The sequence below is a fragment of the Narcine bancroftii genome, chromosome 3 (assembly GCF_036971445.1).
Source record: "Narcine bancroftii isolate sNarBan1 chromosome 3, sNarBan1.hap1, whole genome shotgun sequence".
In the NCBI taxonomy this organism is placed as follows: domain Eukaryota; kingdom Metazoa; phylum Chordata; class Chondrichthyes; order Torpediniformes; family Narcinidae; genus Narcine; species Narcine bancroftii.
The window spans coordinates 341,646,936-342,800,368 of NC_091471.1; the positions used below are offsets into that span (position 1 = coordinate 341,646,936).

A 1,153,433-nucleotide genomic window follows, 5' to 3' on the forward strand; every position below is an offset into this window, starting at 1 on the left:
ATTTTTGATTTTCACAAACTCAACAAACTATAAACAAATCAACTTTATATATGTATTTGTGTGTATATGTGTATGTTGTATATATAATATACAACACACACATAAATACACATGATATCTGCAACATCTTTGCAAGTAGGGAGAATTAATCAAACTGTGTGCCAATATAATTCAAATGAGGATTTCATATTTTAACAATGTGCCATAATTCTTCCTTATATTGTAAGTGATCTTCTCTAGGGGAATGCAACTCTGCATTTCCATATTCCATTGTCAGATGGTTAACTGGGAGTTGGAATTCCATGAAACCACTATATACTTCCTGGCTACAGCTAAGGCAAAGGAGGAAAAACCCAACACCCAACCCCAACCAACCAATTTTCCCTTGCAACCGCTGCAATCGTGTCTGCCTGTCCCGCATCGGACTGGTCAGCCACAAACGAGCCTGCAGCTGACGTGGACTTTTTTTTACCCCCTCCATAAATCTTCGTCCGCGAAGCCAAGCCAAAGAGAACAGCTAAGGTGACCTTCACAAAAGAAATTTGGTGTTTTGATAACTTAAAACTCATGTTCCTAATGTCTCCCAAAAGATACACTTATGTTTCTTGTGGAAAATCCACTTTTGAAATTTTCTTAAGAATGTCCCCCAAATTCAACCCAAAAAGGCCTTCCCTTTGTACATAGCCAGGTGGAGTGGACGAAAGCTCCAACCTCCACACCACATCTAAAGCATATTTCTGAAAAATCAGATTTTGATTTATGTAATTTTTGTGGTGTGAGGTGTAGCTGATGTAAGAAATTATATTGCATCAATTTATATCTGGTATAATGATTCCAGTCATTCTGTTCATTACATAGGTCTTGCCACCACTCTTCGTTAATTTTTGTATTTAATTTTGACTCCCATCTCTCCCTAGATCTATGTAAGTTTGTTTTTGGACTTTGGAATAAGTAATACATTCTAGATATAAATTTATATACATTCCCCTGTCAAATAAGAATCTCCATGTTGTTGCATCTAGGTAAAATCATATCTGGTACTAATTTTCCCCTTAAGAAGATTTTAGTTGCAGACAGCAGAATAATGTTCTAGTAGACAAATCATATTTATTTCTTAATTGTTCAAATGTCATACACTACCTTTACGTATAACAATCTTTGATATATCTGATACATTTCTGGCACCAGATGTCCAGGATCTCATTACCCATAGTCAAACCTATTGAGTTATTTTGGGTCAAAGGCATTTTTGGAGATATCCCAATTTTTAATCCAATACATCAATTTATTTTTTCAAAATTTGTAGTTTATGTTTTAGTATAGGGTTATTTGATTTCTTTGAAATTAATTTAGTATTCCATTTGTAAATAAATTCTCCTGCTCTCTTTTTCATCTATCAACTATAACCCAAATTGTGCCCAAGGCGGGATAGTTGGTTCATCAAAAAATGATGCAATAAACTTGGCCTGTGCTGCCCGATAATATATATTTTTAAAATTGTGTTATTTTAGTCCTCCAAGTTATAATCCCACATTAATTTCTTCATGGAGAATCTCGCCACCTCATCATTCTATAGGAACTTCCTAACACCTTGGTTAATTACCTTAAAAAAAGTTCTGTGGTAATGAAATGGGCAATGATTGAAAAAGATACTAAAGTCTTGGCATCACCTTCATTTTGATGTAGTTAACCCTACCTATCAAAGTTTTAGGCAGAGCTCTCCATCTAGCTAGATCGTCTCCCAATCTCCAGAGCAAGGGGAGGTAATTAAGTTTGAACAAATTACATAAATGTTTATCTACTTTTAAACTATTTTATTCCTTCTTCTGGCCACCTGAATTGACAATCTTGTCTATAATCCCCATTTGTTAAAGGTATATTTTCACTTTTATCCAAATTCACTTTATAACCCAAAACATTCCCATAATATTCCAGTGTGGTCCTTAACATAGTCACAACTTTCCCGGTCTGTCAAATATATTAATACATCAGCAGCAAAAAGATTGCTTTTATGATCCATCTGGTCCACCTTGAACCTCTTTATGTCTGGATCCCATCAAATGGTTTCCACCAGTGGTTCTATTGCCAGTATGAACAGAGCTGGGGATAATGGGCAGCCCTGTCTACTGGACCCATTCAATGGAAAAATTGGAGACATCTGTCCACTTGTAAAAATGTTAGCTTGGGGTTTATGATAAAGTGTCTTCGCCCAATTAATGAATCTTTGGCCCAATCCAAATTTCTCTAGTACCTTGAAAAAATGTCCCATTTCAATCTGCTGAAGACCTTCTCCTCATCTAGAGCCATGGCCACTCCCAGATCCAGTCCCACTTGTGCTAAATGTATTAAAAAAAACAATCTAGTTATGTTGTTTGTTGATTGTCTTCTTTCAACAAATCCAGTTTGATCTGGATTTGTAAATTTTGCTAGATATTTTGCCAATCCATAGCTAATGTTTTAGCAATAATTTTATAATCCGTATTTATTAAAGAGATTGGTCTATAGGAGGCAAGATTTAAGGGATCCTTGTCTCTTTTTTTGGGATTACCATGATGGTAGGTTTTGTGAAAGATTCTGGGAGAATATGTGTCTCCGCCACTTGATCCACCGCCTTCATAAGAAGGGGCATTAGAATATCTTCTTCATAGAATTCAGCAGGGAAACCATCCTCCCCCAGTGATTTTCCAGCTTGTAAAAAGCTCAAAGTCCTGTAATCTCTTCATTTGAGAGAGATTTAAATTCGATAACTCTAATGAATGTAAGAGGTGGAAGTGGAAAGAATATTAAAACATTATGGAAATATGATCTCTAAACAGCATGGATTTTAGAAAATATTAAGTACAATGGAAAATGTTATAAATAGTCCTCAGTTCAGGCAGCGTCTGCGAAGTAAGAAAATAAATGTTAAATGATAATGACTGTGCATCAGAATTCACCAGTTCTGATAGAAACATAATTTGCTGGATATGTTAAACTATGGATGTAATATGAAAGACATTTGGACAATCATATCCAGGGGAAAGGTTTGACAAGTGTGACTAGCTTAGATGGACAACTTGGTCAGCATGAACAAGTTAGACTGAAGGGCCTGTTCCATACTGTACAGCTCTATGACTCTAAATTTAGCATCGAGTCCTGAGAGCGTTAAGATGACTCGTTTGAAGTTGAGATGCTGATCCTCAAATCTTTATTAAACTTTGTTGGACTGGTTTAAGGGCAGGAAGGTTGGGTTGGAATGTTAAGGAGAATTAAGTGTTGGGCAACTAAAAGATCAGTAAAAACACACAGAAATGCTGGAGGAGCTCAGTCGGTCTTGCAGCGCCCACAGGAAGTAAAGATAGATTACCAATATTTCAGTCCTGAGCCCTTTCCTTTGGGCGCTGCGAGACCGGCTGATCTCCTTCAGCATTTCTGTGTGTTTGTACTACAATCACAGTGTCTGCAGACTTCCAAGTTTCACTCAACTAAAATATCAGGGCAGCTCAGCAGACTAAATGGAGGTCTTCTGCAAATCTAATCTGCAACTGGCTTCTCCAAGTAGCAGATACCACATTGTGAGCACTAAATGTCCACTGCCAAATTGAAAAATAAAAACAGATGGGTCATCATTGTCACTTTGAATAAAAGTTTGGGCTCTTGGATGTTAGGAAAAGAAACTATTTTTTTTAAAAAGGCAAGCTTTACATCTCCTGTAGTTGAATGGAAATGCGCTGTGAGAATGGGAGCGGGTTTTGGTGGAGGTAAGGACCAAACCCGAGAACCTTTTTGGAATGCTGTGAGAGGTGAGAGAGGGAAATGCGGCCAGTTGGATATGGAAGAAATAATATCCCTTAAAATATGGAAACTGCATGGAAAATTCCAGCCTCGCACAGGGTAGGAGGAGAGGCAGATTGAGTGAAGTGGAACATCGACAATGATGCCTCCCTTCCTGACAGGTTGAATACATTCTACGCAGGGTCCAGTGAGAAAAATGAGGTGAAAGCCTTGTCTTCCCCAGGATGGTGATGGCAGCTGAAACATTAAAAGCATTTAAGAGATTCTTAGACAGGCACGTGCATGAAGGAAAAATAGAGGGTTACAGGGTAGGGTGGGTTTAATACTTTTTTAGGGATATATGGGTCAACATAACATCGAGGGCCAAAGGGCCTGTATTGTGTGGTTGCGTTCTATGTTCTAGTTCCCATGAAGAACAGGCATGCTTCATAGCTGTGGCTAAAGGAAGGAGGATTCTATCTGGAGTGAAGCCACACAAGGTAGCAGGACCAGATAACATACCTGGATACTGAAGGACATTTTCAACATTTCACTGTAGCACTCCACTGTTCCCACAGGTTTCAAGGCACCCATCATAATCCTGCTGCCCAAGGAAGTGACGGTGAAGCAACTGGTCTAAATGACCTCGGCTCAGTGGCACTGATTATGAAGCACTTTGAGCGGCAGGTGATGAAACGCATCAAAGCGCACCTCCCAGCAACACTGCCTGTTGTCCAAACTGGTCTATGGATGATACATAGCCATGACCCTCCACTCTGTCCTGACCCGTCCAAGAGAACAATGTCGACAAAACAAAGGAGATGAGCGTGGTTTTCAGAAGGATGAAGGTCAACCATTCTTCATTACACATCAATGGTCCTGTCATGGAGAGAGTGGAGAGCACATACTTCCTTGGCATGTTTAGAAAGGGTGACCTATCCTGGTCCAACAACATCTCCTCATTAGTCAGGAAGGTGCAGCAGTGCCTACACTTCCTAAGGAGATTGAAGATGGCAATGGTGCCGGCCCCCATCTAGACAGGAGAACAATTGTGAGTGTCATGTCTGGATGCATCATTACATGGTGTGACTGACAGCTGGAAAGCATCAGTGGTATAGCAGCATCAAGATCAGGTCTGCCAGGATGCTGACTAGCTTCCTCACTCAGGCAGTGAGATTGAGTATCTTGTAACTGAGCAAATTATCCCAAAAATATTTATTTTAAATTCTGTCTTCATGTATATTTCTAACTATTCTGTGCTGTGTATTGTATGTGAACTGTGGTCTGCAGAAGCACTGTTTCATCAGGTTGTATGTGTACAGTCCGTTGTTAATAGAGTTAAACTTGCATCTGAACTTGAAGTGTGTTGAGAGCTTTGTCAAATATGGTGAAGAGGAAACTGTGGTTGGGGTGGGGGGGTGGGGGGGGGGGGTTAAGAAGTGAGCAGGCAATTCTTCAGAAAAGGTAGAAACTGCTGGAGGTTTGATGATTCCATCAGAAAATTCTGCAATTAAACCTAAATATCATCTGAAAGGCTACCAAATCTATGAATGTTGGGTAGTGGGGGGGGGGGGGGAGGGGGGAGTTGCTTTGTTAGTCTACCAAGTGTTTCTGAATTTTCTGAATTATTACCCTGCTGTCCTTTTGGGGAGTTTGTCTGTGGGCAGATAAGCAGCTAATCCTTCGATCAACATTTTTGTTCTCATTTGTATTGAACCAGTCTGCTGCAGGTATGCAGAGTCTGAAACATTCACAAAGCCTATTTGCAAGAAGACAACCTGATGCAGAACAGCAACAATATTTTAAGAACAAACTTATCAGAGGTTTATGCTCATGCAACAAAACAGTGTGTGGTCTGTTTAGTTCTCATTTAATTTGCTTATTTGAATGACTTCATAGTCTATCAGGCTGCAATTCACAAACAATGTTACATTCTCCTTTCCCAGAAACATGAAATTCCAACAATCCTTTAGGAATGATAATGTTTAAGCAAATATTGCTTGTTATATTTTGAAATTGCCCAAGATAAATGAGATGTTTCTACAAAGGCTGTCCATTTTTCATTGAAGTTGAATTATTGTTTGGTTTGGGTGGAGATTAATAGTTACATTGGCTTTAGGAATCAGATAAAAACTATGAGTGCTCGTGTTACAGTGAGGAAACTTCATATAGTAGTGCCACTCACTGGTGATGATGGAGATTTATAACCAATGAAATTTTATACATTTAGATCCTAACTGGTTTCTAACTGAGTAGGCGCTTCGTTATCAGCGTCTGCCATTCAGACCTTCTTTCTGGAATTAGCTTCCCTTTCCTTGCTTAAATATCTTCCTTCAGCTACCTTTCAGTCCTCAATACTAGCTCACCAGTTCTTCTGTCCCTTTACCTTGCTGAATATTTTTTCATTTCCCTTTGCTGCTTATCATTGAATGCTTTGCATTATCCACCTGCACACTAATAAAAACATATTTAAACAAAAGCATTGAATTTGATAACTTAGCTGTCAAATATGGTAAATCTAAAATTGCGCCTAATTTTGAAATGCAACAATATTCCGACAGTAGGAATTATTTCTGTGGAAATAAGTCAACGATAATGCCACCAATATTCGAAGCCTTAAAAGTGATTAATTATGCTGGTTGTACTTTTGCCTAAAACTGTAAACTGGTCACATGTGTGTGGGACTGATTGTCAATTGTGTCTCAATACAACATCTGCAAGTTCGAAAATGCATTCACAAACTGATTAGTAAAATTGTCAATAGAGGGTGACAGTAACATGCCTTAATGATTACTGCCCTGTTACGCTAACCTCCAACATTATGAAACGTATCAAGCATCTGGTGATGGAACGCATCAAAGCACACCTCCAAGGGACACCAGACCCATTTCAATTCAACTATTCTACTGATTATACTGTAACATTGTCCCTTCACTCCGTCCTGACAGGCTTCTATTCATTGACTACAGCTTGCTGTTTAATACGATCATACCCCAGAGGCTGGTGGAGACATTGTCCTCTCCAGGACTCAACACCCTTCTCTGTAACTGGATCCTGGACTTCCGAATAGAAAGACCACAGTCTGTCCAAGTCGGCAGCAGAACGTAGAGCACCATCACACTGATCACATCAGGGTTGTGTGTTCAGCCCATTCCTGTTCACACTACTGATTCAGGACTGCAGTGTCAGATCCAAATCCAACAGAGTCATCAGGTTTGCAGGTGACACCACAGTAATTGGCCTCATGAGCAACAACGATGAGTTGCACTACAGAGAAGAGGTGAAAAATCTTATGATGTGGTGTGAGAATAACAACCTGAGTCTCAATGTAGACAAGACTAAGGAGATGATCGCAAACTTCAGAAGGATCAGGAATGAGCACCACACATTAATAATTCGGTAGAGGAGGGAGTAGAGAGCACCAATTCCTCAAAGTTCACTGACATCACCTATCCTGCACGCACTTCTCCTCACTTGGAAGGCTCAACAGTGACTGCACTTTCTGAAAAGTCTGAAGAGGGCAAGACTACTAGCCACCATCATGTCAATTTTCCATAGAAACTCTATTGAGAGCGTCCTGGCTGGCTACGTCACAGTATTGGCTTGGTTTCTCCAGAGCATTGGATTAGTGGCAGAGAGAATCACTGGGGTCTCTCTTTCCATCACATGATCTACCGGAATCATTGCCTGAAGAGGGCACACAAAATCATTGATGACCCTGCACACATCTTTCAGCTACCCCCCGTCGGAAAAGAGATACAGGATTATCAGATCCAGTACCACCAGACTGAGGAACAGCTTCTTTCCACAGGCCGTGAGACTGCTGAACTACTAAATTTAGCGGCTCACACTAATCCTCCAAGACTCTACTATTTATTAAACAAAGGAGGAAAAACCCAACACCCAACCCCAACCCTGCAACCGCTGCAACCGTGTCTGCCTGTCCCGCATCGGACTTGTCAGCCACAAACGAGCCTGCAGCTGACGTGGACTTTTACCCCCTCCATAAATCTTCGTCCGTGAAGCCAAGCCAGAGATTTATTTATTTAAATATGTGTCATTTGTCTGTATGCGTGATATGTCTGGTTACACGTTGGCATGTTTTGCACTGAGGACTGGAGAATGCTGTTTTATCAGCTTGTACTTGTGCAAATGGGTGATGAATGAACTTGAATATAATGCATTCAAGAATCAACTGTTTTTGTCATTCAGGAGAAATGGGACTTTTTTTAAATAGGGGATAGACGCATGGATGTTTAAGTAGATTTAAAAGTTTCCCCTCAAATTTCCCTGTGTTTCTGTGGTGCTGAACTGACCTTAAATGCAGTACTTGTTGAAGTTAGTTCGAATTTTGCAAATCTGATGAATTGGTCAGTGATGTATGGGGCTTAGGAGCTCAACATAATAGAAGAGAGAAGTTTCCCAGCACTTTTCCCTGTGCAGTCGCAGGAGATGCAACGCTTATTCTATCACTGATCTGTATTTGATTTATCCAATGTGGAGGAGACCACGCTGTGGATACCCCATGCAGAATACTACATTGGAAAGTGTGTAAATAACCACTGTTTTTGCTTTCATCTGGGAAGGTATTTGTGTCCCAAAATTGTGGGATGGGAAGAACTGAATGAATCGATGTTGCATCTCCTACAATTGCACGGGAAAAGTGTTGAGAGATGAGTAGGAATGGAAACGCATATGAAAGTCACAAAAGAGGCAATCCCAATAGAATCTTTATGGAGGTGGTGTCATGATAATGAATATGTATGAGATGTACCGGAAGTCACGTGGTATGAGAGAGAGATAAGAGCACAAGCAGGAGAACAAAGGAAACTGGAAAATAAAGACCCTGAGAAGTTTACCTGATAAAACTTGTGTTTAATGTTTTATTAACTTCTCATTTCGGGCCACAAATGTGACATTGGCGACGAGGATGAAAGAAGCTTGAAGAAAATTAAAGACTAAACAAGATTACAGAGTATTACAGAGAACTTCAAGGTGATAAGAATTTTCTCTTTGACTCAGTACTTTTGGGGCTGGAATATTTCCTCATGGCTGGGGCAGACGGTGACTTTCTAACACATAGTGGTATTGCTCATTTTGACCCAACGGGTGATGCAAGCACTGTAAGTGTGAAGTGGAACACATGGCTGGAAGAATTTGAACCCTACGCCGACAGTCGTGGCCTATTTCTAGATACCGGTACGGTTGAACAAAAAGCGCAGAGAAGGGCGTTACTTCTTTGCACTGCTGGACCTGCAGTTCGGGAAACATTTAAGACACTTTTGAATACTGGAAGAAAGGATGAGTACCGGAAAGCGGTAGATGCATTAAATGCACACTATGTAGTGACACCGAATGCTACATTTCAACGCCATTTGTTTCGGAGAACGAGACAAGAAGATGGCCAGACAGTTGCTCAGTACGTGACGAGACTACGCCAGCTAGCTGTTGGATGCAATTACATGCCAGCTGATTTGGACAGCCAATTATTGGATCAAGTCGTACAGCACTGCAGATCAGATAAACTCAGAAGACGTCTACTGGAAAGAGGGAGTGAGTTGGAACTCACCGATGCTTTAACCATTGCTGCTGCATTAGAGGCTGTTGAAGGGCAATTTCATACCATGACCCTGAAAGACAACTCAAGCCAGCAAAGTAAGAGGCTCTCACATCGCCATAACCAGCCAAGATATACGTCGACACAGGACGTGGAGTGTTATCGATGTGGAAACCGATGTCACTTTGGAAAAGACCCATATTGCCCGGCCAAAGGCAAAGTTTGCAGAAAGTGTGGAGGTAAGGACCACTTTGCAAAGAAGTGCAAAAGCAAGTCCAATGCAGACCAGAAGAGGAAGAGTACAACTTCCAAAGGCAAAGCCTGGGGGAAAGGAAAGTATCCTGGAAAGAAAGATACCATTCGCCAGATAGACAGTGACGATGATGATACCCAGGAGGAACAGAGTTGTTACCAATTTATGTTGAATGATATACATCATGAGAAGGTCCCAGTGATCATTGGTGGAGTGACAGTGCAGGTCATTGTAGACTCAGGCAGTGACAGTAATGTGATTGATCAACATTTATGGGAGAAGTTGAAAAGGAAAAAGATCATCTGTACCTCAAAGAAGTGTTCCAAGAAACTGTATCCATACAGAGCAACCAAGCCATTGCAGACCATTGGATGTTTTACTGCAACTGTTGAAGCTGGAGATAAGTACACCGAAGCAGAGTTTATGGTCATAGAAGAGAGGGGAGAACCATTGCTGAGTAGAAGCACAGTGCAAGACCTGGCAATACTTCATATTGGAGCTTGTGTCAATTCAATTCAGTCATACGAGGATATGAAGCAAGAATTCCCCGCAGTCTTCCAAGGAGTAGGAAAGCTGAAAGGTCGACAATTGAAGCTAGCGGTAGATGAAACGGTCAAACCCAAGGCACAACTAATGCGCCGAACTCCGTTTGGACTTCGTGGGAAAGTCGAAGCCAAAATTAAAGAATTGATCGAACAAGACATTATTGAACCGGTGGAACATTCGACACAATGGGTCAGTCCCGTAGTGATTGTGCCCAAACCAAAGGGTGACATAAGACTATGTGTTGACATGAGAATGGCCAATGAAGCTATAATTAGAGAACGACACCCTATACCAACAGTGGAGGAAGTACTTCAAGAAATAACTACCAGCAAGGTATTCTCAAAAATTGATCTGAAATGGGGCTATCATCAATTAGAGCTGGATCCAGGTTCCCGAGATGTAACGACATTTGTGACTCACTGTGGATTGTATCGTTACAAGAGACTATCATTTGGAATTAATGCAGCTTTGGAGATCTACCAGTATGAAATCCATCGAGTGATTCAAGGCATTCCTGGAGTTGCCAACATTTCTGACGACATCATAGTCCATGCACCAACGAAGGAAGAGCATGACAAACGGTTGAGGCGTGTACTATCTAGGTTACAGGAGGCAGGCCTTACCGTGAATGGAAACAAGTGCCAGTTCGGTGTGTCAGAAATGGACTTCATGGGACGCAGACTTACACGGGAAGGACTAAACCAAGCAGAGGCCAAGGTGAAAGCTATTGCAGAGGCACGTGCACCTCAGAACGCAACAGAGGTGAGGAGTTTCCTGGGATTGGTTAATTTTTGTGCAAAGTTCATTCCTAATTTCGCTACAGTGGCAGAACCACTAAGGAAACTAACCAGGAAAGGTGTACCATTTCATTTTGGATCTGAGCAGAAGAAAGCATTCACAGCGCTGAAGCAAAGCCTGACAGATGCAAAAACTCTTGGATATTACGATCCGGCGGCATCAACCAAAGTCATAGCGGATGCCAGCCCGGTTGGTTTAGGAGCTGTGTTGGTCCAGATGCAAGATGGAAGACCAAGAATCATTGCCTATGCCAGCAGATCGTTATCAGATGTGGAAAGAAGATACTCTCAGACAGAGAAAGAAGCACTCGGACTTGTATGGGCTTGTGAGAGGTTCCATGCATATTTATACGGCATTGAATTTGAACTCATCACAGATCATAAGCCATTAGAGGTGATCTATGCACCTAGATCCAAACCATGTGCCAGAATAGAGAGATGGGTACTCAGACTACAACCCTACAAATATAAAGTAATCCACATTGCAGGGAAAGCAAACATTGCAGATCCGCTGTCCAGATTGGTGAAGGATGGTGGTCCACAATCCAAGTCAGAATTGGGAACAGAAACAGAGAGCTTTGTACGCTTCGTAGCTATTCAGTCGACACCGAAAGCTGTGACTACGAAGGAGGTCGAGAGAGAATCCGAACGTGATCCAGAACTCATGGAAGTAAGAGAATGCATACAGAGTGGACAATGGGACAAGTGTACTCACAAGGCTTACATTCCCATTAGAGACGAACTTTGTTGCATCGGACAGTGTGTATTAAGAGGTTTCAGATTGGTGATACCGCAAAGATTGAGACCGAAGATCGTATCCTTAGCGCATGAAGGACACCTAGGCATTGTTGGTACCAAGCAAAACCTCAGAACCAAGGTATGGTGGCCAGGTTGTGATAAAGACGCAGAAATTTGTTAAAACTTGTCACGGATGTCAAATCACATGTAGGAGTAATCCGCCAGCACCGATCCGGAGTACGCAACTCCCGACAGGACCATGGATCAACGTAGCTGTTGATTTTCTTGGACCTTTACCGACGGGTGAATCAATTATGGTAGTGATAGATTACTACAACAGATACTATGAGTACGTGGTGTTGAAGTCCACAACCACTGAAAAAACAATACAAGCATTAGCAGAGATATTCGCAAGATATGGATTACCTGTTACATTATACTCTGACAATGGTCCACAATTCATTTCAGAGACATTTGCGGAATGCATGAGGACCACAGGTATCCACCATCATAAAGTAACTCTGAAATGGCCGCAAGCCAATGGAGAAATAGAGAGACAAAATCAGTCCATTGAAAAACGATTGAGGATTGCACACGCAGAAGGACAAAATTAGCGAGAAGCATTGCTATCTTATGTGGGTGTCTATCGAGCAACGCCTCATGCAACCACTGGAAAAAGTCCTGCAGAAGCATTTTTTGGGAGAAAAATCCGCACAAAAATGGCAGAAATAAAGAAAATCCGAGACGACCAGGAGATGAGGGACCACGATGCTGAAAAGAAAGGTGCAGCAAAGCGGTACACAGATTCGAAACGTGGAGCCAAGTACTCAGACATCATGCCAGGAGATAATGTTCTAGTGAGGCATGAAACTGGTGGTAAGCTAGACACACCTTATTACCATCAACCCTATACTGTCGTATCCAGAAGTGGCAGTATGGTGACAGTCAAGTCTCCGACTGGAGTCCTGTATAAGAGAAATGTATCAGGTGTAAAAAGGTACCAGTCCAGAGATACATTGAGCGAAGAGGTTGAAAGGCCAATATGAGATGCTGAAACTGAGAGACCTGATGATGTTCCAGAGGCAGTTACCAGCACTCCTGATGAAGTGACTAGAGCGACAGAAACACCCGAAGCCGTGGCGAGCAGTATTTCCGACGCCGAGAGTGAACAACCGAGAAGCGACGACAATATCGCAGGCAGGCCGAAACGAAACCGGAAAGCGCCCAAACGATACGAAGACTTTGTGCCATAGTTTTAATAAGAACTTTAGGACAGTATTTTAATCTTATATCGTAAAGTGCATGTATGAGTGCTGTAGGAAGTAAATTTTATGTAGTTGAGTTATAATATTACCATTAGTTACAATGCTTGTAGGTTTCCGAGGGATATTGATAAGTGAAGGTAAAGTTTATTTCTGATTAAAGGAGGGATGTCATGATAATGAATATGTATGAGATGTACCGGAAGTCACGTGGTATGAGAGAGAGATAAGAGCACAAGCAGGAGAACAAAGGAAACTGGAAAATAAAGCCACTGAGAAGTTTACCTGATAAAACTTGTGTTTAATGTTTTATTAACTTCACATTTCGGGCCACAAATGTGACAGGTGGTAGAAGTTGTGAAGGGTATAGTGGCAAGTGGCTTAGAAGGTGAAGTTGAGGGAAACTCTACTTTAACTGGCCTGAAGAAAAGGCGTGTGATTGCAGAAATGAAGAAAATGTGCTTCTATATGCCACATCAACTTGTTTGGTCTCACCTTTTTGCAGATATTCTCTTATTTCTGTACAACACTTCTTCACCTTCCCTTTTCCATGATTTTTTTTTCTCCTTTTCAATTTTGATAAAGCAATTTGGACCAGTAGCATTAATTCTGCTTTCTTTCCACAAATGCCGTCAAAACTACTGAGTACTTCCAGGACAATCAGTTTTTATTTCATACTTCCATCATCTGAAGTTCTTTTCTTATATTTTCCTTTAACAGGATGTGAATACTTGTTTAATATGGGTAGTGTATGTTGTTTATTGGAAGCATGACCACATCGTTTGATCAGGATTAAATGAAATGGATTCACAATATTAGATTGATATTCAGGATTTGAGAACATCACCATCACAGACCAGTGATACATTTCACAACTGCATCTTAGCATTTTATCTTGTTAATACCCTTTCCTTTTTTACCCCCTCCATAAATCTTCGTCCGCGAAGCCAAGCCAAAGAAAGACCCCTTCCTTAAAGATTAAACCCTTGATGATGAAAATTGTGTTTGAGCAGCTGAAAGTTGCAGCTGGACTCTGCACTTATATTTTATGACAATGGTTTGTACTGTATTTGTGAAAAGTCAGAGAATAAAAAGTTTGCAATTGTCTCCTTCCTTTCACTGCTGTCTTCAGGTGACAGTGACAGAGCTGCTTGATTCTGGTCTATCACTCTCCAAGCCAATACTGTTTCAAAATGGGTAAAAAATAAATAGCATTTAATGTATTACAATTATGTGACAACAAATCAATTTTATGTGCCCTTCGCATTGGAATTTTCTTGCCATAAAGAAAGAAACTAATTTGCTGTCTATCTTCATGTTCTTTTATTTGTTATATTTGGGTTGCGAGAATGATAGGAAAATAGATAGAAGAATGTTACTGAATAATTTTGAGCGCGAGTCGAAATGCCAATTGTGAAACTTGCTGAAGCCAGTCAACAAAACCCAGAAATGGGTCTTATCAGCTTTAAACTGAACGACTCCTGATGTCTGGTGCCTCTCCACAGCAAACTGGTCCATTCAAAAAATGGATTGATGAGCTACTGTCTCAATGTATCTCGAAGGATGGGAGTGCATTGAGAAAGTGGACAGGCAACAGTGAGAAGGTGAGAATAGAGTGTTGGATAAGATATGCATTGGAGCTACAGCTGTTTGGGAAAGCATTCAAGATCCAAGAACAATAATTTTCTTCTTTAAGCATTTGAAGTAGAATTTAAAACCAACTATACCTGAACTCTGAACCTTAATTCCAATCCACTCCATGCTCTGTGAGCTCCAAATTCAGCTTAAGATTTAGGTACCAATGTTTATGGGAGCCAGTGTGGTCTTAGGGTTGCATCAGATGTGGATAAAGTATTGGCTTGGCACAATAATGAACAAAACATCCTTAAGGCACCTTGGGTGACAATGGTATTAGCGTCCTTTTGTACAGGTAATTTATTGAAGTACAGTTATCATCTATCTTTCGCTGGCCAGTTGTGGAGCATAGAGAACAAGTTTGAGAAAATTTCTTCCCCTAGCGATCTCACTTTAGCACCCATTCCATGTTGAACGCTGAACAGCCTCAAATGCCCCATCAAGAGAATTGTATCATTTTCAATTCATGCCTCCTCTCTCATAATATTTGATAATGATTATTAGCAAGTCAAACATCCCATTTTTTTCTTCAAATGTTTGTATAAGATGATGTTCCTTGAATTAGCGTGGGATAGTTCTCTCAGGGTCTTGTGCACCACCAAAAACAGATTATCTGCTCACTTGTTTCTTTGCTGTTTGTGAGAGGTCACTCTTTGGAAAGTGGGTGTCTGGAGTTGCTGGACTCTGAAAGTCTTTTATTGGCTCTGAAATGTTTGGCAAATTATGAGTGCAGGAAGAAGCTCAATAAATGTAAACTGTCTTTCTTGAAATCTGAAGGCTTTCCGACTAACATCTCAGGTTCAAGTACAGAGGAACTGCGGCTGAGTTCCACAACAGGTTGAGGCATTGCGAGAGGTCTGCAGGCTTCTCTTTCCCAATTCTGCAACAAATGAACCACAGTCAATCTATTCGTGTGACCCTAAATGTGAGACTGGGACATGCCATACCTTGACAGCTAATGTCTGCAGCATTAAATGCTTCTGGCACAAAATATCACCCAAATCTGACTATAAAATATCACCCAAAACCTCACATGAAGTCAAAGCAGAACCTATTATAAACAACACAGATACAATTGGATCTGTTTCCCTCTTGGAGCTGTGATGTCATCCGTTCTCTTTATATTGGATTAACTGTCTGGCAATCTCTTCCAAGCCTCCATGTGTCCGTCCTGGCTATGAATAACTTGCATACTACGATTAAAGTTTAGGATTTAGTCTTGGCAGTCCAAAGCCCATATCTTTAAATTTAGGAATAAAATTTATTGTCTATTCCCATTAGGCACATTAATGTGAAACCAAAACTTTTTTACTTGGTTTAATTGGAGAATTTGTTGAAATGATTGTTGCTAACGAATTGCATGATGACTGACAAATGCAGTTATTTTAGTTAAAATTTCCAATTGGTTTATAGCACTTATTTAAGTTGTAACAGGGCCGAAGTAATCGCTCAAATGAGGAAATTGCAAAGAGCCTGAATACAACTTTATGCCAAGAAAGAGTTCTTTTTTTCTTAAGCACCAAAATAAAAGTTAGCTTGTATTTTATTAAAAGCTGTGTACGTTAAAGTGGTGCTGGATTGTCAAATGGATATTGAGAAGTATTATTGGGCAGAACTGGCTGAAGTGAGATTGGTAAATGGTGGGTGCTTGATGCAACAGTACTGAAACCCCTCTGGACAAGATATGGCTGTGTGGTGTCACTATTCACCCTTGAACTTCAGATTTCTGGACTTACTGCAGTCCACCCCCACCCTCACTCTGCTGTGATAACTCTTGGGAGAGTGGGGAATATGGGCATGTTTGGTTGCTTACCAGAGTGCCATTCGACATAGCAGGGAAATTATTTTGAAAATGGCACTGAAGTCTAAAAGATGAAGGAAACACAAAAGAAAAAATGCTGGAAATTCTTCTCATTCAGGGAAAGCAAAATACAAAAGCAGTGAGCAGTTTAGGCTGAAGACGTGTGAAAGTGAGAAAACTTTTTCATGCTCTAAAGGGGGTATCGAATATAGAGTGGGGGAGTCATAGAATGAAGAAACGATCTCTGATGGGGTGAGGCCTGAGGTGATGCCAAAGTTGTTGTGTAATTGTGATTAAAAATTTGTCTGATTGAGAGATTAATAAGGGATTTTAGAAAGAGAGAGAAGAAGAAAGGGAAATAAACGAATAAACAAAATCTGAGAATTGCAGGTCAGGGCAGTTGCTAAAATCCAAAACCAAAGGGAGAATGATCCAACAGATTGAGCATATCTGTCGAAAGGGATGAGCTGAGTTAAGGAAAACTCTGCAGCAGAACCTGTCTCCTAGAGACTAAACTATAAAATGTGGCAAATATTTCTTAATCATTAAAATTTTAATATGAACTTTGACTTCCCTTCAATATTTTAATTTTCACCAAGTCCCTTTCTAGTAGAAACCCTGGAAGTGACAAGGACAAATTAGAAAGCAATTCATCCTACAGAATTCTGAATATAATCCTGAGCCAAAATATTTGAATATTTGACAGATCATATTCTGTTGTCCCATATAAATTAACAAGGAAATAATGAAATCAGAAATCCAACAGTGTGCTTATAATCTAGTATAAACACAATTTTGCATCAATGATGTTGAGGGAATGTTGATGGCAATAATTTACCATTCTTTTCTTGTCATTGCTAATGAAGTAAAACAAATTTTTATGGTTGGTTTGGATATTACAAATTGACAAAAGTTGCATTCATGATTCCATTTGCTTTATTTGCTTTTTTTGCAGGACATTTTTTATTGCATAACAGGCCTTTACAAGACCATTCTAAGTAACAATACAGTCCTTCGTTGAATAGAATTATTGGCCCATTTCTGAATGACCCCAATAAGACCTGACGGTTTCTTGGAGAGGCCAACTTCATAATGATACATGCCTGGGTAGATTCAACTTCTGTCTTGATGATTCCCCTTATTCCCCTTCTCTGAAGTCACTCAGAGAAGCTTTGTAACTTGAGGAACCCTTGATTCCTGAGGGACACTGGTAAATACTCCCTCACAGAAACTGCTGCTAATACTAACCCTCCTCAAGAACTCCAGCTCAAACTGGAAACATTTGGCAGATCAGGTAGCATCAGTGGAAAGAGGAGCAGAGTTAGTATTTTCATTTGAAGACTCTTTATTAGAACTGATCACCAGAAGAAAATCACTACTAACAATGAGAAACTTTGAGGGAATTCTTGCCCATGGAAACTATTGGTAATACAGGTGTACATCTCAGGAAACCCTGCTGAGAACAACACACTCTGAATGGAACCCTGTTTGTTCTGCTAGCACTCCAAGGGAACTCCTGCTGTTACTGGCTCATTGCCCAAACACTCCTGCTAATATCAATACATTCCAAGTGAGCAGTGGCTAATGTCGATACGCTCCTGGAAAATTCCTGCTCAAAATAACTTATCCAAAGCAAATCTCTACCGCTAGTCACATATTCCAAGGAAATCTCTGCAAATTTCAATACATTTTATGGGAATTTATGCCCATACATACACTCTTCAAGGTACCTATGACGATATCAATCTGTTTGGACAGAATCCTTGCTAATTCTGATTCCTATCAAGGGATCCCCTGCTAAAACAGATACATTCCTAGACAATCCTTGCTGCTGTAATCAACAATTAACAGCAAATTTATTTTCTAATTTCTTAAGAATAAATATCAATTGCTCAAAATAGCCTGTGTTCGCAATGATCAGAGTACATTTTTTACATACATTGTTGCATGGCGCACTCAACTAATGAGTCTCCAAAACAGAGTAATGTGTTAAGACTATCAAGGAACTGTACTGCCTGCTCACAAGTAGGCAGAAATCCGATGATCTTATGACTGCTGCAATATCCCCTTGTCTCACTTGCATCTGCCTCTACCATCCAGTATCCCACTGCAGTCTCTCCAGGCCAGAGCTTAATTCTGCAAAAAGAGTATAGAACTGGCAGCACTCAGGAGAGAGAGAGAGAGAGAGAGAGAGAGAGAGAGAGAGAGAGAGAGAGAGAGAGAGAGAGACAGTTGAAATGCTAGTGACAGAAAATAACATTTTATAGAGTCAGGACTCATTTCCAAATTAAACACTCAAGTGACAAGAAGATGAATATGCGGTCATAAACACAGGCTCTAATTTTAGACAAAATTCTTCATAAACGATGTGGATTTACAAAAATGTGAAAATTCTTTTGTGATGCCTCATGAAATACTATTCATGTAATTCTTGGTTCTGTCAAACGACAGGGATTTTGTTTGTAAGCAAGTCTGATTTAATAAGGTCATGGACCATATGGTCCTGATTATCCTGCTTTTCAAATATAAAATAGAGAATCAAAAATTTTTCCAGCTTGAGCAACATTTTTCACAAAGGTATAAAAGCAGCAAAAAGCGTAAACTGAGATTCCACACAATATGAGAAGATAATGAAACTTGATCTTGAATGTCCAAAATGCATAAACGTAAACTTCCACATACCAAGGTTTCATTTAAATCAGAACAAAGGAAGAGTTGTAACAATTTATTCAAAACAATGAGAAGAGAATTTAATCACATCACAATTATCTCACTGTGCATTAAGAGCAGAATTACCGTACATTTATTAATTTAACCCATTTCTTTGTGTCAATGCATACTTGCTACGTTTTTCATTCATTTTGATCCAATTTCATGCAAATGGAACTATGACAAACTACAGGGCAGAACACAGACCTGAAAAAAACAAGAGCAGTCTAAAATTAAATCAAATCGAGGAGGTACAGGAGCCTGAAGACACATAGTCAATGTTACAAAAATGGCGTCTTTCCTCTCCTCAGATTTCTGGACAGACAATGAAACTCTGGACACTTTGTCACTTTTTCATTTTTTTTGAACTACTTGTTTATTTATGTCTTTATTTATTTTTAAATTGTATTTCCGCAATTGCCATTTTATAATAAAATTGGCACCTTGTTCTGCACCATACTGTTGCTGCAAAACAACAAATGTTTATGACAATAATTCGGATTCTAAAGGTATAAAAGTCTGAAGTCTGGCATGTCTTGGTTCAAGTACAGTTTTTTTTTCCAAACAGCTGCCAGGCTCCTAAACTTCTCTGAACTACCATAACCGTAAATTACTACAGGATCAGTCAAAGATCTGTCTGCATTATTGAAACATCACTTTTTTTTGGAAACTGTGAATATTTCTTTTCATATTGATTATCTTTTTGACTCATGGCATATTGTGAAAAATACTAATTTATAGTAAATTGTGGTTGGTGTATCTTATGTGTATCTTATGTGTGACATAAGATACATACATACATACATTAAATTCTTTAACTTTTGTCTACCGTATGGCAGACAGAGAGTTGCCACTTTGTCCAGCACCCCTCACAGAAACCTACAGCACCTGGCGTTCCAACTGGTCTCCCCTCCAAGTACTGACTAGTCCTGGGCCTGCTTAGCTTCCAAGATCAGACAGTCCCTGGTATATTCAGGCTATTAGGTACTTATGCATATAATAGTACCCTCTCATACTCATCATTTAGGTAGATTTGCACGCTACTCACGTGGTTTAAATTAATCAGGCAAGGTGTTGGGAAGTATAGAAACAGTACAACAGGTGGGGAAACAGTCTCAAATGTAGAGGATTCATGAGAAAATCCAGTGGGTAGAGTATATAGATGCAGGTTGGGGAGTATGGGAGGAATGGCAGTCTCATTCACATTGACTTTAGTGGAAGGAGCCTCACAGGCAAGACAGATGAGTTTAGAGCAGGAATCAGCACTTGGAATTATGACACCATCATGAAAAAGGGGTCGATGGAAGAGGAGGATTGGCATCTTAATGATCCTGGATATTTACATTTCAAAATTGACAGAGATGGATGCAAAAGAGGAGAATGAGTTGCACCTGTGGCAGGGAGAATGTAATGGGAGTTCTGAGAGATGATATCCTGGAGGGAACATCCAATGAGGCAATATGAGTAGAATTTAGGAATAAGAGAGGACCGTCACTTTGCTGACATTGTTCCATGGGCCTCGCACCATCAACAAGAATGAGAAGAACATACATGATAGGCAAGCAAATCACAAGAAGCTGTAAGATCAATAGGATTAAAGCTGTGGGATATTTTAACTTTCCCAATTATGGACTGGTTTTGCCTTTGTGCAAAGAGCTCAGATGGGGCAGAATTTGTTAAGTGTAAAGGAATGTTTTCTATTTCTTCATCAAGATCATTAATATAGATGTACTGGAATGGTCCTGGAGGCCATTCCACAAATAGCTTGAGGAATTTTGTTCTGCAAACCTGATATATATTGTGGCTGTTAGCTCAGTCTTTATAATATTTGTATAAACTAGGCCAATAGTTAAATCCTTGGGTCACTGACTTTACATTTACCACATCCAGGTGCTTTCACAGAGTTCTTCCATTATCTTACTCATTTTACAACTGAGTGTGACACTGTACACAATTTTAGTTGGTGAACAATTCACAGAGTTCAATGAAATGGCTTTATATTTTCATTCAGATACACATCTGTTCATGTATTCATACATTCACTTTAAAAGAGGTTCTTCCAGTACAGATCTAGCAATATCCATCAATGTGATGGGGAAGTCTCCTTTGACTATCTATAGAATAAATCATTTGTTTTTCTTAACCAGACATCAAGAGAACAGATTTTAGATGTATCATTTGTCAAATATCTTCTTAACTATCCAGCAGTTGGGCATTGTATTCTCTCCTCCGGCAATATAAGTGCTTCACTAAATTTTTAATTGTGCTGAGAGTTTGTGTTTCCCTCAGCCTCTCTGTTCTTCTGTACTCTCCTTTGTTTTCGGACTGGAGGTGCCCAGATTGGTGCTGTGTCTCATCAGAAGTCAAGCCACGTACCTTCTGGTTGCTCACTGTGCCATTGGGAGCTAGAGTATTGCAGTGTCTGACCCCAGCCATTCAGTAATCCAGCCCAAATGTTCTCAGAGTAGCTAGCCTATGGAGTGGCAAGAGTACTAAAGCTGAGAAAAATTAGAGTTCTTATTCAGGGATTCCAGGTGGGGCCATTCAGAGGTAGGCAGCAGTAAATTTGGTTACCATTACCTGTATAATTATTTACCCAAAATATCAGCCAATGAGGTGGAGGAATTGTGGGAAAACAACAAAATGAAGTCAGACAATTGGCCCAAATATTTAAAAAAATTGAAAAGTTTTTTTCAGTTTCCTGTTTGTTCCCGACTTGATTTAAAAACCCTGCAGATAGTTCTCAGGCCTGCCCTTTTTTGGGGATGGAGGATATTTATGAAGCTACTCTGCCCTCTCATTTCAAAAACAACACAGCTGAGAGGAAAAAACCAAGAGTTTCCACATCAATCATCTCTAAAGCAGTCGGCTCACGTGAGTGGTGGTCATGTGATTTTTTTTCTCTCCTGCAACCCTTCATTCCAACGATAGGCAAGCGATGTAAATTCTGTTGTGGGAATCCAGGCTGCTGAACTTAGGCACAACTTCAGCGAACTCACCAAGCAATGCCCAAGTGGGTGAGGAGTGGGAGGATAATGCCCTGCATAGATAGCAGATCCTGTGTATAGTTTATCATGAATATCTTGAAGCTCTTCCTCTCCATACTATTCACAGATTTTTTTCTTTCTAATATCATCAGTAATTCCAAATTTTGTCGTCGTCCCTTTTCCAAAGATGATGCAAAATGCACATCTGCTGACATGAAGTTTGATGTGGTTGTCACCATGTTAAAAGAATGCATAAACATTATAACTGCACTGCACATAATGAACATTACTATTTATTCCTAATTTTTTTTCATTATGGCTCAACTTCCACAGAATCTCATTAGTGAGATGTTAGAATGCACTGTCTCCTTGGCAGCGCAGAGTCAGCTGGCAAGCTAACTTGTTTACAGACACAACGTACCGGGGGACCCAAACAATGGACTACATGGCAAATGCAAAAATACATTCTGGCTAGTACTCAGTGGTGGATTAACCATTAGGCTGAATAAGCTTAAGCCTAGGGGCCCAGAAGGGAGGGGGGAAACCAAAAACAAAATAAAACGGTTTAATCGAGTGTACACATGAGTATTTTGGATGATATTTCAGTACTTTTGCATATTTTTTTGTCAAATCTCGAAAATTGCAAAAACTATTTTATTTTCTAAGTTAGGCTTCAAACATAGAAACATTTATAATTAATGCTTTTAGGACTTCATACTGCAGCCACAAGATCGTGTTTACCATGACGACATTTTATTACATCATGAGTTGACGTTAACCTGCGCTTATACTGGTTAAAGACAGGGAGTGAAGCCTATTGGAACATGAATGCCAGTATTGTGAAATCTATGAAATATGATGGCAAACAGAAACGTTACTTTAGTAAGTCCACGTTTTACCCGCTCCCTTAAAAATGGCGAGAAAATCAGAATTTGGCTGTGCACAGGTAAGGCATTCTGTTTTAAATGCAAACTGTTTTCAGGTGAAAACCATGCTTGATTACTCTTCAATACCAGTCAGAACATGATTACATGAATTCTGGAAAGGGTGGTTGTTAAAATTAAATTTTTTGCTTATACAAGTAGCACATTATACATAGTCGAATGATATTTTATTTAACATAACTTAACCCCACTTTATTCTATTCAACAAAGGGTGGGCGGGGGGGGGCAAGGTAAGGGGGATCCTTACTAAATCTTAGCCTAGGGGCCTGGGTGGTAATTAATCTGCCATTGCTGGTACTCACACAATTGCAGCAACTGTGCTTCCAGGTGGTTCACTCTTGTTGCCAGTATAAACTGTGGCCAGAAAGCCTTTGATGTATGTGATTTATAATTAGATAATTCTACACCAAGTGGAATACTCATTGTTTTGTTTCTTATTACATCCTACATAATGGAAGTGCTTAGAATTTTATGGAGTTTTCAAGAGGAATTTTATTTTTTTGTTGAATATTTTATTTATAGTCTTTCAAATTTGAACTCCAACAGTTTAAAACTTTATCATTTTCAGTAGTCACAAATCTATACTGATTGCAACTTATTTTTATCCAATCTCTGCAAGGTTTTTCTATCTAGTCCAAGTTTTCAAGAGGAAATTGATACTGAATTCCCTGAAAAGCACTCACATGTGAAAATAAAACAATGGCATGGCCATCGTTAGCAAATTATACCCTAAACCAAATTGATCCATTGTTGATGTTTTCCTTGCAGATTACACACCTTTTTGCTGATATTTCCCTCACCTCCACAGCTCATCTTTCTTTCGGAGATGAAGGGGTGACAGAACTGTGACAACTTCTGACACAAAACTGAGGCGATCCGCCTTTGTATTTTACATTTCATTCACCTTGCAACACTGCATGGTTTACCCCAGGTCCTCTGCTTGTGTGACTTGAATTCATTGTTGCCCATGCTGTCGCTGCACACCATTTCTTACGCTGATGTTCTGTGCTCACCAAAGTTCCTTCTCAAATAAATGGGTAATTTCCAAGGCCTGTAGAATGGTTTGGCTTGAGTGTTATGAACCTTCCTACTGTGCATTTCCATTTATTCCACATACAAAATCAGTGAGTGATCCATAAACTTACAAAAGTTGAAATGCACATGTCAGAGCAACTATATTTATCACAAGTTGGAACCACCCCCCTGTGGCCATGATTGTTCATCCTTATCTATGAGGTTGAAATGCTTTTAACTTCTCTTTTACTTGTTTAAAAGGAACAGAGATCTGACTATCTTCACTTCCCTTTCAATAATGTTAGTCATCCAAAAGAAACATTTCCATCCTTTCAAGTAGCCATTTAAAGGGCTACTGCACCTTTGTTCTAAATAGCTTTCTCTGGTAAACAATTAAAATGTAATCTGAGTCTGATTCACTCATGACCAGTCAAAAAAAAAGCAATGCTGGAGAAACTCAGCAGGTCAAAGCGGTGTACTATATATAGCAAAGGTAAAGATACAGAACCCAATCTCAAGCCCAAAGTATTGGAGATATAACACTTTGATGAAGGGCTCAAGCCCAAAGCATTAGTTCTGTGTCCACGCTGCTGAAGATCCAGCTGCGCTGGATGGGTCACGTCTCCAGAATGGAGGACCATCGCCTTCCCAAGATCGTATTATATGGCGAGCTCTCCACTGGCCACCGTGACAGAGGTGCACCAAAGAAAAGGTACAAGGACTGCCTAAAGAAATCTCTTGGTGCCTGCCACATTGACCACCGCCAGTGGGCTGATATCGCCTCAAACCGTGCATCTTGGCGCCTCACAGTTTGGCGGGCAGCAACCTCCTTTGAAGAAGACCGCAGAGCCCACCTCACTGACAAAAGGCAAAGGAGGAAAAACCCAACACCCAACCCCAACCAAGCAATTTTCCCCTGCAGCCGCTGCAACCGTGTCTGCCTGTCCCGCATCGGACTTGTCAGCCACAAACGAGCCTGCAGCTGACGTGGACTTTTACCCCCTCCATAAATCTTCGTCCGCGAAGCCAAGCCAAAGTAATAGAGTACACTGCTTTGACCTGCTGAGTTTCTCCAGCAATGTATTTTTGCATCAATCACGGTGTCTGCAGACTTTCGTGTTTTACTCATGACGAATTAAAACCCTCTCTGGGCCTAGGTTCATGTGCTGAACCCAGACTGACCTTTGGTGTAAATATTATCAAATCAGACTTACGCTTTTTTTTTAAACTTTATTTAAAATTTTATAACATATAGGATTACATTTTAAAAAAATAAGAATAAAATAATAAAATTACAATACAATATCAGTAATCTAAATAAACTATACCCTCCCCAATAATTATTACACATTAATAACCCAACTCAAATTAGTCCAACACCCCCTCCCCCCCCCCAGAATAAAGAGTGAAGAATTAATAAAGTTAATAATATATGTGAGGAAAAAAAACCCACTTACAAAAAAAAACAAAAACATAACCGATTAAAATATTAACAAAAAGAAAATTAATTAATACTAAGATATCAGACTTAAAAAACATATTTAAATCAAACTTAAATGAATATATTTAACAAACGGAGTTAAGATGAAACATATATTTAACTCAAACTTAATATAAAAAATTAGTAAATTTAGTAACATTATCTATCAAAAATTCTTAAACAATAATCAATTCTTAAAAAAAAATTGTAACATGAACAAAAAGATGAAAAAAACTTTCTCTATAGAGATAAACCTTCACCAAATATCAACTAACTTCACATCTATCATCATATTAGTCACATAAACCACCATCTTAAAACAAAATTCAAACCTCATTAAGCATTGTACAATTCAATTTTAGTACTCTTCCACCATTTTTCCCTTTTACTCTTGAATAGTTATCCAATAAAAGCTCCAATACCACATTTAAATATCCCCAATCATTACGTTAAAATTCAGATATCCAAATAATAAAAACACATCTACAACGAAATCTATATCTTCAACAAATGGAGCATAAACCACAAACAAAATTCAAGCCTCATTAAGAATTGTACAATTCAATTTATAACTTTCACCATTATTCCCTTCGTTCTATAACTAAAATAGCAAAATAATATACACCAGAATTACCACTCCTTTCACCTTAAAGTTAAAGAAAAAATATAAAAAAAACATCCATCCCATTCACATTTAAATTTCAGATATTCCTTATCTACTGAATAAACTTTACAAAAAAAAAACCACATAAATTTTTAGTTTTTTAAATAATCAAATACTTTCTTATGCTTTTTTTAATATATTTAAACAAAAATATTCCCTTCACTCTTTAATCTAATAATACAAAAAAAAGGAAAAAAAAACGGGTAGGAGGTTAAAAATACCCCCTCCCGTCTAAACCGCGCAATGCGATAACTCCGAAAAAAAATGGGTGTGAGATAACTCACACGTAGCAGATGACTTTCAGGAAATAGTGCCTATCCAGTTCTCTCCCCCAACTCTCACTTCATCTCAAACTAACATCATCATTATTTAATATCCCTTTTTAAAAAAAAACTAGAAAAAAAAGACAACTCTTCTTTTAATCAGCTCCAACTGCCGAGTCACCATTACAACCATTCCTTCTTGGAGCACGTTCTTTTCTTCCATCTCTTGTCTCCTTAGAGATCGTGGCGGACTATGTCTGTTGAAACTGAGTAATTGGCAGCTCTTGAGCAAATGCTATAGCTTCCTTTGGAGAATCAAAGAACTTTGGTTGGCAACCATCTTGAAAAACCAAAACAGCTGGATATCTAAAGGTTGCCTTGTAACCTTTCTTCCACAACAACTCTTTAGCAGGATTGAATTCCCGTCATTGGAACATAACTTCTTGACTCAAATCCGCATAGAAGAAAACTCAATTATTTTGAATCATCAAGGGTGATTTTCTCTGTTGTGCATTTCTAATAGCCACTCATAAAATTATTTCTCTGTCATAATAATTCAAGCAACGAACCAAAACAGGTCTTGGACTTTGACCTGAAATAGGTCTTCTACGCAAGGCTCTGTGAGCACGTTCCAGTATTATACCTTCTGGGAAATGTTCTTGACCCAACTCCTGCGGAATCCATTCAGTAAAAAATTTTCTTGGGTCTGGTCCCTCCATACCTTCCGGCAAACCAATAATCTTTATATTGTTCCATCTGGATTGGTTTTCCAAATAATCAATCTTTTTCACCAAATTTTTATTTTGAGTTTGTAAGTCTTCGACCATTTTGGTCACATCAAAAACTTAATCCCGTATTTCGTCTATATCTTCTTCACACAAATTAAATTTATCTCTCACTTCAAGCTTAAAAGCTCCAAACTCAGCCATCTGTTGAGAATGCATTTTCACCAAAGTATTAAACCTAATACCAAGTTCAGTCATAATCTTGAATAATCCCTGCATTGTATAAGATAATTTAGATTCAAGATTCACAAAAATCTTTTCAATTGGAAGAGATTTTGGCTCAACAGATTCCTGCTTCTTCTCCAAAGGATCTTCTATTCCTTCCTTCATTCTGGTTGCCTTCCTTGTAGTATGACTGCGTGTGGAAACCCCAGCCACAGCCTCTCCAGCAATGACTGGAGGACGCTGGCCGGGGTTTTCCCCAGTACATAATGTATTAAATTCTCCCAGTACATCAAGTTGTATAGGTTCTTGTATCTCAAGAGATGCAGTTTGCAGCGCCACCTCTACAGTTGACAAATGCCTTTGAGTAACTCTTTGTTCTAAAGGCTGTTTGGCGCCCTCTTTAGGGGGCTTTACCGATGTAACATAGAGCTCTACATCCGAACACTGTACCTTTCTCCTGGGATCCATTTCACGCTGAGTCCCGGTGTCTTTCCTGTAGATAGGCTCCAAAACTTGAACTTTTGGAAAATGTAGTTTTTTGATGATCTGTTGTCGTTTTTTTTGCTCTTTTCCACCAATTGTACCATCATAAGTTAAATTAACAGCACTGAAGTTATCTAAACTTTTAAAGAATTTTAACGGGCATTTCTAGACAAAACAATAAGATAGAGTCAGGAGAGGACTGGAAGTCACGTCTGATCCTTACGCCATCTTGCCACGCCCCCCCAAATCAGACTTACACTTGAACAGAATCCTGTATTAAGGCCACAGAACGCATCCAATTTATCCAGCATTGCACAAACCCTGAACATGGCAAAATCTTAAACCCTTGCCCTGTGCAAAACCCTTCAGCATGTTTCTTTCTTTTCCTCCTTTTCTTCCAACCAAGCTCTCCAGATCTGTCTCAGAAGCATCCTGAATCCAAATCACTCTTTGCAGTTCTTTCTGATCCATTCAGTTTTCCCTCATGTTGAAGGAAACTGCCCCCCTGTGCCTGAAGAGACATAAAATACCTAACTGGCTCAGCTTTACTCAACCTAACCTGATGCTGATACATAAAGTTGGCCTAGGGTCAGGTTCTAAACCATATTTAACGTGTCTGTGACTGGAATGTCATTTTGCATTGTTCACCACTTCAACAATTACTTGGCTGAAACATTTATTTACTGGTGCCACTATTTTCTTTTCGCTGTGAACCCAAATCTCCACTTCAGTCTTGCTGCAATTAATCATGAGATTCACAAATTCACCAGTGCAGTCAAGTAGCAACTCATTGCCTTTCAGGACATTGTCACTTTAATGATTGTTCATTAACATAATATCCATGTGCTCAGTTGTTTCTCTGACAAGGCTTATCATGGAAGGTACAGATTTATACACAGCAGACAAGGTGACATTGGCTGTCTTGTTCAAGATATTCAGCCTGACTCTCTCTGAAACCTAATAGTCGGCCAGAGAGCGGTTGACTTTATTACATAATCCTTAAAGAGGAAGCAGCCTTAAGATGACATTCATTATTTACAACTAATATTAGTTCATCTACATTATGCATCATGGGTTTCTGATGTTCTTTTACTCTCCCAGTGATGTACTCAAGGTTTAGCCTAGATTATTTGTGTTGGTCTTGATTCTTCTGATGGAAGTTGGTGCTTCAAAAAGCTACATTTTGTTTTTCTCCCTTTTAGTTCTTAAATATTATGCTATGAATGTAATTCTGCTGATATTTTCAATGATCATTACTCCATAATTTGACCAGATCTGCAGCTGGGATTTGAAATCTCTGTCTCTCCACCTTCCTCTCTGCATTGAAGACCCGCCTCTTCAAAATCCACCTCTTTGATTACACTTTTGATAACCAGTCCTAGCTTATCTTTATATGACTCTTAGGTAAAGCACATTAGAACTTGTTATCATGTTAAAGACAGAACTTAAATGCAAGCTGTAGTTATTGACGGGAATATTCATCTGGAGAAAATCAGTCCCTGGTTATATAGAACTTTAAATTTGCTTTTGATTATTGCATTTAAAAAAACTTTTAAAGCAAGTTGTTGATAGCAAAATTTAGAATTTTTGATGATTAATTTCATTCAGCCTATCCTGGCTATAGAGCAGAAATTGACCAGCAAACCAAGATGGCCCTGTGTTTAACTTTGTCAGCTTTGTTGAAATGCTGGAAGAATTTAAACCAAGTACAGTGTGTGGACAAGAAAGCATGTGTCTGGGAACTGGGTGACCTGGATTTATTTTGTTCAAAGTTCAAATGTATTGTCAGAACACCTACATGGCATCACATGAGATCCTTTTTTCCCCTACGGGCCAGGCAGAATTTTAAAGAAAGAAACATAAACAAATTGACAGTGAAATTACAGAAATATAAATATTTAGGCCCGAAACATCAGTTACATATCTTTACCTCCTATGGACACTTCAAGACCTGTTGAGTTCCTCCAGCATTTTGTGTTTTTACTATAATCACAACGTCTGCAGACTTTCGTGTTTCACTCTGTTTGAGTTTGTTGTTCAGGAGTCTGATGGTGGAGGGGTAGCAACTATTCCTGAACCTGGTGGTGTGAGTCTTGTAGCAGCTATACCTCCTTCAAAATGCCAGCAGCGAGAACAGAGCATGTCCTGCCTGTGTGATGTGGAGCCTTGATAATTGCTTCTGCTCTCCGAAGGCAGCATTCCCTGTATATGTTCACAATGATGGGGAGAGTTTTGCCTGTGATTATACTGAACCTTGTCCACTATCTTCTTCTAGGACTTTTTGCTCAGAGGTATTGGTGTCCCCATACCCAGGCGAAATTGGGTGCTGTAATTAAGAATTGTTATCCTGCTGGAGAATGTTGAATGTTGCAGTTCTGTTGAGATAATTTGGGGATTTCCACAATGGAAATTAAGTTTAGAACAAATGAAAATCCTACTGGAGTGACATGATGGATAAGTGTCCCAGAAATGGGAACAATGTTTTCTAGTTAAATAGATTTTCAGATGCTCACAGTCCTATTTTGTTTGAAGTAGAGTAAAGAAATTTCCAAGATGCTACAAAGTTCAATGACTACTTGTATGACATCTGTTAAAGTATGGTTTGTTCCAAATGGACAAGTGAGTTAAAGAATTGTTAGGGTCACTATCGTACATGTGGTAAAATCATAATCAAACCAAACATGCAAAGCATTTATTTTCAGTTACATTCATCTGGATGTCTCAAGCACCTCCCCTGAAACAAACATTGATAAAATGGTCCTGTAGCAGTGTTATTCTGAAAGATTGCCCTGGGCAGATTAACTCTGCTGTTCTCTTCAATTCCGGGCAAGAGCTTTATCTCTGCTCATCATCTTTCCTTATATTTATTTTAGCATTCCAACACAAAATGTTTGAACTTTGGCACATATTGGCATCAAGCATCTGAATTCTAGAACTCTGATACACCTTATCTGCATCAATCACTCCTCCTAAATTTAACCTGGGAGTACTTAACAAATTACTAATGTGCTCTGAGCATAATTAGTTATCTTCTTACAGAAACCAGAACCCAAATGAAGCCAAAACAGTATATAATGTCTCTAATAGTCAAAAAGAAATATTGCGTCTTGCATTCAACAGAGAAAATTAGGCAAACGCACAGAAGACCCACACAAACTGTTGCTTTTAGACATGTTAAGAATCAATCTTATTTAACTTCATGGTATTTGGAAACAAGATGCATCATTATTTTCTGTTTAAGACATAATTTTTCCAGACATTGCTGTTACAATTAAAAATACAAAATGCTTCAAAATAATGTATTAAGTTCCATTTTGTCATGAAGCAAACATTTAAAACATTCATGGATGAAAATTCTGGATTTATAATGTAAGCAAATTAATTGCAAAGGAATGGTTATAAACCATCCAAGTATCTATTAAAGAAAGAATAATGTTAAAGGTTTTCACCAGTATAACCAATCTAATAAATTTCTTACAGATCTAATGTAGCTTTCATTATTGCACTGTACATCTGATTTTGTTGGGATATTTGAGTCAATCCAGAACATATTAAAAACAACCAGCTGAAGGAGCTCACATTTCTTCTGGTAGAAATGAAACTCAACAGGCTAAGCTCAAGTTGTTGACCAGTTGTGCTGTCGATATGACCAGCCTATTACTGGGCATTGTGGAACTTGCGTCTGACCATGCAAATACATCCAATGTTACCTCACCTTCCCATCCGATGCAAAATTGTAAGCTCTGTGAATATGGGGGACTGCATCAAAATTTGAGTTCATATTGGCTAAATCTGAAAATATCAGTGTCTCAAGAGTGGAGCAGTTTGAAGGACATGATGAGCTCAGCAGAACCGAGATTCTGATGGAAACTGATTGAACTAAGGCGGGGGTTTCCAAATGTATTAGGTTCTGAGACATACAAAAAAAAATATAAGGAGTCACGGGTTAAACATTATTAAGGTCGGCTGTTTTCAACTAGTTATGCTGCAAGAAAAACTGTTTTTAGACCAGAAAACCCCTGTGCCATCTAAGATTAATTTTCTTGCAAAATTACTATGCAATCCTGCTGAACAGCTTAAATGTTGACATTACAGTTGTTTATTTTATTTTTTTTTTTATTTTTTATTTTTCACACCATAAATCACAATAGCCATGATATACACTTTTTCTTTTCCACACATTTACAGTGACTTTTTCTCCCTCCCCCTCCCTCCTCCCAAGCCACCCCCCCATCCCCCCCCCCTCATCCATTTTAGTTATACAATCTAGGTTGCATTAATTCAGTTAGACAATGTTGTCATTCAACAAAAATACACCAGAAATTCTACTGAGTCCATTCTTTTCTTTTCTTCTCCTTCCATCAACTTAGGTAATGTTTGTTCCCGGTAGGTTTTCGCTATTGTATTTAATGTAAGGCTCCCATACTTGTTCGAATATTTCAATATTATTTCTTAAACTATATGTTATTTTTTCTAATGGAATACATTTATTCATTTCTATATACCATTGTTGTATTTTCAAATTATCTTCCAATTTCCAGGTTGACATAATACATTTTTTTGCTACGGCTAGGGCTATCTTAACAAATCTTTTTTGTGCATCCTCCAAGTCAATTCCAAATTCTTTATTTTTTATGTTACTTAGGAGAAAGATCTCTGGATTCTTTGGTATATTGTTTTCTGTTATTTTATTTAATATCTGATTGAGATCATCCCAAAATTTTTCTACTCTCTCACATGTCCAGATTGCATGAATTGTTGTTCCCCTTTCTTTTTTACATCGAAAACATCTATCAGATACTGTTGGGTCCCATTTATTTAACTTTTGCGGTGTAATGTATAGTCTGTGTAACCAATTATATTGTATCATACGCAGCCTCGTATTTATTGTATTTCTCATCGTTCCAGAGCATAACTTCTCCCATGTTTCCTTTTTTATCTTTATATTTAAATCTTGTTCCCATTTTTGTTTAGTTTTACCATTTGTTTCCTCATTTTCCTTTTCTTGCAGTTTAATATACATATTTTTTATAAATCTTTTGATTAACATTGTATCTGTAATCACATATTCAAGGTTACTTCCCTCTGGTAAACTCAAGTTGCTTCCTAATTTATCTTTCAAGTAGGATCTCAGTTGGTAATATGCCAGCGCTGTATCTCCCATTATATTGTACTTATCTCTCATTTGTTCAAAGGATAAGAATCTACTTCCTGAAAAACAATTTTCTATTCTTTTAATCCCTTTTTTTTCCCATTTTCTAAAGGCAAGGTTGTCTATTGTAAAAGGGAGTAGCTTATTTTGCGTCAATATTAGTTTTGGTATTTGGTAATTTATTTTATTTCTTTCTACATGAATCTTCTTCCATATATTGAGGAGTCATTACAGTTGTTTATTGATGTGCTCTCATATTCCAGAGATATTTCTGTATCTGCTGCTCTTAAGTGAATAGAATAAAACTCTTTCAAACTCTCATTCAAAAAGCAGTGCAAAATAAAAAAAGCTGGGTGCAAAACAAGAACAAGAGAAAAGATCAAGGGATAAGACAGTTCCCACAACTTTCAGTGACTATAGCTCATGGCCCAAGTGTCTACTTAATGATTATGATGCAATGTGTAAATCTGCAGATACTATAGGTTGTTAAAGTGAACAGACTCATAGTAAATCAAATACACTACCCCTTGACGTCTGTGAAAAAAGTATTCATTTTCCCACCCTATTTAAAATTTTCAGGGCTCCCTTGCTATTTTCCATCTTTTCTGTTCCATATTTAATCAATTGAGTTAAACATTTTTTTTAACTGAGGTAAACATTTTCACAGATGGTCGAGTAGCTGTTCAGAATGACAGCAACATCTAACTAAGAAGTTCAATGTTAAAACAGTGTAATTTATTGTTTGAAACCATGTTCTAACAAGCCACTTAAAAATAGTTAACCGGCCAAGCTGGGCCGTAGTTTGGCCGCCGCTAAACTAAGGGATTCTGTGAAGAGGCAAAAAAAATTGCAACATGATGTGGTCCTTGCCACTGGGTAAATCTGAAGAGTTGCGCAACCTTAGACTCAGAAACATTAAAAATTAACAAATAAATTCAGTAGTGAATTCAGGCAAGAATTAAGATGTGGAACTTTCCATTGTATGGAGTAGTTGAATAGCACAGATAAATTTAGGAGGAAGGTGGATAAGAACAGGAGAGAGAAAGGGTTAGAAGTACAGGTAGTCCCCAACTTATGACCATAATGGGAACCGAATGATTGGTTATAACTCAGATTGGTCATAAGTCGGATTTGCTCCACCACGTATGCCTGAGAACATGCAACATTCAACAAATGAACCTTTAATGGAGGCCTTGGATGGCCGTGGGAGTGGGGAACAGGGACCTCGGGCTGCCAGGGGGAACAGGAACCTCGGGCGGCAGTGGGGAATGGGGACCTCAGGCTGCCACTGGTAAAAGTGAACTTCAGGCTGTCACAGGGAGCGGGAAGTTCGGGTTGCCGGCAAGAGCTGAGATCACTGTAGACAGCACTTTTAATACAAAATGTATACTTGTTCAGTAGTTGTGCAAGATGCAGGTGGACGTAATTCGTGTAGGTCAGAAATTGAGGACTGCCTGTTTATTGCGGTTGGGTGAGATGATGTTGGGAGGGAGGAGGTGTTATGCAGTGCAGACACCAAAATAGTCTCAAGGGCTGTGTAGAGCACGTCGAAAGAATCAAAGGCTGGTTGATCCAAACCAAAGCTTTTATTAACTAGAAGACTGGAGTGTATCACATGTAGGTTGACCAGTCCAGAATGACCTGATCTGGCTAGGAGCAACCCTTGAAGACCTGCCAGTAGGCGTGGCTATGCACTCAGCCGATCACAGTCATCTTAAACTGCGATCTGTACATATACACATCGGGTGATAGAATCCATACTATCACAGGCTGTTTTTGCGCTTTGTATCCTGAAGAGCAGAGGAGGTCTGTGCAAGAGTTAATGTTGTGCCCAATGGTCACAGAATCTGTACAGAGCTCTAAAGAAAATACTAAAGATTACCCATCCCAAAAACTGAGTCCCATACCAAGTCATTTGGCCAAACATGCCCTGTCACAAATTGTTTCTTCTCTCAATTGGATGTAATTGCACTTTCTGTGCCAAACAAAACACTTACTGTAACAGCGTCATTGATTGCTAATCATGGCTATGCACCAGCAGGGCATACTTCTCTGTCTGTTGGCACCTTTTTTTTGACAGGCTTTCTCATCAAGCATCCTTGCAATACAACGAACTGCATAATGTAAACTCATTGGCTCAGAGACACAAATGCAAACATTGAGACTTTAACATTAATGTTGCTGTTTACGTTAACACTATTCACATCGATACTATGTAAATCCCCAATTTTGTTTATGTCTAATTTGGGTCATTGCGGGGTTTACATGTTTTGGCAATTGCTTTATGCACTTGAGGGAAAATAATGTTAGCATAGCGGTCAGTGCAAGGCAATTACAGCGCCAGTGACCCGGGTTCAAATCTGGTGCTATTTTTAAGGAATATATAATGTTACAGGGCCAGAGGACCCCAAAGCCCAGCAGCAATATAAATTCACCAAAACAAATGGTTACTTAAACAAAAGTTACTTTTAATTTTCTTTAAACATAAAAACAGGATCAAACTTTAACTTATTACTATTAACTTAACCTTACTTAATCCCCTTCTAATTCTAAGCACACGTGTATGCAATGTGTATAAGTTCAGAAAAGTTCTTTGATTCACAGTCCAATTTCACTTCTCACTCCTCGAAGTTCACCGGTACCAGGCAATACTTATACTATGCTCAGAATTTAACATTTATGAACTTTCACCAAGCTCTGGTATTTAAATGGTTACCACACAGGAAGGTTCTTGCCAGTTTCAAAGAGAAATTTGTTGCTCGTTAGACACACACAAACTGATTCCCTCCGATTAGCCACTTCAGTGTCTTGCCGAAGAAACTTGCTCCATCAGAGTTTTTCAAATGATAACCTCTTCTTTCAGGCCACCACAAAGTTCCTCTTGTTTCCCTTATTTCAGAAGAAACCCTCTAGCCAGCAATTTCCTCTTGTAAGGACTGCAAGGGTTTTCAAGAGGCTGAACTCAGAACTCATAACCCATCTTCAAAATGGGGTTTACAACAAACCTGTCAGCCTCCAAAAGCGACCACAGAACTCTTCACTCTCTCTCCCTCTCTCTCTCTCCCTCTCTCTCTCTCTCTCTCTCTCTCTCTCTCTCTCTCTCTCTCTCTCTCTCTATTTCTCTCCCCCCCCCCCAAAGAATCACCTGTTTTTTTCTCTCTCTGTTTGCAAACCCACATGACTCCTCTTAGAACAGCAAAATGCAACCAGACAGATGGCTGGCACCGGAATCATGGCCATCTATTGCTTTTAAAGATAATAGTCCATTTATTCCTCAACATTAGTCCAATTAACACCTACTTGTGAAGCCTCATAGGCATTCTTCAAAGTTCCTATAAAGTCACTGTGGACATGAGGTCTTTGCTTATGCATAGCTCTTGCATTTCAAATGAGATGTCTTTTGTGAAATGTTACAGTGTGTTTGTGACCCCCCACAATCTATCTCTTTTAAAGACATAGAAGCCAAGCCAAAGAAAGAATATAACCCATAACACAGCCTTGAGGCAATCTGCCCTGGATACCACATCAGCAAGATTATCACGTCACCTGCTTTGCACCTCCTCAGTCCCATGGTCCCCACTGAAGGAAAAGTAGTTGAGAGATTAGAGAAGGACAAGGATAGATCCTTGGGGATGACCAGAATGATGTCGGAGGAGAAAGAAATCTCATTGATGGCTGCACTAGCTGTGTTTCAATGGTTGAGAATTAAGTGAGTTAAGTGATGTCCTGTCTAACTGGACAGTGGTGGAGAGGTTAAGGTAGTCAATCAGGTCACAGGCTGAACACAAGTTACCTTGGCTGTTATCCTGCAAGCTTTTTCACATGTCACAAATGACAATTTTGGTCTGGTGATAGGGTCAGAGGGAGTGAAACATTGATCTTTTGGATCAATATCAGGAAATGACAGTACAAATTCAAGGAATTTGGAGGAGAAAAAGCTTCTTGTAAAAATAAGTACAAAAGTGGAGTCTCTACAAGACCCAGATTTGTTCCTTCTGGGAGGTATTAGTGAAGTACAGTCCAGATTATCCAAATGCCAAATTCAATTTGTGAAGATCGCTTTGTCAGTATCCAGGAAATGTATAGTGGTTGCATGGAAGTCCAACACTCGACTTAGCATTACACAATGGAGTGCGGAAATGCAACGTTCTATTGCCCTGGAGAAAATTACTTATAGCCTGAGAAAGAAGTATGGCACATCCATTGAAGTGTGGCACCATACCTGAGGCACGTAGGCGCACAGATCTGATCTAAACACACCCCCCTCCCCATTAAGAAATAAGATACAAACCATCCTGATGAATAAATAAAGAGACTGAATTAAGGCAGTGGTACAGACGACATGTGCTTGAATTTTAAGTTTTTAGCTGTATTTTTTTCCCTTTGCCTTTTATGGTTTATTTGATCCATGAAAGGGATGAAAAATACTTGATTTATATAATATATGGATATTATACTGTGTGATAAGAAAATGTCTTACATTGTTTGTATATATTTTCTTGAGTCTTTGAAAATAAATTATTAAAAAAATAAAAGGAAGCTCAAAATGTAACATCAGTTTGCAAGGACAAAGAAATCAAAGGTTGGTTTGATAAGGAGATGACAGTGGGTATAAGGAAACATAGTAGTACTCCAGAGAGAACAGTTAACTATATAACCATATAACCATATAACCGTATAACCATTTACGGAGCAGAAACGGGCCATGTCGGCCTTTCGAGTATGCACCGGTTCACTAGAACAGCTCCACTAGTTCAAATCTCCCGCTCTCCGCCAATAAGCCTCCAACCCCCATCACCTCCATGTACACATCCAACCTTCTCTTAAACGACAGAAGGGACCCTGACACAACTATTTTATTCGGAAGTTTATTCCATTCTGCCACCACTCGCTGAGTGAAAAAGCCACCTCTAATATTTCTCCTAAAGTGTTGCCCCCCTTAACCTTAACTCATGGCAATTTTTGAAAGATCTCACATTTCCCTAGAGTACTTTGGATTAGTTGGTGCTCAGCCCTTTAATGCAAGCTGGGCTGAATTTTTAATAAGGAATCTTTTAAAGCAGTTTTTGTCAATCTTTTTCTTTCCACTTACCTACCACTTTAGGTAATCCCTATGCATAGGTGCTATGTGATAACAATTAAATTGGGACCCAGGTAATAGATTTGGGGAAGAAAAATTTGAATCTCAAGGTAAAACCCTGTAAAAAAATATGCAAAAAAAAAAGATTTTGGAGTTATGACTAGATATATGGTCAGGAGGGCAATAAAGCAAAGCAGTAAATTGGCCAATTACATGCTGTCAACTAGTCTAAAGTCTGAACTTTTTAGACTTGTGAGACTCAAGGTTGAAGGAGACAGTTGAAAGTGCTTAGGAAGTGTTTCAGCAGAAACGGGAAAATCAAACTGGAATAAAAGGATAAGAACATTAGATACAGGAGCAGGTGGAAGTCATGCACGGTCATGAGCCTGCTCCACTGTTCAATAAAATATTGCCGGTTTATCCATATTTTCCTTCTCTATCCCCACGGCCCTTCTCTTTTTTTCTATATCCATCAATTTGTCTCTGTTGTGGATACAATCAATGACTGAGTCTCCACAGGACACCAAGGGTGGGAACTTCAAAAATACACTATATTTTGTGAGAAGAAATTCCTCCCTATCTACGGGCTACTTCGGACTTAATTTGAGACTGTGATCTCTGATTCTTGTACGTTTCAACCAGACGTTTCACAGATTTTATTTCCAACTGTATTAAGCACTTGAACTTCTGCTTCTGACCATGAAAGATTCCGATTCCACAAAAAGACATGATTGCACAATTCCATTTACTGATTTTTTTTTGTATTAACTGTAACAGTGTATATTTGTTATCCATCTATCTTTTATATTTATTATCTCTCTCTACTGGGTAATTTACATCAAGTACTGGTTTGACTCGAGCAAGTAGGAATTTGATGCATATGGAGATTGTATTTATGTGTGCGACAATAAACTAATTAAAATTCTGGAGAATATAGGTCTGATCTATTCATTCTAAATGTAATAGATGGTTCAGAATGAATAATATCAGTAATAGCGGTTACTTCTCCTCATTTTGAAGGCAGTGTTTAAACAAGTCATGTCATTCTTGTTTAAACATGTTACAAGTATGGAGCTCTGCATAGACTCACTCTCTTTGTTGTAAAGCATGGTTTAGAGTTAAGCTAAAACAAGGTTGGGAGGTTAAAAGTTAAAGGTTCCATTATTGTCAGGTAGAATGTAACTTTTGTCAATCTTAAAACAGACAGAGAGTCACCATTTTGTCCAGCGCCCCTCACAGAAACCTGCAGTACCTGGTGTTTTCCCCTCCGAGTACTGACCAGGCCTGATCCTGCTTAGCTTAGGGAATATTTGTGAGGTTGTAGTCTTTCTGATTGGAGTTGGCAGGTGATCAGAAATGCACATGTCAAAATGATACCATGCTTAAAAGCAATTCCAGTCAATATTTCGGATTATAATTGAAATGAAAGTCAGTGGTTAAAAATTGAATTTTGATAAGGACGGAAGACAATATATTCCCAGTATTTTGTTGAAGAAATGTCTGCTAATCCAAAGTTGGACTTTGAATAAGTGTTGTTAAAAAAAACGTTGATATTGATAGAGTCCACAGAAGTGGAGATGATATTATAAAAGTACACTCTTTCAATAACACCAAAGACTGAGTGAAGTGATACACATTTAAATTGTAGCTGGCCTGACTCCATGTGCTCGACTGGAGGACAAGGGAAGGGAGGTCGACCTTTATGGCCAGGTCACAAGGGGAGGAGTCACTAGGGAGTGAGTCATCAGTGGGCGGGCCAGTACACAGGACAGTTTATACATATCACCACATACCTATGTAACCCCATGTCATATTTCCAGATGTCAGAATACGAATGGAAAACAGCAGTGAGTGGTTTTTTGGTTCTTCATGAGATAGTTATTCAAACAGAAAGAGAAACCACTCCACTTACTGAATAACAGTGAAGAACAAAGTGTAAATTGCATTAAAGGCCATTGTGAGAGTTTGTGATGTTTAGTCACAAAGAATGTCAGTGGATCTTGAATTAACATAAGAGTTGATGTTAGGCTTGATCCTTCCTACCAGCTTGTTACTCACATTCTTCTTTTTCTTTGTTCATTCTCTCCAGATACAGCAGTGGTAAACATTCCTGGCAAATACCTGAATCTCTTGAGAATAATCAAATAAAAGTAACATCTATATGTGCAGCGTCTTTACTGTGCATGAATGCAAAACTTGGTATCTACTCTGAGAAATCAAGTTCAGCTTATTTGGGTTGAAGCAAATTCAAATTCTCAAAGGGATTTAAAATATAGAAACAAGACTGAGACTCAGGTCTTGTAAACACTTGGCCCTGCTTATTTTGGCGTATATGAAAGTCCATTTCAAATCCAGCCACTGATAAAGATCTGCAACGCCCTGTTTACACGACATTCTCATCGTGGGACTGATGCTGGAAGAGATTGCAAACAAAGGAGGGCTATGATGTCATTAAACAATTCTCATTATGGTGAGGTGGCAAATTACATGAATCAGACATTTCTTTGGCGACTCACCACAAAACTACCGTAAATTCAGTTAATTTCAAGAATTGAGAGGAAATTGCTGCTTTGTTAACAGGGGAACAACATGCCTGTACTGCACAACTTTGATAAGGTCACCAAGACGTCAGTGTGATTTCTCTTGTCCAGGAACTGTTCAAAATTTGATTTGGCAGAGGAATTATTGTTTTGAATCTGATGGAATTGCATGCATTCCAAGTCCTAGAGCGACGCTTCGAACCACATTCACGCCCAGTGGTAACTTTTACTTCCAAGGCTTTCCTAATCATCTTCAAGGTACGCCAGCTTTGAAGAGGTTTTGCTCCTCTCTTCAACAGGAGTTCTGTGAGACCTTCTCTCACTCCTTCCCTCTGTGATTTCTACTGGTCTTGTGCTCTTTGACCAGCTCTTGTGTCTCAGCCTTCCCAATCTTTTTGCTTGCCTCAGGCATTTTAGTGCAGAAATTATGACATTCAAAGAGAGTTAAAAATAATAAATGAATATTGTGCTAAAATATTATTTAAACACATTTAGCTTACATAAATGAATACATTAAAATTAATTAAGGTCAGTAAAATGCAAAATGCATCACTTACCTTGACTGCCTTTCCTATGCTCGTGTCCCAGATATCCTAAAGTGGGAGGGACAGGAGCCAGAGGTCGTGGTACATGTAGGTACCAATGACATAGGGAGAATTAGAGAAGAGGTCCTAAAAAGTGAGTACAGGCAGTTAGGTAGGGAGTTAAAAAGAAGGACCGCAAAGGGGGTAATCTCTGGATTACTCCCTGTGCCACGTGACAGTGTGAATAGAAATAGGATGAGGTGAAGGATTAACACGTGGCTGAAGGGGTGGAGTAAGGGGCAGGGTTTTAAGTTTCTGGATAACTGGGACCTTTTTGGGGGGAGATGTGACCTGTACAGTAAGGATGGGTTACACTTAAATCCCAGGGGGACCAGAATCCTGGCAGAGGTATTTGCTAGGGCTACTCAGGATCCTTTAAACAAGAATGGTTGGGGGGAGGGAACAAAATAGTACAGAGCAGTAAGGAGAAGGTTAGAATGCAAACAAAGAAAGTTTGTAGTAAGTATTTGAATATGGATGGGCAGGTGATAGAGAAGGGAAATGCTCTGGAAGAAGATGAAGGGCAATTGGCAGGAAAAGTAAATAATGTTGTTCTTAAAGATGAGGGAAAACAGGGATTAAAAATTGGGAAATCTCTGAAATTCATATATTTTAATGCCAGGAGTATTGTAAAAAAGGTGGATGAGCTGAAGGTGTGGATTGATACTTGGAAGTATGATGTGGTAGCGATTAGTGAGACATGGTTGCAGGAGGGATGTGATTGGCAACTGAATATCCCTGGGTTTTGTTGTTTTAGGTGTGATAGAGTCGGAGGGGCAAGAGGAGGTGGGGTTGCATTGCTTGTCAGGGAAAATATTACAGCGGTGCCTAGGAAGGATAGATTAGAGGGCACATCCACGGAGGCTATTTGGGTGGAACTGAGGAGTAGGAAAGGAGAGGTTACACTTGTAGGGGTGTATTATAGACCACCCGGAGGGGACCGAGACCTAGAGGAGCAAATCTGTAGGGAGATAGGAGATATTTGTGATAAGCACAGGGTTGTAATTATGGGAGATTTTAATTTTCCACATATAGATTGGGAAACACATTCTGTGAAAGGACTGGATGGGTTAGAGTTTGTGAAATGTGTGCAAGATAGTTTTTTACAACAATATGTAGAGGTGCCGACCAGAGAAGGAGCAGTGTTAGATCTACTGTTGGCAAATGGGATGGGTCAAGTGACGGAGGTTAGTGTTGGCGAGCACTTCGGGTCCAGTGATCATAATGCCATCAGCTTCAATGTCATTATGGAAAGAGAGAAGTCAGGGCCAAGGGTTGAGGTTTTTGATTGGGGAAAAGCTAGATTTGAGGAGATGCGAAAGGACTTGCAGGGTGTGCATTGGGACAATTTGTTTTATGGGCAGGATGTAGTAGAGAGATGGAAGTCTTTTAAAGATCAGATTTTGAGAGTGCAAAAGCTTTATGTTCCTGTTAGGTTAAAAGGAGGGGCAAAAGGTTTGAGAGAGCCGTGGTTTTCAAGGAATATTGGAAACTTGGTTCAAAGAAAAAGGGAGGCGTACATTAGATATAAGAAGCATGGAGTTAAGGAGATGTTTGAAAGATACATTGAATGTAAGAGGAATCTTAAGAGAGGAATTAGGAAAGCTAAAAGAAGGTACGAGAAAACTATGGCAAGCAGGGTGAAAACTAATCCAAAAGAGTTCTACAAATATGTTAATGGTAAGAGGAAAGCTAGAGACAAAATTGGTTCCTTAGAAAATCAGAGCGGAAAACTGTGTGTGGAGCCTAGAGAAATGGGGGAGATATTGAACAGTTTCTTTTCTTCGGTATTCACTAAAGAGAAGGATATTGGGAGATGTGAGATAAAAAAAAGCAAATTGGGTAAATATGGGGAATATAGAGATTACAAAAGGTGTAGTTTTAAGGCTTTTGAAGAATATAAAGGTGGATAAGTCTCCGGGACCAGACGGGATCTTCCCCAGGACATTGAGAGAAGTGAGGGAGGAAATAGCAGAGGCTCTGGCGGTAATTTTCCAAATGTCATTAGATATGGGGATAGTGCCGGAGGATTGGCGCATTGCGCATGTGGTTCCGTTATTTAAAAAGGGTTCAAGGAGGAAGCCTGGCAACTATCGGCCTGTAAGTTTGACGTCTGTGGTAGGTAAATTAATGGAGAAAATTCTTAGAGATATTACTTATAAACATCTGGATAGACAGGGTCTGATCAGGAGCACTCAACATGGATTTGTGGGAGGAAGGTCATGTTTGACCAATCTGATTGAATTTTTTGAAGAGGTGACTAGGAATGTGGATGAGGGTAGCGCAGTGGATGTTGTCTATATGGACTTCAGTAAGGCCTTCGATAAGGTACCACATGGAAGGTTAGTTAAGAAGGTGCAGTCTTTAGGTATAAATTTTAAGATAGTCAAATGGATTGAACATTGGCTGAGAGGGAGAGGCCAGAGAGTGGTAGTGGATAATTGTCTGTCAGTTTGGAGGCCGGTGACCAGTGGTGTGCCTCAAGGATCTGTATTGGGCCCATTGTTGTTCGTTATATACATTAATGATCTAGATGATGGGGTGGTGAATTGGATTAGTAAATATGCAGACGATACTAAGATAGGTGGAATAGTGGATAATGAAGAAGGTTTTCAAGGATTGCAGAGGGATTTGGGCTGCTTAGAAAAGTGGGCTGAAAAATGGCAGATGGAATTTAATGCTGATAAGTGTGAGGTGCTTCATTTTGGTAAGAAGAATCAGAATAGGACATACGTGGTAAATGGGAGAGCATTGAGGAATACAGAAGAGCAGAAAGATTTAGGAGTAACGGTACATCGTTCCCTGAAGGTAGAAACTCACGTGAATAGGGTGGTGAAGAAGGCTTTTAGTATGCTGGCCTTTATCAATCATTGCATGGAATATAGGAGTTGGGAGGTGATGTTGAGATTGTATAAGACGTTGGTGCGGCCTAATTTGGAGTTCTGTGTGCAGTTCTGGTCGCCTAATTATAGGAAGGATATAAACAGAGTGGAGAGAGTGCAGAGAAGGTTTACCAGAATGTTACCTGGGTTTAAGCATCTAGAGTATAGGGAGAGATTGGACAGATTAGGTCTTTATTCTTTGGAGCGTAGAAGGTTGAGAGGGGATTTGATAGAAGTATTTAAGATTATGAAAGGGATAGACAGAGTGGATGTGGATAGATTATTTCCGTTAAGAGGAGGAAAGATTAAAACAAGAGGACATGAGTTAAGAATTAAGGGGCAGAGGTTTAGAGGTAACATGAGGGGGATCTTCTTTACTCAGAGAGTGGTAGCCGTGTGGAATGATCTTCCGGGAGAAATAGTGGCGGCGGAGTCAATTGTATTATTTAAGAAAAGGTTGGACAGGTATATGGATGAGAAGAAGATGGAGGGTTATGGGCATTGTGCAGGGAGGTGGGACTAGAAAGGGGTGTTTGGTTCGGTGCGGACTAGAAGGGCCTAATGGCCTGTTTCCGTGCTGTAATTGTTATGTTATGTTATGTTACAAGTCAGTAGCCCTTTTTACACAGAGATCCCTCAATATTGCTGTAAAGAAGACCCATCATTAAGCTAGCTCTGCTTTTTTAACACTGGCATAATGCAATTTTGTGCTGTGACTACCTTCACTGCCAGCTTAAAGGCTGCACTACAATGACCCCCTCAATTCTGTGTTCATACCTTTTACACAGAACAGTGTGGTGCAATAAAGGTGCAATATTCCTGCATTGAAGAGGCTGTGTGAAAGGGGCTTGTGACTACAATCAAATAGGATCATTCGGCAATAGGACAGGCACTTTCGTTCACGGTGTCTGTGCTCTCCATCAAATAACCATTTTTCTCCCACTTCACATCACCTTGCCCAAGAAGCTACCTTTCATCCACATATGAGAGGGAATTTACAGAGACCAACTAACCTTCAACCCACATGGCTTTGGGATGTAGGTGTAAATTGGAGCACTTAGAAGAAGCCATAGGGAGAATATCAAAACTGCCTACAGATGACATTGCTGGTCAGGATTGAACCTGGTCACTGTTTCTGTGAGGATAAAGTTGAGGGACCAGATGTGAAGTATGCCTATCCCCTCAGATCAACACAACTGAGTTCCACCCCAGACCTGCTACTAATTCTCTCACCTGAGCCCACTCATGCATTCTGGAACTCGGTGCTGCAATGAACAAGAGCAAAGGTTTGGAATCCTCTGACCGCTGTGATGCTGCTAGCCTGGGCTTCTCTGATGGCTGAAGAGAAATAACCACACCAAATGTTTGGAAAAGAGTATTGACATAACTTACCGAGGCACTCAATGAGGGGGGACGTTCCACGGTTGAGTCAATGGAGATACAAACCAACACGCTTCAGAGAGTTATATATAATAGCAAATAAATGATGCTCATTTCATTCACAGCTGAGGATCATTTTCATTATACTGCATTGACTATGGAAGACTCTGGCTCCAATCCAGGTGAGTTAGTTTAATTTCAGTAGTAGGTAAGAAGTTCTTCATGCCTTTGTGTTACAGACAGGAAGAAGAACTAATCATTTGCACTTCCTTTCTGGATGATAAGGCAGGTTCAAGTAGTCACCTCCCTCAGGGTCCGCAAAATTGCACCAAACATATCAATATTTTTAGAATTTTTTTAAATGAATGTTTTTGGCACAAGAGGATGTCATTTGTTCTTGATCCAAATCGGTGACCTGGCTTTTCAAAATAGGAGCTGTTCAATAATTCTTGGGAAACTCATGAGTAATTAGATTCCTCTGGAGAAGTTACTAGCTTATTTTAGATCTTATTCAATTTTTAATTCTATCAATATAGTGGCGTACAAGCTTGATAGATATTGGGTGTATTTCTTTAATTGCTAAATTATTGGCAGATTATTTTAACTTATGTGTATTATAGAACAACCCCCACATCGCTTGGTTCAATTGCTTGAGTGGTTCAGAACAGATGTTAGATTGGGTGTTAAATGTCAAAATGTTAATAAATGCAGTCATGTGTAGCTGTAAGGCTTGAAGAAATTTAATCCAAAGGACAGAAGAATTAGAAAAAAAATTAATATATATTTAAAACAACATCACCTCACTTGTCAGGAAGGCGTAACAGTGACTGGACTTCCATATAGACTGAGGTGGGCAAGGCTACTAGTCACTATCCTGTCAACTTTCTACAAAAGCACTATCAAGAACAACCTGTCCAGCTGTGTCACCATGTGGCACAGTTGCTGTGGAGCATCAAATCAGAGGTCAATCCACAGGACCATTAGAGAAGCAGAGAGAATCACTGGGATCTCCATCACCACACCCCCACCCCCTACCCCCCCAAAACCATCATTGTGATTTATTAGGATCGCTGTCTAAAGAGGGCTTGCTAAATCAGTGAGGACCCTGACCACCCCACACGTAGCATCCTCCAGATACAGTAGTATCAGAGCCGAACCCACCAGGCTGAGGAATAGCTTCTTCCCACGGGCAGTGAGACTGTTGAATGACTGATGAATTGCTCATACAAACCCTCTGTAACTCTACTTCGTATTTAAAATTCATATTTAATTATTTTAATACTTGTATATATGGATTGTGCATATGTATCATTTATCTATACATGTCTTATGTTTGTAGGCAGTATTTTACACAGAGGACTGGAGAACGCTGATTCATAGGGTTGCACTTGTACAATCGGATAATAAATAAACTTGAACTTGAACATAAAAATTTTTGGGCCCAGTGCAGCCCAGGTAAAGCATGAATTTCCAAATCAGTGCAATATTTTTTAACTAAGGATGAACTCAGTATCTCCATTCTGACAACAGATGGTCTCTTTTCGAGGGACATTGATTGGTGCTTGAACACAATATCTGTGGCATCAGTTCACTCTCTTGTATCCCCCTTGAATATATCCTCTGTATTGTTCATCCAGTGAAATGTTTTAATCCAGTATCACAAAGAATCATTCTGTTTGTCCGAAGGATTTTCTGCCAAAATCTTATTTCTTTTTTATCTATATTCATTAGGGAAGAAAATCTAGACTCTGTACAAAGTGATATGGTTGATTTCTAACTGTACTTTGAAATGAACTGCACAGCTGTTCCCATGTCCTGTGGATAAGAGCTGATTATGGTTCTCTTTTGTAGAGGACCATCAGTCATGTCCTGCATGCTGGTCAGCTCATTCTTGGCTTGTGTGTCTGGGCATTGAAATCCAAAATAAGCTATCAGCACATAGGACCTGTCTGTGGCTGTGAGGGCAAAGCATTGATCAGCTGAGGCAGAACGGGTGTTTATATTAACAGGGCAACCATTCAAATGAGATTGATGACCTTGAGTGAAAATACCAAATGCAAGTAAATAGTTTTTATTTATTTTTTTTCTTGAATGAAAGTTACTTTTTTAAAAAAATTAGTTGAACTACTTTTTAAATGCTACAGATTTTCAGAGATATTTTTTTAAAAAATGTTTCAAAAGGCATTCAGGGTGTGAAGTGGCAAAACCTATCCAATTCCTGAGGCTTCCAAACTGCTCTCCGTCAAATCTAATTCAAGGAAGGATTCACATTCAGTTCCATCTGTACCCAAAGGAGATTGTGTGGGTGGTGAGCTCAGACAGGAGACCATAAACATTGGAATCATCCTTCTCAGTCTTCCAATTGAAAGAGTTATTTGATTACTTATGCAGTACTGTGGGCATTTAAGCACATTTGGATCATGATGTAAACATAAATATAAATGTCTTTCTTTCAAATATAACAGTATTGATGTCACCTATTTGCAGTTCATTTGCATAAGACTCCAATATTTTTTAGCAGAACCAAATAATTATTCTTTAGTTTTCTTTGTATATTTTCTCATGTTTATGTATAAGGGTGATCTCACTGGACTAACTTCATAAACAGAGAGACATTTGGTGAAGTGGAGTGCTGGCTAATGTACATATTGATGATGCATTGTTTCCACGTAAGAGTCAGTCCAAACACGCAGGCGTACAAAAATATTTGCTCATCTATCAAACATGCCACAAACCATGATGACAGAACAACCTACCCCTCTTGATAACATCGTAGGAGAGACAAATAAAAATAACAACCCAGGCTCAAGAAGATACATTCCAGAAACTTCCTTTGTAATTCCCTGACTCAGTTGTTCTGGTCAATGACATAGACCAGGGGTGGTCAAACTTACTAAGTGTAAGAGCCACATATGGTAAACTTCAGATGTTTGAGACTTGTAAGACATGAAAATATATTACATACACATTTTTACACTTACATGCACATTTTGGTAAATAAATTTTACATAAATATTAAGAAATACATGTATGTATAACATTTATTCATATATGTAGTTTTTAAACTCCTAATTTGTATTAGTTTCAATAATCAAAAGGAATACCAATACATCCCAAACATTTTCAACATCCTGACTGATTTTCTGTGGAAATCTCTGCCCAAAGAGGCAGAAGGCTGCCTTATTAAATATGTTTTAGATAGATTTTTACATCACTGGGGAATTAAGGGTTATGGGGGAAAGGCAGAGCTGGGTCTGCAGCCAGATCAGGCTTGACAGAACTGATGGGCAACTCCTGCTCTGGATGAGTTGGTAACGCTGGCATCACTGGTCTCTGCAGATACCTGCACCATTGCAGCATCCGCAGCGAAGCGCATGAAGTGACCCGATGCAAAGCTGCCTCCTGCGACAGGGTGAGGACAGGGGTCCCTGGTCTAGTGTCCCGGAATGGCTTCAGGAGTGCTAGCATCTCCCCTCCAGCCAACATAATTACATGAGCCGCACATTACACGTCAAAGAGCTGCATGTGGCTTGTGAGCCATGATTTGCCACCCCCTGTCATAAACCAAGGATACTACATTGGTGCAGCGAGCAGTGCTGCTGGGTCAGCAACTTAGATTCAATAAACCAACATCAACTCCTGTCCATGTGGAGTTTGCATATTTTCCCTGTAACCACATGGGTTTTCCCCTGTGCTCCAATTTCCACCTATATCCCTAAGGTATGTTTAAATAGCTCCAAGTGTAGCTGAGCGATAGAATCTCCAGACTGTGCGTGCAGGAAAATTGGCTTGGCATAACAAGATAGAGTGCAGAGAAGATTTACAAAAATGTTGCCTGGGTTTCAGCGTCTGAAATACAAGGAAAGATTGAGCAAATTAGGTCTTTATTCCTTGGAACGTAGAAGGCTGAGAGGGGATTTGATAGAGGTGTTTAAGATAATGAGAGGGTTAGATATAGTTGATGTGGAAAGGTTTTTCCCATTGAGAGTAGGAGGAATGGATACAAGAGGTCATGGGTTGAGAGTTGACGGGCAAAGGTTTAGGAGTAACATGAGGGGGAACTTTACTCAGAGAGTGGTTACTGTGTGGAATGGGTTTCCAGGAAAGGTGGTGGAGGCAGCTTCAATTTTGTAATTTAAGAAAGAGTTGGATGTATATGAATGGGATAGGGATGAAGGGATATGGGCAGAGTGCTGGTAAGTGGGATTAAAGGAGGGTACTTGGATCAGTGCGGACTAGAAGGGCCAAATTGGCCTGTTTCCGTGCTGTAATTGTTATATGTTATATGGTTAAAGGGGATTTTGCTAATCAGTTTATATTTGGTGGACTGAAGGATCTGTTTTGACGTGTGACTGTGAATTTATATAAAATTAAAGAAATGGATTTCAAATAACTATTAAGGCAAATGGAAAATTAAAGATAGAAAGCTCCTATTGTAGGTGGAGAGTCAAGGAATTAAAGGGAGAATATAGGAAAGCATCAAAATCAAGCCAGAATAATTTAGTACATACATTGATGCAATCACAAAGAAGGCTCGCCAGTGGCTATATTTTGTGAGGTGTCTGACGAGATTCAGTATATCATCGAAGAGTGTCGTAAACTTTGACAGGTGTACCATGGAGAGCATTCTGGCTGGTTGCATCACTGCCTGGGATGGAGGCACCAACTCTCAGGACAAGGATAAACTCCAGAGGATTGTTAACTCAGCTTTCATTCCATTGAGGACATCAATATGAGGTGGTGTCTTAAAAAAGGCAGCCTCCACCACCCAGGTCACACCTTCTTCACTCTGCTACCATTTAGGAAAAGGTAAAAGAACCTCAAATCAAGCTCCCAGCAACATGAGGACAGCTTCTTCCCCGCTGCCATCAGATTCCTGAATAATCAGTGAACCAAAGACCCTGCCTTACTTTTCGTGCACTATACCTGTTAATTATTTTTTTTATAGTAATGCCGTAAAATGGTTATAATATGAATGTTTACACTATGCCGCAAAACACCAAATTTCATGACTTGTTCATGACAATAAATCCTGATTCTGATTCTGAATTTCCTTTTTCTCCACCGTTTTGCAGCCTTTGGCACAATAATCTTCACAACTCCGAGATCTGACATCTTTGGGTTTTTATAAATGTCTCTCACTGCGAAACAATCCAGTGAAATCATATAATATACTTTACTACACGAGCTATGAGCGAGGGTCTGTGCAGTGATCCTTCTGAGAAGTTTTCTTGGACACATTGTAAAGGGTGTTCATTTTACTATTGAAATCTAAAACCTTGAACACCATAAAGCAATTACTTTTCTCCATGTGTCCTTTCCCTCTCTGAGTGAAATTTGAATGCAATGATACTGTGTGGCTGAGCAATCTATGGCCAAGACATGAATGAACATAAAATGGGAACTGTTTAATGATCTCAACAACAGATACTAATATTAATTCTCATGCTATCTCCACAGAAAGTACCTTCTCTCTGAAAACTTATCAATCCAGTTTTGATTGTTTAATGTCCTTACCGATTTGTGATTTACTTTTGCTGTTGTAATAATGTTGAGAGTCACAGTGGTGAATAGCACATATAGAAAGGTGAACAAGCAGGCAATTATCTAAATGAGAAATGAAGTGGCGAAAGTGGGAAAGTGTGCCCGCCTGCAAGTCAGATATGAGAGAGATGGGGGGGGGGGGGGTGGGGGGGAGGTAGAGGCAGAGTGAGAAATGGAGAGCCAGAGAGAGAAAGAGCCTATTTGTGGTAAGAGCTATCATAAAGCAGAGTGGAGATTGATTGCAGACAGTTTACATTTTGTTACTAAATCAAGTCAACTTAAATGTCTTTAATTGTGTTTGAGTGTTTTCTAACTTCTTTTTCACTTTGAATTTTGTATTATTTAATAAATTCAGTATGCTTTAATAGTTTTTAAATATTTTCTCAATGTTTGTGAATATCAGAAACGTTCTTATTCAGAATACCCACCAAGATACATCAAGACACCACCTCACACACCATCTGTGTCCTCATCACTTCTGATCATCTCCCTCACACATCCTCCAACCTAATTGATTCTGAACCCTGTACTGCCTGGTTACATATCTTACCCAAGATCCACAAACCAAATAGTCCCAGTAGACACATTGCTCCTGCCTCACCAAATTGGTATCATCGTTCCTTGACTCCATTCTGTACCACTTGGTCCAGCCTCTCTCTATGATATCTCACGTGCCCTCCCTAACCAACAACATCTAGTTACCTGAACTCGACCATGGAACCCCCAATCTGTATACACTTCCTTCCCCCGTGAGGAAGATCTCAGAGGTCTTCCTTTCTTTTTCAACAACAGACCCAACCAGTACTCCTCCACCACCATTCCTCCTCAACCTCAATAATTTTTCCTTTGACTCATCCCACTTTCTCCATCAAATGGATATCAATGGGTACCATATAACAATTCTCCCCATTCTTGAGCCCTTTGTCTCCAACAAGAGAGACGAACTCTTTACAGACTTTTTCTACAAACGCACCAATTCCCACAGTAACCTCAAGAATTTCACACACTTAAGGATTCTATTCCTTTCTCTCAATTCCTCTGTTTCCATCACATCTACTCCCATGATGAGGTCTTCCTTCCAAGATGTACCCTTTCTTCAAAAAATATGGTTTCCCTACCGCTATCAACTCAGCCCTTACCTGCATCACCCAAACTACTGCTCTGATCTCCTCTGCCACTAGATACAACAGGGACAGGATTCCCCTTGTCCTCACCTACCACCCACCAGCCTCCACATCTAACATATTATCCTCAGCATTTTCTGCCATCTCCAAAGTGATCCCATCACCACCCTCTCCTCTCAGATTGTGGCTACAGCTACCTGTAGGACTCTCATTTTCAACAGATCCATTGTCCCTTTGCTTCCTATCCCTGAGACCACAAGAAATTCTGCACCCATACCCATTCTCTCACCACCATTCGGGGCGCAAAATAATCATTCCAAGTGAAGCAACATCACGTGAATCTGCATGAACTCATCTACTGCATCCGGAGCTCCCGCTGTGGCCTCCTCTATATCGGAGAGACTGGACACAGACCGAGAGATCATTTAATTGACTACCTTTGTTCTGTCCACTGCAAAAAATAGGGACCTCCCGATGGTCAACCATTTTTATTCCACGCACCATTTCCACACTGACATGTCTACCCATGGCCTCATGAACTGCCAAACCGAGACCACCCTCAAATTAGAGGAACAACACTTAATATTGTGTCTGGGCATATTCCAACCAGATGGAATTAACATTAACTTTTCCAGTTTCTGTGATTCCCTTTCTCTCTCTCTCTATCTCTCTCCCCCACTATTGCTCTGTCTCCTTTCCTTCATCTTCCCACCTGCTTCCCTCTCCATTCAGAGAGCCCCCCTGCCCCTATCCTTCAGCATTTTTCTCCTCTGCCCTCCCACCTATAACCTCCTATGACCTCTTGCCTGTTGGCCTGTGTTCCCCATTCTGCCCCATTCTTCCCTTGTCTCCTCTCCTCCCCACTCCCATTGTTTTTATTCGGGCATCTTTGTAATGTTGATTAGATCCCTTTGCTTCCTATAGACACTGTGTGTCCTGATGGGTTTCTTCAGCACTTGGATTTATTCATAATGTTTGACTGGTTTGACAGCTTGTTAAACCTGGGGGGGGGGTTCACTTAATTTACAGTCAGTTTTCTTTTGTTCAGTCCTCCCCCTCCTTCACCCCCCCCCCCCCCACCCCATATGGTATCAGTTGTGACCTGCTCTAGAGGATCTTGCCAAGCACCTTGGATCTGTGAAGGTTAAAGATATTTTGGCCAGTAGATCTGCTCCCAATAGGTACAGATCTCAAGGTTAGAGGAGCAATGGCTATGGACAGCTAGCCACTGAGAGGAAAGCCTACACTTAATGAACCAAAGATAAGGAGAGATGATCACCATTTGAAACAACAGTTTGAATAGAGAGAGACAGGATTTTTCTTTAGTTAAAAATAATAAGTGCTATTCACAAGAAAATTCTTCTACATTAGTTTACTTTGGCATTAAACAAAGCCAACAGAAAATAATCCATTTTATTATGTTCATGTTTAAAATGTTCCCATCAAATACCAATCATTCCCCTCCAAGCCCAGGTGACCCATTTTTACTCCAGACCTTCATTTTGGATATTACATACCAACCACTAATGTGCCACCTTTTATGAAGTGCCTGCGTCCCTGTTATCATTTTGCTTTCATTAATAATTTTATGACGGCTTACTGGCATCTGTGAAAGGATCCAACAGTCCTCTCTTCCCAATTCCAGATCGCTAAGGGAAGTGACATTCCTGTAGCTAAGAACACAGTTGTTAATCATTATATATTGGAATCTGAGTTTAGTAAGTGTTCAGTAAGTAATTTGGCAAAGGCCAAGTTATTCAAATAATGATTAGATCAGTAAGCCAACATCCAACTTTCTTTTAAATGTCTTAAGTCAGTGGAGTCAAGGAATGTCTAACACTTGAGTTATGATCTCTACATATGAGACCAGAGCTGACATGTTTGTATGTAGACTCTCTTCATTGCACAAGATACACTTAACAATTGATCAAGGTTGACGTAATGACTTACCATTCTGTTATAAATGAATAAGAACTTTTGAAAACATTACGAACCATTTAGTGCCCTTGTTAAAAGCTCACTTCCCAAAAAAATGCCAGGTGTTCATTATGGAGTGATTTTCTGTTAATGTGTCACCAAGTTCACAAGCACATGTAGTGCAGAGGTCTCAAACCTCCAAACAGATGGGTCTGGTTTTGCAGATTATGCTCTGCTGCAGGGCTGCTCATGAAGTTGTGGGGTAGAGTCGGAACTTCCAGTAATTCCCTAATTCTGTGTCAAATTAGGCCTTCAGTTGGAGCAACAACTCTTTTCACTTCTCAATGAGAGGAAAGTGTGCAAGTTAAAATAGAATATCTTTTAATGAGCCATTGAGCCGTTGAGCACTCCAGCCTCAATCGGGCCCTTTGGCCCATCTACTCCATGCTAAACTATTATTTTGCTAAGTCCCATTGAACTGTAATGAACATGTTTACAAATATCTTAATTGTTTTTGTGTTCTTAAACTACCTTAAGAAAGTTTTGATAGTTTATGAAATCTTTCAATTGTGTTATTAATTTTTAAGTGACTAAACTGTTCAACGAAATTCAGAAATATTCATAATTGATGACAGTTGGCTCTGTGGGGAATTTGGTAGTTAACCTATCTACTTTATTGAGTAGATCTTCCTGAGTCCATACAGAAATGTAACCAATATGATTAGTTACTCCAACACTCTGATTAACCCCTTCGCACAGCTCTTCTACAAACTCAACTCCTACAACTGTCTTGACTACACTTTTTCATGCCCTGCCCATTCCTTTCAATTCCTCTGTCTCTGTCGTGCCCGCTCTCAGGACAAGGTCTTCCATGAGAGATCATCCAAGATGTCCTCCTTCTTTAAAATAGGTTGCCCTCTCCCACCATCAACTCAGTCTTTATCTGCATATCATCCATTACCCGCAAACTTGCCCCCCAAATGCAACAAAGACAGGGTTTCCCTATCACCCCGCAACCAATATATCATCCTCTGCCATTTCAATCATCTACTACATGATCCCATCACCAGACTCACCTTCCCTTCTCCTCCTCTCTCCACCCTCTGCAGGAACTGCTCCCTCTATGACTCACTCGTCCACTCCTCTCTTCCCACCAATCATTCCCTTGGCACCTACACCTGTGACTGCAGGAGGTACTCCATTTGCAGCCAACGCCTCCTCCTCACCTCCATTCTGGGCCCAAAACAGTCCTTCCAAGTGAACACACTTACTTCACTTGTGAATCTGCATGAATCATCTACTGCATCGGGTGCTCCCGCTGTGGTCTCCTCTGCATTGGAGAGGTTGGATACAGATTGGGAGATCGCTTCATTGAGCACCTCAGCTCTGTCTGCCACAACAGCAGTGGCCACCCATTTCAGTTCCCCACCCCATTCCCTTGCCAACGTGTCTGTTCATGGTCTTATGCACTGCCAGTTGAGACCACCTGCAAATTAGAGCACAACCTTCAAGCGGATAACATTAACATCGACCTCTAGTTTCCGTTAGCCCTCCCCCACTCCATCTTTCCCTATGTCTCCTTTCCTCTAGTTCTGTCTCTTTCTCTCTCTTCTCCTCTGTCTCCTTTCACAGAGCCAAAAGCAACTACCCACAACTCCCCTCCCCAATCTATTTCACTTGCCTTCTCTCCTGCCATCATATCCAATTAATACTTTTGTCTGTTAGCCTGTACACTTCTCCTTCTCATTCTTCCTTTCTCCCCAACCTTTACATTCAGATTACTGGCTGCTTTTTGATCAAACTTTGGTGTGGCTCCAGCTTGAAATGTTGGATATATATCTTTACCACCTATCGATGCTCAAGACTTGCTGAGTTCCTCCAGTTTTTCTGTGTTTTAACTGTGATTCATAAAGGAGTATACTAATGAGTGTTGAAAGACTGGCTTAGTCAGCAACATCTCTATCTGGTGTATAAAAACAGTGCATTGACAGACCAGTGCAATTCCAATTAAAAATTAAACCTGGAATCCATCTACCCTTTCAAGACAATGATAAAAAACAGTGCACTTTGATGAACAGCAGGGATCTTTATAGCTATCTTGACCAACATATGTTTTTTTAGCCACTCATTAAAAATGAGATCAATTATGCATGTTATGCTTCTGTGGATCTTGACAGATGCAAATCATTTGTTTCCATTATTCTCACTTACACTTGCATCTTTATTTCTTTTGTTGGCACTTCTAATTTACAGAGGCCATTAGACATTTTCTGCGTTGGTCACTTTGTTGTTGTTCTGTGTGGTGAACCACTGTTGTATGTATTGGTCTGGTCGGGCACATCCATTGGCCAGCTGTACCTGTGGCCCCTCCCACAGGTGAATGTATAAAGGTGAATGTTCCACAGCCCCTCCACAGTGCAGTACAGTCGAGCAGTATGGATGTGCCTTTGTTTTTTTACTGAATAAAAGCCTATTGGTTTCTCAGCTTCAGTCTTTAAGGAATTGATGGTGCATCACACACATTCTTAAAGAAGACCATGACATCGGGTCTTTAGTATATCAATGTGTATGAATGTGGCTGATTAGACCAATCTCGGCTCGAAAGCTCTTTTCACATAATGATAAAGGTGGAGGGATGCTGTATCAATGGTACTCACTTCATGAGATTCTCTTTGCTTCCTCCATTCCAGCTTCCTTACATGAACAAGCATGGCTTTTAACAGGTGGTACTCCAAGCAGGATGATCCCATGCTTGTTGTTCCTGTGATATGTGCCAGTGTAGAATCTCTTCAGGATTTTTTTAAGAGATTCCTTGAAACTCTTTTTCAGCCCATCACACGACGATTTGCCATCGTTCCATTCTCCATCTAGCATCTACTTTGATATTCTATTATCACATATTCTTCAAACATGGCCTGCTCATCTGATCTGTGTGTAGATACTGGTGATGTTTGTCTGGGACATGACAGCTGGTATACCAATCACAACTGCCCAATCCAGGTTCTTATCAGTGTCACTTTCTTGCTATGTCCATTATTTTTCAATAGAAGAAGTGATTTTGAAACCAATTATAGCAAGCAATGATAGCAGGGGTCAGGTGTCTTGTTGTGGGCTGTTTGTTATTGAGTGTTTTGCAATCCTTGACAATGTAAGTGTTTGTCTGCAAGCTGGACCTCAGATTTTTGAGGTGAGCTTGACCATGTTGCCCACTGCAAACAATACCCCACTCATGCTGGAGCAAGGGATTTCTTCATCTTCTAATCAAGAGGTATGTCAGCATTAGAGGTTTTTGTTTTTTTTGGAAACCATTTTAGTCATTTGAACTTCCCATTTAAGACACTCCAAGTTGCTTCTAACCAGGGAAGTGTTTCAAAAGTGTAGCATAAATCTAAGAGAAACCAGGGTCATAAATCTAGGAGAAAACAGGGTCAAATGAGATCATCTACACTCGATCTGTAGAGAAGATTTCAGCAGGTCATTTTTCATGAGATACTTTGGTAGGTTAGTTGGCTCCTAAGAATGCATGTGAATGATGGAATCTGGAGGGAGTTGATGAACTTGTGAAGCAAATACGACATGGGATTATCATAGTTTGAGTGTCAGTGGGTGTTTGATAGTTGGTGTGGATTGTTGGCCAAGGACCTGTGCTGTATTACTTTAATAATCATCTGACCCCAAAATGAAATCAAGAAAAAGTACCAACTTTTTGTTTCCCATAAAGTAACTGAGCCGGTGCAATCTTCTCGACAAATAATGTGTGTTCTCATTTGACACTGGATTTCTCTCAATTTATGACCTTGTCTATACCTCTGAGTGAGTCCCACTGACAGTTCTGTTGATCATACCAGCTATCACTTTGCTAATATCTAGAGATGACTGATTGGATGGCAATTGATTATACACATTTTGAATCTCGTTTTTTATAAAATGTCAATTCTACTGCTTCTGATTAAACTTGCATGAAGGCAATAAAACTGTCTCGATGTCTGTCTCTAGGGACTTGTAGAAGCAGCTAAGAACACACAGAGACCAAACCAAGTATATTGGTTCCCCTCTTTGATCTACTGTATCTGTCAAGAACACAAAGAACAGCCAATAAGTTTCCATGTAATTCAGATGAGATTGAACAGAGGCAGTCTGGCACTGAATCAGAATAATGCACTGAAGAGATTATCCTTTACATGCGCTGAGATACACAGTGCTGAAGAGATGGGTCAGATTATTTTCCTGGTATTGCTGTAAATAGACTGTGCATGCCACCAAAAAAGGGATAGTGGAGTCTGGAGGTTGTTTTTTTTAAATGTAGAATGAACCCAATATGTTCATTCAGTTGTACGTGGTTCAAAACCTATGTTCTTTTCAAAACAAGACCTATAATGACGTGGACTTTTGATCCTTTATTGCTACAAAGTCTGAAAAGTGTCTCGTACACCGTGATCACTCTATTGAAATCATTACCTCTCAGTTGATAAGTGCATTTCACCTTTCAGTGCAACACCTATTACTTTCTAACAACTGCCCCCTCAGCCAAAAAGGAAGACCACAATGTTCACCAATATTTAATGTGTTCCAAATCTTTAGTTCCTTCTAAAAGTAAGTCAATACAATTGTGAGCAGTGATACCTTTCTTTCTCAACTCTGGCTGCCAAGTCAACACTTTGCAATTATTAACGACCGAGGTATATTTTTGTTCAATACATATTTCTGTATTTCTTGTAGGCAGGTTCATTCAGCTTCTTCTTGATGTCATATGGCATGAAACTACAGTAAGTGGGTGAAGACCACTTGGGTGAAGTTGGGGGGAGGTTGATATGGATACTGGCACATACGGTTGTATACATTAGCCTGGGGACCGTTGCACTCAAGGGTCAGCATTGGCCCTCATTTATCATGTGGATGCTCAAGGTACCTCATCTTTCCTTTTGTTCACTACTCACAGCTTAAATGTCTCACACTGTTTCTAGTGCTGTAGTGGCGGCGTGCACAGCAAGGAGAGCCGCTCGCTCACTCATGTGGGCTGTCAGTTAATTCACCATGTTGTGTCAGCGTGTGGAAGAATCTGGAAGGGATTATGTGTATCTGACGGATATAGAGCAGGATTATATAAATGGATGGCCAGTGGTCTCATTCAGACAGATGATTTTTATGACTGTAGATCTTTAACTTTCTTGTGCCAATCATTTGGCTCACCCTTCTGCACACCGGTTCCTATGACTTAGCATGTTCACCTGTTATCACCACGGAGTTTGTACCTTATTTTTAAATATATCTGATGATGTCCCGGCAGGGACGAGGGCTGGGATGATGGTGAAAGTGGGCCATGTAACTATGGTTGGTTTTCAGTTCTGGCTCATGATGCCTGAAATGTGTCAAGCTTTTGGCTGGCAGATTGGGTTTGAATTTATCCCAATAACTAACGGGGGCTGTGTCTTTACAGGACTGTGACCTCACAGTCACTTCAAACAATGTGCCATGGCTACATGCACCTGCAGCTGACAGAATAGGGAGGACAAGTTCAAGGATGTTATTCGTCTTGTTCACTCTAGCTCAGCTCACGCTGTTAACCTTTGTTGGTGATATCTATGCAGTGTTCATTCTACGCAGAATAGAGAAATGTTGGGTCATCAGCTGTAGGTGGGTGGGAAATGGTAAGCAGCAAGTTGTCTTTTTTGTCACAATGTCAACAAACTTCTTGAACCCAACAGCTGTAACATGTTTCGGGTTAGTTTCTCGAACTGTCAAGTACCTCAGCACAGTGCCCTGTGAAATCCTTCTTGGAACTCAGTGTTGGACTGTGAATTTCCTCTGCAGTTACTTCAGATTAATTATAATTATTGATAACAAAAAGTTTTTTTTAATACATTTTCCATATATTTTCTATCAAGGATTTTTTTTCAAAATCTTAAATCACTCTTGTTGGTGAGATGGTGCTCCCATTTTCAAACAATTATTAAAAGTTCTGAAAGTTAGCCAACATGTGTGACTTTTACTACCTGATTGTTCCTTCCCCTCTTACATGTTCTGACAGGCCCCTATGGAATTAGCTTGAATTGGTCAAGAGTATTCAACATTAATTAAAACATTAACGGTGTTTCTCTTTCCACAAGTACGGACTGGGCTGCTCACTTAAAGCATCTACAGATTACTTGACTTTCATCCTGTGAAGCAGGGATTAAGCCTAATTAATCATTGCACATCTCATGATTTAGAGCACCATTGCTAGTCAGATCCATCCTATCTCTTAACCAGTGTCATATGATTTTGGCCAGTGTGGTGAGAGGAATGGGAAGGAGTCTCCTCTACATAATCATGAAAGTTAGGTCACATCAGAATTGCAGAATGAGAATTATAGTCTTGGAGTCATAAAACACAGAAACAGGCCATCAAATCCACACCTATTTCAAGCACCTATTTCCATAAATCCTACACCAATCACATTTTATTCTTCCTACATTTCTGTCCACTCTCACCAGATTCTACTGCTAATCTACTTACTAGGAACAACTGACAGTGGCCAATTAATGCATCCGTTTGCATCTCTTTGGGTTTTAAGAGGAAACTAAAGAATCTAGAAGAAATATACACTGTCACAAAGGGAACTTGCAAACTCAACATGGGCAGCTCTGGAGTTCAGGATTGAACCTTGGTCTCTGGACTGCCACCTGCAGTTTTCCCAGTGTTTCCAGACAAATGAGGGAAAGCCTGAATATACCTGAGATTGTCTGATCTAGGAACACCAGGTGCTGTAGGTTTCTGTGAGGGGCACTGGACAAAGTGGCAACTCTCTGCCTGCCTTATGGTAGAGAAAAGTTAAAGAATTTCATGTATGTTACATTCTAAATGTTGTATTACATGACAGGGGGCAGTTGAGGGCTGGGCCTGCTGTCCTGCTCACCCAGGGAAAGTGCATGCATAATACATCACTTCTCCTTTCTCTGTGTAGTGATTGCCACGTGGCTTCAGTCTGGCTTGCCAGGCAGGAGGTCACTGCAAATGGCCTCTCCTACATTACTGCAACTGCAGCAACACCTCATCAGTGTCCCCGTTTTCACTGAGTTTGCTATGTCAGGGCGCAAATGAGTGTCTGGCGGTATAACTGGATGGGGAGGCTGAGCTCATTAGCCTTGGCTGGCAGCCAGCCTAAGAGGACAACTCTGATTTCAATCCGAGGCAGATGAGGCTCATTAGCCTTGCAGGTCATCTATCCAGGAGGACATTCCGACGTAACACCTATGACCCAAGAACCCGGCTGTCACCGTCCTAGCTTGCTAGGCCATGGCAAATAAACCCCGATGTCCGGCGCACACTGCACTCCACCTAAAAAATCCATTGTGCAGGCTCGAAGGACATCCTCCCTGACATTCATCTTGCAGCCGCTGCAACCAGGCCTGTCTGTCCCGCATTGGCCTCGTCAGCTTCCAGTGAGCCTGCAACAGACGTGGACAATCCCTTTGCTAAATCTTCATTCACTAAGCCAAGCCATGATTACGTGACAATAATGGAACATTTATCTTTACTGCAGGTTCATTTTTGTTCTATTTTAATAATTTGCAAATCTTTGTGAAGCTTTAAACAGCAAAAAATACAGATGCTGGAAATCTGAAAGGAGAGCAGAAAATTTTGGATGTATTTAGTAGGTCAGGCTGTGTCTGTTGGAAGATAAACCAGAATGAATATTTCAGACTGATGAGCTTTCATCTGAATTTTGTTGTTTCTCTCTCTATAATTGCTGCCTTACCTGCTGAATGTCTCCAAGCTACACATTACCTTTCCCTTCGTGGTCAAACAGTACACATGCAAGACTGGATTTGAACAATGCTTTGCAGGTTAAGGTTTAGCAAATGGCAACCTGTCAAAAAATAACAGTCAAAGCACCAGGTGCTATCATTTAACCCTTTTGAGAAGGCATATCGGAAACATCCATTAACAACAGAAATGTTGATTTAATTTAAGCTTCCCTAATTTTATAACAATGCCAATTAAAACAGCACAGCAAAGTGCTTGGACATATAAGGAAACGATTAAAAAAAAATGTTTTGCAGTCCTCATTTTTGCTGATTAACATTATGCCCCTGGTTATAGGAAAAATAAAAGATAACAAGAGACAAGAAAGCCAGTTGGCTCACATGGACCATTCCTTCAGTGGCTCACACACTACATGCCCTTTCATGGACTCTGATTTGATTTCCTGAGGGAATGAGGCAAACACAGCCCAAGCCTTACAGATTTTGAGTCTCACTTTCTGCTTAAACCCTGACATTCAATCAAGGCTACTTACTTTCAACTGGTGCCACCATTATGGTTTAAGAAGCGCAGGTCCGATTGTTTCTGCACTGCATTTGATTTATATTTCTTCAAATAACTTTCCATCCTATATTAACCAGATATTTATGCAGCTCTTTTGATTTTGAGCTTGGGTCTCCCAGTCCTGCGATCACAATCCAAGGTAAATAGCTCACTTTCATGTTCATCATCCATGCTAAGGAGCTGGATGACAGCCAATTCCAATCCCTTTTCCAATGAAAACACACCCAGCCAATGAAGTCTTGTTCCATTGCTTGTAATGTTAGGACTATCTGAGCTGTTCTTTCCAGACTCTTCTCTCAGCTTCAGTGCCCTCTGAAGGAGGATGTCTAAAAGTGTGGGCATTGCTCTTAACTGCATCCTGGCCAATAAACTATACCCAATTAGAATTAGCAAGTTCAATTTAATTCAGCTTCGATAGCATCCACTTTAATTCTCATGTCTTATTGAGGGCAGTTTGATATTGAATTATCATATTTTTTCAATTTTCTTAAAATCATGTGTTTCATTCATTCCTGGCAGATGGGAAACAATTGCAAGGTTGGCATGCTCTGTCCATTGATATTGATAAGGTGGTGACCTACCCAAACTGTTGTAGTCCTTCTGGTGAAGATTCTCATACATTCCTATGAAGCGAGGAAGTTTTTATTTTAAACTCAAAAGACCGTGCCGCTCAATTGACCTGCTACCTTTCCGGTATATTTTGAATGGTGGGATGAAACTGAAGCTCTCAGAGGGAACCCACGCAATATGGGGAGAACACACAAACTCCTCACAGACAGCCCGGGATTTGAATCCCAGTACCTGATTGCTGGCATGCCAATGAACAGGACAGGAAGAGAGTTGTGTACTCGGCCAGCACCATCACGGGCATCAGTCTTCACTCCATAGAGGACATCTACAAGAGGCAGTGTCTCAAGAAAGATGCCTCCATCCTCAAGGACCCATGCCCTCATCTCCCTGCTCCTGTCAGGAAGGAGGTACAGGGTGCTGAAGATGAACACCTAATGGCATAAAAGTACCTTCTTCTCCTCCACCATCAGATTTTTGAATGGACAATGAACCACAGATGCTACTTCAATGTCTCTTCTTTTTGAACTAATTTATTTATCTTTTTTACAATGTAATTTATTTCAGCATTTGCATCTGTGATGCTGCCGCAAAACAACAAAGTTCATGACCTGTTCATAACAATAAATTCTGATTCTGAACATTGGCATGTCTTTTGGGAAACAATGAAAATTGAAGGATGAAGATGTTGGTGGAAAAATATTTTTTCTTCCTCTAAAGCCAAAGTGTAATTCTAGTTGCTAAAGCACAATTTACTGCCGATTGAACATCCCCACAATGTATCATCCCAAGTCATACATATCACCCTTTTGTACCTGTAGAAGTATTTCCAGCACTCATACCGGAGTCCAAATTAAAATGAGTAGCCTGGTGCTAATTGTTCAAAGTGGCCAGTGAGGGTTCCTGGATCTGTTGTGTGTGGAGAAAATGTGGCATCACTGCTTGTCTGGAATGTGTGTGTTGTGGGTGGTGATGTGTCCTCTCCTTGTGAAACTTATTTGGAATCAATCAAGGTTGGACTCCAGCCACCCATTAGTACACACCTTGCCATTGGCTAATTTAAATCACCAGGGGTCATTATTGGTTCGAAGCACAGATTTAGCACTGTATATAACACTCAGCATACTTTTGCTCTCTGCCTTGTGGTCCAAGCCCTGGACATCACTCCATGCCAGGTCACTACTGTGGACATCACTGGAAGTGTCGCAGGTAAGTTGTGCACTGTACTGAAGCTGAGCTGTGGTATTGCAATAGATCAGTACTTTCAGAGAACTGCACCCCCATTGGTCATGGAACTGGGTGTGTTATTGGTTGTAGTGGGTGAGCAGGGTAAGTATAGGTTTACTGTTGTTGGAGTCCAACCGAAGTCCGAGGTGAATGTCTATTTCGTCACTAAAGTGAAAAATTTAACATTTCTCCCGTTTATTTCTTGTGTGTTAATTAAAGTTATGTGTGATTGTAATACTTGTGTCCAGACTCATCTCTCTGTGAACCCACTGAACCTGGTACTCTTCTCAACATGACAGGATGTACCCAGAATTATTTCATATTTTTGTACTGACAATAACCACACCAGCAGTGCGAGTATAAGACAGCTTCAATAAACTAATATGTACACTAAGAGGTCTTGTCTCTCTGCAAGATGAACCTGGAAGGCTAGATGTAGCTCTGGACTGCTTTATAGACAAGGTCACCAGGATGACCCCTGGTGACCTAGTGGTGTAATTACATATCACCACAATTTTAACTGTAAATGTTGATATTTTTATGGGCTATGATGTTTTGGTTCCTCATTCTTTAAAAATGGTTTAATTCATATTTGAAATTATTTACATTTGGGGAGATAAAAACAAAAAAAAAATCATTGCTGAAATTAAAGTAAAAATGAATATTGCAGAATTTCTGGAATGATTTTAAAGTCAGCCATCTCACAGTAGCCAAAGAGATTCTGTCACCGCAATTGTAAGACAGATTGTCCATGTGAAACAATGTCAACGTGTGATCCATTAGCAATCCCATTTTCTGTCTGTTTAGCAACATCTCCATTCTAACTTCTCTTTTATGAACTTTTATAAAGTTTGCAAGATGGAAAATCAAGTGAACTATAAATATCATCTCCAGAATGAAGCAGAATATTAATGAGTTCAGAGTGACATTCAGCTCAAAATGAAACCCGATCTGAGGCTTTACTTAATTTACTGTTCAAATGCCAGAGTTAATTTAACACAAAAATGAAAAGTTTTCTATTCTTCAAGTTGACCTCAAGCTTTCTTTGGGCTGCAGTTTCACAACCAAAGTTTTTAAAATAATTTTCACCTCCCAATTCTCAACAGACTTACTTGCCAGAAACCACATATGCAGCCTATAAAGTTTTATTCACTTGATACGAAGCCATGCAGATCAAGATTACATGTTTGGTTATTATCCTAAGTCAGCTGATCTCTTGTGGCAACAGACTTCCTCATTTCCCTCAGCGAGAACCTGTGTGCAAAACCTTTACTACTACGACAATGTAGATATTGATTAGATATACAAGTGGCCACCTGATCAGCTATTTAATATGATCATGGCAGATAAATATTGGCCTCAATTCCTTTCTGTGTCATTTCTCCAGACTCCCCATTCCTCAATCCATCAAATGTATATCCATGTTCAGTTTAAATGCTTCTAATGTTCCAGCTTCCACCACCTGGTGCAAGAAGAAATTTCTGTGTACCTCAGTTTTCATTGATTGAATCCTTATCTTGTCTCTTTGCTTTTTTACTCTCCCACTACAGGTAGTATGATTCAAATATTTACCCTGTCAATGTTTGAATGTGGCCATCTCATTCGACTGAACTCAAAGGTACACAGACCAAACTATTTAGCCTTTCTTGGGAGGACAACTCCTTCCTGCCAGGTATTACCTTTGACATCACTTGGGGACCAAAATTGTATGCAGTATCCTAGATTAGGCCTTACCAACACTCTTTACAATTGCAACAAGACCTCAAGGTTTTTCAACTGCAATGTTCTCACAATGAAAGACAACATTTTAGGCCCTCCTGAAGAAAGGCTCAGGCCCAAAATGTCAAATGCCTTTTGCTCTTCATGGATGCTTCATGCCTGTTGAGTTCCTCCAGCACTTCTATGTAGTCCATCATGTTAGAAATAGAAGTACCTTTAAAGAAATTGCTCGAGACAAAAATTGAGAACAAAGAACATTTATTACAGCAACAATGCAAAGTTGGGTGCTTCCCCTTACCCTGGGAATACACACTTACACTGGGGCTCACCCAACTTTTATACAGAAAATTTCAGTATCAGAATACCCTCCCCCTTACATTTTTCTGCCCCCTGGATGGGTTTGGCAGAGGCAATCCTTCCTGCCTACGTGCAGTTTCAGTACACTTGGAGGACCAGGGGGTATCCTGTCGGTGTCTTCTTATGTCATTATTCCCATTGTCCTTATTCACATCCTAGCCCTTGTCCCCATTCACACCTTCCCGACTCTCAGGGCTACAGTCCCTTCATCTGCAGGGTTCGTTAATCTTGTCTAGTTCAATATGCATACTGAAAAATCTGTTGTATGGCTTACTAATTATATATGTATAACTTGCTAATACTGTCTAAGGTCTTCTAATTATTTATGCAAGCCTTGCTATAATTCTATCTTGGGCTTGGCGACCCTTATCTCATTCAGACTAACTCTACTTCTATTCTCAATTGTCTGTCCTTCTCTCCTTCATTCAGTGAACTTGCTGGTGTAGGAGATTCTTATCTTACTCAGACAGTGTCAGCTTCCTGCCTTCTAATATCCATGTCTCATGTTGTTTGCACTGGCTTCATTCATTTACTTATGTATCAATTTTATTTTCTTCATTTCTTCGTGTTCATATTGCAATGTCAGTTTTTCTCATCTCTCACAATCCTCACTTTTCTTTTAGATCAGTAATACTGATCTCACGCAATGATCAGTGTTACTGATCTCAGTGTTACTGGTCTCTCACAATCCTCCGTTTTCTTTTAGATCAGTATCACTGATGCGGTAGAGTGGAACTTGTTGGTTTTCCCAGCTGGTCAATAAACGGATAGCAGTTTCCATGTCCTCAGAAAGATGTTGGGAATCGTACATCCTTTGGGTGTAAGTGTTCTGACGAAAGGGTTGATGAGTTAAACGATGTGTAACAGTCTGTATGTAGGGAAGCAGTAAGATGGTGAAAGTAATGAGTCCAGCTGTTAAAAGGGTTGCGAGTATCAGACTCCAATGACCGGTGAAAAGTTCAGTCCATCCCGCAGAGGACCGAGGTTGCAAAGTCTGTCCCTGGGCATGGGAAGTTTTTCGACGTCTTGAAGAAGTGTTCTTAACCGCCTGCCCGTTGTGAGTAGTGTCTTTAAGGAGTCTTTCACAAGTGCTGCGTTCAGCAGTGAAGCTGTAATCGAGAGGCAGGCGGTTTTGTTGGAGTGTGTCTGGTAAACGTTGTTTATCTTCAGCCCGTAACCTCAGGGCCATTGTGTTGTGTTGGATGATAATGCCCAAGCCTGCATGGAGTCTGATTAGATGTTTCAGATGGCAAGGAGCGTTAGCGATCTGTAGCCGCTGTTGCCGTTTATAACTGGAACTTCCCTTAATGATGCAGTAGTAAGGATTGTGAATGCCGGCGGAACCCAAAGGATGTTTGAGAAAAGACCAGTCTGGGGAGGATTGTGTATTACGATCAGAGATGTGTGTAACAGTCTGAGTAGAATTGAAGTTGTGAGTCGAAGCCTGTCTGTGTACATTAGCAAAAGTCTTCTCTCTCTCTCTCTGACAGGTGCATTGGTTACTAACATTCAGTGTGTCTGTGTCATATCGCTCTCTTTGTGCTACAGGTTTAGAACTCATACCTTTAATATCTATGTGGGAAGTTAAGTGATGGTCTCTACAGCTGTTCTGATCCCCTGGTCCGTATTGGAATCCCTTATTAAAACATATCTTACTATGGCTAAAAACTAAATCTACACCTTGTCTAAACTCTAAAGGAAAATAATTGTGACCTCTGCTGCCCCTATTCCAGGAGGACTTAATACATTGTGAGTAATTAAGTGATGTCTCAGAAATGGAGAAGCAACAATTAAACAATACAATAAGGAATAAAAACAACATTACGGCACTTTTTCACGGCGTAGTGTAAGTTTCAGGTCAGAAGGATGAGGCACTGCACACCAGGTGGAGGGTTGAGTTTGACTGTCGTGATCCTGTGGTTGGGTAGATGGTTTAATCCATTGGATGTGGGTCCAGCCTTTTTCTCTTGTTCGCACGGCAGCGTCTGAAATCAAAAGTACACAGTAGGGACCGTCCCAGGCTGGTTTCAGTTGGTTATCTTGCCATGCTTTGACATAAACCCAATCACCAGGTTTAATAGAATGGATAGGAAATTCCAGGGGTGGAGTTTGAGCTAATAATCCCTTCTGTTTCAGGTCGTGTATAGAAGTAGAAAGACCCTGTAGAAATTTTGAAATGTATTGATCATTAGCCTCAGGGATAGGGGTATCAGTGTGGAATCCCATAAATGGAAGTCCAAACATCATTTCGTATGGTGAGACTGCAAGGTCTTTACGAGGGGCTGTGCGAATTCTAAGCAGGGCTAATGGTAAAGATTTAATCCAGGAGAGGCCAGTCTCTTCATGAAGTCGAGTGAGTTGATTTTTCAAAGTTTGATTCATTCTTTCAACTTGACCTGAACTTTGGGGGTGCCATGGGGTATGTAGTTGCCAGTCTATTCCCAGTTTCTTGCAGACACCCTGGAGAACCTGAGAGGTAAAATGTGTTCCTCGGTCTGAATCAATGGTTTGAATCAGACCATATCTTGGAATCACAGATTCAATAAGTATTCTGATTACAGTGATAGCTCGATCATTCGGGGTGGGGAAAGCTTCAACCCATCGTGTAAAATGATCTACCATGACTAGAAGGTATTTGTAAATACCAATTTTAGGAAGTTCTGTAAAATCAACTTGTATGCGTTGAAACGGGCGAACTGCGATGTCGCGACTGCCAGGCAGTACAGGGCGCATAGATTTCTTATTGATTCTCTGACAGATTGGACAGCTGCAAGTGGTAAGTTTAGCAATTGTATATATACCGGAGTATATATATAGTGTACATATTATACCGGAGCAGTATAAAGATTGTTGAAAGGCATCAACAAGCGCCTGAGTTCCCCAATGTGTCTGTAGGTGTAGCTGATCTACCACTTGGCGGGCTAATGCTTTGTTAAGGACTTGACGTCCGTCTACTGTCCACCACAACCCGTCGGCAGTTTGGCGAAATCCCTGATCTTTCATTGAGACCTCCTCTTCCCGTGAAAAGATGGGGGTATTTTTAATCTCTAGTGGTGTGGGCAGTAATAGGTGGATGTGAATATTTTCCGTAAGTGCAGCCTGTTTGGCAGCTGCATCAGCCTGTCTGTTGCCGTTAGCTTCAGGACTGTCACCACTTTGATGTCCTCGGACATGTACTACGGCTATTTCAGTCGGGAGCGTCAGAGCATCTAGGGATTGGACAATTAAATGTTCATGGGCTAACTTCTGTCCTTTACCAGTTATCATTCCCCGTTCTTTCCAGATCTTCCCAAAGGTGTGGACTACACCAAAAGCGTACTTAGAGTCAGTGTAGATAGTGTCTATTTTGTTCTCTAAACTGTGGAGTGCTCTACATAGGGCGTATAATTCACAGGATTGTGCTGACCAATGACCAGGGAGGCGACCGGCTTCAATCACTAGTCCTTGCTTCCCATCCACTACACTGTACCCATTATAGCGAGTTCCTGCAATGCATCGTGAAGAGCCGTCAATAAACCATCTTTCATCTTCTTTTAAAGGGATATCAGTTAGATCTTCCCTAATCTTGGTTTGTAGGTCTATGACTTCTAAGCACTCATGTTCTAATTCATTTGTGGAATTGTCCAAATTTGGAGCAACGAGGAAGGCTGCTGGGTTAAGGGTTTTAGTCGTGAGCAAGGTCAAATCATCCCTATCCATTAGGATCGTTTCATATTTTAAAATTCTAGGGTCCGTGAGCCATCTCCCAGCACGTTGTAAGAGAATATTGAGGACTGTGTGAAGGGTGTGAACTATCATAGGGGCGCCGAAAGTAATTTTCCGTCCTTCCTCAACTAAAACAGCAGTGGCTGCGATGGCTTGTACACATTGTGGCCAGCCACGACAAACGGGGTCTAAAATCTTTGATAGAAAAGCCACTGGTTGTCTATAGCCTGCCCTGTCCTGGGTTAGTACTCCAGTGGCTACACCTCCTTTGGCATTAGTATATAAATCAAAAGGCTTATTTAAGTCGGGTAGTGCCAAGACTGGGGCACGCGTAAGGCTATGTTTAACGAAGTCAAAATCTTTAATCTCATCGTCTGTCCAGACTAGAGCTTCGGGCTCTATAGTCGTGAGTTTATCGTAAAGAAATTTGACAAGGCTAGAATAATTTTCCATCCAGATTCTACAGAATCCCACTAAGCCAAGGAATTTCCTAAGTTCCTTGGCATTTTTGGGAGGGGGAATCTGCAGAATACCACATATCCTCTCTGGACTTATTTTCCTAGTTCCCTGACTTACCAGATGACCTAAGCATTTAACTTCTGATTGAACAAATTGTAATTTGGATTCGCTCACTCTAAGACCTTTCTTTTCTAAAAAATTTAAAAGTGCAACAGTAAATTCTTTAGCCAATTCATATGTTCTTCCCGTAATTAACAAGTCGTCTACATATTGTATTAGCTGACAATTGTCTCTCCGTGGAGCCTCATCTAGTATCTGTTCCAGGACCTGACCGAATAAATTTGGAGATTCTGTAAAGCCCTGAGGAAGGACAGTCCACCGGTATTGATTTTTACGTCCAGTAAAAGGGTTTTCCCATTCAAAGGCAAACATGTCTCTGCTTTCTGTTGCTAACGGACAGGTCCAGAAAGCATCTTTGAGGTCAATCACACTAAACCATTTACTATGGGGATCGATTTTACTCATGATCGTATAGGGATTAGGTACAACAGGGTGACGGGTGAGAATGATTTTGTTAAACTCCCTTAAGTCCTGTACTAATCGATAGGTACCGTCTGGTTTCTGGACAGGTAAAATCGGGGTATTAAAGGGTGACATACAAGGTTCGAGTATACCATCCTTAAGCAGCTGGTCAATTACGGGCTGCAGACCTTTGCAGCCAGCCATAGGAATTGGGTACTGTTTTCTTCTAATTGTTTGTTGCGAGTCTTTTAAAGTAACTTGGAGGGGAGGAATGTCTAAAACTCCTCTATTGCCTTTTTCTGCCCATACTCTTGGATTGATAAGTTCTCAATCTTCCTCGCTTAAAATATAAAATTGAACCCCGATGCCTGATTCTAGTGGTCTGGTACCGATAGCCAATTGGTCCTGTAAGTCTCGTCTTAATAAACATACCCCAGCCTGGGGAAGTGGTAGAAGATCCTCTACTATTACCTTATTTCCCATTTGGATTCTGACCTCTCTTAATACAGGGACTGTGAAGTCTCTTCCTCCCACCCCCGAAACTATCATTGTCCCTTCTATTTTAACCCCCTTTGGTTGGTGTAAAATACTAGATCGGGCTGCTCTAGAATCAACTAAAAATATCATGTTGTCACTGTGGGGTCCTATGCATAAATTAACTAATGGTTCTCCGTGCAGCCCCACAGTATGTATTGACTGAGAACCGTGACCCCCCTATTCATAATCTGCTTCCATCAGGGCATAGGATCGTGTGTCCCTGGCTCGCAGTGGGCAATCCTTTTTAAAGTGTCCTTCCTTTTTACAATGGAAACAGACAAATTTTCCCATTTCCCAATCTCTACCTGGGTTTCTAAGGTGCCCCGGGAAGGGTCGTCGTCCCCGGAATCCTCCTCTACTCCTCCATCCACTGGGGTCCGCACTTCCCCACCCGTGGCTTCCCTCACCGCATACAGGAGCTGGCACACAGTCCCTATCCTTTTTAGGTCGCTCATCTACTACCTCTCTGACTGCTTGGATTAATGTTTTTGCCTTCCCTATTTGCTTATCTTCAGACCTCTGGACAAATGCTTTTTGTGTGATCTGTAGAAGCTGGGTTATTCCCTGCTCATGCCAATTTTCTGTCTTTTGTAATTTTCTTCTAATGTCTGGGGCTGAGTTGGTAACAAAACCAATTAGTACCAATTGCTGCCCTGCTGGGGATTCTATGTGGAGACTCCCATATTGCTGTATTGCCGTGCGCAATCTATTCAGAAATGCGGAAGGGGTCTCGTCGGGACCTTGGGGAACCTCAAAGGCTTTCTTGAAATTCTGTCCCTTTGGGACAGATTCCTTGATTCCTCTTATCAAATTAACCCTGTACTCTTCCATCAATACCCGACCGTCATTGGTATTTTTATCCCAATTAGGTCTTGCCAAGGGGAATTTAGTTTCTCCTGGTACCGCATCTAGTCCCCCTTGGTGATCCCTATCCCAGACTTTAATCCCTGCCTGGCGGATCATTCCACGCACATCCAAAGTAAACAGGGTCCTAAAGATAGATGTTAACTCCTCCCAAGTATATAGATTTGGTCCCAAAAATTGGTCTAACTGTTCAGCACATCCCTGGGGTTCTTCTATCAGGGAGGTGAGTTCTTTCTTAAAGTTACGCACTTCAGTACTGGTCAGGGGCACATTTACGAAGCCGAGACTCTCTCCTACAGGAACTTCCCGCAGGGGTCGCATCCAGTTGGTTTCTGGCTTATTAGGTCTGGGTTCCTGCTCCCTGGGAGATGGATTGGGGGGCTCTGCCCTTTCTTCCTGAAGAGTCTCACACTGTTCTGAATTAAAGTTTCCTCTTTCTCCTGTCAACAGGGGTGGTAATCGAGTGCTTTGTGAGCGAGTCATCATACCACTCCTGCTCTCTTCTCTAGTGGTGGGGGAGGTGGGGAAGGTGCAGAAGGGTAGGTTATAGGAGGGGGAGGAAAGATAGGAGCTGGCATAGGAGGAACATAAGGTGGAGGGAGGGAATGTAGCACATCCCACCCTTGTGGTTCAGGGACAAAAGGTTCCTCCTCTCTCTTGTCCCTGTACTCTTTTTCTTTCAAAACCAATTGATCACACGATCCCCTAAGCCAGCAGGCTGCATATTCTCTGCTCTCTAGGTTATCTCTCTGGTTTTGATAGAGCCAGATGTTCAATGCTTGACACATCCAGTCATCCTCGGATCCGAGCTTTGGCCAGTACACGGAGCTCCCTTTTATCAGGTATTTAACCCAGTCCCTACAACAATACCTGACCATGGTCAGTTTGTCCTTTCCACGGGTCCTTCCCGTGCCCCAGTCAGATAACATCAACCCAAGCGGGCTGTGCGTAGTTATCTGATCCTCACATCCTGAACCAGGACTCTCTTCCTTGCTACCCATATTTCCCATACTGAGAGGCAAGTAAAATTCCTCTTACTAGGTTCCAGTAGCAAGGTTCTAGCACGCTTCCTTAACATTTCTTCCGTCGTTTGTTCTCAATGCCTCTTCTCGGATATCACTCGCTTCTTCCACTGACCAGCCACCCGTCGTCCGTGAGTCCAGCTGAATCAGCTGGGGTGCACCTACTCTCGTCGTCGGGCACTCTGTCAGTGGAGGGAGTGTGATCCCGGACGAGTCCCCATTTGTTAGAAATAGAAGTACCTTTAAAGAAATTGCTCGAGACAAAAATTGAGAACAAAGAACATTTATTACAGCAACAATGCAAAGTTAGGTGCTTCCCCTTACCCTGGGAATACACACATACACTGGGGCTCACCCAACTTTTATACAGAAAATTTCAGTATCAGAATACCCTCCCCCTTACATTCTTCTGCCCCCTGGATGGGTTTGGCAGAGGCAATCCTTCCTGCCTACGTGCAGTTTCAGTATACTTGGAGGACCAGGGGGTATCCTGTCGGTGTCTTCTTATGCCATTATTCCCATTGTCCTTATTCACATCCTAGCCCTTGTCCCCATTCACACCTTCCCGACTCTCAGGGCTACAGTCCCTTCATCTGCAGGGTTCGTTAATCTTGTCTAGGGTTTACTAGTTAAATATGCATACTTGAAAAATCTGTTGTATGGCTTACTAATTATATATGTATAACTTGCTAATACTGTCTAAGGTCTTTTAATTATTTATGCAAGCCTTGCTAATTCTATCTGGGGCTTGGCGAGCCTTATCTCATTCAGACTAACTCTACTTCTATTCTCAATTGTCTGTCCTCCTCTCCTTCATTCAGTGAACTTGCTGGTGGAGGAGATTCTTATCTTACTCAGACAGTGTCAGCTTCCTGCTTTCTAATGTCCATGTCTCATGTTGTTTGCACTGGCTTCATTCATTTACTTATGTATCAATTTTATTTTCTTCATGTTCATATTGCAATGTCAGTTTTTCTCATCTCTCACAATCAGAACCCAGCATCTGCAGATTTCTACTTTACTGCTGTTTACTTGCTGTCGGTTGAAGGTGCTTCACTTCTATCAATAGATGGGGTGTCTTTAATGCAATACAAGTTGAAATCATTTGGTACAAGTCATCATCCTGCTGCCCACTGGAATAATACTCCATTTCTGAAGAATGTGGTGTGCTTTCTGCATTATTTGAAGTCATCCTGCCTTATTCACATGGAATTTAAACCCTCAGCCAATTGCTGCAAGAACTCTCTAATTTCTGGCTGGGAAATTGACACGAACTTCATATTCAAGTCCCTGGTCAGAAATTAAAACCGTTTATCCTGGAGGCAATGGGTGAGAGGTTGAAGAGTTCATTCAGTTTTGTTGACAGATCTTGAGGAAATATTATTTTATATCTTATGTGCAGAATAAGGATTCACGTTTGTGGTTTTCATTTCAAGCAGGGTAAGTGAGCAGAATGGCATTTTATTTGATGCGCATGTTGATCCAATCCTCTGCCTTTTAAAGTCTATCATAAATGAGACTTCTCAAACCTGGTAGACCGCCCCTTCATTTAAATTTAGACATACAGCACGGTAACATCCCCTTTCGGCCCATGAGTCCATGCTGCCCAATTAACCTACACCCCGGTATGTTTCGAATGGAGGGAGGAAACCAGAGCCCCCGGGAAAAACCCACTCAGTCATGGGGAGACCGTATAAACTCCTTACAGACAGTGCAGGATTCAAATCCCAGATCTGATCATTGGTGCTGTAAAGGCGTTGTGCTAACCGCTATGCCGACCAAGCCTGTAAAAGTTTTGGTTTCCACTGGAAAGCATACAACTCGAAAAAAGGTGAAGACATCGTAATTCCAATTAAGTTGCAAATTATGCCCCTGTTACTGATGTTCTGTAACTTGGGTTTTCTTTTAGCAACAACATGCTGCAAGTAACAAAGAGTTGCACCATTATTTAAATCCAATTGGTGGTGTTCAAGCGCTGCAAATAGCACTGCTTCTGGAAATCAGTAGAACTGCAGCGTTATGCAATTGAAAATACCCCTCAATTTCCCTTCAGTTGTGTTTGTCTTCAGGATAACTTTGTAATCAAAAAGTGCTACTCAAAATACCTGTATTTATTCACCGCTACTGTTCATGCTGCTTTGTGAAAAGAATTCTTCCCGTGTCACTTTTTGATTCATTTCCCCATCCTTAGAGACATGAGCCTTTTTGCTTGATCAGATGCTAAGGGAGAAATGTGAACATCAATGTGCTGCTGAACACACCATTGCAGGAATACCCCTGGGGCTCCTTTTAGAAGACATCAAGAAATAAAACACAGGAAGAGTCATCTCTGGGAAGCTGTGATGCTGTGTGCTCAATTTAACTCTTCACATTTATTGTCAGAGTACATAAATGACAACTGAGATTCTTTTTTTCTGTGGGTGAAGCAGAGCGATCACTCATTGGTAATGCAAAAAAAAACTACATAGCATATCCATCAGCAATAGAAATATAGCAAAGAAATGGCTCCTTAAACAAAATTAGTTTAATTCTCTGAGTCTAGAACAACAAGATCAATACTAAGTTATTTACACAATCCTTCCCCCCACCTAATCTTAGTGCAAGTGTGTGTAATGTATTTTCAAGAATATCTTTTTTACTGGCCAATCTTCCACTCTCCATGTTTCCAAGGCTAGTTTCCAGTAATCTTCAATCCTGAGTACAGAATCAGTCATTACATTTAAGCAAACTTCAGTGCTTTACTTAGAATTACCAGGCAGGAAAGTTGTGAATCGTTACAGAGAGGTGGTTGTTGCTTGTTAGACACCCCAAACAGGAGTATCTTCCAGAAGAAACTTGTCTTCTTTTCAGGTTCTTCTCAGTTATCCTCTTCGCCACACCAGGAAGATCAGCCGCCACTCCTGATTTCCAGAGTACACCCAGGCTACCATATTAGAACTCTGCCCAGTCTTGAAAAAGGAAGCCTTAAGAGCAGACTCCTCCTCTGTCCAGCCTTTTCTCAGACTGCCTCCTGCTGACTCCTTCTTGCTCATTCTCTGCCCCTCCCCTACTGATGTTCCAGGCACTTTTTTTTGTTTCAGTTTGCAAATGTTGCAATTTCCAGGCTTCACACAAAAAAACACATGGCCCCAACTCTCTGCAAATGTTTCAGTTTCTGGGGTGTGCTTGCACATGCTGCTAAAGCCCAGAACTTTGTTTGCACCTGCCCTCGGAACTTTGCAGGCATTGTTTTGTCTGTAAAATACATGCAACCTAACAGCTAACCTAATTCTGTTCCCTTCTATAAGCATATATTTAATTAACCCAATGTGTCACACCTGATAGCAGCAGATGATTGCTGCTGTTCTCCGACGGCAGCGTTCCCTGTAGATATTCTCGATATTGGTGAGAGTTTTGTCTGTGATGCCCTGGGCTGTGTCTACTACCTTTTGCAGGGCTTTACACTCAGGGGTATTGGTGTTCCCATACCAGACTGTGATGCAGCTGGTCAGCACACTTTCCACTAAATATCTGTAGAAATTTGCCAGGGTTTCAGAGGTGACATCCCAAACTTCTGAAAACTCCTGAGGAAGTAGAAGTGCTGTGTGCTTTCTTCATAATGCTATTAGTGGGTTGGGTCCAGGAATGATCCTTCAACATAGTGACTCCCATCTTCCCTTTCTCAAGTAAAGTTTGTCATCTAATTGCAGAGGTACAACCTGATGAAACAGCATTCTCCGGTCATCGGTGCAAAACACGCAACTAGACATAACACACATGCAGACAAACAATACATACGCTGGACAAGTATTTATTTCTACGAATAAATAAATAGTTTCAGGGATATTGGAGTTTTGGATGGTAATGCTCTTCACATCTCTTTCAGATCATCCTTGAGCTCTGTTAACCAATTAATAGAGTTCCTTTGGTCATTCAGCATTCTCACTGCCCTTGAGAAGAAGCAGTTCCTCAGCCTGGTGGTGCTGGCTCTGATCCTCCTGTATCTCTTTCCTGATAGGAGCATTATTTAATTGCAAACATATATTGGCAAAGGATTAAAGTCAAAAATTTAAGTTTATGCACAACATATGGCTATTCAGAAATTGTGCAAGATTGGAGAAACAAAAGATCAGATGTTACATCAAAAGCACTTTTGTGTATTGAATTACATCCACAGATTCTGCAGACTTCCCTGTTTATTTACCAGTTTATTCAGAGAAGACATTAAGCGAAGCCCCGTTTTCCTGACTCCCAGTTCTCACGACCCGCAGGTAATCGATCTATACAGGCCACAGAAATCCATGGGGCGAAGTTATGAAAAGAGCAGGAGGTGGAAATGGTAGGGAGAAAGTGGGCGGGGAAGGAGGCTGGAAGGGGAATCAGTCAACAACCTGGAAAAGGCAGATTACATTATGGCCAAGCATTTTCAGAAGAATTTGACATTAGCCAAACTAATCCTTTGCTAACAAGTAAACAAATTGCACAGAAAAATGAAATGAACAGAGTGTGAATCAGTTGAATATGTATAATCTCAATCCAATATATTTGTAAACAAATCTAACCATAAACTACCCGAACCATTAAACCACTCTGGGACCACCAAAAGATCTGTCTGCACTATTAAAATGCCACATTTTTTTTTACAGTGAATACTTATCTTTTTTTTCCCTCGCATTTGTTTGCCTTTTCAGCCTCATGGAATATAATGGTCATTTATAGCTTGTTCTCGGTGTATGGTTGCTGTTAGAATTTTGGTGCATCTGGACATTGCACTCTTGCAGATGAATTTGGAAGGATGTGATGGCGATCTTTGAGGGACAGAAAGGAATAAATGAGATGCAGGGTGTTCGCCTGCAATTAACAAGTTGCACTCCAGGACATTGGAAAGTTTAGTTCAGGGAATTTAAAAAAAAGCAGATTGCTCATACTTTCACAAGGTTTGTGGGGGGGGGGGGTTGACAATAATTGCTTGCATGTGTTATCTTTTTTGGGGTCTTTTTTTATGCTTGCTTTGAGACAATTTGTGTTTTAATTGCCTGTGTCTGGCAAGCGCTTTTAATCTCAAAAATATGCTTAATTCACAAAACGTAGACGACCGGAGCTCCTGACGCCACGGCCGCCTGCCTCCCGGAGCTCCGGACGCCCCGACCGCCTGCCTCCCGGAGCTCCGGACGCCCCGACCGCATCCTTACCATCTGGTTCCCACTGGGCCATCAGATTCATACATCCCATTTAGAGCATGAAAGCTTTCTCTTTCATCAACTGGAAAGTTTGGTGGGGAAAGGCTGCAGATGAAACCAAGACTTTCCATTTCAGAAAGATGAAACAGCGATCGCTGCTGCAAGGGAGGGAACCGAGAGCACAGACTCCGCGCTGCCGAGGTGGCCCGGACTGCGCTCACGGCCGGTTGCATGGACTCGAGGGGGCGGAGATTCACAGTTTGGGAACCAGAAGTTGTCAGAAGCAGCGACGGAAACTGGTGGGAAGGAGCGTCCAGGGTTTGTCAGGGTTACTTGCAGCCTGGATGTCTGGGGCAAGCGTGCGGAGGCTCGCAGGGTGGACGCGGCGCCTCTGTTCCCCCTTGGTTCACCCGCAGCGCCCGCCGTCCAGCATGTCGCTGAGCCCGGCCGGGCAGCTCAAGGCGACGGGCGGCAGGAGGGAGAAGCCCCCGAAGGATACCCTGCGCCACCTGAAGTCCAGGGAGAAGAGGAGACACGGGGACGTGCACGGACCCGCCACCGTCTACCTGCAGGTCGTGGGGACTGGGAGCCGGGAAAACGGGGCTTCGCTCTACGTCTTCTCCGAATACAACAGGTAAAGAAGCAGGGAAGCCTGCAGATGCTCTGGTCGTGATTCCAGGCGCTGGAGTGTTTCTCCAGTTAAAAAATTGCTGGAGAAGCTTAGCCGGTCAGTGATGTAGCAAAGGTAGAGATACCGAGCTGACGTTTCGCGCTGGAGCCCTTCATCAAGGTACTTTGGTGATGGATCTCTGCCTTTGCTACATCAAGGACAACGTGTCCTGCTGAGCTGGGATTGGCTGATCTCAGAAGCTAAGACTGCACAGTACTTGGAGGGGAGACCGCCTGCCAACACCAGGTGCTGTGGGTTTCTGTCAGGGGCGCTGGACCAAGTGGAGACACTCTGTCTGCCTTACGGTAGGTCAAAGTTAAAGAATTTCACCTAGGTTACGTGACTATAATGGAACCTTTGTCGACAGATTTTCATGATTTTCCTTTGTGCGTCTCATCTTGTTGGCGCAATTCCTTGGCAAATTTCTGAAGAATGCTTTGCCAATACATGTTTGCATTTAAATAATGCTCTTCACATCTTTAAGGTCCTCCTCGAGCTCTTACGAGCAATTAATATGAATATATATTTTTTTCTTGTGGTGTAGTCAGTTTTGCAGTGAGAGAGAGAGAGAAATAGAGAAATAACATGCAAATGACCATTGGCCCAAATTGTGCAAGCTGACCAAATTGTGTTTTTTTTTCTATTCCTATTTGCCTGCATTTAGACCACATCTGGATGTTTCCTACCTGTGTACTGGCCCATATAGCTTTTAAATGGAATTGTACCTGTCTCCCCTGCTTTTCATGTACCTTCTGGGCCCACTTCAATCTTTCCTGGCTTACTTCAAACCCTCACCCTTGAGTGTTGGACTTTTCTACCCGGGGAATATGATTGTGACAATCCAGGTGGTATATTTCAAAATGTACCTGGGGTGTAGGTTAATTGGGTGGCACGGACTCATGGGCCGAAATCGTGCTGTATGTCTAAATTTAAAAATTAAATGTGGCCCCAATGACTTTGTAAACTTCTTCCAGATCACTCCGTAGCCTCCTTTGCTCCAGTGAAAATGGTCCAAACGGTTGTAAGGGCAGGGTGCTGAGAGGCTTGAATTAATTTTAAAGAGCTTTAAATATACCGAATATACTCATGTCATCATCAATTTTTTTGGACCACTTTTTCAGGCCAAAATAAAGGGGGGGGGGGGGGTTCGACTTTTATATGCTTCATCCGAGGGATTGTAAGTTCAGGTGGCTGGAACCATATGGTAAGTATGCGGTCGGGGCTTCAGGAGCTCCAGTAGGCAGCCAGCCGTGGCGTCAGGAGCTCCGGTAGGCCGGGGCAAGGGTCTGCTGTCAGAGCACCAGGATGGGCAGGCAGTCAGAGCCAAAAATAGGAGGGGGTGGGTTGACATTTACACAATATCGACAATTACACGAGTCGTTGGTTGGTTAATTTGATGATTGATTCATGATTGTGTAGTTTTGGATCCAATTGTTTGAAAGAAATGTGAAACAAAACATCTCATAGCTTGTATGGATCAAAAATGCAAAATTTCGAAGAACTGGAGTCAATCTGCTCAAACCAGAAAATGTTGAGAATATTGAGGTCAGATATCATCAGTAGACAGCGGGAATCTGCTTAAGTTTGTTGGGTGTTAAGGAAGACGCATTGTCATGGACCTAAAATGCAGAATTGTAAGTAGTGGCTGGAAAGATACCATTTTCATGCTGATGGGTACTGTTCACTGCAGTACCCCTTGATATCTGCAAGAAAGTAGCTAATGAAAAAGACTAGTATGACTCCCAGTCATTTTGGATCATTAGCTAGTCAGTCCACTGGCAAGAAACAGCTGTATTGTTGACCACTTCCTGTTAGCAGAGAAACTATCCTCTGGCAGAAAGAATGAGAAAATGAGCAAGAAAACTCATGAGTGGAGTAAGGGAAGAGTTGGTTGTTTGCATGATCAACAGCTGAAATTGGCTTGTTTCATAGCATGCCCATCTAACTGAAGTCCTTTAAGATTCCTGGCAAGTCTTAACATCAAACCATAGAACACTACTCCTCTATTGGAAGTAATGAACCAGATTGAAGAAACACAAAACATGCCAGATTCATGCAAAATAGCAATAATTACAGTAATACCAAAGACGGGGAAAGATCCACTAACACCAGCATCGTATAGACCGACATCTCTACTCAACACAGATTATAAGATAATAGCTAAACTATTAGCAAACAGATTGGCCGACTGTGTACCAAAAATATTAAAACTAGATCAAACTGAATTTATTAAGAAAAGACGAACAACGGACAATATCTGTAAGTTCATTAACTTAATCCATGCAGTACAAGGAAACAAGATGCCAACAGTGGCGGTTGCCTTTGACAGAGTAGAATGGAATTATTTATTCAAAGTACTACAGAGGTTCAACCTACCAGGGAAATATATTAATTGGATTAAAACATTATATAAGGGACGATTGGCGAAGGTGACAGTAAATGGATATATATCAAACCATTTTAAATTAAGCACGTCAACTAGGCAGGGATGTCCACTATCTCCCTCACTGTTCGTGTTAGCTATAGAACCCTTGGAAGAACTGATAAGAACAGAAAATAAAATAAGAGGGATAAAAATAAAAAAATAAATATAAAATCAGTCTATTTGCAGATGACATCATAGTACACTTAACAGAACCAGAATTATCAATAAAAGAATTACATAAGAAATTGAAGGAATATGGAGAAGTATTGGGGTTCAAGATCAACGCAAATAAAAGTGAATTGATGCCAATGAATAATACAGATTTCACAAAGTTTAAGAAAGAATCAGAATTTAAATGGCAAACGCAAGGAATCCGATACCTAGGTATTCAACAAGATAATAATCTAGGCCATCTATACAAATTAAATTATCAACCATTAATGAAAAAATTACAAGATGACTTAGAACATTGGAAAGATTTACCACTAACACTGATAGGAAGGGTAAATTGCATTAAAATGAATATCTTCCCAAGGATACAATACCTATTTCAATCGTTACCAATTCACCTAACAGAGAAATTCTTCAAGGAGCTAAAGAAAATAATAAGGAAATTCTTATGGAAAGGGGGGAAACCGAGGATAGCGCTAGATAAATTAACAGAATGGTACAAACAAGGGGGCTTACAGCTACCAAACTTGAAGAATTATTATAGAGCAGCACAATTAAGATATCTATCAGATTTTTATCAAACAAGGGAAAAACCAGATTGGACCAGATTAGAGCTAAATAAAATAGAGGAGAAGGTACCTGAACATATACTATATAAGTGGAATGAAAAGCTGGTGCAACATGGGAATTCACCAGTACTGCACCATCTGCTCAACATTTGGAAGAAGATTCACGTAGAAAGAAAAAAAAACAAATGATCAACTACCAAAGTGAATATTGACGCAAAATCAACTAATCCCCTTCACAATAGATAACCTTTCCTTTAGAGAATGGGAGAGAAAAGTGATCAAAAGAATAGAAAAAGTTAAATAAATGGGACCCAACAGTATCAGATAGATGTTTTTGCTGTAAGAAGGAAACAGGAACAACAGTACATGCAATTTGGGCATGTGAGAAAGTGGAAAAGTTTTGGGAAGATCTAAATCAGGTATTAAATAAAATCACAAAAAGCAACAGACCAAAAAATCTAGAGATCTTTCTTCTAAGTAATATAAGAAGTAAAGAACTTGGCCTTGATTTGGATGGAGCACATAAAAGATTTATTATGATAGCCTTAGCTGTAGCAAAAAAATGTATTATGTCAACCTGGAAATCAGAAGATAGACTGAGAATACAGCAATGGTACATAGAAATGAATAAATGTATTCCATTGGAAAAAATAACATATAATTTAAGAAACAACATCACAGTATTCGAACAAATTTGGGAACCGTACATGGAACACAACAGAGAAGTCCTACCGCGGACCTCCACCGGCTAAAATGACAGATTGAGAAGAAGACTAAATGAACTGACCCAGTGTGTAAAAGTAGATGACACAACTTTCTTGTTTATTTTCATTGTTTGATGACATTGTTTAATGGGTTTAATGTATCATCTATGTTGAACATTGAGTGGGTGGGGAGGGGGTGGGAAGGAGGAAGGGAAGGGGGGGAAAGGGGAGAAAATGACACTGTGCATCTTCAAGAGGGAAATGTTTATGTGTATTTTGGTCAATATGATTCATAGTGTTAAAAATATAAAAAATAAAAAAAAAAACATAGAACATTACAGCTTAGAAACCAACCCTTCAAACTATTATTCTGTCCCACTGTCCTGGACCATATCCATCCATACCCCTCCCTGTCCAAATTTCTTTCAAAATTGAGTCTGCATGTACCAAAGTCAGCTGGCAGCTCATTCCACAAGCCCATCACTCTCTGTGTGAAGAATCACCCTTTAATATTCCTTTTAAGCCTTTTAATCCATGTTCTCTATCTTTTAATCTCTCCTAACCTCAGTCTAATATGTGATGTGATGCATTGGCCTCTGCAATAACTGAAACTTGCTGCCTTTGCATTCTTGCAAGTCGAGCTCTTTAGAGATTCTGTTGCAAGGATGAAGTTGGAAACCAGTTTTGATGTTATGAACTCTCAACATGTCAGTCTACTTCAGGTTACTATTACTATATTCTCTCTGCTACTCCAGCATTTCATTTATTAATGTCAAGTTGCATGCCGTGATCGTGTTTGGACTTCAGGACATCTTAAAAAAGCAGCACAAAATTTAAATTTAGACATACAGCATGGCAACAGGCCATATCAGCCACTAATTACACCCAATTGACTTTCAACCTCTGGTCCGTTTTGAATGGTGGGGGGAAACCGGCGCACCTGGCGGAAGCTCACGCAGACAGGGGGAGAATGTACAAACAGCGTGGGATTCTAACCCTGGTGCTAATCGCTGGCGCTGTAACAGCTTCGTTCTAACTGCCACTCTCAAAGACAAAAGAGGTTCTCCATTTTTATACATGCTATGTAAAGAATAACGACACTTAGAACAAAGTCTCCGCTGCCTTGCACTTTAAGTGCTTATTGTTTCAAAGACTGCCCAGAGTCCATGACTTGCTTTCAAAGTGCAGCGTACTTTAGCCGTATTTGCATTTGGGTGCCAATAAGACTGTTGTTTTTATTTCTTGCAGATATCTGTCCTTCTGTGCACATTTCACACTCTATATGTGCAAAGTTAGAATTGATTGAATTTTAATGCCTGAGAGTAGCCTGGTTTGCTCTTTCCGAGTGTGATCACCATATTTTCAACCTGTCTCAAAGAAGGAAAATTTGAAGTGAGGGTAGCAACTTTTACATTGGGAGGGTGTCACAAAATAATTTCCAGGCAATAAACCTACTTGCATCAATAGTTAGCTGATGAGAGTCAGATTTGAGAATCGCCAAAATATTTGCCTCACCAGAACCCTTGAGAAAATGTGTCGACTCTTCATGTGCAAATCCTTTTGTTTTGATTTGCCGTTTTTTATACTGGCGAGGCTGTAGCCAATCCTAAGTTTGTTACAAATTTACAGCGAGGTAAGCGACACAGTTGCTTTGCTAAAGAGTTGCTTTGGAGTCTTGGTGTCAGAAGCCACATTTTAAATATTGTGGAAAGATTATCCACTTTCTGGAAAAAATAAAGCTGGTTGGATGCTGCTGAACTTCCACTAGATGTCAGTAGTGTATTTCTCATGACTTGTTTTAAGTCTTCCATCCACTGTTGGCGTGATTCCTCTGTCTTCTCCTTCAAGATTGTTGAAGAAGGGACTGAGTACTCTGATGGCTAATGTACTCCAGCGTTATTTTATTTGGAGCAGTTGAAGAATCTTTGTGCAACAAATTTAAATTTGATGATGGAGGATTATGATCAGAAATAGCAGATTGTATTCACACTAGTTTGGCTCCAATAACCATTTTTTGAATACTTTATTTTAAAATTTCCATATATGCAATATGTATCCATCTTATACATTTACCATGTTTAAACAGATTATTTCTGACTATAATTATACTCTTCCCCTTAATCTTTCTTTCTTTGGCTTGGCTTCGCGGACGAAGATTTATGGAGGGGGTAAATGTCTACGTCAGCTGCAGGCTCGTTTGTGGCTGACAAGTCCGATGCGGGACAGGCAGACACGGTTGCAGCGGTTGCAGGGGAAAATTGGTTGGTTGGGTGTTGGGTTTTTCCTCCTTTGCCTTTTGTCAGTGAGGTGGGCTCTGCGGTCTTCTTCAAAGGAGGTTGCTGCCTGCCAAACTGTGAGGCGCCAAGATGCACGGTTTGAGGCGATATCAGCCCACTGGCGGTGGTCAATGTGGCAGGCACCAAGAGATTTCTTTAGGCAGTCCTTGTACCTTTTCTTTGGTGCACCTCTGTCACGGTGGCCAGTGGAGAGCTCGCCATATAACATGATCTTGGGAAGGCGATGGTCCTCCATTCTGGAGACGTGACCTACCCAGCGCAGTTGGATCTTCAGCAGCGTGGATTCGATGCTGTCGGCCTCTGCCATCTCGAGTACTTCGATGTTAGGGATGAAAGCGCTCCAATGAATGTTGAGGATGGAGCGGAGACAACGCTGGTGGAAGCGTTCTTCCCCTTAATAGTCCCTCCCTAAACCCCTAAAATAATAACAATAAAACAATGCTTGCATATCTTCATTATATAGTAACATAAAGAGAAAGAAAGGGGAATAAAAACTAAGGAAGATCTAATGGATTGTCCTAGGATGGGATGCAGGGCACTAAGGATTTTACTCGTCTTACGGAGGGCTATCCCAGGTTCCAGAGACGGGAAGAGATAGAATTAAACAATAATTCCTACCTTTTGCATGCAAGTCCAATGACCGTTTGCTCTGTTTGTTTGTGTGTATATTGCAGATATCTCTTCAACTGTGCTGAAGGAACACAGAGGCTAATGCAGGAGCACAAGTAAGGAACACTGCTTTCCTCTTGCTCAAATCAAATATTTGGGGACAGAATGGGTGATATATTTTTCATGCAATATTTTTGTTGTTACCTGCAGACTAAAGATTTCTCGTCTTGACAATGTTTTTGTGACCAGGATGAGTTGGTGTAATGTTGGAGGATTATCTGGTAAGAAAATTGACCTTGCGTTTATATATTTTTTTAAAAATTTGAAATTGAGTGATTCTTTTTTTGGAAATGAGGGGGATTTATTGAATTTACCAGTGGCTGTGTTTTAACTATTATGATATAATGATTTGGAAAGTCTTGCAAAAGGTTGCATTGTTTGAACAAAATCACCAAGTTTTGCGTTGTGAAACCTGAAGGATACAATGGTGTTATGCATGATGTTTTTGTGGCTGGGCAGAGAAATTGAGTTTGCGTTTTGACAGGTTTTTCTGTGAATTATGGTGTACATTTTTTTTTTTTTTTTTACTCAGTTTTAACCAAGCAAGTTTTCTGATTGCCCATTCTCTTGTTGTCCTGAGTGGGGATTAACTGCAGCTAAGTCATTTGCTTGGCTTCTTTAGAGTCAGTTGTGTTGATGCTTCAATTAACCTGAGATAAAGACTAATGTTGTCCTTTCAAAAATGTATTTTCTTCAGGTATGATTCTAACGTTGAAGGAAACAGGTGTTCCTAAATGTGTGTTTTCTGGACCGCCACAGTTTGTAAGTAGAAAGCGGATTGTTGGTTTGTGAGTAACGTAAATGGGGACTGCAGCCCTGAAAGGTACTTAATGTGCAAAGATGCATTTTCAGTTGCCAAGTGTTTGCAGAGGAAGATTCTAAACAAGGGTTGATGGACCATATCTGCTCTCATGCTGCATGTTAATCTGCTCAACATCTGATCAAACTGGTACTTGCCTACCTTGGTTTCTCTAGTCTCTTGTTGGTTGTTTCCGGTTCCGCATTTGTGTTATTTATCTGCCTTGTGAGCCCCTTCTGTTTCCTTCATTTATCCCATGCCTACACTGTTTTGTTTCGCTGCATGTTATTGCCTCTGTCTTTATTTTCCAGTTCATGGCAAGACCTCTTCCTGATGGCCACCTCATCCTTGCCATCAGAGCAACTTTACCCAAGGAGCGACGCTCTGGCCACCTTTATCTGAAGCACTCTCTTCCTGGTCTTCAATGTTATCTCCTGAATCAACTTCAATCTGGCTCTCCATTCCTCTATTCCGTGCTCCTTGGGTCTTCCCACAAAACGATTCTTTGCCAGCTAATGCTTCTGCACTGCTATTAGAGGCTGTTTACACAGACTATTTGTCTGCAATTACCCCCCCCCCCCCCCCCCCCCCAACCACCCTCTGCTTGCTTGGCTTGTGAAGGCCTCCTCTCACTCCTTGTCTGGTAATGCCCTTCCCTTTCTCCTCAATCTGAAAATGGAAATAATGAAGGATACCTGACAGCTGTGGCAGGGTCTAAATCACAAAACCTGCTGCAAACCCAAATCTGGTGCAGAAGGAGACGGTAAAGCTTCACTCCAAGATGAACTCAATGCCTCCTGCGCCCAAATTGACCATTTAAAATAAAAAACATGGAAGACCACTACTGTGTATTCCCATGTCCCCTGAAGATCCTTTCGGTAACCTGGTATGATGTGCGGGCTGCCTTTAGGAGAGTGAATCTGAGGAAAGCATCCGGTCCAGATGGAGTACCCGGCCAAGTATTAAAAATCTGTGCTGACCAATTTGCTGATACCTTCAATGTCTTCACTTTGGCAGGGCATGGTACCCACCTGTTTCAAACAGGTCTCGATCATATCGGTGCCCAAGACAAGTGTGGTAACCTGCCTAATGACTATTGACCAGTGACACTCACATCAACAGTGATTAAGTGTTTTTAAAGGCTGGTGTTGAAGCAAATCGGCTCCTGTTTTATCGGAGTCATGCATCTATTCCAATTTGCCTATTGCAGCAATAGGTCTAAGATGGATGCCATCTCACTGGCTCTAAACAAAGCGCTGGAGCACTTGGACAGCAAAGATGCATATATCAGATGCTTTTTATTGATTATAGTTCGGGATTTAATACCATCATCCCCTCAAAATTGATCAGCAAACTCCAAGACCTGGGACTCAACACCCCACTGTGTAATTGGATCCTGGATTTCCTCCCCTCCATTCCACAATCGGTGAGGATTGATAAGAACATCTCCATCAGTACCAGAGCACCACAGGGCTGCATTCCTAGCCCCCTGCTTTTCTCACTTTCCACTTAGACTGTGGCTCGGTTGGGCATGACACTGGAAACCCTGACAAATTTCTACAGATATGTGGTGGAAAGTGTACTGTCTGGCTGCATCCCGGACTGGTATGGGAACATCATTGCCCTGAGTGAAAATCCTTGCAAAAGGCAGTGACGCAGCCCAGGACATCATGGGCAAAACCTTCCTCACCATCGAGGGCATCTACAGGGAACGCTGCTGTCAGAGAACAGAGGCAATCATCAAGGATTCACGCCACCCAGCACATGCTCGGTTCTCGCTGCTACCATTAGGAAAGAGGTGTAGGTGTCACAAGACTCTCACCACCAGATTCAGAAACAGTTGCTACCCCTCCATCATCAGACTCCTCATCAACAAACTCAATCAGGGCTTTATTTAAAAACACTTACTTGTGCACTTTATTGTTTTTCTTACACTGTATTTCTACAGTCAGTTTGTTTGCATTTCTTTATTTCTTTACATTTTTGAGTCAGGCTTTTTTTTTGCACTGCCAATAAGTGGTAATTCTACCTCATTGACAGTAAAAAGAATCTCAAGTGTTGTATGTGATTTCATGTATGTACACTGACAATAAATCTGAATTCTGAGAGCTATTTGAATGTAGCGGGGCTGGGAAAATTGTTCTGCCTCCCCTTCTCTGTTGCAGTTTGTACAGCTACCCACCCCTCACCTTGTTAGTTGATCATCTCCAGACTGTTGTTTAGGTTATGAGCAGATCTGAGTAGTGGGCAAAACTGAGGTAAGATTATTGGAAGACGTGCAACCTTCTTTTTATAAAGTACCTTAAATAATTTCAAAATATCCCGAGTACTTCTCGTAATGCCAGGTTGGGGATGTCTTTCTCGTTTTTCAGTGAGGGAAACCCTTAAGATTGCTGGCAATTGTCTGAGAAGACTGACCTGAAAGAAGGCGCATGTTATCATGGAGCCTCCAGAAAAACTAAGAAAGTATGAAGCAAGTTTTAAGTTAAAAGTCAAGAAAGCTACCAGTTGTGCAGTTGCCAGGACATTTGACATAACTGAGAAGATGGTAAGAGAGTGGAGAACAAATGAAGATGTTTTAAGAAAGATACCAAGAAGCCGACTCATCAGATTTAGACTGGGACCTATATGACGACAGTGTAAACAGTGAGACTCCGGATGTTCTTGCTGAGCTCTTTGCCTCAGGTGATGATAGTCCAGGCTTCCTTCTTTTGTGTTCTGCTCTCCACAATAGAAGTTTGAGCTACAGTTGTCTGATTCAGTGGTGTGATTACTGCAAACTGAGCCAGACCTAATAACTGGCACAACTTGTTCCCTGAAGGCCCTCTGATGTTATAGGAAAGGGTAATTTTCTGTTTCACCATGAACTCCGAGCAAGAGATGAGCTTTCCTTACTGTTACACTCGCTGAAGTTGTGAATAGAAATCATTCCAAAAGAAAAATCCAATTTTACTCATGGGACTAATGCTGATGAGAGTGTTCTGTGTTAGGTAAAAGGGTTCCACTACTGATTGATTAAGCAGGTCCAGGAGAGGTAATGTTGCAGGCCTGCCTCAGTGTAAGTGGTGAAATGGAATCCTGGGCCTGGACTAACCATGTTAGTTTTTTTATCTGTTGTTTATTGGGATATGTTAAACTAGTTAATATCTAAAATAGAAGTCCTCCCATTAGACCAGTGGTTCTCAACATTTTTCTTTCCACTCACATACCACTTTAAGTATTTCCTATGCCATAGGTGCTGTGTGATTGCTTAAGGTGGTATGTGGGTGGAAAGAAAAAGTTTGAATGTTTTAATCATACATAATTGACTCATTATGTGCATGGTTTCAGAACTCCAAAGGAAATGGGACAATGACAATTTTTCTCAAGCAAAATATTTCAGTAACAATTGGTTCTCGAGCAATGATTCTCAACCTTCCCTTCCCATTCACTTACCACCTTAAGCAATCCCTTACTAATCACAGAGCACCGATGGCATAGGGATTACTTGAAGTGGTATGTGAGTGGAAAGAAAAATGTTGAAAACCACTACATTGGACAGTTCACAGTGGTAAATGGCCAAGTACGACAATGAAATAAAGTACTGTATATTTTGACGTACAAGACAACCCTTGAAGCACCCAAAAAAAAATGCTAAAAACAGGGGTTGTCTTGTAGGTTAGATACAAAAATGAGACCGCTTGATTGATTCTATAACCCACTCAGACCCTAGCCTAAAATATTTATTTAAGATATCGGTATATTAGAAAGAAATTTTTATTGTGGGGGGAAAAAAGCACATATAAAATCCTTCAAAATCACTATCATCGTCTGAGGCAAAGAGCTCAGCAAGAACATCTGGAGTCTCACTGTTTACACTGTCGTCATACAGGTCCCAGTCTGAATCTGATGAGCCGGGCTTCTTGTTATCTTTCTTAAAACATCTTCATTTGTTCTCCATTCTCTTACCATCTTCTCAGTTATGTCAAATGTCCTGGCAACAGCACAACTGGTAGCTTTCGTGACCACTTCAATGACTTTTAACTTAAAACTTGCTTCATACTTTCTTAGTTTTTCTGGAGGCTCCATGATTAACACACGCCTTCTGGCCACACCCAATGCAAGACAAACTCAGCCAACACATGTATTTTTGGTGGGGGTGGGGGTCATCTTATACACTTGATATATGATAAAACCATGAAATTCAGACTAAAATTGATGATTCGTCTTATCTGAAGGTCGCCTAGTACACCAAAATGTATGATACGTTAAGTTTTTAATGTCGTAGGTTTACCCTGGCTGAGCTGAAACTTTGTTATGAAACAATTAACATAATTTTTCCTTTTTTTTTCCGGAAAGGAGAAATACTTAGCTGCGATAAGAACATTTTCTGGCCCACTGCAGGGAATCGAATTGGGTAAGACTTATAAATTTAATGAGAGCAAGATTGATAAGTGCATGAGTCATCAATTAATTAAATTGTCTTCTGCCTTATTAGCTGTACGGCCTTATACAGAGCCACACTACGTCGATGATACCATGACTGTGCATCAGGTGCCCATATTTGGTATGTTACTTCTTCTTTTCCACTTCTAGCTATATTTTATGTTCTTTAGCTGGTTCTTTTCCAATCGAAAAGGTGGGAGTTTACAGGAAGTGCCCTCTATACTGTTGTCCTTTAGTTTCTCCCAGGCCAACCCTCGCAATTGTTGGCCTTGAAGTGAGAAGTAGAGGTAAGTGGAATTGCTTCCTCTGTGCAAGATTAGGGTTGAGCTTCTAAGAACTTTTCTTTTTGTGGGCTATGCTAATTCAAGACAGGCTTTAAAAAATATATAAAGGCGTCTGCACCTGGAATACAGGAAAAACCCTAATATCTGCCACTTATGGGGATTGGTAGATGCTGGATAAGTGAATTTGCTGTTGCTTGAGACTGTGTGATTGGCAAACTAAACATGAAGGGGCCCAAATTTTAAACTTTTGTATTTTTTTACCTATTTATTTTCTTCTTTCTTTTTTGCCGATTGCTTGAATTCTGGAAAACGGAGATTTTACTGTATTTTCCTCTCTTTAAATTTCATTTTTGAAGGATCACTCCTCTGAACTGCACTGAGAGAGGGAGTTGCATATTTATTTTAAAAACATATTTATTTTAAAATCTGATCAACATTTTTGAAGTTGGGTGAGGTATAGTTTAGTTATAGGAAGCATGCAGCAGATTGTATCTGACCTCTGGGAAATATGGAATTTTTACGCGCTTTGAGATAATAAATTACTGCCTGATAACAGATTTCCATGAAGATTATTGGAAAATGTGTCCTGGAAAATCCAGCTACTGGGTTTCTCACAAGCACTCCGCCAATGTCAAATGATCTGGTTTTAAAGTAAATGTTTGTAAAAGGGATTGAAGGGGAATTACTTGGGGAAGTGTGAGATCGGAGAAGTATAAGAATGAAGGAGAAATTAGATTGATCTGCTGGGACCTATGAGCACCGTGGCCTTCTGTACGTGTTTTTTTTTCGAGGCTGTTCCTTTATCAATATGTTTTGTTGAAATTGAAATTCATATAAAAATACAGAGTACATAAGAATACGTAATAAAAGTTTAAAAAATAGAAAAGTACTGAATACACTACACTCGAAATTTCATCCACGGTATCCCACATTCTTAATTAAACAATTTATATTAAGGTAATATTTTATTATAAAAAGAAAATCGAATTCCACTATCAAAACCGAAGCTGTTTGCAAAGAAAAGGGGGAAAAAATCCCTGCCACAGTAATAAATTACCTTCTTAGCCAATACCTCTGTATTAATTACCAAATCCAAGGTTTTGAAAGTAATTCCAAAAGGGTCCCCACGATGCATGAATATTTAAATTCAAATTGGATGTTGAGCCACAAATCTTTTCTAAATTATGACATAACATCACGTGACCATTGAGCATGAGTAGGTGGAGCAACGTCCTTCCATCTAAGCAACACTGCCCACCTAGCCATAAGAGAAATAAAAGCCAATACAGATGCATCAATACCCAACAAGGTAGTTTAAAGATTAAGCTTAAAATTTACTTTCAAGTACAGGAAATGTTTGAACTACTTCCATCCGGTATATCCCAAGACTTGGACATGTCAAAACATATGATAGAGACTGTTAACCATGGATACACATCCTGTGTGGGGTAGAGCAAACCCATATGGCCTTATTAATATTGTTGGAACTGTGGTATGTGAAGCTAAATGAGCAGGTCTTGTGTTGTTCATCTGCTCATTTTTATTCTTGAGGGTTACTGCAGCTTCAATTTGGTGTAAAATTCGTTTTTTTTTAAATCGCTGCATTACAATTAGATTTTCAATATGGTAGGAACACAACACTACACTTGAGCAAGGTGACAAATGCTTGCGACTTGGTGATAGTTCAATTTTATTGTTCCCTATATTCATGATTCCTTTATTGTTGTATAATAGTAATATAACACAAAATTGCCTTCTGCCTGCTGTAAGGCAGACAGAGTCGCTATTAGTACTGCCTGGTGCCACTTGAAGTAAGAGAGAAAGATAAGCAAAAGAGCATCCCTTCAGAGTTGCTGAGTGTCTGTGGATTCACCTCCAGTGCTCCTGTGGTCTCTGCAACTGCATTGGCAACCCAAGCTCCAGATGCAAACCTCTGATGTAATCAGGAAGCCTTTAGTGCCCGAGGCCCTTCAGTAGCCCTTCTTGTTCATGGCACTTTCTAGTATCCCATTTCTAAAACCTGGTTCCCATGAGCTAGTCTCCTGCAGCCCATGTGGGTGCCCCGACCACAAGTCGCTCACAGTCTGTATGGGCCCCTTAGCCAACGAGTCCCTCGCTAGTCTACTGCCACGGTCATTTTTCGTGCAGAGTTGTCTCTTGTGCTTCTTCTCAACGGTGGAGGGGGAGAGGTGGGAGTGGGGTGTTCTCCCAGTTTCTGGTGCCCTGCGACAATCCACTACGACCCCTCAAGATAACAGGCGCTGTTATCTTGGGCACGACCCCACAATTGGAAAATTAAAAAATAAAACATCATTGGATCCCTTTAACAGACCATTCTAAAGCCTGCACAGAGCCTTCAGTATTGGGACCAGGCGGTTGAACCATTCGGAGCAGCCCTGTGCCTCTGCTCTCGTGGGTCTGTACCAGCGGCATCGCTGCCGTTACAACAGATCTGACGGCAGCGCTGCCATTTAAGATCCACTGGCAGCGAATTGAAGTTGGAGAAGTCTTGACGTAGCTGGAAGGGAAGATTGGATTTCACTGTGGAAAGGTTTGTTGAAATGTTTGTTTTCAATGGTTTGTTCCTGAATTGCAGCTCAGTTGGACTCCAGAGAATCCCAAGCAAGTCCAAGTGGCCAATCCAATGTGCCAAAATCTGCAAAGCAGGAAGATTCTGAGGATCGCCAAGAAAGAAAACAAAATGGAAAGCCAGGTTTAAAAAAAGTATTTTTGCATGCATCAGACTCTCCCCGGAAATGTGCAGATTTTTGTTCATTTGAAACACCTTTGATAAAACTAGCAAATGAGAAAGTATTTGTGTGGGTGACTTAAGCTGAGCCGTTGTGTCCTAGGAATAACATGAAAATGGTCACCTTTGATAAAAGGGCTTTAGCGATAGATTCTGTTTTCCTCTTCTAATGAGCACTTTTAGCAGGTCCAGAATTTTGCTCTTGTGCGAGATGTTATTATTGTATTTTTTGTTATTAAAACCAGAGCTAATAAAGGAATCTATCCAGCAAATTAATACTTTTTAGAGACGGTTGCTAATGTGCTATGTCTTGTCGGATATTTTCCTTGTGGTCTAAGTTCCATTAGTGGTTCTGGCGATGTGAAACATTCAATATTCAGTAGTGGTTTTGGAATGGGAGTTGAAAGTGAGGCATTAGAGGGAAGATGATCCTTTTACAAGGTAATTGAAGGTGAGGCAGTAGAGGGGAGATGATCCTTTTACAAGGTGAACTTAGCAACAAAAATATTAGAGAAGAACACGAAAGTCCGCACACACAGTGATGAAATTAAAGCACCGTGCTGGAGAAACTGAGCAGGCCAAATGATGTATTTTATGTAGCAAAGATAGATACATAACCATTTCTGGCTTGAGCCCTTCATCAAGGTATGAGCCAAATGTAGGCACATGCCCAAATAAAATGGTGGGGATTAGGGGCAGAGGAAGGAGCACAGTCCCACAGGCAGGAAGTAGTTGGATAAGGGAAAGAGCCCACGCCAGCAAACAAAAATTTGGCTGGATTTGTCTTTTGGATCCCACCTAGGCTTCAAGAAGATATCAGGTGGGAAGGAGTTGTTATAGTCTACATTTCGGAATGTGATGTTTACTTTTCAATGATATGCTTTTCTTTATAGAAAGAAGACCAAAACCATCAACTCGAGATCTTTCCCTGGTGGTGGCTTTTGTTTGCAAGGTGGGTATTTTCTGCTAGATTTCCTTCCGTTATGTGATAGGAACGGAAAAGCTGCGATGGTCCACCTCAGAAAGGAGTATGTTAATAAAAATTGATGTAGCTGAGGAGTCTGAAGGTTTCAGACAGGCAAAATGTCCTAAGGCAGGGGGTGGGTGGGTGGGTGGGTGGGTATGTGTGTGTTTTTTCCAGCTTGTTGCTTTAAGCGGTATACCATCTGAAAGGATGGATGGAAGAACATTCAGTACCAGTTTCAGAAGAGATGGGGATTGAAACTAGCAAAGAAAAACATCCAGGTCTATGGGAAAGGAATGAGCAACGGCTCTTTCAAAGAACCAGCTGAGACATCATGTGCCAAATGCACTGAATCATTATTGATTCTAAGTGCACCGATTTTGGGCAATGATCAGAAGCAGCAGATAAGACCTTTACTCAGCTAATAAACTCTGTTTATTTGCAGCTTCATCCGAAGAAAGGAAATTTCCTTGTTCTCAAAGCAAAGGAGCTTGGTCTACCAGTGTAAGTAGGAAGGCCATTGGACAAATGTGCCACCAGAGTGACATTAAGACGACAAGATTATTTCAGTGAAAATACTTTTTCAAATAGTTGGGATATTTAGCAAATCAGTTTATATAGAACACCATAGCACAGAAAATAGGCCCTTCCAGTCTGTGACGAATTATTCTGCCTGGTACCACTGTCCTGCACCTATTCCATCTCCCTCCCATCCACGCACCTGTCCAAATTTTTCTTAAACGTTAAAATTGAGCCCGCATTCACCACGTCATCTGGCAGCTTGTTCCACACTCCCACCACTTGCTGAAGCAATTCCCCCATATGTTCCTCCTAAACATCTCCACTTTCACCCTTAACGCATGTCCTCTGGCTCGTATCTTACTCAACCTCAATGGAAAAAAATTTGTGTACCTCTGTCAAATCTCCCCTCATTCTTTTATGCTCCAGGAAATAAAATCCAATCCATTTTTAATCGTTCCCTGTAATTCAGTTTTTTAGTCCTGGCGGTGAGCGGGAGGTTTGAGCTAGTGGAATTGTTCTAGCGGGAGGTTTGAGCTAGTGGAGTTGTTCTAGTGAACCGGTGCGGACTTGAAAGGCTGACATGGCCTGTTTCCGCTCCGTAAATAGTTATATGGCCACATCCTGGTAAATCTCTGCATCTGGAACAGATGACATGACCACTTTTTTTTGCCCCTGCTGCTGTACTGCCAATAGCTCAAGCTTTTCCCAACCACTGGCGATTAAGGGCTTGTCTTAGGGCTGGTCTTTTAGTATGGAAACCATCAAGATTGCTTCACAGGGGATCATGATCAAAACAATAGCTGTATGAGCTATTGTCTTCGATTTATGCAAATTGGCTGTGCTGTCTACACTTGATCTCACTCTTCCCCTGGCCTCAATCACACCAGGGTGGATCCGTGTGGCTGATTTCCTGACCAAGTTGATCCCGGAGGAACTTGTGCGTGCTCGAGCCAGGTAATGTGAGGGGATCAGAGCAAACGGCAGTCACAAAGCTCCTCCGGAAACCTTGGACTGATGGCATTACCTAACCCTCAACATTGCCACTGTAATGTTTCTTCAGCTACAGAATATCCTTGATGTAATTATTTCAATTTTGATTGCTTTTAAAAAGTTTTTAATTGAAGCTCTTGACGCATTTAACAGTTTCTAGGGGAAAAAAAATCCTTGCTAAAGGGCTCAGGCATGAAGTGTTGATTACCCATTACTTCCGATGGATGGGTGTGACCTTCTTGCTTTCTCCAGCACGTTTTTGTACATTGCAGTACAGTCACAGCATCTTGTTTAAGTGTAGGAAAAGTAACTTGCCTTTATGGGCCTTCCTTTGTTGCCTTTGGATGGGATCTTGGATTTCAGATCAGGGTAGCTGGGTGCAGGATCAAAGCTGATCCCTGTGATGTGCTCAAGTACCTCCGCAGGCTGCTGTCCTTTTGTTAGATTCCAATGGTCAGGAAGCGTGTCCAGGGCACCTATGCTTGGGTGACCTGGTGAGCACTTGGATGGATCATTGCTGGAAATTCTGTGTGCCCAACTACCAATGGAATCCAGCATTATCTGAGCCAATAGTGAAGGTGAGCAAGCATTTAATCAAAGAGGAAGAATTTAAAGGAGCATTTATAATGGAGAAATGAAGCACAGGCACCTAAGGAGGGAATTGAAGAGCTTGGGCTTGGTAACTGAAGGCACTGCTGTTAAAAAGGAAATGAGTAGAGATATCAGTGTAACACACACACACACACACACACACACACACACACACACATGTGCACAGACACACACACACACACACACACACACACACGTGCACAGACACACACACACATGTGCACACACACACACATGTGCACAGACACACACACACACGTGCACCGACACACACACACACACACACTACGAGAGAACTCAGCAGTATCCATAGGAAGTAAAAGGTAACCAACACTACAGTCCTGGGCCCTTTGTTGGTAATTATGTGTAGGGATCTTCACAAATTTCAGCTCTGTGCAAGTGTAGATTGAATGCAAACTTGCAGCGTTCAATTAAGTGTCTGAGGCTGGGAGGGCTTGGGCAAAGAGAACTTTGAAAATGAGAGCAAGCACTTTAAAACTTCATGGCTGTTTAAACCAGAAATTCCAGGTGTGTCAATATTTGCACCAGGAAATTGTAGAAGGCCATGATATAGCTTGTAACATTTCTAACGTGACACTGTCTTTCATTGTATCTGAAAGGGAACAAAAGGTTTTTGTGATATTTTGCCTTTTACAATTCTGATTTAATTTCCTTGTTCATTCAATGTTTTTGTCGGTTCATTTAGTTGATAGCAATATTCTTGATTTTTGTATTTCAGGGGCACTTCAGCCATAGGACCAATGGTGGCCACCCTGAAAGCAGGGAAGAGTGTTGTGTTTGAGGGCAAGGAGGTTTGTCAGTCTGATCACTTCAGTCTTTAAAATCTTTAAAACTGGGGTTATGAACGTTACTTGCTTGAGTAGGGGACTGCACACGATTCAACATTTTAGGAAGTTTAAAGAAAGCAAGAAGTGTGCTGCTTTTCTGATATGTTTACATTTTCAATTCCAGCAAAACCACTTAAATTGCAAATGACTCGTTTTTTTTATGATGTTGAGTTTTGTGTTAAGGGAGAGTGGAGCAAATTGAATGTTTCAATTAGTTCATTGGAATTAGTTTGCTTAGGGACTGCAATATTGTCATTAATTTTCAATACAGAAGGAGATTTGTGTACGTTGTAGCAGTCCCCTGAAGCAGGCAATCAAGCTTGTGTGTCGTGGGCATGTTTTGGATGAATCTGTCTCTTGAACATCTTGGGGATGGTGGTGGAGGTTAGTGGAGTGAAAGCTGCCATATGTAGCAGTGTGATGGTGTAAAAATGGTTCATCAAATCTTGCATGTAGTAACATTTTATTAATTTTGCTTTGAAGAGATTTATTTGAGTAATATAACTTTGCCACATTACTTGGTCCACGCAGTTGTCCATTCATTCTTAATCACAGGATTATTATAGCAAAGGAGACCATTGGACCATGGAGCATTCAAGTTGGTCCTAAATCTTTTGCTCTTCCCCAGAGTAATGCAAATTGTTTTCTCTTGCATGTGTAATCAATTCCCTCTTGGCAGCCTTTATTGACTCCATGGTGTTCCAGGTTACCAGTTCTCTTTCATATTCATCTTTTTAAATTTGTGTCCAATCCTTGACGCACTTGCTAATGGAGCAACCTTAGCAAGTGCGTCCATTTAGCTTCTCTAAATCCACAATAATCCATACATGGCATTACTTGTACGGTAAATCATAGGGAACTGTGGAGAATAACAAAACAGAGGGATCTGAGAATACATGTACATAATTCCTTGAAAGTGCCGTCACAATTAGAGTTATAAAGAAAACTTTTGGCACATTGGCTTTAGTAAATCAAAATATTGAATGTGAGAGTTGGGATGTTTAAGTTGTACAAGACATTGGTGAGGCCAAATTTGGAGTCTTGTTTGCCATTTGGGTCACCTACGTACAAGAAAGATATTAACAAGATTGAAAGAGTGCAGAGAAAATTTTTAAGATGTTGCCAGGACTGAGTTATTGGGAAAGGTTGAATAGGTTGAGACTTTATTCCCTGGTGCATCAGATAATGAGGGAGATACAAAATTGAGGGGTATGCTGTCTATAGGGTTAATGCAAGCAGGCTTTTCCCATTGAGTTGGATGAGATAGGTATGTTAAGGGTGAAAAGGTCCCAGTGGAGATGATGTATGGGGGTTTGATTTCAATATTTAAGAGAAGATTGGATAGGTCCATGGATGGAAGGTGGATGGAGGGTTATGGGCCAGGTGCAGGTTGATGGGACTGGGCAGAATCAAGAGTTTGGCATGGACTAGGCAAGCCAAAGGGTATGTTTCAGTCCAGCAGGGTCCTATTGTATCTCCTTTTAAATCTCTCTGCTACAAAGAAGGTAAACCAACTTCATTCTAATCTTGCGGCTTCCTCATGTGCAAGATGTTCTCATAACTGTATGCTGCTTAATATCATTTCTAAAATTTTCTGGCCATTTTTAGACGTTTTGCTCCAGTTCTAACCAGTGTTTTTTAACGGTTTAACATAATCTCACTGGTTTTGTGTTTTATGCCTCTATGAAGGTGATCCCTCCAAATATTTCCTGCCTAATTTGAATATTAATGCACATGCACACACTTTTCCTGCATATCATTATAATGGACTTTTTTTTTCATGTCTCAAACTGTGAATATTTATATTCTACCTATTTTTATTATTTTATGAGCACGATTATAAGTCTTTTTCTTTATGAAGAGTACTTGTTTGGCTGTAGTGAGCAAGCAGTTTGATGTACATTGGACAATGTAGGTGACAATAACTCATTATCATTAATAAATGTCCCATTTAGTTTGTATCATCTCTCATTCTTTCTGCCAAAATGGTTTGGTCTTTTTTTGACGTGAGATCCTATTTTCCCCAAATCCTTTCTGCTCCCTTGACCTTCCTTTGTCTCTGCCCCTCACTTTGTCTCCAATAACACTTGTCTGTATTAAACTTCACACGTCACTTGCCAGCACTTTGTGCCACACCACGTGCTCCTCAGTTCTGTTATATTTCTCTCACTTGGTATCTCATGAATTTTTTTTCTTGCATAGTATATCCAACTTTTTGTAATGGATCAGAAAGGAGCTCTGCTGTCTTGCATCCTTTAGCCTGGAAACAATGTCCAGCATCTTGTCAATCCTGCCACTAACCACTTCATGGACATCAATTATTCTCGCAGGCCTATGGCAACACATAAAAGACGTACATAAGATAAGGATGCATATACTTGGGAGGAGACCTGTTTGCATGGACAGAGGATTGGTTAACCAATATAGAGAGTTTGGATGCAAGGCTCTTTTTCTGGATTGTGAGCAGTGTGCTGCAGGAGTCGGTGCTGGGCCCACAAGTATTCATGTCATTCATAAATATCTGGAAGAGGGGACAGAGTGCAGTGTTTCGAAGTTTGCTGATGAAGTTAATTTGAGAGAAAAAGCAAACTGCGGGGGATGCAAAGAAATAGATCAGTTAAGTGAGTAAGAAAGGGTGAGGCAGATGGAGTGCAATGTTGGTAAATGTGAGGTTGTCCACTTTGGAAGAAAAAAATGGAAGATCAAATTATTATTTAAATGTCAAGCGACTGCACAGCAGCATGCGACAGAAGGAATTGGGAAGGAGGCTGAGATTACCAGAAGGAAGCAGCTTTGAATAGGTGATTACAGACACAATGATAATTAAAAGATTTATAGCAAACATGGACGTCAAACTGCAAGAGAAAGAGAACGAGAAAATAAGCTGTTAATCCAAACAAAAGTGGGAACAAGATCTAAACAGAAAGATATGAAAAATAGGAAAAGCTATGCTCCGGAACTATGAGAAATACAATAAACACGAGGTTACGCATGATACAATATAATTGGTTACACAGGCTATACACCACGCCCCAAAAGTTAAATAAATGGGACCCAACAGCATCAGATAGATGTTTTTGCTGTAAGAAGGAAACGGGAACAACAGTACATGCAATTTGGGCATGTGAGAAAGTGGAAAAGTTTTGGGAAGATCTAAATCAGGTATTAAATAAAATCACAAAAAGCAACATACCAAAAAATCCAGAGATCTTCTAAGTAATATAAGAAGTAAAGAAGGCCTCGATTTGGATGGAGCGCAAAAAGGATTTATTATTATAGCCGTAGCTGTAGCAAAAAAATGTATAACGTCAACCTGGAAATCTGGAGCCTGAGAGTACCAGCAGTGGTTCATAGAAATGAATAAATGTATTCCACTAGAAAAAATAGCGTATAATTTAAGAAATAACGTCACAGTATTCGAACAAATTTGGGAACCGTACATGGAACACAACAGAGAGGGCCTACTGCGGACCTCCACCCCCCCCCCCCCCCTTAAATGACAGAATGAGAAGAAGATGAAATGAACTGACCCAGTGTGTAAAAGTAGATTATACAATTTTCTTGTTTATTTTCATTGTGTGAGGACATTGTTTAATGGGTTTATTGTATCATATAGGTTGAATGCTGAGTGAGTGGGGAGGGGGGGTGAAGGACGGAGGGAAGGGAGGGGGGGAAAAGGGGAGAAAATGACACTGTGTATATTCAAGAGGGAAATGTTTGTGTGTATTTTGGTTAATATGGTTCATAGTGTGTACAATTTAAAAAAAATTAAAAAAAAAGGCAAATGGAATGTTGGCCGTTGCCAAAGGGATTGAAATCATTAAGCAGGGATGTTTTGCTGCAACTGTACAAGATACTGGTGAGGCCTCATCTGGAGAACTGCGTACAGTTCTGGTCTCCTTACTTGATGGAGGATGTACTGGCTTTGGAGGTGGTGCAGAGATTTACCGGGTTGATTCCAGAGATGAGGGGGTTAGCCTAAGACGTTAAAATGACTGAGTCATCTGGGGCTGTACTCGCTGGAATTTGAAATGAGTAGGGATCTTGTTTAAAAAAAATTATATGAAAGGGATAACCAAGAAAGAGGTAGGTAAGTTGAGACTAGAACTAGGGGACATAGCCTCAAGATTCAGGGTAATATATTTAGGATGGAAACGAGGATGAACTGCTTTTCCCAGAGGGTGGTGAATGTATGGAATTTGCTGCCCATTGAAGCAGTGAAGGTGACCTCAGTAAATATATTTAAGACAAAGGTGGATATATTTTTTACATAGAAGGGGAAATAAGGAGGACAGGCAGGTAGATGAAGTTGAGCCTATCATCAGATCAGCTATGATGTCATTAAATGGCGGAGCAGGCTTGATGGGCCGGATCGCCTGCTCCTATTTCTTATGTTCTTGTGTTCTAATGTAGAGATTTTGTCACAGATTCTGAAAATCTTTACAGATGCAAGATCTACCTATTCCCTTCATCAACCTTATTTGTTTCCTCATGGAAACATTTGGTTTGTCAAGTACATTCTGCCTTTAACAACAAATGCACAAGAGCAGTCTTTTTTTAAAATTAAACTTCTATCGGAACCTTAATGCTTCCCAGATTATTTACGAATACACCTCGACCTCTGCAGTGCAGGTTCTCCAGTTAAAATATTTCTGGGCTTGAGTTCTATTGCATTTCATAGCTGGAGTCTCTGCTCATTAAATTCCCAATTGATCTTTACTTGACCCTTTTCCAATCTCACTCCTTTGGTGACTGTCGCTTGCCAAATAGACAGAAAGTAATGCCGCTGTGTGACCTTATCAGCTCTCTTCTCTGGTTTTTTTTTTTTGCAGATCCAACCTGAAGAAGTGTGCACACCTGCTGATCCGGGGCCCATTTTCATCGTGTTGGAATGTCCCAGCAAAGAGTTTATTCAGCCTGTGTGTGAGAATGAAGAGCTCCAAAAGTGAGTTGACCAATGTTGTCGAAACATTTGAAAAAGAAATGTAAATGGGTTGCTCAGTTTGGAGAAGGTTGAACAATTTACAGATCTTGGACTTTCTCTGGCCAAAGCGTGAGGGCAGTCAGGGAAACTCAGGATCTGCAGGAGACCATTCAACCTGTTGTCTTTTCTTGCCCTGAAAGAACAGTTGTGTCCAGTCTCCATTCTTGATTGTCAGGTTTTTTTCCCCCAGGGAATACGTTTCCACCATTATTTATTTTAAACACGGCGTGTTTCAGAACATGAGAACTGTCCTGGGATTTGCAGGCAGCCTCGTGATGGAACCAGTAGTGTTGTCGCCCCACTGCATTGGGTGACCCAGGTTCAATTTTGAACTCCAGTCCTGCCTGGAGTTTGCACATTCTCTCCAACTGCTACCAGTTTCCAGTGTGTGGTTAATCAGCTGCTGTGTTGTCCCACCGGTGGTAGAGTTATTTGTGGGAGTGTGGGGAGCATTAAATGGGATTGGCTTAAATGGATGCTTTATTCTCGCTGTAGACCCACATGGCAGTGTGACAGACCATGCTCGGGTGTTAAAGGTGAACTGACAGACCTTAGCAGTGGGATGGGTGGAGATCAGGGAGTGGGGGAAAATTGGCAGAACAAAAAAAGACATAGTGGAGAGATTATTGATTTGAGTGAAGCCATTACAGTATTATTGTAGAGTAAGTGAGAAATCAGTTGAACATCAATGAAGGTGTCTGTTGTTGATTATCTCGTGCCTTTGCAAGTGAAAAATTTTATCCATGTAATTTCCTCGTTAACTTTTCCCTTTTTCTTCATTGTGAATAAACATGATTAAATGTCCATTTCTTAAGCATGACTCCTGCACCCATTGAAAAATTGAAAGATTTCAATAAATCCTTTTTCTCCCTTTGCATCTAAACTGCTGAAACCCTGAAGCTAGCTTACCACCTTTTAATTTCTCTCTGCATTACTGTCAATTATTGTTTTGTAAAACGTACCTATCTTGAATAATTTTTTAAATCTAAATTTTATTTTTTTTTAAATTTAGACATAGTACAGTAGCAGGCCATTTTGGCCCATAAGTCCGTGCCGCCTAATTTACACCCCATTAACATACACCCCCCCCCCCCATTATGTTTTGAATGGTGGGAGGAAACTGAAACCCTTGGAGAAAACCCATGCAGACATGAGAAGAGTGTTCAAACTCCTTACAGAGAGTGCGAGACTCATCTGATCACTGGTGCTGTGCCACGTCAAACCAAACACCAGAGAGAATGAATGAATTACAGATACTCCTTGACGTATGTCCGTGTTCCGCTCTGGATGACCGGTCATATCTTGGAATGGATGTATATCGGGGAAATGGCCTACCCGTGATGCTGAAGAGTAAAATGATGGATTTCCTTCCGTTCTTCATCTCTGAATCCTTCTCATCCTTTCTGTTGCTGTGAACACTGAGCACTCTACCAACTCTACTGGCCTCTAAAATCTGTCTGACCATCAGAATATTGAGCAACAAAACTACTGGCTTCTAAAATCTGTCTGACCATCAGAATATTGAGCAACAAAATCAGAAAAACCGGGACACGGGAGTTAAAATATGATGAAATATCTCAAAATGGCGGCCACCAAGGTCCACTCTCGTGAGTTTGGCCACCAGCCAACATGGCTCCCCCCCATGGGTAGGTCTATTATTCACCATAATTGCATAAGTTTTATATTTTTTCTTAATTTAAAAAAATGTGGTCATATGTGCGGATGAATATAAAGTTGGACAGGTCGCAAGTCGGGGAGTACCTGTATTCTCTCTGGTGTTTGGTTGGAGATGCAAATTCTCCAATGTAAAATAAGAACCATGTACCAAGTCCTTTGCCAAAGAAGCTCTGTTACCTTGTAAGAAGCAGATTGTGTTTGGGATATCGCTCTTAAGGTATCTTTGATGTGGTACGCAGTTTTACTCCCAACGGTGTGGTTCCTGAATGAATGACACAAACATACTTGGAAGCACCAAACCTTCCTCTTGACCTTATTAAAATTGAATTTATTCCAGGTATCAGTCTGGAGGGAGTGAGGGCCCCACTGCATTAGTCGTCCACATGGTGCCTGAGTCGGTTTTGGCAGATGATGTTTATAAATCATGGATGGCAAGGTGATTGAATTCTAGGAAGCTTGCTGTATAAATATTACTGCAATGTATTAAATTGCTATATTGGTCATTACTCAACTGAGAAATAAATATCACAGTAAAAGTTGCCTTGGGGTAACTTACTGGATTGAATTTTATTTCTTTCCTCATTAAGTTCTTCCTATTGATAATTAGGCTTGTTTCGAAATCTAAAAATGCTACAAATTCAATATTTCTTGAATTTCACTGCCAATGTTGTGCTCTTTCCTATTGTTCTGGGTGCTGTCACAAAGCTCAGAACATATTTTGTGTTTGTGAAATGTTCTGTTCAGAGTGTTAACTATTAGATATTACAAGAAAATTCAATATACACGAGTACAAAGATCATTTGTTTCCAAAATGGTCATGTATGTCCACAAATTAGTCTTGTGGGCTTGGAGTTTTCCTTCAGAAATACTAGTCTATAAATGCTTGAAGGGTTTATTTGATTCATTGGTATAGTTCAGTTAATAGTGCACCTTTTGAACTCGGTATTTTACATTTTAAATTTGAACTTGTTTTAAAGATTGCAAATTTCATCTTAAATGTAATAATGGTCAAGCATGGTCAGCGAGGTTGCTGTATTTTATTGATTAAAAAAAAACGATTGTTTAAAGAAAAATCCATGGTCCAAATTAGAACAGAATTGTTTTTTTTTAATAAAAACAAATATTCACTGCAAAAAACATGAATCCGTTTTAGTATTTTATTTGTTTGACCTAGTTGTGCAGATGTTGGTTGGTATCTAATTCATTTAATGTAAAAATGTACGGAGATTTATGGAACATGAGTATTGTTTAAAGATCTGTAACACTGTGCAACTGGGTTTCTTGCACTTGACCCATTATATCATTGCATTATCCTGCATTACATTATCCTCTTTCATCTTTTCACTATCATTCTGCTTCGGTCATGGCAACCTCGTGTTCTTTCACCTCACCACAGGTTCGGGGCTAACACAGAGCACCTAATTCTCAATGAAAACAATCGAACAGTTCATAATCTGCGCAGCCACAAGATCCAGACGCAACTGAACCTTATTCATTCCGAGATCTTTCCCCAATTGAAGCCCTTTCAGACCAAGGTAGGGATATGACCAAAGGTCGTGGGTTTTGCGGTTGTGATAATGGCAGCTTCTAGCATTTGCCGTACTGATGTCAGCTTTTGAGATTTCCGTGCTTGCTCCCCCACTGAGCTGCTGTGATGGTTTCTCAAGGGAAACCCAACTTTAATGGGGAGATAAATTTGAAAATTACTCTTCATATCCATGAACCAAAGTGATGATACCAGCATAGTCCCATCTGCTCTTTTTTTGCCATTCAGTTCCATAAAATTCACTGGATCCAAATTTCAGAAGTGGGGTTCAATATCCAAATGCTATTGTATCAAAGTTCCAGCTCGTGCAACTGAGGGTGCATTTCTCTTTTATGGTTTTGCTAACAGGAAATACCCAAAAGGTTTTTGTTTTGCATGTAGACGAGTGAATTTTCAGTGCCATTCTGATTTGTACCTTATAGAAAACTGAAATGGAGTGAGGTTAACTTCCTTTTGGTTTCAGGACCAACTGACTGCACTCTCTACACCAATGGTCCGAGGTCAGTGCTTGCTGAAATATCAACTAAGGCCCAAATGCGAATGGCAAAGGTCAGTTCATGTAAGTTGTATATGTTTAATGCTGCCGATCTCCTGAATCTGGCATTATGTTATGTAATGTCTTCTTTGGCTTGGCTTCGCGGACGAAGATTTATGGAGGGGGTAAAAAGTCCACGTCAGCTGCAGGCTCGTTTGTGGCTGACAAGTCCGATGCGGGACAGGCAGACACGATTGCAGCGGTTGCAAGGGAAAATTGGTTGGTTGGGGTTGGGTGTTGGGTTTTTCCTCCTTTGCCTTTTGTCAGTGAGGTGTCAGTGTAATGTGCTGTCTGTTTAAACCCAGTGAGTTCAGTTATTCAAATTTGTACATCTATTTCGGAACTTTTCTCGCATCCATCAATGTTGTTTTCACTTCCCAAGTTTTGATCATTACCCTAACCAAACCCAGTGAGTAGGCGTTTACAAACTGTGACCCATGTATCCTACCCGTGTAGTGGGCCCCTGTAGCCCCTTACACGCTGGCCTCTAAATTGCCCGGTCGAACGGCAACTGGGCGATTTAAGGTGCTCCCACCCCTTCGGTGGCGTGATGAGTGATGTGTCACTCACTCACTGCGTCGCTGGAGGCCCTGCAGGGAATCCCCCCATTCCCTATGTTGCTGTCTGAAATGTAAGTGGCTGGAGAGGGTGAAGAATTGGGGTTGGGGGGGGGGCGCTGTTGGGGCCAGGGCGGGTGCAGAGTTGGAACGTGGAGTCAGGGCTGGCGGGGGTGGATGCAGAGTGGAGCGGCAAGGACCAGAGTGGGCTGGCGGGGAATGGAGTTGGGGGGCGGGATCAATAGCCATCTTTCTTAACCATAATCCCCACCCCCACCCCCCACGCTGCGTGGGTGATTATGGGTAAGGAAGACCGCTATTGCAAGCAAGTGCTGGTGTCATTTTCTACCCAGGCTGTCATGAACGCTTACAAACTGACCAACAGCAGCTACACGGTACGTTGTGCACAGGTTGGCAAACCACCTCGGAGGTGGTTTGCCAACCTGTGCTGTTTTTAAAAAAAAAAATTCTACCCACCAATTGGCTTATACATGGGTAGATAACCTGCCAAAATGGCAGGTTAAACTTATGTTACAATCCAATTTGTAAACCCCTACTATAATCCAAATAAATGAGCACCTGAAGGAGAATTCTGAGGAGGCAAGTTCATTAGTTGATAAGTATGGAACTCACTGCCACAAGTAACGAGGTGAGGACCCAGATGCAATTTAGCAGAGGCAGGGAAGGGCACGAAGGGATAAAGGAATAGAAAGTGGCAGTGAAGGGTCAGGGCAATGATAGAGTGTAACTACCATTAATGACAATGCTTTTGTGCTGTTCATTTTAACTCAGCCATTTTGGTGAATTCAAAAGCAGTTTGGTTCCTCATGCAGTGCTTGATGTTCTTTGATGGGGACAACCTAAAATTTAAATTCATGTCCTGTTTTCCTCCAACATCTTTTTATGTTCCTCTTTACAAAACAAAAATCAAATCGGGGCACAATTATTACTGAATTCATTGCTTCTCTGCGGACAAGTGAAATCACACTTTTTAGAGTAAATTGTGACCAGAGTTAGTCCGGGGTGAATGCTTTCGCGACTCCTGGTACGTTCAACAATGAGTCGAATTCAGTGAGGATAATTAATGCTGCTCCTATTGAAATCACTTTGTTGGTTTTACCATCGTAACTGTCATTCTCTGACCAATTTTCCATTATGATTCTGTAGAAATATTAGTCATGCCACTTTTAAGGAAAAAAAAATCTGTTTTCCCTGAAATACTGCAAATGGAAATCTGAGATAAAAGCAGAAAGCACCAGAAATACACAGCAGGCCAGTCAGCATCTGTGGAGAGAGAAACTGGGAATGTTTCATTTTGATGGTCATCGGTTCCAACAAAACCTGGACCTGAAGTGTTAGTAGTACCTGTCTCTCCATGTCGTCTTTTGTATTCTTTTCCTGAAGCTTGGCTTCCTCCGAGAAATTTTAGATTTGTTTGTGGACACCTTTGCCAGTTACTGATGTCTGCAAATTGACTGAATCTAGGCAGCACATATACTTTTCAAATATTGCAGATCATGAATTTGGATTGAGGGGAAAAGTGAGCTGTAAACTGGATAACTAAGGAGCAGTGAAGCCACTTTTAAATTTAGATTTTAATTTTTTTTAAATGTAAATTTTGATTTATACAGCACAGTAACAGGCCACTTCGGCCCACGAGTTCGCACTGCCCAATTAACCTACACCCCTGGTACATTTCGAACGGTGGGAGGAAACTGGAGCCTCCGGGGAAAGCCCAGAGAGACATGAGGAGGACGTACAAACTCCTCACAGGCAGTGCGGAATTTAAACCGCATTCCCAATTGCTGGCGTTGCACTAACTTCTACACCAACCATATTGCCAAAGGATGTGATCGGAGGTGGATAATGAGAAATAAGAAATATGTTGTGAAGTCCTTGCATCTGATCAGGCCTCAAATGTAGGAAGACTTTCTGCTGGGATTAAAGTGATTTCTGCCCTGAATAAGGCAACAACACTGATAAACCAAGGGATTGTTGCACGGAGAGATCTGGGGTCCAAGTCCATTGCGCCCTGAAAATGGCCATGCAGGGTGATAGAGATTGGTTGGGTCACTGAAGACAGGAGTGAGGAAGATGTGTGACTGCTAAATAAAGCATCACACTTGGAGTATTGTGTGCATTTCTGGTCATCTCATTTTACAGGACGGATGTGGAAGTTTTCAAGGGTGATGGCTGGATTAATCATCCTGCACTCTGCCATGAATTTATAGCAAATCGTAAGGCTGCAGATGGTTAAAGACTGATAGAGTAGGGTTATTGCAAATGGGTAGTTGATGGTGGACTCTGCTGGGTAAAGGGCCTGTTTCTGTGCTGTAGATCTATCTCAGTGCCACCAAAAACTGAAAAAAGATTTCCACCAATTTGTCAATGAAATATTTTTTCTCTCTTTAACATTGGGAATGTGGGAAGAATAACTCGGCATTACTCTAGGATGGTTCATAATCTGGACGGTGGGCCGAAGAGCCTTTCCGTGCTGTTTGACTGATTAAGTGCTTTGTCTGCACTTTGCTCAAACAGGGATGCTGTGATTGAAGGGGACACAGAGGAATTTATTAAAGAAGCGATGGAAATTCCAAGCTTCATGGAGCAGGTTGAAGAGTGTAAACAAGTATTAGCTGCAAACGCTGCTCTTACATCAGGTAAATTATTGCAAATGTTAGGCTGTTTTGAATTGGTAAAGGAAGCATCTGGTTAAAAAATGTTCCTCCTTGTTCTGTAAAACTGCAGTGCTGTCCTGCCCTGGGGTGTATTTAAACTCTTGAGACCATTAAATGAATGGTTACCTTCACTGTTCTAATAGTTTCCCCACCTCGTGTTTAATCACCTCGCTTTGCGGCTCGCCCATTTGTTTCTGATCTTCTGGGATTGTAATTGCAATTTAAACATGGGCGTGAAGTGGTACTTTCACAAGAGTAAGATTAGGTTTCCCTGATGCTTTGAGAAGTCCTTTCGGGAAAGTACAGCGGGCCCCTGTTGCTTCACCATTCCAGAACTTTCTCCTCTCGGAAAATTGTCTGTGAGAGGCCAACATGGCCTGTTTCCGCTCCGTAAATGGTTATGTGGTTATATGAGTTTGTAGCTGCGGAGAGTGTACTTTTAAACAAGAAGCAGTGATGCTCTAACACTGCAGTACGACTGGAGTTAATTAATGGGCCTGTAGTGCCCTTTTACAGATATCCACGATCGTACTGAACCAGCTCAATAATGTGCTGCTTCCATGCATTTCACCCTTTCTGTTTCAATCACCTTTCTACCATCTTATCATGGTTTTCTTCATCTTCGCACTTTTCCAGCCACTGTCCTTGTTAAAACCTGTCACCTTTGTCCCTTCCCAGCTTTGAGGAGATATCATGCAGCTGAAAGATTAACATTTTTCAAAGATGCTCCTTGAATCTAACCCCACCCCTGATGAAGGTGCATCAGCTGTCGAGCTCAGTCCTTTGTGGAGTTTGCACATTCTCCCTGTGGCTGTATTAGCTTCCTCCAGGTGCTCCTGTTTCCTCCCATACCCCAGAGATGTGCACGTTGGTACGTTAATTAGCGACAGTAAATTGCCCGAGCTGTAGCATCAGTGATAGAACTATTGGGAACGTGGGGAAATTAGAGTTGGAATGCTCTGAGCTGACACAGATTTCATGGACTGATTAGATTTCCTGACAGTGTGGAGGATATCAGAAATTGTAAGTGTTTGTCATTTACATTGGTAATATATTAAGATTTATGGTTTACGATGTGATCTCCATTTATGTGCAATTTATTTTTTAAAAAAGTACATTGTAATACTTCAGATATGCTCGTCATTCAACGATCTCTGACTTTTTTATGAACAGGAAATATGGAAAAATATCCCGAGGTGGTTTTCCTAGGAACAGGTTCTGCAATTCCAATGAAGATCCGAAATGTTAGCTCTATCATTCTACATATAGAGTGAGTCTCTTTTATTAAGCGTGACAGCTTTATTCAAAAGTAATGCTGGGAGTTGAAAAGGAAACATCCTGCATTAATTAATAAGAATCATATTTGTGCTTTGTAATTCATATTTTAATTTCTCAACTGGAAACAAACAAACTGATCTTCCTTGAGATCCGCTAATGCAGTTCGGTGCCCAAATTTGTTTGGTATTTCAGGTGGCGATGGATGTTTTGCTGTGTTAAAGGTGTTAATTAAATGCACTTGTGCATGTAGCTTTTTCAGTGCGCTTTTTTTCCATTGTAGAGTGAAAACTGAGTTAGAAATAGATTTTTGTTTTCATTTGCTGGTGATGTGTAAAAAGAATTAAACAAAGTTGGGAAATATCTCAGGAAGAGAACAACATGGGAAAAACAGCTGTGGTAACATCACAACAATTTCTGCTCTTAATGCAATTTCTGCTCTTAATGAAATTTCTGCTTAGCACCACACGATCAATATTACTGGACTGTGGTGAAGGCACCTATGGACAACTCTATCGCCACTATGGTAATGAAGTGGATAAGGTCCTCTGCAATTTGTCGACCATCTTTGTGTCCCACATGCATGCAGATCATCACACAGTGAGTATTATTATATCTGATTGTTTAATTTGCAAGCTCGTCAGATTGACCTTAAATCAATAAATAAAAAAAACATTTCTATTTAAAAAAAATTACAACATGATATTTGTTGCAGTCATTGACCACCCATTACTGGAGCGAAGAGGTTAAAAACAATCTTCTATTTGGGACTTGTGTGGTAAAAGCTGTAATTTAAAAAAAAAACTCAAGTTGATGATTGAGGGGAAAATGTCTGCTTACAAGTTATGTTGTCATGGAGAAATACAGCATGGATCTTTTCTCTTACCCCCCCCTACCATCCATGCTGACAGTCAACCATCCATTTAGAGCTAATCCTCCATTAATCCCATTGGTTATTCTCCCCGTATTCACACTTGAGAGGATACAGGAGCACTCATTTTCTGATTCTCTGCGCTTGGAGTAGGAAGTGTTTTTTTTTTGCCACTGACTAATTGCCTTTTTAAGGGAGCATTGATTAAAATGTGACATAAGGGTACGGGATAAAAAAAAATAATGATGGGTTTATTTTTGGAGTACTATGAATCATTGTGTGTGGTATAACTTGATATTTCAGTAGTTGGTCAATAAGAACATGATCAACAAGAGAAATTGGGATAAGGAGCTGACTTTAGATTTGAACATTACTGTATAAAAAGAAAAGTGTGGAGGGGATGGTTCAGATAGGCAGACTGTAATTAGTGGAACACCACAAGAATCAGTCCCAGATTTTCACAATCTCCATCAATGATATCTATGGGCAAGGGGGGGGCAATGCTACAATTGTAATTTTACATGGAACCATAGTACACTATAGCACAGAAGTAGGCCCATCAGCCATTCTCGTCTATTGACCTGCACCTGGACCATCGCTCTCCATGTCCCTCTCATCCTTGTACCTATGCAATCTTCTCTCAAATGTCCAAATTGAACCTGCTTCCAGCATCTCCTCAGGCAGCTCATTCCGTACTCTCACGACCATCTGAGTGCAGAGGTTCTTCTTAAAGATTTCACCTTTCACCCTTATCCAACTTCTTATTGTCTTATATCATCCACACTCAGTGGAAAAAGCCTGTTTGCAGGGTTAATGCAGTGGTTTTCAAACTTTTCTTTCCACTCACATACCACCTTTAGTAATCCCTATGCCATAGGTGCTCTGTGATTAGTAAGGGATCTGTGAATGGAAAGAAAAAGTTTGAAAGTCACTGTTTTAACCGTACCTAATTGACTTCTGTGCACAGTTTCGTAACTCCAATGGAAGTGGGCCAATGGCAATTTTTCTCAAGCAAAATCTTTCAGTAACAATTGGGTCTGGGGCAGTAATTATCAACCTTCCCTTCCCACTCACTTACCACCTTAAACAATCCCTTACTGATCGCAGAGCACATGCCATAGTTTGAAAATCACTGCATTAACCCTATCAATACCGTCATAATTTTGTGTACCTCTCTCAAATTTCCCCTCGATCTCTATTGCTCCAGGGAATGAAATCTTAATGGTTTCCTATAACTCCTCTCTTCAAATCCCAGAAACAAATCTAGGTATAATTGTAGGTGCTTGAAGGGTACAAGGACTAGTTAAGGGAGTGGCCAGAATATAGCAGAAGTATAATGTGGAAAACAGTGAAGTTATCCATTTTAACACACACACATGAAAACAAAGTATCTCTTGAATGGTAGAAGTTAGGTAGTACAGTGAGAATTTATCTTATCTGAGTAACTTGATTGAATTTTTAGGAGGTGAAAAAGGGTGCCAATAAGGGATAATGCAGTTGGTGTAATCTGTGGATTTCATTAGTATCTTTGACGAGGTCTGAGATGCCTGACTAATTTAGAAGGTTGGATTGGGGAGAATTTTGCAGACTGCATCTGAAATTGGCTTGCTGGTAGGAGGTGCAGGATAACGATACAATTGGAAGTTTGTGACTAGTGATGTGCTAGAGCCTTCTATGTGTGTATGTTATGCAGATTGAAGGAGCAAGTTTTGAGAACATTTGAGGTAGAATTTTTGTTCTGATGGGTGGTTAAAATTGGGCTGCAAGGCATGGAGGTTATGTACTCTCCAAATTCTTCAGAAATATTCAGATGAACAAATGCCATGCTGCGGAATTAGGTGTCTCGATTGCTGGATTAGTGCAGAGAGGCACTTTATGGCGATGTTACGAGCCCAGAGGACCCCAAAACCCAGCAGCAATAGATATTGACCAAGACAAATGGTTGTTTTTAATCATCTTTAAACATAAAAACAGATTCATACTTTAACTTATCACTATTGACTTAGCTAACCTAACTTAACCCCTTTCTATTTCTAAGCACACATGTGTGTAATGTGTGTGTAAGTTCAGAAAAGTCCTTTGGTTCACAGTCCAATCTCACTTCTCATTCCTGCAAGTTCACTAGTTGCAGGCAATTCATATACTGTGCACAGAATTTAACATTTATAAAGTTCACCAGGCTTTGGCGCTTGAAAGGTAAATGGTTACCGCTCAGGAAGGTTCTTGTTGGTTTTCAGAGAGAGATTTGTTGTTCCAGGACATCCACAACTGATGTACTTCCATCAGCCACTCCAGTGTCTTTCTGATGAAACTTGCCCCATCGGGGTTTTCTAGATGATAACCTCTTTCAGGTCTCCACAGAGTTCCTTTTTGTTTCACTTATTCCAAGTGAAACATTAGATAGCCAGTCCTCTCCTCTTGCATGAACTACAAAGGCTTTGACCAAGCTGTCTTCCAAATGGGCTTGCCAGCTTGTCCTGTTCCAGTCCCAGCTACTTCTGCTGGCTGTAACACTGTCTCTCTCTAAGCCTGTTTGACTCTCTCTGAACGGCGTTCCACTCCAGACAGTCTGCGGCTCCAACAAGTTCTTTTATCTGTTGCCTTTTTGTAAACAACAATCCATTAGTGAAGTCTCTTGGGCATTCTCCCAAAGCTTCTGGGGCTGACATGTCTAGCATGAGCAGAGCTTCAGTATTTTAAATAAGATCTGTTTTAGTGTTTGTATGTGACCAACACTTAAAAAAAAACCTACCCCCAATTTATCTCCCAAAATCACTTCTATATACAAAACAAACACAACATAATCTGTCACAGCGAGCAAGATCATGAAGGGGCCAAAGAGCCTCTCTCAATGCTGCATAATTCTGTCAGCCATGCACTTGATATACTGCAGAGTAATCTCAAAGGGCCAATGGATCTGTGGTAGCTCCTATTCATTGTTCACTCTTCAAGATTTAAATCTTAAAATATTTTACATAAAGATGTAAACGTAAACAGTTTTATGACATTGGAAGCAAAGTGAATGTACTGTTCGGACGGAAACCAATCCCTTTAACAACATGTAAGCTATTTCTCTGACCGTTAATTATTTTTGTAACCACTGCTGACGAGATGCAAGTAAATACTTCACCGAATTATGTGTTTCAGCACAGGGACAATTATGCATAAATTCCTCTGCTCTGCTGTGGATAGACTGCATTAAATAAGCATCTTATAAGATCCCTGCTGCCTGAAGAGATATTGAGGGGTGTCTATATTTTGAAACTGAGGGAGAATTCAAATTTTTAAACTATTTTTTAATGTTAATATGTTGCAGGGCTTGATGAATGTACTGTTGGAACGAGAAAAGGCTTTGGTAAGTTGAATCTATATATTTTGATGTTATAATTTTTAAACATCTAACAGTTTTCTATGCAATCATGAATTGGACAACGTTGGAAGTCCTCACAGCAGCGGTGAAGTGCGAAACAGTAAATGATTAACATTGATGACCTTTGAACAGAATTATGAAAAGTAAAACTGGCTTTAAGATTCAGATTGTATTTGGAGGGAGCTGGGGAGAGCAGTCACAGGAAAGGGCAATGGTAGGGAATAAGGAGAGATAAACAGGTAATGGGGTACAGGATAATGCAGGTGCTGATGGGTTGAATAAAGGTCAGTCTAGAGGTATGAATGGTAGAAGCAGAATAATTGTCTGACATTCTCAGATGAATATTTGTGAACACTGGATGTCTAGAATTTTTTTAAAAAGCCAGGAATATTGAATTTAGTTTTTTTTTCACTTTTTTTATTTTTCACACTATGAACCATAATGACCAAAATACACATGAACATTTCCCTCTTGAACATACACAGTGTAATTTTCTCCCCTTTTCCCCCCTCCCTTCCCTCCCTCCTTCCCACCCACCCTCCCCACCCACTAAACGTTCAACATATACAATACATTAAACCCATTAAAAAATGTCATCACACAATGAAAATAAACATCTACTTTTACACACGGGGTCAGTTCATTTCGTCGCCTTCTCATTCTGTCATTTTAGGTGGTGGAGGTCCGCGGTAGGCCCTCACTGTTGTGTTCCATGTACGGTTCCCAAATTTGTTTGTATACTGTGATGTTATTTCTTAAATTATATGTTATTTTTTCCAATGGAATACATTTATTCATTTCTATGTACCATTGCTGTATTCTGAGGCTATCTTCTGATTTCCAGGTTGACATAATACATTTTTTTACTACTGCTAAGGCTCTCATAATAAATCTTTTATGTGCTTCATCCAAATCAAGGCCAAGTTCTTTACTTCTTGTATTACTTAGAAGAAAGATCTCTGGATTTTTTGGTATGTTGCTTTTTGTGATTTTATTTAATACCTGATTTAGATTTTCCCAAAACTTTTCCACTTTCTCACATGCCCAAATTGTATGTACTGTTGTTCCTGTTTCCTTCTTACAACAAAAACATCTATCTGATACTGTTGGGTCCCATTTATTTAACTTTTGGGGCGTGGTGTATAGCCCGTGTAACCAATTATATTGTATCATGCGTAACCTCGTGTTTATTGTATTTCTCATAGTTCCGGAGCATAGCTTTTCCCATGTTTCATTCTTTATCTTTATATTTAGATCTTGTTCCCACTTTTGTTTGGGTTTACAGCTCATTTTATTGTTCTCTTTCTCTTGCAGTTTGATGTACATGTTTGTTATAAATCTTTTAATTATCATTGTGTCTGTAATCACATATTCAAAACTGCTTCCTTCTGGTAACCTCAGCCTGCTTCCCAATTTGTCCTTCTATTAGGTTTTCAGTTGGTGGTATGCAAACATTGTACTGTGAGTTATACCATATTTGTACTTCATTTGTTCAAAAGATAATAATTTATTTCCCAAAAAACAATTTTCTATTCTTTTGATTCCTTTTCTCTCCCATTCTATAAAAGAAAGGTTACCTATTGTGAAGGGGATTAGTTGATTTTGCGTCAATATTCATTTTGGTAGTTGATCATTTTTTTTTTTCCTTTCTACGTGAATCTTCTTCCAAATGTTGAGCAGATGGTGCAGTACTGGTGAATTCCTATGTTGCACCAGATTTTCATCCCACTTATATAGTATATGTTCAGGTACCTTCTCCCCTATTTTATCTAGCTCTAATCTGGTCCAATCTGGTTTTTCCCTTGTTTGATAAAAATCTTATAGGTATCTTAATTGTGCTGCTCTATAATAATTCTTCAAGTTTGGTAGCTGTAAGCCCCCTCATTTGTACCATTCTGTTAATTTATCTAGTGCTATCCTCGGTTTCCCCCCTTTCCATAAGAATTTCCTTATTATTTTCTTTAGCTCCTTGAAGAATTTCTGTTAGGTGAATTGGTAACGATTGGAATAGGTATTGTATCCTTGGGAAGATATTCATTTTAATGCAATTTACCTTCCTATCAGTGTTAGTGGTAAATCTTTCCAATGTTCTAAGTCATCTTGTAATTTTTTCATTAATGGCTGATCATTTAATTTGCATAGATGGCCTAGATTATTATCTAGTTGAATACCTAGGTATCGGATTCCTTGTGTTTGCCATTTAAATGCTGATTCTTTCCTAAACTTTGTGAAATCCGCATTATTCATTGACATCGCTTCACTTTTATTTGTGTTGATCTTGTAGCCCAATATTTCTCCATATTCCTTCAATTTCTTTTATTGATAATTCTGGTTCTGTTAAGTATACTATGACATAATCTGCAAATAGACTGATTTTATATTTATTTTTTTATTTTTATCCCTCTTATTTTCTGTTCTTATCAGTTCTTCCAAGGGTTCTATAGCTAATGCGAACAGTGAGGGAGATAGTGGACATCCCTGCCTAGTTGACCTGCTTAATTTAAATTGGTTTGATATATATCCATTTACTGTCACCTTCGCCAATGGTCCCTTATATAATGCTTTAATCCAATTAATATATTTCTCTGGTAGGTTGAACCTCTGTAGTACTTTGAATAAATAATTCCATTCTACTTTGTCAAAGGCTTTCTCTGCTTCTAAGTCAACCGCCACTCTTGGCATCGTATAGTATAAATTTATCTTTCACTGATTCCGTATTTATTTCAAAGTGCATTTTATTTGGCGCTCAATTAATTCTCTAAAATCCTGCATGGAGTTTAATCTCCATTTATACGTTCTTGGTGGGGTGTCCTGCAGCTCTATTGCTAATAAAAGGGATGAGTGATCCGATAACAATCTAGCTTTATATTCAATTTTTCTAACTCTCCCTTGGATGTGGGCTGACAACAGGAACAGGTCAATCCTTGAGTATGTTTTATGTCTACTCAAATAATATGAGTATTCCTTCTCCTTTGAATGTTGTCTCCTCTATAAATCCAAAAGTTGCATTTCCTGCATCGATTTAACCGTAAATTTGGTTACTTTGTTCTTTCTGCTAGTCTTTTTTCCAGTTTTATCCATCTATGAATCCAAATTAAGGTTAAAGTCCCCTCCTATCAGTATATTCCCCTGCGATTCTACAATCTTCAAAAATATCTTGCATAAATTTTTGATCCTCTTCATTAGGTGCATATACATTGAGCAAATTCCAAAATTCTGAATATATCTGACACTTTATCATTACATACCTCCCTGCTGGATCTATTATTTCCTCCTCTATTTTGATTGGTACATTTTTATTGATTAATATAGCTACTCCTCTGGCTTTTGAATTATATGATGCTGCCGTTTCGTGTCCTACCCAGTCTCTCCTTAATTTCTTGTGTTCCACTTCAGTTAGATGTGTTTCCTGCACGAATGCTATATCAATTTTTTCTTTCTTCTGTAAATTTAACAGCCTCTTCCTTTTGATTTGGTTATGTATTCCGTTAATATTTAGAGTCATATAGTTCAACATGGCCATTTCATACTTGGTTTACCTCTCATTTCTGCTTCCTCATCACCACCTTTTCCCCCATATCCATTTCTGTTTTATTTTTTTGAACGCACTGTAAGACAATACTTTTAAAACTTAAAATATTTCCACTATTCCCACATCTAAAATTCCCTTAACCCCAAATGTCCCCCCCCCCCTCTCTGAGTTTCCCCTTGTCCCTTGCCGGGCAACCACAACTCCCCTCTCCATTTGGATTGCGAACCTGCTCGCAAGCGTCAACTGATTTTGCAGTGACTGTTATTCCCAACCCCCTCCAGAAAAGACTTTTATCTTCACATATAACAAAGCTCACCCTCTTTATTCCCCCCTTACTTCTTTTCTTCCCCTCCTTAGTTCTTACTTTTACATTATTTTTCTTCTTTATATGAAGTTTGTCGTCATTCTTTGTTCTTGTTACATCTCTTCATCTTTCTTTCTGTCTTGCAGGCATTCTGCAAATTCTCATGCTTTCTCCAGATCCGAGAACAGTCTGTTTTGCTGCCCCGGGATAACTATTTTAAGCACCGCTGGATATCTTAACATAAATTTATAGCTTTTCTTCCATAGGATCGATTTCGGTGCGTTAAACTCCTTCCTCTTCTTCAGGAGCTCAAAACTTATGTCTGGGTAGAAAAAAATGTTTTGACCTTTGTATTCCAGTGGTTTATTGTCTTCTCTCATATTTTTTATTGCCTTCTCCAATATATTTTCTCTTGTCGTATATCTCAGGAATTCTACTAAAACAGATCTTGGTGTTTGTTGTGACTGTGGTTTCGGGGCTAGTGTTCTGTGTGCCCTTTCTATTTCCATTCCTTCCTGCATTTCTGGCATTCCCAGGACCTTGGGGATCCATTCTTTTAAATTATTTCATATCTTTGCCTTCTTCATCTTCCTTAAGGCCCACTGTCTTTATATTGTTTCTCCTATATAATTTTCCATTATATCCATCTTCTGAACTAACAACTCCTGTGTTTCTTTAACTTTTTTGTCACAGTCTTCCAATTTTCTTCTAAAGTCATTATACAGCCATTTCTCATTCTTCTACCTTTTCTACCCTTTTCCCTATTTCTGTTATGACCAGCTCTATTCTACTCAGTTTTTCTTCTGTACTTTTCATTTTTCTTTTTATTTCACTAAATTCTCATGTCAGCCATTCTTTTAATGCTTCCATATATTCTTGAAATTTTTTTAAATCTATGTACTGTCCGTTCACTTTACCTTCTATTTCTCTGTGCAGAGCTTGATGTTCTCCTTCTTCATCTGTATCTGCTCTAGCGTTTGTGTCATCTACTTCTCTTCCTTGTATCTATGTCTCTTCTGATTTTCTTGTTGGGCTGCTTGTCTCAGTTTGTTAAGTTTTTTTTAATGGTGTCTTGATGTTGGTCCTCTTCTGGGCTGGTTATCTGTTGTGTCTCTGGTTTCCTTCTCACCCCTCCCGTTCCCGTTATTTTCTGTATCTTACAGCTGGGAGCCCTGCTGTCGGGTCTCTCTCAGCTGTTCGTGCTGTGGAGTTTCACTCCACAGCTGGTCCCCCCTCCCGTCGGTGTTGTCTTTGTCGTGCGCATTGTGCATGCGCGATTCCTTGTGCATGCGCGGTTGTGCACCTCTGTTTTGCTCCGTGAGCCATCTTTGCAGTCCTGCGTTCGATGGGTCGCGACCCTGCAGGATCTCCACTGACCTCAGGGAGTGGGCTCCTCTTTCTACGGCGGTTCCCTGCTTCTTCGTACAGGTAAGGCCTTCACCTTTTTCTTTCGGCATCTTTCTTTCTTCTTTTCTTCCCGTTATTTTTGGCTTTTCTTTCTTTGGTGCCATTTACTCGACACCTTTATTTTTTATTTGTTGTGATTTGTGTGTCTGGGGCTTTGTTTTTTCCTCACTTTTTTTCTGGAGAGGGCTGGTATTCTCCTACCAGCCACTACTCCATCTTGTGACTCCTCTCAGGAATATTGCATCTCCATAATTGCTGGTCTTGATGTCGACTCCGGAAGGCTATAATGTGCCTTGTCAGAGGCATACTGGCCCTTGAGCTTGCACTGAACTTTTAAAGCGTGGGAAACTGAAGATAAAAGTTGAAGTGGAGATGGTTGTAGTCACATGAGACTGGAACACAGGGTCACATTGTCAGACTGAAAAAAGTGTACAGTCTCTCTCTTGTGCTTGAAATCACATTGTGAATAATGTATGCAAAACTGAAAGGCCTTTATTTAAATTCCTCCTTCAAGAGAGGTTAAGTACTTGGGCTTCTTTTGGGTGGAGAGCAAAGTAATAAAACAGCAGTTCATGTGCTGTGGGAAGGGGAGAATAAATTTGAGGTGATTGGGCGGTGGGTTAACAAAAAACCTGGGTGAAACTTAACCTTTGGAATGCTAAAGAGGGTGACATTGGATTTTTAGGGTAGGACATTAAGCTGGATGAGGTACAAGATGAGCAGAAGTGTATAAATTGGAATGAAAATAATAAGAGGATCTTGTTGACAGTAATGGAGGGATTCCTTGTTGAGGTAGCTCAGAAGGTGGGATTGTTAGAAGAGATGTTGCAGGGTAGATTGGAGTTCGTGTTGACTTGGCAGCACATTGGGAGAATGGATCGGAAAGTTCGCTACTTGGGAGTGTGTAGACTTGGGGATGCTGGTTGTTAGCCTATCCAATGAAATGGAGGTGGGGTTAAAAATCATTGAGTAGACCTCGAGCCTCAGTGACTGTTGGTCACATGCTTGTCCTTGGATCATCAGATGAGTGGGTGGACTTGCTCGCGGTCAGTGCTCAACTCATAGGGCACTGTGCTCATTGGAGCTGCTATACTTGGTGATTATTCAGAGCAGCTCGATGAAGCTCCATCCTTAAAATTGAATTCTACATTGATTGCCAAGCAGTCCAATTCTTCCCAACAGTGCCTGCTGTTCTCCTTAAACACTGCAAAGTTCATCTGTTGTTTTCTTATTTTTTCTCTATTTCCAAGTCTTTTTATTTATTGTTGTTAATACAGCTGTCCCTATCATTGTCCAAGTCTTTTATTTGAGGATGGCTCATCTATAAACTTGTACTCTTGTCAATCTCTTGGTAGGAATGGGAATTGTCAATATATTCATTTGGTAGAAAGATGAATCTAATTCATCTGTGCATTCCTCTTGTGCTCTGAGACCTGGACCCAGTTCAACATGTAGGTCTTCTGCAGATTCTTATTCTTTTGACTCCTATTCAGTAACACTCTTATCTTGAACTGCCATATTGACTCTGACCTTAACTGTTTTATGGTCACCAATATTCTCTGCCATCTGATTGGTCCTGAGCAAGTCTTTGCAACTCTGTTCACAGATTTCATAGACTCTCCAGTTTATAGGGATCAGTTGGGAGAGAAAAATTGGAATCATAAATGTGACTCAAAGGAGGACAGTCAACAGGTGTGCGTGTGTCAGTTCCACTTCACCAATCCCCTTTTCTCTCTGCACTTGGATTTATGATCTATTGTTGCTATCCTTTCAGGCTTGCATTCCACATGAAATGGCCTTGTATGACATCAGAATCCTTTATTAAAGTTGTGGCTTATGGTCGTCAATTTTCTAATCTATTTTTCCATCTGTGGGAGTTCTTGAAATGTTTCTGCCAAACCTCCTTTAAGATCAACCCCAGCCTCTTCACTGTTTCCAAGTGAACACCCTCCTCTTTAGCCCTGGTAAATCTCAGTATTCAGGCCTTGATGACCTTCATGGGGTGGAGTTCAGGAACTGAGTGCAGCACTCCAGTTGAGGTCTAATTGATTAGTTTGGAAAGTTTTGCAATGTCCATTCCTCAGGGATACAAGTTCCTTGTCAATAGCCATCTCAGCTTGTCCACCCAAGTTCAAAGACTTGTTGTTATACTCCAGGATTCTTTGTTCCTGCATCCCCTTGAAATGCAATCATTTCTTTTATAATTTGGCTTCAGATGAAATAAATCCTGTTGCACGAGGCAGTTCACTGTGAAATTTCATCCACACCTATGTCAGGGTTGTGACATTTTCTCTCTGACACCTGTTACTTGATCTCCTCATTAATTTCTCCAATGTTGTCCCAGTGGAGGTCTGTTACTTGATCTCCTCATTGATTTCTCCAATGTTGCCCCAGTGGAGGTCTGTGCAGATTAAAGGAGTACAAGTATTGGTAATTTATTTTCCTTCGCTGATCTGACTGTTGTGATTAAATAAGGCAAACGTTAACAAGGATGAAGCCCGAGGTATTGATAGAGGAACGGAGAATATGTTGCCGATCACATTGATCCGGGGAAGGATTCGGCTGACCCAAACTGAACCACAGAATAAGCACCCAACCCAAACGTAGCACATAGCTGGGGCCCCTTGGCTGTGCATTAGGTTCCTATGTTAGACATAAGTAAATTTGAAAGTATAAAGCTGGACTCCCGAGTACGTGTCACCATTTGACCTCAAAAAAGCGACGGCCCTACTGCCAAGCTCTGGGAAGACTCTGTGTACTCCGCTCGATCTGAGAATCGCTGCCGAGAATCATGCTGTTTCTTGATGCTCCTACAATTTGACATCATTGGCTTAAAATTCTGGTGTTTCACTTTGACTTGCGTTGCCATGAGTAAGTCTTTTCTATTTTCAGACTGCTGCAGGTGAGGACTTCAGCCCAGTTATACTTGTGGGCCCATCGCAGATCATGACCTGGTTGAAGCAGTACCACACTCATTGCCAGGAGATCCTGCACCACATCAAGTGAGTCTGGATTTGGAGGACAAGCCTTTCACTGGACTTTATTTTCTTTTGAAGAAGCTGGGACGAGATGGTGGTTTGTGCAATGGTGAGGGATTGGGGCCTGAGGAAAGTAATCAAATCGTGCCCCAAAGCTGAGTGGAGTAGTTAAATGTAAATCTTCCGAATCTTTGCTAAGGCCCTCATTCCTCGTGGAATCCCTGAATCGTCGCTGTTGCATGTGCGAATGGCTCCTCGTTATTAAAATGACGACAATTTGGAAAGTACCTTGGTGAAGGAAATGGACTTTAGACTGAAGAATGCCATTTCATCCCTTTCGATGAAACACCCTGTAGATGAGTGTTGAAGGACGTATCTCCTCCCGCGTCTGCTGCAGTGCCAGTACTGCTGTTATAACGGGTGCAGTAGTGCTGCTGTCTGTTCGATGTTGCCTCCAATCAGGCTGGTGGATCTTGCAGCAAAATAAATTCTCTCCACATTTCATGAACTTCAGTTTTGACCTGGGATACAGTTACCATATGATCCAGAATTAAAAATGGCACTTAATCATGCAATGCGATAATTGGGGAGGGCACCTTGCTTTCTGCATTCTTGGCTATCTATATATGTTCGTTTTCTCACTGGTGCCTCTGGAGTTGGAACTGAAACCACTACATCAGAAGTTGGGCATTGGCTGGTCAGGCAAACTTTAACATTGGAATCCCAACAGTTATGGGCTCCTTGCCGCAGGTTTCAGGCATAGGCAGGTGAAGGCTCTCTCACTTTGCCCAGACTGAGTGGCTTTCCTAAAATGAGTAATGGCTTGAGAACTTCTCAGACCAGTGGAGAGTGGAGCCCACAGAAAATAACCTCTAATCCTCTGTCATTCCATTTGAGAACACTGGCATGACTTCATTCCTAAAAGAGTAATGGAGATCTTCAGCTTGCTTCCCCAGAAGGCTGTGGATGCAGAGTCAATTTAAGTGTTCAAGGGTGAGGGGGCTTTAATTTTTGGAAAGAATATTGAGGATATGGAGCAAAGGTGGAAATTGGAAATGAGGTACAGGTGAGCTATGATTGAATAGATAAGCAGGCTCAGGACATATGGATGTCTGATTGTCATGGTTGAAGTTCGATTGAGGGCTGTTTTGTTGCCATTTTTAACTTGTCATTCAGGTAAACTTTGTGTTTTCAGTCTTATTCCTGTATGGCATCTTGTGGAAGGTGCTGATGTTACCAAGTTCAACACTCAAGACTTGATCCACTCTTTGCTGAAGAACCTTGATCTGGAAAAGGTAAAGTGTTCTTCATCTTGTCAGCTTGTGGTTGGGATTAGGTTTGCCTCTCCAAGGAGAATTGGAGTAAGCTGCAGGGTTCAAGTCCTTCATCCACTGAATGTGCTAAGGCAGCAGGTCTTCGTTAGCGCACAATAAACAACAGCGATTCAGCAACTTTTTTTGTAGACCTTGCATTTTTTCTTAATTCAAATTCACTAATTTGGAAGGGAATTGGCTGGAGTTTTGTGTTATTGCCGAGACTAATTTGATCCCAAATGCATGAGTGATCATTAGCTTCCCCAATGTGAAGCAACAAAATTCTCAAGTTCCCCCAAGTATCATCTTAGCCATGCTTGCAAAGAAGAAAGCTTCATTCAGCAAACAAATAAGTTCCAAATGTAAAATTAGAATGGAATTTTAATTTTGTTATAAAGCTGTGCCTTTTAGTGTCGGACTGGCAATATCTGCTGCTTCCAAACATTTCCAGACATGAGATAAGATTGCATATCTCATTTGTTTGCTGAATTTTGTAGAAATGGACTGAGGTGATAGGATAACAGGTACTGATGTGAGCATCAATTAAATGCCAGAAAGGTAAGAAATGACACGTGATGACAGCAATTGCAATAACTTTCAGTCAATTGATTTTTTTTTTTAAAAAGACTTTAAATTTTCAAGTTTATTGTCACACATATCAAGGTACAGTGAGAAAGTCCAGCTAGACATCTCATGTTTTGAGCATGAGTACAGGAGAAAGTCCAGCTAGACATCTCATGTTTTGAGCATGAGTGATATTCAGGAGTATGATAATAGCAGAAAAGAGACAGTGGTAGGATATTAATAGTTGTGAATAGCTCGAAGAAAGAAAAAGAGGAGCAAGTTCTATTTAAGCCAGCTGTCAAAACACTGAATCAATGCAAGGCTTTCAATCAAAGGAGGTAAACTTAATTCTGCCAGGATGGGCCAGCTGTTCACTGCTTCCCCAGGCTCCTCTCGCTCTTTTCCCTTCCTTCCCACTCCATCTCTCAAGTGCTCTTAGAGTTGGAGACGAGGCCTATTTTAAATTAAATTCCTGATGTTTCAGCGTCAACGTATTCAGCCTTTGCTCCTGCTTCCACATCGATGCATTCTGTAGAGATGGGGCTGCATGAAGGGTCCAATGGCCACACTTCAGGGTTAAAGCATTTCCATGCTGCTAAACAAAAGGGTGGACAATATGGTGAGACGAAGCAAATAATGGAATGTGAGAGAGAACCCAGCAATAAAGTTCATGAAAATCAACTAAGAACCAATCAGAGGGGAAGTAGGGAATTTGCAACTGATGTTTAACTGCAGATTAGATAAGAAAAGGAGTTGGCACAATGACACAAACAAAATACGGACCATTATATAAGCTGATATCGCACAAAAATTCCCAACACCAGAGATTTTTTTTTCCATTAGCTAATTCTGGGGTTATTAGTCTATTCCCTTTCTTTTCCTCCTTGTTCCTCACATGCACCATTGCCCTTGAGAGGTTCTCCCATATCATGCACTAGTGCCATCTAACTCGGGAGGGTATAGGTGAAGTGTTTAACGTTACTATAAAAGTTAAAGTCCCTATTTATGATGTTCTGCAGCCTTGGCATTGAAGCAATTAATTGTTAATACTGAACCTTGTATTCAGGTAAATTTAGAACAAGATACCAAACCTAATCAAAGGATGTTGGGTTGGGGAAAGTTATAGCTGAACAGTGGGAAGATCAGGATTGTGCTTGGAAACAACAAATGGGGCTGGTGAAATTGTTTCTTGTTTTTATTTTGGATTTGCATTGTCTGGTTTCTGGATGTTGCAATTGATTTGTGTATATATTATTTATACAAGTTAACCTTGTTTAGAGGGAGGGGTTTGATTATTTGGGTTTTTTCCCCTTTTTTCTTTATTTTTTTTTAGACATATTAGATATGAGTTTAATTGAAAATTGTATACATTAATTATATTACAGAAGACAAAGTTAATATCTGAGAAGAGTAAATTCCTTTTTTTCTAGAAGGAAATTCTATTTATAACTTTATTTTAAAAGAAAGTATATTTTGGTCTCAGGTTTTGTTATATTTAAAATCTCCCTACTTTTTTCCCCTTCCTTTCTTTCTCTTTTCAATATTGTCTTTGATATATTACAAAAAAATGTGTCAACTGTTGATTCAATCCAATCTTAGATTTAATGTTTTGGTTGAGGTTAAGTTAAGAAATGAATTATAGCTGTATTTTCGATTTCAAATTTTAATGTTATATTTATGATGTGGTTTCGGCCACTTGTTAGATTATTATGTATATCGTTTTTTATTCAACTCACTAAAAGAAATTTAAGAAAAGAAAGGATTTTCAGGATCTGCAGCTTTTTGCCTATAAATTTCAACAATGTCATGATGGACAATAACATCTTGCTATTTTCTTCTTTCCACATACTGCTGACAGTTTGAGACCTGCGCGGTGCGCCACTGCAGAAATGCCTTTGCCTGCGTCCTGCAGCACAAATCCGGCTGGAGAATTGTGTACTCGGGAGATACCATGCCTTGTCCAAAGCTCATTCATATAGGTCAGTGAATTTGGGATCACATTGTTTTGTTTAAAGTTACAGGAGGTGGTCACTCGCTTGTCCTGTCATTCCTAGCGTTCATCTCCCTTCACTCCACTCACCAAATTCGACACTATATTCATTTGTTCTTGCCTTTGACAAATCTTGCAAATTAAATGACTGGCCGTTATGGAGATGTGATTGCAGGCTGGTGAAACTCAATTTTCCATCATCTGGTTTTTTGAGAAGATAAGACAAGATGGAAAGGAAATAGGTCCCAAAATAATTAAATGATAGGGTTATAGTTATGGAAAATGCGTAGCCCATGCTAATTCTTAAAGAAAAGTAGCTTGCTTGTTTATAGTTTGTTTGTATTCTTTAGAGCATTGGTTTCAGGGGAGCTACGTGACCTTGAAAATGAGTCTAGTATTGGCCCTAAGATGAGAGAAATTTAGTTTTGTTGGATTACTTGGGTGAAACATTTGGTGAAAGTGGATTGATTCGTGAGGGGAAAAAAAAGTTAAAATCCACTTCTTTAGAGTATGTCGGAATTTGGAGACCAGAATAAATTGAGGACCATAGTCGATATAAAATCAATCAAGCAAATTTAGCCTGCAAGTTGCTTAATGGAATGCAGCAAAGAGCGCTTTCAGGAACCCAAGAGAGAATAGGCTTTTTTTTGGTCTTCTGTCTTGCACTGAACAGTGTAAGTCAGTGGTTTTCAAACAGCTGCCCCCCCCAACTCACATTCCACCTTAAGCAATCCCTATGCCATCGGTGCTCTGTGATTAATAAGGGATTACTTAAGGTGGTCTGTGAGTGGAGAGAATAAGTTTGAAAACTGCTGTTTTAATCGTACCTAAATGACTCGTTCTGTGCACGATTTGATAACTCCAAAGGAAATGGGCCAATGACAGTTTATCTCGGGCAAAATAGTTCAGTAACAATTGGGTCTGGAGCCAGTGAAATCATGGCTGATAAATATATATGTTTAATGATTATTTCTCATGGCTGGAACCTTGGCCAAAATACTGTCAAATATATACAGTACCATCAAACAATCAACTAGAATAGGTTTTCTGATTTGAAGATCAGGGCTCTCCACCCACCTGAATTATCTGTTTATTGAACAGGGCAGAATGCAAATCTACTGATTCATGAGGCCACACTGGAAGATGGACTTGAGGAAGAAGCTGTTGAGAAAACACACAGGTAAGGAAAGAACAAACCCTGATGCTCTGAATAATTTGGGAAAACCTTCACAAACCTTTCCCAAGATTTCCAAACCTCATGATCTTTTTCTGGAGGATCTATCACCACTTTAAAGGACCACAATGGTTTTTCTTTCTCATGATTGAGTGTCATTGATATAAAACAGTGGCAAGAATTTATTGACTTGAATTACATTATGTTAAGTAAGCACAATTCATTTTGCTGTATAACTTGTAACAAATCCATGGCGGTGCATATTAATGTGAGGTGCATCACTCTGCTTTAGCAGCGAGTCATTCTTTTGGTTCTTATAAATATCTGCAATGTAAAACGAGGTGTAAATGTGCATTTGGTCGGACAAGGTATCAAGCATTTTATCGACGTTTAAGTGTTACCTCTCTTTTCATATTTCCTCGGAGAAAAGCTGTAAGCTTGCGAATAATGGCATTAATGAATTGCTGTGGCTGTCAACGTAAATAAGGTAAAGCTTGGAAAGCTTGTAGATTTTGGCTGATATATTTGAATGGGAAATGTTGCTGCAATAATGGATCTTGACTGAAATGCAGGAAGATTTTTTTTAAATTAAACATATCGTGGATTTTTCAAAAAATTCAAAATGTGTGTCAGTTTAGAACAAGATTGAAACAATATACAATGGTATTTGTCCTGGTTCAGCTTTTATCATTATGTCGTGACTTTGCGAACTGTGCAAAATGCTTTTTGGAATTCATTAATTGGGGAGATGCTAACTTCTGTAATGCAGGAAACAACTGAGCACCAATACCAAAATAACAAAATGGCTTTGCTGTTGATCAGGGAATATTAACCAGTGCTTTCTCTACTCATCCTCTCCTCTTTAAAGTAAGTGCCACATGAAAGTTTCTTGACATTTTCAGATGAGAGTGGGAAATTAAAGAGGAAACAGCCAATTCACGGACAGCCAACTCTTACAATTGCAATAAAAACAAATAAGGCTGAAAACTGGAAAGAAAAATACTGTATATACGTGTGTAAAAGTCGAATTTTTAAACTATTTTTTAATGTTATATTTATGGGGTTGACTATTACATGGATACTACTTTAAAGGAGTTGAAATTCACACTAGAATCTGTACCATATCAGAAGTCCAAGTGATGTACTCTTTTATGGTTTTTGTACTTGACAAGACCATGTTTTTTGATGCACAGACTTTGTTATTACTTTAATTTATTGTGAATTGAAGTAATGAGAGTCTGTGCATAAAAAAGCTTGTCCTACCAAGTGAGAGTAAAATGTTAAAGTCTGCAGACACTGTGATTGAAGTAAAAACACAAAGGTGTTTTTTATTTTTTTTAGGAGGGGTGGGAAGATGGGGGGGATCTCAAAGGAGGAGATGGGGATTGAGCAGGGAGAAGTGCTGGGGAAGGTTAAGGAGTGGTGGTGGGAGAGGATGAGCCTAAAGGCCCTTTCATGTCAAGCCTCCGCCTGGAGGCCGGCTATAAGTGTGGATGGAAAAATATAAATTTGCCTTTATGGAGCAGCCTTCAAAGGCCCCCTGCCGAGTCGTTGTCCTTCATACGTGCTGAACTGTCAGCTTTTTAAAAATCCTGCCCCTGCTTCTCAGATTGACAACATTACCGTGATGTCATCAGGCCGTCCCCCCCTGCCAGCCAGCCGCTTGTAGTATCATTACATTCATGCTAGGTAGGGGAGCGTTGACCCTTTCCCCAAGAGGGATTGCAGTCGGCACCTTGGCACATTCATCGAGAATCTCCACCTTTACACTCGGGCTTTTTGACTGCATGAAAAGGCCTTCTGGGATACACCAGCAGTGTCAACCTTGCGGAGGTTGGGGTTGGTGTGGGAATTGGCGAGGCAGTCGGCGGTATGAAGGAGATTGGGGCAGCAATAAGTACTTGCGTCATTGGGTCAGTGGGTAGCCAGGACTGCGTGGAAAATCCATGTCGAAAGTGTCAGGAGCTCCGGCCTGCACTCAGCCAAGTTGAGAGATTACAGTCGTCTTTTACATGAGATGGATGGAATTTTGCAAAATTTTTAGCCAAAAATAGGGGGTCAGCTTTTATATGAAATCAACTTTTACACGAGTATTTATGGTAACTAATATTTCAGGTCCAAAACCCCTCATCAGAACTGGGAAGGAGACAAAAGAAATTTGTTAAGATGGGTGGGGGGGTGGTGGGGGGAATGTCTCTATCAGGGTAAAGGTGGAGTGATTGTAGTGATAGGTTACAAACAAGGTCACCTGGTTTAAGTTCAAGTTAATTGAGAATGAATGGACACCAAACATTGACAAAGAACTGTCCAGATTTTCCAAGTGCAGAAGCAGGAAAGGAAAATATTAAAAACCAAGAAGGTGGGGTTGGTGAAACAAAGCAGTTTGAGCCAAAATCAAACGATAGACAAAAATTGTGCAATGAGTCCAACTGAAGGATGAGGTACGGATTCTCAAACTTGCTTTGTGCCTTGTAACATTACAGAGGCCTGAATACCGATAGGTCAGAGAGGGAGCGGAATGGACAATTAAAGTGGTAATGGGAAGCTCAGGGTCAAATCTGCAGTTGTTGTGCCAAAGAATAACCCATTGGCACTTGGTGTCTCTAATGCAGAGGAAAACACACTGTGAAACACTGAATGTTGTACACTAAGTTGGCAGAGTAACTGCTTCACCTGGAAAGTCTTGGCGTTTCTGGTTGGTGGGAAGGCAAGAGGTGAAAGGCCAAGTGTAGCAGTGTCTGTAGTTGCAAGGATAAAGTCTGTGGGGGGGTGGGGTGGGGGTGGCTAATGGGAATGAAAGAGTGGACCAGGCCCTCTCTCCACCCTCCCTGCAATTCAACAAAACTCCCTGTAGCTTAACGAGCTTCTTTTCTCACTCTAGTTCTGATGAAGGGTCTTTGATGTGAGACTTCAGCTGTTTCTCTTCCCAAAAATGTTGCCTGACCCAGTATTTTCAGCATTTTCTGTTTTTATTTCAGCATCCACAGTTTTACTTGTGAAAAATTGTTGTGAAAATCACATTTTAAACCTCACATATATGAAAGTTAATTGGGTTCCCTTGTGAGATGTGAAGTCATAAATATACTTAATGAACTGCACCATTTTAAACAGCTCTCTCAGGCTCTCAACATTGGGCTGCACAGTTGGCGTAGTGGTTAGCGCATTAAGGAACACAGCGATCAGAACCGGATCTGGGTTCAAATCCCACGCTGTCTCAAAGGACTTGTACATTCTTCCTGTGTCTGCGTGGGTTTTCTCCGGGGGCTCCAGTTTCCTCTCACTTTTTAAAAACAAACAGGGGTGTAGGTTTATGGTGTGTAAATTGGGCGGCACGGGACCGAATTGGCCTGTTACGGTGCTGTATGTCTAAATTTAAATGGCTGATTTATTTTTTTCTTGAATGCTTCACCCACTTTAACACATTTCTAATAATTGTTTTGTTCATTTTGGCATAGCAATTGAAAACTATTTCAAATGATGGCCTTGTCTTCTTGATCAAGTTTCTGCGTTTTAAGTTGATTTAGTGGAGTTATGTAAACATAACAGTAAAGCCCCTGGTATCTGAGGCACTCTTTGGTAGATGCCAGATTTTCTGGTTGCTTGAGATCGGGTGTTGCTTGATTGGCGAACTAACCGCTGGGGGTGGGGGCGCCAATTTTAAACTTTGGTATTTTTTACCTATTTACCATGATTTTTGTTGCTGGTTGCTTGAATTTCTAATAATGGGGATTTTATTGTATTACTAATTAATGAAGCAAGGTGTTGAAGATGCAGGAAGTCCAAGAATGTTGGTAGTACTCAGCAGGCCAAACAATATCTGCTGGAGAAACAATTAGCAAAAGATCATCAACCTCAAAACATGAATCGTCTGCTTCTCCATAATTGGTGCCTGATCCAAGTTCTCTGATATTTTTGTGTTGATTTATATTTTCCATCTCAAAAATAGATGTCATGCTCTCCCTTGTGTAGTTTGTTTTAAGGAAGCAAGGTCTTGCATGAATAAGATGTCTTGATCTCCCTTTCATGGAGACGGTAAGCATATAGGAAAGGAAAATTAATTGGCTGTTGTCAATTTCTTCAGTGTAACTTGGCATGAGCAATGAGTTGCAGGGTACGTGGGAGAAAAGAGGAATAGGGTTTATGAAAATGTTCTCAGTCTGGCACAGACCAGATGGGATGATTGACCACCCTCTATGAAACAAAAATATAACCTGGGTAAAATAGTTCTTGATACATCAGAGCTTTGTCCAGATTACAAAAAACCATAACTGAGCTTTTGCAGGCGGATGCATTGGGTACAAGAGCTGGGATTTCATGCTCCAATATTACAAAATAATGCATTTGGAGAACTGTGTGCTGTTCTAGTTGCCACACAGTAGGAAGGATGTGGTTATGAATAGAGTTCAGAGGAGATTCAGCAGGATGTAATCTTGGAATGGAGGGCTGTAGTCAAGATTGGATAATTTTTGGTTTAATCTCTCTGGAACACGAGGTTGATGGGAGACTGCATAGAAAATTCTAAAATTGAAGGCTATAGATCATCAAAATCATTTCCCCAGAGCAGGGAAATCTGGAATTGGAGGGTGTGTTTAAGGAAGGGGCAGAGGGCTAATTTTTACACACAGATATTGGTGATTAACTGGAACATACTGCCAGAGGTGATGGAGGCAAATTCATGTACAACAATTAAAGATATTTGAACAGGTACCGTTGTAGGGCTGAGGCAGGCAAATGGCATTATTGCTATACTTGAACAGGTACCGTTATAGGGTACCGACAGGTACCATTACTGCTACATTTGGACAGGTACCGTTATAGGGTACCGACAGGTACCATTACTGCTACATTTGGACAGGTACCGATATAGGGCTGAGGCAGGCAAATGGCATTATTGCTACATTTGAACAGGTACCGTTATAGGGTACCGACAGGTACCATTACTGCTACATTTGGACAGGTACCGTTATAGGGTACCGACAGGTACCATTACTGCTACATTTGGACAGGTACCGTTATAGGGCTGAGGCAGGCAAATGGCATTATTGCTACATTTGAACAGGTACCATTATAGGGTACCGACAGGTACCATTACTGCTACATTTGGACAGGTACCATTACTGCTACATTTGAACAGGTACCGTTATAGGGTACCGACAGGTACCATTACTGCTACATTTGGACAGGTACCGTTATAGGGTACCAACAGGTACCATTACTGCTACATTTGGACAGGTACCGTTATAGGGTACCGACAGGTACCATTACTGCTACATTTGGACAGGTACCGTTATAGGGTACCGACAGGTACCATTACTGCTACATTTGGACAGGTATAGTTATAGGGTACCGACAGGTACCATTACTGCTACATTTGGACAGGTACCGTTATAGGGTACCGACAGGTACCATTACTGCTACATTTGGACAGGTACAGTTATAGGGTACTGACAGGTACCATTACTGCTACATTTGGACAGGTACCGTTATAGGGTACCGACAGGTACCATTACTGCTACATTTGGACAGGTACCATTATAGGGTACTGACAGGTACCGTTTAGGGTACCGACAGGTACCATTACTGCTACATTTGGACAGGTATAGTTATAGGGTACCGACAGGTACCATTACTGCTACATTTGGTTAGGTACCGTTATAGGGTACCGACAGGTACCATTACTGCTACATTTGGACAGGTACCGTTATAGGGCTGAGGCAGGCAAATGGCATTATTGTAAATTGTCATCACTGTTGGCTTGGATGAGGTAGGGTGAAAGAGTCTGTTGGTCAAGCCTGGTTAATGGTCAAATACTTAACAGTGTGGAAGAACAGAATGACCTTGGGGTCCAAATCCCTACATCCCTCAAGGTTGCTGTGCAGGTTGATAGGATAGTTAAGAAGGCCTTTGGGAAACTGGGCTTCATTAGTCAGGGGATTGAATTCAAGAGGTCCTATTGCAACTCAACATGTCTGGTGAGACCGCACTTGGAGTATTCAGTTCTGGTCACCTCAAGAAAGGTGCAAAGGAGAGGCTGCAAAGGTGATTTATCAGGATGTTGCCTGGATGAGAGAATAACTCTTATGAGACAAGGTTAGCAGAGCTAATACTTTTTCTTTGAAGCAAAGAGAGGTCACTTAATAGAGGTCCGCGTTTCTGAGAGGCATGGATAGGTAGACAATAAGGGCCTTTTTCAGAGGGCAGGAGTATCAAATACCAGAGAACATCTGTATAAAGTGAAGGGTGGGAAGTTTAGGGGAGACATCAGGGCTAAGTTTCTTACACAGAGAGCTATGGGTGCCTGGAATGCCTTGCCAGGGGTGATGGTGGAGGTTGAAACATTAGGGGCATTTAAGAAACTCTTAGGCAAATGGATGAAAGAAAAATAGAGGATTACGAGGTAGGAAGGGTCTTTTTTTGTATGCATATATAGATTGGAACAACATTAAGGGCCTATGCTGTGCTGTAGAGTTCTATGTTTCTGGAGTGTACGATACTGTGATTCTAAAACAGGAAATTTCAGTAATGGATCTTGATTTCACCCTGACTCGACTGGATCTTTTAAAGGCCAGCATAGACAAAGTATGTGCCTTGCTGTTTGAGGAGAAGAGTTCCACTGTAGAACTTTGAAGCCAGTTATCTTCATTAAAAATGAGTTGATGCACTGAAGGGAATATTGTGGGTCACTCCCATGGGAATCTGCATTTGTCCCAAAGGTCTCACAAATTGGGTCATCAGTCTATCCCATCGCTAGAGTATTGCAGAGAGTACTTCCAGTCACTTCCAGTGCAGCCAAATAGCACTGGGGACATTTTAAGAAAAAAACAAAATCATGAAATTTTGAAGCAGCTGTTGAGAGTTAATTGTTGAAATTCTATCATGTTTCTGTGCACCCAGTGGTTGAATTTTGCTTAATCCATCTGCTGGAGCTAATGGTTGTCTTGTGTGCACAAAGCATTATCTTTGTCTTTCATGCATATGGACACTGCCTTGCACAAGATTGCTGGGAGTATGCAGCTTGTCACATAATGTAATATTTATGCAAATAGTTTTCCCTTTTTATGAAAGGTGCTGGCATCAAAATGGAGCTAGCCTTCACTAGAGGGTCAGGCAACTCAAGGTTTTAACTCCCCTGTTGATTAGCAACTCAGTTTTAATTCCCCTGTTCATTAGCACCAGGAGATGACTGCAATGGAGAGGAGATGGTTGCCCACCTCTTTGCAGAATGCAGATTCACCAAGAGGATGTGGAAAAGCATGCAAGCCTCCTTGTCATGGTTCATACCCAGCAGCAGCAGCGAAGCAGAGGGCACTCTGATCAACGGGCTTTTCTTGGGGAACTGTTGGAAGACCCATCAACTCAGTTAAAGTCTCACTTTAGTCCGCCCAAAATCTGTTGGTTTCTCGGCACGTGTATGTGCAGGTCCGGGAATGCTGCTGACTGGCGCATTCCAGGCTGCAGGAGTACGTGCTGAGGGACACACTGAGGGTTGTTTCATCCAATGCGAGGGCCCTGTGGGGAAAGTCCGCAGTCTAGAGTTATTCCATTAATGGGCATTGAGGGGCTGAGACCACAGGGAAGCTCCTCAAACAACAGCGGAGAGCAGCGACAATGGTGGAAATAGAAATGAATGTAACAATACACAGCAGTGATGGGAAGGGATGGATACGAAATGTATGGATACAAAACTTAGGGTTGGAAGAGACTTTGAACGGTTTTACATTTGTAATAGTTTATTGTGAATAAAGTCTATTTTTGATAAAAATAAAAATCAGTTCGTAGTGACCTGAGAAATGATGCTTTCAATCAAGTTGATTTTTTTGCAAGGATTGTATTTGCTCGAGTTCAGAAGAATGAGAGGAGATCTTATAGAAACATATAGGATTATGAAGGGTATGGATAGGATAGATGTTGGAAGGTTTTTTGAGCTGGCCGGGGAAACTAAAACGAGAGGACACAGTCTCAAGATTCGGGGGAGTAGATTTAGGACAGAGATGAGGATAAATAGTTTTTCCTAGAGAGTAGTGAATGTTTGGAATTCACTAACCAGGGAAGTGGTTGAGGCTGCCTCATTAAACATATTTAAAATATTTACTTGATAGAGGAATTGGGGGATATGGGGAGAAGGCAGGTAGGTGGAGTTAGGTCATAAATTAGATCAGCCATGATCGTATTGAATGGCGGAGCAGGCTCGATGGGCCATTTTTGGCCTACTCCTGTTCCTACTTCCTATGTTCCTATGTTTGAAATGCACTGCAGGATGTAACTGGGTCAGTTGACATCGAAGCAGAGAGAGAGAGAGAGAGAGAGAGAGAGAGAGAGAGAGAGAGAGAGAGAGAGAGAGAGAGAGAGAGAGAGAGAGAGATCCTTTGTTGAACGGGTGTGATGAATGTCAACCTTGCACATGAAATGTCAACCTGATAAACTGAGCCTACCCACCATTGTCTGATTTAATTTGAGTGGTTAAACCCTGCTTGGGAATCCCTCCCCACCCACCACCACTTTCACTACTCCAGAATATTGAGAATTTGTGTGGCAGGAATTTTCTTCAGATTCACTGAGAATCTGGCACCTCTGACTTGGAAACCTCTTGTGTTGCATTGGCAGTATTTTTGTGCCATTCCTTACAGATTCCTTTTTGAAGCTAATTTTAAGCCATTCTGTTTATCTCTTGGTAACAGCACAACTTCTCAAGCCATTGATGTGGGAATGAAGATGAATGCAGAATTTATAATGTTAAATCATTTCAGCCAGAGATATGCCAAGATCCCCTTGTTCAGTACTGACTTCAATGAAAAAGTGGGAATAGCTTTCGACCATATGAGGGTATGTAATGTTTTGAAAGAATGTTTGAGATGAAATCACCTCACTAATGCTTAAGGTAAAATGCCTTGCCATGCAAGCCATGTGAAGATGAAGACTGGATGTTCTCAAGCTTGCATCCACTCAGTTGCCAGCCACTTCCGGCTCCTCCACAGCGACCAGATTTGTTGAGGAGGGAAGTTTCCTCAATTAACCTTATATTCACACCATCCTAGTTGGTGGGATTCGTGATGTTGCTATCTGGAGCTACTGATTGCTGCAGCATTGCGTTTTAATTTGTGTTTCATGGATTGTTTTGTAACTGATGCAGCAGATGTGATATCTGTGGTAACAGAAATCACTGATGGCTTTGTACTCGAGTTCATTCATATTGACGGTTGGACCAAGAAGAGGTAATGTAGAAATTTGGATGTCACTAGTGTTTTTTAGACAGCAATGTTTGAAAAAAAACTGAAAAATTTAGCATAAAGTGACATAATTATTTACCTTGTGGTCATTTGCACTGCACCCCTTAAGTTCCTGGGCGTGTTAGTCCCGGTGCTTTTACGTGGAGCAGTAAGGCCTTAGCCATCAGCTGGATGTTGAATTTATGAAGTGAGTTTTGTGGTGCGATTTAGACTGTAAAGTGGTACGGGTCCTGCGGGATAAGTCACGTGCAGGGATTGACTAAAAATTCCTGCACTTTTTAGACTGCCTGTGTAATGGCAAATTTCATTGATTGTGCCATTACATGCCTGCAGTCCAAAAACCCTAAATGTTAGCTGTGAATTGTCGCTGTAAAATTATTTTGCCATTGTGTTATCTTAGTCATTTGGTCTTCAGGTGAACCAAACAACCGAACAGAATTGGCAGTCACCACTTGTAAGAATAGTTGACCATCATAAGACTGTTCCAAATGCTGATATCTCCCATTTTTAATAATGAGACTTCAATGCTCACTGTAACTGAAATAAAATATTTCCACACAGATTCGATTCAGTGATTTTCAGGTGGTGCCTAAACTCATTCCATCCCTGAAAACCCTTTTTGCGGACGACATTGAAGAGATGGAGGAACGGCGTGAGAAACGGGAGCTTCGGCATTTGAAGGAAGGCCAGGGCTCTTTGAGTACAAATGGACCTGATGCCCAAAGACTGCCATCAGCTCCAAGGGTCAATGAGACCACTGACAAAATGAAACGGGAGCTGAAAGGGTCTGATCGAGATGTGGACAACAAAAGAATAAAAATGACTTGAAATCCTGCTGGTAGTGAAATCATTATGTGAAAGTCCTGCTTTATTATCTTGGAATGATAATATGTTGGGAAGCTGCATTTGAGAAAATATTGAACTGGTTTTGTTTTGCTGTATAGATGATACTGTTGTACAGAGATTTCGCCGATTAACTCACAATGTGTGATTTGGATTGAATGGAAATATATTTATTTTTTAAACTTGACCCAGAATTTCACCGATGCAGAACAATGCCACTTGTTCAAAGGATGATACCCTTACCTCTCCTCTTCCTTTTTGGAGAGTGGCACTTGTGCTAACTACAAATAAAGACAGGTAACAGATCCATTTTTTGGTTGCTCTCAGTGTAAAGGGCAAATATTACGACATAAATCATGTATTGGGTCATATTCTGAAGTCTGCTTCTTATTCAAGGTTTTACCTCATGAAAAAGGTTATCCACTATCTCTATCCTTCAATTTAATTCAGCCCCACAACTCTGCCCTTGCCATTCCAACCTATTGGATGTTGCATAGCAACAAATTAGTTTGCCACCTTACCAAATTACTTGACGTGTTTAATGATTCCAGTTAAGAATAGGAGCTCCCATGGCTTGGTGGGAGATAGAGTGACAAATCAATGAAGACAAAACTCAACTGCAGCAACTTCCCTGCTTTTAACCAACAGATCAGTCAATATTCTTCATTGTCTGAACATGATGCAGGTGACTGGCCCTTTCCGCGTTTAATGATTGTACTGAATACTTATCTGAATTTAGAATTGAATCTTTAAAATAATAAACCTGGGAGATTTTAATTCTGTGTTTAATGTTTATGTTAGTGAAAGTTTCTTGTGGGAATGTGAAAGGAATGGAATTCTGTGATTAATTTTTAGTGCTGAAGAGACATTTTAATTTGACTTGCCTTTGGATATAATCAGTTCTCACAGGGCACTGTTTCACCCTTGTGATGGGCAGCTATAGAGATTTAATGCAAATGATATTGATGTGATGTGCCTCAACCCCTAGTGCAATCCCTGGTGTCTGCAGATGCCGGCGTTGCAATCAGACAAGTGACAAGTGTGAAACAGGTAATTGCATTGTGGGATTGAAATAACCCAAGTTTTTGTGTGAGTGCAGGAAGAAAAGATTAAAATTAAGGTATAAACTTTGCCATGGGAAAGTTGCAGAGGGGGAGAGAGAGGAAATGAATAGCAATAAATTGGGTACCTTTAATAGAACTCGGCGTGAAATGCAATGAGGATCTGGAGAGTGAGGGAACTGAAGTAAAAACCTTTTTGTTTTATTGATATTACATCGTATGAAGGGTCAGCACGGTTGGCGTAGCGGTGAGCGCAGTGCCTTTACAGTGCCAGAGATCGGGACGGGGTTTCAAATCCTGCGCTGTCTGTAAGGAGTTGGTACGTTCTCCCCGTGTCTGCATGGGTTTTCCCCCGGGGGGGCTCTGGTGTCCTCCCACTGTTCGAGACTTACTGGGGGTGTAGGTTAATTGGGTATAAATTAGGTGGCACAGAACTGTGGGGCTAAATGGCCTGATGCTGTGCTGTATGTCTGAATTTCTTTTAAAATAGCCAAAAGTATAAATACTAATAATGGAAATTAAAGCCCTAGTTAGGATCTGTAGGGAAGGTTTTTTTTATTGTAAGTTGGCAGTCAAGAGGTCTGGATTTTTGTTGAATTTACAAGGTTCAGCAGGTTGGGTTCAAAAAGTACTGTTTCTGGATGTCTTCACATAGGCACAAACAATAGCTGGGAATGCAATAAAACTGGCTGGACGATTAAAATTGTCATGCCATTCCCAACAGTGGTTAAACTCCTTCATTAAACCTGTTGAAATTCTGTAGGTTAAAGGAATGGATTCTGATCCAAATTTCAGTGAATATCTGTATTAATTGAATTAAAAATGTAAAAGTAAACTTTTGTTTACTCTCTGAACTCTTGTTTTCCTTTGTTGTGCAGATCTCATCTGTGACTTTGGTAGATTTACTTTCCAAAATGAAGTAAAACTAATGAACGAAGTTGCTCCCATGAAGCAAGTTGCAGCAATGACGCCAAGATTTAATAAAAAAAAATTAGATCTGAAATTAAAACAGGATCTGTTTTATGTGCATGGATTGAACAGCAAACTCAATCTCCCTATTACTGAAGGCCAAAATCCCATCAGCTATCAGCCTTCTCAACTATCCTTTCAACCTGCATGGTGACCTTGAGGGATGCATTGATCTCTTCTTTGGCTTGGCTTCGCGAACGAAGATTTATGGAGGGGGGTAAATGTCCACGTCAGCTGCAGGCTCGTTTGTGGATCTGAGTGGAAAGTAAATGGTTGAGAACCTCTCATTTAGGACCTCCCCAATCCTCTCCCTCCTTTATCTTTTATCGGCCCCACCTTCATTCTCCTCATCTTTCTGTTCTTCACATACGCATAGAATGCCTAGGGGTTCTTTTTAATCCCATATGCCAAGGCCTTCTCATGCCCTCTACAAGCTCTTGTGTTCTTTCTGAAGTGCCTTCCTGTCTACCATATACTTCTCATGAGCCCTTCCTGTTTCCTGCTTCCTATATCTAATTTATGCTTCCTTCTTCTTTTATTTTTAAATTTTTTTATTGTTTAACATAGCAATCCATGTACAAGATATTAATAAAGCAAGTCAAAATTATAATGTATACTTAACAAAATTAAATGCACAATGTCAAATTTTAAAATCCATCCCTTATTGAAATGATTGTATATATATCAGTTAAATACTATTATAACAAATCTTATTACACCATAATAAAATCTTTTTTTTTAAAATATATTGTCCAGGATAAATCCCATAAATCCACTTAACTAAAAGAAAAAAAACCCCTAAAACGAATACTAATCTAACTCCTCCCTCTAATCAAGGTAACAAGAGAAATACAAAGATGGGTCAAGTCGCAACCTCCAGAAGACGGACGGATGAGCACTAATTTAAAACTGCCAATTCTGATAGTATTCTGTAAATGGGCCCCAATTTAAACTGTAACTTTTTATGTTCAATATTATGCCTGATTTTCTCTAAGCTGAGATACGACATTACGTCATGTAACCATTGTGCGTGAGTCAGTGAGAGTTTCCATTTCATTGAAACTGCTCGTCTGGCTATCAACCAGTTCAAAGCTAAAGTTTTTTTCTCTTGAGATGCTGATGCAAATGTATTTGGGTCACGCAAAAAAACCTAACAAGGCAGTTCAAGGGCTGGACCCTGATGGTTAATCACACTTCTCTGTTGCTTGTTCAACACATCCCTGGTCATTTATTACCAGATTAATTCCTGGGATGACGCGACTGATTCATGAAGAGCTATTGAGACAAATAGGCTTGTATTTATCGAGGTTATAAGATTGAAAGGCTATCTTTTATTAACTAGAATTCTAACAGGATGACTGGTCGGATGGAAGAAGGATGCTCCTAATGTCTTGGGACCCTGAGACTATGGGTTATGGTCTAAGGATAAGCCATTTAAGACTGATGAAGATAAACTTTTTTTTCCCCCCAGAGAATGACGAACTTGTGGAATTCTTTTCCAGAAGAAATGGGTGAAAAATAAGTAAACATTATTGAAATTGGATGATATTGATTGTATTGAACAGCAAAACATCCCACACGCTCTGAATTATTCTGCTCAACCTTTGCTGAAAAAAAATAATGAGCAATAATTCTGCTTTAATTAAATCAATCACAGTTGGAACTCTTAACGCTGTACGCTATTTATCCTTTCTGCCATTGAGATGAAAAAATGGTGAGTACTTGGTAACATTAAGTGTGTTTTTTAAAACAATTAATTGTTTCATTACTTTTTTAAAATTCTGTTTACAATAATGCCAGAGGGCCGTGTATGAAATGTGCATGTAATTTTATTTCATAACTCAGGTGTTACTAAAACCTCTGAAACTGCAAGAGGCAATCCTGTCTTGTTCTGCTTTGACACAATGGCTCCTTTCTTCAATAAGGTCAAGATGTATTTCAAAGATGACAATTAATTTCTGATTCAGAAAATATGTCCAATTAGGTAGTTTTAATATTGCACAAATTATATCTGTAAAATTATCTACCATATTTGAGTTCGTTCATAAATGTCAGACATTATTTTAAAATTGAATAGCAATTAAATAAAATTCTACTCAACATTAAAGAGGGGTTTGAATTTGTGAACCTAAGAAACTGTGCTTCATGCCTGCTTAATAATGCAAAATATCAGAGATGTTTTTAATTTAATTTAGACATTTTTACGTAACTTCCTTTCATTGGGCCTCGTCTATTAGTTCCCTTAAAATCTACATGCTTCCTGATCTATTTGAATGCAGCATGTGACTAAGCTCCACAACCCTTTTGTGCAATGCCATCCAAGGATTCCTACCTTTGGCTGAAGCAACTTTCATCATCTTTCCAGCCAGAATGGGACAGGGTCTATCTAGCACCACAAAAATGCATTTTTAATCATTTTTTTAATGCTTTTTTTAATGTTTTAGTGTAATCGTAATGAAGGTTGACGGTTCCTTGAAACTACCTGTACTAAATCCAAGCTCCACTCTTTCCCCCTTCTCAATATTGTAATAATAATGAAAATATCAATGCATAAGGGGATTTGTTGCAAATTATAACAGATTTTACGAATGAAACATTCATATTTCTGGGTGCAGTATCTAACTTGACAATAACACTTCCATTGCTTCTTGAAGGTGGTTGCTTATGTAAGATAACTAAGAGAGACACAACCCAAGAATAAAATCTAAATGTGGTGGAGGTGTGATACACCGATACGCAACTCATTAAGAATAGCACACAGATGAATTAAGTCATAACAAAGCAAATAAACTGCGGGCTTTATTTGTAGAGGAATAAAATTGAAAAAGCACAGAAGTAATGTTAATTGCAGATGGGAGTTTGGTTATCTTCTATTTCTCAGATAAATTTCATAGAACTGACAGTATACTGATTAGCAAAATCTGAACAATTCAAAACCCTGAAGTTAATTTTTAAAAAAAGGCTGGCCTGATGGACATTGTCAAGATACGACTGTAATTGTAAGTCAAATTGTTTTCTGTTGGGAGAAATCCCAAACTTGTGAACTATGAACAAAGCCAACAGCGCATCTAAGCAGTAGATCCTGATCATGAGAGATGGAATGCAGAACTTGCTATCACAGAGGGATTTAAGGTGAGTGAATGGGGGAAATTTGAGATTTGGGAAGAAAGTAGTTGATGGTGTGACAGATTATATATATATAGATATGTTTTAAAGGAGATACATTGTGGCAGGTTTTTTAGTGTAGGTCACATACAAACACTTCAAAACATCTCATTTAAAATGTCAGAGCTCTGCTTAAGCCAGACAGTCCAGGCTCCGAGTGACTTTGGAAAAACTGTGAAGAATACCTATAGGGATTTCACAAGTAGGTGTTAATTGGACATGCTGTGGAGTAATGGATTATTGTTTTGGAAAGCAACAGACGAACGAATTCAGAAGATTGTGTCCGCTGCCGCATTCTGAATGCAGTTTGCTGCTCTAAGAGGGTCATGTGGTTTTCTCTGTGTGAGAGAGAGAGAGGATTCAGTTCTACAGTTCAGCAGCAACAGCTGGGACTGGAACAGGACAAGCTGGCAAGCTTGTGGAAAAACCCCATTTGGAAGATGGTTTGTGAGTTCTTAGTTCAGCCTGGTCAAAGCCTTTGTGGTCCATGCAAGAGGAGATGGCTGGCTATATAATCTTTCAATTGAAATTAGGGAAACAGAAAAGGAACTCTGTGGTGACCTGAAAGAAAGAGGTTATCACCTGGAAAAACATGACAGGGCAAGTTTCTCTGCAAGATACTGAAGTGGCTGATTAGAAGGAATCAGTTGTGGGTGTCCAATGAGCGACGAGACTCTCTAAAAACCGACAAGAATCTTACTGAGTGGTAACCATTTATCTTTAAGGACCAAAGCCTGGTGAAATTCACAATTGTTAAATTCTGTGCACAGTATAAGAATTGCCTAATATCGGTGAGATAGCAGAAGTGAGATTGGACTGTCAATCAAGTAACTTTTTTTTAGAACTTGTATACCCATTACATACATGTGCACTTAGAAGGGGGTTAAATTAGGTCAAGTTAATAGTAATGTTAAAGTTTGATCCTATTCTTATGTTTAAATAAAATTAAAATAACTTGTTTAACGAACTATTTGTCTTGTTGAATTTTTATTGCTGCTGGGTTTTAGGGTCCTCTGGGCCCATCACATTGGCTTTGTTGATTGGTTTACTTGAGGAATAGGGAAGGTCTGTACCTGAGTTCCTGAGTGCTGTATATCATGGTTTTTTTTTTGGTCCCTTTTATTCAGCTTGTAACATTATATTTTGAACTGAAATTGTTTATGAAAGAGAAGGCTGCAAGGTAGCCTGATTTAAATTGTCAGGAAGATGACATTGAAGATGGTGGGCACATGTCGGCATAATCTCTAGAGAGTGGTCGAAGCCACTGTGATCTCAATCTTGCCTCTTACGAAAAACCCTGATTTTCTTTTTAAAAAGGAGTGATGAGAGGGTTGAATGTGGAACAAAACTTGTGCAGTAAGTTCTGTCGGCATTCTTAAGCCCTAAGATCAGTGACTTTTAAAACTATGTTTAATATTGCTCCTGCATTTTTCTCACAGTAACACTTCCTATTTTTTATTAGAAATATACTGAGATGAATTGAAGGTCAGAGAAAGGCAATGAAGCAGGGGCAAGTGGAGGGGAAGATGGAAGTATGAAGGGGGAATGGAATTGCTCTGGGAGCGGCCATGGAAAAAATGAGTCAAAGAGGGAAATGGATGAGATAAGGGTAGGAAAGATCAACAACTGAGCAATGTGAATGGAAGCAAATTATGGGCCCTCGCTGGTGGAGGGGAGGGAGTTCATCATAGTTGCTTGGCTTGTACAAGTTTTCTGTTGGTAGTTAACTGACCCACTGGTGGTTGGGGGAGGGGGGGTGGAGATGAAGCTGTTGAATGTTATTGATGGGGATGAGGAAGGATTAGCTAAGGTTCCTTTGGATAAAGTAAAGTGGAGTAAACTGGCCCCAGTGGCTTGGTTTGTGGGAGGGGGGTGCAGGGTAGAAGGACGTCAACTGTTAATGTTGAGGATGAGGAGGGATGAGCTAAGGTTCCTTGGGAGAAGGTGAGGTTGGGTGGAGAACTGGCCCTAATGCAGGGGGTAAGTGAGTGGGCAACTTGACTTAGCTTCAGTTTTAGGGAAATTGTTGGGGTGTGGTGTGGGAGATTGCTTGGCAGAGGAAGTCCTGGTTGTATTTTAGTGTTGAAAGGAGAGGAGAGGACAGGGGTGGTTCAAGGGAGTTACCTGGGGGTTGAAGTTTGCTGCAATTTTTTGGGTTTGTGTGGAGGAAAGAATGTCTGGGATTGAGGTGGGGGTGGTTGCAGATCATCATCAGTGGGGATGGGTGTAGTTTGCTCCAGTTGTTGGGATAGTGGGATATTTCTGATGGGGGTGGGTGGCTTGGAGAAGGGGGATAAAGTTTGCAGCAGTTGGGACAGAGGGAGTGTTTGGATTGGGGATCTTGTTGGGACAGAGGGAGTTTTTGGATTGGGGTGCAGTTTGCAGCGGTTGTTGGGACAGTGGGAGTTTTTGGATTGGGGGTGTAGTTTGCCGCAGTTTTTGGAATAGTGGGAGTTTTTGGATTTGGGGTGCAGTTTGCAGCAGTTGTTGGGACAGTGGGACCTTTTGGATTGGGGGTGTAGTTTGCAGCGGTTTTTGGAACAGTGGGAGTTTTTGAATGGGGGTGAAGTTTGCAGCGGTTTTTGGATTGGGGGTTTAGTTTGCAGCGGTTGTTGGGACAGTGGGAGTTATTGGATTGGGGGTGTAGTTTGCAGCGGTTGTTGGGACAGTGGGAGTTTTTGGATTGGGGGTGTAGTTTGCAGCGGTTTTTGGGACAGTGGGATTTTTTGGATTGGGGGTGCAGTTTGCAGCGGTTGTTGGGACAGTGGGAGTTTTTGGATTGGGTGCAGTTTGCAGTGGTTGTTGGGACAGTGGGAGTTTTTGGATGGGGGTGTAGATTGCAGGGGTTTTTGGATTGGGGTTTAGTTTGCAGCGGTTTTTGGAACAGTGGGAGTTTTTGGATGGGGGTGAAGTTTGCAGCGGTTTCTGGAACAGTGGGAGTTTTTGGATTGGGGGTTTAATTTGCAGCGGTTTCTGGAACAGTGGGAGTTTTTGGATTGGGGGTGTAGTTTGCAGCGGTTGTTGGAACAGTGGGAGTTTTTGGATTGGGGGTGTAGTTTGCAGCGGTTTTTGGGACAGTGGGAGTTTTTGTATTGGGGTGTAGTTTGCAGCGGTTTTTGGATTGGGGGTTTAGTTTGCAGCAGTTTCTGGAACAGTGGGAGTTTTTGGATTGGGGGTGCAGTTTGCAGCGGTTTTTGGATTGGGGGTTTAGTTTGCAGCGGTTTTTGGAACAGTGGGAGTTTTTGGATGGGGGTGAAGTTTGCAGCGGTTTTTGGAACAGTGGGAGTTTTTGGATGGGGGTGAAGTTTGCAGCGGTTTTTGGAACAGTGGGAGTTTTTGGATCGGGGTTGAAGTTTGCAGCGGTTTCTGGAACAGTGGGAGTTTTTGGATTGGGGGTTTAATTTGCAGCGGTTTCTGGAACAGTGGGAGTTTTTGGATTGGGGGTGTAGTTTGCAGCGGTTGTTGGAAGAGTGGGAGTTTTTGGATTGGGGGTGTAGTTTGCAGCGGTTTTTGGGACAGTGGGAGTTTTTGTATTGGGGTGTAGTTTGCAGCGGTTTTTGGATTGGGGGTTTAGTTTGCAGCAGTTTCTGGAACAGTGGGAGTTTTTGGATTGGGGGTGCAGTTTGCAGCGGTTTTTGGATTGGGGGTTTAGTTTGCAGCGGTTTTTGGAACAGTGGGAGTTTTTGGATGGGGGTGAAGTTTGCAGCGGTTTTTGGAACAGTGGGAGTTTTTGGATTGGGGGTGCAGTTTGCAGCGGTTTCTGGAAGAGTGGGAGTTTTTGGATCGGGGTTGAAGTTTGCAGCGGTTTCTGGAACAGTGGGAGTTTTTGGATTGGGGGTTTAATTTGCAGCGGTTTCTGGAACAGTGGGAGTTTTTGGATTGGGGGTGTAGTTTGCAGCGGTTGTTGGAACAGTGGGAGTTTTTGGATTGGGGGTGTAGTTTGCAGCGGTTTTTGGATTGGGGGTTAAGTTTGCAGCAGTTTCTGGAACAGTGGGAGTTTTTGGATGGGGGTGCAGTTTGCAGCGGTTTTTGGATTGGGGGTTTAGTTTGCAGCGGTTTTTGGAACAGTGGGAGTTTTTGGATTGGGGGTGTAGTTTGCAGCGGTTATTGGAACAGTGGGAGTTTTTGGATTGGGGGTGCAGTTTGCAGCGGTTTTTGGGACAGTGGGAGTTCTTGGATTGGGGGTTTAGTTTGCAGCGGTTTTTAGAACAGTGGGAGTTTTTGGATTGGGGGTTTAGTTTGCAGCGGTTTTTAGAACAGTGGGAGTTTTTGGATGGGGTGCAGTTTGCAGCGGTTGTTGGGACAGTGGGAGTTTTTGGATTGGGGGTGCAGTTTGCAGCGGTTGTTGGGACAGTGGGAGTTTTTGGATTGGGGGTGCAGTTTGCAGCGGTTGTTGGGACAGTCGGTGGGTGGGTCAGGGCTGCTTTGATGTTGGCTGCAATGGGCGGACACTCGCTGCGCTGAAGCTCCACGTGTTGAACACAAGCCGCAAACAAGCTGGTTGCTAAGGGGCGGGGCGCACCGGCTCTTGGACGGGGAGAGTGCTGGCGAGAGAGACGGGGCAGAAAGGCATGGAGGAGAGCGGCTCGGATCAGCGCTGGGCTTTCCTGCAGGAGTATGTGCTGAAGACCCTGAGACTGACCGCCGAGCGCTGGGACAAGTGCGTGGCCAGCGAGCAGCACCGGCCTCTGCTGCAGGAGTTCCTGGAGAGTAGCGAGCGCTCGGCGCTGGTGGTGTCGCTCAGCCCGGCCGGCCAGCTCCTCCCGACCCTGGGCTTCCCGACCCCGGGCAAGGACAAAGCCGTCTTCTTCGTCAAACGCCACCCAGGCAAACTCAGCGCCGACTCCGTGAAGTCGCAGCTGGTGTTCGGTGACCTGTCTCACTGCCCCCTCGAACAGTTCTCGACCCTGGTGGACGAGGTGAGGGTCCCGTTCCCCCGCGCCCCCCTCTCCTCTCCTCTGACTGGGACTGTGGGTCTTTCCAAGTCGGGGGACGCCAGATTAAAGCAGAGACGAGCCTTTGGGAAGTTTAGGAATTCTGAAGGGCGTCTCTCTCTCTCCACTCCCATCCCACTTGAAGTAATCCCTTTGCCAGAGGTGCTCTGTGATAAGTCTGGGATTGCTTCAGGGGGGATGGGGGTGGAAAGAAAGTTTTGACAACCATTGTTTGAATTGCATGGCATTGACTCGTCATGTGCACGGTTTCAGAACTCCAAAGGAAGTGACCCTTTTTCTCAGGCCACCTATTTCAGTCACAGTTGGGTCCAAGATCTTTCCTGGAACCAACACACCAATGGTATCATGAAGAAAGCCCCTACTTCCTCAGGAGTTTGCGGAGGAGCTAGTGGAGTTGTTCAAGTGAACCAGTACGGACTTGAAGGGCCGATGTGGCCTGTTTTCGTGCTGTAAACTGTTATATGGAGAGCAGTGATTCTCAACCTTCCCTTCACTCTCAAGTGCCACCTGACTGATCACAGAGCACCGATGGCATAGGGACTACTTCAAGTGGGATGTGGGCGGAAAGAAAAAGGTTGAGAACCACTGGTTTTGACCAAGGTTTAGAAATATCCGCTGTCAGGCTCTGGGGAAATCCCGAGGGTTTGGCATCTGGGCCACTTGGTGCTGATTGTCCCATGGCTTTGAGACCTGGAGGCCCCGATCATAGGTGACGAAGAAACTCAGTTCAGCCCTCCCTTTCGCACATTGCCTTGAAACCCACCTCCTTGGGGTTCCTTGACGTTAACTCATCTCCCCATACGCTTTCTTGAAACTCCCCTCCTCATGCTTCCTGCGCTCCCGTGAAACTTGCATGTTTAATTGGAATTAAACCGTGTGTGGGGGTGGGGGGGGGTGGGGGGGGGTGGGTGGCAATGTGAATTGTTGGAGTACTTTCCAATTTACTGGTACATTTACCTCCAAAGTTTCATTGGTGCCAGCTCAAGTTTTAATGCAAGGCAGCTGGAGAGAAATGTATCTCCAAGGCAGAAGCAGCATGGATTCAGCAAAGACAGGTTTTGTTTGACAAACTTGCTTGAGTTCTTTGAGGATACAGTGAGCGTTTAGATAGAGGGGAGCAGGTGGACATTGCATCGATTTCCCAATAAGGCAGAAAAGGTTTGTACGTGCTATAAAGATGCATAGAGTTGGGGGTGATGTATTAGCTTGGATAGAGGTTTGCGTAACTCATAGAAAGCAGGGGTAAGTGCTGGGCCCGCAACTGTTCATGATCCATTAGAGGACACATGGTAAATTTACTGATGACTCAAAATTGAGTGGGGAGGGGGGGAAACAGATGGTGCAAAGGATATTGATAGGTTAAGCGACTGCGCAAAGGTCTGGCAGATGGAGTACAATGTTGGTAAATGTAAGGTTATCCACTTTGGAAGAATAAATGGAAGATCAGATTATTATTGAAATGGCAAGAAATTTCAGCATGCTGCCACACAGAAGGTCTTGGGAGTGCTTGTGCATGAATCCACAAAAGGCTGGTTTGGAGGTGCAGCAGGTTATGAAGATGGCAAATGGAATGTCGCACTTCATTGCTAAAGGGAGTAAATGTAGGAGCAGGGTGAGGCTTGTTAGGTCTGCTTTGTTCGAGAATGAGTGAGTCAGACACCAGACTGAGTCGAAATCAAGGTTCTTTATTACCGGATTGTAACACTTGCAACTAACAGTGTTAGTTGGAGAAGGCGCATTCACCCGATATCAGCAAGTGGTGTTTTTTTTATACCTCATGACACGCACTTAGTAAATTATCATACCATTACATTGTCCAATGAATAAGCTGTTGCTACCCTTCTCTGTTAGTCTGCTGCACATCATCTTGTTATTGCCACACTTATCTTGAGCGTACAAGGTCACACCTGCATCCTGTTACTCCTTAGTACTGGGTGACTCCTTCTCCGGTCCCAACTCATGATGTTTTTACCTTACAGGCTGTATCTGGAGTATTGCGTGTAGTTTTGGTCTTCTTACTTGAAGGATGTATTGGCTTTGCAGGTGGTCCAGAGGAGGTTCACCAGGTTGATTCCAGAGATGAAGTGTTAGCCTATGAGGAGAGAATGAGTCGTCTGGGGCTGTACTCACTGGAATATAGAAGAATGAGGGGGGATCTTCTAGAAACGTATGAAATTATGAGAGGTATAGATAAGGTAGAGGTAGGTAAGTCGTTTCCATTGGCAGGGGAGATTAGAACTAGCCTTCAGTGTAGTAGATTAAGGATGGAGATGAGGAGTAACTGCTTTTTCCAGAGGGTGGTGAATCTATCTAATTTGTTGCCCATTGAAGCAGTGGAGGCTAACTCAGTAAATATACTTAAAACCAGGTTGGATAGATATTTACATTAAGAAATATGGGGATAAGGCAGATGGGTCGAGATGAGTCTATCATCAGATCAACCAGGCTTGACGGGCCATATGGCTTCCTCCTGCTCCTCTTTCTTATGTTCTGATGTTAATCTGTTGTTGAGAAGCAAGGGACTGAAAAGTGAGTGGATGAAGTGGGAAGAGAAACTGGGTTTTAAGGTGGAAACTTTGATGAGGGGAGCCTGGCCTGAAGGTGTTGACTCTTCCTCTTACCACAGATGACCTGTTGAATGTTTCCTACATTTTTCTATTTTATTTCAGATTTACAGCATCTGCAGTAGATTTAATTTTTAGTTGGATATCAGCGCTGATCCAAATTCAATGATGGAGCAGACTTGGGCTGTGTGACTTGCTTTTAGAACATTGCAACATAGAAACAGACCCTTTGATGTAATTTATACTGAACTGTTTTTCCCCCTAGACTGGATGACCTGCACCCAGACTGTAGCCTTCAATACCCCTCCTATCTATATATCGATTCAAATTTCACTCCACTTTTGAAATTGAACCAGCATCCAACACCTGCTGGCAGCTCATTCTCATCTCTCAATACCCACTAAGAGAAGTCCATCTTAATGGTGTCGTGCTGGGCAGAGGTCCATGAGGAATATATAAACCCACTTCCTGTAGCTGTTGTCTCACCCAACATCAGTGGAAGAAAAGTCCTCTCGCATTAACCCTATTTCTAGCCTTCCCCCTATTCTCTGACATTCCAATAAATAGTCCCACCCTTTCCTCATGAGGTTCAAGGTTCCATTTATTGTCACATAATAAAAATATAAAACATTCATAAACATGATATTCTTCAACTTTCATCTGCCATGAGGCAACAGAGTTCAACAGTAGGAGAAAGAGAGGCAAAAGAGAGTCCCTTTGAAAACACTGTGTCTGTGGATTCATCTCCAGAACTCCCACAGCCACTGTATCTGCACAGACCCCTGTTCAAACCATTGGCAAACTGAGCTCCAGTTCCAAGCCACCCGATACGATCAGGAAGCCTGAGGCCCTTTGAGAGCCATTCTTGCATTTAGCACCCTCTTGGATCTCGGTTTCAATACCTGCTCCCCAGAACCAGTCTCCAGTAGCCCACAGCCTTGTGTGGGTCCTTCAGCACCTCTCTGGTCTGCTGCTACATTTACTTTCCCTGTAGGGTCATCTTCCATGTTTTCCTTCTCAACAGGAGGTGTTCTCCCCCTTTCTGCTTCCCCAAAGACTGCAATTCCTCATGGACCGCTGCTCAGCACAGGCACCGCCATCTAGGGCACAGATCTCTGGCCGCAGGATTTTTTTTAAAAAGTCAGCCATTTTAACAGGCTGATTAAAACCTGTCTGGAGCAGTTGGAATCATGACTAGGCAGTAGGACCCTGTGGAGCAGTGTTATGTCTCCTTTGCCCACTTCTGGGTCCGCACCTGTGGTAACACTGTCGTTCCAGTTTTATGATAACTTGGCTCCTGACGTCCTGGCGACATTCTCTGCTCTCTTTCAAATTTATTTAGATCTTTCCTGTAGGTAGGTGAGCAAAACTGCACAGAATACTCCACATTTGGCCTCACCAATGTCCTGTACACTTCGGCGTAATCATCTAACTGCTGTACTCAATGCTTTGATTTATGAAGGCCAAAAGCTCTCTTCACAACTCAACCTACCCATGATGTAAATTTCAAGGAATTGGGTATCTGTACAGAAAGTCCCTGGGATTAAAATATAATCCAATTAACGAACATCTCGTACTTACGAACTGAAAGCCAGCCGGAAGTAGAATGCTGTCAACTTCCAGTTCGAGTGTGGTTGAGTCAGAATTGTCTGCTGGGAGCCCAAAGTCCCTGCTCCTGCTGGGTGCCCCACTTGTTTAAGATGTTGTAGTGTTTTACATGCTTAGAAAAGTAAAATATATATTATATATGCTCTATACTAAGATAAACATTTGACTGACACTAAATAAGGATCGTATGTACTTGTTCCAACTTCAATACAAATTCGAGTTAAAGACATACCAAGGTAACCAAACTCATTTTTAACCCGGGGACTGCCAGTATTCCCAGATCCCTCAGTTCCACTGCACTCCATTTACTGCCCTACCATTTACTGTACAAATCCCACCCTGGTTTGACCTCCCAAAGTGCAATACTTGCAGCTTCAGATCCACATTGCACTGCTTTCTTAAATATCTGACTGAGTTGACTGCTGTCTGATTAATTTAAAGAGCAAGTAATTAATATAACATTGGTTCTGAGCCTTGATATGTCTACAGTCGAGGTCAGATATTTAATGATTTCATATTTTGTAATGCTAATATGAATTCAGTTAATTGATAAGCAGGTATGAACATAATTACAAAAGAAGGCAAAGCTTTTAAGTGGTAAAGTTAATTACATTTACATAAACGTAGTGAAAAGTCATCTGGAATTGTGTTATTCTGTACAGACTCAAGTTCACTGCTTTGCTTCTAATTAAAGTTGAGACCCTCGAGAGCAGGGGTGTCAAACTCAAATTCACAGAGGGCCAAAATTAAAAACTTGGACTAAGTCGTGGGCCAAACTAAATATTTATTGAAAATCTTGAACAACATCTGCATGTTTTCTCTTCTTTCAACATATGTAATGTTAAACTTTTTCTTATTAAAATAAATGTTTAATAATAGTTTTGGTTAAACTCTTTCCAGAAGAAGCATTAACAAATGAGAAATAAAATATTCAATAAATAATATTTCTCTCTAGCCTTTACGCTCCTTTTAAATGTATTTTATTTTCACAAGCCAAGTCAAAAAAATAACAACTTGCTTCAATGAAAATCCAATCTTTTAACTATGAACAGTCCAAAGTTAAACCAAAGAAAATATGAATCCAAGCTTAGCTTGCTCCACTGTGATTTACTCTGATGCACCTGGGTCTAAACCAAATACTTGGCATCTCTTCTTAGATGCAAGTTCATCAAACTCTGGGGTCAGAGTTTGCCTCCCACCTGTCTTGAAAGGTCCTGTTTTCTGTCTTTCGTTTGGCCATTTTTCGTGAGGGGTTACATGTGAGTTAGGTAACAGGTCACAGATACTAATGAAAGTAAACAGAGGAGGTGGGGGCGATTAGCGGGCTGAGGGGCCGGCGCCATTGCATTTGCAAAGCATTCTGGGATTTGTAGTATTAGCTGTGCATGCGCTATACTGGCGCGGCGGCCAGCGGGCCAGCTCTAATACATATTTGATATGATCTTGCGGGCCAAATAATTATATCACAGGCCAAATTTGCCTGAGTTTGACATGTGTGTTCTAGACCGCTAAATTGCTTTCAATTTCCAGAATTATAACTAGTATTTTTTTTTTGACAAAAACAGTCAAATTCTGTGATTTTTTTTTCCCAACATTTAAGATTTCAATTAGATTTCTGGGAATGCCAGTCAGGAATTCTGTTTCTCACTCTACCCCCAGCCCTGCCCTCTTTCCCTCTGCATGTGAATATTTTGTGCCAGTGTAGCGACTGCTGCGGCACCGCTACGAAATGACGAGACGACTGGGCAGTATGCGGGTGAACCAGAAACGGACTTTATAATCTGAATTTGCTGTGTTGCCCCCATGGGGAATGCCCACTCCCAGAGACGTCTGGGCTGACTTCCGGAAGTGATGTCAGCGGGTCGTTGCGTCACTACCCGGCTGGCGGTGCGCCGCACGGAAGCGGGGTGGGGTGCTGCTCCCTTTAGCTCACCCATGGGCTTCTTCCCAGTAGTGAAGGATGGCCTGCGCCATCTTGGGATGCCGACTGTTGTGGCGATTTGGCCCGTCCACCCGCACATTTGCTTGGCCCGCTACACCTGTGTTGCTGTCATTTAATCTTCGTTCAATCTGTGACCTAAATGTATTATACAATTGACACGAGGCTTCAACTTAATGTTCATTTCAGCCAGATTTAAAGATCCAGAATTTTTAGTCTCTTGCATTTGATAAATACAAAAATTAATAGTGGCCCATTTAATATTGCATAACTGAAGAAATCTGCAATGGCCTGTAACTTTTTAAACAGTGTTCTGGGCCAAAGGAAGTGGGCAATTTAGTATTCATTTGAATTCTATGTAGTGGTTGAATTTGTCATGCGCAAGTCCTCAAGGCAAGTACAAACTTGCCTATCATACCCTCTCTGGTTGAAATTGCGCATGCTGATCTGCCATCCAGTTGTGGTTTAGAAGGAATGCTGGTGCCTAAAGGATGATTCTTAGTGCAGTAGCAAGGACACTTTGGGGATGAAGGCATTTTATAATTCAGATTTTTTAGGTTTAGATGTACAGCTTGGTAACAGGCCCTTTTGGCCCACGAGCACGTGTGGCCCAATTACTCTCCAATTGAAGGATGTTCTCAAAATCTCTTTGAAATGTACAACATCCCCGCAGATGTATGCAATCTCTGGCCCATGACTAGTGTAAATGGAGTGAGGAGCATTTGGGACATGATTGAGAACCTTGCATCCATGCATCTGGAGCACACAGAAGCTCTGCGTCAGATGGAAGGTGTACATCAGCTCCAAAACTACCTGCTCTCACAAGTCCTTCATCTGTGGCAGCCTTGCAGGTGCTGCATTGGCCTTGCTAGCCATCCCAAAATCCATTGAACTGAGTGAAAACAAGTTATTCTTGATCTAAAGGAACTAGATAGTATTCATACAGTATCTTCATATGTGAATGATTTGTTGCTATATGTTTCAGACCCTGAGAAATCTATATCTTTGCTGTCGCAATTTAGTCTTTTTTTTTAATGGCAATAAATTAGATCTTCACAAGAGTGACTTACTTTTCCTGAATATTCAGGTACCTGTTTATGAGCATATACCGTTTAGGGTTGTTGGGGATCATTTTACTTATCTAGGTATTAAAATTCCTTTAAAAAAAATTAAAGGTTGATATATAATTTTTTTTTCCTTTTGATTGATCATGTGAAACAATCCCTTTTTTATAATCGCCCCCCCACCAATTATTGTCATTTTTAGGTTGATTTAATGCAATCAAGATGATGATTTTACCTATTTTTTTGTATTTATTTCAAGCCTTTCCAATTTTATCCTGAAATCATATTTTGATATTGATTCCAAGATATCTTCCTATATTTGGCAGAATAAAAATGTAAGGCTAACTAAAGCTCGATTACCGAAGGTGAAAAAGGATGGGGGCTTGGCATTACCTAACCTTAGATTTTACTATTGGGCAATTGATCTTCGATACAGCATATTCTGGATTTATTATTCTGATAAACGAACTTCCGCCATGGTAAATCTGGGATTGAAATATTCAATAGCTTCCCTTCCTTTTGCACTTACCACATAACCACTTGTTCACTTTGTGAACTGATAACTGACCCTATACCCAAGCTCACGTTACAGATATGGTTTCAGTCCAGAGGTTTTTTTGATTTAAAAAAAAATGTTACTTTACCTGTTTTTATCTATTTTTTTTCAGCCATCTAAGGGTATCATATGTTTTTTGGGATTTGTTCACGGAAGGTTATCTTATGTCCTTTGAACAACTTTCAAGCAAATGTGGTCTGCCTCATTTGCATTTTTTTTAGATATTTTCAAATTAGACATGAATGCTATATTACCTAATTTTTCCCTGCTTTTTTATCGGATGGGGTTGATGCTCTTTTTTTTGTTTGAACCCCCTCTCAGAAGGGCTTAATAGCAGTCTGATAATTTAAAAGGGTGTGGGAGCAGGAGTTCCAAAGGTCTTTTCCTGCAGGAATGTGGGAAAAGATTCTTGAACTAATGTTAATACCTCATCAATGTGTGCTCGACACTCCCTTATTCAATTTAAGGTAGTAGATAGGGCAGTTTTAATCCAATCTGTGATGGGTGTAATCCGCATGTGGCTTCATTGACTCATCTGTTTCAGTTTTGGAAATATATATTTAGTATTCTTCCAGTAATTGTCGCAATTGATTTACAACCAAATCCCGTAACTGCTCTTTTTGGAGTTTTAGTAGCAGATGTTGGTCGTTGTCTGGCTTCTGCTCATTGAATGATAGCTTTTTACCGAGGAGAGCTATTCTCTTAAATGGAAAGACACCAGTCTGCCTTCTATCGTTCAATGGTTTTCTCAAAGCATGGCCTGTTTGAATCTAGAGAAAATTAGAAGTGCTACATTTGATTCCTCCATTACATTTGGAAAAAAAAATCTTGGCGCCCATTCAAACAATATTTTCATAAGATATGACTTCTAACGGTTTTTCTGATCTATTGTGCCTTCATGATACTATTAAGTTTCGCTTTTGGGTAAGGACCAGGCTTCTTATGTTTGATGAACACTTATCCAAAGCTTTCCAGTTTTTGGCTTTATTTCTTTTAGATTAGTATAGGGTTTTTTTTTACTATAGAGTAATTGTTTTCCCTTTTATTGAGTATGGGAAGATTAAAATACTATTATTATTTACTTATTGTTGAATATTGTAATCTCTTCAATCATGTATCCTATTCCATCTGTGCATTGATATTGTATGTTTTATATTAAAACCAATAAATAGATTGAAAAAGAAAGATCCAAGGGAACTGCCGAAAGGGACATGCGTATCAGAGAAGGAAGAGGAAGGAGTTGCACTTGATGCCAAATGGAGAACCAATTTGTTGTCCTCCAAGCTTGTCTTTGAACTTCACAAGCATTAGCAAGGATAGGATTTGCTCAGTGCATGAACTCATTTCCATTTGACACATGTTACTGCACCATATTTTATCAGCCTGTTGTCATTTATTCCAGATACATATCATACATATTTGAAATGCTGTGCGTTTATTTGTTCCACGAATTATAAATGTTGCTTTATTTGTGTCGTGTATACACCCCTTATAAAACACGTACTATGTAAAAAGCAAATAGAATGGGTTTCAAAGTGATCCATTGCACCATCAAAATATTAGTCCATCTTCTATTTCAGGCACAAAGCATTGAAAAGGGCAGGATTAAATGTTTACATAACCAGAGCTCTGCTCATTTCCCCCATTCTTATTCTAAGCATAACCACACTTTCTTGATAACTAAGGTTAGATCTTTAATTCATCAGCCAAGTAATCGAGATCAATTTAAGAACAAACTGGAAGCCATCACATAGAGCAGGATTTGCAGTGAACGCTTGATTAGTCAGGGGGAAAAGCTGCTCTTCCACCCTTCAGTAATAAAAGCAGAAAATGGTAGAGGGACAATGATTTAGGGCAATATTCAGGGAAACAGAAAGGGTTAATGCTCCCAGATTGAAAACCTGTCTTCAGAAAATAAATGTGTTCACCTTCTATCCTTCAACTTGGATACTGACCTTCATTGTCAAGTCCACCTCTTCATTTAGGATATGACTTCTTCACAGCAATGTACTGTGGTTTTTGACCGGACAGGCATCCCTCCTATGCCCCGAGTGAGCAGAACGAATGAATACTTTTAGTCCATTTTATTACTGGGGTTGTGGTATCGACTTCCAAATATCCCATAAACCTTCAAAGGAACAATACAAATATGGATAGGAAGTTGGCTTATTTTGTGGTGGTCACACAGTTGAATTGCATTGTGATATAACTCTCCAACTCTACAAGTAAAGAAAACACAATTGAGTAACTGGAGGGCTGCTTGAACATGTGTACCAGTTCCCTTTTTTCTGACCTACAAGAAAACATTGAGCAGAGGATAGAAATCAGTAAAATTAAACAACAGCAATAAAATTCTTCAAAATAGGCAGGGTACGGTTAGCATAACTGTTTGGGCAACGGTGTTACAGCACCAGTGATCAAGACCGGGGTTCAAATCTCACACTGTCTATGAGGAGTTTGTATTCCCTGTGTCCGCGTGGGTTTTCCCTGGAGGTTCCGGTTTCCTCCAACCATTCAAAACTTACCGGGGATTGCCAGTCAGTTGGGTGGCTTGGGCACAAGGGCCTGTCCCCGTGCAGTATGTCTCAATTTAAAGAAAAATTGGCCTCCAGATAGATGGATTTAAAATTGATAATTGTGTTGCGTTTGGAACCAACAAAAGAACTGCGGGGCTGCCAGTTTGTTTCGAGTTTTGTTGCCTGGTAAATTATGGACAACAATATTCCCAACCACATATGATCAGGAAGGAGATAAAATTACATAGCAAGTTCAATTATCCATTGTGTTTTGATTGAGGTGCTTAGTGACAGTTTAAGTGATAGTGTGTTTGTTGCCTTTGTTCTGTGTTGCTAAGCAAATGCATTGGAAAAGTCTTTTTTTCAACTACATAGTGATAATTGCCTTGAAAATTTTGGCTGGAATTGTATTGCTCGAAAGGTTCATGAGCGGTGGCCTAAAACCGTAAAATTCAAGTAGAAAGTCAAGAATAAGATTGCGGTTATGAATTACATCCTGCTTGTTAAGAGGAAGATTTATAACAATAATCTACCCATGCACATTTTCATTCTCTGTCGTAAAAACTGAGGAAAGACCACAGGTGTTAATATACTGCCTTAAAGTGAATTTTTACTGCTTCACTTGGCTGAACTGTTGGTATAACAATTACTTGTGCTTGCTGCTATATTTCACTGCTTAAATTATAATGGGAGTAAGATTGATACATTAACTATATAATTGAGATGGATTTGTGATATATTTAATTTTGGATCTTATTAGAGATAGCACCAATCTTTTTAATATATGACGTAGTTCACCCACTAATTTAATACTTGGAAAAAAAAAGAGCCACAAAGGGACCCATGATGGTCAATATTTCTCCCTCGGGAAAATCCACCGTAAATTGCTATTATTCTGTTATGCTGGTGGTAATGTGTTTGATTTTGATTGAGTTCACGTTTCGAACTACTCATTGGACTACCCCACTTTTTCCTATGTTGAGTTGGCCTTTTGTTTGAAATCATTCTTGGATGACTGGGTGTCATTACATGCTTTCATTTTGATTTTCACTGCCACTAAGAGACTGGTCTTGAGAAAGGTCAGAAATTTGAGTTGATAGTTCGGCGGCAGAGAAACTCAAAGTTAAAGCTTGAACAGATTGAAAGGAAATACAGAATCATGGGAAATTGAGGATGAGGAGTTTGTGTTGGGCTAGAGCCAGTGAAAATGTAGTTTGGATGAGAAAATATGGAAGAAATGTCTCCTTCATATTTATTGTCAGAGTACATACATGACCACATATAATCCTGAGATTCCTTTTCCTTTTTCCTGTGGGCTTGGCAGAATTACCGCTAATTGGTCATGCAAAAAAATAAACTGTACATGGCATAAAACATAGATGAACAAAGACTGTAAACAGATAATGAATGTAAACAAACTGACTGCAATACAAGAGAACAAAAAGAAAATCAATAAAATGCACAAGAATCCTTAAATGAGTCTCTGATTGAGCTTGTCGTTGAAGAGTGTGATGGTGGAGGGATAGCAGCCGAACCTGGTGGTATGAGTCTTGTGGCACCGATGCTTCTTTCCTGATGGCAGAGAACAGAGTGTGTGCTGGGTGGTGAGGGTCCTTGATGATTGCTGCTCCTCTCTGACGGCAGTATTCCCTAAAGATGTTTCTTGCAAGTGGAATGGTAATTACAGAGAAAGATAATAACTAGATTATTAAGCATGTATAGTGTAAAAGAATGCTGATCCTAAGTGATGTTTGGTAGTGTGGATGAAAATTTGCACAGCTCTTCATTGACCAATGACATCTCTTGTTCTTGCCAGGTGGTAGTGCCGATTTTGACCAACAGCAGGAATCACAACCATTGGCCACAGGTTGTGTCCCAAGATGTCATACGTCATGTCCACAGCCTAAGGAGTAGCGTCTTTGTGGTCGTGGGGCAAGTCCAGGGCAAGACTCTGCTGCCTTTGCCAGTAGGAGCAGAAAGAGCTGCTATTGATATGTATAAAAAGTAAGAACTGTTCCAGAAATATCTTTTTAAAAATAAACGCCTTGCTTTTTCAGATAATGTTCAACCTGCCCTTCCTTTGCTTTCAGTGGGTTCACTTTCTGGATGACTGCCAGAGCTCATCTGAAACTTGGGCAGGTTCATGCCAGGTATTCCTGCCTCTTGTATGATAAAGATCCTGACCAGAATCTGTTTATTCTGACCTGCCTATCAGTGTAATCTTTTGAGGTATTATATCAAAATATCCCTGGGCAATATAGCGAGGCATTCTTCTCTGCAGCCAACAACCTAAATTCACAGAGCTACTCCTTTTAATTGGCGTGATCTCTAGAAGATGTTCTGACTGCATTTAGTGCTTCTTGAGAAGGTCAATTTGAAGACTTTTAATTTCATTTAGATTGTATATTGTGACAGAGTATATAGATATGTTTTTGGGAGATAAATTGGGAAAGGTTTGTTAGAGTAGGTTATATACAAACACTTTAAAACAAATATTTGAAATACTGGAGCTCTGCTAATGCTAGACATGTCGGGGCCTTTGCAAAAGCTTTGGAGAGTGCCCAAGAGGCTTCACTAATGGATTGTTGTTTACAAAAGCAACAGATGAAAGAGTTTGGTGGAGCTGCATTCTGTCTGCAGTGGAACTTGCTCTTCTAAGAGGGTCATGTGATTTTGCAAGCAGAGAGAGTCAAATAGGCTTTTTCTGTGTGTGTGTGAGAGAGAGCGAGACACACATACACAGTGCTACAATCAGCAACAGCAGCTGGGACTGGAACAGGACAAGCTGGCAAGCTTGTGGAATACCCCATTTGGAAGATGAGTTGTGAGTTCTTATTTTAGCCTGGTCAAAGCCCTTGTGGTTCATGCAAGAGGAGAGGACTGGCTGTGTAATATTTCACTTGGAAGAGAAACAAAAAGGAACTCAGTGGTGACCTAAAAGAAAGAGGATATCATCTGGAGAACCCTGAGGGGGTCAAGTTTTGTCAGCAAGACACTGAAGTGGCTGATTAAAAAGGAATCAGTCTGGATGTCCTGGAACAACAAATCTCTCTCTGAAAACCGACAAATACCTTCCTGAGCGGTAACCATTTACCTTTCAAGCACCAAAGCCTGGTGAACTTTATAAATGTTAAATTCTGTACACAGTATAAGAATTGCCTGCAACCAGTGAACTTGGAGGAATGATGAGTGAAATTGGACTATGAATCAAAGAACTTTTCTGAACTTACACACACACACACATTACATACACATGTGCTTAGAATTAGAAGTGGGTTAATTTAGGTTAGTTAAGTCAATAGTGATACATTAAAGTGTGATTCTATTATCATGTTTAAAGATAATTAAATGCAACTTTTGTTTAAGTAACAAGTTTTCTTGGTGAATATCTATTGCTGCTGGGTTTTGTGGTCCTCTGGGCTCGTAATGATATCATGTTTCAAAATCACCTCGAAGGATCACAAAGCTAAGATTGTAATGCCATGTTGCTTGGACGTTATTGTTTCCTTGTCAAGTAATTAGACTTGATTGTTTCCTATCTTGGCACATGTGTTCAGACCCTAATAGAATTAGGTTGCATAGATTTTTAATTGTTCTCCACAGCATAGTTTATCTGGCTCTATTTGTTTGGGTTGACCTTTATTGAAGAAATATGAGTCAACTTTGCACTGGATTTTTGCAATTTCAGAAGTGCTAAAAAGAGCTCAGTTGTCTATTCTGTGGGTCACTGGGAATATGTGACACACTGAGACAAAGAAAATAAAAACAAATTAGAGTCAAAGTTGCCTGCCAGGTTTCAATGTACCGTCATGAATGACAACACTGATTGAAGCATCTGGAAGTGGATCAAAGACTGTTCTTTAGACTTCCTTTTGTAGTTTGCCAGACCCAAGGTTGTCCAAGAGGCATGAAGATCACAGATAGAAAACTGATTTGGATCCATCTCTTGAGTATTGACAGGAAGAAGTCACACAGTCAACTTATTAATAATGCAGAGCGCTTCTGCTTCAGTCTTTGGAATAAAGTTCAGTGGTTGGGTGGCAGTGGGGTGGGGTTGGGTTACATACCCATTTTAAAATTGCCTAAAAATGTCTATTCCAGGCATGGATAACTGAGCATTGTATTTGGAAGCCTGCAATAAATATTCATATAAGACGAATATTTCCAGGGGGATAGGAGAGGGGTAAGACCATCTCACTAGTAATCTGACAGGATGATACAATATGAGAGTTTATTGTCATAAGAACAATTCTCTCTTGCTGCAGCCACATGGGCACAAAAGATGCACCAACAACAATAGTATAAATGTTCACCATCTTTTAAAATAAACTCTAGTTTTAGCATAAGCGATGGGCACCAATAATATATTTAATAAATGTCTCTTATATTTTCTTGCAGTAGTGATGGCCCAGATAAAGGGATTGCACATGCTGTAGAATCAATTATAATCGATTGGAGCCATCAGATCAATGAGGTGCTCAAGAGGGACTCATCTGAACCTTTGCTTGCTGGCCACAATCCCAACCCGAATGTGGAACTGGAGTTCTGGAAAAACAGGTAATATTCTTTCAAACTAACGTGAATTTGGACACAAATGTGTATCTTTAGAATCTGATGAATATGTATTTAAGGAATTCTTTCTTTCCACGTGATATTTTAAAAATATTAACCCACATTATTTTTGTAGGTGAGTGTTCAGACATTATTTTTTCTGTTCACAAAGTCAGAATTTATTATTATGGCAAAACTGCTGTGTTTCTTTAGGTTTGCAAAGAGCACCAGTTTGCAATGTTTAATTTTCTCAATGCAGTGCTCAGTGAGTTTACCCAATGTTTTCTGAGCATCCTTGTGGAAAATGGTGAAGTATGCTTGTACGGAGTGTTTCAGTTATGAGGAGAAATTGAAAAGGCAAGGTATATTTTCCCTGAAATGGAGGCAGTTTAGTGGGGGCATGATTGAGGTATAAAAATCATGTTGGGTATAGGTGGAGTACAGGTAACTTGTCCCCATAAAATAAAACTAGAGCACATAGATTTGGGGTAAGGGTAGGAGATTTAGTGGGATCTGGGGAGGACTTCCTTCACCCAGAGAGAAGAAAGTATCTGGAATACTGCCTGAGAGAGTGGTGAAAGCATAATTTCAGTATCCAGCTGACCACTTGAATTGCTTGGTCAAAGGAGGCTTTGGGCCAAACACTAGAAAATGCAATTAATACAGACATTTATTTTGTGTCCATTGGTCAACGAGGCTTGATGGGTTGAATGGCCTACTTCCCTGCTGAGTAGCTCGACAATATTAAGTTGAGCTGTTACTTGGTTATGTTGGGGCAGGAGTAGAATGGGATCTGAAAATTTGTTTCTCAGTTATGCAATGGTTTACCTATTTCATCCTTCCACAATATTCATCAGAATATGTGGTTTCACATTCTTGGATTTATTTAGGCCCAATACTTATTTGTGAAATTCACTAAGTCAGAAGAAATTGAAAGGACCAACCTGATTTCTAATTGATGAAACTATTATTTTTCTTCTTTGAGAAGTTCTTTTGCTTCATTTGATTTTAACTCCTGACCTCTTGTTATTTAGTGTTGCATCTTGTGCAGGGGCTGAACCTTTTATCCAGAATTCCGAAAACAGGCAACCTCCAAAAACTGGAATTTTTATTGGTAGATGACATCTGCTCATCAAAGATAGAATATGGAGCGCCAAACATGACCTGATGTGACCCTTGCTCAACTCCCATGTATACTATCATGTTCTGCTACTTTATAAGTGCTTCCGAATCACATATACTGATGCCTGTCCAGTGTTGCGGTGCTTTTAGTTGGCCCAGTGGCAGCTCAATGGCCGTCGTCACTAGCCATAATCCCCCACGCAGCTGAAACTGCTGTACCAGTGCCAGGGCAGGGGAACTGAGAAATAAACCGTTCTCCTGGCACTGGTACACTGGGAAGCGGGGGAGAGCAGCATGATTCAGTCAGGCGAGGGGTGGAGAGCCGGCAGCACGACTTGGATGGGTGAGGGGGGAGAGAGATGACAGCCTGATTTGGTTGATCGGAGGGGGGGAAAGCGAAGAGATGGCAGGGCGACCTTGGCGGGGGGTGGGAGGTAGAGATGGCAGCACGACTCGTGTGAGGTTGGAGATGGCAGCGCAACTTGGGCGGGCTTAAAGGGACGGAAATCAAAATGATTTCGTAATCTGGAAGATTCTGTACAACGGAAGATGCCCGGATCCGACAATCCCACATAAAATGTTAGACACCTGATTCAGATTGTAGACCTGCCTTTGGTCATTCTTCAACAATTTGTCCTGATTTACTTTGAGTGTGTTAATTTTTCAGTGTGGAAGAGGCCCCTCCATCATGTCCCAAGGTAAAGCCTTTTTGGGTAGACATGGAATTTTTTAGGCATTTACAGGCATTGCATTTTCTCAAAACCCAGATTTATTTCTATTGGGAAATATAGAGGGAATAGGACTTATCAGTTGACCAAATGAAATTTGTAAAAATAGCATTAGTGTTGGCAAGGAAATGTATTGCAGTGACCTGGAAATCCAATTCACATTTGGGAATGGGAAAAAGGAATGCAGAAATTCAAAGCCTTGGAGAAAATTGTATTATTTGAGAAATAAATATGGTATAAATATGTAGTGGTGTTCTTCCATCCTCTTGAGACTTGTGTTAATTTTCTTCCTTAAATCGATCATATAAACCTTGCTGGAGTCCTGTGCGTTGGAAAACGATCCTCCGAGCAATCAATTTTTTCAATTTTTTTTCTTTATTCTATATTACTATCTATCCTAATTTGTTTGGGGATGGAGGGGGTTTAGGGAGGGAGGGAAGGGGAAGGGTTATAACCATCATGGAATGAAATTTTCTTAAATTTAAAATCTTATTGCATGTATGGAACGTTTTTAAATAAAATATTAAAAAAGAGTTCCCTCCAGAAACTGACAAAAGTGAACTTGAATGAAGTGATAAATATTCTCATTGCATCGATGTGGCCAATCAAATGAATTGCAAATGTTCCCAAGGGGAAGAGACTGGTCTATTCACATTCTATCTCAGGCAGGCAACCTTCTGCTGTCCCAGGTTAGTGAACATGAAGGCAAGGTTCCGCTCGCCATTGTCACCCCCTGAATGAATATTGCTGATGAAGGGAACTCAGCTAAAATCTGATTAGCAAACCGCTGGTGGAGGCTCAGATACCGGGTTCAAACATTAAAGAAAAAATCATTAAAAAATCACATTCAACCAATGTGTCAACGCTCAATGGGAAAGATGCATTGATAAAACTGAACCATGGTGGCATATTATGTTTTCAAAAAGTTTCTCCAAAAATCCTTGGAGGACATAAACCAACTGACAATCTAAAGTGAATCGTAGGTCTTTGCAACAGCTTTTGAAACTCCCTGTATTTGATTGGGTAAACAGTAAATGTCTGTGTTTCTTTATGCAAGCATCTGGTGATGGATTTACTAATTGTTACTCCTCAATGATTTCATTCGCCTTAGGTGCAGCAACCTGAAATGCATTTATGATCAACTGAAGTCGAGAAAAGTTAGGAAGATGGCGGAGTTGCTGGAGAGGATTGAAAGCAGCTACTTCCCAGTGTTTAAAACCATGTTCAGTGATGTTGTTGCAGGTATAACCCCAAATTGAGTTGATAAATTGCAAAATTTTCACTAAACTCTTTAATTTTCAATGTTGTGCATTCAGTATTATTGCTAACTGATTTCACTTTTGTGGGTCACGTTAGTGGAATTGTATGATGGATGGGTGTTTATTTACAGAACTGTTTTGGAGAGCTAAAAAAAAGGGTGATCACTCTCAGTCGGGACGGCAACATATGTGGAAAAAGAAATCTAATTAAATGACTGAGGGCGACGTCAGGACATCATTCAAGACGGTGAACCCTCACAAGGCGTCAGGCCCTGATGGTGTACCTGTCAGGGTACTGAAAATCTGCACCAACTAACTAGCTGGTGTTCATGGACATTTTTAACCTCTCATTGCTGCAGTCAGAAGTTCCCACCTGCTTCAAAATGGCATCGAGAAGAGTAGTGGGAGCTGCCTCAACGACCACTGCCCAGTAGCACTAACTTCTACTGTGATGAAATGCTATGAGAGGCTGGTCATGGCCAGAATTAACACGTACTTAATCAAAGATCTGGACCCACTGCAATTTGCAATTCGTCACAATCGTTCTACAGCAGATAAAATATCGCTGGTTCTCAATTCAGCTGTGGATCACCTCGAAAACAGCAATTCGTACAATCGGCTACTCTTCATCAACTACATTTCAGCCTTCAATACCACTTTTCCTTCAGTGTTGGTCAAGAAGTTACAAACTTTACGCCTCTGTACCACCCCCCCCCACTTCCCCGCAACTGGATCCTTGACTTTTTCATCGGAGGACCACAGTTAGTTTGAATTGGAAACAATGTCATCTCCTCACTGATTATCAACACAGGTACAACCCAAGGATGCGTGCTTAGCCCACTGCTCTACTTATTAAACACCTATGATTGTGTGGCTAGGCATAATTCCAATGCCACCTACAAGTTTGCCGATGACACCACAGTTGACAGCAGAGTCACAAATGTCAATGAAGAATCGACTGGAGGGAGAAAGATCAGCTCGTTGATTGGTGCAACAACAACAACTTTGCACTCAACGTCAGCAAAACCAAGTAGGAAGTCAGGGAACAGAACCCAATCCTCATCGAGGGCTCATCGTGGAGAGGGTCAAGAACTTAAAATTCCTGGATGTCAACATCTACGAGGATCTGTTCTGGAGTCTCCATGTTGATGTAATCATGAAAAAAGCTCGCCAGTGACTATACTTTGTGAGGTGCTTTAGGAGATTTTGTATGACACCAAAGACTCTCGAAAACTTCTGCACCATGGAGAGCATTCTGGCTGGTTGCATCACTCCCTGGTATAAAGGCGCCAACCCTCAGAATAAACTCCAGCTGGTTGTTAACTCGGGCAGGCACCAGACTTCATTCCATCGAGAACATCTATCAACATGAGGCGGTGTATTAAAAAAGCAGTCTCTATCCTCAAAGACCACCACCATCCAGGCCACACTCTCTTCACTCTGCTACCATCGGGAAAAAGGTACAGGAGCCTAAAGACGAGCACTTAACGGCACAAGGACAGCTTCTTCCCCCAGATTCCTGATTAATCGATGAACCAAAGACACTGCCTTACCTTTTGTGCATTATTATTTTTAATTTTTATACAGCAATGATGCAAAATGATTATAATATGTATGTTTACACTATGATACTGCCACAAAACACTTGTTCATGACAATAAATTCTGATTTTCATTTTGATGAATATTCATCAGTTCTGTCATTCCCCTGATGAAACTTTTTCTTTGCTCTCTAGTTACTTCAAGCATTCTACGGTATTTTGGTTTTCTTTGAGTATTTTTCTGTTGAATGGGCAGTGATTTTTAGTTAAATGACCAGTGTTTGGGTCAAAAATGTAAGCCAAGCTAAAAGCAGCAAGTTCGTGTGTGTCCACAATATGTCCCTTGCTCTTTCACTTTTCTACCTCTGAATATTTCTTCAATGACCATGCAGGATTTACAAATGTTTTTTCAGCATGTCGACTATAATGGGCTTTTAGATTTAAAATGAGTCTTCTCTTTAAATGGAATGATTTTTCATTTTTCACCTGGATACCTTTCTCCTGTTGTCCCACAGACAGGAAATTGCTGTTAAAAATGTGAATTCCTTGCAGGTCATGAGTTGAGGATTGGTAAACGGGATTAGACTATATAACTGAGAGTTGCTAAATTTTCACAGAAATAAATCGACCTCTGCTTGAAAAGGTTTTTTATTTTGTCTAATTTGGATTATTTTCTTCTGCCAGCTCTGACAGAGGCAAGGGATATTAATTTGCATTTGAAGCCTCTCCAGCGCCATTTTGAGGATATTGAGAATGCAGAATTCAATGAGCTGAAGCCCTTGCTTTGCTGCATCATGCATTTGGTGTGCCTGATCTGGACCCGATCAAAGTACTACAACACTCCAGCTCGTGTCATAGTCCTTTTGCAGGAGAGCTGCAACCTCCTTATTCAGCAGGTATGTGGCAGTGCTCCATGCAGTACTTGAACTCCCTGACTTACGACCGTAATTGGAACCGAAGGATCGGTCCCATCTCGAAATGAACCCGTCGGAATTTTGCCCGCGTGCATAGAGTACCAAAGTCTTAAAGCAAACTTTTTAATCAAAGGTTGTATTTGACAAACTATAACAGGGATACAGGGCAAGCAAGAGCCAAAATGTGCATAATTACTATGCTGGGCGCGGCTATCTTGATTCCTGTGTACCTGCGCGAGTCTTTGGTTGGCGTGTGCACAGTGGTTTGTATATTGAAGTCTGGTTGGCGCATGCGCAAGGGTTAAGGGTGCAAATTCAAAATGGTCAGGGCACTTAACTTTTCCACACTCACCAACCAAACTCCAATATCTGAACCCACCGTGCATGGGCCAACCAAAGACTCGCGCAGGCGCACTGGAACCAAGATGGCCACGATTAGCCTATGGACCCTGGGATGTCGACTAACAAAGTAAGTACACACATTTTGGCTCTTACATGCCCTGTATCCCTGTTATAGTTTGTCAAATACAACATAAACTGCGTAAATTTTATATTCTTCTCTTTATATTTGTCAAAGATATGGGCGTATTTGTGGATGGATGTAAGTCACATAGGTCACTATTCGGGGTGTACCTATAGAGCGAAATCTCCTCCAGAAACACTCTGATAATCCACCCTCTGACTCACTGGGTAATGTTTGCCAAACTCCTTTTCTACTCATTGGTGCTGCAGATTCTGCTCTCCCTTTCTCTCCTTGAGGCCTTGATCTCTGCTCTGCATTTCCTTCACTGGGGTCCTGGTTTTTGCTCTCTTTTTCTGTCCCTGGGGCCCCTCTTCTCATGTTCCCCACCCACTCACCAGAGTACTGGTTCCTATTCTCCCTCTCAACTCCCCAGGGTCCTGATTCCCAAACTCCCCATCCACTCACCAGGATCCCCAAACTCCCCATCCGCTCACCAGGATCCCAGTTCTCAAACTCCCGATTCACTCACTGGAGTCTTGCTTCCCATTCTCCCTCTCCATTTGCTGGGATTCTGGTTCCCACACGCTTTCTCTCCTCACACTTTGCCTTTACTGTGCCCTTCATTCCTTCTCTCCCTCTTCACTCACTACAGCTCTCTCTAACACAATCAAACCCCAGCATCTCTGATCCTTTTCCACTTTACAGAGCCCCAATTCCCAAGCTCCCTTTCAATTTACCTTGGTAACTGGAAAATGTATTATTCCACAATGTTACCTTCGAAGAGTCTGTAAAATCTCCCTGCCCACTACTGAAGTTCTTAGCATGCTGGATTATTGGAATTTTATTGCATTCTGAATTCATTTTGACTCTGTGCTTCCGAATCGAGCACTCACTCTGATTTTATTGATCCATGGTGACATCCCGTTCTACCTGTATGAATGCATTTGTAATTGAATGCAGGTGATGACGCATTTTCCTCTTTGTAAGAGATTTTCTTCTGTGCCCGTTACTAAAACCTGTAAATTGCAGTGTACCACTGATGTTCGTGGATTCTTTGCACAGCACAGTGCCACAGTTCCAGTACCCCAAGTTCCATCTTGATCTCTGGTGCTCTCTGTGTGGAGTTTGCAGGTTTCCACTTGCATCCTACAATGTTTGGATTGATGAATGAATTGATCATTGAAATTGTGCATGTCTGTGAGTGACTAATAGAATCAAGTGGGAGTGAATGAGGATGTAGCAGGATTGATGGAGGATTAATGCAAGTGGGTGCTTGATAGTTGACATGGATTCAAGGGGTCAAAAGACCTCTTTCTGTGCTGTGAGACTCCATGACCAAAAAAAAGGCTTTGAATAATGCAGTTTTGCTTTGTTTTATTCCATGTTATGTTGGTCCTCAAGTCAGGCCATCAACTGAGCCATAATTACAAGCAGCAATTTGTCAATACCACAACAGTTCAGCATCATTTGCTTGCTATATTCCTTTTGGTTAATCCTTCTTTGGTTTAAGAGAATGTCCGGCCTCCATTAACCTTTGCTGCTGAGTCGTTGAACTGAGTGAAGACTGAGCAGTGTGCGTGCTTGGAGCGTCATTGTAACATTTTGTAAATGGCCACAGTGGGTGGGGGCGATCTCCTCTGCTTCACCATTGCTTTTCCTGCCGTCTTCACGGTGTGCAGGCACATGCATTCATAAATCCGGAGGACATCCTGAAAGGCGAAGTGGATGAAAGCTTGAGCAAGGTGCACGAAGCCATTGGCACGCTATGCTTTTTCAAGCAAATTTTTGAAGAGAAGCGGGAAGATTTGCAGAACTACGGAAAGGAAGGCAAGAGCGCAAGGGAATGGAATTTTAATTCTCTGCTGATCTTTGCCCGAATGAACTGCTACCTCAAGAGACTTGAGCAGATTGAGGTAAGGGCGATTACTTTTGATAATGACACACATGCATTAGGAATTGAAATGTATTGCTCAGTTCTCCTTTCAGGAAACACCTTTGTATTGATGTAAAAAGCCTTTTGTTTTATGCGTATGTTTTTAATCTAATTTTGCCAGTGCATTTGGATTAATGCTTTGGGTTCCTGACGAAGACAGCTTCTTCAAAACACCACTGTCATATTTTCCCTCCTCCTTGTTAAGTGAGGTTTCTTCGGTAACCTTAACAGCTAATGGTTTAGTGGAAGTTAAAGAGTCAGTGAAGCTGCAAATCTGCTTCTCAAAACTTTCTAGGAAAAAGTGACAATGATGAGAAAGTGTTGAATGTTAAAACATACACAGAAATGCTGGAGGAACTCGGCTGGCCTTGCAGCATCCATGGGGGATAAAGATATTTACGACAACCTCAGCATCTGCGGGCTTTCGTGTTTCACTTCAAGTGCTGAATATTGTTGGTGGTTGGAGAAAAATGTTGGAATATATCGAAGTGCAGCCGAGACTCAGGGGCACCATTCGTCGTGTAGTTGAGGGGCAAACTACTTGAAATCATGGATGTTCTGGGAAATTCCCCACCTGTGTGGTGGGGAACAAGTTTGAAGGGTTCAAAGAGTGACAACTCTGGACACGTAGTATTAAACTGCCAACTTTGTTTAGAATAGGGAACAAATGTGCAATAGGAGACACACACCTGCATGCAAACAGATTTCACTCTCATGCATATGATCTTAAATACGAATAACTATAACTTCAGAGAGTTAAAACAAACAATACCTGCCACACTCTCTCTTGACAAGCAGGTGAGGCACTCAATTTAAAGAAGCTATTTACAAGCTGGATCACTGACCTACGATGGTTCCCTCTGAGGTGCACATGAAAGAGTGCCCCTACCCATCTAGGCACATCACAATTGGTTAGTTCTCCAGCTCTGTTTGCGACCCCCAGTCTAGTGTGGCTCGGATAGGTACCTCAGCAAGAGGAGAAGGAAGTGGCTGGACCACAAGGTCAGGTTTTGTATCTGGCACATGGGGCAGGACCCAAGTACTGGCCCTTGTGACTCCAGGTGACCAATTGTAAGGAGGTATCAGCTGCTGGCGGATTTGTCGTTCAATGACAAGTGGGGGGAGGGGGAGTGGGTTGTAGGAGGAAGTGACTTTTGATCTCTTCCTGACTGACCAGTAAGATGACGGTCCCTGTGACGTTGATTGACTTTTAGCTATCATTCAAACGTACAGTGCCAGCAGTCCCAAAAGCTGAGGAACCACTGTTTTCCATTTAGTACTTGGCTCATTTGTGCTTGTTTACTTATTGGAAGTCCGAGTTTCATTCTTAGGCGGTGGATGTTCTGTTGAAATATTTTGTAAATGTACAATGAGGAAATATAACAGTACAATTATTGGTGGGCATCAACTGCTCCTTCTGTGGAATTACCATGATGAACTGAATCTTGTGTCTAGATGCATTTATCTGCAGGTAAACCATAAGTTTGATCACTGAAGATTGCAGTTCCTACAATAAGGAATTATTGTAGGAAAATTTGAATAAAACTAATATTTGCTGTGTGTATTCTTATGCAATAATTCAGGTGTCATTTTGAGGCCCATTCATTGTTATTGATGCCCTTCGTAATCCATTTCTCCATTCTTAGTTTTATTTTTGAAGAAAGCAGTTGTGTCTTATTTCCATTTATTTAGTTGCGTGTCCGCATTATTTGGGTTAAATCTTGGAAAAACATTGCCCTCAAAATTCCAGTCAAATGAGAGGACGACGTTGGTTCGATGAATGAAACACGAAAGGGAGAAAAGATGGGGTAGAGTTGGATGAAACCATTTACATGTTGGAAACCCAACTCTAAATCAGCCAAGTTGAGTTTTCAATGGTTTCACTTTAGTACCTAGTAACCAACCTGTTTTCAGAAAATGAGTTGGTCCTCGAACTATTGGATCGACATTAGGATGGTTTTAAATTTAAACCCTGACTGAATGGGTTTCCTGGGCTTGGAGAAAGTCATTTGGCTAAAAAGAAGTGCTGATCCTGAAGGCAAATGGTAAATCCAGTCAATTTGGTCTATCTATATTCCCCATTTTGGACTGTCTCCCTATCTAACCCCCCCCCCCTCTTCACAACTCCTATTTTCTGATCTCTCGCACTCTGAAGAGATTTATTCCCCCTGAGGCCCCAATGATCTACAATTACCCCTCTGTCCACTAAATACGTCTTTATCATCCTGACTCTTTTGCTGTCCTTTGAAAATGAAATTGTTTGTGAACAAGGAAAACATTCCTTAGCACAGTGATAAAGTGGAATTTTTTCTTTTCTTTTCTTTGGCTTGGCTTCGCGGACGAAGATTTATGGAGGGGGTAAAAAAGTCCACGTCAGCTGCAGGCTCGTTTGTGGCTGACAAGTCCGATGCGGGACAGGCAGACACGGTTGCAGCGGTTGCAGGGGAAAATTGGTTGGTTGGGGTTGGGTGTTGGGTTTTTCCTCCTTTGCCTTTTGTCAGTGAGGTGGGCTCTGCGGTCTTCTTCAAAGGAGGTTGCTGCTCGCCAAACTGTGAGGCGCCAAGATGCACGGTTTGAGGTGATATCAGCCCACTGGCGGTGGTCAATGTGGCAGGCACCAAGAGATTTCTTTAGGCAGTCCTTGTACCTTTTCTTTGGTGCACCTCTGTCACGGTGGCCAGTGGAGAGCTCGCCATATAACACGATCTTGGGGAGGCGATGGTCCTCCATTCTGGATCTTCAGCAGCGTGGACTCGATGCTGTCGACCTCTGCCATCTCGAGTACTTCGACGTTAGGGATGAAAGCGCTCCAATGGATGTGGAGGATGGAGCAGAGACAACGCTGGTGGAAGCGTTCTAGGAGCTGTAGGTGGTGCCGGTAGAGGACCCATGATTCGGAGCCGAACAGGAGTGTGGGTATGACAACGGCTCTGTATACGCTTATCTTTGTGAGGTTTTTCAGTTGGTTGTTTTTCCAGACTCTTTTGTGTAGTCTTCTAAAGGCGCTATTTGCCTTGGCGAGTCTGTTGTCTATCTCGTTGTCGATCCTTGCATCTGATGAAATGGTGCAGCCGAGATAGGTAAACTGGTTGACCGTTTTGAGTTTTGTGTGACCGATAGAGATGTGGGGGGGCTGGTAGTCATGGTGGGGAGCTGGCTGATGGAGGACCTCAGTGGAATTGTAAGGCTTGGAGAAAGACATTTGAGGAAAGGGTGGTCTTTCAACCCTGTTCTAAAGATCTGCAGAGATGTGAAGAGGTGAATGGCCTCCTCTGTACTCTGTCAATTCATGATTCCATGTAACCAAATAAAGTTCAAAAGACTAGTTGCCCATCATTCATGAACTTTCAGCTAATTACCAGCTTATCCTTAATAATTAAATATGTTCAGGAAAGTTCTTGTTGAGTTGATGGGACTCGACTCCTTCAGATAACTTCACTATTTATTCTGAAGGGCAATATTTTTTTCAAAAAATACAGTCTTATTTTCTTCCCAGTTCTGAAGAGTCTTCGATTTTTTTTATTCTTCTTGATGTTAAGTTGAGGAGATGCACTTGCATGAAGTTGAAGTGTTTTTTAAATTTCCTCACTCCAAACGTGTGACTTAGCATTTATTCACTTAACATTCCCACTCCCTTAATCTCTCAAAATTAATTTCTAAAATCTTGGTCTGGCCCTCTTGACATTACATTTCCATTTTTTAAAGTATATTTTATTTATCATTTTGAATATATTTAACAATCAGCAATCATACCAAATACAAAACATCAAGAGAACCCCTCCCCTCTATACACCTCCCATTAAACAGAGAATGAACGAAGAAAAAGAAACACAAAAATGCACATCTGATTGTCAGTGTGAAAGTAAAACATATGGAGTCACGATAATATCACAGTTAAAATCTTTACAGAGATCTACTGGCCAGCCAATATTGACACCAATGAAGTACCTACATGCACTAAATAAGGATGCCAGGTTTTTAGGAAGGTGTTATATCCCTTCCTGAGATTGTATGTGAGCTTTTCAAGTGGGATGCAGCTACTTATTTCCAAAGACCACCTATCCATGAGGAGATGGGAGTCAGACTTCTTGGCCACACAAAAGGCAATTTCTGTGAATTTAATTTGAGATTTAGTTAGTGATTACCAACCATGGTAAAGTTCCCCAGAAGACAAAGCTCTGTGTCTACTGGGAAGGTGATTCCCCTGATCTTGGTTAGGGTGTCACAGAGGTCATACCGAAGGGCCTCACCTTCATGCAAAGCAAGGTAGAATGTAAAAAGGAACCAACCTCTACACCACACCTAAAACAAATCTCTGATAATTCAGGTTTATTCTGGTGTAATTTCTGTGGGGTGAGGTACAGTTGATGGAGAAAATTATAATGGACAAATCTATACCTGGCATTGATAGTAGCCAACAAATGTTCCTGACCTAGATCTGACCAGAGTTGTTTGTCAATTTTTGTGTCTAAGTCTGACTCCCATCTCGCTCTAGACTAATGCAATAAAAAATACATTGTAGAAATAGACATATATAAATTTCCTTTATGGAGTAGTTTCTCCTTTTCATTGAGTCATGATGCAGTAATTTCAGGGGCCAAATTGGTAAATTTCCATTTCATCTGTGAAATTACAAACATCTTCCCTACCATTTCATTTTGCCTTGTCATGCAGCATAGATAATTAAACCTTCATCCAGTTTTTAACAAGGAAAGAAATAAAACAAAATTCTTCATGTTAATGAGTAGACCAGCGGTTCTCAACTTTTTTCTTTCCACTCCTATACCATTTTAAGTATTTCCTATGCCACAGGTGCTCTGTAATTAGTAAAGGTGGGAAGAAAAAGTTTGAAAACCACTGTTTTAATCATACCTAATTGACTTGTTATGTGCACGGTTTCATAACTCCAAAGGAAATGGACCAATGACAATTTTTCTCAAGCAAAACCTTTCAGTAACAATTGGGTCTAGAGCAGTGATTTTCAACCTTCCCTTCCCACTCACATGCCACCTTACTAATCACAGATGGCATAGGGATTACTTAAAGTAGTATGTGAGTGGAAAGCAAAAGGTCGAGTACCATGAGGAAATGGGAGTCAGACCAAGAAAGTCGTGGAACAAACGTGCCAGTTTTGTGTATTTGGGAAGAATACAACATCTATTAAAAGTTAGCAGTTTATGTGTATTTCATTGGGAAGACCATCTCAAACCTATGGGGTTGGTAGGTTAATTGGGTGGTATAGGTTTCATGGGCCTGAAGGGCCTTCCGTGCTATATTATTAAAATTATAAAAAAAACATTCTCATGTATTTACACTGGAGGCACAAACCATGATGATGAGTATAAATTTGTTCTAATGTTGTGCTTTTGCAATGAATTGCAACACTGAAGTGGCAATTAATCATTAAATGACTTGATGTCTTGTGTTTTTTTTAGGATTTCTTGGTGACAGCACAAGATATATTTAAGCTGGAAAAAATTGAATTTGGAGGGATTCGGGGCAAGTCCTTAAGCCACCAGGTGGCGCAAATGTATGAGGAATTCCAAGAGCTGTACAAAGTGTTTACAGACAATACCTATGACTGTTTAGATCCTGCAAACCAGGTAGGAAGTTATCTGGTGTCATATTGTATCATCAGATTTAAAACAAAACAAATTTACGTGTGTCCCAAAATGTACGTTGGGAAATGGAAAATGGTATGACTTGTAACAATTTAAAATGGATGGTTTGACTTGTAACGGTTTAAAATGAAAGCTCAGAATTTTAACCTTTTAAGGAGATATAACTAACTAAAATTTAATTCGCAATGCTAAATGCACCATATGTTTGTGAGAGGGTATTGTATTCTGCCACTGGTCACTTCAGTACAGATTGCACTGATGGTTTGTGTTTACCTCGAACTACTAGGAATGTATTTAACTAACTGAATATGAAACTCAAAACCATTAAAACAAAGTTCTATTTAAAAGGAAAGATTGAGGGACTGCCATACACAAAGCTCAAGAGTGGTGTTGCGGCAGCTGTCAATTTGCAAACTTTTCAATGGTCATTGTGGAAAGGTTTTCAATTCAGATAATCACCCTCTACTCAACGTAAATAAAACAACCAATGGTGGAATACTGAAATGAAAACACAAAATGCTGGATAAACAGAGCTGGTCAGGTAGTATCTATGGGAAGAGAAACAGATAATGCAATGATCTGGATGTGGAAAGTTAACTCTTTCCTCACCTGAAATGCGTGAACTTATAAGTTTCCAACAATTTAAAAAAATATTTCAACCACCTGTGGACTTGCACTTGGATTAAAGAGACGATCAGAATTTATTGTCATGAATTTGATGTATATTATAACCATCTTATAATTTTACTATATTAAAAAAAGTGCACGATAAAATAAGGCAGTGCCTTTTGTTCATTGATTATTCAGGAATCTGATGTAGCGGGGAAGAAGCTGTCCTTGTGCCTTTCCCCCCCCCCATGGTAGCAGAGTGAAGAGGTCATGGCCTGGATGGTTGAGGTCTTTGAGGATAGAGACTGCTTTTTTTAAGACCCCACCTCATGTAAATGTCATGTCGCAGCCCGAGTTAACAACCCTCTGGAGATTATTCTTGTCCTGAGAGTTGGTGCCTCCACACTAGACAGTGATGCAAACAGCCAGAATGCTCTCCACCGTTCACCTGTGGAAGTTTACGAGTCTTTGGTGACGTGCCAAATCTTCTTAGATCACTGGTGAGCTGCCTTTGTGGTTGTATCAATGTGGAGGCTGTAGGACAGATCCTTGGAGATGTTGACACCCAGGAATTTTAAGTTCTTGACCGTCTCCACTACTGATCTTTTGATGAGGACTTCCTCTTGAAATCCACGATCATTTCCTTGGTTTTGCTGATGTTGAGTGGAAGGTTGTTGTTGTCACACCATTCAATGAGCTGATCGATTTCCTCATATTCAGTCCATGGTGCATATCAGTTCTCATTCTCGTCCATTGCTTGTTTTCTAAGTGGCTCACATTCAGTTTCAATTCTCTGATCTACAATATTCTTGTTGATTAATAGATAGTTGTAGCAAGATCTTGTGTCATGATGTAAGTGTCAGAAATGAATGGAGTCTAAATGCAAGACAAAATTCTACAAAGCTATTAGTGTTGATTGTAGTTGATCATGTGAACATCATTACTCATTGTGTCATAACCATCTACATCAGGATTGGCCAATTTTTAAATTTAGAGATAAAGCACGGTAACAGACCATTTTGGCCCACGAGTACGTACCGGAGGTGTAGATTAATTGGTTGGCCGAAATGGCCTGTTACTGTGCTGTATCTCAAAATTAAATGGTTGGCCACCCTGATCTAACCAGTGGTTCTCAACCTTTTTCTTTCCGCTCACATACCACTTGAAGTAATCCCTATGCCATCGGTGCTCTATGATTAGTAAGGGATTGCTGAAGGTGGCATGTGAGTGGGAAGGGAAGGTTGAGAATCACTGCTCTAGTCCCAATTGTTACTGAAATATTTTGCTTGAGAAAAATTGTCACTGGCCCATTTCCTTTGGAGTTCTGAAACTGTGCATATAACGAGTCAATTAGGTACATTGAATGATATCACCACTTCACTAAACAACAATTCAAATTTTAAAGTGATCATCTTTGATTCAAACCTCTTCAGTTCTTCATCCTTTTCTCATTTCTTCTAGCCCTATTATTCTCTAAGATCAATGAGTTCTGGCTCATTGGATTTCCGGCAATTTTTAATTGGTCCACGACTGGCAAGTGCGGTTTTATTTGCCAAGGACCTGTTATCACCTTGAATCTCTTCCCCCTCAGTATCTCTGCTCTTCCCTTAAGACAAGACATAACACAAACTACTTTGGCCAAACCTTGAGCCATCCAAACTATCCTTCAATGGCTTGGTGTGAGATCGTGTTGATATTGGTCATGAAAAGTTTTGCTTGGGATTGTCCATTTCCGTTGAAAGTATTATTCAATTGCAAGTTGTTAAAGGGAGAAATCTTAACCAACAAAAATACTCTTCATCATTTAAATAATTGACAGGATTTTTATTTCCTGTTCATATCATTGTCTTCTACTAACAGACCTGGTGTGGACCACAGCTGACTTGCAGTGTTAAATATTTTAACAAGTAGACTGTGAAAATTTGATTTTTTTTCTCTCTAATACAGGACTTTGAAGCAGATTTTTTGAGCTACAAGCAGAAAATCGGCGACATTGATCGACGATTGGCCACCATTTTCTGCCAGGCTTTTGATGATGCCTTTGGTTTGGAGCATGCATTCAAGGTGTGTTTGGTTTGATCCACAGAGGTGAATCATTTGGTGGTGTGACATCTTAAAGTCTAAATTCCTTTTGGACAGTTGCACAAAACAGACATCATTGTTAGAGCATTAGCTGGTTGCTCTTTCCCATTGTCCAGGCCGGAGCCAAATAAATTTGTACCCCTGTGAACCTACTTGAAGTACATGCGGTCTGATCACTTGATCGGATTCTGGACAATCAATTGACATAAAAGACTTGAGGGCTTTTTTGCCATCTGAAGGCTGTCAGTGTCAATTATACACATGTGACAGGGCTCCATATTTTATGACATCCATGGCAATGTCGGTGTTCCTGCCTGATTACCAGCGATAATGACCTACTAACCCCATCCATCTTTGCAAAGTGGGAGGAAACTGAACCACCCTGAGGAACCCATGCAGGACATAAGCACCTTACAGGCAGCGTTGGATTTGAACCCAGGTCACTGGCACTGCAATAGCGTTGTGCTAACCACTGCTCCTGCTCCAACTGTACTTCCCTTCTAATGCTGAATCTGGAGTTTCAGCTTGACATTGTCCCCTTTGCAGATCAAAGTTAACCCCAAGAATTCTTCCAATTTCATTACTAAGCATTCAATTTCAATACAGCTGTATCAGTGGAAATTATAGAAATTCAAGGAAAATACCAAAATAGTATAATATTTCAATAAGACATCTCGTGCCTTAATTCTTTTCATTGCCATAAATGCATAAGTCCCAAGATCAAAATTTTGTATGCAGCTGTTAGTGGGGACTCTCTATTCACTCACAACGTCTTGAGTAACTTGGATTACGTGTATACATTAAACCTGCACACAAGAATTTGCAGTGGAGGAGGAATATTATTTAGTTTCAACTATCCAGACGTGATTGTTTTGAAACCATTTCAAAATATATGCCAACACAGCCACAAGGAATATTTAACATGGGATCAGAAATTTCCGTGTTTAGAAGAACCTTGTGGCTGATACAAATTGTGTAATGAAATTAATTGTTCAGACAGAATCGACTTAATTTTAAAATGTTTCCTCTTTCTCTCCAGTTGCTGGACATGTTTGGCAGCCTCCTTGAGCGGCCTCTACTAGCAGCCAGTGCTTGTGACAAATACCCTCGCCTCATTATGATGCTTACAAAGGACCTGGATGATGCTAAATACATTTACAACAGGTTCATGCAGAAAGCAGAATTAGGTAGAAGTTCATTTTAATAAAATCATGACTATAAAAGTTGGTCTTGGTGATGAACAGGAAATTGCAGAAGAATTTAGGAGAGAGAAGAAAGAATGTTTGTACTTTTTGCAAGTCTAAAATGACTTCTTTTTTCTATCTTTTGTCCTAGCCAATGCTCATTAATTTGTTTGTTCTGTCAGGTAAATTATCTCAACTTATCCCATCGCTGAGTCTGCACACCACTTTCCAGCTAGGCTGGTTTTGCTTCCTGTACCCGTCTTCTCCCGTTGTAATTGTGGATCAGGAATCTTCATTGCTGTATAATGGTGACTTGCCTTGCATTTTTTTTCCCCTTGCCTGCAGTAGCTTCCAAGTCCACTTTTGTATTTCCCAATGGAGTTGACGAGCAAGTGTGCAAATATTGAGAGTCGTGGGCTGAAGCAGCCTTCACCATAAATCTCTGTTTGTCCCAATTTAACTCAACAGCTGTGTGTGTTATTTTGCTGTGCCGCAAAGCACTTCGGAGAGTGCTTGGTGCATAATTTCTCCGAGTAATCTCAATCAATGTGCAGAAATGTTGTCTGCAAAATTATAGTGAATTGTGTAGCAAGCTGTGGTTGAGAAGAATGCGGGTCAGTCTCTTGGACTGGAGAAGATCATGTGGGAAAAATAACACAGTATTAGCTTTTATCTCAGTAAATTGATGCATGGTGATGTCTTTCCATATTAAATCTTTCGGGGCCTTTCTCTAAATTATGCCATGTAGATGAGTCTTGAGCTAAATCTGAGTGGACTGGACATCCACAATGTCTTAATAATCGCTGGGATATTGTGGAAGGCTAGGTTCATTTTGTCAGTTGAAATAAACAGTTGCAAAACTCATAACTGGTTGGTGCTTTGTAATCTAATTTTATTTTCATGTGATGAGGCATAATGTGGTAATAAGATAGATTAGTGCCAGATCTATTTTGATTCTGTAAACACTGTGCTCAATTATCATGCATTCTCAGATCTGTGCTGTCGGCCATTTCATATTTAACTGCTTTGACTCGTGTAACTCACCTGCTCATTTAACAATTTACTGCAAGGCCCTTGCATAACAGCAAAGAGAGTGGTTTTTGTTTAAACTAACCGTTGTGGCAGACTTTGCCCTCCCCAAATTCCCAGTGACTTGATGGATTGGGATGGTCTGCAAGGGTTGGTGGTTCCTGCCAGCATTTTTTTGCTGCCATCCAGCAACCGATCAGGCTGATTACTTGGCTGGCTGCAGGATGGGAATGAATGAAAACTGATCAAAATGTGATCATTTCGTTAGCTTGGATTGGAGCTTCTCTTTGCTGGCTCAATAGTTATTTCATAGAAACACAGAAAATTCACAGCACAAGACAGGCCTTTCGACCCACAAAGTTGTGCTGAACATGCCCCTACCTCAGAAATTACACAGCTTTCCCATAACCCTCTATTTTTCTAACCTCCAAGTACGTATCCCAAAAGTATTTTAAAAGACCCTAACGTATCCGTCTCCACTAACGTTTCTGGCAGCCCATTCCACATACCCACTGCTCTCTGTGTAAAGAAAAACTTACCCCTGACATCTTTGTACCTGCTTCCCAGCCCCTTAAACCTATGTCCTCTTGTGGCAACTATTTCAGCCCTGGGAAAATCTGCTTGCTTTAACTATAACTGTTGGAGACGTTTATGGTTTTGAGGGTGGGATCCCTGGTTTGAAAACCTCCTCTCAACACAAATCCTGGTCATGGAGAAAGTGGCAATTCCTCAAATGAATGATTAATAAATAGAGAACAATTAAATCACAATTCATTTATTTATTAAGGCTGGAAGTATGAATCTCAGTTTTATTGTGAAAGTACAGATAATACTTAATGCCTTCATATGGCATTTTTCTGAGTGTCATGCCCTACATTGAAATTTATACCAAAATGTAAGCATTTGAACTTTGCTAGAATTGACATGTTGAATCTTTTCAGCTATTTAGTAAAGCAAATTACCAAGGGTGAGGTGCAGTGGACAACTCCCTTCACATTGAGCAACTTGCTTTGGTCCATTAATAATAATTGCAATAACACTTGCCTTTGTTCCTTATTGTTGCACTTTGAACTTTCACTGAACACTCTCAGTCACATGGGGAATACTTCCCAATCAAAATGAATGGTTCAGCTTCTCTCGAGAAGCAGGATCCTGCAAGTATTCTTAGAAACGTGTGGTGCAGCACTGTCCTGCCTGAGGGTGGGGATGCTGTGGCGCATTCTGCTGGTGGTGCCGGAGGAGATGGGGAAAAAGGGGGCCATTGAGAGTCCAAGCAAAAGACTGTAAAATCTCCATAAACTTTTGGAAGGAACCCAAAATCTGAGTTAATGTCATGTGACACATTGAATGACCTCATTATTCATCATAAGGCAATTTAAGATGTAACATGACACATGATATCCTCATTTTTCCATTTTTTATATTTATATAGATCTCAAATATAAATTTTAGTTACCATTTCTGATCCAGTGCTGTAATTGATTTTATTATGGATAGCTTGATTGACCTTTCTCTGTCTTTTTCTTTTCCTTCCTGACTAATACTGATCTCTTTAAGGTTTTGATATTCTCTTAACACTTTGAGCTTTGTTCCATAACCTGATTCTGTATTTGTATTTTCAGATCCCTTCTATCTTGGGAGGGCTAATATATTGCACTTATGTTTTTTCCTCAACCATCTCATTGAAGTAGTTTTTCCAATTTGACAATAATGAGTTTTGTTCACATTTTCGACTTGTTTGCTAAAATTAATTAAGGGTGCAGTAACTTTTTTTTTAAAAACTTTGTGGAAGACAACGTGATTTTGATATGATGCATTCAATTACTCTGACAGGTTATTAGTCAAGAAATTAGCTTAAATGTTTGATTTAGTTCCTTCAAAGAATATTAATCAAGAAATTTTAAGTTATAAAATGCAAATTGTGAAACTATTTTGTTATTAATGCCACCTGCTTTAGAAGGGTACTCTTCCTCATCCTGGTAAGTGCCTGCCTTTTAAATTAATTGAGCATGTTGATCCTTTTTAATTAACTATTCTTTTTTAAAGTTACTGTAACCTTTGGCACAAAGCTTGCCTATAAAGCAAAAGCAAGAGGAATAGAATTCAAGAGCAGGGATGTGATGTTGAAGCTTTAGAAGGGACTGGTAAGACCTCACTTGGAGTATTGTGTCCTGACATTAGGCTCTTTCAGGTGGCCAGAATACCCCGATGTAAAGCTGTATATTCTACCCCTATGTGGCTCTCGGGGTACCCACCTGAAAGAGCAGGAGACGCTGCCGAGGCGCACTTTCTAACCCTCCTCCGGGAGGGATAATCGCCAGAGCCCTGAAGTCTCCCTAGGCACCTGAATGCAGCTGCTAAGGAGTGGGCTGCTAAGGAGTGGGCTGCTAAGGGGTGGGCTGCTAAGGGGTGGGCTGCTAAGGGGTGGGCTGCTAAGGGGTGGGCTGCTAAGGGGTGGGCTGCTAAGGGGTGGGCTGCTAAGGGGTGGGCTGCTAAGGGGTGGGCTGCTAAGGGGTGGGCTGCTAAGGGGTGGGCTGCTAAGGGGTGGGCTGCTAAGGGGTGGGCTGCTAAGGGGTGGGCTGCTAAGGGGTGGGCTGCTAAGGGGTGGGCTGCTAAGGGGTGGGCTGCTAAGGGGTGGGCTGCTAAGGGGTGGGCTGCTAAGGGGTGGGCTGCTAAGGGGTGGGCTGCTAAGGGGTGGGCTGCTAAGGGGTGGGCTGCTAAGGGGTGGGCTGATAACGTCGCAGTGACGTTGTCAGCCCGAGACGCTTGGAGTGAATTTGGAAGCACAGTGTGCAGGCAGGGGGTGGCCAAGGATTTGACGTATCTCGTTCTGAACACTAAGAAAGGCTGAAACCATCATCAGTGTTTCTCTTCCCTGCTCCGGGTCCGCCATAATCCTGTGTTCCTTCGTCGTGCTTTAAATGATGTCACATCAGTAGGCGGGAGTACAGCTACAGTGGACAGGAGCCAGAGTGCGTTCCGAGGCACCTCCTGTGCAGCTGTTGCTTTCAGGTGGACAGCGCAGCGCTTTCAGGGCTGCCACCTGAACGACGTTTCCAAAGCTCTGCATCCGCATTCTTGGTGGAGAATGCACCTGAAAGAGGCTATTGGAGAGGGTTAAGAGGAGGTTCACGCTGTTGATTCCGGGAATGAAAGGGTTATCACATGAGGAACATTTGAAAGCTCTTGACTTGCACTCATTGGAATCAAGGAGAATGTGGGGAAACTCATTGAAATATTTTGAATGTTGAAATGAATGAACTAGAAAGGTGGTTTCCCATGGTGGGAGAGTCCAGGACAAGAGGACACAACTTCAGGATTAAAGGATGTTTGCTTAGAACAGGGATATGGAGGAATTTCTTTAGTAAGTGGGTGGTAAATCTGTGGAATTTGTTGTGGAGGCCAAGTCATTGAGTGTATTTAAAGGAGAGATTGATAGATTCTGGATTAGCCTATGGGGAGAAGGCAGGGCAGGGGGGCTGAGTGGGAAAATAGATCAGCTCATGATTAAATTGCAGGGCAGTCTTGATGGGCTGAATAGCTTATTTCTGCTCCTTTGTCTTGCGGCCTTGTACCCTTGATACCCAATATTAATATTTTCAAATTATATGCCTTTGGGAAACTAAGCATATTGCATCATGTAAGTGAATCGTGATACTTTCTCCATCTGTCCAACATGGAGAGTAGGTTCAGAGATTGGGGGAGGGAATCCCTTTTACTGCCTTTTTTTTAAGATGTGCTTAAGCTTTCCATTATTGTCTGCTGCCGAGAGATGGATGCTTCTGTGAATATTAATTTTAAATTATTTCAAATCTGATGATGAGTCATCCTAAAATCCAGGAGATCTCATTTATTTCTGACAAACGCAGTCTTTACATCACCCTATGTGGGTGCCTTGGAGTGAATCATGTTATTAAATTCTGTAATAAAGGTTGTATTTGGCAATTTAAAAAAAAGATAAATTAAGGCATGTCCTCATGTTAATCTCCTCCAGGAAGGGGTCGGAAGGAAGAATTACATTAAAAATTAGATTGAGTATGTAGCTACTGGATTCTTGTCTATTGTGTTGAGATATTTCAAACTGGAGTGGTTAGAATGCCTCATTGATTTATGCGGCCTGCTTATCCTTTTTAATTCGTGTTTACAAAAAGATAGGGAGAGAACATCCTGGCAATTCACTGTGCAAGATATGTTTCTTGTAACCTTTCTTTTAGCCTAACCCGACGAGACTGGCTCAGTATACCCCCAGAAACATTTCCAGAAAGTTAATGAATGTTTTTTTACTCCCAACAACAAGAAAAAAAAATGCTGTTATTTTTGAGAGCTATTGCCCTTTATCCAAATTAAAGAGAATATTGTATCATCTGCTAATGGCAGCGCTACCAAAGTGAGAGACGTCCACACAGCGCGAGGGTGAACCAGTAACTGAACCTTATTTTGAATTCCTCGCGCTGCTCGAGGGGAACGCCTACTTCCTGCGAGGGATGCGCTGGCCTCAGTGCGTCACGGAGTCACTGCCTGTCCAGTGGCGCCCAAGCAGGAAGCAGTGCCAACCGCCAGGCAACGCGTGCCATCAACTGCGGGATTCTCCTCGGAAGGGAAGGGGGGGGGTCCGTGCCATCTGGGGCAGCGATTCGGCCCATCTAAATGCATGGTTGCTCAGCCTATTACAATATCCTATTTCGATACAAAAGTACGAGGTGAAGAATAGTGCCCAGCAAACTTCAATATTACATTGGAATTGAATCATAAAAGTTCTACAATATGGAGAAGTTTTTTGAGCAATTGCGTCTCTTTCAAAGTACAAATCATTTCGACTCCTCGCTTTTTCAGAGGTGCAGCTACTCCCTCTGAAAGAGTTTACATTATTCTTTCCAGAAGGACATCATTTACTCTGTATCCACAATCTCATCTGGTTGTGCGTTCTGGGTTATGATCATTTGAGACATATAAATGCTTCATCTCACATTGCTTTTAGTTCTTTTGCAACTCCTGTTGATATCGTGTGATGGAAGCGATCACATTGGTTGTTTAAAATCTACCGTCTGTGACATTTAAATTTATTGCCAATATCTTCTCTGAGGCCTGATGGCCTTTTTCCACTGGCATCCCAGTTAATTGGCCGTGCAGTGTCCTGGGGTAGGAAGCCGTTTCTGCTGTTTCCACTGGCCCACCTTTAACCAGGACACTGACTGCTTTTCCCCTGAACACGCTCATCCACGGGGATTGAATGGAATGGATGGAAGTTGTCCTTTGTCAGCACGCCGGTGTCGGCCGGCGCAAGGGATTTGAGTAAGGGTAGAGGTCGTCAATCCCAGCATGATTTGACACCAGCGTGCTGATTGATTTCTTTTTCCATTGGACCCTTCACTGGTTAATTCCTGGGACAAGGTGCCAGATGAAAAAGGGCTATGTGTTGGAGCTACAGATCCTTTCAACAGAATAATGTGCCAATACTTCAGCTTTGAAATCTGATTGTGGCCATATTGTTGAACCATCTCTTTTACTGATTACATTTGGCAGCTGAAGTGATTTTCTTTTTTTTCTGCTATGTTTATGTGACATAAAACCTTAGAATTCTGCAACTGCCCATAAAAGGCTGTACAACAAACATCATACTCATGAATTACGCTGCTTTATTTTAAGGATTTGTTTTTCATATTTGCAGGAAATATTGTTGGATTATTCACCAGTGAATAAGAACCTGTTTTTTTGATTTGTAGGGAGTCCACCATTGAACAAGAACATGCCAACAGTAGGCGGTGGATTACGCTGGGCTCATGAGTTGAGGGAACGCATTCGAGTTCCATTTAACAACGTCAAACAAGTCACACAGCTGTATGTATCTTGCACAATAGGCATTGTTTGGGAAAGAATTGTCTTTTACCCAAAACATTGTGTCTTTTTCTTCCTCTGGAGCACACATGTCAAACTCTGGCCCGTGGCCCGCGATATAATTATATTTGGCCCGCAAGATCATATCAAAAATGTATTAGAGTGGCCGCTGGCCGCCGCGCCAGTATAGCGCATGCACAGTAACCGCTGTGTCCCAGGGTGAGAGAGAAAGAGAGAGAAAAATCCTGGTCCTAAAAAAGTAGTGGTGGGTGGTTTTATAAACACGCTGTCATGTCCCCCCGCCCACCCCCCCCACCGCAGCGCGGCCTGGCCGGTGTCAGGGGAAGCCAAGGCTGCTTCCCAGCGCCCGGAACCCCAGTGGCACAGCGTTTCTTGGAGCTGCAGATGGAGTCGGGACGCTGGAAGGAAGATTGGGGCTCCACGCCGGGCGATGGGGGCGCCGGCCGCCCTGCGCCTTCCCACCGGACCAGCGGCAGGTGCCCAGAGCACATGTGGAGAGCGAGGCTGGTCGGGCAGGTAGGGTGGAACCCCCCGCCAATTTTGGGAGTGGCGTGGGCTGGATCGAGATTAGCCGCGCTCACCTGCTCCTCCACCACTGACCGGGATCCCAGCGCGGTCCTGAGCGCGGAGACTGCCCTGGAAAGGTCCTGGGACACCGGCATGGAAAGAAGAGCAGGGTCCGTAAACATTACAGATCAGAAACAGGCCCTTCGGCCCTTTGACTCTACCTCGTGAAAACCCAACACTGCAGAAACTCAGCGGGTTAAACCGTATCATTTATCCAGCAGAGAGGTACCTGACAATGTTTGGCCCTTGATCCCCCTCATCAATGTTTGAGCGAAAGTCTGTGGTTCTCGTAAAAACACCAGAAGGGAGAAACTCAGCAGGTCAAAGGGGGTCCGGGAGAAACTCAGCAGGTCAAAGGGGGATCCGGGAGAAACTCAGCAGGTCAAGGGGGAGGGGTCCGGGAGAAACTCAGAAGGTCAAGGGGGATCCGGGAGAAACTCAGCAGGTCAAAGGGGGGTCCGAGAGAAACTCAGCAGGTCAAGGGGGAGGGGTCCGGGAGAAACTCAGAAGGTCAAGGGGAGGGGGTCCGGGAGAAACTCAGCAGGTCAAGGGAGGTCTGGGAGAAACTCAGCAGGTCAAGGGGGGTCCGGGAGAAACTCAGCAGGTCAATGGGGGTCCGGCAGAAACTCAGCAGGTTAAGGGGGGTCCGGGAGAAACTCAGCAGGTCAAAGGGGGTCTGGCAGAAACTCAGGGGGGCCTGACTTCGCCAGGACTGTTGCCCACTCCCCCTCCCTGCCGCAGGCCGAACCGCGACTCACGGTGACGGGGCCGCTGATCCGCCGAGATGCCGCCCTGCAGCGAGAGCCGATGCCCCCGCACTGTCGTTGTCCAACCCGTTCTCCCGCAAACCCCGCCCTCCCACACACAGGCCTGAGTAAAGCTTATGAACTTTAATCTCAGGATAAAACGATCTTCCAATAGTTTCATGTCACAGTGATGAATATATTCCTGGTTAAACATGGTCCTGCACCTGGATACAAGCTCATTAGGCATAAAGCTTGAAAAGTGTGTAAATCAAAGGATATCTGTACCAATAGAAAAAGGGCATGGCAAATAACCCTGCTAGAGTTCATGCCCACAATCAGTCACCCATTTGATTGTTTCAGGAATCATGTTATTCTCCCACATTCTCAATAGCCCTCAGATTTTACTATTCGACAGCACACTAGCAACATTTGACAAATGCTCTATAGAGAAATATTATTTATTGAATATTTTATTTCTCATTTGTTAATGCTTCTGGAAAGAGTTTATCCAAAACTATTATTAAACATTTATTTTAATAAGAAAAAGTTTAACATTACATATGTTGAAAGAAGAGAAAACATGCAGATGTTGTTGAAAATTTTCAATAAATATTTAGTTCAGCCCTCGGCTTAGTCCAAGTTTTTAATTTTGGCCCTCTGTGAATTTGAGTTTGACACCCCTGCTCTAGAGTGTTAGCATGAAAAAGTGACTAGGATCTGAAAAACCAGAAGAGAGGGGGTCTGATTTTTATATATATATATGGGGGGGGGGGGGTTTGGTTTGCATTTCGAATCATTGAAGCCAATCATTTGGGCTTGATATTACGTGGTTTCCTGGTCTGAAGTTTCAGCAAGGTCTATATGGCTGAGATTGCAGTTTTGCTTTGGGGGCGTGGGTCCAAGCTGAACAGAAGTAGGATGCGTTTCCTCAGGGAATTCATGTTGAATAATGAATCATCCTTGACCTGCTCATACACAAGTAGGTATTATTTCAGTCGACACCTGGCAGGTTACCCAGAATCTCTCTCGTTGTGGCTGATCATTATTCCAAACTTCCAGCTCTATCAAACTCTATAGTGTGTTGAATTATCCAAGAAGAGCTGTACAGTTGGTGTAACAGTTAGAGCAATGTCTTTACAGCACCAGCGATTGGGACTGGACTGGGATTCAAATCCCGTGCTCTCTGTGTCTGTTTGGGTTATCTCCGGGGGCTCCTGTTTCCTCCCACCATTCAAAACGTACCAGGGGTGTAGCTTAATGGGGTGCAAACTGGGAGGCAAGGACTTGTGGGCTGAAATGGTCTGTTACCATGTTGTATGTCTAAATTTAAAAATTTAAAAAAAAAACCTAATATGTTTCCATCTCTTCAGATGGCCATTAAAATATGGCTTCTCAGTTTTAAAACCAGTATATCTATTTTGATCAGCCCCTTCAGATACCGTAACTTGAGCCCATTATGTGTTTTTGATAGTTGAAGAGGAATTCATTCTCAAAGGGAACAAATTAATATTTTAAGAAGAATAAAAAAAGACATTTTAATAGGAACCAAATGTCTTGCTAGTTTCAAAAGCCAGGATGAGCAGTTATCCTGAACTCTTGTCATGAATTCAACGTTCTTTTCTACATGTGTGCGCAAAAGGTCTGTAACATTTGCCTTTGAGTTGGCCGTTGGACTCGTGGTCCTTTTGGATGTGAAGCACTTTGAGAAGTTTCTGAGCAATGTGATTGTAGAATTTAAATGTAATATTCTTCCCTTTCCCCCCTCCACCCCCCTCCCACCACCACATGGGAACTAAAATCATCCGTTATGCCAATTGAGGGTTTTATCCATTGCCACGAAATGTGGTAAATCCCTTCAAATAAGGTGCAAGGCATTTGTCTCCAATCACCGCTGTTGGTGATTACAAAACTGAATGAAAGAAGATTGGCTGGCACAAATCTGTCGATGTTGATCAATCTTAAAATCTTTTAAGGTTCCTTTGCATGTTATCATTTGAAGTATTCTGAGTCTAAAGATGCAGGACAACATTCTCTACAGTCTGAAAGCACCCAACTAATGTGTGAATGTTAGTCACCAATAAAATAAACTTAAATTTCCACAGGCGACTGGACTCCTCAGAAGGTAAAAGAATGATTCAGATATATGAAGAGATGATGGGCCTTTTGGATCAGTGAGTAATGATGCTCATTATCAAACCTGTTTTGAAGAATTTTCATAGTTTGCAGATATCTGATGTACAGAATTGAACCTAATTCGCACCCATCCCATCAACTATCTCCTCATACTGTACACCTCACTACCACTCACCCTCAGACCAAAGGCAATTCATGTGGATCATACTGTAACTGGCAGAAAAGTTGCCAGAAAAATAAAACCATTTGTATGAATATGTGCAAATCTTTGTCTGTAGTTATAGTGGACAAAATCAATAGGTTTCGTTGTCAAGTGGTGCAGGAATACAATGTTTGGGGAAAAAAATACAAGTGGACTCCATAATGGCAGAACTTTAATTTGAATATGGATGAACTGAATTAGGTTTTGCACATCTCTTCATTTGTTCATAAAGAAACATTGATGTGAAAGCATTAGGGCGAAAGGGAAGATTGCATCTTGAAAGTATTTGGCCAAGTCATTCCATGAAGTCAATCGATCTGTGCCTTGTTTGCACTTAAGAGCTGAGTTATAATTTTGGTTTTTCTGTGACTTTTGTGAAAGCTTGATGGATCTTTGAAGCCAGCATGCATTCTCTGTTCCCTCTCGTTTAATGACCCTTTCAAAGCATTGTATTGATCATATTTTGATTTGGTCATCAGTCGTTTTCGACTGTTGTTCAGGTCTGATGAGGTGAAAGACATGGTGACCATTGAACGTTTTGATGCAGTGTGATAATTTGAGAGCTCCTGCTGTAATATAGCCATATGTTATCCTTACAAAATGCTGTAACTGCATTTTATAACAATTCACTCTGTGTGCACTAAGAAAATGTAATGTTTTGCATTTTAAATGGCGAATGTCTGCTATAAATCACACAGATGAACCAAATTTAAAATCTAATCCTTGTTAATTAATTGCAATGTCCGTAGCAAGCATTCAGCACGTAATCCACAATTTACTTGATATTTCATTTGCTTTAATCAAACTTCTGCAAATGTATTCCCCAATGGTTTAATTCCTTCATTCACCAAAGTACCATAGAATTGGCTTGGTTTCTTCCAATGCAATCTTGATTGACAATCAGGAGTGAACATGGATGGCTCAAACTTTATAAAAAAAAAACATATTTTCTTTTCATTTTTAAATCATAATTGGATTGGATCGGCATACCCAGATTGGAAATCTCTTTTAAATGGTGCAAAAACAGTGTTGTGGATCAGCCAATTCCTGTCTGTGAAAGGTCGAGATCTTCGAGTGTCAGGCCATTGTAAAATCTTGACGAATCTTCCTGTGTGAAATGGTGCTGAAAATGATGTTCGTCGTTTTGGTGCAGCAGTCCAATTGATCTATTTGTTGCTGTTATTTAACTTCTTTGGTGTGATGGCTGCAGCCTTCTCTTTAAGTAATGTACAGCAAAACAAGTAGCTTGTCTAGCTACAAATGAACATTGGTACTAAATGAAAGGATGTTGTGGAAGAAGATTGGTAGAGTGCTTCCATCGACTGAGAGGTTGGAGCCTGGACAAGCAGGTGAATAATAGCGTCCGCAGGAGGTGTGCACGGGGCCTTCAGACTCCTGGAGCAATAGCCAAATGGTCCTGGCAAGAAGTTATCAGGAATATTTTTAAGGTGCAATCTATGAATGTCTCAAAGGAGATAAATGTTGTTGCTGCCCTGCATGCTCCTTGAATACTGTATGGATTTTGGGTGACCTCTCTGATGTAACAGCCAACAACAAAGTATGGGATGTTTCAGAAAGTGGCATCCTGGAATGCTCCAAGGTCTGGAAATGGAGAGGGACTGTGATTTTTATGGTAGCATGAGGCTTGTCAACATTCACCATCAATTTAGCAATTTGTCCCCAAAACTGACCTCAGTGAGTTAAGCATGATCTGCATTTCCAATAGATTACTCTTTCTCCACTTGCTTTTGCCTTTTTGTTCATTTTCTCGTGTTTGCTTGCCATACACTTGCAGTTGCAATCCAGATTCCACGTTAGTAGAATGTGAATCCATGTGTCAATGCCCTGATATTGCTCAATGTTCCAGTAGCATATTGCAGAGGTGGTTTCAGATACAAACTTCAGGAATGAGCATTGAAATTCAGGTTGTGATTGAGAGATCTTATTTTGGTGCTAATGTTGGTGCAATATTCAGAGTCCACTGAAAGAACTGCAAACAGCTGCAGGTGTTTGAATATCTACTCATCTCCCACTGCAGCCACATTTTTTTTCTTGGATAGAAATTAATGGGCCTGAATTTCCAGTTTTCCAAGGGGGAAAATAGATGGTCTTTTTTGTACAGAATGAAGTAGATGGATCATGTATGTTGAGATGCAATGAGGCAAATAATGCAGGAAGATTTCTGGTAGAACTGCAGACGTGCTTAGTTTTGCTGGGAGTGAAACATTAAAGTCTGCAGATGCTGTGATGGTAGTAAAACACACACTGAAATGCTGGAGGAGCTCTGACGGTCTCACAGCATCTACAGAAAGAAAATGTACATTGCTGATGTTTTGGGCCTGAGCCCTTCTTCAAGGAATAAGCAAAGAACAGGAAGGTGTAAGAATTAAGAGACTGAAGGCCGGCTGGGGGAGGAGTCCAGAACAATGAAAGGTGTTAATTGGATATGATAAGAGGAGGGGTGAGAATTGATTTTGGCTCTGTGAAAGGAGACAAAGGGAAAAGGGAGACAGAGCTGGGAGAAAGGCAACAGAGCAAAGAACACTCCGAGATTTCTGAGAAGTATGCCTCAAAAGAATCCTACCGCCAGCATGTGGCAATCTTGGAGCTGACTGCTAATTGGTACAACAAGGTCCTGAATTCTCTCCTTGGGGTGCAATTTCCACTCAGAGAAGAGCAAGTACAACAGATAGACTCCAAGATGATAGAGGGAAGAATTATTGCACTGGAAGAATAAAGGTACTAAGTTAATTTTCACTTAACTTGCACTACTTATGATACATGACATGAAGGACTTAATGCTGTGTATATTCTTCCTTTGTCTTCCCCCTGTGGTCTTTCCCCCAGCTCTGTCTGCCTTCCCCCCCCCCCCTCTCTCCTTTCACAGAGCCAAAATCAATTTTCACCCCTCCTCTTGTCATATCCATTTAATACTGTTTGTTGGTCTGGACTCTTCCCCAACCAGCCATCAGTCTCTTTATTCTTGCCTGTTCCTTTTCTTTGCTTATTGCTTGAAGGGCTTGGGCTCGAAATGTTGGTAACATACCTTTACCTGCTGAAGATGTTACGAGTCCGGCTGAGTTCTTCCAACATTTCTGTGTGCTTTTAGTTGCACTGGGTATCAGAGTAAAATATATATAATTGCATTTGTGATGTCACCACACTGTAATTAGAACACATCATATGTCCATCCAAGTTACAATAAAGGAAAGAAAGTAGTTGTAATAGATGCTTCAGCTGATTGGATTATCAGAAGAATTGTGAAGTGCTTTATTTTTAAAATTTAGACCAGAAGATTTCGGAGCAGAATTAGGCTATTCAGCCCATTGAGTCTGTCCTCTGTTCAAATCATGGATGATCCATTTTTCTTTTTAACCCCTTTTTCCTGCATACTCCTCATAATCTTTGAGCCCATCAACCTCTCAATGATTTGGTCTTCACAGCTGTCTGTGGCAACACATTCCTCAGATTTCTCTAAACCTCAGGCTGAAGTAATTTCTCTTTTTATTTTCAAAAGGGATGCTGTGCCCTCTGGTCTTGGAGTCTCGCATTTTATTTATAGATAACATTGGGAATAGAAGCTATTCATTTGTGCTGGTGACCGTTATTTAACACATGTCCACTAGCTTTTCTTTTGTTTGGGAAATTAAAAGATCATTTGATACATTGATCATTACATGTGAGCTTGGTTACAGTTTAGTTTTCCCATTTTTCAGTGCTGTTCGAAAAATTGGATGTACAAAATCTATTGTATATTCAGGTACTCCCTGACATACATCCGTGTTCCGTTCTGGATGACCGGTTGTATCTCGGAATTGACACATGTCAGAATTCCACACTTGTAAGTCGGCTTTCTGGGGTCTGTAGGCTTGGCACAGCCATCGTGATTCCTGTGCACATGCAGGCTATGGACCCCAGGACACCAACTAATAAGGTAAATACGCACATTTTGGCTCTTACATGCACTGTATCCCTGTTAAAGTTTGTCAAATACAATATAAAATGCATAAATGTGATATTTTAAAAAAAAATTGGTCATGTGTGCAAATGGTCATAGGTCACAAGTCAGCAAGTGCCTGTAGTACTTCAGAGAAGTCTTCAACCCACATTTACTTGCTCTTATTCTTGAACTCCTTCAATCATACCAGGTATGAAGCAAAACTGTATTTAGAATGGACCAAGACTGTATCAGAAAAATCTCAATTTAACCTCACTCAACCTCTCCTCAAACGAGACCCAGAAACTCAACTAATATCAGTGAATTTTGAGCCACAGGTAAGTTATTCCATGAAAATTAGGTGTTGCTGCTACAGTGTATGAGTGTTTGCGTGCCAATTACTTTACCATGTTTGATTGAATACTGTATCTGATGCTTTGCATTATTGTTCCTTGTGCTTTGCATCTAGTAAAAGGCAAATGACTGGCATTTGCCCTAAGGAATTGCAGCCCATGAAAGATGATGATTTGACTTCCTGCATTTTGAGTTTGCATTTGAATTAAGGATCCAATGTGGCTTTTTGCAATAATTTTGGATATTATTGTGAGAATCTAAATCAATAAGGCAGAATAGTTTATTAGATAATTTGCCTGCCTGGCCTTGTTCAATCTATGAAACTTCTGGGCTGCACACAGTACTACAAGTGTAATCTCACCAAAGTTTTATAATGTCACCCTGTCAACTGCATGCTCAATGTCCCTACCAATGGAAGCAAACATGTCAAAAACCTTTTCGACCACCTTCGCTACTTACAATGTCATTTTCAGGAAACCATGGACCTGCATCCTTGGCCCTCTTCTTGGCTCTCTCGGGCCCCACCATTTGCTGTGCAAATCCTGTTCTGATTTAATTCATCCAAGTGCCTTGCCTCATTTATCTGTTAAAATTTCTTTGCTTTGTCCCACTTTCCCAGTGCACTCAGATCCTCTAATATTAAACAACTTTCTACATTGTCCGCTATATCACTGATTTTCATGACAGGTGCAAACTTGCCAACTATGTTAACTGCATTTTCTTCCAAGTTGTTAATACAGATGCCAAATAATCCATGTGGCACAGCATTAATCACAAACTTTCAATCCGATAAACAGCCCTCCACTACCACTGTCACCTTTCTTTCTCCTCCTCCTCTCCTCTTTCTTCCCCTCCCCCTGGAGATGGGCACATGAGCACTAATAATTTATGGTTCATCTACTGACAAGTGCGACCAGGTTTAAGTTAGAGTCTGAAACTATTGCACCCTACTGTTTAAAAATAATGTGGTTATTGATGAATTGATGTGATACAACCCTCTTTCAGACGTGTTCTAAACTGAATTATCCATGAACAAAAACTCAAGAGGGATGCTTTATTTGCCTCATATTGATTGTTCTGTGTAATTTGCAGCTTGTCTCCGTATTACGAGAGGTTAAATACTTAAAGTCACAGCACACTGAGATTCCTGAAACTGCAGCGGAAATATATGCCTCGAAAGAATCTTACCGCCAGTATGTGGCAACCTTGGAGCTGACTGCTAATTGGTACAACAAAGTCCTGAAGTCTGTCCTTGGGGTGGAATTTCCTCTCATCGAGGAGCAGGTACAACAGATAGACTCCAAGATGAAGGAGGCAGAAGAATTATTGCACTGGAAGAATGAAGGTAATAAATGAATTTGCTCTTAATTTGCAGGACTAGTGATATGGAAACACGACATGAAGGACGTAATGCTTTGCTGCATCAAATTTGTAGTTGATAATGGAAACAACTTTTTACATATATAAGTTTTTTAAAGTTTTTAAAAATTGAAGTAATTTATCACAATTGGATAAACAAGGACTGGGCATAGAAACATAGCGAAATAGATGCAGGAGTAGGTCATTCAAGCCTACACTGCCTTTCAATATGATCATGGCTGATCAGTACCCGGTTCCTGCCTTCTCCCCATACCCCCTGATCCCCTTAGCCACAAGGGCCAAATCTAACCTACTCTTAAATATTGACAAGGAACCGGCCTCAACTACTTCCTGTGGAAAATAATTCCACAGATCCACCACCCTCTGAGAGAAGAAATTTTTCCTCATCTCACTCCTAAAAAACTTTCCCCATATCCTTAAACGGTGATCCCTGGTTCTGGTTTTTCCCAGCATTGGAAACAACCTTCCTGTGTCTAGTCTGTCTAATCCCTTAAGAATTTTATATGTTCCTATAAGATCTCCCCTCAATCTTCTAAATTCCAGAGAATACAAGTCTAGTCTATCCAACCTTTCATATATGTGAGTCCTTCCATCCCCGGAATCAGCCTAGTGAACCTTCTCTGCACCCCCTCCAAGGCAAGGATGTCCTTCCTCAGATAAGGCAACAAAAACTGCACGCAGTACCCCAGGTGTGGTCTCACCAAGGCCCTGTACAGCTGCAGCAGGATCTCCCTACTCCTGGACTCAAATCCTCTCGCTATGAACGCCAACATACCATTCACCCTCCTCACCGCCTGCTGCACCTGCGCGCCCACTTTCAATGACTGATGCACAGCAACACCCAAGTCTCGCTGCATCTCCCCTTTTCCTAAACTGATACCATTTAGATAATAGTCCTCTTTCCTGTCCTGACCTCCAAAGTGGACAGCCTCGCATTTATCCACATTATATTGCATCTGTCACATCTTGGCCGACTCGCCTATCTTGTCCAAATCACCCTGCACCCTCCTAGCGTCCTCAACACAGTCAACCCCGTGACCCGACTCCGTGTTGTCAGCAAATAGGAATTGTGTAACTTTATTGAGATCGTTTTGCTTTAAATTGAAAATGATAATTACTTATCATTTAATTATGGAGAGTTCCCATGAAAATTGTTTAATTATTTGAATTATTTTCTTTGTTAGATTTAATGAGCAGTTTCTTATATCCCTTCAGAACCTTGTCATCATATTCTTTTGCTCTGTTTAAAAGCATGTTCATGTTCATTCCCTTTACCAACCTCCAATAAGATTAACAACTATTCATTGAAATCAGTCAAGAACTTGCCAGAGCTTGACCATGGCATGCTAAGAGATTAATGTTAAATTCTAAAACAGGTGAAAAAAAACCATGTTATGTGAAATGGTAATTAATTACTTAATAGAAGGCAATCAAGATAAATGGAAAGTCTTTGCTCAAGACACCTGTTAAATAATGTTGTGTTAGAATCTCCTTGTGCTTCATATAGGTATCTGGGATTATATTCAAACGCTTCGGGATATGGTCCAAGATTTGGAGGGGCGAATGCAGAAAACAAAAGACAACGTGGGTGCCATGCAGGATATAATGAAGATGTGGGTATCTCCTGTCTTTGAAAGAAAAGAAGGGAAAAAGGATGCACTCCTCAGTCTGGATGACAAGATTGAAAGGCTTGAGAAACGCTACAATTTTATTGGGCAAACTGGTGAACAAATACACTTGTTACTGAAGGTATGGTCATTGGAATTCTAACCTTGAAGGTTCAATAGAATGCACAGCTTTCTAGCCCAGGTACAGGACTGTTTAGCCTTGTGAAAATTATTAAGGATGCAGATTAGCGTATTGGTTAGCTCAATGTTTTTATAGCCACGTGGGTTTGAACCTTGTGCTGTCTGTAACGAGTTTGTACATTATCCCCCCTTCTGGTGCTTTCCCTCTGGGTGTTTTGATTTCTTCCCACGTTCCAAAGACAAACATGGTTAGGAAGTTAATTGGTTAAATGGATGTATTTGGACAGCATAGGCTTTTGGCCCAGAAGGGCCTGTTAGTGTGCTATATGTATAAATTAAGTATATTGTGGCAATGCTATTTGAAGACAAATTGGATGTGATTTGGCAATATCAAGATCAGCCAAGCCCGCTGATAGCGTAGCTTTGGATAGCTAAAACCGATATGAAGTCTGTAATTCATATTTAACTATTCTCCATTCTTTGAATTGGAAGAATTTGTATGGAAAATAATAGCAATTAAAGTGAAACACAACTTTCAAATAGGTTTTAGGTTTGCTCATGACGTCCATGTCCCAAGAATGCATGTTGAAAGGTGAGTACACAACCTTTAAATGATGCATTCACTATTAATATTTCATGAACGAGACTGATGTTCTCACCAATCATTCAAGCGACCTTGATTACTCATGACCTATATTCAAAAATCATTAAATTACTGTCAATTAGAAATGTAAATATACAATGAGATCAAAAGAAAACCTGGGTAAAATTGAATTTTTATTGGAGATTGGTAACTCCTTTCAAATGTTCGGATCCACATTAGATTACTTAACAAGATGAAAGTCCCTCACCACAGGATATTATGGAATAGCCTGAACTCAGTGACAGGGCAAGGATGGAAACAAGGGGTCAGATGCATTTTCATCCACATTCCAGCGTGATCCATTCAGTATGTTTGGGACAGTCTGTACTGCATCAAAACAATGGCTCTTGGCAGAATCATCATCTAACAATCAGCTCGATCTGGCCCAATGAACGAGTTTTTCTGATAGATAATGTTCGTCATGTCCATGTAAAATCTGGTGTCTGTGTTAAATGTGAAGGGAGCAGCTTTCTTGATGGAGAATTGGATCCATTTTTATTTAAAGGTCAGCTCAGTTCTAACCTATGTGTTATCTGGGAGAGCTTCCTCCAGGTACTGCATTCCTACGACATACCAGAAGTGCTGGTAGATTTAATGAGGGGATGCTGTAAATTTGACATAATGAAAGGAAGTGATAGAAGAATCTGAGGAGTTGTTGGGCCTATGAGGGAGAATAACTTGCAAGGAAAGAGAGGACTGATTGGATTACTATTTTGTGTGCCAGCATGATAATGATGGGCTGAATGGCTTCATAAATAATGGAAACCGAAAATGTTGGAAACACTCAGCAGGTCAGACAGCTTCTGTGGAAGAGATTTCATACCTGAGACTTTTTGTCAAAACTGGGAAAGAGTAAAGCAAGTATATAATAAAGTTGAACCTTTAGAAATTGTAAAATTTAACAGCTTATTATGAAGTGTGACCTTTAAAGCTATTGACTGAGCAGTTGAAAAATAGGATCAAATAACTTTTATTCAGGCAGGCAAGTGATGGATTTTGCAATTTTCCACTTGTCCCAACAGCATTACTTCTTTTAATTCCTGGTTATCAAGATTCAAGATTCCTTTATCGTCATGTAGTAGTATAGAACAAGTAATATTGCACAAAGTTGTCTTCTGCCTGCAGTAAGGCAGACAAAGAATTGCCATTAGAGTCACCCAGCTTCCCTTATGTTACAAGGCAAAGAGAAACAGAGTAGAGCCACTTCAGAGTTGTTAGGTGTCGATGGATTTACCTCCAGTGCTTCTGCAGACACACACACTCCTTTTTATTTATTGCCAACCTGAGTTTCAAATCCAAACCTCTGACCTGATCAGGAGGTCTTCAGCACCTGAGGCCCTTCAGATGTCCTTGCCCTCATAACCCTCCGAAACTGGTTGCCATGAGCCAGTTTGTTTTGGATTCCCAACCATGCCATGTCTCTCTGTAACAAGGTGATGTTGTATTTGGAAGAATATCGGGTTCAGTGGGTTCACAAATCACAGGTAACTTTAATGAACACACTGGAGACAAATGGGAGTACGTCAAACGATACTCAATTACTATATTACTAAACAACTATATAGACATTCACATCAGATCCAGGTTGGACTCCAAAACCTAAATGCTCACACATATATACACATTCAACAGACAGAGACTTTCATACACTTCCAGTTCCCTGTACCAATGGGGGTGCAGCTCTCTGTCAGCACTGATCTATTGCAGTACTGTGGCTCTGTTTTAGTGTAGTGCACTTCTTGCGCGTGACAGTACTTCCAGTGACGTGGCATAGAGAGATGTCCTCGTCTTGGACTACAAGGCAGAGAGAGAGAATGTGCTATGCATTGATGTTGTATACAGTTCTGATCGACTGCCTACAACTTCTAAATAAGTTTCAGATAGGGAGGACACATGACCACCTACAATCCACAATATCCATACAGGCAGGGAGGCCACGTGTTTCTCCGTGATCCACATATAATAGCAGTCCTGTGTCTCCGCACTCCCAGGTCCTCACCAGTGGCAGCGCTGACATGTTTTTAATTTTTGGCTCGTGTGTCTTATTTGTGTAACTAACGTTTTTATAAATCATCAGGAAAATCTGAATCTTTTCCAAGCTGATGCAACCTCAAGTGTTTGGAGGATGTATGTGGACTATATTGATGAAATGGTCGTCGATGGGTTTTTCAAGGCAATTGAAGCTTCTTTGAACTATCTCATAGACAATACTGGTAAGAATCATGTATGATAACATCCTTAATTTTCTGTGTCACAAGAGAGGAAATGTTTATTGTTTTGGTTGAGTAGCTTTCATTATTGTCATCATGTTTTAGTCTTGCATCATGGAAACAGGCTATTTGATCCATGGGGTGGACACTAATTATCAAGCATTCAATTATGTGAATCCTACACCAATACTATTTTAGATTCAACCCCTACATACCTTTAAACACTTAGCAATTTCCAACACTCAGAGCAATTTACAGTGGATGACAGAGTTACGATCTGGTGGGACCATCAGATAGCAGGGACCTTGGGAGGATTTATATTCAGACGTAAAGTGCGAGTCCCATTTTAGGGTTATAACATTTAGTTTCCTTTATTATCATCTGACAACCAAAATGTTGGGTGATCAAAAGTGGCAGGAAGGTCTAGATCTTCCAAAAGCACTTGGATACTCTTGAAATATTGGAAGAAAAAAAATGAGTGGTTCCATAATGTGGGTGTCCTTTCTTATTCACCAGTGGAAATATTATGGAAATCTTTTTAAGCTCTCATTTTTCATGGAGATCACAGAGGTTGCCTCTCTTGTTTTTTCAACAGAACCTAAAGCCGGATTTGCACCACTGTTCGAAGCCCAGTTAGATCTAGTCTCTCCAGATTTGGTCTTCCACCCATCGTTGGAGATGGGCACGAATGACAGTTTCTATGACCTGGTCAACGAATTGATTGACGACGTTTTCAAGATTTCATCTTTGGTACCCAGGTTGGCAGAACATGCCAGCTTTCCTCACTATCAGGTAAGCTTCTCTGCCAACTGGGTGATTAATAACTGAAGAGCTGACAGTAAATCGCCAACTTTATCCTAACTCCCCAGATAGGAAATTCAACATTTTAGGACTCATGCCAGATGTGCAGGCCAACTTCAATAGAGAGTCCTCATTGGGCCAGATTAAAGTTTCTCTCTTGAATTGTGTTTTTTTTTTCAAATTCTTCGTTCTACTTTGTCTAAAACAGTGGTTCTCAAACTTTTTCTTTCCACTCACATACTACCTTCAGTAATCCCTATGCCATCAGTGCTCTATGACTAGTAAGGGATTGCTTAAGGTGGTCTGTGGGTGGGAAGGGAAGGTTGAGAATCACTGCTTTAGACCCAATTGTTAATGAAATATTTTGCTTGAGAAAAATTGTCATTGGCCCATTTCCTTTGGCGTTCTGAAATGGTGCACATAACGAGTCAATGAGGTACGATTAAAACAATGGTTCTCAAACTTTTTCTTTCCACCCACAGACCACCTTAAGCAATCCCTTACTAATCACAGAGCATGTATGGGATAGGAATTACTTAAGGTGGTCTGTGAGTGGAAAGAAAAACATTGAGAACCACTGATCTAAAAACAATACATTCAAGAGATGGAAAATATAATTTTCATTTCCATCATGATTTCCATCATGAAAACATGATATGAAATTCCTTATGAATTTGAAGTCAAAATGGAGAAAAATTGGTAACTTCCAAGACTTTGTGGGTCTTTTTGAATTAATTGGTACATTTTAATCTGATAATTGCAGAACAACAAAACTGTGTCAGAAGGAGAAAGTATTTCTAATCGACCTTAATTTGATTTAGGTGAAGTTCAGCTCTTGTCCCCATTGTTGTGCGAAGATTTCAGTGAAAACTATCATTGGAGAGGATATGTCTCCAAGGTGCTTTAATTGTCAAGGAGATGTGCACAATATTCCCTCTAATGTTTAGTAGTCAGCGTGTGCCAAAATCTTAAATTGTGCACATTTTTTTCCTGTGAAAAAAGTATATCACTGAAGGCTTGTGCAAGTGTAAACTTGAAATTGTTTCAAGATAATTTTGGCACCGCCTATCCCTCATGGCGAATAAAACTGCATGGGCATGTTTTAATATAACACAGGTATGATTGTATTCTACGAAGTAACATTTTTAGATAAGATTTTATTCAATATTTTGAACTCCATAGCTAACCTTTTGTCCGCATATTAATTTCCTTTGTGCGCTGGTTGCAAGGCGTGTGTGCACATGGGCACAGCTCGGAGGGAACGGGGGTTGCACATGATGGAGAAGGGCCCTTCAGCCCAGCACATCCATCCTGACATTTTTGGGTAATTTACACAAATTGGATTTGCTTGAATTAGGACCATCGCCTTCTCTGCCTGCTTTAAGTTCTGTCTAAATGCCTCTTGATGGTATCTGATTCCACCACCTCCTCTGGTGGAGCGTTCCAGATAATCAACCCTGATCTGTGTTTCAAAAAAAAACCCCTTCAATTTCCATTTAATTCTTCTATTTGGCACATCAAAACCATCCCTCTTATTTTAAATACCCTCATCATGAAACTCTGGCTGCCTTGTTCTAACTGCTGCATTTTCTATGTATCTTGTTTCTCGTATCTTATTTGCTGCTATTTTCTCATGATCTTGTTTCAGGCTGATATGGAAGACATGGCTGACCTGGCAGATATGCGACAGCATCTGATAGATAATGTTCAGAACATAATGGCAAAATGCTGCCAGTATCGAAACTCTTTTGACCAGTATGCTTTCCTTTGGGTTGACGACCGAAAGGAATTTATGCGCCAGTTCCTTCTGTATGGGCACATTCTCACTGCTGAGGAAATTGAGGCTCATACAGAAGATGGTGTTCCAGAGAGCCCCCCATCACTCCAGCAGTACAAGGAACAGATGGACTCCTATGAAAAGATCTACGATGAGGTGAACTCTCTGGAGCCGATCGTCATTTTTGACAGCTGGATGCAAATTGATGGCAGGCCTTTCAAGTCTGCCTTGTTGAATACCATCAAGAAGTGGAGCCTCGTATTCAAACAGCACTTGAATGACCATGTTACACACAGGTAAGATGCTGTTTGATTGGAGAGGGTGCAGAGGAGTTTCACCAGGATGTTTCCTGGGATGCAGCATTTCAATTATGAGGAGAGTTTTGGTCTGTTTTCTTCCCTTGAGTGGCAGAGGTTAAAAAGGAAATGAGGGTATAATACAGTAGACTGAAAGAACTGGGATACAGCAGAGAAATAAACCTTTGATTTGGCATATCCATGGCAACCAGCAAGGGCTCTCTGGCTTCTTATCCTGAACCTTTTCAGCCTCTTACTGTGGGGGTGGGGGGGGGGAGTTTTCTGTCATCCATTCTTTCCATCCTCCTCATAATTCTGTAAATCAATTCAAGATCCACCATTAGTCAGCTCCCAGAAAATCAAACCCAGTCTGTTACCTGGGAATATCCTGGTAAACTCATCTGACCTCTCTCTCTCTAGTCACATCCTTGTAGTCACATCATGGCATCCAGCTGCAGTCAAACTGATGCTTTATCAATGTGCACTGCAATCTCTTGTATTCATTGCCACGGCTAATTAAGGCTGGAATCTCCTATGACTTTTTCACTACCTAATCTACCGCATCCAGGGGTTCTTGGACAAATATGATTAGAGTCTCTCAGAACTCTCAAGAGCCCCAATATTCATTGAGTACATCCTTCCCCAGAGTACGTTTACTCACACTTGGGAGGATTAACTTTCTTTTGCAGTTGCATTGCCCGCCCATCTTGTGAATTGATCAATTTCATCCTTGATTGATAACGTCTTCCTCACCAGTTTCCACATTATCTGCAAGTTAATTAATTGTTGATAAATATCCAAATTGTAAATATAACAATGCAGATCTCCTCACCAATCCTGTGTGACAGCCCTCTACCATCCGCTTCGGACTCCTATTCCAAAGTCAACTTTGCCAATTTGCCTTTGATATTTTTATGATTTCTAACTATAACAGGCATTGGACAAGCCTTATTGAAATCCTTGGAGACTACAACAATCACACAACTCTCATTAATAGTGTTTTTTTAAAATCTATTTAAAAAAAAATCAGTCTAATTGATCAGACAGGATCTTCCCTTAACAAAGCCACAATGAATCTGTTGGATTCATCCTTGCTTTTCCTCCAAGAACTTCCCTAGATTTAGTTTCAACCCACAGACTTGCAATTGCTGTCCTCTTTGGAGTCAAGATACCACTCCAATTACCTGATTTCTTACCAGTGGCTTATAAAGATTGGAAAACCATGTCAGGTCTCCATTGATCACTGCTCCTATCTGCTGAAGCAGCCTTGGATGCATCTTGTCTGGTTCACAAAGTGATGGCTCACCAAATAACTGTGAAAGAGAGGCAGGCTTCAATGAAGGCAATGTTTGGGCCCCTTAATCAAACAATAGAACATCTGAAGACACGAGTAGGCATTACCCAGAGAACTGCACAAGAGCTGGGAGCCAATGGTTTATTCCAACTCTGCAGATGGAATGTTCCAACTTTCAAATGAATTCTGACTAGGACCTTGTACATTTTAGATGAACGGGAACAAAAACTGAAAACAATCTGGAGCTGCTGAGTTCCTCCTGCAGATTTATTTCTTGCTTCATGTTCCATTGTTTGTGGTCCCTAATGGGTCACTAGCAAAACATCTCATACACGCATGAGGTAAGGGGGGGGGATTCGCTGTTGAAAAATGTAAAATTAGGGACCACGCTGGAAAAATTGAAGAGAATATTTCAAGTGAGCATCCATTTGAGAGTACTTTGCAAAACTCTACTCCCTGTATTCTAAAAATAGAAGTAAGTGCTAGATAAAGTGCAAGAATGTTTGCACCTGGACAGGATTGCAACTATTAGATAAGGCACGAATGGATTTGCATTTATTCTTTAAGATATCAGGATAATCTGGTTATGAAGACCTTAAAATCTTCAAAATGAAAGCAGATGATGCACAAGAGAAAGGGAATGGAAATATCATGAGATGGTTTCTTGTGGTTTATGAATACCACCGTAGATTAGTTAACTGCAAGGTTCAGGAACAGCTGCAACCACTCCACTGTCAGACTCCTTAACGACAAACTCAATCGGGGACTGTTGCTTTTTCCCTTGACTTTTTTTTTCTCTTTATCGTGCACTCAGTTTGTTTACATTTCCTTATTTGTTCACATCTGTACATTGAACACAGCTTTTTTTGCACAACCAATAAGTGGTAATTCTGCCTTGGCTGAAGGACAAAAAGAATCTCTGGGTTGGATGGTGATGTCACTGACAATACATTTGAAATTTGAATCTAACCCATATGACCTTTTACAGAAGGTTATGTAAAAAGTGACCCATCCAGCGCAACGCTGCGCTGGATGGGTCACGTCTCCAGAATGGAGGACCATCGCCTTCCCAAGATCGTGTTATATGGCGAGCTCTCCACTGGCCACCGTGACAGAGGTGCACCAAAGAAAAGGTACAAGGACTGCCTAAAGAAATCTCTTGGTGCCTGCCACATTGACCACCGCCAGTGGGCTGATATCGCCTCAAACCGTGCATCTTGATGCCTCACAGTTTGGCGGGCAGCAACCTCCTTTGAAGAAGACCGCAGAGCCTACCTCACTGACAAAAGGCAAAGGAGGAAAAACCCAACACCCATCCCCAACCAACCAATTTTCCCCTGCAACCGCTGCAATCGTGTCTGCCTGTCCCGCATCGGACTTGTCAGCCACAAACGAGTCTGCAGCTGACGTGGACTTTTTACCCCCTCCATAAATCTTCGTCCGCGAAGCCAAGCCAAAGAAAGATGTAAAAAGTATGATGGTAAATCAGTTGTGTAAATTACATTTTGCTTGCATGAATGGAATAAACTGACTATTTTGTGAGCTGCATGTTGAATTTTTACATTTTTATCCCCCAGTTTGGCTGAACTCAATGAGTTTATTAAAAACGCAGAAGCAGGTTTATGTCAGAAGGTTGAAGGAGGAGACTTTGATGGCCTGGTTGGTGTAATGGGTCACCTCGTGGCTGTAAAAGAGAGGCAGGCTTCAACTGATGCAATGTTTGAGCCCCTTAAACAGACGATTGAACTTCTGAACACCTATGAACAGGAGTTAGCTGAAGAAGTGCACAAGCAGTTGGAGGTCAGTGGATCAGTGGTGTATTCTTCTCACGATTCCAGCCTTCAGGGAGTTAATTTGTTGCATGCTTGATGAGTCAAAATGATCACTTGGCTGGAACCGACTTTTAATTTTTTTTTTAAAAACCCCGCTGTCTTCAATTTCTTGCATGTCTGCTTGAAATCTTTTGAAAATGTTTCCAGAGTACTTACTAATCTTAGACTTTTTTGATCAAAAAATCTCTTTTGGTTATTTTGGTTATGGTTTTAACAGTGAGTTCCCCTTATCTGCTCATAAAAACTTTTGCTCGTGTTCCAATCACACTTGTGTTCCATCCACGGTAAATTCAAGATTGTAATAAAACAGGAGAGATATTGCACAAAATTTGATTTCGTTTGCTGTAAGGCGGCGGACAGATTCACCAACAGCAGAACCCCCAGAGTTACCAAGTGTCCATGAAATCACCTCCCACAGCCACTAGGCTTGAGTCCAAACTATCAGAAACCCAAGCTCCTGATCCAGACCTCTGGCATGATCAGGAACCTTTAGCATCCTCAGCACCCTCTCGCACCCTGGTTCTGATTGTAGGTGCCCCTTCAGCCAGTCCCCGGCAACCCAGCATGAGTCCTTTGCAAGTCACCAGCAGCCCGCAAACTGCGTCAGTTCTTTGTCTCAAGTCCCCAATGGCCCGCTGTCTGTGTGCTCTTCGGTCATAGAGCCCCTCGCTGGTTTGCTGCTGTGGTCACCATCCTGTGGTGCTGTCTTCTCTACTTCTCCTTCTCCCCTCTGTTTCCCTGGGGTCTGTAACCCCCCCCCCCCCCCACCTCCCGAGGCTGCTGCTAAATACAGCCATCTTGGGCCTAGGCCCTGTAGTCGCCAGATTTTAAAATAAGCTACCAGTGGCTCCTTTAACAGGCCGTTTAAAACCTATATGGAGCTATTGCTAATTGGACTGGGTGGTAGAACCCTGTGGAGGAGCACTGTCTCACACACCTCCCTCTTCATGGGTCTACACCAGCCACTATATTTTTCTTTTTGGTGCACACCATACCATTGCTTCAGTTGTAATGCAAGGTTTACTTGAAGCTGAGGGCCTGGCCAGCTTTCTCATCAACATCTGACAGTAAACAATCTGCATCCCTCGATCTCAGTCGCAGTCCGAGTGGGTTTCTTGCTTCAAGTCGCCTGTGTGTTCCTCAGCTTTAGCCCCTCACTGGTCTCACTCAGGCATATAAAGTTGGCTTTAGTATCTAAAACATCCACTGAGCCAAGGGTGTCCCTGAAAGTAAATAGCTTGTTTTTGTTGAGAGACTTGGATCAAATCATTGCTTTTTCCTTTGGCGAATAGGTTATCTAATATGTCACATCTCCAGAGTCAACAGCAATCTCTGAATCATAAGCAAGAGACCAAGCTCCAAGGCTGTCACTTGCATCTGATTCAGAAGATAATGCCAAAAATTCAGGCAGTTTTCTGTTAAGTTTTTAAAAACATCATTGGACATTTAAGTAGCCAAATATTTTGATCCTAATGAATGTGAAGGTCACTTGATCACAAATGAACATTGTTGGAGTAGAGCTTTTGTGAAGTGGTACAAAAATGTAGTTTTGCAAGAGAGGGTTTTCTCGCACCTCTTTAGTTCTAGAGCCGATATTGAAAGAAATGAACCATAAGTGCAACATGGCTTGAAGTATCTATCTTGGTGCTTTTGTTTACAGGAGCTACCAGAGAAGTGGAACAATATGAAGAAACTAGCTGTGACAACAAAGCAGCATGTGGCTCCCCTACAGGCCAATGAAGTTGCAATTCTTCGCAAGAAATGTGCCAGCTTTGACGTAGAGCAACACAAATTCAGAGAGCAATTTCGCAAAGATGCACCATTCAGGTGAGGGGCGACGTCTCCTTGTGTGCCAATAATTACTGATCTGATTCCATCTTGCATCTCTGGTCTGATTGTTCATAGAACCACAGAACATTGCAGCACAGAAACGGACCCTTCGGCTCTTCTAGTCTGTGCTGGACTTTTATTTTGCCTTGTCTCACTGATCTGCACCCAGTCCATATACATCCTTGTACTTGTCCAAATTTTTCTCAAATTGAACCCACGTTCACCACTTCAGCTGGCAGCTCGTTTACCACTTTCTAAAGAAATTTCCCTCTAATGTTCTCCCTAAACTTCTCCCCTTAACACGTCCTCTGGTTTGTATCTCACCTAATTATTTGGCTTCTGCTTGTCTTGAACAATCATCATCTTGTCCTGAGGTGAACTCTATGAATGCCTGCAAAGTACATGCATGGAGTTATGAACCCACATGTTCAGAATTGCAAGCCAGAGTTTGCGCCACTCTGAGCGTTTCAGCTAAGGTATGTTAGGTTTGAAAAGTGCACAGAATGTCCAAGGAGCACTTTGAATGCCAGATTTCACATCATGCTTGAATTATATTTCAACACTCTCAAAGCCGAAATGGTGCAAGATTGTCTTCCTGATGTGAGTCTCGCTCCACTTCACTACAATGAGAGATTAATGATGGACTGAATATAGTTTTGATATTAAGGTGAAATTACATCATACGCTGGTATGAATGCATTCTAGGCTACCCTGGTGCACCATAAAAAGGAAGGAGATAAAGTTTCTAATGAGAATTGCGCAGTTTGATGGAGCAAGTGAAAATACTCCCATCTCTTCCAAAACAAACCTGCTAATAGAGCAGTCCATACAGATTCTCTTGGTGCCTGCCACATTGACCACCGCCAGTGGGCTGATCTCGCCTCAAACCGTGCATCTTGGCGCCTCACAGTTCGGCGGGCAGCAACCTCCTTTGAAGAAGACCGCAGAGCCCACCTCACGGACAAAAGACAAAGGAGGAAAAACCCAACCCCAACCCACCAATTTTCCCCTGCAACCGTGTCTGCCTGTCCCGCCTCGGACTTGTCAGCCACAAACGAGCCTGCAGCTGACGTGGACATTACCCCTCCATTAATCTTCGACAAAGAAAGAAAGAAGAAGAAAGATTCTTTCCATCATATTGTTTACTTCAAAGACCTATTTTAAGTTGTCCTGTAATCTAGCTAAATGCAGGGCATGTTGGGCTCTATTTCATGCTCTGTAACACTTTGATCTCCTGTTTGCAGAAACATTTGTATGAATGGATTACTTTGGGCAACATCAGTTCAATTGCATTTTATCCATCTCTTGATATCTGTCTCTGGACAGTTGCTCAACAGCTGTTCCATCTACTCTGTGACTCAGAATTTTTGAGGACAGATGAATCCATGAAAGTTTAAACCACTGGTGTACATATGAATTGAGACCCATTTGTGAATCTTTCCTATCCTCTGAAATACTTCAGCTAGGCCCTTAATTGTACCATTACTGCTGTATTCAGGGAAATAATAAAAATAGCAAACGACCTGATGACCACTCAGGCACTGGATCAGTTAATCAAATTTATTCCCGGCCCAGTTGACCTTGTGAAATCCATTCATTAACACTTGGGGAGTGTAGTCTACATCTGCAAAACTGTTCTGTATTGAGCAAGATCCTGACATTAAATCCTATCTTAATGGCAACCCAGCGGACTTCTCCATCGCAATCCCTAGATACATTGTGTCCTAATGGTGGGATAGACGCAGAGATGGTGGGCAGCTGGGCAGGAATAGCCCTGCAGCCCTCAACAGCGATTTTGTTGCGGTCGCGTACTTTGTTGGGAGTGGTGCCAGACGCCGCTGATGATGTAAGCGATGCGACGCGTGGGAGTAATAGCGCGCCTGCGCGGTTATGTTAAGCGTCAGTATATGGGTGATGACTCTCAGATGCAGGGGGGAGAGGAGAGAGAGAAAGTATGTCAGGATCACCCATGTGGAAGCGAACCGACGAGAAGGTCGGAGGAGTTTAGCTGGGTGGTGTTTGGGGAATGAAGAATGCAGTGGTGTGTCCAGTGAATAATAAAATAACGTCGACTTCATGGTGTGCTGAAAGAAATGAGTGAGGGTATTCTTTATTTGTTTGTAAGCTGTGGTAAATCTGTGCTTGTGATAGATTCCAGGACACTTGTGTCATCAGCTCAAGCACAAGCTTCTCTCACATCAAGGTCTACGTCAGCCTTCCTCCGCATTGAACGATGTGTGAAAGAGCATAATGTAACTTCTCTGGGGTCGAAGCCTGCTGTGCCCTCAAGGAAATAGCCAGGAGATCAATCCTAATTCATTAGGAGTGCAGGGAGTATATACTGGGACCTGCACTTGACGGACCTAAATTGAACTGCCAACCAAGTGAGGCTATAATCCAGGACTACGTCTATACTGCACAGCCAGAGCAGTATGCAGTGAACAGAAAGAAACAATCTGACTTCCAACGGGATCGTATCAAAGATCTGCAGTCCTTCCATGTTTATTCATGAATGCTGGATGGAAAATAAACAGCTGACAGGAGAAGGCAGCTTGAAGAGCAATTTCGTCCTCCATGATGGCACGATCGAACTTGCAAGTGTGCAAGGTAATATTCACACAATGGATGATCCATCTGTTTCCTTGACATCCCAATCACAGAAGCGAGCTTTCAGCCAATTTGATCTATCTATGTGACATCAAGAAAAACCTGAGAATAGAAGGAAGAGCAAAGGCTCTGGCACCAGCAATATTTCTGAAGAGCGATGCTCCAGAATTAACTGTGCCTATGGCCAAGCATCTTTTGGGTCACATTATAACATGGCATCTACCTGACAACAGAAGAAAATGATCCCACAGTGTCCTTCTCTCAAAAAGTGTAAAAAAAAAACCTCTCCAGCTACTCTCAATCGTCAATGTAGTTGGTGCCTTCAATACTGCTCCCAAGTGGCTCCAACTCGTCCATCAGATAGTCATTGACACCATTTGGATCCAGGGCTTATATACCTGGTCCAAATATAAACCGGAGGGCTGGACTCTGGAGGTGGATGAGAGTGGCTGCCACGAACATCAAAGTATCAAGGGCTACAGGTAAAATTAAAGTTGGTGGAGTCTGAAGGAAAAACCTCTGTGGTGTTTTTGAGTCTTATTACACTCAACAGAAAATGGTTGATCTTTGTTGGTATGGAATCGTTCCTGCCCCAGAATATGGTTGCTGAGGTTGGGTATGCTGCAGTGCCTGAATCCTCTCCAGGCACACAGCACCCGTCCACCATCTTAAGGCACCACCGAGGAAATTGATAAAATGCTCTCCACTTGACTAGATGATTGTAGCTTCAACAACTTTCAGGAAGTTAAAAATATTCATTCTTTTCATTACTGGCACGTGTACAAAATGTACAGCAGTTTGGAGTTGAACTGCAGCGTCTTGCTGAGGCTATTCCGTAGGCACCACAAGTTTTACCCCAAGAAAAATAAGGACTTCTGGTACATGGGAACACCACCACTTGCAGCTTTCTCTCCAAGTCGCATCCCATTGTGATACAGATCTAAATCTTGGAATTCCCTCCCCAACAATATTGTTGTAGTCTCTTCGCCAAAAAGAATGTAGTAATTCAAGATGGTAGCTCACCACAGAGAATAATGGCAATAAATTCTGGCTTTGCCCATCAATGCCCAATTCCTGAAAAATTAACGAATAAAAATAAACCATCCGAACCATCTCACACTTACTCTTTTGGTCTAAAGGTGCAGAAGTGGATACAACTGGTGGCTGATGCTTTAGTTCCAGTGACTGGAGATTAACCTGCAAGGATTGTTGACAATTTAACTGGTGGCTCTTCAATCAAGATTTGAGAGGGTTGCAAATCAATTTGTTCTCAAGGTCCTTCTAGTATTTTATGGCTATTGTTTGTACAAAATACGAGGCGAGTTTTTGAGTGGGTGGATGGGGTGAGGTATTGAAAACTTATTTGGAATTTTTGTTTTAAATTGCGGATTTGAGTTAATTGGCAAATGTAAGAATGAAGGTGATTATTTTTTTAATAAAAGATAATGATAAAGTAGGTGTAGTTTTTTTCCACTTATGAAGTAATGAGACGATAAACATTTTAAAAAAAACACAAGTCACGAATAAATCCAGTACAGATATTGGAAGATTCTGGAATTCAACGCCGCAAGGAGTCATTGAATTTAGTGGCTTCAAAATATTTAAGGTGGATCTTGAAGAACACGCGAGAGAAGAAAAGAAGACTTGATAAAGAGAATTGTGAGGTAGTCTGTATTTATGCTGCCCTAGACTAGTTGGATGAAAATGGCTTTGTTAAAGACTTAATGAATTCAATGTGTTTTTTGGAAAGTAATCCAGCATTGTGAGTGCCTTCAACGTCAGTACTGAATCATATTTATTGGTTGCAAAAATGGAGCCACGTTTTGATGAATCCATAGCTTCCAATATTTTTTTCTTGATTATCAAATCTATAATTATTAAGCACATCAAAGTTAGGGTGTATTATATTTTTTCTCATTACATGGATTCATTTCCTTTTCTTTTCATTAGGTTTGATAGTGAACAGCCATACCAGATATTGGATATCGTCCACGCTCAGATCAGCCAAATGGAAACTACTATGGGCACTATTAATGAGTCTGCCAGTTTATTTGAGGTCAATATACCAGACTACAAACAATTGAAACAATGCAGAAAAGAAGTACATCTTCTGAAAGAGCTATGGGATATGATTTTTCTGGTAGATTCCAGCATGGATGATTGGAAGACAACAAAGTGGAGGGAAATCAATGTTGAAAACATGGATTTGGAATGTAAAAAGTTTGCAAAAGATATTCGTGCCTTAGATAAAGAGGTACGGGCATGGGATGCTTTCAGTGGGTTGGACAAGAAAGTAAAGAATATTTTGACCTCCTTACGGGCTGTTGCTGAACTTCAGAATCCAGCCATCCGAGATAGACATTGGTATCAACTAATGCAAGCTACAAATGTCACATTTACAATGGACGATAGCACCACCCTTGCTGACCTCTTGAGACTGAACCTGCACAACTTTGAAGAAGAGGTTTGTGGAATTGTTGACAAAGCTGTGAAAGAAATGGGGATGGAAAAGGTACTGAAGGAGCTGAACTCCACCTGGAGCACCATGGAATTCCAGTACGAACAACATTCACGCACCGCTCTCCCATTGCTCAAGTCAGATGAGGAGGTTATTGAGACGCTGGAGGACAACCAGGTCCAGCTGCAGAACCTGATGACTTCCAAGTATATAGCCTTTTTTTTGGAAGAAGTGTCCAGCTGGCAGAAGAAATTGTCCATTACTGACTCTGTAATATCGGTGTGGTTCGAGGTGCAACGGACGTGGTCGCATCTCGAAAGCATCTTCATTGGGTCAGAGGACATACGATCTCAGTTGCCTGAGGTATCATAAATATTGCCTTTATAATTTTAGGTGTGAAATTGAAATAGTAATGGAAGATTGAAAGTCAAGTGCAATTTCTGAGCTGATATAAAAGTGAAGAATGATGGAGAAAATTCGGATTTGGGTTTTCAGACACACAAATCACAAGACTGTACACAGGGACGAGGAGTGTGGGGAGCGTCGTAGAGTTTTGATTTAAAAGGGGTGAAATACAAAGATGTGGTTGCTTTGTTGTCCAGGACATGAGACTGTGGGTGGGATCAATGCAGTTATTTAGGAAGTGCAGTACACAAAAGGGCTGGAGAAACTCAGCAGGTTACCCAGCATCTATTAGAAGTAAACGTTTCGTCAAGCTATGAGTAAAAAGCATGTAGGCACCTGAATCAAAAGCTGATGCGAGGAGAGGAGGGAGGAAATGGCATGGGTAGGAATACAGGCTAGCAGGTCATAGATGGGTATGGGTGGGTGTAAGAGAAAAAAAGTTGAGAAGTGAGGGGAGGGGGTGTCCCTCTCCAAATGGATAGGGAAGTGGGTGGGGAAAAGAAAGAAGTTACTCTCAGAACTACCAAGGTTACTGATTAAAGAAGTGAATATAAACGTCGACCATCAAGATTCAGTGAACCACGAGACTGGCACCACCAAAATGTTTCACCCTTGTTAAATCAAGACCAATCAGCCAATGCTTTAAATGAATGGAGCTTGGTTAAAGCTCAATGGAACTGTGTATGCAGTTTTTCTCCATGGGATTTCAAACAGGATATATTGACCATGGACACAGTAGAACTGGGATTCACCAGAATGGCATGAAGAGTTCAAGGGCAAAATTTAACTCTTTAAATGGGGTTAAATTTAACACAATTCAAAATTTGGAATGTTTTCCAAATAGCTACCTTGGATTCCCATGTACTTTGGAAATGAAGTGACAATATAAGTGATAAGTAGTTCAGATAGATATTATAAAACTTTGGTCTGGGTTGGGGTTGAAATGCAGATAAATGCATCAGATTTTGTATTCATGTGACAAAACTGGTGAAATTGTTCACATAAAATTTAGAGCAATCTTGACTTCCATGCCCCATTGATGTGGATGCTGGCTTTAATTGAAATACTGTACTCAAGACTGAAAAGGACAGATGTTAATTAGGTTAAGATGCAGAGGAACCCAAATTGAAGGGCAAGGTTGCATACTTATCAGCCATAGTTCAATTGAATTGCAGAATATAAGCTCCAAGGATTTTATGGCTTATTCCTTTTCCTCTATTTCTAAATCTTTGAAGACTACTTTACATTTTGATTTGTTGATATTAATTTGGTTGTATTTTAAGATGGACTAGGAAATGCAGGTAAGTCAGGAAAACAAATACTGTCATCCTGTGTATCATGTAGGATTCCAAGCGTTTTGATGGAATTGATACAGATTTTAAGGAACTGGCGAGGGATGCAGAGAGAACTCCGAATGTAGTGGAAGCCACTAACAAACTGGGTTTGTGTGAAAAACTTGAAAACATCCAGGTCAGGTAAGTTATAACTTTCATTTGAACTAAATGGAACATTGAAAGCTATAATAAGGAAGTGAAGTAAAGCGACTGATTTATCAGGGAAGTCTTGACTTTGTCTTCCTGTGAAGGTTCTTGTTCAAAACTTACCGTGGCTATATTCTGCCTTCATCTCCTGTGCTCCCTCAGGTTAGAAAGGAGTTGAACTATCAGACAATACTGTTGCAAGGGCAGATTTGGGAATTTTAGTAAAGTAAGTCCTGCAAAATGCGCCTAGTTATGTTTCAAAAAGCTCAGTGACGTACATATAGAGGCTTGAGTAAATCCTGCCATAACCAATTTTACAATCAGTCAAGTAAATCTATAGCATAATGCTTCCACCAGAAATGAAGGCCATCTTTTAAAAGAAAAACTACTGGGATTCAAAAATTCTCTTTAGAAGAGGAAATCTGTTGTCTTTACATCATTGCCTTGCAAGTCACGGCATTCTCAAGAGAATGAGCAGTCAGATGTCATGGTCCATGCTGGGACCAATGACGAGGGTAGGAAGGGTGATGAGATCCTGGAATGAGAGTTCAGGAGATTGGGTCCCAAGTTGAAAGACAGGACACCAGGGTTATGATCTCAGGATGGTTACCTGTGTCACATGCTTGTGAGGTTAGAAATGGGAGGATATTGCATTGTGGCTAAAAGGATGATGAAAGAGGGAGGGCTTCAGATTTCTAGATCATTAGGCATTCTTCCAGGGAAGGTGGAACCTGGACTGGCAGAATGGTTTGGATATGAGCTGGAGGAGAACTAATATTCTTGCAGGAAGGTATGCTTGTGCTGTTCTGGGGGTAGGGTTGGGGGGGGTGGGGCTTAAGCTAGTTTTTCAGTGGAATGAAAACTAATTATCGGGCAGAGAATGGTGGAAAGGTTGATGCAATGCATAATGAGTTTGTGAGGATGGACAGGTGGTGGAGGGAGCATAAATGCAGGCAGTTGGAGGGTTTAAAATGGGCAAGAAAAATGAGGAATATGTAGCTTAAATTGTGGATCATCCACAGTGGCAGAGTCTTTGCTAATGCAAAGATAGGATTGGCTGATGCAGGTACTGAGGTTGAAATGTTGTTCAAAGGGAAACAAAGATTGGAGAGAGGGGAGTAGTGTTACTAATCAGGGGTAGTATCACAGCTGCAGAAAAGGAGGACATGGTGGAGAGATTGCTTACTGAGTCAGTGGGGATGGAAGTCAGATCACTGTACGTGAAGTAGTCTATAGGCCCCCAATGAGCCCTTTGGACGCTGAGGAGGAGATAAGAAGGCAGATTTTGGAATAGTGCAGAAATAACGGGGTTATTGTCATGGGGGACTTCATTTTCCCAAATATTGACTGGTACCCCCAAAATGCAAAAGGGATAGATGAGACACAATTTGTCAGATGTGTCAAAGAAGGATTCCCGACACAGTACATGGACTAGCTGGCCAGAGGAGAGGGCGTATTGGACATTGTACTGGGTAATGAACCTGATTTGGTGACAAAACTCTCAGAAGGGGAGCATTTTGGTGAAAGTGACCACAGCTCCCTGACCTTTAGCATAACTATGTACCAAAATCCTTACTATTTTAGACCAAATAGGAAATTGTTTAATTGGGGAAGGGCTAAATATAATAGTATTAGGCAAGAATGGGAAGAGTAACCGGGAAAGGCACGGAAGTCTTGTGGTGGATGTTTAGGAACCACATGCATGGAGTTGAGACAGGGAAAAGCTGATTGGATAACAGAACCATGGATGACAAAAGAGATACAATAGCTAGCTAAGAGGAAGAAGGAAGCATACAGAAGGCTTAGGAAGCCAAAGACGGGAAGGTCTCATGAGAATTGTTTGGTAACCAAGAATTTAAGGAAGGATTTGAGAAAGCTAGAAAAGGACAAAAGAAGGCCTTAGCAAATAGGATTAAGGAAAACCCTAAGGCTTTCTATGCATACATGAAAAGTAGAAGGATGACTAAAGTGAAGTTGAGGCCACTTAAGGATAAAGGAGGCAATACGTGCCTGGAGACTTGGGAGGTAGGGGAGGTCCGAACTGAATACTTTGCTTCAATGTTCACTGGAGAAAGAGACATTGGTCAATCTGAGGTCAGTATAGAACCTTATGTGCTAGAGTAAAACACAAAAGTCTGAAGACACCGTGATTGAAGTAGAACAAAATGGTGAAGAGACGTGAGCGGAAGCATGTTGAGGCTAAGAAGGAGAAAGTGCTTGGTTATGTGGATTCTTGACGATTGTTGCTGCCCTCCGACAGCAGAGTTCCCTCCAGATGTTCTCAGTGGTGGGGAGGGTTTTGCATACACTGATGGATATGATTGAAACCAACAGAATTTGCTTTGGCATAATTGTCCTGCTTTCAACTGCATTCAGCTCATGAAAATAAAATGAGATTGTGGAATCTCGGTAAATAATCCACCCAGAACTGCAGAAGTGAGGCGTTAAAATCTACGGAGATTGCCGGCTTTTTGACGCGTTGGTACATTTTGCAAAACAAACTACTGTAATTTTGCACTGAGAATGACCAAAGATGTCAACTTCCATGGAAGGTTTTACATTTCTGTACACAGTTGGGAAGTATGTTATTTTATTTTGTTTGAGCATTTGCAAATAAATTATTATGCGCTTGGGTGAATATTCATAAATGTAGAACAGGCCGACAAATGTAAAAAAAAATCATTATATTTCCTGCTTATTGCAGTAAAACTCTAATCTTCTATTCTATTCTTCAGAAATCCCAATGTTTCAGCCTCTGGCTTGTGCTCAGTTACCCATAGTCCAGTTAAGCACATCAGGACCCCATTTCCCACATTCCCTGTAAACTCACTTGGTTCATTGGAAAACTTGTACTGCTGCATGACATTTATTTAAAAAAAAGAGCAAATTAGAATATTACTGGGAGTATTGTTCAACAGTCCAGAACAGCTGCCAGTCTGGCACCACCAAAAGTTACCAAAATTTTATGAGAACTTTAATGATGCATTCGTTTACGTAACCCTTATGATTTACTTATCTTTCTGCACAGACTATCTCTGTGTGAAAAAGCACTGGCTGAATATCTTGACACCAAAAGATTGGCATTCCCGAGGTTCTATTTTATTTCCTCAGCGGATTTGCTGGATATTCTGTCCAATGGAACTAGCCCTCATCAGGTGAGCATCTTACTACGCTGGCCAAAGTGTTAAAAGATTGGTCTTGCACACACTGCTCAAATTCTTCTCTCGACTTTATAAAGGATGCATGAACTTATTTAAGAGTTGACAGAGCTTAATTGATTTGTGTAAAATGCTGCTATTGTGTCAGTTGACTTTAATTTCAACTCATGAGAAACAAAAATTATAACCAGATCTTATTTTGAGTAACTGCTTTTTATTGATTTAAGAATGAGTAGATCATTTGGTGGAATCGGATTGTTAAAGATGTTGTGATATATTATTTTTTGCATTTCTGATATGTCCTCGAGGGAAATGGTTAACATACAATATTGAGGCAGGTGATACAAGGCAACTGCAGATGCTGGAGTCTGCAGTTCAAAATAAATTGCCGTGGAGGCAAAATGATGGTTGAGGTTTTCAATCGAGATCGGTATTCGGATTGATCACAGCCTGGTGCAAGGTCTCAACCTGAAATTGGACCATCCCTCTGCCTTTTCAGATACTACTTGGCAAGCGGAGTTCTTCCAGGTTTTTTTTTTGTTGCTAATGCTGAGACAGCATTGGGCAGTTTGGATGACCTGTAAAGATGACATTGCACTATTTAGTGCAGATGGCCTAATATTGTGGTCATTGTTCCTCCTTGAACATCAGCAGTTAAATATTGATTAGTTTGCAATGCAACTGATTTTAAATAACTATGCAAAGCATTTTGGAGCCAGTTTCCTTTTTAAAAAATGGTGCTTTAATGTATAATCTGCAACAAAAGGCCAACAATCAGTTGGAAAACTGATTAACCATGCTTCCTTTTGATATACATGCAATTTTCTGTTTCTTTAGACCTTTGCTTTGCTACTAGATGTTCTGGAATATTGACTTGAGGGAGCCAGAGAAGGAATGGACTGATTTGCTGTGCAGTTATTTCGATGATGTAATACTCAGCATTTAATTGTTTTTAACCTTTTTCCAAAACTTGGCTTCTAACTTTATCACAAGTTTGTCCCAATCATTATTTTACTTACTGTAAGGTGAGTAAAATAGTGTATTAGATTGTGATGAAATGCTTTGAGAGGATGGTCAAGACCAGGATTAACTTGCACCTAAATAAATATCTGGATCCACTACAAATCACTGTAATATCACTGGGTCTCATCTCTGCCTGTATCACCTAGACGACAACTTTTCAGAGACTACAGCTCAGCTTTCGACACCATCGTAACCTCCGTATTGGCCAACAAGCATGAAAACCTGGGTCTCTGCAACTGGATTCTTGACTTCCTCAATGGAAGACTGCAGTCAATACGATTGGGAAACACTGTCAAACAACACAGGTGCACCTGAAGGATGCATGCTTGGCCTACCGTTCTATTCACTCTGCACCCATGACTGTGTGGTGAGGCACAATTCAAATGTCTTCTATAAATTTGCTGATGACACTATGCTCCTCGGCAGAATCACAGACAGTAATGAGGAAGCCTACAGGTGGGAGGTAGATCAGCTGCTGGTTGAGTAGTGTCACAACAACAACTTTGCCCTCAATGTTAGCAAAACTAAGAAACTGATTGTGGACTTCCAGAGGAGGAAATCAGAAGAACACAAACCAGTCCTCATCGAGGGGTCAGCAATGGAAAATTTTAAGAACTTCAAATTCCTGTGTGTCACCATTTATGAACATCTGTCCTGGGCCCTCCATGTCAGTGTAATCATGAAGAAGGCTTGCCAGTGGAGGAGGTTTGGTATGTCACCAAAGGCTCTTGCAAATTTGTCTAGGTGTACCATAGAGAGCATTCTCACTGGTTGCATCACTGTCTGGAATGGAGGCACCAATGCACGGGACAGGAAAAGGCAACAGAGCTTTGTGAACTCAGTGACATCAGTCTTTCACTCCATCCACAGGAGGTGGTGTCTTAAAGTAGTTTGCATCCACAAGGATCTCCACCACCGAGGTTTCCTGAGCTTTAGAGAACATCAGAAAACAAAATGGCGAATTCTCATCATGTGCTTTGAGATGGATGAAATGGAGTGCGGGTACAATAAGATTGCACCTTAATGAGGACGTTTGCCTCATTCATCCACTGTGAGAGCATAGAATCATTGTTATACCACCAAAGAATGTTCATATCTATTGATGGAGCAGCTGACTTGAATTGCCATCATGGATATATGAAGGACATAGTGTGTTATTCCAATTCTCTATTCAGTTTTAGCACTGGTCAAGCTGAAAGTCAGGAAGCTTCCCTCCTTTTACTCTAATGTAATTTTTCATGAGACATTTAATGTATCAGTCATTTATAGTCCATTATGTGTAAACTGGGGATCACGGATGTTAGATGCATAACATCATGGTGGTTGGTTGTGCTATGAGCCCAAAGGACCCCAAAACCCAGCAGCAATAGATATTCACCACGACAAATGGTTACTTAGATAAAAGTTGTTTTTAATTATCTTTAAACATGAAAACAGAATCAAACTTTAACTTTATCACTATTAACTTAACTAACTCATCTTAACCCCCCTCTAATTCTAAGCGCACGTGAATGCGATGTGTGTATTAAATTTAAAAGTTATTTGGTTCACAGTTTAATCTCCCTTCTCATTCTTCCAAGGTCTCAGGTTGCAGGGAATTCTTATACTGTGCACAGAACCTAACATGTATAAAGTTTACCAGGCTTTGGTGCTCGCAAGGTAAATGGTTACCGCTCAGGAAGGTTCTTGTAGGTTTGCAGAGAGATGTGTTGTTCCAGGATTTCCACAACTGAGGTATCACCAATTTCTTGCTGATTGAACTTTCCCCAGATGATAACCTTTTTTCTTTCACAGTTCCTTTCTGTTCCTCTTATTCCAAGAGAAACATCAGACAGACAGCACTTCCAGCCATCCGCCACTCTGGAGCTTCTGTTTCAGTTCCAACAAGCTTCTGACTTGTTACCACTTTCTGTGTCACACACAGTCAAAGACTCCCTTCTCTTTTTCTCTCTCTCTCTCTCTCTCTCTGAGATTCAAACTTCCAGCAGCACCTCCTTCTTTCTCACTTGCAAAACCCCCAATCTACTCCAGCAAACAATAGGAGTTAGTCTTCTGCTCCCATCTGTTGTTTTAGGTAAACAAAAACCTCTTAATGATCTCTGAGTGAGCACTTTGCAGAGAGGTCAAAAGGCTTGCAAAAAGGTCCAACACAGACAACCTGGCTCTTCCAAGACAATAGCCTATTCATTTTGTGACCTCATTTCAATTAGCATATACTTGTGAAATGTGCATAGCATTCTCCATAGTTTCTGTAAAGTCACTGAATAGAAATTCTTCAGTATTTCAAATGAGATCTGTTTTAAAGTGTGTGTAATCTACTCTAATTTTACCAATTTATCTCCCAAAAATATTCCCAAATATTCCATCAGTTGCTTGTAAAGCAAGTCTGTTATTGAATTAAGAGAACCATTCCAAGGTCATAAAGTTGTGGGCTGCAGAGGGATTTATTTCAGAATCGCTGAATGGACCATCAACCTTGGCTTCCTCCTGGGATACTCACCATCGCCAAATCCAATCCACAGCTAATTCAATTCAGCCACAACGAGATCAATGGATACGATAAAGTCTTTGTAATTGGCACCATCCCAAAGGCAGAATTGAAGATGTGCTCCAGCCCAGCAGTTTCAGTTGCGACAATGTCAAAAATTGTCCAGGTGTTTCCTGTTAACAGAAAAAAAAAGGAGAACTTTAATTATTATTACTTGACATTGCTATTGCGTGGCACTTACCAGTAACTTACTCACTGTTTCTGGGTTTTGGTTTTCAAAAATTGTTCCCCTCCAAGCATCAAAATAGAGTTGTTCCAAATGTGGGTCAAAACTAAATTCCAGAGATTAGATGAGTGTGAAATCAGTGCATCATTTGACAGAAGATGTCATAAAGGAGCTCTGGTAAAATTGTAGTAATTTAGCATTAAGGAAAATATACTAATGGTCTGATTGTGATTGCTGGAGGTCATGACTTTACCTGAATGATTTCTTCAGGACTGTGGCCTCAGCCCCACAATCTTCAGCTGCTTCACCTTTGATCTTCTAAATAATGTAAGAAGTGCAGATGTTTGCTGCTAATTGTACAATTTTCCATTTGCTTCTCCTCAGCAATTGGAACAGCTCATTCATGAATGGAGCAAGAAGGCACACGGACATTGAATTTTTTTGGCAAGTCACAGACATGCCAGGCATTGGTAGAGTTGACTCCCTCCAGTAAAATATGAAACATGATCATTTATTGTGGATTTTTCAATACAATTATAATTGACGATCCTCCACCATCACCACTTGATTAGTCAGAAACTAAGATGGATCAGCTTTGTGACGACAGCCATTAAAACAGCGAAGACAAGATATATCGTCATGAGTAACTCGCCACCTGACACTGCAAAGTTCTTTTATCGTCAACCAGGCACAAGACAGGAGTGTAATGGAATGATTTCCACTTGCCTGGGTGAACAGCAGCTCTCAAGAAAATTAATTTCACCCAGGACAAAGCAACCAACGTGATTGGCATCTAATTCATCATCCCAAGCGTCCATTTTGTCATCCAATGTCTCGCCATGGTTGCAGTTAAATTCATTGCAGTTAATCAGCTAATTACTCCAACATAATTTCCTCAATACAGCCCTGATTTCAAGCACGACAAAGAACAACAGGCAGCAAACAAAGCGAAGCTGACGGGACTCAGCACGTCAGGCAGAATCCACGTCTATAGAAAACGCTGCGGGTCGGGACCCCTTTTCAAGATGAGAATGGGAAGGGAGCAAAAGGAACATCAACTAACAGCTATTCCCCTTCAAGTTGCACACAATCTTGGCTTGGAAAAATATTGTTTGTCCATAATCATCACTGGTTGAAATCCTGGAGCCTCCTGCCCAGTAATGCTGAGGGGATACATTCACTTTTAGGATTGCATTGATTCAAGAAAGTGGTTCACCACCATCTTCTCAAACCAAATTCTGGTTAGGCAATAAATGTGAGCTTTCCTGCAAATCCTACGTCCTTTATATAAAAAAAATAGTAAATAGCATGTCTATAAACTTAAGCCTCACAGTTTGGCCTCACAGTTTGGCAGGCAGCAACCTCCTTTGAAGAAGACCGCAGAGCCCACCTCACTGACAAAAGGCAAAGGAGGAAAAGCCCAACACCCAACCCCAACCAACCAATTTTCCCCTGTAGCCGCTGCAACCGTGTCTGCCTGTCCCGCATCGGACTTGTCAGCCACAAACGAGCCTGCAGCTGACGTGGACTTTTACCCCCTCCATAAATCTTCGTCCGCGAAGCCAAGCCAAAGAAACTTAAGCTGAATGAGGCGCAACTGTGTTGAGATTTTTGTTGTTTCTTGCATTATCCCGAACATGATCAATAACATGTTGGCAAGAAACAGCTTTTAGTTTATGTGCCTTTCACAAGACTAAAAATCGTTAAGAATTTGTCCTCATTTTGTATAGTAATAGGCATGTATTGTGCTCTTCTCCGATTGAATTGCTTATCAATGGAACTGAATGTTGGAGCCAGGGTATCATAATTAATTACGCATTTAGCACATATGACTCAGGATAATTTTTGAGATTTGTTATCTTTCTCCATAAATATGCAGTGGCTGTAGAAATTTTTTTTTAAATCGACATGGAAAGCTGAAATGATGTGTCAAGTTAGGATTAGTTTCAGGATATTTGCGGAAGAAAGGTGAACCATGTTTTGAATTGTATCTCTGCAAACATTTCAAATTATAGGTTCAACGTCATTTGTCTAAACTGTTTGACAACGTGGCCAGCATGAAGTTCCAGACGGGGGATGATAATAAACCAACTAAAATAGCCTTGGGGATGTACAGCAAGGAGGATGAATATGTGAACTTCAGAGAACCATGTGACTGCAATGGACAGGTAGGGAAAAACACATCTTCTGTGCCTGTTGAATGTTTTTATGGATAGGAATGATCCAATCTAGTGTTCCAGAGAATTAAAAAGCGGGTGTGGAGCTAGAAACTTTTGTGATTCATTTTTGTGTCCCTTATTAGATTATTCTTCTTTTCTGCTCTACCTTTCATCATTTTCTCTGTCCCTGGAGATTTGCGTTGTCATGGAGCACAGAAACAGGCCTCATTGTCCATTATGCACCCATCCACGTTCACCCCATTTTTCAGCACTTGGTCCATTTCCTTCTGTACCTTAGTGATTCAAGTGCTTTTCCCAGATGCTTCCTAATTGTTGGAAACTTCACAAGCCTCCATTTTATTTTTCAGAATATTGGTGCCAGATTCCAACCACCCTCTGGTAGGTGGGAGGGAGGGAGGGGGAATCGTCCTCAGATACCCTCAAAACCTCTTATCTCACTCTGTAAACCGAGACCCTCTAGTTTTGGACGCCTTTGCTTTGGGGAAAAGTTTCCTGTTATGAACCCTATCTGTGCCCCTCATAATTTTTAGTCCTCTATCTGTTCCCTCTCAGCCCTCTCCATTTGAAGGAGAATAAGTGAAGCTTCTGCTATCTCTCATCTTTACTGAAAGTTCCATTCCAGGCGACATCCTGATGAATCTCCTCTCAATATTTTCCAGCGTAATTAGTGTCGTGGTGTGATCCTCCGTTTTGAAGCGTTCTCATTCCATGGATCTTTTACTTTTGACAAGCTCTTTTATTGGAACATAAGAAATTAGAAGCAAGAGAGACCTTTTGGGCCCATTGATTCATTCCCCCATCTCTTGATTCCTCTAATGCCTTTTCACCTCCGTTCTGAATGAAGTCAGTGAATGAGTCTCCACTGTAGATAATTTTAAAGATCCATCCTCCTTTGAGAGAAAAAAAAATGCTTACTTCAGTCCTGTGTTTTTTTTTAATTTGCTTTGAAATTTCTCCTTCAATCTGTACTTCAGTCCAACTCCGATTATCCAAAATCAGATTATCCAAAAAATTTCAAAGCGGAAATGATGCCATCATACCTCCGGGAAAAAAAAAAAATGTGTAAATGAGGATCAGAAAGCAATCAGAAATCCAAATGTTTTTTTTTTGGGAGATGAAGTGACGTCACAGGTTGGAACAAAAATTGTAAATTTTGGGAAAAAACCTTTTGCGTAGAATTTTGAGTATTTGCTGTTGGATTTACCTTACTTTGTTCAGATTTTTTTTTGGTGAGAATGAAACATTATTTCATGCTTAAAAAGCCTTCCCTTGTTTAAACACTGACAAGTGATTTGCTGTTGCTACTGGGTTCTTTTTTAAACAAAAATGACCAGTTATCCAAAAAAATCATTTATCCGAAATAGACCCACTCCCAAACATTTCGGATAATCGGAGTTGTACTGTACATCATCTAGATTTTTTAACTAATACTATTCTAATTATTATTTGATACTCATTCTATAACTTGTAGTGTCAACATTGTCACTTTTATGTTGTGTTTTTTAAGATGGGCAAATTTGTTGTATATATTGATTTGTCTTGAATACATCTTTACTGCCACAGCACAGTAACAGGTCCTTTGGCCCATCTAGACCATCGCAAAGCATTATCCACCTTGTTCCATTGATCTGCAGCCAGATCATAGCCCTCCATATCTCTTCCACCCACGTACCCATAATCATCACTGGTTGAAATCCTGGAGCCTCCTGCCCAGTAATGCTGAGGGGATACATTCACTTTTAGGATTGCATTGATTCAAGAAAGTGGTTCACCAATTCTGGTTAGGCAGAATTGCTTTTAAATATTGTAATTTAACCCATATCCACTTTGACTGGCAGCTTGTTCCACATTCTCAAGCCCACTGTGATGAATTTCCCTGAAAGTTCCCCTTAAACATTTTAATGCAATTAAAATTTAATGCAATCTTCCAATTTCAGATTCAATTAAGTTGCTCACAATCATTGTGCGAAGTCCATCACTTCATGACCATATTCTGCTGAAGAACCCCTAATTGCCCGATTATTAATGAACTCTCCTCATTGCACAACAGGGGATCTAAAATGGCACCGTGGTGGTGGGGAGAGTGGGAAATGATATCATGAACTGGTGCAGGGTAATCCAAGAAAGAACCGTTGCAAGGATCCAGCAGTTCATGCCTGGGAGCATCAAACATTGTTGACCTTCTGAACCTGAAATAGATGTGTTCTGTGAAGGGTGCAGGCCATGTGTGCCTGAACAAAATCAAGTTGTCAAGGTGTGCTTTCAACATGTTAGTGCATCAGATAGGTGGAGGACTGAAAGGAAAATGGCAGACTTTGAGAAACTCTTGACTTCTCCTTGGAGCACTTTTTAATTAAAAAGTGTGTTTATGTGGCATATGTTAACTTTAGACATTTTATTTTAGCCTGAATCACCATACTCTTTCAACATTACTAAAACTGTGCTTGATGCTCGTACATGCTTGGGAGTTGCTGTAATCAATTTGTGTTATGTTTTGTTTAAGTTGGTGTGGTAAAGGCTTTCATCCTTTATCAACAATCCAGTTTTCCAGTTTCACTTGTAAGTTATTGGCTGCCTCGGACTTCTCATCCATTCTGGTGCGTGCCTCTTGTGTGTAGTTATGCAGTTTGTGCAAGAGGAGACATAGATTATTCCCAATGACGGGGAAGCTAATATGATTTGTTTGCTTCCATGGTTGAAATAACTACATTGGTGAAACTGTGAAGTTCTAGGGAATTATTCACTACATTTGTCATAATTTTCACCAGACATTTCTCTTAAGTTTCAAATTTGCCAAAGGCCATTTACTTGCTGGTCTTGTTTGCCTCATAATGATGAAGACTTGATTTACCTTCCATCCTAGGTTGAAGCTTGGTTGAATCGTGTGCTAGACACCATGAGGGATACAGTGAGGTATGAAATGACAGAAGGTGTTGTGGCCTATGAAGAGAAGCCGAGAGATCAGTGGCTTTTTGATTATCCAGCTCAGGTAACAACAAAACAAAAACCTTTATGACTGGCCCTTGCTTGTATTTTAATCACTTGAAATGTTACCAGTCAGCCAGCAATAGTTCTCTGGCACTAATAAGCAGGCATAGATTTCATCCTGATTCCCCCGAAACAAGAAAATAATTTGGAGCTGACGAGCAGACCAATTAATTAACATTTAATGGCATTAGATTGACAATAAATCAGACTTATTGTCAATTAATGAATTGGATAAAATTTACATTGTTAATTTTAATCTGACCACTCTATTCTGCAAGACGATCATTGGTTCCTGTTTAAAGTTGCACACTGTGTTGTTCTTTGATAGGTTCGTGATCTGAAATGTTAATTCTATTTTTCTGTCCATCCATCCAATCTGGCCTGCTGAGTGTTTCCACCATTTTCTGTTATTGCTTCGGATTTCCAACATCTGGATTTTTCTCCATTTTAATAATTATACCACTTGATGCATTTATTTTCAGAAAGCAAAATAATTAGCATATTAATATTGCTGGACTTTGCTGACCCGGTTTTTTTTTTTGTTTGAAACAGGTTGTACTTACTTGCACTCAGATTTGGTGGACTACAGAGGTTGGGATTTCCTTTGCCAGATTGGAAGAAGGGTATGAAAATGCTATGAAGGACTATTACAAAAAACAAGTTAACCAGTTAAATACACTAATTACCATGCTAATTGGCCAGCTCTCGAAGGGGGATCGGCAGAAGATCATGACCATCTGCACCATTGATGTCCATGCACGTGATGTTGTTGCAAAGATAATTACTCAGAAGGTTAGTGAAAGCAAGTATGATGTGATATTGACCCACCAATCAAATTTCATTACTTGTTTTACTTGTGATTCACTTCAAATTTCATACCACATTTTGTTGTAGCTTCTCTCCACACCTTGGCTGCCTATCATTTTCCAATAATTTTGCAACTTAAAGGGCACTTATTTATCATTTAACTATATCAGTTGATCATCGTTGTATGCCTTTTGGGTGGCACGAATAGTGTAGCGTTTAGTTCGAATCCGGCACTTTCAGGAGGCATGTACGTTCTCCGTGTGTGGATTTTCTCCAGGAGCTCTGGTTTCCTCCCACCCTCCAAACTTAATTAGTGTATCTGAAAGGCACAGGCTTGTGGGCCAGGAAGGCCTGTATGTCTAAAAAATTTTTTTTTAATTATGATTTTCATTTCCAGTGACTGCTATAGAAACAAAAAAAAACGTTTTACATAATAGGTGGTAAATTTGCCATTCCTTTTTAATGTTCTTGACCAGTATTCAAGATTGAATTTATTGTCTTTGTAATAGAACAGTGTCATATTACATGAAATTGCTTTTGCCTGCTGTAAGGCAGACAGATTCACCATCGGCAAAAATTGCCTGAAGTGCCTCTTCCAGTCGTGCTTGCTGGAAGGCAGACAGATTCACCATCGGCAAAAATTGCCTGAAGTGCCTCTTCCAGTCGTGCCTGCTGGAAGGCAGACAGATTCACCATCGGCAAAATTTGCCTGAAGTGCCTCTTCCAGTCGGAGAAAGAGAAGCAAAGGAGAGTCCCTCCCAGAGTCACCGAGTGATATCAACATCATTTCCAATGATCTCAGAAGAGAAAATTGTAGCATAAATTGTCAAAAACCTCATTCAGAGATTCCTAGCATAAATAAATCATTTGTAGTTTCTTGCATCTTATGATCTCACGATCCTTGCGGTTTGCAGCTTATATTAATGGTTTGGACTTGAGAATCAAAAGTACAACTTGGAGGGGAGTGGAAAAACTAAACCTCAGGAAGAAGGCAGCAAATATTTGGGGGACATGTGCAAAGACCCTGATGGGCAAATAAACCTTCAGTAAGGATGAGGGAATGCAGAAATGATCATGACAGGCTGTGGTTGAAGTGAATGATATTGATACCTACTGGGGGAGATTGGACAAGCAGGGAGGCAGGGAACGGTTATGCAATAGGTATGGACGAGGTAAGATGGGATGAGACTAGAACAGTGCGTGAAGTGTAGTGTTTGGGCTGCATGACTCGTTTGTGCCTTTTGTCCTGTACAGTTGGTACGAACTACCTAATTCAGTGGTTCTCAACCTTTTTTCTTTCCGCTCACATCCCACTTTAAGTAATCCCTATGTCATCGGTGCTCTGTGAGTAGTAAGGGGCTGCTTAAGGTGGTAGGTGAGTGGGAAGGGAAGGTTGAGAATCGCTGCTTTTGACCCAATTGTTACTGAACGATTTTGCTTGAGAAAAATTGTCATTGGCCCATTTCCTTTGGAGTTCTGAAACCCTGCACATAACGAGTCAATGAGGGACGATTGAAACAGTGGTTTTCAAACTTTTTCTTTCCACCCACATACCTCCTTAAGCAATCTCTCAGTAATCCCAGAGCACCTCTGGCATAGGGATTACTTAAAGTGGTATGTGAGTGGACAGGAAAAGATTGAGAACGTCTGACCTAATTGGATGCATCGCCATTTCAGAAGGCATGAAATGGACTGTTCCAGCGGCTCTTGGGTCTTGATGCACGTGATTATTCCTGACATTAAGGTGGGAGATGCCACAATGTGCTGAGGAAACGCGATTGCTGACAGCTGATTGATTTTAGCACAGGAAATTTATTTTCAATGTTTGCAAGGCTAGTAGTGCGCGTAGTTACTTTAATATCTGGATATTTCTTGTAGTTCAGCACGTTTTCTGGTTAATTAACCACGTATGCTTTCTTTCGCAGGTTGAAAACTCTCAAGCTTTTGTCTGGCTCTCTCAGCTTCGACATTGCTGGGATGATGAAAAGAAACACTGCTTTGCCAACATTTGTGATGCCCAATTTTTGTATTCATATGAATATTTGGGCAACACACCTCGACTGGTAATCACGCCTTTGACAGACAGGTATGTGAAAAGGCTTATAGATTTAATGATGTTTCCTTGATTTATTAATACCTTATTAAATATGACACCCAAGGCTTGTCTCCATATTATTGCCAGGAATAGTTCATAGAATGAAGAATAGGTGTTCAGAATCTTTTTTTGAAATTGTTGGGACCTTCGGAGAGACGCACAGGGACCTAATGCATCCATAGTTATCCTAAGGATCGTTGCCATTTGTCCTTCATCTCCAACAAATTGATCTTCCCCATGCTGATCAACCAGCCCAATTCTTGATTTGCAATGCTACCTGACTCCCCACCTGCCAATTCCTGAATGCTTTTTTGCCAAGATCAGTCTGAGAAAGACTTGGATAATGGTGTGGCTTGAACTTTCCAGAGACTGGGGACTTGCAGCAAGATTTTGAAAATTGACCGTCTGTAGAGCTCGTCGAAAGAATCAAAGACTTGTTGATCCAAATCAAGGCTTTTATTAGCAAAAGACAGGAGCTCTTCACAGGTGGCCGACCAGTCCGGAATGATCTGACCTGGCTAGGGACACAACCCTTTAAGGCCCAAACAGTAGGCGTGGCTAAGCTCTCAGCCAATCGCTGTAAGCACAGTCTAGATACTGTAACTATATACATTGGTGATAGATCTGTACTATCACATTCACCCCTTCTTGGAGAACTGACCCTGGAAAAAAAAACTAGGGAGAGAATGAAAGAAGGGGTAGGTTAAGGACTGTAGCGGACAGGGGGTCTGACCATCCGGCGTGACCGCCGTGGTGCCGGGATTGGGGTCGCTAGAGTGGTGTCGCCAGCGGGCTCGTTGGGTGCGACCGCTCCTTTGCTCAATTCCCCAGTCGTGTTGTCGGCAGGGTGGCCTGGGTCGTTGGGGTGCTGTTGGTCCTTCTGTTGCAGCACGGGGACTGGGGAATAAAGAGTTGGGGAAGGTTGGGTTGGGGGGTTTGCTGGGTCTACCGCGTCCTGAGCTAGGTCCCGCACCGAAACAGTGTCCTCCCGCCCATCTGGGAACTCAACGTAGGTGTAATGCGGGTTCGCGTGGAGTAGAGTCACTCGGTTGACCAAGGGGTCGTTCTTTGAGTGCCGGACATGGCGTTGCAAAAGGACGGGGCCAGGGATGGTGAGCCATGCCGGTACAGTGGTTCCTGATTCGCATTTCCCTGGGAAAAGGAACATCCTTTCGTGGGGGGTGGCATTTGTTGCGGTACATAGGAGGGAGCGGATGGAGTGTAAAGCACTAGTGAGAACCTCCTGCCAGTGAGAGGTGGGGAGACCTTTAGACTGGAGAGACAGTGTAACTGCTCTCCATATGGTTGCATTCTCCCTCTCGACCTGGCCGTTACCACGTAGGTTATAGCTGGTGGTCCTGCTTGAAGCGATACCACACTCAGAAGGTACTGTTGCAGCTCTGCGCTCATGAATGAGGACCCCCTATCACTGTGGATGGAATTGGGGTACCCGAAAATAGCGAAAATACTGTGAAGGGCCTGTATCACTGAGGTGGCAGTGGTGTCTGGGCAGGGCACAGCGAACGGGAAGCGGGAGTACTCGTCGATGGCCGTAAGGATGTAGCTATTACGGTTGGTCGACGGTAGGGGCCCCTTAAAGTCTACGCTAAGGCGCTTGAAGGGGCGGGTGGCTTTGATAACGTGGGAGTTATCCGGACAGAAGAAGTGGGGCTTGCATTCAGCGGACACCGAACAGGCTCGAGTCATGGAGCGGATCTCCTCGACTATGTAGGGTAGGTTGCGCGCCTTCACAAAGTGGGCAAACCTAGTGACCCCTGGATGACAGAGCGCCTCATGGAGTTTCTGTAGTCTGTCCATCTGTACGCTGGCACACGTCCCCCTGGAGAGCGCGTCAGGCGGGTCGTTGAGCTTACCAGGCCGGTACAAGATGTCATAGTTAAAGGTGGAGAGTTCGATTCTCCATCTGGCGATTTTGTTTTTTTTTATTTTACCACGCTGGGTGTTGCTGAACATGAAGGAGACCACGCATTGATCAGTCAACAGTGTAAAGCGCCTCCCAGTGAGGTAATGTCTCCAACGACACACCGCTTCAACTATGGCCTGGGCCTCCTTCTCGATCAAGGAGTGTCTACTCTCTGGACCCTGGAAGGTTCTGGAGAAGAAGGCTACAGGCCGACCGGCCTGGTTCAAGGTGGCTGCCAGGGCGAAGTCTGATGCATCGCTCTCGACTTGAAACGGGACAGACTCATCGATCGCGTGCAGCGTCGCAGCGGCGATGTCGGATTTGATTCAATCGAAAGTCGCTCTGGCTTCGGTTGAGAGGGGAAAGGAGGTGGTCTTGATAAGAGGACGTGCCTTGTAGGCGTAGTGTGGAACCCATTGGACATAATATGAGAAAAGGCCCAGGCAGCGTTTGAGTGCTTTCTGGGTATGGGGGTGGGGGGGGGTAAGTCCATTAGGGGACGCATGCGGTCAGGATCTGGCATGACTATCCAGTTCTCCACCACGCAACCTAGAATCGCGAGTCATGTGGTCCGGAAGACACACTTGTCCAAATTGTAAGTCAGGTTCAGCCGACGGGCAGTTTGAAGAAATTTGTCTAGGTTGGTGTCGTGGTCCTGCGTGTCGTGGCCGCGGATGGTGATATTGTCCAGATACGGGAAGGTAGTGGTTAGCCCGTTCTGGTCCACCATCCGTTCCATTTCCCGCTGGAAGACCGCGACACCATTCGTGACCCCGAATGGTACCCTGAGAAATTGATACAGCCGCCCATTCGCTTCGAAGGCCATGAATGGTTGGTCCTTACAGCGGATTGGGAGTTGGTGGTAGGCTGAACGTAGGTCAATGGTGGAGAATATGCGGTTTTGGGCGATCTGGTTCACCACATCCGTGATGCGTGGCAGGGGGTATGCATCCAGGAGCGTGAAGCGGTTAATGGTCTGGCTATAGTCGACCACATCCGTAGCTTTTCCCCGTTCTTGACAACCACCACCTGGGCTCTCCAGGGCCTTGAACTCGGTTCGATGATGCCCTAATCCAGCAATCTACGCACCTCACTCCTAATGAATTGCCTGTTTTCATAACTATATTGCCGACTTTTGGTGGCCACAGGCTTCTAGCCAGGGGTGAGGTTTGCGAAGAGTGCTGGCGGGGCAATCCGGAGTGTGGAAAGGCCTCAGGATTGGCCCCGGGTCACGGGGGCGGGTTGCTCGGGTGCTTCGGGGGTGGGGCGATGGCAGACCGAGAGGGGGGCGTGGGGTCCCCCAAAGTGTAGGGACACAGTTCGGAACTGACACTGAAAGTCTAATCCCAGCAACACTGGGGCGCACAATTGGGGAAGGACGAATAATTTGAAGTGGGTGACCGTTACGCCCTGTACTTCCAGCGTGGCGATGCAATACCCCTTTATCCCGGTCGAGTGCGACCTCGTCGCTAATGAGATCCTCTGGGTAGTGGAGATAATGTCAAGTCCCCAACGGCGGGCCAGATCTGGCCGGATAAAACTGTCAGTTGACCCAGAGTCAAATAAGCAATTGGTGTAGTGTCCATGCACTTTAATCAGTTCCATTGCTTTAGTGAGGGAATGAGAACATTGCTGGTTTAGTGTTATAGAAGCAGCCACTGATCCAGTTGACAGGGGAGTTCCGTGTGATGATGTCGCGGAACGGGATGACGTCATAGACATAGTCAGCGCTGGAGGAGCAGGTTGGAGGACCTCCCGGAAATGCTGTTGTGGCGGCGTCGGCGGATGAAAGGTAAGTAGTGGGGTTTGTAGTTGCTCGCGGTTGGCGGTGGGTAGGTAGTCGGTCGCGGCGGTCGGGCCCCGGCGGTCGTCAGCGATGGATGCTAGGGTGATTACCTGGTTGGCCGCGGCAGGACCCCAGTCGGTTGTGGTGGCCGCATCGGCGGCGGCGTAGGCAGCGGCAGATGGGGAGCGGGCAGCAGCAGTGGAAGCGTCAACCCCGGGGGTGGCGGTGGCAGCCGCAGCTGTTGCCACAGTCGGGACCGAGGCCGGGTCGAGTGTTCCGCACGGAGGCGAGAGGCGGGCCAACACCATGGTTGAGAGGGTGGGCTGCCCCTTCTGGGTTCGGCATTTCCGTGACGTCAGGCGTTGCCGTGCAGGGGAGCCCTCACTCTCATTGGACGAGAGCTCTGGGAAAGAAGAGTTTGAATGGGATAGTGGCGGTTGGGCTTCACATGAGGCACTGTGTTTGCCGGCGGCCATTTTAGACCTACAGACTGCAGCAAAGTGGCCGTTTTTAAGGCACTTCTGGCACCTGGCTTTTCTTGCTGGGCACTGGGACCTGCTGTGCTTGTCCCTCCCGCAGAAATAACATTTTAGGTTCGCAGGGGGCAGTGTCGCAGCAGCCGACAGGCCGTCAGTTTCTCGGGGGGTGGTAGGGTAGAAGGGCACTCTACTCACATGAGAACGTGGGGTCCAGTCCCTAGAGAGCTAATTTGACTTTTAAGGCTGCATCCTCCATTGTGATCGCAATCCGGGCCACGTCCTCTAGTTTTTCTACCCCTTGTTCGAGCAAGCGCAGCCTCACTTCGTTCGATCGGAGCCCGGCCACAAAGGGATCCTGTACAAGGTCGCTAGTGATCTCGGCAGCAGTTTTGTCTACACAGTTACAGTCCTTTCCCAACGCCTTTAATACTTGTAAATATGCCCTGCTGGACTCGCTGGGCTGTTGCTTCCTCGACGTAAGCACGAGCCGGGCATGAACTCTGTTCATTGGTTGATCGTACAGTTCTTTCAGTACCTTTATGGCTGCGGTGTAAGTGGTCTCATCCTGGATGTTCTCGTAGACTCTCAAGGACACCATAGACAGCAATGCTGTTAGACGCTGGTTATCCTCCTCCACCTCAATAAATCTCAGGAAGTTTTCAAAGTTCAGCAGCCAGAAGTTAAAGGCTTTGAAGGCTGTAGCTGACTGTGGGTCGATATCAAGTTTTTCTGGCCGAGTTAAACACTCCATCCCTTTTTAAAAAAAATTCTTTTTGCTAATAAAATTGTAGAGTTCGTCGAAAGAACCAAGGCCCAGACAGTAGACGTGGTTAAGCTCTCAGCCAATCGGTGTAAGCACAGTCTAGATACTGTAACTATATACACTATATACATTGGTGATAGATCTGTACTATCACACTGTCCAACATAAATGAGATCAAAGATTCAAAAAAGAAGGCGCAGGCCACCCTGCCTAAGTGCTCGTCTTCAATTCACCAAGTTGTCATTTCAGAAACTCCAAAATGTATTAGTAACTGAAGTCAATAATTATTTTGCAGTTTTCCTTGAAAGGCAGCAAAGCCACATTTGATGCAAAAACACACAAATGCTGGAGAAACTCAGCAGGTCAAACAGTGCCTTTATGTAGCAAATGTAAGGGTTCATCACCAACGTTTCGGGCTTGAGCCCTTCATCAAGGTGTGAGGGATCATGAGAGATGTCTGAACAAAAGGGGGAAGGTTTTGCTTTCTGTGAACGTAGCCAGCTATGTTTCTTCCAGCATTATTCTTGTTTGAAGATGAGGAAATCTATAAGTGGCATTATACTTAATTTTACTTAAAATTAATTGTACTTAAAATATACTATATCCCTACAGGGATATAGTTACACAACATACCTGAAAAATTTAGATCTATATATGTGCTGCTCTGCTTTATTATTACTGCTCTACTCTTATCTTATTATCAGATATAAATGATTACATTCATTTGTAACTAAATCAAATGATGCTTGATATGTCTTGAAACGCATTTAAGTGAAGAATTTTAAATTGTTTCAAGTTGTGATTTATTCCCTCACTATGTTACATTGCATGGCTTAAAGCTTATCCCATGTGAATACAGATTTGTTTTAATCTTTGAGGTTTTTTTTGCCTCTAGGAAAATATCCACTGGTTTTGTGTGATGATCCGCCACAGCTATTTATGTGAAATGGAAATCAGTGTCTCAAAATTACTTGCTCTTTCTTTCATTTAATGTAAAATCCATGTGGTTTTATTTAATAGATAAGATGGTCTGAGATTTGCAGTCGAAATTACTTTTGGCATGTTGTTGGCTTAGTTACTGGTTAACAGGCCGTACAATGGATACTGCCCCACTTCATGACTTAGGTTATCCAGGTGCACAGCGAACTTTGCCTCAGTGAACTTTACTGAGCAGTGAGTGACTTGCAATGTGAGCACTGCCCCAGTTAGAATGCAAGGGTTAAAAATGTTTTCACGACATCGAAGGGCTGAGTAGAGAAATTGATATGTTGCAGTGGATCAAGATTGTATCATTTGTTAGAAGTTTTTTAATTTTTAATTGGGAATAAGTTCATTTGATTCAGCAGTAATTCAACAGATGAGGTATGCCTCAAGCTCTCATTGACATTAATTCATCCATATTGAGTTATTTTTCTGGGGGGGTGATCAATGGGAGGCAAGAGGTCAGGTTCAGGCCTGATGCTGTTTGGCCTGCTGAGTGTTTTGAACTACATTCACAGCATCTGCAGACTTGCCTGTTTGTCTGCGAATGAATCTTGGTGTTTGGGAAGATCCTGCTGTCCTTGGGTAAGGAACACAAAGCTGGCCTGTGGTGACAGCAAGCTGTCAAGAGAGAAATGGGATACAGTGTATTTAAGTTTGTGGATGACACTAAATTGAGTAGAAAAGCAAATTGCGCAAAGGATACGGACAGTCTGCAAAGAGCTATAAATAGGAGTGGGCAAGGGACTGGCAGATGGATAGAATAGTGGTACTTATGAGGAAGGAAAAATGAAATATCAGAATATTATTTAAATGGCAAGCGATTGTAGCATGCTGCCATGCAGAAGGACATGGGAGTGCTTTTGCATGGATTGCGAAAGGTTGGTCTGCAGGTGTATTTGAAGGCAAATGGAATATTGGCCTTCATTGCTAGAAGGATGGCATTTAAGACCAGGGAAGTTATGCTGCAATAGTAGAATGTAATGGTGAAGCCACATCTGCAGTTCTGATCTCTTTAACTGAGGAAGGATATATTGGCTTTGGAAATGGTGCAGAGGAGGTTCACCAGGTTGTTTCCAGAAAAGAATGGGTTGGCCTATGAGATGCGATTAAGTTGTCTGGGACTATATTCACAGGAATTTAGAAGGAGAGGGGATCTTGTAGAAATATATAAAATTGTGAAATGCATAGATAAGATAGATGTAGGTAAGCTGTTCCCTTTGGTAGGCGAGACCAGAACTAGGGGACATAGCCTCAAAATTTTGTGTAGTAGATTTAGGATTGGGATGAGAGGAACTGCTTTTAAATAAGGCAAGATTGGATACATTTTGAGATAGTAGTGGATGAGGCAGATGGTTGTAGATGAGCCTTTCCTGAGATCAGCCTTGATCACATTGAATGGCAGAGTAGGCTTAATGACTGGATGGCCGACTCCTGCTCCTATTTCTTACATTGGTGATCTTTGAGAGAGGCATCCGGCAAAAACAAATAGAAACGTTTTGGTCTAAATGTGCAAGAGTTCAGTTCAGCCACAGCTGGAGCACTCCAAACATTTCTGATTTTATTACTTGGGATGGATATATTTGCTTTGGGGGTAGCTCAAAGGTGGTTTACTTGATTGATTTTTAAAAGCAAAAGGATTATCTGATGAAGAAGGGTTTAACAGATTCTCTGCACTTGAAATGTGTGATATTTGAGAGGCTTGACAGGCTAAAAGTCTAAAAGTAATGTGATGAGTGGAAATCTCAAAAGGAAAAGGGTTGTGAATGTTAGGAATTTTCCACTCCACAGAACTGCGAAGGCTGACTTTTCAAGAATGCTTAATGCTCAAAGAGACAGAATTTTAGATTTTAGTATTCAATTTTAGGGCAACACTGTTAGCGTAGCAGTTAGCGCAATGCCTTTACAGCGCCAGCGATGGGGTCCAGGGTTCGAATCCCACGTTGTCTGGAAGGAGTTTTTGCGTTCTCCCCGTGCCTGCGTGGATTTTCCCCGGGGCTCCAGTTTCCTCCCACCCTTCAAAACTACACGGGTTAACTGGGTGTAAATTGGGGCAGCACAGACTCGTTAACTGGGTGTAAATTGGGGCAGCACAGATTCGTTAACTGGGTGTAAATTGGGTGGCATGTACTTTGTGGGCTGAAATGGACAGTCACCATGCTGTGTATTTAAATTTAAAATGCATGAGAATTGAGGGTAATGAGGAAACGGAGCTGAAGCCAAGGTCTGATTGGACGCGATCTTACTGATTGGCAGAGCAGGCTCGTAATTGCTGAATGACCTGCTCCTGTTTTTTGTATTCATGGCAAGCAACTCCCAAAAAGATTCTGAATATTTTCTCTTCCACATTAACTTGCCTTTAAGAACATTCTGATTGTTCATTATACATGGTGTAACTTGGTCCAACACCAATTTCGACATGTCAACCATGCTGAATCCTGTGCTCACGATCTGGCTACATCGAGATAGCAATTGAAGAAGATGTCTTGTGATCAGTGGCATAATTTTCATTCTCAAAAGTTTATTCATGTTTTCAGATGTTACATCACGTTGACTCAATCGTTGCATCTGACAATGAGTGGGGCTCCTGCTGGCCCTGCAGGAACAGGGAAGACTGAGACCACAAAAGATTTAGGCCGAGCACTCGGCATTATGGTCTATGTGTTCAACTGTTCTGAGCAGATGGATTACAAGGTATGGACACCAAACATTCACACACTTCTTGATTATTCATCTGAACTATTACAGCCTTTAGTGATATTTTCTTTGTTGCAGACTGTAACTGTTGCTTAAATTTTATTAAAATACCCTGTGTTAACTTTAGACACTGAGCGTCAGTTCACCAGATTAAGCAGGTTGCACAACTTTGAGCGGCTCTTGACATTGGTTTTGAACCTGCTTCTCTCAGCATTGAAACTTGCTGATGGATGCAGCAGTTACGGTTTGTAGAAAATTTAAAAAATCTGTTCCAATCGAACTATGTGCCATTCTTGCACTCCATAAAACAAATATTGTAGTCATTGATGAGTACATCATATCAAGGAGATAAGCCTGTAAATTCATTTCACATTCAAATGCTGAAACTCCTTTGAAGGTGAGACGTGCTCAGGGTTTACAAAGTTAAAATAGGAAGCAACAGAATTATGAAGTTACTGTACTTTCAAAACCAGGTTACTTCGCTCCACACTATATCAGGTTGGTAAAATCCACATTAAGCAGACATTCTTAACAAACAAAATTTTGCAGAGACGATACCTTCCTTACAAACAATTTAATGTTGTTTAAATCTCACAAGGAAGTGAATTAGTGTTGTACAGGTTGAAGAGTTTCTACTACCAGTCACCCCATGCCTAAAACTCGTCCATTTTTTATCGTGCATCTCCTGGAATTGTGAAATTCTGATTACTTTCATGTTTCACGTGCAGCAGATCTTTTTTGAGTAGCACCAAATGAGGCAAGGAGCAGCTCCCGATGACTAGCCAAGGCCTGAAACACGAGTTACCCTTCATTTCCTATGATATAGTGTGATCTGCTGAGTTTCACCAGCATGTTCCTGTTGTCACAGCCTGTGTTGAGAGCGGTGTTGGTCACCGCTGAGGTAACGCGCGGGTTAGTTAAGCAGCTGCATTCGTGGGTTGGATCTCGGACGCGTGGGGGTGAAAGCCTGAAGATCACCCGTGTGGTGGGTGAGCCACTTAAAAGGTCAGAGGGGTTTGGTTCGGTGGTGGTGGGGGGGAGATGGAGTTGGGTCAGAAGGGAATAAAGAGAGCCAACTCCATTTTGTGGTGAAAAATAACGAGTGAGTGTATAATTGTGTGTGAACTGGGTAAATGCACAGCACCAAAGGTTAAAGTGGATAGTAATGAGGATGAAACCCTGACAGGAGCAGCCGAAGAGATCAAGTCCCCCTATTTTTTTATTAATAATGCACCAGCGTGGTTCACGATCTTCGAGACCGCCCTCGGTGTGACATCAGAAGGTAAAATTTTGTTTACTTGTTGTTCATCTTGTGAAGTAGAGGGATGTTTTCATTGATCCGGATGGTGATCTCCCATACGACATCCTTAAGGCTGCGATCTTGTGGCGTACCTCAGCCTTCTGGGGAGGCTCACATTGCTGAGTACCAACCGACGGCAGCACTGTCACAGATGCTGAAGAGATGGCGTAGGCTAGCTAGGAGACTACTTTTGGAAGTGGAGGTGCCTCCAATGTTTACCTCATCGCGTTTAAGGACATTTGGTGAGTGTCTTTCAGACCATGCCACGACCTCTGCAAACTGAGCCGGAACAACTGCCTACTGCACCTTGTGAAGCACCAGCACCTTATCAATTGAAGGTAACTGAGTTTGAGCAGCAAATGGCAGCACTGACTACGAATATCCAGGCTTTGGGCATGCAATGGAATGCCTTCCTTCGACCTGGTTGGATCAAGGACATGGTAGAGGCAATGGGCAGCGTATTTGTTGGCAAAACCAGAAATTTGGTTCTTCCGCCTGGTCCTTGTGACTTCTAACAATGGTAGGCGGGAAACAGCCAGGCCCAGCACAGAAGCAACTGCTGCCAGGGGCACATCGGCCACCGTCTGTTCCTCAAAGACTGTTTCTTGGGCTTGTTCAATTTCTTGTCGATTCCAGTGCAGAAATTTCTATGGCCCTCCAACCCCTGAGGAACGCAGACACCCTAATATGTCATGTTCTTTCAGCCATGAGTGATTCTCATATTCAAACATATAACTAGAGGTTAGTCATGTTAGATTTCAGTCTCAACAAAACTTTTTGATGGTTTTCAATGGTTGCAAATGTGGCAAATTCCATTTTGGGAGCGGATTTTCTGTCACATTTTTCATTGCTGGTGGATTTGAAAAATTGCTGTGTTGTGACCGGCAGCACTTCTATGCAAGTGAACTGCATTTATCGTCCCTCCAATGCCATCACCTGCCTGACGAGTCTTCAGCCTTGCTTGTACCCTTTCCAAGCCTTGCTTGAGTGCTTCCCTTGCCTAGTGACCCCATTGTATTACCTTGCAGACATTAAACATGCAGTAGCCCACCACGTAGAGACTCGGGTCCTCCGGTTGCAGCGCAGTCTTGTCGATTGCCCCCGAACCATCTTAAAATCACAGAAGTGAAATTTGACCACATGCGAGAACTGGACAGAGTCCGCAAATCTGACAGCAGCTGGACGTCACTGTTGAATGTAGTTACAAAAAAAATATGCTGGATTTTGCTGGCCTTGTGGTGATTATCATACCCTGAACTGTTCCACCGTGCCTGAGCGATACAACATTCCTAATTTATAAGACTTCTCAGCAAACCTCTGCGGCATTCAGTCTATGGAATACAGCTCGGAAATTCCAGTGGTTTATGGACCACGTACTCTTCAGTTTCGATTTTATATTTGTTTTCATCGACGATATTTGCTCCTACGGCGTGTGGCACTTGACCTGAGCATATTCAGACCTCTATTGTATGCCTCTGTTAAAATTGAACCATGTTTGTGGTCTTGTAAATTAAAATAAAACCACTACCATCCATGATACTTCTACTAAAATTACTATCTCCTGTACAGCAATAACTTTTGGATTGGGTTGACTAGTATTGTATCCCATTTCCTACTGTAATACATATACACGAGTAAAAGTTGAATTTTCTAGATAATTTTTTAATGTTAAATTCATGGGATCGATTATTACATGGATATGATTACATGGACATGGATTTGAGAGGCTCCAATTCACACTAGAATAGAAGATGGGAGCAGGAGTAGGTCATTCGACCCTTCGATCCTGCTCCGCCATTCAGCGAGATCATGGCTGATCTTAAAGTTCAGGACCCCGTCCCCGCCTTCTCTCCGTAACCTTTAATACCCTTATACTGAAGAAATATATCTAATTCCCTCTTAAATATATTTAATGAACCTGCCTCTACTGCCCTCCGTGGCAATGAATTCCACAGATTCACCACCCTCTGGGTAAAGAAATTCCTCCTAATCTTGGTCCTAAATGGTTTGCCTATTATCCTCAAACCGTGGCCCCGGGTTCTGGATTTTCCCACCATCGGAAACATAATACAAAATACCATCTCAGGAGCAGGTCCAAATGATGTTGAAGAGAATAAAGAACAAAAACATAATGAATTAAAGTAATGATCTGATGTCTGTGCATCAAAACAGATGTCCTACCAAGTAGCAAAAATCGTAAGTGTAAAACACAAAAGTCTGCAGAGACTGTTCTTGAGGTAAAAACAAAAAGGCTTGGGGTGAGGTGGGAAGAAAGGGAGATGGAGGTTGAGTTGGGAGAAGTGTGAGGCAAGAGGGAAAGGTAAGGAGTGGTTTGGGGGGGGGCGGGGGAAGGCGGGGGTGGAGGTGGGGGTTGGCGAACCTGTGGGATCCAGCAGCGGCGTCAGCTTTGCAGGTGCTGAGGTTGGTATGTGAACTGGTGAGAGAATTGGTGTGGGTGGCGTGTGGTTGAACCACTGTGTAACACGACTGATTGCACTCGGAGACTAGGAGTTTGAACACGCTCTTAATAGCTTACAATCAGTGGCTTGTAGACACAGTAGTCCTCAGGTGAATCTAAGGTAAGGTGGGAAAACCAGGGTTTATATTGGGGTAGGTGAGGGTGGAGCCAGTCATCAGAATAATACATAGACAGTGAATTCCTGTTCACTGCAGGCTTTAAGTATATATTGGTCTGTTCGGGCATACCCATTAGCCGACTATGCCTGTGGCTTCTCCCACGAGCTCCAGAATGTTCCGCAGCCCCCCTTCCCAGTCGAGTAGCATGGGTGTGCTTTTATTCTAAAGTTGATAAAAGCCTATCAATTTGTTCAACTTCAATCTTTTGAAGTTATTGATGGTGAGGGTTGGGGCAGTGATAACTGTCTGCGTTGTCGGAGGCATTGGGAGCTCTGGCCTGCGGATGGCCAGGGCCGAGGCGAGAATTCGCGACCAAGGCGACGGGAGCTCTGGTGTGCGGGAGGCCAGGGCTGACTTGGGAGTTGATGACCAAAGGCTGGAGCTCTCGACCGTGCAAGCAGCCGGGGCTGGGGTGAGAGATTCGGGTCAACTTTTACGTGAGATTTCAGATTTTTTGGCCTAGTGTAGGGGGTAGATATTTACATGAGATCGACTTTTACTGCAGCATATATAGCGTTGATACCGTTCCAGTGGAGAGGATGGGCTTCCCCATCATTGTTTTGGGGCATGAAACCTAAACCGAGACATTGCTTTAAGTAGTCAGCAAGTTTGACAGCTTGCAAAGAGAGTGGAAAAAAAAAGACTTGCCGCTAGAAACCATTGACCTTTACATCAGATAGAAAATTAGATTGAAGATGCAATGAAAGGGAAGGAATATTTGATCATACGGAGGGCACACGATCAGCCAATTGATTGAAAGATAGAATCAGCGAAGTGTGATGGCGTGGCATTAGTGAATAATTAGAGGAAGTGAAACAGGAGCAGTTGAATAGATCGGCGAACAAATATGTCAGCTGAAAAGAGGAGAAATAAAAGCCTATGGGCAGAGTCGAGATGAGTCACGAGCCTGTCCAGAATTGTTGAATTCTATGTCAAAGTTGGAAGATTCTAACTTGTCTTGACAGAAGTTTGTACTGACCTTTGTTGCAACAAAGCAGGAGATTGAATGTGGATTGTTTGGAGTGCAGAAAGTTAAGGTGATAGGCAACAAGGATCCTGAATGGTGCAAGTCATGCTTACCAACTGAAAGGAGGTGTCTTGCAAAGCCGTCTGCACTTGATATTGGCAATGTGGAAGAGATCATCTTGTGACCGGTGACTGCAGTGAAATAAATGGAATAAGTTCCGGTAAATTGCTGCTTCACTTGGGCTGACGCAGCAGGTCAGACCCAAGTTGTCATCAGTATGCAAGTCGGTTCTTCCATTCCCCAATGAATCACCTGATGTTTATTTAACAACAAACTGATGAAAGGGGAAATTGTGGCATTTCCTGCAGTCACACGGGGAAGTATGTTGATTGTTAGTGATGTTCAAAGAGTATTTACGCAGACAAATGAAAATGCAACAAATACATGGTGAGCTAAAGGGCTTGTTTCTGTGCCTTACCATTGTATGTTCTCCAATCGGAGAACGGGACGCAGCGGACGTAACTGGATAATATGGTGTGAACGCCAACGTCCAAATCGCTTAATGTCCTATTTCACAGAACATATGATAACGAATGACTGTATTTTGACAACTTTTCAGCCATTTACATTATTATCTATTGACATAATATTTCAGCTCTGTACAGTGAACAGACTGGCATAAATAATGAACAAAGTGTGGTGACACACGTAGTTGTAGTGGCAAACCGGTCCCGCTTGTCACACGTGGTCAGCGGGGCAGCCGCGGCCAAGATGGCATCACGGGACCTTCTGATGTGGTCCAGATCAGAAGAGCGGAACAAAAGGGGGCAGGCCAGACACAGCCTTAAAGGCTGCAACGTTGTTGTCTGTCTTTTCGCTGCGCTCCCGCTCAATCCGCTACAAAAGCACAATTAAGGAAGCAGTGTTTTCCTCACGTCAAGAACCTTACAATATTCCAGAATTTAGAAACAAAACTCCATTACCAGAACATGATGCAGCTGGCCAGCACACTTTTCACCATACCTCTGTAGAAATTTGCCAGGGTTTCTGAAGTCATACTAAACTTCCACTAGCTCCTGAGGAAGTAGAGGCACTGACGTGCTTTCTTCACGATTTGACTACCGGGGTCAACCATGTGGGTTTGTATTGGATCCAGTGAATATTCTTCCAGATGTCCAGTTCAGATCAGATGTCTAAGAAACAAACAAAATAGCTAAACCAACCAAGAGATTAAATAAGAAACATGTGCAGATATGGTGAATTACATCTTTGTGACATCTCAAAACAATGAGATTCATGTTCCCTTCTTCTGCATGGGTTATATTTGTTATGGAATTCAGTTTGACCTAGGTACCAGTCAACATTTTGCATGGCTTCTGCTGGAGTTATGAAATCTTTTATGTTCATCTATAAGGGAGAAAAAAAATAGCATGAAATTAATTCTTCTGTTTTCTTTCATATTGCAGTCCTGTGGAAATATCTACAAGGGCCTGGCACAGACAGGTGCCTGGGGTTGTTTTGATGAGTTCAACAGGATTTCTGTTGAGGTTCTCTCTGTTGTAGCTGTGCAGGTAAGATTCCTTTTAAAAACTGTTCTTCACTAATCTCTCACCATTTAAAATGATGGATTTTCTGTTTTGTCCATGCAACATGATCTTCCCCATTTCGTTCAGCTTGTTTTTATCCTCTTGGAGCATCTTTACATCCCCTCGAAGGATCTTTACATCCTTCTCCATAAACTCAATCTCAGCTCTTCAGCAAATTGGTTACATAACACTTAGTTCCTTCAGCCATATCATTGATTTTACAACTGAAATCTGTACCTCGTTTGTTGCAGTCTGCCAACTTGAGAAAGATCTGATCTTTTTCTTTGTTCGCTATCCAATTGTTAATCCATGTATGTACATGAACCCCAATTTCTAATGGTAGATTAACTACCACCCAGGCCCTAGGCCGAGCTTTAGTAAGACCCCTCTGACCTTCCCCCCCGCCCCATGGCCTCCACCCTTCGTTGAATAGAATAAAATGGTTCCATTTATTAGCCTTTGGGTGTGATGCCTTCACATATTCTAAATTTCTCCGCTGGGTCTTTACTGAGAATACACCAGTTGGTGTTTGATTGGAGGAGGGGAGGAAAAACTTCATTAAAAATCAAATAAAACTTTACCTTACAAAAGCCGTCTGCTAGCCCCGAATAATTTGAAAGGTCTTTTAAAGTTACAAAAGTATAAATAAAATCAGATCTTTTAAAAAAAAAAGTCTCAATACGAAATAACACAGGAGAAGGGAGAGACTTTTTAAAATAAAGGAAGCCTCCTGTGAGCAGCATAGCATGAGCCGAGCTCTTCTGCGTGAGGCAGACCTCAGACTCACCCGTGTGCACAAACACGAGCATTGATTGACAGGTGGCGTTGGGATTGATGGAGCCCAAATTGATGGATGGACCGAGGTCATGCTGCTGATTAACAGGCGAACGTGGTACTTCTGCAAGCATTGATTGATGGGTGAACCCAGGACTAATGGGAGCCCATATTGACAAGTGGTTACATTGGTGACGGGCCCCCTTACCTTCTGGGCCCCTAAGCTTAAGCCTACTCGGCCTAATGGTTAATCTGCCACAGCCAATTTCAAATGTTCTAACCCTGTTGACCAACTTCCTGTGGGGGGGACTATTGAAAGCCTTTAGAAGATGCCACTCATTCCTCCCATCTATTCGATTAGCCACATCGTCGGAGATTAAATCATTCATTAATCCAGTTATTTTTAGATGTTCTGTTATTGCGTCTTTCACTCTAGCTTGCAGCATTTTATCTAGCACAGATATTAGGCTAACAATTCCCTGCTTCTTTCTTCCCTTCCAACTTAAATATTGATGTCCTGTTATCCACCCCCTCTTCTGCAGGAATCTTTTCCAGAATCTAGATCAGTGGCTCCCACTTTTTTCTTTCCACTCACATACCGCTTTAAGTATTCCCTGTGCCATCGGTGCTCTGCTATTAGTAAGGTGGTATGTGGGTGGAAAGAAAAAGTTTTAAAAACCACTTTTAATCGTACCTAATTGATTCATTATGTGCATGCTTTCATAACTCCAAAGGAAATTGGCCAGTGACAATTTGCCTCAAGCAAAATATTTCAGGAACAATTGGGACCAGAGCAGTGATTCTCAATCTTCCCTTCCCACTCACCTACCACCTTAAGCAATCCCTTACTAATTACAGAGCACCGGTGACATTGGGATTACTTAAAGTGGGATGTGAGTGGAAAGTAAAAGGTTGAGAATCATTGATCTAGATGCACTGCAATGAGAATTTGGTTCTTGAGTTGCAATCATACCATATTGTACCTGAGGTCTCTATTTCACCCATATTGTTGATTGGCATTTCTTTTGGGGCTGCGGAGTCATGGCCTGTTGAAATAATCAGAAGAAATCTTTAATTAGATTCCTTAAGGTCAAAGTCTTGTTTCACAAGACAAAATTAGTCCTTAAAGGATTAAAATTAAATTGTAAAAGTGGAAGTCTTGATTTAATATTTGGAAAGGTCACCTCTCTCCAAAAAAATGTTCAAAGTTCATGTCTGCAGATGCTAAAAGTCAGTTTGGATGAGTCATAACTTTTCAAACAGCCCCTTCATTGTTGCTGTTGGGAAAGGACTCCTGATGAAGCATTGATTGCTTTTGAATGTTGCATGACCGGAGTTTCTCCAGCACTTGTGTGTATTGTAATCGACCCCATTATCAGCAGATTTACTTATTTTGAACCAGCAGGAAGGAGACCTTGAAGCAGAATGAATGATAATGCAGTTACTGCCTCATGGAGTTTTCTGTTGATTTATGATCACCATTTTGCACTGGAGGTTCATCACTTGTCAAATCAAGTCTTGCTTTTTCAGAAGAAAACATCATTGTTGTTTTGGTAACCTGCATTTTTATTTTTATTTAAAGAAAAATTTGTGTCCCTCTTCTTGCAAGAGTAGGTGTGTATTTCCATCCTTGTTACGAACCAAACACTTCTCTAATATGCATTGAAGCACGAAAGTTTGCAGATGCTGGGATGGTCTTAAGAATGTGCAGAAATGCTGGAGGAGCTCTGCCGGTCTTGGCTGTCCAGAGGAAGTAAAGATATTTTATTAATGCTTTGGCCCTGAGCTCTTCTTGCAGGTATAAGCAAAGAGCAGGCAGGCATCTTAATTAAAGACTAAGCAAAGGGGAAGAGCGAGAGGTCCAGGAGCCCAGATCGAACAGCCAAAAGCTGTTAATTCGATCTTAAAGGAGGAAAGGCGAGAATTGATTTTTGGCTCTGTGAAAGAAATCAGAAGGAAAAGGGGAAGAGCTGGAGGAACAGTGATTGGGGATGAAGGTGATGGTGGTGGTGGGAGGAGGGGGGGGGGTTAACAGAAACCAGAGAAGTCGATGTTAATGCCATCCGGTTTAAGAGTGCCCAGATGGAATATGAGGTATTGGTCCTCCAATTTACTGGTGGTCTCAGTCTGGCAGTGCTTGAGACCATAGGCAGGCATGGCAGTAAAGGAATGGGATGGGGAATTGAAATGGGTGGCCACTGGAAGATCCACGCTATTCTGGTGGACACATTCGAGGGGCTCAATGAAGTGATCTCCTAGTCTGTTCCCAGACTTTCTCTGTCCTTTTGTCACCTCCCCCTTTGACTGCAGGAGATGCTCCAGTTGTGCCCACACCTTCTCCCTCATCACCATTTGGGGCCCAAAAACAGTTCATCCAAATGGGACCGCTCCCTCCATGGCCCACTTGTCCACTCCTCCCTCCCCGCTAATCGTCCCCTTGGAACCTACCCTGGCGACCACATGAGATGCTCCACTTGTATCCACACCTCCTCCCTCACCACCATTCAGGGTCCCACATGGTGCTTCCAAATGAAGCAACATTTTGCTTGTGAATCTGCAGGGGTTATCTACTGCATCCAGGTCTCCTCTACATTGGAGACACTGGGCGTAGACAGGGGGATTGCTTTCTGTAGCACTCCGGTGCTGCTGCAATAGTGTGGATCTCCCAGTGAGCACCCATTTCAATTCCCCATTCCATTCCCTTGCGGACTTGTCTGTCCATGGTCTCAAGCATTGCCAGACTGAGACCACCCGTAAATTGGAGGAGCAACACCTCATCTTCCATCTGGGCACCATCCAACTGGATGTCATTAACATCGACTTCACTGATTTCTGTTAACGCCCCCCACAATATCTTCTTCCCCCTGTATCGTTTCCCCCCAGTTCTGTATCTCTCTCTATTCTCTTTTCCCCTCAGTCTCTCTTTTTACAGAACCAAACTCAATTCTCACTTCTCCTTTTATCTTAATCGATTAACACCTCTTAGCTGTTAGGTCTGGACTCCTCTATTTCTTTCCCCTTAATCTCTGGTCTTTAATTAAGATGCCTGCCTGATTTTTGCTTATACCTTGAAGCAGGGCTCATGCTCCAAAACTCAGTAACATATCTTTACCTCCTATGGATGTTGCAGGACCGACTGAGTTCTTCCAACATTTACTGTTTGTTTTTACTTTAATATGCCCTGTACACTCATATAGAAAGATTAAACTCCTGTCTGTGATAGTACAGATTCTATCACCAATGTGTATATGTACAGATTGTAGTATAGGATGACTGATATTGGCTGAGAGCGTAGCCACACCTACTGGCAGGTCTTAAAGGATTGCTCTTAGTCAGACCAGGTCATTCTGGACTGGTCGACCTACTTGTGATATGCTCCAGTTTTTCAAATTTTTAGTTAATAAAATTGTAGAGCGCATCGAAAGAACCAAAGACTTGTTGATCCAAACCAAGGCTTTTATTAACTAAAAGACTGGAGCATATCACATGTAGGTCGACCAGTCCAGAATGATCTGGTCTGGCTTGGAGCAACCCTTTAAGACCTGCCAGTAGGTGTGGCTACACTCTCAGCCAATCACAGTCATCCTACACTACAATCTGTACATATACACATTGGTGATAGAATCTGTACTATCACACTGTTGAAATATAGTCCTGTTTAATTTGCACAATAATGATGGAAAACTCTTTTTTTCCATGACATTCTCAATTTTTGGAATCTGGATTTGCACTTGAAATCATATCAGAGGATCTCCAGTCTAAGTCAGTCTTTCCTGCAACTTGATGCCTTCGAAATCTCTTCTCACTTCAGTTTCAGCACTGATACAGCCTTTAACCAAAAACTTGCAACCTCGGTGCTTGCAACACCTGTTGTTTTCAATTCCCCTGCTCGCCATCCAGACACCCAAGTCCTTCCAAGTCGCACACTTGCACTTCCTTTCATCAACATTCGGTATTCCCAGAGCTGGCAAATCTTGTGAAGAATGTCAATAAAATAACATGATTGCAAGGAAGCTATTGCTAAAATATGTTTACAATCTTGGTGTCATCAGGGCTTTCCCTCTGTTGCAAGTTCCCTCATTCCTTGTGTGGTGACTGTCTCAAGACATTGTAACCTTTCATCCATTCGTAAGCCTTGGTGGCCAGTTCTGGCACACTGTGCTGAGGTGTCACACAATCACTTTACAGAAGTGATCAGTGGTCAATGTAACTCATTTCCTTGCCTGCTGAACTCTAGGTCAGTGTTGCAGAGACGTGGTTCAGTTGACACAGCTGTTGGAGTGAGCATGGGGTTTCCACGTTCTCCTGTGACCACGTGTTTTTTTTTCTCCTTTGTGCTCCAGTTTCTGCTAATCTCTTTAAATTGTGTGGATTGGTTGATTAATTAGCCACTGTTAATTGTCCCAAATTTTGACGAGTGTAGGAATCTCAGCAGTTGATGGAAATGTGGAAAGAATTAAACAAAAAGGGTGCATTGACTTGCAAAGCAGGGTGTAGATAACTCTGGCATGGTACTTGCTTTAATGCATCTTCAACGGAGAGCCTGATGGGCTTAAAGTAAGAAAATGATTGCTGATCTGCATGGAATGCATACTTTCTGAGTGAGTGGTGGTGCAGATAGAAATTGCTGAAGGACTTGCCGTGACTTCCTACTCGAATACAGGGATGCTGTTGGAAAAATAGAAAATGGCACATTATTCAAAAATGATGTTGAGATGTATCTTCCAACAGGCCGTTAGCACAATGCCTTGACAGCGCCAGCAATTGGGACTGGGATTCGAATCCTGCACTTTCTGTAGGGAGCTTGTACGTTCTCCCCACGTCTGGATGGTTTTTCCCTGGAGGCGCTGGTTTCCTCCCACCGTAGTAGTTTAATTGGGTGTAAATTTGGCGGCTTGGACTCTTGGGTGTAAATTGGACAGCATGGACTGGTGGGTCAAAATGGCCTGTTACTGTCCTGTATGTCTAAATTTTTTTTAAAAATAGTTGGGTTACTTGAACCTTGGTGATGGGAAAGCTTCTTAGGAACAATTATTCAGGGAAAATGTAATGAACACATGCAGAAACTTGAGTTAATTAGGTAGGGAGGCTAATGAAGAAAATATTATTGTTGTCATGGATTTTCAGATAAATTTGATAATGTTCCATAAAAATGAAGACTTCTGGAATTAAAGGATCAGTGTCAAAAAATGTAGAAAGGAAATAGGCAGGGAAAATAGGCATGGAGAGATGGGTAAATATTTGTTCTTCTGATTGGATGTGAGTTGTCAGTGGTGTTGCCGAGGATGTCAGTTCCAGGGTCATTTTTCTTAAATAAAAGTGACTTGGATGTGCAAAGGAAAAAAAGAGACTTTCCAGATGTAACTTGAAGATGAAGTCAACAATCAGCAAGGTAGTTGCGGACCGAGAAAGAATGGATATTGCCTGGCAGAATAGTCAGACAAGTGGCAGTGAAAATTTAAATAGAGAAAAGTGAAATGACATTATTTGGTAGAAGGGATAAGATGAAACTACTAAATGACACAATTGCAAAGGATGTACAAGGACACAGGTCCAGATGTGTACCAGTGGTTCTCAAACCTTTTTCCACTCGCATACCACTTTAAGTATTCCCTATGCCGTAGGTGCTCTGTGATTAGTGAAGGATTGCATAAGGTGGTATGTGGGTGGAAAGAAAAAAGTTTGAAAACCACTATTTTAATCATCCCTAATTGTCTCGTTATGTGCACGGTTTCATAACTCGAAAAGAAATGGGCCAATGACCATTTTTCTCAAGCAAAATATTTCAGTAACAACTGGCCCTAGAGCAGTGATTCTCAACCTTCCCTTCCCACTCACATACCACCTTAAGCAATCCCTTACCAATCACAGAGCATCGATGGCATAGGGAATTACTTAAAGTGATATGTGAGTGGGGAAAAAAAAAGGTGGAGAACCACTGGTTTGCACACAAAAAGTGTTTCAAATAGTAGGTAATGGTGAGTGAAGCAAATGGGATCATTAGGGTTCAAATAAGAGTCCAAAACTAGGGAAGTTGCATTAAAACCTTATGGTGGTTTAATTGTTTGTGAATGTGTCAAATTTTTGTTTTAAAAAAAATACTTTCAGAAGGTTGTGATGGGTCTTTGAACGTGTGCAATTGATTCACTAGCATAGTTCCAGAGATGAATCAAGTCAGCTCGATTCATTTTTTTTGTGAGAAGATTGAGAGGAGATCCAATGAAAGTGCAATCTGTTTTGATAGGATCTGTTTCAAGGTTCAAGTGTCAGAGGTTGCAAATGTTCGTCAAAAAGTAAAGGAGAGATTGAACTGCATATTAAAGTGTTGGAAGCAGATTTAATTGGAGCTTTCAGAAGTTTGGGTGTGAACGTGAGAGAAACTAATTTGCAGAACTAAAGAGGACAGGAATGAAGCAATGGGATTGATTGGGTGATGGCAATGAATGACCTCCTTCTGTGTCCTAATGAATTTATGGCATCAGGACTTTAGGAGGGTGATACCAAGACTGCATTCTCTTCCATCTCTCCTTCACCCAGGGTTCTTGAAAGCTCCACATTATCCATTTATCACCTTCACCATCCCCAAAGTATTCAGGAAGGAATCACTGAACCAAAGAGTGAGCTTTACCCAATTTGGATTCAATTCCCTTTCTCTTTTTTTTTCCCCAACATTAATCTTCAAATTGCACCTTTGATGTGTCTCTTTAAACGCTGCATTTGACATTCTCTGGCAAAATGGAACACCCAGATGTAATCCAAAATGAAAGACTGAGGCCAAATTTAAAAGTCACTGACAGACCTGTTGTATGGCATGGCCCAGCAGATAGTATTACTGCCTCACAGCTCCGGTGACTTACCGGTAGTTTTGATACAAACCTCCAAAGCTCTATTTGTCGAGCTTTTTTTTGTTCCTCATGGGTTTCCACTTGGTGCCTTGATTTCCTCTTGTATCTCAAAAATTAGCTTGTTGGCAGGTTAATTAACTCCTCTAAATCACCCTGTGTATGTGGGTGGTTGGAAAAAATCAGGGGAATTAGTGAGAATAGGTTACAGGGAAATAATTGGTGGAATTGGATGAGATCCAGCACAGTGGAATTTTTCTAAAATGACAAAACAATGTGTGCTATTGGTCTCTCTTCTACCTTCCTTTAAGGTTGGGGATGGGATTTTAGTAGAGTGTGAGCGCTGTGCACGAATGATTCTGCCAGCTCTAAGATCCTGGCAAGGGAAGCATTATTCTCCTCCAACAGTCTCTGTCGAGTCACCCTCGATGGCAGCCCTCGCACGCACACATGTTGGATGAGTTGCTCTACTTGGCCAGCAGTCACTTGAGTTTCAATCATGCACGGGCGTGCTAGCTCTTGCAGTGTCCCCAGGTAAGCATCTGCCATCTCACCTGGTTGCTATACCCTGATGCTGAGCAGATACCGGGCGTGGACTGTGTTTGTTGGGGACCGGAACGTGCCTTCTCGGATGGCCATTGCTGGTTCGAATTTCGTGCAGTGTCGGATAGCCTGGAGAGCGCATGGGTCCACCTTGGTGCACAGTACCATGTGTTTCTTCTGGTTTGTATTGATGACCTCCGTTTGTGTGTGGATGATTGGCTCGTTCACTTGCTTCCAGATCTCGAAGTATGCTGGAGCGTCCAAGTGCTGAGGGTCGATATCCAGTCTCTCGATCGTGAGGAACTTCTCCATGCTCCTTTCAATTTAGTCTAATTAAATTGTGAGTGCTACTGAACGAATAATTCTGACGCAAAGTCCACTGATTGTACAACAGGCTTTAATTAGCTTAAACTTGTACACACCATGTCTCAGTACACTTCTGCCTCCATGTGTCTAACTGCTCCCAAAGGGACCAGCTCGAGTCTTTATACAGGCCAGTGATTGACAGCTGGCAGGTGGGGCCTCCCTCCCAGGTTGCCTCCCTGCAGGTACAATGGTTACCCCCTGCAATAGGCTGGTGGTAGGAGTGTAAGCCAGTGTAGTGGTTGTATCACCACATAGAGAAAGTGTTAGAATCTGTGCAATGGGAAAGATTCTCTCTGTTCTCTCTTTTAAATATCTGTTCTTGCAACTATTATAAACTTCAGCTCCCACTTCTCTTGTGATCTTGCGTTCTGTTCCACTTCCAAGCTGATGGCAATAGTGATTTGGCCTTCCAAGTGTGAGGGAGATATATTCAGTCATTTAATATTTTGCACATTAACAAATGCAGCTTTTGAGCTTAAACGGGAGTCCAGTTCCTATATCAGGGAACAAAGGCATATCAATTCCCTCATTGGCCAGTGACCTAATTTGATGAAGGGATATTTGGAGACGTGCATTTAAATCATTCTTCCAAATTCTTTAGTTATCCTGGAGCAATACTTTTGATGCTAATTTAACCTAGTAAAATGTGAAAAGAGAGGGTAACTGACAATAATGCTGGTGTTATCATTCTTTTATCCAAGGATATTATTTTAGTCACTGATAAATGATTCAGTTCATACTCATTTGCTTGCTGACCCCATAATTTTAACAATCAGTCCTTAAAAAAAAATATGAGCCAAATTAGAAAGAAAGCACAGGAACATTTGGAATACTTTAGTCGAAGGGAACTAATTCTGAATTTAATCGGTGGCACATTTGGTTAGCGCAACACCTTTACAACGCCAGCCATTGGAACCGGACCAGGATTCAAATCCCGTGTTGTCTGTAAGGAGTTTTCACCTTTTCGCCATGTCTTTGTGGGTTTCTCCGGGGGCTCTGCTTTCCTCCCACCCTTCATAAATGTACCAGGGTGTAGGTTAATGGGTGTCAATTGGGTGGCATGGACTCGTAGGGCCAAATTGGCCTGTAACAGTGCTGTATGTCTAAATTTTTTTTAAAAATTAACGTAGGTGACAGTGGGTTGCACTGAAATAGAGAAAATTGAAACCACGCGTCTGTAAATTGTACATCTCGTGTAGTATTGAGGGCAGGGAATTATCTCAGAGAATGTGACAACTGCAGGAAGCTTTTGTGCTCACAGTAGGAATAGTCGTGGGGTAAAACTGCAAAGGGGTGGCGATAGCGAGGGAGGAAAACAATGGAGCAATCAACATTCTGGTAAGATCAGTGATTTTGATTATTGTAGAGACGAGGCAATAACTGTCCAAAGAAAGCGTGGGTAACGAGGGATCCGAGGAGACAAGGTGAAGCAGCGTTTGAACAACTAAATGGTCAGGAAATTGGTGTTTGAGCAGTTGGGGATTGTTTTGGGCATTCTAAGCAATGTAAATTTGGAATTCGAGGCCTGATTGCCCACATGATGGTTACAGCCCACTGTTACGTTCTAAATGCGGGACAGTATGTGCATGATTGTTGCTGATGGAGCTTTACCAAATTTGCAGACCTAGTTCTGCTATAGATGACAGACTGGGATGTAAATTTATTATCACCAGTGATGTTCAGGATTGATATCTTCGACCCTTTATTTGACACTGAATTGAGTACTGTCTAATAAATCATAGCTATATGTAGCAGCACAGCTGACTATGCATTAGAGCATTGGCAGCAGATTTGTTATCATATAAATTACTGTAAAGTTACATTGAGGGGATTCCGCTGCAGAAAATAAAGCCTCCATGATCAAAATCAAACAACACTATGAAGGAAATTAGAGGTTTTTAGCTCTGCCGAGAAAATGGTTTCTTGCACAGCATTGCTAAAAGATTGAATTAAATCATTTATTGTTGCATGCACTGAGATACAATGGAAAACCTGCAGGCAAATTAACCCAACCCTTGAGTGCAAAAATAGAGTGAAACCCGAAAGTCTGCAGATGCTGTGATTACAGTAATGACACACCGAAATGCCAGTCTTTCAGCATCCGTAAAAGACAAAGATATGTTGCCGATGTTTCGGGCCTGAGACCTTTTTCAAGGAATAAGCAGAATGAACCAAAAGCGGGAAATCTCAGAAAATCAGACAAGCTAACATTAGGCGAGCTAATAAAACAAATCTTCGGAGTATTGTGCATGTGGATAAGAACTGTTAAAATAGTGCAAAGGTGTGATGTGCTGCAGAGCTAATAAACCGGCTCAAACTATGAAGGCTTTAATTAGCTTAAAACTTGCACACGAGGTGCAGTATCTCTTCTGGCTCCATGTTCTCTACTGCCTGCACAAGGGCCGGCGTGGGCGCCACCATCTTGGGCCCAGACCCCGTAGGCTATTTAAAGCCTGTACAGAGCCAACAGCAGTGGGACTGGGTGGTCGCATCGCACGGGGATCGCTGTATCTCCACTCTGCATGTTCAGCAGCTCTGGCAGCAGGTGGACTGGGTGGTTGGATCACACGGGGATCGCTGTATCTCCACTCTATTTGGTGGGGGGGAATCTCTTGATCTCACAGACCTGCCCTTATTATGACCTTTTGTGGTGATGCAACCACCGGACTGCCTGCGCCGGTGATTGGCAGGGAGTAGGTGGAGCCAGCCTGACAGGTTACCTCCCCGCAGATACAGTGGGTTGCCCCCTGCAATAGGCTGACAGGCGCAGGCAGTCCAGTGGTTGTATCCCCACAAAAGGTCATAATAAGGGCAGGTCTGTGAGATCGAGTTTTTTTTAAATAGAGGTCTATTCAAGAGTTTGATAACAGCTGGAATGAAACTGTCCTTGAATCTGTGGAGTGTTATTACAATCAACTGGCAAAACTTTGATGCAGACCACATAGAGCCACCTATTTCATGAACCCATATGGAGTCCAATTGGAATCCATATGGAGCCACCTATTACATGAACCCATTTGAATGCTGAGAGTGACAAATCTGAAGCTGGGAATTTGGATCATGCAAAGTGATCAACACAATTATCTTGCGTGTGAACACGAACACGACAGCAGCATTATGTTCTTGAACATTGGAGTTTCAATGGAGTGTTTCTTGGACCGGTTACTCTGTTGTTGATCATCGGCTTAAGTGTTGGAATGCGAAGACAGGCAGGCTTCTTGATCGTGTCGGAGGTTTGGACCTGGAGCTCGGGTTGGTTTGGACTGCAGGCTGTGTAGCTGCGGAGAAGCTAGTGACTCTGAGGGACACTTTTGCTTCTCTTTCACTGATTTTAAGGGGCGCTGGGCAATTTCTGCTGATGGCGAATCTTTGTCTGCCTTACGGTAGGGTTAAAAAAAATTTGTGTTATACATGTTTTGTTTTATTTCCTGAAGAATCTTGAATCTAATGGAGATGAGCGAGAATGGACATATTTAATGGGATTTAAGGGAGAAGCAGGATGATTATTTTTTGAACGGAGCGGGAGTAAATGGGTTCAGTTATAAGGATCAGAAAAGATGGGTGCTTTTCAAATAGATGGGGGGGGGGCAGAAATATCCCCCCCCCCCCCCCTTTGAATGAAGGGACTGAGCAGGAAAGAGCTGCTATTGTTGAGCACAGTGCACTTCAAACCCCACCAACAACTTGCTGATGAATTGTTTTAAACTGTTCCTTTTTGATTCAATTTGATGGCAAAGGCAAGTTATGATTATTTTGCAATGTATATGCATCTCATGTGACATGCCAGTATGCTGATCATCAATCTTGAAGACTGATGTCTTGCTATGATAGAAGCGACCCACAGGTGGACGGCTTCTGTCTGTAACATCTGGGAACCACTTCCAAATGCATCCTTCAAATCTTCAGGTATGCAATGCAATTTCTTTTGTCAAGTTTAAATTTACACAAGGAACACAGTAACAGGCCCTTTCGGCCCATGAGCCTGTGCACCCCCCACCAATTGTACCCACAACCCTGATAAGTTTTGAATGGTGGGAGGAAACCGGAGTCCCCAGGGAGAATGTACAAACTTCTTCCAGTCTGCGTGGGAATCGAACCCTGGTCCCGGTTGCTGGCGCTCTAACCGACCAGCAAAATTGAAATTGGTGAAGATAATTGCCAACTCATTCAAACTGTATCTCCTTTCTTTGAGAATATATTTAATTGCAAAACAACTTTCATTCCCTTCATTTTCCCCGACTTCTCTCCCCCCAGCTTTTTCTGCTATCAATGAACTCATGAATCTCACAGATTGATGGGTTCCGTCCCAGGTCTGTAGGCACATTTTTAAAACTGCAATCAATAGAGAGCAAAATGAATGAAAATGTGAATTTTATACAGTTGACTTATCGTGTTGCCATCAAATTTAATCAAGTTGTTGGTTTAAAAAAAAAAGCTGTTTTCAAAAAGGGTTTTAGCGCATTTTTTTTCCTGTCTTCTGTTATCAGTCAAAAACAAAAAAAACCCCTATTATTCCCTGATGAAAATTATTAATTTCTCAGCGCTTTATTTTCTAGTTTGTAAACGACACTTTCTCTGACCTTCAGCCACAGAATCCATGTTCCTGTAGTTATTTTTTAACACTGAGGCGAAGCAGCAGAGAAAAGATGATCAAGGGTAGGTCATTCAGCTCTCTGAGCTTGCTTATCTATTTCGTCCAATCATGGCTAATCCTCTATCTCTTACTCCTTAGTCTTTTGCATCTGTTACATCTTCAGTGACAGCCCCCAGTTCCTTCTGTGGTAGAAAATTCCTCAGGCTTGCCGTGTCCTGCATGAAGAATTTTCTCTAATCCAAGGCTGATATATCTCACGCCATATCTTGTTCAAGAGACACTCTAGCCTCATCCAACATGTTGAACGTTATCAGAATTTTGTACGTTGAATGTCTTCTCTTTCTTCTAATTTCTGGTAGGTAAGGGCCTGGTTGACGCCATGTCTCATTATACATCATCTCAGCATATAGCCATTGGTTCAATGAATCATCATCTCATTTATTTGACTGAAATATAATACAGTTTCAAACTCATCTTCTCTGTCCTGCATCCAATTATTGCTCTGATTTCTTGCTCAACGCCCTTTTATTGTGGGAGGTGTATGGATTTTAATTTTGACATTTGTGGTGCATTGGATTTGCCAACATTAATCTACTATGGTTTGGCCATTTTTTTTTTGCATCTCTTGCTCACCACATTCTGTAATTTCATGGCTGCTTCCTTTGCATTTTGCTGCCCATCTCATTTGTTTTCATTGCCCCACTTGGCCAGTTTCTTTACCTGTCTGAGTTCAGAAGGCTGGAAGTCGGATAGGAAGGGTCGTAAGCTGAATACTGAAGCACATTACCCATTCAGAGTCCCTCGGTGATCCCAATTGTTTTCTATTTTCATCAATTTAATCTTCATCCCCAACCTTATTGCTGACCGTTTTGAACACAGTTGATGCCTTTTGGCTTTTTTAATGTTCCACATCGTTTGGATGTCGTAGGATATTATAATCCTCTTGGGCTGTGGAATCACTGAAGCATAGAAGATTGTCACAGTGACATAGCTGAGAGAACCAATATCTCACAGCTCCAGAAACCTGTGTGCATTGCTGACTTTGACTGCTGTTTTGTGCCGATTGCACGATCTCTCAATGACTGCCTGGGTTTCCATGGGGTGCACTCGTTTCCTCTTGAATCCCAAAAGGATGCAGGTTTGTCGGTTCATTAGCTTCTGTAAATTTTCCAAAATATGCAGGTGAGAGGCAGAAACCAAAGGAGTTGATGAGATCATGGGAGAATGATCAGTACAGACTTGATGGGCCAAAGGGCCTGATTCTTTGCATGTTTCTGGAACTCTAACTTTACATGTTCATGTAACTAACATGAACTCCTATTGTCTCCTATTGAGAATTTCAATTATATTTTGAATGTAATAATCAAATCTATTTCCACCACCTTTCCAAACAGTGCATCCCATTCCATGATAATTTGTCTGAGTGCCCAGGAAGTTGGTCTTAATTTGTAGAAGCTGCCTTCAGCCAAATTGTTATCGTGTGTGGTGATGCTGAGTATTATCGCTGAACATCATTTTAAATGAAATGGCAGTATGATGCTGGACAATGTGAGCAATTAATAAAACCTGCATATTTTCTAAATGCTGTAAAACTGAGATAATTAGACTTCTGAAATTGTGAGGCTATTGCTGGTTCTGGTAGCCGAGCTCTGTACAGTTAGTTGTGATCTGTCTGTCTCCTTCATTTTGGTAAGGCTGTCACGAGAGGGAGCCATCTACTGATGCTCAGCAACATGCTTAAATAAGGCATTAAAAAAAAATACCCTGCAGTTGCTTAAAAAATAAGATTCTCCTCCCCCCCCTCCCATAAGCAAAGATGATGTGCAAAATAGAAAGCCTTCCGAAGCCCATATATTACCATCATACATTTCCATCAATGTACCTTGTGTCATTTGTTCTCTATTGAGCCCCATTGCCACTCGTTACTCTGTAGTTGGAGGTTCTTCCCCTCGGTCCCAGCCCCTCAATCCCTGGACATGGAAGGGTTCTAGACTCCAGTCTTTCCCCACAGCCAGGACTCAGTGCATCCTTCATCATGTACGCAAACAGAAAACACTCAGCGGGCCAGGCAGCCTCAAGGGAGAGAGAAATTTTAGGTGTTACCATTTCATGACTTTTTAAAAAAAAGTTCAATTGAATTCTGATGGAATTTTAACATTTTCTGATTTTGCTTAGTAACTATTCCCAGCTTGTATTCTTTTGGCACAGAAGTTGTATACAGTAGCAAACTCTCATCCTGTTTAAATTCAATTCTAATTCCCTAATCCCACAAGCCTCTGGGCTTATAGGCACTCATCCATTACAATAAGGCAAGCTAAAAACTTCATCCCCACCTTCTGAAAGCAGCCCAAGATAAGGAAGGTGCATCCCTGTCAACGAAAAAGGATTATTTTTAACAAAAGCATTTCCTATTTGTTTTTCTGGTTCCTCATATATGTGTCTTCTGTCCTCACTGGCAACATTCTTGTCCTTGGGTTATTGACATTTGGCTGGAGTTTTACATCAGGGCATTTATAACAGATTCCTATTTTTGATTTCAACTATTTAAGGCCATGGAGTCAGTAAGAAGTGAAATTGCATTGGATTGATGAGCATGCCGACTATCATGGAAGTATCTCCAGTTTTTTACTGCCCAGAATAACTGGATAATAATTCACCTGCCCCCTTGTGAAAAGATGTACCCCAGCCTCTAACTTCAACCCTCATCTCTTTCTGTGCTATGAGGTTTTTTTTTAAAAAAAAAATCAGACATTAGCTATTCTCTCCTTGCTGGACCTGATTTTGGGAGTTAATTCTTCCTTCACGGAAATAGTTAAGTAATAGGTCCCAAAATCTGTGTCCTTTCATGGAACACTTGCTTCAGTGTAAAAGGTTCCGTGCTCAAGTTCTGCTTCTAAGATCACAGCAGAAGTCTCTAGTGTCGACATTGAGCAGTCCTGATGGTGGGATGCTTTGTTGAAGCTGCTGGGTGAGACATTGAATCATGGCCCATATTACTCTCTCAGTTAAGGATTTTCTCATGGTATGGCGATGTTCATGATTGGGAGTGATTTTTCACATCACTGCGTTGATGTTCCCACAGGTGAAATCAATTCAGGATGCAATCCGAGACAGAAAATCCCACTTCAGCTTCATGGGTGAGGAGATCAATCTGACTCTGTCTGTTGGGATCTTTATCACAATGAATCCTGGATATGCAGGGCGTACAGAACTGCCTGAGAATCTGAAAGCTCTGTTCCGGTGAGTGCAAACCCACTGGGATTGATGGAAGTCCCAGGTCTCCGACTGTTGCCTTGCAAATTATCCCCCAAGTGTAGAGCTACTGCTCGACGTCTGTTGCAGAGTGTCATGGAATATACACAAGAACCTGCTGCTAACCATCCTTCCGCTTCATGAGCGCACACTGTCTGAGGTGAAATACATTTTATGGTTGTCATAGGATTCTACAGAACAGGCATGCTTACTTGCCCACGCAATATGGGACATGCATTTTGTGAACAACATTGATGCTGAGTAGAGTTGGTCAATCCCCAGACGCTGTAAACCAGATTCTCCAGAAAGCATGAGGTCATTCCATTTTGAATCACCTCCTACTTGAAACAGTGCTGACTACATTCTCAGCTGAAGTTAATGTCACAGCATGTTATGTTTTATGAACTCAGTATATACCTCTGGTTACCAAGGTGAGCAGTTAATAAAATTGGTTGCTGGACTGAGTGGTGCAGGGGATGTGGAATCTATGGCAGTTTTGTATAAGGACGCCTGCCAATTATTTTTTTTCCCTTTGTCAAGAATAAAGCCAAATGTATTGCAGAAATGTGCATAAAGATCTTTTCATTCGTGAACTTCTGATATTGTAGAGAATTGAGAGAAGGGTGGGATCATGGGAAGAATGCTTGTGGAAGGCAACTGGCAAATAAGTGATTGTACTTGTGGGATTGTTTAGGTCAGCCATTTTTTTTTTGGCTATGACCCCCTGAGGACTCTACTCAAAGTTTATGGACTCCCTTCCCTGTGAGAAAGTCGAGGGTTTTTTTTTCTGTTCTTTCCTCCATATTAGAGGAAGGATGTACTGGCTTTGGAGACGGTCCAGAGGAGGTTTACTAGGTGATCCCTGGGATGAAGGGGTTGACATGATGAAAGATTAAATCATCTAGGATTGTATTCGCTTGAGTTCAGAAGAATGAGAGGAGATCTTATAGAAACATATAGGATTATGAAGGGTATGGATAGGATAGATGTAAGAAGGTTTTTTGAGCTGACCGGGGAAACTAAAATGAGAGGACATAGTCTCAAGATTCGGGGGAGTAGATTTAGGACAGAGATGAGGAAAAATAGTTTTTCCCAGAGAGTAGTGAATGTTTGGAATTCTCTCTCCAGGGAAGTGGTTGAGGCTGCTTCATTAAACATATTTAAAATTCAGTTAGATAAATTTTTACATGATAGAGGAATTAGGGGATATGGGGAGAAGGCAGGTAGGTAGAGTTAGGTCATAAATTAGATCAGCCACGATCTTATTGAATGGCGCAGCAAGCTCGATGGGTCATTTTTGGCCTACTCCTGTTCCTACTTCCTATGTACAAAAAAAATCATTAAAAATATTTGTGTTACTTGAGGTGAAACGAAAGCAAGGCTTTTACTTCAAACTGCTGTGGCCCCCAAGGGAAGCTTTTGGGCCCCCTTGTTGAGAATGGTAAATTTAGGTCAAGGATGGAGATGACAGGCTGGAGAAATTAGCTGGGGTGGAGAGATTGAGGGGAGGATCAAAGTAAAGAAAATTGGGAGCAGGTTTGGTGTAGATGGGAGGAGTGAGGGAATCCCTGGTCTAGGTTGAATTCTGCTCCATTTATACAGTTTCATTTGTGCACTCAACCTTCCTGTTAGGATTTACGTAGTCTGATCCTCATCTCTGCAAAATAATTTTGTGCATTATCTTAAAAGAAATGTTGCATGCTATTTGACATCACTATCCGTCCAGTGCCCATTATGAAGATATGTGCTGAATAAATGATGAATCATCTAATTTGAGGAAGTGTCAGCCTAATACACCGTCTACCTGATTGTGTTTGACACACCACTAAAAATATTTAATAATGAGATCCCATTTTTAAATGATGAGCTTTATAATGCTAGTCAGGAAATTTATCAATGCAATTTTGTGATACAAGGGATGAAATGTGAATGCTTTCAGTTAATTGGTATTTTTCCATCGGTCCACTATTTTTCATGCATTTCCTGTCTATTTCAGCACATGTCAAGTCGTGAAACCCATAAGAATCTCTCAAAAAATGGGGGTCGCCTTGCACACCAGATATACTTATGAGACCTTAAATTCAGCTCAAAATCCAATCTGTGCTGATCTCTGTACGTCAACCGTCGAGAAACCGATTTTCATTGAAAACAACACATTTTGAACCCTTCAAAATCACTGGCTATCGTCACCTGAAGCAAAGATGGTGGCAAGCACATGCATACTCTCACTGATTATAAACAGTCATCATATAGGTCGCAGTCTGTTTCTGATGAATGTGGCTTCAGCTTCGTCATCAGTGTTCCACAATAAATCATATTCCATGCCATCAATTGCACAAGAGTTACCACACTTATCACAAAGTCTTTATTTTAACTTTTTCCCATGGCTTAAGCACGAAGTTCCTCAGCACATCAAGTGATACAGCACGCATTTCCCCACCTTTTGTAAATGATTTCTGCACTAAGCATCCATGTATTCTATTCCTTGCACACATGGCTTGTTCAAGCAGACAGTGAGAGGTTGCAATATAGACATTGAACCACCCGGGATAACTGCCATGTAAATATTATTTTGTAGCACTGTACAAGGCAGAGTTGCTGAAATAAATGCTGTCCACCCCAAGCAAGTAAACCAGTAACTGCAGTTTATTCAAACCATGCGTGTTCCTTTTTAGGGGAGGCGATAGGCTCATGGGAGTGATGTCATGATGCTGCTGTGAGTCTTGGCTGTTCCCCTGGCAACAAGTTCCTGCAGCGGAACTTCTGCCTGTGTGCCCTGCCACGCTGGCTGCTAGCTACGGCGATTTGGCCCATCATGTGCAGGGTTGACCTGGCCCGCTACAATGCAGTGCTAATCTACTTTTAGTGTTCTCAGTTAAGTGGCTACGAAACATATCCCAGACGAGAAATCTCTTTACTTAAACCGCCTGGCTGCCTGTTCCACACATTGTCTATCTATAGTTTTACACCATTTTCATCCATCCATCTTTTTTCATGAAAACCTGCAGGAAACTTCACTTTCCATTTAATTTTGTGTTTGAAGATTACCATGGGTCGTAACGTTGTCCTGCCGCCATGCATCATGACACCACGATGAACCTGGTCCTTTCGTGGCATGTACATCTGGTTTTCACAGTTTTAACATCTTTCCATTCCACTGTTTTATTGCCTAATGGGGGTTTTGTCCATGTTTCTAATATTTGCCAATGCAAACTGGAGTTTCTGCTGGTTTGTATAATGAACTGATTTTTTTTTGCATAGTTCCATAATTTTCCTGTTCATGAAATGATTGCACCAGCCTACTGTAGCCTCAAAATCATATCTGAGGTCTGGGTGTGACTTGGCCCACTGCAGTGAAAATGTTCTTTTATTTTGGGTGACTATGTAGTAATCTTGCCTCTATTCATGTACCCATTCATGATTTTCCAACTCAATGATTCCTTTTCTCAAAGAACATTGCCTTTTTGGTATTTTCCTTAAACTCTTCTTTCTTTCTCCAATCTCTTACCATCTTCTCGTGCATGTCAAATTTTCTTGGAGCAGTGCAGTTGTTGGTTTTCTTGGAAATTTCTATCACTTACAACTTAAAGCTCACTTCATATTTTTGCTGTGTGTTGCATTGTGTTGATGGACCCTCCATGATAGCAATCACCTCCAGTGCCCAGCAGATCAATCTGCGCGATCTAGGGGTGGGGGGTGGGGGTGGGGGCTATATATATATAGGCAGCGGGAAAATTTGGGTAAACTTATATGCCGGATACAACATAAAACTCTTAAAATGAGGCTGAGAAAGGGGGGTCAGCTTGTACGCCAAAATATACAGTAATCGGAAAATTCTTCACATTGGTCTCATCGTGTATTAACAATACCCAATCATATGACAACTTCCCCACTTAAATTTCCTCTCTGCTTTCCTACCCTACCCGTGTACCAAGATAATTATTTGATTCACCATCCTGCAATATAGAAGGAAAGTCAATTCAGTTCAGTATACAGAGCAGAATTGTAGTTCATAGCTTTATTTAATGGGGAATGTCTGAGGCTACAAGGTACTATGGACGTGTTGGTGAAATGGTGGGTGGAGTCTAATCCTAATAAATGTGAGGTGATAACTTTGAGAATAGTATTGAGGCTGGGATGGTAAGGCCGTTGGAACTATTGAGAAACCGGGACTATTGAATGCAAGGTCAAAAATCCATGAAGGTGGCAGTGTAGGTAGGTTAAATGGTTACGATGACATATAGCATACTGGCCTTCATTAGTTAAGTCAATGAATACAATGGATCAGAGCAAAAATTACAAGTGTAAAACCTTGATCAGAACTCAGTTCTGGTCAGCACAGTATCAGAAGGATGTAATTGTGGATGCAGTGGAACCTCATCAAGATGTTGCATGGAATGGAATATTTTAATAATGAGGAGAAATTGTGGAAGCCATGTCTTTCTTTTTGCCTGGAGCACAAGTGGTTAAGAGGATACATGATTGGGACATATAAAATTGAAAATTGCAAAGGATGGATAGGATAGAAAAGGAATTTTTTTTTGTTTTTATCATAAATTAAACCAGAAAAGGATAAAACAATTTTTTAGAGGAGATTGAGGGGATCCTTCACACCTGGAGAGCAGTGCATTCCTGGTTTGCACTGTCAGAGAGACTAATGGGTTAAATGCTGGAATATTGGATTATACCAGTCAGTGCCCACAAATCAGTATGGTCACAGGCATATAAATGTGATTGAGTTATATTAGTAGGGGATCACAATTTCCTTTATTAACTGGAATGACCATAGAGTGGGGTTTAGGTTTTGAAATGCATGCAGCAGAGCTTTTTTGGAACAACGATGTGAAAAGGACTTAATCAAAACTGGATCTTATCTCAGGAATATAATCATCTGAAGTGTCTGTTTCAAAATGTTGTAGACACCATGAGCATAACTGCTTCAGGTTGGTAATGGAATGGATAAGAATGGTTTGAAAATTGAGGTCCAAAATTGGTAAAGTTCCAGAAGTTGGGATTTGGCAAAATCAGAAAAGGTGCATTTACTTTAAGACTGGCATCAAGCTGACAAGTGCAAGTCATTCAGAAGACCATCTCGTATCACATTAGTCAACTCTTCCCTTGTAGCTGACCATCTCCTATTGAACCTTTCATCCATGACCTTCTACTTGTTTATTTAGCTCCTCCGATACTCTTGGCTGGTTCCATAAATTCGATCATCCCACATTCTGCTGCCCCAGTCAAAACCCACAGCGAATCTCATTCACAAGATCACATGATAGAGAAGTAGTAGATCAGGAGTAGGCCTATGAAACTAGTCCGCTATTCCAGTCAAGAGTTGATCCCTCAACCCCACTCTCCGACTTTCTCCCCGTAACCCTTGATGCCCTGAGTAATCAAATACCTATCAATCTCTGCCTTAAATGCACCCAACGACTTGGTCTCCACAGCCACTGTGGTAACAAATTCCAGAGGTTTGTCACTCTGGCTAAAGAAATTCCTCAACATCCCAGTTTGAAATTGAAGGCCTTTTATCCTGAATTATAACATCTTGTCCTAGACTCCCTTGCCATGGGAAACATCCTTGCTACATCTACACTGTCCAGGCCTGTCAGCATTCAAAATGACTCTTTGAGGTCTCCCTCATCCTTTTGTACCTACAACAACCCCTGGCCAAACAGTAATTTGTTGATGAGGTTCTAATCCATGTTTACAAATTTCACCAAGGCCTTAGCCTTTTTTTCTTCCTCTCTAAGAACGATGTCCATCCGAGTTTTCTGCATGTTTCCAGCTCTGGTCTCATGAGCCCCCTTGATGTAACAATTCCACTCTTGTTGGTTGCCTCTTCAAGTTCTAAGCTCTGGAATTTTCCCTGTTCCACTCTTCCCCCTCTTCCCTCCTTTCAGCCTTCCATGAACTGAGGTTTTGCTCATCCTTCCTAAAACCCTTTTGAAGTTTAGGATGTTTTAATGTATTCAGGGTGCCATACGTTGTTATGTTCTGAAAACAGCAAGGTTGTATGCTGTCGAGATCTTTTTCCAGCCCCCATGTAACATTTCTATTTGAAATACAAATGATGAAGATGATTTATCTCATTACAACACTGTTTCAGCAAGCTGCACTATGTATTTTTAGCAAATTGCCAACAGTCGCATCTCTTGTATCATATTTTATAAAAGACTATTTTGATAATTCAAATTTACCAACATGTCTTGATTCTCCTTGAGGCATACTTTCAAGAACTGATTTTGAATAAATTATAACTGCTTGGAAATGTGTTGAATATAAAAGACCAGCAAAGTAACTTTTTTTTTCTTTAATGATTCTAAGCTACATCTTTGAAATGATCAGTTGCTGTACTCTATCTATTCCTTTGTTCTCGAGTTTCAAGGAACCTAAATTAATTTAACAGCAGGATTCAGAAGGCAGTATATCATTCTGAACAACACTCTTGGGTATCAGTGCTCATAAACTTCGTAAAGGGAAAGTAACCGGTACATGTCAAATTTATTTTTGGAGAGGACTAAATTGACACCAGATGATCCCCGCAAGACTGCAAGTTTTCAGTCCCTGTAAATTTCTCTCCAGGGAGGCTGAGAACTGTGGTGACACACAGACCTCCAACTCTGGGATCTGAAGGTCAGCACAATCTGCTGGAGGAACCCAGCAGGTCAAATAACGACCATGGGAGAAAAAGAATGGAAACTTTTTTTAAATCACGTCTCGCTAAAGAGTTTTGCCTCGAAATATCGACCGTTCTTTTTCTCCCTCTGATCCAGCTTGACCTGCTGAGTTCCTCCAGCTGTGTGTTTAGGATGAGAATCAGGGTTTACAAGAATGGAGAAAAGAGTTTGACATGGGAATCATCTTGAAATATGAAGAATTTATTAATATTTCCATTGTTATCGATGCTGACCAAGAATATTCTAATGATGTGCATTTTACTGTTGATCACTGACTGATTTGTTTTCCAGACCCTGTGCTATGGTGGTCCCAGACTTTGAATTGATTTGTGAAATAATGCTGGTTGCTGAAGGTTTCATTGAAGCTCGGCTATTAGCCCGGAAGTTCCTTACCCTGTATCAGCTTTGTAAAGAACTGCTTTCCAAACAGGTGTGGCAGAATGGTTTATCGTGTTGAAAGAGTTTTAAAAAATTTTATCTGATTTTGTGAACACTGCTGATCTTGCTGTCTGCCTCTTAACTTACAAAATGTAAATGCGAATTATATTATGGAAATCATTACTCCTTCTCCAATACTTCACACTGAACAGTCCTAATCACAGTGAGAGCAGTTCAAGCATACAAATCAGATCCAGTCTTACTGTCTTTCACACTTAAGTAGTTTAGTTTTTCTTTACTTGATGTCTACCTCCCTGTGGCGCTGTGACATTATCATGGTTTGAGATGTTGTAATTTAAGTTTTATTTGGTCTGGTTCCTTTATACTAAACTTTATCTTCTTCAGAAACCTTGATCACATTTTCCTTTGATGCAGTTCATTTGGATGCAAATTCTGTCGCCTCTCCCAATCCCTGTCCTCTTGACGGTCTTCATTATCTCACAACTAAATAATGCAAGCTGCAATATAAATGAATTCATGAAATAGCCATTTAATGATTTTTTTTTTTTAAAAGTATCTTGCCGCCATAACTTTTGGAGGTTAGGGGAGTCTCTTAATTGGAACATCACAATTAGAAGCTTTATTTTAAATTTAAATGTTAGACATACAGCATGGTAATCGGCGATTTCGTTCCATGAGTCCGTGCCATCCAATTTGCACCCCATTAACCTACACCGCCGATATGTTTCAAATGGTGGGAGGACACTGGAGTCCCCGGGGAAGACCCATGCAGACCTGGGGAGAACGTACAACCCCTTATAGACAGCCCGGTCCCGATCGCTGGCTCTGTTTTTTAAAAAAAAGAGCCTTGCGCTTACCACCACGCCAACTGTGTTTTAAAGGGCTCTCCTTGAATATCCTTCCATGTTCCTTCAAAGCAAATGTATTTTGTGCCAGTTTTACAGGTGGGGTTTCGCCTGTCTCTATAGTTCTCGATTCTGCTTGAGTTGCACAAATGTAATTGACACTTCACTGATTCTATTGCAAGGTAATATGGTGTGGGACCAATAGAGACTTAGCCTAATAAAAGCAGGTATTGATTACACTGCCTCCTGCACACCTGAGAGTTCAGTGATTCATCATTATTGATTTTGGTTCCACTGAAGCTGTACCTCTGACAGAAATCCGAAAAGCAAATGCAATCAATTATTGATAAAAATCAACAATTCAGAAGACAAGTTCAGTATTAACTCCAATAAAATTACAATGTAAAAATGATTTTCATGATTAAAAGGGGCCCTGAGGCAAAGAAATTGTGATGAAAGCTGATAAGGTTCTCACTAGATCTGTTTCACCATTGGGATGAAATGGTTTTGTGATATTCAGAGCGAGCCCATAAGTGACTTGGCATAAAGTTAATTTACTGCATTCAAAAGGCATTATCCCCTTCTAACTAAACATTTTACAAATATTGGAAATTGCCATTATAAAAATAATGAACAAACACTTCATATAACTATTGAGGTTGTTACATATTGTAACATAAACCACTTAACAATTTTTCTGAAATGTTTTCTGATTTGTCTTGGCTTCCTTGAGAACTCTAGATTATGTGTATACCTGTAGTTCCAAAGGATCTTTTCAGCAGTTGTGACTTGGTTTTCGTTCTCGATGATGGTGTTTTGGGATATTCCAAACACTGCCAGTGGACAGTAGTTCTCTCTCTCTTTTATTTTGGATCCTGTGTTGTTTTTCTTGATCAGTTACGTGTTTTGTTTAGCTCAGCCATTGTCCTTTTCTAGGATCATTATGACTGGGGGCTTCGTGCTATCAAATCTGTGCTGGTTGTGGCTGGCTCGCTGAAGAGGGGTGACCCAGATCGCCCTGAAGACCAGGTCCTCATGAGAGCTCTTCGGGACTTTAACGTACCAAAGATAGTAACAGATGATGTGCCTGTATTCATGGGTCTGATTAGCGATCTCTTCCCTGCACTGGACGTTCCCAGGAAGAGAAATCATCAGTTTGAAGGGCACGTGAAGCAGTCCACTGTGGACCTTAAATTGCAGCCTGAGGACAACTTTATTTTAAAAGTAAGTACTAGGTTCTTGGATTAATTCTGTTTATTCTTTTGATCACCTTTTATAGTTTCAGCTGAAATTAATGGTTGAAAGTTCATTGATCAAAAGAAATGAGTGCACAAAAGATGCTGTAATCTGGAGAAAACCAAACTGCTGTGGCAACTGAACCGGTCAGGCAGCATCTGTGGAGGTAGCGGGATGGTCAACATTAGAGGTTGAGATCCTGCATTTGGATAGTGTTGAGTTGAAATAAATTGGCTTGAACGCACTCCACCTTGGCTAGGAGTTCTCCAAAAGACCACCAGTGATGATCTCCTCCAGCCTCAGCTGGTCTTTGACTTCTGTATCTGTGCAGGGATATAACCATATAACCGTTTACAGCACGAAAACAGGCCATGTCGACCCTTCAAGTCTGCACCGGTTCACTTGAACAACTCCACTAGCTCAACCCTCCCGCTCTCTGCCCATAACCCTCCAACCCCCTCATCTCCATGTACTGAGCTGGAGAATGGAGGCTTGTGCACCTGCTTTCCTGCCCACCTTGCCACTGAGTACAGATTGACTGAATGGAGCCAAGTGATGAATGCGCTGAGCAGTTAACCCTTTATGTGACCTCCCAGCCCCCTCCCCCATCCTTCCACCCACCCCCCCCCTCACAAATCGTTTTATTCTCTTTGTACTGTTTTCTGATTGGTACCTCAGGATCTGTTGTTTGAGCCCTTGCTGTGGTCTGTAGTCGACTTCCATCTTGTTCAATGCGGCCAGATTGAAGACAGTCTATGCAATTTTCTTTGCATCTCTTTTTGATTTGGCTTTTGAGAACAAGATGGGCTGATGGAATGAGGATCTCTGTGCTGAACTGTCATGTTCCTTTTCTTGTGTACTCATCGACAAAATAAAAAGCATTTATAAAATAGTTGCATTCTAGAGATTTTATACAAATGGTCATAGAGACTCAGGTGGACAGAGAAAAGACTCATAATTTTCCTTGGTTTGGGGGGGGTGTGGTGGAGGGGAGAGAAATAAAACACCCCCACCGATTCCTGAGATTCTCTGGTCTTTCTCACTGTTGGTCATTTGGAATGACTGAGAATTTCAGTCATTGGAGACACAGGAGTGTGTCACCTCACCAACTATGCAGTTGTTGCCTCAGTTTAGGACCACAGTGGGCAGCCATTCTGTTATCCCGCAAGCTGCAATAGCTGAGAGTCGCTGGAGATCTAACCTGGAGGGAAACAGATTTTTAAATAGGAGTGAGATTAATGATTATAGGTGTGAAGCAGGAAAGAAGAGTTGAGTCTGAAATCGAGCAGGCTTAAAGTTCCCTTGCTATGTCTGTAGTCCAATGCGCCCGTTGGCTCAAATGCCGTGTCAGGTCTTGGCAACTTCCTTGGTGATCTGCTGCCAGTAGATTTGCCGGATACACTTGATCACTGGTTCTCAAAGCCACCATCACTGTAAACATTCTCTGCCTGCAGAAACTTTTGGACCTTTGTGTGTCATTTGCAAATGTCTGCCAGGTTTTTCACAAAAGCATCAGAGAGACAACTAATGTACGTCTGCAATACGAGTGATTATTCTGCATGCCAATGGAGGATGATGGTCAGGCTGTTCAGCCAGCTGCGTTTGCCATTCTGACTGTCTTCCTTGCAGATGCAAGGTACTGGGCACTGCATGCATGTGACAAATAGGTCGCCATTAGATTGTCCAAGTGTGTCCACCAACCTTAAGTGTACCAATTCACCAATGCACAATTTGTACATAATCACAAGATAATTAATCCTTTCTTGTGTTGATTCTGGCATTAGAAGCAAGCATCTTTCCTCATGTTGTGTCAAGAGATGAAAGGCATTCCATGAGAGAAGTGTACAGTGGGAAGAACTGAAAAAGTCCTCGAAAAATTGGCGGGGGTGTAAAACAAATATTTTGGTGTTTTTAAAAAGTTGCATCTGATATTCAAATGTAAGAATTTTCACGACTTCCAGTTGACTCTCATTCACGTAGATTGACTCCTGGCTTTAGTTTTGCTTGAGAGCCTCTTCAAAAAAAAATATACACAGATTGTTTGCACGATAGATTCTGAAATGACACTGGTGACTTGCTCATCAATGCAAATGTCTCACTTTTCACTGAAGCGTGAATGGCAGGGTAACTTTATTGTAAATAATAATCATCTTTTTTTTAAAAACTATGGTTGCGACATTAAGTTTAGGTTTCAATGGAGGGGAAAGATTTGATTACTAACTTTGTGAACAATGAATCGCTACTAAATTCTAAGCAACATCCTTCAGTTATTTTTTGGTATGTCATCAATTTATTAAAGGCTTTATAAAATTGCATGCTGGGAATACACCATTCTAGCTATTCAGTGCTGTTGGAGGTGTTGGATTTGTCAAGAGGTGCACATTTGATCATTCATTCCCTTTATGCCTGTTCTGGGATCTTGTGTATAAATTGGCTGCTCCAGTGTCACAAACATCTTCGGGCTGTAATACCTATCGATTGAATGTAAAGCTCTTTTGAGATATCAGTGATAACGTTTTATTGTATGAACAATCTTTGTTTCTTGGCTCATTATTGCTAAATCCATTTTTTGTAGGTTGTTCAATTGGAAGAGATGCTTGAAGTGAGGCATTCCGTATTTGTTGTGGGAAATGCTGGAACCGGCAAGACTCAGGTCCTGAAATCTTTGTACAAGACTTATCAGAACATGAAACGACGACCAGTCTGGGCTGATCTTAATCCCAAGGCAGTTACAAATGATGAGCTCTTTGGGATCATCAACCCAGCCACCAGAGAATGGAAAGATGGTGTGTAACAGCTATATAAATTGGTTCCATCCCATATGACCCACTATAAATTAGTAAGCAGAGCTAATCCATCTATTTGTTTTATTTATGGAATGAATGAACATGAACTATAGTAAAGGCCCTCGTATCTGACATTCAGGCAACCACAAGCAACCGGCAAAAAAAATTGAGGAAAATAAATAAAATAAATAAGAAAATAATAGATTTTAAAATTCCCAAGTTTAAAATTGTAAAAGTCAATAAATATTCTCTGAAGTAACACATAAACCTTTGGTGAAGCTGGGAGCAAATATTCAGCCAGCGGAGGGAGGGCCTTGGTCGTGCTTTGCTCATATCAGCTGTTTGAATAAAGTTGTGTGAAACATCAATGGTGTCGACCAGGATGAAGAGCTGGTTGATGTTACTCACCAATGGGGGGGGTGTGGGGGGTGAACTCTCTCTTAAAGTGTCTCCTTGTTCCTGCTTAGAAAGAGTTGCCTCGGTCAGAGTCTTTATCTGTAATCTTTCGGGTAGCTCTGTGGAGGGGGAGGAACCTGTAGATGCAGCAATGGTTAAATGTTTCCAAAGAATGAGTGAATATAAAGTAAAATGCTTTCAGGATTTTTTTCATATATGCGCGTGAAATTTGTTCAGTGTAAGTAAAGTATATATATATATATATATATATATGTTTTATTTTAAACTGTTTATAATTAATGCAGATGTATTAGTTAGGTATTGTGAGAGTAAGACTCATGCAACCAGAAAATACACTTGCCCAGTATCTACCAATCACCATAGGTGCTGGATACCAGGGGTTTTACTGTATTTGGGCATTTAACATTGAATGTAGGCCAGTGTCCCTGCATTTTGTTTAAGCCTTTGTATGACAACTCATTTAATAACCTAATGAGCTTTCAGTCGATATCACTGCAATTGTATAGCATCTTCAGCGTCAGTATCAGATATTTGTGCAGTCGAATGGAAACGTGGACTGGGAGTGCTACCATTATTTAGAACTATAGAACACAGCACAGAAAGCAGGTCATTTGGCCCTTCTAGTCTTTGCCAAAAACATAATACTGCTTGTCCCACTGACCTTCATTAATTCCTTAACCTTCCAGACCTCTCCTATCCATGTATCCATCCAGTTTATTTTAAAACTTAAGAGTGAGCCTGCATTTACCAAGTCAGATGGCAACTTGTTCCACACTCCCACCACTCTGAGTGAAAAGGTTCCCCCTAATGTTGCCCCCAAACCTTTTCCCTTTCACCCTAAGTGCACGTCCTCTTGTATTTATCTCTCCTGATCTAAGTGGAAAGAGCCTACTCATATTTACTCAGTCTATACCTCTCATAATTTTGTAAACCTCTGTCAAATCTCCCTTCATTCTTCTACCCTCCAAGGAATAGAGTCCTAATCTGTTTAATCTTTCCCTGTAACTCAACTCCTGAAGACCCGGCTAGTAAATCTTCTTTGCACTCTCTCAATTTTACTGAAATCCTCCCTTTAGTTGGGCGACGAGAACTGCACACAATACACTAAATGTGATCTCACCAATCTCTTGTACAGCCTCACCATAAAATCCCAGCTCCTGTACCTTTTTCCTTAAGAAAAGGAGATTATGAGTAAAATTACAGCAAGAAGAAGCTCTAATTGTACTCAGCACGGGCTGGTGATGTTTTCTTCGCCCCAGGTATCTCTCTGAATTGTTTGTTTATCAAAAGTAAGTGGTTTCATTTTCTGTTAAATTTTTAGGATTGTTTTCAAATATTATGCGTGAACTAGCAAACATAACCCACGATGGTCCCAAGTGGATTGTGCTAGATGGTGACATAGATCCTATGTGGATCGAATCTCTCAACACCGTCATGGATGATAATAAGGTAAGTTGATATCGACATCCTGAACAGAACTAGTGTTTGAAGAACAAATATCTGGAAGAAGACAGGATTAACAATTGGTTAACCTTAATAAAAAAAGGTTGCTACATCAATAATTTAAATCATCCTGCTAGATTAATTGAAGTAATGATCAATCATAAAAAGGTTCTGTGCTGGTGTTTACTGAGAGAGGCACAGGCATAACATATGGAGTATGCGGAAGGAGAATTTAATCTTTCTTTATTTAATCAATATCCTTTACCAGACCATTTATGTGAGTGTACACTCTTCTAAGAATACTGAAGCACTCAGGTAAAAATTCTCTTTGGCATTATGCATTGTTCATTCAATATACTAATGCTCTTACAATTTTGAATTTCTGCACAAAATGGCACACTATTAGTTTTCAGTATTTATTTCACCTTTTAAAATCTTTTGATATTTCAGACGTACTCCTAGCATCTACTTTTCTTTAAAGCTCTATTGGAATGAAAGTTTTATCTCATAAGATGTAGAATTATTCCATAAAGTGACATTACTATGACTATTTGTTAGATTTTCTCCAAATAGAAGCACCCTAAATTTAACAAGGTTGAGATGAAGCCTTGCCTATGCATGAACAGAAAGCACTGCCAATAATGCTGACAAATTCCATTGGTCCCCAGTTTATAATGACCATTGTTTTCCTCATTATTACTCCTGCTATGAACAGTCTGTCCATCTTTTAAGTTTTCCAAGAGCCAGTTTTAAGCTGCAAAGTACCATAAACAATTTTGCTTGAAGTATTGTTTGACTCTTTATCCCTTGCATTTCATTGTTGCAAAAGGGAATCATTTTTTCAATGCACCTTCCCCCCCCCAAAACTCTAATTTCTTGAATATTTTGTCTGAATTTAATTATAAATGATGCATTTAGACGTCATCACTATTTATGTAAAACAATTCTCAGTGCCAGTTGCCTTGAATTGAGGCCTTGTACACAGTGATCATTCTACACTGGAAGCCAGTTTCTATTTGTTTTATTAAAATGCCTCACTGCTCTTAAATCTTGTATTTCTGCTTTCTGAGGGAAATCAAGCACTTCCCTGATATTTGCATATAAGTAGAATCCCAGTTTATTGGTGGCAGTTCATTAAATCCCCTTTGTCTTCTTTGTCATTTTTTTCTTAAATTAAGTTTCCTCTAATCAGTGTTGTGAAATGATGCCATGCTCTTTCCCCACATTTAGTATAAGGTTCTATGCAATGCCATCTGATGAGTTCTCTATTGGAGAAAATGGAATCAATTTTAGTGACGGGACTGATGGTGACATTTTCAATCTAAGGAGACTCGACCAAAATTAAAATGTGAGAAATCACGTTTAAGTGTCGATGACTCTTTCCTGATGACTGTGCAAGTGCAGAAGGAACTCTTGGATGAATTTGCCCATGGCTGTGGTAACTTGGGTCTCACAATTAGCACAAAGAAAACAGAAATTAATGCACCAACCTCGGGTCGAGGCAGAGTTTATTGTCATCTGATTGCACAAATACAACACAATGAAACAGCATCCTGCGGCCCTCAGTACAAAACACGCAGCCACACAACCAAACATAACACACATACAGACAAACAATACAGATGCGGGACAAGTATTCATACATAAAAATAAATGTTTCAAGATTAAGAGAATCTCAGGTGGTTCATGTGAGCAGTTCTTTTGGTCCTCTCACTGCCTATGGGAAGAAGCTGTTCCTTGACCTACTGGTGCTGGATCTGATACTCCTATATCTTCCCTCTGGCAGCAACTGATAGATGTGTGCAAGGTGGAAGGGGTCCTCAATGATTTTGCGTGCCCTGTTCAGACAATGATCCTGATGGATCACGTCGATGGAGAGGAGGAAAACTCCAGTGATCCTCTCAGCCGCTCTTATGGTCCTGTGGATTGACCTCTGATCCATTTCTCTGCAGCAGCCATAACACATTTGGGATGCAGCCGGCCAGGACGCTCTCAAGAGAGCTCCTGTCGAAGTTTGACATCATGGTGATTGGTAACCTTGCCCATTTTAGTCTTCTAAGGAAATTCAGTCACTGATGTGTCTTCCTGACAAGTGAAGAGATGCTGGCTGCCCACAAAAGGTCACTAGTTAAGTGAACTCCAAGGTACTTGGTGCTTGGTACTTGGTGTTGTTGATGTGTAGTGCACCAACTTGCACAAGTGCCCCAAACATCCTTGTGATTGATGTTAGGTTTTCAGTAGTGAACACATTCACATTCCTTAGTAGTGCTATCTCAAGGGCAGTCAACATTGAAGATGAAGTCAACAACAGGAAAGCAAAATCCAGCTCTGCTTTTGGAAGACTGAGAAGTAAGGGAATGAAGAGGACTGAGCCTGGAGATCAAGGTGCCTGAAACTGAAAACACAATGCTGGAGAAACTCAGCAGGTCATATCAATGTTTCGGGCTTGAGCCCTTTGTCAAGGTCAAAGCTGCTTGCAAGTTGTGGATGGTGTCCAGCAGGCATGCCAGACAGCTTAACCACTTCCACATGATCCATCTGTGCCAAATACTTCACGTTAAGTGCTGAGACGATGTCAGATACTGACCCATGCAAACCTGCCCAGCATCTACGCTATTGAAAGGATCATAGATCAGAAGGGCAAAACGTGAGAAGGTCTTAAAATGGAATACAAAAGCAACTACTTTATGGAGCATTGACTGCAGGGAAACAATCGTATGATGGACGGGGAAAAAAAGTGATTCAGTGATTCTTGGAACATCCCTGAGAGTCTCAAATTTGGCAATCACTTGTGGAATACAAGCAATGGTGTACCCTTATAAAAAGCAACACTTGCTCATCGGAAGGAGAGAGCATCTCGAATCAAGAACCATTGATGTGACAGCATTCTTACACCTCTATGACCTGTGTGAAAGGAATTTTTTGTCCTGATTGGTCTAATCTAATCAGTTACCTTTTGTACACATTGCAATACTGATAGACTGGATGTCATGGTCTTACTCAAGAATGAGTGACAAAAATTGTGGTGCTTGGAGACATGTCATCAGCTGAAAATAGAGCAATGACTTTTCAAGCATTATTGTCACTTCCTTTAGCACTTGCCTGCTATTTATAAAGGCAAAAGCCCACCTGGTTTTTAAGGAACCATCTGAACCAGACTGCCTTGAGATGTTTTTTGCATCATGTGGTTTGTTTTTTTTTACGCGCTGGCATTTAACCATTTAACTGTTTACAGCACGGAAACAGGCCATGTCGGCCCTTCAATTCTGTACCGGTTCACTTGAACAACTCCACTAGCTCCTCCGCAAACTAATGCATATTATTTCTCCTTGTTCTTGCCATCATGCTGATTTTACATTTATCTGCATCAAGTTGGCTCTCTGTAAATGTAATATTAAATAAACTATTAGGAGGGAAAGGGTAGCTTGGTTAGTGCAGCGGATAGCAACACTTTTACAGCACAAACGACCGGGGTTTGACCAGGGTTTGAATCCGGTGCTGTCTGTAAGGAGTTTTTAACATTCTCCCTGTATCTGCATGGGTTTCATCCAGTTACTCTGGTTTACTCCCACCTTTCTAAACGTACCAGGGTTGTAGGTAGGGAGGCTTGGGCTCATAGGCCGAAAGGACCTACTACTGTGTTGCATGTCTAAATTTAAAATGAAGCAAGCCATGAGACCCAACCAGTCTATGCTGTTGTATCTGGTCCAGTGACGTTTATCCAGTCCTTGCCCCCAACATTGTATTCCCCTCTCCCCCCTGAAACTTGCAAACTTCAGCACCACTGCTTTTAGCAAGCTTAACATCCTCACCACCCCCTTACCTATTTCTGAATTCTCTCATTGGTTTGGAGATGATGCCAATTTTGTCCTTCATCATAAACATTCTACCCTTTCTGCCTTGCTTGTTTAAAATGCATCCATTCTTAATTTTGCTTCATTTATTGGGCCTTCACTGTTGATCAATGTATTTTGCCAGCTGGAGGTGCCTTCTCTTCTGACATGTATCCAATCTTCAGTTTACTTCTCTCCCTGCAATTAGTATGACCTTGGAAACCTTAGATCACCTCTTTGCTTTTGCAACCCCCTCCCTTCAAAAAAAAAATTGGATATATCCTAGCTTTTCCATTCTACAATCATTCTTGTCATAATTTTCCACTTGGCCATTGCCTTTCCATAAGAAAAGCAAATTGGAATTAATTGTCTGAGTATTAACAGCCTGAGGACATTGGACATCTGGGGAGAAAATGGTATTTTCCTTGCTGATATTGGTTGTGTTTCATTGAAGGTTTTGACTCTGGCAAGCAATGAAAGGATCCCTCTAAACCCCACCATGAGGCTTCTATTTGAAATTAGTCACTTACGGACTGCTACACCAGCCACTGTGTCCAGAGCAGGTGAGCACGGAATTGACCCCGTTTCCCCCCCCCCCCCCCAGAATATTTGATCGCAGACTTTTTTCAGTGAAAACTGGGTTGTCTCTTGAATCATGTATCCACCATTTAAAGTTTTCTTTGCCATGGAGTAGAAAAGACGTCATAGGTTTGCACAGCAATGCAATAAGCCCTTTGGCCTTACTTGTCTTTGCCAAAAATGTGATTGAATGGGGAAGGTCCCAGGCAGATTCACACCAGTGGTGGCTGGAATTGAGTATTTAATCTATGGGTTTGTTTTCTTCAGAATGTTGAGGGATCCATGTCGAGAAGTGCATTTCTTATGAGGGCTCATAGATTCAGAGAAACTTTTCCCCTTCACAGCAGTGTTGAAAACCCAGAGGGCACAGGTTGAACCTTTGGACTCTAGCCATTTTTAACCTTTCATAATATATACCCTTTACACTGGACTGGGTCCATGGGTAAACCTTTACAGTATGAACCAGCTGGTGGTTGGGTATAAAACCAGTCCTGGAAAACCGGGACATGGAGTATCTGCGCTTATTGGTGGTCCCTGAAAACTGGGACATGGGACTCCAAAGAGTAAGGGGAGAAGATTTAAAGTAATCTTGAAGAAAACCTTTTTCTACCCAGTGGATGGTGAGCCTAAAATGTACTGAGGTGATGCTTCAAAGTTCCTTTATGGTCACTAGCATAAATACAAAAAGTGTTGACTTTCATCTGCCCAAAAATGCAGACAAAGAGGTGTCACTCATCGAGCATCATGGCCAAAAAGAGAAAGAAGGGAAGTCCCTTTGTAGACAGCGACGATTCCTGCCACCTTCTCCAATGCTGCTTCCTGCACTCCACGAACCTCTTGTCATATGACCATTTATCCATTCCAGTGGTTAACCCAAGCTCCGGGCTTCCAAATACCCCTCCTCTGCTCCTGACTATGAACCCTAATAGATTTATGAAGCCTTTGGGACTCCAACTCACCATCAGTGCCCTCACAACTCCCAATACCTAGTTTCAACAAGCCAATCTCCAGCAACTCGTAGCCTGGTGCGAGACTATAGCTGCCAAGCCTTATGCTGGTCCACTGTTGTGGTCCCCTACTCTGTCAGGTCTCTTCCCTGTAAGGAGGCTCACAATAATTTGGTAGTGTTCATATGAACACTTGCAGCACCATGGGATAGTTGGCTAAAGGCCGAGTGCTGGAAAATGGGCTTGGTAAAGTGAGGTACTTGATGGCCAATGCAGACAAGGTGGGCCAAAGGTCTGTCTCTCTGCTGGCTTGCTCAAAGATTCCATGACTCAAGGGAATACTGTTGTATTTAGCTGGAAGTCAATTATCCAAATCCCAGGAAGTTTCACATGCTGCATTTTAGGCCCAGCCACCTTCAGTTATTTAATCAGAGGATTACCTTGATCAGAAGGGCAGAAGTGGGGTTGTTTGCTGATGGTTACACAAAGTTCAATCTGATTTGTAGCTCCTCGGTAAAAGAAGTTTGCAGCAAGAACCAGAAACTAACTCAAAACAGTGACTCTTCCTTTCACCCCATTGATGCTGCTCTGCCTACCGAGTTCGTCTGGGGTTTTTTTTAAATTCAGGCATAATTTAATATGTGGCAATAATGTGCACAACATGGGGGTATCAGGCAAGGACTACTGCAGAAGGTCCAACTATCTACTCTTGCATTACCATTGCCAGGTCCTCCACTGGGATCGTCTTTGTAGAAACTTAGTTGACTAACCATAGAAATACTGTGGCATAAGAGTAAATCAGGCTGGGCAGCCTACATTGAGTGTAGAGTATTCCATTACATTTCCGACTTGTGCCTTTGTCAGAAGTGTGATAGGTTATCGATACTTGACTGGGTCAGTGCATCTCCAATCATTCTCAAGCATCTAATCCCTACTTGGGCGAGACAGTCCATTTTAATGAGTGCTCCTTCCACTCTTAACATTTATGTCTAATATTAATATTTATTCCTCATGCTAATATTGCACAGTGCCTGCATAGAGTGCAAAATTCTCTGTGGTTATTTGCCAAGGCGACTGTGATGTCACCTCTGAAACCTTTTGCTCTTCAGGCAATTGGAACACCAACTGTGCAATCCTCTCCAATTGTTCGCTGTCCTGATTTTGAACTATATCATTGCTCCTTCATTACCACAGCATTTAAATCTAGGAACTCTATCCTGCAGTCTGATGCAAGCACCCTTATCCAAAGGACAGCAGCAATTGCAAGAGAGCTGTTTACTACCTTGCACTTTTCTCTGTGATTCCTCAGTACTGCAGAGAGAGTGTATTCGGCAGTAACTTGGGGCAGGAGGGAGAGATGATCAGGGAGATGAGACAATGAATGAAGGTGGATAACCAAGGCCACTGTTGTGGAGGAGGTGTTGATTGGTGGGACTGAAGACAATATGGGGATGGTTAGTGGGGAGAGATCTGAGGGACCATGCGTCTGTTGCCAACCTTGTGGCATTGGGAATGATGACTTCTAGTAGATCAAACTTTCAAATGCCTAGCTTGGGAGGAAAGTATGAATAGACATTTAAGTTAACCTTGGATTAAGGCTCATCCATTTGATTAAGAGCTGCTCCAATGCTTTTGTTCAAATTGCATCAGTTGCATGGGACATACCCACAAACGTACCTAGTGGTCATGTACATGGAGGCCTGGGTCAGATTTCTCAAATTGCATAATGCACCTGATTGCATGTAATGTGCAGTAGAAAATTGTAATTGGTAATTGCACGAGGTGTGCAGGGAATGGTAGAACCTTTGTACAAATGGTTCATTGTACTGTGCTCCAGCAGAGTTTTGCTGAAGCAGTCACAGAAATTACTGACAAAAGACAATTATTAAATCTATTTGGACAGCTGAAATAAAAACCATGTGAGGAATAGGTTGGGCAATATTTGTGAAGAGGTAAATGGGCTTAATATTTCAGATCAACGTCCTCTTGTCTGGTTAATAATTCACAAAAAACTTTTTGTCCAAAAGCTTATTGATCAGTTGGTCATTGAGCATGAAATGAAAACTAACAACCTAATTTCTTAAAGTAACTGGGATAACAACAGAGTCATTATCTAGCTAAAGGGTCCAATCGGAATTAGAGTGTGAAAAATGTGTCCATTTGTTTTTTTTTCCTTAATTGGTAACTAACCCAAGAAAGGGAAGTCATCCAATCCAAATCAAGAAACAATGTATTATGAAACCGATCTGTGGAGAGAAGCTGAGCTTCTCGTGTTTTTCTTCCATTTTCTTCTTTTCAATTTCTATTTTAAATTGTTAAGTAAGTGTTCACAATATTATTCTGCATGTGACACAAGTGAACTTGGGAGTTGCAGTGAAGTTCCTAGTGCCTCCTGGAGATTATTACAGATAATACTTAATGCTCCCAGGTCACGTCCCAAAAAAAACCCAGTAACCATTGCAAAGCCATTTCGAAAATCTGCAGGTAAAGTTGTACCTTTCCGAAGTGGATTTTTAAAAATAATAGTCATATGATCTATGCAAACTGGAAATCTCATAGGTAGTTGTAGATTTTATTGACTGCTTTCTCCAATGTTGGTACGGTATTCCGTGAGATAATGTCAGGAAATAAGGAATAATGCAGTTCTTATCTGATTGCTAGGGATCTTGTATATTAATCCTGCTGACCTTGGATGGAATCCTCCAGTTAATAGCTGGATTGACAAGCGAGAGATCCAGTCGGAGAAAGCAAACCTAACCATCTTGTTTGATAAATATCTACCTTTGTGTCTGGACACCCTGAGGACAAGGTAAGGAAAGCACAAGGGAAGAGGTTTGGGTGCCATCCATGACAATTTAGAGCACTCTTGTTTGACCTGGAAAATGGATGATGAAGAAGAGCTAAAATTGTGAACTACTCCATATGCGAATGCAGATCCAACCTGTTTAGATTAGATTCAACTTCATTGTCATGGTGCCAAGTGAAATTCAAAAACAATGAAATACAATTAACATTGAACCAAAAGTTTAAAAAAACCCACTATATATGTTAATAACTGAGTGCAAATAAAAACAAGTGCATTCAGCAAGCAAACAATTATAAAAGTATTGACAGTCCAATGTGAGTGCAGTACCACTCAGTGCTGTGATTTAAGGTTCAGCAGGGTCACAGCCTCGGTGGGGGGGAGGGGAGCTCTTCTTGGGCTTGCTAATTCGAGAGTGAAGGCTAAACATGCTAAAGTGGCAGTGTATTGAGGACAATCAATAAAAGCCTCTTGACTATTACATTATGGTTTTGTAAAAGGAACCGAGATATTGTTCACACACCATCTGATTGAATTTTTTTTTGGAAAATATTATTTAAAAGTTTTCCACGCATGTAATAGTATCCAAGTAAAAAATATAACAATCTATTACGTGATGATATAAACCCAAATCCCCTCACCCCACTAAACTAACCCCAAAAGAAAAAGAGGAAGGAAAAGATAGAGAAAAAAAGAAAAGTGAAATAGTAAGAAACTAGGATAGAAACCTGGTTGCCACAAGTTCCCCCTTTACCACACAGAATTAATCATTTATAGCATAATATTTCTAGGAGGTTAACGAATGTTCGAGGCTCAAGGTCTGTATATTAATTCCCTTAATTCTTAAGTAGGTGCACCAAATTTTCAAAAGTACATTGTATTATTTGTCCGATTATAAGTTATCATAAAAAGGAACTCAACTATGCATTTCTACATTCCACCTGGTTGGATTTTTGAATGAATTATGGAAACTCGTTGATGCCCTGTTGAATGTAACTGTTACTTATAAAGGTGTATTTTGGATTAATATCAGAAATCCATGTGGCATTTCAATAATGCTCTGTTATTGAGAAAATTGCAGTATTCATGGATTAAGTTGAAATGATGGACTGACTTTGTTCTTCAGGCTCCCAATCTTAAGCATTTGATATTTCGAGCAAATTGAGAGGCTGTAAAGGACAGCAGCATTTGAGATACAATTGACAGACACAGAAACAAGCAGGGAATGGGGAGGGTGGGGGGGGGGGGTTTGTTGGTGGAATTTAACCACGTACAGGAGAATAATGTGGTTTAAATCACAATCATGGTTGGCATGCACATCATGGGCTGAAGGGCTTAGTGTAATTTCATCCAACTTCTAAATCCATGCTTGTAGCTTCTCTGTAGCTTGTTCACATCTTACAGAGGAGAAGACTTTTCTAAATATTATTCACCCCTGATATCTGTAGGTTTAAGAAGATCATCCCAGTCCCAGAGCAGAGCATGGTCCAAATGCTTTGCTATTTGCTGGAGTGTCTGCTGACAAAAGAAAATACCCCTGCAGATTCACCCAAGGAACTCTATGAACTCTATTTCATTTTTGCCATGATCTGGGCTTTTGGCGGTGCATTATTTCAGGACCAGGTGAGAGCATGATTATGGATCTGAAATCCATTAAAGTTTATTTACTTAGATATTATCCTTCAAGCTATTACTCAGGTGAACAAATAAAATCAAATCAACAGCAATATAACAGTTACTGAAATACCACAGCTGGTTTGCAAGAGATTCTGTATTTCTTTGTTTTGTTTGTTAATTCTCCTTCTCTGCGAGGGGCCGATAAAGGCTTTAAACCTGCAACAAAATGTGTAAAGGTGATTAGTTCCAGAAAGGATTTTTCCAACTATAAAGGGTCAGTGCCTCAGCCTTGACTTCAAGAATTCAAAAATTATTTTTGTGTTTGGTTGCAGTCAGAGAGCAAATGATGTCTGGAACTTTGATGAAAGAGCTCCTTGAAGATTTGTGGATATAGATCATAAATCCAGGCACTAATATTAAATGAAAAAAAAAATCAGCTTTATTTCTTGAGCTTTGAGGTGTTTGGTTTTGTGGAGTTCCATCAGAGCACTGTCCTTTTTGAGGTTTTTTTGGTAAATCAATGTTGATACTGGATTTGGGCAGAAAGAAAAGTGTTAACATTGCAAGAAAATGATTTTTCTTTACGTCTTGGGAAAGTTAGAAAACAAGTATTTGCAAAGGATGGAGGGGGCTGGTGAAAGCAAAGGAAACTGCAAACGAAGAGACTGAATCACACAAGTGGGGATGGTGCCGATAAAGAAAATAAACAGTGGTAGAGCTGTGAGTTATGGACCACGGCAGGTCGCCAAAATGTGAAATGAGAGGAAATAGCAACAGATCAGGCAGCATCCGGGGCTGTGGCATTAACTTGGTTGCCCTCTCTTCACAGATGCTGTCTGACCTGCTGGGCTTTTCCAACATACTCCTTAATCTTAATTTTTTAAAAATGTAGACATCCAGCATGGTAACAGGCCATTTTTCGCCCACGAGCCCATACCACCCAGTTACACCCAATTGACTACAATCCCCAGTACGCTTGGAATGGTGGGAGGAAACCGTAACCCTGGGGAAGTCACCGGGAGAACGCACAAACTCCTTACAGACTTAGCAGTGTTTGGAATTCAAAATTCTATGTTCTGTATCCTGAATTTCCAGCATTGATTTCTGTGATGGTCCTGTCCTCCTTCATCTCCTTCTATTTGCATCATTTGCAGACATTATCTGCAGTTAGCAAGTCTGCATGGGTGCTCTCTGCGTCAAGGCTATGCTCGTTATTCAATCTCCCTAACTGCTGTGAATAGAAACTGTCAGGCAAACAGAGTCATTAGGCTTTTTGGAGAGGTCTTGGACAAGGCTACTGATACCTCCAGGCTATTTATGATTATTGCATGGAATTTTAATTTCCTGATACCTTTTAATAATACATGCAATGTTGAGAACTAAGATTTATTCCAGAAGACAAGGGAACAGATTTCTCGGCCACTGGCTGAGTTTTAAATCTCTAGCCACAAGTGAGATACTAGATGACTGTAGGATGTTAAATACCCTCACCCACTCACCCTACTGCCCCCCTTTTCAAGATGACTAGCAAGGAAATGCCTGCCCCCCCCCCCGACTCACATTCCACCTGAAGTAATCCCTATGTCATGTGCATTGTGTTTAAGAAGGGTTAGTGGGTGGGGGGGGGGGGGGAAGTAAAAAGTTTGAAAACCTCTGTTTTAATCGTACCTAATTGTTATGTGTATGGTTTCATAACTCCAAAGGAAATGGGCCAATTACAATTTTTCTCAAGCAAATTATTTCAGTAACAATTGGGTCTAGAGCAGTGATTCTCAACCTTCCCTTCACAGTCACATACCACCTCAAGCAATCTCTTACTAATCACAGAGCACAAGGCATAGGGAATACTTAAGGTAGAATGTGAGTCTAGGGGAGCAGTTTGAAAACCACTGATTTAAAGGTACAAGAAAGGCAGGGACCAATCAGAGAAAATGAGAGTCGTTTGTTTCAAGTGCAGATCCTGTTTGATCAATTACAATAGATTAAATGTTTTGAGGAGGTAATTAAATGATTTGAAGAGGGCACTGCTGTAGATGTGAATAACGTGGACTTCAGTAAGGGTATTGACAAAGTCCCACAAGGGGTGGGCCCATGTGATCCTGGGCAAGTTAGCAAATTGGATCCAAAGTTGGCTTGGCGAAGGGTGATGGTGGAGAGTTTCTTTTGTGATTGGATGCCCGTGACTGGTAGCGATCCAGAGGGATTGGTGCTGGGTCCCTACTGTGAATGATTTGGCTGTGGATGTAGATGGCATGTCAGTAAGTTGCACATGGCCATGTGATTGGTTTAACAGCAGATAGTTGTAGTGGCAGAGTGCCGTTGACGTGATGGTGAAATAGGCCCTGGGTGAAATGGACATGTTATTCAGGTGTTTTGAGGGATTGAGATATGGTAAACTGCAGGTATAATTTCTCTCTATTTGGAGATGGATAAAACTATTGGTTATACATTTAAGCTAAGATGTAAAGACTGAGGATCTGAGAGGTCCTTTTACACCAGATAATTCCTGGAATACTCTGCTGAGAGGGTGGTGAAAGCAGAGTCACTGTTGTTACAGAGTTCTATGTTGTGTTTTGGCCTATGGTTGTGTGGTTTTGTGTTAGAAAGTGACAGTTTGCCTTAGAGAGCCAAGGTGAAGGTGGACTGCTGAGAGAGTGGGAGATGGACTGCTGAGAGAGTGGGAGATGGACTGCTGAGAGAGTGGGAGATGGACTGCTGAGAGAGTGGGAGATGGACTGCTGAGAGAGTGGGAGATGGACTGCTGAGAGAGTGGGAGATGGACTGCTGAGAGAGTGGGAGATGGACTGCTGAGAGAGTGGGAGATGGACTGCTGAGAGAGTGGGAGATGGACTGCTGAGAGAGTGGGAGATGGACTGCTGAGAGAGTGGGAGATGGACTGCTGAGAGAGTGGGAGATGGACTGCTGAGAGAGTGGGAGATGGACTGGGCATGTGCAGATGATCTAGAAATTTCTGGACTTGGAAGACAAACCACCACTGGGTGAGGCTGTGAAGTGGAAGGAGGCCCAAGCAGAGTCATTGTCTGGGAGGCAGTTTAGAATGTTGGGCATTTTAAAAATGATGAACATTCCGAAGGCAGCCAGAAGGAACTGGACTAAGCCATTGTTCCTCTCTCTGCAAGCAACACAAGAAGACGACTTCGAATTTTGTGCTCACTCTCTCCCAAAGATCTTCTGGCTTAGTTTACCAAACAAACTGAATTTTGTTTATGATCTTTGCTTCGGTTGAGATCTAAGTTTTATGAGTCTTGTGTGTTTTGTGTCTATGTTTTTCTGTGGGCTGGTTGGAAATATAACTTAGACTTTAATTACATATGTTATTTTTAGGCTGGGGAATTTATTAGTTTTACACTGTTATAGGAATTTGCATAGTAACCAGTGGGCATTGTTATAAAAGGGGGATTTTGAATTAAAGTTTGAATTTTTGTTCATAAAGTAATTGTTCATCTTTATCCCTGTGTGATATCCCTTCTTTATGGTTGCTGGTTTGATCTTGTAACACTGGCAACAACAAAGAATGCCTAGACAAGCCCTTGAATCATGTCAGCAGAGAGAATCAGTGTGGATGTAATGGGCTGCATAGCCCATTTCGCTGCTGCTTGACCTTGTGTCATTAAAATTGCACACTCCTGTCTGTCTCAAAGGCATTTACTCTCAACCATTATTACTGACTTACAGAAGAGGTCAGTTGTTTTAGCCAAAACTGTCCTGCAACTATGCTTAACAGAGGCCCGGGCCCTTATTTCTAAAGTCAAATACTGAAGATTCTGAAAATCTGAATTTAAAAAAAGAAAATGATGGGAATACTTTGTAAGTCAGGCAACATCTATGAGGAAAGGAATGAGGCCAATGTTTTGGGTTAATAACCACTCAAAGCACAAGAGGGGCTCATTCTTTAAGGAACAACCTTGAACCAAAGCAACAAAACTGATTTAGTCACTGAAATTCATCCACATTCATAAGAGAGAAATGTGCTCTGTAGTCACTCCAGCCAGCGCATTGCACTCTATTCATATTTCAGAGACAGTCAAACATGCTGACATCCCAGAATATCATTTCCAAACATAGGATGAATTTCTCGGCATATTTGTTGTTGTAAGAAAGAACAAAATTTAAGGCTTGTGATTGAAGTTTACTGGATGAATTTGGATACGAGTCAGTCTACTCACAGAACTAAATATGGGCGGTTGACCTTCTGTTTGCAAGCAAGTGTAATGTTGCAAAAAGCTTCTGAGGGAGAACCATTGATTTGGTTGTATAATGTGCCATTGACCTTCCATGATGGCAATCAGTGGTCCTCAAGATGGGCAAGAGTAATGCATTTATGAAAGAATGAACATAATTTGAACTAGTAAATATCCAACACCTTCCTTGTTGACTGTCAGCACGGGCAGAGTTGGACAATCTTGGTTTTCATTGTTGCACACACTGGTTGACAGTAATGTGCTAACTAAAGTAAAACCCCAGGTATTCAGCACCTTTGAGGACCAGTAGATGTTGGATAAGTGAATGTGTCAGTTGCTTGAGATAGTGTGTTGCTTGATTAGTGAACTGCCTGCTTGGGACACCAATTTTACATTTTCTTTTTTTTTTTGCTTGTTGTTTGAGGCTGCCAGTTGCTTGAATTCTGGATAACAGGGTGTTCTACTGTATTATTCTTGCAACCACCAAATGTTTTTCCATTGTGTGAACATTTTTATTTTCACTAAGCTATCCTATCCATTATAATTGTTGGATCAGCTATTTCTTTAGGTTATTCAGAAAGCTCTAATGGGCACATGGAGCAATCCTTGGACATGTGAACCGAGTGGACTCTCTGACATTCAAGGGCCCAAATTTGAAAGTCCTTCAGTTGTAGGAAATTGGCCCTTGTACCTCATCCAAGGTATTTCAGAGCATTTGTACTTTTGCCCTTTCTTTAACAGTCGACCATACTAATACATCAACCAGGTGACCCTGACAACTTACTCCCATTGTAACCTTGTCTGCCCCCTGTTGGAGCTGTTTCCTATCTATCCTGACCCTGCTCGTACTCCAATTTAAAGCTAACTTGTTTAATTTCTTTTCCAGTTGCGATCAAGTGTTTTCGAGAAGAAACACTATCTCCTTTTCTTTCCACAACTGCTGTCTAATGCGCATCTTTCCTCGCACTCCCAACTCCTGGAGTAGCCTTGATGTTCATGTGGCTACAAATCCTCTGCAGCCTACTTCAACCGGCCAGACCCTTGCCTTCCAGCCACGTTGCTGCACACTTAGCATACCTCGGTTTCTTGCGCTCATAGGCCTCCTCTACTGCATCCTCCCAGGGCAAAGCGAGAAGAGCCGTTGACTTGCTGTGACAGTCCGGTTTTTGTATGCCATCTGCATACAGTTTACATGTTCTCCTTTTGACTGCATGAGTTTCCCAAGGTTTCCAAAAAATGTGGGTTAATGGACAAGTGGGTCATGTTAAATTGCCCCTCATTGCAAGTGAGTAGTAAAATCTGGGGAGAGTTGATGAGAATATGGAAGGAATAAAAACTGAGATTAATAATCTGCATAGATCTGCATAGACTCTTTGACCTAGAAACCTAGAAACCTTCTTCTGTGTTTTTCCCCTCCAATAGTCCAAACCCTTGGGTGGGGTCTCTTTAAATAGAGCCTTGCCTGGCCATCAATTAGCATAAATGTCTGTCCCTGAGGCATTGTCTACTCTGTCGAATGAAACGGCTTGTTCCAGTTCGCTGTTTCTAGACCTGTCATAATTTTAAGTAGTTCAGGCAAATCTCCCAGGTTGACCTCTTGGATCGGTGAAAACAACCTAAAAAATTTCATCATTACCAGAACCAGTTAAAAAAAATAGTTTTTTTTTTAGTTCTGTGGAAGCATGATATGGAGTTAAATTCGAGGTAATTGGTATTTTGCACATAATCGGGAATTTGTGAATTCCGATAGAAAAATGAAATTCTAGTGTTTGCTTTTATTCAGATGTAAGTAATCATAAAAATGTCTATTAACTGAATTCTGTGTCTTTCACCTCAATATCCCTGGTGCTCTGCTTTCACTCAAGCCTAAACAGTCAGTACGATTGGAACGAATGTCTCCTCAATGATTATTAACACAAGTGCACCCCAAGGATACGTGCTTAGCCCACTGCTCTATTCGTTATATGCCCATGACTGTGGGGCCAGGCAAAATTCCATTGCTATCTACTACATTTGCTGATGACACCACAGTTTCTGGCAGAATCACAAACGGCAATGAGGAAGCGTACAGGAGGGAAATCGAGCAGTTTTTTGAGTGATGGCCAACAACAACCTTGCGCTCAACTTTAGCAAAGCCAAAGAGATGATTGTGGACCAGGAGGAAACTGGATAACATGAACCAGTCCTCATTGAAGGATCAGCAGTGGAGAGGGGTCAAAATGTCAAATTCCTGGGTGCCAACATCTTTGAGAATCTGTCCTGGAGCCTCCATATTAATGCGATCATGAAGAAGGCCTGCAGCAGCCATACTTTGTGAGGTGTTTGAGGAGATTTGGTAGGTCACCAAAGACCTCTCTACAGGTGTACCGAGGAGAGCATTCTGGATGGTTGCATCACTGCCTGGTATGGAGGCACCAAATCTCAGGACAAGGAAAAACTCCAGACGGTTGTTCACTAGGCCTGCGATATCATAGGCACCAGACTTTACTCCATGGAGGACATCGACATGAGGTGGAGTCTTTAAGAAAAAAAGCAGCCTCTATCCTCAAAGACCCCCACCACCTTGGCCATGCCCTCTTCACCACTGGGAAAACCGTACAGGAGCCTAAAGCCAAGCACAAGGTCAGCTCTTCCCCGCTGCCATCAGATTCCTGAATAATCAATGAACCAAAGACACCGCCTTCCTTTTCGTGCACTGTTATTTTTTATATTATTGTTGTAAGATGGTTCATAATATGAACGCTTGTACTGTGATGCTGCAGTAGAACACTGAATTTTGTGACTTGTTCATGACACTAGATTCTGAGCATGAAAGTTTTAATTTTGGAAGGGGAAAACTGGTAAATGAATTGCATATTCAGTAATTGAAATGAATGTTTTGGGCTTTGACTGAAAGTGTTCAGGATGAAGCTGAAACAAATGTTATCAATGTCTGAAAGAAAACTTCCACAAGGGCTGCATCATCTGTCATTACTAATTCTGAAATGTTGGCCTGCTTATTTTCATTTAATCATATTTCTCATTTATTTATGTTTTTATGAAGCTCCCAACCATTGCAGCATTTTTTTCTCTCTCTATTCACATAAAATCTTTTTATTCATATTCCCCTTCTGTCAGTTGTACAGTGATTGTTAGTATTGTTGAATGTATTTAGTGAAACCTTTTCTCATCAAATTCTGGCTCCAGCACTAACAATCCATGGTTGTGGTCTATGTGAGTGTGCAGGTGATGGCCTATCTTAATGCTGATGGATTTTTTCCAAAGTAGCTTATCCTTGACAGCTCTGGCTCTTTTAAAATGTCTGAACAGATTAAGACTGAACCAAATAAGAAAGATTTGTTGAAAGCTGATGCACCTGCTTAAATTCATGGCATCACCAAATTATTAAACAACCTTGTGAATTTTAGTAGCAAATTTCAGGAATGGTTTTGCTATTCCCAATTTTCAGCGTTGGTCTCTCCCAAAATTTGTTTCCTGACTTGTTGACTCACAATCTTTTTTGCCTTACACCTTCATCCTTTTTGACATTTAATCTCTTCAGTCGTTCCCTGTCGCAAACCTCCCCTTTTTGTTCTCGCCCTCACTCAAACTCTGCGTCTTGAAATTTATTATCTTTCTCTGAACTTGTTGTAAGGCAATTGCATCGAAATATTAAGCCTGTTTCTCCCCCTGTAGGCACTGCCTGTCCGGTTGAATGCTTGGCCCCGCTTCTACCCAACAAAATGTCAATTTTCCTTAGAGTGTTTTTTAAATTATGCTTGGAAGATTAAGCTAACTTTTTCAATTGTTACCAACCCCAGGTAATGAGCAGCAATTGACAATGAAACACAATGTTTAATGTGAAAACACTCATATTATTTCTAACACTTAAGCTATCGTCTTAACTTTTAAACTATCCTCAACACTAAATCTATCCCCAGCGCCAAGTGTCTAGTGTGTGTGAGTGTGTGTGTGATATACCAGCCAAAATCTAGCAAGTTACTTCAAAGTTCAAATTTAGTGTTGAAGTGTCAACCTTTGAAAATTGATGCCCAAAATTAATGATGAACTGATGGGAAGACTGGAGTTGAGGCTGCTACAAATTCTCCTTACGTTGCCTTTGAAGAAATTTCCATCCACACGAGATGTGGTCATAACACTTTTGTAGGCGAGACTCAAACTGAGCGGCCTCCACGAAGCTTCCAAGACCCTGGCACCGGTCTCTCCAAGTAATTTCACTGCTAGACACCCTTAAAATGAAGCAGTCTCTCCAAGTGACCTCCACTATTAGTCACAATCAAAATGAAGCACTTTGCTCTCCCCAAAAGACCTTCCTGGCACAGGTCAATTCGCCGAAAAGGCCCAGTTATTCACAGAGTCTGCTTTGCTCTAAATTCCACAAAAATGGCTGACCACAAGAGCTGCTTTCTCTCCAGCTGTCGGAATGGTTCTGCATGGCAAAATCACAATGTCTTTCTAAATGTATTGCGTGGTGCTTGTGAGAAGTGTTAAATGTTAACAGTGACCATTCAGTCCCTCCTGTCCATACTATCCCTCTCAGTGGAAATCTCATTTTACTAAAATGGGAGATTGTAATACAGTGAAGTAATAAAAGAGTTCAGGAAATCTTTCTCACTTGTTAATTTATCTTGTGTGTTGTTGATGCAATATTACCTGCTTCTGGTGATGGCAACTTGCTAATAACAGGCAGAAAATAACACATTTTTGCCTATGTGGCCTGAAGTGAATAAAATAAGTGTTCTCTGAAGAGAAATCTATTGATTTATTTTGCTTTCAACACTGCTTTATTCTGTGTTTTATATAGTGTCTTATTTGAAAATTTAAATTTTTACATTTCAAATTTAAATGTTAAATTTAGACAGGGTTTTAGCACTGTAGGAGGCCCTTTCAGCCCGCGCTGCCCAATTAATTCCAATTGATCTTCACCCTGATATATTCTTTTGAACAGTGGGAGGAAGCTGGAGCACCCATTGGAAACCCACTCAGCCATGGGGCGAATGTCTAAACTCCTTACAGACAGCGTGGGATTTGAATTCTACCCTGGTCATTGGTGCTGTTGCAGCCTTCTGCTAACCATTAGGCTGCCCAAAAGTGGAAATAGTTTTAAAGTTTCTGCCAACAAGCTCAATCTACACATTCTAACCAGTTGTATGTACCACCCCCTTCACATTAAATAGCAATGCATGACACCTATGCTTGTTGTATTGTTTTGCCAGCTGCCCAGACCATTAACTCATATCTTATGTCACCAATTAATCTACTCTCATTTCTACACACTCTTGCTACATGTCTCACCATCATACATTCCTTTTTTTTAAACTTTATTTATTCATTCAAAAAACAAATAATATATGACATATGCAACAATTAACCATAAACATGATTTCTTTTATAACCCCCCCCCCCCCCTTCAGCCATCTCTCCTCAGGAGAGCCATAAAGAAAGAAAAAAAAAGAATATTAAAGAAAAATTAAATATACATATTAAGATCTAATCAATATAAATTGAAATGTAAATATTATTAATAAAAAAATTATAATTATCATGCGAAACATACATAATACCATCCTACATTCCTTAGCCATTGGATATTGTTTCCCTGTATCATGTCCTGATAACCTGGAGGACTTTATCAGTTAATGTCTATGAAATCTGATGGCACTTACTGCAAGCTGAACAATTGCCAGTTGAGCAGTCCTGACAACAGCTTTTGTGTTGTGCCTTGCAGTATTTAATATCTGATTGGTTTAATTTAAATGATTTCCTAATCTTCCTCATGAGATCAAAAATAATAAAGTTTAGGTGAAGGACTTGCTCCAAGATAATTGAGCTTTTTCTCGTGGCAGTTGCTACTGTGCAGAGTAAAATCCCTGTTATCCAGAATTCAGGCAACTTGCAGCCTCAAGCAACTGGCAAAAAAAAATCACCGTGGAATGTAAATAGGTGAAAAATATGAAAGTTGGTCAGTTTACCAATCATACAATCTCAAGCAACCAGACAATTCATTAACTGGCAACTACAGATGTTGGATAAAGGTGTGGGATACCAAGGTTTTACTTTAAATACATGGTAGATTTTAGGACTACTTCATCCAAAATTATACCTCCATATACATTCCAAGTTTGGAAGAAGAAATCTGTTATCCTTTCGCCAATGTTGGTGGTGTTTCGTAGATATCGTATGCAAAAAATTACTATTAATTTCTGTGTTCTACAGGCAGCCATTTAACTGTAATAATGTGACAGCATGGGTGCTGACATTTGGATGTTGCTTTTTTTTTTGCATCTTCGTACACTTCCCAGAGTGGAAAATGATAAGCTTGTTTCTGCGTTGATTTGTGTTGCTGGTGTCGATCATGTGTTGGATATGTGCCGCCTTCATGTAGCACTCATTTAAAGCCGAGATGGGAGAAAGTAGATCACTCCTGACTAAATCTTAGTGCTGCTGTGTATCTCTGATATTTGTTTTTGAGGACATCCATCAAATTGGTTCTTATGTTTATGGAGAATTCTCAGGAACGGAATCCATGGTAGCCTGAGAACTTCCTATACTGTTCAATAGGCACTAGCAGGAGGTGCATCAAAGCAACTTGGGAGGGGGGGGGAATCTGAGTTACAACCAATAGAATCATGTTTGCAGATCCCTTCTATCATTTAAGAGAAGGTTGGATGTGTACATGGAGGTGAGGGGATTGGAGGGTTATTGGCGGTGAGCGGGAGGTTTGAGCTCGTAGAGCTGTTCTAGTGAACTGGTGTGGACTCGAAAGGCCGACATGGCCTGTTTCCGCTCCGTAAATGGTTATACGGTTATATGGTGTGAACCTTGAGTGCTGCTGAATTTCCACACGTCAGGTGTTTGCACGAAGAAATTGTTCGTGCCTCACAATAATGAACAAACATGCCTTGAGAGGAATCTTTTTTGTATCCAAACAATGCTGTTCTAAGGTGGTTATTGGTGGTGTCAACTCTGGTCATATGTAATAATCCCATTATAATTTCTATTTTAACACTGCAAATTCAGTCATAACTATAAAGTTGCTCTACCACCAATTATTTGTCTTGTGTGTCTAAGCTATAATTAAATATTGATAAAGCTGGAGACATTTAATGGCTAAAGCAACACTTAAACTAGACTAAATTCTCTTTGCCCTTTATTTGCAATAACAGGCCACTTAGGTCACGATACCATCTTTGGATTAAATTAAATATTGGTTTAAAAAAATCTTTTTGGTGAACATTTTAGTTGCATTATTTGGTTATTTTCCTCCCTATTTTTGTTTTACTGTTTGAGGTGATTGAATGCCATGCTGTGGCCTTGCCAGTGTATTGTAAAGCATGCAGTTATGAAAATGGGTGCAGCTGGAGAATAATTATAGATAAAATGCATTGAGAAATTGGGGCTGTTGCATATGGTGGTCCCTAAGAATTTTGTCCTCTGCTTCTACCTTGCTTTATGTTTCGACATTGAGATTTGTAACCGTCAAAGTCTGCAGATGACAGTAAGTTTGAGTGCATGGCAAGTTGAGCGAACAAGAACCAATAGTGCACAATCAGATTAAATGATGGCAATAATGAAGGCAAAGGATGTTCATTGTCAGGAAATGTGAAGGATCCAAGATTAATAACCATAGTGTTTACTTTAAATGAGAAAACTGGAAGATTGGAGGAGCAAAGATTGGAGGAGCATGTGCAGAAACCTACAGGTGGAAATAAAAAAAAGATTAGTAGATTGCACAACAGGTAAATCACGAAAATCTGTAGACACTGCGGTTGAAATAAAAACACAAAATGCTGGAGAAGCTCAGAAGGTCAAATAGTGTCCTTTATGTGTAAAAAGGAAAAATACGTCACCGACATTTTGGGCTTGAGCCCTTCATCAGTATGAAAAATGCCAGCAGGTGTCTGAAGAAAAAGGTGGGGGGAGTGTGTGTGGCAGAGGAGGGATGGGGCAGCAGCAATGAGGGGGAGGAGGGATAGCTGGACAGATAAGGGGGGGAAGGGAGAGGAGAACTAGAAAATTTGGAAAGGGGTTTCTGTGGGTGGTCTGCTTTATCTCAGACGGGTGGAACAACATTAAATTACAATAATTCATTTCAAGAATGAAATTAGGAAGCACTCTTTGTGCATGAGGTAGTCAAAATCCTCGCACTTTTCTGAACAGGCTGAAAATGCTTGGACAATTTAAATTGATAGATAGAAAGATTTTTGGGGAATTGGAACAAGAATAAGCATAAAGGATTCCTGTTGCACCTTTAAAACACAGTGAACCCAATGATCCTGTTCATTAATAGTCAAATGGAAACTTTGCTCAATGCCATTTCTGTTCTCTCTCAGCTTATTGACTACAGAGTGGAGTTCAGTAAGTGGTGGACATCAGAGTTCAAGGCCATCAAATTCCCCTCACAAGGTACAATTTTCGATTACTATATCGATACGGAGACAAAGAAGTTCGAGCCCTGGTCGAAACTTATTCCCAAATTTGATCTTGACCCTGACATCCCTCTGCAGGTAACTAACCAAATGTAGATGAGTTGCATCTTAATATGGAAAGTATGTCTTGTTCTACTTGCATTGTATTTTCACTTGCATGCTACTTCGTAAATGGAAATTAAATTGCAGTTTGTTCTGACGTGCATGTTGATAGGAATCTTGATAATTATAAAATCATAGAAATTTCCAGAGACCAATGCATGTAACCAGCAATGTATGAGCTGTATTAATCAATTCCACTTCAAAGCTCTTTGTTTATACACATATGCAAGTGCCTCTTCAGAGAATTTTTTACTACTGATGAGGGCTTCTTTATCCCTCACCTTTAAAACATCAGGTTCCAGTCTGGATGAAAACAAATTTCCTCAATCCTCTCTAATCTTTCTACCGATCAATTTAAATCAATGCTTTTATTTAAAATCACCAACTCTGGCTAGAAAAATTCTTCCCTCTCATCCTCCTAATTCTCTGATAATTTGAATGCATCGTATAAATCTCACTTCTGTCTTTTGTTCCCTCGGGAAAAAAACCTGAGCTTCTGCAGTTTCTTTGAAGTCTCTTGTTCCAGCTCCCCAGTAAATATTATGTGCGCCCTCACTGGTATCACCTCATGCATTGTGTTAAGTGGAGACCAGAATTTCATAGAGTACTCTTGTCTAGTTCTCACACAGACTCCCGTCATTTATAATCTATGCCTATGCTGACTGAAGGCACTCGTCCTCTGTGCTGACTGAAGGCACTCGTCCTCTGTGCTGACTGAAGGCACTCGTCCTCTGTGCTGACTGAAGGCACTCGTCCTATGTGCCTTTTCAACCCCCTTTTAATGTCTTCAATAATCTTTGAATGTTTACTCCAATATCTCTCAGCTCCTTTAAAATTTTAAATGTGGACATACAACACCTTAACAGGCCCTTCTGGCCCACAGGCCCATGCCACCCAAATACACCAAATAACCCACAAACCCTGTACTTTTTTTTGAAGGGTGGGAGGAAGCTGGAGCACTCGGAGAAAACCCATGCAGACATGAGGAGAAAGTAGAAACGCTTACAGACAGCACCAGATTCGAACCCGGATCGCTGGTGCTGTAATAACGTTGCACTAACTATGCCGCCCAAGTTCTGCTGCTCTATCGAACCCCACCCTCATCAGGCCACTAAAACGCACGTTAGCCATAATTATTTGCTTTCTCCATTGATCCAATTCGAAGTCCAAATTCCTATTCTTCTATGGTTGCCGTTGGCTTTTTATTTCCTCATCAACCTTCCAGTTTTTTTGCCAGTTGCCTTGACAAAATCCATGCAGGCTACAACAAATGCTCAGTCTTCGTCACTCATCCGTAAATTCAACAGCATTATTTACGTGGATAGTCAAGTTGTTGGAGTCAAGGATCCAGAGATCTGTGCAAGCGTTGTAGCAGAATTTCATTTTCGTTAATGTGGATGATATTTTATGGTGATTGGAAAGTTTGTGATTTTCTTTCTGGGTTCTCGATGTTGCTGATGGAGGTAACTGTAAACACACATTGGCTTTCAATATCTTGCATAAGGTCGAGCTATCACTTCCACAGAATTCATTGTTGGGAACATGATCCTTAGATGCAGGACACATGTGCAGGTAATGAAATCTTAAGAAGTAGTGCCTGGGCAGTACCTATGTAAGCATGAGGTTTGATGGTCTAGTAGTAAAAACACATGCTCTGCAACAGTTCTCCCACTGGCGCCAATTTCACATCAGCCCCGATCCAGATTTTGAAACTCCTGACTACCACTTCATCTGCCCAAATCGTCTCGTGTCCATGAAGCCTCCACAGCAATGAACTCTACTCCACCCCACTCAGTAATATGATTAGATCCATAAGGTTATGATGTCCAACCTCCTGACTTGTAAACAGAATACCATCTTATGGTCCATGATCTTCTGCCTCTTCCTAGTGTGAACTAGTGTTGTGCTTCCAGAATTCAAGATTCAATGTACTGCCATTGTAATAAAAACCGCATCATATTACATAAAATTGCTTTTACCTGCTGTACAGCAGACAGATTCGCCATTGGCAGAAATTCCTTGAAGTGCTTCTTGCAGTCAGAGCAAGAGAAGCAAATAGAGTCTCCCCCCCCCCCCCCAGAGTCACTGAGTGTTTGTAGATTCACCTCCAGCATTTCTGCAGCTTCTGCAGTCACACAGAGTCCAGTCCAAACCATTGGCAACCTGTGCTCCAGATCCAAACCTCCGACGTGGTCAGGAACCCTTCAGCGCCTTCGCCACCTCCTCGCATCCCGGAATAGAAATAGATGGTCTTCAACATGAATACAGGATCAATTTTACCACTTTAAAATTGGAAATTTTATTCTGCAGGCATGAAAATCCATCCTGACAAAAAAAAATTATACTTGGCTACTTTTGATGAAGACGTAATTTTTTTTCCCCCCAGGCTTGTCTGGTGCAGACCATAGAAACTATTCGCATCCGCTACTTCATGGACAGGCTTCTGGAAAGGCGCAGGCCTGTCATGCTTGTTGGGAATGCTGGGACAGGTAAATCTGTGCTGGTGGGTGAGAAATTAGGGTCACTGGATGCTGACCAGCACATGGTGAAGAATGTGCCATTTAACTACTACACTACATCTGCGATGCTGCAAGGTGAGATGATGTCTTCTATTCTGGGAATGGGATATTGAACGGATGTGTGGTTTGCAACTCAAACATTAGAGACTACCTTGGCATTGCCAAGGTCAAGTTTATTGTCATCTGATTACACATGTATAACCTGATAAAACAGCGTTCACCAGTTCTTGTGGGCACAGGACAGATATAACCACGTTCAAGCTATACATATGCAGAGCAAGTATTTATTTGTATAAATAAATATTGTTTCATAAATATGAGAGTTTCAGAAGGTCAGTGTGGGCAGTTCCTTTGGTTGTTCAGCATTCTCACTGCCTGTGGGCAGAAGCTGTTTCTCAGCCTGGTGGTGCTGGCTCTGATCCTCCTGCATCTTTTCCCCGATGGGAGCAGCTGTGTGGTGGGAGGGGTGGATGCTCAAAGATTTTGCGCGCCCTCTTTGGTCAATGATCTTGGTAGATCATGTTGATTGGGGGTGGTGTGGAGGTGGGAGGGGGGGGAGAGAGAGAGAGAGAGAGAGAGACTCCATTTGTCCTTTCTGCAACTCTGATCCATTTCTCTGCAGTAACCGTACCACACTGTGATGCAGCCGGGCAGGATGCTCTTGCTAAAGCTCCTGTAGAAGGTTGACATAATGGTGGCTGGTGGCCTTGCCTGCTTCAGTCTTCTCAGGAAGCACAGTCACTGTTTCACCTTCATTACATGTGAGAAGATATTGACTGCCCATGATAGGTTGCTAGTTAAATGAACTCCAAGGAACTTGGTGCTCTCCACTCTCTCCACTACAGAGTTATTGATGTCTAGTGAAAGGCGATCATTTCTGGTCGTCCTGAAGTCCATGATCCTCTGTCTTGAGACCAATCATTTAATTGGTTTTTAAAAAAACCTTGAAATGTAATTGAGTATTTGGAGATGGAACAGAATCCATCACTGAATACCTGAACATGGAGCAAAAGCTTTTTAAATATCTGAACTAGAAAAGAAATGAAATGGCAATACTTCAATTGTAAATATTTACACAATAAGGTGTGCAAAATTCTGACAGTGGAAAGTAAGAGGAAGTGCCCGCTGATGTCTGCAAATAGGTCTGGAGGGGCCGTGGACACTATCTATCACTGCACAACAAAATCACTTATTGCAATCTCAAGATGAAATCCTCACACACCTGCTTGTGTTTCCTGGCTCAGAACTAGTACCTTTCCCGAGTTTGAATGCTCAGGGTCATTTTTGTTCTGTGTTGTTGTTTGAGATGTGTATTGAGGACATCGTTCAGATTCTCTAAGAACTGCAGCAAGATGTAATTAAAGCACAGGTCACATAGTATGCAACCCTCTTGATTTGCACACCAGTGGGAACTAGTCAGAGACGTCATGACCTTGGAGTATCATCACTGACTAACAGACATATCACCATTGATAGTTCCCAATATCTTGACAGTATACCTTGGTTAGGTCATTCATGCCTTGTGTATCATGTACTGAATCTCATGTTTACTTTTCAATTGAAATCTGACTGTGGTGAATAAAATATGAGAGGCAAGCCTGTCGATGGGAGTGTGTTGTGACTTCCCTGATGCATTTAAGTAAGAACCCATGTAACAGGTGAAGGATGGAAATGGATTCATTTATGCCAGATGAGAGTCGTATCAAAGTGTTAACAGCAGTACGGCTTGGTGAGGCCTTATAGTTTGCATTTATGCCATAACCTCAAAATTATAATAGATAGTATTATGACAAATAAAATGTGACATTTATTTTAGATCTCAGATAGGTCACTCCATAGCTGAGCTATTAGTTGTGCTGTTGGGTTTTATTTTGTTGCAGTATAGATTCTTGCCAGTTTGTGATCTTTGTCAAAAGATCAGTTGCAGCCAAACGCCTCTCAATTAACGAGGGGGAAAAGATGGAATAAATTTAAATTTCAAAACTGAACTTTAATCCTAAAAATATTTGCATATAAACAAGAACATGGTCTTCACATCATTCAACGTTATTGTTCTCTACACGGTAAAGTTGGACCATTTTGTTTGTGCATCATACCCTTTCCACTCGTGCAGCTCCCAAGGGCAATGCTTGAGGTTTCCAATCGTGGAACGACCCCAGGTTGTTGTCCTTCCACACAATGCCTTGGCATTTGCTGCACCAAACTTGGGAGCATTCCTCCCTCCCCATTCCACTACGGACGTGTCACTGTGCTGGAAGGCCATCAAGTTGCAGTCAGACCAAAGGAATTCTTTCATCGGGCTGATGATTTTCCACCAGCCCTCTGTGTGTCGCTGAGAACAGCCCAAAAATCAGAGCATCAGCCGGATAAGTTCTCATTGGACAGCCCCTTGCTTGTTGAGGACCCTTGTATTCCTTCCATCAGTGGTGAGGCGGTGGAGATCCACCACAAATCAGTCCACAGAGACACTGCACTTGATCTGCGCAAAAGAATGATATGATTAAGTGTTCCCTTTCTTGTGGAGGCCCAGAATGTCTTTGATGTACATTTATTAACTGTTTATTTTCCTGATTGTGCTCAACGTTGGGATGTTCGCTTGTTTGATTTTAGATGTGGATGCTTGATTGCAATAATTTAAAATCATGGAGTAAACAAAGTGGGGTTAAAACAGTTCTAAAATGTCATTCTGATTTTGAAGTTCCTGGGAGCCACTATCTCAGAGGATCTTTCTTGGACCCAGCACACTAATGGCGTCATGAAGAGAGCACGGCAGCACCTCTGCTTTCTCAGGAGTTTGTGGTGGTTTGGTATGACATTGGAAACCTCAAGAAGCTTCTAGATGCATGTAGTGGAAACTCTGCTGACCGGCTGCATGACAAGGAGCACCAATACCACTGAGCATAAAGTCAGGACATCACAGGCAGAATCCTTGAGATCCTTTTCAGGGAACACTGCTAGTGGAAAGTAGCAGTAATTCTCAAGGATCCACATTATTCAACACATGCTCTGTTCTCAGGAATAGTGGCTACTCCTCCACCATCAAAATCCTCAACACCAAACTCGATCAGGGACTCTTATTTAAGGACTCTTACTTTTGGACTTCAATGAATTATTTTTTTCTCTCTATTGAAGTTAGTTTGTTTACATTTCTTTATTTATTTTCATGTGTTTGTTGAGTACAGTTTCTTTTTGCATTACCACTAAGTGGTAATTCTGCTTCACCCACCGAAAAAAAGAGCCTTAAGGTTGAATGTGATATCATGTATGTACTCTGACAATAAATCTGAAATTTAAATCTGAAAGACTAATGGTGAGGTTTTCTCATAGTTTCTTCCCTCAATCTCTCTGTTGCACAGTACAAGTCAGGATGGCTGTAAGACAGTGCACCAGCTCAAATATACCTGTTGTCAGAACATTTATGACTTGATGGGTTGCAGGGAAAGTCTGGGAAAGTCAGTAAGCAAGATATCCTTATCCACAGATGGAGATAATTTTTGAATTAAGGGCTTCATTCTTTCTGTGCAACGTTGGAATTGTGTGACTGTGAGCAACAGATTCTCAGCATTGTGGCTTATAATGTTTCTGGGATACTTTTGGCTGAGCAGTGCAGATTTCTGGATAGAACAGCAGGCATGACATAATCTATGCACCATAATTTCCTCTGAATCTTGTGGTTTCATAAGGCAGGCCTTAAGCAAGGATTGAGATTTCGGGAGAATCTGTCTATAATAGGTGCTTCCCAGCATTTCCTAATACATGTTAACTCGGTGCGCGCACTTGCTTTGGGACTGCTCTGAAATGAAACATTATTTGGCTGTACAAAAAATGAGTTCACTGATTCTTTTTTATTCTAACATACTTTACACTTTTGAAGAAGGATTAAGCAAGCTTGAGTCAATAAAAGTGTCCATGTTAAGAAAACAGGTCTTCGGCTTCTCTCTCAGGTGAAACCTTTTGTATAATATTATGAGCCCAGAGGACTCCAAAACCCAGCAGCAATAGAAATTCACCAAGACAAATGGTTACTTAAACAAAAGTTACTTTTAATTATCTTTAAACATAAAAACCGGATCAGACTTTAACTTACTACAATTAACTTAACCACCTTCTAATTCTAAGCACATGTGTGTAATGTGTATGCAAGTTCGGAAAATTCTTTGGTTCACAGTCCAATCTCACTTCTCACTCCTCCAAGTTCACCGATATCGGGCAATTCTTATACTGTGCACAGAATTTAACATTTATGAATTTCACCAAGCTTTGGCACTTGAATTGTAAATGGTTATTGCTCAGGAAGATTCTTGTTGGTTTTCAGAGAGAGATTTGTTGCTTGTTGGACACCCACAACTGATTCTTTCTGATCAGCCACTTCAGTGTCTTGCCGAAGAAACTTGCCATCAGGGTTTTCGGGATGATAACATCTTTCTTTTAGGTCATCACAGAGTTCCTTTTTGTTTTCTTTATTTCAAGTGAAACATTATACAGCTAGCCATGTCCTCTTGTATGGACCACAAGGGTTTAGACCCAGCTGAACTAAGAAACTCACAACCTGTCTTCAAAATGGGTTTTTTTCCACAAGCTTGTCATGTTCCATTCGCACCAGCTGAACTGTAGAACTGAATTCTCTCTCTCTCTCTCTGAGAAAACCACATGACCCTCTTAGAACAGCCAACTGCACTCAGACAGACTATGGCTCCCGTTCATCTGTTGCTTTCCAAAACAATAATCCATTACACCACAGCATGTCCAATTAACAACTACTTGTGAAGTCCTTATAGGGATTCTTCAAAGTTTGTGCAAAGGCACTTGGAGACTGAACTGTCTGACTTGAACAGAGCTCCAGCAGTTTAAAAGAGATCTGTGTTTTGAAGTGTTTGTATGTGACCTACACGAAAAAAAAGCCTGCCACAATTCATCTCCTTTAAAACATATCTACATACAATATAAAATATAACAATCTGTCATAATGTGTAAAAGGAATACATGCTAATGTACTGAATTTGCATCGTTTTATGGTGTGGACTAAATTCATTCCCTGAAATGCATCTGAAATCCACTGCTCTTTATTAAAATAATTCACTTGTGATTTTGGAAAATAATTGATTCAGCATTCAGTGGATTAAAAAAAAATGCTCTTTGCAGTTAGTAACTTATCACTGAACCTCATTAAGTGGTGAATCATTCACTTGGTATTTCTGCGGGAATTGTTCAATTTTAAACTGGCTGAACGGCAGTTTGATAACCATTTAAAACCAATGTGCCCTTCTTTGACAGAACATACCTGATGACCCTAAATCCAGGGAATGTACTCTCTGTGTAATAACAGCACAATATTTGTTTACAAATCCAGGGTAGGATAGAATAAAAGTAAGAAACTGGAAAGAGCATTTTTTTTTATGCCCCTTGAATGCTGAATCAATTATTTCCCAAAACCACAAGTGAATTAATTTAATCAAGAACATTGGATTTCAAATGCACTTCAGGGAATGAAGTCCACCATAAAGACCATGCAAGTTCAATACATTAACATATAATCCTTTTACACATTAAAAAAAAGGTTTCACCTGAGATAAACTGAAGACCTGTTTTCTTACACATGGATCCTTTTTCTTTCTTGATCCTTATTCCAAAGTTGAAGTACCTTAGAACAAAAAATTCAGTGAATTCATTTTTTGTACAGCCAAATGATGTTTAATTCCAGAGCAGTCCCACCGCAAGAGCATGCGCTGAGTTAACATCATTTGGGAACTACTGGGAAGCACCGATTATAGATTCTCCTGATCTCGTGCCTTGCTTCAGGCCCACCTTACGAAGCCACAAGATTCAGAGGAAATTATGGCGCATGGGTGATGCCATGATTTTGCCTCAACCTGTTTTATGTCCAAAAGTCTGCATTGCTCTGCCAAGAATATCCCAGAAACATTTACAGCTACAATGTATATAAATAAATACCTGAGATCTGTTGCTTGCAGTTACACAATTACAAAGTTGTACAGAGCCATTGAGGCCTTCAATCAGAAAATGACTTCCTCCTGTGGATGAGAATATCCTGTTTACTGACTTTCCCTGCAACCCATTAATTAAGTCATAATGTTCTGACAACAGGCAGATTCGAGCTGATGTATTGTCTTACAGTCATCCTGCTTTGTACTGTGCAAGAGAGAGACTGAGGCAGGGAAGAAATGTAATAACAGCAAAGTATTTGTTTACCAATCCAGGGTAAGATAGAATAAAAGTTAGTGGTTACTACATAAAGCAGAAATTTGTTTTTTTTTCCTGAAGCATTGAGTTCTATACCACAGTGTTGGTGATAGGAACACACATTTTGAATACTTTCCCTTTCCCCTGTGACTGAAAACAATGATGTGTGTTGAGCTTGATTTCAGTTATGTCCATCTTGGTTCTTCATGGTCAAGCTTGTATCAGTATAACTTCCTTCATGGATTGTCACCTTGTCGGGGTGGAGGAACTTGTGTGGTCCTGAGATCCCAAGAGTGATGCTGTCTGGAGCTATGCTCCTGGTAGGGTCATCCATGGAGCTAAATTCAAGGGTGAGATCCCTGACAAAGAACAATCCAACCAAGACCTCAAAGGGGAACAGGCGGATGAAGTTACTTTGAACTCAGTGGCTGTGAAGGTGGTTGAAAGCTGCAACAAATCCAACAACTAGTTGGTTGATTTTGAAGTATTGTGTGCTTCTTGGAGTGCAGTATTAAGTAAATGTTAAACAAATACATGCACAGGAGTCTTCACTCTGTGGGATCAATGGAACGAAGACCACCACCCGCAACTTCGAGGGATAGATAAGACGAAGATGACAACAGCTTCCTTCTCTCTCTTTGGGGAAAACAGGTCTTCATTTCTATGTCCAGTGCTCACCAGTTCAATGCAAACAAAAAGAGCCAGCTGTGGAAGGAAACACCACTTGGCTGTGCAGAAAAGAAAGGGATTCCATACAGAGCTAACAAATGGAGATGAAAATTCAGCTGATTGATCATGTATTTGTATGATGAGATGTCTGAATTACAAAAAAAAAACACCTCAGGATTAATGTAAGTCTCTGATAATTGAACCAAGCAGAGGATTGCAGAGATGCTTGTCAGTCAGATGTCCATCCATAGAGATGAATGTTAGATGTTCTTTCAGTCCAGGTTAATTTTGGACTTTTACACATTTTCCCTACAGATTTCTTTACAGACAACCTTTCCTTGATCATTTCAGTGTAGTTTTATTTCAAAATAAAGAAAAACGAGTGATCTGAAAATCATTATGAGGAGCCCATCTGAAAACTAAAACACTGAAGCAATTCTGACCTGTATGCAGAAAGGATGAACACCCAATGGCTGAAAATGCACAGAAACAATGAACGAATCAATAGGAAATAAAAATTAAGATATTAAAGAACTAAGGTGAAATTTGAAAGTCCTCGCTTTTGGTACTTGTTGTGGTGTCAACACTTAAAGCACTGAGATATAATACAATTATAGCCAAGAACAAAAAAAAAACATTTTAAAAGTACGTTGCACTCTGTTGTGTATAATAACACCATAAGTGATGGTTGGGACCCTTCAAAAGTAATTTTCAGTGTTATGAAAATGTAATATTATACTCTCTATGGATACACTGGGCTGTAGACGCTGGAGACTGGAACAAAATCAATCTGCTGGAGGCTGAGCGCCATGAGTGGGAGAAAAAGAATTGTCAACATTTCTGGTCAAAACCCTTCATCACAAGCCTGCCAAGTTCTCCCAGCAGTTAATTTTTTTGCTCACACTGTATGTTGTTGAGTTATTTTTATTTCACTCAACATATCATTAGTTCTGTTGAAATGTATGGGACCTTCTGAACTCCCAGTTGTTACCTGAATGCTATATTTGGGAAGACATTTTTTTTTTAAAGAGTTCACATGTTAATTGGGTTGTGACATGAGAATTAATCCCAGTTGCCCCCCCCCCCCCCCCTGTTATCCACCAACCTTCTCTTTCACAGTGAAAGGAAAGATCAGATGCAGTTCCTGCTCACAGTCGAGTGACCCTCATTGATCCTCAGCTAATGATGGGTCGGAACACACTGTGATGCCTATTATGGTTTAGGAGCTGCTGACAAGTCATCCAAGCCTGTGTGTGAATAAATGACTAAAGTGAGATTTCGGAGATCAACCAGCATCAACATAAGTTGGCAACTGTAAGAAAGGAAAGAATACTTTTGATGGCTGCTACAATTCACATAACATGCTTGATAATCGAATCGAACATTTTGGCAGGGAAATCACTCGGGTGTCTTGGGCAGTGACAAGGAACATGTTGTCAAATAGAAGCTATTTATGAATTCACTGCACAGTGCAAATAGTAAAACAGATTTGTATAGATGTTTATTTCTCTTTCCTGCAGCAAAGGGGCTGCCCTGAGTTCTTCGTTTGCTTCAAAGGCAGTGATGGAAACAATAGCTGACCAGTGGAAAATACTAAGCATTACTTGGCACCTCAGAACATTTACTTTTGAAAGAAGGCTTCAGAGTTTGATTCTGGTTTCTTGGAAACAAAATAAGGAGCCCTACGATTGAAATTATTCTGTATTAAAAATCAATGGTCAGAAACTTCACTGTAATCATGAAGGAACCTGTGGGAAACAGAACAAGCGACTGAATATATCATTTCATTGGCTTACCTTTTGTTTTAATGGACAGGAAAGCAATTGGATCAAGTTCACCAAATCAAAGCTCAGATTTGTTGTCAAACTACATACATGACATTGCGTACAACCCTGAGATTAATTTACCTGCAGGCGAGGCAAAATTTCCACTTATCAGCAACGCAAGAAAATATATGAATGCCAAATAAAGAAAGGTTAACAGAAAAAGATAAATATTCAGCAATAAATAATATGCAAAATAAGAATCCTTAAATCAGTTCCTAATTGAGTTCGTTCTTGAGGAGTCTGATGGTGGAGGGGTAACAACTGTTCCTGAACCTGGTGGCACAAGTCCTGTGGCACCTATACCTCTTCCCTGATGGCAGCTGTGAGAACAGAGCATGTACTTGTTGGTGTGGCTGCGTGATGGTTGCTGCTGCTCTCTGTCGGCAGTGGTCCATGAAGATTTTCCCGACGGTGGGGAGAGCTTTGCCTATGAGCTACTGGGCTGTGGACTACCGTTTACAGAGCTTTTGGTGCCTCCTAGCCAGGTTGTGATGAGCCGGTCAGCACACTTTCCACTAGACACCTGTAGGCATTTGCCAAGGTTTTTGACGTCATACAAAACCTCTGCAAACTCTTGAGAAATTGGAGGCCCTGATATATTTTCTTCACGACGCCATTAGTGTGTTGTGTCCTGGAAGAGTCCTCTGAGATGGTGACTCCCAGGAATTTAAATTTGCTCACCCTCTCGCCCTCTGATCCAATGATCTCTGGATTGTATGCCTCTGGTTTTCCCTTCCTGAAGTCAACAATCAGCTCCTTGGTTGGTGATATTGAGTGTAAGTACATCATTCAGCAAAGTTTTCAATCTCCATCCTGTATGCTGACTTATCACCCCTTTTTATACACCCACTACCATGGTATTGCCAGCAAATTTGAAGATGGTGCTGTTGTCAAACTAAGCCATACAATCAAAGGTGTAAAGTGAGTAGAACAGGGGGCTAAGAGTGAGGTATTCTTACCGGTTCTCACTGATTATAGTCTGGAGGTGAGGAAATCCAGAATTCAATTGTAGTAATGAAGACTAGTTTGAATGCAATACCGAGAAATCTGAGGACATTTCAAGAATGCCATCTCTTGAAGACTAGTTTGCTGATCAGTTTTGAGGGGATGATGGTGTCGAATACCAAAATGTACTAAGAGCATCCTGATGTACGTGTCTTTGCTGTCCAGGTGTGTAGAGCCAGTGAGATGGACCTGTTGCTGCGATAGGCAAAATGGAACAGATCCACATAGGATCCAAAAATTGAACAAAGAAACTGAAGTGAAGTGTGTGAGAGCAAGGGTCAGATAGTCCTGCTCTCCATTCTCAGGCTTGCTTTCAAAGTCACCTGATCACCATAAATGCAGAGAGATTTATTGATTATTCAGCTGTGTGGCTGCACCTATGTTCACCTGATTTCAAATTTCATACTTTTTTCAGTGTAACATTAGCTTTTTTTTATATTTTGCAGCCATACTGGAAAAACCTCTTGAGAAGAAGGCTGGCAGGAACTATGGGCCACCAGGCACCAAGCGGCTGGTCTATTTTATCGATGACATGAACATGCCTGAAGTTGACACTTATGGCACTGTTCAGCCACACACACTTATCAGGCAACATTTAGACTACTGTCACTGGTAGGTGGTGCAAAGCTACTTAATCCAGCTTGTTTTTTGTAAAGCATGAAAATTGAAGTACTGGATGAGTGGAGCATGGATTTGTTTTAGGGGTGAGAGCAGAAGTGTGTTTGTGTGAATTAATGGAATTTTGTAAACTTTGCTCAATGTTTTGCCAAAAACCATTTCAGCTGCCAATTTGTCTCACCTGTGTTCATTTTACATCCGATAGAAAATATTGTCAAAGACTTTTTTTAAATTAAGGTGATGATTACCAGGAATTGTTCATCAGAGCATTTTAATGGTTTTTTAAAAAAATCTTGTGAAGTCTCTTTGTCGTGACTTTATTGTCTGAAAACTTGCTTGATATTTGAGAGAATTGTTGCTTCTGGGTTCAAGCCAGATTTTGTAATTTGAGCACACAATTCAGATTGAAGTTTGAATGCAATACCGAGGAATCTGAGGACATTTCAAGAATGCCATCTCTTGAACAAGATACTAGATTTGACATGAGTAGGGTGAACAGTGGCACAGTGACCCAGCCAGTAGAGCTCTCTCACAGCTCCAGTTCCCCAAGTCCAATCCTCTCTGTGCAGAGTTCTTTCTTGTCTTTGTACCAGAGGGTCCTCTATCTTCTCCTTGTATCGCAGGGTCTCTCTGTTTTCTCTTAAGTTCTCCTCATTCACTATTTTAAAATAATTCCAAAATATCATTTCACTTATACCTCCTGGTATATTTTACAGCCCAGCAAGTTTCACCACACATCCCAAAATATAATTGTTTGTGCAACAGTTAATTTTTCCAGTGTCGGTGCTGTGCAATTGCTCAGCGAAAGGAGGTGTAAGGCGCTCCTTCCATCCGATAGCCTACAGGTCACCCTTGGGCAAGGTGTCATATCTGTTTAGCCTCCCAATTAGGGTCACGTGAAGCCATGGATTGCAGATGTGGATGGTTTTTACAAGCAGATTTTACAAATTAGAATTTATGGTTGTAAGGCTAAAAACGTTGGGCAAATTAATCTGCTGATCAATGGCCAGGATTACCCGTCCAGTAAGGACGCTGCAACTGAAGAAGGGAGCAGGAAACCACTTCAGTATTTTTCCCTTGTGCAATCATGAACTCAGCATCGACTGGTCTCAGCTCAAGGATGGAGCCTTTACCGAAGGAAAACGGGGGAGGCAACAAATACAATTCAGAGCGTCAGAGATAGTGACGGTTGGAGATGCTGTTCGGCTTGGGCGATCATGTCAGGCACCTGAAGGATGCAGCAATTTGGAGTGGGGGATGCCACAAAGCGCAAGCTTGAATTCTTTCCAAAAGATTAATTTTTATCCCAATAAAAAGTATACCTTCCTGTTTTACTGGAAACTTTCACAACGTATTTTATATTGTGGATTTTGGAACAAACTGACTTTAGGCAAAGAAATGCCGTGGGTGCAGCAGTGTTAGAATGATGTACCCTGCATTTAAGCTTTATTAAACCATCTGTAACAGGAGCAGAAGCCAAATTCTGGGATTTTTTTAATACAAACAAAAAAAAAATGCTGAAATCCTCAGTCGGGTCAGGCTGCATTTGCAGTGACTGAAAGTGGAGCTAATATTTCAAATGAGGTGGTGAAAGTTGCTCAAAGTGTGCTTTAACTGTGTCTCTGCATTACTTTGATCGCCATCTGGTTATCAACCTAAACAACCAGTCACCAATCATTTTAATCTTTTGCCAGGTATGACCGAACTAAGCTTACACTCAAAGAGATTCATAACGTTCAGTATGTGTCCTGCATGAATCCCACATCTGGCAGTTTTACGATCAACCCTCGGCTGCAGGTACATAAAAGGAGTTTACTTTGGTTGCTGTGTACAAAGTTGTTGCAATGAAGGCACAGGGAGGGTGATGGTCAGATGGGTGAAGCAGCAATAAAGCCCTTTGTATCAAGCTTGTGGAGTGCAAAACATCCTCAGAATCACAAGGGAGACATGGGGGAGAGAAGTGCTGTAGATGCTGAACATCTGAAATATGGACAGAAATTGCTGGAGATTCTCACCAGGTTTGACAGCATGTGGAAAGTGAAAGACCTGGGGAGTGGTCTCCTTAAACATTCTGCTTTTATTTCACATCACCAGGCCACCTTGTCGTGAATTTTATTATTTTTTTTACAATTGGGTTATTATTAAGCAAAAGGAAATGCTAAGCTCAGTTGCAGTGCATGATATTTACCACAAGGAGATTTCAACCCTTGAATTTGGCAGAAGAACCTTTTGGCGTGTTCTCATTTCCAGAAGCTGAGTTATGGGCAGCTTGGCTGCATAACCTTCTTGGGCAAGTCGAGATGTCTAGCTCAAAGAGAGATGAGGAGCTGCAAATAGCTTTGTTTTGAAAGTTCAAAGCAATCAATAAAGCATATCATTCTTATAATCTGCTAATCTGTCTTGCCTGTTTATCAATCTGTTTGGCTGCTGCACAGGATGACCACAGTAATCATCAGGACACAGTTGCTGCTTCTAGATTTACAATATGTAAATCACTTACTGACAGAGATCTATAAAGCCATAGTCATTTTCTATAATTTATAGGGTGGGCACAAAATTAATTGCTGCATGAAACTTGCTGAGTGCAGTAATCAATCGCCCATTCTTGACTCCAAGTCAAGGTAATGTCAGCTCTTAACAGATTTTAATCATTGCTATTGGATCTCTCTCAACTTCCCTGACGTGCCAAAGCTATGATCCATAGTGTCAACTCCACGAAGATTGAAAGGATCAAAAAGGAGTCGATCAAGTACTGGTAACAAATTTTGTTTCCAGGACCTTGAGGTTACTGAAAAGTTTTGAGGTTCTTGGAGAGGAAAACTGTTTTAGCTATGAAATTAACAGTTTCTGAAACTGAACCTCCAACAGCTGCAGATTGAGGTCAACAGCCTTCTTAGTTTCGCAGCAGGACACAAGCCATCTCTGGTTGGAGACACATTGCAGTTACTTCATGAGCAGCACAGGTGGTGTAGCGGTTAATGCGGCATTATTCCAGTTTCCTCCCACCCTCCAAAATATGCAGGGATGTAGGTTAATTTGGGTGTAATTGAGTGGCATGGGTTTAAATGATTGGCTTTGACGACTTTCTTTTAAAATATTTTTATTGAGTTTAACAAAAACCCTTTACACAAGGTTTAGTAAAATGATAACCTAAATAATATCATGTGCATATCACATATCAATTGTGAAACAGAAATGTAACAATAATTATTACCTAACTTTTCAGGACATCAATTTTATAATTATAATAATTAAACAATTAAATCATAACTCGTACAAAAATAATATTGAATACAAAATAACACGTAAAATTCCCAAATATAGCACTTCTCTGATGTGATCATGTTGTTCTGTGAGATGATCTGTGATCTGCATTAATATAGCACCAAAATGTAGCCCAGTATTAGTCCGACAGCAAAAACTGTTGTTCCATCTCACTGACATACTGTCACAGTCAGGCCTCTTTATTTTGATGTATTACCATAAATTTCTGATGTTTTGCTTATTTAAACAGTGAAACTAATTGGATAAAATTAAAGAAAGGATGTTGTACAGTTTTGAAAAAGAATCTGCAGATGCTGTAATCAAGTGAATAAGCAGAAACAAGCAGACTGCATGTCGGGCAGCAGGCATGGGTAGGAATGTCAGTCACCTTTAGGGTTGGGATCTACATTTGGCGGAAGCAATCAGAATTCAGCTGTATTGCAGAGCACCTTTTTGGATTCTCCTCACTGTTTTAGGATTCAGTCCTTGGGTTTACTCGTACACTGGTTATCTTTCGTTGCAAGCAAGCAGAGCACGGTCATCAGTCCAGTGTCAGTAAATACTGTGAATGAGGGCAAAATTGCATGTTTCACCAATAGTCGGAGTAAAGGTTTAAACCATATTTAATTGGTTCTTCGTTGATTGGGTTCTTCTCATGTAATTTGCACTTTAAAAACAAAAAGTACATGGAAATACTAGATGAGATAGCTAGAGCTAAGGGGCTTGAGAGAATTACCCTTCAGAGTACTCCAATTTTGACCTTTGCATCTGAAGAAGGGGCCAGAGCCAAAGCTTAACTTTCTAGGAATGCTGCCAAACATGCTGAGCTTCTCCAGCACATTTGTGTATTGCAGCATCCAGATTAATTTTGCCTCCAGATAACTGGGAAGAATTTTTGTTTCTGATACTTTAACTGGAAAATAATGAAACAAGTCTCTAATAACCTGTGGGTTAAATTCTAGAGATCCTGCATTGTACAGGAACAGAGTGCAAATGTTCATCAGTACTTCAGTCCCTGTTACCATTGGCTTCCTCTAAATGCTATCACCCTGCTTCCTAAATTCATAAATGTCTCAATACATTTATTTTCTGAAAATGAGATTGATTTTGCAGATTAATTGCAGGTAGATTTTTTTTTCTTTTCCAGATTAGCAGTACAGATATTTGTGATCCTATCTCTGTAGCTCTTTGTGAATTTAGGTCCTTTGGAGGTGATGGCCTTTATGCTTCCTTTTCACCATGAAACTCACAGGCACTCTTGTTTTTAATTGACGCCTGAACCACTGTTCACTAGTTGATGATTAGGAGCAGGGCACTAAATGGAGAATCCTTTATTTTCTAATCACGCATCGGACATGTCAGCCACAAACGAGCCTGCAGCTGACGTGGACTTTTTACCCCCTCCATAAATCTTCGTCCGCGAAGCCAAGCCAAAGAAGAAAGAATGGGATCAGTCCTTGCAACTCATTATACAAAATGGTGGCCTTGGATTTCAGCGGAGGGGTTACACCTCCATACACTGTGACATTCATAAATCCTAATACAATGGAGGTTTTGAGGAATAGTAGATGTTGATTATTGTTCCATTTACAAAGAGTAATAATTGTACATTGCCAACCTTTAAAACCTTTTTTAAAGCCTTAAAATGGCACGAATTGACAGTCAGCACTGATGTCCCATAGTTTTCCTTATAACAAACCTTGTCCACAAGGAGAAATGTGTCCTTTATATTTTGAAGTGTAGCTACTTATTGTATCGAAGTATTCTCTTGCATGTAAGACTAAAGATTCCATTTTTTTTTAATTGCAGCGCCACTTCTGTGTGTTTGCTCTATCATTTCCTGGCCCTGATGCCCTTGCTACAATCTACAGCACTATTCTGGCCCAGCATCTCAAGCTGAATAATTTTTCTGGGGCATTGCAAAAATCAACACAGCAGCTGATCAACCTGGCACTCGCTCTGCACAGTAAGGTGGCTTCAACATTCTTGCCCACAGCAATCAAATTCCATTACATCTTTAACTTGCGAGATCTATCCAATATCTTTCAGGTGAGTTCACTGGTATCATACTGTAAACCAGTGGTTTCCCAAACCTTTTCTTTCCACTCACATACCACTTTAAAGTAATCTCTTTGCTATCGGTGCTCCGTGATCAGTAAGGGATTACTGAAGATGGTATGTGAGTGGGGAAAAAGGTTGAAAACCACTGCTCTAAACCCAATTGTTACTGAAATATTCTGCTTGAGAAAAATTGTCATTGGCCCATTTCTTTTGGCGTTATGAAACCATGCACATAGTGAGTAAATAAGGTACGATTAAAACAGTGTTCTTCAAACTTTCCTCTCGCATACCACCTTAAGTAATCCCTTACAAACCACGGAGCACCTATGGCATAGGGATTACTTAAGGTAGTATGTGAATGGAAAGAAAATGTTTGAAAACCACCTCTGTAAACCTTCCTCTCTATTCTGGTAGGCCTTTTTTCCCAACCATTTCAGTGTTTTATAATCAGAATCAGTATTTATTGTCATGAACATTCACAAAAATTATTGTTTTATGGCAGGATTACAGTGCAAATGTGGCTATAAATTCCATTTCAAAAATAAATAAATTGTGCAAGAAAATAGGAGAAAGTGAGGTATTGTGTGTGGTTAATTGTCCATTCAGAAATCTGAGAGCAAAGGGCAAGAAGCTGTCCTTGAGCCACTGGATGCTCGTCTTCAGGTTCCTGCACCTCTTTCCTGTTGGAAGCAGTGTGAAGAATGCATGGCCTGGGTAGGGGTCCTTGAGGATAGGGGCTGATTTCAGAGGTACTGCCTCTTGTGGATGTCCTCTTGTGATGTCGCAGGCTGAGTTTAAAAACTCTGGAGCTTTTTTTCCCCTCTCCTGTGCATTGGTGCCTCCAAACCAGACAGTGATGCAACCAGGCAGAAAGCTCTCCACAGTACACCTGAGAGACTTGGCAAAATAATTGGATAGGCCCCCTTACTAAATCTGCTCAAAATGTACGATTTGGGGCTGGTGAGATGGATCAAAGTAATTTAGCTGATTACAGTCACTGGATGCCAAGTTGTCCCACCATATTCAATCCGGTACTTGCGTCGAGATACAAAAGTTTATGATGGGAGCATACACACAGTTTTTGAACTCACAGTATGATCCACACAAGATCAGCCCAATAAGTTCACTTCCGCAATCAAGCTGTTAATACATTCTGAAGGATCTGTATTTGGGCTTCAAGAGATTAAAAATTTTTGAGCAACTAGTTCACTACTACATTGGGAATGAAACCGCAGTAATGCTTAAAAAGGGAAAGAAAAACAGTTTTAAATGAAATGTATTTCTTTTTAATAACATTAAAGAAGTATAATGAAAGATATGATTCCTGTAGATGTAGAAGGAAGAGTGGACTTTTGCAAGATAGGCAGATTGGGGTAAGTGTACTGGGTTGCAGCAGATATTGATGAGGAGTGATGTTGAAAGAGATTATTTCTTATGCTAAATCCAATTAAAAATTCTGTGCAGATTTACTTCAATGCATTGGCACACTATTGTCTCATCCCAGCAGATGATGTGGGCAGAATGTGTTCATTAATAGATTTATAAATCAAAATATGTTCCCCAGTTAGAGCATGGAAATAATTTGTGAGGAGGAATGTCTGGTAGTTATTTTTTTTTTAAATATATTTTCTTGCTTGTAAAATCAGACAACTTCCTGGTGTAGAAACATTAATGTTTTGCATTTGAACCATTGAAGACTAAAAAAAAAATGTGGTACAAATTCATCCTTGCTTGCTTGTTAAAAATGTATGTGAAGGTTCAGTTCTGCTTAGTTTGGCATAAGAATGCTACTGTTTAAACATGCATGATTCAGAACAAAATTCAACTTGATTTTGAATTGTAAGAATGATCATTAGTATGTAGTTTCATACATCAATGGCTTATAGATTCTTTAAACTGCATCCATGCGATTGTGCACTTCAACATGATGAAGGGCTCAGGCCCGAAACGTTAGTTAGATATCTTTACCTCCTATGGATGCTGCAAAATCTGCTTAGTTTCTCCAGCATTTTTGTGCTTTTACCAATTTGGTTGTACTTGTGATGTCAGAGGAAACTGGAGGGCACTGAGGGAATCCAGACACTCACGGGGAGAAGATGGAAATTCCATACAGATTGAATCCGGGCCTCTAGCTCTGTGAGCTAATTTACTGTGCCAGTAGAGCCACTATGGAAATGGCAATCACGAGCCATGACATCCGCGAGCCACACGTCATAATATGCTGTTGGTCTCTGCGTATCATTTGTATGAGCAGAAAAGCTGAATATATAAATACAAACTGAAACCATAGCTCTCTGTTTAAACATCTGTACAAATGGTGAGTGTGTTAAAAGATGAACCCTTGCTTTGTAAATCCATTTACGTTGCTCCATACCAATGTAATGTTTTTAAGCAGCAAACAAAAGCAGCAAGCATTTTTCCAAAGGCAGTAAAGCTGTATTTTATGAATGGCTTCAGGATGTTCCAGCCTGTTACTAGTTAGTTTTAAAATGGTAGTCCTCTGGAAGTGCTATTGTTCCAGATCTGGGTGAGAGAGGTTGCAGGAAATGCAAGATTTACTTCAATATTATTTCAACTCTGGAGTACCTGCACCACAAATTGAATTTATCTGATATTGATAAAGTAACCATTTCAATCATGGAGAACCATGATACACACTATTTCCACTGGGTGATATGAATTTACCCAGAAATCAAACTAGTCTGAGATTGGCTTAAATATGAATTTAAACGTTTCTGAACTGGCTTCATATTGTGGGAAGAAAATGTCCCATTTACTATGGAAAAGAAATTTGTTAAATTTTTGGAAAATGTGTATTTTATTCCAGTAATTGTAATGGGGAGAAGCGCTCCACTATCTCTTCAGCCTTCAGTTATTCCACTCTAAATAAGCATTCAAATTAATAGTTGATGCAATCTATTCAGACTACAAACTAACTGAAATGATAAAATGGATTGTAAATTCTGTCAGTAGTTTATGTTCTGTTTTGCCTCTCGTCAATCCAATGGAAAACCTCATTACAGATTTTATTTAGTATTGAATCAGAAGACACTTTAAAATGAATTCTAGCCTGCTATGGACAAACCCAAAGACATTGCATTTATTATTTCATCAGTTACGTGTGAAGGTCTCTTGGTTGTAATTATAAAGAGGTTAACTTCTGTCCAAGTATCTTCATAATGTAGATCAGTGGTTCCCAACCTTTTACTTTCCACTCACATACCACTTTAAGTATTCCCTATGCCATAAGTGTTCTGTGATTAATAAGGGATTTCTTAAGGTGGTATGTGGGTGGAAAGAAAAAGTTTGAAAAACACTGTTTTAATCTTTCCAAATTGATTCGTTAAGTGCACAATTTCATAACTCCAAAGGAAATGGGCCAATTACAATTTTTCTCAAGCAAAATATTTCAATAACAATTGGGTCTAGAGCAGTGATTCTCAACCTTCCCTTCGCACTCACATACCACCTTAAGCAGCCCCTTACAAATCACAGAACACTTATGGCATAGGGAATACTTAAAGTGGAAAGTCAAAGGTTGGGAACCACTGATGTCGATAATAGGAGGTTTGTCTGCATCAAAATGACAAAAAATGCCTCTAAATTATTTCTGTTTTGTTTGACAGTAAATTAGAAGCAAAGATGAAGCATACCTTTGGCACTTTAAAATACAATTTAATTGATTGTTCTTTTGAATGTGGTAATCAAGTTGCCAGGTGTGTTAATTGATGGATTATGGAAATTAGTCTCAGTGCCTAGTCCTAACCAACAGGCACTCGGCCTGGAGGAAAGTCTGCATTGTATCATGATGTGAAGCAGCTATTCAAGGGAGTGAACTTTCCTCAATGAAGCACGGAATCTAAGTACAGTAAAAAAAAATTAGTCCATAAATTGAGCTGAGGGAAGGATAATTTGGTGATTTCTTTTATCAGGGCTTGTCAGGTTTGTCAAAGGCAGCATTCACAATTGGATCAAAGGATTATTGTCATCTGGGAAAAATGTTTTAGGTTCTAATTTATATGTAGTCATGTTTAATTAAGCAAATGACAAGAGTTTAAATTAAACTGGAAATATAAAATTGTTCAGTGAATATCACTAAAGACAAATGGATGAGACATGGTTGGTGTAAATGAGTAAAGGGGGAAGGGGGTGCACAGGAACGATCACATTTTTAAAAGCAAAAATAGACTTTCAAATTTCAGATTTATTATCAGACCCACATACATGACATCACATAGAAGGCTGAGGTTTTTTTTTCTCCTGCGGGCACGCAAGAATTAATAGCGCAAAGATGAACTGTACGCAGCGTAAACATGTAAACAAAAGACCTGTAAACAGATAACGAATGTAAACAAACTGACACTGCCAATTGCTTGGATACAGAGAGAACAAAAGAAAATCTATAACGTGCACAAATAAGAGTCCTTAAATGAGCCTCTGTTTGAGTTTGTCATTCACGAGTCTGGTCGTGGAGGCGTATCACTGTTGCTGAACCTGGTGGTGTGAGTTTTATGGCACTTTTCATGATGGCAACAGAGAGAACAGAGTGTGTGTTGGGTGGTGTGGGTTTTTGATGCTGCTCTCCGATGGGATGTACTCAATAATGGGAAGGGTTTTGCTTGTGATGTCCTGGGCTGCCTCTACTAACTTTTAGAGGGCTTTCTGTCCCCATACCAGTCAGTCAGTACATTTTCCATCACACCTCTGTAGATATTTGCCATACCAAACCTCTGCAAGCTCCTGCAAAAGTAGAGACGCTGACCATAGTATTGATGTGTTGGTTCTCAGAAAGATCCTCTGAGATGGTGACTCCCAAGATCTTAAATTTGCTCATCCTCTTCACATCTGAGCTCCCAATGACCCTCTGAAGTCAACAATCAGCTTCTTAATTTTGGTGACATTGAGTGCACATTTTCATTCTCCTTCCTGTAGGTTGACTCCTCCCCTTCCTTTATACAACCCACTACCGTAGTACCATTGGCCAATTTATAGAGGGTGTAGTTGTCATATTCAGAGTCTATTCCTACCCTTACTTTCATATACATACATTCCTGACATTATGCATTGCTACATTCAATTCTGTTTCCACCATTGCCACCAGTGTGACACCTTGTTGCTTCTTCCCCCCTCTGTTTTTTGAGGGACTTTCCCTCAGTGTCAGACCCTCAATACCAATAGCCAGTAATGGAAGCACCTGGACTGTGGTCCTTCCACAAAGTGCCCTTGCTTTGGCTGCCCCAAGTCTTAGTGCATTCCTAATCACACACACCTGCGGTCTGGAATGTGGCCATCGACTGCATTCCCTCACCCACAACTCCATGCACTGAAAGACCAACACGATTTGGGCAGTGTGTCTTTCATAGAGTTGATGGTCTTCCAGCAGTTCTGGATGTCTGACTGTGTGTGTGTGTGTGTGTGTGACGTAGATAACATGGACAAGCTAGAACAGCTGCAGTAGCATTGAGGATGCAGACCTTGTTGCAAGCAAAGTGACCTGAGATGTTTGTCTCTCTTTTACATCCGTGGAAATGCATATTACTGGCACTCTTATCAGAGACAAAAGGGTGGTGTTGATACAGAATGGAGCTGAACTTACTAGGAAGACGAGAGATTGTTTTTCAAGATTTTTAAAGCGTGGAATGACATTCAATCTCGGTAGCATAAGAAACGTGATGAATTCATTGTTCATTCTTTATTGCCCTTGAGAAGGTGGTGGTGAACTGCCATCCTCAACAGCTGCAGTCCTGCTGTTGAAAGGGCTCTTATCATGTTGGCTGGGAGACAGCTTCTAGATTTGGACCCTGTGTCTGGGAAGGAATGTCATATATTTGCAAGAGTTGGAGCATAATCAGCGGCTGTTATTGCTTCTCCTCTGCCTGAATATCCTTTTTTCCTGAGTAGAAGAGGTTGTGAGTTTGAGGGTTATTGTGAGAATACGCTGAGCGAGTACATTACTCATTGCAATCCCTGTGCTCTGGCATTGGAGGGAATATATGTTTAAGGTGCCAGTCCACTGGGCATCCTTTTTGTGGAGAGTGCAGAGCTTCTTGGGAGCCATTGGAATTGCACTCATCCAGGCAATTGGAGAGCATTACATCACAGCCTTGACGTTCTTTGAGGGTGGCCAAATAGGCTTTGAAATCTCAGGAGCTGAATGAGCCTCTGGAGGACAGCTGGCCTTTTACCTCCTCTTGTGGTCATTATATTTGTGGCTCATCCAGAAGAAAATTTGATCTGTAATGTTAACCCCCTCCCCCGTATTGATGATGGAATTGCTTTTGAATGCCAGGGGTGGGTGTTTTGACTTTCATTTGAGACGGTTGCCATGTTACTTCTCACTGATCAGACAATGACAGGACATTGTGTTTGAAGCCTTGCTTGCTGAGGAGTTGGGAATGGAAGTGAACTTTCAACTTCAGCTGCCTCTCAACATTTCTTAAAGTGGTATCAAAATGTTAATTTGAAGGAAAATCTTCCAGGGCCAACAAACCGTGAGCAAATTCATAAAAATCCTCTTCATGGCACGTCTGCTTCTCAATGTCCTGTTGCTAAGTATTAGACTAGTGTCTGATGTGCACTGAGATTCACATTCATATCGGCAATAAACCCACCCACTGTCTGAAACAAGTGAGAACCATTGAACTTTCTGTACCATCTTTCCCAGAGAGTCCTTGGATCAATTATCACTTCCTATTCTATGGTTTCTGAGTTGATGGATGATTTTGCCATCGGTGGGGAAGGGGACGTTTGGCAGTCTGACTCAGTGGGTAAATAGTTTACAAGATAAAGTACTCCTATTATTTACACTGGGGTTACGTGTTGCCCCTCTGCATGGACTTGGGGTTCTTTCTGCCATCCCAAATGTGCCTTTTCAAAATTGAACATGGTTCCTGGCTGTCACTGCCTTCAGTTTGAGAGAACAACCCTCTTAGTTCTCAGCACCGACCTGGAGATAAAATAACCCACAAGCTTGTTTCTCAAGATTGAGTGGTACACGATCTCATCCAAAAGAGACACAACATAATCGAAATAAAGATGCAGCATCTTGCTTTTTCAAGGGAAAGCTGATTCTGGTTATTTATTCAAAAATATCTCTCTGATGTCCCACTCAATGGTTAATATCACCATTTGAATATCACTCTTTCCACATAGATATCTTGACAGATTTAAAAAGAAAGCTAACTTAGAACTTTGGTGTATCTCGAGCATTTCATTATATCATTTTCAAAAGGATTCTTCAGTTTTCAAAAAATATGTCTTGATAGGCATTCAAATGCGGTTTCCAAATAAGATACAGCTTTTCATGCCCCCATTATAACTGGAGCACCCAGAGGTAATCCACACAGTTTGGCACCGTGTGTAAGGAGTTTCTACAAAGGTTTCCACTGGGTGCTCCTGTTTCCTCCCACCCTTCAAAGCGTAAGGGTTAATTAGGGTATTTGGGCAGTACAGGCTTGTGGGCTGGAAGTGTCTGCTTCCACGCTGTATGTCTAAATTTTAAAAACACGTGCAAACTACTTCGACAGCGCCGGAGTCGAAACTGTGTCACTGACGCTGCAATAGTGTGTGCTAACCGTGAATTTAACATCTTAAAACTGTTTGTACTCTAGCCTAGAGTAATTGACATGGAATGAACAATGTTAGTTGGACAATCTATATTGTTAGCTTGTGTAAGTAGTACATCAAATAGTATTGACACAGAATGGAGTCCATCTTGGCCGATGTGCATTCTCAACACACCGTGTTGGTGGAAGAGGGTAACAGATTTCCTTAAGGGCAAATGGTTTGAGTCGGGGTGCCCACTGAGAAGCTTGTGTCTGCGGAAACCAGAATATATTTGCCTGAAAAGCCTGTCGTGTCAAATAGCTTTCCAGGCAAGTTGCCACCTGTGCAACATTATTCTAGGTTGAGTAAATGGTGACATTAGAGGGAAAATAGGAGGACATTTTTGCTGAGTATTGGGGCTGCAGAAAATGATATGTGCTGATAAAAGTTCTGTACTTAATGGTTATAAAACATACCCAGCATTAAATATGCACAGTGAGAAAATGTAGTTTGAAGATAATGGGCACTTTTACTCAGCCACTGAACAGCAGAAAATTTCTGCTCCGGTCCCAGTATTAAAATAACGGGACGGAAGTTTTTATCAAACTCCATTCTGTAATTTCTGCATCTCATACCCCTACACATTTTTACGGCACGGCTGCAGTGCAAATTGATCGCCACCACTGCATAACGAATACAACGTTTTCCCCCTCCAACAAACTCCACAACACAGGAAGGCTGTGTAAAAGTGCCTCCGTGTAAATGACCACATCGGGACACACCAGAGGTAAGTATCCTTTTTGTTTTATTTTGGAATAATTCCAAAGTTTCTGTGTTATTTAAAAAAAATGCCCAATGAAGAACTTGGGTAAATCATAAATTACAATTATATATATCTGCTTTGAATTATGAGCATAACGTTTTATTTTCAATCTATTCAGTTTAAGAAAAATGTTAAGATAATGCAAAATATTTTTACATGGTGTGTATATAAGAGAGAAGGAAAGGTTGCAAATTCAGTCTGGTTTGTTTTTTAGTATGGAACTGAAAACTTACGAAATGGTATACTTCAAAGATAATCAAAGAGTCAGCATTAACATTGCCCGGCATCCCCAATAATAAGAGAAAGAGAAGCGAAAGAGAGTTCCTTCACAGACATTGAATGTCTGTGGATTCACTCCAGCAATCCCACAGACCCCTGTTCAAGCCATTGGCAGCCCGAGGTCCAGGTCCAAACCTGCGATACCAGAGGAAGCTTGCCATCCAATCTTCTATTTCCCCTCATTAAACAACAGCTAAAATCTAACTCAGTTCAACTGATAATTAATTACCAAGGCCGACCTTGTGAGCTTCAAGACTATTTGAAGCCAGCTCCTCTTTCACAACAAAACGAAATCGACATAAATCAACATATCATTTTTTTATTTTTTTTTAAATTTTTCACACTATGAACCATATTGACCAAACTACACATAAACATTTCCCTCTTGAATATACACAGTGTCATTTTCTCCCCATTTGAGGTATTAGTGCAACAACACTGGAGACCAACTTAAATGAGGATGGAGGGATCAACCTGACAGATTTGGCTTGGTGACAGTTTCTTCTGAAATTGGGGTTTGCAAGAAGAATCGTACTCTTTCATTAGCTGTAGGGATTCTCTGGCTTGACGCTCTTGAAAGGAGTGAGAAAAGAAAATTACCAATGATCAAAGTCAAGTGGGGAAAATGCCTTTCTGTGGCCAGTAGAATTGGGTCACACTTTATTCAGCAAAATTTGAATGAATCGTTAATTGTCCTTGGGCTAACGCATCACAAAACATGTAGAGAAAATGCTTGCAAGTTTAGAGGCTTTTGCCAGTTACATTTTATGATTTATTTTGATAACATTAAAGTTGGATTACCATCACAATGGTACTTCCACTTAACTCAAATACCTGACTTATTGCATTTTTATTACTTATTTTGTTGTTGAAGACTATCGATAAGTGATGAACAATTTCGTGTTCTCAAACATAAAGTATTATCCTTCAGTGGCATCAGAGAGGTTCAGATTTATTGTCAGAAATACATATGTGACAACATGCCACCAAGATTCCTTCTGCCTGCGGGCGTGGCAGAACCACCAAAAAAAAACACAACTGCGCACAACGTAACCGTGCAAACAATCAACAGAACTAAACAGAAAACGAATGTAAGCAAGACAGGGAGAGCGAAAAAAATCAATAAAATCCCCAGATAAGAATCCTGAAATTACACCCTGATTGAGTTTGTTGTTGTTGAGTCTGATGGTGGCAACTGTTCCTGCACCTCATGGTGCAAGTCTTGTGGCACCTATTCCTCTTTCCTGAAGGCATCAGCAAGAACAGAGCGTGTGCTGGGTGGTGGGGGTCTTTGATGATCACTGCAGAGTAGTTGTGATGTGCAATTTGTACAGTGATGTGTCGTTTGCGATGCTTTGGCATATTTTGTAATTCCATGTTGCATTTTTCAAAAACGAGGTAGGGCATATAAATACAGCACCAGCTGGTGAAGCGAAATTCACCAAGGTGCCTTAAATGAAATAAAGTGCTTTGAGAAAAAAACAGTGCATGTCCAATAATTCACTTAGGGTGTTCATTGACAGAACTGCCCAGCTGTTGTTTGTTAAGATATTACTGCAGATATTGTTCTCTGCTGGAAACAGGAGTGTAAAAATCATATAAACGAACAATATGTTCTATCCTTTTTCAAAATGAGAAGAATGGAATTTAAAATTAACCAATCCAAGTTGTATGCTACTCTGGCATGGCAACGCACTGCAGATGACAGGGCAGTACAGAAAGGCAGCAGTCTGATTTTTTTTTTCATTTCACAGCATTGATTTCCACTTTCTAACAGTTTAAAAAAAAATGCAGAATAACTTTGAATTCAGGTGGGGCTGACTGGGGTGTGTCTTCCAGGGTTCAAAAATTAAACATTAATCTCTGACATACATCTGAGGAAGTGGAAAGAAAAACCCAGGGACATTCTTATTTTGTCTCCATTTGCCTCAACCTGCTCAGGACACAAGGCAGGTTTATTGGTGATGTATTAACTCACGTCTGTTGTGTTCTGTATTGTGGGTATTGTCACGACCGTATTTGAATAAATGAGCTATCTCACAGGTGAACATGGAAAATGACACAAAGTAACATTCAACCCGAGTGGGATCTGTAGATGCGAACTAATTCAGGAATGAGGTTGTATGGAATGTTCCCCTGCAACATCACCTCCCCTCCCTCTCACTCAGTAAAATACAGTCTCTTAACTCTGGGTGTTAGCATCATGTTTTGAGGAGAATCTTTGTAAGAGTTCATCAATGTGTACCACGACCACTCGCAGACACGAAGCAGGTAGTCAAAGGCTGTATTGATCGGAAGACCCAGACGTGCCCCAATATGCTGCTCAATCGCGCCCAAGGCAGGTATGAGGGATGAGACTTGGGCTCTCAGCCTTTATTAGGGGCTCTTTTGGGAAGGAGCTACAGGTACAGAATGCAGGACAGCCTGCTCAGCCCAGTGAGGACATGCCCGCAGTACACAGTGTTAACGCAATGTGCCACTTGCTGGAAGTTGATCCTTGTCTCCAGTTGCAGAGTCAATATGAGATTTGATTGCTTTCCAAAGTGGAGAGAAACAGGCAATGCTTTGAACTTTCAGAATTATCCCACATGTTTGGAATTTTATAGCTTTATTTGTTAACCTCTCACATGTTCACCACCATAATTAAACCCAAGCAAAGCAATCGTCACTGTCATTTTGTACAAAAGCTATAAAATGTACCATTTTAGGTACTGGGTTATTATCAGGCTCCATTTCTTATTAGTCTACATTGTATAGCGATGTTCTATTTTTCATTCTTTAATAGAGATGGAAATGTTGCAATTCTCTTTTCCATTTATTTCATTATCTCTGCGTAACTTTTACCATTCCTCCATACAGTACCACAAATTTGAATTACCTTCTTGGCGATTTGTTCTATAAATTGGGATGTCAACTTGTATATTAAACCTTCAGCTCCCAATCTGGTTGCAGGGTCTTTGTAATCATTTCTGGACAAATTTGGAGCAAAAAAAAGTCAAACAGTGCTCAGTTTGGAGGCTAGTGGCTGTTTGAGGTGATCATTAAAAGATTGGTTTGTCACAAGTCATCCACTATTGATGATTGCAGCACTCAATACAATCAAGCTTCAAATTGCTTGCTGACAGAAACTGACTGAACTGAATGTGGAAGTAGCACGTGAAACATTGATCAATCCAGCTCCATATTTAAGGAATGTGGAGCACAGCTACCGCTCTGTTAGTTTCGCATCTCACCAAGCTTTTAAAGGGCTTCACTTCAGGTGCCCACCCCACCCTCTCTCTCACACACATCCATCGATAAACCTCCTCTTCATTCCATCCTACACAAATCCAAGAGTCCCCTCTGCCCCAGCTAAAATTCTGCAGCTCCACACCTAGCTGTTTTATATTTTATCAGCTATTTGAGATTGGTTTGAATGGCACAATTTCAGCTGATTTACAGGGAAAGTGGATTTAGTTTTTTTTAAAAATTCTGTTAATTTCCAGCTGATATTCAGAACACATTCATTGACTTTTGCAAATGCCTGAACTACAATAAAATGGTGCACTCTTTTCAAAGGTCAGATTGGATGAGCTCGCTGCTATAAAGTTTTGGTTAGAACGTCAAGTTTATTGTCCTCTTGTTGCACAAGTACAACCCAATAAAACAGTGTTCTCCTGTCCTCAGTGCAAAGCACAAAGACACACAACTAGACATAAGGCATATCTTGACAAATAATACATATGTAGAACAAGTATTCATATACAGAAATAAATAAATTAGTTAAGGTTGCTTTGCAAACCTGGGAGTCTCAGGTGGTTCGTGTGAGCAGTTCCTTTGGTCGTTCGGCATTCTCACTGCCCGTGGGGAGAAGCTATTCCACAGTCTGCTGGTGATATTCCTGTATATCTTTCGTGACAGGAGCAGCTGAAAAAAGTGGTGACGTGATGCAAGGGGGTGTTTGATAATTTTGCGCATCCTCTTCATATAACAATGAGGTCGATAAGGCCAAGGAGGCTTCAGTGATCCTCTCTGCCACCCTTGTGATCCTGTGAATTAACCTCTGATCCATTTCTCTCCAGCACCCGAACCATACTGTGATGCAGCCAGCCAGGAAACTCTCGATAGAGCTCTTGTAGAAGGTTGACATAATGATGGCCAGTAGCCTTGCCCGCTTCAGTCTTCTAAGGAAATGCAGTCACTATTGTGCCTTCCTGACAAGTGAGGAAATGTGTGTCCACAGTAGGTCACTAGCTAAGTGAACTCAAAGAACTTGGTGCTCTCCATTACAGAGTTGTGGAGGGTGGTCTTCCTGAGGCAGTCCACGATCGTCTCATTTGTCTTGTCCACATTGAGAGTCTGCCATCTTTAGTGTTTTATTTTCCTTATGGCAGCAGTGAGAACAGAGCGTGTGCTGGTGTTGTGGATGTTTGATAATTGCTGCTGCTCTCTGACAGCAATATTCAATAGTGGGGAGGGTTTGGCTTCCGATGTCCTGGGCTGTGTCTACTACCTTTTGGAGGACTCTATGCTAGGGGGTGTTGGTGTCCTCATACCGGACTGTGATGCAGCCAGTCAGCACACTTTCCACCACGCCTCTGTAGAAATTTGCCAGGATTTCTGGCGTCATACCAAACCTCCGCAAACTCCTGAGGAAATAGAGGCGCTGATGTGCTTTCTTCATGATGCCATTGGTGTATTGGTTCCAGGAAATATCTTTTTAGATAGTGACTCCAAAGAACTTAAGTTTGCTCACCCTCTCCACCTCTGATTTCCTCAAAGATCACTGGATTGTATTCCTCTGGCTTTCCTGTCCCAAAGTCAACAATCAGCTCCTTAGTTTGGGTGACCTTGAGTGCAAGTTGTTGTTGGTGCACCATTCAGCCAAGTTTTAATTCTCCATCTGTCTGTCCATCCCCTTTCTTTATACAACCCACTACTGTGGGATCATTGGCGAATTTGTAGATGGTCTTATTGTCGTACCGAGTGGCACAGTTGTAGGTATAAAGTGAGTAGAGCAGGGGGCTAAGAACACAGCCCTGTGGCGCGCCTGTACTGGTGGAGATTGTGGAGGAGAAGTTGTTACCTGTTTTCACTGATTGTGGGTTGAAGGTGAAGAAATCCATGATTCAATTACACAGCGAGTAATCAGATATATTCTCCACACGCAGTAACAGTGATAGGGTACAACGATTAACAACTCTCAGAGAATGACACAGGCTTCAAATTATTAGACTGCATGCATAAAATTCATTTCTGATGTTATTAATATACAAGGTATTACACAAGCTTTCAGAATCACTACCTTGAAAGCATCTTGTGTCCTGATCTGAAATTATTTAATGTTTAATTTCATCCTCCTTTATTTGTACATGCTCTTCTACACATACACCACCCCTCCCCCTCCCAAAATAAAACCCCCTTGTAACCCTATTCCTAGAAAACTAGTTGATTATTTAATTTATTCAATCACTGCCTGGCACTGGGCTGATTTAAGTTGGATGTAGGATGATGAGATGTAAGTCATGCAATATCGGCTAATCCCTGGGTGCCTAATTTGTTGTCGTTGTGGTCCTGACTGTTTTCCTATCACTTTCTACCCTTGCATGCAGAGCCTGTCTCTTACAACAACATGTTTTAATCAACTAATAGGATTGGAGAGGTTTTTTTTTCGCTGAACTAAGACAGCCTGTCATTTCAATAGAGTCATCATTTATTGGCTTCTATCTCACCTTAGTAATGTTGGTTGCGTGACCCTCCTTCCAGTCCTTGGAGCAAAAATCAGTCTTTTAACTGTAAATGCCAGGGGCTCATGGATCAGAAGATGAGAAAGAGAAGCTGGCTGTTGGTCCATCATGCCTACTCACACAAAAGCAGAGAAGCAACAGGCCACCAACACACAATCAACAGTCATTATCAAGACTGCCCAGCATGGAATTTGATCTTCTTTGTGCTAAGTCCCCAGAGTCCTCTTTCTACTGATCTTTAAAAAAACACATTAATACCTACATTTTTTTGAAAATTTGATTTAATTTTTTTTCCCATACATGTAATCACAGCCAAATACAAAATACAATAATCAAATATTAATATAGAGTCCCTTATACATGATGGTATAAAACCCCAACTCTCTCCCCCTAAGCAAAACCCCAAGAAAAAAAAAGCAGAGGAAAAAAAGGAAAAGGTGGAAAAACAAGAATCAAAACCTGGTTGCCAGAGGACACCCCTCGCTACATGGCTCTGACCGTTTATTACTTTTTAAATACTTCAAGGAAGTTAACGAGGTTTCGAAGTTTAGGGAAAACATTGGTAATTAATTTCCACAATTTGTAAATACTGGCGCTAATTTTTTATTCCTCAAAAGGAACGCAGCTATGCATTTCTGCGTTCCATCACCCCAAACCTAAGTGGGTTTCCATGTTACTGCTCTACATTTTCTTGCTACTGCCAAGGCAATCTTTACAAATTCTTTTTGATATATTAGTTATTTCAATTTTGGTCTTATCCATATAACCTAATAAAGATAGCTTTCATTTCCTCTCAAAAAATAAATTTATTATTAACTGAATTAGAATTCGTCTCAAGAAAAAAATTGAATTTGCCTTCTAATAAAATCACAAAAATTGGTCCTTTTTAATAGCATGGTGTTAAACCCATCTATAAATTGATTCTTTATTGAACATTAATCAAGGTGAATGATCCAATAAAATTCTTGCTTTGTAATCAACTTGATTAATTCTACCTTGGAGATGTCACGATATTAAAAATAAATCTATTCTTGAATAAAAATCATGTCATTTTAAATAAAAAGAATAACCTCTCTCTCTTTCCATATGTCTATTAAATTTAAGTCCTTCATTAATGTCAAGGTGGCTTTTGCTGCCTTTGCCCTTGTTACTGTTCTAGTTGATCTATCTAAAGCCAGATCTAAACAAAAATTGAAATCTCCTGCTATTAAAATATTCTGATGTTCTCCTGGCAAATTAAGAAATTTTGCTTGTATAAATATTTGTCATCCACATTTAAAAGCGAACAGAATTCTGAAAAGAATTAACAATGTACTATAACATATCTTCCTGTAGGGTCAATCACTACATTTTGTATCATAACTGGAAGTCTTCTTTATCAAAATTGCCACTCCCCTTGCTTATGAATTAAATGAATAACTGTGACATATGCCTCCCAGTCTCTTGTTAATTTCTGATGTTCTGTTTCAATTAAATGAGTCTCTTATAAAAATGCTACATCTGCTTTAATTTTTTTCATATGTCAGTATTCTTTTTCCTCTTCATAGGTCTCTTAAGCCCATTAACATTAGAACTTCAAAAAGCTCAATATATTTCTCATTGATATTTAATTTTGTCCTAATCCAGTGACACTTCCCCTTTTCCTCTCTCCTTGCACTTGGCCGACAGTTCAGGTATTTATTGTCTACCGAATTAAGGGATGTCCTCTTCACCAATCCAGGTAAGAAAAAGAGAGAAGAATTTAACTATATAACAATTATAATATTTGAAAAATAAGAAGAAACTAACAACCCCCTCCCCATTAATGTTGTTTAAATAATGCACAACATTACCCCCTCCATTTTACAGGTTGAGGCATCTGCCATGACATGAGTCGATAGTAGTCAGTCCATGACTCCTGTAACCTGCCCCCCCGATGCTTATCATGTATCAATCTTGCATATACAGAAAATTAAAATATCGCTTTATATTAATGCATTTTCAAACTCCCTCTTGCTAATCAGCAGTGTTTTAACAAATTATTCTTCACAGACGTGATCTGTAAATAACTTGTTCTGTCCTCCTTGCAAGAAAATCTTCAGATTGGCAGTATGATGCAAAAAAATCTGTCACCTTTTTGCCATAAAGCGATTTCACCATATGAAATTCTTTCCTTCTCTTCAACAATTCCAGACATATCAGGGATAGAAAAATACCTTGGTTCTATGAAAGTCCAATGCACCTTGTCTCCTTTTGGCTCCTTGTGCTGAGCCAATATTTTTTCTCTGTCTTGATTACAAAGTCATTTTATCTGTATAGACCTTGGCGTCTGATCTGATGGAGGCCTGGGGTCTCAAAGGTCTATGTGCCCTTAGAATTTCAATAATACTTTCAAATTTATCTGGTCCTAAGACCTCTGGAATCCATCATTGGGAAAAAAAAATATCAGATCATAACCTTCTTCAAGACCAACAATTTTACTACTTCTCCTAAAGTTCTCTTGTAAATCAATTTTTCCCCAAAGTTGTTTCTTTTCAATGGCCCTTGCATCAGTCTCATTTTTCATTTTCACCATTCTGCCCTGTACCTCCTCCATACCAACCTCTACAGTTTTAACTTTATCTATATTGTCCAATTTATGTACAATAGCAAAGTACTTTTTCATCCATTTATCTGAATTTTTCATGTCTGCTCTCATCTCTCTCAGTTATTTTAATAGCTCAGAATTTGTGCAATCTTCTTCCTGTAGAATTTTAAGTTTCCTTCCTTTATCTTTGGAATCTTTTATCTACTTTGTTTTTTCCTCTTCTTGATCATCATCGCTGGCCTGTGAGTCGGATAAAGAAATTTCTTCTTCTTCTTGTAGTAACAATTGGTATGTATTGGAGCCAGCAAAAGCACTGCTGGCTCCAGCGACATTTTGGAGCTCTTCTGGTCTGCGTGCACGCGCAGTTTGGCATCTTCCTCTTAGATGCCATCATCCTGAGGAAGTGGCAGCGATGGCATTGTGGATCATCGGAGAGCCCCCGTAGGGGCCTGACTTGTCCGGGGATGAACTCTCACCCCAACTCCTGGATCCATCGAGATGTCAGGCCTTATTTCTTTGTCTTGTCGTTGATCTGTCTGTGTTCCCGACAGGTCAGTGATGGTCTTTCCTCTTTTAGGCGACCTGTTTAGATCATTATAAGGTAATCCTTAAGCAGTTTTTAACAGTTTTTGTTAAAAGTACTTTGCTTATGGCATAGCACTTTTTAAACTAATTCTTGGGAGCGTCACACTTCCTAACTCTACCACACCAAGTGACGTCCCCTACCTCTCCTTGAAATATCCCACAAGTTGACAATTCTAGTGAGTGACCACGCTCTAGGTAAAGGCATTTCTGAATGGCTGACTCTATGTTTTGACTCTACTTCTAACCAGCTGAATCAGTGAAAGCAGCGACAACACAGCCATCCTTTCAAACTCGAGAAATTTGTAAATTTCAATGAGATCACCCCTTATTCTTGTAAATCCAAGAGTATGCAACTAGCTGCTTAATATCTCGGTATTCTCATTAAATCTCCCTACATCCTCCTGGCAACTTGTATTGTCACCTAATTTTATACCATTGCAGTTTCCATTACTATTTTTGAGTAGTTCCAAGGATATGCCAACAGGATGAGTTTAGAGATGTGCCATTCCACGATTCAGTACGAGATGGGTGGAAAGCTGCTCTGCAATGAAGACTTGTGCAAAGGAATAAGTGATCTCTGAAAATTGTGGGTGTCTTCCTGAATCTGCCTTTGGCGGGTTTTTCATCTTTTTACTCTTGGATAGTCTCACACAATTCGACAATGACTTGTTTTCACTCTGATGTTTCTGTTCTGAAATCGCTCATTCAGTGAATATGGAAAGTGCACATTCTGCAAATGGGACAATGAAATGCGTGGAGGCCAAGCACGTAGTCGGATAGATGGTTCTCTCTTCTTTACACAGGGTTTCTGTGTGGTTTTGATGAAAGGCCAGGCTCTCATTGGTATCACAAATGTCATTCTGTGCTTAGAATTTTTCTTTTTTAAGGACACAATTTCTCTGCTTTCAGGAGTCTTCAGAACTGTTTTTCCCTGAAATAATTTTTTTTTCAAGTCTATTGCCTGCATTTTACTTTGGTGGCCTTTTGGCAGCTATAAGAGCATTGCTTGTCATTTCTAATTGTACTATTAATAATTGGATCATTCTGTTGTCCTCAAAGATATTCTGTTGGAGTTGTGAAGGTAATCCTTCTCGATTCTGTATTACTTTCACGCATGGCCCAATGCTCAGTATAACTTCCTTTGTCATTGTTCCTTCTGTTCACGTAAGAAATAACTGTTTCTTCTTCCAAGAGTTGTTTAAAGCAGTGGTTCTGAACCTTCTTCTTTCCACTTACATCTCACTTTAAGTAATCCCTCTGCCATCGGTGCTCTGTGATTAGTAAGGGATTGCTTAAGGTGGGATGTGAGTGGGAAGGGAAGGTTGAGTATCGCTACTCTAGACTCAATTGTTACTGAAATATCTTGCTTGAGAAAAATTGTCATTGACCCATTTCCTTTGGAGTTTTGAAGCCGTGCACATAACGAATGAGTCAATTATGTATGAATAAAACAATGGTTTCCAAACTTTTTCTTTCCATCCACATACAGAAAATGGTTGAGAACCACTGGTTTAAAGACTTACTGTTAGCCCCTTTAAGTTGGGTACCTCTCCTGGGGCCTTTAAGCATCTGTGTCGAACATCATGGGGAAATTCTCAATTGTCGGAAATTTGAACAAAACCGGTGTGATCATCTTTTGGGAGTTTTTGGCTCACTCTACCTCGCCATTTTCCTTTCCTAATAGTGCATTATGATATTGCTCCAAGATATTAATTAATGGAATAATTTTAATAGAAATGCTGAATGAGAATCAAACCTATTAGGTACTTTATATTTGAGCATTTGTGATTATGAAAGATTCTGCATAATTGTACACCTTTTTTTCATTTTAACCAATTACTCGTATTATTCATGCAATGTTAATTTGTGTCTTTCCCAGGGTGTTCTCTTCAGTACCCCTGACTGTCTGAAGACTCCTCAAGATCTAGTCAAGCTCTACCAGCACGAGTCTAATCGTGTCTATAGGGATAAGATGATGGATGAAAAAGACTTCAGCATCTTTGATAATATCCAGACAGAATTGGTGAAGAAGTTCTTTGATGTATGTGCCATAGCTTAAGGGTCCCAAAGAGATCATAATCAGCCATTCGAGAAAATCCCTTTAAATTATTCGGCAAACATCATTGAAGAGTCGTGCAAAATTGATTTGTTGAAATTTCTCAGATTTTGCTTTTCCTGTCAGACGCCGATGGAACGGCTATCATCCCTCCCCCTTCCACAATTCGCCTTCTCTGTTCTGCAAAGCGCCAGTGGACTGCAGGTCAACTATTCTGCAGTTTGCTGAACAGTTGATGAATCCATTATGTCAGTGAGCAAACAAGCCGAGATAAAACAAGATTTTTTTTGTAACAAAATGCAAAAATTTATGTTTCTGCTGACTTGAGGTTCATTTTGTTATTTTTCCACATAGAATTATTGCACATTGACTATTTTTAATTTCTATCACAAAGCAAAAATCTGTATCGGAAATTTGGACGCGAATAGAATGGAAAAAAGAAACCGCAGACAAAGTGTGGGGTAGATATTATGCAGTGATTAAAATGAATGGTGCCATGTGTGATGAACGGTGCAGGCTTGATGATATTACCATGCTCAATTCCAAATACACTAAACCCCCTGGTATCCAGATTGGTAGATGGTGGATAAGTGAATTTTCTGGTTGCTTGAGTTTGCATGTTGTATGGTTGGCGAACTGACCACTAGAGGGGTGCCAGTTTTGAATGTTCCTATTTTCTACCTATTTATTTTCCATGATTTTAATTTTTTTAAATGGTTGCTTGAATTCTGGATTACAGGGATTTTTATTGTATTACACACATCAATTTAGCTGTGCTTTAAAAAGACTAAACTAGTTACTTTGAGGGGGAAAAAAAATGACTTGTGCCTTTTGTTCCCCAGGACATGGAGGAGACCATGCAGCAGGCTAAAATTATGAACATCTACTGCCACTTTTCTGGTGGGATTGGGGAGCCCAAGTACCTGCCAGTGCAGAACTGGGATTCCTTAAACAAAATCTTGATGGAAACGCTTGTTAGTTACAATGAAGTAAATGCTGCAATGAACTTGGTTCTTTTCGAGGATGCAATGAGTCACATGTAAGAAGGCGTACATTTTCCTCTCTGCTCTTTGTGCTGCAAAATAAATGTGCATGAAGAATGCTTATCTTACTGTTTTATTATCCCAGCTGTCGCATTAACCGGATTTTGGAATTTCCAAGAGGAAATGCACTGCTTGTTGGAGTTGGAGGGAGCGGTAAGCAGAGTCTTACGAGGCTTGCGGCCTATATCAGTTCATTAGAAGTCTTCCAGATTACTTTGAGAAAAGGTTACAGCATTCCTGATTTGAAGGTAAGAGGGAACTGGTTCTTGCATCACTGGTCTCAATAAGAGAGTTCAGACTAAAGGAGGGCAAAGAGGGCATCTGACAATTCCATATATATTGCCTCCATTCAGGACAATTCAGCCACTTAAATAAAATCCCCTACCTTCCAGGAAATTTATTTGGTGTGGATAACAGATTGAGAAACATGAGTTAAGGATCTTTTCAGTCCTAATATTTCTGCCCCCCTATTTTGATTCAAGTCCTGCCCCGATGTTGCAACAGTGCGGCTTGAATTGGACAAGACTTGAAAGGTGGCATGAAAGGGAAGAAGCCAAGCTTGCCGTCACAGGCCTCACTGCAATGTTTCTTCTCCTCCGAAGCCCCCAACTGGATTATAGCAATCTGCCCACACGTGGGATCTGTGTTGCAGTCTTCTTCTCGTGTCCCTTGTTTTGGATGGTGAAGCAATGATGTGAAGTTTCCTGTTTTGGTAGCCAGGGATAGAGCACATAAAACTGCAAGTGTTCATTTCAGTGCAGTTGTTTGGATATCAGATTGGTGGAGTAATGATAGGGAAGGGTTGGGTTCAAGAAATGGCGGAGAGTGATTTAGCTATGCTTCTAATTTTTCCAGAAACTGTTAGAAGGCACTTGAATCATTCTTGATGATTTGACGAGCATAATTATTACTCTTTTGCATCATTTTACGTTCAGTACAATCTACAATGATTGAGCTAAATCTGAGTCATTCAGACCAGTTTATCCTGTACACCCTGAAAGAAACGTCACCAAGTAATTGCAGAAAAGTTCTCTTAATGTCTCACAGTACCTTGGTAACAGAGCAGTGGAAATCCTGAGATGTGTCAATAGCAATTAATGGCTCCTTTGGAGAACTTCTTTGACTTTTCAAGCAAATTTCCTTCAAATTTATTTGGATTGATTGGAAAAGACTGAGTTTGTAAAATGTGTTCAGGGAAGTTTAACTAGAGAGGGTACAATACTGGATCTGTTGGGGAATGAGTCTGGACAGGTGACAGAACTTGACACAAGATGGCTGGAGAAACTCAGCAGGTCGCACAAGGTTCTTTATATAGCAAAGATCAAGATGATTTGGGTTTTAGCCCTTCAAGAATGTGACTCGGGGAACACTTTGGCTCCAGTGATCATAATGCCATTAGTTTCAAGATAATTATGGATAAGGATAGGTCTGGTTATGGTGTTGAATTTCTAAATTGGAGAAAAGATCTATAAAGTGTGGTTTGATATAGGTTGTTTACTGGCGAGGATGTACTCGGTAAGTGGGAGGCCTTCAAAGGTAAAATTTCAAGAGTATGTTACTGTAAGGACTAAAGGCAAAGTTTTCAGGCAGAGGGAACCTTGTCTTTTGAGGGATATTGGGGATCTGGTTCAGAAGAAGAGAGCTGTGTGTAGAAGGGATAGGCAACAAGGACCAAATGAGGAATTTGATGGGGATAAAAATTGCAGGAAAAAGAAGACATGAGGTTGCTTTGGCAGACCAATCCAAAAGACTTCTACAGGTATATTGAGACCAAAATAGGTCCACTTGAAGATCAGCGTGGTAGTCTCTCTATGGAGCCAGAACAATGGGAGAGATCTTAAATGATCTATTATTCTCTGGCCTCCCATAACACCTGGCATTTATATTTAAATGCATATGTACTCCTTATTTTCTGGAAAGTTCATGATGGAAATAAATAATGTTCAAAATGCAGAGTTGGGGATGTAATGACCTTGAACTTCACTGACACATGAACCCTGCAGCTTCAGCCAGATATCACCTTCCCATTTCCTCCAGCAATCTATGCGTGTCAGTTAGTGGAAAATAACATACAAGTACCTCACTGGTGGTCAGCTGCCACATATGAACAGAAAATTCGGCATTCCCATAGTTTTAGAGGGAGAACTGGTTGTTGAAGTTGACCAGGTAGCAAAGATGTTATTCAGATAAATAAACATAACAGAAGGAAAAACACATTTTTTTTGGATATCCAGAGCATTCACTGAACATGGACTTCAATGTCACCCACCCAGAGTTTAATGCACTTGAATCTGCTCAGCTCTTGGCTTCCAGAGGTGCATCGGTTTCTGACTGAGCCAGTTGAATGAGAAGTCCCACCACTGGGGCTTCTAACAATAACTATATTGGGGAGATTTTTTATGATTTTACTTGCATTAACTGATTGGAAGTGACAGATTGACCCAAGTTCATGTTGAATAGTGGGACCCAAAACCATCCAGAAGTCTGTCTGGTTGAATGACTTAAGACAACCTTGTAAGTCAATAAATCAGAGGTAATGATATCTTTCCTTTTCCTTCTTGAGAGATGATCCATTGCCATGAGTCTCCGTTATTTAGGTAGACAGCGATCAGTTCCGTGGCTAATTTCAAATGATATTGAGTGTGAAATGTCAGTTATCTTTGCAAGAAAGTCACTGTACTGGGCTATTGTACGGGTTAAAGCCCATTTAAATTTTTATGTGAACAATGCCTATGAAGTATGATACCATCTCTTTGGTCTTACGCCCAGGAAGATTGTTCAGCTGCTGACCACAAATAATTATATTGTTGCCGATCAACAAGAGTGGCAAATGTCAGCTGAAGGTGCAATGAGATCGACACCCACGGAATGTTCACACTTGAAAAGTTTTCAATTTCAATGGAATTTAGGTATTCAAACTACACATGATATACAGGGGAAGTTTATTGGTAAGAAAACGATAGCTTTCCCAAAAGATTAATGAGGCTGAATAGATTCTCCTCATTATCTCAGGTCTACTATCTCAATGCAATCTTTTGATCTTGTTTTGAGTGTCCTAATATAAATGCAGTTGTTAGTCAGCCATCTAAATGCATCAACTTAATGAAAATTTTTTTTTAAATGAATGAATATTTATTACTCTTGATATTCAAAGATAAAATGAGCTGATCAGCGTAAATCTTCCCTGTAAAGAAAGAATTGAATTTTTTGGGAACATAATTTGCTCTCAGAAAAAAAGAATTCCTGAAGTTTCAAATTCACTCACTGTGAAATCAAGTGCACAATCCACCGGGTGTCCAGGATCTGTGTAAGGAAAATTCAATGCAGGAGGTTTTGAGTACAGGATGTCTTGCCACATTTTGGTGAAACCTGGAATGTACATGTTTGGTCTCATTCAAGAAGAGACATTTTGGTTACATTGGCAATGCAGTAAAGATGCACCACCTCCATTCTTGGAATAGCAGGACTGTCACACAAGAAGAGACTGGGTTGACTGTGCCTGTATTTACCAGGGTTTATGAGAATTGAGAGGAGATCACATTTAAGTGTAGACTATTCTGATAGGACTTGATAGGTTAGGTACAGGGAGGATGACTTTCTGGCTGGGAAATGTGTAACCAGGAGTTACTGGGCTAAGGCTTTTTTGGACTGTGATGAGGGGATCTTTCTTCATTCAGAGGGTGGTAAACCAGTTGAATTTGTTACCATAGAAAATGGTGAGGTCTCTGAATATATTTAAGAAGGAGGTAGATAAGGTTTTTGTGTCAAAAAGGCATCAAATGGTTTGGAAGAGAGGGGGAAGATGGTTCTGGGAGTCAGGATCAGCCATGATTGCATTGAATGTCAGAGCAGGCTCTAAGAGCTGGATAGTTTATTGCTATTTTCCATGTATCCAAGGCGGTGTGTATCTCCTGAGTTATCCTGGAGAATTGTTACTGAATAGTGGGTTGTCTGAATGGGAGAAAATCAGAATGTCCTTTTGAATTCATTGTCAAATCATTTGTTGAAAGACCAGCAAGAAGGATTGAAAAATAAGGGATGGAAAATGAAGTGCAAGAGGCTATTTTAAGTTACACATGTGATGTTACAACTTTACCAGCCTACAACTTCACTGGCTCTTCTTTCATCACGTCTTTTTGCACTGTTGCTGGTAACTACAGTAGCAAGGTTTTGAAGTGATCCTCACTCCTTTCTCAGTTTGAATGACCTTGCCCACTTTTCCAGAGTTTCACTTGAAATTATATATTTTTTTTTAAATTTAGAAATTACTGGCCCACAGCCCACGCCACCCAGTTGTACCCATGTGACCAATTAATCTGCTGATCTGCATGTTTTATGGAATGTGGGAGGAAACCGGAGCACCCAGAGGAAACCCATACAGACTTGACAGCCTCCGGATTTGCAGCTTGTTCGCTGACGTTGTAGTGGTGCTGTACAGCCATGCGACGCAACTGAATGTAGCTACGAGTGAAGTCGATAGATTCTTAAAGACATTCACAATAAGTTTTCAGAGCTTAAGTAATTTAAGCAGGACCAACAGTTTTGCTCGTTGCTGCAATAACATTTTTCTCACCATTACATGCCCCAAATCTCCTTCCCTATATCGCACATCATCTGAAGCAGAACGGGGAACTCCTTTATACTTGTACTCTGTGTCATTTCATTTTAATAAAATGTTTCACTCTTTTGATAATATTTTTTATCCCATATCATTAAAGTGCAAGATTTTAGTTTAGCCACAGTCAAACAATCTACTACCATTAGGAAAATTGACAGGCATTTGATTGATATGCCAGCTCTGTGCATCTGTTCTCCATGATGCCAGCTCTTGGTGCATCTGTTCTCCATGATGCCAGCTCTTGGTGCATCTGTTCTCCATGATGCCAGCTCGGTGCATCTGGTCTCTATGATGCCACCTCTTGGTGCATCTGGTCTCTAAGATGCCAGCTCTTGGTGCATCTGATCTCCATCATGCCAGCTCTTGGTGCATCTGGTCTCTACGATGCCAGCTCTTAGAGCATCTGGTCTCTATGATGCCAGCTCTTAGTGCATCTGGTCTCTTTGATGCCAGCCCTTGGTGCGTCTGTTCTCCATGATGCCAGCTCTTGGTGCATCTGGTCTCTTTGATGCCAGCTCTTGGTGCGTCTGTTCTCCATGATGCCAGCTCTTGGTGCATCTGGTCTCTTTGATGCCAGCTCTTGGTGCGTCTGTTCTCCATGATGCCAGCTCTTGGTGCGTCTGTTCTCCATGATGCCAGCTCTTGGTGCATCTGGTCTCTTTGATGCCAGCTCTTGGTGCGTCTGTTCTCCATGATGCCAGCTCTTGGTGCGTCTGTTCTCCATGATGCCAGCTCTTGGTGCATCTGGGCTCTATGATGCCAGCTCTTGGTGCATCTGGTCTCTATGATGCCAGCTCGGTGCGTCTGGTCTCTTTGATGCCAGCTGTTAGTGCATCTGGTCTCTATGATGCCGGCTCTTAGTGCATCTGGTTTCTTTGATGCCAGCTCTTGGTGCGTCTGGTCTCTTCAATGCCAGCTCCTGGTGCGTCTGGTCTCTTTGATGCCAGCTCTTGGTGCGTCTGTTCTCCATGATGCCAGCTCTTGGTGCATCTGGTCTCTATGATGCCAGCTCTTGGTGCATTTGGTCTCGTTGATGCCAGCTCTTGGTGCGTCTGTTCTCCATGATGCCAGCTCTTGGTGCATCTGGGCTCTATGATGCCAGCTCGGTGCATCTGGTCTCTTTGATGCCAGCTCTTGGTGCGTCTGGTCTCTATGATTAAATGAATGTTCAAGCTCATTGGGTTTGCAAAGATAGTTTAACTAATTAATAAGCGGCTCCTGTCAACTAGGGAGCCGACTCACAAATTTATATTATCAGGAAACCAGGGAGATCACCAGAGAGCAAATGAAAGTGAATACTTTGTAAAGGAGTTTTGAATTGTTTTACTTCAATTGAAACATGTTGAGATTCTGAATTATAGAACATATTTGTTCTGCAGAATGTGTTGTTTAACTCATTACATTCAGCTGTGTGTACTATTAATCAAGTCACTGAATAGACTGCTTCTTCCTCCTTTGGATCATGTAAACAGTGAATGTTCCCTGATTGTTCTCAATAAACCTCCTGCATTGGTGTTGCCATGTTTAAAAAAAAAACCCTCAAAAATATTCAAAACTCCGTTGAAGTAACTTTGCATCTATTTATTGAAAGAGTAGTGTAATTAGGTTTTGAGGGGAATATGGGAAAACCCACCAGTTTTTTTTTAAACTAATTTATCATATTTCTAAAATACATCCTTTACAAGAATAAAATGCTATTTACAACATCAATGATTAATCATCAAATCTAATGTGCTCGGTGATAACATGTCTATTAAAGAAATAGAAGCAGAAGTAGGCTATTGGGCTCTTGGTGACTTCTCAACCATTCAATTATATCACGTCTTGATCTTTTACACTCAGTGTGTCTTTCCTGCACTTGTTCCATCTCACTTGATTCCCTTAAACCCCCCCCCAACATTGTTGTCGTCTGTCATGAATACTCAGCAACTGAACCTCCAGGCAAAGGTTGGGGAGAGAATGGCAAAGGTTCCTTATAAGCTAAACCTTATTTTGCAACTGATACCCTTGATTCAAGAGACCCCAGCAAGGGAAAACATCCCATTCCTCATGCTGTACTAATTTTGTGTTTCAATGAGGTCACAATTCATTCCTCCCTATCATCTTATTGAATTGCACCCTTTTTTGTTTCTATGTTATTTAGTAAAATTGATTAAAAATTTTGATAATCTCCTCTCATATCACAATACCTTGCAAATATATGCTGGATGTGAATTAAGACATGGATGGAAAATTATTAGATAAATACAAAGCAAGAGGAGCAATAAATGCTATGAAGATTGCAAATTGTAGCTTTGTCAATTTGTGTTTCACTGGTAATGTATAGTTCTCCCATGTTAACTACACCTGTAGATATTGAAACAATGAGGTTAAATAGCACTGAAACATTTATATTCTCTACAAGTGGAATGTAATTATAGCAATTTCTAAGTCATCAATAACCTGCTGTCGTTTTTCAGAAGTGTGACCAATTCTAGCCCTGCACTGCACATCCGTCTGAATTACAGCAGGCATTAGTAAAATTACAGAGCTTAGTTCTTTCACTTTCACGAGATTCCTTTTCTGGAATTAAATTGTAGCATTCACGTGTGTCTTGCTGCCACTGTTAGCTTGATAATGAACAATGTATTTTGCGAGCAAGGACCATGTGCAAATTGAAGAGCAGTCCTGCAGATGTTGGTGTTCCCATGCACCTCTACCTTTTGTGATACAGGTTGTAGGTTTAGAAGCTGCTGCCAAAGTAGGCAAGCCCTGCAACTGCAGTGCATTTTGTGTCAGACACTGCAGCCTCCTCAACGTCGGAGAGACCAAGTGCAGACATTGCAGTTGTTTTGCAGAAAACTTGCACTCTGTTCATAGTGGCCATCCGAATCTCCTGCTTGCATCTTGCATGCCATTTCAGTTCCTTTTCAGATTTTCACACATATGGCCTGAAAAATGTCACCTCTATTTCCACATGATAGTCTACAACCGAATAGAATGAACATTGAACTTCCCGATTTCTGGTCACCCACACTCTCTGTGCTCCTTTCTCCCTCCTTTTGTTCTCCATACCTTTACCACCCTGTTCACCCAGTTTAGTTCTCCTCCATCATCTGATTCCATCTGCCCATCATCCCTCCTTTATTTAGTTCCACTTAAAATCTTCCTTACCAATCAGATTCCAGCCTGCTGAGTTGCCACTTACCACCTTCCATTCTCTGTCTGCACCTCCAACCTTCCTCCCCCTAACCTGGCTCAAACGACCCTCTTTTTCAATTTCCCTCATCTCTCTCACCCACCAGCCAATGTGTTCCAGTTTCAAAATCTTGCCCCATGCTCCCACTTGGTGACTCCATCATTGCCCTTTTCACCTGATTCCACTTGGCTTCACCTGTATCACCCCCTCTGCCCTACCACCTCTTTGTACAGGCTATCTCCCTTCTCTCTTAGTACAGGGCTTCAACAGATGTATGGTTGGGTAGCGGTCAGCACAACACCTTTACAGCACCAGCCATTGCGACTGGACCTGGGTTCAAGTCCTGCACTGCCCGCAAGGAGTTTGTACACTGCAGTTTTCCACAGGTGCTTCAGTTTCTCCCCACCTTTCAAAAACATACCGGGGTGTAAATTGGCAGGCACAGACTCATGGGCCGAAATGGCCTGTTACCGTGCTGTACGTCTAAATTAAAAATAAAACAAAATTTGAGTTCTTTTGCCAGTTTGTTTTTTGCAGTGAACATGCTGGAGGTAGAGAGGCGATGGATAGATTATCAGTCAGGTAGGCATTGCACTCCTGACCTGTGCTCCACAGAAGGGGGGGATAACCTCGATATGTCATTCCCCTGCAGGAGTACCTGCCTCTGATCTGCTCATGTAGTTACAGTATTTGACTGTCCGGCCAAGTTTCTCATTCATGATGACCTCCGGGATATTGAGGAGTTCAGGGTTCTATTAAACACTGTAGTTAGGTGGTTGGACTTTAATGTAATTCTTTTTTAATTTTAACAACACGGTACGGTTGAAGGCCCTTCCGACCCATGAAACCCATGCCACCCAATTACATCCAATTAACACCCCAACTCAGTATGTTTTGGAGAGTGGGAGGAAATCAGAGCTTCCAAAAAAAACCCACACAGATCGTAGGAAGAACGTAGAAATTCTTGCAGACAGTGCCAGATTCAAATCCATGGTGCTGGAGTACACTAACTGCCTTGCCTTTATCTTGCTGAAAATTATATTGTTGTTTCATCTACATATGATGTGTGAGTGAAATTGAACACTGTGCCATAATCAGCATATATCAACATTTCAACGGAAGGAATGCAATTGATGAAGTAGCTGAAGATGGTTGAGGTTTGGACAATGCCCATAAGAACTTGTGCTGTGATATCATGGGACAGATTTTTTTTTCCCAAGTCTGACAACCACATGCGACTACTTTTGTGTTTGAGATAAGACTCCAGCCAGCTGAGTGATTTCTCTTTGAAGCCCGTTGACTTCGGTTTTTACCAGGGCACCGTGAAGTATTAGCTTTTGTCACATTCATTTCTTGAGAGCACAGTGAATAAATCTCTCATAAATATAAGTAAAAAGGTTAATTGGGTAAAAAGCATTTCATTCCTGAGATCGTAGCCTCACATATAAACCATCTCCTTTTCAGAATCTTGTCAGCTCTCACAGCGGTAGCCAGATGAAACACTTAATGGTAATGAAACTCTAGCTTTAAGGAGGAAAGAATGGAAAGTTGTCGAGTCAGACAGCCAGAAGTCAGATGACAAATGAAGCAGCTGTGAGAAAATCCATTTCCCAAACCTTGCAAGGAGAAATGTGGGTGGATTGGAGGAAGGATCAAATAAAAGAGCAGTTAAAAAAAAACCCTTAAACTTCCATTAACAGTTAACATGGCTGAGGCTTGGAAACCTAACCTCATTTATTTCTGCACTTACATACTGCCTATTTGGCAGAATGACAAAAAAAAACCCCTCTGGTGCCCAATGGAATTGTAATTACTCTAATTTTTTTCATGAATATAAATCCCATTCCTAGCAATGATCTTATTATGAAAAAAGATGTGAAACATAATAGAAAATTCAATAGAATTCCACTGTTACACAATGATGTATGGTAATTGTGACAGTGGATTGAGTATTATAATTTTATACAGTATATCATTCACTTGATTGATGATAAAAGTTATTCAGCTGAACTCAAGTTCTGAATGGCATCATATCTGCCCTTGATTCATCTTGATACTGTCAAAATTTCTGTATGTATGATGCCAAATAACTTGAGTGTGGGTGTACCTAGCACATTTTCAAATGGGTGTCATTATTTTCAGCTGAAAATTTATACAGGCCATTTTCAGTGGCAGATGAATCCTTCAATTTGTAATTGTCAGTAAAACATTCTTCACTGATGTTTATTCTTTGTAATCCTCTGCAATATGTACAGGGGTATTATCATTCATACATAAAAGAATAAAAATAGAGTTTGGAAATCTGAAATTATGGACATAAAATGCTGGACCTTTTCAGTGAGTCTGAGAGCATTTGTGGGGAGAGAAGTTCAGTTTTGCTGAACTTTGAGTATTTCAAACATTTTAATGTTTTATTTAATCCATTCCTAATTTTATTTTCTACATTGGCCCGCAATATCTATTTTATTGTATCACAATATGGAGAGTTTAAGGATTGCTCGATGCTCGGGCCTATAATTGAGGAAGATATTTCATCAATGTTGCAGACTTTTAGATTAAGTGTAGTGCCAAAGCCATGAACAGTATTTTCCAGGTGAATGCAAAAAATCTTAAGTTACCCATTGAAAAAAATGCATGGGAATTCTCCTTGCACCTCAACTCTCCATGATTACCTGTTGCCAACAATATTTTGGTCTTTTATGTGAATATTTTGACTGGCATATTTCCAATAAATAAGAGGGTTGCTTTCAGGTTTCTTTCCTGAAGTTGTGAGTTGGCAAAAAGACCAGAAGTTGTAAATGCATGCAGATTTTTCCTTAAGGTAGTCCAGTAACCTAAATTGAAACCACTGTAACAGAATCGGTTCTTCTTTTCCAGACTGATCTCGCTAACTTGTACTTAAAGGCTGGAGTCAAAAATGTGGGCACTGTCTTCTTAATGACGGATGCTCAAGTTGCCGATGAAAAGTTTCTGGTGCTTGTGAACGATCTTCTGGCATCAGGTGAGACGATTTGTTATAAACCAAGAAAATGCATAAATCTCTGAATTATTTTTGTCTGATATCTTAGCAATAATTGAAGCAGTTCATGTGAAACCATCAGGCATTTATACAGTTTTATTTGGAGAAGGGTCCATTAAGGTCAGTTGAGAGAAGGTCATTGCAACTTTAGTGTTATCAAGGTGAACAATTATGGAGGATATCTAATGAAAACAAGTGAAGAATGGTTGTGGGTGATGGGTTACCTGAAGCAGAAGAGCCTTGGTTTCTCAAACATAATTAACGTGAAGATGAGTGATAGGAGATAGCAATAGAAGCAGGACTGTGGAGTGTGATTTTTTTAAAAAAATGTCTACTGTTATATTTTCAAAAAGAGAAGTAATCACAACAGCATAAAAACCGTGGGGTCAGTTACTCCTCAAAGGGAAAAGATTGACAACACAGATGTGGAGCAGATTTGGCAGTACAAATATTATGGAGCTTAATAGATCCAGTGAAAACATTCCAATATCTTGGTTTGCAAAGAACTACCATGGAAGCATTACACTCTCAGGAATTCAGATCTTCTTGCCCTGCTGTCAGTTGCTCAGTTTTGCTGATGTCAGGAAAATCCAACTCCTAATTTTCAACGCTGTCATCACTGAAGGCAATCGGTCTCTTTTCATTCTGGAAAGGGCCTGTTTATTTCCTGTGCTAGAGTTTCTGCAGTTTAATGCGTTATTCCATCCCACCTGTGGATGGAAGGTGAGCTTCGGGCTTGTGTAATATCTTAAAGAATCCTCTATCTTATTGTTTGCACAGCATTTTCTGCGGCTATTTAATACACCAGAGATTTCTTCGTGGAGGAGTAGATGTAAGATCAGAACAAGTCAACTTGATGAAGTCTGCAAAAATTTGCTAGGCAACTGTCAATGAGGTTCTGTATCTTCCCATTGGCTGCAAAAATAATCAGGGTGTTATTGGTACTGTTCCTTTGGGTAGCAATAATTGTCTTTACTATTTCAGGGTACTTTTGAATTAAGCTCCATGACCATCTCATGATATTATTTCCCAAGGTGGAACTGTGATACAGCAGAGAAGGCTGCAGTCTCATAGCTTCAAACACCCAGGCTCAATTCTGACTCATTCTCCTTGGGTTCTCATGGGTTTCCACTACTACTCTGGTTCCTCCCCCAATTTAATTAACAGTTGAATGCGCAATGTATGAAGTGGTTGTTTCAAATTACTGCTGCGTAGATGAGAGTCTAGGAGTAGGTGTTAGAATCCGGGAGAATAAAAAGGGTTAGGATAGGATTACTGTAAAAAAAAATTGTACTTGGTATGTGGCATGCACTGGATGGGCTGAAGGGCCTGTTTCAGGGCAGTACATCTCCATCTTTGACAATTGAAAGGCCTGTTTCCCTCCTCTGTATCACCATCTCTGTTATAACTGAAAGTCCTGTTTCTATGTTGTAGTTGTGGTGATCCTCCTGAGAATTAGAGGATGTTGGGGATGGAATGACCCATCTCGGGTTAGATGCACAAGGTCCCACGAGGTCATGAGTTGATTAATAATATGTAAGTAATACAAAAGAACCCAAGTTTCTTATCATGAGAGAAGAAGCATCACATGGTACCAGGAGTAGGTATCAGCAGGAGACATGGAAAGTGTGAAGCCACCTGATGCTGTGAATTGGACTGGGAATGTCAACCACACGTGGCAGTTGTTCAAACAATAATGCATGCTGTACCTGCAAGCCATTGGACTTGATGGCGAACTGGATGCACAGAAGATTGCACTGGGACCTCAAGCAATGGAGGGTTTCAACACATTTGTTTTTGCAGAGGCAGATGACCAGGGTAAGTTTGACAAGGTTATTGACATATTTGATGAACACTGCTCACCAAAGCAAAATGAAATGTTTGAGAGGTGCATGTTTCGCTCGTTTACACAGCTGAAGGCAAAGAGCTTTGATACTTTTTTTTATGGACTTGAAATTTAAAGCAAGATCATGTAATTATGGACTGGTATAAGATTCAATGATCCCTGATCAAACTGTGTTCAGAATTATTGGCAAGGAAGTGAGAGAGGGGTTGCTATGAGAGACTGAGCTTACCTTAGCTGGAGGTGTGAAGATGTGCCTTGCCAATGAATTAGCTCTGCAGCACATGAAAAAGTTCAATGAGGGTGCAAGGGCTAGCGAAAACAAAAGCCGAGCAGTAGCCAGTATCTGGATGCACCACATAAACAGAGAACAAGACATAGGAAACAACAAAAAGATGGAGAGATATTCAATTATAAATGATGTTGCACTCAACATGCACCAAAAGAATGCCCAGTCTTTAAAAAAGTCTGCAACAAGTGCAAAGGACAGAATCACGTGCAAAGTAATATTTTTTCCAAATGGAAACAAAACACGTGAAAGTGAGCACATTATACAAGACACTGCCCTCAGTGATATGTTCTTCGTGGGCATGGTAGCGCAGGAAGGTTTCAAGCCAACAGACACTGAACAGCCAAGCATGAACAGAGTTGAGCAGGACAAGTGGATGCTATTATTACATGCAAATGGAGTAGATATTCCTTTCAAGCTGGACACGGCAAAGGCCATTTTGATTTGTGAGCACGACATCCGGGCAATGAAGATAAAGCCACACATCCATCCAAATTCTGTTCCGCTCAAGGCTACAATGGACAGCACATTGATATGAAAGGCACATGTAGACTCAAGTTGAAAGTTAAAGGTAAAGAGCACCACCTCATGTTTGCAATAGTTCCTGATGGACATGACTCACTGCTTGATGATAAAGCATATGTAAACTTAGGCCTTGTCAAGAGTTAACAGCGCCAATGCACAGAGGAAATACTGGATCAATTTCCAGATATCTTCAAGGGGTTTGGAGTTCTACCATTACCTAAAATTTAAAATTAAAGTGGGATGCACAGCCAGTAGTGGATGCCCCAAGGCAGGTTCCAGCGCTACTAAAATAAAAACTCAAACAGGAACTCGACTGAATTCTATCACTAGGGGTCATTAAGAAAGTAGAGGTCTACTTTTTGACACAGTGGTCTGTGTCAAAAAGAAGAATGGTGACTTATGCATGTGCATGGACCCAAAACATTTGAATCTCAGTATAAAGAGGGAACATTATCAGATTCCAACCAGGAAGAAAATTACGTGAGATGGATGGTACAACATTTTTCTCCAAATTGGATGCATCCCAGGGCTTCTGGCAAATGAAACTGCGTGAAGATAGCACAAAATACTGTACATTTAATACACTGTTTGGCTGACGCTCCTTTTTATGGATGCCTTTTGGAATTTCCTGAGCTCCTGAAGTGTTCCATAGGAAAATGGAACACATAATAGAAGCCGTAAATGGGGTACACGTGGACATGGATGACATGATCCTATAGGGTTAGGGTTAAGCTCATCAAAGGGCTACAACACATCCAGAAATATGAATTAAAACTGAAGAGTGAAAAAATGTCAGTTTGGTGTGAAGGAAATCATCTTTTTGGGATATAAGCTGTCAGAGGCAAGTGTGGAACCAGACAAGAGTGAGGTGAAGGCAATTCTTGAGATGCTCAAACCCACAGACAAAAGGGGTATATTGAGAGTGCTGGGAATGATCAATTTCATTGGTAAATTCATACCAAACCTGTCTTCCAAAATAATGTACCTGAGGGAGTTGCTACATGACAAATGTGAATTCAAGTGGGTGGCCAAACACGAGGAAGAATGGGGACAAATGAAGACTGTCTTGACGACAGAACCAGTGCTTTAGACATTCTTTGACACATCCAGAAGACGAAAAAATCTACAGACGCTTCAAAAGATGGAATAGGTACTGTGCTACTTCAGGCTGTGGGAGAAGATTAGAGGCTAGTTGCATTCGCATCAAGGATGATGACAACATTTAAGAGGGGAGAAAATGACACTATGTATATTCAAGAGGGAAATGCTTGTGTGTATTTTGGTTAATATGGTTCATAGTATGAAAATTTTTAAAAATTAAAAAAAAAAGGATGATGAAAACATTTGAATGTTGATATGCTTAGATAAAGAAAGAGTGTCTAGGTCTGGTCTATAGACTTGAGAAATTCCACAGCTATGTGATTGATCTACCAACATTCATGGCTGAGACAGACCACAAGCCATTAATAGTCATAATCAAGAAAAAGCTCAGTGAGATGTTGCCGCAAATCCAAAAGCTGATGATGAAGCTATAACGTTATGACCTTGAATTGGTAAAACACCAGAGAAATTTATTGTGCTGGCTGATGCGCTGTCCAAGGCACTGATGCACAGTGAGGGTTCCACAGAGGCAGATGTGAACTTCCATGTGAACCTGATCACTGAATCTCTTCCTGTATCTGACACAAAATCCAAGCAGCTCACAGCTGAAACAGAAAAGGACATGGCTCTACAGAAGGTGATCAAGAATCCGAATGAAGGATGGCCTAGAGGTGAATTTCAGCAATAATACAACATCAGAGCAGAGCTGAGAGCTGCCAGTGGGCTCCTACTCGGACAGAGCAGAATTATCACTCCTCCATCACTGTGACAAGAGGTGCTGGAAAAGGTATACAAGAGTGGAAAAATGCAGGAGGAGGGCCAGAACTGCTGTTTATTGGCCAGGAATAAATGTTGACATCTACAGAATGGTCTCAAGCTGTGAGACCTTCTGAAACATCACATAAAGCAGATAGAGGAACCCATGGCCATAATTAACTTACCAGAGGATTAACGGCAGAAAAATTGGGACTGATCCGTTCCACCTAGATGGAAAGAATTGCCTGCTCATTATTGATTATCTATTGTACTATCCTGAGATGGTGTTGCTTCCCAACATGTCTGATGCCTGTGTGTCAGATACATGAATTCAGTCTTTGCGAGACATGGAATTCCTCAAATCATCTACAGTGACGAGGGTCCATGCTACAGTTGGAGAGAATTCCAGAACTTTGCAGAAGAGTATGAATTTCGACATGTGACTTCGTCCACTGCATCCCCAGTCCAACAGTAAAGCAGAGAAAGGAGTTCACAGAGTTAAACAGCTCCTCAAGAAAGCACAAGATCGTGGCTCGGATCCTTATCTGTTGTTACCCAGCTTCAGCACTTGAACGTGGCACGTCACCTGCTGAGCTCCTAATGGGAAGTAGACTACACACCACACTTCCCTACTCTGCAGACCCCAACAAGAACAGAGATGTCAAATAGAAACAAAAGCGTCTGCGAAGGAGACAAAAGGAAAGAAGCTTAGGGCCGCTGGGCACAACACGACACAGTAAGATTTGGAAATTCCAACACCTGGGGCAAGAATGAAGTGAATCCAAGATCCTACACTGTCTGAACAGGGGATGTTCAAATACTGAGAGGAATAAAGAGAGTCTGCTGAAAATGCAAGTACAGACAAATGCAGAAGATCCAGCTTGTACAGCAAAATAGGAAGCACCACCAGTGGAAGAAAGTAGTGGACCAGCAGAGCTGACACATGCACCTGTGCTGAGATGATCAACACATCATCAAAGCATCCGACAGACTAAATCTCTAAAAGAGAAAAGAACTGCACACTTAAGAAGTTTATGCTGTTGATGTTTGTATTTATGTTTTAAATTGAAATGAATATGGTATTACTGTGTAATGTTGCGAGATTAAAGATCTCAAGGGGGATGTGGTGATTGGGAGTTGGTGATCCTTCTGACCACAAGAGGGCATTGGAGATCAAATGTCCTACCTTGGGTTAGAGGCACAAAATGGATGTTTCCCATTAAGTTGAGTTAATACTAAATTATAAGTAATACAAAAGAACCCAAGTCTCTTTATCACAATAGAATAAACGTCACATATGTCTCCTTCCTCAAGAATACTAAGTGTCCAGTTCCCACGCTCTAAATTTCCTGTCTAATACTTGGGCAGCTACCTTTTCTCAAAATATCTAAAAGAACAGTCATTTGAAATGAAGAACCAAATAAAAAACAGTTCAAAACTCCTTATCAAATAAATGCTAGTGATACATTCAAATCGACCTCATTTGCTCACCAGTAATTGGAAGTATATTCTAAGGGATACATATAAATCACCCTCAACCTGAGCCAATGCTCTAATCTTGTACCTCTACCTTGTTCTATATACTGCGACCATTTTCCTTCAAACTTGTTTGGAGTTGTAATTCATTGGCCACATGTTCAACTCAGATGCAGAAATGAATTGCATGTTCAAAATGGTGCACAGATCGAAAAGAATTGCTTTATTTTGCAGTGCATTGTATTAAATTGTCATGAAGGAATAAAAGCTATTGGTCCATCGAGCCCAACACTCGCACAAAATCGTCAGAGCATCACGAATAAACACTCCCCAGATCTTGACCTCAACTTGATTGTTTCACTCAGAGAGAGAACATTTCTGAACTCCCGCAGAGTATAAAAATGTGAAGATTTTTTTTGACAGCCACAGTCATAACCAGATTCAGATATGATGATAATGTGCAATCTGTTAATCCACGTATCTTTCATATCACGCAGCATCTGCCCAGCAAAGAACCTCTTTCCCGAAGGAGTAAATTTGCAGAAATTTACATAGCTTCATGTATGGCTATTAAAGTTTTTATTTAAGTAATGAAAGTGACTCATTATAATTGCCATAAGTTCAGGAAAACCTCAAATCTTGGCTCGTTTATCCTTAACTAATGAAATGATATGAGCAGAGATTAGATGAAATGAGATATTTAAGTCAATCACAGCTGCAATGAGGAAGGCATTTCAAAATATGAACACATATGAACATGATTTGTGTATCTTTCATTCTGTCTCCTACCTTGTGTTAGAAAGCCATTGTAAATTAACTTGCCATCTTATAACTGTATAAACTGGAAAGATATATTTTTAGTAAATATATAAATACAAAACCTGACTCCACCCATAAATATCTTTGTGTTGATTGAGAAACAGACATTGCAATATTTATATGTGTTTATTTAAAATTGATTTTCAATGTTAATTTTTTTATTCAGCTCTGCTTTTCAAATTGGCAATATCAGCAATTTCTCTTCTCCCTGTTGCCCCCACCATCCCCAACTTCCTCCCTACTCAACTAATCCCAATCCCCCATCTCTCCTCATCCAGGTGAAATTCCTGACCTCTTCCCTGATGATGAACTGGAAAATATTATTAGCAATGTGCGGAATGAAGTCAAAGGGCAGGGACTGATGGACACTAGAGAGAATTGCTGGAAATTCTTCATCGATCGTGTCAGGAAGCAACTAAAGGTAATGCTGATCCATTCCCAAGATCGACTGGATGGTTGAGAATGATGTTCGGAGATGATGTAGCCGTATTTGTGAAAGATTGATTTGGCAGTTCTTGCTATTAGATGTCAAAACATGTCTCTGTAAGTATTGGAGTGACCACTGGTGGGGAGGAGTTCAAATTAAATGGAAAATTGGTTGAGGCAACTGACAAAAAGTAAACTTCATCAGTGCAAATAAAACAGTGAGTCCTATAATGTGCAACAGTGTAATTTTTACTAAATGAAAGATGAATGGATCTTTTCTAATAAAATGTTGAAAAATTGCGTGAGGAAGGCCCACTCTCTGTCCTGACACTTCTCCTCGTTAAAGTGTCGATTTAGGGGCAATTTGGCTCAGCTGTCCAACCTAATTTTTCACTGGACTCTTAACAGCGGACAGAAAGAGAAGGGTTTCTCAACTGTTTGTTTAAGCTGTATTTGAACAATTTCACAGATATGAAAATAATTTGTTTTCCCACATCCATTAATAGTTTAATCTGCAGACTGAGCCTAACACTGAATAACACACAGGTTGATGCAGATTTTTTCTGTGTATGTAAATAGACTAAGCGAGAGTTGACTCTTTCTTCCTAGTGTTTACAGATTTACATTGCATAGGTAAAATTGTAAATCAAAATAACGTCACAAAAGTGATTGGGAGTTCGGTTTCGATTGTCAATTTATGGTTGATGCAACATTGATATTTGGCAGAGACGTGCCATTAGGTTCGATCAGGACACTTATGTATCGTTAATATGGATAATATCTTGTTCATTGGCAACAAATCGAATGTCCTGCTGAGAATGTAGAACTGATGCCATTGAACTCACTAAGTGCTGTAAAAGTTATAACTCTCAAGCACACTTGGGCATGGAAATCATGTTTTCTCAGAGTACATCAGGGTTCCTCGGTGCAAATTAGCGGCTGAATGCAAACCATCTGCAATTGTGGAGGAAATACTCCTGCTGAACTAATGGCAGGTCTAACAATAAGTCCAATAGCATTAACAGGGCTGGGCCATCAGTGTTTTGTGCTCCATAATTTCAGAAATTGGCCAAAGGTCCAATATCCCATTATGCATTGAGGGAAGCTAGACTTTAAATGTTATAGTTGTGAAAATATGTGATAGTAACCGAGGAAGAGAGTCTGCCTTCATGGGGCTCTTGATGTCCACATCATCTTGAACTCGAGACCTCAGTGTTTCAGTTGTATTTCAGCAAGCTTCTCATGATGCGAACGTGTAGCAGTTGACATGCTGCTTTACGTCAGTATAGGACTCATATAATTCATATAATTAGTGGATTTGAATTTAATCACGGGGAATGCAATTCAAATTGCTGACTTGGTAATCTCAAAAAAAGATGCAGAAGAAAGGAGGGCTTTTTGTTCAGGGCAGGGGAATGTGAAACCTAGACTTAGCTTATAGAAGAAGCTGCAGTTTCTGACAAGAAAGTGTTGGCTCAAACATATAGATATCTACATGTATAAATACATGCAACCATTCAGAAAGTTAAATTCCTAGCATTGAGTGGAGAAAAAGGAAAGGGTATTCTAAGACTGTTTTCAGATTTCAGATTTATTGTCCGAGGACATACATGACATCACATACAACCCTGAGATTCCTCTTTCCTGCGGGCGCAGCAAAATTACCACTAATTGATAGTGCAAAAAATAAACTGTACACAGCGTAAGCATGTAAACAAATAAAAGAACTGTAAACAGATAACAAATGTAAACAAACTGACTGCAAAACAGAGAGAGCAAAAGAAAATCGATAAAGAGCACATTTAAGAGTCCCTAAATGAGTCTCTGAGTTTGCCGCTGGAGAGTCTGATGGTGGAGGGGTAGCAGCTGTTCCTGAACCTGGTGGTGCGAGTCTCGTGGCACCTCTACCTCTTTCCTGATGGCAGCAGCAAGAACAGAGCACATGCCGGGTGGTGAGGGGCTGCTCTCTGACGGCAGCATTCCCTGTATATGGACTCAATAGTGGGGAAGATTTTGCCTGTGATGTCCTGGGCTGAGTCCACTACCTTTTGGAGGGCTTTAAAATTGTTGTAACTCGGAACCTCAAATCAAGATATTTTATCATAAAATAAGCAATTCTGCATTTTTTCATCATTTACCAAACTTCCTCGACGGTACCTCTGTTCTGCTGGCTGTGATTCTATTTCTAATGCCTGAGAACAGGTAGGCAGTGGATAAATAGCTCGAAGCTGGAACAGGTTAGTGTCTCCAATCACTGAGAGAGATACAGCTTAAGTTTCAGGTATTCCACATATTTTTCAATTAAGGTGAGTTTTGTTTTAGTTTTGTATATCTTTTGTGATTTTTAATTTTCTTCATTAATGATATTAAAATAAACATACAACATTTGATAGTAGATCTAATTTTGAATAGATGTGAATATCAAACTTAAAAGCTAGTTTTGAAACTTGACCACAAGCTCAGTGTGGAGAGGAGGCTTAAACTAGTGTCAACGCTCATCTGAGATATTTGATCTTTACTCGAGGAAAATTCAGCAAATTCTCTCCTCTTGACTCTGCTCAAATTCAAATTAACACTCTGCTTCCCTGTTCTTGGGAGATTCTGAGCTATTAAGAATCCACAAAGGTTTTCCCAGGCAACAAATTCCAAAACCCAGTGGTGGTGATTGATAATGCATTAGTGCAGAAACTCATTTTCACCAAATAAAACTTCAGGACATTTCCTGTGCAATTAAATGCCTGCAAAGCAATTTTACTGTTGTTTCCACGCAGGTTGCTTTGTGCTTCTCACCCGTGGGTAACAAGCTGCGCGTTCGAGGGAGAAAGTTTCCTGCTGTTGTCAACTGCACTGCAATCGATTGGTTTCATGAGTGGCCTCAAGAAGCCTTGGAGTCTGTCAGCCTACGATTTCTACAGGAGACTGACTGTGTTAATGTAAGATTATTTTATGTGGTTGTGGTGCCATGTGGTCAGCAGCTTCCCTATTGGGTGATGTGTTTCCACAACCACATCAGGTTTTATCCTATGAACAAGAAGCTGCATTTCTATTAACCAGCATAGATTAGTCTTTGGTTAACGTTTGTTGACCGATTTGATCTGGAGCTGCCAATCTACATGTTCTCATGTAACCTCTCAAGGTGAATCAAAATTTATTTGTCACGAACAAGTCACAAAATTTGTTGTTTCGCGGCAGCATCACATTGCAAACATCTACATAAACCTCCTTCGAAAAATAAATAAAAGTGCATGAAAAGTCAAAGTAAGGCATCTCATTGAATATTCAGGAATCTGGTGGCAGCGGGAAGACACTGTCCCTGTGCAGCCGAGTGCTCGTCTTCAGGCTCCTGTAGCTTTTTCTCGATGGTGGGGGGTCCTTGAGGACAGAGGCTGCTTTCTCAAGGCTCCGCCTCTTGCCCTCAGTGGAGTGAAATGCAGTGTGCCTGATGTTGCAGGCCGAGTTAACCACCCTCTGGATTTTTTTTCTCATCCTGAGCCTTGGCACCTACATACCAGTGGATTTGCACTGAGACTAAAATGGATACCTGAGGCCCCATATAATTTCTGGATTTTCTTTAAATGATTAAACCATAGTTTGCAGAATTCAGCTGTCAAAAAAGTAAGGTGACAATTTAAAGAAGATTTGAAAATGGGACAGGTATAGTGTATCCTGAAGCATTTTTTTTCCTTTATAGCTGAACTGCTTTTTATGCCATGGTGATTGAGGAAATTGTGTGTTTGGGTATGTGGAATCCACATGGTTGCAGTGAACGAAGCCAAAGAGTGGCAAAAGACATCAACAGTACATTGAAATTAAATGTTTGCATTGAATTTAATTATCACTTGTAACAGTGTGCACAGTTCTGGGCACCAGGGTGAAAAATGCATATTACTGCAATTGAAAGGATGGAAAAGAAAGGAAACAAAGTGATTGAAGGGATGAAAGAACAAGATTCTGAGGAGCAATGGCATGCCCTCCCTGGAGAAATTGACCTGAGATCATTGTTATGTCGCTTCAAAATTAAATGAATAATGAAGGTATCATTGGTTACTTCACCTTTTTGTCAATGAGAACAAAAACAGAGGATGTGACTTGAGAAGAGTAAACTCAAATCCGAAGAGCTGGCACATTATTTCAGTGGGACGACGAGCAATTGTGCAAGAGATCAGAAGAGATAGTGTCAGAGATCTGAAGAGATTGTACTATTTCTTGATTCATTCATATTATTAGAGAAAATAATATTTTAGATAGAATAAATTTGCAGTTTAAAATAAACAATGTGGACATAATCTATTGGGCAGAAATAGGCAGAGAAGAAATTATGATTGAGAATGAAGGAAAACAGAGGTAATCACACGATCTGTTTTTACTCTCATGGGTCTAAGCATTATCCACGATAGATGTCGCTCTCTACTCCCTGTGTTTGTTTTGAATCTGCTTCCATAGTCATGTTTCTTCCCAAATATAATGTTAATTATAAGGGTCCAGTTGATATACCGTACGTGTACAATTGAATAAAAATTAGCATTCTTCGATATCTCGATAATGATTTGATTTTTAGAAGATACGGTCTCAGTGAAATTTATTCTTCAAAGTAAGACTTGTCTCATTTGAAATAATTTCCCATTTTCTGTCTTCAAATAAATCAGTAAAGATGTAACATTATGGGTATTTCATTTATCTTGGCAATTGAAATTATGGACCATTTAGGATGAAATGCTGATAAATTTGAAAAGCAAATTCTAATTATTGCTCATTTTCTGGAATTGTTGAAAAGTTCATAGCATGCCAAGCTCCTTGGTTGGAAATGGTGCTGTTTTGATTTGCAAAATACCCCCCTTCTTGGAAAAATGTATATTTTTAATTTATTGTTGGCGATACACCACGGTAACATGCCCACGAGCCCGCGCTGCCCAAATGCAGGCATGTGACCAATTAACCTACTAACCCTGCAGTCTTTGGAAACCGGTGAACCTGGAGGAAGTCCACGCAGACACGGGGAGAATATACAAACTCCATTCAGACAGGAGCAGATTTGAACCCCAGTTGCTGAATCTGTGATTGCATTGTGACAACCACGACACAAACTCTACTGCCCCATTTTTTATATTCATCATAATTATGTGTAGATTACATATGGAGGAGTGAATGCCTCATGGGTTTTTCCCCGTATGAAGGTATTTCAGCTAATAATACAAAGACCTAATTTCCTGTCATTCAAAGGCATTGTCATAATGTGTTTCTCTCAAACTCTGCCTTTCCATTTAGCCTTTGATCAAAGAATCTGTCAGCAAGTTTATGGCATACGTGCACACCAGCGTCAATGATGTATCCAAGTCCTATTTAATTAATGATCGGCGATACAATTATACTACACCCAAGTCATTCCTGGAACAAATCAAGCTTTATCAAAACCTGCTAGCGAAGAAGAGTAAAGAGCTTACAGCTAAGATGGAACGTTTGGAGAATGGACTAGAGAAGTTGAACAGCACCTCGTCACAGGTAAAGCATGGTTCCTGTATGTCTTAAGTAATGTATCTAAAGGGAAAAAGGGTAACTAATTTTTTTTTTAAATGGGAGTTTCAGGATTCAATGCAATCAATTCTCTGCAGAACCACAGCAAATGGGCAGGATTCGCAATGAGTACGTCCCTTCTGTTTTTAGAAAGTCATGAGGACTGGGGAACTTGGGACAGCCAATGGCAATGTCTTGAGAATCATCAGTATTGCAGTTGAGGAGGTGCTTATGAAGATGAGCAAATCCCCATGAATCTGATCAGATGTCTCCAAAGGCACTGTGGGAAGCTGGAGAGGAAATTGCAGGTGGCCTAGTTGAGATTTTTAAGTCATTATTAAGCACAGGTGAGGTGCCAGAAGATTGGAAGGTGGCAAATGTTGTGCCTCTGGTCAAGAAGAGCTTCAGGCCAGTGAGTCTCACACCTGTGGTTGGTAAATTACTGGAGACTATTCTGAGAGAGAAGATGTGCATGTACTTGGATGGGCAAGACTGATTAGGGATAGTTGGCATGGGTGTCGTGTCTCACGAATCTGATTAATTTGTTGAAGATGAGACCAAGAGTGTTGAGGGAGGCAGTGCTGTCGATGTATGTATGGATTTCAGCAGGGCATTTGATTAGATTCCACTCAGTGGGCTACTCAGGAAGGTTAGATCACATAGGATCCAAGGTGAGAGAGCAGATTGGATAGAAAATTTGTTCCATATACGAAAGCAGAGAGTGATGGCAGAAGGTTGTTTTCCAGACAAGGTTCATTGCTGTTTGTCAACTGTATCAATGATTTAGATAACCATGACATCGCATGATTTGCAAGTTTGTGGATGACACTGAAGTGTCTGGTATTATAGATAGTGAAGATGGTTGACAACGATTGCAGCAGGATTTTGATGAGTTGAGTAAAGAATGGTTGATGGATTTAATACAGATGAATGTTGTATTTGGGAGGTCTAAAATGGGTAGGACCTACATGGTAAATGAAGGGAATCTGGGGAGTGTTGTAGAACAGGGATCCAGGAGTACAGGTGCATAGTATCTTGAAAGTGGAGTTACAGATAGATAGGGTGGTTTGAGTACGGAGGTTGGCTGTCATTAATTGTACAAGATGTTGATGCATTTAGCATACTGTGGTCACCGTGCTGGTCACCGTGCTGCAGGAAAGATGAGAAGAAGATTGACAAGGATGTTGCCAGGACTTGTGGGCCTGAACCACAGGAAGGTATCGAACAGGGTGGAACTTTATTCTTGGGAGCGCTGAAGGATGAGGAATGATTTCATAGAGGCAAACAAATCATGAGATGAATTGATCAGGTGAACGCAGAGGTTGTTTTTTTTTGCCCAAAAGTGGCGGAATTGTAAACCAGAGGACAGAGGTTTATTGTGAATTGTAAGAGATTTAATAGGAATCTGAAAGTTTTTTTTTGAAACACAGAGTGGTGAGTGTATGGACTGCAGGAGGAGGAGGACAAGGCAGATACTATTGCAACATTTAAAAAAGAGTTTGATCGATGCTTGATAGGATAGATATAAAGGAATATAGACCAAAAGTGGGCAGGTGGGACAAATGTGGGTTGCACATTTTGGTCAGCATGGGCATGTTGGGATGCAAGGCCTGTTTCCATGCTGTTTGACTATCTTACTGGCAAAATTGTTTTCTCTTTAAATTGTAAATAGATTTTTCTTTCCTGGCCCTGTACTACTTGAAATCTACATGAGATAAAACTTAGATCTCTGTTGTACAACACTCCCCAGATTCCCTCCATGTAGGTCCTACCCATTTTAGACCTCCTAAATACAACATTCATCTGTATTAAATCCACCAACCATTTTTTACTCAACTCATTAAAATCCTGCTCCAATTATTGTCAACCATCTTCACCATCTATAATACCAGGCAATCGAAAAATTATACAAATTCTGACATGGTCTAGCCTGCTCTTGTCCATGTCCAAAAAGATTGCAAGTGGGATTTCATTTCAATAAGAACTTCATTTCTCACACTGTGATATGTGATGTTTCTTGTTGCCACTGTTATAACCGTGTTTCTGTTCTTTATTGTATGAAATTAATTATCTTTTTTTAAAGTTTGCATTGGATTTGGAGACCCTCAACTTGCAGTGTCTACAAGCAATCAAACCAACTGTAAAGTTGGGGCAAAAATATTTTGTACAGTCTATGATATATGCATTGTGCCATTACAATAATGATACTTTACAGAAATGTCAAAAACATTTTTTTCTTGGGAAAACATTCCATGGGATGGGATAAATGGGATGTAATAATTCTCATTTGGTTTGAACTGGAGGCTTGTAAGCTTTGATAGTTTCTTTCTAACGCATCCCCATAATTGAAGGTTGAAGTTCAACATTGCAACATTTCAGCTTCCAGTAGCTCCCCTTCATATACAATTGCATGAGAAAGGAAGCCTTTAGCTTCAAGCTTTCGGATTTGACCTGAGACTGTCAATAGGCCGCAACTCTTTAGCAATTGCCGTCCAGTTCTGCAGTTAATGAGTGACCATTCATACAGCATCTGTCAAGTGTGCTCTGTTGTTTAATTAAAAAAAAATAAAATGTAATTTTTTTTTAATTTTAAAAAATTGGCAAAAGGCCAATTCGGCCCTCACATCCATGCTACCCAATTTACACCCCATTAACCTACACCCTGCTAAGTTTTTGAAGGGTGGGAGGAAACTGGAGCTCCTGGAGGAAACTCACTGGGATGACAGCAAATTCTTTACAGTCAGCGCGGAATTCGAACCCAGGCCCGGTTCCAATTTTTGGCGCTGTAAATGTGTTGCGCTAACCTCTACGTCAACCGTGCTGTCTATTCCACAAGTTCTTAACAGGCATTCAGTGGATTCAGTGACCTTGAACTCTCAGTGCAGTTGTTTCAATCTTTGGTCTGCAGATATCTGATGTTGTGTGTGTTTGTAATTGTAGCAATGCAGCAAAGACCAACTGATGTAATAAGCTTATTTTTTTAAGCAAGTTTATTTTTCTCAAATTATAAGGCTGTAAAATTGACAGCATAAAAAATTCTCAAATAATGTTCCTGGCAGAACAAAACAAAAATTGGTTGATTGGGAAGGTACTAGAGCTCATTACATCCCCTAGCCACTCATGGTGTGTGGGCTTGTTCTAAGTTGTTTGCACTCAGTAAAGGAATAATTCTGTCCCAGTGAAAGTATAAATAATAGACTAAAACTGGGTCCAAAATAATTTAGCCAGTTTACTTACTCATTTTTTATGGCATGCTGAGATTGTTCAAGATCTGAGTGGTGGATACGACGGATAGCAGTGGGAATAAGGGACTGGGAGTTTGTGAGATGGCATTGGAATCGAGAACATGTTGAGGACCAGCATTTTCAGTGAGAAATGTTTTTGAGGGTGAGGATGGAGATCAGACGGGAGTGTGGGTGGTGAAGAGCTGTCACTGTCCTCTCTGTCCAATGTGTTAGGGAAAAGTCCTTGCGCGGACGGAGAATTCACATTTTCAAACATCTGTGGCAATTAAACCTCCAAATGCAATGCCGTGCTGGAACTATCATGGAATCTCAGGAGGCCCTCCGAAAGAAATGTGCTGCAACTTCTCTACAATGCCCAGAATGAGTATCCCACTGTGGAATCACCTCAATCTCTGCACCCTGATGTGGATATTCCAAGGGTGATTGATGCTGGCTGGTGTTTGTCACATTTCCAATGTGAGAATGAACAGATCTAAATATGGTTGTGGCATTATTTCACACTGGGGAAAAGTTTTTCAGTCACACAGCACTGGAAAAAAAAAATAGAATTTCTCTAACTATTCACTGGGGTAAATATATTCAAAACCAAACTCGGGTAACATTTCTCTTTAGGTCAGACTTTTAAAGGATGTTCAATTTATTTTCGAGGAATGCTTTTTTTTTGCTTTGAACTATGATTTTTTGCATTGTCAGTTACTTTTGAGCAAGAAGGGCAGTATATATTTATGAATACACTGCAGACATAATACACTCATGCATTCCCACTCAAACCAAGTAATTATTGACTCCATCATCACTTGTCACTTCCTTGCTTGCCGAGGTGGAGAGAATTTTGCAAATGAAGCTTGCGTTCTGTATTAATTTACAAGATCTGCCTGTAGGCAGAGATGATCTGTGACACAAGCACATCGGATTTCAAGATCTGACTTTTTATATGGTTGTCTATCGAAGTATATGCTCTGTATGAACATTGAACAGTGCAGCTCAGGGACAGGACCTTTGTCCCACAAGTTGGCGCTGAACATGATGTCCAAATCAAACTAAAATTCTGTGGTTACACCTCATTCACGCCCCTTCATGTTTGTCTCTCTGGTAACCTCTGAAACACAACTTCTGCTTGCAGCACCTCACCTGTTCCAGACACTTACCACTCACTATATAAAATTTTAGCCCTGCCCCTCACCATAAATGCATGTCCTCTAGTGTGTGATGCTTTTCCCCTGGGGAAAAGAATCTGAGTCTCCACCCTACCAATGCTTCTCGTGATTTTATAAACCTATAAAAGGTTGCCTCTCAGCCTCCGATGCTCTGGGGAAAAAAAATATAACCTAAATTTGATGTTTTCTCCCCATAACTCGTATCCTATAAACCAGACAACATCCTGGTAAACCTTTCTGTACCCTTTCCAAAGCTTCTGTATCCTTTCTATAATGGGGCAAGCAAAACTACGTACAGCATTCCAAGTGTTCCAAGCCTGACCATAGTTGCAATCTGACTTCCTTATTGACCCACTCAATGAATCCACTTACTCCGACTGCCTTTCCTCTTCCCATTATCTGTAACTAAGCTATATCCTGTTGTATTCTTTGATAGCCCTGTATTCTTTCCAGAATCTTTGTATGATCTGCAAACTTAGTAACACCCCCCACCACCCCCCATCCAAGTCATTTATCTACATCATAAACAAGAGGCCCTACACCATCACATTAACCATCTGAGACTCTGATATTCATGAAACAATATTTATCTGTCTATATGAATACTTGTCCTGCATATGTATTGTTTGTCAGTATGTGTGTTATGTCTGGTTGTGTGTCAGTGTGTTTTGGACCAAGTGCTGGAGAATGCTGTTTGGCCCAGTTGTATTTGTGCAATCAGATGAGAATAAACTTGAACAGTCTCTCCAGATCGCTACTGGTTACAGGCCTCCAGCCAGAACAATAGCCATCCCACTGTTCTCTGTTTTCTGTTCACCATGGATCCCATGCATCTCCATCATCCATCACCTTTGTCACCTCCACGAAAAAGAAATCACATTGGTCAGATGTGACCTGCCACTCAGAGAGCCTTGTTGACTGACCCATTTTGCGATGCAGCTGACACAGGATACTGTGCCCTTGATTGTGAGCTGGATTCTGACTGATCCCAGATGATACTGCAGAATGTTAATTCTGCAATCGTATTCAAAAATATAATTTCAATTGAGTTCTGATAATAAGAATCCAAAAGGATTCAGAATAATTCTGAAAGTAAGAGGACACTTATTTGTGAATCAGTTTTTTTTTTGTCCTTAATGTGTCACAAAATGTGTTGTTTTGCAGCGTCAGTATTGTGCAGTACCGATGCAAAAATTGCTATAACTTATAGTTACATAAATACAATATTTAAAAATAATTAGAGCAAAATGGAGAAAAAAAAGTGAGGTAGTGTCTGTGAGTTCATTGCTGTGGATCCCTGTTCTAATTTCTGGAAGCTGTCCGGAAATGAATCTTGGAAAACTTGTTATTTCTTTTGCTGCTTACGGGTTTCTATCAGTAACTTAACAAATATAATAATATTCCCTGGCAAATGGATAGAAAACTGTTGATCTTCCTTTGGGTCTCCTTACAGACTGCTTTACAAAAAAATCCATTTGTGAAGTAAATCATGGTGCAAACTCGATCATCTTTATTGGCCTCCTTATCCATTACATTTTAAGCATTTAAATCACTTTTTTTTCCTGTTGATCTCAGTAGCTGTGAAGAAGTATTGATAGCTTTTGTTTATATCAGTTGTGCTGCTCTTCATCCTAATGTCATAAAGGGTACAAATACATTGTAAATAGTCTCAATGAATATGACAGAATGCTAAATACCCTTACTAGTTTTTCATTCTCCTTGTTCTTACAGATGTGAACAATCTCATTTTCAGTCCATTAATACTTCCATTCCAGGAGAATGTATGTACATTAAATATTCATACACTAATATCTGGAGAGTCTAAATCTGAGGTTTTGAACTCCACCTGCAATGCTTTTAAATAAATTAAATTAGAAGTCTGTCATTTCTGAAATCAGTTTGTTAAATCCTTTTCAAATTCTACGGAACCATATTTGAAAATGTTGAAATAACACCTGGAGGCACTAGTGATTGACTAGATAAAGTAAATCAATATTTCCCATTCCAACTTCTTATCTGATCTTAACTTGAAGATGTATAGAGATGCACATGACTACCTTAACTCAGTCATCCATAGTTTCAGCATCCATCCGTTCCAGCAACTATTCCACAATCACCCATCCAAGAAGCTGAATACTTTTTCTCTTTATAAAAAAATGGCTTCATGGCATTAGTTCTGAAGAAACTTCACGTTCTTGAACCTTGCCCACTTAATAAAGTGCTGTCATGTGTTCACTTTGTAGTAATGAGTTCTCTCTTTCTATATAACAAGGTTGCCTCGTTACTGAGGTTTTCTGATGTTAAAGATCAACCTTTTCCCTGAGGGACAGGGGCCTTGGCTATGATGGTACATACATATTTATTCAGGAATACCCATGGCGCACTTTTCATGGTTTTGGATATTGTTTTTTTGTATATTGGCATTTGTTTATTTGTTTGCCTTTCCAATTAAGAGGCATATTTTTTTATATAAAGGTGATGATTCCCTCTGTTACCACCTTTGAGGGCAATAGTTTACACGTTTACTCTCGCTCTCTTGATTGAGCCATGTTTTGGGATTAAGTTTCACTTTAGTAATATTTATACTGGGCTTCCTATATACTTTAGATCGAGCTCCTTGTTGGAAGAGACTTCAAATAAAGAAAACTTAACTTCTCAATTTGATGTCAAACTCCATAATATTATTTTGAAATGGAGCATGAGAGTTATCTCCAATTCACAGGCCAGAAATTACTTCTCTATCTGTAAGAGTTAAAATGTATTTCTTGCAAGCAAATTCTATTTTGTGGCTTTCAAGCAATTGTTTAATATTTTTCATCCTAGCAACAGCCATTTTGAAGGTCAAAGCTTGACTTTGTTTCTTCTATGAAATGGTAAGGGACTTAGAAATTTCCAACAACTTTTATTGACTGTAAAACCATCATTTAATCATCGTTTAACATCATCTAACAAAGTTTTTAGGGATTATAACAATGTATAGCTACTGATAATGATGGAAAACTCAACTCAAGTACAGATTTGTTTGAACGAGTCATTGGCAAAAACATTCTAATTCCTGCAAGTGATTATAAAGGAAAATAGTCACTATGCTATCTTCTCTCTTTGGCTTGGCTTTACAGACGAAGATTTATGGAGGGGTAATGTCCACGTCAGCTGCAGGCTCGTTTGTGGCTGACAAGTCCGATGCAGGACAGGCAGGCATGGTTGCAGCGGTTGCAAGGGAAAATTGGTTGGTTAGTGTTGGGTGTTGGGGTTTTCCTCCTTTGTCTTTTGTCAGTGAGGTGGGCTCTGCGGTCTTCTTCAAAGGAGGTTGCTGCCCACCGAACTGTGAGGCGCCAAGATGCAAGGTTTGAGGTGATATCAGCCCACTGGTGGTGGTCAGTGTGGCAGGCACCAAGAGATTTCTTTAGGCAGTCCTTGTACCTCTTCTTTGGTGCACCTCTGTCACGGTGGCCAGTGGAGAGCTCGCCATATTACACGATCTTGGGAAGGCGATGGTCCTCCATTCTGGAGATGTGAGCTACCCAGCGCAGTTGGATCTTCAGCAGCGTGGATTCGATGCTGTCGGCCTCTGCCATCTCGAGTACTTCGATGTTAGGGATGAAGTCGCTCCAATGAATGTTGAGGATGGAGCGGAGACAACGCTGGTGGAAGCATTCTAGGAGCGGTAGGTGATGCCGATAGAGGACCCATGATTCGGAGCCGAACAGGAGTGTGGGTATGACAACGGCTCTGTATACGCTAATCTTTGTGAGGTTTTTCAGTTGGTTGTTTTTCCAGACTCTTTTGTGTAGTCTTCCAAAGGCGCTATTTGCCTTGGCGAGTCTGTTGTCTATCTCGTTGTCGATCCTTGCATCTGATGAAATGGTGCAGCCGAGATAGGTAAACTGGTTGACCATTTTGAGTTTTGTGTGCCCGATGGAGATGTAGGGGGGCTGATGGTCATGGTGGGGAGCTGGCTGATGGAGGACCTCAGTTTTCTTCAGGCTGACTTCCAGGCCAAACATTTTGGCAGTTTCCACAAAACAGAGCTGGCTCTGAATGGGCAACTAAAGCGGCATCGTCTGCAAAGAGTGGTTCACAGACAAGTTGCTCTTGTGTCTTGGAGTGAGCTTGCAGGTGTCTCAGATTGAAGAGACTGCCATCCGTGCGGTACCGGATGTAAACAGCGTCTTCATTGTTGAGGTCTTTCATGGCTTGTTTCAGCATCATGCTGAAGAAGATTGAAAAGAGGGTTGGTGCAAGAACGCAGCCTTGCTTCACGCCATTGTTAATGGAGAAGGGTTCAGAGAGCTCATTGCTGTATCTGACCCGACCTTGTTGGTTTTCGTGCAGTTGGATAACCATGTTGAGGAACTTAGGGGGGCATCCGAGGCGCTCTAGTATTTGTTTGGCGAGGCTAGTCCACCACTACTATGCTATCTATCATCAAATAAACATATGATCCCACTATTATAATACTATTTGTGGGAGCTTTCTGTGTGCACATCAACTTTGTTACAAACTAATCAACCCCCCCATTAGTATTAACACAGGAACAACAATGGAATATCCTGTAGACAGTGATAAATCCAAAATAATAGTTTTTTATTAAACTATTAACCACATAACAACTCCCTCTTAACTCTAAACTTATTTAAATCTAAGCTTGAACCCCCTACTATCTGTAAATGTAATTGTATAAGTGTGTCTGTCCGTGTGTATTAAAGTCCCAACTATTTCAGTTTAAACGAGTCTGAAAAGTTAGTTTTAAGGACCAGTATTTTAAAGTGTGATTGAACTTGAAGATCTATTAAATTGTAGTTAAAAGTGATTATGAAACATTAAGCTCCTTTAAATTGTCGCTTAAAGCAGTAATGGAGAGTTTGTTAACACTAATTCAGTGATCTGTTTCGCTGATCTATTTTCCGAGGAAGAGATTTCTTCTTTAACTCTCACACTGGTGATCTTCAACTCCCTCTTCTTAAGAGTTCTGGAGCTTCCTTCTACGATGAGGCTGGCTTCTAATAACAAAAAGAAACAGTCAGATTTAAAGCCACTTAGAACAGCATCTCCTCCTTCTCCAGAGAATACTGTCAATCTTCTTTTCCTTCTGGTTTCTTCCTCTTCTGGCCTGAAGATGCCCTCTGCCTTTGGATACATATACCTTTTGGCTCGTATCGAATTACATCACCAATGAGGTTGATCTTAATTTTTTTTTGAAATCTTGTGACCATTTACTGTAATCTTTAATAGCTATTAGCAACAGTTTCTTGGAAATCATGTGATCTTCATATCTCTGGCTTGTCGACATCGTGACTATGAACGATCCCTTCTGTTTCAGGAGGTTCAATTATATCATTCAAATGGCTTGAAGTTTCATTTCTGTGCTCGAGGCCTTAATTGCTTTGAAGAACCACACCTGGTATTTGAGTTTCAATTAAGAAGACTTCTGTCCCATTAGACACTGTGACTCCAAACTGGCACTGTCTTTGCAAACATGTTATAAGAAATATAACTTAACATTAACCTAAATATTACTATTAACACAGATCCATTACAACTTCCATTACAACAATAACTGACCTTCAGAATTTTATTGATTGTAAAAGACCAGAATGTTATTAGATCATGGGAAACAAAAAGGCAAATGCTAGTCTTGCTTTTCTTGGATCTTAATATCCACATGTGAGACTTTAGATTTTAGATTTATTGTCAGAGTACATACATGATACCACATAAAACTCTCAGATTCTTTTTCCTGAAGGTGATGCAGAATAACCTCTTATTGGTAGTGCAAAAAAAACACAACATAGACATGTGAAAAAAAATAAAGAAATGTGAAGAAACTGCAATACAGAGAGAAAAAAAAATTAAGTGCAAAAGAGTTTTTAAATGAGTTTCCTGATTGAGTTTGTTGTTAAGAGTCTGATGGGGAAGCAACTGTTCCTGAACCTGATGGTGTGAGTCTTTCCTGGTAGCCGTGAGAACAGAGTGTGTTCTGGGTGGTGTGCATCCTTGACGGTTGCTACTGCTCTCCTACACCAGAGTTCCCTGTGGATGTTCTCGGTGGTGAGGAGGGTTTTGCCTGTGATGTTATGGTCTGTGTCCACTACCTTTTGCAGGGCTTTATGCTCAGTGATAGGGGTGTCCTCAGACCAGATCATGATGCAACCAGTATATCCTGAATTCTCGGCTCATTTGGTTAACCATCCTATTTACCTCATAGCCCAAGGTTGCTTGGTTGACTTCCCTAATTCTTAGTCAGCTGGAGAGGAGAGATATTTGTACCATCAAGAGCAGAGTGAATTATAATGTATGTCCTAAAGGGAAAGGAGACATTGACACTCAGTCCCCTTAAGTATTTATTGTTAAAGCCTGAATTTTGCTTTTGAACTTTCTAAGCTTTCACAGGTTGTACACTTTATACTAGAATGATGACAATATTTTTTTTTGTTGCCCCGTTCAAATGCTAAAATGTTTCATGGCTCCTTTTAAAACCAAAAGAAGTCCTTGAATATAATAATTACTGCTTGCATATGATTGCGCTAATAAGTGTGCACAGAATTAATCTAGTACATTATCATTAACATGTGACTTAAAATTCTGTTGTATCTAATTATAACATGAGCTTCAGACAAGATACCACAACAAATTTTGAAGCAGAAATGATGTGTTGAGAGACTTCAAAGTGATCTGGATAAAACAGGTTAGAATGAAGTCAGACAGAATGAGGTCATTCAATTAATTTCTGTCTCCTGCTTTCCTTCACAATCCTGTAAAAAAAAATTCCCCCCCCCCACCCCTTCAAGATCTGATTCAACTTATCCATTTCATTCCATAAAGCGCTTCAACTAGTTCAGCACAGGCTACATTAACTTGCTGTGTAAACATCATTTTTAAAAAAATCCTGATGCTTCTAATATTATTTATTTGGAATCTTCATCCTCTGTGTATTGACCAGCCGCAGTTGCAAATAACTCTTCTTTAACTGCCCATTGAAGCACCTCATAGTTCTGAACGTACTGTCGCATCTCTCCTGAATCTGCGCTACTCATGTCAGCACAATCCCATTTTCTCCAACTAACTACATTTCCAGGTTTCATTCAAGCACCCTGTCTTGGATAACCTCCTTAGAATACAGTGGAAACTCTTGTTTATTTATGAAACAAAGCTCTTTTTTTAGCAGCTTCCTCAACTGATTCCAAAATCTTCAAAGGCTTCTCCATGTAATTCCTCTGGTCTCTGCTTCTACACCCAATCGTTCTTCTGTTCTTCATACTTCACACCAAAACGAACTGCTTCCCACTCCTCTGTGTTAAATTTCACCCGCTAATTTACCAGCCTGAAGTCTGATGCTGTTGTCCTCACCGATGATGACATTTCTGAGCCTGAAGCCGGGGCAGGGGTGCAGTGCCGCTGGAGTGCACAGGAGCTCAGCTCCGGCACCTCAGGGGGTGCCTCCTTGTCACTGTTATTTGGTGGGCTCCAGCATCTAAAAACTTAGCACTGCATCCCTGAGTCAGGACTTTAGTGTAGAACTAAAGGGGGCAAAAATTCTGATGGTGATGTGTGGAGCACTTGACTGAACACTTTCAATTTGTAAAGCAAAGCTTTACCTTTACTCTCTTCAGTTCTTTAGAAAGTTTTGGATGCCTCTTGTCCCCTTGGCACAGGACCTGTGAGTGAATTTTTCAATCCAGATACTGGGATTTCTCACCAGGATTCAATGATCAAATACGTTGATGTGTTTGCTGGGTGTCAGCCAGTAAAGGGCTTCTGTTGAAAAGTCATTGACTGGGACAGATGCTATCTGACATACTGAGTAATTTCATCACTTTTTGGTTTTATTTTGGATTTTCACCGCATGCAGAACTTAAATCTGTGTTACTTTCAAATTGATGTCCAATAAACTACTCACTTGATTTCCTTTTTATTGTTCCTAATGCAGACAAGCAGAATGTAAAAAAAAAAGTCAATCTTTTATTGGTGTAGCTGCATTTTCTTGCATGTTGTTAGCTTTTTAATTTTCTGTGGAAGTTTTAGGATGAATATGTATTTCTGTAGTCAGGCCTTGGAACTTTTTAGACATTCCATTATTTTAATGTTTTCAGCCCGTTCTTATTATCATTCATCGAATGTCCTCAAAAGAAATGTTTGATTCTATTTCTGCTCTCTGTTCAACAAACCTTTGGGCATCCTATGATTAGTAATTAACGTTGAAATGGATCTTGCCTGCAGCAATGTTTGAAATGTTGATTCGGTTTTTTTTTAACCACAAATAGAAGGATATTCATTGTAAAGAAAGGCAGTGGTCAGACTTATTAACATTTCATATTTTTTTTAAAGTCACTTTTAATTTAATAGACACTTGAATCTTTTAACACAGTTTATTGCACAGCTGAACTATGAATATCTGCTGTCCAATTGTTTTGAAATCCCATTGGTTCCGCGCATCTGGTTCCACCTTGTGCTGATTCTACATACATGAGGATCTTGGCTTTTACATTTCCTGAGCCGGCCAGGCTTCTGGTTCTCACTAGGATCTTTGGATCTCACTAGGGCTCCTGTCCCCAGACTCCTTGGAAATTAATCGGGACTCCATTTCCCATGCTCCCTTGAAATTCAGTGGAGTCCTACCTGGAAACTCACCATCTTGAGACTCCCTATGGACCTCGTTTTCATCGATCCATTGAATCTCACTAATTTTTATGTAAAGTTCTTCTGCGCAACATTTTTTAAAAAATAGAAAGTGAATTAGGAATATATGAGAGAAATAACATCCAATTGTCTGGAAAATCTGTCAATCCCCTCCACCAAAAACTCAAGTATACAGGATAGAGAGAAATTGATAGAATTGTTGTCTCCTGCTGCTGCTAAACCAAGATTTATACTGTCATGACAAGGCAACACATCATTGATCTATCCTTGTCACTGGAGTCCCATAGTGAAAGAAGCACCATAGTGATTCAAGGAGGTGATTGCCAACACCTTCTGAAGGGTAATTATGGGTGGGCGTTAATTGTTGGCCTCGAGCCATGTATGATTAAAACGGAGGTCAAAGATGGTTAAATTAGAGCGTACAGCTCTAACGGAAGAACAGGAACTGGCAGCAATGCAAATTCCAGTGGACTCCAGTATGGTAATTAGTATCATTCCACATTTAGAGTGAAAATGATGGAGAGTATTAGATGCATGCATTTGCCAAAATAATTGAACATGTTGGTGTGATAGGGATGATGTGAGGCAGTTAATTATTGGCTGTGGGTGTTCTTATTAAAAAGATGTTTTCTTAAAATTGGTGTCTCAAAGAAAGACGTTGGTTGTTTCCATAGTAACTATGCATCGCTAGGAATGGAGAGCAAGGGTAAAAGAAAATGATTGAAGTGTGAAAATGAAAGGAGAAAAAGAACAGCGTAGAGGTGATCTGGAGAACAAAAACAGTTAACATTTTTAATCATTCAAGTGTATGTCTAAATCACTGAATTTGATTCATGCCTTTTGAAGTTGAACTTTTGTTGCACAAGTCATTTTTAAAGTGACATCACAAAATGATGTTGGATAAATCTTGGTGGAAATGAATGAGGCAACACAAATTATGTTAAACATTTTTGTTTGTTTGTAGAGTGCCTGTCCTCCATGTGTGTAATAAATTAATAAATGCTTTCATGTCAGGAACACTTGCATTTGCCTTGTTCAACATTCACATGATTTTTCTCGCTTCATGCATGCAGCAATTGTTTAAGTGACTCGATATATGATTGCTCCCAGCTCTTAATTTTCACTAAAGGTGGGCTTGGTGAACCTGTGGAATTACAACTTGGTGCTGAGAATGCAAGACCGCGATATTGCAATATGGAGTAGAAGCCAGTATAAGGTGATAACTTGCAAGTTCATGTCACTAAATAATTCATCATCTGCATGACCTTGAGCTTTGCAGCTCTTTGATTTATGGGAAAATGCTTGTCAGTTTGTTGACATTGCCTTAGGAATTCAATCGCACACTGCATGTTTTTTAAGTGCTGTGAGAATGAATTGTGGCATCAAATCGATTATTAAATGTGATCTGTATCTTGCAATGTGAATGGTATTTAATGAAACCATTAGCTCCATGGTTCTCTAAATATCCCTGTCCATAGTCGCATGGACTGCCAGACTGAGGCCACCCACAAATTGGTTCTGTCTAGGCATCTTCCAACTGGATGGCGTTACCATTTACTTCTCCAGTTTCCATTGGCCACCCCTTCCTTCCCCATGCCGACATTCCTGTAGCTCTGTCCTTCTATCTTCCCTTTTCCCTATGTCTCGTTTATCTCAGCTCTGCATTCACAGAGCCAAACACTGCCCCTCACCCCCCCAAAACCATCAGTTCTAATATTTTCCTTCTCCTGGTCTCTTCTCCATATCCAATGATCACCTTTTGTCTGTTGGTCTGTACTTCTCCCCCTGGCATTTCTTTTTTTCAGACACTGCCTGCTTTTCCCATACCTTGAAGAAGGCCTCAGGCCTGAAATATTAGTAATATATCTTTACATCCTATGGATGCTGGGAGTCCGGCTGAGTTCCTTTTATTACAATCACAGTCACTGTACACTTTTGTGTATCGCCTGATACATATTTTCTCCATGCACCCAGACCTCGCTTGATACACAGCAGAGATATTATTCACGCTTAACATCTGTGCCATCAAATTGATCCCTGCATACTTCCCCCATTGTTTGAATTCTGAGACTTTCTGATGTATCCTGTTTCTGCCTTTTCTGAGGGAGAAGATGCCCCAAAGCCCTTGCCCAAAGACTGGTGCAGGAGGGTAGAGGTGGAACAATGGAGATCTGAGCTTGGAAAGAGGGATAATTGACGATTGGGTACATAATTAGAAAGATTGCGATGTTTAGACTGGCGGGGGTGGGGGGGGGGAGTGGAATGAGGAGAGGTTAATGGTGATTGTAGGGAGCTGTTGAGGCGGGGATGTTGTTGGAGTGGGTCTAGACCTCAGAGCCTTATAATGTATATGCCTGGTAATCAGTTTTGGAATGTGGGATAAGCAAGGATTTAAGACTAGGAAGTGGAATGGAATGTCAGGTGATGGGAGTCTCAGTTGTCTAACTACATTGTCTCAGGGAGATCCGAACCTAGTCCGTAACAATAGGCACAGGAATGGGTGAGTTGGACTGCATTACATCTATAGCATCCATCTTTTATTATATTGCCCTGCCTTGCATTCCCAGCACTGGATTAGGTAGGGCATGTTGTGGAGACCCCAGTTTCTCCCCTCCCCCCCCAACCCTCACCCCATCTACTGCACTGCCGCACAGGCAGCAGTATGTTGAGAAGAGAGCATCGTTCATCCTAAAGTTCCCAATGAAAGACAATTTTCAGAATTATGTCACCTGTCATCCTGTGCCACACTTCAAAAGGGTGTAACATTTAGAATAATGTTATTCAGTGTGTGACTGCTGTGAAAGTCGTCATCAGTGAATCTCAATTAAAGGTGGACAAAAGAATCACTGAACTATATCAAACTAAAATAAGTACAGTGTTTGAACTTCAAAGCCATTTCACACATTGGTATCATTAACCCCATGGTAGTTAATATTTCTGAGGCTTCTATCATATTGCACTTCCTTACAATTAACATGAAATGTATTTGTTTTGATCACTACATGTTTTGGGATGGTTGTGGATGAACAGTGCAACTGAATTCGAGCAAAAGCTGTGTATCAGTATTACACATCTTGAATTATCATTTGAATTAAACAGTGTTAATAAAATCATAAAGTAAAACTCTGACACAAGATAATTGAATTGCAAGAAAATTAAATGAAACCTCTTTGAATTCAGAATTTGTTGTTCCGGTGATTAGAGCATTTTGGCAGAAAAATAAATTTTTGAAAGCTTAATCTGTGTTTTGTGGGAAACAGGATTTAGTACTTGGTTAGCAGTTTGTGTTGCTTCTTTGTTCAGAATAAGAATTGACATAAATAAGGTTTCCTTGCCTAAGTGATGTTAGGATTCAGTTGATAATTAAAGAAAAAAAAATGGGAGGTGCAACTGAATGGGGCCAAACTTCTGCCTTGGTGCCAGTGCTTCTGTTGGATTTTTTCAAGTTTCCTTGGGGAAGTCTGGGAGGACCATTGTTGATGCTGCTTAAGGCAGTACCTCCTGGCTATCCCAGTGCTGTGTCCGTAGACTCCCCCGTGGAGAGCCTTGGCCTCGTCAGATTTTAACAAGTTTCTCAGCTCTCAAGGTGGGAAATCTGATACCAAATCAGTGAAATCAATGAGACAAAACAGTTGCTGAGAGAATGTAAGTGGAGCTTTTTGAAATTGCTTTCATTGAACGCAGGTCATCAAAATGTATTCAGTTGATGTAAATGAATATCAGTATTTTAGTGATTATAAAAGTCAACTGATGGATTTGCATTTTAGCTGTTTTTGAATGCTTGTATGTTGCATCCAATTTCATTGCAACCTGGTGGCCTTTGTGGACTTGAGAATGCATGCTGAGTTGAGAGCAAGTATATATACTCATAAAACAGTCAGGTTGGATTATGGTTTGGTGGGACCAGGTCAGTTCAGCTCTGTGGCTTTAATTAGTCTAGATCATTTGTTTTGTAATCACCTTGTGTATCCTCTGTTCTTGATGCTTGATATTTCATCCTTAAGAGTGGCACATTGGGATTGTTGCACTTCACTTGTGAATCTGTAGGGGTCATTTAATACATCCAGTGCTCCCAAGGAGGCCTCCTCTACATCGGTAAAATTGGCTGCAGACTAGTTTAGCACTTTCACTCTGCTTCAAGAGTTAGGACCTCTCAGTGGTCAATCATTTCAATTTTACTCACTATTGCCACACTGGCATGTCTGCCCATGGCCTTGTGCACTGTCAAACCAAGGCCACTTGCAAAATGGAGAAACAATCCCTTATATTCTACCTTGCACTCTCCAATCTGACAGCATCAACATTGACCTCCCAGTCTCTCTCCTTCCCCCTCTCTCTATCTCCTTTTCTCCAGCTCACCACACCTTCCCCTCTTTCTCCTATCAGAGCTTCCCTCTCACCCTATCTGTTCTCAGCTTTTTTCTCTTCTACTCTCCTACATGCACCCACCTACGATCTCTTACCTGTAAGCCTATTCACGTCCCCTGCCTTGCCTCCTCACCTCTCCCCCATCATTTTATTCACATGCCTGTCTGTGTTTGCTTATGCCTGACAAAGGGCCAAGTTTTAAATGATTAATAACCCTTCACTTCATATGGACGCTGTGTGACCTGCTGAGTTTATTCTAGCATGTTTGTGTATTGCATGGTGGCTATTGTGTAGGCTATGGGTGGGTTTAAGGTTTACAATAGTCACATGGTGTCGGAGTTGAATTTTTATACCTGAGCAGATGTTTATCTACAAAAAACAGTGTAGGCCAAGGGCAAGTGGCCAGTTATCCCTTGGTCAGCAATAGATTTGCCCCATCGTGAACCATTCAGGTACTAAGTACTGGATCCTGTTGGATGGATTAACAATGGTCCTCACAAATGGAATTGTGTTAGCGTTTTGGTGTTGTTCAGAAAAAGTTGAGATCTCCTGATGTCATCCTCCAAAGCATTGGTTAAAGTCTCATATACAGCTTTAGTTGCCACAGGAAGGAAGTAGTAATAGGGTTCCAAGACCATAAGACATAGTGATAGAAATAGTCTATTCAGCGCATCAAGACTGCCCTACCATTTAGTCATGAGCTGATCCATTTTCCCCCTTTAAGACCAGGATGTTGCCTTGAATGAACAACAGTAATTATAAAGCGAGATTTATTCTTACATAAACATAGGGGGCTGAGGGATGGCCTTTATTGAGGTTTACAAAATTATGAGATAGACAATCAGTATCTTCCCCCCTGGGCAGGGGAGTTGAGATGAGTGGAAAGAAATTTAAAGGAAATATGTTTTCTACCTGAGATTTGGTATGAACTGCTGAGGCAGATATCATTACAATATTTAAAACATGGAAGGGAAAGAATCAGGGATGTTGGCCTAACATGGGAGATTAAGATTAGGGTAGGTAGACATGGATGATGCATAGCTCTACTGCATAATTGTATAATTCTGAAGTTGTTAGATAAATGAACAAAAATCTAGTGACAGATTGATTGAATCTGAACAAGAACAGGCACTCATTCAGCAATCCTGATTTGGAAAGCAATCGATTACATATTGACTGGTGGAACAGATAGCAGGAGGAAACAAAATGTTTTATGGCTTGATGGATTCAATCTAATTTGGATCAAGTGGAATTATTAGTGGAACATTTTAGCAGATGCAATGAATCAGAATTTATTGTCATGAACATGTCACAAAATTAATTGTTTTGCAGCCCCGTTACAAATATTGCTCTAAATCGCATTGTAAAATTAATTAATTTGTGCAAAAGGAAAGAAAGTGAGGTTTGTGTGTGTGGTTCATTCTCCATTCAGAAATCTGATGGGAGAGGGAAAAAAGCTGCTTTTGGACCACTAGGTGTACGTATTCAATCTCCTGTATCTCCTTCATCTTGGTAGCAGTGTGAAAAGGGCATAGCCTGGGTGGTCCTTAAGGATAGAGGTTATTTGTTATTTTATTTATAATTTTTACAAATGCAGACAATTCCAATAATTTGCGATACAACAATCACATTCATCAAGTCAATAAACTTTTCTTCTGCTGAGCCTTGTTTTTATCCCCCCTCCCCACCTCAACAGAAAACAATAAAAAAAAAATAAATTGACCATTTAAATAAAGAAATTTAAATGAAAAGGCAAAAATGCTTATTTAAAATTTTTAAAAACCAAAGACAAGTAACAAATTAAAAAGGACCTCTTTTAGATGTCCTCAATGGAGTGAAGACCGATGTGCCCCATGATGGCACTAGCCAAGTTCACAACTCTCTGTAGCCTTTTCCTGTCCTGAATGTTGGCATCTCCAGACCAGGCAGTGATGCAAATGGTCAGAATGCTCTCCACGATACATCTGTAGAAATTTGAAAGAGTATTTGGTGACTCGCCATAACTCCTCATAATCATGTATATTCAAAGGCCTGAAAATCATCCAACAACCATTTGAGAGGATGTTAGCTGTGGTAACGGCGGAATTGGTGCTCGAGTAGTTTGCTGTGAATGAATTCCAAATTATTTTAGCCACAAAAATACATTTGCTACTTTTATAAATATTGATAAATGTTAAAAAAAAATGTTAAAACTTTACATACTATAGGGGCACATTACAGGATAAAATGGCATTGCCACAGTAATGCCAGTGCTACCCACTGGTGGAAGAGCAAAGACACTGTGCTCCTCCAGGGGGTCGCTACTGGCCAGTGGTAAAGGGGCCAAATTTGTTCCAAACTATGAAGGCCCGTGCCCTTGATGGCGTCACAGTTGGCAGTGGACCACTAGAATCATGGGGTCGGAGCACTGGAATGGGAGAACACCGCACTCCCAGACCACCACCACTAGGCTGCTTGAGACTGGTGGCCAAAGGACACGCACCCGGTTGCGGGCTGCTGGAGTTCTCAGGATTTGAAGAAGGAGCTATTGAAGGGCCTCATGGACTGGCAGCTTCATGATTGCACTGGAAGTTTGGACGGAGCTCAGGATAGCCAATAGAGTGGACGGAAGACGATGCAGCTGCAGAGGTTGCAGGACCACTGGAGTCGAATCCACAGACACTCAGTGTCTCTGAAGTAATTCTCTTTCTCATATTATTGAGGGTGGTGTGACTTTACGACAAGCAAAGTTGACATATTTTGTGTACCATAAAGGGATCTTGAATGAGTGTAAATGGGTGTTTTATGGGCCTGTTTCCAATCTCTGTGATTGTGTTTATTCCCTCACGTTCATTTCCAACAAACAGGTGGATGATCTCAAAGCTAAACTGGCTGCTCAGGAAGTTGAGCTAAAGCAAAAGAATGAAGATGCTGACAAGCTGATTGAAGTCGTTGGAGTTGAAACGGAGAAAGTAAGCAAAGAAAAAGCCACTGCCGACGAGGAAGAATGCAAGGTGGCTCTCATTGCTCAGGAAGTCACCCGAACACAGAAGGACTGCGAAGACGATTTAGCAAAAGCTGAACCTGCTCTTACCGCAGCTCAGGAAGCCCTTAATACTCTGAATAAGGTAAGAGATTAAAATCATTTAAAAGAAAGGTGACTTGAAATGACTTGTATGTAGGAAATGCATACAAGAGTCATAAGCAGGAAAAGGGGCAGGAATCCACGAAAGAAGGACAAGTCGGATGGCCAGATGACTTTGCAAGCAATGGCCAGTTATTGGAGATTGACTGCGTGAATATGGAAACATTATTCAGGACAATCTAAATTCTTCTTTTTCTGAGGTCCATATCATTGCTTAAGCAGAACGCTGAAAGAGATTATGTGTTTCCTGCATACACAACGGCAAGAAATTTTATTACTTTCCAAAAGTAAGATAAACTTCAGACATTGTTCAGTACTATGTAATGCAATTTCATTTCTATCAGGTACAGGTTGGAATTTTATACTAGACTGCAATATAAGTATTTGTGTTACTGCTCAAAGATTACCAAGTTCACTCGACACACAAGGTATAACATACCTTGTATTGCATTTCCATATATCCAGCAATCGGGAAGTAGTTTCAAAACATTCGTGCAGGTGAGGGGAATATTACAGTATTGTTTTCCAATTGACCTTTCCCATTTTATTTAAAATTTTCCTTCAAACAGAATAAAAGCTACTTTCATAAAGTTAAATACTGTAACTGTAAACTGTTCAAAAATTTGATTTCTTCTTTTGGAAAATGAAAAAAAACCTTTTTGGCAAGGTAATAAATAGCTGTTGTTTTCTTGCTGAATTTTGCTGAAAGGATATTAACCTGAAACTTGTTTTTTTTCCCCATCTTTCCAGAGATGTTGCCTGACCTGCTGGGTGTTTCCAGCATTTTCTGTTATTTCAGGTTTTCCTCATCTGTGGCATTTTGCTTAACCAAATGAATTTTGCTTTGCGACTCTGACTGACTTCATTGACAGTTAATGTAAAGGAAGAAAAGACAGATGTTTTAACCTTAAATAGACATGATAAAAGATGTGCTCTCTTCTTAAACTATATAGAATGGTTTAGAATCAAATTAAATCAAATCATCCCTGTCGAAAAAGGGTTCAAAACTGGCCAACCTCAAAAGAAGTTGAAACCTCTTGTTAACCAAACTTCATGCACTTAATTTAAAGGTATAATTTGCAATTCATCATTTTTTCTTATTTTCCACCACTTTTTCATGTTTTCATCCCAATACTGTAAATTTTGCTTGTAAAAGATTTCAGTCAGTTATACAGGGTTTGTCACATGCTTGCAAGCCTTTGATTTGTTTCAAATTTCCTTCTCTTGATGCATTCTTCTGTCAAATACACTTTAACAGTTTACGAGCCGTGAAAAGTTTGGGTTACCACTGGAGGGTTTCATTACACTACCTTCATGTGACTCATGCAAAATTCAGATTTTAATTCTGGACTTCAAAGCAACCCATTAAGACTGATAATAACCAGACTATTATGTGCTTCGTAACAAAGTAAAATCCATTTTTGTTTTATCTGTAACCTCGTTTTCTTCCAGAATAACCTGACAGAATTGAAGTCCTTTGGATCACCCCCCTCAGCAGTGACAAATGTCACAGCTGCTGTGCTGGTTCTCACAGCAGTCAGAGGGAAAATACCCAAAGACCGGAGCTGGAAGGCGGCAAAGATTATGATGGCAAAGGTCGATGCTTTCCTCGAGTCCCTGATCAACTTCAATAAGGAGAACATCCACGAGAGCTGCCTAAAAGCGATACGACCATACTTGAATGATCCTGAATTCAACCCAGAGTTTATCTCATCCAAGTCTCTAGCCGCTGCCGGTCTTTGCTCCTGGGTTGTCAACATTGTGAAGTTTTATGAAGTCTATTGTGACGTTGAGCCAAAGCGACAAGCCTTAAACAAGGCCAATGCAGAATTAGCTGCCGCCCAGGAGAAGCTGACCATGATAAAAGCCAAGATAAATGTAAGCAAGTTCATCACAGTTCCTTCTGCAGTTTCCTTGATAAGCGTAGACTTCAGGACTGCATTCCTCGACAGAAGTACCTAATTAAGCAAAGGTTTAAAGGATTCTTTTATCATCATACAATAATTACAAAATGTGTAATATACATGACATAGAAAACGAAGAGTCACCACGAACGTTGCCCAGCACCCCTGATAATAAGAGGAATAGAAAAAAAGAGAGTCCCTTCAGAATCACTGAGTGTCTGGATTTGCCTCCATCATTCCCACAACCTCTGCAGCCTTCACAGTCCACTGGCAAACCGAGCTCCAGATCCTTCGTATGCTCCAGAAGCTTCATATGAATGCTTTATAAAATGGGTGGTTGACCACTAGGCCATAATAGCATGTTTCAGTAGAAAATTAACATGTAAATTGGCTGATAGTTTCCCTTGCCACTAATTCCATCGATTGAAACAAAAGTACAAACTGTTGCCATGTCAGATTTAACATGACAGGTTGAGGTCGCAGATGGTGAATGATGGGAAATTGTCGCAAGTTTGGAATCCAACGTCAGAAGGTAGGTAGGAAATTGCCAGCTGTGACCATCCAACAAGTTTAGGACATGTGCATTTCAGTAAGAATAGCAAAACTGTTGGTAGGTGGAGTTGTTTTTTTATATATGACTGTCAGCCCTTGGCAGCAAATTCAGGCCCAATAGTGAAGGCCGTCATGGTGATCTTCTGTCAAACATAAATGCTACGAAAAATAAATGCATGAAAAATGTTAACTGAAGTACAGTACTACAGCTCCAAGGGAAGCCATTCTGCCCATTGTGTCTGTGGTGCCATTAATTCTTCCTGTAATGTGTGGAAAGGGATAAGGAAACTTGGATCTTTGATGCAGGGCAAGGTAAAGAGCTAGAAATCATATTACGACACATTCAGTCGTTCAATTTAAAGTGTAATTGATTTAAAATAATTTTAGAAAAGGATATTTGAGAAGATATGGGTGAGTTTCTCTGAAATGCAACAGAAGATTGAGGAAAATGATATTGGGCAGCCTTTGTTTCTAATGTTGAATTGCTGTGTTGCAGTGATATGATATTGATTGGCATTTTTTTTAAAAATAGCAACTGAATGAAAATCTGCAGAAACTAACAGCAAAATTTGAACAGGCCACTGCAGATAAACTGAAATGTCAACAAGAAGCTGAATCAACTGCACGGACCATCAGCCTTGCAAATCGACTGGTGAGGTTACTTACTTGCAACCATATCTCTACTTTTGGGATGTATTTAGCTAAGTATTAACCACAGCAGGTGCTGGGTGACATTTTCTAAGAGGGATTATGTTGAGCACTGTGTGTTTACCCTAATACCCCACACAACGAGTTAACACAGTGTTACGAGCCCAGAGGACCCCAAAACCCAGCAGCAATAGATATTCACTAAGATAAATGGTTACGTAAACAAAAGTTGATTTTAATTATCTTTAAACATGAAAACAGAATTACACTTTAACTTATCACTGTTAACTTTAAGCGCACATGTGTGTAAGTTCAGAAAAGTTCTTTGGTTCACAGTCCAATCTCTCTTTTCATTCCTCCAAGTTCACTGGTTGCAGGCAATTCTTATACTGTGTACAGAATTTAACATTTATAAAGTTCACCAGGCTTTGGTGCTTGAAAGGTAAATGGTTACCACTTAAGAAAATTCTTGTTGGTTTTCAGAGAGAGATGTGTTGTTCTAGGACATCCACAACTGATGTACCTCAGTGTCTTGCTGACGAAACCTGCCCCCTCAGTCTTCTCCAGATGATAACCAATTTCTTTCAGCTCACCACAGAGTTCCTTTTGTTTCTCATATTCTAAGTGAAACATTAGACAGCCAGTCCTGTCCTCTTGCATGAACCACAAGGGCCACGACTAGGCCATCTTCCAAATGGGGCTTCTTGCCAGCTTTTCCTGTGCAAGTTCCAGCTGCTCTTGTTGGCTGACACACAGCCAAGTGATCTCTGCTTCTCTTTTTCTCACACACACTCTGAGACTGGGAGAAAGCCTGTTTGACTCTCTCTGCTTGCAAATCACATGACCTTCTTACAACAGCAAACTCTCCTGCAGACAATAGCGGCTCCAGTCTGCTCTTTCATCTGTTGCCTTGATAAACAATAATCCATTAGTGACGTCTCTGGAGAACTCTTCAAAGCTCTTGCTAAAAGGTGTGAGAAGCCACTATGTCATCAGTATTGCAAATAAGATCTGTTTTAAAGTGTTTGCATGTGACCTACTCTAACAAACCTTTCCCAATTTATCTCCCAAAGACATTTCTGTATACTCTGTCACAACAGGTTTCTGCCCTTTCCGTGCCTCAACCATAAATCTATTCGCGGAATTACCAAGTCAGTGCAGAGCTCTGTGAAAGTAAATTGAAGCATCAGAATTCTGCTAACTGATGAAGATAAATATTGAAAACTTGCATGTGAGGAAGAAATTGAGACCATTTACACATGAATGGCATTTTAAACAACAGCCAGTTTGTAGAGCTAATTTAACATTCAAAAATTCATTTTGTCAAATAAGTACCGGTAATGCTTAGTGATGTGTGACAGTCATCTTACAAAATTTTTGGAGTGTAGCAGGTCCACAGTAAGTTCAAGTTTATTGTCATCTGATTGTACATTTACAACCTGCTGAAACAGCATATCTCGGGACCATAGTGAACACCCACAGGCACCCTGCATACAAATGGCATATATACATAGCAATCCAAAGTAAATATAAATAAAAATAATTTATGGGTTCATAGGATTGTTCGACTGTCTCTCCACCTGTGGGGAGAAGCTGTTTCCCAGCCTTGCATCCTGGTTTGTATTCTCCTATACCTCTTCCATGAAGGTAGTGTCTTACTGTGGGCTGGATGTTTAGGGACTCACTGAACCCTCTTTAAGCACCGCTCCTGGTAGATATCATTGTTACAGGGTAAGGTGATCTTCTCAGCAGTTTTAATCACTCTCCAAACTGACCTCTAATCTGATGCTTTGCAGCTACCGTACCACACAATGATACAGCCAGCCAGGACACTCTTTAACGTACTACTGTAGAACATTGTTAGAATGATGGTTGGTAGCCTTCCCCTCCTCAACCTCCTTGGAAGTGTCGGCACCGTTGTGCCTTCAGTTTGGGGTTAGGGAAGGTCAGATAGGTTCAGACTGGCCAGTCCATACATATATACAAATGCCTTTCACCACAGCCATGGAATGCAGTGCTTCTCACTCTCTCTACCCTGAAACCATTGATATGTAGTGGGGAGTGGTCCTTCATCCTCCTGTCCTCAATCATCTACCTTGTCATATTTGTCTTGTAACTCATCCATATTACATTTTTATGATTTAATGTTGTAGGCTTCATGAAATATCCACACGGAAAGAAGTCAGAAATAAACTGATCAAGATATTTAATAGAATGTTCCGTTATCACCTTGAAAGAGTTTTCGGGATCAGTTAATTTAAAATTCTTTCAATATTGGAACTTTATTTTACATCTCAACAGTTTCATTACAATCCCTATCAATTAATAATTGTGAGAAAAATTTCTGCTTTGAACAATGTATTGGCACTAGTTTGCAGAGTGAATGGAAAAGGTATGCTGTGATATTAGGCATGCATGTTCAAATTACAGTGAATATTAGGATCTAGCAGAAAATGTAACTTCAATCACGGAGACAATAAATATTGATGAAACATCACCAATTGACTTGAAATTAATAGACGCAAATACTTTACTGGCAATTTCTAAGTATGATTTATCTAAACGGATCTCACTTTGGTGATAGGACCTAGAAGTACAGAATCTGGAAGTAAAATGTAATTATTGGTAGAAACACTCAGCTGCATACTGCATAATTTTTTTTTGTATAACTGCATAATGAGAATATTCCATCAACTATTACTTTATGCACTTGATCTGCAGTTTTTGTCTATTCCTGTTTGAAAAGCATCCATAGAACATGGACACTACAAATAGTGCAGGAGTTAGGAAATAGAAATGAAATAAAACATAAGATTTGTGGAGGCTCTTTCAGAAGGGAGATCTCTGGGAGGATCAAAGTGAGGGTTGGAGTAAGTGAGTTTGTTGCAGGGTCTTGCAGGTGACATGAGGACATGCAGGCTAATGTGTAGGATTGGAGGAGAATTGGTTTATAGATCATCGATCCTATTGAGTCGAGGAAAGTTTGGTGGGAAATTCGGCAACTTTGGAATGATTTCTGGATGAAAGTGGCAGAACATTTTGGTTGTTTTTCTGGTTCACCTCAGGATCAAGAAGTTATGATCTGGTTAAATTTGAGAAAATGACTGCATGGCAGTTAAATAGGTTGGGAAATGTTAAGAGTATGAGGAAGATGATCACTTGAGTGTTCAGTGGAGCAAATAATTTAATGTTACGTCGGCAATGATCCTGTGGGAGACTGGTTGGCGGTGGGAAGGGTGGCTGTAGCAGCACCCTGAAGACTGGATTCATTTCTTTGTGTAATATCTGGAGCCTAATTTATAGAAAGGTAAAATAGGGCGTGGGAATAGAAAACCAGCATGCACAACCTTGGCAGCATTTACAAGATCCACTGAAATATTTCTCAAAAATATTTGAGAATTCCCAACCCTGTGACCACTGGCTGACTTGGAATTGTTGCTACCACTTCATTGGGTTAGCACATTAGAACTACCAACACTGTGACATATAGAAAGTGCCTTTACCGTATGGGTTATGTTGAAAATGTATCATGATCATGTAAGATTTGGGGGATGGGAAATATATATATGTTGTTTTGCGGTGATTCCTACTTCGTATTAAGTAATGTTTGTTTAAAAAGTGAAAAATTCAATTTGTGTTAAGTCCCTTTTTTCAAAAAAATGAAAAATAATAATGACTTTGCTCCTTCTGAGATTGGTCATAGGATGCCTTGATTGGAATACTGAACAGGTCAATTGAATTACATGTACATTTGTAGACATTGATTTTAGTCTCTCACAACATTCTTTGTAATGACCATCCAGCTTTCCTTCATTGCAAACATTTTAATTTCTCCATCATCAAAAACCTTGAGCAATATATTTTCACAGCAAACTCTTCCACGAGAGGGGCTGGCTAGTTAGTGATCAGTGCAAGCTGAATTGATCCTGACCTCAAGCTAAAGCACATCTTTTTTTCCTCAAAGACAATGGGGTATCTCCTCTTATTTGTGGAGGAGTCAAAGCTCCATTTCTAGAACCCTTCTCAGAGCATGGGTTGAACACCGTCTTCAAACATGTTGTGCATCTATATACTTGTGTAATTTTGAGTCAATCTTCTTGTGCTGCTTGGTTTTTCAAAAAAAAAACTCATGGATTGTAGGTGGATAGCTCAGATTCATGCTGACATTTGTCGATAAAGCACTAACATTGGTGGTCATTTCCCTCCCAAAGGTAGCTTTGTTTTGGAGACATCATGATTTTTCCCCCTCCCCCCTTTCCTCTTGCACAGGTTTGGTCTTACTTCTGTGTAATGTTGTGCATTCCAGGCTCTCAATTGTTGTCACAAGTGAACGTCTCAAGGTCCCCCTCTTGAGCAAGCCTGTCCAAGATACTTGGCACTTGCACACCGAATGTAGCAATTTAAAATAATTGACAGTAGTTTCACAAAATCAGCAATGAAATCTGAGCAGTTGCTACTTTGGTTCAAATTGGACAATTTCTTCAACATGATGGACTTTTCTGCAATGTGGGTGAACTTTGATTCCTTTTATGCATTCCTCCCTGTTCTCAATTATTTACATTGCCATGCTGTCAATGAGAACATGGATCTCCCTTGCAGCTCTACAATATATAAACTGAGAATTTTAGCTTGTGTGACTATGTTGAGGTTGGTGGTCATTCAACACAGCTATGACGAAGCTTTTCCCTTTACCACTTGGCTGTGAAGTAACATGGCAGACTTCAGAGATTAATGATCGTCCGTTGCGTAAAAACGTGTGCCCCTGTAGGCCTATGAATTAAAGAATTAAAGAATCAGATTTCTTTGATATCTGATTTTGTAGATAGGTTCTGAAAAAGTATTCTGCTGGAATTTAAAAGTTGGAGAAATTAAGTGCATGTCAGTTCAATTAGACTCATACACATCGCCAAATGCATGCAGGTAATTTAGTGGGTGCATACCCAGTAATCGTGCAGTGGGAAATGCCCCAACAAGTTAAAATCAACTGGTCTCAGACTCTTGGTGGGGGCCAGAGTCAGAGCCCGGCTGAGTTAAACTCGTTAATCGCTCTGTTGAACTTTGTAATGGACGATGACATAGTTTGGTCTGGCTGACTCTTCCTCCTGGTCTCCAGCCATTGTTTCTTTGCAGATCCTGCCTAGACTGCATCATTGCTCATGGTAGGCTGCTGTGGGAAGGCTAACTTCTTGCTATTCTCCTCAGTCATTTCATAAATCAGTCAGGTAGAGATGGCCTTCGCAAGTGTTAAGTCACTGTCGCGCAGAAGCACCCTCCTTATGCTGTCATTATAAATGCCACAGACCAGCCTGTCTCTCATTAGTTCCTCACAGAGCGTTCCAAAGTTGCAGGTCTTTGCTCTTACCATTAAATTGCTGACGTATGAATTTATCGATTCACTAGGCTTTTGATCTCTGGTATAAAATTTGTGCCACTCCATCGTGATTCGTCTGTCGATTGCAAATTTCTCTAAATTTCTTTTTCAAGCCTTCAGGGTCCTCTTTTGATCCCGCTGGACTGAGAATCAGCTGCCCTTTACGCAATTCACTTGTATAAATGAATGGCCTCTCCCTCTCTATGGCTTCCAGACCCATCAAATTTAATAAAATGTACGATCTGGTGCGGGAAGGCTTGTCAATATATCGTACTCTCGTTCGAAAATACGCCAGTTCTTGGCAACATTATGCTCGAAGATGAGTGGGTTGGGTAGTCTGGTTCCATCTGCCATGACAGCTACTGCAATGTGCTGGTTCCTCACTTGCAAGTCAACCGGGAAGCCTCAAGTTCGGGATGCTCGCCGTCCCACTTCTGAAACCATGCTTGTTGATGTGGTAATTACAGCATGACTCAAGAGGCGAGGTTATAACAATAACAATTTACCATTATTCACTAGTAAGAGGGAGCTCTGTAGGTGATTGCTGTCCTGCGCCTGGACTCTATTGAACTCCAGCCTGCCAGTCCAGAGGTGGCACATACGCAGACCGCTACTGCAATTGCAGCGGATGCCGAGCAACTAGGCAACAGACATCTTTAAGAAGCAGCACCTCAAGGATGTAGCATCTATCATCAAGCGTCCTCATCACCCAGGCCATGCCCAAACCTCACTGCGACCATCAGGAGAGGGCAGGAGGCTGAAAATGCATGCTCAACGTTACAAAATCAGCTTCATCCCCCACCCCTGCCTTCAGATTTTGAACAGAGTGACATTACCTCACTTTTCCCTTTTTTTGCACTAATTATCAATATTTTTAAATATTTACGGAGTAGTAATTTATAGAAACTTTGCACCCTGTTCTGCACCATACTACTGCTGTAAAGCAACAAATTTTGTGGCACATGTTCATGATAATAAACCTGATTCTTCTTCTATGACAATAAACCTGATTCATCACAATGGCTCCACAGCAGATGCAATATGGCTGGCTCTCCACTCAACTCTGAATCACCTCAAACAGCAGTTTAAACATACGGCTGCTCTTCATCGACTACAGCTCAGCCTTCAATACCATTATTCCCTCAGTTCTGTTCAAGAAGCTACAAACTCTGGGCCTGGACCATCGACTTTCTAATCAGAAGCCCAGTCAGAACGAATTGGAAACAACGTCTCCTCCTCACTGATCATCAACACAGACACATGCCAAGCCCACTATTCTACTCGTTATACACTCATGACTGTGTGGCCAGGCACAATTCCAATGCCATCTACAAGTTTGCCGATGACACCATAGTTGTCGGCAGAATCACAAAGAGCAATGAGGAAGTGTATAGGAGGGAGATAGATCAGCTCGTTGAATGGTGTAACGACAACAATCTTGCTCTCAACATTAACAAATACAAGGAAATCATTGTGGACATTAGGAGGAAGTCAGGGGAATATGGCCTAATCCTCATTGAGGGGTCAGTAGTGGAGAGGGTCAAGAACTTCAAATTCCTGGGTGTCAACATCTCTGAGGATCTGCCCTGGAGCCTCCACATTGATGCAATCACAAAGAAGGCTCACCAGTGGCTATACTTTGTGAGGTGTCTGAGGAGATTTGGTATGTCACTGTAGACTCCCATAAACTTCTACAGATGTGCCTTGGAGAGCATTCTGGCTGGTTGGATCACTGCCTGGTATGGAGGTGCCAACTCTCAGGGCAAGAATAAACTTCAGAGGGTTGTTAACTCGGCCTGTGATGTTGCAGCTACCAGGTTTCACTCCATTGAGGACATCTACATGAGGCGGTGTCTCAAAGACCCTCACCAACCAGGCCATGCCCTCCCATTGGGGAAAAAAAGATGCAGGAGCCTAAAGACCAGCATGCAATGTCACAAGGACAGCTTCTTCCTGGTGCCATCAGATCCCTGAATGATCAATGAACCACAGACACTGCCTTACTTTTCATGCACTATTATTTTTATTTTTCAATAATAATGTTGAAAGATGGTTTATAAAATGAATGTTTGCTCTACAATCCTGTCACAAAACACTGACTTTCATGATAATAGTTTCTGATTCTTCTTCTTCATTTGTCCAAACCCTTCCTGTCCATAAATCTTTGAATGTTGCTATTGGGCTTACTTTGAAACTTCAATTTGGTAGTTCATTCCAGATAAGGACCACACTCTGAATAAAAAGAAAAGTTGCCTCCATTGTCCCTCTTATCTCAAACCAATACCATCTAATTCTGGAATCATCTACCCTGAGAAAAAGACGGTGAGCATTCATTGTGTCTATGGCCTCAGAATTTTATAAAGTTGCCTCTACTTTCCTATATCTAGGGAATAAAAATCCAACCTCTCCTATTACTACAGCCCTCCAGTCCTAGCAACATCCTGATGAATCTCCTCTGCACCTTTTCCAATTTATTGATGACCTTTATCAAGAAGCTGGGCTTCCCCCCCCTCATGTTTCCTCTAAACTTTTGCCCCCAACTCGCAACTAATTTCCTCTTGTTTGTATCTCCCCTTTTCTTAAAGGAAAAATCCTCTCCACGTCAACTCTATCTATATCCTTAATAATTTTAAATACTTCAATCAAATCCCCTCTCAACCTTTTATGCTCCAAAGAATAAAGTCCTAACTTATTCAACCTTTCTCTATAACTTAGACCCTGTAACCCTGGCAACATTCTAGTAAATCTTCTCTGCACTCTCTCCAATTTGTTGATATCTTTCCTATACTTTGGTGACCAAAAAAAAACATGCTCAGTGGCCTAAGGTTTCGTTTAGTTTTACATCAGAATATGGGGATGAAGGCAAGTACTCTCTCCGAAGATGTTAGCTAAGGATTGCAAGAAATATGGCTTCAAACTTCCTCAAATGATCTGTGATCAACTTCTGCACAATATATCAAAACTCCTTAGAAATTTAGAAATAATTCGATCATGAGTACGATGCCACGTTAAAATAAATTTCTTGGCCACTGCCAAGAGGTGGTGAATCCAGGTAAAACCTTACTGAAATCTAGCAGGCTGTTATATTTTTCTACGTAACTTTTAACTAGGTTCCAATGCATAAACATAGCACACATGATTAAAAAGACAGAATTTTGTAACCTTTTAATTCTGTGAGGCAATAGGCTTTGTAAATTCCCATACTCAAATGACTGTGCATGTTGTTCCATGCTGGGATTGTAACCACAGCTTAAAAGCCCTGAGTGTGATGAATGAACCCAGTGAGAACTTTTGTCCCAAAAGAATAATGTTGATCATGAACTTGTTTTACGAACATCTGCAGCAAAAAGCTGTTTCTCCTTTCCAAAATGTCAAATTACCGAAATTATGATTCAAACCCTTAGTACAGCTGCAAACACTTGGATGAGATTGATGCTGTTGAGTGAGACGCATGTTGCAAAAGCTTATGAATTGCATTGACTTGATCAAAGGTTCACTAGAATTCTCAAGGGCTCTTTTAATAAATGGTAAAATTTGTATTGATAAATCAATAAGCACTGTATAGTACTCTCATTTTGTTATCATTGGTGAGCTCAAAAATGACCAGGATAATTTATTTAAAGTTTATTTAAAGTTTAGAAGAATTTTGGGTATTAGCTTATTAACACAGCAATGAACTGGCCAAGAGACTCGATTTAGGTGAAGCTCATTTGCCATTATAAAATTCTGTAGTTTTATTTATAGAATTATGAATATATTTGCTTTCATATTTCTCACAAACATGACTACATTAATACGGAATTTCAAGATTTATATTCAATTAATTATCTTCCTTTAATAAAAAGGATTAAATTAGATTTGATTAGGTGGAAGGATTTGCCTTTGAGTTTATTAGGGAGGATTAATACTATAAAAATGAATATTTTTCCTCGAATACAATATTTGTTTCAATCAATTCCTTATTTTTTAAATAAAAGTTTTTTTAAGGATCTATATAAAGCAATTAGAGACTTTTTATGGAAGGGAAAATTTCCGAGGGTAGCGATGAGAAAGCTGATGTGGGATTTTCAATTTGGAGGCTTAAGATTACCGAATTTTCAACATTATTATGAAGCAGCTCAATTTAAATTTCTTAGTGCATTAATGAATATGGATGATCTGCCCAGTTGGGCAAAGATAGAAATGGCGGTTATTTCAGAAAAATTTTCTCATGAGTTTTTGTTTCGATGGAATAAAAATTTATTACGAACTTATGATGTCCCAATATTGAAGCATTTATTAAATTTATGGACAAGTAAACTTAATAAATTGCGGCTCAAAAATAAATGTTCTGGACGATTGCCATTATATAACAATCAACTTGTTCCTTTTACAGTCTCCAATATCACTTTGAAACAGTGGGAAAGGAAGGGAATAAAAAATTTATCTGATTGCTTTTCTGAGGGATGTTTTTGTTCTTTTGATGAATTACAAAGGAAATTCAGTATTAGTGGAAACTCTGTATTTGTGTATTATCAATTAAGATCTTTTGTAAAACAGATATGTGGTCGACATATGATTTTATTGCCTGATTCTAATTTTGAGGAATACGTACTTTCAATACCACAAAAGGGATATATATCTGATTTGTATTGTATTTTACAAGAAATTCATAGTAAAAAAGATTGGGATAAAGATAAGTTGAAATGGGAAAAAGATTTAGGTTTTACAATAGCTGAAGAAGCCTGGATGGAAATTTGTCAGAATAGTATTCGGAAATTGGTTAATGCTAGATTAGCGATGATTAATTATAATTTCATACATCAGTTATATTTAACACCGGAGAAACTAAAAAAGTTTGGCCTTAGTAAGTTGGATTGCTGTTTTCGCTGTGACCAGACGGCTAATACTTTTTTGCATACTGTCGATTGCAACAGTTTTGGAAGGGTATTCAATCTATGTTTATATAATATTTGTCTTGTATTAGATCCTGGTATATTTTTATTTGGGAATATGCAATCATTAATTGAGTTAGGCCTACAAGATTATCAGATTTCCTTTATCTATTTAGCTTTAGCTGTGGCCAAGAAATGTATAGCTCTTACTTGGAAAGATAGAAATATATTAACTTTAGATAGGTGATATTTGGAGATGAAGTCCTGTTTGACTATGGAAAGGATATCTTTTTCAATTCAGGATTGGATGTCTTTTTATAGGTTGAAATGGACTCCGTTTGCTAAATATATGCATTTAAGTTTGATTTAAATATGTTTTTAAGTTTGATATTTTAGTATTGATAACTTTTTTGTTGTTAGTATCTTTATTATGTTTTACCGTTTTTTGTGTAAGTGGGCTTTTTTTATATAATATTGTTCATTTTATTAACTCTTCACTCTTTCACTCTTTATCTTGGGGGGCGGGTTAGACTAACTTTAAGCTAGGTCGTTAATGTTGTGTACTAATTATTGGGGGGGTTTAGTTTATTTAGTCTGCCGATGTAGTACTGTAATTTTTTATTATCTTACGTTTAATCTTTTTACTGTAACTTTCTATTTTATTCATGTTATAAAATTTTAAATAAAGTTTATATAAAAAAAGACATGACTACATAATTCCTTTTTCTGCATATTTTTTTCACTGCAAGATAAAACCAATCCAGGACAGAGACAAATTACTGATGATAGTAGGGTACTATTTGACAAAGAAAATAATTGGTTCACTTTTTGCCTGAAGAGATCTCAAATAGAATGAATCTCTCTTTTGTGAAAAAGTCTTTCTCCCATCAGTGGCTGAAAGTAGTAAAGTAAGAATAATGACTGGTATTGTTTCATGAAGAAGCCTTTGCTTCAAATGAAGGTGGAACTGATTAGTTTCTGTTATTCCTTGCATTAGTATTTTTACTCCTTCACTAATACTCTCTTTTCTGTTGTCTGTTGTGCCTGTTCATACATGTTGAATGCCTTTCAAGTTTAGTTTTGTGCTAAATTTCTTTATAGCAACAAGAAATAAATGGAGACAAAATCCTCCCATTTATTATGACCAATACCATAAACTGTTATCTAACACAAATACAGTGAAAACTCATTAGAAAGCGATTCATTAATCCGCGGAATCGCTTATAGCACGGGTGCCTGTGGACCCCAAACATTGATTTTAGGATGCCAGGCTAACAGCCACAAACTCAAAAATTGACTCTTATGATGGGCGAGGGGGAGACCTGAAGCATGAGTCGGGCAGGCGAGAGTCCGGAATGGCTAGTTGGGTGGGCGAGGGTGGGGGGAGAATGGCACCGTGAGTCAGACAGACGGGGGCGGGGGGAAGAACAGCAGCGTGAGTCAGAGGAAGAATCGCGGAGCTTTGCCTGCGTAGGCTTGCAGCATGGATTGCTCCACGTAGCCAACAAAAAGGGAGGCAGAGCTGGGAACCATATCTTCATATTATTTTATGATTTCCAGCCTGCTTTTGAAATGCTGTATTGTTGCTTCTGTTACATGATCTGCATGTAGTTTTGTCAAGTTCAATGACATAAGTGATTTGTTTAGAAATGTGCTCCTCTAATTCTGTATATTTTTCATAGGTTGGTGGTCTGGCATCAGAAAATGTGCGTTGGGCTGAAGCTGTATGTAACTTCAAGCAGCAAGAGAGCATGCTCTGTGGGGATGTGCTCCTCATCACTGCCTTTGTCTCCTATCTTGGCTATTTCACCAAGAAGTATAGGCAAGATCTAATGGACGGAATGTGGAAACCGTACCTTGGCCAACTCAAAGTAAGGACCATATTTGAATGATTCTCAGTTCTGATAAGTTGACTGGTTTTGCAACTTCTCACCGTTTTTTGGTTGTCTGACAGGAGGCAGAGAGTCGGGATAAATGGGAGTTTTTCAGGTGGGCAGAGAGTGGTAAGTGGGGTGCCGCAGGGGTCGGTGCTAGGCCCACAACTGTTCATCATTTACATTGATGACTTGGAGGAGGGGACAAAATGTGGTGTTGCCAAGTTTGCGGATGACACCAAAATGAGTGGAAGAGCAAATTGTAATAAGGATGTGGAGAGTCTGCAGAGGGATATAGTTAAGCTGGTTGAGTGGGGAAAGGTCTGGCAGATGGAGTACAATGTTAGTAAGTGTGAGGTTATCCACTTTGGCAAGAAAAATAAAAGAGCTGAATATTATTTAAAGGGTGAAAAACTACAACACGCTGTTGTGCAGAGGGACTTGGGAGTGCTTGTGCATGAATCGCAAAAAGTTAGGTGGCAGGTGCAGCAGGTTATTAAGAAGGCAAATGGAACGTTGACCTTCATCGTTAGAGGAATTGAATTCAGGAGTAGGGAGGTAATGTTGCAACTGTATAAGGTACTGGTGAGACCGCACCTGGAGTACTGTGTCCAGTTCTGGTCTCCATATTTGAGGAAGGATATACTGGCTTTGGAGACGGTCCAGAGGAGGTTTACTAGGTTGATCCCTGGGATGAAGGGGTTGACTTATGATGAAAGATTAAATCGTCTAGGATTGTATTCGCTCGAGTTCAGAAGAATGAGAGGAGATCTTATAGAAACATATAGGATTATGAAGGGTATGGATAGGATAGATGTAGGAAGGTTTTTTGAGCTGGCCGGGGAAACTAAAACGAGAGGACACAGTCTCAAGATTCGGAGGAGTAGATTTAGGACAGAGATGAGGAAAAATAGTTTTTCCCAGAGAGTAGTGAATGTTTGGAATTCTCTAACCAGGGAAGTGGTTGAGGCTGCCTCATTAAGCATATTTAAAATTCGGTTAGATAAATTTTTACATGATAGAGGAATTAGGGGATATGGGGAGAAGGCAGGTAGGTGGAGTTAGGTCATAAATTAGATCAGCCATGATCGTATTGAATGGCGGAGCAGGCTCGATGGGCCAATTTTGACCTACTCCTGTTCCTACTTCCTATGTTTCCTTGTCATATGAATGTAAATGATCCAAGTTTCATGCTGAATCTTCACTTTTGATCATCCGTTGTACATACTCTATCAAGTAAATGTGGTTTTATTAAAAGAACTTGTAAGCACTCACTATTTATCTTTGCAGCATCCCATTGCCTTGATCTTCTTTCACTTACTCTTGGTTTTGAATTGAAGACTGCTTCACTAATTTAATTGCACTTTCCCATGTTTTTTTGATAATGTGAAGTTAAATTCAGGCAAATATCTTTGATTTCTATTTTCTTTGCAACTTATTTATTGATGTTGTGTAATTTCTACTCTAAGAGAATTCCATTTGTGGGATGTTGCCTGTGCCCGCACTGGGAAATTTATCCCAATCAGAGGGTCATGGAATCTGACAGCGAATGCCTGCCAGCATTTACAGGATTCAAACTGAAATTGGGTAAATGGGGAAAAAACAAATAACTAGAGGTTTCAGTTTGATTTGAATGTTCCTTCACAATTATTTGATGTCTTTTTGTTTTGGTAATTCAGGTGTAGAAGCAATAAAAGACCGTTAGTTAAACTCAGCACCCTTTTTCACATTTCAGATTTATTGTCAGAGCACATACAATGCATAACATATAACCTTTTTCCTGCGGGTGTGGCGGAATTACTACTAATTGGTAGTACAAAAAAATAAACTGTACACAGCATAAAATGTAAACAAATAAAAGAACTGTAAACAGATAACAAATGTATACAAACTGACTGTATAAAACAGAGAGAACAAAAAAGAATCAATAAAGTACACAAATAAGAGTCCTCAAATGAGTCTCTGATTGAGTTTGTGGTTGAAGAATCTGATGGTGGAGGGGTAGCAGCTGTTCCTGAACCTGGTGGTGTGAGTCTTGTGACACCTGGACCTCTTTCCTGATGGCAGCAGCGAGAGCAGAGCACGTGCTGGGTGGTGTGGGTCTTTGATGATAGCTGCTGCCCTCTGACTGCAGCGTCCCCTGTAGATATACTCATTAGTGGGGAGGGTTTTGCCTGCGATGTCCTGGGCTGTATGCAATACCTTTTGGAGGGCTTTATGAAGGCCTTATTTCAGATGGTAAATCTGTCGAGCCAAAGGTAACCCTAAAAAATGGATATATCTTTGTACTTATTAATGGAGCAAGAGAGCTTCCCATTGAAATTGCAGAGAGTTGATTTATTCCAAATATCAGCAAAATCTATATTTGGCTTCTGGACATCTTTGCTTAAAGGTCTTCATGTGATTAGAGCCTTTTGGGGTAATGCCAGTATGACCTACCTATCGGCCCCAGAGAGAGATCACTAACCATCAGCAGTTAGTTGCTTCCTGTTCACAACCATCTGAGTATTCTGCCATGTTTCTAAATAGTATCCAATGGGCTAAAGTAGGTTTATGGCTGGTTTTTTTTTAAACTTATCAATTACATTGTACTCAAGATATTTCTATCCCATGGAAGTCTGTTTACTAAGATGTAGACTGAGACTTTCCAGATGGAATTGCTCTTCATGAGCAGAACATAGAAACTTTAACTGAGTTAGTTTGTGGGGAAATGGTGCAGTGATCGTATGGCCATTGAGGAACAGAACTTAAAGTGGGTTTGCTTTAATCTCTTGCATAATGGCATAATTTAAACCATTGACATCAATGGTGTATTCAATATTAAGAAATTATTTATAAAGCCAGTTCCATTTTTATACTGTACATCGGTGACTTTTGCTCAGTCTGATTAAATCCACAATCAAGAGAAAAAGCCATTCATCGTTTTAAGTGCATCTGTTACTCTCTTGTGATGAATCTTTCACCAAACTGTATCATTCAGTAACATGGAAATGAAGTTTCATGGACTGTACATTGCCTCTTTAATAATTCAAAGATCTCATTTATTCTGTTCCACCACTGTCGTTCTTTTGTTTCTCTAGAAAATGTATTCTCTATTAACTCCTCTTTTTGTCTGGCACGTTACTTTAAATGACTGCTGTGTTTTATTATTCATGTCAGTAGGAGCGTTCTAGCAAAGAAAAATAAACGTTCTGATAAATAGTCAGTTGACAGTTAAACCAACTAGTTGGATGAATCGTCATAAGGCTTGCAAATCCTTCACACTTGTTATAATTAAAGATGGAAAATGTTGGAACCACCCAGCAGATGAGAAGAGAGAAGTATTTTCTCATGAAAGATAGCTGACCTGGAATGCTAATTTCTTTTTCTACAATATTCCATAATTTAAAATTATGTGATAGTGTAGTGTGGATGCTACGCGAAGTGTGAAGTATGAAGGACGCACACGCACACTCAAGTCGAGGTCGAAGACTGATTTATTGCTCCGCCAGTTCTGTTTATATTCTCTCCCTGCCTCTGATGGAAGGTGTGACGTCATTGCAGGGGCAGCCTCAGATTGGCTGGCATTCCTGCTGTTGCCCGCCATGCGGGAGGTCATGTCGGACAATGGCCATTGGTCCCTGCGGGACTCTCATGATCGCCACATTCGCCAGCCATTTTGTGAACTGGGTCACGACTCAGTTCATGGGCTGCTATATGACGCACGTCCCCTCCCCAAGAACTGGCGGTCAGAGTGTCCTTTGTCGCTTTGGGCAGTCTTGCCTACTTCAGCGTCATGGGGGCTGAGTCTCAACTCGCTGGCTAATGTCTACATGGGCCGGTTTCAGGCAGTTGAGGGTGAATGTATCCTCTTTGCCGGCAATGTCCAATACACATCATGTCGACCCATCATGCCTGACGACCCTGTACGGTCGGTGCGCTCTCCTTCACACAAAAACCTATTCACAGATGTACAAGTGTTTGGGGATGAAGGATTTGAGCTGGCCGTGTGGCAGGGACTATGGAGGGGCTAGGATACCCAGTCTTTCCCTCAGCTGTTTCAGTTTGTGCGCTACGCGAAGTGTGGAGTAAGGATGACAAACAGTCAAGTTGAGGTCGAAGACTGATTTATTGCTCTGCCAGCTCTGTTTATGTTCATTCCCTACCTCTGACAACAGGAGTGATATCATCACAGCGCCAGCCTCCGAATGGCTGGTGCTCACGCCGTTGTCAGTTGATTTTTCCCTATGAGAGAGGTCACTCCTTGTGGGACCCCTCACGATAACCACATTCACCAGCCATTTTGTGACCGGGTCGTGACTCGGTTTGCTACAATAAAAAGGTTCAATCTACAATGATGCAGACATTACATTACAGTGAACATAATATCACTGTGTAGTTTTTTTTGTGGTACCACTGATGTGCCTCTTGCAACTCCTGATATCCAGGGCTTAAGATTTACCTGTTCTCTATCCTCACTGGCCCTCAATAGACAGAGCTTCATTTTCACCAGTGAAAATGTGCAAATTCCCTTCTACAGTAGCTGAGGCTGTGATTGTCAGGCATTGGAAAACTTGCAGACAACACACCAGAATTTATAGCCATTTCATGTTCTGAGATTTCCAACATCCAGAATACTTGAGTTTGGTACGCTTGTCACGAATGCAACTCTTTGAGTTCATATAATATGAAAGTTGTAAGCAAAACCAGAAACTCAGATTTGAATTTGTACTTAAGCCTACTGTTTATCTTTGAATTTTCTGTTCAATGAGATGGACGGACTGAATGTAGCATCAAGTAATGGTCCATTTAGCCATTCTTAATTTGTCCATTCATCCATCCAGGAAGACCCTTCTGCATTGCCTGAATAATTCTTGAATACATTTGGATTATTGTCTCCATTGGTCTATTTGAAATTTTGTTCTGTGCTAGAGAACTTACTGCTATGTTAACAATTTAACTTTTCATAGCTTGAATGTGCATTTCTATGTAATTTGGCATGAACACATAAAATGACTGGCAAAGGAAGACCAGTTGGTCAGTCATACTTTTTCAGTCCCCTCATCATATGTGAAGCAACCCACCCATCACCATCATCCCAGCACTTCACTGTCCCTTGATAAGGTTAAATGATTCTCTTCTTTCATAGAAACATAGAAGATAGGAGCAGGAGTAGGTCATTCGACCCTTCGAGCCTGCTCCGCCATTCAATGAGATCATGGCTGATCTTAAAGTTCAGGACCCCGTCCCCGCCTTCTCTCCGTAACCCCTAATTCCCTTATACTGAAGAAATATATCTAATTCCCTCTTAAATATATTCAATGAACCTGCCTCTACTGCTCTCTGTGGCAATGAATTCCACAGATTCACCACCCTCTGGGTCAAGAAATTCCTCCTCATCTCAGACTGTAAGTCATCTCACTGCAGTGCAAGAGAGGAACATAATCTCAGAAGCAGACATGGGTAACTGACACGATTTCCATCACATGTTCCATTTCCACTAATGTTATGTTGACGGAATATTGAAGTGTTCAATTGATAAATAGTATTCCAGAAAGGGGAATGGATTTTAATCCTCACAAACAGCTGTTTTTGGGTTGTGTTTGATGACAAACTGTTTAAAAATCTCAACTTTGATGTCTGATATAGGCCCTACAGGCTTCAGCTAATCAAGAAACAAAGCTCATAATTAAATGTAGATGTGAGAACTCTTGCATTGCAAAGGAACATTACATTCTGCCTCCAAGAGAGAGAAGTGCAGAGCAAACAGGATGCTCAAGAAATTAGACAAACAGAAGAAGAAGAAAAAAATGCACGATGACAAACTTTGGGTATGTTTCTTAAAGCCCCAGCTAATCAAGAAATTTGAGCAGCGACAGCTCCAACACCAGCAACACCACGGCCATCAATACTACCCCAACCTGAAGCAGCACCAGGTCCCTCAGCAATTCCTTGCAACTCTCCCACCCTCACCTTCTTCGATGATGATGCTTCATTCTGTCCTTCGGTGAGGAGGATGATCACTGTGGGATCCCAGTAGCCTCCCTCCCCACACCAGGCACTACCACTGCGACCGCCATCACACACTGATTAAATAAATTTTATTTGTTTTTATTAATCTTTCTTAGAGGTCTGTATAACGCATATTCATTTCAATGTTTAATATACAAAGTGCCTTGGGTTATTATTTAGAGGTTTCGTGAGGTTTCCATGACCATAGGGATTTAATTCTTGTCTTTATCATGGAGTCTATGGTAAAATTGATTTGGTTTGATGTCATTTCACTTAAAATAGCACTTTCCAAGAAAGTTAATTGAGAACCTGCTGTGTATCTTGTGTCATCACCAGGCGTTTTCATGGTTCTCGTTACAATCAGGTTAGCGAAGTTCCCATGAGCCATCATCATTGCTGAATATTGGAACTAGGCTTGTTTTCTTTTGAATATCAGTTAGTGAACTTTTGGTTGCAGTTGAAACTGATGGCACTGTTGGGCTCCAGCGGAGCTTATTAATTGACAAATTTCTATTTAGTTCATTGGCTATTGATGCCATAGTTACCAGACATGTCAGACCTCTGTGATCAAGCACCATTCTTTGAATAATGGAGTATGATGGGTTTTTTTTTTAAAAAAAACAAAGCTGAATAATGTAGTTGCTTCAAAATCTTGCTGTGAAGCATTTAACCTGACTTCTGCATGTAGCACTAAATGGATAAGTAATAACAAGTTGGAAGGCCTTTATCAAATCAAGTTTTACAGATGATGTCAGAAATTGTTTAGAACTGTCAATAAAAGCTATGATTAGATTTCGTGTTTGAGCTCAACCTCCTAAATTAAAAAAAAAATAACTGCAGTTTGGCTTGTGTGACGTTTTATCTCCTTTCAATTGCCTTACTGCTGAACGGAGGTTGTGGTGCCCAGAACCATAATCCATAGTGATGTTCACAAAAAAGTATTAATATTTTGAAACAAATGAGCTATTCTACATGGTATTTTCTCAGGATTTAAACTGCAGAGTATGTGTTAGCGAGAATTATTAAACTCGTATGACATTTAAACATTGTGAAAGCCTAGTTGATTTAGTTGTGCAATGTGCTCAGTGTTTAAAATTTTCTCAGTATTTGAGGTGGAACTACCATCGACTTTGGTGATCAGTGGAGATTTATATATATAATAAGACTGTGGGTTTTTTTTTCGATAAACTGCTTCAGAAACCATTACAGGATAGTGGTTTCCATGGGGACACCACATGATTTTTTGCTTTGTGTTAAGATGTACAATTATTAGCGAACAACTAATGGGGCAAAAATGTTTGCCCAGTAAAATGTATAAACACATTTCTATAACTTATTGTGATAATATATTTTAACCTAACGTTCTCAAAAAGGACATTTCATACTTGGAAATAAATCACAACTCTATCATATTATTAAGTAGAGTAATGAAAAAAGTAATATGGTAGAAAATAACATAGCCCAGGGCTGCGGCTCAAAACAAGTAACGGCTAACGACTAACTAGCAGACATATTGAAATGATTAATTGTCACGTTGCTTATGAACTTCGTGCGCCTAATTTTTTAAAGTTCTGTAAAAGAATGTACTCTGCCCTGATGTTGCGCAAGGTTGCATTCCTACCAACTCCTTCCAACACTGATTGAAGCTATTCTCACTATCCAGATCAATGGTAAATAAATGTTGCACCAGAGTCTTGGATACACTTATTTGTTATTTGTGATGCAACTGATGATTGATAACAGGAGAGAATGACCACTTTGACATTAATTCTGCCCTCATAAAAGCTTCAATACATGATCTTTGTGTTATCTTGACTTTCTATTATTCAAGGATGTCTACAGAGATTTTAATATTTATTGCATGGGTGGCCAAACCTCGGCGAGCAAGCCACATGCGGGTCTTTGACATGTCAAGTACTGCTCGCGGAAATACATTGGCTGAGATGGGAATTGTACGAGCTGGTGCTCACAATGGAAGTGTTAGTGACGTGCCTTGTGATTGTGCAATTGTGGTGCATGTGGCTGTGTTGCAGACAGTGAAATTAGTCGAGTGTAAGTGTGATCCAGGCTGCCCGCCCTCCGGATCTCCTGATGTCTTGAACGTGGACTCGCGCCCCAGCCACCTGCCTAGCCGAGCTCCTGACAACTCGACTGCAGACTCTCGCGTAGGTCCAGGATGGCCACCTACCCATCCAAGCTCCCGGAGCCCTGACCACGGACGCGCCAAGGCACCAGCTGCCCGTCCACCAGAGGACCTGATGCCATGGCCGCGGACTCTCGCCTAGGCCCTGGCCTAGTTCTCAATGCCTTGAACTTGGACTTACCACCCAGCCCTGGCTCATCCGAGCCTCCAGCTCCCTGGCCGCCCTCGCACTGTACTCTGCAATGAAGTTTGTGAAGTCGAAGAATCGTGCAATCCTTCCAAATGAAAGAGCTAATTCATGCAGCTTTGACAGCATTGCAGCAGGATTTTCAACAACCCAAACCCATCATAATCAGTCAAGATATTGAAAATACTTGCTATGTATATGTGTACATTTTGATTATTTAAACTAATACAAATCTTCGGCTTGGCTTCACGGACGAAGATTTATGGAGGGGGTAAATGTCCACGTCAGCTGCAGGCTCGTTTGTGGTTGACAAGTCCGATGCGGGACAGGCAGACACGGTTGCAGCGGTTGCAGGGGAAAATTGGTGGGTTGGGGTTGGGTTTTTCCTCCTTTGCCTTTTGTCAGTGAGGTGGGCTCTGCGGTCTTCTTCAAAGGAGGTTGCTGCCCACCGAACTGTGAGGCGCCAAGATGCACGGTTTGAGGCGAGATCAGCCCACTGGCGGTGGTCAATGTGGCAGGCACCAAGAGATTTCTTTAGGCAGTCCTTGTACCTCTTCTTTGGTGCACCTCTATCACGGTGGCCAGTGGAGAGCTCGCCATAGGACACGATCTTGGGAAGGCGATGGTCCTCCATTCTAGAGACGTGACCCACCCAGCGCAGCTGGATCTTCAGCAGCGTGGACTCGATGCTGTCGGCCTCTGCCATCTCGAGTACTACGACGTTAGGGATGAAAGCGCTCCAGTGAATGTTGAGGATGGAGCGGAGACAATGCTGGTGGAAGCGTTCTAGGAGCCTAAGCAGTTTTAAAAACTACATACATAAATAAATGTTACTATGTACATGTATTTCTTAATTTTTTTTTGTAAAAATGTGCATTGAAGAGCAAATCCATGTATGTAATAATTTTTCATGACTTGTGGCTCTCAAACACCTGAAGTTTAACATATTCTTGATTCATTATGATCATTAAAATGACACAATGACTTGGGGGAATATTAAGGAATCAGAATTAGTGTTTGGTGAAATGAACTCTGTAATTTGAAGCAACGAATCTTTAATGAGCTACCCACATACAATGTTTATTCCTCAAAACAAAATAGTTACCGTCTCCCTTTATTTTTTTGTGGCCTTAGTAACTGATCCCTTGGGAGCTTGCTCTAGATTGAAAGAGAATTGCTTCATTGTTTGTGTTTTTTTTAACCTGTATTTTCTTATCCCAATTGCTGTTGATTCTTTAGTTATGCCATTGGACAATTTTGTGCGACTTTGTCAAAGGAATTTCACAATTGAATTCATATAATATTGACGGTGTGATACAAATGCTCTACCAACATGCTGTAGATGTCGGCCATCTGATGCAAAGTTAACAACCTGAAACGTTCACTCTGTTACTCTCACCATTATATGCTGCCTGGTTTATTCAGGGTCATTAACTACATTATCCTCGCTTTCTTTAATTGGGACCTGTAACATTTCAAACACAAATTAATTTTTGCCCAGGTTATTTTTTGCATATCTTTCTCCTCTGCTCTCATTGAGCTTGCCCATTTATAAGTGCTGGATTTATCTTTCTTCACTTTTCAAGCATCAGCGTAAGATTTCCATCATATGAATCTATATTCTTATGAGTTATTTTTAGTTTCCCCAGTATTAACTCTTGAATTGACCCGTCATCTTGTGCACATTTTGTATCTTGACCAAATCTTATTTCTATGACATTTTTGTGGTACTTTCTGTGGATGTCCAACTGTAGGGGTCATTTTCTGCCTTTGCCACATTAAGGAGACCGAATGCAGACTGGGGCATCGTTTTTTCGAGCACCTTCTCTGTGTCCACTAATAATAGTGATGACTTCTTCATAGCCATACACTGTCTCTGTTTGTGATCTCAAGAGCTGTCAAGTCGAGGCCTCCTGCAAATTGGAGGAACAACACCTTGCATTCTGCCTTGGCAGTTTCCCACCAGACGTCATTAACATCAGCTTCTCTAATATGAACCCCTCTCTGTCTCCTTTTTTTCCAAGTACCCAACCCCTTCCCTTCCTACTCCTATGAGAGAGTTACCCTTTTTAAAGTCCTCTTCACATGTCAATTCTCAACATTTTTCTCTTCTGCCTTCCCACATGTATATACCTATTATCCATTAGGTTGTTCTCCTTTCACCTGCCCCTTCCTCCACTCTGCCTCCCCACTATCCCCACCTTTTCATTTGGGCATCTGTTTGTTTTTCCAGGTTCCTGATGAAGGGTCCAGGCCCAAAACATTGGCTCTCTTTTACTTCCTCTCAATGCTGTGTGACTTGCTGAAGTTTCTCCATCACTTTTGTCTCTTGTATTTGACCCCAGCATCTGCAGATTTTCTTTTTCATGTCCTTTGGTTGTTTGTGTTTATAGTTTTTTCTATTTTTGGTCGGTTGGAAGGGGATAATGGGAACGTTAAAGATGAAATGGAAGGCAGATGCGGAAGGAGAATACAGTAGGTGAATGATCGCAAGTATGAGTAGTAAGGTTTCGGGGACAAAAGTGATAGATGGGACGTTAAAGGATGACTATGGCAAGGGTAATCAAAATAGGAGATTTGGAGGTGGACCAAAAGGTAAGAAAGAGGAGGAGGGTATTTCAATGTTCATCCCTCTGGGTTGCAGACTATGAGATGTTGTTCTTCTAGTTTGCAATGGACCTTGTCCTGGCAGAGGAGAAGTCTGAGGACAGGCAGGTCAGTGTGGGAATGGGAAGTGGAGTTGAAATGTCACACCACCAGGAGCTTGGGATAGCCACTACAGAGAGAGTGCAGATACTCTCCAACCCAGTTGCCTCACCTGTTCCTCATGTCACTGATGCAGAGGGGGCTACACAGTCTAGGAAACAAGACTGTCAACCTCTGAAAATCAGCTTCTTTATCTCTACTGCTCCACTCAATACCTGATGCAAATCTCACCACAGCACAAAATAAGGCACGTTTGCTGCCAAATTGAAAAGAAAAATTCCATAGAACTGATTCAAAAGACTGTTGTCCACATAAAGAAGTTGCGCCAACACCTGGTTAAGCAATAACTTGGCAAAATCATACCTGACAGACAATATGCTGGAGTAAAACATGAAAGTCTGCAGTCGCTGTGATTGAAGTAGAAACACAATGCCGGAGAAACTCAATGTTCAAACATCATAATCCATGCAGAGCAAATCCACCAGAGATGCTGGAAAAATGGTATCCCGACAGATTGGAGTCATTCCAGGGTACGCTCAGCGTTGACTCTAGACAGCATGAAGTCTCATGGAATCAGGTCAAATGTAGGTTAAGGAACCTCTTTCTACAGGCCACCTATGTACTCATCTCTATCAAAATTTTGTAGTGTGAAGGAGACGAGGTACTTTGGATGGAGGGATATCAGATTCCATCTCCAAGAGTGACTGAGTAATTGCCATCACTGAGTCATGATAGAGAAACATTTGGTGATAGACTTTTTACTGAAGAAAATATTGCCCACCTGACGCATACTTATCTGTGCGTGATAAGATTTTAATGAATGACCACCACACAATCCTGTGGAGAAATGATCCCGTTGATCCACTTGTCTGCGACACTACAGACGAGCTAAATGATGTAAACTCGGAACAGATACATCACCTCAAAACTAGCATCCATAAAACACTGGAGTATCAATAGCAGGAGAAATCGACGTGACCACAAATTTGTAACCTTGCACCCTGCTATTTTACTCACTCTCTCAAATATTTAGGTCAGATTGAATGGGAGACACCGAGGGAAGCATCATTCTTACCTAAAAATGAGATGCCAACTTGTCATAGTCGCAGTACAGAGCTGCATACTTGCCAAAAAAAAAAATAGCATGCAAGACAGCGCTACAAGGCCCAACAACCCACATCAGATCAAAGGTCTGCAGTGCCGTTACCTTGAGTTGTAAATTATGGGAAACAGTGGGTAGAGGACGCTTCATGACAGCTCCATCCTCACCAATGACCAGTCTTCATTAAAGGTAATACTGCAGCATTCACAACAATGATTACCAATAAGATCCTGGTGGATGATCTGTAGAGGCCTTCTCCATCTTTGCCTCTCCACATTGACATAAAGGAATGGGTGAAAGGACTGGATACATCAACGACAATAGGAATAGACAAAGTTCTGCAGATTAATGATGGGCCAGGTGCTTTTTTTCTTATGTTTTTGTATTCTGATCATTACAAGCTAATTACTAATCCTGCTAATTACTACCAAATCAATCTACACCAGTAGTTGTCAAACTGACCCCATAGACTCACATTCCACTTTAAGCAATCCCTATGCCATAGGTGCTCTGTGATTAGTAAGGGATTACTTAAGGTGGTGTGTGAGCGGAAAGAAAAAGGTTTGAAAACTATTGTTTTAATTGTACTTAATTGACTCGTTATGTGCACAATTTCATAGCTCCAAAGGAAATGGGCCAATGACAATTTTTCTCAAGCAAAATATTTCAGTTATAATTGGGTCTAGAGCAGTGGTTCTCAACCTTCCCTTCCCGCTCACATCCCACCTTAAGCAATCCTTTACTAATCACAGAGCACTTATGGCATAGGAATTTCTTAAGGTGGAACGTGAGTCTGGGGGGCAGTTTTAAAACCACTGATTTGCACTCCGTTGAGTGACAAATTCATTGCCAACAACTCTTTCAGTTCCCAGATTCACAAATAACTTGCCCCGTTTGGATTTATCCAGAACTACTCGACTCCAGACCTCAGTTCAAATTTGGACCATCGAGGCAAATTCCAGGGACAAGATAGGAGTGACTGCTCTGACATCAGGAGAAGTTTTTGACTGCGTGTCATCAGTGGACATCATAGGGAAAGCTTTCCAATGGGAAGTCTTGCCTCACACAAAATACAATGGTTGCAGTTGTTGGAGTCGATAATTTGTGCCCCAGGATATTTTTGCAGAAGTTCCACAATCGTTATAGTCAGCTGCTTCATTGAAGACCATTTGTTTGTGTAAAATGATCAGTGTAAAATGAATTCTGAGTATCTGCACATTGTATTTCTACAAATATGACAATAAACTCACATTGACATTGAGGAATTTTGATACTGTTTCAGATTGTTTAATTCTATTTGCATTTCCTCAGTAAATGAATCAATCAATGTCTGCATCTAATTATCTAGATAATATTCTGTTATGGGCTGAGAAGCAAATGATATTCATGCCATAGAATTAGTGATCACGTGCAACAACAGTGTATGACTGCTCAATCTCCTTCCTCAGCAGCATTGTGAAGAATGAAAACGCAAAAAAAAAATGACCAGCAGAAACCTGCGACAAACCAAAGCTATCAGAAACACTCAGCAGGTCGAGCAGTATCTGGAAAAAGAAACTGTTAACATTTCAGATCAAAAAAACCTTCATTGCAGGAAAACATCAGTTCAAAATACAACCATCTCAAGAATGATTAATTATGGGCCACAAAGGCATGACCATGTTAGCCATCCTTGTATCCCAAAAACGCATCTGATTAAAATCCCTTGAGTTCGGTGATGTGAATCATGGAGCAAAACTGCCCTTGAGCTTCCATTGTAGCACAAAATACTCAACGCTAATATTCAACCCACTATCCAAGTGAGCTGCGTTGAGCAAATCTGCACAGCAGTATTCACTGTATTTCATCGGATACAAGACCTGCAAATGGGTGGAATTCATAGGTTTAATTTTACAGTTTATTTTATGACGCAGGATTTTTTTTTGGAAACCTTATTAAATTAGTACGTACACAAGAGCAATGCATTGATTGAAAGTAACCAGTAGCTTAGCAGGTGAAATTCCTGAACCATGCAGATTAATTTGGTTTGCTCTTTCATCTCCTATTCTGTATTGAGTTGGCTGATCTCATTAGTGACAACAGAAGATTGAACACTAAAGCACGTATTTTGCTTGCCAGATCTGTGGTGGCTTTCTCCTTCAAGCAATATTAATTTATTCCCACTCTCCGCCTGTTGGTCGCCCTTTTTAGTTATGTATAACCCTGATTTAAATCCATTCCTTTTTTTAAAAAAAATACTGTTTTCTGTAGTTCCAGTGCTCTCTTGGGAGAAGCTCCAATAATTTTTTTTTCCAAAATGAAATATCTCCTGACCTGTCTCTTCAATATCCTGATGGTAATATTGAAATTCTCAGCACTGAAATCCCACCTGCAGGAAATATGCTCTCCTTACGTTGTCAGAATGTTTGTTGACTTGAATTTGCCTCTGTACGATCTTTTCTTCATCTTTGCTTCACTCCACTGATCATGGAATTCATCTTAGCTTTTATTTCAGAATCATTGTTATGCACAAGTCGCAAAATTTGCTGCTTTGCAGCAACTTCATAGAGCAAACAACGTTCATATTATGAACCATCTTACAACAATTATTAAAAAAAATGAAAATAATAGTGCACGAAAAGTAAAGCAGTATCTTTGGTTCATTGGTCATTCAAGAATCTGATGGCAGCAGGGAGGAAGCTGTCCTTGTGTTGCCGAGGGCTCGTCTTTAGGCTCCTGTACCACCTTCCCGATGGTAGCAGAGTGAAGAGGGCCTGGCCCGGGTGGTGGGGGTCTTTGAGGATAGAGGCTTTTTTTTTTAAGACACCGCCTCATGTGATGTCCTTGGTAGAGTGGAGTCTGATGCCTCTGTGGTTGCAGGCCGAGCTAACAACAGGACAAATCTTTGTCCTGAGATTTGGCGCCTCCACACCAGACTGTGATGCAACCAGCCAGTATGCTCTTCATGGTACACCTGTAGAAGTTTTCAAGAGTCTTCGGTGATGTACCAAATCTCCACGAGCTCCTCACAAAGTATAGCAGCTGACAGGCCTTCTTCGTGATTGCATCAATATGGAGGCTCCAGGACAGATCCTGTCTCTTGTACCATTTTTATGAACTTGTGTGTAAATGTCTTGAAACTGTATACTCTTGCAGTACGCTTGGAGGGACTGGGCAAAACCAGTGCTAACAGCTCACATCTTGTGATGGCTAGACACAACAGATTCCTATCTACTTCAACTAGCCACCACAGCCACGAAGCATAGTGACTCAGCAGCACCTGTAGGTCGACTGAGAAGCCCTGACCTACTTAATGTAGCTATGTCATGAGGTCATTAGAACTTCAGATGTCATGATGCCAGGTCACATGTTGTGTGCCTATATTAAGCCTGTTAACACTAATAAATACTCTTCTCTTTGCTGGCTGACAACTTCAGGTGTGGTGTCGTTATTTCAACATGATGGCGTATGAGCACAAAAAATATCTGCCACATTGGTGACCCCGATGGGTCTAGCCAGTAGCTAGACCCTACAACGAACATGTGCCAATGAGCCAGCCATAAATAATGGACACGCTCAATGGCTAAGCTCAAATTAAGCAACATGCCAAAGAGCCAGCAATAAATAATGGACACACTCAACGGACACTCTGCAAGGCCAAGCTCAAATCATTTGCATAACAAGCAGCTTGCTTGCAGTAATCCTCCAATGAGACAGGAACGAATAATGGACCGCCTGACCAAGATGAACCTACTTTGTACTGCTCCAGTCGACCGTAGCTACAAATAACTGCAAGTCAATCAATGTCACATCACGCATCAGCAAATAAATAACCAGGAGGCCAGTCACTTTTCCATTCATGGTCAACCGAACGAACAGCAAGGAGCGTTGTAGAAAGTAACTGTTTGGACATTGAAAGACTGTTTTACAACCTACTCACTCATTTTGGCCAAACTGTTGTCTAGTGTGTCTTGAGAACCGTGCAACAAGTCTGGACAACAAGTTGCAAGATCAGGGGAACGCTTATCAGCAACATTTTAAACTGTCTGCAGACATCAAAAGGATGCATGTTTTTGCTCAATATATCATAGCATTAGCGCATCAGTTTCTCCAGAATGTTACCGCATCCCATACTCTATTACGCTGAAGTGGTCGTTTATCAGCAAGTTGTCTGCAGCCGAAAGCACAGACATTCAAAACTTGCCTGTTCAAATTTCAGGAGGTTTGCATCTCAGCAGCTGTGACTGGAGGGAACAACACCCTTGTTAGACCACTCGATTCAGGAATGAGAGAAGAAACCTGTGATCCGGGGGACAACCACTTACTCCCCCCACGTGACCCAGGTGGTAGCCAGCCACCCCCCCCCCCCCCGATGGAAGATTCTGTGACCCGGGTATTAACCTGCGAATTAAAGGATTTTTTTTAAAAAGCCGCCCATCGATGATGCCACTGAGACCTTTTCCTGCTGACAAGGCAGATTGTAATGAGTTTTCAGTTACTCGCTCAGTACAACATTGCCTGTTGTTGATGCTACTGTGACCTTTTCCTGCTGACCAGACAGACGGTACAGGTTTTTCAGTCCCAGCATAGCACTGCTCAGCATAGCACAGCTTACCAGCCTGGCAGTCAACCAGCAGACTTCCAGCAGCAATGGAGAGTTGCTCAGCACAGCGCCACCTGTCGACTCCTGTATGACACTACAGATATTAAGCAGCAATGGACAGTCATTCCGCAAGAGCACCACCTATCAGCTCCTGTGTGTCATTGCAGACTTTAGCTGCTAATTGACTTTCTACAGTTAAGTCTTTCCTACCAGACTTTGAGATTACCATTTTCGACTCTCACAATTACCAGCAACCTGCTTACAGTTTGGACTTTCAGTTTTGGTAATACATCTGAAATGTTTGATATTGTTCTGGACTTCTCATGTGCCTTCACTGTAATTATCTGTAATCAACTGACTTTTTGCAACTGTCTGTGATTATCTTTTGCACATGTTAAGTGTTTCACATGATTTCTACTGTATTTATTCGTGTTGTCAATAATTGTTTGCGGCTTTCTACTAGATTGAGCCCTGTTAGGATGTACGGTACATACCACTTCCTCCCCCAGCAGCCTTCATACGCGATGCACAGGCACAGCACCACAAATGGCAAGTCGGTTTCGCTCTCCCTGCTCGGCTCGATGGCGGAATGTCCGCACTAATTCAGAACCGCTGAATCAGTTGGTCACTTACCGCTGGTTCTGGGGGGGGGCTGTGTAGCGGTACGCTTGGAGGGGGGAGTGGGCAGAACCAGCGCTAACAGCTCCTGCCTTATAACGGCTAGACGCAACAGCTTCCTATCTACTGGCAGCTAGCCACTACAGCCACGAGGCCTAGTGACTCAGCAGCACCCATAGGTCTATTGAGAAGCCCTGGCCTACTCAACATAGCTACGTCATGAGGTCGTTAGCACTTCAGATCACATGTTGTCTGTCTATATTAAACCTGATAGCACTTTAATAAACACTCTTCGCTGGCTGACAACTTCAGGTGTGGTCTCGTTATTTCAAAATGATGGCGTCTGAGCACAAACAAGATCTGCCTCAATTCAATTTTTAACCTCCTTTGAAGAAGACCGCAGAGCCCACCTCACTGACAAAAGGCAAAGGAGGAAAAACCCAACACCCAACCCCAACCAACCAATTTTCCGCTGCAACCGTGTCTGCCTGTCCCGCATCGGACTTGTCAGCCACAAACGAGCCTGCAGCTGACGTGGACATTTACCCCCACCATAAATCTTCGTCCGCGAAGCCAAGCCAAAGAAGAAAAGAAGTAATGGGACAGTATCATTCTTTTTATAATTTAAAAGAAAAATACTGTTCTTTGTCTTACCTCATTCATATTTTAAACACTTAACTCTCTGGTTATCATTCTTAATCACTGAGTAATGATCCCATTCCTTACTTACAGTTTTAAATTGTATCACTGATATTTATCCTCACTAAATGATACCCCCACCAGCTGGACCATTCACCTATTTTATTTTTTAGTTCCTTGTTTGCTAAATGTCTCAGTGCCCAACATGAAGAAAATCAAACTCGACCGTGGCCCGCTCTCCTTGAATCAGTGTTGCAACAGCTACCCCACGTTTTGATGTACTTGGCCGGTTTCCTGACTCTACTTCCTCGCTTTCCTATGAAGCTGCATTTCTGTCTCAACACTGTCTTAATCACTGCCAATATGGTCTCCTAAACTGATCTCAAACATCTTGGGAAAATCACGGTATAATTTTGCAAATTTTCTCATAAACTCCAGTTGATGAGGATTTTCATCTCCTGTCGTTTCTTTACATCTCTTGGGGACTCGTACAACTCTGCATGGCATTTGGAGTTTATGGTCTGATGCACAAACTATCACAGCTTTTCAGGACTGGATTCCCTGATTTGTTATTAACAAACCCTTTGTGAGCCTTTTTTTCTCCCAAACATTTTCTGAAAACCCATTTCCATTACACCATCTTAAACACCTTCACTTGATAACTTGAACTATTTTCAATTTGTGGAGTTCATTAAGTAGAATTCCAAGGTCGTGATCTTCGCTGGAACATGTTCTGACTAGAATTCTCATTAAATAGATTAAAATAGACTAAAGATCATTGAAGAAGATGAAATAAATGTTATACACGTACTGTGCATCATTCTAATTCCTTGATTCTAATCACTATTTCCCTTCATTAAGGTGCCAATCCCTGTGACCGCTGGTTTGGATCCCTTGGTGATGCTAACAGACGATGCAGACATTGCAACCTGGCAGAATGAGAGCCTTCCTGCAGACAGAATGTCTACAGAGAACGCTACAATCCTGACCAGTTGTGAACGCTGGCCACTGATCATCGACCCCCAATTGCAGGGTATTAAATGGATCAAAACTCGGTATGGGGAAGACCTCAGAGTTGTGAGGATTGGCCAGAAAGGGTAAGCCAATTCGCACCTTACTGCTTTTGTTTTTAATAAATCACTTGCTTCCAACTGATAGTCATCATTAACATTTTCAGCTTTGAGGCTGGAACACTCCAATCGCTGTTACTGTTGCCCCAAGTTAATGTTGTTTAATATTTGGCTGTCTTAATTGCTTCAGCCTTTTTTTTAACATTATTGAAATTATTTGACCTTGAGCCGAAGACGCTTGTGACCTTTTGGATTGAATTCATTATTTTTATTACTTAATTGCCCAGTGCATTTGTAAATTTTTTTTGTCTGATTCTGATCTGGAAGTTTTTGCCACATTTTCCTTCTCTTTGGAATGCCCTTCAGTTTAATTTTCATTTTAATATTCATACCCTATGAAAAAGCCGTTGAAGTTAAAACTGTCCACATGCATTGGGCAATTGCGGTGCAGGAAAATAAATATTTGGCTGTAAGGATGAGGCCAGTTTTCTTCTTGTGTTTTTCTGTTTTGCCTAAGAATTGGCTTTCGATCACATTCATTGTCAACCTGTTGTTGGTTGTCTGTTTAATTAAAGGAATAATCTATCATGAGGCCAATAAATGTAAACAAAATTAATTTTCACTTTATTTGTGCCACTTTGAGTGTTCATTCTGAGATCACACAGACTGTAATTATTTAAAACAACAAATGCATGGACGAAGATTACCCCTGCATCAGTCCTAAGGTGTAGCAAGATATAAAACAATTACAGTATATACAGGAGACAAGCCAGCCTATCATGACCATCCCTTGGTCTGTTGTGTTTTTAGCTACAACTCTTCAAGTTGTAGCTAATGCACAAGCTATCACAGCTGTTCAGGACTGCTAAGTGTCCAACATGAAGAAAATCAAACTCGATCGTGGCCCGCTTTCCTTGAATCAGTATTGCAACAGCTACCCCACATTTTGATGTACTTGGCCAGTTTTCTGACTCTGCTTCGTCGCTTTCCTATGAAGCTGCATTTCTGTCTCAATGTGGTTTATGGTGTGAAAAATAAAAAAATTTAAAAAAAAACAGTCTTAATCACTGCCAATGGAGTGGTGCAACTTGGAACACAAAATACCCCAGAATCGTGGAAAATAGTGATTTTTTTTTCAGTGGTTCTGAAAATCTTAGTGACACAAGGCCCACATTCCAGGCATCAGTATTGATTTGCGCAGCAAACCTTTGATAGCCAGAGCCAAGATTAAAGTAAGATTAGTTCACAAGTGTACTTTCTGCTGGCAGAGAAGGTGGGGACTGGATCCTAAGATTAGTCACAGGTGGAATGAGGTTTAACAGATGCAAACTTAGCCACAAAGCCATTTATTCCACGATCGAATTCATAAAAGTAACGTCGAAAGAAGTGGCTCCAGCACTGCTCCCTGCAGAACACTACTAGTAACCGGTAGCCTATGAGAATAAGATCCTTTTATTCCCACTTTCTGTTTTTTGCCCATCAGCCAATGCTCTACCCATGCAAGTATCTTTCCTGTAATTCCAAGGGCTTTCATCTTGTGAAGCAGCCTCATGTGCGGCACTTTGTCAAAAAGCCCTTTGTCTCACCTGCCTGTGGATTGCTCACAAAATTGCAGTAGGGTTGTCAGGCAAAATTTTTGCTTCAGGAAACCATATTGACTTTGACCTATCTTGTCATGCATCTCCAGTTACTCCGTAATCTCATCCTTGGCAATTAACTCAAACAACTACCCAACCACCGTTGTTAGGCTACAAGGTCTATAATTTCCCTTTCTGCTGTCTCCCTCCCTTTTTAAAGAGTGGAGTGACCTTTTGCAGTTTTCCACTGGAACCATGCCAGAATCTATTGATTCTCAGGAGATCATTACTAGTGCCTCCACAATTTCTCTTTAGCTACTTCTTTCAAAATCCAAGCATGCATTCCATCTAATATGGGAGGCCTATCTACCCTTAGACCTTTCAGCTTCCCAAGTACCTTCTCTCTGCTGATCCTGACTACACTAGCCTCTTATTCCTGACACCCTTGAAAGTCAGATCTTGCACAGAGAGGACTGATACAAAATACTCATTCAGTTCCTCTGCAATCTCCTTGTCTCCCATTATAATTTCTCCAGCATCATTTTTTATCCCTTCTCAATCTACTCTTGGCTCAACTTAATATTACTTTAAAAAAAAGCTTTTACTTTCCCTTTTGATATTATTTTCTAGCCTCCTTTCAAAGTTTATCTTTTCCTTCCTAATGACCTTCTCAGTTGCCTTCTGCATGGTTTTAAAAGCTTCCCAGTCCTCCATCTTCCCACTAATATTTGCATCCTTTTTATGGCCTTTCTTTTGCTCTGACTTTGTCTTTGATTCCTCTTGTCAGGCGAAGTTGTCATTTTTCCATTCAAACATTTCTTCCTTTTTGGAGTATACCTGTCCTGCATTTTACTTATTTCTCGCAGAAAGTCCAGCCATTGCTGCTGTGCCATCGTCCCTGCTGGTTGGCCTTTCCAGTGGACTCTTTCTACTTCCTTTCTCATTTCTCAGTCATCTCCTTTATTCTATTGGTATACCGACTCCTCTGATTTTAGTTTTACTCTCTCTCAAACTGCAGGCCTAGTTCTACAATATTATGATCACTGCTTCCTAAGGGTTCCCTTACCCTCAGCTCCTTTATCAAATCTGGTTCATTTACACACTGGTTCATTACTCCCTGGACCTGGGCACCCGGAAGGCAACACAATATCCTGGAATCTCCTTTGCGGCTACAGAGTCTGAGATTCTGGGGAGAAAAAAGGAAAAAGAATCTCAGGGTTATATGTAATGCCATGTATGTTCTCTGACAATAAATTTGAAATCTGAGAATCTCCTGTCTGTGGAGTCCCTGCGACAATCACTCTGCCTGACTTCACCCACCCCTTCGGAGGCTCAGAGCCGATTACAGTGCTTTTAATCTTGGCTGCCTCTTTGCCCAGATAGATCATCCCCCTCAGCAGTATCCAAAGGAGGGGAACGTCACTGCGCTGATTGTATATTCCCCTTTCCTCTCATAACAGTCACCCAGTTACCTGCCTCTTAGGTGTGGCTGTCTGCGCATGGCTTGTATGTTGCTTGAAAGCAGCCGAGGTATATTTTGTTCAAATTTGGACAGATACAATTTCCTTCTTTGTAGATTCTGAGTTCGGCCTTCAGCACAAACTGTGGGAGTTTGGGCAGATACATGCTTCACCATTATTAGCCACCAGGAGGAGTGCCTGTTACATGCCAAGACAGACATGTGGTTCATATCTTATTTGTTGATGTCCTTTTATTAGTCTCTGCGTGTTCATTTTATGATTGCTGTTACTGCGTTGAGATGGATGAGGAGGGATCTAATCAGTCTTTAAAATGATAAATGTACCTGATACGATGGGAACTGTTTCCACTGGGAGGAATCCAGAACAAAGGGTTACACTGGTAGAAAATAGAAAAGCTGCAGAAGCTGAAATCGGAAATAAAGACAGAAAATTCTGACCAGGTTCGGCAATATCTGTGGAGAGAGAAGCAGCGTTAATGTTTCAGACTGATGCATTTCCACCAAGATTTGAAATTAAGAACCAGCTATTTACACTGGGTTGGGGAAATCAGGAATTGTCTCTCCAAAACATTGCAGTTGGTGAGTAAAATAACCGGAACAACACCAAAATTGAATAATGAATTAATAAGTATATCAGTAAATATTGATAAATATATTTCATCTTTTTAAGTGATATTAATATTAATGATGAGTAAGATTCAAATCCACTTTAAAAATTTTTACATTTTTAAATTTTAAATTTAAATGTAGACATACAGCATGGTTACAGGCCATTTTGGCCCATGGGTCTGTGCTGCCCAATTTACACCCCATTAAGTTATCGGGTCAAGAGTTTTACAGCATGGGAGCAGGTTCTTCAGTCCATCTTACCAACCAAGTTTTCCTTAAGCTAGACCTTTGGTCCACTTCCCTCAAAACCTTTCACACAATTCTACTCAATTCTATCATTTCCTCTAGCAGCTCTTTCCATGTACCCACTACCCTCTGTATGTGTGGGGGGTGGGAATGTACCTCTCAGGTCCCTTTTAAATCTTTCCCTTTTCACTTTAAACTTATGTAAAAATGCACTGAAATGCTAGAGGAACTCGGCTGGCATTTTGAATGTCTGTTGGAGACAGATATATATTGCCAACGTCTCGGGCTTGAGCCCTTCTTCAAGGAATAAACCAGAAACAGGAAATCTCAGAATGTCTTAGATTTCAGACAATGCTGGCTGGGGGAAGGAATCCAGACCAGCAAAAGGTGTTAATTGGATGTGATAAGGGATGAGCCAAAGGAAATGGAATGGAGAGACGGAGATGGGGAAAGGTGACGGGGGAAGAGGAAAGCGGGGGTAGGGGTTTAATGAAGGAAAGCCAGAGGAATTGATATTAATGCCATCCAGTTGGAGGGTGCCCAGGTGGAAGATGAGGTGGTGTTCCTCCAATTTGTGGGTCATCTCATTCTGGCAGTGCATGAGACCATGGACAAACATGTAAGCAAGGGAATGGGATCATTTAAATTTATGTCCTCTAGTTTTTGATCTTCCATCCCCATGAAAAAGACAATGACAGTTTTCCTTGTCTATGTCTCTCATGATCACACTCGATAATTCTCCTGGCAAAAGTAGGTTGATGTGGTATGCAAATTGCAAATACAACACACTGGCAGCCTTTATAACCACAGTTTGGCACTTATTTGTGTCTTCATCCATATTATTCTCCTATATTACTGCACACTAGAGGCAATTTGTACTGGTTAATTAACCCACTGACAGTAAGAATATGCAAACTCCACATGGACACCACAAAGCCGGAGATAGAACCTGCATCTCTGGAGCAGTTGTGAAATGGGGGATCTGATAGGAGAGCTACTGTTCTGCAAACAATTGGAAGATCCAGAGCACCTATTTTATTCTCCCCACATTTCCTTTGTCTGTCTGCCACCTGCCAACAATCTAGGGACAACTTGTAGCAGCCAATTAACCTTCCACCTGCACATCTTAACCATGTGTGAGAAAGCTGGAGCACTTCAAGGAAAATAGTGTGAAACAGATACCCAGGCAACCTCAAACCAATTGCTAAACACTACCTGCTGGAGGAACGCAGTGGGTCAAGCCGCATCAGTGGGAGAAAAAGAATGGTTGGCTTTTTGTAATGGAGCCCTTCATCTCGACAGGGAACCCAGAGGAGGGAAGCCAGTGCAAAGATGACAGGGTGAGAGGGGCACAACGGGGGCCCCATGTAGGATTGGTGGACCCGGGAGAGGTGAAACATGACAGACAGAGATGCCAAACAAAGGGAGAGAGAGAGAGAGAGGCAAAAACAAATAAATGGGTCAGGCGGAGGAAGAAGAGTCATTCGGGGTGGAGGAGATGATAAGAAGACCAAGCCTGCCAAGGGCTGAGTTACTGAGAGTTCCTCTGACAGATTGTTGATTTGCTTTAGTTCCAGCAGCCTGCTGACTCCTGTGTGTTTCCAGTTGCACTTATGGTCAGTGAAATCAGGGAACAACATGCAAGTCCAGTACGGATTTTCTACCACGTTGATATGGTTTTAAACATAAGGCTTTAAACCACTTGTTCTGAACTAATACAAGAAAACTCACTGAGGAATGCTTGAGATGATGAAAAACTGATTTGAGTTTTGGCCTCCAGGCAAAAAAGATTTATCTCTTTAAAACCAAAATGAACATGCATGTCAGACAGATCTTTTTAAAAAATATTTTACCTAAGAAAATAACAAATATCGGAGTCAATATAATAACTATAATATATTGAATATAAAACCATAGAAAAAACATTCATGAGTCCCTCTTCTCCCAGTGCCCCCTCTCCAGATTTGAAAGACAAGGGGACAGACAGCAAGGAATAGAGGGAGATAAAAGGAAAGTACATAGAAAAGAAAAAGTTAACAGGAGCAAGGTTCGACATCTTAGAGTCGCATCATTTTAAAGGTATTAAATTTCTAATAAGGATTATACTACTGACAAATTTCAAAATAAATTATTTAGTCTGGACATTGAAGTAATCTAAGGTTCCCAAATTTCAACAAACATACTACATCTATTCCTAAGGGTATAAGTAATCTTCTCAAGGGGAATACAACTTTGGATTTCCATGTTCCAATAATCAATGTGAAGGAGGGATTCGGATTTCCATATTATCGCGATACATTTCCTGGCTATTGACAACGCATTTTTAATAAATTTCAATTCACTTCTGGGGAAGCTAACTTTTATAACTGCCAAATTCCCCAGAAGAAACAATTCCAGGTCTAGGGTGAAATTCAGCTCCACAATTTTTGTCAACACTTTCCCCAATTCTATCCAAAATTATCTTAATTTTGTGCATAACCAGGTAAATGGTACCAACATCTATACCACACCTATCAGAAAATGCTGGTTTTATTTTTTGATTATCTTTTGAGGTGTGAGATATAATTAGTGCAGAAAATTATAATGAATCTGTCTAGAATTGACTAAGGTAGTCATACTATCTCCACATACATCTGACCAGCATTGTGGATCGATTACAATGCCCAAATCCGATTCCCATCTCTCAATTCAGCCAAACCTAATGAATGATTGCACATGACCACCATGATAAATGAAGAATAATGTGGAACTGCTTTTGTTCTTTCATTTTAAGTTACCTTGACGTCATGGAGCATGCCCTTGGTGCAGGTGAAGTGGTCCTGATTGAAAACCTTGAAGAAACAGTAGATCATGTGCTGGGACCTTTATTGGGTCGAGAAACAATAAAAAAGGGGAGGTGAGTGTTCAAGAAAAAATGTATTTAAAACTCTCGATAATTTTTAAACTGCTGTGGGACATTTGAACTGTGAATCCCCAGATTTTTTGTTTCTTTCAAGAGTCCATCAAAATCCATTTCAAAAGATAGCCAGCACAGGATAGAAGTGGGGGATAAATTTTGCTCCCAGTCATAGCATTAAGACCTCTGACCCTTTGTGTTAGCTGTTTATAGAACAGACACCAAAAAATTTGTTCCTTTGAGTCTGATTAGTGGGGGAGTCATGTAAAAAACTGAATTTATCTGCTTCTGAATTGGTTTCAATATGGAACTCACAAAGGTTATCAGATATGTACCTGTCAGCAAGTCCTTGTTTAGTGTATGGTCAAATTAGGGTGCATCAGTGGAACAAAGGATATTGAGTTTGATTCTGGAAAGAAAGAAACCATAAATCAAATACAGGAAGTTAGTATCAAATGAGTCTTTTGAAATTGATAGGGGATAAAGATTTTTTTGGGGAAAAAAAAGGGCCAAGAATACTTTGGCAATAGAATTAAGGAGAATCCTAGATCCTTTTGTGAGTACGTTAGAAGTGAGAGAGTGGCTAAGGAATGAGGAGCTCCCCTCAAGGTCTGAAAGGGTTACCCACTGCGAAGCTATTGGCTATGGAGAAAGTCCAAAATGAATGCATCTCGTCGGTATTTTACCAGGGTGAAGGACATGGATGTGAGAGAGTTAAGAGAATTAAGTTAAGAAGTTAAGCTGTCAGATGGAGGGGCTGTTGATATTCTGGATCATGTTTCTATCAAGAAGGAGGAAAAATTTAAAAGATTGGAGGACATTAGGGTGGATAAATTCGCAGAGCCGGTTGGGATCTATCACAGACCATGAAAGGAAGCAAAGAGGGAGATTTCCAGGTCTACGACACAAGATTTTTTGATCTTTGTTGGTTATTGGTGAGGTGCCAGAAAATTGAAGGATAGCTCATGAAGGAAAAAGGACAATAAGGGCATTAGGGAAAAGCCAGGAAGCTACAGACCAATTAGCCATGCATCAGTGGCCAGATTGGAGCTAAATTGTTGGAGCAGATTCTGAGGGACAGAATTGATATTCACGTGAAAAGGCAAGGAGTCGGTATGGTTTTCTGCAGAGCAGAACATGTCTCACAAAACTGATAAAGATTGTTGAGGATTAACTAAATCATGAAGGTGTGGTTTAAATAAATTTCAGGAAGGCTTTTTAGCAAGGTTTCTCATTGTAGGCTGATCCAGAAGGTAAAGGTACAAGGATCTGAGGCTTTGGCAAAGTGAATCACTGCACTAGTTTGGTGATACGAAGCAGAAAGTAGTGGCAGATGACTAAGTGTCTGACTGGAAATCTTTAGTAAGTGGTGTAACACCGGGATAGTGCTGGGAATTTTGCTGTGTGTAATATAGATAAATGACTTGGATGAGCATAGAAAATAGAATTCTACAGCACAGTACAGGCCCTTCAGCCTTCGCTGTTGTGCCAACCCATATATTCCTTGGAAAAAAAGTACTAAACCCTCCCTACCCTGTAGCCCTCTATTTATATTCCATTCATATGCCAATCTAAGAGTCTCTTAAGTGGCCCTCATGCTTCAGCCTCCATCACCATCCCTGGCAAGGCATTACAGGCACCCATGACTGTCAACTTATCCTTGATATCTCTCCTGAACCTCCCTTCACTTTGGACACATGTCCTCTGGTGTTTGCTATTCCTGCCCTGGGAAAAGGTGCTGGCTGTCCAGCTTACCTATGGCTTTCATAATATTTAGACCTCTATTAAGTCTCCTCTCATCCTTCTACGCTCCAAAGAGAAATCCCAGCTCTGTTGACCTTCCCTCATAAGACTTATTTTTCCAATCCAGGTAACATTCTGGTAAATCTCCTTTGCAGCCTCTCGATAGCTTCCACATCCTTCCTATAATAAGGCGACCAGAACTAAACTCAATACTCTAAGTACAGTCTCACCAGAGATAGGTTGCAACATGACCTCTCTACCCTTGAACTCAATCCCCCTATTAATGAAGAACAGCATCCTATAGGCCTTCTTATCTAACCTATCAACCTGTGCAGGGATGAATGGATTTGGACCCCAGGTCCCTCTGTTCATCCACACATTTAAGTAACCAACCATTAACCCTGTACTCAGCTTTCTGGTTTGTCCTACAAAAATACATCTGGATTGAACCCCATCTGCCACTTGTCCTCCCATCTCTGCATCCTGTCTATATCCTCTTGTAACCTTCAACAACCTTCAGGTCCATCCACAACTCCTCCAACCTTCATACCATCCGCAAACTTACTGACCCATCCTTCATACCATCTGTAAACTTACTGACCCATCCTTCCACCTCTTCATCCAGGTCATTTATAAAAATGACAAAGACCAGGAGTCGCAGAAAGATCCTTGCAGTACCTCACTAGTCACTGACTTCCAGGCAGAATATTTTATACGCTCTACCTCACCTGAAAATTGATTTTTTTTTTAATCCACACAGCCAAGGTTCCATGAATCCCATGTCTCATGACTTTCTGAACGAGTCTGTCATGGGGGACCTTGTTAAATGCCTTACTAAAATCCACATAGACCACATCCACACTCATCAATTTCTTTTGTTACCTCCTCAAAAAACTTAATTAGGCTCGTGAGGCATGACCTTCACATCACAAAGCTATGCTGACTGTCTTTGAGTAGACTATTTCATAGATCTTATCCTTAAGAATCCTCTCCAATAGTTTGCACACACTGACACAAGACTCACCAGTCTGTAATTCCCAGGATTCACCCTATTACCTTTTTTAAACAAGGGGATTACATTTTCCATTCTTCAATCCTCTGGCACCTCCCCTATGGCCAAAGAGGCCTCAAAGATCATAGCTACTTGCTCCTGCTATCTCTTCCGTCATTTCCCATAACAACCAGGGGTATAACACGCTCGGCTCCGGGGACATCAAACTTGATATTTGTTAAGAAGATCAAACACTCCCTCTTCCTTAATCTCCACATTGTCCAGGGCACAAGTCTCATCTTGATTAAGGTCCTTTTCTCTTGTGAATACTGAAGCAAAGTATTCATTTAGGACCTCCCCAGCTTCCTCTACCTCCAGGCACACATTGCTTCTTTTATCCTTTAGCAGCCCCACCTTCATTCTTGACATCCTCCTGTTCTTCACATGCACATAGAATGCGTTGGGGTTCTCTTTAATCCTACATGCCAAGGCCTTCTCATGGCCCCTTCAAGTACTCCAAATCCTTTCTTAAGATGCCTCCTGGCTAACATATATTTCTCATGAACCCTTCCTGTTTCCTGCTTCCTATATCTAATGTATGCTTCCTTCCTCTCCTTGACTAAGCTACTTCACCTAGTTCCTCAACAATGGATACCTTTTCCTGTCATCTTTTCTCTGTCCCAGTGGGACAAACCTATGCTGAAGCCATAACAAGTGGTCCCGAAACTTCCTCCACATTAGCTCCGTGCTTTCACCCTTGAACATCTGTTTTCAATTTATTCTCGCTAGTTCCTGCTTCATCCTGTTGTAATTAGCCCTTCCCCAATTAAACACTTTCCCATTTTGTCTGCTTTAATCCTTATCCATATTTCAGTGAAAGCTCATGGAACCGTGGTTACTCTCACCATAATGTTCCCCCACCAAGAGGTCCACCACCTGCAGATTCACAAGTGAAGTATTGCTTCTCTTGGAAGGAATATTTGGGGCCCTGAATGGTAGGGAGGGGGGGAGGTGTGAGCACGTGGAGCACCTCCTGCAGTCACAGGGGTAGGTACCAAGGGGGTCATTAGTGGGAAGGGAGCAGTGGAAGTGGGAATCACAGAGACAGGTCCCTGTGGAAGGCAGAGAGGGGAAAAGGGAAGATGTGTCTCGGGTGGGATTATGTTTTTGATGCAGAAATGGGAGAGGATCATGTGTTGGATGTGGAGACCGACGGTGGTAGGTGAGGATAATGAGAATTCTGTCATTGTTTTGTGTGGTGGTGAAGGGGGTTAGAGCAGAAGTGTGGGTAACGGAGGATATCTGGGTGAGGATTGAGTTGATGGTGATAGAGGGGAAGTCACATTGTTTGAAGAAGCAGGATATCTCTGATGATCTGGTGTGGAAGACCTTGACCAGGGAGCAGATGGAATGGAGACAGAGGAATTGAGAAAAATGAATAGAATCCTCACAGGGGAAAGGGTGTGGAGGTGTGGTCGAGGTAGCGATGGAAGTTGATGGGTTTGTAGAAGATGTCTATCAGGAGTTTGTCTCTCGAGATGGAGAATGAGGGATCAAGAGAAAAGGGAGACAGTTGCTGGAGATGGACCAAGTAAATTTGAGGTCAGGGTGGAAGTTGGGCTTTGAGGCCTTCATTATGGGGAATGGATTTATATAATGATTGAATGTCCATAGTAAAGATGAGGTGGTTAAGTTCAGGAAACTTGAAGACTTTGATGTGATGGAGGGCATGTTAAGTATTGTAACTAGGTAGGGACAGACTGGACTGGTGGGAGGATAAATCGGAGTTGAAGTAAGCAGATACCAGTTCGGTGGGGCAGGAGCGCACATACATTTTGCATCTGCTGGGACAATTGTGTGTGGTTTGTCGATCTTGGGTAAGAGATAGAGGCAGGCCATGCAGGGTGGTGAAAGAATGAAGTTGGAGGCTGTGCAAAGGAGATGACGGAAAATGATGAGTTCAGAGATAGTGTGTGATACAGCAGTTTTATGAGTTTTGGCGAGGTCCTGTTGAAGGGGTGGATAAGAGATGTCTGAGAATTGTTAAATGGCTACTTGCCAAATAGAGGTCAGTGCGCAAGACCTCAACAGTGCCAACCTCGTCTGCTTGTTTGATGGTGTGGTTGGGATTAGTGTGCAGGGAGTGGAGGGCCATGTGTTCTGAGGAGGTGAGATTGGAATGAGTGAGGTGAGTGGAGAATGTCTCAGCAGCAGTTGGAAATATAAAGGTCCAGAATAGGCAGAAAGCCAGAGGAGGAAGAAGGTTTAAAGTGGGAGAAGGTGTCTTTAGTGAAGGGTGGAGAATCCTGGTTGTAGAAGTGGGCATGGAGACGGAGCTGATGAAAGAAGAGTTCGGCATCATAGTGTGTGCAGAACCCATTTACATGTGGGCAAAGGGGGACGAAGATGAGGCCTCTACATAAGGCAGAGCATTCCATCTCTGAGTGGGGAAGGTTGGAGGGGATGGTAAAGACCAGGGAGGGGTTGGAGGGTGATTGTGGGTCAATGGAGTGGTGGGGGAGCAAGGAGGAGGATGGGGTGGATCAGGAAGTGGAGAATACGAAGGCTCTGAGGTAAGAAGGGGAGGATTGTGGAAGTCTGAGGGGGAGGTGGGTGAGAGGAGCCAGAGAGGGAGTTTGCGACAGAGGCACAAGTCTGTGTGTATAGTTCTGCTTACAGGAGAGATTCACCAGAATGTTGACTGGAATAGAAGTGTTACGGAGTCCAAAGGACCCCCCAAAACCAATAGCAATAGATATGCACCACAATACAGGGTTACAAACAAAAATAGTTTTTAATTATATTTAAACAAGAAAACTTTAACTTATTACTTAACCTACTTACTTAGCCTAACTACTTAATACCCCTCTAATACTAAGCACAGGTATATGTAATTTATATTTAAGATTAGAAAAGTTCTTTGGATCACAGTCCAATCTCACTGGTTGCAGGCAATTCTTGTACTGTGCACAGAAGTTAGCATTAACAAAGTTCACCAGTCTTTGGTGCTTACCAGGCAAATGGTTACCACTCAGGAGGGTTCTTGCTGGTTTTCAGAGAGAGATTCTTTTTCCAGGACATACACAACTGATTCCTTCTCAATCAGTCTTGATGACGAAACTTGCCTCCTTCAGGGTTCTCCAGATGATCCTCTTTCTTTCAGGTCACCTTTCAGATCACCAGTCTTCTCCTTTGACCAGATAGCCTTGCAAAGTTTGCCAGCTTTATCCTTCTGGAAGTAATTTCTGTGACTCCTCTCTCAATTTCATACCCTCCGTCTCAATTCTCCTCTGCCTGCAAAGATCACATGTTCTCCCAGGCAAGCTACTGTCGATAACTTTGTTGCCTCCTGCAAAAAGCATTCTGCAGAAGTCCTGCAAATATTCTGTTTTAAAATGTGTTTGTGCAAACTGCTCTAACAATTCCTCCTAAACCACCTCTTAATACTCAGTCACAGAAGCGTGCAGTTGTAAGGAGAGATTGGAGAGTCTGGGTTTATTCTCACACGATTCTGAAAGGTTACCTTATGAAGGTTTAGGATTTATTGTGAAAGGCTTTTTTGTCTGCCGTGCAGTCTGGAGGTCGCAGGTTTAACAAGAGGGTGGAGAAATTTTAAAGGAGATCTGAGGGATAGGTTTCTCTCTCAGAAAGATGATAGTTATCTGCAATGGGTTGCGAGAGGATAAATGCACTGTTAAAAAGCATTTGAACTAGTACTTATGAAGGGACATGAAGGATCTTGGCCTAGAGCAGGTAAATGGGAAGGCATCGTGGTCTGCATTGGTGCTGTGCGATTCTAGGAGTCTGTGTCCCAACTGCCTGCAACTGGTTGAAAAGTTCTTTCAGTGTCCTTAAAACATGAAGGTGTTTCTTACCTGGTACGAGCTCCAACGTGGTCATTTACAAGTTGTTTTCACTCTTACATATTATATAAGCCACTTCTTCAGTAAGGATCCTAATGAAGTCATCTGACATTTTCTCATCCTATTATATTTAAAGCATTACATAATGTTTGTTTGTGACTGTAACATGAGATGCAATTTAAAGGTAACCCTTTTCTGGCTAGGTGCATCAAAATTGGAGACAAGGAATGTGAATATAATTCCAACTTCCGTCTTATTCTTCACACGAAGCTGGCAAACCCCCATTATCAGCCTGAGATGCAGGCCCAGTGTACCCTCATTAACTTCACTGTTACCAGAGATGGCTTAGAAGATCAACTTTTGGCTGCGGTGGTCAGTATGGAGAGACCAGACCTGGAAGAGTTGAAGGTAGAGTAATATAACCATGCCCTTTGAAAACCCTATTCGTGCCAGTCAGAATGAATATTGCTGGAATACTCAGTAAATCAGGAATATCGGTGAAACGATCCACCGCATCAGGTTGATGATCTCTCATCGAATTGAGAACACGTCAAAATCATGCTTTTATTTTAGTTGCAAAGGAGAGAGGGAGAAGAGTACAAAGGGAACAAATGAGATAGAAAGAGACCAGTAATGAATTGCACAAATGGTTCTGCTGAAGCAGTGATGATTGTATATGATATAGCTTGAGGACATTTGTAGGGAAAACTGAAGGAAAGAAAAAATAAGGAAAATGCAGGTAAATGAAAAATACTGAAAATCTGAATCCTATAAAAGAAAGACTGCATTTCTTCCTATTTTCACCATAATTTTAGGACAGACATTTTTCAATGTTGTCAATTTTTTCTATCCATTTCACCCTTTCATGATCACCATGGGGACAAAGCAGGCTTGATAATGTGCAAGGAGTGTAACCATATAACCATATACAGCACAGAACAGGCCAGTTTGGCCCTACTAGTCCATGCTGGAACAAATCCCCACCCTCCTAGTCCCACTGACCAGCACCTGGTTCATACCTCTCCAATTCTCTCCCCTCCATGTAATTATCCAGTCTTTCCTTAAATGTAAATAACGTCCTTGCTTTAACCACCTCTGCCGGAAGCTATTCCACATCCCAACCACCCTTTGCGTGAAGTAATTTCCCCTCATGTTCCCCTTATAATTTTCCCCCTGCAACAGCTGGCTAACGGCAGCTCCTTCTGGGATAGGAGTCTTAGCAAAGTTAGGATTCATCTTAACAAAGCATTATATTGGACATATATGAAAGATTATCTGTATTTAGTGAATATGGTATCTGACACAGTTTGAACTAAGTGTCAGGCACTTAACTCCTTATGTAATATAACCATATTTTAAAAATAATTAAATTTAAGTCTCATGGAAATTCACTTTCTTTCTTAATGAAGACAGGGGACACAAGAAAAATAAGTTTTGAATGACAGGGAACAAACATGTTTTTAATAACAAATCTAATTTGATAAATCCTAGTGATGTTCTACAGATTAAAATGTTTCACACACTTGCATAGCCTGCTGTTTTTGAATTAGCGAACGTCTGGTTCAGAATCAGAATTTATTGTCGTGAACAAGTCATGAAATTTAGCGATTCGCGACAACATCATAGAGCAAACATTCGTATTATAACCATCTTAAAACGTTACTATAAACAAAAATAAAAATAATAGTGCACAAAAAGTAAGACAGTGTCTATTGGTTCATTGATCATTCAAGAATCTGATGGCAACGGGGAAGAAGCTGTCCTTGTGCCGTTGAGTGCTCACCCCCGTACCTTTTTCCCCGATGGCAGCAGAGTAAAGAGGGGATGGCCTGGGTGGTGTGATCTTTGAGGATAGAGGTTGCTTTTTTAAGACACCGTCTCATGTCGATGTCCTCGATGGAGTGAAGTCTGGTGCCTGTGATGTCACAGACCAAGTTAAGAATACTCTGGCGTTTATTCTTGTCCTGAGCATTGGTGTCTCCAGACCAGGCAGTGATGCAACCAGCCAGAATGTTCTCCATGGTACATCTGTCAAGAGTCTTCAGTGACATACCGAATCTCCTCAGGCACCTCACAAAGTATAGCTGCTGTTGAGTCCTCTTTTTAATTACATCAATATGGAGACATCAGGACAGATCCATGGAGATGTTAACACCCAGGAATTTGAAGTTCTTGGCCCTCTCCACTACCCAGCCCTCAATGAGGACTGGGACGTGTTCCCCTGACCTCTTTCTGAAGTCCACAAGCATCTCCTTGGTTTTGCCGATGTTGAGCGCAAGGTTGTTGTCGTTACACCGTTCAACGAGCTGATCTATCTGTACACTTCCTCAATGGCATTTGGAAATCTGCCAACAACTGTGGTGACATCAGCAAACTTGTAGATGACCTTGGAATTATGCCTGGCCGCACATTCATAGGAGTATAAGGAGCACACATTCCTGGGGTGCGCCTGTCTTGATAATCAATAAGGAGACGATATTGTTTTCCAATTCATACTGACTGTGGTCTCTTGATGAGTCAAAGATCCAGTTGCAAAGTGGATACAGAGACCTTGAGTTTGTAGCTTCTTGATCAGCACTGAGGTAATAATGGTATTGAAGGCCGAGCTGTGGTCGATGAAGAGCAGCCGTATGTATGAATTGCTAATTTTGAAGTGATCCAGAGCTGAGTGGAAAGCCAGCAATGTTGCATTTGGAGTTAATTCTGGCCATGACGATCTCTCAAAGCATTTCATCACAGTAGGCGTTAGTGCTACTGGGTGGTCGTCATTGAAGCAGCTCACTCCGCTCTTCTTGGGCACTGGGATGATTGATGCCTTTTTAAAGCAGGTGGGAACCTCTGACTGCAGCAATGAGAGGTTGAATGTGTCAAGGCCTGACGCCTTGCGAGGGTTCACCCTCTTGAATGATGTTCTGATGTTGCCCTCAGAGACAGATATCACGGCCTTTTCAGGGATTCTTCTGAAAGGTTCTTAATTTATTCAAATATGATTAGAATATGATAAATGACCACATGACATAAATACATTTTCCTTCCTATCTTCATGACTTACATCTTTGACAAATGTACGGCTTGTAGGTTGAGCTGATAAGTATAAATGTATTCAGTAAAATTAACATATGATGCTCAAGCTCTTAATTTACAGTACTAGCAAAGCTAGGAATCTTGTAGCTAATGTTGTAATAAGCTGCACACATAGATCTTACAATCTTCAGCAAGAACATCCTCATTTGGATGCTTGCTGCTTTCAGGCATGTGGAGGATATCCCTGACACTGGGCAGCCATGATGTCAAATCGGGTACTCATTAATCAATCATAATAATGATCTTTAAAAGCTGGAATGTAGGAACCAAAAGGCAGTTGAAAAGGGAAGTCTGTCGATACTTTGTCGTGCAATACACAAATATGCTAGAGAAACTCAGCAGATCACGTAGCATCCTTAAGATGCCAAGGGAAATAACCAACTTTTCAGGCCTAAGCGCTTTGTCAAGATGTGAGCAAAAAGCAGGCAGGCACCTAAATAAAAGGTCGAGGGAGGAGGGAAGAAGAGGGAGGGGGACGAGTTCAGATGAACAGACAGGAAGAGGTCATCGGTGGATATGGAGGGGTAGGCAGGTGTCTGGTGGAAGAGTAGGTCTCTGAATGGAGAGGCAAGTGGGTAGGAGGAGTTAAGGAGATGGAGGAATGCGGAAAGAGAGAGACGGGAGGGACAGGGAACGAGAGAGAGATAGACAGGGGAGGAGCCTAACATAAACTGGAGAAGTCATTTAAATGCCATTTGCTTGGTCAGCGCCAAAATGGAGTAACAAGTGTGCAAAAGGCAACCATTTTGAAATATCCATTTGAAGAATTATTGTTTTTATGCAACACACTCACACACTCAAGCTCATCCTAACATGCTTACTCTCACCTCCACCAGACTCCTCATCGACAAACTCAATCAGGGACTCACTTAAGGACTCTTACTTGTGCACTTTATTGATTTTCTTTTTTTAATTCTCTCTGTGTTTCACAGTTAAGTTTGGTTGTATTCGTTATCTATATGCAGTTCTTTGTTGACATGTTTACATTGTGTATAGTTTTTGTTCCACTACCCATTAGTGGTAATTCTCGAGAACCCAGAGGAAAAAGGAATCTCAGGATGATGTCATGTATTGGGCAATCAATCTGGAATCAATCTCATGCTCACTCACACCACATGCACCGCACGCTCAAGCTCATCGCACGCTCTCGTGCTCACTCACTCTCCCCACATGTGAGCACCCACACCCCTTTCCAGAACCAGTTTGCTATCAGTAATAACGACTAACTCACAAATAAAATGGCCTCATATGAAAATTTAAACATTTCCTGTCATTTTATTGTGGCACTGTTTTATAAACAGCTTAAATTCATATCTAATGAAGAGAATTATCTTAATTATATTGGAAAAGGCTGTAAATTAGTACACTTTATATAATTGCACTGAATTACTCAAATAAATATGAGATTTTCTAATACATGACACATTTGTGGATCTCTCACAGTTGGTGTGGTAACATTATGGAAATAATGAGCATTTTCTTCACACCCCAAGCCTGTGTGATGGTAAGCATGGAGCTTAAGCTAAAAGACTCTCATAAGGAGGTCAAAAGCAAAAGTCCACAGCTTGAGACTTATTTTTCCTGTGCAAGTTCCTAACTTAAAATGCTTTGAATGGGGTAGAGATAAGGAGGGCAAGAACATGTCAAATCCAAAAAAAAAATGTGGATGAAGTTAAATTTATCCACTTTGTACAAACCTAAAACAAACATTTTTTTAAAAAAATCTAAGGATTGGGTACAGGAATAAAAATATATTGCTGCAATTCTGGAACATTCTGTGAAGTTTGAACTTTTCTGCACCTGGAGTATTGTGCCACATTTTGGTGGTCCTTGCTGAAGATGAATGTACTCGGCATGGAGGTCATGAAGCTAACTTGAGCCGCTTTTACACTTGCGTCCCACTAAATTGGCTGTTTAGTGTCCCAGGATAGGAATACTGTTCACACTGGACCACTCTTAACTGGTCACACTTGCAAGGAGCCCTCCCCAGGGTTCTGCTTCTACCAGTAATGTCATAATGCATCAGGTGGTGGTGAACCTGCCGTAAATCTGATCAATGTATTATGATCTTATATTTGAACGAAATTAATTATAACATAATTATGTACAGCACAGTATGAGCCCTTCAGCCCCTGTTGTTGTTGTACAAACCTATATAAACCTTTATAAGGAACCGTGGGAAAGTGCTCGCAATATAGAGCAATAGCGGACAATTTTTAAACAGCGTGGGAAAGTTGGTAGTGCTATCGGGTACAATTTATACAGTGTGGGAAGCTGGTAGAGCTATCGGGTACAATTTATAAGTACTGTGGGAAAAGCGATGGCCGACCTGTCCTCTCAGAATTCTGTGCGGCAGAGAAAGGACTGTATGCACGGCCACATGAATGGAGCACTCACGGAGGGTTTGTTAAGGGGAAGGGGTATAATTTTTTTTTTGGTAGTAAGGATCAATTTGATGGATTTATACAAATGAGTATATACTACATGTATGAAAACTTAAAAGTTTTTTTAAAAATCTGAAAAGTTTCCTAGTCCTAATGCAGAATCTCAGCCAGAAACTAACATTTCCTTTCCCTCCAAAGATGCTGCACAGTTCTCCCAGTGTTTTGGATTTTGCTCCAGGTTCCAGAATCAGCAATGTGTTTCTATTTCCTTTGGTCCCTCAAAGGAATGGAGACCTTTGTCCTGCACCAGCCTGTCATTGGTGCTGGTTCTTCAGATAGATTCCCTAAAATAAGTGCTGATCATTGCCATAACTTCCCCATGCAATGCTTGGACTTTGAATCCAATTTGAACTGTAGTTCGGGAAAGATTAGGAAAAGCAGACGGCAGATTGTGGACACCCATACTCAAATGTGTAGAAAAGGAAAACCCAGAAGATGCCAACTCCTAACACACGAAACAACCCGCCATCATTTGTTGGGCCAATATTTTACCCAATGTTCATATTTTTAAACTTCAGTAAAGTTACCAGCAATACTTTGACTCCAAACAATACCAAAGTAGAAAAATAGTATAAATTAAGGGTTTCGTATAAATAATTCAAGGGCATATTTATGTAATGAGTTTGCATCTAAATTATTTTACAAGGATATCAATTACAAAATTCAAGAATAGAAAACAAATCTCCAAGTGAAGAAGACAATTAAAGAGTGTAATCAAAAGGGCATTTTTTTTCCTGCATAATTTAATATATAAACATAGATAATGTTAAATTTTACATGCAATACAGAATCCTGGTCTCTGTATAAAAAGAAAAGATGCATGATGACATTAGCAGAATTAAGGGATTGCAGCAAGCTTGGACTCTTTTTTTGCTAGGAAACTAAAGACTAATAAGCCATAAAAGAAGCCTTTAACATCGTGCATAAATGCACCATGGAACTGAGCAAACTTTCACCACATGTGATGTTAGTTGCCATTAATGCAAGATGATCAGTGATGGATCAAATTAAAATACAGGTGAAATTCTTTACCATTTCATCCATTTTTTTATGTGTTTTGCAATATTTGCCTTTAATGTCTGTTTGACATTTAAAAGTTCAAAATTCTTTACACGGGAATAAAGTGTACTGCCACATGGATTGACTGCAGCAGATATCACAAATACATTTAAGAGGAATCTTGATATATGAGGGGGAGTGTAATGGACGGTTACAGATGTAGTGTATGAAAATGCAATTAGAGTGGAAACAAGCTATGTGCAGAATAAATCCCAACATAGGCCATTTGAAGGAAATTGTTCATGTCTGTGTTGTGGATTCTATGAAGGTCCCTTGACTTCTTTCTTCACCCCAAGAGGTAATAATTCAAATATACTGTTCTGGTCTGTCATTTGTAACTCATTCAATATTTTTAATATTGCAACAGATGTTAAGTAATGGATGTATTTTCTCCCTAAAGTGTTGTTGCACTCCAGTGAGGATGTGAATAATATATTTTTGACCCCATTCTAATTAGCAAAGTAATAAAAATTCTGCACTCCGTAATTGCAGTGATCTAATTAGGGCACAGGAGTGATGTAAGAATGAAAGTACCAAACATGCATTCTATTGTACAGACAGTAACCTCGTTTTTGTAGTCATTTGTAATTTTAATTGACTGAGGCTTTCATAAAAGTCCCTTCTCCTCACAACATTTGTTCTTGCAGTAGAGGTGACAGTCTTAAAATATGACTGAGCTCCCTGTGCTATTCTTCCCTCCGCAGTCCAACCTGACAAAGCAGCAGAATGGCTTTAAAATCACCTTGAAGACCTTGGAAGATAACTTACTTTCCCGGCTTTCCTCTGCTTCGGGAAACTTCCTCGGAGACACAGCCCTGGTGGAAAACCTGGAGACCACCAAAAGAACTGCTGCCGATATTGAAGAGAAGGTCAGACCACATCAAGCCAGAAAGAGATTATTTGAATCTTGATAATCTGTGATTTCGGATGAAAAAATAGAATGGATGAAATCTCAGTCTGTTTTGGGGGCGGGGAAAGTTGAATTTGAGAGCCAGTCTACAAGGAATGAAAATACCATGTTTTTTCTCTCTTGACAATACTGTTACATTCCTTAATTCAGTCAGTTTATGTACCCAGATTAATACATGGATTTAGAATGCTTAGAGATAGGCTTTTTTCCCCCAAACATTTATCAGAATTCCACCTCCATTTTGCAATATTACACAAAAAGACAGATCACATCTTAGCCTATCAAACATAAATAATTGAATTTAAATGATTTCATCCATTTTTTTATGTGTTTTGCAATATTTGCCTTTAATGTCTGTTTGACATTTAAAAGTTCAAAATCATTTTTTTTCCTCAGCAAGACAATTGCAAGTAGATTTATTCACATACCATTTTTCAAATGGGTTTGTGTGAATGGGATTGTCATGAGTGTTAAGCACTCACATGTGGAATGGTTGCAACAAAAGAGCAATCTCTGAATGACTTCTGAAGTTATAAATATAACAAGGACCCCATTGTTAAATTTTCCTCATTTTGTTTGGCTTGGGAATTCCAGAACTGAAAGATGCATGCATTTTTGTAGAAGTGCACAGTCTAGAAGTGCTTGTTCAAAAGCAGTGACAGCAAGTTAGTGCAGTGGTTAGCACCAGTGACCGGGGTATGATTCCAGGGTTTCTACGTTCTTCCCATGTCAACAAGGGTTTCCTCTGCAGGATCCAGTTTCCTTCCTCATTCCAAAGACGTGCGGGGTTAGTTGGCTCATTAATTACATGGGTGTACTTGGGTGGCGCGGATTCATGGCTGGAGTGGCCTAGTAATTACATGGGTGTACTTGGGTGGGGCGGACTCATGGCTGGAGTGGCCTTGTTACCATGTTGTAACTCTTCAGAAAAAAACCTAGTAGACTTGGTGGTGGAGGATGACCGATGTAACTGACAGGCATTCCAGCTCTCCTTTCCAGATACAATACAGCATACAGGATCAACCTCTTTTGACGGAGGTTCATAAAAATAATATCTTGAAGTGCAGTTGATGAGTAGCTTTTTTTCCGCTGTTTTTCTTGTTCATGCTGGTAATTTCTTGATCAGAGTATGTCAGCGGCCATTTTAAATTTGTGAGAATGATTTGATGGAGGACAAAGCTTAAGGGATAAAGTCTTTAAGCAAGATAAAGTTCTGTTTCAAACAAGCATGGATTAAAATAATAGAACAGTCCACATTGACAAAAGGTGAAAAGATTATATTTTCTTGTATCAGCCCCTCCGATCTGAAAGTCTTCCTCTGTGAATGTGTTAGGTAGTATCTTGCTGAGCTCCTCCAATGTAAATTCTGCCAAAATGTTGTTTGACTGACCATTGGCATTGGGAGAAACTGTTCACATCAAAGAACTTCTTAAAAACTAGGCACTTCTCCATCCCCTGCTCCTTCTGCATGCTTGGAGAAATTTAATTCAAGAGTTAACGTCGACAGGCAAGGCAAATCTGAGACCTTTGGGAAGGCAAAGAGTTAGAGGAAATCAGTGCCACAAACATTACGCAAGGAAATGCAAATACGTTGTGTTTGTGACTGTGTGAGTACAGTACGTTTCTGATTGTCCGAAATGCTTGGGACCGGACATTCATCGGTTAACCAGATTTTTTGGATAACTGAGAAATTGCTTTAAGCTGCCCAGTTGCATCAGCAGAAAACTCATATTAGCAGTTAAACAACAGAAGGTTTTACAAGCATGAAATAATGTTTAATTCTGACCAAAAAGCAACGGGATCTCCTTACAAAATAAGATAAATGCAGAAATTTGAAGATTTTTTTTTCCACTTGTGAAGTCAAGTTGCCACCAAAAGCTTTTTTGGTTAACTGAGAATTTTGGTTAAGAGGTTTTCGGCTAATCCGAAATGTACTGTCCATGGATTTGTTTGTGTGCGTATGCGCATGCCGATGAGCTTTTCTATGTGCACCATAGATGTGTGTTTTGCACGTGCTCTCATTAACGCTGAGGACACTTGTTTCCCAGCCTCCCTAAAAGCCCACAGAATTAATTTCTTGAAGCCCCTCATGTGGTAGTTTTGTTTTCTGCAATGTTGGAAGACTCCATTAAATTGTCTGGACTGGTTGCAAGATATGATGATAAGGAATGGATGTGGAAAGAGACTGTACCTTAGAATTGATATGGCGCACTAACTGCCCCTCGGTCTGTAATCCTGAATCTATGCATCATGGGATTTGGAAAGTGTGCAGAGCTGCGCTGCTTTGAAAATTTTTCCTCTTTTTTTTAAAGCTATGCTCTCTTGGATAGATATGATCTATCAGTGCTTTTAACGGGAGACTGCTTTTGCCAACTGGTCCTACATTACATCATAAAATGTTTTTAAGCACATGTTTTGCACCTTCAGATGGAAACAAGATTCATCCCCAAATGGCACTTTCCAGGTTCCATCAACTTGGAAATGGTTTGTTAATTAAAACCACATCCTTACCATTTGTCGTCTTATTTAATATAGGTAAAAGAGGCCAAGGTAACAGAGCTTAAGATCAATGAGGCACGTGAGCATTACCGACTTGCTGCAGGACGGGCTTCTCTCCTGTACTTTATAATGAATGACCTCAATAAAATCCATCCCATGTACCAGTTCTCTTTGAAGGTATGTCAATATGAACCCACCAGATGTTTTCCTTGCTCCCTGAAGATCTATTTCAGTTCAGTAAACAATCTTGATTTTTGAACATGATTTTTCTCCTTGTCGAAATCTTTTCACCATATTGTATTGAAAATAAAGGATTGTATGTTGAAATATTAGTGCAAGAAAACCACAAGTGCAAACTTCACAGCAATTGAAGGGTAAAGAATTGATTTCAAGAGAATTCATTTTTCTGTCAAAAAAAAAATAATGAGATTAAACACCAAAGAATATTAGGGCAAATATATTCTGGTATTTGACATGTTGATGTGAAAGATGACAGTATAATGTTCAATTGCATATGTGTTTAATAAACTGCTGTTTTTGTTAGGCTTTTAATGTTGTGTTCCAAATGGCTGTGAAAAAGGCAGCCACTGATGAAGTCCTCAAGCAGAGAGTTGGCCACTTGATTGACAGCATCACATTTTCTGTGTTCCAATATACAACAAGAGGCTTATTTGAATGTGATAAGCTGATCTATATAGCCCAGATAACCTTCCAGGTATGTAAGAATTATTACTCAACCCTTCTTTCAATTCATTTTAACACTTTTCTTCAGAAGACATATTTTTTTATGTTGGAAGGATAAAAAGCTGCATATGCTGGAAGCCTGGAATAAAAGGAAGAAGTTGCTAGAATTGCCCAGCACGTTTGGCAGCATTTTTTAGGGAAAGAAATTGAGTTAACACAATCAGTATCAGAATTTGTCATGAACATGTGACGAAATTCATTGTTTTTGTGGCAGCATCACACAGTGCAAGTATTCGTATAAACCACCTCACAAAATAAATAAAATTAGTGCAAAAAAAAAGCAAATGGCAAAGTAAGGCAGTGTCTGTGGTTCATGGTAAGAAACTGTCCTTGTGCCGCTGAGTGCTCATCTTCACGCTCCTGTACCTCTTCCCCGATGGTAGCAGAGTGAAGAGCGCGTGGCCTGAGTGATAGAGGAGGCTTTCTTTAGACACCGCCTCTTGTAGTGAAGACTGTTGCCCATGATGTTGCAGGCCCAGTTAACAACCTGTGAAGTTTTGTCTTATCCTGAGCATTGGCACCTCCGTACCAGACATTTCAGACAGAATCAGATGTTTCAATGTAACAATTTTTCATCAGAATCGTGCTGTATGATGGGTTAATGCCCTGCCAATATTACCAGGGATTATTTCCTCTCTATGCTAAATCAGCCAGTTTCAGTAAAGGTGCCACCAGTAATGTAAAAGGATATTTAGCCAATATTCACTTTCCCTACTGTTTATCAACAATTAAAATTGGCTACAGAGAGAAAAAAAAACTAGGGGTGAATTTCTAGTACATGAAATACTTTTAACTTTTAGTCATATAAAGTACAAAACTTTGGGCAAGGTAGTTGGAAGAGAAAGAGAGAGAAATGCGACAGGGAAGAAGAGGGGTGTGGGCATTAATGGGAATGGAGGTCAATATTAATGTCATCCAGTTGGAGGGGGCCCATTTGGACGATGAGGTGTTGATCCTCCAATTTGCAGGTGGTCTTTGACTGGCTGTGCATGAGACCACACTCCATCAAGGACATCTCCAACAGCCAATGTTTGAAAAAAGCAGCCTCTGTCCACAAAGACCCCCACCACCCATGCCCTCCTCATACTGCTACCATCAGGATAAAAATGTATTGGAGCCTGAAGACAAGACACTCAGTGGCACAAGGACAGCTCCTTCCCCTCTGCCATCAGATTTCTGAATAGACAATGAACCACAAACACTGCCTCACTTTCTCCTATTTTCTTTCACTGTTTATTTCTTTTTGAAATGTAATTTATAGCAACATTTGTCGCAAATCATCAAATTTCGTGACAAGTTCATGACAATAAATTCTGATTCTGCGGAGTCCCTCCAGCACTTTGGTGAACTGCAAAACTTTGAACAGACTTCTTGTTTACTTGCATTAGTTACGAGCACTCCATGTCTTGAAGACTGCCCTCCAATTATGCAGTCAATGTGATCCAAAACATCTCTGTTATTTAATAAAGATTACCCTCAAAGAAACTTTGAACAGACTTCTTGTTTACTTGCATTAATTATGAGCACTCCATGTCTAGACTAAGACAGAGATATGGAACCTATTGTCTCTGATCATTATCATGGATGCCAGCACCTTCTTGGTAAATTCAAGTGAAAGAGAAAAATTCACCTGCAATTCAATGGTAATTGAACTGTCTTGTTTTGAGAGACTATTTTCACAGCAGAAATAGAAACCAGAAAGGTTGAGTGGATAGAACCACTTGTACTCTTTAAACTGAAGGACAAGTCAAAAGGAAATGTAATGTTAACTGCTGCGGTACACCAATGAGGAAGGCTTAAAACAGTGGAACATATTTTGTACATCAGGAACATGTAAAGTATTCACAAAAAATTGCTGGCCTTGAAATCAGTGCTCTCCTGGAAGTGTGGTCTTCTAAATGTATGGGGGTTGTTGGGGGTTGCAGGTTAATTGGTGTGTTGGAAGGGGCACAGGCCTGTGGGCCAGGAGGGTCTGTAACTGTGCTGAATGTCTAAACTTAAATTTAAAAATCGCTTCTTTGAATTAACAGAATTTTCTCTGCTACAACGTTCTCTTCCTTTATTTCCCCCAATATGCTTTTCTATTCACAGGAGTAATGTTTAAAGACATTAATGAAAATTGATTCCCAATTTCCCAAAGCAGAGTTCCCTTTTTAAATGACCCATATTCATGTTCCCTGTACACATCTCCATTTAATATCAATACTTAAATTATGACAAACCTAAACTACTTTTTTTTAGGTTTGACTAATAAGTCTCCCTAAGCAACATCAACCTCTATCTTTTCTCAGTCATACTCTATTAACCTGGATTTTCAAATCTTGCACCCTTTAAAGAGAAAACTCCTCATTTTTTTTGGCTCCACTACTGTCCTAATTTAATGTTGATGGAATAACAAGGGAATTACTGGATCCAAATTAGTCAAGTGTAGGAGACAATCATTAACCTTAGGAGTTTCAGGGGATTTATTATTGTCTGTTCTGCCCTTTCCCCTATTATTTTTCTTAATAACTCCAATGGCACTGCTCGTACTTGCTGCTTAATTTGGGGTATTTACATCACACCCAGATGAGCATTGTAAATAGCAAATTAAAGTGGTGGGGTGGGGGGGGTTAACTAAAACATGTTTAGTGCATGCCATGAGATAACATAAAATTTCACAGGAATCAAATTTACTAATATGTTGCTTCAATTCAATTTATTCTCAATTGTAATATAAGTTAGCATCAATGACAGTTCCGTAAATTTATTATTCAGTGTACAATCGTTCAACAGGACTCAAAACAGGAAAATGTGTTGTTACTATCTGTCAGTTCCCGTTGCAAATTTGGGCAGAACGGTGCTGAATCCTGGAAAGGTGGGGGGGGTGGGGGGAAGAAATGAGAAAGGTGAAAATCTGAAATAATAAGAGAATGGTTAATGATGGAAATTTGATGCGGTTATGTCATTGGCCTCATTATCTCAGGCTGAAGGCTATTGAACACATGTCAAGAATGCTGCTCCTTGTCACTATCCATCAGGTGTTTCCGACGATTCAGGTGAGGGTAAGATCATCTCGGCTGTGAACTCACGGTCAGGTGCCTTTCTGATAGATAAGTTCCATCTCCATAAAACAGAACATGGGCAGAGAAAACAGAGCAGATGGGGTGTGAAAGAAGAGTGAGTTGTCTTGAGAAAATCACCCACTTCAAAATTTAATTGTTAACCAATTTGTATTTGCAACCAAAACAGGACCCTTGATTCGAGGGCTGCCTAGATGAGTCCACATTCAGACCCGTATCTCTCCCAGCAGCCTTAATTTTTTTTTCATAATTAAACTTTATTCACAATAAATTATTTACAAAAGAAAACTCATTCAAAGTCTAGTCATATCCATGCATTCCCATCCGATTTCGGATTTAAGAGTACACACAGACAGTCCTGAAGTTCATTTTGTCTGTGGAAGGATTATTTTTTCTGCGGGAGAATTACCACTTAGTAATAGTGCAAAAAAAAACTGTACACAGCGTATGCATGTAAAAAAAAAAGTACCGTAAGCAGGTAACAAATGTAAACAAAGATATGCTCTATCTTATCATTCCCACCACTGTAGCCCATTGTGTTAAATTGTACTGGAGGTCTTATTTTTCAAATGATTAGTTCCATGAAATTTTAATTTTTTAAATTTAATTTAGAGATGTAGGAGAGTAACAGGCCCTTCCATCCCAAGAGCCTGTGCCACCCAATAATACCCAATCAACCTACGAATCTTGTGGAATGTGGGAGGAAAATGATGTCCCCGGAAAAAATCCACACGGACGCTGGGAGTGGGGGGGGGGGTTACACGCAAACTCCTTACGGACAGCAGTGGCTTCAAACCCGGGACACCGGCACTGTAATATTGTGGCGCGAGCTGTACCACCCCACTTCTTGCCTTTTAGTTTATTAGAGGCATGTTCACTCTGTTACTGCTGCTAACCTTCTTCGTTCATGAGCTGTGGATACTGAAGGAATATAATACAATAGAGTGTGAAAAGGATATGCCCAAGAGTAAAAGTAAAAATATTAGAAATTTATGACCATTAGCCATTATGGAAATTTAAACCATTGACACTATGGAAACAAGACTTCTTCAAAGCTGACTGGAGCTGAGATTTACCTAATGAGGTGTAAGTTTGCATGAATTGTGAGTTGGTCACGCTGATGGGTTATTTTATGCGATAGAATCCTGCATTGGGATGAAATGGTATCATTAATTCATAAGCTTGTCTTTTTTTCTGTTCCCTCAAATTGACAGATACTTCTGACTAACAAAGAGATTAACCCAAAGGAGCTGGACTTCCTGCTTCGTTATCCGGCCCAGCCAGGAGTATCTACACCCGTAGATTTCCTTTCCAACCAGTCATGGGGTGGCATTAAGGTATGAATTTCTTACATTAGTGTTATCTTCAGTAAATAATTGAACACAGTCCGATTTATCACGACATTTCCTTTGTGAACAAAAAAGGAATTGAGTTCTGAAGTGGAGAGTGATTTCCTGAAACAGAGGCAAATCGGTTTTCATCTTCACAACCAAGATTCTTTTTATTGTCGTGTAATAAAACAGATGTAATATTAGACAAAATTGCATTTGATCAGCCTTATCGCAGACAAAGTTTTACCAGCAGGAGAAATTGCCTGGCGTCCCTTATGGTCAGAGAAAGAAGCAAAAGAGAGTCCCTTCAGTCACTGAGTGTCCATGGATTCTCTTCCAGCGTTCCATCAGCCTCTGCGGCCGCACAGGCTTCAGTCCAAACCATCAGCAATCCGAGCTCCACGTCTAAACCTCTGATAAAATAAGGAAGCCCTCAGAGCCTGAGGCCCTTCAAGAGCCCTCCTACCCTCGGTGCCCTGTAGCATCCCAGTTCCACTACCTGATACCTCTTCAGCTAGTCTTGAACCAGTCTCCAGCAGTCCGCAGCCTGTTGTGAGTCCTTTGACCTCAAGTCGGCAGCAGCCCACCACCTGTGTGTTCCTCAGACGAAGAGCCCCTCACTGGTCCAGCGCCACGGTCATTATCCCATTGGTCCATCATCTCTGCTTCTCCTCAAATGGGGAGGGGGGGGGTTAATTCTCCCCATTTTATGTTGCCCTGGAGTCTGCAACATTTCGAGGCCGCTGCCAGCACAGGTGCTACCATCTTGGGCCCAGACCCCACAGTTGTTGGATTTTAAAATAAAACACCATCATCTCCTTTAACAGGCCATTTCAAGCCTGTAAGGAGCCAAAGGTAGTTGAACGGTGGTAAAATCCTACGGAGCAGTGCTGTGTCTCCTCTCCCCACTCTACGGATTCACACCAACGGCAGGGCTGCTGTTTGCAGCAGTTCTGTCAGCGCTGCCATTTTTTTTGTGGCGTGGAAATAATTCCCATCCTACTGCAGGACGTGCCTGACTTCACAACCTGAACAGAATATGGTCCATGGAGCCCTCTTGTTGTAGATCTAATCCCCACTGATATCCATTGTTAGGTCTGCTTTGTTCATGAATGAGTGAGACAAACACCAGGCTGAGTCGAAATCAGGGTTCTTTGTTCTTTATTACCGGATTGTAACACTTGCAACTAACCAGGTTAGTCGGAGAATGCATTCTGCCGTTATCAGCAAAATGGTGATTTTTTATACCCTTGGATACGTGCTTAGAACATCATCATATCATTACTTGTCCAATGACTAAAACTGTTGCTATCCTTTCCCTGCTAGCTTCCTGCCTCTCAATCCATCAATGTCTCTCTTATCTTGTAAGTACAAGGATGCATTTACATCTTGTTACAGCCCTGTACAGGGCAGGGTAACTCCTTACACATTCCCATCTCATGATGTTTTACCTTACACCATTCAAAAAAAGATGATATTGCTATTATTCATCCCTTCCAATCTGAGAGGAGTTTCAGGGTTGCAAATAATTCCAAATTATTTTGATTATTTCAGAATCCAAATGTATTGTCAGAAAATTTGGTGTTTATGTGGCAGCATATCATAGGGAAAACATTCGTGTTGTTACCATCTTACAACATAACTATAAATAAAAATAGTCGTGCAAGAAAATGAGGACAGTGTCTTTGGTTCATTGATTATTCAGGAATCTGATGGCAGCAGGGAAGAACCTGTGCTTGTGCCATTGAATGCTCGTCTATAGGTTCCTGTACCACCTTCCCGATGGTAGCAGAGTGAAGAGGCTGCTTTTTTAAGACACCGCCTCATGCAGATGTCCCCGATGGAGTGTAGTCTGATGCCTGTGATGTCGCAGGCCGAGTTAACAGACCACTGGAGTTTATTCTTGTCCTGAGAGTTAGTGCCTGCATACCAGGCAGTGATGCAACCAGCCAGAATGCTCCCCACGGTACACCTGTAGACGTTTACAAGAGTTTTCGGTGACCTACCAAATTTCCTCAGAAACCTCACATAAAATCCCTAGCTACCATGCTGAAATTCAAAATCTCACCTCAAGATGATCAATCCAAGCCTCAGATTGCAAATCCACTAATATGTTTCTGTGCTATCATTTACCGTACCCATTTAAAGACTTGGAGAATCAGTCATTGATCATTTGCTCAATTGCTCAATATCAATCCTTCTGGCTGCCTTCATTATTGACCAGTCTCAACACAACATGATTTGTGTAGCGCATGGTTACTAAATATATCAGTCTTAGAAGAGAGGAAAACCCAAGGTTCAGCGTGTTGAATTGGACAGTATTCAACCGGGTCATGTGTAACAGAGCTACATTTGGTGCCAGTATACTTAGACAATAGAAGGAACAAATTTACCAGTGATCAAGACCAGATCATTAACCATTGGGATCGCCGGCTGCAAATGATGGCTGTGCAGATGTTGGTTGACCACAGAAACAGGAATTGTCCCTCACATTCATATAGATTATTAATGTCTACCGTGAGGGTCATGGCAGAATTCCTGTGGAACCTAAGATCAGCAGAATTATGCACTCCCTTAAAAATATACATGGGATTTCTTTCTAATTTAAATATTTATCCAACTGCTGTATAATTTGCTTTTACAGCAGCTTTCATCGATCTGAAAAGTCTGTGAATGTCTTGTACATTTGCTGTTGAAAGTGGACTGGCTTACTGCGTGTGCTTTGTACACTCTTTATGTTGAACCAGTTTTCCTTTCCCAATGAATTCGCTTCTTGATGCTTGATTCACCTTGGTGTATCTAATGTCTGGCCATTAATAAATCTACCTTAAATAACTTCATCAAGTTCACAGCATTTATTAACATAAATGAACAAAGATGTCATATTCAAAAGTGCTAGAGAAACTCGTAGGTCGCATAATGTATGTGGGGACCAAAGGTATATTGCCAGTGTTTCGGGCCTGAGCCCTTCATCAAGGTATGAGCAAAAAGCAGGCAGGTGTCTGAATAAAAATGTGGGAGGAGTAGAGAAGAGGACATCCTTGTTTTTCAGGCAAGTGTTCAGGCCTTTTGCTTCCTCATGACCCATTCTGTGTCCTGCTGAGTTTCTCCAGCAGTCTGTGTAGTGCAAGTCAGTGACACTGTCTGCAGTTTTTCCTGTCTAACCATGAGAGATGTGAGCTATGACTTCCTTTTTCAACAAATTTTTAAAAAAGAGCAAATCCCACAGTGAGTCGACTGTATAGTCTTAAGAAATTCCTCATTGGGATGTCAATTATGTTTTTTTTAGACTGCAGGCTCGTAACAGCACAATAAATGAAATTTGCAGTTACATCGGCAGTCTAAAAAGGAAATTTTAGTCAATTCCTGCACTGTGATTTATCCTGCAGGACCCCCTAATACTTTTTGGGGGAAGCCTGCAGCCTAAATTGCTCAGCAAAACTCATCTTGTGAATTCGATGTGCAGCCGATGGCTCAGGCCGCGTTGCTCCACCTAAAAGCACTGGGACTAACACACATGAACTTGAGGGGTGCGGTATAAATGACCACAAGTGAGTAATTATGTTAATTTACGTTAAATTTTTCCTGACATTGCTGTCGAAAAAACACTACTGACAATAATTGTAGTAACAACTCTCTGTTCAGCTGCACATTATTAGCGGTTGCAATCATGAACTCATCCCTGCAGTGACGGGGGAGCTCCAAAGGCATGGAGGTCAACTGGTCTTGTCCATCACTTGATGGTGCTATGCCATGGTCTTTTATGTCCCAACACTCCCACCCCCCCCAGCTCCCCCCTGATTTTCCCTTGTCTCCAGGACTGCCTTTTATGCTGCTGTACAGAGGCTTCCAGAGGGAACATTCTTTCGTGCCTGACAGTCATCTGGCTAGTCAGTGCAGAAATAACGAGGCATCTGCATGTGGTGGACAGGAGGAAAATGCAAAGAAACTTTGTACATTTGGTTCAAAGTAAAAACATCCTTACATTTTTGACAAAAAAAAAATGGTTGGCAGAGCAATGCTGTTAGATTGCCAACGGTCAGGATAGGGGTTCGAATCCCACGCTGTCTGTAAAGATTTTGTGTCTGTATCTGCATGGGTTTTCCCTGGGGGCTCCAGTTTCCTCCCACCCTTCAAAGCGTACAGGGAGTTGTAGATCAATTGTGTGCAATTGGACAGCGTGGGCTGAAAAGGCCTATGACCGTGCTGTATGTCTAAATAAATTACTTTCCAGTAGTTTGTGGGTAAGTCTGGGTGTTGGCGCCACAAACAGCATTTATTAATAGAGAAAACATAGGTGAATTTCAATAAGTAGGCAATGCATTTCCTTTTGATATGATTACTGGATAGGGATGAATGACCCTCTTCTCCACTGTCATTTGATGGGGTTCTTATTTTTGTGCTTCTTGCTAATGTTTTGAGGGCACTTTCCAGCCAGCCTGATCTTTTCCTTACCTTGTGTTCCAATATGTGCAGTGCACATTTCTGATGTTAGACTGATGAGAATGTGGACTGGAGAAGGGAATCATGAGAGACGTAACTCAAAAGATTTATTTTAAAAAATGGTTTTTGCCAAATCAGTTTTAGAGTAATATTTGTGCAACCAACTTTGAGGTTTTGGAGTTGAGTTCTTTAAGGGCGAAGTTTGTGCAGATGTGCAGCCTTGACACTAATCTGTATGAACATCTAGGGTCCTAGGAGATGTAGGGTTAGAGTTGAACATCTGCTCATTGACAGTATTTTTATTGCACAGAATATGCCAACAGCCGCAATCAACTTTATTGACTTGCTAAGCAGTTATAAATTGGAAAAATTGGTAGTCAATACAAGAATTGGAGAGGGAGATGTATTATTTTGGAATGTGTACCTTCTGTGAAAAAAGTGAGACCACTGTTTTCTGTTATCCTTGCATTTCGTGCATTTTAAAAGCTATGAATTATTTTGAATTGTAGACTGATCACTTTTCACACATCTTGTTCACAACTACTCAAATAATGAAGCCGCTTAATTTATGATGCAGGAAGGCCATGTTGTCAGTCAAGGGTGGGCTATTAAATGACAAATTACATTTGTGTCATGCAATCCCATCCACAAAATGGTGTTTTCTTACTCACTCTTCAACAATGCAGGTGATCCTCGGCTTCCAACCTACGCGAGTTACGTCCACCCACACATACAACCTAATTTTTTTTCAAGGATCTTTATTAAACTACTGTGTAAGTTCATATTTTGTATTAAAAGTACTGTGTACAGTGGTCCCTGTTTCTCCCCCCCCCCTCCCCAACCAGCAGCCCTAGGTCCCCATTCCCTGACTTATGACCAAACCCAGTTACAACCATAATGGGGACGGAAGAATTGGTTGTAAGTCAGGGACTACCTATTGACAAAAAGCCCAGCATCAAGATCTGAAGTCCAAAAATGAACAACAAACATTAAAACATTGTCATTACAAGAATCAGTCAGAATGAATCCCCACTAATTTCCCACCTTCTGCAAAGCACGTCTGGAAGAACCTGCTGCGCTTTTCACTTATTTGGGTAAATGAAGATGGAACTCCAGTCAAGAATCTGGTTACCACTCAGCAGAAAGTATCCTCCTTGATTTGTTTCACCATCCACTACCATAAAAATTGGCTGAACTGCTCCCGCCAGATAACAACAGTGGTTCTTACCATCTCCAAAAAAAAATCACTACGTCAACTCCAAAACTTCTCAGCTTCTTCCAATTTCACAAAAGGGTTCCTTTCCCAGTGGCGACAAAATGTAACATTTTAAGCACAAATTTGTACCACAGTTTGCAATGGCATGAGTATTCAATTAATCTGCTTTTGCTGGCATTCGTCAAGGCTCTGACTTGGGCCAAGATGCTGTTTCAACACATTCTGTTGGAATCAATGTCAACCAGAGTATCAGCTAGATAGGGCCTCATTGCTAATGTCTCATCCAAATTTGCCATCGCTGTCAGAGCTTTCCCCTGGGTCTTGACTGTCGGGATGCAGAAAATTCATTCTAAGGTGCAGGGCCAATGCTTGTGTATAAACAGTTGCAGGAGGAAGGGTATCATTGTTACATATTAAAAGTTAGTTTTTTTCTCTCTCTTTAGAGTTGATCAACAAAATAATAGAATGGGAAAAGAATTGTGTGATTTGTTATTTGAAAAGAGACATAGAAATAAGAAAACGAAGAGAATTTGGAGGGGTTCAGTGGGTCAGTCAGGATGAATGAAGAGGAATGGCCAGTCAGTGGTTTTGGTTGGGCCTCTTTGCTGAGACTCGACCCAAAACATTGACCCATTTCTCTTCATGGATGCTGCCTGACCTGGAGAGTTCCTCCAGCTTCTCTCTGATTTGCCATGACTCAGTCCTTGCTCGGCAACAATAACTAAAAGACCCAGAAATATATCATGAGTCCCCTGTTGTCGTTGACTGTACGAGAGCTACATTATCAACATCAAGAAGGACTGCAGCTGTTCAAGATGTCAACATCTCAAGAGAAGTTAGGAATGTTGATCATGCCTGCCATGAATCATAAAAAGGCAAGTTCTTCTGTACTATCAACAAAGTTCTGTTGTTGTATCAGGAAATTATATAGGGCGCATATTAAGTACAGGTGGACCCATACTTATGATAGAGTTCTGTTCTGGGATTTCCATTGTAAGTTGAAATGATCATAAGTTGAAACAGTAGTGCCCTCTACTTTTTAAATTTAATATCTTTTATACATTACAAATTAAACTGAAATAAAAATTACAAAGCTATGCCACGTATCGCAAGTGCGGGAAAACGTCGTAACTTGAAACCAAAAGTACCTGATTCTGACTATCGTCTCTGAAATATCGCAAGTTGGGACGACACAAGTTGAGGTCTATCTGCAATATCTTTTAAATGGAAATTGGATCTATAATTGAAGAAAGATTATTTGCAGGAACTTGGGAGGAGGAAGGGAGTAAGATTTATAAGCACAACGTGATGAATCGCATTTTTTGTGCTGTATGAGATTATTTTGTTTAATGGAGTTTTGAATTTTCAAGCAAATGTGATACAAATATAACAGTGAATATAAACTAAGGCTTTATTATCTTAATATTAAAGATAACTATCTTGAATCTTAAATTATTATGAAGTTCATTTATTATAATTTCATTATGTGTGTATGTAACAATGACCTCCCTTTTCATTTAGTGTGAGTATCACTTTAAGGGTTAGTACCTGTTGCAACCATTCACAGCTGTGCAGAGACTGGGTGGCGCTATCTAATACAGACTATACCCAAAGTTGATACTCTGGAGGAAGAGAAAAGGATATTTGTTGCTTTATCCAGAGACACTGGTGGTGAGAGAGTCATGTGAGTGGGACACTGAAGGAAACAGTGACCACCAGCCACCTCGTGGAACACTGAGGTGGAGTGACTCTGTGTGAAATGGACAATTCGGTCAACTCTCCCTGTCAGGAGAATTATTGAACCACACCAAGATCAAAGGAAAGGTCACTGACTGACCTGTTCCTGAGTTGTGGAAGCATCATGGAGTCACCCCTACGTAAGGAAGACTGAAGTTGTGGCAATAGTTTGTCTGAAAGGATATTTCTCTGGAAGGATTTGTGAGTTTTCAGAAGTCTGGTCGCTCAGCCTCTCCACCTCCTTCGTGATTACTTCTGGGCCTCTGTTTAGGAGTCTGCGTTTTGACACACGATTTCTAAGACTGAACTTTGGAATGACTTTCCATTACCATGCCTAAGATGTAATGGTTTGGATAACAAGCATACACATGCACACCCATAGATACACCTCCAGCACTTTTACAACCCCTACAGCCTCACACAGAGTCCAGTCCAAATCTTTGGCAACCTGAGCTCCAGATCTGAATGTCCAACATGGTCAGGGACCCTCCAGCACCCTTGGCATCTCCTCGCATCCTGGTTCCAGTACTTGGTACCCCTCCAGCCAGTTCGAGACAGTCTTCAGCATTCCACAACCCGGAATGAGTCCCCCAACTGCAGTCTCCCGCAATCCTCAGCATCCATGGGTCCCTCACTTTATGCCACATGGACTGGACCCTCAGATGCGGAGCCTCCTCACTGATCCGCCACCCTGGTCACTGTCCCCGCGGATCATCTCCTCCACTTCCCCCTTTCCAACTGCATGATCTTCCCATTCTCTGGGCCCCTGCTCTCCTGTCCTCCACGTCCCTCATGGCTGCGCAGACCCATGGTCGTGGGACTTCAACCAAAACCACCATCGACTCCCTCAATGAGCCATTCAAAGCCGGTGCGGAGCCAATGGCAGTTGCCTGGGTGACTGGACCCCATACGAGTGCTGCATCTCCTCTCCCTAGCTCAATTGTACTCCTGTAAATGGTGACCAAGATGGGAGCTGGTAGCGTTGTTCTTCTTTGGAGGTACAGGCACTGGCGCGCATTCCTGATTAATGAGGAGGTGTGAATACCGTATAGACTGCCAAGGAACTTTGTGCTGTCCAAGAAGGAACCATTGATGTTAGGTGGAGAATTGTCAGTCTTCATCCCTTCTTTTATCTCGTCTACAATGAGTCTCAGGTTGTTGTTCTAGCACCATTTTACAAGCCTTTCAAGCTCCTCTCTTTAATGCAATTCATCTTTGTTGCTGATGAGGCCAAATTATATGTAAATACGATGACTCTGTTGGAACTGAATCTCGCAATGCAGTCATGAGCTGAGCATACAGCCCTCAGGTTCACCAATGGTCACCATGATAGAACTTGAGATTTTGCAGCCAACTCAGACAGACTGTGGTCTTTGCACCAAGAAGTCCAGAATCCAGATGCAGAGAGAGGTACGAGTACAGTTTATCCACCATCCCCTGTGGTATGATCATGTTGAAAGCCAAGCTGAAGTCAATGTCCATTTCCCTGGCATATGAGGCATCATTCTCCAGGTGGGTCAGGACAAAGTGGACAGTCAAGGCTATAGCATCATCTGTAGACTGGTTTGGATGGTAGGCAAATCAGAATGGGTCCAATGTTGCTGGGAGGTGCACATTGATGGGTGTTATCACTAGCCGCTCAAAGCACTTCATGATGGTAGATGTCAGTGCCATTGAGCAGTAATCTTTTAGTTCAGTTAGCATAGCTTTCTTGGACACCAGAATGATAATGGCTGCCTTGAATTCTTCATGGACCATGGACTGCAGCAGTGAGTTGTAGTAGATGTCTGTTACGATCTCCGTCAGTTGGACCATACAGACCTTCAGCACTTCATCAGGTATGTTACCTGGGCCTGATGCTTTGTGTGGGTTCACTCTGGATAGGTTCTTTCTCACCTGAACTGCAGCTATGCAGGATGCCTGTTCTTCAGTTGGGGGGGGGGGGGAGAGGGGGCTGGAGGGAATGAGGCTTTCTTTGATGTCACCTTGTGTTTCTCATCAGTCTGTGCTTAAAAGGTTTTGAACCTGTTAGGAAGGGATAGATCATTTTTGCTGACCCGTAAGGTTGACTTATAGTCAGTTATGGTTTTAATATACTGTCACACACACCACGTATTGCTGGTATCACACTGTGCATTCTTTTTGCGTACCCACACTTTGCCTGCTTGTTTGCACGTGCGAGTTTAGCCCTTGCTAATCTAAATGCCATCTTGTCTTCCACATGGAGTGTCACAAGGTGAATGATCCACGATCATGCACATCTCACCATGGTGTTTGATTTGGCTGAACTGAGCACCGGTTGATCACTGTGACATCCTCAATGAACATGCTTCTGTCACAAGTCATTGTGCCTGTATGCTCATCAGTTGATGTGGTGTTTGTCGGTGGATGCATCTGTGGATGTATTCTGGTCTGAGGTTTCAAAGCAGTCCTGCAATGCTGCTGTGGCTTCCTCTGGCCAGGTCCTGTGAGCTGGTTTGATTTACTTTACCAGTCTGTATGCAGGGATTAGCAGAATGGATGAGTATCAAAAGTGGGGGTGGGGGACATACGAGTCAACCAGATAGAATATATTCTCTCCCCTGGTTGCAAAGTTGACAGGTTGTTGGAACTTACGGCAGGACTGGTTTTCAGTTGACATGATTGAAACAATCATACAGCCATCAGGATGAGTGTCCTGGGCTTCGGAGATTGTCCTGTCAAGCTCTTTGAATGGTCCCCCATCAATTGCAGGTGGAGGAACACAAAGCGCTATGTAAGAAATGCCAAATGAGCGAACAATATAATTCTGAGATACCAGAGCAAAGCACAGAACAATGACATCATTCTTAAACATTCAAGGTTAGAAGTAATGTACTGTAACTGAATTAGCTGCAATCTAATTGGGGGCAAGTTATTGTGTATGTACAATAAGTCCAAGTGAACTTTTTGGCACCACCATAAATAATAAAAGTCCCGTCCTTTTCCTGCGGCCTCCTGCTACAATAAGGTCAATGTAATCAATTTATTAACCACACAGTGATTATTGCTATTCGCTCTGGGATAACACAGTGCATTAATTATTTATATATAACAACAACAAAAAACTAAGATTTTAACATGACCACAAATACACTTTATTAAATATTAATGTGTTATTATTTCTGGGTGTTTGGTAATTTTTTTTATGTTTGTGAAGATTTTATAATAATAAAATGCCCATTTATGAACACCATCGCTGTAACGGCAATAATTAATTACTCTTCTGCATGTCACAGATTATATCAAGATTGTTTCTTCCAAAGAATGTAAAACATGTTCTTACTTTGTTCCTTAAACCATTACATGACCATATCTTTAATGAATTAAATTTTACAGCCTGCTTTTAATTGACATTTAATCAAATCATACTATTTATTTTACATATACTGCCAACAAATAAACTTTGTAATGCAGATGTAAAAATTAAAAATACCCTCAACTTTCCATTGATCTCCATTAACTGCATTAAATAAGTAGAAAATCAGTTATATAGCATCCAATAACTTGATCTCACCATGTCTCGTTGCAATTTCTCCAATGTAATTGTCATATCCACCATAGCAAAGTATTTGTAAGAAAGTGCAAATAGGAAATAGGGGAAAAAAAATTTGGAAATGATATGAAAGCTCAAAGCAATTTTTTTTTCAATAAATATATAATGAGGGAAAGATAGGAAAGGGGAAGGTGGATCCATTAAAAACCAATTTAGGCAAAATTACAATGGATGGTTAAGAATGGTGGTACAAATCAGTACTTTATGTATCTTTTTCACCCTGAAGGGTGAAGAGAAAATAGATTCACTGCAATTTCATCTCAGAATAGCTGTAGCTCACATTTATAGAGCACCTTTAATATTGTAAACCTTCCTCACCTCTTCGCAGGAGCTTCAAACTGAGTTGATCCTTTGCTGCGGAGAGACAGTACAGCAAATAATCACAATTTCATCAAAAATATGGTCTTCAGAAATGCCTTGAAAAGGAAAGAGAGCTTGAGAACCCTAGTCACGTCGAGGGGGAGTATGTTTCTGAGTCAGATGAATGGTGAAAATATTAAATCTGGGGATGGTGAAGAAGCCGCCATCAGTGTGTCTATTTCTCATTGCATGGCACCATTAAGGGTTTTTTTAGTCATCCAGAGATGGATGGTGGTGAGCTCAAAGATCAATAAAGTAGGACTTCCAGCTTTTCACTTCACTGTGAAAATTTCAACAAGAGCTTTGACATTGTATGTTGTATAATTTATTTAAGATATTAAACTCTTAACCATTCTGCTAGTGCATGTTATATTTTAGAATTCCCTTTAACTCACACCATCAGTATTGGAAATTACATTCCCCAAAAAGCTACACTAATATCTTGCTTTTGGCATCTGGGAAATGGTTCTGCAACAATGTAAACCACGTTAAATTATATAAATTAAAGTGCGCTTGATAGTCATTAATAGGATTTATCGCACCCAGAAGATATTACCAACTTGGCAGGTGATATGTGCTTTGAGAATATTTTTGCTTCATGATCACTCCCAAGGAAATCGGCGTTGGTATTGAGAACCATAAAAAAGAAATATGCTGAGAAGGTAGGAACTGAGCTTTCGGAAGGGATTTGTATTCCAAAGATATTCTTTAAAATGTATATGAAACTAAATTAAATTTGATTGTGGAACAATAGAAGAAAAATACACAAAATATCCAAGATTCAGGATTCCTTTTATTGTCATGTAAGAATACAACAAATTTAACTTACACAAAATTCATCAACTTATGCTTGCCATAAGAAAATTTGCCATTAGTGTCGCCCAACAGCCAAAGCAATAGAGGAAGAGAAGCAAAAGGGTCTTGATAAAATTGCACAAAGGAAGCTAATGACCAAACTTACTGCAAATAAAATTGGAGGTAACCTACTTGCAAGGATTGATTTGGTTAACAGAAGAAGAACGAAGAGTAGGATATTTAAAAATAAAGTCCTTTTTAACTGCAGACTGTGACTAATGGGCTACTGCAGGGACAGTTTCTAGTGTCTCAACTATTCATAGTTGACATTGATAAGTTGGCTGCACAGACTACCGGTAAATGTTTTCATTTCCATGCTTGCTCATGACATAAAACCAAATGGAAATCTGAATAGCAATGAGAACACAAGGATGTTTCAAAGGGATACAGGCAAAATAAATAGGCAACAACTTGACACAGGGAGTACAAGGTAGAAGAATTTTGTTCACTTCAGTGGAAGGAATGGAAATGCTGAGTTTCTTTCCCCCAAATGATGGGAGATTGAGAAACATTGATGTTCAAAGAGAACTCGTACATGAATGATGGAAAGATAACATGTAGATGCAAAAGGCAGTTAGGAAGAAATATGGTACATTGATCTTTATCATTGGAGAATTAGAGTATATGAGAAAAAAGATTTCTCATTCGAATTTATTGTAAAATAAACACCGTGATTATTATGTACTATCTTGGTCTTTCGTAAGAAAGAATATATTTGATATATAAAGAATGCTGCTAAGTTTCACCAGACTGGTTCCTAAGCTGGCAGATCTGTTACATCATGAATGACTGAATCAACTCAATTTCTATTTGCTGGAATTTGGAAGAATGACAGATGACCGTGTTGAAGCACAGAAAATGCTTGGAGCAAAAATAAAAGAAAAAAGAAATGGAAATTAAAATATCAACGAACCAGTGCTGGAAGTGGTCAACTCAGGCTCCATCTGTGGGAAGAGAAACAGAGTTAGCCTTTCATGTTGAAGATCTTGTATTGGAATTCAGCATGAGGTGAAGCTCTGATGACCTGAAATTTAACTCTGTTTCTCTTCCAACAGATGCAGCCTGAACTGCTGAGTATTTCCAGCATTTTGTGGGTTTTTAAAAATAATTATTAGAGGACTTGACAGGGTTAATTCGGAGAGGATATTTTTTCCAGGTAAGGATCTAGAACAGAAGGGTCACAGTTTCAAAATAAAGGATAGTCCTTCAGCACTGAAATGAGTAGAAATTTGAGTGGTGAATCTTGCATTTCTTTACCCTTGATGGATGTGGTAGCTGACTTATTGGTGGTACTGAAAATTGAGATGGATAGATACCTAAATAGTGAGAGTCAAGAAATAGGGGTGTAGAGCAGGAAAATTGTGTTTGAGGTTGAAGATCAGATTTGATCATGTTGTATGGTGTGTTTTGAGCCCAGAGGATCCCAAACCCCAGCAGCAATAGATATTCACCACAACAAATGGTTACTTGAACAAAAGTTGCTTTTAATTATCTTTAAATATGAAAAGAGATCAAATTTTAATATCACTATTGACTTAATTAACCTAACTTAACCCCCTTCTAATTCTAAGCGCATGTGTATATAATGTGTGTGTAAGTTCAGAAAAGTTCTTTGGTTCACAGTCCAATCTCACTTCTCATTCCTCCAAGTTCACTGGTTGCAGGCAATTCTTATACTGTACACAGAATTTAACATTTATAAAGTTCACCAGGCTTTGGTGTTTGAAAGGTAAATGGTTACCACTCAGGAAGGTTCTTGTTGTTTTTCAGAGAGAGATTTGTTGTTCCAGGACATCCACAACTGATGGACTTCCATCAGCGACTTCAGTGTCTTGCTGATGAAACTTGCCCACTTCAGGGTTCTCCAGATGATAACCTCTTTCTTTCAGGTCACCGCAGAGTTCCTTTTTGTTTCCCTTATTCCAATTGAAATATTAGACAGCCAGTCCTCTCCTCTTGTATAAACCACAAGGGCTTTGACCAGGCCCTGAAATGGGGCTTTCCACAAGCTTTCCACCTTGTCCTGTTCCAGTCCCAGCTGCTATTGCTGGCTGTAACAATGTAGAAGTGATCTCTCTCTCTCTCTCACACACACACACACACACCTTGATTGACACTCTGCTTGCAAAACCACATGACCATCCAGACACAAGGTGACTCCGACACACTGCTTCATCTGTTGCTTTTTTTTTGTTAACAACAATCTATTAGTGAAGTCTCTTGGGCACTCTCCAAAGCTCTTGCAAAGAATGCTGGCCCCAACATGTCTAGCATGGGGCAGAGCTCCAGTATTTTTAATAAGATGTGTTTTAAAGTGTTTGTATGTGATCTACTGTAACAAACCTTTCCCAATTTATCTCCCAAAAACCTGTCTATATACTCTGTCCCAGGTGTGACTGGCTTGAGGGGGTAAATGGCCTCCTCCTGCTCTGAGCTAATGTGCCTTAATGAAGGTGTTTGAGAAACCTTGCTGAGTTATTGTGGTCTGAAACATATTGTGAGAGGTAGAGGCAGATTTAACTGGAGCTTTCAGGAGGTGAAAAGAAAAAAAAATCATCACTGATGATGGGAGAGGTCAGTGGCGCGAGACTGATAAATAAGGCCAATACTATTTTAATGGGCCAAATTGTCCCCTCTGTGTTGTAATCATTCAGTAATCCCTGAATAATGCAAACAACATTATAATTAAGGCATTTATGAGTTTGAGAAGAATCTCAGACTGTGTGCTTTGGATTCTACTCATGCATTTGAAAGTAGCCGTATTGTTTAATAATTGATGCTTATTAAATCCCCTTGTGGCAGTAACATTTACCATTTTATCCTGACTTGAACAGAAAGCCCTGTTAGTTATGTGAATATCCTAATTAAAAAATCATTTGAAATGTTGACCATCCATTCAATTTAGGTTAAAAATAAATCCATGTTCTGAATGGCAGAGAGGTTTGGAGTTGTATGGATTTTGCTTGCGTGGACTACTTTTTTAAATACCTGTTGTGGTCAGGGATTCCTCCATGCTTTTTTTGATCCTTTGTATCAAAAAGAAATTTAGATGTACTTCTATTTTGGTGCAGGTTGTGTTCAACACTAAAATAGCCATCAACTTTTAATATTGCTGAAGAATTAAAATGGAGTTAATAAACCAGTTTCTCATCAAAACATATTAAGAGTAACTACTCATTTTTCCTCTATTTTATTTACTTGTGGATTCCATAATTCAGGAGAATTATCTCCAGTATCTCAGGTTTATCCATATTACTGGTCTGTCATTTTAAATTTTAATTTAAAAAAATTTAGTCAAACATCACAGTAAGAGGCCATTTCAGCCCACGACTCCATGCCGCCCACGACTCCATGCCGCCCAATTTACATTTCAAACAGTGGAATCTGGAGCCCCCAGGGAAAATCCGTGCAGCTACGGGGAGAATGTACAAACTCCTTACGTACAGCACGGGATTCGAGCCCTGGTCCTAATCGCTGGCGCAGTAAAGACGTTGTGCCACCCCAACAATGTTATGCATTTTGCTCAATGTCATTTTAGGAAGCTCTTCCATTGGTGAAAAAAGGTTAACTGCCAATTCAATCTCTCCCCTGGAGCTGAGTAGGCTCTGAGTTGCTGGTTAGGAGCCAAGGTTTTAAAAATAGAGAAAACCTGTCTCTGTACTTGTTACGAGGCCCAGAGGATCCATAAACTATTACCAACAGAAATTCACCAAGACAATGGTTATTTAAACAAAAATGATTTTAATTCTCTTCATACATAAGATTATAACTATTAACTTAACCCCCTTCTAATTTTAAGCGCACATGTATGTAATGTTTACGTGTTCAGGTAAGTTCTTTGTTTCATTGTCCAATCGTTCATTTTTCACTTCTCCAAGTGCACTGGCATTAGTGAATTTCCCAGACTGTGCACAGAATTGAACTTTTATGATCTTCACCATGCTCTGGTGCTTTAACTTAAATTGTTACCACAATTTGGTTGGTTTCAGAGAGAGATTCATTGTTTGTTGGACACACACAAACTGATCTCTTTCAATCAGCCACTTCAGTGTCTTGCCAAAGAAATTTACCCCCTCATGGGTTTTCCAAATGATAACCATTTCTTCCGGGTTACCCTAGAGAGTTCTTCATTTTCCCCTATTTTGTGAGAAACACATTAACCAGCCACGTCCTCATGTAATTGACTACAAGGGTTTAGAATAGACTGAGCTCAGAACTCAAAACCCGTCTTCAAATGGGGTCTTATAGCAGGTCTGCAAAGCTTGCAGTTTCCAACACCTCTTTCTGCTAGAAACTGGAACTCTCTCCCTCTCTCTCCAATGAGAATAGCATGTTTTTTTTTCCTCTCTGTTTACAAAACTACATGATCCCTCATAGAACAGCAAGCTTCAACCAAACTTGGATTGCTGGCACCAGCAAAAAATTAATCAGTTTCTGAGCCTGGACATCTGTTCCTTTAGAGATGATAGTCCATTTCGATTCCACAACATCAGTCCAATTAACACCTAATTGTGAAGTCTTCATTGGCATTCTTCAAAGTTACTGTAGTCTCTGCTTAGGCATAGCTCTTGCATTTCAAATAAGATGTCTTTTGTGAAATGTTACTGTAAACTAATACCTAAACTAAACCCCCACAATCTATGCCATTTAAAGAAATATTTTATGATAATTGTATTAACTTATTCTGTAACAACTGGTTTTACACCAAGGCAGAACACCAATGTGGTGAAACATGAAAGTCTGCAGACACTGTGATTTTAGTTCAAAAAACATAGAAATACAGGAGGATCTTGTAGTGTCCATAGGAGGTAAAGATGTATTACTGACATTTCAGACTTGAGTCCTTCTTCAAGGTGCAGGTAAATAACAGGAAGGCATCTGATGGAGAGAGAAAGGAGGAAGAATGGGAGGGGGTGGAGTCCAGACCAAAAGCCAAATGGTGTTAATTGGATATGATGAGAGAAAGGTAAGAATAGATTTTGGCTCTCTGAAAGGAGACAGAAGGAAAAGGGAAGAGAGACAGTTGGGAGAAAGGTGACAAGAGGAAGATGAAGGGGGGTAGTTTTAACAGAAATTGGAAAGTCGATGTTAATGCCATTCAATTTGAGGGTACCCAGATGGAATATGAGGTGTTGTTCCTCCAATTTGTGTGTGGTCTTAGTCTGGCAGAACATGAAACCATTGACAGACGTGTCAACAAGGAAATGGGATGGGGAATTGAAATGGGTGGTCACTGGGAGATCCACGCTATTGCAGCAGACAGGACCAAGGTGCTCACTGAAGCGATCTCCCAGTCTGTGCCCAGTCTCTCTGATGTACAGGAGCTCTGCATTCAGAAGATGACCCCTGCAGATTCACAAATGAAATGTTCCTTCTCTTGGAAGGACTGTTTGGGGCCCTGAATATTGGTGAGGGAGGAGATGTGGACACAAGCGGAGCATCTCCAGCATTCACGGGTACATGCCAAGGGAATGATTGATGGGGAGGGAGGAGTGGACAAGGGAGTCATGGAGGGAGGGGTTTCTGTGGAAGGCAGTAAGGGGAATGTGTCTCAAGGCGGGATCACCTAGTTGTGGTGGAACACTGCAATACATGCATTGTACTGGTTGGCCCGCCCCTAACACTGTAACTCCTCCCCTTCAGGGTTCCTAATAAAGGTGGTACCACCCAAGCTCCTCCCTCAGTACTTGCCCTGGAATCGGCCCAACAGCATGTAGTGATTAAAACCTATTAATCTTGACCTGGTCTGTCAGGTCTAAGTGATAGCGCTACAGTAGCAGGTGGTGGAAATTGCGGAGGAGGATAGCAATGAGTAAGAAATTTCAAACATCTCTTGCCAATCCAGTCCTACTCATTATAGATTGCCAGATATTTAGGGAATTCTTAATTCCTTTAAAGTGCAGGGGCAAAAGTCTGTTAAATGTTTTTATTCATATTTGGCTTACTGCCACTTACTTTCAGTAAAAAGGTTAAAGATTTGGATGATGTTATCCCAATTAGATTTTGATATTTTCAATATCCATTGATTACCAGTTCTTATTTCTTCAGTCAAGCACAAAATGATAACGAGGTTTCTGCAACTTTGCCAAATTTCGCTGGCGATAAGAGGTCACACCAAGGTAAATTGGCCTGGGAATGCACATGCAATAAACTGAATATTATCAGCTATTGTCAATAGACATATACTACTGATTTAATTAATTGATTTTGAAACAATTAAATTCATTTCCCCCATTTCCACAACCATTAGCATCTCCTTCGTCCTTTTCTACATGTTGTTGCGTAACTCCTTGGAAGAGCATTGGGTCTAGAATCATCTATTTCTTTAAATAACTTGCTCCTTATTCATTAAACTTTGTATAAACCAAGCTGGTCATCTGAGATGTCGGGAAGCTAACTTTGAGGTTAACCAGGAAAACTTGGTGGATTGTGAGGCTATTGGAAGAACTAACATCCATCTTTCCAGTTGTGCATGGAGCAGACAGACAGTGAGCCTAGTTATTCGGCATTATGGAGTGACAGTGTGTGAAAACAGGTTGTATTAGTGGAGGAGAGCTGTGCCCCTTGAAATAGATCAAATTTTGCATTTCAGATTTTTCTTTTACTTGACAACAATTCAATTATTACTGTACTAATATCCAAGATCAACAGTTTTTAAACCAGTTTGCATTCACACCCATCTTAAACTATTGGATCGTGTAATCATTAATTCTTTAATTCTTGCCAGATCCAAAATCCACAAATCATTTCGTGATTTTTTTTTGTTCCCCAATAAATCTGGGTTAGCCAGGTCTTCGCATAAATCTAACCAAAGGAAATGAGGTTCCAGGAATGAGGGGCATCCAATAATTCTACATGACTCAAAGTGCAAGCTGATAAGGGTGCATAACAGTGCAATTGGCAGATCGTCCAAACCAAAATGCTTTAAGGATTGAGGTAACTTGAAGTACTGAGGAGGCGGGAGATGGAGGAAGATGTTGACTTTACATACAAACGCCAAAAGAAAAACAAAGCAAAGGGAGATCGTTGATCAAGTTTGGAGAAAGAACAGATAGACAGAGCAGAGCGAAGAAAAATGGCAATTTTAAACCTTTTCGAGCAATTCACTAATTGAAGCAATGAGCATATTGATTATTTTGCAGTGCCGGTGAGTTTCATTGTCAACTATTTATATTTAATCACGTTGTTAATATTGTCCTGAAGCTTCAAGGTATTGGACCACAGTATATACAATAATTTTAGTGATTGATCAGGCAGACACTAAGCCAGCAAATTAATGTCATCATATTCAAAAATATCTCTTGGTTGTTCGCAATTAAAGCTACTTCTTTCCATTGCTTGATCTTGTTGAACTACTGCAAAGTACAAACAAATGGCTACTTTAGGTCTGCCTTTATCCTGATCTTTACCATGCATTACTGCAGATCTGGATAGAGATGATCTGATATTTCCCAAACTATGTTTGGTGCTGGGGAGTACGGGAGTGAACATTATACCATGTTTGTCATTTTCCCCAAAGTAAATTCCTGTTTTCATTTTATTCAGTGGGTCTTGGGGTCTGTCTGCCACCATTCTTGCCCTGGTTGCCCAATGCTTTTTTTTTCTGGTGGTATGGTACAAATCCCCATTTTTGATGACCCCCCTTATCCCCCCATTGCCATCCTGATTCCCAGTGAAGGGCATATTTATTGCTGCAGCTCTCCCTCTTCTAAGGAAATGATGAAGACATGACCCCTCTTTACTTGCAACTTTGGATACACCCCACAGTTTTTCCACAGACTGCCAATTCGAATGTGTATAGCTTCGTCCAATGTCCTCTGAGCCCTGCGCCAAACTGGGATGGGTAGTCATGCAAGGGGGAGCACTTCATGTACTCAAAGTTCAGGACGGTTAGGGTTTGTTTTTTCCAATGAATTTGAAGAACACAGGAAGGATGAAGGATAGACCTGAGCATAATATTAAACCCAAAGTTCTTTCAAAGGAGTTGTGCCATCACAATCTCCATATTTATTCCCTATTCTTATTACAGTACGAGTCCTAAAATCTGGACTGCTCAGGGATAGACTCGGTCTGGATTTTCTGAAATCACCGGGCAGTACTTTTAAAATTTAAATTTCAGGAAGAATAAAGGAGATGAACAGGCAAAATTTAATCGTTTGTTCATTTATAAAAACAAACAGTTTTAAAGAAAAATAAAGTCAACACTTGGCAAAAATGTTAGCAGAAATATTTTCACTACAAAAAAGAACACGGAATGCTTACAATTATGTTTAAAAACAAACATTGTAAAAAAAAATACACTAGACAAATAAATTTATTACAGATACTATTACCTGTATTAAGCATGATCACTTGTTCCTGCTGTCATCCGTGGCAATTATGCATGCACACATGCACACAAGAGCCCGCTAAATTTTAAAAAGTTTGAGAGTCTGGATTCTCAGGTCCTCCAGATTTATAGCATCCGGATTTTTGGACTTTTGCTATATTTTGGAGATCGTGGTGGTGATCCTTCTGCCTCTGTTACAAAGCTGCATTCTGCTTTTAAGGAGGGGAAGCGACAGGGAGGAGGGTTTGGACGTTAGGTTTTTGACTCAGTGATTACGATAGAACAGAGGTTTATCTACAGGTGTTTGTCTTGAATGGAAATGTGCAGGTCCAGTTACCCACTTCACCTGCTGTCTTTGTTCTGTTGGGTGGCAGAGATCATAGCTGCAGGAGGTCTAAAACAACATGCACCATTTAATGCCTTACAACCGTCTGAATAATTGCTATGCACAAACAAATCAAAGAGAATTGTGTTAAGTGGAAAAGTTTTGGAACGATTTGATTGTTTTTCTAGGACAAATTATGAAGATGAAGATACCAAAGGATCCAAGGATATTTTTAATTGGGAATATATATATATGAGAAGGTTGTAAAGTTGAAATTAGATATATGTCGAGAATTTTTTAGGAATAGTGACTGCAAAGAAATGTATAGCAATAACATGGAAAATTGAAAATGTAGTATTATTAAGTAGATGGCATAATGAAATGCAATATTGTATACCTTTAGAAAAAATAACATAATTTAAGGAATTGATTTGAATTTTTTTATAATATTTGGAAACCATATATGGGTTTTATGAATAAATTTCCATCCACCTCTTCTACCTTACCCACCCCTCTCAAATAGAGATTATAGTAATAATCAATGAATATGTATATACTGACAATATTATATATGTACCAATAGGTGTTCTTTCCTTTTCTTTCTTTTAGGAGGGAGGGGGTTGGGGAGAAAAAAAATTGTGTTTTTTTTTATCATTATCCATGACCAAATGGTTGATGTTATATTATTGATTTTTTTGTATTGAGATACAATGATCAATATTTTTTTTTAAAAAAAGAAAATTGTGTTGTGGAGATAGGTGTGGTATACAAAACATAGTCACCCAACTACATTACAGGCCCTTCGGCCCACAGTGTTGTGATGACCTAATAGCCTTTTTGAACAACTGCTGAGATTTTCCTTCTCCTTATCCCTCCATTTTTTCTCAATTCCATGTATTCAACTGATCATCTCTTAAAAGATCTGATTGTATCTTCCTCTAGCACCATTGCTGGCACCACTCTATGTGTGAAAAATGTACCTCTCATATTCTCTCTCCCCCCCTCCCCCCCCAGTACTTACTCCCAAGCCCCCTCGTGTTAGCCTGGGTAAAACCTCTGGCCATCCACGCAATCCATACCCCACTTCGGTCAGGTCATCCCTCATTCTCCATCACTCCGAGGAGAAAAGACCAACTTCAGGCATCCTTGTAAATCTCATCTGAACTCTCTCTATAGCTTGAACATGTTCAGAATAGGGTTTCACTTTTACTTCCTTTCTTAGCATTGTGGATGTGTTGTGACAGATTATGTTGTATTTTAGATTGTATCTAGATATGTTTTAAAGAGATAGATTGTGGCAGGATTTCTTAGTGTAGGTCACTTACAAACAGATCTCATTTAAAATACTGGAGCTCTGCTCAAGCCAGACAGGCTGGGCCTGTGACTTTGCAAAAGCTTTAGGGTGTGTCTAAGGGACTTCACTAATAGATTGTTGTTTTGAAAGAAACATGTGAAAGAACTCGAAGGATTAGGCTCAGAGCCATAGGCTGTCTGAGTGCAGTTTGCTGTTCTAAGAGGGTCATGTGGTTTTGCAAGCAGTGAGAGTCAAATAGGCTTTTCTCTGAGAGAGAGAGTTTTAGAGTTCAGCAGCTGGGACTGGAACATGACAAGCTGGCAAACTTGTGGAAAAACCCCATTTTGAAGACAGGTTGTGAGTTCTTAGTTCAGCCTGGTCAAAGCCCTTGTGGTCCATGCAAGAGGAGAGGACTGGCTGCCTAATGTTTCACTTGAAATAAGGGAAACAAAAAGGAACTCTGTGGTGACCTGAAAGAAAGAAGTTATCATCTGGAAAGCCCTGATGGGGCAAGTTTCTTCAGCAAGACACTGACATGACTGATCAGAAGGAATCAGCTTGTGTCCAGCGAACAACGCATCTCTTTCTGAAAACCAACAAGAACCTTCTTGAGCAGTAACTATTTACCTTTCAAGCACCAAAGCCTGGTGAACTTCATAAATGTCATATTCTGTGCACAGTATAAGAATTGCCTGCAACCAGTGAACTTGGAGGAGTGAGAAGTGAGATTGGACTGTGAATCAAAGGACTTGTCTAAACTTGCATACACATTATATACATGTGCGCTTCGAAATAGAAGGGGGTTAGTTAAGTCAATAGTAATAAGTTAAAGTTTGATCCTGTTTTCATGTTTAAATATAATTAAAGGCAACTTTTGTTTAAGTCACCATTTGTCTTGGTGAATTTCTGTTGCTGCTGGGTTTTGGGGTCCTCTGGGCTCGTAACAGTGTTCAGCAATCTTTCCCATACAATTTCTCGTTAATGGTACACCAACTGCACATTATTTGCCAGGATTTAACATGGTGAAGTAAAACACAAAAGTCTGCAGACACCTAGATGAAGGGCTCACGCCCGAAACATTGGTTATGTATATTTATCTTTGCTGGAAGTACTCGAGATGGCAGAGGTCGACAGCATCGAGTCCACGCTGCTGAAGATCCAGCTGCGCTGGATGGGTCACGTCTCCAGAATGGAGGACCATCGCCTTCCCAAGATCGTGTTATATGGCGAGCTCTCCACTGGCCACCGTGACAGAGGTGCACCAAAGAAAAGGTACAAGGACTGCCTAAAGAAATCTCTTGGTGCCTGCCGCCAGTGGGCTGATAATGCCTCAAACCGTGCATCTTGGCGCCTCACAGTTTGGTGGGCAGCAACCTCCTTTGAAGAAGACCGCAGAGCCCACCTCACTGACAAAAGGCAAAGGAGGAAACACCCAACCCCAACCCACCAATTTTCCCCTGCAACCGTGTCTGCCTGTCCCGCATCGGACTTGTCAGCCACAAACGAGCCTGCAGCTGACGTGGACATTACCCCTCCATAAATCTTCGTCCGCGAAGCCAAGCCAAAGAAGATAAAGGATACTGTTTGACCTGCTGAGTTTCGCCAGCATTGTGTTTTTACTGAGCAGTATTTGTTGCAAGGGTGTATATTGTGGCAAATGGACCCTGACAACTTTGAGGAAACAGAGTTTTAATATAATGTTTTTTTTTTAATTTAGAGATGCAGCACATGAATCCTCACCACCCAAATTCACCCAATTAATCTATCCTCTGTACGTCTTTGGCTCTGTCTGAGCACATTCAGAGTTGGAGTTGATTTAAGATTGAAGGAAATATCTCTGTGCTTCTTTATGTTCTCAGGCTCTAGCATCCATGGAGGAGTTTCGAAACCTGGACCGTGATATTGAAGGCTCTGCCAAACGATGGAAGAAGTTTGTGGAGTGTGAATGTCCAGAGAAAGAGAAATTTCCACAAGAATGGAAAAACAAGACCACGTTGCAGCAGCTGTGCATGTTGAGAGCTCTGCGTCCCGACCGCATGAGCTATGCAGTCCGGTGAGAACAAATACCCAAAAGGCTCTATCATGATCAATTAACTTGTTTTAAAGAATTCATGATGTTGAAGATTTGAAAATCTTTATTCTTGATCTGATGATTATGCATTATATGCCAGGTCTTAAGCTGTATTATAAAATTTTGAAATGATAATACCTGGTGCAATTGGTCTATTTTCTCCCTGTACTTAATTTAACCTACAAAAACTTCATAAAGGAGTCAATAGTCCTAATAATAACAGGAAGATTTAGCAGCAGTGTGGGTGACAATTCTGGGAAAGCATGGAATGTTATTGTATATGTTTAAAGCTCATTTCCTAGCCATGCCCAGCCAATCTGAGGCTGACCTACTGACCAGTAGGGTGGTCTCAGACATTGGGCCACAGCCGAGGAATCACACTGAGAGGGTGCCGGATGGATTTTATGAATCAGATTTTGTGGAGTAAGTTAGTCTGACAAGGAGGCCAGAGTGAGGGAGGTTGGGGGGGGGGGGGGGAATGGGGGACATGTATGATGAGTTGAACGCTGGGGTGATGAACTGGACGCAGGGGGCTAAGTCGGATGTTGAGGTGATCCAGTTGTCTCACCCTGAGACATTTTCAGGGAAGGCCATTGTCAGTTATGGTTTGAGAAAGCATGGAAAGAAAATGTTTGAAAACCACTGTTTTAATCGTACCTAATTGACTCATTATGTGCATGGTTTCATAACTCCAAAGGAAATGGACCAATGACAATTTTTCTCAAGCAAAATATTTCAGTAACAATTGGGTCTAGAGCAGTGATTCTCAACTTCCCTTCCCACTCACCTACCACCTGACACATCACAGAGCATTTATGGCATAGGGATTACTTAAAGTGATAGGTGAGTGGAAAGAAAAAGGTTGAGAACCACTGATCTACTGCATTTTTATATCCTCAAAGAACTCCAATAAGTTGTTAAAATGTTACCTGACCTTCCTCAAAACACGCTGCATCTGCCTCATGAGAAAAAAAATTCTATCTAAACATCTTGCTATTTCTTCCTCATTGAGAATTTTCAACATTCTCCCAATTATGGTTATTAAGCTAACCTGCCTGTAGTTACCTGCCTTTTGTTACCTTTCTTTTAAGTGCAGTAGAGCTACATTTGATGTCTTCCAATCTGCCACGACCTGCAGATTTGATCACAAATGCATCTGCTATAACTACTGCCATTTCTTTTGGTAGAATCCTGGTATGCATTCATTCAAGACGAGCGAGCTTATCTACTTTTTGGACCACTAATTTACTCAGTGCTACTGTTTTCGTGACCAGCAATTGAATTAAAATCCTCCCCTCCCCTCATCCCCTCAACCTCAATCTATGGCACAGTGATGACTGACACAAAATGATTGTTCAGGGCCTCTTTACTGACTGACAGACACAATTGTGCATGCTTCATGGAATACATGGTGATTACATAACATTACTCCAACTCCTGCAAATACTGGACTACACTGCTGACTCCGCATGTATTTTGCATTACTGGGTAACTGTGAATGTGTATTCGTTTACTTCCTTTTATATTCATTATCTTTTTTTGCTCATTGTGGATGAGGGAGATTGAAAAATTGGCTAAATGGTGTAACAACTTTGCAATCAATGTTACCAAAGCCAAGGAGCTGATTGTTCAACTTCAAGAAGGAAAAACTAGAGATATATGATCCAGTGATTATTGGGGCATCAGAGGTGGAGAAGGTGAGCAAATGTAAGTTCTTGGGAGTCACAATCTCGGACCCAACATCATGAAGAAAACACGTCATTCCTCTAATTCCTGGTATGGCATCAGAACCCCCGGCAAATGTGCAGTGGAAAGAGTGCTGATCGGCAACATCAGAGTCTGGTACAGGGTCACCAATATCCCTGAGCAAGAAGCCCTGCAAAAGGTAGTGGGCAATAGCCCAGGGCATCACAGGGAAAACCCTCCCCACCATCAAGAACGTGTACAGGGAACACTGCTGTTGGGAGAGCAGCCGTCATCGTCAAGGACGCCTATCACCCAGCACACGGTCTGTTCTCATGGCTACCATTAGGAAAGAGGAATAGGTGCCACAAAACTCATGGCACCAGATCAGGAACAGCTGCTACTCTTCTACCATCAGAGTCCTCAAGAAGAAACTTAGTCAAGGACACTGACTTTAGTGATTTTTATTTCTCTCTGTATTGCAGTCAGTTTACTTACATTTCTTTATTTGTTTGCGTGTGCACGTTGCATCAGGTTTATAAGTTATAATCCTGCTTTACCTGCAGGAAAAAAGAGAATCTCAGGGTTGTATGTGATGTCATGAGCATTCTCTGACAATAAATCTGAAATGTACTGTTCTAAAATTATCCTTGGTGTGTTTCATGTTACTGGGAAGCTGCAGGAAGTAAGACTTTCATTGCATCTGCACGTTATAATTGTGAAATGATAGTGAACTTCCAATTTTAAAACAATAATCGGATGAGAAGTCAAGAGAACGTACCTAGACTTCCCTTCGGTCAGTACTGGTGCATCCTCTTCATGCAATTCTTGCTCCTTATTGTAATCGTTATCCATAAAGGGCAGCCCTCAAAAACCAGGAAAGGTAGCACTTTCTATCATTCAGCACCGTTCCTTCATGTCAAAGTACACAGTACTTTTGTACACAAATGAAATGGGTTTTGAATGTAGGTTTCCTCCACGCTCATGGATCAACAGTTTTAGTGAATGATTTCCAGAACTGAATTAATTTTTGATTGTCACCTAACATCAAAGAAGGTGCCTGTTGTGGTGTTTTAAAAAAAAACCTGTGCTCATCTCCTCAGTGATTTTGTGGAAGAAAAATTGGGCAGCAAATATGTTGTGGGGAGGCCACTGGATTTTGCATCATCGTTTGACGAATCTGGACCAGCCATACCGATGTTTTTCATCCTTTCTCCTGGTGTCGATCCACTCAAGGACGTAGAAAGACATGGTAATATTTCCTGTTTATTTGCTGCCAGTTCCTCAAGAGATTGAACTAACATGAAGCTAAACTGAAAAAAAAAATTTATATTACTGTAAAAAAAAATTAAGCACAGTGAAACCCCTGGTACCCGGCACTATAGGGATTGGTAGATGCTGGATAAGTGAATTTTCCAGTTGCTTGATACTACATGTTGCATGATGGGCAAATGAACGACAAGGCTTACCAATTTTAAACATAAGCATTTTTTACCTATTTATTTTCAGTGATTATTTTGCTGGTTGCTTGAGGCTGCCAGTTGCTTGAATTTTGCATAATGGGTTTGACTGTATTATTTTGCAATAGAATTTACAAGGTCAGGAGTTAATGATAGTATAAACTGAACATAATGTGCCTACTTTCCAGCTTGTGGTCAATCATCAATAAATATCACATTATGTTCTCTTGAAACAGTGCAAGTAAGGTGACAGCAGTCCTGGCTGTTGTGGAGCTCAGTCCTCCACCTTTCTTACGAAAGTGAAAATGTCAAGGTACCCAGCAGGTTAGGCATAATCAATTAATGTTTCAGGTGTGATCACTTCATCTGAACTGCAGAGAGAGAAAATATGTCAATTTTCAGATACCCGCAAGGTCATGGAGGGATGGGTTCAAGAAAAGGAATCTCGCTGATAGGATGAGACCAGATGACTTAAATTAGCAGTAGGTGTACCACTAAGGATCGGGCAATTTTTTTTTTACATTGGCATTGCTTCCTAATTGCAAGATTGTGGACGTGCCCCAGCGAAACAGATGATGTAAATAGAAAAAGAAAAACTGAGCCAAAATGATGGTCGGCAGAAATGGCTAATTCTAGTGCAGTCAAAAGGAAAGAGTGAATTACCCAGAAGACTTGATGCGCCCAGCTGAGAGAAGACGCGCTGTACCTTGGCTCATGTTGGGCTGCTTTATTGTAAGTCTTCAGGTCGCCACAGTAAGGAAGTTCAGGGTGGAAATAGATGGTGAAATAAATCGCAGGCATTGGGAATCTCTGAAAGCAGGCCTCTGCAAAATGATCAACCAATCTGTATTCTTTGGTTCCTCCAGCATTGAGGAGCCCTCACTTTGTACACGGAATGAATGCCATACCTGGATTGGAGGAACTGCGAGCTTCACTGTTAGACTCACTGGATGGTGGAAAGGGAAGAGATGAAGGGACAAGTGTGGCATTTCCTGGAGTGGCGATGATTTGGGACTGATTGAAAGTACTCTGATTTAAATCCACTTCAAGATTTTGAACATATTTTGGTTGCTCACAGTATGTTTTAGAAGCAGATGTCAGCTGCACAGTTGGTCTAATTGAGGAGCTATCATTCTGTATTTTTCCTTCAGAAAACACAGTCAGCATACTATTTAAAGCACAGAATCCATTATTAAATTGAGAGAATGTCAGAAAGTTCATTCAGTTAAGTACATAAATATTGACTTCTTGATGTGTTTCTGATTTACTTGGAGGAAGTAAAGGAAATGAGCATTCAATTTCTACAAAACTGAGTTTTATCAATTTGTGATTGAACTCATGGAAAGTGTATAGAAAGTCAGGGATAAAAGTTGATAACATCTCAAAATGTAATAAAATATATTTCATTATTTTGCATGTGATTTTTGCATATAAATGTCGAAGCACAATACACTTGCTGATTCATCATTTCAGTATGAGAGAACTCGATCATAGCAACAAAGGAGGAAGTTCTCTGATCTCATTATTTGTTTTTCAACTGCAGGCAAAAAGCTGGGTTTTACATTTGATAATGGAAACTTCCACAATGTCTCACTTGGACAAGGCCAGGAGGTAGTAGCCGAGCAGGCACTTGACTTGGCAGCCAAAGAGGGCCACTGGGTTATTTTACAGGTATGTAACACTACTTTTGGGTATGTTTTGAAAGACCAATTCTCTGGGCTTGATCTAATTAAGTGCATTGTTTTCTTTCGAATACAATTCTGATACCTGCTGTACAACATCTAAAAACAAAAAGGACAATCTTTATTTAACTTGAATCAATTATGTTAACAGAAAATCTGTGAAACCAGGTTGATATTGTAATCTGAAGCATCTACACTCTCAGTTATTGATCATTTTCCAAACAGATCGTAAATCATCTGCACAATTTTTGGAAAGTGAATTGAGGACTTCAGGTGGACCAGGTCTCTGTCACATTAAGAGCTCTGGAGTGGACAGCACCAAGTTCCTATTCTGGACCCTGGTCATTTCTGTGCATCCAGCAAAGTTTCCAGTTTTCAAACCATTTGTGTTATGAAAAGAAAATAATGTATACCATTACATACAAAGCTGCAGAAATGCTGAGACTACTCAGTCATTATTAGAGAAGTGAACTTTTTTTTCCATTTATTCTATTCTGATTTTTGTCCAAGGTACTTTATACAAATAAAAACAAATTCCATGTGTGGGCCTTTGGTTTCAAGCCTACAAAATAATTTCAAAAACATTTTCATTTTAATTTTTTTTTAAATTTAAACATACAGCACGGTAACAGGCCATTTTGGCCCATGAGTCCGTGCTGCTCACTTTACACCCCATCAAACTTACACTCCTGGTACGTTTTGAACAGCGGGAGGAAATTGGAGCCCCCAGAGAAAACACACGCAGACACGGGGAGAATGGTCAAACTCCTTACAAACAGCGCGGGATTTGAACCCTGGCCTGGTCCCAATCGCTGGCACGGTAGAGGCATTGCACTAACTGCTTCACCAACCGTGCCGCCCCTTCCTTGTGTCATTTGTATTGTTCTCCAGATACTTTACGTTCAGTTATGGAGAGAAAATAGAATGCATTTAAATATCTTCTGAATACTAGCATTATCATGTTTGATAATGAAATGTTTATCCTCAACTTTGTTGCTGTTGTCTTTTCTATTTATTGTTTATTCATGACTAATGCTCATTTAAATCAATAATATTGGTTTAGTTCAACTGCACAATTTCCAGCCGATACAATCAGGTTACCTTTTCCTTCTCAGGATCGTTTAGTTGATAATTGTGACTGGCAGATGAGCATTTGTTTTCGGGAGCCACACGGGAGACTGCAAATGTAGGAATCTGGAGCATCACACAATTTGCTGGAAGAGCTCAGCCAGGTTAAACAGCATCAGTGGCATAAATAAGAACCGTCAACATTTCAGGCCAGAACCCTTCACAGAGGGGAGAGAGCTAATGGATAATGACAACAAAGTGGGAGGGGTTGGACAGGGGCCATTTTGGGATTGGTGAACCAGGGATGGAATGAAATATGATGGACAGAGACCATTGATTGACAGGTGTTGGACAAAGGGAGAGAGATGGAAAAAAAAAAGGTCACATGGAAGATGGGTCAAAGAGTGTAGAGAAGGGTGATAAATGGAGATGAAAGACTGCTGGTGCAGGAATCTGATGAGAAGAGAATGTGGCGATGGTGGTATAACAAGAGCTGTTGGATGAACTGTGAAGGAAGGACATATGAGACCTGATGATCCCAAGGGGAAGAATCCAGGGGATATGGGAGTGGATGGAACCAGAGAGAGAGGATTGAGAATGGTTGGGGAAAAGGACAAATTGGGGTGGGGGCAAAGGTAAAAAGTAGCTCAGAAGAAGAGAGCAGCAAATTCAGCATTCATACCTTTGGGCTATAGACTGCCCAGATAGAAATGAGAGCACTATTTCCTTGTCAGTTTCCTTGAAGTATTTGAACCGTGTACAGAGATTATTGTGGATTCCTTTCTCACTGATCTTGACTCATCACCGCACCACCTCGTTTTGTGAAGTTACAACACTGTGAACTTGGCGGCGGGGGTAAAGGTCACTCTGGTGACAACCTCTCTTTCACTAGTCATACTTCCTGTGGTGAAATGGGTGTAACTTGCCGTTTTCTACCCAATTACTTGCCTGTTATCTGGCTGGGAGTAATTGTCCGTTTTTCAAATTGCTTGGGTTATTTTCAACTGCACAAGCCTGTTTCATGGCTGAATGTTTTATCTCTATTTGATTGCTGTAGGCACTTCCAAATAAACATATCAGCATAACTTTTATTGTATTAACACAAGCTTTTAGTTAGAGGGACAGAACTGAAATCTTCTATCTCAAGAAAATAAAGAAATTTTTATAAATCTTCATAAATATCTTTAATCCTGAGAGTGTAGCCACACCTACTGGCAGGACTTAAAGGATTGCTCCTAGCCAGACCAGGTCATTCTGGACTGGTCAACCTACTTGTGATATGCTCCAGTCTTTTAGTTAATGAAAGCCTTGGTTTGGATCAACAAATCTTTGGTTCTTTCGACGCGCACCACACATGCTTACTCTTGAACAATGCGTGTTGCTGAATTTGCAGCAAGACGACAAACAAAATGTTTGTAATAGAGTCATCCAGCATGGAACACAGGCTTTACCCCAACTCGTCCATGCCAACCCAAGTTGGAATTCTGAGCAAGTTTGCCTCCAATACTTCAAAGCTCTTTCTAACCATATATCTGTCCATAAGTCTTTTGAATAGTTTCCTTTGGCAGCTCCTTCCAGATACGGACCACCGTTTGAGTGGAAAAAGTCAAGTCCCTCTTAAACCTTTCCCCTCTCGCCTTAAACATATGCCCTCTAGCTCTGGAATTGTCTCCACGGGACAAAAAAAAAATTGTGAGCATTTATTTTATCCATGCATCTCATGATTCTATCACCACTCAGCTTCTTATGCTCTCTTTATTAACTAAAAGACTGGAGCATATCACAAGTAGGTTGACCAGTCCAGAATGACCTGGTCTGGCTAGGAGCAACCCTTTAAGTCCTGCCAGTAGATGTGGCTACACTCTCAGGATTAAAGATCTTTATGAAGATTTATAAAAATTTCTTTATTTTCTTGAGATAGAAGATTTCAGTTCTGTCCCTCTAACTAAAAGCTTGTGTTAATACAATAAAAGTTATGCTGATATGTTTATTTGGCAGTAGGTGTGGCTACACTCTCAGCCAATCACAGTCATCCTACACTACAATCTGTACATATACACATTGGTGATAGAATCTGTACTATCACAGCATGCCAAGGACATCTGTATTCAGCAGCTATCGCTGAGGGCACGAAGTGGCATCAGGACGGGAGCTGCCTTACTGGGCGAGACTAATAGTACATTAATAATTGTTTGAGATGGGGGTGGGTGCAGATTGGTATCAATTCGCCTAATCAGTGAGTGCTGTTAGAAGATATGGGTCTCAAGCTTGTGATGTGGTGTCAGCCACTCTGTGGGTTAGTGAATGGGGGTTGATGGTGGTCGTGGAGGTTAGGCGAGGAGAAAAAAGGAAACACTTGGACTACTTTCCCAACACCAGACTGGAACCTCTTGAAGCAAGTCACTCATCTGTACGAAAGTATATGTGGAAGTGGCCTCTCTGCTTGTAATGATCACCTTGGGGTGCTGCATTACTGGGTCCATGCATGAGACCAGAGGCACGAGGAAGCTGGAAAGAACCCACTCAGCTCACACAATCTACAGAACATCCCTTACCTCCCTTTATTTTCATTGAACTTGAATCACTTAGTGCACAAAAAGATGGTGCTCTGTGGTTTAATTTATTGATCAAAATTGCTATTAAATAATTATTTTAGTGTGGGGTAAAGAATCCTCTTTTTTCTCCATTGCTGTGTCAGAAATGATTGTAAAGAGCAAACTTGGAAATTTTACAAGCACTGCCACTAGAAATAGGACAAGTTTACATATCGAAGAAAAACCAAACCAGGGTCTCTTCACAGCAACATGGGAAAGTTGCATACATAATCAGGAAAAAACCCTTTCAATTATTTCACAGTCAACTCAGTTCATTTAACTTCCATGTAATATTACTTACTTACCTTCAGTACACTATAGTATATTAACGGAGAACAAGCTTTCAGTTGGATGATGGATGTTAATCAAAGTTGTTTTTCCAGCAGAAGCAATAGAATATGTAAAAGCTCGATTTGTTAAAAAGGGGGAGTTTGCATCCATTCTTAAACTCCCATCGCAATTATCCGTGCTAATTATTTGTTGTTGTTTTTTAAGACCGTGAAGGTCATTGAGGCTGAGTGTTTTACTCTGTTGCTTTGAGAGGAGAATTTCTTGTTAAATTGCTATTTAAGACTGCAATTGATATTTCGTTTTGTCTTGCACTTGGGTGTCATACTTGCAATATTGTTCAAAATGGGGGCTGAGTTGAGTCACTGTTCCATAATTTGTGCGGTGATTTTCTGCTCATCCAGGCATCTAATTCAGTTCTGTGAGGTCCCTTTCCTTAAAATAATGAATCGGATACATATAAATGAAAAAAAAACACAATTCTATGAATAGATAAGCAGCTTGGAAATTGTTCCAAGAAATTGACCCAGAACCAATCATCTATTGAGTGTTGGTGAAGGGTTTAATAATATGCTATGACACTAAACTATCGTCCTACCCTGCCAACCTTCATGGCATTAAGTATTTAATAGGTTAAAACATGAACTTAAATGTCAGATGAACAATATGCATTGCTCTATAATAAAAATCTCATCGATTTGCTTTGGTATGGAGCCCTTAACATCACAATCACAATATATTATCATGAAATTTGATTTTTTTTGTGGCAGTATCACAATGCAAACATTTATATAAACCATCTTACACAATAAATAGAAGTAGTGCAAGGAAAAGGCAAATGAGGCAGTGTCTGAGGTTCATTGTTCATTCAGGAATCTGATGGCAGTGGGGAAGAGGCGGCCCTTGTGCTGTTGAGGGCTCATCTTTAAGCTTCTGTACCTTTTTTCCCCCAACGGTTGCCTGGGTGGTGGGGGTCCTCGAGGATAGAGGTTTCTTTCTTAAGACACCACCTCATGTGAATAGAAACCTTACAGCACAATACAGGCCTTTCGGCCCACAAAGTTGTGCCAAGCATGTCCCTAGCTTTAGAAATTACTCGGCTTTTTCATAGTCCTCTATTTTTCTCAGCTCCATTGTCCTTGATGGAGAGAAGACTGGTGCCCATGATGTCGCAGGCCACGTTAGCAATCCTGGGGAATTTTTTTTTTTAACTTGTCCCGAGCGTACCAAAGAATGATGCAACCACGGAACACTTGTAGAAGTTTCCAGAACTCTTGGGAAACATAGGAAATAAATCAAGGCCATCCTAAGATAGAGTCCTTGATATATGGGGAAAAATGGACCCCCCTGCTAATTAAGGTTGTGTGGTCAAGATCTTAAACAAACACAGAGGAAAGTCTTCAAGGCTCTGCAAGAATTTATGGAATGGATTTCCAAGTGTCGTCTTTTGTAGTCTAAGAAACAGGATTGCAGAGGCAAGAACCGAGGTGGGTGAAATTTCATTGAAGTTACAAAGATAAGAAGATGTATGAAATTGGATTTAAACATTTTTTTTTGCATGTGATTCAAAAGTATCATTTCAAATGGGAGCATGATAACTATTTGAAAAGAAATAATTGCAAAGCTATCAGAACAGGGGATAGGACAAGTTGGATTTCCTTTTACATTGAACAGATTCAGTTGTGACAGACCAAATGGCTTACCTTCTGTTCCTTTGATTCACTGCTGTCTTTGCTCTGGAATTTTTCAAGAAAAGTGATTTTAATTCAACAACTTAATTGGTTCCAATCATTTTATTTTTAAAGCTACTTAAATTCTTGTCTGCCATTGCAGATGTCGGGGAGAAAATATTCTTTCCAAGGTTTCTCCTTTGCTCTTTAATGCTAACTCTGCAGGGTTTTATTCTGGTAATGATAGGACACATGCATTTCAGTCTCCTGGTTCTTTGGTTACATTGACCATTTCATTCATATTGCAATTTATACCTAACGCTTGCAACTAACATTTAGGTCATCTGCTATGATTTCTCGCGGAAGTGGCTCTTTCGGAAGCAATCTGTATTGTCACGTAATCCTACTCCAAATTCTCCTTTGGGAAATAAAACTTCTAATAAAGCATGGAAAGCCAAGAAATTTTATTTCTGAGCCCAACTCCTCAAAAGTAGTCTTCCACTTGTTTCCAGTTAGTTTTCCCATGGTTATCCAACTGCACGAAAACCAACAAGGTCGGGTCAGATACAGCAATGAGCTCTCTGAACCCTTCTCCATTAACAATGGCGTGAAGCAAGGCTGCGTTCTCGCACCAACCCTCCTTTCAATCTTCTTCAGCGTGATGCTGAAACAAGCCATGAAAGACCTCAACGATGAAGACGCTGTTTACATCCGGTACCGCACGGATGGCAGTCTCTTCAATCTGAGGCGCCTGCAAGCTCACACCAAGACACAAGAGCAACTTGTCCGTGAACTACTCTTTGCAGACGATGCCGCTTTAGTTGCCCATTCAGAGCCAGCTCTTCAGCGCTTGACGTCCTGTTTTGCGGAAACTGCCAAAATGTTTGGCCTGGAAGTCAGCCTGAAGAAAACTGAGGTCCTCCATCAGCCAGCTCCCCACCATGACTACCAGCCCCCCCACATCTCCATCGGGCACACAAAACTCAAAACGGTCAACCAGTTTACCTATCTCGGCTGCACCATTTCATCAGATGCAAGGATCGACAACGAGATAGACAACAGACTCGCCAAGGCAAATAGCGCCTTTGGAAGACTACACAAAAGAGTCTGGAAAAAAAACCAACTGAAAAACCTCACAAAGATAAGCATATACAGAGCCGTTGTCATACCCACACTCCTGTTCGGCTCTGAATCATGGGTCCTCTACCGGCATCACCTACGGCTCCACCAGCGTTGTCTCCGCTCCATCCTCAACATTCATTGGAGCGCCTTCATCCCTAACATCGAAGTACTCGAGATGGCAGAGGCCGACAGCATCGAGTCCACGCTGCTGAAGATCCAGCTGCGCTGGGTGGGTCACGTCTCCAGAATGGAGGACCATCGCCTTCCCAAGATCGTGTTATATAGCGAGCTCTCCACTGGCCACCGTGACAGAGGTGCATCAAAGAAGAGGCACAAGGACTGCCTAAAGAAATCTCTTGGTGCCTGCCCCATTGACCACCACCAGTGGGCTGATATTGCCTCAAACCGTGCATCTTGGCGCCTCACAGTTCTGCGGGTAGCAACCTCCTTTGAAGAAGACCGCAGAGCCCACCTCACTGACAAAAGACAAAGGAGGAAAAACCCAACACCCAACCCCAACCAACCAATTTTCCCCTGCAACCGTGTCTGCCTGTCCCGCATCGGACTTGACAGCCACAATCGAGCCTGCAGCTGACGTGGACATTTACCCTCTCCATAAATCTTCGTCCGCGAAGCCAAGCCAAAGAAAGAAAGTCTCCTCATAGAGTCTGCATTGGTTTATGTTATTTTGGGTTAAGTGACAAGTTTATCCAGGTCAGTGATGAGATTTCAGGTGACTTTGCTGCTGTTGACGAGCTTGGTAGCTTCAAAGTAGTTTCCATTTCACTGATGAAGTCATTAACAAGACCAAATGGTCTCATCACCAAAACCCAATCATCTCCTGACTCCGACACCAATATTGTTCATGCACAACACGAGTTAAAGCTTCAGATGGAAACTATTTCTGAGAGACTCAGTAAGGACAACCTCAATACCAAAGAAACTATTGAAGTTAACACCATAGATGGCTCTTTTCACAGAGGAATTACTTTTACAGCCACAAATCAATATCAAGGATTGCTTGACAAAGGACTGCACCCTAGGCAATGGTTGTGTTCTCTGAAAGGGTAAATGGATCACTTCTTATCTGAAAGGAAAGTTGAGATAAAGGAGACAGAGGATATTTGTAATAAGAGATCTGATGGGGGACAGTGAGTTCACATAAAATGGGAGCCAATGGGGAAAAGTAAATGATGAGCAAGGCTACGTTCAGGCCTACTGAAACTCACTTCCTCGCTGTATGAAAGTCAATTCAGCAGATTGCAACCTCCAACCTGTCAACTCACAAAAGCAATCCTTGATGTAGTAGATTAACTTTTAATTCTTGGCAATTCCCCTGTGACCCGTAGCTTAACGAAATAAAAATAAGAGCCGATTTATTATGGTTGTGGATACTCTTTTATTGTCTTGCATGTTAAATGCTCTCAGATCCAATCATCAAATAGGAGGGAGATAAATCAGCTCATTGAATGGTGTAATGACAACAACCTTAGCAAAAACAAAGAGATGATTGTGGACTTCGGAAGGACATCAGGGGAACACAACCCAGTCCTCATCAAGGGCTCAGTAGAGGAGAGGGTCAAGAACTTCAAATTCCTGGGTGTCAACATCTCCGAGGTTCAGCCTCCATGCTGAACCAATCACAAAGAAGGGTCACCAGTGGCTATACTGTGTGAGGTGTCAGAGGAGATTTGATATGTCACCAAAAACTCTTGAAAACATCTACAGGTATAACATGGCAAGCGTTCTGGCTGGTTGCATCACTGCCTGGTATGGAGGCACCAACTCTCAGGACAAGAATAAACTCCAGATGGTTGTTAACTCGGTCTGTGACATCACAGGCACCAGACTTCACTCCACTGAGGAAACCTACATGAGACGGTGTCTTAAAAAAATCAGCTTCTATCCTCAAAGACCCTACCCTCCAGGCCATGCCCTCATCACTCAGCTACCATCGGGAAAAAGGTACAGGAGCCTAAAAACGAGCAATCAGCGGCACAAGGACAGCTTCTTCCCCGCTGCCATCAGATTCCTAAATAATCAATCAACCATAGACACTGCCTTACTTTTCGTGCACTTTTTAAAAATTTTTTAGTAATGTAAGATGGTTATAATATGAATGTTTGCACGATGGCACTGCCGCAAAACATCAAATTTCATGACTTGTTCATGACAATAAATTCTGAATAGTTTGGAGTAAGAGATAAATTACTGAAATGTCTCCACAGCTAGCATATGTTATGAACGCAGTTTGAGACTCTGGAATAGGAGAGCACAAGGTTAAGTATCTTATAATTAGCTTGTAAATGAAAACCTCTCACAGAGTTAATTCTAAATTGGCAATCTGGCAATGTAATTGAAAATCAGATGTTGAAACTTCTTTGGTCTGCCCAATCTTAATCCAGGGAAATGGGATGATTAAAAAAAAAATGATTGAAAGGAGGGGAAAGAAAGCTTTTGATAAAGTGTGGCATAACGGGCATGTCATCCAAGTTAAATGGTGTGGTGAGTAAGAGACGTTGGGAGCACTGATATGAAGTTGGCTCTGGAACAGGCAACAGAGGTTGATGTTCAATCTGGAAGAAGATGAATACTGGTGTACTCCAGATATCAGTATTAGGGCCATTGTTCCTGTTTTTTAATCGATATTAATCACCTAGATTTGGGAAGGAGGAGCCACAATTTCTAAATTTGTGAATGACACAATACTTTATTGTGAACTGGAAAGAGGGGAGCGACAAATTGCAGCAAACTCCTGGAATAGGCAAATGTGTGGCAATGTGGAGAAATCTGGAATGGTCCATTTTCGTGGGAAGAATGAGGAGAGTTGACGTAAACTGAAGGATGCTGTTCTAAAAGAGGTGCAGCAAAAACACACCAAAATACTGGAGGAGCTCAGTCGGTCTTCCAGCATTCATAGGACACTGAAAGACTGGTTGAGTTCCTTCAGCATGTCGGTGAGTCTACTACAATCTCATCGACTGCAGACTTTCATGTTTCACTCAAAGGGGTGTAGAACAAGGGACTTGGAGTATGGATTCATGTGCAATTAAAAGTGCAGAGGAGGCTGAGGAAGCAATTGATAAGACTATCACAATCCTGGCCTGTGTCAATGGAGGCACAGAAAATAAAATTAGGAGTGTCGAGGTAAAACCTTTTTGAAACACTGATCTAAACTCAAATTAAATAAGGTATTCAATTCTAATCATTATTGGAACGGTGTTCTACCACTATATCAGAGGAGATGTAATGTTATGTTATTTTGGGTGAGGAATGACAACTACAAAGGTGGATTGGAAAGGTTGTCATTTCTTTCTTTAAAGATAAGATTGAGGGTAGATTTGATATAAGAATGTAAAATGACAAGGGATCTGGACAGAGTGGATGAGGGGGGAACGCTCCCTCTGGTGAGAGACCACAAAATAACGAGGAAAGGATTTAGTGTCATAAGGAGAAACTTTTACAGTGTGTGGTTGGAATCAAGAATGCATTGCTTGTAGATGTCAAGGAGGCAGTTCCATTGTGACCATCAAGATGAAATTACATCAGCGTATGGAAAGAAAAAAAAATGTAAGGAATCAGAAATGGGACTTGGGTGTTGCTAGTTAGCAAACCTAATGCCCTCCTCCTTTGCTGTCACTATTCCCTGATAACCGGAATGGTTAGTGCAGTGGTTAGTTCAAAGCTGTTACACCACCAGCGACTGGGACCAGGGTTCCAATCCGGCGCTATCTGTAAGAAGTTTGTTGTTCTCCCTGTGTCTGCATGCGTTTCCTCTGGGTGCTCCGTTTTCCTCCCACTGTTCACAAAATGGTCAATTGGTGTAATTGGGGCAGTGCAGGCTCATGTTGAACATCTATATTTACATTTTTAAAAAGATGAAAACAGGAAATGCTCAATTAATTCTAACTCAGACATCCATTAATAAATTCTGTGTCCACTGGTGTGAATCTACACTAGTTTAATGACCATTCAGTGCAAAAAAATAGTGCAATGCTGACCCATTAAATGTTTACAACATGTTTAATGGAAGCATCTAAGCAGTACTATTGGGTTTCTGAACTAACAAAAGTACAACATGTTGGATGGTGTAAACATGGAAAGGAAATATTGAGTTCAATTAAACTACCATGTGATGGCAATGCCTTGGAGCCCATTCTTAACCGGGGCCATATGGCCGCCCCGAAGGTCACAGCACATTTCAGAGACTGAAATAATATATTTTTTAATGTAGTCAGTAGGAGAGGAAACAAACTAAACTTGCTTCACAGGGAAGGGGGCCCATAAACTTTGAGCAGACTCCAAAGGAAAACCTAGCCAAATAAAATTTGCAAACAACTGCCTTAGAGAATCGCTGCATGCAGACTGTCGTAGGTTCAGTACATCTTCAGTTTTCATGTCTGGGGAAGTGGAAATATTCTGGAGGTAAGGTGAGCTCACAATCCTCTGCTGGTTTCAGCACTGAGTGCACTGGCAGATCTGAGCTGAGAGATGGACCTCCACATCTGGACCCTCAATTTCTCACAGCAAGACAAGCAATGACTTCATTCATTTGAATGGGATGCTTGGTTTTCATTTAAAAAGTTTTAGATATTTTTAAAAATTTATATTTAAGCTTCAATTTGAATATCGTCATGTATTTTTGATTACATTTATTATTTCTATTTTAATTTTCAATATATTTTTACTGTTCAAACTGATACAATTTTCAAATGTCTCTGCAATATGTTGCTTTGACAGTGTTAGTCTTGGAGGCATCAGACCTCATCATCTGGCCTGGGGGCCAATCATCCACAATGGCCTTTTGCACCTCACAGAAGGATCAAGGAATGGAGGTCTCTAGTGCAGTAAATCTTCATAAAGGTGCTGCAAATAAATGCTTTCATTAGATCAGTTCAGGCAGAACATGACTGCAGGCTCGGTAGAAAATGATTCAGCTTAGTGAAAGCATTATCATACAGTATTCGAAAATTATCGTCAAATACAGCTATACCCCACTTACAAAACTCGACCATTCCTATGAAACCTTTATCTTTGGCTTGGCTTCGCGGACGAAGATTTATGGAGGGGGTAAAAAGTCCACGTCAGCTGCAGGCTCGTTTGTGGCTGACAAGTCCGATGCGGGACAGGCAGACACGGTTGCAGCGGTTGCAGGGGAAAATTGGTTGGTTGGGGTTGGGTGTTGGGTTTTTCCTCCTTTGCCTTTTGTCAGTGAGGTGGGCTCTGCGGTCTTCTTCAAAGGAGGTTGCTGCCCGCCAAACTGTGAGGCGCCAAGATGCACGATTTGAGGCGTTATCAGCCCACTGGCGGTGGTCAATGTGGCAGGCACCAAGAGATTTCTTTAGGCAGTCCTTGTACCTTTTCTTTGGTGCACCTCTGTCACGGTGGCCAGTGGAGAGCTCGCCATATAACACGATCTTGGGAAGGCGATGGTCCTCCATTCTGGAGACGTGACCCATCCAGCGTAGCTGGATCTTCAGCAGCGTGGACTCGATGCTGTCGACCTTTGCCATCTCGAGTACCTATCGTAAGCCAAAATGGCTTAAAGTGAAGGCCCATTCACTACTAATGAAGGCCATTTTCGTAAAAGCGAAAACCTATTCAAATCCTTTAATAAAAGCAAAGACAGGTTTCTTTGTAAAAGCAAATTTTCATAAACGGAGTATACCTGTATACATGAAATGTTTTCTTGTCTCAGACATGAGGAGTTTTCAACCAACAATTTTAATTTTCTCTGGTTATTGTGTCAGGACATTTATAACACCACCCCATTGTTTAAAAATAGGGAAAACTCGAGAGCAAGTAATTACAGTCACTGAGTCTAGGCAGGTGTCGGGATGTAATTCCGAGCAGAGGTACAAGTTATCATTTAGAAAGGTGCTATTTGAAGGCAACCAGCAGTTAACTTGATTTAAACTTCATTCACGAAGCAACAAGGATCTATAGAAGTAGCGTATTTTATAAAGTTAGCATAGATTTTTGAGGGCTTTGATAATATAGAGGTTGTATATGTGTATTTAGAAATGGGAAAGAAAGCTGGCAAGTTAGGAAGATATTGTTTAGTGCCATATGCAGCAAGTGTCAAATGGAATGGATTCTAGAGAAGCATTGTGGGACAAAACAAATACAGAGTGAATAGTCATACAAAGAAAATGAAGAGAACAGAAGCCCCTTCTGCAATCCATAAGGGCAGCAGGACATTTGGCTAAGAAAGCCCATGAGATGCTGTCTTCCTTTAGCTAAGGATCAAAATATTAGAGCAGGGAAAAAAGGAAGTCAAGCTGAAACTGTACAAAATACTAATTAGTTTCTCCTGCGTTGAGTTTATACTAATTAGACTAAATTATATACTGTTCCAGATACTGGGAGGATTTGAAGGGACAAGATAAGGCTACAGGAAGGATTTTCCGGTATCTTATCGGACTACAGAACTTTAGTTATGAGCATAGATTTACGACTTAGGGGTTGTCTGCTTTTGAACAGAGAAACGTGGGTGAGATTTAATTGAGGTGGATAAAATGAAAATGGCCTTAGTGTGTTGGAAGGATCAATTTCCCTCAATAGAAAGGTCAGCAACTAGGGGGGCATAGGCTTCAGTTAATTTCTCAGTGGGAAGCTGGGGAAGATATCTTTGCATCTGTGGTGAGAAACCACTGCTCGGGACCCTGCTTCGGCAGAAGCAGTCATAATATTTGACAAGTATTTGGATGAACGTGTGGTATTACCTCAACTTCTATGAAACTGCTTCATTGTAATTTACTTCAAGGAAGGTCAGCGTGGTTTAGCAATGCTGTTGCAGCGGCAGCAATTGGGACCAAGGTTCGAATCCCGCGCTGACTATAAGGAGCTTGTACGTTCTCCCCGTGTCTGCGGGGTTTTACTCTGGGTGTTCCGGGTTCCTATCACGGTTCAAAATGTACTGGGCGTATTGGGTGTAGTTGGGCAGCAGGGGATCATGGGCCGAAAGGGTCTGTACCATGCTATATGTATGTATGTCTAAACTAGGTAAACTTGAGCTCAAATTGATATTGTCTGACTCTGTTTCCCTGCACAGAATATCCATTTAGTTGCAAAGTGGCTCAGTAGCTTGGAGAAGAAGATAGAGCAACACGGTGAGGGCAGCCATGAGAACTTCCGTGTCTTCATCAGTGCAGAGCCCGCCCCTTCACCTGATGGCCACCTTATCCCTCAAGGTATCTTGGAGAACTCCATCAAAATCACCAATGAGCCCCCGACAGGAATGCACGCTAACTTGCACAAGGCCTTGGACAACTTCAATCAGGTAACTCATGGCATGGACTCTGTAGATCCTCTTCTCCTTCATATAAGAAAACCGAAATTTATTTTTAAGTATCTTTATTCTGTTTAATTTTTTAAAAACTACACACATATAAATCCAATGCAAAAGCTGGAATATAAGAAAGAGCAAATAATTTGTGCATTCCAAATAAAACAGTGATCATACATGGCACAAATTGTGTGCACCTCCCAAATCAAAGCCATTATATTAAGAAGTAAAAGATTTTTTTTAAAAAGGACCCCCTCCCAATTAATCAAACCCCTCCTTCTAAACAAGGCAAATTTGCATATCTAATATACGTAGGAAACGAAGGACATCATTTGGAGACCAGACAGCGGTGTTCAGGAGCATCAAAGCATCCTAATTCGTTAAATGATGGTAAATACTCCATGAATGGGCCCCATGTCTTATAAAAGTTCACTTTTACATCTTTGTCTGATTTTTTTTTTTGAAACTTAGGAAGGACATAAACCTCCTGTAACCATTGAGTATGAGTAGATGGAGCACTGTCTTTCCATTTCATCAGAATTGCCCATCTAGCTATCAAGGAGGTAAATGCTAAAATTTACTTCCTGAGATGAAGTCAGTCATATTTCCTCTTCATGGGTAAAACCAAATAGAGCAATTATGGGACAAGACCACAACATCTGCATCAATTAAGCCTCAAAACAGTCACAATTATCGCATAATGGATTAATATCAGAATAGAAGCGAGATAATTTAACTTTTGAACTATGTCCTCTATGCACCACCTTTAATTGCCACAAACGATGTTGCACACAAAGTGAGGATTCATTATTCAGATCCCAGTCCTCGTCTGACAAGTGACAAATCCCAATCACTCTAGATCTTATCTATGGAGACTGTTCTTTAATTGATCACATTATTATAAATAATTGATATTGCGCCTCTGTGGGAAAATTGAAAGTAAATCAAGGATGTTGGAAAGCCCGTTTGAAATTTCAAAAGCTTTATCGTTTGGTGCTGCTTGAACTATTTTTTGTATGTCCCAAAGCTGATACAAATGGGTAATGCTGTTGCTTCAGCCTCACCTGCCACCCTCCACAGGAGAGTAATCTACTCAACAGACGTGATCGTATTCCAGTGTGTAAGTCCTTTGAGCCTCAAGAACATACTGCTGTGTTATTACATTATGCCTGTGTGAACATGTTTTACCATCTGAGTACATTGTGCTTGTTTGCACTCATTCCAGCGTGTCAATACACTGCATTGGGTCACACACATTCCTCTGGGCCATCACATTAAGTGTTTTGCTGTTGTAAGAATTCATCATTTGCTTCAACACTTTAAACATTCAGTTCTTCATTTCAAAGAATTAAGGTATTTTTTTCCCTTGAATTCTGGAAGTAATATTCATGGGAAAGTCTTATTCTAGAGTTTTTCAGGACCCAATTAATCTTAGCCTATGAAATTTCAACTCTAGCATCCCTGAGTCGATGATTTTTAAAAAAAAACTATTACTTGCTTTCTGGTGTGTCTTGCCTGATTGTCACATTTCTAAGCCTGAACCTAACTTGGATTCTGGTAATATTTGAGTTTCTGGCAATGTTTGACCAATGAGAAGAATCAGAAACAAATGTGAGGAGCCGTACACTTGTGTATTTCTGATGTGGGATACTGGATAAGCGAGTAAGAGAAACATTTTCATTGGATGTTACTGCAAGCTTGTAAGGGAAAAGGCCTGCCGGAGCTGCTGTAAAGACAACGCTGCCAGTGGTGCGGACCTGGTGACAGCGGAGGGTGCTCCCGTCCAGGGTCCAACCACCTGACTCTACTGCTAGTGGCTCCTTACAGGTTTACACAGCCTGTTAAAGGAGCCACAGGTGTTTTACTTACAATCCTGCAACTGTGGGGTCTGGGGGCCGAAGATGGTGGCGCCTGTATTGGGCAGCGACCTCAAGAATCAGTGCTTCATAGAGCCCGCGGACTAGAACAGAGAGCCAATAGTGGTGAGAACTCCCCTTATTGAGAAGGAGAAGTAGAGGAGATAGCCCGAAGGATGGTGACCATGGTGGCGGACCAGCAAGGGGCTCTGCAGCTGAAGGATACACACAGACAAAAGAGATGTTGCCGTCTTGCGAGCAAGGAATCCACACAGGCTGCAGGTTGCTCGTGTCTTGAGGTCAAAAGGCCTCACACTAGGCTGCGTGCTGCTGGAGATTGGCTTATAAGAGCCAGGTATCAGAATCTGGATTTGAGAGGAAGCTGAGGGCAAAGAGAGCTCCTGAAGGGTCCTGGGCACTGAATGCTCCCTCATCATATCAGAGGTTTATTTCTGGGCAAAGGTTGCTGATAGTTTGAACAGAACTGGAGTCTTGCACAGCTATGGGAGCACTGGAGGCAAATCCACGGACGCTCCATTGCACTGGGGGAGCTCTACTTTGCTTTTCTTGTTCTGACTGTCAGGGGCACCGGGCAATGCTCGTGAACCTTTGACTGCCTTATGGTATACTAAAAGGCAATTTTGTGTAATATAACATTCCTGTTTTATTACATGACAATAAATTATATCTGATCTGATGTTTACCCTTGGCCAAATGAGTATTGAATTTGGTATATTTTTGCTCTGTTCAAATTGTAAAGTGCATTCAACTCAGCCACTGTGAACCTTCAGATTACATCATTGTTTTCTTGGCAATTGTGTCTGATAAATTGGTCAATCCATCCATGTGAATCAATCTTCATCAGATAAACAAGATTCTTTCTTCTTTGAACACATGCCTGCACCAGGAAAAAAGGAATGTGAGTGAATTTTTAATAATTCCAGCAAGTACATAAAAAAATCACCAGTTTTAATTTATTTCTGATTATGATAGATTTGAAAGGTAGAAGTTTAATATTGAAATCTGATAACTTGGTTTTTGGTGACTATCAGTGAACAAGGTTTAAATCCTGGGGATGTTTGAAGAGCTGGAAGCTTTGCAGATTTGCTTGATTACCCATATGGATAATTTAAAAAAAAAGTATTACAGCAGGTTTCTTCAAATTTTAAATAAGAAATAGATTTGGTCTGTGTAAGAAACATCTTAATAAGCTGCATGATATTTTAATTTAATTTTTAATTTAGCAGGCCATTTCAGCCCACGAGTTCATGCCACCCAGCTTACACCTAACTGACCTACAACCCCTGGTACGCAGACATGGGGAGAAAGCACAAACTCCTTTCATCAGTCAGGATTCGAACCTCGGTCCCAATCGCTGGCACTATAAAGGCGTTGCACTAACCGCTACGCCAACCATGTCGAGCGTATTTTCTTACACTCTATTCCATGTCAAAAGTTTTATATTTGGTATACACTTTGGGTATAGAGGAGATTTATCAGGGTGTGTCTAGATTTGATGCTATGATCTACAAGGAGAGGTTTTCCCTGGAATGAAGGAGACCTGATTGAAGTTTAAAAGTTTATGAAAAGCATTGATATAGTAGGCAGTCAGAATCTTTATCCCAGGGTAAAATACCAGAGGATATCCCTTTAAGATGAGTTTAAAAGACAAGTACCTTTTTTACTCAAATAGTAGGTGTGCTGCCAAGAGTAGTGGTGGAAGTAGAAATAACCATAGCATTTAGGAGGCTTTTAGATAGTCACATCAACATGCAGGGAATGTGTGTGTGTGTGTGTGTGTGTGTGTGGGGGGGGGGGGGGGTTATAGGAATAAATCATGTGCAAGTAGAAGCGATTTAGTTTAAGTTGACACCATGGGCCAAGGGAACTTTTTCTGTGCTGTTCTATGTTCCATGCTCTATATAGCCAAGAGTAGATGAATAATTCTGCTAAACTATTCATTCCTTGAAAGTTAAACATGAAAGTCTGCAGACACAGTGGTTGAAGTAAAAACACAGTGTTGGAGAAACTCATCAGGTCAAACAGTGTACTTTATATAGCAAAGATAAAGATACATAAGCAATGTTTTCGGGCTTGAGTCCTGTTTGACTTACTGAGTTTCTCCAGCATTGTGTTTTTACCCATTCCTCACTCTTATCTAACAAGATTGATTATTACTAAGTGTAAATATATTTGGAAAATCTGTATATAGCAGGTTGCATTTTTCAGAGAATTGTAGCAAAGGTTCTTGTCTATAGTAATGTGGTCATGTATTTGTTGAAGCAGCTTGCACTGATTCTGTGGGTTCTGTCAGAAAAGACTCCTTGGAAAAGCATAATTATTTGTGAATAATGCACACCTTCTGTTTCTACTCTTTATCCTAGGACACATTGGAAATGTGTGCACGAGAGAATGAATTCAAGAGCATTCTCTTTGCTCTTTGCTACTTTCATGCAGTTGTGGCAGAGAGACGGAAATTCGGACCACAGGGTTGGAACCGATCTTATCCTTTCAACACTGGTGACCTCACCATCTCAGTCAATGTACTATACAACTACCTGGAGGCAAATGCCAAGGTAAAACATGAATGCATGATATGAGAGAAATGGGTACGTTGTGGAGTTGTCACCTTTTCATTTCAAATATCATTGAATAGGATGAAATTCTTTTTCTGCTGACTGTCGTGTAACTTTAGCTGCCACAATGTGGACATTAACCTATTGATGGCATAGGTGGAATTGCTAATGTTGGACTTTGGTTCAGAAGATGGAGATGGTGCATCATGTGACACTGTGGAGCCTGCAGTTCTATGCCTAATTTTAGTTGATTCCATGTCACAGTAAAATAACTAAATGCCTCCCTAAGTATTCAAAACTTGTTGGCATAATTTTGAGAAAATATATATGAAAAAGAGTCTCGTCAGCTTTCTAGGACTTAAGTTTGCTCAACTACCACCCTTGTCAATCTGGACCAAATTTTCACCCAGATATTTCTGCAAAACATTGGTACAGAAAACTGGCTAAAAGAATTCCGAAAATGAACTCTTTTACTCGACTTTTTGCACCAACAGAAATAAAATGAAACAGAAAGCACTCAACAGCTAAGGAAGCAACTGGAAAATAAATGAAGTCATGGGTGACATAACCTGGATGCAGGGCATTTGGCCTTCCAAGTCCACACCAAACAATGATCACCAATCTGTATTAAGTACAACACAAAAGCCTGCAGATGCTGTGATTGTAGTTAAAAATAGAGAAATGCTGGAGGAACTCAGCAGATCGTGTAGCATCCATAGGAGGTAAAGATATATAACCAAGATTTGGGTCTAAACTCTTCGGTTGGTGAAACATGAAAGACTATAGACACTGTGTAGTAAAAACACAGAAATTCAGAAGAAACTTGCTGCGTCCTTTGGAGATAAAGATGTATAACTGACCTTTTAGGACTGAACACTTCTTCAAGATGTGAGTAAAAAGCTGGAGAGAAGGAAAGTAAGGGCAAGTGGAGAAGCACAGACCAACAGACAAAAGGTGACAATTGGACGTGGATAGGAGGACAGGAATTGAAAGCTGAGAATTGATCAGGAGAGGGTGTGACTGTGATTTCATAGCTGAAGGAAAGGAGAAATAGAGGCATATAGAGTGAGAGGAAAAGTGAAATATGGGTAGATGGGGCAAGGGATGGGGTGCTATGGAAACGGGAGGTCGATTTTTGAAGAACTGGGACATTAAGGGTTAACAGAGGAGTCTTAAGGGTTTTGGTGAGCAGGTGGGTAAGTGGAGCTGAGTCCATGGCCAGATCAGCCAGGATCGTACTTCATGGCAGAGCAGGTTTAATGGGCCAGATGGCATAATCTTGTCCTATTTCTTTTGTTCCTACCTTAACATTGGCATGAATCCTCCAAAAATAAATCAATACCCTTCACATGTTCAAGCTTGCATCTGCTTGTGTGTTTGTTTTAATAGGCGTCCAACATTGCTGCAAGAGATCTCTGCTCAGTTAATTCAGTAAAAATTAAAATCAAAGGAACTTTGAAAATTGTGACAATAAACTGATGTGGAATCTTTAAGGTCAAGTGCACAAATGAACATGTCAACAGTTGTCTTGTGTTAGTCACTTTCTTTTCTTTGGCTTGGCTTCGCGGACAAAGATTTATGGAGGGGTAATGTCCACGTCAGTTGCAGACTTGTTTGTGGCTGACAAGTCCGATGCGGGACAGGCAGACACGGTTGCAAGAGAAAATTGGTTTGTTGGGGTTGGGTGTTGGGTTTTTCCTCCTTTGCCTTTTGACAGTGAGGTGCGCTCTGCGGTCTTCTTCAAAGGTGGTTGCTGCCCGCCAAACTGTGAGGCGCCAAGATGCATGGTTTGAGGCGATATCAGCCCACTGGCGATGGTCAATGTGGCAGGCATCAAGAGCTTTCTTTAGGCAGTCCTTGCACCTCTTCTTTGGTGCACCTCTGTATCGATGGCCAGTGGAGAGCTCGTCATATAATACGATCTTGGGAAGGCGATGGTCCTCCATTCTGGAGACGTGACCCACCCAGCGCAGTTGGATCTTCAACAGCGTGGATTCGATGCTGTCGGCGTCTGCCATCTCGAGTACTTCGCTGTTAGGGATGAAGTCGCTCCAATGAATGTTGAGGATGGAGCGGAGACAATGCTGGTGGAAGCGTTCTAGGAGCCGTAGGTGATGCCGGTAGAGGACCCATGATTCGGAGTGTGGATATGACAACGGCTCTGTATATGCTAATCTTTGTGAGGTTTTTCCGTTGGTTGTTTTTCCAGACTCTTTTGTGTAGTCTTCCAAAGGCGCTATTTGCCTTGGCAAGTCTGTTGTCTATCTCGTTGTCTATCCTTGCATCCGATGAAATGGTGCAGCCGAGATAGGTAAACTGGTTGACCGTTTTGAGTTTTGTTTGCCCGATGGAGATGTGGGGGGGGCTGGTAGTCATGGTGGGGAGCTGGCTGATGGAGGACCTCAGTTTTCTTCAGGCTGACTTCCAGGCCAAACATTTTGGCAGTTTCCACAAAACAGGACGTCAAGCGCTGAAGAGCTGGCTCTGGATGGGCGACTAAAGCGGCATCGTCTGCAAAGAGTAGTTCACGGACAAGTTTCTCTTGTGTCTTGGTGTGAGCTTGCAGGCGCCTCAGATTGAAGAGACTGCCATCCGTGCGGTACTTGAGGTCTTTCATGGCTTGTTTCAGCACCATGCTGAAGGAGAATAATACCTAGTGTCGCAGAAAATGTTTTCCCAGAATCACAGTGTGGCTTTCGCGCAAACAGAGGAACTACTAACATGGTCTTTGCCCTCAGACAGCTCCATGAAAAGTGCAGAGAACAAAACAAAGGACTCTACATCACCTTTGTTGACCTCACCAAAGCCTTCGACACCGTGAGCAGGAAAGGGCTTTGGCAAATGCTAGAGCGCCTCGGATGCCCCCAAAGTTCCTCAACATGGTTATCCAACTGCACGAAAACCAACAAGGTCGGGTCAGATACAGCAATGAGTTCTCTGAACCCTTCTTCATTAACAATGGCGTGAAGCAAGGCTGCGTTCTCGCACCAACCTTCTTTTCAATCTTGTTAGTCACTAGTATGTTGTAATTATCAGTTTTAGAAAGACACCCTGCATAGCTCTACTACAACGTATGTTGGAGCAATTACCCAAGATAAATATTCAGCTATAATTGCATTGAGGATTTATTTAAAAAAATGTCATTGTCCATATCTTAACCCTGAAATTACAGTGTTGGAAATGCTGCTGTGAACTTGCTACTTAAAAAGTCTTTCTCTCTCCATTGGAAGTCCTTTGTGCACAAAATTCAAGGTAAACCAAATGCTAAATCTGTTTTATAATTACAGAAGAATTATACCTTGCAATGTGGCATGGATTATTGTGCTACTCAGGTGAAACGATGTTTAATCGAGCTTGGCCTTGAAAGGTACAAGTCTAACTGCTACAAATGACATAGCCCAAGGACATTCAGAATTTAATTATCTGGTCAGGGAACATCGCTGATTAAATTGTGCTTTTCAGGTCTGGATTCCAGCTCAAAGGCACCAATATGTTAAGATGCTTTTGCATCTGTAAGATATGTTAAGAGCATGCAATATGCTATTAATATTTTACTACTTGAACTCCTGTTGTCGGCAGAATCAAAAGTAGTCACATTTTTGTCAAAAGTATGAAAAACTATCAGTGATTCAGAATGTGTTTGAACATGATGATACTTGTGAGGAGAATACTGACCATTCCAGAGAGAACTGTGGCTGGCATAAATTTTGCAGATGAACAATCTGTTTTAAGGATGTTAATCAAAATAAAATATTGGTGAAACCACTGAACGAAGGGACATAAAGAAGATTAAATAGTCGTCCAAATGGCCTATCGAGCCCGTTTCCCCTGATTTCACTAATCTATTAAAGATCTACCATGGTCATTATTATATTGCATAATGTGGTTTCCACTGCCTTTGGAGAAGAGCATTCTAAAGATTCATGACTCCCAGGTGGGAGAAATTCCTCTGCACCACCATGTTAAATCGGCTCTGCCTATGTGGGGAAACTCACCTGTTCCTGTTCACATTGACGTTCTGAGATCTTTTGCAACCATGTGAGAGAGCAAACAAATTCTTGTTTTAGCATCTTATCCAAAAGACAGGAGCTGAAGTGTCAGTCTAGATTTCCATCTCAAATCTTGCAGTGTGATTTGAACCCCTGTCTCTCTAGAATCAGAAGAAAACGCCATCAACCAAGCCACAGCTGACAGCATTTTTTTTGCCATTGACAAAAAATTAGTAAAAAGGACGATGATTTTGACATCTGGTGTAAATCATGATGTCTTGCAAAACAAAAAATGTCTGTATGTTTATACATTTGGTGTCACCTCTTTTCATTCTGGTCTTTTGTTATCTACAATGTCCATAATAGGGGCAGCACAGTTAGTGCAGCACTGTTACCGTACCAGCAACTGGGGTTCAATCTGCCATTGGCTGTTAGGAGTTTGTTTGTTCTCCCCATGTCTGGATGAGTTCCCTCTGGTTTCCTCCCACTGTTCAAAAATATACCAGGGGTGTAGGTCAATTGGGAGACACGGGCTCGTGGGCCGAAAGGGCCTTTAGCCGTGTTATATGCCTAATTTTAAAAATTCATTACTCTTTCCATTGATATTTTATTAATAAAACATGGTCTTATTTATTCCATGTATCTTAATTTCCTGAAGAGGATACAAGATATGATTTCAATCAGGCAGTTTCTTTCCACGTTGTGCTATTCTCCCTTGGACTAGATTCCATGTACAGTCTATTGCTTCCTTTCTGTCTCCCTCAATACTGCAGTCTTTGCCTTATACCATCGCTTCACAATCTATGTTAACAGAGAATACCACAGTTGTGAACTTCAAGCTGTTATCCAAGGAATGTTGTACTTTTTTTATATATATTAGCATTTAAACTCTTTAGCGATGGCTTTCGAAGCAGATTGTTCAGCCTTTTCCTTCCTTCGTTGTTAACTTTTTACTTTCCATTGAAAGATGCTTCCATTATTCGTTTTATTGCTAACCTTATTTAACCTGAGCCAAGTTCACCATTGCTCTGATTTGATTGGAATATTTTGTTTGTTCATCTCTAATTGGCCTTTAAATATATGTTAAATGAAATACCACATTCTCCTCAGGTACACAGTTTTTTTGGAAATCTTCCATTCATGATCCGCACAACAAACCAGACTAGATCTGAATAACTAGAAGCAGGGAATATTAAAAAAAAATATATTTTATATATCTAAAAATATTTGAGCATTCTGTATGCCCTATCATTTCATACAAAGATGCCAAACAACCTGAACATTCAAGTTTATTTTTCCTTTAATTTTCTATCATTTGGAATACTTGTGACTCATGTCTTCAATTTCCAAGTCCTATTCCTTAATCTCATCTCCAATGAACTGTTGAATGTTTAGGACTTTTGGGACATTGTCTTCTGAGTTTTAATTTTCCAGAACTCCTTAAGTACAAGACCTTGTTACAAAATTATGCTTGTCAGAATTTGTACAAGTGCTGTAATTCAACACTCTAGTCACTTAATAATAGTTGTAAAATGGGGATTTGGGTCCTCAGGTCTGTAACGAGTTACAGGACAAGGCTGTCATCTCTCCTTTTGTAGCTTGAGGAAATTTTAAATCAATTCCTGATCCCGTCTCTTGATTCTTAAACATCATAATATAAAAACAGGTGCTGAAATGCCAACTTTTCAAATTGAAGTAACAAAAAGACAATTAATGTATGTCTCCAAAGGGGCAATTGAAATTTATTTTCTGATGACATGTACCATAGTTGTATAAATGATGTATATTCATGTTTAGCTCTTACTAATACATTCAAGTTTAGTTTCAATAAATCTTTGTGTTGATAATGGAGAAATGTTGACAGTGCATGCTAAACAATTTTTACTGAGTAATCAATCCTTTAAATCATTCCTTGCCCTTAAATGAGACAGGATGAGTTTAATTATGAATAGTATAGCCAATTTATGCATTCATTATAATGGAAATGCATAAATTCCTCAAGACATTGTGTGCGGTAACACTTGTGTAATGAGTTCAACACATTAAAATATAGTTATTCAGCAGATCAAAAATTTTGATGGGCATTGCTGAATAGAATATATTTTTATTATGAATTAATTCCCAGTCCAATATCTTTAATTTTTTTCCCTGATGGTGTATTACTCTAGGCATCTTAAAATGGAATATTGAATAATTTTGTTTCACTGTTGAGGCAGACTTGAAGTCATCCTATGAATGTAATCAGCAACAAACAAAAGGGAGCTTTTTCCTCCTTTTAGTAAGATGATTGACAACAGAAATAATGTGTGACTAATAATAATGTAAAAGTCCAATTACACTGGCAACGTCAGCTGAGGCTTCACTATCTTTGGTCAGGTTGCCTCGTGGTGAAATTTTCTCTGACAGCCATGAAATGCAGCTGCTTTTGAAGTCAGTAATAATTGAAATTGAACCCAAATGAAGAGTTACCTTCATTGGTAATTTGACAGGACTGGATCTAAATCATAACCATTGATGTCTAGAAATATGCTACTTATCATTTGACAACTGTCCTTTAAGCTGATCAGGATCATCTCCTTTCACAAACTTATTTTGGACAGAGTGTGGGTCCCAATTTTTAATGATGGCTAAATGTTATTACAAAGAATCCAAGTGCATGACTTTGGATTGAAGGTGCAAGAGATACTTATTTCTTTATTCTGCAGCCTGTTGACAGAACAAATGAAAGAGGAGCAGAGAAGGCTATGTACAATCTTTCAAGTATGGCCTCCCATTTAACAGGAAGATGTCTAAAGTTCTGTACTTTCCTCTATATCCTCTGATTGTCTTAATGACCACAAATCTATAAATCTCTGCCTTGTATTTAGATTGAACATCCACATTCTTTTGGATTGGAGAATTCCAAAGGGGGCCATGGTTAGCACCACGCTGTTACAGCACCAGCGATTGGGGGTCGGGTTCGAATCGTTCGCTGTCTGTTAGGAATTTGTATCTTCTTCCTGTGTCTGCGTGGGTTTTCCAGGGGCCTCCAATTTCCTCCCACCATTCAAAACGTACCGGGGGTTGTAGGTTAATTGGTTGTAATTGGGCGCCACGACCTTGTGGGTCAACGTGGCCTGTTATCGTGCTGGATGCCTGAATTAAATTAAAGTTTCATAACTCATGGAATGAACCAAGTTTTCTGCATTTAAACCCCCAAAACAGTTAATCCTTAATCCTGATTGTATCTTTGCGTAGTTCTACACAATCTATCAAGGGGAAATATTGCAGCAATTCATCTCAGAATGTTTTACATTTAACAAGTATAATTTTATTCTACCTAATCTCTTGAGAAAGGAGAGCCCAGTAGTACTGAATTCACTGAAGCTGATCAGGGCAAGTGTTTCTAGATATTATCTCAACAAATCCCTGGATCTTTGTTGAAAGACTGTATTCTGACAATGAATCCATTTTGCATTTAGGGCTAAAATATCACGGAGCTTAGAAATTCATATGTGCTGTTTTTTTTTAAGGCTTTAAGGTTGAAAATAAACATTTCTTGTCAATCCAGAAATTCAAATGAGTACTTGCAAATAGGTCAGCAATGCTTGCAAATTTGTTGTGATTTCCATATCAGATGTACATCAAATTAAGTCAATTCCCAGACAATACTGCCTGAGGAATTCAACCACATTATTTCTGAGAAGCAACATCTGTGTATGCTTTCTGGTTAAATCATGCTTTGATTAGCTGCACCAAGCACCCAGCCCTCCTTTCCTAACTCACCAGTTCCAATTCCACCTTCCCACCAAACCATCATTGATAAATTAGATCAGCCATGATCGTATTGAATGGTGGAGCAGGCTCGATGGGCCATTTTTGGCCTACTCTGTTCCTACTTCCTATGTTCCTATCTCAGGGCCCTATCTGCCCTGTCCCCTGCCTTATTAACTCCCTCTTTCCTAACCATTCAGCACCTCCCTGAAGTATCCAATGGAATCCATGATCACTAACTACTCCCCTGCCCAGTAGGTGCTGACCAACTGCCAAACACCAAATATATTGTTAGTGTCAATAACCCATTTGCCACATACCCAGGTCTCAACCAGCCTTGACTTCCGACCCTTCTCTCTTGACCACCCAAATGCTCTGATTCTTTAAAGCTTGCCTATGTCCTGGACAAAGCTTTTTTTTTCAATACACTTGATGACTCAATGTGATAATGTTACTTTCAGCACAACGTTGGCTATTTGTCTTGTAGTCTTTCCGGAATTGATACTTGCTGTAGGTATGATCCTGCATTAATCTGTAGCTACTTTCCTGGTTTGCTATGGTAGTGACCAGCTAGAGAGAAAATTACTGGATTTTACAGGAATATCCACAAGAGCTCCTGGACTGGTAGTCACCTGAGCTCAAATGACACCTCCTGCATTTCTAGAGCAGCAATAACTGTGTGACTCCAGAGTGAGTTTCTTTCGCAACACCTTCACCTTCACACTGGAAATGATGGATCAGCTCCAAGCTTGTGGCCAGCTGGTCCTCAACTTTTCCTTGTTCCTTGACACTAAACAGAAGCTTTATGTCTTTTTTGTTGTTCAGGTGTCTGCCTACGTTTTGCTCATACCTTGATGAATGCCTCAAGCCTGAAATGTTAGTTCGCTTTGATGCATAAAATATTCTGACCTGCTGAGTTTCTCCAACACTGTTTTTACTTGATTCACACGACATCTATTCTCTAGTAGTGCTTTACTACAAATTTTATAGCATTCTTTCTGTACTTGGTCTGTCTAAATTTAGACATCCATCAAAGTAACAGGCCCTTCCAGCCCACGAGCCTGTGCCCCCCAAATATACCAATTAACTGACAACCCCCCCCCCCTATATTTTTGAAAGGTGGGAAAAAAGTGGAACATCTGGAAGAAACCTGTGCAGTCACGTGGAAATTGAACAGACTGCTTACAGATGGTGCCAGATTCGAACTCTTGTCGTTGACACCGTGATAGCATTGCACTAACCGTGCTGCTCAGTCACTGGAACTTTTGCAATCTTGGTCTCTAACAAGCTGGTACTGATCCTCATTCCCTCTGCTGATTGCAGTGCGTGCACATCCCAGCCCAAGTGCATCCTCCAGGATGACGGAACTCAAACTGCTGTTGTGAGCTTGAAATGAAATGTGGTTGTACATTCATTATTACTATGTGATTAGTCTTGTTTGGGAAGCTGAATGGTAAATGACATAAGGTTAGCCCATGAGGAGAGATTGAGTCAACTGGGGCTGTATTTGTTTGAATTTAGAAGAATGAGAGGAGATCTTATAGAAACATATGAAAGGCATAGATGATAGAGGTAGGTAAATTGTTCCCTTTGGTGGGGGAGGCCAGAACTAGGGGGCATAGTCTCAAGATCCAGGGTAGTAGATTTAGGATGGAGATGAGGAGGAACTGCTTTTCATAGAGGGTGGTGAATCTATGGAATTTACTTGCTATACCCTTTGAGGCTACTTCAGTGAATATATTTAAGACAAGTTTGGATTGATTTTTACAAAGTAGGGGAATTGAGGGATATGGGGAAAATGCAAGTTGATGGAGATGAGCCCGTCATCAGATCAGTCATGATTTCACTGGATGGCGGAGCAGGCTCGACGGGCTGGACTGCCTACACCTGTTCCTATTTATTATGTTCTTTGGTTACGATGAAAAGGATGGATTGGAGTGAACTCTGACATCATCTTGAGCTTGTGGTGGATAAGAGGTCTTGGGTGGAAGAGAAAGAAAATCCCAGCAGTGAATTAGAAATATTAACAATATTTATTAGAAACATTTTTTTTTAGAAATTGTGAGATGAAATCAGGTCCTTTATCTTTAACCTGAAAAATCAGATTGGCAATTAAAGTATGCAGATGTGTTTATTTTACCCAAGTTCAGATTTATTGTCATTTATTTTTAATGACCTCATACAAACCTGAGATTCTTTTTCCTGCAGGCCCAGCAGAATTTCTGCTTATCGTTATTCTACTTACGATTGTTTTATGAGCTGTTTCACCGCTGATGGTGTTTGAGTGTTAAAGAAATATTCAGTTTGTGAAATGTATGCAGTGAGGGATGTTGGACTCATTTGCAAAGTCATATTTTGGTAAATCTACAGTCTTGCTTTTGTCATACTAGTACTGTAGTTCAATTATTTTTTTCTTAACTTCATTACCTGATGACTGCTTCATATTTTCAGAAGTCTTTTGCATCAGTGAGAAATACAATAACAGTAATTATTGTATCCAAGCACACTGGGAATGCTGATCATTATGGACTTAAGGAGCAAAAGTGCTGTGAAATAACATTCCAAAGCAGTATCCTAATGCATCCTAATCAGTCCAGCATGGCAAATGCCATTTGCTGTTGGGGCATTCAACTGAGCAGACAGCATGCATTATTAACGCAACAAGCTAACATGCTGTGTGCTGCAGAACCATATTTGTATCTATATTCCAAGTGTGACAATTATAAAAACTATACCGAGTTGTAATGCAATGCATTTGCCCATCTCCATGGTGAATATCCAACTCTGGTTTACAGGAATGAGTTTTATGAGGTTTCTGCATGTAGGCATTTCCTGTGGGTTGCAAATGTACTTCCTTATTGTCCTTGACTGCTTTTGAAGGTCAGATAACTTTGGCTGTGTCAAATACCAAAAGCATTTCCAGCAAGCACTCTTCCAATTAGTTTTAAGTGAAGTTTGTGTTATGTCTTGTGTGATGCGAACCCCAAGGAAGGGTCGATGGGAAGTATATTTCTAAACTTTACGTAATCGCATTTCTAGAAATAAAAATTATCACAATATTCCCCTGACTCTTATTTTGTCTTTCTTGATGCATCTTTAAGCCTATTGTTGCCCAGAGTAAATGTCACCATCAGAATGTTAAGTTGATTGTGTATGAAATGCCGAAATGGGTCAGTTTTGTGTTCTGGACTTCAGGAGTCTCTGTTCTTTTTTTTTGGAGAACCTATCGACCTTTGTGGTTACAAAGAATAGCAAAAGAGCTTTCTCCTATGTCATAGACAATTATTATTTCTGTTTTCTAAAAACAGACACTGGATTATCTGATCTTTGTCATGTGATTGTAGAAAAAAAATAATCATAACTATGTTTCCTGGAATGTAGCACTTGGATTGGCAGTGGAGAGTATTAGGATCTCCAGAGGGTTTGAATGGTGGAATATGAAAGCATTTTTTATTTTTGCAGCATTTAAATATCCTTAATGAAACTGGTGATTACAGAAAGAAGCTGGTCAGATTAGTGCAAGGACAGCCAGACATCAATTGTAAATGCAAAATATGGACTGGTTCAGTATAATCTTTTTTAACACCAATTATTATCTTGTCCCACAAAAGTTACACAGATCCAAAGCTGAAATTTTGGAGATGTATTTCAGATGTGGGGCTGAGACAGGAACTTTTCTACACACCACTGTCACATTTGTGGCCCGAAATGTGAAGTTAATAAAACATTAAACATAAGTTTTATCAGGTAAACTTCTCAGTGGCTTTATTTTCCCGTTTCCTTTGTTCTCCTGCTTGTGTTCTTATCTCTCTCTCATACCACGTGACTTCCGGTACATCTCATACATATTCATTATCATGACATCCCTCCTTTAATCAGAAATAAACTTTACCTTCACCTACCAATATCCCTAGGAAACCTACAAACATCGTAACTAATGGTAATACTATAACAACTACATAAAATTTACTTCCTACAGCACTCATACATGCACTTTATGATATAAGATTAAAATACTGTCCCAAAGTTCTTATTAAAACTATGGCACAAAGTCTTCGTATCGTTTGGGCACTTTCCGGTTTCGTTTCGGCCTGCCTGCGATATTGTCGTCGCTTCTCGGTTGTTCACTCTCGGCGTCGGAAATACTGCTCGCCACGGCTTCGGGTGTTTCTGGCGCTCTAGTCACTTCATCAGGAGTGCTGGTAACTGCCTCTGGAACATCATCAGGTCTCTCAGTTTCAGCATCTCGTATTGGCCTTTCAACCTCTTCGCTCAATGTATCTCTGGACTGGTACCATTTTACACCTGATACATTTCTCTTATACAGGACTCCAGTCGGAGACTTGACTGTCACCATACTGCCACTTCCGGATACGACAGTATAGGGTTGATGGTAATAAGGTGTGTCTAGCTTACCACCAGTTTCATGCCTCACTAGAACATTATCTCCTGGCATGATGTCTGAGTACTTGGCTCCACGTTTCGAATCTGTGTACAGCTTTGCTGCACCTTTCTTTTCAGCATCGTGGTCCCTCATCTTCTGGTCGTCTCGGATTTCCTTTATTTCTGGCATTTTTGTGCGGATTTTTCTCCCAAAAAATACTTCTGCAGGACTTTTTCCAGTGGTTGCATGAGGCGTTGCTCGATAGACAGCCACATAAGATAGCAATGCTTCTCGTTAATTTTGTCCTTCTGCGTGTGCAATCCTCAATCGTTTTTCAATGGACTGATTTTGTCTCTCTACTTCTCCGTTGGCTTGCGGCCATTTCGGAGTTACTTTATGATGGTGGATACCTGTGGTCCTCATGCATTCCGCAAATGTCTCTGAAATGAATTGTGGACCATTGTCACAGTATAATGTAACAGGTAATCCATATCTTGCGAATATCTCTGCTAATGCTTGTATTGTTTTTTCAGTGGTTGTGGACTTCAACACCACGTACTCATAGTATCTGCTGTAGTAATCCATCACTACCATAATTGATTCACCCGTCGGTAAAGGTCTAAGAAAATCAACAGCTACGTCGATCCATGGTCCTGTCGGGAGTTGCGTACTCCAGATCGGTTCTGGCGGATTACTCCTACTTGTGATTTGACATCCGTGACAAGTTTTTACAAATTTCTCTGCGTCTTTATCACAACCTGGCCACCATACCTTGGTCTTGAGGTTTTGTTTGGTACCAACAATACCTAGGTGTCCTTCATGCGCTAAGGATACGATCTTCGGTCTCAATCCTTGCGGAATCACCAATCTGCAACCTCTCAATACACACTGTCCGATGCAACAAAGTTCGTCTCTAATGGGAATGTAAGCCTTGTGAGTACACTTGTCCCATTGTCCACTCTGTATGCATTCTCTTACTTCCATGAGTTCTGGATCACGTTCGGATTCTCTCTCGACTTCCTTCGTAGTCACAGCTTTCGGTGTCGACTGAATAGCTACTAAGCGTACAAAGCTCTCTGTTTCTGTTCCCAATTCTGACTTGGAATGTGGACCTCCATCCTTCACCCATCTGGACAGCGGATCTGCAATGTTTGTTTTCCCTGCAATGTGGATTACTTTATATTTGTAGGGTTGTAGTCTGAGTACCCATCTCTCTATTCTGGCACATGGTTTGGATCTAGGTGCATAGATCACCTCTAATGGCTTATGATCTGTGATGAGTTCAAATTCAATGCCGTATAAATATGCATGGAACCTCTCACAGGCCCATACAAGTCCGAGTGCTTCTTTCTCTGTCTGAGAGTATCTTCTTTCCACATCTGATAACGATCTGCTGGCATAGGCAATGATTCTTGGTCCTCCATCCTGCATCTGGACCAACACTGCTCCTAAACCAACCGGGCTGGCATCCGCTATGACTTTGGTTGATGCCGCCGTATCGTAATATCCAAGAGTTTTTGCATCAGTCAGGCTTTGCTTCAGCGCTGTGAACGCTTTCTTCTGCTCAGATCCAAAATGAAATGGTACACCTTTCCTGGTTAGTTTCCTTAGTGGTTCTGCCACTGTAGCGAAATTAGGAATGAACTTTGCACAAAAATTGACCAATCCCAGGAAACTCCTCACCTCTGTTGCGTTCTGAGGTGCACGTGCCTCTGCAATAGCTTTCACCTTGGCTTCTGCATGGTTTAGTCCTTCCCCTGTAAGTCTGTGTCCCATGAAGTCCATTTCTGACACACCGAACTGGCACTTGTTTCCATTCACGGTAAGGCCTGCCTCCTGTAGTCTAGATAGTACACGCCTCAACCATTTGTCATGCTCTTCCTTCGTTGGTGCATGGACTATGATGTCGTCAGAAATGTTAGCAACTCCAGGAATGCCTTGAATCACTCGATGGATTTCATACTGGTAGATCTCCGAAGCTGCATTAATTCCAAATGATAGTCTCTTGTAACGATACAATCCATAGTGAGTCACAAATGTTCGTTACATCTCGGGAACCTGGATCCAGCTCTAATTGATGATAGCCCCATTTCAGATCAATTTTTGAGAATACCTTGCTGGTAGTTAGTTCTTGAAGTATTTCCTCCATTGTTGGTTTAGGGTGTTTTTCTCTAATTATAGTTTCATTGGCCATTCTCATGTCAAATCATAGTCTTATGTCACCCTTTGGTTTGGGCACAATCACTACGGGACTGACCCATTGTGTCGAATGTTCCACCGGTTCAATAATGTCTTGTTCGATCAATTCTTTAATTTTGGCTTCGACTTTCCCACGAAGTCCAAACGGAGTTCGGCGCATTGGTTGTGCCTTGGGTTTGACCGTTTCATCTACCGCTAGCTTCAATTGTCGACCTTTCAGCTTTCCTACTCCTTGGAAGTCTGCGGGGAATTCTTGCTTCATATCCTCGTATGACTGAATTGAATTGACACAAACTCCAATATGAAGTATTGCCAGGTCTTGCGCTGTGCTTCTACTCAGCAATGGTTCTCCCCTCTCTTCTATGACCATAAACTCTGCTTCGGTGTACTTATCTCCAGCTTCAACAGTTGCAGTAAAACATCCAATTGTCTGCAATGGCTTGGTTGCTGTGTATGGATACAGTTTCTTGGAACACTTCTTTGAGGTACAGATGATCTTTTTCCTTTTCAACTTCTCCCATAAATGTTGATCAATCACATTACTGTCATTGCCTGAGTCTACAATGACCTGCACTGTCACTCCACCAATGATCACTGGGACCTTCTCATGATGTACTTCATTCAACGTAAATTGGTAACAACTCTGTTCCTCCTGGGTATCATCATCGTCACCGTCTATCTGGCGAATGGTATCTTTCTTTCCAGGATACTTTCCTTTCCCCCAGGCTTTGCCTTTGGAAGTTGTACTCTTCCCCTTCTGGTCTGCTTTGGACTTGCTTTTGCACTTCTTTGCAAAGTGGTCCTTACCTCCACACTTTCTGCAAACTGCCTTTGGCCGGGCAATATGGGTCTTTTCCAAAGTGACCTCGGTTTCCACATCGATAACACTCCACGTCCTGTGTCGACGTATATCTTGGCTGGTTATGGCGATGCGAGAGCCTCTTAATTTGCTGGCTTGAGTTGTCTTTCAGGGTCATGGTATGAAATTGCCCTTCAACAGCCTCTAATGCAGCAGCAATGGTTAAAGCATCGGTGAGTTCCAACTCACTCCCTCTTTCCAGTAGACGTCTTCTGAGTTTATCTGATCTGCAGTGCTGTATGACTTGATCCAATAATTGGTTGTCCAAATCAGCTGGCATGTAATTGCATCCAACAGCTAGCTGGCGTAGTCTCGTTGCGTACTGAGCAATTGTCTGGCCATCTTCTTGTCTCGTTCTCCAAAACAAATGGCGTTGAAATGTAGCATTCGGTGTCACTACATAGTGTGCATTTAATGCATCTATCGCTTTCCGGTACTCATCCTTTCTTCCAGTATTCAAAAGTGTCTTAAATGTTTCCCGAACTGCAGGTCCAGCAGTGAAAAGAAGTAACGCCCTCCTCTGCGCTTTTTGTTCAACTGTACCGGTATCTAGAAATAGGCCACGACTGTCGGAGTAGGATTCAAATTCTTCCAGCCATGCTTTCCACTTCACACTTACAGTGCTTGCATCACCCATTGGGTCAAAATGAGCAATTCCACTATGTGTTAGAAAGTCACTGTCTGCACCAGCCATGAGGAAATATTCCAGCCCCAAAAGTACTGAGACAAAGAGAAAATTCTTATCACCTTGAAGTTCTCTGTAATCCTCTGTAATCTTGTTTAGTCTTTAATTTTCTTCAAGCTTCTTTCATCCTCGTCGCCAATGTCACATTTGTGGCCCGAAATGTGAAGTTAATAAAACATTAAACACAAGTTTTATCAGGTAAACTTCTCAGTGGCTTTATTTTCCCGTTTCCTTTGTTCTCCTGCTGTGTTCTTATCTCTCTCTCATACCACGTGGCTTCCGGTACATCTCATACATATTCATTATCATGACAACCACGTGTTCTTGTGTGAAAGTGAGGCCACGTTGGCAAGAAATGGCAAGAAATTTAACCAGGATAACAGACGTGGCCTTCACGGGAAACCCGGAGCTATATCTTTTGGGTAATTTCTTGGAAATAAGCAACAAATTGATCAAAACTCATTTATAAAATAAAATAGCAGGAGCAAAAGAATGTAGCGCAATCACTTGGAAGTCCGACTCACCTCTACCTTTAGCACGATGGACTGCAGAAATGAACAGTTGTAAACCAATGGAAAAAAAAACATATAACTTAAAGAATAAATATGATACTTTTGTAGAGGTCTGGCAGCCAGACCTGAACCACAGAGGGTAATAAAAAGGAACAAAACAGGGACTAAAAGAATGATTATATATACAAAAACGTAGTTTCCCCAACTGTGCTCTATATACTTAAAATATATGCAAGCTCTGACAGTTTGTATAGAGGCGTGGGAACTTTTTTGTGTTTGTGAGAAAAAATTTAATACATACTTAAAATGTTACTATGTATATTTTTGAAATAAAATTAAAAAAAACATTCTTGATATTCTCTCAACAATATCCAATTATATTCTAGTTCTGGCTTAAAAGATCCCAGTAGGTAACAGTGAAGTCCACAGCGCAGAAGACATTATAATTTATGTTAATGATGAGAATGTTTATTTTCTTAATGCATTTTATCTCCCTCGAATTGGACATTAATGGCACATGATACAAAATACGTTATGAATTGCCAGCAGAAAGTTGTCCTGATCCATTCTTAGGAAGCTCAGAAATTTAAAAGTTAATGCAAGAAATAGAATATCAATATGTAAGAGTGAACAAATAGATTTGTTTTTGTTTCCCCTGTGAAAAATAATTACAATTAAAAATAAATGAGGATTAAAGAGGTGCTCACAGAGTTAACACATCTTAACTCTTGGGGAAAAAAAGGATCTTGCTTTGTGTTTTTTTATATAATTTTGTCAATGAACTGAACTAGTATAAAATTGATTTAAAGCAGTTCCTTTTGGATTTTTTTTGCAGTAAACTATGTTATATTTAATGGTTCGTTCTATTCCTGGGCCCCATTATGATGATTAAATTCATTGTGATTTGTGTCATGTGGCACTGTAGAAATTTGCTTTGATTGTGTTGGGAAATCAAATTCCACATTCCATCCTCTATTTTCTCTCTGGAAACTTGAAATGTGGACTTTTACTCAATGTCCAATGTCGGAGTTCAAACGTGAATGAATGAACAAAGGTGTGCCCATCTTGTTTATAGTTTTTAAGCTGGTAAAAAAAATTGCAGGCAGTCTGTTACTTTCTGTAATCAAATATGGATGACCCATTGATTGTGAAATAAATGTCTTTCTCATCTTCAGTAACTGGTTTCATTACCTCTTTTTAAAATGCGTCTTCCATAGCTCTGGCTGGAGAGGAAAGTCAAATGTTTGATTGAGTTATACTTTTTGGATCATGTTCAGAAGAACTTATCAACACTGTATGACTTGGTTGGTGTGGTTGCTGTGAGGAAGAATAATAAAAAGAATAGAGATAGTAAAGAACTTTTTTTGTTCTGAATAGTAAATTAATTAAACGCTCTCGTCTTAAGAGGCAAGTCAGTGATGCTTGGTTAATTTTACAAAGCAGCATTAATTCATCTTTTATTTCTCCAGCTGCCATTGTGTTTGCTGAGCATTTCCAGCAATTTTCATTCTGGATAAATATTTGCTTCTTTTACAGGTTCCCTATGATGATTTGCGCTATCTGTTTGGTGAAATTATGTATGGAGGGCATATCACCGATGATTGGGATCGGCGGCTGTGCAGAACCTACCTGGAAGAGTTTATTAAGCCGGAGATGATGGAAGGAGAAGTGTTGTTAGCAGCTGGATTTCCACTCCCTCCAAACTTGGACTACAATGGCTATCATCAGGTTCACAGTTATTTTCCTTGTCTTAGTACATTGATACCCTGACTGATTTCCCTTGGCAAGTTCTTAGTTATGGTGGCAATACTGTTTTGTGTAATATCAAAAGCTGCAACTTGTTCAGTCGTGCTCAGATTTGCTCCTTTACTCACCATTGCATTGATAACTTGCCCATAATGCAAAAATCAATCCCATCAGAAACTAAAACTCACATTAGAAAAACCTAAGTACTCACGTACTTGCATTACTATTGTCTGCCCTAATACAAATAGAGGTGGATCCATAGAGATACCGCCAAAACCCAGGTCAGTGATTCAATAGTTGTAATAATCTGCCAGTCTTCTGGGACATGTTGTAAGTTCACCTGCTTACTACTTGTAGTAACATGATTTCACTTGACAGCAGTGAGAGCTTTCACTGCTGCAGTCAGGCATTTTGTGACTCTCTTTTGGCTTGCCTCATGATCAAATCCACAAGTGTCTGAGAAGTTGATCATATTGGAAATGATGGTTCCAACTTCCAACCAACTCAGTGCTGACCCACTCCAGGCTTTCCAAAGCACTGACAACATATGCACACATCAGACTCCTTTAATAGGTTGTCCTTTTGAGATTCTCTTCAAGACCTGGGCAACAGTGGGAAAGGTAAGAGCAAGAATCCTGGGAATTGTAAACCAATGAGTTTTGCATCAGTGGTGGGCAGACAATCAGGCAGAATTCTTAGCGCCAGGATTTACAAGCATTTGGAGAAGCATAGCCTTTAGCACCTAATAACCTTAATATGCCTGAGATTGTCTGATCTCAGAAGCTAAGCAGGCTCAGGCCTGGTCAGTACTTGGAGGGAGACGACCTAGGAATGCCAGGTGCAGTAGGTTTCTGTGAGGAGCACTGAACAAAGTGGTAACTCTCTGTCTGCCTTACAGTAGACAAAAGTTAAAGAATTTCATGTATGTTTCATTCTAAATGTAGTATTACATGACAATAATGGAGCCTTTACCTTTACCTCAGGATAGTCAGCATGGTTTTGTTAGATGCAGTTTATACCTCGTGAGCCTAACTGAATTATACAAGGAGGTGACATAAAAAATTGATTAAGGTAGAGCTGTGGGATTTTGGATTTAATAAGGCATTTGACAAGGCCCACTGGTAGACTCATTCCAAAAGCCATGAATATGGGATCCATGGAATCATGTGTGGATTCAGAATTGGCTTGCCAGCAGAAGCCAGAGTATGATAGGAGATGGAACATATTCTGACTGGAGGTCAGCGATGAGTGGTGTTTTACAGAAAAAGTCTATCTAGGTCCTCAGGTCAATCTGATTGTTTTCAATTACTTGGTCAAGAAGTGGGGTGGGGCTAGGTCAGTAAGTCTGCAGATGGCATGTAGGGTTGAAAGTGCTATGGATAATGTAGAAAGCTGTTGAAGTTTACAAAGGGATATAGACAGAAGATAATGTTGAGCATAGAAATGGCAGATGGAGTTAAATCTGAATGTGTGAAGTTATTCACTTTGGAAGGTCAAACTTGAAAGAGAAGTATGTGGTTAATGGCAGTGTTTTTAACAGTATAGAGGAACAGCAGGATTACAGATGATAGGGTGGTTAAGAGATATGGTGTGTTTGCCTTCATTAGTCAGGGGATTGAGTTCAAGAGCTGTGAGGTAATGTTGCAGCTTGATAAAGCTCTGGTTAGACCAAACTTGGAGTATTGCATTTAGTTCTGGATGCCTCATTGCAGGGATGATGTAGAAGGTTTAGAAGAGATTTACCAGGAATGGAGAACATGTCTTTCTGAAGCAGGGTTGACAGAGCTCGGGCTTTTCTCTTTGGAGCGATGAAGGGTGAGAGACGATTTAATAGAGGTATCTAAAATGTTGGTTATACATCTTTCTCTCTGCTATATAAAGTACACAATGTGACCTGCTGAGTTTCTCCAGCAGCATGCTTTAACTTCAATCACGGTATCTGCAGGCTTTAGTGGTTTACTCTTTAAGTGCCAGGTCAGGCTGGCACTCAACAAGGCACCAATGGTCTCTGATACATTACGATAACTCCATAGACTAGAAGTTACCTGACTGATAGGCTTTTATTACAATAAATTGAAGGCATGTCTCATGTTGCTGACCAGATCTTGTTCTGGGAGAGGAGTTATGGATTGCCGGCTTTATTAGGGGAATCAAGGAAGAGTACTGTGCTCAGTTCTGGTCTCCAAATTATAGAAAGGCTATAGATAAGGTGGAGAGGATGCAGAGAAGGTTGACAAGGATGTTGTCTGGCTTACAGCATCTGGATTACAGGGAGAGATTAAGGAGACTGGGACTTTATTCATTGGAATGTAGATGACTGAGAGGGGACTTGATAGAGATATTTAAAATTATGAAACGAATAGATAGACTAGACATCGACAGACTATTTCCCCTGAGGGCAGGGGAGGTTGGAACAAGAGGGCATGAGTTAAGGGTAAGGGGGAAAAACTTTAAGAGAAATATTAGAGAATGCTTTTTCACTTAACGAGAGGTGGCAGAATGGATCTTCCAAAAGAGATAGTTGTGGCAGGGTCCCTTCTGTCATTTAAGAGAAGATTGGATGTGTACATGGAGATGAGGGGGTTGGAGGGTTATGGGCAGGGAGCGGGACGGTTGAGCTAGTGGAGTTGTTCAAGTGAACTGGTGCAGACTCAAAGGGTCGACATGGCCTGTTTCCATGCTGTAAATGGTTATAAGATTTTGAACAGCACCTTTTTTCTGTGATGACAAAAGCAAATACCAGAGGACATCCACTTAAGGTGAGTAGAGGAAATTTAGGGGCGATGTCTGTAACCAGATAAAATAAGTAGTTTTTCAAGAATTCAGATTAATGAGGGAGAAAGACCATTTCAAGGATACAACAGTGCATTTTATTAAAGTGTCGTAAGTAATAAGAAAGATTAACAAAACAACAGGTTTAAGATGTAGCATAACAATCAATAAACAGCAAGTCTTGTGTCCTTCTGCTTGTCGGAGATCCTGGTTGCGGCCACTGGATTAGAGACTCTGAGGTTGTGGCATTGATTGCAGTTCGAGGAGAAGTCAAAAGAACTTGCTCACAACTTGGATTATAAAATCAAAGACCCTCCACTTCTTTCCTAATCTACACATTCTAATTGGCTATAACTCTTAAAGCTAACAAATTCTTAGTGAAAGTTTTACATTATTAACAGAACTAATCTCACTTGTTCCCATAAACAAATTCACCTTAGCATATCACATTCTTCTACGTTCTGTCGATTTCAAGGTCCACTGAATCAGGGCCATGACTTGCTTGTCTTCTCAGTTAACATGCCTGTTCATTTTCAAGGCTGTGTGCTGACAACAGCATTTTAAATAAAAAATACCTGTTTTTAATGCTCTCATTATGATTTTTTACACAGTTCTGTGTGCCTGGAATGCATTGCTGGGGATAGTGGTGGAGGATGGTACAATAGGGTCATACTAATGTCTCTTAGATAGGCACATGGATGAAAAAGATTGGTTATGGGTGTGAGATAGGGAAGAATTAGATAGTTATGGAGTAAGTTTACATAGGTCGGCACAACACTGCGGGCACGTGCTGTAATGTTCTATGTTTCACTACTCATATGTCACCTTGTACTCTTGTAAGGAGACACTTTCAAGATTTCTTTTTGTCATGTCATAAAAGCAGTATAATGCACAAAATTCCATTAGTCTGCCAATCAGCAGAAATTACTGGGCGCCTCTTACAGTCAGAGAAAGAGAAGCAAAAGAGAGACCACCCCCTCCCCCAGAGTCACCGAGTGTCCATGAATTCGCCTCCAGTGTTCTCGCAGCCTCCACGGTCACATAGTCTCCAGTCCAAACCATCAGCGATCTGAGCTCCAGATATCCAATGTGTTTAGGAGACCTTCAGTGCCTTCTGCACTCTCTCATATCCCGGTTCCAATACCTGGTACCCCTTCAGCCAGTCTCCAGCAGTCCGCAGCCTCATGTGAATCCTTTGGCTGCAATCACTAACAGTCTGCAGCCTGTGTGGGTTCCTTGTCTCAAGTTGCCAACAGTCCTGTGTTGCGTGTTCCTCAGCCACAGAGCCCCTTTACTGGTCTGCCACCGTGGTCACTGTCCTGCAGGTCATCTTCTTCTCAAATGGGGAGTGGTTTCCCTGTTTTCTGGTACCCTGCGCCTGTCCTCTGCTTCTCCGGATTCTGCAAACCCTCATGGGTGCTGCTGATCATAGGTCCAGACACCAGCAGCCTGTATAGACTGACTGCTGTGGTCTCCAGTCCCCGGTCTCAATGAGTCTGCACCAACATTCATCTTAGCCTCCTGATCTGGCTGCCGGCCAGTTGCACCCACAATTCACCACTTGCAGTTCCTCCATCCACGCAGCCCTCCAAATTCCAAGCAGTTTTAATACTGGGTCAAATCAAGATGAAGGACTCCAGCCAAAAACATCGACCATTCTTCCACTGATGCTGTTTGACTCATTGATTTCCTCCTGCAGTTTGTTTAGCCATTTATTTCTATTCTCCGCCTCCTGTCTGACAACCAGTTCTCTATCGCCCTACATTATAGTCAAAATGTAAAACATCTACTGGTTCTTCCCCCATTCCTTCTACCAGTTACACCCTCAAAGATTCCAGTAACTTTGTTAAGCATGATCTCCCTTAAGTTATTCCATGTTGACTTTAACTGTAAGTCTTGCCATTTTTCAGACTCCCTGTTGTTATCTCTTTAATTATGGACTCTCATAATTCCCTCCCCCCCCCCCCAACCACTGAATTTAGAACATTACAGTACAGCCCCTTCAGCCCAAGATGTTGTGCCCACCTATGGAAACCCACTCCACAATAATCTTAATTTCTCCCAGCGCCCTCTATTTTTCTTACATCCCTGTGCCTATCTAAGAGTCATGCAAATGTCCCTATTGTATGGCCTCCACAACCACTCCAGACAGAGCATCCAGACATCCTCCATGCTCTTGGTCAAAAAAAACCTCCCACATCTCCCTTGAAGTTTCCACCACTCACCTTAATCCAATGCCCTCTGATATTTGCTACTGTCGTCCCAAGAGAAAGGTCCCCATCTTTCATCCTTTGTTGCTCCGAAGAGAAAAGCCATAGCTCTGACAACCTTGCTCATATGACATGTTCTCCAATAAGACAACATCCTGGTAAATCTATGCTGCACCCTCTCCAAAGCACCTACATTCTTCCAGGAGTGAGTTGGCCAGAACTGAACACAATACTCCACGTATGGTCTAACCAGAGTTTTATGGAGCTGGAAGTCAACCAGAGAAGTAGAATGAGGTACAGACAAGGCAGAAATGCAAAAGACGCACCTTTCCATCATCTGCCATTTGAGCTCAGTGGAGAGAATGGGTTGAAGGATAGGTGATGCCCTCTTTATTGGGTTTCAACTTCTATGAACATAACCTTAGCACTACTATCTCAGTACTGGCCACACAACCTTCTTCAAGGATGTTAGAACACAGGCAGTTAATTCCTGCTGCTTGTGTTTTGTGCTGTAATTTCTTGCAAGAGAAGAATCCTATTTGCTTGATCTGTCTGCCATAGATACCTTTGGGATTTAACGTGAAATTTGCAAATGTTCTCATGTGAGAGGGTGAGGTGAAACATATGAATGTCGTGTTCTGTGTGAGATCTCATTTCTAAAGCTTTGCTGGGTACATAAAATGCAAGGTTCCTGAGGCCTATTGTGTAGACAGGATGTAACATTTAAACCTGAATGGTGACCTTGAATATTCAAGTGTGAACAATGAAGTTCCTGTATGTGCTCCATATGCTCAGCTTGACTTTTGCATTAACCTTCAGATCACATAACTACAGGACTTCATATGGACATCTCCCCGAATGTTTGGTTCCTCCATTGTCCACCAACAGAGCCTGCTCCATCTCATGTCATACAGTTCCTCAGATTTGCTTTTTGATCAGCATCCATTCTGGATACAATGCAGCTCTTCCTCAAAAGGTTCAGGCCAGCTTTAAGCTGTGCCAATTTATTCAGTCAGCCACTCATAATATTGGCCCTCATCATTACCGTGCCCTGAAAAGGCCAGCTGATTGCCACTGAAATCATGTATGAGCAAAGCAGCACACCGTGAGTGCAGGTTAATTGCACGTCACAAAGCTTCCCTTTGGATCTGAGTAAATTTAGCCCCCAATGTTTCTCATTATCTAATTTTTTTTTCATGTTTTCTGGCTCAAAGCCAAGGAACAGCAGTGCAAAAGCTTGATAATGGGCCAATTAATGGACTATAGCCATGGTACACATCCGCCTGCATCATTTGCGCAGTTGGATATCATTCCAACAGCTTGTATCCAAACAAATATAATGATACACAGTCCTTTTATCCTTGCTATGAGGTCAGCTCCAGGACAGGATGATGGGGCTGAACTGCTCTCTTATTAGGTAAGGACTTTTGCAAAGATAAATTGCATAACTTTAGTTCATTTGTTATGGATTTGTTCCAACGACTGCAAATTGATTTTTAAAAACTGCATGATTTGCTTCATCAATATGGGTCATGTCATCTCAGAATGTAACTTGTCTGTAAATTTATAAATAAGGAGTACAAATAAGTATGACTAATACATGGGCAAGCTGGACAACCATCATTCCAGCTCAACCATGTTCCTCACTCTCCTGGGTAACACCATGGGAAATCAGCTTAAATGTTTTATGAAATTTTTAAAAAGTGCTGGAAACTCAGCATGGCAAGTAACATCTGTGGAAAGAAAATAAAAAGTTAATGTTTCACATCGGAGACCCAGCTTTGGAACTATTTATGGGTTTTGAATAAGGGTCTCGGACCTGTTTATCTCTGCGTAAATGCTGTCCGACATTCTGCGCGTTTCCGGTATCTTCTGCTTTTTTGCTAGATTTCCAGCTTTTCTGATTTTTTTTGTACGTTTAACAATTTCTTTTTCAAAATTTATATTATTATGAGTCAAGCTGGGCCTATTACATTTTTTTTTTAAAAAACATGCTCCCTTTCCTCATCAGTACATCGATGACATGCTTCCGCCTGAGTCTCCCTACTTGTATGGTCTCCATCCAAATGCAGAGATTGGGTTCCTCACACTAACCTCAGAAAAGCTTTTCCGCACAGTGCTGGAAATGCAGCCCAGAGACAGCACCGGTGGAGAGGGTGGAGGTATCACACGAGAAGAAAAGGTAAACAGCATATTGTTTCCGGAAACTCATTGTTCGTCATGTCAGATGTAAACTAAATGTGTTATTTACTTGATCCTGGTTATAAAAAGCAATGGACAGAACTGGAGATGATGACTGTCATTTACTGATAAACTAACTTTCTAGTTCCTGTGGATGTAGAGCAGATCAATGTTGCCAACCACTATTATACTGATAAACTGGCTCTCAAGGGAAGAAATGCAAACTCAGTGTTCTGCTCCACCAATTCCCTTCCTGCCTCACTAACCCAAGATCACAGGGGTTTTTCATTGTTTGTTCTTGCATTCAATCTTCAATGATTTTTAATCTTTACATTGAGAAGGCTGGTTTAATTCCTTAGAATTAGATTTAGAAATAGACCAGTAGCACTTACATCAACAGCAGATGAAGTGTTTTGAAAGGCTGGTAATGAAGCATATCAGTTCCTGTCTGAGAAGTGACATAGATGCATTCCAGTTCACCTCTCGTCGTAGCAGGCCTACTCCGGATGCCATCTCACTGGTTCTACACAAAGCCCTAGAACACTTGGACAGCAAAGATGCAAACATCAGGATGCTCTTTATCGACTACAGTTTGGCATTTAACATCATCATCCCCTAAAAACTGATCAGCAAACTCCATGACCTGGGACTCAACATCCCACTGTGTAATTGGATCCTGGATTTCCTCACCTCCAGACCACAATCAGTGAGGATTGATAAGAACTTCTCCTCCAGAATCTCCATCAGTACCAGAGCATCACAGGGCTCTACTCACCTTACACCTACGACTGTGAGGCTTGGTTCGCCAATAACACCATCCACAAATATGTTGATACCACAGTATTGGGTTGTATAAAGGAAGGGGATGAATCAGCATACAAAATGGAGATTGAAAACTGGGCTGAATGGTGCACCAACAACAACCTTTCTCTCAATGTCACCAAAACTAAGGAGTTGAATTTTTGACTTCAGGAAAGGAAAGCCAGAGGTTTACAATCCAGTGATTATTGGGGAATCAGAGGTGGAGAGGATGATCAAATTTAATTTCTTGGGAATCACTATCTCGGAGGATCTTTCCTGGACCAAGGGCCAAGGGTATCGTGAAGAAAGCACGTCAGCACCTCTACTTCCTCAGGAGTTTTTGGAGGTTTGGTCTGACACCAGAAACCCTGACAAATTTTTACAGATATGTGGTGGAAGGTCTGCTGACCAGCTGCATCATGGTCTGGTATGACACCAATACCCCTGAGTGTAAAGCCCTGAAAAAGGTAGTGGACACAGCCCAGGACGTCACAGGCAAAAACCCTCCCCATCAATGAGAACATCTGCAGGGAGTGCTGTCGTCAGAGAGCAACAGCAATCATCAAAGACCCACCCCACCCGGGACACGCTCTGTTCTCGCTGCTGCCATCAGGAAAGAGGTATTGGTGCCACAAGACTCGCACCACCAAGTTTAGGAACAGCTGCTACCCCTCCACCATCAGACTCCTCAATGACAAACTCAATCAGGGACTCATTTGTGCATTTTATTGATTTTCATTTTGTTCTCCCACTATTGCCCAGTCAGTTTGTTCGCATTCATTATCTGTTTACAGTTCTTTGTTTGTTTACATGTTTACCCTGTGTAGAGTTTATTTTCTGCACCACCAATTAGTGGTAATTCTGGCTCTCCTACCGGAAAAAGAAATCTCAGGGTTGTATGTGATATCTTGTATGTACTCTGATAATAAATCAGAAATCTAGAATTTGGGTGATTTAGTGCTTAATTTCGTCCATCATCAACTCCAACTCAATAACTCTGATCTCCTGTTGGATCTCCACCTTCCATATATTTCAGCAGGCTGAAAGTTTCTGGTAATTTGTTCATATTTATTTAAATAGCATGTAGAAAAGGCTGAACTAATGGCTTAATGTACATGGATTTCAAGGAGGCATTTAATAAGATGCTACTCAAAGGTTATTGCAGAAATACATAGGAAAATGGATAGATTTACATTATTTAGAATGATGACAACAAATTGCAGGTATAGCTAGTATTTAAGAGCGGTAGCAATGTTGCTGCTGTCTATTAGGGGAGCTGAGTACAAAAAAAATTGAAAGGTTTTGCTTCAGTTCTAAAAGGCAACAATGAGATCTCATCTACTTATTCAAGGAAGGATTTTAATGCATTGACAACACATCAGAGAATGTTTCTGAAACTAAGGTGTAGAATGGCAGATTTCCTTTGTAAGGTAAAAACATCATGAGATGGGACCGGAGAAGGAGTCACCCAGTACTAAGGAGTAACAGAATGCAGATGTACACTCAAGATAAGCTTGGCACTAACAAGAATGATGTGTAGCAGACTAACAGAGAAGGATAGCAACAGTTTATTCATTGGACAATGTCATGGTATGATAATTTACTAAGTGCGTGTCCTGAGGTATAAAAAAAACACCACTTGCTGATAACGGCAGAATGCGCCTTCTCCAACTAACACTGTTAGTTGCAAGTGTTACAATCCGGCAATAAAGAACAAAGAACCTTGATTTCGACTCAGTCTGGTGTTTGACTCACTCATTCATGAACAAAGCAGACCTAACACCTTCAAAGGAGATGTTGGCCATACTAGGCTTATTTTCACTGGTTTAGAAAACTGATTTGATTAAACCAAATAAGATCTTAAGATTCTGGAGCAGAAGTGATGGAGGATTCGACAATCAGACAGATGAAGCGTCCTCTACCGGATCTGATTCATTCCCTCAGTGGGTGGAATTGATGAGCTACAATGGAGTACAGACATCGTATGCACCCTTCTCTGCTGTGCCCCAGCCGTGCCGTAATTATGGGAGAACACAGAGCAAATGATCTTCCTCAACTACAGCAGCGTAATTGCTGCAGAGGATTGCTGATATAATTACTGTGGCTGAGAAAAGGGGCAATAGAGAATGTGTCTTTGACATACACCTTGAAAATTCTGTGAAACTTTTGTGTATGGTCATATTACACCTAAATCTGAACCATTCACTGTGTGACAAATCAGTAAGTTAATGCAATTTATTCAGATAGAAAATGTATGATGGAAAAAGTCTGAACTTAGTGCACTCATTCAAATGATTGATGTATATTTTAAATAGATGGACCCCAAGCACTGATCTCTGTGTCACTGTCTGCCATCCAGAGTAAGACCCATTTATTCCTACTCTATTTCCATGCCAGCATATTTTTCCCAATCCCACACACTTTAATTTTTCACTAATCTCTTATGTGGAATCTTTTTAAAAGCCTTTTGAAAGTCCAAATTAAAATATATGCATTGCTTGCCACTTATCTATTCTATTAGTTACAGCCTCTAAAATCTCCATCAAGCATTGTTTTCCTTTCAGAATACTATGATAACTTTGGAAAAGCATTAATGGGCCTGGACAATGGTCCATATATAATTATATTATTTTTAAATTCTAGCGTTTTCCCAACATCTGATGTTTGGCTCAGAGATTTATAATTCCCCATTTTTTCCACAATTCCCACTCTTTTTGGATAGCTGGGTTGCATGAGCCAGTCTTCAATCTGCAGGATTCATTCCAGAGACCTGGAGGGAGCTGATGGCCAGCCCTCTACATCCAGAAAATATAGTTGGAGTTGGCCAGGCAGAGTGGTGAGAGAATCTGAGCGGTAGGTTCCAGATCCTGGAGAATTTAGCCCATGGGCTCATAAATTGCACCTAGAATAGGCAAGAATCCCACTGTTTTAGGTCAATATCAAATGAAGAGGAGAAGGTAGATTACAGTTGAACAGTAAATGTGATGCCACGTACATACCCTGACAATAAATCTGAAATCTAAATCCCAGTGGTGTCAGCACAGCCGAAGTCTGGCCCTGTAATTTTCTCCCATCCTTTCGCCTAACAGGTGAAGGCGACTTTGGACGAGATCATGGAAAAGTTACCAGATGAGTTTAATGTCCCAGAGCTGATGACCAAAGCAGAGGAGCGGACACCTTACATCCTGGTGGCTTTTCAGGAATGTGAACGAATGAACATTCTCACATCAGAAATCAAACGGTCGCTGAAGGAGCTGGACTTGGGACAGAAGGTATGATTTGAGACAACCCAACATTAAATCAGTCCATTTGGTATGATGATTAGGTGGAAGGACTTATGAAACTTAACAATTTATTCAGTCTTAATAAGAAAACTGAATAATGCCTTGCTTCTTCCACATCAGTTTGAACACAGAGAAAGTCTTGGGGTAGTTGACATTGGTTTATGAAGTTTCCATTCTGGTGGTGAGGTATTTATTGTCTTCTACTAAAATGCTAAATAACTGGAATGTAGGGATATTGAGTTGAAGCTCATTTTTAAATAGCTGACCCCCATATTATGAGAGGCGATGGGCCTAATCGTGATATTCCATCGCACGAAGCCACATCATTTGCACAGGCGACAAGAAATGTGAGTGGGGGAAAAAAATACATTTTGTTTATTTATTTGGTCTGTGAGGGCAGGTTTTATTCCTTGGCTCAAAATTTTGGGGATTGATTTATGAATTCTGTCAGGGTACACTTCTGTCACTCCAACATGTGGAACATGGGAGCCACCTGAAATTTTATCTGGATTTTAAAAAATTTGTTTCCTGTAACACAGTCGGACAAATCTCACTTAGATGTGGACACCAACCACGGTTGGTCAAACTGGCTTGATGCAGAGGGTCCATTTTGGTGGCCCAGTGACTCAAATTCTATTTGTACAACCTGAGCAACAAAAGAATCAGCAAAGATGTAGTGAAGAAAGCCTACCCCTCAAGTTTTGCTGACTAGTCGGATGACATCTCCAACGCTGCACGCTATCAAAATTGAGAGGGGCTTTAAAAGATTCTGATGTTCAGATACGTAAAAATGATTTAGAATGCAGTTAATAAATAAAGACTAAAACTACAGAGCATGGATAATTGCAAGCAGAAAACTTAATTAAAATTAATAAAAATGGAAACTTTCCTTCCATTACGTGTTGCTGCAGTAGAGAAAACTCTAAATTGGCATCAACAGTTACAGACCCTGCACAAGTTCTAAGATCTGCTGGATGACTGCCCCGCACCCCCCCCCCCCCACCCCAGCCTAAATTCTGTGTCTGAGATCTGCTGGATGTCTGCCTCCTCCCCCAGCCTAAATTCTGGGGGAATTTCAGTGGGTGAAGCTCTATTATTGGAATCCGTGTAGAATCCAGCAGCTGTAAATGCTCACATTTTTTTTCCATTACAGTTTGAACTTGCATTTCGTGATATATGCAAAGAGTTTCAGAATTTGATTTCACTTAGATGTGTAAAGGCTGACGATTCAGTTAGTCACCACCTTTTATGAACATTGTCTTGTTCTGCCAGGCTGTTTACGAGACAATTCCACATTTGTCCAAATGCTTAGAGCCTTCAGGTCTAATTTACTCAACCTCTCCTATGGCAAACCTGGAACCAATTTGGTGAATCTTGATTGCACCCTCAATTGGCAAGTGTAGACTTCTCAGTTCATACCAAACCCACTTTCAACACTCCAGGTGTGGTCTGATAATGGTCCCATATAATACAGCAATGCCAAAGTATAAGAATATACTGATGGATTGCCAAAGTCTCCACAATGTATAAATTTATAAAAGTATTACTTTTTAAATCATAGCACCCAAGTAGAAGTGAAGTTATGGACTTCAGGCTCATGGAACCAATGTGTTTATTTAGACATATGCTGGCCAATTAACCTGTAACCCTGGTACATTTTGAAGGGTGAAACGAAACCGGAGCACCCAGAGGAAATCCACGCAGACACGGGGAGAATGGACCAACTCCTTACAGTCAGTGCTGGATTTGAACCCTGGTCGCTGGGGCGAACCACTACACTTAACAGTGCTGCCCAATTATTGAAGCTGAATCTCACAACACACAATTGATTTAAGAAAATAAGAACCACAGAGAGGTTGGTTTATCCACAATGCAATAAAAAGTTTACATTACACAAAGAAGCCTACTCCATTTTGTTCTATCCTTTTCCATAACATGATGGGAGAACATGATGGCCTTCTGTGCAGCACATTATATAAAGCAGTATTAAATCTATTTAATCAAAATCCATTTCCTAATTCTTAATGAAACATAAAAAAGCCAATATCAAACATCATTGATCAAAAACAGTGCAAAAAAATGTGAACCTGCTGTAACCTTTTGAGTCGATTACTACCATTTCATTTCTCCTTAACTTTGCTTATCTTACCTAGGGAGAACTGACAATGACCAGTGACATGGAGAACTTGCAAAATGCTATCTTCTTCGATCAAGTACCAGATTCTTGGAATAAACGAGCCTACCCATCAATGGCTGGGCTAGCCAACTGGTTTGTTGACCTCCTTAACCGCATTAAGGAACTGGAAACCTGGACTTCTGATTTTGCTCTTCCTTCTGCGATTTGGCTTGCTGGCTTTTTCAATCCCCAGTCTTTCCTCACAGCCATCATGCAGTCCATGGCACGGAAGAACGAATGGCCTCTGGACAAGATGTGCCTCCAGTGTGACGTTACCAAGAAAAACCGTGAGGATTGCAGCAGTCCTCCTCGTGAAGGTGCCTACGTACATGGCCTGTTTATGGAGGGTGCCCGTTGGGATTCACAGGTACTCGAGAAAATGTCTCTCTCTGCTTCTAATTAAATTCAAAAGTCTTCACTTTATGGATACCCATGCCTACTGTTCCCTCGAAGTTGTGTGCATGTGCACGCACACACTGTTTGCAACCAGCGCTCAAAGAAAATGAATGTGCCCACAAAAGTTTAGTTAGTTAAATAATATAGTAATTAATAATTGTACTTTTTGAAAATAATCTCTTAGCTAACCATTTCTGTTAACTAGTTATTTTTATGCATCACGTAAAGATAAGAAATAACCATTGATGTTTTATTTAATGGAACAACAAACTGAGCATAGTTTGAGTTATAAAATAAAAACTTACCTAAATAAATTACTTCACAATCCTTTATCCGGAACCCTTGGGGGACAGGGTGTTGCAAATTTTGGATTTTTCCGGATTTCAGAAAGCCAGATTTAAACACATCCGAATTGTGCCGCTGCCCCACCACCCGCCTGATTCTCGCTACCGGTCCTCTCATCCACCCAACTCCCGCTGCCGGTAACTCCCCCTCGCCTGCCTGACCCATGCTGCCGGTCTCTCTCTCCCCACTTGCTGATTTTTGGAACTTTCCGGAATTTAGATGTCCAGATAATGGATTGTGTACTTGTATTAAAATATGCCATACAGATTTAATGGGCATGAGAGATAAGATAAAATTATCTTGAAACAATTTCAAGTTGACATTTGCACAAGCATTCAGTGCTTTACCTTGCCATTCCTACCCTTTATTCTACTGGGAACATGTCCTGAGCCTTTCTGATCACACTCTTAAAACATCTCGTATTTGGCAGTCATGTTCTTACTTTCTAATATTTGTGTCTTCAACTGTGACTAGCTCCTGCCTAATCATGTCAAAACTGTCTTACCCTAATTTAGGATTCCAATGAGGATCAGTGTTATCCTTTCCCATAACTATCTTAAAGCTAATAGAATTCTCGTCACTGGTCCCAGAGTGCTCACCTGACCAGCTTCATTCCACAGTACAAAGTACAATATTACCTTTCACTGTAGAAAGTTCTCTTGGACACATGTAACAAGCTTCACCCATCTAATCCCGAAGATTTTGGCATTCCAAGTCATTCTGCAGTAACCAATGAAAAGGAATTGTAAGCCTTACCCTTGTCTTACCTCCAGTAGCCCCACTACCTCTGCTCACCAAAACCTAAATGTCTTATTCTGGCCATTCCGCTTAACCTTACATTCTTGTTATTGGTAGTTGTTAATTAGCAAGGTAGCTAAGCAACAAGACTTGCCTTTTTAACCTGATCCCATGCTCTCTCCAGCTCCTGGGAACTGAAAAACACAACCAAAGACTCTTGCATTTCAAATTGCTCCTGTGCTTTTTCTGACTCTTTCGAACTGAATCCTATTATAGAGAGTTTACAATAATGTAAATTTTATTTCTGCCTAGTTCTCATTTTGCCACATAAAGAGATTGAAAAATTAGAGCAATCTTTTAGGGGGATTGTTTTCTTCACTAATCGGCATTATTGTCCTGTGTATCACAAGGTTCCATCTAAAATGCTCAGTCCCATTCAAACTGTAATAATACAACATGATAAAGCCATTTCTTGAGACACTGACTCAATATTTATCTTAGTTTATACCTTGAAGTAATTTACTGCTGGATATAAATAAAATAAGGAATGAAGATCTTGTAAAGACAGCAAACAAAATTGATTCTCTAGCAATCTATTGTGTGTTCAAATCAGCCTCCACTCTTAAGAGTCTTACTCTGTAAGAGAAAGAGATGTAGAAAATTAGTTGTAAATTGCTGGAATTCATAATTAATGATGAGATCACAGGGCAATTGTGACACTTAACAGTTTGACGAAAGGGAATTAATTTTGACAGATATAATAATATTTTTTGAATGTAGCCTGCAGAGTGTGTGCAGGAGAATCATTGCATTTTCAAAAGGCATGTGATAAGACAAATGTGGGTACACAAGATAGGGCTCATGGCATGAGTTAACACATTCACAATGAAAGAGGATTGATCGGAAGACAGAAAATGGAATAGATAGCTTCGCATCACTAGCAGTTCTGCATTAATGCCAAACTATAATATATTCCAAGATGGACACTTTTCTTACTCGATCCCTTCATGTGAGGTTACTGCCTTTTTCTCAGCACAAATTGTTACCTGACCTACTAAATCCTTTCAAGATATTTGATTTTATTAAGAAATGTTGGGTCATTTTTCAGTTTAGCAGATTATTACTAGTGGAGTACTACAAAGATGAGCTACGTACAGTCCGTGTAATGACCGAGATGTAATAACTGCTGACAGTAAAAATGCAGAAGAGAAAATGAGTGGTCGGGAGAATACAAAGAGGCTGCAAAGAGCTAATAGATTGGTTAAATGGGCTGGGCAAGAATGTGAAGTATGCTAAAGGCTGTGATTATTCATTTTGATTTTAAGATCAGTAAACATTTAGTTGTAATTGTCGGGATCTAGTTAATGAGGTTGTGTAAATTATCTGAAAATGCTGATTTATAGAAAGCAGACTGTGAAAAAGGAGCAAATCTAAGGCATATTGTTTGTGGCTGTTATTAGAAAACCTTGCAAGAGTACAACGATTTTGGAAAAACCATACCTGGCATTCTGTGTGCTGTTTTTGTCTCCAAGTCCAAGCGATGCAATTATTCCATGAAGAGCAATTGAGTTGAATTATCCAAACTTACTGGAGTTTCGACAAATAAATAAGATTCTAAGGGGAGTTGACAGAATAAATCCTAGTTCTTCTGTCAGAAAACTTTAGTGAGAGGACCTAACTGTGAATGTTTAGCATTTATTTCCATTGAGGGTTGTGGATGCTTAGTCTTAAAGCTGATAAGGCAAAGATCAATAACATTTGGACATCAGGGAGCTGAGGGACATAAAAGCAGGGTAACCAGATGCAAGGTGAAGAATTAGACTTGATCTTACTGAATAGACAGGTCAATTTGAGGAACTATAAGGCTTTTACCTACAATACATTCTTCATATAAGCCAAAGCCACCGTCTGAAATCTTAAATAAAATAATAGAATTTTGAACATAAAGAACTGGAAAGAGGGCAAGGGCAGTGAGGTGATGGTAAATATTTTTCTAAGTAATATAGAACACAGAAATACAGATCAGAATCTCAGGTAATATCATAACAAATTAAACTGATAGCAAATAGATAAGGGAGAGCTTGAGACACAGCTGATCTTTTGAGGGTATGTGTTAATCAAAGATCCATTCAAGGCCAATTTTAGGTTGGGTAACATTAAGTTGGATTTGGCTCCAGAGCATAAAATCTGCAGAACTTTAAACCATTTTGTTGTCTTTGAAGTTAGCAAATCCATAGAAAAGACAGAAAACAGAATGAATCCCTTTGCCACGTGAAAGTCCAGTAATGCATAGGACAGAACATGTAGTTGTAGAGTAACATCGCATGGAAATATACCCTCTAATCCCATTTGTCCATGCCAACCATAGTGTCTTCCTTTTCCCATACCATTTTCCTTCATTTGGCCCAAATCCTTCTAAACCTTTTCCATCTATGAATCCATCCAAATGCCTTCTAAAACATTGCAATTGTACCCACCTCTTCCAATGTGTTGGGAAAATTTACCTCTCAAGTCCCCTTTAAATCTTTCCCCTCTTTAAACCTTTTTCATTCATGATTTTATAAACCTTTATTCTCCTCTGACCCAGAGAAAAAAGCTTCAGTCTATCCAGTCTCTCTTCATAACTCAAGCTGTTGAGTGTTGCAACATTCTTGTGAATATTTTCTGCAACCTTCTAGCCTAATCACATCCTTCCTATTGCATGGCCACAAGATTTGGTGAGACTTCACTTGGAGTACTGTGTACAGTTTTGGGTGCCTTATTTTAGAAAAGATGTGCTGATGTTGGAGAGGATTCAGAGAAGATTTTCTAGAATGATACCAGGAATGAAAAGATTAGCATATGAGAAATGCTGAAAGGCCTGCAAAGAGTAGATGTGGCAAGGATGTTTCCCATGGTAGGGGATTCTTGGACAAGGGGGAATAACTTGAGGATAAAAAGGACGATTTAAAATAGAGATGTGGAGTCAGATGTGTTTAAGGTAGAGATTGATAGGTATTTGTTTAGTCAGGGCATCAAGGGTTATGGGGAGATGCCGAGGAGTGGGAAGATGGATCAGCCCATGATTAGAATGGTGGACCAGACGGTGGGCCAGTGGACCTACTTCTGCTCCTATATCTTGTGAGTTGCACACACTATTCCAGATGTGGTCTTAGCAACTCCTTGTATAGCAGTAAAATGACAAGCCAACTCTTGTACTCTGGGCTCAGTCTGATGAAGGCAAGTATGCCACATACATTCTACCCCACCTTGTCTATCTGTGTCACCACTATGTAGTCATACTCCTAGGCCCTCTGTTCTACAACACTCCCCAGGGTCTTGTCATTTACCAGGTTTATCCTACAATTATGTTTGAAGAATTTCAAAAATCCGAATTTATGTATCACAGAATTCTAGCCAAGTTTCCGTATATTTCAGCGTATGTCGAGTCAAGGTTTCTCAAAAAGGTGGGGGAGGGGTGGGGTTGACTGATATGCCAGACGTACTTTTGAGACCTTAAATTCACTGGAAAGACCAGATTGATGGCAATTTGGTATATAAGTCAATGCTGGAAGCACCGCCGCTCCCCAACACCTCCCCACCATAACCGCTCCTACCTGGGACCCTGAGGTAGATGTTGCCGCTCCTGCCTGTTGGGCCGAGGCTCCCACCAGGAGCACAATGTCAGCGCTCCAGCTCCGTGGGCCATCGCCGTTGCTGTCTGGAAGGCTGAGGGTTTTTTTTTAACTTGCTTAATTCACAGCTTTGAAACTTGGGAGGCCCAGACAGCCCAAGAAATGTGAGTCGACTTGTACACCGGATGTACCATAACACCATTAAAATTAGGCTGAAAAATGTGGGTCAACATACGCCGAAATATACGGAATGTATCATCAGGTCATCCTGAAATCAATGTACAGACGTGAGGTTGCTCTCCACCTAACAGGGCACATGAGTTCTATTGCCACTACTTCTGCCTGTAAGCAATGCGTCCCCTCCAGCCCTCCCCTTGTCCAACCATTTCAATCATTATTTTCACGGGGCAAAGAGTAGTAGTTGTCTTGGTGCAGACAAGAGTAGGTATGTATGACTTGATCATTGTAACTGGCCTTAAACATTGGGCTTTGTGAACCAGTTGTACTCCATACTGAATCTAATCTGATACCTGCACTTAGAATGATCCATTATGGGTCACTTCAGAATTTTATTTCACTCAAATAACCATTTCAGACTTTGATAGTCTAAAGCAGATTACAGTTTCCTCAGATTGTATCTGTTCAAATTTATTATCATTCGATTCTATAACTGGACATAACAGGTCCTTGGTGCAAAAACATGTACAAATATAACACACCTACAGATGAACAATTCATATGCAGTATGTATATATGTATATAAAAATAAATAAATATTGTTAAATACATAGTAGAGTCTCAGGGTTTGTATAGTCAGTTCACCAGTCGTTCAGCAGTCTCACTGCCCGTGGGAAGAAACTATTTCTTAGGCTGGTGGTTCTTGCTCTGATATTCCTGTATCTCTTTCCCGACGGGAGTAGCTGTAAGATGCTGCGTGCAGGGTGATGAGGGTCCTTAATGATTTTCTGAGCCCTCTGCAGATAACGATCCAGGAAGATCACGTTGCTGGGGAAGGGGGAGGAAGACCCACGTGATCCTCTCTGACACTCTTATGGTCCTGTGGATTGACCCGATCCAGCGGTTCTCAACCGTTTTCTTTCCACTCACGTATCTATGCTACCAGTGCTCTGTGATTAGTAAGGGATTGTTTAAGGTGCTATGTGAGTGGGAAGGGAAGGTTGAGAATCACTGCTCTGGACCCAATTGTTACTGAAATATTTTTTCTTGAGAAAAATTGTCATTTCCTTTGGAGTTATGAAACCGTGCACCTAACGAGTCCATTGGGTACGATTAAAACAGTGCTTTTCAAACTTTTTTTTTCCACCCACATACCACCTTAAGCAATCCTTTACTAATCACAGAGCACCTATGGCATAGGGAATACTTAAAATGTTATGTTAGTGGAACGAGAAAGGTTGAGAACCACTACTCTACAGTAACCATACCACACTGTGATTCGGTCAGCCTGGACATTCTTGAGAGTGCTCCTGTGGAAAGTTGACAGGATGGAGGCTGGTAGCCTTGTCCACCTCAGCCTTCTCAGGAAGTGTAATCACTGTTGTGCCTTCCTGATAAGTGAGGAGATGTTTGTGTCCAGGAACAGACACTGAGTAATTTGGTGTTTTCCATTCTTCCCACTACCGATATATTAATGTGTAGTTTGATGTCTTCCATCACCAGACGCTCAAAGTGTTTGATTATGATGGCGGTCAGTGCCACTAGGTGGTAGTCATCGAGGCCTTTTCATATTTCCCTCTTTGGTACGGGAATGATGGTGGCTGTCTTGAAACCCATAGGGACGATGGACTGCTGCAGTGACATGTTGATGATGTCTGAGAGGACCTCTGGTAGTTAGTCCGCGCAGTCCTTCAGTACCTGACCAGGCATGTTGTCTGGTTCCACAGCCTTGTGTAGGTTCACATTGGATAGGGTTCTCCTCACCTCAGCCGCAGTTTTGCAGGGTGCCCAGGCAGACGCAGACCTTTCTTAGCTTTCTTTTTTGCAGTTTAAGAGAGAACATTGGAAGGTATTGGAGCAAATTGGATTTTCAGAAGAGTGTTGGTGTCATTTTGTTTTCCTTACTCGATCATTGTTAAGCTTGAAGTGGAATAGTTCCTTCTCTGCGACTGAATACATTGATAAAATTTATTTTTCGCATCTTAATGTAACCCTGAGCATTTATTTCATGTTTAAACAATGCACATTAAAAGTGCACGTCTGCATATCCATAAAAAAGTAAGTATATGTTACTTGATATTCCATTTTCATTTTCTCTACAATGCATTCAACGGCCAACATTTTTTATTTATTCATTCCCCAGGCAAACAGATTAACTCTATTCCTCTGAGGGATGTGCTGAGAAATGTGATATTTGGTACCACTTAGCACAGCAATAGCAGCATTTCATATATGGTATCGAGTTAAATATTCATGAACATGATGTAGACTTGAATTGGAGCTTTTTATGAAAAAAAAATCACAGCTTAATGAGAAAGAACACCTTATTATGCAAAGTAATGCCTGGTTCCTGCTCAGGGAATGAATATTCCCAATTCCAAGTGCTACAGAGTTTACCTCTCCAAATAAAATCCTGACCTACAATTAACCAGAAAGCATTTCTATTAAGATGTGGAGTGATTCAGCATACAGCCGGTAGCAAATGAAGCAGCTTGGTGTTCAGTAGAAGCAGCATTCCTGTCACCATTCTTTCTCTGGTCCAATTTATCCCAACATTCAATTTATTTAAACACAAGAATATTTCAAAATGAGTCCTCTTGATTAATGACCTGTAATGCTTAAAACATATGGAAGTCATTTCACGAGACCGCAGTAGATATCAGAGGGTTCTATTGTGAAAAATCATTTAAAATCATTATTAGCTTTGTGGCATTGCCTGTGAAGCCAAAATATTTTATGTAAATCAACCCTCAGGTATTACTTTATTACATTTATCATTTAGTCTTCTAGCCAGGCATGGGGATTTGAAATGCATTTTCATTAATCACTGTCTAATATCTGTAACCCAGGACAGATAACGCTTAGTCAAATGTAATGAACGATGCTTCTCTTTCTCCTGTAACCCCAAGCTCGGCAAGGACACATTTTTACATAAATGTGGACAAGGGGTCGGGTGCTGCTGGAGCTCACCAGCACGCGCCTCATGGTGTCTACGTTGCAACCTCTCGATGTCAAAGACCACGTGCGCAAGGAATGGAATACATGGAGGTCGAGTGCAGAAAAGTCGTTTACAAAAGGCGGGGCAATTCGCGCTGCTTGACGTGCCGTGTAACTTCGCGCTCAGGGCAAAGGACAGAGATGAAATAGAGACTGATAAAATCATTCAAAAAGTGCGGTATCTCTTTTGCAATTGATGGCACAGAAGATGATTTGTTATGGGACACTGACGAAGCAGAAACCACCTCATCAGATACAGACTGGGACCCATATGATAACTGTTTAAAGAGTGAGAGTATGGATGTGCTTGCCACCATCTTTGCTGCAGGGTGATTTTTGGAGGGTTCTAATTGTGTTGTTGTTTTCGATTAAAAAAAAATCTCAATGAAAATCTGTCACAGTTGGGGTCTTTTTTTGGTTTTTCAAGGGCCGACTTATACGCCGAATCATTTTTGTCATGGGTTGACTTATACACCAAATCGGCATGGATTGGAATTTGAGCTGAATTTATGATCTCAAAAGTATACCCTGCATATAAGTCGACCCCCCCCCCCACCTTATTTTTGAGAGATTTTTTGGCTTTCACGACTCAGAAGTGTACTCGCCCCAACCAACTAGACCTGCAGTAGGTACATGCAGCTACTGCTCTTTACAAACTGAATTAAGGAATTGGAGTTGGATGAACTGTGGATCTTGAGGGAGGCAATGATAGTTGCAGACAAGAGTGTCAGGGAGGCAGTCACCCCTAAAATTCAGGAAGCAGGTAACTGGGTGACTGTCAAAAGAGTGAAGGGGAAGATGCAAACAGTGCAGAGTACCCCTGTGGCCTTTCCAATCAAAAACAGGTATACCGTTTGGATACTGTTTGTGGAGTCAACCAACCAGAGACATGTCAAGGTGGGCATGTCTTCGGCGCAGAGGCTGGCACCCTCACTCAGAAGGGATGGGGGGGAAGAAGAGGAGAGTAAGGGTGATTGGGGACTCGTTAGTTAGACAAGTGGATAGGGTGTTCTGTAAACGAGATTGACCCTCCTGGATGGTATGTTGACTCCCAGGCGCCTGGATCAGGGATGACTCTGATAGAGTTCATAGCATTCTGGAAGGGGAGGGGGAGCAGCCAGATGTTGTGGCCCACGATGGGGCCAATGACATAGCTAGGAGTAAGGATGAGGTCTCAAAGAGGGAATATGGGGAGTTAGGAAAGAAGTTAAAAAGCTGGACCTCAAGGGTGGTAATCTCAGAATTGCTGCCTGTCCCACAAGCCAGAGATGATAGGAACAGGAAGTTGGGGCAGATGAATGCGTGGCTGAAGAGTTGGTGCATGGGGCAGGGATTCAGATTTGTGGATCATTGGGATTTCTTCTGGGGAAGGTCTGACCTCTAAAAATGGGTGGGCTGCACCTGAAAGTGGAGGGGGACCCATATCCAGGCAGGCAGGTTTACTAAAGCAGTTGGGGAGCAGGGTATTAGGGTCAAGAAATAGGAAATTAGAAAAAAAATCAAAAATAACGTGCAGCAAAGAAGACAAAAAGGACAGGCAGGTGAAAAGACAGGATAATTTGCTGTACAATAGGAAAAAAGCAAAATCACTGGTCGAAAGGTACTGAACAAATGCAAGGACCATTAGGAATAAAGTAGATGACCTTGTTGTACAGCTACAGTTTGAAAGATATGACATTGTGCCCATCACCGAGACATGGTTTAATGATGGATGTGATTGGAAGCTGAATGTCCAAGGGTACACAGTGTTTAGGGAAGATAGGCAGATGAGGGTGGCGAGGCCCTGATGATAAGCAATGATATTAAATCACTAGAAAGAGGGGGAATAGGGTCAGAAGAGGTGAAATCTTTATGGGTCGAGTTAAGAAATGGCAAGGGTAAAAGGACCCTAATAGCAGTTATATACAGGCCCCCAAACAGCAGCCAGGAAGTGGACTACGAGTTATAGTTGGGAGTGGAACAAGTTACAGAGCTACGAGAGAGGAACTGGCCCAAGTTGACTGGTAAAGTAAGCTGGATGGAGGGATGGCAGAGCAGAATTGGATGATATTTCTACAAGAAATAAAGTGCAGGATAGATATATTCCAAGAAAAAATAAAATTATGAATGGAAAAATGGCACCAATGTGGCTAACGAGAGGTTAAGGCTAAAATAAAAGCAAAAGGAGGGGCATCCAAGGGAGCAAAAATTCGTGGAAAAACAGGACTGGTAAACTTTCAAAAACTTACAGAAAGAAACTAAGAAAGTCATTTTGAAAGAAGAAATGAATTATGAAAGGAAGTTGGCAAATAACATACAAAGTAAATTAAGAATTTAAAAAAATATATAGAGTAAAAGAGTCACGGGTAGATATAAGGCTGGTTGAAAATGATGCTGGAGAAATTATAATGGGTAACAAAGGGACTTAAAAGGTTAACCAACAAGTTGGATCGGCAGCAAAGAAAGCAAATGCTATGTTGGCATCCATTTCAAGAGGAATAGTGTACAAGAGTAAAGAGATGTTGATGAGGCTCTATGGGGCACTGGTGAGACCTCATTTGGAGCACTGTGTGCAGTTTTGGGCCCCTTATCTGAGAAGAGATGCAATAAATAATGTTGGAGAGAGTACAGAGACGACTTACCAGGATGATTCCTAAATGCAAGGGCTAACATATGAGGAACATTTAGCGACTCTTGCACTGTGTTCATTGGAGTACAGAAGAATGAGAGGGGATTTCATAGAATCAATTCAAATGCTGAAAACTCTGGACGGAGTAGATGTGAATAAGATGTTTCCCTTGGTGGGTGAATCCAGGACAAGAGGGCACAGTCTTAGAATGAGAAGGCACCCATTTAAAACAGAGATGAGGAGAAATTTCTCTAGCCAGAGGGTCGTAGATTTGTGGAATTCGTTGCCACATCCAGCTGTGGAGGCCCGATCATTGGGGGAGTTTAAGGGGGAGATTGATAGGTATCTAATTAGTCAAGATATCAAGGGATATGGGGAAAAGGCCAGAACTTGGAATGAGATGTGAGAACAGTTTAGCTCCGGGTTGATTTGCGGAGCAGACTCGAGCCAAATGGCCGATTCCTCTTCCTTTATCTTGTGACTTATACGCCAAAATATACGGTATGTATTTTTGAGTGTCTCAGGGAGGTGTTTATTAAAGCACCAGGCAGCTCAGTATCAGTAAAATAAATACCATCTGATCTAGTATCTCTTCTTTTCACCTCATATTCTCCTCCCTTGTTTCCACTTGTGTCATTTGGTGTTTGTAAGTGGCTATGTTTCTCAAAGGTCTTTCATGCTAATATTAGCTGATGATAGTTTTCCCCAATGACTTAACTACTTTTATGTCCATGTTATGTCTTAACGTATTTATCATTTGGTGATGAGACAAAGCATAATATCCAACCTTTTCTTGTACCTTCTTTGCTGTCAAATGTTGCATGTTTAAAATACAAAGAGAATAACAGAAAGCAATATTTGTGCTCCATACCAGTATAACTAAATTCAATTCGTTCCTTACATATGGATATTTTTCTAGATATATTTTCTTCTTGCTATTGTTCAAGCAAGAGCTGTTCTGTCCTATCTTCCTCATCAGTGAGTCAAAGGGAGAGAGGAACAAAACCATTTCCTGTGCTCAGATTCTCTGCTGTTATTCTTTCTGAAAATTCAGTACTAACTGAATACAGTACTTCCTGTATTCACTAGTGCTGCAGTTACGGGGTCAGGCTGTAATTCTAGCGGTTCCTGCTAAGCTATCGCCATAATTGTGATTGCTCGAAGTTTGCAAGTTTCAGCAACATTTTGATGTACCTGCTGTTAAATATGCATGGCACCAACCCGTCCCAATGAACACTGCCTGCAATCTTGAAAATGTACTCTTCCAAAAGCTGTTCTTTAGCCATGCTCCTAACTTCCATCTCCACTCAATGAGGTACCTGAAATTGTTCCAACTATTGACAGGATTGGTTGAAGCTTTAATAAATTGTTCCTTCTGGCCCACATATGCCTTTGATCTCTGAACATGCATTTTTTTTTCATATTACACCATGCACAAAGTCCAGATCCAAATTGAATTGTCAGTTTCTAAACAACTTAAATATAATTTGGCAGGTGAAAGACATTTTATGTATTTTGTAAATGTGCAAGTTTATAATTAAGTATATGGAGCTTTGGGCTATTTTATTGGAAACTACATGATTCCCTGCACTATATACACATTCTTTGTGTCACAGGTTTCAGTGATGTTTGGTCCCTGGATAACACACTAATGCAATTTGTAATCCTTTGCTTTAATACAACAATGACAGATTGTCTGCTGACCTGCATCAAAAGCACAATGTGGAGCAGTAGAACTGGTTGATCCTATACTGTGAAATAGCAAAATTCTACAGTGCTGAATGAAGGTCACTTTGACCCCGATTTCATTTCTTCAAATTAGTTGCTGCTTTAGGCTAAAGGGAGACTATCTTTTTTTGCGCACATCCATCATGACAGGAGCAAAGGCAAAATAACGACTATACAGGTACACAAAAGCAGGAATGCAATTGGCAAATCAAAGTAAAGAGGAGTGAACAGTGAAGCTAAATTTAATAAAAGTAAAACGTTGCCAAATAGGAACATTCTAAATTGCAGATAACATTGCGTTTAAATTTTTTTCCACCCAGTTGATTAGCCAATTGCAATTGTTGTGTTGTATCGGAATTAAACATCCCTGAGAGGCTATTCCATGTCATTTTGAATTTTTTTTTATCCCAGTAGGTCACCTTTAACATTAAAAAAAAATGCAAAGATTACATCAAGGAAAGAATGTCTGACATTTATTGGACAGTTACTCATCAGGGATTGGTTGAAAGCTCTGCAGTTTGAATAATGAAGGCAATTTGAATGCAGTCTACGTTGTATTAACATGACACCCATGTGCACATCACCAGATTTTTCTGCAGTGCATTATTGATTAGCTCTTTAATCCTTCTTCTACACAAATGTGGTGGTATCAGTAATGATTGTGAGTGGCAACCACAGCCATTATGGCTGTTGCTAAAATTTGTGGCCAATTTAATACCACATTTCAATTTTCTTTCTGCTGCTTTGCTCTAGGATAAAGTTGTTTCGACTGTGTACAACTCATGTGGTTGGGCTGGAGGACGTTTTGCAGACTTAATGATGTCTGTGCAAACCCAGAGATAGAGATTTTCCACATGGAAACAAGTCCTTCACTCCAACTTGACGACACAGACCAAGCTAGTCTTTTTGCATGCATTCATGCAGCTGTTTTTGTACCATTGGGCGCTCATCTTCAAGTTCCTGTACCTCCTTCCCGATGGTGGCAGCGAGAAGAGTGGGTAGTGAGGGTCCTTGATGATAGACGCTGTATTCACTGGCTCTTAAAGGTGTCCTTAATGGAGTGAAGAGTAATGCCCATGATGGCGCTGGCTGAGTTCACAATTCTCTGTGATCTTTTCCTGTCCTGGGCATTGGCACTTCCATACCAGACAATAATGCAACTAGTCAGAATGCTCTCCACGATACACCTGGAAAGATTTGCAAGAATCCTTGGTGACAAACCATATCTCCAAATGAAGTATAGCCACTGGCGAGCCGCCTTCATGATTGCATCAACATGAAGGACCCAGAATGGATCTTCAGAGAAGCAAACAGCCAGGAATTTTAAGTTTTATACCTTTTCCACTGCTGACCCCTCAATGAGGACTGGTTTGTATTTGCCTGGTTTCCCTTTCCTGAAGTCCACAGTCAGTGACTTAATTTGATTTAATTAATGTTGAATACAAGGTTGGTGTTGTGATGCCACTTAACTAGCTGATCTATCTCACTCCTGTATGCTCCCTCATTCAGTTAATTACCCTGGCATTTGAAGTATGCCTAAAAAGTGTGCCTGTGTTGATTGTCAGTGAGGAAACATTGTTCCAAATTTTGGTGGTCTGATGAGAAAGTCAAGGATCCAGTTACAGAGGCCCAGGTTTTGAAGCTTGCTGACCAGTACTGAGGGGATAATGATATTGAAAGCTGAGCTGTAATTGATGAAAAGCAACCTGATAGACATCTTTTTTTTTTCTAGTTCAGTGGTTTTCATACTGTTCCCCTAAACTCGCATTCCACCTTAAGCAATCCCTATGCCATCAATTCTCTGTGATTAGTAAGGGATTGCTTAAGGTGGTATGTGTGTGGGAAGGGAAGGTTGAGAAACACTGCTCTAGACTCAACTGTTAGTGAAATATTTTGCTTGAGAAAAATTGTCATTGGCCCATTTCCTTTCAAGTTATGAAACCGTGCACATAACGAGTCAATTGGGTACGATTAAAACTGGTTTTTAACTTTTTTCTTTCCACTCACATACCACCTGAAGCAATCTCTCACTAATCACAGAGCACCTATGGCATAGGGATTGCATCAGGTGGAATGCGAGTTTGGGGGGGGGGGGGTGGGGGCAGTTTGAAAACCACTGGACTAGGGTTGATCCAGGTTGAATGGAATGCTAGTGAGATTGCATCGGCTGTGGAGAGATTGTGACAGTAGGCGAATTGCAATGGGTGTATGTCTTTAATGGGCATTGAGTTAATTCTGGTCATAACCAAACTTTCAAAGCATTTCGTCACAGTAGATGCAAGTGCTACTGGGTAATGATCCTTAAGGCAGCTCACACTGCCCTTCTTGGGCACCGGTACGATTGATGCCCTTTTGAAGCAGGTGGGAACCTTTGACTGCAGCCATGAGAGATTGAAAATGTCCATGAGCACTCCAACTAGTTGGTTGGCACAGATTTTCATTACCCTGCCTGATGCCTTGTGAACATTTACCCACTTGAAAAAATGTTCTAATGTTGATCTTAGGGACAGATACAGTAAAGTTTAAAACCTTATGGTTTGATTTAATTAATTTTGTGCCTGTCTCTTTAAGATAACTATTGTTTCTAGTGTTACCATGGTGACTATGATGTAATATGTCATAATATCCACCCTGGCTAACTGCTTGCTGCTTCTTCTACAAGAGATGAAGGAAGCGTGAGCATGGGAAATTTTTCTTTGGATTTTTCTATCTCTTTAAGCTTTTGTATCTCTTTAAGTACCATTTGTATCTCTATCATCCAGTAAATGCTTTGTATTTCATCATTATGAAAGTCTTGTGGCGAAGTTATACAAAATGTTTATCCGTCCTATCAGCAAATTAAAACTACACAAAGTAGCAACCACAGATTTTAATTTGTTGGATTAAGGAGATCGAAATTTGGGATATCGCAGCTCACGCTTTGGAAGATGATACTCTAAAATTAGGATATATTAGAATAAGGAAAGTGTAATCTATAGTTATAGCCACTAGAAGCCCCCATGGGTGCAAGTTCTTATTGTTGGAACGGATGCTGTGTGCATGTGAAATGTGGATCTAAAGCTTGCATAATGTTAAATGTGAAAGGATGACTGAAAAAATATGAATGACTGCTTGGAGTCCTAATTAACGGATTCTCGTGGGAAAACAAGTTGTGTATTCAAGTTGTGCTAGATCGAAAGGTATTTTGAGGCTGTTAGAGCCTTTGGTGGAATATGGAGATTAGTCCCTCATTTTGATTAGTTTCTTGAGATCATGGACTTTCTCTCAATTATATTAATTTCCTCAGGGCTTGACCCTGAGCTTACCCCTGATATATCCCCTAAACTTCCCTCCCTCTACTTCATTGAGATGTCCGCTGGTGTTTGCTATTCCTGCCCTGGGGAAAAAAAGACACTGGGTGTTCACCCCATCTGTGCGTCTCATAATCTTGTAGACCCCTTTCAAGTCTCCTTTCATCCTTCTTAGCTCCAAAGAGAAAAGACCCAGCTCTGATAACCTTGTCTCAGAGACTTATTTTCCAATCCAGGCCTCATTCTGGTAAATCTCTGCACCTTCTCCATGGCTTCCACGTCCTTTCTATAATGAGGTGACCAGAACTGAACACAATACTCTTAAGTGTGGTCTTACTAGAGATTTGTAGAGTTGCAACATGACTTCTCAACTCTTGACTCAATCCCCCTATTAATGAAGTTCAACATCCCATAGGTCTTTTTAACTATGCTATCAACCTACATAACAGCCTTGGGAGATGCATTGATTTGGACCCCAAGGTCTCTCTGTTCATCCACACTCTAAAGTAACCGACCAGCCTGTGCTTAACCGTCCAAAATGCTTCACCTTCACTTATCTGGATTGAACTCCATCTGCCACTTTTCTTCCCAACACTGAATCCTGTCTATATCGTTTTATAAACGACGACAACCTTTTTTAAACCAGAGCTCCTGGGGAAAACCCACGCTGACACAGGGAGAAAGTGACAACTCCTTACAGACGACGCAGAATTTCAGAACCTTTAGCACCATCCACAATCCAACTTTTGTATCATCTGCAAACTTACTGACCCATCCTTCCTCCTCTTCATCTTGGTCATTTATTAAAAACTCACGAAAAGCATGATTCCAGAACAGATCCATGCAGAACTCCACTAATGACTGACATCCGGGCAGAATACTTTCTGTCCACTACTGTTCTTTGCTTTCTACATGCAAGACATTTTTTCTTTCATGGGGAACCTTGTCAAATGTGGCCTTCACTTAACAAAGTCATGCTGACCATCCTTAAGTTGATTGTACTTCTCCAAATGCTCATCGATCCCATCCTTAAGAATCTTCGTCAGTAGTTTGTACACCACTGACGCAAGATTCAACAATGTATAATTTCTAGGATTCTCCCTATTACCTTTTTTTAAACAAGAGGACCACATTTCCCATTCTCCATCCTCTGGCACCTCCCTTGTGGCTGAAGAGGACTCAAAGATCATAGCTACTGCTTAAGCCCTTTTCCCTCATTTCCCAGAGCAATCTGGAGTATATTATGCCCAGTACCAGGGACTTAATATTCTCAATGTTTTTAAGAAGATCTAACACTTCCTCTTCCGTATTCTCAACATCATCCAGCACACAAGCCTGTTCCATTCCGACCTCACCCTGATCAAGGTTCTTTTCTCTTATGAATACTGAAACAATCATTTAGGACCTCTTCCTTCACTTACTTTACTTTATTTTGGCTTGGATTTATGGAGGGGCAATGTCCACGTCAGCTGCAGGCTCGTTTGTGGCTGACAAGTCCGATGCGGGACAGGCAGACACGGTTGCAAGGGAAAATTGGTGGGTTGGGGTTGGGTGTTGGGTTTTTCCTCCTTTGTCTTTTGTCAGTGAGGTGGGCTCTGCGGCCTTCTTCAAAGGAGGTTGCTGCCTGCCGAACTGTGAGGCGCCAAGATGCACGGTTTGAGGCGATATCAGCCCACTGGCGGTGGTCAATGTGGCAGTCACCAAGAGATTTCTTCACTACACTGTTGAAAATTCTTCAAACTTTAGTTTCCACACTATCCCATGTTGTTCAGTGTTTCCAGCTTGTTGGATGACTCCTAGTATCTTCTATAGGCAAAATGCTCTTATGAGAAGTGGATGTTTGCTTCATTGTCTTCTGTTAGAGTCATTGAGTTGTACAACATGGAAACCACATTACTGCCCAAATTGCGATTTCTGAGCTAAGCCCATTTGCCTACATCCCTCTAAATCAGGTTTTCAAACATTTTCTTTCCACTCACATACCACCTTAAGAATCCCTATGCCATAGGTGCTCTGTGTAAGTGATTACTTAAGGTGGTGTTTGAGTGGGGGAAAAAAAGGTTTGAGAACCACTGCTCTAGACCCAATTGTTACAGAAATAATTTGCTTGAGAAAAATTGTCCTTTGCCCATTTCCTTTGGAGCGATGAAACCATACACATAACGAGTCAATTAGATATGATTAAAACAGTGGTTTTCAAACGTTTTCTTTCCACTCATACCATCTTAAGTTATCCCTTACTAATGACAGAGCACCTATGGTGGTATGTGAGAGGAAAGAAAACATTTGAAAACCGCTGCTCTAAACCTATCCTATACACACACCCGTCCAAATGCCTTTGAAATGTCATCATTGTAGCTATCAATGAGCAGCACGGCCAAAATTAACTGGCCACCCAAGTTCTTGGAGTGATGAGGGGCACAGAGAGGGTGATCCACCAGCATTCCAGCCATCAGGCACAGGTTAAATAATGTGTGCCACTTTTCAGGGGCTGCCTGAGACATCTATAGCATGAGAATTTCCAGAAAGGGTCAAATGATTTCTCTGTTCACTGTCTCTACCTAATCCCAAGAGGAAAATGGAGAGCTGTGCTCCTGCGGGCTGACTTAAATGGTGTGGAAAGACCTAGGTCAGTTCACTAAAATTAAACTGTATAGACCATGAAACTAAGTGAAAAATTATGACTTTTTAAACCTTACCTGCCATTTGATTTAATTGATTTTGCAGATAATTAGATTATGAAACTAATTCAGCATGTTGAAGTGACATGTTAAATATTAATTGATTTGGGGGTTGGGGGGGGGAAGCAGAAACTATACGTCGGAATTGGCTGATTAAAATTGCCAATTCCTTGGTTGTTAGGGCCATTAACATTCTTAGAATGGCGCATATCATCTAATCCGCATAGTCGATGAACCGTAGAACAGGTCTAACAGAGGTGCTGCTAACCATCCCAATGAATCCCAACTTCGTTCCATCTTGTATTCTCTCCACATTCTGCCTCTCACTTATACTAGGGAATATTGACAGCAGCCAATTATCATAAACAACCTGCAGGGCTTTGGAGGAAACCATAGAGCACCCACGGTCACAGGGAGAGCATACAAAGTGCACACAGATCTGGAACCAAGCAGGGTCACTGGTGCTGCAAGGCAGTGATTCTGTTATGTGTGTCTGCACCATGTTGAAATACTATATAAATCTGAATCCAGATGCCTCACCAAATATAAAGAAATACATTTTCAATATGTAACATTATTTGAAGAGGATTAGACAGCCCTTAAAGCTCCAAGTTTAGAAGACTGGTAAATAGGATCAGAATAGATAGTAGGTCAACTTGAAGATTGTGTTTCTGTGCTGAATGTCTCTGGCACAAAATGTTTCTTTTCAACATTTTATCTGCATTAGAAATTGCTTACAATGTCTCAAATGCTGAGATCCTTTTCAAACTGGCCAACTAAACATGTAGTTTAGTTAAAAAAAAAAGACAGCCCTGTTGAACCTGTACTAATGGCGCGGATCCAGGGAGAGTGGGGAATGGAGGCACAGCACTCCCCCCGAAGGGTCTTACTGCTCACTACTACTGCTGATGGCACTGTTCAGGCTTTAAACAACCTGTTAAAGGAGCCGTCAGTGTTTTATTTAAGACTGCGGGGTCTAAGCCCAAGATGGCGGCACCTGTGTTGGGCAGCAGCCACGAGGGGTTGCAGACTCTGGGAGAACAGCGGACTGGTGCAAGGCACCAGAAGGGGGGAGAACACCCCTCGTTGAGAAGGAGAAGGAGAGGAGAGTATCCTAAGGATGATCACCAAGGTTGGTGGGCCAGCAAGGGGCTCTGCAGCTGAAGGACCCACACAGGCGGCGAGCAGTTAGTGACTTGCGGGCGAGGAACCCACACAGACCGCAGGTTGCTGGCAACTTCAGGTCAGAGGACTCACACCAGGCTGTGGAGACTGGCTCGTGAGAACCAGGTATTGGACTCGGGATTCAAGAGGGTGTTGAAGGGAAGAAGACCTCCTGAACTGCCCTGGGTGCTGAAGGCTTCCTTATTATGTCATAGGTTTGGATCTGGGCTTGGATTGCTGATGGCTTGTACTGAACTGGAGTCTTCTGCGGCTGCAGGAGGGCTGGAGGAAAATCCACAGACACTCAGTAACTGACGAGACTTTTTCTTGTTTTCATTGTTTGACTGTAAGAGGGACAAAGTGAGCCTAATACACTAATCATAGACGAAAGGCAACTTTGTGTCGTCTGACATTTCTGTTTCATGACATGGCAGTAAATAGCATCTGATCTGAAAATCAGTGAGGTACAGTTGAAAATTGACTTAATCCAAGAGAATAATGTCACGTATTTCAGGCAAGGCTGGATTAACGTAGTAGCAAGAGTAGAAAATGCTACTGGCCCCGTAATTTCTAGGCCCCTGTGTTTATGTACAATGAATTATGAGAAACGCTTTTGTTTTCAATTTTGTGTAGCAGTTATCAGATTCCACTGATAGTCTGTGTTCATAACCCCGTATAATTGGCTAAAATCACTAACCTTAAATTTAATCGGGGTTATTAACACAGTCTATGGGTATGTTATAATTTGTGCAGCACCTGTGGCTATGAAAAACCACACAGATAGTCTGTGTAGACGACCCTAATTAAATGTGATAATTGGCTAAAATCACTAACCTTAAATTTAATCAGGGTTATTAACACAGACTATCCCCAGCAGCTTGCGCGATGGCTCACTGAGGGAGCGATGACCATCTTGGGTACCCACAGCTGGAAGCGCTCTGCCAGTGTCAGCGCCAGGGAAATGCATAATGGTTCTACCTGCATGGGAAATTATGGGTAACGAGGAGGGTCATTGATCCCGCATGATGCTGCCATCATCACCATAAGTTTTGGATTAACAGGGAGAGGTTGCGTTCCCCCATCCCACGGGGCAGGGAGAGGTCCCATGCCCCCCCCCCGTGGAGGGGAGTAATTTCAGTGTAGGTGCTTCCCCCCCACTGCACATGCTCCATCCGGCACTATTCAGGAACATGCGTGCGTCTGCTGACAAATTTGGGACCCCTTTAAAATATTTGCTACAGGCCTCGCAATACATTAATCTGGCACTGATTTCAGGATGTCTCAGCACAAGCCAAGATATCAATTCCCTGAATATTTGGCAGACTTTTCATTTGCCTCAACACATTTCCCCAAGGCAAAAGACCCACAGTGACACCAACAGTCATACAAAATTAGTTTACAGTAAGGCCTCACTGCTCTGAAAAATTACATATACTTAAGAATATGAGAAATAAGAAATGAAATGGACATTCAGGCCTAGTTTTCTGTTTAGTAAGAGTACATTTGTCTTTTTAATCATATTTCACAGTTCATTTTGCTCAACACTGCCTTCATATCTTCACAATTCCCTTTAAGATTAAAATACTAGTTTCTAATTTGTTTATCACTCAAATTGAATTTGAAGTTCTATCATTTTAGAATCCTTATTGGAGGATCATTTAAGAGATCATTAATTAATCCTGTTTGGTTGTCTGTAACCAAATGAAACAACACATTCCCTGGCTTGATCCTTAGGAATGGTCCCAAATGCACACTGAGATTATCCTCAAGGCTACCTCATTTACTGAAGACACCTCTGTGAAGCTACTTCTGCAATAAAATAATTAGTATTATTTTGATATTTGTGTATTGTGTATATAATGAAAGAAAGGGGATATTTACAAATTGAAAACACCATTGAAAAATTGTAATGTGCCAGCACAGAAGATTTTCAGAAGTAATGTTAGATTTGATGTCACATCAGCACTGATCAAAGCTGAGTTCTGCTTAGCAACAGTGTTTTATTCACTATCCTTGACCTCACTGCAGATTTAGTGATATTAAATTCATAACATTTATTGAGTACTTCAATAACTTATTTTCCATGTTATGCTTATTTTTAAATATGAAATTAAATTATCCTAAGGAATATTATTGCAGTGTAGCGTAGATAAAAGCTCCATTCATCTGAAGGAAAAACTAACGCTTTTATTAGTTTACAACACAGGTAGGGTTCATGAACAGGCTTTGGAAGGGTTCTGGGTTTAGGCAGGAAACCAGGGTTATATGGGAGGCGGGACCAGTCATCAGTGCAGGACACTTCCAATGAATCCCAGTTCACTGCATTTACCCCTTCCTTCTGTATTAAGGGTCTGTGGATGAAGAGAATGAGGATCAGAAGCTGGTAATTGAAACAGAAGAGAAATATTTACAAAACTATTTACAGATTGAGGTTGTCTGGGGATCTGGAGATCCTGGTGGAGCGTCTTAGCGCCGGTGTGGTGGGAGGGGGGGTCCTTGGGCTCCTTGAGTCTCTTCGTCGACCTGTGATGGAAGGGTAGAGGGCTGGGGCTCCGGTTTGACCATAGAGTGAGGTTCACTCTCCTGTACCGGGTGCCCTGAGGCCCAGGGCGGGGTGGGGAAAAAGAGTTTGGTAGCTCATGGGGCACCTGAGGCAACGGATCCTCGGTTCCGGCAAGTGCCAAATCCCTGATGGAGAGAGTGTCCTCCCTGCCATCCGGGTACTCCACGTAGGCGTACGTGGGATTGGTATGGAGCAATTTCACCCTTTCTACCAGGCGTTGGTCTTGCTTCTCCTCACGTCCTTCTTGAGAAGGACTGGACCAGGGCTAGTGAGCCAGGCTGGGAGTGTAGTCCCTGATGCTGACCTTCTGTCAAATGTAAACATGAGGTCATGAGGAGTATCATTGGTTACAGTGCAGAGTAGCGAGCAAATTGAGTGGAGCGCAATGGGGAGGACATCCTGCCAGTGTGAATCTGAAAGGCATTTTTGCTTCAGGGCAAGTTTGACAGCCTTTCAGATCCAGATCGTGGTGTTCACTTTTTCAACCTGTCCATTCCCCTGGGAGTTGTAACTGCTGGTTACGATGCTGGATGACGCAGCTCATCACTCATGAAGGCTGAGACCCGGTCGCTATGAATATAGCCAGGAAACTCAAACAGGGTGAAAATAGAGTCTAGGGCCTTCATAACAGATGATGCAGACATATCTGGGCATAGGATGGTGAATGGGAAGTGGGAGTACTTATCGATGACCAAGAGAAAGTAGGTGTTCCCGTTCGAGGAGGGGAGAGGTCCGTTAAAATCGATGCTGAGTCATTCGAAGGGCCTGGATGATTTAAAAAGGTGCACTTTCGAGGGTGAAAAAAGTGCAGATTGCACTTAGCTCAGACCTGGCAATGAACTGGTCATTTCCCTGACATCTTCTATTGAATAGGGGAAATTGTGGGACTTGGCAAAATGAGCCATGCGGGTGACCCCTGGATGGCAGAGCTCGTTGTGTATGGTCCACAGTTGACTGGTGTGTGCAGAGGCACAGCCTCCCCTGGACAAGGCATCTGGAGGGTCGCTAAGGACCCTTGACCAGTAGGTAATGTCAAAACTGTAGGTGGAGAGTTCGATCCTCCACCTAGCAATTATGTCATTCTTGATTTTTCCCCTCTTAGTGTTGCTGAACATGAATGCAACAGAGCGCTGGTCTGTGAGGAGCAAAAATCTTCTACCAGCCAGGTAGTGCTTCCAGTGCCTTATGGCTTCTCCAATGGCCTGAGCCTCCTTTTCCACGAAGGAGCTCGTGAACTTGAAGCATTTGTGAGAAAAAAGGCAACTGGCCTGCCCACCTAATTGATGGTAATGGCCAGGGCTATGACTGAAACGTCACTTTCCACTTGGAAAGGCACATTCTTGTCTACCACGTGCATGGCTGCTTTCGCAATGTAATGTCAGAGGTAATTAAAAGCTGTCTGGGCTTCAGCTGAAAGGGAGAAAGTGGTGGTTTTTAAGAGGGGACAAACCTTGTTGGCGTATTGAGGGGCCCACTGGGCATAATATGAGAAAAACCCCAGGCATCTCCTCAAAGCCTTTGTGGTTCCAGGGAGGGCAAGCTCTATCGGGGTTGGGGCCAATAATGCCATTCTCTACCATGTAGCCAAGGATAGCCAGTCGTGTAGTCCTGAATGCACATTTGTCAGAATTGTAGGTGAGATTCATGGCTCACGCAGCATGGAGAAAACTGGAAATTGGCATCATCTTTTTCCACGGTGTGGCCACAGATGGTGACATTGTTGAGGTAGGGGAAGGTAGCTTTCAACCCATACTCGTCCACCATCCTGTCCATCAGCCGCTGGAAAATAGACAGCCCATCGGTAATACCGAAAGGGACCCTCCAGAACTGATAAGTCGACCATTAACCTCAAATGCCATGTACGGACAGTCCTCAGAATGGACTGGCAGCTGTCGATTGGCAGCTTTCAGGTTGATGGTCGAATAGACCTGATACTGCGCGACATCGTTCACCATATCCAAAATGTGAGGGAGGGGGTATGCGTCCAGGAGTGTGTATCTGTTAATTGTTTTGCTATAGTCAATCACTAACCTGGACTTGTTTTCCCCCTTTACTACCACCACTTACCTCTCCACGGGCTGATGCTGGGTTCAATGATCCCCTCCTCCAGAAGGCGCTGGGTCTCCATCTCCCTGTCTGCTGTGCTGTGCCTCCTGCTCATGGTGGCAATGGGCTTATAGTCGGCAGACAAGTTTGGGAACTGAGACAAGGGGGTCGATGTTCAGCGTGGAGAGGCTGGTTTTGGTTTTGAGGGTCCTCCATTCCGAACAGTTACTGGGGGAAGGGGACCAGAAAACTTCCAAGATCACGCTTTTAAGGTGACACAGGAAGTCCACAATTCATCTAAAATGTACATGCAAAATTTACAAAATTCCCTCCCCTTCAAACAACAGATGAACTATACAATGTTTCTGTACCCGCGCCGAATAGGACTGGGAATGCAAGCAATATTCAGTAATTATAGGGGTACATTTTTAAGTTGTATTTTTGCACAGTCTGCGAGTCTATGAAACTTTCCATGGAGTCTGTATCAATCAGGCACTTAGTTGAATATCCATTTACCTTCACAATCACCATCAACCTGCTGAGCTCGTGAGGTCTATTCTGGTCGAGGACCAGCGAAGCCAGTCACTGGAGACGCCGTGTTCTTCCCTCAAGTAGCCCCCTCTATCCTGAGTTGACCTGTGCAGGTATGATGATCCTGACCTCGTGGTGCAGCAAGATGGCCGCCCTCCTTCCTCCTCTGACGATGAGGTTGGCACTGAATTTAAAATAAGGCTGCTGCAAGATGGCTGCTGAGCCTTTTCACGCTGTTTCCGTAAGCGGTGGGTTGCACAGCAGGCAATCTCGGGCGAGTCCGGCGCAGATGGCTTAGGGCCATCAGGTAGGCGTGGAAGAAGTCTCGCCAATATGCGAACTCCTCAGCCACGTCGGGGGACTGGGGGTCTATCGACGGCCTACTGGGCTTGAGCAGTGCCTCCATCCTTGTTTGTAAGCTAATAAAATTGTATTGTAGATAAATGTTCACATTCAACTAGAGGGGGAAACTAACGCTTTTATTAGCTTACAACACAGGTAGGCTTCATGAACAGGCTTCAGAGGGGTTCAGGGTTTAGGCAGGAAACCAGGGTTATATACGAGCTCCCAGAGAAGGAGGCAGGACCAGTCATCAGTACACGACACTTCTAGTGAATCCCAGTTCACTACATGCACCTTGGTGTGACCCTGCAAAAGCTCAGCATCACCTTTCTTGTTAGTTGATGTCATGTACTGTATATCCTTGTGATCTGCCACTGCACTTCCATAATGTGTGTCTAACTTGAAACGTTAATTTGAATTGCTTCCAACATCTCTGTACATTCAATTGGCAATCTCAGGAAAAATTTTTTCCCACCTACGGGAAAGCTGACCCTCAAAATCTTCACAATATCACACAAGTTGTCCCCTTGTAAGTGGCAAAATTGAATATCGGTTTCAAGGCATCCAAATTAACTCAAGCCCCTTTCACACTTGCATCCCTCTAAATTGGCTGTTCAGTGTCCTGGGTTAGGAATGGGGGTTTGGCTTTTCACACTTGCAAGGAGCCATCGCCAGGGTTAGGACTGTTCTGCCTTCTACTGGTGACATTATGATACACCTGCGCTAAATCCTGACCAATGTATTATGAACTTGTATTTGAACAAAATTAATCATGCATAATTAAGCTTTATATACAGCAGTGTATGAGCCCTTCAGCTCCTCGTTGTTGTGCTGACCTCTGTTAACCTTTATAAGGGAACTTGGGAAAGTGCGAGCAATAAATAGTAACAGCAGACAATTTTTAAACAGGGTGGGAAAGTTGGTAGCGCTATAGCGTACAATTTATAAATACTGTGGGGGGAAAAGCGATGGCGGACCTGCCCTCCCAGAATGCCATGCGGCAGAGAAAGGGTTGTATGCCCGGCTGCATACATGGAGCATTCATAGAGGGGTGTCTCTGCCACATGGCATTCTGTGAAGTCAGATCCACCATTGCTTTTTTCCCTCTGTCTTTATAAATAGTTCGCTATAGCTGTTCAAAAATTGTCCGCTCTCTCGTGGCATAGTTTATACCTTTATTTTAATCTTTTCTTCCTGCACTCACGAAAAACTTGCATCATTTCAATCCCATGATGCAATTACCCCTTTTGCATTTGCCTAATTGCAACGCCAGAGTCTGCAGATGCCTGGGATTTTTGTACTAGGGGTCGAAGCCGTCAATCCTCCGTGTCAGATGATGTCATCTGACACCGATGTTGAGCTGCTTTTGCTTTCACACTTGCCACTTTAAAGGCCGATTGGCATTTCATTTCTGGGATCACTTGCAAGTGTGAAAGGGGCTTCAGTGGATCATCTTCAGACAGTTTCATTGAGCCAAAGAGTACACATTTGAATGAAAAATACTTTCAATCATCCTTGGTCTTCATTTACTTCCCAGTGCCTACATCTGACACTACAGTGTCAGTATCAGTGGTGCCCAATTGCTCAGCAAAAGGAAGTGTAAGGTGCTCCTCCCACCCGATAGACTACGGATCATCCATGGATAAGATGTAGTACCTGTTTAACCTCCCAATCGGGGTCACGTGAAGCCATGGTTTGCAGATTTCTTTTTACAAGCCGATTTTATAGTTGTAAAACTGAAGACACTGGGCAGATTTACCCATCCAGCGAGGATACTACAATTGAAGAAGGTAATTATTTTTTTCCCCATGTATAAATCACGAACGCAGCATCAAGTATTAGTCTCAGCTCAATGTTGAAGCCTTCACTGAAGGAGAAGAGGGGAGGCAACAACTACAATTCAGAGGGTCAGAGATAATGATGGATGGAGAGACATGAACGGGAAGGCACCTGAATAATATGCCTACATCATAAGGAGGGAAAACTTGAGTAATGAGCTATCTTTAATGGCCTCAGGTTTGTATTTATCTGTTGATAAATGACAGTGCAAATATTGCTATAAAATTACATTAAAAAGAGAATATGAGGTAGTGGTTCATTGTTCATTCATAAATCTGATGGCAGAGGGGAAGTAGTTGACCTTATGCCTCAAGGTGTTCATCTTCAACCTCCTGTATCTCCTTCCCAATGGTAGTTGCTTGAAGAGGGCCTTGGTGGTGAGGGGCCTTGAGGATAGAAGCTGCTTTCTTAAATACTGGCTCAATGGTGTGGAGACTGCAAATTCACAATGCTCTGTAGTTTTTTCTTGTTCTGTGTATTGGCACCTTCATACCAGTGATGGAATCAGTCAGAATCCTCTTCAGGGTACACTGGTAAGAGTCTTTGGTGACATTCCAAATCTCCTCAAACTCTTCATGAAGTATACCAGCTGGTGAGCCTTCTTTGTGATTGCATCAAAATGGAGGACCCAGGAAATTATTCTTATCCCTTACCCCTGCTGACCCCTCTATGGGGATTGGTTCATGTTCTCCTGATGTCCACAATCTGTTCCTCAGTTTTGCTAACTTAGATTGTTATTGTGGGACCACTCAACCAGCTGATATATCTCACTCCTGTTCTCTTCCTCATTGCCATCTGTGATTCTGCCATTGACCTTGGTGTCATTGCCAAATTTGCAGACGTTATTTGAATTATTCTAGCCATGCAGTCATGGTGTGTATATCATGTAGAGCAGTGGACTAAGCACGCATCCTCGTTTTGCACCTGTGCTGATCGTCAGTGAGGAGGAGATGTTTCTGATTCATACTAACTGTGATCTTCTGGTGAAGAAGTCAAGGATCCAGCTGCAGGAGGAGGTTCAGAGGCCTAAGTTTGGTGTTGAAAGTTGAGCTGTGGTCAATGAAGAGTTGCCTGATGTATTTTTTTGCTGAGCGAAGAGCCAGTGATATTGAGTCGTCTGTGGACCGAGTTTGACGGGTAAGTGCATTGCAGTGGGTCCAGATCTTTACTTGGGTAGGACCATGACCAACCTCTCAAAGCATTTCATCACATTCGATGTGAGTGCTACTGGGTAATAGTCCAAAACAAAAAAAACCTTCAGATTGTATAAAGTGCTAGATTTTTGAGGTCTCGATCATGGAATTTAGTCCAAAATGAATGCACTTTATTTTCACAGCACAGACCGATTTTATTCATCCTCTGAATTGGTATCACTTGGCTTCTGCAGTTTGTTGTCATGTTATTCTAGTTTCAAAGTCTGCAGTGGTGTTTTCAGCATTAACATTACAATTATGTGGATAATTCAGATAATGTGCAGAAATAAAAGTGTGCTTTCAGTATTGTTGAATTACACTGCCATTTCTGCACTAAGGATCTGAAAGCGTGTTAATGTCTATTAAACAAAGCTTGTACTGTTTAACAGAGAGAATTGATGAACTACAAGTGAGACTGCAGTGACAATTATGCAGATACAACACATTGTAGAAAATGCCCTATGAGATATTGGTAACCAATCGGGATTTACAAGCAATAATTTAGACCAGAACTGTTGGTGTAGCAGTTAGTGCAACACCTGCGATCAGAACTGGCTCGGGTTTTGAATCCCGTGCCGTCTGTAAGGAGTTTGTGCGTTCTCCCCGTCTGCTTGGATTTTCTCCAGGGATTCTGGTTTCCTCCCACCATTCAAAACACATCAGGAGTGTAGGTTAATGGAGTGTAAATTGGGTGGCACTGGCTCGTGGGCCAAAATGACCTTTTACTGTGCTGTATGTCTGAAAAAGAATCTTAGGAGCAGAATTAGGCCAGAGACTTTGACCCCTATTTAAATTGCTATCCTTTTCCTGCAGATTTTTAATTTTGGTGGAGTTGTATTCAGAGGGACTAATGAATTACAAACTTAAAAGGTAGTTGTCAAGGTAATGGTTGCTTTGATTCAGTTTTGACCTTGAAAATGGTATAGCTTTTTGTGCACTTAACATTTCATTCAGCATTATCCAAATGCATAACCAAAATTCAGCAGATCATGGATGTCCAAACTAACAGTTTAGATCAGTGGTTCGCTTAAAGTAATCCCCATGCCATCGGTGCTCTGTGATTAGTAAGGGATTGCTTAAGGTGGTATGTGTGTGGGAAGGGAAGGTTGAGAACCACTGCTCTAGACCCAATTACTACTGAACTATTTTGCTTGAGAAAAATTGTCATTGGCCCATTTTCTTCGGAATCATGAAACTGTGCACATAACGAGTCAATTAGATAGGATTAAAACAATGGTTTTCAAACCTTTTTCTTTCCACTCACATATCACCTTTAGCACTCTCTTACTAATCACAGAGCACCTCTGGTATAGGGAATACGTAAAGTGGAATGTGAGTGAGTGGAATAAAAAGGTTAAGAAACCTTGGTTTAGATGAAACATTGACTCTGTAGTTGCTTTTGAGTTTTGTAAATGCTGGCCAAGTTGAGATATTTTGTATTACTTGTCCAGTTCTCCAGGTTAAAGTTCCGAGAATCTGAATCAAAAAATATGTACCTGTCCAGCTTAGCACTTGAACAGTTGTTTTTCCACATACTTGTACGAGCAACGCAGTGATCTTACTGTGAGTGATATTCACAGCAAACTAATTTCCTAAAACTGTATCATAATGGAAAATTATATTTTTGGCGGGAAATAGGAGACTTCAGTTGACCTGTATTGTTCTCAGATGATGGGAGGGGAATGACCAGGGTTCGATAGTACAGATTCTATCACCAATGTGTATATGTACAGATTGTAGTGTAGGATGACTGTGATTGGCTGAGAGCTTAACCACACCTACTGGTAGGTCTTAAAGGATTGCTCCTAGCCAGACCAGGTCATTCTGGATTGGTCGACCTACATGTGATGTGATCCAGTCTTTTAGTTAATAAAAGCCTTGGTTTGGATCAACAAGCCTTTGGTCCTTTTGACGCGCTGGCAGAGGTCGACAGCATCAAGTCCACGCTGCTGAAGATCCAGCTGCGCTGGATGGGTCATGTCTCCAGAATGGAGGACCATCGCCTTCCCAAGATCGTATTATATGGCGAGCTCTCCACTGGCCACCGTGACAGAGGTGCACCAAAGAAAAGGTACAAGGACTGCCTAAAGAAATCTCTTGGTGCCTGCCACATTGACCACCGCCAGTGGGCTGATAACGCCTCAAACCGTGCATCTTGGCGCCACACAGTTTGGCGGGCAGCAGCCTCCTTTGAAGAAGACCGCAGAGCCCACCTCACTGACAAAAGGCAAAGGAGGAAAAACCCAACACCCAACCCCAACCAACCAATTTTCCCTTGCAACCGCTGCAATCGTGTCTGCCTGTCCCGCATCGGACTGGTCAGCCACAAACGAGCCTGCAGCTGACGTGGACTTTTTACCCCCTCCATAAATCTTCGTCCGCGAAGCCAAGCCAAAGAAGACACAGGGTAAAACCAGTAATGTGTCTTGTGTAAATTTTTATTAATTAATTCTAGTCTAGATCATGTCGTTGGGATCTGCTGCAAAAACACCATGAGATTTGTTCACCTCAAGAAAAAATCCTCTGCGCACTTACCTGAAGTATTGATGTCAGTGTCTCATTTTTTGACAGTAAAAGTCTAGAACGGAGAAAGTCCAGTGGTATTCCTTTAGCTCGGAGGAGATGTATGTACTTTTATTTCTTAAAAAGTAGGACCATTGACCAGTTGATTCTATAGGCCCATCAACTCAAAAACTTTCACAATCTTTTGGCAAGTGTAATTTCATTCTGGTCTGGAAAAGTCAATTATTAGTATGTGAACATATTTTTAAGGTGGCAACAATGGGTAAACAGGGGGAACAGTTATTTCGTTACTATAACTGTGCTTGTGTGAGAATGAAAGAGAAAGAACATTGGATAAAATACCCATAATTTTCCAAATAGCCACATTTTGTCAATCTGCCCTGATGGCTGGCAAGGGCAAGAACTGATAAAATGGGTTCTGACTGGTTTGCATACCTTTGCCAATTTTCATTCTCCACTTTAAGATATATAAATTGTTTGGATTTTGATGCGCTCATCATCCTGTGAAGTATCAGCCACACTGATCCCTTTATAGCTGCATCTGCTCCTTTTTACGGTCTTTGTCTCTCAACAATGACTCACCTTCCTCTGTCTCCAACCTTTATCCCCCACCTGGCACTTTAATCTTTGTCCAACAATTGCTTACGCCACCCTCTTTTTTTTTAAAATCCAGCCATCTTTCCTCTCCACGTTCAATCTTCCTGACAGCTATTTGTGGGGAGGGACTGATACAGCTGAACTTTTTCTACTCTTAGCTGCTGTTCACACGTGTACATCTTTAGTAGGGTTCACTGAACAGTGATTTCTTGCTGAATGTAGTGTTTCTAAAGACATTTTAGCTGGGGTTTGCAACTTAACTCCAAGCTGGTGGAACTAAGCTGGCATTTCCTTTTTTATAATAATATAGCTACACGTAAAATATCAACTTTCTGATGATTCAGTGTCAAAGCAAGAGTTGTAGATTATGTGCTAGTGTGAACAATCTTGGCTATACAGAAACCCAAAAGGTAATTTAATATGGACTTCAAACCATTAACAAGACTTTCCAAAAAGTATTGTTTTCAACACTCCAGCTGGCACCTAACCATTATTTTAGAAAGTTTTAACCGAGAAGACAAAAGGAATTAAAGCAGGCACTAAATTTATATATTGGTTTTAAAGCAACAATTAACCTGTGAAGCATAGTTGCAACATTTGAGCAAGAAACAAGTTGCCGCACGAATTCAGCCCATCAGTCAGCATCTTTGGGGGGAAAGATTTTGGGTAAGATTGGTCATCGTTCAAATTTATTTATCATCCGATCTGATATCATTCTGTATATACATATATACAGAACCTTTATACACATCTTGTGTATATATATCCCTTGTATAATCATGAACTCACCATCTACTATGGTCTCAGCTCAAAGAAAAGGAGAATAGTGGAGGCAACAACTACAATTTGGAGGGTCAGCGATTGTGACAGAGAGATAGACATGATCGCCCACACCAAATGGGAAGGCACCTGAATGAATGATGTATACATATATTAAAAATAAATGTTAATAAATAATAGAATCACGGGGAATTGTTTTTAACAGTTCAGCAGTCTCATTGCCCATGGGAAGAAGCTGTCCCTCAGCCTGGCTGTAATACTTCTGTCTTTCTTTTCCAATGGGAGTAGCTGGAAGATGCTGCATGCGGGGTGAGAAGGGTTACAGATTTTGCGCTCTCTTGAACAACATTCCCGGAGGAGGGAGAACTCACTGATCCTCTCTGTTGCTTTTATGATACTATGGATTGACCTACAGCAATCGTACCACACTGTGGTCAGCCAGCTGGGACGCTCTTGCTGAGATCCTGTAGAAAGTTGACAGAATGGTGGCCGGTTACTGTGCCTACCTGACAAGTGAGGAGAGCTTATGTGTCCAGGATAGGTCATTCTTCAGTGGACTTCAAGGAACTTGGTGCTCTCTCCCTCTCCACTAATGAGCTATTATTTTCTAGTGAGAGGTGAAGTCCCCAATCATCCCTTTGTCTTCTCCACTTTGAGACTCAGGTTGCTATTCTCACACCATTTTGCGTGATTTTCCACCTCTTAAAACCACAAGATGTAGAAGCAGATATAGGCCATCGAGTCCACCATTCCCTGATGAGTTGATCCTTCTCCCCTTGATGACACTGTTGTAGCTGGGCTTGAGACATCACACATAGCAGTTATATGTCATCAACATGAGTTGGGCTGATCACACATCCCTGAGGTATACCAGTGCTCTGTGTTTAGTTGTCAACCTGGACAAATTGTGGTCTTTCTTTACAAAGTCCAGAATCCAGTTACAGAGAAAGGTGTCAAATTCCAGCGAGAACAGCTTCTCCACCAGCTTCTGGAGGATAATTTTATTAAACACCAAGTTGAAGTCAATGAACAGCAGCCTAGCATATGAGGCTTTGCTCTTCAGATGGTTAGGACAGAGAGGAGGAACAAGGCTATTTACATAGTCAGTGGAAAAGTTCTACCTCTAGGCAAATTGAAATGGGCCAGTGTCTCTGGGAGGTGTGCTTTTATACGTTCCATCACCAGATGCTCAAATCATTTGATAATGGTGGAGATCATTGTCACTGGGTGGTAGTCATTGGGGCCTGTCACTATTAGACTTTTTGGTACCAGGATGATTGTAGTTACCTTAAAACCTGTGGGGACAATGGACTACTGCAATGGTATGTTCAAGATCTCCATAAGGACCTCCGTCAGTTGGTCTGCCCCGTCCTTCAGTACCTGACCAGGTACGTTATCTAGTCCTACTCGCTTGTTTGAGTTCACCCTGGATAGAATTCTCCTTACCTTGACCATGGCTATGCAAAGAGCCTGTTCTTCAGGGAGAGATGGAGCTTTCTTTTGCATCAGAATTCTTTCTTCTCATCAAACTGTGTGTAGAAGATGTTAGGTCTGTCCAGAAGGCAGGCGTTGTTGACTCGCAAGGTTGTCTTGTGATCTGATATGTATTGATCCCTTGCCATATGTGCCCCATGTCTCCAGTGTCACACAGCTACACTTTCCTTCCGAATTTCATGGGAAAGTTCATCCCTGGCTAATCTTAGTGCCATCTTGTCTCCTGTACTGAAGGCAGCATCACAGGCTCTAAAAAGTGCAAGGACTGCTGGGTTCAACCATGTTTTCTGGTTAGCTCTGCAAATCTAGAATATACAAAGACAAAACGTAAAAGGAGTGAGTCAGGGGTGGAAGGTGATTGGTGACTGAGGGTGGGGGGGGGGGGGAGGGGTGGGTGAGGATTGGTAGCAGAGAGTCAACAAAGGAAAAGATAAGAGGGGCCAAAGGAGGGTGAAGGTATTGACAGTTGCTGAAGGGTGATGAGTGGGAACACAAAGGCTATCAGTGCTTGAGTAGGACTGATAGTACCAGAGAGGGGAGTGGGTAGTAGGAGATGAAAACAGACAAGGAGGGGTTTAGTGGAAAGGGAACACAGGAAGCAAAGGGTTCCAAAAAATAGAAAGTTCAGTGTTCATACCATTGGGCCTGAGTAGAGAAAGCCAAGGATGAACGGGTGGGTATGAGGAAATAGCTTGCAGCCTATAGCTCAGGATCACCATTGCAGACAGAGCACAAATCATGGAGGTACTACGAGAACTCTTCATTTGGTTTGAATATTTATGTATGAAATAGTTTGTATTTGAAAGCATTCCAACAGTTCAGATAACAATTTTTTTTTTAAATCAACTTGATTCATAATGGCTACAGCACAAAAGAGGTCATTCATCCCATTGTGTCCATGTCAGTTTGCTCAGAGCAGCTCTCTAATCCCAACCCCTGATCAACATCTCTGTAGCTTTTTCAACTTTTCCCTCACCGTAATTTACCAAATTCCCTCTTGAAGGCCGCAATGGAATTCTAAGCAACTCCAGGCTGTTCATTCCAGATTCCAGACACATGCTTTGTTAAAAAAAAACACTTTCTTCATGTCACTATTGAATTGGCTTCCCCTTTCTTTAATACCAGTGTCCCCTTCTTTTGATACTTGGAGCACCTTTTTTTGGCATCCAAATTGACTAATAACTTTGCTGTGAGACGTGCATTGAGAATCTGGTTTCAATTTAGGAAATATTTTGGGTACCATAGATTAGTCCCATTTTGGGTAATTCCTTTTTTCAAAACCGTCAGTTCACGATAGCAGTCATCATCAATGGTTAAATTTAGGTATCCAATCTTTTTTCGATATTCTTACTGACCAAAATCTTGCTTCTTTTGATCAATTATCTACCTAGACTTTTTTTTTCACTACTTACAGGTTGGATTCTTAGTTCAGGTTAAATTCTTTAGTTTTGAAGCTCCCCGAAGACCTGGACCCTAATATGATAGGGATCCTTTATAAATTACTTTTAAATTCTAGGGATAGTTCCCTGGATAGAATTTAAAAAAAAATATGGGAACAAGATTTTCAGCAGCCATTTTCTGAAAATCCATGGAATTCTATTCTGAAACGAGTCCATTCATCCTTACTTTGTGCTGGACACTCATTATTACAATTTAAGGGAGTACACCCGGCCCACTATTCCAAAGTTCAATTTGGTTAAATTCTATCCTAGTCTCTTCTAAATGTGATCAATGTATAACTGAAGAAGGTATCATATGATCTGTGATGTCCTTCTCTTTCCAATTTTTGGGAAGGGGTACTTCATACCTTGTCTTTAGTTCTTAATATTAATTTGATTCCAATCCTTTCATTGCTCTCTTTGGAATAAGTGAGCCAACAGGTTTAATTCTGACTGCTTCACAATCCCCTTGCCTCCCTTATCGCTAGAAGGGCCATATTAATGAGACGGAAAGATGCTGTCCCTCCCACTCATACTCAGGGGTTGCCCGACATGATGGGACGTCTGCCTGACTTTGGAAAAAAGTATTAGATGAACCACTACTGAAATGAGTCTTAACTTGGTTTCTTTATGGGGTTTTTTTTTTTCTTAATTATTTTCAAAATTTGTAAGATTAACTAATTTTTGGTTTTTGAATCCAATGTTTACCTTCTTTTTTATTATTAGTAGCAGTGGACTCTGTGTTTAGTCAGTAGCCTCCGAAGGGAAGGGATGAATTAGATTATTAGTATAGTGTTTTTCTTTCTTTTTAATGTAACATAGCTCTCAGTACTATTTGAGTTGATATACGAGATTTGTTAATAATTTAATTTATTGTTATGTACCTATGGAACATTGATAAAACCAATAAAAATATTGAAAAAGAAAAATACGTGCATCCTCTAGGTTTCACCATCCACTCTGTCCAGGCACATCACTTTAATCAAACACTAATCCTTGGGAAAATCCCACTATTCACCTTCCTACAATTTGAAAAGCAGCCATTAACCATGAACCTCCAACACCCGTTAATTAGCCAAACACATCCATGTTATCAATGCCTTGTGTCTTGATAATAAGCCTGTTAGGTGGCACTGTATCAGTAGCTCAGCACTGCGCAATTCATTTATTAGAAGGAGGATAGTTTTGATGGAACCATGTTTGGTCCGAATCCTGTCTGCAGGAGTGGAAGATCACATGTTCTTTAAAAAGATTATCACACAAAAAATAAATTACATTTGAAGAGTGCATTTTATGACCTCAGAATGCCTCAAAGCTAGTTTAGTATATTGGAAGTATAGAATATTTTTTTTTTAAAAAGAAAATACCCAAGGGAATGATTTCTTTCTTGAAAGGACTGAGATTGCTGAACAAGAAAATGTGCTCAGAAAATCCAATTTACCTTGTACCAGATTCAACGTGATGTATTTGAGCTGCATATTTTTTTAAAAATCTATCACATTAACTTTTTTTTTGTCTGCCACAGACTGGAATCATTACTGATGCTCGTTTGAAGGAACTGACCCCAACAATGCCAGTTATTTTCATCAAAGCTATTCCAGTGGACAAGCAGGATACTCGGAACATGTATCCATGTCCAGTTTACAAAACACGACTCCGAGGCCCAACCTTCGTCTGGACCTTTAATTTAAAAACCAAGGAAAAGCCTTCCAAATGGGTGCTGGCTGGAGTTTCACTCTTACTACAAATTTAAGCAGAAGAGCTTGCATAGTTATCGATACAACAACTGGAAAAGAACTACTTATACAATCCAATATTCTTTTGGTAGGAAGATTAACAGATTTCTTTCAGCACAAAATCCACTAAAAATAATAATGTTGCTTTGTTAAGGGGGTGCAAAATGTTGCACCTTATTTGTCATTTCTCAGCTTGGCGTATCGATTAGCACAATGCCTTTACAGCGACTGGGACCAGATCAGGGTTCGAATCCCACACTGTCTGTAAGGAGTTTGTTCGTTCTCCCGACGTCTGCGTGCGCTTTCTCTTCCCTTTCAAAACATACCCCGGATATAGGTTAATGGGTAGTAAATTAAGCGGCACGGACTCGTGGGCCGAAATGGCCTGTTACCGTGCTATAATTAATAACTTGATGCTACAGAAGTATATTTGGTAACATGTCAGCAGAAATACTTGAAGGAACCATTTCCAATTCTCGTTTTAATGTGGTACTTTTGCAAGATGCATATTTGAATCATGCTCCCAGCTGATTTTACACTGTGAAATTAATGAGTAAAATACAACAGTATGTTGACACCAGCTTATGTAAAGTGTGAAGATGATGTTTCTTCAATGGTATAAACCTTGGTGATGGAACAGTTAACTATTTCACCTTCACAATTACACAAATTAAGAAAGTTTAATAACACACAGAATATATGGCTAAAATAAAAGCTTTGCCATAAATGCTAAGGGCTGAACAAGGGTTTATAAGGTTTATATTTGGAATAAACTGCTGATTTCTTTCATTAGGTTTACTCAGAAGCTAAATGAACCTCCTTGTATCTGCCTATTCACTTACCAACTGAGGACTCTGGTTTACAAATATCTGTCCATTAAAGTCATGCCAAAATATTTCACTCATGTACAGCAGCCAAATTACATATTGTGAAAGTTAAATTGGATAAGAATTTGAGTTTATTGCCATACACACAAGGACAAGGTACAAATGCACCAAAATTGTAACTTCTTGTGCCCACACAGGTGTGTAAGATACAATAATGTTATAGCAAGTTAATGTTGGTGGACAGTTAACTAGGGGCCAGGAGAACCTCACGGCTCTTTGATTAATGTCATGGGCTCTTGCATGTTTTTCTGAAGGTGGACATGATCTCAGCTGTTGTATATCACTCTCAACCCTGGGTGTTACTGCATGTCTGAAATGAGTAGAAAAAGTCTACAAATGAGGTAGGTGAGATTGAGGAATATGATGTCCTTTCTGCTGTTTGTTGAGAATGGCAGACAGAATCCAGTTTTCAATACAAAGATTTGATCAAATAATACTGTACAACTATACAAGAGAATGCATGGAACAGGACAGGCACTGTAGCCCACCATGTCTATGCCAGTCTAAACTAATCTCACCGACCTGCACATGGTCTGAATCCCTGTGTTCACTGCCTGTTCAATGGTCTCTCTAAATGTTGTTTAAACATAGCAAACTTACCTGCTTTTACCAGGTCCCTGGCAAGTGCACTGGGCATGTTTTTTTTTAATTTCTCGCAAATCTTTAAACTTTCCTCCACTCACCTTACTCGACAATTTGATATTTCTACTTGATGAAAAGGACTATGGTCATTCTACATCCTGCACTAGGTGCTCGATGGTCCACTGAGTCTGCGATGACCGTCGAGCTAAACCCATTTATTTTTCTCCATATTGCCCAAACCTCCAACAGCCAATTCCCTTAACCACAAAGGGAAGATTACCCTGGCCAATTAACCTATCAACTACACATCTTTGAGATATGGTAGGAAATCCATGGAGTCACAGGGAGAACATGTGAATTCCACACAGACAGCACTGGAACTGTGAGGAAGTAGCTTACTAGATGTGCCAGTATGCTGCCTCTAAGTTTCAAAAGTTAACATATTTACCAGACCTTTACAATCCTCAATCAGGACTCTTCCTCATCGCAAGACCATTCCATTACCTCCACTTTAATTGTGTAAGCGTGTCTGACGGTCAAACTTAAAACATTCATCCATTTCTTCAAAATTATTTTTAAGAGAGAAACCATGCAGAACATTTGATCAGACTGCTTGATTGCATTGCTCACAGTTCATTTCCAAGTGGTGTGTTGTTTAGAGGAAGTGATGCAATATAAATTATGCAGTGTCGTTGCCTCCCGAAGCTGTGAAATGCAACAAAGTGGACTTTTTGGAAGAACGAAAACAAGTGGCTGCTTCTTGCACTGTCCATCTCCCAATATGTTCAAGAGTACCGGCAGGAATGCTACGTGTATACTATGGTTATTTTTTTCCTAGGAATAAGTGATCTGAAATTAACCTGAATTGTAAACTACTTCTCCACCCAAAGATGCTTCATGACCTGCTGAGTGTTTCCAACATTTTACTTCCCCCCCCCCCCCCCCACACTGATTTCTATAATCTATTTTTTTTTACATTTTCTTCTAACCTCTGAAAAGCCAGGTGCAACTGTTGAAGCACATCATTAAGCATGAAACGATAAACCGAGTGGTAAAAAGGGCACCCATTCCCACCCCCTGCTCTACAAAATTTGTTATTTTCTCTTCACCAGTAATATTGAAGCAAGCTATTTGAGGGTAGAACTCGGAGTCCTCCATTCCTTGAATTTGAAACAGTCTCAGGACTTTCGAAACACAGACTAAAGAGGAGATGGGACTTTTACCCGATTTGGCAGGTACTCTCGTCACAGATGTTTGCTCTCATTTTGATGTGATGAGAGTTTATAGTTTTCTCAGTCAGGGAAAAACATTTGAAAGAAGAAAATAATGAACATGCAATGGCAGCCAAATCCTGATTGCTTAAAAAAAAGTATAATTTCAGGCATGAATGATTAAAATATTCACCATGTTGTACTGAACAAATGAAACCAATAAAAAAGCCACAGTACACTTTAAGAAATGCTACTCACATTCTGGGAGCACATCTTCCTTGAGCAGGATTTACAACCCACACCTACATTTAATCAGTGCATTTCACAAGAATGGCAATGAGGAGAGATGTTTGGTGCAATCTGCTAGCAATCAATCTTTCTCCATCTCAACTCATTTATATTTACCCATGCATCAGTATTTTCGGTCATCAAGTTTTCTTGCGCCATTCCAGCCAGGTTAAATCTGCTGCAACAGAATAATGCTCTTCGATTGGTAAATGACGGAGACTGAACCCCAGCCTGAGAACAACGCATCTCCTGCAACACCCAGTACTGGCGATTGAGCCTCACTGCTTCCATTATAAATGTGAGCACATTTCAAAGTATTCAGTGTAAAATTGAGGGAGCGCGTCAAAAGAATGGGAGAAGAAGAGGAAAAAGATTGTGGTAATTTCATTGACATTTACAATAATTCTCTAATTGTCCACTAATTTGGTGGGTCTGTTGAGACCAGTGTTATCTCAGGGAAGGGGTCTTTCTGGAACAAACTACACACAGTTTTATCTGAGCAAACATCTACAAGTGTGAAAGTGCCAACATGGCTGCTCTTAAAATGTTATTTTCAATAAGAGCTTTCTTTCATTTGTCTACATTGGAACATGACTCCTTTGCTGTCAGACACAGATATAAAGCATCAGTTGGTCGTGAAATTAGTTTTACAGCGGGTTCCTGTAATTATTTTAAAAAAATGATGAATTTACAGCTAAGTAGATCTATTCATCAATTTGTTCCGACCAAATAATAATGAGGCCTGCTTAACCAATTGACATTTTTAATTGGTTGTTGTCCAGTGGTTACTTGATGCAAAACAGATTGCAATACAAAAGGAAACATTAACAGCGAATGCCGAGATGTGCTTGGGATGAAACAGCCCGGCTTGTTTCCCTCAGCAGCTGGTTGAGAATGATTACAGTTATCAGTGAATTTCACCAGTTCTGTAAATTGCAACACTCACAGATTCGTGGGCACCGGTACACATATATGCCAGGTTATCTCCTACTGCTTCTGTTGCATAGCAGTGCTTTTGACAGCTTGAAGTTCCACACCAAAAGACAGCCTTCTTTGTAATGCTTGTGGAAATGACACCAACAGCAACGAATGGGATATTAGCAGGATCCTGCACTTCTTGGTCACACCTCAACTGTGCACTTGTGCCATCAAAATAAAGGTTCCATTATTGTCACATAATACTACTTTTAGGATACAACATACATGAAATTTTTAACTTCTGTCTACCGTAAGGCAGACAGAGGCGACACTTTGTGCGGCGCCCCTCACAGAAACCTGTAACACCTGGTGTTCCCCTCCAAGTACTGACCAGTCCTGTGCCAGCTTAGCTTCTGAAATCGAGACAATCCCAGGCGTATTCAGGCTATAAGGTGCTGAATACAGAAAGAAAGCATTTCTGATGGCTCTTGCCCAACCCACTTACTTCATAGAGAAGGGGAAAGCTGTACTGACAATAACCACACCAACAGTGTGAGTAGAATTTAATAAACTAATATGGACACTAAGAGGTCTTGACTCTCTGCAAGATGAACCTGGAAGGAGGACCCCTGGTGACCCTGTGGTGTAATTACATATGACAGGGTCATGGATGCAAGAAAAATAGGGTCTTGGGCGTGAAGTTGGGAACAATTAGATTGTTGTGGAGTAGGTTGACATAGGAGAGCACAAAATCATGGTATTGTGCTACACTTTCATCCACGCCTCCTTCCTGGCCTCTAATTAGGGCCTCAAACAGTCCTTCTAAGTGAAGCAACTCTTGGGTATCTGCACGGGTCATCTCCAGCATTCGGTGCTGACATTGAGGCCTCCTCTACACCAGAGAGACAGGCGCAGACGAGGAGAGCGTCTCATTTGAGGCAAATTTAAGGGACAAACCTAATATTCTGTCTGGGTATTCTTCAACCCGACGGCAGTAACATCGACTTTGTGTCTGTTAGGCCCTCCCTCAAGTCTCTCTCTCTCTCTCTTCCCCCCATCCCTCTGTCTCCTTTCCTCCAGCTCCTCACCCCCTTCACATTCAGAGAGCCAACCCTTCCCATGCATATCCACCAACAGGCCTCTGGCCTGTTAGATTGTACACGTTCCCTTGCCCCTTCCTCCCCCCACTCCCCAACTTTTTATTCAGGTGCTGTTTCTTCGTCGCTTGATGAAGGGCTCAGGCTGCTTTTAACTTCTGATAAATTCTGCACTGCCTGCATGTTTTTCTCCAGCACATCTTTGCATTTCACCCCAGCACTTTCAGACATTCCTGTTCAACTCCAAGGAGATCTCAACTTCTTGGAATAGGTTATAACCAGTCATGTTCTAGTAGGATGTGGATACATACGTGGAAATTAATTTAAAAATAAAAGTGCAGGGCTATGAGTGCAGTTTAATGGACAGCTCTTTCAAAAGGCCTGCATAGGTACAACAGACTAACCCTCTACTTCCTGCGAAGGCTGAGGAAAGCCCATCTCCCACCCTCCATCCTCATTACATTCTACAGAGGGTGTATCGAGAGCATCCTGCGCAACTGCATCTCCACCTGCTTTGGAAGCTGTGCCACCTCAGACCCTGCAAGGATAGTGAAGTCAACAGAAAAGACCATTGAGGGACCTCTTCCTGGCATGAAGGACATCTACTGCACTCGATACAGGTGAAAAGCAATAAGCATTGTAAAAAGACTCCACACATCCCGCACGTAAACTGTTCTCCCTTCTGCCATCTGGTACCATAGCCCTCGGGCCCTTATGTCCAGGGTGGGAAACAGCTCCCACCAACTCATCAGGCTCCTGAACTTCCAGTACAGATGTGAATAGTGCACCATGGAGTTTCTGTCTATACGTCTTAATACCTTAATATTTTTGTGTGTTAACTGCTTTCCTAACTTAAACCTATGCAACTATGCTCTGTAGTCCTGGAGAAACACCATCTCCTCCTACAAAACGAGCGATAAATAAAGTCGACTTGACATGATAGCTTTCTGCTCTCCTGTACAGTCCTGTTCTCTGACAAAATTATATTTTTTTAATTAGACTTATCTGTCAATTGGTTATTAATTTAATCAATTTCACTCATTGGGCTGGCCTATCTTATGGCTCACTAAAGTGTTAAATAATATTTACTACCAAACTAAATTAAAGTTGATGTAGCAACTTTGCAAAGAGAATACAGTTCTGCCCTTTTAAAGTCAGCGGGTACCGAAATACAATTACAGAGCTCATTCAGCTTTAGTGAGGTATGTACCACTGCTCCATTCACCCAGCCATTCAAGTGCAGATAGGGAGCTTCACTCATGAATACAAATCCAGCTATTATACACATGAATTATCTCGATCGAGCAGACTTTATCTTCCCAGTTTCATACATTTTGCTTCCTTTCCCCACAATGTATTGGATAAGGAATAGGAACTGGGGTAAAATTACCAGACAAACCACAATTTCTGGTCAGTAAAATTCAGCCAGAATATGTATTCTAGATTAGAATGTTCTGAAGAATAATTGTCTATTATTTTCATCTCTGTCTGGTTAATATTAACATCATTTCAATTTCTAACAGAGTTGTTTCTATCATTACCTCAGCAAAAATCAGCCTTAATAGTCTAGGATCTCATGACTAAGCACTGGAGGATGAAATAGCCTTTGATCCTTATCCTAGTTCCAGTCAAATCTTGAGACCAGTTTTCATTTTAATGATATCACAATTCTTCTGATGTTTGCTCTCTGCAAAGAATCAACTTTTTACTGTGGATGCCAATTGGAAATTAACAAAATGCTGCAAAAGGTTCACTATGATTCATGCAAAAGTTCACAGATTATTAAACAAAGATTTCTTCACCTAAAAGCCTGAACATAATGTCCTACATATTTAAATGAAGAACAAATTATTTTAAACTCTTTACATAGAAAGTTTATCTTGGCTATTTCCTCACAGACGTAATGTTGTATTCTCACTTTTTTTTCTTCCCTTGAAAGACAAGTATTGATTCCATGCCGCGAGCAATTCCATCCTTAATTATCAATCCCAAAAATGTCGTATTTACCTGTTCTTGTTAATACGTGATAAGCTTTGATCCATTTAAGCTGATTTGAATCTCCCGGAGCTATCAGGTGAACAGTTTACTAGTTTTTTTCTTTAAGTTTATACGAGATCTCAAATAAAATCTGCGGCTCATTATAAAACATTACTAGCTATAAGATTTCAGGACAGCTTATGAAAATTGAAAAGTGTTAGTACACTATATTGTACTGTGCTCATTTGACTCCCAGAGTAAAAAAAATATCAATTATAATAAGGGTATGGATTCGAGAATGAAATATAGAACTCGTTGCAACCCCATCCACAACAATTGGGATTTCACAGACAATCAAGTTTATCACTGGAAAATCTGGAGTGTCGATTTCCATTCTTAGCTTCTGATTTGAAATACTATGAAGAATGTTTCCAATTCATTTTCAATGTTTGTTCTAGATTCCCCTCCTCCCCCCCCCCCCCAATCATGAAGTAAAACATCTCAACATGTCAAATCCTCAGTTTTATGCATTTTAATGGGATCATTGCACATTTTAATGGGATCTCTTCAAGACGGGTATAACTTTGTCATTGCTGCATTCTTCAAGTGCCTCGGGAAATTTCAGTTTGGAAAAATGTCATATCCTTTACTCGCACAATTTAGCACAGATATGAAAGTGAACTCAACATACTTTATTGCTTTTGAACATTAGAGATTGTACCATTGCTGCCTTTTCCAATCATAGATGCGCCTGACATCCAATTAATGTTCCTCCTGAACTCGGTGGCTCCCACCTGTCACCTGCCCACCATTCACAGAGAGGTTGCACTCTGCTGCCTCTTTGCCTGGTGCCAGACTTGCTCTTCCAAATCTAGTTTTGATGTTTTTCAAAACCATTAATTGCTTACAAGTGGTACAAGTGTCAGAAGCGGAGTTGTCTCCCAATGATTCTATGGTCCAAAGCTTACGTGTTTAAGAATCTGTAATGGTGTGATGCAGTTATTGATGTAGATAGCAAACAACTAATGCTAACTTTTCTCTGTGTTCAGAAATTGGTATTGACATTTATCAAGCCATCTATAAAAGGTTAACTGTAGTCATACAAGAGACTACAGCTGTTGCAATCCAAAGCAAAAAAAAAACAAGCCGCTGGAGGAACTCAACAGCTTGAGCAGTATCAAGACTAATGAAGTGTTCTAACTTGGTGTCAACAATTCTTCATTGGCCATTTATTTTCTCCCACTGATGCTGCTCGACCTGCTCAGTTCCTCCAGCAGATGGTTTAATTTTGCTAAAGCAGGTTAAAGCAGATGTAATTGGCATCAAGATTCATACAGTTGGGGAACAAAGGCCCTTCAGCCCATTGAGATTATATCAAACATCAAGAACATCTTTAAACTTGAACTATTCTCCCCAACTTTCCCCATTGTTTCTAAAATTCATCCAAGCATGGAGGGGAATTTACACTACCCAATAAACTTATCAACCTATACGTCTTTTGGTTGTAGGGGGAAACCAGAGTAACTGGGGGAAAATGGAGTCACAGATAGCATGTGCAAACTCCACACTAATGGCACCAGAAGTGAAACCATGCAACTGGCATCGTGAGGAGTCACCTGTGTTAACAGTGCCAGTGACTGGTCCTTGGAGAACCCACGCATGAGAAATTTAAAAGAGAAGTAGGACAAATTATTAAAACTGATGAGAATCATGAGATCAGTTATAGTCGATCTCCTGAGCAGGAGTTTGGTACAGGTCTTATATTGATACAGAAATGAGAGCAATTTAGTTGTACAGTTTTGGTTACAAAATGAGAGTCACCAAAATCTAGTTACTGGCAAGATAAAGGTTGAATGCTCTAAGGCAGCGGACCACCGAGGGGCTCAGTGTCAGTTGAAGACCCGCACAAGCTGCAGGAAACTGGCTCATGGGAGCCAGGTATTGGAACCTGGAATCAAGAGCGTGCTGAGGGAAAAGGAAGACTCCCGAAGGGTTTCTGGTGCTGAAAGCTTCCTGATCTGATCACGTCGGAGGTTTGGATCTGGAGCTCGAGAGGCCAATGGATTGTGAGACTGAGGGATCACTGGAGGCGAATCCATGGACACTCAACATCTCTGAAAGAACTCTCTTTTGCTTCTCTTGTTATTATTAGACACTGGGCAATGCTAATGGTGACTCTGTTTGCCTTACTGCAGATAAAAGTGAATTTCATACATCTTACATTTTTTTGTATTATATGACAATAAAAAGGAATCTAATCTAATCTTAATTAACCATGTATATCTTGATTAACAATGAGTCTAAGCTTCTGTTTCCAACATTGGGCACATGATTGTAACTTGCTTCTTAATAAATCCAATTTTGTATTTTCAGCTATAATTTACCATAATTAATGATGTTCCTGAAACTTGGGTGTATTCCATGGCTCTATTCTTGGCCTGTCTTTGGTTCCCTGTCAACATTAGCACAATCCACAACCCTCTTTACTAGCTCTAGCCCTCACTACTCTTTCCCCGACAACACACGTAAAATGTTCTGCAGTGCTTTTATTGGAGAGAAGAGGTTTCCACTGACTGAAGGTCAATAACTGGGTGACAGATTTAATGATCAATTAACAAAAAACTGAAGAGAAATGAAAAGCAGATCTCATTCTACTTGGTGGGTTGTGAATTGAAATGCATACCATCGTGGTAAAAAAAATAGATTAAATAGATGAAATTATGTACATAAATATTTTCATATATATAAAAATAAATAAATATTGCAGTAAAGCACAGTTAATCATGTGGCACTTTCCAAGAGCTGCCACAGACACGATGGGCCAAATATCTACCTGGAAGGTTGTATCCACTTTACCAGCATACAAATTACGAAGGGAGTTTCAATAATAGGGGTGCAGACTGTGAAGAAAGCAATTGCTATTGATTTTCTTTTGCTGTGTACCAATTCAGAATAACATTCAACTGTGCTTTAAGCCAAATGTCATTTTATCCTTATTCAGGTTGCATGTACCTTCAGACAAGATTACAAAAAAGCTGCCATCTTTATTTGATTCCTGACATTCTATCATTGATTGGACTTCCAGCCAGTTGATTTACCAAAATTACAACTTGAATCATGTATTTGGATGAAATCAGTCATAACTGTGTAAGTGTAATGGATGTTCATAAATAATATACATATTATCTTTTTAAATTTTGTTACATACTAATACTTTAATTATTCTTCAACTGATTTGTATTATGATCCCAACTGCCCTTATGTCACCTGGGGATACATTTTGTTGGGAATAGTAAGTAGCAATATAAACCAAAAGGCACAATTTTAAGTGAGGTACAAAGCAGGTACGTCATGACTGCGTGTAGTTCGTTGAAAGTGGCAGAGCAGGTTGAGAATGTGGTTTAAAAAAAAAAGTAAATCAAGCTTACTTTTCTAAAGTTCAATTGTCCAAATTTTACTCTAACATTCCCTCAAAATGTGACAGGTGTAAGACTGAGGAAGGTACTTGGTTACATATGTTTTGGTCTTGTTCCTTTCTTTCCATTTTTTGGGAGGATATCTTTCGTACCTTTTATCTTTAGTTCTCAATGTGAATCTGATACCTAATCTTATCATTGTTTTTTGGTTCAATTAAGACAACTGATTTGAATTTAACTATGTCTCAATCCCATGTAGTCTCCTTTGCCTCCCTTATTGCTAAACCAGTAGTTCTCAACCTTTTTCTTTCCACTCACATACCACTTTAAGTATTCCCTATGCCATACATGCTTTGTGATCAGTAAGGGATTGCTTAAAATGGTTTGTGGGTGGAAAGAAAAAATTTGAAAACTACGGTTTTAATTGTACCTCATTGACTCGTTATGTGCACGGTTTCAGAACTCCAAAGGAAATGGGCCAATGACAATTTTTCTCAAGCAAAATATTTCAGTAACAATTGGGTCTTGAGCAGTGATTCTCAGCCTTCCCTTCCCACTCACATCCCACCTTAAGCAATCCCTTACTAATCACAGAGCTCCAATGGCATGGGGATTACTTAAAGTGGTATGTGAGTGGAAAGAAAAAGGTTGAGAACCACTAAGCTAGACCTTCAATACTGATGGGATGGAAAAATCCTGTACCGCCCCCCCCCCCCCGCCCCAACTTATGATCAATGGCTTTCTGATAACTTTAGAGAAAAAAAAGTATGTTCTTCAACTGAAATTTTCTAAGTTTATGGGATCTTTTTATTGACTATTTTCTTAATTTAGTTCTTACTTTGTGAGTTTGTGATTTCTTTTTATGTTAGTGAAATTATATGTACTTACCAGATAACCAGAAGGGAAGGAGGTGGAATTTGTAGTTTAATAATAGATACTTTTTAAAAAAAATATTTTTCTGTTAGCCATATGTTGTAACTGTTTAAGTGTTTGCCACTTTCCTTTGTTTGACTGTTACTGAATTTATATAATAGTTTTATTTTTCCTATACAACAATCTTTTTCTGTAAATTCCTTTTTATATATTACTTTTGATTAATGGCTTTTACTTGTGTATGGTTTCTGTAAAATCCAATGAAGATATTGAAAAAGAAAAACAAAGGGATTTTGTTGGGTTTAAAACAAATGCACTCCTTTGCGGAAAGATGTGAAAGCATCAGAGAGGATGCAGGAAAGATTTTGCTAAAAGGATTCTAGGGATGAGAGAGGTTTGTGAATACCTGGAGCTGTTCTCCCTGCAACAATGTAGCCCAGAGGGTCTTTAATGCCCATCACTCCCCTCCCACATCCTTTTGATTCTCTTGGTCATGAAATTACGGAAGTAAATGAGCTTATTGGCATGCATTTGAGATGAGTTAGGAACATAGAGAAACTGAAGGGAATCCATGCAGTGGGAGAAAACATGAAAACTTTGCACAGGCAGCATCCAAGATCAAACCACAGTCATAAGACCCTGATGCTATCTGGCAACAGCAGTGACTCCCACGGCACGATGTTGTTCTCCTCGGAACTAGAAAGAGGATGTGTTTGAACCAATCCGTGGCTGAGTAACTGTTCCTAATGGAAAGATGAAGAATCCAGAGACGAGGAACCAAAATGAGCTTGAGGAAGAGCTATGGTCAAAGGTGCATGGAGTCAGAGAAACATTGCCATATTGTTGAAGGCTGAGTTCTGATGACTGCTGAACAGGCATTTCAAAACAAACAATTTGCAGTGCTCTGGATCTAGCTCAATGCTCTTGAATAGATCCATGACTCTGACTGAATGGTTATAATGCAGAGGGTAACCATTCAGTGACCGCTCTTCCACATGCACCAGTAACAGATTCATGAAGCATCTTCACTATATAAAAAAAAATCCGACTGCATCATGGGAGAATTATTAAACAAAATTTGATTCTGAGCCACAAAAAAAAGTAAATGGAGATTGTAAATGAAAAACTTCCTCGAAGAGAAATGGGGAAAAAGTAAATAGTTTGGGGAAGGAACTGTACTTGGGATCCAAAGCCATGATCTTTTTAATGAAGAAAAATTACTATGGAGATAAATAAGAGACTAGACTTGGAAGAGAATGGTTGAAGAGGTGGCGAAGATTTCAGGGAGAAGGACAGCACGCAGCTGTTGGAACCGCTGCCTTGCAGCTCAACTGAGATAGGTTGCATTCTGTTGCCTTTCTCCCTGCAGCTCTGTGGGTTGGTCCGAAATAGATCCACTAATCTCCCTGGAACCCAATCTGGAGTGGCTACCCCAAGTACAAAGAATTGAACTAATAATATTGTTTAATTGTAAGTGAATCTTTCTGCAACATTGTTTGTTTTTTATCTCGTCACCCCCAAGAAAGTCAATCAGTTTGTTGACCAGCACTCTACCAAAGTTTGGCTGTGTGCTTCATACACGAGAAGGAATCTCCAAGATCTTTAATAATCTTTTGTGGAACACCACTCTCTCCGATCAACCGTCTGCACCACAGCTCCATCCCCACTTTACAGAACCTCATTACAACTTGCCCTGCATGTGTCTTTAAAATCTTCAAAGTCCAAAATTTTCAGGCCAAGGACACAAACTTAATTTTCAGCTTTTTTCCTTGTATGATATTTCAGAAAATTCAAAAGTTCCTGATAATGAAGTATGAACTGTGCACGAATTGTGTTTATTATTTACAGTGTTCAAGAAATCTTCCAATTCTGATTTTCACTCAGTTACCATATACATGGATTCTAATGTGGTCTGAGAGAAATACAAATTGAATACCATAAATAGAATAATGTATACATAGGGATTGAAGCTAAACAACATTTAAAAGTGAGTATTAGACAAACATTTGAAGGAAATCCTCAACACAAAATATCAATCGGAGGCTTCTCACCCATTCCCATCTCATTCTTCCAAACAAAATCTGCCACATAGAAAGGGACTGATAAACTGAGACAGGAATTTTTGAACAAAATGCAATACTGAAAATAAAACATAGTATTATCTATACAATTCAGCTGGAGATCAAATAATGATGAAAAAAGCCACGAGTATTTATTAACCTCAAAATCCACTTTAAAATTATAGAAAAAAAAAATCACAGAATGGCATGACCTCCACAACCTGGCATATGATCTTGATAAATTGTATCGCAAACACACACTAATTTTTCCCAGGCAGTTTAAATCTTCTGAGTCTAATTGATTTGGCACATCATCCTTCTCAGTTAACTGTACCTCACTAAATATATCAGAGCACTGCATGCTTTACCTGGCCTCTGATCTGGACTGGACCCTGATGACGAGACTTGGACTTCGTTGCATCCTACTCAGTCGCTGGATAATTCAATGCAGCTTTGCAATTATGTAATATTTCACCTTCACTGCCATTATATACATTTTTTTATTTTTTTTATTTATTTTTCACACTATGAACCATACTGACCAAAATAGACACAAACATTTCCCTCTTGAATATACACAGTGTCATTTCCCCCCCTCCCTTCCCTCCCTCCTTCACCCCCCCCCTCCCCGCTCACTCAACGTTCAACCTATATGATACATTAAACCCATTAAACAATGTCCTCACACAATGAAAATGAACAAGAAAATTGTGTCATCTACTTCTACACACTGGGTCAGTTCATTTCGTCTTCTTCTCCTTCTGTCATTTTAGGGGGTGGAGGTCCACGGTAGGACCTCTCTGTTGTGTTCCATGTACGGTTCCCAAATTTGTTCGAATATTGTGATGTTATTTCTTAAATTATATGTTTTATTTTCCAATGGAATACATTTATTCATTTCTATGTACCATTGTTGTATTCTCAGGCTATCTTCTAATTTCCAGGTTGACATAATACATTTTTTTGCTACTGCTAAGGCTATCATAATAAATATTTTTTGTGCTCCATCCAAATCGAGTCCAAGTTATTTACTTCTTATGTTACTTAGAAGAAAGAACTCTGGATTTTTTGGTATGTTGCTTTTTGTGATTTTATTTAATACCTGGTTTAGATCTTCCCAAAACTTTTCCACTTTCTCACATGCCCAAATTGCATGTACTGTTGTTCCCGTTTCCTTCTTACAGCGAAAACATCTATCTGATACTGTTGGGTCCCATCTATTTAATTTTTGGGGCGTGGTGTATAGCCTATGTAACCAATTCTATTTTATCATGTGTAACCTCGTGTTTATTGTATTTCTCATAGTTCCGGAGCATAGCTTTTCCCATGTTTCATTGTTTATCTTTATGTTTAGATCTTGTTAGTAGAATGGAATTATTTATTCAAAGTACTACAGAGATTCAACCTACCAGAGAAATATATTAATTGGATTAAAGCAGTATATAAGGGACCATTGGTGAAGGTGACAGTCAATGGATGGATATCAAACCAATTTAAATTAAGCAGATCAATTAGGCAAGGATGTCCACTATCTCCCTCACTGTTCGCGTTAGCTATAGAACAACTGGCAGAACAGATAAGAACAGAAAATAAAATAAGAGGGATAAAAATAAAAGAGAAGGAATATAAAATCAGTCTAATTGCAGATGATGTCATAGTATACTTAACAGAACCAGAAATATCAATAAAAGAATTACATAAGAAATTGAGGGAATATGGAGAAGTATCGGGGTAGAAAATCAACGCAAATAAAAGTGAAGCAATGCCAATGAATAATGTGGATTTCACAAACATTATATACATTTTTTGAAGCATCTTTTATGCAGCATTAATCCTCCATGTGGTCTCACTGTAACCATAGCAACTTCTGCTAAACATCTGCTGTTTTTCATGGCATCAGTATCACCAACAAAGTACACCAACATTAAATAGGAGATAAATTAAAAACAAGACCTTTTCAAGTTCCTTTAAACACCCAGGAACATACCACTGGTCACTATGGAAACCAATGGATTACTTCTGAGGCAATATGATAAAAATGTTCAACAAATAATCTATAATTTTAATTTAAACATATGAATACCATTTTGGTTTATCCATGACTTCATGGCTGTAAAAGTCATCACTGAAACATGCTAGTAGCCAAGCAGAGTCCTCCTCAGTTATGACATGTCCCAGAGAATCCCATTTTTCAGGTACTGGAACTGACATACAGATGCTACAAAACTCAAGAGACTTAGCTCTTCTGAGTGAGAAATGGCATTACCAATGTCATTGTGTCCCACTGCTGGAATTTAAATCAAATCCAGCATTGGGGCCCTGTCATGCAGTGAGGTACTGCGCCAAATCTAGTTCAGCAGGAGACAGCAAAGGACTCCCAGAGGAACTCCAAGGCTTCTATGCCTGACTGGACCTCCAGAACAAGGAAGAGCTACTGCCACCCTGATATCTCCTGATGATCATTTACTGTTAGTATCCAAGGATGACATGCAGGCTGCCTTCCGGAGAGTGAATCCAAGGCATGTATCAGTCTGGACGGAGTGCCCGATTGTGTTAACCAACTGGCCAATGTAGTCACAGATATCTTCAACATCTTACTCTGGCAGGGCATGTTACCTTCTTGTCTCAAATAGGCCTCGATCATACATGTCCAAAAAGTGTGTGGGAACCTGCCAAAAATGGCCATCAAACAGTGGCACTCACATTTACAGTGATGAAGTGTTTTGAGAGGCTGAAGTTGAACCATAACAGTAAATAGCAACAGATCTACAGCAGATGCCATCTCACTGTCCCTACAAAAAGCCCTGGGATGTCTGAAAAGATGTATATATCTGGTTGCTCTTTGTCAACTACAGTTCAGCATTCAACACAATCATCCCCTCAAAACTGATAAGCAAACTCCAAGACCTAGGCCTCAATACTCCACTGTGGATACTCTATTCCCTCATCTCAAGACCACAATCAGTGAGGATTTGAAAGATAATTTGCTCCACAATTTCCAGCAGTTCTGGAGCACCACAGCATTCCTAGCCCCCTGGTCTACTCACTTCAAAACTTAACAGTGTGGATCAGTACGACAATAACACCGTCGACAGATTTGCTGACAATACCATAGTAGTGGGTTGTATAAAATGGGATGATGAGTTGGCATACAGGAGGGAGATTAAAAACTAGACTAAATCGTATACTAACAACAACCTTGCATTCAGCATTCAATGTCACCAAAACCAAGGAGTTCATTGTGGACTTTAGGAAGTGAAAACTGGAGGGGTATGATCCAGTGATCATTGGGGGATCACAAGTGGAGAGGGAAGAGCAAATTTTAATTCCTGGGAGTCTTTAGTTCAGAAGTCCTTCCCTGGACCCAATGTACAAATATCACGGTGAAGAAAGCATGACAGCACATCTACTTCCTCAGGAGTTTGCGGAGGTTTGATCAGTCTTAAAAACTTGGAAAACTTCTACAGATGTCTAGTCGAAAGTGTGATGACCATAGTGCGTCATGGCCTGGTACACCAATTTGGCACCAATACCTGAGTGGAAAGCCCAGCAAAAGGTAGTGGATGAAACCCATTACATGCTAAACTCTCCCCACCATCAAGAAAATCTACATAAAACACTGCTGTCGGAGAGCAGCAGCGAACATCAAAGATCCACACCACCCAGATCATGCTCTGTTCTCACAGGTCTGGGTGCCACAAGACTCGCACCACCAGGCTCAGGAATAGTCTCCGCCATCTGACTGCTAAACAACAAACTCAGACTCATTTAAGAATTCTGAACTTTGCACTTTATTTATTATTTAATATTTATCTTCTGTATTGCACAGTTTGTTTGCATGTCCTTCTTGTTCACATTTCTCTTTTTATATATGTATTCTTATGATGTATTTTTTTTTGAGTTACATTACCAATAAATAGAAATTCTGCCTCGCCTGCAGGAAAAGAATCTCAGGGCTGTACGTGATGTCATGTATGTAATCTGACAATAAATCTGAATCGTCTTGCCAAGAGTTCCTAGCATTACTGTAAGCAATCATCTCAATCCTACACTAATCCAGGCACAGAAATCAAAGCAAATTTTAGATATGTGTAGACAATGGGGAAGGGAAACAGTATTTGAACATGATTATTTTTAATTATTAATGTTTGCCTTTATTAAAAAATTTCTGATATTAAAATAGTCATAATTTTTACTTTTTTAAAAATCACTCTTCAATTTAAATCATTTCTTTTTTTTTCTGAATGAAAATATTAATGGAAGACAACCCTCCCTTCCCAACCTTTGCAAAACCTGTCAGATGCAGCATGCTTGCCTTCATTGGTCAGGGCACTGAGTACAACAGCAAGGAAGTCATGTTGCAGCACTTAGAGCATTGTGAACAATTCTGGTCACCCCCATTACAGGAAGGATGTGGAATGTTTGGGGGAAAAAAAAGTATAAAAGAAATTTATTGGAATTTTGCCTGGAAGAAGAGAGGCAAACCTGGGTTATGTTCTATGGAGCATCAGATGCTGGGGGAAACCCAAAGAAATTTAAAATAAAACTTATGAGTGGCATTAATATGGTGGACAATCAGAATAATTTTCCCAGTATAAAAATCTCAAGTACTAGAGCATTTAAAGTGTGAGGGGAAAATGGAAAAGAGATTTAAACTGTGAGGGGGAAATAGAAAAGAGATGTATGGGGCTTTTTATAAATATATATTAAAAACTCATATAGAGAGTGATGGGTACCTGGAATTGGTTCTAGAGGTAGTGGTGGATTATGATGGTATTGTTTAAAAGGCTTAATGAATATGCAGGAAATTGAATGATATATATCATGTTTGCGGAGGAGCTAGTGGAGTTGTTCAAGTGAACCGGTACGGACTTGAAGGGCCGACATGGCCTGTTTCCGTGGTGTATATAGTGAAATGGTTATATGTTCAGGCAGAAGCGATTGAATCGAATTTGGCATTGGATTCATCACAGACACCATTGACTGAGAAGCCTGTTCCTGTCTTTACTATAGGCTGGACAAGGAGGTGACCTTGTTACATGCAGCGTTGGAATGAGTAAGGAAGTACAAGGAGATGATCTTTACTGGTAATGTGAGGGAGAAGCCAACAATCACAGCAAGTGTCCAGAGGAAGCTGCTGAAGACTACAGCAGCAGAGATGTGATTCTCTGGCTCTAAATTCAGGGTCACAAATGGGTTTTAACCTCGTTAAGTTCATCTATACCCTGATCTACATATTATCCAACCAAGTGTCTCATCAGTTTTCCTCTTTCTAATTTTGATTTATTCTTAGATTTCAATTTTATCTCATTCTTTTTCATTTCCTTTATTATCACTTGAGATGTTATCCATATTTGGCTTTCTTTTCTCACCATTTTGTCCCCATTTTATTTTTTGCATCATGTACAGTCTGGCAGTGAATATAAACCTTTTTTTTCCCATTTCTGTTATGTCCTTATTTTCAACTTTTGTCATGTCCCATATTGAGTTTTTTTTTCCCCAAATCGAAAATTACAACTTGCTGACTAGAAGGTCCATTTCATATACTCAAGGCAATCACCAGTACAAAATCTGGGTATGAGCCAATTCAATTTGTTATGGTATATCAATAAATTGCCCCTGAACTTCATCCCAGCTGTAAATTTGGAGAACAAGAACAGTCACTCTCAATGGGAGCCCTGCGGACCACAACACATTTAAAGGGGGAGAGGAGGGGGAGGAATGGACTGAAACCAATTCTTAATATTTTTTTGTGTAGTTAAGAGAAGTACAGAAGAAACCAATTAAACTTGACTGGTTCACAGGGAAGAGGGCCCATAATCATTGAGCAGAGTGTTAAAAGGTTGTGAATGGCCGCTCTGGAACCAGTTGTCTTCCTACACCCTTTTCAAGGAACAAAAGGGATTCGGCAGGAAGGCACAGTTAAGGGCAGGTTTAGGATATCATGTCTTTTGTTCCACTTGCAGAATGTGGGTCACTGGGGGAAGCCAGAAGTATCCCTGCGAGAAGCTGCACTCCTGATATGCCAAGTTAAGGAATTGAGCTTGAGTTGGATGAACTTCAGATCATTCAGGAGGAAGAAGAGCAATAAACAGGAGTTATAGGGACACTATCACATCTTGGAGGCAGGAGGGTGACAGGCAGGAGATGGAAAGGGAACAGACAGCAGTATTTTGGATACTGTGTGGAGGGGGCGAAACGACCTACTAGAGACAAGCCATGGCAATCAGGTCTCTGGCACAGAATCTGTAGCTAAGGGCAGGAGGAGACGAGATGAAATGTAGTGATAGGGGATTCCATAGTTAGGGAGACAGATAAGAGGTTCTATGGAAGAGATCAAGTATCCCGGATGTAGGTTGCCTCCCTGATGCCACGGTCTGAGCTATCTCAGATCAAGTTCACGGCATTCTCAGGAGGGAGGGTGAGCAGCCAGATGTCATGGTCCATTCAGGCACTAATGATGTGGGTAGGAAAGGTGAGGAGGTCCTGCAGGGAGGGTTCAGGGAATTAAGCACTAGGTTGAAGGATAGGACCTCCAGGGTTAGTGATCTCCAGATTGCTACCCATGCCATGTGCTTGTGGAGTTAAAAATAGGAGAATAATGCAGCTTAACATGTGGCTAAAGATGTGGTCCAGGAGGGATTGCATCAGATTTCTGGATCATTGGGCTCTCTTCCAGGGTAGCTGGGTCCTGCACTGATGGTTCAGTTTGCATCTGAACTGGAGGGGAACTAATATCCATGTGGGAAGGTTTGCTAGATTTGCAGGGGGATGGGAACCAGAGTGCCAGAACAGATAGAGGAGTGGAGGAGGGAAAAGATGATGTGAAAATTGCAAGCACTGTTCGAAATCAACTGGTTGTATGTGGTGGAAATGTTCTAGGCACATCTATTTTAATGCAGGGGGATATTGTAGGAAAGGCAGACAAGCTTAGAGCATCGACTGTCATGTGAAATTATGACATTGTGGCTATTAGTGAAACTTGGTTGCAGGAGGGGCAAGACTGGCAGCTCAATGTTCCAGGGTTCTGTTTCATTAGAAAAGGGGGAGGGGATAAAAGGATGATTAAAGGGCTTGTCATGGAAAACATCATAGCTGTGGTTCAGCAGAATAGACCAGAAAGTTTATCTACTGAGGCTATATGGATGGAGTTGAGGAACACGAATGTTATGACAACACTCATGGGGTTGTATTATAGACCACCCAATAATCAACGAGAATTGGAGGAGCAAATCTGTAAAGAGATAGCAGACTGATGTAGGAAACACAAGGTTGACAGAAGTATGTGGAGAGGAATGTTTTGAGTCCAGTGATCAGAATGTCATTAGTTTCAAGTTAATTATGGAGAAGGATAGGTCTAGGCTGAGATTCTAAATTGGAGAAAGGCTAATTTTGAGGAAACAAGAAAGGATCTAGAATGTTTGAATTGGGTTAAGTGGTTTATCAGGCAAGGATGTGCGAGATAAGTGGAGGACCAGCAAAGGTGAAATTTTGAGAGAACAGAGTTTGTATGTTACTGTTGGGATTAAAGGTGAGATTCGCAGGCATGTGGGAATCTTGGTTTCTGAGGGATATTGGGGAACCTGGCGTGTAACAGGTATAGGCAACGTGGAGGAAATGAGGACGTTGAAGTATATAAAAATGGAAGAAGTCAGAAAGGCTAAAAGAAGACGCGAGGTTGCTTTGACAGACGATGTGAAGGAAATTCCTAAGGGTTTCTACAGGTCTATTAAGAGCAAAAGAATAGTAAGGGAGAAAACTGATCCACTTGAAGATAAGAGTGGTCGGCTTTGCACGGGGGCCAAAAGAGATGAGGGAGATCTTAAGATTTTTTTCCATCAATATTCACTCAGGGATCAGGCACAGAGCCGTGGGAAATAAGGACAACAAACAGTGAGGTCATGAAACCTATACGGAATAAAGAGGAGGACATGTTTGCTATCTTACAGCAAATAAGGGTGGATAAATGACCAGAGACTGACAAGATATTCCTTCAGACTGAGGGCACTGATAGAAATATTTAAAATATCCTTAGTCACGGAAGATTGGAGGGAAGCTCACATTGTTCCGTTGTTTGGTAACCCTAGAAATTATAGGCCAATGATCCTGATGTCAGTGGTAGGTTTTCTAAGAGATTGGTATATATAATTATTAGTTAGGAACTGATTAGGGATAGTCAACATGGGTTTGTGCGAGGTAGGTCATGTTTAACCAATCTTGTAGAGTTTTTCGAGGAGGTTACCAGGAAAGTTGATGAAAGAAAGGCTATGGATGTTGTCTACATAGGCTTTGGTCTTTGACGAGATCCCACATGGGAGGTTAGTCAGGAAGGTTCAGATGCTAGGTAATGAACTGAATTCAACAATGGCTGGATGGGAAGCCAAAGAGTAATGGTGGATGATTGCTTCTCAGACTGGGGCCTGTGACTAGTGGCGTGTCTCAGGAATCGGTGCTGGACCATTGTTGTTTGTCAACTATATCAATGATCTGAATGATAATGTGGTAAATTGGATCAACAAGTTTGCAGATGACACTAAGATTGGGGGCATTCTGGACAGCGAAGAAGAGGGATCTGGACCAGCTGGAAAAATGGGGTGAAAAATTTAATGCAGACAAGTGTGAGGTGTTGCATTTAGGAAGGACATACATGGTGAATGGTAGGGCAGTGAGGAGCAGTAGAACAGAAGAATCAGGGAATACATATACATAATTCCCTGAAAGTGGTGTTACAGGTGGATAGGGTTGTAGAGAGAGCTTTTGGCACATTGGCCTTCATCAATCAAAGTACTGAGTATAGGAGTTGGAATGTTATGGTACAGTTGTACAAGACATTAGTGATGCTAAATTTGGAGTATTGTGTGCAATTTTAGTCACCTAACTACAGGAAAGATATCAATAAGATCGAAAGAATCCAAAGAAGATTTACCCAGACTTCAGGAACTGAGTTACAGGGAAAGGTTAGGACTTTATTCCCTGGAGCATAGAAGAATGAGGGGGGGGGGGGGGGGGGGGGATTTGACGGAGTAAATGTAGGTAGGTTTTTTTTCCACTGAGTGTAGGTGAGATACAAACTAGAGGACATGGGTTAAGAGTGAAAAGCGAAAAGAGAGAAGTGGGAGCATGGAACGAGCTGCCAGCAGAGGTGGTGAATACAGGCTCAATTTTAAAATTTGAGAAGAATTTGGACAGGTTCATGGATGGGAGAGGTATGGAGTGCTATGGACTGAGAGCAGGTCACTGGCACTAGGCAAAAAAAAAAATTGTTCGGCACACACTAGTAGGGCTAATGGGGCCAGTTCCTGTGCTGTAGTGTCCAATGTTTCTTCTCAAGATATTTATACACAGCTACAACATTGCATTTTTTTCCCCAATTATGTTATACTTTCTATTTTTGTCCTCTTCACAGATAAGAACTTGCCAAAAATCAACAGCAATACATTGGAAAGTATCAGCAACAATGTTTTCACAGCATGTACTCGTTCCAGATGCATATTATGGAATATATACGGACCACTCTGATCCAGATGTCATTGCAACTTTGGTTTAAACATGTGCAAGAGCTGAAATCCAGGGAAAAGATGAGATTTGACTACCCTGAACATCATATAGTATACAATAAACATATCCCACTAAATTATGTTACTAGGTATCATAGATAAAACTCCACTGGCCAGAAACAAAAAATGTGCTGGTAGTTTTAGGGGGAACTATTCACAGCATAATTTCTTCAGGGTATTATCCTAGGCAGAACCATCCTCACTTCTACATCGGAGAGACCGGTCACAAATTGGGAGTTTGCTTCACTCAGCTACACTAACAGAGACCTCCCAGTAGCCAATCTCTTCAATTCTGAGTCGCACTCCCATGCTCACATGCCTGTCCATGCCCACCCTGACAACCCAAAGATTGGAGGAATAGCACCTTATTTCCCGCCTGGGCACTCCAACCAGATGGCATTAACATAGACTTCTCTGGTTTCTGCTAACCTCCACCTTTTTTTTTTTAAATACCTCCCTACCCTTTCCAGTTTTTCCAGTTCTCCCTCCCTTCCCCCTCCACTCACCCAGCCATCCCTCCTCCGCCGATCACTGCTGTCCCCTCCCTCTCTTCTCCAACTAGCACTTCCTGCCTTTGCTCCCCTCCCTTTTTTTCTGATGCCTGCCAACATTCTTCCATACCTTAATGAAGGGCTCAAGCCCAAAACTTCAGTGATGCATTTTTACCTTTGCTACATAAAGAACACTGTTTTGTCCAGTTGATTTTCTTCAGCATTTTATGTTTTTATTCAACCACAGTGTCTACAGATTTTTGTGATTTACTTCATTAAAGGCCTTCCTTCCACCATCATTGCAGATGATATAACAATATTTAATTCTGTTCACAATTCCTCAGGTAATGAAACAGATGTCCCCACTTGCCATGAGATCTAGGATTGGATGTTAAAAACTCAACAATATTGACACACAAGTACCTGGCAATAATTATCTGCTCCAATAAATAGCTAAACTAAACCCCCGAGCCATTTATTTACATTTCTATTGTTAAGTAACATTACATAAACAACATATGATCACAACTAATCTTAAACTTTCACAAAATACTGCTTCTAAAATTGTTCATATTCCCTTGATTCCATAAACCACAGGGCATGTGAAGAGAGCTGCTCGCCCTTTCTGTTAATCAAAACAAAGCCCTGTATTCTGGCTGCATCAACACAAATGCTCTACAACACTAACACGGAGGAGGCTTCATGATCAAAGCCATTCTCAATGATCATAGACCCAAGTAATTCTTTCCAAAAGTGATCACAGCCTTCTTTTTTCAGGTGTGCAGTCCGGATCATCCATTTGGGTCAACTGTAAAACAAGAACCAGCTGGAGGAACTCAATGGGTCAAGCTGTATTTGGGATGAGGGTGGGGGGGAGAAGGGAATGGAGAAGGGAAATAACCAAGTATGAGGAGAGAGTGGGAGAGCTGAGACAGGAGCCAGTAAAAATGGTACACCAGGGAGGGGTTAAAGATGACAGACAGATGGGAAGGGTAAAGTTGGCAGATAGAGACAGGTGATTGGTAGGTGCAATAGCGAAAAAGAGACAAGAAAGTATTGGTGGAGCAATAAGAGTTGGGGAGGATAAAGGTGGAGATGGTTGGTGGAGGGAGACAAATGGCTACAGGGGCAATGAGTGCTGGAATCGGATGCAAGGAAGATGATGGTGGGAATCATGGAGAGGTGAAGGAATGAAGGACCTGGTGGAACAAGATGGAAAGGGAATTAGTAGGTAAAATGTATGAGTAGTGATGGATGAAAATAGAAGGGGCGAGACCATGGATGAGTGTTGGGAAAAGAGACCAAAAATAGGGGACAGCGAGGAGAGAGGAAACTTGATTCATTAATCACCTACTGGCCTCTGTCCCACCACTTGCACCCTCTCTGCCTTATATCGCCACTGTCTCTATATGATCAGTATCAATGAAGGGATTTGATTAAAATTGTTGGCAGTTGCTTGCACACACACTGATGCTCAATCTGCTGAGTTTCTCCAGCAGATTGTCTTCTACTCCAGATCCTAGCATCTGCAGGCACCTTGAGCCTTTGATCTACTGAAGTTGTCTTCACCATCTCAGGTGTTTGCCTTCAGCCAATTTTATTCAAACCATGTGCTATCAAGCAATGGCTCAGCACTTTTGTGGATGGAAAAGTTAAAGGACCCAACTTCACCCTAGACAACAACACAGACCTATATCTGTCAAAATATAACATTGGTGAATAATGTTATCCAACATTATAAGAGACAGGCATAGGGTAGACAGTTTGGTAGAGGCATCAAAAACATAAGGCTTATGGAAGGTGTTTTAAGAGGATTTGTGGGGAAAGTTGACGGTTTTTTTGAAAAAAAAACACACACACAGGGAGTGTTTGATATTTGAAAGATATTACCAGAGGAGATTGTAGAGTCAGATACAATCATTACTTCTGAGAATGGGATTTAAATGGGTGAGGCATGGGACACAGACCAAGCTTGGGGAAATGGAATGTAGTTGGGCTAAAAGGTGACATGGGTGTGGAAAGCCAAAGGGCTAGGTTCTGCACTTTTTGAATCCATGAATAATTATTCAATCCCTCACACTCAACAGACTAGAAACTTAAATCAATACTATTAGGGCATAAATTGTGTTGCTGCAATGGTTGGAACTTATGTCTGTGACTTACCTGTAATGAGTAATTCACCTCCTAACCTTTTCACCAACAGGGCACAGTTCAGGAGTAAGTTGCATGGCAATTTTCTGCACCACTTGTTTGGATGATTAAAATACTAATGCTACCTATGTGTGGCAACAACACCAAGGAGAAAGCAGTCTGCTAACATCATGATTAACCGACATATTTGTTCAGACCTGGAATGCTAAGAAAGGAAGCAGAAAGGTGGAAAAAGCAGCAACATACACCGTGCAGTGAAATCAACAGAGAGCAATGAGATCCCAAATATAATGGATCAAATCAACGTTTTGCCACACTCGCACCGCAGGTACTGTTCAACAACTAAAAACTAAGGGGAGCAAATCAATCCAAGACCTTCATGAATAATGGAAAAGCCTAGTAGAGTAGCACAATTGGAAAGATTGCATCATTTCCTGCCATCCTTCGTCAGGAGTGGGTAATCAGTCTCACAGCTTCTTCATCATAAGGATACAAGCTTTCAGTCTAGCTTAATTCACAATAAATGGATGCCACAAAAGCTGTGATGCCTGACAACATCCCAGCTGTAATACTGAAGACTTAAATAATATGAGTGCAAGTAGAACATACTGCACTTCAACGTGGAAAAGTTATTGACAAAAAAAACTGAATAAATCCAAGCTTCCCAATTATTGGCCCATCAATGTATTTTCCATTCACCAAAATGATAGATTGGTGCTGACAACAATGATAAGCTTCCTCAGTTTCTGTTCAGGTGGGAGAATTCAGCTCCAGGCATCACTACAACCTTGGTTCAGCTTTGAGCAAAATGCCGAATTCTGAAGCACGTTGAAACTATCCTCAAAACCAAAGAGCTAGTTGTCTAAACGTGGCCCAAGGACACCGAAGTAAAATTAGATTGGGGGGAGGGGGTACATGCCCAACACAAACAAATTGATTTCTTGGGAACCAATTATCTAGACCCAAGTTTGTTATTGTAAATGTTCTTCAGGACAATGTCCTTATTTTATCCATTATTGTCATCTTGCCATTGCCATATGGTCAGAAGCATTCATTTGGATTAAATTCCAACCTCTCATTATCAAGGCTGTTTTTGATAAGTAGCAAAACCATCTACATCTCCCTATTGTCAAATAAGAAATATCGTTAATGCAACATTTATTGTCTTCAGCTCATTGCATGTGGTTTACTAGCGAAGAATTGGATTGAATTGTTTGACATGAGTACCGAGATACAGCAAATTACTTAAGAACAGCAGGTAGTGTAATAATTTTTTTAAAAGAACATGGTAGAGTGTTCCAGAAAGTCAAAGAGTGCAGGGCATATTTCCCACCTGTGGTGAACAAAATGACCGAGGTCAACTTCCAGACATAGTAATAAAACCCTTTGACCATTTTGATGGATGGTAAAACTGGACTTATCTTTCTGTTATTAGTTTTGTCAGAATTGTTAATAATCAAGTTAAACCCGGTGCTTCAGGATCCAACTCGTCGAGTATTAAATGCAACACGAAAATGCTTCTGGCACATTTTAAAGGGTGCACCCCTGCTCAATTCCAGATGAGAATGAAAATCAAGTAAATCTCTCCACAGGGCGGTACAGTTAGCGCAACACTGTTACAGCGGCAGTGATCAGGACCGGATTTCCTGCCACAGTTCAAAACATACCGGGGGGGGGGGATTGTAGGTTAATTGGGTGGAATTGAGCAGCATGGACGTGTGAACCGAAATAATTGTCTAAATTTTAAAAAATACATTTAAATTTACATGTCTCAAGTGCACCCACAAATACCCCTAAGGAGCTGTTGAAGATATTCGCGGCAGTTACTTGTACTCCAGCAAAACAAATCCTGGATTGGGCTGACAACCACAACAAAAATTCTCACTTCTGCAGTCACTAAAGCATGCAATTGTATCTCGTCTTCTACACTGATGGTTTTATTCAAAGTGATGTGCTCTGTGAATCTGCAGGACTTTTCCCTCTGATGTTTTAACCTTCCCGAAACCAGGGTTGTTTAGATGAAACCAAAAGTGATGGGTTTAGCAGAAGTTTGAGCAATTAAGTTATTCGAAAATTAATGGGAGTATTTGAGCTTCTTCTATTCTGTCTTGGCAAACTCCCAAGTCAAGGTTTGATAAAGGCCAAAGGATCCTCACATCTATCCTGTCATTCACACATAAAACAGGGTCAGCAAAAATAGTAAGAGGGCAAAACTCATTCCAAACAATTTAATCCCACATCGCCACCTTATTTCCACAAGTGCTGCAAAGAACACTTCCCTGAAACAACTAACATAAACACAGAACACATCTTTAATTAGTACATATTTCTGTTTTGTTTCATGTGCACAATACTTCACTTTGTTAGCATTCCTTTATCGATACTTATCCATAAAGACCAAATCAATTACTCCATCAGCAGCTAAGCCCAGCTTCACCAATATTACCGCCATTGTGCATGGGGAAACAGGGCTTAAATCTATTTTTTAGCAAACACTGAAGAGGACCCATGGACCAATATCACAGCAGTCCAGGACAATGGCATGCCAAACAAGTCTTCTTCTTTGGCTTGGCTTCGCGGACGAAGATTTAGGGAGGGGTAAATGTCCACGTCAGCTGCAGGCTTGTTTGTGGCTGACAAGTCCGAAGCGGGACAGGCAGACACGGTTGCAGCGGTTGCAGGGGAAAATTGGTGGGTTGGGGTTGGGTGTTGGGTTTTTCCTCCTTTGTCTTTTGTCAGTGAGGTGGGCTCTGCTTCTTCAAAGGAGGTTGCTGCCCGCCGAACTGTGTGGCGCCAAGATGCACGGTTTGAGGCGTTATCAGCCCACTGGCGGTGGTCAATGTGGCAGGCACCAAGTGATTTCTTTAGGCAGTCCTTGTACCTTTTCTTTGGTGCACCTCTGTCACAGTGGCCAGTGGAGAGCTCGCCATATAACACGATCTTGGGAAGGCGATGGTCCTCCATTCTGGAGACGTGACCCATCCAGCGCAGCTGGATCTTCAGCAGCGTGGACTCGATGCTGTCGACCTTTGCCATCTCGAGTACTTCGACGTTAGGGATGAAAGCGCTCCAATGGATGTTGAGGATGGAGCGGAGACAACGCTGGTGGAAGCGTTCTAGGAGCCGTAGGTGATGCCGGTAGAGGACCCATGATTCGGAGCCGAACAGGAGTGTGGGTATGACAACGGCTTTGTATACGCTTATCTTTGTGAGGTTTTTCAGTTGGTTGTTTTTCCAGACTCTTTTGTGTAGTCTTCCAAAGGCGCTATTTGCCTTGGCGAGTCTGTTGTCTATCTCATTGTCAATCCTTGCATCTGATGAAATGGTGCAGCCGAGATAGGTAAACTGGTTGACCGTTTTGAGTTTTGTGTGCCCGATGGAGATGTGGGGGGGCTGGTAGTCATGGTGGGGAGCTGGCTGATGGAGGACCTCAGTTTTCTTCAGGCTGACTTCCAGGCCAAACATTTTGGCAGTTTCCGCAAAGCAGGACGTCAAGCGCTGAAGAGCTGGCTCTGAATGGGCAACTAAAGCAGCATCGTCTGCAAAGAGTAGTTCACGGACAAGTTTCTCTTGTGTCTTGGTGTGAGCTTGCAGGCGCCTCAGATTGAAGAGACTGCCATCCGTGCGGTACCGGATGTAAACAGCGTCTTCATTGTTGGGGTCTTTCATGGTTTGGTTCAGCATCATGCTGAAGAAGATTGAAAAGAGGGTTGGTGCGAGAACACAGCCTTGCTTCACGCCATTGTTAATGGAGAAGGGTTCAGAGAGCTCATTGCTGTATCTGACCCGACCTTGTTGGTTTTCGTGCAGTTGGATAATCATGTTGAGGAACTTTGGGGGACATCCGATGCGCTCTAGTATTTGCCAAAGCCCTTTCCTGCTCACGGTGTCGAAGGCTTTGGTGAGGTCAACAAAGGTGATGTAGAGTCCTTTGTTTTGTTCTCTGCACTTTTCTGGGAGCTGTCTGAGGGCAAAGACCATGTCAGTAGTTCCTCTGTTTGCGCGAAAGCCGCACTGTGGTTCTGGGAGAATATTCTCGGCGACACTAGGTATTATTCTATTTAGTAGAATCCTAGCGAAGATTTTGCCTGCAATGGAGAGCAACGTGATTCCCCTGTAGTTTGAGCAGTCTGATTTCTCGCCTTTGTTTTTGTAAAGGGTGATGATGGTGGCATCACAAAGATCCTGAGGCAGTTTTCCTTGGTCCCAACAAAGCTTGAAAAACTCATGCAGTTTGGCATGCAGGGTTTTGCCGCCAGCCTTCCAGACCTCTGGGGGGATTCCATCCATACCTGCTGCTTTGCCACTTTTCAGTTGTTCGATTGCCTTATATGTCTCATCCAGGGTGAGAACCTCATCCAGCTCTAGCCTTAGGGGCTGTTGAGGGAGCTGGAGCAGGGCGGAATCTTGGACTGAGCGGTTGGCACTGAAAAGAGATTGGAAATGTTCTGACCATCGGTTGAGGATGGAGATCTTGTCGCTGAGGAGGACTTTGCCGTCTGAGCTGTGCAGCGGGCTTTGGACTTGGGGTGAGGGGCCGTACACAGCTTTTAGAGCCTCGTAGAAACCCCTGAAGTCGCCAATGTCCGCGCTGAGCTGGGTTCGTTTGGCGAGGCTAGTCCACCACTCATTTTGGATCTCCCGGAGTTTGCGCTGAAGATGGCTGCATGCGCGACGGAAGGCTTGTTTCTTCTCTGGACAGGACGGCTTTGTAAGGTGAGCCTGGTGGGCAGCTCGCTTCTTTGCCAGCAGCTCCTGGATTTCCTGGCTGTTTTCGTCAAACCAGTCCTTGTTTTTCCTGGAGGAGAAGCCCAGTACCTCTTCAGTGGATTGCAGTATGGTAGTCTTCAACTGATCCCAGAGGGTTTCAGGGGACGGGTCCGTGAGGCGGGTTGCATCGTCGAGCTTTGCTTTGAGGTTTGCCTGGAAGTTTCCTCTCGCTTCGTCTGACTGCAGGTTTCCAACATTGAACCTCTTTCTGGGGGCTTTATTGGTCCTGGGCTTTGGCTTGAAGTGAAGGTTGAGCTTGCAGCGAACCAGCCGGTGGTCAGTGTGGAGCTCCTGCTGTGGAGCACATCTCGTTTGTCACTTTCTCGCACCACATACATAAACACCTATATACACATACCTAAACACCTATATACACATACCTAAACACCTATATACACATATCTTACACACACATAGATATTCACACACACAAATATACACACTCACATAGATATACAGACACACATAGATATGCAGACATTCATAGTTATATATACATTGAAATATATACATAAATAGATATACATACATAGATATATATACATATATACACATATATACACATATACATACATATATACACATATACATATACATATACACATACATACATACACACATATATACAAATGCATACATAAATATCTATGTATACACATACATACATGCATACAGATATATATGCATACATATATATACATACACATATACATGCATATAATACATACATGTATAGACACACACATATATATATAGACACACACATATATATATAGACACACACATATATATATAGACACACATATATATACATATATACACACATATATAAAACACATACATGCGCATATATATACTCGCGCATATATATACTCGCGCATATATATACTCGCGCATATATATACTCGCGCATATATATACTCGCGCATATATATACTCGCGCATATATATACTCGCGCATATATATACTCGCGCATATATATACTCGCGCATATATATACTCGCGCATATATATACTCGCGCATATATATGCATACATACATACACATACATACATACATATATATTTCTTTGGCTGTTGGCTTCGCGGACGAAGATTTATGGAGGGGTAAAGTCCACGTTAGCTGCAGGTTCATTTGTGGCTGACGTCCGATACGGGACAGGCAGGCACGGTTGCAGCGGTTGCAGGGGAAAATTGGTGGGTTGGGGTTGGGTGTTGGGTTTTTCCTCCTTTGTCTTTTGTCAATGGGATGGGCTCTGCGGTCTTCTTCAAAGGAGGTTGCTGTCCGCCGAACTGTGAGGTGCCAAGATGCACTGTTGGAGGCGATATCAACCCACTGACAGTGGTCAATGTGGCAGGCACCAAGAGATTTCTTTAAGCAGTCCTTGTTCCTCTTCTTTGGTGCACCTCTGTCTCAGTGGCCAGTGGAGAGCTCGCCATATAACACGATCTTGGGAAGGCGATGGTCCTCCATTCTGGAGACGTGACCCACCCAACACAGTTGGGTCTTCAGCAGCGTGGACTCGATGCTGTCGACCTCTGCCATCTCGAGTACTTCGACGTTAGGGGTGTAAGCGCTCCAATGGATGTTGAGGATGGAGCGGAGACAACGCTGGTGGAAGCGTTCTAGGAGCCGTAGGTGGTGCCGGTAGAGGACCCATGATTCGGAGCCGAACAGGAGTGTGGGTATGACAACGGCTCTGTATACGCTTATCTTTGTGAGGTTTTTCAGTTGGTTGTTTTTCCAGACTCTTTTGTGTAGTCTTCCAAAGGCGCTATTTGCCTTGGCGAGTCTGTTGTCTATCTCATTGTCGATCCTTGCATCTGATGAAATGGTGCAGCCGAGATAGGTAAACTGGTTGACCGTTTTGAGTTTTGTGTGCCCGATGGAGATGTGGGGGGGCTGGTAGTCATGGTGGGGAGCTGGCTGATGGAGGACATACATATATACATATATACATACATATATACATGTGTATGTATATACATACATATATACATACATATATACATGTGTATGTATATACATACATATATACATGTGTATAAATACATATATACATACATATATACATGTATATAAATACATATATACATACATATATACATGTATATAAATACATATATACATACATATATACATACATATATACATGTATATAAATACATATATACATACATATATACATACATGCATACTAACATATATACACACACACACACACACACACACAGTAACTATCGTTCTCCACCTACCAAACCTTAAAGAAAAAAATAAGGAGAATTTCAAACAAAAAATTCTCGTAACACATAATATTGGAGCTAATGGATAACAGTGTGACGAGCTTTCTGAGAGTCCTTCAAATTTTCAAACCAACACACTGAAAGTATGGGCTCCATATTTTAAAAAAGAAATGGTATTTATTATGTAAATTACAAGTTATTTTCTCGTGGAATGAACTTTCAAGAGTGTTGGAACAACCGCTATTGGTTCTGAAGCTCATCAGTGCCCTAATCTCACAAGACACTTGAGGCAATGAGTAAAGAAACAATAAGCACAATTACTTTAATGGAGTCAAGTTGTGAGCAATCATTTGTGTCAGTGCAGGTGCATGAGTAATGTCACATCTGAGCCCGGATAAAGGCCAGATGCACAAATATCACTACCGAAAATCATGTGCCCAATTTTACAAGTGTAATTTCACTGATTTTCCATTTGGAGGCAAAACAAAGTTTAACCTCATTAGCAGCTAGAAAACAGGCTATTGCATTCAGTTCAATGGAGAAACTGAAACCCAGAACATGAGCTGATGCTGAGCCTATCGACATTGTCCTTGGTCAAATACAGAGTTATGAGGTCTGCTCCAATCCATTCATAATGTTACCTTCTAGCAACCAAAGAAAATATTCACCTCCTTTCCACCACCAGCAACTTTTTTTTGTCGAATATTTGTCTATGCCTCCTTTTATATAGCAGTACCCAACATATCATTACCCACTCACTTCCAGCCTCTACAGGAAACGATATATTCTACTGTATAACTTTTGGAAATATAATTTCTGAGCTATCTCCCTGCTTGCTTATAATGAAGTAGAAATAAGGAAGTTTTAAATATACTCAACCAGGGTTAAGGTGGGGTCAGAAATGACAACAACATTGATGAGAGTCGTGCAAATATATATATATATATATATATCTAGATCTCTATGTATATATGAGCATCATCAAGGAAGATAGCACTGCCAAAACCTTGAGCTATTCAGGTTGAACAGATAGATATATGATTATTTTAATTTTTTATCCAATTATATTTGGAAATCTGGAATTTTCTGTGGAAATTCCATTAAGGTTAGATTGATGTGACAGAGTCTTTGATACAGGAGATTATGTAAGGTTTGTGAAAGGATAATATATCAATGGGAAATGGGGAATAATATAACAAAAGATAAAACCAATATTATAGGTAGATAATGGACTCGTAACCATAGACTTGGGTTATTTGGATTCAGGGATACTAGTTCAAGCAGCTGGAGAATTCAAATGCATCTAGTTTTAAAAAAGCTCACATCAATGTTAAAACTAACAGTTCATCATAAAAATTAATCTGATTCGTAAAAATCCTTAGAGTAAAATATCTATTGTCCGCTCCTGGTTTGACCAATATGCAACTCAAGACTCACCAACGTGGTCGACTTTTGCGGCCATCCAAAATGACACAGCGAGCCTCCAGTTTGGACGTTTATTAGGAATGGATGATAAATGATGGCTTTCCAAGTGATGCTTGCTTGCAGTCTCTGAATAAATGAAGAAAGGAGGAATCAGAACAAGATGGCAGAATCTCAGTGGAGATTTCTTCAATCTAAACTTTGTTGGGCATATTACTGTCATCAAGAGGAAACATTAGGACCAAAATAGCAGGTGAGAAACCTGACAAGATGGAAACATTGCCAATACTACTCATTTTTTTTGTTCTGAGATGAACAATTTATTTCCCAATTAATTCTGATTGCTCTAATATTGCCAATAAAATCAACAGTGGACGTTTTAGGAAGGGACTCTTCCATGGACATTAAAATTCTATAAAAAGAACTCAGGCACAACTTATTTCACCACAACATGTTGAATTTTATAAAGAAATACATGATATCCAAAATTGCTGTTAAACTAACTGCCTGATCATTTTCTCCGCTATATATAAACTGCATTGAATAACAATCTACACTGTTTATTTAATTAACACCTTCTTGGGAAATTAGAAATCTAGATCAATTGTAGTCAAAAAGGAACTCTTTTGTTTATCCGTCACCTTTCACTGCAGATTAGCATAAATATTTTTACAGCCAGTTAACTATGTTTGGAAGTCTAGTCACCACTGTATAGGAAGCATATCAAGAAATTTGTGTACAATGAGTCCCTCACTCACATTGTGATAATGATCCAACCATCTGTTTTGATGATATTGTTTGAGGCATAAATATTAGCAAGGACACTAGGGAATCTAAAGGGACCTGCTTTGCTGTCAACTGCCGTTTATTTCTGATTACAAAAACTTTTAAGTTTTGTCTCTTAATTTACTGATCTAACATTAGTTCAGAACAGTTAGTTGGAACCCAAAGTAATGAGGTTTTGAACAGGATCCAACTAGTTCTTTGTGAGCATCTCCACAGAACAGATTATTACATTTTATTTAAAACAAAATTGCAAATGCTGGAAATTTGATTTAATTTTTTTTTTAATGGGCAGAGTATGGAGGGATATGGGTGGGGTGTTGTCAGTGGGACTAGAACAGCAGAATATTAGTTTACCATAGACAAGAAAGACTGAGGAGCCCATTTTCTGTGCTGTAATGATCTATGGTTTTAAGATTAAATATTGAAAATAACACTTGAAAACATTTTTTTCCCCTCAAAGAGGTTTGCTTCTGAAAATAAAATTGGGAATTATGATAGATAACTTCAAGCTGAAAACAAAGATAACTTCAAATATGGTGAATCATGCAGGAAGTTGAATAAACATTAAATCAACTTTTATTGAATTTTCCATGTTTATTTTCATATTGATGCTGAGACATTGCATTCATTAAACTGACCCAAAAATGTTTTGCCTCCGATTTTCATTTGAACACAGCATGTCAGTGGCCAGAAATTGTTGGCTGGCATTGATGGATTCCAGTTTCTATGATACCGCTTTTACATTGTCTCAATGTCCTAGTGAAATCTTTCACCATGTTCGTCACTGACTGCACCAACATCAGCAGGGAAGAAGTAATCTTCCTGAAGTCAATAAATGCTACTGTTAAGTATACTCATTATCCTATTGCCTGAAGACCTTTGATATAGATTGAATACATGTTGATGCAATGTAATGCACAACATATGTATATGTGAGCTGCATTTATAATCAGTCTGCATCTATCCTGACTAAACATGCCCAAGTCAAAAACAATATTTACATAACACCTGCATCGAGTGCATGCCCAGACATGTTTGGACTGACTAAAACAGTTTGTTTTGTGGGAAATATATTATTAGATTTAAATGATAGGAAATCACAAGAAAAGGTTATATCTAAAAATCGGTACCTGATAGGAAAATTCTAAGATGATCAGCAGCCACAATGCATAATTATACCCAAAAGTGGCCAGGAAGCAAAATCTTCATTGTTTGGTGTAATAGCACAGATAGAATCTAGAGAACGAGACAAACAATTAGGTTAGTGATCTCACTGAATTGATCGCCCACAAAACATGCTATAAAAATCAAGCCTGTTGATAGTGAAAGCAAGTTCTAGGAATTAGTGGTACATTTATCATATTACTCTCAGATAATTTTGAGGTCTGAAACAGTGATATTCAAGCCAAAAGATTTCCAAATCAATGCATGCTGCTTTTTTTCCCCTCTCTCAACTGAATGCTTAGAATGTCCACAGTAACTTTCAGTGAGAATTTATTTCATGAACGTCATCAAATCAATGCTTTAATGTTAAGCATAGCTTAAAGATTTAATTAAAATTCCAGATGCTATTGCAGTGGATAGAGCAAAGGTGCTGTCATTCCACACACTAACATTTCTGTGCACTGTCAAACTGAAGCTACCCTCAAATTGGAGGAAGAACAACTAATATTCTATCAGGGAAGTCTCCAACCAGACAGCCTGACCATAGATTTTCAGTTTCTGTTCAACCCCTCCCTGAGCCTCTCTTTTCTCCAGATCCCCACCCTGTTCCCTTTCCATTCAGAGAGCTGTCACCTTCCCCTATCACTTCTCAGGTTTTTAAAAAAATTTTCTACCCTCCCACCCATATCCACTTATGAGCTCTTATCTGTTAGTCTACACCCCTTCTCTTGCCACTTCCTTCCTCCTCTTTTCCCCATCTTTTTCATTCAGGCACCTGCTTGCTTTTTGCTCCAACTTTGACAAAGGCCTCAAGCCCTAAATGTTGGCCACTCTTTGTTTTCTGCAGATGCTTCATCTCCTGCCAAGTTTCTTCAGAAATTTTGTGCATTGTCCATTTTCAATGAATGCTGCCTCTCACATGTGGAAAGCATTTTAATTGTTAGAAAAGCCCCATCGATTCAAATCTCCCATTTTGATGGTTATCTGATACAAGGGTAATGGAGTTCTTGACTAAGCGCAACATCAGTCATTGTCCATTGGTCAACCTTACAGACTTACAAGGTGGAACAATGTTTATAAGAAGCTTTAATAACTATAAGTCAACTTCCAGTTACCCTGTTACCACATTTTCATGGTATTAATGTCCTGGTGAAACCTTTCACTATGTTCGTCACTGACTGCACTAACATCAGCAGGAAATAAGTCATCTTCCTGAACTCAAAAAATGCTACTGTTAAGAACTTTGATATAGATTGAATACATGCTGATATCTTGACTAAGTTGTATTTACCATGCCATAGGACAAATTTCCAGACCTCTGATTGATAATGCCAAATAGGTTTGCATGAGATTCTTTTATTTGCTCTGAAACACTTTGGACTCTCCCATTTTTAAACCTTTCATAATACATACTCTGAACTTGGTCCATGGATAAACTACAGTATGAACCAACTGGTGGTTGGGTATAAAACCAGTCCTGGAAAACTTGGACATGAATATACGCGCTTCTTGGTAGCCCCTGAAAATAGGGACCAGAGTATATGTGCTTGTTGGTAGTTCTTGAAAACAGGGACACAGCATCCAAAGTGTTCAAAGGAAGGATTTTATGGCTTAAAATAAAGTACAGAGTTTATTAAATCTGCAATGAAGGAATTTTAAACTGGACACATTACTATGTGCAGTTCAACAAGTCTAAATGTTAATGGCATCCAAGAATGAAGCATTTAACATTTGTTTGAGAATCCATTCCAAAGAGTCCAATGAAGAGATCAGGGGAGAGTGAGTGCAATTTATTGCAACAGACAAGAACAGCAATCTCTTATCATTTCCCTGAAGATTTTGGGGTGAAAAATCATTCCTGTTATAGCATTAACATTAAACTTTCTAGCTGAAAATTATAACAAAAATAAGAATATTTCCCATAATAATTCAATACATCCTGAGGAAGTTTGATTGGTGATCCATGAAATGTCAACAATTTACCATAAAGCATCACAGACCAAAGACTACAGACTTTTTACGTTGCACAGAAAACTTTTGTGACTTTTGAAGGTCGATGTTCCATTTCAGAGTTCACCAATAAATTAGGAGTTCAGTTCTTTCAGTCTAAAACCTGCCTTCACAAAATCAAAAGCACTGAAGCATAGCACTTTGTTGTTTGAATTATATTGCCAACAGTTTGATAGCTTTATATTACATCAGTTTTCAAATTGGGGAGAAATGTATTGGTATTCACCAGGGATTGTTCTTTTGATTTCTGATCTGTATTAATGAGCCCAACTTTGGTCACCAGGATATGATATCAAAGTTGAATAGCAACTCCAGAGGTGGATTAAATTGTGAGGAGAATCAAAGCAGCATGTAGGGTGTCATAAAATGGCAAGTAACATGGGAAGAGATGGGTATAAAAGCATGGAAACCCCACTAAGCTTTCATAAAATATTGACTGAGTTTCAGAAGTCTAAACTCTTTCCTATTTGTCAGAACTTCTGTGACTCTTACCTCACTGCTCTTTAACTAGGCCTTTTCTGGATTATTGCATTTTTCTGAGGTTGATGCATTGGGAAATATATGTAGGAATTAGACCGTAAAGAGGAGGCACGAACTGAAATGGTTCCAGGACTGAAGGATTGTAATCGCATTGGAGGGACTGTAGAAATTAAGGCAGGTTGCTCTAGACCAGAAAAGGCAAAGAAGACAGGATTGATTCTGATTTAAGAAAGTATCATAGAGATGTTTAGAATAATTAACAGTAAATAAGTAACCAGGTATTAGCACAGGCTGAAAGAGGAATCAAAGAGCCTATTATTTGAGCTGTAATGTTCTATAGTTTCTGGTGGAAACCCTCTCAAGGACTCAACAAATTGAAAATGCTTGGCTCTACATTGCTGATTTAATGGACTACATTGGTTTCAGTTTCAATTTGCTTTGGGGGATTTCAGAATGAACCTTTAAGGTCCTGTACAGACAAAAATCATGGCTGTTTATGAAGAGAAAAGAATATTTAACTTTCAAGAATTATTAAATATTGAGGACTCTTAATAAAGTAAGAATGCACAAAGAAATGTTAATGGCATGAGACAACACCCCGAGTGTTTGGATATAGTCACTGAGAAAAGATGAAAGCGGAGAATGAAATTCTTTTAAAAAGCCGATTGCAAAAATCCAGAATTGGAGAAACCTATATTCACTGAGGATGAAAATGCACTCAAATCCAACCCAAGCACATCTTTGAAAAAGTCAAATGTTTTGCAAAGAAAATGATCAACAATTTTAGCCCCAGCAATGGTTCATCACTATTTAAATTGTAACAAAACCTTATCTGCATACAACCTCATGGGGGTGGTCTATCCAGTGATACTTCAAATCCAGATCACCTGGCATGTGATTTTCTTCTGGACAAGCATTGTGGATGAGAACATTTTAAGTCTGATTCCAGGACAAGTGGGCATGGTTTTAGAATTAGAGGGTACACTCTTTTCCAATCTTTTTATTAAGTGTAAGTACACCAAAAAAAAAACAAAAATGCATAATGTTTAGAATGTGAGGTTACAGATTATAAATCAAATGGATATACATCAAGAACAAACAGTAATTAATATTTAATCTTTCCATTCAGGAAGAAACACTGAATGATAGTTTATGACCTGAAGACGTACATATAGTTGCTTTGTTTGCTCTCTACAATGCACCGTTGCTTATTAGAAATATCTTTATCTTCTTTGGAACAGGGAGCTTATGCATTAATGTATGATCCTGTCAGCAAAAGATTAAATAATTGGGCAAAACTACATGATCTGAAGTTGAAGAAATGGACCTAAATGGAGTGCTTAACTTCAAAACATCCCAACTTTTTCTGATAAGATGTGCTGAGTCATTCTACACTTTTGTAGAAAGTAAAATGGAGAGGTCTTGAAATATCAGACAAGGTATTAAATCAAAAAACATACAATGCACGAGATAAACAAATTAATTACATGCATCGTGGATGACAGCACAGATTTTCTAAATATTTATCTTTCTTACTGCTCACCATTTATCCCAGAAAGATATGCTCATTAAGATATAGCTGACACTTTGCTTCACTCCCCCTTTCATTTCTTTCTCTCTCAATTTGTTGGCTTCCTTCACGTTGATTATTAATAGCAAACTCAAGCCATTTGAACGTTTGCAAATTAGACTAAAGTCATGACCAATGGACAAATGTCTCCAGCTTTCCCTTTATCTAGATCTAGTAGGCAAGGGTGTCCACTATCAGCATCTCTAGTCATTTTAGCCATTGAACTGTTGGCTAAGGCCATTCGGCGGGATGCAGACATTAAAGGATTTGGGGTGGGCCAGGAAGAGCACAAAATCAATTTATATGCTGGATATCTGACAGACCCAGTAAACTTGCTGGCTAAACTATACTCTATTCTGGAAGATTATGGGGGAGGTTTCTGGATACAAAATCATTTGGGATAAAAGTGAGATTATGCCACTTACTAAAGGGGATTACAGTCAGTACCAACAAAATAGAGAACTGAAGTGGCCGCAAGACGGGATCAGATACCTAGGAGTTAGAGTAGACAACAATTTGAATAATTTATATCAATTGAATTACACCCCCTTGCCTAGAAAGTTTGAGGAAGACAGGCATAGATGGATGGCCTTGCCTATTACACTGTTAGGCAGGGTCAATTGTGTTCAAATGAACATGTTGCTGAGACTTCAATACCTCTTCCAGACTTTGCCTGTGGTATTGCCCCGAGGATTCTTTCAAAACCTACACTCACATATTAGAAGATTTCTTTGGAATGGTAAGGTAGTAAGGGTCTCCATGGAGTAATTAGCCTGGGACTACAGCCTGGGTGGTTTAAAATGACTAGACTTTAAAATAAATACTATTGGGCAGCCCATTTGAGGAATATTGCCTCTCTATTTGAGGTGAAGGTGTACCATCCTGGGCGCAAATTGGTCTGCACACGGTGGGCAAGAAAGTAGCAGGAAATTTTATTTATAAATGGAATACTAAATTGTTATCAGGCAAAAATAAAGACAGCCCCATACTAAGACATGACATTATTACTTGGAATAAAATTATAGGAGTAAAAGTGAGAACTGTCTCCAAAAAAATGGTCCTGACTCTGAATAGGTTAATCACGTTGACAGTATAACAAGATCTTGGACAACTGGTGCCGGAAGGGGATCAGGTGTATTGAGGACTGTTATGAGAAGGGGAAACCAATGTCATGTAAATAGCTTAGGAAATAAATATGAATTATCAACTAAGACATTCCTCTGCCAACTTCAGATCTTTCTTGAGGGATAAATAAGTCCAGAGATGACCTTACTGTGCAGTGGCACAGAGACCCTGATTCGCAAGGGGAACACACAAAAATTTATTTCAGTAATGTATTTCCTGCTCCAAATGGAAAATCCAAACCCAGGCTTCCATAAATCGAGGCCAAGGTGGGAGTCAGATTTAGGAAGAACATTAATGAGCAATGCTGATCCGACCTGTGTTGGATCAGCATGACAGCAATTATCAATGTAAGATAATAGGCTGGTACAGTACAATATCCTTCACCGGTTATATTTGATGCTGCAGAAATTGAACAAGGCTAAGCCAGAAATTTCAGACCAATGCTTTAGGTCTGGCATAATTACAGGAACCTTTATGCACAAGACCTGGATATGTACCAAGGGGAGGCCCTTTTGGGTAGATCTAGGCTAAGTCCTGGAAAGAATTATAGGTAAAGAGTTCCCACAGGATCCCCCAGAGTTGTTCCTGCCGGGGAACATGCTGGACATAAGACTTAAGATGAAGCTGTCCCAATTTCAAATACAATTCGTAATGATCACATTGGCAGTGGCCAGGAAGTTTTAAATTACATTGGAGCACAGGTATAGTATGGGCCCTCGTGCTTCCACCACCAACTCCACCTATCTACCCTTCCATTAGAGTTGGTTCCATCATACCTCAATCGACAGCCCAGGCGCCGGCTGCTGAGATTTGGCGAATCTTCGAACCTTATTTATTGGCTAATATTTTTTTCCATTTTCTCCTTTGTTCCTGTTAATCTGGGTGTGGTGTATGAATGTGGATGTCCAATAGTGTCTTGATATGTGTCTGCCCCTAAATGGATTAGTTAAGTACAGAAAGAGCCCCAGAGCCAAGAAGCTACTTGAAAGGTACAAGAGGCAAGGACGATTCCGATGCTGATTCCCTTACCTATGTTGAAGATGTCCTGTATGCGAGGTATGAGTGTGAGTGGGAGGTGTGGAGCATTGGAGGGAGGGGAAGGAAAAATGACTTGAACTTGGTGGTTGATTTTGTACATGGCTATAGTTATTTTTGTAAATATTTTAATTTGGAAACTCTGAACTTAAGTTTGAAAATTTATAAATAAAATATTTTTAAAAATGAAAGTCATAGGCAGTGGGGGACAAATTTAATTCCCAATTCCTTGGGATTGCAAGTTTAACTTCCCTCTGTAACGATAACAGAAATGGAAGTGAAACTTAGATTTCGTAAATTTGTTGCTGCTTTTCAGTGGTTGTCTGCTATTGCATTGGAGAAGAAATGCCTAGTATGCCTTGCTGTTGGAAAAATGATCCAAATGTTGGGGGAAGTCAAGGGAGGCTGTGAACTGAGGGAGTGAAGAAAAAACAATATGAACCTATGCTTTACACCAGAAAATCTGCCAACATCACAATTGTAGTGAAAATACACAAAAGTGCTGGAAGAAAACCCAGCAGGTCACTCAGCATCTATAGGAAGTAAAGGGTAACCAATATTTCGGCCCTGAGCTCAGTTAGTGTATGTGTAAAAAGCAGACAGGTGCCAGAATTTTTTTTTTTAATGGCTGAGTTGAAGGGGGGGATTTGGAAGAGGGGAAAGGAGAGGAGGGAGGAAGGGGAACATGCTAACAGGTCATAGGAGGTTATGCGATGGTAGAAGAGGAAAAGCTGGTAAGTGATGGGGAGAAACCAGCTCTCTAATGGAGGAGTAAGGGGATGGGAAGCTGGAAGAAAGGAGACAGAGGGTGAGGGAAAGAGAGAAAGCTTGAGGAGGAGTTTATCAAACTTCCTTGAAACACAACATTAAACACAAGATTTAAAAAAAAATTCCTCATGGCCATCCACAAGTTTAGGTATGAAAGCCCTTGCAAATGTTGTAGAATTCGGAGCTCTGAAAGGAACCAAATCTCTCAGAGTCAGACCTTTCGGAAGTCTGAAACGTCTGTTTACTCTCCTGGCTTATTTCAAGGAGAAGATATGGTCCACTTTCCTTAAGAGCACGAGAGATCCTCACAGCACTTTGTACATAGCACCACAATGAATGTTTTAGATCAGCCAGATGCTCAGAGATTCAGATGACCTTGACCACATAGGGGGAGAAATCCAAGCATGAATGAACAGCAGGAACCCTGCATCGGTCACCTGAGACTTGGAGAACCTTAAGCTTGAGCTCCGTTGTTCGCCATTGCCCAAAGATATGAAGTAGGGTGCTCTGCATTCTCAAATGACAGAATCTGCCAGAAAGGAACTTGCTCTATTTCTGACAGCTGTCATAGTTCCACCCTTTGCACCACATCCAATCGGGGGCTGCCATAGAAATACCATGACAAAAGCCAAATAACTGGTCACCTCACCGAGAGTCACCCACTGTGGTGGTACACCACTGGCCTACTGCAGGGAGCAACCTCTGTACCTGCAGAAGTGTAAGGGGTCAGGACATAACCTGGCCGGCTGTCAATCAGTCGGCCTGAATGGATCAAGCCCCACCCAGTCGGGTGTCAATCAACCTCTGGGATATAAGCCTGCGCCGGCCTCCTGAGGCCTCACTCAGAGTTGCTGCAGCCACAGCCAGCCTGGCTCTGTGGAAGTCTTTGTGGATTAAAGCCTTTTGTACAGTCTTACCTTGTGTGGGTCTGATTCTGGCTAACAGCGCACCACACCCACTCAAATTTCAGTGGCTTTAATTCCCCTGACAACCTCCAAAATGCATTCTAGATGATTGCAGAGTTCAGTGCAACAGCAAAATTGTTTTACTAGGAACTTGGGTGGCACAGTTAGTGTAGATGTCAGCTCTGGTTTCCTCCCACCATTCAAAACTTCCTGAGTTTGTAGGTTAATTGGGTGCAATTGGGCTGCATGGGCTGGAGAGCTGAACGGTGATATCATTATGTATGCATTCATATATATTTGTATGTATGTATGTCTCTCTCTTGGCTTGGCTTCGCGGACGAAGATTTATGGAGGGGTAAATGTCCTCGTCAGCTGCAGGCTCGTTTGTGGCTGACAAGTCCGATGCGGGACAGGCAGACACGGTTGCAGCTGAAAATTGGTTGGTTGGGGTTGGGTGTTGGGTTTTTCCTCCTTTGTCTTTTGTCAGTGAGGTGGGCTCTGCGGTCTTCTTCAAAGGAGGTTGCTGCCCGCCGAACTGTGAGGCGCCAAGATGCACGGTTTGAGGCGATATCAGCGCACTGGTGGTGGTCAATGTGGCATGGCTCCCCCCCACTAGAAAAATGTGATCCAACTTCAGCTAAAAATCCTTCAAATAAGTATCACATGGTGGAAAATGTCAATGTGCAAAATATTTTGTATGCAATAGCAAGTACCTCATTGAGATTTGTTGGTTTGAATTTCATGAACAGAGGGATTATTTTGTAATTCTGAAAACACTGAAATTCAATCATACAGCTTTGCATTGGCACATCTCTCCCATCCAGCGTTAAACCAAGGATTATGTCAGCTAAAGAATAGTGATCTTGGCACTCCAGATCTTTTCCATCAACGCATCAGTATATCTTTGTAAACCATGTGTTTGGGTTTCTTTTGTGAAGTTCAACTCTGCAGTCTTCTAACCAACAGAACAAGCCAACCTGATTGGATACAGAAATACTTGTTCTCTCTATTTCAAAGAGATCAACTTCATTTCATGACAGGCTGGAAATTTGGTAAAATAGATGGGCAGTTTGTAAATGAAGATACTAAAGCATCTGATGAAGGAATTAAAAAATTAATCCTCTGCTTCGAATTGTTTGAGCTAAAACAATGGTGTAATTGTCAATCTGCTGCCTCTCCATTTCAGTGCCCTGGGTTCAATCTCAACCTCACTGTTGTTTGTGACCATCCACCAGGTGCTCTAGCTTCCTCCCGTATCTCAAAGATTTCCTGGTAAGTTAATTGCCTCCTGTAAATTACCCCTTATTTTAGATGTCAATCAAAGGGGTGTTGCTGAACATGTGAACAGGAACAAGTTGCTGGGATACAGGAAAACGCGGAGGGGAAAATATGCTAATGAGGTGGGGAGTTTTCCCGAGAACAACATGCGTTCAAAGGACAGAATGACCTCCTTCTGCATCAGTAATACCATGAGTTTTTACAAAAGCCATGCAGTACTATGCAAAATTACTTTCCACGATAATACTTTTCTCGGCTCGCTGGAGGAGAGATAGTGGAAGAGATATCTGTAGGAAAAGAGAGTTCTTTTAGACCATTCAGGTCTGAAAAAAAAAAATGACTTTTCTGCCAGTCAGTAATTAGTTTTCAGTTGAGATTTACAATCAATGGAGTCAACACAGCACTGCTTTATCTTCAGTAGGAGAATTTTAAAGTTGCCATATCCTTTATCGTGCTTTTGCAGTAAACATTTCCTTCAGCAAATTCTTCATTGTGAACAATGAGGTGCACAAATTACAACATGAGCATTTGCAAGCCTAATTTTTTTTAATGAGATGAAGTTTATTGCTCTTGAGAAGAGAGTTATTGAAATCTTTAATGAAGGTGTTGAAGAATGGGATGGAACCAAGGCAGTGCTGGAAGCGGATACAGGAATTATGCCTTGGATCAATTATAAATGGTGAACAATGCATTGGACGTCTTGGCATCACAGGTACTTGAGATTGAAAATCTTGGGCTCAGGGGTTCATTTCTCTGTTAAATCTCTGCAATCTCTATTGTTGCTGGTTTCTATATATTTCAATCTTTGATCTATAGGATATACGCTCTGAAAAACACAGCCCCGAAAAGCGTTTTGTGCAGTCTTGTTCTCTGTTCGGAAGCAAGTGCAAGACACTGCACAGAACAAGACCCTGCCAACATTGGATATGAACATCCAAACTAGAAAATGTAGCTCAGGAGATCAGGCAGCATCCTGTAGAAGGCAAAGGAGTGAAAGTTCCAGATTGAAGACCTTCTATCAAAATTGGGGAAGAAGAAAAATAAGTTGTAGAGACAATACAAGGGATGGGGACAGGTTGCAAAGATCTCAGTTAAGATTTCCATAGGATAGCTGCAGTTGGAGTCACATGTTTTATTGGTTAATGAGAGCAAAGGGTTGTAAAAGAATGCAGATTGATAAGAAATATCCTGCAGGTCAGGCAGTGAAAATGGAGAGTGAAAGACTGCAAACGAATGACCAACAGAAAAAAAATTGGCTAGTTCTGATGCAGAGAAAGCAAATTATCTGAAGCTAAAGAGTTCAATAGTCTGAAATGCAAAACTTGTCAAGATGGAAAATGAGGTGTGTTTCTCAAGGTCATACTGGGCTTTGTGTGGAAGAAGCCACAAACAGATAGATCAGAATGTGAGTGGAACAGAATTAAACAAGAGGAAACTCAGAATCAAACATTGACTAAAAATTGGTGTTCTGCAAAGCAGTCATCACCTGAGTTTGGTTTCTCCAGTTTAAAAAAAAGACCATTAATGAGCATCAAATGCAGTAAACTAAATTGGAAGCACTGTACATGTTACAGGTTCATTTTCAATTGAGTGGGACTGTCAATCAAGAGAACGAATCAAGCTGCAAGTTTGGGAGTTTGACTGTGAGCTGGCAGGCTGAGGACAGTGTGCACTAAATTGGACACTTCCAAAAAGAGAGGAAGTGTGCCAGGAACACAGGTGCAGAGACTATGTGATCAACTTATTAAAGAAACAATACACTGTTTGATCAGGGGCCATTTTAAGGAAGCAAGAGAGGAGCACCAAGCTTTTGGAGGAATACTGTGGTGAATTACTTTTGTGTGGCCAAAGGAAAGGTCATTTCTGAAGGGAATTGTTGAACCCCACTGTGGCTAGAAGAAAATGACATTTCTCTGGAAGCACTTGACAAGGATTTTGAGAGTTATAAACAGTTGGTCACCCCAGTCTCTCCCACCTACTTCATGAACAACTCTGCATCAATTACAAGTCTGCATGTCAACAATGAATTTCTGAGACTGAAGTTTGAATTGCCTTGTAAGAATAGTGCCTTAGCTGTAGTGGCTTGGGGTGTTCCACACACACATATACAAGAATATTCATGCATAGTTGGAGGTTAAATAGAAAAGTTTTGCTAAATTAGATGTGTTATATTATTGTTAATTAATAAGTAAAAATATTATTTTAAATACAACTCTGTTTGGGCTAATTTCTATTGCTGCTGTCTGGTACATAACAAAATGAACTGCTGTTTCACCAGGAAGAATTCAAAGAAAATGCATGGCATTTGCTTCAGCTGTACGAGTAAGCTTCAATAAAAGAAGACTGGGTGGTAGAAGAGTTGACAAAGGGAATATTGAAGATGGTGTTGAGTTCTGAAGTAGGTCATTCTCTGGGCAGCCGCCAAGTTTTCTTTCACTCTCCGCTTGTAAAAGGCGATATACTTTTCAATAATTCCAGCACAAAACAATGATCTCCAAGCTGGAAATGTTCAGAAAAACCCTTCACTCATACTCTGGAATAAGCATTTACAGACCCATTTCAAAGGCTTTCAATTAATTCATGTCTCTCTCATACTGCATTTCCATTGTCTGGACCAAACATTCTTGTAACACAATAATTTTTCTGCAAACTAAACTTGAAAGGAACATTTTAGACACTTAGACCTTGTTAAAACAAATATTTTCTATTGCAAGAGAAGAGCTTTAGAAAGGCACATCTGAATCAATTAGAGCAAAAAAAAATAAAGGCAGGAAAAATTGGCTTCAGTATTCCCTTTACTGTTGGGTGTAACAAGAATCTCAACTTGTACGTTGAGATGGTGTTATGAACTAACAACCCTTCTAAATTTTGTTTGGGACTAAAGGGACTTTGTTAGTACTGACAAAGGAACAGCAATGGAAAATTCACCAAATTTAAAATGATAGCTTTTATTAAACTATTAATAACATAAACATTTCTTACATATCTCTAAATTTAACCCCACTATGCACAAATGTAATGTGTATAATAATGTCTCACTCTGAAAAGTCGATCTTTAAAACTTCAGCATCATTTTAGTCTCGCTTGAAGGTCTTAAATTCTCAGTTCAAAAATTATAAAGCGCTTTTAAACATCACATCTTCAGGCCTCTAAACTCACAATTCTTTTAATGAGCTCCTTGAGATATTCTTTAAATAGGAGTGACCATCTTCTGAGCCACAAATTTGTCTCCTATGAAAAGGATGATAAACTTCTTGACTTTCCAGGAGGTAAAATGAATAATACCAGTTTTTCCAGGATGTCTATTTTTCTTCTCTTGAATAAAGACTTTGGAATCAGTTTTCCAAACGATGAGACTGCCCTCTATCTTAAAGAGATGGCCAGAAGTAGCTTCTCTTTTGAAATCTACTTATTCTGTATCCCCCTATTCTTAGAAGCAACATGTAACATCATCTATTCTGGTTCCTGTAATTCAAACCTGTCTTCCACAAGGTTCCAACTCCTGTGTGACACACTTCTGTACTCTGATCCAAAAATGTCTCGATTTCTCCAAATCTTGTGACAGTTACCTCAGAGGTCAGTCCCAATTCTTAGAAACCACATTCCTGTCAATTTCCTTTCTACCAAACCTCCAGCTTTTTCAAAACCACTCCATATCCATAACAATCTCTGACCTCACCTCTCATCAAGAGGCTCGTGTTTTAAAAATAGTTTCCTTCAGCAGTTTTGCTCTAGTACTTGAATACTTCAGTTTTTACAAAGCAAACACTTTGTTCTTAAATCAATTAAAATCAACTTCACTTCCATTACACCTGTCTTTTTGGATGCTGTGACTCTGAGAATGAACTCTCTTCTGAGTACAATGGTTCTCTGTAAATTTACCTCCATATACATCTGGCAGAAAAACTAGCAAGTGCAATTGGATGCTCAGCCATCTGAATTGGTCATTATAGAGCACATACACAAGGAAAAAGCATACTGTTTGTTTTTTGTAGCCATCACACATTCACCTCCTGACACATACAGGAGCCCCAATCAATGTGAGAGATTCAAGTTCCAGTGAAATACTGAGGTGATGGTGTGATCCTATCTCTGGGCATAATCAAGGGGGAATAGTCCCAGATTATTGGTTTCAATACCTCTATTGATATTCCAGCATTACCAGGGCAAAGTTGTGTATGGGCTAAACCATATTAATTTTACACATTTACAGAGCATTTAACAAGACTAGATAAATTCATCTTCAGGCTGTAGTAATACACTGACTTTTGAATAATAGCTGTAAAACAAATTAGAATTTAGAGATGCCTTAGACTCACTTGTGAGGCAATCCATATGGACTTGGTGCAGAGGTTACCTTCATGTGTAGAACTGTCAATTGCTTTTGGTTCCAGAATCCCGACACCAAGCAAGTAACATTTAGCTCAAATTGAAAAAGAAACACTGAGGATAACCTTTGCATCACGAAATTTGACACGTTTGTATGATTGAAAATTCAACTTTGCATTGTCTCATGTACAGTTAAGAGTAATTGCCAAGATATCAACGTTTATATAGTATGAAGAATGCAACGCACATCTCAACCTGTGACTAGCAGGTCAAGTTATGTTCTTGGGTCATGCAAGTGTTGAAGTGTTGTTTTTACACTGCAGTGCAGAAAGTTATTCTGTTGGGACAATAGTTTTAAGTTTTGTAATATTGGGGAAAAGTAAAATATGGCATTCTTTCAACCCTTTGAGGCTTGTAAGCTTTCTGAAAGATACAGTAGAGTGCTGTGTGGTTTTTTGATGCAAGGAGCAGCTAACCATGGTTCAAATCTGTATTCCAAGGACTTTATACCAATGTTCAGGAAATGGAAACAAATGGACCTGCAGGAACGAAACCCTGGCATTTCTCAAATGAATGGTGAAGCTTAATATCACTTCTGGTGGCCAGATCTGGATCATTTCATACAGATTTTAAAGAAGCTATTTAGAAAAAAAAAATCAATGTCTATTGTGCATCCATGCACCTGGAGCATGGTACCAAGAGACTGCATTTGTGTGAAATATGGCAAATTAAATGGATAGCATTTATTGGTAATGACTGAAATCATCTCAATGGCTGGAAATGCTTCCCACACAACTGACCCCTACCTTGAGGGCTGTGTCACTCAGTGGATTGCAAAAAAAGATTGCTTCAGACAATTATTTCCTCCAATTGTTCAACAGGATGTGACCTCTTCCTGCAACAAAATGTGACCCACCATATTTTTCTTCAGCCATACTATTCTGAAATCAATGGTGGATCTAAGCTGAGGACCAGGTGGACAGAGGATTCTCTGTCTATCCCTCTTCTGAAATGTTGGATCAGTTTGTGTTTACACAAACCCCAGAAGATGACAGACCGATACCTTGCAAGTTGTTAAAATCTCAGTCTCACACTCGGGTGTATTTGTTCAATCCCAACCCGAGTTCCACTCTTTCAACAGTAATGATTGAGAGTTTACAACAGTGGTTGTCAACCTTTTTCTTTCCACTCAAAGTGGTATTCCCTACACCATAGGTACCCTATGATCAGTAAGGGATTGCTTAAGGTGGTATGTGGGAGGAAAGAAAAAATTTGAAAACCACTCTTTTAACCATACCTAATTGACTTGTCATGTGCATGGTTTCATAACTCCAAAGGAAATGGGCCAATGACAATTTTCTCAAGCAAAATATTTCATTAACAATTGGGTCTAGAGCAGTGATCCTCAACCTTCCCTTCCCATCTACATCCCACCTTAAGCAATCCCTTACTAATCAGAGCACCGATGGCATGGGGAATATTTAAAGTGGTATGCAGCTGACGTGGACTTTTACCCCCTCCATAAATCTTCGTCCGCGAAGCCAAGCCAAAGAGAGAAGAGAAGATGTGAGTGGAAAGAAACCCACTGGTGCATGCAGTAGCATTAGAGTGCAAGGAACAGAGAAAGAAAAATATTTCTTACAGTGCCCTACCTAATGTTTTGGATAAAGAGACATTTTTCATTTATTTGCCTCTGTCCTTCTGCTTTAAATTTGTAATCAAGCAATTAACATGAAATTGAAGCGCAGATTCCAGATTATATTCAAGGTTAAAGACTACGAGTAAAAAGTGCTACGTGGTCAAAACACTAAGTAATCCCTTACTAATCACAGAGCCCCTATGCCATAGAGATTACTTAGAGTTTTCCACTTAGTTTGGAGGAGATAAATATGAGGGGGGTCATATTTTTAAGCTGAAAAGGGAAAGGATTAGGGGGAACATTAGGGGAATGTTCTTCTCTCAGAGAGTGGAGCGAGTGTGGAATGGGTTGCCATCTGATGTGGTCAATCTTGAGTTTAAAAAAAATTTGGATAGATGGATGGGAGAGAACTAGAGGGCTATGGAATAGGAGCAGGTCAGTGGGAATAGTGAAATATGGTTGGCATAGACCTAAAGGGCCAAATTGCCTGTTTTCTGTGCTGCAGCTATGGTCCCTCAGCTCCACATCTTTCTCTACAGTAAATACAGATGAGAAACTATCATTGCCTTGTTAAAATGGACCAGAGGTTGCTCCAAAGCAAACTCAAATACAGCTGCAAAAAAAACAAACACAATCAATTTGCAAAGTGTGGGAACTCCGTTAGAGCTACAAGCTGGCTAACATACTACCTCATGGCTGACTACATCACCTGATTTATAGTTTCTAATCTCTCGTTTCTGGAATGTTTGAATAAACTGTTCCATACAAGTACATTTTCCTTAAAATTCTCTCAGGATTTGCCAGTTAGTCTCATACCATTACCAAAATAAGGAGCTTCTTATAAGCTCCCGCTAATAACAGGAAAGGAATGCATCCTTACCTCTTTCCTTTTCAGTCAGCATTTGAAAAATTACACTTTTATTACATTCTAAAAATCTACTTTCTCTCTGGACTAGCAGAGTCATTTTCAACTTGCCAAGTTATGTTTGCAATGTGCTTGATTATGCGATGAGATACTGTTCCTTGTTAATCATTATTGGTAGAGTGCAGAAGGTCAACAAGTAGGATTGAAATGGAGAACTAAAATGACAGGGGAAATCACAAGAAGAAGGTAGAAAGAAAGTATCCACATTCTCATTGTAACAAGAAGCATTGTTAACACTAGTCACAATCTACAAAAATGAACAAAAGAGGTTCATGCAATGAAATTCACTTTTGTTATACACATTTCAACCATGTATTTATTTATGGTAGGAGTACATTAGTTTAAATTTTGATGGGAACAATCGGCATAGAAAAATCTTTGCAACAATATTGAACAAAAGGATAGCATAGTGTGCCTCGCAGCCAGAAATTCAGCTACAAGGAGGGAATAGGAATTCACAATGAAAAGATACTATTCAGAATGGAACCACAGGAAAAGAGGAATTGTAGATACTTGGAAAAAGTAGATACCAGATCTATGAATTCTGATGAAAGATAGAACAAATCTTGGAGGTTTATGATACAGGTGTAGAAAGATATTTTGAATTTTTAATCAGAATTAGGTTGGCTTTTATCCAAATCAGGAGAACATATTTGGCTTACTACTAAAACATTCCTGAACTGATCCAATTTACAAATCCTGGTTAAAAAAAATGGCATACTGCAAAACTGGTGTGAATTAGTGAAACAATTGTTTAACAAACAAGTAGGATATTTCAGAAGGAACCAATCATGTACAACTGTAGCAATTTAGGGATATTCCATTTGAAGGCAAAGTAACCCAGATAACAATGTTGAACCGAATAAGACAATTTTCTTATCGGAAATACGAGCTACAAATCTAACAAACTGGTTGACTATAAAGTCTATTTTAATTCAGTGACTTATCTGATACTAGTATCGGGGTGAGTGTTTTACAGACAGTTACCCAGAGCTACTGCATCCTTAAAATTTTACCATAACTCACTTTCCAGTTCACTGACCTGCCCATTCCAACTCTGAATTAGCTATACAATATATACCGACAAGCTATTTTCTGGTAAAATTGATAGCCACTGTGGAAGCAAAGGGCATCGTGCCAGGCTCAACACTGACTCCAGCAGATAATGAAAGGTAGCGAGATGAAGGAAATGTTGATTGGGGTAATAAAAGGATGTGTGATAAGGATCAAAGATCAATTGTAGTACTATGTTTCTCATTGGACAGCTAAAGATGACCACTTTAAAACACTTCAACTCTAATTGGGTTGCAGCAAATCCAAAGAGACTGGTTTAATTTTCTTTCATTTAGATTATTTGTATCAGATCTAAGCTTGCTCTAAATTTATAGGCTCATTTAGCAGTCCTTCCATGAGGAGAGAAGTGATGAAGTCAAAAGTTGATTATAAAATATTGTAAAAGTTGATTGAAACACCTGATAAAATGATTCCTGTCAGTGATCTGACTATTAGCCAACAATTATCAAGTTATAAGCAATGAGAATTTCCAGCAAGGGAGTATTGAATGCATTCAGTAGCATCAATCAGACCCCTAACCAAAAGCTCAATTGAACTAGAGACCGAAATGTTGTGACCACAAATACAAGGATTCCTGTTGGAAGCGATTCACCACGATTGTAATTTTTACAATAGGCCTGATAATGGTGGTGTTGCTATTAGCCACAGATATGTCTTCTCGTGCTCCTCTACAGGATCCTACTGCGTGGTTGTAATGCTGATAGCCATGTGCATATTTTACCAACTAGTGATTTTTTTTTTTAAATGCAACATTGGTGAACCTATGGTAGTCTGTGACCAAAAGAGGAGCACCCACATTTGGCTGCCCAGGGTTGCGGGGTTCAGTGGAAGTCAGCAGACTGGAAGAATCACCCCTGCAAAGAAAGAATAAGCCTGCGAGAATTCCCCACAGAGAAGAACACAGCAGGGGATCAGTGAAGAGCTTGGCTGGAAAGGATTCAAACCAGGCTATGGCCTCAAGAAATGGACTTGTGAGGATCAAGTATTGGGACTAAGGATGTCAAAGGCAAACGGGGCTCCCGAAAGGTGTTAACAGCTTCATTTCAGAACCAGGGGTCAAGGAAGGTAATAAAGGTGAAAGGGCTTAACTGCTGGAACAGAAAATACAACTATGGGGGCCTGCAGGAAGCAGTGGCATCAGAGAAGGTGGTGAGATCCACAGACATTCTATCTCTGAAAGGAGTCTCTTTTGTTTCTCTCTCTGTTATTGATAGGGGTTCAAGTGGTGTTTCTTTTCACTTTAAGGGAAAATTAAAGTATACATATTTTGTATGTTATATACATGAACCTGAAGTTCAACACTATCCAGGATAAAGCAACTCCCTTCTTTGGCTAATCCACTTCCTTAAATATTCATTCACTCCACTACCATCACACATCGATTCCAGTGTATGCTATTCACAAAGTTATTTGCCAACACAATTCCAATAGTGACTTCCAATCCTTTGACATTTCTTGTCAAGATGGACAAAGACAGGTGGTGCATGGATGTACCATCCCTTAGAGATACCTCCTCCAAGTATCTCACTATCCTGGGCCCAAATCAAAATTCCTGAACAATGCTGTGGATCATCCGAAGGTAACTCCCCACCATTTTTTCAAGGACAATTAGAGGCAATCTATAAATACTACTCATGAATTATATGCATAAGCTGAAAAATGAATATATAGAAAAGTATTACACTGAGCTTTCTGAACATTGGTGGTTCCAATATGGCTTTGATTGAATGAACAATTGCTTACCTGGAATGCTAAATTCTAGAAACAGGTGGAAGTCATGAATCATCAAGGGAGAAGGGAAGGTAAAGTGGATATTGGAAACCAAAGGTATCCACTTAAGCACGTCACAATTGCCTGATAACATGGGAATTGGGAGCAGTTTATCTGTGAGAATAGGATTAATCATCAGAATTGCCAATTGATAGGTTTGCAAAAGGATCTGAATTTGGCTGTTAGAGGGGCATAGTTCATGAATGGGAATATAATTGTGATTGGGAACGATATCAGTTTTTGGGTTTGGCCTTGAGATGCATTCATGGATCAGAGGAGTTTCAACATTTAATATTTAACAAGATCAAGGAAATCCATCTTCTTTAATTTTTATTTTACCTTTACTTCCTATAGATTCTGTGAGACCTGTTGAGTTTCTCCAGTGCTTTTGTGTATTGTACTAGACCCCAGTATCTGCAGAAATCTTGCTTAACAGTCAAAAGGACTGAATGCACCATTATAATGCTACTTTTTAGCCCTATGGTATCTGAACATTCAATTTTTTTTGCATTTATTATCTTTCTAATTTAATTTAATATGTGTAGAGATAAAAATCCATAACCAAGGTTTTGGGACCTGAGTCCTTGGTCAAGGTATGAGCAAAATGCAGACAGGCACCAGATTAGATGTTGGGGGGTGGGGCATAGAAAGGAGCATGGGCTCACAGGCAAAGGGGCATAGGTGGATATGGGTGGGAGGGCCATATCCATCCCTATTCACCTATGAACTCTTGCCTATGGGCCCATGTGCCACCCCAACATTTTATTCTGGATTCTGCCTGCTTTTCGCTCATACCTTGACCAAGTGCTCAGGTTCCAAAGGGTGATCATACATCTGTATCTTTGCAAAGATGTAGCCGCAGGACTTGCTGGGTTTCTCCAGCATTTTTGTGCAAAGGACATGTTGGATTATCCTTTTTACTCGATCTGGGTTTTGTGCTTAAGCCAGAACCAGGAAGTGAATCCATAAGCATCTTTTCTTTATTAACATTTTTTTGAACATAGTTAATATCATCTGATTATTTGCTTTTGTTGCTGTACAATTAATCTCCACTAACCCACGAAAAGTTTACGTTGCGTAAGCTGATCCTCAATGTACTTCATTGATTACCTTAAATAATGGATTTCATCAGGTATTTAGGTCTGTTCCATGAAGTTAATATGGTCAAGAGATAATTTTACTACACATGAACTGAAAAATAACTGTTTTATTCAGTGAAAGAGCGATAATATGGCTTAAATTTAAATATTTTTATTCAGGCTCAAGGCACTATGATTGATTGCAATAGTTCTTGCTTCTTGAGTGACAATTGGAAGCTAATGGATCAATATATTGTGTGTCAGGATGTTGTACAGTTATTTTGTGAATTTCAATGTGGTGGCCCTAGTAGGGTAACATGCATGTTGGCATAATTCACTGCTAAATTGACAATATTTTCTCTTAGATCTAAAGATTGCAACATTATGCCATTTCTACAGAAAAGATTTAATCTCCATGTCACAAGATCTTACCAGCTGGCATCATTGGGTCCAAAAAGTGTTCCATTAACACATCGACATCTCATATACAGACGCACAACGTGTCGACCTTTTCATCTCATCGCACTCTGCCGCCAGATGTGATGTGAACTAATTAACAACTAAAATGTTCTGGTTATGTCAGTAACATGAATCAATGTATGTACAGTGTTCGCTGCATTTGCAAGCGCAAATTTTCTCAACATTTAAAGGTCACAATTTACTAATGATTATAAACACGGCTCTGAGCAGTCTATATGGTGAGGTTGGATATGGGAAAGCTTCACTATTGTGGTGTAAAACTGTTTACAACCAAGAGGTAGCGTAATTATAGATGGATTTTTTTTTAATTGCAGATGCTGGAAATCTGAAACAAAAGGAAAACGTTACTCTTGCTCATTCCATAGATTATACCTGACCCACTGAGCTTTTTCAGCATTTTCTGTTTTTGTTTGTAATTTTAGAGCAATTCAGAACACTGAAGTGAACATTGATCTAAGTATATTCATTAATGTAAGAGAGCAAATATATCAATAGTGTGATACTTCAGTAATAGTTTAGATGAAACCTTTTGACCAGAATGTTGACCAATGCCTGAAGAGGGCGCACAAAATCAGTGAACCGGTGCGGACTCGAAAGGCCAACATGGCCTGTTCCCGCTCTGTAAATGGTTATATGGTTGGTGGACTAACTGTATTTTGGGTGCCAATTATTTTCCCCCCACCCCCCATTATACATCCTCTTTCCATTGAAGTTAACAGAAAAGAAACTGGGCAGATGTACAATGAGCAATCGATGATGGCTCGAGCATTAAGTGAGGGGAAAGGTGTAAGCAAACTTGATATCTACTCTAAAGTTTAAAAGAGCAGGAGATTATTTCTTTGAAATGCACAAAACTCTAAAAGGGATGTATATAGAATTGATGAAAACACAGAATTGCTGGAGGAAACTCAGCTAGTCTTGCAGCATCCAGAGGAGATAAAAATTATTTTCCTGATGTTTCGAGCCTGAGTCCTTCTTCAAGCCCTTCGTTGGCAAAATATCTTTATCTCCTTTGGATGCTGTTCCTCCAGTATTTCTGTGTGTTTTTAATACAATCACACCCTCTGCAGACTTTTGTGTTTCACTCTATCTGTAGAATTACTGTTTCCCTAGGCTTCGGTGGCCATCCTGAACAGAGGTTAATAAAAATTCCTTCATCCAGAGGGCATGGAATTTTACATCTACGAGGGATTTCAAACCACAGTCTCCAAGTATTGTCAAGACAGAGATCAAAAATGTTTCTATATTCAAGGCATCAAAAGGTATGGGTTCAGTACAGGAAAATGGTGCTGAAGGAAAGGATCATCAAGATCTTATGAAATGGTACAACAGCTAAGAGAGGATGGATGGGTTACTCCTGTAAAGTCAAACATCCTGCTCATAGCTTTTTTAGAGTGGAAAAATATTTACATCTTTGTGAACTAAACAGCGACCTAAATAGCTCTTCAGACGAAGTACCTCCTCCAATATCACTGAATGCATTGGCGCTCTCAATGCATCATCTTCTACATTGGTGAGAACAAGTAAGGACTAAGCGACTGGTTTGGAGAGCAACCATCCTTGGTAGACAATAGCCATCTTGAGCTCCTGAATGCATGCCAATTTGACACTCCTTCACATTCTCACATTGATCTGTCTGTCCTCCACCGTTCAGGGCGAGGCCTAATGCAAACCGGAAGACCAACACACCATTTTTTTTCCACAACTCAATGGTTTGAACATTGAATTTTTCATTTTTAGGTAACCTTGCCTTTCTGTCTCACCCCTCCTGCTCTACTCTTCATACTTCCCTGAACACTCTTAGTCCCGATGACCCAAAACACTGAGAATTTCTTTCCACCACAGATGCTGTTTGACTTGCTGAATACCTGCACCAGATTCTAGCATCCACTGTCCCTTGTGTCTACATCCTTTCATATCTTGCACAAATTCCCAGTGGATCTCAACCTTGTTCTTTCCACTCACATCCCCCTTTAAGTAACCCCTCTGCCATCGGTGCTCTGAGAGTAGTAAGAGATTGTTCAAGGTGGTCTGTGGGTGGGAAGGGAAGGTTGAGAACCACTAATCTAGACTCGAGCGTTTACTGAAATATTTTGCTCGAGACAAATTGTCATTGGTCTATTTCTTTGGAGTTATGAAACCATGCACATAACGAGTTGATCAGGAATGATTAAAATAGTAGTTTTCAAACTTTTTCTTTCCACCCACATACCACCTTAAGCAATCCCTTACTCATCTCAGCACCGATGGCAAAGGGACTACTTAAAGTGGGATGTGAGTGGAAAGAAAAAGGTTAACCACTGGTTTATCATAACCAATAAATACCAATGGAAAAGCATGCAATATAAACTTGCAACATAAGCAAGTGCACTAAACTATCAAAAAAAAGCCCATCAAATATTAAAAAACATTTAATGATTTTGATTTGAGGTTAGCCAGGCCACCTTTTTCTAAAAAGAAAATGCTTTGAATTTCAGATTTGCACACTTGTTTCCAAATTTTTCCTTGAATTTTCATCCTCACTCTCCATCGTCATGTCCGTGATGTACTACCACCCCAAGTTTTTAAATCTAATTGTTCCACAACTGATAATCATTCTCTCGGCAGGCAGCCCCTGAATCCACACATCTCCATCCTTCTTTCAGAGGTTCCTTAAAGCTTGTGCATATATTTCCTAATGTCCCTTTATGTGTCAAATTTAATACAGAGGTAATCTTATGAAGTGCATTCAAATGTATGGCATTTAAAAACTACAGCATAAAGATAATTTGTTGTTATTGTTGATGTTTTACTGATTTGTTATTTAAATAGCTCACTTGGGGTATGACAAGTCCAATGATGTGGTGCTCCCTGGAGTGCATGCCTAGATTGTCGGCTTACGCCTACAATATTTTTGAAGCTAAGACTTAAATGAGGTTTTGCTGAAACTGTCATTAGAAATACTTGATTCCATTCCTTTTGGGTAATGCAATCAAAATTTTCATTCAGGAATAAAATGCTAATCCAAATTTACAAAAACAATGTGATTTTATTTGTTGTAAGTACTACCGTAATTTTCGTGAACTTCAAATGATATTCCTGAACTTGAAAAAAATGGAACATTTTGCCTTTCAAGGTTTAGTTGCAGGCTTGGTCCAATTCTGTTGGAGCTTGCTTTATTTTAAGCTCTACCCTGATTCACAATCAAATATTTTTGTACATAAATTTACTGTTCCTGTCATTAAATGTAAAACGTCCTCCAAACATGAAATCAATTCCGTGACACATTCAACATACAAAAGCACTGCAATGTTGCATATCTGTTCCAAGTATTATCAGCTCACTTCCTGCAGGGCAAACTTGCTGTTCCCTTGGGAGCTGCACCATGTATTTACATTGCTGCTGTGACATATCAAAACTAAAATGACAACAATAACAGCACTCGTAAGCTGTTATTAGAAGAGTCATGTTATTAAAACGATTTGCATCACGCTCACTCTTCACTCATTGAATGCAATCCCTGACTCAAACCCAACTCTAATCCACAGACAAGGATGGTTTAACATTGAGGCCTCAGTGGACACTTGGGTGAATATGAAAGGGAAAAAAGAATCTGACAGCAGGGGGAAACAATCCTCAATGTATTGAACATAGGAGAGGTTAATGAAAATAGAAACACTCTAACGTCAGAAGCAGTTGTTTTGTTTAAATTAGTTTAATTTTTTTTTACTGAATCCATAAATAGTTTTGACTGACAAAGTGAAAAAATGTCCTTAAGACTATATAAGTTTTACTAAACCCATTACAGTTTGTGTACAGTACATACAGAATGTGCTTTTACAGGTAATTTGAACAACAATTAAGTTACAGAGAAACAGTCAAGTACTGCTCATCCTGAAGCTTACTGAATTTTCAACCAATAGTTTGTGCGAAGTAACAGTTACAAAGGTACATTGTCATGTATACTACCATAAACAATCCATAAAATGACCAAAAACACAAAAGTCACCATTTCTCTCTTAGCAAATCAATTGTCTCCTACTAAAGTAAAAATGTTACAGTAACAATAGTCTGTCTTACAGCTAGTTAAATACCAGCTGAAAAATTCTAATCTGTATTATTTCTTATTAGTGAAGATAATTAGCTATTACACCGCAATTGGTTCTGAAGCGAGTTCAGAACTGTGGATGTCAAACTTCGCCAAAGTTTATATATAGTGAGAAGGCGGAACGTTTGCTACAAATCCTAAGATGAGGAGGTATGTGGAAAAAAAAACACCATTGAAGCAGACCTCACAGGTCATCTGGATTGATTATTAAATAGAGTGAACATATTTCCCAAGGTGGAGGTGCATCCACTATGCAGTAAATATAACAGTTTCCATCAAACAAAGCCAAAAATCTATTGCAGAACTTGAAAGAAAATGTATTGCCCGGGTTTGAACTCTATCCAATTAGAGCAGCAACTCTAATTGCTCCCCAGGACGTCCAATGAAACTGCATAATCACAGCATCTCTCAAGATAAAATTTAAAGCTTCAGTAGCTCACCCTTCGCCACTACACCCAGGGTTTTGTTTCTGTGATGTACCTATTTAAATTTTTAATCAAACTATCTTGCTAATCTACGAGAGTACATGGTTACCTAATATAAAATTCACAAAAAGATGAACCTTTGACTATCTGAATATAAAGTTGCACAATCGCTATTTAACACCTTCTGAAATATTGATCGGTATTTATTCCCTGCTGACTTACCTTTCTTTACTTTCCTCCTTGTTTGTGGTGGTCATCCACTACTTTACTTCCATGTTCCTGGTTTGCCAGTAGATTTCTTTAGATGGCAATGCAAGTGGAAGGATCTTGCCACCTGATGCAGGCACGCCTCCCCTGTCTGACACCACCAATGCCCCACTGCCCACTACCCCAAAAAACTTGGGTTTGAGAAACAAGCTGATTCACTTTTTTGCTTTCACTGTAAATCCTGTTCAGAAAATGATCATTATAGTGTGAGTGGTGGACATATTGCTTGAGTTAGTGTTCCAGAGTTAAATTGCTTTATCTTTCATGATCCCTGTGTGCTATTTGCTGGTTGGTAACATTTAGATGTAAAATGTTAACTGCTTGGATTGTCCTACTATAGTCATAATGCATTATTTGTCTCAATGTACCTCTTCCTACAGGTTCTCCCTTTAGACTGTACTGCCACTTACAATGGTCAATGCTTTGATTTTAAAATTCATTCTCTGATTGATTGTGCAAGCCCACTGTATTATGGTAGATTGTGGTTTCCACATGTTGCACTGTGCCTTGGAAGTTCACTCCACAGTGCATCTTTTTCTCAGATCATTGATATCACTGGTGCTTGGATCATTCCAGTTCTTTTTTGTCTGTTCTGGTCTGTTGGTGAATGGAGTCTGTCTGCTTTGTGAACTTATGGGGACTAGATTTGTCAGTTTAAAAAGATATGTATTCACTTACTTTGGACACATTCCAATGCCACCACCTAAACTGGTCCTCACAGAGCTTCCCAGCAATCTTGGCCAGGATGTCAAGTATACAACTGAGCTGAAATTGGAAAGAAAACAAACAGATTGGAGCTGCAGTAACACAAGGTTCAGGGAAGGTGCATTCCCACATGGAAACTTGATGAGGTGAGGAGCATTTAAGATGGGAATAAACAATTATTACAATAGCGACCATGGAAGCACAGGTTAATTTTCACAGTGACAAAATAACTGGGAATTTAATGTAAACGTCTTAATAAAGAGAACAATAAAATAATAAATGAAGGCCTCTGATGCGGAGTTAGTTTTGTAGCCAAATTGGAGGTATTCCAAATTCTATGCTTTGTAACTGTCAGGAGCTCAGATTAAATTCATGATCAATGCTGCAATTATCTCCCCAAGACGGGACAGATAATCATTTAAAAAGTGGTTGTCATCCAAAAGGCGCAATAACATTGAAAGGTGGGTGTTATTTACATCGCAGACTGTTGGAACCTTTTGCAACTGTCAAGAATAGCTATTCGTGGGCTGAAACATGCAATGAGAGCCAGGTTCTTTTTATTCATTAGTCTTGGGAGAAGCAACTTCGCTCTTGTGACACAACAAAGGGTCACTTTTACTAAATCTAGAAGCCTCACTGGCAGAAGGTATCACACATTCTTATTTATAATTGTGAGTGATCTCAACTAATTAGAAACAATTATTCAATTTTCAAATGAACTACTGGTTGGATTACACTATTATTTGAGAATTAGTCTATTCCATCTCATACTAAATGTATCATAGTTTATTCTCTGGAATACAATTTCTCTAGGGCATGTGCCTACAATATCCTATTTGTAAATTTCATTCTTTACTCTGTAACAAACCAAGTAACCCTTTTAACAATTTTAATTAAGACTTGCAACACCACTTTAACATTGTCAATAGACTATAACACCATCTTCTAGGTAGATTTAATCAATAAAATGAGCATTAGCTTGAATGTATCACTTTTATTTAGTTGGTGTCACTGTGTTATTTACAGATAATATACAAAGTATAACAGTGGTGCACTAGATCTTTAACAACAAACCCTCTTCCATCTTTATATATTTCTCCCATTTTGACCTCTACTTTGTACATTGCAATTTTTATCATACTAATACACTGGATCAGCCAGCCACTGATTAATGGATTGTCCCTGATTTCCTAGTCTCTGTGACTGATGTAATCATTGCTGAGAGAAAAAAAAACCCTCAATCACTATAATACAGGTATCGATGTTTGTGTGTAAACTGATCACACTGTAACTTTTTCTTCTGGGCTCATTTTATGCAATGACTAGAACATGGAAGTTGACTGATATCTTGAAACTATAAACAATTTACACTCACTCTATCAGCCCCTCACAAGAATTAATAATTGTCTCCTGACCCATGGAGCAGCATCAACTGAAGAGGAAAATAAATCTGAGGTCCCATCCTTTTACAAAAGAAACAACTCTTTCTTTCATTGCCCTCACCACCTTATTGGCATCAGAACAAAGTCCTTATTGAGTCAGCAAGTGGAGACAGTTGATGTCCGCATCTCTGCCATCAACTTGGCTCTGCATTAGGTGATAAGAATGTTGACCTTGCTTAATGACAGAATTTGCCTCCTTGTTCTTCCAGATTCATTCATCACATGTGCCAACGAATTTCTCTACCAATTTGTTGAAATCTTGTCACGTTTATTAAAGGGTGATCATACTTTACTGATTACGGTACGAGCTATTCCTCCATTAGGTCTTAAATGTTGATCCTGCTTCACACTCTGTATTTGATTGTAAGACTGTGAGGTGGGTGGAATTTCATAACTCCAGTGAATAAAGCATTGCTGATATTCTATGACTTCATACATATTCCAAAGCAGTCATGACAGGAGATATGTGTGAGCCTAAAGTGATTTGAAAGTATCCAGATCATTAACATAACATTTTGTTTCAAATAATCTAATAATGTTTTTACTTGTAAGGTGTTAACTTTTTAAGAACTTGCTAATTAAGAAAAAAAAATCCATGTCTATCTAGTTAATTACTACACAATGCACAAAATTTCCCCAAGTACATTTCCAGGACACCTCTAAAAGATCACACCACTGCTACATTATAGGATCTCTTTCACTTGTGTGCAAGGTCACCACAAGCCATCCAATGACTTAAAAATCATTCAACACTATACGATACATGTCTCAACAGGCCAGCACTTGTTCAATATGTGTGTGTGTATATATATATATATATATATATATATATATATAGGTTCAAGCTTGCAAATCACAATTTTCACACACTATGATGTACAAATCCAGAGGCTCCACCATTTTTGTGAGCAGCAGATCTTATACTTAACATGCTAATCTGTGGGGATGTTGATTTTCAGATCCACCCTAAAAGTCCTATGTACTCTATTGTTAAAATATGCTGACTTCCATTGCCTAATTGTGTTGGTGCACAGCTCCCCCACACTATTTTGCTGCATGTCCCACCCGAACTGCTGGAAATATCATTAGTGGAAAGGGGGGAAATAACAGAGAACAGGAGGTAACAAAGGGGAATGCATTGGAAAAGCAGAACAATATCAAATATAAGTAATTTTTTTTCTTGAAATTACTAATCAACGCAGAATAAAAGAAGAAACATAGAATAAAAAGTTACACAAAGAAGCAGCTTTAGAAACAAAAGAGTAACTGGAAAGAAGCAAACAAATGCCACATGGCATTTATGACATTACAAATGGATAAAATCAGTTTCCTCCAACATTTTACGGTCTGCTGAAACATTAACTTGTTTGCTTGCCTGCATGTTTTTGGGTACCACCTTGAGGTGATGGACGTAAACAAATGATTCGTTTTCAAGAAGTTCATTTCAAACCATCACTAAATTTAACACTTTGGCATGCTTAGTGATTTCAATGCCTCCCTAAGTGGCAGTTTATATGTCAGAAGCAAGCTTGCTAATAATGTATATGAAGTTTAAAAACAAGGATTGGTTGGTAACATGCTCGCAGGTTCAAAAATCCATTTACAGAGTTCCATGTCCATGAAATCCATGAAATGGACTTATTATCTTGTAATTGCTACAGATTTCTCAGGAATTCTTCCACTCAGTTAACCTCATACCATTGAGAGAAAAACCAAAATCACATAACTCATCACCACTTCGAGGAAGTCGTAGAGGTATGTGCAATAATGCAATCTATATTTATTAATGGAACAATTGGACCACCTCTCGGCCTGGAATTCTTAGCAGCCATTCAAAGGAGCAAAACAATAGGAAGAAAAGCCAGCTGTGCCCCAAACTCATATATGGAAATGGTTGTCTGTGAGTTGGTCTAAATTCAATTTTACTGTACATGCTTTTTTGGGATGGATACGGTACAAGATTCTTTGCTTTTAAGCAAAGAATAAACTCAAAAATTCTAATTTCCAAATTAATAAATCAGCATCTTCCAAGCAAATGATTTATATCTCCAAAAGTACCAAATTCAACCATTAATTGCATTGCTCTGTTTGTTCAATTGATCACCATACCACTTGACTTCCTTTGATAGAAACTGCCAGGTGACCTGCATGGTTCATCACCCTCTGTTATGCTAATGTACCTACTAAAATGAAAACCTTGAATAAAACAAGGAATTGATGTCAAGTATCTCTGAAAAGACTGAAGCCTTGTATAATATGCCATTTTGTTTAGATAAACAAATACATTTGCCTAAATAACATATCAGAAATTAGAGTGAGAGTTATTAGTATAGTCTGACAGTGCCATTGTTCTTTGAGTCACTGGCAAACCCTCCACACTTTTGTTATTGTGGAATCGGCAATGGGATTTTTAATGATCAAACAGTTACTTCTGTTTTGCTGGCTGTATGGTAATTACGGTGATGTCCTGGGATATAGTGGAGCTGTTCCACTGTGTTGTGCCGACGAGAAGCAAAGGCATGTCGCTTAGCAGCAGTGTGATTCGTCTGATTTGTACTTAAGGTATTAGAGGAAGAGTTTGAGGCACTGGGATGCGAGTGCATTTTTGTCATCTTATAACGATCTAAGACGGGTGTAGATACAAAGACATCTGTGTGAGATTGAGACAAGACCCTGGACATGGCCTTCTCATGGAATGCAGAGCGTTTGAGGGACATAACTTTGTCCGGAGAGAGCAGTGGATCCTGGGACTGTAGGCGTTCAGCTGACAATAGTTGTTCATCGGATAGAATGCGCTCATAAGACATGATACATTCTTGAGGCACATCTCTCTCCGGAGACAGGACCCTGTCCTGTGACATGGCCCGCATTGGCCTTCTAGGCCTCTCTCTGTGGTTGCTGTGTTCCTGATTCATTTTGATAACGTGGAGAGGCAGAGTTCCTCTTGCTGCCAAGTCTGGAAGATGCCTTCTTTTCATGTAGTACTCATCCATTTCCTTCTCACCTGCAGGGATGATTTAGAAACACCCTTTAGATTGCCATCTAGAAAATATTTTATTTTTGAAAGATAGTATTAATCAAAATTAAGGTGCGATATTTCCAACTTTCAATTGGCCAATTCAATTTTTTAAATCTTCAGATTCCAGTTATATAAACTGAAGGTGAATAGTCAGAGACAGATATTTATTTAATCATCTCTTGATGTACAAGAGAAAGTAAAGTTATTAAGTTGTAGCATTTTCAATAGCAGTGAAAAATGCATAAAATCTCTTGACATAGTCCTAGTTTTTGGCAAATCCACCAACGATCCAGTTCTGAATTTGGTTAAATAAAGCAGCAGCCTTAATTGCAAATTTACGTTGAACTTTCAAATGGCAGGAGACAGAATGCTGCATGAAGCAATATCTATGGCATATATGACTCTATTCCTTTGTTCTAATGCAGCAATCATTTATGATTTCATTACTAGAAATGTGCAGAGATATTCATGCAGAGATATGTGCAACATGGAATGCATTCAATCATGGGAATGCATGAGGGGTAAATATTGACGTGAATATTTCCCACGAGCATAGGTGCAAATGAAGAAAAAAAACATAGCTGAAGCAGACAGGCATCAGTAGCATAATTGCAGCTCTTGAGGTTAGTACATTTCCCTCGACTCAGTTGTCAAACTTAAATGATGATTGGCTTTTTTTTTCCAGCAAAGCACCATTTCGATTCCCAGGATGATTGGTGTCAATCTTCCATGTTAAAACCCCATTTGTAATGCAAGGTGAACCAGACTTGCATTGCATGTGCCTGTTTATCCCCTCTGAGTAACGGAGCAGACTGAAATGCCATTTATTACAGATTGTAACTCATGCGAACGTGTCTTTATTTTAAGTCCTTCTGGCTCTCTTGGTGAATTTAAAACTTTACAATTAAGCCTCAGTTTGGAAAGTGGCACTGAATTTCCTTGTGGTTGCATAAGACTGGAAATTATAAAGTTACTTACATTATGCTAGTGTGCTCTCTCTCTTTGTATTTATTCTAAATTGAAGGCATCTTTCTTCTCATTTCGATTCATTTTAGTTCAATTTTGATTTAAGCTCACTGAAAAACAAACTTCTATTTGTTTTCTGAATATATTTTAAGATGTCCTTTTAACATGCCTTAATAGTTCACACTTTTAAGGTTCAGTTAAATTTCCATCATCAGTTTTTATGACTATTTTATTTAAACCTAAATAGTTGATGACTTCAGTAATCTTTATCTAGGTGATCTGTAATCATTCCTCTTTATTTTCTATTTATCTTCATATTATTCAAATTCTCCATGGCAATTATCTTTGTTTTATGTTGCATCTCATTTCCACTATGTTACATTTCTTTCTACTGCTTTTAAAATATTCCTCTTATTTTTAGATTGTTTATTGTTGATGTTACTGCAGTGGAATTTTTCTCCACAGCTTGGCTCGCACACTTGTTATTAGACTCCAAAGGTCTTATATTTCCAAATAGGCCGACTTTCATAAAAATCATTTTCGTAAAATCCTGAAATACCCAATTCTGTGAAATGGGCTTCGGGTGGCAGAGTGGACTCCATTCCGCCATAGTAAGAGATCCATATCTTGACTCGTCTTTCCCCAAGGGCCAGAAATCAGGGAACCATATCCTTTATCCCTTTAAATTTATAGGAAGGTTAGTTTATCCGAACCCTGAACAGCAGCAACCTCTGCTTCAGGAAGTAATATTGTGCGCTATTAACGAGCGGTCCAGCGGTCTGCTCCAAGTGGTCATGCTAAATTTGCCTTGCCACATCGGCAAGAATACTTAGCAGATCAGGCAACGTCTGTAGATAGAAAAATAGAGTTAACATACAAGATATAAAAATTTTGTGTGAGAACATAGCGTTTTCAACCCAAAATATTCATTCTGTTTCTCTTTCCATAGAAGCTGCCTGACCTGCTGTTTCTAGTATACCCTCCTTTTTTTATTTCTTATCTCCAGCATCTGCACTCTTTTTAAATTTCATAAGACATTTAATTTTATCTTCCACACTCAATCTACATTGTCTGCAGAACTTTACAATGGATGATAAAGCCTTAATCATCCATGAAGAGTGGATTGCTATGAAGTTGATAATGAGTGACAACTAGGACACTGAAAGACCAAAACACCAAGGAGTTGGTGGCATTTATAAATAAATTACCAGATCCTAGATCCTAGGTATGATGCAAAATAAAGTTGATGGAAAATTATGGGACACCTACTTAATCGTTTTAGTGAAGAATACTTGCTTATGTCAGATTTGACTGCAGATTCATAGGATGGCGGAAGGTGTGACAGACTCTGGTAGGACCTTGAGAAAGACAAGTCATATGGCTCGGTCGCAGAGGTAAGAATACTGTTCATCCGAGGTTTTTCTGTGAAGAGAGATTAGAAACCTTTTTAACATCTGTCATATGTTACTCAGTATTTTGTAAATCTATATCTAAATCTGTTTAAAGAACAATTTAAAATTCTTATTGTGACCTCTGTATAATTAAGATGGGTGCCACTTTTTGAAGACAATGACAAATACCAACCCTCACAAACCCAGATGGAATTCCCCTTCAGGATGAAGAATTGGAAATTGTTGAACAGGATTGTTATAGCATAACTTGAAATGCTAAGTAGAAAAAGACCTTATTCATTATGGTTGCAGTATTACAACAAAATGCTTCTACCACCAAGCCTGCCAACTAATAATTTATAATTTCTCATGAAAAGCATCCTGTTGTGTGGCAGGGTAACAGAGTTTGTAGCTCCAGGCAGCTGGGTCCAATCCTGACTTTGGGTCCTGACTGTGTGGAGTTTGCATGTTCTCCCTCTGAATGTATAGGTTTCCTCTGGATATTCTGGGTTACTCCCAAATCCCAAAGACATGCCGGATGGCAAGCTAATTGACCACTGAACATTTGGAGGTGAATGGCAGAGTTGATGTGAAGGTGGGGAGAAAATGTAGAAGGGAAAACTAATGGGAGAATGGAATCACTCAGACTGCCTGCTACTAGTGACTCAATGGACTGAATGGACTCCTTCTAATGTCATATGGAAATATGGAAAACAAAATCATGGAAAACCCCAGGAAATAGAAGGGGAAAATTTCCCTGGAAAATTCCTCCCTCCCACCCCCCAAAAGGTGATCAATAAGTAGTTTAGAAGTTCACTTGGAAAAGAAAAGAAAATAGGGTAGAAAGTCATCCTGGATTGAATGTCCAAGAAACACATTATAACCATAGAGACATACAGCATGGAAACAGGCCATTCAGAAACCACAGCTACTGAACTACACCTCATCACACCCTGTCACATGTCAGGATTACATTCCTTTCTCTCAATTCCTTCGACTCTGTTGCATCTGCACCCAGGATGAGGTCTTCTATGCCAGATCATCTGAGATGTCCTCCTTCTTCAAAAAACATGGTTTCTCCTCTACCACCATTAACTTGGCCCTCAACCACATATCCTCCTTACCTGCACATCTGCCCTGCCCTCTCCAACCCCAAACACAAGGGCAGGATTTCTCTTGTCCTTATCTACCATCCCACCAACCTCTGCATCCAACATATCATCCTCTGCCATTTCTGCCACTTACCATGTGACCCCACCACCAGATACATCTTCCCCTCTCCTCCACTCGCTGCCTTCTGCAGGGTTTGTGCCCTCCTCCCTTCCTACCAATCGCCCCTTGACACCTACTCCTATGACTGCAGGGGTGCTCCATTTGCACCCACCCCTCCTCTCTCACCATAATTCTGGGCCCCAAACAGTCCTTCAAGATGAAGCAAAACTTCACTTGTAAATCTGCAGGAATCATCAACTGAATCTGGTGGTCTTCTCTGCATCGGAGAAACTGGATGCTGACTGGGAGATCACTTCATCAAGCAACTCGGCTCTGTCCACTGCAATAGTGGGGATTTCACAGTGGCCATCCATTTCAATTCCCTGGCCCACATCTCTGTCCATGGTGTCATACACTGCCAGATTGAGACCACCCGCATATTCCATCTGGGTGCCTTCCAACTGGATTGGATGATTTCTCTGGTTTCCTTCAACATCCCCCCCACCACCACCACCATCTATTCCTATATCTCCTTTCCCATAGCTCTGTCTTTTTTCCCCTCTATCTCCTTTCCCACAGCTCTGATTTCACAGGCCAAAAACACAACCCCTCCCACATTTAAATCTCACTTTTTCTCTCTCCTGTCTTCCTATCCATACCCAATTAATACCTTTTGTCTGTTTCTCCTCCCCCACCCATTGTCCCCTTCTCCCCAGCCTTTTAATTTAGGTGCCTGTCTGCTTTTTACTCATGCCTTAGGCTCAAACCATCGGCTATATATCTCTACATCCTTAGAAAGCTGAGAGACCTGCTCAGCACCTCCAGCAGTTTTGTGACTTTCTTACCATGTTCAAACTGACCAGTTAGCTCCCATCTATTTTAATCCCATCTTCCAGCATTTGACCCTTCTAGGCCTATGTAGTTCAAATGCTCATCTAATCCCATTAAAAGATTAGGAGCTCTGCACTTCACTACTGTCTCAGGCAGTGGATCTCAGGTACCAACCACTCTTTGGGTGAACAAAGGTCTGCCTCTAAATCTCTTATCCTTCGCCCTAAATCTATGCTTCAGATTTATCTGCGACTCAGACGGAGACAATTTTCCTGCTGTCTCCACCATCTCTATCCCACATAATTTAATATTACCACAATCAAATTACTTCCTAACCTTCCCTGTTGCAGGGAAAATAGATATCAACTCTTCAGTCTTTCCTCATAACAGAAACACTCTGTGACAGGCTTCATCCTCGTGAATCTTCTCTGCTCTCTCCTGTGCTATCACAAATTTTCTGCAGTGTAGTGTGGCTATCTGATCAATGTTTTATGAAGTTGGAGTATAGCCTCTTTTATTCATTGGGCTGACTAATGAAGGCCAGCAGCCGTTATGCCTTTTTAACCATGTTATCTACCCGCACCACCACCTATAAAGATTTTTGAACATGTACGTGCGTCACAATCCACATTTCCATTGTGCTAATGGAACTTAATTTTGTAAGAGGAGTTAAATTGACATACAAACCCATGAAATACATCAGATTCAGAATCAGGTTTATTGTCATAAACGTGCATCATGAATTGTGTTATTTTGTGGCAACAGTATGGTACAGAACAAGATGGAAAATTATTATAAATTAAATTCTTAATTTTAATTATGATTAAAATAAAGTAGTGCAGAAAAGAGAAAAAAGTAAGGTAGTGTCTATAGACTGTCCATTCAGAAGTCTGATGGCAGAGAAGAAGCTGCTTTTGTATCACTGAGTGTGTGTTTTCAGGCTCCCGTACTTCCTCCCTGACTCTGGTGGTGATAAAAAAGGCATGACCTGGGTGGTGGTGATCCTTGATACTTTTTTGAGGCACTGACTCTTAAAGATGTCATCAATGGAGTGAAGACCAATGCCCACTGGCTGAGTTTACAACCCTCTGTAGTCGTTTCCTGTCCTATATATTGGCTGCTCCACAGCAGACAGTGATGCAACAAATGAGAATGCTCTCCACTGTACACCTGTAGAAATTTGCAAGTCTTTGGTGACATACCAAATCTCCTCAAATTCCTAAAGAAATATAGTCGCTGGTGTGCCTTTGGAATCAGAATCAGAATTTATTGTCATGAACAAGTCATGAAATTCAGTGTTTCACAGAAGCGTCAGAGAACAAACATTCATATTATAACAAAGTATAAATTTTTTTAAAAGCAGAGTATGAAAAGTGAGGCAGTGTCTTTGGTTCATTGATTATTGAGGAATCTGACAGCAGCGGACCTTGTGCCGCGAGTGCTCATCTTTAGGCTCCTGTACCTTTTTCCCTGATGGTAGCAGAGTGAAGAGGGTGTTGGTGGATAGAGGCTTGTTTTTTAAGACACCACGTCACGTAGACGTCCTCAATGGAGTGACGTCTGGTGCCTGTGATGTTGCAGGCCGAGTTAACAACCCTTTGGAGTTTATTCTTGTCCTGAGAGTTGGCTTCTCCATACCAGGCAGTGAGGCAACCAGCCAGATAAATTTCCAAGCGTTTTCAATGACATACCACCTTAAGTAATCCCTTATAATCATAGAGCACCTATAGCCTAGGGATTACTTAAGGTGGTATGTAAGTGGAAATAAAAAGTTTTTAAAAAACCACTGATTTAGACAGACCCATGAACAGGCAAGAAATGGATGGATATAGGTGTGTGCACGCACATAGGATTAGACCAGATTGGCCCACGTTATCTCCTCTGACCATGCTTCTGAAGGACCTGTTCCTGTGCTGCACTGCGCAATGATCAATGTTCTATGTACTTGTACATTTATAGCTTTGATTGACATATTTTTTTCCTTCAAGCAAAATATTCAATATAAATACCAACTGCAAGTTGAACTGTGAGCAACTAGTGCACTATCCATGTGTGAAGAATGCAGGGGATAATTTACATGAAGGAGTTGGTACAGCAGGTGCTTAATTGTGAAGCAATTCTAAGGACCTCTTCAATTACTAGATTAGATTGGATTAGCAAATTTCAAATCACCAAATGAACAAGAAAGGGGGCGTTGGAGCCTTGTGGACACTTCCTTCAAACAGATTGTTTAATCATTCGGTAACATAAAGCCAGTTTTGACATATAGCAAAATGTAAAGGTTCCATTATTGTCACATAATACTACATTTAGAATGTACTGTGCATGAAATTCTTTAACTTTGTCTACAGAGAGTTGCTACTTTGTCCAAAGCGCTTCAAAGAAATGCAGCCCCAGTGAGGGACGAACTCGTTTACATAACCGGTGCTCTAACCACTGAGCTATTGCAGCCTAATCTGTCCATTTTTATACTCTTTGTTTTACTTCAATACAGTGTAAATAATTAATGGACTGAAATCATTAATTAGTTATCTGGTCATAGATTCCTAATGCTAAGGCTTGCTTTACTTATACACAATAAACAAATTTAGCTTTCATGAATCTGTAAAGGAGATTTGTATTTTCAGGTAGAGAAGATCATGCCCCTCATCATCTTAATTTGATAATAATCTGCATATCATCTAGGAAGCTGACAAGCTGAGGAGAGAAATAAAGGAATGATTTCCCACACTGACAAATGAATGAGGTAGTCTATGATACAACAAAGCTCTAGACATACACATAAATTATAAATATTGCAAGTTCAGATATGGCAGTGTGCGAGTTCATGGTTTGTGAAGATCTCAAGATTGAGCGCATCTACAGCAGTTATCTCCAGTTTATATCTCTACTATATATATCCAATCCTGACCATTCAATTCCAAAGATCTTATCACTTCTTAATCAATTTGGTCAACTCTCAGGTTACAAATTGAATTTGTAGAAGAGTGAATTATTCCCTTTGGATCCTTCCCACTCTTTTGAGCCCTCTATCCCTTTAAAAAATATTAAAAAACAATTTAATTATCTAGGTACTACTATTACTAGAAAGATAACTAATATGGTTAAGGAAAATTTTCTTGCTCTATTGAATCATGTTAAGATCTTTATCTCAATGGTCTCCACTTTCAATGATATCAATAGGAAGGGTTAATATTATTAAGGTGAATATCCTGCCTAAGTTTTTGTATGTTTTTCAAGTTGTTCCAGTATTTTCTCCTAAATCTTTTTTTGATTCATTAAACTCACTTATCTCCTCTTTTATATGGAAAAATAAGCATCCCTGTTTGAAAAAAAATATTCCTTCAAAGTACTAAAAGAAATGGTGGGGGGTAGCATTACCTAATTTGAGACTTTATTACTGGTCAGTGAACATTAGATACAATCATTATTTGGATACATCATAATGGATATTCAGGTGGCCTAAAATGGATTGATTTAGAGATTAAATCCATTAAAACCACTCTCTTTTCTTAATAAGGAGTACATTTCTCTTTTTGGCTCCAAACTAACTGATAATTTGGTACTTAGACTTTTTTGTGTATTTGGTTCCAATTTAGAACTCTTTGGTCATTATAGATTTCTATTAATTAGTCCAATTTTACATACTTCCTTTTTTTAACCCTTTGTTTCAAGATATTGGATATACTCAATGGTCCAGGTTGAATATTCAATCCTTCTTGGACTTGTATATAGACCAAAATTTTGCCTCTTTTGAGCAACCATCTACCAAATTTAAATTACCTAATCAACATTTTTTCACAATTTACAAATTCTTAAGCTCTGTAAATATGAGGCTTCACCAAGACTTAGATTTTAATCCAATCTAGAAAGTATATAATTTTAGAACTAATCAGAAATGACTGCTTTTAGCCCTTTTAAAATATAGCAATAGTTTTTCATCTAACGTTAAGAAAGTTTGGGAACATGACTTTCAACAACTGTTTGCTGAAGATACATGAGAGTCTATTTTGGTAAAAATGTACATTCATCCTCTTTCTGTGCTAGACATTCCTTATTGCAATTTAAAGTAGTTCATAGGATCCACTATTCCAAAGTTCAATTAGCTAAATTTTACCCCAATATATCCTCTAAATGTTATAAATGTACAACTCAGGAAGGTATTTTGTATCTATGTCTTGGTAATGTCCCTCCCTTTGTAACTACTGGAAAGAGGTATTGTGATGGATTATATTTTATATTGTATATAGATATGTTTTTGGAGGAGATAGATTGTGGGGGTAGTGTAGGTTACAAACAAACACAAACACTTCACAAAATAGATCACATTTAAAATGCCGGAGCTCTGCTCAAGCCAGACAGTCCAGGCTCTGAGTGCCTTTGCAAAAACTTTGAAGAATACCTATAGAGAATTCACAAGTAGGTGTTAATTGTACATGCTGTGGAGTAATGGATTATTGTTTTGAAAGCAACAGATGAACAGTCAGTTTGTGGGGTTTGATATGAGGATACCCCACTCCTCAGAAAGGATTTAAGTGAGTATGGGGTTGCACAGGACCGACCCACCCTCTCAACATCTTCTCCCAGATCCAGTGACATGGTGAGGACCAAGATGGCTGGGGGAAGTTCTGTTGCAGTGAATGACCAGACCAAGCTTCAATGCAAGGGATGCCCTTTCTACGCTTCACGGCATGTGTTTGCTAGATGGCCGTTGACCCTATGAAAGGGTTTGTCCGCTCCTTTGACAGGTCTTGTTTTTCATCCTGGAGGATGTCTGGCCACCCTCCGCATCAAGCAAACCTGGTGGGGGAGCTGGGTTTAGTCAATGACCACCCAAACATGTGACAGGTAGTACTAGGTTACATGGTACCAGTAGCACTCAGACGAGTACTAGAGAGCAAAGCATGAAATGCCTCAGAACCAACAAAGGAGCAGGATATATTAAATATAGAATGCCCTCCATAATGTTTGGGACAAAGACACATTTTTCCCCCTTATTTCCCCCGATGCTCCACAATTTTAAATTTGTAATGAAACAATTTGCCTGTGGTTCAAGTGCACATTCCAGATTATTTCTATACATTTTGGTTTGACCATGTAGAAATGACACTCCATTTCAGGGTCATTTTGGGTCATTTGGCTTCACAGGTGTTTGTGATTACTCAGGTTCTGTTTAATTGCTTTATTGGTGCAGGAATAAGAGAACTAGGCTTGTTTCTCAGCCTTTGGAGTCTGCCGTTGCCAGTTTTCAAGATGATGACCAGTCGTGCCAATGAGTCAAAGAAGCCATTATGAGGCTGAAAAACAAGAATAAAACAGTAAGACTCATCACCTAAGGATTGCCAAAATCAACTGTTTGGAACATCATTATGAAGAAAGAGTGTACTGCTGAGCTCAGTAATCACAAAGGGTCTGGTAGGCCCAGGAAAACTTCTACTGTTAATGACAGAAGAATCCTCATCAAAATGAAGAGAAATCCACAAACACCAGTCCAACAGATCAGAAATACTCTTCAGGAGGCAGATGTGTCAATGACACAGAGAATTTCATGAACAGAAATGCAGAGGCTACACTACAAGATGCAAATCACAAGTTAGCCAGAGAAACAGGATGGGCAAGTTACAGTTTGTCAAGAGCTATTTAAAAGAATTGGAGAATTCTGGAAAATGGTCTTGTAGCAAGTTCAGAGTGATGGCCAGAACAAAGTATGGAGGCATAAAGGCCCAAGATCCAACGCATGCTACCTCATCCGTGAGACATGGTGTCAGGGGTGTTGTGGCCTGGACTGCCACAGGTACTGGAGCACTTATCTTTGTTGATGATAAAACTGCTGATAGCAGTAGCAAAGTGAATTCTGAGGAGTGTCAAAACATCTTATCTGCTCAAGTGTGAGCAAATGCCACCAAACTCATCAGACTATGCTTCATTCTACAGCAAGATAATGATATCAAACTTACTGCTAAAGCCACTGAGGAGTTTTTCAAAGCTAAAAATTGGAAAATTCGTGAATGGCCAAGCCAGTCTCCTGATCCAATTCCAATTAAGCATGCCTTCCATATGCTGAAGAGAAAACTTAAAGGGGACAATCTCCCAAAAGAAGCAGGAGATGAAAATGGCTGCAGTGGAGGCCTGACAGAGCATTACCAGAGAAGATATTCAGCACCTGGTGATGTGCATGAATCACAGACTTCAAGCTGTCATTGGATGCAAAGGAGATGCAACAAAGTACTAATCATGACTAATTTTATATACATACCATTGCTCAGTCCCAAATATTATGATGCCCTGAAATGGGGGAACTATGCATAAAAAAGTGCTGTAATTTCTACATGGTCAAACTAAAATGTACACAAATAACTTTTAATAAAATCTGGAATGTGCACTTGAATCACATGAAATGCTGAATTACAAATCTAAAACTGTTGAGCACAGGGGCAAATAAAGGAAAAAAAAGTGTCTGTCGCAAACATTATGGAAGGCACTGTATGATAAGATTTGGTGAGCTAATCTGACCTGATAATAATCAAGTTCAACCTAGTGTTCAAAGGAAGAAATGAGAAATAGCTGCAATTCCAAGGTACTAAATTCAGTTAAGGTTTTTTTTTAATTCAGTAGGACCAAGAGTGTCCACAGTAAACTGGAAAATCTGTTAAAACAATAAGATCGGTGAACAATGTTCAAGATAATTTAATGTGCTATAGAACCAGTTTAAAAGAGATGTGGTCAAAATGAAAACAAAACAGCCAAAAGCAACAAAATTATGTTGGTAATGTTTCAGCTCAGTAAGATTAAATATTAATTCTGTTTTTCCTACCTGAGATCTGTTAAATATTCTCTTTTTAATCCAGCAATAATTAGCTAACTCCAATGTAGCTTGAGATATTTAAGGATCAGTGAGGCATTAAATTTTAAAATTTTGAACTAGATCTATAGCACAGTAATAGGCTCTTTTGGTTCATGACGCCGTGGCCCCCAAATACATCAATTAATCTCCAAACCCCACATGGTTTTGAAAAGTGAGAGGAAAGGTACGCAGATACGGGGAGAACATACAAACTCCTTACCTTGAAGAAGGGCTCAGGCCCGAAATGTCGGTAATATATCTTTACCTCCTATGAATGCAGAGAGACTGGCTGAGATCCTCCAGCATTTCTGTGTTTTGACTACAATCACAGCATTAGCAGACTTCCGTGTTTCAATCCTTATGGACAACACCGGATTCATAATGGCACTGTAACAGCATTGCACTAACCATTATGCTATCGGTGCCTCGCAATATATAATTTGAAAGTCCTCTGTTAAAATAGTGAATAGGATAATACGTTTCTCATCCGATTTCTTGAAATCTCTTAAAATTTAGAAGAATTTGAAAAAAAATGCTTGTCTTGTATAATATAGATTCTCCATTTTCAAATGATATTCGGCCCTACATTCAATTTTTTTTTTAAAATGGGTATCAGCTATTTAAATTCAGTATCATTCACACTGTGAAAATCTCAGAAAATAACTGTTTTATGAGACAAATTCTGCTTCCAGATAATATTGACTCATTCAATCACAAATGAATCATTAAAAAATACAATTGGAATTCACTTAAATTGTAAGCAGACACCAGAGCAGTAGAACAACCCACTCATCTGTACCCACCTATGCAACTGGATCCTTGACTTTCTCATCAGAAAAGCACTACAAATTGGAAACAACGTCTCCTCCTCACTGATTGTCAACACAGGCGCCACCCCAAGGATGCGAGCTTAGCCCACTGCCCTACTCGTTATACACCCATGAATGTGTGGCCAGGCACAATTCCAATGCCATCTACAAGTTTGCCGATGACACCATAGTTGTCAACAATGAGGAAGCATACAGGAGGGAGTTAGATCAGCTCGTTGAATGGGGTAACGAAACCAACCTTTCACTCAATATCAGCAAAACCAAGGAGATGATTGTGGACTTCAGGAGGACATTAGAGGATCATGACCCAGTCCTCATTGAGGACTCAGTAGTGGAGAGGGTCAAGAACTTCAAATTTCTGGGTGTCAACATCTCTGAGGATCTGTCCTGGAGACTCCATGTTGATGCAATCACCAAGAAGGCTCCCCAGTGGCTATATTTTGTGAGGTGTCTGAGGACAATATCCAAGTCCTAGACTGATAGGTAAAATGCCACACAAGTACCAAACAATGGCGATATCTAACAAAAAAAACTCCTGCTGTCACCCCTTGACATTCAATGGCATTACCTTCACTGAATCCATTGCTATCAGTATTATGGGGGTTACCACATACCAGAAACTGAACTGGCAGGCGCTGTCAAGAGCGGGTCAAAGGCTAAAAATCCTAAGGCATCCTCCTAAATCCCCAATGTCAATCTATATCTACGTGGCTTTGGAAAGTTGTTGGCAATGCTGGAGCCACTATAGATAGGGAGCAGAGATGCAACACTCCTGGGGAGGGGGGTCCAGCTGCCTAGTCAACTGCCGTTGGCTCCGCATGGCTTTGAATGCCCCATTGAGGGAGCCGATGGTGGTTTTAGTTGATATCCTGTGACCGTGGGTCTGCGCCCAAGATGATGGCGCCTATTACTCGGCAGCAGTCAACAGAGGCTGCGGACTTCCGTGAAGCGGAGGACACCAGACGATCATGCCCCTTTCTGAGAAGGAGAAACAGAGGAGACGTCCCGTGGGGCCGGAGACCACGGCGGCGGACCAGTGAGGGGGCTCTGTGGCTAAGGGATCAGTGCACGAGGCGGGTTGCTTGCGACTCGAGGCGAAGAACCCGTGGAAGCTGTTGGCTGCTGGAGACCACTGTTGGGAGACTCGCGCCAGGCTGGAGTCTGGCTCAGACTGGCTGGAGGGGTACCAGGACAGCACCTTCCAAACTCAACACCCCCACCAGCGAGAAGAACAAGGGTGGCCAACGAATGAGATCACCACTACTGTATTTGGAAGCCACACGCCACAATATATCAGCCTCTCTTCACCAACACTGGGTCAAAATCCTGGAACTCCTTCCTGAACAGCATTGTGGGCATACCCATAGCTCAAGACTGTGGTGCTGTAGTTCAAGAAGGTAGTAGATCAATACCTGCTCATGGCAATTAGAGATAGGAAATTAAATGCTGGGTGAGCCTGTGAAGCCCACATCCTTTGAAAGAATTTTTAAAATGTCAGAACATATGCTGATTCAGATAAAAAGTCTTCACAAATAAAATCCCATCGATAAGTGCACTGCACCAAAGAAAAACATATTTAAAAGTAATTTTGAAGCTTCAGATTCATACCTCATATTTCTTTATAACATAGTTGGAGGGCATTTGGCCCATCATGTCTACGGTAGTTCTCAGGGCATTCCCATCATTCCTATGCCCCTCCTTAAGTCACTGTAAACCATTCTCGTTCACATGTCCACCAATTCTCCCCGATTCCCACACCACCCACTTGCACTGTGAGTAACTTTACAATAATCAATTCACTTACCAACCAGCATGAATTTGAGATGCAGGGCAAATCGTCATGATTACAGGGTGATCGCACAAGGCACTTTCAAGCAGGGAAGACACCCATCTGTAAAGGCAGAGGTTTTTTGCCCTTATGCCTGAAGACGTAACTTTCTGAATGCACCATGGCCAGCTTCGAGGCGCTGATTACAACCCTTCTCGGGGAATGATTATCAACGGAGCGCTGAACTCCACCACCTACCTGAATGTACAGCCGCTGCAAGCAGATGGTTAGGGGCAGGCTGATGATGCCGTCAGCCTGTAACCCATCTCTCCACTCACTCTTCTACCCCCCATGACCCCCTCAAGGCAGGGGCAGTGAGTGGGAGCTTTCAGCGGAGGATGTCAGGGCAGCAGGAGCTGTTGGGGTCAGCAGGGCAGCAGGGGCCAGCTGTGCAGCGTGAGCCATCGGGGGGTGGCCAGTGCAGGCTGAGACAGCCACACCAGGCCGCTTCAGTCTTCGTGGCCACTCTCTGCGGCTCAAAATGTGGCAGAGCAATAGCCGTCTTCCCTACTCATAATCCCCCACGCAGCTTGAACTGTTCTGGGAACCACAGAGCAGTTCCAGTGAGGGATTATGGCTAAGGAAGAAGGCCATTGCTCTGCCACGATTTTATGACAAGTGGCGCTATGGCACCAGTTGCCCCGCCTCCATCGGCTCCGGAGGGCACTACGAGGCACCTCTCGATATGAATGGGATGCTGGAGCAGCCTTTTACGCCTGCTGTCCGAAAGGTAAGTTTTAAGTTTTAGATCCACTCTTGTAGCCAGCCTCCAGGCAGAGGCCTGACATGAAATGGTCCACAGACACTACAGAGTTCAGGATTGAACTGGGATTGTTAGAGCAGTGAGGCAAAGAACACGACCTTCAGCACCTACTGTGCTGTTTGCCACCATTAATGAAGATCCCAAATGTCAGTCTGCCGTGTCCCAGACATGCTGACTGACTGGAGAGTAAAATTTGATGGAATATTTGGAGATGGTCCAAACCACAACAGCTGAATTGTTTTTCCTCATGATAAGAGTGGTCCCCAATAATATTTTCTGTGGTTTGCCTTCGACCCATGTGAAAGTCTCAGCATCACTCTCGATGAAACTAGAGGAAAAGCAGGAATTCAAACTAACAACCACGATACAAAGTTAGACACGTATAAAGTTTACATCGTCAGATCACCAGGTCTCACTCTGTCTCTGAAAGAGTCTAGAGAAGTTGCAACAACACACTGGGCAGTTAAATCATATGATATGGTTCTTAAAATGATACAGCCTTTAAACAGCTCTTATGGCAAGGGCAGATACATTGGATTTCTTCTTTAATAAAATGAAAAATAAAATCCAAACTATTTTTTTTCTGTCTCTTTGGTCTAGCACTAAAACTTACGGATTCATGGGTCTTAAGCCTGAACCTGCATATCTGGTCTCAATAGGTTATAGTTCTTTCGGGATGTGCTGATGAACTGTTAATAGTGGCTTGCAGGATGAATGATTCCTTCATTTCTGTGAGGCAAGCCTCTTGCATGGTCTTCTGAGTCGAAGCCAGTTGCTTCCATATGGGAAATGCCTCCACCTTTACAAGACTTTGATCTGAATATTGACCTAGGCTTTCTCCCCACTGTCATTAACCAGAGAGTTGTGAACCTTTGGAATTTGCTGCCACGGTGATTGTGGAGGGCAGGTCGTTGGATGTATTTAAAGCAGAGATTGATATCAATAGACCACAAGACCATGAGACGTACGAGCTATTCTCCGCATCTATGTTCTAAGCGAATGCCCTGCGATCATGGTGCTCTGTTCTAGACTCTCCCACCATGGGAAACAAGCGTTCTACATCTACATGGTCCATGCCTTTCAACATTCAAAATGTTTCAATGAGATCCCCCCTCATCTTCCTTAAATTCCAAGGAGTACAGGGCCAAGAGTGGTCAAATCCTCCTCATATGAATACTCTTGCATTCCCAGAATCATCCCAGTGAACCTCCTCTGAATTCTCTCCAACGCATCCTTTCTTAAATGAGGAGCCCAAAACTTACACAATACACTAAGTGAAGCCTAAATGTCTGAAATTTAGAGAGAAGTCCTGATTTTTCATCCAGTGATCTTTTACATTAATGTGGAGATGGAGAAGCAGGGGTGCAGTGCTACTGGAGCATTGCTCCGGCACCTCATGGAGTGGCTCTGGCACCTCAGGGGGGCAACTCCAAAAGCACCTCATGGGGTGGCTCCAGCACCACGTTGTGGCCATTTTTTGACCTAAAAAAATAGCGCTGCACCCCTATGGATCGGGCACAGGGATAGGCTAATGACTACTAAGCCAGTCGGGCATGGACATTAATAATGTGGAAACTAGCCAATAGTAAAAGTGGTCTATTGGATGAGTGTAATAATCCTTTATTCAATAATGCATCTAACTGCTCAGGTTGTGTTTAATAATACATAACAAGATGAATATAAATGGGATAAATAGGATTATGGAACAAAAAAGTAAGGTGTAAAAAAAAAGAAAAAATATCAATAGAAGGATGTGTAGTCTGAAAGATGTTAACCATGTGTTTAGCAAGCAGATGAAATGCAATTTGTCACATTGATGGAATTATCAATTAAATTATTTTTTTTTAACTGGAAATATTTTGCCATAACTTAAAAGCATCTTTGCTGTATGAAATTCAATGCATAGTAGTGAAAGTGTATATGCTCTCAACATATTGTATATCCAATTCTTGTCTGCAGGAAGCAAAACTTTGGAAAAAAATGTGTTATCCCGTGCAATTGAGCCTTCCTCAGATTGTCCAACTTCACAGCACTCTCTGCCATTCTATTTCTCTGTGGGAGTGAGGGGGATGGGGTCCAGAGATCAAACTGTCATTCCTTTAAGGAACTTAAAAAGTTGTTTGCAGTGAACTGTATCCCATTACCCACAACCATACCTTGCAAACTAACTTCTGAGCATGTTAATGAGGTCATTCTAAGTCATCTGTCTCCCAAAAATCTGAAAAGTAATCAAAATATACTTTACTTCCACCTGGTGTAAACAGATCTAACTTGACTTTAGCCCTGCCACAGATTAAACTGAAAGTTACCAGTGAGGCTAATAAACTTGGGTGATGAAATAAACTGACACAAGAGGGAAAGCCCACAGATAGGTGCCCTAATCCTCTATGCAATAAAGCCAACAGTTTAGTTATTTTCTTTCTAGATATCTGCATTTTTGTACAAGAACCCTTCTCTCTATCCGTCGCTGACTGGTTGTAGAGCTCGTCGAAAGAACCAAAGACTTGTTGATCCAAACCAAGGCTTTTATTAGCAAAAGACAGGAGCTCTTCACAGGTGGCCGACCAGTCCGGAATGATCCGACCTGGCTAGGGACACAACCATTTAAGGCCCAGACAGTAGGCATGGCTAAGCTCTCAGCCAATCGCTGTAAGCACAGTCATTACATACTCTAGATACTGTAACTATATACATTAGTGATAGGTCTGTACTATCACATTCACCCATTCTTGGAGAACTGACCCTGGGGTAGAAGGGCTGAAGAGAGAGAAGGGAAGGAAAAAAAAATGAGGGAGAGAATGAAAGGAAGGGGTAGGTTAAGGACTGTAGCGGTCAGGGGGTCTGACCATCCGGTGTGACCGCCGGAGTGGTGTCGTCACGGGCTCGTCGGGTGCAACTGCTCCTTCGCTCAATTCCCCAGCCGTGTTGTCAGCAGGGTGGCCCGGGTTGTTGGGGTGCAGTTGGTCCTTCTGTTCCGGCATGAGGCCTGGGGAATAAAGAGTTTGGGGAAGGTTGGGTTGGGGGGGTTGCTGGGCCTACCGCGTCCTGAGCTAGGTCCGGCACCGAAACAGTGTCCTCCCGCCCGTCTGGGAACTCAATTTAGGCATAATGCGGGTTCGCATGGAGTAGAGTCACTCGATCGACCAAGGGGTCGTTCTTCGAGTGCCGGACGTGGCGTCGCAGAAGGACGGGGCCAGGGACGGTGAGCCATGCCGGTACAGTGGTTCCTGACTCGGATTTCATCGGGAAAAGGAACATCCTTTCGTGGGGGGTGGCATTTGTTGCGGAACATAGGAGGGAGCGGATGGAGTGTAAGGCACTAGTGAGAACCTCCTGCCAGTGAGAGATGGGGAGACCTTTAGAGAGCCAGTGTAACCGCTCTCCAGATGGTGGCATTCTTCCTCTCGACCTGGCCGTTACCACGTGGGTTATAGCTGGTGGTCCTGCTTGAAGCGATACCACACTCCAGAAGGTACTGTTGCAGCTCTGCGCTCAAGAATGAGGACCCCCTATCACTGTGGATGGAATTGGGGTACCCGAAAATGGCAAAGATACTGTGAAGGGCCTATATCACTGAGGTGGCGGTGGTGTCTGGGCAGGGCACAGCGAACGGGAAGCGGGAGTACTCATCGATGGCCGTAAGAATGTAGTTATTATGGTTGGTCGACGGTAGGGGCCCCTTAAAGTCTACACTAAGATGCTCGAAGGGGCGGGTGGATTTGATAACGTGGGAGTTCCCCGGACGGAAGAAGTGGGGCTTGCATTCAGCGCACACCGAACAGGCTCGGGTCATGGAGCGAATCTCCTCGACTGTGTAGGGTAGGTTGCGCACCTTCATAAAGTGGGCAAAGCTTATGACCCCTGGATGACAGAGCGCCTCATGGAGTTTCTGTAGTCTGTCCATCTGTACGCTGGCGCATGTCCCACTGGAGAGCGCGTCAGGCGGGTCGTTGAGCTTACCAGGCCGGTACAGGATGTCATAGTTAAAGGTGGAGAGTTCGATTCTCCATCTGGCGATTTTGTTTTTTTTATCTTACCACACTGGGTGTTGCTGAACATGAAGGAGACCACGTGTTGATCAGTCAACAGTGTAAAGCGCCTCCCAGCGAGGTAATGTCTCCAACGATGCACCGCTTCAACTATGGCCTGGACCTCCTTCTCGACTGAGGAGTGTCTACTCTCTGGACCCTGGAGGGTTCTGGAGAAGAAGGCTACAGGCCGACCGGCCTGGTTCAAGGTGGCTGCCAGGGCGAAGTTGGATGCATCGCTCTCGACTTGAAACGGGACAGACTCATCGATTGCGTGCAGCATTGCAGCAGTGATGTCGGATTTGATTCGATCGAAAGCCGCTCTGGCTTCAGTCGAGAGGGGAAAGGAGGTGGTCTTGATAAAGAGGGCGCGCCTTGTCGGCATAGTGTGGAACCCATTGGGCGTAATATGAGAAAAAGCCCAGGCAGCGTTTGAGCGCTTTCTGGGTATGGGGGTGGGGGTAAGTCCATTAGGGGACGCATGCGGTCAGGTCTGGCATCACTACCCGTTCTCCACCACGCAACCTAGAATCACGAGTCGTGTGGTCCGGAAGACACACTTGTCAAAATTGTAGGTCAGGTTCAGCCGACTGGCAGTTTGAAGAAATTTGTCTAGGTTGGCGTCGCGGTCCTGCGTGTCATGGCCACAGATGGTGACATTGTCCAGATACAGGAAGGTAGCAGTTAGCCCGTTCTGGTCCACCATCCGGTCCATTTTCCGCTGGAAGACCGCGACACCATTCGTGACACTAAATGATACCCTGAGAAATTGATACAGCCGCCCATTCGCTTCAAAGGCCTTGAATGGTCGGTCCTCACAGCGGATCAGGAGCTGGTGATAGGCTGAACGTAGGTCAATGGAGGGGAATATGCGGTATTGGGCGATCTGGTTTACCACATCCGTTATGCGTGGCAGGGGATACGCATCCAGGGGTGTGAAGCGGTTAATGGTCAGGCTATAGTCGACCACCATCCGTAGCTTTTTCCTGTTCTTGACAACCACTACCTGGCCTCTCCAGGAACTTGAACTGGGTTTAATGATGCCCTCATCCAGCAATCTATGCACCTCACTCCTAATGAATTGCTTGTTTTCGTAACTATTTTGCCGACTTTTGGTGGCCACAGGCTTCCAGCCAGGGGTGAGGTTTGCGAAGAGTGCTGGCGGGGCAATCCAGAGTGTGGAAAGGCTGCAGGAGTGGGCCCGGGGCATGGGGGCGGGTTACTCAGGTGCTTTGGGGGTGGGGAGATGGCAGACCGAGAGGGGGGCGTGGGGTTCCACAAAGTGTAGGGACACCGTTCGAAACTGACACTGAAAGTCTAATCCCAGCAACACTGGGGCGCACAATTGGGGAATTATGAATAATTTGAAGTGGCTGACCTTTATGCCCTGTACTTCCAGCGTGGTGATGCAATACGCCTTTATCCCGGTCGAGTGCAACCTAGTCGCTAATGAGATCCTCTGGGTCGTGGGGATAATGTCAAGTCCGCAACGGAGGGCCAGATCTGGCCGGATAAAACTGTCAGTTGACCCAGAGTCAAATAAGCAATTGGTGTAGTGTCCATGCACTTTAATCGATCCATTACTTTAGTGAGGGGATGAGAACATTGCTGATTTAGTGTTATAGAAGCAGCCACTGATCCTGTTGACAGGGGAGTTCCGCATGATGACGTCACACAATGGGATGATGTCATAGACGCAGTCAGCGCTGGAGGAGCAGGTTGGAGGTACTCCCGGAGGTGCTGTTGTGGCGGCGTCGGCGGACGAACGGTAAGTAGTGGGAGTTGTTGCTCGCGGTTGACAGTGGGTAGGTCATCGGTCGCAGCGGTTGGGCCCCGGCGGTCATCAGCGAGTACCTGGTTAGCCGCGGCGGGATCCCCAGTCAGTCACAGTGGCCGCACTGGCGGTGGCAGCAGGGGAGCAGGCAGCGGTAGCGGTAGCGTCGTCTCCCGGGGTGGCTGTGGCGGTGGCAGCGGCAGCAGCACCGGTAGCTTTGGCCCCGGGGGTGGTCGTGGCCATGGCAATAGTGGGCTCAACAGTCGGGTGTTCCGCACGGGGGCGAGAGGCGGGCCAACATCATGGTTGCGAGGGTGGGCTGACCCTTCCGGGATCGGCGTCTCTGTGACATTAGGCGTTGCCGTGCAGGGGAGCCCTCGCTCTCATTGGATGAGAGCTCTGGGGAAGAAGAGTTTGAATGGGATAGTGACGGTTGGGCTTCACACGAGGCACTGTGTTTGCTGGCGGCCATTTTAGACTTACAGACTGCAGCAAAGTGGCCATTTTTAAGGCACTTCTGGCACCTGGCTTTTCTTGCTGGGCACTGGGACCTGCTGTGCTTGTCCCTCCCGCAGAAATAACATTTTGGGTTTGCAGGGGGCAGTGTAGCAGCAGCCGACAGGCCGTCAGTATATCGGGGGGTGGTAGGGTGGAAGGGCACTCTACTCACATCAGAACGTGGGGTCCAGTCCCTAGAGAACTCGTTTGACTTTAAGGCTGCATCCTCCATTGTGACTGCAATCCGGGCCACGTCCTCTAGTTTTTCTACCCCTTGTTCGAGCAAGCGCAGCCTCACTTCTTTCCATCGAAGCCCGGCCACATAGGCATCCTGGACGAGATCATTTGTGATCTTGGCAGCAGTTTTGTCCACTCAGTTACAGTTCTTGCCCAACGCCTTTACTACTTGTAAATATGCCCTGCTGGACTCGCCGAGCTGTTGCTTCCTCGACGCAAGCATGAGCCAGGCATGAACTCTGTTCATTGGTTGATAGTACAGTTCTTTCAGTACCTTTATGGCTGCAGTGTAAGTGGTCTCATCCTGGATGTTCTTGTAGACTCTCAAGGACACCATAGACAGCATTGCTGTTAGACGCTGGTTATCCTCCTCCACCTCAATGAGCCTTAGGAAGTTTTCAAAGTTCAACAGCCAGAACATAAAGGATTTGAAGGCTGTAGCTGACTGTGGGTCGATATCAAGTTTTTCTGGCCGAGTCAGACGCTCCATCCCTTTGTAAAAAAAATTATTTTTGCTAATAAAATTGTAGAGCTCGTCGAAAGAACCAAAGACTTGTTGATCCAAACCAAGGCTTTTATTAGCAAAAGACAGGAGCTCTTCACAGGTGGCCAACCAGTCCAGAATGATCTGACCTGGCTAGGGACACAACCCTTTAAGGCCCAGACAGTAGGCGAGGCTAAGCTCTCAGCCAATCTCTGTAAGCACAGTCATTACATACTCTAGATACTGTAACTATATACATTGGTGATAGGTCTGTACTATCAGACTGGTACAGATTGTTCTCAATACACAGAAATGCTGGAGAAACTCAGCAGATCACGCAGCATCCATCGGAAGTAAAAGGCAATCAACATTTCAGGCCTTTAAGTCCTTCGTCAAGATTCCCACATGCTGTGTTCTGCTCATATTCCTTTGAAACTTTGCTATCGGTCAAAATGTTCTTTAAACTTTACAATTTGTTCATCCTCCACAACTTCTTCTGGCAGCTCATTCTAGATAGCCACACTCTCTATGCAATAGATATGCTCTTCCATTACCTTCAAGATGTTTCCTTTCTCACTTTAAATCTAGGCCCTCAAAATTGCAATTATCTGCCAGCTCCATTAAATATAAAAAGGATTCTCTCTACTCCAAATTGCTTAAAAAGAACTATTAATAATCAACTGTATCATTTCTAAAGAGATGAATGAGAGAATTTATGGTTGTATCCATTAGTACAATTGATTTATTTATTTTTAATCAAACAATCTTTAATAATAAACACAAAAGGGCTAATGTAGTAGAATACCGATTGATCTTAACAAGTAACTTTCCATTATATCATCCCTATAACGTTCTTATTTGATGGTCCATGTACAGTAACTTGCTATTTAACGTTACATAGCGAAGCGGTCGACAGAAATTATCGCCGCCTAGCTCGTCCTCCTCAGATCTCTAACTGACGACTCACGCGGGGAAACCTAAATTGGAATGCGCACCAAATACACACCCACGCATGCTCCTCTGTGTGCGCGCTGGCCCCGGCTCCAACCATTGGCTGCTGGGGGCAAGCCAAGTGCACAGGCGTCGACCCAATCCATGGCGCATGCGCCCTGGTGGAATTGCCAGCCCCGGTACGTCAAGCCACCGCATTTGCGCCTGAATGTATAATTTTCAAATGTATCAAAATTCTTACTTGGTGCAACCACCATCGACAACATTAAATCATCACACTATAATAATGAGACATAAAAAGAGATAATATAAATAAAAGAATAGATAAATAAATAGAGCAAAAAATAATTTTTTGTAAGTTTAATGGTCCCACTGTAGTTTATAGTTGACGAGTACAGTATGGAGTGGAGAGGAAATAAATCTGTCCTTGAACCTGGAACTGCTGACTCTCAGGCTTCAATACTTCTGTCAGTGTGATGAGAGGATGGCCATGGCAATGAAGATCCATTATGATGTGGGGTGCCTTCTTAAGGCAGCTCTTCACATTGAGATCTTCACTGAACGGAAAGTGGGTGCTCATGATGAATTTGACTAGGCTTGCCATTTTCTGCAGCGTTCTTCATTTCTGGGCTCTTGAATTTCCAAACCAAGCCATGATGCAACTAGTCGATACATTTACCACAGTTCAAACCTGTAGAAGTTTGATGGAGAATTTGACAATATGAAATATTTTCTCAGACCTCTTAGAAAGCAGAGGTCTAGGCGTGCCTTCTTCACAAGTTGCCTTGATTCGTTGGCCCCAGGAGAGGACCTCTGAGATGTAGACCACCAAGCATTTGAAGGCACATCCTCTACTCCACTCTCCCACTATTGAACAGAGGAGCATGGTTCCTTTCACCCCTCCTCCCCCCCAACAAAGTTCCTGCAATGCATTTGATCTCCTGGGTTTCATTTGATGGGATTATGGTTTGATATAATTCCCTCCCTATGTGGCCAGTGAAATGAAATAACACCATCATTGCTATCTGTTCTGAGCCTGTATAGTAAAGCCATGCTGCAGAAACAAAAACTCTTCAATGCTTTAACCATGTTGCTTGCTTGCAAATCCAGCAACTTGGGTACTTTTATTTGTTTTACAGTGTATTTTCTCAAATGACTTACAAATGAATTATCTGAATTGGAAGACTTTATTGCCAGTGTTCAATGTTCAGAATTCCAATTTAGGCACATCATCTACATTTCAAAATTTCATCAACAAGCAGTTCTGTTGCAATGACTCAATCTTTTGATATTGCAGAATATTTACTAATTCAAAGAAGAGGAATGGTATTTTGGGAAGATTTAGCTTGCAGGACGAACATTGCTTAAGGTGGCTCTCAAACTGTGCTCACTGAGAGCTGTAAATCACACAAAACAGCAATTAAAATGGTGAAAAGTTACACGATGACCAATATTACACATATTTTGTTTCCTTTCCAATATAATCAGTTTTTCTCTGAGAGTTTGTTGATATTTTATGGTTCTTCCGTACACCAGTCCATGCTTGGGAACATGTTTGTGATTTTAAGTCACAGCCTTAATTTTTCTCTTTTCCCTCTGCTTGGGTACATCAGGAGGACTTTTGCCTGACATCTTCTTGGTGTTTGTTTTGCTGCAATGTCACTAAGTTGAAAATACAGAATGCTTTGGTAACTACCCAAGTGCTAACTAAGCCTAAGACAATTTAAGGCAGTGATTCCAAACCTTTGATTTTGCCCACTAACATGCCACATTAAGAAACAGAAACATAACGCTTAGGATGCCATAGGTGCACTGTGGTTAGAAAGGGATTACTTAAGGTTGTCTCTGCTCCATCCTCAACATTCATTGGAGCGACTTCATCACCAACATCGAAATACTCGAGATGGCAGAGGCCGACAGCATCGAATCCATGCTGCTGAAGACCCAACTGCGCTGGGTGGGTCACATCTCCAGAATGGAGGACCATCGCCTTCCCAAGATCGTGTTCTATGGCGAGCTCTCCACTGGCTACCAAGACAGAGGTGCACCAAAGAAGAGGTACAAGGACTGCCTAAAGAAATCTCTTGGTGCCTGCCACATTGACCACCACCAGTGGGCTGATCTCGCCTCCAACCGTGCATCTTGGCGCCTCACAGTTCGGCAGGCAGCAACCTCCTTTAAAGAAAACCGTAGAGCCCACCTCACTGACAAAAGACAAAGAAGGAAAAACCCAACACCCAACCCCAACCAACCAATTTTCCCTTGCAACCGCTGCAACCGTGTCTGCCTGTCCCACATCGTACTTGTCAGCCACAAACGAGCCTGCAGCTGACATGGACATTACCCCTCCATAAATCTTCATCCGCGAAGCCAAGCCAAAGTTAAGTAAGGTGGGATGAGAGTATAAAAAAAAGGTTTGAGAATCACTGATTTAAGGGGTCATGTGGTCAGAATGAGAGGTGGCTATGCACTGTCTAAGCATTTTCTTCCAGGGAAAACAAAAGAAATCGCTGCTTAATTGAATTGGTGTATTTTTCCTCACCTTTGTGCCTTGAAACAGATTTTCCCACAGGCTTTTAGGAGAAATATATCAGTTGTCATTCCAAGCAATACCAATTTGTGGTAAGTTGAGACTTCAAATAATGACACATCCTTTTAATTAGTACCTCTTCTTTGAAATCACTGCATCCATTGTCTATCTTAACACACATTCTCAGAACATTATGGTGACAAAATTATTTGCCTCCTCCTTATGGATAAACAGATTTATATATAAATATATATATATATCTATATCTATCTCTATTTATCTATTTATTTATATATATATAGATATATATCTATATCTATATCTATATCTATATCTACATATATATATATATATATATATATATATATGTGTGTATGTGTAGAATACAGGCAAGGCCAGGAGGAGGACCCCTGACGAGAATGGAGAAGCTGGATTTGTTTTTCCTCAGGCAGTGAAGGTTGCATGGAGGTAGGTCAGAGATGTTCAGAGTAATAAAGGGGTGTGAAAGAGTAGGTATAAGAAAATGTTTCTATTGCTAGAGGGTCAGTAACTTAAGCACAGATTTCGAGCGAAAGTAGCAAAAGAATTGTGGAACACTGTGGATTTTTTTTTCTTGCAAGGAGACATTATAATCTGAAATGAAACACAGAAGAATAAATAGATTTATTAGTATTTTCAAAAGAGAATTGTAAAAATGGAAGAGGTAACGTCCAGTGCAGAAATTGGAGAAGCTGAGCCTTGGAGGATTGCTCTATCAATGCCCATTTCATAATGATTTCCTTGAAAAAAGCATTACTCAGCAACCACTATATGGCGTCTTCTACCCTGATCTGTATCCAAAGTTATGATGTTCCCTGAAATTCCTCACTCGGAACACGAACAATCGTGCTATTACAAGGGCATTCATCTCGCACATTGCACTTGTTAATCACCAGTGTTACAGTTCTATTTCACTCTACTCCATCACCACTTTTGATACTCAAATTCTGACTGATGGTTATTCTACTCAAATTCTTTCCACATCTACAACCTTTCTCTGCAAGTTCACACTTATTTTGTTTCCTAAATCTCAAAATGCAACTTAAAGAAAATCTGGAGATGCTGGGGTCGAGGACAGCACAGAAATGTGCCATCGATAGGAAGTAAGAGGCAATCAATACTTTGGGCCTGAGCTGTTCGTCCGTAATCTGGAAACTAGGTAGATGCCTGAATAAAAAGGTGGGAGGAGGGGAGAGGAAGAGAGGGCAGGAAGGGAAAAAGGGGGAGCACTGGCAAACAGGTAAGACGGAAACAGGTGGATGGGTAGAAGACAAAGAAGCTGGGAGGTGATAAGGAAGAGGACAGAAGGCCAAGGTAGGAAGCTGATAAGAGAAGGAATAGAAGGAGATGGGGTGCCGGAGGAAAAGAGACAGAGTGGAAGGAAAGAGAGAGGCCAGAGGTGGTTGGTAATGGGAATCAGAGCTCAATATTGAGGCCATTGAAATGGACACTGCTGAGACAAATTGCTGGTGGCCTCGATCTGGCAGTACATGAGGTCATGGACAGATACGTTGTTGTGTCCATGCCTGTGGAAGTAAAATGGTTAGCCACTGGGAGGTCCCTTGCTATTGAATGAAACAGAGCGAAGGTGCTCAACGAAATGTTCACCCAGTCTGTGTCCGGTCTCTCCAGTGTTAAGAAGCACCAGATGCAGAAAATGACCCTTACAAATTCACAAATGAAATGTTGCGGCCCTTGGAAGGTCTCTTTATGGCCCTGAATAGAGGTGAGTGAGGAGGTGCAAGTGCTGCACTCCTGATAATTCTTATAATCTTGCGATAGATGTGGCCTGACTAGTTGAGTGTTTCCACCATTTTCCGCAGTATTTTCATGCTAATTTCACACCAATGGCTCATCATTGATATTTTAAATGCAAATAAAATACTTTACGCAATCGACAATGTACATGCCGTTTAAGAAAAAAGAATGCAGTGCTTTTCTTTGTGCTTGATGAATTACAATAGGTGGAGTTGGTACAACAAAGATATGAAATGCTTTAAAACCTCACATAAAGCTGAAGTGAAATTTGTGTTGTGAACTTAATGCCAAAGTATTAATGACCTGACTTGGTAAAAAAAAATTATACCCTGCTTGCTTTTTATGAGTGCTTTAGTTTTAATCAAACTGTCTGATGGACATTTAATTAGTCTTTACAACTTACTGCCACATTAATCGAGCACAAACTTTCCACATTATGAATGGAAGAGAAACATTCTGGGGGCGTGGCAAGATGGCGTAAGGATCAGACGTGCCTTCCAGTCCTCTCCTGACTCTATCTTATTGTTTTGTCTAGAAATGCCCGTTAAAATTCTTTAAAAGTTTAGATAATTTCAGTGCTGTTCGGATGTAGAGCTCTATGTTACATCGGTAGAGCCCCCTAAAGAGGGTGCCAAACAGCCTTTAGAACAAAGAGTTACTCAAAGGCATTTGTCAACTGTAGAGATGGCGCTGCAAACTGCATCTCTTGAGATACAAGAACCTATACAACTTGATGTACTGGGAGAACTTAATACATTATGGACTGGGGAAAACCCCGGCCAGTGTCCTCCAGTCATTGCTGGAGAGGCTGTGGCTGGGGTTTCCACACGCAGTCATACTACAAGGAAGGCAACCAGAATGAAGGAAGGAATAGAAGATCCTTTGGTTATGCAGAAGAAGCAGGAATCTGTTGAGCCAAAATCTCTTCCAATTGAAAAGATTTTTGTGAATCTTGAATCTAAATTATCTTATACAATGCAGGGATTATCCAAGATTATGACTGAACTTGGTACTAGGTTTAATACTCTGGTGAAAATACATTCTCAACAGATGGCTGAGTTTGGAGCTTTTAAGCTTGAACTGAGAGATAAATTTAATTCGTGGGAAGAAGATATAGACGAAATACGGGATCAAGTTTTTGATGTGACCAAAATGGTCGAAGACTTACAAACTCAAAATAAAAATTTGGTGAAAAAGATTGATTATTTGGAAAACCAATCCAGACGGAACAATATAAAGATTATTGGTTTGCCGGAAGGTATGGAGGGACCAGACCCAAGAAAATTTTTTACTGAATGGATTCCGCAGGTGCTGGGTCAAGAACATTTCCCAGAAGGTATAATTCTGGAACGTGCTCACAGAGCCTTGCGTAGAAGACCTATTTCAGGTCAAAGTCCAAGACCTGTTTTGGTTCGTTGCTTGAATTATTACGACAGAGAAATAATTTTACGAGTGGCTATTAGAAATGCACAACAGAGAAAATCACCCTTGATGATTCAAAATAATCGAGTTTTCTTCTATGCGGATTTGAGTCAAGAAGTTATGTTCCAACGACGGGAATTCAATCCTGCTAAAGAGTTGTTGTGGAAGAAAGGTTACAAAGCAACCTTTAGATATCCAGCTGTTTTGAAGGTTTTTCAAGATGGTTGCCAACCAAAGTTCTTTGATTCTCCAAAGGAAGCTATAGCATTTGCTCAAGAGCTGCCAATTACTCAGTTTCACCAGAGACATAGTCCGCCGCGATCTCTAAGGAGACAAGAGATGGAAGAAAAGAGCCGTGCTCCAAGAAGGAATGGTTGTAATGGTGACTCGGCAGTTGGAGCTGATTAAAAGAAGAGTTGTCCTTTTTTTTTCTAATTTTTTTTAAAAAAGGGATATTAAATAATGACGATGTTAGTTTAAGATGAAGTGAGAGTTGGGGGAGAGAACTGGATAGGCACTATTTCCTGAAAGTCATCTGCTACGTGTGAGTTATCTCACACCCATTTTTTTTTGGGAGTTACTGCATTGAGCGGTTTAGACGGGAGGGGGTATTTTTAACCTCGTACCCGTTTTTTTCCTTTTTTTTGTATTATTAGATTAAAGAGTGAAGGGTTTTTTTTGTTTAAATATTTAAAAAAGCATAAGAAAGTATTTGATTGTTTAAAAAACTAAAAATTGATGTGTTTTTTTTGTAAAGTTTATTCAGTAGATAAGGAATACTTGAAATTTAAATGTGAATGGAATGGATACGTTTTTTTAAATATTTTTTCTTTAACTTTAAGGTGAAAGGAGTGGTAATTCTGGTGTATATTATTTTGCTATTTTAGTTATAGAACGAAGGGAATAATGGTGAAAGTTATAAATTGAATTGTACAATTCTTAATGAGGCTTGAATTTTGTTTGTGGTTTATGCTCCATTTGTTGAAGATATAGATTTCGTTGTAGATGTGTTTTTATTATTTGGATATCTGAATTTTAACGGAATGATTGGGGATATTTAAATGTGGTATTGGAGCTTTTATTGGATAACTATTCAAGAGTAAAAGGGAAAAATGGTGGAAGAGTACTAAAATTGAATTGTACAATGCTTAATGAGGTTTGAATTTTGTTTTAAGATGGTGGTTTATGTGACTAATATGATGATAGATGTGAAGTTAGTTGATATTTGGTGAAGGTTTATCTCTATAGAGAAAGTTTTTTTTTCATCTTTTTTTCATGCTACAATTTTTTTTTAAGAATTGATTATTGCTTAAGAATTTTTGATAGATAATTCTACTAACTTTACTAATTTTTTATATTAAGTTTGAGTTAAATATATGTTTCATCTTAACTCCGTTTGTTAAATATATGCATTTAAGTTTGATTTAAGCATGTTTTTTAAGTCTGATATCTTAGTATTAATTACTTTTCTTTTTGTTAGTATTTTAATCGGTTATGTTTTTGTTTTTTTTGTAAGTGGGTTTTTTTTTCTCACATATATTATTAACTTTATTAATTCTTCACTCTTTATTTTGGGGGGAAAGGGGGGGTTGGACTAATTTGAGTTGGGTTATTAATGTGTAATAATTATTGGGGAGGGTATAGTTTATTTAGATTACTGATACTGTATTGTAATTTTATTATTTTATTCTTAATTTTTTTAATGTAATCCTATATGTTATTCATGTTATAAAATCTTAAATAAAGTTTAAAACAAAAAGGAAGAGAAATATTCTCACGTGGAGTCTTCTAATAACTTTAAACCATAAAAGAAACTGGTTTATTGGACATTCATTTTACCCCAGGCCAAATTCATCTCAAAAACAAATAATGTCACCAAACCAATTACATATGTAGTGGTATAAATGTACTTCTTTTTAATCATATTTTCTGTATTCTGTTTTCCGTGATTAGAAAGCTATCAGGAGTGCTGATAAACCTTTGTCAATGTGGTTGTACTAGGTACATGGTGTTCCTATTATTCTTCATGGTGCCTTTGACATTCAAACTACTGGACTCAACAAAATATTCCAAAATTCTGGAAAATCTTTCTACTTGGTGTTTTCAGAATGTCCGCCCACTAATATAGAAACCCAACTTGAATGGGAAGCCTCCTTAAAACCCTCTAATTTGCCCAAATTCTTGGTCAACCTAACTAACATCTTTGCTAGCTCAGTGTCTGTTATTGTCTGAAGAGTTCCAGAACAATTCTGGGTTAAAAGCAAAATGAAAACTGACCTTGAATCAATTAGGTATTCTGGCTTTCAGTGAATGAAATGCTTCAATTCATTAACCAGATCATTTAAAAAAAAATTTAATGGTGGATTTCAAATCCAGGCAGTTCCTTTGTCCACATGATACTTGGTGGTTTTAATCAGAACTGAATTGAAAACTCAATTTTTGTTAATTTCAAGTTGGAATATGATTACAAAATGAAATCAGATGTCACAGAAACACAGATAAATGGATTTTAACTCAACATCTTGTTAATTTCTGGTGTAACATAAGTTTCTAGCCGACTAAACAGAGTGTCTACTTGACAAAGAACAGATAGTAAGTAGGGAGTGTCCAATATGGAGACTCCAAAATACAGTGTTGGGTTTTGATACATTTGAACCCCAGACAATAATGAAAATGCACCTACCAATATATCTACAGATGGAGAACAACAAAGTTCAATTTAAATAGATTATTTTTATGTGTAATTTGGTTTTTTTGTGCACCCACTGAAAACAATAGTTCATTATTATTTTTAATGATAAATATTCCCACATAATGAGCTGGAAATAAATACACTTCAGTCCTACTGATGCTGCCATATTAATTTGAATAAAACTCTCCAATGCTCTGTTCCTGGGGCTTATTATTGAATAGAAAGAAACTGGAATACGCGGCACAGTTCCCTGAAAGAGCAACATAGACGAGGAAGCAGAGGACATGGTTGGGTTAATCCTTTGAGGCATGTGACAATTGGGATTTGACAGCATAAGGACTATTGTGTGCAATTCTCATCACCAGGCTATAGGAAGGATGTAGTTAAACTGGAGGGATGCAGCAAGAAAATTACAGGCATGTTGCCTGGACTGGATAAATTGAGTTGTGAGGAGAGAGTGGATAGACTGGGCTGTTTTCCCTCGACCAAAGGAGTCTGAGGGGTGATCTTCTGGACCTTTATGAAACTGTGAGCCGCAAGACAGTCGCAGTATATTTTTCCTGGTCAGAAGAATCTAAAAACTAGAGCACAAGGGTTTAACAAGAGAGAGGAAGATTTAATGGGAATCTGAGGGTCCAGATTTTCACACAGAGTATAATTATATGGAATGAGCTGACTGAGGAGATGGTATGATCACAATGTTCAAAAAATGTTTGGACAGAAACCTGGATATGAAAAGTTAAACAGGATTAATGTACAGACAAATGGGATTAGTTAGATAGGTATCTTGATGAGCATAGACTAAAAGGCCCATTTCCATGCTATGGAATCAGAATCCAAAAAGTCTAATGATAAAAATTAAATCCTGTTGTAAATGAAACTACTTAGTGACTTAGTTATTCACCTCCTGCTTGAAATACTTTCGGAGTAAGTTAACTTGTACAGAATGCATGTAGTTGCTAACTGCAATAGGATAGTCATTACTCTGGTTAATGTGTGAGGATTGTTATTATGAACTTATTTAATATTTCTAGCTAAATAATAAATCCAATTATTAGAATATCCAAGGAATATATTAAAATATAACTATTGCTTACACTTCCTGTTTACAAAGTGATATCCCTAAAACTTTGATATTTCTTCTCAGGCTTCTGTATCAACCAGTTCCCACCATTTATTATGAAGAACAGTGAATTACTGAAGTCTTTCCAACTTAGTTACTCAGGAAAGTTTGCAGACGCTGTGATTGTAGTGCAATACACAAACATGCTGGAGAAACACAGCAGGTCAGGCATCGTCGATAGGAAGCAAAGGGATAGAACTACTGAGCATTACAGCACACGAAACAGTCCTTCCACCATTCTAGTCTGTGCCAAACTATTAATCTGCCTAGTCCCATTGATCTGCACCCATTCCATGTCCCTCCATACTCCTCCCATCCATGCACTGTCCAAATTTTTCTTTAATGTTACAATTGAGCCAGAATCCACTACTTATGCAGACAGCTCACTCAATACTCCCACCTCTCTCTGTGTGGGGGAAAAAATCTCCTAATGTTCTCCCTAAACTTCTCCCCTATCACCCTTAACCCATGTCCTCTGCTTTGTATCTCACCTAACCTCAATGGAAAAAAGCAGACTTGGAAGGAGTCACGTGATGGAGTAGTGGCCGGACGGTGAACTCCAGCCCTCTCCAGAAAAGTCGGGAAAAACAAGAGAAAATACAAAGGCACAGAAATACAAGTTAAAGAAAAGTGAATATAAAGGTGGAAAGAAGATGGAGACAAAAGGAGAAAAATCAAAATCAACGGAAAGAAGAGAGGAAGAGAAGACAACGGAGGAAAAAGGTGAAGGCCTTACCTGTCCGAAGAGGCCCGCTGTGGAGAGAAGACCCCACTACCTCAGGTCGGTAGAAAGAGAACTACAACAATGGCTCACAGAGCCGAGTAAAAGTGCGCAACCGCGCATGCGCGACTCCTCGCGCATGCGCGATGCGCATACAAAAAAACACACCGACGGGAGGGGGGACCAGCTGGGGAGTCGATCTCCACAGCCGGCAACGACAGCTGCAGAACACCTGCAGCAAGAAGAGACCACAGAAGACAATAGAAACAAGAAAGAAGAGGAGGAAAGGGCAGCAAAGAAACAACAGATTGTCAACCTAGAGGAAGAAGAAGAGGAAGAGGAAGAGTACAGGGAAATAGAAGAAGAAAAGATAGGCAAGGTAAAGGAGGTACTTGCTCTTGTTAGAGGATACATGGAGTCATTTAAAGAATGGCAAACACAGGAATTCAATGATTTAAGAAGAAGAATAAACAACACAGAAAAGAAAATAAATAAAATGGATATGACCTTAACAGAAATGGGGAAAAAAATGGACAAGATGGAAGAACGGGCAATAGCAGCAGAAATGGAGGTAGAAGACTTAAAAAAGAAATTGGAGGAATCTAATAAAAAAACTAAAGAGACACAAGAATTACTAGCCCAAAAAATAGATATAATGGAAAATTATAACAGAAGAAATAACATAAAGATAGTGGGCCTTAAGGAAGATGTAGAAGGCAAGAATATGAGGGAGTTTATAAAAGAATGGATCCCTAAGGCCCTAGGATGTCCAGAACTACAGCAAGAAATGGAAATAGAAAGGGCACATAGAGCATTGGCCCCTAAACCACAACCACAACAAAAACCAAGATCTATTGTAGTAAAATTCCTAAGATATACTACAAGAGAAAAGGTACTGGAGAAGACAATGGAAAAAGTAAGAGAGGGCAACAAACCACTGGAGTATAAAGGGCAAAAAATCTTCATTTATCCAGATATAAGCTTTGAACTCCTAAAGAAGAGAAAAGAGTTCAATGCAGCAAAAGCGATTTTATGGAAGAAAGGATATAAATTTACACTGAAACATCCTGCGGTATTGAAAATATTTATTCCAGGACAACAAAACAGACTATTCTCGGATCCAGAAGAAGCACGAAAATTTGCAGAACAATTACAAAAATAGACTGAGGGATGAAGACGGGTAATGAGAGCAAAAATTATCACGATTGATATGTATGTGGGTAAAGACAAAAATAGACTGAGGGATGAAGACGGGTAAGGAGGGTAAAAATGACCACGATTGATATGTATGCGGGTAAAGAGGTATAAGAGTGAATAGAGACAATGGGCAGATGTGAAAGTATCTGTAATTAGAGGAAAACATAGAAAGTATAGACAAGAATTAATAAGGGAAGGTAATGGAATAGAGAGAATAAGGAGGGAACTAAAAGAGTGACCTTTGTGACATATAAAAAACGAAATCTTTTCTGGGGGGGGCTGGGTGGGGGGAAAAGAGCGGTCACTGCAAAATCAGTTGACGCTTGCGAGTGGATTCGCAAATCCAAATGGAGAGGGGAGATGTGGTTGTCCGACAAGGGATAAAGGGCAACTCAGGAGGGGAAGGGGAGATTGGGGATAAAGAAGATAGAAATAGGAGAATAAGGAAAATGTTGGATGTTGTAGGAATGTTGTCTGGTAAAGAGTTGAAAATAAGAAAACAGAAATGGAAAAGGAGGAAAGGTAATGATGGAAAAACGGAAAGAGAAGATAAACAAAATATAAAATGGCTACGCTGAACTATATGACTCTAAATATTAATGGAATACATAACCAAATTAAAAGGAAGAAACTACTAAATTTACTGAAAAAGGAAAAAATAGATATAGCATTTGTCCAAGAAACACATTTAACTGAATTGGAGCACAAGAAATTAAAGAGAGATTGGGTAGGACATGTAACAGCAGCATCGTATAATTCAAAAGCAAGAGGAGTGGCTATATTAATTAGCAAAAATGTGCCATTTAAAATAGAAGAGGAAATAATAGATCCAGCAGGGAGATATGTTATGATAAAATGTCAGATATATTCAGAGCTTTGGAATCTACTTAATATATATTCACCTAACGAAGAAGATCAAAAGTTTATGCAAGATATCTTTTTGAAGGTAGCTAATACGCAAGGGAACATACTAATAGGAGGGGATTTCAATCTGAATTTGGATCCAAATATGGATAAAACGGGGAAAAAAATTAACAGGAAGAACAAAGTAACCAAATTTATAATTAAATCAATGCAAGAAATGAAACTTGTGGACATATGGAGGAAACAAAACCCAAAAGAAAAGGAATACTCATACTACTCGACTAGACATAAAACATACTCAAGGATAGACCTATTCCTGTTATCAGCCCACATACAAGGGAGAGTTAGGAAAACGGAATATAAAGCTAGACTATTATCGGACCACTCACCCCTGTTATTGGCAATAGAACTAGAAGACATCCCTCCAAGAATGTATAGATGGAGATTAAACCCCATGCTACTTAAAAGACAGGATTTTAGAGAATTTATTGAAAAACAATTAAAAATGTACTTTGAAGTAAATACGGAATCAGTGGAAGATAAGTTTATACTATGGGACGCAATGAAAGCATTCATTAGAGGGCAAATAATAAGTTATGCAACCAAGATGAAGAAGGACTATAATCAGGAAACAGAGCAGTTGGAAAGGGAAATAATAAACATAGAAAAAAAATTAGCAATAAAGGAAGATACAACCAAAAGAAGAGAATTGGCGGATAAAAAAATAAAATATGAAACATTACAAACATATAAGGTGGAGAAGAATATAATGAAGACAAAACAGAAATATTATGAACTAGGGGAAAAAACACACAAAATCCTAGCATGGCAGCTTAAGACAGAGCAAACTAAGAAAATGGTATTGGCAACAAGGAAAAAAGACAAACAAATTACATATAATCCAAAAGAAATTAAGGAAAACTTCAGAGAATTCTATGAACAATTATACCGAACCGAAAACGAAGGGAAAGAAGGGAAAATAGATGAATTTTTGACTAAAATTGAACTACCAAAACTACAAATAGAGGAACAAAATAAATTAACAGAACCATTTGGAACAGTAGAAATACAAGAGATAATAAAAAATTTACCAAATAATAAGACACCAGGAGAGGATGGACTCCCAATAGAATTCTACAAAACATTTAAAGACCTAATAATACCGCCCCTCCTGGATGTAATCAACCAGATTGATGAGACACAAAACTTACCAGATTCATGTAAAACAGCAATAATTACAGTGATACTAAAACAAGGGAAAGATCCACTCTCACCAGCGTCATATAGACCAATATCTTTGCTAAACACAGATTATAAGATAATAGCTAAACTATTAGCGAACAGATTAGCAGAACAGGTACCGAAAATGGTAAATTTAGACCAAACTGGATTTATCAAAAAAAGACGCACAACAGACAATATTTGTAAATTTATTAGCTTAATTCATGCAGTAGAAGGAAATAAAGCACCGGCAGTAGCAGTTGCTTTAGACGCAGAGAAGGCCTTCGACAGAGTAGAATGGAATTACTTGTTCAAAGTATTGCAAAAATTCAGTTTACCGGAGAAGTATATTAATTGGATTAAAGCATTATATAAGGGACCGTTAGCGAAAGTGACAGTAAATGGACATGTATCAAAGCAATTTAACTTAAGCAGGTCAACGCGGCAGGGATGCCCACTATCACCATTATTGTTTGCGCTAGCTATAGAACCACTAGCAGAATCGATAAGAAGAGATAATAATATAAAAGGAATAAAAATAAAAGACAGGGAATATAAAATCAGTCTGTTTGCGGATGATGTGATAGTGTACTTAACAGAACCAGAACTATCAATAAAAGAACTATATAAGAAATTGAAGGAATATGGAGAAGTGTCGGGATACAAGATAAACGTAAATAAAAGTGAAGCAATGCCTATGAATAACGCGGATTTCTCAAAATTTAAGGAGGAATCCCCATTCAGATGGCAAACGCAGGCAATAAGATACCTAGGTGTGCAAATAAACAAAAATCTAGGCCAATTATATAAACTCAATTACAATCCACTAATGAAAAAATTACAGGACGATTTAGAGCATTGGAAAGAGCTACCACTAACACTGATAGGAAGGATAAACTGTATTAAAATGAACATTTTTCCAAGGATACTATACTTATTTCAGGCATTGCCAATACAACTGACAGAAAAATTCTTCAAAGAGTTAAAGAAAATAATAAGGAGATTTTTATGGAGAGGGGGGAAACCGAGGATAGCACTAGAGAAATTAACAGAATGGTATAAACAAGGAGGCTTACAATTGCCAAACTTCAAAAATTATTATAGAGCCGCACAATTAAGGTACCTATCAGATTTTTATCAAACAAGGGAAAAACCAGACTGGACGAGACTAGAATTAGATAAAATAGGGGAAAAGATACCTGAACACATATTATATAAATGGGACGAAAAATTGGTACAACATAGAACTTCTCCAGTATTACACCATCTCCTCAATATATGGAAGAAGATTCATGTAGAAAGAAATAAAATAAATTACCAAATACCAAAACTAATATTGACGCAAAATAAGCTACTCCCTTTTACAATAGACAACCTTGCCTTTAGAAAATGGGAAAAAAAAGGGATTAAAAGAATAGAAAATTGTTTTTCAGGAAGTAGATTCTTATCCTTTGAACAAATGAGAGATAAGTACAATATAACGGGAGATACAGCGCTGGCATATTACCAACTGAGATCCTACTTGAAAGATAAATTAGGAAGCAACTTGAGTTTACCAGAGGGAAGTAACCTTGAATATGTGATTACAGATACAATGTTAATCAAAAGATTTATAAAAAATATGTATATTAAACTGCAAGAAAAGGAAAATGAGGAAACAAATGGTAAAACTAAACAAAAATGGGAACAAGATTTAAATATAAAGATAAAAAAGGAAACATGGGAGAAGTTATGCTCTGGAACGATGAGAAATACAATAAATACGAGGCTGCGTATGATACAATATAATTGGTTACACAGACTATACATTACACCGCAAAAGTTAAATAAATGGGACCCAACAGTATCTGATAGATGTTTTCGATGTAAAAAAGAAAGGGGAACAACAATTCATGCAATCTGGACATGTGAGAGAGTAGAAAAATTTTGGGATGATCTCAATCAGATATTAAATAAAATAACAGAAAACAATATACCAAAGAATCCAGAGATCTTTCTCCTAAGTAACATAAAAAATAAAGAATTTGGAATTGACTTGGAGGATGCACAAAAAAGATTTGTTAAGATAGCCCTAGCTGTAGCAAAAAAATGTATTATGTCAACCTGGAAATTGGAAGATAATTTGAAAATACAACAATGGTATATAGAAATGAATAAATGTATTCCATTAGAAAAAATAACATATAGTTTAAGAAATAATATTGAAATATTCGAACAAGTATGGGAGCCTTACATTAAATACAATAGCGAAAACCTACCGGGAACAAACATTACCTAAGTTGATGGAAGGAGAAGAAAAGAAAAGAATGGACTCAGTAGAATTTCTGGTGTATTTTTGTTGAATGACAACATTGTCTAACTGAATTAATGCAACCTAGATTGTATAACTAAAATGGATGAGAGGGGGGGGGATGGGGGGGTGGCTTGGGAGGAGGGAGGGGGGAGGGAGAAAAAGTCACTGTAAATGTGTGGAAAAGAAAAAGTGTATATCATGGCTATTGTGATTTATGGTGTGAAAAATAAAAAAAAAAAAAAAAAAAAAAAAAAAAAAAAAAAAAAAAAAAAAGCAGACTTGCATTTCTTTATTTATACCCATCATAATTTTGTATACTTTATCAAATCTCCCCTCATTCTTCTACACTCCCCCCGGGAATAAAGCCTAATCTGTTTAACTTTTCCCTGTAACTCAGTTCCTCATGTCCTGGCAACATCCTAGTAAATCTTCTCTCCACTCTTTCAATTTTATTAATGTTGTCCCTGTAGTCAGGTGACCAAAACTATCTCAGAACTCCAAATTTGGCCTCATCAATTCTTTAACAACTTACCCATAATATTTGAACTCCTATACTCAAATACTTTGATTTATGAAGATCAATGTACCAAAAGATCTCGTTATGACCCTATCTATCTTTGACACCACTTTCAGAGAGTTATGTATCTTTATTTCCACATCTCTCTGTTCTTTTGCACTTCTCAGTGCCCTACCATTTACCGATTATATCCTACCTTGGTGTGTCCTTCCAAAATGCAACACGTCACACTAGTCTGCATTATATTCCATCTGCCATTTTTCAGCCAAGTTTTCTAGCTGGTCCAGATCCCTCTATAATTCCTGAACTCCTTCCTCACTGTCCACTACACTTCCAATTTTTGTGTCATCTGCAAACTTGCTGATACAATTTAACACATTATCTTCAAGATCATTGATATAGACCATTGACTCCTTCAGGACTATATGGTTCCTCATTTACACAGGCATGGAATTCTGGTGTTGGACTGGGGAGGGGGTGGGGGGCTGGGTTGGGAGGAGGGCTGGATGGAGTGGCATTTGGTATGGTGGCCAGTTTTAGGCCATATATCCCCAAATGGAGAGCAAATTAAAGGAGAGAAAGGGCACTTACCTGCTGAATGCAGAATCCCAGGGTCCGCAGGCCGTACACAGCAGGCTGATACATGTGTGATAAGGGGGAAGCGTGACGGTGGTGCATGAAGCTTCATGACAGGTAAGCCTCCCCACCCCCTGCTTGCTGGATGGGAGGGTGGGGGTGGGGTGGGTGGTGTGGAGGCACTATTTTAAATCGACCCCCCCTTGTGTTATCAACCCCCCCACCCCCCAATGTTATTGACACCCTTTTGACCCTCTGGTATTTATCAACCCGCTGGGGGTCAATATTGACCACTTTGGAGACCCACAATATAGATGAAAAACAATAATGGACCCAGCACCAATATCCCTAGTCATAAACCTCCAGTCAGTGAGGCAATCATCCATGACCACTCTCTTACTTCTCCCATAAAGCCAATGTCAAATCCAGTTTACTACCTCAACATGAATACTGAGTGACTGAACATTTCTGACTAACCTCTCATGTGGGACCTTGCCAAAGGTTTCACTAAAGTCCAGGTAGATAACATCTACAGTCTTTCCTTCATCAACTCTCCTGGTAACCTTCTTGAAAAACTATAAGATTTGATAAACATGACCTACCTCGCACAAAGCCATGTTGACTATCCTTAATCAGTCTCTGACTATCCAAATACTTGTATATCCAATCTCTTAGAACATCTACAGTTGTCAGGCTCACCACCGTTCTTTTATAAACCACAGAACAATATGAGTGACCCTCCAATCCTCCCGCACCTCACCTTTGGGTAAGGATATTTTAAATATATTTGCCAGGGCCCCTGAAATTTCTGCACTGGCCTCCCTCAAGGTCTAAGGAAATACCTTATCTGGCCCTGGGGATTTAGGGCAGCACAGTTGGCATAGCAGTTGGCACAATGCCATTACAGCACCAGCGATCGGGACTGGGGTTCAAATCCCCTACTACCTGTAAGGAGTTTGTATGTTCTCCCTGTGTCTGCGTTTTCCCCAAGAGGTTTTCCCATGGGCTCCAGTTTCCTCCCACCATTTGAAACACACTAGGGTGTAGGTTAATTGGGTGTAAATTGGGTGCCACGGACTCATGGGCCGTAATGGCCTGTTACCATGCTGAATGTCTAAATTAAATTATTTGGTTTAACTCATGAAGTACCTCCTCTTTCATCTGTATAAGTTCCATAACCTTATTGCTTGTTTGTCTCAGTTCCCTGGACTCTGTGCCAATTTTCTGAGTAAATACAGATGCCAAAAAAAAATCACATTTAAGATCTTCTGACTCCATACATAGATAATCACTCTGATCTTCAAGAGGACAAAATTTGTCCCCTATTTTCCTTTTGCTCTTAATATACCTTTAGAAACCCTTAGGATTTCCCTTCAATATGTCTGCCAAAGACATACTCCTCAAGTACCTCATTTGCTCTTTGTCACCCATATCCACTATATACCTTCTTAACCAGATCCCCAATATTCCTCAAAAACCAAGGTTCCTTACACATGTTAACGTTGCTTTTCATCCTTACAGCAACATACAAGCTCTGTACTCTCAGCATTTCAATAACTACATTAGTGCAATACACAAAAGTGCTGGAGAAACTCAGCAGATTTCACAGCATCAAGGAGTTATAACCTACATTCTGGTCCTGAGCCTTTGTTCAAAGTATGAACCAAAAGCAGGCAAGTGTCTGAATAAAAACATGGGACGAGGAGAGCTGAGTAATGATCAGCTGGGTTTCTCCAGTGCTTTTGTGTATTGCACTAATGGAGTTACAGCTCATCGCTGGTGGCATTGCAGTGCCCAGGTTTGTGTCTCCGAGCATTTCAGACTGCAGAGAAATTCCAAGGCTCTTGCATGCATTTCTACTTTCTGGATGATTAGCTGTTTGAGAATACATGATGACAAAAAAAGTAAAGAACTGCATGAAATTAAATTCCTAATATTGGCCCTAATATTTCAATGATTTCCCTCTTTTCTATTATTTTACATCAAAGCTTCACACTAAGAAGACAAAATGTACATTTCAAGAGACAAAGACAATGACTAGTTTTCTAAGGATGCTGATATATACCAACCTGCAAAAAAAAACAGAAAATATCAAGTGTAAAGCAATTTTTACACCAGATTAGTACCTTGAAACTAAATAAGGTAATGAAGTAGCTGGCAATCATTATTTTTCAAGTGACGTTGGAATTTATCTATAACACTAGAAATATGTGGCTTGGTAAGTATACAAATCCATTGGTGCAGGAAGCTGTTAAGTGACAGCGAACCGGGTTTGAATCTGGTACTGTTTGTACATTCACCCCATGATTTTTTTCCCAGGGCCTCCGATTTCCTCCCACCCTCCAGAACGTACAGAGCTATAGGTTAATTGAATGCAATTGTGCAGCATGAGTTTAAATGACTGGAATCTGCTTCTATTGTTCTGTAAATAAAATGTAAACTTCTAAAATTTGCAATGTAGAAATATTATACCTAATGTGGCTTTGTATTCATTTCACTGTGGTCAGAACTTGTTGTGTGCTGCTAGGTTTTCCTAGAGGTCAAGAGTAAATCCACTTCAAACTATAATTTTTTGGCTTCAAAACAAATTGGGAGCACAGTGAAGACAGGCAGCTGTATTAGAGCTGTTCATTCTTCATCTAAAGTTTGAGGATATTTTTATCCTCATTCTAACACAAAGAAATGATGTAGCAAAAATTGTCAGAGTTGGAAAAAGAGAATGATTAGTAACATATCGATTCCAAACCAGTTTCAATTTAAAATTAGATGAGCTCAATGTTAATCCATATTTTTACACATGAACATTTGCCCCTGCCAACAGAAAGAACAAGGAATGGGGGAAAGCCCTGTGGAGTTGGTTCCCTCCCCTTCAGCTGTCTAAAGACTTTTTACTCACCATTTGTTGGAGTTTGAGTGGGACTGATCAACCCCAGGTGATTGTAATTATGGTGATGGTTACCTGTGAAACAAAGAAAAATGGGAAAAGCAAAAATAAATTCTGGCAAATTACATCTCAATGAACATTTTTTTATTGATTAAAAATTCAACTTTATTCAGTGCCTTGAAAAGTACAAATTATCATTACTGAATATAATCAACATTTACCATGGAACCAATTTACTGGTGTTGACTATTGTTGTCATATTGGCAAATCACTGCAAAAGTAGATAAAAAATAGTTTTTTCCCCCTTCCTGGAGAATCTTGGGTTAGAATATGAATTCTTTGAGGTTGCTTCCTGTAAATTTGGTGTTATTCCGCATTATTCTGTTAACAATCCTGTATGCAGTTCAGTTTCCACACCTGGATAAAGAACTGGGGTGAATCGCTATATCTGCTCCAAGGTCTTATGGCCTTATGGTGTTAATAAATAGATGAGAGGATTGAGTAGATTTACAATTAAAAACAATAATCTGAATTACATTGGAGAACTAAATGAATAACTGAGTATCACAAAATGCAGATACACCATAAACATTGCAAAATCACAAGTACAGTTGCAATGATGTTACAACAGTTGACACATCAACTTTCATTCATAATTTTTAATTCACTCCATAAAAGCCATTCAAAAGGTTTAAGGTTAGGGTTACAACACATCATTCAGGCAATAGATTATTGTGCCTGACCATTTCCGTCCTTTATATTCACTATTATTATGAGAGTTCTGCCTCCGCTGTTCTCTTAAATATTTCGTGTTAGCAATCAAGTTTGTTTCCTTGCAATCTTACAGAAAATTGCAATTCCTTTTTGTTAATATTTTATTTAATCAACATATATAAGACCAAATAATTGACAATAATATAATAGAATGTTAACAAATATATGTCGAAACTATATATAAGAAAAATCTAAAATTTAAAAACTAAAAAAAACTACTTACTACAAATAAAAATTAAAACCCCTATTGATTCACCCTCCACCCCCCCCCCCAAAACTAATCTAATCCCAAAACTAAAATACATACTATTTCATTATAAAACGATTGAAACTAATTAATTTGGGTTGCATCAGTTGACACTCGAAGACATCATAAAATTATTATACCTTCAGGGAAAACTTCACTGATCAGGAAAAATATAAAGAAAAATTTTATAATTTTAATTTCATTATTCTAGCTTTCAGACCCTAAATTTGCAAAAATAAGGAATATTTATCTCTTAAATTATACATTTTTTTTCTAATGGAATACAACTGAATCTCAGCCTGTCATCTATCTAATGTTAAAGAAGTATCAGATTTCCATGTTACAGCAACACATTTCCTTGCTATTACTAAGACCAACTTAACAAATTTTAATTGAGAATCTGACAGCATCAATTTAGGAGTGGCATTTCCAAAATTTCCTAAAAGTAATTCGGAGTTTCAAGGAAAATTCACCCCCGTTATCTGTTGCAAAAAAAAAATTACTAATAGAAACCCAGAAAGAATTGACTTTTGAACAAGACCACGTAGAATGAAAAAAAGTTCCAATTTCTATTCCACATCTAAAACATTGATCCAATAAATTTGATCTCCATCTACTCAATTTTTATGGAATAATATATAATTGATGTAGAAAGTTATAATCTACTTCATTATAATTTTCTACATCAATTATATATTACTCGTCGAAAATTGCCATTCCATATCTCAATAGTGTTTAAAGGTGTAGTCTGATTCCCAATACCAATTTGTTTTTCTTTCAGGGCCATAAAAAACCCTCCATGAAAATATGAATGTCAGCAAGGCCCATGAGCCTGTACCCCCCCTCCCACCCCCAACCCCCTCCAATACACCATCAACCTGTAGGTTTTTAAAAGATGGAAATAAACTGGAGAACCTGGATGAAATCCTCACACACATGGGGAGAGAACGCACTAACTCTTTACGGACAGCGCCGGGTAGGGAAAATACAGGCCCTGATGCATATGTAATAACCTTTGGACCCTGCAGTTTTATTACAATAGGAATGATCACACAATGTAATTGTGATTAGGTTAAGTCAACTAGGGGTTACTTGTCAAATTATACCTTGCAGAGTGAGAAAGGCTCTTCTGTGAGTTCAACGGGTTATCTCCAACAAATCTATCAAAGTTTGAAACACCATGTAACAGTTAAAAGTATAGAGTCCAAATGAAAAGGAAGATCAGTTAGTACCAGACAAGGGCAGAATGATCATATTGTTCTGGGGTTCATTGAGTAGACTGATGACTGCAGGGAAGAAACTGTGTTTAAACCTGTTAGTGCACACTCTTACACCCTGATGAGAAGAGGAAGTGGCTGGAGTATGATGGGTGCCTTTCCCAGGCAGCCAGAGATGTAGATGGTCAATGGAGGAGATGGAAGTTTGCATTATGTTCTGAGTTGCATTCACTACCTTGTGTAGCATCTTTCAGTGTTGAGTCCATCCATCAAGTATCCTTTTGGTGGTACATCTGAAGAAGTTGTTGCCTGACAAGAGGGATGTAGTGAACTTTTTTAGTCTTCTGAGAAAGTAGAAGCATTGGCATCTTTCTTGACTGTCGTGTCACTGTGGTTGTCTTGGGTCAGATCATTGGAGATATTTATTCCTAAGGTTTTGAAGCTATCTACTTTTTACATTTCATAGCCATTGATGTGGCTAGGGGTATGGTCTCTTCCATCTCTCCTGGTCAATTACCATCTCCTTTGTATTATTAACATTGAGAAGGAGGTTATCATCTTGGCACCAGGCCACTAGACTTTCATTCTCTTTCCTGTACTTAGTCTTGTTGAAATTTGATAATGTAATAGGAGTCAATGGACAATGTTAAGAAATGCTATAAGGGATGCCTAAAGCATCAGCCAATGGTTAGGCAATGGCATTCTCAATGCTGATCTTAAGGTTGGTCATTCATCCCATCTAGTGTTAATAATTGTTCGCTGAATAGGAGATGATGTCCAATTGATGAGTATGATGCCCACACTTGTTCAAAGAATAGAATTGCTAGGCGAATGATCTGATTCTACTCTGCAACCAAAGTTAGGGAAGTGGATTAATTGTTTAATGGATTAATTAATTTATAATTAATCTCTTTGCTATAAAAGAAATGATAGTATGAACAACTTGATTGCTCCATTTCTTCCATGACATAATAAGCAATAATAGTCAAAATACATTTGTTGGCTGAAAAGTGCTTTTGGATACTGTAAGATTATAAAACACTATGTCTTGAACCTTTCACAGAAACTCTAGCAGTTCAATGTAAAATTGTTGGCATTTATCTCTGTACAAACACAGAAGTTTATAGATGCGAAGCACTTTTTTTCTGATTTAGCAAGAGCGAACTTCTGATCTTCCAGTAGTTATGCCACATACATATCTGCTGAATCTTGGCCAAGTTAGAATTAGTGCAAGAACAGAGCATGTTCAACTCAGAGGAGAGGATTGGCTGCAATTCACTATTTTAATCAAACATAATTGGATGATTGCAAATATTAATTGATTTCACAGATTTCAATTTTTAAAAAATATTCAAGAATTAACTTTATTTTTGAATTTTAATATTTGTGATTTCACACACATTCAGATTCTTTTACAGTTGGTAGACTTGATTGTGTGACATAATTTGCTATCAACACAATTACATGGGCAAAGATTGTTATTAACAATTGATAAGGCACTGAGTCCCACTGAAGAGCTCAAACCTAGCTGCACTGAGCACGATCATCCAAGGGCTGTGCCAAGATAAATTTTGGTTTCATGGCCAGGTGAATGTTGAATCTGAGCTTGGAATGAACTAGTGGAGTTTATGGGACAATATGAATGCTACTTTGTTATTTATAACATTGCACATTTGCTTTTTTTTGATATAAAACCATTAAAATGAAATTATTTGTACATTTGGGGTAAGTCATCATCAGCTTAGGTAATGCAAAAGTATAAAGGTTTACTGTCATTCCTGCTGGGTTTTGGTTCACATTTGTGCAAAATGTAAATCGGTGGAGAATGTTTGAAATGTCTAGTGAATTTTTTTTTTAATTAGATACATAATTGGAGACATGATACTTCAAGTCACTGCATGAGTACTTGCACAAGCATTCATTCATGAACACAATAAACCATTTGTGATAACTTGAGTTAGGGCTAGAATAAACCAGGCAATTATTATAATAATAACAAATTAATGCACAGTAAAATTTTAACCAGGTGGTTTGGACAATACCTTCAATAACTTCTCCTAGGACAGGTATAGTCACTTGCCTGTAACCCCAGATCCTGAACCATCCGAACTATTGAACACGCTATGCCCACCATGCACTCAGTTTGTACCTCTCCCCACCATTCCCACAATGTATGATCTCAGCCCTCCACACACAGGGGGAAGAGAAGTGAGGAGAGGGTGAAGGGGAGAAGGAGGTGCTTCAAAGAAGGCAAAAGAAAGTAGGAGTGAGGGAAGAGAGAAAGGTGGAGAGATTGACAGGAAGAATAAGAGCGAAGGCAAAGAGAAAGGGGAGGTGGGGTGTGATTGGGTCATGTGAAAAAGGTGACAGAAAAGGTAAAGACCTTGAGGAGAAGACCTAATTGATAAACTTGCAATTTATTTTTTAATTGTCTGGTTAATTGCCAACCAGGTGATAACATTTGACAACAAGGTATTTTCAGGGATAAACCATATTTCAGTGAGTCCTCCAAAGGACATTTTGGATAATATCCATCAAGAACAATTCAGTAGATGATTTCTGCTTTCTTGCATCTCGTTCATTGTGGCAGTGACAACAGCCAAACTAGCACCCTTGTTCTTCTTGGTTAAAAGAAGCACCAGATAGGAAGAAAAGTTGGCACTGTGGACAAAATAGAGGGTGAGAAGGATGGGAATTGTGAGGAACGAGACTGAAATTTGAACATTTAAGAAGCACTGAAGGATAAAATGGGTGGAATAAAGGCATAGTGAAATGACAGGAGAGAAAGGGTATAACTGAAGTATCTGCCTTCAATTTTAAAACAAATAGGGATAGCAGTATTGCAAATAGAGGAGCCACAGCATATGTGAGGATGTAGGATTAGAAAAAAGGCATTTATATTGCAGGAGGGTATTTGGCCCCCTGAATCTGCTGATAATGAAGATCAATTTTTCACAATATTCTCCCAATGTTCCCATCAGTTCTGCACATATTCTACCATCTATGTTAACAGCAATTTACAGTCCATTTAATCTCCTATCTTTGGATTGTGGGAGTAAACTAGAGCCCCCAGAAGGAACCAGATAGTTACAGGGAGAATTTGAAAACTCCACACAGTACAGATGGCACTGTACGTGGGTCGCTAAAGCTGTTAGATAATAGCTCCATTAACTTTATCTGTATACCAACCAATTAATACATTTTGAGTTTTCATCAAATAATTTGAGTCTTTCCAAAATAGTTACTGTACTTCAAATTATTAAAGTGACTTACATCTCATATTAAGTCCACGCTGAAATCAAATCAAACTTCAGAAGATGAGAGCCAATCTTAAAATGTTTGTGTAACATTCTAATTCAGTGATTCTCAACCTTTTTCTTTCCATTCACACCCCACTTTAAGTAATCCCTCTGCCATCGGTGCTCTGTGATTGGTAAGGGATTGCCAAAGGTGGGATGTGAGTGGGAAGGGAAGGTTGAGAAGCACTGCTCTAGACCCAATTGTTACTGAAATATTTTGCTTGAGAAAAATTGTCATTGGCCCACTTTCTTTGGAGTAATGAAACCATGCACATAACGAGTCAATTAGGGATGATTAAAACAGTGGTTTTCAAACTTTTTTCTTTTCACCCACATACCACCTTAAGCACTCCCTTACTAATCACAGAGCACCGATGGCATAGGGAATACTTAAAGTGGTACGTGAGTGGAAAGAAAAAGGTCGAGAACCACTGGTCTAATTGCTTCTGCCGATTTATCACCCATTGTTAACAAGTTTCTGATATTATTTAAGTTTTACCTGGACTATGCTTCAGGACAGAAGAATGAAGAAACTGTCACTATTTTATTATGCACTATTGGTGATGAGGTGCTGCAATTATGCAGAGAAAATAAAGATATATTTATTGCAATAATGTAACAGAACCTGCAATCCTTATGAACAACTTGAGCCATGAATAATGACAAATATTAACTCAAGTACATTTCTGATTCTAATCCTGGGTGATAATTTTTTTTAAAAAATGGAACATAAACTGAGGTAATGATTGAATCGCATCAATCGTAATCAGCTCTGGTTATAAATGCATTACATTTCCCTTGTGTCATTTGGATTTTAATCCATTAAAAAAATTATTACACTGTTAGTGAAAATTCCTTGATATTGCTCTGAGTAGCAGACTTATTTCTGATATGGACTGATGATTTAAGCTTTATGCAGACCTCAGTGCTAAATGGTTGGGGACCCTTTTGCAGATGTTCACCAAACACAGGATGAAATCGGTCCAAATCCAGCTTACCTTCCCCTAGAGGGTATCATGGGAAATATTGTGTGCAACCATTGCCGTTCTGTTCAGATTGTTCATGGTACTAAAGCTACAAAGCGTATGTCCCTTCAAGTTTGGATGGTAGTCAAGGAAATGGTGACAGGCAGGGCCTTTCTCTGCTGCTGGAAAGTTTCCGGGACTATTGTTAACAGAGTTTGCTTGGTTCTGCAAGAGGGACTAATTGGAAATGCAGCCTGCTGTTTTGATCTGCTCACGTCAATGAAATTGACCTTTGATACAATATTATACCCCTACTCTGCATGTATTTACTGCAAAATTGATTGAGGATTAATTTCTGAAACAATAACAGCAATAACTGGAAAATTTAACAGCTCTGGGAAGAGAAACAACCAACTTTTGGTGTCTACAACTGGTGAAGGCTCACAGATCTAAAATGTTGACTTTCAAGTTTATTATCTTTCGACTGTACATACAGAACCCAATGAAACAGTGTTTCTCTGGACTATGGTGCACACATAGTACATACAGTGCCCTCCATAATGTTTGGGACAAAGTCATTTTTTTTCCTTTATTTGCCCCTGTGCTCCATAGTTTTGAATTTGTAATCAAACAATTCACATGTAATTAAAGTTCATATTCCAGATTTTATTCAGGTTATTTTATATGTTTTAGTTTGACCATCTAAAAATTACAGCGTTTTTTATACAAAGTCACCTCATTTCAAAGGACCATAATGTTTGGGACATACCAATTGTATGTATATTAAAGTAGACATGTTTAGTAATTTGTGGCATATCCCTTGCATCCAATGACTGCATGAAGTCTGTGATTCATAGACATCACCAGCTGCTGAGTATCTTCTCAGGTGATGCTCTGCCAGGTCTCTAGTGCAGCCACCTTCCTGCTTGTTTCGGGGGCTTATCCCCTTAAGTTTTCTCTTCAGCATATGGAAGGCATGCTCATTTGAATTTAGAACAGGTGACTGAATTGGTCATTGAAGAATTTTCCATTAAGCTTTAGAGGCCTGAATTAAAAGGCTGGGGGAGAAAGGAAAAATGGGCAGGGGAAGGAGTGTGCACCAACAGACAAGAGGTGTTAAATGGGTGACCACTGGAGGTGATTCACTTGCATCCACACCTCCTCCATTACTACCATTCGGGGCTCCAAACAGTCCTTCCAAGGAAACCAACACTTCATTTGTGAATCTGCAGGGGCCATCTACTCCATTTGGTGCTCCCACTCTGATCTCCCATTGGGCGCAGTAATAATCACACACACATACGCACAAATGTATCAAACCACACCCAGAAACGCAGACCAGCCTGCAAAATGGCTGACAAAGCACAGACCTAAGGGGAGTGACACCGGCCGTCATCCCAGGTGACTTCCCGCGCGGTGGGAAGATGGGGAACTCTGGCGGGAATGCCAGCCAATCCCAGGCCGGCACTCCGATGAGGCGGGGTCCTGACATCAGCACCTGGGGCCCATGTAAGAGTGACAGCCAGAGCAATAAACCCGCCTCATTTTCCAAGGCTTTTGTGTGTGTGTGTGTGTGTGTGTGTGTGTGTGTGTGTGTGGGTGTGTGTGTGTGTGAGTGTGTGTGTGTGTGTGTGTGTGTGTGTGTGTGTGTGTGTGGGGGTGTGTGTGTGTGTGTGTGTGTGTGTGTGTGTGTGTGTGTGTGTGTGTGTGTGTGTGTGTGTGTGTGTGGTTCTTCTCCACACTTGCATGGCGTGAATGCTACAATATAAATATTTTGGGATGATTTACTGGGTTACAGGATACTGCTTAGCAATCCCACAGCCTGCGGGAGGAAGTTATTTCCCAGCATGGCATCTTGATTTTGCTGATCCTGCACCTCCTTCCTGCTGCCTGGCCTGCTGCATTTTTCCAGCTGTTCTGTTTGGTTTTACTTTGCTTAATGCAGATATTGTGCTATGTCACACATTATGGATGTCAGGATACTTTTTGGGTAACCAGTGTTGATGCACATAATGAGCTCTCAGTAATTAATGATGGGAGTGCTGTGATTTTAGTGAAAACACAGAAAGGCTGGAGGAACTCAGCAGGTTTCACAGTGTTGAGGCAGTCGGCTTAAAAGTGAATACAAGTTCTTTGCTTTTGAGTAAACTATGCACACCTATGTCATAAGCCCTCATATCCAGAGATGTATTAACTCAATCCCATGTAATGAAATGAGCTCTGATTTGGTTGAAAGCTCTGTAATCTGCAAATACTTGACTTTCTATGGATTTTTGGCTCTTTCAAATTTAAGTTGGGAATTTCCTTGGAACATTATGATCATCTAATGTTGTGTTTCATAGTTACAGATAATATATAGGCAATGGTAAAAGGCAATAATTTGATCTATCTCATATTGGTGCCCAATCTTCGAGAGTTAGGTGGGATCTCCAACCCACCACTTCAATCATCAACAGAACTATTCCAAAGCTTTCAACTTCAAATAGCAAGTAAGAGTTATGCCATCCAAATGTAGAACAATGGATTATCTACATACAAAATTAATCCCAAATCCCTCTCCCTAGATATGAGCTGTACGAATTTCACAGTGCAAAACACGGAAGTCTACAGACACTGTGACTGTAGAAAACACAAAAATATTGGAGGAACCCATCAATTGGCACAGCGTTCAAAGGAGGTAATGATATATAACCGATGATTCGGGCCTGAGGTCTTCTTCAAGGTATGAATAAAATGCAAGCAGGCACCTGAATCAGAAGGCTGGGGAAAAGGGCAGTGGAGGAGTACAGACCAACAGACAAAAGGTGTTAATTGGATATGGAAGGGGCATAGGAGAGAGAAAAAAAGGTGAGAATTGACTGGGGTGGAGGGGGAGGGTTGTTTTTGCTCTGTGAAAGCAGAACTGGGGGAAAGATAGAGGAAAATATAGACAGAGCTAGAGGAAAAGAGACAGGGAACAATGGGGGGGAGGGGGAGGGGGAGGGGCAGGTTGACATGCTAACGGAAACCGGAGAAGTCCATGTTAATGCCATCCGGTTCAAGGGTGCCCAGATGGTATTTGAGTTGTTGTTCTTCCAATTTGTGGGTGGTCTTAGTCTGAGACCGTGGACAGACATGTCAGCAAGGAAATGGAGTGGATAAATGCAATGGTGGCCACTGGGAGGTCCCTGCTATTGTGGCGGACAGAACTGAGGTGCTCAATGATGCAATTTCCAAGTCAAATGAAAGAATTTCATTCCTTTCTCTCAATTTCTCTGACTCTGTCACATCTGCTGCCAGATCCTACTTCAACAAAAGTGGCTTCCCTCTAACACCATCAACTCAGCCCTCACCCACATATCTGCCATTACCCATTCATCTGCATTGGCCTCTCCGCCCCCATGCACAGCAAGGACAGGATTCCCCTTGTACTCAACTACCACCCCACTAGCCTCTATACCCAACATATCATCCTCCACTATTTCTGAAACTTTCCACATGATGCCACCACTAGACACACCTTCCCTTCTCCTTCCTCAATGCCTTAGGCAGGGACTGCTCTCTCTGTGACTCCCTCATCCCTTCCCACCAATCGCCCCCTTGGCACTTACTCTTATGTCGACAGGAGGTGCTTCACCTCTGCCAACACCTCCAGCCCACCACCATTTGGAGCCACACACACTACTTCCAAGTGAATCAACACTACACTTGTGCACTACAGCAAGGGTTGTCTACTCCCACTGTGATCTCCTGGTGGCCGCACATTTTAATTCCTTCCCCCATTCCCTTGCCAACATACCTGTCCATGGTGTCATGCACTGCCAGACTGAGACCACCTGCCAATTGGAGGAACATATTCTGTCTGGGCACCCTCCAACTATAGTTGTCATTAACACAGACTTTTAATGTTTCCATTAATGCCTCCCCACATCACTTCCTATGTCTCCTTTCCTCCAGCTCTGTTTCTCTCTCTTTCTTCCCTTTTACTCCTGTCTTTTTTCCCCCAGCTCTGCTTCTACAGAGCCAAAAACAACCCTGTCCCTCCCCACAGTCAATTACTACCTTTCCTCTCTCCTGTGTCCCATCCATATCCAATTAACAACTTTGTCCCTTGGTCTGTACTCCTCCCCTTGGCCATTCTTCCCTTCCCCCAACCCCAGGCTTTTCATTCGGATACCTGCCTGCTATTTTCCTCATCCCTTGAAGAAGAACGGGCCTGAAACATTGATTATATAGGTTTATTTACAACACTGTGAGACCTGCTGAGTTCCTCGTCTTTCTGTGTTTTTACTAAAATCACAGCACTCCCATCATTAACAAAAGTAGTCATATCATTCAGAAATTGAAACGGCTAGTCACTGTACCTATTTTGGATCAAGTGTCTCACTTCCTGACTTTTAAAGTCTCTCCACCATCCGCACAGTGCAACTCGGAAGTGTGGTGGAATGGATTCCATCTGTCTGTCAGAGGGCTGCTCCAATATTCAGGAAATATTTGCTGTCCAGGTTAGAACAACTTCTGTGATCCTGCAATATTCCAAAGCACCAACTCTGTTTCTCTATCTGCAGATGCTGCCTGACCTACTGAGTATTTCCAGCATTTGTTTAATTTTCATTTCACTCTCTCAGCGCATGCAGTTTTTTGCTTTCCAGATTAATATTAGGCTTCTTCAGATGTATCTTATGGGATCTCCACTCTTCTGAGGAATTTTAATTATAGGGTGTAATGTGTAGCTTATGAATCTTGGTTCATCATTCAGGGTAGCATAATAACTAGCCCCTCATACAGTAAAACTCTTTCCCCTTGTTCTTGTACATATTTTTCTTGAATGCTATATGATTCTGCAATTTTTTTACCTGACAATGCTTGCATCTATGATCAAAGTGTGCCACCTACTCTTGCAACCAATAAAGCTCAGTCTGATCTACAACACAATGTAATCCAGATATTTGAAGAATTGCACTGCAAATATTTGCTTGGACGGGAGTATTTGTCTCTGACAGTTGTCTGCTGAAGAGCAGGGCTATTCATCGATACTGTTGACCACTGCTGCCAATGTTCCCAAGACCCATTGCAAAAAAAAACCTAGACACCATTTATCACGTATATTTGTGCAAAATCCCTGGGAAGTTGGCATTTTCTGTTAATGGTCTCTTTTTTTTTAAAACCTTTTAATGGCCTGTGACTTTCTGGTTAAGCCCGGTGATTGTGCATCAATTACAATGGGGGCAAAAGTCCAGATGTGATACTGTAACAATGGAGGAGGTCTCTGCTACCAGTCCTTGCTGATTGCATGGCATGGCTGAAGAGGGCATCTAAGAATTTTTATGTAATAGTGAGCACTTAAACTGACTGATTGCGGTTAGATTATCTGGGACAAGCAGACAGCTCTACTGTGTAAACATTGAGAGTCATGGGCATTTTTGCAGCTCATGTCATGCTGAGCTAATGGATCAATGTGTTTGTAAATCCATTTCAAGCTGATAGTACACATTCATTATTGCCTCCCTGTACAGAATCAACTCACTGAAACACTGTGCTGGATGAAAGCCAGTCCCTGGCACACAGGATAGTTCATGTACCATCTGGGTAATGTTGGAACTCAGACATCCTCTCTTGATGCTCTAGTCTACACATGCCTAAGTTGCCATCTTCTGTTCCTCCTCCAACAACTAACTCCATCTTGATGTGCAAGCAGCAACGAAGACAAGAATATTCAGAGTTTCTGTAAAATTGAAATAATTTATGCAATTATTTGAGCTGGTAATGTGGACAATATCCCATATTAAAATATGGTCTTTATGGAATTAATTGCAGTGTTTTGATTGATAACCCTTACACCAGGAGGCGCAATTTACGTGTATTGTAGACCTTTATTTATTAAAATCCTTTCACCTATTCCTCACTTTGGCTGTGAGTTAAAATTATTAACAAAGGAATATTTAATCACATTAACAGGCTGAAAAATGGGTCAAACTCTTCCTTGAGCTCCATCTGTAACTTCAGATGTTGAAACAATCTAATGTCATTATAATTTCAAAGAAGACATAGAAAACCTACAGCACATACAAGCCCTTTGGCCCACAAAGTTATGCCGAAACATGACCCTACTATAGAAATTATTAGGCTTACCCATAACCCTCTATTTTTCTAAGCTCCATGTACCTATCCAAAATTCTCTTAAAAGACCCTATCGTATCCACCTCCACCACTGTTGCTGGGAGCCCATTCCACCCACCCACCTCTCTGCGTAAAAAAAACCTTACCCCTGACATCTCCTCTGTACCTACTCCCCAGCAACTTAAACTCATGTCCTCTTGCGGCCACCATTTCAGCCCTGGGAAAAATCCTCTGACTATCTGTTCTGGGATCCCTGCTCTTTGTGGTTTTTATAAATGACCTGGATGAAGAGGCGGAAAGATGGGTCAGTAAGTTTGTGGATGACACAAAGGTTGGAGGAGTTGTGGATGGAGCTGAAGGGTGTTTGAAGGTTACAAGAGAGTATAGACAGGACGCAGAATTGAGCAGAAGGATGGCAGATTGATTTCAATCCGGATAAGTGTGAGGTGATGCATTTTGGAAGGACAAACCAGAAGTCTGAGTACAGGATTGATGGTTAGTTACTTAAGAGTGTGGATGAGGAACCTTGGATTTCAGATCCATACATCCTTCAAGGACGCCGCACAGGTTGACAGGAGAATTAAGAAGGTCTGTGAGATGCTGGGATTCATTACTAGGGAGTTTGAGTTCAGGAGTAGAGAGGTCATGTGGCAACTCTACCACACTCTTAAAGTATTGTATTCAGTTCTGGTCTTCTCATTATAGGAAGGATGTGGAAGCTATGGAAAGGGTGCAGAGGAGAGTTACCAAGGTGTTGCCTGGATTGTAAAACTAGTCTTAAATTTATTGACCCCCCTTCCTGTTCCTAACCTCCACTCATGGAGATTCCATGGACAATCCCTCCATGATGTCCACCTTTTCTGCAGACATGACACTACCTCTGATCAACAGTGCCCCCACCTTTTTTGTCTCCTTCTGTGTCTTTTCTGAAACATCTAAAACCCAGCACTTGAAGTAACTGATCCTTTCTCTGAGCCACCCAAGCCTCTGTAAAATAGATACATCTCAAACCATCTATCTGAGTGCATCCCTTCTCTATTATCTGCCTATGCTCTCTCATACACCGTCTCCAAGCTTGCTCTATTTGTGAGCCAATGGCCTCTTCCCCAGTCTCTTCAGTTTGGTTCCAATCCCCCCAACAATTCTAGTTTAAACTCTCTCCAGTAGCCTTAGCAAACCTCCCCACCTGGATATCGGTCTCCCCAGGATTCAAGTGCAACCCATCCTTTTTGTACAGGGCATACCTCCCAAAAGAGGTCCAGCTGATTCAGAAATCTGAATCCCTGGTCCCTACTCCAATCCCTCAGCTTTTATCCTCCACTTCATTCTATTCCTATACTCACTGTCATTTGGCACAAGCCATAATCCCGAGATTACTACCTTTGCGGTACTGCTTCTCAACTTACTTCCTAATTCTCTGTACCCTTTTTTTCAGGACCTTTTCCCTTTTCCTACCTATGTCATTGATACCAATATGTACCATGACCTCTGGCTGTTCTTCCTCCCACTGCAGGATATCGTGAATGCGATCTGAAACATCACGGACATTGGCACCTGGGAGGCAAACTACCATTCTAGTTTATTTTCTGTGTCCACAGAAGCGTCTGTTTGGCCCCCTAACTATAAAGTCTCCAATCACTATTGCCTTCCTCTTCCTTTCTCTGCACTTTTGAGCCATGCCAGAGGCATGGCCACTGTTGCTTCCCCCAGTTAGGCTGTCTCCACCTCAACATTACTCAAACAGGACTACTTATTGTCAAGGGGTACAGCCACAATACTCCTAGTACCTGACTCTTTCCCTCCCCCCCTCCCCCCCAACTGTAACCCACTTGACTGTCTCCTGTGTGGCCACCTGCCTATAAACTCCTTTCTATAACCTCCTCGCTCTCCCTGACCAGACAAAGAAAATTGAGCTGCCACTCCAGTACCCAAACATGGCCCCTTAGGAGCTGTAGCTCAATGCACTGGGTACAGATATCTATGCACCAGATGCAGATATGGCCGTCCGTGAGGCTGGGAAACACCTCCCACATCTGACACCGAGCACAGAACACAGGTAAACCTATCTTACCTCGTTACTACCTAAGCCCGTTCAGCCAAAGCCCTACCACTCTGCTACCCTCTCACTCTGCTACTCCATGGATATGGTGGTCTTCTTTTTAAACTTTTCTCACTCTACTGGCTGATGTCATGTGCCTGCGCAGTCCTTTATCCCAAGTAGAAAAATGCTTTTGCTCAGGAAATCCTTAGCCATTCCACTCGCAGCCTTCTTGCTCCGAATCCAAATATCATATTATAAAAGATTCTAATGCATTCACGATCCAGAAGATATGAATCTAATTTATGCTTTTATTTTTTGAACTTCATAGACATCTAGGAATTCTAACCAAATGAAAACTCTTCAGTCTTGCCTCAATCTCTGATATAAAATGGTGATGAGAAAAATTCTATTGTTGAAACCCAGGGTAATAAGGGAAGAATAAAAACTTTAGTTTAATATGTATGTTATTCTTCTGACGCCTCCCTTCAACAAGTAACTTGGCAGTAAAATTCTCAAAATCTTGTGCCCTATCAACAGAATTAAATCTAATCATAACCAAATTTTCTAATTTATTGTCCCAATATGTTTTAAGATTCTAGATTCAACGTGTACTGTAATAAGACAGATATAATATTACATGAAACTGTATTTAGTCTGCCATAAGGTAGACAAAGATTTGTTGTAATCAGAAATTGCCCAGCAGCCCTTATAGTCAAAGAAAGAGAAGCAAAAGTGAATCCCTTCAGGATCACAGAGCGTCCATGGATTTGCCTCTAGTGCTCCCGTACCCTCTGCAGCCCTGCAGACTTCAGACCCAACCGTCGGCAACCTGAGCTCCAGATCCAAACCTTCGACACGATTAGGAAGCCTTCAATGCCCACGGCAGGTCCAGAGCTCCTCCCACCTTCGGCATCTTCTCGCATCCTGGTCCTGATACCGTTTCAGCCAATTTCAAGCTAGTCCTTTGACGGCAAGTCGCCAGTAGCTCGGAGCCTACTTGGGCTCCTCGCCTTGAGTCGCCAATAGCCCGCTGCCTGTGCACTCTTCAGCTGCAGAGCCCTTCACTGGTCTGCCGTCAGAGGCGGGCTGTGTCCTCGCTCCCCTGCTCTTCCCGGGTCAACAACAGCGGCATTGTTGCTTTTGCTCCAGCTCTGTCATTTTATTTTGTTATTATTTGGCACACTCTCAAGAGTGATGATGACTTGATTCCAATCCATTTGGTGGGCTCTGAAGCTACTGTTGGGAACCACATACTTGTCCAAAGGCAGAGCAGCTGAAGGGAGCTGGTTTGCGAAGTGGTGCACTCCTTTCACTGTTTCTGTGTGTGTTTTCAATGCCTGGCATTTAAGTCCCTAATGCAGTGCACCCTCTACATTATGTAAATTCGCCCTTTCAGACCTCACAAATCCAAACAAAATATCTGTGATAGAGAATATAAATGACTGATATAGAATAAAAATTATGATACAGAACAAAAATTACTGACATGGATTCAAAATGGCAGATACGGTATACATGATGTGGAGTAAAAAAATTGCCCTGACAGAATTTATATGGAGAAGACATAACTAAAGAAACACCAGATCTCAGAGAAACAGGCAACTTTCTCAATTTTTGTCAAGGGGTTTGCATTTCAGAAATTTGTGATACAGATGATTTTCCAGGAATGCAATCCCTCTGTAATACACAAGTGTTCAGCACTATCCTGAATGCTCCTTTTCTAGTCTGAATTTCGAGGCCTGTGTGGGCTTGGTGTTCGTCCAGGGCCACCCCATGCAGGAAAATTCCTTATTTCACCATCTCACTGTGCACTCTGCAATAGGCAGGTTCTAATTCACTGTCTTATTGTGCACTCTGCTGTGGACAGCTCTCTAATTCATTGTCATACTGTGTACTGTGCTCTGGGCTAACTCTCTAATTCTCTGTCCCACTGTGTATTCTGCCATTGGTGCACTCTAATGTACTGTCACTCTGTGCGCTTCTGAACAGTTCCCTAAAGCAATATTCCATGATGCTGGAGATTGGTTCTCTCCCTCATTTACATGCTTGAAAGCATTCAACGTAAATACAGATTCAAGGACAGTTTATTATCAGATTCTTGAAAAGACCTCTCATCAGTAAAAGATTATCCCACTGATTTTACATGTATTCTGAATTTATTTTAGTTTTTGCTCTATTTGCTGTGCTTAAACATGGGTGTTGACCTGCCCGGATAGCATACAGAGCAAAGATATTCAAGTGTCTCAGGGCGGCTCAGTTGGCATAATGGTTGGGGCAATGCCTTTACAGTGTTGGCGATTGGGACCCGAGATTCTAATCCCACGCTATCTGTAAGGAGTTTGGACGTTTTTCCTGTGTCTGCGTGGGTTTTCCCCAGGAGCTCCGGTTACTTCCCACTGTTCAAAACATGCCGGGGGTGTAAATTGAGTGGCACAGACTTGTGGGCCGAAATGGCCTTTTACCATGCTGTATGTCTAAATTAAAAAAAAATGATTAATTCACATGTCAATGATCGATTCAATAGAGATATATATAATTTAAATTATAAGGAGGTAATGATATGAGTTTATTGTCATATACATTGTACATTGCTCAGGTTCATTGAAATTCTTACTTCCTGCAGTCGAACAGGTACTTGTGAAACAAAATCATAGTCGACTTCATTGAATTAAACAAGAAATACAGATAGATAATATATAATAAGTAGATGTCCTCACTGGAAGAAGACCAATTTAAAATAAACATCGGGGGAGGGGGAAAAATCACAATTGCTGCTGTCAGAGAGTGTGACCCATCATGGCATGTGTAGCTGGGCCAAGGCAGCACTATTAAGGCTTTCTGCAAGCAGTGCTTGCTGAGAATACCTGCCTTAAGGTTTTGTCAACTTCAGATTGTAGAAATGATTATGACAAATGACAGCTCATTACTACCCTAATCATAAACTGCTCCGACACCTGTCGACACTATTTGAAATGCCATTTTCCTTGCATTACTGTAATTTTGAATATTTATTATCTGTCTTTGACATTTAGTATCTTTCTATACAGAAATACACTATTGTTTTTTTACAAAGTACCTGTTTGGTTACAGCAGGTAAAAATTTTTGGCAAACAGTATGTGTATGACAATAAGCTCATTTTTAAATAATTATTTTGTGTACGCGGTCCACTCCACTACTTACCCTAGACCCATGATTGTGTGGTTAGACACAATTCCAATGCTATATACATATTTGTCAGCACAATTACGCAACAATGAGGAAGCGGACAGGAGGGAGATAGATCAGCTCGTTGAATGGCGTCACAACAACAATCTTGCACTCAACATTAGCAAAACTAAGGAGAAGATTGTGGACTTCATGAGGAAACCAGGAGAACATGAACCAGTCCTCACTGGGGTATCAGCATTGGACACACGACCAGACATAATACACATACAGAAAAATAATACATATGTAGGACCAGTATTCACGGGTACAAATAAATATTGTTTCAATTACATGAGAGTCTCGGATGGTTAGTGTGAGCAGTTCCTTTGGTCGTTCAGCATTCTCAATGCCTGTGGGAAGAAGCTGTTCCTCATCCTGGTGGTGCTGGCTCTGATCCTCCTGCATCTCTTCCCCTGACGGGAGCAGTTGAAGGATGCTGCGTGCAGGATGGAAAGGGTCCTCAATGATTTTGCATGCTGTCTTCAGACTACAATCCTGATAGATCACACCAATAGAGAGCAAGAGAGGCTCCAGATATCCTCTCTGCTACACTTATGGTCATGTAGATTGACCTCTGATCCATTTCTCTGCCACAATTGTACCACCACATTATGATGCAGCCAGCCAGCCTGAATAGAGATCCTGTAGAAAGTTGCCTTGTCCACTTCAGTCTTCCCTGGAAGTGCAGTCACTATTGCGCCTTCCTGACAAGTGACGAGATGTTGTGTGTCCACAATAGGTCACTAGTTAAGTGAACACCAAGGAACGTGGTGCTTTCCACTCTCTCCACTACAGAGTTGTTGATGTGCAGTGGAGGGTGGTCATTCTTGGTTAGAGCAATGCTTGAAATGCTTCTAAAGGATGGTTTGCACCCTAGTTAAGGGGTGCAGAGCAAGTTCTCTTACTCTACATTACAGATGTCAGGAATGCACTCGAAGCACCAAATGACCAATGAAATCACCCCCAAGAGCGAACCACCATGGACTAGAAACAATATTATCCTGCAATTGAAACTTAAGCAAACAATGAGCTGCTGGAGGAGCACAGCAGGTCAGGCAGCTCCCAGGGTAGAAATGGTCAGTCAAAGGTTTGTGTTGTTATGGAGAGCAATTATTGTGTTTCACTGCAATTAAATCTTATTGTCCCCATCAAGGTGAGTGTTCTGACTCTTCTTACTGCAGCTGGTACAGGTAGGATTACAGCTGATACAGTCCCATCGGAGCAATACTCTAGGCTCCCTCCTCTCAGACAAAAAACACACTTGGCTGCTCTCACAGAAATGATTATCTCAGCCATAAATATTTACCAGGCTGGAGGAGAGGATTTTTGGACTCTGAAGTACTCAAATGATCATACGTGGCACAGCTGAGGGTGCAGTCAGTAAACATGGGTTTTTTTAATGGCCTTCATGTGTCTCCTCCATTCCAAGCCATGAATAGTTTGTCACTGTATGTCTACATATCTTGCACAGTCAAAGCCATTAGGACTGTAAGGTTACCAAATGTGGCAAATTATTTTACTGGAATACATTTGCCCATTATAGTTAGCTTTTACTAGAAACGTGGCTTGCAAAAGTGAATGTGGGTGAGGTCAACTACAAATTGGCAGGTTCAGTTACAAAGGGAGTTCTGGCCATGAGCACTGGTCATGAAATGATGCCGAGCTGAGCTATTGTTGACTCAATTATTGCCTCCTTGCCTGACTGTGCAACTAGTGGAGTGGAGTCATGGAGAATTGTTGGTTAACAATAATTCCTGACAATAATTCCAGAGAGAACTTCTCTTTGCCACAACCTATTGCCATCCTCTTGCTTTGTAATTGTTCTACTTCATCTCCTGCACTGACTCCACTGACTTCACTTCCTGCTGATGACTTCTGGGTAAAGCTTTCCCTTCTGAAGGATGTGAAAGATGAGCTTCTCCGAAGAGAACTACAAAGTATCAGAGCAATGCAAACAATAGAATCTGCAAAAGGCATTCATGATGGGCCCATCATCATAAAGGACAGGGGTTGGGAATCTCTGATCCACAAGACCTTTGCCTCAATGCAGAATGGCAACTGAAATTAAGGAATCAACATGAAATACACAAAACAAAGGAGATACACCCGTTCCTTGAGGATGTGATAGTAACCAGTGAAATTCTTTCTCATGCATAGCAGTTAGTGCAATGCTGTTACGGCGCCAGCGATCAGGACTGGAGTTCGAATCCCGCGCTGTCTGTAAGGAGTTTGTACATTCTCCCCGTGTCTGCATGGGTTTTTCTTGCAGGCTCCGGTTTCCTCCCACCGTTGAAAAAACATACCGGTGGTTGTAGGTCAAATGGGTGTAATTGGCCTGCAGGGGCTCAAGGGCCGAAATGGCCTGTTATGTACTGCAAGTTCAAAACTCTTCTTGAGTCCTCAGGTATTCTCCAAAGCTGTAGAAACCCATCAGGTGCATTGACATGGAGTGGTATGAAAACACAAGGCCCTCTGAGTACCACAAGCTGCATCTAAAAAGGGAAAAGTTACCATTTTAAATGGTAACGATTAAAACGAATGTTGCACGACCAATGCCATTTTTTTTAGTGGTGATCCTGTGTATCTCGTGTTTTATGAACACTGGCAAGTGCCAGGCAACGGAATGCTAGAATCAGCTTCGTGAACTGCATGAATTATGCGTAGCAGGTGCGTTTCCACCCCCAAGGAAGAAAAATGTTAGTATTTGAACAGTTAATTCTGAGAAAAGCACCACCACATGAATAGGTGTCCAGACCAGAGTTCTTTTTACATAGCTAATTATCTATTTTTGCCAATTTGAGGCTTAGAATTTATTTCTCTCAAATATCAAGCTGATTGCAGAAAATTATACCAATCATGTATAATGATTAGATGTTTTAGAATAGGTTATAATCCATTAAACACATATGGCTTTTAAGAATTTGTAAATAACTTCCCTGTGTCTGTCTGAGTGAAGAATGGGATTGTTGCCACAATATGGGATCCCATTTGGCAGCATTCTATGCACATGTAAATATGCCCATCAAATCAATACATTATTTTGCCACCAATGTCTTACCAATAGCAATTCAGAATGTAATTCCCACACACAAATTCAGCTCTGCTCTTTGCAAGTACAAAAAAAGTGACTGAGATCACTGACTACATTTTCTTTTATGGCAATCTATCACAATGGCATAGCTGAAGAAGTTTATTTTGGGTTGAGGAGCCCTATCATTAAGTTTGAAAGGCAATAAATGTTTTAGGGCAGTCTTTCGCAGAGACAAACAATATACTTACAGTTTGGTAACAATTTCCACCAGCCTGAACAATGTTCCACCACCTGCAATGTATTCCCCTCCCCGTCACCTTTCATCAATTCAAATCAAATTGTTTCCTTAATGTTTCTTTGATCTGCTTTTCCATTCTCGCCTGCCAATCTGGTGCATTGGTGGTGTCCTTTTACCTTCTCCACCATTCAGGGACCCAAATGGTCTTTCTAGATGAATCAGCAACTTCCTTGCACTTCCCATCTAGTGGACTGTGCTCAGTGTTCACAATGTAGACTCCTCTATACTGGAGAAATGCATTATTGGGTGATCACCTTGTGGAGCACTTCCATTCAGTCCACAGAGATGACCCTATACTTTTGGTTGCCTGCCACTTTATTCTTCCATCCGCTCCCTTTCATTAAGCAGTGTGACAACTTGAAGAACATCTCATCTTCCATATGGCCACGTTGCAGTCTTCTGGAATCAGTATTCAATTCTCCAACTTAATTTGACTCGCTTATTCTTTTCAACTGAATTAGAACTGGCCACTTTTTCCCATTGTCATTACTCAGTTATCTCTTTATTATTATTTGACCTGCTGGGCATGTCCCAGAACCTCACTGTTAACAACACATAATGTAGACTTCATTTCACTGGTACTCTGAATGCCTCACCCCCTCCCCCACCCCCCACCCCGCACCTCGAACCTGTTCTGTCTCACGCTATCAGAGATATTACTTTTGTTCCATTCACCCCTTCCCTACCATCTCTGCTACTGCAAATTGATGTTCTTTTCTGAGTTCTACTGAGCGGTACTGAACCTCAAATGTCTTTTTAGCATTAATTTTGCCTGACCGCCATTTTTCAGTTTTGTTTCATATTTACATCATTTACATGTGATTTTAACATACCTGGAAGGTTTCTGTATTTGGTTTTAAACTGTAGAATAATTGCATAAAAAATATTTAAACATGCTTACATGATTTCATAAAAATATTTAAACACACTTGCCTGAAGTTCCTGTTACCTATTTTAATCATGGTGTTAAATGATTTACTTATCATGTACAAATGGCAGAGAGAAGAATTATGTTAAACATTCCCATTCATTGCATTCATAAAATTTATTTAAATCTTATTTTTATACTGCTGTAGTTTCATTTATTTTATGGAATTGTTTAAATGCATTAATGACAGTTAAAAAGTTGAGCTTGTATATTGCTGAAGGGGGAAAGAACTCATTAGCACCTTTTGCATTCTGAACATTGCCTTTTGAGAGGTTGGGGAGAGGAAGGAAGGACAGGCATGGAAGTTGAGACATTTAACATACCAAGGGATCCAAGTTCTCTGTATCTTTGGGGAAACCTCTGAACGTTTTTGGCTTCCCAGTCCAGATATGCAATTTTTTCCTTATGGCTTGTTGGTTTGGAATATTGGAAAGGATCTCGGAAACAGTCTAGAAAAGAGGAAAAGGATTGGAGTCAATTCTGCCGTCAAGAAAGACTGGCGCATGTCATCAGAAAATGGATCTGGTGTAAGAATCAAACCTTTGGTTTGAAAATACGTCACTTGGACACACATTTCTTTTCCCTTACCAAATACAGGTTCACACAGTGCCCTCCATAGTGTTTGGGACAGAGACACATTTTTTTCCTTTATTTTTCCCCTGTACAATTTGTAATCATGTACAAAAAATTTGCATAAAAAGTGCTGTAATTTCTACATGGTCAAACCAAAATGTACACAAATAACTTTGAATAAAAAAATCTGGAATGTTCACTCTAATCACATGCGAATTGTTTGATTGCAAATTTAAAACTGTGGGGCAAATAAAGGAGGGCCCTGTAGGTTACTGAGAGGTGGATCAGCTTTAAATGAGCATCTACCAGTTTTGCCAATTTTCATTTTGCCTTTCCAGGATTACCATGCAGTTAATTTATGCTTACCAAGGGAACATTTGCTGGTTCCATCATTAATCACCTCAGAAGTCAAATCATATAGTTGTTGCAATAATTTGTTGCAGGTTTGTGATTCTGAGGGCTTCATGTTATATTTGTGGATTTTAGCAACCAAAAAAAACTTCAATTTATAAATGATCACAGAAAACACCAAAATGAAATAATATTCAATATTATTCATTCCATAAATAATGATCACCTTTCTATTATTGTTCAATTTGCATCTGCCATCATGGATTCCCATTATGAGACTGAGTTGTGACTTCTGCAAAGTTGGAGACTCCAATTTTTGTATCTGAGAACAGTTTATGTGAGTCAAGACCACAGCTTCAGGTTCATGATCAGATTCAAAGCCAATAGTGACGTCCGCATACCAGGCTAGATTTTCCATTCAACTTGGCAGGTTGCTCGTGCAGGATGGGTTTTAAAAATGACGGACGCAAAGATTCACCCATGGTACTACTGAACAGTGGTGGTAGCTTAAGGTAAATGACATCGACCTCTGCTCCTATTTCTTACTTTCACATGATGTTGTCTGTATGATACTAACCCTACATACAAGGAATGTTGTATGTGTAAAAGGAATTAAAGGGGAAAATGCCTTGGACTCCCTTTTAGTACACAATTTGCAGACTTTTAATTTTGCAGCAGACATTTTAACAATTTTGGATTTTTTTTATTCACAATCTACATTTATGGGCTATATCACTAACTGCAGTTTCATGCCTTTGTTTTAAAGACCATTGGCTCTCTAGATTTGTAGGGAACCAGTGACAAAGCATTGTCATTTTCTGTCAATGAATGATGCAACATGTCATGGGGAGTCAAGCTCATTACCATCATGATCTCTTCTTATGACAGGCTGCCAACTAACATGCTGCCCACACACATTGCTAATGGGCGACCCCATAACGCAAGGGGCTTCTCTCCCACTGATGAGTAATGAAGACTTTACAGTCCTGTTTCACATGCTTCTGCTTGTGAGAAACTCCATAGGTTGGCCAATTGTGACCAGGTTAGCATCTGATGAATAGATTCTAGTTCTTCTTCCATTTTAATTTTGTCCTAACCATTTCTTGTTCAACAAGTCCTACCAAGCTCACTAAGATGTGTGGCCTCCTTTATGTGTGTGGCTGTGTGTATGCTTGCCAACCAAGGCAATGTGTGCCACTGCCACAGGGCAGCCTACTGACAGACGTTCAGAGTCCAAGCTGACAACGACACAAAGATAAACATGTTAGAAGCTTGCCATCTGTCAGGGATTCATTGAGAGACCATAGTACAATATATGATGGACTTTGCACAGAAGTCTATTTTGGAGGTGGTGAAAATTGAGGCAAAGTTTAAGAAAAGGATAGCCCGACTCCCTCAACTTGAAATGACACAGTGTTTTAATCTGTTCTGCTCTTGTACAATGTCATCATGTGAAAGATGGCTTATTGCAAAGTTTCCCAGGCCTGGGTCTAGTTGCTTTTTTGCAACAAGGAGAATATAGTCTTTACATATTGTATGATGAAGAGACCTAAGTAATATATTGGTATATGTTTCACATAAGCTACACCAATCTTGATGAGGGAATTTGTGGTACACTTAAAAGTCTTGGACTGTTTCCAGCTTTGTTATAAATTCAGCATGTTCCTTTTACCAGCCATCAGATGCCATGTAGCTCCATCATTCACTTACAAAATGCATAAAACCATAGAGCCGTAGAACCCTGCTGCAGCAGAGGAGCAGGCCATTTGGCCCCTCTAGACTGTGCCAAACTTATTCTCCCTACTCCCATTGATGTGCTGTAGACCATAGCCCTCCATATCTCTCCCATCCATGTACCTATCTAAATATCAAAATTAAGCCTGCATTAACCACTTCAGGTGGCAGCTCTTTCCACACTCTTAGCACTCTCTGTGTGAAGAAGTTCCCTCTAATTTTCCCTTTAAACATTTCCCCATTCACCCTTAACCAATGTCCTCTAGTTCTTGTCTCACCTAACCTCAGTGGAAAAAAAACCTGTTTGCATTTATTCTATCTATACCCCCCATAATTTTGTCTGCCTCTATCAAATTTCCCTTCATTATTCCACGTTTCAGGGATTAAAGTCCTAACCTGTTCAACCTTTCCTACACATAGAATAAAACTTGTAGGGAAATCCAAGCACTTCCTCTCCAAACTACTGGCAAATATTCTCGTAAGGGTCTGCAAGCCTTTCATGAACATGCAAGTTTCAAACTTAACGCTCGAAATTCATTGACAATTTCCCACCAGCTCCTTTCCATTCCAAATGGAGTCCAGTGATAAACACGAATTTCCTGTGCTGTTCAGTATATCCACGGGAGAATCTACATGATCAATCTCATTTGATTAGTCTTCAGAGGGGCTGTGAAGGAAAATTGGAAGCTAATTTACACTTCTTTGAAATATGAGTTTACTTTAATGATTTAATCATTTTAAACATTTCATCTGGTTGAATTACTTCAATTTTATTTATTTCATTTTATAAATTTTAAATTAAATTAGACACACAGCACTGTTACAGGCCAATTCAGGCCTATGGGTCCGTGCCGCCCAAATTACACCTCACTGATCTACACCTCAGTATGTTCTTGAAGGGTGGGAGGAAACCGGAGCCTATGGAAAAAAAACCCACGCAGACATGGGGAGAACATACAAACTCACTACAGGCAGCGAGGATTCGAACCCAAATCCGGTCACAATCACTGGCACTCTAAAGGCATTGTACTAAGTGCCAATCGTGCATTATACTTTATGTTTACACATTCAGCTTTTAAAATAGATTTTAATTCACCATGGCAGATAAATCCCCGGTGTAAAGGGTGGGCCAGTACTGTGCACTCTGCACTCCGCCTATAATCTCCATTGCACAGGCTCGAAGGACATGCCCATTGGCACTTTTTTCACAGAAACAGCTGAATTATTCCCCAAAAAATTAGCATACTTACCTCTGGTGTGTTCCAACGGGGTTGTTTGCACAGGGGCACTTTTACACAGCCTTGCTGTGTTGCAGGGTGAACGTGGGTGGACCCTCCAACAAACATGGATGGACATTGACGCAGATGTGCAACGTAAGTGACCTTCAGAATCCTGCGACCAAAAAATCCTCAGGAAAGAAGAGGAAATGCCTCCTGATTTTCAGACCGTTGTGAAGGTGGTAGCTATTATGCTTAACTTTACGCGAATGAACCATAACGTCCTGTGTCTCCTGTAGGCCTTCATGGTGTGGAGATGTGGGTATGCAGCAGGTTTAAAAGTCCTGCATTCCCATTGCGAGCTGAAAGCATCATTGTGTGTAACCAGGGAAGTTGTATTCATTAGGCCTGCTTCTTACGGAATGGCTCCATAAAAATAGGTGGGCGAGCCAGTGGAAAAATTACGGGATGGAATTTGCATCATTTTCTGCCACCGGAACAGAAAATATCCTAAAAGTTTCTGCTCTTCAGCGGTTGTGTAAAAATGCCTCATCAAAAGTGTCTACGATCCTTCCTAAATCTTCGTTCGCGAAGACAAGGCATGACATATCAGTGAACAGAGTGTTGAATGCAGGGGAAATCAGATTCCCCTGTTCTTTTCTCTTTTTCACATTCTGTTTTATCTCCTGATTTATACTCCATGCTTTGTTGTCTGGGAAGGAGAATGAAATAGCAGACACAGCTATCTTGCTTCAAGCTATAGTACGGACACTCCATGTTGCTATTTACCTTCGGTGTCTAAAATTCTTTGTGCCTGCACTGACATAGATGTTATCTCTGCAACAAAAAAAATAGACATGTAGGCAGATAGAATGTGAAATTTGATACTGGTAATGTCACATGCTGGGCACACAGCTTGCAACAAGGAATAACAGGGATTGATTTTATTATATGTATTAGTAACCGAGGACCTGTTGTTTGTAGCAACATGCTATCTTCCTTTATTTCAAAACCTGCTCCAGGAGAGGGAGGTGGAAGGATTTGAAAGAGAGTTGCACCAATATTTTTGGTATTGAACACATTTTTTTTTAAATGATAAATACAGCCCAAAAAGGAAGAAATGTTCAAACAAAATGGGAAATCAAAGCCAACATAAAAGAAAGTATGTTTTCCTTAAAGGAAAATCGTGCATGACAAATCTATTACAAATTTTTTAAGAGATCACAAGCAAGTTAGACAGGAAAGATGCAGTGGACGTTATGGACTTGGACTTTCAATAGGCCTTCGACAAGGCTGCTAAACAAGATGAGAGCCCATGGAATTACGGGAAGGATGCTAGTATAAGTAGAGCATTGGCTGATCACATTGAAACGGAGTAAAAATAAAGGAATCCTATTCTGGTTGGCTACCGGTTACTAGTGGTGTCCCGCAGGTGTCAGTGTTGGGGCAGTTTATTTTTACATTGTATATAAATGATCTGGATTATTGAATTGATGGTTTTGAGGCTAAATTTGCAGATAATACTAAAATAGGTGATAGGGCAGGTGGTGCTGGGGATACTGAAAAGCTGCAGAGAGACCAGGATAGATTAGGGGAATGGTAAAAGAGGTGGCAGTTGTAATGGATTGTTGGAAAGTGTATGGTCATGCACTTCGTTGGAAGAAATAGGTTAGTATTTAGAAGGGGAGAAATTCAAAATGTCAAGGTGCAAAGGGACTTGGGAGTCCTCATGCAGGATATCCTAAAGGTTAACCTCCAGGTTGAATTGATGGTAAAGAAGGAAAATGCAATTTTGGCATTAATTTCTAGAGGATTAGCTTACAAGAGCAGGAATGCAGTTGGAACTCTATAAAGTACTGGTGAGACCTTACTTGGAGTACTATGTACTGTTTTGCACACCTTATTTGAGAAAAGAGTAAAGGGTTCAGAGAAAATTTATTAGAATGATACCAGGAATGAAAGGGTCAGTGATTGAGGAATGAGTGTTGGCTCTTGAACTGTACTCATTGGAGTAGAGAAGGATGAGGGGGACCACATAGAGGCATTTTGAATGCTGAAAGGAGTCATGAACATCGGCCATGAAATTTTTTTTTTGCATTGGCAAAACTTGGTATAAATTACATTAAAACAAAATTAGAGCAAAGTAAGAGAGAAAGTGAGGTAGTGTTTATGGTTCATTGTCCATTCAGAAATCTGATGGCAGAGGGGAAGAAGATGTTTTTGTACTGTTGAATGTTTGTCTTCAGGCTCCTGCAACCCCCTTCCTTTTGGTAAAAGTGAGAAGAGGGCATGGCCTGGGTAGTGAGGGTTCTTGATGATAGTGGCTGCTTTCTTCAGACCCTATCTCTTGTAGATGTCCTTAATGGACTGGAGATAAATGCCCATGATAGTCAAGTTCATGACTCTCTGTAGTCTTATCCTGACTTATTAATTGGCACCTCAATACCAGACAGTGATGAAACTAATCAGAATGCTCTCCAATGGTACACCTGCAGATTTTCGCAAGGGTGATTTGGTGATATACCAAATTTCTTCAAACTTCTAATGAGGTATAACCACTGGTGATTTCATTGACATTAAGGCCTCAGAGAAGGCCTCAGAAGATAAGATCTTCAGAGATGTTGACACCCAGAAATTTAAAGTTATTTTCCCTTTCTACTTCTGAACCATCAATGAGAACTGGTTTGTGTTCTCCTAGATTTCCCTTCCTGAAGCCCACAATCAGTTCCTTAGTCTTGCTAATGTTGAGTGCAAGGTTGTTGTTGTGGCATCACTCAACTAGCTGATCTATTTTACTCGTATGCAATTCTGCCAATTCTGCCAATGTCACTGGCAAATTTGTATATGGCCACCCATTCATGGATGTAGAGATAGAATCCTTGGGATGCACTGATTGTCGGTGAGGAGGAGAAGATGTAACTGATCTGCAACAACTGTGGTCTTCCGATGAGGAAGTCAAGAATCCAGTTGCGGAGGGAGGTGCAGAGACCCAAGTTTTGAAGTTTGCTGACCAGAACTGACCGTATATTAACCTCCAGTTTCCCAATTTGGATAGAATAATTTACAGCATTGAGATAATCTCTCTTTTGGTTTTTAAAATTAAGTGGATATGCTCAAGTTTACCTACTTCAATTTGCGTCCTCCTTGCAGCTCACATTGCCCTATAGCTTTGTATTGACTGCAAATGTGGACATGTTACATTTAATTCTCTCATTCAAATGTCTATGGAGAAAGCACTCTTTATTTCGATTTCTCTCTCCATCTCAATATATTATTTCCAATCCTCTGTGCTTTAATTTTGCAGCTCTTATGTGGGATCTATCAAAAGCCTTCTGAAAGCCACTCATTCTACCTTTTCTATTCTGCTAGCTATATCCACAAAGATCTCCAGTAGATTTTCTATGCATGATTTCCCTTTTGCTGATTTTGTTCCATCCCATTACCCATGGAGATTTTGTTCAGCCCATTAATGTTCTCTGTTACTACATTTTCTATATTAGATTCTATTATTTTCCCTATTACTGATGTTGAACTTACTTGCCTGTACTTCCTTATTTCTTATCGTCCTCCTTTTGTAAATAGTGAGGCTACAATGGTTATGAGGCCAATCTGTGGAAACGACTCCGATTCTAAAGAATTTTGGAATATGATCACCAATGCTACAAATAGCATTTCTTTTAGTGTTTTGGGGTCTGGATGATTTTGTTCAGGCGATTGGTTAGCCTCTAGCCCTGTTAATTTGCCTAGGAATTTTTTTTAATAGCAATGATTTTATTTAGTGCCTCCCTCTCTCCAGATACGTGTTTAATTGTTCTGCCATTTCTTTGCCCCCAGTGTTACCTTCTTTATTGAATATTTTATTTAAAATGTTTCCCTACATGTATCTAAACAATTATATAAAACAATAAGAATTAAATTTTGAGAGTTTTGATCATTACACGATAGTTATAATCCATCCCCTCCATATCTATCATGTAGGTATATGTATTCTTTCTTTGGCTTGGCTTCGCGGAAGAAGTTTTATGGAGGGGGTAAAAAGTCCACGTCAGCTGCAGGCTCGTTTGTGGCTGACAAGTCCAATGCGGGACAGGCAGACACGATTGCAGCGGTTGCAGGGGAAAATTGGTTGGTTGGGGTTGGGTGTTGGGTTTTTCCTCCTTTGCCTTTTGTCAGTGAGGTGGGCTCTGCGGTCTTCTTCAAAGGAGGTTGCTGCCCGCCAAACTGTGAGGCGCCAAGATGCACGGTTTGAGGCGTTATCAGCCCACTGGCGGTGGTCAATGTGGCAGGCACCAAGAGATTTCTTTAGGCAGTCCTTGTACCTTTTCTTTGGTGCACCTCTGTCACGGTGGCCAGTGGAGAGCTCGCCATATAACACGATCTTGGGAAGGCGATGGTTCTCCATTCTGGAGACGTGACCCATCCAGCGCAGCTGGATCTTCAGCAGCATGGACTCGATGCTGTCGACCTCTGCCATCTCGAGTACTTCGACGTTAGGGATGTAAGCGCTCCAATGGATGTTGAGGATGCACACACACACACACTATATACATATATATATATATATATATATATATATATACGTGTGTGTGTGTGTGTGTGTGTGTGTATGTGTGTGTGTGTGTGTGTGTGTGTGTGTGTGTGTCTGTGTGTGTGTGTGTGTGTATATATAATACACACAGAGTAATATATATATAGTAAGATAAAGAAAAGAAAAAATAGCTTCATGGATTGCTCAGAAGATCAATTTCCAACACACAGGACACCAGCAAGATTTATATGATCAATTTAAGGAAGAAGATTAACACAGGTCTCAAGAGGATAGAAGAAATCCATTACATATTTATACCTAAAACTTGTATATACAAGCCCCAAATTTGCAAAAATATTCCTTATGTATTTCTCAAATTATATGTAATTTTCTCCAAGGGGATACAGCTTTGAATTTCTGCATTCCTTGTTCCCATTCCCAAATGTGAATCTGACTTTCAGGTAACCGCTAGTGCTATTTTAACAAATTCATTTGGTCTATTGATAATTTGAATTTGGGTCTTGTTCCTTCTATATTCACCAATAGAAATAAATATCAAGAGTTTCTATAGAAAGATTAACTTGGAAATATGAATTGGGAGGCCTGCAGCTTCCTGACCGAGAACTATTATCAAGCGGCTCAAATGAGATTTCCCACTTTTGTTTTGAAGGAGCAAAAAAACCAAATAGAATATGATAAAATAGGAGAGAGATTGGCAGAGGAATTTATATACAAATGGGATTCAAAATTAATGACTGGTGTTAAAGAAACACCATTGTTGATTACCGTTTGGAACAAGTTAAATGACAAACTTGGAATAAAAGGAATATCTTGTACCTTTTTCAAAGGATAATCAATTTTCAACTATTTGGTTTCATAAAGGTATTAAAAATATTGAAGATCGTTATGAACAAGCCCAACTGATGTCATTCGAACAACTAAGGAATAAATATGGAATACCTAATAATACTTTAAAGTTATTTTGAGCCCTCTACATACGATATTCCTGAGAATGAAAACTAGCAAAGTGAGAAATACCCATAGGCTGTATATGAATAATGGGTAGTTAATCTATCTTGAAAACATTTCACTGAAAGGACATGGTTCACCAACATATTAGGAGAAATACAACATGGAAAAAGCACCATTTTGTCGTAGACAAGATGTTAACATGCTTTGATGGAACTCATTCAAAGGAAATATTTTGTGTATAATTTCTGCCTGACCTTATTTCTGTAATGAAAATTCCTCTCACATATCAATTTATATAAGTTGCATCTTGTGATACCACAATTCCTGGAGATGATTGGGACACTTCAGGACCAGTGATGGTTCTACTGTAAGTGACTGAGATTGATTTTGCACGTGTCATTTTTGCAACGTGCCTGCTATTCACTTGCTGAAGAAGAATTACATGCAGGACACCACTTGCCGATTCTCAATCCAGCACTCAAAGACTCTTAAATCAAAATAATGCTTTCTGATATTACAGTCAATCAATCACTGACATGATTCTGTTGAAATTCACTTTTGTTTTACGTATAACAATTTTTTTTCTTTTCTGCTCCGATACTGGTTTAGTGCAACTCAGTTCATTTTAGCTTTTGCGCTGTGCCTTGATGATTGTCAGTTCAAATCCAACATCAGGGATTTTGGAACACAATAATATTTGGCACTCTAATGTATTGACGTGAGAATTCTGACTTATCAGTAAAATACTTCTTCAAATGAAATTACAAACAAGATTCATTCTGACTGCTCTGATAATTTGAATGAATATTAAATGTCCAATCAAACTCTGCAAACAATAAAAAGGATTTCTCCTAATATGTTGGTGAACCGTGTCCTTTCAGTGATATGTTTTCAAGGTAGATTATTCATATAGAGCCTATGTGATCTCAGTTATAGAATAACTGCCAAGAAAGCCTACATAATAATAGTTACTAAATTTTTAAATAATTAATTGGGAGAAAGAGCTTAATCTACAAGTAATGATTAAGAATGACCCAAGTACCCCAGAATTCAAAAAAAAATTATAGACCTCACCTGGAATATTGCATCCAGTTCTGGTCCCCAAATTTGAGGAAGGACATACTCGCTATAGAAGGAGTGCAGCGCAGATTTATAAGGTTAGTTCCCAGGATGGTAGGATTGACATATGCTGAAACATTAGAAAGACTGGGCTTATATATGATGGAGTTTAGAAAGATAAGGGGAGATACGATTGAGGAATATAAGATTATCAAGGAACTAGACAGGGTGAAATCAGATTTCATGTTCCCAATGTTGGGAGAATCTAGGACTAGAGGGCATAGTTTAAGAATATAGGGAAGGCCTTTGAGGAAAGAGCTGAGGAGAATTTTTTTTTACCCAGAGAAATGTGGATCTGTGGAATGTTTTGCTGTAGAGGGTGGTAGGGGCAGTTTCACTGGATATGTTCAAAAGGGAGTTAGATAAGGATCTTGTGGGCAGGGGAGTTAAGAATTATGGGGATAAGGCTGGGAATGGGTACTTATAGTGATTGATCAGCCATATCTGAAAAATGGCGGTGCTGGCTTGATAGGCCAATTGGCCGATTCCAGCACCTACTGTCTATTGCCCATCTCATTGAGATGTAGGAATTCCAGGCACAGATTGATAAGACAGGTTATAAAAAAAATCTGTTCCATTCAGCTGGAAGACCGAGCATAAAGGGCTGACACATTAAAAATAGGATGAGTGGAAATTTCTTACACAAGAAGGTTGCATATTTTTGGTATTTATTCCAGTGACTTGTGAATACAAAAATCATGTCTATTTGAGGCTGGCATGGAAAACATTCTGAACACAAAAGAATACAGAAATATACAGGGATCTGGTGGGTAGTTGGATTTGGGGCATGGAATGAGCCATGATCTTACTAGGTGGTAAAGCAAATTTGATAAGCTGTGTGCTCAATATCAGCTTCTATTTCTTATGTTCTTATTGCTTGTGAATTGGTTGGAAATGTTATAGACCTAAGCACAAGTCAGTCATTCTTCCATGAACCCATTAGGATTTTTAGATAATGAAACTTTACTGTAATATTCTACTCACAATAATTTGTTCCATTTCCAACCTTTCCCTGATATAGGTGGGATCTTGATGAGGATATTGCATTGATATATTGACATAGAACGTTTAACAGGAATAAAAATTGATTTTTTTCTTCTTTTTAATGTTTCTTTTTACAAACTGGTGGGATAAAAACTTAAATGCCAACACAATTCACATGTATAAAAATGTAATTATTTAGAAGACTATATAAACAGCAGAAGTCAGATATTTGTAATTCATTACAAACAGTACTCGAAGTGACTATTTAATATGTAATGTTTTAAGAGTCCACGATTCAACTCTATTTCTTCAATCACTCTCAAGGAGAAAATATATGTAGATAACGGCAATGCTCAAAGAAAATTATATTTAAAATGTCTCCGCATGTACAGATAAAAGGAAACTATTGGTTAAATGGAAAGGCAACACAACACAAAGATTCAGAAAGGTTCACAAAGAGCATTAAAAACTGGACAATGTGGAGAAGATGATGGTGTAGAACCATTAAAGTCTGTCATGGATATTATAAATAGCTGGTTTAAAAGTTGAATAGACCTTTGCATCTGTTTTTATTACAACGCAGATTGCCTGTGCCCCTTATGCAATGGATCAAAATCTTAATTAGTTTCTTGCAGGTAAGAAGGGGCACGAGGATAGCATTAAATACATTCAAGAGGTCAAGGAAGAAAAGGTGTGAATTAATTCATTCTCGGCTGCTGAAGAGATGGCAGATGTAATGGCATGCAATAAATAATTTCTTATTGGCTTACTGACAAGTGCTGTAGCATCAGCATTTTGTTAGATGGTATATATAATCTTCCTTTACAAGAGGGGGATTAATGAAAAATGGTGGGAATTGTGCATCACTGATCTGTGTGGCATTGTTGGGGAAGTTGATGGAAGGTTCTGTGAAAAACAAATATTTAAAACAAATAGAAATTATAGAGAGCACTGAACATTACTTCAAAAATCAAAGGATGAGTTTTACAAACCTCATCCAGTATATTGCAAAGGAATTAGAATCTCTCATCAAACAGACATAGTTGGAATCTGCCACTTTACTTAACCCAAAGGCTTTGAGCAAAATGTTGGATAGTGATTTGTTCAACGAATGCAAGCGTCACAAAAGGAAGAGAATGGTCTAAAAATTCGGCCTAAGCAAACGAAAGTAAATAAGCCACCCAATGAACGCTGGCAAAGAATAAGGCACATTTTAGATCTCTCTTTTCACTGTGGTCACAGACAGCCAGGAGGAGATAGAAAGTACTTACGTTAAAGGTTGACTGAAAGCAATAGAGTTGGAATAAATCCAATTTAGACATTGGATCCACTCTACATGTACACCCACGTGCAATTACACCCAGAATTTAAGCTAGTGCTCCTGTTTTTCTACCATTCTTTTAGTGAAAGTGCTATTTTTAAAATTAGATCTTGCTGCATTCTTACAGCACCTTGAAAGGAAATGCAAGATTTAATTTCCAGTCTGCTTCTCTGTCAGAGAATCAGTGAAATACTAATGGTGGAGGTTATTCAGCCCATCATTTCAAGATTCCCAAAAATAACTGAAATTTATCCCATATCCAGCCATTCGTTCATAGAATATTCTGCTGGCTTGTTTAAAATGATATGGTTTTTGGTCAATATTACCATGACATGCAATGAATTACAGGCATTTTGGGTACAGAGATTTTCCCTCTGCTCCCTTGATGTACCATTAATAATCCCAAAAGACTGAAGTTGAGAAACTGATAGGCTTTTATTAACTATAGACTAGAACAGCCATCAACTGATCAAGGCCAACTGGAATGGGGAGCATGCAAAGGACTAAGGGTAGGATTGGTCTCAGGAGACGTGTCCAGCCGGCAGCAGCCATTCGTAGCGTAACAGTGGTTTACCACATCCCTTTGATTGTGTCTGCATATTATTAGCATAAATTTTGTTCTTGACCTCTGCTAAAGGAAGTAGGCCTTTTTTTACTTGCCCTATACAGGCCTCTCATTATTTTATACTTCTTTATAAGAACATAAATAGGAACAAGAGGCCTGTTGAGCATGCTCCACCCTTTGATAAGCTGTGGAAAGCTCCACTTACTTAACTTTTCCCAATAACCTTTAATTACCCTACCTATCAATCTGTTTTAATTATATTCAATAATGGCAGCCTCCACTGCTTCCCAAGGCAGATAATTCCACAGATTCACCACTCTCAAGGAAAAGCAGCTGCTCGTCATCTCTGTCCTGAACCTACTCTCTCGAATTTGAGGCAGTCTTCCCTCACTAATCCAAAATAAGTATCCATTTTGACTTCTCCAATCTAAAGGAAACCATTGTATCATGTGGATTGCTTTCTATTGCTGAATTCGTCATAGAGTTGATCAATGGATCCCATTAATTTTGGGATTAAACAGCCTTAAAATGGGGAAATTTGCCTTTGCCACCCAATGCCAATTGTGTTATCAGAGTCCCATTCATTTGATTAGCAATTTCCAGATCTGTTTATTATGTGGGAAACAGTTAATTATATAATTTATTCTTTTTTAAAATATTCTGAATTATTTCTTATATTTGAAAGTGCTTTTTTTTAGTCTTAAGGCAACTTTTTGTCATTAGGCCTTTTTAACAAACATTTACTTTAACAATTCATTTTTTGGGGGGGAAATCTACATGTTATTGGATGTATTGTCCATTCCTAATTGCCCTTGAGAAGATGGTAATGAGCCACTCCCTAGCACCATTACAGTCCTTCTGGCACAGGTACTCTTATGGCGTTGTTGGGTAAGGAATTCACTAATTTTGATCCAGCAACAATAAAGAACGGTGATATACTTTCAACCCAGGATGATGTGCAACTTGGAAGGGCATGTGTGGTGAGGTGGTCCCATTCATTTTCTGCTATTCATGGTTCAGGCTGTGCTGGTGAAGTAACTGCAGTGCTTTTAGTAAATGGTGATGGAAGGAATGCATGCTTGGTTGAGAGACTTTTCTCCAGAAGACAGGTATCTAAACTAAAGGGCATGCATTTACAGTAACAGATCTGGCAGGGTGTTGTCAAAAATAAAAGGCTTTGCGCTATGTCAGTGACTCGACAGTTGTTGGAGCTGTGCCTCCAGTCTTGTGTCTTGATAGGAAGCAAGCCTCTGCCCCCAAATTTGCCTCTTGTTAAAAGTTGTTAGGATTTTCCATGGATGGGGTGGGGTGCGGTGGGGGGGGGGGGGGAAGGAGAGGAGTGGGTGGGTTGGGTGCCTCAGCTCTGTACTGCCTGAGATTTTCTACCTGCTGTAGCTTCAGTGTGCATATCAGGAGACCTTCTGGCTGATGAAGGGTGAGGAGGGCCAGTCATCCTCAATTGCCCAGGGTAAGTGATGCCAATAGTGAGGTGAAAGAAATAAAGGATGAAGCTGGAGGTGCAAAAGGGAATTGGAAATGTAGAGAGAAGCATGCCCACAGTGGGATTTGAACACATTGAGAATTTTTTTTATCATACACTTAATGTTTATAACAAATTTTCCAATCTTTCAAAATAAGATTATAATTTAACCTTGAAACTGTAGAACTGAGTAATGGGAGGTAGGAAAGAGTACTTTTGGCAGAATAGTATAGGATGAGAGAACAGTATCGGAACAGATTTCAGACAACAAGCACTGTGAAAAATATACCCCTTAGTTCCTCCTTCTCACCTGAAGTATATGGTCTCTAGTTTTAGACATCTTGACCACAGTTTCTGGCTTTATATTCTAAGTATGCTTCTCATATTTTTATCAATGTCTGTCATGTCATCTCTCAGCCTCATTTGCTGAAGGTAAAACAGAGCCTATCCAAGCTAGCCCACTAACCCAGGAAACACACTTGTGACTCTTTCCTACAGCTCTCCAGCTGAATGAAATATTTCCTGTTGTTTGGCAGCCAGAACTCTACACGATTCTCCAAATACAGCGTCACTGACATTTTGCAAAATTCTGACGTCTCAAATCTTTTACTCAATGGCTCAAAAAATGAAGACTAGCATGCCTTAGACCTTCCTCACCACCTGCCACCTTCTGGAAACTATGTAATTGTACCCTTGGGTCTCTGTTCAACAACAGTCACTTGGCTCTGACATGCACTATATATGTTGCCCTGGCTTTACTTCCTAAAATGCATTACTTCACACATAATTGAGTTAAATTCCATTTGGCATTCCTTGGTCCATTCTCCCAATTGATCAATATCCTGAGGGAACCTTCATTCTCCTGCATACAATCAATTTTGATGTCGGCTCTAATTTTACCAATGATGCTGTAGTGCGCGTCAAAAGAATCAAAGGCTTGTTGATCCAAACCAAGGCTTTTATTAACTAGAAGACTGGAGCGTATCACATGTAGGTCGACCAGTCCAGAATGACCTGGTCTGGCTAGGAGCAACCCTTTAAGACCTGCTAGTAGGCGTGGCTATGCTCTAAGCCAATCACAGCCATTCTGCACTACAATCTGTACATGTACACATTGGGGATAGAGTCTGTCCTATCACAGAAGCCAAATACATCCTCATCCAAATCGTCAATGTAAATAAGATCATAGGCTATTCAGCCCATTATGGTTTCCCTGCAATTTAATCAGCCCGACTACCTGGCCTTCTCCCCATAATTTTTGATGCACTGGCTAACCAAGAACCTATCAATCTCTGTCAAAAATACACCCAATCACCTGGCCACCACACCAGCTGTGGCAACAAATTCCTTAGATTTACCACCATCGGGCTGAAGATATTCCAATGCATTTCTGTTCTAAGCAGAAGATCTTCAATCCTCAACTGGCGCCCTCTTATCCTAGACTCTTCAACCAAGGGAAACCAGCTCTCTACATCTACTCTACCCATGACTTTCAACATTCAAAATGTTTCAATGAGATTCCCCCCTCCCCCATGCTCTTGAATTAAAAAAAATACAGGGCAAGATCTGTTAAATGCTCCTCATATGATAACCTTTTAATTTCTCGAATCATCCTAGTGCAACATCTTTGAACCCTCTCTAACGTCAGCACATCTTTTCTTAAATGGAGAGCCCAAAACTACTCACAATACTCAAAGAGAGGTCTCACCAGTGCCTTATAAAGCCTCAACATCACATCCCTGTTCTTGTATTCTATTCCTCTTGAAATTAATGCCAGCATGGCATGTGCCATTTTAACACTATCTCAAGATTCAAGTTTACCTTCAGCCTATCCTGCATGAGGTCTCCCAGGACCCTTTGCATCTCGGCATTATCAATTCTCCCCCCCCCAGCATTTAAATATTTGTCTGCCCGTTCATTTTTTTCTACCAAGTCCACTTTCCAACATGTTATTTCATTTGTCGCTTCTCTGCCCATCCTCCTAATCTAAGAGCTTCTCCAGCCTCGATGTTTTGTCGACACTACCTGCTCCTCTGCCTACCTTCATGTATCATATGTAAATGGCCACATAGCTATTCATTTCATAATCTAAATCACTAATATACAACTTAAAAAGCAGTCCCAACACTAACCCCTGCCAGCAACTGGCAGCCAATCAGAATATGATCCTTGCATTACAAATCTCTCCTTTCTGCCAATCAGCCAATACTCTACCCATGTTCATTCATTTCCTGTAACACCATGGACTCTTGTTAAGTAGCCTCATGTGCTGCACCTGGTCAAATGCCTTCTGAAAATCCAAATACACAGTATCCACTACATAGCCCTTATCCAGCCTGTTGGTCATTACATTCAACAGAGGCCCTGATCCCTGAGTATAATCCTTGATCACCACACTCTGCCTTCTATCATCAAGCCAGCTTCATATTCAATTCGTCGCTTTCACCAGGCTACCATGTGGAACTTTGTCAAAGGCCTTTGCTAAAGTTTGTGTAGACAATATCTACCACACTGTTTTCTTTGTTGGGACACTTGATGAGGATGGTTCCAAATGGGGAATCCAACTTTATGTTTAATTCTGAGCAGTGAATGTCAACAACAAATTCTAAACTCAGAACTCATGAGTAGACAATTTAGTTCTAAAGGTGGATGTAAAAAAGATTGTGTGCCGTCAGGAAGTAATTCAGATATGTTGGTCTTGCACTAAAGATATATTTTTTTGACTTATATCCACGCTGTTGAAGATCCAACTGCGCTGGGTAGGTCACGTCTCCAGAATGGAGGACCATCGCCTTCCCAAGATCGTGTTCTATGGCGAGCTCTCCACTGGCCACCGTGTCAGAGGTGCACCAAAGAAGAGGTACAAGGACTGCCTAAAGAAATCTCTTGGTGCCTGCCACATTGACCACCGCCAGTGGGCTGATCTCGCCTCAAATCGTGCATCTTGGCGCCTCACAGTTCGGCGGGCAGCAACCTCCTTTGAAGAAGACCGCAGAGCCCACCTCACTGACAAAAGACAAAGGAGGAAAAACCCAACACCCAACCCCAACCAACAAATTTTCCCCTGCAACCGTGCCTGCCTGTCCCGCATCGGACTTGTCAGCCACAAACGAGTCTGCAGCTGACGTGGACATTTACCCCCTCCAAAAATCTTCGTCCGCGAAGCCAAGCCAAAGAGAGAAAGAGAAGAGGATTAAGAATGAAGGTATTCATGTGCATTATGTTTTAGATGAATGTACTAGCTTCCAGTTTATTTTCCTGTATAAAACGTAACTCATTTGTGGTTACAAAAACATAGAATTACGTTATTGATTCTGGTTTTTTTACTCATCTATGCAGCATGAACTTGGACCCAGCAATTCAGCCATTCATTTTCTTTAATGTTAAACAATCTACTATGATCCCAGTACATAGGGGATATGCCATCTGCCACGCTAGATAAGGAACATGTGTAGGCGGCAGGATCCTAAAAATTTTGTGGAAAAAAATTACAACTGTCCTGCTAATCTGGCATGACAATTTTTCCATGGATCTAGTATTTTCTCACTGTGTAGTGAACTGACACAACTCAACATGTCTTAAAGAGGAAGAGAACCTGTCCCTCCAATTCTGACCAAACAGGAAAATGAGGGGGTGAGGTGGTAAGATTTGTACAACAATAATGCCACTATGCCAACTGCTATTTGAGCTGTACCTAAATTTGTGCCATCCCTAAATTTTCCAGGTCCTCCAGCAGTCCTGGTGTCTGCCACAGGAGGTGACTTCAATAGAAGTACAAGAACACAACTGCAATAAAGAAGTCATAATTGCTCTTTGAGCAAGGAAAACGGAGGGAATTTTTTTTTTAAATGGAGATGTACGTTCCGATGATTGGTGTTGCAACAGCAATTAGCTTTTCTCATTAGGAGGTAGTTCGTAGACAAGGAGAGATGCATAGTTATTGGATAAAGGGCACAAGGTGGATATGAAGCAAATACATTTATGATTTGGAATTCACACCCTGTTAGAAAGGTGAAAACAGAGTTAATCACTGATTTAGAAAGAAAATTACAATGGCACTTGAAGGGGGAAATGCAATGCTAAGGGGAATGAGAAGGGCAATGGGATTATCCTCCTAGGAGCAGACACAGATTTAATGAGCGCAACCTTTCTATGCCACAATAATTCTCCGATTCTGTTCTATATTTAAGGACCCAGAGGAGAAATTCATAAGCATTAAACAGAACAGGCCCTGGCACAAGTGATTTCCGTAGTTTTGGTGGGAAGCTGCAAGGTTCATTTATGTACTTAAAAGATAATACTGTAATAAAGGTGATTTCCTGCTGAGTCTTGCTCCATGACCAGAGACAATTATTGCAAATTGCTTAAACATTCTTCTGTATTCATCAGTGTGAAAATTTTGAAGTCAGAAAGGTTGCTTCATTAAATGGTTTCCTGGTACTGGGAAAGTCAGTGTAAATTTAAAAGTGTCAATAAAGTAAGAAATTTATTTCTTTTGTTGTTGTTAAGTACCAGATTAATACTATTAAGGAACAAAATGCAATGGCTGTTATAGAACAAAAATCTTTGGCAGATTTTATAAAGTGAGTGGAAACTTCTTAGAGGTCGTGGCCAGAGGGCTCTTTGCTGCTCATCTCAATGTGGAAAATGGTAAACATTTTTAGGAAGGGTGGATGAAATAGATGATTGGATGTTTTGCTGTTCAAAATAATACAGGGGCAGTGTGATGACTATTGAAGAATTCCGTGGACCCTCTCAGTTACACTGTTCCCTGTTGGTTTTGATTTGCCCTGTAAATTACCAGAAGAATAAATAATCAGCAGGTGTAGATATGGTCTCTGTGGCCTGTATATTATGAACTAATGTGATCTAAAGACATAAATTTGGATTATGGAGCATCATGGGAATCAAAGGTAAGGCAGAGTAAAATACTAGGGACATTGAGAGTGCGTAAAGACAGCAATTTCCCTGTGCATATGATGCGCTGATGAATGAAGGACCATGAATACTGGTCTATTCAGGCATAGCCTGCGGACTACATAGTCAGCTCTGTGATTGTGAATGCAGATTCATTAATATTCAATGACGAAAGATACTTTTCACTGCATTAATCTATCATACTTGCACAGTCAACATACACCACTGGCCACAACTGAATACTGCCAAACCAAGTAGTAACCTCTCTCCAATCTCAGTTCAGGCAACCCTCCTTCCAACTCCCAATCTGAAGAACATTCCCAGTTGCCAAGCACAAATCCACCAACCTGGCCACTGCCAACTCCAACCATTGTAAATTATATTTATAAATGCAAATCAAATTAAATTTTTAATTAAATTAGGAATACAGGTCCTTCCAGCTCATGAACCTATGTATGTTTTTTGGAGGATGGGAGGAAATGGGAGCATCTGAAGGAAACCCACATGATCAAGGGAGAATGTGCAAACTCTTACAGTCAGCGCAGGATTCAAACTTGGCTAATAATGCTAATCACCATGTTAAGTGTGTGCTGCCTGGTTAATCCCCAAATGATGTCCTTCATCACTCTTTGTCCAGTAACATCAACCCAATATCCACCTCAGATTCTTGATCATTATTTCCAGTGGTCCAAGTCTTCTGGCGAATAGAACTCTAAACTTATAATTATGAGATCCAGTACAGACTGGGCAGGTTAAATGATCCCTCTGACGCATTGTCACGATCTGCTGCTGGTGCTCAGCTGGAGGGGCTAAAAGAGATCCGTAGCAGACTGTGCCACCCAGGAGTCACGAGATTCTTCCACGACATAAGGGCTAACAACCTTCCTTACTCTCTGGAAGAAGTCAGGAAACTGACTAAAAGCAGGAGGTGTTGCTGCCTGAGATGCTACATTCTATTCGGTCATTATTGTGTACTGCAACAAATCAAACACCTCATGAATGTATGTTTGCCTTTCCTAGGAAATCAGGAACTATGATGGACTGGCCAGACTGTTTATCTGAGCCTGGAACCATGCTGCTGAAGAGCCATGCTCGGGCGCGTAAAACAGACCCTCTAGTCCAACCAGTTCAGCTACTACCAACCCCAACTACGCTCATGTTAAATTCCCAGACAGGAGTACTGACACTGTACCCCTAAGAGATCTGGCCTCGCATGGTTTGCTCCTTCCTCACACCGCTTCTCAGAGTGAGCCTGAGAGATTGGGCTCACCCCCCAAGCCTGTTATCCTAGTAAGCTTTCAGATGGCTATGCTGAGGCTCTCCTGCCTCACGCTGGAGATTCTGGAGCCGGTCCAGAAGTCAGTCCTTCCCACATTACAGACTCAGGAACTGTACCAGTTCCCAAGGTTGCAAGGAGCCACCTGTTTTGAGAAGAAGCACCAGAATTCGTAAACAACCTGATAGGCTAACATATTCATAAAACATCTCATTATATTTCGATTGCTTGCTAGATACCAGTGCCAAACATGGTATCTATGCATTGCTTGCTTCAGTCTTTCCTAGGAGCTGTCCTTTTGATTTTAACCTTTCTTCTGCTGGGGGGAGACTGTGGTGAATGTCTGCCAAGCTGCCTGTCTCCTCTCTGGCAAGCCTTGCTGTCCTAACATTGGCTGTGCATTATCTCTACTGTTAAGGACACTCCCCTTGGGCATAACTGTATATGCACCTATTGTCTTTCATTATTGTACCATGCGTTTCTGTTTATAAAAGCCATGATTATTGTTTGACCACATCGTCTTTGTCTACTTCATCAACTGGCACTTCAGTAATGGGCTTTGAACAAATGCATAACTGTTCCATATGACTTGAATTTTAATTGTTAATTTTAGGAGCCAGAATGGATAACTGACACTTATTCATAATGGTCGTGTTGCGAAAAGATTATTTCAGCTTTTAAATAGCTCCTTTCACCAGAAAGGAAATTATAGACCCATTAGCCTGATGTCTGTGGTTGGTAAGCCGTTGGAGTCAATTGTCAAGGATGAGGTTACAAATTAGACCCAAGTCAGCACGGTTTCCTTAAAGGAAAAATCGTGCCTGAAGAGGGAGATGTTGTGTATTTGAACTTTCAAAAGGGCTTCAACAAGTTGCCACACCTGAGTCTGCTTAACAAGATGACAGCCCATAAAATTACAAGAAGGATACTAACATGGGTAGATCACTGGCAGGAAAAGGGGAGGAAATAAAGGTATCCAATTCTGGTTGGCTGGCGATTACCAGTGATGTTCCGCACGGGGCAAGTTTTGGGACTGACTTCTTTTAATTTTGTATGTAAATGATTTTGATTATGAAATAGATGGATTTGTAATTGGATTTGTGACTAAACTTGCAGATGATACCAAAATAGATGGTAGGGTGGGTGGTGCTGAGGATATGGAAAGGCTCCAGGGAGACTTGGGTAGATTAGGAGAATGGGCAAAGAGATGAAACACAATGTTGGAAAGTATACGGTCATGCACTTTGATAGAAGAAATAGACGGACAAACTATTATTTAGATGGGAAGAAAATTCAAAATACCAAGAAGGAAAGGGACTTGGGAGTCCTCATGTAGAATATCCTACAGGATAACCTCCAGGTGGTGAAGAAGGTGAATGCAATGTTGGCATTCATTTCTAGAGAAGTAGCATCTAAGGGCAGGGATGTAATTTGAGACTCTATAGGGCACTCGTAATACCTCACGGAGTACTGTGTACAGTTTTGTTTGCCTTGTTTAAGAAAGGATGTGCTGGCATTGTAGAGAGTTCAGATAAGATCTACTAGAATTATACCAGGAATGAAAGGATTAGCATATGAGGAGAGTTTTTCAGGTCTTGGACTGCACTCTTTGGAGTACAGGAGGATGAGGGGGGACCTCAGAGACATTTTGAATGCGAAAAGAGCTGAACAGAGAAGATGTGGCAAGATTATTTCCCACAGTAGAAGGGTCTAGGACAAGAGGACACAACTTCAGGATAAAAAGGGTGTCAATTTAAAACAAAGATGTGGAGAAACTTCTTTAGCCAGAGGGTTGGGAGTTTGGGAAAATTGTTGCTTATTGAAGCAAGGTGGTTGGGTGTATTTGTGGTAGAGATTGACAGCATTTGATTATTAGGGCATCAAGGGTTACAGGGAGACGACCGGAGAGCGGGGCTGGGTGGGAGGATGGATCAGCTCATGATAGAATGGTGGAGCAGACTGGCCTACTTCTGCTCCTATATCTCGTGGTCTTGTGATCTTAATTATAGGTTTTTTTTTCCTGCTAAGTTTCATGGGAATTGAATGTTTAATGCAACATGAAAATCACATGATAGTTAACTGGAAGGCACCATTTTTTTGTGAAGTTGGTAGCAACTGGCACAACTTATTCAGTCATTTTTGGCTGCTCTTATTTCTTCAGAATATTTCATTTGTTGTAAGCTGGCAAGCTGCTGTTGATAGACACAGTAGTAATGTAATGGAGCCAGAGTTTTCCAGCACTGAAACAAGCCCTTCAACACAACTTTATAATGCCTACCATGACTACCCAAGCTAATCCCACTTCTCTATATTCAGCCCATATTCCTCTAAATCTTTCCCATCTTTCCAAATGTCCTTTAAATGTTACAACTATGCCCACTTATACCATTTCCTTCTACCCAGCATATACCCATCATCCTCTGTACGAAAAAGATGCCTCTTGGATCCATTTGAAATCTTTCCCCTTGTGTATTGTTCAAAGGTCACTATTTTACTCAGCATTTTGCTCGATCATTGGAATTCTATCTTTGTGAACAAACTTTGGATGTTCTAGTGTACTACAATCATGAAATACTCTTTGAAAAGAGAGCCAGTTTCTCTGGGGGTGTGTGTAGTGGGGGGGGGGGGGTGGTTCTGATTTGTATAACCAGCTGTTAATCCATTGAATTCCCTCATCTGGCTTTTAGTATTTGCTCCTGCAGGTCTTCAATCGGCACAACTTGATTTTGCAGCAGGATTATAGTTTTTGATTCACAACACAAAAAGCTCCCGTTGTCTGCAAAACAAAATGCTTCCCCCATGATGAGAGGGCACTACGAACCGTAGCTCAGAGCAATACAGCTTGAAAACTTGGAGGCTCAATGGCTAAGTTGATTGGAAGCAGTGGCATGACGGAAGACATCAATCTAACCTGACTTCAATTGGCTATTATTTTCCACTACATGAGCCAGGAACTCTATATGGCATTCTCTTTTTCTTTAAACAAAAATATGTATTACAACAAAAATTGCAATAGCGAAGCTTGTGCTACAATATTCACTGATAAAAGGATCGCATTAAAATATAGCTTCATTGGAATGTCTCACAACAAAGGACTCATTGTGTTGATTTTTTAAAAAATGTGTATTAAATAAATCCCTATATTGCTCTAAAGCTAGGAACAATAGACAGCTTTTTGTAAATCCACTAATCCTGTTACCCTCAGAGATCCTTTTCGGTCAAATAGGGTTTATTTTTGGCATTACAACATCCTGGGTTTTGAGAACAGTATGTATTTTATTGATCTGCAAATAATTAATTAGCTTTCCTTTTCGATGTTAATCAAGGTGAAGGATGACTCAGTATCCTAATCCAAATCAGTGGAACCCTGGCCCTTATTTACCAACGTCGTCCTGTACATCAAATCCATTTCTCAGCAAAAATTGAAACACATTTGTCAACATTACACAGGCATTTTGCAATGCATCATTAAAAGAAAATGGGCTTCTGGGGACAATTGAAAGATGGACATCTGACTGATGTCATAAACCATAGAAACATCACGAGTTGCCTTCAAATCATTGCCATCAGGCTGGAGATTAGATTTGTTCCTTAATATCCCTTCATGTGCACAAAGGGTCACTCTACAGTACAGGTTGCCTTGGAAAGTGTATGCATGAAGCCAGTGCCACATGTTTCTTTTATCCAGTTAGTCTAAGTTATTATTGGCATGGAATATTTTTTTTTAAATCCATTTCTTCACAAAGGATAGTGACCACAACTTCCTCTGTCAAAATTGCAAAACTGACCTCACCCCTCTCCATGAGCAGCCCACAGCAACAGAGGGCAGGCAGCGGGCTGCTGGGACAGAGGAGGACAGTGGGCTGCCAGAAGCGAGCAGGATGGTGGTATTAACATTAAAAAGATTTTTTCTGTTGCCCTACTTGCATGTTTTGTCCAAGTTTCAAATGCTTACCCATAAAGACACTAAAAGGATTATGGTACACATACACATCCTTACCCAAATTGGTCCTGGAATGCCAGATTCATCTTTTACACAGCCGGAGTTCCGGGGCTATTACTAGGTCTGATTCCGGAAAAAGGCTGGGACTGGAATGCACCCCCCCCCCCAATTCCGTCTGTGTACTTTTCAGACAGTAGGTGTTCCGTTAAAAAGCAGCAAATGTCCCGAGCGAAAGGGCCGTGTAAAAAGCATGATTGATTGATTTTTGTCCACTGAATCTGATGGGTGACAGGGAAATAGTACTGAGTCACAGATAATGGAAGATCTAAGCTGGACAGTGGCACAGGCAGGAGAGCTGTTGCCTACCAGAGACTCGTGTTCAGTCCTGCGCTTCGGCTCTGGGTGGAAGCTCTCCTTGTGACAGTTTCAGTACCTTACACATTAGAATGCCCATCAGTGTTTCTCAATCTCAAACCATTTGAAATATTTCTGTTTTTTTTTTTGGTTAACTTCTTACTTTTCTGCACCATGCTCCATCTGCCACTTGGTTGCCCATTTACACAGTTGGTCAATGTCCTCAAGCCCCATAGTATCCTTATCAATTCCCCATTCCTAATTAGTTGGCCTCCTCAGCCAGATCGTTGATATAAATAGAAAATGTTTGAAGGCCAAGAACCAATCCCTGCAGTGTTCCACTAGTTAGTTTATCAACAAGAAATATCCACTTAGTTTTACTCTCTGTCATTTGGTTAACCAATTCACAATTTCCCAATATAGTTTGAAAACTGAAAATGCTGGGAAAACTCAGCAAATTAGATAAACCTGTGGTAATGGAAATAAGAGTTAATATTTCAGATTGAACAACCTTCATCGGGATGTTTTAATGAAGGGTCTTCAACCTCATTTTAATTTAGAGATACGGCAAGCTGACAGGCACTTCCGGCCCACGGGCCATACTGCCCAAGTACACCCATGTAACCAATTAACTAACTCATCCCATTGGTCTTCAAAAGGTGGGAGGAAACCAAGCACCCAGTGGAGGAGACCCACGCAGACACGGTGAGAATGTGCAAACTCCTGACACACAGCGCCGGATTCAAAACCACGTCGCTGGCATTGTAATTGTGTTGTGCCAACCACCAAGCTGACCAAGTTGTAGACTTGAAACTTTAATTCTGCTTCTCTTCCCTTACTTTTGACTTGACATTTTCCAACATTTTCCATTTTTATTTCAGGTTTCCAACAGCTGTAGTACTTTTGATTCTCACAGTTCCCCAATTCCAACTCACTTTGTTCAGGAAATCAGTTTTATATTTTTAAACTGTAGAATGTATGTAATCTACATTTTAAATTTAGACATACAGCATGGCAACAGGCACTTTCGGATCATGAGCCCATGCCATCTAATTGACCTACAAGCCCCAGTAGATTTTTGAATGATGGAAGACAGCAGTCAGAGGACACGGGAAGAAGCTACAAACTTCTTACAAACTGCTCAGGATTCAAACCCAAGTCCTGAATGCTGGCACTGTAACTGTGTTGCGCTAACTGATACATTTGCTATGCCGCCCCAAGGTCTCAGGTCCAAATTATTGGTCATATCACTTTGCTTCATAGATGCTGCCTGACCTGCTGAGTTTCTCCAGCACTTTGTGTATTGCACTACATCACAACATCTAAAATCTTTACTGTTTATCTCTAGTAGCTGGTGGTTTGCTTTACTTGGATAACTCTGGCTAAACTGGGATGGTAAATGGGAATCAATGTGTTGGTTTTACTGTGAGGATCTGACTTGTATATTTACCTTATCTGCCACAGATTGATGATGTCTAAAAACAGTGAAAAATGACCCATTACACATTGACATATTTCGTGTTAATTATTGTAATTCCTTCCAAACAGCACATCTGAAATGCAGTGGACACAAGATCAATTTAATGCATGGAAACAGCACGTCCGTTGCTGTTGGCAACATGACATCAATCTTCCAATTTTTGATAATTCACACTAACAACAAGAGAATGATTTTTTTTTCAGAAATAAATGAGACGGTTATTTTATGGGGCCATTAAAAAACACCGATAACACTGGACAACCAAGATTTTGCTTCCTGAACACATTAAAATTTTCCCATCATGTACCATTTTTTAGATATAACCCATTTTTCAACTACATGTAAATTACATTCAGCTGATAGTCAACTTGCAGCAACATGTCATTTAAAATTCATTTTCTGCTTTTGCACTTGCACGTCTTCCCTGCTGATCTTGGTGCAGTCAGTGACGAACAAGGTGAAAGATTTCACCAGGACCTTGCGACCATGAGAAAACAGCATCAGGGGAACTGGAATCCATCAATGCTGGCCGACTATTGTTGGACACTGACGTGAGAGGCATCAGATGCTGAGTACAAACAAAAAATCACCAGCAAAAACATTTTTAGATCAGTTGAACTTACGCCATGTGTCAACATCATTATGTGATTAAACAGGGTAAATTCAATAAAAGTTTATTTACTATTTCTCCAACTTCCTAATGTGATACAGCAAATCTGAAATTATATTTGTGCTCAGCTTGAATATGTACATCATAATCCTCAATTGCTTTTCCGGAAGCAACCATTTTGAAGCATTTTGTTGTCCAGTGTAATCAGTATTTGCAATTTTAAAAGCATGTATTCTCCATTTGATTTTCAGGAGAAATTTGTCTTGGACAGGATCATCAAATTGGAGTGAATAATAGGTTTGATGATTATCTGATATTTTGTGCTTTCAGAATATAATTCCAATGTATACTGTATTCCCATTTTCAGAATGCTCCATGTTATTCGAAACTTGCAGCATGGATAAATTTCACCACATAAAAGGTTGTCCTGAAACATCCGTGCCTTTTTTCTTCAATCACCAATTTTTGAACCACAATTTCAGGCCACGCTATATGTAATTCAATAACACTCACAAGGCTCCATATGCTTAGAGTATCCAATAACATTTGACAGTCAGGCTTTGGATAAAATCCTACCTCATAGAACACAAATGTATTATATTACACAATATAACTTCTAGTCTGATATCTACTTAATCAATAGCCTTCAAGTAATTGCTACTTGTGGCATCGACAAATCCAAGAAGATTTTGGTGACCGTTTCTGGGAAATCCGAATAACTGGTAAGTGGTATGTTGATTACAGAAAAAAATTGTAGTTATATTTGTCTATCCAAGATGCCAAAATAATTTTGAATGGATTTTATCTACAACTATATTGTGGGTGAAAAATAAAGTCCCAACCTTGTTTTCTGCTTAAACTGCTGTGGAATTCAAAGAGAATGGATAAATACTTCAGGACAAATGGGTCATGCTGTTCTGTGTTTGGGAATGGTGCTAAATGCCTTGTGTGTTTTCTCTGGGTCTTCAACATCAGTGTTTTCTATGATGTGTTATTGTCAACAGTGGCTATGACTATTGATTTGATATTGTTCTATGCTTCTGCCCTCTCAAAGGCTTCAATAGTAAATAGTAATGAAGCCATGTGTACCATTATAATGTACATAGATGTCCTGTGTAATATCAGGATAATCTTGCACAGTGTACACAATAAAGCATTACTGTATTAATAATGTCTTCAATATATTTCTGGGGATTACCTCAACCTAAAGCTTACCATGAGTGCAATGGGAAAATAACATTTGCTTCTGTGTGATCATTTTGGTCATTCGTGCACTAAGATTGATAGGTTCAAGCCCACTATCCATTAACTGCATTGTTGGGTATGAAATTCCATCTGTCTCTCCATTCTCAGTTATACTTTGAAAGCCCTGGAGATCAAGATATATAGTTAGACTAGTATGGTCTCTGGTAAGCTTTGTAGTAAGCACACACAAAGAGATGAGGTAAATAAAAAAGATCTATGTAAAAATACAAGTTCCATTGGAAACAAAACTCACACAAAACTCTTCCAATGGAAGTCATAGCTACCTTATGCTGTGGCTGCCATTTTAAATAAGAGTTTTCCAATGCTCTATTCAGAACTTTACTTCCATAATTGCATTAATTTTATTCGACATCTGGTCATTTATTTTATTAAGTTGTCCTGAAGCCTAAAGTAAAACTATTTGGAATTATAGACTGTAAGGACAAGATCAACAGACAAATCATGTGCTCTATCCAAATAATGAAGACTAGGCTTCATTTTTGCCATCACAACAATACCCATGGGAAATGTCAGCGGAATGATATTTCCTGAGTCTTGTCAATTCATTTTTATCAATCAGTTATTAAAAACTCTACTTGATAGGAATGAATGGATAGAAAAGGTTGGTTGTTATGACAACCCAAAGGGGATGCATGGAATTCGAAGTAGGAGTCAAGCTGGCCACAACATTTGGCTTGCAGCAGCCTATTTTCCTGTCCTCCAGTAGTCAAGCAACCGTTATAGCCAGGAGGCCACATCGAAGGCATCACAGGCATCTTTTTGATGAACTTTTTAAAAATTACACTGGGCTTGAATTTTGAGTAAAACATGCAACACAAACGCATGCTCTGTTCTGCTTATGCAATTTGATTCCACTGAAGACAACAGAACTGAATTTTGTAAACCAAATAGTGGGTTAATTTTATTTTCCCCACAGTGGGCATTCAGCACAAGGGCCGGTTTAATTATTATTCATAGCTATTCCTCTTCCATGGTGCCACAATCCCATAATGCCATGAGCTTTCATCTTACCCATAGTAAGCATCACCTTTCCCTATCCACTTTCTATGCTTTAAAAACCTCTCTTGTTGCCAATTATCACAATCCTCCATTATCACACTCTTTGGCCATTCTGCATTCAGTCGATGGCATGGAGGTATCAGAGCTGAACCCGTTAGTTCCCATCCCATCTGTGTGCATTCTGGCATGGAGACATAAGTGACTGCAGATGCTGGAATCTGGAGTTTTAAAAAACTGCTGGAAGAACTCAACAAGTTCATCGGCATCTGTGGAGGCAAAGAAATTCTTGATGTTTTGGATTGAGACTATGATGTTGTGTAGTTCTGACACAAAAGACCAAAAGTCCCTTTGCCTCCTCCTCCTCCAGTAGTTCACAATTATTTTGTGGAAGTGTGTGTGTGTCTTGCTGGTTTTCAAAACACTGCAGTGGGTTGTAATTATTCAGAGAACTGAGGGGCCTCCATGACCTGTGTTGCCCATAAACCCTAACGAGCCAGTAAATCTCCATCAGCCTGGAGTTTCCCCAGATCAGGTGATGTGCAAAGCATGAGGAAAGGGGTACCTGCTTACATGATTGGTTCACATAATGATGCAATTTGCAGATAAATAGTTTGTAGCTTAATGTTGAGAGGGTAATACTTGTCACATGTGAGAAAACCGTTTTTGGAGTGGTTAAGTCAGATTGCAGCAAAGTATACAAACCCATGCATTGGTATGTTTGGGGAACTCCTTGATCCATTCATGAGGTGATGGACCTCCAACAGGCTTGTGTAATGAATAAAGGGAACTGGCCAAGAAGTCTGAGTCCTTTATTCCTCAAGGAGAATAAAATGCTGATTGGGTCCTCACCCCAGAACTTAGATAGATTCGACACCAATCCTCATTCCACACTCTCCAGCATGCATCATTTCTGTGATCTTGCCCAGGAATTTCAGTTTATTTCTTTCTTTTCCATCTTCGATCTGCGTCTTGGCTTGATTTGCCTGAGTACTTGTGCCACCCATTTTTTACTTTCTTTATCAAGGTATTTCAAGATTAAAGGCTAAATTTGGGGGGGGGGGGGTGAAATCGCTATGTTAAGTATTGCTTCCAGATCAGAAGAAATGCTACGGAACTACATTAGGTCACCAACCTGAGTCTGTATACAATGGACGAAGGATATTAACTGTGCCTCACATCTGTTGCTTTAAAACTGAAGTCATCCATGGTTTCATTCTGAAATTCAAAGGCGTTCATCTGAAGCACTGCCCTGTTTCACCTCAAGCAGTATTAATGGATTTCATGATTGCAACTGTCACAGAACCCATCAATGATTTATATGAATATTTTGGAGTGAATTATTTTGCCACTCAACATTGATACAAATCTAGCAATACAGCAGGATATGCAAGTGAAAATTAACTAGCCCTGCACCATCATTCAGGGATTCCTCAATGCTCAAAATAAATCACAGAAATATAGAATGATACACAGCACAAGAAGAAGCCAATCGGCCCTATTTTTTAAACCCCATGAGGGCTGTTTGAAAAGCTATCCAGTCAGTCATATTTTGTTAGTCATTCCCCACAGCTCTGCAATTTTTCTCCTTCAAATACTTATCCAATCCCCTTGTAATGATACACTGCGGTGCATCACTCGGCCAACTGGTGGCCTAGAAACACGGCACCCGGCCTAATGACATCCGACCACCAGGTGGGCCCAGAGGGCCCATGGCATAAAGCCGAGGTCCCAACCATGTGCCCTTTCTCTCTCCCACCCCCCCCCCACCCCCCAACCCCGAGATCACATTGTAGGCACAGCTAGTAGCCAACTAGATATTTATGTGAGTGGAATAAAGCTGTGTTGCCCCAAACAGTATTGTGCCTGTGTTTTCCTTTGGTGCAGCCTGCCACACCCCTGTATGAACTTCTTTTTCTTTAATACATTGTTTACTCCATTACAGACTGTGCTTCTCATAACTTAAACTTGCTATGAATTTTATTTTATTCCCACGTCATTCTGGTTCACTGAATTTTGTTCATGGCTTTCAGAATGTCCACCATTTCTGTCAAGTAACAGTGGAGAAATGTGTTTCCAATTGGCATGGCACAGTTGGCATAGCTGTTAGTGCAATGCCTTTACATTGCCAGTGATGAGAACCGGGATTTGAATCCCGCGCTGTCTGTAACAAGTATGTATGTTCTCCCTGTGTCTGAGTGGGTTGACCCCAGGGGCTCTGGTTTCCTTTGAAACTTACCAGTGTGTAGGTTAATTGGGTGCAAATTGGACAGCATGCACCTGTGGGCCAAAATGGCCTGTAATGGTGCTGTATGTCTAAATTTAAATTTAAATCACAAATTCACCTTTAGTGTACTGCAGAATAAATTTCACATGTAGATAAGGGACAGAGAGCTGATTGATGTACTCAGCAGGCAGCACCTGCTGTAATCATCTCAGAATCTTTTATCCATGCAATTTTGTTTTGTAGGTGCTGCATTTCTGAATTATTCTATTTTACATGTTAAGTGAGATCTATTGGGAGCATGGAATGAGGTGAACTGTGATTTTCATATAGTCCATATTCTCTATGAGGATTTGATAGATAAATAGAATGTTTCAGTTTGGAACCAAACTAGACAGGGTGGTCCTGGATTTTGCTTCTGGATTTTTTTTTTCAATTAATCGACGCTGAGTGGTATTGAATTAATGGTGCAACAATCTTCTCGAAGACTCAGAGACAGTGTCCCATTGTTTTATCTGGAACCCTCTACAATTGTCTTTGTTTCATCTGTGAGAAGATGGAAATAATACTTCCAGCCATTCAATGGGCAGCATGGCTGGCGAAGCGGTTACAGGGCCAGCGATTGGGACCAGGGTTCAAATCCCAAACTGTCCATAACACATTTATACATTCTCCCCGTGTCTGCGTGGGTTTTCCCCGGGGGCTTCGCTTTCTTCCCATCATTCAAAATGTACCGGGGGTGTAGGTTAATGTGATGTAAATTGAGTGGAACAGACTAGTGGGCTGAAATGGCCTGCTAATAAATTTAAATTTAAAAATTTACAATTGATCTGCATCTTATAACCCCGTTCTGGAATGCTTAATACCCTTACCTATCAAAAATATATCAAGCTTAGTTTTTAAATTTGATTACTTGGAAGCAGGAAGTTCCAGATTTTTGATACTATTCTTTTTGAAATATTTCTGAACCTGTTCACTGAACTGGCTGGCTTTAATATTATCCTTTTTCTGGACTCATTCATCTGAAAAAATGTTTTATTTCCCTCCATCTATCATTTCAGATCTTTCAGCCATCATGATCAACTCAGGAAATCAAAGAATATTCTGTCCATTAAATATAAAACAGACTGAAATAGCAGGTCCATTGAGATAGAAATAATAAAATGACCTTTCATCAAAATTGCTTTTGGATTACTAGTCTACTTCCTCATGAGTTAATGCCTTTAGTCGCAAGATCATTCTGTAGAACAATTTCATGCAATAGGGTAGCACAGTGGTTAATGCAATGCCTACACAGTGCCAGCAATCAGGACCGAGGCTCAAATCCTGCGCTGTAAGGAGTTTGCACATCCTCCCTGTGTCTGCGTGAATTTTCCCAGGGGGCTATGGTTTCCTCCCACCCTTCAAAATGTACCGGGGGTGTAGGTTTATTGGGTGTAACTGGGCAGCACTGGGTTGTGGGCTGAAAAGGCCTGTTACTGTGCTGTATGTCTACATTTTTAAAATAAAAAATAAAATGAGAGTCTAATCATGGTTTTATTAAAAAAAACAGAACAACTTCTCATAAAATAATGAAGATTTTTTTTGAAAATTTAATCTCACATTCAAAATATGAGATTCAGGACAGGAAAACTAATTAATCACCATCAGTGGTAAAACATTCAGCTTTGAATATAAAACTTGGGGATTTCAATCTTAAGAGAATATTAAGCACAAGGCCAATGGGATGCTGAACTATCAGCGTTACTGACTTTAAAGATTCAATACCATATTTTTTTTGGGCTCTTAGATTAATATAAAAACTCACAATCATTGCTTAAAGAGCAGAGATATTGTCCTCTGCCAGCCTGACCTATATTTTTCCACCAATGAATATAATTACAATAGATCACCATTTCATGGGCTATAAAGTTTAAATGTTCTAGAGCACACATGTCAAACTCAGGCTCGCGGGCCAAATTTGGCCCGTGATATAATTATATTTGGCCCGCAAGATCATATCAAATATGTATTAGAGCTGGCCCGCTGGCCACCACGCCAGTATAGCGCATGCACAGCTAATACTACAAATCCCAGAATGCTTTGCAAATGCGTTGGCGCCGGCCCCTCAGCCCGCTAATCGCCCCCACCTCCTCTCTTTACTTTCATTAGTATCTGTGACCTGTCGCCCAACTCACATGTAATAAACCCCTTACGAAAAATGGCCAAACGAAAGACAGAAAACAGGACCTTTCAAGACAGGTGGGAGGCAGACTATATGTTCATCATTTTAAAAGACAATCCTGTTTGTCATTGAAGCAAGTTGTTATTTTCTTGACTTGTTGGCTTGTGAAAAAAAATACATTTAAAAGGAGCTTAAAGGCTAGAGAGAAATATTATTTATTGAATATTTTATTTATCATTTGTTAATGCTTCTTCTGGAAAGAGTTTAACAACAACTATTATTAAACATTTATTTCAATAAGAAAAAGTTTAACATTACATATGTTGAAAGAAGGGAAAACATGCAGATGTTGTTCAAAATTTTCAATAAATATTTAGTTCGGCCCACGACTTAGTCCAAGTTTTTAATTTTGGCCCTATGTGAATTTGAGTTTGACACCCCTGTTCTAGATGAAGTGACAGTTGATGCACCCTAATGCACATGCATATTGCAACAAATTCAAGTGAGCAAAGAAATAAAGTAAATGAGATAAATAATATTTATATTCTGATCATGGCTTTTTCTCTTGCAAATTTAAAAAAATGTTGCAGCACGGTTACTGACCTTCTAGCCAATGAGGCTGTGATGACCAAATACGCCAATTAACTTGCATTTTTGAAATGCGAAAGGAAACCAGAGCACCTGGAGGAAACCCACTCAGTCGTGGGGACAGTGTAGAAACTCCTTACTGACAACGCTGGATTCAAACCCAGGCTGCATGTGCTGTAATAGTGTTACGCTAACTGCTACGGAGAATATTTGGTTGGAAAGGAATGGCAATCACATTTCATGAAGTAACAAATAACAAGTTCAGGTGAGAGAAGTAAAACGAATGAAATAAATAAAGGGAATAATTATATTCTGATGATTGGTTTTGCTCTTCCAAATTGGAAAACAGTTGGTTTGAAAAGAATGACTGTCACATTTCATCATCCTGAAGATGGGAGCAGCTCATCCAGAACATTTGTAAGCTCTATACTGTCAAGGGAGGCCTCCAGTTAATTAAAGCACTCCAGCACAGTCCTTCATTCAATTAGTCCTCCGGTTCCTATCACGGCAAAAATGAGCCTGCTTGATCAAACAGTCCGGAAAACCAGAGGGGGGGGGTTGACTCCCGTTGTTAACATTGCAGCTGAAATATTTCATTTGAATCCCTGGCTAATCGTCAGCCTTATAATTCACCTCTACCTGCTGTATGAGCAGTGGCTGACCGGAGTAATCACTGATTACTGAATCACAACGGTATGATTAAAACCAAGTTGCTAATTATGTAAACCCCATTGTAGCGCGCGTCGAAAGAACCAAAGACTTGTTGATCCAAACCAAGGCTTTTTATTAACTAAAAGACTGGAGCGTATCACAAGTAGGTCGACCAGTCCAGAATGACCTGGTCTGGCTAGGAGCAATCCTTTAAGACCTGCCAGTAGGTGTGGCTACACTCTCAGCCAATCACAGTCATCCTACACTACCATCTGTACATATTGGTGATAGAATCTGTACGATCACACCCATGCTCACTTTGATTGCCTCTACAGAGGAACTTGGGTAACGAAGAATATTTCAGGTCATTTGACATGAGCTTTTCTTTCTTTGGCTTGGCTTCGCGGACGAAGATTTATGGAGGGGGTAAAAAGTCCACGTCAGCTGCAGGCTCGTTTGTGGCTGACCAGTCCGATGCGGGACAGGCAGACACGATTGCAGCGGTTGCAAGGGAAAATTGGTTGGTTGGGGTTGGGTGTTGGGTTTTTCCTCCTTTGCCTTTTGTCAGTGAGGTGGGCTCTGCGGTCTTCTTCAAAGGAGGCTGCTGCCCGCCAAACTGTGAGGCGCCAAGATGCACGGTTTGAGGCGTTATCAGCCCACTGGCGGTGGTCAATGTGGCAGGCACCAAGAGATTTCTTTAGGCAGTCCTTGTACCTTTTCTTTGGTGCACCTCTGTCACGGTGGCCAGTGGAGAGCTCGCCATATAATACGATCTTGGGAAGGCGATGGTCCTCCATTCTGGAGACGTGACCCATCCAGCGCAGCTGGATCTTCAGCAGCGTGGACTCGATGCTGTCGACCTCTGCCATCTCGAGTACCTCGACGTTAGGGGTGTGAGCGCTCCAATGGATGTTGAGGATGGAGCGGAGACAACGCTGGTGGAAGCGTTCTAGGAGCCGTAGGTGGTGCCGGTAGAGGACCCATGATTCGGAGCCGAACAGGAGTGTGGGTATGACAACGGCTCTGTATACGCTTATCTTTGTGAGGTTTTTCAGTTGGTTGTTTTTCCAGACTCTTTTGTGTAGTCTTCCAAAGGCGCTATTTGCCTTGGCGAGTCTGTTGTCTATCTCATTGTCGATCCTTGCATCTGATGAAATGGTGCAGCCGAGATCGGTAAACTGGTTGACCGTTTTGAGTTTTGTGTGCCCGATGGAGATGTGGGGGGGCTGGTAGTCATGGTGGGGAGCTGGCTGATGGAGGACCTCAGTTTTCTTCAGGCTGACTTCCAGGCCAAACATTTTGGCAGTTTCCGCAAAGCAGGACGTCAAGCGCTGAAGAGCTGGCTCTGAATGGGCAACTAAAGCGGCATCATCTGCAAAGAGTAGTTCACGGACAAGTGTCTTGGTGTGAGCTTGCAGGCGCCTCAGATTGAAGAGACTGCCATCCGTGCGGTACCGGATGTAAACAGCGTCTTCATTGTTGGGGTCTTTCATGGCTTGGTTCAGCATCATGCTGAAGAAGATTGAAAAGAGGGTTGGTGCGAGAACACAGCCTTGCTTCACGCCATTGTTAATGGAGAAGGGTTCAGAGAGCTCATTGCTGTATCTGACCCGACCTTGTTGGTTTTCGTGCAGTTGGATAATCATGTTGAGGAACTTTGGGGGACATCCGATGCGCTCTAGTATTTGCCAAAGCCCTTTCCTGCTCACGGTGTCGAAGGCTTTGGTGAGGTCAACAAAGGTGATGTAGAGTCCTTTGTTTTGTTCTCTGCACTTTTCTTGGAGCTGTCTGAGGGCAAAGACCATGTCAGTGGTTCCTCTGTTTGCGCGAAAGCCGCACTGTGATTCTGGGAGAATATTCTCAGCGACACTAGGTATTATTCTATTTAGTAGAATCCTAGCGAAGATTTTGCCTGCAATGGAGAGCAACGTGATTCCCCTGTAGTTTGAGCAGTCTGATTTCTCGCCTTTGTTTTTGTACACGGTGATGATGGTGGCATCACGAAGATCCTGAGGCAGTTTACCTTGGTCCCAACAAAGCTTGAAAAACTCATGCAGTTTGGCATGCAGAGTTTTGCCGCCAGCCTTCCAGACTTCTGGGGGGATTCCATCCATACCTGCTGCTTTGCCACTTTTCAGTTGTTCGATTGCCTTATATGTCTCATCCAGGGTGGGAACCTCATCCAGCTCTAGCCTTAGGGGCTGTTGAGGGAGCTGGAGCAGGGCGGAATCTTGGACTGAGCGGTTGGTACTGAAAAGAGATTGGAAGTGTTCTGACCATCGGTTGAGGATGGAGATCTTGTCGCTGAGGAGGACTTTGCTGTCTGAGCTGCGCAGCGGGCTTTGGACTTGGGGTGAGGGGCCGTACACAGCCTTTAGAGCCTCGTAGAAACCCCTGAAGTCGCCAATGTCCGCGCTGAGCTGTGTTCGTTTGGCGAGGCTAGTCCACCACTCATTTTGGATCTCCCGGAGTTTGCGCTGAAGATGGCTGCATGCGCGACGGAAGGCTTGTTTCTTCTCTGGACAGGACGGCTTTGTAAGGTGAGCCTGGTGGGCAGCTCGCTTCTTTGCCAGCAGCTCCTGGATTTCCTGGCTGTTTTCGTCAAACCAGTCCTTGTTTTTCCTGGAGGAGAAGCCCAGTACCTCTTCAGTGGATTGCAGTATGGTAGTCTTCAACTGATCCCAGAGGGTTTCAGGGGACGGGTCCGTGAGGCGGATTGCATCGTCGAGCTTTGCTTTGAGGTTTGCCTGGAAGTTTCTTCTCGCTTCGTCTGACTGCAGGTTTCCAACATTGAACCTCTTTCTGGGGGCTTTATTGTTCCTGGGCTTTGGTTTGAAGTGAAGGTTGAGCTTGCAGCGAACCAGCCGGTGGTCAGTGTGGCATTCCGCGCTAGGCATGACCCTGGTGTGGAGCACATCTTGTTTGTCACTTTCTCGCACCAGGATGTAGTCCAGGAGGTGCCAGTGTTTGGATCGGGGATGCATCCAGGTGGTCTTAAGGCTGTCCCTCTGCTGAAAATGGGTGTTTGTAATGACAAGCCGCTGTTCTGCGCAGAGCTCCAACAGGAGGCGCCCATTGTCGTTGCACTTGCCGACGCCATGCTTGCCCAGGATTCCTGGCCAGGTTTCTGAGTCTTTGCCGACACGAGCGTTGAAGTCGCCCAGGATGACAACCTTGTCGGCTGTAGGGGTACGTTGGATGAGGTTGCGCAGGTCGGTGTAGAACTTGTTCTTTTCTGCTGGTTCCGCCTGGAGGGTTGGAGCATAGACACTGATGAGGGTGATGTGACGCTTGTTTTGAAGTGGGAGTCGCATGGACATGATTCGGTCCGAGAGGCCTGTCGGAAGGTTTTCGAGTTTGGAGGCAATGAAGCTCTTGACAATGAAGCCTACACCAGATAGGCGTCGTTCATCCGAAGGCTTGCCAGACCAGTAGAGTGTGTAGCCCGCGCCGCGTTCTTGGAGGCTGCCTACATCTGCCAGGCGGACTTCACTGAGAGCGGCTATGTCGATGTCAAGACATGAGCTACATTATCATGAATTCCATAGGGAGGAGAAATATGGCAAAATAGTGCAATGCACAAAGGTGCTGGAACAACTCAGCAGGTCACATAGAATCTATCGGAAGTAAAGGGTAACCAATGTTTCGGGCCTGAGCCCCTTATCAGGGCATGAGCCAAAAGTAGGTAGGCACCGGAATGAAATAAGGAGGGATGAAGAGAGGAGAGCAGAAGGAGTACAGGCTAACAGGTGTAGAGCTCGTCGAAAGAATCAAAGACTTGTTGATCCAAACCAAGGCTTTTATTAGCAAAAGACAGGAGCTCTTCACAGGTGGCCGACCAGTCCGGAATGATCTGACCTGGCTAGGGACACAACCCTTTAAGGCCCAGACAGTAGGCGTGACTAAGCTCTCAGCCAATCGCTGTAAGCACAGTCTAGATACTGTAACTATATACACTATATACATTGGTGATAGATCTGTACTATCACAACAGGTAAGAGGTCATAAGTGGACACGGGGGGAGGTTAGAAGAGAAAAAAAAGCTGTGTTGATAAGGGAATAGCTTTCCAAATGGAGAGAGAAGGGTGGGCGTGGGGAGCTGGAGGAAAGGAAACAGGGAGCTAAGGCAAGTGAGAGACTTGGGAGAGGAGTTTAATTGAAACTGGAGAACTTGATGTTAATGCCACCTGGTTGGAGAGTGCCCAGACGAAATATTTGGCGTTGTTCCTCCAATTTGTGGGTTCCCTCGGTTTGGCAGTGCACAATGTCATGGACAGGGCAGTTGGAGTGGAATGGTGTGTGAATTAAAATGGTTGGCCTCTGGGATGTCCCTAATACTGCAGCAAACAGAGCCACAGGGCTCAATAAAGCGATCTCCCAGTCAGCATCCAATCTCTCCGATGTATTGGAGGCCATAATGGGAGCGTTGGATGCTGTAGATGAGCCCTGCAGATTCACGTGTTGCTTCACTTGGATGGACTCTCTGGGGCCCTGAAACCTGGTGAGGAAGGCAAAAGTATAGCATTTCTTGCAATCACAGGCAGAGGTATCGAGAAGCAATTAGTGGGAAGGGAGGCGTGGTTAAGGGAGTTCCAGATGGAACAGTCCCTGTGGAAAGTGGGGGAGGGGGGAGGGGGGAAGGTGATGTCTGGTGGTAGGATCACATTATAGATAGTGGAAATTGCAAGAGGATAATATGTTAGGTGTGGGGTGGTAGGTGAGGACAAGGGGAATCCTGTCCATGTTGCATCTCAGGGTATAGGCAGAGCAGATGCGGGCAAGGACGGAGTTGATAGCAGTAGAGGGGATGCCACATGTTTGAAGGTGGACATCTGTTACAAAAGTTATTGTAAAAAAAAACCCTTCAAAATTCCTTGTATGTCTCAATAATTAAATATGTGTACTCATTTATCACCTTTTCTCCTCAATCCCTTTATATTAAATGTGCCAGGGACAAAAGCATCAAATGTAGCACAAAAGCACAGAAACAAGAGATTAGAAATAGAGGATAAGCTACTTTCCAAACCTAAAAGTCACATCAACGATTTCCACACTCACTTGGTAAAAAGCAGAATTTCTGTAAGGAAAAACAGCATGTTATTGTTATTTTGTTAAGCACATTCACTGGATCCACTGCAATAACAGGAACCTTTTTAATTCCATGCACGATTCCCACACTGAAATGTCTATCCATGCCCTCATGCACTGCCAAACTAAGTCTACATGAAGATTGGAGGAATGACACCTAATATTCCATCTGGACACTCTTCAACTGGACAGCATTAATATCAACCTCCAACTTTGATTAGGCCCCTCCCCATCTCTCCCTATTACTCTGTCACCTGTCCTCCTGCTCCCCACACCTTCCCTCTCCATTCAGGACTACCCGTCTCCCTATCACTTCTCAGCTTTCTTTTTCCTCTTCTGCCCTTCCACCTATAACACCTTGCCCCTTTGCCTGTGCATTTTCCCCTGCCCTGTCTTCCCTCTCTGTCTCTCCTTCCCCCCATCTTTTTTTATTTAGATGACTGCCTGTTGTTTGGTCATACCTTTACAAAGGGCTCAAGCCTGAAACATTGATTGCTTCCTATCAGTGCTGCGTGACCTGCTGAGTTTCTCCAGCATCTTTGTGTATTGCACTACAATCACAGCTTCTACTAACTTTCCTGTTTTACATCGACTTCTGTTTCCATTAAATCCCTCCTTGGTCTCTTTCTCTAACCCTGTCTCCTTACCTCCAGCTCCTCACCCCTTCCATTCAGAAAGCTATCTTCTCCACATTTTTTCCTCTTCTGCTCTTCCACCCATGCATGACCTGTTAACCTATACTCCTCCTCCTGACCATTCCTCCCTCCCCATTTCTCCCCTCCTTTTAATTCAGCCACCTGCCTGGATTTTTTTTGTGTGGCTCGTACACTTCCTATACATGCTGCATAATTGAAGTTTCTCCAGCACCTTTGTGCATTGCACTCCAGTCACAGCATCTGCAGACATTCCTGTTTAACTAGCAAGTTAATACTTCCCTCAATTTATACTTCCACCAATCACCTCCTTAAAAATCCATTGTTGAACATTAACATTTGGGTTAACACTGGCTTTGCCTTCACAGACATCCTCACCAATATATTGGAGGGTGGTCCATTCCTGACAATTGCACAAAAACAGAGAAATGTTTATTCTTATTAAAAGGCACTAAAGCCTAATAGTGAGGAATTAATATGAGTAAGGGATTTCTTGGATCTTTCTTTCCCTTTAATTTTGGTTTATTCTACTCTTTATTGAGAAAATTGTTGTTTTCATGTCTTCTTTTTCTTTGGCTTGGCTTCGCGGACGAAGATTTATGGAGGGGTATGTCCACATCTGCTGCAGGCTCGTTGGTGACTGACAAGTCCGATGCGGGCCAGGCAGGCACGGTTGCAGCGGTTGCAAGGGAAAATTGGTGGGTTGGGGTTGGGTTTTTCCTCCTTTGTCTTTTGTCGGTGAGGTGGGCTCTGCGGTCTTCTTCAAAGGAGGTTGCTGCCCGCCGAACTGTGAGGCGCCAAGATGCACGGTTGGAGGTGAGATCAGCGGTGGTCAATGGGGCAGGCACCAAGAGATTTCTTTAAGCAGTCCTTGTATCTCTTCTTTGGTGCATGTACAGAGTATCAATCTATTCATTCAAGTTAGCTTGCAAAGATAAATGCTGTATCAAAGGAGAGCGGAGGTTCTGATGCTGAGAACAAGGCAATGAAAGAATTTGCAAGACAGGAGCCTGATCAACATGAATGGTTGCACAGTAGTATATCTATTGTTTTACTCCTTGTACAATGAAATCAGCCAATAATTAGTGCATTCTTATCACCATTACATTGTGATTTTCCATTCCTTCTCATGAAAAAACAGAGGGTAAATCAATGAGAAGCAGATGCTGGGCAACAACACCAAAAGAAAAGTGCAGCAGCATTATGCCCTAGGGTGCTAAAAGATTAGCTATTATCATTGAAAGGATTACCAAGCCTCAAGGTCTTCCTGCTGTCTTCAGGAATTAAAGACTGATTTACTTGTTTCGGCTGGAGGCAACTCAAAGGCACATTTCTTGAGGTTTTCAAATAAATTCCCTTTTTACGTAAACCACGTTTTCCCTCACTATTATTCTTTAGTCATAAAATGATGAAAACAGGCTCAGGTGTTTGGAGGAGGAAAATAAAGTGTACCGTAACCATCAAAACATTATGACTGAAAATATAATTTTTTTTGCCAAATACAAAAATTGGTATGAAGTAGAGAGAAAAAATTGAATAATTACACATTTGGTATAAAAAAATATCAACAATATGATGGAAGGCTTGTAGCATACTTTGACAATGTAGAAAAAACTAGTTGCAAATTTCCTACTCACTGCTGCATGTACTGTGTGGGATTCCAGTCAATAGTACAATTTCTCTCAACTGCTGACTTGAAGTGAATTAACACCACCCTGTATCACAAGTTTATTTGATCTGAGCTATTCAAATCCAACTGTCTGAGTCACCTGACTCCAAGTGCCAGGTGCAGCCTTCAGATAAAATCCCTGTTGAAATCTGCTACAACACTACCTGTTAATCAAGAGAAATACAATAGGCCACAGATTCTGTGATTATAGTCAAAACACTGAAGTGTTGGAGGTACTCAGTTGGTCTATTCAGCATCTCTAGGAGACAAAGATATATTTCCCTGAGAGGGGCTCAGGGCCAAAATATCAGCAATGTATCTTTGTCTCCTAGAGATTCTGTGTAGACCAGCTGAGTTCCTCCAGTATTTCAATATTTTTACTAAATGTTAATAATTTGTTACATCCAGTAAGAAATTGTGTGTAAAGCATAAAGCAGTCAGTGCTAGCTACAGAGCTAATGGGGAGGAGTGAAAATTGTTGCTGATCTAAGTGATTGGTAATGGTGAAAGTCCTGATCTTTCTCATTTATATTGATCAATAAATTATATTTTTTAGCGTTCATAGCTACGACCATGCACACTGCAAAACAAAGAGTGCCTTAATTTGAGGAAGTAGTTCGTGAACTACAAAATAAATTAGAACTTATTGTAATCGCTTTGAGATGTAGTTGAAGAGGAATTATTGAACTGAATTGAAGAGTTTGATGTTTCTTTGGGAATGTGTGTCAAAGTTGGCTCTTGATTTTTGATTATCTGTGGCTCAATGAATGTTTCTTTTGAAATCCAAGGACCAGTGTTTCAGTTCCCAGTCAAATGGCTACATTGGATAACAGAAAAGGGAGCAAAGGGATCGGATCCAAGGAGTTCTTGTATCTCCTTGTTCATTGCGAATGTTGATTAGACTCGAGATCCAAATCTCAATTAGAGCACAGAGGATTGCCACTAAGGTTGACTTGGATATAGAGAAAATAAAATGGTTATGTCTTCCCTAAAGATTGTGTCTGATCTGTTCTTTGTCCTCAATACTTTCCTGTTTGTTCTCCAATAAGCTTGACTTCCCTATTGGGCAAAAATCTACATCAGCCCTTGATCAATGACTCAACCTCCATTCCTCAATGGGGGTACAGAGTCCCTAAGGATCATGACTTTCTGAAAGAAGACATCTCTCCCATTCTCTTGTTTTGATAGGAATCCTTTTATTCTGAAGCCATGATCCCTGGTTTTGGATTCCCACACAAGGGGTACCTAACCTGTCAAGCTTCCTCAGAATGTTATACCATTCATTAAGATCGCTTCGTAAGGCAACCTGTTCAACCTGCAAATATACCATGAAACATCTTTTAAACACAGGCATATCCCTCCTGAAGTAAGAAGACCAAAATTGTACATAATACCACAGGAATGGTCTCGCCACTGTCCGATACATTTGCAACAAGACATTTTAAATATTTATACTCTCTTGAATATTGATTTTGGAATGTTGGCCAAATAGAGTTGTATCACATTTAACAAAAAAAGGGCTAAAATTACTCAAAAAATGACAATTAGCAAAACTCCCTTTGTCATTTAATTATTTTTTGCCAGTAGAAAATTTTTTTAAATTATGATTAACGTTTGAAGTTTCCTAAGTTAACCTATGATTTATGAGTTGAGCAACTTACACAAATAAAACCAATGGCAATTTGTAAAACTTAATTAACCAATATAAATACAACAGCAAGAAGAAAACATAATTCATGGAATAAAGACCAAAATATTGGAACATGCTCAACAGGGAATTGTTACGAATCTAATAGATGACTAAGCAAGTAGAGAATGAAGAGAGTGAGGAGGGGAGGTAAGATTGTGAATTAAGGTCAGTAATTGGATGAAGAGCAGGATTATTTAAAAGATGAAAAGAGATGGTGTGGAGCAGAAATGAGATGTCAGAGGAAATATTCAGAATTTTTTAAAAAACAAATTTAAAGGAGGTGTAATGGGAGCTGTTAGTTTGAATGAAAACTGAACATAGGTTATGACCTGAAATAGTTGAGTATGAAAGACCATAATTACAAGATTACAAGATTTCACGGCTGCTTTTCTTAAAAAAAAGGACGTCAACAACTGTTAGCTTTTCTCTTCTCTCAACACGTGAAGATGGATCTTAAAGTTTTCTGTTTCTCTGCCAAATTCCCTGCATTTGTAACATGTTTTTTTTCTCTTTGTTCTGTTTAATGTGATAAAAAAAAATAAAAATGGGATGAAACTTGAAATTACTCAAATAATAACAATTGGGCAAAATTGCTTTTGTCACCCATGTTATACTTTGTTCATTTAAGAAAAAAATTCATATTCAACTATAGCTCAGATACCTATGTGGGAATCATTTCTGCTACCTTACCCAATTTAGTGCATGTGTGAAAGCAGACCCCTATTGACATGACCCTAATCTCTAAAAAAATCCCCTGACTCATTCACAAAACACTCAATACTATGGAGACAATTTAGATTAGGCAATGGGCATTTATATTTTTCTTAATCACATAATTTCTAGGTGAATATATTAATTAAAATGCTGCTGAGGAAATGAGAGATGCTGTAATTGAGCGCAGAACAGGAATAGTTATGGGAGATTCAACAGGCATTAGAATCAGTAACCAAAATTCAAAGACTTAAATTGAATCTAATTGGGTGGGAGAGAATTTTATTTTGCAGGGACATCTGAATTCCATTGGAAAATATAATTGGAAGCAGATTCAGGATTAACTTTAATACGGGACTAAAACAGATTACTCAAGGAAATAAAATAGCAAGGCAAGAGGAAAAGACAAAGAACATGGGACCAAATGAATAGCTTTTACACAGTGCTTGCATTGACTTGACGGGCCACAATATTCTTTATGTGCTGTGAGACTCCATGAGATTAGGATATTTTTGATCCCACATTGAGATCAGAAGGTTGTGGCCAGTTTTAATTTTGAAATTAGGAATGATTAAAATTTTGATGATCTCTTTATGTTGCAAAGTAAGAAGTTTGCACAATTATAGCAATAATGATCTTGGTCTAGAAAAACTTCTATACTGTTTTTGTTGGCTTTAAACATCATTGAGGGTCATTGTAATGTTGTCTGTGAAGGTCAGGGGATGAAGTTTAAATTAAGGTTTAGTGAATAGCCCTTGTCAGATTTCCCTCTTTAATCCCACTGTACTTTCTGTTGATGTATTGCAAGTTCTTCCAGTTGTCAGCAGATAGCCTCACGCACGATTTCTTTACAGACAGCTCTCTGAGAGAAATAACCACAATATAACAACACTCTTCCAGTTCCAGAGGAATGCTACAAATGGGGAAAAAAAAAATCAGATGCTACATTACTAAGAATCCTAGATGGGGGTCAGAAGAACTTATGAAAACCAGTACCCTCAGAAGGTATTCTCTTTATGCAAAGGGATCTCAAATATCTTCCAGGGCCACAGGCAGATTTTCTTTGCAAGAAGTTGCCAGAAGGTCTCTGCAAGGGCGCAAGCATATACTACAGTAAAGGAGAGCACAGGTTAATGCTCCCATGGTGGTCAGTGCTGAACATGGGTGTTGTCGACTCAAAAGCCTGTCATGACTCTTCACTTCCTGGCATGTTAACGTGCTGCAGCATAGCTCTTCAAAACGGGAATTTTAATTTTTTGCAATTTACAATGGAAGGAAATAAACTTTTTGCAGTTACAAGACAATTGCATTTTGCCTTTATTATCATTCTGGGATGCTCCAAAAATTGCACAATTGGCAATTGCAGCACTTTGTAGATAGACTCCCATCCACCCCTCCCACCCTGTTCTCTTCTCTCCAGAACATGTTGTGTGATCTGGAACTACAACTTTGTGTATATCATCAAGGACAGGCCCAACATAATATTGCTCTATTTAAGCAAATTATTCTGCACACAAAAAAATCTCACTGTTCAAGACACTAACGCTGCAGCAATCTCAGGCACAAACCTTGGTTATTTGAAATAGGGCCAACTATTTTTTGGCATGCAAAGTTTACTGATTATTTTAAATATAACTTAGTAATTATATCAACTAATTAAATCATCAAAACACTGCACAAATCTTCATGCTACGATGGAGTTCTATGTTCCTGAATCTTGGTTATGCTTGCTTTTCTAGAATAAATAAATATTTTATTTCTATTAGCTACATGGTATAGATAGCAACGTCAATATATTCACATACATTAAAAAAGATCATAAAAGACAGAACTTCATAAGTATTTGGTACAGTAAAAAAAATGGAGGAGTTTTGAAATGCAATTGGATCCCTCAGTGAGTCACCAGCCCCGGAGGAAGAACATTTACTTGGCAGAAGTTCAGCCCTCTAATCACCCTTATTAGCCACTGTACAGCATTTTATTGGTGGAACATAACTTTCAGGAAAAAACCTATGTTACGATAGCAGACAGAGTGTTCCTTTTGTCCCACATTTTCTTTTTGTTTGAAGGGTTTCTCCACACTTTCACAAACTGATGGCAGTAATGAAACAGCATTCAACTCATTAGCTTGTGAAACAGATAATCCATAAACGATGATTTGATCAGATTATTCAATCTCTTAATCCATCGATAAAACTATTTGAAAGATATTTCCAAGTTTATCCCTGAGGCATTGTCAAAAATGTGATATTTTGTTGTGTTTTTTTTTGAGATCTTGGTATTGTCTTCTATCAAAATCAGAAAAGTTTGAGTCGGCACTAACCTCTCAGCGGTCTACCTGTATCTTTTGTTTCATATCAGCAGAGATTTGAGATTCTTTGTATGTAATCTGCCTTTATAAAAGTTATACTGGAATCTTTGGCCACATGAATGCACAGCATTGTTCTGCAAATCCATTTGAACCTTGTTCCCAACAAAAAGGAGTGATCAATGTTGAAATAAAGTGTTAAGATCAGAATGGATGGATGTCAGATACTGGCAAGTGCAGCAATTTTTTTTTAAACTTGGACCATTTCTCAACGAAGCCAACGTTGAACTCCATCTGACAATTTTTCTGAATAGAAAGTTTTTTCTGCTGATCAGTACAAACTTTGTACTCCAAACCTATAAATGTGACACTAAACAAAACTGCAAAGTAACCGGCCTTTCTATTTCCTCTACATTTCTCTGTTGTGCATTTTCAGTTTGAATGCATGAATTGTACACAACAAACCAATGATTTTCTGCAATTTGTAAGAATCCTCTGAAGCATTTACCTAGCATTATACTGCATCAGGAGACAATTTCTTCCAGACTACATTAGTTACTCACTTGGTTTTTCAAAAACAACATCAAACTCAATTTGGTCCCGCTGCTATTCTGTGTAACAACAATGAGCCTTTGCTAGGTGGTTTCTTAAGCAGGAATTAATCCCTGCCACAGTAATTAATATTCAAAGTCATTTGTTCTGGTAACTCCACCGTTAAGAGCTTGATGATACCAAGCGACGTGTGAACACAATTGCCCAGGTGTCCTCCTTTTTAGTTGCCTTCTGAGTTTGGTGGAGGCTTTTGTTGCCCTGTTTCTAGGCAAGGCTTCTCCCATTCGTAACCATGCGACGCGATGACGTAATTCGCGTCGTGATGATGTAACTTGTGTCGAAAAACGTCATCGCGTCGCAAAAACGTCATCATGCCGCCTATGTGTGATGTCATGGTGGAGACAAATGCCACAGTGCACTCTTCCAGGCTCTCTGCTCCATGTCGTTGATATTTCAGATCCAAGTACGATTCTTTGCCCAGCTAGTAGGCGGAACTTAATTGATTTTGAATATTCATCTCCAATATATGTTGCTCATTAGACTGTAATCCTTACCATTTTCTAATGTAATACAAGTATTTCCTTAAAGCTCTCAATTTTACAATTCAGAGAAAATAATTCTAGGCATCTGCCAAAAAAAAGAATCCTTTGCTCTGTGAAACTTTGTCAATTGTAACCATACATTTTGCACAAATACTAAAAAAAGTTTGCTTCGATAGATACAGGACAAAATTACATTTGGCCCCCACAGGCCTGAACATTCTGCATCATATAAAACAAAATTCTGCAAATTTAGCAAGAATCTTAGTGGGTAATCTTTGTAATCAGATTTGCTATTGTAAAGCTAATGCAATTTAGAATTAGATATAAAATACGTTCAAAACAAGAATTTTCTCCCACAGATCAGATATCAAGGATTATTGAGGTAACACTTTTAATTAAACAAGTCAATCAGGAAATTATGATTTTGTACATCAATAGAAATAGCATAATTTGCAAAACTGGTTTTATGCCTCTTTGGAGTTTATTCTGCATGAGAATGATCCGCTATAACTTTTTTTCTGTTAAATTGGGTGATTGTAATTTTAAAGTCTGATAAGAATTTGACATTAGTCTATAGTATTTCCACCCACAGGTACATTATAATGAACTTTCTATATGATTTGCAAAATTAACTTGCAGTGTAAGGAATTACAAAAGGCCCTTTCCACAAGTATGTGTACGATATGACAGTTCCGAATAAATTCTCCTTTATCACCTTTCTGGAAATATCATTCAACAAACCAAATGAAATACAACACCATGCACAAAGAATATCTGTGAAATATACATATTACATTGAATATTATCCCACCTGCTTCTAGCCCTCATTCTCATATACACCATTTTTGGATTAAAATTAAAAGTGCGATCTGACATACAGATGTTAAATTCAATAATTCCAAGCATAAACATTATGTGCTGATACATTTATCTTTGGGCTTTCAAGCTTTACATAGAATTCTTGTGTGATTTCCTAACCATTTAGGGTCAACTGATCAGCTCTAATTGATCTGTAGTAAATGTGCCCTATTGCTTTTTTTGTCCATATTACATATTGTGTTTGACTTTCAAAACACACTGTAGCATTTAGCCAATGGAAATATTGAACAATTGCATTCTTCCCTTATTCCAATCTCCATATGAAACAATTATGATTTTCAGTTCATACACTTTGTAGTAGTGACATTCAAGATTTTTTTTTGTAGTTATAGCATTGAAGTTCTTAATGGATGCCAATCACTGTGAGATATACAATACCTACACCAGGGTCAAAAGAACACAATGCTTTTATTGGAGTGCATGGAGTTAGCACAATGAGTTTCAGTAGTTCTTCATTATCCATTCTTCACAAAATTTACCACTTAATTGAATCCTGGAATAGTTTCAGCATCCAAAACTTTCAGAATTATTGAAGACATCTTGCATGCTTGCAAAAGGTATCACATTTATTTATACGTAGAACAATTTTGAAGTAAAAAAAAATCTGGTTATGTAATGGATATAGCTCTTCTATTCTTTCCAGATCATAAATTAAGCAATGTCTACACAAAACAGCACTGAAGATTAGGATGGAACCTGGATTACTATGAGGTAGGAGCTCGACTAGTTGCACACCAATGCCAACCGACAATATTTTGCAACATACCAAATCTTTTCTGGTAACATCTATCCAGCATGCAATCTCCACATTTGGAAGAACATGAGAAATCGGAGGAAAAGAATAACATCACCTCCAAGTTCCCTATCAATTTACGGTGCATCTGACTTGAATAGAGAGCAATACTCCTTCATTGTTACTGGCTCAGTCATCAGAAATGCTTTAACTACTAGACAAAGACTCCATCAGGAACATTATAAAATATATTTATATAATAAATAGAGTTTACCAGTGATAAGTGGATTCTGATTCTGAATTTGTGAATATAGTTGTTAATTTAGCTCTACTATTAATTGGATATATTCCCACACCAATCTTCACCTGTGCACAGGCATCCAGCAACTCAAATGGAACTTGCTATGAAACAATTCTATTCAAATATGATCAAACACAGCCACAAAGTTAACAAATCTATGTTAGTGCAGGTATGTTAACCAAGAATTTTTTATCAACATGGCAGAAATTATTTTAATTCTCACTTCAATTCAAGATCTATTGCAAATCGTTGACCTTCTTTAACAATATAAATTCAACACATCTGATTCAAGGAAAAATAATTGACAAAATAAAATAGGAAAAAGTGGTAAATTCTTTAAGATACAGGTTTCTTTGATTTTCCATGTCTGGTCATAGAGTACTCAGGGGAACTTGTATCATTACATGCTATAGATAAATTGCAAAGAAATAGAATATAAACACTTTATTGATGTGGCAAACCTTCACAAAAAGAAATCTGACTCATTTCCGAAACATGTGCCCTCCAAATCTTGACATCAATAAATAAGGGAGGTTTTCACTTTCCAATACTAAATGCTGCCACTTGTATTGAAATAACGGCAAAGGTAATACATTCAAAATCTAGATCCTCTAAAGTTTTATTCATTGGGGGATTAAAGAGTTGGCTTTTCTCTTCCCTGACATCGGTTGTGAGCAAGCAAAAACACAATGCTGTAGAAACTCAGCAGGTCAAACAGTGGACTCTATGTAGCAAAAGAAAAGATACGTAACTAATGTTTCGGGTTTGAGCCCTTCATCAATTTGAAAAGTTCATTCGGAGCAGCCTATTATTGGACAAAGTGGAGCTACAGCTGAAAAGGATAAGGCCTTTTGTGAGGACAATTTAAAATCTTAGGATGATCAAAGGTATTCTAGGGACAAAGAGATGCAGTGATTGTTTTACTGAAGGATATAGCGCAGTGGTTCTCAACCTTTTTCTTTCCACTCACATACCACTTTAAGTATTCCATGTGTGATTAGTAAGGGATTGCTTAAGGTGGTATGTGGGTGGAAAGAAAAAGCTTGGTAAACACTGTTTTAATCGTACCTAATTGACTCATTATGTGCATGGTTTCATACCTCCAAAGGAAATGGGCCAATGACAATTTTTCTCAAGCAAAATATTTCAGTAACAATTGGGTCCAAGAACTGATTTTCAACCTGCCTTTCCCACTCACAGACCACCTTAAATATAGGGATTACTTAAAGTGGTCTGTGAGTGGAAAGAAAAAGGTTGAGAACCATTGATATAGAGCAACTCATTTGGCACATCAAGCTATCACAGACTTCAATGTGATAATGATCAATTAATTGATGTTATTTAAGTGACAAATCTTTCTCATGCCATCAGAGGAATGCCTTTACTCTTCTTCAAGATGGTGCCAGAGGATCGATTACATTCACCTGACTATACAGACTATTCTTCACTTTAATCTGTCATCCAAAAGACAGATATAGTGGAAATTTTTACAGTGAAAACATTTCTGGTATTGAGTAGAGCTCTAAAACTCCAAAGATGCCGTAACACATGGCTTCAGAAACACTTGGAAAATAAAGTCCTTGGACCATTAGCTGTTCCCAAAGAGGCAACTTCTTTCGACACCCCATACCCACCGCCCCTCCCCCCCCCCCCACCCCCAGCCACTTTCCTTGTCCACGGCTCTCCTCCTTTTGAAAAGACCACATAAAGACAAATCTCTTGAACAAACACATTTACTAAAATATCTGTGGTGACATTAAAAAAAATACTGACGGACAAAATAACCCAGATAAACAACCTGTTTGCAAAAGTCAATATTTCAAATGCTGTAATCTTTTAATGCCACTGTAAAGTAATTGAATCGAGCTCCATCTCTCTCTATTGCCTTAGGAAGTAGACCGATGCTATGTCGAAACTTCCACAGAAGATGGCACACAAAACTCCAATCCAACTCTGCAACATGGCAAAGAGATCAATACTCTATGGCATTGTTTCCAGTTCCTCGCTGCAATCTCAAAACAATTACCATTTAAATTGATCAGGAAACCTATTAAATGATGGTTTGTATACTCAGGGATGAAAGCCATTGTATTTCTCCAAATTAATTTTGCTCCCTTTCTTGTACAGATCGCACACTGATGAAGTTACATGCCTCTCACCAAATTAGACAGTTTCAAGAATACAAAAGAAACTGTTTTGAGATATCAGAGTGAACTGACTTTCCTTGCACTCTTTGGGGAGGCTACACATCAAAAGGCATTATTTCCCAGTGACATGTGTCAAATTCAAGTCATGCAACAGAAAAGGGAATCAAAATTGGCAGCCTTTTTTTTAGTCCCGTGATACTTTCATGATGTAGAATTCCTGAATAATTAATAGATTTATGATTTACTTCAAGGCTTAAGATCATACACCAATGGAAGACGGTGAGAAAAGAGAAAGTGCTGCCTTCAAGTATAAAGTCAACTCTAATTACTGGATCAATGGAAATGAAGGGGGCTAATATTCCTGACTAAACCCATAAAATGGAAAGTTATATCTGCCATCCAAAAAGTGTTTCTGATAACCTTTTTTAGTATCTTGAATTTACACACCTCCGAATTGCAATTTTCATTCTTAGTAGGATATGATCTGCTCATTTACATACCAAGAAATCCTTTCTTCTATGAACATTTTATTGAATTTTGAATGATTTAATATTAACTCTTTGGTAGATTTTGCTGAATGGCTTCTTTCATTTTCCATGTTAAAATGTGAACTGAGTGGTTTAAACATACTTAAACCTGGGCCCACCCTCTGCAGCGAGATCCTTGGCTTCTTCATTGAAGACCACAGTCAGTGCAAATTGGTGACAACATCTCCTACTCACTGACAACCAACTCAGGTGCACCTCAAGGATGTGTGCTTAGCCCATTGCTCTAAACTCTCTACACCCATGGCTGTGTGGCCAGGCACAACTCAAATGCCATCTACAAATTTGACGAGAACACCATGGTTGTTGGCATAATCACTGAAGGCAATGAGGAAGCGTACAGGAGTGAGATAGATCAGCTGGTTGAGTGGGGTCACAACAACAACAACCTTGCACTCAGCAAGAGCACAGTTAAGGAACTGGTTGAGGACCTCAGGAAAGGGAAACCAAGGGAACACAAACCAGCCCTCATCGAAGGGTCAGCAATGGAAACGGTAAAGAACTTTAAATTCCTGGGTGTCAACATCTCTGAAGATCCATCCTGTAGCCTTCACGTTAATGCAATAATGAAGGCTCGCCAGCGGCTATACAAGTTTCTTCAGGTGTACTGTGGAGAGCATTCTGGCTGGTTGCCTCACTGTCAGGTACGGAGGTTCCAATGCACAGGCCAGGAAGAGGGTACAGAGAGTTGTGAGCTCAGTCAGCCCTATCATGGACATTTTCATCTCCACTTTATTGAGGACATCTATGAGAGGTGGTGTCTCAAGAAAGCAGCATCCATCATCAAGGAGCCTCACCTCCCAGGCCATTTCCTCTTCTCACTGCTTCCATCAGGAAGGAGGTACAGGAGCCTGAAGACAAATACCTAATAGTACAAAAACAGTTTCTTCACCTCCACCAGTGGATTTCTGAATGGACATTGAACCATGCACTCTACCTCTTTTTTTTCCTCTTCTTTTTGCACATATTTATTTACTTTAAAAAAATATAATTTATAGCAATTATTGCACCTGTAAAACAACAAATTTTGTAACACTTATTCATGACCATAAATTCTGATTCTTTCAGCCTCAATACCATTTGCTGTGTTTCTCTTGACCATATAGAGGTGACTTGTATGTGAGCTTTACATGACCAGATGGAGACAAGGGCCTTCCTAGAGAGATGGGGATCATCACAGAGCGATGAATACTGCTATGCACTTGTCTGTCTTTGAGGAATCAGAGCATCATTTTGCTGAACAGCAATTATTCTAAGAAATGGATAAATGGAAGGAAAGAAATTAGAGATTTAAGAAAACTTTGGGATCAAAGAAGAAAACATTAATTGATTCTAGGAGGGTAATTTTAGATGGTGTTGGCAAAGTGATTGATTTTCCTTCAGCCTTGAAGAAGTCATAACAAGAAATAACTAGGAAAGCTAAAGCAGGCAGATTCACTTTATATATGGTATAGAATGAGACACGGTGTCACCTTCCCTTGACTACTGGTCAATATAAATCTAATAGTTTGAGTGTTAAGAACAAAGTTTTCTCTTAAAGTCATGCATTGCTGGACTGAGAAAACAGATGACATCTTAAGCGTCTGCTTTGATTCAGTAGGCTGGACCTCAGCAACCAATCTCAATGAACACACTGCCGCTATTGTTAATTTAATCAGCAAATGTGTCGAAGAGTGCATGCCAAAGAGAACAATCTGCGTGTCCCAATCAGAAACCATAGCTGAACTGCAAGGTACACTCATTACTGAAGGCTAGAGAGGTAACCAGCCCCATACAAGAAAACCAGGTGTGACCTGCGCAATGCCAGCAGATGGCACATGGCAGTATTGAACCATATACGAGTCCCAGATGAACCTCATGGACACCAGATATTTATGGCAGTCCTTGGAGAGTGAAAAATGACAAGACCAGACAGAGTCCCCAGGCATGTCCTCTGTTCCTGGGTAGAGCAACTGGCAGCTGTATTTATAACCATCTTCAACCTCTCTCTCCATCAATCTGAGGTACTCAACTGCTTCAAGAAAGCCATTATCATCCTGGTTACAAAGAAGAATGTGCTGATGGGCTTCGATGACCATCTGCTGGTGACTCTAACACCCAGCATCCTGAAGTGCATCGAGAAAGTGGTCATGGCTCATATTAACTCCAGCCTACCACTCCCACTTGCTTACCTCTGGAATAGGTTCACAGCAGAGGCCATCTCCTTAATGCTACACTCAGTCATAGAACTCCTGGCCAACAAGGACACCTAGGTCAGACTACTCTTTATTGGCTGCAGCTTCGCTTTTAACACAATAGTACAAAATATCAAAATCTACAACACAGTACAGACCCTTCAGTCCACACTGTTGTGTGTGCCGACTTAATAACCTACTCTAACAACTGCCTAGAATTTCCATGCTGCATAACCCTGATAATAAGCTCTCAGTGTTGTCATTCTGGCAGCTACTTTGCCAATGGAATCACAAGTGTTTTGCTGCTGCCGTTGGAATTTAAATACATTCTCCAGAAAATGGTAGGACAAATACAACCCTGTCAGAAAAAGGCCACGTTAATTATATTCATTGCTGGGATCTGCACGATGTTAACCTTAGATATTGAAAATATAGACTCATTGGGAAGTATTTAAGAGTCGATCAGTTGTTTAGGGGCTCAAGAGACATATAAAGCAAAATTATATACCTTTTATTCCCCAATTGCGTTTTAGTTTGCTTTTTAAGGCAATGCTACAGCCCACCTCACTGACAAAAGGCAAAGGAGGAAAAACCCAACACCCAACCCCAACCAACCAATTTTCCCCTGCAACCGCTGCAACCGTGTCTGCCTGTCCCGCATCGGACTTGTCAGCCACAAACGAGCCTGCAGCTGACGTGGACTTTTACCCCCTCCATAAATCTTCGTCTGCGAAGCCAAGCCAAAGAAGACAGGTTCAGACAAAATTTGGTGATACAATTTTTACTTGATGTTATAATATCATCATATCCAGTCTTGGAAATATCTTTTTATCATTTGTTGGGTCTAAATTCTGGAAATCACTACTAACAGCATCTTCACCAGATTAATTGCAGAGGTTCATAGAGGCCTGTTCACCATTATTTCTCAAGGGCAGTTTAGGATGGGCAATGTAGAGCAGTTTTTCCACCCACCCCCACACACATGCATTAAAGCAGAATGGAACTTGGCAAATCTCTAGAATCAGATTCAAAATATTTCTACAGGGAAGGATTCATGGGTTAAATGAGGAACATCTGTCAAGAGGATTGGGGGAGCTCTTAAAAAAATTGCAGATTATTATTCACGCGGTTGGGGTGGCTCAGTTAGCATAGCGCAACAATGTTACAGGGCCGGCGACCAGGTTTCGAATCTGGCGCTGACTGTGAGGAATTTGTACATTCTCCCTATGCTGGCGTGGATTTCCTCTGGGTGATTCGGTTTCCTCCCTCCATTCAAACAGGGGGTGTAAGTCGTTTAGGTGACTCATGGACGCAAATGGCCTGTTACCGGGCCGTATGCCTAAATTCAAGTTATTATTATGATCGTAGCTTATAGAAATTTCAGCAGGCAACATTTTGTAATGTTTTTGTCCTTCTATTTATACCATTTGATGAATGATTCTGGATCTGAAATATGAATGGCTTCCCACTCAATAGGTGATGTCTGACCCGCTGAATGTTTCCTGCTTTTGGTGTTTTTATTATATCTGAACAAATGAAGCAAATGCAGATTTAAGTGACACGAGAAATAATAAGCTGTGCAACTTAGATCCAGCTCTAGCAGAGTCCCAGTTCACGAATGACTGATGAATAAAACATTACAATCCTGCCTGATGCTAGCCTGAGGTCATACATTGTTCCCTCCAGTTTAGATATTTAAATTTCATCTTTCATGTGGCAAATTATGACTGTTTACAGTATTTCAGTGAAGTTGCCTCTTCCCCTCAGCAAAATGTGGCAAATAACATGCCAGTCTAGGATAGGCCACTTAAGATCATTTAAAATAATCCAACCTTGCTGCAAAGAACATGTTCCCACTTTTAACTCCCAGTTGTCGACCTGTCACATTGATTTCTACTACAGGCAATGGGTAGCAGGCACAGATTCTGCTCTCTGACCTGGTAAGTTTTGAAAAGTACACAAATTGCATTTTCAGAAATTTGCCTTGAAGCAAATGAAACAGAATAATTCCAGTTAATCTTGAGCTGTATATTTTATCAATTTTAGGCTGCTGATCATGAAAATCACCTTAAAACTTTTGTATCATGTTCTGTATTTTAGATACAACCTTTTTTTTGTTATTTCCTGACATAATTTAAGTCTGTTGGTATATTGCCTGGGCATGCACTGAGTGCAAGTGCAAGTGCAATGCATATGTTCTACTTGACTTCTTCGAGCCCTCCTCCATTTGTTTGTTTAAGGAGTGGACGCTTATCTACTGTAGCTGTTCCATATTTTGTTTTTGTGAATGCATATGTTCAGGATGGATGAAAGTATTTGTGTTAAAATCACTTTGTCGTTTCTTCTCCCTCTCCCAAATCCAAAGATTTTGATTTTGATTCTCAGGTACCCTTTCTTTACTGATATATTTCTTTCATGAAACCACTTCTATTGCACATTTCTGTAAAGATCAACATAAAGTCTGATTGAGGTTCTGGAGGTCGCAGGTTAGATTTTGGACAGGAAGTGTTTTCTGTGGTTCAGTTGTTAAATTTGAAAGTTTGTCATAAGTCCAGGAAAAATCGTAAGTACAATTCCTTCTGTGTTGAGTTAATTTTCCAATTAACTACTGCCTGAAGTACGTGTTTGAATTTTGGGTAAGAGAACTTAGAGTTCCAAAACATATCTCAATAACTTCAATGAAATGTACAGCTAATTAAGTATTTTTGACAGGTCAGAATAGAGGGAAACAGTCACATTTGAAACAATAAGAACAGGCAGATTGAAAAGAGTTCTTGAGAGTTAATGATCAGATGAAGATTTTGCTTCCGAACACTTTAGGGTATATTTTATCAATTTTAGGCTGCTGATCATGAAAATCACCTTAAAACTTTTGTATCATGTTCTGTATTTTAGATACAACCTTTTTTTTGTTATTTCCTGACATAATTTAAGTCTGTTGGTATATTGCCTGGGCATGCACTGAGTGCAAGTGCAATGCATATGTTGTCTTAGGCCTGCTCATGCATTGAATGCATTTAAAGATGTTGTTGACAAATTTCTTGCAACTACAGAGCACCAAAGTACATCCAGCTGATTGACAACATGCCTCAAGCATTCAAAACCATGAAGTGCTACATGTCATTGAGAATTCATTTTCTGCATTTGCACATGGACTTCTTCCCCGCTGATCTTGGTGCAGTCATTGACAAACATGGTGAAAGGTTTCACCAGGACATTGTGACCATGGAAAAGCATTATTAGGGCAACTGGAATCCATCAATGCTGGCCGACTATTGTTGGTCACCGACAGGAGAGGCATCAGATGCTGAGTACAAATGAAAAGCAGCAGGAAAACATGTTTAGGTCAGTTGAACCAGTGGGAGGAAACTGCAGCCCTCGGAGGAAACCCACAAGGGGAGAACGTACAAACTCCTTACAGAGAGTGTGAGGTTCAAACCCCAGTCTCGCTCGCTGGCATTGTAATAGCATTGTGTTAACTGCTATACCAACCAAGCCATCCTGATACAGCAAATCTGAAATTATCTTTCTGTTCAGCCTGAAGTCACCTATCATAATCCCCAAATCGTTTGAAACCGTTTGAAAAAAAATTGTTGTCCGGTAAAATCAATAGTTCAGTCATAAAAAAGTACAGGATGTATAATGTCCTTAAGTGAAGAAACCACAAATGTCAAATCTTTTGAAATGTTCATGCTGGAACCATTCTGCCTATATTACATTACTGAAATCTGAACCGGGGAACCAAAAGAACTGATTAATTCAGAGAGTGGTGTCATTCTGATGAAATCATATATTAATGCTTGTGTTCTAGGTTTGCTTATATAGAGCGACTATCTTAGAAACGGGAACATTCAGTGCCCGATGATCAGTAAATGTTCAAGTCCCACTTCAGAGATTCAAGCAAAACCAATCTAGGCTGGCATTCTAGTGCCGTACTGAGGTAGAGTTACACTGTACTTAGCTTGAGACATGCAACCAAGGTGCTTATCTGCAACCACAGATATTCAAGGCCACTAATTTGTAGAAGAGTAGGAAAGCTATCTCTTCTGAAATTCAAAAGAACTGCAAAACCGAAAATTATGAAAAAACTCAGCAGGTTACCAAATGTCTTGCTCTTTCCATGATGGTGCCTGACTTGCTGTGATATTCCAGCATTTTCCGTTTAATCTAATCAACATCATTAAAACAGATTATCTGCTTAATATCACATTGCTGTTTTTCAAAGCTTGCTGCATTACAACAGTGACTGAACCTCAAGATTACATCATGGGCTGTGAAACATGTTTGGAGACCTTGAGTCCATGAAATGCAAGGTTTCATTTTTCACAGCAACATCTGAAAATAAAGAGGAATAGAAAATAATTTCCCGTTATTACACAATTCATAAATCAGAATTTGAATACATTGAGATTAGTGGTGGAAAACTTTCCTTTTTCAGATTATTGTAATACTTGTGTCAAGTGTGCATTGGATTTTAATGTTCATTAACGACAGTAAATTTATAAGGTTGAAGACTAAAATAACTTCTGTTGCTTTTAGATGAAAAGGCTGCTAGGAATTCATATCATTGGAAATTGGATCAAACTGGCAATCATATTGACAACTGGGTTTTTGGAATAGCTGTTATGTGAAATTAAATCAAAAAGGGAAGGAAGCAAAGACATTGTAATCTTTTAATCATGTTTGAATGGGTTTTAATTATATAAGCTATGTCAGAAGAAGGGGAATTCAAATAGATTGCTAGATTAAAGTTCATGTTGATAGGAGACCTGATCAAACATATTTGATCCATTTCATTTCTGCCTTCTTTCATCCATGGGAATTTTAATTATTATGTCACACAGGATAAGCCCTGTAGAGGTTCGACAAAGTAACATAGGGACAGCATAGAATGTAACATAATTTGTTCCATGAATTAAAACATTTACAGTCCACGGGATGTTATAGTGAAATCTTACAGATAAAAGCAAAGGTTTCTCAGGAATTTGTTTTCAGAAAAAGGTAGGAAGTAGTAATGAACATCCAACACAAGTTCTACCACTTTGCAGTCGTGAAGGTATAACATTTTTTTCATGGTATTTTGCATTTCACTGTTGTTTGGGTTCAAGAGTTTTAAAGGATCTTATTCAGTAATGAAAAGAAAGATCATGGAAGTAATTTATTTCTTTAAAAAAGTGCCCAAGATGCTGAAATCATGTTTATTTACTTAAATAGTAAAAGGAAAACAACTGAAATATCAATGGAAGGTTGATTGACAAGTTACACAGAACATTAAGTGAAGAATGAAAAACTGAAGCCAGGCAGGAGTGAAGTTGAGCAGATCTGTTTCCCATTAATAAACTAAATGATGGAGAGTGGTGCACATTATTCTGTGAAGTAGGTCAGGGTCTATCGCCCATCAATATAATTATAACCATATAACCATATAACCGTTTACAGCACGGAAACAGGCCATGTCGTACCTTCAAGTCCGTACCGGTTCACTTGAACAACTCCACTAGCTCCTCCGCAAACTCCTGAGGAAGTAGAGGCTTTCTTCCATGTCTCATATCACAGATAATGATCAAAGAACAGATCTATGCAGATGGCATTATTTTTGTTAACAATGCACAGAAAAGTAAATGTTTTCTTATATTTCTGCTAAATGCGTCAATGCCTTGCATGCAATAAAATTGCTTGGTGTAATCCAGCAAAGTAGCAATTTTATGCATAAGACTTTTGCTTAATGGCAATCAGATCTGCTTTTACAAGAACTAGAGGACATGGGTTAAGGTGAAAGGGTTAAGAGAATATGAGGGGGAACTTCTGAACTCAAGAGAGGGGTAAGAGTGTGGAACGAGTTGGCAGATGAAATGGTGAATGGATAGGATAAGAAGGATAGGGAGATGCAGGTTATGGAGTCGGAGTAGAATAATAGTTCGACTCAGACTAGATGGGCTGAAGGACCTGTTCCTATGGTTTCTGGTTCCATTGAGAAACAGGCAGAACTCACTGCTCTTCTCTGAATACTTCGATCTGTAAGGATAATCTGCTTACATAAAAAATGACATAAAATGATATAAAGTTGCTTCTCTGTGGATTTTTATTCTTATTTGCTTTCAAAATTTTTGAATGTTAAAAATAAATGTTTTTTCCCACTCCTCCCCCACAAGGACACAATGAAGAGACATATATTGCAAGTCCACAAAGCTTAAATATTTCATCAGAATTAGGAATGTTTACATGACTTCCAAGAATCAATTGTAAAAAAGGAGCACTAAGGACTCCATGAAATTTTGAGGGATTTCTTTCCTCAGCCAATAATTAACTGTTTGTTCCTCATACCTATGCATGAGCGAGGTGTCCATCAAAGCATGGATACCATGAAAACATGCTTGTTAATGTTTATTTCAAGAGAGTTCATTGCATGTGGCACATTCTCACTATCTCAGAGGACATTGGTCAGTTATTTGCAGTAATTACACTTCTGACATCAAGGATGAACAGATTTGACTTTGCACGTGATGCAAATAAAATGTAGCCATTCAGAGCAGATACTATTTATTGTCATGTAATAAATCAGTAATATTACAGAAAATTACCTTTTGTCTGCCGTAAGGTGGACAAATATTAACCATTCGCAATGCCCGGAGCCCCCTTATAGCTTGAGAAAGAGAACCCCCCCCAGAGTCACCGAGTGTCCCATGGATTCACGTCCACCGCTCACCAAACACAAGACTCCAGTTGAGTTCAAATCATCGGCAACCGGAGCCCACATCCAAACTCCAACATGATGAGGAAGCCTTCAGTGCCCAGGGGACTTTGGGAGCCCTACTTGCCCTCAGCATCCTATCGAATCCCAGTCCCATTACCTGGTTCTCATGAGCCAGTCTCCAGCAGCCTGCAACCTGGTGTGAGTCCTTAGATGTTGTCGTCAGCAGCCTGTAGCCTGGGTCAGTTCCTCGACCTCAAGTTGCCAACTGCTCGGTGCATGTCTGTGTCCTTCAGCACAGAGCCCCTCACTGTTCTGCCATCATGGTCACCATTCTTAGGGTCGTCTCCTCTACTTTTTTCCTCAGCAGAGGGTGTTCTCCCCATTACTGGTGCCCTGCACCAGTCCACTGCTTCCCTGGAGTCTGCAACCCCTCGAGGCCCAGAATTTTAAATAAAACACCTTTAGCTCTTTTAACAGGGTGTTTAAAGCCTGTACGGAGCCGTCAGCAATTTGGATGGGTGGTAGGACCCCGTGAGGGAATGCTATGTCTCGGCTCCCTGTACTTCCCGGGTCTGTACCAGCAGCAGCACTGCCTCAGCTCAACAAGTTAAACATACATCAGCCAGGCCTAAAGGTCTCTTCAGGCAAAAGGGAAATAGAGAATTAATTGAATCATTGGGACCTTTTATTCCCCTCTGTGAATGGTTGATAATTATTTTATAATTTTACTCTAATTCCTGTTGAGATGCATCTGGTTAATTTCTATCTTATTTGCAGAGTGTCCCGCAGGTGCAAACTAAATAAACAAAATGAGCTGTGCAGGAGAGAAATGTAGGTTAATTCCATCTGCAGCAGTTTGTTCTGATGTCATTGCAGGTTTCATGAAAGACTTAATGAGCACATACACAATACGGAGGCCCTCCATCCATTGTGCAGTGAAGCATGCTCTATGTGGTGTGCTGTCAGTTTACTATTGCTCAAGAGACACAATAAAATCTTATTTAAATAGTGAATACAGGTCCATATACACATGCATGTCATGTTTGTAATCGTTCAGATGAGACTGAAAGGAAGCTTTCATTGTGAAATTGGTTAATGAGCTAACTTTTGAAAGAAATTCAAAAGAATTTTAGTTCACCCAACAGAAGAGAAAGAACAGATGAAATCACTTTTGATTACAAACAATTTTGGATTTAGTGCAACCTTGAAGCATGCACTTTGACAATAGACCTGATGCACTCCAACAACCTACACGGCATTTGTAAGCAGAGCTTACCGGCACTAACTGTGATACCAAAGGTACTATATTGGGGAAAGAGGGGGAACACATTCATTCTTCATTTTGATATTGCAATGAGCCCAAATTATACCCAAAACATAAGAAGAATTATAGCACATTAAAAGGTCCAAAATATCAGGACTATCCAATTATCAGCTTATCCATCAAGTAGCCTTTGAAATGCATGGGAGAAACAAAGGGGCAGCATGAAACGCATGGAACTGATAAGGAAAACGTCATCTGGAATTTTTTTTTTTGCAATTTGTGCCAGTGGACCCTTGTATATGTTTTGCATAAAAGGAGTGAAGGCTGTATAGAAGACCATAAGATATAGGAGCAGAAATAGGCTATTCAGCCCATTGAGTTTCCCCCCACCATTCAATCACGTGTTGATCCACTGAGTCCCACTGCCAGGCTAAACCAGAACCTGTCAATCTCTGCCTTAAATACACCCAATAACCAGGCCTCCACAACTGCCTGTACCAACAAATTCCACAGATAGACCACCCTCTAGCTGAAGAAATTCCTTCTCATCTTCATTCTAAGTGGCACCTTTGTACCTTCTTGTCCTAGGCTCTTGCACCATGGGGGTAAAAAAAAGCTTTCTACATCTACTCTGTCCACGCCATTCAACATTCAAAATGTTTCAATGAGATTCCTCCTCATTCACCTAAATTCCAGAGAATACAGACTAAGAGCTGTCAAAAGATTCTCATATAACATAACATAACATAGCATAACAATTACAGCACGGAAACAGGCCATTAGGCCCTTCTAGTCCGCACCGAACCAAACACCCCTTTCTAGTCCCACCTCCCTGCACAATGCCCATAACCCTCCATCTTCTTCTCATCCATATACCTGTCCAACCTTTTCTTAAATAATACAATTGACTCCGCCGCCACTATTTCTCCCGGAAGATCATTCCACGGCTACCACTCTCTGAGTAAAGAAGTTCCCCCTCATGTTACCTCTAAACCTCTGCCCCTTAATTCTTAACTCATGTCCTCTTGTTTTAATCTTTCCTCCTCTTAACGGAAATAGTCTATCCACATCCATTCTGTCTATCCCTTTCATAATCTTAAATACTTGTATCAAATCCCCTCTCAACCTTCTACGCTCAAAAGAATAAAGACCTAATCTGTCCAATCTCTCCCTATACTCTAGATGCTTAAATCCAGGTAACATTCTGGTAAACCTTCTCTGCACTCTCTCCACTCTGTTTATATCCTTCCTATAATTAGGCGACCAGAACTGCACACCGAACTCCAAATTAGGCCGCACCAACGTCTTATACAATCTCAACATCACCTCCCAAATCCTATATTCCATGCAATGATTGATAAAGGCCAGCATACTAAAAGCCTTCTTCACCACCCTATTCACGTGAGTTTCTACCTTCAGGGAACGATGTACCGTCACTCCTAAATCTTTCTGCTCTTCTGTATTCCTCAATGCTCTCCCATTTACTACGTATGTCCTGTTCTGATTCTTCTTACCAAAATGAAGCACCTCACACTTATCAGCATTAAATTCCATCTGCCATTTTTCAGCCCACTTTTCTAAGCAGCCCAAATCCCTCTGCAATCCTTGAAAACCTTCTTCATTATCCACTATTCCACCTATCTTAGTATCATCTGCATATTTACTAATCCAATTCACCACCCCATCATCTAGATGGGCCGAGAATAACCTTTTCATTCTCGGCACCATCTTTAGTGAACCTCCTCTGAACTTCCTCCAACGTCAGCACATACTTTCTTAAATGAGGAGCCCAAAACTGCTCAGAATACTCCAAGTGAGGTCTCACTAGTGTCTGAAAGAGACTCAACATCACACCTCTGCTCTTATATTCTATTCCTCTTGAAATAAACACCATCATTGCATTTGCCATATGCACCACTGTCTCAACTGCAACTTTACTGCACGAGGACTCCAAGGTCCTTTTGCTTCTGGGTATTTTCAATTTTCTCCCCATTTTAAAAAAAATCTGCTTTTAATTTTTTTTTCTACCAGCGTGCATGGCCATACTTCCCGACATTATATTTCATTTGCCACTTCTCTGTCCATTCTCCCAATCTGTCTACATCCTTCAGCAGCCCCCATGTTTCCTCTACACTACCTGCTCATCCACCTACTTTCTTATTGTCTGCAAACTTGGCCAGAAAGCCATTCATTCCATAATCCAAATCATTAATATACAGCATAAAAAGACACAGCCCCAACACCAACCCCTGTGGAATACTGCTAGCATCTGGCAGTCAATCGGATGATGATCCCTGTATTCCAACTCTCTGCTTCCTGCCAATCAGCCAATGCTCTACCATGCTAGTATGTTTCCTGCTAAACCATGGGCTCTTGTTAAGTATCCTCTTGTGCAGTAGCTTGTCAAATGCTTTTGGAAATCTGAATAACGTTATGGGCCCAGAGGACCCCAAAACCCAACAGTAATAGAAATTCACCAAGACAAATGGCCACTTAAACAAAAGTTACTTTTAATTTTCTTTTAGCATAAAACAAAATCAAATTACTATTAATTTAACCCCTTCTAATTCTTAGCACACGTGTATGCAATGTGTATATAAGTTGCAAAAAAAAGTACTTTGATTCACAGTCCAATCTCACCACACACCTCCAAGTTCACTGGTATCAGGCAATTCTTATATTGGGCCCAGAATTTAACATTTATGAATTTCACCAGGCTTTGGTGCCTGAAAAGTAAATGGTTACCCCTCAGGAAGGTTCTTGTCAGTTTTCAGAGAGAGATTTGTTGCTCATTGGACACAAACTGATTCCTTCCGATCAGCCACATCAGTGTCTTGCTGAAGAAATTTGCCTCATCAGGGTTTTCCAGATGGCCCTTATTTCAAGTGAAACATTATACAGCCAGCCATCTCCTCTTGTATGGACTACAAGGGCTTTGACCAGCCTAGGACCAACTCACAAACCATCTTAAAAATGGGGTTTTTCCACAAGCTTGCCAGCTTGTCATGTTCTAGTCCCAGCTTCTGCTGCTGAACTGAATTTTCTCTCGCTCTCAGAGAAAACCATATGACCCTCTTAGAACAGCACACTGCACTCAGACTGTGACACTGGACCCAATCTTCTGAGTTCTTTCATCTGTTGCTTTCCAAAACAATAATCTATTACTCCACAGCATGTCCAATTAACACCTACTCGTGAAGTCTCTAGAGGCATTCTTCAAAGTTTTTGCCAAGGCACTTGGAGCCTGGACTATCTGGCTTAAACAGAGTTCCGGAATTTTAAATGAGATCTGCTCTGAAGTGTTTGTACCTGTGGGTGACCTAACTAAAAACCCTACATGATTTATCACCTTTAAAACAATATAAAATATAGCATAATCTGTCACAATACACTAATCCACTTCATCTCCCTATCCAGCCTGCTTGTCACCTCAAGAAATTCCAATAGGTTTGTCCCTGAAGGAAACAATGCTGGCTTTGGCCTAATCCTGTCAAGTGTCCTCAAGTACTCCTTAACCTCATCCTTTACAATCGACTCCAACATCTTCCCAACTGATCTATAATTTCCTTTATGCTGCCTTAATTGAGGCAACTAGGCTAACTGACAGGCTCTGTTCTCCATGCTGGAAGAAGACTTCCAACTTTTCAGTCTTCATTCCTACAATTCCTCTTTCATATTGAAGGAAAAGAAGAATGCTGGAACTTAACAGAAGAACTCCGAATTAGAGAAATGACTCAGGAACCATCCAAATTAGGAGCAGGAGTAAGTCAATCATTCCTCAAGTCTGTTCTGCATTCCAGTAGGATCTTCTTAATTCTGATTGTACATCATATGTCTGCTCTTAGGGCAGCACAGTTAGTGTAACGGTTAGCGCGACACTTTTACAATGCCAGCAATCAAGACTGGGGATAAAATCCTCTGCTGTCTATAAGGAGTGTACGTTCTCCCCGTGTCTGCATGGATTTTTCCCTGGGGCTTTGGTTGTAGGTTAATTGGAATATAAATTTAAATTTATATTCTGCATTTCTGTCTACCTCAGTAACCCTTAAGCAACAAGCTTGACGATGCTGAGACTTTTCAAAAAGAGATAAATAGATTTATCTCTTTTTGAAAGATACTTCTTTCACCAATCTTTGACGAATAGAATTTCAAAGCCCATGATCTTCAGAAAGAAAATATGTGCCTTGTCTGCCTTAAGTAAGTGGTCACTTGTTTCTAAACATTAACCTCTAGTTGTATACTCTTCCACAAATGGAAACATTCTCTGCACATCTACATGGTCGCTTCTTACCCTTTATCACTGTATACAATCCTAGTCTACACAATCTTTCCTTAAAATATAATCTGCCAGTTTAGGTGTCAGTTCAATAAGTCTTCTTGAAGATGCTTCCAATGCATTCACCTTCAAGATTCCTTTATTCTCTCATGTCCCACTCAGCCTAAAGACAAGCACAAGGACGGCTTCTTCCTGTCGGACTCTGGCTTTACCCTACCCTCAATTTAGTTTTATGTGTCGTCTGAGTCCAGCGTGCTCGTTGAATGAAGTGATAGGAGAAGGTATTCGGTTCAACAATCAGTTTATTATACAGCACAAGAATAAAACTTAACAGAGCTCTGGGTCAGTCGTTAGTTCATAGGTCACCTACACAGTGAGCTATTCCCCAAGACTGACCCCTATTGTCCAGTTGGCTCAGTTTATATAGATCAACCTTATCATACAGAACAAAAGTTGGCTTCCTTTGCTAGATCTTTTTGCATAAGGGTTATCACAAGTCATCTCCTGTTTTGCAGATATCTGGGATGTAGCGCTCCCATCTTAATCCTCCAGGGCAGACTATCCTGTTGTTTTGATCAGAAATTAATTCATCCCCAGATATTTCTAATCACCATTCTGTTCCTGTCTGGTCATTTTCTGCTGTTCTCTTTAACACCTCCTCATGCCTTAATCTTCCTCCGAGACTGGTTTTCCATTCCCTTTGTTTCTTACAGGCCATTCTTTGTTCTGGTCTGGCCTGTGTCTCCTGTGCTACTCACCACCTCCTCCAGTTTGAGCATTCCTCCTAAATCGTTTTATGCATTTCCTCTCCCTGTATTTGGGAGCAGACCATTTTGCTCAGCCAACTTTGCTCCATGCTGTGATTGCCACTTAATCACATTCCTCTTTTTTCCTGAACCATGCAGTACATATAAACTTATTAATTAATCATTTCTTTCATAATGTTTTAACCCCTAGATTCCAACATTCCCCACTGCCATCAGATTCCTGAATAATCAATGAACCAAAGACATTGCCTTACTTTTTGTGCACTAGTATTTTCTTTTCAATTTATAGTAATGTTGTAAGATGGTTATAATACGATGCTGCCACAAAACACGGAAATTCATAACTTGTTCATGCCAATAAATTCTGCTTCTAATTCTGATTGTGGTGTAATAATCCAGGTGTAATATTACACAAAATTTGCTTTCATCTGCTGCAAGGCTGACAGTTTCAGCAGAAATTGCCAGGTGTCTCTTATAGTAAGAAAAAGAAAAGAGAGCCCCGACCCCCAGAGTCACTGTGATCCACGGATTTGTCTCCAGAGATCCTGCAGCTTCTGAAGCCACACAGAGTTCAGTCCAGGCAATCGGCAACCTGGGCTCCGGATCCGAACTCCAACACAATCAGGTAGCCTTCAGCGCCTTTAGCCCCTTCTCGCATCCTGGTTCCGATTCCTAGTACCCTTTCTGCCAGTCTCGAGCTAGTTTCCAGCAATCCGCAACCTGCTAGGAGTTCCTTGACCTCAGTTGCCAGCAGCCCAGAGTCTACCTTGGTTCCTCGACTTGAGTCGCCATCAGCCTGGTGCCTATGTGTTCATCAGCCACCACTATGGTTACCATCTCGTGGATGACCTCCTCTGCTTCTTCTTCTCAAACTGAGGAGTGGTCTTCCCTTTTTATGGTGCCCTATGCCAGTCCACTGCTTTCCTGGAGTCTTCAAACCCCTCAAAGTTGCTGATGCATATTGCTCTTGAGCCAACGTGAAATTTCAGGTCCAATACAAAGCAGACAATGTATCCAACTGAAGACAAGAAGGCTGCAATAATTCTTCAACCTGAAGCATTCATTCTGTTCCTCTTTCCACAGCTGGTGCCTGATCTGCTGAGTGTTTCCAGCATTTTCTGTTTTTATTTCACATTTCCAGCAACTACAGCTTTTAAAATAAATGTCATACATATCATTTTCTGATTAGAATTTTCATTTTCCCATCTTCTAATCAGTTTTGCCATTGGAAGGCAGTAGATCACAAAATGAACAAAAGCAGAAAATACTGAAAATACTCAGTAGGTCTGATCACACCTGTGGAAAGAGGGACACAATTGAAATATCTGGTGGGAGATTCTGTATCAGAATTCTTGATTATCACATCGCGAAGGACCATTTCAGGTAGTTCATCACTCATGTTTGTAAATCGAGTTCAAGAGCTTAGAACCACAGTAATTTTTATTCAAAGTTACAAGATCATAATAATCCCAACTTTAATCAACTTCGAAGTGTTAATGTCATCTATATCACAGAAAGGGAAGGAATATATCTGATGTGACCAATATGGGCCATTTGCCTCCTTAGTTGCTGGAGAGTCCCAGTTCTCTGTAATTTACACTGCAGAACCTCAGGTGATTTACTGCCTTTAGATCTAAAAGTTATTTGGAGCTGTGCAGTTCCTTTGAAATTATTTGTCTATTAGCTAATTGAAATGAAACTCATTCAGCATAAGATCCTCACAATGGAAAAAAAAATCCATTATTACCTGCATTTAAATTTAAATTTAAATTTAGACACACAGCATGATAACATGCCGTTTTGGCCCTTGAGACCATGCTGCCCAATTACACCTGTGACAGAGTATATAGATAGGTTTTTGGGAAATAAATTGGGAAAGGTTTGTTGAGTAGGTTACATACAAACACTTTAAAGCTGATCTTATTTGAAATACTGGAGCTCTGCTAACGCTAGACATATCGGCTCCACAGATTTGCAAAAGCTTTGGAGAATGCCCAAGAGACTTCACTAATGGACTGTTGTTTACAAAAGGCAACAGAGGAAAGATCTTGCCAGTGCCGCCTTCTGTAGAGCTTGCTGTTCTAAGAGGGTCATGTGGTTTTGCAAGAAGAGAGAGTCAGTCTTTCTCTCTAGGGGAGGGAGGGGGAGGGGGAGAGAAAGACACACACACACACACATACACACACACACACACACACACACACACACACAGATCACTTCTACAGTGTTACAGCCAGCAGAAGTAGCTGGGGCTAGAAGCTGGCAAACTTGTGGAAAGCCCCATTTAAAATATGGCCTGGTCAAAACCCTTGTGGTTCATGAAAGTCGAGAGGTCTAGCTGTCTAATTTTTCACTTGGAATAAGTGAAACAAAAAGGAACTCTGTGGTGACCTGAAAGAAAGAGGATATCATCTGGAGAACCCTGAAGGAGGCAAGTTTCATCAGCAAGACACTGGAGTGGCTGATGGAAGTCCATCAGTTGTGGATGTCCTGGAACAACAAATCTCTCTCTGAAAACCAACAAGAACCTTCCTGAGCGGTAACCATTTACTTTTCAAACACCAAAGCCTGGTGAACTTTATAAATGTTAAATTCTGTGCACAGTATAAGAATTGCCTGCAACCAGTGAACTTGGAGGAATGAGAAGTGAGATTGGACTGTGAACCAAATAACTTTTCTGAACTTACACACACATTAAAAACACATGCGCTTAGAATTAGAAGGGGGTTAAGTTAGGTTAGTTAAGTTAAAGTGTGATTCTGTTTTCATATTTAAAGATAACTAAAAGCAACTTTTGTTTAAGTAACCATTTGTCTTGGTGAATATCTATTTCTGCTGGGTTTACGGGTCCTCTGGGCTCGTAGCACACCCAATTGACCTGCAACCCGGTATTTTTTTATTTGAAGAATGGGAGGAAACCTGAACACCTGGAGTAAATTCATACAGACACAGGAAGAATGTACAAACTCTTTACAGACAGCACTGGATTTGAATCCTGGTCACTGACCCTGTAACAGCGTTGCACTGTACTAACCATGCCAGACATACATTTGATTGCATATCTGAACATTAAAAAATGCGTGCCAATCCATGAGTCTATTCCATCATGAATTTCAATAGTTTACATATATGACTTCAATATGCTTAACAGAACATTCACGCTTGTCTGGATACTGAAGAAATTAGATCAACCTCATCAAGTCTATGTTCATTCAATAGTAATACTAAAATGATTGTGTAGTGATACTTTGGTTTCACAGATTGTTGCCTGCATTGAGTTTTGTTGTCATGTCAACACAAGTTGGAAAGTGCACTAAACAAATGATGCCTGTAGAATTAGTTTGCTGAGAGTAATTGAGAAAATCAACCACAACGCATGGGCAAGCCCGACTTTGTCTGGCGTATAAACTGATAAGAATTAATCAGAGAGCAGTGCGATGCCCTGATTACAGTCTGGTGAATGGCTTCAAAGAAGAGCAGTGGAGACTCAGCAATCAAATGATATGGCCTGCTATTTCTTCTTAAGTGTTCAGTTGCAAACTGCTTTTGTCTAGAAACCAGGTGGTTTGTCAGCAGTTTCTCTTGTTGCGATGACCTCAGAAGTTACCATCTACTGGTTCTGTTATGAATCCCATCTTATCCGCCACTGGAAGATACTCAGAAATAAGAAACTGGAACTCAATTGGATGTGACTAATTACAAATGTACTGAATTTGAATTTGGCTCCATTACTGACGTAACACAGCTCTTCAAAGTAGTAACTATGTTTTAATTTTATGAATTTGATTGTTTCTTGCTAGCTAGGCTCACTCTTGGAGATGATTACATACATTTTGTGATTCTAAAGGGTTACATATTATGTTTACTTATGGAAGACTAGACTATATGGTCTTCTGTTGGGAGTAAGCATATAAAATCAATTACATTCTATTCTCTCCCTTGTGTGTTTTTTTTTAATTTTTATCTTTCACACTATGAACCATATTGACCAAAATACACATAAACATTTCCCTCTTGAATATACACAGTCATTTTCTCCCCTTTATCCCCCTTCCCTTCCCTCCCTCCTTCCCACCCCCTCCCCACCCACTAAACGTTCAACATATACGATACATTAAACCCATTAAACAATGTCAACACACAATGAAAATAAACAAGAAAATTGTGTCATCTACTTTTACATACTGGGTCAGTTCATTTCGTCTTCTTCTCATTCTGTCATTTTAGGTGGCGGAGGTCTGCAGTAGGACTTCTCTGTTGTGTTCCATGTACGGTTCCCAAATTTATTCAAATACTGTGATGTTATTTCTTAAATTATATGTTTTTTTTCCAATGGAATACATTTATTCATTTCTATGTACCATTGCTGTATTCTCAGGCTATCTTCTAATTTCCAGGTTGACACAATACATTTTTTTGCTACAGCTAAGGCTCTCATAATAAATCTTTTTTGTGCTCCATCCAAATCGAGGCCAAGTTCTTTACTTCTTATATTACTTAGAAGAAAGATCTGTGGATTTTTTGGTATGTTGCTTTTTGTGATTTTATTTAACACCTGATTTAGATCTTCCCAAAACTTTTCCACTTTCTCACATGCCCAAATTGCATGTACTGTTGTTCCCGTTTCCTTCTTACGGTGAAAACATCGATCTGAAACTTGAAGCAAGCATTTTTGGGAGCAAGCAGAAACCTGCTGCCACATTAATTTGTTTATTTGGATATAACTCTGCCCTCGCCATCACTAGTTTATTTTTCTCTATTCCATGGAGGGGGAATCTTGCCTTTAATGCATTTTCCTTCAATGGTGTTGAGACCAACTATCTTGGGCTGGGTCAAAAAAATATATAGCTGGAAGGATCAGTTTCATTTCATAAGAGTGCAGGAGCTAAAAAAAAGGAACGAACTGGCTGGTCCTGGTGTGTCAGTAGCTTCACATCCAATGATGTTGTTGCTTTCCTTCTAGCAAATCTGAGTTTTAGGCTGCACCCTGTCGCTTGGCAGTCCAATCCACACTATCTAAGTGGTCTTTTCACACTCTCCCTCTCTCTCCCTGTTTGATTCAGATTCAAATAAGACCTTGCAAAATATTTGGCCACCATTTACAGAGTGGTACAGTAAAATCCCTGTTATCTGGAATTCAAGCAACCGCCAGCCTCAAACAACTGGTTTTAAAAAAAACTTGCAGAAAATAAATGGGCAAAAAATATGGAAGTTTAAAATTGGCGTGTTAGTTTTCCATTCACGCAACTGGGAAATTCACTTATCCGGCATCTACCAATCCCCAAAGGTGCTGGATACCAGGGATTTTACTATATATATATATATATTTACACATATTCATGGACTTTATGATCAAAAATAATTCCATAAGAATGTATCTTTGAGATATTTTATTTTCAGTGTAAATAATGTCAGCTTTCACCATATCCCGCAGCAGATGCATTGCCACAATTCAACTCCCTCAACCCGGTGCAGTGGTGTTTTTGCTGGAAAGTTCTGTTCCAAGGTATCGTTAATGAGAGACAAGCTGAAATCATATCACTTTAACTGAAAAGATAATGGAAGCAGATTCAGCAATGGCTTTCAGAAAGGATTTGAATGACTACCTATACTCAGAAAGAGGAATGGGTGTTGGACAAGGGGGAGAACAGCAAGAAAGAGGGGCTGTTTTCCAAAGTGTGGCATGAGCTGAATGATCTGTCATGGAATTGTGATGGCTCCGGAGGAAAATCAAAAACTTCCCAAAGCCTTGAAGCACAATTCCTGGAGGGAATCTCCAACCTATGTAGTCTCCACTCTTGATGCTCCAGACTCACTTGCTGTGATAGATAATCTGAATAACTGGTGGTGTGTGGCACTGAGACGGTAACATACAGCTTTAATTACAGCAGAAAATTGATGAAAGCTTCCTATAGCAAAAGCTGGAAAGATAAACAGCTTTTCTTTTTGCAGTCACTTGGGGACCAAAGTCAATTCCAAAGACAAAATTATTGCGGTCTTGCTGTGATTTGCCAACCACCGATGGGAGTGGTGCTGGGAGGAACAGTATAATTGACAAGGAAACAGTGCTGAATGCTAATAAGCCTGATAATGAGAATTGTAAATGAAACCTGAACAAGAAGACACAAGTTGCAAGTTATTCGTGCTTCCATTAACACCTTTCTCTGGTAACAACAGGGATTTTGAGCATGGTTGAATACTTTGGAACAATTTCCCACGGAGTGAGTAAAGTCAATGTTATAATATTGACATCTTACTCATGCCATGGTAATATACGAAAATGATGAGTTAGAATACAGGATGGAGATCAAGAATATGGTCGGGTGGTGCAAGAACAGTAATCTTGCTCTCAATGTCAACGAGGCCAAAGACCTTATTGTGGATCTTAGGAAGGAGATGCAGAGGGACCACACACCAGTCCACATTGATGGGGCAGGGGTGAAGAAGTTTAATATCTCTAAGTTACTGAGAGTCCACCTATCAGAGGACCACTCTTGGAACCAGCGCATCGAGGCAACGATGAATAAGGCACACCAATGCCTCTGCCTTCCAATAAGTCTGAGGAGATATAGGATGTTGACCAATACTCTGTAAAACATTTCCAGGTGTAATGTGGAATCTGTTCTGACTGATGTTTTGGTTTGGTAATTCAAGTATCCAGGAACACAGAAGGGTGCAGAAAATAGTGAATATATCCAAATCCAACACAAATCCATCTAAATTTTTTTTTTAGGACATACAGCACGGTAACAGGCCATTTCGGCCTATGAGTCCATGCTGCCCAATTTAGCCCCCCCCCTCCATTAACCTCCATCTTCAGTACGTTTTGAATGGTGGGAGGAAACCGGATGGCGAAACTCACGCAGACACAGGGAGAACGTACAAACTCCTTACAGAGAGCTTGGGATTTGAACCCAGATCCCATTCTGATCGCTGGCACTATAAAGGCATGGTGCTAACTGCTACTCCAATCGTTGCACCCCTTAAAGATAGTGAACTTTATAAAGGATCCTCTTCATTCTGGTCATCAAATCTTCTCACTTCTATATTCAGGAGCCTCAAGTCCAGGTTCAAGGTTTTATACCAAAGGCTATCAGGCTTTTGAGTTTCCACTTCCACTTTCTATGCTAATCATGTACTCATGTAGTATGATTCCCTCTAGAAACCTTTCTGGAAACTCTTGTCAGGTTGTAGAGGGTTGTCAAAAGCCTTTTGCACAAAGAATATGTCCTTTGTTGGCACTTTATTCATCAGTCTAATCCCCCTGGAAGATTCTCCCACCTTCCTCCAACCATTATAACATTCATTCAATAACCATGCTCCCCAGTAGATAGATTTCACTGTAATTGAATATTTACAAGGTCCTAATTCCGGGATGCAGAAGGGGCAGACTTTTGTTATTCACTGCACAATCACTTGAGCTTTTGAAGAGGATATGTTGTGAGATTAAGAAAGGACCTAATACATTGACCCTTTAAGTGGCAGTGAGAAAATATTATTCTTGAAGAAGGATTTTTGACCTAAAATGTTAACTCATCCTGAGGTGCATTTCTTCCAACATTTTCTCTATTACTTCATAGATTACATCTGCTTAGATGGATAGTGGCAACTGTGAGAACTTTCACAGCACCAATAGGAAATGATGCACCAAAATAAACATTGTAAGTTTCAGTGTGCTGTTTAGTGAACTTCATGATCGAGGATCTTTTTTTTTAATGTACCTTTCGGCCTGATGCACAATTCTATTCTGGCTTATTTATAAGATAAACCATAGAACATTACAACACAGAAACAGGCCCCTTCTAGTCTGTGCCGAACGCAATTTCGAATGCGAGTCAAGCTATTTCCAGGTCAATGGCGTGAAGCAAGGCTGCGTTCTCGCACCAACCCTCTTTTCAATCTTCTTCAGCATGATGCTGAACCAAGCCATGAAAGACCTCAACAATGAAGACGCTGTTTACATCCGGTACCGCACGGATGGCAGTCTCTTCAATCTGAGGCGCCTGCAAGCTCACACCAAGACACAAGAGAAACTTGTCCGTGAACTACTCTTTGCAGACGATGCCGCTTTAGTTGCCCATTCAGAGCCAGCTCTTCAGCGCTTGACGTCCTGTTTTGCGGAAACTGCCAAAATGTTTGGCCTGGACGTCAGCCTGAAGCCTCCATCAGCCAGCTCCCCACCATGACTACCAGCCCCCCCCCCCACCCCCCACATCTCCATCGGGCACACAAAACTCAAAACGGTCAACCAGTTTACCTATCTCGGCTGCACCATTTCATCAGATGCAAGGATCGACAATGAGATAGATAACAGACTCGCCAAGGCAAATAGTGCCTTTGGAAGACTACACAAAAGAGTCTGGAAAAACAACCAACTGAAAAACCTCACAAAGATTAGCGTATACAGAGCCGTTGTCATACCCACACTCCTGTTTGGCTCCGAATCATGGGTCCTCTACAGGCATCACCTATGGCTCCTAGAACGCTTCCACCAGCGTTATCTCCGTTCCATCCTCAACATTCATTGGAGCAACTTCATCACCAACATCGAAGTACTCAAGATGGCAGAGGCCGACAGCATCGAATCCACGCTGCTGAAGATCCAACTGTGCTGGGTAGGTCATGTTTCCAGAATGGAGGATCATCGCCTTCCCAAGATCGTGTTATATGGCGAGCTCTCCACTGGCCCCCGAGACAGAGGTGCACCAAAGAAGAGGTACAAGGACTGCCTAAATAAAAATCTTGGTGCCTGCCCCATTGACCACCACCAGTGGGCTGATATCGCCTCCAACCGTGCATCTTGGCGCCTCACAATTCGGCGGGCAGCAACCTCCTTTGAAGAAGACCGCAGAGCCCACCTCACTGACAAAAGACAAAGGAGGAAAAACCCAACACCCAACCCCAACCAACCAATTTTCCCTTGCAACCGTTGCAACCGTGTCTGCCTGTCCCGCATCGGACTTGTCAGCCACAAACGAGCCTGCAGCTGACGTGGACATTACCCCTCCATAAATCTTCATCCGCGAAGCCAAGCCAAAGGAGCATTCATTTAAAGTAACATTAATCAGACAAATTATAAATATAAGAACACTGGTCTCAGACAGCTTTCGAAACTAATTCATTTCACCTTGCTCTGATGTTGTTGGAGGACTGAGGATCATGTAAGTCCATGATGTTTCATATGGTCTAGAAATTTACTCGCAGAGTTCCTACATCACAAAGGGATTATATCTTTCCTGTTCATTTCTTCAGCTTGTCCAATTATTTGCATCAAAGCAAGGCAAACCATGAGCCATATTTACATTAAGAGTAGTATCAATGGAAATACATCCTTTGTCCAAAGCTTTTGACATTACTTTTCAATCTCAAAAAATCTTGTTATTTGGTGAATACATTTACTTGGAATTAGAGTTTTGTATCTGGGCTTCACACTCAATCATTACTGGCATGGAAACTGATCCAGGCAGAACCTTCAGATAATGATTCAAGTGCAAAGTTTTCCCCAGTCAATTCTGCTTTTTGACACTTTCACACTAAATGCGTCAGTTTATCCTGTTAGAAATGTTGCTCATGGGCATTTTGCACAAAGAGGTCATTGGATTCACTTGACATTTGAAGCTTTGTGAATAGGTCCTCTGGTATTTTCACTGTAATTGAATATTTACAAGGCCCTAATTCCGGGATGCAGAAGGGGCAGACTTTTGTTATTCACTGCACAGTCACTTGAGCTTTGAAGAGGGATATGTTGTGAGATTAAGAAGGGATGGTCCAGCATCGGACTTGTCAGCCACAAACGAGCCTGCAGCTGACGTGGACTTTTACCCCCTCCATAAATCTTCGTCCGCGAAGCCAAGGCAAAGAAGAAGAAGGGACCTAATACAAGTCAAGTACCCCTTATCCAAAATACATGAGGCCAGAAGTGTTTCATATTTTGGATTTTTTTGGATTTTGGAATAATGTGTTGAGGATAATTAAGCAGCACCGTAGCTTCATCAGAATTCCCGTATAGCAACAAACAACGGCAGGCTTTCAGTCTTCACCTATGAAGCTGTGTTTTGATCAAAAGGTTACAGTACACCAGATTTTACTTTTTCAGGGCAATAATGTTGTTGGTCACATTACACTCAAACATGGCATTTTAGGTGGAGATGAATTTCAGATTTCACATGAAAATTATATTTTGTACTTTCCAAAAAAAAACTTGATCTCTTCTTATAAAAGAAGATAAATGCAGCACCAAAGACTAGAAATTCTGCTGGTCGGGTTTTTAAAATGTTTCCTCCAGAGTCATCACCATGAGTGATGCACATAGGTCTGGTGGTGTCGATGGTTGGCAACAAATTGGCGCCGACCGACCGTCAGAGCCCCCGTATGGGCGAGCGAGGTTAGTGTGGAGCTTTCCACTTGCAGCTCAAAGTTTCAGATTTTGGAGCATTTCAGATTTTGGGATAAGGGGTACTCGACCTGTATAAATGCATCTATGAACTGCCCAGCATTGGGTGGAGGGATGGCTGATTACGATGTTCAATCCATTATAGTAGTGGCCAGGAAGTGTATCGTGGTTACCTGGAAGTCTGATTCCCTGATAGACATAGCCCAATAGAATGCGGATATGCACGGCTGTGTTCCCCTAGAGAAAATTACTTATAATTTAAGGAAGAATTATAATATGTTTTGGCAGCCATATGTGCACACTGCAGGGTTGAATACATAAGACATTTATTGAATTTTCTATTTTTGAACTCCATATTTGAGATCCAGGTAATAAAAAGAGTTGGATTTCCGGAATTGGATTCCAGATCCCGACAGTTCCTCTTTCTTTCTATCTTTCTTTTTCTTCTTCTTCATTCTATTTTCTTATTCTCTTTCTATATTTTCCTTTCTAATTTCTATTTTTTTTTCTTATTAAGGGGTTTTTGTTTGGGGGGTAGGAGGGATGGGATTTGTTTTGAAATTTGGGAAATAAATGATTCCTTTCATTTATTTAATTTATTTGAGATGGTTAATTGTTTGACCACAGAATTATTTTTTTTTAAAAATCCATCATAGTAGAGGAAAAGCAGCTCCCATGGAGAGTATGAACCGTCACCATATCAACTTGAAACCCTACTTCAGGATTGAGAAAGGCGAGGAAAAACTGGCAGTATTAAAGAGAGAGTGAAGTAGGTGATTGGTGGGACAAAGGAGGAGTGAAGAATGATGGTCAGATGCAACTAAGTGGGGTGGAGTTAGGAGACGGTGATTGGTGGAAGAAGACAAAGGAACAAAAAGCGTGGGATGGAAGAAACCCAGAAGTGGGGTGGGAGGGTAAACGTAGAGACAGGTGCTGAAGGGAGTAGGTCAGTGGAAACACATAAGGGAGGGGTGATGCCTTGATGAGAACACTGGAAGGATAGGTACAGAGGAAAGGGTGTGGGGCTGGTGGGTGCATGGAGAAGGCGGGGAAAGCAAATGTGTAATAGAGGGATTGGGGGTGGTGTGGAAGGATGAGTGAACGAGAGAATGTGGATGGATGAGAAGGAGGGAGAAAAGGGCCAAGATGGAGCAGGCTAATTAAAATGGGAGAATTCAATGTTCGACGAGGGAAATTAAAATCACTGGCAAATGTTAGAACAAGAGCTCATCAAAAATGGTTGCCTGTCCATCTCCCTTTCCTCATTATCATCCTTATCATCAATCATCTCCTGACATCTACCCCTCCCTTTATTATTGCCTCTCTCCCTTCTTAGTCGTAAAGCAGGATTTTGACCCAAAATATCCAATGTTCATTTCCCTCCATTGATGCTGATTGATCCGCTGTTCCTCCAGCAGTTTGATCTTTTCCTCTGGATTCCAGCATCTGCAATCTTTTCTGCCTTCATCATACCAGAGGCACTGGCTGGCTGGAACAGTCAGGCAGATTTTTGAGGAATCGAACAGGAAAGGAAAAGCAGAGGGGGAGAGATGGATACCACAAGCGTGCACTAATGCTAATTCACCATATTGAATTCTTGAGGTGATGCATGGTTCCTACTGATTTTACTCTTTCAGTTTTGTGCCTTCATTTTTGGTGTGGTTCACAAAAGGCAGGCTTCACGGACGGGATATGTCCTATGTCAGCAGCCATGTAAAGCATCTACTTTGCATGCCAGTTTGGAGACATGAATAGCTGTATTTTGAATGAAATTCTGCACATTGATCATTCAGAAAGTTTCTGCAAATGTACTGATCTAAAAACATAGGCTTGGCTGTCAGCAATGATCCTTCTAATGTTTAGTAGTCCATGTGCGCAAAGATCTTATGGTGTGCAAGTTTTTTTTTCCTGGGACCAAAGTATGTGCGCACTGAATGCTTGTGCAAATGTAAACTTGAAATTGTTTTAAAATAATTCTAGCACAGCCTGTCTCTCATGGCTAAAAAAACTGTATTGATATGTTTTAATATGATACAAGTATGATTGCTTTCTACGAGGTAATGGATTTAGTTCAAATTTTAGACGACTTTGTGTGCACATTAATTTCCTTTGTGCGCTGGTTGCAAAATGTGTACATGCACACAGGCTGTCATGCTCCTGGCTGGCTTATAGTCTCAACCACAAGCTGGCTAGCAAGCAGACATGCTTATTTTCATTTTATCTGTGCACCCCGAGTTTGCAAAGGACTTTACCCAGGGACAGACCTTGCTTGCCATGAACGAGGTGGTCTGTGGGAATACAATGAGCAGCATACAAGGACATGTATAGTTGCTCAGTTTGGCTGCAGTCAGACCATTTACCATCCATTAGTCTTGTTGTCATTGACTTTAGAAAAGAAACATAAAACTGCTTTACTTTCATCAATCAGTCGGGAGCGTACATGTGGAAGAATGAACTCTGTAATTTTATTGCAGTTGAAGAGGGTCATTTTCTACTAAAATATTTACAGACAAGCCCCAGATATATATATTTATATATATATATAGATATCTATATAGATATATATAGATATCTATATAGATATCTATAGATATCTATAATCTAAGCAATAGTCTGCTACCACTGAAACCATGGTTACAATTCTAGTTTCGTACAAAGTGTCAGTCACATCCCTCATTAAATGAACATATGTAATGTGCCAAACTGCATGGTACTGATGCATTGACTGTTTTGAATACTCATTAAAACAAATCATGACACAAAATCCAGCAGAGGTGATAAATCAGAGCAAAACTCTAATGGTATAAAGTCATATTCGGCTTTACTTTATGTAGCAGAAAAATGTGAACACCTCCCTTCCCCATTCTTCCCCTACTCTCAACTCCTCCAACAAGAAGGTAGGGTTCAAGACGACCTCTTAAAGTAACAGTAGGGCAGAGGTGGCCAACCTTTTAATTTTTAATTTAGACCTACAGCACGGTAACATTTCAGTCCATGAGTATGAACTGGGGTTGTAGGTTAATTGGGCAGCACGGACTCGTGGGCTGAAATGGCCTCTTAATGTGCTGTAGGTCTAAATTAAAAATTAACAGGTTGGCCACCCCTGCAGTGGGGCCAACTCAACCAGCTTTGCTGTTGAATGAAGGAGATCTCTAGTGCACGTAAAGCAGAATTAAATCCCATGAATGGTCCTAGTTTTTGACTGTCTCCCACCGAACTGTTTAATATTTCAGACCCCTGATCATTTCCGTGCAATGCATTACTATCAGTGGGCCTTGGTGTTTGGTCTGATGCTGGTTGGTAGCACTAAATGTATTGCATTTTGCCATTGGTACATTTAATTCACAGTCAAATCATTCTTTCGCTGTTAATACTACTCCTAAAGGGGGATGAATACCTGGGCACTAATAAAAGAGTGCAATAAATTATTTCAGAAAATCTTGAAGGACAGTGTTGCTATCCCAATCATAAGATAAAAAATTATGGAAGGGACAGTCAGGGTATATGTCCAGTATCTAAAGGTGTCCAAAACTAAGCATAGATTTAATGTGAGAGGGACAAATTTTAAAGGTGATCTGAAAGATAATTTTTTAACACACATGGTAGTTTTTAACTGGAATGAACAGGCAGAGGAAATGGTGGAAACGGCAATATTTGAGATGCATCTCGGCAGGTACTTGAATGAGTAAGGTACAGAGGGATGTGGCATTAATGCAGGGAAGTTGGATTATTCTAGACAGATATGATGATTGGCCAACTGGTCTATTTCTATGCTGTACAAACTCTGTAACAAAGACTCTAGATTGTTGCAGAAATATTTAAACGTCAGTAGATCTTGGACTTCTGACCAAGCACTGCTGAACACAGCATTTAAATTTAGATACACAGCATGGTAACAGGCCCTTCCAGCCCATGAGCCCATACTGTCCAAATATATCAATTGACCTACAAACCCTGTACATTTTGGAGGGGGTAGGAAATGGGAGAACTCACAGGAAACCCATGCAGGAAATGGGGAGAATGTACAAAGACCTTACTAACAGCACTGGATTCGAACCCCAGTTACAGGAGATGTAACAATGTTGTGCGAACTGCCACATGTATCATGAAGCCCAAGACTTACTCCAAATAGAGTCCAGCAAAGATATCTTATCCTGCTGGGATCCCCCAGCAATACATCCACCCTACTCCAGGCTAGCCCTGCTATAGGACTGGAGACCCTATTGATGCAACTGTGCTTTGAGACCGGAAGGCTAGAAGACAAAGGTGAGTTATTAGTTTTAATTTTACTTCAATTGTTTTAATGATTTTGAAATATTTATTACTTTTTAAAAAATTTTTGCAAATTGTACTTCAATTTAAATCTTTTTTAATGTCATATTTTAAAATTCCAGAACAGGCTTTGTGGGGAAGAAAAGTCCCATCGCCACCTTTACTTTCGGTGAAAGCTTGCCCATTTTTTGGCAAGAGGATCACTTACTGCACTATCTTACCAGAGGCCTAGACGACACCTCACCACCCAACAACATGAGAAATGCCCCTCCAGTGACATCCAGTATGTGTGCACATGTTAGTGCGATGATTGTCAGAAGAGATCCTGCATAATGCAGCTTATTGGAATAAATGAGGCTGGAAGATCCTTCGCCCAATTCCAAAATAAATGGGCAGCTGAAGTTTGGAATAATCAGAAATGGAGCAATATTGGATCTATTCCTGGACCACTTTGTTTAATTCAGGAAATTCAATCCCCGATTTTTTGGCAGGATTTGCATTTGCCTCAAGAAACATAGATTCCCCCCAAATGGTGGTAACATGAAAGCTTCAAATCCAGAGGGATGGTCATCTCACTCTCCTGAAAAACAACAATTCTTATTTCTTCAGAGAATCCCCAGCTTTTATGCACATATTTCCCCAATAAAAAGGCTGTCACTCAACCGCCTTTCTTTGTCTGCACCAATGCTCACACATAACCACACATTTGCTTTGACAGCTTTGTTCTTGCAGATCAGGCTCACAGTTATGCAGATGCCGCGCCTCGGGATCATTCCAGGCTGTTGGCACAGATCTTTCCATATCTTACTGTTTGGTGCTTTTAGTAGGAATTTCCTGAACTCCATATTCAAGCTGGAAGAGCATTGCTTTGCATTATGATATAAAGTTTTAAACCAAATTCACAACAGCTAAGCTAAATGATGGCAACTGTACGAACTAGCAATAAACCAATAAACAAGAGTGCTGAAACTGGTGCGACATAAAGTTTTACAATGAAATCTAACAATTCTGTGCTATGGACCTTAATGTCTCCTTTTAGTGGAACATTCATAAAAAGTATTAGGGTGACCCAAAATGCAGACTAATTTAATGGAATTTATGATATTGTCTGCCACAAATATTCTTACAGAATAAAAATATCAAGATGAATGCAGATGGAGGTGTATGTCAATTTCTATTGCAACATGTTCAGTTGTATAGAAGAGGCAAGAACGGACTGCAATAAGTGTGCAGTGGTCCAGTATTGTATAAGGGTTCATCTGTTAGCTAGTTCATGACTGAAATTACTTCATATTCATCCTATATAGCTTTGATGAAATTAACCTCCACTCTGCAACTCCTTGCAAAAATTTAAAATAGGCTAAATATATGATCAGTTATTACTGCCACGATGTTAAAAATTCAATAGCAGGATTAGAGGTAAAATTAGCAGGCATCGGGTACATTTGCTTTCAAGGGATTTTTGCAAAAATCTGCTTTGGCAGAAAATGTGAAGGTAAATCCGAAGGGTTTCTACAAGTATGTTAAGAGAAAAAGGATAATAAAAGGACAAAATTGGTCTCCAAGAAGATCAAAGTGGTCATCTTTGTGTGGAGCCTAACAGCATGGGGGAGATCTTAAACAGATTTTTTGCATCAGTATTTACTCAGGAAACTGGTATAGTGTAATAAGGAAGGAAAGGAAACAAGCAGTAGTGGCATGGAACATATCGAGATTAAAGAGGAGGAGGTGCTTGCTACTTTACAGTGAGCAAAGGTAGATAAATCCCCCTGGCCTGACATGATATTCCCTTGAATCTTGAGAGAGACTAGTGTAGAAATTGAAGGGGCCCTGGCAGAAATATTTAAAATGTCCTTAGCCACGGGAGGATTGGAGGGTGGCATTGTTTAAAAAAGGCTCAGAAAGTAAACCAGGAAATTACAGGCTGGTGAGTAGTGGAGGGTGTTCTGAGAGATTGGATATACAAGTATTTGGACAGCCAAGGGCTGATTAGGCTTAGTTAGCATGGCTTTGTGCATGGTAACTTGTGCCAAGAAGGTAGATGAATGAAAGGCTGTGGATGTTGTCTATGTGGACTTTAGTAAGGACTCTGACAAGGTCCCACATGGGACTTTAGTTCAGAATTTTCAGACACTATGTATCCATGGAGATGTTGTAAAATTGGCTGAATGGGAAAAGACAGAGAGTGGTAGTGGATGATTGCTTCTTAGACTGGAGGCCTGTGATTAGTGGTGTGCCTCAGGGATCGGTGCTGATTCCATTGCCATTTGTTGTCTATATCAATGATCTGGATGATAATGTGGGATATTCGATCAGTAAGTTTGTGGACAGTGAGGAAGGCTTTCAAAGATTGCAGAGGGATCTGGACCAACCAGAAAAATGGACCAGAAAATGGTAGATGGAATTTAATGCAGACAAGTATGAGGTGTTGCATTTTGGAAGGACAATCCAAGGTAGGACATACATAGTAAATTGTAGGGCACTGAGGAGTGCAGAGGAATAAAGGGATCTGAGAATACAGGTACATAATTCCCTGAAAGTGGTGTCACAGGTAGTCATAGTTGTAGAGAAAGCTTTCATAAATCAAAGTATTGAGTACAGGAGTTGGGATCTTATGGTAAATTTGCATAAGACACTGGTGAGGCTAAATTTGGAGTATTGTGTGCAGTTCTGGTCACCAAACTACAGGAAGGATATCAGTAAGGTTGAAATAGTGCAGAGAGATTTATTAGGATGTTACTGGGTCTTCAGGAGTTGAGTTACAGCGAAAGATTAAACAGTTTGGGACTTTATTCATTAGAACATACAAAATTATGAGGGGTATAGACAGAGTAAATGCGAGAAGGCTCCTTCCACAGATTTGGAACAATATATGCAAGAGGACATGGCTTTAGGGTAAAGGTGACAGGATTAGAGGGAACATTAGGGGGAACATCTTCACTCAAAGAGTGGTGGGAGTTTGGAATGAGCTTCCATCTCATGTGGTAAATGTGGGATCACTCTTAAGATGCCTGGAGGATTCATGGGTTCAGATCAGTGGGACTAGAGGAATGATGTTTGGCACAGACTAGAAGGGCTGAATGGCATGTTTTCTGAGCTGTAGTTTTCTATGGTTCCATCAAACAATGTTACTCTTTTCTCACTCCAAAATAGATTTCATTTTCATACTTATCCCTATTCATATGATATGGAGTGAAGCCATTTGGCCCATGCTACCTCTCAGAGTGACGCATTGATGGGGTCAAAGGCATTTTTTTTATCTTGCCTGATTTGCCATTCCTATTTCTGAAACTATTGGCAAGAAACATTTTTAACAGAACTGACCTACTTCAAGTAAGACTTAGTTGATCATGTGTTATTTCCTCTGTCCTGACTGCATTATGATGATATTACTAACGAGCATAATATGCTTTTCTCAATGAGCAATGAAATTCAATGGTGTTTTGGGGAAGTGGATATAGCCACTCACACACCGAATAACGTGTTGCCTTCCTCTACCTCATTAACTTCTTCTCCATGACAACCTTATATTATTGAACTATGGCTGCCTTTCAAAATGTATTTTAAAGGATTCCCAATATTAAAGCTGTAGTTAGGAACACCATGTCAATATATCTACAGCCTGAGGCTCTCAAATTACATGCTTTATTCTCAGCTTTGTCATAGGAAGAGACAAACAGGCTGACAGAGCAAAAGATTTAAGAATGTGCTCAAAGCCTCCTTGAAAAAAAATCCACTGTCTCCTGGGAATCCCTGATGCATAGCTCCTCCCAGAGGAGAAGCAATATTTGAGAGGGTACCAATAACTTTGAGGTTATATATCAGGAGCATGTATGAGCTGAGCCTTAAGTGGTGGACTGAGCAGATCACTTCACAAGCAACCAACCTACTCACCTGCCCTATCTGTGATTCTCGCATTGCCCTCATGAGTCACCTCGGAATCCCCAACACCAGTGTGGAAGTCGATCATTCTCATTCTGAGAGACTGCCTACAGGCATCTGTGAACAATTCTCATGGAACCCGCAAACTCTGCTGTTATTGGGAAGCAGTTTTAATGGACGTAAAATGGTGTTGACAACCCTCATCATTTTTAAAAGATAACTTCCACCGATGTTTGTTCTGCGAGTCCTCCAGTTGAGTATTTGGGTAAACAAAGTACATCAAAATTGAATCCAAATTCCAATTTCTTGACCCATATTTTAGTATCAATTTTAGTAACAGATCTTTCTATGCTGCTATGCATTATCTATCTCCGGAATCTCATCCCAACAGTTGTTCTTCAATGGTGAAGAATGTTAGCAGACCAACGTGTCAATAATTTCGAGGTTGCTCTAGTCTGCAAGATCAAGAGGCAGTCTTGTTTATATTTAACAGAAATGCATACTTACATCAAATGCATCACAATCAAAGCCCTGCAGCCATTGAGCATTATTTTCATGATAAAACCAAATTAGATTTATCAAGACCCCATGTTAATTCAACCTTTTAGCTACCAATTAACCACACTTGAGTGTTGTCCTGCCTCGCTCACATATAAATTGATATGTTGCCCATTTGTTAAAGCTTACAATTCGAAAATTATCCTGAATGTAAACTTATGTAAATATAAAGAGAGACCAGCAGTGTACCAATACTAAAGCTGCAGCAGTCCATTGTTTGTATAAGTGGAAATTAATGCAAAAGATTGAAGCAAATATCTTAATTTCTCATATTTCTATTTGTAATCACTGATCAGTTCCCTTAAAATGGTTTATAAATTTGATTCTGACAGACAAGGTGACTTTAGTGTGGATGTATGGTCTCTTCCATGTTGTCTGCAGAGACAAGTTCATTCTTAACCAAATAAGTTCCTGTAGCTACCTTCCTCTCCTCAAAACTCTTCAATCTTTTGGTAGGAGGCATCAAGGAATGTATACACTGAATGTGAAATGTCCTTGGAGGCAAGAAAACAAGAAATAGGTCAAAACTCAGTACCTGGAAGTTGCAAAGACCAAAATTACTTTCTGATTCATTCGCATGAACCATTCTGTGAGTTTTTCAAAGTATTGTTCTGCATTTTGAAAATGTTTTCACACTAAGTTATGCAAAATTTTTTAAAAATCCAATTTTGATAGGGCAACTATCAACCGATTTTCTGTTCAATCTAGAGCTGGCATTTTTATTGAATTACGAGCGTGCAAATTTTTGGACCTTTTCAACAGTACCTCCTTGAATATTGACTGTTTTCAAAATTGCTAATTAATTAGCAACTTTTTTTCGATGCAGTTGCAGACTAAATTATAGTTTGATCTTGATAAAATTGAATTTCAATTCACAAATGTCAGGGTTCTGCCAAACTATTGATAAAGGACCTCCTTACATGTGTGTGTTTGTTTTAGAATATGCATGGAGTGGTAAGACCCATTTTGAACTCAACATTTTATTTGCAACTAAGAACACTTCATGAGAAAATAGTGCAAATTATTTGTTAACATAATTAATTTCTGCATTTTGTTCGCTTTCCTTCTATGAACACGGCTTTTAAACTAGAATGTTCATTTACTGACTGAATAATATTAGCTAACAGCGCAATCAAGATACTAAATATTTCCATTCAGAATGTAGAGAAAATGCCTTTCTCCACCTTCAAAATAATCCAAACACTCCCTGCCTGAGTGCTGAACGGGCATGGAATCATACATCTTGTCTGGTGACAAAGTGTTACCAAATGTTAAAAAGACCTGCTTATCAAGATTGATATCTAAAGTTTGCACCTCCTGCTCTGCAAATGAAATTATGGCATGCATATGGTATGAATAACAACATTATCTGACTCTCGTAATCAATCCTTTACAAACTGATGTCATCTGAATTCCCTAGTCAATCCTTAATTTCAATATAACTACTAAGATAGGTATATGGAAATTATTAGAATGAACGCCCATCATAGTTATCGGTGAGTTCAATTTGGTCAAAGACACTTTTTTAAAACTTTAATATCTAGCGCCATCTTGATTCCCTACCACCCCTTTCTCTTTCACCAGCACTCCTCTCCTCCTCATACACCATCTCCTTTCTTCCACCATCACCTATCCTCCTCTCCTTTGCCATGCCTTCCTTCCTTCAGCACTCTCCACAGCTCCTACCCCTCCTCCACCACACCCGTCTCCTCCTAGATCCCTTTCCCCTCCACCCTTCCTACACCCTGATGCACCCAGTCCTCCACCAACTCCAACTCTTCCCTTCCTTCACCACCATCTTCTCCCTTCACTACGCTGACCCCTCCTCCACATGCTCCCCCTCCTCCACCATTTGCAAGGTAATTTCCAGGTATATCACAAGGTGTTTCTGGAATAACCCTCAAATTACAGGCACAAATTTTCAATTCGGCCTCATATTTTTCATATACCAAGCCAATTCAAATGAAGGCCTCAAATAAAAAAGAGAATATAATTAATCGCTAAGCACTATGAGAAAAGCCACAAAATGATTTGGTTCAAATATCTCATTGCTAGAGTTTCTTGAATTAGCATTAGTCATATGTTATCGAGATGCAATCCATCAGTTTTCCATATTGTTTATAAGTGAGGAAGATTTAATAAATGCATGCCCCTGGCAGATGCAGGCTCCCTGTTGAGGATGCATTTTTGTAAAATTGGCTCAAAGGCCTTCTTCATTTAAAGGCTGACAGAAATTTATTTGAAATAGCTTGTGCTTGCGTCAGTCAGAAAAAAAAGTTTGCTGCCTTCCTTTCTGATGTTTTGAAACCATTCCAGGTGACCTAAAAAAAAATGTGCAGTGACTTTGAAATGATTTATTGTATTGAATCATTTGCAGAGAATTTATCTCATTTATGTGCAAGCATATCTATTACAAAATAAATCTTGCAGAGAAGGGTCTGATCTACTTGGTTGCTGTGCTTAGATGCCTCAGCATTAAGACTGTAGTTATATTTTTGGATCCATTTGTTGAAAAATGTCAGTCTCCCGGGAAAACGTGAGTAATTCTTGGTTTAATTTACAAAACATTTCGTGGACGATTTATTTAGCTGAAGGTTGGAGATGGAGAGGAATGCAAAGGGGTGACTCAGGACATGATTATGAATGGGCAGTTTAAAACATTTATGGTTGAATTAGGTTGTCATTTTAATTCTCTGAAAAAGGTCCCAGATAAACATTAAATTTCCAAGTGACTTTAAGAAAAAAAAGCAAGAAATGCAAGTTAACAATTACCTTTCAGTTTAATTCATCAAAGATATGTCATGAGTAGACATCTACTTTACATGTGATGTCTAAGACTCAAATTGCTTACCACTGCTACTTATAAATCCCTACTCCTCTGGTATATCCACACTAAACTAAATTTGTAAAGATGTGGGTCCCATTCATAGAATATTATAATGATTGGAAAAATTAAGAGCTTTGAATGTTCCGGAGGTTCTCTGCCTGCCGACTGGAGGTCCCTATCAGTTCCATAAGTTCCCTTTCGTTTACAAGGTTACCTTGATTAGAGGGAGGGGGTAGATTAGATTTAGTTTGAAGCTCTTTTTTTGTGTTTGTTTAATATTTTTTCTTTTCATAATTTTTAAAATTTAGAATAACTTGGTAAATATGAGTTTAAAGTGGTTATCATAGATTAATTTATAATTAGTTTCACATGGGAATTAAGGGCCTGTTTAATGTAGTTCCATCCATTTTTGTGTACTTGTATCGATATGAGATCACTTGTTATGTGTTTTTCTTAAAATTTATATGCAAGTCTATGTTAAACTCGATAACAATATTTTAAAAAAGAAAGTAATCTAAATTTCTTTGTGAAAAGCAAACAATACCTACACCTGCCTGTCATATCAACTCGATTTAGGATGCTGAGATTACTTGTTAGAACATACCTTCAAGCTCTTCACTTACTTCATTGCCTGTTGGGAGATATAGAGCAGTGGTTCTCAACCTTTTTCTTTCCACTCACATACCACTAAGTATTCCCTGTGCCATAGGTGCTCTGTGTTTAATAAAGGATTGCTTAAGGTGATATGTGGGTGGAAAAGAAAATGTTTATAAAACCACTGTTTTAATCGTACCTAATTGAATCGTTTGGTGCACGGTTTCAGAACTCAAAGGAAATGGGTCAATGACCATTTTTCTTCAGCACAATATTTCAGTAACAATTGGGTCCAGAGCACTGATTCTCAACCTTTCCTTCCCATTCCCATTAAGCAATCCCTTACTAATCACAGAGCACCAATGACCTAGGGAATACTTAAAGTGGGATGTGAGTGGAAAGAAAAAGGCTGAGAGGCCACTGATCTAGAGGTTTCTCAATCTACTCAACAATGTCCTGCTTGCAAAATTGTGTACTTGCACTATTTTCTCATTGAATTATTTCATAACTAAATTAGATAAATGCAGATGTAAAATCTGAGCACAATGTGAAAATACTGGATTTAATTAGGAGGTAGAGCATCATTAACAAGTTTGTGACAAATTCTTTGGATAGGTAACATTTTAAAGTATTTTTGTTTTGAAATTATGGACCTATTCTAGACAATTTATTCAACTAATACTTTTGTAGTCTATAAAAATATGGTATAAAAATTTGAATCAAGATTCTAAATGTTGAAATCTGTATGGACATTGATTTGAACTGCAATCCTAATATTATCCCCAAAACTGTTAAGAACCGTTGAGTCATTGATCATAAAAATAGACCTTTCAGTCCATCATGTCCAAGATGACCATCAAATACTATCAATATTTTGCACTTGGTGTGTAGCCTACTGTGCCTTGGCAATTTAATTGTATGCCTGGAAATTTCTTAAGAAGAGATTTGTTGGTTTATTGTAGAAAATGCAGTGATCAATATTACTTTAGAATGATTCATCTGAACGTTAGCAATCAATGAGTTTCAACTTCAGACAGGAACCATGTTACGGTTCAAGGCATAATTTCCAGAATCGTGGAATCACATAGCAGAGAAAGAGGCTGCTGGGGCCATCATACCTGTGCTGGTCCTTTGAAGGTACCCCCTGGTATCTGGCAAAATGGCGATTGGTAGATGCCGGATGAGCAAGTTATCGGTTGCGTGAGGGGGCATGTTGTGTGAATGAAGAACTAACAGTGAGGCAATTTTAAATCTCCGTATTTTTATTCCTATTTATTTTCCACAATTTTTTTTATTTGCCAGTTGCTTGAAGTTGTTGTTGCTTCAATACCAAATAACGTGGATTTTACTACACTATGCTGGATGGGTCACGTCTCCAGAATGGAGGACCATCGCCTTCCCAAGATCGTGTTATATGGCGAGCTCTCCACTGGCCACCGTGACAGAGGTGCACCAAAGGAGAGGTACAAGGACTGCCTAAAGAAATCTCTTGGTGCCTGCCACATTGACCACCGCCAGTGGGCTGATAACGCCTCAAACCGTGCATCTTGGCGCCTCACAGTTCGGCGGGCAGCAACCTCCTTTGAAGAAGACTGCAGAGCCCACCTCACGGACAAAAGGCAAAGGAGGAAAAACCCAACACCCAACCCCAACCAACCATTTTTTCCTCTGCAGCCGCTGCAACCGTGTCTGCCTGTCCCGCATCGGACTTGTCAGCCACAAACGAGCCTGCAGCTGACGTGGACATTTACCCCCTCCATAAATCTTCGTCCGCGAAGCCAAGCCAAAGAAAGAAAAAAAAATTAGTCAATCATCATAACCTTTTCCCCACAACTCTGGAAACCTTTCCTTTACAGCCAATTCATTCTCAAATTTAAGAAATAAGTTTGTTTTATTCTTCTTTTGAGTAATACCTGTACTTTCCAAATCAGAAGGAGAAAAGGATTCTTATCCAATGTATTATGTTTTGTGAAATGATCATATTGACACAGAGGCAAATGACTGTACTTACACACTGTCAGTAGAGACGGTCGTTTAAACAGACTGGACCTCATTATTTTTCACTGACTGGCAAGTTGCCTGAGCTAACTATAACTAGTTGCTTGCTGCTGGAGCTTGCATATACCTGAAGTGTGTCCCAATGTACACTCCTCCTCTAAGAAGCCAGTGTAGTGTGGGCGTTTTCCGATTGCGAATGGCATGCTTTGCTCTGGGGACGCTTTGGGAGCTGGTTAAGCATCCAGCCCAGGGCTGCTTTCATTGCTAGTTCTCTGACAGAGGAATCCACTGGTTCCAGAATTGGATGTCAGAGATGTTGAAAAAAACACATTATTAATTTATTAATGAATTAAAGTAAGTCAGTAAAGCAGCAGGAAATCATTGAAACAATTAAATCAACATATGTTAATAAAAATTTTAAAAAACTGAAAAAATCCGTAGAAAATTTGTACCCTTCCCTACAACATCTGACACACATTGGTCTAGATCAGGGGTGGCCAGACCACAGCTCACAAGCCACGTGCGGCTCTTTGACACGCAATGTGCAGCTCATGAAAGGAATCGTACGAGCTGCTGCTCACAATGGAAGTTTTACTGGGCATAGCTTGTGTATATTACGGCTCTCATATATCTGAAGTTTATCAAACATGGCTCTTGCATTGAGCAAGTTTGGCAACCCCTGGTGCAGATCAATGGGTGCTATCAGCACCTGACTTATTAATAGCAGTTTCCAGTGCCACACACTCTCAGCTAAATGTGAAAATCAGAAGTGTTATCAGATTTGTCTTGAACTCCTGTTGTCCTATTTGTTCCATTCAAACACATGGAAAAGTAAGGTATTATACTTCAATGAACAATAGTCTTTATTTGCCTTAGGACCTTTCTTTGAGATAGATCTAAATAACCTCACTGCTAGTGAAAATTAATATTTCTAAATATAGAGAACCATTGATTAGTTGAAAAGTTTTGAAAAATATTAATCTTAAAAGTATTTTGATTTTCTGTTTATTGGGCATCATTATTTTCCTTTGTCTCCCTCCATGACTTAGCACTAAATTCAGTAACCTGACGTGATTAAAGCTCCATCTCAGTCAGTAATGATTTTTATGCCTTCTTGTGGATATGTCTTTGTTTGCTTTGTTCAGACAGGTCCCTTTATAATATATTAAGTGCGGTATTTCTTTTGGATTTGAAACTACTACACGTTCCACAATGTGTAATTTTGGTCTTTTAAACTTTATTCTTAATGCAGGTATATTATTTAGGCATTGTAAAAGTGAGTCTCAAGCAACTGGAGAACGTGTTTATCCAGCATCGACCAATCCCCGTGGGTGCCGGATACCAGGAGTTTTACTGTATATTCCTTTTAACTACTGTTTTGCCTTATGTGAGAGATAATGGAATATGGGAAGTCAAGCAAATGCTAAATAGGAATTGAAATAGGATGGGGTGAAATGGAATATGGGAAGTCAAGCAAATGCTAAATAGGAATTGAAATAGGATGGGGTGAAATGGAATATGGGAAGTCAAGCAAATGCTAAATAGGAATGAATTATGATGGGTTGAATAAGGGTGGAGTAAGAATGGAATGTGAGGAAGGGTTAAGCAAGTATAATAGAATAGAGGTCTTATAGCAAGTAGATAGATTTAGCAAGTCCTGGGGGTTGAGATTTATGAATAAGAACAAAGACATGACACTTCCTGGTAAACAAGTTTACAGAAAGGCACATAAACTGCACGTAGGCAGAATTATGTAATGCTAAACCAATCCAGGAGGCAGAAGAATGTTAAGGGGGGAGGTACCTCTGTATAAAAAGTTGGGTATTCCCAGGGTAAGGGGAAGCACCCAAATTTGCACTGCTGTAAAATAAATTGTTCTTTGTTCTCAATTTTTGTCTTGAGTGAAATCTGTGAAGACACCTCTGCTTCTCACACCTTATATCTGCTTCAAGGTTTCAGTTATACTTTTCAACAGGCTCTGGACATTTTTCCAGATCCACAACCCTGGAGAAATATAACATTCAGCCCCACAGATATATTGTCATTGTTTGAAAGGCATCAAGGAAACAAACTCAGGAGCCCTCAGTGGGGGAGCACCATGCATAATTAGAAGTTGAAATAAGATGGATGATGATTTGTGACCACCCCCCCCCCCCTCCCCTCCCAGGATCACTAAGAGACAGGAACTTCTCCTCATAAAACATTGAACCATCCTGGAGCATTTGCACTGAGACCCCTACTATTCAGGAATTTGACTGTTACTCTTCAGAGCCATGCTTGTTAATAATGGGCCAGCATGTGTGAGGTGCCTCTGGCTGCTAAAGCTGCGAGTGGGAATGTACTCTGCTGTGGCATCTCAACCTCCCACTCTGCTTCGGTTGCTCTTAAGCAAGCTCTTAGGTGTAAAAAGGAGAAAGGAAGAGCTTTGCAGCATTGTTTAGGAGATATGCTGCATGTTTCACCACAGGGGAGAAGATGGACACATCTACACTGATCAATGGTTGTTTGAGCATTATTGGTTCAACCTTTTTGTACACCTACTGCACAATCGATAGCTGTACTCTTGTATTTGTAGTTGACATTGAGTAGCATGGATATCACAAATTAAAAAGGTAGATAACTATATGTAAAGAAAGGAATGAACAGAAAAGCAAAGAGAGGAGGATATGGTAAGAGAATGAGGGAGGGAGCTTATATGGAATGTTTGAAATTTAGCTCCATACAAGTCCCCTTCTCTTCCCATATCACATCCAGCCCTCTGAGCATTTCTTAGCATTACCATTTGTAATTTTTTTTCCCCTGTGGTTTAGATTTTAGGGATTTTTACATGCTATATCAGTAGAGCTGATCAGGACAAGGCATATTGATGATAAAAATAATCTATTTATTTGGACATTATTACAGATAGAGGTAGTGTGATCAAAATGTTCATCCCTCTTGTACAAATGTCATGCTCATATCTGATTTCATACACTGTACATTGTAACTCAGATACCGCAGTGCACCAAGAGGAACCAGACATAAACGTGTAGAAATTTCAAAGCACCTGCCATATCAAAATTAATTTTATGAATATAAATGTGAATTATACATGCAAGTGAAGGCTTTGACAGCTTCAACACACAGAGTTCTAGTTTGTTTAGGAGGGAAGGGCTTTCAGTAACAGAAAGTCTTGAAAGGTGAGGCCCCAACAGAAAATGTACTTAAAATTCAAACAGTGTGCATTCTATTCTATTAATGATATTGAATCTCAGTGGAGCAGTACATTGGCAGGAGGGTGTTTGCAGTGCATACCTAATAGTGGTGCAGGATCAGGAAAACTCCTTTCTCTCCGCTAGCCATAGATTTTGAAAGAAGGAATGGGGAAAATCAATCCCAACCTTAACAGCCTCCTCGGACTCTGCTGGTAAATGAACTACCTTTCGTGCAACTGATCAAAACCAATAAGGACACCAGGTTTGATTTTTGATGAGTCACTTTCTCTTTTCTATTTCAAGAGGCGTCATCAACAAGGCCACCATTTACTGCCCATTCTTAATTTTATTTACTGTTTTATTTCAATACAGCAATTTTAATACAACATGCTAGACCATCTAAGAGGTCAGTTAAGAGTCAAACACATTGATGGATCTGAAGTCACATTTAGGCCAAATCAGGTCAGGAGAGCAAATTTTCTTCTCTGTGAACCAAATGAACTTTTACAAGCATTCTGGCAGTCTTACGGTTACTAGAAGTGACTCAAGCTTAGTTTTAAAATTAATTAATCATTTAATCATTTTCAAAGTTCGCAGCTAATGTGACATAGTTGGAACCCTCACCACTGAGACTTCCTGATGATTAATGTGGCAACTTCTTGTCTCAGCATCCCATCCCATTGATTTTACCAATGGTAGCTTACACCATGTTATTGCAGCAAGCAAAATGTCCCAGGGTATTTCACAGGGTGCTATCAGACATATCCTGATACCAACCTACTTGAGAATAGGTGGCCAAAAGCCTAAACACAAAATATAACTTGAAGAGCAACCTCGGTAGAGAAATTTAAAGAAGGAATTGTAGAGAGCAAGATTAACAAAATCAGGAATGCTCAGGAAGTTAGAACTAAAGAGAGAGGCAGAGACCATAATGGCTTCTTGCGCTGGGGGTGAGAGTGGGGTGGGGGAGGGGAATGTGGGGAATTTGTAAACAATAATGTGAACTTTAAAATCTAGATTTCTGCCACACCAGTAATGTGAATTACTGTGTTCAGGAGTTTGGCAAAAAGGTCTTGACAGTTGGATGACAGGTAACAATTTAAGACTGGGTGACATTTACAGTGAATGCAAGGTTGCAGGTTGACCAAGAAAGCATAAGCCTTATTATTTATGATGAAGAAATAGTTAAAGGTTTCAGTAGCTGTTGAAGGGAGGCAGGCGCACAGATGTTGTGTAACGGACTAGATTTTGACAATGGATGGAAGAGCAGGGCTATGAGCAGTCTGGGTTAGTCTCTGCAGAGAAGAATGAAGGCAATGGTCAGGTACTGACTTGAGATGGTAACTAGGGGCAATGACTTTGGTCTTTCCAATATTTGACCAGAATCAGTCTCAGCAATGAGAGAGTATGCGGTCAATGCGCATGTGGCCCCTGGTGGCACGTGTTTCCGTGGACCTCGGAGGAGCAAAGGAAAAATAAATTGTATATTAGATTTTAGCTCTGTTTAGCTGGACATGAATTAATTCTATGGAATATCTTACTACTGAAAACCTCTGCACTGAAACACAAGAAATAGTGAGAATTGGCTCTGTTCATGAGGTTGCCAATAAAAAGTCAGGCTTTATCCGTATGTGCAAGTCAAAAATATGATAATTGATGACACAAAAAGCTCTCCGGCACAGAAGGTTAAAATTGTAAATTCAAATTCTGTTTTAGAGTTTAATTACTGTCTTCAGCTCAATAAAACGTGAGTATGGCTTTTCTGGGTTTTTTCCCCCTATTATTTCCCATTTTAATCCTCTTTATATTTAGTTAAATAACAAACAGACCTACATCACCTCCTCTTCTTTTTTTAAATTGTTTCCCCTATTGAAATACACCCTGTTCAGCTGAGAGAACCCTGCTGCAATTTCTAGCAAGCTGAATGGTGGATATGGGAGTGTAATGATTAAGTTACTGAACTAATTTACAGAGACCTAGATTACTGATGTGGAGACATAAGTTTGAATCATACCATAACAGCTGGAGAATTAAAATTCAAGTAATTAAATCTGAAATGAATGGCAATCTTGAATCTACTGAAGGATCATTAAAAAAAAACCCATATGGTTCTCTAATGCCCTTGCAGGAAAGACATCTCTCATGCTTAACATGCTGTTGTCTATACATGATCAATGCATTCATCAGTGCCCTTTGAATGGCAATTAGAAAGGGGCACAAGCCAGAATAATAAAACCCATCTTAGTAAAAGCACAAAGCTGGAGAAACTCAGCAGGTCAAGTAGTGTCTTTTATATAGCCAAGTTAAAAATACATAACTGATGTTTCGTGCTTAAGCCCTTAATTAAATACGGAAAAATATCAGCGGGCGTCCGATCAAAAGAGTAAGGGGGAGGGGTGGTCATAAAGGCAGGAGGTGATAGGTGAAGGGAGGGAGTGGACAGCAGTGATCAAGGGGAGGAGGGATGGCTAGATGAAGGGAGGGAGGAGAACTGGAAAGGGGAAGGGAGAGGGTAAGGGGAGAAGAGATTAGCAGAAATCGGAAAAGTCGATGTTAATGCCATCTGGCTGGAGAGTGCCCAGACGGAAAATCAGGTGTTATTCTTTGGCTTGGCTTCGCGGACGAAGATTTATAGAGGGGGTAAATGTCCACGTCAGCTGCAGGCTCGTTTGTGGCTAACAAGTCCGATGCGGGATAGGCAGACACGGTTGCAGCGGTTGCAGGGGAAAATTGGTTGGTTGGGGTTGGGTGTTGGGTTTTTCCTCCTTTGTCTTTTGTCAGTGAGGTGGGCTCTGCGGTCTTCTTCAAAGGAGGTTGTTATGATGCACGATCAATTACATAGAATGGAAGTTGCCAGAACTGAAGGCTTTTATTTGCAAGAGATGGACATCTGTGTTGGTCGCTCACACTGACCTGGACTACAACTAGGGGCAGGCTTGTGGCATGACAGCCTTTATGGAGAAGAAATTAGTCGGACAGTGAGACTAGGGTCAACCAGGAAAGGTCATGTTATTTACATATGACAAATATGTACAATAATGGTTTCACCACCTGTTGTTCCTCCAATTTATGGGTGATCTTTTTGGGAGTGTGACACAGAACTGAAATGGTTGGCTGCTGGGAGGTCTCTGTCACTGGAGTGGATGGAGCAAAGGTACTCAGTAAAGTGATCTCCCACTGTAGAGAAGGCCACAAAGGGAATACCGGATGTAGTAAATCAGTCTTGTGGATACACAGGTGAAGTGTTGTTTCACTTGAAAGGCCTGTTTGGGGCTCTGTACCATGGAGTGAGAGGAGGTGTGGGTGCAGATGTTCAGCAGGGGAAGTTGGAGGGGGGTGGGGTGGGGTGGGAGGAATGTGTGCACGAGGAAATCACGGAAGGAGTGGTCCTTTTGGATGAAAGAGAGGGGAGTAGAGGGGAAGATGTGTTTGGTAGTGGAATCCTATTGAATGTGCCGGAAATTCCAGAGGATAATCTGTTGGACGCGAGGGCTGGTGGGGTGGTAAGTGAATATATGTTTGTTGTGTCTGTGGGCAGAGGGGGCCAGGGCAGATTAGTGGGAAATAGAGATGTGGGTGAGGGCTGAATTGATGGTGGTGAAGGGGAAGCCATGTTTGTGGAAGAAGGCAGACATTTCAGAAGATCTGGATTGAAAGACCTCATCTTGGTAACAAATGCGGCAGAGATGGAGAAAATGAGAGAAGGTGATAGAATCTTTGCAGGTGACAGGATGTGAGGAAGTCTAGTCAAGGTAATTATGGGAATTAGTAATAAATGTCAGTGGAAAGCTTGTCTCCCGAAATGAAGAGAGAGAGAGAGAGAGAGAGAGAGAGATGCAGGAAGGGAAGAGTGCTATTGGAGATGGACCAGGTGAGTTTGAGATATTTTTAAAAACTTTTACTTCCAAGACATATTAGTAGTGGATTAAATGTCAGACAGCATTTGTTTTGCTGTTAATTGTATGTCAGTTGAGTTCACCATTTAGCAGTATGCTAGAAGGATTAAAATCTGAATTATGCCTCTATTTTAGCAATCCCTAATGTGTCACTAAGCCTCAAAACACATTCCAGAAAATCCTAATGAATGACTGGACATGAATTGTAGGTTGTTAATCATATAAAAAAATAGAGATGGAGAAGATAGGTCATCAAGGTTAATTGGCAAGGAATATAAAATTAACATGTACATCAAATATATAAAATCATTAAACTATACTCAAGACGTAAAAATATAAAGACTTAAATAAGACATGGTCATCTTTTCCCCCATAATATGAACCAGTTGCATCAATAAGGGCTCTTGGTGCATTGTGCCCTGATGAGGCAAATTCTGGATGTTTAACCATATTTCTTAAAAACCTGCTACATAGTTGCATTAAATAGTTCGTACCTTAATCCCTCTAGTTTATTACTTCAAATATTTGCACTACGTCAAAGTGACTTGATTTGCCAGATTTGAATGTAATATTGAATTTGAGTCAAAAAAAAATTCAAAACCAGCTCTAAACTTGGTAAAGCTGTAGAACTTTGTAGGGATGGATAGGTTGATCATCCAAATGCTTTTGAGGGTCACTCACATTAACAGGATGATTTTAAGATTTCTAGTAGGTCCCTTTGCATGCTGGTCTCAGTAATATTCTGAATTCCTGTTATAATATTTTGAATATTGCGCTGAATACCTTATTATTATACAAGAATATCTGGATGCTAAACACGTACTAGATAAGGTTTGGCAATTGCTTTTATTTCAATGGACAACAACTTATGATAAAGGCAAGTTTCAGATTATTTACTTTTCCTGAATTGAATTAGCCAGTGTATTTAAAGGCATTTAATAGTTGTTGCGTTTTCCTGTACTTTGTTTTAAATTTATAAATTAAATTTATCTCTTGGTGCCACATTGACCACCGCCAGTGGGCTGATATTGCCTCAAACCGTGCATCTTGGCGCCTCACAGTTCGGCGGGCAGCAACCTCCTTTGAAGAAGACCGCAGAGCCCACCTCACCGACAAAAGACAAAGGAGGAAAAACCCAACACCCAACCCCAACCCACCAATTTTCCCTTGCAACCGCTGCAACCGTGTCTGCCTGTCCCACCTCGGACTTGTCAGCCACAAACGAGCCTGCAGCTGACGTGGACATTACCCCTCCATAAATCTTCGTCTGCGAAGCCAAGCCAAAGAAAAAGAATTATTTTAAATCTAATTAAATCTAATTTGAAAATGTTCATATTTTGTTTGTAAAATTAAATTTTAATAGCTTTAAGTTTGTTTTGAATATCTATGTAGTCCAATTTTTCATTCAAGTATTGAGGGGGGAACTAAGTCACAATGGTGCAATGATGTTAAAAATTTCTAGCACACAGAGCTTTCTTGGATAACCTTTAGCTCAATTGAAAAATTATTGTATGCTTTTACCTAATTGTTTTAATTGTTTGACAATGTTTAAGTTGAGTTGGCTCTCATCAGTTGACTATCTCCAATTCATTGATTTGCTGGAGTGCATTGTGCAAAGTTGCAATACAAATATACCATGTCACGTGTCAATCTTGATTTATACCACAAGTAGATCAAATTCTTTAAGTTTACCTGGTTAAATCTACTTATGTTTAATATTTGTACGTCTGCATGAAACTGCAAAATCTGATTTGGTTTCATGTCAGAGTTTTAAATTCTTTCTCAATTGATCAAATTAAATGCCTGTCACTGTTGGGGATTAATGCCCTTCTGTTTCATCATTTAGTTATCAAGCACCACCTTGATCAAATCTGCTGAGAGTTAAAAACAGTGGGGACGTTAGAGGTGAGATTTTAACTGCAGATGAGCGGGGTGGATACTGGGGAGAAGAAAAGAACTTAAAATCACAAATCTAACACCACTTTCAACGTCCGTACATGGGGTCATAAAATGATGGGCGGGGGGAAAAGGCTGTAGGTTAGGGATATGGAGTAAGTGATGTATCCATACCCAGGAAGTTGATCACAAGGAAGAGAACAAATAATCAACCCAGTGAACTCAATTTACTTAGGACATGAATTCAGAGCGTCTGATCAATTCACCCTCATGGGGTGGATACATAACTTGTTGGTGGCCAACCAAGCAAGAGGCAATCCTGTTCAGTCTTACCTTTAAAGGAGATTGCACACATATATTTAAACATCGCTTTTGCTTTTTAACTCTTGGAAGACATGCTACCTGCAGCAGGTAAAAAGAAGTTGTAAAGCCAAGATCCATGCCTATATAGCAAAGGTGGTCAGGTAAAGTACTTTTCTCCACACCTCTTCCCATAGTCCTATTCCAGGTTTTGTGCTCAAATTTCAAAAGGAACAAACTAAGTACAAGCCACCCCACCCCCACTCCTTCCACCCAATCACCCACTGCTCCGACATGGTCTTTGTCTAGCCATTCTTAAGCAGGACAAATACAAATCTCTTTAACATATGTGTGTGGCCTAGAAGAGTGCAGAAGAGGCCTTAATAACTATTGACCATTAGCACTTGAAGCATATCAGCTTCTGTCTGAGCGGTGATATGGATACATTCCAGTTTGCCTATCGTAGTAACAGGTCTATGGTGGATGCCATCTCACTGGCTCTACACAAATACCTGGAACACCTGGACAGCAAAGATACATGCATCAGATTACTCTTTATCAACTCCAGTTCCACATTTGACTCCATCAGTCCCTCAAAATTGATCAGCAAGATCCAAGCCCTGGGAGTTAACACTCCACTGTGTAATTGGATCATGGATTTCCTCACCTCCAGACCACAATCAGTGAAGATTGGTAGGAAGTTATCCTCCACAATCTCTATCTACACAGGGACTGTGTTCTTAGTCCCCTGCTATACTTTGCACCTATGACTGTGTAGCTTGTATGACAATAACATCATCTATAAATTTACCGACGATACCACAGTAGTGGGTTGTATAAAGGAAGGGGATGAGACAGCATACAGGACGGAGGTTGAAAACCTGGCTGAATGGTGAACCAACAACAACCTTGCACTCAATATCTCCAAAACTAAGGAGATGATTGTTGACTTCTGGAAAGGAAAACTAGAGGTATATAATCCAGCGATCATGGGGGAATCAGGTGGAGAGGGTGAGCAAATCTAAATTCTTCAGAGTCACTATCTCAGAGGATCTTTCCTGGACCCAACACATCAATGGTATTGTGAAGAACACACATCAGTGCCTCTACTTCCTCAGGAGTATGCGGAGGGTTGGTATGACAACATAAACCTTGGCACATTTCTACAGAGGTCTTGTGGAAAGTGTGCTAACTGGCTACATTACAATCTGCTATTGGAACACCAATACCCTTGAGCATAAAGCCCAGCCAGAGACATCACAGGCAAAACCCTCCCCACTACTGAGCACATCTACAGGGAACGCTGCCGTGGGAACGCAGCAGCAATCATCGAAGACCCTCACCACCCAGCACGCGCCCTGTTCTTGCTGCTGCCATCAGGAAAGAGGTATAGGTGCCACAAGAGTCACAACACCAGATCAGGAACAGTTGCTACACCTCCACCATCAGACTCCCCAATGACAAACTCAGAGACTTATTTAAGGACTCTTACTTGTGCACTTTATTGATTTTCTTTTTGTTCTCTCTGTATTGCTCAATTATCTTGCTTACATTTGTTATCTATTAACAGTTCTTTGTTTGTTTACTTGTGTACATTGTGTACAATTTATTTTTTGTACTACCAATCAGTGGTAATTCTGCCGCACCCACAGGATAAAGGAATCTTAATGTTGTATGTGATGTCATATATGTACTCCAACAATAAATCTGAAATTCCAGACTCACAAAGATGTGGTTCTCTTCATAAAAGAGTTTTGAGCCCATTTTTTATAGTGCCATTGCAATACATTGAAGAGTGATGTGAATTAAGTATAGAATCCCTATCTTGCAATAAGATGGTGATCTTCCAAATCAGAGCAGCTCTAATAACTTTTATGGTTTTCTGATTCATCTTTCCTTGCTTTTCCTCTTGAATCACAACGTAAGCCTTAATTGCACATTCTGAATCGAGTTGCTGTATTTTATTTACCAATGAATATTTTTAGTTTGCCCTGTTGAAATGCACCTCTTAAAACTGATCAGCAAACTCCAAGACCTGGGCCTGAATAAGCCACTTGCAGTTGGATCCTAGATTTCCTTATCTCCAGACCATAATCAGTGATGATTGTAAGAACATCTCCTCCACAATTTCCATCAGAACTGGAACACTATAGGGATGCGTACTTAGCCCCCTGCTCTACTCACTTTACAGTCATGGCTACGTTGGTCAGTATGACAATCACTGAAATTTTTAATTTAGGCATGCAGCATGGTAAAAGACCATTTCGGGCCACAAGCCCCATGCCGTCCAATTATACTTAATTGACACAACTCCCGTACATTTTGAACGGTGGGAGGAAACCAGAGCCACTGGAGAAAACCCACAGAGACATGGGGAGAACATATAAACTCCTTAAAGACAGTGCAGGATTTGAACCCCAGTTCACTGGCACTGCAACAGCATTGCACTAACCGCTCTGCTACCGTGCCGCCCCAATAATACCAACCAAAAATTTGCAGATGATACCGCAGTAGTGGTCTATGCATCAGCAGACAGAAGAGAAATAGAAAACTTGGCTGAATGGTGTGTGAACAACAACCTTGCACTCAAAATCACCAAAACCAAGGAGGTGATTATGCACTTCATGGGTGGAAAACGAGAGGTGTAAGATCCATTGATCATCGGGGAATCAGATGCGGAGAGGGTGAGCAAATTTATATTCCCAGGAGTCACTATCTTGGAGGGTCTATCCTGGAGCCAACACATGAATGTCATCATGAAGAAAGAAGGTCAGCACCTCTTCTTCCTCAGGAGTTTGCGAAGGCTTAGTGTGACATCGAAAACCTTGGAAAACTTCCACAAATAGGTAGTGGAAAGTATTCTGACCAGTTGCATCATGGTCTGGCATGGGGGGGGGGGCGGGGGGCACCAATACTTCTGAGGGGAAAGCCCTGCAAAAGTTAATTGACACAGCCCAGCACATCTGAGGCAAAAATCTCCCCACCATTGAGAAAATTTGCATGGTAGAGTAGCAGCAATCATCAAGGATCCACACCACCCTGGACATGCTCTGTTCTCGCTGCTGCCATGAGGAAAGAGGTGTTGGTGCCACAAAACTTATAACACCAGGTTTAGGAACAGTTGCTACCCCTCCATCATCAGACTGCTAAATAAAAGTCAATCAGAGACTCCTGTAAGTGCTCTTGCCTTGTAGATTATTTTATTATTTAATATTTATTTTCTGTATTTCAGTTTGTTTGCATTGCTTTCTTGATTACATTCTCTTTTTTTTTGTACATGTTTCTTTTCTTGAGTACAATTTTTTTTTTTGCACTGCCTCTAAGTAGAAATTCTGCCTGGCCCGCAGGAAAAAGAATCTCAAGATTTTATGTGATGTCATGTATGTACTCTGACAATAAATCTGAACTTTGATCTGTAGAGAGCACCCTACTGCAGTTTATGGCAAGCCAACTGTAGATATAAGAATATAATGATTAAATTGCTGAACTCATTTACGGAGAGCTAGATTACCGATGCGGAGACAGCATTTTTAGACCAGAGGCCGGAGAATAAATGTCGCACATTGCACAAAATAATTTAAAATTGCAGGTGTTAGTCTAGAATTCAGACTACTCAAACCTTAAGTGAGCATTCTCCTATGCAGGTGTTTATTTCTCAGCTTGCTTTGCAGCTACAATTCACATACTCTATTCATAGATTCAAACATTTCTGAGGTGACCAGTCAAAACAGTGGTTGCCCATGCAAAAGATGCCAAATTGTTTCTTTCTATATACTTTCATTCTCCTACTTGCTAAGAAAGCAACATCTCTCCTATCAGGACCCTCTTGCTTTCATCACATTTGGTGTAAGGACAAGAACCTTGGTCAATCCCTATTTGCAATTCCTCTTTAGACTGGGCGGTTGAAACAAATTCTAGCAATCTCACATTTCTCCACTGTTCTCAGATGGGGTAACTCAAGAAGGGCCAGAGATTAAACCTGCATCCACTGGGCTCGGCATGCCTTCCTTAACCAGCGAATCGGGTAGTTTCTGGATAGTTTAAGTAGATAGATTAGAGGGCACATCCACGGAGGCTATTTGGGTGGAACTGAGGAGTAGGAAAGGAGAGGTTACACTTGTAGGGGTGTATTATAGACCACCCGGAGGGGACCGAGACCTAGAGGAGAAAATCTGTAGGGAGATAGTAGATATTTGTGATAAGCACAGGGTTGTAATTATGGGAGATTTTAATTTTCCACATATAGATTGGGAAACACATTCTGGTAAAGGAATGGATGGGTTAGAGTTTGTGAAATGTGTGCAAGATAGTTTTTTACAACAATATGTAGAGGTGCCGACCAGAGAAGGAGCAATGTTAGATCTACTGTTGGCAAATGGGATGGGTCAAGTGACGGAGGTTAGTGTTGGTGAGCACTTCGGGTCCAGTGATCATAATGCCATCAGCTTCAATGTCATTATGGAAAGAGAGAAATCAGGGCCAAGGATTGAGGTTTTTGATTGGGGAAAAGCTAGATTTGAGGAGATGCGAAAGGACTTGCAGGGTGTGCATTGGGACAATTTGTTTTATGGGCAGGATGTAGTAGAGAGATGGAAGTCTTTTAAAGATCAGATTTTGAGAGTGCAAAAGCTTTATGTTCCTATAGGTTAAAAGGAGGGGCAAAAGGTTTGAGAGAGCCGTGGTTTTCAAGGAATATTGGAAACTTGGTTCGAAGAAAAAGGGAGGCGTACATTAGATATAAGAAGCATGGAGTTAAGGAGATGTTTGAAAGATACATTGAATGTAAGAGGAATCTTAAGAGAGGAATTAGGAAAGCTAAAAGAAGGTACGAGAAAACTATGGCAAGCAGGGTGAAAACTAATCCAAAAGAGTTCTACAAATATGTTAATGGTAAGAGGAAAGCTAGAGACAAAATTGGTCCCTTAGAAAATCAGAGTGGAAAACTGTGTGTGGAACCTAGAGAAATGGGGGAAATATTGAACAGTTTCTTTTCTTCGGTATTCACTAAGGAGAAGGATATTGGGAGATGTGGGATTAAAAAAAGCAAATTGGGTAAATATGGGGAATATAGAGATTACAAAAGGTGTAGTTTTAAGGCTTTTGAAGAATATAAAGGTGGATAAGTCTCTGGGACCAGACGGGATCTTCCCCAGGACATTGAGAGAAGTGAAGGAGGAAATAGCAGAGGCTCTGGCGGTAATTTTTCAAATGTCATTAGATATGGGGATAGTGCCGGAGGATTGGCGCATTGCGCATGTGGTTCCGTTATTTAAAAAGGGTTCAAGGAGGAAGCCTGGCAACTATCGGCCTGTAAGTTTGACGTCTGTGGTAGGTAAATTAATGGAGAAAATTCTTAGAGATAGTACTTATAAACATCTGGATAGACAGGGTCTGATCAGGAGCACTCAACATGGATTTGTGGGAGGAAGGTCATGTTTGACCAATCTGATTGAATTTTTTGAAGAGGTGACTAGGAATGTGGATGAGGGTAGCGCAGTGGATGTTGTCTATATGGACTTCAGTAAGGCCTTCGATAAGGTACCACATGGAAGGTTAGTTAGGAAGGTGCAGTCTTTAGGTATAAATTTTGAGATAGTCAAATGGATTGAACATTGGCTGAAAGGGAGAGGCCAGAGAGTGGTAGTGGATAATTGTCTGTCAGGTTGGAGGCCGGTGACCAGTGGTGTGCCTCAAGGATCTGTATTGGGCCCATTGTTGTTCGTTATATACATTAATGATCTAGATGATGGGGTGGTGAATTGGATTAGTAAATATGCAGACGATACTAAGATAGGTGGAATAGTGGATAATGAAGAAGGTTTTCAAGGATTGCAGAGTGATTTGGGCTGCTTAGAAAAGTGGGCTGAAAAATGGCAGATGGAATTTAATGCTGATAAGTGTGAGGTGCTTCATTTTGGTAAGAAGAATCAGAATAGGACATATGTGGTAAATGGGAGAGCATTGAGGAATACAGAAGAGCAGAAAGATTTAGGAGTAACGGTACATCGTTCCCTGAAGGTAGAAACTAACGTGAATAGGGTGGTGAAGAAGGCTTTTAGTATGCTGGCCTTTATCAATCATTGCATGGAATATAGGAGTTGGGAGGTGATGTTGAGATTGTATAAGACGTTGGTGCGGCCTAATTTGGAGTTCTGTGTGCAGTTCTGGTCGCCTAATTATAGGAAGGATATAAACAGAGTGGAGAGAGTGCAGAGAAGGTTTACCAGAATGTTGCCTGGGTTTAAGCATCTGGAGTATGGGGAGAGATTGGACAGATTGGGTCTTTATTCTTTGGAGCATAGAAGGTTGAGAGGGGATTTGATAGAAGTATTTAAGATTATGAAAGGGATAGACAGAATGGATGTGGATAGACTATTTCCGTTAAGAGGAGGAAAGTTTAAAACAAGAGGACATGAGTTAAGAATTAAGGGGCAGAGGTTTAGAGGTAACATGAGGGGGAACTTCTTTACTCAGAGAGTGGTAGCTGTGTGGAATGATCTTCCGGGAGAAATAGTGGCGGCGGAGTCAATTGTATTATTTAAGAAAAGGTTGGACAGGTATATGGATGAGAAGAAGATGGAGGGTTATGGGCATTGTGCAGGGAGGTGGGACTAGAAAGGGGTGTTTGGTTCGGTGCGGACTAGAAGGGCCTAATGGCCTGTTTCCATGCTGTAATTGTTATGTTATATGTTATGTTATAATAGGATGTTGCGAATGAGCAACGCTGACTCTGGTCTCACAGATGGCTCACAGCAAACATCTGATTCCTCAGGCAACAGTACACGACAGGGCTCTGTTGCTTAGTAATTTAGCAAGCGTGGTATCTGGTGCCCTTGGGCTTGTCACATTTCCATCAGACCTAGCTGGAGGTGGGGAGGAAGCTGATAAATGTGCGGTGGTGATGTTTTAATTGAGCACATGCATTAATGTTGAAATTTGTTGTGACTTCAAATAACTTTCACCGTCATTGGCTAAGAATGGTTGTGATCTATGATTTAGTCACCAAGACAAATGTAAAAAGTGATATGCTGTATAATCAGAATACAAAATTGAAATTCAACCTAATTGTATTTCTGCCCTTAGCTTTAACATGCACGGACATTTTATTGTTTAGCAACTCTAAAGCGATGCATTATGTTGAAAGTATAAATTTTGTCTTTGGCAATTAATAATATTTTCATTTCAAAAAGCTATGTTGTATCCATACTTGTATCATCCGACTACACGTCACTTCAGAAATTATTGGCATCCAGGCAGATGGAGTGAAGTGGGTCAGAGAAACCACGATGCAGGTGTTCAGTTTTAGTCAGTTTTATCCACTGGCAGATTGACCAATATCATCAAATATTTTGACTTTAGGGAAAAGTGCCACAGCATGGTTCAGAGACTAATTTCAATCTCTGCAATCTGGGCAAACAGCTTCTTAGGCAAAGATAAATTAAGATTGTCTTCTGTCACAGACAGCTGTCACGTCAACTTATTTGAGAATTTTAGCATTATTCTGAAGTAATAATACGGGCAACAACAACCACAACAACAACAAAAAAAGACCACCCATTGATAACATTTAATTTTGACTGAGTTGCCCAGGAGAATAATAGTTGCAACTCAAATGAAGGCCCTTATCTCTGTTGCCATAAATGTAAGAGGAATCCAGGCTTTTACCCTGACTATCGCCCAGTTCACTTTTGAATTTGCCTCTCTGCACTATTCCTGGCAGTGCATTATAGAATATAATCATTTACACTGGAAAAACAAATTCTCATGCTTCTTGATGCCATCATTGCAAACATTCTCTTTTTCTCTCCCTGCTCTTTCTTCACCTGTCATGAATTTAAACACCTCTATTAAATATCGCTTGCACCTCAGTTTGTTTCAAATCAATTCACTCCACTTGATATGTAGAAACATTTGAGAACCCTGGATACAGCATAAGCTGTCGTACTACGCAACATCCCAATTGTAGTACTATAGTCCTGTTCCCCAGATCTAACAACATCTCTAGCTGATACACTCCACTACAATTGCATCTTTGGCATGACCATGACATTGTGGAGAGTTATCTCAGAATGAGCTTTTGCCGGACTGCCTCTTCTCAGACTTAATCTAAACGTGGACCAAAGTTCTGAATTCCACAAATGATTTGTGTGATTGCTTTGGCATAAAGGTAGGATTCAACTAAATGTGGCTTCAATAAGATGAGATGGAATGAAAGTACATGGGAGGAAGAGGTGATATGTGGCACAGGGGAAAATGACTATGGTTCTTGGTCAATCATCCCAGCCCCAAGACTCACTACAGGCGTTACCAAAGCCACAACAAGTACTTCTTCAATGCTTCGTTTTTATTGTAAGGCCAGATGTCTGCTGTGATTGCATCACAAGGCACCATGCACATAGCAAGATCAAGACAACATCCAGTCCGGGGTCAATAAGTGCCAAGTCATATAGTCTTGCCACAAACCTACGTGGAAATGACAATTTCCAGCAAACAAGAGGATAATCACTTATCCTTGAGATTCAATTGTTTTACCATCACTGAATCCCTAAACATTAACATCCTGGGGTAGGTGCGGGTGGGGTGAAGGTTGGTCACCAATGACCTGGAGTTCATCTGGATATCCTGTGGCAAATAATTCACCTTCTGACAGCCCAATGCCTTTCCGCTATCTGCTTGGTGGAAGTCAGGAGTGAAATGGAATTCTCTCCATATCTATATATACAATAGCTCCCTAGAAACTAAAGCAGTCAATTGCATCATCATTATGGCATCATATCAGCTAACCTAAATATTTATTTCCTTCACTGCTAATGCATAGTGGCTGCAGCATGTAACATTTGTAAAATACACTGTATTTATTCACCAAGGTTACCCTGACTGCATTTTGTCAGCTCTAACCAAAGTAGAAGACATGCAGGAGCATCATTACCTAAAGATTCCTCAAGAGGCACAACATTGCAAATATATCACCATTCCTTATTCAAGATCTCAACCTTTTTCTCTCCACTCACATACCACTTTAAGTAATGCCATAGGTGCTCTGTGATTAGTAAGGGATTGCTTAAGGAGGTATGTAGGTGAAAAGATAAAGTTTGAAAACTGCGGTTTTATTCGTACCTAATTGACTCGTTATGTGCACGGTTTCATAACTCTAAAGGAAATGGGCCAATGACAATTTTTCTCAAGCAAAATATTTCAGTAACAATTGGGTCCAGAGCAATGATTCTCAACCTTCCCTTCCCAATCACATCCCACCTTACTATCAGAGAGCACCGATGGCGTAGGGAATACTTAAAGTGCTATGTGAGTGGGAAAAAAAAGGTTGAGAACCACTGGCCTAAATCATGGAACTCTCCCTCCAACACACTGTAGGACTGACTTTCATCAGAAGGACGGCAGCAGTTCAAGAATCTGGCTTTCCGCAACATTCTCAAAGGCAATTTTGACTGAGGAATAAATATTTTCTTTGCCAGTAATGCCTAGTGTGCACAGTCCAAATTCAGAAATCCAAATCACCCTAGACTCAATAACTTTCTGTCTGGAAAGCACACACAACAAGTAAAGCACATTTTACATTGAGGCAGCTGATTAAAACATGTACTTCATCCTATCTAGATCAAACTATTAAAAAAAAACCTGCAATAACTTCTGGCACATGAATCACTTCATTTGTGACCAGACATGGTAAATTACTAGGCAGGATATTATTGCTCGTGAAACAAAGTCGAACTTTGTGACATAGAGTCATGTTTTTATTCTCTCTTTTATTCTCTCAGGGGTATCGCTCCTTTTGGCCATGGAAAGGTGGGGGTAAGCCACTTTATTCAAGCTGTTGCAGTCCTTGGGGGCAAAAATACTATTAGATAAGAGTGAAAAAGATTTTAACCCAGGAGCAGTAAAGGAATGGTACCATGTTTCTAAGGTGGTAGGATGATGTGCATGTGTGTGCTTGAATCAAATCCCTTGTCCTTTGGATTATCGTGATTGATACTTTATTATCTGGTGCCAGGCACATGAATCTTAATGCAAGAAAAATATTAATGTTCCCAAGTGTATTAAGTATGATTGTTGGCTTAGCAGTCCGTGAGTATACCCAATCAATTTCAACCAAGCGCATTTAGGAATAGATGAGTCTGGAAAATTTGACAAAGTTTTGCTAATTATCTTAACAAATCCATCGACTAATTATTCAAACTTGCCAGCAAGCAGTTGTTGCTGTTAATACTGTCAATTATCTTGGAAAGTTGGCTACTTTGCTAATTCTCTAAGGCTGGAAGAAGGATTCTTAAACTGAACAGGTACTGGTTGCCATCTTGTGATCTGCTGACATACTGTAATGAGATTTTAAAACATAGCCACAACTATCCAGTGGGGTGGATTCGTTGTCTTATCGTCAGTGACTGAATCGATCCTATTCCTTTAAATGTATCTTAAATACTTGACAAGTTTCCTACAATAAAGTGCTTACTGTTTAAATGTATAACATGCTTTCTGAAAATTTATGTGGACATAAAAGGATTAAAAGGGGTCAATAGGAAGTCAGCTATTGTACAGAAAGCAATTTACACACAGGTATTAGATTTACAGTCACATGATAGTTTACGAGTGTTTAAGTAGCTGAGAGTATATCCATACAGTAAGTCTTTGGGAATGCAAGAAAATCAGTATATAAAATGGTTAGACTAGCATTTGGGTTGTTCTGTTTATTGCATAAAAGTATCTTCAGTTGCACTTAATGTTTAAGTTCAATATCATCCAATTATACAAACGCAAGCCGTCAAAGCAGAATTCTCTGGTCCACAGTCAAGATCATGCAAACACACATACAGACATAACACACATATAGGATACATATGCAGTACATATATACATACATAAAAATAAATAAATATTGTTAAATAAATAGTAGTCTCTGAGGAGTTTGTCAGTCATTCAGCAGTTTCACTGCTGTTGGGAAGAAGCTGTTTCTCAGCCTGGTGGTTCTGGCTGTGATACCCCTCTGTTGGACCTGGATCTAGTGTTACAGTTGTGGGCTAGTAGCATGAACAGGAGTGGGCTGAGCACACAGGCTTGAGGTACGCCAGTGTTCAGCGTAACGGTGTTTGACGATCTGCTGCTGACCTGGGCAGACTGGTCTTTCCATTAGAAAGTTCAGAGAGGTATGTTGAGTCCCAGAAAGGAAAGCTCCTCCACTAGACTCTGGCAAATATTAAACTCTGAGTTGATGAACAGCAGCCTGGCAAATGAGGTATCGATTTCCAGGTAGGTCAAGATGGAGTGGAGGGACAAAGCTATTGCTTCATCAGTGGAACGGTTTTTATCTGTAGGTGAATTGAAATGGGTCCAGTGTCTCTGGGAGGTGCATTTTGATGTGTTCCATCACCAGATACTCAAAGCATCATGTAATAACCTCCCAAATGAATTTGTGGCAAATATTGTGCCTGAGCGCTTTACTTGGGCTTAAATATTGAGTTAAATAGTGTTGATGCTTTTGGAATACCTAATTATTTCACAGAATATTTCACATACAATAATCTGTCATTGCAAATTCAATGGACTATCGTGCTATGGATTTTCTCTGGAACGATACCATTTAAGCTCATTGTTATCCAGTGGGCAGAAACGCGTCATTAGATGTAAGACTTTAAAAGTACACTGTACTCATCTTTTGTTGCTTCTCCTTATATTTGTGCAACACATGACAAATATACTCTTATGCATCACATGGCAAAGATTGTTTTGTATTGCTAAAATGACTAATCTCAGACCAGGCCTGGAATGTTTTATGAATGCATAAAATATTTTATGGTATTTGGGTGGGACTTGAAATCGTTAAATTATAAGTATTCTCTTTGTTTATTTCCTGGGTTGAAGTCCCTGTTTGTCTTTCTTATAATGGTAATCTTGTATCTGTGGCCAGAGAAGAACATGAGTACAGACTAAAAAGTTGAATATTTAACAATAGAATATTTTGCTGAGATTATAAGTGAAGAATCAAGTCTCATAAATATAATTTTTTTTTAAAACCTTAAGATCCAAAAATCAATATGAATAGTGTTTGGGGAAATTAAGTCTGGGGTAACAATCTCTGCCACTTTGAGATTTTGGAAAATAATCAATTCAGGGCTCAATAAAATTTCTGAAATATCAGGGGAAAGTTGATACAATCTGGCCCCAAAATTCAAGCAAATTTTGGACCTGCTAATTGCTTCATATGTATGTTTGTAAAATGCAGAATCATTTAGCTCCGACCTGGAGGTTATTCTAACTGTCAGAACAGAGGAAGCAACAAATAACTACTTTTAAAAATTCTCTCATTATCATGCTACTGGTATCACAGTGGAACCCAGGAAAAACATGAACATGGTACAGAAACACATTTCAGATATATTGTGCAAACAGGACACCATATACAACCGTCCCGGAGATTCTTTTCCCTACAGACAAGGAAGAATTACCACTTATTGGTAATGCAAAATAAAATGTACACAGTTTATTGTTATGGGTTATATTATATATTATATTATATGTAAATATATTTTTAAAAGAGATAGATTGTGGGGGTTTAGTGTAGGTCACTTCACAAACAGATACTTACACTTCACACCTCATTTAAAATGCAAGAGCTTTGCTGAAGCCAGACATTCATGCACCAGTGGCTTTGCAAAAGACAATGGAACTGCTTTGGAAGGAACTTCAGAAGTAGGTTCAAATGGAACAAAGTTCGGGCTCAAGTGCTGATAAAGATCTTTCAAGGATTGGATTTGGAGCCTTGGGAGGGGTTCTGTTTTTTGTACAAAGGGAGAGAGAGAGAGGAAAGAGAGCAGGATTCATCTCAGAGAGAGAGAGAGAGAGAGAGAGAGAGAGAGAGAGAGAGAGAGAGAGAGAGAGAGAGAGAGAGAGAAGTCAGTTCTGCAATTGAGGCTGCAACATGGCAAGCTGGCAGCTTGTTGAAAACCCCATTTTGAAGATGGGTGGTGAATTCTGAGTTCAGCCTGTTGAAAACCCTTGAGGTTGTTACAAGAGGAAATGGCTGGTTAGAGTGTTTCTCCTGAATTAAGGGAAACAAGAGAAACTCGGTGGTGACCTGGAAGAAGAGGTTCTCATTTGGAAAACGCATGATAGGGCAAGTTTCTTCAGCAAGACACTGAAATGACTAATTGGAGGAAATTAGTTTGTGTATGTCTAATGAGCAACAAATCTCTCTCTGAAACCAACAAGAACCTTCCTGAGCAGTAACAATTTAACTTTAAGCACCAGAGCCTGGATGAAAATTCATAAATGTTAAATTCTGTGCACAGCATAAGAATTGCCTGATACCAGTGAACTTGGAGAAGTGAGAAGTGAATAATTGAACTATTAAAGCAAAAAACTTTCCTGAAAATATACACATTACACACGTGTGCTTAGAATTAGAAGCGGATTAAGTTAGGTTAGTTAATAGTAATAAGTTAAAGTTTGATTCTGTTTTTATGTTTTAAGAAAATTAAAAGCAACTTTTATTTAAGTAACCATTTGTTTTGGTGAATTTCTATTGCTGCTGGGTTTTGGGGTCCTCTGAGCTCATAACAGTATACAAATTAAGAAATATAAACAGATAAAGAAATGTAAACAAACTAACTGTGCAATACAGAAAGAATAAAGTGCAAAGGTAAGAGTCCCTGATGAGTTTATTGTTAAGAAGTCTGATGGTGGAGGAGGGGTAGCAGCTGTTCCTGAACCTGGGGTAGTGCGAGTCTTATGGCACCTATACCTCCTTCCTGACGGTAGCAGTGAGAACAGAGTGTATGCTGGGTGGTGTGGATCTTTGATGATTGCTGCTGCTCTCCAACGACAGTGTTCTGTGGTTTGCAGAACCCCTGTTAAACTTTACTGGGAGTTTAGAAGCATAATCATTCCTGATGAACAAGAGGTTATTTCTACTTGTTACCATTAGCACCAAAAATCATGACTCCACTACTGGGCAACATTACAACTTCGCTGCCCACAACGTTAGAGTGCCTCCTCGTTGATCATTCGCAAACCCTACAAATGCCAGATGTTGGAGCTGATAATAATGTCTCTGTACACCCTTGTAATAATGCTCACACTTTTTTTCCAAAATTAAATGAACCATACACTTGAAAGAGTTTCTTTTGTAAGTTGTTGCTGACTGCCAGTTTATAGAGGTTGTTACTGAACCAGTCACACTCTGGCTGAGAATACATTTTCAACAGATAGCACTTAATATGTATTAAATTTAATTTTAAAATATTACAGCACAGTAGAAGCCAATTACGGCCATTTCAAAATAAGAATCAGAATTTATGCCATGAAAAAGTCACGAAATTCGATGTTTTGCAGTTGCGTCACACAGTGCAAACGTTTATATTATAGACCATCTTACAACAATGAATATTAAAAAAATTAAAATAATAGAGCACGAAAATGAAGACAGTGTATTTGGTTCATTGATTTTTCAGGAATCCCTTGATTTAAACCCGTGTTGCCCAATTACATCTAAATTAACCATGACCCTGTACATTTTGGAGGGTGGGAGTAAACTGGACAACTCAGGGAAAACGCACATAGACAAGGGGAGAACATCTAAACTCCTTAAAGGCAGCACTGGATTTGAACAGGGGTCGGTGATGCTGTAATAGAGACGTGCTCACTGCCTCACTAACCCTATCGCTTTATCAGAATTATCTTTCTCATGAGCTGGCCAACAGACCTCTGATGCAAGGCTCACTGGTCTATAATTCCCAGGATTCTCCCTATTACCTTTTTTCAAAGGGGACTACATTTGCTTTTCTCCAATCCTCCGGCACCTCTCCTGTGGCCAAAGAGGATTTAAAGATCATAGCTATTTCCCCAGCTATCTCTTCTTTCACTTTCCACTGCAGTGATATACACTACGTGGGTATATTGTATTCAGCCCCAGTGATTTATCAATCTTGATGCTTTTAAGAAGATCCAACATTTCTGCTTCCTTAATCTCCACATTATCCAGCACACAGGCCTGTTCAATTTCAATCCTCACTGTGATCAAGGTCCTTTTCTCTTGTGAATACTAACTCAAGGTATAGGTACACAGTCCTTTATCCGGAACCCTTGGGGGACGGTGTGTTCCGAATTTTGGATTTTTCTGGATTTCAGAACAAAATCCAGCTGCCCCAGATTTAAGCCCACCCGAATTGTGCTGCCGTATCCACCCCCTTCCAGTTGCGCTGGCGTCTCTCTCCCCCTCGCCCACCCGAGTCACGCTGCCGTCTCTCCCCCCCTGCCCACCCGAGTCGCACTGCCATTTCTCTCCCCCCCCCCCACCTGCCTGAGTGGCACTGCCGTCACTCTCCCCTCCGCCCACCCGAGTCACGCTCCCGTCTTTCTCTCCCGCCGCCCAACCTAGTCGCACTGCTGTCTCTCTCTCTCTCCGCTATACCAGCACCAGGAAAATAGTGTCGGTTTTTGGAGCCTTCCGGATTTTAGATGTCTGGATAAAGGATTGTGTACCTGTATTCATTTATGACCTCCCCAACCTCCTCTGCCTCCAGGCACCTGTTGCCTCCTTTATCCTTTAGTGGCCCCACCTTCATTCTCATCATCCTTCTGTTCTTCACATAAACATAGAACGCCTTTGGAAAGATATTTTTAAAATTGTCAATGATCCTGGTTATTCAGTTACAACCTAAACCCCTTAACTGCTCTCTTCAGAATTACAGATGTAGGTTGTTTACTGACTTCTGCAGATCGGGTTGTAGCTTTTTCTACGCTATTAGCTCGAAGAGCCATTTGATTTAAATGGAAAGACTCTGATTCTCTTACATAATTTCAATGGCTTTCTCACGTTATGTCTTTCTTAAATCTAGAAAAATATCAAAGTTGTACTTTGGACACAATGACAAAATTTGAAGAAATGTGGAAAAGATTTATTGATTACTTTCATGGGATATAACTGGCATTATTCTGTGAATTAACTCTTCCTTTCCATACATAATATAATTCTTGCCAATTTTGTTATGTGTAGGTCTCGGCTACACCATCTCATCAGATGCAAGGATCGACAACGAGATAGACAACAGACTCGCCAAGGCAAAAAGCGCCTTTGGAAGACTACACAGGAGTCTGGAAAAACAACCAACTGAAAAACCTTAGCATATACAGAGCTGTTGTCATACCCACACTCCTGTTCGGCTCCGAATCAGGGGTCCTCTACCGGCATCACCTACGGCTCCTAGAACGCTTCCACCAGCGTTGTCTCCGCTCCATCCTCAACATTGATTGGAGCGACTTCATCACCAACATCGAAGTACTCGAGATGGCAGAGGCCGCCAGCATCGAATCCACGCTGTTGAAGATCCAACTGCGCTGGGTAGGTCACATCTCCAGAATGGAGGACCATCGCCTTCCCAAGATCGTGTTCTATGGCGAGCTCTCCACTGGCCACCGAGACAGAGGTGCACCAAAGAAGAGGTACAAGGACTGCCTAAAGAACTCTCTTGGTGCCTGCCACGTTGACCACTGCCAGTGGGCTGATATCACCTCAAACCATGCATCTTGGCGCCTCATAGTTCGGCAGGCAGCAACCTCCTTTGAAGAAGATCGCAGAGCCCACCTCACTGACAAAAGACAAAGGAAGAAAAACTCAACACCCAACCCCAACCAACCAATTTTCCCTTGCAACCGTGTCTGCCTGTCCCGTATCGGACTTATCAGCCACAAACGAGCCTGCAGCTGACGTGGACATTACCCCTCCATTAATCTTCACCCGCAAAGCCAAGCCAAAGAAAGAAAGAGAAAGACAAAGAAAGAAAGGTGTGGACCAGAGCTATGTTTTTTAACTATTCGACAGATCCTTGGGATAGGTCGCTCAATTGTTTTTTTTTAAATTATAAGCTTTTTTTTCAATAGATTAGTTGGGTATTTTTTCTATCCAATATTATAATTATTTCTTTATATCTGGTTTATTTGTTAGGACAATTATATCTAATATGGAATTTATTTATGATACTTATACGATGTAGACTTGGACATACCATTTTAATTGTGCTATTTCTATTCTCCTGATACTGTGTATATTAGGAAATGTTAATTTAAAAAATTTAAAACGAAAGAACGTCTTGGAATTCTCTTTAATTTTACATGCTGAGGCCTTATCATGTCCCCTTTAAACTCCCCTCAGTCCTTTCTTAAACTCCTTCTTGGCTACCATATATTTCTCATGAGCCCTTCCTGTTTCCTGCTTTCTATATCTAATGTATGCTTCCTTCTTCCTCTTGACAAGTTGCCTGACTGTTTCATCAGCCATGGTTCCTTTACCTACCATCTTTTCCTTGTCCCAGTGGAACAAATCTATCTTGAACTCTGCACAAGTGGTCCCTCAACTTTCTCCACATTACTTCTGTGCTTTCACCCTTAAACATCTGTTTCCAATTTATTCTCGCTTGTTCCTGCCTCATCCCTTCATAAATATTCCAGTTAAGCACTTTCCCAGTTTGACTGTCTTTATCCTTTTCCATAGCTAAGGGAGTTATGGTCACTCTCACCAAAATTCTCCCCCACCGAGAGGTCCGCCACCTAACCATTTTCATTCACCAGAACCAGATCCAGTGTGGCATCTCCTCTTGACAGCCCACACACTGACAAGAATCCTGACAAATTCAGCCCCATCTATCCCTCGCAGTCAGTAGGTGCCAGTCTATATCAGGGAAGTTGAAATGACCCATAGCTGCAACCTTGCACCTTTCAAAATCTGCCTGTTTATCTGCTCCTCAGTGTCCCGAGAGCTATTTGGGGGCCTATAGATGATTCCCAGCACAGTGATAGCTCCCTTCCTGTTTCTGACTTCCACCCACACTGACTCAGTGAACACTCCCTCTGCAGCATCCTCCCTTTCTATAGTTGTAATACTGTTCCTGACCAGTAAGGCTTCCCTCCCTCCCCCCACCCCTTTTCTGCCTCCCACCCTATTCTTTTTAAAACATCTAAACACCTTTGATATTTGGATAGGAAAGGTTTAGATAGGAAAGTTTTAGAGAAGTGGTTTTCAAACATTTTCTTTCCACTCATCTTCTTTGGCTTGGCTTCACGGATGGTGACAGACAAGTCCGACGCGGGACAGGCAGCACGGTTGCAGCGGTTGCAAGGGAAAATTGGTTGGTTGGGGTTGGGTGTTGGGTTTTTCCTCCTTTGTCTTTTGTCAGTGAGGTGGGCTCTGCGGTCTTCTTCAAAGGAGGTTGCTGCCCGTCGAACTGTGAGGCGCCAAGATGCACGGTTGGAGGCGATATCAGCCTACTGGCGGTGGTCAATGTGACAGGCACCAAGAGATTTCTTTAAGCAGTCCTTGTACCTCTTCTTTGGTGCACCTCTGTCTCGGTGGCCAGTGGAGAGCTCGCCATAGAATACGATCTTGGGAAGGCGATGGTCCTCCATTCTGGAGACGTGACCTACCCAGCGCAGTTGGATCTTCAGCAGCATGGATTCGATGCTTGCGGACTCTGCCAGCTCGAGTACTTCGATGTTGGTGATGAAGTCGCTTCAATGAATGTTGAAGATGGAGCGGAGACAGCGCTGATGGAAGAGTTCTAGGAACCGTAGGTGATGCTGGTAGAGGACCCATGATTCGGAGCCGAACAGGAGCGTGGGTGTTTCTTTGTGTGTTTCTTCAGGTGGTTGTTTTTCCAGACTCTTTTGTGTAGTCTTCCAAAGGCGCTATTTGCCTTGGCGAGTCTGTTGTCTATCTCGTTGTCGATCCTTGAATCTGATGAAATGGTGCAGCCGAGATAGGTAAACTGGTTGACCGTTTTGAGTTTTGTGTTCCCGATGGAGATGTGGGGGGGGGGGGGGGGGCTGGTAGTCATGGTGGGGAGCTGGCTGATGGAGGACCTCAGTTTTCTTCAGGCTGACTTCCAGGCCAAACATTTTGGCAGTTTCCGCAAAACAGGACGTCAAGCGCTGAAGAGCTGGCTCTGAATGGGCAACTAAAGCGGCATCGTCTGCAAAGAGTAGTTCACGGACATGTTGCTCTTGTGTCTTGGTGTGAGCTTGCAGGCGCCTCAGATTGAAGAGACTGCCATCCGTGCGGTACCGGATGTAAACAGCGTCTTCATTGTTGAGGTCTTTCATAGCTTGTTTCAGCACTCACCTACCACCTTACTAATCACAGAGCACCTATGGCATATAGGGAATACTTAAGGTGGTAGGTGAGAGGAAAGAAAAAGTTTGAAAACCACTGTTCTAAACCTTTCCTATCCAAATCTCTTTCAACATGTAATTGTACCTGCCTCTCACACTTCGACATCAAACATGGACAACACAAACATGGGTGAGCAACAATCACAAGTTATTGATATGCAACTTACTGGTTACAAAATAATGGAGAAGGATGCATTCTGCATGCAAGGTTGGGATGGTGAGGAGGGAAGCAGCATTGTCCCACTATTTAGCATCTTGAGGTCCACACTGAAAGCAGTAAGCAGCTAAGTAGCCTGCTCACAATACGCTAAAAACCACCTCAATACACAGCCTGGTGCTTTTCATCAGCTTCCCGAGAGAGAGAGAGAGATAGAGAGAGCTTGCCTTTCATGTCTCTTATTTACAACACAGTATAAATTTTAACGTGAGTTGTTGGACTCCAATTGAAATAATTCCATGAAATTTCTGTCTCTTTGTCGCAAGCATCGAGATGTCTGATCAATCAAAAATTCAATAGTAATCCTTAGATCTGGTTGTTCTAAAAATAACCAGGAATCCTGGCTATTGTTGGCCTGGGTGCAGAGAAGTGTTCACATTCAAAAGGGCGAAGAACACACAAGTGCTGGAGAAACTCAGCAGGTCAAACAGCGCCTTTGTGTAGCAAAGCTGAAGATACATCACCAACGTTTTGGGTTTGAGCCAAGTGATTGTTTGTTGAATTAGTTTTTAACTTCACAGTATATTGCATTGAAGCCCAGAGTGTGGCTCACTTACAAATTTGTTCTACAAGTATTAGTTTTGAATGATATCATCATTATTTGCATGAGTGAAAAAAATAGATCTTTAATGCTTTTGCCTAATCCCCACAGTGAAATATTGGTGTAGACAGGATTAATGGTTACTACTGTGTAGGAAGCACTTTGTATATGTAGATGATTAACAGTGAAGGGGCAGGGGGTGGTGTTGGTGGGGGGAATAGAGATATGGATAGTGATATGGATAGATATGGAATAGAGATATGAATAGAGACATGGATAGTGATGGCATCTGAGTTCAAATGCTGTATTAATTTATGCATATTACAAAATTCTAGTCTTTCAACTTATTCATGATGAGAACCTGGAATTATGAAGATAATTGTATGTGTGTTTCCATTTATTGGAATAACAAGTCTTCATAACTATATCGGAGTACCTAACAGAATTTCTTGTATTAATATTGATATGAAGACAGGAATGCGTCAATGGATGACAGTGGTAATTACATTCAAGACTTTGAGGATTATACTCTATTCATGTTATAATAGATGCTGAGTCTGTGATGCTATTGACATGTCTTGCTCATAGTGGGACAATCTTACGTTCACTCTTCTATTTGGCACAAAAGCTTTTAAATAAATATTAATCTATTTAAAAGCTTCATGCAAATTTGTCACTGTAAGGATTCAAGACAAATGCAATCTTTTTTTTTAATCTTTCTATTTCTTCGGTTTAATTGCAATAATTGAAAAATGCCTATCAACAGCAGTTTGCAATCTTGTATGGTGACGTTAGTGCACAAGGCATTTAACACAAATGCATAATATTGATGTGACCTTAAGGACTTGGATTGCTTTTAACGAGAATATTGAATTCTTTGCAGTCTATATTTAATTACTATGAAGACTAAGTAATGGAATGGCATCTGCAATTGGAAATATCCTCAGGAGGTGGTGCCCAACCCCACCCCCAACTGATGCCAGCAGAGAGCACGGCTTCTTTTGATCATTGGTTTTTCAAAGCTGCACATGTCCTGACAAATAAGGTAATGCCTCAAGTACTGACAGAAGCTGCACGTGGCCCCTAAATAACAGCCTCTGTGCTGTACCAGAGAGGTCATAATAGATGGCCATTAAGAAATTATTGTGCGGTGGCTTCTTTTTGACTTCTATTTTCATTTACGGAATGAGGCCATCACAGGCACAGCCAACACCTATCACCAATTGCCCGTGCACCAAGTGATCATTTCATCGAGACAATCATCTACATTGTAATGGATTTGGAGTCACTTACAGCCCAAATCAGGTAAGAAGGACTGATTTCCTCCTGTTGGGGATCTTAGTGAACCAGATTGATTGACTTCAATAGAAAGAATTGCAGAAGTTGATCACAATGCACACGTTACAAAATATTATGTATAGAGCATCCAATAAAGGATGTAATTATGTCTTATGGTTTGCATTCATTCTGCTTCACTCTAGCTTGCAGAAACAGACTCTTGAGGAAACCATGTCATTGAAATGTGCCTTAAAGATAAATCATGCAAATATCTATTGATTCAAACTTACTAGTTGCTAGTTGAAACTAAGTATCATCACATCGTTTGCTACCTCATCTCATTCATTCCTGAGAGACACCGCATAATAAACAGGAGTAAGAGCTTGCAAGATGGTCCCTACTGAAAACAATCATGGCTGATCTGTCCCATCCTATCATGCTCTCACTTTAAAGGTTCATCACTCTGATGTCAACTATGGAAGATAGAAATGCATAAGAACAATAATGAAGAGAGACTTAGAGCAAAGGAGAATAATGCTTTGAAATTGGCCAAGCTTCACTCTCATTGTTAATAAAGCTGTCACAATAGTAGTAATTCTGCTATGGCAAAGGATATTTGAAGATATTTTATCAGTGAGGTATGGTTGAAATAATGTTCTTTGAGCCTTAGCACAGAACTTCAGCAGCAGGACCCAGACAACAGAAGGCTTTGCTGTGGCTACTGGGGGACCTGAAGAGTCCTCAATAGAAGGTGGAAACAAGTTTGCAAATGATCTGTTCAAAGTAAGATGTACCAATGAAGATAATGATTTTAAAAATGAGAGACGGTGGGGGAAGGGGGCTGTGTTATTCATTAATCACATGGATAAAACAAGGTGGATGTTTGAAATATTATTGTGCATGTTAAAAGTTTACAAAGGATTGGGAATATGAGATCAGCAGGGAGGTCAAATCTGGAGATAAAGACAGCTTGTTAGTTCCGTAGGTTAGCATCAAGACCTGTGGGCATTTCACCTTTGCGGTCTTACTTTTAGCAGTGTGAGAGGAAGCTGTTTAATTAGATCACTCTTCTGTCTTCATTCCATTGTACAGTTGGATTCAATTTATGGTTTGTTTTAAACTCTACCATGGCACTGAGACCTTGCCTATCTCAAGTTATTTCCAAATTTTAAGAAATTACTGTAAAACTACAATGGGGGCATCTCTCTCTAAAGGCAATGCTACTGCTATAAAAGAAAGGATTTTGAGTGAAATTACAATGTTGTTGGTTATGAATTGCCCAGAATTAATACAATACCATCTAGTGCTGGGAGCATTTTCATACCCATTGGGATGAGATGCTAAAGCCCCACCCTGCTTCCTTCGTTGAATATAAAATAGAAGAGAGGAGATTTCCACCCAGGGCTTATACATAACCAGCCCCCTCCCCATCCAGTAGCAGTATAAGAAATCATCTCTAGTGTCTATGGGATATGGTAAGTGCAAATTGATGCATTGCAACCATGACTACGCCTCAAAATTACTGATTGCAAAACAATTAAGGATACTCCAATAATATGAAAGGCACTACATAAATTACAGATTTATATTTTCAAATTTAAGAGGCTAATTTTAACTCCAAAAAAAACATTGGAATTTCAGCATGGTGGAGCTGCAGGTAAGGGTCAAGATTGCCTAATAACATGACATTTCCCTCACTAACATCCAGGATTGATGCAGAAGCATGAGGGAGAGCAGTTCAAAGGTTGGGAAGAGTCTTGATGGTGGGTTAGATGGATTAGGAAAGTCTGAACTTTGTTGTCTGGAGAAGGGCACCTGCATAAGATGCTGGGGCTTATGATCACTGGGATTCACTTTGGAAGGTGGAAGGTCAATGAATTGGAGGATGGGAAAAGAAGGCCAAATGGTCAGAGTCGTTGGGCAGAAACAGGTGAAAGGTTGGAGGAAGAGGACTTACAGCGGCTAATACTGTAATTACCCAATACCAGTGTTAGTCTGAGCAGATTTCATTGGTAAGGTTCTGAGGGGGCAGTCTGCTTCAAAGGGATTTTACAATGTCTATGAAAGTGGCATGGACTTCTTTAGATCAAGCAAAAACAATTCTCTTCCCACATGTAAACTACCTCTCAAGTTTGATGAATCACATCATTTATTGAAAAATGATAGAAATGTAATCTGTGGTGAATCCTACACCATAGAGGCTTCAACTGCTATGCAATTTGAAAACAACTTATGCTTACATAGCCTTGGGCAATTAAAACCATGGGACCCATGTTTGTCAGACCTCTTTTTTTCTTAATTACTAGGATTCTGTGTTGTTAAACATCCGAGAAATGGTTCCACTGGAAGAAAAACTGTTGACTAATTTCAGCCAGCTCCAGTCAATAGCAAATGGCAATGCTTATAAAGGTATGCTAAATTCCAATGTATAATTCTTAAATTGGAAGAGCAAGGCAACTTCTCAGGATTTGGTTTTTTTTGGGGGGTGGGGACATGGTGCATTTTGGTGAAAAAAAACAAGAAAGGTTTGGGTGATGATACAGCTTTGACTTGGTTTGGTTCTATGGCAGATTCCTTGCTTAAGGTGACAGTTTGTGTCTTGTCATATTGCAGATACAAAATGAAGATGAATTTCCAAATGTTTTACCCTCTTTGAGCCAGTTATTTCCCCCTGAATATGTTTCAATAATATGAATATTATTGACTAAGTTTCTGGGTTCACAGCTATATTGGTGAGGTAATGTTTAACATAGCGGATAATGCAATGCTGCAACAGTGCCAACGAGCGGGGTTCAAATCCAGCGCTGTCTGTAAGGAGTTTGTACGTTCTCCGTGAGTCTTGTGGGTTTCCTCCGGGCGCTCCAGTTTCCTCCCACCCTTCAAAAAGGGTGTAGGTGTAATTGTGCGGCACGGGCTCATGAACCCAAAGGGCCTGTACTGTAGGTATTAAAAAATGTTGCTGCAAAGGTTTCCCATGAGGGACACTGATGTTTCAGGTCTCAGAGACAATAATGATGAAAGGAAGTTGCCTGGGAGTGGCTTCTTTTAATGTTGGGTAGCAAGTGCCAGACCTGAGAGTGAAGCTTTGATCCTCTGGCAGATGGACAATAGGTGAGTAGAGACCACAAACCTCTACAGATAGAAACCATTGCAAGCATGTAAATAAACTAGGGCTGGCCACAGCGCCATGTGGAAATCAGCACAAAGGCTTTATTTTTCCCAAATAATTTTCACAACATGGAGACCTTATCTCCCAAGAATAAATCCAAAGAGAGTCCCAAACTAAATGCTAAAGGGCCATTATTAGTTCCAGAGCCATCCAGCAAATATAATGATCAGGAAGATGATTAGTATTATTTCTATATCTATATAGAAGAGGGAATTTTACAACAATATGATGCAATGAACTAAATGAACACTGAATAATTGAAAGGATTCAACATTTCTCTATACAGTCATGTTGCTGTCCTTATTGTCAGGAATACAGTGCACTCCCATGATACGGGGTGGGGGGTTTGCCATCTTGATATGATTTTCTTTAACATAAACCCTTGACAAAAATTAATAAACTTTGTTGCTTCCTTCGCATCTTGTGTTCATCTGGTTAACTTTCTCGCATAAATTCTGAAAGAATGAATTTTTATTCTCTATCTAAAACTTTTCAGTTGTGATTTTCAAAGGGCCTAATTTCCATTTCCGAAACTATCATTATGCGGGATACACAGTGATTAATTTTTCTTTGTTCTGATTCTCAATTTGCAGGTCTACGTAATTACCCATAGATAATTTCTTCTCATATTCAGCTGTGAGGAAGGAAACTCTGGGCATTTGGTTACACATGTAAAGAAATTAACAAAAAAAAAAGCATGGAAACAAGTTCCTATTTACTTTTGTAGCAGTAGTTTCATTGGGGCAAGTTAGTCAAAGCAAGAACTTTTGCAGTGTAAAGTAGGTATGTGTTCATGCCCCTAGGTATAACTAATGGCTAGGAGCAAGCTGAGTCGACCAGCTGGTCTTTCAGTGCCCAGACATTTTGTAAATTCAGATGTAAAAACATCCATGTACTGAGCCAGATATCAAAAGATAATTCAATTAGTCTGCTTGTAAAATATAATGAGACGTTAAGTACAGATACAATATCAATGTTTTAAAAGCATTGAGACAGGCACATGAATTGGAGGAATAGAGATCACGCGCAGTAAAATGAGATCAATTAGATTACATCATGGTTGGTGCAGACATTATGGGGAAAATGGCTTGTTCCTGTTTTATACTGTTCTATGTTTGATCCATGTAGATTTGCAAACATGAGCTGCAGAATCTGTCAACAACTCCTGCTCCTATCATTGCATTCTTCAATATGGTGTGTTTTCTTACATCAGTGCTTTTTATACCAATGACACAAAGTGTTTGTAACTGACGTAACAGCATAACCCTTACACTGTGTCTGATCTGAGGTTGCATGCACAGTTACTGTACAAGACGTGTTTCGTTACTTCCAGGGAATGTGCTGATATAACATCAGAGAATGGAGGACCATCGCCTTCCCAAGATCGTGTTATATGGCGAGCTCTCCACTGGCCACCGTGACAGTGGTGCACCAAAGAAAAGGTACAAGGACTGCCTAAAGAAATCTCTTGGTGCCTGCCACATTGACCACCACCAGTGGGCTGATATCGCCTCAATCCGTGCATCTTGGCGCCTCACAGTTTGGCGGGCAGCAACCTCCTTTGAAGAAGACAGCAGAGTCCACCTCACTGACAAAAGGCAAAGGAGGAAAAACCCAACACCCAACCCCAACCAACCAATTTTCCCCTGCAGCCGCTGCAACCGTGTCTGCCTGTCCCGCATCGGACTTGTCAGCCACAAACGAGCTTGCAGCTGACGTGGACTTTTACCCCCTCCATAAATCTTCGTCCGCGAAGCCAAGCCAAAGACCCTGCCACAGGATGATTTATTTTCTACTTTATTATCTGGTATTAGCTCTCAAGACCTGCATCGTCCATTTGTTACATCTGAAATAAATTTATTGTAGCGTATGAGGCCAATTGACACAAAAAAATGCGACGTGTCCTAAAATTAATGCACATGAAGCCAATTAAACCTGATCACTGTCTTGGAGAGTTCAAATAATGAAGCACCATTGTCCTTCAAACCACTGGTATCTAATCCCTTCCTTGTTCTCTATTAACATTCTTTAACATTCTTTGCTTCACGCTGCTGTCAGCCAGTGTAATTCGTTGCATGGATTTATTCTGCAAGATTCCTGTGCCTTGCATTTAAATTTACACTCATGATTTGACAGTCCCTAAAGTGATTTGGTTTCTGGCTAATCTGTCATCCCTCTGAGCTGGAGTGGTTGAAAAGCATATTGAGAAGTTTCTTATCAAGGATCAGCTTTGTTTCTAATTACATTGGCTAATGGTACCCATGCCGCATTGCTGACTAATATGGGCTCGAGTTGTTACCTGTGTTCATTTCTGGTTAAGCTCTTATGTAACATTTGATGCACCCTTTATTTCTTTGTTCCACTGAACCTCCAGTATGTTTCCAGTAAAGGTAATGGGGAATTAGCCAACTGCCACCCTGGCTGTTGAGAACTGAGCAAAAGAAGCCTGATGTAATTAGATCAGTTCATATATTATTTATTGTCAAATAATAAAATAGAAATGTAATATTACATGAAATTCCCCATTGTCCAGTACCCCTTACAGTCAGAGAACAAGAAGCAAAAGAGAATCCCCCAAATCACTGAGTGTCAGTGCTCCCACAGCCTTTGCAGCCGCACAAGCCATCGGCCACCTGAGCCCAGATGCAAATCTCAGGATCAGAATTTATTGCATTGAGCAAGTTGTGAAATTCAGTGTTTTGCGGCTGCAAACATTCATATTATAACCATCTTACATTACTATAAATTAAAAAAAAGTGCACAAAAAGTAAGGAAAGGTCTTTGGTTCATTGATTATTCAGGAACCTGATGGCAGCGGGGAAGAAGCTGTCCTTGTGCCGCTGAGTGCTCGTCTTTAGGCTCCTGTACCTTTTTCCCAATGGTAGCAGAGTGAAGAGGGTATGGCCTGAATGGTGGTAGTCTTTGAAGACACCGCCTTGTGTTGATGTCCTCTGTGGAGTGAGGTCTGGTGCCTGTGATGTCAGTGGCCTCTGGAGTTTATTCTTGTCCTGAGAGTTGGTGCCTCCATACCAGCCAGTGATGCAACTAGCTGGAATGCACTCCACGATGCTCCTATAGAAGTTTTCCAGAGTTTTCGGTGACATACCGAATCTCCTCAGACACCTCACAAAGGCTCCATCAACATGGAGGTTTCAGGACAGATCCTCGGAGATGTTGACACCCAGCAATTTTTGGGTCTTGACCTTCTCCACTACTGAGCCCTCGATGAGGACTGGGACCCCCTGACCTCTTTCTGAAGTCCACAATGTTCTCCTTTGTTGCTAAAGTTTAGCGCAAGGTTGTTGTCGTTACACCATTCAATGAGCCTATCTGTCTCCCTCCTGAATGCTTCCTCATTGCCATTTGTGATTCTGCTGAGACGTTGAGAAAGTCGTCAGCACCTAAGGCCCTTTGGAAGTTCTTTTTGCCCTCAACAGCTTTAGAATCCTGATTCCAATATCTGGTTCCCAACATCCAGTCGTTCGCAACCCACAGACTGGTGTGAGTCCTATGATCTCAAGTCAAGTCGGCAGCATCCCACAACCTGTGTGGGTTCCTCAAATGCAAGATGGCAGCAGCACGTTGCCTGTGTGGTTCCTGCAGCTGCTGAACCCCTTGTCGATCTGCTGTCATGTTCACTGTCCGGTAGGGGCATCTGCTTTGCTACCCCTTCTCAAGGGGGGAGGGGGTGTTCTCCCTGCTACAGGTGCCCTGCGCCAGTCCACTGATCCCCAGGAATCTGAAACACCTAGTGTCCACTGCCAAACATAGGCATCGCCATCCTGGTCCTCGACCCTGCAGTTGCAGGATCTTAAATAAAACATCGTCGGCTCCTTTAACAGGACATTTTCAAGTCTAGGTGGAGCCACCAGAAGTAGGACTGGGCCTTTCGGGGGAGAGCTGTGTCTCTGCTCCCCGCTCTCCAGGGGTCTGCACTGATTACACTTTTGCCATTACAGCAGGCTCTGGCAGCACCACCATTTCTCATTCTCTGCATTTTCTGCAGAATTGTCCTTCATAAAAAAAAAATCCTGAGACATTTTTTTTTATTCTTGCATGTTCTCCAAACCATAATTTTTGACTTGAGATAAGCGTATGCAGTATAGCAGCTGCTACAACATAGAAAACACACCACTGAACTCGGTGGGGTTGCCAGTAGAACTGTTTGTTTGAATTTCTGCATGCGCCCCTTTAAGGCCAATGGGAGTTTCGCCCCGCACAGCAGTGATGCCATCATGTGGCCCGGGGCGCGAGCTGTGGCCTAAGCCACGAGGCAATGAGCAAGCCCCGACGGCGCCATCTTCTGCAGCTGTTCCGCCAGCACGGTGTTACAAACGAGGCCATTCACTTACAGAGATGTGCGCCGCCATGGCGATCTATTTTCATGCATCTTCTAAATCTGATATCCCTTAGACCTTTAGATTAGCAGCAAATAGCTGTCAGATTTAAGTTAATAATTTAATTCTCCTATGTTCTCAATTAATGTGTGCACCAGTCAATGTGCAGACAGGACATGGTGGATTGATTGTTTAACTACTCCACTGGAAGGCAAGCTTACTGGAAATGGAGAAATGGTTGCCTCACAATTTTTAAGATTTTCTTCTTTCCTCAAATCCATATAGAATAGAAATGTGTTTGGTAAAATGCCAGTGTCCACCCCATCCCACTCTATCAGGTAAGTAAGGTTAAAAATATCCTGGATATGTTCTCGTATCAGTTAATTATATCCCCTGGGGCAGGAAGATGGCTTCAGTTGATACTTAGGCCTGAATTCCTGATACCAAACTCATTAATACATAATCCCACTCAGCAGAGAGGGGAACCTTTGGATTTTAACATCACCTCAAATTTAAGGAAATTGCTACAAGTCAGATCAATGGCACTTCATTATTGGACCTCTCTATCCCATTTAACAGCGTCAAAACTTCTTGGAAGAAAACTTCTTGAATCTAACTCAGCAACTGGATTTGTAACCTTCCAAGAAACACACATGGGCAACGCAAAATAGGAAAGGGACCAGTCATGGCTAATGTGACATGAGTAGTGCCTTGAATCTAAGCTGCAGTTTGGAAGCTTTGATGAAACCATGGGTGACATTATAACACCACACATTTCACAGTGGTGCCATGAAGTTACACTTGCACTTCCATAGTGTCCTGGTGAAGTTAGGGGACTTAACATTAAAACCATTTCACACAAAAGATATTATCCTCAGAACCATTCCTGAAGGTAGGATCAAAGGTGGCTGATTTGATCTGAACATGAACTGGAAAGTGCCCATTTAAATGCATATTGTAGGGGTTAGTAAGAGGCTTGCCAATCTTGTCATTACATATTGTTGGTTTTAGCTGGCTTTTCAGTACCTAATAAACCTTTAAATGAAACAGTTCTTTCAATGAATTTCACAGCCCTGTCAAACTCACATCAAAACATAACTGTATTTAAAGGTTTCACATTAATATGCAAATATTTGACAATTACTCATCAATTAATTAACTCCATTTACTTGAATAATGCTAGTTGATATATAATACACAGTATTATGTTATGACTCAGTGTCGATGCTGTGCAATTACTCCACAAAAGGAGATGTAAGGCGCTCCTTCCATCGGATAGCCAACAGGTCACCCTTGGGCAAGGTGTAGTACTTGTTTAGCCTCCCAATCAGGGTCATGTGAAGCCATGGAGTGTAGATGGTGCAAATTCTACAAATTGGAATTTATGAATGTAAAACTAAACATGCTGAGCAAATGAATCTGCTGATCAATGGCCAGGACATCTGGAAGAGGGCAATGGGAAATCACACCAGTATTTTCTCCCTTGTATAATCACGAACTCACATTGACTACAGTCTCAGCTCGAAGAAGGAGGCTTCACCGAAGGAGAACAGGGGAGGCAATAACTACAATTCGGAGGGTCAGAAATTGTGACGGATGGACAGACAAGATTGCCCATGCCGAACGGCAAGGGAACTGAAGGGTGATGATTGTTGTGACTTCTGCCTGTCAAGAACAAATACATATGAAAGAGATTTCCATAATGACATGTTCCATTAACCATGGTGGTTGAATAAACAATGGCATCATCATCTCTTCATGTGAACGTGCAAGATCTCCTAGTATTTCTAATAATCCATACCCCTTCTGCCCTTATAGGTTACATTAAATGACACTGTGCTGAAGATTCTGATTAACCAGTGCTGATTAGCTCTCCACTTACTGTATTCTATCATGTTTTTGAGGCATTTTCCCTTGCTAGAATATTTCATTGAATTCTACCTTTATACCATCAGCCCTTCAATCTTTCCTGCCTGTTCATTTAAGCAATATTTGATAAATGATGACTATTAGTTGATATTTTAATCTCTGTGTGATCATTAGTAGATAATGTGCGATCTGGATTAACTTTGATATTTTCTGTTAGGTTCAAATACATAAAATAATTACTACTTTTTCCTTCTTTGTATCAAAAATTTTTGAAATGTTATTTCTGGCACCACTTTGAAGAAACAATGACTTGAACTCTTTGATATGAAGATTCGTTAAGATTTAGTAATATGCTTGAATATATATCCCACATCTGTCCCTTTTTATGTGCTCTGCCTTGCCATCTGCAATCTGGATTTTTGTTTTATTCTGTTTTTGTGTTGTCTGGGGATTGGATACTTAATCGTTGGCTCCCATTTTGGCCAGATGGGATTTGGAGATGTCAGTATTTTCACAAATTAAACTAAATGAAAAGCACACAGGGAGACCACACATCAAACAAGCAGCCTGCTTGTAACTGCCAACTCCTTCTCCATGACTAGTTCAGAAAGTTGTGGCTAAAACTCTGCAAGGGGAGAAGTGAACTCACATAAGAAGAGGGTGCTGTAGAAGAATCTTTAACTCAACTTCTATTAAATCATTGGAATTGGCATTGATTAATGTGAAGATTAATGTGAGGAAATTATTGCAAAATAAGTGGTACAGAAAGCGATCATAGAGGAAAAGTTGAGGCAGTTCTTCAATATCATGGCCAACTCCAAATAGCCAATTGATGGTGGAGCTGGAAAAAAGTGGCCCATAAGCAAACCCTTGAATGGGGAAAAAAAAACATAAAACAAGACCGGGCCCAAAGAATTCTTGTTTTAAGCCTTCGTTAAAGCAGTGTAATTGTATTGGATTAGTTCTCCAGGTCCACAATTTATGGGCTTTGAAGGTACTCATGGGATTTGTGGGCTTTCAATAGCAGATGCTTGAGATAGTTCATTGGACATAATGTATATCTGAAGAACAAAACAACATGTGGTTAGCTGCTTGATCAGATGGTTGTGGGGCAATAAACCCAAGTGCTGGAGAAACTCATCAGGTCATGCAGCATCTAAGGAAAGCAAAGGGTTACCAATGTTTCGGGCCTGAACTCTTTTATCAAAATATGAGCAAAAAGCAGATAGATACCTCAATAAAAAGGGGGAGAGTGGAGAGGAGGAAGTGGCAGAGGTGCGAGATGTCATGGGTGGATATGAGAGGGAGGGCAGAAGACAAAAAGCTGAGAAGTGATGGGGGGAGGGGAGAACTCCTCCCCGCTCCTTCCTCCTCTTATACTCCCAACCCTTTTTCTTAAGGTGCCTACCTGCTATTTGCTCATGCCTTTACGCAGGACTCAGGCCTGAAACCTTTTACTTCCTACAGATGCTGCGTGGCCTGCTGAGGTTCTCTAGTACTTTAGCATATTCCCCTACAATGTCAGCACACTTTCCTGTTTAACGTGAGGCTCGGGTCGTTTGTCCCTTGGATGAAGCATGCAGGTGGGTGAAAATTAAAGGGTGAAATTAGTAGAGGGAAATGAAAACGACAGACGAAAGAAGGTAACAGATTTAGAGAATCTGAATTTGGATGTTGGGAGTAACTCTGAAGAGTTTCTTCTAAAAATGTAGTTTTAATATTTGCTATTAGAAATAGCATTGAAATAATGGACCTGGCTCAGAATCACAAAATAGCTTCAATGGATGCTCTGTGGCCTTAAAATATACTTAATATTTATTCCAGTTCTAGCATGTTTTGGAGTTTTATTGTAATTAACATAGAAACATAGAAGATAAGAGCAGGAGTGGGTCATTAGACCCTTCGAGCCTGCTCCGCAGAGCATGGCTGATCTTAAAGTTCAGTACCCCATCCCCGCCCTCTCTCTGAAATCTTTAATACCTTATACTGAAGAAATAGATCTAATTCCCTCTTAAATATATTTAATGAACCTGCCTCCACTGCCCTCTGTGGCAATGAATTCCACAGATTCACCACCCTCTGGGTATAGAAAATCCTCCTCATCTCGGTCCTAAATGGTTTGCCTATTATCCTCAAACCATGGCCCCGGGTTCTGGATTTTCCCATCCTTGGAAACATCCCATCTGCATCCATTCTGTCCAGTCCTGCCAGAATTTTATAGGTCTCTATGAGATCCCCTCTCAATCTTCTAAACTCCAGCGAGTACAATCCCCATGACAACAGTGCATTCAAAAGGTCAACATACTTGTTACTCATGATTCATGACAAGGTTCATCTGGGGAGGATTATTCACAGACATTGTGATAGCTACTTTCTAAGAATTAAACGTAGTTATACAAGTTGTTTTTATTAATATAGAATGATAGGGAGGAGAGGTGAGAGAGATCTGTAGGGCAGTAATAACATCATGGATGTAGATGAAGTCAGTGGAGCAGCTTGATGATTCTGTGTTCCTTCTGGGTGTAGGTGGATCATGGTGCAGTTTGTTGGCTCCAGGTTTGTCAGTGGGAGTGGCTGTGTGAGATAGCTCAGTGGGGAAGCTGAACAGCTAAGTGTTTCTTATTGGGAACAGGTGTGATGCTTTTGGCTGTTTCTCAGAGAGATCAGTGTGGCAGATTGAAGGCTGCGTAACCTGGGTAGAAGTGCTGCTGATGCCCGCCAGTGAGACAGATCAGATCCACGCTGGCTTAATTCCAATAAGTTTTCAGTTGCCTTACAAGGATGTTACCAGCATTAAAAAGTTATCATCTCTGAGGAGAGATTGCAGAAATAAACATGAAATGAAAGAGGTTATTTACCACAAAAGGGATATATATCTGATTTGTATTGTATTTTACAAGAAATTGATAGTAAAAAAGATTGGGATAAGGATAAGTTGAAATGGGAAAAAGATTTAGGTTTTATAATAGCTGAAGAAGCCTGGATGGAAATTTGTCAGAATAGTATTAGGAAATTGGTTAATGCTAGATTAGCGATGATTAATTACAATTTTATACATCAGTTATATTTAACACCGGAGAAACTAAAAAAGTTTGGTCTTAGTAAGTCGGATTGCTGTTTTCGTTGTGACCAGATGGCTAATACTTTTTTGCATACTGTTTGGCTTTGTGATCGATTGCAACAGTTTTGGAAGGGTATTCAATCCATACTTAATAGTTTATATAATATTTGTCTTGTATTAGATCCTGGTATATTTTTATTAGGGAATATCCAATCACTAATTGATTTGGGCCTACAAGATTATCAGATTTATTTTATCTATTTAGCTTTAGCTGTGGCCAAGAAATGTATAGCTCTTACTTGGAAAGATAGAAATATATTAACTTTAGATAGGTGGTATTTGGAGATGAAGTTCTGTTTGACTATGGAAAGGATATCTTTTTCAATTCAGGATTGGATGTCTTTTTATAGGTTGAAGTGGACTCCGTTTGCTAAATATATGCATTTAAGTTTGATTTAAATATGTTTTTAAGTTTGATATTTTAGTATTGATAATTTTTTTTGATGTTAGTATCTTTATTTGTTATGTTTTATCTTTTTTTGTGTAAGGGGGTTTCTTTTTATATAATTATTGTTCATTTTATTAACTCTTCACTCTTTCACTCTTTATTTGGGGGGGGGTTAGACTAATTTTAAGCTAGGTCATTAATGTTGTGTACTAATTTGGGGGGGGGGTTTAGTTTATTTAGTCTGCCGATGTAGTATTGTAATTTTTATTATCTTATGTTTAATCTTTTTACTGTAACTTTCTATTTTATTCATGTTATAAAATCTTAAATAAAGTTTAAAAAAAAAGAGGTTATTTACAAAAATAGCCATTAGCTAATCCTCCTGTCCCTTCCATGTATCTAGTTTCCCCTTAAATGCTTTTTAGGTAGCTGGATCAGCTACTATTTGAGGCAACAAATTCTAACCACAGTCCAGACAAGATTGTGAAGTTACTTGGTCTTTAATATTATGAAGGTGTTTGATAGATAAAGTGTTTCCACTCAGGGATTGTTCAGGACTTGAGGTCATAAGTCGATCACTAATCAAGTATAGAATTTAGAAGAAACATCTTCAGCTTGAGAGTGATAAGAAGCTGGAACATTTTTACAGCACATGGGTCAGACGAATAACACGAATGGGTGGATAAATGCACAAGATAGGGAGAAATGGATTATGGAGATAAGTCAGAGAGAGAGAATGGGAGACATAAACACTGATATGGTCCATTGGACTGAATGACCTATTTATGCATTCTGTGGCAAAATATGGTATGAGTGAAAGTGGGAACAGCATGTCAATGAAATGCATCAGGCTGAAGGCAAAGGAAAGAGACCAGGAGGTCTCAAAATATGTGCCAGATGCTTAAACTTGCTTAAACCTCCCTCTCCACCCCCACAAAAAAAAAGTCCCATAAGATTCAATCATGCATCCTATAAAAAGAGGTAACCAAACAATGGATACAAACGTGATCTCGTCCTCAGCTGCCATATACTTACTAATAGATTTCATGAAGTGTTTGTAAAACAGCAACAACACTAATGCGGTAAATTCATAAAATATCAGTGCAGCCCTGATGATTTATTTCTGTTATTTCAAGCCTGACACCACATCCCTGTCTCATTAATTATTGCCTATCTGCTAGTTATACCATTGGATTCACATTTCACTTGTGTCATTGGAAAAGACTTTTAACTAAATTCTTTGGCCAACGACTGTGACGACTCCCAACATTAAAAGGGCATTTGGAGAAGATGATGGAGATGAGGAGGGGTGGGGGAAGGGGAGGAAACAAAGGGAAGCCCTCCAGATGCTGAAGGCATTCCTTTTCAAGGGTAATGTCAGTGGTTTGAAAGAGTCACACTGTCCAGCAGGAGGTCTGCAGAGACCTCGTCAACTACTGTCAGATGAAGCACGAGTTCCTCATGATATATGATCAAAATTCTGCCTTTGTACAGTGGTGACCTTATCATGTTTCTTTTATTGATGGAATTTAAGAAGAGTGAAAAAGCTGAGCAGGAAATCTGCCAATTATACTAGTGAGAACCTGGCAGGGACTCAATAGCTGCAGCTGATGGACCAATAACAACAATTGGGCAGGAAATAATAGACACCTGGGAGGAATCATTATTGGGTAATGTTTGTGCCATAGTGCTTTTTTATTTCATTTTGTTCTGATCTATAGATCGACCCTTGCAAGGAACATTAAAAAAATATAAGAACATAGGAAATAGGAGCCTAACTCTTCAGCTCCATCTTACCCTGAAGCTTGAGCCCATGTTCCCTAGTTCTAGTCTCCACACCAAAGGAAACAGCTTACCTATCTCTATCTTGTCTATGCCTTTCATAATTTTTATACGCTTCTATAAGATCTCCTCTCATTCTTCTAAAGTCCAAGGAGTACAGTCCCAGATGACTCAATCTTTCCCTAAACAATGAGTACATTAAGAATCCTTAAATGAGACACTTATTTAGTCTGTTGTTTAGGAGTCTGATAGTGGAGGGGTAGCAACTGTTCCTGAACTTGGTGGTACAAGTCCTGTGGCATCTATACCTCTTTTCTGATAACAGTAGTAAGAGAGCATGGGTGGTGTGGATCCTTGATGATTGCTGCTGCTCTCTGACGGCAGCATTCCACGTAGCTTTTCCGATGGTGGGGAGAGTTTTTCCTGTGATGCACTGGACTGCGTACAGTACCTTTCGAAAGGCTTTCTGCTTGGAGGTATTGGTGTCCTCATACCAAGCTATGATGCAGCCAGTCAGCACACTTCCAACTGCACATCTACAGAAATTTGCCAGGGTTTCTGATGTCATACCAAACCTCTGCAAACTCCTGAGGAAGTTGAGGCACTGACATGTTTTCTTCACAATGACTTTAGTATGTTAGGTCCAGGAAATGTTCTCTGAGATAACAACTCCACCTCTGATCCCCCAAATTATCACTGGATCATACACATCTGCTTTTGCCTTTCTAAAATCCACAATCAGCTCCATGGCTTTGGTGACATTGAGTGCAAGGTTGTTGTTAGTACACAATTCAGCCAAGTTTTCTCCATCCTGTATGCTGAATTGTTACCCCTTTTTATACAGCCATCTACTACTGTGGTATAATCAGCAAATGCGTACATTCTGTTGTTGTCATACCGAGCCAAGCAGTCATGGATGGAAAGTGAATAAGGCAGGAAGCAAGTACTGCCCTGCAGTCCTCTGGTGTTGATGGAAATTCTGGAGGAGATGTTCTTACTAATCCTCATTGATTGAGATCCGGTGGGGAGGAAATCCAGGGTCCAGTTATCTTCTTCTCCTTCTTCTTTGGCTTGGCTTCGCGGACGAAGATTTATGGAGGGGGTAAAAAGTCCACGTCAGCTGCAGGCTCGTTTGTGGCTGACAAGTCCGATGCGGGACAGGCAGACACGGTTGCAGCGGTTGCAAGGGGAAAAATGGTTGGTTGGGGTTGGGTGTTGGGTTTTTCCTCCTTTGCCTTTTGTCAGTGAGGTGGGCCAGTTATACAGTGAGGTATTCTAACCCAGGTGTTGGAGTTTGCTGATCAGTTTTGAGGGGATGATGGTGTTGAATGTGAAACCATAGCCAATAAAGTGCATCCTAATGTATGCATCTTTGCTCTCCAGGTTCTTTTTTCCAGGGTTTTCTGTAGAGCCAGTGAGGTGGTATCTGCAATAGATCTGTTGTTGAGTTAGGTAAATTTAAATGGATCTGTGTTACTGTGCACATAGGATCAGGTAAATGCATGAATGCTTTTTCCACTGAGGTGAGCGAGCAAGGATGAGAGGACATGAGTTGAGGATGAAATGGGAAATGTTTCAGGGGAACATTAGGAGAAACTACTTAATTCTTAGGGTGAGAGTGTGGAATAAGCTGTCGGGGAAGTGTTGGATACGGGTTTGATTCAACATTTAGGACATATTTTCATATGTACATGGATGTGAAGCCATGGTGGATGGTCCGGAGGCAGGTCAATGGGACTAGGCAGGAAAATAGTTTGGCATGGACTAGATGGGCTAAATAGCCTGTTTTTGTGCTGCAAAATTCTATGGTTCAAAGGAACAGGAAGCATTGATTCTGAGGTGGCAATGGCACACGGTGCAAGGTAGTTTCACTCAAAGCACAGTTCCAAGTTGAAAGCAGGGAACAAATCTACAGATAATGGAATGGTAGCACGGACCCTTCAAAGTTGGATCACATAGAAACTGCAAGTGGATTCAGCAGAAACCAGTTAATCATATGAATATCACAGGGGGTACACCCCGCCATGGAAGGTATGGGAATCCCCCAGTTTCGGAATGCCTCTTTGAGATCACCTGATATTTCAATTGTCATAGTCCAGAGAATACATCATGAAGGTGCTTGTCCTTGAAGAAAGTGAGAGTCAGTAAAAAGTCTGCCAGCCTCTGTTTGCGTTAGACACGGTGGGGGTGAGGGTTGGTGAGGGAGGTCAAGGTAATAGAAACAGAACTGATGTGGTGCTATGGGGTTTCCAGTTTAACTATGTATGGTGTTGCTAACTTCTGAGCAGAGCTATTCACTCAACTAGTTGGTCTTCCTCTTCATGCTTTCTTTTCAAGCTTCCCATGAACTTAATGTGACACCTTCCAGCTATTAAAAAGCTTTAATCAAGCTCTAAAAAGTATTTTCCTCTAATCAGAAAATGTTGGCCCTGATGATAAAACCAGTGAGTGCCTTCTGATCACAACAAATCAACTGAATATTTCAGGTTTTTGTTGATAGCTGACAAACCATACTAAACATCCAATACCAATCAAATATATTTACATTGCCATGAATATACTGAAATGGATACATATTTTTTTATCCCAATTCTGTATTGTACCTTAACTGACATCAATCCATAGTCCATTTATGATTCAAATGGAAATCTTTCTCTGGTTCCTAGACTTCCATGACAACTGCTGCACCGTCCCCAAAAATTCTAAAATAACATTTAAAAAATTCACTGATATTGAATTTGAGTTTACTTCAAATGAGGTTTAAAGAAATGCTTCAAATTTTGCTGATTAATTTACTTGTTCTCATGTTCGTTAATTAAGTTGCCGGATCTATCTGTAATTTAATATTAGACTAGTTTTATCAATCGAGTACAGGATCCCTCTCAGTTACATGAATAAATTAAACATTAGACATCCTCGTTTTCTTTCCAAACAGGCACTGCCTTCTTTCCAACCTTATTCTTGACCAATGAATACAGCGAAACCCCGTTATAATGCGATCGTTGGTGTACGTAAAATTTCATCAAGAAAAGAGTGGGATTGCGCTAAATCGGGGTTCACTGTAAAAGCATAATCAGAAGTAAATTGGATGAAAAGAATATCTTAAGGTATAGTTATGGAACGGGAAGTGACAGCTTTATACATTGACATTCCCACTCCTGCCGGCAGCCCGACATTTTCTTGAGTGTCCTTGCAGTGGAATTCTCAACTCATTGTTCAGACCATTGTCTGAAGAAATCTTGTGTGCAATCTTCTTCAGTTGATGATAGCTGAACTGACCCATCTGATAACAAGCCTGTTCACAAATCAAACTCACTGTATCAAGAGAAACTGACTAACCTCAGTCTGATGACTAACATTTTATGTGTGTGCACACCTACAATTGATGCAAACACTAGAAAACTGATGACTCTTTTATGGTAATTCCCTCTGGACACATTCAATCAGGCACTGAGCCAAGGATTGTATCTCACACCACGACTTGCTCATTCTTTTTGTAGTTAATACATAGACTGCGAAAGAGTCCAATGACTCATTGTGTTATATCAGTATTTGTGTTAAATCAGAGCAAGTAAAATTGGGGTTTCACTGTAGCATCTCATAGATGCCCCTTGTTGATATCTGATGTAAGGTGAACACTCTCCTCACAAGCACTAGCCTGCAGAAACCATTTTATAAATAGCTGCAATGTCCCATTCCAGGTTTTCTTAAGTGACTCCGTTATTCACAGAGTTTGGGGCTTGAATTTGGAAAATGGCAACAAAACCTTGCAGTTCATGTGGGTTTAGTGCAACTGAAATTGGCTAGTTAACATGTCACAGGATCTTGCCTCAGTATTGTGCTATGTTTCCAAGACAGAAGCCATATGACCTGAAGGGAAACTTGCGGTTGCATGGAGTCTGGGATGCGCTGTCAACTGTGTTACGTAGATGTTGCTGCTATACCTCTTGTATGTGCGTACTGCAGCAAGGGTGCGGGGGTGTTGGAGATAGTGTGAATGTTTAAAGTGCCAGTCAAGTGGGTGGTTTTGTGTAGGATGGTGCTGAACTTCTCTTACGTTGCTGCAGTCGAACTCAACGAGGCATCACATGCCTGCCTTGCACTGTGTACAAGGTGGCAAGATTTCTGCGTTCAGGAGAAGCATTCACCAGAGGCCACCCAGCGACTGATCTGCACTTACCTGGGACATTAACATTCCATAAAAAATATAAAAACAACAGTCATTCAGAAACATTCATAAATTTTGATACTAGTGCCAGCTGGTTAAACCGTGGCTGAATCAAAACTCTTTTTTTTGGTTGCTTCATTATGCAGATTTTGATGTATCTTTTCTTTCAAATAAACCCCAAACAATTGAGGATCATGTAAGCATGGGACCATGCTGATGGTGGGAAGTCTGCTTAATAATCGGGGAAAATATATAGTTTTAATATTGGGGATATGTATCCTTCATCCCGAGAAGGACAAAATGTTATCGAAAATATTTCTAACTTGCAAGAAGAACAAGGATACTAGGTAAATGGTGTATACATTGACTACATTTCAGCCTTCCCTCAAAGCTGACCATCAGAAACAAGACTTCGGTCTCAATTTCCCACTGTCTAATTGGATTTCCTGTCCTCCAGATCACAATCGGTGTGAATTCATAAGAACGTCTCCTCCACAATCTCCATCAGTATCAGAGCACCGTAGGGCTGTGCTCTTAGCCCCCTGATCAACTCATTTTACACCTAGGACTGTGTGGCTCAGTACAACAGCGTCACCATTTACAAATTCGCTGATGATACCATGGTAGCGAGTTGTACAAAAGGAGACAATGAGTGAACATACAGGAAGGAGATTAAAAACTTGGCTGAATGGTGTACTAATGACAATGCCACACTCAATGTCACCGAAACCAGGGAGCTGATTGTGGACTTCAGGAAGGGAAAACCAGACATGTACGATCCAGTGATCAATGGGGGATCAGAGGTGGAGAGGGTGAGCAGATTCCTAGGAGGCACTATTTTGGAGGACCTTTTCTGGACCCAACACACAAATGTCATCATGATAGAAGCACATCAGTGCCATTACTTCCTCAAACAAAGGAAATCATTCTGGACTTCAGGAAGCACAGGTCTGACCCGCTCCCCCCTCTACATAGATGGTGACCACAGCTTCACCCTCCTGGGCATCAACATCTCAGACGACCTCTCCTGGACTGCAAACACTTCAGCAGTCATCAAAAAGGCCCAGAGGCGCCTGTACTTCCTGAGAATGCTCAAAAAGAGCAAGGTGGGTCAGAGAGCTGCTGATTACCTTCTACAGTTCCACCGTACAGAGCATCCTGCTGTACTGCAGCACAGTATGGTTCTCCCATTGCACTGAAGAAGAGCGGCAAAGACTTCAACGGGTGGTGAGGGCAGCAGAAAAGATAATTGGATGTCCCCTACCCTCCCTGAAGGATCTCAACACCTCTCGTTGCCTCAGTAGAGCACAAGCAATAATAAAGGATCCCACCCACCCTGCCCTGCATCTGTTTGACCTACTACCCTCTGGCAGACGCTACAGGTCAATCAAGACAAGAACAAACAGACTCAGAAACAGCTTTTTCCCCCAGGCTGTCACTACACTGAACACACATATCCTTAAATTCCCCTCTCTGTCCTCCACATCTATTATACATACAGCCGACACCCCCCCCTCCATTCACATAAAGGACATATACGGCACTGTAAATTAAATTTTTTATTTAACTTCTGTGGTGCTGCCTGTGGTTGCGTCGCTGCACTGGTAACCTTGTACTGCTGTCATAAATCTCATTGTATAACTTGTACAATGACAATAAAAAAGCTATTTGATTTGATTTGATTTGATTTGAGGTTGTGGAGGCTTGATATGACATTTGAAATCATAGCAGACTTCTGCAGATGTGTAGTGGTGACTGGACTTATCATGGCCTGGTATGGTGGCACTTGAGTGGAAAGCCCTGCAAAATGTAGTGGACATTATAGGCAATTGAGATAATCTACAGGGAACGCTGCCGTTAGACAGTAGCAGCAATCATCAGTGATCCTCACCACCCAGGATATGCTCTGTTCTTGTAACACCAGTGTTAACGTCGCACTTCTATCGGGGTACAAAAAGGTATAGTAACAAACCACAAAGTCCAAAACACAGTTTTTATTGAGTCACACCAGCGGGAATGAGGGGTACCAGTGGTGGGTTGACAGAGTCACCTCACTAGTACTGTTTGAACCTCATTCAAAGAACACAGTCACAGGGTACAATATACAAGGCATTTTCCTGCATACAAATTGGATAACATTTCTTTGAAGGTATTGCTACAGCTTATGTTTTACATTTTGCATATCCTCTTCTTAAAGACAGGGAAATGATTTGTTGCTGGTCATTTCATCTCATGTACCAGTTATAATTAATAACATCCTTCTGGTATACAAAAAAAATCAACAGAAATCTGGAAGGGCTGCTCACAGTACACATCAGTATCTATCCTCTGCCTGCCTGATGTTTGGGTTCCAATTTACACATGTAAATAGCTAGTTTCATAGTAATTTTAGATTCTTGAAGTTGACAATGGTGACCAACACTTCAAAGCAGAAACAATCCCATTCAGGGTCTGAGTGGTGCAGCCTTTAGATCACATGTAGCAGTTAGCACTACTGCGTTAAAGAGATCAGGCAGGCATTAGGATATGGCTCAGTAGAAGAGGTGAGAATTGATTCCTGTCTGGAATGTCCTGACCTACTCTCTCTTGCTCTCCCCCAGCTTACTGGCAAATGTCTGTGTGATGGTTTCTTCATCATACTTCCCATAACTAGATATTCTACAGCTAATATTCAACACCAGTTCAGGACAGTTGCTATCCCTCCACCTTCAAACACTTAAAAAAAAACTAAATTAGAGACTCATTTAAGGACTCTCACTTCTTATTACTGAAATGTATTTATTTTATTTATTGCACAGTCAGTTTGTTTTCATTTCTCTCTTTTGTATTTGCATCTTTCCTTGATTCATCTCTTGCACTACCATTAAGTAGAAATTCTGCCTGGCTCACAGGAAAAAGAATCTCAGGGTTCTATATTATGTCATGTTTGTACACTGACAGTAAATCAAAACGTCGAACTTTGAATTCTGATATGAGACTTGAAGGTCTGAGAGTCAGAAAGAAGACATGAAATCACTGTTAAGTAAGAAAATATTGATATTTTGGTTTAAGGACATTAAAGGAGGATTTGTAAATCTTAGAAAGTTAATGGATGGGCAAGAATAATCAAAGAAAATTCACAGATAACTGGACATCATTAACTGGACCAGCCCCATAAATATTAAATACCCTTGAATGCCATGGTGGTATTCAGATTAATGTCTGTATATTCATAACCCAGGAATCGGAACTTATGTACCAAGGTGTTGCATTTAGAGTAAAATGTAATTACTGAAAAGCATGTCAGATAATTCGTTGTATCTAATGAAACAGCAACAGTGCAGATTTTTGCCAGTATCAATTGTCCCAACATTGTGCAAGGTCCACAGCCTGAAATCTAATTGCACAATTCCAACTATAGGACAATAGCATGTGCTGATGTGTTTTCGTTCATTATATTTTTATTGAATTTTACATAAGTAAACAAATATATGCAGATCATTTGTAAAATACGCAACCTAGATGTCAAATTATCTAATTTATAGAGCACATCCATGATGTAAACGCACATCTTGCAATTTTATCGTAAATAGTTTTTTTTTTCCTTCCTCACCTCTTAAGCTCATCTCCAAGCCGAAGTTTTATAATTAAAAGTATACTTTGTTCCTGGAGTAGTTCCTGAAATTCGGATTTTATATTATAATTAGAGGCTCTGAATATAATTCAGGCAAGGTCCCCACAATGTTTGAAACCTTCCATCTGAATTATTAACTGAACAGTGAATCTTTTCTAAATTTAAACAAGATATAATGTCCCTCAACGACTGAGCATGGGTGGGTGGGGCAGCATCCTTCCATCTTAGTAATACCACGTCTAGCCAGGAGAGGCAAAAGACAGAATACGACATTTGATTGGAGTCAAGCGAACATCATCCTCTCCAGTGGCACCAAAAAAGGGCAACCAATGGGTTAGGTTTGAGAATTAAATTAAGAATTATGGATAAAGTTTGTAAAACATCCCTCCAGTATATTTGAGGCTTGGGCACATCCAAAACATGTGATTAAGAGAAGCTTCACCTCTCCTACATTTGTCACAACACTAATTTACATCTGAACAAATATGAGATCATTTGATTTTAGACATATGCACAACTTTAAATTGCAACAGATAGTGATGAGCACAGAGGAATGTGGAGTTAACCATCTAAAAAATTGAATCCCAAACCTCATCTGACAATGAAAGGCTTAAATCCTGTTTCCAGGCACTTTTGATTTTATCAAGAGGGGCACATCTTAAACCTGCCAACTTATCACTGAAACTGGTGTAGCGCTATCGACCAACCACATTAGACAGAGAGTTGTGATTATTAGGCTTTCATCATCTTAAGACATCGACACATCTCATATGTTGCTGGCCCATTTCCAAGGCAGGTACTGAGGGAGGGGTTTGGGTGTAACAGCCTTTATAGGGATTTCTAGGAGGGAGAAGTCACAGGTTCAGAGGACAGGCCAGCTCATACAATACATACAATGCAAACAATACAGTGGTGGCACCACAACCAGATATTAAATCTTAGTGTGAGAGTTGTAAGCTGAGAAACACAACAATGATGTTCATATCAGATACCCTAGGAAAGTTAGGTATCTGAGAATGGAGAAAATGCCTGATTTGCAGATACCTGAAAAAGTGGGTATTTGGTAGGTTTAACTTTTCAGAAAGTTGTTTAAATGATACAAAACTATTATCGATAAAACAATCCTTAAAATGCTCAGTACCCATTCTATGCCATTCTTGAAATGCGGAATCAGGCAAAGAAGGTTGAAAGGGATGATTGTATAAAATAGTAATTGAAAGAGAGAAACCATGAAATCCAAAATGTTTTCTGAACTGAGTACATATTCTTACAGAATGCCTAATAACCAGATTACCAATTGATTTATCTGGGGAAAAAGGAAGTGAGGATCCAAGAGGTGCTGAAATGGAATTTTTTTTTAACAGAATGCAACTTCAGTGCTTCCCATGATGAGCAGTCAACTGGATTATGTAATTTAATTTTAATTTAGACATACAGCACAGCAACAGGCCTTTTGGACGAGTCTGTGCCGCCCACTTTACACCCCATTAACCTACACCCATGGTATGTTTTGAAAGGTGGGAGGAAACCAGAGACCCTGGAGAAAACCCATGCAGACACGGGGAGAATGTACAAACTCCTCACAGGCAGCGTGGGATTCAAACCCCAGTCCGGTCCCAATTGCTCGCACTGTAAAGGCATTGTGCTAACTGCTATGCCAAACGTGCTGCCCTTAAAGGGTATCCAAAACATAAGGTTGTGTATATTTGCCGTTCAGTCGTAAAATCGGGAATTAGGCAGCGCCATCCCACCATTTCTTCTAGAATTTTGAAGATGAACTTTATTAAGTTGAGGGTGCTTACCTGTCCATATATAGGATGATATTACAGTCTCTAATGAGTCAAAAAAAAGATTTAGGAATGAAAGTTAGTATAGGCTTAAAAAGATATAAAAATTTAGGCAGAACTGATGTGTTTTAAACATGAATAGACCTTTTATTCTTTCTTCTCGTATTTGAGAGCTGATCTAAAATAAAGGCTATCTGATTTCTGACATAAAGCAGAACCGCTTCACATCGAATTCACATTTATTCTCAGAACTGTGCAAACTAGCCCCCTGCTATCTTTCTCTGCTTCCTGTTCTGAGGAGAACACTTAGAGATGAAGAAGATAAATTAAGGTGGCATCATTATTTGTTGGCAGTGTAGAATCAGTATGACATTAATCTCATCACAAGCATTAATCTCACATAGCGTTCCTTCCTGAATAGCAAGGTGTTCTAGTAAAGCTTCCTGGGACTTGCTACATACACAGCAGGAGCTGCTGTTCTCATCCTGTCATGGGTACTAATGAAAGTCAAGCTATACTGTCAGAAAGGTAATCACTTTAAGGAAAAACTGAAATATTCATAACAACGCGCTGGAACCTTTGCATCTTAAACTGGCAGTTTGAAGACTTATGAATGAATTGTATTTTCCATGTTTCTATTGTAGGGGTTCTTAATTTCGTTGATTAAGAACCCCTAAAATAGAAACATGAAAACGTGGAAAATTCTTGGTTTGCTTCAACTGGTTATCAAAATTTTGTGAAATGAAATTGTTTTCTTTTTAAGAATTAGGTCACCAACAGTTAGAGTTTAAATTATTCTGTTCCACGAACCTTCTTAAAATTTCAGTTAAGTAGCATCGTATAAGATCTACAACAAATCACTTGGTCCAACTTTTATCTTTCACATCAAATTTCCCCTCTCTAATTACCCATTTTCTTTCTGCATTCTTGATTCAATTCACTATCAGACAAGCATTTTTTACTTCATAAATGTTGTTTTTCGAACCATTTCACACAGCAGTGAGGTCCACATTCTCATCAGTTCCATTAAAGTTTTGTCTAAATGATCTATTTGATTCAAAATGGGGCTATTTGATATCTTATCCTCACATATGAATTGGAGCAAAATTATGCTATAAAATCTACATGATTTAACAAACTTTATTTGGAGAAAAGAAACTCAGTTTGTTTTGTCTATTTTTTTTAGAGTGGACCTTACTTTACTGTCTGATTCTTGATTGTGTGGTCTTTATTGGTAGTGAAATATATTTCTTGTAAACTTATCAATCTCCCTTTTAAATAATGCATACTCTGTCAATATTTTTTTTTCTTGCTTAATATATTCAGCTTTGTTTACATAGAGGAGTTTTAGATTTCAATTATTGAACTACCTCTCTTACAATCTTTACCTGAAGCTTATTACATTGTAATCATTATCTGTGTCTGTTTCCCTGCTTCATTCTTGTCCCTGCTGTGTTTATTTCCCATTAGTATCACTCATCGCATGCTTCCTTCTGCATTTCTTACAAGTGCTGGCTACAATCCCTAAATTCCCCTCTAAATTTGCTCGCACTTCGGCAAGCCTGATCGCTTGGCTACACTTCTACTCCCAGTGTACAAGCAGAGACTAAGGATCACAGCACCAGTAGTGAAGACAGTGGTTGAGGGAGGCGGAGGAGCACCTGCAGGATTGCTTTGAATCGATGGACTGGAGTAATATTCAAGGACTGATTTTCAAGATTGAATGAATGTGCCACAGCTCTCAGTGACTGCATCAGGACCTGTGTAGATGTGTGTGTCTCCATACTTTGAGCATCCAAACTAAAAGCCATGGATGAACCAGAGATTTTGCAACTTGCTGAGGCCGACATGGATGGCATTTAAGACCAGAGATCCAGATCTCGACAGGAAGTCCAGGCACATCTGATGGAAGGCTATCTTAACTAGAAACTTGTAGGCCATTACATCCTACAAGGTAAAGCCTGACATCATAAATGAGTGTGATGCTTGAATCCCTGATGAGCTGAACACCTTTTATGCTCACTTTGAAAAGGAGAATTCAACACTGTACCAATGAGAATCTCTGCAGAAGCTGGTGATCTTGTGATATTTATCTGAGGCCAAAGTCAGAACATCTTTCAAGAGGGTGAACCCTCGCAAGGCATCAGGTCCTGCTGAGGGTAGCTGGAAAGGTACTGAAAATCTGTACCAACCAACTATCTGGAGTATTCAATTTCTCATTTCTGCAGCCGATGTTGGCACCTGCTTCAAAAGGGAATCGATCAAAGAGCGAAGAGCGATGTGATCTGCCTCAATGACCATCGCCCAGTAGCACTCACATGTACAGTGATGAAATGCTTTGAGAGTCTGGACATGTCCAGAATTAACTCATATCTAAATAAAGATCTGGACCCACTGCAGTTCGCCTACCGCCACAATCTCTCCACAGCAGATGCAATCTCACTGGTGCTCCTCTTAGCCCTGGATCAATTAGACAACAACCACATTCACAACAGGCAGCATTTCATCAATTACAGTTCAGCTTTTCGCACCATCATACCCTCAGTGCTGGTCAGTAAGCTTAACCACCCTGGTCTGGGCTGAATCATAGACGGCAATGAGGAAGCATACAGGAGCAAGATTGATCAGTTAGTTGAGTGGTGTCACAACAAACTTGCATTCAACGTTAGCCAATTTAAGCAACTGATTGTGAACTTCAGGAAGGGGAAATCAGGAGAATGCAAACCAGTCCTCATCAAAGAATCAGCAATGGAAAGGGTAATTAAATTCCTGGGTGTCAATAGCTCTGAAGATCTATCCCGGGGCCTTCATGTTAATGCAATCATGAAGAATGTTCACTCAGTTAAAAATTTGAGGAGATTTGGTATGTTAGCAAACCTCTTGCAAATTTCTATAGGTGGACCATGGAGAGCATTCTGCCTATTTGCAACACTGCCTGGTTTGGAGATGCCAACAGGACGGGAGGAAGCTACCAAGAGATGGGAACTTGGCCAATGCCATCATGGGCATCAGTCTTCACCCTATCAAGGTCATCTACAAGAGGCGGTGTGTCTCAGGGAAGCAGCCACTATCCTCAAGAATCCTCACCACCCAGGCCATGTCCTCTTTTCATTGCTACCATCAGGAAGGAGATCCAGGAGCCTAAAGGCAAACACCCAATGGTACAAGAAAGCTTCTTCCCCTCTGCCCTCAGTTTTCCAAACGCACAATAAACTATATACACTTTATCTCTTTTTTTGCATTCATTAATGTTTTTTAAATGAGTGTTTTTCATCTGTGAACCTGCTGCAAAGCAACAAAGTTTGTGACACATGATTCATGATAATAAATTCTAATTCTAATAATCCCAAAAGCTTGCAAACTTTATTCAATAAATGATGATTAACCTGGCCAATTACAGGCTCTTCAAATATTGATGGCTTGAATGCATTTAAAAACACTAATTCCAAAGACAAGTAATAGTTACTTGGACAATCTTGGCCTAATAAAGGAGAGACATCCCAGTAGAGATTGTATTTGATGAATGTCACTGCAGGTTTTGGATATGGCATTAAGAAGGACAATGCATTTAAAACTGTATATATTGTCTTTCAATAGGCATTTGTATACAAACCACAAAATAGGCGTGTAATCAAATTCAGGTTCAGGGGTTGGACGAGACGTGGAAATGAAATCGAAGAAGGCACAGTAAACAGATTTGCAATGAAAGATCTGGACAACAGCAGATGACCAAGTTTTTAAGGTTCTGTGATTGTATCACATCCACTTTTAACTCAGACCTGGGAGTAGAGAGCACATCTTCAAATTTTGCTGGTGAGGTAAATAATTAAGAAAATATTAATAGATTTGAAGGGATGCGGAAAATCTTGTGGAACCAATAACAGGTAGAGAATCTTTGGTCCGAAACCCTTGGTACCAGACATTTTTTTGGAATTTGGAATTTTTTGGATAATAGAATAATAATAATAATTACGTTAAATCATTGCGCTGATTTCAGATTTGCGCAAAACAAAGACACATTCCAACTAAAAGGGCCACTGGAAGGGGGAGGTTGCGGCAGAGCGGGAACTAGCGGAATAATGTTTGGCCCAGACTAGAAGGGCAGAATGGCCTATTTTCTGTGCTGTCATGTTCTGTGGTTTTATAGATGCGTGTGGGGTGAGGTGATGACAGCATTGGACATGAGGTGGTGGCAGCGATGGACACGAGGGTGTCCAGCCATCTACGACGAATAATCGAGCATCTGTATACAGCAAATTGGAGCCACTGAACTGTTTTTTCCCCCAGCTGGCACCTATAAAGTAAGGATTCACTAGGGCTCTACTAATCACCAACACGGACTGACATGGGATATTCAAGTGTGAGTTGAGCGACGGGTTGTGTTTGGCGCCAAATATGACTTTTGGTGTGCAGACGACATCCGTGGAAAAAATGTTCAGTTTTTGGATTTCAGAATTTCGAATAAAAGATTGTGTACAATAATAACAACATAAGAAATGGAAGCAGGTGTGTCCATTCTGCCCCTCTTGTCTGGATTGCTATTCGCAGTTTTTACGATATCATTTTGCAGCAGTGACCAGCATTCAAAACAATATTGATCCTTATCTTGATATACTCAGGGACAGAAACCCATTGCTTCATTAGATAAAGAATCTAAATATGTATTACATTCTGGGTGACAGACAATGGCAGGTGAAATTGAACATAGGGAAGTATGATGATGTATTTTGGTAGGAAGCAGATAAAAAGCACATTACATCACGCACATTTTAAAAGGAATGTAAGGAACAAACCTGAAGGTGTTGACATATAATTTTTTGAAAAGCAAATCCAATTAAAAAGCAGTTAATAAAGTCTATTGGAGTTTATGCTTTATAAAGGAAAATATACAGTACAAAAGCTGGGAAGTTCAACTAAACCTATTTAAATATTAGTTGTGTTCTAAGAGTATTTTGTTCATTTCTTACCATTACATTAAAGGAAGGATGTGAAGCCTTTTGAACAGTACATAAGAAGATTTACAGGAATTGTTCCAGGGATAAAGGATTACATTTATATAGAGAAACTTGAGAGCTGGGATAAATACCTCCAGGCAATGAAGGCAAAAATGATTAGATTTGTGTTTACAACTTTGAAAGATTTTTATAAAGAAAGAAGGTGTTACCAATCAGCTCAAGTGTTGATATTTTGAGGCTGCAGGTCACTGCTTATGGCAGAACAGAGGTGAGTGAGGAAAATCTTTCTAACGCAACAAGAATAATCTGCCTGATTGGCTGCAGGATATAAATCTAATAATATAACCTTGAGAAAGGAACTGAAAAATAACATGAAAACATAAAAATATAACAAATAAAATAATAAAAACAATTATGTTTATGTAGAACAAGTCCAGAGCTGGGGGAAGCTGGCAATTAAATCTCTTCCAGAGGTATCATAACTGATATTCAAGATACCATTAATGTCTTGTAATAGTACAAAACATGTAATAAACAAAATTGCCTTTTGCCTGCTGTAAGGCAGAGTTGCCGCTACTGAAGCAAAGAAAATCCCATCAGTTCACTGGGTGTCGGTGGATTCGACTCCAACACTCCCGCAGCCTTCTGTTCTACCCATCAGCGACCCAGTCTCCAATTCCAAATCTCCGACACGATCAGGAAGCCTTTAGTACCCAAGGAGCCCTTCTTGTCCCGAGCACCCTCTCCAATCCCGCCTCTGATTCCTGAATACAGCAGCCCACACCTCTTGTCAGGTCCACTGACCAGAAGTCGCCTGCAGCCAGTGTGGCCCCCTCAGCCGCTGAGTCCTGTAAGGTAATCTCCCAATGGTTCTCCTTCTCAGCATGGGATGTCCTTCCCGATTCTGTGCCGGTCCACTGCTCCCCCGGAGTCTGCAACCCTCGTGGCCACTGCCGAGTACGGGTGCAGCCATCCTTGGGCACAGATCTCGCGGGCGTAGGATTTTAAAATAAAACACCGTCAGCTCTTTTAACAGGCCGTTTTATGCCTGCCTGGAGTCACCAGCATTAGGACTGGGTGGCTGAACACTTTGGAGCAGTGCCATGCCTCCAGTCTCCCGGGTCTGTGCCAGCCAGCAGCACTGGCTTCACAACGGCTCTGCCTTTGTTTTCATCATGAGCACATTTGCTAACATGTGAAGGAGCGCTACAAGTCATAAAACCTATATGGTTTTTTTTTTCTTCTTGGAGTTGGAAGATGAGAGTAAGCATTTTGCCTATTTTTTTTTTAACTCATTTTATATTTTGATGCCATTTCTCTCTCACTTCCTTTGCTCTACTTGGGTGCTGTGCAGAGCTCTTCCACGGCCACAGTCATTCACCTCAAGGGCTGCAGTATATTTGAACCCATGTAGATTCTGTTTTGTTCTCTTTATTATTTATGTCCTTCCTCATTATGGCAATGGTTTTCTTTCGTTGACCACGACTAACACCTCTCCTTCCTTAATTTTTGATATGCAATAACTTGCAATAATTGCCAAGCTTCTTTCTTCTCAAGCCATTACTTGAATTATATCTGTCACCCTGTTTCCTCTAATTAGTGTTACAAATTTCTCCACTTTGTTGTTAATGCTCTGTCTTGGTTATACAATAATTTTAATATTATTTTAATATTACATTTATATAGAGAAACTTGAGTACTGGGATAAATACCTCTAGGCAGTGAAGGCAAAAGCGATTAGATTTGTGTTTACAACTTTGAAAGATTTTTATAAAGAAAGAAGATCTGTTACCAATCAGCTCAAGTGTTGATTTTACTATAATTTTTCATTAATTCCTGCTTTGTTCAACATTTTGCAAACACTCTAAACATGTCTTTTTATTTTTAATTCTCTAACCTCTATTCTTAACATTTCCCTTAACTTTACATGCTCAATCCGAACTGCCGCTCACACCCAGAAACCAGCGCTATTCCTGCAGTAGCTTTTCATCCTGCGTCAGTCACTAAATTAAAGGCCTCCACTTCATGCCCCTTCCGTGAAGGTGGGTGTGATAAGAACAAGAGGTCATAGTCTAAGGATAAGGGGTACATCGTTTAGGACTGAGATGAGGAGAAACTTTTTCTCCTCAGAGAATTGTGAACTTGTGAAACTCCCTACCACAGAAAGTTGTTGTGGATAGTTCATCAGACGTATTCAAAAGGGGGTGGATGCAGAGTAAAGATTTGCGTGGTATCACTGACCTTGACACACAGATAATTGATTTATTTCATTGCCTTCATTTCACTAAAACTCCATTCATTTTTTGCTATCAACCAATTATTGTGTCCCTATTGTAACTCCACCTGTGCTAAGTCAATGGTTTTGGAGATTGCCCCAGAGACCATAGAATGCAATATACTAATTGAGATGCTACTGCTTTGTGTGAATCAAAGTGAAATGGCAATGCGCTGAAGAGTATAAGGGAAGACTTTCTAGAAGTAGAAGCCAATAGCATAGTAATCTGAAAATCCTACAAAAGTGAGTCTATTTTAACATATGTAAGGAAAAATCATTGATCAAGCGATTGTAAAATGACTTAGGAGCACTGATGCACAGAGAGACCTTAGGGGACATGCCCATGGTTCCCTGAAAGTGGTGAAAAATGACAGGCATTATGGTTGACATGGGTGAGGTGGATTACAAGGGCTGTTCTCTGTGCTGCGTTTTTTCAGGCGCCTTGCTGTTCAGCATGGGAAATCATGTCTCTCCATCCATCACGGTCTCTGACCCACCGAATTGTAGTTGTTGCCTCTCCTGTTTCTAACCATGATGTTAATCCATGTATCATTTTCATTAACTGTCTCCCTCTTCATCTTTATCCTTCCTGCTTTCCAGTTGTAACTAAATGTTCCAATGTGTCTCTTAGAATGATGTGTCCAAAGAATTTTGATTGTTTTTTTCTGATTGTTTTCAGTAATGTACATTTTGTTCTTGTTCTTTGTAGAACTTCTCCGTTTGTTATCCTGTCCGTGTATGATATGCGCGGCGTTCTTCTGAGAAACCACATCTTCGCTGCATTGATTCTTTTTCTCCATTGCATTTGTGATCATTCATGACTCTCAACCATACATCAACATAGGAAATATGTTGCAGCTGAGAGTTCGAAGGTGGACGCCAATTGCTATTTTCATGTTTGTTGGGATGTTCCTCATTTCTATAAATGCTCTTCTTGCCATTGTTTTTCTTGCTTTTATGTCTATTTCACATTTGCCATCAGATGCTACACATGATCCAAGGTGTCTGAAGTTGTGAACTTGTTTCAGGATTTCATTTCCCAATACGATCCTACAATTTTTGGAATGTCAGGTTTCTTTGAAATTACCATTACTTCACTTTTCTTTATGTTTAAAGTTAGTCCATGCCTTTTGCTCTCTGCGTTGATGGTAGATACTAATTTCTGTAAATTTACTTCACTGTTTGCTCTCAGTACTGTATCATCTACATAGCAGATATTACTGATACTTATTCCGGGTAGGGCTTGTATGGTTCTCAATGTGCTGAATATCTCAGTGTTTCTATGGCTACAGGCAGCTGGAAAAAGGGGAATTCCCTGTTAGTTTGGGTGCTGAATAAACAAGCCATTTATCTGTGGTCCATATAATAGAACAGGTTGGATTCACCACAATTCTATCATTGGTGCCACTTTGCACATTGAAACAAAAAAGTATCAAATATTACATATGTTACAAATGTATTATGATCACCCTCTTCTTCTTTGGCTTGGCTTCGCGGACGAAGATTTATGGAGGGGGTAAATGTCCATGTCAGCTGCAGGCTCGTTTGTGGCTGACAAGTCCTATGCGGGACAGGCAGACACGGTTGCAGCGGTTGCAGGGGAAAATTGGTTGGTTGGGGTTGGGTGTTGGGTTTTTCCTCCTTTGCCTTTTGTCAGTGAGGTGGGCTCTGCGGTCTTCTTCAAAGGAGGTTGCTGCCCGCCAAACTGTGAGGCGCCAAGATGCACGGTTTGAGGCGATATCAGCCCACTGCTGGTGGTCAATGTGGCAGGCACCAAGAGATTTCTTTAGGCAGTCCTTGTACCTTTTCTTTGGTGCACCTCTGTCACGGTGGCCAGTGGAGAGCTCGCCATATAACACGATCATGTGTATTATAATCACCCTAATACATAGATAAATGGAGTTAAGCAGGAAAGTCTCCAGATGCCTGTATTGTGGTGCATTGCATCTATAGATAACTGCTTTGTTTTTATTTTTCTTTTATCACCTCACCTTTTCGTTATTTATATAATCTGTTTCAAAATGTTTCTGATGCCAGGGACATATATAAAATAATGACAGTAGGGCTTTTAAAAAAAATGTCATTGAAACAGGATTTCAGGATCCACTGGTGGTCCACAATGCCTCATAAGGTATTCCAATCCATTCATCTCACAGCGATGCAGAAGGCAAAGGTACTAATGGCAAGAGCATGAGTGAAGAGCAGAGATTGGGTCCAGAGCAATTTAACGCAGTGACTATGCAAAGGAATTTCTCACCAGTGAAGAGAGGAGTGGATTCAAGGTATTGCTGTGAAGAAACTAGATAAAGTGACACTCAAGACACTTTGCCAAATAATGTTGTCTCTTTACTCTAAAGAGAAGCTCAAAAATGTAAATAATTATTGAATATATTCACTTAAAAAGCTCAAAGTTGTTAGCATTTTACTGTGTTACTCTAGAGCACTTTTCATTGCAAAAAATTCCATCAGCACATTTTTCCCACTCCATCTTCTGCAGGGACCACTCCCTCCGTGACTCCAACATCCACTTATCCATTCTCACTAATTGCCCCTTGTAACTGCAGGAAGTGCTAGCTACACTTGCGCCCACACCTACTCCCTCACCAACATTCGGGGCCACAAAAAAGTCCTTCCAGGTGAAGCAACACTTCACTTGTTAATCTGCAGGAGTTATCAACAATATCCGGTGCTCCTGTTGTGGCCTCCTATACCTCAGAGAGACTGGGCGCAGACTGGGAGATTGTTTTTTTTGAGCACTTTCACTTTGTCCACTGCAAATGTTAGGACCTCCTGGTGGCCAACCATTTCAATTCCACACTAATATGTCTGTTCATGCCTTCATGCACTGCTTTACTCAGGCCACCGGCAAATTGGAGGGACAAACTGTGGGCAAACTCTAACTAGATAACATGAACATTAACTTCTCAAATATCTGTAAGACCCCTCCCCTGTCTCTCTCCTTCCCTCTGTCTCCTTTTCTCCAGCTTCCAATCCCAATTCCCTCTCCATTCAGAGACCTATCCCCTCCCCCATCACTTTCTGGCTATTTTCTCCTGCCCTCCCACCCATATCCACCTATGACCTCTTACCTGTGGGCCTGTGCTCCTCTCCCTGCCCCTTTCCTCCTCCCATGCCCCCCCCCATTTTACTCAAAAACTTGCCTGCTTTTTGCTCATTCCTTGACAAAGGGCTCAGGCCCGAAAAGTTGGCTACATATCTTTTAAAGAATGCTGAGCTTATCCAGCACTTCAGTGTATTGAACTACAATCACAACATCTGCAGACTTTCTTCTTTAACATCTTGGAATCTATGATTTTGTTTGGTGGTTTCTGCTAATATAAATTCAGTGTGAGTCATTCCACTTTGTCTCCTCCGCTACCTGTGGAATTTCCTTCTGAAATGATGGGGATGGGGGGGCTGAAGACACTAAATTAATTTTAGTAGGTTATCCAACATGTTTTCCATCATGAACACATTTGCAAATTCAGTGCATAAGAGTCTTTTACCCTCTTCATTCAATTGTTCATTTTGCAGCTTTAAGCATTGCACATGTATTCCTGGCAGTAGATTCTATTAATGCAGCGGAGGTGGAATGGGAAAGTTAAAGGAGGTACAGACCGTACAATTGATTTTACCATGATCTGTTGCCATTGGCAGAATATAAAGAATTCTGACAAGAAAATTGATTTTTAACTTGAATTGTTTGGCATCAAAAGTGATTTCCCCACTTTCCAGGTTTAGCTTTCGCATTTCAATCAGATGCATTTGCCCTAACATGATGATGCTTGCAAACAGTCTAAACCCAGAGGAATTGCCAGGATCCAGCATGGCTTCCTTCAGGGAAAATCTTACTTGACAAATTCTTTGGAATTCTTTGAGGAAGTGACAAGTAAGCTGGATAAGGGACCGTTGTATATTTGGATTTTCAGAAGGCCTTTGACAAGGTGCCGCACATGAGGCTACTTGACAAGATAATAGCCCATGGCATAACAGGAAACATACTAGCATGGGTAGAGTAATGGTTGATTGGCAGGAAGTTGCTAGTGGTGTTCCTCAGAGATTGATGTTAAGGCTACTTCTTTTTATGTTGTCAATTAATGATTTGGATTTTGAAATAAATGGCTTCGTGGCCAAGTTTGCAGCTGATATGAAGGTAGATGAAGGAGCAGGTAGTGTTGAAGAAACAGGGAGGCCATAGAAGTTCTTAGACCAATTAGGAAAATGGGCAGACAAGTGGCAAATGAAATATAATGTTGGAAAGTTACGGTCATGAACTTTGAGAGAGAATTAAATGGACAGACTATTTTTTAAAAGGGGAGAAAACTGAAAATACCCACATTTAAATGGATCTGGGAGTCCTGGTGCATGACAGCCTGAAGGTAAGCATTCATATCGAGTCAGTGGAGAGGAAGGCAAATGCAATGCTGGCATTCATTTCAAGAGCAACAAAATACAAGAACAGGGATGTGATGTTGAGGCTTGATAAGGCACTGATGAGATCTCATGGAGTATTGTGAGCAGTTTTGAACTCCTCATTTAAGAAAGGAGATGCTGATATTGGAGAGGTTCAGAGAATCTTCACGGAATGAAAGGGTTATCATATGAGGAGCATTTCACAACTCTTGCCCTGTAATCATTGGAATTTAGGAGAATGAGAAGGGATCTCATTGAAACATTTTGAATGTTCAAAAGCATGCAGATCTAGAAAGATTGTTTCCTTTGGTTGGAGAGTCCAGGAAAAGAGGGCACAACTTCAGGATTGAAGGGCATCTGCTTTGAACAGAGATGTGGTAAACCATTGTTATAATTGGCTGCTGTCAGCTGGACATGCCTCCTGAGATTGATCCTACCCGTAGCCATTTCACTCTGCCTTGATCAGTCAATGAGGTTGACGGCTGTTTCAATCTATAGTTAATAAAAGCCTATCAATTTCACAACAGTCTTGTGCGATTATTGATGGTGCATCAGATGTGGAGGAACATCTCTAGCCAGAGGGTGGGAAATCTAGGGGATTTGTTCCCACAGGTGGTTGCAGAAGCCAGGTCTTGGTGTATTTAAGGCAGAGATTGATCGGTTCTTGATTAGCCAGGGCATCAGAGGTGATGGGGAGAAGGCCAGGCTAATTGGGGCTGAGTGAAAAAATGGATCAGCTCATGATTAAATGGTAGGACAGACTTGATCGGCTGCATAACCTATTTCTGCTCCTGTGTCTTATCGTCGTATAATCCAGGTGACTATAACAATGTAGGAGCAGGAGATGGCTATTTTGTTCATCTCTTCAGGAAGATCGTGGCTAAACTATGGCTCCAACTCTACTTTCTTGCCCTTATTTAAGTCATAGATTTAAATTGAAATGTACAGCACAGTTACAGGTCCTTCTGGCCAAGGAGCCCATGGCTCAAATTAATCTACAAGCCCCGTACATTTTAAAGGGTAGAAGGAAAGCAGGGCACCCCGCCAAAACCTTGCAGACATGAGAAGAATGTACGCACTCCTTACAAACAGTGATGGATCTGAACCAGAATTGTTGGTGCTGAAATAGAATTGCACACATCACCATGCTCACCTTGCCACCCAAGTGCATATATGTGCAAGTCAGCAAGCTTCTAGTAAACTTTACGGCACAGTGAGTAACAAACCCTTGCAACATACTCTAATCCATCGGGCTCACTTTGCAATGCATTCTGGTTTTGAGCTTTTTGACTCTTGTTAGGTCTGCTTTGTTCATGAATGAGTGAGTCAGACACCAGACTGAGTCGAAATCAAGGTTCTTTGTTCTTTATTGCCGGATTGTAACACTTGCAACTAACAGTGTTAGTTGGAGAAGGCGCATTCTGCCGTTATCAGCAAGTGGTGTTTTTTTTATAGCTCAGGATACGTACTTAGTAAATTATCACACCATGACATTGTCCAATGAATAAACTGTTGCTATCCTTCTCTCTTAGTCTGCTGCACATCATTCTTGTTATTGCCACACTTATCTTGAGTGTACAAGGTCACACCTGCATCCTGTTACTCCTTAGTACTGGGTGACTCCTTCTCCGGTCCCATCTCATGATGTTTTTACCTTACACTCTTTAAATCACCATTATGCCTAAGGAAACTGGATGGGAGACTCTTTTTGAGAGTGGAGAAGATGAAGTGTGAAGGTCCTTAATCATAGTCACTATCTGTTGACTTCTCTGGGAAGAAGCAGATCACAGGAACAAACTGTACGATCTTTGAAGTTCAAGTCCATTTCACACTGACTAACCAGTAAATTGGCTGTTCAACGAACTGGTTAAAGAAGCCGTTTTTGCCTTTCACACGGGACCACTGTTAACCAGTTCTCTGTGTCTTTTCACAATCGCCCCCAGGCATCCCCTGGGAGAACAGCGCCTCTCCTCCACTGGTGACATCTGAGTGATGCTTCGAGCAATGGCAGCCTTGCCCTCCCAGAATTCTTTGCAGCAGTGCAACCCCTCCGTGAGTGCTCCTTTCTCTGCCGCATGGAATTCCCTACAAGGTTCACCATCACTCTCTCTCTGCGACTTTCCCATAGTCTTTATAAATTGTCCACCTATGTGTTTTTATTCCCACTACCACTTTCCCATAGTCCTTTATAAATTTATAAAGGTTTGTACGTCGGTACAACAGGGGCTGAATGGCTCATGCTGTGCTTTATATAATGCTTAATTTTGTTATAATTAGGCATGATTAATTTTATTTAAATAGAAGATCAGGCTTTAGTAAATTGAATAAAAAGTTTAGACCTTCTTAATCCTTTGTTTCCCTCACGTTCCTGCACTCAAGCAAAAACATCATCAACGTGCCATTACTTTGTCCTTGGATAGTCCATGTCCCTTTCACACTGGGCTAATTGACACATAGGCATCAAATGACACCAGGGATGATACACCCTACCTAGGGGGTCCATCCTCGGGGTGAAATAGGATCAGGAGTAGGCCACTTGGCCCATCAAGCCTGCAAAGTTTGCAGCTTCTCATGAGCACTTCGACACTCATTATCTCAGATGGAATACAGTATAAAGTATCCTTACTTGAAAGAGGTGACAATCAGTGGTGGAAATGCAAGTCAGCACAGGTAAATTTGGTTATGAGGGAAACACTGATGGCTTTTCCCCTCCATTTCCATTTCAGGATTATTGAACAGTTTTAACAAATTATGCACACTTGCCTTTTCAATTGATTTAACTTAGCTCAGTGTCAATTCCCTACAAGATTGGATTCTCATTTGTTATGATTGAATAAACAACTAGCCTCACACCAATATTGTTTGAAGTTTGTGATTTGTATTACAATACCTTATGGATTTGATTATGTGGGTGTTTATCCAAAGTGTATTTTTTGTCACAGTAATGTTGAAGAACTGTTCCATGACATGCAAGTTAATGAATATTGATGAGACGAAGTGAGCTTCTTAAAATGCATATGCTTGGAGATTTTGGGAACTGGCTTGTGGGATTCTGCATAAATGAAGTGTAATTTTATAGCTGTTTATTAAAAATTACAAGTTGGTAACACTCTCACCTGTGTTTCAGGAGTCCTAATCCAAAGATTTAGGCTCTGGAGTCTGGAGTCATAGTTTTACAGCGCAGAAACAAGTCCTTAAACTCAAAATGTCCAGGCCAACCAAACTAGTCCCATTTGCTTGCATTTGGCCTCTATCCCTCTAAACCTTTCATAGCCACGTGGCTGTCTAAATGTCATGAACATGTTATTCAATTTTAATTTAGTGATACAGAATGATAACGGGCCCTTCCGGCCCTCGGGCCTGTGCCACCCAAATGCACCCACATGACTAATCAAACTACATGTCTTTGGAATGTGGGAATAAATCAGAGCCCTCAGTGGAAACCCACATTTACACAGGGAGAATGTACAAACTCCTTACAGTGATGGATTCAAACTCAGATTGCAGGCAATGTAATAGCTTTACACTAACTGCTAGGCTAACCGTGCTGCCCCTGTACAATTGTCCTCACCTCTACCACTTACTCTGGCTGCTCAATCCACATACACACCATCTACTCCTTATAAAATGTGCCTCCAGGTCCTTTGAAACCTTTTCCTTCTCACCTTAACTCTCGGCCCTCCCGTTTTACATTTACCAACCCTGAGAAAAAGTACTTTGTCCTCCCTCAATCTCCTGTGATCTGGGAAGAAAGGTACCAGCCTGTCCACCCTCTCTTTATAGTTCAAGATTGTTAGTCTCAATAACATTATTTTCCGCTTCCTTTCCAGCTTGTTTGATATGTCTGTACACTTTCATTCTAATTGGGTGACTTTCCATGTCACAGCTGCCATTTTACAGATGACATATCTTCCCTCTAAGGAGGCAAGATTAATGTCCAAGACAATATTTATTCCTCAGTTAATATTATATAGCAGGTTATCTGGTTACTTTCATATTTACTGTTTGTGGGAGCTTGCCATGGGCAATTAAGAAGTAAGGGATGGGTGAGGCACTATATGAATACAGTATGTACATAACCAGTGCATCCAGGAGTTTGGTTGCTTGCTGTTGTGGATGGAGGAAACGTGGCCACCCTGCCTGTCTAGAATGTGTGTATTGTGGGTGGTCACATGTCCTCCCTGTCTGAAACTTATTCAGAAGTCATATCAATCAAGGTTGGACTCTGGCCACTAATTAGTGCACACCTTGCCATTGGCCAATTTAAATCACCGGTCATTATTGGTTCACTGTATATAATGCCAATGCATAGCACATTCTTTTAATCGGCCTCATGGTGCAAGCCCCAGTGATCCCTCCATGCCATGTGGACATTTCTGGAAATGGCGCAGATAAGGCGGGTACTACACTGAAGCTGATCTATACTATGGCAATAGATCAATATTTGCAGAGAGCCACATCTCCATTGGTATAGGGAACCAGGTGTGTGTAAGAGTTCTTGTTTGTAGTGTGTGCGTGGGTGTTGAGAATAGGTTCACTATTGTTGGGAGTCCAACATAGGTCTGAAGTGAATCATTGCTCAAGTGAAATAGTAATTGAGCACCATTTAACGGTCTCCCGTGTTTGTCTCCCATGTGTTAATTAAAGTCACGTGTGACTCTTTGTTTGCCTTATGGAGTCCAGACTCGTCTCTCCGTGAACCAACCGAACCTGACACTCTTCTCAACTCAACACTTCCACACACGTTCGTGCATATCCAGTGAATATGGGATGAAGTATAGCCCCACCCCACTCCCTCCCTTCCCCCCTCTACTCCCAAACTGCCAGCTTTTGCTTTCCATGCTTGTAAGTGAATGGTGATCATATGATTAATGTTGCACAAGCATAAGCCAGGATGCTCCAGAGAGATGAGCGTGAAGTACGAAACAAAACTAAAATAATGAGAACAGCTATTTCAATATCGCCACTCCAAAAGTACCATTATACTTTCAACATTCCCAAACAGAAATGCATTTCGAGCACATTTTTTTCTACAAAACTGGCAGCCAGAGTAATGGTCCATTGGCACAAAAATTTGTTAAAATTACACCAAAGCTGATACTAAATGAAATGTGAAATTTAATAAAATCTAGTATCTCTAATAGATGTTGTTAAACACATTGTTGTTAAAAACCGATCTCACTCATTAATGTCCCGTTAGGATAGGAAATCATGATCTCTATGTGACTCCATACAGAGTTTGCAATGATGGACATTTATGGACTCTTACTTGGGCATTTGTTGATTTAAACAAAAACTCTCTGTATTGCACTGTTTACAGTTCTTTATTTGTTTACATGTATACACTGTGTACAGTTTTTTTCCACGACCAATAAGTGATAATTCTGCCTCATCTGCAGGGAAAAAAAATCTCAGGGTTGCATGTAATGTCATGTATGTACTCTGACAGTAAATCTGAAATCTTGTTGGCTCTTAGCTACCTCCTCAGTTACGAGTAATTTACAAAGCAGCAGTGAATGCTGGGATTGTGACTGACATCCACGTCTTGTGAATGAATAACCAATCGCATACAGACACGGGATGGCATTTGTAAACATGTAGGACTCGCGTGATGCACAGTGACATAGCTAGCAGAGAGTTACCGTCTCCAGTGTTCTGATTTCAATCCTGACCGCTGGTTGTCCATGTGGAATCTGTGCATTCTTCCGTTGACGGTGCAGCTTTTCCCCATATGCTCTGGGTCTTCCCATATTCCAAAAACATGTTCATTGTGAGTTTGATTGATCACAGAAAGCTGAACCTATTGCAGATTCAACAGTTCAAAAGGTTCATAGGTTCCTTTTATTATCATGTAAGAATATATTAAAAATGTAAGATTTGAGATACACTTCAACTTTTGTCTGCCATAAGGCAAACAAAGAGTCATTATGAGCATTACCTGGCACCCTTTACAATATGGGAAAGAGATACAAAAGACTCCTTTCAGAGACATTCACTGCTCCTGCTACAACTGCACCTTCACAGACTCCAGTTCAAACCATCAGATCCAACCTCTGATACGATCAGGTGACTTTCAGGGCCTGAAACCCTTCAGGAGCTAGTCTTGCCCTCAGCACACTCTTGAATCCCAGTTCTGATTCCTAGTTCCCACGAGCCATTGTCTAGAAGTTTGCAGCCTGTGTAAGTCCTTCAACAAGTCACCAGCAGCCCGCCGCCTGTGTGAGTCCTTCAACAAGTCACCAGCAGCCCGCCGCCTGTGCGAGTGCTTCAGCCATCGAGTCCCCTGCTGGTCTGCTGCCAAGGTCACCTTCTCTGGAGGGTCATCGTCCATGCTCCTCCTGTTTAAAATTTAAATTTAGACAAACAGCACGGCAACAGGCCCTTTCAGCCCACATCCATGCTTCGTAATTTATACCCAATTAACCTACAACCCCCAGTTTTGAGTGGTGGAAAGAAACTGGAGGACCTGGGGAGACAAACTCCTTACAGACGGCACTTGGTTTGAACCCCAGTCTTGAGCGCTAGTGCTGTAAAGGCGTTGTGCTAACCGCTACGCCAGCCGTGCTGCTCATTCTCAACGGGGGATGTTCTCCCCGATTCTGGTCCCGTGTGCCGGTCCGCTGTTCCCCAGGTGTCTGCAACCCTCGTGGTCTGCTGCTCAGCACAGGTGCTGCCAACTTAGACAAAGTCCCTGTGGTTCCAGGATTTTTCTTAACAAAACACCGTTGGCTCCTCTAACAGGCTGCTCACAGCTTATACGGGGGTGTCAACATCATGATCGGCCAAGAGGACCTCAACTCCCTCGCACTCCCGGGTTGGCATGAGTTGGCACTCCCGGGTTGGCAGCTATGGCAGTGCTACCTTTTTTTGGTTGGTAGAATTGAGATAAGTTGATGGGAATTTGGGGAGACTGCTGAAGGATTAGTGTAGGATTGAGGCACAGTAGTCAATGTGGAATTGATTGACGAAAGGGTCTGTTTCCATACTCTCTGACTCTTAAACCATTATTTCCCATTCTCATTCTAATCTCTCCCAAATAAATATTCTGCAGTCTTACAGGATGCTCCTGGGGGAAGAAAAAGGAAAGTTGCTAGATCTGTTTCTATTCAAGTGTGTAATCTGAATCAGAATTTTGACAATCTGATCATTTAAAGTAAAACAGGTCTTTCTGGGTCAATGAATTCAATCTTGAGCAAATAAATGAAGCTTGCAAATGTGAATGGAACTCACAAAACATCAGTCAATTTAGGGGACTGGCTGGACATTGATCTGTTGGCCCTCATATCTTTCAACTGTTGCTTCAACGTCCAGATCCAGAGCTAGGTTGGGTGAAAGGTGCAGAAACCGAGATGTCTATGTTTTCTTGCAGTTATTCTGTTCACACTGAAGACGTGCGTGAATCGGTGGGTGAACAATCACAGTGGGGAGAAAGCTCCACACCTCAAAGAGACCCGAGGGCATATTTCTTCATGTACAACATCCCTTTGCTCCTGGAGAATAGCAGGTTGCTGTTGGGTAGTCTCTCTCTGACAGCAGATTGTACATGGTGACTAAATTGGTCTGTTACCATGTTGACGAATCCATGGCTCTATGATTCTCAAAGTGTATCTCTCTACTCACTGATCTGTTCACGATTGCCATCATTCTGCTCAACCAGGACATCTACCTATTCTTTGGAGCTGTCTCTATATTCCTTGAGAGAATCAAGCATCTCTCATCTGGCAGAGGCCAAGTCTCAAGCCAGATGAAGATAAGATAGCTTAGAAGAAGAAAGACCTTAAGTGGCTTCCTGTCACCAGCTAGAACCGAAACCCTTTGTCTGTGCGTGATGGGGCTGCTGTTCTGTGTTGCTACCAGAATGGTCTCCTCTTTCCATGCAACCTCCTGTGAGAGCATGAAAACGATTCCATGTCATCTGCTTCAACAGGCCAGGCACCTGCATCCTCAATTGAACCCCACCAATCAGCCTTTTCATAGAGAAAACCAATTATAGCTCTTATGTGAGACCTCTGGAGCAGTGTGGATGAGTGGATGCTCCACTCCCACTACTGGTGTGCATCCTGTGGCATGCATCTCTTTAATCTGCTGCAACAACTTCATGGTATAAACACAATGCTTGAGAAATTCAGCAGGTCAGACAGTCTACTTGATATAGTAAGGATAAAGATACATAACCAACGTTTTGGTCTTGAACCCTTCTTCAGGATATGAGCAAAATATAGTCAGGTGCCTGAACAAAATCTATACGGTCTCACCTGCTAAGTTGCTCCAGCACAGTATTTTTACTTTAAATCATGGTGTCTGCAAACTTTTGTGTTTTACTCTCAACCTGATCTGGTGTAATGTGTGTTGTGTTCATGGTCATCACCCTGTCCTTTTCTCCTCTCCCTCTAAAATATCCTCCTGCTCCAGCTTCTCTTGATCTGCTCAGACTTGTAACATTCTGGGGACTTTGGAACAGGGGCCTCTCCGGATCGCCTTCAAAGATTAAGCAAAGATATTTTGCATTTGTAGGCAACATCCAAAGGACCTAAATGGAGATGCAGTAACATTATTTGCAATAAGAATGAATACTGTAATGAAATTAAAGGAGACACCATGATCACAATGGAATATTGTTAGCTTTAGTCTTGGTCTTGAGATGATTCAGGCCTCTGTGGCCCCTCTGCCCATTGGGACGAGCAGGATCTATTCCACCTGATGTATTCTGCACTGGTATCTCCATCCTATCTCATGCTGAGTTAGCCTGGATGGAAGAGATGGCACACTTGAGTCACCTTTCCATTATCCTGTTGGACGTTAGACCCGTCTGTCAAGGTACAATGGTGCTGAGGGTGAAGTAGGTGGGAGTTGTGGATGGAGTAACAGTAGTATGCATGCCTTGATAAGTGTGTCAATGTAAGAAAACAATCTTTGTGGTGGTCTGCTGCTCACTTTGACAGACCTGAAATTTCTTAGAACATTCTTCCATGCTGTGAAATGATGACCCCAACTATCTCCTTGTGGTGAATGTCTGCCAAGCTGCCTGTCTCCCCTCTGGCAAGCCTTGCTGTACTAACATTGGCTGTGCAATATCTCTACTGTTAAGGACACTCCCCTTGGGTATAACTGCGTATGCACCTATTGTCTTTCATTATTGTACCATCAGTTTCTGCTAATAAAAGCCATGATTATTGTTTGACCACATCGTCTTTTTCTACTTCATCAACTGGCACTTCAATTTTATTAACAGAAATGGATGCAGTCCTCAAGCCAGAGTGGCTGATAATCGACCCGTCTGTCCCGAGGGCCAGAGAAATTTTCAACCACTGGATTGCTTGTTTCAATTACTACATGGCACGAAACAACGTGGTTGATGAGGTGATACAGTGGGGCCACCTGAACTCTCTGCTGGGTGAGGTCCCTTTTGCCGTTACGCAAGGAGCTACCACTCTGGCTATAGCCCGGGAATGTCTGTCTGCTTACTATGTAGCACCACGGAATGTGGTGCTTGCTTGACGCCAGTTGTTGACTAGATGCCAGAAACCCAGGGAAAGTGATGCTGCCTATGCACTGGCCCTCGACTCACTGGCAAACGAACATGATGTCAGGGCAGTCAATGTGCAACAACACCGCGACGCCTTGAATCTGGATTCTTTTGTCAACGGGATTGATTCCAGTTACACCCGACAGAGGCTGCTGGAGACGGAGCCCCTAACCTACGACCGGGCAATCACTCTAGCCAAAACACTGAGAAGTGCCATGCGGTCCAGTGAAATGCTAGAAACCAAAATGGAAACATCCAGGAGTGCTGGAACCCCGAAGGAAAGAAAAGGGCAAACTCCTGAAAAATGCTACTTCTGTGATGAGAGCTGGCACCCCAGACAGAAGTGCCCAGCTCAATTTGCTACCTGCAGCTATTGTGGGAAACTCGGCCACATCGCTAAAGCGTGTAAGGCGAAAAATAATCCCACTGATAAGAAGAAGAAGAGAATCACCAAGAAAATGCATTCTGGAGCTGCAGGAATGGAAGACAACTGTGAAAAGGGGAATCTTCAGATGAACAGGCTGAATAGACTTTGAGTGACGGCAAGGTGAGATCCCCTGTGATAGCTCAATTGACTGTAAAGCTTGGGGGATGTTACGGATTGGAGCGGTCGACTATGAAGGGGAAGGTGAATGGTGAGACTCTTGATTGCCTAATAGACTTGTGGAGTACTGACTGCTACATCCACAAGAGAGTTGCCAGAGCCTTAAATTTGCGGAGATATCCAGCGAACTGAAAGATATCGATGGCTTGTAGTGAACTTACAAAAACTGTATGGGACAACTGTAAAGTTACTTTAAATTTGCAGGGACATTGCCTGGCTGATGTGTGGCTCTTTATAATGCCAGAGCTCTGCGCCCCTGTGTTACTGGGGTTAGATATTCAATCTCAGATGAACAGTGTAGTGTTAAATTTCGATGGGCCACTACCCACACTTAGCACCCCCCGCACTAGTTACTGTGGTCTGTCCGCATTAAAGATCAAAGCTCCTTCCCTTTTCAGTGATTTATCCCGAGTGTCAGCCGATTGCCACGAAGAGCCGTTCTTACATCAAAGAGGATCGTGAGTTTATCAAAGCAGAGACCCAGAGACTGCTTAAAGAGGGAGCAATTGAAGCTAGTAAGAGTCCGTGGCGGGCCCAAGTGGTAGTCGTGAAAAATCACACTAAGAGACGACTGGCTATTGACTACAGCCAGACAATCAACTGTTACACGATCCTGGATGCCTACCCCCTGCCACGCATCAATGAAATGATTAATCAGATAGCGCAATACAAAGTGTACTCCACTATCGACCTCAAAGCAGCTTATCACCAAATCCCCATTAAGAAAAGGTAATGGCCCTATACGGCTTTTGAGGCTGATGGGGGGGGTTTATACCAGTTTAAAAGGGTACCTTTTGGGATCACTAATGGTGTGTCCATGTTTCAGAGGGAAATGGATAAGATTGTTAGGATGTATGAGTTACAGGGTACATTTCCCTATCTGGATAATGTCACTATCTGTGGGAAAACACAGGCTGAGCACGACAACAACTGAAAGAAATTTTTAGCAACAGCTAAAGAACTCAACCTTACATTTAACGAGGGCAAATGTGTGTTCAATGCGACAGAGCTACCCATTCTGGGCTACATTGTCTGCAAGGGTGAAATCCGCCCCGACCCAGAACGAATGGCCCCCCTCAAGAAGTTACAACCCCCAGACTCAGCAAAAGCCCTTAAAAGGTGTATGGGATTCGTTTCCTACTATTGCAAATGGGTTCTGGACTACGCCACGAAGGCACGCCCTCTGTTTGACACTAAATCTTTTCCTCTCTCTCTCTCTCTCTCCATTGGCCTTGAAGGCTTTCGAGAGAATTAAAGCTGATTTTGCCAAAGCTGCACTCCTGTCCATTGACGAGGATGACCCATTCCAAGTGGAAAATTATGCCTCAGATTGTGCCTTGGCACAAAAGGGCAGACCTGTGGCATTCTTCTCCCACACGTTACCTGGACCTGAACTTAAACATCATGCCTTTGAAAAAGAAGCCCAGGCTATTATTGAAGCTGTTCGCTACTAGAGACACTTTCTAGCTGGCAGAAAATTTACTCTTGTCACTGATCAGAAATCTGTAGCCTACATGTTCAGTACTAAACACAAAAGTAAAATCAAGAACAATAAGATGGCACGCTGGCAAATAGAACTCTCAACTTATAATTATGAGATCCAGTACAGACCGGACAGATTAAATGATCCCTCTGAAGCATTGTCACGATCTGCTGCTGGTGCTCAGCTGGGGGGGCTAAAAGAGATCCAGGAGTCACGAGGTTCTTCCATTACATAAGGGCTAAGAACCTTCCTTACTCTCTGGAAGAAGTCAGGAAACTGACTAAAAGCTGTCCTGTTTGTGCAGAATGCAAACCGTAATACTTCAAATCTCCGGAGGCCACTCTCATCAAGGCAACCTGACCTTTTGAGAGGATTAGCTTAGATTTTAAAGGACCGTTACCTTCCAACAACAAAAATGTATATTTCCTTACAGTAATTGACTAATATTCCAGGTTTCCCTTTACGATACCCTGCCCTGATGTCTCATCAACATCTGCCATTGAGTCACTTGACAGAAATTTCAGCATTTTTGGTTTTCCCAATTACATTCATATCGATAGGGGCTCAGCATTCATGACCGCTGAACTGCGGCGAGCCCTGCTACGGAAGGGGATTGCCACCAGCTGTACCATGAGCCTCAACCTGCAGGGCAATGGGTAGGTCGAAATGGCTAATGCTACAGTCTGGAAGACTGTTAATCTTGCTTTAAAAACACATGGTTACCCTGTTACCCGGTGGCTGGAGATGCTGCCTGAAGCGCTACATTCTATTCGGTCATTATTGTGTACTGCAACAAATCAAACACCTCATGAATGTATGTTTGCCTTTCCTAGGAAATCAGGAACTATGATGGACTGGCCAGCCTGTTTATCTGAGCCTGGAACCGTGCTGCTGAAGAGTCATGCTCGGGCGCATAAAACAGACCCCTTAGTCCAACCAGTTCAGCTACTGCATACCAACCCCAACTACGCTCATGTTAAATTCCCAGACGTGAGTACTGACACTGTACCCCTAATAGATCTGGCCTCGCCTGGTTCGCCCCTTCCTTACACCCCTACTCAGAGTGAGCCTGAGAGATTGGGCTCACTCCCCCCAGCCTGTGACCCATAGTAAGCTTTCAGATGGCCATTCTGAGGCTCCACTGCCTCACGCTGGCGATTCTGGAGCCGGTCCAGAAGTCAGTCCTTCCCACACTACACACCCAGGACCTGTACCAGTTCTCAAGTTTGCAAAGGAGCCACCTGTTTTGAGAAGAAGTACCAGAATTTGTAAACAACCTGATAGGCTGACATATTCATAAACCATCTCATTATATTTTGATTGCTTGCTAGATACTGGCGTATTTTGGCTGTTAGAGTATTCTCAATGCCAAACATGGTATCCATGTATCGCTTGCTTCAGTCTTTCCTAGGAGCTGTCCTTTTGATTTTAACCCTTCTTCTGCCGGGGGGAGACTGTGGTGAATGTCTGCCAAGCTGCCTGTCTCCACTCTGGCGAGCCTTGCTGTACTAACATTGGCTGTGCATTATCTCTATGTTAAGGACACCCCCCTTGGGTATAACTGTGTATGCACCTATTGTCTTTCATTATTGTACCATGAGTTTCTGCTAATAAAAGCCATGATTATTGTTTGACCACATCGTCTTTGTCTACTTCATCAACTGGCACTTCACTCCTACCAGGGTAGTTGACCACTGGCACTCAGGAGCCTCCAATTTTCTCCCCTCCCCATCGTGCAGAGGCTCACTCATCTGTCTATTCTTAATTTACTTGTAATTCTTTGTCTCCTTCCGTAAATTGAAGGGCTCCATTTCCTGCATTGTGTGCGCTGCTGTTGGGTGTGTACTTTCAAGTGGCAATACCCTTCAGTAATTACTGAGCAGGCTGTGTTGACTAATACATTCAAATGAGCAAAATTTTATTAAAAATCTAGTAAATGTGTCTGGCCACATCAAACCAAGCTGTGAAGGATCGCTGACAGGACACATTTTCTCTGTTGCTCTTCTCACAGATGTCGCCTGATCTGTTTAGTATTTCCAGCTATTTTAAATTTTTTAGTTTCAATAGAGCCTGTCTCATCAGGGCAAGCTCGACTTTAGCACTCATTGCTGGGTGTGAACCACATGCAATTTCAAACGCTTTTTTTTTGTGGAGCATCCAATAAGAGCAAAATATCTAAAGGAAGTCTCATTACTGTGCACCCAAAACAGAATGTTTTTTATTTTATTTCAAGTTTCTAGCCTTTGCCATGTTTTAAATATATATATATATATATATATATATATATATATATAAAAAATATTTCTGTCTTCTGTTTCCATCCATGTCCTTCTACGTAACTTTCCAGGCAGATCATGCGACTACCAAGTCTCCACCACCAGAGGAGATTTACCAGGGTGTTGCCTGGATTGGGACCAAGCCCTTATCAGGGGTTAGCAGAGCTGGGATTTTTTGCTTTGGAGCGTAGAAAGATGAGGGAAGACTTGATAGAGGTCTACAAGATGGAGAGGCTAGATAGGGTGGATAGCCAGCACTTGCTTCCCAGAGCTGGATCAGCAAACACCAGGAGACCTATGTACAAAGTGAGGGGGAGGGAAGTTTAGGGGAGACATCAGTGTTAATTTTTTTTAAATGCAGAGAGTTGTGGGTGTTTGGAATGCCTTGCCAGGAATGTGGTGGTGGCTGAAACATTGAGGGTATTAAGAGAGTCTTAGACAGACACATGGATGAAAGAAAAATAGAGAGGTATGGGGTTTGGAGGGTTTAGTACTTTTTTCTAGGAAGGAATAAATGGGTTGGCACAAAATCGGCACCCAAGGGTCCTGTGCTGTATTGTTCTACGTTCACCCGCCTTTCAGCCAGCTCCACTCTTTTCTCCCTTGGTTTCCACTCTACCATGGATATTCTCTTTGTTCCCTCCCCCCCTTCCTGCCATGTAAAACATGTCTGATGAAAAGTCCTGACCTGAAATATTAACTCCACTACTCTCTCTCTACAAATAATTCAAGACCTGCTGAATATTTCCATTATTCTCTGCTTCCAACCACCCCACCACCCCCCCCCCCCCGCCCCCACCCCTTTAATTTGAATTATTGGAACTGAATAGAGTAGAGCTTAATAGCTTCAGGATTTGTCTATAAAGTGAAACTTGCCCTAACTGAGCCAAGTTAATGGCAATATTGATGGGCATAGCCATAGGAGCTTTTAACAAATTAGGTAGCTAATATATCACAACTGGATAGTCGGTAACAAAATGTCAATGAGCATTCCTACAGGCCATTTCATATGATATTCTGTATGCCAAACCCAAACACATTATGTCAAGGTTCTGGCGATAAATGAGTTAAAGCACGTACTGCCAAATAACATTACTGATCGAAACACATAGGAGTAGCAAAAATTAAGGGGACGCTCGCTACTATCAGAAAAAGACAGAGAAAAAACAGTTGTATGTTCCTTGGCTTGATAGATGAGTAGAGCAGACATGTTTTATGCTCTAATGCAGCCTTTCTCAACAGGGGCTATGTGCCCCCACACCCTGGGGGCTACAGCACATTTAAGGGGGCCTGTGGACTGAAACCCTAAAATATTTTTATGTAGTTGATAGGAGAGAAGTATGGAAGAAACCAACTAAACAACTGCTTCTTAAGGAAGGGGGCCTATAAAATTTGAACAGAATCATAAGGGGCCCATAGTCAACAAAAGGTTGAGAATGGCTGTTGTAGTGCATGGTCCAGTACCAATTATTAAACAAAAGTCAGTGGGCACACCATTCCTTGAGAAATTGACCATCTGGCTAATTCTTGCTTGTTTCTCACACACACACACACACACACACACACACACACACACACACACACACATATATATTTATATATATAATGTTCATATTGAAGTCTTCAGTTACCATTTATATGCATACTTTTTCAGGTTTTATCACTTTTAATCTATAAGGAACACCAAGATCTGGGATTCAAATGCACCACCTCTAGAATCCTCAGTTCATAGTGCTTTCTATAATCCACACCACATGAATTTAGTGCATCACCCTGTAAGTGGAATTTTTCTCTCGAACTAGCGACATTATTGGTCAAATTGTCTATTTATTGCATAATTAAGTTAACCATTGGCCAATATGGAGTCTTCTGTGCAGTTCTGGTCACCTATCTACAGGAAAAATATCACTAGGATTGAAAGAGTGCAGAGAAGATTTACTTGGATGTTGCTGGGACATCAGGAACTGAGTTGCAGGGAAAGGTTAAACAGATTAGGACTTTATTCCCTGAAGCATAGAAGAATGAGGGGAGAATTGATGAGGTATACAAAATGATGAGTAGAGAGAGAGAGAGTAAATGGACGAAGGCTTTTTCCACTGAAGTTAGGTGAGATACAAACCGGAGGACATGGGTTAAGGGTGAAAGGGGAAAAGTTTAGAGGGAACATTAGGGGGAAACTTCTTGACACAGAGTGGTGGAAGTGTGGAACAAGGTGCCAGCTGAAGTGATGAATGCAGACTCAATTTTAACATTTAAGAAAAATTTGGACAGGTACATGAATGAAAGGGGTATGGAGGGCTATGGACTGGGTGCAGGTCATTGGGACTCGGCAGAATAATAGTTTGGCACAGACTAGAAGGGCTGAAGGACTGTAATGCTCTATGGTTTTATGCTTAAATCTCATTCATGGGTTGGGTGTGTCTGGCCTAAGCTTTCTCCAAGTGCATATGTAATTATAACTTAAACAATATAAAACAATAAGCTACACCATTCTCATGCTTGCTTTCCTGTTGACATGTTTCCTGATCATCTGATCAATTCCTCCACCCCAATTACCTAATCAATATCAGTCTGACCGAGAACACCGATTTCCACAGATGCTGGTGATGAACATGCAATTGCTAGCAGAAAAATTGACATGAATGCAGAAAGTTTTGAGTAATGGTGTAAACATTATGTGGATGTTACATTATGCCTCATATCAAATGAACCTTGTATATTGTATGCATCCATCTTATAGTTCACACATCTTCGATTGAATGAATGCACATTCAGTTCAGTCTCTGTCATTCACATCTATCTTCACAGAATACACTGCAGAAGAATTTTGTGCTGGATCATCTTGTTTATCTCTGGTTCAGCTCTGAAAAAGCCTTAAGGGAATGTTCACTGACATTTTGATACTTAATTTTCAGTTGTGTTTTATTAGCCAACTAATTCATTTGCTTTTTATTTAATTGATGAAAACCTTCAAAGAACATAGTCCCCAGTTTTCTGCTATCTTCCCCTGAAGGTATTGACTCATTCCTCTTCTATCTCCTTTGCAAGATAATGCTTACTAGCAGTGATACATTCCCAGTAGGCATTTGAATCTATTCTGTATTCAATGGAATGCATTGTCGGGAGCAACAGAAAACATGGAAGTTTTATTTTAACGGTGGCCTTGCTTGGTTACATTTAAGACAATTATAATTCCAGCTCTGATCACAATTTTTTAAAAAAGAAATTTGGAGCAGAAACAGTCCACTCACAGCTGTCCTACCATTTCAGTACAATTATGGTGAATCTACCAGAAGTAGAGGTCGACAGCATCGAGTCCACGCTGCTGAAGATCCAGCTGCGCTGGATGGGTCACGTCTCCAGAATGGAGGACCATCGCCTTCCCAAGATCCTGTTATATGGCGAGCTCTCCACTGGCCACTGTGACAGAGGTGCACCAAAGAAAAGGTACAAGGACTGCCTAAAGAAATCTCTTGGTGCCTGCCACATTGACCACCGCCAGTGGGCTGATAACGCCTCAAACCGTGCATCTTGGCGCCTCACAGTTTGGCGGGCAGCAACCTCCTTTGAAGAAGACCGCAGAGCCCACCTCACGAACAAAAGGCAAAGGAGGAAAAACCCAACACCCAACCAACCAATTTTCCCTTGCAACCGCTGCAATCGTGTCTGCCTGTCCCGCATCGGACTTGTCAGCCACAAACGAGCCTGCAGCTGACGTGGACTTTTTACCCCCTCCATAAATCTTCGTCCGCGAAGCCAAGCCAAAGAGAAGACCAGAGGTTTAATTATTTTTCTGTGCCAGTTCCTCATAGCCCTCAATTTCTTGAATTTTTTTTCAAAATGTATTTACCTCCTCCTTAAATATTTCCAGCGATTTGTCCTTCATAACTCTGTGGGTTAGAGGATTCCAGGCATTCACCATCCTTCAACAGAAAATTTCTCATGTACTTGAATTTTAAATAATCACCCTCCTATTGTATACCTATGACTCCTCACTTGAGGCTCTCCCTCCAGTGGATTTTTTTAAAAAACATCTATCCTGACAAGTTTCCTAAGGAATTATATGCTTCAATGAGATAATCCATCATTCAACTAAAGAATACAGATCTAATATCCAACGCCATTCTTGACAGCTCAACTCTCCCATCACATAATGATCCTAATGAATATTTCCAGTAGTATCATATTCTCTCTTTAACCATCAACCAAAGAGGATGCTGTAGAGATTCCGTACACAACTGGTAAGCCAGAGACATTAGAATTCAAATCTCCCTGTGGCGAATTATAAAATCAAGTGTAATAGATCTTACTGAGTTAATCAAATTGTAACCATGAAGATCCATAAATAATGAAAATCAATGACTTAGATCTTTCCCTCTGTGGGGGTAACCCAGTAATTCTTCCTAATTTCCCCATATTACATACGACTCCAGCCCGACATCATTTCAGGTTTGATTCCTAATAATTCTGAGATGAGCAACTAAGTAGAGAGGGATATTATGCAAGGAATCAAAATCTGGGGCCAATGTAACTTGGCCTTGCCAGCATCACCTGCAACCTTCAAGAAACATTTCAAAAAAGCATACGATAGAGTTGTCCCATCAGCCTGTAACCTCAGCAAAGACTGTCACTGTATGGATCTTTGGCTTCCTTTTAAAACAATATGCATAATTTCAAACAGAACATTCTTGTGCTTTGTACTTTTCAATCCTACTTGAACATCCTTTTCCTGGCATTAAGACAGTCAGATGATTGGATAAAACCCAAAAGTGCAAAAGATTAAAGAGATGTATTGAGTGGTGTTGGATACAAGATGAGCAGCTTTGGTCCTCAACCTCTGTGTGTCTTGGGAGGACTGATGGAGTTAAAGATTTCCAGAAGCATATCTGGTGCATCTCTAGCCCCTGGGATATGGGAGATCACTGATGTAAGCCTCGTGCCCTCTAATTCAGTTATCCTTGTCAGTAAACAGCCAAGAAATCAATGCACAATTTGAAAATAAAAAAAATGACAAAATACTTTTGATTACGAGGGGTTGTCTGAAAGTAAAATCATTCTTAAAGATTGAAACGTCTTAATAATATTTGTAAATCAAACTCGTGCCAAATGTAACTTTAACCTAACACGTAAAGAAGGAAATCTGTGGCACTGGTAGAATGCCAATTCCTGCCAACTGTTTGTGTATTGGAGATGAAAAGCTGGTGGAATGCACAGCCAGGATAACGCCTGAACCCAGTTTTCCCAAATCGCTGGTTTTATTAATATCATCCAAATTAATATTTGGATGGGGATAATTTCAAGAAAAGCATTCCTACTCTAAAGTAAGTAGCAACACACAGGTTAACACAATATAAATGATGGATTTGAAATAATAAGGAAGGTGTACTGGTTGAAGCATTGGGGGGGGGGGAAAAAGACGCTTTTTTTTAATAAAAATCACAAACATTGCCACTGTGTCCGAAATAAACTAAATACCACAAAGAAGTCATCTAGTACAAATCAATCTGTACTTTCAATAAAATAAATTATGTCCTATCCCTGACCTTTTTATTTCCATTGTTGAAGTGTTTAAATGGATAATACTACTTTCCCTAAAAGCACCATGAAATATTCACTGATTTATACATCATTTTGGCAATTCAGATATTCCATCAGCCCACACTGCAATCTAGACTCCCACTACAATCACTCTTACCAACTGGTTAAAACTGACAGCCTTAGTATTAAGAAGCAGTGGTGTATTTAGATCAGATTATATCAAATTTCCAAGAACAAGTATACATTCAACCGTTTTTACGACTGTGCATGCATGTATTTTTCTTTTTAGCTGAGAAAAATCGTAACACATTTGTCTTTAATTCTGGATGGATTATATCTCTGCCCCTACAAGAAAGTGGAAATATGCTTAAATTAACTTTGATTGGAAGCCCAGGTTCTTTAACTTTTTGTCTATTTGAAAATTGGCACTTTGCCCAACTTGACCTTGCGGGAGCTTTTAACAAGCAACCAATTTGCAGCGTGGCACATTCAAGCTATCTTAATGGCTGTAATTAGTGCCAATTAATATCTGAAGGTATTTATTGTTCTCCTGTTGGATAATATGACTTGTATAATGTGCTACCAGTGGTTCCCAACCTTTTACTTTCCACTCACATACCACTTTAAATAGTCCCAATGCCATAAGTGTTCTGTGATTAATAAGGGATTGCTTAAGGTGGTATGTGGGTGAAAAGAAAAAGTTTGAAAACCCCTGTTTTAATCATTCCAAATTGACTCGTTATGTGCACGGTTTCATAACTCCAAAGGAAATGGGCCAATGACAATTTTTCTCAAGCAAAATATTTCAGTAATAATTGGGTCTAGAGCAGTGATTCTCAACCTTCCCTTCCCACTCACATACCACCTTAAGCAATCCCTTACTAATCACAGAACAACTTATGGCATAGGGATTACTTAAAGTGGTATGTGAGTGGTAAGTAAAAGGTTGGGAACTACTGTGCTACGCACAAGCATGAGTATTAAAATAAAACAATTAGTTTATCACTGTTAATTCTCAAGGTCCCATGTTAAATATAATGGTTACTAAATTATCCATTACATAAAAATTGACCTACTATGTTATTGTAGAACTTAACCTCTTTATTTGATATTTTGCTTCAGAGCATTGAAATTATATCTGCAGGATAATGGGTGATAATGGTTTTCAAGCTAACAATGTTTTTGAAAGGGTTCAAAAAAAGCCACCAAATAAATAGAGCAAAGAACTAATATTTCACCTGTAACTCAAATGTGTTCATTGCGCTCTTGTTGACCTTCTATTGATTCTTTTCTTTGAAAGATGCATTTTTTACTTGTCCACCCATTTTTTTTCTCAATATTCACCCTTCCCTCTTGAACGTGGGAATAATTGATGGGATACAAGTCCGTGGGATTTGTAGAGTGCATTGCCATTGTACAAGTAATCTCAGGTAATGAATGGGTTGAGTTTTTGTAAGTCAATTTTTTTGCAAGTCAGAAAACATACAAAAATTACTTAAAGGTAACCATTTCACTGAACGGTTTAAAAAGCATGCAAGACTGATAAGAAAGGAGTTACTGTTCTTTCATTAATGCTTGTGTCTCTGAAGGGACGCTTGCTTCTCTTTCTCATTTAAACAAACTGTTGGCACTGCCCGAGCAATGAGTGCTGCCACAGATGAGGACCTGGGAAAGTGGGAAGCAAAGATACAGCACTATGTTACAGGGTCCTGCAGTCCTGCTGACTGGTCCTAATACTCTATATAGGCTTTAAATGAGCTATTTTCTTTTAAATTCCTTCAACCATGGGGGTCTGTGCCCAAGAGGGCAACAGCAGACTGGTACAGGGCACCATAAAGAGGGAGAATACCCCCTGTTGAGAAGGAGAAGCATAGGAGATGACCCTACAGGATGGTGACCACGGCAGCAGACAAACAAGGGGCTCAGCAGGCCAACGGCCCCATACGGGCTGTGGGCTGCTAACAACTTGCTGTCAAAGGACTCGCACAGGCATTGGGCTGCTGGTGACTGGCTCAAGCAAACCAGGTATCAGAACCGGGATTTGAGAGGGTACTAAGAGCAAGAAGGACCTTGGTCACTGAAGGCTTCCTGATCATTTTGGAGATTTGGATCTGGAGCTAGGGTTGCCAATGGTTTGAACTGGAGTCTGTGGAGATGCAGAGGCTGAGGAGCTCTGATACAAATCTAGAGACACAACGGTATCCCTGAAGGGAGCCTCTTTTGCTTCTCTTTCTCCTATCATTAGGCAATGTTCATGGTGACTCTTTGCTTTACAGCAGAGAAAAGTTGATGTATATCATGCATATTATGTTTTTAATTTATAGATTTGTGACAAGGATCCTTGAATCTTAAGTTCCTTAAAGTCAAAAAAGGAGAAGAATCCAGTTTTTCTGTTCACAGGATTGAACAGAATTTTTGATGTTAATATGGGAGCTTGTTTGTATATAGGGGTGAGAGTAGGTGAGACATTCACAAGCTGAGGAGGCCTGTATTCTTTCAGCACATGATCCTGGGCATTCTAAAACCATTCAAAGATCAAACTGGGCTCAACCTCCAACTATACCCAAAGATCACTTGAAGGCATTCAAATCTTGGAAGTTCTTTTGATGATCCTGTTCTAGCACAGCTAATGTTAATATTAGCCAATCTGCTTATTAGTCTACTTACCAGGGACCAATTTTATCCAGTGAGAAGTCATCAGCCAAATTGAACTCTGGGCACTTCTCACTAGATAATATTACAAAGCAAAAGTCTATGCATATAGTGTGTACAAATTAAATGATAAAATCTAACTTTTCAAATAGTCAAATTCAAACTTGACATTGGAAAAAGATTAATTTTCTTTCAAACAACTGGTTACTCCAATCACTGAAAACAATGTCCATTTCAGTCACTTTCATTTCTTGGTTTCCTTTGCCTTGTGAGATCATCTCAAAAGAATGACTATCAAAATTGAAAGATAAGAAAAGAGCCCCAACAATGATTAACCGAACCATGGGTCCTCTACCAGCATCACCTACGGCGTCTAGAACGCTTCCACCAGCGTTGTCTCCGCTCCATCCTCAACATTCATTGGAGCGACTTCATCACCAACATCGAAGTACTCGAGATGGCAGAGGCCGACAGCATCGAATCCACGCTGCTGAAGATCAAACTGCGCTGGGTAGGTCACGTCTCCAGAATGGAAGACCATCGCCTTCCCAAGATCGTGTTCTATGGCGAGCTCTCCACTGGCCACTGAGACAGAGGTCCACCAAAGAAGAGGTACAAGGACTGCCTAAAGAAATCTCTTGGTCCCTGCCACATTGCCCACTGCCAGTGGGCTGATATCGCCTCAAACCACGCCTCACAGTTCGGCGGGCAGCAACCTCCTTTGAAGAAGACCACAGAGCCCACCTCACTGACAAAAGACAAAGGAGGAAAAACCCAACACCCAACCCCAACCAACCAATTTTCCCCTGCAGCCGCTGCAACTGTGTCTGCCTGTCCCGCATCGGACTTGTCAGCCACAAACGAGCCTGCAGCTGACGTGGACATTACCCCTCCATAAATCTTCGTCCACGAAGCCAAGCCAAAGAAAGAGAAGTTTGTCACCAACAATCATCCATTCCAATGGAGAGGTGTGCTCAGTTTTAAATCCATTCACATAAGCCCATTGTCTATGCACATGGATGCGGGGGGTTGAGAAATTGCTTCTCTGATTGTGTAGGTGTTATTGAGGGAGATTCTGGAGAACTAGAGTAGGGTCAATGATCTTTAACATTTGTTTTATTTCTCAGTTGAAATGTCAGAGACTGTATTACAGTCAGCAGCCTTTGGGCATTGTTGCAGTTCAGACCACATGGTGTGCTTGAGAGGGAATGAAGCCTAGCAACCAAACATTTGAAAACCAAAGTAGAACTGGAATTATGCTGCATTCTGACTTCAGAAGGATTTGGTCTGTAAAAAAGTATTATTTGTTTTCAAAATTGTAGTGTAAATTGAGTTCTGGGGACACAGTGACTCCCAATCCTGCGAACATGTTTTCTGAAAAAGAAATCCTTGAAATACTCTCCCAATGATATCAGCTAGTTCCAGAACTTTATTTTGCAGTTATTAGAAGCTTTTCATTCAATACAGCACAACTGATCAGTGAGATGGTGTAAAAATTACACTGATGAACTCTTCATCATCTGCATTCTACAATTGTATGAAAAAGCTGCAGCTATAAAACTGACTTACTTTCTTTCAGAAGACCGCAGAGCCCACCTCACTGACAAAAGACAAAGGAGGAAAAACCCAACACCCCACTCCAACCAACCAATTTTCCCTTGCAACCGTGTCTGAACACATGGACACAAGTGTCCATGAAAAAAAATAACTGAGTAATAGATGACTGAAAGCTATTAACTGTTGGGGGAAATGTTTCCAAAGATGTCAAGAGAATACATTTAAATGGTTTTGTGGAGGTGTTTCTTGGATTTTTTTTGCCATTACAAGGGCTAATTAATAGAATTTGCAATGAGTATGAATTATTCTATCAGCTCATTTTCATATGGAAGAGAATGTAGCTGGAAAACTAACCATTCATTATGCTTATTTGATCTCTTAATTACAAGCATTTACATAGGAAGAAATTTTGCTAAGGTGCTGCATGACTACCAATCAGCTGTGGTGTTAGACAAATTTCATGCCTCCCCCCACCTTTATATTCAGTGCCTGCCTGTTTCTTGCTCATACCTTGATGAAGGGCTCAGGTCTGAAACATTGGTTACCCTTTACTTTCTACAGATGCTGTGTGGCCTGCTGAGTTTCACCAGCAATATTGTGCATTGCACTTGGACCTCAGCATTTGCACACTTTACTGTTTAACTTGTGGAAAATAGCTGTTGTTTAAAGACCAGAAATCAGTGCTCTCTTTAATTGCAGCCGAATAAGCGGTGGCATGCTCCTGCCTTGGTACATCCCACCAAATCGTTGAATAGGGATTCCAGATTAAAACAGAGTGATGTCAAGCGAGCAGTGGTGCATTTCCAAGCCAGAATGCTGTGTGAATTGAAAAGAATGTGCACACGATGCTGATCCAATTCACCTACAGAGTTTGATGTTCTTGATGGTGAGTTTAGAGATGCAGAGGAAACATTTTTTTTAAGTGGTAGATCCTCCAGCTGCAATGAAAGGTGGGTGGTCTGTCAAGCAGATTGCCTTGTTTTGAATAGTAATAAGAAATTTGAGTGTTGTTGGAGCTGCACTTAATGCAGGGTCTTCTCCTATCCTCAAAACTTACGAAAAGGCTTTGGATGGCAGGAGTGGTGTCACTCACTGCTGGATGACGCACCATCAATTACTCAAAAGACTGTTGCTGAGAAACCAGTAGGTTTTTATTCACTTAAGAACAATGGCACATCCATTACTGTTTGACTGTCCTGAACTGAGGTGGGGGCTGTGGCACAGTCACCTTTATACAGGAGCCTGTGGGGAGGGGGCACAGGTACAATCGGCCAATAGGTGTGCCTGACCAAACAATTATATGCAACACCGGCTTGCCACACTGGATACGCAGGCTCTGTCGTGCACTTGTGGCCACAGGATTTAAGTCCACTCTGCCAACTGTGTTTTGACATGTTACTGAGTGCCTAGTTTGATAATGTTATTTTGTTAGCTCTGATTCTTCATTTGAAATATGCAGAGTGGCCTACTGTCTGAAACCACTGCATGGGTCACCATGCTTCTCACCATTATGCCTGTACATTGGGTTAAATATGATTCAACCAGTAGACAGATTTGCACCTTATTACCATTAATTTCAATCTGACTAGGACATTCATCCCACGCTCAATTATTTGAATGGTGAACCTCCGTAAATATAATTAAGACAAGGCTGGATAGATTTTTACAGAGGAGATTTAAGGGATATGGGAGAAAGATAGGCTCATCTCCACCTACCTTTCATCAGATCAGCAATGATCTCATTGAATGGCGGTGCAGGCTCGACGGGTCGGATGGCCAACTCTTGATCCTATTTCTTACACTCAAACTTAGTTGGAAAAGGTAAGCGAGAGCATTTTGGTTCAAAATTATTTTAATAAATATTATCTTAAAAAGAATATCTTAATTAAATTCACTGGACATTTATTAATTTGTTTAATAAATATTCATGTTTTCATTTTAATCCATTTCAATTGTCTGTCGACTTATTGCATTATTTGTGGGCAGACTGTTTAAATGTCACGGGATTAATGTTTTCTTAAATCCCTGAGAATAGTTACTTATCCTTTACAAAAATCAGTGCAATTGCTGACAGAGTAAACTTCAATAAACACCCATTCTTAAAATGATGCATTTCTTAAAATGATTAATTCAGCAAATGTTGCAGTATTATTTGAAATGTATTGTGGCTGTTTTGACTTAGAATGTTCCTATCAGCAGGTATAGATTCATAAATTGAAGACTTACGCCACATACAGTAAAAGAAATTTTAACAAAAATTCATAAATTTAATGGTATGGTTAACATTTAGCATGAGATGGTTAAAAATGCTATCCTGTCCTCTTAACTTTTTTTGTTTGCAAATTAAACAAGAAAGCAGGATATTCGTTCCATTTATACTTCAGGACTTCTTAACACATTCAGCATTTTGGCATTGATGCACAAAATTATTCAAGTTTTAATATTAAACACAACTTGCATGTGGAGTCTTAGGGAAATCAAATTCCTAGATTATATGGGGAGAGTTGGTGTATTTACGTGACTGGCCTGCCTCCATAGATAGTGCCAGAATAATAAAGTGCACACTATATATATATCTTCGTCCGCAAAGCCAAGCCAAAGAAGAAAGAATATAGGGAGAGGTGTGGCACAGCATATTATCTCAAATATACTTATTACTATTTCAGCATGCATTGTTTCACAAAACGTTTCTACAATACAACTAGAGACAATTGTTGGGTCTCCTTTGGGTTAATTGGAGGCTAATAACACAGGAGCACCTCAAGGATGTGTGCTTAGCCCACTGCTCTACTCTGTCCACACCTACGTCTGTGTAGCCAGGCACAATTCATATGCCATCTACCAATCTGCTGATAACACCATGGTTGTCGGCAGAGTCACAGACGAGGAAGCGTACAGGAGGGAGATAGATCAGCTAAATGAGTGGAGTCACAACAACAACCCTGCGGTCAATGTCAGTAAAACCAAGGAGATGATTGTGGACTTCAGGAGGAAATCAAGAAAACACGAACTACTCCTCGTCGAGGGGTCAGCTCCGGGGAGGGTCAAGAACATCAAATTCCTGGGTGTCAGCATCTCTGAGGAACTCTCCTGGAGCCTTGATGTTGATGCAATCACAAGGAAGGCTCATCAACTGCTATACGTTGTAAGGAGTTTGAGGAGATTTGGTATGTCACCGAAGACTCTCAGAAACTTCTGTAGGTGTACAGTGGAGAGCATTCTGGCTGGTTGTATCACTGTCTGCCAAAACTCGGGACAAGAAAAAAACTCGAGAGAGTTGTTAACTAGGCCTGTGACATCGTGGGCACCCATCTTCATTCCATTGAAGATACTCACCAGAAGCAGCGACTTAAGAAAGCAGCTTCCATCTGCCGCCTCTCCATTCCATTGCCTTCTTCACTCTGCTACCATTAGGGAAAAAGGTACAAGAATCTGAGAACAAACACTCGGCCATCAGATTCCTGAATGATCAATGGCCACAGACACAATCTTTTTCTTTTACTATTTTAATTTATTTTGTAAGATGCTTTATATAAATGTTTGCACTGCAATACGACAGTGAAAATAATTTCATGACATTCTCGTGACAATAAATTCTGATTCTAAATACCTGTTGGGGAAATTAATTCAATGAATTAAGTGCTCGGCCTACATTTTAAGCAGACTCTGAAAGATAATTACAAGTTGTTGATTCCTTATGGATTTTGAGCACTTTTTTTTAATTCCAATTTTTTTTTTGCACATGATCCAAATTTGCACGTGAACTGTGGCTTTTCGTGATGGTTTGGCATGACTGTTGTTGACCAAAACACAATGTCGAATGTAAAACTTATTGAATTGCACTTGATAGCAGCAACACCTGCATTTCAGGATTTGAACTTCCAACAAAACTTCACAGTGAACATAGAAATGAGAAATGCATTCTTCTGTGTTAGAAAGATTTGATTACTGAATATCCTGAATGCATTTAATAGTATTTAATGAGGTACAATTCTGTAGAAAATTTGGGAAAATAATCTCAAATCAGCTATAAAATGAATGTTACAAACATAAATGCACTTCAGTTTGCATTAGAGAATAATGATCAATTGATTTTCACAGACAATTTAATTTGTAGGCACCATTTGTAATTCATTTTCTATAGAACATGTTAGGTCAGCTTTGTTCATGAATGAGTGAGACAAACACCAGGCTGAGTCGAAATCAGGGTTCTTTGTTCTTTATTACCGGATTGTAACACTTGCGACTAACAAAGTTAGTCGGAGAATGCATTCTGCCGTTATCAGCAAAATGGTGATTTTTTATACCCTTGGATATGTGCTTAGAACATCATCATATCATTACTTGTCCAATGACTAAAACTGTTGCTATCCTTTCCCTGCTAGCTTCCTGCCTCTCAATCCATCAATGTCTCTCTTATCTTGTAAGTACAAGGATGCATTCACATCTTGTTACTGCCCTGTACATTCCCATCTCATGATGTTTTACCTAACAGGAGTACAAGGACACCTCCCCTTCTTGTTACTGCCCTGTACAGGGTAACTCCCTACACATTCCCATCTCATGATGTTTTACCTTACAAACACAAGACCTTTGATATCTTACATTTGCTATTCAGCCTGTTGCTTTGGTCCAAAATATGTATAAAATTTTCAAAAAGGCATAAAAAATATTTCTCTTTCCCTCATTAGGCCTTGAGTCTGTATTAAATGCACCAGGGAAAGAATGTAATGGGGAACAGTCTGCAGAGTCAAGTCTAATGAGAGGAGAAGGCTGGCAAATTTAAGGTTGAAGAAGGATGTTGAGGGTTTGGTGAGGAAAAGGAGGAAAATGTCAGATTTAAACTGTCCAGATCAAATAAATCCCCTGAGGAATACAAAATGTGTGAGAATATATTTGAAAGTCAAAACAGAAGAACAAAGAAAAAGGCATGAGGTGGAGCTAGTAAGCAGATTAAAGGAAAACCCCTTAAGATTAAAAGGGTAGCAAGGGATGATCCCTTTAAAGATGAACAAGACTGTATTTGTGTGGAATAGTTTTCATCAGATATTACTGTGAAGCTGATCATGGAAGCCAAGGAATTGAAGCAAATGAATTGCAATGTATATGATCATGTGAGAAGTACCAGGGAGGAGATATTGGCAGCTTTTGAATGGATTAAGGTGGACAAATCCCCAGGACCTGAGGAAATGCAGTCTCATGCCTTGTGGGAAGAAATTGCGGAGGCCCTCAATAAAATGTTGAGAAGTGCTGAAGGGCTGGAAAGTGACTAATATGACATTATTCAAAGAGGGCGGCAAGGACTGCAACAAGACACAAACTACAGGCGAAAGACTTTGATATCATTAGTCAAAAAACTGCTGCAGGTGATTCGAAGGATCAGGATCTACTAGGATTTGCGTAGGCAGGGGCTATTGTAGGTAGTCAGCATGGTTTTGTCCATGAGACACCATGTCATTCAAATCTGATTTTCTTTTATTTTGAAGGGTGGCACAGTTGGTGCAGCGGTTAGCACAACACCTTTACAATGGCAGCGATCGGGACTGGACCGGAGTTCGAACCCAAGCTCTCTGTAAGGAGTTTGCTTGTTCTCCCTGTGTCTGTGTGGGTTTTCTCTGGGGACTCTGGTTTCCTCCCACTGTTAAAAAACATAACAGGCGTGTAGGTTAAGAGGGTACAAATTGGGCGTCACAGACTCATGGTGTATGTCTAAATTTAAATTTAAAAACAGAGATGACCAAGAAAACTGATGAGCTTAAGGTGGTGGATGTTGTGTATATGGATTTGTGTAAGTCCTTTCACAAGTTCCCACATGGAAGGTAAATTTGGAGTATCTAAAAGGAGCTGGCTAATTCAGTTCAACTCTGGCCTACTGGAAGGGGAAGGGGGTAGTAGCATAGGCCTGTAACCACTGGTATGCTGCAGCAATTATATCTATCTTAATTTGGACAGCTGGGCAAGTTAACTTTGTGTAAAGAGGCTGATACAGTACGTTTCCCCTTATCCATAGTTCTGAATGCCAAAAGGATCCATTAACCAACCTTTTTTGCGGAACCTTCGTGACATCACAAGTTGCAAAAGATTTATCACCCAACTTGCCCATGTGGGGCTTTGACACCTGTTGGCGCCATTTTGATAACAACAGTGCTCTCATGTACTGTACAAAGCAAAGATCAAGTTGTTTTTTGCTACACACTAAACATTATTTCATGCTTGAAAAGCCCGTTGTTTAACCGCTGATGCTACTGAGACGATGAAAGCCATTGTTCCATCAACTGAGAAAACCCAATTACCAAAAACTGTCCGGTCTCAAGTGTTTCGGATATGGGGAAACATACTATACGTGTATTTGTGTTACTCATTTGCAATTGTGTTCCAGTCAGAAATTTCCACAGTTACTGTTGACATCAGAGCATTATATTAGCTCAACCTATTTAAATTTTATTGCTCCCTCTTTATCTATTCTGCCTGTGGCTGTGTTCATACTTCATAATATATGGATGAGTTGTGTGGTGCTCCAGTAGTTTTCATCATGGAAACCCACACAGACACAGGAAGAACAAGCAAACTCCTTACAGAGAGCTTTTGATGTCTGTTGACATTACTTGGCATCCAAGCTCAGGAAAACTCTGGATTTATTACTGCCAGGTTAAGATAACCCTACTCTTTAACTTCACGAAAATCATACCCTCATTACCTCTTGAAATTGCCTGTGTTATAGTGCATGATATTCAGTTTTTATGATATTCAGTTTTCTGTATAATTATTTGGAAAATAATTGAAAGAACAGGAAAAGAATACAAACTCCTCTTATTTTTAACCTTAAAGGACACATTATGTTGATTTTTTAAATTGAAGATGCTATTTTAAATGATTTCTTAACACCATCCTTTCCAAATGCAGGATGAAAACAGCTACCAGGAATGCAATGGAACAGAAAGCTGTTTTTATTTGAGGAGAACAAAGAAATAAGATGAGAACCTTCAGGGAAAACATGATGGAATGGTAAATAAAGTGGTTCTCAATCTTTTTCTTTCCACTCACGTGCCACTTTAAGTTATCTCTATGCCACAGGTGATTGCTTAAGTTGATATGTGAGTGGAAAGAAAATCTTTGAAAGCCACTGTTTTAATTGTACCTAATTAACTCATTATGTGCATGGTTTCATAACTCCAAATGAAATGGGGCAATGACAATTTTCATCAAGCAAAATATTTCAGTAAGCATGGGTCTAGAGCAGGGGTGTCAAACTCAAATTCACAGAGGGCCAAAATTAAAAACTTGGACTAAGTCGTGGGCCAAACGAAATATTTATTGAAAATTTTCAACAACATCTGCATGTTTTCTCTTCTTTCAACATATGTAATGTTAAACTATTTCTTATTAAAATAAATGTTTAATAATAGTTTTGGTTAAATTCTTTCCAGAAGAAGCATTAACAAATGAGAAATAAAATATTCAATAAATAATATTTCTCTATAACCTTTAAGCTCCTTTTAAATGTATTTTTTTTCACAAGCCAATAAGTCAACCTTCCCTTCCCACTCACACACCACCTTAATCAATCTATTTCAAATCACAGAGCATCTACGGCATAGGGAATACTTAAAATGGAATGAGGAAACTCAAAGGTTGAGAACCACTGGGTTAATGTCTTAAGCAGCTCAATAGATATATGACTTGCGTGTACAGAGCCGTTGTCATACCCACGCTCTTGTTCGGCTCCGAATCATGGGTCCTCTACCGGCATCACCTACGGCTCCTAGAACGCTTCCATCAGCGCTGTCTCTGCTCCATCCTCAACATTCATTGGAATGACTTCATCACCAACATCGAAGTACTCGAGCTGGCAGAGTCCGCAAGCATCGAATCCATGCTGCTGAAGACCCAACTGCGCTGGGTGGGTCATGTCTCCAGAATGGCAGAACATCGCCTTCCCAAGATCATGTTCTATGGCGAGCTCTCCACTGGCCACTGAGACAGAGGTGCACCAAAGAAGAGGTACAAGTACTGCTTAAAGAAATCTCTTGGTGCCTGCCACATTGACCACCGCCAATGGGCTGATATCACCTCCAACCGTGCATCTTGGCGCCTCACAGTTTGGCGGGCAGCAACCTCCTTTGAAGAAGACTGCAGAGCCCACCTCACTGACAAAAGACAAAGGAGGAAAAACCCAACATCCAACCCCAACCCACCAATTTTCCTTTGCAACCGCTACAACCGTGCCTACCTGTCCCGCATCGGACTTGTCAGTCACCAACGAGCCTGCAGCAGACATGAACATACCCCTCCATAAATCTTTGTCCACGAAGCCAAGCCAAAGAAAGGAAAGAAGATAAATATCCATCTTTCCTTTATTTATACAAAAGCTTTTCATCAAAGTATCTGATGAAATGAAGTACTGGCTGATTCAAGTTCCAATACCATCGCTGCTACACCAATTTGACTTTAATTTAGCAATGCAACATTCCACTGGCACATATCACCCTGGGCTATCATTGTGAATTTGGTCATTTAATGCCAATTAATGTCAGTGTAATAGCAAACGTCCATGCTGTGCATTCACAGCCTGTGGGAATTAGACTGAAACTCATTTCAGACAAAATCTTTTCAACTATCTCAAAGACTTCCTTGACATAATTATTAGATGAATTTGAACTGGGAATTGTCAAATGATTTGTTTACCAAACTTTTGGCTCTGATTTTAGAAAATTATTTCTGAACTATTCCAAAGAGTTGCACAAAAAAAGTGTTTTTTTTTTTTTCTTTAATAAAAAGCCCCAAAACTTTAGCATTATAATCTGAAGAATTCTTTCAATCTTTATTTAATCTTAATATTTAATTATAATTTTTTTTTACAGGTAACTAAACCCTGATTTGTTTTTCATAATCACTAGAAGATTATTATATGTAATATGGCATTAAAATGAATTGGTGGATAGTTTTATTTTCCAACTCTACAATCATCCAAGAATTCTTTACTCATCCTTTCTTCCCCATGTAATGTTTCATCCCAGTGAAACACTATAATGCAGAACATCTAACAGTTGAATCCAATTGTGGAACATAGTCCCAGAGCTTCTGGAATCAGGAGGTGTAACCGCTTCCCTCACCCCGATACCTCAGAGCATGAGAGCACCAACATACAGCCTGAGCCAGTATGAAAATGAAAGTTGAGTCAGCCTTTTGAGAGACTGACGATGTATTGTTGATATCTAATGAATAATTTGATCATTATATATTTTTATGGAATAAAAATAATCATTTTTTACTTGGAAAAGTTAAAGTTATTTCAGTGACATGCAGGCTTTTCCAAGGAATGAAATATTAATTTCTTGTACATGATAGGAAACATCCCAAGACAAAAATCAAAAGAGCATGAAAAGTTTCTTTCTCCCCATTTTCTTTGAACACTTTCAAACACGTATTGTTCGACCAGCTAAATTATTGTATGAGGTGACTGATGTCCTGCCCTCCTAATACCAGTGGGTGAACAGAAGTGAATCTGTGAGATTTCCTGTTGGTGCAGATTTTGTGGATCATGTGGAAAAATTGTTGACCCTTCATTCTCACTCCAAAATGTCTATTTTTTAAAAATTCATTCTCATGACTTGTTATTCAGCATTAATATACTGGAATTCCTTTTTTATTATATATCTAAATATAATGATTTTAGTTTGTGATAACTTACTTGGCAAAAGTGGATGGGACTGTATCCCTATTAACGCTGATCAAGACCAAGGGTACAAACAATGTAATTTTATCAATTGTGCCAGCAGAACTGTAGAAAAGCAATCAATTCACTAATTAGTCTTTCAAAGTATTCCGCATCCTCTGAGTTACAGGGTGTTCAGTGGGGCTTGTCACTAAACACGACCCTTGAAACATAAGGGACTTTTACACAGCTGCTGAGAAGCAGAACATTTTCTGCTCTGCTGGCAATGTAAAAATGTCGAGATGAAATTTATTATGTAAATTCCATCCCTCAGTTTTTCCACCAGGACTCTTGCACATTTTTACAGGGCGGCTGCACCAAAGGTAAGAGAGGGTGCCCATGGGGATGACAGGGGTGAAGGGGGATAATCTACCCCCAACTCAAATATCCAGCCTCCAAAAATACCGCAACTGCAGTGTAAATGCTCTGTTTGTCTGAATGGCCAATCCAGAGGCAAGTACGCTGTTTCTTTTGTTATTTCTCCTTTACTTCCATGTAAAAATGTCAATAGTCTCAATACACTCACTAAAGATCTTATCTGCTTATTACATTTTTATCTCTTCTAACTGATGATGATGTAGCACAGATCAAATCTCTACAAAATTGTTTTTCATATTTGTTTACTTACAAGTTATCACCCAGTGTATTCAGTGTGTGTTTTGGAGCAGAAAGGGAGCTGTTTTGCTGCATGGTCAAGTATAATTTTATATTTGGGTATGGAGATGGCAGAAATAATTCCATGATCTGAGGGCCCCAGGAAAAAAGATTTACAATTGAGTGTGTGGGTTGGAGACTGAGGTAAAAATTTCTTCCAATCCTTTGATCTCTATGTTATCCACAGAACCAAGTTCACAACATTTCCCTAATACTTAGTTCACTTAAATATGAAAATATATCTAACCTCAGTTAGTTTTCAAGTTGGTTAAGCCCGTTTCACACCGCCATCCCTCCTAGGAAGCTGGTAAACTTACCTGGCATGCAGTACCCGGTAAGTAATTCACACCAGACAATTATTTACTTGGTTCATCTGGATCTCTTGGATCTAAGGGGCCCCCACCTCCAGCAATGATGTCATGAGTGACATATTTCACACTCACAGGGCAGTGAAATCATAGCGGGAATAAAGCACCTAAGCACTTAATGTATATAAGACCGTGGAGAAAAAATGCACACAATTTAATAAGACCTATGTCCTCAATGTATAAAAGACCACAGTGAGCTTCAGATTATTCAAATTGAGGACAAACCACAGACCAACTTGTCATTATTCCCTAAACAATAGAGAATAACAACTATATACATAGCATTACATTGTATTAGGTATTATAAGTAATTTTGATGATTTAAAGCACAGGTACACACTGATAGCTCCACCAGCCATGTGCTGACAGCCCTGCCGACTGCACAGTTACATTTCACAGCCCCACCAAGGGTCAAAGCCTAATTGATTTTTATTTGCCCTGCCTGACTTTCCTTTCACACTGCCAGATTACTGCAATGGAACTGCTAAATTGGTCGGTTTAACCCCCTTTATTTGGCAGTGTGACTGGGTTAGGTTCTCAGGTTGGTTAGTTTTCAACCTGGTACAGTAAAAGCCCTGTTATCTGGAATTTAAGCAACCTGCCAAAAATATTGTGGAAAATAAATAGGAAAAAAAATGAAAATTTAAAATTGGTGCGCCTCACCATTAGTTCACCAATCGCACAGTCTCAAGCAACTGGAAATTTCACTTATCCTACATCTACCAATTCCCATGGGTGCCAGAATCCAGGGGTTTTACTCTTTTTGTAAACCTTCCCTGTACTATATATTACAAACATGAATAATAAAACAAATAGATCCACACAACTAATATGTTGGTGTGGTGATACAACCACTACACTGGCTGCACTCCTACCAGCCTACTGCAAGGGGGAAACCATTACACCTGCAGGTAGGCAACCTGGAAGGCTGGCCCCACCTGCCGCTGTCAATCTCCGGCCTGTAAAAAGACTCGAGCCAGCCCCTTTGGGGACAGTCAGACTTGTGGAGCCAGCAAAAATACTAAGACTAGTGTATGTTTAAGCTAATTAGAGTTTGTTGTACAGTCTGTAGATTTGCATCACAATTATTCGCACAGCGCACACATAATTGGCATTAAATTTCATGAATACAATTGTGGGTTGGAATATAGAAAACTGTGAGCAAGGGTAGGGCATTGACGAGGATTATCAATCACCTATCGTGGCACTTTTTTTAACTGAACCCATATCCTAGCATGTTTATATGTTCAAGTAGCAAATTTGAGAGGAAAACTGAAAGATAAAAAGATATTGATGGTTGGTATATCATCAAAAATATTCTGTTTTCACTATGTTCTATCAGTTAAAATACAATTTATCGGGCAAACCAACATGTTTTGATTTGCACTGGAAGTTGTCAGTCTCAATTAATCAGATCATTTGGGCCTGAGGGAATTAGATAGGCTTAAGGACTGGATTTGGAGCAATCATCCATTTCTTTCTACCACTGCTTGTCATCGTGAGAGATAAAAAAATATACTTGGTTACTGGAAATAAGATATCTCCAATTTATCAGGAATCTTTTCCAATACTTAATAAATGAACAGCAGCTCTTTAAAAATCTTCCCTCAAAATGACTCCTTTTGCGTCAGACTGTTGCCCATATGTGAAGGTTTTTTTAAAAATTAATTGGTTGCCAGCTTGTTTAGGAAAATTGAATATTCCCTGGTGTGAAATTATTATCTGGTTTTATTGGACATGGCCCACCATGGTGCCAAAGCTATTTCCAAAGGTGAGAGAGGAAGCAGGATTTAGGTGGGATGTGATTTGCTGCAATATATTTTAGTGCCAGGAATCAGACATAGAAGTGTAGATGACACTAAAAGACCAAAAAAAGGGGCAAAGTGTTCTCCCAACACCAAAAGTGATCTTCATATCTTCAATGCTGATGTACTGGCACTGTTGCTTTTGTCTATCTAAAATAATGGAAAGAAGGCTCACACTCTCTCACTCACACACACTCAAATTTTCTATCTTTCATTTCCTGTCAAGGATTAAGCCACAGGTATTATCCAAACAGGAGAGATGCACTCAGGAATAGACTTCTCCTGCTCTTCAAGGAGAAAGTGCTGCATCACTAGTGCTAACCGTAGCAGATCCACAGAAGAGCATCTTCCTGTTTTAGAGGTGAAGTGTTGACTATTATTGGAGCAGCAAACAAAGCCACACAGTAACAATCGAGATGACTATGTACTCATGACTGGATTAATTCATGTTCTTCTGATCATATTAGTTGAGAGTAATACAGCAAAACACACACACGCACACAGTGGGTTCTGACAAAGCCACTGTTATTACAGATCAATTCTTTGATATGTGCAGTTATTTTCTAGTGGTCAGGTTTGTCCTTTAGACTGTTGAAATTCCTGTCTTTTGCTCCTAAATTTTAATTGAACCAAAATGGAGTAACTATCACTTCATTTGACCAAGGACACTGCAGGGACAAGGAACATGGATTGGTTATTAATGAACCTACTGATGAATTTTACTCAACATCACAACAAAGGCAAATATGTGCACCATTGTTGTGAAGGCAATTTTGATCTACTTTTGAATGCCAAAATGAAACTTCTGGTACCAAGATATTAAAATGTTGTCCTGCTTGCCTCCTGTCAAACAGTGGTGAATGTTTCTCAATGGGGCAATACTTCATATTTTATTTTATCAATGGTATCTTATTACACAATACAGTATTATAAACCCAAGGCTTAGCAATACAATGCAGTATAAATTCTATTCTGAATATATACAATATTGAACATGGTGAAATTATTTAAACCAGGTCAAAAGAAACAGATTCTGATGAATAAAAAGCAAATGCTTTTCAAGAAAATAGAATTTAATTTGGAATGGGCAAAATTAAGCAAATTAACTTGGATTTATGTTTTAATTTGTCGTATATATTGCTTTAATTCACTGAATCCCCAGTTCTTTTTATTTTCACATTAAATTACTATTTTTCTCCTTGCTTTTAAGTGCCAATATGTCTTACCAAATTCTTCCCAGAGGGTCTCTTCCCCCATGTTGTTATGTAATGAATTGCTTACAGGTGCAGTACATCTGCTCCCCACTTGTGTTCATGAAATGCTTCAATATCATGGGTAGTTTGGGATAACTTAACTTTGGAGTCTTGGTTGTGAGCCGACATCTTGCTAAATGTTCTTTTAAAAAATAGTGTGCGATGATAGAGTCAGAAAATCACATAATATTATGAGGGAAGAGTTGGATTTTAAGTTTTTAAATCTTGTCAAATCTTAAAGATTCAAGTACTCCCGATCCTCATTTAGCTTACCCCCTAATTTTACAACTCTCAGATGTGTGTCCAACATCAATTTATTGCTCAAACCTCTTCAAACGTATGCAATCAATCTTACTACTTCCATTTGCTTTACTGTTTTTTTTTGATAGGGTCTGAAACTATATTGAAAAATTAAGCAGGCAGCAAATAACTAAGTCAGTTTTATATTTTCCAATAAAGGATTTAGACCAGGAACAAGAACAGGCCCTTTGATTCAGAAACCTTGATAGATGTGATGTTGTATCAATGGTATCTTTGATTCAGAAACCTTGATAGATGTGATGTTGTATCAATGGTATCTTTGATTCAGAAACCTTGATAGATGTGACGTTGGCATTCTTTACAAATTCTTTGTCAATCGTTACAAACTATTTTGCGGAACCTTTAATTCATTTCTTTCTCTATTCACGAAAACCATACAATTTACCACAGATCTGTATTTATCCACCTGATGCAGCATCCGATGTCTTCGAGAGACAACATTCTTTGCATTATAAGATTGCAACACCAGGAACTAATGATGTGAACTAAAGAACATTGATCACAGTAGTAAGGTAGAAATGATGATTGATCCTTGGCAAGTTTCTGCCATTGGTGGAAGGTGACAATAAGATCTGTGAATTGCCTGTTTCTATTCCTTAAAGTTTCAAAAATGGTACAACTCATCTCTACCTTCCTCAATTTTTGGTTTAATCAATAAATTGCTGGTAAGACACACATTACCTTGGGTAGTAGCAGATTCTGGGATTTCTCATCTTGTGGCTTTATACTTCTTTCATATTTATTGTGTTCACCTCAATATATGCAGAAAATTGGTTGAGCCACATTCTATTATTTTAACTGAAATACTAGAAGTTTTTTTTTTACAATGCCTCCTTAGAGTTTAAGAACCTATGTACTGAATCTTTTTGTTTTCCCTAGGATAAGATTTGCAGAACTTTCAGGATTCCCACATTGGAATTAGATGACTCAACAATTAAATCATTTATGGGTGGGGTGTGGGGTGCAGGAGGAGGTTTATATGGGAAGAATATAATATTTAAGCCCCAAATGAGTAATTAACCATTAATCTGTATGGGGCTAAATTAAGCTTGGGAGGAATGCAAGCATTAATTAATTAATTAATTGTTAAGGATGTGTAAAATCAGTGCTCTGGAAAACACTTTTAGCTTCAACACACAGAAAAGTCAGCTATCCCTTGGTCTCAAATGCATTTAGTATAGACCAGTGGTTCTCAACCTTTTTATTTCCACTCACATACCGCTAAGTATTCCCTATGTCATAGGTGCTCTGTGATTAGTCAGGGATTGCTTAAGGTGGTATATGGGTGGAAAGAAAAAGTTTGAAAACCACTGTTTAATCATACTTAATTAGCTCATTATGTGTGCAGTTTCATAACACCAAAGGAAATGGGCCACTGGCAACTTTTCTCAAGCAAAATATTTTAGTAACAAGTTGGGTCTAGAGCAGTGATTCTCAACCTTCTCTTCCCACTCACATGCCACCTTAAGCAATCCCTTACTAATTGCAGAGTAGGAGATGTTGATGAGAGCTGAATGCATCTTGTTTGCAATTAGGTACTTCCTCTATCTCCTCTGTGCTGTAAACCCTTCTTAAAGATCATTGCTGGAAAATTATACTTTCCAGTTTCAAGATGACTGTCAGGCAAACTGACTGTGTGGATGTTACAGGATGGGTAAGCTCACCCAGGTTGTCAGGTCTGACCCTCAAGCCAATTTGAGTCTTGATTTAGAACAGATGTGGGTGCAGATGAATCTATATTATATCAGTACCCCTGTCCTAAATTGGTGCTGAAAGTTTTCTTCCCTGGAATATTGCATTCCTTCCAAATCCCTCTATTGGACAAGTTTTAACCTGTGCTTTTTCCATGAATACCATAAGGGATTTAAAGTTGGCAATAGTGATTTACTGACAACTTTGTGCTATAATCTCTTTACAATATTACTAAAGACAAATCCATATTTAAAGATCAATTTAAATAAGTATAGGGGCAGGTCACTAATAGTTATGGGTGTATGTCTCATGAAAAAACACTTTCTAATCCTGCAATCTCCCTGAGACTAGAAAAGTCAGCTCCAATAACAACTAATTTTTCCAATGTTGAGAACATAGTTTGATAAGACAAATATATTTATATAAATGACTTTCACATTCCTTTCAGAAGATCCCAAAGCATTTGATAGCATCAGTGTTGTAATACAGTAAAGTGCAGTAAAGCCACACAAATTACAATATTATAATAACCAAAATAAATTATTTATTTTCAAAAATTATGGGATGGAAGGGAGAAAATGTTGGTCCAGAATGAGTGATGACACTATAATAAATATCACAGTACAGAAAAGTCCGGACTGCTCAGGGAACGGGTCGGTTAGGATTTTTGGATTCTCAGGCAGTGCTATAGTGCTTACATAATGCATCCATGCATCCATGTAATGCAGGTGTGTGCACACACATGCATAATGTATCCATGCAATGCATGCACGCATGTAAAAGCCAAGAGTTTTTGAAAAGTCCGGGTTCTTGAGTGATTTGAATTTCTGGCATCCAGATTTTTGGACTTTTACTGTATTGTTCATGTCCATTTGAGATTTATCATCTTGTCACAAAAAGAAAATGCACCAGTAAGTGTTGGCTTTGACTTCTGCATTCAAGTCTGTGCACTGGGACTTGAACCCAGAGAGAGGCAAGAATCCTCACAACTGTGAGCCACAGCTGACTCGACTCGTAAGCCGTTTCCTTCCATCCTCTGTTATTTGATGATGTAATTTCCATTCCAAATTCATTAAAAAGCAATTGAAGCTTATAAGCAGAAAATAAACAGTAAGTGAAAAAATGTTGGTGATATATTTGAAAGTTCAGTTTTTAATCTTCCCAATTTTTGCAATCAGTTGGTGCAAAAAGCATTTTCCAGTACCAAGTGTCTAATCTGTTAAAATTAGCCACTGCCAATAAAACATGCGAGTTCTTTGTTGAGATTGTGACTGAATTAAAATCTAAATGAAACATTCCACATGTCCACTGTCATTTCACAATCGAATCCCATAGTGTAGGTCGAAAGTAATGAAGTGACACCACTTTCTATCTACCTATTCATATTTCCTGGCGATTTAAAAAAAATTATACAGTGATCCAAGTTGATTTTTCAAGATTAAATCAGAATTATTTGATGATATTTCTCATCATACAACGGAGCTTCTAAAATAAAACAAATCCTTAAAATCCCAAGAGGTGTAAGTTTGGGATGGAACACTTAACTTGAATTGTCTTTTGATTTCCAGGCTAGATTTCAGATTCATTCTGACAAAACTGCATAGTCTATCGAAAACAATTAGATCTGAATGCATGTCCTAAACCTAAAATGATACATCTTCAGAATGCTCCTGGTTGCAAAGGCTAATTAGAGTGACATTATGGCTAAATATTTAATCTTAAAAATGGTTTTTGTGGGGTCAACTAAATCAGATTTAAAAACACCACCAATATTCTTTATTTTGTTCCTACTGTATTCTTCTACCCAATGTGTTCTTCTTCCCACTCATGCTAAATCTTTATAAAACTAGTAGGTTATTAATTCAGCCAAAAATTTACTCTAACAAAATATACGCAAGTTATTTTCTAAAACTAGAGACTTTTAAGAAATTACCCCTTAATTGCTAGTGTTGATTTGAAGTCAGAGGAACAGAACGCATTCAAACTGCTGCTCTAATGCCCTGCCTTGAGTTTAATGGCCATTCAAAGTAAAGGCATCACTATTAGAGGCCGTAAATAAGATCTGGATAGTTAGAGGTCTAAAAACTCTTTTGGTCATATAGAGAATCTTGGCCAGATTCTTCTTGCTAATGCACATTCCCAAAAAAGAAACCAGCACCCTTACCTCATATTAAAAAGGTGTGTGAAAGAGTACCAAAGTTTACGGGTTGAAAACAACGTCTTCTCCTCACTGACGGTCAACACAGGCGCACCTCAAGGATGCATTACTTGCTCCTCACCCGTGACTGATGAAAAGGCATCATTCAAATTTGCCAATGACACCACGGTCGTCGGTAGTATCACAAACGGCAATGAGGGGATGTGTAGAGAAGAGAGATTAGCTAGGTGGGTGGTGTGATAATAAAACAACCTTGCCACGCAATGTCAGCAAAACCAAAGTGCTGATTGTAGACTCTGGAGGAACTCAGGAGAACACGACGGCTCAGCAGTGGATAGGGTCAAGAATTTCGAATTTCTGGGAATCAACATCTCTGAGGTTCTGGGCTGGGGGCTTCATGCCAATTTAATCACAAAGAAGGCTCGCCGATGGCTTTACTTTGCGAGGATTTTGAGGAGATTTGGTATGTCACCAGAGATTCTCAGAAATATCGACAGGTGTACCATGGAGAGCATACTGTCTGGTCTGGAGGTACCAATGCACAGGACAAGAATAAAAAACTCCAGGTGTTAACTTGGCCCACTCCATCGAGGACATCTACAGGAGGAGGTGGCTTAAGAAAGCATCCTCTGCCCTCAAGAACCCCCATGATCAGGCCATACCCTCTCCACCCTGCTGCCATCAAGAAAAACGTACAGGAGCCTGAAGATGAGCAGCCAGTGATGCAAGGGTAGCTTCTACACTTCCACTATTAGATTTCCTAATGGACAATGAACCAGGAACACAACCTCACTTTATCCTATTTTCTTGCACTATTTATTTATTTCTGAAATATAATTTAAAGCAACATTTGCACTGTGATTCTGCCGCGAAACAACGAATTTCATGAGATGTTCATGACAATAAATTCTGATTCTGAAAGGTGTCTTGTTCTTTGTAGACTATCGCATGCCTCAGAATTTCCACTGGTTAAACCACGCAAACAACTTGAAGTGCTATTTTAGGGCAAATCATGATTCTAACAAATTAATGGGGCTTGATTTCATTGTGCCAAGATATCTAATACCAGTTAAACTTGCCATTGCATGTCAAAAAAAAAATTGTTACTGAGGATTGAAAACATAGAAAGTAGACTTTTAGATCCTGGTCTAAGTCCAATTAACCAGTTAGATTGAAGAAACATGAAATTAATAAGCATTTCAAGAAGTTTAGGTTAGAAAACAACATTCACTATAAATTAATGGATTCCCACAGACACCTTGACTACAAATTCTCCAAACTTGAATTCTGTTCAAGTCTCCTTTTTTTTGCATCTCTGTTATACCTGTTCTGAAGATGTCACTATCTACACATTTTTTCCTCAGCTGTAAATTCTTATCTAACATTGTCAACAACCTTCCCACCCACATCTTTTCCATTTCTCAGAACTCTGTTTTCACCCCTTCTTTTCCTTTCCAGAATAAGGGGAGGTAGCTTTTGCGAGTAAAACACAGGCACTTCGATTAAAGTAAAAACACAACGCTGGAGAAACTCAGCAGGTCAATCAATGACTTTTATATAGCCAAGGTAAAGATGCATAACCAACATCCCTGAGCCCTTCATCTTTTATCTTTGCTTGCATTCTAACAGTCCTCCACATCCAATGCATCACCAACTACAACTTTCCACACTTCTATGAAAATGCCAATCTGTACTTTCAAAGGGGTCATTCCATTTAGCATATTCTGATTTAATCTTCTGCATAGATCAAGTGACACAACCTTTAACCCACTAGCACCCAAATGCATTCCTCATGAAGCAGTGATTGATGTACCTGACTTAAGTTTACTCGACTGCATTCACTTCTCACAATGTGATCTCCTTTACACTTGAGAGACTGAATCCTGATTGGATAATCCATATGGGAAGCCCTGAGCTTCCAGTCACCTCTATCCCACTCCAATTCTGAATTCTCTGTCCTGTATTTTTGAAATGTTTTCATCGTCATAAAACAGGAAACTCCACATTCAATTTTACCATAGCATGATCCCACAATCCTTCCAAGTGAAGCAACATTTTACTCATGAATCTTCAGGGGTCATCTTCTGAATCTCGCACCTTCTGTTGTGATCTCCTCTACATCAGAGGAGCATCTCAGCTCTGTTCACTGCAATCAGTTTGTTAACATTTCTTTATTTGCTTACATGTATACATTGAGTACAGGTTTTTTTTTGCATGACCAATAGGTTGTAATTCTCCCTTGCCCGCAAAAAAAGGAATCATGTATATACTCTGACAATAAATGTGAAATCAAAGAAATCAGTGGCAGTGGATCTCCCAATGATCCCCCATTTTAATTGCTGTCCCATTCCCTTACTGACATGTCTGTCCATGGTCGCATATACTGCCAGACTGAGACCACCCTCAAGTTAGAGGAAAAGCACCTCACCTCCTGTCTGGGCACCTTCCAAACAGATGGCATTATATTGACTTTTCTGGTTTCTGTTAAGTCCCTTCTCCCCCCTCCTTTCTTCTTCCCCTGTCGTCTTTACCCCAACTCTCTCTCTCTTCCCTTTTCCCTCAGTCTCCTTTCCCAGAGCCAAAATCAATTCTCACCTTTCCTCTTATCATATCTAATTAACACCTTTTGACTGTTGGCCATTCTTCAGTCTTTATTGAGATGTCTTCCTGTTTATTGCTTATATCTGGAAGAAGGGCTCAGGCCCGAAGCGTCGTCCACAAATTTTTACCTTCCATGGACGCTACAAGACTGGCGGAGTAACTCCAGCATTTCTGTTTGCTTTTACTACAAACACAGCATCTGCAGACTTCGATGTTTCCCATTCTCCCCCCACCCCCTGTTTTATAAAAACATATTATCTGTTTAAATGATGTTGATTGAGGAATATTAACAACCAAAAAACAGAAGTGAGCACTTACCCTTAAAAATGGTGGTATGGGGCCAATTTATATCCACTTCTGAGGGGCAATATACTTCTTGGTTTAAGGTCTCATGTGGAAAACAAGTTCTTCCTTTCTTTCTCAGAAAACCATACAAAGCCACTTCACTTTGGGTGAAGAGATTCTTTCTAATGTGCTGGTCTCAGTTAATGATCAAGGCACAATCATGGGAATTGAACTCACAACTTTCAAATTCAGTTGAGAGCAGTGTAGAATTGCCCAGACAGCACATGGAGATAAAAATGATCAACTTGGGCAGAAGTACCAGAATTTAAAATCAAATAATTGTCTAAAATTTCCTTTGGATTTATTAGCTCTGTCTGCAGTAGTACCATGATTGTTTCAAATGATGAAAACAACTGAATTTGAATACTGTAATAAATCTATATCTAGAACAGAAACATACTTGCATTACATTTAAATCAGATATATTAAAAAAATCATTTGGACTCAGACGACATACTAACTTCATTATAAATGAAGTTAAATGCAACTTTAGAGTTGGTTGCAAAGATTAGGGACATCCACTTGATACAAAGAAATAATTTTCATTCTTAGCTGTTGGCTGCTAATTACTTCAGAAATCTGAATGTGGCTTATCTTTACACAGAATCCTTCAGTACAGAGGGGATGAAGGGTGTAAGGTAAAACATCATGAGATGGGAATGTGTAGGGAGTTACCCTGTACAGGGCAGTAACAAGAAGGGGAGGTGTCCTTGTACTCCTGTTAGGTAAAACATCATGAGATGGGACCGGAGAAGGAGTCACCCAGTACTAAGGAGTAACAGAATGCATCCTTGTACTTACAAGATAAGAGAGACATTGATGGATTGAGAGGCAGGAAGCTAGCAGGGAAAGGATAGCAACAGTTTTAGTCATTGGACAAGTAATGATATGATGATGTTCTAAGCATGTATCCAAGGGTATAAAAAATCACCATTTTGCTGATAACGGCAGAATGCATTCTCCGACTAACTTTGTTAGTCGCAAGTGTTACAATCCGGTAATAAAGAACAAAGAACCCTGATTTCGACTCAGCCTGGTGTTTGTCTCACTCATTCATGAACAAAGCAGACCTAACAAGGGTTATGGGAAGTGAGCAGAGACCAGGACTAGTAGCCAGCATAGATCAACCTCTGAATAGCAGCGCAGCATTATGGGACTTGGTGGCCCACTCAGAGTTCTTGTATTCTTAGAGGAATGTGCACATGTCACTTGGGAGGATGGTTTATGTTGATGGACAGAAACAAAAAAAAGTCTGTAAGATCAACACATTCCCATCAATTGTTCTTTTTAGCACAAATTTTATAGTTTTCACTGTTTTATGGAACACCTCCAGACGCCTCAAGTTTCTGGAACTGCGCTAAATAAACACAAGTGGATTCAATGAAGTGAATTTTAAAAAAACTTGGGTATAAAGGTTCGGCCTAATCCTATTAGCAAAAGAAATACAACTCATCATTAGAGCCCCTTACTAGCTGTCCCTCTATTCCCCAGGCCTTAAACCTCTGCTAGATTGTAGCAGTATCAACACTTCCTTCTTGGTTCATATCTTTCGCTGTTTCTCCAAGCTTAAAGAGCTGTCAGTCTGAATAATTTTGATAGAATCTCAAGTTTAGTAATATCCTTCCATGACTAGTTAATAAAAAGTTGATATTGGAAATGATTTGTAATTATAATAGGCACTGCGGCTGATGTTAATCATCAAAATTGTTAATCCTGTGTTCTATTTGCTTTGAAACAATGGAGAAGAATATAAGTGTATAAAGTGATTGCACAGAGTTTTGCCACCATGCATTTTCAGCTGGAAGCCAATTTGCAGTGAGCATGAGCCAAGGTTAAGACATCAGAATTCCAATGCCATCACTCTGTGTCCAAGCTGCACTAAGGATTGAGATACTCCAAGAATATTAACAAGTTTATTGACAATGTTTAACCTAATTGGAAAGGAGACAGAGGAGTAGGGAAAGGTTGTTTTGGCGGGGGGGGTTAACATAAATTGGAGATGCCGACTTATTGGAGACCATCGAGAGCGGAATACAAGGTATTGTTCCTCCAATTTGTGGGTGGCCTTGATTTTGGCAGCACACAAGGGCATGGACAGACATGACAGTGTGCAATGATGTGTGGGATTAAAGTGGTAAGTGGTCTTTTAAATAAAAGTTGATCGACATTTACTTCCTGCTGATGCCACGGACCTGCTGAGCTTGTCCAGTACTTTTGTGCATTTTACAGATTTTATGTTTGGATCGCTCTCAATGAGAAAGAGGGAAAGCTTTGTAATGTACATTTTCTCTAAGAAGGGAAAGAGGAATATTAAATTCATTGCATCCTTGTCCATTTAACATTTGTAATAATACAGTTCTTTCTTCCTTCTTTCAGTTCAGTGCATTCTGCTTGGCTTCCCACATTAGAAAGTATTTGCCCCTAATCTAATAAGCCTGAGATGGATCAGCATGACCCACCTTTACAAATTGCTGCTCTTTCAGCTTCCCTCTATCTCTAATTCTGATCTGCATTTCTAATCTATCAATCTTCTCCACAGGAGGTGGGTAGCTTGAAGCCTCAAAATTCATCAATATCCCCATGGAATTAATCAGATTTCCAGGGCCACAAGTGAAATCTTGATATACAACACAAATGTTAGCCATTAAATTACACTCACACAGCGAGAGCAAAGTGACTCCTGCTAGCTGAACTGTCAAGTATTCTTCAGGAAGCGCAGTGGGAGCATTCCTCTGAATAGTGATGACTAGGTACATTAATGACCATCTCTTCAATCTATGCTACTGATGCACAGTGAAGCTGTCATGTAGCAGCATCTTAAATCAATAACTGACAGCACAGCAATTACAAATTCTTCGAAGATTATTATCAAGACAACTTTGATCTTAATTACCTTTACTGCTTGTTCCAGCTCGTGTTGGTGGTGAAATAAAGGTGAAAGGTGGGCACTTTTAATTCCCTCTGTTTTTTTATTCCAGATTCCCCACCCCAACCATCCATCTCAGTTTGCATAGGCTCCAAGAAGAATTGACTCCTTGCTTGGGGAACATGTTCCACAGAACATGCCCCCCCCCCCCCACCAAATCTAGAGGCCTGAACTACTGACTTAATACTGAAAATGAATCAAAGGCATTTCTGAACAGCCATTCAGAATTCTTCTCAGAACAACACCATAGTTCATTCAAACTATGCAATATCTCAATTTATTACAAAATATGCATGGTTTGAGAATAACTATTTGTTTAACTAGTATTGAGTAACCATTTCATCAGATGCAAGGATCGACAATGAGATAGACAACAGACTCGCCAAGGCAAATAGCGCCTTTGGAAGACTACACAAAAGAGTCTGGAAAAACAACCAACTGAAAAACCTCACAAAGATAAGCGTATACAGAGCCGTTGTCATACCCACACTCCTGTTCGGCTCCGAATCATGGGTCCTCTACCGGCACCACCTACGGCTCCTAGAACGCTTCCACCAGCGTTGTCTCCGCTCCATCCTCAACATCCATTGGAGCGCTCACACCCCTAACGTCGAGGTACTCGAGATGGCAGAGGTCGACAGCATCGAGTCCACGCTGCTGAAGATCCAGCTGCGCTGGATGGGTCACGTCTCCAGAATGGAGGACCATCGCCTTCCCAAGATCGTATTATATGGCGAGCTCTCCACTGGCCACCGTGACAGAGGTGCACCAAAGAAAAGGTACAAGGACTGCCTAAAGAAATCTCTTGGTGCCTGCCACATTGACCACCGCCAGTGGGCTGATAACGCCTCAAACCGTGCATCTTGGCGCCTCACAGTTTGGCGGGCAGCAGCCTCCTTTGAAGAAGACCGCAGAGCCCACCTCACTGACAAAAGGCAAAGGAGGAAAAACCTAACACCCAACCCCAACCAACCAATTTTCCCTTGCAACCGCTGCAATCGTGTCTGCCTGTCCCGCATCGGACTGGTCAGCCACAAACGAGCCTGCAGATGACGTGGACTTTTTTACCCCCTCCATAAATCTTCGTCCGCGAAGCCAAGCCAAAGAAAGATTGAGTAACCATTTGTTGATTAGAAGGAGCTCTCTGACTGCAATAGTACATTAAGATTTGCAACAAAAATCCCCAGTGCGTGGAATTCAAGCAACCGACAACCTAAGCAAATGAGGGGGATTTTTAAAAAATCAGAGGAAATAAATTAGAGCGACTAAGGACAAATAAAAATTTAAATAAAAGTTTAACATTGTAAAAGGAAATGCTCTCCGAAGCAACACATCCCCAGTCGTACCCCGCCCACAGCAGCTGTTTGAACAAAGTTGTGTTTGAATTGATATGGTGGTGCCCAGACTGATGCTGTTGGGTAGACTCTCCCCCAAAGTGTCTCCCTATCCCTCCCTAATAATATTAATATATTAATAAGACTTTATGTGTAAATGGGGAAGGGGGTTAATTATGATGGTGGCATGGTTAGCGAAGCAGTTAGTACAACAGTGCTACAGTGCCAATGAGTGGGGTTCAAATTTAGTAAATTACGGGAATTACCTGTTTTAATTGAACTTTATACAATTAAGATCTACAATACTGATTTAGTTTTCACATTACATTTGGCAATGTCTTTTGTCTTTTAAACTGCTTGTTCTTAATGCAGGTGTATTAGTTAGGCATTGTAAGAGTGTGTCTCAGTCAACTGGAAAATTTGCATATCTGGCATCTGCATTATGCTGGACACTGGGATTTTACTGTAAACTAGTTCTGGTGCTCTGAGGTTACTGCAGTCTTTTTGTTCTAACTCATCGGTTACCTCAGGTGGTTGTTCTGGGATGAGTTCATCTTTTGGAGAACTGGTTAGCTCAAAAATTAGGGCAACATGACCAAGCTTAATCCAGGTTAATATTTGCAAGTGGTATTTTCTCATCTCTGATTTAACTGAGTCAACAAGAATAAAAGTGCCTGTTATATTATGTATTGGAATTCCAATTGATCACATGTTTTTTGGCTTAATGGATTGTCAAAAGATACCCATAATATACAGACAGGTTATTCTCTCCACCTAACAGCATTTGCAATTTATTAACAGATATACCCACATTTAATGTTGACACTGTCTATTATAAATGCTGTTAATTGCAGTTTAATACTTATGCTGTTGATGAGAACCTAAAAGCTTCAATAGACATAGCCTAGATGAAGTGTCCACTGGTTACTAAAGACCAAATTTTGTTCATGGTGAAACCAATCTGCCTGGATGGCAAAAGAGAGCCACTTCCAGTTTTCTTGATGAAAGATTTAAGGTAGTAAATTTAGAATGGAGAGGAAGAGGAATTGGTTTTCCTAGTGGGTGGCACCTCTGATAGCTCAGTGGTTAGAGCACTGGTCATGTAAACCAGGATCGCGAGTTCGCTTCTGGCTGGGGCCTTATTCCGTGAGGGGCGCTGGACAAAAAAGTGACTCTCTGTCTTCCTTACGGTAGACAAAGTTAAAGAATTTCATGTATGTTACATTCTAAATGTAGTATTATGAGACAATAATGGAAACTTTCCCTTTATCTGTGGAATTCACTGCCCATTGAAGCAGTGACCTCAGTAAATATGGACAAGGTTCGATAGATTTTAACATAGCAAGGGAACTAGGTGATATGAGGGGAAAAGGCAGGTGGGTGGAAATGGGCTGATTATCAGATTAGCCATGATATCCTCGAATGGTGGAACAGGCTTGATGGGCCAGATGGCCCACTCCTGCTGCTATTTCTTATGCTCTTACGTTCATGTGGTCCCAATGGCCTATCAAGTATTTGTTCTGGGTTATGGTTTTGACAAACTACTGCATTAAAATATATTGTCCCTTGGTTCCTTTGAGAATTACTGAAAATTTTCATCCCTTAGTTGCAAGGCATCCTTTCTTTCATCCCGGGCATAATTCTAATACATCTCCAATGCACCTTTTCCACATCTTTGACATGTTCCTAAAGCATGGTGCCCAGAATTCAGTGAAATTATCAATTGTGGACTAATCATAAATACTGTAATACAGAACCATAGAGAACACTAGAGTGCAGAGACAAGCCCTTTGGCACATCTAGTCTGTGCCAAAATATTATTTCACCTAGTCCCCTTGACCACACCCAGACCATAGCCCTCCTTACCCCTCCCATCCAAGTACCTGTTCAAATTTTTCTTAAATGTCAAAATGGAGCTTGCATTCACCACTGCAGTTCCTTCCACGCTCTCACCACTCTCTGCATGGTTTCCTCTAATGTCCTTTTTAAACATTTCCCCTTTCATTTTTAATCCATGTCCTCTAGTTCCTTTCTCACCCAACCACAGTGGGAAAAGCATGCCTGCACTTATTCTATCTATACCCCTTATAATTTTGTATACCTCTCTCAAATCTTCCCTCATTCCTCTATGCTTTTGAGAATAAAGTCCTAACCTGTTTAACCTTAGTTCCTCAAGTTCCGGTGAATTCCTTGTCAGTCTTCTCTGCATTCTTTAATTGTACCGTTTATAGTAGCCTTTTGTCCTCACACAGTAATTCCTCAAGGGGAGATTAATATTTTCCAAAAGGCATTTTCTGCATGTGCACTATTCTGGAAAATTAACACAAGTTATTGATCTTGAAAATAAAACTGAAAAAAAAAATCATAATTCAATGTAGGTCTTTAATTTATGGGCATCATCCCAGGAAGTGCCTCCAGCATTTTTATGCAACATCTGTAATTAATGGCTCCCTCAAGAAGTTACATGAACCATGCTCTCAAGAATTGATCTCACATGGCTTCTTTATTTGTGCAGAATATTTACTTTAATGACAGCAAGTTATGGGACCTACACATCAGGAACAAAATACATGGGGTGGCCCTTTTGTATTTGGAATGAACATGTCCAAAAGGTTGAACATCTGAAAGAGGCAAAATTAAAAGGGAAGCTACCGGGACATGCACCTTTGGGACAGGGCATGTTAAATATTTTTGTCTGAGAAAGCCCAAGATTATTACTGGAAAAGGATGTTCACAGTTTTGGAGGGAGAGTCTAATGAAGAGCATTAGAGGTAAGGTTCTAGGGCAACCAAGGAGGCATTCAAAAGGTATTAAGTAGTGGCAGACTTGATACAAATACTCAGAATTTAATTCAACGATTAGGCTAGTAATTCAAACCAATGCCACCAGATTAACGGGAACCATACAAATTAAGGAAGCTACAGAGAAATCAAAATTAGGATAATAAATGCATTGAGACAGGAAAATATGATTAGCCAAATAATAGACATAATCCAGGATTGAGGAATAATCCATAATTGAGGAAGGAGAATGGCTCATTTAATAGGAGATGACTGGAGAAAATAGTTGAGCAAATTAACACTTAGGTGTGGAGATCATTGCCCAGGAGGGTGATCATGTTAGCATTTGAGTTGTTTACTGCTGCAGGAGTATGAATCAAATTTAAAAGGCCTCCAGGCAAGGCAAGGTCAAAACAAGGCCTTACAATATATGAAAAATGCTTTAATGCTCGCATGCCTTAAAAGGGACCATTCCCTGTTTTATACCTTTTAATTTTTTTAAAATTTAAATGCATCATAATTTTTTTGGTCATAAATGTAGCAAAATTTTATTTTTATTATTATCATCCATGTGCCTTTCCTTCTTGTCCTTCCAGCATCTGGTCCAGCTGGTGTCAGCCTCAGACAATCGTAATGCCAGTGGCTCCGTTTTATCATCACTCAGCATATAATGTCAGAAGAGTGCCTTCTACCACACATGCTGGGTTCTTTCCAGTTCCCACAACAACCATCTGTAAGAACCGGGAATGAGCTTACAACAAGGGGCTTGTCATGATAAACCCACCACAATGGTATATCTGTAACTGCATAGAATTACATGACATGAACTCATCAATGCTGCGGTTCATAGGATATCTAAACCTCATCCCTCCCTGATTCCTTTAATCAAACCTAAAACCAGATCTGCTGATTCCTTTCTCCCTCTGACAGATATACTCACAACCCTTTATACAAAGCGAAGTTTCCACTATCATCTGTGACCTTGCAATACAATTTTAAATTATTCATTAAAAGATGAAAATTTCGTCAAAAATCTGTACAAAATGTAAATGTATTACATGATAGGATATCTTCTGTGAATAAATTTAAAAGAAATGATGATTACTTTAACTACTGCCAATGTATTTCAATGTACATTTGTGATATCTTTTGTATTCAGGGACCTTTTGGCCTCTCTTTGGTTTCTAGGGATGTCGGTGTGTAAGCTGTACAATTTAACATTATTTCAATGTTCAATAATAACTTAAGAATGTAATGTCTGTGAAATTGGGTGGTTTCAAGCCAGTGGCAGCCTTACTTGGGTCTTTTAAGTTCGAGGCTGAGACATATTAGCCAGCAATCTACCCATTGCAAAAGGAGTCAGCATACTTTCTGAAGGGAAATTGGGGTGGTCAATTAAAAAATTAATGACAGAGTTGCTGTCACGGCAGTGCTGCCGCTGGTGCAGACCCAGGAGAGCGGTTCTGGAATTCTCTGCAACTGTAGCATGGTCCACTGTCACTATCTTTCAAAGATCAAATTCATATAGTTGAGATCACATAAACAGCAGACATATTAGGAAAGATCACAATCTCCGGATAGGTCGATAGAGAATCAAAAACCAGCAAGTGATTATTTCCATCCATGTCCCAACTTTCTCCTGGTAAGTATGGGCTCCTTTGTCAGCTTTGTATGATGTTTCAAACAGGTCTTGCAGCTTGAAACCATTCTTGTCAATGCCAGCATTTATAAACAGCATATCTGGCCTTCCTCTTCCATTTTCCATTCCAAGGTCCCCCTTATGCACCCTTTTCAGCATCTCTTGTTGCAGCGAATGAAGAACGATAATGCAGCTCTGTCTAAATAGAAGCCCATTGACAACACTCAGCTCAGCTCTGATGTTGTACTATGGCTGACATTCACCTCTAGGCCATCCTTCATTCAGATTCTTGATGACCTTCTGTAGAACTGTGTCCTTTTCTGTTCCAGCTGCGAGCTGCTTGGATTTCATGTCAGATATGGGAAGAGATTCAGTGATAGGTTCACATCTGTCTTTTTTCAACTCTCATTGTGTGCTTCACTCTGCGCCATTTCCCTGAATAATGCATCAGCTAACATAATAGGTCTCCCTGGTGTGTACACCCTCTTGACCAAGGTTAAGTGTTCACATGCTTCATCACCAAGCAGTGATTCATGTCCATCTGGGACTACTGTGAACCTGAGGTGATGTTCTTTATCTTTAACTTTAACCTTGAATTTACATGTACCTTTCATGTCAATGTTCTGTTCATTGTGGGATTTGACTTGTACAGGATTTTCATGGATATACAGTTTTATCTTCATTGCCTTGATGTCGCACTCACAGATCAAATTGACCTTTGCCCCTGTCTCCAGCTTAAACGAATATTTGTTCCATTTGTGCATAATGACACAGTCCACTTGTCCTATTCGACTCTGTTCACACTTGGATGTTCAGTGTCTGTTGGTTTATAGTCTTTCTGCACTACCATGCCAACAAAAAGTGTATCACTGAGGACAGTTTATTCTATAGTGTTTACAGCATGCATGCTTTCACTTATGTTTTGTTTCCCTTTGGAAAAAAATAACATTGCTTTGCATAATGATTCTGCCCTTCCACTTATTACAGACTTTTCCATAGGTGGGGTATTGTTTTGGTGCATGTTGAGTAGGACATTGTTTGCACTTGAATGTCTCTTCATCTTTTTGTTGTTTCCTATATCTCTTTTTTTTTAATGTGCTATGCCTTTGTTTTCACTGGCTTTTGCACTCTCACCAAACATTTTTGTGTGCCGTAGAGCTAATTCATAGATGTGGTATATCTTCACAGCTCATAATCTTATCAATAATCCTGAAAACACGATGATCACGGATCATTGAATCTTGCAGAAATCCAAAATTGCATTTTCTTGCTTTTAATTTCAAATCCATTAAAAAGTATCAAACGTCTCTCCCTGCAGCTGCCTGCAGGAGTGAAACATGCACCTCTTGAAGATTTCATTTTTCTTTGGTGAAAAGTGTTCATCAAGCTTGTCCTGGTCTTCTGCCTCGGCAAAAACAAATGTGCTTGAGGTCCCACCACAGTAAGTAGCAATGCAATCTTCTGGCATCATGATTGCTATCAAGTCCAATGGCTTGCATGTACAGCATAAATCTCTGTTTGAACAGCCTCCACTTGTGGTCGACATTTCCAGTCCAATTTAGAGCATCAGGAGTCTTCGCATTTTCCATTTCTCTGCTGCTATCAACTGATTCTCACTCTGCACACTCCTAGTACAGTATGATATTTATTGTAATAAACTTGTTATTTTTTAAAAACAACTATACTTTATTAGCTATTGAACTCATGACCATGTGGAGACATCCATCTTGAATCCAACCGAGCTGCAACAAACTAGTCTCTGAGTGGTCAGGAGTATCATTTGCACTCTATCACCACAGTTAGTATGTTTTATAAACCTAAATAACTGAAATCATTCAGCAGATCAGGAATGTTCGGTGTTGCTTCTATGACTGAAGTGAAGTATTTAATTGCATTTCTTAAGAACATCCATTGGTTGACATACAAGTGGCATTGAGGTGAGCTTTGTCATTTCTTGCTTTACCTAAATGACCTCTCTTCCTCTGTGCTCATTGTGGTGAGCAGTTTTGGCTACTGCAGGGGGCAACCTCTGTACCTGCAGGAGTGTAAGGGGACAGGACAACACCTGGCCGGCTGCCAATCAGTCAGCCTGAAGGGATCAAGCCCCTCCCGTTGGGTGTCAATCACCCTCCGGGATACAAGTCTGTGTCGGCCTCCCGAGGCCTCACACTGAGTTGCTGCAGCCACAACCAGCCTGGCTCTGTGGAGGTTTTTGTGGATTAAAGCCTATTGTTCAGTCTTTACCTTGTATGTGTCTGATTCTGTCTAACAGCACACCACACCCATATAACCATATACAGCACAGAACAGGCCAGTTTGGCCCTACTAGTCCATGCCGGAACAAATCCCCACCCTCCTAGTCCCACTGACCAGCACCTGGTCCATATCCCTCCAATCCTCTCCCCTCCATGTAATTATCCAGTCTTTCCTTAAATGTAAATAACGTTCCCTTTGTTGCTCATGTTGACTTTTGTCCCAAGACACAATACAGAGTCTATTCCACTTCAAAAATCACTAGGGGATTATAAATGGCTTCAATGTCTTGTGTTATGAAAGGGAACTTCGGTAGTATCCATATTCTTGATTGTCATTTTCCTGGTATGGTTCATATTTTCATATTAGACAAAATGATGCCATTAGACACATCAAGTTTAAAATAATTCCCATATGTATTTGATGCTTATCAGGCCAATGTCTGAATTTTGCCAGGTTTTGCTACATGGTCGGCATCATTTTCTGAAGGGTTGAAAATGGAATTTAACACTGCACAATCATCAATAAGCGTCCTTATTTCAGGTCTTAGGCTGGAAAAAAATAATTGATGAAGCAATTTAATATAATTTGACTGAGGCACTCTCCTAATGAACTCCTACAGTGATGTCCCCCACTGATATGATGGGGATACAACAACCACAGACACCTGTGAGGTATAACTCTGATCATTTAGCAGCTTCAGTTTTTCTAAGGCTGCTTATAGACACAATGTCGCCTTGAATTCTTTTTTTTAATTTAGAGATTCAGCATGGAACAGGATCTTCTGGCCCACGAGCCAGTGCCGCCAAGGACATCCATGTGACCAATTGACTGACAAACCCCGTACATCTTTGGAGAGTGGGAAGTAACCAGAAATTCTAGTCAGTCTCATTCATCTCTGGAATTCAGTTCTTTGGTCCATCCTCCGACCAAGACTTTGGTGAAATCTGGCGTCAAATCGACCTCAGTGCAAGATTATAGGAGGTCTATTTGATGTCACTACCATTATCACTTTCCATCACGATACACATGACTGAGAGTAGACTAATTGAGCAGTATTAGCAGGATGGCATTTGTCCTGAATAACTTACAGCATGGTCAGGAAAATAACTGCAGGGTTACTTCACCAGAATAGCTTGGCTAATGGTTCTGGAGTACTTTTAAAAAATTTTGTACTACAGTTGTCCTGCCAACTTTATTGTAACCCATGGAGATTGTGAAGAATTTAATTAGCTACAGATTGTACTGTCGCACAATGTGATGGAGGTGAAATTGGTGTGAATACAGGATTTTACCTTCACAAAGAATAATGCATCCATACATTATTGTACTTGTAGGAATGACGACTGCACAGTTCTTGAGTTTTCACACTGACAACAACCTCCGTCTTATATGCTACACCATTGTTGTGCCGAGATAGATTCTAAACAGAAATAAACTGCACTGAAACTCAATGGATCTTTCTAAATAAACCAGTTAAAATGAGACTTGAAACCACAGGAGCTAATCCTCAATGGCATTAATGTCTTATCCTCAATTAAAGATGACGCTTTTACGTCACTCCTCACCACCACCCCAACTTTTAAAATTGCTGTAATGTAACCTTTTTCATTTGGTTTCTTGATTCAAACATGAAGATAAATATAATAATTCTTGAAGAACTATTAACAGCTTTATCCCCTGAAATGCCATACAGCATAAGATTTATTGTGTGATTTGGCTGGACGTTACAATATTTCATAGTTACCTCGAGCTATAGCTTAAAAAAATGATTTATTAATTATATTGACAACAAAGGAATGATGAATTTTAGGATTAATTACCAGTCAGCAATAACATCACATAATTTTCGTTGGACTGCACGAGAAAAAAATGTGGAACATTTCTCTACGCCAACAAATCCGATGGAAAGGAACTTGAACGATAAGGTATCTTTTAAAACTTCACAGTTAATCAATAACTTTTGAAATGTCATTATTACTGTACTTTAGGTCAACTTAGCAATCAATCTCCACACAGTGAGGTGTGATAAACAACAATTACTGAAATGTCCAGTGAACCTATGATTATTATTGAAGAATTAAGGTGACCAATGTCTTTGTCTCTTGCTTTTTATTATTCATCATCTTCTGGCATGTTGGTATTCTTGGCAAGGCCAGCATGCATTGCTTATATATTCAGTGAAGTATGAAGTTCTTTGCATTGTATTCAGTAATTCCATAAGAAGAGATGGTGGGAGCTTGCTTTAACATTTCATTGACCAGATAGAATCCTAAATTTGCATCATTTTATGTGCTACAAGTCCTGGGTCGAGCTCGAATGCACAACCTCTTAAATTTAACTGCAATGATCAGTACAACCACTGATAATTAAGAAAACTGTACCCAAAAAGGTAGATTTTAAGGACTGCCTTTAAAAAAAAACCCCAGAGAGCCAAAATAATCTTTGAGATAATTTGGCCAACGAAGGGTAGACTGATGAAAACCTGGTATGTTCAATAGGATGGCCGTGGAGATATTGCATGATTAGATATATTGTACAATTAGATGAGATTACAGTGAGGAGAGGGGCCATGGAAAGAATTGGGAATGAGGATTTTGAAATTGAAATGCTGCTTAACCAGGAATCCATGCAATGGACAAAATGGAGTATGGAGTATGTTCTCAGATTGGTGAAGTGATATGAGAGACTATGGATTGGTTTGGTCAAGTTGAGAAACAACATGGGCAGCAGGGGGGAAAAATGATACAAAAGAAGGACAAAAAGGGAATGGGATGAGAATGGACTACAGCAGGTCTCATTGGCTCATTATGATTTTGATGTACTAAATTGAGATAGGTCAAGCAAACCGATTAAAATTAGTCCTTAAACTGAGACACAGTAATTGCATAGTGTCGAATTGCTGCCATTAGCTTTGATTCTGTCAACGTAATCTAGCTGCAGAACTGAAACAAATAAGTCTCTTGCAGAAACTACTCAATGGTTTGGAGGTAAACTATATGACACAGAAGTTAATCTGTAAAATAGCTTGGTCAATTTTATGCCACAGCAATGACTCATCAGCCTGTCTTGTATTTACCATCTCACCTATCATAATTTGGTCATGACTATGTCCCTGTCACACTTTGACATTTAATTTGTTCAAGCAAATTTGTGCAATATTTCACCACCCTTTTTTTGATTAATGATTTAAGGAAACTTCTATTCTAAGGCTTAGCTTCAACAATGAAGAGAAAATAAAAAGGTGATAAACACACGATTAAAAAAGTCAAACCCAGTAGCAGGAATCCAAATGCAATACAAACACACTACCCGCTCTCAGGTGCATTCTTTGCCAAGAATGGGCCTGCAGAAGCGGATGCAGAGCTTTGGAATCATCGTTCAGGTGGCAGCCCTGAAAGCGCTGCACTGTCCACATGAAAGGGACAGCTGCACAGGAGGCGCCTCAGAGCGGACTCCGGCTCGTGTCAACTGTAGGTGTACTCTCGCCCACTGACGGGATGTCATTTGAAGCACGACAAAGGAGAAGCAGAAGGAAAACAGGATTATGGCAGACCCGGAGCAGGCAAGAGAAACACTGATAATGGTTTCAGCCTTTCTCAGTGTTCAGAACGAGATATGTCAAATCCTTGGTAATACCCTGCCTACACACTGTGTTTCCAAATTCACTCCAAGCGTCTCGGGCTGACAACGTCACTGTGACATCATCAGCCTGCCCCTTAGCAGCCACTTTCAGGCAGCTGCATTCAGGTGCCTAGGGGGACTTCAGTGCTCCCTCTCGGAGGAGGGTTAGAAAATGCGCCTCAGAGGGGCCTCCTGCTCTTTCAGGTGGGTACCCTGAGAGCCGCAAAGGAGTAGAGTATGTGGCTTTACATCAGGGTATTCTGGCCACCTGAAAGAGCTTACTGAAAGAATTGTGTGATTTTAATCGATATCACAATCCAAAGCATTTATTCATTATTTATTTTCATTTGCAATTTTTTTCCCAGAGTCATCCTTTTGCTCTCACACCAACTTTTCCCTGAGATTTTATTTTACCCCTTTTACTCACTATCTGGTCCTTGAACCATCAGGTAATAGAAACATAGAAAAACATAGAAGATAGGAGCAGGAGTAGGTCATTCGAGTCTTCGAGCCTGCTCCGCCATTCAACGAGATCATGGCTGATCTTAAAGTTCAGTACCCCGTCCCCGCCTTCTCTCCGTAACCTTTAATACCCTTATACTGAAGAAATAGATCTAATTCCCTCTTAAATAGATTTAATGAACCTGCCTCTACTGCCCTCTGTGGCAATGAATTCCACAGATTCACCACCCTCTGGGTATAGAAATTCCTCCTCATCTCGGTCCTAAATGGTTTGCCTATTATCCTCAAACCATGGCCCCGGGTTCTGGATTTTCCCATCCTTGGAAACATCCCATCTGCATCCATTCTGTCCAATCCTGCCAGAATTTTATATGTCTCTATGAGATCCCCTCTCAATCTTCTAAACTCCAGCGAGTACAATCCCAATTTGCGCAATCTTTCCTCCTAAGTCATTCCTGCCATTCCAGGTATCAGCCTGGTGAATCGCCTCTGCACTCCCTCCATTGCAAGAACATCTTTCCTTAGATAAGGTGACCAAAACTGCACACAATACCCCAGGTGGGGTCTCACCAAGGCCCTGTACAGCTGCAGTAAGGTATCCTTGTTCCTACACTCAAACCCTCTTGATATGAAGGCCAACATACCATTTGCCTTTTTAACCGCCTGCTGTACCTGCATGCTCGCCTTCAGAGACTGATGTACAAGTAACCCTAGGTCTCTCTGCACTTCCCCATCTCTTAATCTATTGCCATTCAAATAGTAATCTGCCCTTCGGTTTGTATTACAGACTATCTCCATTTACCTTTTAAAACCTATCATGGTGATTTACTTTATAGAACACTGGTGAGACCTCACTTGGAGTGCAGTGTACAGTTTTGGGTGCTTTATTTGAGAAAAGACGTGCTGGCATTGGAGAGGGTTCAGATAAGATTTACTAGATGATAGCATGAATGAAAGGTTTGTTGGCTCTTGGATTGCACTAATTGGAGTACAGAGGATGAGGGGGGTCCTCATAGAGACATTTTGAATCCTGAAAGGCCTGGATAGAGTAGATGTGGCAAGGCTGTTTCACATGGTATGGGAGTCACGGACAAGAAGGTACAACTTCAGGATAAAAGGGCGTCAATTTAAAACAAAAATGCAGAAAAATGTATTTAGCCAAAGTGTCGTGAGTCTGTGGAATTTGTTGCCACAGGCAGCTATGGAAACAACGTCATTAGGTGTATTTAAGGCAGAGATTGACAGGTATTAGATTAGTCAGAGCATCAAAGATTATTGGGGAGAAGACCGGGGAGTGCGGCTGAGTGGGAAGATGGATCAGTGCATGATAGAATGGCCGAGCAGACTCAATGAGCTAATGGGCCTACTTCTGCTCCTATATCTTGTGATGATCAAGAACATATTGACCAAATTTCCTTTTATGCTTTGCCTGGATTCTCTGTGACACAAGGATGAGAAAATCATTAAAATAGAGGAAAGAAGTCTCAATTAAGGTAAAGGTTGTTTTGGAATAATCAAGTCGGAGGTATCTACATTATTTTTAATATTTTAAGTGCATAATTGTGTGTGTGCTTCTGTCATAAAGATGTTGCAATGCACAATAGGTAGTAATATAGATATACTGCATGGTATCTGGCCCTATTGGACCATGGCCCCATGCCATCCAATTACACCCAATTGACCTACACCCCTAGTATATTTTGAATGGTGGGAGGAAACCAGAGCACCCATAGAAAACCCACACAGATTCAGGGAGAACATACAGACTTCTTACAGACAGCTGTAACTGTGTTGCAGGTGAGAAGCACAAAAACTGTAGATGCTGGAATCTTGACCAAGCTCCTCATCCAAGGCGAGGTTTGTATGCGTGCTTTACCTGCTTTTGTTCCAATTTTCACCTCAAACCTTCTTCCCCCATCCCCTGTGATCATCATCCCCTACTTGCCTCTCCACCTCTCCCACCTTCATGTGTCCAACATCCTATAATCTCTTGCCCCTTTTTATGCTTGCTATCTCCCCTTCACCCTTTACCTTTCAAAAGGGGTCTGGACCCAAAACACTGACTGACCATTTGTCACTAGGTATGCTGCCCACAGAGCCCCTCCAGCTTCTCACATTTTTCCTCAGGTAGTTATTGCTGGTATCATAAAGAAGGAATATATATTCTGAAGGCCTTACTCACTAGCTCATGGACCACCTCCCAACACACAACTAGTAACCAATAGGTGTCCAGTTCTGAAGTTCTATAGTTATTGTAATGCAAAATGTTTGAGCAGAATTTGCCCACAAGCTTGGATTAGAACTGGATACCAAATTTTGGCAACATTACTGTCAAAGTGAAGAAACTAGAAAAAATGGCTGTGCTTAGATCTATTTTAACTGAGATTCAGTATTGCCCACAATTTTACCAGCTATAACAATTCTACTTGTACCACTGCACCAACTAACTGAAAGAGAATGGAAGTTACCCAGACATGGGGAGTTTTTCTCCACCTGTTCAAAATGTTGCGGCCTTCTCTCCATTATTGGCTAGAAGAGCTATCCTATTCAAATGGAAAGATGCAAGACCTCCAGTGCTTTTCTCATATTATGTCATGTTTAAGTTTAGAAAAAAATTAGACATCATGTATTTGATTCATCAGTGAAATTTGAAGATACATGGCAACCTGTTGTGTCTTATTTTCATATGATGTAAATGTTTCTAATGGGATTAAATGTATTTACTCTTCCAGATGAAATATAGCATTACCTTTGGCTTTTTTTGGATTTGCAGTAGGAACCAAAAACTACAAAATATATGTAACCCTCAAGATAAGCTGCTCAGCTGTTTTATGTTAGTTGTTTCCTTTATTATTAGAGTAAATTAGGTGCGGTTTTTATACAATACTTTTGATTTTTTTTCATTTTCTCCTATTGCAGTGGAGAGGGGAATTGAGTTTATACTCTGTGTGTGTGTGTGTGTGTGTGTGTGTGTGTGTGTGTGTGTGTGTGTGTGTGTGTGTGTGTGTGTGTGTGTGTGTGTGTGTGTGTGTGTGTGTGTGTGTGTAGCAGCTGCTAACGGCAGCGCTACTGAAATGAATTACGTCCACACAACATGAGGGTGAACCAGTAACCGACTTTATTTGAATCTCTCACGCTGCTTTTTGGGGACGACCTACTTCCTGTCTGGGGCACACTGGTCCAGTATGGGAGTGACGTCAGCACGTTGTGGAGTCACTGCCTGCCCAGCGACACACAGCCAGGAAGTGGCCACATCTCTCAGGCAACGTGTGTCGCCAAACAAAGGTTTCTCCTGAGAAAGGAAGGGGAGCCCGTGTCATCTTGTACCAACCGACTGGGACGGCGATTCGGCTGGTCTAGCCACGCGGTCACTTGGCCCACTGCATATATATATGCACACTCTCACACACACGTGATATTGTATTTTCAGTTTCATTCCCTTTTCTTCATTGTATTCTATTTCTTATAAAAACCAATAAAAAAGATTATAAAAGAAAAAAGAATGGAAGTCTGTTTTTTGTTCTCACACAGTATCTAAACACAAGCTTCCTGTTTGGAGCCACTGGATATTAATGAAAAGTACAAGTCTGGCTGTTTTGAAACTGCAGATCAGAAGTGTGTGGTATTGATCTCGTTACAAATATTTAATATTAAATTGCATTACAAATAAATGACCTGACAGTGGGAGAAGTAGAATATGAACCCTGGTTCAGCCAGTGTTCAAAGGGTCCCGTGGATATGATATAGCTTCCCCCCCTCCCCCCACCCAGAATTGCATTATCAGGAAAATTAATAGGGCACAGTAAATAGTGCTTGGATAAAATATCACTTTCATCATTTCTGACAGTCCTTGAACAGTATTTCAGCAAATGCAAAGTCTTTTGGGACATACTGAGATCTGAAAGATGCCCCAGGATTGAAAATTTTGTCTTTATTATGCAATTGAACTGATGTGTAAAATTGATCGTGAAGTGCAACTGGCACATGCTATCGTGCATAGCATGTAATTCAGCTTTGAACTGTGGTCTCTGGACATGCAAAGTCAGTGTGTGACATGTGTTTAATGTTGCAGCAGCATTAATAGAGGACAGAAAAATGGAACAGATCAGCAAGGCCTCAATTCTGAAAGCAAAACCTCTGGGAAGGAAGATTGTTTAGACTCTCCTTTAAGGGGCAGCCCTTACGTCTGTTGGGGGGAGCTCTGCAGATGATAATGAGAAGTTCTTTCCGAATGGGTAAGTGAACCAGGTCTTAAAGGAACTGCTCTGATTCCTGCCTTTTAATGCCTAAACACCAGTGAGCATTGAAGGAACTGTGGACTGGTTCCTTTCCCACCCTGGTGACCTCCTCACATCTAAGAGCCTGAAACCAGCCAATTACTAACAACTATTTCATTAGTGGAGAACATTAGAATGGCAGATATCATGCAGCCATGTTTGTATTTAACACACAAACCTCAAAATTGTGCGTCGTTGCTGCGTGTAATCATCGTAAAGGTCAGAGAATAATGCTCCTTGGATGCATTCAACTTGTATCTTGTGTACTCATGAAAGTCGCTCATCTGGAGCCCCAACTGAAATTGACCTGGGTAACCTGATACCTGATCATAGCCATTTCATCACGCAACACTCAGTGCACCATTTCTGGGCTGGTATCCTCCACTTGGTTCATTTGGAAATGTACATTTTGTTCTCATCATTTTCTGCCAAGGAATGCCTGATCATTTTCAAAAGCGGTGCTCATGAACTCAATTTTTACATTTAAGAAAAATGTGGACATGTATATTGATGGGAGGAGTATGGAGGGCTATGCTCCAAGTGCAGGTCATTGGGACTAGGGAGAATAATAATTCAGCACAGACTAGATAGGCCAGTGTTCCATTATTCATTCCTTTCACCCAACTCCATACCATCACCCCCCAACCACCCCCCCCCCACCCCAACCAGTGCACTCTGGCTCCTGTGTGTCCCACCTCCAAACTGCACTCCAGTTACTCTGATAGCCATTAAACAGGATCTGATATCTGCCACAAAGAATAGCACATCTACCAGGGTCACAGAACCAGTATCGACAACTGCCATACCTGAATTTGAAATAATTCCTAATTTTTTCCCCACTGTCATTTGGTCTCTATTCTGAAGCTCCCAACTTTGTGGGAATCAACAGAAGAATTCAAGAACTTGGCTCACCACTAAGGCCTTCCACTCTGTCTGCATCGGTGTCAGGGATTTCCCAGTAGCCAACCACTTCAATTCAGCGCCCCACTCATATGTGGCCATGACTGTCTGTGACCTCATGTAATGTTCCACCAAAACCACCCGTAAATTGGAGGAGCAACACTTAATTTTCCCCTCTGGGCACTCTCCAACTGATTGGCATCGACACCGGCTTTGCTGGTTTCTGCTAGCCTGTTCTCCCTCCCTTCCTTCCTTTTACTGAACCAGTTCCTTTCTCACTGCCTGTGGGAAGAAACTGTTCCTTGGTCTGATACTCCTATTTCTTGTCCCTGATGGGAGCAGCTGAAAGATGCTGTATGCAGGGTGGAAGGGGTCCTCAATGATTTTGGATGCCCTCTTCAGAAAATCTCGTCGATGGGGAGGACAGAGATTCCAGTGATCCTCCCTGCCATTCTTATGGACCTGTGGATTGACTGCCAATATTATTTCTCTGCAGGAACTGTAGCAGACTGTGATGCAGCTGGGCAGTACACTCTCCACAGAGCTCCAATAGAGGGGTGACATAATGATGGCCAATAGCCTTGCCTGCTTCAGTCTTCTAAAAAAGTGCAGTCACTATTGCATCTTTCTAACAAGTAAGATGTTGAGTGTTCATGATAGGTCATCAGTGAAGCGAACTCCAAGGAACTTAGTGCTCTCCACTCTCTACTGCAGAGTTGTTGATGAGTAGTGGAGGGTGGTTGTTCTTGGTCCTCCTGAATTCCATGATCAGTCACCTTGTTTTGTCCCCATTGAGACTCAAGTTGTTACTTTCACACCAATTCACAAGATTTTCCACGACTCATTGTTGTTGCTGAGGAGGCCAGCTACTGTCGTGACATCTGCAAACTTGATGACACTGTTGGAAGTGGATCTGGCAATGCAGTCATAGGTCAAAAACATGAACAGTACCGGGCTGAGCACCCAGTGTTCACTTGAAAGTGTTCGACATTCTGCTACTGACCTGGATAGATTGTGGTCTTTCTGCAAGCAAGTTTAGGATTCAATTACAGACAGGGGTGTTGAGTCCCAGTGAAGACAGCTTCTCCACCAGCATCTGGAGAATGATCGTATTAAACACCAAACTGAAGTCAATGAACTACAGCCTAGCTTTTGAGGCATCGTTCTCCAGGTGGGTCAGGATGGAGTGAAGGGACAAGGCTAAAGAATGGTTGTGGAATGGTTTCTTCTAAGGGTGAATTGAAATGGGTCCAGCACCTCTGGGAGGTGTGCTTTGATGCATTCTATCACCAGATGCGAGAAGCATTTCATAATGGTTGAGGTCAGGGCCACAGGGCGGTAGTCATTGAGGCTTGTTATTGTTGCCCTCATGGCTACTGGGATGATAGTGGCTGTCTTGAACTCTATAGGAACGATGGGTTGCTGCAATGAGGTGTTGAAGATGTCCGTGAATACCTTTGCCAATTGGATAGGGTTCTCCTCACCTCAGCCATGGCTACACAGGGGGCCTGTTCATTAAGGGGACACGGAGCTTTTTTTGGCGCCATCCTGTTTTCACCAAACCCATGCATAGAAGGCGTTCAGTCTGCCCAGAAGGGAGGCCCTTTCCCTCTCCATTTCCGGAGTCTTCCCTCTGCATGCTGTTGTGCCTTCCCTCCCTGCCCCATTTTGCTCCGGCGCCTACCTACAATTTTTCATCCCTTGATGAAGGGCACAAGCGCGAAACATTGATTACATGTCTTTATCTTTGCTTTATAAAGGGCACTGTTTGACCAGCCGAGTCTCTCCAGCACTGCGTTTTTACTTCAGCCACTGTGTCTGCAGACTTTCATGTTTTACTTTGTTCTCAAGGTCAATTAGAAATCAATAATAAATGTTGGTGCTGCTTGCAAAGCCTGCCTCTTGAAAAATGAGAAACAAAATTGATTAGCTGCATATTTACATGCTCCTGGCTGAATAGATTTTTAACTAGGCAAAGCAGGAAAGCCACAATACAGAAAGAAAATGTACTTACAATTCACATCCATGCAAGTGAACACAAACGCGTACAATTTTGAATTTGCTCATATGCTGTGGTGTTTTAAATGCCTCTGGAGCTATGGGGTCGACTTTGCAATGGAAACGGAACTGAACCACAAGAAGAAAATCACGTTGTTCATTATTCAACTGAATGTGCTGTGTGAAGGAGTTATTGCATATAATAGCTTCCACCTCTTGGGCACAACTTAGCTCCAAACTACTCCATCGTGGAAATGCTCATTCCTTTCTGGAGCTACCACACCCTGGCTGCTCTCATGATATCTTAGCACTCTAAGGCTGCATTATTACATTAGAAAATTTCAGTTAATTAGATGGTGCTTGACGTTCATACAATAAAACCACAGCGTTTTAAATTTAAAGGCCTCTCGTTAAAAAAAAAAGTGAATTGGTCTCAGATCACTGGTTAATACCAACAGTCAGGCTTTGTCAATTTTATTCTGGCTAATTGCACAGTAATTAACAATAATCACCACTTTTCGTCACTTTCCTTCATCTGGGAATAAGTCAAATAGTCGTAACTTCGGAGAAGTAAACAACGCAGCAAAGCAGTCATAGATTCGTTGAGGAGATTAACAGAGAAGCCGATTAATTTGTTTTGCATATACACCTAGTCCTTGTGCTGGTTAGCATGAGGATCTCCATTTCGAGGTCATACAGACTTGGCTTGCATAATGCTTATCACTAGAGAATATCCTGGTCAATCAAACCTACAATGAACACTCTTCATCTTTGACATCCATGAAGTGAATCAATGCAATAGATTTGATGACAGAAACTTTGGTAATCTTACAAATTGCTATCTCCAGATTCCAGCTAACTAGTCCTTTCAGAGCTGGTTTGCAGAGCGTTTCTAGAAATGCAATATTAGGTTCACTCCATGTGTCACAGTGTCAGAATTCCATTTAATGCAATCCCCAGGGCTCACAGTTCATTGTCAGTGTGACTGGCCTCCTCCCCAATCCAACCTTAATTAGCAATTAACAAAAGCAATTCTCCATTTGATGATGGTGAAGTTTTGGGGTTGGAACTTGAGAAAAAAGTCAAGGATAGATTTCAAATTTAATGTCAGAGTACATACATGACATCACATACAACCCTGAGATTCCTTTTTACAAGCGGGTGCAGCAGAATTACCATTAATTGGTAGTTTAAAAAAGATTGTACACACCATAAATGTAAACAAAAGAACTGTAAACAGATAATGAATGTAAACAAACTAACTGTGCAATAACTAAAAAATAAAAGAAAAATCAATAAAGTGTGATAAGTTTTAATGAGTTTGTCATTGAGGAGTCTGACGGTGGAGGGGTAGGTAGCAGCTGTTCCTGAACCTGGTGGTGTGAGTCTTGTGGCACCTAGACCTCTTTCCTAATGGCAGCAGCGAGAAGAGAGCGCGTGCTGGGGTGGTGTAGATCATTGGTGTGTTGGGTCCAGGAAAGATAGTGACTCCCAAGAATTTAAATTTGCTCACCTTCTCCACCTCTGGACCCCCAATGATCACTGGATTTTATGCCTCTGGCTTTCCTTTCGTAAGTCAACAATCAGCTCCTTAGTTTCGGTGACATTGAGTGTGAGGTTGTTGTTGGTGCACTATCCAGCCAGGTTTTCATTCTCCATCCTGATGGCTGACTCATCCCCTTCCTTTATACAATATCATTGTCCTCTATTGAGGGAGCGTTGCAATGACTGAAGTGCCTCACTTGGAAAAAAATTATTTTACATTTTGGGTGAGGTGCTGGAAAGTTAGCATTTATCACTCATCTAACATTCACATAACGATTCGCACAACACTGTTACAGCGTCAGCGATCGGGTCCAGGGTTCAAATCCCCCGCTGTACATTCTTCCTGTGTCTGCATGGGGTTTCCCCCAGGGGTTCCAGTTTCTTCCCACCATTCAAAATGTATCAGAGGTCGTAAGCAATCGGGTGTAATTGGGTGGCACGTTCATGTTACCGTGCTGTGTGTCTAAATTTAAATAAATAAAGAAACTTGACTTTCATTCTGTGTTGTTGGACATTTTTTGTGCTCTGTTATTAGTACCTTAAAATACTTTGCAGCCTTTGAAGTATTTTGCAACATCCTGTGATCATGAAAACACATGAATTAAATAATCTTACAAATGAATATCTATTTAAATATTATTATAATTGAGGTTAAATGAAGATTTGTTGCTTTTCAAAGTCCACTCTGTGAAGCTTTACACGAAAAACCATAATTTATTTCAGGTTTCTAGCACCTGTGTTCCTGATTGTCAAACAATTTTCATTACCGTATATTTCATCGTATAAGTCGAGTCTTGAAACCCTCAAAAAGCACTAAAAAATAAATAAGGGGTCAACTTATATACCACATGTAAAAATGAGACCTTAAATTCAACTCAAAAAAAAATTCACTCGATGCAGATCTGGCATGGAAGAAGACCCTTGAAACACCAAAGAAGAACCCAACCTACAACAAGTTTTCTTGCAACCGCAGTTGCTGGATTACTTGGCCACGTTATTACTTTTAAAACGCACTTCATACTTTTATTGTTTTGGTGGAAGCTCTATGATAACAACCACCTTCTGGCAATACCTAACAGCTCAGTAACGCAATTTCTTTGGGGGGGGGGGTTCGACATATGCCCAATATATGATAAAGCCAAGAAGATAAGGCTGAAAATGGAGATCTGAATGATCTGAAGGTTGACTTATATGCCAAAATATACAGTATATCATTTTTTAATGTTCATTTTCAGATGTGAATGTTGCTCACAAAGCCAGCATTGATTATTTATTCCAAATTTCCCTTGAAAAGTTAGCAATGAGCTGCCTTCTAGATCTGTTGCACTCTTTCTCTTGAAGGCACTTCCACGAACTACCAACGTATAGACCCAACCATGTTGAGAAAGAATCTTGACATATTTCCAAGTGTGCAATTAGGGAGTAGAAATTTCAGGTGATGATGGTCCTACCATGTGCTCACTGCTCTTGTCTTCTTTCTGGTAGAAGTCACAAGATTTTGGTGGTGCTACTGAAGTAGTCTGGGCAAGTAAAAGCAGAGCATTTTTTTTTGCATATGGTTCACAAGGCAACCATTGTGGAAGGAATTATTTGACTGCATTACCATAATATTGGCTATTATTGCTGATGAGATTCTGAAGTGTTCTTAAAAGTGTATTCATCCAGGGAAGAAAAGAGTATGACACCACACTCCTGATGTACCTTGTAGATGGTAGAAAGCCTCTGGGTGCCCATCACAGGATACCCAGAATGTTTTATAATAGCCACAGGATTTGTATGCCAGTTAAGATTCAGGTTAATTAGGGGTTCACAAAATATATTTTTTTAAGAAAGGGACTAGACAATAGTATTACTAATGAATTTCAAGGCTGGGCAGTTAGAATATTTTTGGTACAAATGGCTCTAGCACTTTAGAAGTTCAAATGACATTTGCAACTTATTAAACAATGCCAAGCAGACAAATACTGCCTCCTTTGCTGCAGACATTAAATCAAATTGATTAGTGATCATCCCAACCTTTTTTTTAATATTCTTTTTTTTTTGTTTTTATTTTTTTTAATAAAAAAATTTCGCGAACGCAGTCCCCCACTACCACAAATTTTGCAGTCGAGTATCCCGCATTTGGGGACATCGCAGGCGTCAGCACACCCGAAGTGCAATGGGATAGCCTCGTCCTGGGAGATCGGCCATCATGACCACCGATTCTCCCTTGCCAGGTAAGTATATCATCCCAACCTTTAATGCTGTGATGCTGGTGATGAGGTGTGATGATTCAGATGGCACAGTGACCTGAACTTTTATTTACAATTCTATTCTTTCTGTAAGTTTGTTCAAATATTTTAAATTCATGAAATACCAGCTGAATATTTTTCTTTCTCTCCATTGTCAAATAGGGTAGAAATCTTTCCAGGATTCTCCTGAGATCACCAGTAATTGGCGGGTGTCCAAGACACCGACTTCGACAACTGATGGAAAAAAGAAAGCTTTAAAAACATGAATTGTAGTGGAATGCTATCCAGCATGACTCCCATTATTTAGCCCAGCAAGTCTATGCCAGGGCATGTGCTCCCCAGAGGTCCCTTCCCATCACACTTCTGTTTATTCTGTCAATATATCCTTAGCTCAACCCTGCTAAAATGAATTACATTTTCTCAATTTTTGACTATGTTTCACTTAGTTAATTATAGCATTATCAGAACTCAAGATTGATTTATTAAATAAAATCCTGTCAATTCTTGAAGCCTTGCATCAATATTTCCCAAAAGTCCAGAGGAGCCCAGAGTATAATGTTCTATTGATCAAAGTCTGAGCCTTATGCCTTCCGCCTCTATGATTGAATGATAAACTACTCAGAGAATTAACATACTACATCCTATTATCATTTGTTTTTAAAAAAAAACAGATATTTCCCATTTTATGAATGAGTCAGGTTTCTGTTAAATGAAATTTTGTCAATCAAAAAAGCAGGACAAAATGTATTCTGGGTATTCCAATGGGCAATCAATGAGACACTGTTTGTTCCAGTGAAAACTAGATTCATAAAGCAGCGTCGCGTACCACATTAATTTAATGTGAAACATTATGAACATAGTACATTCATAAATCAACAAAGACTTTCAAAATTGCAAGGAATTTTAAATTAAAATTTAGACATACAGCATGGTAAGCTCACGAGCTTGTGCCGCTCAATTACACCCAATTGACCTACACCTCCAGTATGTTTTGAATGGTGGGATGAAAACAGAGCCACCCCCACCCCCGGGGAAAACCCAAGCAGACACAGGGAGAACGAACAAACTCCTGACGGACAGCATGGGATTGCAACCCCCGGACCCAATCGCTGGAGCAGCATTGCGCCAAGCACTACACGAACCATGATATCACGGCATTACATAGTGCACAACACAGAATTAAGTGGATTCTTATGAGTTTGGCAGCATTTTGATGAGCAAGTCCAATAAATAGTTAAGTGTAAAATACAAAAGTCTGCAGACACTGTGATTGAAATAAAACCACAATGTTGGAGAAACTCAGTAGGTCAGACAGTGTACGTTATCTCGTGAGCCCTTCATCAAGGGATAATCAAAATATAGACAGGCACCTTAAAATGGTGGAGGGGAGGGGCATAGCCCTACAGACAGGAGGGGAATGGAAAGGGGAGGGGTGCAGAGATGGAGGAAAGAAAACAGAGGGATGGGGAGAACAGGGAGTAGCTTAGCAGAAACTGGAGTTGATATTAACGCCTTCCTGTTGGAGGGTGCCCAGAAGGAATATTAGGTATTGCTCCTCCAATTCCCATTTGGGGGGGTTATTGACAAATATACCTGTGCGGACATGGGTCATAGAATTAAAATGGTTGGCCACTGGTAGATCCCAGTCATTGATGGGGACTGAGTGAAGGTGTTCAGCGAAGCAATCTCCCAGTCTGCATCCAGTCTCTCTGATGTAGAGATGCAGTAGGTGACTCCGACAGATTCACAAGTGAATGATGGAGTCACAGAGGAAGCAGACCCTACAGAAGGTGGAGAGGGGAAGATGTGTCTAATGGTGGGATCATATTGTAGGTGATGGAAATTGTGGAGTTTATTTATTTCGGATAGATTCTTCTTGTGAATTGTTGCTGTGTTACTCAGCGATGCTTTACTCTCTAAACTGGTAGCCTTGCTTGATTCAGACTTCTCCGGAAGTGTATATTTTCAGATATCAGATTTCAGGTTTATTGTCAGAGTACATACATATCACATACAACCCTGAGATTAATTTTCCTATGGGTAAGGCAGAACTACAAAAAAATGTACAACATACACATGTGAACAAATAAAGAGCTGTTAACGCAGATAACAAAAGCTCTGCAATACAGAGAGAATGTATTTTTAAAAAATCAATAAAGTGCACAAGTAAGAGTCCTTAAATGAGACATGAATAAATTAAAGTTCACCTTTCATAGCAACAAGTCTATGGCGGACGCCATCTCACTGACTCGATACAAACCCCTGGAACACCTGGACAGTAAAGGTGCATTCATCAGAATGCTCTTTATCGACTACAGTTCAGCATTTAAAACTTCATCCCCTTAAAATGGATCAGCAAATTTCAAGACCTGTGACTCAACATCCCACTGTATAAATGGATCATGGATTTTCTCACCTCCAGACCACAATCAGCGAGAACTGGTATGAATATCTCCTCCCCAATCTCCATCAGTATTGGAGCACCACAAGGCTACATTTTTATCCCCCTGCTCTTCTCACTTTACACGTTCAACTATGTGGCTCGGTACGATTATAACACTAAAAAAATTTGCCAACAATACCACAGTAGTGCATTATATAAAGGAAGAAGATGGGTTTGCGTACAGGACCATACAAATGTTAGCTACAGAATATTTTTAAAGTCTGCATTATTGATCAGCTGCAAATGAGGTTTACTTTGGATAACATGATATCAGAAATTTTGGGTGATGTTAGGTGAGAGGTGATTTGGCCTAACCAGTTTGTACCTTAGCAAATCATTTGGTAAAACAATGGACCATTTTTATGATGTGGTGTTAATCTGCAAAAAAAAAACTAAATTAATGGGTTAAATCAAAATGTTCTTCTAGATTCTCACTCTATCACAAAAATTGGTTGGTTAATTTGATGAAAAATTTGGAAATTGTTTTGCAGAGGTAACAAAGGATGCTTTACTAGTTATGTTGATTAAAGCATTGGGTGTATATCCAGTGATATTTTGAAGTGTGCAGGATATAATTTTTTAAATAGAAAGAAAGTCATTATTTTCATTCTGTATCTTACTGACAAGAGAACATGCTGGCCAACTCAAGAATAGTTTGTAAACTATGCAACGAGAAGGTCCTGCTAATAATCTTGTTGGAGAGCAACAGAATCCTACAATATGAAAATTATCCTTCCAGCCACTGAGTGGACACAGACCGTAAATCAGCGATTTATTCTCATCTTACTTTAACCCCCTTGTTTTTGTATAGGGTGATGATGATGGCATCACGAAGGTCCTGAGGCAGCTTTCCTTGGTCCCAGCAGACCATGAAAAACTCATGCAGTTTGGTATGCAGAGCTTTGCCGCCAGCCTTCCAGACCTCTGGGGGGGATTCCATCCATACCTGCTGCTTTGCCACTTTTCAGTTGTTCAATTGCCTTATATGTCTCTTCCTGGGTAAGGACCTCATCCAGCTCTAGACTCAAGGGTTGTTGAGGGAGCTGGAGCAGGGCGGATTCTTGGACTGAGCGGTTGGCACTGAAAAGGGATTGGAAGTGTTCTGACCATCGATTGAGGATGGAGATCTTGTCGCTGAGGAGGACCGCCGTCTTGGCTGCGCAGAGGGATTTGGACTTGGGGTGAGGGGCCGTACACAGCCTTTAGTGTCTCATAAAAACCCCTGAAGTCACCAATGTCGGCGCTAAGCTGGGATCGTTTGGCGAAATTGCAGGCAAAATCTTCACTAGGATTCTCCTTAATAGACTAATACCTAGTGTCGCCGAAAATGTCCTCCCAGAATCACAGTGTGGCTTTCGCGCAAACAGAGGAACTACTGGCATGGTCTTTGCCCTCAGACGGCTCCAAGAAAAGTGCAGAGAACAAAACAAAGGATTCTACATCACCTTTGTTGACCTCACCAAAGCCTTCGACACCGTGAGCAGGAAAGGGCTTTGGCAAATACTAGAGCACCTCGGATGCCCACCCAAGTTCCTCAGCATGGGAATTCAACTGCACGAAAACCAACAAGGTCGGGTCAGATACAGAAATGAGCTCTCCGAACCCTTCTCCATTGATGACGGCATGAAGCAAGGCTGCGTCCTCGCACCAACCCTCTTTACTATCGTCTTCAGAATGATGCTGAAACAAGCCATGAAAGACCTCAACAATGAAGACGCTGTTTACATCCGATACCGCACGGATGGCAGTCTCTTCAATCTGAGGCTCCTGCAAGCTCACACCAAGACACAAGAGCAACTCGTCCGTGAACTACTCTTTGCAGATGATGCCGCTTTAGTTGCCCATTCAGAGCCGTAATATAATTCTTGCCAATTTTGCTGTGTGTAGATCTCGGCTGCACCATTTCATCTGATGCAAGGATCGACAAAGAGATAGACAACAGACTTGCTAAGGAAAATAGCGCCTTTGGAAGACTACACAAAAGAGTCTGGAAAAACAATCACCTGAAGAAACACACAAAGATCAGCGTGTACAGAGCCATTGTCATACCCACGCTCCTGTTCGGCTCTGAATCATGGGTCCTCTACCAGCATCACCTACAGCTCCTAGAACACTTCCATGAGCGCTGTCTCCACTCCATCCTCAACATTCATTGGAATGACTTCATCACCAACATCGAAGTATTCGAGCTGGCTGAATCCACAATCATCGAATCCATGCTGCTGAAGACCCAACTGCGCTGGGTGGGTCACGTCTCCAGAATGGAGGACTATCGCCTTCCTAAGATCGTGTTATATAGCGAGCTCTCCACTGGCCACCGAGAGAGAGGTGTACCAAAGAAGAGGTACAAGGACTACTTAAAGAAATCTCTTGGTGCCTGCCACATTGACCACCGCCAGTGGGCTGATCTCGCCTCCAACCGTGCATCTTGGCGCCTCATAGTTCGGCGGGCTGCAACCTCCTTTGAAGAAGACCGCAGAGCCCACCTCACTGACAAAAGACAAAGGAGGAAAAACCCAACACCCAACCCAAACTAACCCTTGCAGCCGTGCCTGCCTGTCCCGCATCGGAGTTGTCAGCAGACGTGGACATACCCCTCCATAAATCTTCGTCCACGAAGCCAAGCCAAAGAGAAGAGACATTTAACCCATTTTATTCCTGCCACATTCTGGAACAGTTGGAGTAACGGTTAGCACAATGCCTTTACAGTGCCAGTGATTGAGACCAGACCTGGGTTCGAATCCCGCACTGCCTGTAAGGAGATTGTATGTTCTCCTCATGTCTGTGTGGGTTTTCTCCAGGGGCTTCGGTTTCCTTCATAATGCATTGGGGAGTGTAAAGTAATGGGCCTCTCCCAGATTCTACCACTCACCCAAACACCAGATTCAGATGACTGTGGCTCATTAGCTGTCATATGATTGTCACGTGAGAGGAAACCACAGCACCCAGAGGAAACCCATGCATTCATAGGAAGAAAATGCAAACTCCACACAGATAGGACTGGAGATCAGGCCACATACAATGGTCATATAAGCATAGAGGAGTACACAAGATTGGCTACATCCATCAGCAAGTGCATTGAGGATCTCACCGAGATCAAAGGCTTCACAACCAAGGCTAACCAGGAACCATGGTTGGATGCAGAGGTCAAGGCCCTTTTCAGAGCTCATGATGCTGCCTTCAGGACAGGGTGTAGGATCAGCCAGGGCTGAACTCTCCTGTGCAATCCGGAAAGTAAAGAGAAAGTACGCACAGAAGATCCACAGACAACAGGGACAACACGAGGCACATGTGGCAAAGGTTCAAGTCAACCTTGCGAATTAAGGACAATGACATCTCCCTCCTAGACAGACTGAACATCATTTATGCATGGTTCGATGAGAAGCTCTATGCCCCCCTGTTGGTTGGGCCCCCTGCTGAGCTGCTGTTGAGGTGAGGAGATCCCTATCTAAGGTGAACCCACACAAGGGGGTGGGACCAGACAAAATAATTGGTTGGGTACTGAAAGACTGCACAGACCAATTTATGGAGGTTTTCACGTTCATCTTCAGCACGTCACTGCAGCAGTCAATCTTTCCCGCAGGGTTCAAGGCAGCCACCATCATCCCAGTACCCATGAGGGCAACAATAACAGGCCTCAATGACTACTGCCCTGTGGCTCAGATTTCTATTAAGAAATAGTTTGAAATTCTGGTAATTGAATGCATCAAAGCACACCTCCCAGAAATGGTTTGATCCATTAGAATTCATCTATGGAAGAAACCATTCCACAGACAATGCTATAGCCTTGTCCCTTCACTCTGTCCTGACCCACCTAGAGAATGACTCCTCATAGCCAGACTGCTGTACATTGACTTCAACTCGGCGTTTAATATGATCATTCCTTAGAGGTTGTTGGGACTCAATATATCTTACTGTAAGCTGGACTTCCTAACAGAAAGACCACAGTCCCTTTGGGGCAGTAGCATAATGCCAAGTACCATCACACTGAGCACTGGGTGTTTGTATTCAGCCCACTACTGTTCAAACTATTGCTCATGACAGCATTGCCAGGTCCAGCTCCATCAGTGTCATCAAGTTTGCAGGTGACACAACAGTCGTCGGCCTCTTCAGCCAACAGCAGTCAGAATCCACTACAGCACACACGTCAAACTCTGGCCCCGATCATTTCAAAAATGTATGAGAGGTGGCCCGCCCTGCAGCGAGAGCCGATGCTGTTTTTTGGTAATGTCACCCCCACCATCCTCCCCCTTCATTTCACATCCTTCCCCATTGTAACACGAGAAATTGTAACACGAGAAGTCTGTTGATGTCATCAGCCGGCAAGCCAGTTGGAAGGCTCCCCGCAAAACCAATCACTTCTCCCACCTGTCGAGCGGTGCGGCGGATGGGCGAGCGCCTGTGATTTCCTGTCGGCACGACGGGCATGGCAGGCTGCGCACGCCCCTGCGCGCGACTGGCACCGGACGGCCCTTCCACAGCGCGAGCGCACTTCTCCCGGTCACCACGGCCTTCAGCGCTCGCACCCGCGCGGACCCCAGGGACGGCTGGTTCGGCCCTGCACGTGAAGAGAGAGATGGTGGCTGTCCGCAAAGGCGGATCGGCAGCGCACTGGGCCTGAGTGGGTGGGTAAGCAGGGGTGGGCAGAGGGTGTAGGTGAGGAGTAATGGGCAGAGGAAGTTATGGTGGTGTGAGGGGCAGATAGAGGGAGGGATGAGTAGAAGGAGGGGTGGATAGGGAAGAGGTAAAAGGGGAGGGGCAGGGCAAGTAGGGGAGGGGTGACTAGAGGGTGAGAGATGGGTAGAGGGAGGGACAGATTGAGGGGAGAGGCAGTAGAGGGGCGTGTATAGGATGGGGTGGGTAGAGGCAGAGCGAGTGGAGTGAGGGGTGAGTAGAGGTTGGGTAAAGGACTGGTCAGGTAGAGGGATGGTAGGTCGAGGGTGAATAGAGGCCTAGAGCTTGAGGAGTGAGCAGGAAATGCTGAGTCCTGATTCAGGCCGAAATGAACACAGCCTGTGAATGCTGACGACATCTCCACAGGGACCAAATATGTTTCCCTCAGGTCAAGCAAAGGGTGAACTTGAGCTACCTACTCCTGACCTGTAACATTATCCTCCTAAAGTTATATCCTAAAGTTTAACATTACATATGTTGAAAGAAGAGAAAACATGCAGATGTTGTTGAAAATTTTCAATAATTATTTAGTTCGGCCCTCGACTTAGTCCAAGTTTTTAATTTTGGCCCTCCGTGAATTTGAGTTTGACACCCCTGCACTACAGGGAAGAATGTAAAGTCTTGAGAAATGATGCGAGAGTAACAAAATAAGAGAGATGATCGTGAACTTCAGGAAGACCTGGAACAACCACCCGCCACAGCACATCAATAATTTTGAGGTAGAGAAAGTGGAAAGCACCAAGTTCCTTGGAGTTCATTTAACTAGTGCCTATCATGGACACTCAACATCTCCTCACTTATCAGGAAGGTGAAAAGTAACTGCACTTCCTGAGAAGATTGAAGAGGGTAAGGCTACCGGCTACCATTATGTCAACCTTCTATAGAAGCTCTATCGAGAGCATCCTAGCTGGCTGCATCAGAGTGTAGTCTGGTTGCTGCAGAGAAATGGATCAGAGGTCAATCCACGGGACCTTAAGAATGGTAGAGAGGATTGGGGGAGTTTCCCTCCTCCCCAGTGACTTGATCTACTTGGATCGTTGTCTGAGGAGGGCACCCAAAATCGTCGAGGGCCCCTTCCACCCTGCATGCAGCATCATTCAGCTGCTCACATCGGGGAAGAAATATAGGAGTATCAGAGTATAGGAGCAGGTTGAGAAACACTTTCATCCCACGGGCAGTGGGAATGCTGAACGACCAAAGGAACTGCTCACACTAACCATCTGAGGCTCTCCTATCCATGACGCAATATTTATTTATTTATTTGTATAGCTGAAATAATTGTCCTGCATATATTTGTCTGTATGTGAGTCCTTGTGTGCACGTTTTTCACCGAGGACTGGAGAACCCTGTTTCGTCGGGTTGTACTTGTGCAATCAAATGATAACAAACGACATTATTTTTCAGGAAGAAATGATGGATCTGCATATGTTATGCATTCTTTTCTGGTACAAGAAGATGAAAAGTTACCTAACTGTAGTTACCAAAAGTGAAGGGTATTTTTAGAATTAAACAAAAATAAAAAGTATCAAGCCTGAGGATTAACCTCAGATTGGAATTCAGCAAGAAATAATATGGTGTGAAACACAAAATTCTGCAGATGCTGCGATTGTTCAAAGTCCGATGTTCGAAGTTCAACATTCAGATTTAGTGTCACTGTTTGAATATTTAACTATCTGAGCACGCACGTTGGCTGATGTACCTGTGGCTTCTCCCACTGACTCCTGAATAAGGATGACGTTTCACAGCCCCCTGCCCAGTTCAGGACAGTTGGCCAGCATGGATGTGCCTCCACTCTATTGTCAATAAAAGCCTGTCAATTTTACAGTCTTTTGGAGTTGTTGATTGTGCATCAGTGCACACAACCCTGCAATTCTATTTTTCTGTGGGCCAGGCAAACTTTCCACTTATCTGTAGTGCAAAAAACGTACTCAAGAAAAGATATGTATAACAAAGAAAGAAGTGGAAACAAATAGTGCAATCCAGAAAATAAATATTCAATAATAATTAATGTGCAATGTATGAGTCCTTAAATAAGTCTCAATTTTTTTGTTTTGGAGCACAAGTTTTGGAGTTTGATGATCAGTGTAGAGGGGATTATGAGGTTGAATGGTGAGCTGTAGTCAATAAAAAGCATCCTAATGTATGTACCTTTGCTGTCCAGGTATTCCAGGGCTTCGTGGAGAGTCAATGACATAGTATATCAGCTATAGAGCTGTTGCTGTGGTCGGCAAATTGGAACAGAGCCATGTCTTCTCTCAGGCAGGAGCTGATATGCTTCAATGTCTGCCACTCAAAACACTTCAGCCCTGTGAATGTTGAGTGCAACTGGTCGATAGCCATTTAGGCAGGTTACCACACTCTTCTTAGGCATCGGTATGATCGAGGCCTCTTTGAAACTAGTGGGTACCGCATCTTGCTGGAATGAGAAGTTGAAGATGTCTGTAAACCCATTGGCAAGTTGGTTAGCACAGCTTTTCAGTATGTGGCCGGGTACTCTGTCCAGACCAGATGCTTTCTTGGATTCACTCTTCTGAATGCAGCCCACTCGTCATCCTCGGATACATGAGGGTGCACAGCGGATCTTGCCTGAGCATAGAAGGCACTGTTCATCTAGGAGTGAAGCTTTTCTGTCTCCTTCTGCACTGGATTTGGTTTTGACCCAGGTTATGCCATTTAGGCCCTGCTACAGCTGTCAGGTATGCTTCATGGTTTCTATTCTTGTCTGGAATCTCCACTTAACCTGGGAGATGGCTTTCCAAAGGTTGCACCTGCTCCTTCTGTAATGTTCTGGATCTCCAGACTTAAATGCCTATGATCTGGCTCTCAGCAGGTCCTGGATTTCATCATCCATCCAGGGCTATTGGTTGTGGAAAACCCTGAACGATGTGATGGGGATTGCAGTAAAAACACAAAAATACTTGAGGAACCTAGCAGGTCTCTGAATCATAAAACTACTATGATTCTCTCATCATTGAAGAAGAGACAAACAATATACCAGAATGCCACAGAACCAAAAATCAAATGAAAAGCAGGAATTAAAGGAAATTAATTCACGTTAGTGAAATAAAACTTGGGGGCATGAAAATCTGCACCTAAAAATGATACCCATGGCCTTCTGTACTATCCAACTCTCACTGCCTCCAGATTTAGAGGAAGAACACCTTATTTTCTATCTAGGCACTCTCCAACCAGATGGCATTAACATCGACTGCTATGCTTTCTGCTAACCTACTTGCCGTTTTCCCCTCCCCCTTTCCAGTTCACCCCTCTCTTCCCTTCCTCCTCCTCCCAGCCATCCCTCCTCCCCTTATCACTGCTGTTCCCTCCCTTCATTTTCCATCCATCATCTCCTGGTTTTGTCACCCCCCACCCCACCCCCTTCCCTGGCCCATTCTTTTGTTTGGACGTCTGCCAACATTCTTCTATACTTTAATGAAGGGCTCAAGCTCGAAATGTCGGTGATGTATTTGTACCTTTGCTGCATAATCTGAGGCGCCTGCAAGCTCACACCAAGACACAAGAGAAACTTGTCCGTGAACTACTCTTTGCAGACGATGCCGCTTTAGTTGCCCATTCAGAGCCAGCTCTTCAGCGCTTGACGTCCTCCTTTGCGGAAACTGCCAAAATGTTTGGCCTGGAAGTCAGCCTGAAGAAAACTGAGGTCCTCCATCAGCCAGCTCCCCACCATGACTACCAGCCCCCCCACATCTCCATCGGGCACACAAAACTCAAAACGGTCAACCAGTTTACCTATCTCAGCTGCACCATTTCATCAGATGCAGGGATCGAAAATGAGATAGACAACAGACTCGCCAAGGCAAATAGCGCCTTTGGAAGACTACACAAAAGAGTCTGGAAAAACAACCAACTGAAAAACCTCACAAAGATAAGCGTATACAGAGCCGTTGTCATACCCACACTCCTGTTCGGCTCCGAATCATGGGTCCTCTACCGGCATCACCTACGGCTCCTAGAACACTTCCACCAGCGTTGTCTCCGCTCCATCCTCAACATCCATTGGAGCGCTTTCATCCCGAACGTCGAAGTACTCGAGATGGCAGAGGTCGACAGCATCGAGTCCACGCTGCTGAAGATCCAGCTGCGCTGGGTGGGTCACGTCTCCAGAATGGAGGACCATTGCCTTCCCAAGATCGTGTTATATGGCGAGCTCTCCACTGGCCACCGTGACAGAGGTGCACCAAAGAAAAGGTACAAGGACTGCCTAAAGAAATCTCTTGGTGCCTGCCACATTGACCACCGCCAGTGGGCTGATATCGCCTCAAACCGTGCATGTTGGCGCCTCACAGTTTGGCGGGCAGCAACCTCCTTTGAAGAAGACCGCAGAGCCCACCTCACTGACAAAAGGCAAAGGAGGAAAAACCCAACACCCATCCCCAACCAACCAATTTTCCCCTGCAGCCGCTGCAACCGTGTCTGCCTGTCCCACATCGGACTTGTCAGCCACAAACGAGCCTGCAGCTGACGTGGACTTTTACCCACTCCATAAATCTTCGTCCGCGAAGCCAAGCCAAAGAAAGAAAAGACATAAAGGGCACTGTTTGACCAGCTGAGTTTCTCCAGCGTTTTGTGCTTTTACCCCATGGAAATAATGGTTGTCATCTTCTAAAATCCCACCAATTCTGGAATGCTTTCTGTACACTGGAGAATGAAAAATATATTCCCATTATTTTGCTGTTTCTAAGTGACTTGTGCTTGAATTTAGAGCACATGGCAATGGGGGTAATATATAATTGGAGTGAGTATCTAAAATGTGAAGTTATGCACTTTATAAAAATAAAATCAAAGAAAGAGCATTGGTGAAATGATGAAATATGTGATAAAAGGAACCTCGATGACCTTGTTCACTGGTTACTGAAAGGAAACAATGAGAAGCAGCAAACAACTGAGTCGGCAACTGATACATCAGCCTTGTTTATTAGTTTTAAGTGCCAGTATAAGGGTACCTTATCAAAATTATACAGAGCCTTCGGGAGACCATAGCTGGTACATCAGTCAATGATGGGAGAATACCAAAAGTTTAACTGATTTCCTGGGGTTGGCAGAAATATCACATGAGAAGAAATTGGGTGAATTATGGTTGTGAAGACTGAGGGGAGATCTAACTGCAGCATACAAAATTTTGACTGGGCCCAATGGGTTGAATGCAGAGAGGATGATTCCCATAGACAGATGATCCATAACCAGGGACCACCATTGAACATGAGGTAAGACACAAGGACTGAGATGAGCAGAAGCTTCCTCACTTAAAGAATGGTGTACTTGAGGAGCTCTGTATCTCCAAGACCGAGGAGGGCAAGTCATTGTTTAAGGTGGTAACGCATACCTTTTCAAACACAATAGATTCAAGGAGATGGCAGAGAAATGACATTGAATTAAAGAATGATTGAATTGGGTGGCAGAGCTCTTTTGAAAGGCAAAAAAAGGTCTCTGCCTCCTCCACCCAATTTTCTATTTTCTTGTGTGCATTACTAGGAGGGAAATCTATCAGTTGTATTTTTCCCCAACTGTTACGTCCTTGGCAATAGTATTTGATTGCCTGGGGAAGACTAAATGCCTTACATGACTCCGCAGTCACGGTGCACTCATGGTGGAAGGAGACAATGTTTAAAATGATGTATGTGGTACAGACAGAGCTGGATTTGAATAAAGTAGTAGTGGATGTGACGAGACTGCAGATCTGAGCTGATCTGAATCTATTGGTTGCAGGGTTTTCTTTCTGCAAGCTGCTTAGCCTGCATCTGGTCCAGAATTAAAATTTCACCCACTCCCGATGGGACTGCCTGCATCTCTCTTTGAAATATGACTGAGCTGAGAACAACTTGGCCACATCCAGATACGGTTTGTAGATTGATTCTGTGCATTTGGTTAGAAGTGCATTTATTTTTCCTAATAACTCAAGTGTCATGGGAACCCCTTGTAATACGTATTTATTCAGATATTTTTGGGTGTGATAAAAGCCAGCTGAAAAATCACTTGATAAGATAATCTAACCATAATAATGTATTTAAAGCAGTGAAACAGGTAACTTGGCCCAATTTCTCTGCGTTAATATTTATGCCCACTTGAACCCTCCAACTTAATTTTTAAAATATATTTTGAGGATCTAGGTGTCACTGATAAGGTTAAAATTTGTTTCTCATTGCTAATTGTCCATTTCCCATATCACCCATATTAGTGGGCTTGGCATTATGAGTAGACTTGATAAGAATGGCATATTTATTCCTCCCAATGAAGGGTATTTATGAACAATCCAGTAAATGTAGTAGTCATCATGGCTAAAAGCATTTTAAAAAAACTATTAATCTGAATTCGTGAACACAGCCCAGGACGTCACAGGCAAAACCCTCACCACTATTGAGCACATCAGCAGGGAACGCCGCTGTCAGAGAGCAACAGCAATCATCAAGGATCCACACCACCCAGCAAACACTCTATTCTCATTGCTGCCATCAGGAAAGAGGTCAAGACTCACACCACCAGGTTCAGTATCAGCTGCTCCCCTCCAGCATCAGACTCCTCAACAATAAACTCAATCAGAGACTCATTTCAGGGCACTTACTTGTGCATTTTAATTCTCTCTGATTTGCAGCGTTTGTTTACATTTGCTATCTGTTTACATTTCTTTATTTATTTACGGTGTATGTTTTTTTTTGCACTACCAACAAGTGGCGATCCGCAGGAAAATGAATCTCAGGGTGATGCCATGTGTGTACTCTGACAATAAATCTGAAATATCTGAAATCTGAATTTGAATCTTGTTTTGGGAAGGATTTTAATGCCGAAATTTGGGTTATTGAGGCCTCTAGTAATCTAGCCATGTACCATCATCTTAACCTGTCAAGGGAAATCTCTATCTCTTCTGACATATCCATCTGGTTTTGAATGCAATCAATTCAAACAGGCAAATAGATACCAAATTAGTTGATTTATTTTACAATTTTAAATATTCTGGGAAGAAATTAACCACCATTAGTATTGAGTTCTTGTCATCCAATTCTATTGAAAGAATGGAACCAAACTTGGGGAGTGAGTACAACCTACAGGTGTATAATTCTTGAGCAAAGACAATGCAAATTTTTACTGATCTCAATCTGAAGAAATAAAGACTGGAAACAAAAGAACAAATGACTTTAATATATCCTTTGAAGAACTCACAATGTCCATAAGTGAAGTTGTAAATTTTGTAATGTAGGAATTATAGGAGGTACTCAGTCAATTTTCTTGGGGCTTTATCTTTCTTGTTGAAAGATAATGGTAAAGCCTAATCATTTGACTTTATTTTCACTTTTGGCCATGTTTCCTGATCCTCTGTTCTTTATTCAATATATCTTTACCCGAGATACAAAATTAAAAGTTGCCCCAATGATTTAACAAGCCTGATAGTTTTCAGTTCCTAAATAATAATCTGCAGGTTTAATGAAACTGACTTAAAACACAATATGCCATCATATTCCACCAATGAATACAAACTGCAGAATAGATTTCAATGAGCTCACAGGTTAAATGTATATTCACGCAGCACAAATCCATGAAAACATCCATCCCTGCATAAAGGCACATGCATATCTTTCCCATTTCAGAGAACTTTCCCACTTCTGATGTACCTGTACTTTAACAAAATTTCCTAGTTGATGCAATCTGTGAAACTAACATGGCACCTATAGTGATAGAGTGCTACCACCAGGAGTTGGAGATGGAGTGTGTGGCATCTGGAGAATGTTGCATCTTGGGTAGATTCAAGATGGATGCCTCCACACGAGGTCTGGTCTTTTTTTTTAGTGCTGTTTGCTTAGTTAATATATCTAGTTGTTTAAAAAGAACCCAAGTTTCTTAATTGTAATAAAAGAAACATCACATGGTACCATGAATGGAAAAATGCAAGAGGAGGGCCTGAACTGTTGTTTATTGACCAGGGATAAACGCTGACATTGACAAGATGGTTTCCAGCTGTGAAATCTGTTTTAAACTTCACACAAAGCAACCCACAAAAATAACTGACATACCAGAAAGTTGGGACTGATCTGTTCCATATGGATGGAAATAATTACTTGCTGGTTATTGATTATCTAGCAAACTATCCGGAAATTGCGCTGCTTCCTCGCATGATTGCTGCTTGTGTGATCCAATATATGAAATCAATCTTTATAAGACACTGAATTCTTCAAATGGTCTTCAGTGACAAAGGACCTTGCTACAGTTGAAGGGAATTCCAGAACTTTGCAGAATATGATTTTCAACATGTGACTTCAAGTCCTCGGCATCCTCAGACAAACAGCAAAGAAAGGAGTTCACATAAACAGTTGCTTAAGCACTAGACAGTGGCTCAGACCCGTATGTAGCTCTATTGAGTTAGAACTTTACCACTTGAACATGTCACCTGCTGAGCTTTTGATTGGATGTTGACTACACACCACAGCAAACATGGACCAAGATGTCAAAAATGTTGAAAAGTTTCTGCAAGGGAGACAAAAGGCAAACTATGTCAAGGCAGCAAGAAGCTTAGGCTCACTGGCTCAACAGGACACAGCAAGACTCAGAGAATCCAACATTTGGGACAAAAAAACTACTGTTCTGGGAGAAGTAAATCCAAGATCCTACACTGTCAGAGCAGAGGAGGGTCAAATACTGAGGAACAATCGAAGTAGCCTGCTGAAAACGCGCAAGATATTGCAGGAACAGACAGATACAGAGGATTCAGCCTGAACAGCCAGAAGAAACACCATCAGTGCTAAACAGCAGTGGGCTAGCAGAACCAACACAACCCCCTGTATTTTGAAGATTCACGAGTTGCCAAAGCACCTGACAGACTGCATCTATAAAAGTTTGTACTTTAAATGGAAGAATACTGTATTAATGTGTCATGATAGATTAAATATCTCAAGGAAAGGGGATATAGTGATAGAGTTCTACCATCAGGAGGAGTCGAAGACAGAGTGTTCTCAACTATTTTCTTTCCACTCACATACCACTTTAAGTAATCCCTGTGCCATCGGTGCTCTGTGATTAGTAAGGGATTGATTATGGTGGTATGTGACCGGGAAGGGAAGGTTGAGAACCACTGCTCTAGACCCAATTGTTACTGAAATATTTAGCATGAGAAAAATTGTCATTGGCCCGTTTCCTTTGGAGTTATGAAACGGTGCACATAGTGAGTCAATTAGGTACGATTAAAACAGTGATTTTCAAACTTTTTCTTTCCACCCACATACCACTTTAGGCAATCCCTTACTAATCACAGAGCAAATATGGCATAGGCAATACTTCAAGTGGTACGTGAGTGGAAAGAAAAAGATTGAGAACCACTGGTGTAGCATCTGGGGAATGTTGCATCTTGGGAATGCTGTTGCTTCTTGGGTAGATTCAAGATGGATGCCTCTGCATGAGGTCCGGTCTGTGTGTTCTGATTTTAGTGCTATTTGTGTAGTTAATAAATCTAGTTGTTTAAAAATAACCCGTTTCTTTATTGTAATAGAAGGAACATCATAGCACTATTAATAGGTAATTATGTCTGATGTTGTTACTGTACCATTCAACTATATTTCCAATAATCTTTCATTCCTTCTGCTCCACCCACTGATGAGACATTATCCTCATTAATTCCTCACAGAAATGAACACTGGAGTTGTAACCACATTAAACTTGAAAACTCATCATTCAAATAAAAGTGCACACGGTTAAACAGAAATTTGTCAGGATATGCATCTGTCTTTCCCTTAATTAAGTGACATAATTAATGCTCCATTTTCTTGAAATTGAACAATAAGCATGAGATAATCTGTAAATTTCTAACAAGCACTCCAATAATTTTCTGGTATTATTTATTGTCCCTTAAGAATTTAAAAAAAAAATTACTCCAAGTTTGATCATTTTTACTGAGTTGGATTACAATACGAATTTCATCTTTCATTTGATCTCCAGTATTTAATCAACACAGAAACCTAGAATTGCTTTCAAAACTGGTGAACAGAAACTGTAAATAAATATTGCAGTGAGCACTAGTCCCTGTATATACACGAGAAGCAATTATGTAATCTAAATTGACATCAACATTTGTATTTTTCATTTCCTAAACCATTTTTGAGGTCGAGTCACTATTTATTGTAACCTGTACCATTTTTGTGAGATTTCTTTTGCTGCTCTCTTTTCCCTTCAGGTATCAAGGGGGAAATACATATTTCTTTCTGAATTTCTTCAATTGCAGATGAGACTTACTAACTGTACGGTTTTATAAATGGAACTTGTCATCATTTGCTCTCCATCCATTTTTTGCCTTCTGCTGTATGTTGTCTATGAAAGATTATCCTCAACAGGTGCCCAAACTGCCTGATTTATTGTCTACTGATGCAATGCAAGATTGCTTGGGTCTGAACTGCTTGTCTCATCTCTTTTGACCTCTTCTTATTACTCCCAACAGTCTCCTTTGAACCTCAGTTCAGTTCTTTTCATGCTGTGATATTAAGGGCCAGGTGTGACAGAAATCGAAAGCTAAAAAGATTCTAGCACAAGGTTTGCCTTGATGACGATGGGTATTGATTGATGCTGAAGTACTGGTGACCTTTGGGTTTTTATTTAGTTTGCCTTTGTGCATCTGGCTTCTGCTTCTCGGTCATGCTTCTGTTATTTGTGATGATCATCCAAGCGTTTTAACTCTTCTGTTTGTTTAGGTATTCCAGATATCTGGATGAAATGTTCATTTTACTCTTCTGATTTATATCCCTTGCTTTTTACAACATTTGTTCATGTTAAATGTTCTCTCAAAATGTGCTCCTCACGCTGAAACTTATGGGAATTAAATTGAATGCTACCAGGCATCATGATCCCCTGTAACCGGTGCTCAGTTGCCTCATATGGGCAAGGCCATTCATTTTATGCTCTCACATCTCCACCCTTTTATATACAGGTGTAGTACCAGGCTTGGCCAAAGTAGTGATGTGAAGCATGGTGGGGCCATATGGCTGAATCTCAGATGGGAGCTCCTTTGTAGCTGGTGGCAGATGTCTGAATGAACTTGGGAAAGAGTGAGCACACCGGCTTTTAGATTCCGCCTTAGTTAACGTGGAGTGAAAGGGAGACATCTTCTTCCCATCATAATTCAACAAACCCTCCATATCCAAAGTCAGAAATGCATGTAGGGGAAAACCACAAACAACTTCAACATCAGAACCAAAGATCCAAGGCCATGAATTCGTGACACACGATCTGAGTTGTAAGTATCAGTAAATATATGATCAAAGGAGAAAGTGCTGCATCGCCAGTGCCAACAGTAGCAGATCCACAGAGGAGCATCTTCCTGTTTTAGAGGTGAAGTGTTGGCTACTATTATAGCAAATAATAGTGGAATACAGAAACAATGAAGATGACTGCACTCATGACTGATTTAATTCGTAGGTTCTTCTGCTCTGATCTCATTAATTGAGAGTAATACAGAAAAAGACAAAAGGTGAGCACAGCTCCATTACTGAGATGCCTGGTCAGAAATGGGCACTGGTACAGAACACTTCAAGGAATAGTCTGAGCAGAGAGAGTCTGCAAGCATTCAACAACCAGACAAGGCACACCAGGCAAAAACCTATGTGAGGGAAATAAGGCAGGCAAAGCCACGTGGAAGGAAGAAATGTCACATATGTTCAAGTTCAAATTAAGTTTGTCATCTGATTGTACATATATTGTACAACCAGACAAAACTACACATCTCAGACAGTACACCCTATACACAAATGACATATGTACACAACAATCCAAAATAAAAAATTTATATGTTTCTAGGATTGTTCAACAGTCTCATCGACTGCAGATTGAGGCTGTTTCCCAGTCTGGCGAACCTAGTTTTTATGCTAAAAAAAATATGGAAAATAGTCTTATAAGTGATTAGCTGCATAATTGTTATTTGTATTGTATTTGGACGTGATCAAATAATATAGAAAGAAAGGACCTCTGCAAAAAAGAATGTATTTTTCCTTTTCATTTAGTCACTCTTAATAAGGGTATTTCTAGGAAGGGCAGCAGATCTAGCCTACCCACAATTGCCTTGGAAACAATGGTGATAGCATGGGAGCTCCAGGAGTTGCATGCAGTGACGTCAATGGGACCACATTGTATTTTCAAGTCAGAGTAGAGTGCCACTTGGAGGAGAACCAAGTTGGTGATGTTCCCATGCATTTGCCACCCTTGATCTTCATGGAGGTATGGTTTGTGGTTTGGAAGTTGTTGTCAAAGAAATCTTAGTGAGTTGCAGCTTTGCATTTTTGCAGAAGGTACACATTAGCCATGACAGGTAGGTGGTAGAAGGAGTGAATGCTTAGGGTGGAGAGAAAGGAGTTCATCAAGTGGTTCCTTTGTTCTGTGTTGAACTTCCTGAGCTTTCCTAGAGCTGCAATCATCTAGGCAGTGGGAATAAATTGCCTCAGGTATGTCAGGTGGACAGAAGTCAGCTTTGGAAGTTTAATATTCCATGCGAGTTAACTGTCACACAAAAATACAATGGACAGATGCACCAAAATCTTACTTTCTGCAGCCAGACAAGTACTTAAGATATTACCATCCACAAACTTAAAAATGTAAATGATCACAAATGCAAAACCAAAAAAACCTAATATCAAAGGATAGATGAATATTCACAGTTGTAGCTAGTTCAAGAAAAAAAAAAGTCATTTCAGTAGTGCAAACAGATCTTTTGGTGGTCATGGAGGCAGTTTGTAGTCTGAGTTAGTGTAGTATGGAAAGGTTCAAAAGACAGAGTTGTTTTTGAACTGGAGGTGCCGGACTCAATGGATTAGATTCAATCATCGCACAAAAACGGGCTTTTAATTTACTCTTGCAGTCACACGAATTATGAAGCTGATCCAATGATACTGCTGGCCAAACAAAACTCCCTCATAGTTGATGGTGATGGAATCCAGAGAGGGTCTGCTAATGGATGCCCACACCTCCTTTTAACATGGATGTTAGTTGTGATTTATCTCTCCATGCCTGATACTGTCCAGGCCTTGGCAAATGCCAGTACAGGTTGTTTTATTATCAGAGGACCAGTGATTTGGTTTCGACTTCTCTGAAAGGAGATTGCTATTGGTCTCTCCCAGTCTGGATGGAAAGGAATTCCAAGCTCATCAATTTCATCACCCTCCTCCTTCTCCCCTTGATCCACAGAGGATGGAGGAAGCAATGATTGCCAACTGATGATACAGAAGTTGGTGCTAAATCATCAGACACTCTCTGCTCTCTTCTGTAAGGTGCCTGCAAAGATCTTTCAATGCAGCAGAATTATTGGAGCACACGGAGGATCATGGTGAAAACATCCATGTAATTGTGGAAAGATTGCGCAGTGAATTAAGGAGCCAGATGGTTAGAAGGTAAGCATCAACACCAAGTCATCTCTCACTGATCTAGTAGTTACTAAATGATAGAGGCAGAATCGCCCAGTTTAATGTGTGAGAATCCCAGGTTGCATTGCCCACGAGGATCTAATGATCTCAGAAAAGCTGTACATTGAGGATATGATAACCTTTGCTGTTGAAGCGTAATTCCTCATTTTCAGCCACAGCCCTCAGGCAATGCAGGCTCCCTGTGCCTTCAAGACACAAGCACACACACTTCCTGCAACTCTCTGCCTGAGGAGACATCAGTGAGTCTGACTTCCAGAACTGGAGAGCTTCTATTATCTGCGCAATCTTGTATTGATTGAGATGGGCGTCTGATTGAGATAGATGGGAGAGCTGGTAAGATTCAGTTGTAAAGAATTTCCTAGCAACAATCAACAATAACAACACTGACCAATAGTCCTCATATGGCTTTGAGACTGCAGTTGAGGCAAATGTCTATCAACACTTCCTCATTGAACACTGGTCTGCACTGGTCAATAAAGCAAAACTATGTCCTAATTACACATAATGGGACAGCCAGGCTGGGAAATAATTTCTTTCCATAGGATGCGAGATTGACAAATAGCATCCTGTAACCTAGTACTGTAAATCATCCAAAAATCTTTCTATATGTTTATTTCAAATTATATCTTTATGTATATAGGTGATGACCATACAGTGTGTATTGAGCATGTTATGTGGGCCATGATCTAGAATACTCTGTTTCGGCTGGTTGTACATGTACAGTCAGATGATAATAAACTTGAACATTTATAATAGGTTCTCTTTGAATATCTATTTTTCTCCTTCCTGGAAGTTTGAATTGCACTGTGGCCTTATTCCTTTTCCCTGTATAATCCCAGAAAAGTGGCCAACGATACATCTATTTCTGGCAAAATATAACTATGGCTGAAAGTAAAATCAAAAACATAGCCACAGCACTCCCTGAAGGCGTTGGAATCATTTATCTCTTTTGACAACAGCAACACCACACATCCACCCAAATCCTTTCAATAAATTATCAGGAAACTGCAAATTGTTGACACATCCTTTAAATAGTGCAGGTGATAAGTTGATCAGAGGCGAAGGGATGGGCTCTTGTTGCTATTGGATTCCGCACAAGTTTAACATGGCACTGGTGGGATAGCCATGATCCAGGCTCTACGATCAAAGATCTGGCTGCTCTGCATATTTCCGATGCAGGAACATGACTCACAACACAACTTTCCATATGGCAGACAAAAATAAATAATTCACCTGCAATTTGGAATGACTGGAACTATGGAGCCCAGTTCACGACAATAAATTCTGATTTTGAGTTTCACATCGTAGCATTGGGCCAAACTTTCATTGAGTATAGTGGGTCAATTGCTTTGGGTTTTCACCCATATTTACCTGATGGGTATCAACATCTATGTTTACTTATTACATTTTAGCATTTAATTTAGTTTAGAGATGCAGCACCATAACAGGCCCTTGTGACCCACAAGTCCACACCGTGCAAATACGCCCATGTGACCGATTAACCACTTAATCCTGCACTTTAATAGAATAAAATGACTTAGGGCATCATGCAGCAGTCAAAATGCCAACATCCCCTGCTTTATTTCATTTTAACTTTATCTGTCCTCCACACCGTTCACTGAATAGTACAAATCAAAGTCTCAAGAGATCTATTACACCTGAGAGATCAGCTGGTGAACTCATCTCAAACATGACACTTCTACCAGTGGAGCATTTCTTTAGCATCATCCTGAAATGTCAATGTGGATTATCCATTTGAAAGTGCAAGCTATCTAATTGGTCGTCAGAAATGCCATGAGAGAAATATCACAGAAAAAAAGAAGACACCTCAAAATGTATCTCTTCCACTGGACCTAGTTATCCAGTTAGTTAGTTACACCCAGGACTGTGTGTTTCTGCTACTGTTGCAGAGTGCAATTGCTCTCTGGGAACACAGCTCCCAATTCATGGACAGTACACAGAGATCCTCCTGATGCACATGGTTGGCTGCAGTGCCAAGACTGGCAATTGAAGTGGGTGAAGACATGCTCCACCCCTGACCCAACTTGCTCGCTGTCTAACCTGCCATTCAAACTGATGTACACAAACACTCACTGTCAATCAGGATCCAGAGAAGCATAGCAATTTTAAGTTTATAAACTATTAAAACACACGTTAAAGATACAAGGATAAAACCCACTCACCGACACTTAAAACACGATGCATTTTAACTATATCAATAAATTGCTTTTATTTGATGATCTCCAATCAGCTAAGTCCTCCCAAAAGTTTCAATCACTCACTGTACTTGTGCTACGTTAACCAGCTGTAGATGAATGTCCCACAGCTGGGAAACCCATCAAATTTTCTCTGGCCTAAGGCTCATTCTCTGTTGAGTGGAAAGTGACACTGAAACTTCTGCTCAGGAATTGCACTGTTACGGACATACCTGTCAACAAATCCATCGCAAATCCCAGCAGAAAATACATCTTAACTTTTCTCCCTCAGGCATTGGCAGCTATAATGAATTTCAGAATATTCCTAAGGGGAGCTGGCCTTTTAAATGAGTTGGAAGAAGGATCTGCTTTTGTGATTACAGAATGCCTGGTTGGTGTGTGTTGTGTGATGCAGCATTGCCTTTTACTTGAAAGCAACATTCTCCAAGTTTCAATGAGCCATGACAGGGGAGGTTCACTGACTTAATTGAATGAATGATGAACATTTTGAGCTAAGCAGGATTTACAAAACCAGTAAAGAGGACGATCATTAGTAATTTCAAATAAAATTTGACCATTAATTCATTAACTGAGTTTCAGGAAATATTTACAAATGTCATTTTGCAATTGAATTATTCTTTGCCGCCATATGAGAAAACCACAATATTAAACTAAATAAAGGAAATTAAGCTAGAAAAAAAATGTTACCAGTTGACGTGACATCATTAAAAATCCTCGTTATCCCATAACCCTGCAAATTATAGGTACATTTTCTACATCAGAATTTGTGATATGTTTTATCAACATCACCCCGAAATTTTCCAACTACATACTTTCCTTTCTGGTTTACACACAAGGTAGATGAGCTCACCACATGGATAGGAACGTGGGACTGTGACACTAGAACTCGTACAAAAACATGGGAGACGTATCGGGCAGAGCAGGCAGCTCAATGCTGCTATAAGTGCAATAGAGAGGAAGGGGGGTTGTGTATTTAACTAGGGTGAACATTATGGCAGTACTTCGAGAGGATATACGTGGGGGAAACATCTGTATGAGTAGAACTTAAAAAAGGGGTGAGTACTTTGAAAGGATAGCTTCCCAATAATCTGTGGGAAATAGAGGAGTAAATATGTAGGGAAATCACAGATAGATGTAGGATTAATAGTGTTGTAATAGCAGTTGATTTTTATTTCCCAAATGTTGACTGCAATTCAATGGGCCAGAATTTGTTTAATGTGTCCAGGAAAGTTTTCACAAGCAACATGCTAAAGGGAGCAATGTTGGACTTCTCTTGGGTAGTGAGTGCCAATAGGGGAACACATTGGGACTCGTGACCACAATTCTAATGGTTTTGGAAATAATTCTGGAAGAAGGTAGGACTGATCCACAAGATAAAGTCTTAAATTGGGGCAAGGCAAATTTTGATCGCATTACAAAGGAACTTACAAAAATTGATTGGGAGAGCTTGTTAGCAGGTTGTTTGAAAATTGGGAGACCATTGGAAGCGAGACAGGGAGAGAGTTCTGAGCCACATGTTCCTGTCAGAGTGAAGGACAAAGTAGGCAGAATTAGGGAACACTGGCTGAGGAGAAATGTTGAGCCTCTGACATGAAGAAAGGAGGCATATGTCAGGTACTGGCGACTGGGATCAAACAAAATCTATGCAAATTTAAAACTAAATTTCAATGTTGACATATTGGCCATTTTGGTCCATGAGTCCATGCCACCCAATTAACCTACAACTCCCTAGTAGGTTTCAAACGGGAGGAAACTGGAGCACCCAGGGAAAATACACGCAGACACGGGGAGAACGTACAAACTCCTTACAGACAATGTGGGATTCGAACCCTGGTCTCAACTGCAGGCCAAAAAAAGATAAAGATATATCACAAGGACCTGAAGGGGAGCTAGGATATCCTTGGCAGACAAGGTAATGGAGAATCCCAAGAGATTCCTTAGGTATATTAATAGCAAAACAATAAGAGAGAGAATAGATCCCCTTGAGGAGAAGTGTAGTCTTCTAAATGTGGAGCCTTGGAGGTTTCAAGTGAATATTTCTCATCTATATTTAATATGGAGAGGGTAGTGGGATCTAGGGAATGCAGAGAAATGAACAGTGATGTACTGATACATATCAATATTATGAAAGGGGATAAACTGTCCGTCTTGAGGTGCACAAAGATGGATAAATCCCTGGAGTGTGACCAAGGGTGGCACGATTAGGATAGCATTTAGTGCAGTGCTAATCCCAGCGCTAGTGATCTGGGTTCAAATCCACAGCTGTCAGCAAGGAGTTTGTACAATCTCCCAGTGTCTGTGTGGGTTTCTTCCAGGTGCTCTGGTTTCCTCCAACCCTCCAAAAACATATGGGGTTTTTCTGTTAATCAGTGTATTTGGGCACCAAGGGCTAATTGCCCTGAACGGCCTGTTACCATTGCAGTACCTCTAAATTAAAACAATATGACTCTATAATATAATTGGTCAGGAGATAAATTATTTTATGCCAGTGGATTTTCTGGAATCTTTGTACTGTTGGCTTCAGAAGGGTAAAGAAGCATATAAATTGTTTTTCCACATTTAAATGGTGTTAAGCAACATCTTGTCTCATCATAACACTTTTTTCGGAAGTTCCATAACCATTACAATCTTCAGTGAAATGTTTCCAGAATGAAGCCTGTGAAGTTTCCCTGTGCTTTGCTGCACACCCTGACATTTTCACTACATGCTACTCTTTTCTTCAATAGCAAGATCCTGTAACTACCAGCAACCCTCCAGCTATTCTCTTTAAAGAATAGGAACTGCAGTGATGAATGGGGAGACCTGGACAGACTGGTGAAAAACGCTATCCACAAGTGGCATGTTCACCGAGAATTTACATTCAAGGTTTTGTTTTGGTTTGTTTGAAGATACTGCATTTTTCATGCCAAATCAGGGGTCAGTAAAAAGAAAAAAAAACCACAAATGTGCAGATACTCATATGAAGAAATTACTATTGTGGTTGTCTCCCAGCGACAAGCAGTAAAACCTGACGTGCATGCTTACATAAAGTAGCCTCCTGCTGAGCTCGCTTTTGCTATGTATTTCGTGCAGAGCATGCTGGGAAGCAGATCAGCACTGTCGCAGGCTGCCATGGAGATGAGGGGAAAACGGTGTGATTGGGAGGAGGGGGAGCGGAGAAGGAGGTAGGAAAGATGGGTTAAGGGGAAATTGAGGGAGTGGAAGGCTAACCAAGAGCAAGAATACTTTCTATGTGCAGTTCATGCATAAACATTTGGCACGATTTCTTTTCAAATCCAGTGCGTGTGTGTGTGTGTATGTGTGTGTGTGTTCCCCGAGACCCTGCAGGGCTACAACCAGCTGCTCCTTTGGGGAAGTCTGCAACGGCAGATGATGCCCACGGTCAGTTCTTCATTTTAATATGAAGGCTGGGTGATCTCCCTCACGTAGCAATTAGCAAAAGAAAAAACCCTGAGATGTGGCAGAGGGCCTTGAATGATCCTAAAACTAGAAAGGCGAGAGAGAGCCTGTGACCCTGACCTCCTTGGATAAAGTGGGTACATGAGTACGGCTGTATTAGAGGTCGCAAATTACAGAGAATGGAGGGGACAAAGAAAACAGTTTGAGTGCTAGCCCTTGAGGTAGCAGACTCAGTGGAGAAAGGAGTAATATAAATTACTGTTCTTTAAGTAAAGAGGAGCCCTTGTTTTTGAGACCGGTGACATTTAAAATAACCCCGGGGTCAAATTATGAGTGCTGAAATAGGATCAATGTTATTTAATTGAAAATTTAAGTTGGCTAAATGTCTCAAATGGTAACAACAAAAAATCTCACCAAAATGTTAAGGGTTGAATCCCTCACCAGACACTAAGGAGCATAGTGTTCTGCTATTCTGGATTAAGCTTATTTTCCTTTTCTTTTTAAAATATTTTTATTGATGTTTATATTGTGTAAAATTGAACAGTACAGTTATATATTGTAAAGTACAGTTCAAAAGAATTTTTTTTTAAAAAGCCTTATAATTTAAAACCCCAAGGTTAAAAGCTGACACCTAGGAATCATGAGGCAATAACCCAGAGATGGACAGCATAGCACCAAAGCTTCAGAACAACCCTAATTCTTTAAGTTATGATAATAGTCCGCAAATGGGCCCCACATCTTTTGAAAGTTATTATTTGATTCTTTAATGGCAGATCTAATTTTTTTCTAAACTTAAAGATATAATATCACTTAACTGTTGTGTTTGTTTCGATGGAGTATTTACTCAAAATTGCTCTTTTGGCTATCAATAAAATAAAAGATAAAATTTGCTTTCAAGTTGGAATCAGTAAAACATCATCATCATCTTAAAATGATCCAAATAGAGCAATTAATGGGCAAGGTTCTGATTTGAACTTAAGAATCGCCAATAACGTTTGAAAGATAGCTTTCCAAAATTTTTCTAAACTAGGGCAAGTCCAGAACATTTGTCACAAAGGGGATTTATATCTGAATAAAATTGAGACAATTTAACTTTGGATATATGTACTCTATGGACCCCTTCAAATTGCAACAAAGAGTGTCGTGCACAAAAGGAGGTAGTATTAATCAGATTAAGCTTACTTTCAACAGTCTTTTTCACTCTGAATTTTGAGAAGGAATATTGGCCATACCTGACATGACATTTAATGTGATTAGTGTGATGCTATTACAGTGGTAAGGTTTGAATCTACCACTAGATGTAAGAGTTTGTACGTTCTCCACATGTCTGCCAGCGTTTTCTCCAGGTACCCCGGTTTCCTCCCACGTTCCAAAGTTAATAGGTTAATTGGTCACATGGGTGTATTTAGGCGCTGAAAGCTTGTGGGCTTGCAGGTCCTGTTACTGTGCTACATCTCTATTTTATTTTAAATTGCCTTGATTTTTTGAGCAAATGGATACATATATTTTGGTAGCGAGTTGTTGGTTTGTGCCTCCATATGTGTCAAGTAAGTTGGATCTCAAGTGCAGTGGTAGCAGTGGATTTTATTATGTTATCAGTAGCCTTGAAATAGGAAGAGGGGAATAGTCAAATGTCAGATTAGTTTCGTGATAACCCACATTCACAGAACCTTTGTGTACCTTTGCTTAACAGAATCAACTTCACAGGAGAAAAATAGTTGGAAAGAGATCAGAAAAAAAATGAGAGAGAACAGATAATTTCTGTATTTTCTATTCCTACTTCTAACCTGCCAAAATACTTAACTTATGAGGAGTAATTATTTGATTGGCAAATGTTAGTAAATGAACAATACCAGGGAAGCAAACTGGAATTCCAACACAGACCTTGGTGATACACAGACACCTTAACTATGGCGAATCATTACCAACATTATTTGATTTCCTCACTGAAAACTGTTCTGTGTTTATTGATATGAACTTGATTTTATATCAAAAGGCCTGTATCAAATGGCCTGTAAGGGCAAAAGCAGCGAAGTTGGGCTATGAAGAAAAATGCAACTTATTGCTGCCCAGAGCATCAATTCGAAACGTGGCTTCTTTATGGAGGAAGTTTTGTGGGAAATCATTGGGATTATTTACACCTCCTACAAAAGTTTGAATTTTCCATACTTTTGGGTAGACAGTTATCTTGTAGAGTGCCACTGACCCAGGTTCAAATCCGGCGCTGTCTATATGTAGTTTGTGTATTCCTCCTGGTGCTCCGGTTTCCTCCTTCCTTTCAAAGACTTATGGGGTTTGTAACTTAATTACTCACATTGGTGTCATACTGTAGGATAGTGTGGGCTGAAATGGCCTGTTACTGTGCCATATCTCCAAATTAATTCATGAGAACAAAGAAGTTCAAGTATTAGGTTTCCTTCAGCATTTCTGCCATTAAAATGGCATTTTACATGTGGCTTGATGGATAGAATTATGACACAAATGACATACGAGATCATTTTGAGTTATGTACCAGTCCCTTTGTCTGAAATTGGTTTCTCCTGCTTTCCCACTTCTAGATGAAAACATGGTAATGATATTGTTCATCGAGTTTCATTAGTATTTTGACCACTCCTTCTTAAGGCTTAAAGATAACGTCACTGGTGGGATGTTTCATTAAATTTCTGGCAGTGTTAACTAGAGATGGTCTGAGGTGCAACAAGACTCGCGTGCCTGTAGGTTTGTCATGTTCTTTAACAAGATGGTCTTAATGCAAGCACTAACAGATAATACCATACTTCAAATTAAAATAGGGTCCGCCTGAACTCTATCCATCTTCCAATTGCATTGTTATTTTAACCCCTCTTCATGTTGCATACTAATCTGGCATTTCTTGGCCTTCTCCACTGATATACAACATCATGTCTACAACCCAGCAATATGAACATTGAATTTTCCAATGCTTGATCTACCTCTCCTGACTACTTTCTCACTTTCACCAGTCCACACATATTCTCTCTCCTTTTGTCAACCCCTCTTCAGTTCCATGACTCCATAATTTCTGCAACCTACCGCACAATCCCACCACCAGGCACATCTTCCCCCTCCCCTTCCTTCTGTAGGGACCACTCCCTCGGTGATTCCTTCGTCCACTCATCCCTTCCCATCAATCGACCCTTTGGCACCCTCTCCTATGACTGCAGGAAGTATCACACTTTTGCCTTCACCATCATTTGGGGCCCCAAAAAGTCCTTTCTTTGTGTATCTGCATGAGGTATCTATTGCATCTGATGCTCTCTTTGGAGAGATTTGGTGCAGACTGGGAGATCACTTCTTTCCTCCATTTCTCCACCACCTTTCATCTCCATTCAAAGAACCATCATTCTTTCCCCTGATTGCTGATCTGCCAGCCCTCCCTTAACCATCTATTACTTGCCTTTGGGATTGTGCCCCTCCCCTGCCTCTTGCTATCTCCAAAATTTTGTTTGGGTGCCTGCCTAAAATGCAGGTTATATATCTTTATCTTTGGTATATAAAGTACACATGGTTTCTCCAGCATTGTGTTTTTACTCACAATACTCCCTATTTGGTTGCATCTACCCATTGCTAACATACCTATCCATCTCCATTTCTACTCCCATGGTTTATCCTTCCTACAGAATCAAAACTTACTGTCATGAGCAAGTCGTAAAATTTGGTGTTTCATGGCAGCATCGTATTATAACCATTTTACAAAATTACTATAAAAATTATAGCGCACGAAAAGTAAAGCAGTGTCTTTGTTCATTGATTATTTAGGAATCTGTTGGCAGCGGGGAAGAAGCTGTCCCTGTGCTGCTGAGTCCACGTCTTTAGGCTCCTGTACCTTTTAGCCCCGATGGTAGCAGAGTGAAAAGGGCATGGCCTGGGTGATGGGGGTCTTTGAGGATAGGCAGTGTTGCAACCAGTCAGAATGCTCTCCATAGTACATCTTTAGAAGTTTACAAGTGTCTTCGGTGATGTACCGAATCTCCTCAGAAACCTCACACAGTATAGCCACTGGCGAGCCTTCTTTGTGATTGCATCCACATGGAGGCTCCAGGACAGATCCTCAGAGATGTTGACACTCAGGATTTTGAAGTTCTTGAACCTCTCCACCACTGAGCCCTCTATGAGACTTCCTTCTGAAGTCCACAATCACCTCCTTGTTTTTGCTGATGTTGAGCACAAGGTTGTTGTCATTATGCCGTTCAACGAGCTGATCTATCTCCCCTCCTGCACACTTTCTCATTGCAATTTGTAATTCTCCCAACAACTGTGACAGACTTGTAGAATTGTGCCTGGCCACATGGTCATGCACCTTCCCCACCTGCTCATCACCCCTCGATTCTTTGGCTCCACCTATTATCTACCAAACTTTGTCATTACCCTCGCCATACATCTTCCAAATATTTCCAACCCCTCATATATTTCCACCTAATTACACACCAACCTGTCTGACCACTCCCCTTCTTCCCCATATTTGCGCTTCATACACTTTTCATCTGATTCTACTTAAGGTCTATTAGCCTTTGCTCACCCTTGCTTCTCCCCTCTGTATAGATTTGCTGCCTTTCATCTACATTCTTAATTCTGATGCAGGACTTTTCACCCTTTCGTCTCTACGGTTGTTGCTTGGCTTGTTTTATTTTTGACATTTTTAAGAGTTTACATTGACTGTTTATCTATGTTTTGATGTACTGACATTGATGGTCACAAAACCTCTGATTTGCCACAATCCTCAATTTTAAGTGCAGAAATATATTTTTTTTTAAAGAATGAAATTGTTCTTCTGAGGTTGGACTGCAAGATGCTTTGAGCCAAGAATTGGAGCAGTTCATGAACACAACTACTTCAAGGAAAGTACAATACCCAAAGGTTAGAACTTCACCAGTGCAACAAGCAGAATTTTGCCTTTGGTCACTCACATAGCTGTGTTCCTCAACCAAAGTTCCAGTGAACTGGTTTTACACATGGCACCTCAGACCAAGTTTACCCCCAGATTTCACATGGGTTTTTTGTGCACTGCATAATTCAATTTCAACGCAAACATTCCAAAAGAAAAGTTGTGGACTTACTGTGAACTGTTTGAAGTTAGCAATTTTCCTTCCAGTTCCTCTGTGAGTGATGTGCTAATGCCACGACATGTGCACTTCTCGAACTTTCACAGATGTCTGCATGCAGCGGAAACGGATCTGCACAATGCTCGTGAGGTCTTCTTCAATGTCACTTCAGGAGAAGCCTGCTGAATGCTCCGAAGGCCATGGTGTTGAGAATTTGACCTTGGGTTGGCTTTATGTTTTTTGATGGGTCCATCTCAGGTATTGCCACGCCCCCACATCACAAACTCATCACACACCTTATAACTTTTTCGATCCTCCAATAACTGATATGCTACCTCATAGCAAAACTACAACCGCCCAATGACCCTCATTCTCAGGAGTTCAATCTGAAGAGCAGCACAGTTAGTGTATGTTAGCAGAAGGCTATTACAGCACCAGCGACCTGGGTTTGATTCAGTGCTGTTTGTTAGGAGTTTGTATGTTCTTCCCTGTGTCTGAGCAAGTTTCCTCCAGGTGCTCCTGTTTATTTTGGCAGCACAGGTACATGGTCCAGAAGGGCTTGTTACCATGCTGTATCCCCCTTTACCCCCAAACCCATTATTGATCCCAAACTTTATTTCTTCATTCCTTCCACTCATTGTACCTTCAGCTGCTTCACTCAAGTTACCCAATTTTCTCGCATGGTGAGGCTTGCACAAAAAAAAAGGTCTTATTTTGTATAAGGCCTAACTTGTAATGTACCATGTCTTGGCCACCAATACTTGTTGTCATTGGCTTCCCAATGCACCCTATTAGACAATAAAACTTTCCACTTTACAATACAACCTCTGTGTGTTGTCTGAGTAATTACAGCCAGTGAAGTGCATACAATTTTTAGGATGAATGCTTTGAAAACAAAAAGGCATCTTATACACCTACCCACAGATGTGCACATCCACAACATGATTTGTGATTATGCCGCCATCCACAGTATCCCCTCCATGCAAGTCCCACCAGCTGCACTGTGCATACCCGCTGGTTCAGAGAACCCCAATCCCAAGCACCAACCCCCCCCCCCCGCCAAAAATCTGGATTAATGTAGGATTATTTTGATGGGGTGGATGACAGCTAGCATGAATTCAGAGGACCAAAGGCCTTTTAATGCGCTAAATATCTCTCCCCGACTCTCCCAAGTGCTCACTCCCAAATGTATCTATTGCATGCAACTTTCATTATTTCTGCTAATATTTGAGATGCTGTGAATCTATCACTTGCTCAGCGACAATTTAACACAATTTTTGAGTGATCTGAAATTGTGACCTTTCCTGTGAGTGCACAGCAAGACTCAACCCCCAGGTCTTTTTTATTTAGACAAATGCCAAGGTCAATGTTAGGAGGCTACTCAGTTACAGATGCTTTGCAGGGCAACCTGATAATGTGATCTTACTAGTCTAACAGGATGCTCAAAATGGGAGCTGAACAACTTAATTTATCAACTTCTTAAGACTCTTTGTGCACTGCATCCACTTTTCTAATGCATTCACAATGAAATTAAGCCAATGACACTTCAGCCAAGGTTGTGTACATGGGTGGAGGGGAATGAGGAATTAAAAATATCTCAAAAAGGGAAAGGACTGCTGGCAGAGATATTTGATGTGGTCAAGGCAGCTAATGTACAACTTCTCTACCAGAGTAATTAAATGAGAGTTTTATAAATTTGAATAGTTTTAATAGAACAAAATAGTACATGCTGGTGTTGTGAAATCCCATTGAAATTACAAATGATATGGTCATAAATCCAGATTTTAAAAACTTCTCAACAGTAATTTCAATTAAAAACCGCGTTACTTGCAGATCGCCTGGGCAATTAAAAACGTAAGAGATGCAGGTTGGTTTAAGTCATTACTCATGATATTATACTATCAAAGTTCACTAATTTATCTCCTAATTCCAGAAAATGAATCTGTGGAACTGAGCGATAAATTAGCTACATCTCTACTCTGAGAGATGGGGATCACAGGGATCAGGTTCACCATCTGGCAAATTACATAATGAAATGTAGCAAACCAGTCTCCTGCAAGAAAGGGAATATTATATATCAATAAATATAGATTGTGTATGTCATCCAAAACTTAATTACGGTAGATGGCGATCTGAGCTTCTTGGTAGGCTACCCGATTTCCTAGTTGATGGATTGTTTCACTGGCAAACTGATTTTGACTGTTGCTGGATAGCAAGGTAACCTGTTGGTTGATTGTTGAGTCAACAGAAAATTGGTTGAGTTTCCATCCACATCAGGGTGGCACAGTAAGGCAATTGCCAGAGAAGCTGCTCCAATGACCCAGATTCAATCCTGTTCTCAGGTCTTGTGGAATTTACACATTCTCTCTGTGATGGCGTGGGTTTCCTCTAATTCCCTTCAAAATCCCAGGGATATGCTAGTTAATTAGCCTCCGTAAATTGCATTGGTGGTGGTGGGGGGGGGTGGGAGGCTGGGTCTGATAAAGTGGTGGGATGTGTAAAAGATTTAACCCCTGATATCTGGAATACAAGCGACCAGCAGACTCAAGCAACCAGCCAAAATAAGGAAAATAAATTAAAAAAATTAAAACAATAATAAAATAATTGGTAAAAAGACAAATTTAAAAATAATAAAAGTAAACGATCTTTGAGGTAACAAACTTTTGGCGAAGATTGGAGCAAATATTTAGCCAGCAGGGAGCCTTGGTCATGATTTTCTCGTAGCAGCTGTTTGAATGAAATTGTGTGAAGCAGCAATGGTGTCACCCAGGATGAAGAGCTGGTTGATGCCACTCACCATTGGGGTGACTCTCTCATAGTGTCTCCTTTTCCTTCTTGTAAGTGTTGCCTCAGTCAGAGGCTTTATCTGTAAACATGGGAGAGGGGGATTAATTATCTATAATGTTACTGTTCATCTTTCGGATGGCTCCATGGAGGGGGAGGAATCTGCAGATGCAGTTGTGGTTAAATGTTTTCAAAGAATGTGACTGAAAATAAAGTAAAATGTTTTAAGGTTTATCTATTCATTCAAGTGAAGTTTGTTCAGTGCAAGTACAGTATTTTTTTTAATTTTGCCTTTTAAACTATTTATTCTTAATCCAGATGTATTAATTAGGCATTAAAAGGTTAAGTCCCAAGCAACCAAAAAATTAACTGATCTGGTATCCAACAATCCCCTTAGATGCAGGATACCAGAGGCTTTTCTGTAAATGGTTAGCTAATGGCTGGTACAGACTTGGTATGCTGAAGAGTCTGTTTCCATGATAAATAACTAACTTTATGGCAATCTCAGTTCTTCCTTGAAGACTTGAATATAGACAGCGAGACTGCATTTCAAAGAGAATCCCAGATGTTAGGGAATTAAGGGATAAGAGGTCAATGGAGGAAAATTGCATTGAAATCAGCCATAAGGCATGAAGGGTTGAGTGGTCTATGTCTGTATCTATTTCTAAGTCCCTGTGTTGATTCCATGACTGAAATACAGTTGCAGAGTGAATGTTAGCTGAACTCAGAGAGGCAGGGTGCATGCTGGGACAAAATCTGTCAGGTAAAATGAAGGAAGGTCATGGATTGTTTGTTATGAATCTAATAATTAAATAACTTTGAAAGGCAATATTGTTATTTCACCATTATTGCCAGCTATTCAACAATATGCTTGCTATAATCTCACTATGTTTATTATTAATAGTTATGTTTCACTGGTGTTTAAATTGTTACATGGTCAGACATGTTTTGCTCCAACAGACATCATAAGAGCATCAGGAATATGAATAAGCCATCTGGCCCACTAAGCCTGCTCTGCCATTTAATAGAATCAGGGTGATCTGGTTTTGGACTCCACTGCACTTACCCACTCCTATTCTTCAAACATCGGTATCTTAAACACATTTAAAGAAGTAGCCTCTACTGCTTGATTGGGCAATTAATTCTACAGATCACTATTTTCTTGGAGAAGAAGTTCCACCTCATTTCTTACTTAAATCCACTGTCTCAAATTTTGAGACTATGCCCTCGAGTTCTCGTCTCACCTGCCAGCTTCCATCTTATCTATTCCTTTCAATATTGTGAAATGGCCATTGCAAGGCCACACAAGATGCAAAGTACTTCAAAAAACAAAAACTTGCAAAGTTGAATTAAGCAGAAAATATTTTGTGAAGGAATTTTATTGCATTTTTCACAGCTCTGGGAATGGAAGCGTTTTTACGTAAATAATCATAATTCAGCAAGAGCTCGCAATGAGTAATGAGTTGAAGGAAAGGAAACATTTTGGTGCTGTTGCTTGAAGAAGGAGTGTTCACCTCATTACTGTTAGAAAACCACTTTTGTTACTGTAGTACCCTTTGAAAATCCCATTGGATAGTCAAAAGAACATGTGATCAGATCCTGGGTTAGCACTGAAACCACAAAAATCATAGCATGCTTTCAACAAAGCTCAGAGCAGAAGATCACATTTTAAATTCTCCAGGAAGTAGAACTTACCTGATAAGCTGCCATTTTCTCAAGCCTAATGTCATATTTCTATATTGTAATGTAATATTTAGCTCTAATGAAAGCTCCACTTGATAACCTGGATCTAATGACGATAGCCATATTTTTCAGTCGTATTGTTGCATCATTTAAGTGTCTGACTTATCCTAAAGAATTTACCAAGGTCCGGTAACTTTTTTTTCAACAATGCAAGAGGTGTTTTATTGTGACTTGTCTGTGAACCTAAATAAAAACCTGCTGAAGCATCACCATTTGCCAGTGAATTGAAGTGGATGACATTGCTCCAAGCTTCATTAGCTCTGAACATCTATCTTCTTCAGAATAATCTGCATGAAGAATTAAATCTTGCTCAGGATAAAGAAGGAAAATTTATGGTGTGGAAAGTGATACTGATCGAAAGAAACAGAGACTGCCTTGTATCTTGTACCCCCCCCCCCCCCCCCCACCCACCCATTTCAAACCAACAGCATTTGGAAATTGCATTTTCACCTTCATGACTTAATGTGTGATGCATATTACAGATCCCAAATATCAAATTAAGTTTTGCAGCTGACTTTTTCCTCTGAACCTCTTATAATATGCTTAATGTCTTTTGAGCTGGAAATCCACCCCTTTTATTACTTAAATAGAAACTATATTAATCAGACTTATTCCATGCAAAAACCTGCCTTATTTAAAGAATGTTTTGTTACATAAATGCTGTACATGCTCCTTTCTATGTTTGGCAATAGATCTGACACAGTCTTAGTCGGGATGAGTATGTGGTTTGTTTAATTAACCGACAGATGGGTAACGCTGAGTTTTTCCCCCCGTTTTGCCACCTTGAATGAAACTGGAGGAGAAACAGAAAACCAAAGGAAGGAAGGAAGGGTCATGTTGAGAAACGTCCTCTTCAGGTAATGAATATACAGTGTAGTCAAGAAGTAAACAATGATGATTCCTGTCTCTCAGTATGTAGAATAACCAATTAGAAATAAAAAAAATACAATTGGAACTTTATCAATGCTTTCAGAAGGGAATGGAGGGGAGAGAATTTGATTGAAAATGATCTGCTGAAAAGGAACAAGCCAATTTGCTGAACTTCAGATAATTTCCCACATCCTACTATAACTGGCATTTTGTCCTTTTAAAAATATAGAACAGTAATCTCCTCTTTCTTTCACAAAAGATGTTTTGACAACTTGCTCAGCCAGCTACTGTCAGTACATTTCCTTCAATTCTTTAGAACTTGCATGCACATGAGAAAGCTACAATCCTCTTACAGAATGAAGTCTTCTGCCAATTTGGTGGAATAAAGAATCAGTTGTATCCCACTGGTCATGATCTATTTTTTTTCCAGGGGCTTGGGCATGAAGGACTAGATTGAGCCAAATGTAGTACCAAGGGAATGCTCTACTTAGGTGCATCAGTTGACCCACTCTCTCGGATGTATATTAGAGATTACATGGCACAATTTCTCATCCCTGAAGTCCCATCCAATAATTATCCCTTGCTCAGTGTATTATTTAAAAATTACCTTAATCATTTTGCTGTTTATGGAAGTTTCATATGTGCAGACTCTCTGTTGTATTTCCTGTAATTGTGACCACACTTCAAAATTCCAACCCAAACACTTTGCAGTCAATGAAGTAAAGAATCATTCAATATAAATGCAAGTACAGGAAAAACCCTGGTATCCGCCACCTATGGGGAAATGGTAGATGAGTCAATTTTACATATATGTATTGTATGATTGGCAAACTTCCTTTTTAAAAAAAAACAAACATTTTCCAATTTTATTTTGCGAGTTGCTTGAGGCTGCCGGTTGCCAGAATTCTAGATAACAGGGGTTTTTAAACTATATTTCAAGTTAGTGCCTGCAGCACCCAGTTTTACTGTGGTGTAACGGATAATGTGGTGTGAGAATCTCAAAGTGAAATCACTCCTAAGCTCAGCAGAAAACAAAGCTTGGGAATGCCAATATTATGTCCCAAGGGGAGGGAGCAGGTTGTGAGTGTAGCTTGCTGGAGGCCACAGGGTCTGCAATGACTATAAGCATGTAAGACAGCACAAAAACAAATTAACAAGCAAATGTACCATGTTGGCAGAGCCCTTAATCCCATTCTGGAAAGAATAAATAAATAAACTGATTTCAAGTGTTAATCAAAGCCAAACTTAATGTGCAACTGCTCCTAGACCACGTGTCCTTTCATTGGCGTACGATTTAAACAGGGTATACCAAATAGATTCCACTGAATGGAGTTAAACAGGAAAGTCTGCAGACACAGCCATTGAAAGTGCTGGAGAAACTTAGCAGGTCTACTGGAAGTAAAGGGTAACCAACATTTTGGGCCTAAACCCTCCTCAAGGTATGAGTAAAAGCAGGCAGGCACCTGAATAAAAAAGGTGGGAGATTGCAAGGAGAGGAAGGGACGTGCAGTCTAACAGGCAAGAGGACATGCATGGATATAGGTGGAAAGGTGCCTGAAAGTAACTCTGGTGGACCTACCACTTGGCCCACCCAGCATCTGGATTGCTGTCAAGGCCGTATCCAAGTTGACACGGCTGTAAAACTAGTAGGAACTCCGTTTATTTTTTCCTCTGGTCTACAGTAGTCTCCATTGATATTAGTAATCCTGTTCATCCAAATGGTGAGGGTTTCTAATTTGCATAGTTATATCACTGGGCACTCCTTTGATAAGGACACAGAAACTACAAATTCCAGAAGCTGGATCAAAATAAAACTGCTGGGTCCTGATGCAGGGTCTCGGCTCAAAACATCGACCGTTCCTTTGCTTGCACGAATGCTGCTTAACCCATCGAGTTCCTCCAGCAGTGTTTTTTTTTTAAACTGCTTTCCTGATATTGGGATTTCCTGTTCAACTCTCAGTCTCTGCATTGGCTAAATTGAAAAATGGCTTCCTGTGTCAAAATTATTTGGAGTTAATCAAGATGCCTTTTAAATTTGGGAGATTCTGTTCCATATGGAACCTTTAGCAGTCCCATCCAGGCTTTGGTGCCCAATCATACTACATCCAACTGGATTGTAATTACTTCTAATTGTTTTTCTATTATTATGTATACCAAATACAGTGAAAAGCTTTACAGGCAAGTCAACCCCTACTTGAACAAGAAACCAAATATACTTTGTCTATTTATTTTTCTTGCACTATTTTTATTTATTTTGGAAGGTGGTTTCTGTAAATGTTTGCGCTGTGATGCAGCCGCAGAACTTCTGTGTCATGTTAATGACAATAAATTCTGATATTTATGTCAATTGGTAATGCAAAAGTAAGACAAAAGTGCAGAGTATAGTGTTACAGAGAAATACCGGTAAATGTTTATAAGCACGAAAATCTTTTAAATTGAATTTAATGTAAAAGAATAAACTTCAATTTAGAAAAGTAAAACACTTTATATGCCTGGAATAGTCTGTGTTGTTAACTGCAGATTAAAATAGGTAATATTCATTCTCTCTGCAATATAGTTGCCCATTCACGGTGCACTTGAACAGCAGATTAGCAGCAGTAATTCCCACCTTCAGAAATGCCAATGCTTCAAATGTTTATCTCAACGGATTAGTTTAACAGCCACTTATTAATTAACTTCTGGAGTCTAGCCAGTCAGGTTAGAACCATTGCTTTAAATATTGAAAGAGGAATCTGCACACTCAAATGCTGGTAGATTTCTAATATTATGATACTAATTCTTTCCTGATAATATTGGGAATTGCATTGTTACCTAGAAGAGAGGGAACAATCATCCGTCTATATGGAAAGAATACATCCAGGATGCTCAGTCAGGCCTTATTGTAAAGGTTGTGAGAGTTGTCAGTGTGACATTAACTGCTGCAAATTTCTTGCTGTCAGAGGTCTCTGGAACAATAATTATACACCACTGGTCTTTTTTTTTAGGTAAACAAACAGTTGTGGTTACCAAAGAACCTTTGTTATGTGAAGATTTGCCTTGTTGGAGGAGCAGTAAGCTTTTAATATTCACGAGGTTGGGGTGGGGAATATCAGATGCAGTTAACAGTAAGGCAATCAATCCCAACACAGTCACACACTCTTCTCTCTTCGTCTGACACACTGAAAATACATACCACAAACCAGTTTCAAGGAAATTTTCTTTTCTGATATCAGACTTTTAAATGGACCTCTCATTGGTAAAAAGATTATGGTTTCACTCTTTTTAACAGTACTTTTCTCTAAATCATGCACTTTTTCCTTGTAACACTATATCCTGATTTTTTTCTTGGATGTTGTACTATGTCCAATTCTCAAGTATAGGTTATTTTACCTGGATAGCACACCAAACAAGTGTTTCACCGTATCCATATCCCTGTGGTACACAGGTCAATAAACAATTCACTCTCCCCTCAGTTAGGGTGAAAAAATCAAAAGCAAACCAAGCTGTTCAGACTGACACATGCAAAATGATGAGAGGCTCCCTCAGAGAAAAATAAAAAAAAGCCTGTGAACAGAACCTACAGCCTTTAATTTCTGAAGAAACTTGGAATGCAATTTTCCAATTGGTTAATACCTCATCTTTTTGTGCCGGCCACTCCCTTCTACAATTTAAAGAAGTCCATAGGGCTCACATGCCCAAAGTCAAACTATATAATTTTTATGTGGATGTATCTCCATGTTGTGCTAAATGCAACAATGGAGATTCTTCATTAATTCATATTTTCTGGACATGTCAGAGTCTTGAGAAATACGGGAACAAAGAATTTCAAACTTTCTCTGCACTTTTTAAAAACTTAATTTTAAACTTAATCCTTAACTGCTTTATTTGGTATTGTTGGAGAGAATGACATGCTCAATGGCTGTGTGACATTGTATCAAGTTTAAATTTAGATGAGATTAGACGCTCAATTTCTGATTTGAATTCAAATTTTCAAACACTGTGGGGACCCTTTTTGAATTAATTTTATGACCTTTGATTTGTTATGAAGGCAGAAATGTTGACTAATGAGGTAATTTGTCATTTTGATAAGAATTCTGTCTTTTTTTTTGGCCCAACAGTTTCTTGGTAGTGGGTTTAGATCTTCTTTTAAATGATATTAATACAATGTAAATTTGTTTGATTGAAAATGTAGAGTACCTTAGAAGAAATTATATGATTTAATGTATCTTTTTCACTTTTAATATGCATCTAGATGTACTCTGTATTTTATGCGAATTTTCAATGTTAATAAAAATATTGAAAAAGAAAGAAAATGATATTTACTGGAAATTCATACAATGGCTATGTGGAATTGCTCAAGTGATTTTGTTTCCCTATTTTAAACATCTTATTTATTTCACAAGCCCTTTCCACTCCTTCCATTAACCTAATCAAAAAGATTGTGAAACATTATTGGTATTCACAGGCCTGCATTTTAAATTCAGTCTTGAAATATGTACCTTCACTTTTGCTGCAGCAAACCAAGTCTTGAAGTGAGAAAATTAAATAAATGCCTTGACTTAAAAGATTCATTGTTTGCTATTGGCATAAACTAGTATTAACAAAAAAAAACCAATCTCAATCACAGAAAAACTGTGATAACCATATGCTTTAATGAAAATAGTAGCAAACTAATCCCCTCCTCCAGAAACACTGCCCTTTTAAGAAAGGTTTTCTGCATCAAGCCTAATTCTGTAGCTTGATATTTTGCAACAGAAATATCATTTTGTAAATGTCAATATGATGATTTCCTTTTTGAAGGTGCAAATGAGAATTCATACTCAGGGTGTTAAATCAACAAAGCCAATTCCAAAGCGTGGTCTCGGTTTTGGAGTTGGTGAGTTGGGGGGGTGGGGGGGTGGGTGGGGGAGGAGAGGGCAGTGGAACAGTTACAATAAAGCCATTTTTATAAATGAAGTGTTCACTAAACAACCATATCCAGTGAATATGTATACCCAGAGATAATGGCAGAGTTTGCAACAGGATTTCAACATTAAGGTGGCATATGGAATTAATGATTCTAACTCCCATTCATTTCAAAAAATTCCACAGTGCTAAGTACAGTCATGCGTCGCATAACATCCATGATACCTTCTGTGAAATATGACATTGTGCAATTTGGACACTGTGCAAGCACCATATTAGGATAACACGGGAGATTATATCTCCTGTACCATTATATGCCTGGCAGCGCAATTGATTTATATACAAGAAACATGAGATACACATGTTGCGTCCTGTTCTCTGACTGGGATTTCTGAACTCCATTATAACCTCGTGGAACCATGGACACGTATGCGGTCAGAAATATTTCTGGTCAACTTCAACCACTGGGCTGAGCAGAATGGAGTGGCCACACTTAGAATTCAATTGATTGTTTCCCCATTGGAATACATTCTGCAGTGTGCTGTCAATATATAACTTTTACCAAAGCTGATTTCCTTTGAGAGCTTCAATGAATGCTACAATTCGTCATGAACCTGAAGCCAATGAATCGGGCCCTCGCACCTGCCTCCTCTTCAATGCAATAACCACAGTCAAATGCAACAATCAGACTGGTTCAGATCGGTTCTGCTGAACGTCCGATCCACCATATATCACTGTTGGGTTGGTTAATTCTAGATTCTGCATTGATATTCCACCCCATTAACTTTTATTACCTCCTTCGTCTCATCCTGGGTCATGCTGGAGTCCGAGAGCCTGATCTCTCAGGACGTACGTTTTTCAAGTTCAATACATTTTTTTTGCAGCTTGACTTTATAATCAAGATTCAAGAGACTGCAGGTGCGTAAAGAAAAACAGTCTGATCCGATTTGTAAGTACATGTAAAAGTCAAAATGTTCAGTATTTTTGAAAGGAAAGTTTGCTCTCTGAATGTGACCAACATGAGCAATACAGTGATTAAAAATACTCATCCCTGGTTTCCCTGAGATGCACTTAATTACAAAGGTCACTTTGATTTTCCAGTGTCTTTGCTGTGATGATGTCTCAGCAAGTGCTTCAAACATTTTCAGCCAGTGATAAGAAAGGGACAATAATGAAGGTTGAAGCCAGGAGTGCACCATTTGATAGGTAACTTGAAAGTATTGGTGTCCTCAAAAATACGTTCCTCTAGCTCTTCTTTAAACCCCTGGGAAAATGCAGACAGTATTCACGGCAGTGGCGACAGCCAGCAATTCACAAGGATGTTCTCTGATGGATGGTGCTTAGCTTCTTGGTCAAGGGAACAGCACTCATCCAGCAGCCTTATAAATATAAAGGCACTTTAGCAGATGAGGAAATGAGCTTTTCTGCAGTCTCTACTGTGTTCTTGTAGCTGAACTGTTGAGTGCGGCCACTCCATTATTGATCTATGCGGATGGCCTGGAATTGTCACGATTGATCAAATGATGTGATGGCTTGGCCTTGAGGACAACATTACCTCACATGAAGTTGAAGTGGGAGACCTCTCTGAAGAATCATCCCACCAATGTGCTGGTGTGTACTGATTGGCTACAAAACATGACCATCACACTTCACGTTAGCTATAACTCTAGTCACGTATCCCTTTAAGTTTCTCAGATATATTGATGTTTATCACACATCTCCCCCCATTCACTCGAGGGAGACAGGCAAGTGACTGGTTCCCAAGCAGAATGTTTAGTTTGGTGTATGAAATTTGCCCTAACTCTGATTTGCACTGCATTGGCTCTTCATAAGGGAATGGCCCTGGCTCACCTAGGTTGAAGGATTTATTGACTCTACTGTCTTAAGGAATCACTTCACAAAATACATCAAAGTGGTACATATATAATAGAGAAAGAAGCTTGAGCCTGCTGAATGGATTGAAATACCTAAAAAAAAGCATGCCCTCCGAGGTGAGTAAGACTGCAGATGGCCAGAAACGTACGTTTCCCACATGACAAATACCAGATTACTTCCACACTTCCAAATAGCTCAAAGGTTGGTAGTGAAAGGTTAATGCCAACAGATGCAGTTTTTCACAGGGTTGGAAAAGGGGCAGCAGCTATGGTTCCTCTTAACAGTGAAGGTGAAGGAGAGGGCAATGACAGTCTACGCACAAGCCACAAGCAGAAGGTTGTACTTAGGGAGGGAGAAGAAGGAGATGAAGTTGAAATATTTTTGAAATAGCAATCATTTGGATTGGTTCTCGGTTTGGTGTTCGAGCTGTTGTGACTCTGCATTATGTTTTAAGAGGGAGCTCTTATATAATAGTTTTACTAGAGAACAAGTGTGGAAAAAATAGCACATAACTATATTGCAACAAAGCAGCAGATACTAGGGATGGAAAAGCAATGCAGAAAATATTTCAAAATATCAGAATCTCACATGGCCTGTAGGGCAATAGTAACTGAAATGTGAAGCAGATCCTTTGAATAATTGGTCTGGAGATCACTGTGTAACCAGGTGATGGAGGCACCTGTGGTTTTACAATTGCTCAAGGAAGTATTCACTTTGATATGGAATTGTCAATCCATGGTTAATATAGATAATTCTTTTGTATCATTAATGAGATCAGTTCATGTGGTCATTCCAAAACTTGTAAGAATTTCTTCTTTGGAGTTTGTAATCCTACATAATATGTTGTGACCCACTACCCAGATTCATTAAATAGTGGTTCCATTGAAACCCCTCCAATTCCAGATGTGCAATGACTGAGCTATGATTTTCAAGATGAGGCCATCTGCCTGCTCCAGAAAGCATCAAGATTGTGGCATATCTTCCCATCTTTTAACTTCCAGATGTTTAACAATCTCTCTTTTGAATGAATGATGTAGCCATTACAACCTACTGGAGTATATAATTCCAAAGTTTCAAGTTATTTCATCCAAGATCAAGGTAGTCTATCCCTTATTCTTACAAGTCCATGCTAGACATCCTCCTTTCAAACACTATGTGTAGCCCATAAGATTAATACAAGTTTCAATGAGATCACTTGCCCTTCTAAACTCTTGCAATGACAGTCCAGTCTACTCAGTTTCTCTTCCTTTGAGAACCATCCAAGGAACCAGTCAAATGGTTCTTTGCTGACTGTCTCTATGGTAATTATATCCTTTATTAGGTAAAATGACTACAACAGTACACAATAATTTTGGCGTGGACTCAACTGGGCACCAAATAATTATAGTAAAACATTTTACATCCTATACTCACATGTCTTTATTCTTTGGAGCGTAGAAGGTTGAGAGGGGATATGATAGAAGTATTTAAGATTATGAAAGGGATAGACAGAGTGGATGTGGATAGACTATTTCCGTTAAGAGGAGGAAAGATTAAAACAAGAGGACATGAGTTAAGAATTAAGGGGCAGAGGTTTAGAGGTAACATGAGGAGGAACTTCTTTACTCAGAGAGTGGTAGCCGTGTGGAATGATCTTCCGGGAGAAATAGTGGCGGCGGAGTCAATTGTATTATTTAAGAAAAGGTTGGACAGGTATATGGATGAGATGGAGGGTTATGGGCATTGTGCAGGGAGGTGGGACTAGAAAGGGGTGTTTGGTTCGGTGCGGACTAGAAGGGCCTAATGGCCTGTTTCCGTGCTGTAATTGTTATATATGTTATATGTTCTTGCAATTAGAAGCAAGATATTTACCCAATTATTGCTACTTCTGGATGTGAGATTTCAGTGACATTTAAGAGTTCATCCAGGTCCCTTTGAATGTCAACTTTTTCCAATTTATCTGTATTTTTTAAAAATCTGTGTTTTCTGTCAGATGCAATGAAGTGGATGACCTCGTATTCTTTTGACATTTTATTTCATCTGCCGTGTTCTCACCCACCGACTGCTTTAATATCAGCAGTAAAATATAATATTTGGGCCCCTCAGTTAAACTGTTGATATTGATTGTAAATAACTGGAGCCATAGAACTGATCACATTGATCCACTAGTTACAGCTTGCAAACCTGATCGCTTTTACGATCCCTAGCAAAATATTTACCCTGTATTTATATTGGCAAAACCTTGATTTCCATGGTATATAGTCCTCTCTCTAGGTTTATCCATGTGATAATGCAGATTCTATCACCAATATATATACACAGATGGTAGTGTAGGATGGCTGTGATTGGCTGAGAGCATAGCCACGCCTACTGGCAGGTCTTAAAGGGTTGCTCAGAGCCAGATCAGGTCATTCTGAACTGGTCGACCTACTTGTTAATAAAAGCCTTGGTTTGGATCAACAAACCTTTAATTCTTTTGACCCGCTCCACAATCTATCAGTATATAATTGTAAATTTTACAAAGGTAGCTCATCCATATTAGAATTTTTATGTGCAGGACTGTGTCCTTGGCGGAGAAGACAAGAGCTGAATGGCATGCTGAACAACACCTATATATCAATAGAGAAAAGATCATCATCTGAGGAACAGAAATGCCTTTCCCCCCCCCCCCCCCTCCCCCTCTCTCTCACTAACTTTTCCAGAGCTTGGGTGAGGATTTGCTTATTTTAAGCCCACTTCTGACCAAGCTAGATGAGGTCAGATTTGATAAAACTGCTGGTTAATCCATGGACCTCCCTAGAATCTTATAGATATGGTTACAGCCACACTGGAATTTCTGGAATATGAGAAAGAAGTCTTAAAAGCAATAATATGTTGTGACAAAAATGTGAAAGCTAATTTGCAAGATTGATAAAATAGGCTTGAGCCTTTACATATTGTGTTAAATACTCTCTGCATTAAACAGCTCCTCAAGTACCTACATCAAGCTACTGAACACAAGGTGGTGTTGAGCTTCTTGTGAAATCCCAGATTCCTTTACAAGCATTGTTAATGATTAACTGAAAACTATTGAATGGGAAAGGATAAGGACCCAAGCCTTCAACACCTCCATGCAAGGATAAGAGAAGTGTCGGCAGCATATTTGTTTGTATTGCTAATGTCAACTAATTAAAAGTGAGAATTATGTAACAAGACAGCATAATGACACTATTTATGAATGGAATAATAGGTTTCTGCAATTAATGGAAGAATGCCTGTGAATTCAATGAAATTTACGACAAGCTAGGTTTAAAAATATTCATTATCTGACAATCCGGAGACAACACTTCCTGTATCTACTTTCACCTGTGAAAATTAGTAGCTGTTTTCTATTTCCTGTAACTATGAAGCCTTTGTAAGCATTTTGACTACTGAAAGGATCATTCAATTTGTCTTTAATTCAGGCCACGTTAGAACCATGGGTTAGCTATACAACTTTTCCCTGAACTATTATTTAAATTCTAGAAATCTTCCATTCCAATTAAAGAAAATACTACTTGGTGGTTTGCTCAAACCTACTCCTAAATATGCTGCCATAGTTATGCAAAGAAGATCAACTAAGGATGCCTTATGCGCACATTATACCAAAACCTGTCTTCTGACTGGTTAGTGGGGGAAAAGTAAGTAGTAATTCTATGTAACCATTCATGTTTACCGAGTGAAGCATTCCTCACAGAGATAGAAGTCAAAACAGAAGTCCTAGAGATGTGGGACAAAGATGTCCTATATTTTTGCATCTGAGTGGAATGTTGTGAACAATGAATGAGTGAAGCATTCCTCACAGAGATAGAAGTCAAAACAGAAGTCCTAGAGATGTGGGACAAAGATGTCCTATATTTTTGCATCTGAGTGGAATGTTGTGAACAATGAATGGAGAAGCTGAATTGCAGTTTTAGAGCATATTGTGCAACATGGGGCCTTTTGGGATGCATGCAAAGAAAGGCAATCTGAATGTTCCTTCAGACTGAGTGAATGATGATGTAAGGAGATGATAAAGTGTTCTGGATGCACGAAAGTATACAACACCCTGACCAAGTCAGAAAACAAAATAACCATTGTAATTAAATCAAACTCAAGGAATCAGTTACACTAATATTAAGTGATATTTGGGCATAGATTTATGACAGTCCACTGTTCATTAAATCCAGAGATTCCTAACTTGATTTTTTTTTGCATAGGAGTGGGTTGAAAGGCAATTGAAAAGGGATCTTGAGGAAAATGCAAATGACTCAACAAAGGAAACAATAATCTTTTAACAGAAAATCAGCCATGATTGCAAACAAAATTGCTAGAAACCAAAAGATGCAATTATACCAAAACTTGCTTGAGGTTTCTGGAGCATCTGAATTAAGTACTGACATTGCTCTCCACCATGAGTTTGTAATCAATTTAGGTGATGCTGAATGACCATCATGTAACTGAAATATTTTTAATCAATTTGTTCTAGCCATTGATTAAATAATTTACTACTCATTCCTTAACAATTATTCTAATGCTAATTGACATTTGTGGCTTTTCGGTCTTATTTATTTGAAAATTGGAAGTGATCGATGAGCTTATTCCATCTGTATCATGAGGGAAATTATGACAGTTGGATTGCTCATGCAATCAATAATATAATCCAAACAGGCGGAGTTATGGAAAGTCCGGCTGAGCAAGCAAAGTGATGAAGTTTGATCAGGGTGGAGATGAAGGGTAAGAATTTGTCAGTACCCATGAACAGTATACTTTTCAGATTGAAATATCCACACAATTTAATTACAGCTCTTCTTCCCTTCTGATCCTTTGCCAAAGTGCAGTTCCATCAATAGGAGATGCTTGCAAGTATCCTGGGTACGTGACTACTATCCATACACACCTTAAAGCCAGGTGTTTGTTGGACTCTAGAACATGATCAGAACAGTTATGTTGATTTTTGTGCGACTTAGCAAGGATTCAAATGTCTTATTAGTGAGTTTTTAAAACTAGCTTTAATAAGATACTGCCACTAACTTCAATGCTCCCAAATGAACCAATATTTTCACTCCTCATTGCACACAGGCTAGGAAGGATAAAATGGGTGAGGGAAGGATTACTATAAAGATGAGTGTTCAATTGTTGGCATGGATCGGGTTGTCTAAAGAGTGTTTCCATGCCGGCTCTCTTCGTGACTCCGTCCTTGGATGGTTTTCAGATTATGAGCTCATTGGCTTTTGTGGGAACATTGAAGTCATTGGTAGTGCCCTAAATAACGTCATTTTCGTGATAGCTAGTGACCTCTCTATTTACTTCTCTTGGGTAAAGTTAATAATCTATAGTGTTATTTAATCATAATAAAGCAACTTATTATTAGTGATTTAATCCTAAATTGATAAATAACCAAATAATTTTTAGATTTGTAGCTTCTCTTCATCCCTGTCCATTCTCAACCTTGATTTTTTAAAAAAAATATGTTCAACATATGCATGCTCAAGGAAGTATTCACTTTGATATGGAATTGTCAATCCATGGTTAATAGATAATTCTATTGTATCATTAATGAGATCAGTTCATGTGGTCTTTCCAAAACTTTCTTCTTTGGAGTTTGTAATACTGTACAACATTAAACAGGATCTATTTTTAATCTTTACTTTTTAAAAAAACTATTTCTTTTTTTTTGTCTCTCTTTCCAGAATCCCATTTTAGAGATGGAAAATGTGGGGAAAAAAAGGTCTCATTTGATTGCCTTAAAATTTTGATGTTTGTATTTCGGTCAGTAAAATTGGAAAGATTTGAGAAATGGCTGGAGCGCCTTACTTGTCAATCGCTCTTCACGTCCTCGTGACCTGAAGACGGTTGTGAATGAATTAACTTACTGAAAGCACCTACACCGAACAGTTTATTGACCCATGGTGTCTAGTAAGCATTTGAAATCTTCTGATTTATGGCTGCTCTTACTAATAGATGAGCATTATAAACAGACGCCTTTACTATAGCTGTTACAAGAACTTTCAAACAGATACTGCATTGTGTAACAGTGGAAAAAAACATTTACAATGAGGAATTAGTGAGAATATCTGTATGAAAATCGTCAAACCTGCCAAATTCTGGCACCAGTATCGGTATAAATAACACAATTTTGATTTGGTGCCAGTTGAGAGAGATATAAATTATACAATTTTGATATGGTAGCAACACAGAAACAGATATAAATTTTGATGAGTGTTTTCACCAAAAAAAAGGATTGACCCATTTTGGCCAGTGTCATCTATATTACTGCATGTTCCCCAACATGCACTTTAAATGTTTCTGCACAAACTGATGCTTTTGCATTGGAAAATGTAGAATACAGAATGGCATTTTCCAATTGGGCTTCCATGCTCCATTGTGTTGATAATGACATAGCTTCTGCTTCTTCACAGTAATGTTAGACAGCTGCCAAAATTTTTTTTATTGGAACTGAAAAAAATGTATTGTGAATATATAAGTACTTTATACCCACTGTTCCCTGCCCATTAAGGACTAATGAGCATTAGTGTGCAAGTAAATGAATGTGACATTGCAGCAAACTATATCATTTTGAAACACAAAGGCCTCAGATGCTGGAATCTTGATCAAACGAAGAATTACTGGAGGAACTCAGCAGATCAAACAGTATCCATGAGAAGAAATGGTCAGTAAACATTTTGATTTAAAACCCTGATAAAGAAGTTCGAATAAAAACATTAACTGATGATTTCTACCCATGAATGTTGGCTGATCTGCTGAGTTTCTCCAGCAATTTTTTTTTTGTCTGCTCGCTATCTGTTTGAAGTCTTTTTTCAAATTGCGCATTTGCCTTGGCAACTTCCAAATTTATAATGGTGGTGAGTAACTCAGAAACATTTACTTTCAAAATCTTTATGCTGTGGTGTTCAGTGTTTGGCAGAGAAAACTAAAGTTGTGTTAGGTCTGATAAGGGTGAAAGATTAATGGTGCAAAGGGCAGAAGTAAAATGGAAACTTGGGCTTCTGCCTTTAATTGATTGTCCATTCACTATGTCCACAATTAATCAAGCAAATCACAACACTCGAATAGACATTTAAACAGCTCATAAATACTCTTGGGAAACCTGGATTCATCACACAGCAATGTCATCTGTAAAATGGTGTCCCAAAGGGCAGGAGGAAGATTCACTGATGGTAACCAAGCACAGAATATTTGACATGATAATAGTCTACAAGGACTCAATAAATGTAAAGACCACAGTGCATTGAACTTTTTACCTTAGTAAGCACACCACATTTAAATGCTGATTGAACTTTGGATAATTTGCATAAGGAGCTATTTGGATATAAATATCTAGAAGACATTTTATTTATATAATTGTGAACTAGCAGATGATAAGTGAGACACTTGGAATAGCCACGATCTAATTTGGAACAAAAACAATTCCAAGTGCTAATTAATTTCCTGATGGTTTGGGTTCAGTGTAGATTTTGACATTTATGTGACCCCATCAATTCTGGGAAAATATATCCAGGGTTACTATAGCATAGTACAGACAGTACAAGGGGAGTAAATATAAACGGATTATCAACTGCGTTGTGAACCACTAAATCAGGTACATTTAGGGATAGCAGAATGTGTTGGGGATCATTAGGGTAGGTAGATACAGGGGATGGAATGCTGTGCAAGTGGACATGAACAGTGGCAAAGGCAGACAGGGCCAGTATATTGACTAGTGGAAATGAAGTTACCAGACAGTTTTTAAAAAAATGCATTCAACAGTTGCAACATCAATTGTGCAGACAATTACATTTCAGGGAGAAACCTAAAGCAGAATTAAAATTTCCAGTGCCTGAACAGGATGGTGTTGAGGTGCACTATTAAGTATGCATGAAATTTCCCTTTAAGATTTCTTTCCTTCTGTTTTTAAACAGCCGTGGTCCACAACAAGGAGACATACAAGTACATCTAAAATCATACAAGTGCCTGTCCTGGATTGACATCCATTCCTGATATCAGAGTTCCAACTTGAAAGTCCTTGTACCTTTCTCTTATAAATTTGATTAACAAATATATTTATTGCCTCACAGTGTAACATAGCATTTACAATATTTTAGCATCAACAGATCAGCTTTAATACAGACAACATTACCACACAATACTACACTACTGCAAAACACTTTTCCTTATGGATGGGCTTGCTGACCCAAAGCCAAGTATTATTACGAATAAACCCCATGCTCTATAATCACAACACAATGAGCTGCATTAGGCTTATATTGAGTAGGTATTCAGGTGATCATTTTGGTTGTCCCAAAGACTACACTAAAATTCCCTTCCCTTCTAATGGGCACACAAGCATTGCATCGTGGGGGCTTTTGGACTGCAGATTATAATCATGAAATGGTTTTTGCAAAGAAGCAGTTTCTACTGTACCCTTGAGATGTCCTCGCCCTAGTGTCACAAATCCTGAAGAGATGAAGTTGTGCAGGTCTGGTCCTCCACTGTGATAGCCATGACTGGTGCCTGAATCCTTCCCATAAAGCCCTGTGGGCAAGAGGAACAACATTCACAATTTCCACTATATTGATTGTGGCACAGCTTTGAATTAACCATCTGGATGCATTTCGACACAGTAATAGCTAATCATTACTTACCCTCACAACTCCGTATTAGAAAATTTGGATGCTTTTGCATCTCCAAGCAAAAGATTAAGACATCAATAATTGGTCATTGATTAGATAGCATTCAACAGGCTATTAATTCTCCCGGACCCCACACCTGAATATGGAGTTACACTTGTACAGTTTATACCAACCAGATATAAAAATGGAAGAATGAAAGACTTGCATTTATATTGCACCTTTCACTAATTTTGGAAAGCAAAGTGCAAAGTATTTTTTTTAATAAAAATGAGTTAATGTTGTTACAAGGGAAATAATAATGTCTAATAATAATGCTCCCACTAAGAGAAACAGAACAATAATCAGAAAACCTAACTATTGAGAGACATTAAGACATAAAATTGGAAACAGCACAAGGAATAATTGTCTTGATTACCATCAGAAAGATGGCATGTGATCTTTTATATCCACTAGAAAGCATTTGGGGCTTCATATCTCAAGAGAGAAGAAAGAAATCCCACAAAAAGGTCATAAAGCACTGTTTGAATGTTCCAGAGTGCACATTTATACTAGCTGATGTTGCCTTAGCCCTGTTATCCAGATCAATGCATTTGTGCACTTTGTTGATGGAAAATAATATACCCCTATTTATTTTATCTCCACCTTGGACTTTATTGCTTGATTTTATAAAGGGAATGACATTTCAAATGAGCTAATCAAGTATTTGCAAGCTGTCCAGTCATCTGCACAGAAAGAGAGCAATGGGCTCATTGAGCCTACACTCCTATCTCCCTTAATTCTTCTGCTACCCATCTACACACAAGGCAATATACAGTAGCTGTGAAGTCTCTTGCATTATTTGGGAGGCTTCTTAAATAACTTAGAGATGCAAGATTCAAATGACAAAAGAGAATTTACTCACTGATGCCCACCATCTCAGGAAACTGTTCGCACACCCTCATAGGTACAGATACATACGCCTCATAGTGGTGCACTGCAGTTACTACAGTGAGAAGGGTGTATTCTTAAGCGGTTACAAAGTAGTTCACATTATCCTGACTATGTAACAGCAGCCAATTATCCTACCAGTTTAGCATGTGCAACAAACCAAGACAGCAAGATGGAATCTATATTGGGCAAAGCCCAAACGGACAGCAACCATGATCCAGATCAAACTTTGATCTCTGGTGGCAGTAAGTGCTAACTACTGTACCTCTGTTCTGTCCCTACTGTATCTCCAGCAATTTCTCCTTTTATTTCAGACTTTTAGCATCTGCAGGATTTTGATTGTAGGGGAGTAAAACTAGATTTGAAAGAATTAAGGTAAAAGAATGTCTGTGGACACAGTGGCCTACTTCTTTGCTACAAAACTGTGACTCCGTGATTTTCATGCCTTCCTTTTCAGGTAGCTGAAGATTGCTTTGATAAGAAAAATGCAATTGGAATAGAATTCAACATGATCTTTCTATCTCTGTGTATGTAGGCAGAAATATAAAAACTATTAGTATTTGAGAGTTAAATGTATTCACATATTCACATATAAATATATTATTGCAAATATCTTTGGATCTTGAACCAGCAGGTCTCAAAGAGCAATAATTGTCGCAAGATGCTGGAATCTGGGACCAAAAGAAAATCTGCTGGAGGAACTCAGCATCATTAGGAGAAAAATAATTGTCCTAAACTGAAACATAAATAATAATTGTCGCTACCTTGATTATAATGAATCCTTACATGCTTTATAGGGACTAAGAAAACAACAATGTCATTGATCTGAAACTCATTGCAAGTTTCCAAGAAGACAGCAGGGTTCCTTTGACACATGTCCACAACTTATCAGTGCAGTCACAAAACCTCAGGTAGGTTTTAAAATCTTTCACTTAAAAGGGAGTGTGACTCGAAGGGGCAGTAAAACCGCGGAATTTCTTATCAAATTGTTCTGCAACATTTATGTGACTGCACTTTGGCTTATTCCAGGGTTGAGTGGCCAAAGGCTCACTCTTTGTTCTGGGACAAAAATATAGGCTGCAAAACAGCAATTTCCTCATCAACACTCCCTCTGCACATCCCCTTTCAACAAGAGAGCATGCTTCAGGAATTGTGACCCTTTTGTTAGTTTTCTTCTAAAATTATTACGAGGCTGCTATAATTGTGGTGATACCTCAAATTCATTCATACATGTACAAAGTAGAATAGTTCAAGGTGTTGCTTGTCCCCACCATAACTACTGCCGTAGAGTGTAGAAACATTGTAGAAATTGCATATCTGGGATTTGCCACACAGACATGGAACAAGTTATTTCTTCCACACATCAGCTTTGTTAATGTTACTCCATTAATGTACCTTTCTATTCCTTCCCCCCACCCCCACCCCCGCACACAATTATCTGTTTTAATCAGTTCCATTTGGAACACGTTTCAATCATTAGGAAAGATGTTCAATGTTCAACTTAATTGTGATGGTCTTCAGATTTTTATTGGTGCCACTGGATCTGCCAGAGATGAAGAAAGCTGCTCTGATCATAGTCAGTGTCAAGAATTGCTTGGGATACTGGATGGTAAAAGTGGAACTAAATTATTTAGTTAGCCACACATGCATTCCTCACCTTCTGAGAGTACACCAACTACTTTTATCCACACGCGAGTTATTATTGACTACAACTTGATTATCTGTGGTATCCATTACTTCCTTGATAAAGTTCATTTCAAAAAAGCTTTGGTCCATAAGATCATGATCAACAATAGTACTGACACGACCAACCATAGCAGAACAACCATAGTACTAGAAGTTTCCCCCGCTATCCAAAAATAGAGCATTCCTATGAAATTTTTCATAAGCTGAAATGGCGTAAAGTGAGGAAACAATTACCATTAATTTATACGGGAACTTTTTTTTTTAGCGTTCCTAGTTCAGTTTTACACTAAGGGTAACACCCTAACGAGCTCTCTTAGGCTTTTCTGATACCTAGGACGCATCTTGCTAATGGATGCGCAAAATAAATCAAGATTAAGCACAGATGACCACAGGTGCGGTTCAAAGAAATGGTGGCGTGATGCTGAGTATAGTTCCTGAGGAAGGAGCTTGGCAGCGGCGTTCTCGTTGCCCGGGGTGTGCACTGCCTCTATAACGCCTCGTTGCAAAACAAACACAGAGCGCTCTTTTCACCTTTTTTATGTAACAGTGAAAGTCCTCTTTGGATTTCATTCAGTTAGCAAAAACAGATATTAATGTAGAACTTTCAAAAAGCAGAGGATACCTGTATATGTAAAGATCTTGTGATAGGGGAGGGGATAGCTCTCTGAATGGAAAGGGAAGGGGGTGGAGAGCTGGAGCAAAGGGAGACAGGGGAATAGCCTAACAGAAACAGGAGAAGTTGATGTTAGTGCCATCTGGTTGGAGAGTGCACTGATGGAATATGAGGTGTTTCTCCTCCAGTTTGCAAGTGGCCTTGGTTTGACAGTGCACGAAGTCACGGATGGACATGTCAGCACGGGAGTGGTGCACAGAATTGAAATGCTTGGTCACTGGAAGATGCCCAACATTGATTCCCCTCCACCAATCACTTCCCAGATCTTTCATCTTGTGCCCTTCCACCCAAATCCATGTCTGACCTCTTCCCTGTGGCTCTGCACTCCCCCACCATTTTATTCGGGCACCTGCCTGCATTTTCCTCATACCTTAATGAAAGCCTTAGGCCTAAAATGTTGGTTGTGTATTTTTATCGTTGCTACATAAAGAACGCTGCGTGGCTTGCTGAGTTTCTCCAGCATTTTTGTGTGTTAAAAAAAACAATCTCAGTGTTTGGAGATTTTTCTTGTTTAACTGCAGTTTTGTCGTGCAGCATTCTGGAATGTTTTTGTCCGTTATTATCCAACAAATTTGAATGTACATGGTTTGAACATGATTACAACAGATCTAGTGTGGTTGAGCATGTGGGTAATTATTTTAGAATAGATTAAACTTGTTGATATTGAAAAATCACATTTCTGAATTATAATTTTTACCAACTTATTGACTGGGACAAAAAAAATTAATAGTAATAAATCTTATTCTATCACCACTTTCAACATTAGTAACCAACGCACAGAATATATTCAACGTGAATAACAATGGAAGATGGTAGCTTGTGGACTAGAGGCACTGCTTTAGACAAACATTTGTAATGAAATAATAAGCCACTAGAGTAATCCAACTGATATAAATCTGCAAAATCTTGATGAATGTCCTTTTTTCACACCAGTTGTCCTTGTGACATCTGAGCGTGATCCTAATTTAATCCTAATTAGTTCCAAGTTATAGATGGTTTTGAGCTGAAGTCATGCACCTGCTCATATATGGATCAAGGCAGAGCTGAACTAATTTTACCATCCTTGAGAGAATTACAATCCTCATAACAAAAAGCAAAAGGTACTCGACTAAATCTATTGTGTCAGATAACCCTATTTGTTTCCTTAAATTCCAGTAACTAAGAATGAAAGATATTGTTATTATTAATCATTTTAACCCAAAATGGATGCCGCCTTATTTGAAACAGCATTGAGCACGTAGGAGTTTATTGCAAAACTAAAATGCCTTGAAGAAAACCTGACACAAATTTTCCCCAAATTTTTTTGAATTAGCCTATTTCTTTGAAATGACCAGATGATAATTTCTTTTTGTTTCATATCTCTTACCTGTTACCCTGTAATGTAATTTGTGCTGTGCTGGCAATCATAGAGGCAGGATTGCTGCAGCTTCTAATATGCCACGTTTCTGTAACCGAGATGAGCTGTATTTAACCGGGAATCTCAATTTCTACAACAATCACGTATGAGGTTTATCGAGACTTGCTCATTGTTAACTTTACAAGTTAGAAAATTGACAGAGGCACAGAATCAAGGTATTTTATAGATGCAAGTCCAACCTGTCCTAGCCGACCAGGTTACCTACCTCAGCTTGTTCCATTTACCTCCACTTGGCCCCTATTTCTCGAACCCATTTCTACCCATATATCCATAAAAGAAATGGCAGCGCTTCTCTGTGATGTTCTACCGCTCAGCCCCACTGCCGATAGCCTTATGTAGATTTTAAATGGCCCGTTAAAAGAGCCAACGGTGGTTTATTTTAAAATTCTGTGACCACAGGGTCTAGGCCTGTGTTCTGCAGCAGCCTTGAGGGGTTGCAGACTCCAGGGAAGCAGAGGACTAGTGCAGGGTGCAAAAATTGGGAGACTACCCCACCCCCCCTCCACACACCCCCCAGTTTGAGAAGAAGAAGCAGAGGAGATGACCCTAAATGATAGTGACCACGGTGATGGATCAACTAAGGGCTCGACTGCTGAAGAACACACAGACGGCAGGGTGTTGGTGACTCAATGCGAGGAACCCACGCAGGTTGAGGCCACCAGTGATTTCAGTCAAAGTACTGACACCAGGCTACAGATTGCTAAACACTTGCTTGAGGCGGGCTGAAGAGGTACCAGGAATCAGAACTGGGATGTGATAGGGTGTTGAGGATGCTGAAAGCTCCCTAAATTTGGAACTTGGAGTGGTTGGTGGGGGGGTGGATGCAGGAGCACTGGAGCTGAATCCATGGACACTCGCTAACTCCGGGGGACTCTCTTTTGCTTCTCTTTCTCTAAACGTAGGGTGTGCCAGGCAATTTCTTGTGATGATGAATCTTTGCCTGCCTTACAGCACACTAAAGTCAATTTTTTGTAATATTACATCTGTTTTCTTACAAGACAATTAAGGAATCGTAAACCTATCTGTCTAAATTATGTTAAAATATTATAACTATTCTCACCTCTACCAGTTTCTCCTATAGAGCCCCTCAACCAACAGAGGGGATAGAAATGACAAGGTGCCACAGTGGTGGTAACAGGGTATTGAGAGAATAAAGTTCATGATGCGACTGCATAGATATGATTGGCATTATGAATGCCAACTTTCTTGAATGGTTTTCTTGTTTGTAAATAATTTATTGTGAATAAAGTTTAATTTTGGAAAATAAAAGCTGTTTTGATTTTTGTAATATGCATGACTAGTAGAAACTGTGCATTACATCCATCACTGAATCCTCCTGGTTTATTCCAGCCTTTAAAAAATAAGTGGCAAGTCAAAGATTCCCTTTTAATTGGGTCTCGGGATCTAAAAACTGAAGCTACATCACAAAAGCAATGCAACAGTTACAGTTGTCAAAAAATACATAATCTAAACAGCATATCTTCATCTCAATACTGTGCTGCATTAGGTGGCCACATGTTTGACTGAAAATGGAGGTTCTGATTTACGTGTTGCTCTTTGAAGGTCAACAACTGAGTAATCGGACTGTTCCTCGTGAGTGTCACAGAATTCTAAAACAAATTCAAGGCTCAACTCAGGCATGCAATAAGTTCTGATATAAATATCCCATCGTGTTTCTGGTGGATGGGATAAATGCTTAAATGTGTCTGCTAGTTGCTTCGGTATCTCATCTTTAAACGTGAGCAATCAAATGTTTGGATTTGGTGAATAAATGATATTTTCTGAAAAGTTCCCCTGTAATGAAAAGGATTAATGAAACAGACAGAACATATAAACTGAAGACTTTGAGTGATTACATGACTGGTCATAGCTATCAGTTTGACTCGATGATACCTCTAAATCGAAGGGTCTGGAAGTGGATCTTTTTGGCCATTGGTTGGGTAGTTCTGCTTTTTTGTTTATTTTGCTTGTGTTATGAGCCCAGAGGACCCCAAAACCCAGCAGCAATAGAAATTCACCAAGACAAATGGTTACTTTTAATTTTCTCTAAACACACAAACAGGATCAAACTTTACTTATTACTATTAATTTGACTTAACCCCCTTCTAATTCTAAGCGCACATGTACGCAATGTGTAGATGTTCAGGAAAGTTCTTTGATTCACAGTCTAATCTCACTTCTCATTCCTCCAAGTTCACTGGTATCTGGCAATTCTTCTACTGTGCACAGAATTTAACATTTATGAATTTTCCACCAAGCTCTGGTGTTTAAAGTTAAATGGCTACCACTCAGGAAGGTTCTCGTTGGTTTCAGAGAGAGATTTGTTGCTCGTTGGACACACACAAATTGATTTCCTCTGACCAGTCACTTCAGTGTCTTGCCGAAGAAACTTGCCCCATCATAGGTTTTCCAAATGAGAACCTCTTTTTCTGGGTCATCACAGAGTTCCTCTTGTTTTCATTATTTCAGGAGAAACAGTCTAACCAGCCATTTCCTCTTGTAAGGACCACAAGGGTTTTCAACAGGCTGAACTCAGAACTCACAACTCTCTTCAAAAATGGGGTTTTAACAAACCTGCCAGCTCGCCATGTTGCAGCCTCCAAAAGCCACTGCAGAACTGTTGAACTCAGTTCTCTCTCTCTCTCTCTCTCTCTCTCTCTCTCTGTCTCTCTCTCTCTCTCTCTCTCTCTCTCTCTCTCTGTCTCTGTCTCTCTCTCTCTTTCTCTCTCTCTCTCTCTCAAAGATCAATTCTGTTTGGTCTTGCCTCTCTCGCTCTGCTTGTAAAAACCAGAACTTTTTGCAGGTCTATGAAAGATCTTTATCAGCACTTGAGCCTGGACTCTTCCACTTGCACCTGCTTTTTTGAAATTCCTTCCAAAGTAGCTTCATTGTCTTTACAAAGGCACTGATGCCTCAATGTCTCACTTTCAGCAAAGCTCTTGAATTTTAAATGAGATCTCTTTTGTGAAGTGTTTGTTTTTGAAGAGAACTACACTAAACCCCCACAATCTATCTCTTTAAAAAACATTTATATATAATATAAAATATAATATACCCCATAATAGTTTGTTTTTGCATATTCCTACTTAAATAAAGGCAATCTTGGTTGTCCTCAGTATGGATTGTACAGTGATGCCAGATTGCTGTTAGCTTCAGAGGTTCACATAACCTCAAAATGAACATGGGCTGCGTTAACAAAAGCCCATCTCTGGAATGCGCATTAACAGAGGCTCCAGTTATCTGTTCAAATGGATGTAAAAGATGCATTTACCATCTTCCAAAAGGAATTCCTTTTTCCTGGCTAACTAGCATTACTGATCTCGAATCAACGTTAAAACTAGATTAGTTTCCTGATTCATGTTGGTGCAACACTGCGGTTCACAAATCGGCTGCCAACTTTCCTTACAAAATATCAGCTACTTTTTCCTGAAAATATTTTTTTTTTGTGTACAGTTTTGTTGTCACTCCAGTTCATTGAAAATTGGTCTTTTCAATGAATAGGGTATCTGAACCCAGCATGCATCTCCAAACTAAGTGCAAAATCCATACGGCTTCTGATGGATTAAGATAATAATAATGCTTCACCAATAATTAAAATACAAGGCATTTACTTGAAAATCACTTCGTTTTGATAAAATGTTACCATGTTAAGCATGGTAGACTGAACCCGACTTAAGATTCTTTAGCCTGAAGATGTAAAAGCACACTGTGATTCATACAGTGAAAATTTTGAATGGTAAGTATTTTATTCCTGATACCTTTTCTCCATGTCACTCATCTTCTCGGGAACTTGCCCGACAATGAGTATTATTCCCTGGGGAAATGACATCCTCTAATATTGGAAACATGTAAGATTGAAGGATTGGTCAGCCAGCACAGCTGATTGTTTTCTGCTGCCAGACCCATCAACTGTCATTAATGAGGTGTTATGAGCACTTAGTTTGTCTCTTCCTAACCCAGAATTAAACATCTCTCTCTCTCTCTGCTGTCAGCACAGTGGGAATCAGTAGCCCAGCATATTCATGGATCAAAATTTAGATTACAACTGGACTTCTTGACATGCTAACCAACCTATTGATGTTTTAAGTGCATTTAATTTTTTTTAAAACTTAGACATAGTTACAGGCCATTTTGGTCCATGCTGCTTAATTTACACCCAATTAACTTACATCCCCTTTGAAAGGTGGGAGGAAACCTGAGCCCCTGGGGAAAACCCACACAGACACAGGAAGAATGAACCAACCCCTTACAGACAGCGTGGGATTCGAACCCAGGTCCAGATCGCTGGTGCTGTAAAGGCATTGCACTAACCACTACACCAACCAAGCCACATTCATAGAAGTGGAAATATAAAAGTTTACTTATTTCTTTCTTAACTAAATATTTTTATTTTCTACAAAAGTAAACAGATATATACTGAAAATTTGTAAAATACACAGTAGAGATGTCAAATATAAAGAAATCAAGAGTTGTCTAATATATAGAGTACATCTATAACAGAACATCTAATAATTTTACCCTGAATATTATACTTCCATTTTCTACCCACCCCCCCACCCCCCCATCTCTTGAGCCCATTACCAAGCCAAAGTTCTATAATTAAACCATACCTTGTTCCTGGAGTAATATAATAAAATGTTGAAAGACAGATTTTATAATAAAACTAGAGGTTCTGAATGTAGTTCAGGAAAGGTCCCCATAAGTTTTGAAACCCTATGTCTAAGTTACTAACAGAATAGCGATACTTTCTAGATTTAAACAGGACACAACATCCCTCAACCCCTGAGCATTGCTGAGTGGGGCAGCTTCCTTCTATCTTTGTAATATTGCATATCTGGCCAAAAGAGGGACAAAAGACAGAACCGAAGATTTAATTGGAGTTAAATGAACATCATCCTCTCCTGTGGTACCAAAGAGGGCAATTCTTTTCTGTTCCCCAGGTGTGTGTAGGTTAGAGGTTTAAATGAAGAATAAGGTTTGGAAAACATCCCTCCAGTATTTTGCAGGCTAGAGCACGTCCAAAACATATGAATAAGAGAAGTCTCACCTTTCTTACATTTATCACAATGAGAATTTACATCTGAATAAATACGAGAAGGGTTTGCTTGGTGAGTTTCGACCTACGTTGTAAACTATTCACAGTACAGTCACAATGCGGAGGGAGGGAATGTTTAATTTGGTCAATGAGATAAGAATCATTTGGGCAGTTTCAAACATATTGAGAATTGTGGATACACACACCTGGGGAATAGAAAAGAATTCCAAGAAATTCCTGGTTTGTATCTTTCGATGGTTGTGCACAAAAATGTCTCGTTTGTTGCCTATTGGAGACTTTCTTAGCATGTGTTTATAATATCGCGAGACTGCAGTTGGTGCAGGGTGAATCCTAGGGTTATTTCCATCTGACTGTTGTATCAGTTACTGCTGGTGGCAATGTCCTGGTCGTGAAACAGCACCCACCTGAAAACGGTGGCGGAGTCGAGGGCCGCTGAAGAAAAAGTATGACAATATCAGGTTCAATTAATCTTTAGAATCACTCTCCCAATTATGGGATTATGGTGTGTTGTCAGATTTTTGTGTGCAGTTACTTCATAAATTTAGTTGCACCTTTATCATGTTTATTGCCTCCGTCAGATGGTTTGTTCGACAGTCCCATGGCTGTGGAAATATAAAAGTTTACTTATTTCTTTCTTAACTAAATATTTTTATTTTCTACAAAAGCACAGATGCTTTGGTGCAAGTCAGTAGCTTACAGGGCTACTTCAGACAGCAGTTAGGAGTCAATCATCTTCCTGTGCACTGCAGCAGGAGTATTTGAATTCCTTGGGCAGTTATCATCCTATTGTTAACATTTCCTCAAATAGCACTAATTTTTTGGGGAATATTTTATTTAATTTTTCCAAGAACATTATTACATACATCATATAAATAGTATTTTAAAATTACAGTCTCATGATTGCCCAAATCTCATTCCTCCCTCCCAACAGCTAATATTAAAAAAAGAAGGGGTGTTTGAGCATGTCTTCATTATAATTAGTCCATATCTTGATTTTCAGGAAATCAGTGCTATTAACCTAACTATATTATTTAAACCTTTTTGGGGAAGATAATTATATCTTAACCCAGAATAATTTAAATGAGGTTGCCATATTTTTACAAACACATCATATTTCTTTCTAAGATTATAAATCATCTTTTCTTGGGGGACGTTGGGGGGGCACAATTTTGCATTTCAATATTCCAGGAGTAATAAGTAATGGGGAGCCAGGCTTCCATGTAGCAGCGATATGTCTCCTGGCAAGTGCAATCCTCAAAATCTGTATTTTATAGTTTTGTGTCAATAACCACAAGATTGCTCAATAAATACAGTTCTGGTTCCAATGGAAAATCTACTGCTTAATTTTTGTCAAAATTTCTGCTAAATCATACCAAAAGGATCTTGCTTTCACACAGAGCCAGGTTGAATGTATACATGTTCCAACCTCTATACCACACCTAAAACACGTCCGGAATTTCAGATTTTAAACCATGAAATTTTTGTGGTATAAATGGTGGATAAAATTGTATTGTACCAATCTAGATCAGATAATAAATGATGTGATATTATCAGAGCACAATTTTGACCAATATTGTTCAAATATCACTAATCATACATACAGACTGCTGCAATCTGAAGAGAAACAACCACACTGAACATTTGTATGTCTTCTTTCGAAGCATTTTCACTGGCATCTTGGTGCACTCCACATTATTCCATGACTAATAACCCAATAATATGGATCATTAAATTGGAAATATTGGTTCAAATCCCAAAATCCCATTAGAAGTTTTAATTTGGATAATGTAATAAATTTGAAATGAAGAATATTCTGAAGGAAGAAAATATGCCATTTTGTCTGGTCCGACAAGCATGCAAGTCGAGACCCATAACAATGTGTTTGGCTCCTAACCATCTTCTGAAATAGCTCAATGAACCAATTTTTTTTACATTAAAAATACTGCCACATGCTGAAAGGACCACCTGACCTTACACAAAGTGGTGCCGCAGGAACATTCAGGGAAGCACCCTTCCGTGACCAAATTAAAATGCTGCATTTATCCTTGTAACAAGAATGGCTCTCCTAGATTCTATTGCTGCCATATTATCATTACAGGAACCCTGGAATAATTAGAGAGAGAAGTGTCCTCTGCCCACATCCCCCCCCCATCCCACCTCCAATGTCATATCTTGAATTAGGATAATTTCCAGAAGCAAAGAGCTTATTCAACATTTTTTTAATTTCTATTTTGTTCAACATACATTATGGTTGACAACTCTGTATACTTCTTTTTCCCTCCTCTTCCATTTCAAGTAAGTTAACCCTTCTAGAGACTGTTTACCATCTCTATGACGAGTATGCATTCTTTATACATAACCCCCCCCCCCCCCCCCATCAAAGATGAATGTAAAGAGAAGGGTGACTTTCTGCCAAGATGTCCAGGAAAAAAATGACTATGGCAAATATCAGACAGCATTGTAACTTGTCCAATCAACACAGTGGATAGAGAGAATCAAATGCAAGGATCACAATTGCTCTTTCTCTGGCACCCTTTTCCTCTCCCTCCTGGCACAAACTCCATAGCAGCAGTTGAGAAAATCTGCCTCGTTGCAAAGAATAGAGAAGCAGTAGTCAAATCCATAACCTAATTTCCCTGACCTCTCCTATTCTTTTGCAGTGTCTTACATGAGAGAACTTGACCCTGCAGCTAAATGTTTCCACAATTATGTGGAGTTAAACAAAAAAGTTTGCCGACACTGAGGTCAAGAACAATATACAAATGTGTTGGAGAAACTCAGCAGGCCACAGGAAATGAAATTACTAATGTTTCAGATTCTACATGACTTGCGGAGTTTCCCCAGCATGTATATTGCATGGAATGGTTTTTTATCTTCCCCAACTCTAACATCAAATTATATACACACAATTTTATTTAATCTTTTCTCAAAATAAAATTCTGGCTCACATTAAAAGGCTAACCTGTTGCCTTGTTGATAATAAAGATTAGATCCAACAAGTTGCATTGATATTAAGTAGATGTAATATTTGTGTTGGTCCCCACTCATGATGATTCAGACATAAAAAGGAACAACTTGAATAGCAACAAAAAGGGTATCCTAAAGAGTGTAAGTCTGCAAAAGCACACAAGCAAAACCAAAATGGGTGGGGGGGGGGGGGGTTGTAAGGATTTATTACAAGGGATGTGTGATACTACAGATCTATCACCAATGTCTGGGCCTTAAAGGGTTGTGTCCCTAGCCAGGTCAGATCATTCCGGACTGGTTGGCCACCTGTGAAGAGCTCCGGTCTTTTGCTAATAAAAGCCTTGGTTTGGATCAACAAGTCTTTGGTTCTTTCGACGAGCTCTACAGGATGACAAAAAAATCTGTAACAAATTGATTTGTGATGAAGTGGGAAAGAAGAGGAAGGTTTTCAAAAGAGCATTTGAATTTTGCCTTTATGAATTTGTTTGAGCTTCGCCGCCACATTGAAGTGGGACTCGGGTATTTTGTAGACTTCTCAAACAGTAGAATTTCCCATTATTTTTATCTATTGCCAACATTGAATAAAGTAGCATTTTAACACAGAGCTTAATGCATGTGATTAAGTAACTGGGGCAGCTCCAGACTACAGCTAATTATATCAGAATTTTCCTATGAGAATATGCTACAGTTCTTAAATCTGGGTTAGCTCTTACCAATGAAATATTCTAATATTTATTTTACAAATTTTCTCCTCATCAGCTATTTCAAGCCTGGATAAAAAAAAAAATATTTCTGAACTGGGAGAAACACAAGTACAGAAACTGGGCTTCTTTGCATATAAGTGGGTTTACCCGAGGAAATGGTCACTTAGAGGTGAGATGGTGTACATTGGAAAATTCACCTTAGGACACACGAGAGACTTGCGATGTTGGAATCTGGAGCAAAACTCAATTTGCCGGAAGAACTCAGCATTAGTGGTAGGAAAAGCATGGTCAATGTTTCAAGACCTTATCAGTCTTGATAACCATTATTTTTCTCCCATTGATGATGCTTGGCCAGCTGAGTTCTTCATTGCTCCACCATTCAGCTTAGTACACGAGATATTTGCCTGTTGTCAGTAATGCACTAATAGACTTCATTGTTGATTATCAGTTACTATATCTCCCACTTAAAATCGTTGGTTGCAACACATGACATTCACTTTTTAGTCACCCCACAAAGCCCTTGGTCCAAAATTAAGATGGCATTTAAAAGCTCTTCTGAAATAGCTCAATTAACCAATTTTTTTTACATTAAAAGTACTGCCACATGCTGTAAGGACCACCCGATCTTACGCAAACTGGTGCTGCAGGAACATTCAGGGAAGCACCCTTCCATGACCAAATTAAAATGTTGCATTTATCCTTATAACAAGAATGGCTCTCCTAGATTCTATTGCCGCCATATTGTCATTATAGGAACCTTGGAATAATTAGAGAGAGAAGTGCCCTCCACCCACATCCCCCCACCCCCCCCCCCACTGTTCCATTGATAGCCTGCAAACAGAATCTGCCAGATTCACTTCTCATTGGCCAACAAGGTGGAATCCACTTTCTTGGCCATTAACAGTCATAGTTGAGACCCAACCAAGATCAAGATCTGACTCTAATCTACATTTACTGACACTTGATGGATAGGTTTCACATAAAGGCCCATTTGCTCAAGGCAAACAGTTGCCCATAAAAACAAAACCACGCAAGCAGTGTGAGGTAGCAATACGAGACAAACATTAAGGACTTCTGTGCCTTGGCTCTCAGTGAAGTCAGTTTTTTTCTGGGTGATGAGTCGGCAGTACCTACCCCTCTCCTTTAAACAAAACAGCAGTTAAATATAGGTCGTTGAATTATTTGCAATTTCAGTTTTGTCAGACAAGAAATGTGCCATAATTGCAGAGAAAATCAGGATTGCGAAGTGCATTGTGTGGAACTATCATTGTGATTTGGGAATGTAGGTACAGGAGCAGACAAGTTAGCTTATTTAGTGTGTTCTTTGTGCCTGGCTCCGCCATGAACCCACCTTCACTTCCAGGGCTAGTTGGATGACATGCGGAGAAAAAGAACTGAAGGCAAGGAGAGGAGGAAAAACCTTTTCCTGAGAGCACGCATCGCACAGCCAGTGTCACTCACATCTTTCTTGTATTCCACTGGTGGATAGATTTTGAGGTGACTGTAGACCACAGATATACCTGCGAAGTAGGAAATTAACTTCGCCTGCCAATGCAGAGCCAAGCCCTCGGCTGGTTGCTGCTTATGGTCAACTGCAAACTACAATACAAGAACCAGCTGCTGGATCACATTTGGGTCCTCAAGGAGAGATGGTCAGCATATGCACAAGGGAAATGTTGAATTGAAGTTTCTCACAATCCTCTAAATATCTTTAAGCTTTCTGCCAGGATTTGACATAACCATATAACCATTTACGGAGCAGAAACAGGCCTTTTGAGTCCGCACCGGTTCACTGATTTTGTCCGCCCTCTTCAGGCATTGGCCCCAGTTTGTATGACTCTGTCTTGCACTCGTTGTGAAACATTTTGCAGGTGCAGTTTGTTACCGGTTTTGTGACTCAGTCACGTACTAGGCATTTTGAGATATTCAAACAAGCCTTTCAGCTCAACTTGCCAATACTGACCAAAATGTTGCCCAAACTGATACTATTTGTCTGCATTTGGCCCACATCCCTTGAGACTTTACATAGAGCACTACAGGACAGTCACAAGCCCTTTGACCCATCTAGTCTGTCCTCCACTGCCTTTTATTGACCTGCATCCAGTCCAGAGCCTTCCATACTTCTCCCATCAATGTACCCATCCAAATTATTCTTAAATGTCCAATCCAGCCCGCCTTCACCACTTCAGCAGGCAACTCATTCCTCAGTCTCACCACTCTCTGTATGTTGAAGTTTCCTCTAATGTTCCCTTTAAACATCACCTTTCACCCCTAACTCATGTCCTCTAGTTCTATCTTGGGTGGAAAAAGCCTGCTTGCATTTACTCTAGACCTTTCCTGTGCAATTACCTGTCCAAATGTTTTTTTTTTACTATCATCATATCTGCTCTACTATCTCCTCTGGCAACTTGTTCCATGTATCAACTATCTCTGTGGGGGAAAAACCTGCCTTCAGGAACCCTTTAAAATGTTCTCCTCTAATCGCCATACTGCCTAGTTTTAAGACTCCCCTACACTGGGGAGAATGACTGGGACTACCTACCCTATCTATGTCCGTCAAAATTTTATAAACCTCGCGATAGTGGACTTCAAGGGGACAAGGAACGACCATCCTCCACTACACATCAACAGCTCTGAGGTGGAGAGTAACAAGTTCCTTGGTGTCCATTTAACTAGTGACATCATGGTCACACCTCTCCTCACTTGTCAAGAAGGTGCAAAAGTGACTGCACTTCGTGAGAAGACTGAAGTGGGCAAGGCTACTGGCCACCTTTATGTCAAGCTTCTCCATTGAGAGTGGTCTGGTCAGCTGTGTCACAGTATGGTACAAGTGCTACAAGAGAAATGGATCACCGATCATTCCGCAGGACTCTTAAGTGTGGCAGAGAGGATCACTGGAATATCCCTCCCACCCATTGATGTGATCTACCGGGATTGTTGTCTGACGAGGGTGCATAAAATCATTATGGATCCCTTCCATTTCACAGATGGTATCTTTCAGGTGCTCCCATCAGGAAAGAGATACAGGGGTATCTGAGCCAGCACCACACAGATGAGGAACTGCTTATTCTCATGGGCAATGAGAATGCTGATCAACCAAAAGAACTGTTCACACTAACCATCTAAGACTTCAATATTTATGAAACAATATTTATTCATTTAGTTATATATTCAAATACTTGTCCTGCATATGTATTGTTTGTCTATTATGTCTATTAGTGTGGATTAGAGGAGAACATTTTAAAGGAGGCAGGCTTTTTTCCCCACAGAGATGGTTGATACATGGAACAAGTTGCCAGAGGAGATAGTATGGCAGATATGATAATATTTAAAAAAAATCACTTGGACAGGTAACAGCACAGGAAAGGTCTAGAGTAAATGCATGTTTTGTCAGGTTGTACTTGGGTAATGAGAAGACAATAAACTTGATTTCCCTCAGCCTACTTCACTCTAAGGGAAACAATCCCAGCCTATCTCATGTTTCCTCATAACCTGAGTTTTCCAGTCCAATAATTCCTGAGAGGGTTAGCTATGGAAATTGCACGCATGTTCTTGGGCTTTAGAAAAATGAGGAATGATCTTCTCAAGCATACAAGATCCTTGCAGAGGATTGATGTTGAGATGGTCCCTCTCTTGTGAGAATCTTCAGTGAGGGAACATACAAAATCATTTTAAATGTGAGCTTCAATTAAATTTCTTCTCACAAGGTCTGGTGAATCCCTAGAATTCTCTAACTATAGATTGTGGAGGCTAGATCATTGAAGACATACAAGCAGGAGGTAGATATATATTTGAAAGATCAGGGAACTGAAAGCAAGGAGGAACTGGCATAGGAGATTAAGCCTGGGGCACATTTGAGAATTCAAAATTCCATCGCCTATTTTCTTACGTTATGATCAATAGTTATTTCGTCCAACTGGTCAATATGTCTGTGGATGGTCAGTGAGATCTTGACCAGAATTGGGGAGAGCATGAGGCCAACAATGAGCCAGCCAGATAGAATATTTTTTGAGGCAACTTCCCAGCTTCCGGCTCAGTGCATTGGAAGTGATGCTGAAGCAAGCTTCAAAAGTGCTCTAGAAGCCAAGCTCCAAGATGGAACATGCAAAGCACATAACAACCGTTAATTACTGAAGTGTGTCCTCTCCTGCATTACACCCACACCATCGTGTCAGATAAATGCCACAACCAAAGGAAAATGATCAACTACGCATCATCCTTAGCAAGTGACTCTTTCCCATTTTAAATGATCCTTCATCGACATTACATTGCGCATAAAATGTAGCTCCAGCTCCTGTCCACTCTTTGGGATGAGTGATTACAGTTTATAAACAAGAAATTTATCAAATCTTAGTCCTATGCAGCTGATCGCATCATTTACGTTGCAATCCTTTTGCTCATTCACTCAGTCAACGTTTCTGTCTATACTATTAACTATACCACTTATCTTCATGTCACTGGAAACAAGCAAAGTCTCCCTCTCTAATATTTAAGTCATAACTAAATGTAGCTGTTCTCAACTCCTGCTGGTTCGTGCCTTTTTGAGGAATCTAATAAACCTTCAGGGGCCGTTAACAGATTTTCAATCAGAGAAATGACTTGCACAATAAAAGGTGAAATAACCTTTATGGTAACTCATTATCCAGAAGCTAGCTATAAAGGAACAGCTGATTTTGATGTTTAATGTTTGATTTTTTTTGTCTCTCAGGCATCTGTTTACCAGTGGCATTATTCCTTTTATTTCAAAACAAAACCTTGATGTGATAAATGGCTATAAAACCTATCAAAACATCTCAAGGTACTTAACATAAGTACTGAATTATCAAAAAAAAAATTAACACCGGCTGACTCAAAATGAGAGAAAAATGTGGAGGGACTGCAGTCGTGAGGGAGGTCTGAGAGAGACTGATACAGTTACACAGGATGACCTAGGTTAGACAAGAATGCACAGGCCTTTTGTCCCCTCAAGTTCGCTGTGATTCAACTAAGACTGCGGATCAGCATCATATTCCTGAACTAATCCCACATCCCTTGATACCCTTAACAGCTAAAACACAATTGATCTGTCCAGAAATAAACCTCTTGGGTGGAGAAGTTAAGATTCTCTACTCCTCTTGATTTAGAAACCTCTCACCTCCTCAGGTTTGAAAATGGCAAATCCCTTTGTTTTGAGGGCGTGACTTTGGTCCTGGACCTATCATTCAAATATCTATACTGAATCTATATTAGAATTTATACATTTCAGATTGATTGCACTGTTTTATGTTTCCTTAGCTAAATTTTGGATTTTTCACCATCCTGAAACTTGGCAATATTACAAGCCTTTTATTTGATCTCATACCTTTTTTAAACCACTCTACTAGCACCATCAGATTGTTTTTCCCTCTTGTGCTTTTGTACCTTAAAGGACTATACAGTACTTTTCCCCTTATCCAAAGTTCCATTAACCAAAATGATCCATTAACTGAACCTTTTGCGGTGCCGATGTGACGCCACAAGTTGAAGGATAAAAAAGATCACCCATGTGGAGCTCCAACACTCCGTTGGCACCATTTTGATAACAACAGAACCTCTTGTGGTTCATAATAAGCAGAGATCAAGTTGTTTTTTGGGTACATATTAAACATTATTTCATGCTCAAAAATCCTGCTGTTGTTTTTTTGTTGTCGTTTAACCACAGATAAAAGTATTCTGCTGATGCCACTGAGGGCTGCTTTTAAAGCTATTGTTCCGTTAACTAAGAAAAACCAATAACCAAAAAGTGTCTGATCCCAAGCGTTTCAATTAAGACAAAATGTGCTGCATATTAATTCCAATCTATGTATATTAATTATTTAGATGTCAGACATTGTTCATTTATTGTCACTCCCATTTAATTTCTGATCTATTGTAGCCAACTGACATTTTCTACCACTGGAGATTGTTTAGATTTACTGTCCTAGTTTAAGATTCTTAAATTCTTGCAGATAATGTTACCTTGAAAGAGCCCATTCTGCAATGCTTAATGTGCTCTAACCCAATGGTTACACCAGATTTCCACCAATATTCATCCTTAAAAGTGGAACAAAGCTCTTGAAGGAGCCTTGAGAAAATACTAGCTTTATAAAACTGAATCTTAATAACCTGTTTTAAATCATTATAAAACAGTTTTGACCTCAATTATGTTCAATTTGAGATACTGCACTTTAGGAAAGATATCAAGGTCTTAGAGAGATTGCAGAACAGATTTATAAGTGACACATGAGGGACCAGGGATTTATTTGAGTGGTCTAGAAAGAGTGAAACATAGAAACATAGAAGATAGGAGCAGGAGTAGGTCATTCGACCCTTCGAGCCTGCTCCGACATTCATCGAGATCATGGCTGATCTTAAAGTTCAGTACCCCGTCCCCGCCCTCTCTCCGAAACCTTTAATACCCTTATACTGAAGAAATAGATCTAATTCCATCTTAAATATATTTTATGAACCTGCCTCTACTGCCCTCTGTGGCAATGAATTCCACAGATTCACCACCCTCTGGGTATAGAAATTCCTCCTCATCTCGGTCCTAAATGGTTTGTCTATTATCCTCAAACCATGGCCCCGGGTTCTGGATTTTCCCATCCTTGGAAACATCCCATCTGCATCCATTCTGCCCAGTCCTGCCAGAATATTATATGTCTCTATGAGATCCCCTCTCAATCTTCTAAACTCCAGCGAGTACAATCCCAATTTGCGCAATCTTTCCTCATAAGTCATTCCTGCCATTCCAGGTATCAGCCTGGTGAATCGCCTCTGCACTCCCTCCATTGCAAGAACATCCTTCCTTAGATAAGGTGACCAAAACTGCACACAATACTCCAGGTGGGGTCTCACCAAGGCCCTGTACAGCTGCAGTAAGGTATCCTGGTTCCTATACTCAAACCCTCTTGATGTGAAGGCCAACATACCATTTGCCTTTTTAACCGCCTGCTGTACCTGCATGCTCGCCTTCAGAGACTGGTGTACAAGTACCCCTAGGTCTCTCTGCACTTCCCCATCTCTTAATCTATTGCCATTCAAATAGTAATCTGCCCTCCGGTTTGTATTACCAAAGTGGATAACCTCACATTTATCCACATTGTAGTGCATTTGCCATGTATCTGCCCAGTCCCTCAATTTATCCAAATCACACTGGAGCTTCCTGACTCCCTCTTCCATGCACACAACCCCTCCTAGCTTAGTGTCATCTGCAAATTTGGAAATATTACATCCAATCCCCTCATCCAGATCATTAATGTAAATTGTGAACAGCTGGGGTCCCAGTACAGATCCCTGTGGCACCCCACTGGTCACCGCCTGCCACTCAGAAAATGAGCCATTTATCCCAACTCTCTGTCTTCTACCTGCCAGCCAGTTCTCAATCCACATCAATACTTTTCCCCCAATCCCATGAGCCTTGATTTTGGAAGCCAGTCGTTTATGCGGGACCTTATCGAAGGCCTTTTGGAAGTCCAGGTACACCACATCCACTGGCTCTCCCCCATCTATTTTACCTGTCACCATCTCAAAGAATTCCAATAGATTTGTCAAGCACAATTTACCTTTTGTAAATCCATGTTGACTCCGTCCGATCCCTTCTCTGCTAGTCATATGCTCCGCTATTACATCCTTAATAATGGATTCCATCATTTTGCCCACTACTGATGTAAGGCTCACCGGCCTATAATTCCCCGCTTTTTCTCTGCCCCTCTTTTTAAATAGTGGGGTAACATTAGCTACCCTCCAATCCATGGGTACTGATCCTGAGTCTATCGAGTTCTGGAAAATAATTCTTAAAGCATCTGCTATCTGAATGGCCACTTCCTTAAGTACCCTAGGATGTAGATTATCAGGCCCTTGGGATTTATCTGCCTTCAATCCCATCAATTTCCCCAAGACCCATGTCCTTAGAGATACTAACTTCTTTCAGTTCCTCCCTTGCATTAGTCTCTATGTTTCCCAACATCCTTGGGAGGTTATTTGTATCCTCTCTTGTAAAAACAGAACTAAAGAAACTTCAAAAAGTTTATGGATGATTTATCAGAGGTGCTCAAATTAGTGGGTTGATAAAATTGCTTCCACTGATAGAAAAGTCAATAGCCAGAAAACAATTTAAAGAGGAATTGACAAAATAATAAGGAACGAGGAAAGTTCTTTTTTAATGTAGAGGCACGAGAGACATATTTCACCGACTATCCTTCACTTCAACACACCATCCCTTGTGATACCCGCCAGCTGTAATAAGATCCCACTACTAGCCATATCTTGCCCTCCTCACACATTTCCATCTTCTACAGGGATCTCTGTGACTCCCTGCTGCATAGAAACTTCCCTATCACTACTTTCTGATCCATAGCAGTTTCTGCTGAAACATAGTAGGGGCAACATTTCTTCTTGCACCTAACCCCTTACCACCAATCAGAGACCTGAATATTTTCTCCACATGAATCAGATTCACAGGTACCTCCCCCAACCTCATCCACTGCATTCAGTCCCTCCATGAGGCCTCCTCTACACTGGTGAGGTCAACTCCAGACTAGGTGATCAGTTTGCAGAGCATCCACATTTTGTACACAATGGCCATCCTGAGTCCCCAGTTACATGCCATTTTAACATCCCTTTCCTTCCCACATCGAGCTGTCCTTTCTTAACCTTCTCCATGGTCATTGTGAACAAAATTTCATATTCTGTCTGGGTCATCTGCATCTCAATGGTATGAAATTTCAGGTAACCCTCACCTCCTGCATTCCTCTCTATTTCCTTCTGATTCATCTCTGGTCCTCCCAGTTTTGTTCCTCTCCTCCTCCCAGATCCATTCTAATTTAAGGCCGCAGCAAGAAGTGAGAGACAGCACCATAAATCATCTAGGAACACAGGTGCAGACATGAAAGAGAGACGTAGTGTAGTGTTCAGGTACATCTGGAAGGAATATGGGAGACAAAACACTAGTAGGCAAAGAGGGGGTTAAAGTGGACCGAAATAAACACATGCTCAAATGGAGTTGGAGATGATAGGCTGAAGTAGGAACAGGCATGGGTAGCATCAAGGGGCAACTGACCAATGAATGCACGATGGTAACTGGCTGCAGGCCGAGCTGGGTGGTTTTGAAGGGAACGTGGTGTGGAGAAATGTGAAGTGGTATTGTGCCAGGGAGGGTGATATGTTATTCTTACTTGGAAATTGTTGCCTTAATTATATGTATATGACTGAATGATTAACAAAAATATTTTGTTTTTCTGAGTCTATGATCAGTTCTTCAATTTTGCACCTCCCTCTCCCATCTCTTAGCACACTCGGTTCTTTAAGACCCCCTCCCATTATCCATCGTTCATTTCCGAGTCTAGGTTGGCACTGGCAGATCTTTAGTCAATTGAGGCCACAATACATGAGCTTCAGCCAACAACCACATATAAATTGTGACAGTCGGTTTTTTCCTTGCTTTTCAGAAACATTGAACTCATCTTCATTCTGTGAGAGGATAAAATGAATGATTGACAGAGACAAAGATCTGACCAGTCTTGTTATCCTTGGATAATATCAAGTCAAACCCATTTGAGCTCAACTGTCATATTCAATGATGTTCCTGCCAAATATTTTAGAATTGGTATTCTTGACCAGTGAGCATTGGGGATGGTTTAGATACAAGAAACGTCTATGCTCACAGTTTGTTTTTCTTAATGTGTTGGAATAGAGGTAGCTGTGATTTGCTGACGTTACCATATTTGTCTCATTACTAGTGAATGCTGACATTGGAAGTCCAAAGTGAAAAATAATCCAATTCCAATGAGAACATCTGAGGATTTAAAATAAAACTCACAATAACAATTGGAATCTAAATTCAAAAGCACAGATGCGTCACAAAGTTTAGAGATGCATCTTGAACACTGAAATGTTTCTTGCACTTCCTCAAAACAGCTAGATTTATGCAAAGAGCTGGAGCACACGATTGTGTCAGGCTCCGAAAAGGATAGGAGAAGGGAAAGAACATTAGGAATGTACAGATTGCCGAACTGGAAGTTGTAGACCTTGAAACTGAAACAATTGACATGGCAGAAAGATGCACATTTATATCCCTGTTATCCAAAATTCAAACAACTAGCAGCCTCAAGCAACTGGCAAAAAAAAGGAAAATAAATAGGTGAAAAATATGGAAGTTTAGAATTGGTGCGCCTCACCATTCGTTCGTCAATCCACACAACACACAATCTCAAGCAACTGGAAAATTCATTTATCCAGCACCTGGCAATCCCCATAGGTGCCGTTATCAGAGGGTTTACTCTATTATGTTCATCATGGTATGCTGGCAACATCACTGTAACCAGGGTGGTGGATCAAAACACGTTTCTTGAAAACTCTTAACATTTCACTTTTTAAACATAAATATTAAGTGTGTATACCAACTAAACATCTTTGCAAACCAATTATTGCTCTCTCAGCTTAAGTCAGGGCAGTTTTGGATTTTATATGGACATACTGTTTGGAAAAACCTAATGGAAAACATGAATGCTCACAGTCGTTTTTGATATACTTCGAGCCATTTTCCACTTTCATTCTTCTCTGGAGTTTCAATCAATATTTGTTTGCTTAATGGCTGATATTTCATCTGCTCTGAAACCCACACCAAACATCTTCAATTTCAGAACCCTTTTCCTTGGTATCTCTACTCTTCTCTGCAGGAAGAAATTGATGCTCTGAGTGCACGACAGCATCAGATTTGCAGGTTGAATGTGTCGGTCAACCTATAAGTGCCCAATAAGTAGACATTGACCAATCAGGAAAGCCAACCGAGAAATAAACCATTGATTAGTACAGTGAGCAAGATTTGAATCCATTGAGTGACCAAGTCATGTTCAATATCTTTGATGCCTTTCATTTTCTCTCTAGTTTCAAGCAGTCTAGTTAAATTTCAAGATTTTAGGATAAACAACTTAATTACTTGCACAATTAAGCCTTTTCCTCTTTTCAAAGATATAGACCCACTTAATTAAACTCGGCATAATAGTCAATAAATAGTCAATAGACAATAAATTTGTCTTCCAATCAAATGCTTAGTGCTGCAATTAAATTATTTAAACTTTGTTCGTGAAACCACTTCACTGAAATTTCTTGCTTTGGAAATAGATTCTGCTAACTGGCAGGATATACTGTTTACCAGCAGGCATCCACAGGTACAAGCGGCCTGCTATTACCGATGTTTGGTGTTCAATTCTGAAAGTGGCACAAACGTGGTCATTGTTTAGGGGAGAGACGGAGAGGCTGATCTGGAAGATGGTGCAAGAATCGCAAGATTACATTATCTTCTTGACAAAATGCCTGAAGGCTCATAAAATTTGGATTGTGGGGTTATTCATTTCAGTAACAGACCAGCCCCGAATTGGATGACATTTTTCATGAGAATGAGCATCTGAGGTTTGTGGGGGCACCTGTATAATGATGAACTGGAAATATTATAAAACCACATCCTGGAGGGTTGCTTTGGATGATAGTGTTGTTATGGTAAGGAGGTAGTTAGAGTCTCAGTTGATGAAGACAGTTATTGTCTGGCATTATGGACTACAAAAGTCCTTCATCAGGCCTTAATTGAGAGCTGAATACACGGGTATGGACTATATTCTTTGAAGAGCAGTGATTTTTATTTGGGTTTCTCTTCATTGAAAACATGTTGCTATCAATCTCCGTCAGACACCATGACCAGAAAGTGTTACAGTGTCACCACTTCCTTTCCTCTTCTCCTGCAATACTGGCAGTGACAAGATCCAAATCTCCATTATTGCCTGGTTGTAGTGGATGCAACAGCAAAAAGGTGCTTTGCACTTTATCCCCTCTGCATTCCAACTACCAGAGGATTTGCAAGGGTAATTCAGATTTTTTTTTTAATTTAAAAACACTATGGTGTTTCAGATGGCAGGTGTGAAGCCAACAGCAGATGTTACTTCAGAGTGGCAGAGCAGACTATCATAAAGGAATCACAGCCTGCGGACTGGAAGTTTGCAACCATATTTATCGAGGCAGGTTGCTAACAAGCTGGACACTAAAGGGATGGGTGTTCCTGTGCAGTTTGGGACTTTGCTGTGGATGTTGTCTTTGCGCCACTTCATTAAGAATCTTTGCACCAGCTCGGCCTGCTGGAAATAAAAATTGGGCTTTCCAGGATTAACAAGCCATTTTTCCTCCCCATAATCTCACCAATACAGACAATTGCTAAATAATACCAAAGAAACACAAACAGGGGAGAAAGCCATCCAGCCTGTGCACCATTAATTGATTTAGCCATGGTTTCAGCCCTTTTACCTGCCTGTCCTACATTACTCTTAATTCCTTCAAAAATCTATCCATCTATATTTTAAATTCTGCCCCTACTACTTCCTTAGGTAGAGAATTCTACAAATTTACTATTCCCTAGGAGCAGCAGTTCCTCCTCAATTATGTCCATAATTTATTCCCCCAAATTTTGAGGCTACAATTCCTTTGTTCCAGTCTCGCCTGCCAGTGGAAACTTCCTGCTTTTACCTTATCTATTCCTTTCATGATGATGTATGGCATGGTTGACATAACAGTTAATACAATGCCTTTACAATGCCAGTGACCATGACCGGACCTGGTTCTAATCCCACATGGTCTGTCAGGAGTTTGTACGCTCTTCCAGTGTCTGCCTGGATTTCCTCTGGGGGCTCCAGTTTCCTCCCACTCTTCAAAAAAAAGTACCAGGATGTGGGTTAATGGGGTGTAAATTGGGCAGCACGGACTCGCAAGGTCAAATTGGCCAATTACAGTGTTGTTTATCTAATTTTTAAAAACACTTTAATTGCTATGTCTCTACAAGTTCATCCTTCTAAACTCCAAATGAGTATAGGCCTATGCTACTTAATCTCTCTTCATAAGCTAACTCTTTCATTTCCAGAATCAACCTAGTGAACATCCTCTGCACCACCCCAAGTGAAGAGACTTTAAACAATACTCCAGGTGTAACCTCATCAGTTCCCAATATAGTTATAACAGAACCTCTCTGCTTTTATATACAACCTCTGTAACAATCAAGGAAAACATCCTATTTGCTTCTTAATTAACTGTTGTATCTGCAAAATCTCCATAGGTTATCACCTTGTTGTGGTGGAGAAGCTTGTGTGGTACTGAGATTGAGAACAATGCCATCTGGAGCTTGCTCCTGGTAGGGCCACCCATGGTGGTAAGGTCAAGGGTGAGGTCCCTGGCAAAGAACAATCCAACCAAGACCTCAATGGTGGAACAGGCAGACAAAGTTACTTCAAACTCAATGGCTGAAGGCAGACGAAGGTTACAACAAATCCATCAGCTCCAATCGTCGTGGTTTTCATGCCATTGGAATTAGTTGGTTGATTTGTGAAGTATCATATGCTTCTTGGAGTGTAACATTAAACAAATACACACACACACAGGCATCTTCACTCTGTGAGCCACGATAATGACCTGCAAACAAACTTTTTGCAATTCATGCACAATCACTGCCAGGTCTCTAGTCTACACAATTACATGCAGTAAATTTTCAGCCCTGAACCAAAACTAATTTTTTTTTTTTTAAAAACAGAATTTCTCACCTAACATTTGAGCTTGTGTTCCATCTGCCAGATCCTTGCCCACTCACATGATTATAACTACAGAATATTTCTCCATGTCCTCTACACAATTTGCTTTTTAACTCAGCTTGCGTCATTGGCAAACTTAGCTATACTACACCAAATCATTCATGCATATTGTGAACAGAAGTGGGCCCAGAACTGATCCATGTGACACCACACCAACCACAGACTGTCAATCAGATAAGCAGCCATTAATCCCAACATTTGCCTTCTATTGGTTAACCGGTCCTGTCCATCAAATATATTACCCCCAACTCTATGCATTCTTACTTAATGCAGAAGTCTTCTGTGAAGGATTTTATCAAAAGCTTTCTGGAAATATAAATAGGCTATATTCACCTGCATCTCTCTATCTATTTGCATTCATGACAATCCTCAAAGAACTCCAGTAAATTAGTTAAACACAACCTACTCTTCCTAAACCAATGCAGTGTCTGCCCAACGGAACAATTTCTCACCCTCCATTCTGTATTAGAAATTCAATTCTACATTCTTTCTGAGAGGATTCCTGACTATGAGATTATTAAAATTACTGTCTAATCACACTGGACTAGATCTAAGATAGCACATCCCCTTGTAGGTATCATAAAATGGCATTCAACAAAACTATCATGAATGCATTCACTGAACTTGTTCTCAAGGGTACCTCAACTGACTTGATTTGACCAATCAAAATATCAGCTAAAATCCCACCCCCCATGACAAATGGTGTGCCATTCCTACATGGGCCAGTTAACTTTATATATTGATTATACCACCCACTACAATATTATTATCATGATCACCTTGATCTCATCAATCCAAATCACTTGAAGCCCTTGCATATTTAACTGCTAGCCATCTTCTCCTGCAACCACTTTGAAATGTCCACTAATTAATACCAATTTGCACTTTGTGTCACAAGCTTAATCTTGTTTTAAATGTTGTGGCCTCTAAAAGTGGCCTTACATTTATGAACATTTTTCAATCTAGTTACATTGTGGATCTTGCATTTGATCTTTCTGCCTTCCACTTTTCTCTTTTCAAACATGCTTGAGACTTTATTTTACTTCCCTCTGTCCTTCCATATAGGTCCCCATCTCCCTGTCATATTAGTTTAAACCTGCCCAATAGCTCTATCAAACACCATCTCCCCCCAAGAAATTGAAATTGATTCTGGTCCTGCCCAGGTGTAGACCATCTGGTTTATACTGGTCTCATCTCCACCCGAACATTTCAAATGGCTGAAGCCCCCACCTGCACAACTGCTCGAGTCATGTAAATCATCCTAACAATCCTGCAGTTTCTACTCTAACCAGTATGGGGCACTTGTAACAATCCTGATATTGTACCTCTGAGGTTCTGCTTTTTAATTTATCTCCTAGCTCTGTGGTTCTCAACCTTTTTTCTTTCCACACACATAACATTTTAAGTATTCCCTATGCCATAGGTGCTTAAGGTGAAATGTTGGTGGAAAGAAAACATTTGGGAACCACTATCCTAGCTCCTTAACTTCAGCTTGTAGGACTTCATCTAATTTTTTTTACCTGGATTGGTGGTTCCTACATGCACCTTGGCAATTGGCTATGCATACCCCCCTTTCAGAATGTCCTACAACCGCTCCAAGACCTCCTTGACCCTTGCACATGGGAGGCAACGAACCTTCCGCAAAGAGGGTAGCCATTCCAAAGAAGGACATAGTCATAGTTATCATACATATGGTAATTATATGGCAACCTATGACTATGTCCTCCTTTGGAATGGCCACCCTATCACCACAAGTCTTGTTTTCAGCCACAGAAACACTTACTCTTCCCTTTATCATGGAATCTCCTCTGACAGTGTAGCATAAATAAAAGCTCTCATGACTGGAGGGAGAACACATGCTTCTATTAGCTTATAACAAAGGGTAGGGTCTTCGATAGGGCTCTGGGTTTAGGCAGGAAACCTAGGTTATATATGGGTAGATGGGGGTGGAGCCAGCCATCTGAACAACCCATTACCAGTAAATCTCTGTTCACTGCACACTGTAGCTCTGCCTTCCAATGCAACAGAGCCACCCATGATTCTATGAACCCAACTGCTGCTGCCTTCCCCCGATGGAGCCATCTCCCCCAACAGTATACAATGTAGTGTATCTGTTTTGCACGGCGGCGATCACAGGGGACTCCTGCAGTACTTTCCTGCTGTGCCTCTGCAGCATGGTTTCCAATCTTTCCTGCCCTTAAACTGTGGTATGACCAATTCATTATACATGCTATCCACGATATCACGGTTACTCCAAAGTGAACTTGTACTTAGCTCCAGTGTTGTGACGTGACTAAAGACTCTATCATCAGAATGGAATAGGAGTAAAAGGATACATTCAGTGTGGCAGTAACTTTTCCAGCCACTGACTAGACAGTTCTGGTCCTGCTCTATATCTGCATTGGAAGCTGCAATCTCCGTAACTCCTTGAAGCAATTTCATTTAGCATTGCATCTTGGTTGATTTAATGCAAGAGTTACTTCCTTGTGATTCTGGCCTGAGCTTAGAAGAGGGTTCTCAACCTTTTTCTTTCCACTCATTTACCACCTAAAGTAACTCCTTACTAACCACAGAGCAACTATGACATCCTATGCCGTAGGTGCTCTGTGGATAGTAAGAGATTACTTAAGGAGGTACGAGAGTGGAATAAAAATGTTGAGATCCACAAGCTGACAGCCTTTCTCTCCCTTCTGCACAGCCCTCTTTAAGAAAGGCTTGATCTGCATGCCCTCTTTGCGGTTACTCCATTATGCTGAAGGATCAATTTATCGCCACTAAATTTTCTTGGCTCATGGTTTTGACCAAATTTAATTGTGGTATCAGCTTTAGCGACCAGCCAACTTAAAGGTGATCCCACCTCTTTGGTGAGGTGTTGGAAGTCAACGGTATCCCTGCCAGGAGTCGCTAAAACTGATTATCACTGGCCTAACCTGTGCTGCTCACTCTCCACACTTGAACCTCCCACCAATGTGTCACTGATGACGTGTGCTCGCATGCAATCACTCAGGCACGCAAGCACTGATATCATCTTCCACCCGGGCAGCCGACTATCGATTACAAATTGAGCAGCAGTAGCTATACGGTATGTCTACACGGGTCGGCAATCCATGTCCGAGGTGGTTTGCCAACCCATGCAGATTTAAAAAAAATACCCACCAATTAGCCAGTGCACAGGTAGATTACCTGCCAAATTGGCAGGTAAAACTCATGTTATGAATCCAATTTGTAAACCCTATCTGATGACTTCTTAAACCTGAACAACTGGCTTCATTAAATCTGATTATCCCAGTCAGTTGTGAATGAATCTTCAAGTACTGTAATTAATGTTTCTTGTAAATGTTGTGAATGGGGGAATGGACCTTCACACTGTTAAAAGCCATATCAGGATCTCGCTGTGTATGCTTTAACACATGCCATTACCTGAATAATCCTGGTTCAATATGGAATGTGGGTGCCAAATTAGCATTGGAAAAGCACTGACTTTTACCTTGCACTCAGCCTGAATAATTGGTGCACATGCCTCACCTCGACTGAATGGTCAAACTCTGTTACAAATGTATACTTTCTGTCAATTTGAGTAAAATCAGCAAAATTTAAGGGCAAAGAGAAGGACCCAATGTTATAGTCGAGACATTTTGAAGTATTTCAACTGTATGCGATTTAGAGAAAATGGGAAGAAATTAATGTAACTGAAATAATACTTTGCTGCTCAGCTAATAAACAAATTCAACGACTTAAAGAGTGCACAGGCAAATTCATACACAGCATAATATTGCTTATTCTTCTTGGAACAAAACAGCCTTAGCAATCTATCTCCAATTAGGTCTAAACTCCCTGAGAGATATTACACCCAAATTGTTCCTCACAGGTACTGGCAGTTCACATAGCAAGCACCAATACAAATTAGCACTGCCAGGTTTTTGATGATTATCTCGAGATCTGCCTCTTTATAAACCACCTTTTGTCACAACGCATGTCTGAGAGGGAATGTGCAACCTCTAAACAATGAATGCCGTGATTATACCTCCGGGATTCTATGAAGTTTGTTTTGTCACTGCTAGTCACCACAGAAAGCAGGAGTTCATAGCCACAGATGTTGGAAGTTAGACCATAAAATGATACCCAATTAAACCCTGAAAACTAAAGGGCCTATCTCATTGGCCTGGAGACTAGGTGGCGACCTGGAGGCGATTCGAGTTTCCGCTGGTTGCGGAGACTAGCCGGGTCTCCTGGGAGTCGCGGGAAATTCAAACATGCTCGATTTTTTTGGAGACTTTTTCCAGTCTCCAGCAGGTCTCAGAGACGTCTCCGCGACGTCTCCATCAGTTGCGGCGACATCGCGGAGACTAATTTTGTCCGCGACTGGGGAGACATCTCCACGACATCTCCGTGACGTCTCCGCGACGTCTCTGAGACCAAGGAGGCTGAGGAGACATTGCGGAGATGTCACAGCGACTGATCAGTGTAATAAAAGGTATCCAATGAGTCACAAGTAACTTCAAAAATGTCCTTCTGCCTTCTGAATAGAAGGGGGTGCGGGGAGGAACTGAAAGTACAAAGGACAAAGACACCAGAGTCCAAAAGAAACAACACAGCTACGATGAAATGCTGAGAAATGAAATCCATTTGTTTGTCCAGACATTTAAGGGCTACAGTGTTTGGTACCCACAATTATGAGAAGGAACTGAAGGGCAGCGCTTTAGACTCTGGGAATGGTCCATAATCTAGAACGAGCCATCAAAAAGCATTTGGACAGATATATGAATTGGACTAAATGGAATCAAATGGAGCTAATCCAGAATGCCAAGTAGGTTGGGATGGACGAGTTGGGCCAAAGGGACTGTTTTATGCTCCATGACCAACTTGGCTCATTTGGAGACTGGTATATTTGTACCTCAAATGCCCAACATAAATGCAGATTTATTGTCAGAGTACACTCATGACATCACATACAACCCTGAAATTCTTTTTTCTTGCGGACAAGACAGAATTACCTCCTTTTGGTAGTGCAAAAAGATAAACTGCACACGTGTAAACAAATATAGAAATGTGAACAGATAAAGAAATGTAAACAAACAGACTGTTCAATACCGAGGGAATTTTTTTAAAAAATCCATAAAGTGCATCAATAAGAGTCCTTCAAGAGTCCCCGATCGAGTTTGTCGTTGAGGGGTCGGACGGTGGAGGGTAACAATTGCTCCTGAACCTGGGGGGGCGAGTCTCGTGACACCTATGTTGTTGTTCTTATGCTTTCTTCACTTAGGTCTTTGCTTTACTCATGAAATGCAGTGATATTTTCTGCCAATTCAAAGTCATCTCAACTCAACAAACTGCTGAAGAAATAAATCAGTTAACTCGCCCCAATGAAAAAGTTTAAAAGTAAAAGCTGTGTTCCTCTTGAGAGGCCTGCTGTTATCTCAGTGTTGTCCTGAGCATTTTCATGTTTATTTACATCGATCATTGAATGATCGATTCAGCCAATTTACACCAATGAAAATAGTTATTGCTCTCCATGGTTAGCACAGACAAGAGCAGGATTAACAAGCAACTTGCTGACATACCCTGGAAAGATTTAAAAAGGAAACATGCAGGTGACTTCATTTTGCATTTGTATATTGGTACTGAGATCTCCAATACCATCAGGAGCATGGTGCGGTTGACATTATTCAGAAACACCACATCTAAGAGTTCTGCAATTGTTCACACCAGTTCCTTTTATTCTGTCACCTAATGTGAATTTCAGGGTTGTATGTGATGTCATGAGTGTACTCTGACAATAAATCTGCATTTATGTTGGGCATTTGAGGTAAAAATATACCAGTCTCCAAATGAGCCAAGTTAGTCATGGAGCATAAAACAGGCCCTTTGGCCCAACTCGTCCATGCCAACCTACTTGGCATTATAAACGTGAAAAGCTCATCTCCTCGAGGAGACAGCCTTTGGTAGGTGAGGGGAGGGATAAAAAATCAACAGTAAAAACAGAAGCCCTGGAAGATATTATTTGATTCACAGGACAACTGTCATCCAAAACCTGGCGTCAGACAGCAAAACATCACGAATAGGAGATAACCTCCAATATGAAGATAACAGCGCTGATCAGACCTGCGCTGCTTTTGAATACAATAAAGTCTTTTATACTTTGAGCGGCATTTCCTCCGTGGCATTGCCCACAACTAACAAGAGGTACACTTTCTGATATTGATCCATAAGTATGTTTTGGATGATAGCACAGATAAATAATTGTCATATAGCCAGGAGTCTATAAGATTTCAGAAACAAAATGCTTTCAACACAGGGTTAAACGAAATAGGAGGAAACTTCTTAATACCCTTGGCTCTTGAGTACTTTGGAAAATGTAAACAAGATTAAAATAACATCCATTTCCAGGAAATGCCAAGAGTCTATAATTTAGAATTAATTCATTTAGAGTCCCTTGTAAATTTTGAATATTAAGAGATATAGCATGGTTTTACTTGGTCCTGTTTGTATCTAATGTATCTAATCTTTATACTGTATACAGAGTGGATAACAGATAGGGAAGCTATTTTCCAGATGTCCATGACTGTTCAATAAGGTGCTCATGAAAACATTGGAGAATGCCACAAGGACACACCCTGCCCTGCTGAAGTTCCAGTTTATTGTCACATTTTAAGTTCTTGGGAGTCACTATCTCAGACAATCTTTCCTGGACGCAACATGCTAATGGCATCGTGAAGAAAGCGCGTCAGCATCTCTGCTTCTTCAGGGGTCTGTTGAGTTAGGTATGTCATCAGAAACCCTGGCAAGTTTCTACAGATGTCTGGTGGAAAGTGCTGACTGGCTGCATTATGGTCTGGTATGGGGACATCAATACCCTTGAGTGTAAAGCCCTGCAAAAAGTAGTGGACACAACCCAGGGCATCACAGGCAAAACCCTCCCCATCATTGATAACATCTACAGGGAACGTTGCTGTCAGAGAGCAGATGCAATTATCAAGGATCCACACCACCCAGAACACAATCCGTTCTTGCTGCTACCATCAGGAAAGAGGTATAGATGCCACAAGACTCGCACCACCAGGTTCAGGAATAGCTGCTACCCCCTCCACCATCAGACTCCTCAACAACAAACTCAACCAGGGGCTCTTACTTTTGCACTTCATTGAATTTTTTTCTCTGTATTGAACAGTTCAGTTTGTTTACATTTCTTTATTTGTTTACATGTGCACATTGAATATTTTTTTTGTACTACCAATAAGAGGTAATTCTGCTTTGCCTGCAGGAAAAAGAATTTCAGGGTTTTATTTGATGTCTGTATGCACTCTAACAATAAATCTGAAATCTGACATACCGAGGTGCAGTGAGAAAGTTTGTTTCATAGCATACAAGGTTAGTTTGGGAAGATCAGTCAACACAGAGCAAAGGCAACTTTATTTTATAAGTGTGAGGTTCATTCACAAACAGTGGGAAAGAAATTTTCCTTGAATCCGGTAATGTATTATCTCACATTAATGTATCTCATGCCCATTGAGGAGAAACTGAAGAGAGGATGTCCAGGATTGGGTGAGTCTTTGAATATGGCAATATTTCTAAGGTAGCTGGAGTTGATAGAGGGGAGTGGGCTTGTGTGATGATCTGAGCTGCATTATCAATTCTTGGCACTTTCTTGCAGTCTTAGGCAAAGCAATTCCCCACCATCCTGAGGGTTCAATGGGGCACTTGTAGAAGTTGGGAAGGGATGCAGGTGACATGTCAAATATCCTTCGTCATCTGAGGAAATATTGGTGCTGATGCACTTTCTTAACCACCGCACTGATGTGGGTGGCCATTCAGCGAGAGCCTCCAAATGCATTGTCCCATGACCTCTTCATGTCTTAAAAAAATTAATTGCAATGAAAAGCAATTTTTAAAACGGCAGATGCTGTAAACCTAAAACAGTAGGTGCAGGGAAAATTCAGCAAGTAGAAAGATAATGACTGTTTCTGGTTTCATGAAGGGTCGCAGACCTAAAATGTCGATTTGACGAATTCTTCCAACATTTTCCATTTGTGTTTCTATCAATCGCTAACTTGTGAATGAGCATCAATGACTATCTAAGGTAGAGGATGTGTATACAAATTTGTCATCTCTCAATCCTTTTGATCAAAACCTTTATTCAAGATCTGCTACCACAGTGGAAATCTTACAGTCCTTAACATTCTCACTACAATCACCACAGCAATGTGGAATTAAATCTTTGCCGATCGGTAAAATCCATTTATTAGTTTGTGAAAAATAAGAAAGAAATTTCACACAAAAATCAGCTTACAGTTGATCCAAGAGGGCATTAAAAAGAAATCCCAAACCTTCTTACAAATGATCTCAACTTAAGTTTCGGTTGAAAAGCCAAAACTAGTACTGTGCCTGAATCTGTGAGGATGACCTCCAAAATGTCCAAGTCACTTCAATAAATGAGACTTGCAGTTTACCGGAGAAAAACCTCACACTACATGTCATTCATAAGGAGAGATTCCCCACTGTGGTTGAGATAGATGTGTCACCCTGCTGCATTATTACCATCCTATTTTTCAGCTTCCTTGAACATTAGTTTTAAATTCATTTATTTTAAACCCTTATTTGATTGCAGTACTTTTTGTTTTACAAATTTGAACTTTGCAGGTAGTAATGTTGCGGTGGGCAACCAGAGCAATTTAATACCATAGAATAGACCAGCACTTGCATTAACTTGTGATTCACTTCTATTTCAAAGCAACAGGATAAATCTAAGAAGAGTCCGAAATAGAAATTTTGCTGTTTTAGCTATTATTTGCTTTTGATTTTGTTCTTGTTTTTGACACAGTATCAGGTGAAGTTTAAAAAAAAACCCAATTTTTACACATTCAAGTTTTAGTTACTCCAGTGACTGAACTAATGTCAGTTTCAAATTCTATCCCCAATCTAATATTCTCATGCAGGATGGGAGTGTTTCATATATTAAACTGAGATTGTTTAGGAACACAGTACAAGCGGAAAGTAATAGAAACAATTCTGATGAAAAAGTATTTGAACTCGATCTTTGATTCTCGCTTCTCCTGCACAACCTGCTGAGTGCAGCAAGATTTTTTCCTTCAGATTTCCACCATCTGCAGTTTTAATGGATTACACTTGATTCACAATAGATCAACTGAGCCATTCCTTCTCAGGTGGGTTTTGATAATATTTGAGACCAACAGGGAATTCTCCTTGCAATGATCGCTCGATTTAAATGTATGCAATTGCATGTAAAATAATGTGGAAATTTCTTAAGAGATACAATCACTAAATGTAAAAAGCAAATCTGCAATGAGAAAAGGTTAAAACACTGGTCAAGCAGAACCTATTGAGAGAGAGTAACTCAGTTCACATTTAAGATTGATGATCTCTCATCAGAACTGGGAAAATTTAGAAAATAGTTATGTTTTACATGTGGAAGAAGAGGAGGGGGAATGTCTATGACATGGAGGGAACAAAACAGATTAGTTTAGGTTGAAAGACTAATTTGGAGGAGGTGTAAAGGAAAAAATGTGTTAGAACAGAACAACACAGAATCCTAGAAATCTAAAATAAAGAGAAATGGAGGGGAAAAAAAATGTGTGGCGAGAGAAAAGTAGAGCAAACATAAACTGTGTTTTAAATAGAAAATATATATCAAAACTGGTCAGACACTGGCGAGGAAACAACAATGGAAACATTCAGCAGGCCGGTTATGAACTGAAATCTGGATCTAGTTATCTCCTAATAAATTTATGAATAAATCAAGCAGAAATGCTGTGTTTCTCCTTTCCCATGAATTATCTCTTGACTGTTCCAGCATATGACATTTGTCGATTACGAGATACCAAACTGTGATAGTACAGAATACTATCACCAATGTATGTTTGTATATATTTGCCTATAGCTGTTGTGATTGGCTGAGAGCCGTAGCCACACCTACTGGCAGGTCATAAAGGACTGCTCCCAACCAGACCCAGGTCAGTCTGGACTGGTCAACCGTGCTGTACTACGCTCCAGTCTTTTGCTGATTAAAGCCTTGGTTTGAGTCAACAAGTCTTTGAGTCATTCGACGCGCTGCATAAACAAAGGAGTGTAACCAAATAAAATTTGACCCTGACTAATGAGGTATGAGGACAAATGTTCAATCAATGATATTGGTTTTAAGAGCTCCTCGTGGAAAGGAAACTAACAAGGAGGTGAAATTTACAAAAGTTTGAAGATTTTAAAGCTTTAGTTATTTGTCATCATGTCATGTACCATGGTTTTCACTTTCTTTATATCTATTCAAATTATTAACCTGGTCAGTTTGAGGAGAAACTGGATTTTCATTCTTCTCTGGCACAGAGATGGGTGAGCCATTCAATGTTACTTCTCAGACATGTTTGCAGTTGTTAGCAGGGCAATATGTTATGAGCTTTTTATGTCCGTAACAATATGAGTTTTGGACTAATGACAGCAGCTCACATGTCCCATCCCAAAGCAGATGTAACACTGGGGCCTGACCATTACTAATCTTCATTTCTGCAGTCAAGAGATAATTCATGGGAAAGGAGAAACACAGCATCTCTGCTTGATTTATTCAAAAATTTATCAGGAGATAACTAGATCCAGATTTCAGTTCATCAACTTTTTAATTGCCGCATTTCCCTTTTTCGAAAAGAAAAATCTTAATTTACTCTTGGGTGAAAAACATTATCTTCTAAATTGCAATGGATTGATGTGAAATCTGAGATTAAGCTTCTGGATTTCATGCCCCAGACTTGGCACCAATGCACATTTTATGGGAAATAAATAATTGCAAGCATTTTGCACGATTGTTCATTCAAAAATGTTGGCACAGTTAGAAGCTATTCAGTTACTAACCCATTTTTTTAAATAAAAGAGAGCAGCTATAGAATGTAAAAAGGGCTTGATGCCACTGCGCAGAATTTATTATGGATTAAAATAACTATAGCACCGGAGAGAAGAAAAATGTGAAATTGGTATGTAATTATATAATATGGCCACATATAATTAGAAACTGGGGACCATTCCTGCCAGATATCAAATATAAAGGTAGGAATGTAGAAATTTATCCTTTTTTTGCATGAAATAGCAAAGGACGTGGTTTATCCTCTTGAGATACAGTTTAATAGACATCAGTAGATAAACACGACTTGTAAAGTGGCACTGCGGTACAGCTGGGCTCCAGATATAAAGATTCTGGTCTTCAGAACCAGGAAATTGTGATCAAAAAGAGAATCAGTCATTGTGCATCACAGGTTTGCCAGTGTGTTTTACTGACCCACTTTTGTTTTAGTTCAAAGGCAAGAAAAGCTGAATACATCCCATTGATTTACTGAGTGCCTGATGTCCACTACACCCCACGTCCCATAACTGATAGCCCATGGGAGCAAGTGTCCCATTTCTCTTTTGGAAAGATGATGATTTTTACTCAGTAGTCCATTTTGAACAGGAGTCATTTCCATATGATAATAACTGGATTCTTGATAGATGTTGCAATTTATTCACCATTCCAGTCACCAAATATGAAGGCTACTTTAACTTTTATCACAAACACCAAATAAGACACTGTACTTTAAAAATAAACTGCCTTTGCTTCAGCTACTCAAAATCACAGAAATTACACCTGATGATGACGATGATTTTTTTAAAAATTAACCTGCAAACTGCCCTTATCGAAAAGAAAGCTTTTTGAGAACAGGAAAGCTATAAATTTACAAAAAAAAATTGTCATTCTAAGACACCTCTATTCTGCTAATGGTAGCAAAAGGCTTCAAAGGTACCCATCTAGGTGTGATTTCTCCTCAGCCAGCACTGTCGGATTGCAGGTTAGTCCAACCAACCCTTCTATTTCGATTGCCTGCAAATACTAATAGCCAATCTGCTTTTCTCTGACCTGTTCAATCTGCTCTTGCTCATATGCTCGAAACCTCAAGAATATGGGGCTGAAATGCAGCCTGGAATTGAAGAGATACTCTCTAAATAGCAGAAAAGCAGCTATAACCTATCCAATTCCAAATAAAATCAGAGCACAGTCTCTTCCACACTAAATAAATAGCCAAGCAAGTTGATTGTCTGTGAAACTCATCTAAAACACACCAAATCCCCAAAAGAAAAGGGGAATAATTCATGTAATAAGCCCTCCACTTGGCACCATCATCTCACCTGATTGGTACTTGTAAATTGACGTGAGGCGCAGAGGCAGAGAATGTATAGGAGCAGAGCGCGTCAGAAATCTGTCAAATCTATCAGAGATGGCTGAGTCACTGACTCCTAAGGAGGGATTTGGGACCTGACTCCTATGCGAAATCACGTGGGAACAGCATTCTTCCCAGCCTGGATCACTACACATACTTGAGTCTTCCTGACAAGCCCAGTGGTGCTGGGGACGTACTTTTTTCTGGTATCTCACCATGCTTGTTTGTGAACTGGATAATGCATCTCAATGCATGAGGTTCGAACTCTTCATGACAGCATCTGCATCTGTGGTCACCTTGTGAGACTGAACCTATTGAACCACCAGCAGTGCTTGAGACAAAGTGACTACTCCAAGGAAGAAACTGGGCTAAAAGCAACCACACCACATTTCCTAGTAAATGTCAGGTAACTCCAGTGGGGAGCATAGATGCCCTTCTCACAGACAAAAGCCAGGAGTTGTAATTCAGGCCAGGAAACAGCATGGTTAGGGTAATGGTTAGTGCAATGCTGTTATAGTGCTGGCAACCCTGGTTCAAATCTGGCACTACCTTTAAGGAGTTTGTATTTCTGTGTCTGTGTGGGTTTCCTCTGTATGCTCTGGTTTCCTCTCACCCTCCAAAAACATACAGGGTTTGACATTAATTAGGTGTGATTGGGCAGCATGGATGGGCCTGTAACCGTGCTGTATGTCTAACTTAAAAAAAAAGAAACTGACAGTTAAAAAAAATACATTACCAATGTACAACATCCAGGAGGATCCTTCGAGATACCTCTCATCAGGGGTTGATGGCAGAAAGTGACAGCTGGGTAGGGATACATACCAATGGCTGACTGCCCTATTTAATAGGGAATCATGGTACATGGTCGAGACCTGGTCCTTTTTATGGAGTCTCAGAAGAAGTTGCTGTCCTTCCAAGTAGAATTCTATAACCACTTTTGTAATACATTAAGTGTGCAGATATAAATGGGTCATTGAATTCTATGAACAGTCTGCAGTGCTAAATTGGGGAAAAGTTATTAGAATCTATCATAAGGGATAGAATGACTGAGCATTTAGGACAAGACAGTCAATATAAATTGTGAAATCAAGGTCAGATCTCATGAATTTAGCTAAGTTTTCAGGTCATCCATATGCAGACTGACAGGTACCAATGGCTTTTGTTCTATCTGAACTTCCAAAAGGCGTTTGTTAAGATTTCACATGATAAACAAAATCACACTAATTATAGGAAATATCATTTGACTAATAAGAATAGAAAACGTTGTCTGATTAGCCAAATGTGGCACATGGATTCCCAGAGATATTTATACAGGGCTTTTGCTTTTTATTTTAAAAATATAAGAACATATGAAATAAATTCAGAAGTAATTTATCTGGCTCATTAAGGCCATTTTGCCATCCTTAAAATCACTTTCCTGCACTAGTTACATTAAGTATCTGCTCTTAATTAATGCATTCTACTTACGAAATATTGTCAACCCTTGATATTCGAATATTTCATTCAGCCTGAAAACACTGTATGGTATTCTACCAACGTAAAATATGATAATTAGTCAAGCCACCTTCTGCATGTTTATCATATCCATCAATCAGGAAATGACAATTCATATTATACATCTAATTTGCAACTAGGTTTTAGCTCAAACCATTAAACGGTAGTGTATTTAAGATATGATTATGGACCAATACTGAGACAAACCAATGGTCAAAGACAAGGAGACTGTTTGGAAGGATGAAAATTGAATTCAGAATCAATAAGGAAAAGACAAGGAGACAGTTTGGAAGGATGAAAATTGAATTCAGAATCAATATGGCAATAAATTATGGGGAATTAGCATTGTGGCTGATTTGCATGAGAATTAAACCCAAACAATAAAGTTTAGTGGTTGCACCATTATCCTCTGGGGGGATTTCTGGCTGTAGAGAGAGGATGGGGGAATTGGAACTATCTGGACTCTTGCATAGAGTCAGAATGCATTTGATAGGCCAAAGAGCCCAATTTCCAAATCTTTCTATCTGCAATTCTGTGGTGCACTGGAAATGAAATGAGATTCATTTGGATAGGTAATGAATGATAGTACCCAACTGGTTCACTGGATCCCTTAAACATATCAGAACATTATATTTCATTGAAATAAATACCAACCACTTATTCCAAACATGAACAATAGTTACCTGTCAGTGAGTACTGCATATGGGTCAAGACGTTTTATGTAATACTCCTCTGACCGCAGTGTAATTGCCACAGGTGCATCTTATTATAACTGATTTACCTCTATCAGTCTTATAATTGCCATCCATTAAAAAATACATTTTAGTACATCCAGTATTGGTCTCCAATCGTTATATCATGAATGATAAAATCAAAATATGCCTGCATTTGTTCCGTTTTAAGTGCATCTAATTTTAGCTTTAATTTGTCTCACTCTGAGGCCAGGTCTTGTTTGTCAGATGGCATGTGAACTAAGTATTAATTCGAGCAGCCATTGTCAACCTCTTCTCAGCTATGGACTCCAAGGACTCTGCTCAAATTTTACGGGCTCCCCTCTCCATGAAGCAGTCAACTTTTGGTCTCTTCCGTACATCTCTCCCGCTGACTACGTAAGAGCCAGCAAAAAATGTTATGTTATATGAGGTGAAAAGAAAGCAATGTGCTCTTGGACCCTGAGTGGCGAGAGGTGGGTGGGGAGGGCCCCTGTTGAGAATGGCTGCATTAAACCACAGTTTTAGTGAACCACTGCAAACAGAAATTTGTCATGCCAATGAACGATTGAACTCAAAAAAATACAAAGCAGACATCAGTTTCTGGGTGAAGTTCTACTTACCGTGATTGCCCTTGGATGTTCGAACTGGTGTAAAATGATTTTTGGTGGTTCGAACAGGTGAACTATCCTTGGGCGATCCGTCTATTGCTGTCATATTCTCTCTCTCAAAGTGTGGTACTGGGATTGGTCCCTGGTTTCGTAAAATGTCTGCCAAAGCCCTGTGAAATTTGATAAAAAATAAATATTGAAAAAAAGGACAGTGTCTTTATGTCATAAGTATCAATGCTCAAGTATTTTGGATCGATATTTACAGATTCATTGATAAATGAATATTCATATTTATTATGTTAATTGGTTAAAAGACTGTTGTATCACTATTCAAATAATGACTTAAAGACACATAAATTTTAATGCATGACAACTAATGAATGTTTTATTCAAAACATACTACTGCAGCCCACAAAATCTGACACATTTTTGGATTGATGTTGAGCATCACTGATCTATTTAATGATGGGCTTATGCTCACTGCCATTGCACATGAAGTAAAGGATACGTCACTGGCCTGAGAATGGGTCACAGGAGAGAAATGCTGGGCCCAGGTTGGTTGGGTGGGGGGGGGGGGGGGCGCATTTAGGTAGTCAGTTGGGAGTCTGTGCCAAAGCCTCAAGTGTCGATCAGGGCGATGGAGGGGTTAAGGGGAATGGAGGGGAGGGAGTAGCATTGTAAAGAGAGTTGGTATGGAGGAGGAGAACATTTCCAGACACACATAACCACATGATACACCCCTAACCATTTCCCATTGTTAGATGGGTTCATCTATTCACTATATACCATCTTGTTTAACTCACACTAGTTTGAGTGCTGAACATGTCAAAAACAATACTAGTCGTGACAATCTGACCACATCGTTTGATTCTTAATCATTTTGAAGTGGTAAAATTTGCATTATTGGTTCTTTTTTTAACACTTCAAAATACTTTGATTATTCCTGACAGTTGCTTATTTTATAGGATTAATATTGGAATTATGGAATAATCCTGCATGTTATTATTCCATCTATTTTTGGAAGTTCTATGCATTCATAGCCATTTAAAATCAGCACCTTGTCTCTTAAAAGATTTAAGAAAGATGTACAGTATATTTCCGATTTTCCGAAAAGCTTAGGACCAGAAGTTTTTCAGTTCACCAGGTTTTTCAGATATAAGCGGCCCAGTAGAATTGGCAGAATACTTGTATTGGCAGTTAAACAACAGAAAAACAATGGAAGGTTTTTCAAGCATGAATTTATGTTTAATTCTTCCCCCCCTGAGTAAAATTATCTCTGCTTACAAAATAAGATAAATGCATAAATTTAAGAAAAGATCCATTTTTTGCAACTTGTGAGATCATGTGGGCTGCCGAAATCTTTTCAAATTTTTCGGTTAACCAGTCTTCAGATAATTGGAAACATACTGTATTTCAAAAATTCCCTCACATTTACGCTCGTTGATGTCTTAGATGTTGATAGGATATGTTGTCTTGCATGTTTATCCCTCTGCTAACTACCAACACCAGCAAGGTTTGAAAGATTTTTGTTCAAAGTAACTGGCTCAAAAACCCTACACAGCATAAAGAAAATCAAATATTTAAGCAGGCCATCTTTCATCTGTGGAGAGAGAGAAAAAAAAGTTTTCTTTGAAACTGATCTTCCATCAGTGTATGGTTTATTTGAGATAAATGATTGGTAGAGGTTCCAAGCTGATTCAATGATTATTCATAATGTTGTTGCCGACAGCTTAATTTTTCAAAACGAAATGTCAGACATTGGATCATTATTAATTTCTTCACCCAAGGAATCTTGGTCTATTTCATTTCATGGGCAAGTATTCGGGCTAAATGATTTTTATTGTTTTCTTTTCTAATGCAATTTAGCTGGATTAAATGTTCTGCCCAATTTACATTTGATTTTAAATACAATCCAACTTACCTTCTGGATGCTTCACCCTGCCAGTTTCTTACTGATATAGTTGTGCCTTTGGTGTTTGGCTAAATTATCCTGATCATTCTTATAAATAGCTTGTCTACTGACTTGTTCTCTCACACTACACCTCTTTTGCTACTGTTGGCTATTGCATCTTGTTAAATGTATGTTCTCACTTCTATATCTTTTACTTTGCATCTACTGTATACAGAGAGAGTATAGCTCATACCCAGTATAAGGAGTACACAGTATTATAGCTGATCAATGCAGCTTGCTTTGTAGACTTAAAATATGACAGGAAATCACAAAAATAGGTTATCTCTAAACAAAATGGTAGGTGATAGGAACATATTAAGGTGATATTCATGATTAGCAGCCCAAAATCCATAAAATACACCCAAAATTCTTCATTATCCACTGTTTTTGAGTTGCCAAGACCATCTCATTGTCACCTTTTAAAATGGTCACTTTCCATTTTCTCAGTTCTCGCGAGTTTCATTTCGTGGCGTGATTGGTGGGCCTTAAATTGAGTCATGCTCCTCTGTGAACTTGTATGCCTCTTATCCCTTTCTTCTAGTCTCTTTGTCAGCTTCATTTGCTCTGTGTGCATTGTGGGTAGATGGTTGTCATGAGCGAGAATGAAGAACAATAAGCTCTGTGAGTGAAGCCTCCAGCTTCCCTTCTTGAGAACTTGTCATTGCCTCCAGCAGAAGTCAAGTATTTCTTAATGATCACCGGCAGAAGTGTTTTTCTATGTTGCTTGGCAACCAAGAAAAAAATAAATTAGCTGATGCACTGACTTTTGAATTTTGAAAGTCCTTTTTTCCTTTGACAATGTTGAGTTGTTCATTTCACTGTTATGAATAGAAGTTGACAGCACATTCTGTCTCTTTTACTTGACTTTGCTCTCTTGCTCCTTTCCTCGTTTGGGAGCGTTCCTCAAACCTAGCTGTTATTCATCAGATGTGCATGTGAACCTTGCCATGTTCCCAGCTGATTTGATGTCCCTCTATTCACCTTACAAGGATCTAAATAAGGAAAGATGCATAATGCTGTCAACAGATGAATAATTAATTTCTATTCTTAGAAACACTTTGTTTGGTAAGGTCTGTCTGCATAGACTGATTCACACTAAAAGCAGGCCATCCCCTAGTTTCCACTTTCATTTCCGGTACGTTGCACGTGGTATCTGCACAGCATTTACTGCCATCTGCTCACTTGACTTTTAGCTCCTGTCTGGTTGATATTTACCATCAAACACAAAGATAAAACAGATAGGCACAGTATCTTCTCTTGGTGTCTCATCAGTTTCTCTAGATGCATGAGAGACTGCAGATGATGGAATCTGGAGCAAAAATAAAAGCAATCTACTGGAGGAACTCAGCAGGTTGAGCTGCATCAGGGGGAGATAAAGAATGACCGGCCTTTCGAGCTGGAACCTTTCACCAAGATTTCTCTAAAATCTACTCTCCATCAGTGTGAAATGAACCTGAGTAAAACCAAGATACAAAGCTTAAAGGCTATTTTTAAACACCACTACCGAGCATTTCAGAAGGCCACAAACAAAAAATGGATTCAAGTTGCACTCAACACTAAAAGCATGACTGATGTAATGGTGGCATCGAAAAGGCAAAGGAATAGAATGTGATAAAGTGAAGGTTACAAAGCGAAGACTTTAGATATATTGACAAAAGACAAGCTCAGCGTCAGTGCAAGTTCAAGCTCCCACTCCAACTTGAGTGGATTCAATTAGACATGATAGGTTCTAAAAATGTTTCATGTGATGTTTGCCTAATCTTCAAAGGGAGAATGGCAGTTAATTGATCTCAAATGGAGTGCAAATGTTGTTGCTGAAGATAAGATTAATATTATCCCCAGTGCAAACATGGTTGTTAAATAAACGCAAAAATCTCAGGAGATGGAAGAGGGTCCTTCAGGAAATAAAGGAAGGAGCTACAGAGATCTCCAACTTTTTTTCCTCTCCCCCTTATTAATGGTTTCTCCCTATACCTGTCTCCTCATCTCTCATACCATCTATCCTATCACCTCTGGGTTCCTTCCCAAACTTCTTTCCTCAGATATATGTCATTTTACTTTTTTACCTTAGTCGAAAGGTTGGCTGATCATTTCTACCCATGGATGCTGTCTGAAATGCTGAGTTCCTCCAGCAATTCTAGGTCTACTCAAGATTCCAGCATCTACAGCATTTGATTTTCTCTTCTTTCTTCACCAGCCTGCCAACCTGGGTCACCAATTTCATGGAACTATGCACCTGTACCCTGAACTCTCACTCTGTTCTACACTGCTCTTCAGGACCTCACTGTGCAAGTCTTGCCCTACTTTAATCTACCAAAGTGCAACACCTCACACATACCTAAGTTAAACTTCTGCCATTCCTTGGCCCACATTCCCTGTTGGTCTGGATACAGTTGAAATCTTAGATACCTTCTTTAATATCCACTATGCAGCCAATTTTGGCGTCATCTATAAGCAGACAAACCAGGTAATTCCACTATCACCTATATCATTAATACAAACTACAAACAACAGTGGACGCAGCACTGATGCCTCTGGCATACTTCGAGTATAGGCCTCCAATTCGAGTAAGAACCCTCCTCCACGACCACCTTCTGTCTCCTACCATCAAGCCAATTCTGTATCCAATTGGCCAGCTCATCATTGATTCCATGAAGTCTGACCTTCCAGACCAACTTACCATGAAGGTCCCTGTCAAAAGCTGTGCTAAAATCCATGTCAAACAACATTACCACTCTGCCCTCATCAATCTTCATGGTGACCTCCTCAACAAAGTACTCAGGGTCTCCTGTTTTTAATCAATTCCTTTGGAAAGGTTGGTATTAAGATAAATAAATTCAGAGAAAATATCCAAGAATGGATTCCAATTTGGAGTTTATTTTAGAACCTCTTTTGTTTAATATTTTTCTAACAAGTAAAGAGCATAATGGCTGAACATTTTTAAAAAAAATACTAGACATACAGCACAGTAACAGGCTCTTCCGGCCCGAGAGTACATGCCCCTTAAATACACGAAATAACCTACAAAGCCTGCATATTTTGGAGTGTGAGCAGAAACTGGATCATCTAGAAGGAACCCACACTGGTCACGGGGAGAATGTACAAACTGCTTACAGATAGCACCAGATTCAAACCTGGGTCACTGGCATTGAGTTCTGTTGCTAATCGAACCCAGCTAAAGAATATAATGAACATTGTTAGGTCTGCTTTGTTCATGAATGAGTGAGACAAACACCAGACTGAGTCGAAATCAGGGTTCTTTGTTCTTTATTACCGGATTGTAACACTTGCGACTAACCATGTTAGTCGGAGAATGCATTCTGCCGTTATCAGCAAAATGGTGATTTTTTATACCCTTGGATATGTGCTTAGAACATCATCATATCATTACTTGTCCAATGACTAAAACTGTTGCTATCCTTTCCCTGCTAGCTTCCTGCCTCTCAATCCATCAATGTCTCTCTTATCTTGTAAGTACAAGGATGCATTCACATCTTGTTACAGCCCTGCACATTCCCATCTCATGATGTTTTACCTAACAGGAGTACAAGGACACCTCCCCTTCTTGTTACAGCCCTGTACAGGGTAACTCCTTACACATTCCCATCTCATGATGTTTTACCTTACAACATTCAAAGAAAAGAACTTGAATGCCTCTAACCTGTCATTCTCAAGTGAGTCCACTTCATAGTTCATCATGGTTTTTGATTGGGAAACACTGTTATGTCTTCTTGGTCACTCAATCATGTACATACATACTGTTGAAATAGGTAATAGGGACACTATATAGTGACAGTAGATTGATGATGTGTACAGTTTTCTTCCATATTCCCTCTACACCCACAACTTTACAACCAATTACCATTCCATCTTCAAATTAGCCAAATATCAAATAATACAGAATGAAGAAAGATCACTGAAAGGCAATAGGTATGGTGCCAAGATGACAATTTCTCCATCAACATCAAGAAGATGATGGAAGTGATCGAGGACTTCAGGAGAGGGCATAGAAACCATGACCCTGCCTACATCAATGCCAATGAAGAAGAGAGAGACTTCTAGTTCTAGGGAAAAAATATTTCCAGTGGCCTGACCTGAACCAACCATGCTTACCACCAGTCGAGAAAGCATACCAATAAAGCTAAGGAAGTTCCCCATATTCTCCCACATCCCTCAACTATTTCTTCAGGCACATCTTTGAAAGCATACTTACTGAATGCATGATAGCATGGTACAGGAGCTGCTCTGGTCAAGATCAGAAGAAGCGGCAGAAGGTTGTGAATGCAGCTCAGAGCATTCCACAAACTTTCCTCTCCTCCAAAGACTCCATATACATCTCCTGGTGCTTAGGAAGGGCAGCCAACGTACTGAAGTACCCAAACTGGGCACACCTTTTTCTCCCTCCTTTCATCTGGCTTCAAGATGAGCCATTAGGCTCCTGGATGAACCTCACAACAATGCTTCCATTCGGCCCTCCCTTTGTTCTTTTCCATTGTAACTCTGTACTCTGTAATTGTTCTCTCACCTTCCACTTTATACAACTGTATGTATGTTAGTGTTGATTTTCTAGTGCTCAATAACTAAGTTCAAGACATCCTAATTTATATGGAAATTCCCCCAAAACCTATCTTCACTAATGCTATTATCTTAGTGAGTGAGTAGAATAGGCTCTCTTGGCAGATTGTGGAAGCCAAACTATTAATTCAAATACAAATTATTTAGATTGATTGCAGAAAATTATGCAGTTTTGAGAGTTGAATGATTTGAGCGTCAGCTTACGGTAAATGAGAAAATTAAGTAACATTGGGAATAGTGAATTTTGTTTTATGCCTGAACCTTTGTTGAGTAAGTGCTGGTGATTTTGTCATAATTATTCAAGAGCTCTATCAGCATTGTATAATGTTACCATAAAAATGAAGCAAGATGTTTTTTTTCATCCAGCTATTCTCATGTTCCTCTGAGATATGCGAAGAAATTTCTGCGATCTTTCTGAAAGGAGTGATCGAAAAAATATCAATAAGATTCCCGAAGTGTGGAGAGCCACAAGAAGTAAGTGAGGACCTAAATTTTTTTTTGCTCATGTGTATTTGGTGTGGAGAAAAAGAAAGCGTAAATGCAACTTAAACGTAAATAGAACTTGGTGCACAGCAGTATCTTGAAGAATGTCCGTGTTACAGACGAGGCAGTCCGAGAGGCATTGGAACACAAAAAATAGATGCATCTCAAGGTTGAATCAAGTGTTCCTTATAGGACGCTAGAAAATAAATTGCAGGAGCCATGGCAGAGATATTTGCATCATTGTTAAGCATAGGTATGGAGCGGGAAGACCAGTGCCTGATTAATGTACCTTTATTTAATAAATCGATGAGATCATACCAGGGAATAACAGGCCAGGGTACTTAATGTCAGATATGGGTAAATTAACGGATGTTGAGAAAAATCAGCATTTGAAAGGTAGGAATGGATTATGGATAAACAACATGGTTTTGTGCATCAGAAATCATTATTTCAAAAATCTTATTTAGTATTTTGAAGAGGTGATCAAGAAGATTAATGAGGTCAGGGTGGAAGATGCAGTCCACGTGAACTTTTCCAATGCTTTGGCAAGGATCTTCGTGATAGGCTGGTCAGGGTGAGGTGGCCAATTGGATACGGAATCATCTTGATAGGAGACAGAATGGTAGTGGAGCTTCCTTATTCAGATTGGAGCCCAGTGACAAGTCATGCGCTGTATGTTGTTTGTCAATGACTTGGAGACAATGTACAGTATTTAGCATGGTTGGTAAATTTGTGGATAACACCATAAATAGTGGTATAGTGATCAGTGAAGAAAATTATCTAAGATTTTAACAAGAACTAGATGGGAAAGTGGGCCAAAGAAAGGCAGAAGGAATTTAACCCGGACAAGGACCTACACCATGAATGGTTGAACTCTGGGGACTGTTACACAACAAAGAACATTGGAGGTAGAGGTACATAGCTCCATTAAAGTGGTGACAGAGAGTTGTTAAAAGGCATTTGGAACACTTGCCTTAATTAGCCAGGGCACTGTATATGAGAGCAGTGATATCATATTACAACTGTACAAAATATTGCACTTAGAGAATTATGCGCAGTTTTGCTCAGCCAGTACTGGAGAGATATCATAAAGCTGGAGATGATGCAGAAAAGATTCACAAGAATGTTGCTGGGATGTGTGGGTTTTGAATTGCAAGGAGAAACAGGATGGGCTTGGACTTTACTTCGTGAGATGCTGGTGACTAAGTGAGGACCTTATGGAGCACACATGTCAAACTCAGGTCCGCGGGACAAATTATAATTATATTTGGCCCGCAAGATCATATCAGATATGTATTAGAGCAGGCCCGCTGGCTGCCGCGCCAGTATAGCGCATGCACAGCTAATACTACAAATCCCAGAATGCTTTGCAAATGCGTTGGCGCCAGCCCGCTAATCGCCCTCACCTCCTCTCTTTACTTTCACTAGCATCTGTGACCTGTCGCCCAACTCACATGTAATAAACCCCTTACGAAAAATGGCCAAACGAAAGACAAAAAACAGGACCTTTCAAGACAGGTGGGAGGCAGACTATATGTTCATCATTTTAAAAGACAAACCTGTTTGTCTTGTGTGTGGAGCCAGCGTGTCTGTAGTTAAAGAATATAACATATGACCACACTATGAAACGAAACACCAGGACAGGTATAAGGATCTGAACGAGAAGCAAAAGCTCCAGAAGGTGGAGGAGATGAAAAGAAGTCTGGTTTTACAGCAAACTTTATTGAATATTTTATTTCTCATTTGTTAATGCTTCTTCTGGAAAGAGTTTAACCAAAACTATCATTAAACATTTATTTTAATAATAAAAAGCTTAACATTACATATGTTGAAAGAAGAGAAAACATGCAGATGTTGTTGAAAATTTTCAATAAATATTTAGTATGGCCCACGACTAAGTCCAAGTTTTTAATTTTGGCCCTCTGTGAATTTGAGTTTGACACCCCTGTTACAGAGGGTTGTGAAATAATGAGGACAAAGATAAGGGATAGGGTCATCACCTTTCTCCCGGGATAGGGGAATCTAAAACTTGAGGGCAAAAATTTTACGTGAGAGGGGAAATATTTCAAAAGGAGCCTGCAGGGCACCTTCACACAGAGGATGGTCGATACATGAACTGAACTGTGAGAGGCGGTTGTAGAAGCAGAGACGTGTAAAGTTCAAAAGGCAATTAGACGGGTAAATGGATAGAAACATTTCAAGGGATATGGGCCAAATGGATGCAAACAAGACTGGTACTGATAAGATGGCCTGAAAGGCTATTTCCATGATGAAGAATTCTATGGCTAAGAAATAAACGTGAGGCGGCAGTTATTGAAGAAATGTCACTATTACAGAGTTCAAGGAAGCCCAATTCATTGGGGTGAGACATTTATTTCTGCGTGAATTCTTCAAAGGATTGAAAGGTTAACAAGCTGGAAATGTGCAAATTGAAACTCTGGAATCTTTCATTTTATGTTTCTAAGATAGTGAGAATGTTTTGTAACCTATACAAGTTTTGCTACAATCAAGCATCAATTAAAAACAACATGGACATACAGAAGGCCTTGCAATTGCCATTTAATGATAGTTATTATAAATTATAGTGTAATATTTATTTTAATAATATATAACACATATTATATTATTATTAAATGATAGTGTAATATTACACCCATCCTCTTTAGAAATTTGGAACATGCCTTTCTTTTAAATTCTCACTGCAACTGTACAATTAAATTGAATAAAGCTTGGAAAGCAGCCACAAAGTTTTTTTCATTCTCACAACAGATAGTAATTGGGGTGTGGGTGGAGCAGACAATCATGGACGATGGTGAAAGAGGACAAAATATGGCCTACTTTTGAAATTGTATTTAAATTTGCAATTCAACTTATGAAGGTGCACCTTCTTTGAAAGGTGCTGTAGCTTGTCAATCTTTTGAATATGTTAAATATCTTATGTACCTATTTTGCATCATCATCAAGTTTGACACTGATACAAAGATAGGAGGCATTGTGGACGACAAGGAAAATTTTCAAAGCTTGCAGAGGGATCTGGACCAACAGGGAGAATGAGCCAAAAAATGGAAGATGGAGTTTAATGCAGGCAAGTGTGAGGTGTTGCTTTTTGGAAGGTCAAACCAAGGTAGGACATATACAATAAATAGTAGGGCACTGAGGAGTGCGGAGGAGCAAACCGATACATTGTTCCCTGAAGGAGGTGTCGCAGGTGGACAGGATTGGAAAGAAAGCTTTTGACATCTTGGCCTTTATTAATCAAAATATTGAGTTTTAGAGTTGGGATGCTATGTTGAAATTGTTTAAGACATTGGTGATGCCAAATCTGGGAATATTGTGTGCAGTTCTGGTTGCCTAACGACAAGAAGGATATCAATAAGTTTCAAAGAGTGAAGAGAAGATTTACAGGGAAAGATTAAACAAGTTAGGACTTTATTCCTTGGAGCAAAGAAGAATGAGGAGAGGATTGATAAAGGTTTACAAGTTTATGAGTGGTATGGACACGAGTGGATGTGAGTAAGCTTTTTCCACTTAGATTGAGGGAGATAAATACAAGGGATCATAGTTTTAAGCTGAAAGGGAAAAGGTTTAGGGGGAACATTAGGGGAAAGTTCTTCACTCATAGTGGCGGGAGTGTGGAATGGGCTGCCATCTGATGTGGTGAATGCAGGCTCGATCTTGAGTTTTAAAAATAGATTGGATAGATACATGGGTGGGAGAGGTCTGGAGGCTTATGGAGAGGGAGGAGGTCAGGGGGACTAGTGAAATAGTGGTTGGCACAGACTAGAATGGCCAAATTGCCTGTTTTTTGTGCTGTAGTGTTCCATTGAGAAAGGACATCATTACATTTTATGTTCTGCTCTTGCATCTGTGGGAACCTGCTAAGTTCAATGGCCAAAAGGTCATTTTCAAACCCTTAAGTTGGATTTAACTGGAGCCTGTGAGCAGTTGCTACCCAATGCTACTTAATGGATTCAGGCTGGTCCTCCCAGGCAATGCAGTAACCCTTAGCTTTGATGATGAGTTGTTTCACAACCGATTAAAATTCAGTTTTTACAGAGGTTTTCATCTTTATGTTGTCTAATGTTCTGTGAATTAACTGCATTAGGTTGGACAGATTCTATCCTCAAATGTTGTTGAGGCCCACACATATTTCACAAGACTCCACTTCAATTTCACAGGCTTCAAAATTGATGTTAAGATTTCTATGAAATACAAATTCTGACTCTAACTTAGCAACAGGTTAGTTTCTAACATTATCTAGGTGGTGAATCTTTCAATTTTACTTAAGGCCATGACCATCCAGTTAAGTGCCGACTGTGCCATTGACCCCATGATGTGAATGCAATTCAGATACCTGATGGCTCTTCCTCATGAGCTGAGTGGAATTACCTCCTTAAGATGTGGGCCAATAATTAGGCTTGAACTCAAAAACAATATTTTTCAACCTGTGATCCACAGTAGCCAGTGGGTTTGTAATAGGTAGTCCACGATAACATGGAAAAGCCAAATATTACTGATATAATAAACAATTAATATGTAAATTTAGTTGTAAATTTGACAATGGAAAAATATTATCAAAAAATGTTTCCACCAAAACAAAAATCCCAACAGTGTCTGCGAAGGGGCTCGACTCATCCGCCCTTCACCTCTACCTCTGGTCGATAGGTTTGTTATAACTGGTCTACAGTAAGTAAAGGAATAATTAAGATGGCCTGGGGATGAAAGAAGTTTGAGAACCACTCCTCAAGAAAATCAGGAGTCTTCCAATAATTGTTCTGCTCCATACAACATGGTTTTAAATCATTGTTAAGAAATTGACAATTACACTGGTGGGAAATGAATGCTAATCAAAAGTAAATTATTAATTAACTTTTTGGATACACTGTTCAGATCTTGTATCTTACTGGCAATGTTCTTGGCTTAAGTTCTACTGAAGGGATTTAGGTCAATGCAGTCAGTGATTAGAGATGTCTTTCACATTGGACATCAAACCAAAGGCAATGCTTATTCAAGTGACCAAGAAAGGTCTTCCGGTAATTCCAAGTCGGAGTGCTTTTTCCAATCTTGTCCAGTTCAATAGTATCCACATCTTATTAGCACCTCTTATTGCTTCATTGATATGAGGGATTTTGGAGGGCAGGAAATGAAAGACTGGAACAAGAAGCAGTTGCGTTTACATAGCATCAGTCACAACCTCAAGACTTCCTCAAGTGATGTGCTTTTGACATCCAGTCACCTTTCTAATGTAAAATACAGCCACCAATTTGCACACAGATAACAATTTTACAATGCGCAGTTAATCCGATTTAGTAATATTAATTGGGATCATTCTCACACTCTTTTTTTAAATAGCACCAAGAGGTATCTGACTCTTTATCTGACAGGATGGCAAGATTTAATTCTTCATCCAAAATACAGCACAAGGACACTGCAGCAGGAGCTCAGTCCCCTGCTGACAACGTCAGCCCAGAGATCTGGCTCAACTCTCTGGACAAAATTTGAACAGGCAACCTTCTGATCAGAGATGAAAGCGTTGCCAAGAGAGTTCTGGAATGTCCAGAACTATATATTGTACTCAAGATGTTGCATACCATTCGACCACAACCTCCCTGGTTTTATATTCTCTGCCTCAGCTAATGAAAGAAGCCCTCCTTATATCTTTTGCATGCCTTATTTTACCTCTTCCGCTTCCTCCAAAAACTTGTTACCAATGAAGTACTCTTTAAACGTGTTCGGTATTTTAGTACAATGCCAGGCACGTTTTTGTGTTCAAGTTTTTGTTTAGGGGCATGTAACCTTCTAATTCAGAGTGAAGAGTTCAACAACTAAGCCATAACCTAAATAAAAAAGACAGTAAATAACCCTGCGTCTTATTGCCTTGAATCTAGTTAAAGCATTTTGCTCATTTAATTTCTGCAGGAAACGTAAATCTCAGGATGCTTTAGGAAACCATTGGAGCAGGTTTAAATTGTGTTACAAATGTCCAATGCACCTATTTCATGTCCATGCCATTAAATAGAAAATATGTGGTGTGGGATGGTCATACCAGACAAGAATACATGCTCAGATGACGAAGATTCCTGAGTAATTACTACACTTTCTAATATTACCCTCACTTTGTTCCGCCTAGTAGTATCTTCAATCTTCATTGTTCTCCACTTTAGATTGCTTTCAATCATTCCACTATAAGCTGTGCATATTGTCTCCTTTTTGCAAGAACCTCCATGAACTACCCTGAAATAATTATTTTATTATTCAAGGGAAAATTGCTTTTCTCATAAGATTATTGTTTTCTCCAGAATCACTTGAGTTCATTATTGTAAAATGGCTATGGGTATATAACACCTTACATTGACAGATTTCATTAAAATGGTGCAATAAGCAAAACTCTTCTGGGCTGCACATTAATTTCTCTAATCTAAAGTAGGCAACCATTTGTTTTTTTCATTTATTTTCCTAAAAAGAGGTTTATATCTTTTTTCCAAAATAAAATTCCAGAAATCAATTGCGAGAGGGATAACTCAGAAGAAAATATTTCTTAATGTGAGATAAACAACTGAAATGGAAACTATCTTTTGCTTAAAGGGATTAAGAGAAGCATTTTTGACTTATGAATGTACTCTAATATCACCTGCTAACCAAATTATTTGACATTTCATGAGCAATGTGAACCTCACTTGCACTGCTTTGATGCAAATTTTGTTGAGGTGAAAAACATATATATTACCGAACTGCAGTGAATCTTCACAATAGCTTTTCAATAAAAATACAGTTAAAGAGAATGGCAGGCATTGAATTTATAGATTTCAACCAATTCTGAGGTCAATTATAAAGTGATGAAGGGATGAGTTATTGGTGTTTGTAATTTCCGTGGAAAATCAGTGGAGCAGCTTGCAATTGCCAGGATAGATGAATATATCAAAATACTATAAACTGAAAGAAAAAAAGTAGTCACTCATGTTAGTAATCCCTTTCCTGACTTCAGGGTTGTACTTATGAACGTATATCCCTTCTTGCATTGAAGTGGGACAATAGCTGGATAACACTGGACAATGAAATTTTGCTCCCTGAACATTTTGAGGTACCATTTTTTTAGATGTAACCTATTTTTGTATTTTCTTGTCATATTTTAAATCTACCTCAAGTCTACAAAACCATGAAGCCCAACATGTTATTAAAAATTCATTTTCTGCCTTCGCACATGGACGTCTTCCTTGCTGATCTTGGTGCAATCAATGACGAACATGGTGAAAGGTTTCACCAAAACATTGCGACCATGGAAAAGAAGTATCAGGACTACTGGAACCCATCAATGCTGGCTGACTAGTTTGGACACTGACACGAGAGGCATCAGATGCTGGGCACAAATGAAAATCAGTGCCAAAACATTTTTAGGTCAGTTGAACTAACATAATGTGTCAGCATCATTAAACAATTAAGCATGCTAAATTCAATAAAAGTTAATTTAATGTTTCATCAACGTCCTACATGATACAGCAAATCTGAAGTTATCTTTGTGTTCAGCTTGAAGGTTATTTCATTTTTTAATTTTATTTCAGACATACAGCACAGTAACAGGCCATTTCGGCCTGCGAGTACGTACTGGGTGTGTGGGCTGAATGGTGGGATGAAACTAGACCCCCCCTAGAGGAATCCCTGGCAGACACAGGGAGTACATGCTCCTTACAGAAAACGCAGAATTCAAACCCTGGTCCCGATCGCTGGCACTGTAACAGCATTGCACTAACCACTACGCAATCCATGCTGGCCCAGTTGTCATTCATAATCCCGATTTCTTTTTACAGGAAGCAAACCTTATGAAAAAAAATTGTTCTCCAGTGTAATCAGTTGTCATGACGTTAATTAAGAAAGAAATACTGACCAGGATACAAATATCCTGGCAGGCTGGTTTGCTAGAGTTGTTGGGGAGGGTTTAAAATAGTTTGGCGGGGGAGTGGGAATCAGAATGTCAGACAGAGATTAGGGTAGAAGGACAAAAGCATTATGTTATGTGCTCTGAGTTGGTAAGGAAGGACAGGCAGGGGAGAAACCATAAAAGTAGCCAGTTATAGGATATTAAATGTGTCTATTTCAACACTAAGAGTATTAGGAATAAAGGGGATGAACTTAGAGCTACGAAGCTCTAAGTGGAACTACGATGTCGTGGCCATTACTGAAACTTAGCTGGAGAAAGGTCAAGATTGGCCGATGCAGGTCCTGGGATTTAGGTGTTTTAAAAAGAATAGGATGGGAGGTAGAAAAGGGGTGGGAGGGGAGGGTCGCATTACTGGCCAGGGGACAGTATAGAAAGGGAGGACGCTGCAGAGGGAGTGTTCACTGAGTCAGTGTGGGTGGAAGTCAGAAACAGGAAGGGAGATATCACTGTGCTGGGAATCATCTATAGGCCCCCAAATAGCCCTCAGGGCACCGAAGAGCAGATAACCAGGCAGATTTTGGAATGGTACGGGAGAAACAGGGTTGTAGATATGGGTGATTTCAACTTCCCTGATATTGACTTGCACCTACTGACTGCAAGAGGGATGGATGGGGCTGAATTTGTCAGGTGTGTACAAGGATTCCTGACAATGTATGTTAATTGGTTGACTAGAGGAGAGGCCACACTGGATCTGGTTCTGAGAAAAGGACATGGACAGGTGGCGGACCTCTCGGTTTGGGAGCATTTTGGTGAGAGTCACCACAACTCTCTTGGCTATGGAAAAAGATAAAAGCAGTCAAAGTGGGGAAGTGCTTAACTAGGGATGGGTTCATTATAAAGTGGATGATGCAGGAACTAGCGAGATTAAATTGGAAGCAGATGTTTAAGGGTGAAAGCATAGAAGTAATGTGGAGAAAGTTGAGGGACCACTTGTGCAGGGTTCAAGATAGGTTTGTCCAATGGGTTCAATGAAAATATGGTAGGAAAATGGAACCGTGACTGATGAAACAGAAGAGGAAGAAGGAAGTAGATATTAGATACACAGGAAGCAGGAAACAGGAAGGGTTCATGAGAAATACATGGTAGCCAGGAAGGAGCATAAGAAAGGACTTAGGAGAGCTCGAAGGGGGCATATGAAGGCCTTGGCCTGTAGGATTAAGGAGAAACCCAAGGCGTTCTGTGCATATGTGAAGAACAGGAGGATGACGAGAGTGAAAGTGGGGCCACTAAAGGATAAAGGAGGTAAAATTTAACATGTCCCTGGAGGAAAAAGAGGTTGGGGAGGTCCTAAATGAATACTTTGCATCAGTATTCACAAGAGAAAAGGACCTAGATCACAGTCAGGTCAAAAATAAACAGGCCTGTGTGCAGGACAATGTGGAGATTAAGGAAGTGGAATTGTTGGATCTTCTTAAAAGCATCAAGATTGATGTCCTTGGGGCCAGATGCAGTATGCACTGGCTGCTGTGGGAAGTGAGAGAAAAGATAGCTGGGGCACTGTGGCTATGATCTTTGAATCCTCTTTGGCTGCAGGGAAGGTTCCAGAGGATTGGAGAATGGCAAATGTTTAAAAAGGTAATAGAGAGAATCTGGGAATTATAGACCAGTGAGTTTTATGTAAGTGGTGAGCAAATCAATGGAGAAGATTCTCCATTGGCTTTGTAAAGGGAAGGTTGATTTTTTTGATGAGGTAACAAAATAAATTGATGAGGGTAGGGCGGTAGGGCAGTAGATGTGGTCTTCTTGGATTTAGCAAGACATTTGGCGAAGTCCCCCAACGAGAGACTCATCCAGAAAGTCATGAGCCATGGGATCAGTGGAACCTTGGCTGTGTGTTTAAAAAATTGGCTTGTAGGAAGAAAGAAAAGAGTAGTAGTGGAAGTATTCTGCCTGGAGGTCAGTGATTAGTGAAGTACTGGAGGGATCTGTTCTGGGACCCCTGCTCTTTGTGATTTTTATAAATGACCTAGATGAAGAGGTGGAAAGACGGGTCAGTAATTTTGCGGTTGACACAAAGGTTGGAGGAGTTGTGGATGGAGCTGAAGGTTGTGGAAGGTTATAAGAGGATTATAGACAGGATGCAGAGTTGAGCAGAAAGGTGGCAGATGGATTTCAATCTGGATAAGTGTGAGGTGATGCATTTTAGAAGGTCAAATCAGAAGGCTGAGTACATGTTTAATGGTCGGTTACTTCAGAGTGTGGATGAACAGAGGGTCCTTGGGGTTCATATCCATACATCCTTAAGATCGATGCACAGGTTGATAGGATAGTTAAGAAGGCCTATGGGATGCTGGGCTTCATTAATAGGAGGATTGCGTTCAGGAGTAGAGAGGTCATGTTGCAACTACAAATCTCTGGTAAGACTATACTTATCAGTACTGGTCACCTCATTATAGGAAGGATGTAAGCTATGGAGAGGGTGCAGAATTGGGAAACAAGTCTTATGAGGCAAAGTTAGCAGAGCTGGAACTTTTTTTCTTTGAAGCCTAGAAGGATGAGAGGTGACTTGATAGAGATCTACAAAATTATGAGAGGCATAGATAGGGTGGACAGTCAGCATCTGTTTCCCAGGGCAGGATCAGCAAACACCAGAGGATATATGTACAAAGTTGAGGGAGGGAGGGAGGAAGGTTTAGAAGAGACATCAGGAGTAAGTTTTTTCACAGAGAGAAATGCGGGTGCCTGGAATGCCTTGCTGGGGACAAGGTGAAGTCTCAAATATTAGGGGTATTTAAGAGACCCTTAGACACATGGATGAAAGAAAAATAGAGGGTTATGGGATAGGGAGTGTTTAGTACTTTTTTAAAGGAATATATAGGTCGGCACAACATTGAGGACCAAAGGGCCTTTACTGTGCTGTATTGTTCAATGAAAAATTGGCTGCTCTTTAAAATAGCACCTCATTCACCTTAAGACGCAATCCTTTAATTTATCATAGGATGGTTGATTCAAGAATGCTCACATCTCTGGAGTGAAAAATTAACCTGCAACAATTCGGATTCATGCTAGCAAGTGAGCCTCAGCTGGTCGGAGATGTGCTTAGGGGTTAACATGAGGCAAACTGCACAGATGGCATCAATTCCAAACGATCATTAGGAATAGTTTTACTGTCCAAAGATTGAAGAACTGCAAATATGTAAGATTTATAGAAAGTGCCATAAAGATAACCTTGGGAACTATAAGCCAGTGAGTTTGACATCTGCAGCAATTAAAACATTTGACTGAGTATTGATGGCAGGAATAGTGTTCTATCAAGAGATAAAGTCTATGTTTGACAAATCTAATGGGAGTTTTAAGCAGCTAAGAGAAACTCCCAACGCTTACACTTAAGCAACATACTTGATATAGTGCTGTCAATAATAGTGGGCCAAAGGAAGTTGCATTTGATCCCTGCACCCCCTCCCCCGACACACTTACCTGGGCAAGATGCTTAAAGCCAAAGGAACTTACTTACACCACAATAACCTGCAGCACACAGCACAACACTGAGGTGTGCAAAGACTGTACGGTGACCAGCGTTCAGGTGGCGTATCAATGACACCTCCACCCCCCCCCCCTCCTACCTTATGATATCCTGACCGGTGTAAATAAAGAAAGCACAGGGTCATCAGATGTGGAGTTGCATCAGAATGGAAAAAGTTGGCAACTGAAGACTTTGTATAGAGTTGCTGTCGTGTGTGTGTGTGTGTGTGTGTGTGTGTGTGTGTGTGTGTGTGTGTGTGTGTGTGTGTGTGTGTGTGTGTGTGTGTGTGTGTGTGGTGCAAATGGGGCCTCCCTGCCTGTCTGGAATGCGTATATTATGGGTGGTGATGTGTCCTCCCTGTCTGAAACTTATTCAGAAGTCACATTACCCGTCAATCAAGGTTGGACACTGGCCCCTTGCTGTTAGCTAATTTAAATCACCTTGGTCATTATTGGCTAGAAGCACAGATTTAGCATTGTATAAAGCACCAATGAACAGCTCATTCTTTCTCTCTGTCTCATGGTCCAAGCCCAGGACATCGTTCCATGCCAGGTCGCTACTGTGGACATCACTGGAAGTGTTGTGGGTAAGGAGTGCACTGCACAGAATCTGAGCTGTTAGTACTGTGATAGGTCAATAATCACAGAGAGCCTCGACCTCATTGGTCAGGGAAAACATGTGTCTCTGTAAGAGTTGCGGACTGGAAAATTACTTGGTTGGACACCTCAGCTTTGTCTCCCAGTGGCCACCCATTTTAATTCTTCACCCTATTCCCATGCTGACATATCTTTCTATGGTCTCATGAACTGCCAGACTGAGACCACTCACAAATTGGAGGAGCAACACTTCATATTCCATCTACGCACCCTCTAACTGAAAGGCATTAACATTGACCTGGTTTCCCTTACCCCCTCCTCTCTATATCCCTATTTCTTTTCTCCTTTCCTCTAGTTTGGTAGCTTGCTCTCTCTCTCTTTTTCTCACTTTTTTTTCTAGCTCTGAAGTCACTGAGCCACCCCTCCCCCATTCAATTTTACCTTTCCTCTCCTGTGCTCATATCTATGTCCATATCTGTTTGTCTATGCTCCTCCCCCTGTACTTTTTTTTCCTTCTCCCCAGCCTTTTAAAATCAGTTGTCAGCCTGCTTTTTAGTCATAGTCTGAAGAAGGGCTCAGGCCTAAAATGTCATTAAAATATTTTTATCTCCAATGGACACTGCAAGGCCTGCTGAGTTCCTCCAGTATTTCGATGTTTTTTTTTTTCTACAATGTATAAGGAAATCTTTTCTTTTAACCTAATGAATGAATACTGGGGTTACTTGTGGATAAGAAATTCATTCTAATAAAATTGTAATTTGAGATCATTCCCCTGAAATTATCACGTATTCCTGTCAACCTTTGATCATTTAATTTGCTTTAAGTAACTTTTCTACACTTACAATGTATATACGAGAAACAAGGGATGGATAATTTTGGTTAAAGGCTTTGATAAATATATAAAAATAAGAATCGTGAGGAGGACCAGTTGCAGTCAAGAGATGGATGTGCAAGAGAGATTTATGGCCTGAGTTTTGTGTCTTCTCAGGAATTATATGGAACTCCTCCAATGGGATATGCAACAACAATGCTGAAAAATCCTTGGCAAAACCCTGTTCTATATGAAACCTGAGGTCCAATTGTTATGAGACACTGCATTTGAGAGAATATTTTCTATCAGTGGTTTTCAAATTGCCTCCCTAAACTCTCATTCCATCTTAAGTAATCGCTATGCCATAAGTGGTCTGTGATTAGTAAAGGGATTGCTTAAGGTGGTATGTGGGTGGAAAGTAAAAGGTTTGAAAACTACTCTTTTAATCGTACCTAATTGACTCGTCATGTGCACCGTTTCATAACTCAAAAGGAAATGGGCCAATGACAATTTTTCTCAAGCAAAATATTTCAGTAACAATTGGGTCTAGAGTAATGATTCTCAACTTTCCCTTCCCGCTCACATACCACCTTAAGCAATCCCTTACTAATCACAGAGCACTTATAGCATTGGGATTACTTAAAGTGGTAAGTGAGTTTGGAGGGGGGGGGGTGTGAAAGAACTATTTTGAAACCAATGCTTTAGAGTGAATGACATTTTGGGAGCTATATTTTCTAGGCACCCATCAAAACACGGGAAGAAAATTAAATTTAAACATTTAATTCCCTTCCATCTGATTCTCAATTATTAATTCACTATTACAGTTTCTAATGCTGGCTCTGTTCCAGAACATGAAGCTTACTACAAGGACACGCAATGTTCTTGATAAGTCATTTCTTTCAGGTGTGATCCAAAAGAGTACAATTTGTTTTTTACAAGTTAGTGACAGAGGTGCACCAAAGAAGAGGTACAAGGACTGCCTAAAGAAATCTCTTGGTGCCTGCCACATTGACCACCGCCAGTGGGCTGATAGCGCCTCAAACCGTGCATCTTGGCGCCTCACAGTTTGGCGGGCAGCAACCTCCTTTGAAGAAGACCGCAGAGCCCACCTCACCGACAAAAGACAAAGGAGGAAAAACCCAACACCCAACCCCAACCAACCAATTTTCCCCTGCAACCGCTGCAACCGTGTCTGCCTGTCCCGCATCGGACTTGTCAGCTACAAACGAGCCTGCAGCTGACATGGACATTACCCCTCCATTACCCCTCCATAAATCTTTGTCCGCGAAGCCAAGCCAAAGAAAAAAAGAAAAAAGATAGAAGTGCTAGGTTGGCAGTTAGGCCGCTAATGAGTCTAACTTGACATGAAAGTATCCTCACATAGTCCTGGTAAAAGAGCAGCAAATGCAGCAATATTTACATGATTGTGATTGGACATTTAGGGATTATCGCAGTGGGATCCAATCTGGCTTTTGGAGAGGTCAGTCACTTGAACTTTGATAATGAATTTTGAATGCCTGTAAGTTTTATTCAGTTCCCCTTCACAAATCTGGCAATAGAGAAGGTCTGCACACAATACCCAGTCCTTCGTTGTTAGAAACAGCATTGTCTACAGCAGCTATTTTCAACCTTTTTTTGGCTATAGCTCCCTTAGGACCTTGCTCAAAGTTTATGGCCTCCTTCCCTGGGAAGCAGTCAATTTTATTTGGTTCCATACCTCTTCCTACATAGCAGCATAAAAACATAAAAGATATTTATGTATCGTAAGGTGAAAAGAAAACAAGGCTTTTACTCTGAGCTTACCAACTGTGGCTTGTGAAATAATTCTCAATGAACATGTAGGAAAGGAGAAAACATGAACATGAATATTACAAAAGAAGTATAAGATGTGAAAATTTAATAAAAATGACTTTAAAAATAATTCTTATCAAGTGAAAATTTCAGTGCGATCCTTGAGCTTGATGTTTTTGTGCAAGATTTATGATGTTAGGCTCAAATCTTGTCATCATATGTGTTCCTCAATTTTGTCAAGGAAACTATTTTTGCTGAATCCACATTTTACTAAATATGTTGAGGGAAAGGCAAGGAAAAATCTTTCAGACTTTTCACAGCGTTTCGGAAAGCTATTTGGGAGATCATTCTTAACCCAAAAAATGTTTTTGTAATTGAACTTAGAACAATCAACCTCTCTTGAATCTCTATGTCGGTGAGTTGTTCCTCAAATGGATCTAATATCCAATATGGGTTATCGAGGTTTGGCAGGTCATTAAATCTTTCCTGCAGATCTGTGTGTATTTGCTTTAGATGTTTCATGTAAACAGTAACGTTGTCGTCCTTCAGTACCACTGCGTTCCAGTTCAGGTCTAGAAATTCCTAACGTCTGATATTGCTCCAATAGACTTTGAGCTTTTTTAAGGAAAGAAACAATGGCTCCATTACTCTCGATGAGGTTATTGTGTTGACCTTATAATATCTTGTTCAATAAATTGACTTTATTTAGGTCATCCAGATAAAATATGTCCACCTTTGTGTCAACGAGTTTTTCTCCATGCTCACTATGTGAAAAGAAGAAAATAATTATGTCCCAGAGTGCAACAAAACAATGAAGACAATTTCCTTTGGACAGCAACCTCACTTCTGTATGGAGCAGCAGTATCTTAGATGGTTTTGAAGGGGATATGATTTTATAACGCTTACAATCTTTATACCAATTGAAAGTGAAGTATTTAAATGACCTAAGTTTTTAGTTACTATGATTGATGAGATTTAAAAGAGAAAAACGAGGTGTGTTTCTCTATAATTTTATAAATAGCTCAAGAGCAAGGCTTTCAGACATAGCCACATTGGCTTGTCTCTTGTCGAAGCAAGTAACTGTTGGATGACGTGGCACAATTTTTAAGGGGAGGAAGGACATCATGGAGCACGAAACCTTGCCAACTGAAGCAAGTTTTACACAACCTCTGCATTTTCGCAAAACTTTCAAGAAGAAAAATGCTAATGTAAATATTATTTAAAATGCTATTTTTGTCACTTTATAGGCTTGTTTATTGTGGTCTGACCAGATCCATTTAAAATACAGTATTCTGAATTCCACCCAGTACCTCCACTCCCATGTTCCCAAATCTCATGTTCAAAGAGGAACAATGTAAATTGTGATGTTGCATGTTAATTTCTGCTGGCATTTATAAATCCACATATGGAAAAAATATTTTTTCTAAAATTGTATCAACATTCATAGGGAAGGAAATTCACCATCATATCGACCCTAACTGTATGAAGATATTTTATATAAGAGTGACTACAGTTTAAAATTGCTTCACTAGTGGAAAAGCATTTGTAGATGTCATACATGGGTCCTGAAAGACTCAACATAAGTACAAGCTCAGCAGAAATACCTGAAAAGTTCAATATCAATATAAACCATTTCCTTTCTTTAACAATTCTCTCCAGAAAGTAATTTTTTTGAATACAACGATCTCCAAAATAACTGAAGTTGCAATATAATTAGAATGACAGAAGTCATTTGGGAGAAACTTCCCAATTTATTCACAACACTAACTTTATACAGTTCACCTGACCAACAACGAAAAAACACGGAGGGTGTGCTGGAATGGGTTCTATTATGTAGAGCAGCTAAGGGTCATGCCCAAGGTGGGGGCAAGTAAAAGAATTGTGTTTGACCTGAGGCTGCGAATGCATATGCATTCATTTGTCTGTGATATTATGGTCATACACACTTGCCCCTCAAAAGGTTGACAGAATTAAATTCTTGAAGCTGTCCCAGCCAAGCTGTCCTAGTCCATATTTCTTACTAAAAGTGGCTATGTCATATTAATATTCTAGTGCCTCTGTTTCCAGTTCGTGTGAAAATATTTGCAAAAACTGAAAAGTAATATTTTAGGTGTTGTTCTAGGTCTGATGAAAGTTATATTGCGATCCTTGAGACATTAACAGATGCTGATTATTCAAGCTAGAATGCTCAAGACAGTAAATTGACCCTCACATCACCTGTTATACTGAAACATCAGCATGTATTGTAATAAATATTTTCCCATTGAAGAGTTCTCTAAAAAGAACCAGTTCCAGCAATTTCACATGTAATTGATGCACTGATATAGATTTATTGAATTGGATTCTTTTCTGAAGCACTTAATCCTATTTAGAGTTTTAAAGTGGCTAATCAATGATGCACAATCAATGGATTTAATCTTGTGCAAATGACTTCTTTCTTAATAAAGGTAACACCCGTAAGTGCGACTTGTGGAATAGAGACTTTGGTTTCAGTAGCATCTTTGCTCTTGAGTCCAAGCAGCACCATTAATGCACAGTGCAATTTCTGGTTCACTGAACTGAACAAGGAGCATGGAATAGATGATGTATAGTTAGAAAAAAAGTTTGTTCTGTGTTTTTCTGAGGAGAGTTTGGCAGCTCTTGGTCTGTACTTGTTCAAATTTAGAATGGGGGGGGCGAGCTCATTGAAACACTTCAAATGTTAAAAGACATGGACACAGTAAACGTAGAAAGGTTATTTCCCACGATGGGAGAGTGACTCTAAGACAAGAAGTAGGTGGTAAATCTATGGAATTTATTGCCACAGGTAGTGTGGAGGCCAGGTCATTGGGTGCATTTAAGGCAGAGATTGGTAAGTTCTTGATTAAGTTCGGGCACAAAAGGTTATGACAAGAAGGCCAGGCCCTGGAGCTGAGTGTGAAAATTGATCAACTCCTGGCTGAATGGTGGGGCAGAATTGATGGGCTGAACAACCTATTTCTGCTGCTACGTCATAAGGTCTTATGGTTTAAGCCAGTGGTACTCAACCTTTTTCTTTCCACTCACATACCACTTAAAGTCATCCCTATGCCATAAGTGCTCTGTGTTTAGTAAGGGATTACTTAAGGTGGTAAGTGAGCGGGAAGGGAAGGTTGAGAATCATTGCTCTAGACCCAATTGTTACTGAAATATTTTGCTTGAGAAAAATGTCATTGGTCCATTTCCTTTGGAGTTATGAAACCGTGCACATAATGAGTCAATTAGGTACGATTAAAATAGTGGTTCTCAACCTTTTTCTTTCCACCCACATACCACTTTAAGCAATCCCTTATTAATCACAGAGCACCTATGGCAGAGGGAATATTTAAAGTGGTATGTGAGTGGAAAGAAAAAGATTGAGTACCACTGGTTTAAGCTATTGGTATCTTTAATGGAAAAATAGAGAATAATTACCAATGCATCAAACCTACACTTGGAAAGTGCACTGTTCTTAGAATAGGTTCAAATTAGACAGAGGATGTGTAGCAGTAACCTGTCAAATCGATGGCTCCTGAACCACCTTTTTTCTGATTAATAGTACCTTCTACAATTATCTAAAATGGCATTGAGCTTTGTTCGCAACAGTTATCTGAGTGTCAGAGCTTAATTATGAAATTTTCACCCCCTCCTTAATAATTATTTTAGGAGAATGTCAGTGGTTGTGGTATCACTCTATACTTGATATTAGACAAGAAAACAATCAAGAGTTAAGAAAAAAATGTGAATATCTTGCACAAACAGAATGGTCATTGATCCGTTCATAAATTATATACAGAATGTCCATGTACTTTCTGTAAAATTTATTCACTGATTGTTACATGTCATGAAAAGAACTATTAAGCTTTGAATAACATGTTTTTACTTTAGATGGAAAAACTAACAACCTGGCAAGTACATTAAGTGCATAAGAAAGGCAGATTTATCACTGAGACAACTGCAATATCAGAATTCAAAATATAATTCAAATAGTTGCCAGCCACAGGGTAAATAGTAAGAAAACTGCCTTAATTCATAGATGATTTACTTCTGGTGCGCAACAAGTACACAGAGTACAGGACAAAGTTTTCTCACATTGCCCCCAGGGGACACTGATGCATAGTACAAAGGTGTGGCAAAAAAGGTAGGTGGAAATCCACTAAAACAAATGGCAGTCTCTTTCCCCTTCTGAGGGTTTGTGGATGGTGGACTAGGTTGCTGAAGAATGCTTGTGCAAGGTTAGGTTTGGGCCAATATTATGTGTTCATGTTATAGCGTACTCCTAATCTTCTCCTTCTGCAGGGCAGCCATCAAAAGACATTAGCTCATACTTTAATCATCCATACCTAAGCCAGAACATGAGTGCAAATCAGAAATGTCATCCATTGGATCTACGTCAGCAATTAGTGAACTTGCAAACAAACATTGAAAGTTCTAAAATATAGCATTTAATTTCTGAGTTATTAGCCAATGTTGGGGCAAATACATGGGACAGATTAACCACAATATCATTGAATGGCAGAATAGGTTCAAAGGGCCGAATGGTCTATAAAACACTCGCCAATGGTCAGAACATATAATGATGGTCAATAATACCAACAATAACCACAAAAAAAATTTTTAAACCACCATTGTTGGCCAAAAAAACTGGATAAGATGAACCAGAATGAAATTCTGGTTAAGTGGTGCTCGAACAACAAATTTGCTCTCAACGTCACTGAGACAAAAGATGCTATTGTTGATTTTAAGAAGGGCAGCTGTGGGACCGCCCACCTATACACATTGGACAGAGGTGGAGAAAGTTAGTACTTTCAAGTTCCTTGGAGTCTATATGTCAGAAGACATCTCCTGGAGCCAGCACATCAAGCTAACTGTGAAGAAGACACTCCAATGATGATACTTTCTAAGGAGTCTGAGAAGATTTGGCATGTCGTTGACTACTCGATCAAACGTCTAGAAGTGCACTATGAAATATACTCTGTTTGGTAATTCGACCACCCAGGAATGCAGAAGGCTTCAGAAGGTAGTAAACATAGCCAGGTCGATCACAGGCTCCAACACCCATCCCTTGAAGACATCTATCTGAAGCGCTGCCTCAAGAAGGCAGCCAACATCATAAAAGACCCCTGGTGACAACGTAGCTATCAGGCTCTTCAATCTCCAGTTATAAATTTAGATATCCTTCCTCACTGTTCACTATACCACCAATTTTGGAGTCTTGCAAACTTACTATTCATGTTAACTACAATATTTGGCTGTTACTTCCATAATTTTCCGCTGCACAACCTGTCCCTGGATGAGTCTGGCAGAAGCACGTTTTCACAGTTCTTAAAGGGAAATGCTCTAAGAGACATGAAGTCAGTGCAGAAAACCTGACACATGTAGTAAGGGTTACACCTGGCTCCCAAACAATGATTGCTTTTGACCACCACTACCAATCACTGGCAGTTGAAACTGCCTCCATCCATATATAATTACAACTCCAACAATTTGAGTCTCTGTAAGTGTCCTAGTTTTCTGACATACTTTTCAGTATTCTGTAGATTTATCATCCTTCGTAATTTATTACCTTACTTTTGCAAGGTCGGTTTCCCTGCCCTTATTGTGAAGTGAAATATAGAACATAGAACAGTACTGCACAAGATCATGCCTTTCAGCCTATCTGAGCTAATCTCATCTACCTGCATAAGCTCTGTAAGCCTTTATTTATTTTGTTCATCTGTTTGTCTTAAGGACTTGTAAACATTGTTATCGTATCTGCTTCCACAACTTGACAGTGGATTCTACAAGACATAGGAGCAGAAATAGGTTATTCGGCCCATCAAGTCTGCCCTGCCATTTAATCATGATCCATTTTCCCACTCATCCCCACTTCACGGCATTCTCCCCATAACCTTTGACACCCTGGCTAATCAAGAACCTGTGATTTAAATGCACCCAATGACCTGGCCTCCACAACCCCATGTAGCAACACATTCTACAGATTTACCACCCGCTGGGTAAAGAAATTCCTATGCATTTCTGTTCTAAATGGATGCCCTTCAGGCCAAGAGCAGTCAAATGCACCTCACAGGATAACATTTAATTCCCAAATTCTCTAACATCAGCAGATCTTTTCTTAAATGAGACTAAAACTGCTCACAATACTCCAAGTGAGGTCTTACCAGTGCTTTACAAAGCCCCAACATCACCTACTTGCTCTCATATTCTATTCCTCTCGAAATGAATGCAAAAATTGCATTTGCATTCTTCACCAAGTTTACCTTCAGGTCATCCTGCACGAGCAGGTCCTTTTGCATCTGGATATTTTCATTTTTCTCCCCATTTAAAAAAAATAGTCTGCCCGTTTATTTTTTACACCAAAATGCATGACTGTACACTTTCATTTATCTCTTCTCTGCCCATTCTCCTATGTCCTTCTGCAGCCTCATGTTTCCTCTACATTACCTGCTCCTCCACCAACCTTAATGCCATCTGCAAACTCGGTCACAAAGCCAGTCATTCCATAATCCAAATCATTAAGATTCAACATAAAAGGAAGCGGCCCCAACACCGATCACTGTGGAACACCACGAGCAACTTGCAGCCAATCAGAATATGATCCTTGTATTTCAACTCTGCTTCCTGCCAATCAGCCAATGTTCTACCCGGGCTAGTATCTTTCCTGTTATACCATGGGCTCTTATCGTTTTAGCTAGGATCCTGTGAGGTACCTTGTTGATAAGTAACCTCAAGTCCTGCGCCTTGTAGGAATTACAAGCACTACTGCTCTGTATATAAAAAAATTGCTTCACACATCTACTTTAAACTTTCACCTTCTCACTTTAAATCTATACCCTTGATTGTTTGACATTTCCTCCCCGGGCAAAAGACTATTTTTACCCAATCTATGCCTCTCATAATTTTATACACTTCTATTAGCTTGCACCTCAGGCTCTGTTGGTCCAGAGTAAATAATCCAATATGTCAAAACTCAGTTAACAGCTAATACATGCCAATCCAGGTAACATCTGCACTTACCTATCCGACTACCAACATCTTTATCCAAATCGCGTGCGTGTGTGTGAAACATCCTTCAATCACTTTGTCTTCTCTGACCACAAGTTTTGGATAAAATTGATAAAATTACCATATGACTTAATCTCTGAACAAACCCACCATGTCAAGTATTTTACTGAGGTCCATATGTATAACCTTCACGACCATGCCCTCTTCAATCATCTCTGTCACTTCCCCCCCCCCACCAAAAAAAATCAATCAAATGAGAGAAAGGACCTTCTGCACACAAATAGCCAATTTATCTATCCTTAATAACTCCTTGCTTTTCCTAATGTGATTAAACCCTTCTGGAAGAAACCTCTTTAATAACTTCCCTCCCACTGATGCAAGGCTCGCTAGCCTGTACTTCCCGTGTTTACTTCTGCTTCCTTCCAAAAAGCAAAGAATAACATTAGTTGTTCTCCAATCTTCTGGGACCATGGCTAAAGAGGATACGGTTTAGAGTGGTGCAGTTAGTGCAATGCTATCACAGTACCAGTGATGCAGTTCAAATCCAGCACAGTCTGTAAGGAATTTGGACATTCTCTCCATGTCTGCATGGGTTTCCCCCGGGCTCTCCGGTTTCCTCCCACCCTTCCAAATGTACGGGGGTGGCAAGTTAATTGGGGTATTTGGGCGGCATGGGCTTATGGGCCTGTTGCTGTGCTGTATGTCTAAATTAAAATTAAATTAAAATCTCTCTCAAGACTTCAGCAATTTCCTCCTTTCATTCCCTGAATATCCTGAGATAAATCCTATTAGGGTCCTGAGACATAACCACCTTAATATTTTTCAAGTCATCCAACACCTTTTCGTCGCAAAGGTAGAGATAGATCACCAATGTCTCGAGCCCAAAGCATTGGTGATGTATCTCCATCTTTGCTCTATAAAGAAAACTGCTTGACCTGCTGAGCTTTCCAGCAATTTGTGTTTTCTTTCTCTTCTCCATCCATAAGTGGACTTATCCTTTCCCTAGCTAGTTCTTGATCCATATATATATATATATATATGTATAAAATACTTCGGGATCCTCCTTATTCCTACGTTCATGGCATTCCAATCCTCTTTTAGCCCTTGTAATTTCAAGTTCTTTCTTGCTTTCTTTATAATGCTCAATTTCAGCTTCATGAACTTTGTATATGCTTCTTTTTTTTTGACTAAACTTGCAATATATCTTATTGTGCAAGGTTCCTGAACCTTGACATTTTTTTCACCCCTCATAGGAACATGTTGGTGTATCTTATGTACCCATGTGGCTACAGCAAGCAAGAATTTTAGTGAATCTTTACATTGTACTGATATATATGACAATAAATTCAACATCACACAGGTTCTGAACTCTAATGAACTGTTTTTTAAAAGACTCCCACGTGTCAGATGAGGATTTACGTTCAAGCAGTTGCTCCCAATCTACCATTTCCACTATCTTCCCATTACTGTTATAATTAGACTTCTCCCCATTTAATACCTTTACCCAATGACCAGTATTATCCTTATCTATAATTATCTTAAAACTTACAGGATTTTAAGTCACTCTATGCAAAATGTTACCCCATTTAAACTTTGATCATCTGGCCAGGCTTGTTCACCAATATAAGGTCTAATACAACCCCCTCCCAAATTAGACTATCAATATATTGTTTCACGAGACCCTTCTGGAAGTACCCACTAAGCTCCTGGCACTGAAAGAGTTCTGGCCCGTAATGGGGAAGTTAATGTCACTCACTACAATAACCCTGTTGTTTTAACATCTTTCCATTGGATCTTTGCCTCCAAACACATTCTTCTAGCTCTTGCTGGTTATTGGGAGACCCATAGTACAGCTCCATTGCAGTGATTGAACTTTACTTATTCCTGACTTGCGCCCTCATGGCCTCACTGGATGAGCTATCCAGATATCCACTCATAGTGCAGCCTTGACATTCTTCCTAATCTCTAATGTAACTTCCCCCACCTATTTTACACACCTCTATAGAATGTCTGAAAAATTGATCCCCTGAATTGTTGAGCTGCTAGCCCTGATGTTCTCACAACCAAATTTCTATGAAGACTACAATATCATAGCTTCATGTACAAATCTAGCCTTTAAGGTTATCTCTGTTATCTGTAACACACCTTGCAATCAAATAAGTACAATGCTGGCCCTCATTTCTGCCTAAATTCTGACTCTCATGGTTTTTCCTCATACACTAACTTCACTTAACCTCTACCTTCTTTTTAATCACTACTCATCTACTACTCCAGTTCCCACCCATCGCCAATTGAGTTTAACCCTCGTGAGTAGCACCACCCAACCTTCATCCAAAGATATTGGTGCCCCTCCGTTTTGGTGCCACTCATCATTTTTGCACAGGTCCCTCGAGGAAATCCCAATGATCCAAGTATCTGAAGCTCTGCTTCCTACACCAGCTCCTTAATCCTATGTTCAAGTGTTCCTCCTTCTTATTTCTGGTCAAATTAGCATGTGATGCATGGATATAAATTGGAGATTGCAACTCTAAAAGAACTTTTTAACTTCTTATCAAGCTTCCTAAATTCTTATACTTTAATCCTCCAACCAAGTACCAGGCACCAGCCTCTTCTTTGCAATGCCTCCTTGGACAAATTCTGTGTCAATGACTGAAATTAGCTACTGCCTAAGCAGATGTGTGCTAAACAGAGTTCTGGACTGCTGGAATTATCATTATATAATTTGTAATTAGTCAGAGAATGTTACATTGAACAGGCTAAAAGAGAGGTATTTAAATTAGCAGAGGAGTCTTTCCAAACCAGCACTAAAAGGTTGCGGCTTAATGTTTCTAACACATGAATCGACCACTACCCTCTACCACTTTTTCCTCACCATTTGCCCCATTTACATGGAATGGAAAGTCATGGTTAAAATAAAGACTGACCTAATTTATTGCAGAGAAATTGTATGTTATTGTGCAGATATTTTGCCATGTTATTAAAAGAGAGTGAAAGGGAGATATTATTCCATCCCATTCTCATGTCACACTGGCGACTTTCAGACCCTTGATCATTGGCGTGTCAACAAGCATATCAATTCAACTGTGAGGAATGGTCACATTGGAAGGGTGTCAGAATGCACTTGTCAAAAACCATAGGCATGAGTTAATATTTTCAGAAAAGAAGTAGAGAAAGCTGGAGAAAGAATGTTCAAGTTCTCATTTCTGAAAAGCCCTGCCCTTTAAATGCCCCTCCACCTTATACCATGGTAACTCTATGAGCCATCCAACCATGACTTTCTCCACTATTGGAAAATTGACTCTTTCTCTGAGATTCCATGTGGCCATTGGCTTTGCCCCTACCTCTTCTCCTCTTCTCTCAGCTCCATTTAGGTAATTTATCAACTCTTTCTCCATCTATTAAAACACCGATTGGTAGGGAGAATTCAGAAATGCACTTAAGGCAAGAAATGGATAAACACAAGAATCTTGGAAGATTACAGATAGTGGAAATGGCAAGATGCAAGAAACAAAGCATCAGTGGAATTAAGGCTAGCAAATCTCTGAATGTGGGATTTACTCTCTATTTTTTAGATATGTCAATTGTAAGTTCCAAATTGTGGGGAAGCAAGCATAGCCTTTCCCATAAGAGGTTAGGTTTAATATTTAAAATAAAATTGCCAGCTCTACTGATAATTCTAATGAAATTAACAGTCGAGCAGCATATCTTCAAAGGAATATTTGATCGTAAATGTCAGTTGCAACAGCTGCCCTATCTTGTCAGCAATGACTTAACATCTGTTGGAGATTCAAGTAACATGTTTCATAGATCCACAAAATGACTATTCCTGTATTTGATCCAATCCAATACATGTTTGAAGATTTGCTACTTCGTGAGTGGGATATTTTATAGGCAGTTTTATTTCCCATATCAGAGGTGCCAGTATTTGGTAGTTATAATTAATTGAAGAAAAAAAGACTTCACATTTCTGGGATGTGACTTATGAGGAGGGAAGTAATTGGGTCATTGTCAATATGTTAGGAAAGATTGGGGAACATGAGTTGGAGAATCAAGGATTTGAATGAAGAGAATAGGAAGTTTAAGAGTCAAATAATAAAGGGCTGGAGATTTGGGCTGTTGTGGAGGCTGGGAATTTAATGAGTTGGGGAGATGTGGTCTTGGGAAGTTTGGGAGTTACAAAGGTCAGAGTGCCAGGAAGTCATGAGCTTAGTGATTCTTGGAGCATCTTGGAGTCATTAGAAAGTAGGGCACCACAGAGCTGACAAGTTAAGATTAGCGAGTGGGTAATTTGTACCAATAGATGGTCTCAAAAAAGGAGTTAGATAGAAGAATATGTCCAATTGGGGTCCCACCTTGGAGTAGTGTTATTAAAACCTAGTTATTGCAGGCCCTCCTATAAAAAACACACACTAACTTCTCTAAAAATAGACATACTGTAGCGGTGGCTACCCTGCGAACTGAAGGATCACACAACCAGATGGGTTGAGTTCAGTGAGCAAAAACTGATTTATTGCAGGCTTCCTGGCTGGTCTTATACTCCCAACCCGGACCTGGCTGAGAACCGCGCTGGGGGCCCCAACGTCACCGAGGCGTCACGTGGGTCCGCAAGCACGGGCTTCTGAGGCCGGTGCCGAGGTCAGGAGGAAACCACCCACGGTGCCATTTTGGCCGGCTGCGACACAAGTGGGGCCGGTTCACCTGCCTAATGGTGTACTGCCACGCAGCCTCCCCCAGAACCAGCGCTAATGTCCTTTTTTGCCGGGCAGCCTCACTTCTTGGGTTGGGCCACAACTACTGGTTTGGTGGGGTCGAGGTGGGCTGGCTTTCACCTGTCCACCATAAACAGTTCCCTCTTAACACCGATGTCCAGTGTGAAAGTTGGTCCTGAATGCTGGACGACTTTGTGCGGCCCTTCATATGCTCTTTGTAGAGGTGCTGTGGACAGGCCCCGCCTGATAAAAATGTACTCTGTGGAGTACAGCTCACTGGAGACATAAGAGGCCCCTGTGCCATGTCTGGGCAGCAGTGGCGGTGTGAAGGAGTACAACTGGGCCTGGAAGCAGGAAAGTAGACCGTACAGAGACTGGTTGGGGGTTGTGAGGTGCATTGACAAACTCACTGGGTAGGGCTAGCGGTGCACCGCAGACCAGCTCGGCTGATGACGCCTGTAGGTCTTCTTTGGGTGTCAAGCAGATGCTCAGGAGCACCCAAGGCAGCTCGTCCACCCAATCAGGGCCAGTGAGGTGGGCCATAAGTGCCGACTTAAGGTGGCGGTGCAATCGCTCGACTAGCCCATTGGTCTGTGGGTGATAGGCTGTGGTGTGATGTAGCTCAATCCCCAGCCTGTTGGCAAGCTGTGCCCAGAGTGCAGAGGTGAACTGGATGCCCCGATCACTGGCGAGGTGGTTCGCGACGCCAAACCAGGCAACACAACCATTCAAAAGCATTCGGGAGGAGGAGTCCTTGGAGGCATCTGGCATCGGGATCGCCTTGGGCCAACGAGTGGTGCAGTCTTTTTTTTTTTTGCAGTCTACCGCTGTGAAAAGGTAACGGTTACCTCGGGAAATGGGTAAGGGTCAGATGATGTCCACATGTATGTGGCTGAACCGTTCTCGGACATGTTCGAAGTCTTGCACGGGTGCTCTGGTGTGCCTGTGTACCTTGGAAAGTTGGCAATGGTGAAAGGCTTCTCCTCCAAGAAATAGCGGAAATGATGCACTGCCAGGTACATGCCCAGCAACTCACGATCTAAAGCACTATACTTGCGCTCTGGCGGCCGAAGAAGTCGGTTAAAGAATGCCAATGGTTTCCACTCTCCATTCACCTGCTGTTCCAGGATGGAGCCGATGGCTGTGGCAGAGGCATCGATGGAAAGCGCCATATGCAAGTTGGTGCATGAATGGACGAGCAGGCTAGCTTTTGTGAGGGCATCTTTCACGGCTTCAAATGCCCTGCTGGCCTCTGGAGTTCAGGGGAGTGTTTCGTCTTTGGCCGCGATGAGGGCAAAGAGCGACTGCATGATGCGCGCAGCACCTGGAATTAAACAGTTCTAGAAATTGACCATACCCTCAAACTCCTGTAGCCCCTTGAGGTTGTCTGGGTGTGGGAACTCCCTGATTGCAGCGACCTTCATAGCGGCAGGTGTGGCTCCTTCAGCCGTGATGGTATGGCCCAGGAACTGCATGGACTCTTTCCCGAACTGGGAACTGGCCGGATTGGTTGTTAGGCCGAAGTCGGCCAGTCAGGAGAAGAGGGTGTGCAGGTGAAACTTGTATTGTGCCCGATCTCTGCTGGCGACAAGGATGTCGTCCAGGTAAATGAATATGAAATTCAAATCCCTGTCCACTGTGTCCATAAGGCGCTGGAAGGTCTGGGCATGTGTAGGAACTCGAACAATCCGAAGGGTGGTGATGATGGCCGTTTTGGGTATGTCCTCGGGGTGCACCGGGATTTGGTGATACCCGTGCTCCAGGTCGACCTCAGAAAATACCCTTGAACCATGCAGGTTGGCCGTAAAGTCCTAGATGTGAGGGATTGGGTAACGGTCAGGTACTGTCACATCATTAAACCGTCGATAATCTTCAAAGGAGCGCCAGCCATTGGAGGCTTTCAGGACCAGGTGGAGTGGTGAGGTCCAAGGACTGTTGGAGCATTGAATGATCCCCAGCTCCTGCAGATATGAGAAATCTTCCTTCGCTATCTGGAGCTTATCTGGCGGGAGCCAGCATGCCTTGGCGTAGACCGGCGGGCCTTGGGTGGGGATGTAATGAAACACTCCGTGGCGTGGTGAGGCGGCAAAGAACTGCGGCTTGATGAGGGACAGGAACTCGGAAACTCATCCTTGGGCATGCTGACCGTGGCCTTGTGAGGTTGCTCTGTGCGGGAGGCATTGAGGCAAATGGATTGGAAGGTATAGGCAGCTACCAGTTGTCTACCTCGAATGTCAACCAGGAGTCCGTGTGCAAGGAGGTAGTCGACACCCAGGATGGCAGTTGGAAGGGACGAAACAGTGAACCCCCATGAGAACTTCTGTTGGCCGATCTGGAAGTGGACGGTCTTGTCTCCATACATTTGGATCTCCGTTGAATTGGCAGCACAGAGGGGAGATCCTCGAGGCCGGTTCTGGGACTTGATGGCTGTGGCCGGGATGATGCTGATCTGGGCCCTGGTGTCGATGAGAAAGTGTCAGCCACTGACTGAATACCACAGGTAGAGAAGGCTGTGTTCTTGGCCAGCCGCCGCAGCCATTAACGGTGGACGGCCTGCTCATTTCCCTGGAACGAGCAGGGCTGGTGACACTTCCGAGCCTTGGCTCCCCACCACTGATGGAAGAAGCAGAGGCCTTAAGTGGATGACTTGCTTCTGGCTATGCTCTTTAAGACCCCTGCAGAGGCCGGGTGTTCCACCGCAGCTCTAAAGGAGGGCTTGGCATGGTCATGCCCATGACTCGTAACCTGCTGGACTGCTGAGCCCTCCGGGAATCATTCGAGCCATAGCTCCTGAGCCTTTTGAGCAACCTTCCTAGGGTCGACAAAGCTCTCCTGGGACAGTAACGGCTGGATGTCTTCAGGCAGATGGTCAAGGAAGATGCACTCGAAGAGTGGGCAGTTGGTGTGATCACCCATGCGCGTGAGCATCTCATCCATCAAATCAATTGGAGTTCTGTCCCCCAAGGCGTCGAGGCGCAGCATCCGAGAAGCACGCTGGTGCCTGGAAAGGTCGAGGGAACCAGTGAGCATCCGCTTGATGGTCCCGTACTTATCTTCTGCGGGTGGGTGCTGAATGAGTTCCAGCACTCATTTGGCAGTAGCCTGGTCCAGGGCAGCGACCACATGATAAAACTTGGTCGAATCCGATGAAATCTGGCGGAGGTAAAACTGATCCTCTGTGTGGCTGAACCAGGTCTCCAGCTCCTGAACCCCAGAAGTCAGAAAGCTTGATGGCTATAACGTTGATCGAAGAGTCATTCATGTTGGGTTCAAAGATGTTTGAACCTGTCGGGTCACCAATTGTAGCGGCGGCTACACTGCTAACTGAAGGATCGCACAACCAGACGGGTTGAGTTCAGTGAGCAAAAACTGATTTATTGCAGGCTGCCTGGCTGGTCTTATACTCCCAGTCTGGACCTGGCTGAGAACAATGCTGGGGGGGGGGGGGGGGCAATGACACCGGGGCATCACGTAGGTCCCCAAGCGCGGGCTTCTGAACCTGGTGCCGAGGTTGGGAGGAAACCACCAACGGTGCCATTTTAGCCAGCTGCCCCGCCGTGTGCGTGACAAGCGGGGCCGGTTCACCTGCCTAGTGGCGTACCGCCACAGTACCATGGAAGAGAGCTATTAATAATATGACCCTGATATGGAAATTGTGTCAGATCTGCAAAGTGATTTATGATCGAAAATTTCCAGTTAAATTCTGAAGTGATGTGGTGGAAAAAGAAAATGAACATTGCTGAAAAATATATTATACATATAACACATTTTGTGCATAATCCACGTTGAAGGTTAACTTTGTAATTGTTCTTGCAATCTAATTATAGTTTTATTATATATTATTTCAAATCGATTGAGATTAAATTTGTAAACTTTGCAATGAAATGATACCTAATTTTATTTGAGAACCATGAAAGTAAATTAATTGTAAAATTTAGTTTGATTTTCAGTTCATTTGAAATAATTACAGAATTTATCACCAAATTGTACTTGAATGAAATGAACAGTGATAAGAGTTATTCTGGATGTGGCTGGAGTGCCTACAGGCTTGTGCCATTTTCTGTGATGTTCTTCAGTTCTATCCCTTGACAAAATTCAGTGATAAACAGAGGATAAATCTACATGTCACGGAAGGATGAAAATAAGTTAAAATTCTGTGGTTAAATCACAGCGAGTTGGAGTTTTTTTTTAAATTTATAATCTTAACTAATACATCAAAAAGGAAAAGACCAAACAGTCCATTCAACCTACCCCATGGTATGAACTCTGAGGACTGTCACCCACCACCACCCCCCCTCAAAACCCGTGACCCCTATACAGTAGAATGCAATCTCCTGAAAAAGCTGGGTTCCAATCACTGCAAGCAGTTAGGTTCCAGCAAACCACAACGACACAGCCTCAGTGATCACTTCTCTTCTGATGGTGTTGTGTTTTGCTGCAGACAGAAACATGTCCAGTTCCATTTTTAATTATCCCTGAATTTACATTCGCTGGTGATAATTTTCAGCAAGCAAAGGTACCTCTTCACATCTAACTAGTTTTATATTCAGGACACAGAAGAAGGAAGGGGGCCCCCAGTCTTTTTCACACTTCAAAATCATCCTGATTTATCCATATATTCCCTTTCTTTAGCTGCTTAGGTATGTGTCCCGTAAACCAATTAGCTAACAAATATATCCATATTTCACATCAATATTGTTAAATGAAAAAGCACCACTAATGTTTTGTTGGAAAATATTCTCTACTTTCAAGATCAAATAACCTATCCATTTGGACCTTCTTCTTTGGCTTGGCTTCACGGACGAAGATTTATGGAGGGGGTAAAAGTCCACGTCAGCTGCAGGCTCGATTGTGGCTGACAAGTCTTAATCATAATAGCATTTTTTAAATTGTGTCAGTGTTCCTTTTAACACTATGAATCTACATTTCATAAATTGAAACATTTTAAGCTTGCAATGATTGAGTGCAAGAGTTGGGATGTCATGTGCAACTATACACTGAATACAAGAATTGGGACAACATGTTACAACTGTGTAGGTCGTAGGTGAGGCCACAATTAGAATACTGTGTGCAGTTTTCATTGCTGAGCAATAGGGAAATGTCATTAATTTGGAAAGGTTGCAAATGAGATTCATGAGAATATTACTGGGACTAGAAGACTTGAGTTTTAAGAGAGACTCGAAGGACTGTGGCATTATTCCCAAAGCCTAGAAGGATGAGGGATTGACCTAATGGAAGTCCATCAAAACATGAAAGGCACAGACAAGGTGAATGGTCACACTTTTTTTTAGCAGGGTAGGAGAATCTAAAAGTGGAGACCAAAGATTTAAGGTGAGAGGTGAAAGATTTAAATGAGACCTGAGAAGGAAAATTCGTACAGTGCGTGTTGTGTGTGTGGAATGTGTAGCCAGAGGAAATGGTAAGATAAAGATGGTTAAACTATGTTTAAACAGGTGCAGGGACAAGAAAGGCTAGCATGAAAAGTTTGAATTGAAGGGCTTGTCTCCATCCTGTGACTCCATGTTAATTTAGTATGTTGAAGTCAGGTAGTAATCTATTAAATGTCCTGGAAACCCATTTTGAGGGCTTCCACATTACGCAATTGGAACAAAACAAATGGCCTGCCTGACAAAGCCCGTGATTTGTCAATAATTGTCCTACTATCCTCTTCCACAATTACTTATGCCTCCAGTCAAGAACTTTCAAAGAAAAATATATCGGGCATCCCTTCCCCACCTTTGAATCAGAGACATGGCATATTTGAAATTGCCCCTGCCCATTTGAATCATTCATCTGAATTGAATTATATCTTCAGCATTCCCTCATTAGAGCTGATTCTGTCTCAAAACCATTGTTTTCATTTAATTTTATTACATTTTCACGTATCTTCGTAAGTTTTTGCAAACTTCTGATACCATTGATAGAAAAAGGAAGAGGAACATTGATGTATTTTTATTTATTTATGTTTTATACTTATATTTAAGAGTGACCACCTTCCATGCAGAACAAAAGGTCGCGTATCCATTTATATGCAGGATTCAGTCAATGGTTTGAGTTATTGTCCAGGCCTTTCAGATACAGTACTGATCCAATGATTCTGTAGAGCATGCACTGATCTTCCAGTCCTTGCATTGAGCAAATTTTGACCCTGGCCTATCTTTTTTTTAATCATGCTATGAAGTCACATCCCATTTTGTTCTCGTCCAATATCTTCCTTACAAGGTTATTTGTTTTCTAACTTGTCCTAATTTCGATTAAAGATCAATTTTTTTTTCTCTCATCACAATAGATGCCTAACCTACAAAGTACTTCCAATTTTTGTTTTTTTTTGTTTTTAATCCCTTGATACACATTTTCCCAAAGACCTCATCAAGTGCTGGCCTTGAACATAGTGACTTTTTAATTTCCTTTTTCTTGCCATATTTATTGTGTCCCAACTGCATTTCTGACAAATCACACTAACCAGGGTTGGAACTGCCACCTGAATGGCCTTCATAGATTAGCACACAAATAAAAGTTGTATTTAACATTTAATCTATCAATTTTTACGTCAGCTCATAGGTAACTATATAAAACTGTGCAGTGATACGGTGGTTAAGATGGCATATGGATTCATTAGTTGGGGGATTTAATTCAAGAGCCATGAGGTAATATTGCAGCTCTATAAAACTCATGGAGTATAGCATTCAGTTCTGGTCACCTCATCACAGGAAGGATGCAAAAGCTTTAGAGCAGTGGTTCTCAACCTTTTTCTTTCCACTCACATACCACTTTAAGTATTCCCTATGTCATAGGGGCTCCGTGATTAGTAAGGGATTACTTAAGGTGGTATGTGGGTGGAAAAATAAAGTTTCAAAACCACTGTTTTAATTGTCCCTAATTGATTCATCATGTGCACGGTTTCATAACTCCAAAGGAAATGGGCCCATGGCAATTTGTCTCAAGCAAAATATTTCAGTAACAATTTGGTCTAGAGCACTGATCCTCATCCTTCCCTTCCCACTCACATACCTCATTAAGCAATCCCTTATTGATCACAGAGCACTGATGGCGTAGGGATCACTCAAAGTGGTGTGTGAGTGGAAAGAAAAAAAAATGTTTAGAACCTCTGCTAGAGGGTAGAGGAAATTTGCTAAGATGTTGCTTGGATCAGAGAACCAGTAAATCACAAAATTCTGTAGACACTGTTGTTGAAGAAAAAACACAAATTACTGGAGAAGCTCAATGGGTCAAACAGTGTCTTCTATGTAGCAAAGGCAAAGAATCCGAACCGATGTTTCGGGCTTGAGCCCTTCATCGATGTATGGAACAAGGTTGACAGAACTAGGACTTTTCTCTTTAGGCAATGATGAAAAGTGACTTAATAGATGTATCTTAGATTATGACAAGATTATGATATGGTGGACAGCCTTCACCTCTTTCCCAGGACAACAATAGCACATACCAGAAAAGCTTAGGGGAGATGTCAAACGTACAACAATAAATGGAGAGGGATGGGTGCATGGAATAGCATTGCTGGGGTGATGGCGGTGTCTGGTACAATAAAGACATTTAAAAAGCTCTTAAGTAGGCACATAGATATAAGAAATCATGGGTGTGAGATAGGGAAAGTGGATTGTTGTGGAGTAGATTTAAAGATAAAGGTCCCATTATTGAAACGCAATGCTACATTTAGAATGTAACATATGTGAAATTCTTTAACCTATGTCAACCGTAAGGCAGACAGAGCACCTCACAGAAACCTACAGCACTTGGTGTTCCTAGGCTTCTGAGATCAGACAAGTTGACACAACATCATCGGCAAAAGGGCCTGTACTATGCTATAATGTTCAATACTCTATTATTATCATCAGTTCTTGAATTTTATCTTTATTTATAGCTTTGTGCTCAAATGTGACTTGCTGTTGATTTGCGCTAGATTTATACGCCTGGCTATGTTGATGTTTGATAGCTAATGGTTAAAGGGACAGTCAAGCATCAATGACACTTAATTGAAAACATATTTTCTAGAGGTTTCAGGTTTCCGAATGACTTAGTAGTACATCTTCATGCAGCAAAGGTTCAATTGTGTTCCTGGGCTGGCAGATCAGAAAATCACTTGGTGTACGGGAGTGTAAGAAATCTTGAATGTGATTAGTGCGAGGGTTTATTGATCAATTTTGAACTCTGTTCTTTCTAATCTTTCTGTATTGGGTAATGTGTTCAAATTTTGATGATCTCTGATTTCTCATCTCACTTTGAAGTCACCAGCCCAGTCCACAAGGCTCTATAATCCTTTCAGTGACTTTTATTAATGGAATTATTATGGTGCCTCATGGAGACCCTGCCTATCAGTGTTCACAACATCATTCTAATCTGCTGCACTGACATTGTCCTGTAACTTAGATTTTCACACCCGAATCTCTAAAAATCAATGATCAAACAACTGATAGCAGCCAGTGTAAAGACAACGATGGTTTCTGATGCAGGGCTTTCTTGTCTTTCATGCAAAAATAGGAGTAAAGTATGCTCCGTGCATCTGTCATTTTCATAAGCGTGGCTATTTTCATTGAGATCAACACACAAAATTTCTTATGAATTAAATGTTTTTTGTTTCAAATCATGGATCTGAAATGTTTATAATTTCTCTCTCTACCAACGTTGCCTGACCTGCTGATCACGTCCAGCATTTTAGTACATGCCGCTAAAGTTTATGGATGACGCAAAAACTAGTGGAGTTGAGCGTAATGAAGGTTATCTAAGGCTGCAGTAGGTTGTAGATTTGTTGGAAAAATCGTCAGAGCCAATGGAATTTAATCCCAGTGTACAGAGTGATGCCCTAACCTTGCCGTCCTTGACTGTCTTCTTCATAGGAACACGTTGATCCTGAATTCTGACCAGCTGACCTTTAAACAGCTGCCACACGTCAGAAATAGACTTTCCAAAAACACACTCATATAATAATTAATATTTTGGGTATTGTGTATCAATAATAGTGTGCTCTGCTCTTTTGTTACTTTCTACTTCTTGTTATCTAATGTTAAGACATTGCACTGAAAGTATACCAATACACGTTAAACTTTGGAAATTGAACATTGCTTTGGCAGGTACATCAAGATCACCAGTCCTTTTGGAATGGTATAGTGGAGTTTACCATATTTTCCAACCCTTCGTGGCTTTGTACGCTGTGATGAGTTTATTTAGACTCCCCGTGCATCAGTTGTTGCACACTACACTGACATGGAACTGAATGCATTGGATACTGTACCACAGTAAATTGCACGGACAACACAATAGGATTCTGAACGCCTTCGGAACTCTACCTATACCAGCAAAGTGCATGGATGTGTTGCGCTTCTATCATTCAGCTGATGCAGAAGAAGGATGAGTGGTTCAATTCTGAAATTAATTCCATAAATAATAAAAAGGAACTTATTTATAATGTAAGATTTTATTACCTTCCCACCTTGTTATTTTTGCTCAATCAATTTATTTTAAATGCTCATCTAATCTCTTTAAAGAGAATCCATTCAGAGCATGCATAGAAATAAGCTTTACAAATATATTACGAAGTAGTATTTTTAATTGAAAATATGTTGAATAAAACCGACACAAATGCATCAAAATCTAGCATTCATGTTTTGAGATTTGTGGGCATAATGCTGCTGTTTGAAAATGTTCCCAGAACTGAAGAATCCATGTGTTTTTTTTTTGCTATCAGCTTTAGTTAAATTAAACTCCATATATAGTTTGCTGGAGTCAAAAGATGTTAAACTTCTGTTTTGTGAAATTGTTGATTGCTACCACATCAATTCAATGCATTTTTGGACCATGCTCTGGTTAAATTAAATACTTACGTACTTGCAATCCAAAGGTGCTATGGCACTGTCTTCTTCAGTGCAAGTAAATGATGGTATGATACAAAGCAATAATAAAACCAAGAGTCTCTAATCATGTCATCATTGAGAGAGCAAAGCTCAACGTATCTTAATCATAACAGAACTCTCTGATTCAACTGCTGCTTCATGTCTCTGCCAGAATATTTAACTCACTATAAAATATACAAGATCACATTTATCATTACAACTGGTTGCATTTATTTCTTACATTTTCTGCATCTTCCACTGCTGGAGTGTGAAGTTTGAAAATGTTGGGAGATGAAATGGAAGAATGGCAATTGGCCCAGAGGTAATGATAATTAGATTAAGAGACTACAACAATTTCTTGTTTTGAGCCAGAATTTGCAAAGTGTGCATACAGCAGCTCTAGACTATGCCTCTTGCTGTACCTCCACTGGCAATTTGCAACTAAAAAGATCCTCAATTGGACTTGTCTAAGCATGTACCTGCTATTTTGATTTTAAGAGAATTGGAACAGGAACTTCATTCTTTTCCATTCATTGAAAACGTTGTATATCTCATGTAGAGCCCGAAGTACTGCTTGTAGTTTTGTACCAGGCTTAAGTTAAGGGGTAAGTGCTGCACAGTCCATGCAGTAAACTAAAGATGATCAGGCTTCTCTGCCTAATCTGAAACCTATTTTCATCAAATGGAAACATGGTAATATGTTTGTAGTTTAAATATACTGCAATAACACGTACTTGTGCCACAAGTTATGTGTTGGAGGACAGTCAAATAAAGTTATTGGGCATGTCAAAAAATGAAAAAGTTCATGTTTGGAATGATCATGACGCACAAGATGATCTCTGACATAATTTTAAAGATGGAAAATTGAAAGGAATTGTCATTTCACATGGAAAATAGCCCCGCCAGAAAATAACAAAAAAACGCATCTTCCTTCCAAATGGTTTAATTTTGTGGACTGATTACACGATTCTTGTTTTTAACTAAGAAGTTACAAAATTAAACAAAACAAAATCCAAAATCTGACATTTCTCTCCATTATTTGATCCTGGTCACCAATTTCCCCAAATCATGACTTGTAACTTACCCCTTTTGTGGCTTAACTGTCACTTAAAGAATCCTAAGCAAAAAAAGAAAAGCAAAATTCTTGATTGAACATCTGAAGTTCAGGGGAGAAAACAAGAGATACTCTCTGTCCTTGTTAATCGTTACTGAATCAGCTCTTGGAAGGACATGTGCATCTGAACTGATGTCACAAAAGTGTCTATTTGCAGGAGGCTCCAGTGCCTTTTCAATGTGATTGCTCCAGATCATTTTATTTCTTTTTTAATCCGCTCAATATTATAGTCTTGGACAGTACCCTGGGTCTCTGGTGTGTTACCAAGCTCGACAAAATTGGAAAATGACTTGTTGCGTCCCCTTATTTTAACATGCTTTAGAAGTCAATTATAGGTCGTCTTTTTATTTTGGCAGATTCTTGACTTTTTTGGCAGTTGCATTTGGGACGAGTTGTCCATAACTCCTATTATCAATAACCCACAGCCTCAAACTCTGAATTTATAGATACAAATATCCAATCCCGTGATTTCCTCCATGCTGTTGATATGAACATTTGCCTACAGATGTGCTTTTGAAAATCTTAGTGAGTATTTTTTGTGGTTGTTGAGAATCTTTGAGAAGTTATAACGAAGAGCTCCTTGGAAGGTGCGAAGCCACACGTTTGAACGACCCCGTTAAAGTAAAGCAGAAAGAGAGTGATCTTACCTGGACACGTTCATTTCACGGGGAGGTCGAGTCGCTTTATCGTAGGCAACTTTGGCAAAAACACCAGCTATAATTACAAAGGCGATTACCCCGCAGCTGATGTAGACGGTGCTGTTCGTCTTGTCTTTGCTCGGATCGTACACGTTCTCCAGTTCGTCCCGATTTGGGTCGGTGGTGACTTGAATTTCCACTTTGGGCGTCACGTAGTTTTTGCAGGCGTTTTGCTCCAGGCGATAGTTCTTGTCTTGGCAGCAGTAACGCATGTAGCAGGTTCCGCAGCAGTAATTGTAGGAAGTCCTGTTGCATTCGAAATCAGGGTCCCACTGCCCGGCCACGTCGTAATGACCCCGGCATTTCTCCGAGTGCTGCAGCATGGGAGTCTTCATCCTGTTGATCTGTAGAACCGGCACCACCACAGTGGTGTTGATCGGTTGCCCCTTGGAAGCGTAACCCCCTTGGCGCCGGGGAGAGGCCAGCGTCCTGTTGTTGCGGGTCCTCCCTGCGCAGATCAGCAGGTTCAATGGGTCCATGTAGACGAGGAAGAGCAGAAGGGGCTGCATCGCCTTGCTGCTGTCTTTCGAGGTCCTCCTCTCTTCTGCGATCTCTCTCCCCAAGCACCAACTAGCTTCTCCTGCCCTGCTCCCCGATCCCTTCGCTAACGACCAGCTCCCACATGCCCGTGACCCATGAGCTCGCCAGAAGCATCTCTTTCAATCCGCGGTGGAAACAAATGGCTTGAGATATCTATTTTAATAGATATATACAGTATAAACCAAACAGAAGCGCTCTCCACTGCGGCAAACGGGCACAATCTCTACCCAAGGAGGAGAAGGAGCAAAAGTCTTTCTTTTAAGAAAATCAGGACGGGATTATACGACATCCCATTCATGACTCGACCGCAGGCGAAAATTCCTTCCGTTCTGTCGGGATGTGGAAGTTGGGAAGAGCATGGTTTTCACCCTCCTGGAACATCAGATCTTTGGAGACATTTAATCTCAGTTACCACTAACCCAGGTTGGTGTGATGAATATATAGGTGGCGGGCTAGGGTGGTGGAGGGAGGGAGGGATAGGGGTAGCAACAAGAAAAGAAAAAGCCCTGTTATAGCAGTGTCTGGTGGAGAGAGATCGCTCTCTACATACTAAATATCACAGAAACAGCGCGGCGCATCCAAGTCAGCCTGGTAGAAGAGAATGCATTACATCCCAGCAAAACACTGATTCTCGGAGACAGGGACCGGCAGGAACTGCTCCGGTTCATTTAAAGAGGGAAGGCGTTTATTTGATTTCAATCCTCGCTGGTCGAGCGAGTGCCAGGCTGTGTTGGGATCCGCCGTGAATTCGTATCAAGTGCAGCCGCGGACACACTCCTGTGGTGGGTGGGTGGGTGGGGAGTGGGGGGGGGGGGGGGGGGGAAGAAAAAGCCAATACTTACCGCGGTGCGTGCACGGCTGGCTCCGGTCGCTCCTGATGGTCCTCACGTTGGCACCGAGATGAGAAAACGAGAGAGAGAGAGAGAGTGAAGCTAAGCGCCCGAGCCCAGGCACTCCGCCTCCACCACCACCACCCCAGCAGTCCAACCCACGCGTTGCTCCCCCAACCAACCAACGTCACCGCATCAGAACCCTGCCTTCTACTTAAAGATCATTTCCGAAAAGCGGGGGAAATAATATTCAGAGAAAGAGAAAAAAAAATGCTGAACGCCACTGGTATATCTGCCTCCAACAGACGTGGAGGCTGGTCCCGCCGGTCATCCAGAATGGAGACTTCTGGAGCTAGCGTTGAGTTCAAGCCGTCAGTTTGTACCTAATCAATACCTAAACCAACTTAAATCGATCCTTGGTCGATCTAATGAAGTCTCTGTTGGTCAGGACTAATGGGCTTCTTTGTTGAGAGGCCACGTCCTGACCTAACCATTGCCCAAAGCAAAACTTTAGAAAAGGGGATTTGGATTCAACGTTACAATATGGGGACATGAAGGAGGTCTGCGTGGGTTTGAAGCATTGCCATTCGGCGTAAAGATGGATTCGGTATTAACCTGGGGAATTTGATGAGGAAACTCAACTTGGAATTGAGGATTGGGACAGCGGGGGTCTCCTGAGTTGTTCAATGTATCATCGGACGAACAGACGAGTGAAGTTTAACATCTGAAATACACAGTGCAAATGTAGTCTCCTTTTAAGGCGGGTGCTTTTGCACACTTTAATAAACACATGAACAAAGTGGAGTCCGATAAACGTGCAAAACCTTTTCGCCATCTCACTGCAACAGCTTCCAGGACTTAGTTCTTCTGCTGCGGTAGCAAAATTTACATTGCAGCTAGACGCGGTTAGCTTTGGCTCAGCTCCGGCGGGTGCTTGGAGTAACCATGCAACTTGGTGAGGAAGTGAATGTAGGGCAGAAAGCGTTCTGACCGGTGAGTACATTTTGGGTGAGGTAGAACATTGGAGGAGAGAAGGATGAATTGCTCTAGTCGCTAGCAACATGGTGAAAATGTGATTGGAAAGTGCAAATTCACACTTGTCCCTCCAAATAGCAACCCATCAGGGAAAGTAAATGCCACAAGTGTTCTACTCCATCGAGCTCTTTGTGAGGACGTAGGTTTCCACCTGGTGCTACGATTTCGTCCCACATTCCAAAGACGGGCTGGCTCGTGTCTATCTATGTACATTGTCAAGTCTATCAGTGGACGTCTGAAAAAAAATCAATGGGGGAAATGAGAGAGCAAGTTGGGGGTACATGAAAAGAAGGAGAGCGTGGTGGGGCTGATGGTATTGTTCAGAGTGCAAACAAGTAAAAACTGCCGACGTGGGAAATCTGTAATAAACACAGAAAGTGCTGGAAATACTCAACGGGTCAGGCAGCCTCTGTGCAAAGGGAAACAGTTAATATTTCTCCGTGAAGACGTGTCCTGGCGAAAAAAAACGATCGAGCTCAAAGTTTCATTCTGTTCCCCTCTCCACAGATGTTAGATCTCCTGCTGGATGTTTCCATCATGTTCTGTTTTTTTTTTCTTACCCACAGATGAACCAAATGGCTTTTTTTTTTGTTGTTGCGTATAAGATTGCAATAGAAAAGCATTATCGAACTTGATACGGGAAGAGGTGCATTACAACAGCTAGAAAATGCGCGAAGACATTTGGGCAATTTTGAGTTTAAAATGTAATTTTGTCTCTATGACCCAAGACCAGAGGGATTTTAAAAAATGACTGGGATTATTCAATTGTTCGTTCTTACCCCCGTGTTACTACCAATATCCACAAATATTATTACCACCCCTACCAACTGCTCTCATAAAGTCCCTGCTTTCCTCCATTTAACCTGTTGCCAGAAGCGCTCCCTTTCCTAGTCCGGTCAGATGAGATCGATCTTTTCTTTGTGCCTCATCCGAAGGCAAGTGATCATATTTAATCGCTCCTATCACATCTGGGTCGGGTCTTTCAAACCCCTATAAAGTCAGTGCAATGCTTTTCCAGTGCAGGAGCTGGAATGTTTGCAGTCCACTAACAAATCAGTACGGCGCATGTAGGCGTGTATTTTAAACTCTGTGCCCATCACCCATTTTCTTTAAGACACCGAATCTCCTTAGGTTGGGACGACACGACGAAGCGGGATGGTTCAATGCATCAGAATCTCAGCGTGATTTCCCACGGGGGTGAGGGGCTGTTTCCCCCGAAGTGGCAACAAATTCAGTGCGAGAACCACTTCGTTCATAGTTCAGAAGAGCATCATCTTCTGCCGTTCATTTAACAAGGCGAGAATGTAAGACGGAGACAGAGAGAGTACTCCCCAGAGTACTATCATTTCGCTTGTAAATAATTTAGTCAGTCAGTTTTGTTCTGAGTGATAACTTTGACTGGTTTCGTGCTGGCGTGGGAGATGACCTATAAATAAAAGGCCTGCTTTCGTTTAATGAAACATAGCTCTGCAATTCGCCCAATAATCGAGTGGTGTGCTTGGAAATCGGTTCAAATCAAGTGCGAATCGAACAACTTTAATAACGCGCATTTTGTCAGTGGGGTTGAGAACGGCTGCGCATTTAGTGGAGGTGCAGGTTTCAGCGAATGAGCACCAATGAATCCCACAGGGTGAACAAAAGGTCCCTGACGATGACGCCCTCTCGTTCAGCGGACGGCGCCTGCACTCCTCCTTCATTTAAAGGCATTGACACGATTAAAGTCCGAACGAACGAAGAGACCAGGCGCCGCAGACCTGGAATTTGGTGGTGCTAGGGGGTGGGGGTTGGTGATAGAGAAAGAAAAATACAAGTTGCTGAAAGCCCAGCGGGTCAGCCAGCATCTGTGAAGGCAAATCGACATCGTGAAACACGAAAGGCTGCAGACGCAGTGATTGCAGTTAAAACACAAGCGCCGCATGTATAGGAAGGGCTTGATCTCAGCAGGTCACGCAGCATGTATAGGAAGGGCTTGATCTCAGCAGGTCACGGCGCATGTATAGGAAGGGCTTGAACTCAGCAGGTCACGCCGCATGTATAGGAAGGGCTTGAACTCAGCAGGTCACGCCGCATGTATAGGACGGGCTTGATCTCAGCAGGTCACGGCGCATGTATAGGAAGTGCTTGATCTCAGCAGGTCACGCCGCATGTATAGGAAGGGCTTGATCTCAGCAGGTCACGGCGCATGTATAGCAAGGGTTTGATCTCAGCAGGTCAAGGCGCATGTATAGGAAGGGCTTGAACTCAGCAGGTCACGGCGCATGTATAGGAAGGGCTTGATCTCAGCAGGTCACGGCGCATGTATAGGAAGGGTTTGATCTTAGCAGGTCAAGCCGCATGTATAGGAAGGGTTTGATCTCAGCAGGTCACGGCGCATGTATAGGAAGTGCTTGAACTCAGCAGGTCACGCCGCATGTATAGGAAGGGCTTGATCTCAGCAGGTCACGCCGCATGTATAGGAAGGGCTTGATCTCAGCAGGTCACGGCGCATGTATAGGAAGGGCTTGATCTCAGCAGGTCACGGCGCATGTATAGGAAGGGCTTGATGTCAGCAGGTCACGGCGCATGTATAGGAAGGGCTTGAACTCAGCAGGTCACGCAGCATGTATAGGAAGGGTTTGATCTCAGCAGGTCACGCCGCATGTATAGGAAGGGTTTGATCTCAGCAGGTCACGCCGCATGTATAGGAAGGGTTTGATCTCAGCAGGTCACGCTGCATGTATAGGAAGGGTTTGATCTCAGCAGGTCACGGCGCATGTATAGGAAGGGCTTGAATTCAGCAGGTCACGCAGCATGTATAGGAAGGGCTTGATCTCAGCAGGTCACGGCGCATGTATAGGAAGGGCTTGAATTCAGCAGGTCACGCAGCATGTATAGGAAGGGTTTGATCTCAGCAGGTCAAGGCGCATGTATAGGAAGGGCTTGAACTCAGCAGGTCACGGCGCATGTATAGGAAGGGCTTGATCTCAGCAGGTCACGGCGCATGTATAGGAAGGGTTTGATCTTAGCAGGTCAAGCCGCATGTATAGGAAGGGTTTGATCTCAGCAGGTCACGGCGCATGTATAGGAAGTGCTTGAACTCAGCAGGTCACGGCGCATGTATAGGAAGGGCTTGATCTCAGCAGGTCACGGCGCATGTATAGGAAGGGCTTGATCTCAGCAGGTCACGCCGCATGTATAGGAAGGGCTTGATCTCAGCAGGTTACGGCGCATGTATAGGAAGGGCTTGATCTCAGCAGGTCACGCCGCATGTATAGGAAGGGCTTGATCTCAGCAGGTTACGGCGCATGTATAGGAAGGGCTTGATCTCAGCAGGTCACGGCGCATGTATAGGAAGGGCTTGATCTCAGCAGGTCACGGCGCATGTATAGGAAGGGCTTGATGTCAGCAGGTCACGGCGCATGTATAGGAAGGGCTTGAACTCAGCAGGTCACGCAGCATGTATAGGAAGGGTTTGATCTCAGCAGGTCACGCCGCATGTATAGGAAGGGTTTGATCTCAGCAGGTCACGCCGCATGTATAGGAAGGGTTTGATCTCAGCAGGTCACGCAGCATGTATAGGAAGGGCTTGATCTCAGCAGGTCACGGCGCATGTATAGGAAGGGCTTGAACTCAGCAGGTCACGGCGCATGTATAGGAAGGGCTTGAACTCAGCAGGTCACGCCGCATGTATAGGAAGGGCTTGATCTCAGCAGGTCACGCCGCATGTATAGGAAGGGCTTGATCTCAGCAGGTCACGGCGCATGTATAGGAAGGGTTTGATCTCAGCAGGTCACGGCGCATGTATAGGAAGGGTTTGATCTCAGCAGGTCACGGCGCATGTATAGGAAGGGCTTGAACTCAGCAGGTCACGCCGCGTGTATAAGAAGGGCTTAAAGAAGGGCTCAGGTCCGCAGCGTTGCTTGCATACTTCCTATGGAAGTTGCGTGACCTTCCTCAGCAGTTGTGTTTTTAAGGCAAAGGGACGTTTCAGACCGGCATCCTGTCTGAGGGTAACGAGCTCCAAATTGCCCGAATCGTTGCCTGTCCACTTCTCTCTCTGGACGCTGCCTGGTCCGCTGAGTCCCTCCAGCGTTTCCTGCTTTGCTGTCGATCCGAAGCGTTCGACTGTCCATTTCTCTCCGTGGATGCTGGCCGACCGGCTTCACGTTCCCCCACCCTCGCCGCTGAAGATCAGGGGAATGTGGGTTGCTTTCAAACTGAAAGGATGGAGCCAGGCGCTTCTTGTTGCTGGGCAACTGGAGAGGATGAAAGTTAGCGGTAGAATCTCAGTTTTCCTTTTATTTAATTTCCAATGGCTTTCTTTGCCTCTCAAGAGACGGTGGCGCCGGTTGAGTTTTTGGTTTCAATCCATGCACATCCAGCGGGCCACTCAGTTAATTGTCTGCCTCTCTCCCTCCGTGGGCAGTCTTCCATCAGACATGGGAGAAATATACACGGTGAAACAGAGGTGGCAGACACATCTCACCACCCCTTGGTAGACGACTCCTCTCTGTTCTTCCAGTTCATGGACTTGAAAGGGAAAGATCAATATTATCCGTCTATGACAGGCATCTATCTCGGTGATACCGCGTTTGGCCTCTGGTTCATTTCAAGATTTTCTTTTGAATGCATCTCAATTGCAGATAATAACCCCGACAATGTCCTGCAGATAATAACCACGTCAATGACCCTTGCCTTGACCTCGTCCGCCCCGCTGAGAAGCGATGAGATTTAACTTTGGCTGGTCAAAATAACAAATACTCTTTTTAAACCTGCTATTGGTGGACAGAAATTGAAACCAATCCAAGCCACAATAGACGGACAGGGGCAAAAGCCGGAATCTTCTGGGGACATGGTCAGCCAACGTTTTGGATCTGGACCCTTGATGAAGACTGATCGTGGTCACATGACACTGGCCCCTGCGATTAGCATTGTATCCAATAGACAAGTATCGAGTTTGTCCTAGTACAATCAGATGGGAAATCAACCTGAAACTGATAGCAGTCGGTGGCTCCACGACATAGTGGCCAAATGCCACTAGGATGGAAAGGTTACGTGGTTGCTCATGGGATTGCAGACGGTTCTCTAGTGTCTGGGGGCTTCAAGGAAGTTTTAACTGTAAACCGTGTCCTTGCCAAGTATAACATGCTGTGAGCACATGGATAACCAAAGTCTTCATTCCTGCTCCTCCAGTTCAAGCAGTTGTTTCCTAATTCGAGCGGAGTGGGGGGCTTTAAATAAAGAAATGATTCCCTCGGTTCCTTAAATCTTTTGATACTTACTGGAGTATCATTAACCCAGCGGAGTGAGGAAGCGCATTCATGCCGCATCACCTCCCAGTTTTAACTGCCAGGCGACTAACAAACTTACTTGCTTGGACAAAAACAAAAGTCACGAATCCAATAAAACCGAGATTTCCAATGGTTGCCAGATTTACTCCCCACCCCCACCGTTTGCCACGCTCCCACGACAGAATGGTATTACAGATTCCTCTGCCCCGTCCATTGCATTGGCCCAACTACCGTTTAAGGGAGATGTTAAATCTCATCCGTCCCACTCTCACTCGTCTTTGCAATTTCACGAGCTGGTTCGGGGTGAAACGACCAGCCTCGCATTTTGTTTGCAATGGACCCTGAGTACTGCTCCCAATCGGAATTCGCCCACTGACAAACTGGAATGAGTCTGAATTTGTCAGCTGTTAGCAGTTGGCCACGTTCAACCTCATCACATTTTCTATTTGGTTTGTTTTTTTAACTAATTTCGCTTTTCTTGGTATTTTTCTGTCTGCACTTGGAATTTCTTCCTTTAATTTCCGCCCACATTTGCATTTTTAAAAAATTATGCTTTGTTTCCCTTGCCCCTTTCTTTTCCCCTCTCACTGTTGGACCGATTGAAAGCTGCTAGAAGAAACAACAATCAGGAAGCCAAACGCCAAAAGAATCATAAAAATTGGCCGGCCAGGGGGGAGGAATGGTCAGTCAAAGGACTCAGTATGTTGACTGACCATTTCTGCCCATGGATGCTGTCCTGATCTGCTGAGTTCCTGCTGCAGCAAAGACCCAAAGATTTAATCGCTTTAAATTCATCTTCACCCCCCCCCCCCCCGCCCATCAGCTGCCCCTCTTCCACCCTCCACTGAGAACACTAGCAAGATGAAACATTATAATTATGATGTGAATTCCACTGTTTTGATAACTTCATACAAAATCGGAGAAGACTCAATGGGCCGACTTCTGCTCCCATATCTTCTGCAAATGACAAAGGCTGCTTATTTACCAAAGTTGGGTTGGTGATACCAATCTAAGTTATAAATATTCAGTAATGGGCAGGCTAAAATCATTCGCTTATATTTAACCCAGATAGCAATATTTTGCTCTGCCTTTGCAAATAAAATGCTCTTGATAAGTTAAAAAAAAATCCTACCCAATGTACATTACTTATATTTAAAGCTCCCTGCTACATCTGCAAATATTATTTTCTCATATGTTCTTCATGGCATGCAAGAGGACCACTGGTCCATTGAGTCTTGCAATATGATATGTGATATGATAAGTTATGATATGATGTGACATGAGAGTTTATTTTCACATACACAAATACAATGTACAGATGCACTGCAAAATCTGAGAGACTTTGCTGGCACTCAGAGCAGTCCCATCAATCCATTTATTTCCCTGGAACCTTTCCTCTGTCATGTGCATTATAATGGGGAAGTGCCATGGCTGGGAGAGCTTCTGCCTCACAGCTCCACCAGTGGGGTTTCAATTTCCACCTTTGATGCTATCTTCATAAAGTATGAGCATTCACCCTGTGATTGCATGGGTTAATTGATCACTATAGTTTTCCAGTAGTGTGAAGATGAGTGATAGAATCTGAGGGCAGTTGATGAAAATGTGGGGAGAATAAAAAGAGATTAATTTAGAGTAAATGGATGGTTGATGGTGAATGAAAATTCAATGGGCCAAAGGGCCCATGCCTGCACTTTATTTCTCTGTGACTCTAACCTCGCCCTGATTTGCCTTCTGGAATTGTAAAAGACAATCGTAAAACATGAAAGTTTGTAGACCACATGGTTAAAGTAAAAACACAATGCTGGAGAAACTCAGCAGGAAGGGGTCAAAGCAAAAACATTGATTTATATCTTTATCTTTGCTATATAAAGTAAACTGTTTGACCTGCCACAGGGCAATTAACCCATTGAAATGTGGGAAGATATTGACGCACCTGAGAGAAACCCATACAGTCCTAGGGGAAATGTGCACCTTGGCAGACCACATCCAGGGTGAAGATTAAACCTAGGTTACTGGAACAGTAGGGGAGCAGCATGAACTGCTGCACCACTGTACTACCATGGGTTTTAGTTTTCATGCATTCTCTTGCAATGAGTTCCCCCAGCAGTTTGGATTTTGGGCTCCAGATTCCATCATCTGCAGTTGTTTGTGCGTTCAGCAATTGTCTCGAGGTTTTAGGCTCCTAAAACACCATTTCCCCCCCCCCCCCCCCCCACTCTTTTTATTACTGGGCCGTGTATGTCACTTCCCAGCTAATGGATAGAAGGCAACATTTTCAGCTAATTCCACCAAGCTACCAGGAAAGAAGCTAAGAAGACAAAATGTTGAAAAATTCTAGCTATCTCTGGGACTTTCTTTTTTCTTCTTCTGAAGCTGAAATGGCATTTCAAGTGATTGTCTCTCATAACCAGTTTTGATGAATTCATGTAACAGCTATGACGATTTTAGCACTGGCTATTTTATACAGTATGATGATTTTCCCAACTTTTAAGTTAAACTAAGCATCAAAGCATAACTGCATTTGAAATTAACAGCCCTGTTTTATTCTGACAGGCAAGAATTATAATGTAACAGAAACATAAGTATTTCTGTGTTTATATTCATATTTGTTCCTCTTGAATGGTCCTGATTTGGAGTTTGCCTTGACTTTCAATACTCATCAGCTCCGGCTGGTGAGGGAGTCTGGATGAAAATGGAATACAATTTAAGTTTATGTTACATTTTATTCTTAAGATAATTTCCCATATGCAATTCTAAATAGTAAAATCTGAATAAGATCTATTTGTGCATGTATGTCTGTTTATCTGCTCTCCATGCAAATCAACATGGAGCATTCTAGTAGGTTCAGTAGGGGTAACATTTGATGCTGAATTTAACCTTTGTCATATGAAGTTCAAAAGTGTTTTTTGACCAGCTTGCACTGACTTTCATTACTGTTTACTATAATTGTGGTATCATTTGAAGCTGAATTTCATGAAAGGTCATATGAAGTTCAAAAAAAAAAGTTGAACATGCACCAGGGACACCTCAATTAGTTACAGTGTGGCGCAGTGGCCAAACCCATTTCAATATGGGCCCCAAAAAAAGCAAAGCAACATGAGAGCCATTATCTGGGCCATTTGCAAACAACCTATTGCAACTGGGCAATGGCAAAATCCAACAAGGAACAAATGACATGGGACCAATCAGTATAAAAGAATCATCAGTTGATGAACTGAAAGCAAAACCTTTCCGAAAACTACCAGAATCACAGGTGATTGTGTGAAAGAGCAATATTAGCTCCAAAGAACAATTATGTCAATGCCATCGACATGTTTTTGCAGTAGCTACTTGGTAATGCTCATTGTTATAAATCAGTGAACACAGTTCCTGATCAGACTCAAGTGGCCAACTATCCCAAAGAGTTTCTAAATTCACTGGAGTCCCACCACATTGTGTCAGTCTAAAAGTAGGAGCAATGATCATGCTCCTTCATAACTTGGATCCACCATGCCTGTACGATGGAACAAGATTGACTATTAAGAAGCTTATGCACCATGCTATTGAGGTGGCAAGGGAGAAGATGTACACATTCTGAGAATTCCCTTCATTCCCACTGATATGGCATTTGAATTCAAGAAACTAATTTCCCATACGTCTTCATCAACAAATCCCAAGATCAGATGTTGAAGGTAGATGGGCTGCAATTAGAAGAGCCCTGTTTTTCCCATGGGCAGCTCGACTTTGGATGTTTACATGTTGGAAGCCCAAACAGTCTTTATGTAAATGCTCCAGGTGGGAAAACTAAGAACATTGTTAATTATGAAGGCTTTAGCTGAGAATTGTTTGTCTCTGTTTTGATCAGAAGTCAACATTGTTTGAACTGTGCATCTCTGTTAAAAAGAATACAAATGTTGGGTTTGTAAAAAAAAATATATTTTTTGCAGAATTATCATGAGGTCTTTTGGGTATTTTGTTTCAACCATGTAGTCAACAAATGAGTGTTTTATTTCCTGGGCAATGTTGGGAGAGGGAGAGAAAGAGAGAGAGAGAGAGAGAGAGAGAGAGAGAGAGAGAGAGAGAGATCTATATATCTACTGCATATTTACAGTATATGTATATCTATATACTGCATCTATCTATCCACACACACACACATGCACGCACACACAGTATATAGGTGGCTTTGAGGATATTATTCCATCAGATGGATGAAGAGCAAATGTGTGATATCAAATGAACTTGAATGGAAATAATTTGAATGTCAACAAAATGAGATACTATCATTCCACTGGGTTATGTGGTTGGGAATACACAGGTACACAGATTTATGCTTTATTGTTACATGTATCAAGACATGTTAAAAAGCTTAGCTTTGCGTGCTATCCCGGCATCACAAAAAAACTACCATGGTCCAGCACCATTTTGGATTTTAAAATTCACAGGAAACCACACTATCTCTGCACTGCACTGAGTTAAGTGCTGATGGTAAATTTTGTCACAGAGGCAATATAATTGACCATTATTCCAAATCATTCTGTTTTCCTAGTCCTGATCCTTCTCTGGCAAATCATCCTAAATGTCCGTAGAATAATGTGCAGTGGATATTAGAATAGGACCTAACCATGATTGATTCAGATCTTTCTGAGTTGTCAGGAAGCCAGATGATGTAGTCAATTGCATGCAAATGGATCTTATTGTTCAATTTTATGAATAATACTCCAGAAGATTAATAATTGAGATCAGAGCCATACACAGCATAAATCCAAAAATCTGGACTGCTCGGGGAATGGGCCGGTCTGGAGTTTTTCACTTTCTGGATTTCCAGAACGTACTTCTAAAATTCAAATTTAAGGAGAAATAAGAAAGAGATGAACAGGTAAGTTTTAATAGTTTATTCATTAGCAAATACAGCGTGCTTCATTTATCAAAGCAACCAGTTTTAAAGAAAAATAGAGTGGTTGCTTGTTGCCGCTCTGCATCTGTGACACTTATCGATGCACATAAACGGCACTAAATTTTAAAAGTTTGAGTTTTCAAATCTAGAATCCAGATTTTTGGGCTCCTATTCGACAGTTGAAACCTAAGAGCCAGAATGTACTTTACAGAACAATGAGAAGGTGATTTGTGTTGAGTTCATGGATCAAGGAGGAAGTTCTTGACCTTGAGGGTGTATTTGGGCAGCACAGCTCATGGAATGGAATGGCCCGTTATCATGTTGTATCGCTAAATTAAAAATGAAAAATGTATTATTTGTTTACTTATTCATCCCACATGCGGTATTAACCATTCCTACTTTCTCTTGAGAAGTGCTGATGTTCTTCCTCTTGAACCTCTTTCAATTTTTTTGTGTTGTAACCTCCACAATTCTATTAGACAGAGAATTCCAAGAATTTAACCAACTGGGGTTATAAATGAATGGCAGTACTGTATATTTCCATGGACTTACAGCCCTAATTCTTCCAGGATAAAGAAAGTCAGAATATTGTAGAAATAGGAGCTGATTTGCCCAGGGCCTCATCTCCTCATCTGCTTCAGCTACCCTTAATTCCCTGCTCTTTCAAAAAATCATCCACTTTCTCTTTAAATAACCATAATTATCTCTCCTCCACAACCTCCTGCCTTAGAAAATTCTAGTGATTCAACATCCTCTGAGAAAAAAATTCTTATGCATCTCAGTTTAAATAATAACCCCATAATCTTGAACTGTCTCCCTCTATTTGAGACTTCCACCATCCAATATTTCCTCTCAGAGTCTTATTTGATTCAATAAGATCTTATCTTATTTTTTTCTCTCTGTTCCAAAGAATGTAGATTTTCTTTTCTTTTAACAGTTCATGGTAGGACAACCCTTCCATCCCTTAGAAGCTGTTGGTCTGAGTGGTTTTTGAAGAAGTTCTGGTCAACTTGTTACAGTGACTGATTCTGATATTCCTCATTGATCAGGTTTCTTCCTGTCATGATGTGTCATATTTTGTGTGTAATTCCAATCAGAGTTCACATTCCAACAAGACTTCACTAAATATGGTCCAGAATGTTATTTCCCAGACCAGTGTCAGGGGTGATGGATGGAGTGAGAATCAGATGTGATGCTTTTCCAGAATGATGGTAAACTCAGGGTCAGCATCAGAACAAGTCTTAGTGGCCTATATATTTTAATTTGAGGGTTCTACATATATAAAAAAATCTTTTTTTTCTTTGTTATTATTAATTTTGTGACTATTTTTGGTATCTAGCAATTGTTTTAGATATGTTGAATTTGAATTTTACTACCTTTAATGTTCAGGGATTAAATAACCCGATCAAGCGTAAGCGAGTTTTGGCTTACATTAAAAAGATGAAGATTGATATTGCTTTTTTACAGGAGATGCATTTGAATGAAAAAGAAAGTATGAAATTGAAGAGGGATTGGGTTGAACATGTTTTTTCTTCTTCATTTAATTCCAAAGCTAAGGGAGTAGCAATTTTGATACATAAAAATTGATCTTTTGAATTACAATCAATGGAAATGAATGCAGGACGTATTCTTAAGATGAATTGTAAGATTTTAAATGAATTTTGGACTTTACTTAACATTTATGCACCGAATGTGATGATGAAGCATTTATTTCAGATGCATTTCTGATTCTGGGACAAGCTAATGAAAATGTTCTGGTTGGAGGAGATTTTAACTGTGTTTTGGAACCTTTATTAGATAAATCTCCAAAAAATGTTAAAAAATCTAAAATGGCAATTCAAATTTGAGCTTTGATGAAAGATTTTAATTTAGTGGACATTTGGCAACGTCTTAACCCAACAGAGAAGGACTTCTCTTTTTATTCATTTAGACATGAATCTTTTTCCAGAATTGATTTTTTTTAGTATTGGCACATTTACAGGGGAAAATACAAGCAGAATATAAACGTCAGGTAATTTTGGATCATTCTTTGCTGTATTTTACTTATGAAAGTTCTGAAAAAGTTTGTGCAGCTTCTCGTTGGTGATTCAATACGATGTTTGGTAAAAAAAGTGGAATTTATTGAATTTTAAAAAAAAAACAAATTAATCTCTTTTTGGAAGAAAATGTTCAGAATAAATTTATATTGCGGGATGCTATGAAAGCTTACTTGAGAGGTCAAATAATTAGTTATACCTCTAAGGTTAAAAAGAATTATTTGACCGAGAGTCTTGAATTAGAGAAACGGATTGATGAATTAGGAAAGGAATTTCAGAGAGATGTGACAGAAAATCAGAAGATAGAGTTGTCTAGATTGAAATTGAAATATAATACATTGCAATCTTATCAATTTGAATGTTTGATTAATAGATCTAAACAACAGTATTATAAATGGGGTGAGAAAGCGCATAAGGTACTTGCATGGCAGTTAAAGAAAGAACAGGTATCAAGGGTTATTATGCAGTTAGACGGAATTCAACTATTACTTACAAACCTTGTGAGATTAATGATGAGTTATATTCATTTTATAAGAAATTATATACTTCTGAGGAAAAACAGGAGAGCGGTTATCGGTGTTGAAATTACCGGTATTAGGAGAAGAAGACATATTGAAACTGGAGGCTCCTTTAACTGATTTAGAAATTAAATCGACTATGTTGCAAATGCCGAATGGGAAATCACCTGGTGATGATGGGTTTTCGGTTGAATTTTGTAAGGTATTTTATGATGATTTATCTACAGTGTTTGGAGATGTGTTACAACATATTAAGGAACATTATGATTTACCTGAATCATGCTCTAGTGCCTTAATTACTGTAATCCCTAAGAAGGATAGAGATCCATTGAAGGTGTCTTCATATAGACCAATTTCTTTGTTGACTGTAGACCAAAATAAGAGCTAAAGTATTAGTGAATCGATTGGCTAAGTTTTTACCTAAGTTGATACATGTTGATCAAACAGGTTTTATAAAGAATAGGTATGTTTCAGATAATATTCTTCGAGTGATTAGTTTGATCAATAAACATTGACAGTGCCCTGACAATCCGATGGTGACATCTCTTGATGCAGAAAAGGCTTTTGACAGAGTTGAATGGAACTTTTTATTTAGAGAAATTTAAGTTTGGTCCTTCTTTTATTGATTGGATTAAAGCTTTATATAATAAACCAATAGCCAGGGTATTGACAAATGGTCAGATCTCGGAACTTTTTAAATTAACTCGTTCAACTCGACAAGGTTGTCCTTTGTCTCCAGCTTTGTTTGCATTAGTAATTGAACCTTCAGCACAGTTGATACGACAAAATACATAGATACAAGGTATGAGAGTTTTAGATGAGTATAAAATTAATCTATTTGTTGATGATGTACTGGTGTATTGAACAAACCCAGCTCCGTCACTTTTACATTTGAAGGAATGTTTAACACAATATGGATCTTTGTCAGAATATAAAGTTAATTGGGAAAAAGGTGAAATTCTACCGATAGGTGAAGGAGATTATTCAATTTATAAGAATATTATTAATTTGAAGTGGACTGATCGAATTAAATATTTAGGTATAAATATGGATGTTGATTATCAATCTTTATATAAATTAAATTATGTACCATTAATGAAAAAGATTAAGGCTGATTTGATTAAGTGGAAGGATCTTCCTATAAATTTACTTGGAAGAATAAATACAATCAAAATGAATATCTTTCCACATATACAATATTTGTTTCAGTCAATTCTGTGTTTACTTAACAAGAATTTTTTTCGAGATTTAAATAAAATGGTTAGGGAATTTTTATGGAAGGGTAAATTTCCGAGAGTAGCTTTGAATAAGCTAACTTGGAAATATGCATTAGGGGGATTACGCTTACCACATTTTAAAAATTATTATGAGGCAGCTCAATTTAAATTTATTAGTTTATTAATGGATTTGGAATGACCCCCTAGTTGTGCTAAAATTGAGATGGTGAATATTTCTGAATTTGAAATACATCAATTTTTGTTTTGGTGGAATTTAAATTTATTACCACAATATAATGTGCCTATACTAAAACATTTAATGAAGTTATGGATGAGGAAAAATAGAACGATAGGTTCTAAGGGTAAATTATTGACTTTAACACTGTTATATAATTAATAACCAACTTATTCCTTTTTCAATGTATAATCAATGTTTATTAAATTGGAAATCTATAGGTATAAAAAAACTTGGATTGTTTTAAAGAAGGTCAATTTTTATCATTTAATCAAATGAAGGAAGATTTTGGTATTAATGAGAATTCTTTATTTGTTTATTATCAACTTCGATCCTTAGTAAAACAAATATTTGGTAGAAATATGATTTTACCTAAATTGACTAAATTTGAAGCTTTTCTTGTGATTGCACCAAAGAAGGGATATATTTCATTGATGTATCAAATATTACAGGAAAGTATAGAAAAAAAAAGGGATGGAATAGATCTAAGATTAAATGGGAAAGGGATATTAACTTTACTTTTTCTGAGGATGATTGGTTAGATATTTGTCATGATTGTGTTACTAGATTGATAAATGTTCGTTATGCAGTGGTTAATTACAATTTTTTACATCAATTGTATTTAACACCTGAAAAGTTTTTAAAAATATGGTTTTAGTGAATCAGATTCTTGTTTTAGGTGTGGTAATTCAGTTGGAACTTTTATTTATGCTATTTGGTTATGCGTAAATATACAATCTTTTTGGAAAGCAATTCAATTGTTTTTGGAACGTTTGTATAAGATCAAAATACCTCTGGATCTGACAATATTTTTGTTGGGTGAGTTGAATCCTTTGAAAGATTTAGGATTAGATAAATTTCAGATTGCTTTTTAGCTTTATCTGTTGCAAAAAAAATGTACATGGAAAAATGCTAATGTGATTGATTTTAATAGATGGCATAATGAGATGAAAACTTGTTTAGTAATGGAAAAAATTACATATGTTTTACATGATAATTATCCTTTTTTTAATAAGTGATCTTTATATTTAGAATATTTACATTTAGATTTACCTTGATTAGATTTTAGTAAATATATTTCAGTTTTCTTTGGCTTTCCTAAAGAGAGTTGGCTGAGAGGGGGAGGAGGGGGGGGTTCTTTTTTCTTTTTTTCTTTTTTTATATCTAAAAATTTTTGTTATCGTTCATAATATTTATTTTTCTTATTGTATGTAATAACTTTGTTGAACGAATAAATAAAGTTATGAAAAAAAAGAACGTCTTAATGGGGGTATTAGAGTAATGTTTGAAAACTCGTTCATCGGAGATGGGGTGGAGAGGGAGGTGCTGCTACCTGCTCCATTCACCAGTGCCCTCCCTCCCTCCGATGTAACAGACAAATGTGGTGCTTATACTGCATGGAGACTTGTGACACTGGCAACGCTAGTGATGCTAATGCTGTGGGTGGGGGATGGGTCACAATACCTTGTTTGGGCAGGCAATGCCCATGAATGCCTCCCTTGGTGCCGACCCTGTGTAAATGTCTTGCGTGTTTTCAGAGTTGCACCCACCAAGACAAAGAGTAGTGTATTACACACAGGGGTCATGGCTTGTGAATGATGGAAAGGCTTTGCAATCATTTTATACAAACTCATCTGGCAAACAATACATAGTCCTATACCAGCTCTAACATGCCCAATGTTTACATGACTGATAACTAATAATCGGATCAATGATTATCCCTGGGCTGTCACCAGGTCTGTCTCACAGTGGCAGCAGATTGAATGTCAGATTGACTCTCTCCCGTTGGATAATAAATTTTTATTCATTATTTTTAATGATGTTTAAAATATTTTATATTGTTAACAAATGTCTTGATACATTTCTCTTGCCCAGATAAGTGCAACTCTGAAAACACTCAGGAAATCCAACACCATTCAGGGAAAGTAGTCCACATGATTATCACTCTATCCAGCCCCTCTACTACAGATACTGTTACCATCTCTGCAAGAATTTGTCAATATCTCTTCAACAATCTATCATGCCAATAGCTTCTCTACTCTGCAATGACAAAAGCAGCATGCACATGGAACTACCAGGATGCTGTCATCACTTGCAAGGTAACCTTTCATTGTCCAATCCTCATTATTCCTGACAAGATGGTGGTCAACCACCTTTTTGGAGTTAGTACTCCAAGAGTCCTGTTGGTTATGAGTTTCCAGGATTTTGACCAAACACTCCCAACAATGATACAGAAATTGTTACATATTTCCAAATCAGTGTAGTGTTTGATTTGCAAAGGAACCTACAGGTGGTGGTGTTCGCATGTCCCTGTTGACCTTGTTCTTCCTGGTGGCAGTGGCCTTGGTTTTGGAGGAACTGCTATAACTTTTAAATGAGTAAGTGTGGTATATTTTGTAAATGGTGCTTGTCGAAACGATGGTGAAGGCAATTAATTTTTGAGCATGGTGGATGAGGTGTGCAAATCAAACAGTTGGTTTGCCCTTTTTTTGGTAGTTGCATGTTTTGGAGGTTGCACTCATCCAGACAAATTAAATGGATTCTAGCAGCTGCCTGACTTGTATCTTGTGGATAATAGAAAGGTTTGGGAACATCAGGAATTGAGTTTCTTGGAAGACAATGCTCCAACTCTGAACTACTCTAGTTGTGACAGCATTTCATATATCTGGCCCAGTTGTGATTCTGGCCGATGGAAGTCCATGGATGATGACAAGAGTGATTTGACACCTGTTGTTGGAGATAGCCATTGCCTGATACATGTATGCTGACTCTTCAATCAGCTTCACGATACCTGCTTATAAACATCACATGCTGATTGGGTGCAGAGAGTATAAAGGGGCCAAATATTGAGAGGCTAGTGCCAGGGTAAAGATAGCCTGCATAGTTTAGTTACTTGCAGTTCCTGAAGGACAACTGCATTTTAGCTGAGCCAGCTGTGGAAATAGAATAATGAAGAATGGCCCAATCTGGGAGCAAGGTTTAAAGGCGCTATCAGAGGGGCACAGAGGCAGCTGGAAACGGATGTTTTTGGTGGTCACTGCAAGAAGTTAATCGCCAAGGGAATTGGACATAGTTGCACATGTATTCGAGGTTAGTGAAATCATTGCCTGAAAGCTGAATCTCAGCCATGGTATACTTGAATGAAACATGGAAGTCTGCAGACACTGTGATTGTAGGAAAAAAAGACAGAAATGCAGGAGAAACTCAGCAGGTCTCACAGCATCCATAGGAGGTAAAGACACTGCAAAACCCATTGAGTTCCTCCAGAATTCCAGTGTTTTTTTCCACAATGACTCAGTTTTCCATATTCTTATCGGTAATCTGACATCAACCTGTAAACACTATCAATCAGAACTTTCACACATAACATGTTTGTCACACCACAGCTTCAGGCAGCACAGAAAGCCCACACGCAAGAACATCTCAAACTTGCCCATGCTGCCAGTGATGCCCCGTTACTCAATCTCATTCCACAATGTCCATGTGCGCACTTGCTTCTCTTTTGTACGAGAATCAGAGGGCGTAAGCACAGCTCGATTTCTTTAACCCCTTGGATGATGCTGGGAACAAGTGATGCTGAAATCAACAAAGATGAAGTTATCATCACACTTCATTTTCCTAATCACATTTCACCTCTCCTCTCAACATGGATTCTCCTCTAATTCATTAGCTGCCAAAAGTCTAAGCATGTATCATTGGGATTCACCATTCACCATCATGATGTTACATTTACACCCTTAGATTCTAGACACTTTCAAACTCAACCTCATCAATGTGTGGAGGAATGGCAAAGATCAGGTCAGTGGGACTAGGAGGGTGGGGATTTGTTCCAGCATGGACTAGTCGGGCCAACTGGCCTGTTCTGTGCTGTATATGGTTATATGGTTATATGACGATGAACATGTTCCTTCAGACCTTGAGGGAGACTAGTGTAGAAATTGCAGGAATATTTAAAATCTCCTTAGCTATGGTTGGGATGCCTAAGGGATTGGAGGGGAGCTCATGTTGTTCCGTTGTTTAAAAAAGTAAACCAGGAAATTTCAGGCCGGCAAGTCTGACATCAGTAGTAGGTAAATTATTGGATGGTGTTCTGAGAGATTGGATGTACAAATATTTGGACAGCCAAGGTTGATTAAGGCTTTGTGCATGGTAAGTTGAGTTTAATGAATCTTACAGAATTTTTTGAGGAGCTCACCAAGAAAGTAGATAAAGGAAAGACTGTGGATATTGTCTACATGGACTTTAATTAGGCCTTTGGTAAGGTCCCACATGGGAAGTTAGTTCAGAAGGTTCAGACACTAGGTATCCATGGAGAGGTTGTAAAATTGATTCAAAATATGAATGGGAGAAGACAGAGAGTGGCAGTGGATGATTGCTTCTCACATAGGAGGCCTGTGGTGTGCCTCAGAGGATCGGTTCGGGGACTCATTGTTTGCTGTCTATTTCAGTGATCTGGATGATAATGTGGGAAATTGGATCAGCAAGTTTGCTGATGACACTAAGATTGGAGGCGTCGTGGAGAGCGAGGAAGGCTTTCAAAGCTTACAGAAGGAAATGGACCAAATGGAAGAAGGGTTCAGGCCCGAAACATCAACTGCCTTTAATTCCATGTGCATGCTGAGTTTCTCCAGCACTTTTGTGTACTGATCAAAATTAAAGATCTGCTCCCACTACTCCATTAGTTCAGTGATGGTGAAATTGGAATACAAATCATGCCAAAATCGTTTAAACTGACAGAGGATTGTGGTGTGGGATTTGTGCTCCATTTCCAGATCACAGAAGATAGTTGATAATTTCTTCATTTTGTTTTTCAATTACATCTGTCTGTGATGTTTCTTCCAGTCTAAGGTGAAAGCTCTAAATACTTCAACCATACTGGCTAGAATTTGATGATCCATTTAAATCTTTTTTTAAAATAAAGTAACAATTGCAATTTTACAGCAACATATTCTTGGAACTCACTGTTATGTAAGTATTTTTTAAATTTAGGCATACAGGCCATTTCAGCCCATGAGTCCGTGCCACCCAATTTACACCCAATTAAACTATGCCCTTGTACATTTCATATGGTGAGGTGAAACTGGAGCCCCCAGGGACAACCCATGCAGACACGGGGAGAACATACAAATTCCTTACAGACAGCATGGGATTCAAACTCTGGTCCTGATCACTGGCGCTGTGAAGGCATTTCGCTTGCCACTCCGCCAACCATGTCGCCCCATATAGCAAAGATAAATAATATGAGAGTCATAATCAGGTGCAATGATTATCAAGGAGTATTTTCTTCTTTCGGAGGACAAACAATGATAACGTATTCCTGAAACTGTAGAATAATAATAAGTGAAGGAAAGAGAGCTATGGTATCTGCATAACATTGTAAATTGGAAACATAAAACAACTTGATTCAGTAAGTAATTAAAGCAGTAAAAGAAATATAGCAGTTAAACTTATCTTTTTCTGCGCTGAGAATTCTCTCCCAAGAGGGAAGATAAGATCTTTTTCAGATCAAATTTTGTTTTGTGAAATCTATGATTTTCATTCTGGGTTCTGAACACTTAGGAGAGATTCTTTGGGTTTTTATTTAAAAAAAAATGTAGACATACAGCACGGTAACAGGCCATTTCAGCCCATGACCCCATGCTGCCCAAATACACCCAATTAACCTATAACCCCTGGTAGGTTTCAAACAGTGGGAGGAAACCAAAGCCCCTGGGGAAAATCCACACAGACATGGGGATTTAGTGTCTTACAGACGGCTTGAACCCTCGTCCCGATGGCTGGCACTGTAGCAGCATTGCACTAACCACTACGCTATCCATGCTGCCCATGTGGAACTATGGGGAAAATAAACCCCTGTGAGATAGTGGATTCAGTTGTCTTCATAGTTATAACCAATGACTGTTCATCGATTACATTAAAAATGTAGACATACAGCACAGTAACAGGCCATTTCGGCCCATGACCCCATGCTGCCCAATTGAAACCCAATTAACCTACAACCCCAGTACGTTTTGAACAGTGGGAGGAAACCAACACGTACAGACTCCTTACAGACAGCGCCAGATTTGAACCCCGGTTGCTGGCACAGTAATGTTGTGCCAACCTCTACCCTAACTGTGCATTCATAAATTTTGTTTTTACAATGTGGTTTTCAGCAAATTTTTAAATCCAAAGTGGTGCTGGAACACGACACCTTTTTTCGATACCCAGATAGCTCACAAAATAAACTTTTTTGCTTTATCTTGGTACACGTGTCAGTAAACAAAAAACAATCAGAATAATTGGGTAGGAAGGAGATCCAACATTGGTTTGTCCTTTGGGATATCCCAGGAGATTGCTGAATTTCAGTTGGTAGATAGTAAAGTGCGGGTTCCAGGCCTCACCTACAAGATAGTCATGGAAAATTATAGTTAATTGTCTATGTGCATCAACTGGGATAGTGCCCTTGGCACCCCACTTCAAGCGCCCCTCCCCACCCATCTCTTTTGTTCGGAAACCCGTTGACATTTTCTCATACTTTGATGAAGGACTCAAGCCCAAAATGTTGGTTATGTATCTTTACCTTTGCTACATAAAGGATACGGTTGGACATGCTGAGCTTCTCCAGCATTTTCACTTCAACCAAGGTGTCTACAGATTTTTGTGATTTACAATGTAAGAGAGTAGCTGCAGGTTGATGAACTTTGACCTGATGAAGAATGTGTAGCTTGTGCTGAAAGGAGAGCTAATCAGTTTTTTGCTGAGGCGCTCCAGGGAAGTAAGTAAAACAACAGTAAAGGTTGTTCCAGCGGTGAGAGAAACAGAGTTAATGTTACAGGATAATCATCCTTCATCAAAACATTAACCTTTGTTTCTCTTTCATCCAGCACTGCCTGCCCTGCTGAGTATTTCTATATTTCTTCTGTATTTCCAGCGGCTGCAGGTTTTGATCGTCAGGTAAGGTAGCAGTTGGTCTGAAGTGTGAAAATGTTGGATAAAAAGAAAATTGATTGTGTAATATGGAAGTGGAATGTGATGAAGCTGTGTTTCAGTGAATAGGAAAATGACAAATCGAGAAGGTGATAGCAACAAAGGATTTACCTCAATAGACAACAAAAGAATCCTGACTTATTTGTCTGAGAGAGTAGCAAAGTAGTGCAATGATTAGAGTTGCTGTCTCACAGACCAGAGCTCTAGTTTCTGACCTTTTCTGCTGTGTTGTGAAGTTTGTACATTCTCCTTGTGGCTGCATGAGTTTCCCCCTCAATGCTCCTGTTTAGTCTAATTTTCCAAAAGACACGCTGGCTATTGGGTTAATTTGCCACAGTAAATTAACCCTCACGCATGATGGTGGCACAGAATCAACACATTTGATGGGGATGCAAAAGGAAGAAGCACGATTAAGAGGCGTGACAGTGGACTGAAAGTTCTGTTTCCATTGTGCGTTGCAGCAGTCTTGACTGGTGGCATGTCTGACAATGAGGGCTGAGAATACAACGGTCAGCAAGTGACTCAAGTATTGCACCACAATAGCAAAAAAATGTTGGCATGCATGTTTATGGTGTGGGCAGTTTATTTTTTGCACTACCAATTAGTGGTAATTCTGCTGTGCCCACAGGAAGAAGGAATCTCAGGATTGTATGTGATGTCATGCATGTAGTCTGACCATAAGTCAGAAATCTAAATTCAGAAGCTGCCACAGGGGTCAAGAATAGACCTGCAACACAAAATAGAAGGATGGCACAGAATTTGACTGGAGTGAGATCTCGGTCGGTGACAGAACCTACTTTGCGCAGCCTGTCAAAGACATCATTTGGGCATTGATTTGAACTTCTCAGATTTTTTGGAGAATTCATACATTTTAAAGGCACACAGTTCCGTGGAAGTTTTTAATTGCTTTGAACAATATGAGTGACTCATTCCATACTAGTTTCAGTGCAATAGCTGTGCCGTTGTAAAATTATGAGTGTAAAGAGAGATGAAATAGGGTAATTTCATAAACGCTCTGAGAAAGTGTTCAGTGTTCATAAGTGTTCAGAGCCCCCACATGGGCACAAGTCAGGTGTTGAATTCTTTTCCTTGTGATGTCATGTTGGAGCTAAAAAAAGTTCAGTTTTTGGTTCTTTTCTGTTTTTGGAGCTTTGGATAAGGGCTCCTCGACCTGTACAGTGTACATTTTTAACTAATGTGTTAAGGTAAATAAGGATTAGAAGTCTCTATGAAGATGTTTAAAGTGCAAATAAAATCATAGAGTCATAAACCACTCTCAGGTGACCACAATACCCAACTGTATGGCAGCCTATTGTACTCCTATGTGGCTGTTGGGTGGCCACCTGAAAGTGAAGAACCCGGCCAGGAGGTTTACCTACCTAACCCTTCTCCTGTAGGTAGAATATCCTGCTTCAAGAATCCCCCGTTGCACCTGAAAGCAGCTCAGGCAAAGCTGCTAGCAGCTTTCAGGTGCCTAGCAGTGGGCAGGCTGTTGACAGTCAGTTGGAGACCCGTTGACAGCCCCGCTGCCTAAACCTACCCTTCCTGCTGCAGACACCTACCCTCCCCGCTGCCTGAGAGTCCCCCGGTGTGGGACTACTGGGGTAGGGCGGCCGGCAGGGGACTGCGCGGCTTATGCATGCACACAAAATCCCACTAAATTTAAAAGGTGAGAGCTTTCAATAAGTCAGGATTCTCAGGGATGCCCACCCCAGCCCCGCACTACCCCGTCGGTCGCCCCAGCCTATACTCCCCAGCCCCGTATCCCTCCCCTGCCGGCCGCCACAGCCCCGTTCTCTCTCCCCTGCTGGCCACCCCTGGCCTGCAGTCCCATGCCGGGGGGGGGCTTCAGGCAGCGAGGAGGGGGCTGTCAGGCAGCGGGGAGGCGGCTGTCAGGCAGCGGGGAGGCAAGCTGTCAGACTGCTGTCCCTGCTTGGAGCTGGCGTTTGCTCTGCGGCCCCTCACCCCGCTTCTGATCTTTCAGATGGCAGAACGCCTCCTTCAGTGCTGCCACCTGAATGTCTCTTCACAGACACTTGCAGCCTGTTCCAGAGCCACATTCTCCAGACGGTTCCACCTGAAAGCGGCTATAAACTCATACGGCACTGAACAGGCCTTTCAGCCCAGCTCATCCATGCCCACTAATTTGGAAATCTGTGCGTGTCCCATTTGCCTGCATTTGGTCAGTCATTAAACCTGTACAAATAGTCTTTAAATGTTAAAATTGTGCCTGCATCTATAATTTCCTCTGGCAGCTAATTCGAGATGCAGATCACCCTCTGAGTGAAAATGTTGCCCATCAGGTCCCTCTCACCTTAAATCTGTGTCCTATAGTTCAGGAATCTTCTACTCTGAGAACAAGACCATGAGCATTCACTTTGTCTCTGTTCCTCATTATTTTATAAACCTCTATAATTCACCCTCTGTCTCCTACACTGAAAGAAATAATGTCTCAGTGTATGTCCCAAGCCCTCAATTCCTGGCAATAATCCTGGCGAATTTTCTCTGCACACCCTTCCAACTTATTGATCTCCTTCTGATAACTAGGTGACCAGAACTGTATGCAGTACTCTTTGTGTAGTCTCACCAGCAGCTTGTGTAGCTAAATCATGGAGTACCAACTTCCATACTTAATACAATACCCCATCCAATTAAATGTGTGTGTGTGTGTGTGTGTGTGTGTGTGTGTGTGTGTGTGTGTGTGTGTGTGTGTGTGTGTGTGTGTGTGTGTGTGTGTGTGTGTGTGTGTGTACCACAGTAATATATATTTTTATATATATTATATATAAAAAGCACATACATAGATAGACAGATAGATAAATAGATAGATAACTCAGTGAGGTTAAATGAGCTCATATTTAACAACTGAGTGTGCCATGTGGTTTGTCTTTGATCGATTGAAATTGATATTGCTGTTAATTGAGAGTTACTACATTTATAAAGGGGCTGTGGTCATGTATGTACCTGGATCTGGTGTTTGTTTGGAGTGACGCATGGGAAGTGGTGCGTATTTGCAAGCACAGGTCGGTCGCCGTTGGTAATATGCAGCTGGCCGCCATTGGTAACACGCATGCGGGGTCAGATTGAGGAGCTGTGATGATGCGTTTGTGAATAAGCCAATGGGTAGGCAAGGTGAGTGACTTGAGAAATGGGCTGGGAGGAGGAAAGAAGACGGTTAAGAAAAGGTTGGAAGAACCCTCTCTCTCTTCTGCAGGGGCTGCTTCCCTCCATGACTCCCTTATCCATTCCTCCCTCCCCACCAATCGTCCCCTTGGGACCTACCCCTGTGACTGCAGGAGATGCTCCACTTGCACCCACATCTCCTCCCTCACCATTATTCGGGTAAATCTGCAGGGATCATCTACTGCATCTGTTGTGATCTCATCTGCATCGGAGAGACTAGACACAGACTGGGAGATCACTTTGATGAGCACCTTAGCTCTGTCTTCTGCAATAGTGTGTATCTCCAACCCATTCCCTTGCTGACATGTCTGTCCTTGGTCTCATGTACTGCCAGACTGAGATCACCCGTAAATTAGAGGAACAAATCCTCACCTTCCGACTGGGTACTCCAACCAGATGATATGAATATCGACTTCTCTGGCTTTTGTTAAATTCCCCTCCTCCCCCTAACCCTTGTTTCCCCTATCCTCTCTCCATTGCTTGTCTCCTTTCACACAAACATAATAAATTCCAATCCAATTAACACCTTTTGTTGGTTTGGATTCCTCCCCCATTGTTTGAATTCTGAGACTTTCTGACATATCCTGCTTCTGTCATTCCTGATTTTTCCTTGAAGAAGGGCTCAGCCCCAAAACATTGGCAACATATCTTTGTCTCCTATTATATATGCTGAAAAGACCGCTGAGTTCATCCAGCATTTCGATGTTTTTACTACAATCACAGTGTCTGCTTCTCTCATTAAAGGAAGGCAGACGACCATTTTATGGCTATTAAAACATGTGAGTGTTTACTTTATTTTTGGATATAATATTTAAATGACACTCCTACAAGTGGTGACCCTACTGGTTCACAATGTCTCCTGGTGAAAATGGGTAGCTAAAAGGATAAGGCAGTTGCAGAAGCAATTGTGGAAGTCGAATTGGAAGTTGCAAATCTTTTTTATGAGTGTAATGCTCACACTTGGTTCTCCATTCTCGAGCCATGTTTCTCTTCGCTTAACATTACAAGCCAGAAGGCGAAATTTGATTTACACGCCCCTCAGAGAGCATTGCTTGCGAGGTGTAAGATGCTCTGATTGTTTCAGGTGAAGACAACCCATACGATTAACATTACAAGCCAGAAGGCGAAATTTGATTTACACGCCTCTCAGAGAGCATTGCTTGCGAGGTGTAAGATGTTCTGATTGTTTCAGGTGAAGACAACCCATACGATTAACATTACAAGCCAGAAGGCGAAATTTGATTTACACGCCTCTCAGAGAGCATTGCTTGCGAGGTGTAAGATGTTCTGATTGTTTCAGGTGAAGACAACCCATACGATTCCCTGAAGGCTGCTACTTTAGAGTGCAATCAGCCACCTCAAGGGCCTCAGATCGCAGAGCTTCTAGCTGATGACAATCTCTGTGACAGGAAGCCCAAGAAAATGGCACGGGCTGGCTGGTGAAGACGTGGTAGAAGCATAAATTTCTCTGTTGTTTGCCTTCCCAAATTCAAGGACACCTAGTATGAGTCTTTTGGATTTCCACTCTGGATCAACTGGCCACGATCTCTGTAATGCAGCTAGAGGTTCTGGCAGCCGCCCCCCCCCCCCCCACCCCCCCCAGTCAGCAAGCAGGATTAGAGCAACACGCTACATCACCGTTCAACAGAGGTAAATGGAGAAAGAGCAGCAAGGCCACTTTGGAGCGACGCGCGGCAAGTGGTGTGAATGCCGATTGGTAAACATGCGTGCACAGTCAGAGTGAGGATTTGCGGAGACGTGCGTGTGTCTAAGGCAATGGGTGGGCAAGGTGAGTGGCATGAGGGGTGGGCTGGGAGGAGGAAGAGAGACCATTAGAAATGGCTGGAAGAAGAAATAAAGGAAGGCAGGTGGCCATTGTATGGATATGAAAGCTGATGATGGTTTATTTTGGATATAACATTTAAATTACACTTCAGGGAGGGAAAGTTCTGTTTATAACCTTTGTTTCTGTTGTTTGATTAGAAAAGAAGAAATATGTAAGAATCTACAGACATTCCAGAAGACCACCCTGAGCAAATGCAGGATAGCGTTGGCTCCAATTGACTGGCGTGAAGTAATATACTCAGTCGTTTATAAATCAAAGTACCCAACTTCATTGCAACATGCGATCTCATCCAACCACTCAAATGTGCTGCCTGTCCTATTTGTTACTGTTCTCAGACACCAGCCTCTATTGCTTGATGCTGTACCCACACATCTGACAACTGATTGGAACCTCTACCATCGTTCAGCAGCACATCTGCTGCCCCAACCATTGCCAACCAACCCTCATTCCATCTCCCGTTATTAATCTTTTCTCAGATCATTACACTTAACGAGAACGGTCACTCTCTCTTCCTCCAGTCGCACTTTACATTCTCTCATCTAGCAGCTAGAAGGCCCGTTCATGTGTGGCCAATTCAATAACTCACAAGGCTTGGATGCTGACCAAAATACAGAATATTGATCTGTACCAATGTAAATCAAAACACTGAATACATTGAAAATGCAATTGAAAGTTTTTGCTGACTCAAAGTAGCTAAAAAAATGATATATATAATTCTTGTATATTAACTTAACATGAGAATTTCCTGCGAAAGTGGTTCCTAAAAATGAGTATAATACATTTACAACAAAGCATTTATACCAGTCAACTCTTTGCATTGAGCAATTAAAAAAAAGATATGAATGTGGGAAGAGATCATGATATTTCTACAACCAAAAATTTGCCTCTTTAATTCTGAGTAACAAATCTGACATTTTGATACAACTAAGTGAAACATGCTTTTTTTAAATTATGGAATTGATTCAACAAGTATTTATTTCCAGAATTTAATACAGGCAGGCTTATGCTAATACATAAGAAGTTTACAAGCTTTGGATAATCAATTGGAGATGGATTTTCCCCACACATTTTATCCTTTCTGTCTCGTAAAAAGACGATCATTTTTTTTGACAGCAATGAGTTTCATTGCAGGATACCAATGTACAGATATAAAGAATGCATTTAACATAAATTATTTTCTTTGAATTCCCAAGATGAATCATATTCATTGTGCATTTTGGAAATAGCATTTGGGATACTGCAATTCTTCAAATAATATGATTTGTTCATTATAATTAAGAGATTGTAACTGAGAGATTAGTGTTACAGTTGGTTTCAAATGTTCACATAAATATCCAGTAATTGCCAGATTGCATTTTAAAGTACGTTTATTTTAATGTTTGCCTTTAATAAATGGGTACCTTGATAAAATGTAATCTTTCAAGTTACTACACATTAAACAGCCATGTTTCTGAGGTGCAGAAAATCTGCACAATTCCCCAAGGATCAATTTTTAGATCATCCCACACAAACCATTTTAAGCAATTTACAAAGGGAACAGGGATTTATTGTCACTTGGCCTTCCACAATGTAGCAGTAGAATTTGTCAGAAAGAAGGAATTTGAACCGGCAGAGAAGAAAGAGAAATATATAAAGTTATTAATAATTCATTATGCAAATTTAATCTAATCAAAAGTGAAACAAATGCAATAAAAGAATATTGTCATTGCATTTATAGCAATGAGGTTTTATAGTACCATAGCCTTGGCAATTATTGAACGGTGGTAACAATGAAGAGAACAAACTCAGCTATAAGAGTTATACATGAAAAAAATTGATTAATTTATTCAAATTTAAGTTTTGGTGGTGATATGTCAGATGTGCAATCTGAATGAGAACAAAATAAGAACAATTTTCTTGTGCTTAGCAATTATTTGCAGAGCTCAGCAGTGTTTCTGTAAAGTAAATGGTATTTAGAGTAAAGACGTTGTGGTAAACCATTGTGCATAATTGTCTGTTCAGGCACACCTATTGGCCGATTGTACCTGTAGTCCCTCCCCATAGCCTCCTGTGTAAAGGTGACTGTTCCACAGCCCCCTCTTCAGTGTAGGAGAGTTGAACAGTTTGGATGTGGCAATGGTCTAAAGTGAATAAAAGCCTAGTGGTTTCTCAACAGTCTTTCGAGTAATTGACGGTGTGACAGATTATATAGAAATGATTTTGGGAGATAAATTGGGAAAGGTTTGTTAGAGTAAGTCACATGCAAACACTTTAAAACAGATCTTAATTTAAATACTGGAGACATAGTGACTTTTCACACCTTTTTGCAAGAGCTTTGAAGAGTGCTCACTAATGGATTATTGTTTATCAAGGCAACAGGCTGGAGCTGCTATTATCTGCAGGAGAGTTTTGCTGTTGTAAGAGGGTCATGTGGTTTTGCAAGCAGAGAGAGAAGCAGAGATCACTTGACAATGTCAGCCAGCAGAAGTTGCTGGGACTGGAACAGGTCAAGCTGGTAAGCTTTTTGAAGACAGCCTGGTTAAAGCCCTTGTGATTCATGCAAGAGGAGAGGACTGGCTGTCTAATGTTTCACTTGGAATAAGAGAAACAAAAAGGCACTATGTGGTGACCTGAAAGAAAGAGATTATCATCTGGAGAACTCTAAAGGTGCAAGTTTTATCAGCAAGACACTGAAGTGACTGATGGAAGTAATCAGTTGTGGATGTCCTGGAACAGCACATCTCTCTCTGAAAACCAACAAGAACCTCCCTGAGCGGTAATCATTTGCCTTTCGAGCACCGAAGCCTGCTGAACTTTATAAATGTTAAATTCTGTGCACAGTACAAGAATTGCCTGCAACCAGTGAACTTGGAGGAATGAGAAGTGAGATTGGTCTGTGAACCAAATAACTTTTCTGAATTTACACACACACACATTACATACACATGCGCTTAGCATTAGAAGGGGGTTAAGTTAGGTAAAGAAAGTTAATAGTGATGAGTTAAAGCGTAATTTTGTTTTCATGTTTAAAGATAATTAAAAGCAACTTTTGTTTAAGTAACCATTTGTCTTGGTGAATATCTATTGCTGCTGGGTTTTGGGGTCCTCTGGGCTCGTAACAATGGTGCATCAGATGTCATCTATTCTTCAAATGCTTTATACATAGTTTTACAAATTAAGTTGTAATCTGTTAAATGATTGTTTCCTTTTTAATTGGATTTCAATTTGCAAAAGACAAATTCAAGAATTGTTCTTTTATTACTTGTATTGCCACGTGACTGCTACTATGTTTAGATATACGAATTTCCCACAGCTTGTGGTAATGCTGTATAACCTTGATGGACTGAAGGCTGGTAAATAATGAGATCGTCCACCCATCCACTGGAAGCCGGCACCTACCTACTTTTGCCTGTCTCCCTTCTCTAAATTCCAAGCCCTGTCAAAATCAAAATAGAATGGGACCCCAATCATTGCACAGGTTTCACAAAATATTTCTGTAACTTTAAAACAAATACAGCAAAAGTAAGCCATAGACCTTTTACAGTTATTTAAAATTTAATATTGTGTGTGGTAATCCTGTATCATGCCCAAGACTTTCAACCAGTAATATTTTTAACAAGTTATCAAAAGGTAGCAAATGTTCCTTCAGCAGAAAATTACTTAAAGTTTCTGCAAATATGCTACTGTTACATTATCAGCTTCATTCCCTCCACTTACAGGCCTCTAAACCCAGGGCAGCAACAATTTGCAATTTTGTAACAGTTTCAACAGAGTGTTTCAAGCCAAAGCTCTTCATGAGGGTTTACTTTCTTTTTCAATCTTTTTAGTTTATTGGTTTTTTTAAATACAGTACAATGAAGAAAAAGGAACTAAACTGAAAATACAATATCAGATATAAATCAAGTTAAAACTTCAAACAGTAAAAATTTGGTTCTCCCTCCCCCCGCACCCCCCAACCACTACACTAGATGAAGACAAAAAATATATATATATATATTTTAAAAAACCGGACATAACCCACTCTACTAAAAAGTTAAAAAAACTAACCAAAAAAAATCTGAGCATTTTATTCTGAGGGTTACATATATTTTGTAGCTTTCGATTCATACCTTGAATCAAAAGACAAAGGTAAGACTATCTCACCTGGAAGAGTGAGTACATCTAATCGCATTAAAAAACATTTACATCAAATGAAAATAAGACATAAAAGGTCACCAAGTAGCTTTGGTCACCAATGAATGAAATACATGATATCTCATTTTTTTTCTAAACTTAAACAGGACATAATTTGAGAAAATAATTGAAACACTGTTGGAGGTCCAGAGTCTTTCTAATTGAATAAGATGGCTCGTCTAGCCAACAATGTAGAGAAGGCCACAACCCGTTGCGCAGGTAGAGAAAAACTCCCTATGTCTGGAACAATAACCCTAGAAAGAGCAGTTATTGGATTGGGTCTTGGCTCCACATGAAATACAGTTGAAAAGAAATTTAAAATTTCTTTCCAATAGATTTCTAAAGATGGACAAGACTAAAACATACGTGCCAATGTAGCAATATCAGATTTACATCTGTCACAAGTAGGGTTAATATTAGAAAAGATATAAGCCAGCTTATCTCTGGACATGTGAACAAAATGCGCCAGTTTGAATGGAAGTTTTATAAGGAAGAATTTAGTTTGTTCATCTTACTAGTGGATTTTGAATCTGTTAGAACCATAAGACATTGAAGCACATTACAGCCCTTCCACCCTATGAAGAAATATTTTTCTGCCTCAGACCTGCACTTAGTCCATAGCCCTCCAAACCCTTCCATATATGTGCCTGTCCAAATTCTTCTTAAATGTTAAAATTGAGCCAGCATTCACCACTTCAGATAGCAGCTTTTTCCACACTCCCACTACTCTCTGAGTGAAGAAGTTCCCCTTAATGTTCCCCCTAAACATTTCCCCTTTCACCCTTAAAACAGTCCTCTAGTTTGCATCTCACCTATATTCAGTGGAAAAAGCTTACCTACATTTATTCGATCTAAACCCCTCATGAATTTAAATATCATACATAAGTCGAGTTGTCAAACCCTAAAAAATTTCTCAAAGGTCGGGGTGGGGGTGGGGTGGGGGGGTCGACTTAGATGCCGCCGGATATACTTTTGAGATCTTAAGTTCACCAAAAAAAAACAGATTGACGTCAATTTGGCATATATGTTGATGCTGGAAGAACTTCCCCACCACTGGTGCCGGCGCTTCTCGACACTTCCCCACCATTGGGCGCCACTATAACTGCTCCTACCTGGGACCCTGAGGTCGCCTTCGCCACTCCTGCATGGAAGGCTGAGGTTCCTGCTCCCGCTGGGAGCACAATGTCAGCACTCCAGCTCCATGGGCCATTGCCGTTGCTGCGGTAGGCCGAGGTTTTTTAAAAAACTTACTTAATTTACAACTTTGTTACTTGCTATTGGGATGTTTTAAAAACTTTTTGGCTGTTCCTGGGAGGCCCAGACAGCCAAAAAAATGGGGGGTAGACTTATATGCTGGATAAACCATAAGACCCTTAAAATAAGGCCAAAATATATGGTACCTCTATTAAATCTCCCCTCATTCTTCTATGGTCCGGGAATAAAGTCCTAATCTATTTAACCTTTCCCTCTAACTCAGTTCCATATTTCCTGGCAACATTCTAGTACATCTTCTCTGCACTCTTTCAATCTTATTAATATTTTTCCTGTAGTTAGGTGACCCAAACTTGTTAGGCCAAGTTAGGCCAAATTTGGCCTCATCAATGTCTTATAAAACTTTACCATAACTTTCCAACTCTGATACTCAATATTTTGATTTATGAATGCCAACATGCCAAAAACTCTTTTTACATCCCTATCTAGCAGTGATGCCATTTTCAGGGAACTATATATCGGTATTCCCAGATCTCTATTCTACTGCACTCCTCAGTGCCCTACCATGTATGTCCTTTCTTGGTTTGTCCTTCCAAAATGCAACACTTCATACTTGTCTGCATTCAATTATATCTGCCTTTTTCCAGCTCATTTTTCCAGCTGGTCTAGATCCCTCTGCAAGCTTTGAAAATCTTCCTTACTGTCCACAACATCTCCAATCTTAGTGTTATTTGCAAACTTGCTGATCCAATTTACCACATTAACATCCAGATCATTGAAACGGACAATAAACAGCAATGGTCCCAGCACCAATCCCTGAGGCCACTAATTACAGGCCTCCAGTCTGGGGAGCAATCATTGATCACGACTCTATGGCTTCTCCTTCATAGCCAATATTGAAACCAGAATACTGAGCGTCTGAACCTTCCTGACTGACCTCCCATGTGGGACCTTGTCAAAGGCCTTACTGAAGTCCAGGTAGACAACATTCACAGCCTTTCTTTCATCAACATTCCTGCTATCCTCCTCAAAACACTATCAGATTGGTTAAACATGACCTACCTCGCACAAAACCATGTTGACTATCTCTATCAGTCCTTGGCTGTCCAACCTTCCAATAATTTATCTACAGCTGACATCAGGATCACCAGCCTATAATTTCCAGGATTAGTTTTGGACCCTTTTTTTTAAACAATGAAACAACATGAACTACACATCCACTGGCACCACACCCATGGCTATGGACATTTTGAATATTTCTGCCAGAGCTCCTGCAAATTCAATACTAGCCTCCCTAAGGCCTGAAAGAATATTTTGCCACCCTTATTTTCTTTAAGATAACAAAAACGTCCTCCTTTTTAGTCCATGTCGGTTCTATGGCCTCAATGCTTGTTTTCCTAATTTCCCTTAACTTTGAGCCAGTTTCCTGAGTAAATGCTGATGCCATTTAAGATCTCTCCTATCTCTTTTGGCTTCATACAAAGCCGAAGACTCTGATTTTCAAAGGGACCAATTTTGTCCCTTACTGTTCTTTTGCTCTTAATATACCTGTAGAAACCCTTAGGATTTTCCTTCACATTGTCTGCCAAGGCAACCTCACATCTTCTTTTAACCTGTCTGATTTCTTTCTTGAGATTTTTCTTGCATTTTTTTAATAGTTCTCAAGTACCTCATTTGCTCCGTGTTATCTATACATTTTATACACCTCTCTCTTCTTCCAAACCAGATCCCCAATGTCCTTTGAAAACCAAGGTTCCCTATGACTGTTAACTTTGTATTTAATCCTGACTGGTACATACAAACTCTGTACTTTCAAAATTTCACTTTTGGGTAGTGAATCGTTGCCTGAAAACTCTCGACTGTATGTTGCCCTACCACTTTGATTTCATTCACATGAATTTTCCTTCATTCTGAGGAGTCATACCATTCCTGTCTTATTTTTTACAGAGCCTGACTTTGCAGGCAAACTGTCATATCATTCATGGTCATAATTTATACTCAGAGTAGCAGACGCTTAGACACGCATTCAAAACTGTAACACATTTTAAGTCTGGATACCATAAGCGATCATGGAAACAGAGAGTGCATCTACAAATGTGAGTAAAATATATTTAACTATTTCAGGAAATTATGCATGCAAGTTCCTTTTAAAATTTATTTTGGAGGTTTCATCCTTAACATTTTCTATCAGCTTATATTCTTCCTATTAACCTTTGATTTTCTTTCTGGTCACCTTAATTTTGCCTTGAGAATAGGATTACAAGAAAGGCAGCTGAACATAATCTGGTTTAATGTAAACACATAGCATTCTTATCAAACACTGTAACATATTTTATCAGAAATATCATTTCAATAAGTACAGCTATTTTACAGTTAAATGATAACTATCTATTTATATTTTGTGCTATTTTTTCATCTTTTCTTACATTAGAAGGAGGCTACTTTGGCTGATCAAGTCTATGCTAGGTCACAGAGCAATCCTGTTTCCCAGCTCATTCTCCCTGCAACATATTCTCCCCGCATGGTTGTCAACTCTCCCCAGATCTACCAGCAATCTCCACTCTAGGGACAATTTACAGTGGCCAACTTTACTATCAATTTGCATGTCGTTAGGATATGGGAAGAACGCGAGGAGAAGCGTTTCACACGTTGTGGTCTCCTCTACATCGGAGAGAATGGGCACAGGCTGGGAGATCACTCATCCATCTCTGTCTGCTGCCATCATAGCATGGATTTCCCAGTGGTCACCTATTTTAATTCACCGCCCCATTCCCTTGCTGACGTGCATTGCCAGACCGAGACTGCCTGCAAATTTAAGGAACAACACTTCATCTTCTGTCTGAGCACCTTCCATCTGGATGGCATTAACATCAGATTCTCTGATTTCCATTAACCCCCCACACTTCCCCCTATCTCTTTTCCCTCAACTCTCTCTCTCTCTTCCCTTTTCCCTCTGTCTCTTTTCACAGAGCCAATTCTCACCTCTCCTCTTATCATATCGATTTAACACCTTTTGTTGTTCTGGACTCCTCTTTCTGCCCTCTTCAGTCTTTTTCTGATGCCTTTCTGTTCATTGCTTATACCTTGAAGAAGGGGTCAGGCCTGAAATGTTGGTAACATATCTTTTAGCTCCATGAATGCGGCAATACCGGGTGAAATCCTTCAGCATTTCTGTGTGTATTTTACTCAAAGCAATTTACACAGTCACAGATAGAATGTGCAAACTTCACACAGATAGTACCAGAGGTAAGGATTGAACCTGGGTTGCTGGTTCTATTTGCTGCACCTCTATCTTGTTTACTCAGGTAGCATTGACAAAAAGTTAATTTATCTAATACTGTACCAAAGGTTTATGGAACAGTTAGATTTTTGTGAAGAATTATACATCTTAACGTCGTGGGAAATCTGAAGTAGAAGATTTTTAAAAAGTCGCTGAAGGGATTGAAATTCTTTCTGGTACAGAGTTAATTTCCAATGAATAAAGTGCAGAATCGTGACACCCAGCTTTCTTCATTTGCAGCTCATAAAACAATAATTATATCTTTGAGGACTTTTAAAATGAGCTATTTCTGGTACTCATTACTTTGGTCAATTAACTGCCTCCGTTTGTCTGTAATAAATTTGGAATATGCCCACTAACTGAAAAATAAATAACACAGCACAATTCTCTTTTTGTTAAAGTGATCATTACTGTCATTTCAAATGAGGCAATACAAACAGGTGGAGATAGGTTTTGATATTCATCTCAAAAGAATGATATTCATTGAAAAATATAGAACTTTTCATATTATAAACGGAATGTCATATTTTCTTTTACTGTATATTGTGGAGTTAAAATTGGGTCAGAACATGAGTACTATTCCAATCCTTTCCTACCTTATAAATGGTTTCAAGTCCTATATTCACCTTTCACATTGATAAGTTAATATTACAGAAAATCTTTGATGGGTTCTCTTCACCTAGAGCCTCATGTTTAACATGCTTACATATACCATTCAGATATGCATAGATTTGAAACAAAAGTGTGACAAACTTTATACATCTTTAGGTAGCCCAGAGACAGTAGACTTTGTATATTTTTTTTAAATTTTTTATTTTTCACACCATAAATCACAATACCCATGATATACACTTTTTCTTTTTCACACATTTACAGTGACAGTAGACTTTGTATTGATGTCAACAATAATGCCTTAGATCAGGGGTGTCAAACTCAAATTCACAGAGGGCCAAAATTAATAACTTGGACTAAGTCGTGGGCCAAACTAAATATTTATTGAAAATTTTGAACAACGTCTGCATGTTTTCTCTTCTTTCAACATATGTAATGTTAAACTTTTTCTTATTAAAATAAATGTTTAATAATAGTTTTGGTTAAACTCTTTCCAGAAGAAGCATTAACAAATGAGAAATAAAATATTCAATCAATAATATTTCTCTATAGCCTTTAAGCTCCTTTTAAATGTATATTTTTTCACGCCAACAAGTCAAACAAATAACAACTTGCTTCAATGACAAACAGGTTTGTCTTTTAAAATGATGAACATATAGTTTGCCTCCCACCTGTCTTGAAAGGTCCTGTTTTCTGTCTTTCGTTTGGCCATTTTTTGTAAGGGGTTTATTACATGTGAGTTGGGCGACAGGTCACAGATTCTAATGAAAGTAAAAACAGGAGGTGGGGCGATTAGCGGGCTGAGGGGCAATGCATTTGCAAAGCATTCTGGGATTTGTAGTATTAGCTGTGCATGCGCTATACTGGCACGGCGGCCAGCGGGCCAGCTCTAATACATATTTGATATGATCTTGTGGGCCAAATATAATTATATCACGGGCCAAATTTTGCCCGCGAGCCTGAGTTTGACATGTGTGCCTTAGATGGTTCATATCAGTGTCATCCAATCATATTTCATATATTTATACTTCCATTCATTTGAACATATTGTTTTTATATCTTGAAATCATATCAATATCACAATCCATTCCCCAATATTTGAAATAGAAAGCTATTTTAAATAGGCAACAAGATCCAAGAACATCTTTTCAGCTGGATAATTTGATTTAAATCTCTGCAGAATTAAACAAGAGATAAAATGGGCACATGATTTCTGCTTGCAAATGAACAGGTACATGAACAATACAAGGCCAGTAATAGATACCTCCCATTGGTAAATGAAGTCTAACTGATTCACTTCCCTCTCTGGAAGACTTTGGAGGCAAAATAGTTTGCAGAGGTGAATGTATGTGATAATAATAGAGAAAACCAACTACACTGGGGTAGAATGTCAGTGACACCCTATTCTGTAGAAGAAAACACCCTGACAATTACATTCCTTTTTTTTTTACTTTGGACCAATTCTGTAACAATTGGCAATTTACTTACAGCAGTACTTTATATATTTGGTATGCACAACATCAGACAGTTCATTGGTGGGCATGGTACTAATGAAGTCAGCATGGAAACATGCATTGCTTCAGGAAGCATGGGATGATCCAAAATGTATTGCATCAACCTGGAAATCAGAAGATAGCCTGAGAATACAGCAATGGTACATAGAAATGAATAAATGTATTCCATTGGAAAAAATAACATATAATTTAAGAAATAACATCACAGTATTCGAATAAATTTGGGAACCGTACATGGAACACAACAGAGAAGTCCTACCGCGGACCTCCACCCCCTAAAATGACAGAAGGAGAAGACGAAATGAACTGACCCAGTGTGTAAAAGTAGATGACACAAATTTCTTGTTTATTTTCATTGTGTGATGGACATTGTTTAATGGGTTTAATGTATCATATAGGTTGAACGTTGAGTGGGTGGGGAGGTGGGGTGAAGGAGGGAGGGGGAAAAGGGGAGAAAATGACACTGTGTATAATCAAGAGGGAAATGTCTGTGTGTATTTTGGTTAGTATGGTTCATAGTGTGAAAAATTAAAAAAAATTAAAGAAAGAAAGAATCATGAGATGAGTTACCCTCCAAAAGGAACATTACTCTTTAATGCATGGATGTCAGCATAACTCATTCCAAATAAAATTGTGCCCACTTTGTATGTAGTTTTATTCTCACTTCATCCTGACAAAAGAAATCCTCATTCAAAGGATTTTTGATATCAAGTGATTGTTCATTACTGGCATATTGCACCACAATCTTCGGCCTATTTTATCTATTTCACTCTCTTTTACAAACTCTTGAAATTAAATATTCCTGCAAGTTGTTTTCCAGTCAACAATGAAACATTTAAAAGGATACTGTTATTCATTTATGTATCAGAATATTATGTGTGTTGAATTTTTTTTCACCAGTTTTCGCATGATAGTACTCTATGTGTAATGATTCAAAGGAAATGAAGCTTATCCACAAATCTAGAGCATAGAGCCAAATAAATGGAAGCTGACTAAGCAGCAGAAATAATTAGTGGTGCAATCCTTGTCTTTGACTTCCAAAAGTCATGTCATCATAATGTTAAAACAAAGTTTTTGATTTTCATAAAAATCATGATTTCTGAATGTATTTTTGGGAAACGCTTCCTTTCTAAGAAGTTGTCACAATCCTATTCCTGCAACACCTGCTTTCTGCATTGTTCATTATTCCTGCACTTTGCTAAATTGTGTATAATGCAATAAGCTATGGTTGTATAAGACATTGGTGAAGCCAAAATTAGGTATTGTGTGCAGATTTGATCACCCATCAACAGGAAAGATATCAGTAAAATTGAAAGAATGCAGAGAAAATTTACAAGGATGTTGCCAGGTTTTGAGGAGCAACGTAATAAGGAAAGGTGCAATAAATTAGGGTTTTATTCCATGGAGTGTCAAAGAATAAGAGGAGATTTGATGGAGATAAACTGTTGATGTACCATCATTAATCACAAAACAGACATCAACCTCATTGACTGATCAAAGCAGAGTGAAATGGAGAGCCTGCAAAGGGATATGGGTAGGATTGGTTTTGGGAGGCATGTTCAGCCGGAAGCAGCCAATCATAGCATAACAGTGGTTTACCACACCAACTCACTGACAAAAGGCAAAGGAGGAAAAACCCAACACCCAACCCCAACCAACCAATTTTCCCCTGCAACCGCTGCAATCGTGTCTGCCTGTCCCGCATCGGACTTGTCAGCCACAAACGAGCCTGCAGCTGACGTGGACTTTTTACCCCCTCCATAAATCTTCGTCCGCGAAGCCAAGCCAAAGAAAGATATATGCATGTAATAGTCAATACCATGTTAAAAATAGATGCCCCCTCCCTTACTCTTTGCCCAGCCTCCTGTCTTCTTGAGCTCCTGATGCCTCGACTGTGGACTCTCACCTGGGTTCTGGCTGCCTGGCCACCTATCTGAGATCCTAATGTCCTGACCGCAGACTCCCACAAGCATAGGGCAATGCAGGTACTCTGGTCGAAAATAGAATGTGTGCAATAATTGATTCCCTAAATTTTACACTAAAAATTCGTCCACAAAATTTGATCATTATACAAGTATATACAGAACTAAAATTATGATGGGTATAATTTTGCACTGAAATTGGGTTAGATACAACCAAGAAGACATTCATTTAGGGCAGTGGTTCTCAAGTTTTTTCTTTCCACTCACAAACCACTTTAAGTAATCCCTCTGCCATCGATGTTCTGTGATTAGTAAGGGATTGCTTAAGGTGGTATGTGAGTGGGAAGGGAAGGTTGAAAACCATTGCTCTAGACCCAATTGTTACTGAAATATTTTGCTTGTGAAAAAATGTTATTGGCCCATTTCCTTTGGAGTTATAAAACTGTGTGAATAACGAGTCAATTAGGTATGACTAAAACAGTGGTTTTCAAACTTTTTTCCACTCACATACCACTTTAAGCAATCCCTTCCTAATCACAGAGCACTGATGGCATAGGGATTACTTAAAGTGGTTTGTGAGTGGAAAGAAAAAGGTTGAAAACCACTGTTTGAATTGTACCTAACTGACTTGTTATGTGCACGGTTTCATAACTCCAAAGGAAACTCCAAAGCCAATTACATTTTTCTCAAGCAAAATATTTCAGTGACAATTGGGTCTAGAACAATGGTTCTCAACCTTCCCTTCCCACTCACATACCACCTTAAGCAATCCTTTACTAATCACAGAGCATTTATGGCCTAGGCATTGCTTAAAGTAGAATGAGTCCAGGAGGCAATTTGAAAACCACTGTTTTAGGGTAAAAGATAAAATATTTTCTGGAAAAATTAGAGGGAACCTCTTCACTCAGAGAGTGGTGAGAGTGTGGAATGAGCTGCAAGCAGAAGTGTTGAATTTGGATTCAATTACAACTTTTAAGAAAAGGTTAGAGAAGGGTTATGGACAGCAATGATCTAGATGCAGGTTGATAGGACCAGGCAGAAAAGTAGTTCGGTACAGACTAGGTTGGCTGATCTGACTATTTCTGTGCTGTAGGGTTCTATGGTTCTATTATGGAGTATTAACGCCTTTCAAGTGAGCACAGGAATGGTGCAGAGAGTGGGATCCAGTTCTGTAGAGTCCAAAGTAACCTCTGCTAATCTCTTGGTTGTCCTTACTGTAATGATGCCCAACAGCAACTGATAGAAAATAGAGTCAAATATTTGTAGACCTCTGTTGTGTTGAAACAGGATCTTTAGCCCAATTCATACACACTGATAAAATTGCCCAACTAAGCTCGCCCATTTGCCTGCATTTTCCCCATATCCCTCCAAATTTTTCCTGTACATTTATCTGTCCAAAATATATTTTCAATTTCTTAATTGTACTGGCCTCTGCCAGCTCGTTCCATATAGCCACAACTCTGCATGTGAAAAAGTTGCCCCTCAGGTCCCTTTTAAAAATCCCCTCTTCCATCTTAAACCTAGGCAATCCAGGTTTCAATCTTTCTACCATGTTATTCACCTTATCTATGCCCTAATGATTTTGTATACTGACCTATAGGGTCACCTGTTAGCTTCCTATGTAACCATGAAAAATGGTTTGCACAAAAGGGGCAGAATTCAGAGTATAAGAATTGGAAGTAACAATGGGCCTCCTGACCCTACAAGATCATGGAAGATTTTATAAGGATTTTGTACCTTAGCATAATTTCCCTTGGTTTTACATGAAATTATGACAATTATGGGTTGTAATGCTATATATTTGCTTGGTCTCAGTTTCCCTGAAGCCCTCATGTATAATATTCAGTGATTCTCAACCTTTTTTTTCCACTCACCTACCACTTTAAGTAATCCCTATGCCATAAGTGCTCTGTGATTAGTAAGGGATTGCTTAAGGTGGTGAGTGAGTGGGAAGGGAAGGTTGGGAATCACTGCTCTAGACCTAATTGTTACTGAAATATTTTGCTTGAGAAAAATTGTCATTGGTCCATTTCCTTATGAAACTGTGCAGATAACGAGTGACTTAGGGATGATTAAAACAGTGGTTTTCAAATTTTTTCTTTCCACCCACATACCACCTCAAGCAAATCCTTATTAATCACAGAGCAGCTATGGCAAAGGGAATACTTGAAGTGGCATGTGAGTGGAAAGAAAAATGTTGAGAACCACTGGTCAAACTAATGGAACCGATTATCCGCCATTCCCTGGTGCCACCCTGAGGCTAGGAAGTTAAGGATACAATGACCTTGGCCTCAAGATGTGAGGATTGAGGTAATCTCAGAAGAAAATCAAATGTCATTGACATACTCATTAGTCCTTCTGTGACAAGAGTTCAGCGAATTTTTGTGCCAGTGTAATAATTGCATCCGCTTTACTACAAGTGAGTAAACTGATCTGATCCAAACAATAGGACGGGTGAATATGCATTTTTACTGACTATGTAAAAAGCTTGGGAGAACCTCTGTTCCTTTAAATATTGTAAAGTAACAGTTTGGGGAATCTCACAATTAAAGCAGCATTCTTTTCTGTCAAACCAAGGCTACCCACAGATTGGAGGAACAATACATAATATTCTGCTTAGGAACTCTCTAACCAGATAGCATCAAGATCGATTTCTCCAGTTTCCATAAGGCCCCTCCTCCACTCCCCCCCCCACTCTCTTAACCTATCCCTCCATGTCCTTTCCTCTCCTCCAGCTCCCCACCCCCTTCCCTCTCCATTCAGAGAGCTACCCCTTCCCACTTCTCAACTTTTTTTCTCCTCTGCCCTCCCACCCATATCATTCTATTTCCTATGGGCCTGTGCTCCTTACCATACTCCTTCCTTCCTCCTCTCCGCCCACACCTTTTTAGTCAGGTGCCTGCCTGCTTTTTGCTCACATCATGATGAGGGGTCAGGCCCAAGATATTGGTTACCCTTTACTTCATACAGATGCCTCATGACCTGCTGATTTTCTCCAGTAATTGCGTGTATTGCACTACAATCTCCGCATCTGCAGACCACTGTTTAATTCTTTCCTGGTGCTACAGATTAATCATTATGCTCTCTATTTTTTTTTTTTCAAATTTTTAACAAATTTCATTCTAAGATGTGGATCAGAGGGTCATAGAGCAGAAGAAAGAAAACTGTTTTGTGGAACAGACCAACATTTATAAGAATGGGTGAGGGCTTAGTCAACAAGCTTACGCATAATAGCATAATGTCACATGTCATCAAAAAAGGATTTTTCTGTCCACTAAGAGTGTGTTTTATCATCAAATAACTATCTGAATTAACCACATTTTATTCTCCTCACATATTCTTTCAGCCTTTCACTCTTCCTCCATCCCACATTCTAATAACTCACCTATACACCAGGGCAATTTACTTTCTCTGTATTCTTTCTTTCTTTTTAAGATATGTTTCATGAAGTTTGCAATAATACAACATTAAGCAATACAATTTTATATTGAGATACAAATTACAAAAAAATATTTAAAAAGAAACCTGTTTATTCAAAACCCCCACCCCTATACAAGGTTGAAAAAAAAACTAGCACGTGGGTATCAAGTGGCGAAAACCTGGAAATAGGCAATGCAGCATGGAAGCTTATAACAATTCTAAAACTTTAGATTGTGGTAATGGTCCATAAAAGGGACCCAGGTCTTTAGGAAATTGGTATTTGAATCTTTAATGGCATATTTTTTTTCTAAACTTATACAAGACATAATATTATTTAACCATTGTATATGTGTAGGTGGAGAATGACCTTTACACTTAATCAAAATTGCACATCTGGCTGTCAATGAAGTAAAGGATAAAATTCGATTTTGAGTTGAAGTCGATAAAACGCCATCATCTTGAAATGATCTGAAAAGGGCAATATAACCTTAGGAATCAGCGATAATGTTTGAAAAATACCTTGCAATTTTTTTTTCACATCTAAAACATGTGAATCAAAGAGGCCTCAGCAATTTTACATTTTCCACATAGAGGATTTATATCAGAATAAAAACAAGATCATTTAACTTTAGACATAAATTCTCTATGGACCACTTTAAACTGCAATAAGCAGTGTCGTGCACAAAGGGAGGCCGTATTAATCAGATTACAAATAGAATCCTAAACCTCATCAGAGAACAAAAGATTCAAATCCTGTTCCCAGTGTTCCTTGATCTTAACTAACAAGGCCATTCTTAAATCAAGCAAATTGTTATAAATAAGAGATATTGAACCTTTATGAGAAAGTTGCAAATCAAAAAGTAAATCAAGAATATTTGGCTAGGGAATTTGCGATAGTCAGGGATCTGAGATTGAACTATATGCCTTTAGTCTATGGGAGGAGAGTAGGAAGCCCATTAGGTACCAGGGAGAATGTGCAAACTCCATGTAGACATCCTCAGCAGGCCAGGTTTTCATCTAGATAGCTGGAGCTGTCAGGTCGCATTTCTATCAACTGTGTCACTCTGCCATTTCAATCTCATCTTTTGCATCTGATCTCCTTAAGCTTGGCGTTAAAGGATTCTGATCATTTTTGAAGCAGAGGTTACAGATGAAAGTACGTTTTTGTAAAATTATGGGGCAGGGTTTCAACTATCAACAATCTGCCCTGTTGAAAGGTTTAATTTTCGGCTGTGTGGCCAATACTTTCTTTAACAGTGTGCCCCAGTACACCAAAGTGCATTGCAAGGTTTCCCGACACATGTGGCCAGTTGTACTTCAGTCAATGAAACCTCACCACCTCCCGGCAACCTACAGCATCACTGACTGTCAAAGCAGTCAGTGAAATTGAATAAAGGTCACTTAGGAAGTATTAAATTAAAAGAAAAAAAATCAAAAAGTGATGCCCACTTAGAAACAACTTGCTACACTTCAACAAAATGAATTCAATCAATTAAAATGCTACAACTACCATTCACCTGGCTTGTATTTCTTCTTAATTAATTTAGTGGAACCTCTATATTTGCATAGGGTGCCTTTTTGCTTCTCTGAGAATGTTCTCCTCTACGTCATGATTGACCAGAATTCATAGATCCAAATATGGCTCAGGGCACGATCTTCAAGTCATTAAGCCAAGAGAATTATATTGAACTACACTGGTCCAGGGAAGACTTGGTTTTGCTTTTGGTTATTCCTCTAGTTGAGAGGGTCAAGAGCTTCAAATTTCTGGGTGTCAACATCTCCGAGGATCTGTGCTAGAGCCGTCATGTTGATGCAGCCACAAAGAAGGCATGCCAGTGGGTATTCTTCGTTAGGTGTCTGAGGAGATACGGTACGTCTCCGAAGATTCTTGTACTCCACGGAGTACCGTGGAGAACATACTGGCTGGTTGCATCACAGCTTGTTATGGAAGCACCAACTCTCAAGAAAAGAATAAACTCCAAAGGGTTGTTAACTCAGCCTCCAACATCACAGACATCAGACTTCATTCCATCAAGGATATCTAAACAAAGAGGTGTCTTAAGAAAGCAGCCTCTATCCTCAAAGTCCCCTCTTCAATTTGCTGCCATCAGGAAAAAGGTACAGGAGCCTAAAGATGAGCACTCAACAGCACAAGGACAACTTCTTCCCCGCTGCCATCAGATTCCTGAATTATGTTAGGTCTGCTTTGTTCATGAATGAGTGAGACAAACACCAGGCTGAGTCGAAATCAGGGTTCTTTGTTCTTTATTACCGGATTGTAACACTTGCGACTAACCATGTTAGTCGGAGAATGCATTCTGCCGTTATCAGCAAAATGGTGATTTTTTATACCCTTGGATATGTGCTTAGAACATCATCATATCATTACTTGTCCAATGACTAAAACTGTTGCTATCCTTTCCCTGCTAGCTTCCTGCCTCTCAATCCATCAATGTCTCTCTTATCTTGTAAGTACAAGGATGCATTCACATCTTGTTACAGCCCTGCACAGGGTAACTCCTTACACATTCCCATCTCATGATGTTTTACCTAACAGGAGTACAAGGACACCTCCCCTTCTTGTTACAGCCCTGTACAGGGTAACTCCTTACACATTCCCATCTCATGATGTTTTACCTTACAATTATCAATAATTTTATGAACCTTAGTCTCGTGGACTATCTTTTTTACAGTTATATACTAAGATGAAAGTACAACTAAGACACTGCTGAAAAAAACCTGAATTTCATTACTTGTTCATGACAATAAATTCTGATTCTGATAACCTTTGTATCAATGAAATAAACAGTAATCCTCCAAACTACTGGGTGGGACTATGTGATGATTCAGGAATCTTTAAATCGTTAAATATTAATAAACTTCTTAAGCAGCCAAACTTAACCACAAACTGCCGCAAGGCTTCACAGTTAACAGAGATGAAGATCATGGAGATATCCACAAAGGTACCGTTTCTGGAGTTTAATTGATCAAGTTACATGGACTTGACTGGCTGTAAAAATCACATCTGCAGTTTCTCCACTTGCTGATCAAAATCTGCAATGCTCTCATTGGGTGCAGAGACATAATGCCATTCAAGTTCTCTTGCAGCTATTGCCCTCTTTTGCTTGGGTCAGTTATTATTTAATTTACATTTTCCATCAGCTATCAGACATTCCATTTTGTAAAGCTAGTTTCAGAATACAGCCCGAAAGCGATTCCATTGGCGTCAGCTGTCTAGCAGGGAATTAGTAGAGAGACTGCGGTTAGGGTACCCTTGCTAGTGCCTTGCTGGTAAAATGAGCATAGGAAGTCCAAGTATTGTTCCCTTATGCTTGCTGTTGACTTAAGCTTCAGTCTCAAACTCTCGTATCAGACAAACACAGCTGTGTGCAGATTTGAGGAAAGTGAGTCCCAGTGATTACTTCACTTGCTACTGTTGCCATATGTTTACTTCCCACAGGACTTTTGCGGAGGAAAATGTTGCAACATGGAAGAACAGCTCATGATTTCTTCTATTATGAGGAAGCCATTGAACAAAAAACAACCACGTGATCCTTGGTAAAGACATGCCTGAATCTGGTGGGATGACATCCAAGGCAACGCAAAATTCATCCTCAATTACAGCCTTCATCTGCCAACGCAGCCAATACGACACCAACAGTTCTCCTTCACCTCCATTACCTGCAAAGATTGTGAACCATAAAGATGTCAATTTAAATGTACCACAGGTTCAGGAGTCTGAATTTCCACTTGAGATCAGGAAAACCTGTGGTGCTCCATACTGCCCTTTTAGACTATTGGGAGCCCACCAGTGCAGTGCTGTGGGTAAATCTGACAGAACTGGTGGAGCTTGGACCAATGGCTCATTTTACATTACATTCTGTATCAACCTCAAAGAAGCTTTCCCCCATGTGGGAATATCTGAAACTAGTCCAGTCTGTGGAATTGCCCCAGTTAAATAATTGCGAACATTTCTAGTTTCCTAATATGGCAATTGCTTTCTTGGAAGGGGTTGCCCTAGATTGCATTCTTCATTGAACATAAATAACTGTCCTGTCTGATTTAATGATTTAATGCAACCTAGATTGAAATAAGAAGTTATATTCACATTTACCACACATCTGAAGAACAAGAGAAAAGAGTTGCTTATTAATATATTAATAGTCTAATCTTTGTTATTTATTCAAGGACAACATTTATCGCTGATTATTAATTAATGTTGAGCAGTAGGTAACTGGTGTGTAATAAAGGTAAACACAGGGGAAGTGCTAGAAATATGAAGCCAGAATTGTAAATGTCATGAATTTGAAATAGAGACCCTCAGTAGGTCAGTCGGCATCTGTGGAGAGAAAGACATTTCATCAAAACTGGGGATGAGATTTAATTTGAACCAATTTAAAGATTTAAGGGAAAGGAGGAAGATACAGAAAGGACCAAAGAATGGTTATTGGATGGAGACTGGGAGATGTTCACTATCACAGGTTTGTGAACCCAGTGAAAGAGGGGTGAGGACTATGCCCTAATGAGTATGATGTAAATTAAATTTGAAAAAAACTGAATAACGCTGGGTGTGAGATTGTAGATTGGAATGGACAGTTTGCAGAAAATGGTCAACTCAAAGTGGAGATGCTGTTTCTCACACTTACACTGAGTTTAACTGGAGGCAATTCTGAAGTAAAATGAAAATAGAAGGACAATTAAAGTGACAGAAGCAGATTGATTGGCGATGTTCTGCATTCCATGCACCAGAACTGAGTTGGGTTTCCCGAATGCAGAGGAAAACCTGACTATCAGCAGTATTAAATTAGAAGAAGTACACATCAACTACTCCTGTTAGGCATGGACTTTCAAGACAGTGATCCAGCAATATTTCAAGGAACAGCTAAATAGTGAAAGCTAGGCTTGTGTGCAACTAGGTGTGGAAAATGCAGATGGTGGAGCTTCCATGTATTACTTTCCTTCTCCCTCTGGGTGAGATAAATGGGGAGTCTGGGATGTGTGATTCAGACAGCTCATTACTAGATTAGACACCCCCATAGCAGCTGCAGCATTTATGACAATGGTGGTTGGGTTGCTCTTGTCGTCGTTTTTTGTTCCCTGCCTGACACTTGCCGCACATCATAAGCCTGATTGCTTTCAGGCATGCCAGTCTCCTACTCTGTCAGTGCTCTCACCACTGAGTCTTGAGTGGCAATTTGTTTGCAAGAAAACTCCAATGAGTTTTCACCGAGTGGAGTGGTACTCCATTCTTGAGTAAGAATGTTTGCTTCCATGAAAGTTCGGTTTTGGTCGAAGAAATAAATGGTGATGAGGTGGTCATGAAAACAATTTACAGTAATCCCTACTGCTCAGAGGATTGGGTCCATCCAGATTTTCTGGATTCCTGGGCGGCATTTTTAAAATTCAAATTTAAAGAGGAATAAAGAAGAGGTAAATGTTGATAGTTTAGTCACGAGCAAATACAGCATATATACTAACAAGCAGTTTTCAAGAAAAATCAAGTCAACATTTGACAAAAATTCAAGCAATTTTTTCACTATAAAAAAAAGCATGTAATGCTTGAAATTATGTTTAAAAATGAACATCATAAAAGAAGAATACAAAATGCAAACACATTTCTTTGTGGTAAGATTGCCTGTATGAAGCGTGGCCACCTGTTGCCACTGTACATCTACGATGCTTATTCATCCACGCGTCCACACAAGACCCGCTAAACTTAAATAGCTTGGGAGTCTGGATTCTCAGGTAGTCTGGATTTTTGGACATTTACAGTACAAGAAACAGTTCAGGGAAAGAGGAAGCAAAACATCAAACCTGATTTTTTTTTAAGACGAGGGAATGTGCAGAAAAAGATATCTTTCCAATTCGGCATTCTTTGTTGAAGCCTTTCTTTACATTTATCTTTCATCACATGTTGCACTACCATCAGTTATATAAACAAAAACAGATTTAAACAATAGGATAACAAGATAATGGACAAAGACTGTGCTACTGAATGCCACAGTCCCGCAGAAAATGAGTATGGATATCAAGCATGATATTGGAAGAAACATTTTGAAAATATTCAGGGTAAAGATACTAAAAATGAACATAATTAGCATTGCATTGGGAACAGTGAATGCAGATAGCCTGCAGGAGGGAGAAATCTCAGTTACCCTCAAATTCTGAACTGGTTAGCCCATTTAAATTGCATTTGTGTTGAGACTAAAATGTTCATCTTTCAGATGGTGAAGAGTCCATTTGAAATGCAGATTCCTGGCTTCATTCAGGACTCATTAACAGTGTTATTTATGTCGTTATTAGAAGCACAAGTTTCTTTTTTTCTACCTGAAAGGATTCCCCCCCCCCCCCCCCCCCACAATATAGTCTAAGCAAACTTGATATCCAGTTGATAAAATTAATGCACAGCTAATCCACAAGACCACAATTTCAATTCTTGGCCTATATCATGTCTGTAACACTCAGCAAGGATATCAAAATTTTGACCTCAGCCCTTGTGTCTCAAGAGGCAAATCAGTCCCCATCTCGTTCTTAATTGCAATTCAGTACCTGGCAATGAAAATGCATGCTTCACAGTGACAAGATTTCTGTCATACTTCAAGGGCTATGTATTTTTTTTCTGTTACTGAGGTGTGGGAATTGAACAATTTAAATGTAGTTATTGTTCATTTGTTTTGTACTTGATAAAAATACACATGGGTGACCAGTCCCACGCTGATGCCTTCCTCTTCTTTGCCTATTCCTCGAAGAAGGGCTCAGGCCTGAAATGTCGGTAATATATCTTTACCTCCTATGGACGCTGCGAGACCGGCTGAGTTCCTCCAACACTTCTGTGTGTTATCACTATAATAACAGCTTCACTCTGACTAGTACACGTTGAACAGAAGTGATGGAACGAGCTTAGACTGTTCTATTGATCATTTTGAATGAAGGTGCACCAATGGTTAAATTGCCTGGACAATTTTATCTGCATTTTGCCCTGGTGTGTCCATTGTTTCTCCATTCTCTGTCTCACGTCTAATACTGATGCAAGTCATGTGGCACACATTTCCTCCCGGGCTAGCATTGAGGAAAAGGAGCACTTCACACTGACATCAATTAAAGGATTTTCATTCTGACATTTATACTTTGCACATTCTCCGTCCAAGAGAGCTCTCCACTGCAACGTCTGCCACATCGATCACCCCTTTCTTTCCAAGGAGATATGGGTGTGATCTTTAATGGCACAATTCAAAGTTCAACATTCAGATTTATTGTCGGAGTACATACATGACATCACATACCATCCTGAGATACTTTTTCCTGCGGGGCAGGCAGAATTTCTACTTATCAGTAGGGCAAAAAGTAAACAGTACTCAAGAAAAAAAAACATATACAAAAGAGAAAAATATAAAGAAAGAAGGAAGTGCAAACAAACTGTGCAATGCAGAAAATAGATATTCAGTAATAAACAAGTACAAAGTAAACAAGAGTCCTTAAATTAATCTCTGATTTAGTTTGCTGTTGAGTTGTCTGATAGTGGAATAATTCCTGAATCTGGTGGTACAAGTCTTGTGGCACCGATACCTCTTGTAGCATCAAGAACAGAGCAGGTGCTGGGTGGTGTGGATCCTTGACGTTCGCTGCTGCTCTCCGATGATGGTGTTCCAAGTAGATTTTTTTCAATGTTGGAGAGAGTTTCAACTGTGGGCTGTGTCCACTAGGTTTTGCAGGACTCAATAAGAACAGATCACCACTTGCACAAATACAGAAGATTGTTCCTCTCCTGTCTTTTCCTTCATCTCCATGGCATCTTTTTGAACAGCTGTCTCTGTTGTTATGAGCCCAGAGGACCCATAAACCCAGCAGTAATAGATATTCACCAAGACAAATAGTTACTCAAACAAAAGTTGCTTTTAATTATCTTTAAAAGAGAATTAAACTTTAACTTATCTATTATTAACTTACTTAACCTAACTTAACCCCCATCTAATTTTAAGCGCACGTGTATGTAATGTGTGTGTGTGTAAGTTCAGAAAAGTTATTTGGTTCACAGTCCAATCTCACTTCTCATTCCTCCAAGTTCACTGGTTGCAGGCAATTCTTATACTGTGCACAGAATTTAACATTTATAAAGTTACCAGGCTTTGGTGCTTGAAAGGTAAATGGTTACCACTCAGGAAGGTTCTTATCAGTTTTCAGAGAGAGATTTGTTGTTCCAGGACATCCACAACTGATTCCTTTTTAATCAGCCACTCCAGTGACTTTCTGATGAAACTTGCCCCTTCAGGGTTCTTCAGATGAAACCTCTTTCTTTCAGGTCACCACAGAGTTCCTTTTTGTTTCACTTATTCCAAATGAAACATTAGAGAGCCAGTCCTCTTCTCTTGCATGAAACACAGGGACTTTGACCAGACCGTCTTACAACTGGGCTTGCCAGCTTGTCCTGTTCCAGTCGCAGCTACTTCTGCTGGCTGTAACACTGTCAAGTGATCTCTGTGTCTCTCCCTTTCTTTCTCTAGGCTTCTTCAGGTGCATTCTCCACCAAGAATGTGCCTGCAGAATCGGATTCAGACCCCCTGTGGAATGGTCATTCAGGTGGCAGCGTGGAAAGCGCAACACTGGCCATCTGAAAGGGACAGCTTCACAGGAGGCACCTCGAAGCGCACTCAGGCTCCTGTCCCTTCGGGCTGTCATGGTTGGGATGGCTGGCTCTCAGAGCTGGGACAGCGAGCGTGGGTAGTCAGCACAGGGGCGGCCTGTGAGGGATGTCCCCACACTGATCCCACTGCCCCGCTCTCTCCCCACAGCTTTATATCAGTCCCTACACTGTGGGGAAGCCGGCTCGGGCTGTTAGCGCAGAGGTGGCCCGCGTGGGACATCCTTACACTGATCCCCCTGCCCCGCTCTCTCCCCACAGCCCTATATCAGTCCCCACACTATGGGCATAATATGCAGCTTTACATCAGGGGAATTTGGCCACCTGAAAGTGCCTTCTGACTCTCTCTGAGAGAAAACCTGTTTGACTCTCTCTGCTTGCAAAACCACATGACTTTCTCAGAACAGCAAGTTCTCTTCCAGACATAGTGGCTCCAACATGCTCTTTCATCTGTTGCCTTTTGCAAACAACAATCCATTAGTGAAGTCTCCTGAGCTCTCTTCAAAGGTGTAGCCGATATGTCCAGCATGGGGTAGAGCTCCAGTATTTCAAACAAGATCTGTTTTAAAGTGTTTGTATGTACCTACTTTAACAAACCTTTCCCAATTTATCTCCCAAAAACGTATCTATATACTCTATCACACTGTGGCTACCACGTAGAGAGTCCTTGAATGTTTGGACGCCTTTCACAGTTATCGATCTAGCAAAGATATGCATCTCATGTTGAGGCCTGTGCAAGCCCTAGTTTTGCATTTAATTCTGGCTGTAAATGACCACAAATTTGCTTTTACTGTAATTTTGCCCCATTTCACTTTTTACAGGAGATTCACATGCAAGACTTTCACAAAACTGACATTGTGTTCTTGTCATATTTAATAAAAGGTTATGGTTTATGGAAATGTATCTTGATTGCAAGGCAAGTCATAACTACTTAACAGAGTGCGTACTTTGGAGCAAATTCAATCAATCACTATGCTGGGTAGCACATATAGGTAGACTGGAGCTTCATATTCAGAAGGAATGCAGTAAACAATTATGTTAAACATCCCTGAGAAGCATGAAATCAGCAGAATGCAGGATTGGAGTACAGAGTTTAGTTGGAGTCGGAGTTAATGCTTGAGTACAGTGTTGTAAAATTATATGTGACCTTTCCAATAAAAGAAAGATGGTGAGGAAATGCTTTCAGTTGCTCTCATAACATTAGCGGAGACAGTTAAGCAGTGTGGAGGCAATATTTACTGATCTGCAAGTTGTCTGGGGGAATGTATTTGGATCAGGTCCCAAAAGACAGATTCTCTTGAATTTTGTGATGTTTAGGATTGATTCTAGACTCTGGGATCCAAGAGTTTTCTTTTTTGATTGTATATTCCAGAGGGTCATCATTTGATAGATTCTGGAAGAAAGTCAAGTGAGATAAGAGAGTCTAAAAATAAGACTGGTGCATGTAAATATAAAATTAAAAAAATATTTATACAAGTTAAAATCTATTGTCACAAGATGAAAATGATAATGTTCGTTTTGTAACGTCTCATACATTTTGGCATACAAGTCGAGGCATGAAACTCTCAAAATTCACTCAAAAATGGGGTTTGACATATGACAGATATACTTTTGAGACCCCACTGCCATTCCCCAATGCCATCCCCACTGCTCCCCGACTGACATAAACCACCCAGACATTCTACAAATTTAGAGCCCAAGGTCCCTTCTCCTACCCAGGTCACCGCTTCTGCCACATAGGCAGAAGTTGCCACTCCTGCTGGGAATATGAAATTGCCACTGCTGCCATGTGGGTCTGAGGTTCCTACTCCGGCTGAGAGAATGATGTTGCTGCTCCCACCCGGTAGGTCGAGGTTCCCACTCCCACTGGAAGGCTGGGGTTCCCACTCCTGTCTGGTAGGCCGAGGTTCCTGCTCCCGCCCGGTAGACCGAAGTTCCCGCTCCTGCCCGGTAGGCCGAGGTGCCTGCCCCTGCCCGGTAGGCCGAGGTGCCGGCCCCTGCCCGGTAGGTTGAGGTTCCCGCTCCTGCCCATTAGGCCGAGGTTCCCACTCCTGCCCAGTAGGCTGAGGTTGCCGTCCCTCCCTGGTAGGCTGAGGATTGTTTTTTTTTACTTGATTAATTTACAGCTTTGTTACTGGCGAATAGGGTGGTGTAATTTTGGGTTGTTGCTGGGGGGCCTGGACAGCCCGAAAATTGGGTGGGGGGGTTGACATATGTCAGATAAAAACCATTAAAATTAGGCTAAAAAGGGGGGTGTCATCGGATCTGCCAGTCAAGTGAGACACAGTACAGAAGTACAGAGTTATAGAGAGAGATCAGAAGATATCAAGAAAAGACAATATAATTTACCTATTACGAGGTTCATTCAGAAGGTCTGTTAGCAGCAGGAAAAAAAAGTCTTGAAATCTTTAGTGCTTGATCTCACACTGATGAAACATCTTCCAAGTTGGAAAGGGTTGAAGAGAGGATGGCCTGGATATGATGAATCTTTAAATAAAATGGCTGCATTTCCAAGGCAGTGGTAGTTTGAAATGGAGTTGATGGAGGGGAGCGGGATGTCACAGTACTCTACAGTTTCTTCTGGTCTTAGGCAGAACAGTTCTCGTACCATGTGGTTATGCACCCTGACCGAATGCTTTCAAAGCAGTGTATGGAGAAGTTGTTAGGCAGTGCAGGTGATGTGCCAAATTTCCTCTGAGGAAGTAGTGGCATTGGTACACTTTAATGACCATTACATTGATGTGGGGGGGGACCAGCCAGGACAAGTTACTCAAGATGTTTTATACCTCAGAAATTAGAGATGTGCACGAGACCCTCCACATCTCCAATGCGGATCAGGGACCTCTTCAGGAGGTTCATGACCAGTTCATTTATCTGCCTGATGTTAGGGGAAAGCTTGTCCGAGAACCAAACTACTTGTTCCCCTATTTCCGGCTTACATGGGTGATGTCATCAACAAATTCATCGATGGATTTGGAGTGGTGATTGGCCATGCCGTCATGAATGTGCATAGAGCATAGTAGGGAACTGCGTCCTCAATCTTTGGGGGGCTCTGGTGTTGAGTATGGTCAGGGAAATGTCCTTCATTGATTGTGTAGGTCATTGGGTCCAGTTGCAGAGAGAATGCTGAGGCCAAGATCATGGAGTTTAAAGATGAGTGTCTTTGATACTATTGTCGAAGGTGGAGATATATTCGATGAATAGATGAACTGGGAAAATAAATATACATTCGATTTGCAATTATTTATTCAAAAGTCAAAAGTAACATGGTTTGGATTTCAGATGTTTTCAGAATGCAGAAGTTCAGACCTGAATTTGGATTGTTCTTACTTATTCTGGACAGCTTCTTTCTCCCAGATGTTGCAGAGTCTAGACTTGATCCTCAATATTGCTGATTTCTTGACTGAGAGCCTCAATACTTGGCGAACAATGCCAATCTATTTCCCTGTGAACTTACTGATCGCCATATTTTGTCCATGCACGATTGGGAGGAGGGGGATGTGAAAAGAGCCCAAAAACAAATCCACAGTGGAACTGGTGTGCCAGATAATAGTTTGCATTCCTTTCCTGTTGCTGAGGCAAAGGGTTTCCCATAGTAATTAAACAGAAACTTATCATCAATGACGGGGAAAGTATAGGAAAATTATGTTCGCAGTTTAGTATTGAGCAGTTGAGTATTCAGGTGCTAAATTGCAATGGCAAAATGGTTCAACAGCCTGAAGTTAACAATGTACCTAATAGAAATAACTAAGATACCATATATTACCACTAAATTATATATGCTGTATAACAGGTCAGCACGGTTAGCAAAGGGCGTGGCACAGTTAGCATAGGGGACAGCATGTTAGCGCACTGCTGTTACTGAGCCAGTGACCTGGGTTCAGTATCTGGTGCTGTCTGCAAGGAGTTTGTACATTTTCCCCGTGTCTGTGTGGGCTTCCTCTGGGTGCTCCGGTTTCTTCCCACCCTTGAAAACATGGAGGGGCTGCAGGCTAATTGGGCAGAATGCGCTCGTATGTCCTAAAAAAAATCACATATATGATACATAATATAAAACCCTGAGAGAAATGGTCAGGGAATCAAAAACAAGAGGACGTGGTTTGAAGGTGAGATAAGTTTTTTTTTGTACAGAGACTTGCTGAGATCTAGTACAGGCTGCCAGACAAAGTGGTGGAATTGAATTGAATTACGTGTTTAATAGGCAGACACTTAAATCGGAAAGGAACAGAAGGACGATAGCAAATATCATTAGTGCCGATGGGCTGAAATGTGGTTCATCAGCTGCAAATGTCAGCGAATGGTCAAAAACTTCAAGGTCACAAGGCAGATTCACAGGAGCACAGTGGAAAGAAATGTCCTTGTGAGAAAACCTCATGGCTTAAAAATAAGGTGATGCCCATTTGAAGATAGAGATAGGATGAAATGTTCTTATTCAGTGCATTGCAAGCCTGGGATTCTCCTTCTGAAAGGGCAGAGTCTTAGGTGTTTTTAAGGCAGAAGTAGATAGGGGATGAAAACTTACCAGGGGAGGTGGAAATGCAGAGGTGAGTTTTTTTTAATTAAGCACTGTTTTAATGACAGTATTCAGCCAATTCTTTGTCAGTCCCATGTAACACATTAATCCACTTTCCATTGGAGATTGGTGAAAAGGGCTTTGATATTTTAGAGATTCCAGGTGCAGGTCAAAGAACAAGCTTCAGGTTGCCAAATAGCCACTTTTATTTTCTCCAAAATTATGGGTTTTTTCCTACAGTTTCATTCGCCTGGTCTCAGTCCTTTAAGTAGAGTTGAAGATTAAATCGGGTTATCCATGAATGACGGTGCAGCTTAAAAGGCCTACTTTTGATCCTTATTTGCATGATACCATGCTGTATTCACATTAAAGGCCTTTTAAGACAGCAAGGAGACCTGACCGAGGCAGATAGGATTATATTACAGAAGAGGATCTCTGATAAGCAATACTTACATTTAGTGAGGAGGGCAAGGAGGAGGTAATTAAATTGATATTGAGAGAATAAAGGCCTAGCCTATCCAATCTCCATTTTAAGTCAAACCCTCCAGTCCTGGCAACAGCCTGGTGAATCTGCTGTGAGCCTCTTTCCAACCTATTGCCGTCCTTTGTACAGCTGGGTGACCAGAACAGCACCCACTTCTGCAAGAGTGGTCTCACCACAAGGCAGAATCATCAGGTCCTAACTTTTGTTCTCAGTACCCCGCGTAATGAAAGGCAAACATGTCAAATGGCTTCTTCACCACCTTGTCCACCCAAGTCAAAGAACTATGCCCCATTCCCCCCACCCCAGGTCTCTGCTTTACAACACCCTCCAGAGTTCTGTCATTCACCATGCAAGTCTTACCATGGTTTGACTTAGCTGACAATATATTGCCACCAATTCAGTGGCTGAGAGAACAAAGAAAGTAAATTCAATTGGATTTTAAACTAGCAGGCAATGGTGGTGTTAATTATGGAAGAGAATAAAGGAGGGTGGAAGGATAAGAACATTCTCTCCAGCAACTTATTCTTCTCAATTAATGTCTTGATATTATCTCGACCTGAACTGTCAACTATTCCTTTCATCTCCACAGATGCTGTGACACCCACTAGGCTCCAAAAGTTTGTTTATGCTCGAGATTACAGCATCTGAGGTCTCATGTCTTTGTTATCATTCTCAATTATATAGTTCAGTCAGTTAATACCAGCATTCAGTGTTCACCATGATTCCATCACTAAGGCTTAGAGACTGTGTAACAACATATTCCAGAATAGACAGGGAGGGGGAAATATTTTGAAGTCATACCTACAATCAAGGCATTTATATTCAAGCCCCATTGTCAGCGCATGTGGTCTAATTTGCTTCAAGCATAATTTCTCACAATTACATCTACTCTATGGGCTTAACTGGAATTACAACCATTAACTCAATGAGCAAACTGTGAGGTTGATAGATTCTGTTCAGACATGTAATTAAAAGGATGCTTGAACTGTTCACCAGAATAAGGGACAACAAACATTAGCTAAAAGGAGAAATGAACCAAGGGGTTAAATTCTGAGGACAAATCCTGCATTTACTGGAGTATCTTAAAAGCAAAGAATGATCTAATTTAGATGGTCAAGATGATTAAAGAAGGGAAAAGGGGGAAAGGGAGAAGCAAATCCCTCCAATGGAGAAAACCAGGATGAGGGAACGTAATTGATCAGACCTTGCTCAATGTAACACAACACCTTGGTTCCTGACTCACCTGGCTCTCCCTCCTAAAACGGCAACCGTACCTACCTTTTTGATGAAGATCTGTAACTCCCATTTAAATGAATGGAGCTGTACTAAATATACCTACCATAGCTGATATAAAGTTACAAGATATGACACATCTCCAGCAACTCAGAGCAGGGAGTTGTGGAATGTGCCTAACTTCAATGCCCCATCATCACAGACATTGAATGCGTTGACAACAACAGGCTGCTGGATTTCAATGGTTATAAGCAGGATTCAACACTTAAGGATGAAGAAAACCTAGAACTCTATCCACCAGTTACTCTTAAATATGTTTGATAAAGTTTATTAGGAAAACTATTAAGGCCTCTGGAACTCTGGATGTGACGAAAGATGCAGATCAGGTTTAACCTAATTGAATGGTGTGAGACGCTGGAGGGGTTGAGTAGCCTATTCGGATTTCCTCAGCAGTGAAGAACTACTGGTAAATGTTTGTGATAATTTCTCTAAAGAAAGAGTGTTTAGAATGTAAATGTTATGCCCATTGGTTATTACCCATAGGCAGAGATTGAGCAGTGATGTCAGGCATGCCAATGAGGACCATTCCTATTCAAGGACAAGAGCAACATCAAGCATCTCACATTTGGGAAGCTCCTATTGTTAAGTTTGTGCTTAAATGTGTTCTGTTACGAAGCCACGTCAAGATGGCAGGTTAGAAGGTAAAATGGGCCTGGCAACTATACCTCATCAGGCTCCAGCTCTGTTAGTCATATCATGTGGTTACAAGATAAGCATCAGCCAGAAGTGTGTGTCAGGGAGAGGAAATAAGTTGCTTGTCACCCGTGATCCCAACGGCTTCCTGGAATAAATCTTATGGAGGGACATGTGCTTTAGGTCAATGGGGTTCATTTGCAGGCTGATGTGCTCAGCCTCAAAGCTGTTTGAGATTATTATCTAGGATTGCATCTCTCTGCTTACCTCCAATTTTTGGTGTGGGCCAAATCTTGAGCACCAAGTTTGGCGTGATATTCGACGGAGTAGTAAGGAAACCCTGCACTTTTGGTGGTGGTGCCTTCAGAAGTGACAAAATAAAAGTCTGCTATCTTAAGCTGCAGGAGAGGCGTCTCGGAGTGCACTCCAGCTCCTGTCAGCACAGGACGTCAGGGCAGGGGCGGACGGTGCGGGATGTTGGGGCAGGGGCAGTGGGAAGGGGGGCTGTCAGGCAGTGGGGAGGGGGCTGTCAGGCGCGGGGGGCTGTCAGGCATGGGAGGCTGTCAGGCACGGGGATTTGGGCTTTCAAGCGGCTGCATTCAGGTGCCTCGGGGGACTGCACAGATGTGGAGATTATACCTCCCAGAGGAGGGTTGGTGAGTACTCCTCTGTGCCGCATCAGGTGGCCTGCCGACAGCCATATTCGGGTAGAATATGCGACTTTACATCGGGGTATTATGACCACCTGAAAGAGGCTTTAGGTGGACTAAGATCTTTTGGCCTTCTTTTAAAAAGCAACAAAACTTGAATATTATTTTCCATCTGCTTTTTTTCTGTAGACCAGTGGTTCTCAATTTTTTTTATTTTCACTCACATACCACTTTAACTATTCCCTATGCCATATGTGCTCAGTGATTAGTAAGGGATTGCTTAGGGTGGTATGTGGGTGGAAAGAAAAAGTTTGAAAACCACTGTTTTAATCAGCCCTAATTGATTTGTTATGTGAATGGTTTCATGACTCCAAAGGAAATGGGACAATGACAATTTTTCTCAAGCAAAATATTTCAGTAACAATTGGGTCTAGAGCAGTGATTCTCAACCTTCCCTTCCCACTCACATACCACCTTAAGCAATCCCTTACTAATCACAGAGCACCGATGGCATAGGGAATACTTAGAGTAGGATGTGAGTGGAAAGAAAAGGATTGAGAACCACTGGTGCAGACAACTCATTTGCACATTTCCTTTTTCAGTATTGCAGTTCAAAGGTCTTTAATCAACTCTAAAACACTTTAGTAAGTCATAAAAGATGACAAGTATATATTTTTTCTCTTTACTTATTTTTTTTGTTCAATGGAAGATCAAATTTGACTACAGATTTAGATCTGTAAATGTTGCTTAAGGATTAATTATAGTTAAAAATCATCCACAGATATGGCCTTTGTGAAAAATGGGCATAAATTTTACATTTTTTCTATCATTGCGAAATTCTAAGGTGTCTTAATTAAAGAAATATCATAGGAACTAAACTCAGGTGGGTATGTATTAAAAAAAAAGTTATCCTTACATTATATTCAGCATAAAAACAAATATTTCATGATTTCACCATGAAAGCTTTACATGGCCTGATTTACAAAGCTAAATAAAGATTTATTAATGAGGTCAGGTCTCAACATTGGCTGCCCCACAAAATTGCTATTATTATGTCAGATATTGCAGAACAAAAGAGAAGAATAGTTCCCCATCTTGTCCACATTAATTATTTTCCTCATAGCTAAAGGCTTCATTGTATTAATACCGTGATTATGAGAGAGCCTTACATTTTATTTATTGTTTCAACATACGTGTCAAAACAAATATGCTAATAGACAATGAGGAGATACATTATGTAAAGCATTATGAGAGTTAATTTCAATACCTGGGCTGTAATGTAAGTTGTCAGGCTAGCAGAGAATGTGACTGATTTGGATCTGATTGGTCCATTTCATCTTTCATTTGTCCAGGCAGACAAGCTGATGTATTTTCCTTTGTTCTGGTCAAAAATCAGAGATTCCTTGTAATTGAAATTATTACATTCCTTCAAATTCATATGTCAATAGGCTTGCGTTTAAATCTAACTTCAAAATGAATGGAATGCTAACCCGTAATAGTTACTTCTAAAATCCATAGCTTTTACTTAAGGAATATTATGTTCAGCTTTCACATGAATTATTCGGATGTGTATTTAGAAATCAGTATAACAAGCACAGTGTTTCATCAAGAGCTGAAGCAAAATATTTGAAGCCCAAAACAAAAACAGGAAACATCAGAGGAGGAAGAAAAAGTCAAGAACCCTTCATCAGAATTGGAAAAACAAGAAAACAAGTCTGTTTTATGTTTCAGAGAGGGATGCCTGTGATAAGGTAGAGAGCAGCGTTATCAAGGAGAGTTAAAGACGAAAAGGAAAAATGGAACAATTTGAAACAGTAGGTTTCCCCATAGATGGAGGGGAAAAGGTTTACCTAAAATCATGAAATTCAGTATTAAGTCCCTGAGGCATCAACATACCCAGACCTGATGAACTGGTGCTTTTTCTCATGTTTACATCAGGCATCATTAGAAAACAAAGGCTGAGAGGTCAAGAAGTTGAGGGGTGGAGGGCCAGAGGTATAGAATATTAATTTTAAAGACGACTCATCTGGGATAAGGCAAATGATTGACCCTTGCAGTCTTTGGCATCTGATATTCCCCAACAACATCCAAGCTCAGCTCAAAGAAGAGACCACTTTTTCTCCTTGCTGCAGACATCGCAGACGTCAGGATGTAATATTGATTTTAACAATTTCAAAGTATGTTTGTTTCTTTCCTCACAGATGTGTCTGTAATTTCCTGTTTCAATTTGTTTCATTTTTTCTTTCCTGCTGCCAACTGATAGTCTTTAGTTCCTGAAGCTTCGTACACAGTTGTTTTCTCACTTTTTCAGTTCTGAAGTTTCTTGACTCAAAGTATTGACTATCTTTGTCTCTCTGCAGATGTTGCCTGACCACTGAGCATTTCCAGCATTTTCTCTTTTTGCCTCCACTTATGAGATCACCATTGTGGCACCAGGTATCTCCTTCAACGTTTGTCAGCTCTTGAACTGTACTCTCGGAATACAGAAGGATAAGGTGTCGGTCCTCATAGAGGCATTTCGAATGCTGGAAGGTCTTTACAGAGTAGATGTGGCAAGGATCTTTCCCATGGTAAAGGAGTCTAGGACAAGAGGGCACAACATCAGGATAAAAGGGCATCAATTTAAAACAGTAACTGCACTTCCTGAGAAGACTGAAGCAGGCAGGGCTACAGGCCTCCATCAACGGAAAGATTTCTCTTATCAGTGTCATGAATCTGTGGAACTTGTTGCCAGAGGCAGCTGTGGGAAGTGAGATCATTGGGTATATTTAAGGCCGAGATTGACAGGTATTTGATTAATCAGGCGTCAAGTATTATGGAGAGAAAGCCTGGGAGTGAGGATGAGTGTGAGAATGGATCAGCTCATTATTACAATGGCGGAGCAGACATGATGGGCCAATGGGCCTACTCCTGCTCCAAAATCTTGTGAATGTAAAGAGATACTCATACTTCAGCAATAGTCATTTTTTTTCTGTAGTGCGTGGGGCTTTGCTTGATGTCAGCAGCAAGCTTCCTCACTGTTTCTTTAACTTTAGCTAACTTTGATTATGCATTCAAAATCATTAACATTCCTGGTAATAGTTTATCAAGTCACCCACTCATGAAATTACACTAATTTGGCAGAGAACAGAAAGTACGAATTTTGTGTGCATCCTATACCAGATCAAGTGAAAAAAGGGTCATTATATATCGGAACACATCATTGACTCCGTAAAAGAAGGGGGACAGGAAAAGATTTGTAATGGAGTCATTGGATACTAGAAATGAGAAACATAAATGTAGTTCTTTGAAATGCTTCATCACCATATAATAGTGGGCTAATAACAAGCTAACTAAATGAAGTAAGTGATACAAAATACTCCTGGCATTTTTGCAATATTTGAGTCAGGGAAGTAGTACACCTGCTGTTTTGTCTTTAGTAGTTTTCACATTTTAATGCGAGTGTCTGAAAAAAAAGGTAAAGATTCCATTATTGTCATGTAATACTACATTTAGAATGTAACATTCTTTAACGTTACCTACAGTAAGGAAGACAGAGAGTCACCACAGAAATGAGGCCCCAGCGAGGAATGGAAACATCAGCAAGCAAAAGGAAAATACCTATCCAGTAAGTTGATAGAAAGTCATATGGATGTATCTGAAATTTAAAACTTGACTTAATAGAATATGTAACACAAGATTGGTAGTTTAATGGACAGGGACAAAGGTCAGCTAAGATTTCAATAGGATCTAAGTTAACTGGGAAAGTGGACCAAGTAATAGCAGATGGAAGTTAACTCAAACAAGTGTAAGATATTGACTTTGGAAGGTAAAAGCAGAGCACGACTTAAACAGTGAATGGTCGGGCCCCTGGGGAGTTTTGTCAAACAAAGAAAATTGGGAGTACAGGTATACCCCACTTTATGAAAGTATAGTGTTGCTATGAAACCTTTCATAAGCATGTTGGCTACTCTTGAAGGCTATTTTCGGTATATTTCAAATTTCTTTTGGATAGCAAACACAAGTTTCTTTGTAAAAGCGAATGAGTGTAAAGTGAGTATTCGTAAAGTGGGGTACATAGTTCCATGAAAGTGATAGCACAGGTAGACAGGGTGGTAGAAGGTGTTTGGCATGCTTGCCTTCATTGGTTGGGACACTGGGTACAGGAGCAGGGACATCATTCTACAACTGTACAAAATGTTTTTGAGGCTGCACTTGGAGTTTAAGGCTCAATTATATTTTTCCGTCATAGTATTAGAACAATGTCATTAATCTGAAAAGGTACAGAGAACATTCACAAGAATGTTAACTTAACTGGGCGGCTGGAAATATAAGGAGAGGCTGAATAGTCTGGATCGGCTGGCACTTTTCTCCTGGAGAGTCATAGGCAGATCTTACAGAGATTTATAAAATTATGAAGGGCATAGATAAGATAAACAGTCATAATCTTTTCCCAAGGTAGGAGAAACTAAAATTGAAAGGCAGAGATTTAAGGTGAGCGTGGAAAGACTTCAAATAAACCTAAAGGGACTCTTTTTTTGTATAGAGGGTGGTGCGTATTTTGGGGAATCTGCTGGGGAAGTTGTAGAGGTGGGTACAACTGTAATATTTTAAAGACATTTAGACAAGTGAATGGATAGGAAAGGTTTCAAGGGATATGTGTTGAATCCAGGTAAATGGGACTAGCTTGATATGATAATGGTCAGCATGAACAAGTTGGGCCAAATGACGTTTTTTCTGTGCTGTAACACAGACAAACAAATCTAATGCTTGATTTTATGCAAAACTACAGCGAAACATTGCAAAGTATTTTGCACAGTATGCTTTGATATCCAGTGATTAATCAGTAGACAGATCTCCATTAGTCATTAATTTGTGTGAGCTGAGGAAGGAAAATTTATGAGGAGACAAAACTCCCCAATGTGAGCTGTCTTTATCACCCAATTCCAGAGGCAAATTGGAGCTGAAGTTTAACATATTGTTTGAACACTGGTATTTCTATTGAGATTAGAATCCCTTATTACTGCACAGATCCTGCCACCTCATGCAATGCCATGGTCTCCTGCACTCCCATAATCTCTATAGTTGCCTGGCCTCCTCTCCACTGCAGCAGAGCTCCAGGCATTCAAATCACTCTTTTTGGCACCTAGTTCCAAACCACAGATGCAGTTATGAAGCTGTTAACACTCAAGACCCTTCAGGAGTCCTGCTTGCCATCAGTACCTCAATAATCTTGGTCCCAATACCTGGTTTCCACAAGCCAGTCACCAGCAGCCCACAATCTGGTGTGTTCCTTGGCCACTGTGCACTTTGCTGGTCCTTTGCGATGGCCTCCTATTTTGTTGGGCCATTCCCTAGGGTTCTCTTTCTCAGTGGGTGCTGTTCTCCCTGTCCCAATCCTCTTCTTCCCTGGAGCCTGCATCCCTTATGGTCTGGGTTGCAAAGTTATTGTCTGGGTGCTGCCATCTTGGGCACGGACCTCCATGGATATGAACTCCTCTGTAAATATTAGCCCTCATTGAAGAGAAAGCAGGGTTCACGTTTTGTAAGTAGGAAAATTTTATTTGGTTTCCTCCTATTCTTTGTCTTGCTGTCAAGAAGAGTTTATCCTAATATCCCATCTTAAACTTTGTAAGATGTGCTATTCTCTTTGGCTTGGCTTCGCGGACGAAGATAAGGACTAAAACACATTACTTTTAGTATTCATCATATTAAGACCACCAGTTGCAATAAACCTAAATTAGATCCAACACTCATGACTTAAAAAAAACAATTTTGGGATTACAAAATTGGAGCTATCAGTACAAAGATTAATATTTTGACTAAGGACACTTGGGGCAAAAAAAAATACAGAAAGTGAATGTGGATCAACCAAATCACCTGGTCCTGCACCTCTTCTCAATGACTGATGACCAGGTTACAGTGGAGCCGGAGACAAAGTGAACACTGATTTCCTCTGCAAATGGCCATTTCAGGACTGCTCTTTAAAACTGGATATATCTTCTGAAAAATATGTTTAAAAATTCAAAGCACGGCAATAATGTAGGGATTTTGTGCATTGTCAGCTGAAAACACATACCGTCATTGAGAAAGCTGACACTGTAATTTAGTTACTAGTTAATTATATGGCCTGAAAGCTACCTTATTCTGGACGTACATTCATAAAATAACTTATTACAGCAAGGGTCTTCTGGGTAATTTAAATGTTGAATAACTTCTAGTCAAGTAATTATAGTGAATATCACATCCACAACTCCTCTGAAATCTGAATGGAGAAGAGGGAAATGTGAATATATACCATAATCCTGCTTTTTATAGCCGTTAGGAAAGTACTCTTGAGAGAAAGGATGAAAATTATTGCAAAATCAGCAGATAAAATTGAACTTTTCAAAACTCACTTAGTTTTATTTTCTCACATTCAACTCAATTTGCTAATTTTATATTTGAATATTTGAACATGTTCATTTAAAAAAAATAAAGGGCATTGTATTGATGTCAGTGGTATAGATGTGGTCAGATAAACAGAGTGGGGAAGGAGGAGTTGACACATTTACCTTCATCTATCAGGACACTGAGTGGGCATCATGTTACAACCATTCAAGATGTTGATGAGACCAGAACTTTGTGGGCAGTTTGGGTCACCCAGCTTTGGGAAAGGTTTCATTAAGTTGGAACAAGAGACTGGATAGACTGGAGTGAAGATGGTTGAGAAGTGACCTTATATATAGAGGTATATTATGGAGTTTCATCATTTTCCTAGAATAGGGGAGTGTTACCCCAAAACCCAGCAGCAATAGATATTCACTAAGAAAAATGGTTACTTAAACAAAAGTTGCTTTTAATTATCTTTAAACATGAAAACAGGTTCAAACTTTAACTTATCACTATTATCTTAACTAACCTAACTTAATCCCCTTTTAATTCTACATGCACATGTATGTAATGTGTATGTAAGTTCAGAAAAGTTATTTGATTCACAATACAATCTCACTTCTCATTCCTCCATGTCCACTGGTTGCACAGAATTTAACAGAAGTTCACCAGGCTTTGGTGCTAGAAAGGTAAATGGTTACCACTCTGGAAGGTTCTTATCAGTTTTCAGAGAGAGATTTGTTGTTCGCTGGACATCCACAACTGATTCCTTGTAACTAGCCACTTCAGTGTCTTGCCAAAGAAACTTGCCCCATCAGGGTTTTCCAGATGATAACCTCTTTCTTTCAAGTCACCAGAGAGTTCCTTTTTGTTTCTCATTTCAAGGGAAACATTAGGCAGCTAGTCCTCTCCTCTTGCATGAACCACAAGGGTTTGACCAGGCTGAACTAAACAGTCACAATCCATCTTCCAAATGGGGTTTTCCACAAGCTTGCCAGCTTGTCCTGTTCCAGTCCCAGACTGTAAAACTACAAAATTGAATTCTCTCTCACTCTCTCTCTCTCTCAGAGAAAAAGCCTGTTTTTCTCTCTTGCTGCTGGCAAAACCACATGACCCTCTTAGAACAGCAAGTTCTACCCCAGATAGCCTGCGGGTCCGATTAATTCTTTCATCTGTTGCTTTTTTGTAAACACCAATCCATTAGTGAATTCTCATGGGCACTCTCTAAAGTTTTTGCAAAGGCTCTTGGTGCCACCCTGTCCAGCAGGAACAGAGCTTCATATTTTAAATAAGATCTGTTTTAAAGTGTTTATATGTGACCTGAACTAAAAAAAAACCTGCCCCAATTTATCTCGCAAAAACATATTTATATACAAACATATCATAATCGGTCACAGGAGTCTGTCTTTCAGATGATAGGGGAAAGATTTAAAAGGGAACTGAGAGACGACTTTTTCACAAGATGGTGGGAGGTATGTGGAACAAGTTGCCAGAATAAATGGTAGAAGTGAGTATATCTATAATGTTTAAAAGACATTTTGGCAGATAGATACATGGATAGGAAAGGATAGAAAATGCAGACAAATGGGATTAGGTTATGAGGACAGCTTGGTTAGTATGGAGAATTTGGGCTGAAGTCCTGTTACTATGTTGTAAAACTCTATGATTCCATGTACAGTGACTATGCTATTAGTCATCACTAGATAGCTGAGCTGAGTTCCATTAAAAAAAAGAACTAAGCCTTTTTTAAAAATACTGACTTTCCAAGTTCACATTCATTATTTTGTCTCATGGTTATTGATGTTTTCTACCCTAATTTTATGAATGAAATGTGTCAGTAAACTTAAATCCAATTTAAGAGAGTTAGTCTTGCCACGCCTGTTGAATTGAAAGAAAACTGGTCACATACTTCTGAAGTGGCTTATTATCCTCTCAATAATTTTAGTTAATAAACATTTCAAATTTAAACTTTAAATCTTATTTACGACACAGTAGAAGCTCATTCTGGCCATTTAAACCTGTATTGTCCAATTAGACTCAATTAACTTCAACCCCAAATGTTTTGGAGGGTGGGAGAAAACCAGAGCACCTGGGGAAAACCCACATAGACATGGGGACAACATAGAAACTCCTTATAGACAGTGCCAGATATATACCCGGGTCGTTGGTGCTGTAATTGCATCATGCTGACTGCTACATTAACCATGCTGCCCATGTCATTTGGATGGGGAATCTATTGAAATTTGAGGAAGATGACGATTTACCTGCAAAGTTCAATCTCCCAACCAATAATTAGAAAATTCCATGTTCTTTAGGTTCAGCCACTGTTATTCATCATGTACTTTCATATCTTCTGCTCATAGATTTATCAATTACCACTTCTATCCCACATTTTATGTCATATACTTGGGAAAAACCCATTTTACATTAACTTGCACAGTTTAATCAGTCAAATTTAACCAAATATTATAATTTAAAAGATGTACGAGGTTGATCGATCACCTGAGCGTAATTGAGTGGTGCAGACTTGTGAATCGGAGAGACCTGTTATCGTGCTGTATCTCTAAATTAATTTTTTTTAAATAATAATTAAATAATGTGAGGAAAAGAAGAATCCTAGATACAGACATGAACTGAAAAACTCCCAAGAGTACAGTATTCCACAATTTGGATACACGTAATTCATCTGAAAGCTGTTTCTCGCTCCAGTGGACCATTTTAGTTATGTTAGTTCCAACTGAAATAGTGTAGTCTGCACTTTTATAGAGTTTACATTTTCTCAGCATTGGACGCACACCTGGTCATCTGAATCATTGTTCAATATAAATTGCAAATATTCTTGACTGAAATAGGAGTGCAAAGGTTTAGAGAGTATCTACCATCAAGCAGTCACAAGGAAACATGGAGCATAAGCTGTGTTATTTTTTATATAGTTCTATTCAAAAGGACATCCCTCTGACTTCAGGTCACCATTCAAGTAACTTCAGTTAAAAAAATGACTGCAGGAGGTCCTCACAATATGAATATGCTCAATCTATCAGGAGTTAATTGGTGCAATATGCAACAATGGATTAATCATTCGACAGGTGCCATGGTGGTTATTCCACCAATTGACATTTTGAATGGAAATTTCAAGTTAGGCATTGCAGGTCACTCAGAGAGGTTCTGGGTGCATAGATATGAATCAGAATATATTGTCATGAACATGTCACGAAGTTCGTTGTTTTGTGACAGCATTACAGATAATAAAAATTTATTTTTCAAAAATAAATTAGTGTAATTTAAACCTGGGAATTATAGGCCCGTGAGTCTGACATCTGTGGTGGGTAAGTTGATGGAAAGTGTTCTGAGAGATGGTATTTACAAATATTTGGAGGTACAGGGATTGATAGGGAGTAATCAGCATGGTTTTGTCAGGGGTAGATCATGCTTGACAAACCTGATTGAGTTTTTCGAGGGGGGGTTACAAAAAAGGTTGATGAAGGGAAAGCTATGGACGTTGTCTATTTAGACTTTAGTAAAGCTTTTGACAAAGTTCCCCACAGGAGGTTAGGAAAAAAGGTGGAGGCATTAGGTATAAATAAGGAGGCAGTGAAAGGGATTCAGCAATGGTTGGATGGGAGGTGTCAGAGAGTAGTGGTAGAAAATTGTTTGTCCAACTGGAGGCCGGTGACTAGTGGAGTTCCTCAGGGATCGGTCCTGGGTCCACTATTGTTTGTTATATATATTAACGATCTGGAAGTAGGGGTGGAGAATTGGATAAGGAAGTTTGCGAATGATACAAAGATTGGTGGTGTTGTGGACAGTGAGGAAGATTACCGTAGATTAAAAGGTGATTTAGGAAGGCTGGAAGTGTGGGCTGAGAAATTGCTGATGGAATTTAATACAGATAAGAGTGAGGTGTTACATTTTGGAAAGGCAAATCTAAATAGGTCATATGCATTAAATGGTAGGCTATTGAGATGTGCAGAGCAACAAAGGGATTTAGGAGTGATGGCAAATAGTACCCTCAAGCCTGATACTCAGGTAGATGGTGTGGTGAAGAAGGCATTTGGAATGTTGGCCTTCATAAATCGGAGTATTGAATTCAAGAGTAGGGAGGTAATGATGAAATTGTACAAGGCATTGGTGAGGCCAAATTTGGAGTACTGTGTACAGTTTTGGTCACCAAATTATAGGAAAGATATAAACAAAATAGTGAGAGTACAGAGAAGGTTCACAAGAATGTTGACAGGATTTCAAGGATTGAGTTACAGGGAAAGGTTGTGCAGACTAGGGCTTTTTTCTCTGGAGCGTAGAAGATTGAGGGGGGAACGGTAGAGGTGTTTAAGATTTTAAAGGGGATAGAGAGTAAATGTGGATAGGCTTTTTCAATTAAGAGTGGGGGAGATTCAAACTAGAGGGCATGGTTTAAGATTGAAGGGGGAAAATTATAAGGTGAACATGAGGGGAAATTTCTTTACACAAAGGGTGGTCGGGATGTGGAATGAGCTTCTGGCAGATGTGGTTGAGGCGGGATCATTGGTTACATTTAAGGAAAGACTGGATAGTTACATGGAGAGGAGAGGACTGGAGGGGTATGGACCGGGCGCTGGTCAGTGGGACTAGGAGGGCGGGAATTTGTTACGGCATGGATTAGTAGGGCCGAACTGGCCTGTTCTGTGCTGTAAGTGGTTATATGGTTATATGGTTATATGGTAAAAAGAAGCAAAAGTGAATTAGTGTCAGTGGTTCACTGTCCATTTGGAAATATGATGGCAGAGGGGAAGAAATTGTTTTTATACTGTTGGGTGTTCACCTTCAGGCTCCTGTATCTCCTTTCTGATGATAGCAGTGTGAAAAAGGCATGACCTAGGTGGTATGGGTCCATGAGGAGAGAGACTGCTTTCTTAAGACACTGCATCTTGTAGATGTCCTTAATGGAGCGAACTGGCGCCCATGGTGGTGCTGACCGAGTTCACAGTTCTCTGTAGTATTTTTCTTTCCTATGCATTGTCCTCCACACCATACAGTGATGCAATCAGTCAGAATGCTCTCCATAGTGCATCTGTAGAAATTTGGATGTGTCTTTGGTGACATACCAAACCTCCTCAAACTCTTCACAAAGTATAGCCACTGGTAATCCTTCTTCTTGAACATTGACCCCATCTAAAAGAAGTGCTCACTGATACACAATCCTGCCTGGATCACTGCATTAAATAATGCTTTCATAGGCTCAGGTTTGCAAAGGCTTGTTGCTATTGAGAGATGAGATGTTCTGCAGGGCATCCTATCCAGACAAATCTCGGAAGATAGAGAATGTAGAATTCTCTGCCCTGGAGGACAGGGAGGAAAATTGAACTCTGAATAGACTTAGTTTCCCATTTTTGCTTCAAACAATCTGTTAGCTTTATGTCTGCATCCTAATATGTCCAGGAAAGTGTCAAATCAGTGTTGTGCATAATTATGGCTGTTACGCAATTGTTTTTGGCAAGCAAGAGAGTACATCTGTCTATTTGATAAGTAAAACAAGGCACGCCATTAAATCATAACTAAATCAGTCTGTAGCATTCATAAAACGGTACAGTATGATCCATTTTCTGGAGAATGGCACATCTCAGGTATGAAATTAAAGCTAACCTGGTTTCAAATGTGTTTGGAATACATCTCACACATCTAGCTATACCACTTTTTAACTTCAGAATTCAATCTCCACTTTCTTTGAAGCAACTAACTAACATTTGTATCATAGATTGTATTATTTAAGTGATGGTTAAATAGCAAATGGCCCCACTGATCTCTGAACCAGAATTTCTCAGCTAACCTTCCTAATCAGATTATAATTTTATCTTCCTATTCAATGATAAATTTTAATGCACATCAGCTTTTTAAATTAGACATACAGCACTGTAACAGGCCAATTCAGCCCTTCGAGTCCGTGCTGTCCAAATGGCACCCCATTAACCTACAGCCCCATACGTCTTTGAAGGGTGGAAGGAAACCGGAGACCCCAGAGAAAACCTACATTGACACAGGGAGAAAGTGCAAACAGCTTACAGACAGCACGGGATTCGAACCCAGGACTGGTCCCGATCAGTGATGCTCTAAGGCGTTGCACGAACCGCTACGCCAACTTTTTCAAAAAATTTTGACATCTTTGATCACTGGGTCATAATTTCTCCATCATTAACAGAAAATTGCATGGTCCATTAATAGTGAAAAATAAGAAGTTATTCCTTACCCTGGTGAGTTAATGGTTAAAAACAAAGACATGCTATAACTAGACCGGGTCACATATTAAAGGGCAGGGATCAGTGCTGTCCTGTCAGTCAGTTTTTGTGCCAGTTCTGCAGTTTTGATTTGAAAACACCCTTTTCCTCCCACCAGACTCCTGAAAAAGGAACTTGTTAGGGGAAGAGATTGCCAGACAGACAAAAGAAAGAAGATTCAAGGTTATTTTATTGTCAATATAATAAAACAAAAAATCTGATATTATTCAAAATGTCCTTTAGCCTCCCATAAGGCAGACAAAGACATGAGTATAGAGAATGAGTTACTGAACTCTTTCTTTGTACCCCTTCTCCCACTAGCATTATCAAGGTTGAATAAAGTGAATTGCTGTACCCTTAATTGGTTCTGCTGTTTATTTAATTACAGTGAGGACTGACTTTTTCTCCTTCTTAAGCAGGGGATGGCCTCCCTGTTTTCTAGTATCCTGTGCAAGTCCTCTGCATCCTCGAGTCTGCAACCCTTCATGGCCGCTGCCAATCAGACCCCATGGTGCAGGATTTTAAAACAGGTCACAATCAGCTCCATTTTACAGGGCACTTAAAGCCTACAAAGCCGATGGCAGTCGGACTGGGCGGTGGAACCCTGTGGGGAAGTACTGTGTCTTCTCATCCCACTCTCCACGGTTCCACATCTGCCGCAGCGTTGCGATTTTATTTTTCAAAGCTTCTTTGAAGATGTGCAATAAAGCACACCCCGTCCCACCATTGGCGGAAGAGTTTGCAGTTCTCATATTGGCCTCACTAACCATCTCAAAGCACATAAAACCAAAGTGGTAATGCCCAAAGTCTGCCTAAGCAGAAGGAAAGAGGCAAGTGAAAGTAAATCACAGCCAGATGAAAGTAAATGTTATGAAGGAGAAAAGCAGTAAACGGAAGAAAGATTGAAAAAGTAACTGTGCCATTAAATTTATTTTCTCCTTGCATTCAGGCAGAAAATATTTAATTTTTAATGTTAATTTAATGATACAACACCATCGGAGTCAATACCAGTCATCAAAACCTGTGCCACCCAATTAACCTGTATGTTTTTGAAACCAAGGCACCAGGGAAACACACACATCACGGGAAGAAAGTACAAACTCTTTGCGGTCAGTGCCAGATTCAAATCCGAATCACTAGTGCTGTAATAGAGTTGCACTAACTGCTACTCTATCTGGGATGTCCATTGACTCCAATTCCTTCTTTGAAATAATTACTCCCAGATTCTTTACATAGCAAAATGTTACACCTGTGAGGAAATCTGTGAACAGAGCAATGATAAGAAGAATGCAACTCAAAAGGACCACCAAAGATGGAGACAACCATATAACCATTTACGGGGCGGAAACAGGCCATGTCAGCCTTTCGAGTCCGCAACGGTTCACTAGAACAACTCCACTAGATCAAACCTCCCGCTCACCGCCAATAACCCTCCAACCCCCTCACCTCCAGGTACACATCCAACTTTCTCTTAAATGACAGAACCTTTAAAACAACATCCAGAAGTAATTTTACTGCCATCAGCACATGTTATTATTGCTTGAGATAAAAAGATCTGTGGGTTTGGAGGCTTTGTGAACTACTGCAATGGTGTGATGGTAAAGTGAGAACACGTTAAGGCCTTGTTCTGTATTTTATCAACAGTGCATTATTAATGAATTCAGGATCAACCTTAAGGGAATCAGTTTCAACCTATGGAATGTGCTCAGAGCAATACAGAGTTTGGGTTTAAACTTTGCATTTCTGTAAACTTCTTAAGTTGTTTATTTCCTGACCAGTCGGGTTAAGATGACTCAACTTCCATCTAGTTTTGTTTTTAAAGGGGGGGGCTTAGGAGAACTTGGCTTGATCGGTTCTGATATTGCCTGTCCTGCGTGTAAGAGAAATGGAGACTGAACATGATAAAGTTATCTGCAGACTCAGTGATATGCTAAGAGTTGATATGGTTGGGTTCAGGATTATTATCAATGGAGGGTGAGGTCTGCAGCAGACAATATGATGGCATCGACAGGAGGTGGGTGCCGAAGACAGGAGCAAATGGTGGTACCCAGTCCAAAATTTTATTTTGCGTTTGTTAGGCAACTGATAGGCTCTGTCAATAACCACAGAGCCATAGGCTGCAGGAAAAATAGGTTTTAATGCACACAAGACTTTGGCTGGCCCGGATCCAGGCACAGGACTGCTGGAAAGGGGGAGGTAACGTGACCTTTATGGCCAGGGCAAATTGGAAGAGACTTAAGGGATGAGTCATTAGTGGGTGGCCCAGCCTCATAAATACAGTAACTGGTAGGGGCTATACAATGGACGAAGACATATCAGTATAGCAACATTGTACTCTGACACACTATCTTGTGATTATTCCACTATATTTCCTCATTAGTCTCTCTACTTACTTCCCTTCCAGTAGCATACTAGAAATTCAAAGTTGGCTTTCCAGCCTTCACCCTCAATATCTGTTAAGGAGGTTGTCCTGTGAAATTCAGAAGTATCAGAAATCTTAGCTGGGATAAACAGAAAAAAAATGGTTTTCACAGCTAACCTGATCTCAGAATTCCATCTCTCCCAGCCACATTGAATTCAGCAACTGAACTGAATATCAATGGTGAACAGAAAGTGATTATGTGCATATCAACAAGTTTAAACCCTCTTGCCGTGAAGGATTTAATGTTCTAGAGGCCTTTCACCTATCTTACAAGACATGCAACTGGACAGTGGTGATATTTCTAGTAGTGGACAAGTTTAGGACCTCAGAATTAAACAGAGATGCTTTCCTCAGCCAGAGGGTGGTGAATGTGTAGAACTCGTACCACAGATAGCTGTGGAGGCCAAGTCATTGGATATATTTAAAGTAGGCATTGACTATGAAAGGCCATCGAAAGTTAGGTTAGAAGGAAGGACAATGGGGATGAAAGGAAGAACAGTCAAAATTTGAATGGTGGAGAAGGCTTGATGGGCCAAATGGACTAATTCTGCTCCCGCGTACAACGAATCTTTCTCTGAAATCCGACAAGAACCTTCCTGAGCAGTAACCATTTATCTCTCAAGCCCCAAAGCCTGGTGAACTTTATAAAGGTTAAATTCTGTGGACCGTTTAAAAATTGCTTGCAACCAGTGAACTTGAAGGAATGAGAAGCGAGATTGGACTGTGAATCCAAGAACTTTTCTGAACTTACACACACATTACAAACACGTGTGCTTTTAATTAGAAGGGGGTTAAGTTAGGTTAAGTAAGTTAATAGTGATAAGTTAAAGTTTGAGGCTATTTTCATGTTTAAAGGTAACCATTTGTCTTGGTGAATATCTATTGCTGCTGGGTTTTGGGGTCCTCTAGGCTTGTAACAAGACAAAGAGCTCATGAAGAAAACCTGCTGTTCTGTTAAGATGCAGAACTGGCCAGCAGCAATATTTCCTGCAGAGGGGAAAAAGCTGATTATGATATTCCTGAAAAAAGGGGAATATAAGTGGCTTTAAAATAAGTAAGGCCACTTTCCAACTGCTCTTTTGAAAATAAAGAGTGTAGCCTCATTGAGGAAGAAAACTCAATACGGAAACTTGACCTCCTGGAAAGACTCGACTTGTATTATCCCATTCACAGGAGATACAACATAAGTGGCTTTTAAAAAAGTAAGGCCACTTCTGATTTGTGCCCAGAAATTGGTCACTCCTGTTTGAAGAATATCTCAATGAAAGATAGCTCATCAAGAGAATTGGGAGTTGAAAGAAATCTGAAAATATAATGTTTAAAAATGTTTCATAATCACTTCTGTACTGTGATTTGAAAGGATCCTAAGGTTCAACAACATGTTTTAAACTGGACTTTGAAATCAAACTTAAACTGTAACGGTTTTGGATTTTAATACACAAACACATTTACATTCGTGCATAGTGGGGTTAAATTTGGAGTGTTATGTTATTATTAGTTTAATAAAAAGTATTATTTTGAATTTACCACTGGTGAATTTTCCATTGCTGTTCTTTATTTGTACTAATAAGGGTTTATTAGTTTGTAGCACTGTATATTCCTTTTTATATATTACCTTTGATTAATGGCTTTTATTTAAGTACTATTTCTGTAAAATCCAATAAAAAAGATTGAAAAAGAAGATTTGATTTTCAATCTTCAGCTCTCATCCTATGCCAGTCTGCCTTCATTATCGAGCTTGGGGATCCCAAACACTAATAGTTAAATTCACAGCTTGCAGTTAAGGTTGACATTAATGAGCAACACAAATATTTAAATTGATAACTTCCCTCTCCCAAAAGAATTTCCTGCCCACTGGAAATTTGTGGGCTGCATTCTGCATCGTTGGACTACAAACTAAAATAGGCTCATTATTCATTGTGGAAACCAGGATACACATTACTAGTTTATGTTACCGAAAATATATCCTAATCAAGATACCAGCTTTTTGTTTAAGCCAATTAACATGAAGGATGTGAAATATCCCATTAAGATCATTTAGCCTCTGAGGAATATTGTCCACTCTATCTACCTCAGGAAGGGTAAGCTTGTGAAAAAGGGAATGCAGCAAAACTCCAGCATCCTGGGAAGGGTGGGGGGGGGGGGGGGGCAGTTGTCACATGATGAGATATTCAGCATCACAGGTCTATATTCTCTTAATTTTACAAGAATGAAAAATGGACCATTGAAATATGCAAAATTTCTTCAAGGAACTGGTAGGGATTATGGATCTCCTCCCTAAGGTTTTAAGAGCTAAGGATTGCAGTCTCAAAATAGGTTGTCTGCTATTCAGGACACTGATGAGAAAAATTCTTCACGCAGAGAGTAGTGAATCTTCGGAATTCCCTACTCAAGAGGGTTGTGGAGCCACAGTCTCTGAATACATTAAAGCCAGTGATCAATATACTATTAGATAGGAAGAGAATCAAGAAATATGGAGTTTGCACAGGGAAGTAACTGATGTATAAAATAAATCAACCATAATCTTACTGAATTGCAGAGCAGGCATGAGAGGCCGAACAGGTTGCTTCTGCTCCTATATCTTACATTTTACATTCTCTCAATGCCATTCATCAATGTCTCACAGATCAGACAAGTACTAAACACCTGCCAGATCTGCTGCAGCCGAAGCGCACCTCTCTTTAACAAGTCAGGTGGATTTTAGATATTACGGACTGACTTTATTTGATGGCCGTCTCTGTTCAGAGAATTAATATAGTGGTTAGTGCACCAATCGCACAATTAAAATAGATGCATAAATTTGGCACACTGGAGCAATGAAATCAGCTTAATCATTCACTGGGATACTCATGCCCATTTAGAGGGTTGTAAAATTCAGAGCCCCATTTTATCATTGATTTTGCCCATACCCACGGGCCACTTCGTTAATGTGATAAGATGGATGCTTTTTTCTGAATAATGTCTGTCAATCATGCTACAGATTTTGTTCTACAGTTGCAGCCATTAATTTTAGTAAATTGTTTTCATCAAATCAGAGCTTTGAGCACATCATCATAGGGCTGATTCCTTGGTGAAATGCTCAGACTGGAAATGCTGGTTAACCTTTACTCCCTGGAGATGCTGAGCGACCTGCTGAGTTTCTTCAGCACTTTTGAGCTTTGCATCTGTCCAGGGTAAACTTGCACCTCTCACTTTGTTCGTTTTTGATTGGTCGCAGAGTTTGAGCTACCGAAAGAAAACAGAGACACACGCCGAGAGCACTTCAGTTTATACAAATCTTTATTACTAAATCTGAAGCTGATTTCAAACAACAATATGCAAGCCCTTCCCAATTATACTTATCAACGCCTGGACTGGTCCCAACTGCCGAAGCGTGGCAACGACCGCACACTTGTAGTAGGTTGTCGGGGCGCCGGTAGCAGCTTCTCCACCTCCCCCGACCGGGACGTTGGTTGGACTTTAGAAGTTCTTCTTCTTGCTGAGAGACGCTGCCACCCCTCAGAGAGTCTGGAACTTCAGCAGCGGGACCACGGCTTATATTACCCAAAACCTGCTTACTCAAGCACCTATTTCCTACGCAAAAAAAAAATAACCGAGCACGCCTTGGCTTCTATCAAATACCACAACTTTCTAGCTTATCTCTTTGAATACAATGGTTGACTTAGCTTCAAGGCCTCGCCTAACAGTCTGCGACCAACAGTCCCATCAATCTCAAACGGCAAATGGCTAACAGGCAGGAAGATTAAACGTTCTTGGTACCAGATGTCTTTTTGTCAGATAACTGCAACTCTGGGCCCCGTGGTGGAATTTAGCTTATGTCTCTTGATTCTTACATTATTCTCAAAGTAGGTTACTGATACTCAGCTTTGCATAAGCCAAAGCATGGTCTAAATCCTCCATTACAGCATCACAGGCCGATAGTTAAATTTACTTCTTTGACAACCCCATGGCTTTGAAAATGTCTCGATTCCACTACAGTTGGGTGGGTTCAGAGCTAGCTGACGTAGTCAATAAGGACCTGAAGCATCTGATACAGATGGGACTTCAGATAGATGAACGGGTGGACAGTAATATAGATTGCAAAGCTGGGTCATTCTTTTGCCATTTTATACTGGTGCATAGACTCATGGTTTTCACATTTGTCCCAAATGCTTAAGGTTCATTTTAAGCAGACATGGACTGGACATTCCCACAAGTTGGTGTGGATGCGACATTCTTTTCCATGAAGCTTTGAGAGCATCCTTGAATCTTTTCCACTGTTTACCTGTGAAGAGCTTAGAATAAAGTGTCTGTTTTGGGATAACTTGCTCTGAGAATAAGTATTTTTTTAGTCTTCTTTTCAAAAAATATTTTATTGATTTAATGAAGAACTTATGCAAACAAAAAAGGTACTATTCAATAAGATGATATGGACAGTTACACAAACTGAATAAGACATTCCATATATCACTAACATACATAAATTGTAAATCATATCCATAATTCATCTTCTAAGTAGTATATACCTTTATTGGAAAACAGAATCTAATAATGCAAAAATAGAAAGAAAAGAAGAAAATAGTAAAGGAGTGAAACTCAAACCCCTGACCTAACTGTGCTGCCAGCTGCTCTACAGGACTGGTATTAAAAGACGAACAGAAGTGAAAAAAAATATATAAAGAACTTGGAAAAGATGCAAATCAAACAATTTAATTATATTGGAGTAAAATTATAAAATAAGATAGTGAGTCATAAATGACCCCATAACTTCTGGAATCTCATATCTGAATTAGTAACTGAATAACAAATCTTTTCCGTGTCCAAACAGGACATGATGTCATGCAACCACTGATCATGAGAAAGTGGGGCAGCATCCTTCCATTTCAGTAAAACCACACGCCTCACCAAAAGAGAGGCAAAAGAAATAACGCGACTCTGAACCAGAACTAAAGAAGAATTATTCCCTCCCATTGTACTGAAGAGGGCCACCTATATTGAAAACTTTTTGATAAAGTGTGGAAAGTGTCCCTCCAGTATTTATGTAGTCGAGGACATGTCCAAAACATATGAATTAATGACACTTCTCTGCTCTCACACCTGTGACACCAGGGAGTCATATCAGAATACAAGCGAAACAATTTAGCTTTCGACATATGTGCTCTATGTTGAATTGTAATAGACAATGTCAAGCACATAATGAAGAGCTATTAACCAACTTAAAAATTGTGTCCCAATCCACACCTGATATAGTCAAATTCAAATCCTGTTCCCAAGCATTTTTGATTTTAACTAACAACATCTGATTTAAACATAATTTTTTCATAAATAATAGATATTAATTCTTTCCAAGAAGGCATTAAGCTAAAAAAAAAAAATCTCATCCTCAAAATTTGATTCATACTCTCTTGGAAAATTAGAAACTTGTGATTGAAGAAAATGCTGGACTTCCAAATAGCTAAAGAATTGAGCAGTTTCTAATACGTCATTAGCAAGAAAGTTCGTGCATTCAGATTTGTCTGTCATCTACCATACATTGCGTATTCTTTTTAATAATTGACAATTACATGATGGACTTCAAGTTCTAATGACCCTTTTATTGATGCTGGATGAAAGGTGCCACTTGGTTAAGTGGTTGAGAGATCAAAACCCAAAGGAGTGAACTGGAATCTTTTGTGTGCATCAATTCAAACCTTTGAATCACAATCTTTAAAAGCAATTCAATTTACAAAAAATATAAAATGAAATTACTGGCACTATTAGATTCTTCTTTCTTTGGCTTGGCTTCACGGACAAATATTTATGGAGGGATAATGTCCACGTCAGATTAGTCAAACTTACGTGTCTATTAGATTCTTTCTTTGGCTTGGCTTCGCGGACAAAGATTTATGGAGGGGGTAAAAGTCCACGTCAGCTGCAGGCTTGATTGTGGCTGACAAGTCCGATGCGGGACAGGCAGACAGATTAAAGTAGAGGTAAATCACTGTGCCATTTACAGCCATATTTTGCATTATGTGCAATTTGGCAGATGCTTGTTTTTTAGCTTTTTAGCTTCAATAGTGATGGATAGATATGCACTGATGTTTCAGTGTCAATGATAAGGCATTGTAACATATTATGACAATTTTAATGTAAAACAGCATTTTCATATGCTTGACCATAGGGTTTAATGGAATGTGTTCTGCCACAACTTACTGGGGAATTTATGAATTATGAATATATTTCTTATAAAACATTAAGTTTGATTCTTCAAAGTGCTTGGAGCACTAATCTTTGGTGAAATCTAATCTTTGGTGCACAGTTTACATTTTGAAACATCCTTGAGGTAATATGGTCCAACTTCAGCAACTTTTTATGCTATCAGTTATATGTTGGGAACATATCCTAGGAACATCTCTGTGGAATATTAGGATGTGTATAACTATTGTTGAGATGGTGAGTCTTCAATAATTAAGCCCCGAGAGATTTTGGGAGATTCAGGGCTCACCCTATTTGGGGATGAACAACCAAGTATTACATGTCACTAACTATATATTTGCATACGACAATACCACATATGATCACTATATGTCTCTCAGACTAGTCTGAGACTACATTTATGAGGGGAAATTGGGACAATTGGTCTCTCCTTAATTCAGAGGCAGGTGAAAAGAAATGTAATAACAGACCCAAGAATAATGAAAGATTTTGATAACTTAAATAAAGAGAAAAGGATTCCAGTGGCAGTGGAAGTTGGTAACAAAGGACATAGACATGATGTAACAAAAAACAAAGGTATAATAGGAAGAAAATGGTATAGCTAGTTGCTGTGATCTTCTTTGAGCTGTCAAAAGGGATGGAGGAAACATGGTCAAGACACCCTATTTCCGTCAGAAATTTTAACGCTAGTCTTTCTGCAATGGATTTTACAATGTGTAATTAGTAGCCCCATTGGAGAAGTAGAGTGAAAGATGGCAGCAGTTTGGTTATTCCTCTAAAATACTTCACCATTCAATCCTCGTGGTGACATGGTTGGCGGAGTGGTTAGTGCAAAGCTGTCACAGCGCCAGCAACTGGGACTTGGGTTCAAATCCCGCACTGTCTGTAAGGAATTTATACGTTCTTCCCCGCCATTCCTCTGCATGTGTTTTCCCCTGGAGCTCTAGTTTCCTTCCACCGTTCAAAACATACTGGGAGTTGTATGTTGATTGAGTGCTAATTGGGCAAGCATGGGCTCATTAGCTGAAATGGCCCTATTACTATTGCTGTATGTCTAAATTTTAAAAACACATTTTAAAGGTATTAGGCAATGAGTAGTAAGAGGGTCTAAACTAATAGCACTAACACTAACATAGGGCTGGCATAGGAATCGTGCATCAGATAGCCTCTTTCTTTCCACTGAATGAATCAGTGATGCTTTATTGAGGCATGTGGCAGAAAGGCATGCACTATTCTGGAGTGGCCAAACTTGCTTAACATAAGAGCTGCATTCCATAATCTTCAGATGTTTGAGAGCCGTAGCAATCACGCAATCGCAAGCCACACCCACTAACACTATAATGTAATACCTGAATGTAAAGCCTCCTAAAATACCCAAATGTGGCTGTCAGGAGGCCACCTGAAAGCGGAGAATCTGTCCCCGGGGTGTACTTACTCAACCCACGTTGGGTCTCCGCTTCTGAGCACTCCCCCAGGCACCTGAAAGCAGCTGCCTGAAAGAGGCTAGCCTCTTTCAGGTGCCTAGCAGGGGGTAGGCTGATGACAATCAGCTGGCGACCCAACTCCCCGCTGCCTGACAGCCCCCCTGACATGGGACATCAGGGCTGGTGCAGCAGACGCAGGACTACAGGAGGTTGCCCACCCTTGGTACAGTTTTGTTGGGGAAAGTATTTTCCAATCCTTATCTTGCAAATCATCTATTTGCAAAGTGCTGATACCCTGCAGATAGTGAAGAAGCCCTGTTTCAAAGGGAGCAATTTTGAAAAAGATTTTTTTCTAATCAAGTCTACACACCAAACGTTCCCCCGAGCTACCTGAAAGCAGCAAGGCAAAGCGGCTACCAGCTTTCAGGTGCCTAGCAGGGGCAGACTGTTGACAGTCAGCTGGCGACCTGCTGACAGCCACCCTTCCTGCTGCCGACTGCTCCCCTTCCCACAAGCCACGGTTTAGCCACTCCTGTACTATTCCTACAGTTGTCTGCTTGGGAGTTTCCTGATCTTCCTACTGTTTGAAACAATGCTTGCAAAACTCTACGATGAGACGGCTAAACTAATTTTTAGTGAATTGTTCAATTTATAACAAACTGGGGGAGGTCTAAAATGTTTGGAATGGAAACAGAAACAACCTGTTGCAAATGAAGCAATGTTATGTTATCTTACTTTCATCCTAGCGAATGATTCATAATCATAGATTTTTGTAATTACAAAAGGAAAGATATGGGGTGTGTGAATAAACACTTTGCCAATTTAGTCGATCATTGTAATTTTTTTGTGTTTAAGTTTGTCATGATTCATGTATTTAAAACATAAAAGCAACATAAATTGTTAATCAGTAATTTGAAAGGATAATATTCTACTCATTTTCAAACAACAAGAATTACACTGATTTGTCCAAAATATGGATTGTTCTATGTTACAGGCTATTCGAGATGTAATAGAAACTTGAAACAATGATGTTCCCAATTTATTTAATTTCAGGGTAGATCAGGAATGAGATACGTGTCAGATTAATGGTGTTTAATTAAAATATTTCTATATAAGAGAGAAATACCACAAAGCTAAAAAGTGTCAAACTTACATATTAAGCCAAGGAAAAATAATGAAAAAGAATTTAGCCAAGATCGTTGGTGTAAAGGAATGTAACGACACTAATTTAGCCCAGCTACAAGCAAATAAAAAATACATTCACTGGTTTCTTTTAGCACACCATGAAGCCACAGGGATGATCCTTGCACTCACTCTCCTCCGACCGATGCATAAAAACATGATACCTGGTCTAACGACACAGGATGAGAAGCAGGTTCCCCATCACAAATGCTGGGGAACTTCAACAAGCCTGTGTTCAATTGTATACATGCAACCGTGATGGACAAAACAGAAGGAAAGGATGGATTTCCTCTAATATTGAAGCTATTCATGTTTGCCTTTAAGTTTCAATTTTAAATGTAAACACACAGCACGGTAATAGGGCCTTTCAGCCCATGAGCCCGTGCTGTCCAATTGGACCCAATTGACCTACAACTTTAGTACGTTTTGAACTGTGGTGGAAAACTGGAGCACGCAGACACAGAGAGAATGTACAAACTCCTAACAGACATTGCCAGATTTGAATCTGGGATACTGGTACTGCACTAACTGCTACGCTAATCGAGGTGCCCCTTGAAAAGCAGACACCCAAACAGGGACTTGAATCCTTGACCCTCAGTCTGATGCTCTACTGACTGAGCTCTCAGGCCCCTTAGAGTTAGACAGATTTTTTTAATGTTCTATGATATTTCACATCATGCAAAAGTGCAATGGAAAAATGTTCTAGTGAGGAAAACCTGAGACATACAGTGATTTGATGATCAATTGTGTATAGGAACATAGGAAGTAGGAACAGGAGTAGGCCAAAAATGGCCCATCGAGCCTGCTCCGCCATTCAATACGATCATGGCTGATCTAATTTATGACCTAACTCCACCTACCTGCTTTCTCCCCATATCCCCTAATTCATCACCGATTCATTCTCAATGAAGAACAGTAAGGGCAGCAATTCAAGGATCAGGAAGGAAATATAAATTGCGATAGGTAAGTTCTATGTTTTAACAGTTATACAAAAAGAAATACAGAGAGGGAAAGAGAGATTGGATTCCAAGTGAGAGTGATAAAATAGGCAAAAAAGCAAAGGAAAGCAGAAGTTGTTTTAAAATCTCTAACCACTGGAGCCTGATATTAAGAAACACAACACCTCAAATAATTCATTTTTAATGTCAGAGTTATTAGCCATAATTAGCAATGTACAGAAGCTTTACTAATTACATAGATTTCTAACAAGTTCATAACTAATGTAAAAATAAATACCAATTAATTTAATTGTCAATGCAATCAACATGACAACAATTTGCAATGATAACGTCACATTTTGGACAGCCATTTTAGATTGTTTTATTTAATTTCACATATTATTGCTTTAAATAGCTGAAATATAGGTTAGTATGATATCCATCGTGTTTTTTGCCAGAATGATGGTCACCTATAGGAACATAGGAACATAGGAAGTAGGAAGAGGAGTAGGCCAAAAATGGCCCATCGAGCTTGCTCCGCCATTCAATATGATCATGGCTGATCTAATTTATGACCCGACTCCACCTACCTGCCTTCTCCCCATATCCCCTAATTCCTCTATCATGTAAAAATTTATCTAACCAAATTTTAAATATGTTTAATGAAGCGGCCTCAACCATTTCCCTGGTTAGAGAATTCCAAACATTCACTACTCTCTGGGAAAAACTATTTTTCCTCATCTCTGTCCTAAATCTACTCCCCCGAATCTTGAGACTATGAGGAAACTATTAAACCTCTGTCACCACTAATTTAGCCACAAGATTGCTTGGAACCTCAATCACTGAGCCACTTGAAATATTACCTCTAAATGCATGTGTATTTAGAGGTCTTATTTCAAGTTATCATTAAAATATTTACTGAAGTATGAAAAAATGCATATTCAATTAAAGCTCCACAAAATGAAATTCCTCTATCAATGGTCCCCACTGCACACAATATACCCCAAGAATAAATGTCTACAATTAAAATGTGGACCTCTTTGCATATCTTGGGATATAGTTCTCAAGGAAGGCAGACATCAATGTTAAAATGTACCATTCTTTACGATATTTTTAGACAAGCTGAAGAAAAGAGTGTTCAAACATTTAAGACCTCAAAATCTCACATAAACTTTATGATCTATGAGGAAGTAATGTTCCAATTTTCATGTATGGTTTAGATGCATGGACTACCAGCGAAAGGAATCTCAGAGCATCAAAGAATTACGACCCACCCTGCCTAGGCAAAACCTTTCCACTCCATTGACATAATAAATGAATGACCATCTTCTCAGAGGCCAACATTTCCTTCACCAAACACCTAATAACACTCAGTCAGCTCTTAATGGAAAGCAGCATTGCTTACATGCAGGTTATCAGACTTATAACATACTGCAAGCTTCATTGTGGAAAAAGTATACCAATGTACACAAGTTCAGAAAATTTTTTTCCAGAGCCTCCAGTCGTAAACAGTATTTCATATTCATTGATACATTTGATTCCTCAAAGAGGAGGTACTTCTGGGATGGCACTGCAACCCTTGTGTTTACTCACTGGGGACCATGGAGTTCTTGCAAAGATAGCATACCATTTTACAATGTATTCAGTAGATGTTATGTTAGTCTCACCAGCCATATCAGAATCCATAACATTTGAGTGGAAGCAATTAATGTCAATGTCAAAAATACAGGCAGGTTGTTTATTAATTTTAGAGCAATTTTTTTTTTAAATCTTCCTTTCAGCTCTATTGAAAAGAAAGGGTTTAAAAACATGATACCTGGTCTATCGACACAGGATGAGAAGCAGGTTCCCCATCACAAATGCTGGGGAACTTCAACAAGCCTGTGTTCAATTGTTGGATTCCACCTAGCGTTCAGTGAGGGAGCAGAGCTGGCCGTCTGCATTGGAGTGCATGTTCTCCCCATTTTCATAAGCATGCCAAATTTTCAGCTGGCAAAAATAAGGAAAATCTGCCCTTCAGTAATGCTGCATATTTACCACTACAAGGATATCGATATGTACATGTCACAGGGCTATTATTGCAGGTAATTAATTTCCCTGAAATATAAAAATACACATCTTGATCATATCCATGCTTGCTACCAAGGGCTTGTTTAGCATAAGACTGAGGGAAAGCTGCCTGGACATGATAATGATATGATGTCTCCATAGAATTCACTGACAATTTCTGTATTCAAATTTGAGGCTCGATTTTAAACCAATAGGGGGAATAAAAGACCTCAGAAACAAATGCGTTAGAACACCAGCAGGTTAACAAAGAGTAGAATAACAATATGTAACTGTCAGCCATTTTTGGATGGTTGTTATAATTGGATGAGAGAACTTGTCATTTTGTAATATATTTTAATTAGGATTTCCTCAACTTGCCTTTTCAGTCCATTAGTGGAGTTGCTCCATTGCAGTCTTTATGAGGGCTTTTTGGGACCTGTTTTGACATTTGAAAAGGGTTGATTGTCAGAGAGATAAAATGCAGATAAACCTCAATGGAATGGGGAAATGAGACAGCGTCTTTGACACATTTCATTTAATATTGATAAAATATGCAAGATCTTCTGGAGTAACAGCAATGCCAAGCAATTTTGCACCATAAAGGAAACATGTTCAAATCAACTATGTGATAAATGACTTGGAAACTATAGCTCATTTATGCTCTGCATAAAATGTAACTGTTAGGATATGGAGGTGGGATACTCAATAATTCTAAATATAATCCTAATTTCATAGACATTCCAAGAGGGGCCACATTTAATATCATAAAGTATATTCAGATCTTGAAGAAAGTTCAAAGAGAGCTAGTTTAAGAAACCAAAAAGGAAGTATCATCGACAGGAAAAGTGTGAACTGTGAGAGAATTTGATTGAGGTCTTGAGGTGGAGTTCCGCTGTGTGCTCATAAAGGCTTTTGCAAGTGAAAGGTTTCAGTGATCATCCAAGGTGATCATGTTTGACTATATAGTGACATGAATCAGGCAATCAGAAGCTTACATGACTACGTTTAGACAGCAGATTTAAAAAAATTACCAAAATGGCCATTTCCCATTAATAAAATTCGGACCTCTTTTAATCTGGCCTTCCCACTCGCAGGACGTTGTGCAATGGGACTAGAGAGGATTCTGGGCATTCAGTTAAGGGCCGGATCAGAATAGATTGACAAGTTTTCTACACATATTTGTAGCCATACTAAAAGTTTGTTGGCTAACCCAGTTTTGTAAATAGGTTGTTTAATGGACAAGAGTGCAAGAAGGAATGGTTTGTGTGAAGTGCTGGCCTTGTGGGTTCCTCGATTTGAATCCAGTTAAATACCAAGTGTGCAAAATAGTCCATGAAAAGTGCAGAGGGATGCAATGGCACGTCTGGTTCATTCAAGGGCATTCAGACTGTGCACATGTGCATAGCAATCCATAACAATATGTACATGACCTAGCTCATCAAATGGTGGTGACTGACTTACGTCTGATGCAGTGGGAAACCACACACTAGGATAATGCAGATACTTCCTCTTAAAATAGATTGCTATGGGTTCCAAAAACACTATCCCCTAGACCAGGGGTGTCAAACTCAAATTCACCGAGGGCCAAAATTAAAAACTTGGACTAAGTCGAGGGCCGAACTAAATATTTATTGAAAGTTTTCAACAACATCTGCATGTTTTCTCTCAACATATGTAATGTTAAACTTTTTCTTATTAAAATAAATGTTTAATAATAGTTTTGGTTAAACTCTTTCCATAAGAAGCATTAACAAATAAGAAATAAAATATTCAATAAATAATATTTCTCTCTAGCCTTTAAGCCAAGGATCGCACGTTGCCGAGAAGCATGCCAGGGAGCGGAGGTCTGCAGTGAGCCCTCCCCAGCCCAGCCAGCAAACCCGAGCGGCATCCCCCCCCCGCCCCCTCTCCCTCCTCCGCCCCCGCCTCCGCCTGCCGCAACCGCCGCCAACAACCCAAGGAGTCCCCGCTGGTCTCGCCACCTCACCGGGAATACCGTGAGAGCGGTGGAACTCGTCCGCGACCTCCACCCCAGCGGAAAGTCCGATGCCCAGCAGCACCTGCCCACAGATGAAGCTCAAGGAGATGCAGAGGTGACCCACCATGTCCAGCCACATGGAGCTAGGCGGCGGGTCCATTGTAGCTAGGCGGCGGGTCCGTTGGAGCTAGGCGGCGGGTTCTTGTAGCTAGGCGGCGGGCCCGTTGTATCGGCGCCGCTGTGAATATCTAATTAACTTTCTCATTAACTATATCGGTGTACTGCTGTGCCTGCTGTGGAAGTGCTAAAAACTACTTTGGTAGTGCCTGCTACTGTGCATGCGCTATACTTGCGCGGCGGCCAGCGGGCCAACTCTAATATATATTTAATATGATCTTGCGGGCCAAATATAATTATATCGCGGGCCAAATTTGCCCCGCGGGCCAGAGTTTGACATGTGTGCCCTAGACCATACTCTGCCCTATAGAGATTTTAAAATATTAATATTAGCAAACTATTCAGATACAGTGGTTCGATTACAGCAATACTATATAATAAAATACCTTAAACTAATTTACCCTTTCTCCCTCTCCAGCCTTTTTTGCTCATATTTTCATTTACATCTCAACATCAACAATGATCCTACAATCTATTGAATATTTTTCGGAGGCATTTAGGAAGGAAATTCAAAGGTTGGTAGGTGGAAGCAAAACAGGAAGCTTGTGTCAGACGTCAAGTGTTTTCTGCAGCAGATAGAAAATGTAGGAGTGAAATAAAGAAGATAATGAGAGAACATATTGATAAGTAAGACAATGTCACGGCGCATTGTTGGTGGCGGGGAACTAAACAAGAGGAGGAGATTGCGAGTGAAGAGAAGTGGAAACCTTTTCAGTGGCAAGGTGATGATCCATCTCAACCTCCCCTGAGGTCACCATCATCACAATCTTCAAACCATGTAATTCACTCCACATGATGTCAAGGGGATGGTGTGAGCCCATGGTCATGATCTTGTTGATCAGCTGTTGTCCTGAAATCTGGTGCTTCAGAGCTACATCATATGCAGTTATAAAACTGTTACCATCACCACCGTCATGCATCCAAATTATGAATAAATTGTACTTCAATTGGACAGAATTACGGCAAACAATAATTTATCTTCCACTAGATGTCACTAACACATTATTATCAGCTATTCTTTTGCGTAAGATCTCCAGGGAAATTGCCATTGCTGTGTTAGCCTTTCTTTATATTAACTTTCCTGCATGGATCCAATTTAGTGATGGAATTTGAGAATTTTCATGGGGCTGTTAGATTCATAAAATTATTCCGTGCCAGGCATGCACGTTTCCCAATTTTTGATTTATGACAAGAAAGAAAATGAATATTAACATGAAGGACAATGTCAGGGGCTGTCTGTATAGGACCTGGCACAGATTTACCCCTTTTACACAGATATCCCACTACATTGACACGTCAACAACCCATGTTTAAAGTCGTGCTAGAGCAAGAAAAGCTGGTTCAGTGCGACCTTTTATTTAGGGACCCAGCATCCCATTGCAAAAGGAGGCAGGACCTACAGCAATTGCACCGCGGGAAGGCAGCTAAGCCTTTAACAAAGGACCCAATGCGAAATGCATCAGCTCTGATGATACCTACCTTGGAGGTTAAGTACCGGGATAAAAATGACTATCTGTAGGCCAGATGTTTACTTAACCATTGTAGTTACAGGAGAAAAGTATTGGAAGCTTTTAGCTGTAAAGAATAGAATCAAAATAGTGATAGAACAAATGAACAAGGAACTCCATTTTTGCCATGGCAATGATATTCACCATTATGGCAGGTCACGGTGGTAGATGGACTAAAACAAAAGAAATATTGCATTAGAAGGAATTGTCCACACTTTCGCCAGCAAGAGCATCAAATGGGCTGCAGTTGTTAGTTTAAATGGAAAGGTTTGGGACTAATATAACCTGAATTACTGTCAAGATGCCTGCAGCATTTAAGAAAATGTATTGGTGGCATGACATCATAAGTTGCTTCCTCTCTGAGATATTTATGCTGAGCAAGCATTATTCAAGCACGTGTAGATTTGTCGGAGTATGTGGGTGCCCTGAACATCAGTACACTGAATATTGTTCAAAATGAGTTCATCCCTATCTATTAACACCGCCACAAGGGCTTCAAGTGATCGTTTACTGTATTCTTATTGGATCATGGCAAAAGGTACTGGTGGATTTGAGCCGATTGTTACAGGAGGGCATCTTCAGGTTGTGGAATACACTATTTTTAAAAGAGTTCTTTCTTTGAATAGCAAATACTTTGATTTGGCTCATAAACTATAAAAGCCAGAATGTTGTTGAGTTCTTGAGATCGATTAACTGAGCAATGTTAAGGATTGACCCGATGACCTGCATTCCCCAATGACTATATTTGGTGAATCAACAGGAGAGAATTTGTGTTTCAAAGCCATTTACTGAGAAAAATGAGCTCAGCCAGATACAGCATGGCTATGGATTTATTTTTGCTTCAGATTTCCAGGAACTGCAGATTTTCAATTTTCAACCCCTGACCAGTTTCTCTCTCTATTCAGATAGTAACCAATTTTGGGGGTTTCCCAGCAATCTCCTCTACTTCAGAGTTCAGTGATCTGCAGATCACTATCTGCAGATAGTTTCAGCAGTGTGTTGTTCTCTTCTCTTCTCTTCTCTGAACTTAACAGATAAATTAACTGACATTAACACGCTTTCAGTGCAATCTTCAATAACCATCTTTTCTAAGACCCCACTCTCAAAGTTCAGATTCAGGTTCAGAGTACATACATGATAATTCGTGCAATCCTAAGATTCCTTTTCCTGAGAGCAAGACAGAATTTTAGTA

The 1,153,433-nt window shown here is 40.6% G+C and overlaps 4 protein-coding genes, 1 long non-coding RNA gene and 1 other non-coding gene across 14 annotated transcripts; 3 read left to right on the forward strand and 3 right to left on the reverse strand.

Annotated features, from left to right (window-relative positions):
* Window positions 1–78,780: 78,780 nt before the first annotated feature.
* Window positions 78,781–140,922, forward strand: elac2 (elaC ribonuclease Z 2). Its single transcript, XM_069929512.1, has 24 exons — window positions 78,781–79,118; window positions 85,995–86,045; window positions 86,140–86,210; window positions 86,687–86,751; window positions 91,127–91,184; window positions 91,266–91,334; window positions 94,094–94,210; window positions 95,140–95,198; window positions 95,656–95,714; window positions 98,074–98,146; window positions 103,015–103,127; window positions 105,181–105,279; window positions 106,240–106,378; window positions 106,853–106,938; window positions 110,020–110,141; window positions 111,333–111,429; window positions 111,896–112,034; window positions 115,622–115,660; window positions 123,811–123,920; window positions 125,092–125,191; window positions 127,632–127,752; window positions 128,865–128,943; window positions 137,616–137,760; window positions 138,726–140,922. Exons 1-24 carry the CDS (start codon window positions 78,829–78,831, stop codon window positions 138,990–138,992), a joined length of 2,568 nt encoding a protein of 855 aa, XP_069785613.1. The 5' UTR covers window positions 78,781–78,828; the 3' UTR covers window positions 138,993–140,922.
* Window positions 140,923–148,773: 7,851 nt separating this feature from the next.
* On the forward strand, window positions 148,774–181,430 carry LOC138756897 (dynein beta chain, ciliary-like). Its single transcript, XM_069923289.1, is given in 11 exon segments — window positions 148,774–149,121; window positions 161,221–161,372; window positions 163,074–163,111; window positions 163,291–163,300; window positions 163,806–163,961; window positions 166,917–167,047; window positions 169,289–169,500; window positions 171,661–171,894; window positions 177,350–177,517; window positions 180,092–180,208; window positions 181,266–181,430. Coding segments are annotated over 11 exon segments (1,731 nt in total).
* LOC138759308 (uncharacterized) lies at window positions 155,121–159,483 on the reverse strand. Its single transcript, XR_011354708.1, has 3 exons — window positions 159,414–159,483; window positions 158,844–159,016; window positions 155,121–155,406 (listed from the first exon to the last, which is right to left on the reverse strand). It is a non-coding gene; the product is annotated as an uncharacterized lncRNA (long non-coding RNA).
* On the forward strand, window positions 181,404–562,188 carry dnah9 (dynein, axonemal, heavy chain 9). Of its 9 annotated transcripts, XR_011354703.1 has the most exons (62): window positions 181,404–181,507; window positions 188,163–188,277; window positions 191,711–191,779; window positions 196,092–196,218; window positions 197,327–197,579; window positions 199,122–199,363; window positions 202,083–202,218; window positions 202,811–203,007; window positions 204,665–205,089; window positions 207,961–208,183; window positions 209,876–210,042; window positions 214,603–215,473; window positions 216,860–216,990; window positions 220,025–220,151; window positions 225,907–226,059; window positions 228,935–229,060; window positions 229,612–229,851; window positions 231,792–231,952; window positions 240,432–240,588; window positions 246,962–247,066; window positions 263,283–263,440; window positions 270,424–270,562; window positions 272,313–272,600; window positions 275,188–275,398; window positions 277,137–277,264; window positions 281,546–281,654; window positions 285,279–285,426; window positions 286,869–287,043; window positions 299,573–299,746; window positions 302,157–302,364; window positions 312,437–312,602; window positions 314,303–314,405; window positions 317,682–317,921; window positions 337,337–337,498; window positions 338,356–338,552; window positions 338,642–338,804; window positions 349,230–349,353; window positions 356,459–356,601; window positions 359,378–359,539; window positions 361,872–362,105; window positions 382,374–382,634; window positions 384,104–384,529; window positions 385,640–385,759; window positions 397,683–397,871; window positions 416,704–416,939; window positions 423,598–423,720; window positions 430,521–430,725; window positions 437,609–437,773; window positions 440,350–440,490; window positions 440,858–441,028; window positions 445,334–445,456; window positions 469,443–469,636; window positions 472,441–472,589; window positions 474,341–474,468; window positions 488,276–488,503; window positions 492,750–492,941; window positions 510,859–511,050; window positions 518,062–518,232; window positions 522,122–522,304; window positions 524,470–524,859; window positions 561,103–561,401; window positions 562,107–562,188. XR_011354703.1 is itself a non-coding variant. In XM_069929513.1 (61 exons), exons 1-61 carry the CDS (start codon window positions 181,438–181,440, stop codon window positions 561,328–561,330), a joined length of 11,742 nt encoding a protein of 3,913 aa, XP_069785614.1. In that variant the 5' UTR covers window positions 181,404–181,437; the 3' UTR covers window positions 561,331–561,415. The 9 variants fall into 9 exon arrangements, 4 of the variants coding, with proteins under 4 accessions (XP_069785614.1, XP_069785615.1, XP_069785616.1 ...); XR_011354704.1 differs by lacking the exon at window positions 384,104–384,529; XM_069929513.1 differs by lacking the exon at window positions 562,107–562,188 and having other exon boundaries at window positions 561,103–561,415.
* Window positions 562,189–627,018: 64,830 nt separating this feature from the next.
* Window positions 627,019–1,061,421, reverse strand: LOC138759309 (protein shisa-6-like). The gene is made up of 7 exons (XM_069929517.1): window positions 1,060,862–1,061,421; window positions 1,015,951–1,016,108; window positions 973,672–973,782; window positions 692,525–692,650; window positions 670,107–670,169; window positions 629,856–630,008; window positions 627,019–627,605 (listed from the first exon to the last, which is right to left on the reverse strand). Exons 1-7 carry the CDS (start codon window positions 1,061,419–1,061,421, stop codon window positions 627,019–627,021), a joined length of 1,758 nt encoding a protein of 585 aa, XP_069785618.1.
* Window positions 921,750–921,913, reverse strand: LOC138759637 (U1 spliceosomal RNA). The gene has a single exon (XR_011354995.1). It is a non-coding gene; the product is annotated as a U1 spliceosomal RNA (small nuclear RNA).
* Window positions 1,061,422–1,153,433: the final 92,012 nt, after the last annotated feature.

Coding starts and splice junctions, on each gene's coding strand:
- elac2 (XM_069929512.1), top strand. CDS start 78,829: ATGTCTGGGGCAAGCGTGCGGAGGCTCGCAGGGTGGACGCGGCGCCTC. Junction 91,335..94,093: donor GCATCAGGTGCCCATATTTG/GTATGTTACTTC, acceptor CCTGAATTGCAG/CTCAGTTGGACTCCAGAGAA. Junction 127,753..128,864: donor TCCAAAGCTCATTCATATAG/GTCAGTGAATTT, acceptor TTTATTGAACAG/GGCAGAATGCAAATCTACTG.
- dnah9 (XM_069929513.1), top strand. CDS start 181,438: ATGACTATAAAAGTTGGTCTTGGTGATGAACAGGAAATTGCAGAAGAA. Junction 302,365..312,436: donor TACATCTGCGATGCTGCAAG/GTGAGATGATGT, acceptor TATATTTTGCAG/CCATACTGGAAAAACCTCTT. Junction 522,305..524,469: donor AGCTGGACTTGGGACAGAAG/GTATGATTTGAG, acceptor TATCTTACCTAG/GGAGAACTGACAATGACCAG.
- LOC138759309 (XM_069929517.1), bottom strand. CDS start 1,061,421: ATGCAGCCCCTTCTGCTCTTCCTCGTCTACATGGACCCATTGAACCTG. Junction 1,016,109..1,060,861: donor CGTGAAATGAACGTGTCCAG/GTAAGATCACTC, acceptor CAAATTTCACAG/GGCTTTGGCAGACATTTTAC. Junction 627,606..629,855: donor TTCTTCACTAAAACGATTAA/GTAGGTGTCCCA, acceptor TCATCCCTGCAG/GTGAGAAGGAAATGGATGAG.